A 1086948-nucleotide genomic window follows, 5' to 3' on the forward strand; every position below is an offset into this window, starting at 1 on the left:
ACCAAATTGCATCTAGGGCCAGGTGAAAATGCAAAATTCTTTACAAAATGGAGTGGGTGTTGAAGTGTGCTATATTGCACCAAATTGCATCTGAGGCCACCTGGAAATGCAAAAAAATCCAAAGGGGAGGGGACACCCCCTCCCCTTAGACCCCTCCCCCAGGCCGGCCATCAGTCTTCAGCCCCCCCCCCACTTAAAAGTACCTTCCTACGCCACTGCTTATGTGGGGTGAGTTAGGAGGACTACAGACGTAACAGTGGTCAAAATTCTCCCTTGGCTTCCTCGACTTGACCTCCGGCACCTGTCCCAGCGCCCGGCCCGATCCTCACGTCAATATCATTAACTAAGAACGCTTGGCTTGGGGTTTTCCAGGAATTTAAAAAGGCGGGGGATTTCGCTGAAGACAACCCTCATGCCCAAAGGTCTGGGGTACCTCCGAAGAAAAATAACATAACATTTAGCAGTGAAAAGTTGCAGTAAGTGACCTTACCACCTTTATGGCAACTCTCGTAACTTTATTCCACCTAGATTGTTTACGTCAGTTCTGCGAATAACCTTCTTGTTCGTCAGTGTTCGACAATATTTCAATTTTTCTCCGGAATTTTATCGACGAAACCACTTAAACAGCAGAGCCTTACGAATCGTGTTATATCAGGTACCCTTAAAGTTGGCAACTAGTTGCCTGGTAGAACTAAATATAACTTAATTATGTACAAGCTGCAAGTATTTTGAATTCATACGTTGGCCAGGATTCAACATGTGTCTAGATACGCTTTAAGTTCCGCAACAATGTAATTGAGTTCACGTGTTAGGATATAAAGCTAGGACAGGCCTGTTGCATCATTGTTATTGTTTGTTACAAGTTACGCATGTTGGGGAGCTTTGCTCCCCCTAGCCTACTCCTAGTTGCTACTTTTTGTGAGCCATCAAATAAACATTAGGGCCTTTTTATAAGTTGATTTGAATCGTAATTAGTGAAAGTAGCTGTTAATATGCACACCTCAGCCTAGCCTAAGCATTGAAATATATATGATCTGGAGGTCTTGCTCCCCAGTGGCAGTAGGTCACGAACCTTACGCTTACGGGCATTTATGGTAAATTTGAAAATAATTGCTTACAGTAGGTTTGGATGATAATGATGTTAAGATTTACTGTCTCTGAAAATACTTGAGTTGCATGGACTCTGGCTACTACTAGGTCTGGTACTATTTAGACAGTGTCAGTCTTATACTATAGATTGTGTAGGGTACCGTTGTTTTCCGCACACGTTACTTTCCGCTGAAACAAAACGGTGTTTTCCGCAAACAAATTTGTCAGCGGAAAACAACGTTTTTTTGCAGCGGAAAGTAACGTTTTTTTTTGGAGGGACAGAATAACTTACTGAATTGATTAGGCACATGGAATGATTTAGGAAGGTGGAGAAGATAGGATTTAACTGTAACAGGATAAATCGGCCATGATTTTAGATGTAACTCGTAAGAAAGGTGGTGCAAAATGCGTGTTCGACTATTAAAACAGCCCTTACTTATACAGCCATTTCCAGCGAAAATCAAAGATACCGCCTTTTACAACTAATTTTTTAAACTATCATTACGCGGACCGCAGTTTTAATACTTTATTAGATAGTCAATCCTTCATAACGCGGGTGTCCCTTTTCCCTTTTATCGGCCGACCACCACATACTTCTTTAATAATCCCTAATTACACACCCCCAAGCCTCCTCTGTATTATAAGCAGCTTAACTTTTCTGACATGAACTCAGTCTAACCATCCATTATCGACGTTCGTTGATACTTTCTCATGTTATTTTAATCATCCTGCCTGTATTTGGTATCCTAAAATATGCGAAAAATATAGTATACAGGAAGGTGTTTTCCGCAGAAGAATTTTTTCAGCGGAAAGTAAGAAGCGGAAAGTAACGCATGCGGAAAACAACTGAAACCGCGATTGTGTACAGCGGTCACTATTATGAGGTTATGCACTTATTTACGTGCAAAAACGGCAAGGAGACTCATATTTCTAAGGAAAAACAACTTCTGTCATTTGCTTCCTGTGTCTATGCACCATTGTTACGAATGCAACATTTTGGCCAGGGACGCAAAATCTTCAAATTACTTGCGTCTGGGGGACGCAAACGTGGAGTAGCTGCAGAATACCCCGCTGGATCCGAGATTGTGGTTTTGACGGAGACGAACAACGTCCAACGCAGTCTCATATTGTGCTTGAGTAGATGGCGCTATTATAGTATTGTTAAGAATATTGGACTTTGATATTTTTTCCCTTTTTTCGAATGTACAATGCATATACTTGTAAAACGGGGTACGTGGTCCGTTTTGTTTCTGTTGCCGACGAACCAACAGGCTACGCAGTCATTCTGTAAAGGAAAGTAAAGCCTGAAGATGTGAGGTGACATCCAACGGGAACGTGGGGATCTGGGGTGACATCCAACGGGCTACTGGGTCTAGCTTTGTTTTTAAGTAAACCTAACGGGCTACGAAGTCAGCTACGAGCCAACGGGCTACGAAGTCAGAAGTTGTGGAATGGGGGTTATCCAACGGGCCCCCTAACCCTAAATTTGGCTACGAGCCAACAGGCTACGAAGTCATTCTTTATAGTAAAGTATACACATGTTTCCGTAAATAAGTTAGTGCCATCTATCACTTATCCAGTTTTACCTCGTAGCCCGTAGCACCTATTTTGGTTAAGTTTCAACAACGCGGGGTATTCGACAGCTATGCCGCAAACGTTTTTTTTGTTTTGAGAAACAACCCCAAGTACACACTCACAACTAGGTCTATGGCAAAACATAACAAGACACATTTTGAATGAACATCTTCAATTCTTTCTTTCAAAAAACCACAACTTCTTCTGAAAAGAAGCAAACTTTCTTCCAATCCTACACATCATTGCATTTGTTTGAAAATAAATATATCATAACAATCAATTGCAAGGTACTGTACAGGGTTAACAACACTCCATTACAGAGATTTTGATGCTATACAGTAATATGCTAAACTAAACAAAGATGCTTTTCCAAAATTCCCATGATTTGATTGGCTAATAGTCCATTGTCTGGATACATTCTTGCATCTGTAGTGTTCAATGAACACAAAGTACTTTGTTTACCAACAATTTCTTGCAACATTACAGTACTTTACCCTGTGTAGAGATACATTAAAGCAGTTTGTGGTATAGGCTTTCATATCTATGCACTCAAATATCATAACGTTAGGCCTTGTTGTCCCATACAGTATGTACCTTTCGACAACAAACGATTACGGTAAGAAGACTATCATGTAATTTTGTAATCATTGTTTTGATCAGAAAACGTTATCAGTTGAGACAACCTATTAATCATGTAGGAAGCTAACATCTCTGATACCAGTAACTGTAACTAGAGACAAAAAGTTTGAGTCACAGGGACGCAAGTCGCCGAAAAAGTTTGTGCCCTGTAAAAAAGCTTGCATCCGATCAAACACTAATTGCGTTTATTGTATGACCGACTTTACTATTGTAGTTGTAAAGATGCGATCGTATCACTGTGTAAGCTTTATGAATATTCTACACAATATATTGGGCAGATGGCTCAGTGCCCACGCTTCTCTGTTTCACAGTGGCGGCATGCCTGCCCCACTGTTCACCCGCCTTGACCTGCCCTTTCAACCGATTTTCACCGCCCAGCCCCTCTTTCAACTACCCTTGTACTTCCCTAGTCGCCAATTTTTGTTGTGTCTCCTAATTGACATAGTCGGTCCAGATATATTTGCTGATGCCCGGGCCTAGACACATGAAGCATGCCAACTTGCCATTGGTAAGTAGAGTTTTAGCTTTGTCGAGTAGGAAATGTACTATTGTACGTTCAACAGTTTGGCAAGTGAATCATATGCTAATCAAAACCCAAATTATACCAAGGCTATCATTGCCAACATTTCACAGGTTAATGAAAGCAGTATCTTTGAAAACTTGAAGCAAGTATGAGTTGTAATTTTGCAATGACCAGTTGCAATGGGAATTAACAGTGTAAAAACATGCAAGGTATACAGAAATTTGTTCATGTGGGGAGGCTGTTCACCTAGCAATTACCTCCATTTGTAAACATACAGCAAAAACATCATTTATATATAATGTAATTACCATTTAGTACAGGGAATTGGTTGAGCTTAGGAAGTGCATAATGACATGTGCTTTGAAAGTGTTCATAAACAGTATTGGACATGTTGTGTTCATTTATGTTCATTTCTAATCCATTTAAAACATTTTGTTGAACATCGTTAAGACAAAGTTAAAGTATCAAGAACACAGTTTTGGAAAATATGACATTGCTATTTGAGTAGTGATTCAAAGTTACAGTGAGGTTTTGTATAGGCCTACTGACTGGCCAACACCTAGCTAGTATAGGCCAAGTGCTACAGTAGCCCTTATATTACAAAAGCCAAACTACCTTTGAAGCCAGGCAGCTGCATTCTTGTTGATCTTTATTTAATTGTTTGAGACATAAAAGATGCATATTAATAATTTATGATCATTGACTTTTTTATAAGTTTTTCATCAACTTTCTTTGGTGTAAGAAGTTTAAATTTCTTACTGCACAGAAAAATAATTTTCCGATGTGCATTATGTAGCACCATGTATCTGCATACCCTTTGTTTAAAGAAAGTATTGATGTTGAAGTTTGTACTCTACTACAAGTATACAAATGGTGAGTATGGTAGTTGTAAACATATTTGTTGTGGCCTGCAGATGAGCCTAACTGAGTTAAAAAAATATACCTAATGTAGTGCTTCACTTGTTAGGATACTGTATGTAGTGCCTACAGCATCGTGTCTCTTGCTAGCAAATGCATTTGAACATTTATGGTATATTCCAGACAGACCTTAAACTGTTGTCCAATGATCCGAGACAACTAGGCCGAACTTAGGCTTCAATATTACCTTACATCCTACAGGTTGTCTGACTGAGTTAAATTCTACATGCAACTTTCAATATTGAACTTTGCTATCATTATTTTCATTGAAATGTGGAAACTGGAGAGGTGAATGATACATATCCATCCCAAGCCATGTTACTGTTGCATTGAACATTGTTGTGCACGGCAATATTGGTGTAAAAGCTGCTTTGATTGTATATATACATAATTAGTGTTTTAGCAACATAAGAGGTGGATTGTGTCGCTATCTTCCATTTATTAGTTAGCATCTAGACACTGTATGAAAAGTTTGCCTGCTTCAGAACATTCACTGTGCAGCTGTTAATCTTGAGATGCGTGAGCTAACACTCTGTGGTACCATAACGTGGCAATGTTCACTATGAGTACGGTAGATAAATTCCCTCGTAGCTTGCTTTATTAATTATGATCATGTGATTTATTCATTACAAAGACACCAAGAAAAATTTGGGGTTACGTTTTTAATTTCTGTAATGTTTGCTTCTTATGTTAAAGGCACTAAAGCTCTCTTGGCCACCAGTCATAGAACATTGACCAGTGTAAACTTTGAATGTTATTAGGTCAAAGCTAAAATTTGGATAATAAAGAAGTGATGCTTCGTTGCTGCTACAGTATAACATCAAATGCTGTAAAATCAACTGGTGTAAAGCTCTCGCTATACATAGTGAAGATACTTGTGAGGCTTTGGTTGGACATTAGCCAAGATTATCCAGAATTAACGAGCTATCCTACAGGTCTACGCTAATATTGTTATGTTAAACTTGTGGAGGATATAATGGTTGGAAAGTTTAAAACACAAGAAAACAGTTGTATACCTTGTGTGAAGCTGGGAGTTGAAAAATTGTGTTTTCATTTGACAAACTTTGAGTAATTTATAGTAAGCCTCAGTCTCACAGTAACCTTTATGCTGCTTGTTACTCTTGTTAGTTGCTATTGATAGAATTTTCATTCCAATTCTAAATTTCTGTATCAATGTAGTTCATAGCATTGTCCTAACTAAGTTAATTTCAAATAGCATCAAACAAATTTCCATTAAGCTACAAATGAACACTGTCCAGACATCGAAAATGTTGCATAAAGAATTAAACTCATTGAAAAAAAGTCACTTAATAGCCTTCTTGTTATAAAAAACTAAGATATATCTCAATTGTATTGTTGTTTTAATTTTTAAGTGTATTGTTGTTTTAATTTTTTAAGTAATTTTACAATATTCTGCAAATCGTATCATGATAATATTAAATTCCAAAAGGAAAGCTTGGATGGACTTCTTACTAGTAGTGTAGATCCACATTAGTGAGTGCATTAGCCTACTGCTTTATCTGAAAGTTAAAGGTCATGGTCTGCAAAATTTGGGTAAAAAAGTCCGAAAGGGAGAGTTTGGATGAACTTTCTACCTGGTTTGTAGATGAAACTGTTGATTTTTATCAAAAGTAATTTGATGTCAGTAGTGTTCACAGTCTGAAAATCTTAACATGATAACTCCAAACGGAGAGCTTGGATGAACCTTTTAGCTGGTATGTACAGTAGGTGAAAATATTGAATTATAGTGGAGGTCAAAGATGATATGACATCAGTTTTCAAAGTTTGAAAATCTTGTATAAATGATTTACTGTAGTACAGTACAAAAGTAAAACTTGCATTTACGCTATGTTTAGTATGTGTGTCATATCTCTGAGTGCCACCGCACAGTAGTCTTTTATGAAGATCACTGGTCTTTGGGGTCACCAGAAGTCAAACCTAAAACTTGTAAGATATATATAAGATAACTTCAAGAGTAAAGCTGATGAAAGTTAGGTGTAGGTCCACATCTGTGCAAGATTCAACGTGATCACTTTCAAGTCAAGAATGGTCAAAACTTGATAACCTGGTGTACATTCTTACATAAAATATTCTAATATAAAATGTGACAAGAAATCACAAAGCCATCGTTCGATTCTAGTTAATGAACTCCGGACATCATTGTGCAAAGTAGTCTTTGTCTTTGAGGCCTTGCACAATCGCAGAACATAATGTCAGCCAGTGTTGTTCTGTTGCTTGTCTTTGATCAAGGTTGGTCTGCCTTTTGACCTCGTCTACAGATAACAATGTTTAAATAAAGCTGGTTGGTATTTTACTGCTAATCCTATTTCAAGGGGGCTTACAGCTGAAGCAGTGCAATTTTGTACAAAACAATATACAGTATAAGCCTTTTGAAATCAGGGTTTCTTGTTTACTCCTTTCTTTCTGATTGTCAGTTCTGTTCAAAAGTTTTAGCAGGGAATAATATGTCAGGTATCACATCACAATATGGTCAAATTGCTATGCAAGTCAAGCACAAAGATGCATAGTAAGTTTCTACACAGGATTTGATAAGAGACCAACTTCAGGAACTTCAAAATTCAAAATTTGAACACAAATTATTCCCTGCATACTGCTATATTGATGGTTACATGGTCAGGCACCTACTGTACCCACCAAGTTTGAACTTGATCAGACTTAAGGTGTAGGAGGACTTTTTGCATAATTTAGGCCAATTTGACCTTTTGACCTCGACCTTCAACAACCACATAAGTACTAAATTTTGATTTACAGCATTCTCTATGTACAGTATCTTGTGGTTTTCCAACAAACTGAGGTAATGGCTGGTTTAGGGGTCTTCGACCTTTGACCCTGCACACCTAAAATTGTCCTAGATAAAAATTTGTCTCATTATTCTATACATGTTGTAGTTGAATTGAATACCTCTTTACTACATGTTGACAAGCAGAAAATGGCTAAAACCAATTTTTAGGTTTCTTGAACTCTGACCTTTGATCTATGACGTCATGCAGGCAAGATTAAGGATCGTACATACGGTCTACGGTAGGAGTTCGCGACACACTTTTTGCTCACTGATACATGCACGCACACTCAATCACACACTTCCTTAGATGCGGGGTGAAGTACAATATCTAATCTGCCTTTATACATTATATGTAGGGAGATGAGATAAAAAGTATTTCATTATGGAATTGTTACATGAAAGTGAAGGTTTACCTACCTGGGATAAACCTTTCTTCTCCCATTATTTAACAAGAATAGAAAACAGAAATGTAAATATCGCTTGTTCATTGAATCCATTTAAACACTTTCCAAAGTCATGATGTTTTAATTTCATTGAGGCTAACTGACTGTGCCCTCTTTGTAAATTTGCTATCTTTCCAAACCATGTAATTAATCACCTCCAAACTGTTTGCCAGATGGTAGTGTTGACAGTATCACCTGCCACTTGCTTGATGAATTCCACTACAAGGACATGGCTGACCTCTCAATATTGAAACCCTTATCTCTCCTTACATTTTTGTTGCCATTTTTGGTGTTTTCATGCATAACATAGTGAGGAATTTTTTGGTTCTGTGATTTTTAATGTTGGTGAAGTAACACACACTCAGTTAATATAAAAAAGTCTATCCTATATAAACTTTGTACAAGTTATTTTACTTTATCAGTGGATGTACAGTTGTGGTCATAGCAGTGGATGTACAGTCGTGGTCAGAAAACCTTGATGCCAAATATGCCCACATATCACCTCAGACACGTGGTAAAAATTCCCAAAGGTTGACTATGGTCTAAGACCCCACCCCCCCCCCTTCCATCTTATTCTACTGTGTACTGTACTTTGCAAGAAGGCAATTATGTAGGTGAACCTGTTCTTGGTTCCCCTTACTTTTCAATTATCACAAAAAATTGATTAATGATAATTTTTGCAGGATTCCCCGTTCCGAACATTTCAATCTTCATAGACATTTTCTCAAAAACCTAAGATGTATTTTAATTGCCTCAAATTTCAAATTCGTGAATGAAAGTAAAGGAAAAGAAATCTATTGGATCTTTCGTATTAAGACAAAAGACTTGGGCCCCTAAACAACTTCCAGTTCTACAAACATATGTAATCCGTTCTTCCTATTCTTTGCTCCTTAATCCGCTTCCTGTATAGTCATGGTGTATTTGGTTTTATTTTCATCAATGTCACTTACACTAATCTAGTGTCCTACTTTCATTGTTTTTGTTTGTACTCTTCATTCCACTGCCAAGTACAGTATTGCTGACAAAGGTCCCAGGAGACCGAAAATTTCAATATACTTTTCGTAAACAATACTCCTTTTTTGTTAATTATGAGTCATATTATCTTATTTCTCTGGTTTTGTCTAATAATATATAATATTGTCTTTTGGAGTATATATATATATTTATATATATATATATATATATATATATATATATATATATATATATATATATATATATATATATATATATAAATATATATGTACATATATACATATATGTATTCCATGTTTGATGCTACTTTAGTTCTAAGGGTACCTGTAGTAGCATCTCACCTGTCATTGATGAACCATATATTTTTGTTAATCACAAAGAAGAGAAGGTATTTCTCTGAAACATACTATCAGTTTTAGTGTTTACTGCAGTGATACCATGTTGTATTATAGTGTTGAGGCTTTATGCTGGCTCTTTTATCCTTTGTCAGTTCAATTAGTGGGTACCCTGACGTTAAATGGTACCCTGATTTTAGCTATCTGACTTAAGACAGGCATGTTAAACTAGGGGATTAAAGTAAGATGTTGGCTTGTTCACAAGTGGAATATTAAGTCCTGCACAAAGTATTCTGTTGAAGAGTAGTGCAAACCGTAAGTGACTTAAAACAGGCATGTTAAACAGGGGATTAAAAGTAAGATGTTGGCTTGTTCTAAAGTGGAATATTAAGTCCTGCACAAAGTTTTCTGTTGAAGAGTAGTGCAAACCGTAAGTTCTAGTTATATCAGTGTATATCATAATGGTTACCATAAGTGTCATTTCCTCTTCCAAATGTACAGTTTATCGAAAGAGGATCTCAATTTGCTTTCTGTGGTTGATTTAAATACTTACGCTTGATGAGCGTCTAGGGAGAAAGATTTCTGTCATCAAATGGAATCGTTATGTCATCACTGGGTTGATGTGTATAATTAAGTACAGCATCTAGACGGTCGAGTGCAATATGTAATATGTTGAGAAATCGCTTCCTCATATTGAGTAACCTTAAATGTACAGCAGGTCTGGTGAAAATTGTTTGGAAGTCGATTTAACGGACCAAAGGCGAGCAGCTACTTTTATATAAATGTAAAATGTGTTAGAATTTAACAAATTCCAAACTAATAACAGGATCATTCAGCCAATGCTTGCCAGAGCTTAAATGATCTTTAAATCATAATGTAGTCCTAGGGATGAAAACACAAGCGAGCATTCCTAGGTAGACATACATACTTGTAGATGCTGCTACATACAGTATTTGGATATTGAAAATGTAACCAATGGTACGTGTGGTGAAGAGTCCACTCAGTCAGCCTACCTGTACATGCTTTATACAGCTACTGGTAGTTTCTCTCATTTCAAAAGAAGCAATCATGAATTTGGATGGCTGCACAAGTTTCCTCCGCTGCGAATAAATTTCTTCCGGAGGGTGCGAAATCCTCAAGATACAGAGGAGTGCTAGAGATGGTGATATCAAGCACTATAGCCTGAGGGTGGATAGGGTAGCTAAGCCTAAGAGGTGTAAATGAGTGGTCCTTGTAATATTTAGTTTAATTATATGTCTAACATGTACAATTGCCGCATACACTTGCCCTAATAGATCCAAAATATTTTGTTGACTGACAAATCATCATTTACAGTTGTTGATTTTGTGTTTTTTTTTTAGTTTTAGGTTTCTCTGTAAATGTTTATTGAATATAATGAAAGCAAATTCTGGAATTCTTTCATAGTTAAATATCAAATATAATATGGAAGTAGTTTGCCCTGCTTCTCATTGGCAATGTCCATAAGCTACATTATTTAAAGAAAATATATGAACAGTTTTGAAAATGAAAATGAATTAGCATCAAGGGGCACTATCAATGTTGTCAACACTCTGTATTAAAAGAATACCAGTTCGGGATGCTTGTACAGTGGTAAGAATGCATGAGCATGTAAGCATGCCCATATATACCTCAATTTTTGACCGTCTGGATTTTATCTACATATAGGTACTCTGTGATCTAATCTTTCTCTTCCATGATGATTAAACTGATAAAGGCAGCTCCAAGGAGTCTTATTACCATCAGAATGCTTGTACTTGTTCATTTCTTGCATAGTAGAGTAGTACCTCAGCTTTTAAGTGGCAAGCTATATTTTTTTTGTGACCATGTGCACTGTCTTCTGTGTGATTATGTGTACTGTGTCATGTCTGTGTGATCATTTGTATGGTCTTCTACTGTGTGACCATGTATGCTGTCTTTTATCTGATCATGTGTACTGTAGTGCTGATAGTTGACTTTTTCTTTTGTAGTTGATGAATCGCATAGCTCCTCTCGCTAAGTTCTCGCGATTACTGCGATTTACGCGATTACAGTTATGACTGTCATTTATACATTGCAGAAATACAGTCAAAACAAATCTTTCTCCATGGTCTTAATTCGTTATTTCGTGTCCTATCGGTGGTAACTATCTAATTTATGTTGAAACATCCACCAAACAAAAACTGTGAACAACTTTTAATCTACAATTCTTTTTTTTAAATCCTTTATATAGTAAATCAAAACCTTTCCAATGAATCTACGAGACTGCTACAACTACTAGCACTGATTAAAGCAAACGTGCAAAAGCGCAAACAATGAATAGATGTAACACCTTGTAGCGGTGTGATGATTAGTATGCAAGAGTTTTCTGTTGAAGAATGTTCTAATAAGCTAGGCTCTAGCCTAGCGCGATAGCAGCCACATATTTTACAGATTGAAACTAAACTACACTGCAATTAAAGTGACACACTTGATCAGGCATCTGATAAATGAGAACTAGAACAGTAATGAAGTAATTATAAACATGTCTGAGGAAATGACAAGCACTTTGGCAATCGTAAAAGATTATTAATCTACAAATTTGCGATTATGTGCAATGATCAAACATTGCTAGGACTGAATGTTGCACTGCAGAACAAGCGTATTACTCACAAGCAAACGCATGAATCCAAACGGAGCAGGTGCTTGCCGATTTGAACACAGCACGGTCTAGCTATCTGGTCACAGGGGTCGATGAACTGTACATAAACTTAGAGATGAATTACAATACTGTACATTTGAGCATAGGCCAAACGTTCCAGGCTAGGCTTTAGTATTGTTTTTGAGATAGATTAGGCTATTTTTCAAAAGCAGATTATGTGTAGTGCTAGCTTGTAGTTGAGTAATAGCAACTTAGGTTTTGAGAGCAATTAATTAAACTTCAAAAGTGTAATTGCGACTACTGGCGTTTACGACTATCAGCTCTAGTGTACTGTCTTCTGTGTGATGACCATGTGTATTGTCTTATGCATTGTCATGTGTACTGTATACATTACTAATATGCCTATACTGGATGGACTCTTCTCTAGTCTAGATCAGTAGCACTGTTGAAATCAAGAGAGGAGACAACTTTGGACAGTTGAATAATAGCATCCTGTCAATAAAATTTAATGGATATATACTGAAGAACTTTCTTTGTGTCATTGACAGCATCATACATCACTATTGTTCCTAACTTTATTTGTTCTGTGTGTGTGTATATTCATCTATTTACATTTTGAACATGATAAAAAGTTGTTTTTATACCCTAATTTCCATATCATATGTGTTTGTTCATTTCACCCTCTCTGTTTACATTGCAAACCATGAGGTGGCTATAGGACACAGTAAGCCTGTGTATCATCCAGTCATTATGACTCATCAGCTGCCTCCCTGCACCATTCCATTGTTGAACCACCATTCATACATAATTAACTTTTCTTGCCCTTTTTTCACATTTCTTTGACACATAACAGGCTACTGTTGGTAACAATCAGCAGCATATCCCATTTGGTAATTTACATGGTGAAAACAGCTGGACTTTGTCTAAATATTGATCCATTTAAAATCAATCTCGTGTGAAATGGCCCATTATAGAGAATTTATTAACCCAGGTAGTAGTAGTAATACTGTGACTAGCAAATCCTTTCTCTGCTTTTAATAAACCGTTTCAAGGGACTGGGGTACCGTGTATCCATATTAAAATTTCCAGATTAATAGTATAGAGCTCTAAACTGTATTGATCTGTTTCTTAACAAACAAAGAAAAAAACAAGAAGAAGAAGAAGAAAAATGAAGAATAATGGTAGGATTCAGCTACAACTTTGTAATAATGTTACAGTAATATGAGTTGAGTTTGACATTGGTAGTCTGACTTTTCTCAAAATAAATAGAAACTATGATTGTTAGTTTCATGACCTTGAAATGAAAATGTTATAAACAGGTACAGTAGTTGGTCATCGCTGACTAAATTTTAAATAAACAATTGAAACCCTGCTTTACAGCTCACAGACTGTTTAGTAACAATGTTTAAGTCTTCAATGACTATAACATTTATCGTACCTTTGTTTTTGAAATCCTTTAAATAGCATAAATATTTCACTTTTTTTTGCCCCAGCTGAAAAGTTGAGAATGATGAGAAACAGATTCATAATCATTAGCCAGACTCATTATGCTGCAGTGCAAATTTTTAACTTTAAGACCGCTGAACAGCAAATGGTTGGCCATAAAAACGCAGTCAACCTACTAAGAGCCGTGCATTGAATTAAAAATGGGTACATGTTTGGTGAATGAGAACAACGTTGGGCCAGTGTGAATCCCCAATTCAAGTCGATTGTAGACCTACAGTACCACTATTTTGGTTTTATTTCTGTATCTCCAATAGAGATAGAAGGTGATACCAATACATCATTATAATATAATAATAATAATAATAATAATAAATGAGACTTCTATAGCGCCAAATCAGTAAACAAAAGTTACTGCTCAAAGCGCTTTACAAAGAAAGTAAATTAATTTACAAAAGAACAAGTGAAAAAATGGGTCTTAAAGTAGACTTTTGAAAGTAGAAAGTTTATACCCTGTTTGGGAGTAACAATACAATCAGTTATGTAAACAACTAGTTGTACATGGGACAACCTCCCAATAGCAGATTTGTTTTTGGTTGTTTGAACAGAAATTTGGTAGCCTTTGACAATATCAGACGACATTTAAATTATTTGTCATGTGATGTTGTTGTCCCATTTTTTCATTTTTTTTTATTTATGCTCATATGATCTGTTATCATCTTTGCTATATACATATAAACCTGTCAAAAATTAATGTTTTGGCTTTCGCTATAAATAAATATTTCATTTATGTGCCAAAGCTCATAGGAGATGTGAATTCCAGACATTGATCTCGAGATGTAGCAATTGTTTCTCTCCCAATCATCTAAAGGGGAAACCACACATGTGCAAAACTAAGCGATATCAGTTAAATACGATCATCATATTTAACAAGTAATCTGAGGAATATGCTGCATTAGTAATGTGTCACAATATTGATATTTGCCACATGTCTGTGTAATGTGCATTGAGCATAGCATAGCGTCCATCTATATACCAAGCTCGGGTGTTTAATTCACCACCTAACACTTGTTAGCTTTTTGTTTTTTTGGTTGGAAAGACACAGCATCTGTTCAATTTAAATATGAGTCTTTGTAGAGAGTAGGAATTGTTTTCACTTATAAACTTTTTGACTGGAAGGTTCATCCCAAGTTACTTGTAACATGTGTTAGATTAGCAAACATATGTTTCACCTCAAGTAAGGTCAATGAAATAGTGTAAATATATGGTTTAAAAGTTGATGGTTTGCCAAGAGTATTTATTGGTAGTTTTAGGAGTTGTCCTGAAAAGCTGTGATAATCTGAAAGAGAAAGTGGTGAACTGGCTTCCCTATGAAATATGTTTCACCAGGGAGTATTTGCAACTTGTGGATATTTTTAGTTTTACCTTCCTTGCACTTAATACACCGTTTTGTTAATTTGAGAGGAGGTGTGGGGAGTGGGGTGTAGAGGGTGAAGGAGGGGGGGGGGGATATGCAATTCACTTCATCTGTTTCAATATAAATAACATGGCTCACTACAGTAAGTTATGAGAAATGAAATGTAAATCTTGTTCTGTGACTATTATATTATAGTTTTGTACAGTTTTACTGTGTTAAGTACATTGAAATGGTGCAAGCATCTCTTAGTGTGTTGACCAAAGGTCATACCTCATGTGAAACTCTGCATAATAAGGCAGTGACATACAGTAGTTATGAGTGAATGTATCTAGTTTAAACATCATACCATACAAAGGTGCGTGTGCAACTGTACAGCATCACAGTAAGAGCTGTGATGGTAGCATTTTCAAAATCAACTTTATAAATAAGCACTGTGAACCATAGCTTGCTCATGCTTTGTTTTTACTGCCATGTAGAGCTTAGGCCTCCATGAATTTATACTGGCATGTTAGGCCTACAACCCATGAGAGAGAGTAGTCACTTGACAGTTCAAAGTATATACTGTACTGTATGCATGCACAAGATGAATTACACGGTTACAGTCATTGGGGCAGCGTTGGAGCACACAGACTGATTGTTGCATTCAGAGAGAGGTACGGTGCTGAGCGTTTGTACTTGTGCATCAAAATAGAGCTAGTATGTGACTAAATGGTTGCTAGGTTCATAGTGACTGCTCACTGCAGTATTGTGACCTAACACCCCTCTCAGTTACTATGCTAGGGCTCTACCGACCTCCTTCGCTTCAAGTGCCCGATTTCTTTGGTGTTTAGTAGTTGATACTGCATTAAGTTAGGTACCTTGTATATATACTAGACTATAAACTTCAATCCTTCACTTTGTTTGTGTGTGTGTGTAACAAGACGATCAGACAATTTGAACACTCCTAACATTTCCATTTTCTTTACCCGCCTATTTATAAAACATTGATAGTTTCAGTTATTCGTGTACACATGAAACTTTCCTAATTTACAGTATGCAATTCTCTTTTAGCTACCATTGAGCTTCATCAGTAGTGAAAATTATATTGAATTCATTTCAACTTTTCCTATACGTTCTGTTCTACAATTAGTCTCTCATGATAAAGTGTCGAAAGCTTCTTCCAAGGTAAAATGTTTCAACTTTGTAATATCCCTGTTAATGTCAAAGCCATTTCCTTCCAGCAAATTTATGGATATGACTTGAAATGATGCAACTTAAATCCCATTTTCTTACATAGATATGTATATGATAGTACCTAGTCTAGCTACACTTTGATTGTCAGTGCATAGTACGTACAATAGCATCGATACAGTCAGTTTCTTTTGTCATATATTTGCATACGTTGTATAATGTTTATATACATGTTTGATGATATAATGTGATTCATTCAGCTAAATAGTCATTTGTTCTTTCGAACCAATTATGTCATATTTTGTTTGCTTTTAATAATTCTACAGTTAGGTATACTGTATGCTGTTATATGAAGTGCAGTATTTTGTGTACTACTCTGTGGAATGCTAAAAAATTATTCAAATCAGCCACATTTATAGAGCTTTTGTTGTACCTTGTAAAGAGTTGCAGCTGAAGTCTGTTGTACAAGTGTTCTGATTGATTAATTAGTTGATAGATTGATTTGATGGACATTTTCAGATCAAATGGTGGTTTCTGCATTAAATTAACATTCATCAGTCCCTTTGTTACAGCATTCATTAATAATTTTCTGATTAATAGTTAACGATGATGTAATCAAGGCAGCTCATTTGAAGACACTGATTAATGTATTTCCACCAATCTTTATATTCTTCGTTGACTATTGCTGTCGAAGAACGGAACCATTGCAACAATTGCTTCTGATCACAATGGACAATATGCATTCATAGTTGTTTGCAAAACTGTCTTTTTTATGATTTTTTATATTTTATTGGGAGTAGTCTGCTGCTTACGTGAGATCATATGGTGTGGTCAGGAATTATGAAAAATCATTTGCTGCAGGGTTAATGGATGCTATGGTAACTAAATTTAACATTTAATCAGATTGCTAACCAGTGCCACATCAACAAAGAATAAGACCCATTGGCTCAGGAACAGTGTGGTTACAAAGTGTGGTTACAATGATCATATTAAACCAGACTGACTAGTGTGATGTTATTGAGAAAAGTGTAGTACTGTAGAAACTGTAGTTATTATCTATTTTAAACTTACAAGTTATTACAGAATTTACAGGATTTTTTTGTTTGTATGGTTATTGTGTTTTGTTGTTGTTGCTATGTCAGAGTCAGGCACACGCACAAAGTGTACAAAAGAATATGTTCATGTATGTTTGAGTGTAACTGGACATTGAAATCAATTTATAATTCTGTGCTTAATTAGTATTGTACAAAGCTCTACTGTATAACAGTAGCATGCATCTACCTTAAATGTTCTCAGTTCTTGTATACATTCTTTCCTCCTTCTCCTCCTCAAATATTTTAGTGACCCTCATTATCCCCTAAAAGCAAATAATGGGTGCCATTTCAGGTGTACAATTTTTGTTAATTTTCTACTAAGCTTGGTTGGTTACTTTTGTGAGGGAATGTTTTTGAAGGTTATTTAGAAGGTTGAAAAAGTTTCACAAGACCTTGTAGGACCTTTCAGGCATAATGTCTTTTCTCCTTCAGTGAGCCGAATGAAAACAACCATTTTCTCATTTTTTCTTTACAGATAAGCAAAAAGTTGCTGTTCAGGAAGTTCTGTGACCATGTCAAGTCGGTTACAAAGAAAGTTTCATTGAAGATAATCTTTGAGGCAATGAGGAACATTTTGAAGTTGAGGACAAAAAGTGTTTCTTTGCTCTTCATAAAAGTAGTCTGATGTTGGAGCTACACTGGAGATGGGATGCTCATCTTTTGTTGAACTGCACAAGTGGGAGATGTGGCTTTACCCTCTTCTCTGCCAAAAACGGTGACTCGTTTTAGCCCCAAATGGACTGATAATAAGCAAATTGATATTGTAAAGGAAGATTTACACAGTACAGTATACTGTTTTGAATATGTTCACCATAGCCATGAAGTTACTGCGGGCATCGGTTAAGCTGCCTTGGATAGTGTTTTCACTGAGTTTGATATCTGTTATTGTCCTACAGACAGGTTGTATCCATGTCAATGAGGTAAGTGTTGTGATGGTTAACCTAATTGCAATGCTTTCTTCTTATGTAAACTGTTCTCAAGATATCGGATGCATGGTATTAATAATGTTGCGTTAACCCTGCAATTTCTTACCGTCGGGATGCATTCATAACCCGAGGTGGTGTTTTAATGTTACACCATACAGTAGCAGGAGGTGGATCTTTTGGTGACAAAAAGCCGCAAGCTCTTAAGGAATGTTATATGGACTGGGTGAACATGAAATGCATTGGAAGAATTAAACACAAGAAACAAAGTTGTTACCTGCTTGAATGATGCGTATTGGCAGAATCTTGTCAAACTGGATTACAACCATTGTTATGCCTCAGGGGGTAAGGAGTGCTCCTCTAATCCCAACCAAGGAGCATTGAGGATTGTGACTTGCTGTTAGCTCTTCATCCCTCAGGTTGTGTCCTTCATTTTTGATGTCATGTCAGTGACCACCCTTGTCTTGATCATGATTCCTTCATTATCCTTTGAGTAGAATATTAAAATCAATATTAAAAGTCAATTCTCTCTTGGATCACTATTTTGTTAGTGCATAATGTGTATTGATATGAGAAAGTAATAACATGTTCATCTTTCAGGCTGCCATGTATGAGAACACTCATACAACGGTTCGCTTCATTTAACGTTCTTGGTTTTTGGTAGACCGGTTCTTTTGGAATTAAAAACACTTCCCTTTGGCATGTGTTGGTCTCAGTCATAAAAAGATGGAAGGATTCAATTTATATAGAAACTTCACAGATTGTTAAAATATTGACAATGAAATAAATGAAACCTTGGATTTATCTTGGTGTTATCATAATACTGTATGCCATTATCTGCAGAATTCTCCTGTCCGTATAGTGGGTTTGGCACAAATATTCATTGATTGTACAGTTCATTATAACAGTGAAAGTTCTCTTTGTCATTATTGTATAAGTGGCAAAGGTACTGTAAGCAAACACTGTGACTTGTATCGGTAGCTGAAGGGGCCGGTTCTCAGGGCCTTTATTTCCTATCAATTGTTTGTCAGCGGAGGCAATATTCTTCCATAAATATATCGATCGTTCAGTGGCTTTCCTGTGCCTGTAAGTAGAAACCATAAAAACAGTGAATGGTCAGGTAGGAACCATTTTCACTTTCTTTTTCAGAAATGTTAATGTACAGTATATTGTAGTCAAAGTTTGCTTTCATTTTGTAATCTTTGCGATTTGATGCTTGTGTGTTGTTTAGGGTCCTCAGAGAACAGCTGGCAATCTGAGGGTTCAGTATACAGGACTAGAAGGGATGCTGCTAATATCGACGTTGGACGGAGGTATGCATGCAGTCAACGGGCTGACGGGGGAGCTACTGTGGACCTTACAAGACAGTAAGTAGTCAAACACAAGCAAAAACGAAAAAAATGAAGAAAAGAAAGATAAAAGAGGCTGATATGGATAGATCTGATTTATGCAAACACATTCACAACAAAACTAACAAAGTCTGAAACACAAATCATTGGAATTCCTGTTGCTTCCTCCTCTCAAGAAAGCACTTTCTAGTCTTTTCCTGCCCTAACAAAGAACAATTGTTAGAATTGAATGAAATCAAGAATGCTCTCTACTGCCTATGTGTTGGTTTAGTGTAATAATAATCCAGACAGGTGGCTTTAAGTTTGAGTAATTGCAATCTAATTTTGTGTTTTAGTATAAAACTTGAAGCAGGGAAGGAGCCAAGAATGATGACAACAATTATTCTCACCAGGAAGGGAAGGAAGCACCTGATACTGTTTAACAGTGGAAAGAAAATTAACAAAGGACACTTAAGATGCACCCTGGTGAACTTTCAATAGCTGTATTGTGGAGTTCATTTGAGGTTAGCATGGATACAAAAATCTGAAGACCTTGTATAGGACAAGCAAACTGATGAAGATCTGCTAGGTTGAATCTGATTTCTAGATTGTAGATGCTCCTTCAGTGCATAGTTTCATTTGTTGTTGTGTGAGGTCAGAGGTCATTACAATTCAGCTCAAAGAGATTATAACAAAGATTGCACAATTTGGCTGAATCTCATTCCTGTGTATGAAGGCCTCTTTAGTGAGTAGTACTTGTTTGCTATTTTATTTCATTGAGATCAAACAACCTTTTTTTATTTCAGTTAAGGTCAACATCTTAACACTGCCAATGATTGTTAAGCACACTACTGTAGATCAGTCAAGCATCATTGGAGAGATGAAACACTGGTACTATACAGGGCATGATCCGCTTTTTGTACATATCTGGGTTTTAACACTAGTTCTTGTTTAAGTGTTGAAATGTTAGTTAAAATGTTATGTCATCAATTCACTTAAAATACAATCAGGTTTTGTAAACCAGGCTTTATTAGCAATAATGTTTGATGTTTCTCTTTGACAAATAACATAACTTAGATACCAGATCAATGCGCATCAGAGAATCACTGTATTTCAGGACCTGCAGGTTTCGACATTCATTTTAATTTGAAAGAGCAGATGTTGTGCCTGAATGTGATGTCACTTGATGAATATGCATGAAATTTATCTTTCTTGTGTTTTTCTTTGTAAGTGATTTGGAGGCTGTTTACAAGTTTCGCTCAATGTTTTTTTATTTCTCATGGTGTGGCTTGATTATATCCTGGCACACTTAAAATAACTCAATTTGACATAGTTGTGTATTTAAGGTTGATGCATGTTGTGTAACTATTGTCAGAAGAACTAGAGCAGCTATTGGTCAACTACCTACACACTGATTATTGAAAATAAAATGCAAAAAATTCTGAAAATTTTATATCTCAGTATTGAAACACATTAATATTGAGGTTTGGCCAATCTCATTTAATTCTCTGTCTTATCTGTTTTGAACTTTTGTTTTGTTTTAAATCGAAACTGTAAGTGTCCCTTTAATGGTGAAATTTCACTTTGACATCTGTTGCTGCAGATAGAGATTATAAAACCCTTGTGTTGGCATTCATTCAGGGTTGAGTACTTAAGTGTCTGTGGCTGGCAAAATGCCAGTTGTTTCCTGGTTGCTTTGATTTTACTATTTTAATATCGTGTTTCAAAATCCACTTGATTAAGAATTTGCATGAATAGGTTACCAATAGCCTGTAATCATACACTTGCTATGTATTGTCTGAGCGGTTGCAATCGGGAATGAACTACACGAAACCGCAAAAGTAATCTGACCTGTTGCTGGAATAGAAGTGAAAGAAACAAGACACTGTCGACAGAGAAATCTGGTCGAATGGGTTTCTTGTGTGTTTTATCCAATTGTAGCACAAAAGTAAAGGAGACAAAATGAATGTAGTTAGTCAACGATTGACTAGTTTTGATAGACTTTGAGTACAGGTGCTTCAACTTGCATCATTGCTCATGTTGAAGCCATTGCTTTATAATGTTTCTGTAGTTCGAAACATTTAATTTTACTCATTGAAAGTTCATAGTTCAAGGTTAAAGAATTGTCAAAGCTTTTCTTTTCTAAAGTACTTTCTAAAGTAATTTGTTTGTTCCGTTAGTATATCACTGTTTACCAAAACAGAAAATGAATTGCATTGATGTTACTGCTCATTGTAAACTTTTGAACTTGCGCTGCTAGTGATTCCAGAAATTGTTTTTCAGGTTGACAACGTGTGAACAGGACCTATGGATGTTATAATCTGATTGTTTTAATAGAATACCCATTGTTAGTAATGTGTTTACCATTACCTCACGCATACATCAGCTATCTCTTCAATACTTGAAGCTTATGATTTTGTGAATTGAATTTATTTTTGCAGCTTTAAATTTGATTTAATCAAATGCAATAAGTTCCTGTTGCTTATGATCATATTGAGGATCAGTGGTGTACTATTGACAATTGTACAATATACAGATATATGGTTTCTTGCTGGATGCAAAGGAACCTATACAGTCAGGTTGGCATGTGTGTATATGTGCATGTGTATGTTTGTGTGTGCGTCTGTGACAACAACTCAGCAACAGAGTGAATTCTGAATTCTTGTTGTTAGGATCAAAATCAAGACAAAAACAGGTGCGCAACATAAAATAAAACCTTTGCAGGACAACCGTTAATCCATGCACTCATGCACGAAATTTGGGCATCATTCTCGATACAAAGTTAAACCTTAAGAAACATCTCAAATATCTTTCAGTCATGTTGTGTACACTTCAAATTGATTGATGAACTAAGTGAACGTTTATTTCATGCTATTGTGACATCTCGTCTCAACTTTCGTAACTCCATTTCTAAAACCTACAAAAATCGTCTGCAAAATTTCAAAACTGGGCTGCTAAACTGCTGTTTAAGCAATCAAAATGCATTCACGTTACCTCCCTTCTAAGATTGTTGCACTGTTTACCAATTGAAGCAAGAATACAATTCAAAATTATTACTTTAGTTCATGGCTGCACCTACCGTTTCTCACCAAAATGTCTCTGGGAAATTATTTGCATTAAAGCATTTCAAATGCCATACCCGTCAATCTAATTTTGTTAACTTTACTTGTTCCTCAAACTGTTGGTCTTATAGAAAGCGTGCTTTTTTTTATCTCTGGTCCAAATTCATGGAATTCCCTTTCCCATTATCTAACATGCATACCCGATAAGTCACTGTTTATGGCTAAGCTAAAAACGTACCTATTCATGGGGTAATTTTGCTGATTTTGTTTTGGGTTGTTTCTGTACAGTGCTTTTGACAACATTTGCTTATAATTAGCGCCTTATTAGTGTTGGTATTATTGTTATTTTGTAGATGTATCATAATGAGAAGGTGTGCCCTATTGTTTTGGCAGTGACCTTATGAATATAAATGAGTTTATGGGGTCAAACATAATTTTTTTTAAATTGCAATAAATCCGCAACCTTAAGTTGGATTGAAGCCAAACTTGGTATACAGTTGTTGGTTAATATCTACTACATGTATGCATTATATTTTTGGGACCATCTGGGCTCCAAAATATTCCTGGCCCATTTTGGGCCTTAGGTCAGATCGTTGGCAAACTTGGTATACAGTTGTTGGTTATTAGCTGGCACATGTAGGCTTCATTTGTTGGGACCATCTGGGCCCCAAACTATTCTAGGCCCATTTTTAGGCTGGGTGGGCCCAAACTTTATTTTCAACTCAAATGCATTTCCGGACACATTCTTTGGGCCTGAATATTTTTGGGCCCACATTTTTTTGGGTTCAATTTTTGGGGCAAATATGTTTTTGAGCCAGTTTATTTGGGCCAAATATTCTTGGGACCATTCAGGCACAAAAGTTTATCAGTACAAATTTTTTTCTTATTTTTAAAATTGCAATAACTCTACAACCTTAAATCAGATTGTATACAAACTTGGAATACAGTTGTTGGTTAATAGCTGGTACAAGTGGGTCTAAATATGCATTCATTTCATCAACTTTGATATGGTGTGATGACATACAACACTTCAATATTCCACTAAGCAAGAGCAAATAGTGCCTGTTGGGCTCTTGTCTTGGTGCTTTGTTTTGTACCTTGGTGACTAAATATCTAAATTTTTAGAGGATTTTGCCGTATTAGGATTTTAGGGGAAGGAGGGAGGGGCTTTAACAGTCCCCCATCTTTTGTGAGTTTGTATCTGCTTTAAACCTGGTTTATTTTGGTTTCTATCGGCCTTTGTTTCCTCTCTCCTAATTGAGGGAAAGTTTATATGGAGAGCTTCCTTTAATATTTTGACAGGATTATGAAAGTCATTGTTGTTGTTACTATGGGCATTGTGCCTACCCTAGATGTAGAAACCTTGCTTACACTGTTTCGTACTTGGGATTTTTCCCCCAATATGTAGTCTGTCAATTATTAAAATACTAGATTAGTTTCAAGAGAGTTCGTGCTTCTTTTTCACACAAGTACAATACAAATTGATGATTGCCCCAGATACCTTTTGACAGAATGAAGATTTATGTCGAAACAGTGGGATTTCTTAATTGTATATAATTAATTAAATAAATCTTTAATCACTTAAATGGTGTACTTTCTTGGCTAATAAATATATATATTATATATATAATTGAAATCATAATGAGTTGGAAAATCAAGAACAGTGAAAAAACTTCCAGCCTCCCTGGATTCGAACCCGGGCCTCCCACTTTATATGGGGACACCCTAACCACTAGGCTATGGGCGCTGATTGTATGTCCAGAGGTTCGAAACCGGTAAGGAAGGTCGTAATTCCACTGTAGGCGTTTGTCACCTGTATATATATATATATATATATATATATATATATATATATGTAAATATATATACATATTAATATTTGACAATATATGTCCTTACTGTGAGGGGAGATTTGTGGATATTAAGAGTAGCAGTACTCTAGATGGAGAATGTTTCTTTCGCTATTGATTATTAAGTGAAATACCCCCATTGCTTGGTTCAAGGTCAGTTATTAAATATGCTGGACAAGTTTCGAGAGGTTGTAAAGTTCTTATTATCATGCAAAGTGGGAAAAGATTACACATGAGGGAAGTTTTTGAGTTTCCCAAGACTGAATTTTCCATATATGGGAATGTCAGACTTCTGAGTTCTAATGATTGTTAGTTTGCCTTTCCTATTAAATAACAACTAAATCATTTTTTACATCAAATTAGAGGAATATACTTATAATTGAGCTGAAAATTGTGGAAAATATGCATTTAAACGTGGAAATAATATAACCTCCATGATCTGATTATTCCCCTTCAAGTAGCAGAATGTCTCCTTGAAGTTCTGATCTCAACTTTCTACCCTTTTTGTTATAGTTAAAAAAAAACATACTTTAAGACAGGAAATGTTTAACATCTTTTTCTTCTTTTTCTTATTCCTGTTTTCTTTTGTCTTCTTCCCTGCCTTACTTTTATGCACTATCTGTGCCTTTAACCGACAATGTCACAGTCCTATGTGATGGCCTTGAATACAAAATGGCTACCTTGATCTCCTTTGTCATGTAGACACTTCCTGATTCCTTAAAAATGGTTAAAAGATTAAAATATTCAACTTTTGCATCCACTGTTGGTAAAATTTCTGATGCTTTAAATGAGTTCATGTCATGTCACTACTCTGGATAGTTTTTATTTCAAATTATGAAGAAAATCATCCATTTTATTTTTAAAAGCTATGAAATTTGTGAAATCCAGTGGAATCATTCAAATTACTTGCTGATTAAAAATTCATTTGTTGTAGAAATCTAGAAGGAGTTTTTGATAATTGGCATTTTATTTTTGAGTACTTCTTTTGTAATTGTTGTCAAATTTGTTCAAAACGATGGAGACGGACGGCAAACAGCTGCTTGAAAACGATTGAAAGTTCTTGTAAATCTTTTATTCCAGTGGGGTGACTTATCTACCTTTCCTTTTAGATATATACAAAATTGACACATTACAAATATTTGGCTAACTTTTTAATCTGAGTGAAATAACATACTTTCCGCTTTCTAAGAGACTGGTAATGTTAAACTAGCAAATTTCCCAAGGGGATTTGAAAGCTAAAATCAGGCGGTTTAATAAAAGCTCATTTTACCTAAATTGGATGACATAAGATGGCGTAAAAAGATTTGGGTATAGTAAAGATGTGGCGCTTTGGGAATTAAGACGTAGGAGATACTTATTAGACCTGTAATTGGGCATCTGAGGCCAGATCAGGTCTTGGTAGGATGGTGTTTTCGATATTTCATTTACCTCACGCTCTTTCAGATAGTAGAAGTATACAGTCCTCTCATATACAGCAGTAAGTTCCAAAATGATCTGGCCATTAGTTCTTGCAAAATATTTAGATTTACCACATCCTTTGACACTTTATTCTTGATGTTTGAGGCAACAGTTATATTAAACTATTACCCAAAGTAAAAGTACATATAATCAAATTAAGAAACCCTTCCTGAATTTCCACAAAAGTGAAAGTTAAGTGTGGCACTCTGGTTGTTGGGACAGCGTCTGAATGTGGACACGATGTCTTCACCTTTTTTCTTGTAGAAGTTTGTTTTATCTTAGATTGCAGCGCTCTCTTTCGTAGAGTATCATACAGTATTACTCACAAATATAGCGCGGTAAGGAAACGTGTTCATCTGCAACCATTCTTAATTGATTTTCTTGGAACAATGTCAATGTCGTCTGCTTTAATAATTGAAACTGATGTAATTCCAACCGCCCTCATTATGAATATTCACTGAAGGTTCACAGGATTTCATCATACAATTTTTGCCCCGTTTTTGGCTCATTTTAGATTCATTCGTAGTCACCAATTCAACCTTCAAAAATGTATTGTGTCTGTTGTTGCAGTTGGAACGGCGAATGGAAAAGTCAAATATAGGGGATACATTTTGGCAGGATGGGACCAAGTAAAGCAACAAAATCTGTTGGGGTTGACAAAGAAAATCATGTTAGAATATGTTTGGGGTAAATAAAAGGCAAAATCAGCACTATTCAAATTTATGATGTACTTCTTTTTTTAATTTTAATTGAACATCGTCAAGGACTATTCTTTGTTCACATGGTATATTGATATGAATTATACAATGAATAATTAAACCAATTAACACTCAATCTGTTTGATATATTCATTTATAATAAATCTTGACCTCTGAACATTATTAACATATATAGTAATTGAAAACAATTTATACAGAGGGAAGAATCTGAGACTATTTAAGGTCTACAATGCAGAACCAGTCCTAAATTGCTTGTATTTGCCTTAAGTAACTAATTGTTGAAGGAGGGATAACTTGGGTAACCTTCTCTGTGTAACCGATAAAACTAAGACAACAACCTATTGTCTTTTTGTTTTCTACCAGACCCAGTTGTGCAAGTGCCTCTTCACTCTCCGGAGACACTGACCTTCCTACCGGACCCTAAGGATGGGACTCTGTATGCTCTCGGTAGTACCGGGGAGGGTCTCAAGGTTAGTAAAGTCACCCTTCTTTTCCATCTTCGTATAACTGTTGATCCGATATAAAGAGAAAGTCTGGAGGCTTGTGGTTAATTCTCATAAATATATTCTTATTTGCAATAACTAGTATTAGATATTTAATAACACAGGATAGCAGCTTCTTTGTTGAAGGTTTTAAGGGATGTGTGCTCAGGTACTGTAATGTCATGCCTGGACGTCTCGGCTTGAGAACATGACGACTGATTTAGATCTCTACAGAGGTTGTAGTGACATCAGCTTTTGGTAAAAGTTAAAGGTGATATACTTGCTACAGTGATCAAGCACTGCAATATGGTGGTCTTCAATTGCCCAATGTAAGTTTCCTAAAAAAAAAATTAAAAAAAAAGAAATTCCTAAAAAAGAAATGTTTGTTTTGATTCTCCAAACTTTTACTGCCCAGACACCCTTTTGCATATTACATTTAATCACACTCACACACATAAAATTGTGATATTGTCAGTGATATCTTCATTATCTGAAATGACCCTTTACTATAGCTAGTGAGAGTTGATTCCTGATGTGGTGATCATTGTAAATTGGGATTCTAATATCCAGTAGTAGGAAAAATTAATCAAAATGAATGAAAGGAGTTGCTTTAAGTGAAGGGCACTGCCAATGTGATAAAGCTGATGCAGCCATACATCTTAATTTGTTGTTCATCTTAGGCCGTCTCTTGTTTAGACAAGTGTTTCATTGACGTCACTCTGATTGCCAGATTTTCCTGTTTAGACGTGCGGGTCTTCTGACTTCCTTGAATTCAAACCGAATTTTGAAAATATTTATCTAGTTTACCTGAATGCAAATAGAAACTATATTAATATGTGTTTTTTTTACACATTGTAAATAATGGTGATGTTTTTTCATCACCAGAACTGAAAGTTAAAATATACAGTCAGGTCAATTATTAGATGATATTAAAAGCTGAAATAAGAACGATGTTACGTTTCAAAGTAGGGCGGGCAATTCATAGAACTTACTTTTAAACAGAGCAATAAATTTTTGAATTGAATTTAGAAACAGTGACTTTAGGAATTATCTTTGCTCTTTAACTATCTACCTCATACAAGCTCTATCTAGCTTTATCCAGCTCCATCTAGCTCTGTCCCACACTATTTATCTCTGTCCAGCTCTAACCAGTTCTATCCAGTGCCATCCCACTCTAAATAGCTCTGTCCAGCTCCATCCAATTCTATCCAGCTCTTGCAAGCTCTATCCAGCTCTTGCAAGCTCTATCCAACTCTTTCCTGTTCCATCTAGCTGTGTCCCACTCCATTTAGCTTGGCCAGCTCCAACCAGTTCCCTCCAACTCTTTCAAGCTCAATCTAGCTCTATCTGCTCTATCCTACTCTATTTAGCTCTGTTCAGCTCTGCCCAATTCTATCCAGCTCTGACAAGCTCTTTCCAGTTCCATCTAGCTCCATCCTACTCTATTTAGCTCTGTCCAGCTCCATCCAATTCCATCCAGCGCTTGCAAGCTCTATCCAGCACCTTCCAGTTCTATTTAGCTCTATTCTCATCTATTTAGCTCTGTCCAGCTCTGCCCAATTCTATCCAGCTCTGACAAGCTCTTTCCAGCTCCATCTAGCTGTATCCCACTCTATTCAGCTCTGTTAAGCTCCATCAATTTCTATCCAGCTCTGACAAGCTCGGTCTAGCTTTACCCCACTCTATTTAGCTCTGTCCAGCTCTGTCCAATTCCATCCAGCTCTTGCAATCTCTGACAAGCTTTATCCAGCTCTTTCCAGTTCCATCTAGCTCTATCCCACTCTATTTAGCTCTGTCCAGCTCCATCCAATTCTATCCAGCACTTGCAAGCTCTATCCAGCTCTTTCTAGTTCCATCTAGCTCTGTCCCACTCTATTTAGCTTGGCCAGCTCCAACCAGTTCTATCCAACTCTTTAAAGCTCCATCTAGCTCTGACAAGCTCCATCTAGCTGTATCCCACTCTGTTTAGCTCTGTCTAGTTCCATCCAATTCTATCCAGCTCTTGCAAGCTCTGACAAGTTCCATCTAGCTCTATCCCACCTATTTAGCTCAGCCCAGCTCCATCCAATTCCATCCAGCTCTTGCAATCATTGACAAGCTCTATCTAGCTCTATCCCACTTTATTTAGCTCTGTCCAGCTCCATCCAATCCTTGCCAGCGCTTGCAAGCTCTATCCAGCTCTTTCCAGTCCCATCTAGCTCTGTCCCACTCTATTTAGCTCTTCCAGCTCCATCCAATTCCATCCAGCGCTTGCAAGCTCCATCTAGCTCTGACAAGCTCCATCTAGCTCTATCCCACTCTATTCAGCTAGATTAATATAATGCTGTCACGATGTAGATTATTATTATTAACTGGAATTGTCAAACTTTTCAGCTTTGCCTTTACGTGTGTATAATACTAACTTGAATTGTGTCTGGATGATGGAAAATTGAGAATCAACTCAATTATTTCATTTCCAGTCTCATTAACGGTTACTTGGTGAATAAAACTAGATTGGCAACTTGAGAGAGTGGTCAACATGGCCTCATTGTAGCAATAAAGCAAATCATGAAAAACAAAATTTGGTCTACAAACTTAAATGTCAGCATTTTTTTAAGCCCCCATACTGGCTTACCATAACAAATGTATTTCATCTGTTGATTCTCATAACATGGATTTTTTTCCCATACCTCTCACGGTTTACAGCTTTTGGGGTAAAGCTGTACGAGATTCTTTGTCGTTGGCTCTGCTACGGTAAAAGCTTATCATTTCAAGAGTGTTTGAGTCAATTGAGGGCTTAGCTCTCCCCAAAATAAGTTGATGGAATTCTTCTTAAACCTATCATTGAATAATGATTGATGTTCACTTTAAAAAATTGTGTCAAACATTTAATAAATCATCCACCCCCATGTAAGGGTTTCTGCTAGATTAAAATCAAATTCATCTTCTCTCTCTCTACAGAAACTTCCATTAACCATTCCAGATCTGGTGGCAACGTCCCCTTACCGTAGCAGCGATGGGATCCTGTACACTGGTAAGACTGTGCACCTCTTGCCGCAAAAGGGTTCTTTGCACAAGCATACAGTATTCGTTCAGTTAAACACCATTTGTATAATGTGTTACATTTCTTCATCGCAGTATTTTAGAGGAGCTGAAAGGTTGACCTATACAAATTGGAGCAGTTTGAATAGTTATGCATGTACTGTTCTCATTGTATGTTGTTCTCTCATGTTGATTTAGTTTATGTAGCTGCTCTCATGTTGATCCAGTTTATGTTGGAGCTCTCATGTTGATTCAGTTTATGTAGATGCCTTGATGTTGATTCAGTTTATGGTGCTGCTCTCATGTTGATTCAGTTTATGTTGATGCTCTCATGTTGATTCAGTTTATGTAGATGCTCTCATGTTGATTCAGTTTATGTAGATGCCTTTGTTGATTCAGTTTATGTTGAAGCTCTAATGTTGATTTCAGTTTATGTAGATGCCTTTTATGTTGATTCAGTTTATGTAGCTAATCTCATGTTCATTCAGTTTATGTAGATGCCTTTGTTGATTCAGTTTATGTTGAAGCTCTCATGTTGATTTCAGTTTATGTAGATGCCTTTATGTTGATTCAGTTTATGTTGATGCTCTAATGATGATTCAGTTTATGTAGATGCTCTCATGTTGATTCAGTTTATGTTGATGCTCTCATGTTGATTCAGTTTATTTTGATGCTCTCATGTTGATTCAGTTTATTCAGCTGTTCTCGTGTTTATTTGGTTTTGTTTGGTTTCGTTATGTTTAATTTAGGTAAGGAGTCTTAAGCTGATTAGATCGCTTTAATATTCTTGGTAAGGGCTGTTGCTCTCTGAGGAGAGAATGAGAGGATATTTCATGGAATGTGCTCTCAGGTGGTAGAATTTTAGAAGAGAAATGCAACCATGTTATAAACTCTACCTGCTTTAGTATACTGTGAGGTATGTCAAGGAGGAAAGGAAGGGGGTATATAAGGGGTGGAGAGGTGTTGGAAGATGATGGCAGAAGAGGTAGGGAAATAACAAAGCAAGATTAAGAGAACATTAATGGTAGTATGTGGTAGCTGATATGCAAGACTTGTATTTATTCAAGTGTACAGAATGAATTTATAGCACAGGATTTTAAACAGAATAATAATAATAAATAGATTAGGTTTGGTTCCTGCTGCAGCAGGTCAGTATACTGTTAGCTCATGCTTTTCGAACAAATATTGATAATAACCTTGGAAACAAAAACAAGCAGTGATTTACCTTGTAACCCACATCCTGTAATGCAAGTCATGTCATTTCAACATCAACTTTGAAACTTGCAAAACATTCAAGACTAAGTTTTGAAATATAAGACAAAAGGGAAGCTTGTGAGGAGATAATGTTTAATTATGATCTGGACAACTCTGTCAACCTTCCCCCACTACCCCTCCCCCACCCCCTCCCCCACCCGTCTACTCTTATGATTTAAGTATGAGATTTCTCAGCTTTCAGTCTCTGCTTTTAATTTCTGTTTTTATCAAATTACCAATTCAATCTCACCCAGTTGTGATTTCTTTGCTTTTTCTTTATACGGATGTATTGGTTGTTGACTAGAAAGGTCTTTTTGGGGTTAGTTAGAGGTCAACATATTGTCCATATATAATGTATTAAAGGTTGACATTAGGCAGAGGGTTTGTCTTGATATGTCAAGTCCAATAAGAAGCAAAGAAAAGAGTTTGTGTGTTTCCATAGCCATTTCTTGTTTTCACTTTTTTTTGCAGCCTTACAATATGCTAAAATCTGTGGAAAACTCCTTTTAGGCTAAGTTGTTGGTGACGTTGGTTCCTCAGGAGCCTAAATCTCAAACGTTAATTCATTTCTATAAAAATTGCTCAATTTTAATAATTCAATAATAAGCATGTTTTTTAAACTGCATATGAATATGAACAACACAGTACCCTTGGCTGACATTTCAACACTGCTTGTCCTTATGCATTGTAGACATGTTATTTGAGGCGATAAAAGTCTCTTTTTTTCAAATCAAGTTTTGTATTGCGAGGGAGGAGGATGTCACTCAATGTCTTTGATGTGTTTAATAGACGCTAAGAGTCCAGCCGTTTTAAGCGTTGAGCCACAGTTGTGGAACGAATCCCTTCAACGATGATTGCTGTGTTTCTCTGACGGTCTGCAATGTATCAAAAATTAGTTCTGTGCCTAAAGTCGTCCCTCAAGAAGAGAAATAGATCTTTATATTTGTGACGATTTCAAAGAAGAGACTTTATCTTCAGCTGGATTTTCAAAGTTTGCTTCAGAATCAGCTGAGGTCAAAATATCAAAGATAAAGAATGCACAGTGCAACTCCTCGCATTCATTGTCCTCAAGATGTTTATTCCTCCTTCAACCTTCCAAGCAATTACATAACAACCAAAGAGAAACTTATCTGCACTGCAGCTCTCTACAGGGAAAGAAAATGGCCGACTTCAGTGCCCTTACTTCCTGTTCTTTCATATAAAACATAACGTTGCTGTTTATGTAGGTCAACAGCTGTTCACCTATTGTTAGCGAAAATGATTGGCAAGAATCCAAGAACAGTGTTTTGACAGCTTGAAAAATTAATTCTAGAAATATTGGGCAGGTGGGGTGGGGGGGGGGAAGTTGAGCGAGGTTTCTAACATTGGGACATCAGTGAAGAACAAGGAGGCAAACCTCCAACATTGGGTGGATCAATAAAGTCTGGTGGCAATAACATCGACTGTTGGCAGGATCAAGGGAGAATGTGTGTATCAAAATCCAGTGCAAATGGGATCCCAGCACCCTTGCTTTTACTACAATACTATCATATGGTTACATGTATGATTGACTTCATAAATTCATAAATGTAAGTAACCACTTGTACAGTCATTTAGTCTGCAAGAGGCCTTTAACCAGTAAAATTAATTCACATTGATCACGACATTTGCATTGTCTTTCTATTTCAAGTGATGTACGTGATTCAGCTGAAACTAGATACAAGTATCAAACAGTCAGTCAAGAATTCCATTTTTTTCGTCTACTGTTCACTTTAAGAATTCTTGCTTATTCTGACCATTTCTAATACTAGGTAGGGATAGCTGCCATTCTTCAACAGAAGTGTTTCCTTAACATTTGTGATGGTTTTACAAAAATTACAATTGTGTGTTTGACTACATCAATCATTTTGGATCATGGGTTCAGGTCTGCCTAGATAGAGTAAACAAAAGTTTCAGTTTGTGATGAGAAAATTGAAATAATACTTACTTTGCCATGGGGAAGGTTTATTAAACCGCCCCCTCTTAACGGCTCATTAAGTGATTCCGTGGCCAGGATGGACAAACGAGATTTTTATAAACGAGCGTTCTCTTTACAGGATGATGTTAACATCTGGTTGGTCAATCATTATTATCTTTTGATATCAACCTATGGAACGATCTTCAGAAAATTGAATCTGTGTTTGCTTGACTGAGCTTGAAGACCTCATATGTAATAAACATGGCAGGTGTGTGATCACGAAGAATCTGTTACTCGGACCTTACGCAAAATGAAAGCGAGAGAAAGATGACTAATGATGATAGGAATTTGTGGAGTTGAAAAGTGTTTACAGAAAATAAGACAGCTGGTTTGCAATTATTTCAAGCATCAAACATTGCCTTTTCCTTTGCACTAAAACAATAGGGGGATGCACTAGAAGTGCTTTGTGAAAACTTCTGTACCAAAGCTATGAATTATTTTGCCATGCTCAAAAACATGCAATTAGCTGTCAATTAACCGATAAATGAACGTGACAGCTTCTACCTCAATGTTAGTGTTGTAATGTGGGTGGAAGAGTGTTGTAATGTGGCTGTAAGAGTGTTGTAATGTGGGTGGAATAGTGTTGTAATGTGGCTGTAAGAGTGTTGTAATGTGGGTGGAAAAGTGTTGTAATGTGGCTGTAAGAGTGTTGTAATGTGACTGTAAGTGTGTTGTAATGTGGGTGTAAGAGTGCTGTAATGTGGCTGTAAGAGTGTTGTAATGTGGCTGTAAGAGTGTTGTAATGTGGGTGGAAGAGTGTTGTAATGTGGCTGTAAGAGTGTTGTAATGTGGGTGGAATAGTGTTGTAATGTGGCTGTAAGAGTGTTGTAATGTGGGTGGAAGTGTTGTAATGTGGCTGTAAGAGTGTTGTAATGTGACGGTAAGAGTGTTGTAATATGGGTGGAAGAGTGTTGTAATGTGGCTGTAAGAGTGTTGTAATGTGGCTGTAAGAGTGTTGTAATGTGGGTGGAAGAGTGTTGTAATGTGGCTGTAAGAGTGTTGTAATGTGGGTGGAAGAGTGTTGTAATGTGGCTGTAAGACTGTTGTAATGTGGCTGTAAGAGTGTTGTAATGTGACTGTAATAGTGTTGTAATGTGGCTGTAAGAGTGTTGTAATGTGGGTGGAAGAGTGTTGTAATGTGGGTGGAATGGTGTTGTAATGTGGGTGGAATAGTGTTGTAATGTGGGTGGAATAGTGTTGTAATGTGGCTGTAAGAGTGTTGTAATGTGGCTGTAAGAGTGTTGTAATGTGGCTGTAAGTGTGTTGTAATGTGGGTGGAAGAGTGTTGTAATGTGGGTGTAAGAGTGTTGTAATGTGACTGTAAGAGTGTTGTAATGTGGGTGGAAGGGTGTTGTAATGTGGCTGTAAGAGTGTTGTAATGTGGGTGGAATAGTGTTGTAATGTGGCTGTTAGAGTGTTGTAATGTGGCTGTTAGAGTGTTGTAATGTGGCTGTAAGAGTGTTGTAATGTGGGTGGAAGAGTGTTGTAATGTGGCTGTAAGAGTGTTGTAATGTGGGTGGAAGTGTTGTAATGTGGCTGTAATAGTGTTGTAATGTGACGGTAAGAGTGTTGTAATATTGGTGGAAGAGTGTTGTAATGTGGCTGTAAGAGTTTTGTAATGTGGCTGTAAGAGTGTTGTAATGTGGGTGGAAGAGTGTTGTAATGTGGCTGTAAGAGTGTTGTAATGTGAGTGGAAGAGTGTTGTAATGTGGCTGTAAGACTGTTGTAATGTGGCTGTAAGAGTGTTGTAATGTGACTGTAATAGTGTTGTAATGTGGCTGTAAGAGTGTTGTAATGTGGGTGGAAGAGTTGTAATGTGGGTGGAATGGTGTTGTAATGTGGGTGGAATAGTGTTGTAATGTGACGGTAAGAGTGTTGTAATGTGGGTGGAAGAGTGTTGTAATGTGGCTGTAAGAGTTGTAATGTGGCTGTAAGAGTTGTAATGTGGCTGTAAGAGTGTTGTAATGTGGGTGGAAGGGTGTTGTAATGTGGCTGTAAGAGTGTTGTAATGTGGGTGGAAGAGTGTTGTAATGTGGCTGTAAGACTGTTGTTATGTGGCTGTAAGAGTGTTGTAATGTGACTGTAATAGTGTTGTAATGTGGCTGTAAGAGTGTTGTAATGTGGGTGGAAGAGTGTTGTAATGTGGGTGGAATGGTGTTGTAATGTGGGTGGAATTGTGTTGTAATGTGGGTGGAATAGTGTTGTATTGTGGCTGTAAGAGTGTTGTAATGTGGGTGGAAGAGTGTTGTAATGTGACTGTAAGAGTGTTGTAATGTGGGTGTAAGAGTGTTGTAATGTGGCTGTAAGAGTATTGTTATGTGGATGGAAGAGTGTTGTAATGTGGGTGGAATAGTGTTGTAATGTGGGTGGAATAGTGTTGTAATGTGACTGTAAGAGTGTTGTAATGTGACTGTAATAGTGTAATGTGGCTGTAAGAGTGTTGTAATGTGGGTGGAAGAGTTGTAATGTGGGTGGAATAGTGTTGTAATGTGGGTGGAATAGTGTTGTAATGTGGCTGTAAGAGTGTTGTAATGTGGCTGTAAGAGTGTTGTAATGTGGCTGTAAGTGTGTTGTAATGTGGGTGGAAGAGTGTTGTAATGTGGGTGGAATAGTGTTGTAATGTGGCTGTAAGAGTGTTGTAATGTGGCTGTAAGAGTGTTGTAATGTGGCTGTAAGAGTGTTGTAATGTGGCTGTAAAAGTGTTGTAATGTGGGTGGAATAGTGTTGTAATGTGGCTCTAAGAGTGTTGTAATGTGGCTGTAAGAGTGTTGTAATGTGGGTGGAAGAGTGTTGTAATGTGGCTGTAAGAGTGTTGTAATGTGGCTTTAAGAGTGTTGTAATGTGGGTGTAAGATTGTTGTGTGGGGCCATTCACCCCAGTGCTCTTAGCCATGTTAAGATCGAGGACTCTTGTTGTGACAGTATTTGTTCTATCACTGCCGTGACTGCTGTAACTCTTTCCACTGTGGGGCGGGATATCCCTTTGTGGTAGTTCAGTATCCCCCTCAGAAATTGGATTGTCTGCATTGGGGTTGGCTGAGATTTCTTTTCGTTGATCAACCGCCCTAGTTTTTGGAGTGTCTGTACTGTTTTCTGTACACTGTTCCTTGCCTCTTTCTGACCCTCCTACCACCAACCAGTCGGAGAGGTATATGAAAAGAGTTACACCTCTCTTCCTCAGGTACGAGACTACTGCTACTGTCACCCTTGTGAATACCCAGGGTGATGTAGACAGACCGAACGGCAACACTCTGAACCAGAAGTCTCGTCCGGGGTAGGGTAAGGCTAGGTAGCTTTGGTGGTCCTTGTTTATCGGTATATGTAGGTAGGCGCGTTGTAGGTCCACGCTTGCCACCCTCATGCCCTTTCTGAGTAGGGGTATGATAGTAAAAGTTTTGTTGAGTGGTTTTAGATTTAGAATTGGATGGCATGATCTGTCCCTGTTTTTTTGAGAGAAAACACAGGGATCGGAGGAGTGGTCCCGTCTCTTCCCATACCTCCACATTCCACAATTGCTCGCTTTTCCAGCAAGACTTGAGTTTCCCCCTCTAACGCTATTTTCTGGACGGGATCCATGGGTGTCGTTGTTGTTCTACCTCCATCCCCGAAACGCGGACCGGAGGTAAATTCTTTTCACTATCTCTCGGATACTATTTTCAACAACCACTTGACCATGCCCATAAATTCCCATTGCTGGGTAAGATTTGCTATTCTCCCCCCCCCCCAACCTGTGGTTTGCCAAGGTGGGGTGGCCATGCAGAGGGCTGGACAACGAACGACAGTCTTGTGGACGCGCGGTCTCTGTCGCTTCTCGTCGTGTTGGTGTTCCCTCTGGTGGAACCTCTCACCCCCCTTAAGATGGCTGGCCAGCTCTTCCTCTTGACCTGCCCCGCAGGGCTCACCTTTCTGGGGTTCTCTAAGGCATTCCCCTGCCTTTTGGCCGGTCTGGTCTCTCTTGGTCGTTGTGGGCGAGGCCTATACCTATCCGAAGACCGGAACTCTGATTTCGCTAGGGTTTCTCTCCTCGCCACCTCATCTTGGAGTTTCTGCTGGAAGTTTCCAGCGAATTGGTTCCCCCTTGGAATAAGAGAGCCAACATTCTCCATCTCGTCTCCACAGACGGCCATCGGATCCAGGGCACCATATTTTCTCTCTTGACACTCATTGATTTGGTCGCGACCCTGGCATATTGGTCGTGTGCTAGTCTTACCAGAGGTCCCAGCAGCAGCAGTTGCCCCTCTTCATTGCACAAGAGCTTTGTCTTGTCCTCTGGTAACTCATCAGGACTTCCGCTGTGAGCAATCAGGGTGGAGGTGAGTTTCAATCCTGCTCTTGCTGCTGTGAGATCTCTGAAGGTCTGGGAGGACAAAGATCTCTGGTCTGCTCTCAATTTCTCCGTCAATTCTTGAGAGATCATTGGGCACCTGAACAGAGATTTCCAGGCCTCCTCTGGCACTCTTACTCCTTTTTCCGCCTCCCTTGGGAAAACTCTCCATTTTTTTCTTCTCGGCTATGACCTCGAATCTGTCGCAACATGAGGCGTATACTGTTAATGTCGCCTTCGGCTGGCTCACGTTCTGTCCTGTTGCTCAGGTTGTGGGGAGACAGGTAAGCTTGTCACTCGTAAATATCCAAACCAGTAAGGTTTTGGGATTTATATGGCCTAAATGCTTAAACTTATGGTTCATGTTTGGATGTGACAGTACTCCCTTTGCAATTTTTTTTTTTTAAATAATACGCAACTTTCCTGGATCATTGGGGTTTGAGTTTCAATATTGCTAGAAATGCTGTAAAAAAACATAATTCTTGTTAATCCTACATGACAGCTGGGAGGAAATGTTTTTTGGATATAACAAATTGTTTGTTGATATAAATTTTTGTCTTTTTAAGGAGTCAATTGAAAAAATATTTGCCAATAACTTTCCGGATCTGCGGGGCAATGTTTTCTTTTTCTTTTTGAATCTTAGAAATATGAGAAAAGGGTTCGTTCACTTCAATTAATGTAGTTTTCTTTGAGATATATAAAACTGCTGTTATATATCCATGGATTTGTCATTGACCTTAAAGTGCCTTCTCTTTGCTTCAACACTGCATCTACTTCGCCCCTGGTGGCCTTGTATTTGAGGTCGGGGGTCACCACCCTTGTTAAAAAGTAGTCGAAAAATGATGGAGGGTGGCCAAAATTTGACAAAGAAAAAGAAATTGCCTCTATTTTTGTGGGAAAAGAGTGGGAAATGTTGAGCATAAATTACTTCAAATGTCGCAAAATATAACACCATTTTGCAACTTACGCACCTTGAATCATAGGAAAATTTCTCAAAGGGGAGTGGGTACCTCCCTTTAAATGCAGCAACATCTTATACCAGAGGGTCACCAAGATGATGAAGGCACAAATTGGTGTTACAAAGCTAAACAAGTTTGAATACCAGGGCACTGGTGCTGATAGTCGTAATCTATTATTCGCCAGTAGTGGCGATTACACTTTGGAAGTTTGATTAGTGGCACTCAAAACCTAAGTTGCGATTACTCATCTGCAAGCTAACACTACACATAATCTTTTGCAAAATAGCCTAACCTCTCAAAAACAACACTATTAAAAGCAGTTTGTCAGTAAATATTCTCACAAAGCTATACTAGAACTGTGCTGTGCTAGTTTAATTTCAATGTGCAAAATATCTGCCTGCTATTGCGCTAGGCTAGAGGCTAGCCTAGAATGTTGAACGTCCTACAGAAAACTTGCATACTAATCATCACACCGCTACAAGGTGTAACATCTATTCATTGTTTTTACTTTTTCTTTTATTAGTGCTAGTAGTGTAGTAGTACCCTCGTAGATTCATTTGAAAGTTTTTGATTTACTATGAAGGATTTTAAGAAATGTTTTAGATTGAAATGTGTTCACAGGTTTTGTTTAGTAGATGTTTTAACATGATTTAGACACCACACATTAAGACACGACAAGAACAAATAAAGACAGTGCACAATGGAGAAAGATTTTAACTGTATTTCTGCAATGTAAAATGACAGTGATGATGTCATAACTGTAACCGAGTAATCACAGTAATCGCGAGAGCAATGCGATTAATCAACTACAAAAGTAAGAGCGAACTACTGTATTAGCACTACAGGGCACTACACCATATTAACAATTAACACAGAGATCAGCATCGATTGGTCTTACTTAAAAAATACCAATCTCTAGCTTTATCAGAAATTAATAGGCTTTCATTTATTAAATTTATTTTCTTTGATGAGCTTTTGCTTAAATGTGTTATACATTTTTTGATCTCTTCAAGCTGTTCTAGTTTCATTTAATACAGTTTTTTTTTTTGTCACATCAAAGCATGCTATTTAAATTTAAAGATGTGTAACTCTATATAACATCAGTGATGATTTATTGTTTAAACTTACTGTTTTGTTTACTTTCTATTTGTTTTCTATTATTGACTATTTGTTTTCACTGTTCTTCATCTGTCTTCAACAGGTCAAAAGATAGACAAGTGGGTGGCAGTCGATGCCAAGACAGGAGTAAGACAGCAGACATTGTCCACAGTGTCCTCGCAAGAGTCTTGTCCCTCCTCTAACCAGAACACTTTATTCTTGGGAAGGACAGAGTTTGTAGTCACCATGTTTGATAGCAGTACCCGAGATCAAATGTAAGCACAAAAACTTCAGAACTTATCAGTCACACTTCTAGAAACATTAAACTAGGGGGGGGGGGGGGTGGGGGCAGAACTGCAACAAAATTTGTGATATCATTTCAAGTAGGAAATGAAGCCCTGAAAGTTGTTTTCATTATTAGATGTTGCTTTAGAGAATCTGTCCAGTCATATTCGGTTGTTGGTATTAATTCCCATATATGTCTATAAGCATTCCTAACAAAGGGATAAGTTTGGCTCTGCTTCACAACTATGGTAGTTTTACATACCCATTAATTAAATCTATTGTGTTAAAAAACAATAGGGAGTTGATGTATTTCCTGATGCTTCAGTACAGAATATGAAAGCAATCAGGAATTTATGTCAAAGGAACAATTAACCAAAAGCAAAAGTAAGAAAAGCTTATTTGCTCTTGCTGGTTTTATGAGTCAGTATAAATGCTTATTTTTATCAGTTTTTCCATATGAGCTCTGAAATATGTCATCTTTTGATTAATTATGGCTGTTAATCTAAGTGAGACAGCTGGAAAAAGTTTTTGATATAGCAAAACGAAAAACGTTGTCATTTTGCCTTGTTCGTATGTGTACGGCCTTCCTTCATTTTTTATAATCATTGGACAAAACATAATACAAGCACACTCATAAAATTTGGCAGATCATTCTTTCAGTTCTGAGCTGGTTATGAAGAGAATTTTCTGTAAGACTTGAACCTTCTAACTTGAGTTTTATGAAGGGGGGGTGGGGTGAAGGAGATGACAGGGATTCCTCATTTAACACCTTATGGATTTTCACATTAGATATATTAATTATTCAGCTTAATGTATTTAAGCAAACAAAAGTCTTGAATCAAAAAAGGCTGTTAATACAGTATAACTTAATGAAAGTTTTAAGCAATCTAGTGGACCTTTTCAAGTGAATATTTGATGATATTGTACCCGGAAGGTTCAGTGTATTTTAGATTATATTCAACTTGTGAGTTTCTCTTTCATTGAAATCAAACCATTACATCTGACATGAATTCTATTGCAGTTTCTGATAAACGCTGGTCAAATATATGAATAATTCATACCATGACATATCATGTGACCATAAATTTACACTGCTTGCCAAATTTTTGTAGTGAAAATTAAATCGCTCACACTCAATGCAGTTGTTTGTTAATACCAAGTTAACATCAACTATATTCCAGCTTACACTGGGTACATTTACTCTAGTAAAAGAACAAAGGTACAGTATGTATTTCCAGCCAGTAAAACCAGCTGGTAATTAAAACGTTATACTCGTTAATTACAGTAAACAAACTATGAACTGATTCTTATATGCAAAGTAGGCAAAGTGTTTCATGCTTGCTTTGCAGGAGTCGATTTTTTTAAGTTTAAGTCTAGTGTTGTCACACGTATGCAACATGCTAATTGTGTGTTAATTAGCATGTCTGTAGACATTACATTACACAATCAGCCACTTGAAAGCAGAGAGCCTTTAAATAGGCTCCCATCATAGTCTATTCACTCTTGTGAATGCTTTCCTTGTTCTAACTTTAAGAAGCCATCATTTAACATAGATAAAAAAAGAATGTAACACTTCAACAAGTTAGATTGAAAATGCTAGTGGTTGCACTCAAGGTAAAGTAGGTTTGAATCATTAACATCACTCACCTTGCTAACTTTATTTTGATTGTTTGCAAAGTGAAACCTTGAAATATATTATTCTTAAAAGCAGGATTATATAATGCGGGAAGTCTATCCCGGGATATGATTACGTGATAAACTACTTCTGATAGTTAGAGATTATTGATAATCCCAGTGAACTATTCTGTGTCCTCATTGATCACGTCTAACATGCTAACTATGAAACAGACTTTATACTCTCTCCATTCTTGGATACTTCTGCACATCTTACACATAAACACTGTTCAAGGATCTCGTCATGAATAAAGGACTTGTACCAGTATAGCCAAGAAATCTAAACTTGCTAAAATGGGCTTTTAGATACATGTAAATGTTTGTTCCTGGGTGTTTTTCAGAGGCTACAAATTATTTCCGACATTGAGGAATGTTAACTCAGACAGTGACATGTTACAGTGAGGTTATCTGTACAAGGTACTGTATGTGGAAATCCCAATGTGAGTGACCATTATTGGACTTCATTTAATGGCTATGCTGATAACCCTTTATCGCAACATAAAGTTCTCTTTGGTACAAGCTTCCCAGGGGCTACTCTTCATTCAGTCAGCTATTAAATTATAGTATCTTTGATGGTCTGTGTAAGCCAAACCAGAATTAAGTTAATCCTCTTCCCCATCCCACCTCCACCTCTCCCACCTCAAGATCATGCTTCTCACACTCATCTATTTTCTTATGTTATTAAATATTAACCATATAATAATTTAAACATTGTGTTATATATATGTTGACAATTCATAATCATGGACGATAAATATGAATGTAAGAGACTGACTTTGGTCAGCCTGCGGCTTTGATAAGCCAATGTTGCTTCTTCACGAGTTCCTGCTTGCAGGAGGATGTAAAATACATACATACATACACACATACACCCAAACATACATACATGTTTGTCAAATTGCATATAATTATTCTGTTATTGTAGCTATCACACATTGCATCACTGTATTTGCTTAGTTATGATATGATATATTATGTATATATGATATATTTTTTGATGATATCTTTAAATGTAAATCCTAATAGTGTGTAGCAATGGTGATTATCATATCTCAAAACTAATAGTACATTGTTTATCACTCGGTTCACCCCGTCCTTCCTGTTTGAAGCCATCAATCCCTCCACAAATGTTGTCCGTTTTTACCAAACAGATGATGATATCAATGATATTGATGATATCTTATGTAAACCCTAATAGGCTAATAGTGTGTAGCAATGGTGATTATCATCATCTCTCAAAACTGATGGTACATTGTTTATCACTCGGTTCATCATGTCCTTCCTGTTTGGAGCCATCAATCCCTCCACAAATGTTGCCCGTTTTACCAAACGGATGATGATATTGATGATATCTTATGTAAACCCCAATAGTGTGTAGCAGTGGTGATTATCATCATCTCTCAAAACTAATAGTACATTGTTTATCACTCAGTTCATCATGTCCTTCCTGTTTGGAGCCATCAATCCCTCCACAAATGTTGCCCGTTTTACCAAACGGATGATGATATTGATGATATCTTATGTAAACCAAAATAATAGTGTGTAGCAATGGTGATTATCATCATCTCTCAAAACTAATAGTAAATTGTTAATCACTCGGTTCATCATGTCCTTCCTGTTTGGAGCCATCAATCCCTCCACAAATGTTGCCCGTTTTACCAAACGGATGATGATATTGATGATATCTTATGTAAACCAAAATAATAGTGTGTAGCAATGGTGATTATCATCATCTCTCAAAACTAATAGTACATTGTTTATCACTCGGTTCATCATGTCCTTCCTGTTTGGAGCCATCAATCCCTCCACAAATGTTGCCCGTTTTACCAAACGGATGATGCTATTGATGATATCTTATGTAAACCAAAATAATAGTGTGTAGCAATGGTGATTATCATCATCTCTCAAAACTAATAGTACATTGTTAATCACTCGGTTCATCATGTCCTTCCTGTTTGGAGCCATCAGTCCCTCCACAAATGTTGCCCGTTTTACCAAACAGATGATGATATTGATGATATCTTATGTAAACCAAAATAATAGTGTGTAGCAATGGTGATTATCATCATCTCTCAAAACTAATTGTACATTGTTTATCACTCGGTTCATCATGTCCTTCCTGTTTGGCGCCATCAGTCCCTCCACAAATGTTGCCCGTTTTACCAAACAGATGATGATATTGATGATATCTTATGTAAACCAAAATAATAGTGTGTAGCAATGGTGATTATCATCATCTCTCAAAACTAATAGTACATTGTTTATCACTCGGTTCATCATGTCCTTCCTGTTTGGAGCCATCAGTCCCTCCACAAATGTTGCCCGTTTTACCAAACAGATGATGATATTGATGATATCTTATGTAAACCAAAATAATAGTGTGTAGCAATGGTGATTATCATCATCTCTCAAAACTAATTGTACATTGTTTATCACTCGGTTCATCATGTCCTTCCTGTTTGGAGCCATCAGTCCCTCCACAAATGTTGCCCGTTTTACCAAACAGATGATGATATTGATGATATCTTATGTAAACCAAAATAATAGTGTGTAGCAATGGTGATTATCATCATCTCTCAAAACTAATAGTACATTGTTTATCACTCGGTTCATCATGTCCTTCCTGTTTGGAGCCATCAGTCCCTCCACAAATGTTGCCCGTTTTACCAAACACTGCTCCACCGTTCTTCCAGACGTCTCTATAAAAAGACACAAAACAATTTCTTGAGGTGTTAATCATTCTTTATTCTCCCTTCTGAAGGGATTATCTCTGGGTACAACTCTCTCCCTTCTGAAGTCATTTTCTCTGGGTAAACAACTTTGAAAGCTTATTTTCAATGTGTAGTAGTATGTCTTCTTTTCCAGTCTTATGTTATAATCAGATTTGATTCCTTACATAATTAATGATACCTGCAAATGTAAGTAACTTTGGAACTCTTTTCAAGTACACTGTGAATAGATAATATGAAAAGGGTACTTCTTGCTGAATGCCAAGTCATTATAAAATGTTAAAGCGCTTTACAGTAGCAATGGAGACCCATATCACGGATTGTACAAGATGCGCCGCTCGGGACAAGCACCAAGCCACATGACAGCTTTATCTAAGTCAGTCGCAATTAGGTTTTAGTGTTTCAAAGTATTGATAAAAACAAAAGTATTTACAGGGGGAGAAGATGAATCCTCATCGAGATGCATGCTATGAATGAACTCTCCCAAAGTGAGAGAGAGATGAGATTTGATTCAGTTTGGTACTATGATGGTTTGATGTAATGAAGGTTTTAAGTGTCTCATATTTGATAGTACAGACAGTGTTGTGGGAGATGGAGTAGTTTCCTTTCCCTCCTTGGATATGTTCATGGTGAAGTAACGAGTGAGTCATGTCAAACAATGCCAGTTTGAAAACCACACCTCTCAAAGGAAGTGAACATAGTGTTAATGAAACAATAAACATGGCACAAGTGAATCTGTGGTGCTAATATTAGACTTACTAAAGCCTACAAAGTCGTTTGTTCTAAAGAAATGTTATAAACAATCATTGCTCTCTAAAACAAAATTTGTTTTCCCCCCCTCCCCCCCCCCCAAAAAAAAATACAATAGAAAACAAGATTTTCTCCTGTACTCAAGATATAAAAATAAGGAAAAGCTGCAGTGAAAAGTGTTTTTTCTATGAAGAAAACTGATTTAAAGCAATTAAGAAGTAGAAATCCAAGTAACTAAAAGCGTAGGAAGTTCCAATGAGCAAGGGGAAAAAGTCATTTAAACAATGATAGAGAAATTCCTCACATTGCAAGACACAGTTCATTATACTTTATATAGAGGTATTCTCTGTATCACAGTATATATAAGTATGATAACCTACCTGCAATTAGTATTTCTTACAAGTAACCTTCTTTCACTCTTTGTGTAACAGTTTTGAGTTTTCAGGGAATTTTTCAATCAAGGCTGGTTTATATTACAATCTTTTCTTTTGGGCACCCAAAGTGGTACTTGATACTGGTGAAGCAATAAGTACAGTAGCATTAGCTCAACTTGAAGGTACCTAAATGCCACTTGAGGTCATATGCGGGCTGACGAAAAAACTGTCATTTTTATAGGAACTAAGAGAAATGTACATGTGCCATACCTTTTCATTGTAAAGAGGTAATTTGGTAAATCTATGAATTAGATACGTAGTGTATGCTAATACTGCACAATGGAAATGAGCAAGATTTATGTGTAACATAACAAGACTATTGTAGAGTTGTTATAGGCTTTGTATTGTGAAATTGAGTTGTGAAAAATGAAGTTCTGAATGACATCAGTGAGCAATATTAACATGAATTCTACATTAAAGAGAGTGTGTGTCTGAGAGATGGCCAGTGGGGGGGGGGGGGGGGATGGAGGGAGTAATAGAGGGAATTTAAATATATATGTAGCAAACCTTAAATACAAGATTAGAACTAAGCAATAAATTAGATTTTAGTATGCATTGCATTGAATGAAAGATCCAGTATCACTTTCCTAGTAGTCTTGTTCCCTCCAGCCCAGTAAGCCTATGGAGACCTGTATTCATTGACTACTACAGTGAACACTCCAGCCCAGTAAACATATGGAGACCTATATTCATTGATTACTACAGTGAACACTCCAGCCCAGTAAGCATATGGAGACCTATACTCATTGATTACTACAGTGAACACTCCAGCCCAGTAAACATATGGAGACCTATATTCATTGACTACTACAGTGAACACTCCAGCCCAGTAAGGCTATTGAGACCTATGTTCATTGACTACTACAGTGAACACTCCAGCCCAGTAAACATATGGAGACCTATAGTCATTGACTACTACAGTGAACACTCCAGCCCAGTAAGCCTATGGAGACCTGTATTCACTGACTACTACAGTGAACACACCAGCCCAGTAAGCCTATGGAGACCTGTATTCATTGACTACTACAGTGAACACTCCAGCCCAGTAAGCCTATGGAGACCTACTGTATATTCATTGATTACTACAGTGAACACTCCAGCCCAGTAAGCCTATTGAGACCTATGTTCATTGACTACTACAGTGAACACTCCAGCCCAGTAAACATATGGAGACCTGTATTCATTGATTACTTCAGTGAACACTCCAGCCCAGTAAGCCTATTGAGACCTATGTTCATTGACTACTACAGTGAACACTCCAGCCCAGTAAACATATGGAGACCTATATTCATTGATTACTACAGTGAACACTCCAGCCCAGCAGTAAACATATGGAGACCTATGTTCATTGACTACTACAGTGAACACTCCAGCCCAGTAAACATATGGAGACCTGTATTCATTGATTACTTCAGTGAACACTCCAGCCCAGTAAGCCTATTGAGACCTATGTTCATTGACTACTACAGTGAACACTCCAGCCCAGTAAACATATGGAGACCTATATTCATTGATTACTACAGTGAACACTCCAGCCCAGTAAACATATGGAGACCTATATTCATTGATTACTACAGTAAACACTCCAGCCCAGTAAACATATGGAGACCTATATTCATTGATTACTACAGTGAACACTCCAGCCCAGTAAACATATGGAGACCTGTATTCATTGACTACTACAGTGAACACTCCAGCCCAGTAAACATATGGAGACCTATATTCATTGATTACTTCAGTGAACACTCCAGCCCAGTAAGCCTATTGAGACCTATGTTCATTGACTACTACAGTGAACACTCCAGCCCAGTAAACATATGGAGACCTATATTCATTGATTACTACAGTGAACACTCCAGCCCAGTAAACATATGGAGACCTATGTTCATTGACTACTACAGTGAACACTCCAGCCCAGTAAACATATGGAGACCTATATTCATTGATTACTTCAGTGAACACTCCAGCCCAGTAAGCCTATGGAGACCTATGTTCATTGACTACTACAGTGAACACTCCAGCCCAGTAAACATATGGAGACCTATATTCATTGATTACTACAGTGAACACTCCAGCCCAGTAAGCCTATGGAGACCTATATTCATTGATTACTACAGTGAACACTCCAGCCCAGTAAACATATGGAGACCTGTATTCATTGATTACTACAGTGAACACTCCAGCCCATTAAGCCTATGGAGACCAATATTCATTGATTACTACACTGAACATTTATCTTTGAGTGGGGCCTCACTCTTACTTAGGAACTTTAAACCCTACAGACAGTAAGAGTAAAGATTTATTTGTATGAGTGAGAGTACGCCCTCTTTTTGCTTGGGAAGTATGTAGTGGTGATTTGGTGATTAGTGTCAGTGCACTGAGGATTTAATATAATGTGTCAGAAAAATAAAGAGTAGCCAACCAGTAGCTGATCTTCTACCCATCTGTATTCAACCCCTTTCCCCAACCCCTGTTGTTTTCCCACTTAGCATGTTCTTTTTTGTTGCCAGTTTTTTCAAGACTCTCGCTCCGGATTTTCTAATAGAATCAGACAATACTATTCATTCAAAGTGTTTTGCGGATTGCAGTCAGTAAAGGTGTAATTTCTACTCATCTCCTTCCCTAGTGTGTTCCTCCTCCCATGAATCATTAAACCAATGATGAGATATTTTACTATTTCTTATCCTATACTCATGAATGGAATTTAAGTCTTTCTATAATTTGACTTTCCTTTTATTTTTATATTTCCCTTCTTTCTTGCACGCTTTGCTTTCGGCAGATGGAATGTAACGTACACCGACTACTCCTCGCATGTCGCCACAGATGAGGCTGATTACGGTAAGTCAGGCAAGCATGATTTGTGGGTGTGTCAAATATACCTCTAGCTTCAAACCTCTGTCCCTAGGGTCATTGAATTTGCCCTGAGGGGAATGGTGGTTTTGTCATCAGAGGCAGTTAAAGGCTTAATAATTGATTACTTTATAGAATAATCAAAGAAATTGTAAGCAAAAAGGGAGTAGACAGCGCGTCTAATTAAAATCTGCAACAATTCGATTACTTTTTTTTCTTTTTTTAATCAGAATTTGCAACTTTTGTTTATTGAAGATATCATGAAGGGAGAAAGAATGATATTGTATGATATTAACAGTGTTTATTCAAGAGATGAGCTGAATGGCGACTAATTTCGGTGTCATTGGGAGCGATGCCGAGGGAGAAACCACAAGGGTTGTAGAATACTACAAAAAAAAAAGAAGAAGGAATGTGAATGAATTATAATGACTAAAGGCAAGGAATTAATGTTCATTAAGTTTATTACTAATCAAAGGCAAAGTTTACTCTCCTACATCCAAAGTATCCTTCAATTTTGCTAAATTTACAATCTTTCTTGATTTGCTCTGTGTATCTTCAGATTGCACGTGGGTTTCGATAGTAATAGATTGAAAAAAAGCATTTATGCTTGTCAAAGGTACAAAAGTATTACATGTAAATCAGGGACCTTGCAAAATGCAGTATTCTCCATGTCAAAAGAAATATCCTTCTTATAAAAGATACCAAAATGCCCCCCCCCCCACCCCCACCATGAGGACTACTGAATATTTGTTAACACTGGGCTATGAACTTCTTCCAGTGGTACATTGGTGCATCTCAATTTTATCCTCCACTGTCCCCTACGTTACTTTCGAAATTCAAATCTGGTGAAACACTGAGCAAAGTTAGCTACCAATTAACTTGATTTCATTCCAGGTCGATATTTTGGTGTTAATTTTGGCTTTTGAGTCTTCTACAACGCCTATTGATCCCGTAAAAAGTTTTGTCAGTTTTGGACCAATGAGATACGACTTTTAGTATCAAGATAAAAGAAATCTTTAGTATTTATGGGACCTGGTTGCTTACATGCCAGCAGTCATCTTGTACTGCTTTTAGTATTAAAATATGCACGTCAATGTGTACACGAAAACGATAACATAAATCAATAGAGGTGAGGGTGCTTAGTTTGTGACAGCAAATTTATGTCATTCTTCCATGTATATAATCTAAAGAAATTTTGGCGGGCCACGAATTTGATCTCAGACAGAGATGGATGCATACTGAACGCCTTTAAGTGGTGTGGATTGACTGTGCACACTCTGTTAGTTCTTTGAGCAAACCTCATGGAGGTAGTTCTGTTTACTTTACAACCAGCAGACTTCTAGCATCAGCCCAGGAATTTAATGAATCAAAAGTGGTAAAGACGAAACCAACCTGTTTGGAACACACTAACCATTGGAATGACGATTGGTCCAATCTAGTCCAGCAAACCTACAAATGGAATCACAAATACCTCTTAAAGAGTGTTTCTCAGCCTTTATCACTATTTGAACCCCTTAATAACAAATGGAAAAGAACTGTGTGCAACTCTGTACCAACTGTTGAAGAATGCATTAGGTGTGGGGTGTCCAGGGGCTTATTCTTTCAGGAATTTCCATAGTTATTTATAATACTTTGCACCCCCCGGAGTCCTGCCCCACACTCCCTGGGAGTCCTGCCCCACACTCCCAGGGGTGCGGGCACCCCAGTTTTGGGCTCAACCTAGTTTACTAACCGGAACATAAGACTCTTGATGGAAATCACTTTACCAGTGGCATCACCTTCAAGTATCTCTTTTGCACCTTGTTGAAAATACAAAAAAAAAGAGCAGTCCTCTTGAAATGTGAAGTCTGAATTTGACATACCTTTGTGTGTTACTATTTTGCTTTGATTACTTTTGTTGCTATGTGGGTGAAGAATGCCTTGATGTGCCGTGTACGTGCAACAACGCCAGAATACATGCATATATATATATATATATATATATATATATATATATATATATATATATATATATATATATGTAACATGTCAAGGAGGGGGAAATCAAGGGGGGGGGGAAATCTTTCAATTGGAATCTGACTTATTTCAAAAATTGTGTGGGGGTTAACCCTATTGTTGATGTTTGTTCAGAGAAACTAGAAGTGTTTTCTAAAGACTATCTAGTAAAGTGAGTCGTATCAGATATACCTTGAAACTATTGCATAGACTTAAATATCCACATTGAAAGACCATCTTAAATATGCAGATAAATTAAGCAGATACTCAAACTCATTTTCTAACAAGCACAATACTTTGATAAGAAGGTTTAATTGCATTGCAGGAATCTGACAGGACATTGTGAGGCATCTATTTTCACCTGTTTCATTGATAATATCAGTCATCATAATAACATTAACATACACACATAACAACATCAGAGAAAGTGAGCTTAAAAAGTTATGTCGAAAAAAGAACAACAGGGAGAAATATGCAAATATAGAAGATTCCTTACTCATTTTATCTGCCCCTTCCCCCTTCTGCCCCTCAATCCCTTTTCTTCCCCTTTAATTCTTTGAGATATTATGGTTAACCACTTAACATCAATTACAGTGAGTTTATTGTGTCAGTTTATTGTTAAAACTGGAATATTGTAAAGCAACCCCTGGGAACCAGGAAATGATTGGCATATGTTTCTGATATTTTTATCTTTATATTATGTGATATTTATAGCTGGCTAATATTCGTTATTATCCAGGAAATATGTTAATCCTGACTAAATATTATACAAATGTCTCATCTGTTTTTTATCTGATATCTTTACATGCTTTTCCTTTTTTCTTTAAGATATTTGCTGCTTAATAAAACACTGTTCTGTCTGTATGAAGACTGTATTGGGTGATTTAAGACTGTATTGGGAGACAGGAAGTTATCTATTATTCGTTGTAGAAATCTCCTCATACACATTGATAATGCGTTGCGTAGCCCAGTTCTATCTTTGTTTTTTGGTTACTTGCCCTAAGCAGACAAGTATCCTATACAGTCAAGTTAGCGTGTGCATGTGTTCATGTGTGTGTGTATTTGATGCACTAGCTAGTAATCACCGTATCTCCTGATAGGTATCCTCTGCAGTTCTCATATTTAACATGTGGCTACCCCATAATAAGTACAAGAACCCTATTGTTTTGGGTGGAGGTCAGAGGTCATTTGGGGTTAGTAGACGGCAAAGAGTGAAAATCTCAAAATCACTGTTATCTCCTGAACCTGAACAGCAAAGTAGCTCATTTATGCATGGTTAGGATAGCCTTATGTACTGTAATGTTGAAACAATTTAGTGTAGGTCAGAGTTCACTTAAGGTCACCAGGGGTCAAAACTTGAAATCCTTATGAACACAATATTTTACTTCTACTGATTTACTTCCCTGTATGTTGTAGAACCTTGCTATTTAAGGTGGAGGTCAAAGGTCGGCTTAGGTACATGCAGTACGGAACTTCAGCCCGGGTTAGCATGCAAACTACTCTTGTGCTGCATACTGATTGTAACATATTTAAAGGCAATTAACTGCTGGGAGGGATTACCCTCTGGTTTATCATTGAGACACCGGTAAATATACGCCAAGGGAAGTGGATCTTACAGTGTTAAGTGTGACACCAATTACTATAATCAATGGCCTAAAGGATTTCTTTCAACCAGTTGATAAAGAAGTCAACTTTGACAGCAGACCAAAGCAGCTAGATCTCTCTTATGGTCTGTCAGTAGAATGGCAAAATGGAGGGGTATGACCAAAACACACTCTAACACAGATAATGTCTTAGAAAGAACAGTTGGTCTTTCCATTCACATGTAGCAAAGTAATTTTTGCACAGCTTGCCTAATGTCAGTTCAGGGAGTGGTTCCCTGGATAGTGACATCTCCAGTAAATGCACACGTTGCACCACTGGCTGCCAGTGTTATTCTAATGTTAGTTCAGGGAACGGTTCCCTGGATATATTTATATTTATATATGATAAAGACCTCAGTGTTTTACTCACAGATGTTTGTGTACTTAATATTTCTTCTGAAGTTATTTTACCCAGAGACTATCTATCATGATACAATGGGAGAAAACAATGTTGCATCTCCATCTACTTTTTAACGTTATTGCTCCCCTACGGTTATCTTTTCAGTATTTTACAATTTCATACTTTTTTCCCCCTCCCTTTTACAGAGTTGAGACATTTTTCATCAATTTCCGATGGTGTGGTGATCACCATGGATATTAACACCGGTGAACTGCTATGGGATACCACGTATGGTTCCCCCGTAGTAGGGATGTATCAGCTCCAAGGGGAAGGGTTACACAAGATACCCTTCACCAGTATCGCACCGGAGACCCTCGGCCACTTGCTGCATGGCGGGGACTTCCCTCAGTGGAGAGACAGACTATTAGGATATGAGAAGGAATCACATCTCATGTAGGTTTTTATCCCTTTTTGCTTTTCTGGTGGTCGAAGATATTGAAGTGTATTAGATGTTCAGAGGGTTTTCTTATTTCCATAAAGATTGGCTGACCTGACTCGTCACTTACCTGTCTCCCCACAATCAAAGCACCCTCACTTTATTGATTCTAGAGTGAACTGGTAAACCCTTTAAGACAGCCCAACCCTAGTGACTTGTCATTTCCAGTCAACTGCCTTGACTGCAAGTAACCATATGGATCTAGACTACTTATATTCGTAGTAAAGCGTTAGAATATCTGATCTTTGTCATCCAATATTTGACATGCTTGTAAACCATTTGTTACTTGGAAGGAGTTAACATAACAGAATTCTCATCCACATTTCAGATCCACAGCTTTTCTAACTGGATAGAAAACAATAGTAATATTTTTTTTGTGCAAAATTTTAAAAAGGGAGCAGTCATCGCAGACACTGCAATAGGAACAGAATGTAGAGCTTTGGTCATGTGACGTTCATCAAAATGCAGTTTTAATCTAGTAATTGTTATGATAAAACAGGAAAAAAAATACAAACAGGAATGCCCTTTGCCAGTTTTGTGGTTAATATTTTGGATTCCCTCCAAAATTTAAGGTTTTTGTTTTTGTTTTTGTATTTGTTTTTCTTGAGGGTCACCGGCCTTGTTAAAAGTATCCTTCTGGTACCCTTCGTATTATGCTATTTGACTCCTGTACTTTGGTATGCTTTATGTACGATAATATGAGATATAAATTTGAATTGAAGCCTTTTTCCTCTTCGCTGATATGTTTCACCCTCTGCTGATGACAGAGTTGTCCATTTCCCACAATTCATATGGTTATATCTGTTTCTTTGCTTTCTCCATAGTCCAACGTTATACATCGGTGAATATAAGCATGGAGTGTTTGCATTTCCAGCCGTAGTCGAGGAAGATACCGTGCCTGTCATTGTAAGAAGAAGTCTTATATTTATGATATTTATTGTGAGGCATTATGCTTTCTCCTGCACCCTTAAAGAGTGACTTCAGGCAGAATTATAGTCTTGATATGTCATAGTTCAATAAAATTGAAACATTCGATGTGCTGGTAAAGTTTGTATAGTTATTGAGGCTTTCAAGATATTCACCTTTAAAGTAATGTTAAACACTGGAATACTCCTTTAAGGCTTAAGAGACGTTCCTCAGTGTGGAGCTAAATGTGTAAGAGGCGCTCCTTAGTGCAGACATAAATGTGTAAGAGACGCTCCTCACAGCAGACCTAAATGTGTAAGAGACGCTCCTTAGTGCAGACATAAATGTGTAAGAGACGCTCCTCAGTGCAGACCTAAATGTGTAAGAGGCGCTCCTTAGTGCAGACATAAATGTGTAAGAGACGCTCCTTAGTGCAGACCTAAATGTGTAAGAGACGCTCCTCACTGCAGACCTAAATGTGTAAGAGATGCTCCTCAGTGCAGACATAAATGTGTAAGAGACGCTCCTCAGTGCAGACCTAAATGTGTAAGAGGCGCTCCTTAGTGCAGACATAAATGTGTAAGAGACGCTCCTTAGTGCAGACCTAAATGTGTAAGAGACGCTCCTCACTGCAGACCAAAATGTGTAAGAGACGCTCCTTAGTGCAGACATAAATGTGTAAGAGACGCTCCTCAGTGCAGACCTAAATGTGTAAGAGATGCTCCTCAGTGCAGACCTAAATGTGTAATAGACGCTCCGCACTGTAGACCTAAATGTGTAATAGACGCTCCGCACTGTAGACCTAAATGTGTAAGAGACGCTCCTCACTCATGACCTAAATGTGCAAGAGACGCTCCTCACTGCAGACCTAAATGTGCAAGAGACACTCCTCAGTGAAGACCTAATTGTTAATGTTATGCTGTTGTTTTCTAAATTCTAATAATTCAATTTTTTCCCCTTCTATTACAGGGATGTAAGTCTTACGGATTTTTACGGAAATCCATTTTTTTTTTAAATTCCAATAAGTCTTCCGTATTTTTACGGAAATCCGTTTTTTTTAAAAATTCCAATAAAGTTCCACAAAATTGTTCGAATATCAAAGACACAACGCGGCAAAAATGCCTGGCCCGTTGTAGCAAGCTAACTTCAATTTTCACTCATCGATCACTCAAAATACCATTTCCAGTTTCGCATCATCGCATTGCACTGTACAACATTGTGCCATGTGAATATCGTTGCGTACGTGCGAACTTCAAATCGCTATAGCTCATTTCTGTCGTTGAAAAACCTTGCCTAATTCATGTTGATTGGACTGCTAATTAATATCTTCGTAACTGCTGGTGCTCGACATAATTTTTTGAATTAACGCATGTGATATTTGTGAGCGGCGGAAATCTACGGGATACGCATATGAAAGTCGATATTTGTGATCGCATTCGAATGTGAGACTGTTTTTTATTACGTAGTTCGCTGCGACGTATTCGTAACTTTGAGCTAGCCTAACATAACGATAGTGTGTAAGTAGTAAGAACTAGGGGTAAGATGTGTTAGCGCTAATACTTCTGAGCTAGCCTAACATAACGATAGTGTGTAAGTAGTCAGAGCTAGGAGTAGGATGTGTTAGGACGGCATTCACCTGGGGTCTCCGAATATTTTTTCCGTTTTTTTTTTGGGGCTGCACTTACATCCCTGCTATTAGCAACAGAGCACCGTCAGATGACATTCAACACCATTTGTCCTTGACAAATGCTGTAAATTTTGTAACAAACATGTCATTTGAGGATATAAAAGTTTTCTGTTTTGCTATTGAGATTTTTGTTGCATCTGATGAACTGGCCTTAAGGTCTGTGTATTAGGCTAAGTAGTCCAGTCACTTTCATTGTCAAACCTGGCTTCTTTATATGAGTCATTTCTCAGAAGGTTAAAAGTGTTAGGAGAAATCCAACCTGGAAATAATATACAAGCAATGTGTTTTTATGGTCTACAACATATCAAGTTGAATTTTTGTGCCTAAAGTCATCCTTTTACAGTATGGTTTTTGATATGATGATCAATTCCTGTGTACCAGTGTAGTGTTAACTGAGGAATCAAGTGTCAACTAGCACTGCCTCACTGTACAGGGATCCTGATCTTGTGTTATCGTTGGTTTATACATCATGTTTACTGTTACTTGTCCTAATTAGGTTTGCATATATTTTAATTGACAACACAGGTTGCTGCCAATCAGTATTACTAATCAGATGGACAAGTTATCAGAATGTTTAGATTGTGCAGTATTTCTACTCCAAAGCTTTACTGCTTGGACAGAAACCCTACCTCTGTGTGTAAATTCCTGCTGAAATTGATCTGGTTTATGACCAACTGCTTTTATCTGTAATATAAAAGATGACTCACAATGATATGGACACAACCACAAAGAGCATTGTTAATGTTTTCCTGCTTGGCTTTTGTCCTGATGTTGGTAAAGCACCATTCTATTAGGCTGAACTTTAGTTTCTCTTTATTTAACTATCAACATCCATCGAGTAGTTTATCCTGGCATAGCACTCAAACTTTATGAAGTTTTGCTTTCTGTGGCACACACAGCTTTGTTGCTCTGTATAAAGAACAATATTCCTCTGTAAGTTGCAGAAATAAGGTCCATTTCATTGTCCTCAGAATTCAGCCATGTCTCCAGGACCCCCATAAGTTTATCAAAGCAGAAACCATGGTTTCAGTCAGCTTTAACATTCACTCTAGCAGATATACATAGGGATACTAGTCATCAAATAATATAATATTTACATTTATTCCAGGGCAGTTGTAGTGACACATACCATATAAGTCCTTCATTGCAAATACTTGTATGGTCCGTTTAATTCAAAGTTGTCCGGTTCACTAAACAAAGAATCGGTCATCAAAACACACTAACAATTGTCTGTGAGGTTTATACTCATTTGTTTCTAATATTGCCTATTTTGTTGAAACTAAACACATCAATGTAAATATTTTGATGAATAGGGGTGAAGTTTACCTGTAATCGATGCTAGTTGTGTAATTCAAATCTTTTAAGCAGAATTAATTGATGTACCAATGTGTGCTTGTCATTGGGTCATATCAGGAAGTTGTTATGGAAACAACTCCCTGGTCATATCAATTAAATTGTTCCAATCATTACTATTTCATCAAAAGTCATCCAAGGGTCTTTAAACTGTCATAAGGAGACTCCGTCAATTCGTGTTGATACGTTCGTGACGAATATCATGGATTTCAGCTGATTTGAAATCTGTAGGATCTACCATTGACATAGTCTCTTACATTTATGTTTCTTCGTTTCAAGCTATTCAAAGTAAAGGAACAAGATTTTGAAGATTTGTGTACACATAAAGGGAAGGCATTATCACTAGAAATTCTTCCCAGGCATGACAGTGGGTGTGGGGGGGGGGGGATTAAAGAAGTCATGTTCTTAAGTTCTAGTCTTTAAATAATCACTAGTTTGATACATTATTCTGGATTATTGCACAGCACAGCATTGGAAAGACGTGTGCTGTTTAACAGACAGCGGTCACATCATTGTTCTTGGTCTAATCATTTATGGACGAAAGTCACAGGCCATTACGTTCAATTCATCAGACTTTATGTCTGTAAGCGGTTGGTTGCAGTTGTAACAGTTGAAATGGATTTATAGCCCAAATCTAGGAATTGGGAAAGGCACTCCACAATAATTCAACAAGTAAACAGATGCTTGTCAACAGAAGCAGGAACTGTAAACAGTTGTCACGAGATCATAAAATGGTCTACTTATAGTCTTTGCAATTATGTGAATGATTAATATGAGTCACAGGGTTTCAAAACTCGGGACAAGTGGAATCGAAACCAGAGAACAATGGACAGCATAATTTGAAAGCCGCTGGTGACGACAGAGACTTAAGTTAGTGGCTTTGAATCGTCACGTTTTTTATAAATGGATAACAACAAGTTTAATTGGCAAACACTGACTTAGCTTGATGTACCCCTGGGAATATAGAACATGGAAGGTCATCAATTTTTTTCTGGCTAGTGATTTGTTTGTTTGGTCAGTAGTCAACCCCTTCAATTATTCTATAACCTTTTCTGTTTCTTGCTAACAGCTTGGTTAACAGATACTTGTGACTCTTTCCGGATGAAAGGAGTAGCAATCTAAACCCAGGTGGGGAGGAACAATACCTCTCACCGTTCATGTGTGAAACCTGCTGAGTATTCATGAACTGGCATGATGAATATTCATGATACTGACATGATGAATATTCATGATACTGACATGTTGAATATTCATAAAACAATGAAATAGGGTTTCCTGGTAATTTGTGGATAGAAGTCACACTTTATTATTATCACAGTTAGGCTTCATTGTAAGGATATCTCCTATAGAGAGTGCAGTTCCCTGAACAGAAGAACAAACTTCCTACCCATATGTCCTTCACAGAGAAGAACATTCCCAACATTGATATTACTAGTGAGGGTTAGGATAATTGATTGGTAGACAGAATGGAATCTGGATCAGTAACAGTTTCTGTAATAATCTTGCTAAGTGCAAAGGATAATGATGTGATACATTTTTGTAGAAGAATTGTGATATTTGTGGTACAATTGTATGTAATGTTTCATATATTTTATTCATTTTCAGTAATGTTACTAAGTAAAGTTTTGATATCAACCATCCTCTAGTGATAAGCAGACCACCCCTCCCTGCGATATGATAAACTCATCAAAAAGACCAATTTTTGTTTCTTGATTTGCAAACATTGTTTAGAATTTAGCGTCGATAACTGATATGGAGTGAGAATTCAGCTTGTGAACAGTGTCCTGAGATTTTGTTCCTAAAGTTTCATACATTCCATTGTTTACAGGTTTTTCTTCATACTTATAGATAAATTTCATAAAACACTTTTAAGTGCTGATATAACGAGAATCATTTTCCTTTTTTTTTTTGATATCCAGCGCAAGGGCAAATCTGGCTACCCTCTGCTTGAAGGACCCAAGTCGGGTACTTCTCCCAAGGCAGCAGGATCTAGTAAGACTCATGAAGAATTAACAATCACATTGGATGAGGCATTCCCTAAATCAGAAACGAAGGAAGACAATTCTTTGATCCTCCTGGGTAAGAATTCTCTTAGCACTACATATTATGTCAGAAACGAAGTTTTAGAAGAGAAGCTCAAGGTTGTCCTTTAGAGAGGAGCTTTTCTGTAACTTGTTGAAGTGGGATGTTTCAATTGATGTGGTAAAAGCAGAGTATTCTAATGGCCTGATATTGAAGTGAAGAGTTCATTTGATAAGATATTTATAAGATAAGAGATTTTTTTCCCCATCACATGTGGGTTTTGTCTAGTCCAACCAAGCATTCACTTCAACCAATAGCACCACCTTAGCTACATGGGTGTTTACTACAATGCAAAACACTGAATGTATCAGTCTAGTCTCCTTCAAACTGAATGGGGACAGTGGTGTTTACTACAATGCAAAACACTACACTGAATGTATCAGTCTAGTCTAAACTGTATGGGGACAGTGGTGTTTACTACAATGCAACCACTACACTGAACGTATCAGTCTAGTCTCCTTCAAAATGGATTGGAACAGTTGGGTTTACTACAATGCAAAACACTTCACTGAACGTATCAGTCTAGTCTCCTTCAAAATGGATTGGAACAGTTGGGTTTACTACAATGCAAAACACAACACTGAACGTATCAGTCTAGTCTCCTTCAAAATGGATTGGAACAGTTGGGTTTACTACAATGCAAAACACTACACTGAACGTATCAGTCTAGTCTCCTTCAAAATGGATTGGAACAGTGGTGTTCACTACAATGCAAACACGACATTGAATATATCAGTGTAGTCTCCTTCAAACTGAATGGGGACAGTGGTGTTTACTACAATGCAAAACAGTATACTGAATGTATCAGTCTAGTCTAAACTGTATGGGGACAGTGGTGTTTACTACAACACAACCACTACACTGAACGTATCAGTCTAGTCTCCTTCAAAATGGATTGGAACAGTGGTGTTTACTACAATGCAAAACACTACATTGAATGTATCAGTCTAGTCTCCCTCAAACTAAATAGGGACAGAGGTGTTCACTACAATGCAAAACACTACACTGAATGTATCAGTCTAGTCTCCTTCAAACTGAATGGGGACAGTGGTGTTTACTACAATGCAAAACACTTCACTGAATGTATCAGTCTAATCTCCTTCAAACTGTATGGGGACAGTGGTGTTTACTACAATGCAACCACTACACTGAATGTATCAGTCTAGTCTCCTTCAAACTGAATGGGGACAGTGGTGTTTATTACAATGCAAAACACTACACTGAATGTATCAGTCTAGTCTCCTTCAAACTCATGATGCACAATGAAGTTAGTTCTACAACACAAAACACCATACTGAGATTTTTAGTGTAGTCTCCTTCAAACCGGATGCAAATATGCATCCTTATTTTATTTTTACCAATTGTAAACTTTGTGGAGGCATCTGTTTATCATCATTCCTGTCCCTTCCCATTTCTCCACCTAACCCTTACCTTTTCAGATGCCTAACAGAATACCTGTTCATTTATTTTAGTTTTTAACATTTCTGAAGCAGTATCCAGTTTAATCGTTAACTTGGTCAATAGCAGCGAGGGAGTGGCGGAACTCGCTGATTAATATCACATTTCCGTGTTCACCTCTGACATAGTAAGCTATGTCACGCTATCAAGGACTCGCTTCCCAAACAGTCACCACCCCCCCCCCCCCCCCCAACAAATGGTACAGGATAAAGAACTAAAGAGTTGTGTGGAATGATTCCATTAATTTCCTTCAATTGACATTAGGTATCCATGTCAAGCCTCAAAGGGGAAACAATTTATTGGAACTGCATTTCAGTTTTTTCTCTTATACTGAGAGAGTAATCAGATAAGTATTAAAATAAACTAAACTAAAACAACAGTGTTTATTCTAGCTTGAACCAGGTCTGGCTATTTCATTTCAAGTCGACCCTCAGAATATTTATGCGGACATGCCAAAATGATGTCATCGCTCTGTCGTCAAGGTGTCCTTGTCTGATTCAGGATAAATCCATCCAAGAGTAAACATGTTATTATCTTTCAAATGTGTTTATTTTTCTGCAGTGTCCCAATCTTCATTCTATTTGTGTAGCTGCACTTCTGCATCCTGCAAATGATTCTTTAGACACAAACTTTGATAGATTTTGGAAATTTGGATGGAACTTTGACCCCAATGTTACTTGATCACTTCGGGGCATGGTTACTTTGGGGTTAATGCATGGATGGTCACTAGCTAACAAAGTCCTCATTATTCTTTGCTGTTGAAAATCAAAACAGTTTCCAATAGCTGCAAGGACATCTTCTAGAATCTATGAAATGATACCTTTACAGTCCCGAAAATGACAATGTAGAAAAAATGGATGTTGCTTGCTGACAGAGCCTGATCCCTATTATATTGATGTCATTGTTATTTCTTGCAGACCATTTATTTTCCTCTGTAATTGATATGTTTATGTTGCATGATCAGCAAAGTGGTTGATATATAAGACCCAGATTTGTTGTCATGGAAACATTTATATTATTGACTGTTGATAAACACATCTTTGAATTTATCTTGATCAACCTATAAATATCCATTTCTTGATGACTATGATGTTATGACATATTTAATAATGGTGAGGGCAGTATGTTGAAATATGTTTTCACAACATGTGTCAACTCAACTCACAGTACTTGTTTTCTAACTGTACTTAGGCATGCTTTTAAAAATCTCTTTTCAGGGTACCATGAACTTCCACCTTCAGCACCCCAGGTGGTCCTGCCTCAAATTACCTCCACCAGTAGCCAGTCAGCCTACCCACATTATGTACCACAACAGCAGACTCCAGCTAACCGCCCACATCGTCCACCCCATCAATCCCCCTCGCATCCTTCAACCGCCAGATACCCGACGAATACATTTTTCATGGGACTTGCTCAGAGTGAAGCAGTGTATCTGGGTGGTATCATCACACTGCTGATGGGATTGGTTATGATATGTTACTGCTTGCCAATGAAGGTAGAAACTGTTTTTCAATGTTGCTTTCCTTTGTCAATTCTATTGTTTTCTCTGCTTTGTTGTTGTTGTTGTTTTTTTTTGAGGAGGGGGAGGGTTGAGACAACATTTTTGAAACTTTTGTAAATACCATCTTTATTGATCGGAAGGTGTTCTAGAGATCTTTTTGTCTGCATCATTAGATATTCTTGTTGTTCAAACAATTTGCATCAAACAACAAAGCAAATTTTCTCTTTTTCCACTCTCGATTTCTGCTGTTCATTTTGAGCGGTGGGTTACGGCTTGAACTTCTGAATGTCTCGTGAACTCTACGTTAATAGCTAATTCAATATTAAAGTGGCATGTCGTACGCTTCTTAGACAGAGATCTGAATTGAAACATTAGTATCCTCATGTTGGTTTTTGTTATCACATAGCAAAGTGCTTTTCAATATGTCCAAGTAGGAGCAGATTTCTATGCACAAACCTTAATATTCAATGGCATTCTATTATGATTTAAAATTATGTACCTAAACTTCAAAATTGTAGTGCAAATTGTAAACATTGACTTACTTTTCCATTGGTCCCAAGGGTGGCCCTATATTTCTTGATCCTTCAGATCCATAGGTTAACCCGAGATTCCTTAAAGTTTTGGTGACATGCTAAGATTCAACATCACTTGTGGTGAGGTTGTCTTTATACTCACAAGTTTTTGCCTGTTTCCTTAGGTCACCATGTTGACTTAATAATTACAGAATTTGTTGGTTATGTTAATAATCATAGAGTCATAATGTTGACTGTATAGTAACAGTGTTATTCTGACAATCATAGGGTCATAGTTTGGCCTTTTACACTAACTGTTATGTTGACAATCATAGGGTCACAGTTTTGGCCTTTTACACTAACAGTGTTATGTTGACAATCATAGGGTCATAGTGTTGGCCTTTACACTAACAGTGTTATACTGATCTATCTTTCTGCAGCCCATTGTAATTGTTTCTCAACAATCCGGGTCAATGCAAACTTCAAGGTTATCTCAAGGTAGCAATCACCATGGCGACGAAGACAACCTACCCGAAGGGCATATCAGAGTTGGTAAAATTATGTTTGACCCCAAGGATGTACTGGGCCAAGGATGTGAAGGCACATTCGTGTACAGGTAAATAAGTATTGAGATATAATTTTCTTTCTTAAATTTTTATGGATTTTCAGAGTTTATTAAATTAGAATGTAGGCTAAGCACTAAAATAATGGGTTCCACTTATTGCTGCTTTATTATGGATAATTATTTTCCATGTTGTCCTGTCATTACATTATGTGTCACTCCTAACAAACCTAGCTCTCTGTCGATGCTGTATAACAAAGGAACAATACAAAAAGGTACAAATATATGCAACACAAATATGCCACACAAATACAAATACAAAAAATAAAGCACACTATGTCAAGCAGACTTTCTCACCTTTTCAGGTTCTTCTATCTAATGCCAGAGTAAATGATCACTGAAAGTTACCTCAATCTCCCAGTAAGCACATGGTTGTTCATTGATCTGAACTGCTGACAATTTTGTAAAGGCTTCTTTTACTGGGTCCTTTACCAGTAACCTCTCCCTAGCCTTTACAGTCTCATACTTTTACAAAGTAAATGCACCACTCCATTTTCTTTTATGATGCATTCTCACCCAAATATCTTTTTTCATTGCCAAAAGCCTTCAAAAGTGTTCAGATACTTTTCCTTCTTACTTTATGACTTTGCAATGAGTTTTGAACAACATTGTTATGCAAATATTAACCCTGAAGCTTTATCAGAATATATAGCAGATCAAATTTAGAAAACTGGTGTTCTAAAGGATAGCACACTGTTGTCTTAAGGATTCATAGGGTGTTTGCAAAAGCCGGGGTAAATGAAAGGAATTGGTTGACCCTATATGGGTGGCGGTTTCCATCTCGGTCTTCAAAGGTCTCATGAAAACATATATTTACTGTGCAGTGCTGTTTGTATTTCTTTTTTTTTTGCTTGTGTTTAGGATTGGTGTTTGTTATTATTGTGTAGTTTATATTTGTTTCTGTAAAGCGCTGTGATCTTTTGTAGAGCGCTCTATCAAATACATAGTAATAATAATAATAATATATCTTTCTCCTAGTACCTTTCAAATCTAACTTACAAAAAAACATTTTTTCATCTTTTTTTGTCCCACAGAGGTAGATTCGATGGTCGCCCAGTAGCTGTTAAGAGGATCCTCCCAGAATGTTTTAGTGTTGCTGATCGTGAAGTCGATCTCCTCAGAGAGTCTGATGAGCACCCAAATGTCATCAGGTATTTCTGTAAGGTAAGACATCTCCAGTAATTTATTTGAAAGTAATATTTCACTACACTTCATAGATAAGTGCATGTGCAAAATTCAGTGTTTATTTACAGCAGTACTGTCACAAAGTGTTTTCTTTATCCTTTTCTAAGAAAGATGTTCTTAAGTGTTACACCTCCCCCCTCCCCCCTTTCATTAATCCAACTGTATTCGACTGGCGGGCATTCTACAAATTCAAAATATTTCAAATTTGTTTAATACTTTCTTTATTACATGAAAATTGTTTACATCCTGTTGTTAACATGTTTTGCTTGTTAAATTTCATTTCTTGCAGGAATCAGATCAGCAGTTTCGTTATATTGCTCTAGAGCTCTGTGCTGCAACTTTGAAAGATTTTGTTAAAGACCAGAGTAAATTTGCAGGATTGAAAGGAATGGAGCTGTTAGAGCAAGCAACCCTTGGCTTAGATCATCTCCATTCCTTAAAGATTGGTAAGTTAACAGGAGACTACTGAGCTACCAATCTAACTGTTACTACATTAAATTACCTTAACCCCCTCCCCCCTCCTCCAGAACTGTAGTAACCTTAACCTCACCCAGAACTGTAGTGACCTTAACCTTCCCCCAGAACTGTAGTTACATAACCATACCCCAAGAACTGTAGTTACCATAACCTTCCCTCTCCCAGAACTGTAGTTACCTTAACCTCCCCCCCCCCCCAGAGCTGCAATCACCTTAACCTCCCCCAGAACTGTAGTTACCTTAACCTCCCCCCCCCCCCACCAGAGCTGCAATCACCTTAACCTCCCCCAGAACTGTAGTTACCATAACCTTCCCCTCAGAACTGTAGTTACCATAACCATTCCCCCAGAACTGTAGTTAACATGCCCCCCTCCCATAACTGTGGTAACCTTAACCTTCCCCCCAGAACTGAAGTTAACTTAACCTTGCTCCCAGAACTGTAGTTACCATAACCATCCCCCCAGAACTGTAGTTAACATGACCCCACCTCCCAGAACTGTAGTTACCTTAACCTCCCCTCAGAACTACAATCACCTTAACCTTCCCCCTAGAACTGTAGTAAACATGACCCCCCCCCTTCTCAGAACTGTAGTTACCATAACCATTCCCCCAGAACTGTAGTTAACATGCCCCCTCCCATAACTGTGGTAACCTTAACCTTCCCCCAGAACTGAAGTTAACTTAACCTTGCCCCCAGAACTGTAGTTACCATAACCATCCCCCCAGAACTGTAGTTAACATGACCCCCCCCCTCCCAGAACTGTAGTATCCATAACCTGACCTGTAATGACCTGACCACGTTTTGTATATCTCGACAAATAACAAGGTGGCGCCCTTCTTGACTTTGAAATGCTAACATTACTGTCTAATGTATGCGTGTAGTGATATTTTCTTGATGTATCATAACATAACAATTCCATTATCCACAGTTTTGAGTATTACTGGTGAGTCCGGTTGGATTAGTACTGTTGCTGCTCAGACAGTCTTGACATGAAGTTTTCAGGTCATCCATGGGATTATAATAAACTCTCTTCAATAGAATTAAGCTCTGTCAAATTATTTGTGGTCCATCCTACATTCCTGCTGACTTTCATTATTGATCTTATAGAGGTGTTAACTATGACTCTCTGTTGATCTCTTTATCTATAGTTCACCGGGATATCAAGCCTCACAACGTGCTGATATCATTCCCAAACCAGCACGGTCAAGTCAAGGCCATGATCTCTGATTTCGGATTGTGCAAGAAGCTGGCTGCCGGCAGAGTGTCCTTCTCCAGACGTTCCGGAGTGGCCGGGACAGAGGGCTGGATCGCTCCGGAGATGTTGACCGACGAAGAGAGGACGGTAATGTTAAAGGGAAAGTCTGCCCCCCTCTTTGTTCTGGTTATTAAAAATTAATTATATTGTCTTAACTTTTCAATGGAGGCATGTAAGAGGATGACATATTTAGAGAAACTGTGGTGCATTGGTCACAGTGTCAACCCCACAGTCATTAGGTTTCTCACTTTCAAAAAGTTGACAAAAACGAGATATCGAACAGAGTCTGGCATGGACTTGACATTTCTGAGTTTTGGGAAGAAGGGATTGGTTTCATTCTTCTAACTGGTTTTGAAAATTAACCAGTTTGCAATTAGTGTTCTGAATGAGGAGGTACTTTCACCCACTTCATTGTTTGAGAGAGGTGCTGAGGTACATTGTTGTCCTTCTGATAAGTGTGTTAAGTTCCAGTCCCAGGAACTGCCAAATTGTATGTTTGCTTTGTAAAATGTGATTCTAAAATTAATATGCATTCAAAAGAGAAGATTTATTATGAATATGATCTCACATATTAAGTATTCAATGTGCAAATGCTTGGTGTTAATACTCCTTTCATCGTTGCATTTCATCTTCTGATGTGAACCTAGGTTCCCTAAGTGTTGTATCACTTTTAAGTTATATTTATCTCTGAAAATGTCCTTTGTGGAAAATGTCCTATTTTGAAATATGTTGGGGCCCCAAACCATTATATTTCGGAGTTTTTTTAGTGAGAAACCCGTAGGCCCTCTCAGCTGTGAAGTCTATATTGCTCAACCTGTTTATAATGTTGGTCTAGCTTATTAGGCTTCTTGCTTAAAAATACCTGATATATTTGAAAGCAATAAATCAGTTAATTAATCACGATAAGCAACTACTAAAGATAAACTTCTTACCATTCTGTATCAAGCAGTTCATTGTCAGGGTTACTGGCCTACTGTTATGTGTAACTAATGCATAGTAAGCCAATGGCAAAACTCTCTGCATAGCTGCAGATGTATCAAGTTTCTGTCATGAAAATAGTCCTATTAAATGGTTGTATTTGATCTACAGTTCAGCTTCACCTCTAGCATATTTGCTGATGTCATTTTCTTGTTTTTACACATATTTGTTTGTTCTTTCAGACCACAGCGGTAGATATCTTTTCCCTGGGGTGTGTATTTTACTATGTCCTCTGCCAGGGCAGCCATCCATTCGGTGATACTCTCCAGAGACAGTCTAACATCTTACTGGAAAAATCTAGCTTGAATTTATTACCAGAAGGTAAATTTAACATATTGCATCAGATACCGAAATGGCCATTGTATGTAATGTGATGCAATTTGTTTTTCTTTTAAACATTTGTTCAATATAGTGAAGAATTCTTCCCAGTATCTAGTTTACACAGCACGTGTTTACAATTTTTACCCGACAATGATTCTTGATTCCTTGCTGGAGGCAAAAGTAATCTATGTGATGGAGATTGGCCTGTATGTGTATCTAGGTAATAACTGCTTTTAAAAATGATAAGTCAAATAGTACATTTTTGTTGAATTCTAATACTAATATGTGGATCCTGCAAGTACAAGAACCCTATTGAAATTGGTGGAGGTCATTTGAGGTCATCTGAAAGCCTTATAAACATGATAACTGTGCAAGAACCCTGCTGAACTCTTTGAAGTGAGTAATGGTCAACACTATCTTGTTTTCAGTTTTACTGTTTAATGTTCTGATGCAAAATATGGCAAGAAAATGCCTGCCAACTGGCTTTGTGGTGAAGATTGACAATACTTTGATAATTGATATGGTCATTTCTCCAGTAGTTAAATTGCTCTTGTATTTTTGTCCTCTCTATATATGATCTTGTTTTGTTGTTTTCTCTGTTTGGTCAGATGACTTGGTATCGAGAGAACTTATTGAAGAAATGATCCAGTATAACCCGACCGTCAGACCCCACATTAAGGAAGTCGTCAAACACCCCTTCTTCTGGAACCTAGAGAAACAGCTTGGATTTTTTCAGGTTATCTGTTTAAGTACACTTACTAAATGCATAACTCCTAACAGGCTGTTTGCTGCCCTCTGTTTCCATCTCCCATGCAATCACTTTGAGGAAGTTTTTTTGTTTTCTTCATAATGTGCTGAACATTTTCATTTAGATAGAAAGATGACATCACTACTGCAAATTTGAGTTTTAATGAAGCGATGCATAATTAGGATTGCATTGACAGCATCCCAGAGTGAAAGACATGAATTAAGAAGTGTGAGCACTTAGATGTTATAATAAAGCTTAGGGAGAACTAATAACACCTTGGGAGACCTAACCCAGGGAGACCTAATTAGGGAGACCTAATTTTGGAGTGTTAGCTCAGTGGTTAACGCTGGTGCCGTTTAATCATAAGGTCCCGAGTTCGAGTCACTCCAAGATTAATGTATGTGGTCCAGTTACAGAGTTGTTGACAATTTGCAATTCATAATCATGGACGTTAATTATGAATCTAAGAGACTGCCTTCGGTCAGCTTGCGGCTTTGATAAGCCAATGATGGCTTCTTCGCGAGTTCCTGCTTGCAGGAGGATCTAAAATACATACATACATATATACATACACGCATTCATACATACACATGCTTATGAAATGCAATGATTCAACACTATTTTATGGTTCTTTAAAGGTCATCAGTATTGGCCCCAAAATATGCTAGACAGTTGGATAATGGTCACTCATGCTACAACTTAAAGAAGCATTATACTAGCACACTTAAAGTAGTTTTCCTTACTGAAATATATAATTGTGAATAATTTTACCAGTCCTTGGTATCTGGAAGTAATCTGGAGATGCAAAACCACCAGGAAAGATTGATGACTTATCAGTTTCCATTGCTCACATCTCTGAATCATACATGTTAATGTTATCTGCTTCACAGTGCAGGGTTTGTACTCATGCCAAATGTTCTTGCTATGCTCATAGCATCTTTCTGGATCCCTACCAGGAAGTCTTATTTTCAAAGCTTTGTAATAAACATGCCTAAGATGGAAGAGATATGCTTCCATCATTAATTTCCTTTTTTTCCCTTCATTGATTGATTGATCGATTAACTTGTTTCCTTCCATTTCTAAAACAGGACGTCAGCGATAGAATTGAGAAAGAAGATTTAGACTGCCCTCTATTACAGTCTCTAGAGACCAATGCAGTCCAGGTGGTGAAGGGAGACTGGAGACAGAATATAACCATTGAACTCCAGACTGGTAACTGGACTTGGTTCATTATAATTCCAGACTAAATAACTAACTCCATACTAATAAATTGATTTCATTCATTAGAAACTTGGACTTCAGAGTGACCACTAGACATAGCCTATTTTGAACCAATAAACTCCAGAGTGGTATATAGACTTAATTTATTATAAACTGTTGAACTCCAGACAGGTAACTTGATTTCATCTTCTATATACCACTGAACCATTGAATAATATAAACATTGACTGGAACTTTGACTTTGTCTATTATCAAACATTAAACTATTGACTAGTAACTTGATTTTGTCTATCATCAAAAGATTGAAGTCCAGACTGGTAACTTGACTTTGTTTAGTTGGAATGGATAAATTGAATAGTTCTGCTTTCTTGGACTGTTTAACATCTCCCTTACTACATCAAATGATGGATCACTTTTTCGTTTCATACACCTCAGAGGTAGTAGCAAGTGCAACCAGTCTATGTGTTTGTACATAGTCAAGAGACTATACAAATACATTTGAAGTGACAATCCAACTTGTAAAGATTTAATAAACCCCAAAGGAAGCAATTTATAATTATCAAGATTGCTTTTTTGTGTTATTATTTTTACTATTTGAATAATTCATAGTGAATATAATTGAAAAGGGAATATTTACATATTTGAATATAATTGAAAAGGGAATATTTTAAACCAGTATTCCACGTGAAGTTATTTCTTGATGACGAGAAATTTTCTGATTTCATCGATGATAACTTGAACAAATTGATTACACTAATTTCCTTCATCTTTCAGACTTACGCAAATTCAGATCATACAAGGGCCGTTCTGTACGGGATCTTCTAAGGGCCATGAGGAACAAAGTAAGCCCTGAGTACCCACTGTCGAGAAGCGACACTAGGGCATTGGCAATGTAACATTTCATAGAGCCATGCCAAATTTATGTGTCAAATATTTGACCATTTTAAGTCATAGTTGAACAAAAAATACACCAGTTTGCAATCAGCTGTTGTACGTAACCACTTCATATGCTACAAAGCATTCAATCTCAGATTCAATATGTCCAATTAATTGATAATTATTTGTTAGCCTTTGCATCCAATTGTAATTAAACACCATATCTCTAATTTGAATACCAAAAGCTTAGACTAGACACATCAGCTGTGCAAGTGTCCCTATGTGTATTGAAATAGGCAGATTTATTTGTGGTACACAGGATCTCTTTTGACATTATAGCAGCCAGTTTAACTATGTACTTTATGATAATTATCAATTGATATCTTCTATTTATGATGGAGGGAAGAATCACATTAAAAGCACAACCAGGTGGTTTGAAAGATCACTCAAAGTGTTTGTAAGTTTCAATCTTTGGAGTGTGTTTTAGTTTGAAGTTAGTCTAGACATTTCAGTCAGAGGTACACATTTCAGTTTGAAGTTAGATGCCGACATCTGCATGATCTAAATAGTTATTCATTGCTGCATCACATGACCTGTCAGGTGATCTATGTATCAGTACATACAAAGACATCTCTCATTTATCATTATTTGAATCTTTTTGCACTCACAGAAGCATCACTACAGGGAATTATCGCCGGAGGTAAAACAGACACTCGGCCCTATACCAGATGGATTCCTCCAGTACTTCACCTCGAGGTTCCCTCGGTTACTACTCCATGTTTATAACGTCATGGAAGAATGTGCGAGTGAGAGAGTCTTTAAGAAGTATTATGTTCAGGAGGAAGATATAGTACCACACAGGTGACACCAGGGTCCCTGACAACACTACTGTCCCTCACTACACTAAAGCATAAAGGTGCTTAGTGGTTTGTTTGGCTGACAATCACAAGACCGGTATTGACAAGTTCCAGACAAAATGCTCTCCTCGCTTTGGCGAGCAGTATTTTATGAGTAATGGCAATTGTACAACGTTGTCAACTGACCTAACAGACACTAGTGCCTGTGATCAACTCTACATAGCTGAGTTATTCATTGCTTGTATTGGAAGGATACTGTCAGTCAGTCCAGATAAGGTATGCACTTAGAGGTTCAGACAAATTCAAATCATGAACCCCTATTAACCTACAGTGCCTCTTGAGGAACATACAGTGCACAAATCGATATTTTCATTTTCACAATCGGCTTAATAATATGTGAAAAGTACGTCAAAAGAGAGATACAGAGTATTGGTTGTAAATAGAGGAATTTTGCTTTTGTATCAAAACATGAATTATTTCTGATACTGAAATAACCTTTCATGACCTGTGACTTATGATTTACTGGTGCTTAACTAAACTCATTGTGTGAATAGATTTTGAATACAAGTTCTCGTGAGCTACAGTCTCGTGGATTAAATTGTCGAGCCAGTTTGGACCATAAAATGGTAACAATGATGGACTCAAAGTTTGCCACTACTAACAGTGAAAGTTAGTGGATGTGATGAATCGAGTGACACAACATTTTTATTTTTGTATTTAAATTCTCACCTGATATGACTTTTTCACCTTTTCTCTGTTTTCTTGGTGGCAGTGATGTAAAAATTATGTAAAAGATGTGATGCCTTCTCTCAAATGTGCAATATTGGGCTTTATGGTTAATAGAAGTTATGTAATTTGTATGTATGTGAATGTTTCTCAGTTTCTCCATAGGTGATAGGGAGGGGGCTGGGGGGGGGGCTGCTGGGGGATGGAGGAGGAGTATGAATCAGATATTGATGATTTCAATATTGCGTTATTGATAACACTACTCTATGGTAACTTATAAATGACTTATGTTTCATGACAATTCTTTCACATCTAATCCATTCCATGATGCTACCTTCAGGAGAGGGAAATGCTGACCGTGAAAGTGATGTGCCACCATGAATAAGCATTGTAGTTCTTCTGTGGGCTTTTCTTGGGCTAATGTTCTGTTTCTTTACAAAAATTTGCTGTAATATCCAAGTTAAGTTGCTTTCAAATGTTTTTGTTCTATTTTGATTGAATTTTTTTTACACATGCGGTATGAGGAATAAAATGTACATAAAAATACTACATCTTTCTTTATGAATGTTTCAAAATGTTGAATAGTTTTCCAACTCATCCTCATCTCAACCAAATGAAAACCCAGAATGCAGGCATGTGGTTCTTATGACTTAGTGTGCTGAACTATTTGAAAATGCAACATTTTGTGTGTTTAATATGGTTATATGTAGTTGGAGGGAGGGTTAAAATACTTTAAATAAAAAGGGGGTTGTGGAGGGGGGGGAGCAGTTACAATTATCATTATGCAATGTACTTTGGTTCCACTGCTCAACTTTATGATTTTGCCAAATGTTTTGTACAAAATGAAATGAGATTCATAACGATGAACCTGAATGTGCCAACAGGCTTAGTGATTCCTTGCCAGCTTTAGATACGAAAACATTTAATGTAAATCTGCACACAACTGGGGTTACCTATAATTCAGTGGTTGAGAAGTGTGACTCTTATATCCTCACCTCACCCCTATCCACTCTGAAGCAAATGTTTGGATTTTCAAGAGGGTTACATACTACCTAGTGGCATACTTACAGCTTTCTGCTTCAGTTTAGTACAGTGTGTTTCATTTTATCAGACATTCTTTTCAGGGAAAAGGTGGTTTACCCTGGTCTAGTATGGTTGAGTCTAAAATAACTATTTCTATCACTTAACCATGTATCTATCCTATGTTTGAATACACAACTCTGCCCCAAAGCTTGTGGTGCACTATGCAGCCATCAATCATGATTGTGTGGTGCAATAGATTTACACCTTGTTTCACGAAACCGTCGTATATAGTGATGCGCTGTTCGAAATTTGTCCATTTTTTTAACTTGGATATCATAAAAGACAGTGATTATTTTTGAACATCATATAACCTTTAGAAAAGTAGGCAACTTGAGTTTTGCTTGGGCCACAATAACTATCTGTTGCAAAGACAGGACATTCTCATTGTACTCAATAGTTTTGGATCCACAAATTAAGTATGAAGCTTAGTTGAAGTTATGTATTAAAGACCTTGACCTCTGATGGCCTCAAAGGACCTTTGACTTCGAGAAAGAACAAAATTCTTGTATTCAATGAAGTGAAGTCCCCAAATAAGAATCTCAAGCTTAAATGGACTTTCTGGTGAATGAGGTTGATTACTTAGCAAAATTGCTGACTACCTTTAGGGTTCACATACCAACTATAAGATTCATCCAAGCTTTGCATTTGAAGTTAGAGAGTTTATAAGGTTTTCAGACTTTCACCTTGGATGACCTCAAATGACCTTTTACTTCTATGCAAAATAGGGTTTATGTCCTTACTAGTATGAGGTTGACCCACCATGTAATATGTTTAAGGCATACGGTTCACAAGCCAAAGGCTTCACACACAAACACTTCTGAACACACATGTACCATCGCATATATCATGCTTTTGCCTTCTGCAAGGCATAGAAAATATACATTTTAATGAAATTTTAAGTACAGAGAACTTTGAACCTGGAGTAGTTGAAGGTTTAGCAAATGAAAATAGGTTACATTCATCAACCATATCTCAAGGTAGGCAAGTATTGAGATCCGGTTTTCAAATAGCTGTGTATGTAGGTATTTTAGATCCTCCTGCAAGCAGGAACTTGCAAAGAAGCCTCAATCAAAGCCGCAAGCTGACCGAAATCAGTCTCTTACATTCATATTTAACGTCCCTGATTATGAATTGTCAACAACTCTGTAACTGTCTTGGAGTGACTCGAACTTGGGACCTTATGATTGAAAGGCACCGGCATTAACCACTGAGCTAACACTCCTGTGTGAAATATTTTTCTCTCCAATTTAAGTTCCACCTTCTGTCACACCTTCCTAAACATAATATCGGAAGGGAAGCTTGGACATATTGCAATATTTGGTATGTAATTGTACCACATTGAGAACAAGAAGCCCAATGTTGTGGACAGAGGTCAATGGTCGTTTGAGTTCACCGGGGGTCAAATATTTCAACAAGGACAGATCTGTCATATTTAGTATGTTGATATATCTATCACATTTTGTACAAGCCCATTGTTGAGGTCAATGGTCATTTCAGGACAGCCTGTCATTATGAATTTGTTTGTCACATCACACTGCTTTTCACTGAATTACTTAAATCAAGTGTGTTAAATATACACCCTCACTATACATGACGTCTGATTCATGAAACTGCTCAAATTACATCATCGATACCACAATGCATATTTGCATTCTGGTTATTCTTTTATCGTTCCACTCAACCAAATTCAACAGTTCTTTTTCTCAATAAAGTGTATCTACATACCAAGTATGCAGTTCATTTCTGTGTACCTATTCTTACCTAGATCCAGTCTTCCAATGATGTTACAACTTGCAACCATGGAACATACAATTGTGGAATAGATACAATTCTTGCATCCTAGATGGGTAAAATTATAAACACATCTTATCTTACTTTCTCCAATCTGAGATCATCATTTCTGACAGTGAAACCTGGGGAGTTAATATTGGTAAAAACCATTTAGTTTGACTTTTGTGGGTAAATCAAATTCATAGCATTTCCTCACTGCACATTATCACTACAACCACTGATGGGAAGTGGAGTATGCAGTTTGTAGTAGGTTATTATAATAAAGAAGAAACACATGACAAGAAATAAAGGACACATTTCAGACAGGTTATTTCCTTCAAATTCCACAAGGTTCTATTTGAGCACACACCAAAAAGGCATCATCGTCATCATTTAAAGTATCTATGCTATGTTTAACAACAAAGAGGGAAAACAAAATCAAGTTAACATTTCTTGCTCTTCAGTGACTTACACTACTGCTTGAATCAAAAGCAAAACCTTTACAATAATAGTTGATATTAACAATAAACCTATATGTAAAATTTATCATAATGAATTTAATTTTTTTGTTTTAATTTTTGCATTTTGTCCATTTTTTTGTTTTTAAAAGATAATTTTTTTACTTCACTTGAGCAATGGCCCAAATGACATTAATCCTAGAGATGTACAAGATTTTTGGAAGCACTGAGTAATATAATTGATGGAAATGCACATTACCGAGTACTTGTTGAAATAACAGATTCTGAAACACGCAAGGCAGACAGCGTTGATCTTCACATGAATATTTCATTTGTACGGTGGTTTCACAATTCAAAACCATTTCAAATTAGACCCAAACCCCTAACCTCAAAGTACCTCCCTCTCTTAACAAAATAAGCTTTCTAACAGGACTCTTTTTTCTTTTCTTTTTTACCATTTTGAAGTACTCGATTATGATGGCCTCACTGTCCCTTTTGGAGGGAATGATTTCAACCAGAAAAACACTGGGTAGATTCTCAAAATACTTTAACAATACTCGCACCTATTGTCTGGCATTGCTTGCGATGATAAGTCTGTAGAGTTCCAAATTGCAGCTGAGGTTACCCATAGAGCATATATAGCTCTTTATTATACACTAACAAAACACCAAGCTGTAGGCCTTCCGAATACCTTTTGAGATTTAGAGCCAACCCCTTTAAGAGGTCCCCACAATGAATGGGCTCAGAGGTACACCATCATCTGACAAGTGACCTTCATGTACAAAGGAAAATACTCTTGGAAGTTGGTAGGAATTCCTCTATTTGGGCTTTACATCTTGTTGCTGTTGGGTTCAAACAGGCACTATCTTGGTACACCTTTTGCACACAATGTGCCAAACATGATCCTTTGTAAATAAGAAAGAACCAATGGCAACCTGTTTAGAATACACATTTGGAAAGTTTTGACACCAATGCCTTTTTTCCTTGCTTTTACTGTTGAAGAATTAAAAAGTAAAAATTGAAGAAATCCAAATGAGACGTCGTCTCAAAGCGGTAAATGATAGATACTACAATATGGGAGTAGTAGAAGTAATAGCATAGTAATATTATACAGCAAATAAAACAAAGACACAGAAAGTTTTGACCACATTAAATCTTCTGCTTAATGTTAAGTAACAAGTGCCTATGTAAGACATGCATGTCATTGTACTAAAATAAAATTACCCAACTCTCACCCTAAATTCTTATCTTATCAAAGAAAACTTATATATCAAGTGTCTTAATACAGTATTTGCCAGTGCAAGTTATCTCTCTAGTTTGAGGAGAAAGAATAATGTGATATGGCAGCAGTACTTTACTACATTAAAGCCTATCTTTTCCATCATAAATTTGGCAAGTTATCTGCAAAGTACACTTCACGGATTGTTTTTATTTCATGAAGACTAGTGCAATCATACCCGCAGTCACGGGAGTATTCTTTTTATCTTTTTTCATTTTTTTTACTTTTTTTTTACTTTTTCTACTGAGAATTTTAATTTATAGTACAATGCGTTGTTGACATAGAAACTTCAACAAAATACTGTTGCATCATCTTTCAAATTTTGCATGATTATGTCCTCTTAAACTATATAAAAAAAACAAAAAAACATTTCCAATTTTCTTTAAATTGTTTTTCTTTATAAGGCTAAAAATTTCGGAACATAGAATTTCATTCTAAGGGATGGATTTTGTAAAACGAGAAATGACAAGGAAGATTTCTTGCAAATACAGGCCTCTTTCAAATTAATTGGCATCAAAAAATACAAAATGTAGATCTTATGATATATCACCTAGGGAGAGATTCTGTTGTCTCGTCATTGCACATTTTAAATATCGGGTCAAAGAAGTGCATACCAGTTACTGACAGATAAACAGATTACTGTCAATAAGCCAAAGCTTTTAATACCCTTTTGTGAATATCGAAGGAAAAGGAAAAGAAATAAGTGAAAGCAAACAGTTTTGGTCTTGTGGCCGTCCAGTTCTTTAACATCCCCAGTCAAAGGTCAAATACTTTTGGCACATGTCATTGCAAAATATCTCTCTCTTTGTGTTTTTAAAATATAAAATGTTCCCACCCTTCAACACATCCAGAAAGGGATATACTGCAAAATTGGGGGGAAACGTTCATGTGTAAGATTTAAAGATACTTGCTTTTGGTCAATTCTTTCGGCAAGATGTTTCTTGAAAACTGAGGACTGGTTCATTTTATATAGTGCGATGTTTTTTTTTTTGGTTTTTTTTAAAAAATCTTTTTAACGTATTGTTTTTATGAAATACATTTGTGATCAATGATACATGTATCCAACGACTAGCTGCCTTTCAAAATATCAGGCAAACCCCATTTAATTTATTGCAAGGTTTGGTTTTAACTTTGAACAAAACCTTTGTCCAAATATCTGTGCTTTTATATCTGCCATAACTGAATGCTGCAGTTGGTCAAATTGATAAGGGAAAGAACTGAATGAAGAAAACTTATACTATATCATTAGACTTACTTTCATATTACAAGTACTTAATAGCAGTTTTTTTTCTCTTTTTTAAATTATTATTTCATTTTACACATAAGTCTTACTGAAGAAAAAGGAAAAAAGCTTGTCGGTAGCTTTGTACAATGACACTACAAGAACACATATACATGAAGTCAATACATAATAAAGCAGTTGTGTAGAGAATAAAATTACAATATTGCTCATCGTACATTCTTAAGAATGCTCTAACTTTTCAGTTAAAAATTGAGAAAACCATTCCTTTTTTTTGGTCTGTTTTTTTCTTCCTTTTCTCACTTTTTTTGGTATGTTTTTTTTATTTTTTAATATTTTTATTTTGAATTCCTTATATCTTGTTTAGGTATATAATACAGTTTTGGCTTCATTTCATTTTGAGCTGAGCTGGTTGCTTAGAATATCCCTCTCTCATTACAAAACAAAGAATGCACACACTTGAATCAGTCTGCTTGAACCACAAATAAGATCAAAAATAAAAAGAGAGAGAAGAATTAACCACAAGACTTTCACAAAATGTAAAGTGAATTTCTTTGAAACAACAAAGTTTTCCTTGATGGTTGTTAGTTAGTGTTCTGTTCAATATATAAATACAAGAATAACATGAATTGGAGAATGGCCTGTACAAATACTTGATATTATCAATAATAATAATAATAATAATAGTAATAATAATGATGATGAACTAGGGAGGTAAACAGTCACACACGCAAACATACAAACTCCTATACCACTGATGTTTACTGGAAGATAGGTGTGTTGGTTACAATATAAACGATTCTTAATTTGCTCTACAAGAAACCTTCACTATAACAATGGAAAAGATGTCACATTCATCACAGCTTTTAGACATAAAAATGCTCAAGTTTTACTTTAATACAAAACAAGCTTATTTCATTGTTTTTCTAGGCATTATATTGTTGAGAATTGCTTTTTTAGTTGTTTTTCAAACTCCAGACTCCTTGCAAACAAAGTCGTTTCAAAACTACAATTTTATTCCAGCTTTAACGATAAAGAGAAAAAGAAAGGTTATTATCAAGGACACTTTGAATACAAAACTGAACAACCTAAGAAAGGCATGGTCAGATTTTGCTGGTTTTGTCCATCATTTTATGAAAGCCATGACAAAAGTTATTGTCAGTAAGATCGCAAAGGCAGGTGGTATTTCACTTTACAGTACAAGACTTCCTGCCTTTGGCTCAGAGATGATGCCCTCAAATAAAATCTTTCTTAAATAGAGAGGATTAATAAAATATCTCAATCATCAAACAATGGTGCATTGTTACTTTTAAATATGGAAGCGTTACCCTTTTAACACATACAATGGCAGCATCACAGCTAATTATTATTACCTCTCTTCTTTTTTTCTTTTTCTTTTTTAACCATTTTTTTTCTTTTTGTTTTACATAAATTTTGTCATTTTCATGTACTTTTTCAAATCAACTGAAAATCGAGTTTCACTCAAGGATATATACTGCCTCAAAAGACAAGGAGAAGAAGTGAGAAAGAAAAGACAAGAGAAAAAAAAAAAGGAACAAATGACTTAAGATAACAAATAACCCTGAGACCAACAGCTACTGTGGAAATAAAATACATCATTTACCCAGCACTTGAAAATATCTTAAAATCACTTCCTCAATCAACATTTATATGCAATTTAGGGAAATTATAACTTCTTAAAAGTAAAAAAAAAAAAAAGTAAAAAAAAAGAGAAAAGGAAACAAAAATACCAATAAGCAATAAATTCTTACATTAAAGTTGCATAATTTTTCAGTGTACAATAACAACAATATTACCCCATGCAGGAGTTGCATGATTTTTTTTTCGGAATGCGTGATGTTTAACAGTATATACCTTTCTTTCGTTAATTTTTTTTTTCCATTTTTTTTTGATCTATTAAGTATTCATGATAACAAAAAAGAAGAAATAAACATGAAAAACACAAAGTACTGCATTTGACAAATATGCTGTTACTGACTGCTCTCTTCAGCCAGTGTAAAAAGAAGGGCACACATTCTCTGGTCCTAGTAATCTACATGTACACTCGCTCCAGCATATTTTATTGTATTTTTTTTTTTTCTCGTTTTGTTTTGCACCACATTGTTTACCAATCATATTAAAGAATCATCAAATAGTGTTTACACAATCTAAGATCCTCTTCAAAGGCAATAATAAGAATAATTTCAGTGAATGTTTGTTGTGATGATATAATATATAATATAAATTCTGAAATTTAAACTTTTTAATTTTTCAAACTTTTTTATTTTTTGTTTTATTAATTTTTTTCTTTTTTTTCTTCTTTAACTTTTTTAAAGATTTTTTTTTTTTTTTTTGGCTTTCTAGATTCATATAATCTTAAACAATGGCTAAGTTGGCAAATAAACATGCCCTTTGGTTTAATGATAGTGACACTGGCATTACACTTATGTTACTTGTACAACAGCTAGCTTGAAAAACAAAAGTTTGTAAAAATCTTAAGACTTTTCATGAAAAAGGTGGACATTGATGAAGACCAATTAAATAATTATGTGAAAGCACCCTCCGTTTGGACAGAGTTGAGGTGGTATTATGAAGACTTGATACTTGCAAGTGATTCCTCCTATTAAATTCTTCCTCCTTTCCTCCCCCACAATATTCAATTTTTTTGACTTTTGAAAAGAAAAAATTGGCAAAGAAAAGGCATCCTGATCTAAGAAAGGTTACAACACTCCAGTCTCAAATAAGCAGCTGTATTGTGGTACCAGCTGGAACCCTGTATTGACAAGACAAAAGTGGAATTACAATTTGGAGTAAAAACGATGACCTTTGTATGAATTCCCTGATTCCAGACATGTATAATAAAGCTCCAACTATCAAATACTTAATACACACGACACAAGCCTCCTGAGTTCTTGGTAATCTTACGTAAAGCGATAAACGCAAGGTTAATTGCAAATGATGATACTACTTCTACATATAGGTAATAAACTGACATGTAGGGGGGAACTTGACCACTTGTTGCTGTCAGCTACGTTAATTTATGACAACTCACACTTTTCATGATTGCACTCGCCTCCTCACCTCCTCCTCCTCCCAATAACCTCTCAAAACAAACTTTAATTTATTCATTATGACATGACCAAGAAGAGACTTTAAAATGAGTCAAATTGACTAGTGTTTCATAATTACTCTTAATTCATCTACTAATTCAATTGAATCATCTTCATTGGTAATAATGCACAATGACTTTTGCACAAACATAGCAGGCACCTCACAAGTTACACCAATCTGTTGAAACCATGTGGGGCAGGCTTAGGAATAAATCCTTTACATTTCTATCTAAACCTCTCTTCTATCCAACACAAGTTAATGACTGTAATAGCAATGCATCATCCAATACCATTCCAATACAGCTCAACCTAAATCTGTGGTACATAACATTCAATGTCTTGATTTCCAGGATAGCAATTACCATATTACAATTTGTATCTGCTCATAACGAATCTTTTATTGACAAATAGAACTGAATTTTGTTTTTTGGTTCGAGTTATATATATTGACATTTCTTTCCTGGATACATTCATACCTAATGTCCTGCAAACATTTTACTCCTTTCAGGCAGGTGGGGTGGTACTATGTATATAAAGAAAATTTGTAATACAAAACAAAAATAGATGTAACCATTTTTTCCTGACCATTTAATAAGTAAGGATGTTACTGCTCTTAAACAGTGACCATGGAAACTTGCACAATATAGGATTGATCACCACTATCTCTTTGCAATCTAAGTATATACAGAACAATTGCTCCATTCACAGGGGCATGGCATTGCCATCTCTGCACCGCTAGTATACCTTTGTATTTCAGAATCTCTTTACAGATGCATGGTCATTTTCATAACTCTTTTAATGTAGTATAACAACATAATTCAAAGATGTTTTCACATCAGCAGTGGTTTACATCCGAAGGATAAATCTGGAAGAAATCACAGCAAATCACTGTGAGCTATGAAAGCATATATGGACATTTATTTCAGCTGGAAGTTGTGAACCAGGCAAATCTAATAACACTTTCAAAGTTGCACGATAGTGCCCTTTCTGATCGACAAACTCCAGGGTTTTCCAGCCACCAAATATTTGATTCATTATAAAATCTCTTCCTTGGCATATTTTTAAGCACTAAAGAAAGTTGCACAGAAGAAAGAAACACCTTTTGGAGGTTGGTAATTAAAAATCTCTACTCGATAAGTTAAGAACTAGAAAAGGATTTTAAGCCTGAATGAGTTGCACACTAACAAGGCTTATTATAGAACGAATGTGAAAACAAGGCCTACATGGCAAATATTGAACTGGTACATTTTGAAAATCATATCAACCCAAAACCCCCCCCCCCACCATTCTTGATCACTATTCCTACAAGATATCTGCCAAAAATCTCTTTAACATTCGGTATATTTGCATCTCGATTTTCATAACAGTGAAGCACATCTATAGAATATGACATATGTGGAGAGAGGTGGAGCAACTCATATAAATAATCAAACGTTACTGTTGTCTCCAGGGCTCCAAGCTTTTAATACAGGAAAGCTATTACAACAAAAACACCTTCCTGTAAACTCCTCAGCCTCGTTACTACAAAATACTTGCAAAATGAAATTCTTGCATAATTGCAAACTTATTTGGCTTCTCTACATCTTTTCTTTCTTTCTTTGTGTTGACAACAGCAATTAAATTGTGTTCACAGATACTTATCGAGCTTACATTCTCTTTTTAAGAAAAAGAAATATAAATCTGACAGAAATTCCTTTAAGTACTCATAAGAAATGAAGATGAAATAGTGGCAGTCAAACTAGATGGTCAAATGGTCGTCGAACCAAGTGACCTTCTGGCCAATAGCTTTCCAATAACATTCTGCATTACAACAAATAACGGAGCGTATAAAACCCAGACGGTCAAAGGGACCTTCCAGGTTAGCGTGAGTCAGATTTGGGAATATTCTGTTTAATAGTTGTGAAGTAACTGTGGCTCAGCTGCTGCTTCAATGGAATTATAAACATGCTTCAATCTTTCACAGCTACTACATGAATACATCCCACCAGTTCTACCGTCAGAAAATTCTAAAGTACTAACCAGTCAACGATGGTCTTAGGAAAAACTTACACATACTTAAAATGCGAGGAAAACAAAGTACAAGATGCACAAATTTCAATAAAATAAAATTAATTATGGTCCTGATTACATATCGCAAGAAGTCCTCCTTTTAAATCCTGTTAATAACTTTTGCATATTATTCATACATTCAATCATCTGAACACTTTTATCAACCTTTCCAATCTCGATGCTCTCGAATGGGAGACAAGGATAGTTAGGCACTGTAAAATACTGTTCTGAGTTTCTTCTTTGCAGCGTAGTACATGGGACGTCTCTTAAACAAACAAGTACAATCAGTTCCCTTTAAGGGGGGACCAACTTGATTCTTTCCCTTCTTTCATTTTTTTTTTTTTTTTAACATTTTCTCATCTCTTTCTCAGAAAGAAAAATAGAGTGCAAAAATTTCTGAAAATACATAAAATGTTTTTATTGTACAATATTATTTGGGTCAGTGAAAGACATGAATCACACAGCTGGTCTGATCCTGTGAACTGCCGTTATTTCAGACGGGTTCCTTCATGCTGCTTTGAACTTGTCGTGGTCAGCCATAAAGGTAAGCTCTATTCAGTGGGCATTTCCTCCATGCTGAACTTGCCATTCAACTTTCAAATGCTGACCCGTGGTTACATGTCACATATCCTCAAAGACAAACAATAAAATGACACAAAAGCTGTCAACTGTCTCTCAAGTGAAAAAAAGCCGCTTACTGCCAACAAATTGCACTTCAGTGGGAGGGAAAGCAGAATCAGAAGTTGTGAAGACATTGAAAAAATGTTAATAACATCAACTTATTGTGCGCCTTACATGTTATATCCATGGCACCAACTTTGACGCGTCAAAAAAGTCAAATGGAATACAAAGACAAGATTTTCGATAAAGTAAGAAAAAAAGTTTCTCAAAAAGAAAACACCTCTGAAGATGGTTTTGCCGGCAGAATTCTTCATAGTGTAGTATATCAAATTCAATTCCTAAAGCTTCGATGTGGCACCAGATCTTTTCCATGGCTTTGGAACAATGTACATACGTCTCAAGAGCGAGGAAAAATATCTTTTAAAACGATTTGCAAACGGATGACTTCGAAGGTGCCACTATAAAATTCATCCATGAAGTTGGACATCAGACTCAATCTCTTCAAATACAGCACAAAAATGATTTTGCCTCTGCCTACATGTTCAATCTGCTGTTTACTCACCATGTTCATAAATTGCACACTTATATCCAGAACCAAACCTTGCATATTCACTGCTCCAGGTGTTTGCTTGATGCATCCAAATTGAAGATAATCTGTAACGTTCTCCAAGAAGCACCGACGAATCTAAGTCCTTTGTTTGCACCAGTCATCAAGAAAGTCTATTATCTCTCAAAGATTCCCTCCAATAAATTGTCAGGCTACGAAAATATAACCTCTAAAGTTCCTTTACTCTCCCCCTCTTACAACAATTGGAATCCATTATAATTTGGATGGTTATTACTGTGTTCCTTCAATTGCAAATGGAAAACCCCCATTGGGGCATTAAGAGGCAGTGCAAGTAATGCCAATATATACAAAGATACTGCAAGAATCCAACAATTGCTGGCTAAATTAAATCAAAACAGTTATGTACACATTTCAAAGTACACAAGGAAAACAATATTTATAACAAATATGAAAAAGAGGAATTTGAAGTAAGTAAATGAAATAAAAACAATCTTGTGGAATTCTGACATGTACATGGCAGCATAATGCCAACAAATTGCAAACCTGTGTGTGAGGTGAAGCACAATCTCAAATGATTGCTAATTCTACTGAAGAAACTTGTGTACAAGATCAGACTACCTGTATTTTCAGTACTGAACTTGCTAATTCAGAAGATCTTCAGGCAGGAGACCCCAGGTACTAATGCCGGTACCCCCCATACTGGTACCCATGCCTGAACCCATACCTGAACCCATGCCTGAGCCCATGCTAGCTCCCATGGGTCCACCAGAACTAGGGGACCATAAACTTCCCTGCATACCAGTCAGTCCTCCACCGAGACCACCGTTCCATTGAGCTGGGTTGGACATCCCACCACCATCATCCCATCCAAGTTTGTTCTGACCAGTGGACCACTGGCTGCTGGTACCTCCACCTCCACCGATCATAGCACCAATCTCATTCGGGTTCACAAAGCTAGCATTCAAACCAAATGCAGGAGAATTCAGCATCTGACAAGCCTTCACAGCATCTTCTCTATTCTTGTAGGCAACCAAGGCAATGCCTTGTGCTTGATTCAGATTGAACTGTTCTACTACACCATTTCGCTGACACAAGATGTGCAAGTAACTTGAATCAACCTGCAATGGAACCAAATATACCGAGACAATAAGTTTCAATTGTATACTTACTCAAATTCTTAAATATGTGCATATTCTATAACACTAGTCCTAACCTCTTTTTAATGAACAATCATATTCCCACCAAGTTGATATGCAGGAAACTGTGTGCTAGCATCATGTTTCTTTGACCAGCTGATTGGCATATTGACCACTGGCTATTAATCGAAATCGAAACTGAGGCTAAAGAATATATGGGTTTGCAGAACAGATTAATAAATCATTGCACAAAACAAGAAATGGCTTTGTCGTGAAAAAATATCAGTTTGCGGTTACTGGCAATGAGGCTAAATTTTACCGATACAGACATGCCACAGATATTGCAAATATCAGCCGATACCGATATCGCAAACAATCATCGGCGCAACGCTACTTAGAATAACCAGTGAAGATAATAATCAGCAAACAACCCTATGAAATCATGGACCTATGAAAACCTCAAAAGATGCTGTAAACAATAGTTATGAAAAACTTTTGTGAACAAAATCCATTGCATCTCTGTAGAAAGCGATTTTAAACGCCTTCAATCATTGTCCACAAAGGAACCCACAGCTCAAACTCTTGTAAAAAATAAGACAGGTAGATGTACAAATAATTACTATTTAATTGTATAACTTTACCGGCTTTGCTGATAACAAGCAGCTGGCAAGCATTTGGGACAGCAGCAGAAGTCATGTTGTATTGCTAATCATATCGTGTATTGTTATGCCGCTTATGAAATAAAGATGAGACTGCCATTTGCTACATCACACACTGACTAGGTAGGCATGAAGATCAATGTGAAAATCCCTTTTACTTACATTGGCAACGTTCTTTATAATGAGCCAATTGGAACCTACACCAGTCATCCCATCATTTCCACTCCAGGAACCTGTGAATTAAAATATATAGTCTCCATACAATCTAAATCAAATAACAACACTAGCAATGAACCAGCAAGCCACTGTTGCTTAGTGATTCCTTCCTACGATTTATTACAAAGTTTAATAGTAACACTACACATAAGATTTACAAACTTTGACCATTATTGACTACAGGAGGGATGAAGTACAGGAGGGAAGCTATTTCATCCAAGATTTATTCTTATTCTAACAATTGCCAGGATTTCAACCCAAGCAACCAACATCATTTGTGAATGTGGCCAGACAATTCATTTATGTATACATCACAGAGAAGGTATACATTATAACCTGAAGAAGCCAAAATACATCACACTGAACTACACCTAAGTTTTGAACCAACTCTAGTAAAACTCACCAGAACCAGAATCCCAGCTTCCACCACCTGGTCTGCTACTCCAATTGTTATTGCGAGGATTGTTCTCAAGTCCAGGAGGAGGACCAGGTCGATTAGGTCGTGACACAAAGCCTGGCACAGACTGCTGACGAGTGAAGCCACCGCCGCCACCGCCACCATCTTGGTAGTTCCATCCTCCTCCAGAAGTTGACTGGGAGCGTCGGTTTCCATGGCTTCCCCATACCTGAGGACTTGGTTTCATTGGACGGGTCAGGATACCAGTCAGATCATCATGCTTTTCCCGTTCCTTCCCAGGCGTCTTACCGACAGGGAGGGTGCTGGACAAGGGCCCTACACTGCCTGGGGTCGCATCTGGGTCATTGGCAACGTCAAAGTTTCGTGGTTTCCATGGTACACCTGGCTTGAACTCGGGGACTCCATCACCATGGTCGTCCATGTTCGACTGGGGGAATGGCCAAGCTGAAGAATCAGAAAATGCAGAGTCTGCACTGTTAGGTTGGCTATCAGAAGCAGCTGGTGATGTACTGCGTGAGTTATCTTCAGGTCGCATTGGTTTAGGAAGATTTCCTGGGTGGCGATTGAATTGCCTGTTCTGCTGTTGTTGTTGCTGCCTCTGTTGCTTGTTGAAGAATTGTTCCATCCTGGACTGCTGAGGTTGGTGACTTCCCATATCCTGCCCAAATCCAGTACCTCCCAAGAAACTGGAATTGCCCAAGTCTGAGTCGCCAGGCATCACTGTGCGGTTGTTTGAAAAGGGTGCCCTAGGACGGGACTGACCCATCTGGTTCTGAGGCATGAACCTACCATACATCTCCTGTTGTCGGTTCATGAATCCAGCCTTACCACCAGTGTTACCTCCTTGCATACTTTGTAGTTGTGCTAGGAGTTGTGGGTTCTGCTGTAGAGCATGTAGAAGCTGTTGAGGGGATGTCAAGTTTTGGTTGAGTCCAGCCACAGCTTGCATGAGTTGTTGCTGTTGCTGCTGTTGTTGTTGCTGCTGTTGTTGCATTGGGTTGAAATTGCCACGCATAGGTTGATTGTTACCAGCATTCATCTGTCCCTGAAACTTTGGTGGTGGGATCCTTTGGTTCTGAGGACCCTGTCCGGGGAAGCCAGGACCTCCTACAGCACCCAGATTAGCCATACCTTTGTTTCTCATATTTGACATCATATTCATCGACATGTTGCCAGGCATATCCCCACCGCCACCATGTAGCTTCATAGCTGAGAAATTTAAATCCAAATCTCCACCAGTCTTCATAGGGTCCTGGCCCATTGCCATCAGCTCTTCTATAATAAGAAAGCATAGAGGAGACAGAACATTACCAGATTGCTGCAATTTCAGTGCAAACTAAATCACACCTTTTCACATATTTCAGATCTTTCGTTTGATCAGCAAGGATTCAAACTGAGATCAGAGTTACAGTATTTTCCAGAAAATGTTTGCCATAAATTTGCTGAATATAAATTAGAGATATCCTCTACAGTAGATGCTTCTTGGCTGTTCCATAAACATTGGTAACAATTTAGTTCTGCACATTATGGTCTGTTCTTTCCTCTGCTAACTTCATGCTGGCTGCACTATGAACAACCATGTACTACAAATGGTTAGAAGAGTAATGAGTTTCCCACAATAACTTTGTTAAATAGTAGTTTCAAATTAGCTTCCATTACATCCACTATCCAAGTCAAAAAGTTTGTGTTCCTTGTACATGTGAATATCCTACTTAACCAGAGTATTGTCTCTGTTATTTTTACTGCCAGCCAATATAGTCACTATTACTTTGGAATACTGCAGGATGACTTCCACAAGCACAATAAGATGATTTAGTGCTCATACATTACTCAGTGGAATATCTTAATCTCCCCCTAGAGCAATGTCTCCAGCACCAAGCTTATTTGAAAAAGTGACTACCAAAACAAATAACATCATCAATGGATGTGTATGATGAGGGTTCACCTACCAAGTGCACTTTGGAAATTCATGTTATGTTTCTTCAGCATCATCTCAGATTCTTCTTTGGGGAAACCTTTGTCAGTCAAAGCTCTCAGTTTCAGTGCAATCTGACTGGGGTTTCTGTTACCATTAGGTATCTCCGGCTACAAGTCAAAGGAAAAGAATCCCAGTCAGACTCAATCAACATCCTAGCACAGATCAGGTCATGTCTCTTTTACCTTTCTAATATCTTACCAATCCAGAGATCATGCAGAAAAGAATTTACATGGTCCTTTCCTTTAAGGCACCTACAATATGTTGCCCTCAGGTGATATAGGAATTACCAAAACAAATTTTGTTACTTCCCAAATGCTTAAAGGCATTGAAGACTCGCCCCAAACCGCGTGCTGCCATCTGAAAAAGTTAACTTTCCGTTGCTTGCAAGTGACGTTTTGTTCGTGTCGCTACAAAATGCAGACAGTACAGTAGTGAAACGTGACACCTTGTTATCTTTAGCTGGACCTGAGATGTCCATCGCTCTATTGTTTGTACACTGTGCTGTGGGTATTGACCGCAGCTGTATGTACACTAGTGTATAATTACCAAAGGTAGCAAGCTGTGTGTGTGCATTTTCTGGGATTGATGGTGGTGTCTAACACTTCTGTTACACCTCAATCGAAACTAGGTCAGATTACCGGCATTAGACGTTTTGAGTCTTCACACCCTTTAAGAGGGAAGACTTAACAGAGACTGATAAGACTTAAAAGCAACTGATGTGAAAATTAACTTACCCCTGGTTTTCTTCTCATGTTCACTGCAGCATCACTGTTCTGTGAGCCTCTATCCCATTCATCATCTCCCCAGTGTCCCACTACGAAGAAACATACAAAATCACAATTACAGTTCTGTGTTAAATTGTGTAATGTGGTGTGAACCATGAAAGTTGACTGAAACACACACCACCTTCATCATTTGCAAAGCATTTGGCTTGGTAATTCTTTGTCCCAAATTTATGTCATTCAGATATATATGGTCAGTATGGTAACTTGGTTGTTGCCAATGAATCTCAACAAGCAATAACAAAGCATGTTGAATAGTGATGTGAACAGTCCAAAAATGTGCTCCCGGGTACCTGTTTGCTAACTTCGGTCGGTTCCCTCGGGTGCCCTGTTCATTACACATTCAACATAACCTTCCCCCAACTCTGCCTATACCATAGCAGCATACATAAGCCTAAGATTGGCAAAAAGAACCACCTCTAGAATTTTTGGATCACAAATGACAGTATTTCCCTAACTTACAAAAGTGAGCAACGGTAATACTAACTTGAACTGGAGGGATTTGCAGGTTCTTCGTTCCATGTTTGCATAGATTCCCGAGATTGAGTACTGCTTCTATTGTTGCCACCCCAGGAAGATGAAGACTGTTGGCTTTCATTCGTCCACTTGTTTGTTTCTTCAGCAGGAGTCCTTGGCAGGCTCTGCCACTCTCCACCACTCTCCGATTCTGACTTAGACCTACTGGTTGTAGCAGAAGTGGGAGTACCGGGATCATCCCATCCTCCTATCTTCTTCTGTGGTTGTTGTTGTTGTTGCTGTTGCTGCTGCTGCTCTGTGCTACTACTGAACCCGGCAGGTGCACCGTCCTCAGAGCTTGGTGTACTCGGTGGTTTGCTGGAGGGCACGGATGGAGATTGCATAGTACTGGTGCCAGCTGCTGTCGCTTGAGCAGCAGCCTTTTGCTTCAGTTGCTTCATACGGAGAACATTCTTTGCACTCATTTCAGTAACCCAGGAATTGTGCTCCTTACTGTCTCCCCAGACATAGGTGCCATCATCCATTCCAAATGGCTTACTAGGATCGGAGGGACTCAACTGTCCCCAACCAGTAGGGACGATTTCTTGTGGAATGTCTAGCATTGGTAACCAGCCAGAACCTTGTGGCACAGGCTGCTGCGGCGGCGGTTGACTGTCTGCTGGAAATGGTTGCTTTTTCGCAGTATCTTCTTTGTTCCATGATCCATAGTTACTGTCAGATGTTGGTGGCTTAACTGGTGGGGCACCTGAGCCCCATGCGCTACCACCACTGCGATTATTATCAGCATTAGAGGGTTGACTCCACTGTGTTGGTGTTGGTGGTGGCTGTGTCCAAGCTTGAGGCTTTGGTTCGTCTGGGTTTCCCCAGGCCTTAGTTGTAGAAGACGAGTGAGCTCCCCAAGCAGATTCAGGCTGTGGTGGTTTGTTTTGTTGACCAGAGTTGCCCCATGGTGACTTCGGTGGTTCCTTATTCCAAACATTTGGAGGTGGCGGTGGAGGATTTTGTTGTTGACCACTCCAAACAGCAGTACCATTGTCGCCTGCTTGATGACGTGCTGGGGCTGCTTTGACATTACCTGGGTCTACTACATCCCACTTTGTACCCTGGTTGACGGGCTTCTTTCCCCACTGGGTAACACCGATTCCAACTCCTTTTGCACCCCCCTCCATTCCTTGATTTCCTGGGTTACCACCCCATGCTGTCTGAGGTAGCTTTGCTGGTCCTCCAGCAGAGGCTTCTCCCCAACCAATCTGGCTGCCATTGCCTGGTGCAGAGAAGGGTCCCCAAGCTCTACCAGATGGAGGTTGTTGTGGTTGTTGTTGTGGTGGTGGTTGTTGTTGATGTTGTTGTTGTTGATGTTGTTGTTGCTGTTGTTGAGCAGGATGGTTATTTGCTTTCCCACCCCATTGGTTGTTTGATCCTCCAGATGGTCCTCCCAATGGTTTGTTCCAAGCAGATTGTCCAGCAGCTGGATCAGGTTGCCTTGAACCCCAAATATCAGTGCCAAGGGCCTCTTGGTCTTCCACCTTCTCAGACTGCCCCCACCCAGTTGGAGTATTGTTCTCTTGTGTACTAGTTGGAATAGAGCCCCATCGTGATACATCTCCTGCTGCTGAGGGAGGTGGTATGTCCCCCCATCCAGTAGGTACCCCACTTGTTGGAGTCACAGATCCCCATCCAGATCCACCACCAGGCTGCAAGTTTTGTGAATTCTGAGCATCCCAGGATGGTGATTCACCTGAAACATAAACAGACAACTATGAAATACACATAGAAAACTCTTAAAGATATCCATGGCAATGATCAACATTTAATACGGTGCTTCAGAGTGTTTTCTCTATCTGATCAATGAATCTATGCAAACAAATAGTGTTTTCTTTTAAAGATAGCAGAATTGCAAATGATAACAATGACCAAGTACAAGGTTGCTTCTTTAAAACATGTATGAACAACATACGTAAGGTCAGTATTGCCATAATTACTGGTACAGACTTACCATTGATATGACTTATTTACAACCAGTGAACTGTCACTACCAAAAACAATAGCATTGTTGTACTCACATTTGATGTACCCACATATCAATTAAGAAAGTTTATTACAAGCTGAACTTTTGCAGTTATTGCATTCACAAAGATTAGCTCTGTTGGCCTCAACCTACACAGAAAAGAACAGAAGTCTTGTACTCAATGAGGTGGATCAGCACACCAAGTGTGAAGCTCATCTAAGCTTACTTTTTGGAGTTATCATAATTACAAGGCTTTCAAAACTTTGACTTGTTGAACCTCACATGACATTTGACCTCCACATCAACAGATACACAAAGTGGTTTCTACATTCCTCAGTATGACCTTCATTCACGTTTCACTTTTTGACTTGTGTAACAAGGGTTTCAGACTTTCACTCTGTTGACCTTTAACCAATTCCAATAGGTTTCTTGTACTCAAGAAGGTGCATCTACCAACCAAATTAGAGAGTTACCCACTATGTCGTTTGGAGCCAAGGCCAAGGCATGCGTCACACACACAAATGCCATCACCATTGCATCATATTCCTTGGGACTCAGGCAAGGTATCAAAAAGGCACATTTCCTGTTATTCTATAATAAACTTGATCTAGCTGCCTTGATTGCGTTTACTTACCACTAGCCTGACCTTGCCAGCCATTCTTCTCTGTATCTTGGTTTTGTACGTTGCTTGTGTTGGTGGTGGGTTTATTGCTGTCATCTCTATCAGTATTCCCAGCATCACCACCAGGGTTGGTTACTGTTGAGGTGCTGCTGGTAGGAGTATTCTCTGCACTAACTTCAATCTTAGCCAGAGAACTACTTTCCTGTTCCTGTGAGGGTTTCTCTTGTCCATGGGCATTGCTTCCAGACCAGTGTGCATTACTGCTAGAGGTAGTGTATGTCATCCCACCAGACGAGGCGGTAACTGATGACATGCTAGTATTTGACTGACTGGTTAGGGGACTTTTTGATGATCCTTGACCCCATGGATTTCCTGAGCTGCCACTCTGCATACCATCAACTTGCAAGCTTGGATTGAATGATGGGGAAACAGAGGTGGGTTTATCTGGTCCATCGGATGATTGTATACCACCCCATCCTGGACTACCTGAACCCCAAATGGAACCACTCAGGCTATTACCTTCACCTGAAAAATTGCTACTTCTTTTCTGATCTGAGGACATTAGGCTGCCTTCAGGTCCATTGCCATTCATGGTGTCTACATCTCCTGCATGAATGACTTCTCCTGGCTTCAAACCATTGGAGCTGGAGCTACTAATGGCTGGCCAGCCACTGCTCTTCTTTTGGTCCATCATAGGAAGTCCATTTGGCGATCCTTTACCGCCCCAATCAGATGCCTGGTTGCCAGACTGTATAGAGGAGTCACCTCCATCTGTAATGTGAAAGTAACATTTACGTTTCTTTGTTCCATGGATACCAGCTGAAAATGCATTTTGAATCAACAGATTTCGCATGAGTAGAAGTCCTTACTACTGCTAATCTATGACACTAGAGACATCTCTGTTCAAGATAAGTCTAGTGGCTTTTCTAGGTCCCCATAACACACGTGAAATTCATAAAATTTACAATGATGACTATGATATTTACCAAAATAGGTGGATGCACAAGAAATGATCACCAAATAGCATAAGGCATAGTAGAGCAAGAGCACCAAGGTCATGCAGAGTCAAATAAGACTTAGACTTAGACATAGAGTAAAACCAGACTTACTAGAATCCATGTTCCATCTACCTCCACCATGTAGCCAAGCGCCTTGTGACATTTCGTTGCTTTTCCACTGGTTCATGTTTATTGCTGTAACAAATAGAGACAAATCATCACAATACAACAACCCATAGAGCCAACTGGCCTAATGTTAACTTAAACTGTCAAAGTCGCCACCTTGATAAATCACAACCTAACTATATATCTCTTCCAATGCTTTTCAATGCAATGATATATAACTTGCTAGATATGTATCTAACAAGGACATTTTGTTCACTACAACACAGGTGAGAATGTAAGAACTCGTCCGTTGTTACGTGGAAAGTCTTTAATAATGAAGCCTTATAGTCCTACCACTGACTCCCACACACTGACTGCTTGCTGTTAACAACTGGAGGTCACATGCAAATTTATGATTGGTTAAATTTGTTAAAGCTGTACAGCTTCAGTCGTGAACCTTGCATGACTGCCAGTTGGGAAAACCCTACAGATTCAGTTTTCCCCGACTGCAGCAGACACGAATTAAAAACTGGCTAAATCATGGTCAGCCGTAGTGTTGAACCCATGCACACTGCCCGATTATCTGGACACAATTTTCCATGTAACGACAGTCAGTTGTGTCTGGTCATAATCAGTAGTGTGCAGCGACTCTACACTAACAACTGTAGAATAGTTATTCGGTTTGGCATTGATTCAACTTGTTGGTCATGGTGTTAACCAGATTTTCACTGTGATAACACTCTAGCCATATCCATTCATGAATAATAATGAGAATGAATTTCTTGATTATATAAGGTCTGTACCTATCATCAACTGATATTACCATACCAAGTATGAAGTACATTGGACATACAGTTGAAGAGATATTGACATTTATAAGAATTTTATGTTAAACCCTGCCCATTTATCAATGTGCATGAGGTCAGAACCACAAACAATAGGGCACATCTACGCATCATGGGACATCTACAGTACCAACCAAGCATGACACTAACTCAACTTGTGCTTCTTGAGATGTCGTGTTTACAAGCTGGCTATCACATACATACACACCCATACACATTAACACACATACGCCATCATGGTTGCAAAGGCTGCTATTCCTTCAGCATCGTAACCAAAAACCTATCATTTTGGAGAGTTTTGTGCCTGTTGCAATGTGTATGAGCAGATTAACACACTTAAGCATGTAACAGTTTTCAATTGAATTGTGAGCTTTCTTGACATCTCATTTTAAAGGTCACAGTAATGGTTCTACAGATGTTCAACTAATGCAATAAATCAAATATACTATGATTACCTTGAGCTTCCATTAAAAGAGCCCTGTGCAACTACCATTCAATGACAAATAGCAGTCTTCTCAAGATGTTACCCTTGTAGACAGAAGAGTTCGTATTTGGGTTGATCTTCAAATTCTATAAATAAGAGGTGATAAAAACTGTAAAGCCATCAACTGCTACAAAATGATATATATATTTTTTTTATGGCACATGGCTAATTCTGTCACAGGACCTGATATATTTGTTACAAGTCATGTAATAAATAATATTAGGTACCAGTTCAGCCACAACCTATTCAAAGACACAACAGAAGACATACCACTAGGGTTGTCACCACGCCGGGCGGCGCCGGGCAGTGCTACCCAGCTCTCAAAATTTCCGCCCGGTACTCGAGGTCAATTTCAGCCTTACCGCCCGGCACAAATTAGCCTACAGTACCGCCAATAAGTAACTTGGTAAAGATTAGCGCGATTCAGTGCAAAACGCAGCTTAACTGTAATCAACCCCGCTCCAAATAAAGGAACGATACTTTCCCGCACTCCAATTAAGGAACGCAAATTCCCCTCGCTCGCTGTTCACCACCGACACAATTAGACCGGCAGCCCAGTGCACTTTGATCAAACGAACGAGGTACAGTACCGCTTTTAAGTAAATTGGAAGAGATTAGCGCGATTCAGCGCAAAACGCAGCTTAACTGTACTTAACCGCGCTCCAAATAAAGGAACGCGATTTCCCCGCGTTCCAAACAAAGGAACGCGAATTCCCCTCGCTCGCTATTCACCACCGACACAATGGGAGTGAACCGATCGATACAACGCTATTCATAGCGCGGAGGTAGTGTAAACCTATCGCTTGTAACCAACACCCGTTATAAACATCACAATTTTAAACGAAGTTTACCAACTTTGACGGAAAGAAAGTTTTAATCGAGAATAGTTTCGTGTTGAAGGCAAAACCTTTTAATACGTGTTTATTTTATTCCCCGATATGTTCTGGTAACCAGAAGTAATAAAAAGCAAGAAGGAAACTTCGTGTCTTATGCTTTCGCCGTAATATTAACGGACCATTTTTTGTAGTAACATTAGGCCTCGCGTTTTGTGTTGAGTTTAGGCACATTAGGCCAGTGTACGAGTACGAAGTTCACGACTTCGACTGAAAGTTTTAAACGAGAATAGTTTCGTGTTGAAGGGCAAAACCTTTTTTATACGTTTTTATTTTATTCCCCAATATGTTATGGTTACCAGAAGTAATAAAAAGCAAGAAGGAAACTTCGTGCCTTATCCTTTCGGGGTAACATATCATTTTAAGTAGTAACATTAGGCCCCGCGTTTTGTGTGAACTTTAAGCACATTAGGCCAGGAAACGTTGCACTGATTTTATTTTATTTTTTATAGAGTTCTGTTCATAGGCTTACGAATGCGAAGGTTGTCACTAACTGAAAGGAGTTGTAAAGTGAATAATTGTAGTTATATCCTGGAAACCAAAATGAAAAAGAATTCTAAGCACAAATGCTTGTTTTAAAAAAAGCAAATTATTATAAAATAAGAATCATCATGCAACATTGTTAAAGCTTAGAAATGCAAACTAAAAAGAAACAAACAGTCTGTATTTTCTGTAAATCTTTTAAAAATTCTAAAAGAAAAGTTAGGCACACATTAGGCTAGGAAGCTTTGCACTCACAAAGCAAATAAATTAATACTATAAAAGAAAACAGTACAACAGTGTCACGCTTACAGAAGCAAACTAAAAGCAACACACTGTCTATTAGACTAGGAAACATTGCACTTACAAAGGCAACAACATTGAACAAGAGCCCAAGGGCACTGTGGTTCCTTGCTTGGGGTATATGACAATACACATATTATCAAGCAAGATTGGGCTCAAATAGTCCAAGTAATTGTGGTCCTACATGTACGCATAAAGTAACCAACACTATAGCCAACACTTTTGTGATCACAAAATGTGATCGGATTTTTTATCAAAAGGCACTTTTGAGATCTAAATATGGCGTCGAAAATGTAAGAAGTATAAGGTCACCTACAAGCGGGTCAACAGATATGATAACATTGGTGACCACAGATGACATGACCTTTAAGTTTGAAAATGTCCCAAATTATCAACCGTGTCACACCTTGGTATTAGGATTTAATTGCTTTAAATGTCTAAAAATTAACTTTGAACTTGTATACATAACTTCACACACAAAGGTCACCCGTAGGTCAACCAATTGACATTTTTGATCGGTGAAACCTAACGGAGCATCAAAACTGTAAAAATTCAAACATGTTTTCTTTGCCCATTTTCTCCCCCCAAAATACTAGTTTTTTAACACAAGCTGACCTTTGGTGACCTTGCATCACATGACCGCTAAGTTTGAAAATATTCCCCTATACCATTCGCAACTTGTCCAAAAGAATCAACCTTGTTACACCTTGGCACTGGGAGTTATTGCATGAAATGTCTGAAAATTAACTTTGACCTCCTATAACTTCACACACAAAGCTCATCCAGGGGTCAACCTATTGACATTTATGATCAGAAGGTACCTTTAACATCTGAAAATAGCATCGAAACTGTAAAAATCACCAAAACACGAAAAGGTCACCAGAGGTCAAATTGAGGTCAAGGGTCACCCAAATGTGGGTGGACAATTGGATTACGTAGAAGCAACTCCCAACCCTAACTGACAATTCGTTCTCAAGTTATCGCAAAAATACTAGTTTTTTATCATTAATTGACCTTTGGTGACCTTGGATCACATGACCGTTAAGTTTGAAAATATTACCCTATACCATTTGCAACTACTCCAAAAATATCAACCGTGTCACACCTTGGAACTGGGAGTTATTGCATTAAATGTCTGAAAATTAAACTTTGACCTCGTATAACTTCGCACACAAAGGTCACACGGGGGTCAACCCATTGACATTTATGATCAGAAGGTACCTTTAACATCTGAAAATAGCATCGAAACTGTAAAAATCCACAAAACACAAAAAGGTCACCAGAGGTCACCAGAGGTCAAATTGAGGTCAAGGGTCACCCAGATGCGGGTCGACAATTGGATTACATTGAAGCAACTCCCAACCCTAACGGACAATTTCTTCTCAAGTTATCGCAAAAATACTAGTTTTTTATCATTAATTGACCTTTAGTGACCTTCGATCACATGACCGTTAAGTTTGAAAATATTCCCCTATACCATTTGCAACTTGTCCCAAAATATCAACCGTGTAATACCTTGGCACTGGGAGTTATTACACTAAATGTCTGAAAATTAACTTTGACCTCATATAACTTAACATACAAAGGTCACCTTGGGTCAACTTATTGACATTTTTGATCGGTGAGACCTAAATAGAGCATCAAACTATACAAATTCAAACATTTTTTTCTTTGCCCATTTTCTCCTCCCAAAATATTAGTTTTTTAACATTAATTGACCTTTGGTGACCTCGGATCACATGACCGTTAAGTTTGAAAATATTCCCCTATACCATTTGCAACTTGTCCAAAAATATCAACCACGTCACACCTTGGAACTGGGAGTTATTGCATCAAATGTCTGAAAATTAACTTTGACCTCGTATAACTTCGCACACGAAGGTCACACGGGTGTCAACCCATTGACATTTTTGATCGGAAGGTACCTTTGGTATCCAAATCTAGCATCAAAACCAAACATTTTCTTTTTTGCTCGTTTCCACCCAAAATAAGCATATTTTTTCTAATGTGACCTTTGACCTTTTGACCTTGGTTTCAGATGTAGTTTAATCTCCTGATTCCAAAAAACAAAACGACAAGTCTGTGCAACCATCCTAACTCCGACCGAAAAACTTTGACCCCATATAACTTCGCACATAAAGGTCACACGGGGTCAACCTATTGACATTTATGTTCAGAAGGTACCTTTGACATCTGAAAATAGCATCAAAACTGTAAAAATCCCCAAAAACACGTAAAGGTCACCAAAGGTCAAATTGGGGTCAAGGGTCACCCAGGTGCGGGTCGACAATTGGATTACATTAAAGCAACTCCCAACCCTAACGGACATTTCGTTCTCAAGTTATCGCAAAAATACTAGTTTTTTATCATTAATTGACCTTTGTTGACCTTCGATTACCGTTATGTTTGGAAACGATGCCTTACCCCATTCACAACTACTCCCAAAATATCAACCATGTCGGACCCTGTCAATGGGAGTTATTGCTGTTTTTAATATATTGGTTTTTGGCATCTAACTGACCTTTGGTGACCTTTGCGGGCACCAAAAACAATAGGGATCTTCCTCTTACTATGGGCTATCCACCCAACAAGTTTAATCATGATACATCATTTCCTTATTGAGATATCGTGTACACAAGCCAAGCGTCACATACACACACACACACATACACACACACACACACACACACGCCAAGTTGAACGCATAGGTTCCTTGCTTTGCAAAAAGCAAGGAACCAAAAATACATAAGTAAAATATTAAAATTACCATGCAAGGGATCAAAATTAACATGTAGTTCTTTTTGACTACAGTCTTCAAAGGTTTCACATCAAGAATAATTTAAATATATGATGACAAAAAAAAAGGAAAATGGAATATACCAAAAAATACTGTACTTCAAGATTTGACTGCCATTGCTAAGTATCTCTTAGCATTTCTGTTGGCTGTGTCCATCTTTTTAACGCACTGTCCCCAAACTCTTTTCTGAATGTGAAGTGGTACATGAAACTGCTCCATAATACATTTCCTAATTGCAAATACCCTATCCTTATTAAGTGCATTTTTCTTAATCCCATTAACATTACAATTTAAAAGCTCATATGGTGTAAATATTTTACGCATTAAATATCTGGCAAGACCACATGGATCTCCCTGTTCAGAAAGAGACGACAGCACAACTTCAGGTCTTATTTCTGTTATGACGGAGGATAAGTTTACTTTAAATAGTTGGCAACATTTTGAAGAAATAATAAAGTGTTACTAAGCGTTTCTTGTGTGAATTTTTTATATAAATTACCATTGGTTCCAGCAGAATGAAAAGATAAAAGAACTTCCACCATACAAATTTGAAGCAGGGCCGGTTAAATTCAAAACATGTTTCTCGTCCGCGCAATTGATGGGCCTCCTTTTTTCCTGATTCCCGAGTTTCTTTTCGGATTATAAGAAATCTAAACTATCCTTAAAAATTATTTTGTAAAGGTTGGAACATATTCCAAACTAGTAGCAGCGCATGAAAAGAAGAAAAATGGCCGCCCGTTTTTTCATATCTCAGTACGAGTATTTTATTTGGATACTATAGAACAGCTTTTGTTCCCTAGCTGTATTTCGATTTTTTATAAAACCTTCATGAAAATTAACAGACTTGTTTGAAAATGGATTTTGAAGCTCAGTCGACAATTTAAGAAATGCTTACCGTTAAATACTGGCGTCAAGCAATACATTTCGAATTTATTCCAATAAAGATCCGCAAAGGATAAAAATGATGATTAGAGCTTACTAAAAAGAAATAGAAACTGCATGTACATGGTCATTTTAAGTATCCAAGTACTAAAGAGATCGAGTTCACCGAAACATCCCTTTTCCCTATCGCCTGAGGAAAACTGTCTTTTATAAATTATAGTAGGCCTACCATACAGTACTTTACATTTGAAACAAAAGTTACTTCTACAACACACAGAATTTGTGTGTGTCGCAATAGTTTAAGTTTTAACCGCGCAGTACACTACCATTCATAATTTGCATATTACACCAAAAGTTATAACTTGGCGTCCAGATGGCGGGAAAATGTACAATCATGTACAATTTGTTGTGTCGTTGCCATGGTGCAATGAACTTGGGCAAGTTGCCAAGTTCGAATGTCGATGACCTACTTATGTTCCGTGACCAATGTCAATGGGAATTCTGTGTGTAAAAACTCGGGTTTTCCACGTGCAATATATATAGAAGTTATACGTAAGCGGAGCGAATTCGGGGCGGCTCGTTGATTGTGAGGAAGCACTTATCTAATCATCAATTTTTGTGAAAAATATCGTACTTTTTTTCAGAAAATATTTTTGACTAGTAATTGGAAACTCAATGTATCAAGAAGTACTGGGGGTAGACCTTATCATTGCATTTTGAGGGAAGTCAGATCTTCAAGTGCAAAATATTGTTTTTTCATTTAAGGTTATCGTGGTTTTCTTGCGAGGTGTGTATACGGCGTAACTTTTGATGTAGGCTTAGAGGTAGGATCGGCCGATGCATACTAAATGAGAACGTGCAAAAACGTTTGAAGTGTTGTTTTGAACAGTGCCCGTGAAGCTGTATACTTTGAGAATTCCAAGGGCAGTGACAACGTGCAATGTCTCAGTGCGGTATACAACTGAGTACCAACTCAGTTCCGTAATGTAACATGTGCGCGAATAGCCCGTATTACTTGCAAGAACATTATACTGTACTGTTCTAGCCCCGAGAAATGATCAATTCGGCTTTCACTTAATCTGCAATTTTTATTGTTCGCAGCAATCGCGGGAATTCTGTTTGCTAACGTTTCACTCATCAAACCAACTGTTTTGCTTCCACTTGAACATTTGTATTGTACGTTGAATTTAAACAGTATAAGATACGTGCTTATACACTATCCCTTCCCTTGGCCGAGTATAAACCCTCGGTCTTCTTTCTACCGGCGACGATCGATATTCTTTTGTTACCGGATTGGAAGGAATTAAGTAGGATTACAGCCATTGACCGTCTGACGGTAACAATGAACTTCACACTTTTAGCTGGCATGAATAGAATTAGGGAAGCCTTCCGACGGAATCTGCGCTCTGATAAACAGTTCCCCGCAATTAACTGCATTTCAATGCGGGTTTTAACAAAAGATAGAGCGCGGTTTAAACGCACAGAGCGCGATTAAGAGCGCGGTTTTCTCATTTACTTAAAAGCGGTACTGTACCAATATCTGAGTATTGGAACATTTGTGGAAAAACCCAGTATATCCAAAAGTGGATGTCTGCCGTGGTCGCTCTGCTGCATGTGGCCCCTGGGGCCGGTTAAAGGGGGCCCAAAAATGCATCTGATCAAACGAACGAGGTACCATTTGAAACCAATGTCAACTTAATGCATGAATGCCACATAGTACTGAATGACCCATGCCAGACAAATTTTCTGCTGCAAAGGGCCCGCCAGACGCCCAAGAAGGGCCCCTAACAAAATGCATCTGATCAAACGAACGAGGTACCACTTGAAACCAATGTCAACTTAATGCATGAATGCCGCAAAGTACTGAATGGCCTATGCCAGACAAATTTTCTGCTGCTAAGGGCCCGCCAGACGCCCCCAAATATGGCCCAAATGCCCATTAGCGTAGCATTGACCCAGATTAAATATACAAGGTACCACTCAAAACCGGTTTGGAATGTTCGGGTTGATCTTACAGACTATGGAAATCATCATGCCAGACAAATTTTTTGCTACAAAGGGCCCGCCAGACGCCCAAGAAGGGCCCATAAAAATGCATTTGATCAAACGAACGAGGTACCACTTGAAACCAATGTCAACTTAATGCATGAATGCCACAAAGTACTGAATGGCCCATGCCAGACAAATTTTCTGCTGCTAAGGGCCCGCCAGACGCCCCCAAATATGGCCCAAATGCCTGTTAGCGTAGCATTGACCCAGATTAAATATGCAAGGTACCACTCAAAATCGGTTTGGAATGTTCGGGTTGATCTTACTGACTATGGAAATCATCATGTCAGACAAATTTTCTGCTACAAAGGGCCCGCCAGACGCCCCAAAAGGGCCCATAAAAATGCATTTGATCAAACGAACGAGGTACCACTTGAAACCAATGTCAACGTAATGCATGAATGCCACAAAGTACTGAATGGCCTATGCCAGACAAATTTTCTACTGCTAAGGGCCCGCCAGACGCGGATCACTGTCACAAATTACCCGGCTCTAAAAATGGTCTGGTGACAACCCTGCATACCACCATAACAGAAACATTGAAAGACATATTTACCATTAATAAGCTGTGTAGTCATGATTCAAAGCAATTTGAGGCCTAAGTTAGATAGAGCATTGCATTACTTACATTGGCATTCTTACTGTATTCTGGGCTTTGCTTGGACAACCACAACCAAACTAGTGGTTCTATTGTACTCGGACGGACACTGAAGTCAAATATGACATGTCATGTTATCACTCTTCAGACAACCATGTTCAAAACCTTAAACACTGTACACATGCTATCTTAACTCCATGCTTGTATGTTATTTACTTATACATAAATAATTACCAGACACCAAAAAGTCGCAAACATAAATAAAATTGCCAGCTATAAACAGATGTTACGTCTATAGATAATCAAGCAGAAGTTAGTTTTTGCATCCACCCTCAATCAATAGCAACATGTTCAGCTTACCTTTGGCTTTTACTGTACCTGAAAAGAAAATTTGGAAGAGGATTATAAACACACAAAGTACTGAATCTATTTAAACTAGGAACCCTGAGGCTATTTATAACATACCCTAAAATATTTTATCTACAAACAAAGGTATGAATTTAATACAAATTTTACCTCTGCACTTATTTAGTTACAGTAAAATTCATTCAGGCTTTACTTATGGAGAAGCTACCATGTCTACAAGCTTTCCAGATTTCGACCTAGGCTGGCCTCACAGCATTTTTTAACCTCCAGCAATTACAACATAAACTTCCTGTTCTCCTGAAGGGATATCTACATATCAGGTATGAACTTCATCCTAACTGTATTTTTTTAGTTATCCTGTGTAGTAATAAAATGTTAGACTTTGACAACTGTCAGCTGCAAGCAACCTTTGTGCTAAAAAATATTTTAAGCTTCGAGGTTAAAACTACATAACGGTTGCTTGCTCTTGTATGGCTAATTTGGAGGGATTGTAAATGCTTTCAGTGGTAAATATATCGCAAGCACAACTGGAAAAAACTTACTATTCGTTGTCCACTGAACTGTCACCTTCAGTATGTCTCTTTTTCAAGACTGTTGGCAAGAAAGTCGGATGTGGTCTGCTCTTCTCGTCTTTCAACTCTTCTAAATGGAGAAGAGTAAGGAAGCTTGAAATATCTCACCATATTTTGAATTCAGCTGTGTCCTGTGCTGATGCATGATGAATTGGATTAAAACAGCATGAGGATGCACATAATGCATTAGCAAACTTGACTTTGAGCACCCTTATTGGTCCCAAATTACACCTTTATATAGGTTCACCGGATACAGCATAACTGGAACATAAATCATACTCTACTGTTCAATGACATTTTCCACTGTATATATATATATATCTCGCATATATCGTTCTAACATCTTTATTTAAACCTTCCAAACTAGAAAGCTTTGTTTTAGTGTGCTATTATCTCAGACTGGCTACTACATCAATAATTGTTCACAAACTTCTGCAACGGGTTAATGAAAATACTGATATCAGAAATAGCAAACACTATCATTGCACACAGCTGTGGTGACAACACGATTTGAAAATAAATCACTTATTAATCTCATAACCAACTTTTGCAGAAACCACCAAAGAGCAATCACAAACAGTCCCTAGCAACAACAGCAATAATGAGCTCTCAATCCTTCCCTCTTTTAAGAAATATTCAGCAAATCTGCAACCACCACCTGAACATGTAAATGATTATCAGATCTTATTGACAAGCATCATAAGGCTCAATTTTCTTTCCAATAAATACACATTCAAGCTGTAGTTTCGCTAAATTTACTAAATCACTATAATCAGTTTGTGAAAAACCGAGCACTCAAAACCATGATCTGTTGATGACGTCCACCAACATCACACCAGGTTTGCAACCAACCGATCTTTGTGAGAGGACTATTTTCTGTTCTGAACAGACTCTCAAAAGCATGCTAAATTTGGCATTGAAATGGTTACAACCAAAGCAACCTTTAGGTTGAGGTAGGCATAGACAATTAGTTTCATAACTGCTCCCTGTTGGGCAAGCTTGACTGAATTTCTAAGTTTGTAAAAATGTTAACTCTCTACTAATAAAGCTACACTGTAACTCTGTATTAGTCTACTAGTAACCTACCATGCTTATGAAAATTCAAAGACAACACAACAATTCTAACTGAGGCTAACTTAAGCATCTCAGAAAATAATCTTTGTAGGCAACACTCAATTTAAGCAAGACATTTGATCAAATGTGAACACAATGACTATCTATTTTGTCTTCTGGATTCAATTTAATAGTGTTCGACCGATTGTATGACAATCGGTTTTACCGATTACCGATTAATTCCTGTGACAATCGGCCGATGCCGATTACCGATTATTTCAAAATTTTCGTGGAACTGGCCTAATGTATGATTTAGTGTTATGCATGATTACCAACTTCTAGGCCAATACAATCAAAGATGTAAATGAACGACTTAACTTTTCACAGTAAAGATTAATGGAGCAAGTAAAGACACTGTAATACATACATAGGGTGATGTACGATTATAACGAGGAGTCGCAATATTGCAATCCCGCCACAACACAGTACTGTACAGACTACAGAAGGGGAAAAATAGTAGCCATTGGCTACGAAATGAAAAACGAAAAAGTTAGGGACAGCTTTTACAACTGCTATTAAAACCATTATCAGTGTTGCAACTCCAACGTAAATAAAGTAAAAGTATATCGCACGTAAATAAAACATTCGTTATTTCGTTAGCTGATATCGAAATATATAATCTGATATGAAATAATGTGTAGGCCTAAGAGTAAGTTGGCCTGACGTTTCGATCCTAGCAGGATCGAAATGTAACGCCACATTACTTATAACATATTCTTACACAGGCTCTTTAGTGGATAAGCAGTTTGCTAACAGTTTTATTTTATTATGAAAAATAAAACAATCCCGAACGTTTGCTTCAAGTTTTCAATGATTACCATCTGCGCAGTAAAACTTCCGATCGAACGAACGAACGTTGTTTCAAACAATCATACACAGTAAGTCAATGGCGCTTCTCCATTGACTTAACTACATGTGGGAGAAATCACACACTAAAGTCCAATTGACATTGTCGCGCGTGTCACTGGAAATCAGACTTGCTTTTAGTCGGTTGCGGTAAGGAGTTTAGTTACTGTTAGCACGTATGGTACATGCGGCAGGGGAAAAAAGGTGCTTCGGGTTTTTCGCAAAAATATGCGTAAGAATGTTTGCCTAATCACAAAATGCTGTATTGCAGTAGAACTACTGATGACTGTCGCCAAACGTGTTTCGGGATTTTTAGGAGTATTTGGAGCCTTGATTTCATCATTTTATGCCATTTGTAAAATCTTGGGCAGTTCTGAAGCTCAACCGTTCTTCAGCCAGACTAGCCTAATGTATGTAGAACTCACAATTAACAAAGCCTAATGTTATTGTTTTCACTTTCCAGTTTTCACCTACGGTGAAACGGCCAAAGTGGTTCAAAAGTATATTGATTTGGTGTTTATATTTAGTATAGACAATTTATCTTTCTTATCAATCGTTTAACATGACAGGTGGTTTTGTTAGATGCAACAAGTGAATTAAAAAAATACGTCGTCCCCCTAAGCTTATCGCGGGTATACTGTAAGTTGTTGCGCGGGTATACTGCATGGTGTTAACTGCCAAAACTGGATAGTGTATCGAACAGCATTTGTACAAACTCGCACGAGGGACTTATGATACCGTTACATCACGATACCGTAGCATTGAATCGACAATTTTCTCCCGTTGTGGTTGTGGTGTATCAAAAGCGCGGAAAAATACAATCCTTTATGTGGAACGTAATAATCGGTTCCAAATAATCGGTAGCGCAATGGATTTTGCCGATGCCGATTATTTACCGATTGTCTGATAATCGGCCCGATGCCGATTGTCTAACCGATTATCGGTCGAACACTACAATTTAATATTGGCAAGGCTGTCGTTGTCATGGCTACGTAGGTTGCTTTGCTTCTGTCACAGTAATGTAACAGTAGTCTAGGCCAAGTACATCATGAGATTGATGATCAATAAGCTTTAATTGAACAAGCCAAACAGCCGGACACATTGCCATCATGAGCACTGCACTACAGAACCACTGAACGTTTGTTTACAATGCATATTTAGGAACTACATGAAATATCACTTGATTATTTGAAATATATAGTTTTTAAAGGTCTGCAAAAGATTAGTGTGAGCTTTAGATGATTACAAGTTACCTAAGAACCTAAATCACTTGCTTGCTAAATCACTTACCTTTCATATATTTTTTTCCCCACCAGTTGAGAGCTATTAATCTGATGGATTAGAAATATACAATGGAAGTTTATTAGGCCAGTGCGTCAAACTTCCCCCACAATTGAGTACCTTACCATTAAAGGAAGGTTCTAGAGGGGAATCCTTTGATGAAATCTTGTGCCATTGTTCTTAAGCTTTACACTATCCTTTAAACAGTGTGTTCCAGCATTTTCTCTGTAGCTTCTTCTTGCATGATATGTTGTTAAAGTAAAATATCACACACTAACCAACAGACCAAAATTAAAAACTTTCATCATGAACACATATGCATGTTTAGTCCAGGTATCTAACAAATTCTTAGTCCCACAAAAGTGATGGTTCAAGTTGTAAATCTTTGGAATTTTTTATAGCATTCATGGTGCAATATGGTGAAAAGATGGATTTTTCAGGTAATGTATTTCCTTCACCAGTTTCCCGCAATCAGGGATTAAATAAAGGTTTTCTGGAATGCAACCTTTTCCGAGGGGGAGAAGGGGCCCTTTATACTCTTCTTTATGCACAAAACATCCATCATGCAACAAGGGTGCAAGTATGATTTTTCCAAAGCCAGACATCTAGCAGACTTAGGGATTTTTGCCATGTTTCATTATGAGAACATTTAATGAAACACTACACACAAGAGTTCCAACTTTTTGTTGCAAACCACATGTGACCGGACCTCCCTAGATCCTGGGTAATCAGATAGTGAATCTCTAAACTTAGTTTAATAATTTCATCTAGCTTTTGAGTAAATTGTGCTCTAAAGGTTTTCAAAATTTGACCTCTGGTGAACACAACTGACCTTTGATATGTCTTTAAAAAAACATCAGGTTCCTCATACTTAAAGAAGCAGATCGACAGACCACGTTTGAATTTCATCCAAGCTTACATTTTAAGTTATCAAGAAGCTTTCACACTTTGACCTCTGGTGACCTCAAATAAGTTGAAATATCTGTTCACCTCTAATGATAGGTGTCTTGCATTCCCTTAGGTGGATTACTACGATATTTACTTTGCAGTACTATTGTAACCGAGTGCCCAAAGACCCAATACACACTGCCTTACTTTGATAACAATCACAATGCACTGTATAAAACATTTGTGTAATTGGGAAAGGACCATGTCAGTGTGTTCAACCAATTGAGAACTTTACTAAAAATTTAAGCATCATTTATAAAGTTGCTATAAACACGGAGTGGAAAAAACGAACCTTGATCATAGATAGGATTGCTCTTCAAGAATGATGCACCACAGCAATTATGTGCTGAGCTTGCCCATTATGAATCTGCAAAGAGAATTGAAAAGAAATCATGACTAAATAAAATATTTAAACAGGATATTGAAATATCTGTCAATTACTATGGTAAAAGCAATAAAGTGGTACTTCAAATAACCAAGTAAAAAAGATTCAGCCTAGCTTTTTTACCATGCTGTATACAACAAGCCAACTTCTTCAACTTCTCACTCATCCTACTGTTATTTCAAAAATGGTTGAGTGGTTCTATTGTTCGGTTTATGAGATTTAAATTTTAAACTATGGGATCAATAAAACACATCGCAGGGTTCATTATGGATGCTGCATTAAGCCAAAGCAAACGATTGACTCCCCAAACCAGCTTATTGTTCGTCATGAACAATGACCGATAAAGCCAATACTTGGCCAAGGGAAATATGGCGACACACACAAGACATCACTTCTCTTGAAGACAGTTGGACATTCCTACAGTACCTGAGGTATGTTAATATTGTGAAGGACCATGCACGATCCACACCTATCTTAAACCATGCATCAATACACACATCAATACTCAATGTTTTTAGTTGGCAAAAGGGCATTAAAAACAATTTTTGTTCAAAGTTTTTGTTTTAGTCAACTGAGGGAGAACATGGATGTTCAATGAAGGTTTCAACTGACGGAAAATTGGTTGTCAATAAAACATCTTTTCATACGAAAGGTGGGCCGTTTTGCGGCAACTGCTCTTGCGACAAAGAATTATATACCATGTTTCTTAATTGTAGATATATTCCACTCTGAATGTTCAGGACAATATAGAAATTATCAGCATATGTGAACTATATTTATATCGATAAAGTCCCGAATCTTGGCTTTGTTTAATATTCGCGAAGAAATTGATTCGTCACATTATGTTATAGCTTCAAAATTTCATTAACCTGTTTCGTAATCATCTAAAGTTAAAATCTGAAGTTAGGCACTTATCGGCTATAAACGGATCCCAATGGGACTCATGCCTATGTTTTCTCATCATCCCCTTTGCTGATGAGTTGGACCGTTCTATTTTTTAGCTGTATTTCCAACTTGCCACAACTCGCCCATTTTGGGAAAACTCGTCCGAGTCGCGTGTCAAAATGGATGAGGCGGTACTGTAGTGTATCCTGATGCAACTCAAGTCAGAGTTTGCGAATGACTTTCATAACTTCTTAAGTAAGACTGACAATATTCGAACAGAACTGGGCAGCCTTAGCGTTCCACTTTCTACTTGTAAACTTGATGGCCGTCCCATTATCCTTCACTAATTTGTTCTGAAGCCTGAATCCGAAGAGTGCAGGCTAATTATGTCATCTGCTTCCACTACTTGTGACAGTAAACCAATCTCGATTGGGCTTAAAGATGCAGTCGACACTCTTCTACAAGTCATAACACAACTTGTTAACCTTTCTTTTGCCCCAGGCGATTTTCCAGGCTCTTGAAGACAAGCCATCATTTAACCTCTGCTAAAGAAACCTGGTCTTGAACCTAATTTTAATAACGATCGGCCAGTAAGCATCCACCAATTTATTGCTAAGCTGGTTGAAATGGTCGTTGTCGAGCAATTTAATCACCATTTGAAAAATCACAATCTTTTACCCGACTTCCAATTTGCGTATAGGGCTGGGGAGGGGGGGTGGGGTACAGCACTGAAACTGCTCTTGTGGTTATTACCCATTACCCATTAGATTCTTGTGACAGACTGTGCAGACTAGAGTTCCTTTATACAGACAACAGAAGTGGGAAAATATTAGTCATTGGCTACAAAATGGAAAAAAAGTAAGGGCCAGCTTTTACAACTGGTATTTTAACCTCTATCAGTTTTGCTATTCCAATGTAAGTAAAGTGAAAAGGAGACCGTACGGAAATAAAACATTCGTAATTTTGTACTCTTGATATCGGAATACATAATCTGATGAGAAAAATAAAACAATCCCCAATGTTTGCTTCAAGTTTTCAATGATTACCATCTACAAGGGAACCCTTCTGATCGAACCTTGTTTCAAACAATTATACACAGTAAGTCAATGGCGCTTCTCCGTTGACTTAACTACATGTGGGAGAAATCACACACTAAAGTCCCATTGACTTTGTCGCGCGTGTCGCTGGAAATCAGACTTGCTTGAGTCGGTTGCGGTTAAAAAGTTCAGTTACTGCAGAGGGGTTATTTTACCACGTATGGTACATGCGGTCAGGGGGAAAAAGTTGCTTCTGGTTTTTCGCAAAAATATGCGCAAGTGTGTTTGCCTTATCACAAAATACTGTAATGCAGTAGAACTACTGAGGACTATCGCCAAACATTTTTAGGAATATTTGGCGCCTTGATTTCATCATTCATCATCCTTTATGTGGAACGCAATAATCGATTCCGCATAATCGGTAGCGCAATGGATTTTGCCGATGCCGATTGTCAACTATATAGGATCTCAGTTTTCAGTCTTGTTATTAGTCACCTCTACTATGCGAATTGTTTACACAGTGGTTTACCTAATTATCTTATCAATACGCTACAACGTGTACAAAATATTGCTGTCCTGTTTGATGTACCATCTAGCAAGCATGTTACTCCTCTCTTCTGACCGGTTCACTGGTTGCCTATCACTTACTGAATACAGTTAAAGATTCTTACACTTGCCTTTAATAAGCTTAATTACATTGGACCTTGCTATCTTAAGGATTTGCAGTCCTCTAAAACCAGTGGTTATTGCACTCGATCAGCTAAATGTTCTGATCTCTGTTCCAAGGGTGCACTCTAAGTTAGGAGAATGCTGCTTGCCTTTCTGCTCCTAAAAAAGTTTTCCAGTTGAAATTTGCATAGTGACTTTTTCATTTTTAAGAAGAATTTGAATACATTTTGGTAGTATTTAATTTTTGCAATTTACTTGCTCTAACGCTTGTTTTTCTTATTGGTTGATTTATGTTTTGGTGTCTATCCTTCTGTTTTGATTTGTCTTGACTTTGTACAGTGCCTTTTATCACTCCTTTGTATAGTCGGAGCTTTATAAATCTTTTCAACCATAATATGACAAGGATGTTTCTATCACAGCAATGGTTAGCGCACACCAAATATGGGCTAATTCAGTTGATGATAATCACATTCTCAAAAGTTTACAAGTGGGAGGGCACAGCCTGTCGGATGACAGTACGAATTCAACACATTTAGGCCTAGGCCTCATTCAGTCATTGAAAGTTAAGTTACATACAACTAGGCTAGAAGCGCCTGGTTTGCAATAAAAAATATTGCCGTAGCCAAATGTAGCCTGACAAAGTTAGGGGCTACACATTCATTCCCCCTCTACAGTCTAGGTAACTGGCCATCTATATTCAGACTGAATCCTCATCCCACTGCAAAGGCCTCACTTAACAATAACTGTAACATACATCTGAGGGGCAGGCTAGGCTTAATATTTGTTTAACTAAATTCAAGGAAGTTTTGAAGAAAAATCAACCAACATTATGCCATGGCACGAAAACCAAACAAGCTCGTCCACTCGCAATCCCATGTTAGCCTAGACATGAACACTTGACCATTCTTAAGCTAGTCTTAGCCTAACTAATAGCCTAACGTAAGATAGTGTTAGGCCTTCCTAGGATACGCCTAACGGAGTAGCCTAGGCACTGACCAATTTCATGTCACCGACTAGTAACAGGTTAGGCCTATCATTCAAAAGACGTTGTAATTCGTTAGAATCAAAATAACGTGAGAATCAAATGTTAAATCACCTATTTTGACAAAGGATGGTAACTGTTTGGCTATGATTTGTGGAATAAAGAGTCGTTATTTTGGTGCAAACAGAACAACCCTAACTTGGGCTGGTTAATTGGGGATATCATCGCGTTCGCAAACATACAACCTACGCACGTAGTACCAATATAGGCCTATGTATTATTATTAAGCAATGCAGTGAGAGTATAACTTAGCTAGTAAACGACGGCACAGCCTGTCAAACATCAATACGGCTTCAAAACATCTAACCGTTCACTCCACATTTTAACCTAAATAAATACACTTACCGACTTGAATGTTACATCCATATAGGCTTGAAAGCACCTTATTTGCATTAAAAGGAATGAAGGCAAGGTAGAAAATGTAAAGATTGCACAAAACTTGGTTAAATTCCTGTTGCAAATTCAGGCTCTGCTCTTAGGCAGTTCAGTAAGCCCGGACATTGATGAATATTCATCAGGTCACATAGGTCAAACTTACAGCAGTATTTGATTCGCTGGGAAAAATGAATGACCAATGGCAGGCTTAAAAAATTTAATTATATGCAAACAGAGGGCGAAGCTATAAGTTGTCTAGACATAGCGACAGCTCTAGAAGGCTAGAAAACAACTACTATACTGATATAAGACTGTATGTGTACAGAACAACAGTAGGGAATGGAAAATAATATTTTACGTCCACAACCTGTTCATGCAAAAGTTGGCCGGGCGCAATATGTTTGGTATTTGATTTTTATCCCAAATTGTTATTAAAAATAATAACGTTATGATCCCTCAAATCTTCACTGTAAGTGAACATTTCTTGCTTATAATACTATGAATTTCACTAAGAAGTCACTGCTGTAAAATAAACATGACCATTCGGTTACAAGTTACGACTGCAGTGGAACTCCCAGAGAAACTCCATACATCTAGTATATGGATAGAACAGTGATATTGGTTGGCCATTCCGACGTTTCAGAATAATGATAAATTCAAGAATAAATCATCTGCCTGCTATCTAATCACAAGGTATACGTATTTCTGTAAACTTGTGCATAGATTTAATAATCCAACTCCAATGCAATACTGACGAAATGCTATGATTTATATGAAGCTGTCCATCAGAATTTTTGCTATATTTAAGTGTATATTTAGTGTAAAGGGGACTATATACTGGCACAAAATTCTGCTAGATATGAAAACAAAATTATCACTCTTTTTAAATCAAACAGCGAGCATGCATGCTAGCAAATTTTTGGGATTCATGTAGAAAATCCGTTTGTATAATATTAATAATTTTGTGACAACACTTGCTCTCGATTGTTAGCATCAAGTGATGCATATTTTGCTTCCCAAGTATAGTCCCACTATCCAATACCAGCTGACCTTTGACCTGCTCAAAGGGCAGTCTATTACTTGCACTTACTAGGGTGGATCTACACTCAAGATATGAAGTTCACCCAACATTACATTTAGAGTACTTGTCGACAAGGTCTTCAGACTTTGACATCTGTTGACCTCAACTGACCTTTGAACTACTGGCAAAACAATAGTTCTTGTTCCTCAAGGTTGATCTAGTCAACACATGGTGGTCATTCAAGCTTCAACTTAGGAGTTAATGCATTTAAGAGTTTGACTTTTAATCTTTGAACTACATAAACTGCACTAGGTTCCTAGTTCTTTACACTAAGGTATAGCCCTACTTTTGGTGGTATTGGGATGTTGACCTCATATGTCCTTTGACCTATTTATGAAACAAGAAGCTTATTGTATTCATGAAGGGGGGTTTTCATACATTGTAAAAAGTTCATGCAAGCTATACTTTTGAAGTTATTATGTTTGTAAGGTTTCCAGACTTTGAATGTTGACCTCAACTGACCGAAGACCTCCACAATATGGATAAGGTTCCTTATACTTACTATGATGGATCTACATACATTGTAAAAGTTAATACAGGTTTTACTTCTGAAGTTATTGTGTTTGTAAGCTTTTCAGACTTTCACACCTGTTGACCTCAAATGATTTTCTACCTAATTAGCAAATAATATTTTGGGTGGATCTACATACAACAAATGAAGTTCATCCAAGCATCTTTTAGAGCTACTGTGTTAAGATTTTCATACTTTGACCTCCGGTGATCTCAAATCATCCAAAACATGAAGTACGATTTTTGTTATTGTTAATGGGACAACCAACCAAGTACAAAGTTCATCGAAGCTTCACTATTGGAGTTATTGTGCTTACCAAGTTTTTGCCTTTCTCCACCTGACCGCAAATGACCATTGACCTGTACAATATGCAGACATATAGTTACTATTAAAGGTGGATCTATATTCAAGATTTGAAGTTTGTCCAAGCTTTACTTTTGAATGTATTGTTTTACAAAGTTTTCACACTTTGACCTCTCTATTTACCTCAAATGACCTTTGATCTTGAAAACAGGCCAAAGACAATAGTATTCTTGTACTCACTACATAGGGAGCATAGAACTCATCCAATCTTTAGTATTGAAATATCCATCGAGGAAACACTGTTTTTGTTGTTGCCTAATATGACCTCAAATGACATTTAACCTCCACCAATATGCTCCTTGTACTCATCGACTAACATCTAAGTACCAGGTATGAAGTTAACCCCAAGCAGCATTTCCTGAGTCATCTGTTTACAAGGTTTCCGGACATTGACCTTTGACCTCATACCACCATTGATATCCAACAATTTCAATAGGGTTCTGTAATCATCAAGTGGAATCTTCATACCAAATATGACTGAATCAAGCTGCACTTTTATCTTCTTGTTTCACAGGGGGTGTCATATACACATAACATCACGATTGAATAGATTCCTTTTGCATTTAGCAAGGAATAAGAGATGTCAGGAAATCAGTTCTAAAGCACATTTAACAGAGCTACTGTGAACCTGTCATGAAGCTATCCTTAATTGTTGTTATATTGGGAACATTTACAAAAATTCTTCCTTTCATGTACAAGAGTACTTTAAACCAAAGGGTTACAGTATGCAGAACTTAGTATTAAGACATAAGCCCACCAATTCATAGTGTCCTAGATTGGTAACACAATAGATAACATACACAATCCCTCACACAGCACTGCTGAGGTATGGCAGGTGGCTTTCCTTGTTTTTTGTGGGTTTTTTCACCATTAAAATGACTTCCTCAGACTGCTAAAGTTGTTATAAATTCTATGTTAAAATATGAAGTCAAATCATTTCACCAGAAGTTGATTATTCTTCCCTATAACCACTGTTTTATCTTTATTATTGTCTGTGCTCATAGGGAAAAAAATCAATAGAACTGCAAAGTTGATGAGAAATCTCTTCAACACAGCCAATACATAATGCTTTTGGATATTAAAAGATTTAATGTAACATCAGCGCTACCCAAGAAAAAAAAAACAACAACAATTAAGAAGTCCTTGGAACTACCTCCAAAGCCATGCTTACGTCACTGATCAAAAATACAATTTCTTGGGGAAATGCATGTTTGTTTATTTAAAAGACTTGTTGCCAAGTGAGACTGTATCACCATAACGAAAGGAAGCAAAAGAACAATTAGCTGCCTCTCACTGGTAAGATACAAAAGGCAAAGGGAAGATAAGGAAAGCATTGCAATCACATAGGAATAGTCAAAGGAAGTCAATATTTCTATGCTAAGTACAGTTCAACGCAACTTTCATTTGAACAATCAAGTAAACGCTAGTTTATATTTTTTGAAGGGAATAATTATTAAATGTAAACATTTGTTTGCAGTTGGCAATGTTGTCTAACAAAATGTTTGGAAGGTACTCTCCAGTATACTCTACATCTTACAAGGTTTACTCAATGAGTGATGTTGGCTTGAGGATGCCAGTGAAACATATAATCTTGAGGTTTGCACAAGACTTACTGTATTTCTCACATGTTGATGGAAAATATTGATGACATTTGACAGACTTTCAAAAAAATATTCAATAGCAAAAGTAATAAGTATTTGAACAATGATAAGCACAAATTTGACCCAAAGTCTTTTTAATTTTCTCTTCTTTGTTTTCAATTTCAAATACAGTTATAACATTTGTGTGTACCAAATTTAGTTTGCAGAAATACTGACCGAAGAAACTATTGGACAGAACATGCTCAAACTATTCTGGACATTATCAAACATGTTATATAGTTACGATGGCACACTTTACCACCTTAAGACAGTAATCACTTTAAAGTTAGTTATTAGTGAACTGAGCACACCCATTTTCTTTGTAATTATATTCCATATCTCTGGTACGCTCTAATTTGACTTTAATGAACGTATTATACTCAACTATATGAGAACCTGTGTTTTTACCCAGAGCAACTGAATATCTTCCTTTCTTGGTACTTTTCTTCCTGATTTATTTCTTGTCCTTATCCTCTCTTTCTGTAAAGCTTTGGCATTAATGATTAACTCTCCCCTTTCAAAAATTCATCAGAGGCCTCTTCTTCTCGTACATGATTGCCTCCTCGGTCAAGTATTCTTAGCACTTGATTTATCTGCTTGCATATTACAGCCTGGAATAGTTCTTCTATGGTTGCAGTACTACTCATCACCTGCCACAGTATCCATCCCTTGTTGTCACAGGCCTTAGGTCTGCAGCCATCGGCATCAATGTACAAGTATAGGCAATGAATGTAGGCGATGGACTGATGACAACGAGATTGTTTGGGTTTTCTGATTTACGATCATCGTGATGTGGGGGGGGTGGATTCCGAGCGATGCAGTTCAGTCTGCGTTGGCTGTGCATTCCGTTCGACGAAGCTTTGCCTCCTTTCGAACAGTTTTATGTTCCTAACGCATTTAGTATGTGTGAAAAGAGTGTCAGATTATCAAAAGGAAAAATGCAGCAGGCTTCACTGGCAGAGAACCTGATTATTCAAATTACGAGAGACAATTTTTAGCAGCGAGCAGCTTCTCAAATGCAAGCTGACGGTTACTTGAAATATTTTGAACCCAACATTTAAATAGCCAATTACTGATGAGCGTGGTTATATTCACATTGGCCTTGACACTGGGGAACAAGCAAAAGATGAAATCTGAATCAGATTGAACCAGTGTGAACACTCTTGCACTCAGGATCTTGATCAGCCAATTGTCGTCCCATGGAGATCAGATCTGGAATCCAAGATTACAAGTCTGGACACTTGGTGATCAATTTGACCTGAAATCATTACAGACACACTACATACATGCTGTCTTGTTGCATGTTAATCCAATTAACCATGTAGGCGTCAATCTCTTGTGGCTGCAAACTTGTTGCTGACCAATGTGAATTACTAGGCTGCCCATGGTCTAAACACATCCTCATCATTTCACTGAACATCTGTTCTTTGTGACCTATTTTGACTCACCACCACTATGTGCCTTGGAATGTTTTCATTGAGTTTTGCACTAATCTGACTGCATCAATTCTGTTAACAATTGGAGTGGTAATGATGGTGTAGTAGTAGGCTACAGTGCTGCTGTTGGTGGCTGATTGCAAAGCATGTAGAGTAAGGTCAGAACTCTTTTAGCAAACCTTGACCTCATGTGGCTTGTTACATGATACAATCTGCATGTCCATTCAACTCTTTGGCCCCAACCCTCAGCAATCAAAATCTGATATGGAGATATGGCGAAGAATATGAATGTGAGGTATTTGTGTTCATAAATATTTGTAACTTGCAAACATTGTTTCTAGAACAGTCGGGGAGTGGGAGGGGAGGAAGGTCCAATGTAAACATGCCCATTCTTGCTGTTTTAAGGTCTCTTGTATCACTGAATTCATAGCAATTAGGGATAAAACTTGCTGAAAACTTTGTGCATCTTTACTTAAAATTCACATCGTCATAGTTGTTTGTATCGTGAAGACAACAATTTTTTCAATTATGATGATTTTTTGTGAATGCAGCTGGCAACAGCATATAGTGAATGGCATCGTCATGGTAATTCAGCTGAAATGTTGTTGTTTTGTTTCTAATATTTAAAATGGTTTAATAAAGCTACTTATCTTGAGTTAGTGACAAGACAATGGTATGGGGTTTTCAAATGAAATTTTGGAATATTTATTCTCTATGAGATAAGGGTTACTCTCTCTGTCACCATAATATCTCTTAAAATGGCTGACCAGCCAATTTTCAATTATCATAGCCTTGAAATAATGTAACCTACAGTGATGAGCGGTGCTGATCATTTCTTATCTCACGCTGGGATATTAAAACCTCAAAACTAATGCTAAACCTAACATATTACCTGCCTCATGTGAAGTGGCGATATATAAATCTACATTAGTATTATTATTATTGTTATTATTATAAAGATAACCTGTACAATGGTAAATTGATGTAGGTAAGTTTTGACCACCTTTGTCTAAGTTCAGTTTCTTGGGATACAAAGCTTTTAAAGTTATCACATTTTGTGGTAAGCATATTATCTGTGGGCCAGCTGCATGTTGAAAATAAACACACATCTCTGATAATTCAGTGCATCCATTAATGATCATCCTAAAGTAGTAAGTACACGTCCCAGTCCTACCCTATAATAAAGACTTGGATTTCTACAATCCATACATAAACAAATCTGCAAATGCTGCATTGCAAGATGAAACAACTTCTTTGCACACATTCCAACCCTATTAGTTGCTATAGAATAATAGGTCAAATTCCATCCATAGAAAACATAATTGTGAAGTTTGTTTGATTTTTCCACAGCTCACTGCGTTTAACTTCAGTATAGTGCTATATATAGGTGCTCCAAACCAGGATCTTCTTATGTAAAGTGGGAATGGAACGTAAACAATCACTCTGGCCAGCTTGGTATAAAGTCCTTGCAAATAGCTAGCGAATCACATACTGTTCATTGATCGATGCGGTACCTGGATCTTTCAATAAACTGAAAGCCATAATACAAACAGCTGGGACGAATGCATAGATGTACATGATAATCGCAGGGAGTTGTCGTAGCTCCTTCAGGATCTATGTTTAGCATAGGAGTTCAATGCTTTAGCAGCAGACAGCAGTGTCTGTCTGGTTTTATTGACGACATGCACACAGGCTGTGACCTTCACGGCAGAAACTTACTAATGTAAACAGCTACTGAAAATGTATCAGGATGTATAGCATAACTATAGGGGAGTGTTAGCTCAGTGTTAGCAAGGGAATGTTAGCTCAGTGGTTAACGCCGGTGCTTTTCAATCGTAAGGTCCTGAGTTTGAGTCACTCCAAGATTAATGTATATCGTCCAGTTACAGAGTTGTTGACAATTCATAATCATGGACGTAAAAATATGAATCTGAGAGACTGACTTCGGTCAGCTTGCGGCTTTGATAAGCCAATGATGGTTTTTTCGCAAGTTCCTGCTTGCAGGAGGATCTAAATTACATATACATACATAACTGCACACATCTTCACTGGTTTCAGGACAATCAGACTGGCATACATAGCTTTCTCTAGTTTTATTGCACTTAACACACAGCATGATTTTAATTTACTACTGTAGATAAGGTTTGACATAGGGAGGGGTTTTTGGTTTTGTATAAATTTAAAAATGTGCCCATGAAAACCTGAATAATAACTGAGTACAACTGTGGTCTGCAGGCATGAACATCACTAGAACTAGAAGACCAGTTGGCTTTCTGATTCCTTGCCAAATAATTTGCTCAAAATTCCACGTATCTGAATAATGTAAAGCACTAAAAGCAAGTGAGTTCAACTAGTCCAAGAATGAGATGAGAAACAGAAAAGATCAGAGATTTCCAGCTCTTATTTATTAGCACTCACTTGTGGGCATCAACCAATTAATTCACTGGTAAGGATTTTACAGTGTAGAATTTTTATTCCAAAATGTTTCAATAGCCAGAAAGAATAGTCTTCCTAGACAAAATATACACACATAGATGTATAAGCAAATGGACATCTTCTTTTACCAATTTTGAGCTAGCAAATCAGCTCTGACACCAACCATCCCTTTAATAATTATTATTAATGAATGAGAGTTAGTGTGACATTGTCTATACACTGTGAAATACTTTCACAACTTACTGCAAAGCCAAAGTCATCTAGTATCAATCACAGAGAATAAGGCCAATTTTGAGATAATCTGTTGATCCCTTGAGCCAATTTCCAAGCCATTTGAGATAACCTTTTGATCCCTTAAAGCAAAGAGTGTGAAAACTGATAAGGGCCACTTGTGATGGTGTTTAAAGTAGTCCCAACACAAGAGTATCAACTATTTGAAGTAGATTTCCTTTCCTGGATCATGACTACATATGTATAGTTGAAGATCACTTGAGATCTATGTTATATTAGGCATGTTCACTAAACTGAACTGAAATTGACCGAGCTATGTGCACCTAAAGAAAATCATAGCATTGTAGAACCCTCAGATTAATTTTTAACTTTGGAGTTAAACGTGTGTAGAAGGATTACATGCTTTGACACATGTTGACCTCATGTGACCTTTGACCTTACTAATTTTGATAGGATTCTTGCACTCTCTAAACGGGTTAACAGGCTCTACATATTAAGTATGAAGTTCCACAAATATGTACTTTTAGAGTTATCATGCTTACAAAGTTTTCATACTTTGACCTCTGTTGATCCCAACTGACCATTGAACTTCAAGATAAATGGTTCTTGTACTCAATAAGACAGATCCACATACCATGTATGAAGTTAATCCACCCATGAACTTTTTGAGTTACGGTGTTGACAAGCAAGTGTCACATACACACATACACGCCATCACCATCTCATAGATTCCTTTCTGCCTCCAGCAAGGAATCAAATGCTATTGCTCTGCTGGATTTACTTTTATTACCACTGCAGGCATTACAATCCTTGTGTGGTACAGTATGTGACCTACATCATGGAAGTAGGGTATTAAGCTCACTTTTCAAAGTGTGAACTATAGGTTTTCTTAAATTCCTATAATATTATCAGTTGGGGTGAAATGTTCCCAGTTCATATCAAAAGGATAAATTAAGGCATAATTTTAGCCATGATTCATAGTCCAAGAAAAACAAATATGAGTGGTAGAAGTGTTTCCATTGCTATTCTGGTTTTCAAGATATTGACTATTTAAAAAGGTGCTAAATCTCTGGAATGTTCCTTTAAGGCTTTCTTGATGATGATGTGAACTCCTCAGTGGGGGGCCAAAACCTTAATGTTAATCCAATGTTTTAATAACTCAAATCAAAACTTTCAATTTCATATAAACAACAGAGAACCTTTGGATGACAGCAACACTACCTGTCCTTGACAAATTTGTAATGCATCATTAACATTGCATTTGAGGCCATTCAAAGTGATTGTGTGTGTTCCGAAGTAGGAAACACATAAAACTACGTTCATTTTCACAACATGAACTTAGCTTAAGCTGCTTATCTGACAAACCATTGAAAATGAGCTTTCACCAAGCTAATATTGCCAAACACATTCCATTAATTAAGCAATAATGATCGAAAGTATCAAAAAGTTTATCCGCTGAGACAGATTTCATTCATATATATTCTGTTACGCCGTGCCTCTTGATTTAAACAACCCAATGAGAGAACGCACTGTAATGCATATTCAGTACCAATAAAGCTCCCCTTGCTCAAAGAACAGCTGATCGTCGATGCGACTATAGCAGACTCAGTGATAACAGTAATATAGTGTACAAAACCTAACCTATGGTCACACATAATACTACACTTGGTATCACAGACCATCAATCATCTTCACAATCTGTATCTGACTAGAACTAGGTCTCTGACTAGGCTACTAATATTATACTAAACCTAGGCCCTACTACCAGTAACAGATTGCTCAGGTTCTAACTGACATCTGATGAAAGCTGATCAAAGGAACACTGACTTATCATCTTTATTGTATATTCAATTCAGCAATTATCTCGCCTCCAAAGTCCTATAACTTATTAATACGGTATATAGTCCGGTCACTGAACTAATGGTCTATGTATTAGACTTTATAGTCCAGTCACTGGCATAATGGTCTCTGTGCCAGTTAGACTTTAAAGTCTAGCCACTGACCTAATGGTCTCTGTATGGGACTATATAGTACAGTCACTGACCTAATGGTCTCTGTATTAGACTAAATAGTCCAGTCACTGACCAAATGGTCTCTGTATTAGACATAATGATCTCTGTGTTAAACTTTATAGTCTAGCAACTTTTATAGTCCAGTCACTGGTCTCTGTATTAGACATAATGATCTCTGTGTTAAACTTTATAGTCTAGTCACTTTAAATGATCCAAACTCAATACTACAACCTGGATGGATAGCAGTTTCTTTTGATTGACCAAGTGTACAACACATCAAAATTAATTTTGTGGCTAAACTCATCCTTTAAGGGTTTGGAATCTGACTGTGGACAAGCTTTGACAGTTTGGTTCTGGTTTAATTAACATGCCAAACACAGACTCATCACACTTAACATTTCCACCTTTAACATGTCCATGCAAGGAGCACAATGTTTAAACATTGCAGGAAAATGGTAATATTACGTTCAATGCTTCATGCAAAATCATCTAAACTTGTGACTTGGCTTTTCACTTCCTTAACATGGCTAGCAGCATTCTAACCCCTTCTTAAAAGTAACAAGATGTAGTACTCCACTACGGCAACCCTGTACAATATGAGGACCTCTTGACAACTTGTGCTTCCTAATTCAATTCTAACTTGATATATTTCTATCACAGCTATGACATTGTTAAATGGTAAACTGTGGCAGTTGATGCCAGAAGCCTCTCATCCCCTCCTACACTGCTTATGATCCAATAACTTCCTTCTGGGGATGAGATGTGATCAAACTGTTCACCTACACAGGAACTGCCATATTTCCTCCCCAGTTCTAAGCCCAACATAAAATCCAAGGCTAATGACAATCCACTTTCCTCTATGACAGAGCTGCCAGGCACCCTCAGCATTTTCTTATTATATGAAATGACAAGAAAGGCTTTCCATCATAGACAACCTACACACATGGCTACAGAATGAAGCCAGTATAATCTAGATCCATGCTACCTACTATCAAAGAACAAAATGATTCTGATGATTCATCAGGGAGGTCATCTGTATAGCAGGTAAATATGCTAGAAAAAAAAACTAGAAAGAAAACTCATGATCATGTGTGTTAAAAGGTCAAATTTCAATGATCAAAAGCAATTTTCCCCTCACACTGATATGTCTACACTTTTCTTATACTCTTGTAGTAATTATCGCTGCACATATGAAGTTTTTGCTGATTGTCTGGGAGTAACTTCGAGGGTCATTAACTCCAGTATAGTACTTGCAGAATGTTTCAGCGAGGTTAGCTTTATCAATCATCAATCTTGATGATCTTTACATGATCATCCTACATTTCAACTACTTATTTTTTCCATTAGTTTCAGATAAGCTTAAAGGAATTGTCTGGTGGAAGATTTTGATACATTGTCCTTGTAGTTATTATTTTTCTCTTTCTAACCATGTAAAAATTGTCCCCATTCGACATTTTCTTCTTGTAGAAATCTGGTTTTCAAATTCACCAGTTTCTCACCAAAAGTACCGTTTGTTCGAACGCTTCAATATGGTGTTTGACGTAGTGCTTGCAGATAGGCAAAACAGGCGACTTGAAGTTAGCACTCCCAATTCCGCAGCAAATTAACTCACGTGTAAGCACATTGAATTGCCTCATATATATAACGTACATACTCGCGAACGTATATACTACGATGCTCAGTTGGTGTACTTGTATAGCGTTACACATAGTACACTCACACTCAAACCACAGTTCATTAACTGTTCTTCGAACTCGCTGAAATAAAATTCACGGATCAAAGTAACAGTAAAATGAAACTTATAAAGTATTCGTTAAACCGAAAGATGAAACTTGGCGGGATCGATGTCATCGCAGAACTGTCCGATTGTAAACGTTATAGTAGCCTATACACGCGAACATTCTTCGCGCTGGAGCTGGATACCGCGATGTATAAACAACGAAGAGCCTGCTGTTAAAACTTATCTTGTGTTACACAAAGACCACGAAACCACCGATCTACTAAATATATTGCGGCTTAAGGAGTTTTTTAAATTATATCTAATTTATAAGAAATTTCACCGGAAATTATTGAAGAAATTGATCGAATCGTTGTCAGAGCAGAATATAGCGCTGAAAAGCTTAGGCTTCGCAGAACTGTCCGATTGTCAACGTTTGAGTACAGCCTACATGAGAACATTTTTCGCGTTGGAGCTGGATAGCGCGATGTATAGCCTGAACAACTCAGAGTCTGCTGTTAAAATTTACCTTGTGTTACACAAAGACCACGGAACCACCGCTCAAGTACATGGTGGCTTAAGGAGTATTTGAAAACATATCCAATTTTTAAGAAATTTCACCGGAAATTAAGGAAGAAATTTATCTGTATACACACGCTGTTTTTGTTGTGATTACCGTATAGGTACTGTGCGGAGGGTGGGTTATGACGCAATCTGCTATGGCAGAGCTGACGTCACGTATTGTACTGTTCAAATCATATTTGAAATGTCTATCCATAACGATTAAAAAATCGTTTCTCTGTCAAACGCAACATTAGCGTTCTCATACTTTGACAACATGTTTGGAAAAATATTTACTATTTTTTTAAGGTAACTTCTTTGGGCCACCAGACAATCCTTTTAAAAGAATTAACAAAATTGAAATACCCCACAGACTTTTGAACAGTACGAACCAGTCGTGAAATCACAGATCATGTTTGTCTGGACTGCCAAAATTGGTAGGCCTGTTTTGTTGTATGTTGTTTCTTAACCAGACAATCAGAGCCATTTCTGGAAATGAAATATTACCTAGCGTAACACAGAGAAATAGGAGCTTTTCATATTTGTTGATCACTTTAGATCACCAGAGAATATTCTTGGCATGTCCTTGTTGAAACTGAGCATGACCAAAGCCAGTACACAAGAGCATCACCCTCTCTGAAACAAAAACCCTACAATTACCTACAACACTCAACAGATTTCAAACCTTTGACCATGTAGTGCTTGAGAGTACCTCAGACCTTTAAGCTAAAGTTGATCAAAGTCTGGTCACTTTTCTAACAGAATAGAAGGATGGAATCCTTACATTAATTTTGGCAATAACTTAAAATAATGTAGATAGTTTACAAAAACAAGGGAGGAGCAAAAATAAGTAGGAAAATTTGTATGTTCATGAGAATATCATCATAGAAATATGATTCTACACAAAAAGGAGTACATACTCTTCAGATCGAAACACTTGTTAATCTAGCTTTTGATACACCTAACCCAGAAAAAGCAAACAGTTTCTGAAGTATATACTTTGTTAAGAATTGAATTCATGTTTTGAAATTGAAATGCAAATGGGAGAATCAAATCACTGTCATAGATTGGTCAGCAACAACTTTTAAGGAACTCTGGTAAAGGTAACTTAGAGGATTACTTAGTAACCATACTACATGTTGGATTCTTTAAGAATATTTGGGAAAATGTTCTACTGTACCAATAGCAAATCAGAATGTATCCCCTGCATTGTTCATTGGTTGCACCAGTTCAATAACCAAGTGCTGATCAATGAGATCACAATAGAAGATCTGATCAGACACAAACCCTATCCTACAAAGATCTACCTCACCTTATATGCAACAAACTCTCCAACAATTTAAGCTGTAATTTTTTTTACCATGTCTGATAAAGAGGTCATTGAAAGTCCATTCCACAGCAGCAGCAGTTTTGTAACCTGCACCAAGAGCCTATTTACATATTTCCAACAACAACAATAAGCAAAATATTGACTGCCTTTAATCAACCCTCTAAGTAGGCCTCATGCTGCTATCTCCCTGGCTGCTGGGTAAAATGCAGCATTCCCTATACTAACTCCACGATCAACAGCAAGCCTTTACAGACTATTTAAAAGAGTTAAGCCATGCACAAGCTATCCAACCAGCAATTTTGGCATCTCTGGGTCACAGGGGTCACAAATATTCAAATCTTTATAAATAAAGGAGATAGATAAGTTTGTAAATTTTCCATCACTACGCTTGCCTGGATCCAGTCAGCAGCTCTGACTGTGGGGTCAACATGCAAGGGTAGTAGTGTCTACACTTAGGTGATCTGTATTTAAAGAATTGTCTGGTAGCCCTTAGAAGTTATCTAAGAAACGATTAACAATTTTCCAAACATGTTTTTAAAGTGAAAAAGTAAGAGGGCCTGACATTTCGATCCTAGCAGGATCTTCTTCAGAGGCTGCATGATAAATTACAGTACCAAAAGGACGAATACAAACCCAGAATACAAACAGTTTAATGAGCAGGGGGAACAGAAAAGAGACAGATGTAAGAGGATTAGTAGACAAGGGATGGGGGGATGGGGGGGGGAAGAGGAGAGGTAGGAGATAAATTAGGTTTTAGGTTAAGTATGAGAATGCTAATATTGAATTTGACAGAGAAACTAATTTTTAATCGTTTAGGATGGATATTTCAAATATACTTTGAACATTAGCGAATGTGACGTCATCTGGGCAAATGCAGATTGCGAGGCAACCTATGCTGCATACAGTTCCTACAGTAATCACAACAAAAACCGCATTTGATTACAGATTAATTTCTTCCTTATTTTTGTTTACGTTGCACTGTCCATCTCCATGTTCGCATGTAGGCTACTGTAAAGTTTACAATCAAAAAACGGTTCTACGAAGCTTAAGCTCCCAGTACTACATGCAACTAGGCAGGTAAGCGAAGGTCTTCTGTGGAACAATGCCTCAGTTCCAGACATTCGGATGTAGTAATTTTATGTGGAAATGGAAGTGCTAACTTCAAGTTGCTCGTTTTGCCTATTTGCCCGCATTACATCATTCATCAATTGATGTGTTCGAACAAACGTTGCTTTTGGTGAGAAACTGGTGGATTTGAAAACCAGATTTCTACAAGAAGAAAAGTCAAATGGGGACAAAGAAAGAGAAAAATAAGAACTATGAGGACAATGTATCAATATCTTCCACCAGACAATTCCTTTAACCTGATAGATGAAATCTCATTAAGATATTGTGGGTGGATAAATCCAGGTCCAGGTGATAGAACAATATTACTGTACATATCATTAAGTAAGAAGTCTAGAAGAAATCTGAGAGCATTTAAGATATTTCATTCCTAGTTGCAATTCAACATTGATACATGTACTGTAGATGGTAACTATGAGGTTTACTGCTCAGTAGCAATTAATGTATATAGTGCTCAATATTTGTCAAAACAGTTAGAAAGGAGGATCATGGTTTCATGATGCCATGCACTGTGAGCTGAAGACCAAGTGCAGTCACAAATCATATATGTATAGCCACTGAGATGCTCTGTGTGTATGCTTAGAGAGATCTATTGATTAGTTAAATCAAAACTCATAGATAAATCAAAACATCTGTATCTTTCAATTAAGTACTCTTGAAAATATTCAAGGTCTCTTTACATAAATTTAATAGTTTGATGGATATACAGAGATATTAGGTTAAACTGTAGTAGTATGAATTACAACTTGATTCTGAACAGAAAGCAAGCCCAATGACACTCACAGACAGTGACAACACTGACTAACTAAAACGGCTTCAACAAAGCAAATTGAAGACTTCATGCACTATTTTCAATCTCCAAATTGACAAAAGCAAATTATATCTGTCAATTTCCATGGCACTATGCATGTTATATGACAATTGCATGTATGTTGGCAGGTACATAACATGCACCAGAATACAACAAGCGTTGACTTCTGAAAGGACTTATGGTTCCTTACTTCCTATCAAGAACAACTTTGAAGAAAACTGATATAATTGTATCTTAATGATATTGCAATCACTTTCACAGGATTTAAATTCATGTCTTTATCCAAAACTCTTCCTCTACAAGTCTACATGATTTGAATTACTCTCCTAATAATCAAATGGATCCATAAAAGTCACTAAAGCATTTTAACTAAAACATTACTTTACTTCTTCCAAGTACATGTGGGCAGCGTTGACATTACTCCCAATCAGCAGCTCCCAAGCTCGGCAGTACACGAAACAATGACAATTTGATTTTAGACCCTGTGATCAGTATCAGGCCGCTTACAATCACCAAACAAGAAGTTGCGGTTTGTTTATTAGAAGAAAACATGCAAATCAACAGCTGTGTGACATGCAGCACTGCTATTAATGTGTCAAAGTATGCACGTAACAAACAACCCAGAGTTGCTTTTATGTTACATATTTAACACAGAATTAATGCAATCTATCGCATGGTCCAAATTACAGGGTCTGTCACATGTTTACCCTACAAATCTGTGAGTGTGGGGTCCAACACTGTGCCTGTTATCAATTGTACACAGGGCTATGAAGAAGGATCAAGAAGTACCCCAGTGACCATTTATTGGTGCATTAGTGAATAGTCCAATAAAGTCCAGTATTAATGAATCACCATATATACAAGAGTTTAAACAATTAAAGATAACATGTCTAATCTTCCATGATCCTTGCGTCCATCACTTATATTGCGTGCATGATACAGAACAGAGTGCACTTGTAAACTACTGTGCATGATTGTACATAGTATGGAGTTGCTCAGGGCAAGATTCCAAACATAGCAACTTCTTCTGCATTGGGCCATTTTACTACCTCAGATGACTTTTCACCTGTGCCAATAACATAACATAGCAAGCATAACATAGCAAGGATTAATGATGAGGCATCTACATACCAAGTATAACATTCATCAAAGTAGGACTTATGTTTCTATAAAGGTTTTTAGGTTATGACCACTTATGACCACCCAATATGACCAGTGACCTCCACAAAGACTGCTAGAAATTTAGCAATCTTTAAAGAGCACCTACTACCCTATAATGATACTGTAGGCTGCTGTTGTTGAGTAAACTTGTATACAAGGTTTTCATATTTTGGCCACTGGGGATCTCAAATGCTCTTTTCTATCACCAATAACAGGTACAGACTCAGAAAGGTGCATTTACTATTATCATACCAAATCTAAAGTTCATCAGGCAACCTAGGCATGATGCGCCAAAAGTTTATTATAGGCCTTCGTTTAAGAAATAACAATTATCTACATTTGGCATCAAGCACAACAAAAGTGGAATCCCTATCTCCTTGTATACAGTGGAGTAGTATTGTCTGGTGTTACAGAGGCATACAAACATCCTTGATTACAGAAAAATATGGATTCCTGTCCTTTTCTTTAATGGTTTGCAAATTGGCAGATGAACTCTGCTGTTAAAACTGCAGAAAACTTTCAAGTGTACCACAGCTACTGTACTATTGGATAATATTACCACCGAGGAAACAATCATTTCATCAATCTTGAGATTAAGGTAAATATTGACACAGAGTTTTTAAACCCCATCAAACAGAGTGACCCTTGTTATGCAAAAAATGCAAGGATTCAATTGGAGGGTCTGTTTTGCAAACTTCATCTACCTCCACTGGGAGTAAAGTTTGGCCTATGATCAAATATACAAACACAAATGTAGGGCAACAATTGTATATAGCATAGAGAAAATACACACACAGGTTCTATACCAAAACTGTTATGCTACTGCAGACTACCGTAACCTGTGCATAAAAAGGGTACTTTAGCTTTCTGTTGAACCACACAGCCATTTCGCCTTGAACAAAAATCAACATTATGAACCTGCATGGTGCCCTGTTAACTATCTTATGCAGGAATCATTTGTTGATTAATACCTCCTTGAGGTCAGTTTTCTAACTGATATCACATCCAAATAAAAGTCAGAGCAGGGAGTTGTTATGGAATGACTGCCTGGTCACAATTGTTAACAATTGGGAAAGGACAGAAGAACAAGAATGGAGGAAAAGGGAAATCCCTGAGGCCGGGTGTTCACAACTTCACCTCTATCTGTTATTCAAATCTTAGGACAATTCATTCTGGAGATGGGACAAACCTTCATCAACCAGTGCGATCTACATCTGTCTTTCTTGCCACTGATCATGTAGAATTCTAGCAAAAAAAACAATTCTGCCAAACTTTTCAAAATAGTAGGCAATGATTACAACATAAACAAATTTGTTTTATCATGTTAACTAAATGTTGAAAATGTTTAAAAGCTAAATATGTAAACAATAGATAAATTTTGCAATGTGTTCACTCTCTGCATATGAACTATTGCCAGGTGCCTTTTGCAAGGAAGTTCACATAATACTATGTACTTACTTAGTGGGCAGTAGGCTATTAGACAACAATTACATATTAGGAGATACTGCTAACCATTGTAGAGCTTTCATAATGGTTCCAAGGTTCCAACTGCCCTGACCCACATGTGTCCAACTTGCTTTCAAACCGTGAATTAGGTCGTATAAACATCATTAATATAATAAACGTGCATGCAGAGCTGTACAAATCACTGTACCCTGGTTTAGTTTTCACTGAGTAAGCCTTGACCTATGGTTGACCATAACTTAGGAAAAGCACTGGTTGTGTTACCTATAGACAATGTCATTCCATGAAACTTCTTTGGTCAGTCAGTATAGTGATTTAACACAGCTCAAATCTTACCGTGCAGTGAAGTACAAGTTTGATCTTGAGTGGCTTACTGTTAGTTTTCAACTAGGAATAACTGATGTTTCAGCTACTTTACATTGAATAAGATACCTGCAAATTGTCACACAAGCAGTGAAAGTAACCCAGCCTACAGTAAAGTCTGGCTTTTCTAATTCTGTATGATTGACCATGCATGACTATATGCTACTGCACAGTGCACATTAATCTCCATTGTACTGTATGTTTCATCACACAACAAAGTACCTTCTGCACTTGCAGGCAATCTAATAGCTATACAGACCTAACATATATATTTTAAATGTTTATTGTCATGCACCCTGAATGCAGTTCAAAAAGAGAGTAAACAACACATTCAATGGTTCAATCCAAACTTTTCAAAGCAGGTTTATTTCTTACAACAAGAAACATTGTGAGCATTGACACAGCAGGCTAACTGAGAAAATTCAGTTTTTATTGCACATAAAATTATGACTACACAATGTAGACAAGTGGTACTGATGTTTTCCCCAGTGAAATGGGATGTTGCCCTGCTTACTTCTATATGCTACACCAACATGTCATTAAATCAAGGCTTTTGGGGAGTAACTACACCATAGTGCTCAGCATGTGTCACAAAGTTTCAACCAGCAAAAGCTACCTCCCATGACTGAGGTCATCATCAGGAGCCATAGAATGGATTAATCTACAAAGCAATAGAAATTAAACTTAAACCTGACACCAGAGAATGATTCACATATGAATATACAAATATTTGAAATAACCTACAAAACTCAGTATTGCCAAGACAAGTGTCATTATCTTATCAGGTTCAAGGAAGAGATCTGGCTAAACAGTAGCAGGTTCCAACAACAACAGTGAACATTTAGTGGCTGCCATGCCCAGTTGACATATGTGTAGTACATTACACACAGGTCTGTCAATAATTCAGTGTCCTTAGATTGAAAGCAGGTCTGGGTGTAGGGCTAAGGTCAGATTCTGGGTCCCCCCCACCCCCAGCTATTTTAGCAACTGTCTACTAATTAATTTACTTATTTAGCCCATGTAGTTTCCATCGTCCAGTTCTTCAGTGTTATCGGTTTGATTAATAGTGGGTTAGTTAACCCAAAGGTACACTTTTGTAGAAGGGTTATCAGATGTAACCGACTTAATTCTCATCTATATCATACTCAGTCATAGTTAAATCCTATATGCGTCACAACCGACAATGTTAGCATGCCACTGTTCTGAGCACAATCTTCACAGCATTTAGTTTATTAATAAGTGTTGTAATGTTGTAGAATTGTTATGTATCATTTATCTTGTTCACAGTTTTACCACACAAATACAAGTGAGGAATCATTAAAAAGAAAGGTTACGCCTGTCTTCGTCTCATTTATGGTAAGCTGGTTATCTAGCGACACATATCCAACAAGCAGTGAGGGCAGCACTGTGGCAATGGAGATGGGTGTAGATTAGCATATGGAATTGTGCCAATAGAACCTACTTTACAGCAATAGCATCGCTATTTAATATTACATTTTTCACTATTTAGCTAGATGTAATCCCTTACACTTGTTTATACACTTGTGAATACACATCCAACCAAATAGTCATTTTTTTAGTAGTACTGTAGATGGCTAGCTTAAACCAATGAATTAAAGTTTAACTATTAGATTTGTTTGGCACTAAATTTTATGCAATCCCTTTACTTGAACTAATCATACTCTGGAACCATGGAAAGCTTGTTAGTACACATCATAACCAACTTACTTGATGCCTCACTTCTAATGTATTCCTATCAACATACTCCTACACGTTTCAATTGTTGTGATTCAACACTTAACAATCTGAGTCACATAAATAGGGGATTATGCAATGGTATAAATAGATCAACCATGCAATATTGACATCATAATCAAATTCTAAAATGCAGAACGTAGTAATTTTTGCTATGTCAGTTTCAACACTACAACCCAGTATAGGGAGGGGCATAAGCCTGAGTTGAAAGTTAGCCAAGCATGCCATGTACTATGAATACAAAAAAAACAGACCAAAGAACACTCTGTGACCTGTGCAAAGTGATGAAAAGGTTGCGAAACACACTCCGAACAACACTGCAAATGCAGTGTTGCAGAAAGAAATAGCCAGATGTTAAGTTACTATAAATAACTGTGATTCTGTATGGTCGCAATGGTTATAATAGTGCTAAAATATGATTTTAGCATTCTCTTTGTTTTATTAGGATTGGAATATATTTACCTTGTAAACTCATTCAAGTATGAGCAAATATCTATCCAGTAATCCCACACTTCATTTCATACAACACAATAACACATACACATTTATAATCCATGGCCTTCTTGTTTAATCTGAGTACTGCATAGTCAGAAATGGCTTCCCTATATGACGCACAATCACGGTAACACGATGAGATACTTCTGCTTTTAAATTCTTTCCCTTTCAATTAATAATGAGTAATTGCAAAGTCCAAACAAAAAATTGCACCTTTGCTTAGTATCAAATAAACAATCTGATTTGAAAATGTTAACAGCTGAATGCACACACAAGTGATTTTTGACCATGGAGCTATAAACCTGGGAGCTCCATGGTTTGACCCACTCAATTATTTCAGAGGGAAAGTGGCTCATCATGAAAATGTTATACATGAGGCTGCCTACCATTGCTGAAAAAGATGATTTAGGCTATAAAGGTGTGTCCAGATCGGAATGCTTCATAAATCAATTCTAAGTTTTGCCCCTTTACAAGTCATTGAGGTGATGGGCATTCAATTCAGTGATGAGTTAATTAAAGAAAGTATTATTTATCTTCTCTCTCCTGCCCACCCCCCCCCCCCCCTCTGATATGTCTCTGACAGGAATGAGGAAGAAAAGAGCACTTTCAAAATTCTATTTGATTCCTGTACAGGTGGAACTAAACGACAACAAATACTTCAAGTTCAAACACATCTAAGTTATATAAATAAAAACATATCTTGCCACTGACACTTAGAAATATTGATGACAAAATGCTACCAAAATAACCCTTCTCAGCAATAACATGTGGCTAACAGATATTATCAGCGGGCCTCAACCAAATGTCAAGACAAGACTGAGAGAGGTTTGAATTCCAGAGCCTCTTCTACCTCCACAGCAACTTTGTAAACATAGTCCTGTCTCTGAGGACCAGCATGGTGCCTATGAAAGTTCACTTGGTCAGATACTGTTAATGGGGAACTCCAGTTAATTTTATATTCAAGATGACAACCAGCAGCGATAGAAGTAACAATCAGACATCATCTCTCTCGGGAAATCCAAAACAAAATTGTTGAAATGACTTTGCCTTGGGTATATAACACATACTAAGTCTGTGCAGCACACTGGAGATGGCAATGGTTCTGGGCATATATATTCACTTTCGGTTCTTACACAACAGAACAACAGTAGAACAGAGAACAGAGTATGTTAGATAATAACCTGGGAAGCCAAGCACATGGAGTAGAATGAACACAAACACAAAGTGAAAATGGTAAAAGTGGCATTTATTTACAGTATGATGTGGAAGTACAGTATCCTTACTTGTTGGTGATGATGTCATAAAGGCACTGGCTCAAACTTTTCATACTTTTCTTAGCTTTGATCTATTCATGACTGGTTAAGGCAACTTATTTGTTTGCATCAAATTATTTGTTACTTGCTATTAAAGCAGATGTGAGTTACATTCAACTGAGAAAAAAAACATTGGTAATTTACTTTTGGGTAAACACTAAAACTATGGTTCATTGGACATCTAATAATGAGGGCAACGCATTTGCAGTGACATAGAAAAACAACGGCTAAATATAGCACTAAACAAAGGTACGTGGACAGTAACCATTATGATTTCATAAACACACTTGTATCATAGTGATATAGCAACAACCAATTCATGGCAATAAAGTGAAGTAAAAAATAAACCAACTATTCTATCCTTCAAACTTAGGCAGAGATATATATATGTATTATGTACACTCAACAGCTCAACACTGGCTTTAATGACTCCTTAACAAACTTTGTTTATGAACGCTGATCTTAGGTTTGACTTTATTGGCCAAATCTTATAAAAAAAAAAAAGTATCCTATTCTATGATAAAACTTTGTGTTGGCAGTATTATGACCAATTTGTGAAACTTGTTTTTGTCAGCGACCACTTTAAATGGGAATTAACTATTTAATCGGGTTTGCACCTTGCACATACTTAATATGAAAATTTTGCCATGTGCGACGGAGGTTGTTCACAAATTTCACGGAGTAATTTTCTTCTGTTCGATGGAAAAGTTTCAATGGAAACAGCAAATTTACTTCATAATATTGCCTTATTTCTATTAACCAAGAGTGGTATGAGCTTGAGCCTTGAGAACTAAACTAATGGGATTATATTCATCAAAATCTCATGAAATACTTGGACTAGGCTGTTAGTGCTATCTTAATGTTAAAGAAGAAGAAAACCAAGGTACCTTTGTAGCCATGACAGAATGCAACATCTTTGCTGACGTTAATTGGAAACAGACAAAATCGATGAAACCATTGTGTTAAATGAGTCTCTGCAATGTTTGACTTTGATATCTACTTTCTTTTGGCAGTTGAAGTTTAAATTGTCTACAGTATGTCCAACAAAGATTTGTTCCTGAGAAGCATTTATGCAGTGATATCGTTAGCATAAGTTACAAGAACTCAATTTCGTGTTGGCTTTTGTAGAACGTACAAGTACAGAGGGTAAAACAATATTATTCGTGGCAAGTCAATTTGGTCACATGTGTAGAAGTTAAGTCATACTTCCCAATGATGTTTATCAATAATTAGTTTGATAATAAAGGTGTCTCATAACGCTTCTTCGGCTTTATTATGCAGAAATTTTGTGTGAACTCTTAGAAGTAGTCAAAGGTTTATCCAGCAATAATGTTGACATGTGAATAACATTTTTTACAGTGTAAAATTTGCTGCAAATAATTGATCAAGATTCAAAAGATGCTGATAAATAAAACATAAACATTTGTTTCCTTGTCTGCTTGGCACCTCTAGTTATATAGTTAGTTGGCATAGCCACCATCTTCTAACAAGTTTAAAACAAACACGAGCATGTAGGGGAAACTTCAAACCGTGTTGCTGGTATATCCACTGACATGCCGGACTGACATCGTAAAGAATACACGCCTGATATAGTGATACTTCAAATGCAAGACAAAGATATTTTAGGCTTTTATGCTGAATCCCACTATCTTAGAGATGAAATTGATAAGCCTGCCCTACCCATTAATAAAACACATTTATGCTCCAGAATATAACCAAATCAATTCTAATAGATCGCAATCACAGTAAAGGCATACTTCAACGCTTGGTACAGTCTGACACAAATTTGATTTATTACTTTTGTTTTCATATGGCATCATTATTTTGCACATTGCTGACACATTTTGTACATAGCATCATTGAATTATTACTATTAAAAAAAAAGTAATGCTGTGGTAGCATAGTCATCAAAATCGAAAAGACCAGGACCAATGAGTAGAATGAACTTCAACAATAGGTTGATGAAGTACAACAGATATAGCCCGACTCTGATGATGTCGTTAATTGTCCTCTTCAGTGCATAAGCAATATAGTTATACTAGGTTGTCAATGCTAAGGTCAGTTCTCTACTTCCCTAACCGAACATTTAATTGTAAATAAATAAGAACAAACCATGACAATTTAGGTTGTAACTATGGACTGTAAATCTTCTCTGAGGTATAAACCTCAAATCAAATCAGTAAGTGAATTACAGTAGTAAGCTAATCTGTGATAGGTCAATTCTGTTATTCTCTTAAACCTATTCAGAGCAGTCCAATGCTGTGGTCTACCATATGAGCAGGTATATCATTGCCACAACAGAATCTTCATGCCAGTACTATTGTGAACAGGAAATCAATAGAACCTGTTGTAAAAGAGTACAGCCGCTAATATCTTCCTTGTGTAGGCACCTTTGTTTGCTGGTAAAAAGGACAGCGAAAGCCAACAGGCTAAGTGATTTATTTGAGAATGGTAATATAACATTGGTAATATAACATTGCTCGCAAGAGCTGCAAGTGATCAGTATCGTTCTTGCACTCATCTGAATCTATGTCATGAAATTCATCCAAGATTTACTTTTGGAGTTATTGTATTAACAAGTTTTCAGACTGAGACTTCTGATAGCCTCAAACGGTCTTTGACCTTCACTAAACAATGACCAGTTATATGTCTGTATAAAACAAAAGTGTCCTTATAGTCATCAGGTTGATCTGCAGACATTTTGGAGTTACCGTATAGCCTTGCTTACAACCTTTCAGCATTGGACATCTACAGACTTCAAATGACCTTTAACCACCACACACAACTATATCTGTTCTTGTAGTTACTACTTAGGTAGAGCAACAGTCTAATTATGAAGTTCATATGATTGTTACTTTTATAGTTACATTGTTTACACTGTTTCCAGACCTCTAACAAGTAAAGATCGCAACCTATAGCAGATTTACTTTGACCAATTCCATCAGGTGTGTGGGTATTCAGATCAATTGGTAGATTCAGCAAGCGGTCCGCTCACGTTCAAACTTGGTGGGTTACGTGCCTGACCATGAAAACTCATGCCTGCTTCATTGGTGACTTCATCGGTCAAAGTCAAATATCCCAGAACTGTCTTTTAACCATTACCTCATTGTCAGTGTGTTGGGAAAAGTCATTAAACCACATGATATGTAGAGAATAATGGGACAAATTTCAATATAGTACTGATGTGGTTGTTAAGGATGGAGGTCAAAGGTCAGTGTAGGTCAGATGTCAAACTGGCCTAAATTGTTTGGAGGAGATGAGATCTGCAACTCCATTGATTGCCCTTTGGTTGGTTTGTTTGCATTTCAAATGACATATTCTTCACCAGTAACAGAAAATTGATGTAGCAACTTGAATACTGTACATGTCAGATGTAACACAATATTAATTTCCTATACATTTCTGTGCATATATAGCATGCAAAGCTTCAACTAGCTTCCCAGTATAGACAATGATAAATGAACTACTCAAAGACTGAACAAATTAATCACCAAAATATTTCAAATTAAGCTTCCACTTGGGCAATGTATTTACTTTCATTTATAAATGGCTTTTGCAGAATACAAACAAGCAAGTTATTTTCCAGGTGGTCTGATAGTACTTTTACAATTAGTACAGCCTGCTATAAATCTGACTGACTGACATGTTCACTAAATATTAAAAGGTACACAAACACAGGCCAAGTTAATAACCTCATGGGAAATGAAAATTAATCATCGCAAGAATAACTGACAGACAAAAATTCGTCCAAAGTAAGTATAGAGCAAGTTTCATGCAGGTGGCAAATGGCTATGCTGATACAAGCAGGCACAAAGATCAGGAGCAACAGGAAGTTGTTAAGGAATATGATCTTCACCATGAATGTAACATGTAACCCTACATGAATCATATCCAAACACTTCAATAGGACTTTGTATACAAGTTCTTTTTCTTTTTAATCTTTGCGAGAGGAGTAAGAAGGGGTAAAAAGGGGGGGAAGAAGGGAGAAAGGAGAGGGAAAGAAGGGGGAAATAAAGGGAGAAAGACGGAAGGAAGAAGGGAGAAAGAAAGGGAAAGAAATGAGGAGGAGAGAAGACAAATGACTAGGGGAGGGGAAATCTTGCATGGGGAAATTAGGGAGAAAGTTATGAAGGTTATTGAACAGAATAGGAGAAGTGTTGAAGGGCAACACAAACAACAAGAAGGGAGTGGGAAGAAGAGTGGAGTGGAAAGAGGAGGGAATAGATTAGGGGAGTGGAAAAGAAGAGAATGAGGTACAGTAGGGTAATCAGCAGCGTTGTTACGAACGCAGGATTCTGCGTCCGGGATGCAATGTTTTGGCCAGGGACTCAAAATCTTCAAATTGCTTGCGTCTGGCGGACGCAAACTTTTTTTGGGGAGAAACAAACCCCAAGTATACACACTCACAACTAGGTCAACGGAAAACATTACAAAACATATTTTTGAATGAACATCTTTCATTATTTCTTTTCAAAAAACCCACAACTTCTTACAAGAACCAAAAGTTCTCCTACTCTTACAGATCATTGAATTTGTTTGAAAATAAATATATCATAACAATCAACCGCAAGGTACAGGGTTAACAACACACCATTGCAGAGATTTTCATGCTAAAAATAAACAATGATGCTTTCCAAAATTCCCGTGATTTGATTGGCTAATAGTCCCCATCAATTGTCTGTGAATATTCTTGCACCTGTAGTGCTCAATGAACACAGAGTATGTTGTTTAACAACTATTCTTACTGTCCCCTGTTGTAGAGATAGTGAAGTAGGCTATCATGTGTGTGCACTCCAATATCATAACGTTAGGCCTTGTCACATAAATTACGTATACGGTATACTGACAACGAAGATGCACTTGCATTGTTTCTGAGACTATCACGTAATAATTGAATCATTGTTTTGATCAGAAAATGTTAATGAGTGGAGACAATCTATGAATTTTGTGGGAAGCTAACATTTCTGATCCTGAACAGGATATTTCAGGCTTCAGCTCACAGTATGTTTCTTCTCTCTGCATTAAGAGTTGCTAATGTAAAATGTGCATTCTCACCATCAGTAGTTTCTGTTACAAATTTTTTTCACGGTCCAATTAACCACATGCTTCAGTAAATGTTACTTTGGCGCAACATTTGTGTTTAAACTACTGTACTTTAGAACATTGAACTGATTTTTTTTAAATCTACTGTGCGTAAAAAGCTATTCACATAGACCTACTGTAATTTTCGTACAGATGATTGCTTGCAAAGAGCCCATGATAAATGTTGGATCAGATTTTAAGGATTTGCGCATATGTAGTTGAAAATGAAGCTCGAACAGGCATGTACTGTACAGCAGCAGTGAACTGGAATTTAGAGAGAGATATGCACACTATAGGTACTGGGATTGTTGAAGAGTTGGTTGTTGGAATCGCTGCAAGGTCAAAGCACGGAGCTACTGCGGAGTTGGCGAGAAGGGAAGTAAAAGGGCGGATGAAGGAGGGGGGACTGGGGGTAAAAATGGGTTGAAACGGCAGGGTGGTCGAAAGGAGGAGCTGGCCCAGCCGCCCCTGAAAAACAGCGAAGCTAAGGCACTGAGCATTTCTGCCCTATATATTGTGTTTAAGTACATTCACAAAGTATAGGCTGTGATACTACACTACTATTAGTAACAGTAGGTCATACGATAAACGTAATTGGTTTTCGATCGGGAGTCAAGCTTTTTTACGGGACGCAAACTTTTTCGGGGGCTTGCGTCCCTGGGACGCAAACTTTTTTTTACTTATAACATTACTGAATCAGGTGGGGGGGAGTGCAGGCCTCGACAAGTATTTTTAAAAGTACTCGCCATTTGGCGAATGTGACTACAAACTCTCCAAAACAAAAAATTCACTCGCCACTATGATCGCTGTTCAAGTCTCAATAGTACAGATCTACAACATCAATACTTTCTGTGAACAAAGGTTAGGCACTTAGGAAGTTACATGGTGCTACATAATTGCACATTGGAAAATTGTTTTTGTGCAGTATGATATTTAAACTATCCACCAAGAGTATGTGATGAACTTTCCCAATTATTTATCTTATCTTTTAGCTGCAGATTGGTGCATAAAAAGTATCGCTATTACTCCATTACACTGTCAAATCAAATCAAAGCAAAGCAAAATCTAAGGTTGAAAGAGCATCTATTTTCCACTGGTCTTGAGTAAATCTTTGCAAAAGATCCCAGCAGCGATAACATCAAACTTGTCTCAAAACTCCTTAAATTGTTGTATATTTTGCGAATTATGACTGATACCATGTAGGAAATGCCTTAGGAAATAATTAAGGAGATGTTTGGCCGCCTTTGGCCTCCTTAAGTGTATTGATAGTCTGACACCAAACAATTTTTCCTTCACGGTTTGTGTTTACGAAGCCAATTTTATCCTACGGTTGTTAGTGTAAGGCACATCGAAAACCTTACCAACTGGGCAGTTCCATGCTTTGTCGTCAAAAATGTTTACAAATATGACTGATGATCGTGTATTTGTTTCAGCACATCAAGTCTAAAGGGTTATTGTGTCTATATAACTGTGTATTGTATTTTAAAACTGTGGTTACTGGTTAGCCTATCATATGGTTGTATGCATAAGTCACAAAGCATTTTAACACACTTTCATCACAAACCATGGGCTGTACGATGGAAATATTGTCTTAATAGAAGTTACAGAATGATGAATGAATGATAATTGTCCCATTTGCATGTTGTGTATATTTCTCTACTTTTACCATGAACCTCACCAATAGATACCAAGTTTTCTCATCACTTACTTCAATTAAATTTCTTTGCCTTTCTAACATATTAAATTCCAAACATGTACACAGCTCAATCATGGAGAAGCTGTTTGTTTAATGGTAACATTTAAATACATCACTTGCCTAAGATGAAATAGTACACTGGGGAAAGGTTGTACCTGAAACAATGGGCCTTCATATTCATTTTGGGAGATCAGTGGTACAGGCAGAGATGTAATCAAAGTTCCATATGCAGATACAGAGAAGATATCAGTGCAATAACGAGAGGTTGTGGGTAGCAGTGTTAGCAACAATCTTGCACAATTGACTTTGGCTCCTGATCACCCGCCACAAATGTATTAGTCATGCATACTTGTAACAATTTTGCTAGGTTTTAACTTTAACACTTCTGTATTAACAACTGGTTCAACTCTGGCAAAATATGGTGATGTCTGGCTTTTAGCTATGGTAATGTGGAGGAATGTTAAAACAAAAATCGCAGTTCAGTACTTCGATGTTGTCCTGAATGTGAAGTTTTGTGCTATCATCCCACAAGATACAATTTATTTTTGAGAGGCCAAATTTGCTGTTCAGAAACCTTAGACAAAAAACAGGTTATTTGAAAGAAACTTTCAAAATCAGTCCCAAATTGGGTAATATACAATGAAAAGAAAAGTTAAACACTCTGTTGATCTTTTTGTTTTGAATTTTTATTAATTTATTGATTTGCATGAAGACTTAATATGAGGCCTTCCAATTTCATGCAAATATTTAAAAGTTTACTGAAATGGCTTAGAATGTAAGATGGCTATGAACCACAAAACTTCTTTTGTGTAAAATATTCAACTGTGTTTAAATAGGAAATGCATATTAAAAAGTTAAGAGTTTATTGAGGTGAACAATAAGATCATTAGCCCAGAATATTAGCTTAGACGTTTTCAAGTAATAACAACTGCGCAATGTTGATTAATTCTCAAAGTTAAATATTGGACTGATTTCTCCACTCTGTGTCCATGCATCCATAGGGTCTAAGACTGAGTAGAATTAGAGTCCAGTTGCTAAGATAGGTCTCTGCAGAGGCCCTGCATCCTACAGTTAGGCTACTCCATTTGAACTAAGTTAGGCCAAGACCTTATTGAGGCATAAAAGTATAAGGAATTAGCCTAGTTATATGTAGACTAGACCTAGGCTAACCTTGGGATTAAGCTGGTTTCACTGAATAAGTTCTATTGACATATAAGCTAGTACTAATAGTAGAAGTGGCTACAGGACTGGAGGTAGGCTAAGTGTCAGGACTAACTCAATCTGCACTCTGCAATAGGCTAGAAAAGAAATAGAATTAACAGTACAAATTACTAATGTTGGGCCGTATGGTAGCATACCTTAATTTTCCATGTCCTCTAAATTTGTGGACTGTATTGTACAAGTAGCTGCACTGAGTAATAGACATGAAATTGCTGTGCTCGAAAGTCAAACTTTAATCAAGTTTTCAATGACAATTTTTATCTTCAAAGCCTAACAAACGAGGCCAAAAGTGTCACAGTGAAACAAGAAGGGATCAATATAAAACAATACCAATTACCAGTTCCATGCACACGCAAAGTTTGTGAAATTTTTCCTTGCAGTTCAGTTTCCGACCTTCATTAGTGTAAATCTTTCTATAATTTATTGCTGTTCGTATATGGTCAAACCATCAATGAAATAAATTGATGAAGGCTAGAACTAAACCACAGAGCAATATCCGCTATCTAAATGAGCATTAATGCAATTACTATTGCGAATTTACCGTATACCATCAATCATACCGGAAGTTAGGCCTACCGTTAAGCCTAGGCCTAGGCTACATGGATAAAAAGTTATACGCTACGATTAAGATTTTTCTCTGTAAATATTCGGTTACGCCTAGATTTCCATGCTATTTCACTCTGTCATACTCACCGATATCATGCGAAAAATTTGTAATTATTACGAAGAGGGAACTCATCTGACCAATATATCTGAGGACGTTCCTCCTGTGTAAGGGTAACCGATACTTTACGTACTGAGCGGTATATCCTAGCTTGAATAACTCTGGGTGACAATTCTATTTACACATTAAAAAATTCCGGGGAAGCACAAAATGGCATCCAAAACATATATTGCGCATGATCACACCTGTTGGTGTATTGCGTAGGCGTTCAGTGTCATGCAGATCTGTGCGTTCAGCTCAATACGTTCAATCTGTGGTTCAGCTATCTGAACACCGTCAAAATCAGTGGCGCTACTTATGTAACACATCAGCAGAGCCGTATGCGGCTTTGAACGCCACCAGTTGGAACAACTTCCTGATGATAATACCTCTCTCAACTGTACTCCAATATCATGATCTCAAAGCACTGGTATTATCAATAAAAACAGTTCCTAACCTTACTATGATAGAAACATGATATTCATACTGCTCGTACTGAAAATAATAATAATGATAATAATCATCAGTTATGTTTACGACGCTTAAGGGACCACAAATGTACATGGGAGAAGCTCGCAAGGGCTTATGGATTACAACTTACCGTCGTCGGGTCAGTGGCATAACTAGGTCGGTGCGGCCGGTGCAGTGGCACCAGGGCCCTGGTACAAGGGCGGCGGAACCGGGGGGGCACAGGGGGCACGTGCCCCCCCCCCACTTTTCCTCAGGTTAAAAATGTGCCCTTTTTCTACATAAAAATTGAGGTGTCTCAAGTTGGCAAGAGGCCAGGGAACCAGAATGAACACTCGGGAAGGGCCGTTTCCGGCCATTTGAGGGGTTTGTAAAACCAAAAATTTTCTTGTACGCTCCGCGCCAACTGATGGTGGCGCTCCGCTCAGATAGTCGTGCATACAACTTTGCAAATCCTGGCTATACGCCCCTGACTTTTAATGAATTTCTGTGGGTCAATCTCAACGCTATTTCGAATGGAAAAATTTGTTAAGATATTATCAAGAAATAAACTCTAATTCGGAAGATTCCTACATTAGCAACTAGCATGATTTAACCTCATTTTGTCTCAAAAGAAAACTTGTACCTTGTTTCCCAATTTGCACATTGTATATTGCAGTGCTAGTATGCATATTTTCCTTGGGTGGGAGGGGGGAGGGGGCGTTGATGGAGTGATGTGTATACGCAAATAAGATAATACAATAAGAGTTATAAAGGGTACTGTATCATTCCAATCGAATTTCTGCAAAGTGCCCTTTGATGTCGGTGCCCCCCCCCAGATTAAAAGTGCTTCCGCCGCCCTTGCCCTGGTACTTGGGGGCCAGATGAAAAGTACTAATAAAAATACCCACCCATTGTAGCAGACTATAGGCCGGCGAAATCGCTAGTATTGATGTTAAAAAGTTAAGTCCGTGGACCAAACAGGCCCCATGTAGACCTACTCCATGGGGAGGCTCGTCTATTTTTCAATCCGCCGTGGGCCGATAAAAATAGTGTTCAGTAATGTACGTCAACTTACCCCGTGCACTGTTTAAGGTTCCTACATTCAATTTAATTGATAGAAGGCTGTATATCAAACCTACCAAAGTGACTCTCCGATCCGGGCCCTTGCTATTATAACATAAAGCTATTCGGACTTCTTGCCAAAATGAGCCCACAGAATAATGACTAAATATATTTATGTAAATCTAAAGAATCGAGTAACGTAAGGGTTTGGGGGCGGGTCTCCATCATGACTTACTAAAAATTAGTTAAATCATGGCAAGCACTTTAAAGGATATAAACATTACAGATATGGAAAACTGGATAATTTTTCTTCGTATTTGCTTATTTGCTGTTGGATTTTAACATTTTTCCGGGAACATAACATTTTTTCACATAACAACTTCTTTTGAAACAATAAATAATAATGTCACTTACATACACCACAAAACTCTAGCATTTACCAAAAAAATTAAATAAATATTCAATGACACCTAAGGCTATGCTGCATGCACATCGTGTATATAGGCAGGGGGCAGGAAGCTTCCAAAAACTGGGGGGGGGGGGCAACATCAGAGGGGCACTTTCTCATTCCACTTAAATATGATGTGTTAGTATGCTATCAATACTATTTATTGAGATTGTTTATTGTTAACCATGCTACAAAAAGATATGGGATGCCATTTTAAAAATAACGTGTACAGACTAAAAATTAATAATTGAAATAAAATATCTCAATTAACAACGGCTTAAGATAACCAAAAGACATTTCTTCATCAAAGGGGCACATTTTATTTGCCAGTAGGGTACATTTGCTAGTTTGGAAGAAAGTGGGGGCACATGCCCCAGTTCTCCCCCCCCCCCCTCGGCTCCTACCCCCTGCATTAAGTTCTGTACCAGGGCCGGATTACCCATTAGACACAGTAGGCACTGTTGAAACTTGACAAGCCCGAACGTGTCATATTCGGCGACCTAGGAAGTATTTTTAGCCAAAAATTATCCGTACACGACGCGCCAACATGATGGCGCTTCGTTTATATAGTGTCTAGAAATTTTTACTTTCAAGAGTTTGCAAACCTAGGGCTTACGAAACACTTAATCCGGCCCTGTTTATAAGGCCTGGGAAGTGTCATTTCCGGTGATCTAGAGGCTATTTTAGCCCCCCAAAAATGTGTGCGCTACGCGCTAGCTGTGGTGGCGCTTCGCTTACATCTAAATATACGGCTCTGATTGTGTCAGGTAGTGCCTAGGACGTACCAAACAATAATCCGGCCAGGTTTCTGTACCAGGGCCGTAGCCAGGGGGAGCAGGGGAGCGATTGCTCCCCCCTTTCAGTGTCGAAAAAAATGTTAAAAACTGTTGTTTTTTGGCATGGTATTTTGTCAGTGCTCTTTTGATCTTGAATACTCGTCAGCTCCGTTAACTCGTAATAACATTCATGCCTACTGATTCAGTTACTTAGTTTGGCAGATGCAATTAGCTAAATTTAGCATATTGTCTATAACAAGCCTACAGTTGGCCACTGCGTAATAAAATACATATAGCCTACCTAACCGCATTCGATGGAGTGTCACGAACCGTATGCACAACGACGACACCGTGCTTTCTCATCCTTTCTATGATTCGTCATAAGTTGTTGCACGAACAGCATGTTATGAAGCTAAGCTAGCAATCGTACGTGATACGCGCTTCCTATAAATTATTATTACACTGCTAAATATAAAAGTTTATATTGTCCATCAGTTAAGTTCGTCAAATGTATTGAAGTTCAGACATTGAACACTAAAACAGGAATCATCCTACTGGGAAAATTGTAAAAGAGCACCATGTTTGTCTTTCTGATATAATATGTAAAAGATCGAACATGTAAAAGAATATTTCGAACCGGAAACAAATCTGCTGATCATATAATATCATAAGATAATGATGAAACTGGGAAAACATTGCACCAGATCGCATCTAAGGACCTTCAATTTGCTCAAAAATTTCTCAAAGACCCCTCCCCATATCAATCGCAAAATGTGCTTCCCCCTTGCAAATTCCTGGCTACGTCGCTGCTCTGTACACTTGCATACACGCGGGTTAAATCTGCATGCACTAGTGCATGCTTGCACCCGAGTCATTCAAACGATGGGGGCCTGTTCCTGCTTCTCGCAGTGGGGCCCGTACCCTTCTAGTTAGGCCACTGCTTCGGATGGCAATGCAACATTTTAACTCAAAATTTGGAATCTTTTCAAATTAGAAAGTCATTTCATGCAGATGGGAAAACCGTAGATTGCTCTCGGATGAAATACCCACCTTACTATAACCCGGCCATGTATCGAACCCTGAACCTCCGAATGCTGAGCCTAATTGCTTCAAATGTCACCGCCTTTATCCACTGCCACAGCATCGGTATACGCAAGCGGGACATAACACTACAGTATAGGGGGAAAAAATGTCCCAACTGGGCGCTGAACATCACAGGGGCGGATCCAGGGGGGCCCGGGGGGCCCGGGCCCCCCCTTTTTGAAAATCCTGATTTTTTTTTTTTACCGCGTTCGAGGGAAAGTGCCCCATGCGTGATCAGTGGCGTAGCTACGGGGGGGGCCTGAAATTGCAGACATGAGATCCATATTTTCAGGCTAGGTACATGCTGCTTAGAATACTCGGGAAGTGCCAATTCCGGCCATCTGGGGGGTTTGTAAAGCCAAAAATTTTCTTGTACGCTCCGCGCCAACCGATGATGGCGCTCCGCTTAGATAGTCTTACGTTCAGGCGCGGCTGGACCAGTCAGACCCCCCCCCCCCTGTCACAAATCCTGCATCCGCCCCTGATATGTCATTGAATATTCCACAAAACAACTTTTTATGTCCACGAAACTGTCGAAACATGATTTTCACTACTGGTAGAGATATAAAATATTGGGAATTCTGAATTTCCTGCAAACATGCGGCTGTGCCTGTTCAATATTCACTTCTGTATCGCCTTAAAAAATGATGAGTGGAAATAGTTTCTCCAGGACCGTATCGTATCGTGGGTATCGAGTGCGTCTGATATACGAACGTACGTAGTACGTACGTACGTACGTCTATGATGATATGCACTGTACTGTACTGATAAAAACATAGGTGAATTTCACTCCATGGGAGTGATCACTGAGCACATTCCGGTATAAGAGTGAATTTCCACTCCATTGGAGTAAATCTTAACTCCTAATAGAGTTATATTCACTCATATTAGGAGTGAGGGTTAACTCCAATAGAGTTAAATTTTACTCTTAATTTGAAGTGCGCCGAGTGATCACTCCAATGGAATGAAATCCACTCATTTGTTTTTAGAGTGTTGCTAGATATATGAAGAAGAAATTTACATACCAATACATGTTATCGGTCATCGATTGGCACAACAAGCCAGATTCTGATGACAGCTGCCTCAAGAAACCCAATAAATGGCCTAATAAGCACCGAGCCATCAATGTGGACCATTACCGAAACATCGATGCGTGTTAGTCTTCCACCCCCTACCTCTAATGCTATTTAAGTCCACATGTGGGCATATCCTGCAAATCTACCGGTAGCCCACAGGGGTTTGAGTTGGGAGAAAGGCCTTGACAGCTTGAAACGACAAATGATGCCAACTTCCCTCAAGTTAAAAGTCTGGCTGAGTTGGCAAGGCCAGTCAGCATGAAAGAGAAAAAACTTTTTTTGCATTTCTGTCACCAAAGTTGCACATCTTTTTGGTTGCTATTTTGCCTCACAGGTGCCATCACCTGCGATCTGGGGGGTGCTGAAATCTCAAATTTTCTCTGTACGCTCCGCGCCAACCAAGGTGGCGCTCCGCTTAGATAGTAAACTCCGCCCCCCCCCCACAAGAAAGAACAGCCCCCATGGCCCCCACTCAAAAAATCCTAGCTACGCCACTGTGCGTGTAATTTTTTGTAAAATAAATTTGCAAAAAGAGTACACCATTATTCTGATAAAGTGAAGGTGAGAGGGGCACTCTGACTGCATCAATAGTCTCCATCTGAAAGGGGGCATCCAAGATGAAATGGCCTGGAGTAGCCTGGTAAAAAGTAGTTTGCATCACCACCTACTCCCCAAAGACGTAAATCCCAGCTCATTGCTCGAAATTGCAAATATATGCCCGGCAAACCATGAATACATGATTTATTGGAAATAAATTTTACTCCAAACTTTCACGAAAAGTAGCACCAGATTGCACCGAGGACCTCCATATTTTGTGAAATTTTCCCAAAGGGGAGGGGGGCACCCACTCCCCTTAGACCCCTCCCCCAGGACGACGATTAGGCATTTCCCATCTGGGCCCCCCCCCCTTCGGCGAAATCCTGGATCCGCCACTGCATCAGATGATCAGACAATATTTATCGCAAATAAGAGCAAAGCTATAATAGAGAAACACTGCCCAAATGTTAGTCCATTTGTAAAATGATCTTCAAAAGCTTTACTTTTCTATTATAATCATCTTGTTGATTTAACCTTGAGAACTGATACATTTGGAATGTTAGGCTCTCAAGTTTTTCTGTATTTACAATTTTCCTAAGTTTTAATAATATAATGAAAAACAACACCTTTCCAGCTGATTTGCTATAGAAACACCATTTACTCTGCAAGTTACCAGATGCATACACAAAAGATTACAAATTTAGCAAACTTAAAATCTGAAGCCGAAGACTTCATTGTTTGGCCAAGCGACGGCAGACCCTCATTTCACACAAAGGTTGCTATTACTAAACTCGTAGGGTCTGCACTGGTTTGTCAATATTAGCAAAAACATTCAACAGGTAAAATAAATTTATCAAAGGAACAAAGGCCCCCAATTTCCAATAACCCATTTATAGTCCTGTGTATTCTAGTTAGTGACATGTCATCCTTGAAACAGCCTGAAAACGGCCAACTTATGTATTTTTTTGCATGAAAGCTACCAATGATGATCTGAGATCACCCTGATTAGCTTTAAGAAGTTCCCGAGGACCGATTTCTCGAAAAACGTAAAGATTTCCCTCAGACAAACCACAAAATTATTCTATGCCGACAGTCGCTTTGTTTTCCTCGCCGGAAAATAATTTAGGTTTGGGGGGGGGGCGGTATGAAGTTTTTTTTCAATTTTTTTAATTTGGGACGTCAAAATGCGTATTTCTTTTCTTTCTACTTTTTTACTCTTACGTTTGTCATAAAAGTAAACAGCGCCACCAGTTCAACGGATACACCAACACCAAAGAAGACAACATTGAAGGAGACAACAACATTAAATGAGACAACAACATCAAAGAGACAACAACATGATAACAGACAGCATAGAAGTAAACAACAGATTACATTGCCCTATCCATACATTTACACCTGCATCAATGTCATCATTAATTTAGCCTTATAGGAACATTGTAGAGATTTAGAATACTTTAAAGGTGAATATCGTGAAAACCCGATTAGCTGTAGAAAATTACTAGCATTCAAATCTTTTTTTCTTGGAATATGACAAACCAAGACAAACTTGAAGATGTCTAGGTTCTTCCCCAATGATGGATTGGTTGTAGCAACTGGCAATCGGCGAGTGTTGTACATGCAGCTACTACGACCCCCCCCCCCATCCCTTTCCTTTCCCATCGACCCCCTCCCCCTCTACCGTTCCCGTCCCCGGCAACAATATCTCCAACCCTGATAACAAACAAAGGATCTCAACTTGAAAATAGTCTGCAGTCGTAAATGCAAATACCTGCTTTCAGCAAGGTCCCCTATTAATTTAGAAAATTCCGTGGTTTTCCAAGATAACTCCAAAAATTACTAGCAGAAATACATTTAAATCTGGTCATATTGGTCACCTGATATTTTAATGGCGATGGCTACGCAGCCACATAGAGCGGAAGTCTTTACTCAGTCGAATATATCGAATTCGAAACACACCCCCTCAGAAGGGCAACATGCCGTGCCTACAGGAATTCTTGTGTCTTTCGACGATAAAGAAGAAGAATCAGGGGAAAATTCACTCCACTTTCCCTTAGACGGTAAAAGTATGGACCCGCCAGATAAAACTCGGAGTAGAAGCCTAGGTGAAGCTACGGTGTCTACAGTCGAAATTAACGGTAGCCCGTCGGTTGAAGCAGTGGAGGGGTCGACCGCATCAGACGACAGCAGTGAAAGATTGCAAAAAGATACTCAGGTGTGTTCATTCTTTCGAAAGGCAATCAGGGGTGTCAGGTCTAGGTTAGGGGTTGGAACATAGCCGACCTCTGTTAATCTTTCAACGAAAATATGATATTGTCAGTTCATGGAATGATGGAAGCTTATTTTAACAACTAGTACTAGCTATGCCTAACAATTACTGTTAGAAGGTGCGTAAATTAGGATAACTTAGCTTTTGAGCCCAGGCTCAAGTTGACAACAGTTGCACACACAAACACATTGGTAATGTATGTATGCTGCCAAACTGGTACTGAGAAGTCATGATGTACCCTAGTTTTGTTGTAAGACTCATTATTTAGCTGGATGTGATTTCTGTTCCCCACAGTTATCTCTGTTTCCTTTTTTTTATATTCCAGGGTGTGATCTCGTTGTCATTCATACCCAACCATCTCTTCTATTATCAGAACAGCAATGGTGCCTAGCTGTTGTTAAAAGATGCTTATTATAACCACACAACTTAGACCTCTTCCCAAACCCCCCAAAATGTCATCCTTTTCCCGTCATACAAAATATGGGAACCAAAGGTAAACAGTATGGGATTTAGTGTTAGGAGGATGGATTAAAAGTATTGCTGTAATAATGTTTAAATGGTTTTATATAAAGCTTGGTTTATTAAGTATCAATAAAATATAGTGGTGAAGAACAGAAGTATTTTTACATTTTACCATAAAAGTTTTCAATTTTTAAACATTACTAGTAGGCCTGCACAAAAGCGTGTGATAGGTAGGTAGTACAAAAGTGCATAGTACGTCTTGCTCCTACATAAACAGGCTGTCACTGTAATGCAGGCTAACTGTTCTACAAAATACAGGCAGCACAGCTGGCTGCGCAACTCTTTGTCTTGGATATTATCAGATTGCAAATAATAACGCAAGCTCTTTGCACCACACAAACTTCTCCGATGGTACACTGGATGCATAGAAGTTTGTGCAATGAGACACTCCTGATAACATGTAGCACACCTGGGGGGTTGGGAGGGGGAGGGAACAACGCTCCTCTTAAACTCCTCCCTAGGACCCCCCCCCAAAAAAAAATTAAAACTGTGGCTTACTAAAAGTAATTTATTAAAGCAAGATATGTCAAGTTATACATATTTATGAAGTTACCACACACAGATTCCCATGTGTGCATTTCTTAATCAATAGGATGTCTCCATGCTGGCAGGCACGTAGCCAAGTGGGGGGGGGGGGCAAAGTTGGCAGCCGCTCCCCTTGAGCATATTTTTAAAAAATTTTTTTAATGTTTTTATGATATCGCTAGTATTTTCAAAAGAGAAAATGCTAAGATGCAACTTACAAGGCCTGGGAAGTGCCATTTCCAGTGATCTGGGAGGCATTTTCAGCCAAAATGTTCTTGTATGCTTCGCGCCAACCCATAGTGGCGCTACGCTTAGATAGCTTGAAATGCCAAATCTACAGTTTCGCCCCTCCCTTGGCAAATTCCTGGCTACGCGCCTGCATGCTGGTCCTACCCCAAAGTGGCCATTGAAACTTCTAATTGTTGTGTAACATCAGCTAGCCGGACATTTCTGAAATTGTATGCATGATTTCATGATAAGTTTATATTTTTCAGCATGCAACTGATTCATTCAAACTTTGCGGATATCTGGAAAAGCTTGGGGAAAAGGGAATTCTAAAGACCTACAAGAAGAGATGGTAAGCATACATAAGTTCAGTACAGAGATGTTTATTTTGTTGTGGAAATATTAACACATTTGAGTTGAAATTAAATCTTAAGCTTGTAAACTTACTTGTACAAGTTAAAGAAGGTTTAGGAATCGTGGGCAACTGAAGAATTTAGCCAAGGAGTCTTCAAACTTACATGATCTAGCAGATGCATGTTGATGGTTTGACAACAAATCAAAGATAATAACCAAGGCTAAGAGTTTTGAACTTTTGATGCATTGCTACATTGTCAGAAACTGTTGTTTTTTGCAACATTTAGTCAACAGTGTTTTTCTGGTGATTGTATAGTTGTTTACCAATTGTCTGCAAGCATTCTTGCATCTTCTGTCCTCATTGAACATAAACCTTGAACCTTTATTGTGTAGTGATAGTGATGTTTGCTTTGGTTTCATCATGTGCTTGTACACAAAATCAGTAATTTTTTATTTGATTGTGACATTCTTAAAACGAAATACTTGTGTTAGGAGGCCACCATTGAATTGTTAGTTGACCATCATGTTATAGTATCTTGACCATCATTTTCATCACTGATGTTATGAGTTTGGACACTTCAGTTTGTAATTTATATAGGCAGCTAGTATCTCTGTTTCGCAATTATGCCTGTTCTGTCTGCCCTTGAGGGGTATACTGTAAAGGAAAAATAAAAAAAAATCATTCTTTGTTTTTGCTTTTTAATATTCTTTATTTTATTTTCAATCACTTGTTCTACTTGATTTAGCCTTGAGTCAACCTGAAACACTTCCTTAGTCCTTACACAACTATGATATTTAACATTTAAAATCAGTGCGGTATGTATATATTTTTGTGGTAAAACGGATAAATGAAATGCAACGAAACAAAATAACATGGCATGTGCGTTAATACCAAAGTGCTTAATTTGATTGTTGGAATGTTGCCTAAATGTTCGCAGTTATTTGGCCTAGTGGTCCAGTAGATCATATTTGTCTGTGCAACAGTTGAGTGAAACATTTTTGTATGTGAAGGCTGTAAAAACAGCATGATATTTTATTCCTTGCCAGAGACAAAAATGGAATCTATTTCATGGTTATCGCCTGTGTTCGTGGGTGTGTAAGTGACACTTGATTGTAAAAACCGTAACTCCAAAATTTCCAGGTGGAATAACTTGGTACATAGTATGTGGATCCATCTTATTATGTAGAAGGACTCTCTTCTTTTCTGTGGAGGTCAAATTTTATTTGAGGTCAAAAGAGGACAAAGTCTGAAAACTTTGTAAACATGATAACTCAAAGAGTACATATTTGTTGAACTTCATACTTGATACATAGATCCAGCTTGTTGAGTACAAGAACCATATCAAAATTGGTAGAGGTCAAAGGTCACATGAGGTCCACATGTGTCAATGTTAATGTATGTAATCCTTGTAAATATATGCCAACTCCATGTGTCTCTATTTCACATAGGATTACTATTCTTTTTGGATATTGAAACATTTTGGAATGAAAATTCTATAACTGTAAATACTTCCCAGTGAATTAATTGGCTGATGCCCACAAGTGATTGCTACAAATAAGAGCTGGATATCCCTGATCTTTTCTGGTTCTCACTTAATTCTTAAACAAGTTGAACTCACTTGCTCTACATTAGTCACAGGTGTGGAATTTTGAGCAAATTTGTAAGGGATCACAAAGCCACCTGGCTTTCTGGTTTAATGTACAGTACATTGCAAATGAATTCTTACTATCGGGGGGAAAAGGATTGGAACATACCAAGTGAGGTAACTTCCTGAATGGATTGTGAAAAGGGAAATTGCATTCAAATTAACAACAAATTTGGATTGGAAGACTGTGTATGAAAACATTAGGACGATAGTTGATAAAAGTTATGAAACAAACCAAAATCAGCCTTGGAGGTTGTCTGGCAGACAAATTTAGATGGCATTGTAACTAAATGGAGATAGTGGAATAAAACAAAATAATGGTAGGCCTATTATTCACCTTAGAGTTAAGTTTTACTGGTCCAAAGCTGGTGTACCATTCACAAAATTGACATATCTCTCCTTACAGTGTGCATATTAGTCATTCATCATTATTTTGCTACATTTTTTCGGATAGCAAAATTTGCTGTTTTGACAACCAAAAGGTACGACCTGGTTGTCCAGAGACAACCAGAAAAAAACCTTACAATTTGCCCAGATGTTGATCCACCTTATTGAGTACACCCCATTCTTCCAGTGGTGGTCAAAGTTCAACAGAGGTCAAGGTTTGTAATCTCTGTGAATAATAACTTCACACATAGCGCTTGAGTAAACTACATAGCAATCAAAAGTCTAAAAAGCTTGTGAAAGACTACCTCTACATGTAAACTTTGAATGCAGTTCATAATTTTTATCCATCGTATTAAGAACAGTACGGAACAACAGTACATGTTCCCAGTGAGATAGATTGGTAGCAGACATCACTGAACCCTGTGTTCAAGAGACATTCTATGATATTTATCAATGAGGTAGCTTTGCAAATACATGTGCATTCAGAAATGAAAGAACAGAGAACACTAGTCCAATACTTTGTACTTTGTAGTGTTAGATTTTATTTCATTTATGAGATTGCTCAGCATTTTAGAATTGATTTAAAGGAACTTTTAAGTGAAAAATGGGATCCAGTCATTTCGGTCATATCATTTTCTTGTCTTTGTATCGCCCTAAGACTTGCCCTGTGATGAATTTTAGTTTTTGTGACAGAGTGCTTAAAATGTTGGCCCGTCCTGCCAGAAATTTGAATCTAACACTGACTCTATGTCGAGATGTGGTAAGTCAGTGCGGCAGAATCGATCAGATCTCACTCTAAGCTTTGCCTTGATACAAAACACAGGAATTTGTACAGACTTCGCATACAGCTGTGAATACAATTGATCTCACTCTAAGCTTGGCCTTGATGCTATAGGACTATAGGACTATATCTTTCTGAGATAATAATGCCTTTTTCTGACTGTTTTTGTGTACGAGGACTTGTGTCCCTTTACTATATTCACTACTTGTTAAATTGCATTGATAATCAGTGAACTGTGTATAATTAGTTATGCACTATCATTTTTGTAAGATAAGTTATAGTTGTTGAAATGAAAGTTTGTTAGTCCTGTTAGCCCTGGTAATGAAGTGTATTAACTTAACCTCACTCTGTTACAAGTTGACTAATCAGATGAGATTTAGGGTTACTTGTTAATATCCTTTATCAATGTGATTAAAGTCAAACTTGCTTATTGGATATTTAGAGGTATCATTTCTTTAATGAACTATTGTCATAAAGGTTACTGTTTCATGTGTGCATTTAATTGTGGACAATACTGTAAATGTGTTTCATGCGTACATTTTACTGTGGACACTATATCTTAAATATAAGTGTTTCATATGTGCATTTTACTGTGGACATTAATCATGTTCCTAAGTACTCTCTTGTATTAATGGTCAAACTATTCATGAAGCTACTAAGAAGGAAGGTGGTACTGTTTCACAGTGTGTATATATGTACATTAAGTTTACATACACACCAACACATGTACTCCAGGAGATCTCTCCACGACTTCCTAGATCTTTGAGTCTAACAATGGGAAATTGGCATTTCCTCTTACAGTATGACTTTCGGTTAGGGGTGGTACCATAAATTGTTGGTCAGAGGAGAATTACAATAATATGCTTACATACTCATACTGAACATGTTAGTTTCCTTCAGAATATGGAATGTCAAATGAGTGCTATTTTCAGAACACACCTCTAGCAAAATCAAATAATCACTTTAAAAGTGTTATTTAAAGGTGTCAAATCTTTTTACTAGGAGAGCCTGCTGACATAAGCATTTAATTTTGTTATCATTTTGTAAACTTGGATATTTATAGATCTTAGCATTAATTACCACAAATTGCACTCATTTGTTACTAAACAAAAAAAAATTAAATTGTGCATGTCAGGTTCCATCAGTTCCAGTAATGGTGTGCACAAATAAATTTATGAGATGATATTAATATGACTACATAGATCTGTGAATTAGAGAGGAAGAGATATAATAATCTTACAACTTTTGGAGGACCTATGAAGTAGGTTTGCTTCCAACCAGGTTAAAACATATTAAATATTAAACAGTTAAAACTCATATCTACCATTGTAAAACTGTCCCCTTGCTCAGGAAGAGATTTTGTTTTGTGTATTAAGTATTGTTTTGAATAGTTCCAATATTAGCGTTGTGAAATATTGGCGGCAGGTTACAAGGGTATAGCACAAACAGTAAAAACAATGCCATATTTAATATACAGTGGAATAAAATATTGCAACTTTAAATGGAGATTTTCAGGGTAAAATGTAACTAAATCTTTGTCATAAACAACTTAGAAATTTAAGAGTCCAATAAAAAATATGTGTTTTGCTTTATTCTCTCTAGACATTGATTTTCAAGGAATCCAATTCAGTGGTAAAAGATAATTAAGACTTTCAAGGAAAGAACAATGATGCCAATAAACAAAGTCAATATTAACTGATGACTAGAGCTAAATCTGTACTTATATTATTGCCCACCATCTCCAGGAAAATGAACCATTATATGCCAGATACTACAGTTAACAGCTTGTAATGTATAAAAAGTGTAGGAGGAATGTGTCTAAGTACAAAGTTAACTTTGCTAGGACTTGATGTGGTTTAATACAAATTTTAATTCAAATGTTGGTTGAACACAGATGCATTCACTTATTGTGCTGTCTTCTCACATGAAAGTGCATGAAAAGCCTCTCTCATTTAGTCCACAGTTCTCTGGAAGGACTTAGCAAAATATTACCTCAAAAATAAATGAAGATAAATCTCTATCCGTAAAAGAGAAAAGGATATCTGTTAATGTTGTTAATCTGTCAGACAGTGTCAGTGTTAATATTATATTGTATAATTATAAATAATTTCACATGTATAGAGGTCAGGTACAGTGAATAGAACTTGTAGTCTTCTACAGTAACTCCACTGTAATCCTCATCAACAACAATCTGGACCATTCACTACACTGTAAAACCATACCTACCATGTAGTGTGGTGATTAATAAACTCACTCAATTGATAGCAAGTCTTGATCTGACCATTCAAAGCCAATTTCTAAGAAATTCAACAACTTCAATGTTCATGATATCAAACATCAAGTTGCTGTTTTTATGTTGCAGACTTCTCAAAGTATTCTGCTAAGTCCTTTCTCTGATTGTATTGGTGGATGCATAGATGGATACAGTACTAGATATTGCTCTGACTGTACAAATCCATTATAGCAGCTAACTCTTACTCAACCAAAACATCAGGTTTACTGGGTCTGATACTTGGAATGCCATCTCCTTCTATTTCCTCTGTCAAGCGTAACTTTATGAACTATTTGTTTAGAGACTATTTGTACTTCCAGATATTGCTGTTCAAGAGTTCTGTATTACCTATATTGTGTTCTTTACGTTATAGTCTATTTATGTTTCTGTGTGTATTTGTTCGTGTTTCTATTATGTAGGTTTGTAAGGTGTTTGTACAAGCTACTGTACTGTTTGTTTGCATGTATGTTTATGGTGTCCCTTTGTATTTGTAGCTACTATTTTGGGGTTCACAAAAGCCAAGCTTACAGTGGCTTGCCAATGAATCTCCTCAACCATTCTGTATGTATCTGTACTTTGTATTTGTCATATTTTACATCATTACTACGGTATGTAGTCCAGTACAGTAGTCTTGTTTTAATATACTGTTATATCTGTTGCAACGTTTGAAAGAAAGTTGAATTTAATTGAATCTAATTGAGTTGAATAGAATGTGTTCTGTGATACTACTAAAATATTATTTGATCTTTTGTCAGTATGAAGGAGTTGCGTAGAAAACAAAACACCACTATAATAAACATAGAAAATGAATTTGAGATTGATTGCGTGGGTGATGATAATGATGTCTAGATTCACTTTCTCTGTGACACAAAAGGCTTGATCTGCATGGACTTAAGATGCTATTATATATGCTATTTATAGTCAGGGCTGTGTAGATTGAGTATGTCGGCGACTCATATCAAGTTATGTGTATGTGCAGCATGGAGACATGTGTTGCCAAGGAACAAGGGAGTCATCTTGACTGCTGCCTATGTATAATGTACTAATAACTTGTAGGATCCACTTGGTAAGAACAACATTGATAGAGATCAGTTCAACAGGTCAAAGCTTGAAAACCTTGTCACCATGATAACTCAAAAAGTAAAAATTTTAGGAACCAGAGCCGTATTGTTTTCTGTTGAGGTCAAAGGTTATTTGAGGTCAATAACTCAGGGAAAGTGAAGGTTGGGATCAATTTCAGACTTGGTTTATGGATCCCTCTTGGTAAGTATAACAAGCTCTGCTGAAATTGGTGGAGGTCAAAGGTTACTTGAGGTCAACTTGTTAATATTTAGAAGATGATTTCTGATGAAAAAACTGGAAATCTCCTTCATGAACCATACTTTGGCAGGGCTTGAACCCAGGGCCTTGCAGATCTGCTAGCCTTCATTGCTTCGTACGCTACTGCCTTTATCTTATAGATCATAGCACTGGTTTACATATGTAACACTTTCTGTTGTTAAATCTGTGCAGATATTGTTAGATTTTTGCGGCTGATACTGACTGTTAGGATTTTTGAAGTATAACAGACTTCATCTGAAGGCTACTAGTGGAATCGATAGCAAAGGATGTTTCTCTCAGAGGACGGGAACATTGTAACATCATCCAGATCTCAAGGGTCTTTACAAAGTTAGCTCCTTGAAAGTTATCTTGGATTCTTTCCGACAGACAGGATTTTCTTTGGCAGATGCTTTTATATGGCAGTCAATGCCAGATAACAATCGAGAATGGACACTTCTGACTCCAGATGATAGATATAAGAGAATGCCAACCTCTCTGTAGATCTCACCAAGGATTTGAGACTTCATTGTACAAGTTTCCTCCCAATCCTTTTCAATGAAGGAACAACAATAGAAACTACAGATGAATCATATCAGCGGTTCACATAGGTCTGGAGGACTATTTAACTTTGGGCCATCATGAAACAGTTATAGTGGGCTCTCAAGAACTGGGACCGAACTAACTGCTTATGGCAAGAATCAGTTACATTTTTTATCGGGAGACATCTTTCTACTGGAAACTATCAATGGATGAGACTAAGTTGTGATGTTAGGGCTCAAGTATGATACCTGAAACAGATAGAGAATGTTGGCATAACTGAAGTGTGTCATTTTCATCCGATTTGAATTGCGGTAGGTGGACCGACAAATCAATCCTTCAGGCATTCCCATCATCACCATCATAAGAGTGCCTCTCAGTGCTGGGAAGTGTTGGCAAGGAAGTGAAGTGAATATTCCAAAATTTACTGGGCTTGGATTTTTCTGAGTGACAAGCTTTGGTCAATGATATCTATTCTCACCTTGCATAACAATGAAGGACAGCACACAGGCCTACAATGAAGGGGTGGCTCCTTTCAGAGACATACAGCCTACATCTCTCTGTTGAGACCCCTTAAGAGACATGAGTTCTGCAAGACTGGCCTTCTAGAGTCTTCACTAGGTTCTTCACTAATATTTCTATTACGTTGAAAATTTTCATCCAGATGTTTTCGACCAAATTTTTTGCCTTGGTAGTTATTAATCAGTTATGATATTAATATATGATGTATGTGCATGCTTATGTTGTAACAATATATCACCATGTATGTATTACCTATGTATGGATTTGGTTACTCACTGGATAAATAATAGATGTATATATAGAGTCTGAAATAATGTAGTCTTCATCCATGTTCCACTTTCTAATCCTTGAAATTTTCATGTGTTCTGTTCGTACAGTAGGTGTAACTATATATATATGTGTTCGTTCACACATTGACTGTCATTGTGTTTATAAGTTAACTCAGATTGCTAAATGCTCATGTGAGCCAGTACTGTAGAACTGTATACGTAATTAAATACATGTATACAAATACAATGTGAAAGTTGATCAAACCATATTAGATTGCATTGTGTTGAACCACTTGCAATGCAATTATGATGTAAATATTTATTACATACTATTATCCTCTAGCTCTTACAGGTTTCCATTTATAGTACCCACTTCATATTTAATTGTTCAGTTTTATTTGCCAGGAGTACCTGCAGGCTTTTATATGACAGATGTCAAGGCTATTGTGAGTCTAATTAAGCAATTAAGTGGCTTAAATTTTGCTATATGAGTGCCATTACAATTGTAATGTTAAAAAAACATTTAGAGATGGAGCCTCTAGTCTCAGATGAAGTCCCTTGACTCTAAAATTTTCATCCTTAATTCATGATCCAGGAGATCCTCAATAGTATCTTTGCTTCTTACCTGTATCTTTATAATATTAATATATTAGTAGTAGTAGTATCCTTTGATCCTTTGCTCCAAGGCTGAAAAGCTGAGAAATTTTCTGAGGTGTCTGATGACATAACCATCGAGTAATCTGACAAGAACAAAAATAAAAAAATGATGTTTTCTATGAAGTTGCTGGAGCTACTTGATACCATTTGAATATTATTTGTCTGTTTTCTTATCTCATATTTTTCATCTGCAGGTTTGTGTTTGATAATCAGAGATGCATGTTGTGTTACTACAGATCTCACGAGTTTCTGGTGCCTATAGGGTGAGTTGTGGCAAGATTTCTGTGTGTATTAATATGTGTTTTACAACAATTTGGTAAAAAACAAAATGTTCAGTGATTTACTCAGGCCCTTCAACCAGACTAGAGCCGGGGGGGGGGGGGAGGAACCGGATCCCTTTCCCCTCCCCCTCTCCAATACAGACTACTATGCATTACATCATGTGTATGAGAACTTCACAAGTTACAGGACACAAGTATTGTGCCACCACTTAAAATTGTCAGTGCCTCTTCTTACATTAGTCAGTGCCTCTTCTTACATTAGTCAGTGCCCCTTCTTATCTTGTCGGTGCCCATTCTTACATTGTCGGTGCCCATTCTTACATTAGTCAGTGCCTCTTCTTACATTGTCAGTGCCCCTTCTTACATTGTCGGTGCCCATTCTTACATTGTCTGTGCCCCCTTCTAATCATGTTGTTGTCCCTCCAGTTTAGAAATCCTGACTGAATATTAAGATGCAGCTCTTTAGAAGTTCAAAGCAAAATAAGTTGACACCAGAAGTAATCAGTTCTGCAAAAATTTGTACTCGGATTTGCTGAAAGAATATAATGATTTAGTTGATGGAACTTCTGATTAGCAGCCAAGTTGGAATGGCATAATGTAGGTATGTTCTTCTTTTAAGTCTGCTCATGGTCTGTTCAAGATTCTGAGGATGTACAAGACAGTGTAAGTTACTGTGAGACAAGGGTTTTGACAAGCTGGGATATATTGTTCATATCATGGTCAGAATTATACAAAAATAAAGGGGGCTATTTGTGACTAAACAACATCCCCATCAAATACCTGTGCAAGGGCTATTGTTTTTGTTTGTGACAGCTATTTTATAGTCATATATTAAATAACATTGTAACTTCCTGCAGACTGCATTCACGAAATATTCGCTTCTAAAAGAGCACAACCCAATTGATCAACAATTTCAATCAACACTTTCAATTTGTATTTAAAATTTGATTTTGGTAACTTATTTTTCTCCTTTTGTACAAGATCATACAGTGTACAATGTGCAATGTTAACAGGTGAGTTACATCCTGTATGCAGCAAGTTACTTGACTTGTGCACTGTGGGTCAATTGTGTGAACAACTTGGATCCATGCTGGCTATGGCTATACCAATGATATACATAGCACATGGCTTGTGTGCTGATGGTGAAGCCACAATGTATGTCTGAAATATGGCAAACATTCCATTTTGTACATACATGTATGAATGATGTGCCTGCAACATATCATGTACATAGATACACTTTGAACGTACTTGTACGTACATTTAGTACACTCACTATTCTGTATGTTGTTTGTACGCGGGAGGTGGAATGCGCTGTTTTCCCAAATATTTCTTTGCGTATTTCGAGTGTGATTGCGTCCCCAATGTCGGCTTGACAGTACGTACAGTATGAAGCTGTGACGTAGTATCGAGCACGTTCGGTACTTTGTATATCATTGGGCTATACTATGACCCAGCCTAGGTCTATGGCGTACGTAAACAATGAATTTGGAATTCGCTGAAATGGACAAACATGCCATTACAAGCATAGGCTTACGGGACCATTTCAGTTGGGGGGGCAGAAATTTTTGTGCCCGAAAGTTCCTGTGACACTATCTAAGCGGAGCACCACCATCGGTTGGCGCGTAGAAAACTTTTGGCAAAAAGTGGCTCTCAGATTGCCGGTGTGACAGGATTTTTTCCCTCCTGAAAATATTCCCCCCCGGGGGGAATATTTCCTAGGAAATTTTCCCCCCGGGTGGAGATTTCCTAGGAAATATACCCCCCGGGTGGGCATTATTCCTAGGAAATATTCCCCCCAACCTGGAAAAATCCCCCCCCCCCACCTTCATGTAATTCTAGTTAATTATATTTTTGTACACCTATCAAGGATATCTCATCATGGAACTATAATAAGGAGATTTTAACATTTTTTGGGCATGAACTTGGAATATATCATTCCTGCAATAAGGATATTCAGAGGAAATGTCTTGGGTTAGGGTTAGGGTTAGGCCATGAATGCAGTGCCATGAATGGAATGGGACTAGCTCTGATGCTCTGATGTTACTGATGTAGTCAAGTATAATCATTGTAAATTGAAACTATTACATTGTGTTGGTATGATGGTTCCACAGGAGGATTCAATGTTTATTGGGAAGGGGTTGACTTATTGATTATTGATTATGAGCTGTGGTGAAGCTCAATGGGATTATCTTAATTCATGGCTTATGAGGGTGAACATCAAAGGGATTGCTGCGCTGAAACCAATTATACATACTGTTACACAGATAGTCCTGATTGATATGGTGTGGGAATGTTGGGTATATAGAGTGGACCCAAATGCCCTGGTCATCACAATTTTTCAATTTACACCATGGAAACTGAAGGAAGTGATAGATTTGCTGATAACGTTCGAAACATATTTGATTACTGCTTGAATCAAGCATATCCATCTTAAATATATATATAATAAATATTATATCGTGACTGACTGATTCATTCTTTTCCCTGTTTGGTACCGACATTCTTAATCAAAATAAATAGTAATAACACGTGGGTTTGAACCCCCAAACCCCCCCCCCCCCCCGTGCGTACACCCCTGTTCCATGTCAATCATGATTTGAGTCTAACCTCAATCAATAGATCACAATTCTCCCCACTTGAACAAGATTGAATCAAATCCCTACACTAACAAGGTTAAAGATTATTATCGACTCCAATCAATGTAGATAGTAAACTTCACTGTGGATAAACTTTATTCCGTGAATGATTTGAAGAAACAAGAAGAAACTGATTGAACACCATTGACTTACTCTTCATGCATCATTAGACAAAGTTACCTGGACTTCCTCGATATGAAATTGGATATTGGGAGTTGGCTACTGATTTTCTCAACTGGCTAAATTGCACCAATCCTTGCAACTAACTGTCCGCTGGCCACTAAAAAAATGTTGAGAATACGTGAAGGATATATTCCTAGCGTTTAATTGCCATGAACAAGCGATCGACCATCTCATCATACACTGAATTTGAGATATCGCCTATTGGAATATAGGAATATTATGAAATTCATTGCAAGCTAAAGGCTTGCAGGTGCTGGCAGGAAAATTGATCATGCTTATGGTGGGGGGGTAAATTTTCAGGGTGGGGGGGACTTTATCCTAGGAAAAATTCCCCCCGGGGGGAAAATTTTCAGGGGGGAAATTTCCTGTTACTCCGGAAACGGCACTTGAGGCCTTGCAAGTTGCATCTATACATTCTATATTTTATAATCTCACATTTGATAAATTTACACTTTCCCAAAAATTTGGTAACATCACTTTGAAGGGAACAATAGGACAGTATATTTTTTTAAGCTCCTATTTAGTTACCGTATTTATATTTTAACACAGTACTCAGCTACCTCCAGAAAAACATACATTGTTCAATGACACATAAATTAGAAGAAGAAAAAATGGTAACATCACTTTGAAGGGAACAATAGGACAGTATATTTTTTTAAGCTCCTATTTAGTTACCGTATTTATTATTTTAACACAGTACTCAGCTACCTCCGGAAAAACATACATTGTTCAACGACACGTAGGCCGGATAATGTCGCTGTGTCGGGTGAGACTGCAATTTGTCTCACAAAAAAGTATAAAATATAACAAAGAATATGATAAACCTGTACTTCTAGGCTTGTAGGCACTCCCCCTCCCACCATCCATGAATAAGAAAATGTTTCTTATATACACTCATGTGGGGGATATCCAGGTATACAGTTGACAAGTTAGAAAAAATTTGATCGTGCGAAAAGCGTGGTAGCCCAGATGAGCTGCGCTTACGGTGGTGTTACACGGAAATATTCGGGCATCATGATGCTAAATAAAGAAAATCATGGAATTGTCGGGCAAAAATTTGAAAAAGATTCAGGCAAGCTACTGCATATTTATATATATATTTATATATTTTTTCTCCTCTTAAGCTGCCCGAATTTTTCAGGACTTTGGCCCAAATTTCTTGGCAATTTACTGTCACAATACAAAGCATAAAAAAGTGTACTTTATCTAATTATCTTCATCTTGACCTTTGTTGTTAAGCAATGACAAATGTTTTCTTTTTATTCCCTGAACAGTTCTATTTCCATTGCTAATGCTACATTCTCTTACAACCCGGCAATGGCCGAGAGGCCTGGTAATTTCAGCATCACGTAAGTATGACTACGTAGCTATTGATTAAAAATGACTATTCATTGTAGAGTAACAGATCACAGAGCATTGTGTTGATTTGAGGTGTCACTACACACATTATGGAGTATCGTTGCACTGATAACCATTATCTGCTTTTACCGATATCTGATAATTTAGATCCCAATATGGTCTGATACAACTGATATTTGAGGAAAAACTTGTATGCAAGAACTGCTTGGTCCCGACCACATGTCCCAGGTCTTGACGTATAATCCGTAGTGAGCTGTGCATGCTAAATGCCGTAATAGTCTTTGGCGTACTGAGCAAAGTTTTCTTTTGCCAAAAGGTTAAGTGCCCGTCGCTGGCATTATGATGTTGGTACCTTACCAGCTAATGTTAGGTAATGCTACTGTAACATTTATTTGAAAAATGATCAATTCAAATTTAGTCATCTAAAAAGTCAGTCCCCCAAATATGATGAAGAGCAAATGTTAAACATGCAACAACATGATTAGAGCGTGATTACTGGACATTTACTCTCTAACCTGTCTCCATCTCTACAAAGTCTGGTAAAAAAACAATCACCAAAAGTCAACATAGTGAGAAACTTGAAAAAAAAGCTTTAGATCAGATCGCATAGTTGCTCTTCTGAATGGCAGATTTGGAAGGGAGAGAGTGTGGGCAGTGCCCAAGAAGTGGGCACGCAGTGTTTAAATGTTCCAATCATTTAGTTGTAGGTAGATAGGAAAGTGCAGATGTAGGATTGGAGACTGGTAATTATCAGCATTCATAAATCCCCAAACCAGTGAGATTTTTTGATTCTGTGGCTAAAACTTCAAATGAACATAAATGTTGATGTTTCTGTCATGGTGACATGTGTTGTATAACATTAACAGTTTGGTCTTAGTAACATTAAGTTTAGCACACTTGGCCAAAGTATGACGTTAGATCGATGATCAACAAATGTATTAATGGGGATCTTCAGTCACACCCTAAATCTACCTAAGCGCTCTCTAGTAGAAACTTGACAAGCTGAAGTCATGGAGAATGCCTTTAAGGAATCTCTTATGGACACTCCTGGACAGAGTACGTGCCCATTCTCGTATTCACACATAGTCTGACATATCCGAACCAGTGTTTGCATTAGGGCGCATGATAATATTCCCGCAATTTATCTTAAGGGTCCCGCAAAAGAAATTTCTAATTGGGGGAATTTCCCGCAACAATTCCTGGTACTTTCCGCAACTTTCCCCATTACTGTAGTCTATACAAAACTTGCCAATGACAAGCCGGATATTATAAAGTTTTGTTGACTTTTGTAAGAGTAATGTGATTGGTCAAAATTTTCCAAAAGCCAACACTGGCTTCGTCGGTTGTGTATTGTGTGTGTTGATCCCAATGGTCGACCACGTGTACTGCACTCCATGTACTATATGTGCGCTAAATCGCAATACAGGCATCTAACTACTAACATGATGAATCCCCCCCCCCACAAAAAAAACAAACATTTCCTTTGAAATTCCCCCTCAGAGTTGGTTACAGTGCTGTACAAAATCTTTGGAGATCTGTAAACAGGATAGATCACGTGTGTTAGGACCCAGAACCATATATAGAGATACCACTCTGTTAGGACTGACATGGCAATATCCTCTGTAGAGATGATGCTAAAGTTCTCCATTGTGATGAACAGACGGCATCTGAGGACTAAATTGAAATCAACAATGATTTTAAACTTCTGGAGTTGAAATCATTATGGATAATGCAGGGCTATCAATAATAAGAATTCCTGAAATCATTATGTAATATGCAGGGCTATCAATAATAAGAATTTTGTTGTTGGAACTTTGATGATTTTCTCCTACTAGAATCGCATTGCTATGTAGTTTCTTCACACATAGAAACCTTCTGGACATAACACAGGCAAATGAATGAAACCATTTTACACGGTTAACCCACATTGATATCGGTTGTTGGAACAAACTTCAGTCTGGCAGTTGAACTTGCTTCAAGTTCACCATGTCACAGCTTTGTCTTGTATTAGATAAAGAATGCTGGGAATGTTTTCTTTTGGGGTAATCTGCCTGAAAAAATTTGCATGTGTTCATCCTAACCCTAATTTATGTTTGCACCTCAAAATGGTGGCTAAACATGAGCATAAATCCTGTCGAATTTCCCTTTCCTTAAGTAATGAATCATGCATGACTGATAAACGTAGCTAGCTACTTACGGGATATTTTCAAAAAACTACTTTGTGGTGTCAGTAGAACTGCTGTTACACATGTCAACAATGTTAGGCTGTGTATGACAGCTGCAGTAGGCTAGCTTAGGTACTGTCAGTTTTGTACTATACTAAACCGAAGCGAGGAAAAGCCAAAGTATTGCATGTTTTTAGGCACCCAAAGCAAAGTTTACGCACAGTTAGAGTGTGTTATCACTCTCCGGCCAAATATATGAAGTTAGCTCAGAAAAATTACAACTTTTTGTAAAACAACATTATGGGGTAGGCAAATAGGGATAGTTGATGCAAATTTTACCGAAACTTTTGTATGCTGAAATTGCCAATATTGGGCGATACCAATATTTCATGCCTAGAATCGGTGCTACACTGTCATGGAGTTGTTTTAACTGACATAGTTTTCATTGTCTCAGTTGACTTTGTGAATTTCATGTAATTGATGTTTTTGACTCTTCCATATTACATGCTTATTTGCTATGAGAGGTTGATTTAAGTTTCTAGAAATGAAAGTTTACTTTATATATAAACCATACCTTAGTTAACTTGTCCTAGATTGCAATACTTGAAATTGACAGATAAAGTCCATCCATAATGTAATGCAAACATTGTTCAAAAAGTTCTAGATAATGTGAACCCTGAGTTTTCCTCCCTAGTCAGAGATGTTTTTGCTCTTTCCTAGCTTTCATTTTCAATACAGTCTTTCAATTACCGGGCCGATGTTCATTGTATTTTCAATGCATTCTTGTGCAAACAATTTTGTTTCCATTACAGATGTTGATTGTCTGTTTGTGGATGTAGCTGTAACAGTTTCCTTCCTGCATTATTCTTATTCCTGTTGCTGTGGTTAAACTTCCATGATATGGTTTATATGTCATTTTTTACACAGTGTTGAAGGAAGAGTGTATCAGCTGCAGGCAGAGGATTATCACACAAAAATGTACTGGCTGCAGGAACTTCAGGTATTGATTTATTGATTGCCAGAGGCTTATAAATCATAAAGGCCAAAATGATATGATGATTGATGAACCAGCAAGAGGTGTATCAGAACATTAAAATTAATGGAAATTGGAAATACCATTAAAAATATCCCCCCTTGCACTCCCATAGACATGAAACAGAGAGATATTTAAAAGGCTAAAGACTGTACTAGCAGATTAAACTCATGAATGTGGGAACTGATTGATGAACATGCAGTCAGTGATGTATGAGAATATTAACCTGATTGGAAATTAGAAATAACCATAAAACTGGAACTAGCATCACCAGACATATCATTCATAATTTCAAAACATGATTGATGAGATAAGATTTCAGTTTTTCAATTAGATATTCTTTTCTGGGAAACTAACTGATCATATTATTATGTGCATAGTTTCTATTTGTCATTAAAATTAAACAACTTTCTCTGTCAGCTAGTGCTAGAATCCTATGTGTTGAGTTTTAAACAACATGTAGAAATCACATGGCTGATGTATACAACTCAAATTAAAAATGATAAAGGTCAGATTACTAATTTGCTTTTGTTTTCATGTGTCAAATGTCCTAAGATTTAAAGGAAAGCTCAGGTAGTCAAGCTGATGACAAGATGCACATAAATGGGTGTGTCCTAAAGCGATTTGTCTGCATGGCCGATTGTTTTAGAGTTCAAATGGAGCTGATAGTTTCAAGTTGTTTTGCATCAGCACTGGTACCATTCAACATGTTAGTATTAATGCTCGTCACATTAATTCCTTATGATGTAGGTCAACAGTAACATAGTTCCTTGCTTTGTCCTTCATCTGAACTATGTCCTATCCTTTGTTGATAATTGCATGAGGACTTTGGTCAGTTTGAAACTACGTACATTGCCATGTAATTGCAAAGCAATGCATTTGTATATTACAAGACATGCCCTCTCCCTTTAAAATACATGGTTGTAGTTGTTGTCAGCTTGTTGCATACCAGGTGACAAATATATATATAAATATGATTTTCATATAGTCCTACTCCAGTTTAGTACTTATGAGGAACTGAGAGCGCAAGCCATGATTTTATAGCGTTGTTTTGTAAGTCCTTCATGGGTCTCGATGCGTAAATGTTTGTTTTGGTGTTGGTATACCAAAATACTTAGTAGCATTTTGTAAATAAAAAAAATGGAAGAATGTTGATAATGTTTGTCGTGTCTAAGTACAGTTGTAGTGCTATTCACCATCTCATACCACCCCATACCCATCTTGAGTGTATCCACAGTACGTGTTTATGGTGCAGTGGGGTGAGGCATAAATAGGCCCCTTCTTATAAGCATAGTCTGTCAGTTTTTCTTTAAATCTCCTCTAAATTACACAGGAAAGGAGAAAATGTTTCAGCCAACTTCGAACTTCCCTGGCACGGGATTCAACAAAGAGAAGTAGTGTGGTAAGTTCTATTAAATCTGACAATCAAATGTGGCTTTTCATATTTAGTCAAATATTTCAGCATCTCATCTGTTATGACACTAGCTAATGAAATGTTTTGAATATGTTTTTAAAGTCCTTCAAAACTCAACCCTAGGTTTTTCTACCCTTCTGTATCGGTTGCTAATTCCAGGATCGTTTTGCTAATTGCAATAAGTTTTGTTTACTCAGTACTCTAGCTAAATTTTATTCTGTTTGTTCAAGCTTCTACAAGCTATTTGCTGGGATGATTTTTAATACGGAAATTGATGGTATGTTTGCAGTGCTACTAAGTGGGAAGCATTTCTTAACTGTTACTGATTATGTGCATTGGCCGTTTTTACTGGTAACGACATCTGTAAGCTGTATCACTCACAACCATACATTCTTGTGTCCGTACATAACATTGTGTAGTATGTGACCTGTACATTACATTCTTGTGTCCCGTACATAACATTGTGTAGTATGTGTCCCATACATTACATTCTTGTGTCCGTATACAATATTGTGTAGTATGTGTCCAATACATTACATTCTTGTGTCTGTACATAACATTGTGTAGTATGTGTCCTGTATATTGCAATCTTGTGTTCTTGAAACAACAATGTGTAGTATGTGTCCCGTACATTACATTCTTGTGTCTGTACATAACATTGTGTAGTATGTGTCCTGTACATAAATACATTCTTGTGTTCTGTACATAACATTGTGTAGTATGTGTTCCATACATTACATTCTTGTGTTCTGTACATAACATTGTGTAGTATGTGCCCTGTACATTACATTCTTGTGTTCTGTACATAACATTGTGTAGTATGTGCCCTGTACATAAATACATTCTTGTGTTCTGTACATAACATTGTGTAGTGTGTGTCCCATACATTGCATTCTTGTGTTCCGTACACAACATTGTGTAGTATGTGTCCTGTACATTGCAATCTTGTGTTCCGTACACAACATTGTGTAGTTTGTGTCCCATACATTACATTCTTGTGTTCCGTAGACAACATTGTGTAGTATGTGACCTGTACATAAATACATTCTTGTGTTCCGTACACAACATTTTGTAGTATGTGTCCCATATATTACATTCTTGTGTTCCGTACATAACATAGTGTAGTATGTGTCAGGTACATTACATTATTGATTGACATTGACTCTGCAGTGTATGCATATGTGATGGTGTAGTATTTATTTGATAGTTTTGATTTGAGTCCCTTGATATCTGCACACAATTATGAAGCTATTGGCAAGGGGCCCTCTTAGAATGTGCTCCTTTTTGGCTCGACCTGATAGCTTCAGATTTTGTTTTACTGTTATATTTTATACTTTTGCTTTATATCAAGTGACTTTTGCAGTTTGCAAAACATCCACATTGTAGCTACCTAACATATGATAAATAAACCTAGTTTATAAGTGAAAGATGGATTCATTGGCATATGAAATGTATACTGCTACTTAATAAGAGACAATTCTGTCTTGAAGCTTTAAGTTTATACTGCATACAACACAATAAAAAAAAAAAAACTTTAGAGTAAAACCGTTTTGCAACTATGCTTATACTATTGGAATCGGTTTTGTTTCTATTGACAGAAACAAAACCGGTTTTCCTCCAGCTTTTGTGTCTGTTTGTTACTCCATTTTCTTGAATATTTCAGGAGCCTAGCACCGGTCTCGTCAGTACCAAGAAGATGAAGGAGAAGGGAGGGGATCCTTGGGCAGGTATGCTTATGTATGCTTAGTGTTGTCTAAACATGAAGCCTGTAAAGTTCAAGGTGGTAGTTTGTCTCCCCTTTGAACCCTGCATCTAGACTCCTGAATGAGCTATATGAGTCAATGAACTAAGTTTATTATGAATATAACTCCATTGGTGCATCTAAAAATAGATTGTGTACCTCAGCCTGTTTTTATAAGTACCTGGGTCTGCAGGAATATGTAATGTATGTGCAAACAAACGCTAGCAATGTACACAGATCTCATGAGATGGATGAATGGTTAATGACTGACTGCAACAAGTGAACAACCTTTAGTCTAAAGGTTTTCTGAAGTGGTCTTATCTTGCAATTAATAAAATGCCAAAGTTACAGATAAATCCTTCAACTTGCTACACTGTTTACAAACTGAAGACTTTTCCTTTGCAATTCTGTCTATATTGATGACTGGAACAGACATGATCAATGAGGCCTAGTAATCGGGAAGTTAAGGGTTCGATCCTTGGCTATTTGTAATAAGGTGGGTTTTTCATCCAATAGAAATCAAAGATTTTCCATCTGAAATGACTTTCTAAATTGAAAAGATTCCAAATTTGCATTAAATTGTTGTATTGGAAGCCACCCGACGTGAAAATTGTAATCCACAAGGCCCGGCTTCTCCTACATTCGCGGTTGCTTTTAAGCGTTGTAAAAATAACTGCCTGATTATTATTATGACCAATAGGTCTACAAAAGGCTTTTAGTGCTGATAGAAACTTTGTAAAGACTAGTAATTGAAACCTAATCTTTTTCAGTATCTCAGCATATATTGATTAAAGTATGCTACTCCTTTCAACAAGCAATGGTTTCATATTTATGAACTGCTTGCTTACATTGATGTATATAGATTCCTATGTCAATAACATCTTTGTTATATTAATTCATAAACTTTGACTACTATCGCACTGTCTGATCATAAAACAATGGCTAATAAATGAAGAACTTCATGGGAATGAGGTTTTGTGAATGACAAATATACAGTGTAAGAAGTATAGGAAACTATAACAGACAGGCTCCAAGAACTTCATGGGAATGAGGTTTTGTGAATGACAAATATATAGTGTAAGAAGTATAGGAAACTATGACAGACAGGCAAGCTGACTCAAAGAACTTCATGGGAAGGATGTTTTGTGAATGATAAATATATAGTGTAAGAAGTATAGGAAACTATAACAGACAGGCAAACTGACTCAAAGAACTTCATGGGAATGAGGTTTTGTGAATGACAAATATATAGTGTAAGAAGTATAGGAAAATATAACAGACAGGCTCCAAGAACTTCATGGGAATGAGGTTTTGTGAATGACAAATATATAGTGTAAGAAGTATAGGAAACTATGACAGACAGGCAAGCTGACTCAAAGAACTTCATGGGAAGGATGTTTTGTGAATGATAAATATATAGTGTAAGAAGTGTAGGAAACTATAACAGACAGGCAAACTGACTCAAAGAACTTCATGGGAATGAGGTTTTGTGAATGACAAATATATAGTGTAAGAAGTATAGGAAACTATAACAGACAGACAAGCTGACTCAAAGAACTTCATGGGAATGAGGTTTTGTGAATGACAAATATATAGTGTAAGAAGTATAGGAAACTATGACAGACAGGCAAGCTGACTCATTAGTACAACATGTTGACTTTCTATTTCAGGTAATTATGAATCTTGTTTATATTAATGATGAATGTTGTTTACATCATATCCAGGCTTGCCCCCACTGCTGCAACCAGTGACTACACCAATACACTCAGTTGGAGAAGAAGCCGCAGTCTCAACAAAGGGAGGAATTTCTTTCAACTCATTAAAAAATCCCATCGAGGGTATAAGGTAACACTTATTAGAAACGTAGTAGTCTATTTTGTGTTTTGCCTGTCTGAAAGAATTGGTTTCCTTTAACAAGAGCGCCAAATGTTAATTGAAGTTAATAGAAGTTATTGTTGTTGACTGTAGTGTTTACTGCATATATCCATATCATATATATGTGTTTATTTGATTTACATCTGAATTGAAGAGAATTAGGAGACCCCACATAATATACTAATGAAGAAAACCTGATCAAATTAGTAGCTATTTTATACTAAATCCAATGCATGGAATTTTTGATTTATGAAGTTTTGTTCAGGGGTTATAGGTTTAGGATGAGGACAACAAGATTCGTCCCGTATTCTTGTTAGAAAGAGAGAGGACCGGAAGAGGGGTCCTGCCTCTCCGGATACCTCTACAATCGCCCACTTTGCCAGCAAGGTTGAAATTTCCCCCTCTAGAGCATTTTTTTGGACGGGTTCCGCGGGTGTTGGGGTCAGTCTTCCTCCATCCCCGAAAGGCGGACTGGAGGTTAATTCTATCTGATACCCTTGTGAACTCGTCTCCAACACCCACTCCAACACTCCAACACCCATAGTTTCCCATTGCTGGGTGAAGTATGCCAATCTCCCCCCCACCTGCAGAATTGCTGCGGTGAGGTGGGTACCCCTAGGGCCGAGCGGCGAATGGTGTTCTAGCAGGGGAGTGGTCGCTGTCCCGTCGAGTCGTCGTCAGGCCTCTGCCTGTGCCTCTCGTTCCCGATGGACGGAGTGGTCGACTGATTGTTCCACGTCCCCTGCCCTGCGTGGCCCTTCTTGCGGGTGTTCTGAGAGAAGTTCCTCTACCTCCTCTGGCCAGCCTGGTCTCTCTTGGAGGGTAGGGTCTTGTTCTAAATCTATCCGATGATTGGAATTCTTTAGCTAGGGTTTCTCTCAGGACACTTCTTCCTTTAATTTCTGTTGGTAGTTTCTCGTGAACAGGTCATCTCCAAGGGACGGTAAGGCCAACATCCTAGCCTTGGCTTCCACCGATGGCCAGCGGATGGAGGATATGACATTATCCCTCTTGGCCTTCACTGATCGTGTGGCGACTCGGGCAAATTGATCGAATGCCAGTCTCATGAGCGGACCCAGGAGTAGTAATAGCTGTCCAGCTTCATTTCTGGAAACATGGTTGTCGTCTTGAGGGAGCTATTGGTGGTGCCTCATAAGTACCTCTGTGGGAAGCATGAGGTCGGAGGTAAACTTCATACCTGAACGTGCTGCTACGTCCACTTCGACCAGTAGCTCCTATAATTTTCTCTGATTAGGGTTTCTGAAAATTTGTGACGATAAGGACCCCTGTTCCGATCTCAGTTTTTCTTTAGCCTCCTGCGGGATGGATGGGCACTGAAACAGAGCTTTCCAAGCGTCGTCTGGTACTCTGATGGATCGTTCTGCCTTTGCAGGGAATGCAGTCCATCTCTATTTATCTGCAATTGCCTAGAACCTATCGTAGCACGAGGCGTCGACTGGCATGGTGGATCTTGGTCGGTTTGCGACCTCCCCTGTAGCCGTCAGTTTTGAGACCGAGTTGGTGTGGATGGCATGTCAGGTGACTCTTCGAAACCCAGGTGTTTCCGGAAGATGTCCGCCGCCCGCATCCTGAGTTCTGGAGGCAATGTTCCTCTTGCCATGGGGATGTCCTCCTCCTCGAGGCTACATGCAAATTCGTCCTCTAGGGACTTGAACTCTGGGGGTTCGTCAATTCCGTCTTCCAAACCCGAGAGGTTTACAGAGGCCCTGCAGTCTTGGGTGTCCTCTCCGAGGACGACTTCCTCTGGTTCAGGGGTCGGTGGTGGCACCGGGACCACAGCCGGACTGGTCACAGCTGCGACCCTCCGGCTCTCAACTTCTCCCTCTACTAGGGAGCCGCTGGGGTTGGGATGCAAGTCTAACTTGTCCTGCAGCTTCATCCTTTGTCCTGCTAGCCAGGCATCGATCTCTAGCCATTGACTGGGGGTGAACTGGATCCACACCAGACACAGGTCCCTTCTGGTGCAAGTACGGCACATAGGACAAAGGTCATGTTTGTCCCAAGCCCTCCCTGGATGGAACATGGAGCAATTTACACACTTCAGTTGACTCCGAGACATGACTGATAGACCCCAAGTTAAGGAATAAAACTTCTTAACAAATAATAACAAGAGATGGGAGAACAGAGGAGGGGAAATAAGCTATCAAAGGAAGAGATATATAACAGTACCTTAACAACGTTCCTCGGCTAGAGGCCCGCGGCTTACAAGGTATACAAAAATTAGGCCTAAAAGCCACCCCAGACAAGGTGAGGAAAAACCAGGGATGAAACCTGGAGAGAAATACTAAAGGAAACAAGAGCAGTACTAAGGGAACAATATAAACAAGGGAAAAACGAACTATCACATATAGCATGTGTGTAGGAAAAAAGGCGGGAAAACTAGCGAAACTAAGGTAAACAATTCGCAGAACTGCTACCCGCACTAGTGTTTGCATAGAAAACACGGAGCGAAGCCACTCCACCAAAGCAGCCCTAAAAGCCCCTTTAATAATAAGAAAAAGGATACTTATTGGGCTGCAAACTGCTGCAAACTCTTCCAAAAGAAGTGGATGGGCAACATCTGATCCTAGAAAACCAAAAGTGGACAAAATCGGATGGAAAAAATCCGCTCGAAATAACGATCTAGACACTTTGGATGGTTGAATGAGAAGGGAGGGCGGTGACCGGAGGAGCCAGTCGTAGAGGGTGCACAGTGTTAAAAGGTTACCTGGATATTCTAGGCATGGTACAATGAGGGTGCTAAGGTTGTGGGGAGACAGGTAAGCGAGGAACGAAGTAAATATAACCTTTTTCATGAAATATAAGAGTGCATACATGGTAAGATATCTTACATCTGTTATCTACTGGCCACGAAAAATTTCTTTAAAAAGATTTCTTTACTAGATAGTAACCATTCTATGTTCCCAAAACTTCTAATTACTATATGTCTTCACTAGCCGTCGGCCATATTGGCAGTGTATCGCTATTTGACTGAATATGAGATCTTTTCTAATTCCCCATCTTTGCATCCAATTCAAAGAACTGGGAGGAATATCCTGTTAAGTAACTGTCGTTGTGATTCTTGAGGTAACTTCATTTGATGAACAGAGCATCCCTGCCACGATACGGTTTCTGTACATGGAATGTTTGTTTATTAGTGTTCTCCATTTCTTCTTTTAGACGATGGAAGTCTCTCCACCAAGATACCATTCCAACCAGTCACACTCAGGTACAAACAGCTGATCCTGGCAATCAACCCTCCCAACCAGCACCACCGATTCCAAAACCCAGAAGGTAATGTTGATAACATTGTAACAATTATATCAAGTGATTGATTAAACAATTTTGACTTTCCTCTTACACTGAAGACCTGGACTTCTCAAGATCGAAAGGGCAACTTGGATTGTTCTCTAATTCTTGTGACATGTTGATGCCTCGTTTGGTGAAGGTTTAATCTCATTTGTTGCTTAGCAAAGGTAAAAAATTGAAGCTTTTGTAAACTTGGTGTTTCAAGGAGGGTATCATGGATAGACGTAAGATGTCTAACATTGTTAGTCGACATGAAAGGTTGTCTACCGAGATGTTTAGTTTGGCATCATAATGACTCAGCCCATCGGTAATACATATGTACATATAATAAATATATATATATATGTGATTTTGGTGTTTTAGTTTAGGGTCATTTGATTTCTCTTTGTAAGATATCCACCAGTGATCCTTGTCTCTTTTTAAACATCTCATAAGTCACCTGCATATTTTCACAAAGTCAGTAGTCACATGGCTCTGCTGGTTTGTCTACTTTGTGGGAATATTAAATTTGCAAACAGAATTATGAGAATAAATTCCTATTTGGTTACTTGCCATACGCAGGCAAGTAACCTATGCAGTCAAGTTCGTATGTGTATGCGTGTGTGTGTGTGACACCCTAGCTTGTAAACATAATATCCCATGATAGGTTACATCCGCAGTTTTCATATTTGGAATGTGGGTTCCCCATAATCAGTATAAGATTTAGATTGAGGTCAAAGGTCATTTGGGGTCAGCAGAGGGCAAACTGAAAATCTCAAAAATACTGTACCTCAAGGACCTGAACATCAAAGGAGCTAATGTATGCATGGTAGGATAACATTATGTAGTGTAAAGTTTTTACACAATTTCGTGTAGGTGAGAGTTCATTTTAGGTCAAAATGTGAAATCCTTGTAAACATGATCTCCAGATTGGAAACTTTACTGGCTCTCATATTTTTCCATGATGAGTACAAGAACTCTATGGTTTTGGGTTGAGGTCAAAGGTCGCTTGGGTTCAGCAGAGGGCAAAATGTGAAAGTCTCAAACATGCTGTATCCCCAGAACCTGCACAACAATGGAGCTCATATATTCATGGTATCATCACCTTATGTAGTGTAAAGATTTTGCAAGATTTGATGTAGGTTAAAGTTCATCAGAGGTCAAACCCTGAAACATTGTAAGCACAATATCTCAAGATAGGAGACTTCATGAGAACTCATATTTGACATATGGCTTCCTTTCATGAGTACAAGATCCCTTATGTTAATGGTGGAGGTCAAAGGTTACTTAAGGTCAGCAGTTGCCAAAATGTGAAAACTCTACATATCTCTCAAAGACCAAAATTTGGTCAAGGTGTATCTGTGCATGGAAGAAGACATGGTAAGTTTACATATTTTTATGCAGGTCAAACGTCATATGAAGTGATCAGAGGCGAAAACCTAAGAAGTCAAAGATTATCTGCAATGTACCATTGAAAGGTGATTTCCATGTGACCATTAAATACAGTCTATCAGTTTTCACCACATGACATTCACACAGGTCAACCATTATCTGATGCATCTGTCGATGCAGTGACAGAAATTGTCACAATATTTTCTTACTGGTAGAAGTGGGAGTGAATTCTGGTGACAGACTTCTTATGTTAGCCGATTCTAACAAATTTGACAAAACTGCTATGATCTCTAGGGAGTTAACTGGTTCCTTTAGAGCAATTGGATAACTGATAATGAAACTTGTTGACAGTTTTGTGCTTATAATCCTTCACCTACAGATGATTTAGAAGAATTTATGAACAGTTAGTTCCCAAGTATCAGTTACTTGATATAACATTCTGCAAGACATACCAGAATAAGAAGACCATTTGAAAGCTTGTTCTGCATATATAATGTCATGGCAATTAACCAATGGAGAGGTCTTCACTCTATTTTCTTATAGTAAAACATCACACAAACTGTACATGCATTAAATCTGACTTGAATATAGGTCAGATTGGTTTCCTCCATCTCAAAATATGTTTTAGCATTTCTGGTCTATGTTTTTTTTTTTTTTTTTTCTAAAGGAAACACCAAGTTCAGCCAGAAGGTCTGTCTAAACGACCTACCTCAATTCTGCAGAGATTTTCCAGCAGTGCCTCTGAGCATGCATCAGAAAGATGTCCTAAGTGTAAAGAGGTAAGATTTCATAGGATGGGATGGTTAGTGGAACCGGTATATGACCATATATTACACTGTAATGTAACAAAAGCAGTATGGCAAACAATTACTCATTGACATTGGTGAAGAAACTGGACAGATTAGCAATGGGAAGTTGGATTTACACCGTATTTCATAATTTTCCATTCCTGTGCTTTGCAACGGGTGGATGGTGATCCTGTTGAAAGAAGATACATACCCAACCGATAATATTTTAATCATTTCTGTTGAAATATCCATCCTTCCTGTTTTCGCCGGGCTGTATGGAATTGTACTGGTGTAATTCCTTATGACACAGTCTTCTGCAGGGTCTTCTGGTTTCTGACTTGGTTTCCTAGGGAGAAAACGATCATTTGGATCACCACCAATGTCGAGTTAGATAGCTTAGACCAGAGCATGATGAAAATTTAGAGCATGACACTAACAATACTAAGCTCACTGTTCCAAACATGTTCCGATCAATAAAAGCCTTTGTTCTTTTAATTTGTTTTTATTTGTAATTTCCTAGATAAAATTTCTGTTTGTGATATCCTTGTTCACACCAGTTGTATTCCACTTAAAATTTAGCAGATATTCAAAAACACACTGTTAGCAGACTGCTTATGTTTATTTTAAAATATGACAAGATTAAGGAGAATTTCTTCTTTGATAGTCAGGTCAGATTAAGTTTATTTCAAGAGAAATGTACACAATCATTTTGCAGAATAAATCGTGCATCAAAAATTTTAAAATATAAAATGTATGACAGGTTTAACATATATGTAAGAGACTCACAGTGCTAACCATAAATGTCTTAAAAAAATCACATTCTCATTTTAGGCACCAAAGACTGATCAAATTATTGAACCCAAAGTAAAAATCCTCTTTGTGATAATACTAATATCCCTCTACTTACTCTCTAGGCTAATGGTTAATGTATGTTGATCATGTTTGCTAATTTAACTATGATTATTAAATTTGAAGATTTTAAGAAATCTCACTACACCTGTAGGGTGTAGGCTAGGGTCAAAAAGAATAACGATTAAAAAACCTTTCAAAACATCATTGTAGAGCAGTGTGACATAATTTTCAATATTTATATTTATATATTAATTTTATTTCAGATGCTCTCTCAAATCATTTCACTTAAGGAAGAACTAGAGCTGGTAGACAGTGAAGCTAAGGCCAGCCAAGAAGTCACACAAATACTACACAAGCAGTTAACAGAAGTCAAGATTCAACAAAGCACAAAGTAAGAATATAAACAATCCACTTTCCCAAGGTGGGGTTATATAGTTGACAGGAATGGCACATGACTTTACATCCCACATTATTATGGTGGATCATAACTTTACCCAGAGGTAGATATTTGCCTGCTATATATAAACAATCCACTTTCCCAGGTGGGTTATATAGTTGACAGGAATGGCACATGACTTTACATCCCACATTATTATAGTGGATCATTACTTTACCGAGAGGTAGATATTTGCCTGCTATATACTAACAATCAACTTTCCCAGGTGGGTTATATAGTTGACAGGAATGGCACATGACTTTACATCCCACATTATTATAGTGGATCATTACTTTACCGAGAGGTAGATATTTGCCTGCTATATACTAACAATCAACTTTCCCAGGTGGGTTATATAGTTGACAGGAATGGCACATGACTTTACATCCCACATTATTATAGTGGATCATTACTTTACCGAGAGGTAGATATTTGCCTGCTATATACTAACAATCAACTTTCCCAGGTTGGTTATATAGTTGACAGGAATGGCACATGACTTTACATCCCACATTATTATAGTGGATCATTACTTTACCGAGAGGTAGATAATTGCCTGCTTGGCAGGGCATACATGCTCTCTTCATATCACACATTATTATGATACACCTTTACATTATCTCAGCTTGGAGGGACACCTATGCATTTGTAACCCTTAACCATAAGATACATTAGAGCACAAGCTAATCCAATTTAATTATGGCCTACCACTTCTCTCTATATCCAGGTTAGGCAGGTAATGATACATACACCTCATATCTACCATAGACCCCCCCCCCCCTATATTGACCTTTGAGTTCAATTCCATGCAATACTTTAGGTCACAAGCTTACATAATTGACTTTAAAAAAACTGTAGTATATTGATGGAAAGTCCCAAAGTTGTTAGTTGAGATACTGTGAATAAAGTTCAAATAATTTGTCCTCATTCCCATTGTGTAGTAATAGCAGCTCTCACTTTGCCTCCATTTACATTAAACTAAGACTTTTCAGCCCATTCCAAACCAAGATGTATGATCCCTCTATTCACATGGTGCTTTAAGGTTCAGGTGTATCTTTGCATCCTTCAAGTACACACAGGGGGTATTTGACATCTGTTTAAAATGCATTGAAGTCTTTCCTTCTGTCAAAATCTGCACAAGAATTTTTTAATTACACTTTTTAGGGAACAGCTTTTTACTAAAATTCTTCAACGATAGTGTAAGAAAGCCCTATAATATAGTTAATATTTTGAAGAGACAAAAAAAGTTTGCTCTGGGGACCTTATGTCAGCAGCATGAAGGGAAGCATAAAGTCACCACTAGGCAGTGCTGCATAGAATAAGCTTAAATAAGTCTGTTACTATTTGTATAGAGAGAGTTAATATTAGGGGCATTCATACAGTCACCAACCCATGTAAAACAGAGGTTATAATGTTTTCCATGGATATTCATGGATTTTTGGATATTCATGAATATTCATGAGAAATTTGATCACTTTTGAATAGCTTTAAGAAAAGTCTAGTAATTTGCAAGCAATGACCTCATCTGGCCAAATGTCTGGAGAAGTTGGCTGAATGGAGCTTTCTCACAGATGCACATTTGTATTAGCAAAATACCTGGTTATCTCTACCTTGAAGACAGCCCTGCTAATGGTCCATGGATGCATTCTTGTATTCAAAAAGATTCTTGTCAGACAATTACAATCTCATTTTATTCTTTCAATAGTTTGAAATTCTTGGACAGCAAGACAGACCAGGAGAAACTTTCTCTGCTTAATCGGAAAGATAAACAACTAGTTCAGCTAGAACAACTCTTACAAGAGGTCAAATATGATAGAGAGGTGATGAAGAAAGAACTAAGGTAAGAGAAAACAAGTTATGAGAGAGAGGTGATGAAGAAAGAACTAAGGTAAGAGAAAACAAATTATGAGAGAGAGTTGATGAACTAAGGTAAGAGAAACAAATTATGAGAGAGACGTGATGAAAATAGAACTAAGGTAAGAGAAAACAAATTATGAGAGAGAGGTGATGAAGAAAGAACTAAAGTAAGAGAAAACAAATTATGAGAGGGAGGTGATGAAACTAGAACTAAGGTAAGAGAAAACAAATTATGAGAGAGAGGTGATGAAGAAAGAACTAAAGTAAGAGAAACAAATTATGAGAGAGAGGTGATGAAGAAAGAACTAAAGTAAGAGAAAACAAATTATGAGAGAGAGGTGATGAAGAAAGAACTAAAGTAAGAGAAAACAAATTATGAGAGAGAGGTGATGAAAATTGAACTAAGGTGAGAGAAACAAATTATGAGAGAGGTGATGAAGAAAGAGCTTAGGTAAGAGAAAACAAATTGTGTGAGAGGTGATGAAAATAGAACTAAGGTAAGATTAAAAAAATTGTGAGAGAGGTGATGAAGAAAGAACTAAGGTAAGAGAAAACAAATTATGATAGAGAGGTGATGAAGAAAGAACTAAAGTAAGAGAAAACAAATTGTGTGAGAGGTGATGAAAATAGAACTAAGGTAAGATTAAAAAAATTGTGAGAGAGGTGATGAAGAAAGAACTAAGGTAAGAGAAAACAAATTATGATAGAGAGGTGATGAAGAAAGAACTAAGGTAAGAGAAAACAAATTATGAGATGGAGGTGATGAAGAAAGAACTAAAGTAAGAGAAAACAAATTATTTTAGAGAGGTGATGAAGAAAGAACTAAGGTAAGAGAAAAAAAATTGTGTGAGAGGTGATGAAAATAGAACTAAGGTAAGATTAAAAAAATTGTGAGAGAGAGGTGATGAAGAAAGAACTAAGGTGAGAGAAACAAATTATGAGAGAGAGGTGATGAAGAAAGAACTAAGGTAAGAGAAAACAAATTGTGTGAGAGGTGATGAAAATAGAACTAAGGTAACATTAAAAAAATTGTGAGAGAGGTGATGAAGAAAGAACTAAGGTAAGAGAAAAAAAATTGTGAGAGAGAGGTGATGAAGAAATAACTAAGGTAAGAGAAAACAAATTATGAGAGAGAGGTGATGAAGAAAGAACTAAGGTAAGAGAAAACAAATTATGAGAGAGAGTTGATGAAAATAGAACTAAGGTAAGAGAAACAAATTATGAGAGAGACGTGATGAAAATAGAACTAAGGTAAGAGAAACAAATTATGAGAGAGAGTTGATGAAAATAGAACTAAGGTAAGAGAACACAAATTATGAGAGGGAGGTGATGAAGAAAGAACTATGGTAAGAGAAAACAAATTATTTTAGAGAGGTGATGAAGAAAGAACTAAGGTAAGAGAAAACAAATTATGAAAGAGAGAGAGGTGATGAAAATAGAACTAAGGTAAGAGAAACAAATTATGAGAGAGAGTTGATGAAAATAGAACTAAGGTAAGAGAACACAAATTATGAGAGGGAGGTGATGAAGAAAGAACTATGGTAAGAGAAAAATTATTTTAGAGAGGTGATGAAGAAAGAACTAAGGTAAGAGAAAACAAATTATGAAAGAGAGAGAGGTGATGAAAATAGAACTAAGGTAAGAGAAAACAAATTATGAGAGAGAGGTGGTGAAGAAAGAACTAAGGTAAGAGAAAACAAATTATGAAAGAGAGAGAGGTGATGAAAATAGAACTAAGGTAAGAGAAAACAAATTATGAGAGAGAGGTGATGAAGAAAGAACTAAGGTAAGAGAAAACAAATTATGAGAGAGAGGTGATAAAAATAGAACTAAGGTAAAAGAAACAAATTATGAGAGAGAGGTGATGAAAATAGAACTAAGGTAAGAGAAAACAAATTATGAGAGAGAGGTGATGAAGAAAGAACTAAGGTAAGAGAAAACAAATTATGAGAGAGAGGTGATAAAAATAGAACTAAGGTAAAAGAAAGAAATTATGAGAGAGAGGTGATGAAAATAGAACTAAGGTAAGAGAAACAAATTATGAGAGAGAGGTGATGAAAATAGAACTAAGGTAAAAGAAACAAATTATGAGAGAGAGTTGATGAAAATAGAACTAAGGTAAGAGAAAACAAATTATGAGAGAGAGGAAATGAAATAGAACTAAAGTAAGAGAAAACAAATTATGAGAGAGAGGTGATGAAACTAGAACTAAGGTAAGAGAAAAATTATGAGAGAGAGGTGATGAAACTAGAACTAAAGTAAGAGAAAACAAATTATGAGAGAAAGGTGATAAAAATAGAACTAAGGTAAAAGAAACAAATTATGAGAGAGAGGTGATGAAAATAGAACTAAGGTAAGAGAAACAAATTATGAGAGAGAGGTGATGAAAATAGAACTAAGGTAAAAGAAACAAATTATGAGAGAGAGTTGATGAAAATAGAACTAAGGTAAGAGAAAACAAATTATGAGAGAGAGGAAATGAAATAGAACTAAAGTAAGAGAAAACAAATTATGAGAGAGAGGTGATGAAACTAGAACTAAGGTAAGAGAAAAATTATGAGAGAGAGGTGATGAAACTAGAACTAAGGTAAGAGAAAAATTATGAGAGAGAGGTGATGAAACTAGAACTAAGGTAAGAGAAAACAAATTATGAGAGAGAGGTGATGAAATAGAACTAAAGTAAGAGAAAACAAATTATGAGAGAAAGAAAGAGGTGAAGTTGGAAAGATCATAGATAGATAAGCTTTGACTGATTGTGCATGATAGCAAATATAGTATCTTAGGTGGATGAAAAGATATTAATGTAACAAATTAAATGAAATTATGGTTTAGAGAGGGGTCTTAAACATAATAGAGAAACTTGTGGTTAAAGAATTTTGATAAAATTGGCACCTTGGAAGAGATGAAAGAAAAGCTATGTGTTGTCTCATTTGTGAATGTCTTAAATTGCAGATTTATAATATCATAGTTTAGAGAAGAGACTTATTTATGACATAGAAACTTGTTATTAAAGGCCTTAGGTAGCAGAGAAGAGATGAAATAAAAGTCATGTTAGGTCCAATTAGTTAAAGTGTTAAAATGCTTATATATGAACTTAAAATTACATTTTCATCCATTTTCATTTTCTATTACCAGAACTTGCAACTCAAAAATTGCAGAACTTGAGGAGCAGTTATCTATGTTTCGTGAGATGCTGGTGGCTAAGGATGAGGTCGTTATGGATCTAACAATCAAGGTAAAGGAAATTCAAATATTAGTGACTTAAGGCTCAATGTTTGGTGTATACATTAGCCTAAGTTTTCTGTGTAAGTTAGGCCTTAGTCTTTTCCACAGTAGAAGTAGTGTTAATAGTGGTCAAAATGCCCCAGTCTCTGAATTGTTACATGTTCTATGATGACAAAAAAATGGTAACAAGCAGTTAATGTTGTGTATGTTTTATATTGTTTAATAATGAGGTTTCTAAACTGAAGTATTTACAATTGATTCAATCCATTTTGTACACAAGTAAAGAAAGGTTTTGCTTATTAACAGAGTGCAGTTTTTTTTACAGTATAACAATATCTGACACTTAGTTTCCAAAAATTATACAAGAGCTAAGAATTTATATAATACCATCTGAAGGGTACACTGGTCATGTAAATGCTGCTATATGGACCTTACTGATCAGGCAAGTAAATTCAGCCCTCCTGACCTATTTGTTTTATTGTCGTCAATATTTTGTGAAATTATTTAATTCAATGCAGGTCGGGAAATTGAAGAAGAAAAGGCACTATCTAACACCAGTTAGTTAACTATTGAAAAAGTGATTTTCTTGTTGGTGGCATGAATACTGTACCAGTCAGCATAGCTTTGCAGTGGGTAGAAGGCAGGGCAGCAATCTATTGATAGAATTGCCACAAGTTTGATATGAACTAACTGCAGACATGGCAAGTTACATACAACCATCTGTACATGCTGTGTTGGCTGAGCCTATTTGTTATTAGTGCTGCATTTATCTGTCGGTCTATCTGGCAATATGACAAGTCAAAAGTGTGCAAGAAATTTGTGATAACTTGTCCGTACATGTGTTCCGACAATTTGCAAAAAAAGGCCTTGTTGTCCTTTCAAACTTTGAAAATTGCCTTGTGCCACCGTCTTGAAAGCTGGCTGAAAACGTTCTATGTTGCCCTGAAATTTCAATGGACTCCAAGGCATCTTCTAACTTGCCCTTAAACAAATTGTTTTGCCCCTCTTGATCCTCTTTTATTATTTTATAATTTCTTGACTTGTTTGTTTCTCTCATTTGACCTCAGATCAGTGATCTTGAGAAGGTACCACCTATTACAGCTGACAATTCTTCATCTACCAGCTCACTTCCTGATGGTCAAAGGTCACCCAACTCTTTTGGAGGTCCTCCTGATGACTCTTTTCCAGAACTATCTCGTACTCATAACCCAAATCTTTATGGGGAAAGAAGCGACTATGAGAAAATGAGGGTAACATGAGTTCTTACTTTTTCGATAGCTGAAATTTGGATGTTAACATTTTTCATGTATGAACTGCATATAACAGTTGTCAAAAGCACAAAGCCCTAAAGAAAACATAGTTTACAAAATTGCAAAAGTAAAAATATTCTTACTTGTTTTTCTTTCCATGGGATGGGAATAGGAAGGGATGTTTAATATGAAAACCAATTTTTAACCTCAGAGAGTATCAAGCAATTTTAAATTATTTCACTTCCAGGATTCTTGCCAAGCGTTTGAAACACAGAACAAATTTCTCAACAAAGAAATATTAGAACTGAACGAACTTCGGATACAGGGTCAACTGAGGGAAAACACCTTTGAAGAGTAAGTGTATCTATACTTCGTTGGAAATCAGTGGCAGTGCCAACATTATAAACCCTTAGAATGAGTAGTTGGGGAGCAGGGGGGTTGGGGTTTTGGAGGGGTGAAAGTTTGGGGCAAATTAACATTTTCTTGTTTGAAGCAGATTGACTAAGCCACATGGCTCATGACACTTATTAAAACACAAATTTTAAGATGTGTAAACTTTGCTAACCCTAGTGAGCAAACGGTAAACACCCTGGTTGGTAATGTCAGAAACTATAACAAATACAAACTAGTGTGCAAATACAAACTAGTGTGCAAATACAAACTAGTACAAACTAACATACATCGGGAACTCCTTACATCGGCGCTCAACTCACAAAAAAAAACCTACCACCAACTATACCGTAGTCTGCCAAGGGCAGCCAGTCTAGCCAGCTCCGTCTGGCTAGTTCCGGTGCCTAGGCCTGGTCATTCTTTCCCTGTGACTTGCTTTGTTCAGTTGCAAGTCTACATCAAAGGTTGTTTTTGGGTGGGTATTGAATGATGTTAATGGAGACTATGAATTATATACAAATTTTAAGATGTGTAAACTTTGCTAACCCTAGTGAGCAAATGGTAAACACCCTGGTTGGTAATGCCAGAAACTATAACAAATACAAACTAGTGTGCAAATACAAACTAGTGTGCAAATACAAACTAGTACAAACTCACTTACTTCTGGAACTCTTTACCTTCTGGACAATTTACTTATGCATTTTCCCACGCCATCGGCGCTCAACTCACACAAAATAAACTACCACCAACTATACCATAGTCTGCCAAGGGCAGCCAGTCTAGCCAGCTCTGTCTGGCTAGTTCCGGTGCCTAGGCCTGGTCATTCTTTCCCTGTGACTTGCTTTGTTCAGTTGCAAGTCTACATCAAAGGTTGTTTTTGGGTGGGTATTGAATGATGTTAATGGAGACTATGAATTATATACATGGCAAAAGGAGGTTTAATTTTTTATTCCTTGCCAGAGGCAAAGGAATCTCTGTGATGGTGTGCGTGTGTATGTATGTGACACTTGCTTGTACACATGGTAACTCAAAAGTTAATGGTGGATTATCTTCATACTTTTTGGTGTGTGAATCCTATCGTCTTTTGTGAAGTTCAGCAGTCATTTGGGGTCAACAGACATCTCTTGAACTCTTAACTTAGTATGTGGATCCAGCTTGGTGAGGTCAAAGGTCACATGAGGTCAACAGGCATCAAACTAAAGCTGCAATTAATCTGTGAATTCTCCATTGCTATAATTTTCTTTTGGTGATCATAGTTCAAATTCAGTTCAGTTTAACAGTGCACTTAAACCTCCCATCATTTTTCAACCTCTGAGCTTCAAGGGATCAATAGGTTATCTTCAATGGGCAAAAACTAGCTCAAAGGGTCAAAAGGTTATCTCAAATGGTGAAAAAATTGGCCATTTTATCAAAAAATATTTCACAGTACATAAACAATGTCATGTAACTCTTAACAATTATTAAAGGGATTTGCTAGCTCAAAGTTGGTGAAATTTGTCTATATTTCACATAGGAAGACTGTTATTTCTGGATAGTTAAACATTTTGGTTTAAAATTCTATTCTGTAAAATCCTTATAAGTGAATGACATGGTTGATGCGCAAAAGGGACTTCTACAAATCTTTTCTGGTTCTCACTTAATTCTTGGACAAATTTAACTCACTTGCACTACATAAGTCAGATAGTTAGTTTGAATTTTCATTGAGCAAATTGTATGGCAAGGAATCACAAAGCCAACTGGCTTTGCTTTCTGGTTAGCTCATCTAGTTGGAGCTGTTGTCATGGGAATGCATCTGTCTGTCTGTCTGTCTTTCCATCTGTCTAACAAGAGTTGAAGGCTGCTTGCTGTCAGGTCCTTTGCTGCTGAATTTTAACCAAACCTGGTGAAGTTGTAAAATATATGGGGATGGAGGGTGGGGGGAGATAACAATTTCATAAGAAAAATAGGATGACATAGGTCATTTGGGGTCAAGAGAGGTCGAAACAAGAAGAATCATGTTAAAGCCTACTTCTCTTTCGACTTTTTGTGTGATTGAAACCTGGTTACAATGATCAGCAGATTAAATTGCAGTGTTGATGTGGTTAATTGTTAGGTCAAAGGTCATGTCTGGTCCCCTTGGTCAGCTAAGACATCACTTGCAACCCAGTGACAGAATTTGTCCAAATCTAACAGATACCATTAGTGTATAGTACTACAAATTGATCAGGAAAGATGTCTCACCAGCCGGAGTTTCATCTTGAATATACTATATGTGTTTATGCGTTAGTGGTTACATTGTTTCAGATTTGAGCTATAGCATCAGTGATAGTTCAATGAACCATTCAACAGAAAGCATCTTTAGTCCTTTGTATCCAAGCTGTAATTAATGGCATTGGACAGAATAAACATGAATATGAAAAGTAGGGTTGTTTAATTATCAAAATGACATAGAACAATCACACATGATCAAACAACATCTATAGAGTGACAACTTTCGAGTACCTTTAATTAGCAAGGTGTCAACAGTTTAAAAAATGGTGAATTATGGTACCGGATTCAATGCCAAATTGGTCTGTACGAAAAACATCTATGAGAGGTCTTAACCCTTTTATTGCTCTGTTGTGACACTTTCAGTTTCAAGATAATGTTTCTGTTTCCACTTATGTTTACCACCTACTATTTGGGCCATAAAAAGAGCTTTGATAAAAGTTGTACAGTTCTGGAAATTATGAGTGTTAGTTTCAGTTTGACGTTCTTCCGTGTAACAACATCGAAAATCTGTTCTAGCATCCAACTTGATTTTGGCTTTAATGGAGTTCAATTCTTTGTTCATTTGGAAGCTACAAATATTCAGAGATATGCGTATCATCGTAAATGTTTTCGAAACCTTGAAATCCATGAATTAGCAAGCTTTCTGATCTTAACTAATTTGACAGGAAACTAGACGAACTGGAGGCTGAGTTATATAAACTGAATTCCAAGCACTTACTTCTGTTGAATAATCTAAAGGCACCAAAGAGAGGTAAGTAGTAGATTCTCTGTCAAAGAATCAGGAAATGATATCAGGCCTTAACTCCTTATGAAGCACACCGTGCTATTGGTCTGTTGTGACTCTGTTCGGATAGTCCTGGGTTGCGGTGTTAATGGGTGCACAAGACACGGTATTATCTGTCCAACAGCTAAAAGTGTCACTGGTATCCCGCTGTTTGTCTAACATGACAGTGTTTCAATAGTCCTGCAGTAGGGTGTGAATGAAAGCAGTAGAGTTTAAAGTGAAACAGAGTTTAATTTAAAACAGTAGAATTAAATTAAAACAGTAGAGTTTAAAATGGAAACTTGTGTCTTCAGAGGTGTGGGTTGATAAACACGTTTGTTTGTCTTACATGTTTGAACTACATCTGCATTTCTGTGTTTGATCAGTTCAACAGAGGAGTATTAAGGAATACTCCAGTTTGTCCAAAATAACAGTGTTTCATTGGTTCTAAAAGGAACATGTTAATGAACACTTTGTCCTGCTTTACAGTGTTTCATTAGTACAACACTTAGGTTACAATGAATGTTGTGTTTTGTCCATACATAATACAGTGTTCCATTTAGTCCAACAGTGAAATGGTAATGACAAATTTTGTTTGTCCTCCTTGATCATATTTGTTTTTGTCGAACAGAAGTGTGTTAATAAAACCAGTTGCTTGCATAACATTGGTTCATTTACTCCAGTAATGAAGTATAAATGAACACCTTTATCTTGTTCCAACATTATAGGTCTTTGATTAGTCCTATTGTGAAGTATAATTTTCATTGTTGTTTGTCCAACACAAGTTTTTTTTACTTTTAATTTAGTCTGACAGTGACATGGTTGATGAACACGTTTGTGTATCCAACAATGGTGTTTCATTAATTCTAACAATAAAGTGTTGTCCATTCCTAGACTAGCAGTGTCATTAATGAGCATCATATATATGTGTCACTTGAATTGAGTGCTAACAAAAGAGTTTTTTGTAGAATTTAGCAGTCACATAGGGACAGAAATGTCACCTGTCATTGTTGATGTGAAAAAGTGCTCAGATAAGAATATGGCAACAATATTAAATTGATACAAAACATATTAATGTATTCTCATTGTGTTCACCGTGCTCATTAACCTGTCTGTATTCTGTGCGTGTTTTTGTCCCCTCTGTTACTGTAACTTGTCATTTAGCCTCTGAAGAAGATCCTGCTAGGATCGAAACGTCAGGCCAACTTACTTTTACACATTCTATTACACAGGCTCTCTAGTGGATAAGCAGTTTGCTAACAGTTTTATTTTATTTTAATGTATTATTTAACGGTTTTATCAGTGATTCAAAATTCACCGTGAAGTGGATTCAAAAGTTGATTTAAGTATTGACTGCATTCCAGTCATTAGAAGTCATTCTCTTAAATTAAAACTGTTTGAACTTAAGAATGTGATTCTTGAAAGACAGGCCATGTATGTGCACTCACAATACTGAAATTCCAGAATCAGCTTGCTATGGTAGCTGTGGTACTGTAACAGTTCATGAGCTGTAACATCCATGCTTTGGTTGGTCACATATTTCTTGCATCGTTTTCAAGTATTGAATATATTGTTATAAAGTAAATTTACAAGAACATTTTCCATGTAACTTCCCTTTACTGTCAGCAAGAAAAGAGCTTCTTTTCCTCTTTTACACCTAAACATGGTTTCAGATATCTCATCTTAGGAAACACTATTTGATGTGTTTTATCAAACTCTTCTTGAAATCATACATTCCATGAAAACAAAGTTATCATCACTTTGTGGAAATCAATTATTTACAAGTCATGTGAGTGTGTGTGCTTGTTATGTTTGTCTCGTAGAGGTGACATCCATGGAAGACCAAGATGACTTGGTAAGTCAGCTCATAGACGAGGCAATAAAGTCAGGTGACGGAAATGAACAGAACCCAACAGTCAGCGAAAGTGGAAGGTAAGTAATAACAGAGCATAAACTTATCAAGGAAGAGGAGCTGTGTGGGTATTTAGTCACATACTGCACAGTTATGATCGGGGCATGCCTAGAACCTGCAATGGCACTCTATGGGAAACTCCATGAAATTCTGAAAACCTTAACATATTTTGTCGAAAGCCCAATGTCTTGCATGCTCATAGTAGCAGGAAATATATTTGAGTATGTTAAGAGACCATTAAAGATCAGAAGTTGCAGGGTTGTTTATGACTGGCATTCACCTCTTTTTTGTGTATCACAGAGAACTTTATGACAAGTATGGATTCTCAGAGAACATGGAGGAAGAGGATGGGAAAGAGACAGAAGATCCTTTGGTAACCATGGCAGCAGAATTTACCAGGAAAGTGGATCAAATCCAGGTGAGTAGTGTACTATTTGGAACCTTAGCAGTTTTTCAGTGTTTGTGTTACAGGTGAAGTGCTTAATACACTTTGCTCTGGTAAATCGATCATAACCTGAGGATTATTATTTCTACAATATTTCATTTCATTTATTTTTCCATTTCCTCACAATGTTTATATAATAATATGACGGTGAAGACAATACCATGCCAAGAAAATAATAAGTAATAAATCATGTAAAAGAAAAATAATGGAAATTACGGAGAGAAAATGGTGGAAGGGCTTGGAAGCCGTAGCTTGTACAAGAAGCCCACCAAAACTAAAGATAACATGTATAAAGGATATCATGGGCATGATAATAAAGCCCCTTACCAAGAAGACCTATACCCCCACCCCTAAACATTATTATTACTTCAATTATTACTTCAATATTACTTCAACAGGATATATATTTGTGTGTGATGTTATATTCCTTGTTGCTAGGTAACAGACTTGAGCTACAAAGTTCTGTAAGAAAATGGTTGCAGTTTTGAGTTACATTACACAAAGTACAATGTAGTTGTTGCATTCATGATACCTAAACATCATAGACTTAGTCTAAATACATATCAAACTGCAAATTGAACTTGTGTATGATATCAAGTGACTCTCTACCTGTTAATTTTGAGAGAGATGATACCTAATTCATATTGTTTACGTACATCAATGTATGTACGGTTGCCCTAACTAATGATAGTCCTATTTAGGCATGTATTATGTTCATGTCCGGTACATGATAGCCATGTGTAATTATTTTGGTATGTAACAGAGCTTGACTATAATGTTAGTGCATGTAATATTTATATCTGATATGTAATATTTATCCCTATTTTCATGTAATATTTATGAATATAATGCTGATTCTCTCTAGCTCAAACAGCAAGCTGATGAACATGTCTCTCAGTCTGTGAAATGGGAAAATTTCCTGATATCTTCCAGAAACAGAGGCTTTGTGAGAACAGTAAGTCTGCACTGTCCTTTAATGTCAAGTTAGTAGTAAACCAAACAACAAGACTAACTGACATAAACATATCTTGAGCAGATGCAAACATGACTTTATTGGCCTTAATTAACATTCCTTGAGCAGATTCAACAGGACATGATATTAAGTAATATATTCGTTCATCATGGAAATTAAATTTCATTTCGTTTTTGGATTTTTTTACTTACTTTTTCCACTGTTAGATTTAGTACCCTTAGACTATTTGAAACTTTCAAAACACTTCACAATAGCTCTCATAACCTGATTAAAGTGGCCAATAAATGGATCATTAAAAGAAAAAAGTGAAAGAGAAAGATTTAGTCGTAAAAGGCATTTTATTTTCACCTGCTGCTGTCACTATAAAATTACATTGAAAGAGTGAATCTATCCATAGAATGTACTGGTAGATGTTAGACCCATCAATTGGAAGTTAAATTTAACTCTTGAGTTCATGGTGAAAGTATGTTAATAATCTCAAGAGGAGTTTCAGCTCTTTTAATAAGTTGTCAAAAGTTCAAATTTTATTTTTTATGATTTATCACTATAACTAAGCTAAGCTATGGTCAAGAGCCTTTTGTGTGAACTATTATAACAAGATTTCAATATCAAACAGGCACTTCAAATTATCATTCAACTAGTATAATTTAGCACTCTGATACAGTATGATATTCTTCTCTTGCATGGATCACTATAGGTGGTCTGTGATATCATAACAGTAAATATTCCTTGAAAGCTTTCTTTCCTTTGATATTTTTGTTTTTGTTGATTTATCCTTGAAATGGTGAAACATTTGGAATGTTTGTTTAGCTTTCAATGTTCTCTGTGGTTAGATTTTCACCAAAGAGCAGACTTTTCTTTTGCTGACTGAACGCAAACGAAGCGTACGTGTGTTGGTAATCGCCTGTTGGTAATCGCCTGTTTGTGTATGTCTGTGTGTGCATGTGTGTGTATGTATTTGCATGTGATGCCTTGGCTTGTAAACTCTGTTATAAACGGCAGAACATTAGCAGCTATATTGCTATAACGATATCATTCACTCTTCTATTGTCAGAGGCATTCCCAAAGTATTTGTTTCTGACCAACAGAAAAATTGTGCAGTTTACTACTTAAAAGCAATCAATTTCTGCTACTGGAATATTCCTATAACTGCTTCTTGTACTGTAAACTTTCTCTTCTCGTCCACAGCCGGAGCTGAAATCTCTAGTGAGGTTGGGAGTTCCTCATGAGCACAGACCAAAAATATGGAAAGAGTAAGATGGAATCTATAAAGTTTGAAGTTATATGCCAAGTTGTTTGTCATGGCCAAGTTTATATGTTTTGTAACCCAAGGAAACTCTGTGCAATGCACAGGTCTAAATACGGCTATGTGACTTCCGCATACTGATTTGTATAGTGATTTTCAAAGTTAAATAAAAAATAACAATGTATTGTGGCCTATGTACATTTCATTAAAGTTTAATTCAGATGTTTTTTTGGTAAGTACAAATACAAGTGTTCACAGTAATAAGAAACTAAGAATCCGCAGTTTTATGTCAAATAATATAAAATTTAACAAAGTCTCAAAAAAAAAGAGAAAACAAATTGGCAAACTTCACTGTGAACCGCTCAACAAATTTATGATTGATTTAATTACAGCTGTATTAGAAGTAGCAGTGTGTTGATGTTGCAATATTGACAGGAGATGAAAGTATGAAACACATCCAGAGAAGTTTGTAAAATGCTTTAACTTTTATTTATTACACCTGTCTGTTCAGATGCATTGAGAGGCGGGTCAAGATGGAAAAGGAGGATTTCGGACCTTGTTACTATCAGAAGCTTACTGTCCAGGTCAGTTCTATGGGGTCATTAATTAGTGTAAAGACCTCGTTAATATAAAAAAAAAACTTTCTGGGGCAGTAACATGCGGTAACTTATCATGTTATGTTATTATGTGTCAGGTTCTGCCAATTTATCATTATTCACTAGAAAGTATAACAAACTACTCTGGCACAGATGCAATCTTTAGTTTACACCAGTGAAGGTTTCATCTAGCTTATCTCTATATTTACACAATGTGACAAATATGATGCTATATTTTGGTTTTGGTATTTGTCTTTCATATCCGACTAGAATGTTTACCTTCATGTTCATCGCTACTTCTGTCTCAGTGTGCTAAGCTGTAAGTTCTCTATTACAATGCTGCTGAGTCGATCCTTACCTCATACTGTACATTACTGTGTAACTGCATTTGCTTCATGAAACTTACTAGAGTCTGGTCAGAGCAAGTCTTGGATAGCTGATATAAGTTTGATTTAAGGTAAACACAATATATATTGATTGGGAAGATGTTTTTTTTTATCTCCACTACACACAGTGGCACAAATGTAATAAACCTGAGAAACAGGCACCGAAAAAGATAAATAAGATTCCAAGAAAACTGTTTTCTTTTACAGAAGTATAATACATCGAATCCAGCAGTAAAGCAGATTGAGCTGGACCTGTTGAGAACCTTACCAAATAACAAACACTACGACAAGATTACATCCTCTGGAGTAAGTATTCTCTTCAAGTAGCTTTCTAAGTTTTTAACTGGCAAGCTAACGACAGAAAGTATGTGCAGGTCTGTTATTTCTGTAACTTAAGCAGAATGGCACCTGTCTTTATCAGTGCAAGTTTAAATGAGGACCCTGTCCTTATGTCAGCATCAAGAGATTAGTAAAAGAGGTACACATAACAATGGCAGTGTGTGAAAAGAAATACAGAACTCTTGAAAAACAAGTGAAAAAGTCAAACATAACAATGGAGGCAGTGTGTCAAAAGAAATACAGAACTCTTGAAAAACAAGTGCAAAAGTCAAACATAACAATGGCAGTGTGTCAAAAGAAATACAGAACTCTTGAAAAACAAGTGCAAAAGTCAAACATAACAATGGAGGCAGTGTGTCAAAAGAAATACAGAACTCTTGAAAAACAAGTGCAAAAGTCAAACATAACAATGGCAGTGTGTCAAAAGAAATACAGAACTCTTGAAAAACAAGTGCAAAAGTCAAACATAACAATGGCAGTGTGTCAAAAGAAATACAGAACTCTTGAAAAACAAGTGCAAAAGTCAAACATAACAATGGCAGTGTGTTAAAAGAAATACAGAACTCTTGAACAACGGGTGCAAAAGTCAAACATAAAAATGGCAGTGTGTCAAATTAAATACAGAACTTTTGCAAAACAATGCAAAAGTCAAACATAACAATGGCAGTGTGTCAAAGGAAATACAGAACTCTTGAACAACGAGTGCAAAAGTCAATCATAAAAATGGGGGCAGTGTGTCAAAAGAAATACAGAACTCTTGAAAAACAAGTGCAAAAGTCAAACATAACAATGGCAGTGTGTTAAAAGAAATACAGAACTCTTGAACAACAAATGCAAAAGTCAAACATAACAATGGCAGTGTGTCAAAAGAAATACAGAACTCTTGAAAAACAAGTGCAAAAGTCAAACATAACAATGGCAGTGTGTTAAAAGAAATACAGAACTCTTGAACAACAAATGCAAAAGTCAAACATAACAATGGAGGCAGTGTGTCAAATTAAATACAGAACTCTTGAACAACGAGTGCAAAAGTCAATCATAAAAATGGGGGCAGTGTTTCAAAAGAAATACAGAACTCTTGAACAACAAATGCAAAAGTCAAACATAACAATGGAGGCAGTGTGTCAAATTAAATACAGAACTCTTGAACAACGAGTGCAAAAGTCAATCATAAAAATGGGGGCAGTGTTTCAAAAGAAATACAGAACTCTTGAACAACAAATGCAAAAGTCAAACATAACAATGGAGGCAGTGTGTCAAATTAAATACAGAACTCTTGAACAACGAGTGCAAAAGTCAATCATAAAAATGGGGGCAGTGTTTCAAAAGAAATACAGACAAGGAAGTTCTGACAGGACGTTAGTCACATACATTATTTGATATTTTATTGGTGGTTTTGTACAATTGAACAAATGGTAGATGGTGTGATTTATTGGTTAATCCTTATAATATTAGATTATATTAATAACATTATACGTATTACAATACATTACGTTGCATTACCTTGAATTACAAATAGTTCTCCAGTCAAGAAAAGGGAGAAACTTCACATAGTTCTTCCAGCCATTTCACTTTTGAAGATGTGAACCTCAACTCCTGTCAGATTTTAACTCTGCTATGGTATGCAATGTTAGATGGAATAGAAATACCATTAAGTTATAACATGCTAAGCTTACATTTTGCTTGAATTTGTTTGTTGTGTTCCCTTTCAGATCCCCAAATTACGAAATGTGCTACTAGCTTACAGTGTGCATAATCCAGTTATCGGTTACTGTCAGGTATGCTGTTCACCATTTTCTGAATTATTCTTCAACATTTTGCTCATGTGACTGCCAACATTTTTTGAAAATGTTAGCCATCTGTGAATCTTGTAGAAATAATTATAAAAATCTTATTATTAATAATGATCTCATTGTGACCTAGATGAGAGAGGTCCAAGATTAGAATATATTAGAATATGGGGTTACTCTTCACATTTTGGACAGCAATTTTGAGATTAGTGAGAAGTTGTTTATCAGAAAATAGTAACATTACTGTATGGCTCTGTGTACTAAAAGTTGCTACCTATTCTTTTTTATGAAATGAATCTGGCAACTTGGCCATAGCGTTGAGCAAGTTTGCCATCATGTTTAACATTTTGCTTTGTATTAGATATATGATTACCTAAATGACCTGAATGATTAAACTGTTAAACTCTCAATCGGAGGCACAACAGGGGGGAGTTGTAGATTTGAAGTAGCATGTATCTAGAGTCATGGTAGCATGTATCTACAGTTGTGGTAGCAGGTATCTGCAGTTGTAGTAACATGTATATTTGTAGTGGTAACATGTATATGTAGCCGTGGTAACATGTATATGTAGCCGTGGTAACATGTATATGTAGTTGTGGCAAACATGTATATTTGTAGTGGTAACATGTATATGTAGTCATGGTAACATGTATATTTGTAGTGGTAACATGTATATGTAGTCATGGTAACATGTACATGTAGTCGTGGTAACATGTATCTATAAAGCTCTCCTGTAGTTGACACAGACGTGTTTTCACTTTCAGGGTTTAAATCGTCTGGCAGCGATTGCTCTTCTCTACTTGGAGGAGGAGGATGTCTTCTGGTGCCTGGTGTGTATCATAGAGCATATCATGCCAATGGATTATTACAGCAAGACATTAGTAGGCTCGCAGACTGACCAAAAGGTCCTAAAAGACCTACTGGCTGACAAACTGCCTCGACTTAATGCTCACTTGGATCTGCACAAGTAGGTTACAGAACAAAGAAATATCATACAGTGTTTGGGCACTGTACTTCTGGAAGGGGAAGATCTGTGTGAAATAGTTCTTTACAATTTACTGATACCAATGCTTATCTTAAGGGTGTCTTCATTGAGAATTAGGGTGTTATGCCTACCCCCAATCCCCCACCCCCCTCTCCCTCCTGCACCCCTTCTTCTTTTCCTATTAATGAGTAGTACCATATGACCATTGTTGTATCTTCTTGCATTGCTTGAATGTTGTTGTTTTGTTTTGTTTAATGTCTCCAAGTTGTTTCTTACAATAAACAATGTTGATATCTTGTTGTATGACATACCAAGTTACTTTGAGATATGAGGCTTTTACTTCAATTGTCTATTTGCAGGAAAAATGTGTGATCTTGAGAGGTGGTGATAGATATTATGCTTTAGTAATAATAAAGAGACGTCCTTGATTTCTTGTTGTGTATTGTTTATTCATATTCTTCTTCCTTTGTTTTCCAGTATTGATTTGTCACTGGTCACCTTTAACTGGTTCATCACAATATTCTGTGACAACATTCCAGCTGAGGTAAACATAACAGCATCATGTATATCTCCATTGATTGGTCAATGAGTAGACTTAATGCAGGAATTGCTGCTTAATTCTAGTGTTACATTGAGAAGCAACTGTTGTACTGAAATAGCAAGAGCTTTACAAATATGTGAAACATTCAAAGAGGTTGCACATTTGACATTGTGGCTTGTTTACTGTTATCTGTGGGAAAAGGGGAGGGGGTGTGCGGGCATTGGGTTAACATTAATATGCAACTCTACAATATCAAACTGATCATCAATTAAGCATTCCAGAAATTTCAGTATATTTCAAACCTGAATGAATATCGTGAAAACCAAAACAGCTATGTAAGATTACTAGCACAGACTTGTTTACTTGGACTGTTACATATCAAGATTAGAATTCTACCTTATTTCTTCCTTTAAGGTATTTTCCAGCCTTTGGTTGATTCAATAATAATAGTAATTAACAATGTTGGTTTCTTTAGTTTCCATAGCTCTAAGACTTTGTTATATAACCACCACTCTGCCCCTTCCCCTTCAGTGGTTTCCTACCATCACCCTGTTTTTGATATCGGCCTAAGGGTATGTTATGTATACGATCACACATTTTGTTGTGTTTTTTGTGAACTTGAAATATGGTCAGTAGGTTTTGACATCTGTTGAACAAATTAGAAAACCTTTTGTCAAGGGAGTATCTGTCCTCAATAGGATATTTCCATTTCGCTCTGAATCAATTTTTGTCTACAGATGATGTTGAGAATCTGGGATACATTTCTCTTTGAGGGTGATAAGGTGATGTTTCGGTATGCGTTGGCTTTCTTCAAAGTGGCTGAGGAGAAGTTACTTGCTCAGAAGGACTATTTGTCGATATTCTCAACATTAAGACAGTTACCAACCATGATGAAAGATGTCAAGAAAATATCCCAGGTTAGGAAGTAAAAGATGTGTTGATTGCTTACAATCTGAGTTGGTCTAAGTCAAAGTTGGTAAATAAATGTGATGGTGAATGCTGGGTAGGTTTGAGAAACATGCTTGTAAATATAACTCAAAAGTACATCTTAGTAAACTTGATATGCCCTAATGAAACTGGTGGAAGTTGAACGGTCATCAGAAGCCAAAGTCTGAAAAACCTTCTAAACATGATTAATTCAAAACATGCAGCCTGGTTGAACTTCTTACTTTAATGTGTATACACTCCTTGGTAAGTACGAAAGCCCTGTTGCTATTAGTCGCGGTCAAAGTTCATCATATTTGAAAGCAGTCTCGTAGTCAAGTTCACTTTTTCTGAGTACTTCCTAGTACTTTGAGGTCCCAAGTACTAAGTAATAGTGTCAGAGTACTCCTTTTTAGGATCGATCTGAGTACCAAGTACCAGTGTCCGAGTACAGCATTTTAGAATCTTAGTACTGAGTACAAGTACTCTTTCATCTGGGTACTGTTGGGTACCTTGTATATAAGAAATATAAAAGATCCATATGCTTGCTCCCTGATGATCATAACACAGTTGTATGTGATGACATTGCAATTGGTTTGCATGCTGTTCACAATGCCTCAATTTGATAAGAATTGATTGGAATGACAAAGTGGCAGTAGCAATCAACTTCATGTCATGTACACAGATGTGTTGGACTGTCAGTAATACTGCAACCATGTACAGAGATGTGTTAGACATTGTACATAAGTAGTTTTAATGTCAGAACTCATAAAGTTCCTTTTAATTACTCTTCCTGAGTGGTTACCTACTACTAGTACTTAAGCATCCATTTAGCATCCATACACTTTTTATGGAAAGCGAGTACAGAGTACTTGGAAAATAGTACTCAAGTACGACTTAAGGTTCAAGTACTCTTTGAGTACTACAACCTGAAAACAATGTAAATACTTTTAACTCCAAATGTATAGCTTGGATGAATTTCATATTATTTTTGGTATATATACATTCAACTAAGTGAGTACAAAGAACACTTTTGACTTTTGATTTTATCTGGGATAGAACATGGCTCTCTGTGCAAATTCAAACTCACATATGTACCTAACCCTCAACATTTGCATAAGATTACCACAGACTCGAACAAGAAGCTTTCTAGACATTCTTGTTTTCGAGATAGGGTTGATGTGGTTGTTTGTGTTATTATCTTCAACAGATTGCTTTCCATGATCTGAATCCATTCCCAAGGAAGAACATTATGGTCAAGAGAACACTACATAGACAACAAGTCACAGTAAGTTACTCGTTAAAGTGTTGGATGTAATTAGCCAATTCAAGCATAAAACATCTGCTTGCAATGTTAGGATCTTTTACCAAAGATGCACAGTATACTTGAAAGTATCAAGCAAAGAGACACCCTCCTAGATGTTTGCACCAGATGAATATTGTTGATTTCATGAGCTTACAAACAAACAACATGAGGCAATGATAGACCAACTGTAGCAACACTGAAGAAATCAAGAAACCTCATTTACACTATCATATTACAAAACATTTGAATTTTTCTTTTACCACAGCAACAACTGGAAGAATTGGAAGCCATTCGCAGAGAATTTGTACCTAGACATTCCCGGGATAATATGATTGGAAGTGACGATGATGACGAGGAATTTGAGACTTTGGATGTCATAGATGGCAATTGTACATAACTCTAACACTTAACATATGTCTATGGCAATGTCTCAATAGGATGAACGCAACCTAAGCTGGTTGCTAAGGAGATTATGATAGCTATCTACAAGATTGTCTGCTAAAAATATCTACTCATCCTTAGAATTTCAAGTGTGCTTTTCATTTACTAAGGGTTTCTTGTGGAATCTTGGCATATATATAGGCAGTATATAACATCATCTGCTAGGTGATGTCATTACTGATCTGTCTCTGATACAAGTCTGTTTGATTTGAAAGAACTCTTACAAAGTTAGAGATTAACAGTTATAAAGAAGAGGAAGAGTGACAGCTGGAGAGAACATGAAGCTGGTATGTGCCTTATTCTTGACTTGTAGTATGGAATATTCTGTATGATAAAGTATTTGTGTCATTCTAAGCTGCTAGTGAACATTACTGAAGCAACTATTGGTGTTATTCTGAACTGATAGTTTACTTTGTTGCATGGTAAAGTATTTGTGTCATCTGAGCAACAAGTATGAAGGTTGCCCATGCAACTATTGATGTTATTCTGAACTGATAGTTTACTCTGCTGCATTATTTGTGTCTTCTGAGCCACTAGCATGAAGGTTGTCGTGCAAATATTGGTTTCATTCTGAACTCATAGTTTACTTTGCTGTATGGTAAAGTATTTTGTGTCATCTGAGCAAGAAGTATGAAGGTTGCCCATGCAAATATTGGTTTCATTCTGAACTGATAGTTTACTTTGCTGTATGGTAAAGTATTTGTGTCATCTGAGCTGCCAGTCTGAATGTTGCCGATGCAGCTATTGGTGTCATTCTAAATTGTAAAATATCCAGTTAGTTCTGAACAGTAAGATGGAAGACGTCATTGCAGAATTTGGAAGCAGTCTAGACACAATTAAAATTTGTTATATATATTCCATATTGCATTTCAATAGTTATTGCTCCTTAGAAGTATAAATCAGGAGAACATACTGTAATAATATCTGCTGAGGAAATGTTTATTTAACAATGGAAATAGAATCCAGCTGAAAAGAGTATCTTACAGCACACACAGGAGAGTGATCTCCTCAATCATATGTAATGTTACCATATATGACAGAATCTGTACACTTTAGGTATATAAAATGATGTCATATATGTAAGTTGTAGCCTACGAACACAATCATGAACAATGAATCAAGCTCACATAAGAAACGGTTCTTTCTTGAGACAGCGATGAAATATGACATGTGGATATATATTTCCTAAGAATAATGTTTCTCATATCTTTAATACCCATGATATATTTCGATGCGGTTAAACTTTAAATTTAATTAACTATAAGTATTCCATCGTTTTTCATGTCTTTAATATATCATATCTTTAATACTCATGATGTATTTCAATGTGGTTATACTGTAAATTTAATTAACTATAAGAATTCCATTGTTTTTCATCTCTGTAATATATACCCAGATGATAGAAATGTGAAAAATGATAGAAATGTGGAAAAGTTAAACCATGAACCTGTCATTTTGACATTTTATCTGCCACAGAAACTGTACGATGTTTTCGGTAGTCTTTTCTCTATTGCAATCGTAAATTAATTTGAGCTTGTATCATATATAACTACTGTACCAATGGAATATCTATTTTTATGGCAGATTGTAAAGTTGTAAGCTTGTGTGAAGTAAAGCAGTTTTGAGTTCATCCAAGTATTTCTGTGTATGAAATGAAGGTTTTCTTATTTCAATATATGGTAGTTATCTTTAAAAACCCAGACACCAAGCTTTCATTCTCACCTATACAGTTAGTGTTCTTTGTATCTGTGTCTATATGTTTGTGTGTCTTAGTACTTACACTTCACACCTTGTGCAACGTGATATTCAAATAAACACAAACCGCAGGTAAACGGATTACTATGAAACAAGTACAGTTAAGTCGGTAAACACATTTTGTTTTACCCTGAACCTAATTTACAAGAACATCTTTGGCAGCATCACCAATACCAGCTTACAATAGTGATATGGATGCATAATTATATTATAATTATATTAATGTATACACAAATATCTCTCTCCTTTATTTCATCTTTTCATCTATCAGTAAGTAGTAATCTTTGCTGATCCCTCTAATCCTGAGCCAGTTCTTTCAGTAAGTAGTAATCTTTGCTGATCCCTCTAATCCTGAGCCAGTTCTCTCAGTAAGTAGTAATCTTTGCTGTTTCCTCTAATCCTGAGCCAGTTCTCACAGTAAGTAATTTTTGCTGATTCCTCTAATCCTGAGCCAGTTCTTTCATTTATTAGTTATCTTTGGTCTTTCCTCTTATCCTGAATACATTATTATAGATAATCACTTTATCTGTCATCCAGAGAAGAGTTTCCTCTTGAAGTCCGCTATTTGGTCAAAGTAGTACCCATCGAAACAAAGCTGTTTATTTTCAGAGTTATTAATTTGTAGATTTGCCCAAATACATTTTTCCAATAATTCGGGACCCTTTTTTTCATCCCAAATCTTTTGTACCCAAGAAAACAATTTTTCAGACCCCAATATTTTTGTGACTTAAACTTGTTTGGACCAACATTTTTTTGGACCGACATTTTTTTGGATCAAATTTTTTGGACCAACATTTTTGTGGACTCAGTTTTTTGTGACCAACATTTCATCGGACCAATTTCTTCGGACCAAAATAGTTTTCGAAAATATTTTGAAAAAAAAATGTGACCCAAATTTGTTGTGACCCAATCAGTGCTTATGACCAAATATTGCCCAAAAAATTGTCCAAAAAATATTGGGGTCACAAAACTAGCTTTCTTGGTACAAACAAATTTTTGGATAAAAAAAAAGCTCTGAATTTGTTCTTTTTGTCGGAACATAGAGACATCGGAACATAGAGACGTCGGAACATAGGTGTGTCACCGTTAGTTTATAGTGTATATTAGGGATGTTGATTTCAGGCTGCATTGCATGTGGAGGGATGTTGATACTAATTTGGTGTATGTTGAGGGTAGTAGATTTCAGTCTGGTGTATGTTGAGGGATGTTGATATCAGTATGGTGTATATTGAAGCCTGTGGATTTCTGTGTAGTGTAGTGTTGAGGAATGTTGTAGTTTTGTGGTGTATATTAAGGGATGTTAATTTCAGTCTGTTGTATGTTGAGGATTGTTGTTTTAGGGCATTTGGCTTTCAGTCGGTGGTATATTTTCATGGGTGCTTCTCTCTCTTATATACCGTGGGATGAAGTTAAAAACTGCTGTTACTCTTTTAAGCATTATGCCAATATATGAAGTTTTACTATGATGGTCCTGTAAAGACTTTAACAATGTTTCCATAACATTTCACCTGTTTCTTCTCTTTTGGAAAGTCACCTCCATTACTGTGAAAGTTAGATCCATTTTATCTATTAGTTTATAAATAGGGTGTTAGTCAGTGACATCACTGGATTTAGTAGTTAAGCTAGTTTCTGATTAGTCTCTATTGTCTGATAACATTTTAGTCTGATTCATTCAACATAGAATTAAATAGAATTTAATATTTAAATTAGCTAGTTTCCTTTCATTTTACATGACCACATTCCAACTCCGACCAGATTCATCCAAATAACTACTGCAAACACCAAAATGCTCTCTGGTAACAAAGTTTGTTCATAATTGGAGTTAGCTGGTATTAACCTGAACAATTCATATCAACATTTCTACCGTGGCACTGATGTACACCATAGGTTAGGCATATCTACTGTATATGTGCTATATACTAAAGTGCTATTATTTCAACTTTCATCAAGAGTTTACAAAGCAAGAAACATAAGTATACTGGCTACTTTAAACATGTGACTAACTCCACTGGTTCAACTAGATTCATAGAATCATTCCGTGTAGAAACTGACTAATGTAAATGATTGTACTATAAGGCAGTTACTTAATTTCAGATTGTTGGTTGTGGTACCATATGTAAATTTTTTTAACATGGACATCCAGGTAGATTTCCAACATTTTGAACAAATTTAGGATTGTTCAGCTAGTTAAGATAATTTTAACGAAAGAGTTTCTTAGCGGGGATTTGGCGATTTGGAAATTATTATTAATGACTATATTCATGTTGGTAACATTCAAAATCATTAATCAGAAAGGAGAAGTGGACACCCTTCAGCTGGAGTTTCTCCTCCAGGCCACAATTACTTGTCTTTCTCTCCTTAGATAAAGTATTGTAACCCTAGTTGTAGTCAATAGCCATTAGCTCTGTCATAATACTAACAGCACATGGGCAAAACTGATATCAGCAGGTCCTTTAACACTGGTGATTTCAAAATATTGGTATGTATAATGTAAGTGTTGAAAATGATAAGATATTCATTTATCCGGTGTTGGTGAGTGAATATTTATTAAGTGAACTGTTCACAAAAGAAAGAGGACATATGTAAATTGGTTATATATCTTTCAGGCCATTACTAGATTGACTGCATTGTAAACTAAATATATAAGCTGTTTCCTAAGGTATCTAAGTGAGGTGGAGTAAATGTAAACAATTTTTTTTTTAAATTACAAGAAATAAATATCACATGAAGAAATTCAAGATTTTATATGGTAGTTTTCATTTTTATATTACCAGGGTAAATAGAGCATTCGACTATTAGAAAAGAAAAGCTGTATGCAAAATTCTTTGCATTCATTTGGATTGTTTCTGTCCAAGGTCTTGGGGATGGTGTTGGGAGGTGGGGTAGAGGGGGGTGGGGGTGTCTTCCAACATTGATACAAATAAAGTTTAACCTTAAGTTGCCAATAACAAAATCGTGAACAAACGTGAAAGAGCAACACACACATTGATTAGGATGGGCTCCCAACCATTGACCTAAAAAAGAATACCTAGATAGGAGAGATATGTATCAATATACATTTAACTCCATCGGTATTGTGGAAGATAAGCTCCAAGTGCGTGTTCAATCATCCTTTATGCTCTGAGAACTAGCTCCTGTTTCTTAGGGTATTGCCTGTTGCTCTGTCAGAGTGCATCAGAGAAGAAGAAGAAATCAGAGAGTAGCCAATATGTGTGAAGTTGCGCGTGTGTGTTTGATATAAGGCTGTAGTGATAGGGAGGAGTGGGGGGACTTAATTTGTCTATACAGAAAATCTTACTGTTTGTTGTTTGAAGGGATAATATGATAGCTCAAAACTTGCTAAATATATTACAATTGCTAATATTCGGTAACACGTAACACACAAATAGGGCACTCCTCTGGTTTTAGAGTAACTATCTCCATGATGTTTGAAGCCTTGGGAGCAGTGGCGTAGCCAGGATTTTTTCAGTTGGGGGGAGAGCATTGGGGGGCTTGAACATTTCCTGGGGGGGCTTGACCATTTTCTTGTTACTATCTAAGCGGAGCGCCACCATGGGTTGGCGCGCAGCGTAGCAAAATTTTTTAGCTAAAAGGCCTCCTAGATCGTTGGAAATGACACTTCCCAGGCCTTCTAAGCTGCTCTAAAGTTTTCTCAACATCCTTTATTTTGAGATCCCATGTTTTGATATGGTCATCAAGTAGTTTAGTGAAATAAAAAAAGATAAAAACAATCTGGTAAGTTACTTTGATATATCATGACATATCTTTTGTGAGTTTCACACCGGCATTGACATTTTTCGACAAATCTGCAAATTGTGCGTGAAAAATAACACTGGCGGATCCAGGGCTATTGTTTGGGAGGGGCCAAAGTGGCATTAGAGTGATATGGGGGAGGGGTCTAAGGGGAGGGGGTGACCCCCTCCCCTTTGGAAAATTTTCTATTTCTGAATGCCCTCAGATGCAATTTGGTGCGACAAAAGTGTACAATGGTGATGTTAATTTACTTGTAAAAAAAATGTTTCCCAGGTGTAATTTTCTAAAATATTTATAAAACAAAGTTGAGATCATCTTTCTCAAGAAATTTGATTTCTCATAGGTTATAAATTTCTTACAACCAGCCTGTAACTGCAAAATGGTGTTAAACTGTAAATCCTCATGCTCATACATTTACATAGCTTCCAACTCTTGAGAAGGCAAATGCTGGTCCATGCCACGAATCGCCGTCCTGGGGGTGTCCCCCTCCCCTTTTGAATTTTTTTTGGAATCCTGGTGATGCCTACATGTAAAATGGTGGCACTTAGAAAGGCTTTTGTCACCCAAAATTTTCTGAGAAATATGCATTTTTTTGTGTGTAACATCAATAAATTGAATAGTATACAAATAATGAATGGTTATGAGTGCAATAGTGCAAATATTTCATGAGTTGAAAGATGGAATGTTCCATTCAACGAGGCGCAGCCGAGTTGAATGGAACAAATTACCATTCATTATTTGTTTTATACAACACCTTCAAATTTGGATATAATTGGATGTAAAATGCACTCATGCAACAGATTGTTTTGAACAGACAGGTTTCTCTGCTCTCTTACCATTGAAAAAAGTGCTACCAAAAAAGTATAACGCATGGTTCTATCATCATAGCGTGCAATAGAGCGGATTTTGCATGCAATCGACGAGCAATTGACCAATCAAATCGTCCCCGTTCTGGCGTAGTGACGAATGTTCAAAATGTGAGTTTTGAGAAAACGCGCTCTAAAGATTTTCATATTTTGACTTTAGTATAGCGTAACTAAAAGAGGATCTTTTTTTTACCGAAAGTTGTCAATATTTTAAATATAACAAAAAGAACTTTGAGTTCTCATGTTTGTTGCTGAAATTTCTTACATAGTAGTAATTTTAGTGTAAACATTTTCGTCGTTATGTCATGTCATTTTCAGTTAATTTTAGACATTCGCCACACATTGATCTGTGCTAGAACTAAATTTTGAGGTTTCGTCCTGTCACAGACTTGTATTCGTCACTTTTGTGTGTAGTAGCCATAGGGTACACCGTGAATGTTCACTGTCACATGGGGAGAGGAAGGGGGGTTAGGTGGAATAACCTTACGATAGAAGAAAATAATCGAAGGGGTGGTACATTGGTCTTATTAATTTTAAAAAGAATGTCCACGGTTTACTTTAATGTATAAAATAGACAAGGAATGGGTTATACGCAGGTATCAACATACGTGTTTTAGTATGTTTTTCTTGAGTGACATGGATGGAGTCGGATATGACGAAGGGAGGTGGTATATAGGGCAAGGCGAACCGGCTGTTGAAATGGTGGTATATTGGTCTTATTAATTTAAAAAGAACGCCCACGTTTTGTTGCAATGTATAAAATAGACAAGGAATTTGTATGGGTTATAGGCGGATGTAAGTGTTTTAGTATGTGTTTCTTGGGTGAAATGTAGGGTGTCGGATAGAGAGATGTTGAGGTAGGGAGGGCAAGGAGAGCCGGCTGCTGAAAGGGTTATATATTGGTCCTATTTATTTTAAAGAACCCCCACCATTTTCTATAATGTATAAAATAGACAAGGTATATGATGAAATGTGAACACATGCAGTTGCAAAAATAATAGTTCCAGTGGCGTAATCTGTTAAGTCGGAACTCTTATAAAGCACACAGACTACGGAAAATTGTGTGCAATTCTTCATTTTCAAGTTAGTGTATTACGTGAAATGTCTCTGACGATAGTTTCTAAGTATCCTTCAAACGCTTTGGGAAGCTATTCCACTATACTATCCCCTTAAACGGAATGTGAAATTTTATTACGCTCACAGGCACATTCATAATAACCAACCCAACAACTGTGCAATTGTTCAAGTGTTTCCAAGTTGTACTATAGTATGTTGTTCCTTCTTTTTATTTCCTTCCAGTATACATATAAACAAATTCTTACGCTCACAGGCACATTCATAATATCCAACCCAACCTCGTGTGAATCCTCAGATTTAAAGAAGGAAATAACTGTGCCATTGTTCAAGTGTTTCCAAGATGTACTGTGGTATGTTGTTCCTTCTTTATATTTCCTTCCAGTATACATATAAAAACTATAGAGAGGAGTCATATAACACCTCAACAAGAAGAATAACTCATATATAAGTTTTTTTTTTTTAAGATGATAGGATACCAAACAGTCCAAGAAGAACTAATATAAAAAGGGAGAAAATGTCAAGATGATAGGATATCATATAAAATACATCTACTAATACAAAAGTTATTACATAAAACGATATAACAAACAAACTATAACAAACATTCTAAGTGCTCGAATGGAATGTATAAAGCAGCACGGTAAATAAATGAGTTGCTGTAAACTTGCGTTCGGTATTTTGTGTGGATTTCTTAGATTTCTGCTGGATTTGTGCAGGAGAGTTTTCAGTACAGTATACAAAGGGTTATTCTGATCACTGTAAATCTTATTAGCCATTCTTGTAAACTCAGGTCTTGCAGCAGCATTTACTTTTTCTAAAAGTATATTGTATTCTAAATTAATATAGATGATGTGTATTTAAGAAACTTCATTCTTCTTTTCTTTGCTTTTTTTTTGCAATATAAAATGGTACCAGGCAGGCACTGTATAGATCACATGTGCCAGGGTAGAATAATAGTATTGAAAACATTTTCCTTAGCATTTTGGTTAAAGAAAGACACAACGTAAGCCACACTAGATACTATATAATATACTTTTTTAATACCTTAATGCTTTGCAAGAAAAGGTCAAACTGTCGTCACTGTATACTCCCAGTACTCAGTTTTGGAGGTTCTAGCCACATCAGATCCCTCAATAATAATAATAATACGTTGCGACCTTGATAGAATGAGACCTTCATGTTTTATGGTTTATTTTCAAAAACAAATTTCCCTTATTTTTTTTGGGGGGGGGGGGGGGTGGGAGTTACGCAATAAAGTCTTGCGGTCACATGTTGGAACTATGTCATTTACAGAACACTGAAAATTTCATTGGTCAGTTTCAACAGAGCTCTTATGAATTGTACATGATACAGCAGTATCATCGGCATATTTTGTTATAGAAATGTGTGAGTTTGACCTAATTTCATCAGTATATATAGTAAATAATATAGCATATAATGGACCCCCCCCCCTCCCACCCCAAGGCACACCAACCTTTATTTCCAATATTTCCGATAACCCTTTATCCAACCTTACTTGTCTGGGCCATCCTTGAAGAAATTGTGTCAGCCAATGAATAAGCCATGTTTCTTTGATAAATCGTAAAAGATCCTTCATTAATTGAAGCATTTGGCAAGACAGTATTAAAGGTTGCTATACAGATTTTCTAGTAATTCGGTCTAAACGTCCCCCCCCCTTCCTCGTCCTTTGTAGCAAAGTAACTACTTAAGTATAAACTATGCTAGTACCTTCCAAAGTTTCATGTAAAAGTATGTGACCTTCAATTATGTAACTAGGTATTACTTAGCTAGAAAAGGGTAGTTTTAAGTTAGGCTAGAGTAATGCTCGTGATGAGCAAAGCCGCCAACAGCTAAGAGAAACCGAACTTCTTTAGGGAGATGTTACATTTGTAACGATTTGACGATTTGTATCTCGGCAAAACGTCAATTTTCAGATTGTTCTCATTTTGACGAGTTGTCGTATCTCAACAAAACGTCAATTTTCAGATTTTTTTCATTTTGGCGACTCAGCTAAACGTTAACATTCAGATTTTATTCATTTTGACGACTTGCTGTATCTCAGCAAAACGTCAATTTTCAATATTTTGTCATTTTGACGACATGCTGTATCTCGGCAAAACGTCAATTTTCAGATTTTTGTCAGTTTGACGACTTGTTGTATCTCGGCAAAACGTTGAGATTCAAAATTTTGTCATTTTGACGACTTGTTGCATCTCGGCAAATTTAATAATTTTGTCGTTTTGACGAGTTGTTAAACTCGGCAAAACGTCTTTTTCCGAATTTTGTCATTTTGACGAGTTTGTTTCTCTTTCATCACCATGTCCCTTCTACGCTTCCGTAGTATATGAATACTGTATTAATCAATTAAATGACGAGGTGAACTAATAAAGATATTACCTTCCCATAATCCTGGGTGTTTTCAAATGGCAGTTAGTTGGTTCTCAAGTCAGTATGGCATGGTTGTTATCAGGCGCGGCGGAACGGGAAAATTATTGGGGGGGCTAATGTGTAGAGACTATCAAAGCCTCTGTATATAAGGCTCTGGAGACTATCTAAGCGGAGCGCCACCATCGGTTGGCGCGGAGCGTACAAGAAAATTTTGGGTTTTTAAAACCTCCAGATGGCCGGAAACGGCACTTCCCGAGTGTTTTATGCTGCGAATACCTAGCCCTAAAATATGGGTCTCAAGCCTGCAATTTTTTTCAGATTGCACGTAAAAATCTGTAAAAACATTGTAATTTGTATATTCGATGGTGTTTCAAGAGGGTGGCTATTACTCGTAGTGTACTCGCAAAGACGTTTTTGAGTGTAGTAAATTACTACCAATTAAATGCAATAATTAAATAAATGTCTTAAGAAATAACAGAAAGCATTTCTTAATGTCAACAAATGGGGTAATTCCAAAACCATGTGCAGTTGCCAACAAATTTCTATGAACCAAGCACTGTGACGAATGCATGTACCCCCAGCATTTACTAAAATTATTACACCTATATAGTATACGTGTGCATCGGACAGATCAACAAGTATGCATTGAAAAATGAGCAGATGCACGTTTCGGAGCCTTGGTAAATATTGGGGGGGCTTATCATGCATTTGCCCCCTCAACTTTTTCATTGGGGGGGGCTGAGCCCCCCCAAGCCCCCCCGGTTCCGCCGCCACTGGTTGTTATGTTCGGCTTGTTCCAAAGGGTAATATTCGTCGATATGCAAAAATGCATGGACCTTAGACAAATAGTGTTACTGAGTGGTTGTAATGATGACTAAAGTATTCGTCAGTATGTAAAAACGAGAGTGGGTCTTAGGTGGACATTCGTCAAAAATGAGTCAGAAAAAACGAAAAAATAGACAGTTTTAAAACTTCTAACCCGGCTCAACCGATTCTTCACCCTCGAAGTAGGTAAGAACAATATTTAACTCAATTTCGCCAAAAGTGCACGTTCGCCACTACGCGAAAACGGGGACGAAATGGCCGGAATATAATTAGGTGTTGTATAATAGGTGATAATTCATTCTTTCCCGTGGCATGAAAATGTTCGCTGCTCGCCCCAATGAAAAGAAATATAGGCTAATTTGAGGTTCAAATGATGCTGTAAAGGAGGTTTTATACTCTATTATGCTAAATGCTAAAGAAATGATGGTTGCTAAGTCAAGATTTGATGCAAATTTTTTTATGTATACTTGACAATTACAATGCGGTTTTTTCGGACGCTTGTGAGGGTCAGCGGGTTTGGGTGTTAGAATGCGGGTCTAATTCCCGCGAATTGCGGGTCAGTTGGGAGCTCTGCATTTAATTTTAAACCAGAAAACGAAAAGGTTTAGACTATTAGTATTAGTATTTATTTGTATGTTAGGGATTATGGATATTTTAAAAAAGAGTGACAAAGGCAAGTTTGCCTGAACAGTCGAACACACAGATTCAGTAGTAAACATTATGTGTGTTGTAGTCTTGTAGAGCAGGAATTATATTATTCGACGGTCGTTAACATGCGTTTTCAGTACAGTGCGACTACTGTAGACTTCTCGACCTATGCGCTATGTCACGTCAGGTTTTTCAGCAACTATAGCCTACTGCCGGTCAGCGGTCGAAGGGTCGTTCATGAGTGGTCATCATGGAGATTCGAGACCATTCAGACCAATGATATATTTTTCGCACATGTAATTTTTTTTCGACACCCAAAATCCCAGTGAGGGGGCGACTGGGGGCGACAAGCTTTCATGGGGGGGGGGGGGGCTGTCGCCCCCACGCCCCCCGTAGCTACACCACTGCTTGGGAGAGTCTTATGTTCCAAATGTTGTTAAAAAAGACATAAATTAATTTCGGTACCATAAAGCCAATTGATGCTTCCTCCTTTTTGCATCAGTTCGTAGTGCCCTTAAACGATAAAGTACGTAGCAAAAGCCTGTTGCGTTTTAAGAGAGTACATTATTATCCAAAATTAGTTTTGTCTTCATTGTCTGCAGGTTCATCCTTTCGTTCTTATAGTAAACCATTGGAAAGGTTTCTTAAACTTTAATATCATAAAGATCTATGTGATTTCATAAGTAGGCTATATCTTAGAAAACTGTCCTTTTCTTTTTGCGCTGGCGTGATTTCGCTTTCTCAAAAAGCAAATCGTTGTCCCTGAATGTGTGCGAGGCTACTACGAACCAACACATAAACCATTATCCATCGTAATGAGACATCTGTATATGAAACAGTAGAGTCGCATATGACAGTTCCTTATAGTACTAGTAGAAAGCAGTATACAGAGATTCCCCTCCTTGTGCGACAGCGAAGTACATGACTGGTACTGAAGTCGGCGCTCTAAAACAATATAAACATATTCCAATACCCAGCAAAATGGGATTTAAAAGAAATCATGTCTTCAATAGAGGAGGCCCGAGAGCTGAGTGTCACATCCGGCGGGCGTCTAGATGTGTCAAATACAAAATATTGCTCACCCAAGCCCAAACCATGATTGGGCTTAGGATAATTGGTGTATAGTATTTAAATGGTCTGGCTCCACAGTACCTTGTGGACATGTTCCGTCACACGAATAATATACACAACCACTCCCTAAGGTCTACCACACAAAATAATTTATTCATACAGTGTTGAAATAGCCAGAATCATCAGAAAACATTTTCATATGTTGCTGCTAAGGAGTGGAACGAGTTCAAGTATCAAAGGAGTGTAAGAATACCGACTCCCGACTTTTTTAAACAAACAGTTTATCAAGGACTTTAACTATACTTTCTTCTGCCCTTAATTTCTTTCATTGATTGTTCCATGTTGTATTTTATGCTGTTGTCAATTGTTCATGTATTTTTTCTTTTTCCATTGAAATCTTGTTATTCACGTTTGTATTCTTATTGTTGTTATTATGATCATTTTAATTGTATTCTACTTATTCGCCCTAGAAAGAAAGAAAGAACTTATCATTAGGGCATATACGCCTCTATCGCCTATATCTATATCTATTACATGACAAAATTTGCGTGAATGGCCACCCATAAAGCACGAAGAAACCCCCGCAATGGGGAAATTCCGGTGTGTGACGCAAGGCTAGCTAGGGTTGGAATTCCCAGAGTTATCTTTGAACCAAACAGTATATTTACAAATCGCAGACTTTGTACTAAATGAGTAATTCCTAAGAATACTACTTCTAACTTTAGTCCTACTGAGATTGAAACTGATAACAATGTCTTATAAAATGATGCACGAACGTACTCGAGAGTACCAGGAAAACAACGTTTCTTCGTTCAATAGGACGGGTAATTTTGCATTTTCTATTCAACTTTCAATCTAAATGAATATGTCGTTAGGCACCGTATAGGCTAGGCCTTATGTTCATTAATCATTTAGCCTATTCTCGTTACCGTAGCCTTGTATTTTATGAAGTGTTTGGTATGTACAATATATTGCAACTTAAGCATTAGCAACATTCAACTTCTAGGTTTCGGTCTAAAGGAGGGGCGCATGGGTCCACTTCCGGTGCCAAACAAGGATGTAGAATTGTATGTATGTATGTATGTATATGTGATCTTCCCGCAAGCAGGAACTCGCGAAAGAAGCCATGAAGGCTTATAGACTCGCAAGCTGACGGAAGCCAATCTCTCGGCACACATCCATTTAACGTCCATGTCGGGAAGTTGTTATTGAACAACACCCTTGCCAGACGACACACCTTGCTGTCGGCGGGGAATCGAACCAGGGATCTCATGACTGGGAGACGCCGGCGTTAACCACTAGGCTATACACTCCGAATTAAAATGGGGATTTATAGTTCCATCAGAACAGAAAACTAGCTCAACAAATAATAGGGTTGCCAGATATTAGCACAGGCGCGTAGCCAGGAATTTGCCAAGGGAGAGGCGAAACTGTAGATTCGGCATTGCAAACTATCTTAGCGTAGCGCCACCATGGTTGGCGCGAAAATTGACTGAAAATGCCTCCCAGATTGCTGGAAATGGCACTTCCCAGGCCTTGTAAGTTGCATCTAAGCATTTTCTCTTTTGAAAATACTAGCGTTATCATAAAAACGTTTAAATTTTTTTTTTAAATATGCTCAAGGGGGGGGTGGCTGCCCCCTTCGCCCCTCCCCTTGGCTACGCGCCTGTTTTAGCACAGGATGAAATATTGGTCTGCCTCCATGGGTACAGCTTCGGATGATGAACTTTAATTAAATATGAAATTATCAATGGAAAACAGTTCCAGGTGTTTACGTAAAATAAAATATCTATTTGTAAACCAAGCGCCAGGTATAAATAACTTCTCTGAAAACTCCACAGGTAAATAGCTTCAAGTGTCCACTTAACTTTTCATTAATTTAATACTGGTCCTCTACTCTATTACTGGTGAAGTTAGTCTAAGAAAATAATTATGATCTTGTGCCCAACCATCTCAAACCTTATCCTTCCTCTTCTCTTCTCTCACTATTCCAAGCTCGGCTTCAGTATCTTTTCTTGACTTTTTTCCCCGTACCATCATACCTTAGATACATTCCATCCCATAATTCCTAAAATACATCCCATAATCATAAGAATACAGACCACCTTAAACCAATCAAACACAAAGGTTGGTTCATTGAATATTCATAATTTAGCCTTGTCTCAACTTTCCCGCTCCAATTCTAGTCCAGCTTGCCCTCCACTTCCAAAATGTTCTCCTGTTGCTTTTCGGCACATTTCCTGAAGGAGAAAACTTGGGCCGATTGATACAGACTCTATATGGAGTATTTGACTTATAGTATAGCCTAACATTGAAACAGCACAATACGAAGTATAGCGGATCAAATTTACTGTGACTCAAGATGAACAAAAAACAACTTCACCACAATAATCATGTTCGTTTTGTTACTTTCTTGTATCCACCTGTTACTCTTTCCCCACCACTGCCTTGTTAGACCTGAGTCTGGACAAAAGATTGGACACTAGATTTAGCATAGTCCTTATGTTTTGGAAGGTATCTAAGGTTAGAAAACCCAAGAAGACCATCACTGAAGTAATAACTGTGACTCAATAGGTCCATTACAAAAAGAATTCCTTAGACCAAACATATGACAGTTGGTAGCACAGTGGTTCCGAGTAATGATGCACTTAAATCTTAAACCAAAAAGTAGGACATGTTTGTCTGAGGGACAACCAGAATAGTTCCTTCAAAATTTGGCATAGGTATGGTTTCCTACCTTCCATATAATATGCCTATGAGATATATGTGGATAGAACTATTTGACTGACTCTAATGAGTAAGTACATACCAGTGGTGTAGATCAGAATTAACCTGGGAAGCCCTCTATTGTTAGTAGCCAAAATAGGCTACTTATAGTACACCCCAGCATATATACATTTTTACTGGAATTGACCAATTTGGAATGGAATGGTGCTGCCGCTTTGTGTGGCCACTCTCTGGCTAAGTTCACTCTCTAATTTCTGTCATTTTTCTCAGCCACCATTTTGTTATTTGCTAGTTAGTAAATCTTTTGCTATAGTGGTTACTGTATGCAGTGTCTTTCTTCTATGGACAATCCTGACTATTTTATTTGCACCAAAGAGGGAGTGCGCCAAAATATCTGTAAGCTTGTGCCATGTAAGTCTCCTTGGCCAGACAATATCTCACCATGATCAGCTATGCAGTAATTTTAGTATTATTTTTAACTACTCATTCACCAATCAGACTGTCTCCAGTATTTAGAAAACATTATGTATCGTCCCAGTCCCCATGAAACCCAAAACATCATACATGAATGACCACCGGCCTGTGGCTTTGACCTCGGTAGTTTTCAAATCATGTGATTGTCTAGTATTATCACAAGAGTGAAGGACTTTATGGATCCTTGTCAGCTTCCTCACAGGAGTGACAGAAGTTGTGAAGAAATGGTTATTGACAATGTAACTTCCCACCTAGACCCTAAAGCAGTTGCTGTGAAACACAAGGTGGAAGACCTGTGTGAACGGAAAGAGTAGTAACTCAACAAGATATAATGCTCTTTGACTTTTTGTCAGCCTTCCACACAATCCAACCTTCTATGTTGGTGAATAGGCTATATGGCCATGGGTGTCTCCAATCCTGTGACCTCCTGTATCCTGAATAACCGAACCTCTCTTTCGACTGCAATCAATGTTCTCGAACATTGTGAGTTTCTGCACAGTAGCACCCCAAGGTACAGTTTTAGTGCCTTACCTGTTCATCCTATACACATCAGACTGTAGGTCTGGGACGGATTCATGCCTGATTGTGAAGGTTTTGGATGACACTGCAATGATTGGACTGATCACTAATGATGATTCTACTCAGTATGTAAATGAGATATATAAATTTATTGACTACTGCAAGCCTGCAAGGGTTATTTTCTCCAACCAGCCGTTCGCCAGTTAAACTAAGGAAATGTTTTTTTATTTCAGAACCAACAGTTGCCGTCTTGACTCTATTGTAAATTCTGATTCTCCAGTTGAATGGGTTCATTCTTATTAGTACTTGGTGGGGGAGGGGAGGGGGTCATTATAAACAACAAACTTAGTAGGTCAGATAACGTTGATCTAATCATGTCAAAGGAGGAAATTAATGTCATTTCATGTCAATCATACTCTTTGATCACTATTTTATTGTTCGGTTATTACTAGTTTCACAAACTGTATTGTGTGTTGGTGTGGCAGCGTTGCTTTGGAACAGGATTAAAAGAAGTCTGAGTATCTGATCGGGAATCACCAACTGCCCAGGCTGGACTAATTCTATCACTCATGCCTCAAACATAAACATAGCTAAGGCCTGATGATTGGGGGGGGGGGGGGGTGAAGTGGCTGAAATTCCAACTGGATGGGTTTTGAAGCCAGAAAATTCCGACTGCTGCCTTGTACCCCCCCCCTGCTACTCGTCAACGATAGAGTCAGTGTCAGTCACACACACCATATTTCGCGACTGCACTTTTATTCCGAACTTTTTTGATACATTTGTACCCACTGGCCCTCACTTCACAAACTTATTAATCACTCTGGTTAAGCAAGTAAGCAACTGAGTATAAGTTATCTGCTTGATGGCTACATAGACTACTAACTACAAAAGCTATGTTAATGTAACAAAGGGGAAAAAACTGTTTTTTTACTTCAACAAATTATATTCGACGCCATTGTGAATTACCAAATAATACAGTGCAAATTTTTGCAACATTCTTTAATATGTAGCCGGCTTTATAAAGCAATTGTTTGCAAAGAGATATGTAATTCTATAGGCTGCCCTCATATTTTAAGTTTTGTAAAACTAACCCTGTTTGTGAGTGTTTTGTCACTGTAATATTCTTGATGATAAAGGTACACTACATTATTCAAAGAGGAGTTGTTTTTGCTTTGACTTCTGTATTCAGAGCGTCTCATTTTAACACACTCATTGTTCTTAACTACATCTACTAACAGATGACATATAAAAACATACCTAAGAGTGACCACGGCCCCAGGCTTATAATAGGGTAGGTTGGTGGTTACAATAACAGCACATATTGGGAATGAGTACAATATACATCTCCCTTTTTTCAGTTAAAATAAATTTAAGGACTTGGATGAGAAACAATTAACTTATTCAGAAATATGCTTAGATGATAATGACCTAAACACTGCATAACTATAAAATCAAAGATTTGACTACTGGTTCTAGGTTTACTACCTCTTCACTACAAACAATAAATAACTTCCTTTGGTCACATTTCAAAATCACTGTGCCAACGTATTTTGTATTTGCTCGAATACTTCTTTGAATTTCAGTGTTGGTGGTTTGTTCCTCTGGAGAGGTTTGTTAGAATTGTCAGAATTAACTATGTCATTGTCGTCATGTCTGTCATAACTAAACATTTCTCCAGTTTTACGTAAATGTCTATACTGTACACCTTCAGCTGTCTCTACATAGTATGATCTGGGCTGGTCAGCTTTAGATGCAATAGTGGCTGGTTTCCAACCTTTGTCAGTCTGTAGGCGAACATTATATCCTGGTTGCAGTTCTGGTAATTTCTTTGTCTGTCGGTCATAATATGTTTTTTTTGTTTGTCTCTTTACAAGTCTTTTGTGTACTGTCTCTGGCATCAGTATTTTTGGCTTGAGTAATGTTCAGTTGTTGGAAGTAGGGTCTTTGTCCTTCGTCCAAACAGTCGTTGATCAGGTGATCCGAGAATATTATCTCTTGGTGTATTCCTGTAGTCCAATAAAGCTAGATATATGGATCTTGTTCACTCTCCATTGCCTTCATTAGCAAAGCCTTTGCAATCTGCACCCCTTTCACTGCCATGCCATTAGACTGAGGATAGTATGGATTAGACGTATTGTGATGAAATTTATAAAGTTTCGAAAAACTGTCAAATTGCCAACTTTTGGATTGGTGTCCATTATCTGTGACATCTGGATACCATGGTATGTAATTGTGATTTACAATATACTATAACAGTTTCACTCTTAGCATTAGATAAATGTGAAATTTCAAAGTCTAACTCAAGTTTAACTCAAAACGACTGCAACATGATTAATTTTTCCACAGTTTCTACATGATAGTCCTTTAGCTGGACAATCATGCTTCTGAGCCCACGCCCTGCCACATTTAAAACATGACTGTGTCTGCTTCTGAGACTATTTGTTTCTTAGCTGATTAGAATTCGCAAAAGTTCTTCCTGTTTGTAAGTTCTTTTCTGTGTCCACTGTGAACGACTTCATTTGGTGCGTTGTAGCTTCACTTGCACGGCAAATGTCAACAGCTTTCTTTAACTTCGAGTCCTCTTCTCGGGAAGATGTCGACGGATCTGGTCATCACTGACCCCGAACACGATCCTGTCACGAATTAGTCCTTCAGTTAGGTTTCCAAATTCGCAACATTTTGCTTTATTGCATAATTCCGTCACATAATGGTCAATGGTCTCAATGTGGCTTTTGGTTTCTTGTATTCAATGTGGCGTTTAATTTTCTCCATTACTTTATTAAGTTTATTTTCATCTCCTGCTTCCTGCCATTGGGATAATGGTAGATCTCAACTGCATCCTCCCCGGCAATACGAAGTAGCGCTCATTTTTTTGACAGTCTTTTGCTATATAGTAACACTAGTTGTAGCTTCACTTGCACGGCAAATGTCAACAGCTTTCTTTAACTTCGAGTCCTCTTCTCGGGAAGATGTCGACGGATCTGGTCATCACTGACCCCGAACACGATCCTGTCACGAATTAGTCCTTCAGTTAGGTTTCCAAATTCGCAACATTTTGCTTTATTGCATAATTCCGTCACATAATGGTCAATGGTCTCAATGTGGCTTTTGGTTTCTTGTATTCAATGTGGCGTTTAATTTTCTCCATTACTTTATTAAGTTTATTTTCATCTCCTGCTTCCTGCCATTGGGATAATGGTAGATCTCAACTGCATCCTCCCCGGCAATACGAAGTAGCGCTCATTTTTTTGACAGTCTTTTGCTATATAGTAACACTAGTCAGTATGGTGTTAAGTATCATAAATGGCATTGGCAGTCAGGGATGTAGCTAAGGCCTGATGATTGGGGGGGGGGGGTAGTGGCTGAAATTCCAACTGGATGGGTTTTGGAGCCAGAAAATTCCGACTGCTACCTTGTACCCCCCCCACCCCCGCACTACTCGTCAACGATACGGTCAATGTTAGTCAGACACCCAATATTTGGCGACTGCACTTTTGTTCTGAACTTGTTTTGGTACATTTGTACCACTGGCCCTCACTTCACAAACTTATTAATCACTCTGGTTAAGAAGCAACTGAGTATAAGTTATCTGCTTGATAGGTTACATAGACTACTAACTACAAAAGCTACAGTATGTTAATGTAACAAAGGGGAAAACTTTTTTTTTTTCAACAAATTATATTCGACGACATAGTGAATTACCAAAATTATAGTGCTTTTCCCTAGCGCGCTTAATATTATTTTCTTGGGGTAGGGGGGGGTGGGGCTATTTATCACTCACATGCAAAAAATTTCAATTGTTCACTTCATTCCAACTGAGCATTTGGAATGAAGTGAACAATTAAACATTTTGCAGAAAAATGTTGAGTTGACGATCGAGATACGATAAGTTGTCAATTAAACATTTTGCAGAAAATTTTTCAATTGCTCAGTTGGAATGAAGTGAACAATTGAAAATTTTGCCCAAAAATGTCCAATTCATGATAAGTTGTCAATTAAACATTTTTCAGAAAATTGTTCAATTGCTCAGTTAAAGCATCTGAGCAATCCAACATTTTTCTGTTTTTTGATAAGATTTTATCTTGTTATCTAAACAATTTACTGAAAAATTTCACCTTATGGGGCAAAGTTTTTCTTATGTTGATGCCACTTTTAAGCTTCCGTAGATTAGAATTGAGCGTTTCTAGCGTAGTTCGAGTAGGCATTTTTTTTTTTAGAGTATTCACAATCATACAAAGTTTTGTATGGTGGAGTATAAGGATTGCAAGATACAATTTATTAATGTGACAAGGAAAACGTGGTAAATTTGACTGATTAAAGATCAAGTTTGACTGAAACTTTAGGTCACTCACAAATTACAAGAATATATGAAAATTAGAGTGCGACAGTCGGAAAAATTAGAGTGCGACAGTTGGAAATTCCGACTGTCGCACTCAAATTTTCCAACTATCGTCAGTTTTACCAAGATTTCTCACCCCCCCACAGCCCCCCTCTAGCGACGTCCCTGTTGGCAGTACGCTACTAGAGTATGAAGTCCTTACTGTAGTGTTCTGTACAAAATGATGTAAAGCATGCAACAAAACTTCATGCTCCATTTCCAAAGTGAATCTAATTTAATGCTGTGCTCTGGCCAGCCTACTGTACATTGATATTTGTTGTAAAGGGTATTACTTCACAGATGTGATTATTTCTCTCCATACACACACTCATGCTATATATAGCCTATAGTATATATATTGAAATGTAACAGACATTAAAATGTTTAAATGGCCACAGAATATCCTAAAACCAATACATTGTTTTTCAACTTACTTATAAAATGATGGCCCAGCTTTATTTTACAATTTGCTTATTTATGATTTAGTCATCCAGCAATTAAGGCCATGGACTGCTATAGGTATTCAATCATTGTATTGCATCATAAACTGAAAAGTTTGAACTTTGAAAGAAAGAAATCCTGATCAACTACTGTAATCGATGGCTGACTGACTGACTGTATCACTGTATGCTGCCATGATCCTCTTTAAAAATCCATTCAAAGAGCATTTGCCTTCCATTAGTAGTCTTATGTATGGCTTCTCAATATATATATTAAAAAAAATTAATGTTTAGAATCTACAGAATAATACTTTTGGGTACCTAAGCATACTGTATTGTCCTGTAATAAAATATTATGATTAAAACGATGACCTTTATTAAATGCATGACTTTGCTTTCAGAATGTCTCTCAGAGTGGTTGCATTCAAACCCACTCAGGAATGCCATAGTTCTGTTTACTAAACCTATTCAGTTTGTTCAGTGATAAGGTCCTGCAAATTGTTTGCTTCAGTTTTCTTACTGCGGTTTTAACATAGTCAAAATATGTACAAGTATACAGTCTATATACGTACACTGATAGTTGCGACCTGTTTAGTCTTGGTTGAGTCTGGTGGAGCATATTCTGTGAGTTTCATCTTTTACTTGGATCTTTATTTTACTTTAATTTGGATTATTTGATACAATTCATACTGTTGCACACTACAGTACTGATAACAACTACCAAAAGGAACTTATTTTTATAAATAGCTTGATTTTCTTTTGTACAGTATGAGTCATTTGGTTTCATAAGTACTTCCTTCTCCACTACAGTTTACGTTTTTGCATATGGGTGTTTATTTTTTTATGGGTACCAATGCTGTTTAAGGCACCACTTTCCTTGTGTACTAATCCTTTCTCACTACTAAGTTGCAATGAATTATTCATGTGGTAAATATTTATGTGCATTAATATGTCTTTGTTATGGTACCAACACAAAAAAATAAATGTGTTGACAACCATGTTTTTTTTGTAGATTTTTTAATGGTGTCCCATCATTTTTTGCTGTTTATCTGTGACATTTCAACAGTTGTTATTAAATATGCTGTATTTTATCATTACAGGGTAAATTCGTCGATTATTTGTTCGAAGTAAATAATAACCTAGGTCTCCTTCACGTTATTCGAAATTTCGCTTTATATTGGTTCGTGTTCGTTATGCAGTGAATTGATCACTTTGCAACTTACGACGTAAGTTTTCGTGTCCTTAACACTTACGTAGGGAACATCAGTTTTCCACCATGTATATTTGAAAATAAAAGGCATGTACTACATTGTTTTATCTGCTTAAGAGTTAATGATGACAAACAATACTATAAATGAAAACAATGTTACGGTATTGCTAAAAGTGTCTCGAAAATAAACAGGTGAAACTTTTAGTCTTTCATTTCGTGTCCTAAAAATATTTTACGTTGTTATAAACTTCAGTGATCAGTATTTACTAACACATTGCGTAAAGCTTACTATCGTCTGCTAATTCAATGTCCCGGATGTAGATGAGGGAATTCCCGCTTTTACGTAGACACAAATGGTAGCAGACGAAAACAAATGCTGAAGTTTTATTTCGTGTCCTAACTTTTACGATGTAGCTAATTTTACGTTGTGACAACTTTCTGTGGCAGAAAAACAAGTGAGAATTATTTTTTGGAGCTTAAACTATGCAAAACATTTAGATCGAGGTTAATACTGAAGTCAAAGTCCCTCACGTAATCGTTTATCTCGGAGGTATCCTAAGGTTACTTTCACAATGTAGTGTTGCTGTTAAATGTGACACTATGGTGTTCGTGTCCTGAACTTACGATGTAAACAAAACTGTTAATTACTGCAAGCGTATATTAAAATGCAACGTTCGAAGCGCGGCTGAGTTGGATAATGTGTAGGATATTTTCCGCGAAGTAGCTTCAAACACATTTTAAGCTGATTAAAACGCTTTGTCGTTCATTATAATTGAATTGATGGAATAATACTGGTAACAACGTAACGTTCGTTGCAGGACACCAAAATGTTGTGTAGGCTAGGCCTAGGTCCGAGCCTATATAACGTTGTTACGATGAGACACTCTCGTTGATTTTAGGCATCTTTTGTGAAGCGAACAGTATGGAATTCGGTCTGTTTGGTGTTATAGCTCAGTATTCTTTGCTTAAATCTTTTTAATACCTTTATTTTCACTTCATAGACGTATAAGCCTAGCCTAACGTTATTAAGCCCAGTGTTAAGATACACATAGCTATAAGTATAACATTAGGCTATGATTAGGATAGCATAGTTAAGTGCCCTGGCAGAAATGAGCAGGTTGAGAAAGGATGAGCTCAACAAACAGGCATCGAGGATCTAACCAGAGAACTGTCTATGACATGGGCTATCATAGGTTCCTCCCCACCCCCCCCCCCCCTCCTCACCTTGAAAAATAATAAAAGGCCTAATAAAAATAGTACAACTGTCAAGTGTTGATTATTTGAAGCTGATCTTTTTCAAGTCTATACAGTATTGCTCTACCCCCCCCCCCCATTTTATTTTTTTATCCCCTTGCCCAGGAAGCAATCTCAGTTTTTTGTGATCTTTTTTGATTTTTTTCATGATGTAATAAGGACTTTATTTGATCTGCTACATTTTTTTAGCATAGTTAAGTGCCCTGGCAGAAATGAGCAGGTTGAGAAAGTCTATACAGTATTGCTCTACCCCCCCCCCCCATTTTATTTTTTTTATCCCCCAGCTGCCCAGGAAGCAATCCTCTCAGTTTTTTGTGATCTTTTTTGATTTTTTTTATGATGTAATAAGGACTTTATTCTAGTAAGGAATTAATACAATATACCAAACTTACCTGACTTATGGTCAGCATGACTTCCTTTTCGGATTTCAGTGCAGTATACAGTGTGTTCCAGTTATATTAATTCTGGATATCAAGTTCAGACTTGTATCTAGTTACCATGTAGACACTGCTAATGAATTGTTTCTTGTTACTGCTAGTGATATTTAATATCGTGTTGGATGTTATGCAAATATACACTTGATCGATGGTAGTTGTTCCATATGTAAGCAGGACACCAAATATTTTGTGTCCCACTTACACGGGGAATCTTGATAGTTGGTCTTATCTGCTGAAAGATTCTTGTAGATGGTTCTATGAAATGGATATATGTAGTGAAAGAACTTCTTTGCAATGTACAAAAGTGTTTTTCATTGAACTGAAGGCTATTGTTTACTCAAAATGAAATAAATATTTATAACGTATGGGGAAAACCACATTATTGCCAATTTCAATTTCGTTATCATCACTAATTTGTTTTTCACATTCAAGCAAGAACTGTCAAGTGCTGATTTATTCAAGCGGTATTCATTACAAAGTTCAATAGTGATAAAAGTTTCAGAAGTGCAACCTGCTTGTAACTACTAACAGGAATTTCAAGTCACTTTGGTGTCCCACTTACACGTGGAACCATATCCGAAACGTCAAATTTAAAGTTGTGACTGTGCACATAAGGTTGACCTGAACTCAAAAATTGCTTGTAAATTATCAATTGCACATACTGAACTCTAGAATGAATCACTATTTTATGGAATCAACTTATTTTGAAATTTTGGTATCAATGTCACAAGTTGGTACCCATAAAAAAATAAACACCCATATATACTTGTATTGTTCCTTATATAACAAAGTTTACAGACTGTCTCCAAATGATATTTGAGCCGGTATAATCAGTAGTTATTGTTTTAAGGTTTCAGATGACAAGAAATGTTTTAAGGTAGCCAAATTAACAGAACATTCCATGGGTGTGGTTGTTCCACCATTTTCACATGCAGTACTAATAGAATTATTGCATTATAATGAATTGTTCTGTAACCGTGTCTCATTCTGAGATCAAGATGTGAGATATTCACACATAATCTCTCTTAGTCTAAGTCTTAGTCTAAGAACTCTCTCCATAGTTATTTGGCTACTTCTAGCAAGTTACTGATTATTACAATATCTCATATGTTTAGTGTAGTATGTCTCTGCTATATGTGCCAATGCCTCATAGTTTTATATGCCTAAGGCTATGGTGATATTTTCTGGTGGGATGTTGGTTTGTGCTTTCAGGTACCTTCCTTTGGTAGTGTGAATTGCAACCACAACCTGATTGCAGCTTTCAAATGATACATTGAATGGGACATTCTAACTTTAAGAAATCTTTCAATTAAGTTAGTTATAGTCAATCTCACATAGTAATCTTTTTCTTAAAAATGATTGAATTTTTATATTTTGCAGGGGAAAATGTGCAGAATTCAGGATACGTGAAGTTTGGAATGGCAATGAAGCTGCTATTTTTTTTCTGGAATATTCTATTTTTTTATCAAATAGTAAGTGTGTGTGTTTTAATATATTCAGTATTGGAAAAGAAATACTTAAGAGGAAAATCAGAGTGAAGCATTTACAGGTGGGAATGATGTCTTTAAGAGAAGGGGAGCTAGGAGAAGCAGTTTGACAAGTTGACTTTGGCATAGTCTACTTAACATATATTTAAAGTCACATTGTTATAGTCATTAACTGACCATCAGGACAACTACATAGATATATGTTAGTACCTCCTCTCTTTGATCATTTAACCCAGTAGAAATACATTGAAGCATTTGTATGGAGTATTGCAGGAGTTACTTAAGTCAATCTGATAGGAAGTACAGTATTGTTGTGTGGAGTATTGCAGGAGTTACTTTAGTCAATCTGATAGGAAGTACAGTATTGTTGTGTGGAGTATTGCAGGAGTTACTTTAGTCAATATGATAGGAATTACAGTATGGTTGTGTGGAGTATTGCAGGAGTTACTTTAGTCAATCTGATAGGAAGTACAGTATTGTTGTGTGGAGTATTGCAGGAGTTACTTTAGTCAATCTGATAGGAAGTACAGTATTGTTGTGTGGAGTATTGCAGGAGTTACTTTAGTCAATCTGATAGGAAGTACAGTATTGTTGTGTGGAGTATTGCTGGAGTTACTTTAGTCAATCTGATAGGAAGTACAGTATTTTTGTGTGGAGTATTGCAGGAGTTACTTTAGTCAATCTGATAGGAAGTACAGTATTGTTGTGTGGAGTATTGCAGGAGTTACTTTAGTCAATATGATAGGAATTACAGTATGGTTGTGTGGAGTATTGCAGGAGTTACTTTAGTCAATCTGATAGGAAGTACAGTATTGTTGTGTGGAGTATTGCAGGAGTTACTTTAGTCAATCTGATAGGAAGTACAGTATTGTTGTATGGAGTATTGCAGGAGTTACTTACGTCAATATGATAGGAAGTACATTATTGTTGTCTGGAGTATTGCTGGAGTTACTTCAGTCAATATGATAGGAAGTACAGTATGGTTGTATGGAGTATTGCTGGAGTTACTTTAGTCAATATGATAGGAAGTACAGTATTGTTGTGTGGAGTATTGCAGGAGTTACTTTAGTCAATATGATAGGAAGTACAGTATTGTTGTGTGGTGTATTGCTGGAGTTACTTACGTCAATATGATAGGAAGTACATTATTGTTGTCTGGAGTATTGCTGGAGTTACTTCAGTCAATCTGATAGGAAGTACAGTATGGTTGTGTGGAGTATTGCAGGAGTTACTTTAGTCAATATGATAGGAAGTACATTATTGTTGTCTGGAGTATTGCAGGAGTTACTTACGTCAATATGATAGGAAGTACATTATTGTTGTCTGGAGTATTGCTGGAGTTACTTCAGTCAATCTGATAGGAAGTACAGTATGGTTGTGTGGAGTATTGCAGGAGTTACTTAAGTCAATATGATAGGAAGTACAGTATTGTTGTGTGGAGTATTGCAGGAGTTACTTCAGTCAATATGATAGGAAGTACAGTATTGTTGTGTGGAGTTTTGCATGAGTTACTTAAGTCAATATGATAGGAAGTACAGTATTGTTGTGTGGAGTATTGCAGGAGTTACTTAAGTCAATATGATAGGAAGTACAGTATGGTTGTGTGGAGTTTTGCATGAGTTACTTAAGTCAATATGATAGGAAGTACAGTATTGTTGTGTGGTGTATTGCAGGAGTTACTTCAGTCAATATGATAGGAAGTACAGTATTGTTGTGTGGAGTTTTGCAGGAGTTACTTAAGTCAATATGATAGGAAGTACAGTATTGTTGTGTGGAGTATTGCAGGAGTTACTTTAGTCAATATGATAGGAAGTACAGTATTGTTGTGTGGAGTATTGCAGGAGTTACTTTAGTCAATATGATAGGAAGTACAGTATTGTTGTGTGGAGTATTGCAGGAGTTACTTTAGTCAATCTGATAGGAAGTACAGTATTGTTGTGTGGAGTATTGCAGGAGTTACTTTAGTCAATATGATAGGAAGTACAGTATTGTTGTGTGGAGTATTGCAGGAGTTACTTTAGTCAATATGATAGGAAGTACTGTATTGTTGTGTGGTGTATTGCAGGAGTTACTTTAGTCAATCTGATAGGAAGTACATTATTGTTGTCTGGAGTATTGCAGGAGTTACTTACGTCAATATGATAGGAAGTACATTATTGTTGTGTAGAGTATTGCAGGAGTTACTTCAGTCAATCTGATAGGAAGTACAGTATGGTTGTATGGTGTATTGCAGGAGTTACTTTAGTCAATATGATAGGAAGTACAGTATTGTTGTGTGGAGTATTGCAGGAGTTACTTAAGTCAATATGATAGGAAGTACAGTATTGTTGTGTGGAGTATTGCAGGAGTTACTTTAGTCAATATGATAGGAAGTACAGTATTGTTGTGTGGAGTATTGCAGGAGTTACTTTAGTCAATCTGATAGGAAGTACAGTATTGTTGTGTGGAGTATTGCAGGAGTTACTTTAGTCAATCTGATAGGAAGTACAGTATTGTTGTGTGGAGTATTGCAGGAGTTACTTTAGTCAATCTGATAGGAAGTACAGTATGGTTGTGTGGAGTATTGCTGGAGTTACTTCAGTCAATATGATAGGAAGTACAGTATTGTTGTGTGGAGTTTTGCATGAGTTACTTAAGTCAATATGATAGGAAGTACAGTATTGTTGTGTGGAGTATTGCAGGAGTATTGCAGGAGTTACTTAAGTCAATATGATAGGAAGTACAGTATTGTTGTGTGGAGTATTGCAGGAGTTACTTTAGTCAATATGATAGGAAGTACAGTATTGTTGTGTGGAGTATTGCAGGAGTTACTTTAGTCAATATGATAGGAAGTACAGTATTGTTGTGTGGAGTATTGCAGGAGTTACTTTAGTCAATCTGATAGGAAGTACAGTATTGTTGTGTGGAGTATTGCAGGAGTTACTTTAGTCAATATGATAGGAAGTACAGTATTGTTGTGTGGAGTATTGCAGGAGTTACTTTAGTCAATATGATAGGAAGTACAGTATTGTTGTGTGGAGTATTGCAGGAGTTACTTTAGTCAATCTGATAGGAAGTACAGTATGGTTGTGTGGAGTATTGCAGGAGTTACTTTAGTCAATATGATAGGAAGTACAGTATTGTTGTGTGGAGTATTGCAGGAGTTACTTTAGTCAATATGATAGGAAGTACAGTATTGTTGTGTGGTGTATTGCAGGAGTTACTTCAGTCAATCTGATAGGAAGTACAGTATGGTTGTATGGTGTATTGCAGGAGTTACTTTAGTCAATATGATAGGAAGTACAGTATTGTTGTGTGGAGTATTGCAGGAGTTACTTTAGTCAATATGATAGGAAGTACATTATTGTTGTCTGGAGTATTGCAGGAGTTACTTTAGTCAATATGATAGGAAGTACAGTATTGTTGTATGGAGTATTGCAGGAGTTACTTTAGTCAATATGATAGGAAGTACAGTATGGATGTATGGTGTATTGCAGGAGTTACTTCAGTAAATATGATAGGAAGTACATTATTGTTGTCTGGAGTATTGCTGGAGTTACTTCAGTCAATATGATAGGAAGTACAGTATGGTTGTGTGGAGTATTGCAGGAGTTACTTTAGTCAATATGATAGGAAGTACAGTATTGTTGTGTGGAGTATTGCAGAAGTTACTTCAGTCAATATGATAGGAAGTACAGTATTGTTGTGTGGAGTATTGCAGGAGTTACTTTAGTCAATATGATAGGAAGTACAGTATTGTTGTGTGGAGTATTGCAGGAGTTACTTTAGTCAATATGATAGGAAGTACAGTATTGTTGTGTGGAGTATTGCAGGAGTTACTTCAGTCAATCTGATAGGAAGTACAGTATGGTTGTATGGTTGTATGGTGTATTGCAGGAGTTACTTTAGTCAATCTGATAGGAAGTACAGTATGGTTGTGTGGAGTATTGCAGGAGTTACTTCAGTCAATCTGATAGGAAGTACAGTATGGTTGTATGGTGTATTGCAGGAGTTACTTTAGTCAATCTGATAGGAAGTACAGTATTGTTGTGTGGAGTATTGCAGGAGTTACTTCAGTCAATCTGATAGGAAGTACAGTATGGTTGTATGGTGTATTGCAGGAGTTACTTTAGTCAATCTGATAGGAAGTACAGTATTGTTGTGTGGAGTATTGCAGGAGTTACTTCAGTCAATCTGATAGGAAGTACAGTATGGTTGTATGGTGTATTGCAGGAGTTACTTTAGTCAATCTGATAGGAAGTACAGTATTGTTGTGTGGAGTATTGCAGGAGTTACTTTAGTCAATATGATAGGAAGTACAGTATGGTTGTATGGTGTATTGCAGGAGTTACTTTAGTCAATCTGATAGGAAGTACAGTATAGTTGTGTGGAGTATTGCAGGAGTTACTTCAGTCAATCTGATAGGAAGTACAGTATGGTTGTATGGTGTATTGCAGGAGTTACTTTAGTCAATCTGATAGGAAGTACAGTATTGTTGTGTGGAGTATTGCAGGAGTTACTTCAGTCAATCTGATAGGAAGTACAGTATGGTTGTATGGTGTATTGCAGGAGTTACTTTAGTCAATCTGATAGGAAGTACAGTATGGTTGTGTGGAGTATTGCAGGAGTTACTTAAGTCAATCTGATAGGAAGTACAGTATGGTTGTATGGTGTATTGCAGGAGTTACTTTAGTCAATCTGATAAGAAGTACAGTATGGTTGTGTGGAGTATTGCAGGAGTTACTTAAGTCAATCTGATAGGAAGTACAGTATGGTTGTATGGTGTATTGCAGGAGTTACTTTAGTCAATCTGATAGGAAGTACAGTATGGTTGTGTGGAGTATTGCAGGAGTTACTTTAGTCAATATGATAGGAAGTACAGTATTGTTGTGTGGAGTATTGCAGGAGTTACTTTAGTCAATCTGATAGGAAGTACAGTATGGTTGTGTGGAGTATTGCAGGAGTTACTTTAGTCAATATGATAGAAAGTACAGTATGGTTGTGTGGAGTATTGCAGGAGTTACTTAAGTCAATCTGATAGGAAGTACAGTATGGTTGTATGGTGTATTGCAGGAGTTACTTCAGTCAATCTGATAGGAAGTACAGTATGGTTGTGTGGAGTATTGCAGGAGTTACTTAAAAGTCAATATGATAGGAAGTACAGTATGGTTGTGTGGAGTATTGCAGGAGTTACTTCAGTCAATCTGATAGGAAGTACAGTATGGTTGTGTGGAGTATTGCAGGAGTTACTTTAGTCAATATGATAGGAAGTACAGTATGGTTGTGTGGAGTATTGCAGGAGTTACTTTAGTCAATATGATAGGAAGTACAGTATTGTTGTGTGGAGTATTGCAGGAGTTACTTTAGTCAATATGATAGGAAGTACAGTATTGTGGTGTGGTTATACCTTGAATTGAAAGATTTATCTATCTTTTAACTTTAATATCAGGTTTATATTGAATTTTGTTTTCTGTTTTAAGGTACAAACTGGTGGGGCTATACCAACTCGTTTCGATGCTATTGATTCACAGTGTCCAAGAGAGTGAGTACATTTCATCACTGAATGTTAAAAATTCATGATTACAGAACCATCAAAAAGTTGCTATCGTAACATTGTGATGTATGCTTAGAGTGATGGTCCACAAACCATGGTACACCACCCAAAATAAGGAGAATTGGAAAATTTTTGTAAGCTTATCGCGGGTATACTGTATTATGTTAACTGCCAAAACTCAACTGGATAGTATATCAAAGAGCATTAGTACAATCTTGTGTGAGGGACTTGTGATACAGTTACACTGTAGATAAGCGCACCTTCCCCGACTTTGAATAGTGTTGAATCCAACGATCTATATTTTTCCCCGTTGTGGTTGTGGTTAATCAAATCCGCTGAAATATACAAGCCTTTTAAGCTTCCTTTCAATTAAATTGTGACTTTATTGATTTGATTCAGTCAAGAGGATCACCTGTATCCATTTGGGGGATATGATGTTAGGGAAGGGGAGAGGGGAGGAATCGGAGGGAGGCAAGTTAAAAATTCTTTTGGAGCAAGACGATTAAGAAATTTGTATGTTGTGTTCACTGTAGAAAACAACTTAAATAGCAGATTTACTTGTCCTGACTTTCATGCAAAATATCCCTACTCCCACCCCTACCCCCCTCCCCCCTCCCCCATCCCAAAAAGCATTACAAAAGCATTGTCTGCAAGGTCGATATAGTAATAAAGGCGAGTAAACTACTAACCAAATGAGTTAACATGAGGCACACACAGATATTCAGAGAGCTTAATACAAACTTTGTCAGGTTTGACAAATGTTCTACACAGCATAGCAACTGTGCCAGCTTCCAATAGGAGGCTTGAGTTTTATGGCAGTTCTATTTCAGTCAGTACAAAGTCCATGTGTAAGTCATATTCACTGTTTATTAACTTTACCTGTTGGTGATAAACATGGACTATACGTCACTTGTATGCAAATAGAGGACTTTATAACGAAAGGGGTGCATTCTAAGGCACACTTAAACTATAAATTAGGTATATGTGCTCTAAATGCAAGATTGTGATAATAATGATGATAAACTCAACATTTTCTCGACTGATTTAGGGAGGGGCACCTTTATGGTAAGTCCAGAGGTGAATGAAGGATTTTATAAAGTAGTAGGGGCTGCCCTGTGGTCATTTAAGCTGGCTCCCATTTAGGATTCCTACCCCAGTAAAAATATTAAAATTTAGACACTAAATTTCATTTTTATTAATTTATATTTGTTCTATCACAACATAGGTATGACATATGACATAGAAGGAGATAAGAAACAAAAAATTTGAAAGGAAGTGTACTAGTGACACTCCCTGAAAAAAAAAAGAACTTTACAATTAGAAAAAAAAAAACAGAACCACCCCTTCCCTCACCCCCCCTTCCCCCCCTCAGTTTCAAATGGTGCATACTGAGGCATATTTCGACTTTAACATTAGGGATATATATAATAATAATAATTAATATTTATATAGAGCATAATCAGCATAGGGATATATAAGTAGCTCTTAATGCAAGGTTGTGTTATTAGACTATAGCATTAGGGATATATAAGTAGCTCTTAATGCAAGGTTGTGTTATTAGACTATAGCATTAGGGATATATAAGTAGCTCTTAATGCAAGGTTGTGTTATTAGACTATAGCATTAGGGATATATAAGTAGCTCTTAATGCAAGGTTGTGTTATTAGGCTATAGCATTAGGGATATATAAGTAGCTCTTAATGCAAGGTTGTGTTATTAGACTATAGCATTAGGGATATATAAGTAGCTCTTTATGCAAGGTTGTGTTATTAGACTATAGCATGAGGGATATATAAGTAGCTCTTAATGCAAGGTTGTGTTATTAGACTATAGCATTAGGGATATATAAGTAGCTCTTAATGCAAGGTTGTGTTATTAGGCTATAGCATTAGGGATATATAAGTAGCTCTTAATGCAAGGTTGTGTTATTAGACTAGCATTAGGGATATATAAGTAGCTCTAAATGCAAGGTTGTGTTATTAAATACTCTGTGTGAAGTTGGAAATGAGGAGGTGGTTGAGTACCTACGTAGAAGTGGTCTAATTCTTGTCCAGCTTTCAATGCAAGCATCCCCCGCCTGAATCTTTTCCCCCGACTGACAATGTCGATGATTTCATTCGCATCGATAACATATTGGATACTGGACCATCTGTGATGTTCTGGTCTGAATTTGAGGCTACTTCAGGGGCCAACCACTTTATTCCAAGTGACGTCCTGGAAAGGCTAGCCCTTATATGTTTGTTTTAGTGTACTAACCCTGGTAAAGGTAGTGTTCAAACTTTTGAAAAATTTATCAAACTCAACTCAAAAAGCTGCTTCAAACACCTTCAGTTCTTGCTGACATCATCAGTAGTGTAATATGTACTGTTGGTTCACTTTCACAATGGCGCACCTGTTGGTGATTTGTTCAATACTCCAATTACAGTATGGTGTAGTATGTTAACAACCCAACAAAAACGTTATACTTTAGCCACTCTGACTGGGAATGCTGGACTAATTTATATAGAATGATTTCTCAAAAACTAAAGGTTGGTGTTAAAATTCAACCTGCGCTGGTAGTAGTCCATTCGCTTAATCTGTAACACATCAGAATAATTTGTTTGCTTATTCCTTGCTGGAGGCGAAAGGAATCAAGGCGATGGTGATGGTGTTCATTTTAGGTAAACTTCATACTTGGTATGTACTGTAGATTTGTCTTATTGAGGTAAAAGAACTATTCTTTCCTGTGAAGTTCAATGATCATTTGAGTCAACAGAGGTCAAAGTCTGAAATCATGATACTCAAAACGTAGATCTTTGTTGAACTTCATACTTTATACATAGATCCAGCTTGGTGAGTACAAGAACCCTATTGAAATTGTTGGAGGTCAAAGGTAACTTTAAGGCAACATTTAAGTGAAAGTCCGAAAATCTTGTAGACACAATAACACAAGAAGTACAGTACATCTTTCTTGAACTCCATACTTCGTTTGTAGATCCACCTTGGTTAGTGCAAGAACCTTCTTGAAATTGGTAGAGGTCAAATGAGGTCAACAGGCACCAAAGTCTGAAAACCATTTAAAGCATGATAACTCCAAAATTAAAGCTACAATTACTCTGTGAATTCTCCAGTGCTATGATTTTCTTTTGGTCAACATAGGTTGGTCAATGTCAGTTCAGTTTAGTGAACAGGCCCAATTGAAAAACATTCTGAACTGATTTTCAAAAAATATTTAGAATATAGTCATGCAGGAAAAGAATCCTGCTCCAGAGAGTTGGTATTCTCGTGTTGGGTGCTTTAAGCAAACTCAAGTGACCCTTCTCAGTTTCTCTACTCAAGTGCCTTCCAGCTTAAATGTCTTGTTATTCAAACATCTATGTGTCTGTATTTCACAATAATAGGAAGACTGTTGTTTCTGAATATTGAAACATTTTGGAATAAAATTCTTTACTGTAAATCCTTACCATTGAACTAATTGGTTGATGCCCACAAGTGATTGCTACATGTAAGAGATGGAAATCTAGATCTTTTCTGGTTCTCACTTAATTCTTGGACAAATTTAACTCACTTGCTCTACAATTTTGAGTAAATTATATGGCAAGGAATCACAAACTGGTTCTCTGGTCTAACGTCTTGTTTTGGTACTGTTATGATAATGTTGAACCATCTATTAGAACTTCACGGTACTGTCTTCAATGACAACTATAATATGTCAACCTGTTTCATCCCCCACCCCCTTCCCCTTTTTTTGTTGTCTTTTCAGGTTCTACTACCAATGGAGTCAGTGTTATGCATGTGGCAGATGTTCTGTTGATGAAATTCCCAATGAAGTCATATCGGGTTGTAGAAATTTTCCCTACTTGTGTGCCACAGAGAATGTTGATGAGCCGAAAGCAAATAAATTTCATCCTCACAACTGTGAGTAATATATTACGATTATATAGACTTACAAGTCAATGGTGACAACAGTTAGGGAGCACAGAAGTAAATCATTAAAATAATCACCTTTAGAACCTTCTAAAAAAAAAAAAAAAAAAAATTTAAATTTTTAAATTTTCAGAACAATACGTCTCAGCAATGTCTGTCAGTCCAGATGTTGGTGTCTATGATTGTGCTTTTATATACGTTAATATCTATTTATATAAAGGATGTTTCTTGCACTTTAAGTATCTCTGGTGTTCATAGCTACAATCAGTGAGACAATCAATTTTTAAGTATAGTCAAGATGATAATTAAAACTGTTGAACAAACCTAATACTCATCTGGTATAACACACCAGTATAAACTCAACTCATGTGTTTTCATTGGCTAGTGTGCTAAGCATATATATACTAATATGCAATGTGGGTTTATATTTTGTTGCGTTCTTGATTGTGTTGAAGCTCTATGGAATTATGTCATCAGTTTTTTCCTTTCAAACTTCCTAAAAATTCATTAATTTGTGCCACCTTTTTTTCCTGCCCAGGGCCACAATTGCTTGGAAGTTTTTCAGAGAATACAAGTGCTTGGCTCGTATTTTTCTTCCATGAGGTATGTTATTGCATCTTCACTAAGATATAAATCAATAATCTCTTTAGAACATAGAAATTTAGAGTTAATATTGGTAATAGTCAGAGCTCGATGACGATTCTGTTTTAAAACAGCTCATTCGGCTTTACTCTTGCTTCTATTTTTGGTATCCTGCTTTTACATCGTTCTGAGACTTTTGACTATAATAAAAGTAAAGAAAAACAGGGTACCCTTTCGAGACAATTGTTGGTTATTTTCTTTTAATGTTTCTATGAAATTGTAACATTCTGAGATGAATATTAATGCTTATTTAGTGCTTTGTATGAATGAACAGGGTTAATTAATGATCAACTTCCATTTATCGCAGGATAAGTCACTCACGGGGGGGGGGGGGGTTATAGCCCCATGGCTGGATGCACTCGGCCTTCGGCCTTGTGCATCCCATGAGTTATACCCCTGTATGTGCATTACCCTGTGATAAACGCACATTAGACCATTGATTAAACCCTAACTATACTCATGTATTTCCAACTTTTTCTGTTTTCTGCATAAGAAAGGCATTGAAATATCAGCATGCACTACATCTATCTCCTTTCACAATTTGAATTCTTTTACGAGCCCTGTCCGCATTCCCTCCCCGTATTCATTGGTATACTTGTTTGGAATATTGTATTTCAGGAAAGGGATTAATCCTAATCTGAGTGTAGCAGCTGATTAATCTTCAGCCTTACTTTTATTCTGAACACTTTGCTTTCCCATTCATATCTTCATTTCTAGTAATGTCAGTACTATTTTAAATTTAAAAGATGTATGAACAATTGTTGATATGAGACAGCGCCAGATCAAAACAGTGTATTTATTGTATCATCTTGAATAATGAAATGACATTTGGTTCTAGTGACAAACTAATTACATTCCATTATCGGATAATTTCTTCCAGGATGGTCAACCAATAATTGGAAAGATCTGCATGAAGGAATCCCAGTATTCTCAACATGATTGGAGATCCTATCAAAAAGCATTCTTGCAACCTAACAGTTCATCAGATGGAATCAAGTATACACACTTGGGTTAGTATTGTCTGTTCAGACAGTCCATATATAGGTCCCATTACAAAAAAATTAAAGCAAATCCAAAAAGGATTTCTCCCAGAGGTTTTGCTGTTTTACAAATATTAATCATATGAAAACGTGAAGTCAAAACATTGAATGACAAGGTTTTGTTTCCGAACAGCCTGCCGTTGTATTTGGATGCAACACAAGATGCAAGGTAGGGTGCATCGGTATATCGATACACCAGGTATACCTGGTACTTCATTCATACCCATACCAATGGTATTGAAATCTGTCATAAACCAATATTCCAAAAATACCAGGTATATCTGAAACAAACCTTGAATAACTGGTACAAATATTACCGCTGCTACTGTTTATCGTGTATAACTTACCACTCCCCGTAGTCCCCAACTGTAACATTCTTGTTGCACAATCTTAGCCATTGCATCTGTTGCTTAACTTGCTTGTACTGTACCAGACAAAAGATCAACGAACGGACACACTGATATGTTTCTTGCATTTTAACAGGTACTTATTACCTAATACTGGAGTATGGTACCACCACATTGTTAATATTCATTGTAAGATACAGCTGTAAGATATGTAGACAGGCTACCTCAGATCATGATATTTAACTTCCGATTAAAATATTTCTTACACAGAGGCTGTCCAGCTTTACGATTTCAGTCTACCCCCCAACATGTCCATGTATTTTGCAATCTTTTCAAATGCTGGGTAAGAAATATTCCTAACATTTACACTTGACTTGATGTCATGTATAAGTCTGCGATAGTATAAAGAGCAATAGAATGGTTAAAGAGAAAGAATTGTTTTTTTTGTATGCAAGATGTTTAGGAGGCACTTCATTAATGGAAATGATTGATTTGATTAATTTTATACATAATGATGAGCTAAGTGATAATCATGTATGATGATGAGTGCAGCCATAGTTTGAACAATTCAATATAAATGTTCAAACTACATAGTGGATGAGTTCATGATTGTTATGAATAATCATGAGTTGACTCATCATATATAAAATGATGAGCTGAGTGATTATCGTGTATGATGATGAGTACAGCCATAGTTTGAACTAATCAATATGAGTGTTCAAAATACATAGTGATGAGTTCATGATTGTTATGAATAATCATGAGTTGACTCATCGTATACATAATGATGAGCTAAGTGACTATCTTATATGATGATGAGTACACCATTGTTTGAAATATTCAATATAAATGTTCAAACTACATAGTGGATGAGTTCATGATTGTTATGAATAATCATGAGTTGACTCATCGTATACATAATGATGAGCTAAGTGACTACCTTATATGATGATGAGTACAGCCATAGTTTGAACTATTCAATAGAAATGTTCAAACTACTTAATGGATGAGTTCATGATTGTTATGAATAATCATGAGTTGACTCATCGTATACATTATGATGAGCTGAGTGATTATCGTGTATGATGATGAGTACAGCCATAGTTTGAACTATTCAATATGAGTGTTCAAAATACATAGTGATGAGTTCATGATTGTTATGAATAATCATGAGTTGACTCATCGTATACATAATAATGAGCTGAGTGATTATCGTGTATGATGATGAGTACAGCCATAGTTTGAACTATTCAATAAGAGTGTTTAAAATACATAGTGATGAGTTCATGATTGTTATGAATAATCATGAGTTGACTCATCGTATACATTATGATGAGCTAAGTGACTATCGTGTATGATGATGAGTACAGCCATAGTTTGAACTATTCAATATAAGTGTTCAAAATGCATATTGGATGAGTTCGTGATTGTTATGAATAATCATGAGTTGACTCATCTTATACATAATGATGAGCTAAGTGACTATCGTGTTCAATGATGAGTACAGCCACAGCAAGTAGGTTCTTTTATTCCTGGAAGTGCCTTTCTATGAGATACATTCTTACAATTAAGCCTATAAACCGTGATAGTAAGGTGCAACCTAAGTGATCATCATGCATAAAAGTGTGTTCCCCAATTATTAAGCATAAAAATATTTAGAGTGACCAAAGACTTTTGCAATTATCATATATAGCAATGAACTCAGCATTTGTCATATTTCTATTTTGCGTATATACTGAAGACAACCATTTCCTCTGTATCAACTATCAAGCCTTCTGAAGTTGTGTCTTTGCTTCTGTTATCAAATAAAAGCAATGGATATAACTGATAATGTTGTCTTGTTTCTCTTGGTGCTAGGAGTGAGATGGCTAAAAGTAGTGCAGTATGTATGATTGAATCCAAGGATATTCGGGAGGTCTTTTACAGCCAAAAATTTAGAAATGAGACTACTGGAGCAGTAATTGAGAAAAGAGAATTGCCTTGGCCTCTGGGAACTGCATCTGGACGTGTGAGTTGTTTCTTCAATCAAAGTACATACATTGTGCAATTTAGTCCATTTATATCAGGTTTTAAAGCGAACCTTTATTTTGCTGTATTTTGAATTCTTGTTAGGGAGTTGTGGATTTGTATGGGCTTGTTGTTACTGGTACAGCAGGACACTAAATAGTCCAAACCAAAAACCATTGCAAGGTGGTACTATTAAATGTGAAAGCCAAGGGAGGCAACATTATCTGGAATAAGTGAATAGTATGAAAGCCATTGAATATTGGAGAGCAGCTTGCAGGCTACCCTACATGTATTATTCCAGCATCATGGTGTTGTCTTTGCCATTCTCCATTTATTTCTCTAGCTTTTATGAACCAGTTTAAAGGGACAATTTGTATTCATTGTCCTCTGTATCGGTGATCAAGTGCATTTTTAATTATTGGTGACTATGGCCAGGTAGGTTGAAGAATCCTGCCTTGATTTTCCATTACCGTGATTGTAATGATGCGTTTTTGGTTACGATAACCCTAATGTTTGCATTCATGATGGCTTATGTGTGTGCGTTTGCGGTTGTGCATTGAATATGTATAAGTACCAAATTGAGTAGAAGAAGCCTATAGTTTAAGGTGGAGGTCAAGGTCAATAGGGGTCACCATGGTTCAAATTGTGAAAACCTTGTAAACATGATATCTTAAGAAGGGAAGCTTGGACAGATCGCATATTTGGTATGTAATTGTATCACTTTGAGCACAAGAAGCATTATGTTATGGGCAGTCTAGTTATTATTCTTTGATAAAGTTTGGGTTATTCATCGTCTATAAAAGGTCAGATGTCTCGCTATGGTCACTTTACTGATATTCACTCTCCATAACACGTGTCTGGTTTTATTGTCTATTTGTCTGTTTATATTTGGTCTAGTGTGGCTTTATAAGCGAGGATAGTGAATGGTTACAGGATCATCCCCTCATGTCTGATCAGGTGGATTGTACAGCAACGTTTGAATATGAAGGAAGGTTTCTTGCCTTAGAGACATTGGAGAAACTGGGCCCAGATGGTGTCCTCCACAAGGTTATATTTATCGGAACAGGTTGGTTGGAAACAGCACTAGGCTCTATCGAACAGTCTGTTAACAGTATTTTTAATTTGTGCTGAAGGTATAGACTTCCTTATTTAGAGAACCCTCAATTGGAGTTTCACTTCATAATTGTATAGATTTTTCTTGCATTTAATTACAGCACTATGTTTTTCATCAGAATTTTTGGCTCCATTATAAAAGTGCAACTTTTTGGCTGAAACAGTGAATTCTCTCTTCCTTGTTTTCAATCTGTATTGATTTGGTCTTCCATGACCCTATTTATTGATAAGCACCTTAAAAAGCACCTTATGTATTTGTGTGAATGGAATTAAAATTTTAAAATTGACCATTAACAGTCCCTCATAGTTTTCAGATTGTAGTGTGTGACTATAGTGTTATTGGTATGTTTGGTAAAGTTGGGGTGCAAACTGCTCTTTCTAAATTCCATCTTTGCTGGTCCATTTGACTTTATTATAATCCATATTTTGACATGTGTTTGACATTGATACACATACTTAATCCTATCAAATACAACAGTTTGTCATCACGGATGCTGTGAAATATATAAAAAGATAGCTTTAAGAAAGTGTTGATTCTAATTTAGCTTTATTTTGTCTGCTTTTCTTAGCCTGTTCTATTTATTACTCTCTCTCTTATCAATTCACAGAGGATGGACGACTCTTAAAGTTCACCTTGGATGGTGAATCTTTTACTTTCCTCATGGAGGAGTATTTCACAAACGATTCTACAATAGGCATAACAAACTTAAAAGTAAATTTTATGTACGATGAGCGGATACTAAATGTATCCACATCAGATGGATTACACCACCAACTTGGTCTTCAGAATTGCAACAAGATCAGTAATCAGTGGTGAGTTAAAATGCCGGATAGTTTATTTAATGGCGCATTCTATTTAACTGATTGTGAATAAGTTTGTGCATAATTTTTGAATTTTTAATGAAATCTGTCTTTTAACTTTTCAAACAATGTTTATTATTAAAAATTATATCATGGAGTATTTTACTGGGTAAAGGTATCTACAACAAACTTAGAATGGATTTAATATATAATAATACTCTGGCAATTATATGAATTGCTTGTGCTAATGGGCCACACATTCTAACCTAGAACACTACACACAAACATATCCACCATGCTATATCTCATACTTTAAGAAAGAAATTAGCTATTGTATGACATAGGAGCAGCTGGGTTAGGGGTGTCTACTATGACTATCGTGGTCAGCTAGTATAGGGACGGAAGCTTGGAAATAAATGAAACATACACAAATCAGTACGCAAAAACATTGGAATGAGGGTAACGACTGGCTCTTATATTCAGTAGGCCCTCCCACCCAAGTATTTTACTGCTGAGTGACATGGGCGGCGATCCTGGGGGGGAAGGGGGGATATATCCCCCCATGAAAATGGGTGGAGGGGATGTAATACACCATATCCCCCCCCCCCCACCAAATGCCAGGGATAAGTATTATTATATGCCTACATTTATGCATCATCGTGAATGTACGGCTCTCTTTTAGCTTCATTTCTCGCCTACCATAGACGCAGTGCGATCTTTTAAAAAAAAAAAAGTCTTTATCTTTATCACAATATTGATATAGTACATATATGCACCCTCATAGTATTCATATAGGCCCTATAGTAGGCCTACACACGTACATGTTCCCTCGAACAGCTGAGAATCTCATGTTACCAGGGTAATGCTTAATACACGTTTCACCTGGATGCCCTAGCAATCGGTACCTAGGAATGTAACTATGTGTTATTGTGTATTGCATGTGTATAGGCCTATAATAGCCTGCATGAGGCCATTTTCTTCATCGAATAATATAAAAGAGCTCTCGAACATTCTAATGTAGCGCCTGAAACAAGATTGACAGGGGCAATTTTCCCAAAATAACACCCGAAATAAGTATTTTGGATCCTGATTATGAGATATTTCGGACATGATATCCCTATTTTAAAGTTGGGTATATGCCACTTGGAAACCTTGGGAAGTGCCGTTTCCGGCCATCTAGAGGGTTTGTAAATCCCATAATTTTCTTGTACGCTTCGCGCCAACTCATGGTGGCGCTATGCTTAGATAGTCAACAAGATCTTATCCCCCCCCCACTCGGAAGTACGGATCGCCGCCCATGCTGAGTGATATGAAACATACATAATAGTGTGAAATTACCAAGCGAGGTATTAGTGTGGTCACAGCTTGACTTGAATTTACAATAAACATACAAACAATACACAATAACTACATCAAGACAGGGCAGGAGATACGGTGTGTAACCATGGCTACGGTAATACAGTATGACATCACACAGCCTTCAGCTGGTACTCTCCAAGGATCCTGGCTGGCTTCCAGGTGGTAACCTCAGTATGCCCTCGTAGGGTAGCACCCAGTCCCAGGCCCAAGGTATCTGGTCAAGACCAAGTAATGTCTCCGTCCATTTAGTTTGCCCTCATGGACCCCTCGACTGGCACCATCAGAAAATTAAGACCTGAATGATCAGAATATAAAGCAAGTTGAATGTGAAGACTACTGAACAGTCTTCCACTCTCTCAGAAAGCGGTGAAGGTGTTGCCTCAGTTTGTATGCATCTATTGGAGGTGGCTAGGTTTTAAACTTTTAACATCTTAACTCCACCCTTAGAACTATAGGGTGGCCAATGACCACCAACAAAGAGGAGTTGTTTTGACTTTACAGTTGAGAGAAGCCAGATGCTGTATAACATAAGGGGTGTTACCACAGAGCACACATTGGGAGCGCAGAAATGCTTCAGGGGGCAAAACAGGAAGCACAGAAGTTATCGGAGCCAAGATGATTAATAACGGGGAGCAAAGAAAGAAGAGGGGATTCAAGATAAACAGTCAGGCCGGGTATAGACTCCTTGTGTCTCTCTAGTCAACCCCTACTTACTCCCAACAGACTTCCATTGAGGTACATGACATAGTTAACAATACAAGTGAAGGAATTTGACAACATGAGGAAGAAAATAGTAGCAGGGGCTAAAATAGCAGCCTGCTACAGATGCTTAGTTCCTAAGGTATATGACACTGGGCATAAAACGCAGTGGTGCACTATGCTCAATACCTGCTTACTATCCCATTGTGCCCTGTCAACATATTGGACCCTTCCATTATAAACCAGGGAGAAAGTAACATACACAACACATTCAAGAAACAGAGTTGAATTGAACCAATGGGAAATTTACCTAGTACCTACAAATGAGGAATTCATTGATCGCATGTCTGATCTGTGTTATAAATCAGATGCACCGAATTGAGTTATCAGCACCCTTGCTCTGCAATATCCATAGAAAATGTTCTGCTTTGTGAAGGATATATGCGAAGGAAGTGTGCACTTTTGTTCATGGAAATGCACTTTGTATAGGAGATAGCCTTACAATTAAGCCTTACTGTATTGATAAGGTGAAATTCACTGATATAACATGAATATTCATAACTCATGATTGTTCTGTCACCCAGGTGGGACAATTTTTTTCTATACTGTAGTGTTATTTCCTGCTTCAGAGCACTCGTATTGTCAGTATGATCAGTATGAATATCATGTTTCTATCAGATCAAGGTTAGGAACTGTTTGTACTGACAATACCAGTGCTTTGAGAGCATGATATTGTTGTACAGTTTAGAGAGGTATTAGCATTAGGAAATTGTCCCAACTGGCTGTGTTCTGTAATATCAGTCTGATCCAACAATTAAATTTCACTGACGCATCATGAATATTCATAGTTCTCTTGTGTATTTTGTATCACCAGTCTGATGCACCAATTGCATTTACTAACAGCTGGAACAATTTCTCAGTGCTCAGACCACTATTTACTGTGCTCTATTTTGGTGCTTGGAAGCACTTGCACTGACAGTATGAACAGTTCCTAACCTATTTTATCTGATAGAAATTATGATATTCATAATGCCCGTACAGTCAGTACAACTGCTTTGAAGCATGATATGAAAAGTACAGTTCACACAAAAAGGCCTAACTGGGTGAAATTTACTGTGGCATTGTGAATATTTACCAATCTCATGTTTGTTTTATGTTGTCAATCAGCGGAACCCATTAACTTGACATTATGTATGTTTGTGTTGCATAAAATTATGCATCCATCTTATTTTCTGCAATTTCTTGTGTTTTCACTTGAACATCTACCCTCCAGCCTTCTTTAATAAATAGTACTTTTTCAAGTTTTGATACCTAAATCTTTTCATTCAGGATCTTTTTGGAGTGATTGCCATAATTATACTTAAAATATATGTTTGTCTTTTCTTCCCTCCCAGTATTTGTGAGCAAGATCCGTTCTGCATCTGGAGTATTAATAGGGTGGAATGCATTGAATTCTTCAAAGATTATGACAGGTAAAACCATGATGCTAAATTAGTGACTTATTTGTACAGCCAGTTACTGCCAGATATTTACTTCTGTATTCCAGAAGAATAATCAACTTGTTCATAAGTATTTTGTTGGTTTCTGCCACTGATACCAGTTCAAGACTGCATTGGACACTCTATTTCACTGCTCATTGCATCCACTACCATTTTTGCAATCTGCAATGATCAAGTTATCTGGAACAGATTTAAGGAAAAATCCATGTCACCAGTCTCTTAGCCATTTCATGTATCCTATTAAAAATTAATGACAAAAAATGGGTTGCTAAGTAGTAAGATTTTTTGTCAAAGATTTATTAAAGGAAGTCTTGCAGTGTTTACATAGGGGTGGGGTAGGTAATCACCCTGTCTGACCCAATGGAATGAAACATTTTGCAGTCCTCCCCACATCCACAATCTGTACTGTAAACAATGCTAATATGTCCAAGATTGTACCCATCTTAAACAACATTGTAAGACTGCAGCAGTGAAGGAGTACAAGGATCCTGAAAGCATGATTCTCATGAGTGTCAAAAACAGTGTTTGTAAATATTACCTTTGTCGTTTGCTGGATATAAAGGCCATTTATGAAAGGACCACTTAAATGTACTTTTGTATAACCCTTGTGGAACCCATACCACCACTATAATATTCTGGCAGACTACAAAAGGTCTGCAGACCACATGTTCAACTTAAAAAATCTAATTAAATAAATCCTGAATCTTGTTAATAAGTAATCTGTCATCTTTGAAATCAGGCAAGCTATTGTATACTGATATTTCATGACACTTACATTGGTAAAAAAACAAATGGTAGTTTTTGAGACCTAGGGACAAAGTAGTACAACACAAAGGAAGGAAGTGTAATGGCCTCACAACAATGGCAATTTCCTTAACAATTTAGTAAAATTTGCTGAAGTGTGTGATTTCCTTTGTCATTTCAACAGTGTGTAATATGATGTTGGGAACTGAGTCTCAGCTATCATATGAACTTTGTACTCTCGGCCACAGAAGAGTACTTGACCACGGTTAAGAAAGTCAATTCACTAGTCCCACATATCACTTAAACAGCTCATAAACGCCTTCTTTCTTTTGACCATGGTTTGAGATAGTGGATTCACTAGTCTCACATATCACCAAATACAGCTCATAAATGCCTTCTTTCTTTTCAAACCTACAGTCAGCCAGTATCAAAGAAGCAGTGTGAAGGTAAGTTACTTATATGACCATATGACTTAATATATGATAGTAAGAATGAGAGAGAAAAAGAGGGAGTTTTACAAGGAAGTACGCATTGCACCTAACCAGGGAACATTTCATAAATGGGACTACAAGATATAAATGAATGAATGAATGAATGAATGAATGAATGAATGAATGAATGAATGAATGAATGAATGAATGAATGAATGAATGAATGAATGAAATTTTAAAAACTCAGCTATTGTATTTTATTTGTATTTTGTTTCTACTTACAGGTGTTAATCAACATGATGCTCTACTGGTTGTGGATGAATATAATAGGCGTAAACCAGAGATCCCAACAACAACCATTACGACGGTAGATGTTACTAAAGCAAAGACTACAGTCAAACCTACCAAAGATGCAGCAAAGAAAGAAGAAAGCACCAGCACCGGTAAATATGTTATCATCTCTTGCTTAATTAGTTTGTTGTACAAGTTATGAATCGAGAGGAGGAGCATGGGGTTCAGTGAATGGGTGGAGATTGTTAATTTCATTTACAGAAGGAATTTGTCTATTGACTGATTTAATTTCATGACAACAAATGGTTTGTTTGCTTTGAGGTTTGCAATGAAGACTACCAAGAATGACTCTCTGGGGAAAGTATGGTTTTCACATAATATTCTGACAAGAAAATACCACTTAACATTATGACATGAGCTTCTGAATTCTCCTCCAAAATTAACAACCAATTATTGATCACCAGTAACTCTGCCAAACCCCTCACCCTGACAGAAGCTTGTAAAGAAGGCAGTATAATAAGCCTCTCATACCTTGGTATGGTGAGGATTACCCAGAATGTGTTGGGGCTGACCACTTTGCTTTGTTCCCACTCAGTTGTCTATTACTTGGTACTTGCAAGTCTTCATGTGGGGTCCACCCAGTCTGCTAAGGCCAACTTGGCCTGATATAGCTATTGGAGCATATTCTTTTGAACACTAATATGTTAAAGGTGTAGGAAAAGTATAGTTCTCTACATTTATGCTAGTTAAAATGTGTTGAATATATGGAGTGAGGATATTGTCAACTCCTCAGCCTTGTGTTTTGTGAAGTCCAGCTTTACTATACCAAAAATGTTTTAACTGCCTATAAAATAAAATTGCTATCATGGCTGAATCCCAACACCCTTTGTCTGTGCCAGATTTTGTAATACATTTCATAAATATTATTAAAGGCCCTAACGGTGTTATGTTTTTCCTGTCTACTTTTGTGTTGCTTGTGAGATATTGACATACATGTTACATTAGGTAGTCTAGCCACTTCAATGAACCTATAATGTTTATAGGTCATTTCTCAAAAGTTAGAGTTGTTTAATGTAGAAATTTCACCTTGGCTGATGACAATTGGTCTATATTACATATATCACCTGTAGATCTCTTTGTCTGGGTTTATCATTTAAAGAGTGCTTACCTGTTCTCATCCTGCTGTGTGTTACTTTCTTCATTGACTTACTATAAAGAGAGCTCAGATTATTATGCAGGCATGATTGCTTTTTTTTTCTGAAAATGGTGATATCATATGTTGTGATGGGAGAGTGAAGGAAAAACGAAAGGATTATTGGTAGAAGCTTGGACCTGTGAACAATGAAGATTGTACTAATATGATACTATATCATTTCCACATTTCATTATATCTTTCCATTTCAGATAATACTACGATGTGGGTCTTAATTATCTTTGTACCAATTGCGGCCCTTTGTGTTTTTGCCTTGCTGTATTGCCTTTCCAAACGTGGTCGGTACCGTAGAGTATCAAGCAGGGAAGGTAAGAGGAATTGCTTCGTCTTACTTATGTTAGTCTTTTTTTTATTGTAAACAGTTGAATCATCTACAAATATAAACATTAAGAAACATACGTAGTTGCCATGGGTAACACAGACAGAACTATTAGTATTGGTGCGATATCATGATCCAAATCCCTGATCATTTGAAATCAAAATTATCAAAGTGTTAGGGCAAGTCATCTTGTCATCATCCACTTGTTCTAGGAATTAACTTTGATTTCACGAATCACTTTAGCAATACAATGAAGACAAATCAAACTTAAACTTAATGCGAACTGTTCAGTTTGTAAGAAACATTCGGAAATGAGCATTATCTTTGCACTGGTCTGTAAAAGAGTGGATTCCCTTTTTAAACAAGCTTTTGTTCTGGTAATTATTCTGTTGCCTTTGAAGTTGCAATGACCAGGAAGCATTGGTACAATTGTGTACAAAGTGTCCTATACTGTATCTCCATTAATGCAGCATAATTAAATGAAGCAGTGAGCAAACTGTAGAAGTAACAAACAGTTCCATTTGCAAGAGGTGCCTTCTGATACATGCTTACTGATCTCTGGCCTTCTGATACATGCTTACTGATCTCTGGCCTTCTGATACATGCTTACTGATCTCTGGCCTTCTGATACATGCTTACTGATCTCTGGCCTTCTGATACATGCTTACTGATCTCTGGCCTTCTGATACATGCTCACTGATCTCTGGCCTTCTGATACATGCTCACTGATCTCTGGCCTTCTGATACATGCTCACTGATCTCTGGCCTTCTGATACATGCTCACTGATCTCTGGCCTTCTGATACATGCTCACTGATCTCTGGCCTTCTGATACATGCTCACTGATCTCTGGCCTTCTGATACATGCTCACTGATCCCTGGCCTTCTGATACATGCTCACTGATCTCTGGCCTTCTGATACATGCTCACTGATCCCTGGCCTTCTGATACATGCTCACTGATCTCTGGCCTTCTGATACATGCTCACTGATCTCTGGCCTTCTGATACATGCTCACTGATCTCTGGCCTTCTGATACATGCTCACTGATCTCTGGCCTTCTGATACATGCTCACTGATCTCTGGCCTTCTGATACATGCTCACTGATCTCTGGCCTTCTGATACATGCTCACTGATCTCTGGCCTTCTGATACATGCTCACTGATCTCTGGCCTTCTGATACATGCTCACTGATCTCTGGCCTTCTGATACATGCTCACTGATCTCTGGCCTTCTGATACATGCTCACTGATCTCTGGCCTTCTGATACATGCTCACTGATCTCTGGCCTTCTGATACATGCTCACTGATCTCTGGCCTTCTGATACATTCTCACTGATCTCTGGCCTTCTGATACATGCTCACTGATCTCTGGCCTTCTGATACATGCTCACTGATCTCTGGCCTTCTGATACATGCTCACTGATCTCTGGCCTTCTGATACATGCTCACTGATCTCTGGCCTTCTGATACATGCTCACTGATCTCTGGCCTTCTGATACATGCTCACTGATCTCTGGCCTTCTGATACATGCTCACTGATCTCTGGCCTTCTGATACATTCTCACTGATCTCTGGCCTTCTGATACATGCTCACTGATCTCTGGCCTTCTGATACATGCTTACTGATCTCTGGCCTTCTGATACATGCTCACTGATCTCTGGCCTTCTGATACATGCTCACTGATATCTGGCCTTCTGATACATGCTCACTGATCTCTTGTCAGATTTACGATGGAAAAGTGGCTGGACAACGATAAGGGTGTTGGAAGATTGTGGAAATAAGATAATTAGAGACGACAAAGGAAATGAACATGTAGGAGTCGTAAACAATAGAGGGTGGTTTCTTTGTCGAAGAAATGTGGTCACCGTCTTTTCTGATCTCTCTCCATCAACACAATATTGTCTTGGAACACATCTAATGGAAACAGGTAGGCAGTTATTTATCATCATGCAAAACACTTCATATGAATATTATTCATTGTACTCAGTATAACAGAGAACAGCTTTTTTTCCCTGTGTTTGATGACACCCCTCTGTGTTATAAGCATCCAATTAGCTAATTGTGAGTGATATAAGTCTTGTTATCAGATTAGGCATTCAGTGTCTTTCTTATTGTATTTAATCTGCAGCAGGACCAACGTTCAGTAACCACAAGATTGAGCTCGATACTTACAAAGTGGATATCGCCTGGGAGGGGACTAAACCCTGTGCATATATAGTTCTTCAAAATAGTGAGAAAAACATAAAAAAAGAGAAACCAATCCACGGGCATTCATTCTCTATGTCACCTTTACCTCCGAATATGGAATTTAAAGTCTACTTAGAAGTTCAACGAAGTTCAACAGATTCTACAAGAACGTCCAAATACATCTGTACTGTTTCTAGCCCTGGTGAGTATCTGTGGTGGTTTCAATGAGTACAGGGATCTTTTATGGAGTCTATTATCCCTTTTTGACTAACATTAAGAACAGTTATCAACATTCAACAGCCCTAATGACAAATGTTGTTTCTTCATCTCTTCCAACTCATTTATTGAATTCCCTTAGTAACTTGAATTAACTATTTTCTGTAGCAATACTTCAGTGCATGTGTTAAAAAAATTAAGCTATGTACCTTTAATGTATGGGTGAAAAATGTATTATTCAAACTTATAGATATTCATGTTAGTTATTGCTTTTATGTGTAGATGTGGTTGTTCAACATGTTAGTTATTGTTTGTATGTGTAGATGTGGTTGTTTGAAGTTAGTTAATTATTTTTGCCAGATAACACCAGGTTTGCTTCTAAATAAAGTGAATGCTGGTGGTCTTTGATGTCATCCAGGCAAAATGCTTCACTTTACATTTGAAAGTTGCTGTGAAATCTCAGTGTCATGTGACACATAACACATTTGATTGCAATGTTATCTGAATTTGAAAATCCATCTTAGAAATTATTGTTGGTATAAATATATTTCAATGTGTGTATATATGACTTGTTTTTTTTTTCTTGGTTCCCCTAACACCTCTCCCCCCCCCCCCCATTTCTATGATTGACAGTCAAACTCCACACAAAGCCATTTTAAAAGTCAAGTTACACTGTTGTAATATTGACTCCATCACTCATGGAAGAAAGATTTCAAATATGAAGTGAAGCTTTGTCCTGATGACATTACAGACAATCCACTAGAATTCACTCCACTGAGAAACAAAAGGGCTTATGTGGCAAATATAATTGAATAGTAACTTGTAAAGACAACCAAGCATTTGGTATAGATATGTTGCAAGACAAAACCATAACAATTCATTTCTTTCCAATACAATGTGTAGCAAGTGGTATGACAGATATATAATAAATTAATAAAGGTCAACAAACCAGAAAAATTCCACTTCATGACCGGTTTTGTTGGGACTCTTCAGGCAAAGGTAGGAATCGAACCCCGGACCTTGTATCACAGACCGAAGTCTGTACCAGTCAACCACAGTGATTCTACTGGAGTGTGAATGCGTATAAATTGGCTTTGAATAAATGTCCATCGAGTCCATTGATTGGATGCCAACTCCTTAAAATTATTTCTTGTTTTTCTAGCTGTGAATTTTCACGTGACTTGTGAGGACAGGATACCATTTCTCTCTTGGGAGAATCTTTCCCCTGCCATGTCTCATTTACAACTCCGATGTTGCAACTGTGTTCAAACCGAGGACTGGTCTGAAGATCACCCTTCTATGAATGGTTCCAAGGAGCTTCCATGCCTACCATGGGGAGTAAAATGTCCCTTAAAAGTCACTGGGTCGTTCAATGGTAGCATTGGTATGGAATCTGATCACATTATTGCTACACTGGACCATGAAACTATTGAACTGGGTATGTCTGTTGTCATTGTTTCTTAATCATTTCATGTTTGTTTAATTGCTAGAGAGAACTTGTAAGTCAGCCAAACATAGTTGTCAGATACCAACATAAAATGTCTTCTTCCTGCTTGAATCCCATATTACTGGAGAAGCAAGCTCAACCAATGTCTCTGCCTGGTATGAAAGAGATGTCTGTGATTAACAAATCTATAGGAAAAGCTAAGAAGTGAAAAAGCAAAAAAATGATTTTTTTTGAGAGATATCGTCATGTAAACAAGTTGGGATTTGTCATTTTACAAGCAAGGGTTAACTGCAAGGTTAAAGTTCCTTTGCTTTAGTTTGAATATTTTTCCTAATAAAGTAAACAGTATTGTTGCTGAATGAAACAATGTTAAAACCTTCACATTGAAGCATCACCTCATCAAACTCACCTCTAGCTATAAAATCACCTTAATATGTCATGTCATTCTTTTTCTTTGTTACTACCAGCCCTGTCATGTGACTTGATCGTAGAAACTCGTACATTTTAAGGTTTGAGTTTTTTTTGTCAAATATAACAATAAAAAGATAAATAAAAAGATAAATATAACAATAAAAAGATAAAGAGAATTTTTTTTTTTTTTTCCAGATGATATGAGCTGTTCAGCAAATCTTGACGTTTTCTTAAAGTTGAGTGTAAAGGAAAAAGACGATGTTGTGATTGCCATGGTGCCTTGTAAAGATGCAGTGAAGGTTCTTTGTGGGCTGCTGCATTATTCAGACAGTGATATAGATGTTATCCTCAGCAGATCTAATTACAGAAAAGAACGTGTTATCGAAATCTTTGATAAGGTAGAATTACATACAATAACACTTTTGACATTCCTCCGTGAGCTGCAGAGATTAATTAAAGCAATGAAGCCAAGTAGTGGATCAAGAAATGACGATACTAAAAATTTATTGAGACTTATTGAAACTCTTGTTAAGAATATCCACCCGCACGAAAAGTGTTCAAATTGTAGTGAAGTTGTCAGAAGTAGCAACCATCTTGTGAATTGCTAACAGCAATTGACACGGGAATATGTAAGAAACGAAGTACTCAGCGGTTTTAGGTTTGCTTAAATGTCAAACCAGTTTGCTTGGACATAAAGATTTCAATAATCCTAAACAGTGATTATATGATAAATCTGGATTAGCTATGAAAACTTAACTGCTCTTAAGTTTTCAGCCCCTGAGGAAAAATAATGTGCAATATTTGTGGTGGACTGTTCCATTCTATATTCTCATTAGCATGAAGTTCCTTAAGTGGACATCATCCAATTCTTATAATGAGGAAAAAAGGCCGAAATGTTGAATGTTTGGTTTGTTGTTAAATATGTTTAATATGCAAAGTTGTCTAGTGTAAGACATTCTAAGATTCCATTGGATACCTTAATTACTCATGAATTAATGTTCATTTGGTGAAGAAATCTTGAAGGATATTTTAATTTTGTATTTTGCCATCTTACTGTTAGTTAAAAAGTAAACACTTTACAATGAATCTGCTGTTCACACACCTGCTGGTGAGATTGCTACAAAAAAAAAATGCCAGTGGTTATTGAATTTTGACAAGAGAAATTCTGGTCCATAGTAAAATATACATGCAAGCTGTCAACAGTTTTAGCAGATTCTACCAGGCTGAAAATAAAAGGCCTACTATGACCACTGCTATATACTATTAATCTGTAAAAGCTCACTGCTATGGCAAGGAGCTGTTACTGAGGAAGTGTCAGACTCAATATTGTAGTACAACCAATGTGAGTTTTTTAAGCATCAAGTAATTTTGCAATTTTCTTGGATTGTTTATATCTCTATTGAATTCTGAATGGAATGGCCCATGATGGAAAAGCTGTCTAGTTTTTTTGATTTGACACTCTTTTAGTGAAAACATGTTGTTGAAAAACTTTTTTCTCATATTTTTTGTAAAAGTAATGTGATTGTTTGTAAATATTACTGGTCTATATACCAACAAATCCTAGTCCACACTGAAAGGGCCCATAATATGCAAGACTTGAACATTTTCCTCAACATATCACTGCTGTGTATAACATTTGCCATATAGAGCTGCCCAATGTAACAATATTCAAACTTTTATTCAAATTCAACTCATGAAAATTGACTCACAAGAACTGGACATGTTATTGTTCTCATTGTGGTAATCTAAACAACAATTTGTTTGTTTAATAACAGTTGTTACAAATGCTACAATGTAGCAATTTCATGTGTGTTGTTTGTCAAGGATAACTTAATATATTAATTTTGCTCTGGATTCAAGTTTATTGATCTCATAAGTACTTATCATAGTTTAATATCAGATTTTGCACATGATGCAGAGCATTGCCATGCTAAAATTTTTCATATCATTTCTAGCATTGCGTAATGTTGTTGCAGAGAAACAGGATTCAGGGTCTTATTGTCAATGTTTACTCTCTTGCCACTATTCAGCATTTATCCTCTCTCCTTTGTATAAAATACTCTAGTTTCTTCGTCATTTTGTAAGACTTTCATCGATGACATATAGAATGTTGATCTCTTTTGATCTGGTTGAATGTTCATAATTATGACTTGTATCATTTTTTAACTGATGAACTACCCAATGAATACATCATTTATCTGCTTTGTTTTGATAGTGATTCTAAATGTAAACATCTGTAATACATTAGTGTGAGTATAATTATTGTACACTATTAAAAATGTTTGTATCATATCTTGAAAAGGCAAATATGAAAACATATTTTGCATTCTTGTTTTCATTTTTAGAAGCAAATTGGCAACACCTTTACAAAACTTGACAGATTGGAAAAGTTAAATGTTTTCTGTAATATCATGTTTGTAATACAGCTATACATGGAGTGGAATAAGTGTGATTTTGTAATGTTAATTCAAATGAAGTAAGCTGCCTATTGGTTTGTTGCCAAGTGTGCCTTCAAGCAAGAGTATAGTAGTTGTGTTTTATGCACCACAATGTATAAAATGGTCAGGTGCAGGTCATTTCTTTATAACAAGTTTACTTTTCAAGACTTCTCTCCTTTACAATGTTAGAAATGATGCAAGAAATGCAACACTTGTTTACTGTCAGCTGTTCAGGTCAGGCCTCATAGTTGATGTTCATCCATTTTGCATTTATGTATATTTCTTCTTTAACTCACAGACAACATAACAGTGATTACCTAAGGAAGCATTGGAATGCCATTTTGCCTGATTTAAGTTTCAAATGCTTTGTAAGCAGCTGGGTATTTCATTCCATGATTTGAGACCATAAAGTCCTACCACTGTTGGCGTGATTGCTTGTGTTATAGACGTGTTAAATTTAAAGGGGATGTTCTCGTCATCAAAAAGCAGGCTGACCATTCAAAACAATTGTTGTAAACTATCTAGCCAAACATGCACTGAAGGAATATTCCATTTCCTGAAGTAATTAAAGCTTATTTGACAGAATAAGTCACCTTCAAAAAAACTATATCTACAGCGTGGGCCAACATATTACAATCAAATTTTGACTATTGACTGTGGAACATTTTAGGTTTGTTAGAATATTCCTTTCAAGCATGTTTTGATAGATAGCTCAAATTCTTACACTTATGAGTTGCTGATGTAAAGGGTAATTTCTTCAAAACTAAAGGTGTTACTGAAACATGATCTGCACCTATCTTTAATATCAAATTTATTCAACTCAGCTTGGTTCTTTCATCGAAGTGCTTTCATAAATCTCGAAAATTGTTTTTACTAATTGTAAAAAATGTTACAAATTTTTCTTTTGTCAGTAATAAATGTACTTAAACTGAAATAAACACTGTAATTTCATTATCATTTTATGATCATTCTTTAGTCTTTGCAGAAGGCAAAATGTTGGTGAGATCTACGGCGGTAGTGACTACCAAATGATTAATTAGTCAGGCCAACTTAGATTTACACAAAAGGTTAAGTGGTAATATATTCAAATTTCCACGAATGATTCAGGAAGAGGAATTTAACCTCTATGGGAGCATATTATAATGGAGGGGGTGCCCTGGGTCATTGAAGTCATCTCCTTTGTAGGGGATTTGGGGGTCCAACCCCAGAGTAAAAAAATAAACTTGAAGACGTCAAATGGTACATTCTGAGGAATATTTGCACACGCCACTGATTTTATTTGCCAAACTTATAGAAAGCATGAACGGAAATCATGAGAAATGACAAACCTACAGGAAAGTACCATATTTCTTCTACATACAAACAGATAAATGTAGCAGGATGATTTAAGCCAAGATAATGCCAGATTTTTTATTTCTTGCCAAAGGCAACAGGAATCAATATGATCAGATGATGGTATGTTTTTGTGTATATATGACCAAACTTGTAAACATACAGCTCGTCATGAAGATTGTGACGTTTTCCGAGAAAATTAGTCAAAGAGGGCGTGTAAAAGTTTATGAAGGCGATGGTCCATCATATTTGTCAGGGTAGATTCATGATCGCTCAGTTTTTCGGGAAGGAATTGCTATAAAATTGACTAAAATAGAAAAATTAATTCCACAATATCGACAAATGTTACCTAATGTCAGCAAATAATGATTGAAATCATCAATGCAATGAGTGATTTCTCAAATGATGTAGTGATTACCAATTCACGTATGAAAGTCACACTGTTCACAACACAGAATGTATTCGGTCATAAGAAACCAGGATTATCGACTGATAAACCTGGAATATCTACTGAAAATCTGGGTTTTTCAACCATAAACCTGGATTATTGCTCGAAAACCTGGAATGTCGCTGTTAACCATCATTAAAAGAAAAGCTGGATTATCACTGGAAAATCCAGGTTTATCGGTTGAAAATAAAGGGTAAACAGAAACAAACCTGGACTATCAATTAAAAAACCTAGATTATTGGGACAAAACGTGGATCATCATTGATAAACTTGGATTATCTATTGAAAAACCTGGATCATCGTTCGATAAACTGTTTATCAAACAATATTCCAATTTATTGCAGAAAATTGAGGTTTATACTAGTAAGAAAAGCCAGGTTTATCAGCGATAAACTTGGACTATCGGTTTCAAAATCTTGGATTTTAACTCGATTAACCTGGGTTAACATTTGATAAACTTGGATTTTCGACTAATAAACCTGCAATTTTGACTGATAATCCAAGTTTATTGCTAATAAACCTGGATTGTCTTTCAAAACACCGGGATTATCCATTCAAAACGGATACTGGCAAAAATCCTGGATTTTCAAAAGATAATCCAAACGATATTCCAGGTAAACTGGTGAAAATCCAGGGTTTTTGACCAATAGTTCAGCCTGGTTTTTCGCCGATAATGCAGGTTTTCCCACTGATATACCAGGTTCACCTGTTGGAAAACATGGCAACTGATAGCCTAATTCAAGTTTTTCTTGAAATTACTGGTTTTTAAATGATAATCAAAGTTTTTCGCGCACAATGTTCGATATTCATCCGGTAATTCAGGTTTATCTACCGATAACCCAGATTATCGGTTGATTTTCCCCGTTTATTGGTCGATAATCCTGTTTCTTCGACCGATAAATTTGGAATACCGAATTAATCTGCAGTTGGCTTGCCATAGACGTGTGACTTGGAGCAGGTGTAGCACGTCACAATGTTTACTTCCTCCTCTTCGTAATACCGCGTATTACAGACCTAGCTCTAGTATATAGAGAACATGACAGCAGAGCACAGTCTAGTGGCTACCGTAACGTTACAATGGTTACTCGCTAGTGATTCATCCATCAACGATTTGTTATTAATCGCTCTACGTCGGGAAACCGGTAGTCGTAACAACATTCTCATCTGTCAAAGTCGTACGGATCTTAACCCTTTGGATCATGGCAAAATTGCCGATAGGAGAATGGATATAATTGCTTCAGCGAATTTCTTGGTGAGACCAAAGTCAGTCCACATTCGGAACGTACCGTTAACTGTTCATCAATGGAAACAGGTGTATTTGTCAATGAACTATTATTAATGTTAAGGCCCAACGTTAGGCCTAAGCTCATTGCAGCCTTCTTTGGTCGCTATTCATCTCGTCAGCCACCACCGCTGTACAACTGATAATTAATTTACCTTGGGCTTCGTTAAGCTTGTAAAGTTTGCAGGAAAATGTCGTTAGAATGAATTTTAAGTAAGGACTGCACTAAGCTTAAATTAATACCCTAGTCCAACCGTGGTTAGCCTGCCCTTAAGAACGAAGAGCCATTGGTAAGGGCTGACAGTACTAGTATTTTACCGATCAGCCTTACAAAAACAACACTGTTAGTCACTTGGTCAAAGTTGGTACATTTTACTATTGGTGGGCCAAGTAAGACAAACAGCCCAGCAGGCTATAACTAAAGGGAAAGATGGAGCCCTATGATCATGAGGTCAGTAGCTACAATGGCACACACAGTGACGCTTGGGTTACTCGGCGCACATCCAATCAGTTTGCACCATATTCAGGGGACAAAGTTCCAAATGGTTATCTGGAAAAAAAACATAGCAAATTAACTGGACCTGCTTCTAGTACTAGTAGTATTAATGCTGGTCATAGTTTAAGAACCAGACCAAACAATATCAGGACAGAGACTCATCATCGTTCCAAATTTCCCCAAAATGATATCAGAGCTAATCACTTGCCAACAGAGGCATCAAACCCAATGGGGAATGGGGATGGCCAGTCACCCCAAGGTTCAACATCAGATTCAGGGGTGAGTAGCCAAAGGTCAAGCATATCAAGACAGAATGAATACTGGAGAGAACATACGGATTTAACTAGTAATGGTCACGGAAGTTACCATGACAGTCACATGAGGTATTATCCACAAATGAGTCGCTCTATTACCCCAGATACGTTAACCATGACTGATTCCAGGTGTGATTATGATACAGCGAGCCTTCCTCGGACTCCGTACTCTAGCAACAGGACAGTCAGAAAACTTCCATTCAGTTCAACGCAAAGACCCCTTCGTAGTAGTTATAGTCAAGCGGATGTAACACCTTGGAGCAGTAGGTATTCCAGTTTGCAACAAATTGAGACACTACCAAATAAGTACAATCCTCACCATCATGTTCCTGGAGAGGCTAATCTGATGTCTATGTCTAACACCAAAGAGTCACTTCAAAGTTCACAAGAGAGTATTATGACATATGCAGAGGGATATGGTTATGGACCAACATCTAATGGAAAGGGTACATTAGATAGGACATCTAGCTTCAGTTCAAATATGAATTATCAGTTACAATCTCCGGGGAGTTCTTCAAGTCTACGTAGACATCATTCCCCCGTCACGGGATATCCGTTGCATAAGAGGACTCTTCCAGCAAATCCTCGGTATGCTAGCTCCCCTGTTGTAAATGTGGAGCACTCAAGTTACTGTGATAATAGCATGATCAGGGAACACTCCTCTCCTAAGTATAGTCAAGTTGATTCTATTGCTGAGGAGGAAGAAGACCAGAGTACAGTCACACCAAAGAAATCAAGAAAGCCGTCTCTTAAAGCATTCAATGCACTGGTAAATAAGATGACAGGTCAAATCAAAGGTTTGGATCATGACATGAAAAGTGGAGGTGTGGTTAAAAGAGAGTCACCAATGTCTCCATCCAAGTATCTAAGTAGCCCTATTAAATCTCCTGGATGTAACCATCACAAACAAGTGCCAGCTCTCATAGGGCTTAAGAATCATGGTAACACCTGCTACATGAACGCCATCATTCAATGCTTAAGCAATACCGATCGTCTCGCAGAGTATTTTGTTCGAGAAAGGCACAAAGATGACTTGTTAAAAGTGAAGAAGAATAAAAACAGGAAATTTGGGACAAGAGGAGAACTCACCGAGTGTTTTGCTCATCTGCTGCAAGCTCTTTGGTCTTTGAATTATTCATCCCATCATACCGAGGAATTTCGTAAAATTGTCGGAAAATATGCAAACCAGTACAAAGGAGATGACCAACATGATGCACAAGAGTTTCTGATCTGGCTCTTGGATAATGTTCACGAAGATCTCAACTCGGGCTCTTCCAAGAAAAAATTTAAGCAGATAAAGGTGAGTGCCTTGCGATATATCCAAGTTGGGCAAAATATGACACCTTTCTCATGATGCATTATTGCAAATGGAAAGAACAGGAAGATAGTTGGGTCCCCCTTCCTTAAGTTAATTCCTATTGTTAGTAAATTACAGTAGGTAATGCTTGAGATTGGTTTGTGACTATATCAAATATGTTATTTTTTCTTTCAAACTTCTCTGTTTCATAGTGAGTGATAAAAAGTTCAATGTGCACAATTCATGCCACATCACATATGTACAGATGGGACACATGTGATTAAACTTGCACAGGAAACCGGTTTTAATACCGAAACCGTTTTTTGCTGACCGAATTTCGGTACTATATTTTATTTTAAGAAAACCGAAAAATCCACATTTGAATTGCAAATACTGGAAAAACAAAGATAAAGCTTCCATCCATCATTTGTTGACTTTGGTTTCCCCCTATTTACTGTTCTTTTTGCAATATGAAAGTAAATTGCAACAAGAGTAAGCTTTTCAGCTAGACGACATTGTCAGCTACGATCGGCACACGCCATATACCAGTGCATGAGTATGGATAGCTAGGCCTAACATTAGGCTATGCAGCCCTTATATATGCGTGCATCAGTTAGGTGACCTTGTAGTGTTGAACTGACCTTGGTGGCCAACGTTAGTAGTTGTGAGAAGTACACACTCAAATTACGAGATGTAGTTCAAAATAAATGTGTTTGTCCTCTTTGTGTTATTCTTATAAATTTTATTTCAATGTAATAGTAGAGGATATGGAGAAAATCTTTTCAAACACATTGGGCACAGTTTGTTTTAAAAAAATGATTGTGATTTTTTTTTCTGAATATGAACTTGAACATGAACTTCGTGAAGTACAGTAAACACAAGACAAACGATAGGTGTTCGTGATGTTAAAACTTAAAGAAAATATATACTAACACATTTCTCTTTGATATTTTACTTCAGTTAAGATAACGTGGGTAATAAAAAGAGAGTCATGAAGACAGTAACATTTCTTGAATTTATTCTCCTTATTTTTACCCTTTACTGCGAAAGAACTAGACTTGGACCGCTGTTGGTAAAGCTTCAAAAATACGCATCTTAGCAATCGTGACCCCCGTCAGAGATTTGGATGTTTTTTTTAAATGCAATTTGGGAGGGGGAAAAAAACAGGTTTTGAACCAGATTCAATTTTTTTGGCTGTCTGAAAAACCAGTTCTAATTTTCACGAAACCGTGCAAGCTTACACGTGATACACTTTGGAAACTTTTGAAGTCTTTCAACTTTTGGTGCTAGACAAGTGTAAAAGTTTGCAAACCTTCACCGTGGACAGACCTGTGACTAGATCACTGTCCTGATCAAACTATTAATATGTGTATCAACCCTTTCAGCGATGTCTCTTTTACAGTGTGTTCATGTCATACCTTGCATAGACCGTATACAATATTTAGATTTAGATAGTTACTGCTTATAGTCATACCTTACAGTTCAGAACAGCACACTACCACATTTGTTTTGGGTATTTTAATTAAATTGCACTCTGCTGGTGTGGTCCACAAAAGCATTCTTTTATGTGAAAAATTAACGAATGAAATCATGATCATTTAACCATGGTTACTCAATTTTGAGTTACTACAGTGCATATGGCTGTTGAAGTGTACAGTAGTGTGCATAAGTACACTACAGCATGTCACACTAAATGACATTTTGTATAGATCATTTAGGATCTAAAATTAAGAGATAACATTAATTACGACCAGAGTGTTGTCACAAAGACAGCTCAGTAATATTTATAGGAACTTAGAATACCTAGCAGAACTCAAGTGTCTGTCGTCACCTGTTTTGATACTGTTGATGTGCAAGGTTTGATGAATAGGTAGTACAGTGTGTTCAGCCATGGTTTAAATGTTATCTGAAGGTTCTTCTATGGGGGGGGGGGGGCTATGGTAACAATAGAGCAGTCTTCATATGTCTAATAAATACACAAATTTGTCTAAATATTGAAAAGGATTGATCTACAGATCCATTAAACTAAATGGGAAAAAAATTGTCTTTTTTCCTGGCTTCACCATCCTAACAAAAACAAGATTGACAGCCCACACCCTAAACTGAGCCAAGTCATTTTGAATAGTTGACTTGTACATTGTAAGGATGCTCTTGTGAAGAAAAGTCAGCCAAGACAGAGTGTGGGCACAAAAGTCAACCAGGTGTACTGATCATACACGTTATCAATCCCAGTTCTGTTTACATTGAGGACCATGTGATCATGACAATCATATGTATGGTAATTACTTTAATATCATTATTTTCCTGAAATATATGTTTCCATTCAGATTGTAAGTACTATCAACTTTATAAATATAATAAATATTAAGTCAACAACTTTGACTTGTTGTACAATTGAAGATGTAATCACCAAACCTACTTACTGTAGGTTTCTTGCCTTTGATTACTGACAATCTCATTATCATCCGCACAAATGGCGTCTCCTACGGTAACAAGAATTGGCTACAAGTCTGCTGTATGCAATGTAGTTTAGGTAATGAATGTGTCAGGAGATCCACCTTCCACATCCAACATGAATGAATAAATGCAAATCAATGTTCAATTGAGTACAGTGTGTAGGTTTACTGAGAGTAAATGCATTTGAAGGGAGACTTAATGTAAAGTTGGTGTACATAGTTCACTATAAGGTAGTAGACAAGATCATATGCAGTATAAGACTATATATTAGTAATAACAAGCATGCAATATGTATGCATGTTATTCACTGCTTGATGAGATCAATGGTGAAAACAAATATTATCTATATGTCTTGAACTAATTTACATGTGAGAAGGGAGTAGATTAAATAATTGGAGAAAGAGCATGTGTTGAGGCTGCCTTTCCAAGTAACTGTTTTAGAGTTTGCTGACATACAATTCTGTTTTGGTCGGTAGGATCCGTCTTGGACAAGTTTCCTCTGGACAGCTTTTACCTCTTGGTACATTATCTAGGCCTTGTATCTTTAATAACGGAGGTAGTTTGGCAGCTTAGTGAGTGTTCCCATTTGTGTAGAGTGATAAACTAGTTTTGTGAATTGACAAAAGTCCATAACAGTTCATCAACATTAATTCCATTACTTTGAATAGTTACCACTGTTAGAAACTGCTCTACCAAATTGTCAATCATGTGCACTAATACTTTGCAAACATCCATATTAAGCCCTTATAAGGCTTCAATGCAGTTTGAAAGGTTAACAGATTTTTAGTTTGGATACAAGCAGACTGCTTTTGTGATTTAAAACTTGTTGACATGCAGTCTGTCCAGTGTTGAATGTCCCAAGCTTGACTATCATAGACTTGAAATGAGAGTGGCTAGCATCAATCGGCACACGCCATATACCAGTGCATGAGTATGGATAGCTAGGCCTAACATTAGGCTATGCAGCCCTTATATATGCGTGCATCAGTTAGGTGACCTTGTAGTGTTGAACTGACCTTGGTGGCCAACGTTAGTAGTTGTGAGAAGTACACACTCAAATTACGAGATGTAGTTCAAAATAAATGTGTTTGTCCTCTTTGTGTTATTCTTATAAATTTTATTTCAATGTAATAGTAGAGGATATGGAGAAAATCTTTTCAAACACATTGGGCACAGTTTGTTTTAAAAAAATGATTGTGATTTTTTTTTCTGAATATGAACTTGAACATGAACTTCGTGAAGTACAGTAAACACAAGACAAACGATAGGTGTTCGTGATGTTAAAACTTAAAGAAAATATATACTAACACATTTCTCTTTGATATTTTACTTCAGTTAAGATAACGTGGGTAATAAAAAGAGAGTCATGAAGACAGTAACATTTCTTGAATTTATTCTCCTTATTTTTACCCTTTACTGCGAAAGAACTAGACTTGGACCGCTGTTGGTAAAGCTTCAAAAATACGCATCTTAGCAATCGTGACCCCCGTCAGAGATTTGGATGTTTTTTTTAAATGCAATTTGGGAGGGGGAAAAAAACAGGTTTTGAACCAGATTCAATTTTTTTGGCTGTCTGAAAAACCAGTTCTAATTTTCACGAAACCGTGCAAGCTTACACGTGATACACTTTGGAAACTTTTGAAGTCTTTCAACTTTTGGTGCTAGACAAGTGTAAAAGTTTGCAAACCTTCACCGTGGACAGACCTGTGACTAGATCACTGTCCTGATCAAACTATTAATATGTGTATCAACCCTTTCAGCGATGTCTCTTTTACAGTGTGTTCATGTCATACCTTGCATAGACCGTATACAATATTTAGATTTAGATAGTTACTGCTTATAGTCATACCTTACAGTTCAGAACAGCACACTACCACATTTGTTTTGGGTATTTTAATTAAATTGCACTCTGCTGGTGTGGTCCACAAAAGCATTCTTTTATGTGAAAAATTAACGAATGAAATCATGATCATTTAACCATGGTTACTCAATTTTGAGTTACTACAGTGCATATGGCTGTTGAAGTGTACAGTAGTGTGCATAAGTACACTACAGCATGTCACACTAAATGACATTTTGTATAGATCATTTAGGATCTAAAATTAAGAGATAACATTAATTACGACCAGAGTGTTGTCACAAAGACAGCTCAGTAATATTTATAGGAACTTAGAATACCTAGCAGAACTCAAGTGTCTGTCGTCACCTGTTTTGATACTGTTGATGTGCAAGGTTTGATGAATAGGTAGTACAGTGTGTTCAGCCATGGTTTAAATGTTATCTGAAGGTTCTTCTATGGGGGGGGGGGGGGCTATGGTAACAATAGAGCAGTCTTCATATGTCTAATAAATACACAAATTTGTCTAAATATTGAAAAGGATTGATCTACAGATCCATTAAACTAAATGGGAAAAAAATTGTCTTTTTTCCTGGCTTCACCATCCTAACAAAAACAAGATTGACAGCCCACACCCTAAACTGAGCCAAGTCATTTTGAATAGTTGACTTGTACATTGTAAGGATGCTCTTGTGAAGAAAAGTCAGCCAAGACAGAGTGTGGGCACAAAAGTCAACCAGGTGTACTGATCATACACGTTATCAATCCCAGTTCTGTTTACATTGAGGACCATGTGATCATGACAATCATATGTATGGTAATTACTTTAATATCATTATTTTCCTGAAATATATGTTTCCATTCAGATTGTAAGTACTATCAACTTTATAAATATAATAAATATTAAGTCAACAACTTTGACTTGTTGTACAATTGAAGATGTAATCACCAAACCTACTTACTGTAGGTTTCTTGCCTTTGATTACTGACAATCTCATTATCATCCGCACAAATGGCGTCTCCTACGGTAACAAGAATTGGCTACAAGTCTGCTGTATGCAATGTAGTTTAGGTAATGAATGTGTCAGGAGATCCACCTTCCACATCCAACATGAATGAATAAATGCAAATCAATGTTCAATTGAGTACAGTGTGTAGGTTTACTGAGAGTAAATGCATTTGAAGGGAGACTTAATGTAAAGTTGGTGTACATAGTTCACTATAAGGTAGTAGACAAGATCATATGCAGTATAAGACTATATATTAGTAATAACAAGCATGCAATATGTATGCATGTTATTCACTGCTTGATGAGATCAATGGTGAAAACAAATATTATCTATATGTCTTGAACTAATTTACATGTGAGAAGGGAGTAGATTAAATAATTGGAGAAAGAGCATGTGTTGAGGTTGCCTTTCCAAGTAACTGTTTTAGAGTTTGCTGACATACAATTCTGTTTTGGTCGGTAGGATCCGTCTTGGACAAGTTTCCTCTGGACAGCTTTTACCTCTTGGTACATTATCTAGGCCTTGTATCTTTAATAACGGAGGTAGTTTGGCAGCTTAGTGAGTGTTCCCATTTGTGTAGAGTGATAAACTAGTTTTGTGAATTGACAAAAGTCCATAACAGTTCATCAACATTAATTCCATTACTTTGAATAGTTACCACTGTTAGAAACTGCTCTACCAAATTGTCAATCATGTGCACTAATACTTTGCAAACATCCATATTAAGCCCTTATAAGGCTTCAATGCAGTTTGAAAGGTTAACAGATTTTTAGTTTGGATACAAGCAGACTGCTTTTGTGATTTAAAACTTGTTGACATGCAGTCTGTCCAGTGTTGAATGTCCCAAGCTTGACTATCATAGACTTGAAATGAGAGTGGCTAGCATCACTATCCTCTGGAAACCCAGTGTTGTTTCAACTTGGATCAATGGACTTGGAAGTTGGAACAACTTGGAACAACAAGGTGTTCTGATGATGTCCCATTGATGACATAGTAAACTGTATACAGTGCATTCACTCATATTCACCAGTGTTATTCAGGAGACAATACATTACATCACGTCAGGCTACAACTTATAGATATATTCTGTCCCATAAATTAATCTGATACTGTCAATGTCAACCATTGCGACTAGTTTTCAGTTTCGATGTTGTGTACATTTGTACTATGAGTTTGTAACCGGCAATATTAACTCTCTTCACTTACATAACAATATAACAGAGAGTATTTTACCATTATCTTCACCTTCCCCTTATCCTAGGTTTACCTCTATAATCACTACTGTAGCAGCACAGACAGGAAGTCCTCCCTACATCACACTTCCCAAACATGTTAACATACTTTTCCAACCTCTTTAAAGAATTGTCTGGTAGCCCTTAGAAGTGACCTTAAAAAATGATGAATAATTTTCCAAACAGGTTTTCAAAATATGAGAATGCTAATGTTGGGTTTTACAGAGAAACGATTTTTAATCGTGTAGGATGAATATTTAAAGTATACTTTGAACAGTACAGAACGTGACATCACCTTCGCAAATGCAGACTGTGACATAGCCTATACTTCATACAGTTCTTACAGTAATCACAACATAAACCGCATTTGAATACAGATTAATTTCTTCCTTACTTTTCGGTGAAATTTCTTATAAATTATATATGTTTTATAAAAATTGTTAAGCCGTCATATATGTAGGGCATCAGAGTTTTTGTGATTTTTGTGTAATACAAGATAAGTTTGAACAACAGACTCTTCGTTGTTTATACATCGCGCTGTCCAGCTCCAACGCGAAGAATGTTTGCATGTCGGCTACTCTAACGTTTACAATCGGACAGTTCTGCGAAGCCTAAGCTTCTCAGTACTACATTCTGCTCTGACATCGATTCTGCCAAGTTTCATCTTTCGGTGTTCTTCCAAATACTTTTCAAGTTTCTTTTTACTGTTAAGTTGATCTGTGAATTTTATTTCAGTGATTTTGAAGAACAGTTTATGAACTGTGGTTTGAGTGTGAGAGTATAAATTTGATGTGCAACACTATGTACGTATACCAACTTGGCATGGTAGGCTTTATACGTTCACGATGTGTACGTAATATAATTATAATAGGCTATCACCTGTGCATGTACACGCGAGAGTGCATTTGCCGCGGAAATGAGAGTGCTAACTTCAAGTCGCTCGTTTTGCCTATTTGCCTGCACTAGGTCAATCACCAAATTGATGCGTTCGAACAATGGTGAATTTGAAAACCAGATTTCTACAAGAAGAAAACATCGAATGGGGACAATTTGCACATGGTTGGAAGGAGCAAAATAAGAACTATGAGGACAATGTATCAAAATCTTCCACCAGACAAGTACCAGTAGATCACTTACACTTTGACCTCCACAGTAACTATCTACAACAAAAGCCCTACAATCTGTATGTGCACCACATATCAGATCTCTCCAATAAAGGAACCTTTGGTATGATGTCATTGCCAGTGATGTCAGAGTGTGGTCACTCCTTAATTTATAGCTTAACATCTGTTTACTAGAAAGATAAATATGTGGACAGAGTAACTTCCTGTCCCATCCTCTGTAATCCATTGTCAAAGCATATACTGAGATGTAACTTTCATCAATGGTATTCAGTAGTAGTTATTTAGCCAGATGAAGCTCTAATATATATACTCAGTCTCTGTTAGTCTGTTTAATTGAAGCCATTGTTTGTGTCCTTATTTCTTTGTCACATACAGCTGTGACAACAGTACCTGTCTCTGATCATATGCCAGATGTATACGTGTAATTTATTTTAGAAATTTATTAAGTAATTTACTAAAGGAAGCAACCTGATTTTTAATTATGTACAGTACTGTGAGCATTATTATCAAGGTACAGAATTTACTCAATTTTCAGCATTAGGAATTTTACTTCTTGAAATTTAACATTGACCTTTTCTGTTGTTGTCAATGATTAATGGCCTGACAGATGAAGAGAGGGAGCTAAAAAGTACATTAACATGAAGTGTTTTAATTATGTTTGCTCACTTTCAAGGAGATAAGCAAACCTCTCTGGCCAAGAAAACATGCATTATATACCATATTAAAAATTGAATGGAATGGTGTTCTTACTGTGTATGTATAAATGATGCACACACTATTGAACCATTGCTAACAATTTCCTAAGAATTCAATTAATGATTGTACTTCCCATTGGAAGGTACAGTATGGTTAGATGTATGGGGCTTGATTAGGATGCAGTTAGCCCAGATAAATTAGAAAGTACAAAAGAAGACTGGATGCAGTATATTTGCCAATACTGCAAGTATCCAGCTTTCAGACCTGTGAGAAGTTAGTATGGTACATCAAATTCTCTTCTATTTTAATATCATATGATTCATATCCACATAATAAATTACTGTATGCACATTGTGACTTGTTTCGATTGCTAGCAGTAATATCTAGTACATACATTCCGAATATAACTGATTTTCTAGATAGTTAGCTTGTTCTAGAAACTTAGAGTTATCAATATGTAGCTTGGGATTGATAGGTAGAGTTATCAATATTAGGTAGAGGGATCAATATGTAGATCTATCAATAGTTAGAGTTATCAATAGCTAGAGGTACCGATAGGTAGAGTTATCAATAGCTAGAGGTACCGATAGGTAGAGTTATCAATATGTAGATCTATCAATAGTTAGAGTTATCAATAGCTAGAGGTACCGATAGGTAGAGTTATCAATAGCTAGAGGTACCGATAGGTAGAGTTATCAATAGGTAGAGGGATCAATGGGTAGAGTTATCAACAAGTAGCTCAATCAATAGGTAGATTTATCAATATGTAGACCTATCAAGAGGTAAAGTTATCAATACCTAGAGGTACAAATAGGTAGAGGTATGAATAGGTAGATTAATCAATAGGTAGAGTTATTCATTGATAGATAACATTGTACAATGGTTGTTTTTCTGCATTATTCCTTCCATGTTTAACCAAGTTGTACATCCAATGTCACTCAGTACAATCAAATTTACTGCACTCCTGTCTTGCCTGTATTGCTCTTTCCCATTTATCTTTCATCATTGGGTCCCCCTGACCCCCCCCCCCTCTGGGCCAACAGCCATTACCTTTTCCAAATCTACTGTTCGTGATGTCCACAGCCTGTATCACTGGAGACTGATTCTCATATAGATCTGCATGAATCACATATCCAATGTGTACACACCTTATACAAACTCTGCCATAACTTGCATTCACTCACAGACAATTTTGGATCCAGATCAATAAATATTATTAAATATTATGGATTATCTATACATTATTCCAGCACTGGAGAGAAAAACTCTATAAAAAGCACAAATGATGATAAGTGAGATAAATCAACAATGGAAATTTTTGAGCATTGGCATCCTAAGGTCACAGATTTGATTGATTTACTCATAAACAAATGAAGTCCACTCCCTATCATTTTCTTTTGTTGTATCAAATGAATTTGGGTGTTATCTTTGGTTAAACAAAACAGTATGCAAGATATCTGATTTCAGACTGGATTATGGTCTAACCGCTTTCTATAATATATAAAAAGGGTGAAAAGTGAGATAAAAAATTGTTGTTATCCTTCCCTCCTCTCTTACATGCAAAGAGATTATTATGATACAAGTTTATCAATGTTTTCATACATGATATCTTGATTGAATTCAGGTCCTTTCTGACTTCAGGAATTTGACCAAAACTTAGAATCCAACAAGATTCCAGTGCATTGCAATAAATATATTAGAAGTTGAGAATGCTAGATTTACGAGGAAGTGGGTGCTGACCCTGAAATAAATCAGTGGGGGGGGGGGGGGCACAGTGCTTAAACGTTACCCCTACTCTTGTAGGCTAGTGATATTCAGTGCATAAGTAGAATGGAGACAGGTAAGTTTTGATCTTTAAAACCCAAACCAAAGGGTTCTTTTTTTTTTGTATTTATATTTAATAATAAAGAAATTATGGTATCATAATAATACTAACTGGTAACTTGGTATTGGTTATTGCAACAAGTAAGTTAAGCAAAGTAGAAATTTATTTTAACAGTGAAATTTAAACTCTGGGTTGCTCAATATATATACAGTAAAGTTGTGAGATGTACGACAGCTATTAGTTAAGATTTTAGTCTCTAATTTCAGGCAGTTTTATGATCACTCGAGACTAAAACATCCTCTTAGACGTTCTAACCAAATGAACATTTATGAGGGAATATCTGAATAATTGATGGTACTGTTCTCTCAGATTAATGAAGTTGTCTCCCAGATGTCTCGCAGACACTATGTCATATTAGTAGTAATCATGCATAAAGCAAGTGGGAAATGTCTTAAACTTCTTGAATTTTCAAACCAAAGACATTGCAAAGATCTGCTTTAAGAAATGAAACACACAAATGACTGCTCACTGCCTAGCATTTCTGAATTGGATGATTCAAATAAGATTTAAGTAGTTTAAAAAGCTTAGGAGTTACAGTATATAAAATGTGACAAGTATGTTGGCAAGTCAAAGATTAAATACATAATTATGGGAAAGGAAATAAGTTACAACCATTTCATGTAAATAAGTCCAAACAACAAAGTTGGTCCTGATAACAATGTCATTATGTAATGGATGATATAAGTGATTGTTTTATCACTGTACATAAGAAACTGTGTTGTTGGCCCTCAGACATCAAGAGGATAACGTTTAGTGTCCAACAAGAAATGTAGCTGTTTCCTACTGCCAGACAAATTCTGCAAAAATCAGCACCGTGTAAAAATGACTTTTTCATGTTTACCCTTTGTGTAAACTACTCATGGACTCACTCAATATCTAGAACCTTGGGAAAATTGACCACTTTCCTCAAACTGGGCAATGGGCATAATGTTTTCACAGGGATGTTCAACCTGGGCTGGATATAGCTCTTCTTCTGATAGACTGGTGGCAATGAATAGATGCTAAATTTATGGATCGCTCTGCTGTGGGCACTCTGCAATATGCTTTGAAGAACCTTTCTAGAAATATTATTGACGTCCATTTTTCTGAAGAGGTTTCTCTGTCTTTCTCTAATTTATATTTTCCTTTTTCCCCTATTATATTTATTTCCCCTTTCTGTTGTCTCTTGTCACCAAGTGTCCCCTATGACTTCAACCAAGTGTTGTCGGCACACCAGTGGAGTCAGATCACAATTTTATAAATGAAAACAGAAAGGTTTTGATGCAGAACCGTATCATTTTGGTTACATACTTTACAACCTGTCATACTCCTATAGGGATGCCTCTATAGAACAGCTTCAGTGTTGGCCTCTCGGATTGAAATATTTTCCTAATTGCTACTTTACCAAGGCTTGCAGACTATACTGCGAGCCATCATCATTTGCCAATGTACAACTTAACTTTTATTCAATGCAGAATATATAATGCATATGTTCATCTAATGCGACTGTTTGTAGAAATGAGAATTTCCTTGACAGACATGTCTTGTGATGCTGTGTGTATTGTACTACAATTATGTTTGCATCAGTGACTTGTAATTTATACAGCCTTTGTACATATACCTTTAATGTATTTTAGTATGAAATCTATCAATAAACATACAACAGGGGTCCGTGGTAAGTTGTAGCTCTGCTGAATTCCAAACAGCCTGTACTAGAAACTCATCGACTGGCAGGTTGTAAACCAGCAATAAATGGTTTGTTGACTTCTGTACATAGTATAAATAGCTTCTGTTTACAATTGGTGAAGTTGCTGTAATAATGATTGAACACTTGAGGCATATTTTTGTAAAAGCAAGTAGTTGAGTCTCTCAATATTTCTAAGCTAGCAAAATGATTAGATTAATTTGAAGAAATATCATGGGAGATCTTGTTGTATTTCTCAGTGCCAGATAGAGTATAACCAACATCGATACTTACCTGTCTCCCCACAACCACTGCACTGCACTCTCTCTAGTTTGTCTAGAGTTGTTTCATAATATATTAGCACTGAAACCAAACATTCCAACTGACAATTTCTCTTATACACGCTCCCTCCCTCATTCTACCACTGAATCTGTTTCTAAGAGCCTTCCAATCGTCCAAATAAAAGTTTCAGAATAATTTACAATGCTGCTACTTAACTTAAAATAACTTCATGAGTATTGTCATCATAATCTGCATCGTAGAAGTACTTTGATTGAACAGCAAATTTTCACAGTAATTTTGGCCTTACCGCTCCATTATCAATCTGCCAACTGGTATAACATATCTTCCAGGAATCTAATGTCATTTACTGTGTTATGTGTCTATGCTGTCAATGCGAGTCATTACCCATGTAGATATCGTCTACCTCTGATGACATAATAAGAAAGTCCTGGTTTTCTGTTTTATTAATTTCAGAATAGTCACAACAAGTCGGATGAACTGCTCGCAGCAGAGAGTCAGGCTAACTACCTCAGACACAATAGCAGTTTCATTCATGACATTTTCCACGCTCAGTTCCGGTCATCACTAAAATGCCTCAACTGTGGGCAGCAGAGCAGTACCTTTGAGCCTTTCTTGTGCGTGTCGGTGCCAATCCCCCAACGAACCACAAGAGTATTGACCGTAGTGGTAGCCTTCATCACGGGGGAACCACGGGTCATAAAGATGGCCGTAAAGGTAGAATCAAGTGGAAGAGTGGCCGAGTTAAGAGGAGAGGTGGCCAAACAGTGCAGGATCGCTGTTACAAGGGTAGGTCACTTTTAAGGCACAATGGTATGACAGTATTACCAATGCAAAAGAGGGTATGTTGGTGTCAGTGGTTTGGCAGGTTGCCAGATACCTGTATACCAAAAAGTATAAAATATGATAATGATACCAACTGGTATGAGATCAAGACACAAATATTCTTGTACAATTTCAACTTAATTTTCTGGAAATGAGCTACACCTGTATTACTTCATAATTATTAATTCAACTAAAGTTGCATAATCTCCTGAAGTGATGTATGGATGTCAGACAAACCATCACCATCTTCATAGCTTGTCCAACAAACCCAGCAAAGAGCAAACCCCAAGTACCATTAATCTTCTCGTTTTATAATGTTGATTTACGTATAAATATTCTTACAATCATGGTGCATTGTTTCTCACAGAAGTACTGTACTGCTTTCAGTGATGCATCTGTTAATCTACTTTGCATCTGTTAATCCACTTTGCTAAAAGATTCCACACATGTTGCAGAAAAAGAAAATCCAGAGAGTCAAGAGGTTTAGCCATTCATTGTCACATTTTCTGTGAGAACATGTAACATAATATTTTCCAAGTTTTGACCAATTGTTGACAGCAAAGGTTTTGCACGAACCATCATACCAAGCATGATGTTAATTCTAGGTTGTTTACTTTAAGAATGATCATGCTTTAAGTTTCAGACTTAGACACTTGTTGACCTTAAACTGACCCTCACAAAAAACAACAGGGTTCTTGCATTACTAAGGTGTACCCACATTAGGTACATGAACTTCAAACACCATGTAAATTTTGAGTTGACAAACCTTATGTGTATGTACTTAGTTCTGCAAAATTTGAATCTTGATATGTTAGGTATCTTTGATACTGTATTGTTAGACCAATACACTGGTATTGGAAATAATATCGACACTGTTGTGCCTGACCGCTTTGATACTCTAACATGCCCCATAGCAAGGTTAGTTCATTCTGTAAACTGCTTATAGCTTTTGCTTAAAAGGTTGTCACTAGTATACAAAAGTATGCAATTATTGGTCATCCATAACTAGTTGAAAACATCTGTCAATAATGAGAAGAGTCATCACCTCCAGAAAAGTACTTTGGCATCAACTTACTGTAGTTCAACCATCTATATCTATGACTGCAGCTTTAATGGCATCACTTGCTGCTGTTCAGTGGACATCCCCTTTAATACTTCATGCAGGATCCATTGGATTGCTATATCTGCCATAAAAATTTATTGGAATTATAACAGAGTCAACTGTGAGGTCCATGATAGCTGAATATCAATGGTTTCAAACAACTAATGACTACATATGGGAGATTGTGTATGACTAGCCATGATTCTTCTGTGACTGCATAAACATATATGTAGACTGCCAGATACTTACATAATATAACATAAACAGATCTTACATTGCTGTTACAGCACTGTCTTAATATGGTACAGTAGTATCGTTTCGGCTCACAAACGCACAGTTATATGGAGTTGATGAATAGAGTGTGTCTAGTAGTCATTAGTCTCGTCTATTCGTTCGCACGAATCTCAAATATAATTTGATCTCGTGAACGTCTTAAAGCAGCTTCTCACACTTTAATGAGAGCAAAACACTTAAAAGATTCAAAAACGAGATGGAATTACCTCTAGGCAGATAGATTGTGACTGTTTCTATTGAAGAGGAGGAGGATCCTATATCTGGAACAAATCAGGCAAGAGGAATCTAAAAGTTTCCATGAGACTGGGACATTCATACACCGAGTTGGATGGAAAGTGTGTTATTATAGTAACATGTGATTTGAATACTCTTTCAACCTCCATGGAAACTTACTCATGAAGGGTTGTTAATGTACTGTAGTGGTGCTGATAAAAACTTCTCTACTATAGTATAAGGTAGAAAATCATGATTAGTGTAGTACTGAAAAATAAAAGTGGAACTCGGTTTTTAAAGTACATAAGAAAAGGCCTCCATAAAGCAGATGCTGAATAGCCAATGATTTAAATCTTTGTAAGCCATTCTACACTCAGAGAGTTACACTCTCACCATGCACTAATTAGAATTACACAACATACAGTAAGGCTAGTAAGCTGTTGCTATGCATTTAAAATATGAAATGCTATTTATGTCCTCAAGAATGCTGGTTCACTTGACTTCATGTAAAAACTCTAGAGAGTTTAGCTTCTCAAAAATTCAACATAAATATAAAGTATCATTCTGCAGCCATCTCCTTTCAAACCCAGATCAAAATAGTTATTTTTATCAGCAAATGGCAGTCGCTCTTCAACTCTCCTTGGGAAACAAGATTTGAGCTCTTGAGATGAGAGAGAAACTAAATAAATTGACTGCTTGTCAACGACCTTATTGCTATATACCTTCTTAAGGATAACTTTGATAGGTTTACATAGCTCAGCTATATGAAGTGTATGAGATCATTCTAGATCTAAAGAGGCCTTTTCCTTCTCCCTGTTCTAGTTAGTGAGTGTTTGAAGGTGCTTGGCAAACTATTTCATTTCACTATTTTTGTTGTATAGGTAAACTTGGATCTTGAACAGGGATATGAAATTCACTCCCAGTAAGACTCCCAAATTGTCAGTCTCTGTTATACTGTAGCATACTGGGTATTGACATGTAGCAAATTTTCCCCTTGCCTCCCATTCTCCTCCGAGGGCACAACAAAATTATTGACAATTTTACTGAGCTGTAGGACCCTGACAAATTTGCTGCCATTCAGAGTCCAATCTTGGCAAGCAGCATTCCCATGTTTTGGGAGGACTGTATCCAACAAGATGAAATAAATAGTGACAGCTTTAAATTCACTGGCATTTTTCTGCCCAAACTAATTAATGTTGCTTTGGTATTAATTCAAGCAAAATGCATGTGGGAATTTGACTTGAACCAGGAGATTGGGCATGTTTTGGCAAGTGACTAAAAGTATGAAATTCTAGGCTTGGTATGGGTTCAATGTATATATCGTAGTCCATAGTCTTCTTCAACTATATAAGTTCCTTTAAAATCAGGTCTTGATTTACCCCCACAGCTGGTCCTTTGTGAAGTCTATGCAGATGGTTTCTACAGATGTTTCTCCGACCTGCAGCCTCTTCATGATGTTCGAGATGGAGACAACATCTATGCCGTTGAAATTCCAAACAACTCGTACAGTGCGCTGACCTCCAGCCAGGTTCGGCCATACATACATGGTGTCTATCACGGCCAGCCAATCAAAGAGCCAGTTACTCTTCTAGTTATTAATCAAGTTGGTTATGGAAGAGTTGGCAAAAGGTACAGCTTCTGTAGTTTTCAAGTCCAGTGCAACGTTGACCATTCCCATCAACTGAATGTTTGATTTCTAAGACTTTACCTAGCTCATGTGTTGCCTATGTGTAGCTAACTGGGCTCCTGTGTTTGCACTGTTAATTTACATTAATTTGTGTAATTACTGTTTAGGGATTAGTATTTAGGTAAGGAAAGAAATTAATCCCAAACAATATTGCTTTTCTTCGGGTTTTAAATCCAGTTATTTAATTCGTTTGGGGATTTTCTTGTATATTTGTTTTGAGGTAGACAGAACATGTAAATATGAAACTTACTTGAAATCCACAATGCCATTACAGTTTATCATGTTGGGCGTTGGTAGGACACACGATTGGTTGGTTGCTTGGCTGAATTCTTTCCATTCGTATCTCAGGCTGCCATTGTCTCTCAGTAATAACCACACCACTCCTGAAACACAGTATTTTTCCACCGCCCTCAATCATTTATACTATCGTAAATTGGGTTGAAACAAAATTCTTAAAGGGTACAGTAGCTCGTAACTCACTATATTATATATCTCATTTTGTCAGGAATATTGTTTTATAACTTGTGTGCACGTCATGAGATATAATGTAGAGACTGCAAGCCCAATGTTTATGTTAGCATGTATCCCTAGTATCCTACGGTCTATCATTTATCAATGCTGAATGCACACAGAGATCAAGATGAATCAACTGTTTATAGATTCTGATTGGTTGTATGAGCACATCTACATATCTTGTGTGGATGTAATGTTCGTATACTGCCTGACTAAGCTTTATATCTCATTGCTATCCAGTCCGTTAGAATACAGCAAGGTTACTCAACTCAAACATATAAATTGTAACCGGATACAATGGTGTCCTCTTGAAAGTTTAATATGGGTGGGTCACTGGGGACCATGGAATAATGCATTTACATCAAAACCAAACCGAGAAACTGTTTCATATGTAGGATGATGGATGATGGCGACTAACTTGAACATTGTTTTTCTCCATAGATTCGGACAGCCAATGGCCATAGAGATAGATCGTAACGTTAATTTTAATCAACTCAAGGTTGTCTTGTTGAAGGCAATGGGATGCAATCATATAGAAGAAGTCATGTCAAGGGTGAGTTGCTTGCATGTGTATAAAGATGAAATTGCAGGGAAATAATATATGCTGTTCAACGGAAATCTTTTAACACTTTAATGTCCATCTTATACACAATACATATCCCTTTGTGTGTGCAACAGCTGTACAGAGCTGCTTTCTGCATTTAAACAATGTACTTGTGCTTGATCAAACAGACAAACCTCCATCTTTAAGTAGCACTCTTCGTTCCAGTGTTGAACATGAATAGAATAAATAGTGTATAGTTTGCTGACTCGCACAGTTCAATCCACTTTCCAATATTATTAAAGTGGATAATGCTGTGCGCTCTGTTGAATTTGAGGGGCTGATCACAACACCCACACCTCGGTGTCCATTACTGATATACATAACAATTCAGTCAAATAAATCAGTCCTGAATAGATATATGGTCAATTCCATGATAAGGTCAACATCATACCAAAAAATTTAAAATCATTGTACATTAAAATTGTATAAGTTTCCAATAAATAGAATACTTGTAGTTACTAAAAATAATTTTTTCACCCCAGAAACATCATTTGTTTGATTATGGGGTCGGTAATAACAAATGGTTCCCGTAGTAACTAAATTATGAAAAATACAGTGAAATTTCATTTTGTGCAGATTTGTACATATTAGTCATAGGTATCATCAGTGTTTTGGACTAATTATATTTGCTATAGCATAGTGCTCACTTAATAGCTTAAATTTTTTTTCTACATCAAGGCATTAGACAATGGTGCTGAATTGAAAACACCCTCGATTTACTGTCACGCGAGTCACAAAATTTACTGTTTTTGTTTTTTTTCTCCTTGCCTGCACAATAGTTTTACTCCAAATAATGAATATCAAGTCTTCACATAGATACCAAAAGGATTACTGAATTTTCCTTTCCAGAAGATATTCAAATTTTGTGGAAAATCACCCTTTACGAATGTCACGCGAGTCACGTCACGCGAGTCACGTCAATTCAAGATAGTGTTTCTACCTATTAACTGTGTGTTGGACTAATTATATTTGCTATAGCATAGTGCTCACTTAATAGCTTCAATTTTATTTTGACATCAAGGCATTAGACAACAGTGGTAAATTGAAAACAGTAAACACCCTCGATTTACTGCCACGTGAGTCACAAAATTTACTGTTTTTGTTTTTTTTCTCCTTGCCTGCACAATAGTTTTACTCCAAATAATGAATATCACGTCTTCACATAGATACCAAAAGGATAACTGAATTTTCCTTTTCAGAAGATATTCAAATTTTGCAGAAAATCACCCTTTACGAATGTCACGCGAGTCACGTCACGCGAGTCACGTCAAATCAAGATAGTGTTTCTACCTATTTACTGTGTGAAATTTGCAGGGATGTTATAGTTTGATGAATGAATCACTGATTAAAGATATCATATATGCATTCCCCTTTAATTAGGCAACTTGAATAATATGGGCACACATAATGCAACTAATTATGATAATTTCATTTGAAGTATCAGAAGTTAAAATCATGAATATTTATTCGCAATATAATGCCTATTTTATCACCACATTTGGAAAGTTAGCACTTGTCATTGATTTTTAAGTAAGATACAAAAACATAATCTATATTTGTATCTGGCAATGCCATGTGCATGTGACTTGACAACCTTAAGGTTTTAACTGCTCAATCATTCCCAAAATCCTATGAGCGAATGTATCTTCTCAAGTATTACACTTTTGGTTTATTCAAATATGACAAATGAGAATGGTAATTTGAATCACATTTTGATAGATCTCTTTCTTCTATAACTCTCAAATGAGTGACTTCAACAGACTAAATGTTGTTACAAATATTAATTGACAAGATATATTGCCTGAACAACTGTACTACCCGTACAGTATATTACCTACTGTCTGCAGTCATGAAGGTAACTCGGGGACATAATATCATCTGGACATTCCCAAGGGAAGTACCTTTTGGACACTTTCTAGACCAATGAATGTTATATTTCACTGTGCAAGATCTATACCTTTGATTCACTACTGCATTTGGTCTAGAACTATCCGAAAAGTGAACTAGTCACGCGAGTCACGTTTTCTTGTCACGCGAGTCACAATACATCTTCATCGTTATTTTCATGCGTTACAACATTTTTTCAAAGTTGCATAGCAATTGAGGTAGAGGTGTTTTTCAACTTCGGTATGATTACAAAAAGTGATTGGAAATATTTTAATAAGACTTAAGAAATCGAACATTTGTGTGTGCATTCTGATTTTTGCTAATAGTAACTGTCACGCGAGTCACGTTTAGTTTTTCGCCAATTTCACCCCCAATACTTGAGGTATAAATATTTTTTGTCTACTGTTGTAAGCATTAAGGCTTACCTTACTGACTACATGAATGCTTTTCTCCCAGGTAATTTCTTTATTTGTTTAATGATATTAAATAGAGAGGAATTTTAGTAAAAATGTCACGCGAGTCACCGTGGAATTGACCATATAGGTATGATTTATTGTGATTAAGAACTTCAGAATAATTCATACAAGTAAAGGTTTACAAAATTGAGGTGCTAGTGAGGTTTTGAGTGAATTAAATGCCAGTTGCATTATGGGAATGTGGTATAATAATCTAGCAGAATTAGTTATAGGTTTTTTATTTGTGATATCATTTACATGATTTATTAAAGGGAGAGTATAGCCGATGGTCATTAAAGTAAGTCATGATATTGTGATAATGAATAATTTATACTGTATATGTGATAAATAATAAAGATATTGCATTTCCTTTGAAATGTGAATATACCAAACCCTTGATAAGATATTTTAGTCTTTGGTAAATTTATATTTTGTCCTCTATTTAAAGGACGACAAAGTATGAAATCTTTTCCTGTCATATTTGTATTTACCATATTTAAGAAGGAGCACAGAAGAGACAAATAGATTAGGAAGATGTCAGGAGTCTGCTAGTTTGTCCAAAATATGATGTCAGGGGTCTGCTAGTTTGTCCAAAATATGATGTCAGACAAGGGCGTAGGAACCGGGGGGCTGGGGGGGTGCCAGCCCCCCCAGTGAAAAATATGGTGGGGCGGAAGTATCATTCTGCCCCCCGCTCCGCAAGTCAGAAAACCCCTTTTTCATTTCCAAATGAGAACAAAATCTCATTTGGAGCACCAAATTGCATCTAAGGTCAGGTGAAAATGCAAAATTATTTACAAAATGGAGTAGCCGGGTGTTGAAGTGTGCTATATTGCACCAAATTGCATCTGAGGCCACCTGGAAATGCAAAAAAAATCCAAAGGGGAGGGGGACACCCGCTCCCTTTAGACCACTGCCCCAGGCCGGCCATCAGTCTTCAGCCCCCCCACTCAAAAGTACCTTCCTACGCCACTGATGTCAGGGGTCTGCTAGTTTGTCCAAAATATTCACTAATATGACATCATTCTCTCATCTATACAATACAGATGTTATGGATGTATGTCAAACTCTTGATGACCGCAAGGAGTTTAACCAGATTTAAATTTGTCACTTATAAATCAATGTTAGTGACATAACAAGCTTTATTGCCTACAAGCCTGCCTAGCTAATCTACATACTACATAGGTCATGGGTATATATATATATAGCCCTACTCTTTGATTATTGCAAGAAGAAGTTTAATCACTTGTAACTGATTCACTTATATCATAACCTTGTCTGATCCACATCATACATATGTCATGGGTTTATGATAAGCTTTTGATTATCTCAACAGTTGAACATGCTAAATGTGTTGTCCCCTTACAACCAAATATACACAACTGAAATATATTGTAGGGAATCTTTGACAGCTCTGAGCAAATTTAATGAGGTGTGAGGTAGTACATCTATTATCAAGGAAGCTACAGTAATAGTATGTATTGATGCCCTACACTGGGAAAACACAACTGCAGCTTCAATATTGGTTTCAACAACCACACACTCAGTATCAGGAGAAATAACAATGGATGCCCTGTAGCTGAACTTCTCTGTGATCATTAACACTGACAATGTGAAGTTAACATTATAATGTGGCGATATAATCTCGACCCATGCTTGCAAAAAAACAGGAAATAAAACTCATCTCACCCTGCCAAAGCACAAAATACAGACTCAATAGGGATATTTCTTTTCTGGCCAACAAACAATGTTACTGGAAGTATTTCAACAGTGTTTGACTATTGTATGTTTGTTTGTTCACTTAATGACTGAAGAAGAACCTTTAATAGAGGATTTGAAATATTTAGTTTACGTCACAAATATGCGCTGCCAATACAATTTGTAATACACAAAGGATAACATTTTGTATAGTATCTCTTTGATGTCCATGTTCAAGGCATTGCTCTTCATCGTATGTTATGTTTAACAATCTCCCATGCATGCATACTGCCATGTTTACATTAGCACATATGTTACACACAGTAGAATATGTCATAATAGAATGTGAAAGCATTTCTATCATCCACAGATGTCTGTTAACATACAGAGATACAGTACACCATAGTGTATACATCCAGTATGGAATGTGTGAAGTTGGCATCGTTCAGACATTCAACAAATAAATGTTCTCTTTATGAGAAATAAAAGCATTTCTGATCAACAACCCGCATAGCAGCTGATGTGACGGAGAGAATTATTGCAATGAATGTTTTCATTTCAGCACTCCTTTTTCAAAGAGTTAATTTAGAATTACAGTTGGGTTTAATGCCCCAGGGATTTAGATTTAATGAAATGACAGATTCTCATTGATATGGAGAGCTTTATTCCGATTGCAATACTCTATTGCCGTAGGACATTCCCAGTAATCACTTAACTTCCTCCTACCACTGTGGTTAACTTTATGACTCAAAACAAGATGATCATATTTCAAATAATTTGATAATTCTGATTAATGACATCATATTTTGTTAAGGATAGTGTTCTTTGATTGTCAAGTATAGACATGTGTATGCACCAATGAATGCTGGGTATTTTTAGTCACTGTATGATAAACATCCTCTAGAACCTATCACAGCTACTGCTACTATAGTTTGTTTCCTTAGAAAACGATAACACATGAAAATTGTATAAATATGGAGTAACAGTAAAATTTCCTTTGCTTCTTTGCTTACCTGTCCCATTTCAAGTTTGTTACTCTCTATGATTGCTATAAAGGCAATCTGGTAACGATCTTTCACACTGTAAGCCCTTAGCTTCCAGTCAGACAGCCTGCATCTCATGTTACCATGGTAACCAATCAAGGAGCCTTGATGTGTTTATTTGAATTCTTCCATCCTGGTCATCTTCATTCTTCTTGGAGCTTGACAAAGCTTTAAACTTTAGTAACTGCTCTACTTTAATATTTGGCACATTTTTAAGATTGTCTTGTGTTATTAGTGAGTTCAATTAGTAGACACCATCAATAATAAATCAGGTATATTAAAGCGAACGAGGATTGTTTTCAACTAAAACATTTCTCACTATTTGCAAGTTGTCTCCAATTTTAACACTTGCAATTCTGAAGAAGAATATCATTAAGCTCTAAATTAACTTCACTTGTGTCTGATCTGTGTCTACTCAAATCATGTTAATTGCTATTGTTCAATGCACAGTACTGTAGAAGTCATTTATGCATTTTGAAATGCATCAAGTAAAAAGAGTGCTAAGGTTTGTTGTAAAGCCTGTCTGCTAATGTTACTCTTGAGGTAATACTAGTATTTCTTTATGTGCCTTTCGGCTGATCAAGATTTGGTTTTCTCATTGCTGCATCTACATCGTTGTCTTTTGACATTTCCTTTTTTTGGGCCTTGGAATTCCTAGAGTTGAAATTATCAAGAGACTGAGGTTCCCAAGTTTCATCATCTCTGTTCATGAGTGAAAAGTGAGCGCTATTGACAAAGCCTAGCTGATGAAGAGTTAATTATGCAATTCATTTTTTCCCTCCAGGGTTGTTCTCTTAGGATTGGGGTTTGCTCAGATCAGAATGGAAACCGGAGTATCTTGACCAGCCAGTGTAGCAGACCATTGTACCATCATATTGTCAGCAGGTATAGGTGTACACGTTGTTCACTTGATTGTAGACACAGGTTATCTTGTGAACTGAGGTATCATCTGAAGTAATGTAGAATATAATCCAACCTGGTGTTGTGTCATGTGCGCTGCTGTTGTAATGTGTGAGCTGGTGTTGTATCATGTGAGCTGGCATTGTAGCATATGAGCTGGTGCTATATCATGTGAGATGGTGTTGTACCTTGTGCACTATCATGTGAGCTGGTGTTGTATCATGTGAGCTGGCATTGTAGCATATATGAGCTGGTGCTATATCATGTGAGATGGTGTTGTACCTTGTGCACTATCATATGAACTGGTTTTGTATCATATGAACTGGTTTTGTATCATATGAACTGGTTTTGTATCATATGAACTGGTTTTGTATCATGTGAACTGGTTTGTATCATATGAACTGGTTTTGTATCATGTGAACTGGTTTGTATCATATGAACTGGTTTTGTATCATGTGAGCTGTTATATCATGTGAGATGGTGTTGTACCTTGTGCACTATCATGTGAGCTGGTGTTGTATCATGTGAGCTGGCATTGTAGCATATATGAGCTGGTGCTATATCATGTGAGATGGTGTTGTACCTTGTGCACTATCATATGAACTGGTTTTGTATCATATGAACTGGTTTTGTATCATATGAACTGGTTTTGTATCATATGAACTGGTTTTGTATCATGTGAACTGGTTTGTATCATATGAACTGGTTTTGTATCATGTGAACTGGTTTGTATCATATGAACTGGTTTTGTATCATGTGAGCTGTTATATCATGTGAGATGGTGTTGTATCTTGTGCACTATCATATGAACTGGTTTTGTATCATGTGAGCTGTTATATCATGTGAGATGGTGTTGTATCTTGTGCACTATCATATGAACTGGTTTTGTATCATATGAACTGGTTTTGTATCATGTGAGCTGTTATATCATGTGAGATGGTGTTGTATCTTGTGCACTATCATATGAACTGGTTTTGTATCATGTGAGCTGTTATATCATGTGAGATGGTGTTGTATCTTGTGCACTATCATATGAACTGGTTTTGTATCATATGAACTGGTTTTGTATCATGTGAACTGGTTTGTATCATATGAACTGGTTTTGTATCATGTGAGCTGTTATATCATGTGAGATGGTGTTGTATCTTGTGCACTATCATATGAACTGGTTTTGTATCATATGAACTGGTTTTGTATCATATGAACTGGTTTTGTATCATATGAACTGGTTTTGTATCATATGAACTGGTTTTGTATCATATGAACTGGTTTTGTATCATGTGAACTGGTTTGTATCATATGAACTGGTTTTGTATCATATGAACTGGTTTTGTATCATGTGAACTGGTTTGTATCATATGAACTGGTTTTGTATCATATGAACTGGTTTTGTATCATGTGAACTGGTTTGTGTCATATGAACTGGTTTTGTATCATGTGAGCTGTTGTTGTATCATGTGAGATGGTGTCGTATCATGTGAGATTGTGTTGTATCTTATGCACTATCATATGAACTGGTTTTGTATCATGTGAACAGGTTTTTTATCATGTGAGCTGTTGTTGTATCATGTGAGCTGGTGTTGTATCTGGTGTACTACAACTGTTGTGCTGGTGCTATATCATGTGAGCTGGTTGTAATATTGCATAATATTGTGTTGCACCATAAATGGTTCATTTAGTATGATGCGTATAAAAGGCTGTGATGTTCATATTTGCAAGCTATTTATGTTGAACAATTTTCTTTGTCTATATCCAGCATTAACTGGCCACATTTCATTTTCCTTCATGCCCTTGTTTTATATTAGTATATGACTGTGTGAATCTATAATTATAAATCTGTGTTTTTAGGTAATTAGTGTGTCTATTTGTCTACTGTTCTTAATGATGAAACAGTGCTAAATGTCTCTCACTTTCTCTTTCTAAATAGCATGTTGCAATTCACAGCTTCAAAAGGAGAACCACCACATATAAAAGCAGTTGTAGAATGGAAGGAAGACCTAACTCACTTGTGAGTTACTTAATAACATTTCTGCTATTATTGATAATTAGGAAATAGCGGGAGGAGGAATGTTAAATAACTTGTTGTATACAAAGAGATTCATACAAATCATTTGGCTTTAGCACACAGATTTAGTATCGTATGCCTAGACATGTCCACCATAGCATGAACATGGCTATGTATCAATAGAGTCTGTCATTTCACTTCACTTTCTGGCTTATTTGCTTACCTGTCTCCCCACAACCTAGGCACTCTCACTCTGCTATATATTGAGTAATCTGGTAACCTTTCGACCCTTAGTGATCAGTCACTACAGATAAGTGACACTCATTTTCATAATATCTCCCAAAATGTCTGTAAGTGTGGTTTTGGTGTAGAAACTTGATCCATTTGAATCACTGAATCTGTACCCAACTGGACATTGCTTGGTGCTTAACATGTTGTTTACTAGTTTTTCAACTATGTCATGCCAACCATTTAAGTGTCCTTTGCAATTAGGGGAGTTTGGACGATTTTTATGTAGCAGGGTTATATGTAAGTGGTTGAGTGAATTGCGGCCGCTACTTCTCGCCCTATTCCTTTTACATATTCTTATGTTTTGTGACTTTATTGCAGTTCTGGCATTACCTTTCTCTCCTTTTTTCTAGACATTGTTTTCCATAAGATCATGTTTAATAACCAATCTAAATTTGTTATAGGGTTCTGCATATTATGTCAGGAGAACTTGTATGCATTGTTTGCAGTCTTGTTAGTAGTGTTAGTTCCAACAATAGATTTTTTTATATGAGGGTAGCACAGAAGGGCATACAAACTATAAACTGAAGGTTATAGGTCTGACCTTGGGCTTCAGTTCTTGTCAATAGTTTCTTTGTTGAAGAATTCCTGTTTACATTGTCTCAGTGTGTTACAAGTTTGTCTGAACCAAGTAGTTTTGTATGGTGATCAGCAGAATAGGTTGTACTCACACAATGAAGTGTATGGTTCATTTACACGAGAATGAAAGGCTGCAAAAAGAACAAGAACCCTACTAGTTGAATGTTGTAGAACTACTGAAAATTATTAAAGCATTGTATTTGATTTGCAAGAATTCCCTAGCTGACCACCACGAGTAGAGGACAAATTAATGAAATCTTTACTCCAGAAACTACAATTTCTCTACTTGGTTAGTTTCTACAAAGAGAATCACTAGCAAGAAAATTCACAACCTACCAAGGATATGTAATCAATATAAATACCTTAATTATAGTCAATAGAATTAGGAAGAAGCAAGGGAAAAAATCACCATCAACTAATTCCTGTTTATCTCCCATTTGACCTTTGGATGATTTCATGTCATATACAGAACTAGTGTTAACTTGTCAAACACACTAGCTTACTTGTGATTTAGTGGATTTTTGGGAGTAAATTTTTAATCTGATATAGTTTTCTCCTTAAATTTATTTGATTGTTAACGTGATTTTCATCTAGCAACATTTTGTTAACCTGATTTTCCATCTAGCATCAATTTGGTGTGGTCCCTTGGGTTACATAATTCATGAGCCCAACTAGCTTGTTCAATTCTAGTAAAAAAAAAACATGAGATGTTGTGTATAAACCCCTCGTGGCATTTTGTAAAGCTATCTTTTTATGTACTTGGAAATGTCTCAGCATTGAACTGAACAACTGTGTTCCAAAGTTATAAAGCTTAGTCGGAGATGAAAATCAAAAATATTATCGAAAAATACCAAAGTTCCTCATAGAAATGTCTGAAGGTAGCATATTGTATCAATTATTAAGAGATGTGTGACTTTGATGTGCTTACTGCAACAATAACCAGACAAAATTGTCTGCAAGTTTAACTGTACATGTAAACAAACTGTTCCTACTGTTATTTCGTTACATGACAATAAAGCCTAACCATGTTAAGCAACAAAGTGCCTTCATGTTTGCAAATATCATTACTTAACAGGCTAGCTATTGCGATATGAAAGGTTGATTCCTACAATGCACTGTTATAGGCACATGGTTTCTATCTCATTTCCAATGATGCAGGTTTTCGGAAGGAGCCATTGATGTTCATATAGCTGAGCACGAGGATTACCGTCGATTGAAGTCAACACATTCACAGCCTGTCTGTGCAACCTTACAGGAGTGCCTTGATATCTTCACACAAGAAGAAAAGGTTAGAACTTACAGCTGGCAAACAGATTTGTTTTCTTTGAGAAGTACAGCTTCATTGAGAGATGAACAATTTGCACAAGATATAAGAATGTTGTTTATTCATGTTCTCCTGAATTTGATCTGGAGTTCATTTTGATTCCTTGCCGAAGGCAAAAGGGATGTATGTGATGGTGATTGCGTATATTTGTGTGTTTGGGTATGTATGTGACACTTGCTTGTAAACACAGTAGCTCAAAAAGTTAATGGTGGATTAACTCACCACTTCTCCTGACAAATATTTGGCACCATCAGCTTTATGATCCCCCCCCACTCTAATCCCCCTCCCACCCCAACCATCCATTCACCCATTTACCTTGTCTCTATCTTTGTGGTTGTTATGGCTGTATAAAATCTCCCAGAGATTTGTTTTAGACAGTTGCAGAGCCAAACATTCACACAACGCAGATCAGATGTTCAATCATTGAATCAAGTATATTCAATGTCGGTTCTAGACGGTCATTCTGGACAATCTGGTGACAAAAGAAACATTAACAATAATATTTAACAGTCGTATGTGGAAAATGGATTCAAGAATAAACAATAATGACAATCATCAATGAACTACAAGAATACTTATAACCTTACACAAAATAAATCATCATGGAACAGAATTCTCACTGCAAATATCTATAAACACAGTTAAAGCATATTCAAATACTAACTCCACAATGTTCTCCCTGTATTATATGACATAAAAACAAAACAGTAATTTTCATAGACAATATCATTCTTGAGTTATACTTGATATAATATGTTACATCAAAGGAGGTTTAAGGAGAAACAACTTACAGGAAGTTTTGGGCTTCAATCCTTCAAAACAAATACATGTCAATCTTCATCTATTGTCATTGTGACAAATTAATTAGAATCAACCAGAAGCAAATAGAATAAAGGCTAGTTTAAACCAAGAACATTGCGCAGGGCATCTCACATGCAACAATGTTATCCACGCTTGACGACATGCATATCATTGACATACAACGTAAAACACAGCGTAACACGCATTGAAACAATCAGAAACTCGTTTACAATAGCCTCTGCAGTATAGCCTCTGCAGTATCTATGATTCTTCTGATTAGTTTTAATACCAATTTGAACTATTGAGTCCTTATTGTTGTTTATCCTCAGCTCGCTGCAGACAATGCCTGGCAGTGCATGAACTGCCGTAAGCTACAGCAGTGCACCAAGAAGTTAAGTCTGTGGTCTCTCCCAGATATTCTCGTGGTACATCTCAAGCGGTTCAAACAGGTGTGAAGAATCTACACAATGCTTCTCTTGAATGAAATCTTCTTTTCTAGTTATTTTGCATTTTCATACCTATCAGGACGTATCCTAGAAACTTTGCAATTTAAAAGTTCCATTACAGTACATAAACTCCTGATTGAAATATAAAGGAACAGATATTAACAGGAGAGATAGTTATTCGTACTCTTTGTTTAGTATGTAGTAAACCCAAGGATGTGTTAATGAATGTACTTGATCGTTTATGAAATGATCTCAACAAAGACCTTTAAGCCTTCGCTATAACAAAATAAAGAAGAAATGGAAAATCCCTTTCGATGTTAGACCTGTTATTGGCAGGTTTCTCAAGGCCAATTGCAATGTTTGGTTATTTCACTTGTCTGTTCATGAGTGCTCCTTTTCGTAGTACTACAAACAAAACAGAAATGGTATTGATCACAAGGTGGTGAACATCACAAGTTCAACTCTGGCAGTGAACCACAGTCCACAGCAAGCAAGGAAGCATAAGATAATCTTGTTCTATCACGAATTTCTGTTGAATTTAAGCTCACCGTAGTCTAATGTAAGATAAACTACAAGTTCTTATAAAAGAAATCCTCATAAATTGTCTTTATCTGGAAGGAAGTACCTCTCCGATGGTGTAGTCAGAATTCATTTAAGAACAGAGGTTGTAAGCTCATCTTGTTTAAGCTGTAAATTGGAAGTTAACTATCACTGACCGGTAATGTTGTTATTATGTGAGTGTCTGTCTTTCTTACTACAATCTGGTAAGGCTATTAGATAACAACCTTTGACTTCATTACACTAAATAGAATTCTATTACTTGTTACAGTTGATCTTCATGTATCATATGAATTTCAGCCAAGCTTCACTTTGAAGTATATTATGTTTTAGAAGGTAGTGATCCATGTAAGACCATTCTTGTCTGCAAAATGCTGGTCATGATTTTACTGCTCATAAACTAAATTAAAAATGAAAGATGTGATTAGTGTTACAAAGATTTGGTCGATGATAAATCTTGGTTAGAATGCCAAAAGCTGTAACCTTTAGAATCGTGCCAGTGTTTTATGTGTGATACCCTGTGATTTGAGGTCAACAAATGTGTGAACCTTGTAAATACAGCCAACTGAAAAAGGGCAATGGTGGCATATGTAATACCTGGAGTATGTATTTATTATAATGACTGTAATATGTACAAACCCATTGTCTTTTGAGGTTCAACCATCACAATCTAGAAATACTGAGAATTTGAAGAACCCTTAACATGAACAATCTTTGTGTGTTCATGGTGGATTGCTGTCATCATGAAGAAGACATTTATTGTGTGCTTGAAATCAATAATATAAATCAAATAATTTAGGTGTTTGCCTTCAGTACATCCTACTCAAAATAAAATAGCTTACTACTAGTTATCCCCATAAAGAGGGCCAGTCAATGCTGACAGGATCATGAACATTGATTTACGTCCTGGTAGATTGCTTCTGGCATAAGATTTCAGTCTTGGTCACACTTTGTTCTTTGGTCTGTTTCAGACTTCCTCTTCTAGACATAAACTTTCAACGATGGTTCAGTTTCCTGTCGAGGGTCTCGACCTTTCCTCCTACGTGGAGCAAAACCAGAACCAAAACAACCAAGCCGGCTCCCAAAGTAAGATAAATTTGATCAACAATCTTACCAAATGGTCCCAGTGGAGGTCCTCTTCTGACCACAGACCTTCTACTACATCACAGGGCCCAGACTGTATGTATGACCTACATGCCGTATGCAACCATGTTGGTAACCTCAGTGGTGGACATTACACAGGTAAAGAAATATAACAGAGATACTTACACATTTAATGTTAAATCCAGAAATACTTAATCTAAAATTTCCAACTTTTAGCTGTGCAAACATAATGTTTAATATTACTGTGGAACAGAAAAACCTAATAAGTACACTGCACAGTTAATGGCTGTTATGCTGAAAGTGTTATCTTGTACACTGTTTTGTACTATTCATTCACTATACTACAGCCTTTGTTGCTCTACATATTTTATTACTACAATGTTACATACTTTATGACTACTATGTTACATATTTTATTAGTACAATGTCTTATGTTTATTACTACTGTGTTACATATTATATTAGTACTGTGTTACATATTTTATTACTACTATGTTCCATAGATTCTAGATTTAATACACATGGTTAGGGGACACATCCTAGACAATTTATTTTTATTTCAATAAACTATTTAATTAATTGTTATTCATAGAAACATCTTTCTTTTGTCCTCAGCATATTGCAAGAACTCAACCAACAACCAGTGGTATCACTTTGACGATACAAAACTGACTTCTGTTTCGGAGGATTCAATCGCATCTAAAGGAGCCTACATACTATTCTACCATCGTAGGAGTTCGTTCAGCACAAACACCATGGGACATTTTGACCATTGGTCAATGTATCATGACAATCTTAGTCTGTATTCAACACCAAATGACACTGTGCCCTCCTCTCCATCACACGGAGGACAGAATTCCCCTCCTCGTCAGGGCTACATCAACGGCTTTGGCTCCTTGAGACTCAGAGAGGTACGCAGCAAAGGCAAATGGAAGGAGCCGAAAGGAACGTGGAATGCTCGAATGTTGCACTCCCAGGACAGCCTAGATAGCGGGATAGTGATAAGTAATGGACAAGCAGGGCTGGACCCACATCAAGGTTGTACAAGACCTGCTCCCTCGAGTCCAAGAGAAATTGGTAATTGATCCCTGTGTAAAGCCATTGTGTTCATTCTTAAACATGTGTCTCCTGGACACAATGATTTACAAGAATATCTAACACATATTATGTTCATATTCTGGCAAATGCAAATTACTTCTCCAAGGGAAGTTAAGAAAGATTTGCTTACTAAGCCCAATGAGCCGTATTGTAGTGAAAATGTGATGAAATCATCTAACTGTATCATCCAGGTATGTTATGATGATTTCTATGGTGTTTCCTTTCTTCTGCTTGGAAGAAGTGAAGAAAATGCCAAACAAATTCTATCCCAATGACCTTGCTAACATTACAGTATAGTCACATTCAAAGTGAAATGGTCCAAATAATTTATGTTTTGGATTACTTACCATCGACAGACAGTATAACGCAAGAACTCATAATTTAAAAGTTCTAGTGTTTTGTTGTTTGCCAATTTCTGGCAATTTTACTAAACCAAGTTTTATTTAAACATGAGGTTCAATACATCATCGTTATCTAGGAAGTTGGCACTGGATAATTCCAATTATCTTTCTTGATTTTTCAATTCTTGATTTCACTTTTTGTTGTCTAGATTCATGCCATAGGTCTGCACTCTGTTACAGAGGAGGTAGGGCTTGCCTGTGTAAACATTCCTTACCTTTCCTAAGGGAATGCTTGCTTATGTTTTACTGCTTGTTTGTATCTTCTCACAGGTGATGACGGGGGTTTTTCAACCAGACCACATGTTCGAGTTTTGTCCGATAATTCCAGGACACTGGTGCATGCAGAAGTCTATCGCACAGTGCCAGAGTCAAGAATCTGAATACTGTGACCAAATATTCCGTATCGTCGAATGACTTCAGACTCATCAAACTCATTATGCCAGTCTCTTCTTTGGTCTGAATTCTTTTGACCAGTTCCGCCATTTTGAGTACAGGGTTTTACCATTTTGAGTCCAGGGTTCCACCATTTTGAGTACAGGGTGCAAGGTATTGTTAGTAGCATGTAACATCATGCACTGACAATCCTCATGCAGTGTGTTGTATTATTGCTTGTTACAGCTCGTGTGTACATCATTATCCCTGTGGTGGTTGGAGATGGTCAACATTAACTCATGTACAAATGAAATACCAGTCTATTCAATAGTGTCATTCCATTTTCAAAGAGATCTTTATATAAGAGGAAAAAAACATGCTAGGTAGAATAAGTTTATTGCAACATTGTTTTTAAAACCTGGATTAATGTACTTGTCATTTTCATTTTTTTATTGTTGATATTTTCTATATGATTCAATACAGAAAGTATATACTGTGAGTCTATGAATGTTACCTTATTTGTTTGTCTGTTTGTTTGTCTGTTTACAGTCTTAGAATTTTTTTTTTAAGTATGGCTGTGTCATGAGCTGAATCTTTCTCACATAATAATCACTTGGAAATTTCTTATCCATTTCACTCTTAACTGGTTTGAGTTGGTGCTTTTTATATGAATGTTGGGTCAGACTGTCGTGAAAACCTCTCAAAGAAATGTCCACGAGTCCGGCACGGAGGTAGTTTCATGCAAAAGTGTTGTTACTTTACAACAACAAAAACGTTTGGAGACGTTTGTGTTTAGCAGAAAGCACTTTTCTCTGGTACAAAAATATCTTACTTCATTCTCATGGACATTGCTTTTGGCTTTCCTTACAGTATGTGCTCGTTATTGTGTCTCCCAGGACTAGATTAATTATTTTAATTATAAAATTACAGTGTCTATTTACAATTTTAAAATAGATCCCTATTGAAAATGAACTGGAAAATGGTAAAAGAGATGATTTTTTGATGTAATAAGGCTGAGATAAAATTGTTTCTACAGTTATGATGGGAAAATACATTGCAGATGGGATATTTCATATGGGTGGAATTGGTGATCCCATTAATGTCAGTTAGTTTGGGTTCATTGTAAATCCTGTAATCATCTTCAGTATACATTTGATAGGAGAGGATGGGTCCCAACAATGCTGGATTATAGTTATCTATTCAGTCACATTTGACTGTGTTTTTAATCCATTCTGTGATTGGATATGACCTATAACCATTGAGAGTACAGAAAACATGCTTGTCATCCCTTGCTTAAGGTTTGTTCAACAAACTAAATATCAATCTCGTCATATTGGTATGTTTTTCTTTCACGAGGTGTTCTGGTATTTTCCTTTATTTGGCTTTTGTTTGTTTGTTTTGCTTTCTTCTTTGAATGTTTTTGGTAGTATGAATTAAAAGGAAGCAAGCTACACTAGTACCATAGTGGAATTTTAAGCATTCCTGAACAAGTGCATACCAAATACTACAGCCTGTTTTAATATAACATTGTTCCAATTTGCAAATGACAGGTGAATTGATGTGTGCATTCCTTTCCCAGCTTAGAAGTATTCCAGTAGTCTAGAGAAATGAGTTGATAAAGTGGTGGGGTGGCATTTTCCATGCCCCAGTACTGTATACTGATTCATAATATCAGCAGGTGCAAGTTTGTTATCTAGGTTAATCCAACAGGTCCTTAAGCCATTACCATTGTGTTGTGTCTGCTGTGTTATGTTCATGTTGTCTTTTTCATCTAACTCTATTATGGTTTATGTGCACAGGTTGTATTGAATTAAATGTGTCCACAACCTAATGCTACAGTCTTTTACTTTACCAAGAAAATTGAATTTGTGTTCGAGGGTTATAATGCTTGATTGCAAAATGAGAAACCTGTCTTTTTTCTATGAATAAAGACATTCTAATTATGTTCTTGCTTTAGAGTATTAAACAGCTTGCAGGCCATGCTGATTCACACTAGTATATTAAGTACAAACCAGAAGGTTTTTGCCTTGAAGGGGTTTCCAGATTTCTGTTTTGTTTTGTCTGAGCACATCAACTAAACATCAGAGGTGAACAAAGCGCCAAGTTTATCGTTTCACTCACAAATGACTATTTTTTTAGTCAATTAAAATCTGCAATTTGAAGTTTATAACAGCGTGTACAGTTTATACACTATTGCAGAGACACATGGAAAAGGAAAGAGGCTACTGGATGGTTTATGTGTTTAACCTTTGACACTTATTTCAACAGGTAACATTATTACATCACTTATCTTGCAATACTATCTCTCTGTTGCTGAATGGGTAGTTGTGCTGACTGGTTGCTAGCGATGCAGAATTGGCAACCAATGATAACTTAGCATTACAATGATGATTTTGAGATTTTGTTACTAAAATGATTATACCTTGGCATGCATTTTGGAAGAAATTGTTGTGACTTGGTTGGATTCAAACTTTATGAAGATGGGAGGGACAAACGAGAGACACCCTCTGGGAGGTTTGGCTAGCAGTTTTCAATAAAGTCAGTCACTTCTAAGTGTCCTAATTTCCTCAATCAGTTTATAACTTTGAAATTAAGATTATTGTCCAAAAGGAATTATTTTTGACAAAACTGGCATTTGAAATGCATATCAAGTTCGTTGAGATATTTTTAATGGAGAGGTTGTTGATTTTATAACTGCCTGGGTCTTATCACGATAATCATAATAATAATAATGATCATCGTTTGCTGTTGTCTTTTATAGCTTTTAAAGAATTGAATCTTGAATATATCTTGATTTGTCAATGTGTGTTTAGCACAATAATCTGTATTCACATGTATATTGGACAAGTAAAGGGGTTACTCTATATCAAGTATTCATTAATTGTGCTACTTAATACCAATTATCATGAGTTGTACAGAGATGGATTGGCATGTAACATTATTTATACTATAGGCTTACTCTGTTTCTGCAACCCATTATTCTATACTTTACAATGGAATGAAATAGAATGCTATGCAAGATGTGATTGTGATTCAATAATAGTATTTCAAATTTATTCATAATGATTGTCGTGGATTTTTCAGATTTACATCGGCTGACATCAAATGACCTTTGACCCCACAAAAGCATTGCAGATATAACTTGCATTATATAGCAATGTCACATGACACTTTTCACAGGGGAAATAGTCGAAAACATGTAAACTTTCATCAGGGTTGATCCTTCTGCACTGTGGGATAGATTCATGATCTTTCGTTTTGTCGGGAAGAAATTGGTAATTTCAGATAAGATGTACAATGATGACACGATAATCAAAATAAATACAATTTTATTCTCTGTATTTAGATCTGTAAATCCTATGCCTAAACATAATATTTCTGCGATCTCAGATGATCATTCTTTGACAGAGTCAGTAGCTGTAACTCTCGTAGAATAAACTAACCGCAACTTAACCAAGTTCAATAGACCACATTTGATATCTACAGTAAAACTCTGTTTGTCAGAACTGGTTGAGACTACCGATAGGTGGTATATAAGAAATCAGCTTGCCAATTCCGTACTTTTTATTCAATATTTAATGATATCAGTTATTAGTTAATGATATCACTAAATCGATCGATGATATTATTAAATATTCAAAAATATCTTTCGTTATTTTTTGATATCTTAACTTAATTTAAAATATCATTTATTGATGAGCTGCAGGATAGTTGTTGATATCATAATTTCTTTCATTGATATCACTTATCGAATCGTTGATATCACAAGTTCTTTGGTATCTAATAATTGACTAATTCAAGATATCATCAGTTTACATCAAGATATGTATCATGTATGTATGTGTTTTCGATCCTCCTGCAAGCAGGAACTCGCGAAGAAGCCTCAATGGCATATCAAAGCCGCAAGCTGACCGAAGCCAGTCTCTTAGATTCATATTTAACGTCCATGATTATGAATTGTCAACAACTCTGTAACTGGATGACATACATTAATCTGGGAGGGACTCGAACCGGGAACCTTATGATTGGAAGGCACCATGTCATGAATTGATTTACCAATATCTTTAATTAAGTTAATGATATCGATAAATACGACGTACATATCACAAATTGAGCCATATTCAATGGATAACATCATTAAGTCAGCCATATATAATAATGGCACTAAACATAAAATAAGCAAAACATAATTTATGATATCACTCATTGATTTATTGATATCATGAAAAGGATATGATTAAATAAATTCATGATATATTTAATGAAACAAAATAGTGATATCAACATTAATATTCATGATATAATTAAATGGTTAGTAAAACATAAAACGACTTCCCATAGATCCGCGGCACATTCGACTGCACTGGTTCTGCTGGTCGTGTCCATAGAACAATTATTTTATTGTTGTAGGTGGCCATCTTGAACTTTCTGCGTTTGACCACAATGTTCTATTTTAAATGTTGACAGTCGATTTATCCCGAAATTCGACATTTCTTCTCGTTCTTTTGATATCTTTTCTTGAAGTTGTGACGTTTTATCTCAAGCTTTAGACGTCTCATTCCAAAATTAAGACTTATTTATGTTCGATGTATTTTAAAATTTGGCTCAAGATTTGGATTTTTTTATCGAAACATTTCATAATTTTATCTCAAAAGTTTTGGGTTTTATTTAAATATTTCAACGCTTCCTCGCGAACTTATGACGCACCTGTATACATATATTATGCCGGTCTTTCCCAAAATAAACTTAATCGGATTATGCTTTAAGTTTGGAGCAAATTTAGGGCATTTTCTAATTTCTCGACTACGATACTTTGAAGAGAGACAAGACTTATCAAACTGTTAACCTTCTTCAAGGAGCCTGCCCGTGTGAGTTAATGTTAGAAAGTTCGATCCGGCAGAATTAACACCAAAACAGAACGGATATTAAATAACTCCCACATTTGTAAATTAAACGGAATTATAAATTTCGACAGTAACATCGAAATGTCGAGTTCAAATGTCGTAATTTCGAGATGAAACTTCAAAAGTGGGAGATAAAATGTCGACATTTTGAAACAATACTTCCGAATATCGATATAAATTTCGAACCTTCAGGCTAAAATGTAATTTTGAGATGAAAAGTGGAATATTGGGATAAAACGTTCTAATTGCAAACAAAATATTTCGTCATGAAAGCTCGTCATTTTTTGATGAAAAATTATAAATTTCGATGTAATTACATGCTATTATATCGACTTTCTAAAGCTTCTACAAAACTAATATTCTTAATTCTAGGGAACATCTAAATCCCGCCGGCTCCCCCCCCCCCCCCCATCACTTTGTAAGCTTCAAAAGCCACTGTCTAATTCTTATGGCTACATGCAGACCGATTAAGTTTTCACATGAAGAAACCAGAATTAATTTGGTCCATATTATCTGATTGAATAATTCACTAGGTTCCGGACTCAACAGAGTCAGACGACTTCAATCTGCCGCGGAACTGGCATGTAAAAAGCTCGATTTGCAAACATTTCTTAAAACTATCGATGGTCCCGAGCAGTTCGGATTACTAGAGTTTTACTGCAGATGTGAAATTTGGTGAATTGAACATGGTCAAGAAATGGTTCAATTATTAGACGAGTGATAAAAATGATGCATGTCTTAGATCGGAGTTATATGATATAGGAGATAAATCATATATAGGCTATGTATAGGTCTAAGATTTAGCGAGGTTATAGATGATGAGATTTTCGAGCTTGTCGTATCGTTGTTCATCCTCGCAGACACTCTCAATTCCTTCCAGGCAAACCGGGCGATCATGGATATAACCGACAGTCGGGTTGGTTAATCACCTGACACCTATTTTCCAGATATACGTCATGGTTTCCCGACAACCGATCGCACGATGGGAAATCATCATCTAGGTGGGGAAGGGGTACCACACCTCCACTGCTCCACTGTGGCGCCATGGTCATTCCCTTCATCTGTGCAGGCCATGACGTTGAACGGTGCGTCGGTATTGCATCCATAGTCTTTCCTTTCCAAACTATATCGATTACTTAAAAATACAATGTATGATAGAATCATGTCAATGTGTTTCGGACGTTTGGAGTGCCGCTCAATAGAGTGTCATCCTTTGCCATTGTAAAGGTGCGCAGAGTAATTCCGCTTCCTCGTATGATTTATTTTAGTGATTTCGAAAAGGAAAAAAAAAACTATTAAGAGAAAGGAATTGTTCTCCCGAATTTGTTTATACTTTCCCAGTCAGTGTTGTTTCATAAGGCCTGTATATTGATAAGTATTTTTGTACTTGAAGATCACCACGGGAAAACAATACATATCTAATAACTGCACACTCCGGGCTTCATTACTGGTTCTCCTACGTTTGTCGGCGCACTGCACTCCCAACCAATAACAATTCCTACTTCCGCTTCACTCTATCACGCTCCTTACGCTTCCGAATGATTTACATACAGTGTGTACCGTACATGATGATTTCCTTCTACCAGAAATAGTTATAAAACGGTGAGTATTTTCGTATTTTTGCCATCAAGGTTTTCTCTACATCTTTCTTGCGAAATTTGAAATAGCCTACTCTATTTCGGTGTTACGCCCTCTTTAAAGGCGATATCGCTCGTAGACTTTTTTTTGAGGGCGCTGGCATTATCGAGGTTTCAGCGAGGTTTAATGGGACCCCTAAAACTCACGTGACCTCGGTGGCAAATTTAGATCAGTGAATAGCACAGGCAAGCGTATGCGTAACAAGCCCGTACCCATGCACACATAATGTTATAGCGCAGCATTTCAGATTATTGTAGTTTACCGCAAAGGATTTTCGTACGCGATAGTTTGTTGTTTGTGTGCCTTTTGAGTAAAGAATACTGTACGATTTTCGTACAAATACATTCGATTAGACTAGAGTATAGTGACAATCATGGAAAAGGGATCAGGGCAAGGAGAATCGGGCGAAAGAAAACGACCTTATCCTGGAACGAGCGTATAGGTTCAAGTGGAGGAAAGCCATTGTTGCATGGACCTGACAAAAACAGCAGTGCAAAGGAACAACAGCGACGAAGAGATGCCACGAAGATCTATCTTCTACGTTCCTACGTAAACTGGCAAATGGAGAAAGAACTCTACAAACATGTCCACGATTTGACTTCTGTTAGCAACGCAGATTTCGCAGAACATTTGCTTCAGGATCACACAAAAAGGTAATGATTTGCTAAGCTAGGCTAAAACTGTATAGGGTGGTTTCAGTTGTTTTCCGCATACGTTACTTTCCGCTGATTACTTTCCGCTGAAAAAATTCTTCTGCGGAAAACACCGATTTTTCACTTGCCTGTACACTATATTTTTCCGCAATTTTGAGATACCAAATTCAGGCAGGATGATTAAAATAACATGAGAAAGTATCAAAGAACGTCGATCAAGGATGGTTAGACTGAGTTCATGTCAGAAAAGTTAAGCTGCTTATAATTTAGAGGAGGCTTGGGGTGTTCGTAATTACGAATTATTAAAGAAGCATATAATACTGGGCAAAGGGACGCCCGCGTTATGAAGGATTGAGTATCTAATTAAGTATTAAATATTCGGCCCGCGTAATGATGGTTTAAAAAAAAAGGTGTAAAAGGCGGTATCTTTGATTTTCGCTGGAAATAAAATGGCTGTATAAGTAAGCCTTACAGCCTAAGCTACAAGTACAACCTTAGCTACTGTATCCTAAATCTAGTCTCGAAGCTACATTTTATCCTGTTACAGTCAAATCCTATCTTATCCATCTTCCTAAATCCTTCCATGTGCCTAATAATTTCAGTAAGTCATTCTGTTCGTCCCAAAAAGAAACGGTACTTTCCGTTGAAAAAAACGTTGTTTTCCGCTGACAAATTTGTTTGCGGAAAACACCGTTTTGTTTCAGCGGAAAGTAACGTGTGCGGAAAACAACGGTACCCGTATAGGGTAATACTAGTACATAGTAGTACTACAGGGTATTGTCCTAGGTAACTGTCAGTATTGCGAAGTACAGAAAACTGCAAAGTTCGGACACCCCTAAGAAATACACGATTTCACCATGATAACCTACAAGCGAAAGCCAATATCACTAAAAACCAGGAAGCTACAGTTATTTCCTCTCCAAAATGACCCGTGCGCAAGTATGTACGTACATATCTGTCAATAAAATGAAGATAGTTTTTGGGGTATTTTAAGGCTTAGGTGTTCGAACTTCGCAGTGTCTATGCTATTGTATTTGTAACATACATGATTTGATGAGCCTAGGCTTTGTAACTAGGCCTATCATTCATTATTTTTCCAATGGACCTAGCGTATGCTAACCTTATCATACTTATCCTAGCACAAAATAGCAGTAAGTTGTATTACTGAGTCATCATCATCACTGTTTGTGAATGCTTGTCATGAGGATACTGTATAGGCCGTTTCTTACGACTAGTCGTAACAATGATAAACTATTCTTACGACAAAGGCAAATTCAAGTGCAGTAAATAAAGCAACTGCGCATGTAGTAGAGGTAACCCTAAACATAACCCTAAACCTCAATCCTAACCCTAACCGGAAGTTATTGTTACTCATCGTCGTAAAATTAGTACTCCTAATCACAAAAATAGCAACTGCCCATGCGTAGTCGGAAATTATTCTTACGACTAGTTGTAAGAATAGCCACTTTGTACTGTATACAGTTAAAAATTAAAATATCCTTCCTAAAGAAGACTGACAGGGACTGGGGGTCTTTAGTTTCACTCCTCATATTTATGCCATGGAAAGCTGGGCCTTCTCATCACCAAAAAGTAAACTGTTTTTGCCTCAACAAATTGATGGAAATATATTTTCTAACCACTAGGCCTAGGTGATCTGTTCATCCCCACCCCTTCAGGTTCTAAATTGTTATCAGCTGTCCTTGTTTGAAGAATAATTCTTGTGAATGAGCATTTGAAAGAAAAGCCTCACCTATGCCCAGTCATAATTAACTGGGCATATAACATAGGACTAAGGCCTATAGTATTAGTAATAAGTATCTGAATTTAGTGTTCATAGTAACTGTATTCCCTAATTTTGTAATATACACCAGTGAGGAAAGCCTACTGTGCTGTACAAGTACAACCACATGGACCTGCAATTTTTTCTATAAAAATAATGCATCTACATAAATAATTTAGAATCACTCCTAACTGATTCACATGTTTTCACACCGCTGCGTATGCAACTAGACCTTAGGTTTTTCTAAGGTCAGCCTCAGCCAGCATATATGCAATCAAGTTTTAATGGTTCATTTGGACAACAGGGTGTTATACTGTTATCTACTGACTGTCTGTCCAATATTCCAGCAATCATGTGTACATGTCTGTGTTTGGGATTTTTGAAGGAACCCAACTGCTATGCAAGAAATTAGGTAAATTAGCCTCACAAATTGAGGGACCATAGTACATATAGCTATACCTATATAAACCTTTATATAGCCATGCCTGGGGGTAAGAAAGTTTTTTTTGTGTAGGCCTGATGCTCATACTTTATGATGTGCTAAGTTATCATATTTTTTATATATAGTCAGTATATACTATGCTTGTTCTTGTTCAGCTTCTTGTGAATGATCTGATGTTTAGTGTTCAAAAATTATAATATCTATTAAATTTGGTGGCCGAAACTATCTCTTGTGGAGAGTAATCTAGCGTTAAATTAATGGTAGTCTGAAATCAAGCTATTCATGTAAACAGGAATTTTTCACAATGGTAGGCTTATGTCATGGTGTAAGCTAGCATCTCAATTCTCACTCATGAAACCAACTGCTCACATAAACAGAAAGTTTACACAGTAGGTAAATAATGAGTGTACATCAAACTCTGATCAAAAGACTGGACATCTTTTAGCGATATGAAACCAATCAGTTCACTAAGACAGGAAGTTTACATAGTAAATTTTACATTGACATGTGAGCTCAAGTTGTTGGGCAAGCAGTTGGGCAACACAAAATTATCCTTACAATTCTTGAAAGGTACCGCGGTTTATGGATATGTTGAAGAAGAGTATGAAAGAATATCTCATCCTTATCTGGGTTTAAATCAATGTGGGTTAACAATATGTTATTATTGAAATATGCCTAAGTGTTTGTTTGTTACTTTTCTCTTTCATATTTTTTCTTGGGTAGGTATGATAAAAACATGTATGTTTGTAATGATTTGGTCATTACCAGATTCATTATGCATACAATTAAGCTTGGGGTGTACAGTAAAATTACTATTTCAGTTATATGATTTACGGACAATTTTTTTGGTTTCATTGTATAGGTTTCAAATGCATCTTTTCCGGAAAGATGCTGAAAGTCAAACAGAGGCATTCTCAGCAGCTGTCACCACAGAAAGATCAGTTGACACTCAGAAAGGAGAAGGTAAATTTATATGTTTATCCTTGCATGAATTACAGACTGGAAGAGCAGTGCTAATCTTATCTGATCTGATGTGATCAGAAAAATAATACAATTTCATTCTCATTAAATTCCAAAAGAAAAGAAAAAAATGGTAGCATATTGCTCATCCACTAAAAAGCATACATGTGTATGAAAATTTATAAAAGTAAGTGGGCCTGATATTATCAGGATCTTCTTTAGAGGCAAACTGACTAGTAACAGTAAATTCAAGAGACACAATAGAGCCTGGAACAGAGAGGACATGGTGAACACAAAGAAAGAAGTTAATGGTGTATTGAACAAAAGGAGTCAGTGAAAGCAGAGGTATTTAGATAAACTGTGGAGTACAAAGCGAGGATTAAGTAAGGAGAGAGGGCGAATAAACTATAGCAGAATACAGAGATGGAGCAGGATAAAGTTAGTCATGTCCTTCCTGTATATTGAGCCCATTCAGTTGAATGGTGCTAGGGCATTCCGTCCGCTCTCTCTATCTCTGCTGTGGTGTACTATGTCTGAGATGGTTAGTCTACGAATTCAGTTACCTGTTGGGACATGTCTTTAATGGTATGATTGGGCAGCTGAAAGTGTTCCCCTACTGGAGTCTCCATTTTCATGGTATTGACTTGTGACTAGAACTGCTTCTTGAGGGTGGTCTTGGTTTCACCAACATACTTGTAACTTCAATGTCCTCTAAACTCAATGACACCATTTAAATTGAAATATCAGTTTCCAGTGCTGCATAAGTGTGATAAGTTCTAAACAAAAGGTATATTTTTAGTCACAGCCATAGAAGCTATAGCAGGATACTTGCAATCTAGTAACTCTTGTTTTATGTAATCTCTACAGATACTCCTGATCCAGTTACTTCAACACCTCTCAAGAAGCCATCTGCCAATGTTCTGTCCAATGTCACCAGTAGGATTAGATATGGAGCAGCATGGGAGAAAAACCTCAGACTATACGAATACACATTGCCACATTTACATGATCCTGAACAAAAGCGATCATACATATGGCAGGGGCAAGCACTTTTCCCAGACTTTTGTTGACAGGTTGTGCGACATTCACAAACGTTGGATTAGCAGCTAATGATACATCTGCATCACCAGATTGAGATAAATTGCTTTCGTCCATTTTGTTCGATAGTAGCTATGACTGTGAATCAGGAGCTTGGCCACCCTCTAAGTCAAGGTGGGCACGGTTGGGGAAATTCAATCAAGGAGTAACAATCAGAGAATGGCCAGCTTTATATTATTGTATATAGGCCTACACGCACAGCGTGTATAAATATCTGTATCGGTTTATTTATACTAGTGTTCATTTCCGTTGCCAGGAGGGGATATGATTTGAACGTGGGGGAGGGTGTGGGGGGGTGGGGAGGGGGTCCCATTTGAAGTGTCCAAACGATGCTAATCTTTACATCTATCTTCTTGAATCACATGTACCCCTATCGACACGATCAATCAGTCCTGTCTCTCAACTCCTCCCATGCACTGGTGTATTTATTTCCTGGCAAGATAACAGTTAGGCATAGTAAGGGTCAGAGGTCATCACAACTTAAAGAGTTGTGCGAGTCCCTGTGGTCTCTTACATCCTGGTAGCAGTAGAGAGAAGAAGCCTAATAGATCAGAAACCATAATCATCTTCTGTTGTGTCTTATTTTCCAGCATCCTTGAAACCTTATATCCTTCCCCTTTGATTTGTTGATGTCATAAAGCTGTATTTATGTTGTGCATTATTTAATTCCAGTATTTAGATTGTATATTCTTCTTGTGTATTTGACAGTATCCCAGTGATCTCCATTTTTCTGCTCTTGGTTTTTTTCTCTCTGTACTCTCATATCATATCTATCTCTACCCCTAGCCTCCATCTCCACATTTTCTTTACTTTCTTCCTCCATCCCTTCATCTGTCTTTCACGCTTTCTTTCTTGACCTCTTTCCTCCCCTCTGTTTACCCTGTATGTTTTAGTTTGCCGATTCCCCCCCCCCCCCCCCGCATCTCACCCCCAAAAAAGTTCACAAGGTTGACAAGTCTCCCCGTGCTAGTACCAAGCTATACACCCTTGTTGTGGTGACCGTTCAATATACTTGCGGATCAAATGGAAAGCCCCACCCCACCCCTTATTCCCAGTGTAATATATGAATCGGCAAATGGAAGATTATTCGGAGTTGTTCGTGATGGTTCAATGATCTTATAGTCAGGCATAGGCCTATATGGTTCTCTTTGTCCTTCATTGCCGTCGAAGTTTGAAATGAATTAATCGTGCTAGGAACTTCCGGGCAATGTTTAATTTTCTGTGGCAAGAAAAAAAGCTTCCCCCCAGTCTCTCCTGGTTGACTATATAGAGCCCGTACGCCTATATGGTCACACAATAGTATAGATAAGTATGATCCATGCAGACATCTAGTATATATTTTTTTTAAATTCAATCCAATTTCAGTTAAAGTTTCGAGTAATTTTCGAGTAATTCGAGTCAGTCGTGATGAGGTGCCCCATGGTGGAGCTGGGTAACCCACCCCAACCCCGTTGCCGACTTTTTGGCATTTCGTTGGGAGCCGTTCGGAACAAGAAACAGGATAGTCAATTCTGGGAGTACAGTACGCTGGAAAGCAATACACTGACGTGATTTAGAAAAAAAAGTTTTTTGCTTTGACGGCCGATGCTCAGCGAGACATTTTTCAATGGAAATAACTATTAGTTTATTGTTCATGTACTTATTCCCTTTTTACCAATCCTTTCTAAAGAGGGTGGAGCCGCCCCTTATGGCAACGTATTTTCCTTCCCTTTTCCGTTCAAGTTTCGTTATTTTTTAATTCGGGTCAAAGGGGTGCAAGGACAGGGTTTACGTGCACCGGTTAGGAGGACGGGGTGCAGCTAGGGCAAGTGCTCTGTGATCGCCTAAAGGGCCCGTTGCCAGGAGTCCAAAAATAATTAAATATACATATTTATCTGTATATGGTATATGACATAAAATGCTTTGTCTTTCCCTCCTGATATATAACTAAAATTTATATATAAAATACAATGTAAGCTGTGACTCAGTCTATGTATAATTAATACCTAAATTGGCTGAAATACCAATTGTTCACACATGACGGACTTGACTTTACGTTTGATACCCAATAGTTTGTAATCACTTCAGTCAATTTTTTCACTCATTCGCGTTTGTCTTTTTGTGACACCAGTCAGCGTGAATCAGACATAAAGTTCATAACTATTAGTTTCTTGAGCTGTTTCTTGACTTCGACTGCTCACCATGTAGGCCTAAAAGAGTAAAAGCAGGGAACTGCTAGAGTAGCAGCTCCCTGGTCAAACTATTACGCCTGATGCAAAGCTCGACCGTAACCTATACTGTACAGCCCATTAGTTGTGAAAAGTTCTGAACGTAAAACAAAGCACTGAGTTTTGTATCACACAACACACACGAAAACGCGGCGTAATACCGCATACTACTGACCAGGGAGTTGTTCCATAACAACTCCCTGTACTGCCACAGACAAGAAACTATGCAGGAATTTCGCCAAGGCCACCGTTCAAGTAACCGAACCCGTTTATTGCTTACTAGCCGTAAATACGGGATTGCTGAGAAATTACGAGACAACAGCGACGATCCGATAGAGGGTAGTATTGATATTATTTTTGAATCGGGTGGTGTGAAGGACAGAATTTACGAGGAAATTACGAGCGATCCCACCTTTAACATTTTTTTTCGGTTCGGTTCGTTGTGTTCCACCGGTCCTTTTTTTTGTTTGTGTGTGCGTGTGTGTATAAAGTTTAGCACAGTTTCATTCCCTGAATATACCATTGAGCCATACGGGATATTAGGTTGTGATTTTTTTTTGCTAGCAGATTAGTTATTGGAATAAAGTGCAATCACGATCTTTGTAATAAAAGAATTTTAAGGCGGCTAATAATAATCAATGAATTCAGTATAATTTGAACTTTACCGATGTTTTGCAAATTTCGTAATGAGTACCGTAGTACTTTATGCACTCGGCAAAGTGCAGTGAATTGCCAATAGGATGAATAACTTACAATTTCAGAGTTTTAACAGCTGTATAGTTTCCGGTAGTGTATAAGTAAGTGTTGTACCCTGTAGGCTGACCAGACAGTATTTACCAGTAACATGTGTCTGAACATGCTATATCAACTTCATTTTCCCATGCATGTATGCCTAATAGTCAATTTTGGCACCTTGCAAAATAGTCCGCAGGAAAAATGTACTTATTTTTTTTATGTTATACCGTTTGCATATATCGGATTTAATATCATGAGGTACAACGGTTACTATAAATACAGGATATGATGAAATGGCAATACCGCAACTTCGTTGAAGGTATTACGCCTTTTTGGTTTCGATGATAATCGTAACCGTTATGCAGTCTTGCAGGCGAATGCATGTGCGTGCGTTTCGCCTTGCTTGTAAACAAGATATCTCAAGAAAGTATAGCTTGAGACCTTGTCTCAATCAATAACAATTAACATTGGTCATCCCGATCTGAGTATGGTAAATTTGGGCTCGTTAACACAAAAGGGTGAAGGCAAAAATATTTCGTGTCAGGATATCAATACACTTAAGGTGGTTAAACATCTCCTAAATTATTTCTTAAGGCATATCCTACATTGCATCAGTCATAATTTGCCAAATTTACAACAATTTAAGGAGTTTTTAGACAAGTTTGCTGTTATTGCTGCTAGGATTTGTTTGCAAAGATTTTCATTCAACCATGCAGGTGCGAGTGGAAGGTAGATGCTCTTAAACCTTAGATTTTTATTGCCCAAAAGATCGCTTTTGATTTAGGCAGTGCAATGGAGTAATAATTGGGAAAATGTACGAAGTCGTGCTAATCGAGCAGCGATTCAAAGTAGCAGTGAGGTACTGCATAAGCTTAGGACTTGCGCACACCTAGCTACTGTATATTATATGCCCTAGTGTATACTAGATGATCCCTAACGTAACAGTAGCCAAGCTATCTTCGTAGGTATTTTGCAGATGTTTTATTTATTTTTTGAGACACCACAGTAGACCTAGCTGCTTTTTATTTGACGTTTCTGCGACATGTTTACTTTGTTCATAACTTACTTTTGGTGGAAGAAAAGTTGAACCTTCCCTCACAGAAACATAATTTTCCAATGTGCAATTACGTAGCACCATGTATCTGCCTAAGTGCCTAACCTTTGTTGATAACAAGTATTGATGTTATAGATCTGTAGGCCTACTATGGAGACTTGAACAACAATCATAGTGCCGAGTGAATTTTGCGTTTTGGCGAGTAGATTTTCAGTCACGGTCGCCAAATAGCAAATACATTTAAAAATATTTGTCGAGGCCTGAAAACTGCCTGTTGTCTTATCAGCGTGCCAATGTGAATATTGTTTATCATATCTCAATACTTTTTACTGTACTACTTAGATTGGAGTATATTCATCATCCTGGCTATACGCTGTAGCCTAGCGTGTCATATTCATATTGCATCATCGAAACCGGACGGCAGTTTTGCTGTCTGGTTAAATGGATGGTTGGTGTCAGAGCTGATTGCGGCTAGCTCGAAATTGGTAAAAGAAAATGTCCTTTTATGTGTGTACACAGTGGCGTAGGAAGGTACTTTTGAGTGGGGGGGGGGGGCTGAAGACTGATGGCCGGCCTGGGGAAGGGGTCTAAGGGGAGGGGGTGTTTTTGCATTTCCAGGTGGCCTCAGATGCAATTTGGTGCAATATAGCACACTTCAACCCACCCACTCCATTTTGTATATAATTTTGCATTTTCACCTGGCCTTAGATGCAATTTGGTGCTCCAAATGAGATTTTTTTTCTCATTTGGAAATGAAAAAGGGGTTTTCTGACTTGCGAAGCGGGGGGGGGGGGGGGGCGGAATGATACTTCCGCTCCTCCACATTTTTTACCGGGGGGGGGCTGGCGCTCCCCAGCCCCCCCGGTTCCTACGCCCTTGTGTGTACATATCACATATAAAGGAAGACTGTTTTTTTTCTGGACATTGAAGCATTAATAAAAAATTCTATTATATATAAATCCTTACCGGTGAAGGAAATGGTTGATGCCCACAAGGAAGTGTTACAAATAAGAGCTGGAAATTTACGATCTTTTCTGCTTGTCATTCACTCTCGGACAAATTTAGCTCACTAACTCTAACCGCGGGGAGTTGTTATGGCCCTGCTCTAACTCAGCTAACTCAGATTGTATGGGGGGGGGGGAGGGGAACAAAATTTGCACAACTAATTCGGTCATTTCATGGTCCTTTTGCAATATGCCTCATTCCCAAACTCTGCATCATGGTATTTTCAACTTAAAAGAAAAGAGGAACATATTCTATGCTATCTGATATACTTCATCCTTTTATTTCACAAAATGTGGCAATCAATGTATGAAAACAGTCAAGAAGGAATGGAATGTAAGGAACAGCGGTTCTTAGCTGATGTTCCTCTTCATGTCGTAAAAAAAAAAAAAATTGATATCTTGACTTTTTAAGAAATCTCCCCACATCCGCCACCGCTATATTCCCTGCAACCTAATTATCGTCAACTTTCCAGTGACAAGCCATTTTGGTTTTTGCCCATCGTTAAATATTTAAAGACATCTGCGATTATACTTAAATTGGCCTATCTTTAAGTTATATATATATACATTAGTGAGAGAGGAAAAATGGAACGTCAAAAATGGAGTTGTCGGTGTAAGGGGTGGGGTGAGGCGCACGCCCCTCCATAATCCTCGATCAGTCACTGGCTACCCTGTGTATATAATAGGGATCAGCGCTGTAATTATCACTGTTCCTCTTCTCTTCCCCGTGTCTTGGCGTTTATCTTCTACTCCCTCCTTTTCTTCTTTTTCTCTCTTTCTTCTATTTCTTTTCCCTTCCTTCCTCCCTCCCCCCCCCCCATTTTCCCTCTTTTTTCTTCTCTTTTTTTTTCTTCTCCTCTTTTTCTTACCCGGGGGTACGCGCCCCCAACGCCCCCCTGGATACGCGCATGTATATGGTCTCCGAAATCGCAATGCATTCAGAACTAGACGCAAATATAAGTTTCACAGCCTGCCAGATCTATACCATCTATTCTTTGCAATGACTCTGGCAATAGTCGCATCAATTTCAAAGCATTCATGAAAATTCCCACATTCATCCTTCTTCTGCCTTTCTGTGGAATTACCTGTCACCCCAAGTGAAAGAAGCTGAATATGTGTCTAATTTGAAAGCTTCCTATTCCTATTCCTAATGTAATGTTTCTTGTTTTTCTCAGCGCAACGAGACTTGAATGCCATGTTGCACAGTATCAGAATGGTGTAATATTATTATGTTTAATGAATTAAACATATTCAACAAAATAAGGATAGGCCTATATTTCCTGAAATTTGATTCGAATGAAATCTCTCTATCGCAGAATAGAAATAGAAATATGTTTAATTTCTGGTATTATCAATTGACATTCTATAGAATTGTGTTTGAAACATGTCAATTGATGTTCAACTCATGGGGTCAGCCCGATATTCATAAGGACCATTAGTCGTAAGGGTCATTGTTCATAAGGTTCGTTATTCATAACGTGCATTTTTTTCGAGAAAAGGTTCGTTATCCATAATCGGGAAAAAGGTTCGTTATTCATAAAAAGAGGGGTCATTGTTCATAAGGTCCGTTAATCGGAAAAAAGGTTCGATATTCATAATAGCAAAAAAGGTCCGCTATTCATAATCGAAAAAAGGTTCGATATTCATAGCAAAAAAGGTCCGTTATTCATAATCGAAACAAAAAGGGTTCGATATTCATAATAGCAAAAAAGGTCCATTTTTCATAATTGGAAAAACGGTTCGATGTTCATAATAGCAAAAAAGTCCATTTATCATAATCGGAAAAAAGATCCAGTAGTCATACAGTAATAATAGCAACAAACAAGAGCCCAAGGGCACTGTGGTTCCTTGCTTGGGGTATATGACAATACACATAATATTATCAAGCAAGATTGGGCTCAAATAGTCCAAGTAATTGTGGTCCTACATGTACGCATAAAGTAACCAACACTATAGCCAACACTTTTGTGATCACAAAATGTGATGGGATTTTTGATCAATAGGCACTTTTGAGATCTAAATATGGCGTCGAAAATGTAAGAAGTATAAGGTCACCTACAAGCGGGTCAACAGATATGATAACATTGGTGACCACAGATGACATGACCTTTAAGTATGAAAATGTTCCACCACCCCATTCACAACTTGTCCCAAATTATCAACCGTGTCACACCTTGGCATTGGGATTTAATTGCATTAAATGTCTAAAAATTAACTTTGAACTTGTATACATAACTTCACACACAAAGGTCACCCGTAGGTCAACCAATTGACATTTTTGATCGGTGAGACCTAAACGGAGCATCAAAACTGTAAAAATTCAAATATGTTTTCTTTCCCATTTTCTCCCCCCCAAAATACTAGTTTTTTAACATTAGCTGACCTTTGGTGACCTTGGACCACATGACCGCTAAGTTTGAAAATATTCCCCTATACCATTCGCAACTTGTCCAAAAAAATCAACCTTGTCACACCTTGGCACTGGGAGTTATTGCATGAAATGTCTGAAAATTAACTTTGACCTCCTATAACTTCACACACAAAGCTCATCCAGGGGTCAACCTATTGACATTTATGATCAGAAGGTACCTTTAACATCTGAAAATAGCATCGAAACTGTAAAAATCCCCAAAACACGAAAAGGTCACCAGAGGTCAAATTGAGGTCAAGGGTCACCCAGATGTGGGTGGACAATTGGATTACGTAGAAGCAACTCCCAACCCTAACTGACAATTCGTTCTCAAGTTATCGCAAAAATACTAGTTTTTTATCATTAATTGACCTTTGGTGACCTTGGATCACATGACCGTTAAGTTTGAAAATATTACCCTATACCATTTGCAACTACTCCAAAAATATCAACCCTGTCACACCTTGGAACTGGGAGTTATTGCATTAAATATCTGAAAATTAACTTTGACCTCGTATAACTTCGCACACAAAGGTCACACGGGGGTCAACCCATTGACATTTATGATCAGAAGGTACCTTTAACATCTGAAAATAGCATCGAAACTGTAAAAATCCACAAAACACAAAAAGGTCACCAGAGGTCACCAGAGGTCAAATTGAGGTCAAGGGTCACCCAGGTGCGGGTCAACAATTGGATTACATTGAAGCAACTCCCAACCCTAACGGACAATTTGTTCTCAAGTTATCGCAAAAATACTAGTTTTTTATCATTAATTGACCTTTAGTGACCTCGGATCACATGACCGTTAAGTTTGAAAATATTCCCCTATACCATTTGCAACTTGTCCCAAAATATCAACCGTGTAATACCTTGGCACTGGGAGTTATTACACTAAATGTCTGAAAATTAACTTTGACCTCATATAACTTAACATACAAAGGTCACCTTGGGTCAACTTATTGACATTTTTGATCGGTGAGACCTAAATAGAGCATCAAACTATACAAATTCAAACATTTTATTCTTTGCCCATTTTCTCCTCCCAAAATACTAGTTTTTTAACATTAATTGACCTTTGGTGACCTCGGATCACATGACCGTTAAGTTTTAAAATATTCCCCTATACCATTTGCAACTTGTCCAAAAATATCAACCACGTCACACCTTGGAACTGGGAGTTATTGCATTAAATGTCTGAAAATTAACTTTGACCTTGTATAACTTCGCACACGAAGGTCACACGGGTGTCAACCCATTGACATTTTTGATCCAAAGGTACCTTTGGTATCCAAATCTAGCATCAAAACCAAACATTTTCTTTTTTGCTCGTTTCCTCCCAAAATAAGCACATTTTTTCTAATGTGACCTTTGACCTTTTGACCTTGGTTTCAAATGTAGTTTAATCTCCTGATTCCAAAAAACAAAACGACGAGTCTGTACAACCATCCTAACTCCGACCGAAAAACTTTGACCCCATATAACTTCGCACATAAAGGTCACACGGGGTCAACCTATTGACATTTATGTTCAGAAGGTACCTTTGACATCTGAAAATAGCATCAAAACTGTAAAAATCCCCAAAAACACGTAAAGGTCACCAAAGGTCAAATTGAGGTCAAGGGTCACCCAGGTGCGGGTCAACAATTGGATTACATTGAAGCAACTCCCAACCCTAACGGACATTTCGTTCTCAAGTTATCGCAAAAATACTAGTTTTTTATCATTAATTGACCTTTGTTGACCTCGGATCACATGACCGTTAAGTTTGAAAATGCTCCCCTAACCAGTTCACAACTTGTCCGAAAATATCAATCTTGTCGCACATTGGCACTGGGAGTTATTGCAGTTTTAATATTTTCGGTTTTTGGACCATAACTGACCTTTGGTGACCTTTGTGGGCACCAGAAACAATAGGGCACACCTTCTCCATATGGTGGATCTATAGTCCAAGTTTGGCCTCAATCCAACATTCCCTTATTGAGATAGAGCGTACCCAAGCAAGTGTCACAGACACACACACACACATACATACATACATACATACACACACACGCCAACCTGACTGCATAGGTTCCTTTTGCTAAAGCAAGGAACCAAAAAGCAGGGCGGGCGACCCTCCCCCTCCTCCCCCTTGCCCCAAAAAGGAAATAAAACAATTCTCATGTGGGCAAATGGTTCATGTTGCAGCTGTGACTAGTCTAGTTGACTGTAGACTAGGTAGTTGCCGTCGTTAACCCTTAAGCCCACGTCTGGGCCGCAAGTGACCCCCCTCTTCCCCTGGGCAGTGGGATGCAGGGGCACTGGGGCGTGACGACCCCGCGCTGTTGCGAACAAGATTTAGAACAAACTCTTGCACTTGTTCACGTCATGATAACAATAATCGATGGATGAATCATGGATTGTCACAGAAAAACCATGTTTATCGCTTGAAAACACAGTTTGAGGCCGATAAACCTTGTTTTGCGACTGAAAAACCATGTTTATCGCCGAAAAACCATGTTTATCAGCGATAATCCATGTTTTTCAGGCAATAAACATGGATTCTCGCAGATAAACCTTGTTTATCAACCGAAAATCCATGTTTATCGGTCGATAAACATGGCTTTTCGATCGAAAAACATGGTTTATCGGTCGATAAACATGGTTTTTCGACCGATAATCCATGTTTTTCGATTTATTGAGCAATTGGCTTGCCATATGCGTCACTATTTGAAGTCGAGCTGTAAACCTGTCTATTTGAGCAATACTACGGTGTAGCAAATGTCAGCCGCTGAAATATGGCAACAGTCAACATTCAATAGCCACCTGTAAAGTGTAATTTTAGATGCTTGATAAACCGACAAGAGATGGAATGGAGGTATGTAATATCTAATGACTAAAAATAAAATGCAAGGGAATTCCAGGGTAACGAAAATTATCAGCTGCTACTTGACTTTCTGTATCACCGAGTTTTAAGTGCCAGGCCTTTTTTTTGCGCCAGACGACTACTAATCAAAATACTTGCATGCAATGAAGGCGTTGTGTTGTTGGCCTAACGTTAAGCTAATTGTTATTGTTAATAAAGCAACACAAAGATCTAAGTTATGGCTACAAGTAGTAAATTAGGCTACGGTATGAGTAGGCATAATACAGGTTTAATAGTTAGATAGTTTTCCATACACCCCCATTGCCAAATTCAATTGCGGCAAGGGGATTTACCACAGCACAGAGCTACTCATGTTATATATATAGTCATGTTGTGACATGCAATTCCTGTTGTTAGCCTACTGAGTACTGTAGGCCTAGGCAAAAGTAGTTTGAGCCTATGCCATAAAGTATGGTACAAAGCCTAACTTAGTACTAACTTAGTAGGCCATATCAATATAATGGTGAATTTGCGATGCTCAGCCTGCCCAGGACATGATTGTTGACAACGGTAAGGATAATCCTCTACTTTTCCCCTGTGAATTAGTTTTGTCCTTCAACTAGGCCTAGCTTACAATAATCATGGATGACTTGGTAATTAAGATTCTTTCAGATTATAATAAATTAATACAAACAGATTCTGTCAACACGTTCTGTGCAGTTTCCTACCATTGCATATGTATTAGCTAATAAAGTTTACACAGCTACTAGTGTCAGTCAATACAGTTAGGTGTCTTATAGTTGGCTTTCACTCCCTATTTGTAGTAATTGTAATTATCCAGTCTGTGAGAGTCCAAAGGAAGTTGCCAGGCACTTCCAGAGGTTAAGCATATATCTAGGCTAAATATCTTGAAACCAGAGTAGTTACTAGGGTATCTGCAATGTGAGAATTTCCATAGGGATATAATTGTAACTTTGTTCTTCCACACACATGATATTGCGATACCTTTAGGTATCGTAATTCGTATGACAAGCCACACCCATTTTCAACATTGCAAATTCGAGTCACCTTCAGCTATTTCCACTCAATGCACGATCATTATATAGGCTAAATAAAAGTGTCAGTAAAACTTGTATTTGACCTCAGTTTCTTATTTATGATAATTAACTTTCCAAGCAACTACAAATGCTGTTATGTTGCGATCTTATGAAACGTTTTGCAAATGACACTACTTACAGTAGGCTATGGCTGTAGGGGCCTGTGTCTGTTGTATTCCAACACTCAAGTTAGAGCATGCTTTAGGGATTATGATCAACCATAATTGAACAGGAAAACTTCTTTGGAAATTTGAATAATGTGTATCATGTATGTGACAAAAGTATGGTAAAAAGATCACAAACTTTTGGTAATATCATATTTTAGTCTGGCAGGGAAATTTGCTATATTAGTTCTTTATTCATTATTGCAATAATAAGAACTAACCTCGTATACTGTACGTGCACTTTTTATCTCATTGTATTGAATGACAAAGCCTGAGTCAGGACTCCACTCCCACTTAGACTTTGCAAATCCTAGGGCCTCCAGTACTCAATATGTTAAGAATATAAAATATACTTTACTAACAGTAACATTTTTCTGTCTGAAGTCACCCAACAGCCTTTTTCATGACAGAAGGCTTGATTTGAATGAAGACATTGATTGTACCATTATTTGGTACCCCAAATAATGACATGTAAAAGTTGTCCATATAATGTACTCCTGATGGCAATTTCTACAAATTGTACAAAGCGTTGTTTGGTATTCTATTGCACAACTTATCCCATAATTTCCATCCTGTGAATAAAGAAGAAGAATATAGATTTGATAAAGTAAATTTGTATATAATAAAGGGAAATGTACACATTGAGAGTAGTTAGAGATTTTTAAAGCAATGTGAGGGTACTATATAGCAGTATAAACCAGTCATAGCTTATAATTGAATCATCTTTCAAAAGTGAAGTGTTTACCATACCTACCAGCACATTTTTAACTTTACCACCACAAGGTTATTAACTTGTTTATTCAAATATTCTGTGGTGTTATTTAAATAGGTCTGTACATAAAGGCCAGATTACTATTTGGTCAGCAATAACAGGTAGTATACTGCAAGGCACATTTGGAAACCTTGCTGAACTTCCTACGAACACATATGCATGGACTTGCCCAGGATTTCCTGAGTGCCGGGTATACTGATCGCCGTCCTAGGGGAGGGGTCTAAAGGGGTCTGAAGATGCTCAGATGCCAAATGCTGGCACTTGTGTAGCTTTTTAAGCACATATATAAGTACTAGTTTTGCTAACAATTTACATTTTTAAATTATTTTTTCAATTTATGTTGAATATATTGTTAGGAATTTCAGGATTTTAGATAAAAATAGTGCTGGGCGAGATTCACGATTTTTAAGACAGTGCTGGGCGGTAAGTTTTAGTGCTGGGCGGGGCCGCCCAGTGCTGCCCAGCGTGGGCACATCCCTGCATTTGCTGTATCACCCGTTTTCCGATGTTCTTCATGTAATGGATAACCCAGCGTATTGTGGTACCAATATTGCTTGGATCTGGTTCCACCTCAAAGCCTGGGGGGAGGGGGGAGGCAAACGGTGGCCATTTGGCAAAGCTCGTAGAAAATTGACATATAATCACTATTAAGCCATAACTACTGTAAGGTGCGATTTAACATGTTTTGCACTACAGTAGCTGCAATACTGTACAGTAAAACATAAAGATAGGCCAAATAAAAAGAGAGTAAAATGATAGCAGTTGGGTGCATCTTTTGTGAAGGAAAATAAAACGTTTATTGTGGAAGTTTACACCAGAATGTTGATTTCATTCCAAGACCACCACAACCTTGGTCTATGGTATCGCTAGTTATTGTTCACAGTAAGTTGATAACAGTAAATACAATTCAGAGTACACCTACAGTGCAGTTATAACTTGGCTATAACCACAAGCACAAGCAAAACATCTACTCTTTGGTGATGGTGACAAAAATCTTGGCATGCTTCCAAGAAGTTTTTGATTGTATACAACTTTGTTTAATCTGTTCCTGCCACCCATCCTCCAATTAAATATCCTCACTGTGGCTCTACCCCAGTATATTGTATTTTATATCAAGCCATTCAGTGTCAAACATTACCATTATAGCAATTCTGTGACTTAGCAGTGTACATTCAGAAAGTCATACCACATTTAGGCACTAAAAATACAACATGTGAATATCCCAGTTCAGCAAGTCGTTACAGCAACGTTAATGCAGCATATGACGGACAGTTTAACATAACCTTTCCCTCATATGAGCCATAGAAAGTTTTATAGAAACTGAAAGCAGGATATGCCAGATTCACTTTTCTATGAGCTAGTTCCTAACAGATGAAAATAGTTGGTGGGGAAAACATTACAGTGAGTAACACAACAGTGAGTAAAGGCTCACAAATTGTAAATTATATATGAGTATGGAGTGTCTAAAATATTTGCAAGCAGGGTTTTTGTGAAGTTTATAAGCCAATCAAATCATCCAAAATATATATTGTGTTTTTTGGAAACAAATCTCTGTAATGTTGAACAAGTCTAATGATTTGAAAATGTTTGCTTGCATATCAAGTTTGTCTAGCATGAATTACTTGCCCATCAAACTATCTGGGATGGGTTAAGTGTGGTTCAGATGGTTGGCAAGGTATTTCATTCCTGATATATATGTATAATATGAAACATTTATTGTTTATACTGTGCAGTTGAAAAGATTAATTTACATTTAATCACTTTTAAATGAGCACTTTGAATTACAAGAAAAAGAAAACACACTGCTGACTCTCAATTTCAAGAGCAATGAGCATGAAGAGGAGGGGTTGGGATGGGGTGGGGGAGAAGAAAGTAAGGTAGAGGGTATGAAAGCACCAGAATAGGTTTGTAATTTCCTAAGAATTAGTCATTCTTTGGCAAACTGACTGTGGTGAAAATGTCAATTGCAAATTAAATTTCATGGTTACATATATATCTTGTCGAAGTGTAAAAATTGGGTCATATTCTGAGTAAATTTCCTTCATTATGTGTGTCTATATGTGTTTCCCAATATCAATGCCTTTATAGCAATTTATAAATAGGTTCAGTCACAGATGAGCCTGCCTATCACCCTGTACACCCTGTATCACCCTAAACTTTCTACTTTTGTAAATTAATTTACTTCTTTGTAAAGCGCTTTGAGCAGTAACTTTTGTTTACTGATTTGGCGCTGTATATATGTCTCATTTATTATTATTGTTACAGTATATGTACAAGAACATGTTTTATTGTGCTGTATTTAAAGCCTGAGCTTTTTAGTTCTGTGGTGTAATGTAAATTCTGGATCACACAAAGCAATTTTAACAATGTTACAGTGTAGTGCGTACCTTGTGGTGAGCTTTATCGGCTGACATAGTGGCATATCTAGCAGATTGTGTACAGGGTCACATGGGACGTTTAGACATACTGTATAGGAAATCAGGTCTTCCTATGAAGTGCCATGACGAATTGAAACTTCCTTGCGTTAGTATCTTCTCAAATAATCATTCTGATCCTGTATATTGAAGCACTCAAGTAAATCAGCTTTTCTTCAGTCCTTAATTATCATAGAAGTGGAAGAGTACAAACTGCTACTCAATCAAACAATGTCAAACAAAGTCTGTATGATTAACAGGGAAACATACAAGGTATGTGTGGATGGCAATAAAATGTAGTGAATCTTATGAAATGCTACTAAATGTTACTGTGAATGCTTTGAAAATTCTGTTGATCTTACTGTGAAGTTTGCTTCTCTATCATCTTTGCACGAAAAATACTATTTGGTTTGTTATTACTTTACAGTCAATAACAATATATACTGCATGAGTTGATCACCAATTTGACTGAGAAAACCTGAAGTAAAGTCAAAGAGACGAACAAACAGACATAACATTTATTGTGATCCTGGTGGTTTAATGATTCAATATTAAAGTATTGGGTATATTGGTAATTTTGGATAATGTTTTTGCCAGTAGTCTTCTGAATTTTATGTGTTAAATACTACAAGCTCAACAAAAGCAGAGGCTATTGATTCACGGCTGAACACTGAATAGCCGAGACTAGAGCTTCAAATTAAACGATTAATTTTTGGTTAAATTTCATCTTACACGTCTGATTTACAATGCAAGGGTACTGAGCTGAATCTTATCAAACAAGTGAGGTTCTTGTAAAACCTACAAAGTCAACTGTGCAAGCCTCACATTATCTACTGATTTCTGCATTAAATTTGCATAACAAATCCAAAGGCCCAAGGGCTGATCTGTTCTGTGCGCTACTTTACATGCCAACTGATATTAAATGTTTCTAACAGTGCGGTGAATTCTTGCTTCTGTGATTTGACTGAAAGACTGCACCACAAAATTTAAACTGATTAAAATAAAGGGAAATTCAGTATTTTACATCTATTTGTTTATGTAAGCTAGAGGCCTTTATGCATAAACTTAAACCTACAAAGCTTGGCAAAGAGTTGAGCTAAAATGACAATATCCAGGCAACTCGTTTATAGAATCTTCCAGTGCCTATTTCATTGAGCTATGAGACACAAAACCAGTATTTCAGCATGGTGATTACTGATTGCTACTTTTGGTTTTGTTTGTACATTGTTTACGTGTAAAATGTCAGAGTTAATCAACGACCATATTTTCAGGTTCTTAAAAATACCTAACACGGCAACAGTTGCTGAAGCAAAACTGACATACATGCTGCAAAGCTTTCATTATATATATATATATATATATATATATATAGATATATATATATGAATATAAGTATATATTAATATACATATATGTATATATCAGGCCTCAACAATTTTTTTCAAAACTACTCGCCAACTGGCGACCGAGTCTAAAATTCTACTCATCAAAACGTTAAATTTACTCGCCATTTTTCCCCGCTAATTGTTTGTGTGATATAAGCCTAGGTAGAATGGCCTAACGTAGGATATCACCGTATAGTGTTACTGTAGTGTTAGTTATTTACAGCAAAAACGGTCTATAGTGGTTTGTCAAAAGTTTTTAAAACATGATATTCGGAAAATATAAAACGGTGAAACATTGTTAGCATTGTTTAGGACACGACAATAAATAATGGCATGGTTGACCATGTGTAACTTTCACTTGACATGACATCAGACTATAGTGTATACATGTGTTAGGATCGTTAACAAGTTAGGATAACGCTTGGCACTGACAATTTTTATTATTAAATACTACCGAACGATTACTGAGTGTCGGGCTTACAGCTTTCATTCGTCATTGGAGAATTATCATTTTTTTTTACTAAAAATTAATTCAATAAACTTCCTGTTGTCCTTTTTGAGATATGTAATGTTATTTCGGCAAAATTATTATTTTACGTTTGTTCCCTTGAAAGTTCAGTTCGTAGCACTAGACTTCGTAAAAAGTCACCGCACCTGAAAAATCTCCGTACATAATGTACATAAAAATAGTAAGCGATTTCACACAGTTATTTCCCGTTGACATTGGTTGTTGAACAAAAATTCGATTTGGACTTGCTTCAAGTTCACTGCAATAAACTTTCTTATAGGAATATATACATTTACTGTTGCTGATGCAGGAAGAAACCAAAAAGCTCAGACAGCAGTTACGTTGTGATACTTTAAAAACTTTTTGGGAAAATACGCGGGCTTTTTTATTGTGTATGCACACATTCTGTTTCTGCTAAGGTTCCCGCGAATACTGCCTGCTTACTTATCTTTGGGAAAATGAATAAATGATGGTGTTGAATGAAGTTGAATCGTTCGAAGATACGGATGGGGGGGGGGGGATTGGCAAACTAGTTCTTCATCTAATGAGTCGTTCGTTGGTGGTGATTTGCGTTTTAATGTTGTGTTTGGGGATCAATATCTGTCGGTGTGACGTCGTCCTTTGCTGGAAAATTACCTCTTGTCAATTGATGTGGTCGGGTTGAAATCTGTTATGAACGGGCCATTCTCAGAAATTTGCGTTAAATCCTTTAGAGTCTGAGGCAAGAGAAGTGTTCTGTGGGAAGTTTTGAGTCTATTGATTGTTGAGAATCCCCTTTCATAAGCTGCAGACCTCACTGGCAGAACCACCATTACTTTAAATAATTCAGACAACTGATGATCGTTGCAGCCTTCCTGGATTAAAAGCTGGGATAGGGGACCAAATGGAATATTTTTGCCACTGACTTGAGACTTGAGTTGAGCCCACTCTTTTTGAATTTCCTCCTTTATTTCTTCAAGCCATCTGTGTTGTTCTGATCATTTAGCAGCAAAGTACTACAGTGATCAGCCATCCTCCCAATTCTTCAACACATGATGAATTGAAAGTTTTGTCTTTTCTTGCTGGCCATAATAAGGGTCAACAATTTGGTAACAGAACTGAGTGTTTGTCGACAAAAGCCGAAGCTATGCCTCATATTACTGACTTGTGAATTGGGATATAATATTTGAGTTATTGACATGTCAGGTAGGCCTTATCGTGCGATTGTGGTTAACCTACTGACAACATTGTTTTCAATTGTACCGATCGTACACACAATGTACCCCTGTTTGAGTTGTCGTTACGCATTTATTTAAGTTTGTTGTTTCCATTTGGTTACACCTATCGTGCATCATTTAGTTTGAGCAATTAGTATCAAATTAGTTTCGAGCTGGTGAACAGAGCTGTTCCTAAGGACTTACTTGTAACAGTGCACTTGATAATACTACTGTGATTGTAACATTAGGCAATAGGCCTTTCTTGATTGGCTCACAAGTTAATAGTAAGCCTATCGTATAAAGTCAGTGAGCGAATGAGCCATCCGCCAAAATGTCGAGCGTAATGCATTTTTTGCTCGCCAGTCGCAAAATTCTACTCGCCATTTGCGAGTTGGCGACCGTATTTGTAGAGGCCTGATATATATATATATATATATATATATATATATATATATATATATATATATATAAATATATATATATATATATATATATATATATATATATATATATATATATATATATATATATATATATATATATATATATATATATATATATATATATATATATATATATATATATATATATATATATATTTATATATATATATTTATATATTTATATATATACATATGTCTATATACAAAATCAATAAGACTGTTGGGTGATGAGGGAGGAACAGAGAAAGAACGTAAAACATTGCATTCCAGAATGACTAAGAAGCTTGTAATGCTCTGAGCATCTGATATGTATCTGCCCTCAATGGTAATATAGTAGCAATGTGCACCTATGAGAAATGACACATTTCGTTGTCTATTTGAAGAAGATGTGACTGCAAGGAAGCTTGTTTGCAATTAACTAGAAGTAATATTGCCCCAAAGATTGATCAAGTAAATTTAAGGATCCTGGAGTAGTGTCATGTATCTTTCTAATGTAACATTCAAATCACTTTGGTAATATGAAGTTGGGAAGGCGTGCAGCATTAGCAAATGAGAACATCAAAATTGTGAAGTGTCTGAGTTTATGTTTAAAAGAAGGTGATATCCTGTGAGAAGTTTGTGGAAAAGGTGACTCATCAAGTGATGCTTGACTAGCGTTCCAGTTATAAAGCTGACATCAAGGAATGAATGAATGAACTGTGCATATACTGTACCTGTAGCGTCTGTGTGTGTAGAGCTGAATTAGCATTTCTGAAATGGGCAACACATGATGTTTAAATGGATCTTAGTGAAGCACCTTTGTGGCCACATTAAATATATCTAACCTCAAGTTACTTATGTGCATGGTCTAGGCCATCGATGCAGCTGTTGAACATGTGCAGTTATTCACCTGATGTCTACTCAAATTGACAGGGCATGTGAGTAAAGCTTAATTCAACTATGTAACTGAAGGTAATTAGAGATATTGTGATAGTTTGTAAAACACCAGTAGTTTGGTTTTCTCATTATGTGGTACTTTCATACTGGTTTAGTTCAGTCATCAGTGAAATTGTTTAAGAACTATTAAAACTCAAAGTGTACTGTAGTTGGGTGCTAAAGAGAGTATTTACGTAGATGGTGGTGTAGAATCTAGGAATATAACTGAAATGAACAATATTATCTGAGTTTAAATTGAAAACCTTGCAGAACTTGTAATGATCTTGTAATATGGTGTGTTGATGTACTTTAGGTTTGTCTTTGACTCATTGTATAGTGTAGTTCACATCAATTACCTGAATAACTCTCAAAGTTAATTTATCCTCATGCTTTGTGTGGTGAACCTTTCCCAACTTTTTTTTAAGTTAGCATTTAAGTTAGTCAGGTAGTTATCTCAAGTGCACATTGCTAAAATTGTCTTGGCAGAAGTGAGGCATTAGAAGCCTTCTTCAGAATAGAGATATAGAAACCTGACACCTCTGCCCACTGTCAAAACAATAATTGGGCCCACTGATGATTACATTCTCCAGCTTGGGGCTTTGATGGGTTTTGAGGGGTTCTTTATTGGTTTACATCATAGTTGGTGTATAATATAGTTTTATTAATAAATGTTACTGTACAATAGCATCCTTTGATACACACAGTATGTCTGTTTCCAACTTAAGCTACATAGGTGCAGGTTTTTTTTCCTTTTTTTATCCATCTTGTTTATTAAAGTTTCCTTAACTGATTGCAGTCATGTACAATACATTAAAAATATTTGCAAAATGAAGGATCAACTAGCTTAAAAGCAGGTAAAGAACTTAATTCTGTGCGGACTGAAAAGGGAAAAAACATATATGTTTGATCCTATGTTTTTCTATATTTTACAGTGTGTACCAGTGTTGTTCATGGATGAAATCTGTCATATATAATGATTGCAAATGACAGTTGATAGTTTTTAAAACTAACCGAAACAGCCAAAAACGGTAAAATTTTGAAAGCATCTTTGCAAAAACGGTTCTCATTACAACCGCTAGACTCTGCCTAGATATGAGTTGAGTAATGAATATGCAACACCAAACAGCGACGGTGTGACACATATTCATGATATTCAAGTTTTAGTTTTAGTTTCCAAATTTGAATTAGAATGTTGAATTGAAAGCCACCCAACGTGCAGTGCAGTTGAAATCCATAAAACCTTGTGAGCTTCTCCCACATTCGTTGTCATAGAAATAACTGCCTCATGGCCTGCACATTTATTACTGTCGTCATTGGTCTGCTAGTTGCATCAATGATCATCTAAAGCCAGGTTACTCAACCTGGGGTCCGCGGACCCCTAGGGGGTCTGTGAAATTTATTTGGGGGTCCGTGAGGGCAAAGGGGTCCGCAGGGGGTCCGTGAAAAAATAAGGGCCCGTGAAAAAATAAGGGTCCGCGAAAGCCGAACAGGTTCGTGAAAAGTGGAATGAGAGATATAGTCGAAGGAAGAAGTATGTTTGCCTCTAGAAATCTAGGCTAGGCTAGCCGTCAATACGTCGGACCCTGATGATCAGCCGTATCGTCAGTAGTCGATAAATGTTGAATCGTGCGTTCCCCGATGAAAACAAGTAATATAGTTTCTCATTGGTATATATACATTCGGTGAGGTATGGATAACATGCCACCCGAGTGTTGTGTACAACTTAACTGCACACTATACATCCTAATATGCAGAGCAATAACTATGATGCGTTGCTCACTGTTGAAACAGCGAAGCGCGGTAGTTATAAGGCTTTGGTGGAGGATAAGTTATAACTAACTTGGATTTGACACCAAAAAAACGGTGCCATTTGCAGCTATCTCTACAAAGAAAACACATAATTCTCCTGACCTCATGCAGAATCAACCAGTTTGTATCTGACAACTCATTGCTTCCAAATTAAAATTTAATTGGGAAATATATCATTTGAAAGTAAGAATTTCCAAGTAGGCCTATGCCTAGGAAAACTAGGTCTAGGAAAACTGCATTCCAGGCCCAGAAAAATGCATTTCTAAACATAAAATTCTTGAACATAAATTTACTTCAAAAGTCACAAAATAATGCACCATTTCGCATCTGACCCTCAAATATTGAAAAAAATTCAAAGGGGACAGGGAAAACCCCCTCCCCTTATACCCTCCCCCAGGCCGGCGGTCACTGTCCGGGGGTCCTTCAAACATTCAGTTTATCTCAAGGGGTCCCTGGATAGAAAAAGGTTGAGAACCTAGGATCTAAAGGAGAGCTTCTTTGATACTGAATATGCATTACAGTGCATTCTCTCATTGGCTTGTTTAAACCACAAGACACAGCATAACAATACATGAATGACTGTATTCAGCGGATAAACTTTGGATACTTTCGATCATTAATTTCTTAATTAAGGAAACAAGTTTTGGCAATATTAGCTTGGTGAAAGCTCATTTTCATGGTTTGTCAGATAAGCAACTTAAATGAAATTCCATTTTTGAAAATGAACAGTTTTATGTATTTCCATTTTCGAAACACACAGAACACTTTAACAGGTACGGCAAAGGGAGCAAAATTACGTCTGGGGGGCATGGTTAAATCTCAACCATAGAAATTTAAAATGTAATATTGTGCCCAAGGTACTGTATACATAGGTAGATACAATTTGCTTCTAATATCATCAAATAAAGCTTTTGACACAGTTGAAGCTATAATAATAATGCGTAGTGTATTTGTAGGATGGGTGATGATAGTGACTTCTGATGTTTGACCATGCAAATTGAAGTTGAATCTGTTTTGAGTTCATATAATTGGCAACAATTTACTGGCCATGCTAACACAGATGGTGCTGGCAGACATGTTAAACTGAACAGACTCAGTAAAGTCCTCTCTGTTAAAGCCATGTTGCAATGTGGTTTATTAGTTTATTTCCTTAGCTCAATTTACTATAGGTCATGAGAGCTGCTTGGAAATGTCATTAAATAGCGATTTTCAAGATGCCAACTTTAGAATGTTTGAATCCAAACAACCGTTACCAGTTCATTCTGTGTGATATGGTGAATACCAACCATGGCTGTATCAGTCATGCACCTGTTCACATGGGTCCTATTTTGTGAGGAAGTTTAGTGGAAAGGAATTGATATGCATTATTTTCTGAAATTGGGAACATTAACTTGCCTTGAAGTTGTCTGGCCCTCTCTGGTGCATGGTGTTATAATTGTTACATTTTAAGTTTGGTGTAAGCTTGATTTGGTGATCCAATGCATAAAGTTGTACTGTACAGGTTCTACAGTTTCTTGTTCAAATGTTAAACCATAATGTGCTGGCCGCTCCTTTGAACCTTGCCATCATTGATCCCTTCAGGCTCTTACCTGCCCCCCACACTGAAGTTAAACGGACATGGACTACTACCTATTGCTTCTTTTCTCATCCTGGTTCAGTTTTCGTTTGCTGAATGTTCGTATCGCGTTCCTTAAATAGGAGTAGATGCTTCCTGTTGTTACTCCTCTATGAATTCACAGGAAATGATGGTTGTTCCACTGGAAGTACAAATTTGTCGCGTGTTTTTTGTTCGCATACAGTACTGCCCATGTGTGTGTGGATTTGTTAGCAGGTTTATTACTGCATGCTACATTCTAATTTAAACGTGTCGTGCAATCATCTCAATTGCTGAAGGCTACGTAAACGTCAATGCTTGAGTGAGTGCCTGCCCAATTTTTTAATAACCTGTGCACAGTACCTTTGCCTGTAAAGTGGATCTTGGTACTTGGAATTTTGGAATCTGTAGAGGTTATTTGTAGCCGATATACATATTAATCTGGAGTGCTAACTTACAGTTTGTTGTTGCTCCATTCTTCAGTATAACTGAAGGCAGCTTTCATCATTTGTTGCTGGGTATTTTGAAAGGTTGGTGTTCAGTTAAGCAACGTGACAATATAGTTTGTGTTCTCACCCGCTGTATTTTTATGTTCGATATGGCTATGTTTTAGCTCTTCATGTAGTTTAAGAGATTATTTTAACTTGTTCATTAATTAAATCACTTAACTTGGTAAGTAACATATAAATTTCATTTGGATATGTTGTTGCTCATTTTGTTTAATTAGTATGGATGCATCATGATAATGTTTAGTGGAGATGTTAATTATTGTGGAACTGAGCAATAGGTTTTGAAATGTCTTGTCTCCATTGCTAAGTAATATTGTGAAGTAACAGTTTAACCTAACTGCAAGACTTGAGATAGGCAACTTCTTGCAATAAAGTCGTCTGCTGACATTTTGCTGTTCTCTGCTTCATATTAAACACATATTGATGCCTTATTTTATAGTTCTATTGAACAAGCAAATTGAATTGTGATGATTCTAGGGCATGCACAGGAATAGCAATGATCCAGGGTGGTCATATCTTTGAAAATATGTTTTCACGAGCTGTACATGGTTTTGTTTGTAAACCTTACCTTAGAAGCTATAGCTGCCTTGATGTGGTTTTGAATGGTTTTCTAGGTTTCATGTCTGAAGTGCAGTATCTGACATCCCTATATCCACAAAAAGATACACTGAAACACTATTGCTCATGTCATTCATATTTATGGTATTTTGTGTTTCCTTTGTCTAATTTTTGTTTGCATTTTTCTGGACTTAAGAACAGTTTAGTGAACTGTTTTTTTTAAGGGTCTGATATTGCATGACTACAATATGAAGTTTTAAGATACACAAGAACATTACTACCGTGTTGACAGTTAAAACCTGTCGTTCCAAATGGAGACAACATTGCTTAAAGGCTTTGAAGACTCGCCCCAAACCGCGTGCCGCCATCTGAAAAAGTTAACTTTCGTTGCTTGCAAGTGACGTTTTGTTTGTGTCGCTACAAAATGCATACAGTACATTACTAAAACGTGATACCTTGTTATCTTTAGCTGGACCTGAGATGTCCATCGCTGTATAGTTTGCACACAGTGCTGTGGGTATTGACCGCAGCTGTATGTACTGACTATACACTAGTGTCCAATTACTGATGGTAGCAAGCTGTGTGTGTGTATTTTCTGCGATCGATGGTGGTGTCTAACACTTCTGTTACACCTCATTCGAAACTAGGTCAGATTACCGGCATTAGACGTTTCTTTTTGCGCGAGTCTTCACACCCTTTAAATGTACCAAACCTTGTGTTCTCCACTTCAAAAAATGTACCTGGATGGTATTTTTGTTTTCAGTTCTCACAGTTCATTTAAAAGGTCTACAGATATTAATCAAAGCATCTCTGCAAGTTTACGTCACAGACACCACAAATTGAGGAGCTTGAATTATAATTTTGCAACATGCGTAATTCTGAGACCTTGTCTTCAACTAATTTGTTTTGTAAAATGTTTGCAGCTGCTGTATGTAATGATTAATGTATGTTTCTATTGATGTGTGTCACTGGTCCCATCTTATTCTGCTGAGTCATATGCAGAAATATGACAAGGATATCGTTGCTAAGGCTCCCTTCAGATTGGTTTGTCTCCACAGCATATAACAAACAGCTTCTCCAGGCAATTTATGCACTTACAGGGGCCCTTGTATTTATACTTTGAACTCTTACTACTGTACACAGTCTGTTGTCAGAATTTACTGACCATATTCAGAGCATTTTATGCTAGTAAGGCCAAAAGATATATCCTATAAGAACTCTGTGGGTGTGCAACATGCCATAGTTGTTGACAGAAACAAAATATATAAATATGGATCACATTTATTCTGCTAGACAGTAAGAATTTGCCAAAAAGTGGGATGTGGCAGTGTGCTAATTCTTGATGTAGTTGACAGGACCCTGACTTTTAGAAGAATTGTCTGGTAGCCCTTAGAAGTTACCTTATAAAAAACGATAAATAATTTTCCAAACATGTTTTCAAAATATGAGAACGCTAATGTTGCGTTTGACAGAGAAACAATTTATTTATCGTTTAGGATGGATATTTCAAATATACTTTGAACAGTAGAGAATGTCACGTCACCTTCGCAAATGCAGATTGCGACATAACCCAAGCTCCATACAGTTCCTACAGTAATCACAACAAAAACCGCGTTTGAATACAGATTAATTTCTTCCTTAATTTTTGGTGAAAATTCATATAAATTATATATATGTTTTAAAAAATCGTTAAGCCGTCATATATGTAGTGCATCAGGGATGTGATTTTTGTGTAACACAAGATAAGTTTGAACAGCAGACTCTTCGTTGTTATACTGTACATCGCGCTGTCCAGCTCCAATGCGAGGAATGTTCGCATGTAGGCTACTCTAACGTCAAGGATGTACAGTAAAATTTTCTGTTGAATGTCACTTTATCCAAGGCAAGGATGAATCATACTGATTTCACCACTAATCATGTCTTCCAACTTTATAATATCTTCAACATCTTCATAGAAATTGTCATAAAATCTTTTATTTTGAGAAAAACTGAAAGTTTGTATAAATAACCACATAGCATTGACTGTATGTATGCTTGCACATAGTTGTGTTTGACTAAACAACAAATTGCCACTTCTTTATTATTTCATCAGAATAATTATCAGTGGTTCTGGTTAACTGGGCCCTTCTTTTCTTGAATTATAATACTTACTAATGTGTGCTTAGAGATACTGTATTTCATCTCTTACCCATCCATGCAGCATATATTCACAATGTCTGAGGATCTGTCAAGTTTTGAAAAACGACACCTTCCCTTAGTGATTAAGAGCTATCAATCTTCCATTGATGGAGGGCTATCAAGGTATTGTGAAGGCTCCTATATATAGTAGTCCAGAGTGGATGATTATGGTACTGGAGAGAGAACGATCAATGTGATGTTCAGAGAAATTCTCAGAAATTTATGTCAAAACCTGAAGGGGCATTGATGATGTAAATTGTGCCTTAGGTGTACTTAAGTGTGGTGGGCAGCATGGATTTAATAAGTTTGACAAGTTTACCACATGCTGATAATTTTGAATGAAAATGAGACAGGTAAGCTCGTCACTCGTTAATATTAAAACCAGTGAATTTTTGAATATGCATGTGGTCTACAAGCGAACAGGGATAGCTATTCATGTCATATTAGTTGTGCATTTATTTTACTCATATTGGCTCATATTGCCTAGAACACAACTTCTGAAGATTCTGCCTTATATGGGGATTATGTGGCAATAGACCACATAGTCTAGGCCCTGAACCCCACCACACGGGCTGTGATTCTGATCGTATAGAATTATTGGGCAAAATCAAGATACAATGAAACTGGTTAAGAACAGTTTTACAAATTTAGCATCTGAATTGTAAACATGATCTGTCTTTGATTAGTCTTTGTGAGCTTGCATAACAGCAGTTGTAATGTTAAACAAGACTGAACCATTAGAGTATGGTACATGTAATATTTGTAAGAAGATCGGTAATTTGCTTGCTCTTTAATTTCTCAGCGTAGTAAGTTTTGGAGTTGCACTGGTTGCAAAGATATTGAATTGAACAAGTGTGATTTAACATTGTGGACTTCCTTTTCCATCTACAGGATATTTGAAACAGTTCATCACCAAAACATAAAAAGAAAGCAGTTGTGCAATATCAAGAACCAGCTGGTTGGCTGGTGTTCATCTGAAGGCAGATGGCTGATAACACCAATGCTGATGTAACCAGATCCCCTGGCAGGGTCAGCTTAACCCAAAGCAGGAGTGTGGGTTACTTAGCAGAGCCTGGAGAGAGGGACCATGGAGTCCATCAGGCAGCCAGTGCTGGTGACATGCCCAGTATGGTCCCTGTTGAGCAGGACAATGGTGATGTATTTGATCAGAGTCATCCATCCAGCGATCCAGGCATGATGGCATCATCATCTCAGACAGCCATTATCAGATCATCAAACTGGAGAAAGTAAGTTTACAAGTCAATCACTTTAACTTCTAGGATTAGCATGTATGTGTAGTCTATATGAAGAGCAGAAGGCCTTAAGCTGATTCATGTGGCCTGGGAGGAAGAAAGGCCTTGGTGTACATCCTTAACAGAAGAATAATATCAAGTGTGAACTTAGTCATGTCTGCTTTACATTGTCACTGTGTTACAATGTCATTGTTTTGTTGTAATTCCCACATTGTGCAGATCGAGATAAAGCTGTGACTTGTACTACAGTCTTTCTGTTTGTGAGGAGATGTATGTTGTGGAGAATTTGGATTCACTTTTCACTGCCTTAAATTTTTAGTGAACTACGGCACAGTACTGTTTAGAAATTTATACCTAAATTTCCAGTAGAGGCATTAACAGTAAGTAACAGTTTTCTGCCTACCTGTATAGTTAAAGGAATTGTTACAGTTAGTGCTAACTGGGATCCTGTTCTTTCGGTCATATCATTTTTTTGTCTTTGTATCGCCATAAGCCTTGCCCTGTGATGAATTTAGTTTCCGTGTTAGAGTGCTTGAAATGTTGGCCGTCCTGCCAGAAAATACAAATCTAACACTGACTTTCGCCGAGACTTGACATCAGTGCGACACATTGGTCAGAAACGATCAGATCTCACTCTAAGCTTGGCCTTGATACGATACACAGGAATATGTACAGACTTCGCATACGGCTGTGATTAAAAAAAATCACTCAAATTACAAATATCTGAACAACATATTATGAATAAAACCACGAGAAATTTCCATCCAAATTGCTATTTTACTCTCAGAAATTTGAACTTTCCTGGCTACAGTGTAGCTTGCTAATGATAGTTGCCCTGCAGCCCCCGAAATGAAGTGCCGCGATGATGTCACACCGCTCATCGTTCTCCACTGTTCAAAATATATTAGATTAAGTTGGCGCGATGTTCAAAAATTCCCTTCTCCTGAATCATAGGATGAAAAATACCCGAAACAGATGGAGAAATGATGGAGTTTCTTTCTTATACCCAATAGACTGCCTATACTCATTATGATTTTCACTCTTACTGTACTGAATTCCCTCTTGGTCCTGTGGATTTAATGCAGTCACAAAGCATAAAACATTCTTTTGCTGTTAAGGTACTGGAATATATATGTATTTTGGGGACTATCACAAAAACCTTGTGGGAACCAATAAAATGAAAGAAAACAATGTACGGTATCTGTCTCCCTGTTCATGTTTGTAATTATAAGTTTTATATTTCTTAAAGAGCTTAAACATTTGTGTACTTTATCTTTGAGTTAGTGAGGCCATTTCCCAGAAGTTTTCCAGTTGACAGATTCCCAGAGCCTGGTTAAAAGGGTTGATATATTTTAATTTATAATCAATAATTTTGTGATAGATGCATGCCAAGAAACTACACCATTCTTGGTTAATAACCAACAGATGCACAGTACTGAACACAGTGCAGTAAATGGCATATTCAACTTGTTCGAAAATGCCCAGGTGATGAAAAAGATATTTCTGAAACTTCTCAGATAGGCAAAGCTAAAATTTGGTTAATTTCAAGATACTGAAACAAATACTTCTTTTTTATCATAGATAATTGCAACTTATGTCATGTAAATAACAGTTGCAAATAGAGTTGTTTGTGAGCTCTAACTGCATCTGGCTGGTTTCGTGGCAAATCAGTTAAAATTTGCAAATCCATTAATATTGACAAACCCTGTACTTACCAGTTTGGTGTTTAAAAGTGCATTGTACTCTAATGTAGACATTTCTGCCACCTTCACTAATTAATAACAATATTATCATATTCACACATTATTGGATACCCCTCAGTTGTAACTAAGCATATATATGAATTACCATCTTTCTACATTCCTGCACTCCTAGTTGTGTATTTATTTATTCAACAAAAAGTCCTTGTTGTCTCACAAAGTAAATTTATGTAAACAACTTTGTTTTGTTTACGCATTTTCTTAGTTTATACAATTTTGGCCGACTATTAAAGGGGTGAGACAAATTTTCATGGACCTAATATTTATAATAGATTGTCAGTTCTGGTTCCTTAGAAGATCCAATATGGCAAATTTATGAAGCTTAATTAGTATGTAATTGATAGGCAATAAAACTTACCACACCAATGACTGGACTGGTACATCACACAATATGGATGGACTGTGTGGTGAAAACATCATCCTCAGTACCTGGCAAAGGTTTATCCAGAAAACAAGATGTCAAGACATGATTAATTAAAGTATGGATTCTTTTAACCAACCAGATTATGAGTACTTCTGGATAAACTCTCCATGCAGTATTAACAGAACTGGTTTGCAACAACTCCCTGAAGTTTATTGGAGTCTGCCTGCATGGTGAACTGAGTTATAGACCTATATGTGCTTGTTCACTAGCACACTGCCATAGTGACAGGACAGGGAGTCTCCAGGTTGTCATGATTGGAATACAAAATGACAGACTTAAAGGGGCCTGCTTCATGAATCAAATTATTAATCTTATATGTTGAAAAGGTGGTTGCAGCATGGTATCAGCATGGTATTAGCATGGTATCAGCATGGTATCAGCATCCAAAATGGATAGGAGAAATGAAGACACAGTAGTGACTATACTGGGAAGTAGTGACTACAGTAGATTGTTGGTGGTTGTTGATGAATATACATGATACACTACAGTGGTATAGAATCATTGTCATTATAGCTGAGTTTGAGCTGATTGGTACTGACTGGTAGTGACTACTAGATTATTTATTATTGCTGATGAATACATTATACACTACAGTGGTATAGAATCATTGTCATTATAGCTGAGTAGTACTGACTAGTAATGACTACTAGATTGTTTGTGGTTGGTTTAGTATCATTAAGCTGATTAGTACTGACTGGTAGTGACTACTAGATTGTTTATTGTTGCTGATGAATACATTATACACTACAGTGGTATAGAATCATTGTCATTATAGCTTAGTAGTACTGGCTAGTAATGACAACAACATTGTTTGTGGTTATTGATGAATGTGGGCATTTCTAAGTTAACTCAAATAATAATAATAACAACAACAACACAATAATTAGTCTTGTATAGTGCAGAATCCAACAAAAGTTGCTCAATGCACTTTACAGATGATGACAAACAAGTGAGAAAAAAAGAAAACATCAAATAACAATGTGAAAACAGATGACTTTTAAGATGATGCTCAAACTGATCAAGTGAGTCCAGAGACCTAATACATCTACTGGAAGTGAGATCCACAAATGGGGAGCAGCACGATGAAAGCTCTGATCATCTCTGATCATTATCTATTGAGACACTGGAACATTAGGCTGGCTAAGGCCTATTTTTAGTTTATTGATGCAAGATACATAAGCAACTAGGGGTATTAAGTTTAATAGCAAAGAGGGCCAAAATGAGGATTTTATCAATGCATAGATTTATAGGTAACCAATGCAGCTCTTTCAGTACTGGAGTTATTATGGCAGTATTTTTATTCGCTCTGTGAGCAGTTTGATTGGGTAGAATTGCACCAGCTAGTAAAATATTTGCATAATCAAGCCAACTGGAAGTTACTGCGTAAATAACTCTTTCAGTTGTAGACTTATCCAGATATTTATGAAGTTGACCCACTTGTCTAATATGATACATTGTAGACTAACGTATATAAATAACTTGCTTATCCATAGCAAAGTGGTTAACCAAGTTAACACAAAGTTTGTGTACCACAGGAGTGGTATGTAAAACTTTATCACCAATTCTTAAATTCTAGTGTTGTGTCGATATCGCCAATATCGGTTCTAGCTGATATTCGATATTTCAATTCCGATAATGATACCTATACTGATAGTTTTAAACAGCCATAATGAAGGTCAAATTGCACATTAAGTCATGCATTAATACATAAAGTATTAAAATTATAATCGGCTGTTGTAAGTTATGATCGTTTGCACAACTCACAAACAGTAACCACTTGTATACTCTCACTTAAGGAAGCCTGTTAGTAAATTAGTAAATAAAATATGTGCGTATACTATAACAATAGTCTTAACTAACGGTGTGACCTAACGGATATTTCGCTAACCGTTTAACCGGATCGCCACCGGTCAGTTAAACGTTTAAACGCCATTTTCCGATCGCGGCTTTTTCGACGCACCGTCACTCGACTTTTAATGAAAACAGGACATGAGTACAAAAATTAAGGGTTTTTCCAACAGGTAGCAATTCAGGCAACAAGATGACGATCAATGTATGTTAATTACTAATTAGGCCCAATAATATTGCGAACATTTCGTGTAATAATTGCTGAAAAGAATAACACACATGACCAGTATTCGTGGTCTTCAGAAGTTCAGATCACTGAATTTATATAACTCGGCCTTCGGCAACATCGTAACTTTTGAAAAAAAAACAATATATTTGTCTATCTATCACAAGATTTTAAACAAAAACTCGCCTAACTTAGCAAACTTACCCACCTTTCCTGCTTACTCATTAAAAGAACGTACAAGAACGTTCAGGTTAATAAAATAATATTGATAGGCGTCGAAGTAGTCACTGTTTAGTCATTTTCTTTCTCTTGTGTCACATACAGTACTTAACATTTGATACAAAAGTTACTTCAACAACAGCTTCCCAAAAATTGTATGTGTCGCAATAGGTTAAGTTTTAACCGCGTAGCACAGTACCATTCATAATTTGCATATTACACCAAAATTTACACTCGGCGTTCAGATGGCGGGAAAATGTAACATCATGTTCAATGTGTTGTGTCGTTCCCATGGTGCGATGAACTTGGGCAAGTTCGAATGTCGATGACCTACTTATGTTCTGTGACCAATGTCAGTGGGAATTATGTGTGTAAAAACTCAGGTTTTCCAAGTGTTTTACGTAAGCTGAGCAAATTTTGGGGCGGCTCATTGATTGTGAGGAAGCACTTATCTAAGCAACAATATTTGTGAAAAATATTGTTAGGTTTTTCAGATATTCTCTTTGAATGTCTCCTCCATATATCTCTCTTTCTCCGTCCACTCAAAGCTCGACATTTACGCTAATTCTGTTAGGGAAAAATTATCGTAATTATCGAAATATCGCGATAATTTTTTAACTATTTATCATGACGGTAAAAAGCTAATATCGCCCAACCCTACTTGTGTGTGACTTTCAGTTTTGCTGAAAACATTGTTTTCTGTTTTTTATTGATAGTTTGCAGTATGTAACTCAGTTCTTTACATATTTTTAACTAATTTTCATGTTTAAAATGTATTTGAAATAAAAAAAAAAAAATCCATTTATATGGTTTGTGATTTTCTAAACGGATAGTGCATTTTCGGCCGGTTAAACAGTTAACCTTTTAAACGGTCACACCCTTAGTCTTAACCTCTAATCTCATTTTAAATGTTACTTGTCACTTTTGACATTGTAGACTAATGTATGTTACTTGTCAAATGTTACTTGTCATTTCTGTTACTGTTACTTGTCATATTGCCTCTGAAGAAGATCCTGCTAGGATCGAAACGTCAGGCCAACTTACTTTTACACATGTATTCTCTTTTTAAATGAACGATCATATTTCCCAACAAGTTGATTTGCATGTAACTGTGTTTTTTTGTGTGGAAAATTACAACCCTATCCTTCTCATTACTGTTGTATGATTGGTTACTCTGTTTGACCAACTATGTTCAATACTAAGGGTGCAAGTCTTATACAAACTGTGGTCAAATGGAGCCACAAATTTCTTTGCAAAAATGTAACAAGATGATGATGGTGACGAATGAAACTGATTTCTTAGAAAAGACATTAGCAAATCCTGGCTAAGAGTTTTTACTACCCCTTGTATTTACTTGGCTCCTCGCTTACCTGTCTCCCCCACAACCTAAGCACCTCGTTCTATTGTGCCTAGAATGAACTGGTAACATTTTAAGACTTGATTCTCAAAATACAATCTTTTCATCAGTCATTGACAGGTCAGTCAAATTGAGGTTTTAACAAACTGCACCCATGATACACTTTGCAGCTTCTTAAAAGATATACAATCAAGCAATCATACAAAGGAAACAATGAGCAGTTAGTATTTGGCTCAGGATTGACCTAAAAGTCATCTAGATTCTAACATCTTCCAATCAGTTACAATGTCAATTTTGTAGACCGTGCCTCCTCTGTAAATATTTGAATTTTTTTATGGTGTTATAATTCATTAGTCATTGCTTGAACAGAAAAGAAATTACAGTCAAGCATTTTCAGTTCAGCAGCCTGCTGCCATCTCACAGCAGGTATTTATACTCAGGTTAGAAATTGGTAAACCTGAAAATATTGTGAATCCATATCGCTTCTAGTAGCTGGTGGCTCTTTAAAATTTTATAACCATCAATCTGCCTCAGACTTTCCTCAGCTGTTCCCTAAAATTTATCTGCAGGAATGCCAGGACAATAAGTTTGGATTGTGAATTATAAACAACTTTTTATTCCTCTAAAATAGATTCAAAAGAGGGCAATGTAAAAAAAAGTAGTTCTCAGGAGGAAAAGGGGTGGGCAAGGTCATGACCCATCTAAATGATTTCTTATAAAGTTGGTTGACTTTTGAATTCCTCCAAGGTACCACCTACTGTTAAAGATAACATGAGGCCATGGTTGCAATGGAATACTATACTATATTACTGTGCAGTAGTTACTGTAAGCGGTTGCATTGACAAGTACTGTAAGACTGCTATGGTGGGGGAGGCAAGTTCAGGTTCAGCAGCTCTTCTCATGGAATGTGTGGTATTCTAAAATGATAAAACAACAGGTTTGCCCAAAATTCTTGCCCATGAATCGAAACTAGTAAGGATTGTATTCATTTGTCACACATGCACAGCTGCCCCGTGCATGTACACACATGCAAGTAAAGTTCACTGCCATGTGTGTAGTCTTCAGGCCTGGTTTTCAGTCATCCTGGAGTAGTAGTACTACTATAAAGAGAGGATCTAGGAATGTAAATCAAGCTCTTGATGCCCCAGTGGAATGCTTTCTTGGAATATATTTGTCTGTAGAGATGTACAGCACCTCAAGCTGTGAGACCAACGTCAGCAGGTCGAACTAGTAGTCAAGTGGAACTTCTAGCTGAGCTGTATACTTGATAATCTTGTTGTACTTTCTGTGCAGTGAAACTTTCCTTACATATTGATTTGTTACTGTTGTTTTTCTATTGGATTGTAGTGTGAACAGAAGGGAAGTTTGATGTGAGGAATTTTGTCAGGAATATCAAATCTATTTTTTTCAAGGATACCTCCAAGATGTTATTATACATCAAAGTGCATAAAGAGAGCCAGGGAAATGCCTTCCATCTTGTATTAAAAATAACTCTATGAAGCTCTCAGCCAAGTCGGAGGAGTTTAGAGACCCATCAGCAGCTGTTAATAGAGGGGTGGCCAATAGGCAAGTTACAGTCTAGTGTCCTAGGCTGTAGTTCACACTTTTAATTGCTCCTGCTGAAGTATTACTATCTCTTTGATACACAGTTGATGACTACCTGTGAATTAACATAAAGCAAGTTCTGCCGCTACTTGTAGATGAGAATTGTTTTCCTTACAAAATTAGAAGTTCTAGTGCCTCATGTTTTAGCTCTGATTATCGAACTTTTTTTCATAGTGCGTCAAAGATTAAACTATGAAATGTGAAAATATTCTCCAATGGATCACAGAATAACCACAAAAATGGCAAGAATTATGTTTTGCTTCTTCTGTACCACATACCAAGAATATATCTGTTGCAGCTGCAAATTTGTAATCTGTAGTTGATCCTGTTGATCTTGAATGAACTGTTGTATAGAGATCAAATTTATAACCAGGAGGAAGAGAAAAAAATACCCTTTCAAATAATCAAAACATACCGGTAAAATGTCCAATTAGTGAAAACACTATAAAACTACCTTCATTGAAATGCCAAAGTAATTGTGTGATGTCTTCTGCACACTTCAGTAGTGACAACTAGACAGCATTATTTGACCTCAATGTAAACAAATGGTTGCCATTTTCAGAGGGTTGAAGTGCATTCTCTCTTTTTCATGAAATAGTTTTGTGGCGAGTCATCAGCTATTCTGAATTACCCAGGGTGAGACTTTTTTAGGTTGATGAAAACTTTTCAAGTCAGACCAGAGGACTGCAGCTACCACCACCAAAGGTGCTACTAACATGAGAACAGTGGTCTATATTCATAGAGGCATTGTTAGCGAACTGTATGGAAAATTGATTTGCTTTGATATCTGATTTCCTTTGATATCTGATTTGAAGATTAATTTGGTCTTGGGGATTGTTTGAACAGAAGTTTTTAAGAAGGAAATCTATTTAGGGGTTATTGTCCTCATTAGGAATGCTTGTGGTAGAGGAAAAGGAGTGTTCATTTATTCCAGGAAACAAGGTACCACGCTTCTTACCAAACACTAAAGAGCGTCTTGTAAGATTTTTCCAAGTGACACGTTTATCAGAATAACAATGGTCCTAGAATATTCTGGGTGATTATCCTCGTTGATATGCACAAATGAGGTTTTCCCTTAGTTTTGAAAAGAATAAAAAAAAATGTAACTTTCTGAAGCTGGAGTGCTGAAATTTGATTTTATCTGGCTCATGATCTGCAATGTCAACTTTGAACCTGTTGATAAAATTAGTAACTCTGCTTTGTCTGTTTGATCTACTCAAGTTTTATTAAACATTGCAAAGAACCATGAAAGGAAACAGTAACAGAAGTATCATGGACATGAGGCTATGAACTGAACAACTGAAATATTGAGCACTAGCTACTCTACACTGTAAGTAAGAATTCTATTATGCATAGCAGACTGTGTGCAGACGTACAAATGTCATGTGAAATCATAACTTGACAAAATGGCCACCTACATAGTTGGATTCAGTATTTGATTTTAGTAAAGAGTGGTAGACACATTGTGGTGATAAAAGATGGAAACAACAGAGAATTGCTTTGAAGATATCCACATGGATGCAAACTCCGAGACAGAGCAAATTGTCGTCAAGTTGAGAGAGAAGAGAGGCAGGCGAAATGTGGGCCGTGCTATTTGGAGCACTGGACAATACATAAGAAACAGCATCAACTTTGGTGAACGGTAAGGATAACTTGTGGATATTGTTTGGTGCAAAGTCAATGTCTAAGTTCCACTCTTGTGTCTTAAATTATTGGTGACGAGATAATGAACAGTTTAGAATTTGACTTGATTTACTTTGCTCCTTGCTTACCTGTCTCCTCACAACCTTAACACCCTCATTATACCGTGCCTAGAATGAGCTGGTAACCTCTTAACACTGGTCAATGCTCTTCCTTCTTATTCTACCATCCAAAGTGCCAGCATCGTGCATTTTTTCGTCTGGATTTTTCTTAATGTAATTCATACAGAGTCTTTTGGAGGCGGTTGGGGATGGGGAGCAGCTCGATATTCATAAGCTCCGTTATTCATAAGGTTCATTGGTCATAAGGTTCGTTATTCATAAGGTTCATTATTCATAAGGTTTGTTATCCATAATTAGAAAAACGGTTCTTTAGTCATATAAGGTTCGTTATTCATAATTGGAAAAAAGGTTCGTTATTCATAATTGACAAAAGGTTCGTTATTCATAATTAGAAAAAGGTTCGTTATTCATAATCGAAGAAAAGGTTCGTTATTCATAATTGAAGAAAAGGTTCGTTATTCATAATTAAAAAAAGGGTTCGTTTTTCATAATTGGCAAAAAGGTTCGGGGCTCTAGTAGGAATGGGAAGGAATGATTGAGTGTGGAGGTTCAAAGTAGGAATGTTTTGGGACAGTGATAACAAGGTTCATATTATACTATAGGAATTTTATGAAATAGTTTACACTGGTTAGAAGATAACTACAATTCAGAGATGAATGTGGTACTTTTAAGGCTGGAGTGAGTGGTTGAGATGACAGTGTTCTGTGTTGGTAAGATTTGTTGGTGATCATCAACATCACTCCAAATCTCCCAGAATGTTATCAGTTTGTTGTGAATTAATGCACATGTATGCATTTTGAATTAACATGCAATCTTCAGGTACTTCCAATTCCATTTCAGAAAACTGTATAAAATGAACTTTAGATGACAGTAGCTGTTCATGCATTGATATCACTCTCTCTTGTACAGTATATCTTAGATATAGCTTTCATGTTGCAAAGCAGCCTTTGAAATATTATTTGAGTTCAAAGGTTAACTTAAGGTATGAACATGACATTGGAGGTCCTACCTTGCCCCATAACATTCCATTGTTGATCATAAGGAATGTTGACCCTCCCCTCCTGTTGAATTCTTCATTGTACTATATAACAAATCAAATTACACACTAAGCTGAAAATTTGAACAATATCAGGGATAACTTGTCATTGTTTCAAATGAGAAAGTGGATTGTTAATTGTGGCCAATTTCAGCAGTATGGAGCCTGAGCATAACCGAGCATCCAATAATGTAACTGGGTGTTTATAGTTACATCAATGTTGGAGATAAAAACTTGATCCTGAATGCCCAAAAGTTCAGTCAATTTGGAGCAGTTTTCTACGATGAAATTTTGTATAAAAGTTGACAACCGAGAATTTGTCTAACAAAGCCACAATATGACTTAAGTTTTTATGTCATTGATTATCTCCCCCCCCCCAAGAAGGAAAAAACTTGTTGGAAAATAAACGTTATTCCAGCAACTGTAAATATTCCAAGTGAAAAGCAAGACACCAACTGTACACTAAATCGCTGTTTTCATAATAGTGATTATGTGTGAGCCTAATAAGATTTCTTGCTGGTACAGTACCTTGTAACTAGTGTGGAGTTAAATCAGGAGCTGCATGGCACCTTCCTTGTTAAAGTAACTTTGTTCATTTCTCACCATGTAAATTAACTGCAACCAGCTGCAAAAGGATCTTGTCCTATATAAACTTGACAATCTAGAGTTCTCCCAGCCATGTTGGCTATCATTTATAGTACAGACAGCTTGTCTCAGTGGTGGTAACCACAAGCCACAGAAATGATATGATTATTGAATTATTCCCAGATGTACTTATGTGCAACTAAATATCAGTTTTACCATACTTTGTAAATGCAGTTATCTGTTTGATATTTGTTGGTGTGATGTAGGACACTTTTGATTCCTTGTCCAAAGCAAAAAGATCTTATCTGAGTCATGTGTGTTTGTGTATTGTATGTGTATTTGACACTACCTCACCATGTGTTGTTTGCATGAATTTGATACTGTAAAGTTACAAGTTAGCAGTTTAATACTCATGAACACATTCAGGTGGTGAAGCTAGACATAATTGTCCAGCTTAAATTTCACAATGTGGAAAATATAGATGTAAAAGACCAAACAAACCAGACAAATTTATTGCGAGAAGTCCCGTCTTGGCAATTTTTGACATGCAGGATTTGAAATCAAATTGCAGGATGCGTAATTCCGCGGCTAATGCGAACCTTGTGACTAAGGACCCATCAATTAGTTTAGTAGGGAATGGATTAATTAAAATTTAGATGAAACTTTGCCGCTCTCTGACAGTAGGTACAGAGAGCTGGACATGCAAACATGTACGTAATTTACTCGCGTGTCTTAGACCTACTTCAAGCACGTTTTACCAGCGCGGGTTTCTCTTAGACAGCATTGCAAATTGCTTACAGAAACTGATGATTCCTTGCTAGACAAAAGTGCATACATGTATTGTTGTTAATGTACACACATACACTGATGTATATATAGGACCATGTGAGAGCATTATTGTTCAAAGTCTTGAAGCCTTGAGAATTACAGTCTAACCCAATAAGCATGGACTTGGTGCATCTGGTACTTGGCATGCAGATGCCACTTTAGTGTGTTCTCACAGTTAACTAGTGTAGTTGGTGTAAAACTGTAGGTCTGTGTCAATCTTCATCACCACATTCAGGAATGAGAAGATGAAATGTGTTCAATGTGAGAAAGCAAAAGTCCATCGCTGCTTGGATCTTCTTGGTTCCCACACTTACATGTAAACCCAAAGGTGTTTAATTCTAGTTGTTTACCTTTAGTAGTAATACAGCTGTGATACTGTTATTGAATGATTAACACTGTGGGAAAATAACATGTTGCAACATGTCTACAGCTTCAAGCAAATGAATGCATTTTGCATTGTGATTGTACAGTAGTATGTGTGTGGGGTGTATGGAATAGGAAAGTGTGACTGGAATGCCATGCTTCTCTTGTTCATAGTAAATCTTACCTGACAGGTGATAAGGAACTTATGTGCTGGAGTCTGATTGAATGAAGATTACTAGTGTGTGAATAAAGAAGTGAATGTGGTAAGGTACTACAGTGTGTATACTATGTGAGTCATTTTAATACTAGGCCATGTCATACTCACCATGGCAAGGGGATGTGTACAGTCAGGGTGCATTAGGGCGATGAGGTTGAGAGCAGCCTGTTTCATTGTAGCCTGAGTTAACTGTGTTTAGTATATAGTTTCATTATAGAAATGTAGGATGCAATGTGCATAGGAAACTTTACAACAATTTCAAGTCATGTTATCATTGGACTATTAGCTCAGTATGGAGCTAATGAAGCTTGTGCATCTATATCTCATTTCTTTACTTGTTCTTTTGTTTATGGTTGACTTGTTTTGTCCAGCACCTAAAGTGCAGCTACTTCTTGTTTCTGTATTGGTGCTATATAAATCCACTGTATTATTACTATCATCTGTCTGTTTGTCAGTCTGCCATGAAACTAGATGGTACTCCAGGTATTTAGTCTCTTATGAATGAAAGTGCAATGGGTCAAAGAAAGTTCAATGCTTCAATGAAAGTAAGCACATTGTGCGAGGGGAGGGGTGCAAAAGTTGTAACTCTTTGAAACTGTTGAAAGTAATTTTAGGATGTTATGACACTTAAAGTCTACCTTTATTTTCAAACTTAAAAGTTTGTGAACAGGAATGTGCAGAGGACTAAGAGATGACAGAACATTTGAAGTTACCATTGGTCATCTGGAAGAAAAATTCAAGCATTGATTGTCTCATAGTTTTCAGATTTTAATCAAGGTCAAGTTAATTAGGCAACTCAGTTGTATGATTACCAGTTCATCAGAAGAATAGGTCATAGGTTATCTAGACCATGAATATATAAATTCTGTAAATCTGTGAATATTTTAAGACTAAAAGTTCCATTGAGAACAATATTAACCTTTTTCTATCAGATAAAGGCTAGGAACTATTCATACTGCCAGTATGAGTGCTTTGAAGCACAATCTGGGAGGACAGTATAATATCGTTACAATTTGTCCCAACTGGCTGCACTATCTCGACAGTCCCTTTTGGAACAAATATGTAATAAATAATTACACAATCATGATGTTTTTTATTTTTGCCATCAAAGCAATAACATGGTGGTAATTGTGAAATGTGTACAAGTTCAATGACTTACTTTACCAATGGTACCAGTCGTTGCATAAAATATGTTACAGTACTCACTCAGCATAGCCTAATGCACAGTTCAGAAATGGAAATGTCAAGTGGTCTTCTTGCTCATACCTGTATGTTAAAGTGATGTTTTGATTAAGGAAGCTAAACGTAATGTGTTTACATTTGGATATTGTCCTGATCTCTGCGAATGAGCCAAACTTGCAGCATGATAGGTGCATGATCATGATTGTGTGATGATCTTGTATCCCCATAAGTACCAGAATAAGAATGTTTTTAGCTGTGTTAATGGATTGAAAAATTTGACTTGAAAGTTGTTTCACTGTGTTCACATTTGAACTTGTGCATTGGGAGAGTTTTTGTTGTAACTAGTTGCTAACTAAACTTTTATACAGTAGGTCATAGTATGACTGTTGTCGAAATACAGGGATTTATTATCAAGTTATAGTTGTTTGACACTAGTTTTCATTACAGAGTGGAACAATTAATTTGTATCGCATTAATGAGTTCAGTAGATTCTTTAGAAAGGTTGGACAAATTTATAAGCTCACCAGTAAATGACAGGCTGTCTTCAGTTATTAAATTCTTTTAATCATCTTTAATATACACATAACGCTAACAATTTACCCTCTGTTTGGCAAATGTCCACTTCCCTACTATATTAATCTACCATTCTGAAGACCTACTCAGGACTGCTCTTTTCCACTGATTTGCATTGTCTCGAAACTCCTCAGTTCCCAACGTTCTACACTCATCTCCGAGAGCAGTTAAAAAGAATTGCCCATTGTAACTTTTCCGTAAAATAAATATAATAACACTACTATAATTATTTTTGCAGTCTCAGATTTTCAAGCTACCCACAGTTTCTGTATTTACTCTTCCTTTAAATAGTGCTAAGTTGTAGCCTTTCATCATGTACACAAGTCTGAGAGGGTGACTGCATTGAGTTTGAACAATGAAGAAATCAAGGGTTCAACTTACTTGAAAACTTTCAACTACCCTGAAAAATCTGTTTTCATTCCTTGAAACCTGGCAGTAAATATGTTAGGGATAAAGCACCCACCAAATCTCATGTGAATGAAAAGGTAGAGCTGACAAAAAATCTTAAGATTATAATCAAGTGAATCCTGAATATTTTCAGACAAAATAAATAGCAGAGTATTTTTATTTAAGGTTCTCATGCATTGTGAGTTATTATGAATATATGCTGAGTGTTTTCTCTGTCAACTTGATCTTCTGTATAAAGTATTTGATTGCCTGAGGCTATGATACTCTGACACTGACCCCTGTCTATCAGTGTAAGCATTCACCTAGAATATCGTACTAGTTAACAACTTTGAAATGTCACCAAGAAGTATAACCATGTCAAGAGCATAGATGCCCAAAATGTCAATTCATACAGTACACTGTAGGCAGTAGTTCTGTGGATGTAATGTTCGGTACTTATCATTTGGAGGATATTTACATGTATTTGTTCTTGTGAATGAAATGTGTTTTTTTTTTTAATATCAGTTGGGAAACATTTAGCAGGATATTTCAATTTAATTCAGTTTTATGATTGTTTTCTTATATGACTTTTGCAAAAAACGGTGAGTGCATTGTTGCTGTTATTTTAATGAACAATATCCTTGGTGAAGTACATCTGTAAATATGAACTTTATCTGTTTATGAAGAAAATGTCAATTCTTTTGTACAGATTGTTTATAATTAAAAGTCATAAACTAGGAATTATTCCTCTTAATTCAGGTTAATAGAGCCTTACAGTTGATGTCTTTGTATCTTTGGAAGTTGATCTCACTCTCAGTCAGAGCCGTTGCCATTATTGGTCTTTCTTTTATGCAGTGTTGTGTATTAAACAAGACTTTGTAGGTACCCTGTTCTGAATTCTGACCTTCATTCTTTTAGTTTCAAGGAAATAAAACAAATAGGGGAGCAAATCTTCCTTGCAGTTGAAATCCCAATGGCAATGCAATGCAAGCAGCCTCTGTCATTGGGTAGGTCAGTTTCATAAATGCTTAACACTTTGAAGACTGTTTTGTTGTATATTGATTCTATAAGTGTAGCCCTGAAGTAACCTTACAGTGATGTATGGAGGACAGTCTTCTTCCAATATTAAAGTAGGATGTGTTGAGTGATGCAGAGAGTCAGGATGGACAGAGGATATTAATTTGAAAGCTCTATGAGCATACAGTTGTCACTGAAATGTGAAATGTCTCAAGTTCATAATTGCCAATTAACTGCTCTATACTATAGACCCTAAAATATATATAAGAATTACAAGGTCTTATGGACAACTTTAGTTTGTGTCTGTATTAATTTTAGAAAGGTGAAGGCTTATCCAGGTGTTTGATTTGTCCACAGCTGCATATTCTCTATAGGTGTAAATTATATAATAAAGACAACTCCCTTGTGTTTCTCCCTTGTCCCCAACCTCTCCCCCTCCCCTCCCCTCCCCCAAAAATATGTCATTAACTGTGCAAATTGTCCTATTAAAATCTGCCACATTGATTAACATTTTCTGATAGGCTACTAGGCTTGTAACCATTCTCACAACACATTCTGTAAGACATTGTGATGTGTTGCGATATTAAAACATTATCCTGTTTTATGATGATATTAGAAATGGTGTCAGTTTTGCAATCATTCTGAATTCTGATGAAGTCCTTGCTTATTTCCTATGTTTCTTGCAGTTTCATCATTGGATTTTTCAGGTACCCTAGCTGGATTTGTTGTGGAGTGTTTTCATTGATGTCAGTTAGCCTTTGTGATTTTACTTTCATTGCAAAATATTTCTGATTTTGAGTTGCATCTATTTGTTTTTACCTTTGATATCATTGACTTGAATTTCAAGTGTGCTCGGGAGAATTAATTTAAAATTAATGTCTGATATCAGAGGTCAGGTAGGGAATGATAAATATGAGTGGGGTGGCAAATAATGTTTGTGAAACAGACCTTGTTATCCATCTATTAAAGTAGTCTGAAATCATGATGCATGCTTATGTTCTTATCGACTGTGTTTCTAGAGGGCAAGCAGTTTTTGAGAATGAACAGGTTTGGCAGTTAGCTTTAAGCCCCTATGCAATATGATTTAAGAAATTTACTGTATAACTTGCTTGCATATCTCCACCCTACTTTTGCACTTATAGGAACTGTACCATGCAAACATAAGTATGAGTCCTCTGTTGGCACTGTTTATTGCTTCACAACTTTGATCGTCGTTCTGGCATGTTCAATATTGTGCAAGGATCTGTTTAATGCTTGTGTACTCCATATATATAAACGTGCATGGTGTGACATTATGTTTGTGTATTGAAGGATGTTCTTCTACAGTATATTGATTTTTTGGCACATTTATTAAATTTATCATCCCATAATCACCATTTTGTTGTGAATGAGAGGGGGGGGGGGAGGGGGAATAAGAAGTAATGTCACCCTATGAGAGGTGGTGTAACACAGTTTCAGTATGTTGTTCCAAAGTCCCTAGCAAGTTATCAACATCATGGCTGAGGCTCTTCATATACAGTAGGTATGGCCCAAATAGAGTTTTGCAAACCATTTCTTAATAGATATATCTATTAAGCCTATGCCACATCGAGAGTATTTATTAATAACTTACATACTCCAGATAGTGGTATCTTACATAAGGATACAAGTTTTCTAGGTCATGGTAGTGTATTCTATAATCTATCATTTTATTGTCCAAATAACTTAAAAGAAAAATGTAATAACAGGCATTTTTTCACAAGACTAAATTCTGTAATTGTGTGTATTAATCTTCTGTGACATCACGCTGTGTTCCTTGTTGGGTGTACAAACTAAACTTCATGTAGCGTACTGGGTAGTTCTGTACTATGCAATAATTGGGTATTAAAAGCAGATTTGTTTTTGGATACCATCATCGATCAAAGTTAGAACTTCCAGCCGGTTTCATCCTCTACCCTTACCTTGTGAAACATTCCATCCTCTTCCCAGCAATCTTTCTGACAGGTTCAGCTCATTCATTTTATCTTAAATATTTGTAGTGTAGACTTGAGGATAAGATATGAAAATAATTGCTTCCAGATATCAGAAGTAACTGTTTAAAAGTGTGGTTTCAATGAGGATTGACATCTGGCATTTATGTGGAATTTTTCATTTCCAATGTTAAAACAGATTTTCCAAAGGATGATAATGTTGAATTGTGGATGACTTCACATTGCTGATGTTATTTTTTTGTCATGTGAAAAAGTCATTATCCTTCTGGTGGCCCCACACACAGCTCACAATGATGTTGAGCAGTTCAGTTTAGGTCTTTTGTCTTGTCAATGATCAGTTTAAAATAATCATAGAAATTCCCTCCATATTGAAATGAATGAAATGAAATATCTTCAGGTTTTCTCCTTTGCAACCATCTCACCTTTGATATTTCTCAGCAGTTTCCTCAGCAGGCCAAGTTATAAGCATTTGACTATGTGGAAGCCATAAAACCAATGATGCGCATGAAATTGAATGCCAATTAAGTAAAATTGCCTTTCTCGATTCCCTACTTATGTGAAATTTCTTCGCTTTATCAGCCCAAATGTAACTGCACCTAACAGTTTACCGATTGAATGTCAGTTGATGTGGAAAAATGTCCCATTTGGCTTGCCATAGGCTTGGACCATTTATTTTTGGGTTTTTTCTGTGCCTCATTTAGAGGTTCTTTTAAGTGCTGTTTATGAAATCATCTTCTCCAGGGGTGCAAATCGATGACACACAGGCAAGTGAGGCATGAAACTAAGTATTCGCCAACCAGTTTGTGAATAGAAATATCATAACAATTGTACCAGTTTGATGAACCAATCGAACCGTCCAAAGAATTGCCTGTCGTTTGTTATAAACTGTCACTTATGGATAGCGATTTGATTTTGATGATTCAGTCTCTGTAGGTCTTCAGTTATACAGATTACGATCCATAATAATGAAGGACTTGCTGGATATTCTACAAATGCAAAGATCTATCTTAAATAGGTCTTGCTTGTTAGGAAAAATTGTTGTCTTCTGTGTACAAGGAAATGTGTTGACTAAATCAAATGCTAGCTTGAAAGTGCATCTGAGAAAGAGAAATTGTTCCAAACTCTCTTAAAATTCAAACTGTTAACTTGGTTGTACTGCTACTGTACTATATATGTGCAGCTCTGATATCTTTCCTAGTCTTGCATATGTGAATTACTCTACCAATTAACTACAGAATGAACATGGTGGTAAGACCATTACTTCATCAAGGTTTCAATCATTCTTGATTTGTATATTTTTGGGTGTGAATTCCTGTTAAATTTTTCATTGATTAGGGTTTTGTCCTTCTGTGACCCAAACCAGGCAATATCCTATATTGATTTTTTCTCATGCTACCTCTTCCAGCTCAGTGGTTTATCGAGCATAAATTTCTCAAATTTACATGTGATTTTCAAGCCAAACTAATTTTAGATCTACTAAAGGTACATTTTCCTTTTTAAAAGCACTTTAAAAACTGATGCGTTTGCTAGAATCCCTCACTGACGTCAGAAAGAAAGAAGCAGAATTCAAATGAAAGAGGGAAAGCTCATTATTTAGTACTTGAAAATTGTAGTCTTGAGACAGAAGGTGATAGCGGTCAGAGTCTGTGAAGTGTTGTTGCCGTAATTTAGTTGTAGATCTTGGTAGTGATTCACCTGTTGTACTTAGCATATTTACCCTGGATTGTAATGGGGGTGGGTGCCTGGATAGATCAGATCATACAGGTGTATACCATTATAAATGGAAATTTGATCGACTTCTTGCACGTTCATGGACATGTATTCATATAACATTTAAGAAACTGTGAGGACATTTACTGTGTACATGTAGACTATCTTTAACAGTTTCTTGTCAACAGTTGTATGTTATCTAATTACAGTAGACAGACATTTATAAGAGGCTTTGTAGTGAACTGAACATTTTGCATCAGAAACTAGATTCCATATTCTACTACCAGTCGTTCGAACTTTTCTGTAAATCTCCTTAATATTACAGGCCACCTTATCTAACTGCTATATGTGGTATTTGATAGTTTCAATCATAGATATCTAGGATATTTCCAAACTGAGTATGTCTTTCTCTAAAGTTTGTCACCTGGGGTTGTGTGCGATATAATTCTGTCCATGTTATTCAGAGGCAGTGTGCTGTGTAGAAAGAGAATTAAATTACAACAAGCATCTATGACCAAACTATATTTAAGATGTTTTTTTTTATGTTTCTGACCCTAATTTCTGTTCTTGTTGGTTTTGCAGTCGCCTGATGAGCCAGACCTTTAATTTCTTTGGAGTTGGTGACAACTGTCAGACAGACCAGCAGAGATGGAGGATGAAGAGTACTCGTCACATGAGTCGACGGCATGGTGGTGTGAAACCGGAGTTTGAGAGAGGACTGGAGCAGGGAGAGACTGGAATACCTCAGATTATAGATCCTCTAGGTAATTAAACTACAGTCATACTAACATTCTGGGATATTCACTTCTCTCTGTTGTATGGCTAGCTGTACAGAGCACACTGTATGTTCAGTGCAGTGTGGCTTTAGTTAAATGAATGATTGCATTAGTGTGCATGAAGACAGAACTGGCTGTTCCCCAATACTAATGAAAAGTCTGATTAGTTATACTTTTATGTGGATAGTTAGGCAGATGAAATTAACAAAAAAATAGTTGAAAGAAATACTGGTTTGTGGGTGGATGTTTGTCCTAAGATGTATCCCTGCCAGTCTGCATGACAATATTTAATAGAGAACATACTGGCAGAAACCATATTTCCATATTGTGAGCTGGTAAATGTTTATTTATGTAATATTTATAAGCTCAAAAGGTCAACTCACCTTTATAACTCCCGAAGCCTTTAAGCTTGTTATGATTCATAAAGCTTCTCATCTAATCAGTTATTCCCCTGTAGATCTTCATGTGTGCAATATTTAGTTTGAAGGAATCCTGGGCTCTTTCATTATCTTAATCCGTTTGGGTGTAGCAACCATTTTGTACCTCAGTATGTATACTGCATATTGAATGAATTGTCTGGTGGAAGATTTGGATACAATTTCCTCATAGTGTTTTTCTCTTTCTAACCATGTGAAAATTGTCCGTATTCGACATATTCTTCTTGAAGAAATCTGGTTTTCAAATTCACCAGTTTCTCACCAAAAGCACTGTTTGTTCGAACGCATCAATTAAGTGAATGACGCAATGCGGGCAAATAGGCAAAACCAGCGACTTGGTTCCTCAAACCAGGTATCGGGAGAGACGGGACCATCCTCATTCTGACAAAAGAATGGGACGGATCTTGGCATCCAATTCTAAATCTAAAACACCTGAATTTTGTTGGTAATACCAAAACATTCCTATATGGAAACTCTAGCTCTTATCATACCCCTACTCAGAAAGGGCATGTGGACGGCAAGTGTAGACCTACAAAATACACATAACAATACACAAGGACGACCAGGCTACCTAGCCTTCTACTAGGCAGTCCCGGGTATTCACGAGGGTGACAGGAGCAGTAGTATCATTCCTGGACGACTGGTTGGTGATAGGAGGGTCAGATAGAGGCAAGGAACAGCTTACAGAAGAAGGTAAAGACACTCCAGGAACTGGGTTGGATTATCAATGAAAAAAATCACAGCCAAACCCAATGCAGACAATCCAATTTCTAGGGGCGATACTGAACTCCCAGAAAGGGATAGCCCGCCCCACAGAAGAAAGAGTTATGGCAGTCACGACAGTGATGGCAAAAATACTGTCACAACAGGAGTCCTCGACCTTAACGTGGCTATGAGCAATGGGGCTAATGGCCAGCATGGTGGATATGGTGCAGTTGTGCAGACTACACATGTGTCCGCTAAAACTACACCTCCCCAAAACCACCAAACCAAAGAGCTTGGACAAGGTTGCACCCGCCTCCCGGTCGGTCGGGGGAAGTCATACTTCATCTACAATTGTGGTATGACACAAGGAATTGGAACCAAAATTGTGTTCCTTTCACAATAGTACTGCCATTGACTTGTTTTGTTAAGCACCTAGAGCAGCTACTTCTTGTTGCTGATTTGACACTATACATTAATATTAGGCTGAAGTTAAACCTGCTTAGCCAGTTACTGACTTCAAACCATGACACCTTATTTGCCATCTGATCTTACACTTGCATTGTGTGGATTCATTAATATATGGTTCCAGTTGATATTATACATTAGATTAATATACCCAGACAGGGAAACTCACAAGGATCAAAACCAAAACATCATGATTCTTGGCTTATTAATATGTTTATGGTCACCCTATTCTGTTCTGTTAGAATAGCTTATACCTTCAGTCTTGCATTTCAAGTAACATTAAAAGAAAGATATTCAAAGCAGAATCAGATTTTATCTAAGCTCCCTGGGGGAGTTGCTCTTTTATTACCATTTTCATCACAACTCAGATGCATAATGACCGCTGAGTTTTCTGTAAGCTTAGAAAATCCAGGTTAGATATTTTAAAATCATCTTGAATCTTTGATGTGGGTAGATCTGTTCTTAAATGCTTATGACAGTACGAAGGCGTTATTTATTGATGATCATTTGAGCAAACAACCATACAAGTTACAGAACAGTTCAATGCAATTGTTGCTGGGTGTGGCATATTGCTTGTGATGTTTCATTGTATGTAGAGATGGATGAATTGTCTTGGTGATATCTGAAAGATGTGAAAGGTGGATGGTTGGATAATGGATATGTTAGTTTCCTGTATGTATGAATATCTACACGATTATTTGTAACATACATCTTAATATGGGCGGATGGATGTCCGTGTGAATATTTATAACATAGAATCTATATGGATGGATGGATGTCTATGTGATTATTTATAACATACAATCTATATGGATGGATGGATGTCTACAGTATGTATAACATAGAATCTATATGGATGGATGGATGTCTATGTGAATATTTATAACATACAATCTATATTGATGGATGGATGTACTTATGTTATTATTTATAACATACAATCTATATGGATGGATGGATGTCTATGTATAACATACAATCTATATGGATGGATGTCTGTGTGATTATTAATAACATTCATTTATATGGATGGATGGATGTGCCTATGTTATTATTTATAACATACAATCTATATGGATGGATGTCTATGTATAACATACAATTCATATAGATGGATGGATGTCTATGTAATTATTGATAACATACAATCCATATGGATGTCTGTGTGATTATATATTTATAACATACAATCTATATGGATGGATGGATGTCTATGTATAACATACAATCTATATGGATGGATGTCTGTGTGATTATTAATAACATTCATTTATATGGATGGATGGATGTGCCTATGTTATTATTTATAGCATACAATCTATATGGATGGATGTCTATGTATAACATACAATTCATATAGATGGATGGATGTCTATGTAATTATTGATAACATACAATCCATATGGATGTCTGTGTGATTATATATTTATAACATACAATCTATATGGATGTCTGTGTGATTATTTATAACATTCATCTATATGGATGGATGTCTATGTGATTATTTATAACATACAATCTATATGGATGGATGGATATCTGTGTGATTATTTATAACAAACCTATATTAATGGATGTCTATGTGATTATTTATAACATACAATCTATATGGATGGATGGATATCTGTGTGATTATTTATAACAAACCTATATTAATGGATGTCTATGTGATTATTTATAACATACAATCTATATGAATGGATGTCTATGTGATTATTTATAAACTACAGATAGTTGATCAAAGCTCTGGGCAGGACCAGTAACAAACTTTCACCAAATTTTACACTTAAACACATGTATCACAGTAGAAGGGAATATCACTAATGAGGAAATTATGGAAGAACAAACATGAAGTTTCCCTCCCTTTCATAACTTGGAACAAAATGTAACTGAAAATAGAGAACGATGTTTGGGACCAGTTAGTAATGGCTTAGACTGGGTAGTAATTTAGTCCCCTGGGTTCCAGGGTACCTGTTCCCATCACTAGCATGGTATCAGTCTATATGCAAATTAATGCTAATTCAAGGTGAATCACACAGAAGCGTAGCAGTAGTTGAATCTACTACCGAGTCTACTGTTGTGAACATTATAAATACAACGTCAAAAGCAAACCCCTAATCAGAGGAGTAAGCAATCATTACAAATAATGACAAAACTTACAAAAGATTTCTCTTGAAATCTGCTATTCTCTTTTCTTGACCCTTCAGCACGTCCAAGGTCTAGAGATGAACTTGATGGGCCTAGAGGACCTCTTCCATCACAACTCAGCACAGCAACTGGGACGAGCAGTATCTTGCAAAAACAGTATTCAAACAAGATTATACGACAGAGGAGCAAGAGACAGTCTGTGGCTAAGATGGGCTGGGAGGCTATAAGACAATCAGTCCGTGTAAGTAGTCTTGTCTCACTACCCTAGTCAGGGTTGTGTCTAGGAGGGTGCTGGATTTACTTCCTTCTTCGCTTACCTGTCTTTCCACCTAACCTTATCCCATAGTTGTTACAATATTGTTGTTGTGTAACCTTCTTTTAAATCTTGTTTTTTTCTATACTCCGATGTTCAATGCTACAACTTATACCACATTCACCTTTGTGGTGTGTTCATACATGTTTTCCATAGTTAGTAGCATGACAAGGCCAGTTCTTAGTTGTCTATATTCCCATTAGAAAGCTATGATCTCACAGGCTGTAAGAAACTCATGTAGCTTGTCACCATCATAAACTTATTGGAATCTGTTATCGCTGTCAAGGGTCTCCCTGGGCACAGTAATTGCAAATTGCAAAAGTTGCCCCTAATTTAGTTGAACCTTACTAATCCTGTAGCAGATAATATTGGAATAGGACTTTCAGTTCTTGTCACCTTGCTTTGCCTGGGTTATGTCCAAGCTTCCTTATTACTACCATCAGTCCCATGGGGTTTCTTTCCAAAGATCAGTAATATTTCAAAGGAATTCTTTTCAAGTGATTCCATGGGAACATTTTAATTGGCCTTTAATTGTGTTTGTGTGTGTTTGTGATGCCCTAGCTTGTAAACATGATACCTCAAGATATGTAACATCTGCATTTGGCATGTGGCTTCCCTATAATGAGTATAAGAACCCTGTTGGATGGAGGTCAAAGGTCATTTGGGTTCAGTAGAGGGCAAAATGTGAAAATCCCAGAAACGCTGTACCTCCAGAACCTGAAGCTCATGCATGCATGGTAGGATAGTCTTCTGTAGTGCCAAGTTTTTACATCATTTGGTGTAGGTCAGAGTTGAAAGCCATTAAAGGTCAAAACTTGTAATACTTGTTAACACGATCTCCAAGTAAGAAAGTTTATTGGCTCTCATATTTTGCATGTGGCTTCTCTATAATGAGCACAAGAACCTTATTGTTTTTGGTGGATGTTAAAGGTCATTTGGGATCATCAAAGGTCACATTGTTAAGCCATATAAACACAAACCTTGTAAATTCAATATCCTAAGATAGATTATACTGCTCTCCATCTGCAGTAGTAACTTCAGCCAGGGTTATTAGGTTACAAACTTCTCTGTGCTGCCGCATATGTGTGATGTATTTGAAGGCAAGTAACTGCTGGGAGGGGTTTTCCCCTGGTTATATATAGTAGCAATGGTAGCAATATGACTGAATTATGATGCAGCCTAATATGACAGAAAGCTTCTTGTCTCGGAATAGTCAATACTCCATAATATTCAAGGGATATCTATATTATCAATTTCATAGTTTTGTTTTAAGAAACAAGTGTTTCTTTTTACGGTTTTTGGTTCTGATGCTCTGGCATAAGTATTGTTTGTTGGTGCATCACATCACCATTAGTAATTGTTCCACCTCTATGACCTCTTCCATTTATGCACTACCTTTTGTCAAAGAGAATAATATCATGGCATTGTTCAATATATTTCATTCTTAATTTCAGCATAACAGATCGTCGTTTCTGAGGAGCAGCCAGACAGTCACGTCCCAGTCCCGTAGACCTCCCTTGGTTCATAGCAGAAGTTTTGCTCCTGCTAGCCTCATGGCTGAGAACTGTGAAGATTATGATGATATCGATTCCTCTCACTTCTTCTCTCCTGGTGCTGTAAGTACTACCAGTGCTGTCGTATATGTCAATCTGTCTTGTAGCTGATGTTGTATGCTTGTTGCAGAAATTAATCACAGACATGTGTACATGCAAGCAAGTCAACAATGTTTTCAATGAATATACTTTTTTCTGAACATTGCGTTTTCAAGAAATGGTAATATTTCTTACCTTCAGTTTATGCATGAATAGAGAAACCGTTTGATACCCATTGCTTTCCACTGCCTTCCCATCACCAAACCCTATGTGTCCTTCACATCACAAAACCCTGTTTGTCCTGTACATCACCAACCCTATGTGTCCTTCACATCACCAAACCCTGTTTGTCCTGTACATCACCAACCCTATGTGTCCTTCACATCACCAAACCCTGTTTGTCCTGCACATCACCAACCCTATGTGTCCTTCACATCACCAACCCTATGTATCCTTCACAAAGTTCACTTAAATTCTCCCTATCATTCTCATAAATTATCCCTATCCTTTGAGAGAGATGTGTGTCTCAGTTGAATTTCAGGTAACCTTTGCAAACTCTGTCAACTGCATGCCTGATCCTGTCGTAATTAATGAATACCCTTGAAAAGCTCAGCTGGGAATCTTGCTTCTGATAAATCTTTGTTTTTCCATCACACTAAGCTGAATAATTTTTTCTCTGTAGAATCACAGGGGTGTGAACTTGGATAATGAAACATCCTGGTGGTCTATAGTCTATATTTGACTATACTCACCATTTCTCATTTACATTACTTTGCCATGGTCAAACTAGCGTAAGATCCATCAAGATATCAAACTGGAGGATTTAATAAGCCTTAGTAGAGTCCTCATTCTTCAACAATATTTTCATATTTGGTTTCAAAGAGGCCCCACAGGAAACAGAAAGTTAGCCTCTAGCTATGAATACCTTCAGTTTCATAAGGTATAGTTTATTTCTTACCTTAAAGGAGCACCAAGGGATAAAACTAGTTCACAGTACAGAAAAATCTCTTTAATCTTTGATTCCTTGTTGAAGACAAAACGAATCAAGATGATGTTGTATTATGTGTGTGTCATTGAGTGTAAACACCCAAAACGTACAGGAAGTATTCATTTTATTCTTGGTATGTTGATCCATCTTAGTAAAACAGGTCATAGTGGTCAAAGGTCACCTGAAGTCAACAGAGTTCAAAAGAGGTAAAAATACTTGTTAACACAAAAACTCCTGGAGCAAAGCTTGGATGAATTTCATACTTAAATAGAATGTAGCTCCACCTTGGGAAGATACAAAATTATAATTTCTCATTTTGGGTGTTGTAATGTTAATGGACCTGAGATTTGATGTAATTTTAGATCATTGTGTTAGACAATACAAGAAGTATTTCCCCCCACATTGGCAACTATTTCAGGCAAAGGTCAGTCTTGGTTCTTTCATGAATGCAGAAAGGATCCATGCATGCAGACATGGTGGTGTGTCTGCGTGAGTTACAGAGTGTGATTCCCTGGCATGTAAACAGGATAAATGAATGTAAAAAGTGCTTCCAACTTCATGCTAGGTATGTAGACACAACAAGAATCACAAACCATACACTCTTGCTTGATGCTGTTAACATATGCTGACAGATTTTCATCCCAGCTTTGTATCATACTAACCAAAAGGAGGATTGATTAAAAGCAATGGATTCTGACACAAGGTTGTAGAATATGGAAGTTTAGAGTGGCACAAACAGCAATGTATACATACTTCTTCAGGGACAAAGAAGCATCAGCAGTATTACCTTAAAACAAAGTAAAGGAATATTTGATAGTTATTATTACAAGATATTTTCGTATCCTGTTAATTCATATATTATTTATTATCATCATCATCACTTTAGGTCTCCGAAGATATCCAGGATGATGTGTTCTTTGACTTCTCTCCACCAACTCGTAGGAGAGAGTTAAATCAAACTAAAACATTACCTAGAATAGACTCAGTAACTAGTGACCAAGAATCAGCAGCAGCTTCATCAGCTGTAGCATACAGACCAGATGGACTCAGAGAGAGCATCTCACTCCCTGGATTTGTGGGCCGTAGAGTCAGGTCTATCCCAGACGAGGAGGAGGAAGAGGGGAAGAAAATCAAGACCAAGAAGAAGAAGAAGAAGAAGAAAGAAGAAGAAGATGAGCAAGAAGAAGGTAAGTCTGTGATATAATTACATAAGAAATTGATGGCAGCCTTGTTAATTACTGAGAAGTAAGTACTGTACATGCTATCATCCCTGAGTCTGGGGATAAGTCCCTGTTGTTGAACAGACTGTCACATTCATAGCCCTATTCCCACTTTTCTGGGTGTTTAATCCCACAGACCATATTTCATCAATGTAGTTTGTGTTGTTAACCATGTCAGGGATTTGAGTTGAAAATAATTTCCTTTGAATATGAGATCCCTGGGCTTTTATTATATTTTTTCCCAGTATTTTACTGAAGGCCTCTGTGGCCTGGTGCTGTTGACATCCTGTCGGAGATAAACAATTCCTACAGGGTTTTGACTATTACTTTAATTTTCAATTGTCGATGATTTTAATCTATAATTTTCCAGGTTGTATATTTTCCTTATACAAGTAATTGATACATACTATGCAATACTATACAATGTTCAACCCTAGCTTCTCCCATTCCTGACCCAAACTAGAAATTCATGGTTAATGTTAACAGGAATCTTCAAGGTATAGGCTCTCTGAACTGCAAATTTGAAACTTGGGATGGCCCACGGAAATCAGACCTTTTACAAAGTAAGGATAAAGGTATAAAAAGTACACATTCAGGGCACTTGACTCAACAGTATGTGTTATATACTTCCACCACAGTGTAAACTTAAGGCCAGAATATTGACTTTTTATGAGTGAATAAAAAATACACTGAAGGAAAAGCACGTGCAGAGCATTCTCAAACAGTTTGGAACCAGTTGCAAATATTTAGATTCGAATATGAAAGATTTGGAAAAATTTAAATGAGCAGAAATTTCCCCCAAATTTGTCAGTAATTCTTATGGCCTGCCGGCTAACACATTCTGTTCATCCCTGGTTCATCCATATAGAACTTAATTTCTCCTTCCTCCACGATGTCATCCCGCCATTCATCTACCTCATTCCTAGCCAGCCTTCTCCCAGTCTCCTTCCAGTCAAGTAGCTTCCTTCTCTCAAAATGTCAACATTTAACATACCTGAGGGTGTTTTTATTCCACTGTTGGTTCCATATTTTACCATTCCTAAGTGTGAATTATGCAAAATATCCACACTCGAGAAAGCATCGTGGACCAAAAGAAACCTGGTACAAGGTTATCATCAATCAGTCACTTGGACGGTGCTTTCAGAATAAACCATAATTTTTTTCATTTTGCTGCCTTAAAGAAGTCTTGTTTTCATGTTTTCTCATTTCATTTATTGGATAGATGATGCAGAATCAGGATTATCATCACCACATGTAGCCTTCAGTGATGCAACACCTCTCACAGATCCTGGTGAACCTCCTCCTACTGACTTCTTTGATTATGGTCATACCTCTACTCCTGCCTATGGTCTGGATAATCAGATGACCCCTCGCATGGCTGATATGGTGTACGTAATCCTGGTCTAATTAACTTGTTAGTCAGTGCTCTCAACTATTGGTTATTCTCTGCAGCAGCTGAGTTGCTTATTGTTTTCTATTTTTAATGAACATTTCAAGTTACACATTGCTGTATACTTGTTTAGATACCTCAATAATTTGGATACATATATCTATGTCTTTGATACTACAAGTTATCTTTCCCACATGTTGCTAAAAAAAGTTTCATTGATTGCATAAAAAAATGGAATTGTCTCACTAAAATATAGTGAACTGGCATGGCATCTAGTCATTGGAGTACAACATCCCATTCCATTCACAGTTAGCCTCAACCTTTAGTTTTTACACTATTTCTGAAGTATATACCAATGGGAAACATTGTGATGTGACTCTAAGAGGGGGAAATGAAGTTGTTTTTACTGTTTTTATTTCCGCCTTTCCGCCTTACGTTTGTCTTTGTACCATCTGAGTACAGTTAACTGACAGGGCTAACGTTCACATCTTAATATTTTTTCTTCAGGCCTACAGGTATAGGCTGGAGAAAGAAGGCCCCAGATGATAGATTTAATCTTAGTCCTATCTTCCCTCAAGACATTCCAGACTCTGGAGCAGGAAGGCAAATCATCAGGAGAAATAAAATCCATGACAAAATTATGCAGCATGCCATGGACAACTCAGATCGAAGGGAGATTGGTAAAGGCCTGGTTGGAAGGGTCTTAAACAGAAGTTTTCGGTCCAAAAGAATGGATAGCTATGTCCAAAAACAGATTGAAGAAATTGAGGACCATCGGTTAGTCACAAAATAATCATCAATTTTACTTGTTTCCAAATAATGTAGAGAAGGAGGGCTGTGTTATTCAAGAGGTATAGTCCAAGGACCTACTATGGCACAGTGCCTATTATGATGCACTGCTGGAAGTTTCATGATTTTTACCATAGCAACCGAACTTAAAACCAAAGTGTGCTCCTTTGTCTCAATATGTGATATTTATTAATTTGAAGTCAAGCTGAGATGTAAATTGGCAAAGCTAGGTCCAAACGACTATCCAGTCACTAATAATATTTTTGGTATTCAATGTAAAGAATGCCAGAAGTAGCCTCCAAATATTTTCTCTGGTCTTTTGATTTTGCACTTGTTAGTTTACAATATCGCTCAGTTGTGTTAAGATTTTGTCAAAATATACAAACGTGTAATAAAAACATGTCAAGTGCTATTTAACATTGAGTGCTCATCTAATTGGTGGGCAGAAGACAAACAACATTAAATTTTGCCTGGAAAGGATATGGAAGTAGGAATTTAAATAAAACTAATCTCTTATAAATATATGGAGTCCTCAAAAGCTGAGATGAAAGAAAGAGCCACACCCCCTGTTATTGTGCTGCTCAATAATCAGGTATTCATTCATACTTAGTAAAGATTCCTAAATCCTATTGGTCCATTCAGGTCAGCTGACCGTGGTTAATCCTGTGAGTAACGCACGGTAAAATTACGGGGCATCACTTTAATAAATCTTTGGTTATATGTAACCAAAAATGTTTTGTTTTATGATTTTTTCCCCCACACAAATGGTAGTGTATGAATGAACGGGGTTAATCAACGGTCTAGCGTGCGTTACTCACATGATTAATGCACTGCGGGTGTTAATGCTATCGCTGGTTGGATGCACTCGGGCTCCGCCCTCGTGCATCGCTTGCATTATCCCCCGATCGTGCATTAATCCTGTGAGTAACGCACGCTAGACCGTTGATTAACCCCTTATTAAGCTACACATTTATTAAGTGTTCTTGTATTTACAGCCTATAGTATGGATACTTGTACTGTTACTGACATTGTTGATTTACTTTATAGGCCATACTTCACCTACTGGGTTACCACTGTACAGGTTATAATCATGATAGTCTCGTTGGCCTTCTACGGGTTTGCTCCAATTGGATTCAACTACACACAGAAAACAGGTTTGGTGAGTACACACAAAGATAAAGAATGGTAATGATTCATGACTTGTAAGGCTTTGGAAATAGTATTTAAAATAAACATGAAGATTCCACTGCATTAAAAAATGTGAATAGTTGGGAAACTGTTAACAAAACATGTTGAAGTAATTATTGAGCAGGCATTTACTCATTAGCTGTACTAAGTAATCTTGTATATCTCCATAGCAACATGTATTGACTATACAAGTGATAAGTAAATCTCCATGCATAGCGTGTAAATTCATCTTAGTAAGTCCTCCGGTAACCTTCGTTAGTATGGGCTGTCGCCAGTGGCCGAAATATGAAACCTTGTAACCAAGCTAACTCAATGAGTTCTCCTATGATGAGTGTAATAGTTGGATAAGGAGTTCTTGGTTTCTCTCGTTGACAAAGTCTTGTCAAGGAGGTCAAAGTCAGAAATCTGCAGAAAACATTATAAATTCAACAGTAGACCTTGAGTGAACTGCATACTGAGTGCATAGATCTGCCTTAGTGGTTGCAAAATCCCTGCTGTATTTTGGACATCAAACACCTTTGAGGTCAATAATTGTCAAAGTTTGAAAACCTTGTAAACATAAAGCATGCACAAATATCATACTTGTTATGTGGACCTGCCTTGATAGTGTGTATAGGAAATCTTGAAGGTTATTTCATATCACTAGAACTTAAAGTATGAAAACCTGGGAAACATGGGAACTGGAAACTTATAAGTGTCAGTGAACTTTCATACTTCAAAAGTAGATCCATCTTTGTGAATACCAGAACAGTATTTTCTCTGTTCAGTTTTTGAGTTCTTTGAAATCAACAGAAGTCAAAGTCTATAAACATTGCTAACACAGTAAAGCTATAAAATCGAGCATCATATACGTTGTGAAGATCCATCTGAGTGGACACTATGTCAAAAAGTTGTTAATCATGATAAATTAAAAAAAAAACAAAAAAAACATAGCTTGCATGACTTGATACTTGATTTGTAGATCCATATTAAGCAAGAATCTTGCTTACCACTTGAATTCTACAATAGCCAAAGCATCACCTTTGCATTGTCTGTACACATGTAAGTATATGCTGTGGCAAGACATCGCTAAGCCTATTGGCTTTCTCTTTGACGCATTATCTGAAACAGGTGCAGCAGACTAACTTGGTGGTAGAAACAGTGGGCTACATGGAACCAGATAACTTCTGGATTGGACCCAGACCGGTGAGTTTAGAAACCAACTGGAACGACTAACACTAACAAAAGTCTTGAAATTGTGATATGAGAATCAAACAGACTTAATACACCCATTAGACATTTTTTACAGTTATGCTGGAATACTTTTAATAGCATGTTGCTTTATGATATGTTAGTTGCAGTTGCATCATCTTCCCTGTTTGTAATGCCTTTATGTATTATTGATCAATCACTTAAGTAGTGGCAGTATGTATGCAGTTATGAGATAAACGTTATAGCTAAAATGTGCTGTGATATATTGCTATGTATTGCTTTGTAATAGAGTTATAAATGCTATATTATTTTACATTATTTGTAGTAATTGTGCTGAATATGAGTATAATGTTATGAGTTATATTTAGCTGAGTGTTGACTGCTATGGAATAATCTATTTATATTTGCTATTTGTAGTTAATTGTGGAGTGTACTGTAATCTATGTATCGGTTAAATTGCTTTGTATTTAGAATACTGCTATGCCTTTGTATTTAATATTGCTTTGCATTGAGTAACCTACTATATCATTAAGTGTGTATTCAGCAGAGCTATAGAACTTAGTGTTAAAACTTGTGACACCACTGCATGTTTAACTAGTATGAAATTGTTCATGTTTCAGGCGGATCTGGTGCATTTAGGGGCAAAGTATGCCCCCTGTATGCACCGGGATGAGGAAATATATTATCAGATTAAACGAGAGAGACACTTAGAGTCACAGTCAGGGTGTTGTATCAGGACTGATGGAGCAGGATGTCTGCAGACTCTTGAAGAAGAATGCTCTGTAAGTGACTATATTTATGAATATTTGTGAGATTATGACAGCAATTGCCTGAATATTTATGAGAGTATGACAGCAACAGCCTGAATATTTATGAGATTATGACATCAACAGCCTGAATATTTATGAGATTATGACAACAATAGCCTGAATATTTGTGAGATTGCTGGCTATGCTGTCATAATCTCATAAATATTCAGGCTGTTGCTATCATAATTATGACATCAACAGCCTGAATATTTATGAGATTATGACAGCAATAGCCTGAATATTTGTGAGAGTATGACAGAAACAGCCTTTATGAGATTATGATAGCAACAGCCTGAATATTAATGAGATTATGACAACAATAGCTTGAATATTTCTGAGAGTATGACAGCAACAGCCTTTATGTGATTATGATAGCAACAGCCTGAATATTTATGAGAGTATGACAGCAACACTTTATGAGATTATGATAGCAACAGCCTGAATATTTATGAGATTATGACAGCAATAGCCTGAATATTTATGAGATTATGACAGCATAGCCTGAATATTTGTGAGAGTATGACAGCAACAGCCTTTATGTGATTATGATAGCAACAGCCTGAATATTTATGAGAGTATGACAGCAACACTTTATGAGATTATGATAGCAACAGCCTGAATATTTATGAGATTATGACAGCAATAGCCTGAATATTTATGAGATTATGACAGCATAGCCTGAATATTTGTGAGAGTATGACAGCAACAGCCTTTATGTGATTATGCTAGCCATAGCCTGAATATTTATGAGATTATGACATCAATAGCCTGAATATTAATGAGATTATGACAGTAATAGCCTGAATATTTATGAGATTATGAAAACAATAGCCTGAATATTTCTGAGAGTATGACAGCAACAGCCTTTATGTGATTATGATAGCAACTGCCTGAATATTTATGAGATTATGACAGCAATAGCCTGAATATTTATGAGATTATGACAACAATAGCCTGAATATTTATGAGATTATAACAGCAATAGCCTTTATGAGATTATGATAGCAACAGCCTGAATATTTATGAGAGTATGACAGCAACAGCCTTTATGTGATTATGATAGCAACAGCCTGAATATTTATGAGATTATGACAGCAATAGCCCGAATATTTATGAGATTATGACAACAATAGCCTGAATATTTATGAGATTATAACAGCAATAGCCTGAATATTTATGAGATTATAACAGCAATAGCCTGAATATTTATGAGAGTATGACAGCAATTGATAGAGCTGCATCCCATGTATTGTATTCTTTGATTTGTCTCACATAACATTCTATGATGTTTCTCTCTACAAATCATCTTCAGCAATCTGATTCTTGACAAACTGTTCATCCTTTTTAGACAATATTTGCAACATTCCATAAATGGCCTGATCCAGCAGATTCCTCTCACAGTAGACTATCTGGTCCAGTTTGTGGTCAAGATCCAAGGTAAGTCAGGCTCAAAATCTTTGAATATGATTTATTTTAATTTAAATGTGTATAGACACCACAAGCATATCAAATGAATCTGACATTGCTTCTATCTAGTGTTCTCTCTTGCATTCATTCTTTGTGAGAAGCTAAGACGTTTATAAAGAGAGGAGTGCATTCTTGTGGAAATGTAGACTTCTTGTGGAAAATGTAACACAGGAAGACCTGTAGTAGCAATAAAGTCCGCAACTGATCTGCAAGCTGCAGTTTTCTATGTTACTCAGAATGATGAGGAAGCTGTGGCCTTTAACAATGTAGGTAACAAAGGAACAATGTTCATAGAAACATTTCCAGACACTACAAGAATGGGTTGTTAAGCTATGTCCTCATGAATAATCATAATATCTTTATCTTTCAGGGAATGCTTAAATCCATTATCCACTCCACCGTATGAATGGCCTGATAATATATCAAACTGGGAGGTGAGTATCAACTACTCTGTTTATTCTACAAAGTGAATTTGTTCACACTGAATACAGAAAAGTAAAAAGCAGATGTTTTTGTCCAAATTTCACTTATTTTCATATGTGTTGTTCCTCTAGATCTGCAAAGAGCACACAGATACTCCAAAGTATCCTCACACAACCTGCACCCTCACTGGCCGTCCATGTTGTATTGGTATCCAAGGAGAGTGTCATATTGTTAGTCGCCAATACTGTGACTTTGTCAATGGATACTTTCATGAAGAGGCTACACTATGTTCACAGGTTAGAGATCATGGTTGCATGATTTTATTGTTGCTGTTTTTGCTATTTCAATTATTATTGCAGCTGATATTGTTTTTGGTGTCTATCTATTTTGTTACAAGACACTGAAGTAGGTCCACCAAATGGTTGTACTGTACATTGGTTGTACTGTACATTGGTTGTACTGTACAATGTTTGTACTGCACAATGGTTGTACTGTACAATGGTTGTACTGAACATTGGCTGTACAATGGTTGTACTGTACAAAGGTTGTACTGTACAATGGTTGTACTGTACAATGGTTGTACTGTACATTGGCTGTACTGTACAATGTTTGTACTGCACAATGGTTGTACTGTACAATGGTTGTACTGAACATTGGCTGTACAATGGTTGTACTGTACAAAGGTTGTACTGTACAATGGTTGTACTGTACAATGGTTGTACTGTACAATGGTTGTACTGAACATTGGCTGTACAATGGTTGTACTGTTGAATGGTTGTACTGTACAATGGTTGTACTGTTGAATGGTTGTACTGTACATTGGTTGTACTGTACAATGGTTGTACTGTACAAAGGTTGTACTGTACAATGGTTGTACTGTACAATGGTTGTACTGTACATTGGCTGTACTGTACATGCTATAGCCAATGAAAAAAGAATGTTTCTCTCTTAACTTTTGAAAAAAGGAAGAAGGGCACTCTCCCCCCCTTTATGATTAGAATATCTCTTAGTCTACTCAGAGTGTAGGTGACAGTACATATATCCTTGCTATGTTAGTCTTTGGAACTCTGACTATCTGGGTACAATCCACATATACAGAGTGGTTCTGAGTTATTCAAGTAATGTAAAAGGATTTCAAGTCACAATTGAAATGACATGTTCAACTGTTTGCCAAAATGTGGATGGATGGTGTTTACATAACTGACTTATTACTGAGATGTTAGAACAATCATATCATCTTTATGATGTTTCCTTGCACTCTTACCAGGTTGATTGTCTTGATGATATCTGTGGACTGCTCAACTTTGTAAACACAGATTATCCTGACCAATTTTATCGTCTCTGGCTTTCCATCTTCATGCATGCTGGGTAAGTCCATCACAACATTTATTGAACGTATATCATAGGTAAGACCATTCATTTCAAGTATTATTGTCTATAAGACACCTCCTAATGTATGTTATGTTTTAACACAAACAGTCATAGTGGTATGTATCTATGATGAGACCATAGTAAGTCACATGCTGAATTGTTATGTTTGATATCCATTCAGTTGTTTGATTATTAATTATGCATTTATTCGATAGTTAGTATCATCACAAAGAAATGTTGTATTTTGGGAGGAGAAATCAGCTTATGAAAAATGTGGTAAACAGTGTAGAATTCATGTACCAATAATAAACATGTACTAATTCATTCCTCACAAAGTGGTAGTACACAATGTGTTGTTATTATGTGACGTCATTATTGAATTCCTGCGAAAAAGGAACTTGCCACTAATTCTGTGTGAAAGAACCATACTGCGACTGAGTTGCTTTAGTCTTATTTATGTTATTTTACATCACTGTGTGCATTCTAACTCATTATATGTGCTTGCTTAATGTGTTAATGCAATGTCGTGTTTCTGGTTTGTTTCAGTATCTTCCACTGCATTCTTACCATCATCATGCAGATGACAATTCTGAGAGACTTGGAGAAATTAGCTGGTTGGTTTAGGATTTCTGTAATTTACATATTCAGTGGTATCGGAGGCAACCTTACAAGTGCAATCTTCATTCCATTCAGAGCTGAGGTGAGAACTGCAGCATAGTTTGATGGTGCTTAAAATTATCATATGTTGCAAAGGTTGTTTGAGGTCAACAGAGATCAAACTGGGAGCTAATTTGTGTTTCACTTATTCTACCCTGAGTGTAGTGTCAAAGTTACCTGTGTAATTGCAAATTTGGATCTACAAAAGTGGAATATGATTTCAGAAAAGGAAAATGTATTTGACATGAATTAATTTCACTTCACTTGTTCTAGATTGTTATTACTAATGTTTATGTTAGTTATAGTTAGCTTACACAGCCTTTCATATTCATTGTCTCCTTTTGTTTTCAGGTGGGTCCAGCTGGGGCCCAGTTTGGTCTTTTGGCCTGCCTCATTGTTGAAGTTCTTCAGAGCTGGCAGATGCTTAAGAGTCCATTAAAAGCTATTGGTAAACTGCTCTGCATCATTGGTTTTCTATTTGTTTTAGGCCTGCTACCCTGGATTGATAACTTTGCTCACCTGGGTGGCTTTATCTGTGGCATTCTTTTATCTTTCATATTCCTACCCTACATTTGTTTTGGTGAGTTTGACAAACGGAGAAAGAGGATACAAATATTTGTGTGCTCCATTTTACTGGTGGCTTATTATATTCTGGCCATAGTCCTCTTTTATATCACCCCAGTCAGGGATTGTCCTTGGTGTCAATATTTCAACTGTATACCAATCACAGAAGACTTTTGCAATGATATGGAGCTACGACTTGAAGATAGAAGCACTTTATGATGAAAGTAAATGTACAACACCATGGAGTATATTCTGAAATAAACTGGCAGATTCCACTGGTGAAATTCTCTTTCAGATGCCATATTGTTTGGTAATTTGGAAATATTTGGAACTCAACTTGTCAGAAAACTTTAATTCTTTGTGACAGAGTAGTCTAGTGACAGTGGAAGCAGAGAGCAATCACAACGACCAAATCCCAAAATCAGTGTTCTGCTAATATTAGCATATCAAATTATTTGTTAAGAAAATGTTTTGCTTTGGAATAGTTAAGCAGTACAGATATTGCAGACTGTATTAGTAAAAAAAACCTTACTACTGGCAAAAGTTTTTCTAATTTCAAGCATTTTTGTGATTCTATGTATGAAATATTTTTCTTGTTGACATTAGTATAAATTTGCAAATTATGAAATGGTGGGAATGCATTTCATGAGTGTAAAGAGATTTTAATCTTCCAAATTGAGAAATTGTGGGTGGGTATTGTTGCCAACACACAGGAAAGAGCCATGTGGTGTTATATGCAAAGAGTGGGCAGGTGTTGGTGCAAACACCAAAAAGTCATGTGTTGTATGCTTGATACAGTGGTTATTATTCCATGTACTACTGGTATTTTTGTAAGTGAAGGTTTCCTATGAAAATCGTTGGTATAGATCAGGGGTGGGCAACCTTTTTGAATGAATGGGCCAGATATAAGGAGTTAAAAATTGACTGGGCCGCACCTAACCAACGACCCGCTGTTGATTTCAAACCTTTGATTCCGAGGACTTTCAAGCAATAGGTGTGTGTTCTTAATCTGTATTCACAAAAACATAATGTCAATACAGTACAGTTGATAATTAATGGGAATAATAGGCCAACCTGACAGCATCATTAGTGTCGATAAATTCTAAGCAGCTAGCTCATTTTTTTGTTATGATGATGTGATGTAAAATAGATTTTTTTTCTTTTTCTTGAGACATCTCACGGGCCGCAAAAAGTCACTGGCGGGCAGCATGTGGCCCGCGGGCCGTAGGTGTGGTTGGTGTATGATAATGAAATTTCACTTTGTATGTTTATGATGAGCTCCATTTGCTTAATCAGGGAGGTGTTAGAGATGGAGAAACAATGAAGCTATGTATACTGCCACCTGTAACAGTGGTATTGCTTCAGTTCATATCAGTAGTCAAAAGTGTACAGATAAATGTTGTCTTGAGTTCTTACACCTCCATAGTATTGCCATCTTTCATACATTTTCAACACTTTTAAAATATGGTTGATCTCATTTTCTGTTCAGAAGACCTTTCACATGTTCAGAAATAGGTAGCAACATACATATAGGTAGCAGATCACTGCAAAGTATTGTTTATACTCTTTTATTGTTTTAAGGAATTTCTAGACTGTAATAGTGTCAGCATTCCTTACGAAGGGTAATCATACTTGGTTTAATTAATAAATGGACCTGTCAATCACATGATTTGTAAGTGAAAAGCAAACTCAAGAGATAGTGAGAGGAGGTTATTACATGTGTATGTATTGTTTGTTTTTGACACTACTGGAGAGATTCCCGGTTATGAGTGGTTAAGTCAAGTTTGTGACCAGAATACCTGGACAGTATTGTCAACCATGGGGAAGTTTTTAATTTATGTCATTTGTTTGAAGATAGTGGAGTCCACTTGACCTGTATACATAGTCATCTAAGTCAAAGTTTGTTTTTCTCTTAGTTTCTATTTCTTGACCTTGATGATGTTAACATTTATATGATTGAATATTTCCTTTTGCAATATAACAAGTATGAAATAAAGATATGATGCAAAGTTATGGTCACATTCATGCAAATATATTGAAACAATAAATTCATTTCTATTTGTTTGTTTGTTGTTTTATTATTGACAAAAATAACAGAAGAATGAAAATGTATGTTTCAAGGTTTTTAATTTATTATTTACATTGTCTTTCCAATATTGTGAAAAATACCCTTTGTACAATTACTGTACATTGTAAAAAATTGTTTGTACAATGCAGCAAAAAAGCTGAAATACTAAGTATATGGAAGATATCACTATTTACAAATATCAATTTTCTACAAAATGCCAATATGTGAAAAGGGATAAATTAATGTAAGGCAACTAGCAGTGCATTACCCACACAACCAAAAGGAAAGACATCCTAAAGAACACAAACATTGCACTACAGACAAAAAAAAGGAAAGAAAACATGAAAAAGCCTAATTCCTATCTTTCCATGTCCTCCACTGTGTATATCAAACATATTTCTGTTGCATAGCTTCTTAAATATGCTGCTACTGTAGAACACTTAAAACAATTGAAAGCAGAAACATAACAAAGTTGCACTATTCTAAATATTATCACACACAGCTCTAAAATTGAAAGAAACACCAAGAAAATTAAATTTGGCAAACAAAGATCATAAAATTGTCCCTAGAAATATTTTGAGGTAAAATAGGGTGACTTCAGGCAGAATTTTAGTCTTGATATGTTACAAAGAAAACATTAAAGAGCTGCTCAGACTTTCAGTTATGAATGCTATATCTATGGAATGCTCCTTTAAGGCTAAATAAGGGACAATGTCACAGGCCCCTCAGTATAGGACTAAATGTGAATGTCTATCTTGTGTGTCATGAATTCAAAAACTTGATCAAAACATGTTCTTTGAGCTTCATATAAACATCCTATTGCGTTTTGGGTTTCATCTGAGGAACTGAGTCATTACATCCATGTCCTGTCAGCTACTGTTTATGAACCTCAACTGTTTAAAGGAGCATTTCTCAAATATGAAACAAGTTAGAATACCATCCATCTGAACAGTGTGGCAGTGTTAAAAGTGACTTATCAAGACTAATTTAAAGCCTTTAGTAAATAGTAAAATTAAAATAGTTTGGCCAAGGTAGTTGTTTTCTAATAAGTTGATATTTGGCTGATAAACAAATCAATTAAATATTAATGTCATCATCATTGTGGGATGAAAACAATGTACATCTAAATTTTAATGACTAATTAGCCAGGAAGTACAAATGCTTTGCTTTTTCAATATTCCACTGTTAACAAATGTGTATAAGGAAATGTCCTGATTTAAGATGATCACATTAGGTTTGGTCCCATTTATGATGGTATGATATTGCACTGGCCCTGTATCATATGCATGTAGAGGGCCCTATATTGGAGACATCAGCTTCCTTGGGCCTCACAAGCAACTGGCCTTTTGTCCATGGGTTCTGTAGCTGGAGTGGGCAGAAATCATCTAGCAATGTGTGTTCCATGTTTCCCACTGAAGCAATTAAACAGAATTCATGCCATTGGTCCTCATCGTAGAGTGGCGCGTCCAGCTTACGACTCTCTATTGTCTTATTCAATTGCTGAATAACCAAGTTGACTATTTCTCGACATGTTGTTCTGTTGGTCACATGAAGCTGAACATGAAAAGAGGAAAACAGAAAAGAAGACAATATAAATCAGTTCTATTGAAGTACAAGACTTGTCACCTCATTAGAATATTGTTCCACGGTTGAAAGATCACAGGTTAAACCTTTCATTTTGGATGAGAATTCAGAGAACTATATGCTGATACCTTCTCCAAGATGCTTAAAAGGATTGTCTGGTGGCCCAAAGAAGTTCCCTTAAAAAATAATAATTAATTTTCCAAACATGTTGTCAAAGTATGAGAACGCTAATGTTGCGTTTGACAGAGAAACAATTTTTTAATCGTTAAGGATGGACATTTCCAAAATGATTTGAACAGTACAGAACGTGACGTCATCTACGCTAATGCAGATTGCGACATAAACCCATGCTCCGTACAGTACTTACAGTAATCACAACAAAACCCGCGTTTGTATACAGATCATTTTTTCCCTTAATTTTCGGTGAAATTTCTTACAAATTAGATATGTTTCAAAAACTCCTTAAGCCGCCATATATGTAGTAGATCGGTGGTTTCGTGGTCTTTTTATAACACAAGATAAGTTTTAACAGCAGACTCTTCGTTGTTTATACATCGCGCTATCCAGCTCCAACGCGAGGAATGTTCACATGTAGGCTACAGTAATCACAACAAAACCGTGTTTGTATACAAATTAATTTCTTTCTTAATTTTTGGTGAAATTTCTTATAAATTAGATATGTTTTCAAAAACTCCTTAAGCCACCATATATGTAGTAGATCGGTGGTTTCGTGGTCTTTGTGTAACACAAGATAAACTTTAACAGCAGACTCTTCGTTGTTTATACATCGCGCTATCCAGCTCCAGCGCGAGGAATGTTCGCATGTAGGCTACTCTAACGTTTACAATCGGAAAGTTCTGTGAAGCCTAAGCTTCTCGGTACTACATTCTGCTCTGACATCGATTCCTCCAAGTTTCATCTTTCGGTGTTCCGAGTACTTTTCAAGTTTCCTTTTACTGTAAATTTTATTTCAGTGATTTCGAAGAACAGTTTATGAACTGTGGTTTGAGTGTGAGAGTATATTATGTGCAACGCTATACGTATACCAACTGGGCATGGTACAGAAGGCTATATACGTTCGCATTATCTACGTTATATAGGCAATCACATGTGCGTGTACACGTGAGAGTGTATTTGCTGCGGAAATGGGAGTGCTAACCTCAAGTCGCCTGTTTTGCCTATTTGCCAGCACTACGTCAATCACCATATTGATGCGTTCGAACAAACGGTACTTTTGGTGAGAAACTGGTGAATTTGAAAACCAGATTTCTACAAGAAGAAAACGTCGAATGGGGACAATTTTTATATGGTTAGAAAGAGAAAAATAATAACTACACGGACAATGTATCAAAATCTTTCACCAGACAATTCCTTTAACATTATCAGTCTTGAGGGAGATATGTTCTATTGCTTTGAGTAATGTGATGATGCAAGTAAACACAATAAACTTCAAGTGAAAATTAGTTTACTTTGTATTGATATGACTTTCCACGACACCACATCAGCACTAAACTCTGTTACGCTGCAGGAAGTTTACAGAAAATTAAACTTAAGTAAGCAATCATGCACATCCTACACCTGAGAATCTCGTTCCATGCATCGTAGGCTGATGAGGAAAGCAGATCGCACCATGCTATAAAACAAGGAGCCTATCGAGTATCATATATCCACACCTGTTTATTTAATTTTTGCTATTTTTATTGCTATACCCTGTTTTGCCCCAAAAGTTTCTGTAAGGGACACTTTGCAACTCTTTCCCCCTGGCTACACCACTGGATTATATGTTTCTTTGACAAAGTAATTAACCCACATTAAATGTTCAAAATCAGATCCACAGAAGATCAACATGAATTAGAAACTATAATTGATGGAAATAGGCCTCACCTTAACACTTGTTCCTTTGGAAAGACCTGATTGGTATGCTGGGTACACCTTCAGGATTCCTGAGGTTAGTTTGCTGGTTGGTTTTTGTTTCATGAAGCTCTCTGCATCCAGTTGGTTGTTGTTGAAGTTTAGGCTGGATACCTTCTCATCAATATCTAGAATAATGAATAAAGCCCATTAGTGGCATAGAGAAAGCTATGTTCCATTCAGTTCTTATGTAACATTTTCAATTCTTCAAATTACAAGAATGAATATTCAGCTGTAGCAGACACTCAATTTTCCTAACCCTCACTAGTAATATCCAGTAACCATCACTAGTAACATCCAGTAACCCTCACTAGTAATATCCAGTAACCCTCACTAGTAATATCCAGTAACCATCACTAGTAATATCCAGTAACCCTCACTAGTAATATCCAGTAACCCTCACTAGTAATATCCAGTAACCCTCACTAGTAATATCCAGTAACCCTCACTAGTAATATCCAGTAACCCTCACTAGTAATATCCAGTAACCATCACTAGTAATATCCAGTAACCATCACTAGTAATATCCAGTAACCCTCACTAGTAATATCCAGTAACCCTCACTAGTAATATCCAGTAACCCTCACTAGTAATATCCAGTAACCCTCACTAGTAATATCCAGTAACCATCACTAGTAATATCCAGTAACCCTCACTAGTAATATCCAGTAACCCTCACTAGTAATATCCAGTAACCCTCACTAGTAACATCCAGTAACCCTCACTAGTAACATCCAGTAACCCTCACTAGTAATATCCAGTAACCCTCACTAGTAACATCCAGTAACCCTCACTAGTAACATCCAGTAACCCTCACTAGTAATATCCAGTAACCCTCACTAGTAATATCCAGTAACCCTCACTAGTAATATCCAGTAACCCTCACTAGTAATATCCAGTAACCCTCACTAGTAATATTCAGTAACCCTCACTAGTAATATCCAGTAACCCTCACTAGTAATATTCAGTAACCCTCACTAGTAATATTCAGTAACCCTCACTAGTAATATCCAGTAACCCTCACTAGTAATATCCAGTAACCCTCACTAGTAATATCCAGTAACCCTCACTAGTAATATCCAGTAACCCTCACTAGTAATATTCAGTAACCCTCACTAGTAATATCCAGTAACCCTCACTAGTAATATCCAGTAACCCTCACTAGTAATATCCAGTAACCCTCACTAGTAATATCCAGTAACCCTCACTAGTAATATCCAGTAACCCTCACTAGTAATATCCAGTAACCCTCACTAGTAATATCCAGTAACCCTCACTAGTAATATCCAGTAACCCTCACTAGTAATATTCAGTAACCCTCACTAGTAATATCCAGTAACCCTCACTAGTAATATTCAGTAACCCTCACTAGTAATATTCAGTAACCCTCACTAGTAATATCCAGTAACCCTCACTAGTAATATCCAGTAACCCTCACTAGTAATATCCAGTAACCCTCACTAGTAATATCCAGTAACCCTCACTAGTAATATTCAGTAACCCTCACTAGTAATATCCAGTAACCCTCACTAGTAATATCCAGTAACCCTCACTAGTAATATCCAGTAACCCTCACTAGTAATATCCAGTAACCCTCACTAGTAATATCCAGTAACCCTCACTAGTAATATCCAGTAACCCTCACTAGTAATATCCAGTAACCCTCACTAGTAATATCCCGTAACCCTCCCACTAGTAATATCCAGTAACCCTCACTAGTAATATCCAGTAACCCTCACTAGTAATATCCAGTAACCCTCACTAGTAATATCCAGTAACCCTCACTAGTAATATCCCGTAACCCTCACTAGTAATATCCAGTAACCCTCACTAGTAATATCCAGTAACCCTCACTAGTAACATCCAGTAACCCTCACTAGTAATATCCAGTAACCCTCACTAGTAATATCCAGTAACCCTCACTAGTAATATCCAGTAACCCTCACTAGTAACCCTCACTAGTAATATCCAGTAACCCTCACTAGTAATATCCAGTAACCCTCACTAGTAACATCCAGTAACCCTCACTAGTAATATCCAGTAACCCTCACTAGTAATATCCAGTTAACCCTCACTAGTAACATCCAGTAACCCTCACTAGTAATATCCAGTAACCCTCACTAGTAATATCCAGTAACCCTCACTAGTAATATCCAGTAACCCTCACTAGTAACATCCAGTAACCCTCACTAGTAATATCCAGTAACCCTCACTAGTAATATCCAGTAACCCTCACTAGTAATATCCAGTAACCCTCACTAGTAATATCCAGTAACCCTCACTAGTAATATCCAGTAACCATCACTAGTAATATCCAGTAACCCTCACTAGTAATATCCAGTAACCCTCACTAGTAATATCCAGTAACCCTCACTAGTAATATCCAGTAACCCTCACTAGTAATATCCAGTAACCCTCACTAGTAATATCCAGTAACCATCACTAGTAATATCCAGTAACCCTCACTAGTAATATCCAGTAACCCTCACTAGTAACATCCAGTAACCCTCACTAGTAACATCCAGTAACCCTCACTAGTAATATCCAGTAACCCTCACTAGTAATATCCAGTAACCCTCACTAGTAACATCCAGTAACCCTCACTAGTAATATCCAGTAACCCTCACTAGTAATATCCAGTAACCCTCACTAGTAATATCCAGTAACCCTCACTAGTAATATCCAGTAACCCTCACTAGTAATATCCAGTAACCCTCACTAGTAATATTCAGTTACCCTCACTAGTAATATCCAGTAACCCTCACTAGTAATATCCAGTAACCCTCACTAGTAATATCCAGTAACCCTCACTAGTAATATTCAGTAACCCTCACTAGTAATATTCAGTAACCCTCACTAGTAATATCCAGTAACCCTCACTAGTAATATCCAGTAACCCTCACTAGTAATATCCAGTAACCCTCACTAGTAATATCCAGTAACCCTCACTAGTAATATTCAGTAACCCTCACTAGTAATATCCAGTAACCCTCACTAGTAATATCCAGTAACCCTCACTAGTAATATCCAGTAACCCTCACTAGTAATATCCAGTAACCCTCACTAGTAATATCCAGTAACCCTCACTAGTAATATCCAGTAACCCTCACTAGTAATATCCAGTAACCCTCACTAGTAATATCCCGTAACCCTCACTAGTAATATCCAGTAACCCTCACTAGTAATATCCAGTAACCCTCACTAGTAACATCCAGTAACCCTCACTAGTAATATCCAGTAACCCTCACTAGTAATATCCAGTAACCCTCACTAGTAATATCCAGTAACGCTCACTAGTAATATCAATGTTGAGAATGTTCTTTTTTGTGAAGGTCATATAGGTAGGAAGTTTGTTCTTCTGTTCAGGGAACTGCACTCTCTATTGGAGAAATCCTTACAATGAAGCCTAACTGTGATAATAACATGCCAAGGCTTGTTTACCAGCACATGTATTTAGAGTTGTATTTCTGAAAACTAAGAGAACTTTTGCTTGTGTCTACAAAACATGCACTTTTCTGCAAAATTATAATTATTTTTCTGCATCATTATAATATTTTTCTGCATAATTATAATTTATTCAATCTTAGTGAAAGCGCTAAAATCTGTGGATATAAAGTACCTCATAAAGTACCTCATGATCATAAAATATGATTGTTAGAAACCTGTCAGCACTGAAAGAGATGAGTTAGGTCATTAACATATGTATCAGTTTGAGTGTTTATAATAGAAGATCCACTTTAACGAACCCATCACCAAATTTATTTTTAGGCCTGGACTGAGTTCAAAGCACAACAACATTAATGATGTAATTTTAACACCCTAAAAAGCAAAGAGTAATACCTGAGCCTCCATCCTCCATGGTCTACCCTCTACTGGTATGTGTACAATGTATGCCTAGCAAGGTGTTCATGTTTCAATATTTTCTACTTGTAATGTGCAGTGGAAATGTAATAATGAAATGACATACATACCTTCAGTTTGTGGATTAGCTGTGTTTACATTGTTGTCATTCATTTCAAGAGGGGATGGTGGGGGTGCATAGAGAACCGAGAGAGGAACACCTCCAGTAACTTGTCTGTCCCTTGCATACTGTAAAATGTCTGTCAGCCATCTCATACTTTTCCAAATTGTTTCGAGATTCTGTTATTGAAGAAGAGAGATGAATTGAATTATTAACTGATAAACTTATGACAGCAGTACTTGTGGCCAAGAGCTAGAAACACCTTGACAAGCTGCAGGACCTATGGAAGTCCTGATCATGTCAGCTGGGGCAGTGCTATTCTTAGCTGATAAGATCATATTTAAACTAAAAGACAACTGGTATTAGGAGATTTTCTCTGAGCATTTGTTGGTCCACTTGTACTAAAAAAATTGTATGAGAAACAAAGTTGATTGTCCAGCAAGATTAATATTTAACTTTTGACTAGGTGCTTCCACTATAAACAAATTTATCATTTACATCTCAATTTATTTTTGTCCTACAAGAAATTTAGTCTATCAAATGCACACCACTTATTGACAGAAATACAACGGTTGACTTGAAAGTTGAAGCAAGGAGGGTACATGACAATAAACAAGATGAAATATAGATCAACTCCGACAGAAGTTACTATCAGAAAATTCACACACTGACATACTTCTGCAAGAATTAAGGCTATTATTGAAGTTCTTTGAATGTCTAGGTATTGAAACAAGATTCAGTTTCAATCTCTCTGCATTGCCTCAATGGTGACAAGGGTAATTTTCCTTTCCTAAACATGGCCAGCAGAAGATGTATATAATAGATAGACGCAATTAATATAATATGAATGCTACAGCACACAGATTACACAGGGGAAAACTTACTGTAACGAAATTTCCAATTTGGTCCTGCCTGTCTTTAGCATCAGTGAGTTCCTCGTCAGAGAAAGCTTCTCGTAACGTCTGCTGGGACAAAATATTGTCCAATTCTAGGATGGAAGACAGTCTTGCAAATCGACGTGTGAAGTTTGGATGGTATGTTGACAGGTGAGCTGCAAGGAAACAGGTAAGGTGATAGGAGCATTCTTAAAGCATCTGACAGGGACCTGTATAGCCAGCTCTTGAACCATTAATAACTTACTTATATTTCCTCATCCTGAAGATGATCATGCTCTCCACGGTTGAATTGTGAATGACGATCTGTAATTTACACCATAGAAACTGTTTCCATATTTTAAAAGTTAAAGATCAGTTCCTCAAAATTTACAATTTTGAATTGTTGGATCATGCCAACAGGCTCAGTGATTCCTTGCCATAGTTAATATGAGCACATTTAATGTAAACCATGCACAGAAGGTTTTAAGGTTTGGTCATTGTTAATGGCAAATGTGCAACAATATTCTTGCATTTCTGTTTATAGTTTCATATTAACGACAAACTTCATCCAAGCATTTCTTTTTGAGTTGCTCTCAAATGTTTTCAGACTCTGTTGCCAGTTGAAGTATTCACATAAAACAGGGTTATTGTACTCAATGAAAGTCATCATACGAGGGTCATCCAGCCATCATTGTTTGCTGTTAAAATGTTTCATAAATTTTCAGATATTGAACTCAAGTGGACTTCAAATGTCTTGGTTTGACCACAGAAAACAATAGCATTATTGCACTTTGGTGATCTACATTAATATTTTGATTGTATTACAGAGATCTTTGTGAAGAACAACTCTCCCATAAAGCTAAGACAAAGCTTGTCCCTGAGTCTGTCATTGTGTAAATCTTTGATGTCATAATGACAAAGCTTGTCCCTGAGTCTGTTATGATGTCAATCTGTGATGTCATAAAGACAAAGCTTGTCCCTGAGTCTGTCATTGTGTAAATCTTTGATGTCATAATGACAAAGCTTGTCCCTGAGTCTGTTATGATGTCAATCTGTGATGTAATAAAGACAAAGCTTGTCCCTGAGTCTGTTATGATGTCAATCTGTGATGTCATAAAGACAAAGCTTGTCTGCCCTGAGTCTGTTATGATGTCAATCTGTGATGTCATAAAGACAAAGCTTGTCCGCCCTGAGTGTTATGATGTCAATCTGTGATGTCATAAAGACAAAGCTTGTCCGCCCTGAGTCTGTTATGATGTCAATCTGTGATGTCATAAAGACAAAGCTTGTCCATGAGTCTGTTATGATGTCAATCTGTGATGTCATAAAGACAAAGCTTGTCCCTGAGTCTGTTATGATGTCAATCTGTGATGTAATAAAGACAAAGCTTGTCCGCCCTGAGTCTGTTATGATGTCAATCTGTGATGTCATAAAGACAAAGCTTGTCCGCCCTGAGTCTGTTATGATGTCAATCTGTGATGTAATAAAGACAAAGCTTGTCCGCCCTGAGTCTGTTATGATGTCAATCTGTGATGTCATAAAGACAAAGCTTGTCCGCCCTGAGTCTGTTATGATGTCAATCTGTGATGTCATAAAGACAAAGCTTGTCCCTGAGTCTGTTATGATGTCAATCTGTGATGTCATAAAGACAAAGCTTGTCCCTGAGTCTGTTATGATGTCAATCTGTGATGTCATAAAGACAAAGCTTGTCCCTGAGTCTGTTATGATGTCAATCTGTGATGTCATAATGACACTAGGATCTCAAACTTGTTACTTTCTCTTTGTTTCTCATATTTTGAGGATAGAAACAATTAACAGTGCTGAGACTGAAAGCAATGTCATCATTAGGTCATGTTTAGAGCTTCAGTGTTATAGATTCAACATTCTACAGAAAATAAACATTTTAAGATGTTTTGTGTTTGAAAAGCAGATAAAGTGTGTATAAAAGTGTACCTTGTTGTTCTGGCATGGAACAATAATGTCTTGCAAATTATAGCAATATTTATGCAATAAATGAAATAGATCTGGGCTGTACATCAATCTTTTTGAGAGTAAGTGCTCACCAAGTTCAAAGACTGGTACAGGAACAGAGATATAATCGGTGCCAATCAGCCACTCATCAGATGTCCCTGGACCAAGACAGACATTACCAGGAGGAGGAAACAGGAGTATGACAGAGACCTGTGGAGAGATGAAGCAATATTATTGTATAACTAACGTATTAGTCAGTTTATGAATCTACTATTGGACATAACTAATATTTCAATTAATGATTTGAAAAGGATTCCAATAATTTGAAAAGCCATTGATTCTAACCTCATCATTGAGCTCAATTATTTCTAGATCACAGATCCTATGGGCAAGTGCATCTCTTTCTTCAATGTTGACTGTTTTTAGTAACTCCTTAGCTCTGTCTGACAGTTGTTGCTGAAATTGCTCCTGAGCAGAAGATGGTTTTGATTTGATCTGCAAGAGAAAAAAAAGACTGCATATTTATACACATTGTTATACAAGAGGTAGTGGAAGAGACGTACATGATACCACATATTCAAGGTAAAATAACACACAAATGAGACCCACACCATTGCATTAGCATGGAGAATGTGAAACCTTAGAAACAGCACAAATAGGTTGATACACACTTCACTAAATAAGGTTAAGAGGCAGACATACACAGTACCTCATGATCATTGGATAAATACAACAAATGGATCAAGAAACCCATAACCAGGTCAAGATATCTCATAAAAACTATGTAAATTGGTGTCATCTTAACAGTAAAAATACATAAACTGATACACATTTCTACATGAAACAACCAGTCAACATACCTCATTAAGATCAAGATTATGCAACCATTGCCACTCTTCTTGAGAAACATTGGGATTGTCTCTAATTTTGAGGTGAGGCAGGATGTTTGGTTGTTTCTCAGGGACTTGAACCCTGATAGTGTCGACTGAGCTCCTCATCCGAAGGTATGCCAGGTACAACCCTCTTGTTAATGGGTGACCACTAGACCTGTTGTGGATCAACTTCTCCTGTAAACAAACCATAAATAGTTTATCTTCTGACTGCTTTCAGAGCAGTGATAACAAAAGCTGCATATTTTATATTGTAGGAAATCTTGTGAAGTCAAACAGAACACGTCAGATTGAACAAAATAGATAAAAATTTCGCCGCTGTATAGTAACATGAGAGAGATTCTTATCATTCAATCCAGGAAAGCTGCCTGCAGGTTATGAATTGTTCTAGTTCCATCATTCTACATTCAGATACAATCTCTGCTGCTGCTTGCTGTATCTGTCCTCTTAATTGACAAATGTTTACAGTTCCATCTACATCGCCTATACAAACTAAAACCAACAGGCCCTGAGTAGACTTGACAAGTTGCTATAGAGATGCTACGTAACAGAAGACTGTTTACAAATCCATTAACAAACTGACAATATTGGTTGGAAAGACAGATTGATTCCTTCCACCCTATACTTGAAATTTTACTTATACTTACTGGCAAGCTGTTCATGAGTAACTCTGAAGCAGAAGGAGTTTCCGTGCTCATAGATTTACGTTTCAGCATTCTGTTAAGAGGAATCCATTTCACTGCTGTAGATGGCAACATTCTTGGCTCCTGCAAAAAACACAGTTAACTTCTTTGTATGTTTGCACAAGTACTCTGTGAGATTGTCTTACAACTGTTTCAACACAACTAGCAATCACTTTCTATAGTATCAATCTAATTCATGAAACTGCTGAAGATATGGGACGGGTGCAAGTGATGGTCTGTAGTAATAAGTTGTGGGATGGGAGGGTTGGGGGGATGTCCTCACCTTTATATGACTCATAAGCAGCCATATCATAGTCCCATGGTTGTCCCTAATGGGCTCAAAATACAGTTGTCCAAGATCCTGGACACAGAGAACACTCTGGAGGTGTGCGACCGCAGAGAGTAGTTTGTTACGAAACAGGACCGTAGCAGAAGATGAATTGGAATGTGAGAGATCAGTGCGCAGGAGATCTACATCTTCCCAGGTCTTGGCAACCTAAAGGAAAATCAATATTTCATCAGTCATTTAAACCCTCTGGAACACATCAAATAATATGTTGCTTGCGTGTCAAATATCCTCAAGAAAAGAGTGTTTGCTTCTAAATGAAATGCTTCAATGTGGAATACAGTTATATAGTTTTTTTCAGCATTTCCTATTTATTGTAGATATTGCTTTAAATGTTTCAATATCCATAAATAGAATTTTCACAATCTTAACATCTATGCATATCTGGTTGTATTGTAACATGTATGGTTGTATTGTAACATATATGGTTGTATTGTGACATGTATGGTTGTATTGTAACATGTATGGTTGTATTGTAACATGTATGGTTGTATTGTAACATATATGGTTGTATTGTAACATATATGTTTGTATTGTAACATGTATGGTTGTATTGTAACATGTATGGTTGTATTGTAACATATATGGTTGTATTGTAACATGTATGGTTGTATTGTAACATATATGGTTGTATTGTAACATGTATGGTTGTATTGTAACATATATGGTTGTATTGTAAAATTTTAGCAAGGAAGTAAAAACCTGAATACCTCATGGGAGTAAAGATAGCTTACCTTCATAAACCAGAGGAAGTCCTGTTGATAGTTACTTGGGAAGTTTTCATCTGCCTCCACTATTGGTATATGGTCTTCTGTTGTCACCATTATCCTGTCTTCATGGTACAGGATGGTTGCCAAATAGATACCTCTGAAAAGGGAGAAACCACATCATGGTAAAACCGTGCTGGAAGCCGAACCATTGAAGTAGGCATTTTACTTACATAAAACATTAACAAATCATACAGAAATAACATTAAAATACTATACTCAAATCATATACAAATAAAAATCACACACAATATCAAAAACGAATTAAAAAAAGATATTTCAAGAATGCAAATAGCAAAACCTAAAAAGTCTTTACCGTTTAAGGTGTTTCTGGAACTTTGGTGCAGATTGGAAAAAATTCTTTAGACTCTTTCTGACTGTTTTTCTAACTTGACTGGGTGATGCACGAGGAGAACTCACTGTTGAAAAGTTAAAATATATGTGATTGCAGAAACTAAGAGAGCGTCAATTCAAACTTCTTTGAGACCAAAAGAAGAAGAATTAAAGTCACAGACACATATTACATGTTGAAGATTGCTTATGAACATAAATAAGATAATCTAGAATAATTACTTCTCATTTCAGCAGAATCAGCTGGTCTGCTATCTCGAACCTTTCTAAAGAGCTCGTCTACAAGAAACAGTTGATTGCTGAATCTTGGGCTACTGTTCTCGCAATCTCTCCAACCTGCAAAATGAAACAAAACATGGGAAACAAAAATAAATCTAGACAACCTTTGATATGGTCCTACATCTAGTTCTTTTCAGAAACAAGCAGTGCCATTTATAAGTGGGTTTGTTCTAGGCAGCAGCATAAAACAGAGATCTTATATGGAGGCAGCAGGGAGATTGACTTACTTGATGGAACAGCGCAGGATGGGCTTGAGGTTTGAGAGGGTCCAAAGCCCTTCATGTTAAAAGCAGAAACCCTCACATAGTATGTAGTTCCCTGTTGATGTAAAAAAAATGAAAACAAGCATAGAAATGTTAACTTGATCCATATTCGAAATGTGACCACTGTATGTTAATATATTACAAATGGAAATCCATTTTTAAATGAATATTTCTTGTGAATATTGCACCACCATAATTATACCTAGTGGTCTGACATTTGCATTTACAAAAGCAATTGGATGGTTTGCTCATCGTTATATTACTACAACTACTGAGATTGAAGTAGTTAATAAAATGATGGAGCTATTAGATGACATCTTGATTCAGACTAGCTTACCTTAATTAATCCTTGGATGACATAAGAAAGATTCCGAACATCATACAGTATGTGCTCCCCCGATAACAACTGAAAATCCTCAGATGTTGTCCACTCAACTAAACAAAGAAAGAAAGAATCACTCAATTTCTGGCTTCTGTTAATATCATATCATGCATAATCCATTATGTGTAAAGGTGTGTTAAACAAACCATATACGAAACCCTAAGATGATGACTTAAATAAATCTAATAGGGTATCATATAGGATAAACTGATCAATCCAAACAATGCATAGAGAATAGTAAGGCACTTGAGGAGCAGAAGCACCCTTTATGACAAGCATGTGCCAAGCACACATCTTATCAAGTGAGGACATGTTGACTAGAATATACTTACTTTTGTATCTGGTAACTGAAGCTCCATTAACATTGTGAGGTTCTTGAAAAGACACATGAAGTGCTGTACTACTGGCTACCGTGAGTTGGACAGATACCGGCACATCGGGGGCACCTGTCATTAAAATAGGACAGTAGACACCTTGCATTAATCAAACTACACATAGACACACCAGTATAAATATTCAGTTAACCTGCAATGAGCTGTTGATTGCTCTCTGTAACATTGCTAAACTGGATTGCTGTGAGGCTATTTTATTACCAGTACAAAGATGCAGAAGTTATCAAACATGATCATTGCAGGTTTGCTTTCACAGCCAAACCCAAGACTGAAACGACTTGGCGAAATTTATGAGAGAAAACTCTGTACACCCATTGGCACAGGCAGGTGGCTGGATACAGCACATGTAATGCCACAACAAAGGCTAACAAACTACAAAACAGCAAAAACAAAGGAAGCTTACGAGCACTCTCAAAGCCTTTCTTCATCCGTGTAAGAAGTTGTAATTGCCATTCCCATTCCATTAACTGCTTGCCAAGATCCTGAACAGATAAAACAAAAACACAACAAAAATGACTATAGAGAACTATACTTACAGTGATATGATGATATGATACTGTAAAATCAAGAAATAATATTCATTTCATACACTCACCTTTGTATTAGCATCCTTAATTTTGTTGGAGTTCACTATTCTGGAAGTTAAATCCTTAATGATACGCTCAGCACTGTTTATTAATTTGTTCAGCTTTGTTATTCTGGCGTCTTTCATCAGAACTGGAAGAAATAATGGATAGGTCAGTTGATCCGAAATTAAATATCAATACATTTTATGACAAAACATTCTAAGAAGTTTCATCGGGGCACATCTTTAAAACATGGTTTCATATTTGCAAATTTGCAATGACCAGAAATGAAAATGTAATCAATCGGTTGATAATGTACTTAAGTGAAAGTGTTTCATATATATCAATGTGAAGAAGGATCAATGGGAATGCATCGACACTGAATATAAAGCACTCCAGATGAAGCTAAAAAATGAACATCTTTGTCCAGATAAGAATACTAATCTATCATTTAACATATACCCATACAACCTTGGGTCTCCTTTAATATTAGGACCTAGAATACAATATTAAGAACTTACATCTGGAATTTTCTCTGGCTCCGTTAGCCAAAAGAAGTCTAGCCATGGGCATGTTATTGGTCATGATTGCAATGTCTAATGCTGTGAAGTCATCACTGTTTGCCTGGTTCACATCCAAAGTGTTCCATTTAAGAATAGCTTCAACCTCATCAAGGTCCTGGTGCTCCACCGCATCAAAGAAAGCTGATGAATAAAGAAAGAACACTAAATTAAGCACCATCCTCTCTCCTACAGCCACCTGAATAGCACCATCCTCTTTCCTCTAGCCACCTGAATAGCACCATACTCTCTACCATGGCCACTTGACAAACACTATCCTCTCATTCAGAGTCACCAGCTAAGCACCATCCTCTTACTCTGACCATGAGCACTAACGTAAGCATTATCTCTCTCATAACCCACTGATAAATGCCATGTTTTCTTTTCTGCAACTCATAAAAAATTAGCATCATCCTCTTGACCAGACCCTGACAATGAGTGTCAATTTGTTGTCTAGCTTTGAGCTCAGGAGAAGAACCAGGTGCACAGAGGGGTGCAAAGAGGGTGCTTTCTCAACGTGATTCCCTCGCAGACTAAGACTAAATGGTCCTATATCTTTCTGGAAGTCAATGAGGTTCTTGTTTTGATGCTAACAAAGTATTTTTTCAATACCCTAAGACTGCCTCTCTTCTTCTCTTGATAAACAAGTTATAAGCCACATATTAACTATTGCAACCAGTGCATACAATAAACCTCACAATTACACTAAGTGGCTCCTCTACTTTCCAAGTCAATTTGCCGATATTATGTCATAAACTCTCTCTTCAAAGTGCATGAAACTGATCTCTTTTTGTTTGTAATAAATCAAAATAACAAGTTGAATATGCAGCATTTCCTTCTCATGAACAATTTATGATACTGTTTGGCCTTCACAAATTGCATGGAATAGATTTACAAATTTAGGAGAATATAAGGCACCTGTGTAGAGGCCAATTAAATGATTATGTTGATACATAATGGGTGCTTTCTAAAAATTCTTGTTAACATGATTGGAATTGTTAACAAATATCCATGAAAAAGCTGTCTACTACATCTACCAAAACCAAAGGGAAAGGTTGTATTTTATGACTTTGGTCGTAAAAGAAAAATGAAAAAAAACTTATGCTATAAATGTGACAGTATGAATTTCACAATCTGAATGATATTCAGCGGGCTCATTCCTGGAAAAGGAACCCTCAGTGCTGAACACTACAATTAGAAATATCTTGAATTATGACCAAGCATCTGAAGAACAAAAGCTCTTCAAAGATTTGTGAGAAAACTTAGAAATCATTTTTGCTTAATTTTGTCTCCCTCACTACTATTGGTTTTGTTAATACCAATCTATCAGGCCTAAAGACACCACACATCTTTGTGGGAATTTCACAGACCTGTACAACTTCTTCTAAATTTCATTTGCAGAAGTTCCCTGAGCAAATGCCCAAGCTAATTTTAATCTAGTCACATTTGTATTCTTCAGCTTAGTGCAACTGACCCACATTTTGAACAAGGAACTAATACTTTGTATGTGTTATGCAATGTGTATTGTATGCTGTGATCACCATGGAAGTCTTCAGAGCTCTTTACATCTGGTTATGATATGCAGCAGGTGGTATGAAACCAGTTTAAATTCTCAACATGATTTGTATATGCATATATATGATGAGGGTAGAAGTGAAGATAATGAGGTTGTTTGTTCTAACCTTGAAATTCATTGATTAGTTTGGAGCCTCTCTTTGTCTTATCGGTTTGTCTCTCCATTATTGTGTCCACCTCTAAGCTGCTGCCATGTCTCTTCTTTGCAGACCAGCTCCTTTGCAGTCTTATTGGAGCTGATGGTGAAGGTGGTATGGAGTTGGCAGACTTGCTTTTATCACCTGCTTGTACAAGACTTTCCATGCTGTGTGCTTTGCGTACATCACCGCTGAGGTAAAAAAAAAATTAAGAAATTTTAAAATCTTTTGTTTGTTGTTTTGAGGTGGTGCCATGGTGGGGGTGGGTTTTGTATACAACTTACAAACTCTATACATGCTAAAGGAACATTGATCGTTAATACCATTAGGTTACCAGTTGACATAAGGCCATCGGTGACCTTTCAGTGAACTACTCTCAGTGTGGCATACGTAGCCACTTGACCTTTCACAGAGATGGTAATCTTCACTTAGTTTAAAGCTAGGGGTGACAATAGGAAAGAGGAAATATCACCAGTACCTTTAGTAATTCTCTACTTGAAGCCAATTTTAACAAAATTGCCTTAGGAAGCATTGATTACAACCTGTCATTTTGATGCTTTCAAAACAGTTATTTACTTTTCAGACAACTTAACAATGAATTTGATATGAAAATGGATAGCTAAACATCCTGATTACATAAGAGGACGAGATGTGAAAAGAAACTTGGCTTTGATTGGTTGAAATAAATATGGTGTTTGGCCAAAATATCAAAGTTCACAGCTTTCACTTCAGAAATTATACCTGCTTGGAGGCAAAGGAGACAGATTCTGAACAGATATAGCTTTTGTATTAGTGCATTGCATGAAGTAATTGACTCTTTTTGCATTTTGTGTATTTGTTAAGTCTGTTGATGCCATTTCCAGATTTATGGAATGTAAACATTTTTGTTGAATGGAAAACAGTTAAGTATATCCTACAAACTAATTTGTGATATAAACAGAAATGTTATTAGTTCCTCATGTTCATAAAGAGCAACAGCTACTGTAGTGGTCAGAGCTATAAGCTAGTGTAAGTAGGAGTGGTCTTCGGTCTATATCTGGTGAGACAGTTGTCCAGGAAGCAGTGTGAGCTACATAAACAGCAGTCAACTGAGTGATCATAGCCATAAGACTGTTAAAAGTAAGAGGACTGTTGTAAGCTATATGACCAATAAGTTAGCTATACAAGCCATAGTCTGAGGATTCAAACCATATTGAGTAGTTGTAATAAAAAAGTCTGTAAGCCTGGCCAATCAGGGAAATGTTTTCTGTTGTTCTTAAAATTACAAAAGAGAATTGAGAAATAGAAATAAATCACAACCAAACCAAACATGATGAAAGTCTAAAGAGAAAATGAGTTATATCTTAGAAGAAACATAACAGTTGTATCTATCTAGTTTGCATTATTTGCAAGGAATAATGATCAGAGATGATAAGAAGTAACAGTGGATAGATTTGGAAACTTCTATACATAGATATACATGAGTTAGAATGTTGCAAGTACCACAGTTAAATGTTGCCATCATATACTTCTTGATGATGTTGTTGTTAATGTAGCGTCATCATCAGGACCAATCAGATATTTGGATGACGTTTGTTATTGACCAGTAGGACTTTAGAGCATATTGAGTGGTTACCACACAGAATGAACAAAACTAAAAAAAACCTCTAATATGTTTGCTAGGGGGATTTTTGTTGCTGATATGACTGGCAGTTGTTTATATTTTGATGTTTTACATCACTGATGACAACAAAAAGTGAGAAGCAGGTAAAAGCAATGTTAGGAGCATAAATTGTTAGTAGTAAAGTTGTTAGTAGTACCCAGCATGGCGTGACCACTGCAAAGAATAAATAAACTCCAAGCGTGTGAGCCTTACGGTGATTTCTGTAACAGTCGCTTGTATTCCTCAGTCAATAAAACATTGATAAGCCAATCGTGGGGGGCAGAAGCATATGAGAAATCCGATTCATAGTCACTGTAAAAGGGGAATGAAACCTCACAATTTCCAGTTAAATTTGATGGAAGTACCCACTGCAACAGGAAGTTGTGTTATTTTAAATGACATGTTTACAGTTGACGACAGTTGACGTTATCTACTTTGACTGTCTGACGTATGTTAACAAGTCTCCGAGGGTTGTCTTCCAAACAGCTACAAGTCTAAGAAATGCTAATTATTGTGCTTGTTTTGTGTACTTAAAAGAAGATGGAGGATCTCAAGACAGACCCACTCAGACAAATATGATTTTGAAAACAGTTTAGCAAACTTTAGAATACAAGGCTGGAAGAGACCTCTTTGACTCTTTTTGTGACGGCACAGAATCCCCCAGCTCCATTTTCAGACTGATGTGAACTGCACCAATTGACATATAATATCATTAGTAATAAATAGAATGTTTTACTCTTCAATCTTAAGCAGGCACATAGAAAACAATTCTTATAACATTTTAAAGCAGAAGAAAGCATTTATAAAATATAAAGAGAAAGTTCAAAAGCAAAGATGATATAAAGCAAAGCATTAAGAGCAAAGTTTCCACTTGCAATGAATGTAACCCAATCAAATCTTCCAAAGTTATAGAAATATTCAGCAATCCAGCTGTCAGGAAAGAGAAAGTTGCATTTCTTCATGCATAGCATTTAGAATAACCATGCTCTGGATAGCTTTATGTGTACTGCTGTCCATACCAAATATAACACTCAGATTCTAGATGGATACCATGACAGATATATCAAAATGTCAACAAACTGATATTAAAGAATGATTTTACTAAAATTGACAAAAAGTTAAGTGTCGACATGCCAAGGTCCTAGAAGAAGGAAACCTTTGCAAGTAGATAATGTTCCTATGTATATTTTTGTTATTGTGATAATTATTTGCTGGAAGTATCTGATATGTTCCTTTAATGTCAAAGTGATGTCAGGTCCCTAGTCCAAGTCTGATTGGATCATCTCCATTGAAATGTAATATTCTTTTCACTTCATAGCACACAAGAAATCAAACTGCATTTGCCCATAACCTTGAAATATATTGTGAGAAAATTGTTGTGGAACTTCAAGTGAATGTCTTCTGATCATCCACTATCGCATTCATTCACAGAGGCTGATCTAATGGTCTGTGTGGTAGAATAAATGTTCAAGCAACCTCTTATGAGTCAAAGGTCATTCCTCACAAAAAGATGAGATATAGAAATGTGACCTGCTGAACCAATGACAGTAACTTTAAACAGTCTGAAACATACCAAAATCAAATAAGTTTCTTCCTGAAGTCATCCTTTAATACTGGTGAATATTCAAATGAACCTACCTGTCAACACTGACTGATCTTTGCCTGTGTTGTGGCTGGCTGTCATCAGAACTCAGGGGCATTGCCCTCACCTCTTTTCTTTCACCTCGTTGGCTGAAACGCCTGGCTAATTTGACTAAGCTTCCATTGCTGCCATTCTTAGGTGACCTATCTCCTGATGTTGTCTGCAGTTTATAGAGACAATATAACAGAGCTATAATCACCTTGTTGATTAAGTACTATACTGACAACTGCAATTTGAATACAAAAAGGTAGTATTAATGATTGTACACCAGCAAAGAGTTTAAGCTCACATGATATCACAGGTCACACCATTCCACTAATCCCTACACCTTCCATCCACCAACACTGCCTACCCATAATCTCACAGCTTAACACTAACCTGCCGCCTACTTGTAATCCTCCCACCTAAGCTTTAATCCCTCCACCTACTGCTAATCCTTCTTACAAAGCTAGGTCTTGATGACAAACCACTTAAAACTCCTGCCAATATACATAAATTAAACACAGATTAGCTACCAACAGAGAGAGGGTTGAAAATCCTAGACAAGGCATACCTGCTGTGCCTGAGGAGGGGCAGTATAGTACAGCTGCGTACAGGTTTGTGCAAAGGGTGTATCCTCTAAGGATGGTGACGTGTTAGGTTGGTAGGCATCATCATCCTCTAGCCTCCATGCAGCACCTGTAACAAAGAAAAACAAAAGATAAGATGAACCAGGCAAAACTAGACACATCAGCAGCTGGATGTGACAAGGTTGGAAACAAATACAGATAGACTATTTAAGCAGAGTTACAAACTTGGAAACAAAGGAAAATAAGCAGATTAGAAAGTTTTAAATTGAAATCTCTTCACCCATTAGTCATTTCATATTTGGTTTCTTATATGCAGCTAATTTTACTCTTTACTTTACTTTTTAAAGTAGACTGTTAAAAACATTATAAATGAGTGACATTTTACCTTTGTCTAATAGTAAAATGTTTATTTTTAAAGAAGCAGAATTCCAGCTTCTATGAATGGGAAAGGTGGTAACACCTAAGACCTTGCTTGACAAACCCCTGTTTTTACTGATTTCTCCTGACGTCATGCTAGCAACATGCCATGTTTACATTATCCAGGTGCACTTTCTTAGCTACAGAATCATTCAGTTGCTCTCAGAACAAAGTAAAATGAGAAGTGATGTTTAAGACATGCAGTTCATCACATATAGCAAAATGATACATGTAGAGACACACAATGGCAATGTCATCTTTCTTTACATATAGAGAAAAATGAATGAAAGTAACTTATAAATGCTTACTCACTCTTTTTTTTGACGAACATATATTAAATACAAATTAAGTAACTTGATATGAATGCTGTCTGATCAAGTGAAATTTTTCTGATTGCAGCAGCTGTCTAACCTTCCTTGCCCATCACAATACTACAGTATCGCCTACCAAGGGATTTATGCTTCTGTGGTTTGAAACTCTTGATGGCATCAAACCCTAAATGTCAAACCCTTCAAGGGATATACCTTGTATGCTAATTAGAATATATATAAGAGCCACATCGAAAGAAAAGATAACAGTGAGACAGTTCTTAGAGGCTTTATCAATTCATTCATGTTTTCAATATTTCTTACTTCTGCTTGTTTTTAATGTTTCCATTGTTGTTAATATTTCAATAAGTTTATTGTACATGCAGACATTTTCTTATGCAGAATCACTGAGGAATCTTGCAACCGATCACAGTATTATACAGATAAGATCACAATTCCTGGTAACTTCCAGAAGACGGCCAGATGTCAATAAAAAAGAAAACAGAGAGACTGGCACCTAATAAGACATGTTTTGAAGGCAGATTGCGGTGAGAGGCATGACTGGATATATTTTGTAGATTACAAGAAAAACAAGCTTGCTGCATTCAGTGTTATAGGTAATGAATAAGTGAAATTAGCTCAAAAGATAACAATGGCATTTAAGTAATGAGGACGTAGCTCGTTATCTTTATTTGTAACCAGAGGTAAAGTTGAAGGTTCACAAACCCCCCTCACACGACTTTACAACGTAACCCCTGGTCATTGGTAACTTGTCACACCCACACACCAAAGTGTGCACAATTCATATAATCCCTCCTGGGGTACTACAGTGCACCAGGTCTATGTGTCCCCTGGGGGACTTCCTATAGGTAACAACTAAATGAAAGCCAATTGCTGACATTTAACCATTAGCAAACTTCTGCCACCAACCTCTCCATTGAAGGGTGTACAACTCAATGATCTAAACATGAACATCAATGACAAAATGTCAGATGATCATAGGTGGTGGTACATACTGATGGCATATCACATGATTGGCAAGATATCCAGCCCTGCACAGAATGGCTGATGTCATATAATCAGACGACTGGGTTGAAGTAATGTCATAGGATTATACACAGAATTGCCTGGTTGTACAACCTACCACTTGTCAGACTTGAAATCTTCTTAAGATTTATAACTGACCTTAATTCTCCCTGTTGCATCTTTCATTTCTTTTACAAGTAGACTATTTAGCAACTGATGCAAAACTGCTAGATGTGCGATCATGGCCATTATGTTATAAATGCTACAACACAATAGTTTTTTTGCTATGGAGTACTGATTTTTTCATTTGATATTCAGAGAACTATTGCATCAAATGGTACCACAGTGATGTTTGTAACTGAATTTAGTAGCATAAGGTAACACAACTTGATCCACTCTCAACCTCAGTCTATAACTTGGTAATTCAAAATCGGCAATGAGAGCAATGTTTAATGATATCTAACAAACAAGCTAGTAGCTGAAGCAAGTAGCACTCCTTGCAGATATCTAAGTTACAGAACACAAATTCAAGAATCTCCAAACACACTTTTGCATTTCGCTTCTGTGTTGTTGACTATATCAGGTAATGCTGTAGAACCAATGCTAAGTTACTCATTGCAAAATCCATACCAGAAACTAACCCCTTGGGCATTATACAATGCTATGTTAAGTTTAGAATCATCATTTCTGGATGAATAATACAGCCTATTTGCCAGCTAGGTTTGCTCTTATTCATGCAGCAACATGTAACTCTGCTGATTAAAAGCACAAAACTTACCTGAATGTATTAAACCTGAAAACCTGCACGGAATGTGTATACCTCATGACAAGAAACAACAACTATGGAATGTATACCTCATTAAAAGAAACAGAATAAATGCTTTAAAGGATTTGCTAACTTTAAGTTAAGCACTCTATCCATTTAATTTTTTCTTTATCGAATGGTTAGTAATTGATTGATATTTTTGATGCTACCATGCACAGTATTAATGAGTACTAAAGAGTATTAAAGAGTTGCATAAATTTCATTTATCTCTTCAGTTACCACTGTACTTTAGATCAATATACTATTGCAGCCAAACAATTGCAATGATCAAGCATCTGTTAACTATTTATCCTACTGTTAAAACAGCCTACTCATTCTTCTTCTTCTTCAATAAAAAAAGTGAAATTACAAACAAAGCCACAACTACAATGATATTCAACCACCAAGTACCCATCAAAAAATGAAGAATAACAGCAATTTCATTAAGGTAGTAAAGAAAAGGAAATGGAACTTAAACATAAACAGAGGAAATACTTTCCTACAGCAGTTTTGCAGAATAACCTAAACTCCAAATTCATTTAATAAATCTTTGCTGAAAATGAAATACAAAACTTACTGGACACAATCGTTATCGCTGGTGGAATGTGTTTCTGCTTTTTCTTTCGGCTGACACTCATACTTGCATAGTGAGAATGAATGGGTAAACTAATGATATTGGTACACTCCTTCATTGAGATAGTATTAGATTCAAGCTCAAACAAAAAAGTGATCTCTTTTCTGTCTTCAAGGTTAGATGGAAATAATATCGTCTTTTTCTTCTCAATCCCCGAAATGCATGAAAATGGCCCTGTCACTTGACAGCTCTCCACAGAAAGTTCCGCACTTCAATTTGTTGGAGGACTAGAACAAACATTTGCACTTTATGGTAACAGCCTATCCACACACCACTTGAAATCCAATCTGACAGTAAGGTCTTAGAAGCAGAATGCAGCTTCGCCTGATTCACCTCAGAAGAATATATATACTGAAGCAAATTTTTCTGAACGTAAAATTGTGAAAAGTTTGCATTACTCCATGAAGGTGTAAAAGAATATGTTAACTTCAGTAATCACTACTGCATCTGTGATAGCTAAAACAGCATTCTAAATATAAATTCAGATTTACGCAACAAGTGCTTCAAATCTACCATCTAGCTCCCATTAAGTCATAGAGTAATATGCGACCTGCCAAGTTGCTCGCCGAGCAGGCACTCAGGATTTGAAACAAGCACTCAATTATCTTTCTACGTCACAACTGTCAGATGTTCAGCACAAGTCTGATTGGCTGTTTCAGAGACAAGTGAAGTAAATTCAACTTTTCATTGCAATGGTGAGGTTTAATTATAATGGTTATGCCAACCTTCTTTTTGGTCATGACAGCAAGCATATCAAGTAGGTGATTTTTTTTTCTTTTATTTTTTTGTTGGGTGTGAAACCACAATTTGCTTTACCAGATTTGCAGGAATATCACAAAATGCTTCAATGTTTAAGTCTCCCCTGTAAGTTTAACTTGGTTATTCTTCTGCCACAATTCACTTACTATTTGTTGATGGTTTAGTATTTATACCTTAGACCAGACAGTTATCTACACTGGTACTTTAGAGTGAATAGCTATTCATACTGACCAAATAATATATACCTACCTACTCCTCATATATGGAAAGGGACTTCCAAGTCTTTCACAAAGTGCCAGTTTCCTTTTGTGAGTGCTCTTTCATGTTTCTGCTAATATTCTTTGTAATTAAAGTGTCCTTTGTTATTTAAAGAAAGGCTCCTTTGTGGAAAAATTCAAACTTTGCTGTTGCCCAGCCTTTTACTAACTAGCTGTTCAAATAGTAATATAAGATGGACACCAAGTACATACAATATAAATGCCATGCCTACTTTCATGTATGTTTGGTAAATTTTTATATAGAATACTTTTGTGTAGTTTCTCTGCTAGTGAGATGGAAGTTTCTAAAAACCATCAAACTCTGGCTTTATCAAATGTCCCACAGCCTCAATGTATATTTTGTTTACCAATCAGCAGTTAAATTGAGATATATCTGCTAGCATTAGGTCTATTAACCTAAATATAGTCCTTGCTGCAGCAGTACAGCTTGCAACAGGATAGCATACAGTTGGTTAATCAAAACTAGAGTATGAAATATTTCCCGAAAGGTAATGAGGGCGGCATTGAAGAACTTAGAATACATAGACTTTGGATATTTGACCTGATTATTTTGCAGATGACATTGCAGGGTCCTACCTGTCCAGCGTGAGATTTGTCAGAGTGGTTCTACTTGTAATGCATAAGGTTGGCATGTAATATACATAGCCTGGCCAAACAATGGAGTCTGCAGCTCTGACTACAGCGGTCTGCATGTTACCATGTTGGTCAAATCTAATCACGGTAGTAATTACTGACTGCAATCAACGTTACACTCATTGCTGACTTTGTTATTCGCAGCCCCCCTCCCAATTGTGCAACGTCAGTAAGAGTGACTCCATAAGTTTTCCTTTTGGGAAACCAAAAAAGGAACAGGGAAATAGCTAACTCATGAAGATTAAGTGGAAGAATTCATCAGGTTTAACATTTTCCCCTTTTCAGATTGTTTTAGATGAAATCCTTGAAAAGCAGTGGAAATGTGGCACTAGGTACGTAGGAGAGAACTTACAATCTAACTAGTGCCAAATATCTATTAATGTCCTGTGGTTTTCATCGAGCAGTTCAAAGCTGCAAAGATATTGCTTTGTAGTTGTACTATATAATGATACCAAACTTAACAACTACAGCAACATATATACTGCTTTGCAAATGTACTATCAAATGATACCAAATGTAACTACTACATCAACACATATATTGCTTTGTAATTGTACTATCTAATGATACCAAACTTAACTACTATAGCAACATATATATTGCATTGTAATTATACAATATATTGATACCAAATGTAACTACTACATCAACATATATATTGCTTTGTAATTGTACTATCTAATAATACCAAACTTATCTACTACAGCGACATATATATTGCTTTGTAATTGTGCTATCTAATGATACCAAATGTAACTACTACATCAACATATATATTGCATTGTAATTGTATTATCTAATAATACCAAACTTAACTAGTACAGCGACATATATATTGCCTTGTAATTGTGCTATCTAATGATACCAAATGTAACTACTACATCAACATATATATTGCTTTGTAATTGTACTATCTAATAATACCAAACTTAACTACTACAGCGACATATATATTGCTTTGTAATTGTACTATCTAATTTATACCAAACTTAACTACTATAGCAACACATATATTGCATTGTAATTGTGCTATCTAATAATACCAAACTTAACTAATACAGCAACATATATATTGCTTTGTAATTGTACTATCTAATAATACCAAACTTAACTACTACAGCAACATATATATTGCATTATAATTGTACTATATTAATGATACCAAACTTAACAGTTACCGCAACATACATGTTGCTTTGTAGTTGTACTCTCATGATACCATATATTACTTAATCAAAGTGATACAAAGTTACACTGCATCCAAAATGTACTTTTAATGCCTTGAAGAGCAGGTAAAGTAAAGAAGAAAATCTATGATTTAAATAGTGGCTTTAGGAGAGATTAAATACAACCAGGTACCAATTTCTTTTAGCAGATTTAAACAGGGTGACAAGTGAGTCTTGTACATGGTGACGTACATTAGAGCTTAAAGGGGATTCTAGAATCACTCAAGTCAGATCAGATCACATCCAAAATAGCCAAGTGAACCTACACGTCTTTACCTCTCCAGCATAATCTCACTTCTTGTGAGGTGAGTGTCTCACTAGTAAGCTGCTCATAACTATCTATAGATCTCATATCAAATATATTCACTCAGTTGGTGATTACTAGCTTCCTTTTAAATGGGCACTAACTAGGTCTTAAGTGTTATACCTTATGTTCATACTGTTAAATGGATGAAACATTGATGGTTTAATGCTGATGCCTTTAGTATTGACACTATATTAACTGTTAACTGTCTCTTACATTGATCGGCAGAAGATAATGTTTTAAGCATTTGACTATGTATCAGTTTAATTTCTGAAACACTAATTGGTAGATGATGTACTGATCATTTGACTATGTTAACTATTTATGTGTGAAACATAGATCAGTAGAAGATTTCTTCAGTGTTTGACTCTGGTACTTGTGACATGGCTGTATTATTGATTGGTAAATGATTTCATTAGTGTTTGACACTATACCACTGGTATTACTGTCTGAAACATTTGTACCGTTTTGAACACTTAAATGGCTGAAATATTGATTGGTAGATGATGTTGACATTGGTAGATAATATTGACACCCGAATGGATAAGCTGATTCAAGTTAGTCCTTGTGGTAGCAGAACTATGTTTCCTTACTTTAATATTAAATCTGCTGACGACCTCCATTGTTAAGAAACTAGTAAAGCTCAAGCAGGCTAAAAATACCTGACCTTCAGAAACACCTTTATAACTGCATCTCTGTACGTCAGGAGAACACATCCTACACAATGAAAATAGAAGCAAGGTGCTTTGAATTACGCGACAGATAAAGAGAGAACCACTTATGTCTTACAAGCCACAAACAGGAAGGAACAAGAAACCATGTGGGCATGTTTCATCATCATGATTTCATGAGTGACTTAACTTTCAACTTTCTTCTCCTTGTTTAATGGTTATCTTGATTAAGAAATCTGGTTAATCAATCCCAAGATCTTCGTTTATACTCTTGGTTAACTTACCTAAGTTTAGCTCTGTTCATATACATTGCTGCTCAAGTCTGTTCTATCAACTGATTTAATTGTTCACCAATAAGTCAACTGTAAATATCATGCAACTACCAAGAAAGGAAGTCACAAGGTTAAGGTTATTTGTAGGTTTCGTTCCTTTCATGTGAGCCTAAGAGGTTGGAATAATAGCAGTGATATTAACACAGTAGTGCAGTTCAAAAAGGAGTCACTATCCTTACACTATTGAGGTACTACATTGATCACTATCCTAACAATAGCATTACTGCAGTGAATGTTGGGCTATACAACTTGTCTGTTATCATTAAACTATGCGTGGTAACATTCCATTGCCTCCTTAAAAAAGTTTACAATTATAAAAATTATATCCTACAGAGCGAGTAAAAAGGAGACTTTGGTTAAATTTCCACCTTGTTAACTTGTTCCTTTGCTGTATACTATATAAAAATTGAAAATAAATATATTTTATTTGGATGAGTACATTGTTTTTCACAATGTTGTATTACTATTTAGACTACTCCAAACTGAAGTCATTGTGTTATTCTCATGAAGTCACTTGATCATACCTTACCTATATTTTATGACTAATACCTTTACATAGTTTATATACCAAGGTAATATAATCATTGTAAGTTTAGTAGCAGAGCTCCCAACTGACCCGCAATTTGCGGGTTGGACCCGCATTCTAACACCCAAACCCGCTGACCCGCGCAAGCGTCCGAAACACCCGCATTGTAATTGTCAAGTATACATAAAAAAAAATTGCATCAAATTTTGACTTAGCAACCATCATTTCTTTAGCATTTAGCATAATAGAGTATAAAACCTCCTTTACAGCATCATTTGAACCTCAAATTAGCCTATATTTCTTTTCATTGGGGCGCAGCGAACATTTTCATGCCACGGGAAAGAATGGATTATCACCTACTATTCAATTTATTGATGTTACACACAAAAAAATGCATATTTCTCAGAAAATTTTGGGTGACAAAAGCCTTTCTAAGTGCCACCATTTTACATGTAGGCATCACCAGGATTCCAAAAAAGTTCAAAAGGGGAGGGGGACACCCCCTCCTCTTATACCCCTTCCCCAGGACGGCAATTCATGGCATGGACCAGCATTTGCCTTCTCAAGAGTTGGGAGCTATGTTTGTATTAGGACATCACATATTATAGAGCAATGTATTCATGCCTAAGAAATGAATATACTGTATATTTTATACCTAAACAATAGAATAAGCTGTGAAACTTCTAATTATAATATCTATATATTTCTTAATCTCAGATTCTGTTATCTCTTTACATATTTCATCGACAGCAACACTGATTTCACATGAACAACCTTCTTATTAGTAATGCAATCTGGCAATCTAGTCGGAGGAAAGTACTACATCATACCTGTGAATGTTCCAACCAAGTTTGCAGAAAATTGGCACAGCCGTTTAGGATGAGTTTTTGACACAAACTAAGCTAAAATATACATTTGGACTTCAACCATGTGACTTTCGACCTCGGTTCCCATGGCAACCACATATTTTGATAGTATGTGACATTACTTTTATACCTGTGAAGATTCCAAGTCAATTCAACATTTCCCTAAGAGTTACAGCTCAAATAAAAGCAACTAAATTTGACCTTTGACTTTTGTTCTGGGGTTTCGAGACATAAGGGTTTACCATGGGGTACCTTTCCACCAAATTTGGAGACAATCTGCCCCGCTATTTACGAGCAGTTCTTTACACAAATTGGACACACACACAGAGATACACACCCACTCACATGGGACATATTTTGACACCTCCCTCTATCACCCTGGGGTACCCCACCATGGATGACCCCCCCCCCCCGAGAGTAGCTTCTCAGGAAATTTACCATTACCATGGCAACTGTTACGACTGACATAGCTGTATATTTGCCCAACTGGCAACGGAACTTCACCCTCCCTATGGGAGCGATGAGATAATAAACTCATTGCATTTTCTCACCAGTATGTTTGTTGAATATCTCAGATCAGAAAGATTGTCTGCTCTGCAATCTTTAAAGTTCTAAAATTGGTTTGAGCAAACTAGGTGATTCCAGAACAAATCACTTAAGCCCATTTGCCATTAAAGGAAGTCTATAAATCCATTCCAGGGACGGAAATACAGAGCAATGAAAACTGGATCCCCAGGTGCAGACCGCAAACAGGTACCTAATCTTGGACATATCCACTAGAACCTGTAACGAATTACATTAACCTACTTCAGAGCGCAAAAGGTGTTACAAAAGATGATTAAATGAGAAAAAAACATTCTGCAGAGAAGCATGAATTAATTGACAAAATGTTAGGCATAATGGTATTAAAATTAATCCTTCAAATCTATCTACAGGACAGATTAACAAAATTGGTTTCAAACTTGGTTTGATCTAACATGTCCCATCTCACAAAAAAAAAACAACCTCCAGGTCGTATTAAGGCATTTTAGCGGTTTTGAAAGTGACAAATTTCCTGAAATGGATATGCATCTCACCTACCATTTAGTCACTGGGGTCAGATATCCCACAAATATGAACAAGTCAAATACAAGATATTTGTTAGCCTTGCACCATTTGTTGGCACAAGATGTTTTCCAACTATTATACTCTAGTGTTATGCCTTTGTTATTATAACCTTCAAAGTAACATCAATAAAGCTGAGAGGAATGAATTTTATAAGACTTGAAAAGAATAACTATGAGGACATCTCCATTTTGTTCATCTCTGTGCAATGAGCCAAACGGTAATTTAAGAAAGCTAACTCTTATCAGTATTTACATGATCATGTAATTCACTTCGTATTGTGTTTCATCGCTGTAGGTTGTTGTAAATTGCTAATTGCTGAAAGTTTAATAGGTTAATCATAAAACCTTAAAATTGAAACATTTCATGTTTTGAAAGTGGATTTTGCAAAAGGCTGGAAAATGTTACCTGAAACAATATTGGTAAAATTTACAACCACAAAATCATTTTAAAATATTTAAACAAATAATCAAGAAACATAAAGTGTATGGCTGAAGTTGCTAGGATGCTAAATCTTCTCAACAGGAGGATGTTTAATGTTACTTTTACAATTTATACTCTTGTCTACTAATATTTGTGATTACTGAGGTTATCTGCTTGCCTACTGGGATGTTAATAAGAGAGTAAATTAGCATCATTTTGTGGTGTCCAGTTTACTTCTATCTGCTACCATCAAGTACTTTTTGTTCTTTCTTGCCCGAGGAATAAGACATTTTTGGGTTGTTGACACTTTTACCATAGATTCCTTCACAGCCATGGCCTCACATCTTATTGGTGTTCTTGTCATTGGGCTATATATGTAGACTACAGTCAATACATCAAAAGCTGTCCAGTTTACAGTCACAATCTTCCAAATAGATGTACACTTTTGTTGGTGCTACCACTTGTAAACACATGAGAGGATAGAGTGCATTATCTGTAACTGATGTGCACTGAAACATAATAATTGTCAGGAAGAAGCACGTACCCATCATTTCTCTCCGTCCAATCATCAATCATACCTCTCTAATGAGCTGAACAAAATTTGATGATAGCTCGGTACTGCTGCCAACCCACATACATCAACACTTAGCTGAAAAAAGGACTAACGGTTGCAATTATTTCATGTTTTAGTTGATAAACTGAAGTTTTCTCTCTGGTAAAATTGACAATCTAATAATAGTCCAATCTAACACTAGTAAACATACTTATCTCAAGATTATTGTTCATGCTGTTTGACACATTGACCACGTGTGGAAGAACCTTTCAGTATAGTTGTTTCACAGATAAGATGATATTGTTGTTGAACCCTGTAAACCCTGTTTTATACTATCTTGACTACCACTACTGGTGTCTTCATATTGTACATCACAATTGTACATCACACTATCTTGCATCCCACTACTGATGTCCTCATACTGTGCATCACACTATCTTGTATCCCACTACTGGTGTCCTCATATTGTGCATCACACTATCTTGCATCCCACTACTGGTGTCCTCATATTGTACATCACACTATCTTGCATCCCACTACTGGTGTCCTCATACTGTGCATCACACTATCTTGCATCCCACTACAGGTGTCCTCATATTGTGCATCACACTATCTTGCATCCCACTACTGGTGTCCTCATATTGTACATCATACTATCTTGCATCCCACTACTGGTGTCCTCATACTGTGCATCATACTATCTTGCATCCCACTACTGGTGTCCTCATATTGTGCATCACATTATCTTGCATCCCACTACAGGTGTCCTCATATTGTACATCATACTATCTTGCATCCCACTACTGGTGTCCTCATACTGTGCATCATACTATCTTGCATCCTACTACAGGTGTCCTCATATTGTGCATCACACTATCATGCATCCCACTACTGGTGTCCTCATATTGTGCATCATACTATCTTGCATCCCACTACTGGTGTCCTCATACTGTGCATCACACTATCTTGCATCCCACTACAGGTGTCCTCATATTGTGCATCACACTATCTTGCATCCCACTACTGGTGTCCTCATATTGTGCATCATACTATCTTGCATCCCACTACTGGTGTCCTCATATTGCACATCACACTATCTTGCATCCCACTACTGGTGTCCGCATATATTGTACATCATACTATCTTGCATCCCGCTACTGGTGTCCTCATATTGTGCATCATACTATCCCACTACTGGTGTCCTCATATTGTGCATCATACTATCTTGCATCCCACTACTGGTGTCCTCATACTGTGCATCATACTATCTTGCATCCCACTACTGGTGTCCGCATATATTGTACATCATACTATCTTGCATCTCACTACTGGTGTCCTCATATTGTGCATCATACTATCCCACTACTGGTGTCCTCATATTGTACATCATACTATCTTTCATCCCACTACTGGTGTCCTCATATTGTACATCACACTATCTTGCATGCCACTACTGGTGTCCTCATATTGCACATCACACTATCTTGCATCCCACTACTGGTGTCCGCATATATTGTACATCATACTATCTTGCATCCCGCTACTGGTGTAATCATATTGTGCATCATACTATCCCACTACTGGTGTCCTCATATTGTGCATCATACTATCTTGCATCCCACTACTGGTGTCCTCATACTGTGCATCATACTATCTTGCATCCCACTACTGGTGTCCGCATATATTGTACATCATACTATCTTGCATCTCACTACTGGTGTCCTCATATTGTGCATCATACTATCCCACTACTGGTGTCCTCATATTGTACATCATACTATCTTTCATCCCACTACTGGTGTCCTCATATTGTACATCACACTATCTTGCATGCCACTACTGGTGTCCTCATATTGCACATCACACTATCTTGCATCCCACTACTGGTGTCCGCATATATTGTACATCATACTATCTTGCATCCCGCTACTGGTGTCCTCATATTGTGCATCATACTATCCCACTACTGGTGTCCTCATATTGTGCATCATACTATCTTGCATCCCACTACTGGTGTCCTCATACTGTGCATCATACTATCTTGCATCCCACTACTGGTGTCCGCATATATTGTACATCATACTATCTTGCATCTCACTACTGGTGTCCTCATATTGTGCATCATACTATCCCACTACTGGTGTCCTCATATTGTACATCATACTATCTTTCATCCCACTACTGGTGTCCTCATATTGTACATCACACTATCTTGCATCCCACTACTGGTGTCCTCATATTGCACATCACACTATCTTGCATCCCACTACTGGTGTCCGCATATATTGTACATCATACTATCTTGCATCCCGCTACTGGTGTCCTCATATTGTGCATCATACTATCCCACTACTGGTGTCCTCATATTGTGCATCATACTATCTTGCATCCCACTACTGGTGTCCTCATACTGTGCATCATACTATCTTGCATCCCACTACTGGTGTCCGCATATACTGTACATCATACTATCTTGCATCTCACTACTGGTGTCCTCATATTGTACATCACACTATCTTGCATCCCACTACAGGTGTCCTCATATTGTACATCACACTATCTTGCATCCCACTACTGGTGTCCTCATACTGTGCATCATACTATCTTGCATCCCACTACTGGTGTCCTCATATTGTGCATCACACTATCTTGCATCCCACTACAGGTGTCCTCATATTGTACATCATACTATCTTGCATCCCACTACTGGTGTCCTCATACTGTGCATCATACTATCTTGCATCCTACTACAGGTGTCCTCATATTGTGCATCACACTATCATGCATCCCACTACTGGTGTCCTCATATTGTGCATCATACTATCTTGCATCCCACTACTGGTGTCCTCATACTGTGCATCACACTATCTTGCATCCCACTACAGGTGTCCTCATATTGTGCATCACACTATCTTGCATCCCACTACTGGTGTCCTCATATTGTGCATCATACTATCTTGCATCCCACTACTGGTGTCCTCATATTGCACATCACACTATCTTGCATCCCACTACTGGTGTCCGCATATATTGTACATCATACTATCTTGCATCCCGCTACTGGTGTCCTCATATTGTGCATCATACTATCCCACTACTGGTGTCCTCATATTGTGCATCATACTATCTTGCATCCCACTACTGGTGTCCTCATACTGTGCATCATACTATCTTGCATCCCACTACTGGTGTCCGCATATATTGTACATCATACTATCTTGCATCTCACTACTGGTGTCCTCATATTGTGCATCATACTATCCCACTACTGGTGTCCTCATATTGTACATCATACTATCTTTCATCCCACTACTGGTGTCCTCATATTGTACATCACACTATCTTGCATGCCACTACTGGTGTCCTCATATTGCACATCACACTATCTTGCATCCCACTACTGGTGTCCGCATATATTGTACATCATACTATCTTGCATCCCGCTACTGGTGTCCTCATATTGTGCATCATACTATCCCACTACTGGTGTCCTCATATTGTGCATCATACTATCTTGCATCCCACTACTGGTGTCCTCATACTGTGCATCATACTACCTTGCATCCCACTACTGGTGTCCGCATATATTGTACATCATACTATCTTGCATCTCACTACTGGTGTCCTCATATTGTACATCACACTATCTTGCATCCCACTACAGGTGTCCTCATATTGTACATCACACTATCTTGCATCCCACTACTGGTGTCCTCATATTGTACATCACACTATCTTGCATCCCACTACTGGTGTCCTCATATTGTACATCACACTATCTTGCATCCCACTACTGGTGTCCTCATATTGTACATCACACTATCTTGCATCCCACTACAGGTGTCCTCATATTGTACATCACACTATCTTGCATCCCACTACTGGTGTCCTCATATTGTACATCACACTATCTTGCATCCCACTACTGGTGTCCTCATATTGTACATCACACTATCTTGCATCCCACTACTGGTGTCCTCATATTGTACATCACACTATCTTGCATCCCACTACTGGTGTCCTCATATTGTACATCACACTATCTTGCATCCCACTACTGGTGTCCTCATATTGTACATCACACTGCTGCTACACCACCAACAATAAAGCAAGAGGAAGTATTGAAGGGAAACTATGATAACAAATTTTACTCTTTGAAGTCAGTCTGCTTTCATGTCCATCCTGCAGAAAGTGAAATTCTCTGCAGTGACATCCATCATGTAAGCCTCTCTATCAATCTTTATTTAAGTTTCAGTCCACAATTTCCATAACATGAGATAATAAAAAGCCTTGTTAGATTATATGGGCTCTTCCTACCTTCTGACACTGGCTGAAGAATTGCAGAGTTCTTTTTGAGTACTTTTTTCAAGGCCCTGACCCATCTCTCATGTGCAGAGAGCTTCATGTCAAAGTCAGCAGTCACCTCCTGAAAGGCCTCCTTAGGTCTCTCTGTATTTGGTGGGGGGTGGGACGAGGAGAAGTGCAGACTTGCGATGGGTGAGTGTGCTGTTAATGTAGACAAGTCACTGATAGAATGGCAAGAGGGTTGGCTGCGGTGCTTGGATTTATGAGAACCTGAAATGAAAAAAAGGAGAATATTTGATGATTTCATAAGTTAGCGTAAGGTCACATTCTACACTGTACCTTTGTTACCTGAAATAACCACACAGTTTGATCTACTACATATACTCCACTTTACTTTTTACATCTCTGGTTTAATCTACTGTATTTACATGGTGTTCAACAATTTGTGCAACAATCTTGAAAACCAATTTCCAGCTGTTTTATAAATATTTACTTAAAACAAAAAGAAATGGGATTTATTTGATTAACATTTACTTTTTGTTAATTTCACCTGTGATGTTTGTCACGAATACATGAGTATATGTTAAATGGTAAATTATGTTATATACCGAATAGTGAATACACAGTAATTATTTCAAGCACAGAAAAGTTGATTTTGACCTTTTACAGTAACTGTCAACACAACTTTCACTGAAAGGAACAAACAGTACTGCTGTCTACTTGTAGTAGTACTCCAACAATCCTTGTCTCAAGTTCAATATTACAAAGCACTGGATATGTAATGCTTGTTACCTTTAGCAAGCATGTACTTGCAATAGATTTCAGTACCAAAATCATGTTTTCATATTCTACTAACCATCAGATTCTCACAAGAATAGGTCTGCCGTGGGTATATATAAAGTAAGTTAAGCCTGGCTTATGCTAATGTTTGATATTTTGCATTGACAAGTAACATACTTTCTCAAAATATGCCACATTTGTTACATCTTCAATGCACATTATGTGGGGGTATGTACAGTATTTTTGTGTTAGTTGTTACATAGTCAAAGCCCTGGTATATACTGCTAATGTTCTTGATCAAACCTACTCATTTCAAATAAATAGTTTTATTGTAACTCTATAGATTCGTTCCATTTGAAAAAAAAACGATTTATTTTAATTTTTTAATTTGATTAAATCAGAGATTTGAAAAGAAAAAGCTCAGTGCAACTTAAAGTGACCAAACTTACAAGTTTCCTGAACTCACACAATTACTGTGTGTGTTCAGGGTTTGTGTGTGTGCGTGTTTTACACAGGTTGAACACTCACAATTACTGAGTGTGTTCAGAGTTTGTGTGCATGAGTGTGTTTAACACAGGTCAGTAGTTGAAACATATTTTAGAGCATGTTTTGACTGTCTTCCATATCAAAATGTGCTTAGTTTGATTGAAAAATGATATATTTCAATTGCAAAGGGTGGTTTGAGCAATGTGCAGGTCAAACCTGTTATGTTAGCAAACATTTTGGCCAGAGATGCTTCCTACAGAAACTTTCAGCATCAAAGGGCAAAACAAGGTCAGCGTATGTGCAGTTCCAACTATATTAAAACTTTCAATGTACGTTAGCAAGTAAGCTATCCCGATTTGTAAGAAATATTAATCAGAGGTGTTTTTTCTACTTTTCCCTTTTCCCTTTTTTATGTTTAGAGCTTGCTGTCAGGCGATCTGTCAGGTTAATCCTTAAATCAGAAGTAGCTGGTGGCACAAGTCTTGGATTATGGCTAATTGCCATCAATTCATTTCTTCTCAAACCACTAACTGAAAATGAGCTTAAGACAGAATAAACTTGATAGGTCGTAGGCGACAGTCCTCAATGCTGTGAACAAGCACCTCCCTCCTAGTGTCCATCTCTTTGTTTCAACTTACAGGCAGTTATCGATGACTGTGAATTGATATATTTTCAAAGTACTTAACTGGTTTATCCCACAGGTAGCTGTATGACATTTTTCTGACAATTTTGCACTGCACAATGTGGCAAACACCTCCTGAGTTGAATATTTAAGCCAGGCATTCTTTCCTTTCATCACCTCCTGGGAATAGAGGTGCAAGATGATATAATAGCAAACCGACCCTGGACACTTCTGAGACAGAAGTGACAGTCAAGCATGCTATTTGGTTTTTTGTTTGCCTTGAAATGTCTGCGCTCTAAATATTCATACCATATTGATTACAGACTGAAAAAGATTTTGTTTAGATGGCCCAAGGTAGTTCACTGTTATTACTGTTTCAAGATAGCCTATAAATTTGGCATAGAAGCTGCTGTACAGAGTGCCTAGAAGAGACCCTGGATATGCTTGGTTTGTAAGGGAAGGAGAAGCAATCACTGAATGTGGTTACAATATTTTTACCATGAGTGAAGTATTTTCATGAAACAAATCCATGTGATTGTGTTGATCAGAAGAGCAAACATCTCACAAACAGAAGTGTAGGTACTATCAAAGCAAACACATATAAATTCATTAAAAAAAATAAAAAATAAAAAACACAAACAAATAAAATAGCAACACATATAAATTAATGATATGAGAAAGCACAATTTCCGATGCTGGATCTACGAACTACTGTTTCACCACCGTAATTAAGAAATTAATTGAGAAATAAGAAATAATTAAGATATATATGCTCTCACAAGCTTCAAATGCTTACAGAGCTGAATTGCTTTCCAAGGAGATCTACTGAGCTGTTTTCTCACAAGAATTATCAGATTGCATAGCACAACTCTCTTTTAGTTCTGGAATGTCGTACTTTTGCCATACATGAGAAAATCTCATGGAAGTATCTCAGGCAGAAGTCAAAGATGTAAAAAGTGCCTTGCGTACTTTACTCTAATTTTAAAGGTTTCGCAGGCAAAGGAAGAAGTCGTAAAGAATCACACCACTGAACAGAACATAATGAGCTACTGAAATATTAGAAAGTCTTACTATAAATCAAAATTATTTTCAATCTTCTTAAGACTTTGGATGAAAGCCTTGAACTTAGCATTAGCCTTTTCTGTTTGTGTATGCATTGCAAGTATGTACATAGGAACAATGTGACAGACAGTGGTCCCTTGCTATTTACATTATCATAAGACAATTGAAGACATTTGTCTTTGACATTGACATGACGACATTTGACATGAAGCAGGGTTCGGTTTCTTCTGGAAGAAACCTATTTCTTCCGGGGACGTGGAAGAAACTGGAAGAAACCTGTTTCTTCCAGGTTTCTTCCAGTTTCTTCGGAAGAAACTGGAAGAAACCGGAAGAAACTGGAAGAAACTGTGAAAATTGGCATAAAGGCAGCACAGCCCCCATATATAATAAAGAGACAAATAGCTTACCACCATCTGACTGAAATGCATGCCATTGAAACCATCAAAATATGATATTTTTGTTTTGATTATAATTTTGGGTTTTTTTCTACACCAAAAGATGTTTGCTTATAAATCACAATATTGAAGGACTACTTATCATCTCGCGATCCCCCCATCAACCAGAATTGCATAACTGGCCATACTTTATGAATGGTTAACCTGGATTGGCCCATGCACTGAGGATTTAATAGAATGAACACCAAGCAAATAGCCGAACAATATCTATTAGATTTAGGCAACAGTTTAATTTCTGCAACTCCCTAAATTACAACTTGTAGTTAACAGGAGGACTTGTCATCCCAACAGCAAAAAGAACAAACATCCACAATTAAACACAGCTGGCCACGAGCCAGCCCTCATTTCACACTACAACTTCCAGTCGAATCTGTAACCCTCATGTCTTGAGTTCAATCTCCACAAAGTATATAAATATGTAAATATATAAATATGTAAATATCATAGTGGTCAATGTAATCGTAGTAATGAGTGTGCATTGTAGTAGGCCTACACTAGTTTCCAGGGAACACTTGTCCCTCCACTCAGAAACTAGTTTTAACTAAGAACTGGGCTATAATCAGGACCATTCTGGTCTGCATAATATTGCTTGCCCATAGTTGTTCCCTTAATTGTCTGATGCTACAGTAGCCTAGTACTATATTGTGTACAGTATATGCTGGAGGCAGGTCATGTGCTCCAAACCTAGATATAGACTACCTAGATGACACTATAGTGCTTCTTGTCCATTTATTACATAGTTAGAAATCATTGCAGGTTGTTATGAAACTTTATCAACAGTTTTTCCCCAAAACATTAGTTTCTTCCATTTTGTCCGGAAGAAACTGAAAGAAACCTATTTCTTCCGAGTGGAAAAAACCGCGGTTTATTCCGCGTTTTTTTCCAACCCGGAAGAAACCTGCGAACCCTGACATGAAGACATGAAGACATTGACATGAAGACATTTGACATTGAAGACATAAGACATTTGTCAAGACCTCACTTATGTATTAGAATGTCTACATTCTTTGCACTCACCAAGATCAAGAATTTGTTAGAACAATTTATAAAGAAATCTGCTTTGAAAAAAAGTTAAAAAAAAAAATGCTTTTACAATTGAGGAAATGTTCTTTCGAATTGGGAGTGTTTTGTTCAGCAACATATGAAATCAACTTGTGATTGTCCATTATGGATAAAACTAGAGATGGAGAAGATATCTTTTATCTGTGACATCCTAGTATTACTAACCCAATCTCCAAAGTACTGACTCATCATCTGATGTCCTCCTAGCATTTAATGAAGAAAGCAAATACCTAAAGCTGGTGCTCTGCTCTCCTCACCCCCAGTCCCCCAATCCCCCAATCCCTCTTTGTCCTAGTAAGATTCAGGCTTTAAAGATTGGTCTCCTTTCACAAAATACTATGCACTTGACTAAAACTGTGATCAATGCACTAGCACACTTCCTTTCTCTCAAACAGCATACAAATCTACTCAAAATATGACTTATAATATATATGACTCATAATCAAAAGGTATATGAACTATAGATCTGTCCGGCTGTGTGCAACCAAACAGAGGGCAGCAGATAGTAACTGTATTGCCCAAAAAAATGATACATAGTTGCACGAGGAATATAGCTAGCTATGTGATGGCAGCATTCATTTAAACAAGTTTAAACAGACAAGGTATTAAATGTGAGGGCAGTATTTAATATTAAGTCCCCCTATCTGTACTGTTCAACTATAAATACACACAGATCTTTGGTGCACAACCTTTTCTGCTCACATACTGATTATGCACTAAGAGTTTCCAAAAAATTAAGTTTTGAGTTATTCACAAAGATCAGTATCCATATATAACCTGACAAACAAATGCAAAGCAGTCTAATATTAGAGAGGGAATAAAGGCATACCAGCAAATCACTACAACACTGAGAAGTTTATTGGTTTGTTACTGTTAATAATCTCCAAATTAAATTTCTTAAGGTGAATCTTTAATTGCTAGTTTCAGCTAGTGTATATGCCTAACTGTAATGTATTGGCTCTAATCAAGAAGAATCCCTTGGTTGAGAGAAGAACGTTATGAGAGCCACCCTTGTAGTATTGCTTTAACCTCTGCCAATTAAGGCATCGTTGTCCTTCAGAGCTAATGTACTTGAAAGGATCTTAACGCTTTTATCTAGAAATGTGTTTAGTCTTCTATATATGAGACTGTGCTAATGACGTCATAGGAGTAGCTCATAAAACCCTTTTAGGCAGAGGAGGAAGTGTTTGAGACCACATCTAAATTGTCTGAATGTGATTCTACTGTGTAGAAAAGTACAAACTTAATTGTAATAGTACAGTATGCAATGAATGTTCCAATACCCGTGAATTATTTATTTGGTTGTCAGATGTATTATAGACCAAGAAAGCAGGAATGAGGTTGGAAGTAGGGGATGATGGCTTGTAGTAACAGATAACTAAATTATAGTGTTTATAAATGAAGAAAAAGGTCAATTTGGATTTCAATGACAAAGAAACAGGCATTTAATTTCTCACTACTATAACATTTGTTGGTAACTAGGTACCTCAATCTTCTTGTTTGGGTTCATCTACATCTCCAGATCATCAAAATGTAAATCACATTACAAACATCTGCTGAGTTAGGAAATGTATTCTGCTGGTAAATATCCAAAGCTTTTCATTTGGGCATCATCAATTTTCAAGTCCTGATAATTAAAATTAAAACCAGCCACCCATGTTTTAATACATTGAAGAAGCTCCACAAGGGAATATTGCCAAGTAGTGATTACAGATTATTAATACTTTCCAATGTAAAACAGAATTCTCTTACTTTCTTTCTTAGATCATAAATGATGCAGGTACAGTACAAGACAACATGAGAGGTTGTGAAATGGTACTATCTAAAAATAGAGGATTCCCATGAGTTGTCTATCTACCGTTCACACCTGTCTCAGAACTTTGTAGGTGAGAATTGTCGCTGGTGCTGACAGCAATGAGTAGCAAAGAGTAATAAGATGTGGAGGGATGAGTGCCCTGATGGGAATCCTAGTGAGGGATTGTTGAAGGAATCAATGGAAACAAGATTGATTTATTCAACATATGAATTCTACATGTAAGAGCAATGTCAACAAGGCTGAAGACAAGGTTAGTATTAGGAACAAAGTAGACAGGCTTTAGTTATGTGTAGGATAACCATAATTGACTCACCCAAGAAAATTCCAAACTCATATATCTCTCTACTGATAATATTAACCATCTGTGGGAGGTAATTAATCTCTAACATTGTTGTCTATTTGGTGGATCCACATACCAACCAAGTTGTTGGTCTTTATATCATTTCGAGCCTTTGACCTTGACAGTAGCATGAGCAAAGGGGGTGGGGGCGGGGCAGGGGCCATAGCTCTGTCAGTATAGAGAGGGAACATTCTGTTAGGTTTTATCTCAAAATTTAGTATTTATTAGCATAACCTTGCATTCAGGCCAAATTCATATGCCTCAGAATGTACCATTTGACCTCTAAATTTTAATTTCTTTCCTGGGGAGCACCCACACACCCCATGTGTTAGAGTCACATTCTAAGATCCCACCGCCACCCTCCTCATTTATAAAGTTTTTTTATTTGCCTACACCCTGTCTTTATATTTACATACCCCTACCTAAGTTTAGTTGGAAACAATTTAGCAAACCCCCTCCCACCATCACCTTTGAAATCCTGTACATATCATTTGACCTTGAATAACCTTTGACCTACACAATGAGCAGTGGGTATTTTGTAATAATTAAGGTGGTTCCACATACAACTGAGGTTCATCCAAGCAAACATTTTCTTAATAACAAATATGTATTTTCTGTGCAAAAATATATATTCTCTTACAGTAAATATTCTGTAAACAATAAATATTCTCTAACACATAAAATATTTTTTCTCTGCCAAGAATATATTTATTCTTTGAGAGAAAAAACATATACTCTAAAAAAATATAATGCTGGATATAAATGCTGAAAAATAAATGCTGTGACCGAAAAATATTTTTCTTTAACAAAATATATAATTTTTTTGCTATTTTAATAAAGGAACTGTCACCAAAGTATTAACTTATTTTGCCATTCTACATTAAAGAACTGTCGCCAAACTATTAAATCATTTCTTTCGCCGATGGGAACATATTCGTAATATTATACTGTGCGGAGATAGAACCCCCCGTCAGAACCAAAAATCACCACCAGGTGGGAAACAGGACCAAGAAACATACTCAGCAATATCATTTACACAGAGTACTGTTTTTCATTGGAGGTGCCACAACAATAAGGCAATTATTTCCTAATTGTGATCTGTTATTTTAGACCTTTCATAGTAAGTTTAGCCCTAATGAAGTTAACTATTATTATTCACTGAATACATTTATGTGACTCTAGTCCCTGGCAATAAGTCCCTGGCAATAAGTCTCTGTGTCTCCAAGATATTGCTCAGAAGTCCTTGTACCTCCTGAGCATTTGGATATCTAAAGACCAAAGGTTAGTAAGAAAACTAACAAGAACCCTCAGTGTTTGATTGTCTTTACACTAAGAAACATCTGAAAATGTATGTAAAAATGATAAGTGCAGTGAAGATCAACAGTGGAATGGAAAGCACATTAAAACCATATATGGATACCTATTCAAAAACACATGGAAACAAAAGGAATGGACAATTAGAACACACTTTCCCTTCAGGCAGTATTTGATGAGAATTGTTTAACTAATGCAAGCCAAAAGCATACCTTGTACCTTGATAGTCTGACAGGAGAACAAACTGTAACAGCTTAAAGTTAAACCCATGGCCAAGGACACATGCTTAAAAATGCCTGTGCACCTGGGGCTATAAGTTTCAAATGAGCTAGTGCGTATGCCATGGCTCTAACGTTTTAATCATTATATCTATCTTTCTTGGCAAATGGTTATACTTCTTTGACCAAATGAGTGAACATACATTATAAAATAATTTCTATCTGCAGCACTGTATAGTTTGCATGTGCATTAGGAACTGTTCTTGTTATAGATATCACTTTAATAATGGCCCTAGTTTGTTCAAACACATTACATAATGGATTCTTCATAATTTATTCCTTGAGTTGCAGCCTACGTCATAGCAGAGCACTTCTTACTTTAATTCATCATAAAGGGAAAAATGAATCTCCCTAATGGATGCCATGAAAGGCTAAACTAAGTTAATATTAATCGATCATGCATTTATCACCATTCAATATGTGAGTAGAGTATTGAGTTCATGTGTACTGTGTGGTCTTCCTTCTTCACGGAGAGGTTAATGTGAAAAGCATGCAGTATGGACATTTTAAAGGGGATCAATATTACTTTAGGTTTCTCAATGGTAAACCAACTTCAAGATAATTAAAGTGTATGTATGCTTCTTTAAGAAGACATGATCACTATATATTTCATAACAGCCATTGGTATTGATATCTAATAGTAAACTGGATTCATAAACATGATTGAAATATTTGTGACCAGCTCTGGCTTACTATACACACAGCTACAAATGATTTACTAATGAGAACTTTGCTGTCAACTAACATCAGCAATGTAAACAGTCTACCTAGGTTTGCACTCTTTCACCAAAGCTACTTTTAACAATATAACCTTAGAACCTGATCTAGTTGGCAAATTTAAATATAAAAGGGGAACTTTCAGCAGGTGCAACCTAATTTACTGTCACATAATGTGCTCCTGAGACTACATAATACCCAGCTACACACAGCCATTGTACACAGACATACCAAAGTTGACAGTATCGTAGGAACACCAATCATAACATATTCAAATTGTACGCATTCCATAGTATTTATTTACAGCATGGCACAGGCATGTGTAATTGTGAATTAAGTACGTCATCAAAGTCACAATTACTGAAATGATGAAAGGAGGGAGGTCTCATTGCGAGTACAGTGTACATTAGCCACTCATTCTCTATATGCTTCATCACAGTCTTGTTGATAACTCACTCATGGAGGAAAGTCAACTTAAATTGAGAAAGATTAATGATATTTATGAGGCAGCAAAGTGAAACAATCTAGAAATAGATCGACTGATTGACTATCAAGACAAAGAGAGATGCATCTTTGGAAGTCTTAACATTTGATTTTGAGTTTGATTCTATACCAAGAATCAGGGATCCATAATCCCTAGTGAATCAAAGTATAATCACACAATAATGATCAGGGAATCATTAAACACTGTGAATTGTGGCCAACTCATACAATACAGATCAGAGATTCATAATCCCTTGTGCCCAAAGTATAATCCCATATCAACAATCAGGGTTTCATTATACAATATGAATCACATTCAGCTCACACAATAATGATCAGGGATTCATAATCCCTTGTGAATGAAAGTATAATCACATATCAACAATCAGGGTTTCATTATAAAACATGAATCACATTCAGCTCACACAATGATCAGGGATTCATAATCCCTTGTGAATCAAAGTATAATCACACATTGAGGATCAGGCTTTCATTAAACACTGTGAATCATGGCCAACTCTTACACTACAAATCAGAGATTCATAATCCCATGTGACCAAAGTATAATCACATATCAACAATCAGGGTTTCATTATACAACATGAATCACATTCAGCTCACACAATAATGATCAGAGAATCATAATCCCTTGTGAATCAAAGTATAATCACATATCAACAATCAGGGTTTCATTATACAACATGAATCACATTCAGCTCACACAATAATGATCAGGGATTCATAATCCCTTGTGAATCAAAGTATAATCACACATTGAGGATTAGGCTTTCATTAAACACTGTGAATCATGGCCAACTCTTACACTACAAATCAGAGATTCATAATCCCATGTGACCAAAGTATAATCACATATCAACAATCAGGGTTTCATTATACAACATGAATCACATTCAGCTCACACAAGTGATCAGAGTAACATAATCCCTTGTGAATCAAAGTATAATAACATATCAACAATCAGGGTTTCATTATACAACATGAATCACATTCAGCTCACACAATAATGATCAGGGATTCACAATCCTTTGTGAATCAAAGTATAATCACATATCAACAATCAGGGTTTCATTATACAACATGAATCACATCCAGCTCACACAATAATGATCAGGGATTCATAATCCCTTGTGAATCAAAGTATACATATCAACAATCAGGGTTTCATTATACAACATGAATCACATTCAGCTCACACAATAATGATCAGGGATTCATAATCCCTTGTGAATCAAAGTATAATCACATATCAACAATCAGGGTTTGATTATACAACATGAATCACTTTCAGCTCACACAATAATGATCAGGGTTTCACAATCCCTTGTGAATCAAGGTATACATATCAACAATCAGGGTTTCATTATACAACATGAATCACATTCAGCTCACAATAATGATCAGGGATTCATAATCCCTTGTGAATCAAAGTATAATCACATATCAACAATCAGGGTTTCATTATACACCATGAATCACATTTAGCTACACAATAATTTTCAAACATAATGGATTGATTACATCTCATTACATGATTTCATCACATATGAAGGATTCAAGTTAGATTTAAATATTTCCAGCCTTGAGTTTACTTCATTATTCATGAGTCTAAGTGATGACTTAGGCAGAAATTGACATTTGATATGACAGCAATAGATCTTGTGATTGTCAAGATATTGTATTTATCTATAAAGATCACCCCCCCCCCAAATAAAATGGAATCTGCTTTTCTAAGGCTAGCTTGATCTTGGCTCCAGAGTGGAGGCCTATGCTTATGTGAATTCTATTGCTTCAATCCAAATAATGCACTGAAAACATGTTCTTTTCACTTCACATAAAGAACATAGCACCCTGTGATGATATGTACAGGTATTGATAACATGTCATTTGAGGCCATAACAGTCTTGTCTTTTCCCATTGAGTTTTGAGTTGCATCTGAGGAACCGACTTGTTTTAATAGTCAAACTGGACTGACAGTCTACAACATATATAACTGTGTGACTAAAGCCTTCATTTAAGTGTGATTCTGTTTGTTATACAGCATTAATAATACCACATGAAATAAAGCAAATGAACTTAAATCCTGTAAAATTTACGACTGCAATATCTTATATGACATATCTATGTATATGAAAATATAACATACTGTAGGGTAAAAGTTCATCCAGAGTAGATAAACAACAGGAATTATGAGACTGTCATATGAATACTAAGAAATATTTTGCAAGCAGTATTTTATAAGGACTATTTTCATAACAGAGATATGTCATATATATAAATATGAACACTGAGGTAAGTCATAAAAAAAAAATGTAAAAAATAATGGCAGTGCCAGATTTCAAAGACTCAGTCTGCAGTTGTTGTTAATTGTCATTCTGACCTATAATCTAAACAGATCTGAACATGTACCCATGCAATAAATTCAAATACTATCCCCTTTATTCATCTTCTATGGATGATAGACAGACAAAGACAGGCAGACATACAGACAGATATTGCTCTGCAAAACAAACTTCAGCAATGTTGGCATCATTAACTGTAACAGAAAGTGTAAACTTGAGAAGACAAAATTTGCATACCATGATATTGACACTAACATAGCACTATGTCCAGCAATCCCTAATAACATAGAGCAAACCTCAACATTGTATAAAAAAACGGATGTGTGCATTGGCACAAAACTAATACTCTTCTACATATTATAAACTAGATGTAATAAGTTGCACAAAACATGTCATCTCTTTCCACATCATATTACCCTCTCAGAACTTTTCTGATTAGAAATACATCAACCTGTCAACTGGTAAGAACTATAACATACATTCATGAATACATTTAAAAGAGTTTTGAAAATAATACTCACGGAATAGCCATTAATATATACATTTATATCCAAAAAAGTTCCACAGAAAGTCCACAATACCAGTAAAATTAATGTTTCCCTATTCCTTCTTTATTTGTTGAAATTTGTTGAAGGATCGCTCTAAAAGTGAATATAAGTCAAGCCAAGACACAACGCTTGTGGATCACTTCAAATCAAACATGGTTCTGAGCCAAATCCATCCTATTGAGCAATTACTGACTCACATACGATACCAGACTTGCTTCGAAACAATTTGCTTTTGAAAACGGCAACACTGTGAGGACACAGTGAAAGTAACGTCCAATGAGATTCATCTAGCTAGACAAACAGGCCAATCAGCACTCTGAAGACATCACCTTTGGTTATTAGGATTTAAGATTCCTGTGATAGGTTTACATCGTCAGAGTAAAAGTAGACGATTGAACCAGTACATACGTAACAAGATAATTATTTCAGAAAGCTATGACATAATTTGTATGATAACTGCAGATGGATTACAAATACAACAGTTAACTTGTTACTGTGTCTTCTATAAGTATTGTAAATGCAGGAAGCAAGAAGATTGTGAAATACAAGTAGTTGTTGACATGTATCATGCTGTATTTAAATTTAATTTGAAGTATTTGAAGTATTGACTCGCAATGGTAAATGGTGTATCCACATAATGTAAGTGGAAACAATCTATGGACCTACAGCATAACATGATCAACACTGCAAACATGATTGGAACATTTCTTTCTTATGGTCTTTACATTTGTAGATAAAATGAAATCATTATAAACAAAATGTATTAGCTTACTTGATCAGGACTATTACTTAATCTGAACTGTGGTGCAGTATTTGAGCTAAGAATTAGCATGAATGATATAATTGTTTCAATTGTTAATTCTTTGCACAAGAATTATAGAAAAACAAATCAAAAGAACTAAGCATGGAAGATAGCAAGTGGATTATTTGACTTAAAGATTTATTTAATAAAAAATCGACTGAAGAGTCACTGCAATATTTCAATATTCCAGTTCCCTTCTTCTGCTCTTGTACTTCTCTACTCGCTAACTCCATACTCTGTGGTATGAATGCACATTTTACATTAGCAACTCCCAATGCAGAGAGAAGAAACATACAGAGAGAAGAAATATCCTGTGAGATGTAATATCCTTTTCAGGATCAGAGATCTATGTTAGCTTCCCACAAATTTCATAGATTGTCTCCACTCATAACATTTTCTGATCAAAAACAATGATTCAAATATTATGTGATAGGAACAATTCAAGTGCATCTTAGTACCACTGAGTGATTGTTGTCAAAAGATACTACAGTCTGTGACAACAAGGCTTAACTGTATGAAACTTGAGTGCCCACACATGATAGCCTATACAGCAAACTTCACTATCTCTACACAGGGGAAAGTAATGTTACAAGTAAGTGTTGTTAAACAACATACTTTGTGATAATTGTGCTGGCACTACAGATGCAAGAATGTTTCTAGACAACGGATAGGGACTATTAGCCAATCAAATCACAAGATTTTGAAAAGCATCATTGTGTATTTTTAGCATGAAAATCTTCGTAATGGAGTATTGTTAACCCCTTACCTTGCTGTTGATTGTTATGATATATCTATTTCAAACTATTTCAATGATCTGTAGGAGTAGGAGAACTTTTGTTTCTTGTCAGAAGTTGTGGTTTTTTGAAAAGAAATAATGAAAGATGTTCATACAAAAATGTGTTTCGTTATGTTTTCCATTGACCTAGTTGTGAGTGTGTACTTAGGGTTTGCATCCCCCCGAACGCAATCAATTTGAAGATTTGGCGTCCCTGGCCAAATCACTGCAGTTCTGGACACAGAATCCTGCTTTTGTAACAATGCTGTATGACAGTAGAACATATATGATAACTTGCTTGGGTACTATATTAAGAACTGAGAGGCATTAAGAACAAAACCTCTCAACTCTGAATTAATTCTAGCCTTCTAAAACTACTGCTGCTACTGATGAAGATACTGTGAAGAAACTAGACTGAGCTTAATCCAACTAAGAATTTGTACCAATGCTTGTTTAAGAAACAACCTTCATTTGTTTGACCACTTGAGGAGGACTTAAACTGGCCAAAACAAAGAAAAACTTCCTTTCATATTATAAGTCACAATGACTTGGAGAATTTCCTAGATTAGTGTGCAGGGTTTGCCCCTTATATGTCGGACAGTGGTACCCAGCTATATACCCCAATTTTCATGCATTTCAGGTGATACGGTAGTCATTGGCAGCTACATTGTGTAATTCCCAATGAAAAATGATCACAAGCTGGTGTGAACACAGTGTATGCCAATGTTTCTAAATCCTTGTTTTCTATGGTTCTGGCCATGGAATACCAACAAAAACAAACTGAACCATAGTAACTGGTCTGTCCTTCACTGTTTGATTGAGACACATTCCCAAGAATTTCGGCAAAAAGATTCCTCCCACTCTTAAAGCATCTTTCTTATGACCAAGTTTTCAAAATTGCTTCTCACTGTCATAGCTTTTCACCATTGCAGACAATTGCCAACTACTGCTTTTAAATTCAAAGTGAATGTATACAGATTCTCAGAATAGTTTGTATTGGTGGAGATAAAATTTACAGATAATCACACTCATGTTGTGCATTTCATAAATTCTTGAACAGTTTGAATGACACGTCCTTAGCCTACACCAACCCTGGATGAGAGTGACAAAATGAATGGATGGACACTTAAAGAAAACCAGAATGCAAATTGCATTGAGGTTTCCATGCACTTGAAGCAAGTTAGAAGTCTCTCTTGAAACAAACTTATCCAGCTTTAGTGCTTGCAAGGGTTTTACACTTTCTCCCATTGCAGACCTCAAAAGACCTTCACAAAGAATTAATGGGCTCTTGTACTCATTATAGGAAAGTCATATGCCAATATGACATCTGATGAAACTGCCAATCCTATGATGTCATGTGTAAATTTCCAGAGTATAACCTCTGCTGACCCAAATGACCTGTACCCTCCAGCAAAAACAATAGGGTTCTTGTAGTCATTATGGAGAAGCTATAGCCATACGTACCAGCTACTGCAGTTTTCTATCTGGAAATACCGTATTTACAGAGTGTTCAAGTTTTGACACATGGTGACCTGGAATGAACTATGACCTACATCAAATTGTGTACAAACTATACAACACATAAGGCTCTCACACCATATATGAGCTCCTTTCATGTTCTGGAGATGTAACAAATTTGATATATGCATGTTTTACCCTCTGCTGATCCCAAATGACCTTTGACCTCTAGTTGTCTACACTGTGACTAATAAATTTCCATTTAGTGTTTCAGCTTAATATGTCTATAGTAGTAGTACTATCAATTGCAGCATTGATTAGGGAGGGTCACAGATGGAGAGAGACTACACTCATTGAGCCTTTGAAGCTATGTGTGTTGCAGCCTGTTATAATCACTGTTCAAGCTGGTCCACAAATCTGTGTATGATGCCCCCTCTGAGATGAATGTTTCATCAAATTTCTCCTGCTCTTTTCATTACCGGCAAGAATTACAGGAAATTGTTCAAAAGGTAGAAACTTGAAAAGACTTATTCCGAGTAATTGGCTAATGATCAACTAATGCTTTGATTTAAGAGAACAGGCAGAACCAGAACACCAACTGTGCATTCTCTTTAAGCATTAGCTGACTGAGAGTTTCACATTAATATCATCCTTGAGGAGTGATCTGCTCTAGGTCATCCTATTTTTGTACACCTGCAAAGTTCCCCTGTTCATCCCTGATCTAGCATGAGGCAGGACAAAATGCTATTATTTTGAGGACAGGATCAAAATCCTGCAATCATAACAACAAAGTTGTCCTTGGAAGTGCTCAAGTTTACTATTGAGCAGTAATATCTGGGTATATATATGGAGCAAGCAAGCAGTCAAAATTGATCACAAGGGGGCATCCCAGTGTCATCTTACCATATAACATCTACAAAGAGTAAAGTGATTGTAAACATGAGGGGGATCGAGCAAACAAGAAAACATCTTCACAACTCAGGATTTAAAAAAATTCTAGCTAGCTAGCGTAATGGTGGATACCGATGTTAACATAATTACAGGAATAATGAAGGCAGGGATCGAAGACAATTTATATTATTCAGTAACCTAAAAACTCTCTAATATTCGATTTTTAAGTTAACCGCTTCCTGATTGACTGAATACGCTCGCTTTGAAAATTGGCTCCTATGGCCTCACCACAATGCACAGTAAGCAGCCATTGATTATGCAATACGCCTGTAATTCCATATTGATGACATCAGGGAGGAACAAATCAATCGAGCAGTACCATTTTCTCCGTACAAATGCTATACTAAAGCACAGTAAACAACACTAAGCCCTCTTGACTGTGACCGCTGAGTCACCATGTACACATTCTCATAGTCTGTGGTTGTGTGTTGCTTTTAACATCCCACTGCTACTTGACTTTCTGAAGTAACAATGGATATATTCCAAAGAAACAATACAATGTGTTTCTTCTCAATCTGCAATTAGCTGGTATGACTACTGTAAGAGCTTGTACCAGTAAAACATGTAATGACTTAATATTTGATAAAGAGAAAGACATGGTCAGCTAAGACACAAAATGATAAGGAAATATTAACATTGTCCGTCTAAAACATTTGTCTTTTTCAATACACATGTAACAAACACTATTAAATTACTACTGCTGGCTGTGTGGAGTATGTAAGTGTATACATGCACATACTACTAAAGACCTGAGAGCACATAGCATTTATAGTCCTCACTACTGTTTACAAGCTGCAAATAATATGTACTGTCAAATTACACAATTACACAGCTCTGTATCTGATTGACTGAGCCTTTGAACATCTAAGGAAACTATTTTCAGCTTATTGAATTAAAGGTATATCAACAAAATCAGTGACAACATCATTTTGTGGTGTTTGAAAATAATAAACTGCATATTTCATGATTAAACTTTATTCAATGTTTCTTGTATCTCCCCCAAAAGACAAAGAAGACAATTGGTAAGTCCATGATCTATTATTAGAAAAATTGAAGGAAATAATGCCTGGGAGCATTTAACCATTCAGCTTTTCTTTATTTGCCTGCATCTCTTTATAATGCACAGATGACTTGCAAGCCATAATGTAAATAGTTGTACATGCAGATGTACATTCATTCTGAGAACACCAGTAACAATTCCTTCTCACTCATTTACTTCAACAACCAAGTAAGGTCTGATAAGAAAGTGTGACTATGACATAAATTGCACACCGTGTATTAAATACAAGCTATTGGCAGCTATTTACAATCTCTCCCCCAATCCCAACCCTTTCCCCATCCCTTGGCAGGGAACACCCCACTGTAGCAATAAGATGACCAGGAATGTTTGCACGTGCATTTTTTTTTTATCAGCAAAATATGTTGATGATCCATGATTTTCCCTGAGCAGACTGAGACTAGGTAACCTTCTTCTGCTTTGGGTTCCTCTTGGCATGGAGTGTCTGCAGTCTAATCATTTGAAAATCAAACAACCTTCCTGAGCATTAAGTAAGTTATCCTCTCACATAAATAACAATAGCTTTTTCGTTTTGCTTCGTTTCATCTAAAATCATTTCTTGGGTGGAAAACAGGTATCACTGCCAACAATACGTGCCTTTGGGATATTTGCATAAGACCAGTCTTACTCTTCAAGGCTGAAAATAAAGACCCAACAGAAACAGAAAGTAATGATATTATATCACCCTTTGTAAGGCTGTGTATTTTGATTGAATGGAATAAATTCAAAATAAATTTTATAGATCTGTCTTTGATCATCACATGTTAAAAGTGTTTTTTTTTTGCATTAAAGGTTGTGAAGACTCAAGCAAAAAGAAACGTCTCATGTCGGTAATCTGACCTAGTTTCGAATGAGGTGTAACAGAAGTGTTAGACACCACCATCGATCCCAGAAAATACACACACAGCTGGCTACCGTAGGTAATTAGACACTAGTGTACAGTCAGTACATACAGCTGCGATCAATACCCACAGCACAGTGTACAAATGATACAGGGATGGACATCTCAGGTCCAGCTAAAGATAACAAGGTATCACATTTCATTACTGTCTGCATTTTGTAGCGATAAGAGAAAAACTTCACTTGCAAGCAACGGAAAGTTAACTTTTTCACAGGGCGGCACACGGTTTGGGGCGAGTCTTCAATGCCTTTAAGATCAAAATGTGGCAAAATGATGATAATGTTACAGAGGAGAAATAAATATGTTATATTAAGGAATCTTAAAATGTATGTTTGTGTAGATAGATTTTTGCCCATGCTTATTTTAGCTATGATAACTGAAACATAGAGACAGTCCAAACCACAAGCATTTTATCAATAAGAATGTAAGAATTACAACAAATTGTCAAATAGTGGTTAGAAACAAAACGGTCAATTCACTGTGGATGATATGGATATTAGGACAATATTTCCAGGTAGCTGATGGTTATGTTTGAAAAGGAGTACAATCGCAATTCCTAGTAATAACCGTCAGCTGTTATGGTCTCCAAACAGGAAATACAAGATACACCTAAATATAGGTGTTGACTCATTCAGTTTGTCTATATACATCCAACTACCTACTATCAGATCTGAACTGAGGACTGAAGACGCACACATGGTCGAAACTAATTGCTTTTCAGATGAGAGCGATTTCAGCACAGAGGAAATCATCCATCAGCTCTAAAAATTTCAAAATCTGTGTCTGAAGTAGAATCAGGGGAATTTCACGACTGAGTGGGTGTAATGGCAGGCTGCTGACATCAGTTATGCACCATGTGCGATGCTTGCTTTTACTTTAATCGATTTGATATTCTTGGCTCAGTCATATGATTAACATGGACTACAGTCATAACAGTAGGAATTATTTCCATTGACGTTACTATTGTCATTCCTCAAAGGAAACCTATAGCCAACATGTTGGCAAATGACCGTAGTATGTAAGTTTGGCTTTACAAGGTATTTTTCAAGGTGCAAATACTCAAAAAGAATTTAAAAAAAAGAAGGTGGTTACATTTATCCTATCAATAACTTATATTAACCCTCACTAGCTGAACTTTTTCAGTTGCTTCCTCGATTGAGTACAGTTGCAATATATATGTCAACCATATGTTCTGATGTACTCTTCTTATTCTACTGAAACTGTCAAGCATGGCCCTATATCCCAACCACTTACAGGTATCATTCACATTCCCATGGCCGTATATCCCAACTACTTACAGGTATGCTTCACATAAATTACATGTAAGCATGGCCCTATATCCCAAGCATTTACAGGTATGCTTTTATTCACATTCCCATGTCCCTATTTCCCAACTACTTACAGGTATGCTTCACATAAATTACATGTAAGCATGGCCCTATATCCCAACCACTTACAGGTATGCTTTCATTCCCATACCCATGTCCCTATATCCCAACTACTTACAGGTATGCTTCACATAAATTACATGTAAGCATGGCCCTATACCCCAACCACTTACAGGTATGCTTTCATTCCCATACCCATGTCCCTATATCCCCACTACTTACAGGTATGCTTCACATAAATTACATGTAAGCATGGCCCTATATCCCAACCACTTACAGGTATGCTTTCATTCACATTCCCATGTCCCTATATTCCCACTACTTACAGGTATGCTTCACATAAATTACATGCAAGCATGGCCCTATATCCCAACCACTTACAGGTATGCTTTCATTCATATTCCCATGGCCGTATATCCCAACTACTTACAGGTATGCTTCACATAAATTACATGTAAGCATGGCCCTATATCCCAACCACTTACAGGTATGCTTTCATTCACATTCCCATGTCCCTATATTCCCACTACTTACAGGTATGCTTCACATAAATTACATGTAAGCATGGCCCTATATCCCAACCACTTACAGGTATGCTTTCATTCATATTCCCATGGCCGTATATCCCAACTACTTACAGGTATGCTTCACATAAATTACATGTAAGCATGGCCCTATATCCCAACCACTTACAGGTATGCTTTCATTCACATTCCCATGGCCGTATATCCCAACTACTTACAGGTATGCTTCACATAAATTACATGTAAGCATGGCCCTATATCCCAAGCACTTACAGGTATGCTTTCATTCACATTCCCATGGCCCTATATCCCAACTACTTACAGGTATGCTTCACATAAATTACATGTAAGCATGGCCCTATATCCCAACCACTTACAGGTATGCTTTCATTCACATTCCCATGTCCCTATATCCCAACTACCTACAGGTATGCTTCACATAAATTACATGTAAGCATGGCCCTATATCCCAACCACTTACAGGTATGCTTTCATTCCCATACCCATGTCCCTATATTCCCACTACTTACAGGTATGCTTCACATAAATTACATGTAAGCATGGCCCTATATCCCAACCACTTACAGGTATGCTTTCATTCCCATACCCATGTCCCTATATTCCCACTACTTACAGGTATGCTTCACATAAATTACATGTAAGCATGGCCCTATATCCCAACCACTTACAGGTATGCTTTCATTCATATTCCCATGGCCGTATATCCCAACTACTTACAGGTATGCTTCACATAAATTACATGTAAGCATGGCCCTATATCCCAACCACTTACAGGTATGCTTTCATTCATATTCCCATGGCCGTATATCCCAACTACTTACAGGTATGCTTCGCATAAATTACATGTAAGCATGGCCCTATATCCCAACCACTTACAGATATGCTTTCATTCACATTCCCATGTCCCAACCGCTTACAGATATGCTTCACCTAAATTACATGCCAACCAGCATGGCAGTGAATATATATATAGATATGTATTCTAGTAAGTTAGTTCAGAATCCTTTGCCAGACAGAGCTATTTCCTTACAAAGGTCAAACAGTGTGGAAACTCTACACTAATGAAGAAGGATCAAATTGAGATGGAGAATTCCATAAGGAGAGATAAAAGGACTAAATTTAACACAGGTGACATAGACAAATCACCTTTCTTCTGACACCTCAGTTCAATTCCCTGGAGGAATTAGAGGCAAGGATGATAACTCTCATCACAGCATCATTAATCAACATCCGCATCATAAATTCTCTGCTTGGTAATAAAACACCTATGAAAATATCTAAAGCTGTACACAAAGTATTAATCTAAAATTAATTTGAAAATTTCAACTGCATAGTAATTGAGCAAAAGGCAATCTAAAGCAATCATATTCATAATTCAAAGTCACATAGCAGGCATACACTATGACATATAACTGATGAAAGAATTGAAGGCATGACTGCATATTACAGCCTACACATAGACAGCAGTTGACAAACAACAACAAATTAAGAAATGTGAACATGTAATCACATTACTATAGTTTTCAATATCTTAATTTTATGGCCTTTGAATAGGTTTCTCTACACAAACTTTTAACATAACATATTTCATACTAATCAAATGCATACAATCAAATCACATATGGGATCCTTGCAGAAGTCGGCACAAAACAACCCGTTACGCAGCAAATATTGCTACAAAATAAGCACATTTTGCGCTAACTCTTTTCATAACTTTCTAAGTAGAGCACTCAGAAAACTATTTTTTATGTCATTTTGAAGAATATTGTGTCCTCTTTACAGTGACGTGTCGTTATTTATTATGCGTGTGAACTTAACCCCGTAGTTTTTAATCTGAAAAAGTAAAACCCACTTCGGAAAGCAGTGAACCACTTCAAAATGTCACTATCTCTCAATGCTTACATTGTGCTTGCTGGGAGTGTGATTGCGTAACCAATTTCTTTCCTATGCCAAAGAAATGTTCGTTGACTCTTCTCTCTAGTGATATAAAATTTGACTTAATTGGTCAATATTAAGACTTGTACTTTGCACCAGCAAACCAAAAGCATCGTATGAAATTTGTGAAGTCCTCCTTTACGCAGCTAATCTGAACACACCACAGTGTGCAGTGCTCTCACAGCAATTTCAGAGAGTGAAAACCGCAATGCTTCTTGTGCGAGCAACCGCATTTAATTCTCCCACAACGGGCCGTTTATTGAGTACAAGTTTCCATATGCTGATGCATGTCTCCCCAATACCCCCCCCCCCTCACATATCAATCTACAAATTAACTGCAAATTCTATGCAATCAATTACTATGTCAAGAATTAATAATATTTCATAAAGCTGAACCACAAGTGCTTAATGAATGTGCGGAAATAACCTCTTACCAACTGCCAATGCTTTCCAAAAACCAAAATCTTGGAAAAAATGCAGTTTGAGCTATATATTAAAAGCAAGTAACATTGTGCAAGAACTTGTGAAAATACTAAGAAAAAGTAGCTGTAAGCTATTAGCTCGGTTGGCAAGACTATTGTTCTTAATGCACATATCTAATATCCTTGTTACACCTAATAAGAGGGATTGTTCCAGAAGAATTCATTTACTTAGGAAATGATACAGTACTCTTTGTACCTATATTAAATCTCACTGATTAAATTCCATTATCTATAACATGTTACTATTGCTTATCATAATTCAAGGCAAAGTACGATACTATTAAGATTATGTATGATATTATGGGTCAATAAACCAATATACAGGCATTGAATTTCTCTCAAATCTACTATTTTTCTATACTCAACACTGTGAAGTACATTACTGGAATGTTTCTTAAATAAAACATGGTCCAGTAACCTGCAAGATTGCCCAATTCTGGGGGTAGAAGGTAGTCTCCCTGAAGTATTGCAATTAACTGGCTCACTTCACTATTTTTGTTGCATTTCACTCATCATCATCAAATCTTCCCCTGTGCGCCATTCACCCTTGGGTGACCATCAACGATAAACCATGACTATAAGTCTAGCTCCTACACATGTATGCAATGAATACCACTCTACCAAGATTGAGTGGAATTATACTGTTATAGGCCGTTCTAACGAACGCGGGCTTGCTTCACCTTTGATCGACCTATTGACGGGAGGGCAAATTGCTCCCCTCTTTTTCTGCGTGGGAACGGGACTAGCCCGAGCTTTATCAAGCCCCTCATGAGAGGTAGGGTAGATACCCTACAGGCTAAGCTGTCCTAGGACAGCTTAGCCCGGGGAAACGTTGACAAAGGTAAATAAACAATTACCTTGGGGTGTAATAGATACGATGGATTTTATAAGTTGTGGTTTCGGCCGCTTGCTTATTTCAGTATCGACATAAACTGTTTTGTATCTTCTAAAATTGGTTGTGTGTACAAAGGACCGATGCAGTGGGAATTAAGGAATTGCGTTCGGCATAGCTGAGAAGTATACAGTGTAGCTGCCCGCATATATCCGCATACATTCAGTATAAAGTTTCAGCTACTTTCTTGAAGACTTCCAGATAATTGGCAAAGCCCATTATTATTATTAACGATATTTTCCTGTACAACATGTCGCAGGAGACTAAGCAAAGTATGTGGTTGTATGATGAGGTATTCGCATTGCTTGGCAATTGGTACGACCCAAGTATTATGCCTAAACTTGATGGGACGTGCCGCAGAGTTTTGGTTTCACGTCATTATGGTCCGAAATAAAAAACCCCACAACAAACAATAATGGTGAAACAAAGATATGAATACATTTTGAGCCAGCATGAATTGATCGCGTAACAAAGGTTGAATGTTCTAGACCTACAAAGCCTAGTCGATAAGCCAAACTTTCATAAAAGCACACCAAAACCTTCCACAAACCAGTCACTATGAATATTGCTGAACTCTGTATTATAATATCATGACAGGAATTGTGCAAAGATGTACATGTTGCTTTAATAAATAACTACTACAAGCAGATAGGCTTATTCCCATTCTCGATTACATTTATAGCTTGAGATTGAGTGTAAAGCCCAGGCTACAAAGGTTGTGCCACAGTTACCGTAAAGTGTCTAGTCTACACGCCATAACTTCTTTGATGCAATTATTGCAATACAAGCAAAATACACTGATAGTGTAATTTCTTGTTGGCAGCTTGCCAAGAAAAAAGTTTTTACATCAATGTCAAGTAAAATCATACAGTATAAAACAGGTGCGGCCATCGAGTTGCAACAAAACCTTTTGCAGCATGTCACGAGCCCAACCCAACCATTTTGTGTTAGGGGTTAAATATTTTATTTTTGGGTAAAGTGTGCAAACAGTTTTTTTTTTCAGAGTTGTTGGAACAATTTTACGAACACATATCTGCTAGAATATTACTATTATTTTTAGGTTTTCCATTTTATTTGCTTTCAGGTTGGAAACTATGAACGATTTGTTTTACTCGAAGGAACATCAAGTATAAACTTCAACAAAGATGAAAGTTTTCAGTTATCGTGTACACAAAGCTTGGGTATCACATACATACCCATACATGCAGGCTAACAGCCACACACATATAGGCCATCAAAATGACAAAATAAGCCAACAATGATGACTTCTGGAATCTCTGCTATGGAAATTTAGAGTGTTGTTAAAATGTACGATTTTAACCCTAACAGCATACATCCAATTAGTCTGTACCTTTGAATGACCTCATAGCTGTCTTGGTGAAGGTAGGACGCCAATCAACTTCCTTCATTAGATAACAATCCATGAAAGAAAAGGGCTGACTTGTCTCTTCTTTCTAACCTCCAGACATTGTGAGATGAGAAGGCAGAAGCCCTGCTTCATTAAACTGTCCTGGTCTCTGATGACACTCAGGCTGCAGCAGGAAGCATGCATAAAAAGAATATCTATCTAGATTGAAACCACAGGTATTAGTAAATCTTCTGTCCTAAATATAGCATCTGGGCCAGCATTAGACTTAGCTGGTGACAAGTTGAACCTTTAAGAGGAGACCGCCTCTTGATTGCAACACAAGGTAAATAGCGATGCAAAAATCAAAATGACTGTTGAGAGAAAGCTTTCCAAAGGATTCAACAACAGCAGCAAAGTGAGATCTAGAATATTGTTTCCTCTTCTGATAAGAGGTTATTTGGGTACTTTCTTCAACATTGAAAAATTAGTTGTACATTTCATCAAGCCAAGTTTCAACAACAGTAAAGGGTGTGAAGACTTGCGCAAAAATAAAAGGTCTAATGCCGGTAATCAGAGTGTTAGACACCACCATCGATCCCAGAAAATACACGCAAAGCTTGCTACCGTTGGTAATTAGACACTAGTGTACAGTCAGTACATACAGCTTCGGTCAATACCCACAGCACAGTGTACAGTACAAACGAAACAGCGATGGACAGCTCAGGTCCAGCTAAAGATAACAAGGTATCACGTTCATTACTGTCTGCATTTTGTAGCGACACGAACAAAAAGTCACTTGCAAGCAACAGAAAGTTCTTTTTCAGATGGCGGCACGCGGTTTGGGGCGAGTCTTCAATGCCTTGAAGATAACTTGGATTCACAATTGCCAACTTTTCAAAACATCAGTAGCTCAAATTTATACGCTAAATTTAGTGGCACATTTACAATGCATTACAAATTCCCTTTGTATCCTTTCTCTCTACACATGTGTTAAATGCCATGTATTTCCTATTGGCCTATGGTAGGAAAGAAAAGTATGCTATACAGTATAGCTTTCTTGACACCAATGGCTTCTGTTTGAGATCTTGTGATAAGACACAAAGATCTAAAGTATGATATTCCAAAGCTAAAGGAGAGTTGTGGTCCATTCCAATTATTCTAAATCATTCTTTGGAAAATAATTCAATAGGTTTCCCACGAAACCAATGATTCTGAAGAACAACACTTGTCACATTCTTGTTGACTAGAGTTATATGATTGATGTTTAATACAATGCTGTACAAAAGGCATTAGGACTTGGACAGTTTGACAGTGAGTGACCATTTCTATTTATTACATTCATAACCAGAGTGAAAAATGCATATATGCGGTTTCAATGACTTCATTACAATAGACTTCTGCTCGTTCACCAGAAACAGCTCTTATAATATAAATGTCCTGACTTCTACATGAGATCTCAAGTATAACATTTTTTTCAGAGTTTGACCGCTGGTAATCTACCTTTGACCTCCACCAAAACAATTGAGTTCTTCTATTCAATAATATGCATCCGAATGCCAAGCATGAAAGATATCCATGCCTCCTAACTTGAGATGTCATGTTTACAAGGTTTTCAATATTTGACCCCTGGTGACCTCAGATGACCTTTGACCTCCACGAAAAACATAGGATTCTTCCTCTCAATGTGACATATCTACACACCAAGTATGAAAAGTTTCCATGATTCCTAACTTGAGATATCATGTTTACAATGTTTTCAGTGTTAATCATCTGGTGACCTCGATGACCTCCACAAAACAATAGGCTTCTTCTCAATATGACGCATCCACATGATAAGTATGAAATGTATTCATGCTTCCTATCTTGAGATATAGTGTTTATAAGTTTTCAGTGATTGATCTCTGGTGACCTTTGACCGTCACCAAATGCAATAAAGTTCTTCTACTTACTATAATGCATCCACATGCCGATTATGAAGTTTTTTCATTTTTTGACTTCTGATGACCTTTCACCTCAACAGAAACAATAGGCTTCTTCCTCTCAATATGATGCATCTTGATATGAAGAATGAATAGTATCCATGGTTCCTACCTTGAGATATCATGTTTACAACTGGGCATTACACACACACCATCGCCATTGGTTACGATTTTCATTGAAACCAAAAATGAGCTTTTATCTGAATGTTATGGAGTCCTTGCAAGAACAAGCACTCCTTGTGATTCTTCTTCTCATTACTTACCTAATGATTGATACTGTACATCAACAGATGCAATTAACACTAATCCCATCATCTTATATGTAAAATTTCATAATGTTGCATTGGGCCCACGGTGATCTTCCTTTCATACTGGCTGTAGGATTTCCTACATTTGTCCCAACTCCCAACATTGCTGGAAAATCTCACATACTGTATAAACGTAACTTTTACACTAAATTATGAAGTATTTAGTCTCCTTTATTTACCATTTTCACTCAATATACATAAATTCCTTTGATAATAATGCCACTAACAAAGACTGGCATATGATGAACGTAATGTTCAGTCAACAGTGCTGAAGACTGTTTGCACATTATAGGATAAAGATCCAAAAGATTAACCTAATTCTTTACACAGCACATATGATATGTTCCCAAAGCCTTAGAATTAACATATTAAACTGCAAAAAAAAAAAAAAAAAACTTCATTTGCTTTGTCTTAAACATTTTGCTAATTTAAATTAAAGCTAAGAAATTCCACAACTGCAGGCCAGACAGCCAAGTAGAAAATATTGCATAGTTCACACTGAGGTGAACCTACCAAAGATCATCTCCTATTACAGAAACCATTTATCAAAAACCCAATAACAATAACATACTCTCTAACCAGAGCTTGTAAGTCACACCTCGCTAACGTCCATTGCGTCTTTGGTAATGAACTGCAACCAACAGTCTACCTTAGGGGGAAAGATTCATCTCTCAAAAGGGCAATTCCAGGAAGTACACCTATTTTGTGACGTCAGCTTTGATACAAATTGTTTCAAAGTAATCACATTAACGATGAGATCATACAGAGTGCAACAGTTTGATATATGAACAACGTCTATAGGAAGAGACTGTCTACTTATAGAGTGGCAATAACACAGGAAGTCTTAAGACCACTCACTGAGCAGGGCTTAGAGTATTGTACATCAAAGTACTGCAGTCATCCTATACTCTAATTAAATTCTGTACGTGGGGAAAGATGTGGCAGGTGAAGTACTTAACTGAATACATATTAAACAGTTACATAACAAGGTAACATCACTGTCCCAAAAGCTTACTAACTATGCTTTGCTCTGTCTATGTCAGACACAGCTTTGCACATATTTGGATGAACATCGTTCTTTTTAAAAAAACACAGCTTCTTCTCCAAAATACTCAACTTTCTCCCAATGGACAGATGATTGATTTTGTTTGGAAACAAATAAATCATAAAAATCAACCACAAGTTGTGATGCTTCAGTACAGCACTAACAACATTTCCATGAAAGAGAGTTTCATATTAAAAATAGTCAATCTGAATGCGTTTCCAAATTTCAGGTGATTTAATTGGCTAATAGTCCATTACCCATTGTCTGCAAACATTCTGTATCTGTAGTGCTCAATGAACACAAAGCATATTGTTCAACTGCAACTACTGTACTTGTCCGGTTACTTCCCCTGTGTGAATGTAGCATAGTTTGTGCTATAGGCTATCATATGTGTACACTCAAATATCATAACCTTAGGCCTTGTTGACACACATTTTGACAAAAAGCGATCATAGTAGTTCTACTTGAATTGTTGCTGAAAATATTGGTAATATCTGAACCATTGTTTTGTTATGAATTGAGACAATTTATTAATTTTATGAGAAGCTAACATCTCTGATACTGAACAGGATGTTTCATCTATGTTTGTTCTCTAGGAAAGTAGGCATTGAGAGTTGCTAAAGTAAAATATGTGCATTCATACCACAGTAATTTCTTTGTTGCAAACTTAAAGTAAAGTTTTGTGGTCCTTTTGACCACATGCTTCAGGTTAAGCTTTGTGCATCGTTCAGGTTTAACCTACTTCATACATGGTCAAATGTAGCAATTGAAGCTTGAGTTTTTTTTAAAATATACATTGCATGAAAAGTTATTTACATACTAACTGTAATTGGAAAAGGGGTCAGAACTGGCCGGGGTTTGGTTAACTTGCCATTGGTGATGAGGAAAAGGGAAAATATGTTCAAGTCTGTTTTGGGTAACTGTTTGTTAATGGTAACTTTCTATAGGGGTTTATAACAGTTGTGAGCAAGAACTTGGCCTTTTAGGGAATGTTCTTTGGTCATCAAGATGTACATGTAATATTTTCTACAAAATATATTGGGCTCAATAAAATCAATTAAAAGTGCAATAGCTTTATTCTTACATATTGTCTCTAGGCATTGCTTCACTTTACATTGAATTCCTACATTCACGGCAAATGCATAGCCTATTACATTTTCATTGACATTATACAAGGGAGTTGAATACCATACAGTAGTGTGCATTGCATGATGTCTAGGCTGGCATTTGGCAACTACTTGTCTAAGACAAAATTGCCTGCTTTGGAATTTGACAGTTATTTTGTTGTTGTACAGTATGTTAGTTACATGTTTCATAATTTGATTTTTTTTATTGAGAACATTATACACATGTCACCATACACTTTTGTTGCACACAAGCCAATGTGTTGTCAGGGGTCATTTAACATTTAAAGTAAGTGCATGTTTCCATGGAAGACTGCAGGGACACAAGTTTTTCTGAGCGTATGCAAACATTTTGAAGACGTTGCATCCCGCAGATGCAATACTTAAAATCATAATAACAATACTGAAGAAAGAGGAATAATACTCTAATCTATTTGATAACTTTATTTCCCAACTGACTGGGATTTACCAATGCATAGTCCACTGTCATATGTCCTTTTTGCTTGAAATCAATGGTAAATGATGAAAAGACACTTAAATTACTGGAATTTCAAAAATATTCTTTGAAAAGATCATAACCGTAGCAAGTTCAGTGGCTGTTCTCAAAGGTATTTCCTTCACAGCAGATTAGTCCCTGAGGATAGGTCACAATCAAGCGTAAAACCCAACTGACGTCAGAGACCACTCAAAGACCACTCCAAGGAGTAACCATGCAATGACCATAAATTCCATTTACTAACTTCAAGACCGTTTAGCCTGGCATGTCAGCAAGAACAGAGTAGCTTACTTAAAGAACAGTATCACAGGGTTAAGCGCCTTTCAGTGCATATTCTGATGACGAACTAGCACTTTTTCCAGAACAATGAAACAGAATTAAACACAAATTCTGTACTATAAGTCGTGTACCTTAGATGTAATATAGTTTATGTTGTGTTATATATTTTGCACCTTGTGATATATAGTTAATTTCACAATTTGTTAAATCATGTCACAGATATTTCCTCAACAATAAAATGGGAAAAACTGAGTTTAAAAAAGCATTCGGAAAATTGCATTAGTTTGGAAAGTTACTATGAAGTAAACCAGAGTAGGCCTACTTGCTAAGCAGTCAAACTTGCAATTTATACTATCTTTTTGTACCACTATTTTAGTTGATAATTCCACTAACTATTTGAGAGGTTCATGTTTTGCTCATACATCTCTCTCTTCAATGAATATGGCTCGTTATCAGGAACTTCTGATCATGATTGTGTTCACATAGGTTATTGGTCTGAGAAACACTTTCATCATAAGACAATGAGCGTGTTAAACCATGTGAACACACTCATGATCAGGAACTTCTGATCATGAGTGTGTTCACATGGGTTATTGGTTTGAGATCTGATAACACTTTCGTCATCAGATAATGAGCGTGTTAAACCATGTGAACTAGGGTTGTGCGGGATCCCGGTAGTCAAGTGAATCCCGGTATCCCGATCCCGGTATTGACTAATCCCGATCACAAAGCAATGTGTAACTACTACCGGTATTGAGAAACAACCGGTTATTACATTCGTTTCGGTATCATTCCCGGGAACCCCGGACATAATAAAAATATCTACGTGTTACTATTTGAAATAAAGAAAACAAACACGATTTTTTCTGGTTTCTGTGTTCTTAGTTTGAATAATATCTGATCAATTTATGTGCTGGGCTAGACCTATATATTAACGAATCAACTTTTCACGTAGTAATTTGGACCTAGGCTACACCAAATATTGAACGTTACTTGCGCTCAGCACGTTACGGGACCTCAAATTCTTCTGAAATTTTCGTTACTTATTCTTCCTTCAAACGATGATTGTCAAGGTTCCCATACATGTACAAAATCTTACCCTTATTCATTTCACCTCATTTTGTTATAATAATTATAACGATTTAATAAATTTTGAGCCAAAACCGCAGGGAGTATATCCAGTTTAAATCCAACTTCGCCCGGGACTGTATATTATTATAGCCTAGGGTATGGTACTTGTACACACACACAGTGTAATGCAGTACTTAAGATTTGATGCTGTAATGAAATGGATTCGTTTATTAATGCGGGGGGGGGGGGTTCCACGATGTCATTTATATTTATCTTTCGCTACTGTTTTAATTTTTAAGACCTTTTGTACGAAAGATTGATATTGTACATATTGAAAGTATATTTCCTGGAGTAAACAACAGCCGATTACAGGTAACGATATAAATAAATCTGTACTATTCTTATGTATGTAGTTTATAATCCCGTATTTACGTAGCCCCTAAGTTACATTCTTATTGTCTGAAGTTCCAAACACGTGGTGACTTGTTGATAGTTAAAAACTTTTCATTGTGAACTTTTGAACTTGAAGGGGTTGCCCTATTCCAATATCATGGAATAGTGGGGAACTACCAATTTATGTTTGTGTACGGATTACAAGTTTAATCCACGTGCGAACGTGTTAATCTAGTATCATACGTCGAGTATGAATGAAGGATGGTGCGGGTTGCTTTTTTCCAAGGTTTGTGCTTTTCTTTTTGGAAGTGTATGTTAAAAAACAAAGGCCCTAATATAGTGTGTTATATATTTTTTTTATAAACGTGCGTGTAAGAGTATGTACATAGCCTAGGCTATGCATATTGAATGTATGACATTGACAGTCTCGTAACTAAGTGCTTTGAACCGTAGATGAAAGTTGAGGAAAAAACCGGTTGTAGTTACGATACCGGGATTCATGTTACAACACTACCGGTTGTGTGAAATCCGACTACCGCACAACGCTAATGTGAACACACTCATGATCAAGAACTTCTGATCATGAGTGTGTTCACATTGGTTATTGGTCTGAGATCTGATAACAAGTACGTCATCAGACAATGAGCGTGTTAAACCATGTGAACACACTCATGATCACAAGTTCCTGATCATACTGTTCTGTAGGACATATTTACAAAGTGACAACTCCCAGACAAGACAAGTACTAGGATATCTCTAAATACCTCTGTCATGTAAGCTAAAGATAATAGTTAGGTTTGTGTCTGCTTTTCTAAAGAGTTTTCCCTTTGTATTTTGCAACCAGTTATATGGGGTTGCTAAAATTCCATTAAATTAGGTGATTGGGGGTATATGCTCTGAAAGACATATGACAAGTTCATACTGACATGCATAGTCCATGCATTTCAAAATAAACAGAATGAAAAGCTATCTCAAACATTGACAAGAAGAAGGAACATTCTTCACTTGCCATTTTGATCATGATTGTCGTTTTATCATAAAATGTGGCATTCATATTCACAATTGAGCAGCTATCAGTCTGAGAGCAAATAACCTTCAAACCAACTATTGGGGATGTATATTGAGAATTTGCGACAAACCAAAACCTCAAATTTCTGAATGGATATAGACAGAAAAATAATTAGATAGAAAATAATCAAGCTCAGACAAACTGTCAACTTGCACTCTGGTTGACTCCTAAAAATATATCCATAGTTATTAAATTTAAATTAAATGAATAATCCTGCCTCTAGCCAGCATTGCAGAGGTTATAAGGTGATAAGTAATTATCACAGCTGAGAGAGAATGGTCAACCAGAGAATGGTCAACCAGAAAATGGTCAACCAGAGGTCAATTGGAAGTCATTGTCACTGAAGGATAACTAATTGCAGTTTCCTAATGACAATTTCATTGTATGGCCAAAAACACAAGTAGATATTCAATATGCATAATGCAGCTGTTACCATTCTCTGTTTCCAAACCTACTGAGTATTAAGTATTAGTCACAAGCACTCAAAATTCAAAACAAGATTGTTAATGATCACACCAAAAACACCTTTCTTTAATTGTTCACCAAATAAAGCATCATGAAATTTGATTTGATCATCAACATTTCATCACTCAGAAACTTTTCATAGTAGGTAGTAAGCAAATTAAAAAGCAAATTTGAAAAGACCAAAATTGTTTACTTACACTTTGCTATTTGAAATGAAACTTGCCTAGACAAGCTAATGACTTATATTGTTATGGAATAATAACATCATACAATATTGAAACATCAATAACAAACCAGGCTTAAGCAGACAGTTTCAATGCCTAACAGAACCTTGAAAGCTTTTGCGGATGCTATATATGGAATGATTTTTGTTTGAATGTATATTTTCCATGTCAAGGAGCTGCTTGAAACTGGTCCCCAGTTACAATTTTAACCAAATACTGCAACATTATCTAAATTACCATAGCAACTGAAAAACTTGACAGGAGTCAGGAGGTAAAATAATTACATTTTGATGTGAATTTGATATTTGAATAGTATCTACATGTGGCTTTAATTTCCCATAACTTGAAGCTACTATAGGATCCTGCAATCTAGGTTGTAACGCACATATCCCAACGTTGTGATGTTGCGAATGTTCACTATGTAATCGCGCTGCAAGCAACCATTAAGGTTCTTGTTACAAGAGGCCTTGAGGAGCTATTATTTCTACAATAATACAAGCTGCAAAACAAAAGAGCATGTTCCTAACTTGTGATAAGTTTACATCCACACTCACAGATGTTTGACGTCAGTAACTAGTACTATCTACCCTTGAGGGAATCAGCTGGTGGTTCTTATTCATTAGTCCATTATACAAAACTACTAAAGATGCTAATCAGATGCCATTAAGTCCAATATATACAGAAGCATGTACATTAATCTCTGTATTCCAATATTTCAATTTGTGAAAATTGACACTAGACACAAGATATATATATATATATATATATATATATATATATATATACAGTATATTTAAAGAACAAAAAGTGACCACCGAAATGGGATTATTCAAATGAATTCAGGTGTAACAATTAATTAAGGCACCATAGGGTTGTCCTCCACTGTTAACTATAAATTCTGTTGTTGGGTAGGCGTTTTAAGAACGCCCTTATTTTTGGGGGATATGGACATTTAAAATCATTCAAAGTGGCTATATGGACATAGTCTAGCACACAGACCACGAAGTCACTGTCTTAGAGGCAACATAAACAACATATTGCAAGTTAACTGTTTAGAAATATTGACATATTGTTATATTCTCAATGCTCTGTTGTTTATACAGATCTGTATGGAAGTTGAAAGAACTGTGTCTGGGTTAACAAAGGATACACCAGCTATATACTGTTGTGGGTATAGTCTGAAATTTTGTACCACAAAGGGGTATAGGCTCTTTAACTTGTCTAGACCATTAATTTATTTCAGCTTCAGAGACTATCAATAAAATAAATTTTAATCAAAATAGCAGAATTGTCCCCAGACTGCATATCTGGGATGTACAAACTCATGCTTGTACTTACTTTGGCATCTTTTTTAAGATTACTGAAACATTTAAGCATAATTTGTAATACGTCCCCAATACTTTCAGGTAACTCCAGAGGGTCGAAAGCTACTATTGAGAGTTTGTATCCTGCAGCAGATGACAGTAATGCTATCAGTGATTGTTTCAAGTTGTCCCTATAAGTTCAAGTTGTACTACAATATTTGAACTGTGATTTCTTTTGTTACTCATGGTTACTATTGAACAGTATAAATTTGTTTAACTATCCACAATTTTCTTTAGGCTATCTCATCCAATTTATTGGCATAATTTGCAGTTACAAAGTAATTTGACAATTGACTGTCATATGAAGTAAAGATTAAAGAACAATTGTTTTGGTATCTTAACAGTAAAACACTACTGCGACACTAACCTTTAATATTAATATACAACAATATGTCAGTTTGGTATAAACCTTCAAAGCACATGTGTTTCATTGTTGGATATAAGTGGAAAACAAAACATGAACAAAGTCAAATGTTTGCTAGGACATTGAGAGATTTCTGAAATGCTGCAATTAATCAGTGAGTTGGTCCAAACCTTCCTAAGTTTGAAGCAACTAATACAAGATACATATAACCACACCCAATGTGGTCTACTGAAGATATCACATGATCAGGTGGCAAGTCTTGAGCTATAGCAACAGGTCTATCCAGTTGCAACAAATTCATTGTAAGCATTCCTTTTGACTAAGATCACCTACTTACTCATCCTTGCATTTTACATACAGTGTGACTAAAAATAACATCAATATCAACCAAATTGTTGTAACATGGAAAGCCACCTGGGGTGGGATACAAAACATTATATATGGTAGGATTTATGTCAACTATAAGCAAAGATGTGTGTCAAGTATTGTTATGCACCCAATTAACATCATTACTGTAGACAAAGAACTCAACATTCCATAAGCTGGTGAGTCTCAGAAGAGTAGTACATCTATTGCAACTTTGTGGTGACCTAACCTAGCACAAGAATTATGTCCCACTGCTGGTGATGGCATTCCGAGAATTCAAAGAGATATAAAGCTTTATAAAAAGAGAAACAGTTGCAATGACTCACATCAGTTAGCAATGGTACATTGAAAGTATTGTTGTTATCTTGTACAGAATCAACTCTACAAACATATACTTAGATGAATGACCATGACAGAAATATAGAAAATCAAACAAGGGGATGGGGTGGGGGAAGGGGTGTGTGGTGGGGATAGGGTGTTGGGCAGCTACAAGATTATTGGTTTAGCATCTTTTGTTACATTGAGTCTTTTCCACTTCCAGGAGATTCTATGGAGAAGATCAACCTTGAATGATCCCATTGTTGTTGATTCTGGGTAATTTAACTAATGGCATCATACAAAGTATTGAAGATAACAAGTGTGACACGTGCAGGGATAAAGTGATTTATAATCACCAAAGAGAACAGGGGAGGTGTTCCATGAGTAAAATCAAATTCAAAACTGCCAAACACCAAAAATTGTAATGGTTTGAGATTGGGGATGTATAATTGAAGTAGAAACTGCAAAGCCAGCTTTAAGTTATCATAATGCAGGGATGAAATAGAAGCTACAACACAGATGACAGATTTACAATGTCAGGAACTTACCCCATTGATTATTTGGGGTCTGACTGCATGAGTGAATGGGCTTGGTGATTCCTTGCAACAATTTAACATTATGATGTACATAAGGTTTTCAATCTTAACACTGATGTTAAGTTAACTTTAGCTTTTCTTTTGGCATAAATTATGTTTATATGGTTTTCAGACAGCTCTTAAATAACCTTTGACCTACACACATATCCATAAGGTTTGTGTAAATAGTATGGTGCAGTCCTGTCATCAAAGTATTTCTTCTGTAGTTACAGTATTAACAAAGCTTTTAGACTGACCTCTGGTGATCTAAACTTACCATTGACCTCAACAGAAAGCTATTACACTCACTGCATGTCACATACAAAGTTCATTGATACTTGACTATTGGAGTTGCATGTACAAGGATTGCAGAAATAGACCTGTAAAGACCCTTAATCACTTCAAAAACAATAATTTACTTGTACTCTAAAGGTGGATCCATATGCCAAGTATGAAATTCAATTAAGTTTTGCATTTGAAGTTATTGCATTCACACAATTATCACACTTTGACCTCTGGTGACCTCAAATGATCTTTGACCTCTACAAAAAGCTAGAACTGAGATGGCATAGTGAACATCCAAACAAAATATATATATAGATAATACAATAGAAGATCTAGGGAAGACAATCTGTGAAGACACAAGTCAATGCTACTACACTAAGCTTGCCTAAATAAGTGGCTACTGTGCTCTCACACAACTAGTTGCTGGCAACAAACTAGTAGGGCAAGGATCCCAGGTATCCCAGGTAATGGAAAACCAGACACATGCAATATTTAGTAGGATACTTATGTAACACAGGTGCTGCTGCCTTGATTCAGACTTCAAAAACAATGTAAGAACCAACATTTGATTCTAGAAGATGAGAAATATACCAGAAATGCAATGACAGCATATATCTTCAATTGGCAGATGTGACAGGAGTATAAAGTTGTAATAGACCAGGAAGTGGGTCAGTGTAGGATACAATGCAAAGGTGTAAGGATGTATCACTTAAAGGCATCCATAGTTTTCTCCTTGGTGGGCAGAGGATAAACAACTGCCCATAGTAACAACCAAGTGACCTTTGACATGGGTCTATTACATCATCCTTGTTTAGACCATGGTGTGTCACATGGTCACAAAGGGCACCATTGTTTTACTTTGGTTTATTTTTGGAATCAACAAGTCCAGACCTGTTGGGGAGGAGAGATTGGGGGGAAAAAGAGAAGGTGAGAGGGAGAGTGTAATTAACTTTGGCAGAGGGTGGATTGCAGCTAGGGAGGAGAGAAGCAGTATTTTCTTATACTCTTGTCAGATTATTATGTAGAGATTTTCAATAAATTAGATATGTAGCTTTTACTCTATTATTGGTGTTCATCTTCATTTCTTTTGTGTGCGAATTGAACATTCTCAACCCAATGTTCCAGGTGGGAGCATTATGACATGGTGGCAGCTAACTGGGATTTACAGCCAGGAACCTTATTGTTAAGTGTAACTGGTAAAGCCGAACGGCACCTTCAGCGTCGAATTCTGGTGCAAGTTAATATAATGGAACAGTGGAGATCGGTAACACACTGCACACATGGATAGATCACCAAATCTTCGATCATTACACGGTCATCATTTTTTTTTAAATGACTGGTGTTAACTTTTGTTGTACAGTCTGTGAGACTTTCGTTTTGTGAACTATGAACGTGATCACAACGGTGTTAACTTTTGTGGCACAGTCTGTGAGACTTTCGTTTTGTGAACTATGAACTTGATCACAACGGTGAAGGGGAGTTCATATTATGTCATGCTTATGACGTACTCGTACATCTGAACATGTTCGTTCAAGAAAATATTATTTGTCTAGCGTTATGTTGTACGTGGATTATTGGTAGTCCTTGGAAGTTTGGTCCTGATTGCGTGCTTCGTACAGGTGTATGGCAAGCGTGATGTCGAGGACAATTGTGCAGGGTTTATAAGCATTGGCTTTCTTGATACCGGAGTGAGGCTCCTTTCTGGTGTGGCTGGTGGTCGATGGCAACCTAGCTGAGGGTTAATCTGTGGAACTGGAAGTGTCTGGCAGACTCGGTGTACTGGAAGACTGAGACTGAGAGGCTCATCATATAAGCGGAAGAGTGAGTATCCTTCCCTTTAAGTGTATGAGGCAGACATCAGGCAGTAGACTTAAGAGTATATATTAAGTCATTACACTGTATTTCATTTTCATATTTTAAGATGGCCAGTAAAGGTAGTTCTGGTAGCGGCAATGGTCCGTTTACGAGATCGAAAGCTAATGAGGGGTTACCCGATTCGAATCTTGAGGATGCTTTCACGTCCTTAGGGGTTGGTGAGGATCAGGGCCCCACCCAACCAAACAATTTCATGCAGGATCTGCTCGAAGGCCCTCATGAAATTGCCGGTGCTAATGCAGCTCCGAGTGATTTAATTCAATTAGAGTTATTGAAATTAATTCAGGATCAGCGCAGAGAGCTGAATGCGCGTATATCAGCTTTAGAGGGCGGGAAACCGATAAGAGACACCCCCTTTAAATTAGATATACCCCGTCTTAGTGACCGGGATGATGTGGATGTTTATTTGAGGGCATTTGAACACCTCATGATTGCTCATGACATACACGAGGATTCGTGGGCCTGTCACATTGCGCCTCGTTTAACTGGGAAGGCTAGAGAGGCATATACCTCTTTACCTGTAGAAAGCTTAAATAGTTATAGTGAACTAAAGCGTGCCATATTGGCAAGATATCAGCTTAACGCTGAAACCTATAGGCAGAAATTTCGGAATTCTACAAAGGAGAATAACGAATCATATGAAGAGTGGGGTGTCAGGCTGAAAAGCTTTCTGGAGAGATGGCTTGATACAGCAGGCGCTAAGTCCGGGGGATCCCCTGATTTCCAGGAATTAATTCTGATAGAGCAAGCTTTGGAACAAATTCCTAAAGAGTTGGGTATTTGGTTAAGGGAGAAACAGCCAAAGGGATTGACAGAACTAACAAAACTTGCAGATGAATATGTATCCGTGAGAGGAATTAAGTATAGTGGTCCATCCCAGAGTAGATATAGATTTAACCGAAATGCTTCAAAATCAAACCAACAGCCTGTTGTGAAACAGAGTGCACCTGATATTAAGATTAATTCAAGTGTTAAGGGGAACGCTAACCGAGCCTGTTTCATATGTGGTAATACAGCTCACCTTGCGTATCAATGCCCTCAAAGAGTCAACAAGGACAATAGCAGTCAATGGAGCGGTTATAACAAGAAACAAGCATTGTTGTGTAATAAGGCAGTTAATCGCTATGAGTGTGAGGGATTGATAAATGGTAGAGAAGTGGTTATGTTGCGAGACACAGGATGTGACCATACACTTGTGAATTGTAGACTCGTGGACCCAAAGTATTATGTTAAGGGTAAGTCTATTACTCTTCTTGATGTAGAAAATGAACCGATTGATTTTCCTATTGCGAGAGTTTTTCTTAAGTGTCAGTATTTGACCAAATGGGTCAATGTTGGTGTTTCAAGGAACCTACAGAAAGATGTCCTGTTAGGAAATGAGTTGTTTGATGAACCACTAGGTGTATTTGTAGTTACTCGCAGTAAACGAAAAGAGTTAGAATCTGAGGTTAAGGCAGATATAGAGGAGGTTACCTTGACAGGGGTTAAGAGTAAACCGATTGATGAACCTCATGATGTGGAAAAGGGAGAAATAAGTAATGAGATTCAGGATGTAGTTGATGGAAATGACCCTTCTGGTCCCAAATTAATTAATGATCCTGAAAATGTAAAACTTCTTCAAAGAAATGAACAGAATTTCAAAAGCTTGTATGACAGGGTTGTACCATATCCTGACATTGACAAGCAACGTGTATGCTTTTATTTGAAAGATGGCGTATTAATGAGGAAGTGGCAGTCAAAGAAATCCACTGGTAGCCAAGAATACCATCAGTTGGTAGTTCCTCATAAGCATAGGGATTCTATTTTGAGACTTGCTCATGATATTCCCATGGGAGGACATTTAGGTAGCAAGAAAACAAGAGATCGAATCCTCAATAATTTTTATTGGCCAGGCATTTTTGGCGATGTTGGAAAATACTGCCAAAGTTGTGCTAACTGCCAAAAAACAGCAGGGCGTAGGGATGTGACAAAGGCCCCATTAAACCCCTTACCCATTATACAAGTACCATTTAAAAGAATTGGCATGGATCTGGCAGGGCCCTTACCCCGAACTAAGAAGGGTAATCGTTATGTTTTAGTCGTAGTGGACTATGCTACCCGTTACCCAGAAGCAATTCCCATTCCAAATCAGGAAGCGGAGACAATTGCTGAGGAACTAGTGAAATTATTCTCCCGTGTTGGTATTCCTGAGGAGATAGTTTCGGATCAGGGAACGAACTTCACTTCAAAGTTAATGAAAGAAGTTTGTAACTTGTTAGAAATAGACCATTTGAAGTCCAGTCCGTACCATCCTCAAACCAATGGTCTCGTTGAGAGGTTCAATGGTACATTAAAATCAATGTTACGGGCATTTGTTACTCAACAACCGGAAAGTTGGGATCGTTATATCCCCTATCTTTTATTTGCTTATAGGGAAGTGCCCCAAAGCAGCACAGGATTTAGTCCGTTTGAGTTACTTTATGGTAGAAAAGTAAAGGGACCTCTGGATGTATTGAAAGAAGAGATATGTAATCCAGAGGATCAGTGTGGTAACGAGAATATCTTAGAGTATGTGCTAGATATGCGAAATCGTATGAGAGAGCTCACAGCAATGGTTCAAGAAAATCTTGCTGCTGCTCAAGGCCAACAGAAAGAGTGGTATGATAGAACTGCTAGGAGTAGATGTTATGGGGTTGGGCAACAAGTTCTAGTGTTTCTGCCCACAGCATCTGGGAAACTACAAGCAGAATGGCAAGGACCCTACCCTATCACTAATAAAATAAGTGATACAGATTATGAAATAGACACAGGTACAAAGAGAAAGCAGTTCAGAATATTTCATGTGAATATGCTTCGTCCGTGGGTAGAACGGCATTGTTTATATGCTCAGGTATTAGAAAGTGACTCTAATAGTGATGGTAATTCAGAGATAGGGTATCAACCAATCAGAACCCAAGATTGGCAAAGTGTAAATATTTCAGAGAGGTTAACAGAGGAGAAACGAAATAATGTCGCAAAACTTCTACAGAGGTTTGATGACATACTGTCTGATGTACCAGGTAGAACTCAAAGTACTGAGCATGATGTTTATGTAACTAATGAAGTGCCTATTACACAAAAGGCATACCGCTTGCCCCAGGCTAAAAGAGCCGAAATTAAGTCACAACTAGAGCAAATGTTAGAGGCAGGAATAATCAAACCATCGTCTAGTCCATGGGCGTCGCCCATTGTTTCAGTTCCAAAGAAGGATGGTTCAATTAGGATATGTACAGACTACCGAAAACTTAATCAAGTGACCAAGTTTGACGCATATCCCATACCACGTGTCGATGACATCATCGATGACGTAAGTGGATCACCGTTTATTTCTACTCTTGATTTGACGAAGGGTTACTATCAAGTACCCTTATCTCAAGCAGCCAGGGAAAAGTCAGCGTTTATTACTCCCTTTGGTCTTTTTGAATACCTAGTCATGCCTTTTGGAATGCGTAACGCACCTGCAACTTTCCAACGTCTTGTGGATAATGTTTTGCAAGGATGTGAGGAATTTGCTAAGGCCTATATTGATGACATAGTTATATTCAGTAAGACATGGGAAGAGCACTTGTGTCATTTGGAGGCAGTGTTTAATAGATTGGAGAAATCAGGATTGGCAGTAAAGCCTGATAAGTGTAGGATAGGTGAACCTACAGTTCCTTATCTAGGTTATGTAATTGGTAGTGGAGAAGTAAGACCAGAGGAGTGTAAGGTGGAAGCTATTATTAACTGGCCTACCCCTCTAACTAAGACAGATGTAAGATCGTTTCTTGGATTAACCGGGTATTATCGGAAACTTATACCGGATTTTGCTCAAATTGCCAGTCCCCTTACAGACCTTACAAAGAAAAGTAAGCCTACTGTTATTGAATGGACAGAGGGATGTGAGCAGGCATTTTTGTCATTAAAGAAACTGATCACTTGCAAACCTGTACTGAAAAGTCCAGATTTCGAGAAGGATTTTATTCTTCAATGTGATGCTTCCGAAAGAGGTATTGGGAGTGTACTTAGCCAAATAGGGGAAGATGGATCGGAGCATCCTATTATTTACATAAGCAGGAAGTTATCTCGTTCGGAAGAAGTGTATTCCACTATAGAAAAAGAGTGCCTAGCAATTGTATGGGCGGTGCAGAAATTGTATGTTTATTTGTTTGGCAGAAAATTTTTGATCCAGACTGATCATAAACCGTTAGTTTGGCTTGACCAAATGAAGTTGCATAACAAAAGACTTACTCGATGGTCAATAGTTTTGCAAGAATATAACTTTACCATACAACATAAGAAGGGCACAGATAACTCTAATGCTGATGCTTTGTCTAGGATGTTTTAAAGTGAGTTTTCATGTTATGTATCGTAGTACTTATAGTTCATAAACACTAGAAGTAGACTCAGTTATAGTCGTTTTTATCATTGTTAATGGGTAACTGTCATGGTGTCCATTATGGAGTGTAGTACATTTATATGTTGATTATCATTTCCGCATTGTTTTGCTTATAACTGTCTGTCTGCCTCTTAGGCCTAGTTTATGGGAAGGATATCTCATGTATTTTATACATTAATTAAACATGCACTCTTTTAATTAAAAGAATGTTGTCATTTGCTTTAAAGATTTCCCTTTTTATTTTAATGGAAATAATCCTAACTTGTGTATTATTGTTTTGTGAAAAGACACAGCTTTTCTCTTGAAGTATGGGGGTGTAAGGATGTATCACTTAAAGGCATCCATAGTTTTCTCCTTGGTGGGCAGAGGATAAACAACTGCCCATAGTAACAACCAAGTGACCTTTGACATGGGTCTATTACATCATCCTTGTTTAGACCATGGTGTGTCACATGGTCACAAAGGGCACCATTGTTTTACTTTGGTTTATTTTTGGAATCAACAAGTCCAGACCTGTTGGGGAGGAGAGATTGGGGGGAAAAAGAGAAGGTGAGAGGGAGAGTGTAATTAACTTTGGCAGAGGGTGGATTGCAGCTAGGGAGGAGAGAAGCAGTATTTTCTTATACTCTTGTCAGATTATTATGTAGAGATTTTCAATAAATTAGATATGTAGCTTTTACTCTATTATTGGTGTTCATCTTCATTTCTTTTGTGTGCGAATTGAACATTCTCAACCCAATGTTCCAGGTGGGAGCATTATGACAAAAGGTCTTTACCAATGTTTGTAGCCTATGTAGATCGGAGTGTTCATGTTGAATATAGACCAGGAAAAGAGAAGTGAAGACGATTCACTTGTACAAGTGGAAATACATCTTACCTCCAATCAACATGTATGTCTCCATGCAATTAATGGTTTCAAATGGAGACCAAATTTATTGAGAAACTCTTGCACATTTCCTTTTTATAGACAGTAGGGCAACATTTTGATAACACAATGTCATAAACCATAGCACCTCAACAATATGAAAAATGTCAGCTTACTGATAATGGTAAGATTTATCATATTTCACTAACGACACTTGAAGCAGGACAAGCAATTTTAATCAGAGTGTAAGCAAGCAACCAATCAAATCACTGCTTTTCATCCACCTTGATCATGAAAGATGGCTCTGAGCTAAACTGAAAATCAATTTCATCAGGGTTAGCATCATCCTTCTTGGAAACCAATACCAGACACTAGACCATCAAATAAATCATACAAGCAAGAGACGTCACACGATATGCCTTGTTAAAATTATGACTATGAGAAATTCCTCTCAGGTAATGGACTGCTTAAGAATGGAATTTACTTATACAAAAATACAAAATAGTATATGCACCATTAAATGAACTTGTATAATTTCACAGTTTACTGCTAATGCAACACCCATGATTCTACTAAGTAATGGTAATAAATTGTTTGTAGCTTTTAAATTTCTAGGAATTTCACTGAGTGAAGTTCACTTCCGTAAAGCTCTGCGGTTAAGCTGTACTTCATCCTAATCAAGTCATGCAAAATTCATTACAATGAGATATTAATGAAAATTAAACATATCTCTGTGATAAAAACCATTATTATTAATACGGGTTTAATCACATGTAGGAAATGTTGTTCTGATATGATCTGGTAAATGAAAGTACAAGCATATCAATTCCTTTTGCTATTTCCCAAGCAACAAGGAGCTGAATCTAGAGAAACATCTTAAGCTTCCTATGGCTTCATCATAGCAAGGCGGTTGAACCTCATTGACCATTGAGACACAACTTGCTGGTTCACCAGTAAGACTTTCTTGTTTTCTTAGATTGAAATGGAAATGATTTGTTAAAGAGTTATCTTTATATTGATCCAACTGTTCTCACCATGACTATTTACCACTATTAGATTTAGGGGAGGGAGGGGGGAGGTTAAAGAGAAAGACATCTTATCCATTAAGACTATCCATGTAGACTATCCATCTTATTCATGTAGACTTCCCTATTCAATTTGCACCATGAATTATGCATACATGGTAACCCATTTTAGAATGAGAGTTTCAATAGCAGGTCCCTTCCTCCCCTTGAAGTATGAATATTAATTTCCTTTAAATGGTTTTGGAGAGGTAGAGAAGTAATCTTCCAGAAAATATTACAATGATCCTAATTGGTTGAGAATCACATTTGTGCAACAATGCTGTGTGTGTACGTAGGTTCTATGTACAGCAGCCAGTAGTCATAGATCAAACTAACATATTGAATGATTTTAAATGTCCGATATGTGATACCAGGAATCTAATATGGTAAATTCACAGCAATATGATACAGTTAATATTTCCAAATGTACAATTTTAAAAGCCATTACTTATCAATTTAAAAGATCACTATATTCCGGATTCTAGCAGTGTTTACTTGTGATACTTAAAACAGAAGACATACATAGAAATATTCTAATCTTATATTTAATGTGAAAATTTAACACTCATATATGTTTTCTCTAATATTCACTGTCCAAGAATTTGACTAGTTTCACTACAGGCTAAAATTTAAGCAACTTAACTTCTTTGGTTAAAATCAATCCATGGAATAATTTATGCCAAAGTAGCATTTAGTATTTTGTATCATTTTCCTGCATTGAGAATTGATGTTTATTGAATTGTAGAATGTTCTAATGTGTACAGCTTTCACATCTTTCAGTAAGCTTTCATGTACAATAAACCTTCACTGCAAATAAGTTTTGAATTGACAATAATATGGAAAGAATGCAGTCTTTTGTCCTCTGAAACTAGCTAGGCAGTGCCAACCCATCCAGACCCAACCCATTTGCAGCTTGCCAACAAACAACAACTACAATTAGGTTTCATTTTGTAGTTCTTGAGTGGTAAATCGAAAAAAAAAAAAACAGTTAATGTTCATAACTTCAAGATATTTGAGGATTTTGCAAGATTTTATTTTGGGAGCAATGCAAAACAATATTCCATTTAACACTAGTAATATTCCCCCAAATGCAAAGTGTGCAACTTTTGATGATATGTGTAATAAAAAAATATACTTAGCACTGTTGGCATTAACGAGGTTCTGTAATAGACCATTCATGAGCTAAATAAATATGGCACCGAGAATATTCCTCCTACCTTCCCCCTTCCCCCTCCCCCCCCCTCTATGGTACCCTAACAAATAATAGTAATAGTTATCTTACCATTTTTGAAGCTCTCTGAGAGGTAAGTTACTTTGTCTCGTTTCATCTTCTGTGAAGGTTAACCATTGATGGCCTGGGGAGCAAAACAGGAAATCATCATAGAACAAACATGATCATTACAAGATTATTAAACATAGCAGACACTCTCTAAAATACTCTTGGGTCTACATCATCTTAAATCATGAGAAACCTCATGGTGACCATTTAACAGCTCCATAAACATAACAATGGCAGTATAAACTATACCAGTATACAGTCTAAAGGATTGTCTTGACTGTATAGGCAAGAGATAGATCCACAAGATAGGATATTGCTATCAAGTCATCTGTTATGCCATATCCTATCCTGTATTTGTCAGTACTCAAAGTGCTGCATTTCTGAACAAGAAAAATGTCATTAAAAAGGCTTTACCTATACAGCTTCTTAAATGTAGAAAGTCAATCCTTCTTAGGATTAATTAAAAGATCCTCAACATAAGTAACTGCTTCATTGTGGAATACCGCAACTCTTGAATCTCACAGACTATGATCGGAAAGTCCCTGTAGTAAAAGTCCCTGTAGTAAACAATGTATTATCGTTCTCAAAAAGCCCTGTATGTGTGAGTTGTGAGTTGCGGGATAGTCTGCAATCGCTACTAAATAACTCTGTATGGATTTATCCCATTGTAAAACCTGTACAACTTCAGCTGAACAAAAATCTAAAATATCTTTTGAACTGTTATCATTCTTTGATGGAATAATTCCTGGTTGAAATGATTTACTGAATTGAGTCCAACCGCTGGTAAAGCTATACACCTTGTGCAGAGTAAGAAACACAACTTCAGTTTCCTACAAAAGTAATAGAGTAACTACATCAGTACAAAGATTTAGTTTTCTACTAAACTATAGATGCAGTAACTCTATCAACAACATTGACATAGAGATGATTGGCTCAAAGCAAGTGTGTAAGTAACCATTGTGTGTCAGCCATGAAGCATAAAGAGTAAAATCATTAGGGATCATTTGAGCAGTATTGGATTAGACCCACCCAGACATATGATCAGATCAGAACAATACAAGTACTGAGGAGTACCAGATCAATTGATGCTTTGAATAAAGTCTTCAACAATAGTGGATTGTAATGAATAGTGTACTTGGAAAAAGGGGTACATCCACCAGTTAGTAATACAGAAGGGGCACAATAGAGCAATCCTTTCATACATGACTGCTTGCATGGTCTTCACTCACTAGTAGCTTGAAACAGTAAGCTAGGCCTAGGATACTACCATGCATTCTAAGTCAAGAAGGAAGAAGACCTGTGTATTGCTTGTAGAGATTTTCTATTTCAACTATGAAAGCGTTGCTTATTTTTTAATCAATAAAGACTTCGACTAATTATCTTTCCAGTTACAGAATCAACAATTGCCATGAAAGAATTAAATCTATTTACAATAATTGACTTCAGAGTGTCATGAACAATGACTTTAAGTTAAACAGGACATTTAGAGAATAACTGTATATAGAAAGGTTTCCTGGAGGTAAATTGAACTGACAACTATCTTCAACGTATTATATTTCTCAATCTGGGCGTAAATATCAATTGGAAACTCTTCCACAGAAATGATGTAAGCATCCCAGTTGTCAGTTTAAATCAATAGCCAAATAAACATGCACAGCGTAAAAGAGTGCTTGAAAATTCCTGAATTGCCTACAGGTGGGTTACCTTGCAAATAATACTGCTTACCTCAACAAAATGAGAAAAAAAAAACAAGCATACTAACTAACGACTGCAACTCCTAGAAGCAGAATAAAATCACACCAATTACAACACAGCAGCAAATGTGACTTAATTTCTTGCTTGCAATGATAGCATCCATGTTAATAAGTTACTTTCAGATAGCCGTATCATAGTAGAATCCAAACACTTAACTCCACTTAAGCTCCTTTAAACATTTACGTTCATTCTATGAATTGAACCAATTGGGACTTTAAATTTTGAAAGAAAGAGGACCGAACAGGACCTTCCACAAATGAGTGACATGTCATGAATACACATGGAATTAAATTGAACAAGGAGAGGTATTTTCCCTTGGCTCTAAAGACTTCTCAAGGCAGACTCAGAAACCATCTACAAACACAAAGCAGATGTACATGTTGACCTTCTCCCAGGTGCGGTTCTACGGGGGCTATAGCCCTCCCAAAATTAATTCTAGCCCCCCCCCCAAAAAAAAAATTCTGCACAATATATATAATTTAGTAGCTATAAAAACTCTCCATGGCACTATATCGGGTTCAACAGGTTGTTTCACCGCATTACAAAAGATAACACTAGACTAGAGTGAGAGTCGTGTATTTACCGGAATACACCCACCGCTTTCGCAAGTTGTAATTTTTCTTGTCAATCAAACATCTGATAACAGATGTGAAGCAGCAGAACGTGTGGTCTGTTCAGCCAGCCTAGATCGTTCCAAGCTATTTTCACTTTGAATCTCCTATACAACTTGCTGGGGAAATCTAATTCTCTTTCACTGACACTCCAAGATAAGACTTTGACCATGGCAAATGCCTCCAAGTTGCCAGAAGCTACAATTTCAGCCATAGAGATGATGAGATCAGATGAGGCCTTTGAAGAAATCCTGGGACTTTCTAAAGTTATGGCTGAAGGTGCTGGTATTGAGATCGAGATGAGCCCACTAGAGGACGTGACCACGCCATCTAAAGGACATTCTCATCACAGAATCGGTGGGGGTGACACAAGCAGCCAGAGATGAACGAAGTTTCACGATGTACCGCAAAAATGCAACTTCAAACGCCCAGGAAGTGTCTTTTCCGAAAATCTAGGAGTATTTTTTGGCAAAAAAATCTGTGGTACGCTCCGCGCCAACCGATGGTGGCGCTCAGCTTAGATAGTATCAAATAGTGCGTTACACCGACATGACACTGATCACCCCCCCCCCCTTGTGAACATTTCTGAGGACGCCCTTGCTTGGACCTAGTAGGGGCCCCTTTGGGCCAGGAGCCGGGGTTACAAGGCTAGCCCAACAATTGCAATGTCTTCATCAGTAACAAGTGTCACTGCAACAAGTTTGGTCAAGTAATTTATTGCAATTGAATGCATCAACAGATATCCACCCACTATCCCACATAACTAAGTAATGTCTCCTGCAGGCAGTCACTATTTTTATCTCCTTTTATTTCTTTGTTACTATTTATATCCAGAAAGTCAGCATGTTCAAACACTCATTGCTATTTATAGCAACATGCTAAGATTCACGATTTGACAGGACGAAACATTTAATTCAAGGATCTCGGTTTCATTGGTTCTCCACTAGATATTACACTGGTTGACAGTTAATATAAACCTGCCTGTTGCAGTGCTGTTCTGACATTCACAGAGGAGAGGTTGGTATTAAATATTATACTGGTTGACAATTAATATAAACCTGCCTGTTAAAGTGCTGTTCTCACATTCACAGAGGAGAGGTTGGTATTAGATATTACACTGGTTGACAATTAATATAAACCTGCCTGTTAAAGTGCTGTTCTCACATTAACAGAGGAGGGTTTGGTATTTGATATTACACTGGTTGACAATTAATATAAACCTGCCTGTTGTAGTGCTGTTCTCACATTCACAGAGAGGTTGGTATTTGATATTATACTGGTTAACAATTATTATAAAGCTGCCTGTTAGAGTGCTGTTCTCACATTCACAGAGGAGAGGTTGGTATTTGATATTATACTGGTTGCAATTATTATAAACCTGCCTGTTGCAGTTGCTGTTCTCATATCAACAAAGGATTGAGCAGGTGTTATTGCTGTATTGAGCTAAGAGTCTTTATTGCTCAGACAAATAGGGTTAAATTTAAATCCCACTGTATGAGGTCATACATGTCTGCTTCATGCTTAGGTATGCATGGAAGGATGTGTATTTGATATGTTGCTTGAAACAATACCATCTAAGGATAGTACAGTATGCGACCACGCCTTTCAACTTTGAGAGAAAGTTTGTAACATCTGTTATTGTCAATTCTGAAAGGCACCGGTTCCAGCAAAGAAGTCAACATCCTGGTGAGTCCACTGACAATTACGTGGCTAGTTTAGAGGAACTCAGTGAAACATGTCACTTCAAAAACCATGAATGTAGAATTGGTTGGAGCCCAAATCTTTGAAGAGACTGTGAATGACTATTATGTGAAAAAGACTTGATGTTAGCCAAAGCTATTCAAGGAGGCAACCTGTAATTTGTTCAACAAACTCACATTAAACCTGGCCTAAAGTTCCCAACAGTTGTAATTAAGCCTAGACTGCAGCACAAGAAGAGGGAAACTGTGATTGGATACAGTGATGTATTAAATAGTTTGACAGATAAACATGCATTACATACTGACAGGGGTGCATGTTTTGTTGATACAGTTTGCACACTGAGAACTTTTAAAATGACTACAAAGCATGAATATCTTCCACATGCTTGGCTATAGTCAGTATTCCACATCATCAATCATTTCATCTCAGAAAGCCATGAGGAAATAGAATACTCTTGACCTCACTTAAATTATACAAAATGATAGACCCACTAATAAGAGTAGACCTCACCTCAGAAGAATGAACAAGTCTAGTCAATCAATAATAATAAGCCCTCAGAAAATACCAACAAACTGTGGAACATTCTAGATTATTAACAAATACCAAATACCTTACTAGAGCGTGTCATAATAGTGGATTAATCTAGTACTTTTCTAAAACTGGGTCATTCTTTAAAGGCATTGAAGACTCTCCCCAAACCGCGTGGGGGCATCTGAACAAGTTAACTTTATGTTGCATGCAAGTGATGTTTTGTTCATGTCGCTACAAAATGCAGACAGTAATGAAACGTGATACCTTGTTATCTTTAGCTGGACCTGAGATGTCCATCGTTTATACACTGTGCTGTGGGTATTGACCGCAGCTGTATGTACGAACTGTACACTAGTGTCTAATTACCAACGGTAGCAAGCTGTGTGTGCATTTTCTGGGATCGATGGTGGTGTCTAATACTTCTGTTACACCTCATTTGAAACTAGGTCAGATTACCGGCATTAGACGTTTCTTTTGCGCGAGTCTTCACACCCTTTAACCTCTCCTGACAATTGTGGACTCTCACCAAATAAAAGTGGACATAGTAAATGCTCAGCATATAACCGTTGACCTCTCTACATCCTAAGGAAGGTCACACTGGATATTTTTAGATACTCACATATAAAGGGGACCATTCTTTCCCCCTCCCTACAATAGTGGATCATTCAACATGTCACCTGAAGAAATGCTCAGAAACTGCAATCAGCTTTCTAATAATTTTTGCTGGTTTGCCCATGGTGCATTTGCTCTGACTCTATACCGACATTTAAAAATAACACCGGTTTACTTTATTCAGGTACCAAGTATCAAATTGATACAGTAGGTGGTTGTAAACAACAGCTCCCAATACAGTATTTCTATCGATATCAAAACATCATTTCACCTTTTACAACCTATTTTTACAAAAACAAAACTCTACTAAGAATTTTACGTCACAAACTAAAACGGAACAAAAACTATCACAAGGAAATAATGTTGTGCACAATTTACTATTTCAAGATACAGCACAATTTTATGAGCCAACTAAATTTAATGCAAACATTTTCAATGCATTCCCTAGGTATTTTATCCTTCCATGAACAATTGAGAAACACGAATGCCTTTGATTAGCATAAGATATAAAACTAAAGCTTCTCCAAAGAGGTCACTTCTATAAATGGATTGTTCTCATCCAACAGGCTGAACTCTTCCCTTATGAAATATATGACCTACTATTTTTATCCTTTTTCTATTTAAGGCCCTACAGCAGTCTTAGACAAAAGTGTGGACACTTCAATTAAGATGTACAAGAACCATCTACTTGACTCTACATCCCCACAGCCACGTTCAATTGATCGCTTCAGTATGACATCTTTGGTTCATTTCTAGGACAAGAACTAATTTCTCAAGGGTATCCCTTGAGAAATGATCTACCCGAAGTGAGAACCCATTCTGCCTTTGACACTTCTTCCTAGGGGATGTTGACATCTAATTATCTAATGTCTATTTACTGTATTATTTAGTTAAAGAATTAACTCCACCCTTCACATTTTCATCCGAAGCAGATCTAAGGAAAAATTAAACATGCAGTATAACTGTACATCAACCCTATCACTAACTTCCACACTGACCTAGCAATGTCTTCATTCTTTGCTCTTAAAATTCCAGGAAATGAGCTATATGAGTTGTCACCAGTTTACTTGCAGGAAATAATCCATATCCACAAGCCTTCTCGCATTCTTCGGTCATCCTCTGAAACTTCTGCTCTCACAACTTGTAGATCAAACAAGCAAGTTGGGGAGAAGATTTTAGCCATGTCGCACAGTTGTTGTGGAACAAGTTACCATCAGAAATACAAAGCCTTACCTCTTTCAGCACATTCAAATTAGCGTTAAAGACGTTTTATTTCAAACAAACCTATGGTTAAGTGTATTGCAATTGTATTTTTGTATTTATGTTTTGTTAAGCGCATTGAACCCTGGGATTTTGCGTTATATAAGCACCGGTGTAATAATAATAATATTACGTCAACCAAGAAAATAGAATTCTTTGTTTTTGTGACATTGTTAGAGTACTTACATTAAAAGGAAAGGGAGGGAGTGGAGGAGGAGGAGGAGGAGGAGGAGGAGGAGGAGGAGGAGGAGGAGGAGGAGGAGGAGGAGGAGGAGGAGGAGGAGGAGGAGGAGGAGGAGGAGGAGGAGGAGGAGGAGGAGGAGGAGGAGGAGGAGGAGGAGGAGGAGGAGGAGGAGGAGGAGGAGGAGGAGGAGGAGGAGGAGGAGGAGGAGGAGGAGGAGGAGGAGGAGGAGGAGGAGGAGGAGGAGGAGGAGGAGGAGGAGGAGGAGAGAGAATCATATCATCATGAAGTAATGTCCAACAAGCATTGGTAGACTGTGACCCAGACACAGGTCTCACAGATACTGTGCACAAGTCCATACAATAAATGGACAATTTGGCCTTGTGTTATTAAAGATTTGTTTCCGATGGATTTAGACAGTTGATGTGATAAATATATGCAATTAAATGCAGGCAGGCGCTGTGCACACAGCAGACACAGGCATACCTTCCTAACCGCTGATATTATATAGTTACGAATTGTTAGCATTACACACATTTCAAAGTTGTGAGGCTGAAATCTTAGATGATAACTCAGAAAAATTTATTCAGGTTAAAAGGGTGGCTTGATAGTTCCGTAAGATTGAATGGAGAACCATGTACAAGCCACAACTAGCTCCAAACACAATTGGTTTTAATGTGTTTTATGTCCTTAAGCACTGACAGAGGATCCTTAAAGGGGAGCAACACTGGCTGCTTGTCTCTTCACATACTTTTAGTATACATATTTACGTCAACAATAATGACCTTTATCTTGTCTGTCCTTTACTACTTCATTGAATAAAAATACATTCAAATTCCCCGCCCTTGTCCCATTGCATGTCACCATATTGGAGGAGAGGGAGGCAGACTATCAGCTGTTTACAACGTCATACATGCACCTGAGAGAGTTCCTAGAAATGTGTTGCCAACTTACATAATATTTACACAATTAATGTTACCCAACTTGTAGGACTTTGGAATATTTATAAAAATGTTAAATACCTTCAAAATTCAATATTAAATGTAAATTTGAATGATAGATGCATACATACGCTGAATGTGGTTTATACATTAAATTTTATAAAATCGGTATTTAGCAAGCTGACGGTCAACACAGACGCACATTAAATTGTTAACATCCGAATTCTGGGCTACAGCTCAATCACTTTCTTCTGAAATTACAATTTTTTCGTCGCACCGTTTGTTGAGGTGATGGAGTAAGTTCTACGCAATAGTCATCTGGGTTAATGTGTGTCGAGCAGTGTTACTATTACTAAGTTATATAGTGACTACTTGTTACCGGTACTATGGTTGTGATGGACATTGAACCAAACAATATTTTGGCATAGGCTACATCTGGTCTGTATACATAACTCAAAATCATTTGGTCCGCAAGATGTCTCTATGATGACTTAAGATATTTATTCTTTAGATTTCTGGATAATAATGTCCGATTCAACCGTTGTAATATTTTGAAAATCTGTGATAGTTTAGTATTTTCAGCATATACCGTACTCAAGCATTGTTTTGTGTGCAGCGGTACTACAAGGGAATCTGCATAGAGGCAAGTCTGACTCTCCGGAGGTGCATGTGTCACGTCATTAAAACGTTGCATTTCACAAAAACATGGCAACTTGCAGAGAGCGTGGGTGAGATTTCATAACAAAAAATTGTGTTACCATCGATATGGAGTTTTAATAATTTTAAGTGGTATCCTCCTGATTGTAGATATATATTTGAACTTTGGTCACTGCTTAAGGGGCTCTACAACAGTTTACCTCTAACATTATGTAGGGGTTGTCAGTGTAATACTAAACATGAGGAATTAAACTAATGAAACAAGGATCAAGTGTGGTTTTATCTGTCTGTCCAACAAGATGAAAAGTTTAAGTGCAAGCTGTTAGTTTGGTTTGCAAGCTAACGATCTACATGACTATTTTTCCAAGATAGCCATCTAGACAATGATGACAATATGAAATCCTCTGGTATCTCTTATCTGTTAATAATGATGACAGCTTTAAAACTGTGTGTAGTTAGCGTGGGTTGATAGTGTAAGATAAGTACCATCTTACTCATAGATAAGTTTTACAACTGTTTTGTATGTCTGAATTGTACAATGCATAGCCAATATATAAATCAGTAATGTCAAGCACAGGTTAAACAATCAAAGAACATAAATAGATAACTGGTTTGCCAACAAACATTCAAATCCTTATATCTTAATTGTTATTAAACTTTCTAATTACACCAAGTTTTGTTGTTGCATGCATGAATTTTGCTTTAGAAAAGAGCAAAGTACCTTGATAGTATAAATTTTTTAGTTCTTCTACAAATGTACCCCTAGCTATACACACCTTTTGTATTACACAAAAACTTTAGATAGTAGAGAGCACTACCAACCTTTAGCTGACATCAGCTGAAACATAACAACATACTAACCAATTTCAATTGCATTAAGTTCTAAACGGCAAAATGTGCTTGATCTTCTGAAAGATTAGTATTCATACTCAGGTTTTCATTCTTGCTGTAATAAGGGAAGTCCAGTTGAAAGAAGCCTCCCATGACAGATATGAGAAATGTTGTCAGTTGCATAGCTAATACTAAGTAGGTGCATTGATGTCAGTATCTGACCATTTATATGATCTCCTGAATATAATTTACCTCAGTGTAAAACATATAGGTTAAGAGGATTTCAATATGACAGGTCATCATAAACAACAAACAGATTGACTTTATTTGCTGATTCTGTAATTGTGTTAATAAGCAATCAAGTATTAGACAGAGAGCCTTACAATCAGGAGATTAATAAATACAAACTTGCGGATGGAGAGGTAAGTATGGGACTCAACTTCATTAATGAAAAAGTTCATTCTCCTAAAGAAGAAACAAGAATCTGATGATTCTAATAACGAGAAAACGGAACGGTATTGCTCTCTCTCTCTCTCTCTCTGAGACGCATCATGGAGTTAAAGTCAAATCACAGCACTAATACATGTGGGCGATAAGAAAACTTAAACACAGGTACTGTCTCCACCTTGCAGTAAACACAGAGGAATGAGGACTCATCTACTTGCTGACTGAATACTTTAAGACATCAAAACTTCAACTAGATTAAAAAAACATTTGTAATCTTAATTGTAATTGCTACTAAGTGAATGTTAATATAAGTGTTATTCAATTACGTTGCCCAGAAACTTTCAAAGTATGTCGCATGGGGAAAATGTATCAGAGTATTCAAACTATGACACCATGACTTGTGTTCAAACGATTAACCTAATGGGAATCGGAATCGGTACGAATATTGCATAATCGGAACATAATCGGAATCGGTAAAAATTACGTGGAATACCAGTTATGTCATACCGATTATTCAAAAACATATGGAAGGTGAAAATATCATTATTCAAAAACATATGGAAGTTGAAAATATCAACTGATGTATTAGGTTTGTTCTTTTACTACGAAATATTAAAATAAGACACCCTCTATACGTCTTTCACAGTGTATACTTTCATCAATTTACGCCGATTTTGCTTCCCTCGTGGTTAGTGACTTAAAATTTCTTGGCACAGTAAGCATAGCAGCAATACCAATTTCGCGAATTAACTAATGTGATTGACAGGGTCGGAAATAAGCGGGGGCGATGGGCGATTCGCCCTCGCAAGTGCTAAAAAGCCCTCCTAAAGCACAATTACGAGTGCGAAAAGAAATATAAGAAAATCGCTCTCGTTATATCAGGTGTATGTGTAAAATTAATTGTGACATGCATTTGCTTTAGCTAGGAATTGCAGTTGCAGCGCGAATCGCGCAAACAGTTTTCACATCCCGCATCAAATTTGAAGCAGTGCGGGAGGGTCGCGCACAATCACCGGGAAGTTCCCGTGGCAAATTACGGCCTGCACGAAGCAATTTCAGTACCAGCGAAAATAACCTAAAATCCTCACAAATCTCCGACCACATGGTAGCCTTACTTCACACTAAGTCAACTGCATGGAAATCTAACCTTGCCATCTGTTTATTCGCTCTAGTTGTGTCGCAAATAAAAAATAAAAATATCCACAGAAACTGCAATCTTCGACCACATGTTAGCCTAACAACCACACTAAGTCAATGGGAAATGAAGCCTAACCATCGGTTTGCAAAAAAAAAAAAAAAAAAATGCGTAGCTTACTTTACAACTTTCAATTTGCTGGAAATCGGCATTTGTTTGGAAGGTACTGTAAGTGATATGTCTTATAGAGGGAATGTTATATTTTATATTGGAGTAGTTTCTAGTTGTTATTATTTCTTTACATCAATCTGGTATTACATTTTATAGTAATTTTAAACAAGTTACGATGGTACAATTTGCTTTTCAGTTTGATTGGCTTACATTTTTTAAATGAACCTGAATGGAGTTAAATAGGTAACGAATAGGTATGTTTAACTTCAAGTTCGTAACATTTCTATTTGTTCATAAACGGTATCATACTGAAAATAAGTACAAAATAATGTCGGAATGAAGGCAATATGTCATTAAAATTTACACTTTGGTAAAGATTGAAGATGGATGGTTTGTCTGAGATACTTTTTGAGATGGATATTTTGAGTAACTATTCTTAGCCCATTTCAAGCCATTAACAGGTGACATTTACGTCGAGATGGTTAGGCCATTCGCTTAGCACAGTGCTGACTAGGTAGGATGTCATATTTCCGTATTTTGGAAATTTAAAAATAAAAAAAAACTTTTTTCTTTCCGAGAAACTCCAGAGGTAATTTGGTACATACAAAATGATAACTTAGAGCCTTGTATAACAACGAAGCAAAAGGAAACAGGGGAAAATGACAACAATAATTGTTTCTGTCAAACTTTATTGCCGATTTCGTATATACGGGATATTTTCTCATTTTCAAATAATCGGAATCGGAATTGGTACGATTATGAAAAAAACAATCGGTAATCGGTATTTTCTGTTATGCATAATCGGTTGAACACTAACCATGACTTGATCCATTGAATGTCAACTGACTAGTCAAGCTATAGAACTGCATTGTTATGGTATTTAAATATAAACAACAATATTATTTACCAAAATCAATTGAAAAGTTTGTTAATAGTATCATCATAAAAGGGTATAACAGAGGCAGAGAGTAATAGTCCAGACAATGCAGCTAATTGTTACAATTTTAAAATTTGCTATTTCTACAAATGTCAGGCTGCTAATATAGATGCTGTACTGTGCAGATACCTTGCAATACTCTGGTACAGCTCACTGTTCAGTACCTCCTTCACACCATCAACTAGCATAACATCCAAAAGAGAGAAACAGACATATCTGGCCTCTCCATCTTAAATAATTCATCCATGATATGTAATGAAAGAAAAAAAATGAGAAAATTTTGTGAGTAGCTTAATCAGTAAGATAGTCCCTGGTAATGGCTGAGTGTAATCCAAGAGTTATATATCGATCTACTCTTCTCAGAATATCTCTAGCTGGGTAAGCATGCTCTTAAAGATATCATCCAGGGCAGCAGCCGTCTGCCATCAGCAATTATTTACGATTCTTTTCACATATGACACGCTTGCAGAGTGGCATTGCTTCAAATAAGGCAGTAATACAATTCCATCTTTGGAAATCACTGCTATTCTTGAGATAAAATGTGGATAACAGAGAAAAATGCTACTTCCTTGTTTACAAGTAAAACACTGTCAGTTTCTGAAATCAATGACTGTCAGAAGTAATAATCTTTATGATAGATGGTAGCTCACAACCACTACCGATTGTCGTTGAGAATGTTGTACTTCACTGTACATGCCCACTAGAAGCACAACATCAGTGTGCATTATTCCTACTCAAATCCAGTCACATGATTTTGTTGTTATTTGCTGTCAGATTAACAGACACTACAGATGAACATATCTATGAAAAAACTAGGAAAACATCCCCGAATCAACTAACTTGGCATCCATCTTTATCTGCTAAATATTACCATAGATTTTTACCGAAATATTTAGGTTTGTTTGTATAAATTGCAAGCTTCACTGACTGAAGCTACAGTATAATTATACAAGAAACATCAATTGCAATTTGTACACATACAGTAGGATAGAACTAATGCATAGATAGTATAACAACTTATAATCGGCCATAACCACATGGTGGTAAATTACTTCTGTGTCATTTTCATCACGGAGCAGTTTCTTGCTGCAAGAAAATGCTAGGCCTTAGTGAAGGGAGGGAATCAATAAAAACCCTGTGAGAATTAAATTCAGTTATTTCCCTGGCAATATCACAACCATTACAAGCCAATGACAAAATGCAAAATGTCACACTCAAGTCCTACCAGGTGGGCTAGAGGTCAATTTAATAACAATTAATGGACATCTACTTATGAAAACTAAATGTTATCAATTAAAATGAAGTCACATATATTGGTTCTTTGTTATGTAACACTTGTACCACCCAGCTGTTGTACTAGAAGTAGCTTTCACTTGCAGTCATAGGCCAAAATCAAACAACCAATTTCACTTCCAGGGGTTGATCCGGCCAAGAAAATGGGCAAGTGCAAAGCTCATCTTACATTTTTTTTTTAAAGAAAATTTGCTGAGAATAAATGTGATCCAATAGCTTGATGTACATATCAGAAACAAACTAGGTTGGTTCACCATTCTAAAAATAGAAAACCGAGATCAAATCTTGCACGATACCTGGAGGGAATTTCATTTTGCAAACCCAGTGCAAACCAGCAGAGTGGCTTGAATATGTAAAGCCAAATAAATAACCCTTTATATGAGAAGTGTTTCCAATCAGCATTTGAGATTATAATCCAAGTTCCAACACAGTAAGCTTGTTGAAGGGAAAGTGATGGAGATAGAAATATCTCATCAAAAGTTTGGGTGTGTCCCCAAATTTGGCACTTCCTACTGATGTGTGCTGTGTTCAGTGATGTATGCATGAGAGGCAATGTCTGCAAATTATCTGCAACCTAGGCTACTACTACTAGAACTACTGTAGTAGGCCTATGTTCAATGAAGCTGTCCCTATGGACAATGTCAGGTTTAAAAACACATTAGGAGTCTGAGTGCTAGGGTGTGTCAACTAAAATTATTAATTTTTCCAGTAGATAGGTTTCCTGTTCTCTTCAACATTTGTTATTAGTGTGGCTGTGAAACAAATCTTCTGATATGAAGCTCCATGTTATGTCTTTTCATAATGACCAGTGCAAGCAAATCAACTTAATTTCAAGAATAAATTTCTCATCTTTATACCCACCCTTTGACAGAAGTATTAATGTGAATGCCAATATTTCCCATATTGTGCTAAAAAGGAGATCAAGCAGTACAACAATACAGCAATTTAATGAAACAGTCACAAGTATTGCCCGTAATGACTTGAACAGCAAAATGCTTGCTATGAAATTTGTTCCTTTCCTTAAAATGTAAAATGATATAAAATAAAAATCAAGAAAATGCAGGTTAATGTAGTTTTTCAGTTTTGGTTTCAAAAATTGATACAACTTGCATATAATTGACAATATCAGTTACGATTTTACAATGACATTATGTTAAAACTGCTGGTATTGGTTAGGCTAATTGAATATCCAGTTTCATATACCCGTTGTCACTGAAGACTGCAAAATGCCAATTTTAAGTTTGAAATATTTCAACTTTTACTCAAATATTTACTAGCTTTTCAGTCAATCAAGCTAGTGACATACACTGTTATAGGATTTAGCAAAGAATAGCATCACAACGTTTATGAAATCAGAACTAGCTGCCTACTCTATCTACTGTTGAATGCTCTATAGCTGATTCAGTCAAGACCAGAAAGCATGCATAAAAACATTTTTATCCGTATTATGAATTCCCTTAAAACACATACAAATGGATGTATCATGACGGCCTTATCCCTTTCTATCAGTTAGGTTCTATCAGTTAGGTTCTATCAGATAGGTTCCTTACAATCACATTATTTATGTTGAGGCACTTAGTTTGCAGAAATTAGCCCTTTGGCACAATGAGCATGTTAAAGTTCTGTTCACAGAATATGACAAAATAATGCATGGATTTGTTTGTACATAAACAGCATTCCTTGTAAAATGATTCCAATTCGGTTACATCAGGACACAATAAATTAAGGTTAACTACATCACCCTGAAGTGCATTGTGCACAGCTTTGCATGTTCCAAAAATAGACCAGGAACTGAAACATTATCTTCAAAGGAAAACATCATTGAACCTTTATACCTACATCTCTGTAGTAGACCCCCTTAACAAGATTGCTATTTCTGTCACTACAAGGATAATTACAAACTTTGCCTGTGAGGGTTACAGCCCATTAATACTCGAGTTACAAAAGATCCCTCATATAGAATCTTCATTAAGCTTTAGAGGATACAGTTTCACAAGTCACTGCAGGCTATATGAACTGATTCCCTCTTAACCCTTTCATCAAACCATGGAGCTATAATCTGTTTATAGCTCCATGATCAAACCTGCAATCCAGACTTGTAGGCTGAAAAAGTAGCACATGTTTGCAAGTCTCTATCTGGTTTGCAGTTACCAGAATGATGTTTGGCAGCAGAATGCAATTGATCCAACCTGATTAAAGAAAAACCTTGCAAATTTTCAGTTGAAAGGAGTTGGAAGGAATACCTGGCAGAGCAATGGCACAAAATATAGCCTGATGAAAATGAGTTGGTAATTGTTAATGATTGGTTCAGTTGTCATACATGTTTATGTTATATGAAAGAGGACAATAAAAGAAACACAATGGTGAAAAAACTGTTCAAATATCTTTTTCGGTTAAAGAAATATTCAAGTGTAAAGTTTTATCAGATTGTGTAGAAACTGCTGAAATCTGACTAGCTGTGATGTCACATCCTCACATTCCTGAAAAGTCTTTGTTTTTTTTCTCTAAATATTTTGTGAGATTTCATGACTTTCAACCAAAAGATATGTCAGGAGATCTCATATTTGTCAAAGGAAGTATTTGAGATTAAACATCTGAAGAATTTTGATTATATTATTTTCAAATGTGTTAAAAAATGTAAATAATTTTTAAAGAAATATATTCGTAAATGTTAAGGAAGTGAGGATGTGACGTCACACCCTCATAGTAAGTCTTTCTACACCAGTCGTATTCAAAGAAATTTTGATATCTTCAAAGTGTCATATCTCCTTAACAGAGCATGCTATCATGGTAGTTTCTTCACTGTTCTTTTTGTCATTTTGTGCTCTTTCATACAAAATAGACATGTCAAACACCTGAACCAATCCTTTAAAGACTGTTATACTTCCAGATCATGTCCATTACCTGTCGGTATATTCCACTATTTAGTAGGGGTGTTTTGTGTAGAATCTAAAACAGTTGTGGTAACTGAACTTTGTATGTAGAATCTAAAACAGTTGTTGTACTGAACCTTGTAGAAGGTAGTCGGGTGGGTGGTAAGAACAGGGAGTTGTTATGGAACAACTTTAAACCATCAGAGCAGGGAGTTGTTTCCATAACAACTCCCTGATCAGAGTAATATGGAGAAAGAAGGGTGGTTTGTAAGTGGAGTATTTTGGAGTGCATTTTTTTTTGGTTTTTTTTTTGGTGTGGGACATGGAGTGGAATATTTTCTCTCCTGTTTAGAGTTATGGTTTCCTTCATTTTTGGTATCGGACATGGGAGTACTTTCTCTACTCTTAGTCCTTTAATGACCTTGGGGTTCTAAGAGAATGTCACTCATACATGGCACACAGAAATGATCAAACCAATAACACTCGACACGTCAACCTTTTAATGAGTCTATGCAGGCTTCAGTTTTCTTTTTTATTACAAACAATTGTGCCTAAATTTATTCTATTCCAAGGCAAACTTATCCTTGGTTATATAACTCCTATTGGTTCCAAAGTGAGCTCTAAATTAATTCTTCTCACAATCAGTACTGTACTTGTGGAACAATCCACCCTAGCACATATCAACAGTCACACTATAACCTTTTGATCTGAATCCTCCCCTATCAGATAAGAATGGTATACATATAGGTATACATAATACCTCTATATCCAGTCATTCCGCAAGTTCATGCCAATTACAGAATTAACAGAGTCCTTATAGCAGCAGTTACAATTGCTTGTCTCTAAAAGAATAAAAACATGTCATCTTGCTGTGGTGAAAAATTTTGATGTCAAAATCAAGTCTGAGTCCAGGGCACTCTGAATCCAAACAAATTGGAGCCAATTGAGGCAAATTTATTTTCGGATTTTTGTTGTTGTTCCCATCCATATTAACTTGAGACAATGATCACGTGTAGGCCTACATTCTCCACAATTTTGGTAGGTAACAACATATTATTTATGACATTGTTACAAACAATAAAGTTAATAAGAAACCTGCTGTGTTAAAATTGTAGTCGTAGATCAGTGGCATGCATACCTCTAAAATGTACACTGCTTGGACCAGATACTTTCCAAACTAAATTTAAACAATCATCCAGCATACCTTCTTCACGTCTGCGTTAAGAGATGCAACATATTTGTTAATTTACAAAGGAGAAAGTTCATATGAAAACTGCTATGATAATATTGTAGCTTTAGACTAACAAGCCAAAATTTGAACTAAGGGCATTTGGTTTCGAACACCAAACACTTTCTTCCTGTGGATGATTTCAGTAAAGCCTTCCTGTGTAATCTCTGTAAATTGTTATTTATGTTAATTCCTATACTGTTCAATTGACATGTATTTGATTATACATCTGGAATACACAGGATTATGAAACCATCATTAGAGGATATTCTATTTATAATAATGTGTCAACTAGGGAGAGGCCTCATATTTTGTCAGCAGCATGTATGAATTACTTGACAGATGTTTATTTGACTTTCAGCTCCAAACATGTTTCTTTGAAATGACAAAAAGGTGTTCCACTGTTGATTATTAGCAACATTTCTACAGTGGAATTACATAATTGTACCTTTCTTTTAGTACGTACTAGTCATTTTAATGCTGTACTTTATACAGCAGGTTTTAATCATTTTTTTGTACTTGTTATAGTGGAGATTAAAAACAATAACAGTGAACACCTTGAGAACTAAACCCTCTGTCTGTGTCACCACAACAACACCATACATCCATTCCAATATCTTTACATTTAGATGCTGCAAATATATATAGGTCATTAAACCCACAATACAGAGGGAACGCTACAGTACAACCTTACTTTCTTTCTGATTCCAAGAAAGAGAACAGATCGCACCTCTATAAGATATACAGATGGCATTCAACATCATTGCAAGACAAACACAAGCATTCATCACCAAAAGAAAGGGGCTGCCACAAAGTGCTGCAGTAGTTGTTGAGAAGTAATTTACTGAGCTGAGTATTGCTGATTGTGGCTGGTTACTATAAAACCATTCCTGCTATGACTTTGTGTCTGAACTATTTATAGTGATGCTGCTAGGCAAACTAATCACACTTCATAAAGAAAGTATAGAAATTCAGCAATAACAAAGATTAATCTAATTCCAAGCTTCTCCTGAAACTATCATTTTAAACCTCTCTGTGCTCATATTTAATCCTCTTCTGTAGAGGCGGCATCTGAGTCTTTCTAAGGCCAAGCGATCACCAGCTTTACATTTACATTGTAAGTCACACATAGTTCAAGAAATCCTCTACTAACTTGGGAGTGTCAGACAAGCAAAGAGAGAAAAACAGACAGTTATTATTGGCATCGCCTTTGAGTGAGTTTAAAATGTTCTATATTTGGTAAAGTTTGACACAAAGATTATCTCTAGCTTGTTTTCCAAAGCACAAGAGCAAAAAATGACGTATATATGTATTTATAGCTCTGGCAGTTAACATGCATAAGGAAAATTCACAAATTCAAAGCCAGGAGGAACAATCTGACAAGATAGATCAAATACACATCTACTTGAAATGACTTTGAAACAAAAATACACATAGACAGGGAATAATTTAGTATTTATAATATAGTATTTATAAGGGTTGTCTCTTATAAAATACTATACTTTCTGTCTACAAAACCTGCTATACTTCTCTGCAAACGTTTACCAAGTTTGCCCATTTTGCAGAGCACTTTACTTTGCAATACCAGAGAAATTATTCCCTGATAGAAGAGTTTAAAAAATACTGAAGATTAAATTGAATTTCATACTTTGAAACAAATTTTATCCATAATTATTAAAATGATCAATCCAATGATGATGAAACTACTTCTTTAGTAAGAAATGCTCATCTCTTAGTTGCTCAATCTATTAAAGGACTAAAAGAAATATGAAACCAACAAAGCCATCATAGAATTGTAGACCTCACTCTGTAGACCTCACAAAGTGCCGCACTTTCACTCTACAAAGCCAATAATGGTAGACTAAAATATACATCTTCAAGAGCTCTTTTCAAGTGACTTTCCAACATGTATTTCATACAATAAAAGATACCAATTTTTACTAATGATGCAATGCTTCCTAGATATGTTCACTTGGATGTGTGTTATATCATAAATAACAGTAGCACCCAAGACCTATTTTAAGTTGCTTTTCAAAAATTATGTCAAAGCTAGTGTTTTTTGAAACATTAATGTATGCTAATTACAAAAGCTTTTTGCATATTGTTATAAGTGACTGGCAGTGCTTATGGATTCTGGTACTAAAGTCATGGTACTTCAAATCAGAAACCAGCATAAACCTTCACTATCATTTCATGAACTCAGGATGAATATTGTTAAGCTTGGTCTGGCATGATAATTGTGAGGAGAAGTAAACCCAAACATGCTGACACTATGACATCATAAATTGACAAAATGGCAGACATGACCTGTGTCACATCTCCCAAACTGGAAACTTGTTTTTTGCTGTTGGAGGAGCGGTTCATCTTAAGGATCTCTACTTATTCAGGTTAAGATGATACTTGCGTTTGCTTCTCCTTCAATTCCTTCAGTGATAATATTTGAAAGATATTCCCAGACGAATTTAAGGCAGGAAAACCCTGGAATTCCCTGGAATATAAGCCAGGAAAAGCCTGGATTTAACCCAGGGAAATCCGGGGAAATTCCTGGGCTTGAAAATGGTAATTCGGACAGGAAAAGCCTGGTAAAGCCTGGTTGATATAACTCATTTAGAGCCAGGTTAAGGCCGGACAAGCCTGGATGGTTAACCCAGGTTTACCCCGGAAAAGCCAGGTGTCTAGTGTGTGAGTGAAGAGCCAGGAAAAAGCAGGAAAAGCCTGGTATATGCACACCCAGGATTACCCAGGAAAAGCCAGGTCCCTGTTTATATCAGTGAGGAGCCAGGAAAAGCCAGGTATACATACCCAGTATTAAACCAAAAAAGCCAGGTGTCCATGCTTACCCTATATAAATTATCTTGCTGGCTTAAGTTGGCAGTTACTTTTAGCTTATAGGAGGTTAGTGTGTTTGTGGTATAGGAAATTTTCATAACTTTAAAATCATGAATTATATGTATATATGTAAGGGTGTTAGCGACTGAAAATAAACGTTTGTTCTTGATCAGAGAACTCTGGGTTTGGTGTGATGACCAAACACAGAACAAGACACATAAAAATGGAACACTCAACTGGATTGGATCAAAATAAATTATAATTATGAATAACAAACAATATACAGCTGATCTGAGCCCAGTCAAAGAATTAAATAAAATGACTTAAAGTCGAGAGGTGCACCCAAATGTTAAAGTTAATACACTTAATTTATAAATCTGTTCTGGTGATTGGTGTGCTGGTGACATCAGGTACAGATCTTCCACGACATCAGATCTTCCACGACATCAGTTATAGTTGAACAGAGTAAATTGTATGATAAATGTCCGATCCCAACAAAATAGTATCCTTTAATTAATAAGCAATAGTGTCCCAGGGTGTCCTTTCAGTAAAATAATGTCAGTTATAACAAATGGTGTCCCGGAATATCCTTTATGGTAAAATAATATCCTCGAAGTAAGTAATATCCTTTATAGTAAATAATGTCCTTTATAGTAAAACGCGTGCCAGACTGTCAGGTGAATATCACTCCTTCCATAAAATAATAAGGACTACAGTAACTTGATTTTATAAATTAAGGTTTAAAACAAACTATCCAGCATTAAAACTATATTTCTCGTCTTTTGCAACTGTCTTGCTCCAATACTCATGGCCAACTGCCTAACTCCCTATACCCTCACAAAACTCTTTTGTTCCTATAATATATATACACAGACCCCTTTTCCTGTGAGAGCTAATTTCCAGGAAGAACAAAGATAGTTGCTTAGCAACCCAGAAGAGAGAAATCTTAATCCCCCCCCCCCGACCACAAAACAACTTACAAATATACTGTACAAATGTATAGCCCTCTGTACAGTGAGCACTGCACTAATAAACAAGTAAAACTATGGTACAAAAGAAAACTTTATGTAAGAGCTGACCATCTTACAACTAGCTAATACTGGGTAAAAGGCAAGCTTGGCTTTTCCTGCCTAGCCAGGACAGCATTCCACTCTCGTTTCCTGCCTATTGTGGACTTGTGAGGCTGGGTGAAGCCAGGAAAAAGGCTGGACTTTCAAAATCCTGGCTTTTCCTGCCTAGCCAGGACAGCATTGCCCTCGCTTTTCCTGCCTAGTGTGGACTTGTTAGGCTGGGTGAAGCCAGGAAAAGGCTGGACTTTCAAAGTCCTGGCTTTTCCTGCCTAGCCAGGACAGCATTGCCCTCACTTTTCCTGCCTAGTGTGGACTTGTTAGGCTGGGTGAAGCCAGGAAAAGGCTGGACTTTCAAAATCCTGGCTTTTCCTGGCTACCTGAGGCAGGAATAAAGCTTGGATATCCAGGGAAACCCGGGGTTTTCTTGACTCTTGCTTAAAAGCCAGGAATTATTTTTGTCTGGGTTGTGACATTACTGTATTTGGCCCCTGTCATTGTAATGAGGAGGCCAGATATCCAGCATGACTTAAGATTTTCATTAATTTTTAATCTTTGCAATTCTAATTCACTTGATCCTAGCAGAGCAGCACTGACAAAAACTCTAAATGATGTAAGCAAGGAATATACAGGACATTGACAGCAAAGTTGTCAATAAAGGCTCAGAACTTGTTTTGCTCAATACAGAAGGTCTAGCTTTGCTTAGGTACACATACTGCTGCATGGCAGGAAGAAATATGCTGGAGCCATAGAAATTCTCAGTGATGACACTCTTTTGTAACGACTGCTGGAGATACCAGAGCTTGAAACTCCTGTGAATAACCTTCCTATAGCACACCAGGTGAGGTGGTTACATTGGTGATGGTAATATTGATTACAGGTTAACAAAGCACTATCATCATCTTGTGCATAGGAGGGAAAATTCTGCTCAATGATGAAATAGACAATCTCTTTTCCTACAAGAATAATTTGACACATAATACTGTTCTCTTTATATTCACCAAGACTATTTGAGCATAATTGCAGGCAACCACTTCCTGGTCTTACAGTATTCAGGTAAATTTATGTTTCCATGAAGAGTTGGTCTGATTAGTGTTGTAGCTAAGTTCCATTCATATGTTTAACGTTAAGACTTCTGTAAGATGCATCAACTTTTATACTGTTCTAAACATCCTGCTAGGTTATGATGAAGAGTTAAAACATGAAATACATTTTTGCCCTAACAATCTTTTACCATGACTTAAAGGCATTGAAGACTCGCCCCAAACCGTGTGCGGCCGTCTGAAAAAGTTAACTTTCTGTTGCTTGCAAGTGACGTTTTGTTCTTGTCGCTACAAAATGCCGACAGTGATGAAATGTGATACCTTAATTGTTATCTTTAGGTGGACCTGAGATGTCCATCGCTGAATCATTAATTGTATACTATGCTGTGGGTATTGACCGCAGCTGTATGTACTGACTGTACACTAGTGTCTAATTACCGACGGTAGCAAGCTGTGTGTGTATTTTCTGTGATCGATGGTGCTGTTAAAACTTCTGTTACACCTCATTCGAAACTAGGTCAAATTACCGGCATTAGACGTTTCTTTTTGCGCGAGTCTTCACACCCTTTAAATGTTACTCTCTTTTTTTTCATTTCCTTTTTCAAATTTTCTTCATATAACCCTATAGAGATACAGATTTCCCATACACCAAGTCTTCATATGGTTCAGAAGCATAGGCGTAGGAGCCTAATTTGATATGCATTCAATATCTTAATGTGCATATCATATAGGCATTCATCGGTTATTACATCACATGCCAATAACATACAATCATTTTCCGGGTTATAACCCTTCCATATTGGTTACAACTATTGGGGAAGTGGTTACAATAATAATAATGATAATAATAATATAAGTTTAACCATTGAAAAACACATTGCAAATTATTCTTCTTTCAGTAGGTGCCCGTAAAATTCTCAGCATATTGCCTGAATGTTCACAAACAGTTTTGGTTGGGGGGCTGCAGCCCCCCCCCCCCAGCCTCCTACGCCTATGTTCAGAAGCTTTATCTAGCCTGCTGCAATGATTACTTTCATCATCAAATGAAACTGATAGTGTAAATGATCTGTCTCAAAGTTTACCAAAACAAGCAATGCTATCTTATGAATGTAGATGTAGAGATAGCATAGCACATTATTACAACACAATTATTCACCAACCCACATATTTACCACACAGCCCTGAATTTAGGCCTTCTTAATGCATCCCTGCTCAATTCATACATCTTTCATGAGGAGTATATCATTTGCCACAAAATCATCATGAATAATTTCATTTTGAAAATGAATGAATTAAAGACAGCAGCTAACCTGATTGCAAAACGACTAACACCTTATCAGGTTTTCTTAAAGATATTTAACTATGTATGTAGAACCATATAAACGAGCAAAATAAAACGAAACAGTTGATGAAAGTCATAGTAGTGTATATTCAAACGTTTTCGAAGATTTCCCATCTTCCTCGTCAGGAAATAGATAACAATATAGTCACTTACCTGTATGTATAGTGCATACGAAAGTTGTAGTATTAATGTTGACTATCCATGTTCAAAGATATAGGAGGTTCTAATATAAGTTGAGTATATATATGACGATCCATGTTGTCGTCATATATACTCTACAAATGTAAAACTCTTCCTAAACTTTATTACAAATTTAACTATTCTTGAAGTTGCTCAATTTAATCAATAGAGTTACCTTAAAAACCTCGATTATGAATGTAAATTAGAAATAAATGCCAGCCTTCTCACGCCTTTGGTGCAAGTAAACATCAATCCAAGTGGCTAATTACAGTTTACATTAAAGGTGTTATTTACTTGTTCAGCTCTTTGTGTTTACTAACTTCACATGAGTAAATTGCGGTGATGCACAGTTAAATAGTTGAATAAGAGTAAAATAGAAAGAATCAAGAACTTGTCTCGTAATGCTTAAAATTAGAGAGAATCCCAACATGTCGGGCAAACTTTGTAGCGATTGAATAAACGTGATTATTCCACGTCAAGCCAGAGTCAATAGTAACCCATAGAAACGTTGTATAATCTACTCTTTTAAGATATTTTCCATGGACCATCGATAAAGTCACAAAAAAGTCACATTTTTAAGGCTGCTCTTCTTATTTTGAAAAACAATATAACTAGTTTTACTCATATTAAGGGAAAGTTTATTGGCAGATACCCAAGCATAGAAGTTTGTAAGTTCCTGATGAATTGTGACTTTAAATACAATAATATTATTGCGAGTGAAGAAAATGTTACTATCATCAACAAACAAGATAGTGGAACATTTCTCTGATACTTCATGTATATAATTGACATAAATGATCAAGAGTAACGGCCCTAAAATAGATCCTTGTGGAACACCACATACAGTATTCATCTTGTTCTCTGTGCGAAAGATAGCTTTTAATCCAGTCAAGGCCGAGGCCACTAATACCACCAATGGGAGAGTTTCATGAAAATAATTTGGTGGTCCATTCTATTGAATGCTTTTGAAAAATCTAAAATGAAACTCACAGAAATCATCTTCTTACCCATAACATCAAATTTGTTTTGTTTTGAGGTATCATGTTTACAAGGTTTTCAGACTTTGACCTCAGCTGACCTCAAAGTGGCATTTGCCTACCACTAGAAACAATAAGGTTTATTTCTTCAATTTTCTTCATCCAAGTTATTTGATTGAGATACTGTGTTCACAAGCAAAGGATCACACACATGCCATCATATCTACATAGATCTGTTTATCATTGTCATCAAACAAACAAAAATGCTCCAGCTATTGGAAGATCACAAGTATCCCTGAACATGCAATAAGTTTCACCATTACAAAAATGATCATCATACAATGTTTTGCAATCCCTTAGGCCTGCATTTCACTGACTTTACTGAATGAAAATGAAACTTGTAATGCCAATCATGATCCATTTCAAACCTTGCTTATCACACCCAACCTTTCTCGATATTACATTTAGAAAGACTTTAACAGGGTCTCTACTTAGTCATCCAGCTGCCATTGAGAAATGGAATCAGGTTCTGGATTTTCATATAAATGAACAAGATTGGAAAACCATTTTTCAGTCACCATTTGTTTCAGTAAAGGATAGCAAAATCCAGTACTTTCGGTTTCCTTTCATTCACTGCATTCTTGGCACAAATAGTATTATGTTCCTTCTAAAATTTACATGATGAAACAATAATCCATTTATTTTGAAAATGCAAAATCATCTCTAAATTTATATAATTTGATAATTTAATAAGTTGAAATTGCCTTTACAAGTGGAAATAACCATTTCCTCTAATGTACATCATAGAAGGTCATATACGTTATGAACAATTAAAATCAGCATTAAGTTCTTGCTTGTTCTTATTCAACTAATGTTTTTCATTCATGATCTTTATTGTTAATGAAGTCAAGTCATTTTTCCTTTTCTTCTTGCACATTTAAAAAGAGTTTACTTAATTTTACAAATGATATGCAAAGATGATTTAAGAAAGAGAGTGGGTTTCAGAAATTAAGATTTGTGTTGATCAAAGTGATGAGTACTATCTATGGTAAATTCAGTAATGGTAGGCATTAAAATGATGCAAACTTAGCTATTTGTTTCACATGCGCAAGTTCCATTTATCTCGGGTTGGCAACTTCTTTTTTGACTCAGTAACACTATAAGTGGATCGCAATCATCGCATATATGTCACATTTGAAGCGCCCTCAGTTTTAAAAGGTAAAAATAAATGTAGTGTGTATTTAAAATGGTTGAAAAATTCCTGAAAACCCAGGGACTTGCTGACTACTTATTTCACAGGTGTGTTACTGTAAGATTATTCTATAAAATGTGAACACCACAAAACCCCTTAGTTTAATTCTCCTTAAAACAGTCTCATGCAACCTATAACAGATCATCAAATTACTGTATAGGTACTGACACACCTATCAATATTAAATATTACAGTTATTGGTGAAGTGAGAATAAACAATTGTTTTTGCATCACTGATAATTTGCAAAACTTGACATTGCAAATTCCTCTGATATGAATGATATTTAACTACTGTATAAAGATCTACAACCCTTTACAGGGGCCTTGTCTCCACTGTTTTGATGTAGACAATACCACCAAAACCACATGCACTGACATCTTGGGCAATACCTACTTTAATGGCGCTCTTCTTATATACAGAATTTGAACTCTGGATTTCCTGACATTGATGCTGTAAAACAACAGCACTCCTATTGTTTCATCAGTGAAAACTTTGTTATTGCTCAATTTTCCACAAATTGGCATTTCATAGACTGCAATGGCAATATGGATGACAATATCAATATGAACTTAAATAATATTGCTCATAGCCTCATACACATATTACTTGAAATTTATGGCAGGGTAATATTTAAAATTTTATCAATAGAAGGGAAACATTTCTCTAATGTTTGATGACAACCCAGCATGATTATTCAAAAGACAACATCATTTGGTAAGTCACAACTTAAACAATCCTTTGTATTTATTTATCTTACGATATATTTCTAAACAATACTTCTTTGCACTTCAAAACTTGTTTTAAGTTTCTCCAGTCAGTTTCCTGTTCAATTATTCCATTATACATTTAAAGCTGAATTATCTCATGAAAAACATTCCACAACAATTTCTGGGCTGTATGAAATGAAATTGAGGTTTAATCCCTGGATTCCCAGTATGCAAGGTACCGTGGGTTCTGACTGGTACATCAAGCAAAAAACAAGGGATAGTAGGAATTGTTTCCAACTTCAAGCAGGTAAGTACAGTTTGAAGCTTCGATTCAAAGGTTCCAACCTTTTAGGTTACACTGGAAGAACGACCATCGGAAGGATATGCCCTTCCTGTAGTGTCAATCTTCCAATTAAAGTACACAAATTTGCTGATGCCATTTTCTGACACACAGAGTTTGTCTATTTTCCATGGGTACAGTAGGTTTAGTAGATTTTGTTAAAGCTGCTAGTTGTGTTCTTTTCGCCACTTCACACCAGATACACTAATGTCACTATGGCAGTCTTTTGTAGCTACACCTACTATGAATATGTTCTAGGACAATACTAAATAATGAAGTTTGCTTTGAGATGGTTTTAAGAAGCTGTTGTAACATTTATGCAATACAGTATTAAATAGTACAGTATAAAACAATATAGTATGTGCTAGTGTACTTGCAAATAGACCATGATATGTGAATCATCTAATTCTTTCAACACAAAATGTTTGCATTGTGTCATTCCTTTATACTCACCTCCAAATAAAAATCCATCTGCTTGCCCTCTGCATATCCATCCCAATGTCTCACTTCTCTCCCCAAAACAGATGACCAAAGGAATCCCAACAGGAGGAGGGTGCTGTAAGTTCCACAGAAGCTCTCTGACAAGTTAAACTCAAAACCAAATGCAAAATGAATAGCAGGGAAGACAAAATATATTCACATATTTCACCTTCAAGCAACATATTTCCAATATGAATCTATAGACTGTATACAAGAGCAGCAGTAGCAGCCACATAGCTTGTATGTGATTCTGAGTAGCTAGGGTAACAAAGATGGATACACACTTGCCTCATTGCCTAGATGTAACATCCAAACATCCTGTAACATCTGTAACACCAGGGCCGTAGCCTTCGGGGGGGGGGGGATTTCCAATTTCTAAAGTAGGCATACAATAATGTGAACACTTGGACAGTATGCGCTATTTCAGTTAGCGTTAGCAAAATGTTCATATCATTTCTTCTGATTTCATTAGTCAGTAGTGTACCTTACCTGGATGGCCACCCTCTTGTGTTTGGCTCAGAAGAGTCTGCCTGAGAGAATGGCTCTAAGGGATAGGAGGTCCATTGACCTTTAAAAGATCCTGTATTCCATCAGCCTGTTCTTAAATATGTTGAGTGTTGGGGCTCTAACTACATTCTCTGGTAGTCTATTCCATGTTTTCCAAACTCTATTGGAATATGAGTTGCTCTCTGTGTGTAAGTGTTGTTTTGGGGGTTTTATCTTTAAAGAATTTATTCTGATTTTACTATCACTTATAATTTCAACAAAGTCATCAATTTGTTATATATCCTTCCTTGTGTTATTTTATAAAATGTAATAAGGTCCTGGTGCATACGGTCTTGCTCTATTGTTATCAATCTTGATTCTTTAACTCTTTCCTCATAGGATTTGCTTTTCATTCCTGGGTATTAGTCTTGTCATTCTTCATTGTACTTTGTTGTAGTGTGCAACTTTCAAGATTCCAGGCACGTATTGTAGGAATGGGCGTTCAATAAGAAAAGGAACTGCACATCACGTTTATTGTTTTGTTAGAATTACAATAGACATACAGTAGAGGGCTCTTCAGATTCAACCTGCGTGTACAGTGTAGCAATCTAATGTGAAACTACGGTTCATAAATATATTTGTTACGTATGTGTTTTATGTAGGCCTATCAGTTTCATTGTTCACATAATCTGGCTGATATGCTAAAAACCTCTACTCTTGGGTCAATATAAGCTTGACTGTTAAACTACTCACTCCTATGGAGTCTACAATCCTAATAACATTTTATACATGACTGACCTTTGTTAGATATGCTCAACATTGGTTCTCTGACTTGGTGGTCACACAAGCTACCAGATGGTTCTTTCAGAAAGTCTGTGTCTTCATGCAGGGATGGAGCAGGTGCAGTGTTAGAACGAGTCACAACCCTGTGACTAAAAGAAGAGAAATTATTGTTAGGTACTGTTAGATTATTATTCAAGTAACTTTATTCCAAATGAGACAAGTCTTTAGCATTCTACTCTCCATTCCTTTCAGGTCGATACAGCTGTCCTTTTAAAACTAGTATGAGGTGGAAGGAATCATGATGGTCATGTTCAAGTTTGTCCCAAGTACAGCTGAAAGTAAAACTACAGAGTACACCGGTTAAATTCATAGTAAGTCCGCAAATAATTCAGAACTTGAGAAGTTAACGGAGAAAACTCTGCACATTTCAGCTTACTCAAACCAAACCAGCTGCAATGTACACAAGGAAATGAGAGAAAGAAATGTACCTGACAAATTAGAACAGTCAAGACGTCAAGTCCATAGCAAGAACACAAACACGTCGGTATATTGACAGATTTCAAGGATAAAACAGATAAAACAACCTGAAAAGGTCTCGCTGTCATTGAGATATGTGAGTACACTTTACAGCAATAATTCTCAACAACTTCCAATGGTTCTACTATGAGGTTATGTTTGCACCATTGCAACCACTGTAATTACTGCTTGTGCTTCCTTCCTGTCAGATGAGAATCTATTACTGAATGACAGTTCAAACAATGTACTAGTCTAGTTGGTGTGACATGTACCATTGTGACTAACTGTTTCACCATAAAACATATCTACTTCAATCCTACGAAAAATTACTGACATTTAAAAAAATGTATTGCAACATTCAACATTTAGTATGAAGGAAGACAAGATATGGGAGAAAACAGATCATATTAGCAAGAGCCACAAAACCCGTCCTCATCATAGTAATAAATGAGTAAAACACATTCTTACACCTTGACACATCATACTACAAGTCTATCTTTGTGATTAGTGTTCAACCGATTAACCTAATCGGAATCGGAATCGGTACGAATATTGCATAATCGGAACATAATCGGAATCGGTAAAAATTACGTGGAATACCAGTTATTTCATACCGATTATTCAAAAACATATGGAAGGTGAAAATATCATTATTCAAAAACATATCGAAGTTGAAAATATCAACTGATGTATTAGGTTTGTTCTTTTACTACGAAATATTAAAATAAGACACCCTCTATACGTCTTTCACAGTGTATACTTTCATCAATTTACGCTGCCAGGGTCGCCGATTTTGCTTCCCTCGTGGTTAGTGACTTCAAATTTCTTGGCACAGTAGGCATAGCAGCAATACCAATTTCGCGAATTAACGAATGTGCTTGACAGGGTCGGAAATAAGCGGGAGCGATGTGCTAAAAAGCCCTCCTAAAGCACAATTACGAGTGTGAAAAAGAATATAAGAAAATCGCCCTCGTTATAGCAGGTGTCTGTGTAAAATTAATTGTGACATGCGTTTGCTTTAGCTAGGAATTGCAGTTGCAGCGCGAATCGCGCAAACAGTTTTCACATCTCGCATCAAATTTGAAGCAGTGCGGTAGGGTCGCGCACAATCCCCGGGAAGTTACCGTGGAAAATTACAGCTTGCACGAAGCAATTTCAGTACCAGCGAAAATAACCTAAAATCCTCACAAATCTCCGACCACATGGTAGCCTTACTTCACACTAAGTCAATTGCATGGAAATCTAACCTTGCCATCTGTTTATTAGCTCTAGTTGTGTCGCAAATAAAAAATAAAAATATCCACGGAAACTGCAATCTTCGACCACATGTTAGCCTAACAACCACACTAAGTCAATGAGAAATGTAGCCTAACCATCGGTTTGCAAAAAAAAAAAAAAAAAAATGCGTAGAAAACTTTCAATTTGCTGGAAATCGGCATTTGTTTGGAAGGTACTGTAAGTGATATGTCTTATAGAGAGAATGTTATATTTTATATTGGAGTAGTTTCTAGTTGTTATTATTCTTTACATCAATCTGGTATTACATTTTAGAGTAATTTTAAACAAGTTACGATGGTACAATTTGCTTTTCAGTTTGATTGGCCTAAGCTTACATTTTCTAATTGAACCTGAATAGAGTTAAATAGGTAATGAATAGGTATGTTTAACTTGAAGTTCGTAACATTTCTATTTGTTCATAAACAGTATAATACTGAAAATAAGTAGAAAATAATGTCGTAATGAAGGCAACATGTCATTAAAATTTACACTTTGGTAAAGATTGAAGATGGATGGTTTGTCTGAGATACTTTTTGAGATGGATATTTTGAGTAACTATTCTTAGCCCATTTCAAGCCATTAACAGGTGACATTCACGTCCAGGTGGTTAGGCCATTCGCTTAGCACCGTACTGACTAGGTAGGATGTCAAATTTCCATATTTTGGAAATTTAAAAAAAAAAACCTTTTTTTTCTTTCCGAGAAACTCCAGAGGTAATTTGGTACATACAAAATGATACCTTAGAGCCTTGTATAACAACGAAGCAAAAGGAAACAGGGGAAAATCACAACAATTATTGTTTCTGTCAAACTTTATTGCCGATTTTGTATATATACGGGATATTTTCTCATTTTCAAATAATCGGAATCGGTACGATGATGGAAAAAATAATCGGTAATCGGTATTTTCTGTTATGCATAATCGGTTGAACACTATTTGTGATGTGATCAATACCATACCAAAACATCCTTACACTTGGTAAACATTTGATCATATTCTGTACATATCCTAACAGAAAACAGTCAATCATGCTGCCACCATTTAACCAGAATGCAAAAATGCATTGTGGTTCGATGATGTAACATTTAAGTAGTTTTGTTCATGGATCTGACATAATGTACAACATACTTGATCTTAGTAATACAGTGAAAGTCAGTGTGATGTGAAAAACAATAAATTCACAATGACACAGGCTGTCCTGAAATGACCAGTGACCTTAACACCATGCTTCTTGTATTAAATGTGATACATGTATACATCAACATACTAAATATGACACCTGTCCTTGTTGAAAAATTGTGTAAAACTTGTTTCTCACAATTTGACCCCTGGTGAGCTCAAACGACCATTCACCTCCGACCACAACATTAGGCTCTTTATACTTAATGTGGTACAATTACATACCAAATGTAATCTGTCCACGATTCCCTTGCAATATTATGTTTAGGAAGGTGTGTTAGTGTAGAGAGACAGGTAAGTGGGGAGCAAAGTAAATGTTTGATGTTCTTTTAACTTAAAATGACTGTTGACCTCCACCAAAAGCAATAATAGGCTCCTTAAATTGATATGGTACATCAACAAACCAAATATGAGATTTGTCCAAGAATCTTCTTCTTGCAATATCATGTTTACAAGACTTTCACGATTTGACCTGTTGTCCCCAAATGACCTTTGATTTCCACCAAAATGAAAAGGCTTCTTGAAAGCAATGTTACCTTCATACCAAGATCTGCCCAAGCTGAAAGTGTTATTGTCTGCCACCAGAACATCCCTCTAGCCATCATACCAATCTCATCCAAATTTAGTGAGATTCCTTTGTTTGTTTGTAAACATTCCTACCAAAATTATTGTTTGTCCTATACAATTCTTGTTATGCTCTCCAAAATGGCAAAACACATTCTCTAATGTCACACTCTGACATGGGAGTTGCTAAAGGCCATTCCATTCTTCCCTTAAATTAAAATTTCTGTCATAAGTCAAACATTGCACAGTATTTCCAATAATATTTTGGTGTATATATAGTTCAGAAAGTTCGAACTCAAATCTGCTGCAAAATAATGGCGAAATGTAAAACATATGTCAACATAGCTACATATATGCACATGTATACAAAGTTTTGAAATAAAGTCTTGATTTAGTGTAATATTTATACCATTTTGTGTTCCATCTTCAACACTAAGCCTTGCATTACTCTACCCAGGTCATTACAGCCAACAGTTTTTTTTAATCCAATATGTGGCTACAATCTGAAATACTATCATCATAAAATCAAAAAGAGTTCACTGTTATCAGTTAATTGGGAACAGCATTGTTTGTTATCTAGTTATTTTGATATCCTAATACATGCAGAATATAAGTCATTAAACGTGCAAACACAATCCCCCCCCCCCCCCCTTCTGGTCTTTTCTGACTCATAACCATTTCAAGTTCCCAAATGCAACATTATTTGCAGGTCTGAAGATTAACAATACAAAAAACAGGTTGTTTTAAAAAATATTAAAAAATACCTGTCCAGCAGTTACCTTGATGACATTGGTGGTCGTATCTTTTGGAAGTACATCATATTCCCTGTGATGTATTATTTATCAAATGAAAGTGCTATCACTTATTGCATCAAAACCCAAGTCCAGTTTCTTCCCTTTCACAATACCAAATGGACACTTGCTACATCAAAAATTATCAATGAAAAAATTAACTGGAAAAGATGAGTTCCAGAAAAAAAAAGCTGTGAATCTTGAACAAGCAGGAAAATGTTTGCCAGTCACTAACACATGTGACTGAAAATCCAGCTCGTAATGATAAATCATGTGCCGAGGCCTATAAAGTTTTGGAAGGAAACACAGCAACACATGTACATGAATTCAGAGTAATTAATCACATATGGAAGCAACAGATGGTTATTAGAAAACTTTTCCCAAGAGGTTCATGAAATAAACCAATACAGAGTTACTTATTAAATGCCACCAACCACCAGTATTAACTGTAACAATGCAGCAATTAAAGCAACCTGCAACTTTAGACTGTTACTAGACAAACCCACATGCTGGTAGTTGGGGCAGCAGAAAAATACATCAATTCTCTGAAGCTGTATATCTACCAATTACCCACCCTCATAACCAGTTAATCCTTACAGTGAATTGTACAGCCTTTCAGAACAGATTTTGTGTTGATTATGGTAACTTTGAGATACTAATAAATTTAAATACAAGATATTGTGGTATTTCTATTATATTTCAATACTAATCTTACACATCTATCATACTAGTCAGTTCTTTAATTACAAAAACTATTTGGGATCTCACATTTCTTTGGAAATCTTGAACAATACTATCTGTACTTATTGCGTGACTATTTATCGAGTTTTCAAGAATGGGTTTCCTTACAAAAGTACCTGCATCATGGGCAAGAATTTCATTACAAGGTGAGATGTACTACATCTTTCCAATGAAGTTGAATTGTAAATCAATATGACTGCCCTTACAGAAAGTACAATAACACTAAAATACCAAATGATGGTACTTACATTACACATTTGACAAACAACCCCATAAAAGCTGAGAAACACAACAAATCCAGACCAAGATTTTTGAGTGAGTCATCATTTACAGATTGTGAGGTGGATGAGTTGCAGATGGAGAGGTGTAGCAAAGCATTGGGGAGTTATGGTTGCAGAAACCAATTCAGTACTATACTTTAAGTTACTCCATTTAGGAAGGTATTATCGTACATAAACTAGAACCAAAGAATACAAATTCATGTGCCATGATTTGCTTGTTTAATCTTTTTCAATCACATTTCTTTGCTAACCATCTGTCTCTTTAAACCTTTAATTGCTCGAAATCATCATGCTTAACATTGCAAGTTATTCGTTCCTGCTCAGATACTGTAAACAAGGAGCAGAACTAAATAATACATCCCTCATACCCAAGCTATGAGCTGTGTTAAAAATTCAAATAATTAGAGTAGGCCAAACATAAATGGGAGAGGCATTTTATCCTGCCATCCAAGAAATATCTCAGTTAGCAAATGTTAGTCATGCATTATGGTTCTCCTTAGACCCCCCCCCCCCCCCAGTCCATATCAACATCAAAGATTTGTATTTTACTTCAAGTATTAAGTATAGTTAATGACTCGAAAAAGCCCAATTGTTTTCCGCAAATCACGATTCTTTTTGCAAATCCATAAATTTCCTTCCCAGTATTTCCTTCTATGAAATAAATAAGTTAAAATAAGTTAAAAGGCTCCTACTTGTCCATAACAGAAATGCCCACCAAAATATAGAAACTGGGCAATAGTAGAAGAGCTTTATACCAAGGTCAAGAAAAATTTGGCATGCAAGCAAAGGGTACATATCACATTGCCCTTCTCAATAAGCCAAACAGCAGACAAACATTCATACTTAAGATAAAATATGCTTGAACTACATTTGAAGACAAGGAGTATTATAACCTGGACCCATGAAACTAACCTACAGTAAGCGTGAACCAGGTATTCTTGCTACAACCTAATAAAAATTTGAATTGAAATAGCTGTTCAGCAAAGAGACAGTCACAGTTTGACAGTCTTAACAGAGGGAGACATTCACTTCACATCAAAACTGATACTATTTTGTGTGCATCTGTTTATGTATAGCACCCTCAATTCTGCCAAGGAAAGGTTTTAGTGTTCTTAAAGATGACAATTCCTTTCTGTTGGATTTCATGACGTACGGAACAAGGAACATTTACGTCTGACTCAACAGTAGTGCATACAAGCGCTTCTGTTTTGCGAGTCAGCTATTCAGATATTGGGAAATCTTTTAAAAAATCGTTGCAAATTTCATTAAAAACAAATGAATATATACGTGGTGAAGTTATCAAGAAACTCTATGACATTAATTATCTATTAAAGTCTTGAGCATTACGCCTGAAATAAAATAAAATAACAGTTATGCGGACACAATATGCATGCACAGCTCCGTACTGAACAGTACACTACAGACAAGATCATCATAGTGAAGTCATCCACTGACCTGAGTGCTGTGCAAGGCATTGCAGTGTTTACAGATTCCTAAATTTGTATCAATTACGGAGACCAAAAAACAATGTTTTAATTCCCCTTTTATAACTTCCCGAAGTGCTATTCGAAAAAATTTAAAAATATGTTACTTGGTAACATATAAACTACACTATCTATGAATAGAAGAGATTTGTTTTCTGTCATTATCGTTCATCTTTAAACCATCCTCTTTTGATGAACAAAATTACTATTCTTGTTCTTGATGTGAGAGAGCAAATAAATTCTGTCAAATTTTCCAGTCAGTTTGTTATTGTTGATTTACATATGAAACTTGGTTACATTAGGATCCCAGTTGTGGAGTTTTGCACTAAATTCAGACTCCTGTGTTTAGCTATTTCCTAGCAATACCAGTTATGTTCTAATGGTATATCTTGCTTCAATTACCATGACAACTTAATGCTAATGGTGCATTGCTGAAGCACTCAGACCATGCTCTAACTCCAACTATATCTCAATTACCATTGTACTGTAGGGAGTTATAGAATATAAACAGTTTTGATGGTATGTACTTATCAAAAGGGACTGCTACAGTAACTACTTTTTATCTGTGTACAAAAGAAAATCTACTTGAAGTTAACAGAAAGTAATGTAACACCTATAGAAACAATGGAAGAAGAGGCTTGAATTACATATTGAGCTTCTAAGCTCCCTCTTTTGCCCCTATGCGTCTCTTAACCTGTAGTAATCATTTTTTGCCAGACACGATTTGTGTATTAGAAGATAAAAGGAAAATGAACTGTGCAATCACCTGGTGGCTTAGCAGCAACATCGGTTTTCAAACATTTTTGGTTACTTCATACATTACATAAAGAACACTACCGTCTACTTTAGTTTGAGTATAAGCCTCTCCATGCACTTTATAAGTAGGTGAGGCAGATGTAAGATTTACACTGAGAACAAAAAAATTCACAATTCCAGGGTGTTCAATGAAAAGCTTTACCTAGGTTAGCACAACACATTGGGGAATTTGGGGATTTTCCCATGTAACAAATGGCAAAAAATTAACATTTCACTAACATCTCTGATACTGACTAGATGATTTTGAGTTCACATGTTATTATGTTTATTCTCTTGGGATTAGGCATACTGTAAGTAGCAAAATAAATTCCAAAACTTACTGGTTTGGATATTTACGAGTGACGAGCTTACCTGTCTCCTCACAACCTTAGCACCTCATTCTACCGTGCCTACAAAGTCCTGGTAAATAAATAACACTGTGCGCCCTCTATGACCGGACCCCCCTTCCGGTCCCTCCTCCTTTCTCATGAGACCATTCCTGAAGAGTGGCCTCACGGACACGGGAGTGGGGGTGGCAAGGGCCCTCTGGCCACCCCCAACGACTCCCGTCGAGTTAACTTCCCAAAGTGAACCCCTAACAAAAAGTCAGACGCCTTCCTAGCAGGGGGGAGTGTAACCCTCCCCTTCGCAGCGGGGAGGGGGGACACTCTCCTGAACCCTGCAGGCGGAACTACCCCTTAAACTAACAAGGAGCCTAAAGATTTACGGCCCGACACTTGTTAACCTTAGAACAACTTAGGTGAGAACGTAAGCGGAAGAATATGTACGTAAACGCATACGAAAACACACAGGTACACTCACCGATAGACATGGTCGATGGCTCTCTGGTGGATGGTGGTTCTGTAATCTGGTGTGGAGCTCGGAGTCGTGAGTCAAGTCAAGCGACCGCTCCCCCGTCCGGCTGTGTCCCACCACCCTCTCGGGGGAGGGAGGGGGGAATGGAGACAGGTAAGCTCGTTACTCGTAAATATCCAAACCAGTAAGTTTTGGAATATTTACTTCGCTCCTCGCTTACCTGTCTCCTCACAACCTTAGCACCGAGTGGCACTGCCACTGGTCGGGCGGTCCCCGATGTGAACGGGCGTATAATCTCTACTAGCCACCTGGATAGAGTGTCTTTGGAGGCCGCTGCGTAGGGTGGTCGTGGTATGATGAAGAGAGAAGTTGTCTGTCTTAACTTCTCTGTCCTGCTCAGGTACCACTTCAGTGCCCTGACTGGACACCATCGTTTGTCCTCGGCTACTGATGACATGGTCTTAATTTCCGGGATGAAAATGTCTCCTGGTAAGAAGGTCAAGGTCTGGTTCTTTGCAATAAATGACGGGTCTGGAACCATCCTCACCCCGTGGCCCTCAAATCTGATGTGATTCTGCTTGGTAGTTAGGGCGTGGAGGCAACTCCTCCTTCTTGCTGACGCCACTGCAACAAGGAAGAGTGTCTTTTTTGTGAGGGCAGCCAGGGAGGCGTTAGCCATTGGTTCGTATGGTGGTCCTGCCAGGGCATGTAACACTGCTGAGAGTCCCCATGAGGGGGCTAACCGTCTGATCTGTGGGCGACGATTCGCCATGCCTTTGATGAGTTGTGCAATGTACGGGTTATTGCCCAGTGTGGAGGCATCTGGGAAGCCCTGGTGGATGGCAGCGATGGCCGACCTGTAATTCTTGATAGTGGAGACTTGTTTGCCTTCTCCGAAGAGTGAGAGGAGGAACTCGGCTATCTGTGTCACAGAGGCATTAGGCAGCAGTATCTGTCTCGGTCGGCACCATTGGTCGAACTTCCGCAGACGGGAATCGTAAGTCGCTGCGGTCGTTCCCCTTCTAGCGTCGGCTGCCATCGCGGCAGCTGCTTCTGAAAAACCTCTGTCGTAGGGAAGACCGGACAGCCTCCAGGCAACTAATTGTAACCCCCTGATGTCTGGGTGGGAGAGAGTTCCCTGTCTCTGGGACAGTAGGTGGGGCTTATCCGGTAGACTCACTGGGACGTCCATGAGGAGCTGAGGGATCTCGGCGAACCAGGGTCTGCGAGGCCAGAACGGGGCTATTAGTGTGAACCTGCCCTTGGAGTTCCGAATTTTCCTGAGGACCTGTCCGATCATGCACAGCGGCGGGAAGATATACGCATCCATGTGGTCCCAAGAGAGGGACATTGCGTCCGTGTGGTAGGCCAGGGGGTGGAATCGTCTGGAACAGAAGGTCTTGAGTTTGTTGTTCTTGTGCGTTGCGAACAGGTCTATCGTGGGCTTGCCGAAGATCGAAAAGATTCTGTCGCAAGTCTCCTGCTCCAGAGACCATTCGTTGGGGTCTATATGCCCCCTGGATAAGGCGTCTGCCATCACATTGAACTTGCCCGCGATGTGGGAAGCCCGTAAGATCATGCCGGAGTCCTCGGCCGCTGTTATCACCTCCCACGCGAGTCGGCACAGTCTCTCTGAGTGGGTGTCCCCCTGTCGATTGATGTAGGCCACCACTGTCGTGTTGTCCGTGAGGATTGTGGTTATGGTTCCCTGTACGTGGTCGTTGAAAGCTTCCAGGGCTCTTTTGACCGCCATCATCTCCAGGATGTTGATGTGGAGAGATCTTTCTGCTGGGGACCACGTCCCCCATGCTGTGCGATTGCTCCAATGAGCTCCCCATCCGGACAGTGACGCGTCCGTCGTTACCGATGTCATTGGTAGCTGTATCGCAAAGGGTACCCCTGAACTCCAGTTGTTTGGGTCGAGCCACCATCGGAGGTGTTGGGTGACCTCCTCTGACCTGTAGATCAGCGTTGTCTTGTCTGGGTCTGTGGACCTCAGGAGGTGTAGTTGTAGGGGTCGCATATGTAGCCTGCACAGTCGCACTATATCGACGAGGCTGGCCATGAGTCCCAGGGCCCGGAGCCATGTCCCTGTTGGTGACCGCCGGTGTGCCAAGATCTGTTGTGTGGTCGCCTTGACCGCCGCGACTCTTTCTTCTGAGGGTCAGGCTATCCCGGTGGTGAAGTCCAGTATGGCCCCGAGGAACTGGATCTTCTGGGAAGGCGATAGCCGTGATTTCTTCTGGTTCACGATCCAGCCCAGTTCTTGGAGGGTCTGGAGCGTTTTGTGGACGTTGTTGGTTGCTTCCGATCGGCTGTTCCCTACTACCAACCAGTCGTCTAGATATACGTAGAGGGTGACTCCTCTTGTTCTGAGATAGGCGACTACCGCTCCCGCGACTCTCGTGAAGACTCTGGGAGCCGTGGCTAGGCCGAATGGGAGCGCCCGGAACTGGTAGTCTTGATCTGCGTACCGGAACGCTAGGAATCGTCGGTGTTCTCTGTGTATCAAGATGTGCAGGTAGGCGTCCCGTAAGTCTACGGTCGCCGCCCACATGCCCTTTCTGAGTAGGGGTAATATTATTAAGTTTAAGGTCTCCATACGGAAGTGTTTTGGTCTGATATGTTTTGAGTTCAGGGGTTTTAGGTTTAGGATGGGACGCCAGGTGCCGTCCCGTTTTTTGGTCAGAAAGAGGACCGGAAGAGTGGTCCCGTCCCTTCCGGAACTCTTGTAATTGCCTGCTTGGCCAGCAGGGCCAGAATTTCCCCTTCTAGAGCTAAGCGTTTGACGGGGTCCGTGGGTGTGAGTGTCTGCCTTCCTCCGCCCCTGAAAGGCGGCTGGAGGAGAATTCTATTTTGTACCCGTGTGTGACTGTGTCCAACACCCACTTGTCGCCGCCAATGGATTCCCATTGCTGGGAGAAGTTTGTAAGTCTCCCCCCCACCAGCGGAATGGCAGCGGAGAGGTGGGCACCCCTAGGGCTGGGCGGCGAACGCTGGTCGAGTGGAGGAGCGGTCACTGTCCCGTCTGGTCGACGTCGAGCCTCTGCCTCCTCTGGGAGCCCAGGGACGGGTTGGACGGAAGGCTGCCCCCCGGCTTCTGCCTCTGAGAGTTCCTCTGCTCATAGATATGGCGGGTGCTGCTCTCGTTCCCCTGGGTGCTCTGCTCTCCCTCGGGCGGAAGGGTCTGGTTCTCTGAGTAGCCGGGGGTCGGAATTCTGATTTGGCCAGAGTCTCTCTCCGGGCCACCTCTTCCTGCAGTTTCTTTTGGAAGCAGCCCGCAAAGAGGTCTTCCCCGAGGATTGGTAGCTCCAGCATTCTGTCCTTAGCCTCCGTCGATGGCCAATGGATGGCGGAGACGATGCTTTGTCTACGGGCCTTTACGGACCTGGTAGCGATCCTTGCAAATTGATCGTACGCGAGGCTGACAAGGGGGCCCAGCAGCAGGAGGAGCTGGCCCGCTTCGTCCCTGGATACTTGGCTGCTGTCCTCAGGGAGTTGTTGGTGGTGTCGCATGAGGACTTCGGCTGATAGCCTTAGTACCGATGCGAACTTCATGCCCGAACGGGCTGCCATGTCCACCTCTACCAAGAGCTCTTCTAGCTTCCTCTGGGCCAGGGTTTTGAACAAGTGTGTGGATGAGGCCCCTTGTTCGGCTTTTAATCTCTCCTTGGCCTCCTGGGGGATAGTTGGACATTTAAATAGATCCCTCCAGGCCTCGTCAGGTACCCTGACCGCTCTGTCTGCCCTGGCCGGGAAGGCCGTCCACTTGGTCTTGTTGGCAATGGCCTCAAATCTGTCATAACAGGTTGCGTCTACTGGTATGGTAGTCTTGGGCTTAGATGAAGCCTCGCCGGTCGCCGTCAATTTTGATACCCGGCCCGCCTTCTGCGGTTGCATCTCGGGTTCCTCGACCCCAGGTGTCGTCTGAATATGTCTGCCGCCCGTGTTATTAGCTCCTGAGGGAGGGCTCCTCCCGTCACGGGCGCTTCCTCCGGCTCGTAATTATGGCCAAAGTTGTCCTCCATAGGATCGTAGTCGAGAGGATCTGGATCTATAGGATCCCCTTCGTCCTCCAAGCCGGAAAGATTCACCGACGCTCTGCAATCCAGAGCGTCCGGGTCCGGGGCCGGTTGCGGGGCCATGGTCAGTACGGGGCTAGTGGGGCCTGGTGCCACGTCGGCTACCGTGGACGTCCTTTGCTCCAGCAGGGGCCGTAGCAGGCCGGTGAGTTTTGATAGCCAAGCTGGCTCCTCCTCCTGACGCCGTCTCGGGGACCGGCGCCTCCTCTTAGCTCTTCTGTATCCGTCGTCGGAGGAGTCCGAGGACTCGTCGGAGACCGGAGAGTATCTCTTCCTCTCCCTCCGTCTTGGGGATCTTGTATGTGACCCCGATCTCTCTCTTCTGGGTCGGCGGGAGGTCTCTCTCCCCCTACTTTCTCGGGCCGGGATCTCCGTCGGAACCCGCCTCTCCGGCTCCCTGTCCGGCTCCCTGGAACGGGACCGGCTCCGTCTCCGCGACCCCTTGGTTGCTCTCTCTTTTGGACCCGAGCCCTCCACGGCCGGAGGGCTGCACTCCGTGGGTCTGTTTAGCTGCGGCCCGGACTGAGACGGAGTCTCCAGCCCGGCCGAGCTGTGCCTCTGCTTTGGAGGTCTTTTCTTGGCAGGAGCCTTGCCTTTGCTCCTGCCCTTCCCTCTGGCCGTAACTGATCCAGACGTAGCCGGGCCGTTAGGGGAATTCTTTCTCTTTCTCTTTCCTCTCTCTCTACCTCTTTCTCTCCTTCGGCCCTCTCCTGGCCACTCTCCTCCACCTCTCTCTCTACTACTCCCTCCTCCTCTCTATCTCCTGTTACTCCTGGAACCTCCGGAGCCCCGATTACGCTCGGGATCGAGTCCAGCCTTCCCTGGAGCTTGCTTTGTAAGCCCTCAAGCCACAGGTCGATGTCCTGCCACTGAGCTGGTGTAAACTTAATACACACCAGGCAGGGGTCTCGTCGAGTGCAGAATCTGCATTTCGGACAAAGGTCGTGTTCGTCCCAGGCTCTGCCTGGGCGAAACATCGAGCAGTTGATGCACTTCAATGGATTGCGGGACATACTGAATAACCGGATTAAGGAAGATTACTTCTTAGTGATAAGTGAACAACAATAGAAGCTTAACGTAAGAAGGGAGAACTAGGGAGGGAATTAGGCTTAGGTGGAGCGAGCGTAACCTAGCAACGGTAAACAAGGTAACGCTACGAGGTGGCCTAACCCCCGGCCTACCCCCGCCGCAAAACAACCCAAGGAGGAAACGCACTACGAAAACAGTCCCCAAAACCCTCCCTTTTTGATAAAAAGGATACTCATCGGTCAGGAAAGGACTGTCAAACTTCTAAAGATCCGAAGCTAAAAAACTTCCGGCGATAGTCAAAGAAAACCAAGACAATTTTCCAAGGAAACTATCCACAAGAAAAATATGCGTGTAGGCACTTGGAATGGTAGAATGAAAAAGGAGGAGGGACCGGAAGGGGGGTCCGGTCATAGAGGGCGCACAGTGTTATTTATTTACCAGGACTTTATAGGCACAGTAGAATGAGGTGCTAAGGTTGTGAGGAGACAGGCAAGCGAGGAGCGAAGTAAATACTGTGCATTATTTTTGCAGTCTTTCTGACCATGAAGTTCTGTTGTACAGTAGTTTTCTGTGCGATATTTGCATGTAACTCATTCATAAAGATACAATGAGAGGTAGTGAATTGACACTACTGAATCAACATTACATGTATGCTGTACTAGTAAAGGGATTGGACCAGGCCAGGGTTGGGGTTAGTTGCCCAGTGGATGCAGGAAAGGGGAATTATGTAAAACTGAAGAACATAGCACTTGGCATAGTTAAACTGTTTAATATGGCAAATAAGCCCACAAAAATTGGTCAAAATTATAATTTCAAGTCTATCTGTGGCTTTGCCTGTGGTGGCCAAAGAAATTTATAAGGCTCCAATTAGATAACACCATAACTGGTTTAAAAGTACAGTATTTTGGGGGTTTTATTCCCTGGATTTCCAACTCTCATCACAGCGTGTGTATGCCTATATCATTGCATAGAATCCATGTAAAGGAGTCTGTGTGTACAGTGAGCGTCATCCAGAATTGAATGGCAATTGTTCCAGCTCCCATGATCATAGTTGGACAGTCATTTCATTGTGTTTGTCTTAGTCATAGTATACACAATTGATCTTTTTCATGTTACCACTGTACGCATTGTTTCTTTGCGCATCAGCGGGAATCAGGATACAGCATCATATGTTCTTCAGAGAATAATTTATGCAGTATCCAGTCACAAAATGCTATGCAAATGGACAAATTGCTACACAAGTGGAATAGAAAGATCAGAGCCTTCAAAACTGCTACACAAAATTTGAACACTAAATTATGCCCCCATTCTTGCAGGGAAATATTAAAAAATGCACTTAAAATGCGCATTTCCATTACCACCCACAGGGATGCATGCTTTTACTAAGTGGATGCAAACTTTTTTGAGGTGTTGTGCCCCTGGGATGCAAGTTTTAAAATCGAAATTTAACAATACTGTTCAAATATAGCTTTTATACTGTACAAAGCTAGTTTTTGGCTTATTGTGTTTAGAAACTTTCCAGGCTTCATGGTCTGTTGACCTCACATGTATGATTATTGATCTCAAGAGAAAACAGTAGGATTCTTGTACTCAATCAAGTGGATCTACATACTGTACCAAGCAGAAGTTAATCTACTATGAACTCAAATGACCATTGACCTCCTAGATATTCTACTATTTCTTTTCAGTCACCAAGGTGGACCAACGTAATCTATATGAACTTCATGTAGATACTTTATTTGGGTGTTATCTTGTTAACTATGTCTTCGATATGTCTTCGATTTGTTCCTCTGGTGATTTCAAGTGACCTTTGAGCTTTAAGAAAACAATAGTGTTCTCTGAAAAGCAATAGGGTTCTCTTACTTACATTTATACACAATGTTAATCCAACAAATACTTTTTGAGTTATTCCGTTTGCAAGCCAAAGCATGGAACACACACATACACATTAACCATCACCAACACATAGATTCCTTTTGCCTTCGGTGGCAAGGAATAACAAAAGGACAGTTAGCTTTGTGATTCCTTACCATACAATTTCCTCAAAAAATTCAAGATTGCTATCTGACTAATGTAGAGCAAGTAAGTTTAATTTGTTCAAGATTTAAGTGAGAACCAGAGAAGATTTGTAGCAATCCCTTGTGGACATCAACCACGTCATTCACTCACAAGGATTTTACAACTTATAGAATTTTAAATCAGCATCTGTCAATATCCAGAAAGAACAGTCCTACTACAGTATATGAAATATAGACACATTTTACCAATGGTGAGCAAGCAAATCCCTTTAATAGTTGTTCAGCTGTACCTGACATTGTTCATACACTATGAAATAATGGCCAAGTTTTCCACCATTTGAAATAGCCAATTTGTGCCCATTTGAGACAACCTCTTGAAGCTCACAAGATGAAACCTGATTAGGAGGTTTAGGGGCACGTTTAAAGCAAGAGTATGAACACTGAAGCAGATTTCATTACATGGATGCCAGGTATGTTTCCTTGAAGACCTATAGAGCTCATTCACAAACCAAACTGAACTAAACTTGACCAAACATTGTTCACCAAAAGAGAATCATAACAATGAAGAATTCACAGACTAACTGCAACATTAACATTGGAGTTATCATGATTAAAAGGTTTTCAGAGTTTGATACCTGTTGACCTCATGTGACCTTAAACCTCTAATAATTTTGATAGGATTCTTGCACTCACCAAGCTGGATCTACACACTACGCATGAAGTTCAAAAGAGATGTATTTCTTGTGTTATTGTGTTAACAAGATTTTCACTTTCACTTAAATGTTAAGTGCAAATGACCTTTGACTTCTACCAATTTCAATAGGGTTCCTTTCCTCAACAAGCTGAATCTGCATACCATGTAAAAAGTTCAACAAAGATGTACTTATTGAGTTATCATGTTCACAAAATTGTCAGACTTTGACCTCTGTTGACCCCAAATGACCATTGGACTTCACAGAAACAATAGGCTTCTTGTATTCAATAAGACTGATCCACACACCAAGTATGAAGTTAAAACACCGTTCACCTTTTTGAGTTACTTTGTTTACAAGCATGTGTCACATACTTACTCACACTAATGCACACACACACGCTATCACTATCGCATAGATTCCTTTGCCTCTGGCAAGAAATCAAAAATGTTATCTATTCTCTATAGACAAAGAAGAGCAAGAAGGGCTAAGATTGTGAAGTGAAAGCAAAGCAAGGAACTGATGTAAATAACACCAATTAATTTAAACTTCCATCAACACAACATCTCAACTAGCAGTGGTTTAGCTGAAAGGAATGTTAGCAGATACGGGAAACTTGATGCATGCACAAATCTTGGCTTAAGTGTGCCCCAACATTTGCATTTTGCATCTGGCCTAGTTGTGAGTGTGTGTACTTGGGGTTTGTTTCTCAAAAGGAAATGTTTGCACTATGACATACCACAAATATCACAAAAATAACATTCTTGCTAAATTATCTTCTAAAGAAGGTCATTAACAGATTTCATGTTTGCGCCTCCCTGGACCCCAGATGACCTTTGATCCTTTCTTTCATCTTTCGTATAAACATTAATGCAGCCAATAACATGGGCTACATGGATGACTTTGATGAAATATGGATCAGAGCTCTGCTTACAAGCATGCAATACCTATACAACTCCATTGGTGAGACAGCTAGGTTGATTAATTGCCATGGCATAAGCTACATTTACTTGGAATGTCAATTATCGTAAAAAGTGTGTTAAAAATGTAATGCCTCACTAGATGATGTGGATGACCTCACTGTCCCTACCTGTTTGAAGAAATATATTAAATTCATCAATTAATTTGATATATGAGATCAGATATGAACGAACCAATAGAATATCTAGAAACTTTCTGCTTACCCTTTTGTAGCTAGTCTTCCATTCAGATTGATCCTTGGTTCCATAAAGTTCTCTCTTGGTGGTCTGCCCAGCAGTGTGTCCACAAAATCTGCTGCCTCTGAGCCTGCATGTGGTCTTCTTTTTAGTTTATTACCAGTTTTCGATACAATAGAGTCACTTGATCTGCTACTTTCAGTTGAAACCTCTTCGTCAGTTTCCCTATGCGAGCTTAAAGAACCTTGTGATGCAATCAAGTCTCTGGGACCAAAGAGTGTGATACGATCAATCTCTGATGGAAGGCTCTGTCCTTTGAAATGTGACGGAGGGTCCTCAAGTGGTGTGATATTATCCAAGCTAGAGCCATTAACAAACAGGGGGTGATGTTTATCAAGTTGATCCTCTGACATACTTAATGTCTGTAATAGAGGTTTACCCTTAAGAGGAGAGCAGATTGATTCTTCTCTAAATAAATAATCTCTTGATTTTAACTCTTTGACACTGTACTTGCTAGGTCGTAACTTTCCTTTCTGAAATAGGACACCATCTTTGCCATTCCCTCCTCTATGGTAATCAGGTCGAGTGCGAACACTCAGCCTATCTTCTTGACTTAGCTGTTGAAGCCTATCCTCCACAGACTTGGATTCTAAGTTACCCATGCTACCTGGGTACATACCTTGGTCATAGCCAAGCCCAGCAGACTCTTCAGGAACCCCAGAACCATCAGATAAAGTTCTATGTAAATAGGTTGATTTTGAGAATAACTTCGGCTTCCGCCATTCTCTCTGCTTCTTCACAGCTGTTGCATTCTTCAAGTAACGACTTTTCTTGCTAATACCAGAGTTGCCAAAACTCAGTCCAGGTATAAGGTCTCCCCTAGCATTAAACGCCTTTGTTGTCTGGTGTGCGAGCTCTCTTTGATTCCTCTTTCCCTTCTCTGGTCCCCTGAAAGCCTCGATAGGCATCATGTGTAGGTTCTCATCACATTCACTATGGCCATCACCATGTGAGAAATCTCGTTTGATGGAAGGATTTGACTTTCTCATATTCTGATGAACATTAGGACCTGGTAAAGATGATTGCTGTTCCTCCTCAGGTATGTTTGATCGATTAAGTCCTTCATTTGGGGAAGCAACCACATGCTCACTTTCAAAGTCTTCGAAGCAATACTGTTCTGCCTCTTCCATCTGAAATAGAATAAAAACAATGTTACTTCTCCTCAACAGGCCAGTTGTACAATTTCTCATTTGGGATCGAATGCTTAGTTATGCTTTGAAGACTTAGTCATCATGGGAATTATCTTATCAATGTAAAAGCATCTTCGAAGTCACCTTCTGGCAAAATCTACTTTGTTTAAACCATAGTCATGTCTTGACTGGAAGACAGGAAGGAACTCTTGATTCACAAAATGACAGCTAAAACAGACATACATCCAGTTAATTACTTAATCAAAGAAGTACTTTGGAGCTGTTTCCTCAAGTAGAACATTTCAACTTCTGATGAACAACGGAAGAATTAGACCTGAATACATTGTGTCGCACACAGGTTTAAAGAGTAGGCCTACATAATAACAGACTGCAGGAAACTCCATTAAGCTCAATCATATCCAGACTATTGAGCCTCCATGCTTACAAAGTGTTACTAATTTGCAGCTCTTTCAGTGCTTCCATCATCTATTTTAAGCATGCCTATGATCCTATCATCTCGGAATCTCCCTCAGGTCTGTTATTTTCAGTTTTACTTTTTCTCTGCAAACATACCAGTAACAGCAATGCACTCCAAGCCACATCACAACAATTACTAAATGCTCCCTTGACATGTAACACAGTCACAAATGCACACACCATTTCATAATGTGCTCTATGCTACACTGTGGAGGCTATCCTTTATTCCTCCTTTCTTTAAATGATAAATATTTCTATCTCATCAAGGATCTGTGCTTTTAATTCCTGGTAAACATTTCTTAAACAGTCTAGTTTCAATTAAAGAGGAATATTAATGGCTAGTTTAGTTCTATAGTGACCATGCAATTAAGTGCATCATAATTTGTTTCATCAAATTAGAGTCTTTCCTTTCAAAGCGTGATTACCATTCTTTAAAAAAAGTCAAAGCGAGATTACCACCCTTTTAAAGAAGAGTCAAGACTTCCTCTCTTCAGAAAGCACTGAGACAAAGAGGACTTGTTTAGTTGAGAGACTCCATTGAATCCCAGTTAAAAACTTAAAGTCTCAGTATTAAAGTGTTTGCTGATGAATTTCGGAAAACAAACTTCCGAAGCAGATTCAACTTCAATGATTCTTCTTCTAAATGCACTCTGACCAGGTGGGTTTAATGGAGAAAAGCTGTCCCAATCGAGAGAAATTTATTTTCTGTTGCCCTTATGGTGCGAACGATTGACCATAAAATCACTGAGACCGCACATATCAGCATGATCATTACACAAATGTAACCAATATATACTTGTATCGTCCACTCGTAAGTCCTATGCGTAACGGTCGTAAACAAAACAGAGAGATTTGATTGGCTCATGATCTTTTGGGCAGGGCTTGCAAGTTTTGAGTGAAGTTTGTAGAATCTGTGGACTTGTTAAAAAATCTGGCGAATTTTATTTAGCTCAAAATGTTTACGACAGATAAGTCAATCAAAATAAATTGCATAGAATGGTATTATTTTCACTGAGCTTATAGGGCAGTAAGCTGGAAAGGTCGAAGTTAATATTTGGCAAATACACATTGAGACTTTAAATAAAAATAGAAACACAACCAGCACTGTTACTTTTATCTGAATAACATATTGCAGACCATAAAAACTCCCTCAAACAAGGAATAATTTGGTTTCTTTCCAGCTAAGCTTGCACGGTTTCGTGAAAACTTACAACCGGTTTTTCTCTAGCAAAAAACCGAATCTGGCTCAAAAACCGTTTTTTTCCCCCCCCCCGAATTTTTTTGAAAACATCCAAATCTCGATCGCTAAGATGCGTATTTTTTAAGCTTTACCAACAGCGAGTTCAAGTCTGTTCGTTTGCAGTAAAGGGTTAAAAATAAGGAGAATAAATTCAAGAAATGTTACTGCCTTCATGACTCTCATTTTATAACCAACGTTAACTAAACTGAAGTAAATATGTCGAAAAGAAATTTGTTAGTGAAATTTTTTCTTTAAGTTTTAACATCTCGTACACGTATCGCTTGTCTTGTGTTTACTGTACTTCACGAAGTTCAAATTCGTGTTCAGAAAAAAATATCACGGTCATGTTATATTATATTATATGTTATATTTTCGGAGATGAGGGCCGAGCGTACCCCATTATGACCAATTGGAGATCGTAAAAAAAAAATGCTTTACAATATGATTGGTCCAATATACTCAGTAGTGGCTGACAAAGTGTTCGAAGGTACCAAATTGCACGAGGCTCTAGCCATGTTCGCGGGTGGTATCTTGGCGGTAAAATAAATTTCTCTTCAAGGAGTGAAGAGAATTTACCGTCTGCACTTTCAATTACAAGTTGAAAAATGTTGCTGGCAAAAGCGGGGATTAGGTCGGCAAAGAATATAAATTGTTAACGTTTAAGTTGGAAACATGTGTTCATCAATGTAAACAAAAAACCAAGTGAGAGATGTCTTGTCTGATAACTGATAAGAAGAAATGTTTAAAGGAAACTTACAAAGAAAATAAAGTCTATTAGCGTACAACGGAGAATTGTCCCAACAGCAACATCTGTAATTTCCAGCCATGTATGCAACATTTTTTACTCCTTTAATATTCCTTGACTCAAGCCTGACGCCAGGTGTCTCTTGTGAATAATGGACTGATTGTTCTAACGTTACTTGTTGCATCTTAGTTGTTAAACTCAGAGCCACCCCCCACGTGATTGTTCCAATGTTACTTGTTGCATCTTAGTTGTTAAACTCAGAGCCCCCCCTGTGATGGGTCTAATGTTACTTGTTGCATCTAGGTTGTTAAACTAACAGAGACCCCCCCCCTGCGACTGTACATGTCGTATGGTATTGTGGATTGCGCAATGTACCTTTCAAGTTTTAACGTTCATTTTTTGAACACGAACTGTGCTCAATGTGTTGGAAAAGATTTTCTCAATATCCTCTACTATTAAATTGCAGTTAAATAATAAGAACAACACAAAGAGGAGAAACACGTTGGATATAACAATTTATTTTGAACTGCATCTCGTCATTTGAGTGTGTACTTCTCACAACTACTAACGTTGGCCACCAAGGTCAGTTCAATACTACAAGGTCACCTAACTGATGCACGCATGTAAGGGCTGCATAGCCTAATGTTAGGCCTAGCTATCCACCCTCAAGCACTGGTTATGGCGTGTGCCTATCGTAGCTGACAATATCGTCTATCAGAAAAGCTTTCTCTTGTTGCAATTTAGTTTCATATTGCAAAAAGAACAGTAAATAGGAGAAACCAAAGTCAACAAACTGTGTTTTATTCCAGTATTTGCAATTCCCATTTCGGTTTTTCGGTTTTTTTAAAATAAAAAATAGTACCGAAATTCGGTCGGAAAAACCGGTTTCGGTACTAAAACCGGTTTACCGTGCAAGCCTATTTCCAGCTTTTTCAGATATTGAAGACTCAAGGAAAATGCTATTTGTCTAAAAGGCTGTGTTATATTGCTACCAAGATGTGAACTAAGTTTGTTTCTCATGGTTTTCTATTTAATATAACTCAGTGAGATAGTGAGATGCTACGTCCTTTCAACCCTGCTGTATGCTTCAAAGACATGGACACTCTCTAAAGAGACAGAAAATAAGATTGAAGCCTTCGAGATGTGGCTGTATAGAAAGATGCTGAAAGTGTCCTACAAAGACAGGATGAGCAATGAGGAGGTACTTAACAGGGTGAGCGAAGAGAGGAAGCTACTATCAGAGCTGAAAAACAGAATGATGCAGTATATGGGCCGCATCTTGCGATCGAATGGCCTTCAGAAACAACTCCTTGAAGGGAAGGTGGGGAGCAAAAGGAAAAGAGGGAGACCAAGGAACACGTGGTTGGCAGACATCCGGAATTGGACAGGAAAAAGCCTACACGATCTGGCACGAACAGCGGAGGATAGAACAAAGTGGCGAACCATGGTATCCAGAGCCTCGAAGGGACAAGGAACCATACAAGATAAGATAGATAACTCAGGAAAAATTAACCATATGTTTAACCAGTATAACACCTTATTTTCGCAACTTCAATATTTTAACAACATAAACCTTGCAAACCAGACTTCAATCAATGAAAAATGAATTAAGACAACTTTCAAAATTCAAGCAAATTACTTTGAGATTTAATTTATTTGTAGACTTGTTCATGCCTTCTCTCTTACATATGAAGAAATATCAAAACAATATTAAAAATGACTCATTAAATAGCTTGTAAATCAGCACTAAATATTATTGTAAGCCCAATACAACGCAGCTCTTCCAGACAACTATTTAGTGTTTATTAGATATATGTCATAGTCCACAAAAAATGAAGACTTTAAAAAAAAGTTTTGTTTCTCATTTCCCTAATACTTGCTCTAAAGTATTCAAAATCTTTGCAATTGATGATCCTGCCAGACTTCTGAGTACTGGACTACATGTTATGTCAGTAATCCATTGTTTCATCAATTCTAATAATTCAACCAAAACGAGTTGGTTTGACTTCAAATTTAAGAGCACCCTTTGGTGAATTTCAACAATATTTGTTGTAAACATGTTATGTGAGGCCAAAAAGTGTTATGTTTTCAATTGAGTTTTGTGTTGCATCTGAGGAACTGGTCTTATGGTCTGTGTTCAGAGTAAGTAGTCCAGCCTGTTTATTTGATGAACTTAAAGATGTTTTAAGGGTTATATCTCAAAAATTAAAAGAGATACAGAAGGACAACCTGCACTGACAGCAGTGCTTTCCAATAGTCTAGATACAACTTATTAAAATTGCCTGCAGTTATACCTTCATAAAGCTTTGCAGTTTTGTTTTTTGTTCTTGTCAAATAATCAAGATATTTCTTCTAATTTGAATCAGAGGTCAATTGAATTAGCTAGGAGTGTGTCCTGGATTGATCAAACAATTGCGAAGTGCTGTTCTTAAATCCAAGTCCAATGGCTTCAGCTAAGACAAGGCTTTGGCAGTACAACTCAATGTTTAAACTACCCTGAATTGGATGAATACAACACAAATGATTCATCTTCCAAGGAGTAGGAGCACACATTCCTTTCCAGATTTAAAGATGTATAATTGACAGACTGCATGCATGTGATTTACGTGGGTTTATGTCACATGTCCCACATTTAACCATGAAAAGCCCATATAGTATCCATCACTAGCAAATCTTGGAATTTCAATAAAACTAACTATATCCCTGGGGACATTAAGGAATTTTAAATATATATACTAAGGTATTAAAAGAATGTGAAAGGATGTATGATGACTATTTTCATTTTGTTGAGATACAGCAGCAATAGCAGTTTAAGAATCAACTAACAGTGGTTTTGTGGGTATGTATGTACACAGTTCAATGCAGCTACCCAACTATTGATTTACAAATTGGCCATGCCCTAGGCATTATCCAGTCACTATCCACAAAACATCAATTGCTGCCTTGCCAAAAACCTTAAACAAAGCCACTCCCCAATTCCCAAATACGTGATGCACAACCATTTACAGTAAAACTTTAACATCATAAATGGCAAATGTAAGTGATCTTTGTTATATCTGATTCTTTGTTGTCAGTGTGATGTTAAAGATCAGTGAACAATTCAGGTGTAAAATACATTTGTTACCTCCATGTGTGCAACCTACCAAGAGAAACTGCATCAGTTCTTTGAAGAATATGCAGCTTTTGCAATTTTTGTTTGGTATATCATAGGCTAATAGTGTCTACAATAGACACTGGTATCAGTCCTCCTGTTTGGTTGAGAGGTTTTAAATGCAAAATGGTGCTATCATCTCCAATACTTTAACTTACAGGTTTTATTCCGTATAAAAGAAATTTTCCAACATGTATCTAACATCTGATTTTCTAAGAAAAGAGAGGCATCAACAGTGAGAACACACTAGTCATCTGATCATGAGATGCACGCTACATGTGAAGTTCCCTCATGAAAGAATATAGTATAAATTACTACAGTGATTGATTCTTATCATATCATATCACTATTACATGAAGTTTTAAGTAGCCGAAACCCTGAATAGGCAGATTCCAACTTGGCACTATTGTATTTTAGTGTGGACTGCAATAAGGCCTACTGTAATATACCTTAGCCATACTGGTATGTGAATAACCCTGTACAAAGGCCTTTTTCAGAATTTTTAATGTTGAATGACAAAGGAGTCACAACTTTACTGGGAACAGCAATACTGGACTCCAGAGTGTTGGGAATTGCTTGAGCCTAGTAAACAAGTAAACAAGACCTCCACAATAAAAAAACAGGTTTTTACTCAGCAAGGTGGATCCACCTGACAAATAGGAAGTTCATCAATCATGTTCTTTTGAGTTGTCAAGTTTACAAACCAAGGCAATGCACATACACAATCATCACCATCTCATAGATTCCTTTTCCTTTTCTGCAAGGAATCAAACACAAATGAACATAGAGATAGAGTCATGTCAAAATCATCTCTCAACACTTTGCTAGGAAAATTTAGGCACTGTCTATTCAGAGTGTTCAAGCACTGTGAAAAGAATGCAAAATTTGGCTGGTAGATTACTGTGCTTTATTTACATGCAGGAGTTTCTCCCTAAGATGTAACATGTGACTAAAATTTAATAATTGACAATTCCTGTATTACCAGAACTTCCAGTCTATACAAAGTTGATACATTCTTTCAACATTTTAATGATTCCCGTTAATATTTACATATTAATTAGAAGGGTCATATACGATGGCACAATGACCAGTAGTCAAATGATAGTTGACAGTTTGAACAGTGACAATCGTAAGTTTATGCCTGAGCAAAACTTACAAGTTTTCCCAAATGGCAGAAAATCCATAATATATCATCAGTAAAATTAAAACAATCACAATACACCACACGCTATCCTGGGGCATCTTATCGAATGCATTGCTTGTTTTATTAAGTTATGTAGCCATATACTTCTTCGGGTAAAAGTAAAAGTAAAAGCAGGAAATTTTATCCTTAGTACAGTCGGAAAGAATGCCAGAATAAAATCAAAGGTGGGTTTGCAAGGCTGGGTAATATAATAGTTCTTGAGGCTACTGTAATTGACTGTTTCAAAATTCATAAATTAATACACCCAGGATATGAAAAGATAGCACACAAATAACTTCACATGCTATCCCAAAGAAGACACAAGTCAACTAGCATTATGGAGTATCTCTTACATTCATCATGTAAATCTGGCCAGGACAGGTTTCAACTGATGTGCATTGGTTACAAAACCATACAAACCCCATTTATGTAATGTTAAATCAAATCAATGAACTGTTTACAAATTATTTTATATAGTTTAACCATCTGATTATCTGAACAAAATACTATTACAAAGAAAAAATGGTGGTGTCTTCTTCATGTGATGGTATGCTATCACATGTGATTCGCACATGTATAGCCCAAGCTAGTTACAAATGCTAATACTACTTCCAAGTTAAAACATACTATCATATTGGATACTATAATGGTAATTTCTGACACCAGTAATGTTACTAGAGCAAAAAGGTTTACGTCCCAGGGAAGCAGCCCCCCCCCAAAAAAAACTTTGCGTCCCGTAAAAAAAACTTGCGTCCAGATAGAACATCAATTGCATTTATTGTAGTATCTACTTTAAGTAGTGTAGTTGTAAAGATGCGATCGTACCACTGCCTAAATACTTTGTGAATGTTTAACACAGTATTGTTTGTCAGTGGCTGCCCAGCCCACACCCCCCCACCTTTTGCCCACTCTGCCTTTTCAACCAATTTTTGCCCCCAGCCCCCCCCTTTCATCTTCCCTACTCGCCAACTCTGTAGTATCACCATGCTTTGACCTTGCAGCAAGATTCCAACAACCAACTCTTCAAAAATCCCTGTACCTACACTGCAGCGTGCATATCTGTCGCTAAATTCCATAATTCTCCACTGCATGTTCATAGGCCTGTTCAAACTTCAGAAGTTCAGAGTTTCAACTACACATGTGCAAATCCTCGGAACCTGATCCAACATTTACCCTGGGCACTTTGCAGTGTTAGCAAACAATCATCTCTACAAAAATTACAGAAGGCCTATGTGAATAGCATTTTACGCAATGTCGATTAAAAAAATCGAACTTCAATGGCTACCTTTGAGGATGCACAAAGTAGTAGCTTACGCACGAACGTTGCACCCAAAAAATATTACTGAAGCAGGTGGTCAATGGGATTGCGAAAAAGTTTGCAACAGAAACTACTGTCGTATGAATGCACATTTTACCTTAATGCAACTCTCAATGCTGAGAGAAGAAACATATTGTAAGATGAAATATCCTTTTCAGAATCAGAGCTGTTAGATTCCCACAAATTTCATCGATTTTTTCAACTCATAACATCTTCTGATCAAAACAATGATTCAAATATTACGTGATAGTCTCAGAAACAGGGCCTAACATCATGATATTTGGGTGTACACATATATAGCCTATACCACAAACTTTGTTATCTCTAGAGTATTACTTTGTGTTCATTGAGCACTACAGATGCAATAATGTTTCCAGACAATAGGTAGGGACTATCAGCCAATCAAATCATAGGAATTTTGGAAAAGCATCATTGTCTATTTTCAGCATGAAAATTTCCCTAATGGAGCGTTGTGAACCCTGTAACTTGCGATTAATTATGAGGTTGATTGTTACGATATATTTATTTTCAAACAAATTCAATGATCCGTAGGATTGGAAGATAAAAATTTGGTTCTTTTCAAAAGAAGTTGTGATTTTTGGAAAGAAATAATGAAAGATATTCATTCAAAAATGTGTTTTGTGATGCTTTCCATTGACCTAATTGTGAGTGTGTTCTTGGGGTTTGTCTCTCCAAACAAAAAGTTTGCGTCCGCCGAACGCAATCAATTTGAAGACTTTGCTTCCCTGGGCAAAACATTGCATCCGGACCCAGGATTCTGCGATTGTAAAAATGCTGTGACACAATGCACACTTTCAGGACTTATATAGTTTAACTTCCTTGACTACTACGGACATAACAAACAAATAAATATAGAAAAGTTCCCAAAAATATGTTCACAAAAATGTTTAAGGTCCAAACCAATCAAGAAACAAGCAAGTCCTGTTGCCAAGTCATTCCTTCCCATCAAACTTTACTGAAGGGTGAAGCCTGTTATCAGTCAAAGAACTGCTTACAATTTATTAAATATTCAACAAATCTAACTATTACCTAACAACCATTTCAAATTTCCTACAGAATAACATGAAGTTTAATTGTCAAAATCTTAGATGAAAGATTCACTATGGGTGTTAATGCTTTGATTTTGGATTCATGCTCATTTGAATCTTTGAAAATGTATGCAAGCATCATCACGTCACATGGTATCTTTAATAGACCACACATTCGCTATGCAGATTCTATCTTATAACATCATTACAGGTTCTTCAGGGCTTGGGTTTCTATTAAAGGAATTGTCTGGTGGAAGATTTTGATACATTGTCCTTGTAGTTATTATTTTTCTCTTTCTAACCATGTAAAAATTGTCCCCATTTGACCTTTTCTTCTTGTAGAAATCTGGTTTTCAAATTCACCATTTTCTCACCATAAGTACCGTTTGTTCGAACACATCAATATGGTGATTGACGTAGCGCTGGCAAATAGGCAAAACAGGCGACTTGAGGTTAGCACTCCCAACTTAGCATACAACTGGAAATAGTACTTAAACAGCTGGCAATATCAGCATACACAGTACTGCACATGCAGGCCTAGCATTTCGTATTTTAGCTAATTGCTAAAAAAATGTCAGTACTTTAAAATTCTACTGGCTAATATTAATTTCTCACTGGCATTTTCCTGCATTGAAGTACAACACACATCAGTTACCGAATAGGCTTTTTGAGAGCATTTGCTGATAACAAGCAGCAATGATAAAAAGCAGTTATACAGGGCTTATGTTATAAGTATGGCAAATCATGCCATTTCTTTGACTCACAATAGTTAACCAAATTACCATGTGTTTAAGTTATTAATGTCTACTGCTAAACATTACTAGTGCCTTGCAAAATAAGCAAACAGCAATATCAACTGCCATTTATCCAGTAAATAGCTCATATGTAGAGGCCTCACAGGTGACAGGAAATAATGATAATCATTCATCAAAACCATTCCACCAGCTCTCCTAATTATGAGGTACATTTTTTATTCAACAACAGTGCATGCTGGGTGAAATGTTTCAAATGTTGAAATACTTGAAGTAGCTAGTACATTACCCCTCAGAGTCTGGATCTGTTGTTCTGACTACAAAACCTGGTGATTAGCTTTAGTGTAATACTTATAATGAACTATCTAAACTGCATAGCAAAGTTCACTGCAATGTTGCATACACTTGCATGAAACATCTGGGTAAGATAAGAGCAATGCTCTTTGGGTTCTACTAACCAAACGAGTAGATCTTAGAAAACACCGACAGCAAGCATTGGAAACCAATTAAAGGCACTTGTTAAATGGCTTTCGTAGAGTTATGATGTTTGTAACAGCTGTAGAGATCTCATAAAGTTTAAGTAATACATTGAAATAAGTAGTCAATAAAACAAAGAACTGCAACAGTATGGATTATCTTGCTAAACAAATTAGCAATTGGCTGGGTCTATATGTGTTGTCTTTGCACTATAATGGTACTCATGTATTGAAATGAAAATCAGTTGGCAATGAGAGCAAGTATGTCAAGTAAGGGTGAATAAGGACACTGTCGATTGTTCATAACTGTAACAATTCATAGGATATTATGCAGAAATCTGAAAAATTAACCAGAAATTGAATTGACTTAGTGACTCCTAATCACATTCACATGGGAATATTAACCAGTGAAACACAGTAAAAGATTGAACTGTAATGAAATGTTAAACATTAATAGACTTGATGTGATTAATGAGGTTTTTGCACTTATGAGGATCTACTTTCATGAAGATAATGAAAGCTTTACTTTTGCTGCTATTTTTTACAAGTTCTTCGGACATTGGTCTATGTTGACCTCATAAAGATATTTGACCTCCTCGAGTTCCAATAGCATTCTTGTATTCAACAAAGGATATTGACATACCAAGTGTGTAGTTCAACCAAGAGGTACAGTACAGTTTTCGCTTAACGCCTGTTTAAATTCGTTGAAAAAAAATTCCACGGATTTTAACGATTTTTATCCAATTTTTTCGATTTTTATCCAAATTTATCGATTTTCAACGATTGGGATTTTAAGTTACTGCGTTCATTGATTTTTCAACGATGCCTTGAAAATGAATTTTCAACGAAATGGGAGGTCAAACTGTGGCTTCGCGGAACGTTGAAAATCGCGTAAAATCGTTGAAAAATTCCCAAGTAGGTATATACAGTCGTTTGCATTAACTTTATGACATCACGATCAGCAACCATTCGCAAAAGACGTCGATGAAAACGAATCAATGAAATGAAAAGTATAGGCGCTCACTGGTCTAGCCAGTGTTTTTCCGCGATCGCAGAACATCATGGTAAAATGTGTAGGACATAAAATCTTGAAAAGGGAAAAACACTCAATTTGTTTTTCCCGCCGGTACTTCTTTTAAAGTGTATTGTTCATGTGTGAATCAATTCAACTTCAACAACGGGTACGAAAATAATGTACCGATGAAAGTGGAATGGAAGCAAGTGTCGAATACGGTCACGGAATTTGAAGAAAGAAAAAAATATTGCGAAAGCCTAACTTAACGTTTCATAGTAGATCTGTTATCAACACTGATAAATAAAATTTAACTTCCGTTCCGTTCGGAAAATTATTTTTAAAGGAACTTGTAAATATATTGTAAGAATCTGCACTTCACGAATAAGCGGAAATAAGCAAACTAAATTTTTACAGGATTGAGACGATTTGATGAGAGATATATGGAGGGGACATTCAAAGAGAATATCTGAAAAACCTTACGATATTTTTCACAAATATTGATGCTTAGATAAGTGCTTCCTCACAATCAACGAGCCGCCCCAAAATTCGCTCCGCTTACATAAAACTTCTATATATATAACGCATGGAAAAACACAAGTTTTTACACACATAATTCCCACTGACATTGGTCACGGAACATAAGTAGGTCATCGACATTCGAACTTGCCCAAGTTCATCGCACCATGGGAACGACACAACACATTGAACACGATGTTACATTTTCCCGCCATCTGGACGCCGAGTGTAAATTTTGGTGTAATATGCAAATTATGAATGGTACTGTGCTATGCTATGCGGTTAAAACTTAACCTATTTCGACACAAATTTTGGGAAGCTGTTGTTGAAGTAACTTTGTATCAAATGTAAAGTACTGTATGGCACGTGACGTCGCTGAAATCGGAGGCTGCTCAAACCAGTTTCAACTTGATTTTTACAACCCATCGCATAACACGTGTGTGCGTAATTTGTTATTGGAAATAAACCTCACTGATATCCAGCTACGCTTTCTTAACATATTTCTAGTTTATCCGACTTGCGTGCCTTGGTGAGTAACCTTCTCTCTAATATTGTTACTCATGTCACAGTTGAGTTGATTCATCTACGTTTACCGGCGGGTAAACACACGTAACTGGGCCGTTTACAATCGACCTTTAGCTAGGCTATTGTTCTTGTACTCGACTTCAATCCTAGCTAACAGTCACCTACTGCCTAATAAACTTTCAGAGAATGCCGTCATGGACTAAGAAACCACATTTACTTCGACTGTAATATTCCTCAACTTCTGGCATTGTCAGAGAAATGACTGCGGTTATTCTACGGACTAAACGAAACTCACAACCAGCAGATGTCTCGAGTTACGTTTGCGGTTTTCTTCGCGATAATTTTCGTTGAAATTTCGTTGAGAATCCTGTCCGTTTCAGTCTTAAAATTTTCAACAATTTTTATCGATTTCTATCGAAATTTGACGATCGTTGAATTTTTTTCAACGGGTGGTTAAGCGAAAACAGTACTGTATTTTGTGATTTTTCACAGCAAAGAATAGGTTGTTGTATATACTCCATAAGTTGATACACAAAGTATGAAATTCAGTCACCAGTATGTTAATGGATGTCTCAAACCTATTTGAAAATAAATGATGATGAGGTTGACTTTATTATATTTGGCTCCAAATATCACCACCATAGCAAACCAGAGGGAATCCCCTACCAGCGGTAACTTGCCTTTGAATACATTACATTACACTGACCTCCGCCCACAACATTAGGCTTCTTGTACTCAATGTGGTAATTACAAACCAAATATGCGATCTGTCCAAGCTCCCTTGTGATATTATGTTTAGGAAGGTGCGTTAGTGTAGAGAGACAGGTAAGAGGGGAGTGAAGTAAATGTTTGGCGAAGGTTGACTTCAAATGATCTTTAGCCTCCACCAAAATCAATATGCATCTTTTACTCAATGTTATACAACTTCATACCAAGTATTAGATCCGCCTAAGCTTCCAATTTTGAGATATCATGTTTACAAGGTTTTCACAATTGACCTCTGATGACCCCAAATGACCTTTGACCTACACAAAAAACTACAGGCTTCTTGTACTCCATGTGGTACATCTACCATGGAGCTATAAACAGTGGTTCATATTCCTAATAAATATGAGATCTGCCCAAGCTTACTTTCTTGAGATATCGTGTTTACAAGCTGGGCATCACAAATGCACACACACCATTCACACACCCCCAAACATACTCCATTATGAATGCAAAGGTTACGATTATCATCGAAACCAAAAACTCTCATCTTAATACTTTGCTTATTTCCCCAAATAACTGTACTGAAATATCTTCAATCATTAAGAATTTCAAAGAAAAGTTCAGCATCTGGCACTGACGATATAACTCAATATACTTCGTACTTGCGAAAATCTTCTTGAACCGCTCACCTACATTTGCAACCTTTCTCTCTAGCCGTATATTTCCTTGAAGTATGAAAGGTGGTACAATAACACCTATTTTCTAAAATGGTGATCACTCTGTGCTTCAAACTATCGACCAATCTCAATTCTTTCTACAATTTCAAAGTTCTCGAGAAAACCATGTATAAGAATTCACAGAGTTCCTAGAAAAAGGATGATATCATTTCATCACATCATTTTGGTTTTTGTGATAATCTTTCCACTAACTGTATATGGTGGCAGCAGATATATTCAGTACATTGATAATGGCTTCTATAACAACGAATTTACTATTGGTGTGTTCCTTTCTTTTTTCGACACTGTCAGCCATATATACTTAAAAAGCTTAGCCATTATGGTATCCGTGGGATTCCATCTTTTCAGGAGTGAACAGGTTGTATGATTCATGATCAAACTTCTAAGACCAGTACGGTAAGCTGCGTCGTCCCACAGGGCTCAGTACTTTGACCACTACTTTATATCATCTACATCAATGACTTGTGTAACTGTTCTCCTATCCTTAACATTACACTCTTTGCAGATGACACAAGTATTCTTTTTAAGCACAAAGATATTCATTGTGATGCTGGTGTCATTAAACTCTGAACTAAACTCTGTATCAAACTGGTTTAAAAGCAAATACTTTGTCTTTAAATGTTAGCAATACAAATTTTATGATTTCTCTCCTTTTCAAAGAAGAGTTGATACAGTTATCGTATTTATTGATAATGGTGATTAAACTCTTGTTGAAAAAGCTAAATATTTAGGTATTCTTCTGGACTCAAATCTCACCTAGAAATATCATATTAATAGTCTATGCTCCAAAATCACAAAGATTGCTGGAATAATTCATAAAATTCCCTATTTTGTACCATCACATGCACTTAAAACACTGTACGATTCCGGCCCTCAGTAATTCAAATCTGTCTTACTGCAATTTGGGGAAACACCTTTCAATCTTACCTTAATCGCCTGTTTATCGTTAATCGTTCTATTTATGTATACTGTAAATATGTTAGACTTTTGCCTTCTAACTTCGTTGATTACTATCTTTTTAATTGTGACATTCATAACTACAATACACACTTTTGTCAAAACTTATGTACAAATTTGATCTCTTCTGAGAGGACACATCGACTTTTTATCAATTCTGGAGTTACAATCTGGAATAGTTTGGACAACACAATAAAACATTCCAAAAATATTCATTGCTTCAAACAAAAAATGAAATCCATTTTATTTAACGATTATTATCATTAAGTAGTTTTTCTTTCTTGCTTGCTTCTTTCTTTGTTCTTTTCTCTTTCTTCCTCTGTCTAATTCTTTGTATTCTTTTGTTTTTGTAAAGGGGGACTGCTCATAAAAGCTCTGCTTCTTCAGCCCTCCTCTGACTCCTTGTAATTTAACTATTCACCATTGTATTATGAGGAAATAATTTTTACTCAAACCAAAACACAAAGTCCCCTGTCTTCATGTTGGCTCTTCAAATATAGCTGTCAAATCAAAGAGTTCACAATTTGGACAAAATATTTTACTCCCGGCATGTCATTTCATTGATCATATCATTGAAAAGCCTGTGATTTTGAATCAAACTTATTTTAAAGATTCTTGAAACTCTGCTTGCTTTAATAATCTCCAGACCATTTGCAGCAAACAGTTTTTTCATGGACAAAAATAAATTGCCAAATATCAATTTCAGAATTTGCAAAAAATATCTTGGTGTCCGTGTTCCTCTGTTCTTGACTCCCAAGAACCTTTGAATGGTTGTTTTGATGAGTGTTTTGTGTTTTATAGATGTACTGTATGTATCAGGTAGCACTCACCACAGGTAACCAGCCATGCTTCTTTTGCTAGCTACATAGACTATCAGATGTTCACCAATGATAAAACTTCTATACTTATGTACTTCCATTTTTGCCTCCATCAGGACACTTACACTTATTAAAAAATGCATACATTGTACCTCTAGTACATGAAATCTACAACAGGGTTACTTTTGGAATCTTTCAGCAGTTTCAACAGGCAGCTAAAATTAGAAAACAGGTATAAATCTTTGAAAGCACTGAAAGTCAGGTCCATCTTAAACTATTTCCTTATTAAATTTCACTTAGAAACATAATTTCTGTGAGTGTATTGACAGATAAGTTAACATATATGGCTTCATAATGTGTATGTGTGTGTATGTGCTCAACTGGCTATTTACTTAGATCAATCCAAGGAACACTACCTTCCAATTTGATTTATGATCCAGTTGACAGATGACATGCTCCTTTGTTGATCGAGATTTCCACCTTCTACCAAAGAAAGTAGGTCTTTGCTCAAAACGAGAGAATATCACAATGGCTAGATATGAATATGATATGTATCACTAAGATTATTGCCAAGGTACCATCAAACAAACACTCTTCTCTATTTTTATAAGCACATGTGTTTACAGGTTAACAGACAATTAATCAGAGGATGGAAGGATACGACACATAACTTATCATTATAATTTTTTATGCTCATTACATATCTAATGCTAAGGTTATAATTTCTGTACACACAAAGAGCCTGTAAACCCCTGCCATACCTCCAGTCTAAAAGTGTTAGAACCTTATGATACTCATCAACATTCCCACTAATTTTAAATATGTATTAACTGTTTGGTTGTTGGTGACTCTTACCAAGTTACATTTCACCTATATATGTCTAAATAATGTGGCACTTACAGACCCGTCAAATCTCCCGGTTTTACCGGGAGTTTCCCGGTTTTTACCCAAATCTCCCGGTTCATATTCTATTCTCCAGGTTTTTTAATGTTTCATCACTTGCGACATTTCTGAAAATAGCTAACAATTCCTGTAGTCCTATGCTTAGTATTCCCCACAGTAACGCTGAACAGGAAAGGCTATTCAGTGTAGTTCGCAAGAACAAGACAGACAGTCAGTCGAGTCTCAAGCTTGATGGGACTCTATCTAGCATACTAGCCATGAAGTCACAGTACCCAGAGTCCACTGTTCCCTGTTTCAAATGGAAGCCTATTAAAGAAACCCTGTAGAAAGCGAAGCAAGCTGCTGTAAACTACAACAAGAAACACTGATTGGATAATTCTCTCACTGTATTGCATAAGTAGACTATACTTCTTTAGGAGTATTCATATCATTTCAATTACCAACCTCCCTATTTTCCCCTTGTTCTCCCTATTTTTCGGCCCTGAAAAATGTTATTCTCCCTATTTTGGGGTCACACTGGTTGACAGGTCTGCACTAACTTGCCACTTATCCATCCCACAATTTCAATATAATGTTTGAGGGTTGTCTTGTTTTCCTGTAAACCATTGAAGTTAATGCCTGATTACCATTGTTCTTGGTGATATTTTGGTGGATTACAGGAACATTTGCTTCTTTCTGGTTGGTACAACAACAATGAAGCACATTCGATGCCAATGACTGCATATTATCTAAGCAGGCAACTTCAAATACAATTGTTTCCATATGAAGGCAGACTGAGAGATACAGTACCTACAGTATCAATCAGACAGTATTAGTATTTCCATGCTATAATGTGTGTATTAAAGTGACACTGTTTATATGAGAGATACAGTACCTATCAATCAGACAGTATTAGTATTTCCATGCTATAATGTGTGTATTAAAGTGACACTGTTTATATGAGAGATACAGTACCTATCAATCAGACAGTATTAGTATTTCCATGCTATAATGTGTGTATTAAAGTGACACTGTTTATATGAGAGATACAGTACCTATCAATCAGACAGTATTAGTATTTCCATGCTATAATGTGTGTATTAAAGTGACACTGTTTATATGAGAGATACAGTACCTATCAATCAGACAGTATTAGTATTTCCATGCTATAATGTGTGTATTAAAGTGACACTGTTTATATGAGAGATACAGTACCTATCAATCAGACAGTATTAGTATTTCCATGCTATAATGTGTGTATTAAAGTGACACTGTTTATATGAGAGATACAGTACCTATCAATCAGACAGTATTAGTATTTCCATGCTATAATGTGTGTATTAAAGTGACACTGTTTATATGAGAGATACAGTACCTATCAGACAGACAACATTAGTATTTCCATGAGCACTATAATGTGTATATTAAAGTGACACTGTTTATATTAAATGGCATAATCAAACTTGAAATCCTGAATAGCACACCATTAGGCCTTAAAATCTGATGTATGGAATCTGTACTATTACAGGGCGGTAAAGAGGCTTGATGGAAAATCTCAAGCAGGCAGGAATTCAGAACCAGAAGCCAGTTGGCTTGAGATTCCTTGCCATATAATTTCAAATAACTAATGACAATATCGCACAAGTGAGTTCAATTTGTCCAAGAATTAAGTGACAACCAGAAAATATCAGAGATTTCCAGCTCTTCTTTGTAGCACCACTCCCTTTGGGCATCAACCATTTCATTCACTGGTAAGGATGTTACAGTACAGAATTTGCATTCCACAATATTTCAATATCCAGAAAGAGGTCTTCCCATGTGAGATTTATTCACACATATTAACAATATCAGCTACACAACCTTGCAACCATACCTTTAAATATTTGTTATGAATGAATGAGAGCCTTACATGACATTGTTTATACATTGTGAAATATTTTCACAACTTAGCAAACCGCCAACAAATATATATCATAGAGAAAATTACCAATTTTGAGTCCATTTGAGATTTACCTGTTGATCCCTTAAGCCAATTTCTCCCCATTTGGGATAACCTGTTGACCCATGAAGCTCTGAGGATGAAAACTAATAAGGGCCTCCTGAGTGTCTTAAAGGGAGTGCATTTAAGATTATCAACAGACTGAAGCAGATTCCATTTCCTGAATCCCCAAACCTCACCTGGTTAGTGAATTAACGAGCGACGTACTCACCTCATATAACCTATGCAGTTAGTACACACTGCGAATTGACAGGTTTGTTTTGGTGAAGACTTTAAAGAGCCCACTCACAAAACTCAACTGAACTGAATTTGACCAAACTATGTTCACCAAAAGAAAATTGCTGCATCGGAGAATTCACAGGTTAATTGTAGCTTCAATTTTGGATTTATAGTTAAAAGGTTTACAGACTTTGACACCTGTTGACCTTATTTGACTTTTGACCTCTACCAATTTCAATAGAGTTCTTGTACTCATCAAGCTGGATCTACATAGTAAGTATAAAGTTCAAAAAAAGATGTACTTCTTAAGTTATCATGTAAACAACATTTTCAGACTTTCACTTAAACGTTGACTGCAAATGACCTTTGATCTCCACCAATTTCAATAGGATTTCTCTCTTAATATGGGACATCAACATGCCAAGCATGAGATTCATCAAAGCTTCTCTTCTTGAGATATCATGTTTTCAATGTTTGCACAGTTTGACCTCTGGTAACCTTCGATCCCAGCCAAACCAATAGCAGCCAAGAATTCACTATGCTGCATGTACATGACAAGTATTTGTACTATTGAGACCTCAAATGACCATAGATGTTCATGAAAAACACTACAGATTGTCTGCTCACCAATGGCAAGCTACACGACAAGTTTGAGCTTCCTGCAACTTCCACTACTTGAGATATTATGTGAACAATGTTTTCAGACTTTGACCCGTGCTGACCTCAAATGACCTTTCAAAACCACCAACAACAATCCCAAACAGTTCCACCTAAGGGGAACCTACATACCAAATATGAAATGTACCCCAGCCATCCTTCTGAAGTTATAGCGTTTAATAGTAAGTGTCACATATACACACACACACATGCATACATGCCATCACTATTGCATACTGTACAGTAGATTCTTTCTGCCTTCGACAAAGATATAAAAAATGTATTAAATAAAAAGCAGTCCATTTCTTTTGAATCTTTGTAGAAAAATTTAAGTTAATTTAACATTTAAGTTAATATGTTCTAAATAATTTTCATGCAGTATAGGTAGATGGGAAAAAATATCAGTGTCAAATTAATCGCTACCTAGCTGTTACATTGATTCTTTGTTCAAACATTACTTTAATTTAGCATAACTTCCGGTGATTGTCTTTTTTTACTTCACTTTTGAGATAAAGTTCCGAGAGAAGATAAAGCCCAATCTGATTTATATGACAGCACGTTTAATCAAAGAGTTGTGCCCAAGAGGATTTCCAAGAGGATTTCTGTGAGTTTGCAGGAGAAACAGTTAATCCTTGTCTTCTCAATGAGAAAGAAAAGGCAAACATATACTTGTATGAGTACACAAATAAAGGAATTCAAAGACACTATTTGCTTTGAATGTCAATTACCCAGTAAGTAAGGTCAAAGGCCAAATATGAAAATTATCTTACCTGGTCAAGTCAGTCTTGCCAACTTTTCACAGTTTCAAAAAATGCACAAATTTGCATGCAGACTTTGCGCACTCTAAGTTGACAAGGCCAAGCTAACTGATATGTTTCTACGTACATTACAGGCAGCTTTGTCTACTGTACCATGCAGCATGGCATACAATATGTGGTCATACTGGAGCTTTGCACAGGTTACTAGCAGACTGAAAATCAATCACCATCGACTATTACCATCATTTTACTTCTATGGTTTAAAAGAATCTGTAAACAACCAGTTCATTAAAAGAAATTTGTCAAATGCTATAACATTTGCTTACAAGGCGACTCAGAAGGAAACTGAATCACATGACACATATCACACAAAGAACCTTACTCACATAGATAATGTCCCATGTGCAATAAAGATATCCTAGAAGAAAAATTGTCCAGATGTCACAATAGCACCGACATTTGATTACATGTATGTATCTTCCACATTGTCACAAAACATAGTAAATCACACTCTAAATTAAAATAAAATGTATACATATATATGTATAATAATTATAAGTCTGATATAGATCTTGGTATATATGTTAGCTCTTTATTTGGATGAAAGCTAAAAAGATACAAACAATGGATTTTCAAATAAATTGTAATAATCATACAAATTTGAGAAACAACATTTTGGTGAAACATGTTGACACAGATCAAGAGTGTACCATGGAGATGGATGGTTCCATGCAATGCCTTAAAATCAACCAGTCATTTTACAGAAAATTAACTTTTAATCTTGCTCCTCATCATCTTCAAAGAGATAAGTATCCGCTAACCTGAGATGCATAGAGCACTAGCATTCACAAATTTGTGAATGCTAGTGCTATGCAGACATCTCTGATCAGTGAGCACATTTACAAACTTAACTGTCTTGCATAGAGAAATTGATGTTCATGTGTAATGATAGAGAACACATCTTACCTCATCATCGCACTTTCTAACCAGCTTTTTCCAAATAAGATCCTTTAGAGACAACATATTTTCGTCTTTCTCTCTTTGCTTTGTGTAACTAATCCCACCTCACTAGTCCGTTTTGAAACTTCAGCTACCCTATTTGGCCTTAAAACAAGCACTGCAGGAAATTACAGTTGCTTCATATCCAGTCCTTTCCAACATTTGAATACCCCTGGTACATCATACAGAAGTCAGAAACTGAATCCAATGCTACTTCGTGATTACATATACTTGCTGCTAACACAGGAAAGAGGCAACAAAGTAAAGCCACAAATTATCCAGTCTCACGCTGTGTCTTACTGAAAATAAATTTAGCAACAAATTAGCTGCATGCCCGTAAACCTGCTGCCCTGGCAAGCTGTCGTCCAATAAGGCATGCACCGGAGGAGAGTGACTTCGCGATTGAGTTGTGTGCACGTAGAACAAGCAACAGGGCCCGGCTGGAATTTATGATGTACTGGTATGGACCAACAGGAATACTTTTCTATTAATATTAGTGTTGTCTGTTGTTGCTTAGAACAACTGACAACAGATCCAGTAAACATGACAGTCTAAGGTCACACTGCTGCATGTGAAAATTAATTACATAAAGAAGCCCTGAGGGAGTCCCTATATTTAAATATGAGCATTCTCTTGGCGAGGCTAATGTCTTGTCATGCCAAACAAATAGTTCAATGGTGATTCAAAATGACATACACAGTTGCAGTGGCTAACTTAAACATTCCCAAAACAACTTAACAAGACAAGCATTCTTTTAGCCTCTTTGTTAATAATAATAATAATAATAAATGAGACTTATATAGCGCCAAATCAGTAAACAAAAGTTACTGCTCAAAGCGCTTCACAAAGAAAGTAAATTAATTTACAAAAGAACAAGTGAAAAAATGGGTCTTAAGTAGACTTTTGAAAGTAGAAAGTTTATAGCATGTTCGAATGTGATCTGGTAACTTGTTCCAGAGATAAGACCCAGAGTATTGGAAGCTTCTGTAACCATAGTTCTTCAATCGTGGTTTTGGAACAGTTAAAAACAGTTTGTTGGAGGAACGAAGTGTGCGAGTTGGAGTATATGGCAAGAGAAGTTGTGACAGGTACACAGGCCGTTCAAGATGATGAGCACAGAAGGTGAGAAGAAGTATTTTATACTGGATTCTGTAGCTGATAGGTAGCCAATGAAGTTCCTTCAGAAGTGGGGTGGTGCGGCACTTTCTTCCTTTCCTTTTCACAATACGGGCAGCGGTGTTTTGGATCTTTTGGAGTTTCTTGATGGTCGAATCAGGAAGGCCAAATAAAAGTGAATTAAGAAAATCAAGCTTTGATGTCACAAACGCATGGACCAGCATCTCGCAAGTCTTATTATCGTGGTTCAGGAACCACGGATTACATTATTCTACAGAAAATTCTCTACAAACAGTCAGTCACCAAAATGATTGCAGGATGGAGTGGAAAAGCTGACATAATCAAAACAAATGAAATGTAGAAGAAAATCTGTAATCTAGTCTTTATTTCATTATTGGAACATTTTTTAAATTTTGTATATTCCCATCTTTGAGACTGTCCATTTTCACTATGCAAGCAAACTCAACAATACTTAACAGCTAGTTATTTGACTTCCAATTAAGCTAATCATGCTATTTCCTGAAACTCATCCAAACAGTGCATCAAGCGTAGTCACAACATGCAGTATAAGACTTTGTAATTTTTTTAAAGGGAAACCTCAATTTTGTATTGATGCATACAGTAAGTGGCTAGATAGATATCAGGATATATCAATATCTTGTCTAACGTAGTAAAGTATGCTGCCTGCAATAACACATGTATGACAATCTAGTATTTAACTTCCCAAAATTAAGATCAAGCAGAGTATGTTTAAACCATCGCCCACTTTGTCTATAAGCTTGTGACTTCACTACTCTGGTGCCTGTATTTGTTTAGCAGATCTATACATTATGTCATTTCAATAAACAGGTTATTCACATACTGTAATTTAGGTTTATCCACCAATAATTCAGGTCATCAGAAGATTATCATGGTTCCCCAAATGACTTAAGTAGTTATTATGATCAAGGACTTTATGTTGTCCATTGTTTAGTACCATGTAACTTGGATGTTCAATGCTTTACTCTTGTGTCCCCAATAAACTTGCCCAAATATTGAGTCAGTTTCCACCACATGACACTCCAAGTACAAGAGCTATGTATACTATCTACTGTATACCTCTCCAGTCCTCTGATAAGCAAATATTTGACAGCACCCTGCATCAAAATTATATTTGATGCTAAAGTCATCTCAGGGATGTAGATAACATGTAAAGATGTAAGAACATGACAGTGACCATATGCTCAGTGTCAATGGACATTGTTTAGATGTTTGAATTATGCTTTGGAATAAACTTTGGGTCATTCTCACCAAGCCACGTTCAGGTACATCACATGGTTGACAAAATTTAATAAAAGATATAATTATGTGATCACATCTGAACTAGGGTTGTGCGGGATCCCGGTAGTCAAGTGAATCCCGGTATCCCGATCCCGGTATTGACTAATCCCGATCACAGTGCAATGTGTAACTACTACCGGTATTGGGAAAACAACCGGTTATTACATTCGTTTCGGTATCATTCCCGGGAATCCCGGACATAATAAAAATATCTACGTGTTACTATTTGAAATAAAGAAAACAAAACACGATTTTTTCTGGTTTCTGTGTTCTTATTTTGAATAATATCTGATCAACTTACGTACTGGCCTAGACTAGGCTATATATTAACAAATCAACTTTTCACGTAGTAATTTGGACCTAGGCTACAAGAAATATCGAACGTTACTTGCGCTCAACATGTTACGGGACCTCAAAGTTATTCTGAAATTTTTGTTAGTTATTCTTTCTTCAAACGATGATTGTCATGGTTCCCATGTACAAAATCTTACCCTTATGCATTTCACCTCATTTTGTTATAATAATTTTAACGATTTTATAAATTTTGAGCCAAAACCGCAGGGAGTATATCCAGTTTAAATCCATCTTCGCACGGGACTGTATATTATTATAGCCTAGGATACGGTACTGGTACACAGAAGTGCAGTACTTGAGATTTTGCTGCTGTAATGATATGGATTCGTTTATTAATGCGGGGGGTTCCACGATGTCATTTATATTTATCTTTCGCTACTTTTTTAATTTTTAAGAACTTTTGTACGAAAGATTGATATTGCACGTATTCAAAGTATATTTCCTGGAGTAAACAACAGCCGATTAACGATATAAATAAATCTGTACTATTTTTATGTATGTAGTTTGTCATCCCGTATTTCGGTAGCCCCTATGTTATATTCTAATTGTCTGAAGTTCCAAACACGTGGTGACTTGTTGATGGTTAAAAACTTTTCATTGTGAACTTTTGAACTTGAAGGGGTTGCCCTATTCCAATATCATGGAATAGTGGGGAACTCCCAATTTATGTTTGTGTACGGATTACAAGTTTAATCCACGTGCGAACGTGTTAATCTAATATCGTACGTCGAGTATGAATGAAGGATGGTGTGGGTTGCTTTTTTCCAAGGTTTGTGCTTTTCTTTTTGGAAGTGTATGTTAAAAAACAAAGGCCCTAATATAGCGTGTTATTTTTGTTTATTTTTTTTTTATAAACGTGCGTGTAAGAGTATGTACATAGCCTAGGCTATGCATATTGAATGTATGACATTGACAGTCTCGTAACTAAGTGCTTTGAACCGTAGATGAAAGTTGAGGAAAATACCGGTTGTAGTTACGATACCGGTATTCATGTTGCAACACTACCGGTTGTGTGAAATCCGACTACCGCACAACGCTAATCTGAACACAGGTATGATGTTATTAATCCAGTCCAACAACTGTTTGAATAACGGTTTTAATCACTGGAATTTTACCTTGAACACAACCTTCCAAAGATGATGGCATAGATAGAATTCATCATTCCTGCTGCAATTTTAGCAGAGGGTAAAGTTAATACAGATCACATTTTTCCTAATGCATCTACTTGTACAGCATAGCAAATACTGAACCAACGAGACGACCAGCTTAGTGATTCCGTTTAAGTACTGACCCATTATTGACTTCCAGTGATCAGAAAGGATTTGTACTACATAATGCGGACATACATACAGTATCAACTAAATAAATAGGTCATGATTGTTTAACTTTAAGAGTTTGACCTCTATGCTATGACCAGAAATGATGTGTCATCTACAAATGAAAAATCAGATTCTAATTGTGTGAAATTGATCAACATACCACAAATGAACATGCAGGCTTCACTCTGTGAGTGATAGCATTGTACGGTAGTGCAAATTTCACACAACCAGTAGTGTTGTAACATGAATCCCAGTATCGTAACTACAAACAGGATTTTCCTCAACTTTCATCTATGGCTCAAAGCACTTAGTTACAAGACTGTCAATGTAATACATACAATATGCATAGCCTAGGCTATGTACATACTCTTACACGCACGGTTATTAAAAAAAAACATCCAAAATAACACGCTATATTAGGGCGTTTGTTTCTAACATACACTTCAAAAAGAAAAGCACAAACCTGGGAAAAAAGCAACCCACAACATCATTCATACTCGATTTAAGATATTAGATTAACATGTTCGCACGTGGATAAAACTTGTAATCCGTGCACAAACAGAAATTGGGGGTTCCCCACTATTCCATGATATTGGAATAGGGCAACCCTTCAAGTTCAAAAGTTCACAATGAAAAGTTTTCAACTATCAACAAGTCACCACGTATTTGGAACTTCAGACAAGAAGAATGTAACATATAGGGGCTATGTAATAACGAGGTTATAAACTACATACATGAGAATTGTATTGATTTATTTATAGCGTTAATCGGCTGTTGTTTTCTCCAGAAAATATACTTTCCATTTGTACAATATCCATCTTAAGTACAAAAAATCTTAAAAATTAAAGAAGTAGCCAAAGATAACTATAAATGACATCGTAGAACCCTCCGAATTAATAAATGAATCCACCCCATTACAGCATCAAATCTCAAGTACCGTACTGCACTGTGTGAATCAGTACCGTACCCTAGGCTATAATAATATACCCCCCGAGCGAAGATGGATATTAGCTAGATATACTCCCTGTGGTTTTGGCTCAAAATGTATTAAATCGTTATAATTATGATATCAAAATGAAGTGAAGTACATGTGGTAAGATTTTGTACATGGGAACCTGTCACAATCATGGTTTAAAGGAAGAATTAATAACGAAAATTCCAGAATAACTTTGAGGTCCCGCAACATGCTGAGCCTAAGTAACGTTAGATACAGTATTTGGTGTTGCCTAGGTCCAAATTACTATGTGAAAAGTTGACTCGTTATATATAGGTCCAGGCCAATACGTAAATTGATCAGATATCATTCAAACTAAGAACACAGAAACCAAATATAAACATGTTTTCTTTTCTTTATTTCAAATAGTAACACGTAGATATTTTAATTATGTCCGGAATTCTTGGGAATGATAACGAAACGAATGTAATAACCGGTTGTTTTCCCACTCCCGGTAGTATTTACACATTGCACTGTGATCGGGACTAGTCAATACCGGGATTCACTTGACTACCGCAATCCCGCACAATGCTAGTGAATGACTAGTTTCAGACTTTGACCTCTTTTGACCTTAGATGATGTTGACACTACAACAATTTCAATAGGGGTTCTTGCATTCGCCAAGTGGGATCTATCAGTATAAACTTCAACCAAACTTCAATTTGTGAGTTATCACATTGATACCAGGTTCATAATTTGACCTCTGTGGACTTTGACCATCACCAATTTCAATAAGTTTCTTGAATTCATGTATGGGGATTTATACAATAAGGATGAACTTCTCCCAAGCTTTCTTTTGTGACTTATCATGTTTAAAATGTTTTCAGTCGTTGACATATATTGAGCTCAAATGATCTCCGCCAATTTCAATATGGTTCTTGTAATCACTAGGGGGATCTACATATCAAGTAGGAATTTTGACCAGGCTCCACTTCTTACTTCAGAGTTACCATGTTTACATGGTTTTCAGATTTTGACTTCGGTGCCGGGACCTTGGGGGGCAATATCTCTTTCTCCTCTCTCTCTCCCTCCGGCCTCTCTCGCCGGACTCGGGCTCCCGGAGCCTATCTCTGTGTGCGTACCACGCCGGGTACCACTCTCCTTGACCCGGACATTCCGTCCTTTCCGGTCGGAACTTCTAATGGGCTTTTTAGTGGCCTTGAGCCTAGCCTTCCTTGGGTCGGAGGGGAACGTCTGTTCCGGGCTCCTTCTGAGGTCTCGCCGGACCCTGGCTCTCCGGAGCCCCTCTCTTTGCGCGCACCACAACGGGTGCCGCTCTCTGAGACCCGGACGGACTGTCCGCTCTGGCTGTCTTTGTCATGGGCTTTTGGTTGGCCTTGAGCCTTGCCCTTGCCTTGCCCTTGGTGGTACATCCGGACAACGCCGGCACCTTGGGTGGCAAAATCTCCTCGCTCTCCATCTCTCTCTCTCTCTCACATGGGCTTTTTGCTGGCCGAAGCCTTGCCCTTTCCCCTGGCACTACACCCGGACAACGCCGGCACCTTGGGTGGCAAACTCTCCATCTCTCTCTCTCTCTTCTCCGGCCCTCTCATGGCCTCTCTCCATCTCAACTCCCACCAACTCTCTCACTTCCTCTTCATCTCCTGTCTCTCCTCCGATTCCCTCCAGGGGAACTGTGGGTTCAGTGATAGATCTAACCTGTCCCGGCTTGCTAGCCAGGTGTCGATGTGCTGCCACTGTCTGGTGTGACAACAAAACAGACTAGACAGAGGTCTCGGAACAGTTCACACATTTAAGGTGGCTTCGAGACATGTCTGAGAAACCCACGTTAAGGAGAGACTAACGGCGAATAGTCTAACGTATCAAACGGAACGACTATAAGGAGGAAGTAGGGTGGGAGTATGCTAACAGAGAGTAAAGTTATGTGACAAAAAACAACGCGCCCCGCCAGAGGCTCGTGGCTTACAAGGTACGCTACAATAGTGAAAAACTTCCCACACTTAGAAGCGAACACTTAACTAGAATACATGAAGGAAAAGGACGAAGCATGTATACAAGGGAGAGAACCCCTCTATCCGCGTACAGAGCGGGAAGGGAGGAACAAGGCTACGAGATACGCCCCACTTAGGAGGCGCACGAGTAGCGAAACCCATGGAGAAACATGAAAATATGTACAAATATATGAAGGTTCTAACAAGAAACAACAACAACAATGTAATCGAACCGCCTATCCGCCTAGTATTGGATAGGAATTCCAAAAATGAAGGAAGGCCATTAGGGCCAGTGAGGGTGTACAGTGTTAAAAGTTTACCAGGGCATTCTAGACACGGTAGAATGTGGTGCTTAGGTTGTGGGGAGACAGGTAAGTGGGGAACGAAGTTAAATACATGGTTTTCAGATTTTGACTTCGGTTAATCTCAAATAATATTTCACCTCCACATTGATATTCATGGACAAGGGCTACTGATAATAAAATTAAAACTACACACACTATAACCCTAAGTCTGCAGTAACTTCCTCATGCGCTCAATACTAGCAGCTAGAGAAAAACGTTCTTAAACTTAATATACATTCGACACTGTTTCTCACATTTTGTATGCAAAACATTCACTCATGCTCGAATCATACTACATTATTGTATGATTTATATGATTTATAATAATAATAATAATCATAATAATCATAATAATTTATTTTGTAAAAGCGTAAAATCCACAAAAGTGCTCTAAAATGCTATGTAACAGCAAATAAAGAAATATAAAAATATGACACAAAATATGTAGTAAAAATGCAGAATTAAATACAATATAAATGAGAATGAAAAATAAAAAGCATTCACGTTTGAGTACAGTATTGCACATGAAAGAAATTTAATACACAGTTTAAATATTGCAGTAATGCTGTCTAAAAAGGAAGGTTTTCAGCTTTGATTTGAAGGTCGTAAGTCTAGAAATAGTTCTGAGTTCAGCTGGCAGCTGGCAGCTCATTCCAGAGGCGTGGCCCAGCCACGCAAAAAGCTCTGTTCCCATAGCTGTTTGTCTTGGTGATGGAACCTCCAGACGACTCTGACCAGCAGACTGTAGGGCTCTTGTTGGCTGATAAGGACGGATCAGATCTTGCAGGTATGGAGGTGTCATGTTCTGGCACTTGAACACAAGAAGAAGGACTTTGAACCTAATCCGCTGAGATACTGGCAGCCAATGAAGTTCATGCAATATTGGGGTAATATGACTAGATGTTGTTGTTAGTGTAACGATCCTTGCTGCTATGTTTTGGAGCCTTTGCAGTCGTTTTATTTGTTTAACTGGTAGTCCACAGAAAAGTGCATTGCAGTAATCCAGTTTAGAAGTTATGAAAGCATGGATTAACTGCTCTGTGGCTTCTCTGGTGAGGTATTTTCGTATTCTTCCGATGTTGTAGAGATGGTACTGAGCAGACCGACACACAGATGTTATATGGTCTTCCATAGAGGCATGTTTGTCCATTATGACACCGATGCTCTTTGCCACATCACTAGGCTCCACCTGATGGTCACCAATAATGATGCTTGGACACTCTATCTTTCTGGCCAGATGCTTTGATGATATTAGAAGCACCTCAGTCTTTGAGTTATTCATTTTCAGGCATTTGTGTGACATCCATTGCCGAACTGAGGTTATGCACTTCTCTAGGCGGTGCACAGTGATAGTAATGTCATTGGGGTGGAACATAAGATAGAGACTCGAGTCGTCTGCATAGAAGTGATAGTCCATGTCCTGCGAGCGAAGGAGCTGACCCAGTGAAGACGTGTAATGACGTAATGACACTAAATGCCAAAACTAGGGTTCTCCCATTGGAAGTGATACATATTACATAGTGGTAAATAATTAGACTAATGCCTGTGAAGCTATCCACTGGTATAAGAAAATCTTCAAGACCATTTCAATGTTAACTGTATACGAAATGACAAGTAAATGGCAAACCCTCAGAAAAACTGTCATCCTACGTTAAGACATGGAGAATGTTTCAAATTTCGATATGTCCTATATAAGTCCTACATTTGTCAAACTATTAAGAAGTACAAGCAAAGACAAACTTTCCTTTAATCGACCATCAATTTCATAATGCTTCACATCGTGTTGCTGTAGTTGCTTAGATATTTCTTTTTGATGTCTCTTTCAAGTTTATTGTTTTATTTTATTGTGTTGGTATAGTCACATAAATCTAGTATTGTAACATCAGACCAATCAATATTACATGCAGCACACTTTTCACTTGAGTGAAACTATTGATTTCCTTTGTCCAGTTATGTTGAATCAATAAATGAAAAAGAAATATTCTTAATCATGGTATCAAGTAGTCCATACAGCTGTGTTTCTTTCACACTGGTGGGCAATATATATACAGAAGCATTAACATGCATGGGAGGTCAAGTGCATAAAACAAGTGGTCAGATTACACAATTGCTGCTTTCCAGAGGTATTTACATTAGGCATTACTGTTTGTGAAACATTTTGTGTGAAACCCATCATTCAAACTGACGATACCTGGCACAATTTTCACAAGTATTTTGCATGAAAAGATAAAACACTTACAAATTTTTTCTTGTTTAGATGGTCGAATTAAGAGAGATCCTCTCTTCAAAATTTGCCAAAGTTTTCAAAATTAATTACAACATGAAAATTCATTGTCAAAGAGAGGACTAAACTGCTCTGAGGACGTCAGTAAAATGCTGCTTAAAGTTTGAACATTAGTGAACATTGCTTGGACTTTGCTTCACATTTGGGAGCAAAACTGATGACATTCAAGAGTAAAATCAGGAACACTTACAACTTTGTAGTACATTGTCAAAAAATGGTTTCATGTACTGCACTGTACACTCTTATTTGATATGTCACATTTAAATACTGCTTGATGCCATTTTTCCTTTTCTACATGTCAACATTGGTGCCTTCTAATACACATTTCCGCATTAAACATGACTGTATTTAAAGCTGTATTCTGTGTTAAACATGCTACAATATCATGAGACCAAATTTAAACATGAAAAGAAAAGATCGGGTTCCTGAAAACATAATCTTTTAATTTTTTAATCTTTCAATCAATCTCACCAAGAACTATTGATGCAACATATTTTGGCAAATGAACCAAAATATGCAAGTTATTTGTAGGATACAAATTTTCTGTGCAGAATTAGCTTGTAAATAACTGCTTTAAGAGTCTTTATTTCTATGGTCAAATTGATAATTCCTTCCATCTTGTCGATTTCTATCTGGACATCTGGAAAATAGTGTTTTACACACTTCATAATTCTTCCCAAATTTAAAAAGTTGTAAATTACTGATTTTTACAAGATGACCTAGCCAATGGAATAAACGTCCAAAAGTTGCCATTTTGCATGTATACACTATACCATCGTTTTACACAATATGTCAAATCTTACATGGTAACCTGCACTGGTGTTTCTTGTTGAATTTGGTAATTTTATGTTTTGTCATGATGCTACCAATTGTGTAAAATATCAAATTTACCAAGAGTTTTGACATTTTTCAATACAGTTAAAATTGTGCATATAAAAGGTTTTCCCAAAAATTGGCAGTGTTGTTGGTGTATCAGATTATTGCCAATTAGTCAAGACGTTACAACGTGTGCAATTTTCTGATTTGTAAAACATAACCATGTCTAAGTTGTGATTGTGATGTTCCTTTTCTTGCTTCCATGGAACAGCAATATTAACATTAAACGTAGAGAAATAAACATACTTAGTCTTTCAATGAACAGTAGAGAATGAAATGCCACTTTTTGTTTCCACACTTGTGACTGACTATACAAGTTAATTTATTCATTGCAACAATACCTTCAACAAAATTAGATGGCTATTGTGGAATAACTTTTTAAGCTATTTGGACCATTTCTGATCTAGCGTTCAAAGATTAAAGGCATTATGTAACCTGAATACAGGCCTGCAAATTTATGTACACATGTCATATGCAGTGCATCAGTACATCATGATACTTGTTATCATGTAATGAACTACAACCAAGTCAGTCTTTGGCAGCCTGCATTCAAGATCCAAGTATAACCATTTGCATTTCAGGTAGGCTTTAAGTGGGCTTCAATGTACTTGTCTGCAAGTACAGTCTGTTCCCAGTTTATTTGGATCCCCTTTATCTGGTACTACATCCAACAAACAAGTCAGTGTGTTTGAGAAGTAACTGCCAGTCAGACAGTAAAGATAAATACAAACCTTCAGCTTCACAAGATGAAAACTTCTAAGGCAACATCATTTCATTTGTCCACCGAGAACTATACCAGTCTGCAGGGAGAATTACAGAAAAGAATGAACTAATTAGAGAAAAGAATGAACTAATTAGAGAAAAGAAATGTAGTAAGTTTGCTGACTAACAATCTATAAGTTCTGGTAAAATATCTGCAGGGTGTAGCAAAGAAATGAACTAAGTTTGCTGACAACAATCTATAAGTTCTGGTAAAATATCTGCAGGGTGTAGCAAAGAAATGAACTAAGTTTGCTGACAACAATCTATAAGTTCTGGTAAAATATCTGCAGGGTGTAGCAAAGAAATGAACTAAGTTTGCTGACTAACAATCTATAAGTTCTGGTAAAATATCTGCAGGGTGTAGCAAAGAAATGAACTAAGTTTGCTGACTAACAATCTATAAGTTCTGGTAAAATATCTGCAGGGTGTAGCAAAGAAATGAACTAAGTTTGCTGACTAACAATCTATAAGTTCTGGTAAAATATCTGCAGGGTGTAGCAAAGAAATGAACCAAGTTTGCTGACTAACAATCTATAAGTTCTGGTAAAATATCTGCAGGGTGTAGCAAAGAAATGAACTAAGTTTGCTGACTAACAATCTATAAGTTCTGGTAAAATATCTGCAGGGTGTAGCAAAGAAATGAACTAAGTTTGCTGACAACAATCTATAAGTTCTGGTAAAATATCTGCAGGGTGTAGCAAAGAAATGAACTAAGTTTGCTGACTAACAATCTATAAGTTCTGGTAAAATATCTGCAGGGTGTAGCAAAGAAATGAACTAAGTTTGCTGACAACAATCTATAAGTTCTGGTAAAATATCTGCAGGGTGTAGCAAAGAAATGAACTAAGTTTGCTGACTAACAATCTATAAGTTCTGGTAAAATATCTGCAGGGTGTAGCAAAGAAATAAACCAAGTTTGCTGACTAACAATCTATAAGTTCTGGTAAAATATCTGCAGGGTGTAGCAAAGAAATAAACCAAGTTTGCTGACTAACAATCTATAAGTTCTGGTAAAATATCTGCAGGGTGTAACAAAGAAATGAACTAAGTTTGCTGACAACAATCTATAAGTTCTGGTAAAATATCTGCAGGGTGTAGCAAAGAAATGAACTAAGTTTGCTGACTAACAATCTATAAGTTCTGGTAAAATATCTGTAGGGTGTTGCAAATAAATGAAGTAAGTTTGCTGACTAACAATCTATAAGCAAAGAAATGGCTCAGTTTGGATTACCAGCATCAATTATGTTGTAGTAAGTTGTCTATTCATGATGTAGTTTATTTTTACCTATTTGTAATATTGTTCCTGTATATAGCTAGTAATCTGTGATACATGTACCAACTGGCCTTTGCCGTGAATAACATTATGGAAATTTGGGAGGCAGGTTACTTCACTGATGCTTTCAACAAAGATTTCAACAAGAAAGTGCCATGAGGCATTAGCATTAATCTTCAATTAACATTAATCTTCAATAGACAGCAAATAATGTACATTGTGCACACACAATTACACACTATTTTCTGTCAATAGCTTAATCACCATCTTATCCAGCTTTACATTTGGGAATGTAAAGATCTCAAAATGATTTCCTTCTTTTTGCCATTTAAAGCAATTCTCTATTTTTGACAAGTATTTTCACTTGACGTCTCGACTACATTCCCCTCAAGTTGCCCCAGCTAATTGTATTCAAAGTCACACAGGATTCGATTGAATGCCATTTATTCCATCTGCTAGTTTTATTGACAGTTAGCAGAAGTTGTCAACAAGGTATGAAAAAGACTGTCACAACACTGTCCCATGCTTGTGATTCCAATGATGGAGAGAGAATATCAATATTTTCAGCAACAGGAGAAGGAACCTGAAAGCCAGAATTTCCTTAAAATTCCAAATAACAATTTGACTAATGTAGAGCAAGTGAGTTAAATTTGTCCAAAAATTAAGTGAGAACCAGAAAAGATTTGCAGCAATCCCTTTTGGGCATGAAACATATCATTCACTCATAAGGATTTTCCAGTATAGAATTTTAATCCAAAATGTTTAAATATCCAGAAAAAACAGTCTTCCTATGTGAAATATAGACACACGTATCTTACCAATGTTGAGCTAGCAAATCCCTTTAATAATTGCTGAGAGTAACACAACATTGTTTATACACTGTGTAATAACCTTTTGACCCCTTGAGCCAGTGTGTGCCCATTTGAGATAACCTGTTGACCCCTTGAAGCTCAGAGGGTGAAAACTGCTTACAGTAAGTGCACGTTAAGCAAGAGTATGAATACTGAAGCAGATTTCATTGCCTGGATGCCAGGTATTTTTTGTTGAAGATCTCTAGAGCCCCTTCACAGTACTAAACTGAACTGAATTTGACCAAACTATGTTCACCAAAAGCAAATAATAGCATTGGAGCATTCACAGATTTATTGTAGCTTTAAAATCGGAGTTACCATGTTTGAAAGGTATTCAGACTTTCACTTAAATGTTGACTGCAAATGACCTTTCACCTCCACCAATTTCAATAGGGTCGTTGTACTAAACAAGCTGAATCTGCATGTATCATCTATGAAGTTCAACAAAGATTTACTTTTTGAGTTATCAAGTTCACAAAGCTTTCAGACTCAGAAAAATGTTGACCCCAAATGACCAATTTGCTTCTTGTAATCGATAACCAAGACGGATCCACACCAAGTATGAAGTTAATCCACCATTAACTTTTTGAGTTACCGTGTTTGCAAGCGTCACATACATCGCAAAGATTCCTTTTGCCTCTGGCAAGTACTAAAAAACAGTAGACAGCTTCATATGTTAAATTCTACTGTACAGTTTACATAGATAATACCTAAAATCTCCTACAGTATGTCAATACATGTAACTGTATCTAAACAGAACAAGCAAAATGAAAAATAGATCGCATCAATTGGTGATTGTATTTCTTAATACCATCTGGTATATTTTGGGGTTATTAACATGGATTTATGCAATTTTCTTGTGAATGGTCTTTGAGTCCAATCAAGTAGACAAGTAGAAACAGCTTCAAAACTACACAACGGTACAAACTAAGCATCCTGCTGTAAAAAAGTGACTTTACCAATCAGAAATCCTGGAAACTTAATAGGTTTAGTGATTCCTTGCCATTGAATGTAACACTACATACAAAAGACAACAGAGTTCTTGTTTTCACTAAAGGGGATCCACATGCCATTTTTAAAGTTCATTCTGGTTCTTCTTTTGAAGTAATCATAATCAAGTTTACAAGGTTTTCAAACCTTGCCCTCTGTTGATCTCAAATGACTTATACAAAAAACAAGTCCTTGTACTCACTAAGATGGAGCTACATGTCAAGCGCATATTTTTAACCAAGATTAGCAACTATAAAACAAAGAGTTTTTTATATTTATTGTCTTTGAGCTGATTGCACTAGTTAGTGATTGTTGGTTATAGAGCATCATATCCCATTTGTAATCAGAATGTGAGCCAATCACCAGCTCATCAACTCGTTCATGTAAAGTGATTGCTTTTTGAAAGCTGTGTAATATGAATAACCAGTACTCTAAACATCTAGACAGTCTTACCTACAATATTCATCAAATTAACATATGAACACGAACTCTGCAAATTCAACCTTGAGGAAATAATCTTTTTACATGTTTGGCAAATTCTGTGAAAATTTCTGAACCATAATAGTTAATAACTACCACAGCAATGATATGTGGATGAAACACCAAATGAAATCTTAGGTTGACACTGATTTAATTTAAATACATAGATGTCAAAATATCAATGGGTATAGATATTAAATAAATAAATTACAGCGCATTCCTCACTTGTTATTTTCTAGCATATCCCTTCATGACATGACCTGATATTGCACTCAATGCGCTGTTACAGTTATTCTGTTAGTTATTATGTGTTATGTGTTACAGAAATTATGTTTTATGTATGTATTATGTGTTACAGCTACAGTTATTATTCCATGATTGAATACAAGGAAACTAAAAATTGTCAAGAAGTATTTTCTCTCCTGATCTATACACAGCTGCACTATCAAAAAAATCTTTGCTGTTTGCACTTAATTGAAAAGTGAAAGAGTGCTGCAAATTTAAGAAATGCATACTTGTATCATTGTATGCTTAAATTAGTGACATATTTCATTTCAATGGGGTATGAAGCACAATGAAGTGTTCATTATACATTCATTATATGTGAATTACTACCAATAAACAGCAGAGAAGTACTGTGCTGTAGCTTCAATTTTGGAGTTATCATGTTTAAAAGGTTTTCAGACTTTGACACCTGTTGACCTCTACCAGTTTCAATCATGGGCATCTATCACCCAAGTATGACATTAATGCAAATTATGGTTGATGAGATATTGTGTTTACAAGCTGTGTTACCATTTCCCATTAAGGTACCCACAACTCATGAATATTAATGATGTCAAAGTTGTTGCAAAGAGCATATACTCACTACAAATGCATGTAGTTTTATGTAGTTATGTAGTTAGCTGTATTTAGTTACAACACCATACCATGTATGAACCAAATTGGAAATTCTGTTGAAGAAATATTGACATTTTAAGAAATTCATGTTAACCCCAGCCCGGAAGCTCATTAATATTCACGAGATGGGAACCACAAACAAATGGGCATATCTACACATCATTGGGCATCTACCTACTAAGCATGACATCGACTCAAGTTGGGCTTCTTGAGGTATCGTGTTTACAAGCTGGCCGTCACATACACAAAGACACACATACATTAACGCATTAACGATTGTTAAGGTGTACTCGGCATTGGCATCGTAACCAAAAAATGTCCTGCAAACCAGTTCTGAACGAATTGAACCAAAGAAAATCTGATACTCAAAGACGAACGTCTTAACAGTGTGGATGGTAGAATAAAAAGGGAGGGCATAACCCAAGGGGTCCGGACATAGAGGACGCCAGTGTTAAAAAGTTACCAGTTCATTCTAGGCATGGTAGAATGAGAATGCTGAGCTTGTGAGGAGACAGGTGATTTGGAAAAGGAGCTTTCATAGCACTGCACAAACTGCAACCCAAGAGGCTGATTAATCTTCCCATCAAACAAGAAAACCACACATATAATAACTACTGTTCAATGTACCTTGACACTCCAATCAAATTTGAATCTTTGTCTCATTCAATATTCTCAACATATGAATTGATCCCAATGAATTTTGTCCTTGAGGTTGTTATTCTCCACAAGGAATCCCTCTCGACCCAGCATAAAATGAATCAACTTCTGTGCCAAAAGACACAATCAATCTGAATGTTTCATGCCATATGAGATGGCACATATAAACTGCATTAACAGTGGTATTTGCTACTGTCGTGTAGTGGAAGACTGTGAGAGTTTGTACACATACTTTTTATTCTATTTACATATTTATAGTAAATTGATGAGGTCAGAGTGAAGGAAGAATATTTTTTAAAGTATAAAGCAAGTTACCATTTCCTTTGAATGAATACTTTAGAGTAAACAAAGTAAACACATAACATTTATCTTTTAATAATTACTTCCTAAGAAAAAAAAAAAACTAAAATAGTTACCATGTTTATTTTTTGTCAATGATTTGTTAAAAACATAAGAACTTGCTTTAAGGAAATACAAAAATTAGTTTTCATTTCAGAAGGCTTCATCTCACTTTGTGACAGGTAATCTTATTTATCACACTTAAGATTGAATGAAAAGTGAATACTACCTAAAATGGATACATCTAAACTATTTGGATGAAATTACACAATACCCTGTACATCAGTTATGAGTTGGTTTAATTAAGGGGGACAGGGACATGGTCAGGAGGCTAATAACTTTCTAATATAGATAACATAACCTTCAAGCTTGTGCAAACAAGAAATCTATCATCATAAATGAATATTTAAAGTCTCATTATGCATTAAATCTTGACAGTCTAAACTAATTTTTGTTGTTGTTACTATTTTGTAGTAAATAATCACACAATGATGACATTGTAGTGACCTTTCCATTCATACCTGTACAACTTTAATAGGTTATATGCTGTGGCACATGCTTAATGGAGTCACTGTGGCTTGCACCATAACGTCTGTCTCTCTCAGTTTCTCACAAATAACATTTCCATAGCAGAGTGAGCCGTTGGAAGGAAACATAAATTCAACAAACAATAGTTCTTCACTGGCAAATAATGGCAGTCAAATCTGTGACTGTATCAAGTCCAACTAGCAGTGTAGCCACAGATATATCATACTACGGTCAAGGCATTTGCTGGTGCATGTGTTTGAACTGACCATTGTGTTGACAAACACTGGACACGCAATTACATCATTCGAATTTTTGGCAAAAAAGTACATCATGATTGTGTGATTATTAATTACACAATATATTAAGTGTAGACCTAAGGATCAGTTAGTTGTTTATATTGGAATACAGTGAGACTTTGTACAGCAAAGCAAACCTTTCATACCTTCTTTAAAAGTCTTAATGATAATCCAAAGCAAGAAATAACCAATACCAACAAAATAACAAAACAAAAAAAACACAAACTCCATTCACAAGTTCCAGAGAGAGCAACAAATCCTCTGGTAAGGTTAATAAACAAACAGAAATGCTCTTGAGAGTGACTCCAATGAACAGTGTTCACCTCTCCTTGTTGATCACAAGAACTAAAATGAGTGGAAATGTTTATACTGCCTGTGTGTCAATTGGAGATGATACAGCAACAGGCAGGCACGGATCTTTCACTACACTTCACATTTTCATGTGCATACGGTACATTTCATAAATTAAGTCCCACTCCTACAGTGAGAGATTCAGCTAGAGATACTGTACTTGGAAGGATCAAATGGAAGCATGACAAGATGAAATGAATAATTCCAGAGTCAACAGTTGAAACAGTGAATAAGCAATCAAGAGAGTTTTTCATTGAGTTATTAATCAATATTACTGTATCTATTGCTATGGTAGATATCTATAGGGTTTACACTTTGAGTTATTAATCAATATTACTGTATCTATTGCTATGGTAGATATCTATAGGGTTTACACTTTGAGTTATTAATCAATATTACTGTATCTATTGCTATGGTAGATATCTATAGGGTTTACACTTTGAGTTATTAATCAATATTACTGTATCTATTGCTATGGTAGATATCTATAGGGTTTACACTTTGAGTTATTAATCAATATTACTGTATCTATTGTTATGGTAGATATCTATAGGGTTTACACTTTGAGTTATTTTAAATCAATATTACTGTATCTATTGCTATGGTAGATATCTATAGGGTTTACACTTTGAGTTATTAATCAATATTACTGTATCTATTGCTATGGTAGATATCTATAGGGTTTACACTTTGAGTTATTAATCAATATTACTGTATCTATTGTTATGGTAGATATCTATAGGGTTTACACTTTGAGTTATTAATCAATATTACTGTATCTATTGCTATGGTAGATATCTATAGGGTTTACACTTTGAGTTATTAATCAATATTACTGTATCTATTGCTATGGTAGATATCTATAGGGTTTACACTTTGAGTTATTTTAAATCAATATTACTGTATCTATTGTTATGGTAGATATCTATAGGGTTTACACTTTGAGTTATTAATCAATATTACTGTATCTATTGCTATGGTAGATATCTATAGGGTTTACACTTTGAGTTATTAATCAATATTACTGTATCTATTGCTATGGTAGATATCTATAGGGTTTACACTTTGAGTTATTGATCAATATTACTGTATCTATTGCTATGGTAGATATCTATAGGGTTTACACTTTGAGTTATTAATCAATATTACTGTATCTATTGCTATGGTAGATATCTATAGGGTTTACACTTTGAGTTATTAATCAATATTACTGTATCTATTGCTATGGTAGATATCTATAGGGTTTACACTTTGAGTTATTTTAAATCAATATTACTGTATCTATTGCTATGGTAGATATCTATAGGGTTTACACTTTGAGTTATTAATCAATATTACTGTATCTATTGCTATGGTAGATATCTATAGGGTTTACACTTTGAGTTATAAATCAATATTACTGTATCTATTGCTATGGTAGATATCTATAGGGTTTACACTTTGAGTTATTAATCAATATTACTGTATCTATTGCTATGGTAGATATCTATAGGGTTTACACTTTGAGTTATTTTAAATCAATATTACTGTATCTATTGCTATGGTAGATATCTATAGGGTTTACACTTTGAGTTATTAATCAATATTACTGTATCTATTGCTATGATAGATATCTATAGGGTTTACACTTTGCTTTTGCTAAACAGGTTATTACTTCTAGAAATATCTAATGTACCCTTTGGTCAACCAATGATTGAAAATTATTTTTTTCCTTTTCAACTGTGGATATCATCTGACTATTTTTTCCCCCTCAATTTCTGAATGTCATTAACTACTCTAGCATAGAAAGGGAAAACTTAACAACTGGACTACCTTAGTAAGAAGTTCAGGTGTAGGCAAGAAAATATGTTGAAAGATCAAAGATTTTTTTCTTCTTTTTTGTACCCTGCCCCCTCCAAATATTTACTGGTAACTTAGGTATTTACAAGCAACTTACTTGTCTCCAATCAATTTTCCACCTATTACAATACATGTAGGTAACATTGCAGCACTATAACCCTTACTACAAATAAACTGGTTGTACCAAAACACCATCCTATGTCATTGACAAAGTGGCTAATCTGCCATTGAAACTAGTGAAAATAGATCCACATGCAAGCAAAACTCCTACCAAGAGACACACTTGAGGAGCAGGTGAGTGGACATCAAGAGAGATAATATCATGGTACCTGACATAAACATTGATAACCCCCCCCCCCCCGCCCCTCCCATGATGGAAATGACACCTTAAAAGAATGGTCAGACCACAATTTTCCTCAACGGTTATTAATGATGGACTTCTATTTTCTATCCTTGAAGAGCTGAATAAGAATATCCACAATCTAGGTAACAGACACAGAACTTGTGCCATGGCGCACCATCCATAGAATTTGGCAAGTATTTTAGAATGAATTCTGACTGACTGACCTTGTCCTTCTTGCTGCTACAGCAACATTGGGAACCTCCTCAGAAAATCCCTTTAATATGAGGTTAGACTAGATAAGGGCCATGCAGTCTGGTCAAGATAAGTCCAAGGCTTGAAGTTGGGATGGAACACTTCCCCCATGACCCAACCTCATCCATAGGCACACTGTATGTGGCATTACATTTTAGGCTCAAAAGAAACAGGGAAGCCAGTAGTCCCTGGGCCATAACCTATCAGCCCTTCCCAAGAAATAGAAAAGGCATCCATTGCCCAGGCGTATGGATGGAATATCTTTGAACAATGTTCAAAGTTGGGATTGGTGGCTGAAGTGAACAGGTTGATTATCAGACAGCCAAACAGGTCTTAGAGTGCAGTACACACTGTTGGGAAAAAACGACCACTCGGTTCTCTCTGGACAAGGTGTCAATCTTTTTTTATTTTTTGTCCTTCCCAATATTGGTGAGATTCTGAGAACAATGTCGTTTAGTCGACAGAAATGTAGGTCCTACATTGACTGTTACAGAAATAGACCACTGTGTTGTGTTCTCTGTTAAGACTATCACGAAGTGGTCCCTGAGTTCAGAATCAAAATGATGTCTCCAGTTCTATCTGATTCATATATGTTGGCTTGCATAATTGCTTAATCAGGTCCCATTGAACATCTATGCCTTCCAAAAGGCCCTCAACTGGATTTCTGATTCTATGGCCTGTATTCAAGGTAACTACAGGTATGTCAGCCTTTATGTCCAACTCCTCTGAAGGTGTTGTGGTAAATGTGATACCCAACAGAGATCACCTCCAGGAGACCAGCATCCACCCAACATCAAGACCCACCTCTTGATACTAAGTTGAGCAAGCTAAGTAATCTTCCCTGTTGAATCTAACAAAAGGTGTTAGGATATAAGCATCTTTAGGGCCAAGAATCCATAAAGGATCAAGATGGATGAGCATCAATGGGAGTCTAGTCCAGTTTGGTCTTTATGAGGACAAGATCCTAAAGTGATGCTGCCTTTATACTCCAACATGGAGTTGAGTAGTTGTAACATACAGTATCACCACCTCCTTCTTTTTAAATGACTGGATAGTTTCCAGATATATGCAAAGCATACTGAACACACTAGGATGCAGGGGGGTGTGGCTTCTGAGGACTCATTTATGATTCAAAACTTGGACGCTTCCCTCATCATGTCATTCAGAACAAGAAAATATGATACAATGATATTAAATACACTTGTAATTTATGTAGAGGGGCCAAAAGTAGAGGGGTAGAGGACTGTAAGCTGTAAGGCTCCATAGTAAACAGTGTTTATTCCAGTCGAATATTTTACAGAAGTCATAAAACTGTTGACATCACACACCCAAGCTCTTGCTTTTCAAGTCCATTAAAAGGTTCTAAGAATTAGTATGTTGATTCTAAGGTGTATACTTCAAACACTCATTTTTCCCACTAATACTGCAAGTTAGTGGATCAAAATCTGGGAAAATGCTTAATATTAATCTACCCTGCATATTTATAACTAGTTATTGGGACGGGTACCCAAGAACCCGGGGGACCAACAAAAAAAATCACAACCGGGTCCAAGCCTTTACTACTAGGTCCGGAAATTTGAAAAAATCACTAACATTCTCCATTTTCAGTTGCATTTTAATTTGAATTAATGAAAGGAAGGAAAGAAATTAATGTTTGTTTTCCATTATTTCATCATTTGGTCATATTATATTTTATCTTGAATGTGCTATTCCCACCCAAGAAAGTATTGATAAACTACATTTGACCACTCTACTTATATAGCCTAAGCAATCTCTCTGAATTGCATATTGCCACAAATCGCCATATGTCCAATTCAATTGACATATGTAGGTTTCTCTTGCTATCAATGGATGACCAGTGTCACATGTTGTTTTCTAACACTCTGTTTGCAAGAAATCAACATATGTCCAATAAAATTGACATATCTCAGTTTCTTTTGCTCTCAATGGATGACCAGTGTCACATGTCGTTTTCTAGAGCTCTGATTGGAGGAAATCGACATATATGAAAGAAGTCGACATATATGTCGAATTAAAATGTCATTTGTCTGCTTTTCTGCTATGATTGAATTATATTTGCATACTTTGCATAGTCATAGGCCCCAGAATCCAAACAGTTGAAATAAGAATACCTAAACATTATGTTCACAATGTTCTTTTCATCCAGAAAAATTTAATGTAAACTGCAAACACTCCTCTTGTAGGTGATAAGGTAGATCCACATACCAAGAATGGAGTGCATCCATGTTGCAAGTAGTGTTCAAATGATAATTGGAATCGGGCCAATTATTGCATAATCGGAACATAATCGGAATAGGTAAAACTTATGTGGAACACCAGTTATGTCATACCGATTATTCAAAAACATTTGGAAGGTGAAAATACCAACTGCTGTTCTAGGTTTGTTCTTTAACTACAAAACATTTAAATAAAGACACCCTCTACGTCTTTCACAATGTAGTTTCATCAAATTAGGGTGCCAGGGTCGCCAATTTTGCTTCCCTTGTGGTTAGTGACTTCAATGATTCTCGGCACAGTAAGCATAGTAACAATACCAATTCGCGAATTAACGAATGTGCTGGATATATAAGGCCTATGTTGATTAGCTGAGTATAGGTTATTATGTTTTAGGCATGCAAAGCTCCATAGTGCAGTATTTGATGCACTAATTTGTAATTTGATGTTTCTTTTTCTCAAAATTTGCAAAGGACCATACTTCCCTGCCCATCTGCTCCCCTTTACCGTGGACCCTCTTATCTCCATATTTTTTCTACCTTTCGATGTTTGCTGCAATTCCCTCGAAATAATTTAATTTCGGCAGAAATGCTGATAGGCCTCGAATCCATAGCCGTCGAATTAGGCCTAACAATAGGTTGCTACATTTTAAATGTTCAGGTCTCGGAATATGGTCTACAATTTTGCTCAAATCAATTATGTTTGGGCATAGGGACAACTAAACGTTTTCGTTTCTGGTCACTAGTAGGGGAAGTGATATAATAACGTTTACACCGGGTACCAAAACAGGGTAATAAACAGTCATACCCATGGGTACCCGGGTACCTGACAATTCCCGTCACAGTACGTGAAAAGCTGAAATTTTTCACTGAACTACCAGAGGCGCTCCAGGTTTGCAATGCATTATTTTTAAGGATATGATAGTCTGCATTTACTTTAAATTCTTTCTTGTTTCATCAATAAATTTGTTAAACAAAGTCAAAGCATTGTGTTTTTTTTTAGTTTATACTGGTTGAATTCTAGTAGTGCGTAAGGTGCCATTAGTGATGGCATAATTACTTTTAGTTCAACCAAGATGTTTAGTATAATAACAAAATTTGATACACTCAATCGTGTTATTCAGTGGCAAACAAAAATGACTTTTTATATATCTGTGAAGCTACCATTCACTTAATATAGTGAAAGTCAAAAGTTTTCTTTCATACCTAATCTTTGCAAGTTTAAGTTGAGTTTCATTACACTCCCGACCCGAGAACGAGAGCTACTGTATGACTCAGTCAATGCATCACATAGCCATGCATGTGGCTATCCAAGGCCTACAGAATTTGTACATTGCATAGACTGTAACCAGGGAGCCCAGTATAACAAACAGCGAATGCTGCACAACACACGCCTGTTGTTTGGGCGCATGCACTATGAAGTATATAAGAAGAAACAGCTGATCTCTACATCACGTTTAATTGAAACTCATAAACTTAAAAGGGGGTGCTCTCTACGTAATGAATGAGCTAGGAAACACTTAAGTTCGTACTCAATAAAGTTTTTGAAGTTCATGTCTGGAAAACCTCTCATTCAGTATCCCTCCTACCAACAAATGTTTTACGTAAGTGCAGCAGTCTGATATTCTGCTCTACATACTGTAGTGCACTCAGTTGAAATACAGATACACACAACACGTGCTAATTATTTATTCAGGGTAGTTGATATTATAGTCGATATATAGTTCAAGAAAGCAACCACTTGCTGCTCAGAATTATAACAGAACCAATGCCCAATGTTATACTCAACATGTAAGTCATTGCGGCTACTAGACCTACAGTAGCAGCTCCTGCTGTTGTAGCATTGAACATATGCTACATCGCAATACATAGTATAATATATAATACTGTAGTACAGTATATATGCAGCCCCTGTGCGGCAAACTTTTCAAAGCGCAAAAACAGCATTGGCTCAGCAGTTGGTTCAGTCAATTCACTTAGAATGTCAACGCAGGGATTGAAAGACGAAAATATCCTTAGTTAGATAAGAGTAATACTTTTATTTTAGTTTGAAATCATAGAGGAATGTGTGGTACATTTTTTAATAAAATTTCATCAAATTAAAGCACTTTTCCAAACATTTTTTTTTATAACAGAACCAATGCCCAAATGGTTGTTTACATTTATTTTGGAACCAGGTAGTAATTTTAGAACTGGGTAGTTATCAGTCGGGCAGATACCCTGGTACTCGGGTAACTTATGCAAACACTAATACATGAAACTTACACATACACATGAAACTTAGGAATTATAATGATTAACAGTGTTGCAATAAAATAGTTTGATCCATTGGTAATAGATATGTTTAACCTATTTGCTTATATTTTAATGCAGTTTCACTCAAGAACAAAATATAATCATTCTTATGAGCTGGTTTCAAAATCGAACAGTCGTACACATCCACAGAAATTTTGGTTACACTCTATGAGTCATACACCTGCTCACGCTCACATTGGTCATATTTGTTGCGGCTTTTTAGTGTACAGTTTTAGGGAGAAAGGAATTGATATACTCATTTGTGAGTATAAATACCTAGCATCCTGGTAATCTGAGTGGTTAAAAAATTTGGTTCAGTACTATGTTTGCACAGATTCCTGCACAATATACATACGTAGTGTTCAAAGTGGAACACTATATGGTCTTCTTCTGTTATCCACTTTGAGCCAGTTGTCATTCATAGACTTCTAGTCTAAAGAACTACAGGACACTATTGTACTTACTACTGTAAGCATTCTTGTGGGAATTTGTCTTTAAATATAGGTGTTAGGGAATCATCTGGTAGTCTTTCTAGATTCCTTTCGGTTTGTGAAGTCAACCTATTGTCATATAACTGTGTGAGAGATGTGTATTAGTCTGCCAGTGCACTTGAGAGTTCATAACTACAGGGTTATTTTGTAGGGGAAGGTTAGGGTGACATTGTGATGCGTCATTGAGATGTCTTTAACTGTGCTTTACATGAGTTAAATAATACTACAAACTAGGAGCAATTTCATTCTTAATTACTCCAACCCATAAACTTATACTGCATCTTTCATCAGACCAGTAATGCTGTGTATGCCGGTATTATTAGCCTACAGAGAAAGGGTTCAAGGTACGATGCATTTTGTGACGTAAAAGTGCCCTATTGCAGTTATAAAAGTGACCTCTTTTTGAGAAACTCAAAAATTAATAATTATAATGTACCCTTTTGTTGAAAATAAATTGTAAGTAAACAAGTGCTGATTTGTTAAAAACATAGAAACACTGGAATTTGTGGTGCAGAATGCACAAGGGGTCTAATTTGTCTGGAAGGGTTGCTTCCAGTGTTACCAGAGTTAGCGTTTTTACACTAGATCTACCGTTTTTTTACTTTTCTGGGGTTCTAGCGTACGTTTTTTCAAAATTGGACAAATCTAGCGTTTTTTGCCCGAAATTGATGATTCACAAAAAAATTGCACGTATCCGAAACATTCGAGGAAAAATTACCGCTTAGGCAACACATTGCATGAACCTATTTATATGTTACTTTTACACAATGATATCGCGGTCGATATATTTATTATGAATAAAGCAGAACGTACGTACAGCCAGGGAGTTGTTATGGAAACAACTCCCTGGTACAGCTGAGGCGCACGTGTGATGTAGTAGGAGGAGCGGGACTGTGGGGGCTACTGTGTGAGTTATGTACACACTACATACAGCCTTATCGCGGATTCAATATCACTGTGTTACCGGTACCTGGGGTTTTGATTCAATGACATGTTATCGATAAGTATCTGTTCCTGAGTTCGTGATCGAGAGTTCGAGACTAGAGAAATGAGCTCACACAAAAAGCCAGCTGCGGGGTGCAGTCAAGCATCACCACCGCCTAAAAAGGGGAAGTGGTATAAACAAAATTTCAGAGAAGCGTGGCTTTCTGATCCTGAACTGAAAGACTGGGTTGCAAGAGATGCTAATGATTCTCTTGCCGCTATTTGCACAGTGTGCAATTGTAAGTTGCTGGACGTGAACAAGACAGGGCTACTAAGGCACAGAAAGTCAAATAAACATGCCAGCAATTTCAGTGCCAAGCAAAAAACACTCACCATCGGCGATTGCTTTAAATGACCCACCGGAACGGACCCAGCAGAGAAGGCGGATGCAACAGCTGAAGCTTTGTTCGTGGCATTCATAGCAGAGCACAAAACGCCATTCCTTCAGGCTGACCATTTGACGGGAGTCATGAAGCGTATGTTCCCGGACAGTAAAATTGCACAAAGAAGGAAGATGAAAAGGAGCAAGGCATCATATGTAATGTAGGAAGGTCTAGCGTATGAGGAGAGCGAAGCATTATATGCTCATTGCAGAGAAAATAAATTTTCTCTGCTAATAGATGAGTCTACTGATATTTCTACCACCCAAATTCTTGCTGTTGTTGTGAGGTTCTTTCACAATCGACAAGTAGCCGACGCCTTACTAACGACTGTTGAAGTGGAGGATAATAGCGCCCTGGGACTATACAACGCTGTAAAGAAAGTGTTCGAAGACCATGAAGTACCTTTGAGTAACATCATAGGATTCGGAAGTGACAACTGTTCTACAATGATGGGAGCACAATCGGGGTTTCAAGCGCGTCTTAAAGAAGATGTGCCAGGCGTTTTCGTCATGGGGTGTGTATGCCATTCGTTTGCTCTCTGTGCTAACCACGCCAGCAAGTTGCTCCCGTCATGGCTAGAGGCGCTTGTCAAAGACATATGCTGTTACTTCTCTCGAAGCAGCAAACGCAAGCATCAGTTTAGCCTCATTCAGGACGTAGTTAAGGCTCCCCAGTACAACATTCTTAAACTCTGCCAAACCCGATGGTTGTCTCGGGGACAAGTTATCGCATGCATCTTAGAACAGTGGGATGCATTAGTGCTATTCTTCCAGTCAGAAGCACGATCCGATCGTGTTGATGGAGCTGCCCAAATACAAGAGAGAATGTCAACCGTCGGGACAAAGCACATGCTTTTGTTCTTGGGATACATCTTGCCAAAGATCGACAGAATGAACATTGAATTTCAGTCGCAGGACCTCCGACTGCATACTTTGTTCAATACCATCAGTGATGAATATAGGAATATCCTCAGTATGTTCATCCGCGACGTCATCATAAACCAGCACATCAGCAAGATAGATCCTGCTGATACTGACCTCCATTGGCCTTTCGAATCAATGCACGTCGGAGGAAAATGCCAGGCAATGCTCCTGAGGCAGCCGTTGGCAGTGAACGAAGGACGTTTTAAGCGGGATTGCCGAGCGTTCTTAATCGAGTTATGTAATCAAATGAGGAAGCGTTTCCCTTTTGAGAGTGACTCTGTGTTGGCCATGATTTCATGCCTGGATCCCAAAGAGGCCTGCTCTACCAATCGATCATTGACGAACATCACGAAACTAGCGATGAACTTCCCGATGTTAGTCCCAGAGGACGATTTCGATACACTAGAGGAGCAGTGGAGAGCCATACTCTATGCATCTGACTCCCTGGAACGTCTTGACAGCGATTCTCCCACCATTTTCTGGGATGAGCTTCGTGACCTCAAAGACGGGAATAATCAGAGAAGGTTTGGGCTCTTAGGCAACTTCATGTGTCATCTCCTTGCTTTGCCACACTCATCGGCTTGTGTGGAAAGAGTTTTCTCGCAAGTGAACATGATCAAAACGGGACGCACGAACCGCCTTCACGCTTCAACCTTATGCAATCGACTACTTGCAAATCAGGCTATTACCTGACAGGGGGCAGAATGTCATAATTGGAAGCCATCTGATAGGCTTCTGAAAGATATCAGCACTGGGGCCTGCTACCAGCGATACAAGAAGAAACAAGAAAGACAGATAGATGTCATTCCATACGACGTTGTTTGAAAGGTCTGCATGGGATTTATGCGGAACGGAGATGGTCAACGGACTGAGACGAGAATCGTTTGTTGCAGTTAAATTTTGTCTGATTTAGTTGTAATTTTGTTTATTATGTTTAGCCATAATGACTTGAAATTTGTTAAAATATTCATAAAACTGTCTATCATATGAATAAGTGCAACTTGTGATGGAAGGTAATAGGCTATACATTATGTCCATGAAAATCTATATCTAGCGTTTTCTGGGGTTTTATTTTTGCAAATCTAGCGTTTTTTTGGCATGTGCCGCTGATAACACTGCTTTTAACACAATTCTTCATTCTACCACCCAAAGTGCCTACATCGTTTGTGATTTGTGTGGATTATTGTCCACTTAATTCGACCGAACGGTTCCTTGGGATCTTTGTTTGCCATTTACTGGAAACAGAAGTACTATTACCATTCTTGTGCAGCCCGATAAGTATCCTTTTATGTCTAGGGAAGGGTTTTTGAGACTGCTTTAAGGAGCAGTTCCCGCCAGTTCAAATTCATAGAGTTCTCAGTATGGGTAGCAGTTCTGCAAATTGCTACCATTAGTTTACCCGCCTTTTTCCCCTCCATACATTGCATGTTGTAGTACGGTGTAATTGCATGTATTTTTGTCTTCTCTACTCTAAAAGAAATCAAGGTGGCCTGATCTTGATCAGCTTTTGCTTCTGTCAAGTCTCCTCCATTGCATTTATACAGTTCTTTCTATTTATCTTGCATACATGAATTATTTATGTTTTTCTGGTCATATTATTTATGTTGCACATAAGCTAAAATACTGTATGCATTTTTCAGTTGTTCATGTGCAGTGGAAATAAATAAACAAATAAATAAATACTTTCCTTTTGTTAAATCAAAGATGTTTTAACAAGGTTTTCTTTCATATTTTTCTCACTCACTGGCATTACCTTTCTGTTAGTTGGCTTTGAGGCCAGATTGTTTACTACTTTTATAAGCCACAAGCATCTTGTCGAAGCACATTGTTAAGTTACTCCCTCTTATCGTTTCTCTTAGCTTACACTCCTTCCACTAAATTCAGAGCAGATCAGGTCTCATCTTCATCACAAATCTTCAAAGATCCAGCACAGAGAAAGTTTCTTGGAGGGAGACTTTTGTTATTAAGTCAGAGGTTAGGACCTCAGAGAGATACAGACCCTGTCCTTTCCAACCTAGAGAGGCCAAACCGACCAGAGGAGGCAGAGGGATGCCTCAGAGGAATGTAGCATGGGGGGGCCCTGCGGAGTAGGGCCAGAGGAAGACCCGGCCAACCATCCCGACCATGGGGAAGAACCAGAGGATTTGGCAGAGGAAGTACAAACCTGATGAGACGGGACAGTGACCGTTCCTCCATAAGACCGTCGGGCCCTTGGGGTTCCCACCTCACCTAGCAAAACTGCAGGTGGTGGGAGGGGCATCCCATCCTAAACCTAAAACCCTTCAACAGAGATTTGTAAGGCCAAACATTGCATGGAATCTTTAGCACGCATTATATGTCTACTCAGAAAAGGCATGTGGGCGGCGAGCGTAGACTTAAAAATTGCTTATTTACACATACCACTGCAGGAAGAACACCAATTACCTGGCTTTCCATAACAACGAAAGGGATTTCCAGCTCAGGCCATCATCTGTTCATGTCGCCCTGAGGGTTGATGAGAGTGGGGGTGAGCAGTGGTCTCCTTCCTGAGGTTAAGAGGGGTGACACTGTTTACCTCAACGACTGGTTGATAGTTGGAGAGCCGGAGGAAGACGCAATGGTGCAAACCCTACAAGAACTAGTGTGGATAATCAATGAGGCAAAATCAGAGTTGGCACACAGACAATCCAGTTCCTGGATGCAGTACTGGACTGCCAAGGAGGTATATCACTCCCACAAAAGAAGGGGTCAGAGCTGTAAAACAGTGACAGACCAGATACTATCAAGGGCATTAGGATTGATGGCCAGTATGGTCGATGTAGTCCAAATTATGGTGCCTAGTCAGGGCCCTAAAGTGGTATCTGAAACAACGGAGAAACTGCGGGGGATGACTACAACCCTGTTTATCTCACCCGGGCACCGTTTTCGGCGGCATCTAAGGACACTCTATCCAGATGGCTCTCATCGGTAATTTGGCATCGACTCTGCAAGAACCAGAGCACACCACATAAGAATGGTGGCAGCCTCAGAGACACTTTGATGAAACTTCCAATAGAGGACATATTCAAAGCAGTGGCCTGGTGAATGCTGACAACATGGCGTGCTATTTATCAAACACTTAACAGGCTGAGTCGGCACTTGGCAGCGCAGTGATGAGAGGTCTGGCGGGTACTAGGACGCACTCCTCGGGCCTCCCACCATTGGGGTAGTGCCACTTGGTGCTAAGATTTTGGGGAGACATGTAAGCAAGGAGCGAAGTAAATATTCCAAACTTTAGGGGTTTGGAAATTTACAAGTGACAAGCTTACCAGTCTCCATTCTCAGCTCCCTCTCCAGATGGGGGTGAAATGCAGCCGGATGGAGGAGCCGCCAATCAAACTTGACTCGTATCTTAGATCCCTAGACCAGTTGATCTGAAAGAAAGCATGGCCACTAACCACGATATGTGAACTTAAAGTAATACTTTTCGAACTGCCTTGGGTAGCGAGGTTTGAACTTGGTGTTTCACAGTATAATATTTGTACATTTGAGAATGTTTAGGGTACAGTGTACAATAGTGTACAGTGTCAAAGAGGGTCTTCCCCCAGAAAAGTCAGGGAGGACTACCCCTCAGCTCTAGTTAAGAGATCGCCTTGGAGGTGAGGTGGTCTCAAGAGAAGGAAGGGCATAGTGTCGAAAGGTTACCAGCTCATTCTAGGCACTGTAGAACGAGAGTGCTAAGGTTTTGGGGAGACAGGTAAGCTTGTCACACGCAAATATCCAAGCCAGTAAGTTTTGGAATTTGTGTGTCAAAAACTTCTAAATGACTCTGTGATGCTTGGTACTGTAGGTAGGTGTCCCATCATCATCAGTAGGCTTGCACGGTAAACCGGTTTTAGTACCGAAACCGGTTTTTTCCGACCGAATTTCGGTACTATTTGTTATTTTAAGAAAACCGAAAAAAACCGGAAAAACCGAAATGTGAATTGCAAATACTGGAAAAAAACAAAGTTTGTTGACTTTGGTTTCTCCTATTTACTGTTCTTTTTGCAATATGAAAGTAAATTGCAACAAGAGAAAGCTTTTCTGATAGACGACATTGTCAGCTACGATAGGCACACGCCATAACCAGTGCTTGAGGGTGGATAGCTAGGCCTAACATTAGGCTATGCAGCCCTTATATGCGTGCATCAGTTAGGTGACCTTGTAGTATTGAACTGACCTTGGTGGCCAACGTTAGTAGTTGTGAGAAGTACACACTCAAATGACGAGATGCAGTTCAAAATAAATTGTTTATATCCAACGTGTTTGTTCCCTTTGTGTTGTTCTTATTATTTAACTTCAATTTAATAGTAGAGGATATGGAGAAAATCTTTTCAAACACATTGATCACAGTTCGTGTTCAAAAAATGAACGTTAAAACTTGAAAGGTACATTGCGCAATCCACAATACCATATGACATGTACAGTCGCGGAGGGGGGGGGTGGGGGCTCTGAGTTAAACAACTAAGATGCAACAAGTAACATTAGACCAATCACGGGGGGGCTCTGAGTTTAACAACTAAGATGCCACAAGTAACATTAGACCAATCACGGGGGGGGGGGGGGGGCTCTGAGTTTAACAACTAAGGTACAACAAGTAACATCAGAACAATCAGTCCATTATTCACAAGAGACACCTGGCGTCAGGCTTGAGTCAAGGATTATTAAAGGAGTAAAAATGTTGCATACATGGCTGGAAATTACAGATGTTGCTGTTGGGACAATTCTTCTTGTACGCTAATAGATTTTATTTTCTTTGTAAGTTTTCTTTCAACATTTCTTCTTATCAGTTATCAGACATAGCGTCTCTCTGTTGGTTTTTCGTTAACGTTAACAATTTATATTCTTTGCCGACCTAATCCCCGCTTTTGCCAGCGATATTTTTCAACTTGTACTTGAAAGTGTAGACGGTAAATTCTCTTCACTCCTTGAAGAGAAATTTATTTTACCGCCAAGATACCACCCGCGAACATTGCTAGAGCCTCGTGCAATTTGGTACCTTTGAACACTTTGTCAGCCACTACTGAATATATTGGACCAATCATATTGTAAACTGTTTTTTTTTTTACGATCTCCAATTGGTCATAATGGGGTTAATGCTCGGCCCTCATCTCCGAAAATATAACATATAATATAATATAACATGACCGTGATATTTTTTTCTGAACACGAATTTGAACTTCGTGAAGTACAGTAAACACAAGACAAACGATACCTGTATGTGATGTTAAAACTTTAAGAAAAAAATTCACTAACACATTTCTTTTCGACATATTTACTTCAGTTAAGTTAACGTGGGTTATAAAATGAGAGTCATGAAGGCAGTAACATTTCTTGAATTTATTCTCCCTATTTTTAACCCTTCACTGCGAACGAACGGACTTGAACCCGCTGTTGGTAAAGCTTCAAAAATACGCATCTTAGCGATCAAGATTTGGATGTTTTCAATGCAATTCGGGAGGGGGAAAAACCGGTTTTTGAGCCAGATTCGGTTTTTTGCTAGAGAAAAACCGGTTGTAAGTTTTCACGAAACCGTGCAAGGACTCCCATGAGATGGGATTGTTTCCCAGACCTTCTAAAAGAAAGGTGGAAGTTTACAGGTCAATTTAAAATTGATTGAGGAACTATCACAGGTAATTTAAGTTGTTAATTGTCAAAACATGTGGCTATCCATGGTAACCAAGTTCTGAGGTGCATGTATGCTTTAGTTCTACTGGACTTTCATTTTGTTACTTTCTTTTAGAAAGATAAGTAAACTCCGAGACATAAATGTACAGACTAAATGTGAACCATTCCAGGATTCATATGTAAATTCTTTACACCCAGCTGATTGACTGATTTAGTATTAAAGTATTACGTATAAACTAGGAAACACTTCCTGCTTTTATGTCACCCTAATTTGTAAGCTCTTATATAAGTATAACTTGCCTTAATTTATTTGGTTCAGTCTTCCCTTTTCAAGGTAGATCAAGGGCTTGATTCTCTTGGTTAGGTGGTAATCAAGTTTTATTTAGATGATTAACTTCCATGGATGTATTAAGTATTTGATTCATATAAGGTTCTCCCTCAGCTAGGTATTGGCAAACTGAAAGTGATGCATTGCTAGAAATAAGGTTTCCTGTACTCCATTCTTTCAAAACATTCTTCAAATTCACATTCTTTCAAAACACACATTCTTTTGAAATACACATTCTTTCAAAGCTTTGGTGAAGAAATCTATTGGCAGTCACTCTGTCCTGAGTGACTGCCAATAGATTTCTTCACCAAAGCTTTGAAAACAGCTGGTGTGAGCATCTCTTAGCCCATACAATGAACCACCTTACTCTTTATTGAAATGCTTTATGGAAGAAACTTTGTATGTTATCAGATTTTAGACTTTGATAGTCACACTTGTTGCCCATAGATCTTTTGTGACAAATTCTCCCTTTCTTTGATAAAATCTTTTCTTTACAGAATTATCCCACAATTGTTCAATTTGTGTATGATAGCTTCTGCAGTCAATTTGTATGGTATGGTGATGACATGTCTGTGTGTGTATGTGTCTGTGTGACACCTTGGCTTGTAAACTATCAAACTCAAAAAGCATCTGGTGGTTCAGCTTCATACTTGGTATATGTCAAAGGTCATTTGAGGTCAACAGATGTCACAGCATAAAAACTTGTAGACTTTATCACTTCCATGCAAAGCTTGGAAGTTTATTGGAAAAACTTATTATTTACTGCATGCCTCACTTACCTGTCTCCCCACAACTGTAGCACCTATTTGGAATAATAAATTTATTCTGTATCTTGTAAGCCTCCTGCTACGTTACTTTTCATGACTAGGCCTTCTTTGTTAGCTTCTATTCCTTCCTCCTTTGTTACCCTGTTTGCCATTCTATTTACCTTAATTCGGTATCTCAGTACATGTCATCTCGAAGCCAGTTGAAATGCATCAATTGTTTGTTGTTTTCGTCCCAGGAGAGCTTGGGATGATCATGAATTATGACCGAAGTGCTGTAAATGTACCAGACGGAACCCCTGCGTAGTTTGTATGTTTTGCAAACCCAGTGACAAGATATAGATGGGTTGTTCAAAGGACAGAGAACAAAATTACAAGAACAGTTGGCACATTTACCCAACCCAAATGGCTCCACAACAGTAGGGTAAGGAGAGATGGGTGAAGTGAAAGAGGAGGGAGAGGAGGTCACGGAAAGTCAGCAACCGCAGATAGAGCTGGGTCGCAGAAGGAAGTACTGTAGTGTCCGCAGGGTCGCAGAAAGAGAAAGATCGACCACAGGTCAACAGACAGAGGTGATGACAAGGTCGCATGAAAGGGGAGAATTGGCCCAGTAGTGATGCAAGACAGTGGTCTACCCGCTACGGGAACACAGAGAGAGGTAAGGGTCACCAAGGTGATCGAGCACCTGGAGTCGGGAGCATGGTCAAATCAGATCCTGATCGCGGTCCCAGAGAGGCTGCAGGAGTAGAAGGAGATGGTCTCCTGGCTTCTGGTGCATCATTGGACTCCTGACGACAGATACCAACTGGCAAACAGAAGGTACCAATCCCCAAGACGGAGACAACAATTGAACCAGCCTTAATGGCTCATTTGACAGGCCTGCTAAAACCATTGCTGGTAATGGAGCAACTAAGAAGCTCTCCCTTCAAAAGACAGGTTAACAGGGATTCAGAAACAACAGCATTCACATCGGCCACGACCACAGAACCGGTGGTTGGATGCATCCTGCTATGGGCCATTCTCGGTCACGTGTGTGACGGAAAAATGGGGAGATTTGCACTTTACCACTAAGTAAATACTTTTAGGTAAAGAAAGTTGGGTTGATTGTAGTACTTAAGTATGCACTAGGGGACTCTTTTACAAAACCATATAGCTTAGCCAAAATCAGAACATTCATGTGCTGGCAGAGGTCATATAAAGGTCGGTCACATGTGTGAATTGAAATGAAACTGGCTTTTTTGCACAAAGAAACATTGGCAAATTCCTCAGTTTCTACCAGGCTGGATATCCCTAATTTCTCATGTTTCTACCTTAATGTGTTTCCATTCTAACAAGACATTTCACCTCAATATTTCACTTCTTAAAATTAGCATAATACTACATAAAATAAAAAAATCCGGTCACGTGTGTGACATTGTTGGGTCACATGTGTGACATTCTGAATTTTCAGTCCATAGTATGCACTTTTTGCAGTGCAAATGTTGACTCTAGTAATGACCACAGAACAGCACTGATGTTGATATTCCATAGGAATTACTTTAAAACAGTTTTACTGCCATGATTTGGAGGGTCACGTGTGTGACATTATTGAGTCACGTGTGTGACATTCTGCATTTTCATGGATAAATGTCACACACGTGACCATTGGTCACGTGTGTGACGACTAATTAGAGGCTATTAAGTAATCGTAGGAATAATTATTTGATTGGATATTTTGCAGAACTAACAGTCTGTACCATGAACGGTTGCATATCAAGTGTGGACATCATTAGGCACATCAGTTACTTTTAATCAAAACTTTTGCGTTATTTTGGTCACGTGTGTGACATCAAAATTATGCTAATTAGCACCCATTATTAACGAAGAATTGAAGATCAGGAACCTCTGCTTTGAGAATGAAATAAATGAACCCATGTATAACTGACTCCATGTGATAGTTGATAACTGAAATATTGTTTCTAGATACTCATGTAGAAAAAAACAAATATACATTAAAAAGTACAAATTTTGGCTAAAACTTACAATAATGCAAATTTATGCAAATGAGTATGTTATGGTTGTAATTTTAATGAAAAAACTATGAAACAGAAAACTTGAGGTATACCTTTAAATCAAAAAGTATAACATTTGGTCCTGATGAACACTTTAGTTTTTTCATGCCAGTTTCATTTTCCAGAGAATGGCCCTATATATATGACTGACTGACTTAGGTGCGTAGGACGCTGTGTCCCTTTGCCCTCTGGCGAGTAATCCTCCTCCAATTTGGTCTATCTGCTGCGCAACTTTCAACAGCTTGGGTTGTCATACCTAGGTCTTTCTGGATTAGGTCCTTCCATCTTGAAGGTGGTCGTCCTGGAGGTCTTGGCTTGCTGAAGTCATTCTTGAATGCTTGATATGGAAGCCGGTGCTCCGGCATCCTAAAGACATGGCCGGCCCATTTCAGGCGTCTCTTGCAGATTGCATCATTGATGGTAGTAGTTACATTCAGCCTTTGTCTGATGGTGTTGTTCCTCACTTTATCTAGGATGGAAACACCCATTATTGCTCTGAGACATCTCATTTCAAAGACATCAAGTCGATGACGATCTTTTTCACAGAGTGCCCAGGATTCAGAGCTGTAAGTTGCTATTGGCAGAATGAGGGCCTGGTAAATCCTTACTTTCAGGGATCTGGTGATGTCATGGTTTGACCAGATGGTATTTTTCAGTCTTCCAAAAGCCCAGGAAGCCAACCTTATGCGGCGTTTGACGTCTTCTTCCATTGAGGGGACATTGCTGCCCAGGAAGACAAAGTTGTCAACTTTCTGAACAGGTATATATATATATATGTATGCGACCTTCCTTACCGGTTTCAAACCTCTAGACATACAATCAGAGTCCATAGTCTAGTGGTCAGGGTGTCCGCATATAAAGTGGGAGGCCCAGGTTTGAATCCCGCTGGAGGCCGGAAGTTTTTTTGCTGTTCTGGATTTTCCAACTCACTACGATTTCATTTATATATATTCATTCATTTGTCCTTGTCTTTTGCTTCCATTTCATTCATTAGTCTGTTCAAAGTATCTCTTTCGAGATCTGGCTTTAGGAATCACAAATGATTTTGAGTTGGTTAGCATCATGTTTGATCTCTAGAGTAAGGCAAATTAGTCACCAAAACAGAACTAGTATTGTTCGATACAGGTGACAAACGCCTACAGTGGAATTACGACCTACATTAACGGTTTCAAACCTCTGGACATACAATCAGCGCCCAGTAGCCCTTTTCAAAGGAACTTAAGACAGAAAGCAAATACATTTACAAGGAGCAAAAAACCTGTGTTCCTGTCTCAACCAATTCACAGATTGAAATCATGAAGTTGCCCTAGGATGTGTTATACAGACCTGTGTACTATATTCAAGTGGTAGATTTTGCAGGTGTTGTAATATCTGCCAATCTGCTACAGTATGTAGGGGAAATAATCAGCCAATATCAATTATTGATTCCCCTCTTCTTGGTAAGTTGGTGCTGCTCCTAGGCATGCTATTTTATCAGCAAACTAATTTCCGTAATGGATTGCATAAGATATTATATTAATATTTATGTGGCCTTCATTTATGATTCAAACTCGAATGTTGAAGTAACCAGTGTATGATGTGTAATTTGAGATTGTCAAGTCTTTGTTATCACTTTGAAATGTGCTAGAAGCAGAATTGATGCATTCTCATGTGTCTGCAGTAAATTCTCCCTAGCCTCAGGCACAACATGCCATGCAACTGTCAATTTACAATATAGAATGTAATCTGTGCATGTCAAATACCCTACAAGTCTGTGTGTCTGAATATAATTTTTATCATTGTTTCATTATTTATTGAAAATTTACCCATAATGGTCACATGTATTTGGCCAATTGTTTTTGAATCAAATGATCAAAAGAGGCATAAACAAAACTGTCATTTTTGGTCTGCTACATTTGAAAGTGATAAACTGTGATGAATAACTTCCCCAAACAGCCAAGAAAATGTTGCTCTGATTTTGTATGTGTGTGTACATATCAACTTAGGTCAAAGTCTGAAAACTTTGTAAATAAGGGGTTAATCAACAGTCTAGCGTGCGTTACTCACAGGATTAATGCACGATCGGGGGATAATGCAAGCGATGCACGAGGGCGGAGCCCGAGTGCATCCAGCGATAGCATTAACACCCGGAATGCTTTAATCATGTGAGTAACGCACGCTAGACCGTTGATTAACCCCGTTCATTCATACACTACCATTTGTGTGGGGAAAAATCATAAAACAAAACATTTTTGGTTACATATAACCAAAGATTTATTAAAGTGATGCCCAGTAATTTTACCGTGCGTAACTCACAGGATTAACCACGGTCAGCTGACCTGAACGGACCAATAGGATTTGGGAATCTTTACTAAGTATGAATGAACACAATATTATTGTAAATTGTTTAACTCCAAAATTAAAGCTTGAACATTGCTCATACCACAAATGTGGATCCACACTGTTGAGTGCAACAATGCTCTTTGCTTTGGTGGTTAAATGTTGTATGAGGTTGACAGAGGTCATAGTCTGAACTCTGAAAACATATTAACTTGCAACTAGTGTACAATCAATTATGCTTACACAGAAAATACCGATTACCGATTTTTTTTTTCATAATCAGGCCGATTCCTATTCCGATTATTTCAAAAGAGAAAATATCCTGTTTAAATACGAAATCAGCAATAAAATACATGATTGAAACAATTATTGTTGTGATTTTCCTCTGTTCATTTTGCTTTCATTGTAAAAAAAGGCTCTTACGTATCCTTTTGTATGTACCAAATCACCTCTGGAGTTTCTTTACAAATTTCAAAAAATTATGAAAATATGACATCCTACCAAGTTAGCACTGTGCTAAGCGAATGGCCTAACCACCTTGACATACATGTCACCTGTTAATGGCTTGAAATGCACTAAGAATAGCTTCTCAAATATCCATCTCAAAAAGTATCTCAGACAAACCATCCATCTTCAATCTTTACCAAAGTGTAAATTTTAATTACATATTTCTTTTCAGTATTATTCCGTTTATGAACAAATAGAAATGTTACGAACTTGAAGTTAAACATCCTCATTCGTTACCTATTTAACTCCATTCAAGTTCAAAGAAAATGTACAGTAACCTAAGGCTAATCAAACTGAACAGCAGATGGTACCAACCTAACTTGTTTATAATTACTGTAGAATGTTACCAGATTGATGTAAAGAAATCATAACAACTATAAACTACTCCAATACTGTTTTTTCACAAATTTGCAATTTACTTGTGCATATATAGCTCGGCAACATAAAGGAAGGTATCGGGAATCACTTTATCATGTTGACAAAGTCTATTTAGCAGGCCTTGACAAATATGACAGCCAACTCGCCATTGGTAAGTAGAATTTTAACTTTGGCGAAAAGAAAATGCACTAAGCTCAAAATTTTGGGGAGTGGCTCTTGGGCTAGTCAAACCCTAGTCTTGGCCAAGTCGTTTGTAATACTCTTTTTCTTGCGTGCAAATTGTACATGCCTCAGAGTCCGTGTTTCTGCCTACCACGTACGTGCTTGCCCACTGTTTTTACATGCCCGAGGATCTGTCCGATACAAACGTCTTGAACATTTCTCCAAAGAGGGGCATGAACTTATGCAAACCACAAAATGTTTATTCATATTATTGTTACGAAATTGCGTGTCATGTGAGATCATGTTTCTTCCACAGCAATTAGCGGCCGTCTTATAGTGTACAGACCAATCTAAGGCCAAGTGATTGTTCACTGCGGGGGGCAGGGCTTGAATAAACATTTTGGGGGAAGTGTGCCCAATTGACAAACATGATCGGCTTCTCTATTCTGAAACAAATGTGCCAGAATCAAACGAAAACATATGATAGCTTGGGAGAAATGTTCAAGACCCTAGTATCAATCTAAAGCATTGCCACTGGCATTCTCTGAGAAGTACAGCAAATAGATACGGGAAAATAGTTTGTGAGAAAGAAAGGTACACTAGGCTGTACATACTAGGGTCTTAACAAGACTGTCAAGTCAAGTCAAGACAAGTCAAACCCCAGTTACAGCAAGGCTATCCTTACAAACATTTCACAAAATGATGAAAGCACTTACCGTAACAACTTTGAAGCAAGTTTCAGTTGTAAACTGATTTTTGTCAATCTCAATGGAAATGAACTTGTAAAATGGTTCGCTATCTGCATTCAACCCTTTTTAATTACGGTCGCCATGGTCGCATTGGCGACCACAATTCTCGGCTGGCGATGAGAATTTCTGGAAAAATTAATGCTAGTCGCCAGCCCTGTAATACTGTGACGATCAGTTTTTGCAACTGAAAATTTCACCAATGCTTACTCCAAAACTTACTGGTTTGGATATTTACGAGTGACGAGCTTACCTGTCTCGCCACAACCTTAGCACCCTCATTCTACCGTGCCTAGAATGTCCTGGTAACCTTTTAACACTGTGCACCCTCTGTGACCCGGCTTCACAGGTCACTGCCCATCCTTCTCATGAGACCAAAGCCCTCCAAAGTGGTCTCTGCCTTGGAGTCGAGTAGTAGTCCTCCCAGACAGAAGAGGAAGGCTACTCCCTCGACTCCTGAACTAACATCGAATTCTGACGCTACCGACGGGAGGGGGAGTACTCCCCCCAGTAGGGAGGGAGACTACCCTCTACGACCCCGTCCACGTCTGACCCCTTAACTCTAACAAAGAGGCCTAAAATAGCAGGAGATACTCTTAAGTTAGGCCCAACGCCCTGAACACCGTAGTGTAGATGTGGTGAGGAGACAGGTAAGTAACGAGACAACCAAAGTGAGAAGAACATTACTTCATTGAGAAAGGGGGTATACGACACTAAAAACCCCAGTAACTCAAGGTGGATCTAAGTTACTACAAGTTACTACACGTTACTACGAGTTACTACCGGTTACTGCAAGTTACTACAAGGTACTACGAGTTACTACCGGTTCCTACACGTTACTACGTCAAAAAAGTGGCGGATCTTTCTCAGGACCTGGCCGATCATGCAGAGCGGCGGGAAGGCGTAGGCCTCCAGATTGTTCCATGGGAAGGACATGGCGTCGATGTGGTGCGCCCTGGGGTGGAATTGTCTGGAGCAAAAGATCTGGAGTTTGGTGTTCTCCGCCGTCGCAAACAGGTCCACCATTGGTTTGCCGAAGATTTCGAAGATCCTGTTGCATGTCTCCTGGGACAGTGCCCACTCGTTTGGGTCCTCTGGACAGAGCATCGGCCATCACATTTAGTTTTCCGGCGATGTGGGACGCTCGTAATGTCATTCCGGAGTCCTTGGCTGTCATCAGGACTTCCCAGGTCAGCTGACATAACCTCTCGGAGTGAGTGCCCCCTTGTCTGTTTATGTACGCTACCACGGTGGTATTGTCCATGAAGACGGTGGTTACTGTATTTTTCAGGTGTTCGTGGAACGACTCTAGGGACCGTTTGACAGCCAACATCTCTATTGAGTTGATGTGCCATGACTTTTCTGCTGTGGACCACGTCCCCCAGGCTGTCAGGTTCTTCCAGTGGGCTCCCCACCCTGTCAATGAAGCGTCCGTCGTGACCGATGTGTTTGGCAGACTGGTGGTGAAGGGGACCCCTTGGTCTCAATTGTCTGTGTCGTGCCACCATTGTAGATGGGCGGTGACATCTTCCGATCGGCGCTGTCTGGTCCAGGGTTAGCAGGTTGGCCGTTTTCCGCAGGTGGAGTTGCAGCGGACGCATGCGTAGTCTGCATAATGTCACCACGTCAACCAGGCTGGATATTAGCCCCAGGGCTCGGAGCCACATTCCTGTGGGTGACTCTTGTGACGATATGATTTGGGCTGTGGCCGCTCTGACTGCCTCTATTCTTTGTTCTGAGGGACTGGCTATGCCTGTGGTGGAGTCTAGTCTGGCCCCCAGGAACTGGATCGTCTGTGTTGGTGTTAGCTGGGATTTTGTTTGATTGATTATCCAACCCAGTTCCTGAAGGATCTGCACCGTTTTCTGTACGTTGTGTGCTGCATTGGACTTCGACTCTCCTACTATGAGCCAGTCGTCGAGGTAGGCGTACAACGTTACTCCTTCTTTCCTGAGGTAGGCGATTACCGTTCCTGCCACTCTTGTGAAGACTCTTGGTGCCGTAGACAGGCCGAACGGGAGTGACCTGAATGTAAATCTCCTTCCGGCGTATTGGAAGGCTAGGTACCGCTGGTGACGTGGATGTATTGGTATATGTAAGTAGGCGTCCTGTAGGTCTACGCTTGCCGCCCACATGCCCTTTCTGAGAAGGGGTAGGATTAAATTTAGGGTCTCCATACGGAAACGTTTTGGTTCTACGTAATTTTGGTTGAGGGGTTTTAGGTTCAAGATCAGGCGCCAAGATCCGTCCCGTTTTTGTGTTAGAAACAGGGAGGAGCGGAAGAGGGGTCCCGCCTCTCCCGACACCTCTACAATTGCCCGCTTTGCCAGCAAGGCTGATACTTCCCCTTCTAGTGCTGCTTGTTGGACGGGGTCGGTGGGTATTGGAGGTCTTCCCCCCTTCCCGGAGGGCGGGGCGGAGGTGAACTCTATCTTGTACCCTTGTGAAACCGTCTCCAATACCCACTTGTCCCCGCCCAAAGTGTCCCATTGCTGGGTGAAAAGTGAAAGTCTCCCCCCCCACCTGCGGCATTGCCGTGGTGAGGTGGGCACCCCTAGGGCCGGGCGGCAAACGGTGGTCTAGTGGAGGAGCGGTCGCCGTCCCGTCAGGTCGTCGCCGGGCTTCTGCCTGAGCCTCGTGTTCCCCACGGGCGAGGTGGTCGGCTAGTTGTTCCTCTTGATCTGCCCCGTGGGGTTCCTCTCATGGGTGTCCTGAGGGACGTTCCTCTGCCTCCTCTGGTTGGTCTAGATTCTCTTGGGCGGTGTGGTCTTGCCCTGAATCTCTCCGAGGAGCGGAATTCCGATTTGGCTAATATCTCTCTGCGTGAGACTTCCTCCTGAAGTTTCTGTTGGAAGCTGCCAGCGAAGAGGTCGTCTCCCAAGGAGGGCAGGGCTAGCATTCTCTCCTTAGCTTCCACGGACGGCCAGCGGATGGAGGAGATGACGTTTTCCCTCCTGGCCTTGACTGAGGCCAGTCTCACAAGTGGTCCCAGGAGTAGTCAAAGTTGGCCTGCCTCGTTTCTGGACACGTAGGTATCGTCCTGTGGAAGTTGTTGGTGATATCTCATCAGCACCTCTGCGGTCAGCATGAGAACAGAAGTAAACTTCATTCCGGAGCGTGCGGCCAGGTCGACATCAACTAGGAGCTCCTCTAGCTTCTTCTGGCTAGGATTTTTGAAGATGTGTGAGGAGGAAGAGCCCTGCTCGAACCTTAGCTTTTCTCTAGCCTCCTGCGGTATGGTTGGGCATTTGAAAAGGGTTTTCCATGCTTCGTCTGGGACTATGATGGCTCGTTCCGCTTTGGCCGGGAACGCGGTCCATCTCTTTTTGTCCGCGATAGCCTCGAACCTGTCATAACAGGAGGCGTCGACTGGAATGGTAGATTTCGGACGGGTAGAGGTCTCCCCTGTGGCTGTGAGTTTGGAAACTCGGGTCGGTTTAGCTGTCACTTCGGGAGTGTCTTCGAACCCAAGGTGCTTGCGGAAGATTTCTGCCACCCGCGTGGTTAGCTCCGGGGGTAAACTGCCTCCCGCCGTGGGAGCTTCCTCTTCCTCGAAGATGCCTGGGAACTCCTCTTCCAGGGGGTCGAACTCCGGGGGGACGTCAGAGTTGTCCTCCAGACCCGATAGATTTACGGAGGCTATGCAGTCCAGAGTGTCCTCTCCGAGGGTGACTGCCTCCGGTTCCAGGGGGGGTTCCGGGACCGTAGTGGTCGTTGTTGCCGCTTTCTGGCTCCCGGCTTCTGTTTCTGCCTCGGCTCTCTGTTGCTCTCTCTCGAGGAGCGGCTTGAGGAGACCTGTCAATTGGGCTAGCCACGAGGGCTCTTCCTCGTGACGTTGTTTGTGTGGTCGATACCTCCTCTTAGCCCTTCGGTATCCATCATCAGAGGAGTCGGAAGACTGGTCTGATGCTGGCGACCATCCCCTCCTGGTACCTCGCCTGGGAGATCGGGACCGTGATCGGGTGCGGTCCCGTCTGGCCGGATTGCGTGAGGGATTCCTTCCTCTGCTCTCTCGGTCGGGGATCCCAGCTAGGGATCGTGATGGCTGTGGTTCTCGGTCCCCGTCCGGGACCGGCTCTGGTTGGACAGCGACCCTCCGGCCGCTGGCTCTCTGCTGTGCGCCCTGGAAGGAGCTCGGGTTGGGCTTGTCGGTACCCGTGACACCTGCCTCTCCGGCGGGTTATTTCTCTGCGACCCAGGTTGAGAAGCCTTCTCGGGGCCGGTGAGGCCGGACTTTTTCTTGGGCACTTTTCTCTTGGCCGGAGCCTTGCCCTTGTCTTTGCCTTTCCCCTTGGTCATGACTGACCCGGACGTTGCCGGGACCGTGGGAGGCACTTTCTCTCTCTCTTTCTCTCTTTCTCTTTCTCTCTCTCCTTCTCTTTCTCTCTCTTTCCCTTTCTCTCCTTCCTCCTCGGCCCCTTCTGGGCCCCTCTCCAACACCTCTCTTTCTTCTTCCTCTCCTAACTGTGCTCGGTCTCCCGTTGTTCGGGAACCACTGAGGTTGGGGAGCAGGTCGAGTTTATCCTGAAGCTTGCTTCTCTGGCCTGCTAGCCAGGTACCAATGTCTAGCCATTGGTTGGGGGTGAAGTTGATACACACTAGGCAGGGGTCCCTCCTCGTGCACGTACGGCACTTGGGACAGAGATCGTGCGTAACAGAGCACTTTGATTTAGGCAATGTAATGGAGTAACAGTGATATTTTTTGCGCACCAATCTGCAGCTAAAAGACAAGATAGATGATTGACAAAATGTTCTGAATGAAGAATGAAGTGAACATCTAATGGAAGGGGCATTTTGTAAGTTGTCTTTCCGAATTCATTATTCACTGCCAGTTTTATATTCTGCCTACAGGTAAGTGGCTAATAACAGGGTACTTCCTGTTCCTGCATGTAGCACTATTGTTAAACAATATCAATGACTGGCCTGTTAAGATCTGCAGCTAAACCTCTATAGTATTGAGCAACATGATACCCCAGGCAGCATGAGCCAGATAATTAGTTAATCCTGAACTCACTGAATCAGTAATTTTAATTAAGCCTTATAAAACAACTTTTTATCTTTTGCAACAAGGAAATCTTTGATACTCCTTCAGATGCCAACATTTTCAATTTAAAGATTGAAGTGAAGTCAAGGAGAAAATGTAATTACTAGTCAGCTACAGTATTAAGATATTGTATATGAAGTGGTTCATTGAAACAACATTTAAACATGTAAACTTGCCAGTGAGGACATTTTCAAAAGAAATTATGTGAGTTCCTACTCAACAATGTAGCTAACTATACCTACAATATGACTTTTTCCCCTTAAATCCCAGCAATATGTTTCCCATTTCTGCATGCAGATGAATATCCAGTACTCAAAGCTACCTTTACTTTAACCTTGCAAAAAATTCTTCAGTTGTACCACCTGCAGTTTTCACAAAGTATAGCAGTAGCCAGTAGCCACAGGTTCACGATTGTACAATGGGTTTAACACTGAAAAAAAAAAAAATTCCTGCAACTGAAATTGGAAACACATTTATAGTATGCTTTCCATGAGATCTAAGATAAGGTAGTCTTAATTATGAAAATGGGTGGCCTGTAGTGAATGCAATGAGGACATGCTGTTTAAATGTAAAAATACTGCTCAAGTTTGCATTACACTTTGCTGTAGAAGGAGGAGGTTAGCTCCAAGCAACAGGCAGCTTGGATATATTCAGTTCATTAGTTGATCCCCTTGCATAGCTTGGTATTTAAGTGTAGCCTATTTCCCGGTAGTAAACTGTAATTACAGTACTGTACAGAAGCCATGAACAGCCAGGTTTCTATGTACTGTTTGAGCCTTGAGGAGATATGTTTTACGGTTTAAGTGACCATCTTGTTGTCAAACATCACTATTATGATACTACAGTCAATGATTGTGCATCTTGAACACAAACCATAAACCATGGTTTCCTTTTCATATCAATTCCTTTCACTCATTCCCTTTCAAAGATGAGCGTAGCCTAACAAACATCACCTTCCTATAGCTTCATCATAGAGACACCCAAATTGCAGTTTTCTCTACTAAGGCTTTGTTTATTTTCTTATCTTGAATCGGAAAATGATTTGTAAAAGAGTTACCTTTCCAATGATCAAACTCCACCCACATTCAAAGACTGTGTGCCCTGGACTTGGGGGGTTAAAGAGAGGAGACAGTCTTATCCATTTGATTAGACTTCTCTAGTCAATTGCACAATGTCATGCAATATGCTTATTGTAACCCATTTTAAAGCACTGCAGGTTTCAATAGTTCCTCCCCTTTAATAGTGACAGTTACCAATTTCCTTGAAACGAATTTGGAAAGATATGAGATAAAACTTTAAGAAAATGTAACAAACTTACAATGTATCTAATTGGTTTAGATTTGCCCCAGGACTAGCAATTCCAAAACTAACTGGTTTGGATATTTACGAGTGACAAGCTTACCTGTCTCCTCACAACCATAGCACCTCGCTCTATTGTGCCTATTAAGTCAGGGTAATAACTTAACACTGAGCGCCCTCTAGAATCTTCCTAAATGTAGATGTTATTGTAATACCCCCTCCTGAGAAAATACAATCAATTGCTCTACCGCCGTTCACGCTATTCAGATGTTATATTTTCGGAGATTAGGGCCGGGCGTATACCCCATTATGACCGAGATTGTAAAAAAATTGCATTACAATATGATTGGTCCAATAAATTCAGTAGTGGCTGACAAAGTGTTCAAGGTACCAAATTGCAAAAGGCTCTATAGCAATGTTCGCAGGTGGTGTCTAATTGGCGGTAAAAATGTCTCTTCAAGGATTGAAGAGAATGTACCGTCTTCACTTTCAAGTACAAGTTGAAAAAATATCGCTGGTAAAAGCGGGGATTAGGTCGGCAAAGATGATAAATTGTTTACGTTAAATTTGGAAACATGTTCATCAACGTAAACAAACAACCAACTGAGATACGCCTTGTCTGATAACTGATAGGAAACTTACAACAACAAAAAAATCTATTAGCGTACAAAGAATAATTGACCAACAGCAGCATCTGTAATTTCCAGCCAGATATATGCAACATATTTACTCCTTTAGTATTCCTTGGCTCAAGCCTGATTGACAGGTTTATCTTGTGAATAATGGACCTGTGGATTGGTGTTGTATTGTCCGAATTTGTGGGGTTAGTGGACTTCAGAAGGTAAAGTTGAAGTGGTCGCATGTACAACCTGCACAATCGTACCACATCGACCAAGCTGGCCATGCGCCCCAGGACTCTGAGCCACGTCAGTGTTGGTGACTCCTGGTGCGAGATGATCTGCTGCGTGGTCGCCCTGACCGCAGTGATCCTCTCCTCTGAGGGTCGGGCAACCCTGGTGGAAAAATCCAATATCGCCCCAAGGAACTGAATCGTCTGGGTTGGAGTTGGTAGGGACTTTTTTCCGTTGGCGATCCAGCCCAGTTCTTGGAGAGTTTGTAGCGTATTGCAGACGTCTTCTGTTTCTGACTGTAAGCCCCCTACCACAAGGGACGAAATAGTTTTAGAGAATTGATTAGCAATAATTGCTCGACAATTCTTGGAAACAGCAATTAGCATTAGCAGGTTCTGCATCTTTTGCTAATCAAAAGTTATATTGATTAGCAACTGGCAATTCTTGGGTAGCAAATTGCTATGTGAACCCAGTTATTTCGTCCCTTGTACCACTAGCCAGTCGTCGAGATAGACATAGAGGGTTACTCCTATCCTTCTGAGGTAGAAGACCACAGCTCCCGCCACTCTCATGAAAGCTCTGTGGACAGGCCGAATGGAAGTGCCCTAAACTGGTAGTACTGTTCTGCAAACCGGAACGTCAGGAACTGTCTGTGATTTTTGTGCACCAGAATGTGAAGGTAAACAAGTTCCCGTATGTCTACGGTTGCCGCCCACATGCCCTTTCTGAGCTCGGGTAAAACTAGGTTCAAGGATTACAAGCGGAAATGTTTTGGCCTGATATATTTTGAGTTCAGGGGTTTTAGATTTAGAATGGGATGCCAGGTATAGACCTGTTTTTATGTAAGAAAGAATGAGGACCAGAAGAGCGGTTCCGTCCCTCCTGGTACCTGTTTGGCCAGCAGAGCCAAAATCTCCCCCTCTAGAGTTAGATGGGGTCTGTGGGTGTAGGCGTCTGTCTCCTCCGCCCCCGAATGGCAGGCTGGAGGAGAATTCTATTTTGTAACCATGTTGATTGTGTCCAACACCCACTTGTCCCCGACTGTGAATTCCCATTGCTGGGTGAAGTTTGCAGTTCCCCCCCCCCCGCCACCTGGCGAATTGCCGAGGTGAGGAAGGCACCCCTAGGGCTGGGCAGTGAACGACGGTCGGGTGGAAGAGTGTTGTCTCGTCGGCTAGTAGGTGCCAGGCCTCTGCCTGTTCCTCTAGACTCCCAGGGACGGGTCTGGCGGTTTGCTGACCCTGGCTTCTGCCTCTCGGAGCTCCTCTGCTTGATGGTCTCCCTCCTCAGCTCGGACTGTTCTCCCTCGGGCGGCAGGGTCTCCACTTTTGTCTCCCCGCAGATCGGAATTCTGACTTCCCCAGGGTCTATCTTCCTTCAACTTCTGCTGGAAATTGCCAGCGAAGAGGACTTTCCCCTGGGATGGTAGTGGGAGCATCCTGTTCCTTGCCTGGGGGAGACAATATTCTCTATGGGTTTTGACAGAGCGGGTAGCAACTCTCGCAAACTGGTAGTATGCGAGTCGGACCAGGGGTCCCAGTAGTAGCAGGAGCTGACCAGCTTCATTTCTGGACACCTGGTTTTCGTCCTCTGGGAGCTGTTGGTGGTGCCTCATCAATACTTGATTGCATCAAGACGAAGGCAAACTTCATGCCTGACCAGGCCGCCATGTCTACATCCACAAGAAGTTCCTCCAACTTCCTTCGGGCTGGAGCCCTGAACACATGAGAGGATGAGGCACCTTGTTCTGCCTTAAGCTTTTCTTTGGCCTCCTGGGGAATGGTTGGGCACTTAAACAAAGCCCTCCAGGCATCGTCTGGAAACCTGACTGCCTTGTCCGCTTTGGCTGGGTAGGCAGTCCACCTTCGTTTGTTGTCGATGGCCTCAAACCTGTCATGACAGGTCGCATTGACAGGCATGGTGGTCTTTGTCTTAACGACCCCTCGGTCGTGGTCTCTTTCGGAACCGAGCTCTCCGGAGCCTGCTGCCCACGTTCCTCTGTGGTTCTCTCTTGCTGTGATCTGGACTGAGACCATCTCTCAAGTCTGGTCACGCCAAGCTTCTTGTTAGGCGGTCTCTTCTTGGCGGGAGCCTTGCCCTTGCTCCTGCCCTTCCCTTTGGCCGTAATCATACCTGACGTTTCCCGGGCCATGGGGTGTACTCCCTCTGTCTCTCCACCTCTCTCCTTCCGCCCTCTCTGGGCCACCTTTCCCTACCTCTGTCACCACTTCTCCCTCCTCTTCCTCTCCATCTCCCGTCTCTCCTATAGTCCCTTGTCCTGGGATACCGATGGGGTTGGAATTAAATCCAACTTGTCTTGGAGTTTATTTTGTAGGCCCATCAACCAGCTGTCTATTTCCTGGGGAAAACTTATTACAGACCAGGCAAGGGCCCCGTCTGGTGCAAGATCTACACTTCAGGCCCTCGCTGGTCTCAACATCGAACAGTTAATGCATTTTAGCTGGTTACGAAACATAATGAAAAACCCTGAATTAATGAAAGACTACTTCTTAAGGTTTAACAAAACAACATAAACTAACAAGAGAACGGGAGATAAACAAGGGGAGGGAAGTAAGCTAATGAGTAGAGATACATAACGTTACTTAGCAATGCACCCACTAGGGACTCACTAGGGTTGAAAAAGAACACAAGAGATAAATAGGCGATACAGAAATAGCGAAGGAAAAGTCAAGTAAACATGCAAATGAAACATAAAAATACAACGAAATGCCTTTAGCATGGGGAAGGAATAGTGGCGGGAAAAACTATGCAGTATGCGGAACTGCTACCCCCGCAAAAAACTAAGGGCAGAAACGCTCTACGAAAAACAGTCCCCAAAAACCCCCTCTTTCAGTAAAAAGGATACTTATTGGGCTGTAGAAAGGCTGCAAACACTCCAAGAAACTTCTAACGATTGCAAAAAAACAAAGACGAAATTCAAGGGAAAACTTTTCCACAAGAAAATCCAGTGACTGGGGGGGGGCGTCTGGATATAAAGGGCACACAGTGTTAAAGTATTACCAGGACTTTATAGGCACAGTAGAATGAGGTGCTAAGGTTGTGAGGAGACAGGTAAGCAAGCTCTCCGAGGAGGGAAGTAAATGTTGTAAAATTGGGAGTTCTTTTAGATTTGCTTTAAAAGGGATAGCTGGTGGTTTTGTACATCCTCTAATCTGTTCAAATATATTATTACATTGAATATTTACATTGTCCTTTCCATTGATCAGTGTGTAAATTTAGCGGTCGTCCGAGACGACCAATTCACCTGCCGGGCAACCAAAACTTGTCAAATCGTGAATTACTGGTTGCCGGGCGGACAACCAAAAACTTTCGAAAAGGCTGGTTAATGTTCCGTGAAACAAACGGAAAAAGACACGGAAACAAGCGTGAAACCAAAAACGTAAAATAACATTTCACATAAGAAGAAACTTATTCCAAACTCCACCTTCATCTAAATAATATAAGTAGACGTATACGCACGTTCTATTAGCCTGTGGAAGGCCAAGCCCTCACATTGACATGAACCACTCAGTTCAAGATTCATGGTATTTTCTGTTCCGTTCGTTTGTCAACAAAGGCCAATCAGAGTTCAGGTTTACCCCCACGGGCAAAGACCCCGCCCATCCATCCACACTGCTACGTGACTACCGCATGCAGCGTTGGCGTTTTTACACTAGATCTAGCTCGTTTTTAGTCTTTTCTGGGGTTCTAGAATACCTTTTTTCTAATTTTGGTAATTCTAGCATTTTTTGCCTAAAACTAGTTAAATTTACCAAAAATAGACCATTTTTCAGAATTTTTAGACCAAATTCTTACTTGGAGACCCATCCAAATTTATTTTGAGTATTTTTGCCTAATCTTTGGAATTTCCTACCGAAAATTTTCCATATTTTTTCAAATTTTCTGGGTCAGACTATCACTCAAATCAACTGTTCAAAATCTATTTTGTGATCGGTGACCATCCATCCTACGAATCTGTGCTAAATTGACTCGAAACAACACAAAAGTAAGGGAAACTACCATTTAGCGTTTTCTGGGGTTTTATTTTCCCAAATCTAGCGTTTTTTCGTCAACTGTCGCTGGTAACGCTGACCGCATGTACACACTATACAATAGTAAACATTTGGCCAGTACTATGATGCACTTTTTTGCATTCGTGATAAGTTTATACTCAATGCACAACGTATTCACTTGACTGTATAGAAAAAACTCAGTAGAGAAATTACCAATTGTGTACGAAAGTAAGTTGGAACACCTTTCAAATTTTAAGAGAGATCGAGCAAAAAACTTTTGAAATATTCACGCGAAACTGGCATATTGTGCTAAATGCAACTAATATCATGTAAACAAGGCTCTAGTACACCCATTTATGAATAAACCGTAAGACCACATCTGGTGTTAAGTGGGAGGAAAAGAAAGTATTTTCTAGAATTTCCCAAAATACGGGGCAAAATAATATCCTACCATAGTTAAGTGTATAGCAAATAGCCTAACCACCTCATCGGTTACGTAACTACAAAAATGCAACTAATTGTATATTGCGAAGTTAACGTATTCTACAAGAACATGAAAACAATATTAATGCATTTAGTTAATCATGCCAAGTGGCCTAAACCATGTGATTACAAGGTTTACTTTCATAAAGATGGCCATAGCTACTGTAGGGGCCTTGATATCGTGCTGTTCGTGTATGGTATGGACTGTGCCTCGTGTATCATGGGGAATATATTGTTTTGTTCATGCGTAGGAGTCAGTTGGCTTGTGGTGTGTTTTACTGACCGTACTGTTACAGGGATATTTTACCTACTTTCCTGGAACGTCTAAGATAATAATTCGCATAACTTTACCGATCCTTTACTGACTGACCTACTTACTGTAATTCTAGTCCATGAAACGTTCCTTGGAAACGTGCCAAAAAATATTAACAAACAGGTGTTAGACAGGGGAAGAGCTCACAGTTGTTTGGCAAGGTACCTGGGAAAATTCAGCACATGTAGCCTACCGTAGTATTTAAGTAGGGTTAAACACTGCAGTTGTAAATTGATGAATGTACAGTATCTAGTGCAGGCTATTCATTGTTAGGCAGTCTAGAAACGGGGCTTTGCTGAAAATTTTCATCAGTTTCGTAACAATATAAATTAAAAAAGTTGTCAGTATTTTGCATCCCCAGCTGCGAATTTTTTATCGCCAGACACGCAAAAATACCAAAAATTTCCCCTGGACCCCCATAAGGGGTTCCACCCCTTGACCCCACCAGGGAACTAAGGCAGCCCCTGGACCCCACGCCATTATGCTGACACGCTACGCATGCTTGTTGTGTTCGCTGCGCGAACTACGGCGGGAAATCGGCAGTGTGTTCGCGGGCAATTGAACAAGATTTTCCAACACTGGTTATTTATTTATTTTCAAGGGAACAGTTTATAACAAACTCAGATATTCTCTTTGAATGTCCCCTCCATATCTCTCTTTCTCTGTCCATTGTGTTAGACTAATTTGCCAAGTTCCCTCAACTTCCCTGTCTTCAATATGGGGCTCTAAGTTAGAAGATGTTGTAAATAAAGTGATGAAGTTGAATGAAATGTATCTTCTTCTCCTTATTGGAGTACCTTTGGCCATCCCAAAAACATATAACCTACTTTACATGTTTCCACTGCAGGACGACCAAAATTTCAGCAGGACAACCAAAAATTGGTGAGCTGGTTGTCCTGGGGACAACCACTTGAAATTTCTTAAATTTATACACTGTTGATGTATGGCACATTGTATTATTTTCCTTGGGACTCGGTAAAACTTGATCAAACTTTTGGTCAAGGAATTTGCTCTTTTCGCAAAAAAATCCTAAGCGCTCACGTGACTGTTGGTTGAAGATATTCACTTCAGCACTAACACTACGCCGATTCGACACTCTGTCATACTGTTACTATCAGAACACCAACGAATTGAATACCAACGAATTAGGAGGTTGCAAAAACACTTCTGAGTTTCTTCACGTTTCCCAGTCATCAAATTGACGAAAAAAGTTGCAGGCTTTGGATTAACAATTGTAAGTAGCACCTGCAAAGACTTTTTCGCTCTCGGGGTTTCCCACCATCTGCAGGAGAATATATGTTCAGCGCACTTGCACACAAACAAATGTTTCGGAAGAGGTTGTGGTTTTTTGAAAAGAAAGTGTTCATTCAAAAATATTTTTTGTTATGTTTTCCAAAGACAGAGTTGTGTGTACATGGGGTTTGTTTCTCCAAAAAAAAGCCACAAAAATTAGCCAGACATATTAGCAAAATGCTTTAACACTCTACATAATTTCATCCCCTCCCCCCCAAAAAAAAACAAGAAGATGAATAACAATTAATTAACACTTAATATTAATGCTTAAATAAAAAATACCACAGAATAATTAAGCACAGCTCTGAGTATAGAAGGTGGTAAAATGAATAAGATTGGTTCTTAAAAAATTCATAACAATACAGTCTACAAGTCAAATAGAACTGAAGTTTAACATTACTGTCATACTGTATATATATCCTGGAGTAAACATCAGTATCATCTAATTTGCATCAAAATATAAGATAATTCAGATATTTATTCCCTTCCAGTATGATACTGTCTGGCCATGTTTGCAAATAACTGTGTCACATAAACATGAACAAACAAGTGCGCATATCAGTTTTTGACTAGACAGAATCTTGTTTCCTTGGACAAGGCATAATAAGGCGCCGCACTCTGGGCCCCAGCTCAATATAAGGCACCCATCCCCCAAACCACCCACATCTTTGGGGCCTTTCTAAACTAGCACACCAACTTATAGTACAAAAGTACAAAACTGGTACCATTCTTCCTTTTATACCATAATATCATATTGTATCCTTATGTGAGTGTATATTATTATAAGAAAATCTTTTATATCACAGTATCTCATGCTATCACAGTACTGTACTGTAGAATACTGCCATGGCAATCTGTGTGAAATATTTGCTCAGTAAACTCCTGAAGAAAGTTCTTACCTAGCTCAATGATGTCACGAAGGCAAATAGCTCGTCACTATTAATGACTTCCTATAAATGTAGACGAAACTGCAAGTTGTGCTGGGCACACAGCAATTGAAAAGAGATGTGTGCATAGCCAACTCATTGATTGTCCTCTCCTGCCATAACTTTCTTCTAGATCTTAGCAAAGCAATAGCTACAATTAACTTCAATCCAACCAGTTACATGCAACCAGAAGAAAATGTGAGCTTGAGAACTAAAATTACAGTAATTAATTACATCCTCTGCCTCTATTGATAAGTAACATTTGATAGCAGAAATATATTACTAAAATTGCAATCATTACCAATTTTGAACCTGTAGTAAAAATGAATATGCTTAGCCATACTCCTTCCTTTACAGATCTATTCCACTAACATCCATAAATTAATTGTGTTGCTAACTCTGCCCAGACATTGAATTCAATGGCTCTAAGGGCCTAAGTCAAGTTTCCAGGATATATAGCAATTTCTGTGCATTTTGTGTGCATTTCACTACAAAGTAGTTACTGTCTAAGCCTTGTATTGTAACAAGGCTTTTTTTTATCCCATTCAATGCAATGTGAGAAGTACGTTCGTGTGTATGGGGACTATGGGCAATTCCGTATGTGTTGCACGAGACAATTCAGAGAGATTATTTAATTCACGTTCTTATTTGCTTTTGTTCTTCCATATTTTAGATAGTGAGGAGGGATGTTGTATGCTAGGTATACTGACTATAATAACAATTAACGTTTCAACATTCTTAGTGGGAAATATTTAAGAAAAAGTGACATGTCATACGGGACATGACTGTTGAGTATTTTGCAAATTCAAGTGAAGTTATATGCAGTGGCTGCAGATATATCCTTATATTTTTTACAACATTTTGATTTTACAATCGAATGCAAGTTAAACCTATTAATGTCTCATTAGAAGAGTGGAGTCCATAAATCAGCATTTTGTACAGGACATTAAAAAAGCATGTTGCATGCGACAACTTGCCCATACTCTTAAAAATAGAACTGTACAGTCTCCACTTCTTCCCCCCCCCCTCATTTTTGCATACACGTACACTTAAGCCACAATATTTGGTTTCACTAACAAATGCAAATCAGAGTCCAATAAATTTGTTGTTGGTGGGGTATGAGTACAGTAAGGTTACATGTTGTATGCCCTACTGCCTAATATTTCTCTTATAATATATATTGATACAATATTTTATTTCAATTCAAGGTGAATTTTACAGTCTAAAAATAGTGATTTAAGTACGCACTATTGTACAAGGATATTTTGGCAAAGGACTGAATCACACCCTGACCATTCAACTTCTACAGATTTTTCCATCAGCAAATTAATTAATGACTGTACATGCAACATCATGTATGCGTTTTGGAGTTCATTCAACCTAAGGTTTAAACCTTGTATGACCTACTGTACGTAGTAGAGTTTACAGTCCTGGTTTGTAAACTAAACAAGTATTTAGTTCAAGACTCAACTGGAGTTCTGGTACAGATACAGTAGGTACAGTATGTCCCATAGGACACGTCCTGTATGACATGAGATATGTCATATTGGCAGTGGCGTAGCCAGACTTTTCCATCTGGGGGGGCAAAGGGGGGGGCGAAGGGTCTGATTAGTGGGGCAGACTAAGCTAGTACAAAAGACATACCAAACAGTTTGCATGACAAACCGTGGCAAATCGGGTATTGTGTCAGCAATGTAGGGTACAGATGGTCACTCTAGTTAGCTGACGTTTTATGTTATTTCCACATAGGTATTATTAACGATAAAACAGATCACTGAAAAAGTCCTCGATAATTCTCTTTAAAAATCTGAATAGACTATGCTCTTTCTGTCAGTATTCAAAGATGATCAGCATGATATCTGACTTGCCTGGGAGTGTAACCACCCCCCCCCCCAATCAACAAAAGATGTTATCATTCCCCTTTCGGGCCCTTCTTTTGCACTTTCTAGGGGTCACTCAAACAGTCTAGCGAAGGTTAATTCGCCTATTCTGATGACTGTCTGCGAACTTATCAACGAATTTCGCGCCCTATTACAGATAGACTAAATTAAGGTGACCATATTTTCGTGACTGAAATCGGGGACATTTATTGCGTGACTGATATGGGGGAGGGGTCTAAGGGGAGGGGCTGTCCCCCTCCCCTTTGGAAAATTTTCAAGTGCCTAAGGAAACACATCGCGATTGTTCGCGTAGGCGTAGCAAACATTTTGTAAGTTTCAGTCAAAATGCAAATTGTTTCTAAATACTGTGATATTCATTCTGCCATACATGTCACTCATGTGTGAATCATTTCGGAACACAATCCAGGGATCAGGGATAACCATGTGAACATAAAACTGAACGTATATGGCAAGCCATGTGGGACAAACACCGCATAATATATCCGCGTATTAATTCGAATATATACGCGTATTAATTCGAATACACATGTGTTGTACAAGTTTCGCTTTTTGAAGCGATCTCGCGAGCCCGCCAAAACATTTATCGTTGGTATATGTACACAGCAAGAGCGGAAATGTTTTTTCGCATGTATATTCTAATTAATCCGTGCATATATTGGACTTAATCTCCATATGTATTTTATTTAATACGTGGATATATTCGAATTAATACGCGGATATATTTAAGCCATATGATTGGCTCATAATATATACGCGTATATATTCCAATTAATACGCGTATAAATTCCAATTTATACGCGGATATATTATGCAGTGTTTGTCCCATATGGCTTGCCATAAACGTAGCCTCCGCTTGTGAGTGCCGCGGAGACCGTTTAATGAAATTGCCAACCCGTTTCCACATTTGACAATACAGAGACAGTGGCATTTTTGGGCTGCTGCTTTGGTCAAATTCTTTTTCAAGGCAATGTTCCCATGGAAGTGATTTTTATTTTGGCCACCCAATTTCGCAGATAGAGAATTAGGTAAAAGGTAAAGAATAAAAATTGCACAAAAACCATGGTAATATGCACATAGGCCCAGCAACATATTTAGTGTGCATTCAAGTTTTTTTCTCAGTCAATAAATTCCATTTGGGGGGGCAAGTGGGGGGCGAGCATTTCAACTGGGGGGCTCCCGCCCCCCCTGCCCCCCCCCGCTGGCTACGCCACTGCATATTGGACAATAATTAATGTTCAATATTAATTAAAATGACATACATTTTCAAACATCTTGTAGATATGAGGCCTAAACAGAGGATATACATGTAGGAAATGGAATTTTAATTATTTTGGTACCAGAAGAAGACAAACGTAATGATATATGCCATACAGAACTTAGCAATTAATGGAAGTTTAGTTAATGACCCTACTTTAATGAGCAAAATACAAATATTCCAAAAATTTTAGTACAGATCTATATTTTTGTGAATTATGTCAAAATTCACTTGCAGTAAAGAGAAAGTATGAAATTTTGTGAAACAGGTTCACATCGGTTTAAGATCCTTGCAGATCATGTGAATTCAGCAACCATCAAAACTTCAAATTTTTCTGCAGTGCTGCATTCATATGGATTTACTTCTAATTTTCAGGTTTAGTCCGACTAGCTACAGTAGAAGCCAACAGGCTTCATAATTCCTTGCCATGTTTTACAGTATTTGAGAACATTTAAATTTAAGAGTTACTTTGGAAACAACTATTGTGATTACATTGGTGTTGGTGTCAAAGTCCAACAAACCAATACCAATTTTGAGGTATTGTGTTTACCAACTTAAGCTTTTCAGACATTGACCTCTGTTGATCTCAAATGAGCTTTGACCTTCACAGTAAAGAACAGGATCTTCCACTCAATTAGTTGGATCCTTATCCGAATTAAGGTCACCTGATCTTAACTTTTTGAGTTATCATTATTAAGAGGTATTAATACTTTGATATCTGTTGACAAGTGACCTTTGACCTCCACAGAAAGCACTATGGTTCTTCTACTCACAATAAGGTGCATCCAAATACAAAATATGGAGTTCACACACAATACCCTTTTTGAGTTATCATGTTAACATTTTAGCCTTAGACCTCTGTTGACAGCACATGACACCTGACCTCCACAAAAATCACCATCTTGCTGATTTTCATTTCCAGTCTTTGGCTCCTAGCAGATTAAAGCTGAAATATGGAGAATGGATTACCGTAGATAAGGGTTAGACCAAACATCCACCTTTTGAGTCAAGCATGACAATTTAATGACCATAAGCAAAGAAGAGTAAGAAGTCTGTACATCAGGACTTTTCAGTTTTGTCAGATAAAGAAAACTATTATCAGCCCTGTTGTGTGAGTACTGTACTTTATGAAACAATTCCAATAGTCTTAACATATATTGCACATGTATGCGTAGTTCTAACTGAGCCCTGCTGTTAAAATGAGCATCACAAGCAAACTATATTATCAAATTCATTGCTGAATTTCCCACACTTTCATGTGGTACACATTTACAGGTACTCTTTACATTTCTTTACTACTGATTATTTATTAATATGAAATAAACTGGAACACTGGTGTAAAAATCAGGAAGATTGCAAGTGATTTAAGGCATTTCAGAAATTCATTGATGAAAACTGCAATGAGAGATGGTACATATGTTGGGAAGCACCATTGTTAAACTTTCATCTCTTGTAGATAAAACTTTTGAAAGGTCATGGTACAAGTATCTATCCCACTGGATTGATGCTAAGGAAGTTTGCTTGAAGCTAGTATCCTTCTGACCTGACAAGTGCTCCGGCATGTAGATACTTATAGCAAATTTTAGCAAAGCTTTTGGCAGTGCACAGTGGATAATTAAGTTTGCTAACAAACATTTCTTGTTTCATACTTTAGTCTCCCAAAAACAGTTCAATCGAAGAGTGGTTGGTTTGTTCAACATGCTTTGTCTCTGCTCAGGTTTGACACTTGAAACAACTGCACCATGTAGCAGCATGCATGGCAGATTGACTGACCTCTATATCACAGTGATTTGCATCAAAATTTTTTTTTTTTTTTTTTTTAAATTGAAATGTAAAAAGTAACTTTCCTATACCATTAAATTAAGTTCGCTTTTCCCTGATCTGCCTCCACCTCCAAGTTACATATATGTATTGTATGCACTTTCCTATCCATCAAAAATTCAAAATTACATATCAAAAGAGACAGTAACACCAAAATGAAAATGGAACTGAGCACCACTGAGAATTTACCAAAGGTCAACACTGATGGGTGGTATCTAAGTACTGTTCTTGCATTTTGCTTGTTATTAGTAAGTCAAGGGTTTTGTCACCTCTGGTAGTAAAGTAGTTTGCCAACACAATTTGTTAGGCAGCCCTCATTATCTTCATTTAGCCTGGTAAGCCAGTTAATTTACTGAAGCAAAGTTAGCTGTTAGTTCTATGTTTAGCAATGATTTTAATTAATTGATCCCAGAGCAAAAATGTTTGCCCAGTGTGAGCATCTGGGTCCCTTTACCATGGGGCAACAAAGTTCTGCATCCCATTTATAGAAAACGCAGCCCCTACAGAGTCGGACAAATTTGTAAAGCAACTTTACATTGTGCCACCTCCACACAATATATGATCAATCCTAATAATAGAGTAATCAATAAAAGCAGGAAATAATTTGTTATCAGAGATGGAATTGTTAATCATGTACGTAGTCTCTTGGAGAGACAACATCAGGACTAGAAACACTAAGGAAAGGTTGGAGATAAAGTTTTTTTACCTCTGATGCCATTTACATTTATAGAAATTAAAGAGATCTACTACTTACAAACTTTTTATTACCAGAAACAAGTTTTGGTTTGGAGGTGAGCAGTTGTTCCTCAGGGGCAACATTATTCTTCATAGACAAAGCAGTATATCATGCATCAAAACTATTACTGAATTCGGCTTAATTCCATTGCCACAGTAAGGGCAAATCCAGACACAGTTTGTGGCCTGAATGTGTTGGGATTGAGGGTCAGTATCCAGTGAACAACTATATTTGTATCCAGGTTTTACAGGTACATCTCATTCAATGGCAGGGTCATAACCAAAAATGCTTTATGAACAGATGCCGCAAGGTGACAACAAGTTGAGACAATACCATTTGTCTTCAGACCGGATTAAGCGGTTGTAACTTTTCATACCCTTCATTATCTATGCTGCAACAATGTGCGCTTATCCATATGTAACACCCATCACACTGTAGCGCAATGTCATTTTTTCACAACTTATGTACTGCAGAGGCCACAGCAGTAACCTGGGCCAGGGTTATAATCAAAATCACCACCTTATTACGATCAGAAGGTAGGATGGTGGGCTCATAATTGACGCACTTTACGATTTGATCAAATATCTACCAAGGAAAATCCAAATCACTCATTTGAATGCATTTTTCATATGTGTAGTTCCTCAGAATGTAATGATTTCAAAATATTTATTGTTCTGTGCCTACGCAATGAAGATTGAACAGAATTTGACCACAAAATGTCTGCCATGTCAAGTTCTTTCATATCCTGAAATTGAAACATTCGTGGATAATACCAGTGCTGTGGCCTAGTGGGTAAAGGCGGTGGCATTTGAAGCAATGAGGCTTTGCAATCAGGAGGTTCCTGGTTCGATAACCAACCAGGTCATACTCAGGTGGGTTTTTCATCCAAGAGCAATCTACAGTACTGTACGGTTTTCCCATCTGAAATGACTTTCTAAATTGAAAAGATTCCAAGTCGGAGTTAAAATGTTGAATTGGAAGCCACCCCTCGTTTAAGTTGAAATCCATAGGCCCTTGCAGACATTCTCCCACATTTGTGGTCTCTTAAGCATTGTGAAAATAACTGCTGAATAGGATTATTAAACAGGGATGTAAGTGCAGCCCAAAAAAAAACCGGAAAAAATATTCGGAGACCCCAGGTGAATGCCGTCCTAACACATCCTACTCATAGCTCTGACTACTTACACACTATCGTTACTGTATGTTAGGCTAGCTTAGAAGTATTAGCGCTAACACATCCTACCCCTAGTTCTTACAGTACTACTTACACACTATCGTTATGTTAGGCTAGCTCAAAGTTACGAATACGTCGCAGCGAACTACGGAATAAAAAACAGTCTCACATTCGAATGCGATCACAAATATCGACTTTCATATGCGTATCCCGTAGATTTCCGCCGCTCACAAATATCACAAGCGTTAATTCCAAAACTTATTTCGAGCACCAGCAGTTACGAAGATATTAATTAGCAGTCCAATCAACATGAATTAGGCAAGGTTTTTCAACGACAGAAATGAGCTATAGCGATTTGAAGTTCGCACGTACGCAACGATATTCACATGGCACAATGTTGTACAGTGCAATGCGATGATGCGAAACTGGAAATGGTATTTTGAGTGATCGATGAGTGAAAATTGAAGTTAGCTTGCTGCAACGGGCCAGGTATGTTTGCCGCGTTGTGTCTTTGATATTCGAACAATTTTGTGGAACTTTATTGGAATAAAAAAAAAACAGATTTCCGTAAAAATACGGAAGACTTATTGGAATTAAAAAAAAAAACGGATTTCCGTAAAAATCCGGAAGACTTACATCCCTGATTAAATTGATTATAAGCTAACTGTAAATATACATTCATTGACTCTGGATGTTGTTTGCTATGCTCTGACTTTGAGCCTCTAACTTCTAAGCTCAGGTCCCAGAGAGTAGTGGTAATAAACAGTGGATTCATGTTGAGGTAAGATTGGTTATTTTGAGGGAGTAAGATTTCCATAACTGGGGGGCACGTAATTTTTTTTCCTAGGTGGGTTAGGGGCAATTATCATATACAGGCGTATCCAAACCCTCACGCATGCGTGTTACTCATAGACACGCGTTACTCATCGATCGCTGTACTACACATGTGTGGGCCCGGGTTTACGTCGGCAGTATGTACGCTGTACAAAGCAATAGATCTCCGCTGTACAGTTTTACACGTAATGCTGTTTGCTTTTTGGCCAAGGATTACCAAGTGAGAATTGAAGAAAATAAGTGAAAGAAATACAAATTAAAGCGCGATCAAATCGTCACTTCGTCACCCTCAATATCACATAATTATTTTTTCACTTGTACAATTAAACAATGTTGCAAAGCACATAAAGTACCGAATGACTGATAGTTCATAAAAGCAGGCTTAAGTATATATTAGTACCATGTACATAATTTTAAAGTTTACCGTAACAGTAAAGTTTACCGTGAAGCTAGAAATACATGTAATGTAGGCTAGCAGATTAACATTAACCAAACCATTACCGTCGCGCACAATGATGACGACAGATGAAATCCGTACATTGTGTCTAAAATCTGGGTGAGAGGATAACTTTATTCTATGCAATTGTATTGAGTAACTTTACCTCTAATCTAGGGCGAGATTCCAGCTGAAGATTGGCGCAAGGATTGTCAGTCGAACAGGTCTCTATTGTTGCACGAACGCAGAAAACTTATACATGTGTGCAAAACGTGAATCGCGTCGCACACACTGTATGTACGACTACTACTAGCATGGTGACTTTGAAGTTCGGACACTTAAGACTTAAAACACCCCCAAACTAAATCTTCTGGTCTAAATCACCGGAAAATATACATCATATGGTGGGAGAATTGTGTTATAGTACGATACACGGCCAAACTTTCTTTCCTGCAAACTGTTTCACGTTGTTTTACAAGAAGATTCTTCGTGATTGTGGAACTTGTATTTCTGTGCTAGAGTATTGCGAAGTTCGGACATGCAACCCACAGTGTGGCGCTGGTGATAAAATTGGTGACGCAGTTGCTCTTTCAGTAATTATAACAGACTTCATAGATCTTCGTCATTTTATTGACAAATATGTAAGTAATTTCTTGCACACAGGTCATTTTGGAGAGAAAATAACTGTAGCTTCGTAATTTTTGGTGAATTTTGGCTCTTCCTGTAGGTTTTCATGGTGAAATCGTGTATTTCTTAGGGTGTCCGAACTTCGCAGTATGCCGAACTTCGCAATACTGACTATACTAGCTATAAACTTTTAACAAATAACACACTTGCGCGAGGGTCTGGATACGCCTACATATGATAATTGCCCCGAACCCTCCAAGGAAAAAAAATAACGCCTGGGGGGCGGGTGTTAAAAGCTTAAAAAAACACAATTTGATCAGCACACATCTGAAATGGATCCAAATGCATGAAATATGTAACTCTGCTCTGCTGCAAAAAGTTTGGATATCTTGCTGTATCATTGCAAGTAATATTTGAAGGGTGTGTGAATTACGAAGGTGCGTCAATTACGAAGGCTTTACTAGTACTTTAGTATACATGACATACAGTAGGCCTAGCCAGGCTTTAGCCTAGGCTAAGTCAACTGATGATTATGAAACAAAACTCTTTTTTTCAATATAACCGAGCTTAACTCTAAACCCTAGTTGTATTGGAGGCCGTTGCATATGCTTGGTTAATTTAATGATGCCTGGTCGAATGAAGTAGATTTCATAAACCAGTGAATTTAAGCCTAGTCTACGTTAGGCCTAACACTAGTCACACATAAGTTAGTCCTACTGGGCCTAGGCTAGGCCTGTAGACTTGTTAAGTTGTTAGACACTAAACTTAAAAGGCTTAGGCTAGGCCTTACATAAGGCTGTTGCCAAAAAGTATCATTTCAAATGTGTCAATACTAACTATGAGGTGGGCTTTGCTGATCGACTTGCTGTAGGCCTAAAGTGAAATTCCAAACAAACTTGACATGGTTATGAACTCCGCGACTGTTCAGCCCAGCCTTATATTAACGTTAGGCTATTTAATTGTCCTTGGAAACCGTTCTGTGGCCAAGGACGCTCCGTGGTACGAAACGCACTGACAGTTCAGGTGCGCTGATTCCATGCACACAGTAAAAATGTATCAATGGATTCATCTTCCCACCATTATTGTCAAAATTGATTCAGGTGACGGTCTAGCGCCATCAATTTACTGGCTATTGTATCATCGAGTTTAATAAACTCGATGATTTGTATTTGCTCTGGTGGCATACTCCTATTAAAGTCTATACAAGGGCGGCGGAACCGGGGGGGCACAGGGGGCACGTGCCCCCCACTTTTCCTCAGGTTAAAAATGTGCCCTTTTTCTACATAAAAATTGAGGTGTCTCAAGTTAGCAAGAGGCCAGGGAACCAGAATGAACACTCGGGAAGGGCCGTTTCCGGCCATCTGAGGGCATTGTAAAACCAAAAATTTTCTTGTACGCTCCGCGCCAACTGATGGTGGCGCTCCGCTCAGATAGTCGTGCATACAATTTTGCAAATCCTTGCTACGCCCCTGACTTTTAATGAATTTCTGAGGGTCAAACTCAAAGCTATTTCGAATGGAAAAAATTGTTAAGGTATTAACAAGAAATAAACTTTAATTCGGAAGTTCCTACATTAGCAACTAGCATGATTTCACCTCATTCTGTCTCAAAAGAAAACTTGTTCCCTGTTTCCCAATTTGCACATTGGATATTGCAGTGCTCGTATGCATATTTTCCTTGAGGGTGGGGGGGGGGCGGGCGTTGATGGAGTGATGTGTATACGCAAATAAGATAATACAGTAAGAGTTATAAAGGGTACTAAATATCAGGCTGCATCAGTCCAATCGAATTTCTGCAAAGTGCCCTTCGACGTCGGTGCCCCCCCCCCCCCAGATTAAAAGTGCTTCCGCCGCCCTTGAGTCTATATCAATCCGCAAGATTGTTCTCCTATCTCCTGGAAAGCGCCAAAATACAGTAGGAAAGCATCATTTTTGATACGTTATGGTGTTAAAATTGGGTCAAAAGAGGCAGTTTTAGACCCCTTTAGGCCTCCCAGGAGCAGCGTACGAAAATACTTTTTAAGAAAAGTCACCCAAAAAGAACCTGGGCACGAAAATCAACCTACCGAACGACTGATCCGCTCTCAACCCAGCACCCTTGGACTGTGACTGTGTGCATGGACGTCAATCCTGGGGAGGGGGCGGGGGACACGTCCCTCACATTTCAATGGGTGGAGGACACACTATCAAATGTCCCCCCCCCCCCCCCACACACACACACATTTGGAAAAAGAGTAGTGTCGTGGCTCTGTTTGGTTAGGGCTTACACATCTTAGGATTAATTTCATCGAATATTAGAAGTTCAGTTCTATGAAAAGTGACCGAGATTTTTCACATCGGTAGACCTGCAACTTGGTCTGTGTGTCGCGACCCCTCAGTCCGACAAGTTTTCAGTCCGAGAAGTTTTCAGTCCGAAAATAAAATACACGTTTACAGTCCGAAAATGAAATACACGTTTTCAGTCCGAAAATGAAATACACGTTTTCAGTTGGGGAATGAAAGCATGCAGTTTAATGCCATAATACCACCAATAAACGGTGACAGCCCGAACTGATAGTAAAGAAATCGATTGAATCTTTCGTATTAATTCTCACATCACCCGCCTCAACAAAGATTTGGGACCCATTAACAACTATCAGTTACAAACATATGTAATCCGTTCTTTGCTCCTTAATCCGCTTCCTGTATAGTCATGGTTTATTTGGTTCTAATTCCATCAATGCAATTTACACTTACCTAGCGTCATACTTTCATTGTGTTACATTTTGTACTTTTCATTCGACTGCCAAGTATTGCTGACGAACGTCTCAATATATTTTCTAAAACTTTACTCCTTATTTGTCAATTATATATATATATATATATATATATATATATATATAGGGCAAAATATGTCACCAAAAACAGAACTAGTATTGTTCGATACAGGTGACAAACGCCTACAGTGGAATTACGATCTTCCTTACCGGTTTCGAACCTCTGGACATACAATCAGCGTCCATAGCCTAGTGGTTAGGGTGTCCGCGTACAGAGCGGGAGGCCCGTGGTTCGAATCCCGGTGGAGGCTGAAAGTTTTTTCACTGTTCTTGATTTTCCAACTCATTACGATTTTCATTTATATATATTCATTTGCCTTTGTCGTTTACCTCCATTGCATTAACATAAAGTCTGTTCAAAGTATCTCTTTCGAGATCCGGCTTTAGGAATCACAAATGATTTTCGAGTTGGATAGCATCATGTTTGATCTCTAGAGTAGGGCAAAATATGTCACCAAAAACAGAACTAGTATTGTTCGATACAGGTGACAAACGCCTACAGTGGAATTACGATCTTCCTTACCGGTTTCGAACCTCTGGACATACAATCAGCGTCCATAGCCTAGTGGTTAGGGTGTCCGCGTACAGAGCGGGAGGCCCGTGGTTCGAATCCCGGTGGAGGCTGAAAGTTTTTTCACTGTTCTTGATTTTCCAACTCATTACGATTTTCATTTATATATATATATATATATATATATATATATATATATATATATATATATATATGATAATTTAATAATATATAGGCCTATATATATAAAGAACAGTATATAATTATGCTCCGACTGGAAACGTGTATTTCATTTTCGGACTGAAAACGTGTCGGACTGAAAACTCGTTTTTTTCGGACTAAAAACGTGTAGTTTATTTTCGGACTGAAAACGTGTCGGGCTGACAACGTGTACCCGTCGCGACGAGCGAAACTTGAGATTGAACACACTCAGCTTCTATTAGAGCCTTTCTGGACAATATAACGAAGATGTCATAGAAGCATTATGTACGGTACAGCATCAGATGAGTTCGGCACCAACGTAGCATCCAGAGCCACAGGAGTGATAAAGTGTGTCTCATCTGTCAGTTGCATTCTCGGATTGCTGGCTGCTCTACCAATCATCCAATGCCTCGAGAAATTCAACCGGGCCATGCAAAGCTCCAAAGTAACCATATCAGGTCTGATCGAATCCGCAGGAGTAGTGGCTAAGGAACTTCAGCGGCTTCGTTCTGAGGAATGTTTCAAGAGTATTTTCGACGACGCACCCGAGAATGCAGCGAAATGGCACCTGGACCCTCTATAAATACTCCAGGGGAGAATCCCTGCAAGGTACGCTGGTGATGGCGAGCAACTTGTGAAGTCCACTGAAGAGAAGTTCCGCAGTTAGTATTACAATGTACTCGACAGCGCTGCTACCAATCTAGGTCATTACTTCGCGTCTACGGGCATAGACACACACAACAAGTTGGCGTCAATGTTGCTGAATGGAGAATTCCACCCAAATCTCGTGAGTTGGTTCCCTGAGCTCTCCGACAATCTTAAGCTCAGTCTGCCTTTCTTTCGAGGCCAGTTCCAAAAGTCGTCGGTTGAAGGGTATAGACAAATATTCAAGTCGATGAATCCAGCGGTACGGGCTATGTTTGGTGAATTCGAAGCTCTCTTGCGGTTGCTCCTCGTCTCCACACCAGTTCGACGGAAGACGAGAGATCGTTAAGTGCTTTGAGGCGTTTGAGGACATGGCTACGGAGCACCATGACTCAAAAGAGGCTGAACCATGTGATGGTGTGCCATAATCACCGCGAACGTCTAGCGCAGTTGAAGCCTGAGGAGTTAGCAGAGAAGTTCGTTGTTTCCTCAGTTTACAGACGCCGCATCTTCGGGCGATTCCAGTTGAAAACTACTGCGCTCCGTCATTACCATAAGAGACAGCACTTCATAGCTAGAGCCAAAGCCTGTACATATTTGTTGTTTAGTTGTAGATGGTGTTTAAAAGACGGTGCCCGATATTAATAATGGCGTTTGATGAAATGCACCATTTTGTGGTATGACTCCCAGGACAGCAAGTCAAGAAACTCACATGCAGTCGGGGCGGATAGTTTTCTTCGCCTATATGTCTGGGACATTTGGGGACATCGTTCCTATAGGCCTATATCTGAGGCCCTGAGGCAGGGGCGTCAAATCGATTTGAAACGTGGGGGGGGGGGGACGTAATCGATTCGAGTATTCCGGCCATAAGTACTATCTAAGCGGAGCGCCACCATCGGTTGGCGCGCAGCGTACCCAGAAAATTTCAGATTTCAATACCTGCCAGATTGCTGGAGATGGCACTTGCCAGGCTGGATAGCAGCCATTTATAGTTGCGTGATATCGGGTGAAAATTACAAATTCGTCACTTAGGAAATCTGCAATAAGGTTCATGCGACTTTCATTTTTGGTGGATTATGTCTTTTATTAGTGATTCCAATTGACATGAACATTAGAACCCAGTGCAAGTTGACAAATGATGCGGCGAACTGGAACCCCAGCCCCATTATGCCCATATATGTTTTAGGATAGAATACCCATCAATTGATCGAACCCATGACAACTAACAATCTGTGAATAAATTTTATCGTCAGACTTAGAATAGGTCCCATGTGAGTGGTGGCTAAAGTGATGAAGGCATCCAAATAAATCAGTGGTTGTTCGTTGGAGTCCTCACGCAAGTTACCTCGGTTGCTAGATGGATCTGCATCTGGTAATCGGGTGAATTCTGGTCGGAGCGTACTATGTAACCACCGTGTACCCAGCTAAGGCCTGATGATTGAGAGGGGGGGTGTAGTGGCTGAAAATCCAACTGGATGGGTTTAAGCCAGAAAATTCCGACTGCTGCTTTGTACCACCTTTTTTTTTCGATACATTTGTACCCACTGGCACTCATTTCACAAATTTATTAGCCCCCCCCCCCCCCACCTCAACCAAATATTTTTTTGAAATTTCGGGCAAAATGCTGATATATTTTCCGGCACCTACTGAAAGAAAGATAGTTTGCAATGTGTTTTTCAGTAGTTAAACTTATATTATTATTATTACCATTAATATTGTAACGACTTTCAAATAATTCTAACCAATATGGAAGGGTAATAAGACGGAAATGATTGTATGCTATTTGCATGCAATGCAAAAACCGATGCATATCTATATGATATGCATTAAGATGTGAAACGCGCGCGTAGCGCGCGAAAAAAATTTGTTTATGTTTTTCGGGCCAGTCGTTACAACCCCCCCCCCCTCCCCCAAAGCAAATTGGCTCCTACGCCTATATGACGGTAGTTCTATTAGGCATTTTTTAATTGGAGTATTCAATATCATACGAAGTTTTGTACGGTGGAGTATAAGAATCGCGAGATACAATTTCTCAAAGTTGCAAGGAAAACGTGGTAAATATGACAGATTAAAGGTAAATTTTGACCGACATTTTTCAATTTTTAGGTTATGCACAATCACAGGAATAAATGAATAGGCGTAGATAAACTAGAGTGCGACAGTCGGAAATTCCGATTGTCGCACTCTAATTTTCCAACTATCGTCAGTTTGACCAAGTTTGGGGTGAGACACTCACACACCCCCCTCTAGCGACGTCCCTGCGTGTACCCAGTGTTCTCACTGTGGAGTAAACTCCGCTATCACTCAACAACAAGGTAACATTGGATGCGCTGCCACGGAATATGCTCCCTATTTCATTTCCACAATATTAGGGAACGGGCACCATCTACAACTAAACAACCACTATGTACAAGCTTTGGCCCTAGCTATGAAGTGCTGTCTCTTATAATAATGACTGAGCGCACTAGTTTTCAATTGGAATCGCCCGAAGATGCGGCGTCTGTATTCCGAGGAAACAACGCACTTAACTCCTCAGGCTTCAACTGGGCTAGACGTTCGCGGTGAATATTGCACACTATCACATGGTTCAGCCTCTTTTGAGTCATGGTGCTCCGTAGCCATGTCTTCGAACGCCTCAAAGCACTAAAAGATCTGTGACGCTTCGCTTGTAAACAAGCTATCTCAACGGAAGAGAAGCTTCGAACAATCTAATATTTGGTGTATATGAGCATCATTTTGAGTCGAAGAACCCTATTGTTTTGAGGGGAGGTCAAATGTCATCTGGGGTCACCATGGGTCAAAATGTGAAAACCTTATAAACAGGATAACTCAAAAGGGAATATTGAACGAATCTCATATATAGTAGTTGTGACACGTTCAGTACACTAGATGCATATTGTTTTTCACTGATGTCAAAGGTCATTTGGAGTCACCAGACACCAAATTTTAGAAACCTTGTTTAATAAGCTACCTTATCTCCCACCGACCAGCTTATCAGATAACATGTGCGTCAGACACACGCACGCACACGTACGGAAGTGTAGAAGGGACATGGTGATGAAAGAGAAACAAACTCGTCAAAATGACAAAATTCAGGAAAAAGACGTTTTGCCGAGTTTAACAACTCGTCAAAATGACAAAATTATTAAATTTGCCGAAATACAACAAGTCGTCAAAATGACAAAATTTTGAAAATTGAAGTTTTGCCGAGATACTACAAGTCGTCAAAAGGACAAAATTTTTAAAAATGGCGTTTTGCCCGAATATAACAAGTCGTCAAAATGAAAAAAATCTGAAAATTGACGTTTTGTTGAGATACGACAACTCGTCAAAATTAGAAAATTATGAAAATTGACGTTTTGCCGAGATACAAATCGTCAAAACGACAACTTTCAGATTATTGTCATTTTGATGAGTTATTGTATCTCGGCAAAACGCCAGTTTTCAGAATTTTTTCATTTTGACGACTTGTTGTATCTCGGCAAAACGTCAGTTTTCAGAATTTTGTCAGTTTGACGACTTGTTGTATCTCGGCAAAACGTCAATTTTCAGAATTTTGTCAGTTTGACGACTTGTTGTATCTCGGCAAAACGTTTAGATTCAGATTTTTATCATTTTGACGACTTGTTGTAACTCGGCAAAATGTCAATTTCCAGAATTTAGTCATTTTGACGACTTGTTGTATCTCAGCAAAACGTCAATTTTCAAAACTTTGTCATTTAACGACATGTTAACGACATGACGAGTTGTTAAACTCGTCAATACGTCATTTTTCTGAATTTGGTCATTTTGACGAGTTTGTTACGCTTTCATCACCATGTCCCTTCTACGCTTCCGTACACACGCATACACACACAAGACGTAAATGACCTAACGCAGTGCTTGTTTTGGCATATTTTCAGTTACCACGATCGTTTTGAATGCCTTTATGTGAAAGTGCATAAATCAAAGTAGAGATGGTGTGCAAATATATAGGATTGGAGGTGATATAAAGCAGTTAAGAAATTCTGTGTTTAAATTTGGATGTTTCTCCGTGCGAGCAGACGGTTCAGTATATGCTTAACTTGCTCCTCTTCTAGCTCAAAGTCTAAACTGTCATGATATAGAAATTTGTATGCATCATGACAGGCCAAGCCCTCAGATATCAACGTGGGGGTATGATATGTCAGTTGAACACTTCTAGCTATACTTTAGCGGACCTTAAACGTGACGAACTTAGTGTGTAAGATAATGGAACTGTTACTTCTGGTACCACACCTACAACAGCCATAAAATAGAAAGTTCCTGATTAAAACCCAAAGAGGGCTGCCAACCGTGACTGAAATAAACACCGTCGCTTTCTGACTTTACAGGGATGATAAAGGCCAGCCTTTTAACATTAGCAATTCAGTAAGATTTGTAAAGTTTTTCTGATCATAAAATTGTTAGTATACTACGGTGGCCTAATAGGAATATAGGAAAGGAAACAAGTCTGCTCAAATCTGAAAATTTGGACTTTTGTATCTACATTTGTTCTTTTGTTTATGAACCTTTTAAAATCCAAATCTTGAAGGAAAAAAAGAGGCAACATTTTGAGATAAAAAGTCAACATTGTGAGATTTGGGGACACTGCTTTTCTTAATTCCTATGTCCCTATTTAGCCACCGTACAATGCTGACATATTGTGCACACAAAAGTAAACTGCCGCATGCAACCAACACAGTAGTCTTCTGCTGTGCACATGTAAGTAAAGGTCTATAAGCTACAGCGTGATAGTCTGACGTCTATCTTGCCCTTGCGCGCATTCAAACAGTGATACAAGAGCGCTCACAAGAATATCAGCACAAAATCAGAAGCGCGCTCGGAAATATTTGTCTACAATATGTACGTACAGAATACCACCCTGCGTGCGCATCCAACAGTAGGCTGAATGATGTCTTCACATCAAATTGATGTTTTGTTAACATTTATAACATTTCATTCAGTTATCCGCAGTGGAAAAATAACATTGATTACAAACCACCCAAAAAAGTATTACTTTAATGAAATGATAACTACAGAGAACTTTGCTTGTAGCTAAGCGAACGTTCTAAAATATGTATCAGATTACAAGGATAACTCAACCAAAATATTATAATAAGAAAGTAAAATATTTAAACACGCATTTGTCGTGATGGCATCGCAGATTAATAACTGTGACTTGCTCTCTGGAAGACTAGAGGGTTTAGCCAGTTAAAACAGATTACAAGACACAAGGTGTTATTGAAATGATGTTGTTTCCAACTAAGACGGTATAGAATATTTACACTCTAAGAACAGTTGGGCAAAAATTGCTAAATATTGGGAGGTATTTTCCCTACCTGTTGGGGAAACATAGCACATGCTTACATTATTAGCAGTTTTTGCTTAATCGGGTTAACACATGTATTTCTCAAATAATTGGGCAAAGTTTTTCTTCAATTATTGGGTAGAAATAATGTTGCTCCTTTAGTTTAGCACTTTAATTTTGCCCAACAATAAGCAGATATGGCTAAACAATTTAGCACATTTCCTACAGTTAAGGTGTTATGTACACAGAGAGTTTATATACTCATATAGAGAAAGAAAATAAAGACAACTGACAAAAGCAATGTTTTTTTACAAAACAGTGTATTGTCATTAAACCGCACTTAGTTTGCATACCGACAGAACGATAAAGAAAAGGTTTAAAAGATATTTTTACAAATCATATTTTCCTCTGAAAGTACTACCTTCAAATAAGTTTTAACCTTAAAGCAAGAAAAAAAATCATACTGTTTATGTATTTGTCCATCAATATAAATGTCAAAAACACAAAGCTTAGTATACTTGAAATGGCAGATATCATGGTGCAAAAAGATCTCATTTTGTCTGTTTATCATATACTTCGATGAATTGCTAAGTTCCAGGGTAATTCTTAATCTGAATCCTAATAAGGACTGTATGTCTCACGTTATTCTTTACGTTGTCATTATGGGCATATCATAAACGTGTTGCCTAATTGCCAAGATGCAATCTGAAAGTACTACTGTACCTTTTAATGACTTTTACCTTAAACCAAAATCGAAGGTAAACCTTAGGTTCTCGTCTTGTATAAACGCCCTGTTCCCACTACTGTGATACGTTACGTTACGAAACGATAAAACACAACATTTCTATCGTAAGGAAAGTTGAATAGTGTTATTTCCATTTTGAGTGTTCACATTGCATGCAATAAAATACGACACATTTTATCTCAAAGTAGTTGTAAAACCTTGTTTTAGGATACTTTTACCGCAAAGTGAAATTTCATGTTTGGCAAATCAGACCCGTCTTTTCAGATCAGCTGATACGTTTGTCTTTAAAGAATATGGAATCCCAAAAAGTATGAAGGAGTGACGTGCTGTAGTACTATGTGATCTATTGTAGGGCACTTGTGCAGCAGGTAAAGTGTGTAAAGTCCATGCGGTAAAAATATTGTCTCGTGTTGTACCGTACCGTATGACAGTAGCGTGAACAGGGCTGAAATGCCAGAAACATATTTCAACAAATTTTGCAGCTCCATTCACATGGAAATATTGTGTTTTCCTTCACTCATTACTACTCTCTAATCAAATAATTGGCAAAACTGTACAGATAAAGTAAGTAAACAGCTGTGCTTCTTATGAAACAGAAACACATGTATCAGATTCAATAGTTAGTTAAACAAATGTTTTCAAACACATGGATGTTCTTCTAATCCAGTTCTACTAGAACTAGATAGTCCTTATGCTAAATTATAAAAGGGCCCTAATTTCCTCTAAAGGCTTTCACAGTATACATTTCACATTGTCATTATGCTTGTTTTGCGAATTTGGCAGGAAAGAAGCAACCTGCCTGGTTTAGTTTTCAATCTAGAACAATATGTAACTTGAATCACAAATTTCCTACAGAAACATTACAACGATTCAATGATAAACACCATCAATCGACACTCAATTTATAATATATATGCTAATATTTTTTGGGTTAACACAATCTTTCTTTCCTAAATGGGATTTAGATAACTTCTTTCAATAATTTTTAAGTTAAACTTTCAACTGAATTTTCAAGTATCCTTTACATGAAAATAATGTCTTTCTTTACTAATATGTACTCTCCTAAGATGTATTGGTAAAACTGTAAAAACAATGTAGTTAAATATTAAAGGCTTTTCTTCTTAAGAAGCTGAAACACCAGTATCAAACAGAAACAACTCAAACTAGTTCAACCAAGCTTTTCAAACACATGGAAATTCAACAAGTAACAAGTTCCAAGACCATTGTTATGCTGTATTATGGTATAAGGCCCGGAAGGCTTTCACGGTGTTAATTTCGTTTACACTGTCATTGTGCATTTCATATACAACATTTTGAATAAATTGCCAAGAAGCGGCAAAGCAATCGGCCTGGTACTCTATATCCAAAAATATAATGCAACTTGAAGTAAATATCTATTGCCTTTAACAGAGATGATGCTGCTGGGCACTTCCTTTCAAAAATGACGAAAACTGCCTGGTTTTAGACTTCTCGTCCCACAGGACCAGAATAAATGGTTGTGACCTCTCATCTTCATTGATTCCGCTGCAAATCTGTTTCAACATTGGTGACGTTCTAGCATTCAATACAATACAAATATGTTTTGACACAATATGAATGCAACCCTTTTTCTACCTACTCGTACATAAATACACTAATCACTATTTAAAGCAGCCCCTTAGTTGTTCAAATTGATTAGCTGTTCCCTGCTGTTAGCTGTTAACATGCAATTGCTTTTAAAGCGAGTTTCTGTTTATCATTCACATAAACATAAGAGAATGATGCTAAACATTCACCTTGCTCTACTCTTTTCACTCTTAGAAGATCAAGCACTGTGCGATTCCATGTATAATATCAGGTGCGTATCCAGGGGGGCGTTGGGGGCGCGCGCCCCCCGGGGAAGGAAAAAAGGAGAGAAAAAAAGAGGGGAAAAAGGGAAAAGGAGGGGGAAAAAAGAAAAGGAGGAGAGGAAGGAAGGGAAAAGAAGGAGGGGGTGTGCGCCTCACCCTACCCCTTACACCGACAACTCCATTTTTGACGTTTCCATTTTTCCAATATCATATAGGCAAGCATCGGTCACTACATTGCATGGCATCGTGTACCTTATGCTAATGTAAACAACCAAATGTCTTATGTAGATGGAGAAAAAGCATACAGATCCATTTATGTCAAAACTCATAGTATTTTACAGTAGTAATGTCGGCCAAACTTAGAACTTTATTTTAATTACCAGGGAGATCATTTTTAAGCTATTCATTGCTATTTATTTTTCTTTCAGTAGGTGCCCGAAAAAAATGGGGAAAAATTTGGTTGCGGGGGGGGGGGGGGCTGCAGCCCCCGCCTCCTACGGGACCCACGCCTGTGTGTGTAGTGTTCGGTTTCGATATACCTGATATCGGAAATATCTGCTATTTTGCATTTCCGAAACCAAGTTTTATAATAGCCATTATAAGAGGTTGCAATATTTCTACACCAATAAATTAACTGTGTCTGAGTTTTCGACAATTTCCTCACCAACATTCTTCATCATACTTTTCTCTAATCGTGCAATTTTGACCTGTCTGTTAGGGGTTCAAGGAGGTTTTTCTATATTGGTTGTCCATGGACTGAATTTTGTGCAACATTATGAGTATGTTTTCAAGTGATTTTATTCACGAGAAATGTGAATTTTCAAATTCTCAACAAATAATGGGCTTAAAACCTTGAAAAGAGGGGCTTTCGGATATTGTGGGCCGTGACGTAGAATCACCTACAAAAACAATGATCCATAGGACATGCAATGAGGTCGAACATGATGTGCGACTGGTGACAATCTTCAAAAAGGTTATGGATGGAAAAGAACTATTGGGAAATACTTAGTTCACAGGCAAAAGTGTACATCTGGTTGGTCATCTTTAAGCCCGAGAAGTGCCATTTCCGGTGATCTGGGGGGTATCAAATCCACAAATTTTCTTGTACGCTTCGCGCCAACCGATGGTGGCGCTCCGCTTGGATAGTAATTCGCGCCCCAGGGTGCGAATTTTTTTTTCCCAAACAGGTTTGCAATTACGGAGTTTTCAGCCAATCAGATTGCTCGTGACGTCAGCATCAATAATGCCCATCGCTTGGAAGTTCGAAGGCATACACTGAGTTACACACTGACACTTAATAAAGTCTTGTTACGCGATTTCCCTGCAAACGCCCTAACTTTACCTTTAATGCTTGGATAACATGTTGACCTTACTTATGATACATACGCTACATTCTATCGGGTTCGTGTTTACGTCATCCAAGATTCGTCAGCCGTTCTATTGAAATCAGAATTCGTTTCGTGGAATGGGTAGGCCTACACCAAAATCAACTTCACGACGCGAGTACAGTCTTGAATGAATATACGCAAAACAGTATAGTGTACAGTATGATATATTTCCGTCACTGCACTGTTTAGCATGGTGGGCTCAAAATTGACGCACTTAAGGATTTGATCAACGATGTCTATCAGGAAAAATCCAAATCACTCAACTGTATGTGTTTTTCATATGTGTAGTTCCTCAGAAATGTTATGATCTCAAAATATTTAAGGTTCTGTGCTTAAGCACCGTACACTTCAGCAGAATTTGACCACAAAATGTCTGCCGTGTCAAGTTCTTTCATACCCCTAAATGACACATTCGTCGATAAGCTAGCTGTAGTGTAGGCCTTAGTATACATCCATTGACTTTAGATGCTGTTTGCCATGCTCTGAGCCTCTAAGCTCAGACAGGTCAGGTCCCAGAGAGTAGTGTTATCATATTGAGGTAATGTTGGTTATTTTTAGGGTGTAAGATTTCCAAATGCCAAAAAAAAACGTGCAAAACTAGGGGGAGGGTTTTAAAAGCTTAAAAAGTGCCACAATTTGGTCAGCAGATAGCTGAAATGGATTCAAACTCATGAAATATCAAAAAGTTTAAGTGGCCTGCTGTATCGTTGCTAGTAATAATTGAAGGTGCGTCAATTACGGGGGTACGTCAATTATGAAGCCTTTACTATACACAGTTTTAATACATATAGGCCTACCCCAGCAAAAAATGTACCCTAATTTTACCGCAGTAAACTATGGTAAATGTGTGGTAAATAGGGTAAATGTGTGGTAAAATTGTGGTAAAATCAACCGCGGTACATTTACCGCAGTTTTACCATGGTATTACCGCGGTAAAAGTGCGGTAAATTTACCGCAGTTTTACCATGATATTACAGCGGTATAAGTAGGGTAAAAGTGCGGTACATTTACCACGGTAAATTTACCGCAGTTTTACCATGATACTACCGCGGTATAAGTAGGGTAAAAGTGCGGTACATTTACTACGGTAAATTTACCGCAGTTTTACCATGGTATTACCGCGGTAAAAGTGTGGTACATTTACTACGGTAAATTTACCACAATTTTACCATGGTATTACCGCGGTAAAAGTAGGGTAAAAGTGTGGTTCATTTACTGCGGTAAATTTACCGCAGTTTTACCATGATATAACCGCGGTATAAGCAGGGTCAAAGTGCGGTACATTTACTACGGTAAATTAACCACAGTTTACCATGGTATTACCGCGGTAAAAGTATGGTAAAAGTGTGGTACATTTACTACGGTAAATTTACCATAGTTTTACCATGATATTACTGTAGTAAAAGTAGGGTAAGTTTATATGGTACATAAACTACATATGTGAAATTCCTACAATTGTGCCATGATTAACCACAGTAAAAATAGGGTAAAACTATACGGTGCAATTATACTATGGTAAATTTACCATAATTGTACCACAGTAGAACATATATGGGTCACACTATGAAACATGATGGTACATTTACAGCAATTTTTCCATGATTTTGCCCCATATTTTTGCAATACTGATATGACAAACCTTTTGTTCTACTCATATCTTAATGTTGGCAATATAAATTACCTGTGGATATGAGTTGAATAAAGAAGAGAGACAAACTGCTATTCTTATATGTTATAGCATGCATCTCTTTTCCTAAAAAAAAAACAAGCAGAGGATAGATTTATAGAGAATTCCTTCATGGAATCCCTGATATATTTGAGAGGAGACAACAATTAATTCTTTTTTCATTATTAGGGAGAACCTAAAAGCCTTTAAAATGAAAAAAAGAACTATATAAACTAGCACACATAAGGCATAGGTTCTGTGCCTCAACACTGTGGCACACAAAAATCCAATCAGTGTCCTCAGATTTGGGTATTCTCTGTCAGGTCCAATAAATGACTTGACAAGTCTATGTAATTATGTTCAGAGTTAAGAGCAGTGAAGAGCGGTGAGGTGGCAGAACGGGAGAGTGCACGTCTGCAGTACCTGAGGTCCCTGGTTCAAACCTCGGTGTCGACACTGACACCAATTTTCACCCCGCTCCTTTCTCGTGGTAGGAAAGTGGCTACACGTGGAAGCGGTACTCACGTCCTTCGGAGGGGACGTTAAATTGCGGTCCCGGGAGCAGGATTACACACCCCTGCCTCGTTACTTCAGTGCACTATTCGAAAAGAGAAGGCGAAATTCGCCGGTGTCCTTCCACGCACAAAAACTTGGAACCTCAATAATTACCGACTAAGGATTTCCTTAGTTTGCTGAAGCACCTTCGGGTGGAAGCAGAACACGAGGTGTATCGTATCGTATCGTAAGAGCAGTGAGGTGGCAGAACGGGAGAGTGCACGTCTGAAGTACCTGAGGTCCCTGGTTCAAACCTCGGTGTCGACACTGACACCAATTTTCACCCCGCTCCTTTCTCGTGGTAGGAAAGTGGCTACACGTGGAAGCGGTACTCACGTCCTTCGGAGGGGACGTTAAATTGCGGTCCCGGGAGCAGGATTACACACCCCTGCCTCGTTACTTCAGGGCACTATTCGAAAAGAGAAGGCGAAATTCGCCGGTGTCCTTCCACGCACATAACACTTGGAGCCTCAATTATTACCGACTAAGGATTTCCTTAGTTTGCTGAAGCACCTTCGGGTGGAAGCAGAACACGAGGTGTATCGTATCGTATCGTCATGTTCAGAGTACTCTTTCCATAATAATTTCCGACTAAGGATTTCCTGCTGAAGCACCTTCGGGTGGAAGCGTAATACGAGGTGTATCATATCATCATCACTCTTTCCATTTAAAACAAGTCTTTGAGGACAATAAGAGATCAAAAGTCCAATCTGGACTACCAATCAAGTCAAAAGAAGAGAGTCAGGAATCAAACCAGCTAGGGTAAATGAAATTCAACAAAGCTTTCTCATGTGTGAAACCTCCATGGATTTGATGAATTAAAATCTGATGCATTCTACAACTGAGGACTTATATGTCAGGCATACAACCATTACAATATGGGTAACGGCATATAGCCAAATCATAATACAGTACACTGATGGGTGAAATTCAAAGGAATATATGGTATACATGCTGATTGAAGTTAGGACAAAATCATGCTCAATGTAAGGTAAAACTGTCCTGCAATTAGTGTAAAATCATGGTAAACTGAGGTAAAACTAAGGTAAAAGCGTAGTAAATCTACGGTAAAATTGGGGTAAAATGTGGTAAGGGCGTGGTAAAAGTATGGTAAATTGAGGTAAAACTAAGGTAAAAGCGTGGTAAATCTACGGTAAAATTGGGGTAAAAGAACGGTAAACTGTGGTAAAAGCGTGGTAAATATACGGTAAAAGAACGGTAAAACTGTGGTAAATTTGGGGTAAAAGCGTAGTAAAAGTGTAGTAAAAGCGCGGTAAAAGTATGGTAACACCGTGGTAAATTGCGGTAAAAGTGAGGTAAAACCATGGTAAATTTGTGGTAATTTACTGCGGTAAACCGCGGTTTACCGCGTCCATAGGGCCAAAACACCGCGGTAATGTACAACAAATTTACCGCGTTTTTACCCCGGTTTTACCGGGGTAAAAGTGTGGTATGTTACCGCGGTAAATTTGAGGTAAATTTTTTCCTGGGACAGCGCATGTGTTATGTACCTCTGTACGAAACTCTCACTGTGCGATGTTATCGATTAATGCCTTCACAGAAATCTTCGATCAAAGTAGATCATACAATACTAGTGTGCTCAATATGTCTAAACCAATTCCAAACACATCTACATATATTAACGAAAAGCTGCGGGTAATTTTGGACGGGTATATCTTCGTTGCAACGAATGGATGCAGACATTTTGATAACCTCGAAGTGAAGGTTTCCATTGTGATGACGTAACTTCTCCGACCAATCATGAGCGACTATTTACACACAATTGCAAACCTGTTTGGGAAAAAAATTCGCCCCCCGGGTTAGATAGTCTGAAACGAAGCTCACACTAATCTGTCAATTACAGCAAGTTAAGTATCTGACATTGAATGCCATTTGACCTCTATAAAAAAAAAAAACATTTTGACTGCTCATACTCTTTACCTTCTGATTCATACCCAAAAACATTCGGTACCTTTGATTTATTCTCTCTTATTGTCTAATAACCTCTGACATTCAAATCCAATAGCATGGACAACATATTGTACCTACTAAAGCTTGAAAAGATTTGCTTTACATGGTGCATAAATGCATGCATATGCACAACGTATATGTCACCCACACTGCATGTTATGTGACATGAATTCCATATTTAATTCACTCAGCACACAAAAGTCGGGGGTTAATAACATTTCTACTCACAGGTTGTATGTCAATTAAGGATCTGTCACACTAGAATGTAATGAAGATCAGCCCTGTCCTTTCTTTTTCTTATGGCGACTCTGAAACAGTAGAGGTATAGTGCAACAAATGCTGTTTCTTCTCCATCCACAAAGCAAAATACCAATCATACAGCAGTTTATTAATTAGCTAAATTTTTATATTAAGAAGTAACAGAAAAAGCTAAGTATTTGATAATTCAAAATGCTAAGTATCAGGGTGAAGACACACAAGGAATGAAATCCCGAAGAAATAATGTGTTGACATAACTTGATCTCTGTGTAACTTTGACCTCCACTACAAGCAGGCGATATCTACTCACAAGGAAACCAAACAACCACATTAGAAGGAAGTTTGTACCTTGTCAGGATATTGTTTGTTTAGGGGTATTTAAGCCCTGTTGACCTCAGATGACCTTTGTCTTCCACTAAAACCAAAAGACTTCATCTATACTCATGATTTAGGTTAGATATATGCATTCATGTAACATGGTCTGCACCGAAGACCAAAAAGAGTACTAGTAATTTTACCAATTGCTGATAGACTGAAGGATAGAAGGCAAATGGATAGGAAGTGGTGCAGGATGGTTCGAACAAAGTAGTGAAGTAATAAAAAAAATAAAAAACAGTCACAATACTGTACTAAATCAATAAGGTGAAACACAGGACACATAGATCTTGATTTGGTTGGGTACGTTTACTTACGAAATGAGCGTTCCCAAGGAAGTTGTTCAATGAATGCAGGGAAGTTCTTTTCTGCATACGAAGTTATGGTCGTATGCATTGTTGGCCACTTCTCGTACAGTTTTTTTGGCAACTGATGGATGCAGAATCTGAAAATCTTGTTCAATCTGTAATAAAACCATTGACAAGAAAGCCAAGGGCTTTGTGATTCCTTGCCTTTAACAAAAACCAGCCAAAATGCATTGTATGCTCAAGCTCTTCATTAAATTGACTTGTGCATAGGTTTTGACCCCAACACGAACAATAGTGACTACCTAATCTGTAAGAGCAAACATTGTACCAAACTGAGCATCATTGAAAGTTACCTTGTAAAGATACAGTGTGTCAAGTTTTGCATATTTAACATCTGTTGGCATCAGCTGACTTTTGACCTCCATTCAAAAATAGAGGTCATGAACTCACCATGTGAAATGGAAAATAAATACCAGGATTGCGTTCAATGTTTTTAGTTTTAACTCAATTTACCTTTGACCTCCACCAAAAACAATTGGGACCAACAAACCACTATACGTACAACCATCCTATCAAATATGAGCTTCATTGAAGTTTTCCTTGGTGATTACATTATTTTTATTTTCATCCCTAGATATCGCAAGATATTGCTAGATATCCATATAGTAGTGTCCTTGCGATTTTTTGAGACTTTTCCTGGCATGATCTTGGGAAATTGCAAAATAGGGAGTGGTCATTCTCCATGTAGGTCAGTGCACGACCTCTAGACGTCACTAATACACAACCCGATCACTTGTTATCGATGAAGTGGTGTGTTGCCGGATTTTGTCCATACAAGGTCTTGGTGCTACGGGTGACGGTCATAAATTAAGTTTCGTTACTCATCGGGAAGCGATTAGAGGGGTGGGGCGTAGGGTTGTGGGCGCGCGTTTTCGTGCAGATGGGAACAATCTCAAGAAGTGATGGGTGCGTCCGCCCCCCCCCCCCCGCCCATGAGACGCCCTTGGATCTACTACATGATATTCAGAGGAGATGTGCTAAATTCTCCGATCGCATGCGGACTTTATTTTTAGATTCATTTGTAAGATTCATTGTTAATTGTCAACTATTAAGATCATCCAGTAAGACCTGCATAATGATTGTATATATTAGTTTTGCAGAATGACCAATAGTAACCGGTACCGATCAATCAAATGTGCGTTATCGATAAATAGAATGTGCAGAACCGATCAATCGAATATGCGGTACCGATCAATAGAATGTGCAGTAGCGATCAATCGAATGTGAGGTACCGTTAATTCGAATGTGCGGTACCGATCAATGGAATATTCGACACCGATCAATGGAATGTGCGGTACCGATCGATCCAATGTGCGGTACCGATCAATAGAATGAGCGGTAGCGATCAATCGAATGTGCGGTGCCGATCAATGGAATGTGCGTTATCGATAAATCGAATGTGCGGTACCGATCAATCGAATGTGCGGTACCGATCATTCGATTGTGCGGTACCGATCAATCGAATTTGCGGTACCAATTAATAAAATGTGCAGTAGCGATCAATCGAATGTGAGGTACCGTTAATTCGAATGTGCGGTACCGCTCAATGGAATATTCGATACCGATCAATGGAATGTGCGGTACCGATCGATCTAATGTGCGGTACTGATTAATAAAATGAGCGGTAGCGATCAATCGAATGTGCGGTACCGATCAATGGAATGTGCGTTATCGATAAATCGAATGTGCGGTACCGATCAATCGAATGTGCGGTACCGATCATTCGAATGTACGGTACCGATCAATCGAATTTGCGGTACCAATTAATAGAATGAGCGGTAGCGATCAATCGAATGTGCGGTACCGATCATTCGAATGTGCAGTATCGATCATTCGAATGTGCAGTACCGATCAATCGAATGTGCGTTATCGATAAATCGAACGTGCGGTACCGGTCAATCGAATGTGCGGTACCGATCAATCGAATGTGCGGTACCGATCAATCGAATTTGCGGTACCCATCAAACGAATGTGCGGTAACGTTAAATAGAAAGTGCGGTACCGATCGATCGAAAGTTCGGTACCGATTAATGGAAAGTGCTGTCCCAATCCGTACCGATCAATCAAATGTGCGATACCGATCGATCGAATGTGCGGTACCGATTAATAGAATGAGCGGTAGCGATCAATGGAATGACCGGTACCGATCAATCAAATGTGCGTTATCGATCAAAGGAATGTGCAGAACCGATCAATCGAATATGCGGTACCGATCAATAGAATGTGCAGTGGCGATCAATCGAATGTGCGGTACCGTTAAATCAAATGTGCGGAACCGATCAAAGGAATGTTCGGTACCGATCAATGGAATGTGCGGTACAGATCGATCTAATGTGCTGTACCGATTAATATAATGAGCGGTAGCGATCAATCGAACGTGCGGTACCGATCAATCGAATGTGCGTTATAGATCAATCAAATGTGCGGTACTGATCAATCGAATGTGCGATACCGATCAAACGAATGTGCGGTAACGTTAAATAGAAAGTGCGGTACCGATCAATCGAATGTGCAATACCGATTAATGGAAAGTGCTGTCCCAATCGATCGAAAGTGCGGTACCGATTAAATGAATGTGCGGTACCGATCAATCGCATGTGCGGTTTTGATCAATCGAATGTGCGATATCGATCAATCGCATGTGAGGAACCTATCAATCGAATGTGCAATACCGATCAATCGAATGTGCAGAACTGATCAATAGAAGGTGCAGTATCGATCACGTTCCGTACCGATCAATCGAAACGGTTCCGTACCGATCAATCGAATGTGCGGTGACTATTCATCGAATGTGCGATACCGATCAATCGAATTTGGGTACCGATCAATCGAATGTTCGATACCGATCGATCGAATTTGCGGTACCGATCAATCGAATGTGCGGTACCGATCAATCGAATTTGCGATACCGATCAAACGAATGTGCGGTAACGTTAAATAGAAAGTGCGGTACCGATCAATCGAATGTGCAATACCGATTAATGGAAAGTGCTGTCCCAATCGATCGAAAGTGCGGTACCGATTAAATGAATGTGCGGTACCGACCAATCGCATGTGCGGTTTTGATCAATCGAATGTGCGGTATCGATCAGTCGCATGTGAGGAACCTATCAATCGAATGTGCAATACCGATCAATCGAATGTGCGAAACTGATCAATAGAAGGTGCACTATCGATCATGTTCCGTACCGATCAATCGAATGTTCCGTACCGATCAATGGAATGTGCGGTGCCTATTCATCGAATGTGCGATACCGATCAATCGAATGTGCAGTACCGATCAATCGAATGTGCGTTATCGATAAATCGAATGTGCGGTACCGATCAATCGAATGTGCGTACCGATCATTCGAATGTGCGGTACCGATCAATCGAATTTGCGGTACCGATTAATAGAATGAGCGGTAGCGATCAATCGGATGTGCGGTACCGATCAATCGAATGTGCGGTACCGATCAATCGAATGTGCGGTACCGATCAATCGAATTTGCGATACCGATCAAACGAATGTGCGGTAACGTTAAATAGAAAGTGCGGTACCGATCAATCGAATGTGCAATACCGATTAATGGGAAGTGCTGTCCCAATCGATCGAAAGTGCGGTATTGATTAAATGAATGTGCGGTACCGATCAATCGCATGTGCGGTTTTGATCAATCGAATGTGCGGTATCGATCAATCGAATTTGCGGTACCGATTAATAGAATGAGCGGTAGCGATCAATCGGATGTGCGGTACCGATCAATCGAATGTGCGGTACCGATCAATCGAATGTGCGATACCGATCAAACGAATGTGCGGTAACGTTAAATAGAAAGTGCGGTACCGATCAATCGAATGTGCAATACCGATTAATGGGAAGTGCTGTCCCAATCGATCGAAAGTGCGGTATTGATTAAATGAATGTGCGGTACCGATCAATCGCATGTGCGGTTTTGATCAATCGAATGTGCAATACCGATCAATCGAATGTGCTGAACTGATCAATAGAAGGTGCAAGTTCGATCATGTTCCGTACCGATCAATCGAATGTTCCGTACCGATCAATGGAATGTGCGGTGCCTATTCATCGAATGTGCGATACCGATCAATCGAATTTGGGTACCGATCAATCGAATGTTCGATACCGATCGATCGAATGTGCGGTACCGATTAATAGAATGAGCGGTAGCGATCAATCGAATGTTCGGTACCAGTAAGTCAAATGTGCAGGAACCCATCAATCGAATGTGAGGAACTGATCAATCGAACGTGCAATACCGATCAATGGAATGTGCGGAACTGACCAATAGGAGGTGCAGTATCGATCAATTGATTGTGCGGTACCGTTAAATCGAATGTGCGGTACAGATAAATCGAATGTGCGGAACTGATCAATAGAAGGTGCATTTTCTTAGATCTACCACATGATATTCACAGGAGATGTGCTAAATTCTCCGATCGCATGCGGAATTTATTTTTAGATTCATTTGTAAGATTCAATTTCAATTGTCAACTATTAAGATCATCCAGTAAGACCTGCATAATGTTTGTATATATTAGTTTTGCAGAATGACCAATAGTAACCGGTACCGATCAATCAAATGGGCGTTATCGATAAATAGAATGTGCAGAACCGATCAATCGAATATGCGGTACCGATCAATAGAATGTGCAGTAGCGATCAATCGAATGTGAGGTACCGTTAAATCGAATGTGCGGTACCGATCAATGGAATATTCGGTACCGATCAATGGAATGTGCGGTATTGATCGATCGAATGTGCGGTACCGATTAATAGAATGAGCGGTAGCGATCAATCGAATGTTCGGTACCAGTAAGTCAAATGTGCAGGAACCCATCAATCGAATGTGAGGAACTGATCAATCGAACGTGCAATACCGATCAATGGAATGTGCGGAACTGACCAATAGGAGGTGCAGTATCGATCAATTGATTGTGCGGTACCGTTAAATCGAATGTGCGGTACAGATAAATCGAATGTGCGGAACTGATCAATAGAAGGTGCATTTTCTTAGATCTACCACATGATATTCACAGGAGATGTGCTAAATTCTCCGATCGCATGCGGAATTTATTTTTAGATTCATTTGTAAGATTCAATGTCAATTGTCAACTATTAAGATCATCCAGTAAGACCTGCATAATGTTTGTATATATTAGTTTTGCAGAATGACCAATAGTAACCGGTACCGATCAATCAAATGGGCGTTATCGATAAATAGAATGTGCAGAACCGATCAATCGAATATGCGGTACCGATCAATAGAATGTGCAGTAGCGATCAATCGAATGTGAGGTACCGTTAAATCGAATGTGCGGTACCGATCAATGGAATATTCGGTACCGATCAATGGAATGTGCGGTATTGATCGATCTAATGTGCGGTATACCGATTAATAGAATGAGCGGTAGCGATCAATCGAATGTGCGGTACCGATCAATCGAATGTGCGTTATCGATAAATCGAATGTGCGGTACCGATCAATCGAATGTGAGGTACCGATCAATCGAATGTGCGGTACCGGTCAAACGAATGTGCGGTAACCTTAAATAGAAAGTGCGGTACCGATCGATCGAATGTTCGGTACCGATTAATGGAAAGTGCTGTCCCAATCGATCGAAAGTGCGGTACCGATTAAATGAATGTGTGGTACCGATCAATCGCATGTGCGGTATAGATAGATATTTATTCAGCCAATGGATAGAATATATAAAATGGAAATTGGATGAAAACAGGAGCTCAAACGAAAACAATGAAACGATTAAGACAATAAAGAAAAATGTAAACAATACGATGACTAGGTAAAGGATATAAAAGGGTAATAAGTATGCTGCTCATGATATAAAAAGACTATTCAGAGGTAAAAAAGTATAAAAAATATAGCATATTAAACAATAAGAAGCAGTGGCTAAGACGTGAAGGCAAGACTAGACCCAATCAGCGGGCATTATGTGTGTTGTATATCTTAACAAGATCAGGATAATGACTATTTGTGAGCCTCTTTCATCCCCTGAATGTACGTAACCTTTTACCAGAGGGCAAGAACTGGAAGTACCTATGAGCAGGATGTGAGTCCCCGTTCAATACATTATCGACTCTCTTGAGTGCATGCTCCTGGTACAGAGAGTGGAGAGATGGAAGGCCCTTACCAATAATATGCTCAGCATTTCTAATTACTGATTGTAATTTCCTAAGGTCACTCTGACTTACACGACCAAACCAGACTAAAATGTTAGTAGTTAAAATGCTTTCTATAATTGCACGATAAAAGTTTGTCAAAACATTTGCACTGACCCTATAAGATTTACGAACACGTACAAAGAACAGTCTCTGGCGTCCCCTTTTCAGTATTTCTACAGTATTAATGTTCCATGATAAATTGTCCATGATAAATGTACCCAACAACTTGAATGTGTTCACCTGCCCTACCACCATTCCATGGATAATGAGAGGACCCATTGTGTTTTAATTTCGTCTGAAGTCCACAATTAATTCCTTTGTTTTACTAATGTTCAAAATCAAATTGTTTTCCTTGCACCAGCTCACTAATCGACTCACTTCATTGCGGTACCCGCTTTCTTCCCCATTAGTAATTAATCCAGTAACAGTGGTATCGTCTGCAAACTTGATAACCCTCGAGTTCAGGTCGCTGGCTATACAATCATATGTAAACAAAGAGTACAACATCGGAGAAAGCACGCATCCCTGGGGGTACCTGTATTTAGAACAATAGAATCTGAGAAGTTATTGCCAATTTTGACACATTGTTTGCGACCAAGAAGAAAGTCTAGGATCCAGTCGCAAATAGCAGCGGGGAAATCAAGGTGATCCCGTAATTTAAGATGTAACCGTGACGGCACGATGGTATTGAAAGCGGAACTATAATCGACGAACAGGACCCTGGCATAAGAACATTTCCTTTCCAGGTGAATAAGAGTTTCATGCATCCAAATCGAAATGGCATCCTCAACAGACCTGTTGGTTCGATAGGCAAATTGGTATGGGTCAAAGTTAGCAGGTAGGAGATTTTTTTTAAATGTTCACACGAAACCTTCGAATACTTTCATCGGTATACTGAAGTTAGAGCCACTGGACGGTAGTCATTTAGACATGAAGCATCGCTCTTCTTAGGAACTATCGTTGCCTCTTTGAAAGATTGGGGAACTTCACACGTGTTCAGGGACCAGTTAAAAATGTTGGTATATACCCCAGCGAGCTGCCCGGCACATATCTTCAAAAGTTTGGGAGTAATAATAATAACAATAATAAATGAACTTATAAAGCGCTAAAATCTACGAAGTATTCAATAGCGCTGTACAACTCTAATAGAAAGCCAACTTAAAAAAATGAGTCTTCAAGCAAGACTTGAACTGAATGAGAGTGGGAGAACTCCGCACAGATATGGGCAGACCATTCCAGAGCTTGGGCCAAGCTGATGTAAAGGCACGGTCGCCATAGGTTTTCAGTTTAGTTCTAGTTCTAGTAATGCCGTCAAGACCATCAGATTTCCGTTCATTCAGTCGCTGGAATTTCTGTCTCACTGAATGTTCATCACTGAATATTGATCAATCGAATGTGCGGTACCGATAAGTCGAATGTGAGGAACCTATCAATCGAATGTGCAATACCAATCAATCGAATGTGCGGAACTGATGAATAGAAGGTGCAGTATCGATCACGTTCCGTACCGACCAATCGAATGTTCCGTACCAATCAATCGAATGTGCGGTGCCTATTAATCGAATGTGCGGTACCGATCAATCGAATGTGCGTTATCGATAAATCGAATGTGCGTTACCGATCAATCGAATGTGCGTTACCGATCAATCGAATTTGCGGTACCGATCAAACGAACGTGCGGTAACCTTAAATAGAAAGTGTGGTACCGATCAATCGAATGTTCGGTACCGATTTATGGAAAGTGCTGTCCCAATCGATCGAAAGTGCGGTTCCGATTAAACGAATGTGCGGTACCGATCAATCGCATGTGCGGTTTTGATCAATCAAATGTGCGGTACCGATAAGTCGATTGTGAGGAACCTATCAATCGAATGTGCAATACCAATCAATAGAATGTGTGGAACTGATCAATAGAAGGTGCAGTATCGATCATGTTCCGTACCGATAATCGAATGTTCCGTACCGATCAATGGAATGTGCGATACCGATCAATCAAATGTGCGGTACCGATCAATCGAATGTGCGGTACCTATCAATCAACTGTGCGATACCGATCGATCGAATGTGCGATACCGATAAATCGAATGTGCGGTATTGATCTATCGAATGTGCAGTACCGATAAGTCGAATGTGCGGTAAGATCAATCGAATGTGCGATACCGTTCGATCGAATGTGCGGTAGCGATCAATCGAATGTGCGGTATTGATCTATCGAATGTGCGGTACCAATAAGTCAAATGTTCAGGGACTAATCAATCGAATGTGAGGAATTGATCAATCGAATGTGCAATACCGATCAATGGAATGTGCAGAACTGACCAATAGGAGGTGCGGTATCGATCAATTGAATGTGCCGTAGCGATCAATTAATGTGCGGTAACGTTAAATCGAATGTGCGGTACAGATCAATGGAATGTGAGGTACCGTTAAATCGAATGTGCATATATGTTAAATCGAATATGCGGTGTCGATCAATCAAATGTGATGAACCGATCAATAGAATGTACACTACCGATCGATCGAAAGTGCGGTACCGATCAATCAAATGTGCGGTATCGATCAATTGAATGTGCGGTACCGATCATTCGAATGTGCAGTACCGTTAAATCGAATGTGCGGTACCGATCAATGGAATGTTCGCTACTGATCAATGGAATGTGCGTTACCGATCAATAGAATGTGCGGTACCGATAAATGGAATGTGCGGTACCGATAAATGGAATGTGCAGTACCGATCAATCGAATATGCGGTACGGATATATCGAATGTGCGGTACCGATAAATCGAATGTGCGTTGCGAATCAATCGAATGTGCGGTGACGATCGATCGATTGTACAGTGCCGATCAATCGAATGTGCAGTGACGATTAATCAAATGTGCGGTACCGATAAATCGAATGTGCGGTACCGATCAATCGAATGTGTGGTACCGATCAATCGATTGTGCGGTGCCACCCAATCGAATGTGCGATGACGATCAATCGAATGTGCGGTACCGATTAATCGAATGTGCGGTACCGATCAATCGAATGTGCGGTTCAGTTAAATCGAATGTGCCGTATCGATCAATCGAATGTGCGGTACCAATAAATCGAATGTGCGGTAACGATGAATCGAATGTGCGGTACCGATAAAACGAATGTGCGGTACCGATCAATCGAATGTGTGGAACCGATCAATCGATTGTGCGGTGCCGATCAATCAAATGTGCGGTGACGATCAATCGAATATGCGTACCGATAAATCGAATGTGCGGTATCGATCAATCGAATGTGCGGTACCGATAAATCGAAGGTGCAGTACCGATGAATCGAATGTGCGGTACCGATGAATCGAATGTGCGGTACCGATCAATCGAATGTGCGGTACCGATGAATCGAATGTGCGGTGACGATCAATCAAATATGCGGTACCGATGAATCCAATGTGCGTTGCCGATAAATCGAATATGCGGTACCGATCAATCGAATGTGCGGTACCGATAAATCGAATGTGCGTTGCCGATAAATAGAATGTGCGTACCGATCAATCGAATGTGCGATTGCTTAATCGAATGTGCGGTACCGATGAATCGAATGTGCGGTACCGATCAATCGAATGTGCGGTTCCGTTAAATCGAATGTGCGGTACATTTAAATAACATGTGCTGTATGGATAAATCGAATGTGCGGTACCGATGCATCGAATGTGCGGTACTGATCAATCGAATGTGCGGTACCGATAAGTCGAATGTGCGTTGCCGATAAATCGAATGTGCGTTACCGATCAATCGAATGTGCGATTGATCAATCGAATGTGCGGTACCGATCAATCGAATGTGTGGTGACGATCAATCGAATATGCGGTACCGATGAATCGAATGTGCGTTGCCGATAAATCGAATATGCCTTACCGATCAATCGAATGTGCGGTAACGATCAATCCAATGTGCGTTGCCGATAAATCGAATGTGCGGTACCGATATATCAAATATGCGGTGTCTATCAATCGAATGTGCGGTACCGATAAATAGAAGGTGCAGTACCGATCGATCGAATATGCGGTACCGATAATTCTAATGTGCGGTACCAATTAATCAATTGTGCTGTAACGATCAATCGATTGTTCGGTACTGATTAATCGAATATGTGGAACCGATCAATCGATTGTGCGGTGCCGATCAATCGAATGAGCGTTGCCGATATATCGATTGTGCTGTACCGATCAATCGAATGTGCGGTACCGATGCATCGAATGTGCGGTACTGATCAATCGAATGTGCGGTACCGATAAGTCGAATGTGCGTTGCCGATAAATCGAATGTGCGTTACCGATCAATCGAATGTGCGATTGATCAATCGAATGTGCGGTACCGATCAATCGAATGAGCGGTACCAATTAATCGATTGTGCTGTACAGTTTAATCATTTGTGCGGTACCGATCAATCGAATGTGCGGTACCGATCAATCGAATGTGCGGTACCGATAAATCGAATGTGCGTTGCCGCTAAATTAAATATGCGGTATCGATTAATCCAATGTGCAAAACAAATCAATGAATGTGCGGAACCGATCAATCGAATGTGCGTTGCCGATAAATCGAATATGCGGTACCGATAAATCGAAGGTGCAGTACCGATCAATCGAATGTGCGGTACCGATAATTCTAATGTGCGTTGCCAATTAATCAATTGTGCTGTAACGATCAATCGATTGTTCGGTATTGATTAATCGAATGTGCGGTACCGATAAATCGAATGGGCGGTACCCATAAATCGAATGTGCGGAACGGATCAATCGATTGTGCGGTGCCGATCAATCAAATGTGCGGTGACGATCAATTGAATATGCGATACCGATAAATCAAATGTGCGGTACCGATCAATCGATTGTGCGGTACCGATCAATGGAATGTGCGTACCGATAAATCGAATGTGCGGTACCGATTAATCGAATATGCGGAACCGATCAATCGATTGTGCGGTGCCTATCAATCGAATGTGCGGTGACGATCAATCAACTATGCGGTACCGATAAATCGAATGTGCGGTATCGATCAATCGAATGTGCGGTACCGATAAATAGAAGGTGCAGTACCGATCGATCGAATATGCGGTACCGATAATTCTAATGTGCGGTACCAATTAATCAATTGTGCTGTAACGATCAATCGATTGTTCGGTACTGATTAATCGAATGTGTGGTACCGATAAAACGAATGTGCGGTACCAATCAATCGAATGTGTGGAACCGATCAATCGATTGTGCGGTGCCGATCAATCAAATGTGCGGTGACGATCAATCGAATGTGCGGTACCGATAAATCGAATGTGCGGTACCGATGAATCGAATGTGCGGTACCGATAAATCGAAGGTGCAGTACCGATGAATCGAATGTCCGGTACCGATGAATCGAATGTGCGGTACCGATGAATCGAATGTGCGGTACCGATGAATCGAATGTGCGGTACCGATCAATCGAATGTGCGGTACCGATGAATCGAATGTGCGTTGCCGATAAATCGAATATGCGGTACCAATCAATCGAATATGCGGTGTCTATCAATCGAATGTGCGTTACCGATAAATAGAAGGTGCAGTACCGATCAATCGAATATGCGGTACCGATAATTCTAATGTGCGGTACAAATTAATCAATTGTGCTGTAACGATCAATCAATTGTTCGGTACTGATTAAGGAGAATGTGTGGTAACGATAAAACGAATGTGCGGTACCGATCAATCGAATGCGCGGAACCGATCAATCGATTGTGCGGTGCCGATCAATCAAATGTGCGGTGACGATTAATCGAATATGCGGTACCGATGAATCAAATGTGCGGTATCGATCAATCGAATGTGCGGTATCGATAAATCGAATGTGCGGTACCGATCAATCGAATGTGCGGTACCGATAAATCGAAGGTGCAGTACCGATGAATCGAATGTGCGGTACCGATGAATCGAATGTGCGGTACCGATGAATCAAATGTGCGTTGCCGATAAATCGAATATGCGGTACCGATAAATCGAAGGTGCAGTACCGATCAATCGAATGTGCGGTACTGATAATTTTAATGTGCGTTGCCAATTAATCAATTGTGCTGTAACGATCAATCGATTGTTCGGTATTGATTAATCGAATGTGCGGTACCGATAAATCGAATGTGCATAACCGATCAATCGATTGTGCGGTGCCGATCAATCAAATGTGCGGTGACGATCAATTGAATATGCGATACCGATAAATCAAATGTGCGGTATCGATCAATCGAATGTGCGGTACCGATTAATCGAATGTGCGGTACCGATCAATCGAATGTGCGGTACCGATGAATCGAATGTGCGTTGCCGATAAATAGAATGTGCGTACCGATCAATCGAATGTGCGATTGCTTAATCGAATGTGCGGTACCGATGAATCGAATGTGCGGTACCGATGAATCGAATGTGCGGTTCCGTTAAATCGAATGTGCGGTACATTTAAATAACATGTGCGATTGCTTAATCGAATGTGCGGTACCGATGAATCGAATTTGCGGTACCGATCAATCAAATGTGCGGTTCCGTTAAATCGAATGTGCGGTACCGATGCATCGAATGTGCGGTACTGATCAATCGAATGTGCGTTACCGATAAGTCGAATGTACGTTGCCGATAAATCGAATGTGCGTTACCGATCAATCGAATGTGCGATTGATCAATCGAATGTGCGGTACCGATCAATCGAATGAGCGGTACCAATTAATCGATTGTGCTGTACAGTTCAATCATTTGTGCGGTACCGATCAATCGAATGTGCGGTACCGATAAATCGAATGTGCGTTGCCGCTAAATTAAATATGCGGTATCGATTAATCGAATGTGCAAATCAGATCAATCGAATGTGCGGAACCGATAAATCGATTGTGCGGTACCGATAAGCCGAATGTGCGTAGCCGATAAATCGAATATGCGGTACCGATCAATCGAATGTGCGTACCGATCAATCGATTGTGCGATTGCTTAATCGAATGTGCCCTACCCATGAATCGAATGTGCGGTACCGATCAATCGAATGTGCGGTTCCGTTAAATCGAATGTGCGGTACCGATGCATCGAATGTGCGGTACTGATCAATCGAATGTGCGGTACCGATAAGTCGAATGTGCGTTGCCGATAAATCGAATGTGCGTTACCGATCAATCGAATGTGCGATTGATCAATCGAATGTGCGGTACCGATCAATCGAATGAGCGGTACCAATTAATCGATTGTGCTGTACAGTTCAATCATTTGTGCGGTACCGATCAATCGAATGTGCGGTACCGATCAATCGAATGTGCGTTGCCGCTAAATTAAATATGCGGTATCGATTAATCGAATGTGCAAAACAGATCAATCGAATGTGCGGAACCGATAAATCGATTGTGCGGTACCGATAAACCGAATGTGCGTAGCCGATAAATCGAATATGCGGTACCGATCAATTAAATGTGCGGTACCGATCAATGGAATGTGCGGAACCGATAAATCGATTGTGCGGTACCGATAAACCGAATGTGCGTAGCCGATAAATCGAATATGCGGTACCGATCAATCGAATGTGCGGTACCGATCAATCGAATGTGCGGAACAGATAAATCGATTGTGCGGTACCGATAAACCGAATGTGCGTAGCCGATAAATCGAATTTGCGGTACCGATCAATCGAATTTGCGGTACCGATCAATCGAATGTGCGGTACCGATCAACCGAATGTGCGTTGCCGATCAATCGAATATGCGCACCGATCAATTGAATGTGCGGTTCCGATAAATCGAATGTGCGTTACATTTAAATAAAATGTGTGGTACCGATAAATCGAATGTGCGGTACCGATGAATTGAATGTGCCGAACCGATCAATCGATTGTGCCGTGCCTATCAATCGAATGTGCGGTTCCGATAAATCGAATGTGCATTACATTTAAATAAAATGTGTGGTACCGATAAATCGAATGTACTGTACCGATAAATCGAATGAGCGTTGCCGATCAATCGATTGTGCGGTGCCTATCAATCGAATATGCGGTGACGATCAATCAACTATGCGGTACCGATAAATCGAATGTGCGGTACCGATCAATCGAATGTGCGGAACCGATCAATCGATTGTGCGGTGCCTATCAATCGAATGTGCGGTGACGATCAATTAAGTATGCGGTACCGATAAATCAAATGTGCGGTATCGATCAATCGAATATGCGGTACCGATGAATCAAATATGCGGTATCGATCAATCGAATATGCGGTACCGATGAATCAAATATGCGGTACCGATGAATCGAATGTGCGGTATCGATCAATCGAATGTGCGGTACCGATCAATCGAAGGTGCAGTACCGATCAATCGAATATGCGGTACCGATAATTCTAATGTGCGGTACCAATTAATCAATTGTGCTGTAACGATCAATCGATTGTTCGGTACTGATTAATCGAATGTGTGGAACCGATCATCGATTGTGCGGTGCCGATCAATCGAATGAGCGTTGCCGATATTATCGATTGTGCTGTACCGATCAATCGAATGTGCGGTACCGATCAATCGATTGTGCGGTACCGATCAATGGAATGTGCGTACCGATCAATCGAATGTGCGGTTCCGATAAATCGAATGTGCGTTACATTTAAATAAAATGTGTGGTACCGATAAATCGAATGTGCGGTACCGATAAATCGAATGTGCGGTACCGATTATTCTAATGTGCGGTACCAATTAATCAATTGTGCTGTAACGATCAATCGATTGTTCGGGACTGATAAATCGAATGTGCGTTGCTGATAAATCGAATGTGACTTGGCTATAAATCGAATGTGCGGTACGGATAAATCGAATGTGCGGTACCGATCAATCAAATGTGCGGTATCGATCAATCGAATATGCGGTACCGATAAATCGAATGTGCAGTGCCGATGAATCGAATGTGCGGTGCCGATTAATCAAATATGCGGTACCGATTAACCGAATGTGCGTTGCCGATAAATCGAATGTGCGGTACCGATATATCAAATATGCGGTGTCTATCGATCGATTGTGCGGTACCGAACAATAGAATGTGAGGTACCGATAAATCGAATGTGCGGTACCGATCAATCGAATGTGCCGTACCGATAAATCGAATGTGCGTTGCCGATCAATCGAATGTGCGGTAATGATAAATCGAATGTGCGTTGCCGATAAATCGAATGTGCGTTACCGATTAATCGATTGTGCTGTACCGATCAATCGATGTGCTGTGCCAATCAATCGAAAGTACGGTACCGATAAAATAAATGTACGGTACCGATAAATCAATTGTGCAGTACCGATCAATCGAATGTGCGGGACTGATAAATCGAATGTGCGTTGCTGATAAATCGAATGTGCGTTGTCCATTAATGGAATGTGCGGTACCGATCAATCGAATGTGCGGTACCGATCAATGGAATGTGCGGTACCGATCAATCGAATGTGCGGAACCGATCAATCGATTGTGCGGTGCCGATCAATGGAATGTGCGGTGACGATCTTTGGAATATGCGGTACCGATCAATCAAATGTGCGGTATAGATCAATCGAATGTGCGGTACCGATAAATAGAATGTGCGGTACCTTTCAAAAGAATGTGCGTTACCGATAAATCGAATGTGCGGTACATTTAAATAGAATGTGCGGTACCGATAAATCGAATGTGCGGTAGCGATCAATAGAAAATGCGGTACCAATCAATCGAAAGTGCGGTAGAGATTAATCGAATGTGCGTTGCCGATCAATCGAATGTGCGGTACCGATAAAACGAATGTGCGTTACCGATAAAACGAATGTGCGGTACCGGTCAATCGAATGTGCGTTACCAATTAATCGAATGTGCGGTACCGATCAATCGAATGTGCGTTACCAATTAATCGATTGTGCGGTACCGATCAATCGAATGTGCGTTACCAATTAATCGATTGTGCGGTACGGGTACCGATAAATAGAATGTGCGTTGCCAATAAATCGAATATGCGGTACCGATTAATCGAATGTGCGGTACCAATTAATCGAATGTGCGGTACCGATCAATCGAATGTGCTGTGCCTATCAATCGAATGTGCGGTGACGATCAATCAACTATGCGGTACCGATAAATCAAATGTGCGGTATCGATCAATCGAATATGCGGTACCGATAAATCGAATGAGCGTTGCCGATATATCGATTGTGCGGTACCGATCAATCGAATGTGCGGTACCGATCAATGAATTGTGCGGTACCGATCAATCGAATGTGCGTACCGATCAATCGAATGTGTGGTGACGATCAATCAACTATGCGGTACCGATAAATCAAATGTGCGGTATCGATCAATAGAATATGCGGTACCGATAAATCGAATGTGCAGTGCCGATGAATCGAATGTGCGGTGCCGATTAATCAAATATGCGGTACCGATTAACCGAATGTGCGTTGCCGATAAATCGAATGTGCGGTACCGATATATCAAATATGCGGTGTCTATCGATCGATTGTGCGGTACCGAACAATAGAATGTGAGGTACCGATAAATCAAATGTGCGGTATCGATCAATCGAATGTGCGGTACCGATCAATCGAAGGTGCAGTACCGATCGATCGAATATGCGGTACCGATAATTCAAATGTGCGTTACCAATTAATCAATTGTGCTGTAACGATCAATCGATTGTTCGGTACTGATTAATCGAACGTGCAGTACCGATAAATCGTATGTCCGGTACCGATGAATCGAATGTGCGGTACCGATGAATCGAATGTGCGGTACCGATGAATCGAATGTGCGTTGCCGATAAATCGAATGTGCGGTATCGATTAATCGAATGTGCGGTACCGATCAATCGAATGTGCGGTACCGATCAATGGAATGTGCGGTACCGATCAATCGAATGTGCGGTACCGATCAATCGAATGTGCGGTACCGATCAATCGAATGTGCGTTTGCTCAATCGAATGTGCGGTACCGATCAATCGAATGTGCGGTACCGATCAATCGAATGTGCGGTTCCGATAAATCGAATGTGCGGTACCGATGAATCGAATGTGCGGTACCGATGAATCGAATGTGCTTTGCCGCTAAATTAAATATGCGGTATCGATTAATCGAATGTGCAAAACAGATCAATCGAATGTGCGGAACCGATAAATCGATTGTGCGGTACCGATAAACCGAATGTGCGTAGCCGATAAATCGAATATGCGGTACCGATCAATCGAATGTGCTTTACATTTAAATAAAATGTGTGGTACCGATAAATCGAATGTGCGGTACCGATAAATTGAATGTGCCGAACCGATCAATCGATTCTGCGGTGCCTATCAATCGAATGTGCGGTGACGATCAATCAACTATGCGGTACCGATAAATCAAATGAGCGGTATCGATCAATCGAATATGCGGTACCGATAAATCGAATGAGCGTTGCCGATATATCGATTGTGCTGTACCGATCAATCGAATGTGCGGTACCGATCAATCGATTGTGCGGTACCGATCAATCGAATATGCGTACCGATCAATCGAATGTGCGGTTCCGATAAATCGAATGTGCGTTACATTTAAATAAAATGTGTGGTACCGATAAATCGAATGTGTGGAACCGATCAATCGATTGTGCTGTGCCTATCAATCGAATGAGCGGTGACGATCAATCAACTATGCGGTACCGATAAATCAAATGTGCGGTATCGATCAATCGAATATGCGGTACCGATCAATCGAATGAGCGTTGCCGATATATCGATTGTGCTGTACCGATCAATCGAATGTGCGGTACCGATCAATCGATTGTTCGGTACCGATCAATCGAATGTGCGTACCGATCAATCGAATGTGCGGTGCCGATCAATCGAATGTGCGTTACATTTAAATAAAATGTGTGGTACCGATATATCGAATGTACGGTACCGATAAATCGAATGTGTGGAACCGATCAATCGATTGTGCGGTGCCTATCAATCGAATGTGCGGTGACGATCAATCAACTATGCGGTACCGATAAATCAAATGTGCGTTATCGATCAATCGAATATGCGGTACCGATGAATCGAATGTGCGGTACCGATGAATCGAATGTGCGGTACCGATCAATCGAACGTGCGGTACCGATCAATCGAATGTGCGGTACCGATCAATCGAATGTGCGTTTGCTCAATCGAATGTGCGGTACCGATCAATCGAATGTGCGGTACCGATCAATCGAATGTGCGGTTCCGATAAATCGAATGTGCGGTACCGATGAATCGAATGTGCGGTACCGATGAATCGAATGTGCGGGACTGATAAATCGAATGTGCGTTGCTGATAAATCGAATGTGCGTTGCCCATTAATGGAATGTGCGGTACCGATCAATCGAATGTGCGGTACCGATCAATCGAATGTGCGGTACCGATCAATCGAATGTGCGGAACCGATCAATCGATTGTGCGGTGCCGATCAATGGAATGTGCGGTGACGATCTTTGGAATATGCGGTACCGATCAATCAAATGTGCGGTATAGATCAATCGAATGTGCGGTACCGATAAATAGAATGTGCGGTACCTTTCAAAAGAATGTGCGTTACCGATAAATCGAATGTGCGGTACATTTAAATAGAATGTGCGGTACCGATAAATCGAATGTGCGGTAGCGATCAATAGAAAATGCGGTACCAATCAATCGAAAGTGCGGTAGAGATTAATCGAATGTGCGTTGCCGATCAATCGAATGTGCGGTACCGATAAAACGAATGTGCGTTACCGATAAAACGAATGTGCGGTACCGATCAATCGAATGTGCGTTACCAATTAATCGAATGTGCGGTACCGATCAATCGAATGTGCGTTACCAATTAATCGATTGTGCGGTACCGATCAATCGAATGTGCGTTACCAATTAATCGATTGTGCGGTACGGGTACCGATAAATAGAATGTGCGTTGCCAATAAATCGAATATGCGGTACCGATTAATCGAATGTGCGGTACCAATTAATCGAATGTGCGGTACCGATCAATGGAATGTGCGGTACCGATCAATGGAATGTGCGGTACCGATTAATCGAATGTGCATTACCGATCAATCGATTGTGCGGTACCGATCAAACGAATGTGCGGTACCGACAAATCGAATGTGCGTTACCAATTAATCGAATGTGCGGTACCGATCAATCGAATGTGCGTTACCAATTAATCGATTGTGCTGTACCGATCAATCGATTGTGCGGTACCGATCAATCGAATGTGCGTTATCGATCAATAGAATATGCGGTAACGATAAATCGAATGTGCGTTGCCGATAAATCGAATGTGCAGTACCGATCAATCGAATGAAGGTAACCGATCAATCTAATGTGCGGAATCCGATTAATCGTATGTGCGGTATTGATCAACCGAATGTGCGGTACCGATAAATCGAATGTGCGTTGCCGATAAATTGAATGTGCGGTTCCGATCAATCGAATGTGCGTTACCAATAAAACGAATGTGTTGCCGATCAACCCAATGTGCGGTATCGATCAATCGAATGTGCGGTACCAATTAATCGATTGTGCTGTACCGATCAATCGATTGTTCAATACCGGTCAATCGAATGTGCGGTACCGATCAATCGAATGTGAGGTCCCGATTAATCGAATGTGTGTTACCTATAAAACGAATGTGCAGTACCGATCAACCCAATGTGCGGTATCGATCAATCGAATGTGCGGTACCAATTAATCGATTGTGCGGTACCGATCAATCGATTGTTCGGTACCGGTCAATCGAATGTGCGGTACCGATCAATCGAATGTGCGTTGCTGATAAATAGAATGTGCGTTGCCGATAAATCGATTATGCGGTACCGATTAATCGAATGTGCGGTACCGATCAATGGAATGTGCGGTACCGATCAATCGAATGTGCGCTGCCGATTAATCGAATATGCGGTACCGATTAATCGAATGTGCGATACCTATCAATGGAATGTGCGGTACCGATCAATGGAATGTGCGTTGCCGATAAATCGAATGTGACTTGGCTATAAATCGAATGTGCGGTACGGATAAATCGAATGTGCGGTACCGATCAATCGAATGTGCCGCACCGATAAATCGAATGTGCGTTGCCGATCAATCGAATGTGCGGTAATGATAAATCGGATGTACGTTGCCGATAAATCGAATATGCCTTACCGATCAATCGAATGTGCAGTACCGATCAATCCAATGTGCGTTGCCGATAAATCGAATGTGCGGTACCGATATATCAAATATGCGGTGTCTATCCATCGAATGTGCGGTTCCGATAAATCGAATGTGCGTAACATTTAAATAAAATGTGTGGTACCGATAAATCGAATGTGCGGTACCGATAAATCGAATATGCGGAACCGATCAATCGATTGTGCGGTGCCTATCAATCGAATGTGCGGTGACGATCAATCAACTATGCGGTACCGATAAATCAAATGTGCGGTATCGATGAATCGAATATGCGGTACCGATAAATCAAATATGCGGTACCGATGAATCGAATGTGCGTTGCCGATCAATCGAATATGCGGTACCGATAAAACGAATGTGCGGTACCGATATATCAAATATGCGGTGTCTATCAATCGAATGTGCGGTACCGATCAATCGAATGTCCGGTACCGATCAATCGAATGTGCGGAACCGATCAATCGATTGTGCGGTGCCGATCAATGGAATGTGCGGTGACGATCTTTCGAATATGCGGTACCGATAAATCAAATGTGCGGTATAGATCAATCGAATGTGCGGTACCAATCAATCGAAAATGCGGTACCGATCAATCGAAAGTGCGGTAGAGATCAATCGAATGTGCGTTGCCGATCAATCGAATATGCGGTACCGATAAATCGATTGTGCGTTGCCGATCAATCGAATGTGCGGTACCGATAAAACGAATGTGCGTTACCGATAAAACGAATGTGCAGTACCGATCAATAGAATGTTCGGTACCGATAAATCGAATGTGCGTTACCAATTAATCGATTGTGCGGTACCGATCAATCGAATGTGCGGTATCGATCAATCGAATGTGCGGTACCGATAAATAGAATGTGCTTTGCCGATTAATAGAATATGCGGTACCGATGAATCGAATGTGCGGTACCGATCAATCGAATGTGGGGAACCGATCAATCTAATGTGCGCAATCCCATTAATCGAATGTTCGGTACCGATAAATCGAATGTGCGTTACCAATTAATCGAATGTGCGGTACCTATAAATCGAATGTGCAGTACCGGTCAATGGAATGTGCGGTAGAGATCAATCGAATGTGCGGTACCGATAAATCGAATGTGCGTTACCCATTAATCGATTGTGCTGTACCGATAAATCGAATGTGCGTTACCGGTCAATCAAATGTGCGGTACCGATCAATCGAATGTGCGGTACCGATCAATAGAATGTGCGTTGCCGATAAATCGAATGTGCGTTACCAATTAATCGATTGTGGGGAACCGATCAATGTAATGTGCGGTATCGATCAATGGAATGTGCGGTACCGATAAATAGAATGTGCTTTGCCGATTAATAGAATGTGCGTAGCCGATAAATCGAATATGCGGTACCGATCAATCGAATGTGCTTTACATTTAAATAAAATGTGTGGTACCGATAAATCGAATGTGCGGTACCGATAAATTGAATGTGCCGAACCGATCAATCGATTCTGCGGTGCCTATCAATCGAATGTGCGGTGACGATCAATCAACTATGCGGTACCGATAAATCAAATGAGCGGTATCGATCAATCGAATATGCGGTACCGATAAATCGAATGAGCGTTGCCGATATATCGATTGTGCTGTACCGATCAATCGAATGTGCGGTACCGATCAATCGATTGTGCGGTACCGATCAATCGAATATGCGTACCGATCAATCGAATGTGCGGTTCCGATAAATCGAATGTGCGTTACATTTAAATAAAATGTGTGGTACCGATAAATCGAATGTGTGGAACCGATCAATCGATTGTGCTGTGCCTATCAATCGAATGAGCGGTGACGATCAATCAACTATGCGGTACCGATAAATCAAATGTGCGGTATCGATCAATCGAATATGCGGTACCGATCAATCGAATGAGCGTTGCCGATATATCGATTGTGCTGTACCGATCAATCGAATGTGCGGTACCGATCAATCGATTGTTCGGTACCGATCAATCGAATGTGCGTACCGATCAATCGAATGTGCGGTGCCGATCAATCGAATGTGCGTTACATTTAAATAAAATGTGTGGTACCGATATATCGAATGTACGGTACCGATAAATCGAATGTGTGGAACCGATCAATCGATTGTGCGGTGCCTATCAATCGAATGTGCGGTGACGATCAATCAACTATGCGGTACCGATAAATCAAATGTGCGTTATCGATCAATCGAATATGCGGTACCGATGAATCGAATGTGCGGTACCGATGAATCGAATGTGCGGTACCGATCAATCGAACGTGCGGTACCGATCAATCGAATGTGCGGTACCGATCAATCGAATGTGCGTTTGCTCAATCGAATGTGCGGTACCGATCAATCGAATGTGCGGTACCGATCAATCGAATGTGCGGTTCCGATAAATCGAATGTGCGGTACCGATGAATCGAATGTGCGGTACCGATGAATCGAATGTGCGTTGCCGCTAAATTAAATATGCGGTATCGATTAATCGAATGTGCAAAACAGATCAATCGAATGTGCGGAACCGATAAATCGATTGTGCGGTACCGATAAACCGAATGTGCGTAGCCGATAAATCGAATATGCGGTACCGATCAATCGAATGTGCTTTACATTTAAATAAAATGTGTGGTACCGATAAATCGAATGTGCGGTACCGATAAATTGAATGTGCCGAACCGATCAATCGATTCTGCGGTGCCTATCAATCGAATGTGCGGTGACGATCAATCGAAAGTACGGTACCGATAAAATAAATGTACGGTACCGATAAATCAATTGTGCAGTACCGATCAATCGAATGTGCGGGACTGATAAATCGAATGTGCGTTGCTGATAAATCGAATGTGCGTTGCCCATTAATGGAATGTGCGGTACCGATCAATCGAATGTGCGGTACCGATCAATCGAATGTGCGGTACCGATCAATCGAATGTGCGGAACCGATCAATCGATTGTGCGGTGCCGATCAATGGAATGTGCGGTGACGATCTTTGGAATATGCGGTACCGATCAATCAAATGTGCGGTATAGATCAATCGAATGTGCGGTACCGATAAATAGAATGTGCGGTACCTTTCAAAAGAATGTGCGTTACCGATAAATCGAATGTGCGGTACATTTAAATAGAATGTGCGGTACCGATAAATCGAATGTGCGGTAGCGATCAATAGAAAATGCGGTACCAATCAATCGAAAGTGCGGTAGAGATCAATCGAATGTGCGTTGCCGATCAATCGAATGTGCGGTACCGATAAAACGAATGTGCGTTACCGATAAAACGAATGTGCGGTACCGATCAATCGAATGTGCGTTACCAATTAATCGAATGTGCGGTACCGATCAATCGAATGTGCGTTACCAATTAATCGATTGTGCGGTACCGATCAATCGAATGTGCGTTACCAATTAATCGATTGTGCGGTACGGGTACCGATAAATAGAATGTGCGTTGCCAATAAATCGAATATGCGGTACCGATTAATCGAATGTGCGGTACCAATTAATCGAATGTGCATTACCGATCAATCGATTGTGCGGTACCGATCAAACGAATGTGCGGTACCGACAAATCGAATGTGCGTTACCAATTAATCGAATGTGCGGTACCGATCAATCGAATGTGCGTTACCAATTAATCGATTGTGCTGTACCGATCAATCGATTGTGCGGTACCGATCAATCGAATGTGCGTTATCGATCAATAGAATATGCGGTAACGATAAATCGAATGTGCGTTGCCGATAAATCGAATGTGCAGTACCGATCAATCGAATGAAGGTAACCGATCAATCTAATGTGCGGAATCCGATTAATCGTATGTGCGGTATTGATCAACCGAATGTGCGGTACCGATAAATCGAATGTGCGTTGCCGATAAATTGAATGTGCGGTTCCGATCAATCGAATGTGCGTTACCAATAAAACGAATGTGTTGCCGATCAACGCAATGTGCGGTATCGATCAATCGAATGTGCGGTACCAATTAATCGATTGTGCTGTACCGATCAATCGATTGTTCAATACCGGTCAATCGAATGTGCGGTACCGATCAATCGAATGTGAGGTCCCGATTAATCGAATGTGTGTTACCTATAAAACGAATGTGCAGTACCGATCAACCCAATGTGCGGTATCGATCAATCGAATGTGCGGTACCAATTAATCGATTGTGCGGTACCGATCAATCGATTGTTCGGTACCGGTCAATCGAATGTGCGGTACCGATCAATCGAATGTGCGTTGCTGATAAATAGAATGTGCGTTGCCGATAAATCGATTATGCGGTACCTATTAATCGAATGTGCGGTACCGATCAATGGAATGTGCGGTACCGATCAATCGAATGTGCGCTGCCGATTAATCGAATATGCGGTACCGATTAATCGAATGTGCGATACCTATCAATGGAATGTGCGGTACCGATCAATGGAATGTGCGTTGCCGATAAATCGAATGTGACTTGGCTATAAATCGAATGTGCGGTACGGATAAATCGAATGTGCGGTACCGATCAATCGAATGTGCCGCACCGATAAATCGAATGTGCGTTATCGATCAATCGAATATGCGGTACCGATGAATCGAATGTGCGGTACCGATGAATCGAATGTGCGGTACCGATCAATCGAACGTGCGGTACCGATCAATCGAATGTGCGGTACCGATCAATCGAATGTGCGTTTGCTCAATCGAATGTGCGGTACCGATCAATCGAATGTGCGGTACCGATCAATCGAATGTGCGGTTCCGATAAATCGAATGTGCGGTACCGATGAATCGAATGTGCGGTACCGATGAATCGAATGTGCGTTGCCGCTAAATTAAATATGCGGTATCGATTAATCGAATGTGCAAAACAGATCAATCGAATGTGCGGAACCGATAAATCGATTGTGCGGTACCGATAAACCGAATGTGCGTAGCCGATAAATCGAATATGCGGTACCGATCAATCGAATGTGCTTTACATTTAAATAAAATGTGTGGTACCGATAAATCGAATGTGCGGTACCGATAAATTGAATGTGCCGAACCGATCAATCGATTCTGCGGTGCCTATCAATCGAATGTGCGGTGACGATCAATCGAAAGTACGGTACCGATAAAATAAATGTACGGTACCGATAAATCAATTGTGCAGTACCGATCAATCGAATGTGCGGGACTGATAAATCGAATGTGCGTTGCTGATAAATCGAATGTGCGTTGCCCATTAATGGAATGTGCGGTACCGATCAATCGAATGTGCGGTACCGATCAATCGAATGTGCGGTACCGATCAATCGAATGTGCGGAACCGATCAATCGATTGTGCGGTGCCGATCAATGGAATGTGCGGTGACGATCTTTGGAATATGCGGTACCGATCAATCAAATGTGCGGTATAGATCAATCGAATGTGCGGTACCGATAAATAGAATGTGCGGTACCTTTCAAAAGAATGTGCGTTACCGATAAATCGAATGTGCGGTACATTTAAATAGAATGTGCGGTACCGATAAATCGAATGTGCGGTAGCGATCAATAGAAAATGCGGTACCAATCAATCGAAAGTGCGGTAGAGATCAATCGAATGTGCGTTGCCGATCAATCGAATGTGCGGTACCGATAAAACGAATGTGCGTTACCGATAAAACGAATGTGCGGTACCGATCAATCGAATGTGCGTTACCAATTAATCGAATGTGCGGTACCGATCAATCGAATGTGCGTTACCAATTAATCGATTGTGCGGTACCGATCAATCGAATGTGCGTTACCAATTAATCGATTGTGCGGTACGGGTACCGATAAATAGAATGTGCGTTGCCAATAAATCGAATATGCGGTACCGATTAATCGAATGTGCGGTACCAATTAATCGAATGTGCATTACCGATCAATCGATTGTGCGGTACCGATCAAACGAATGTGCGGTACCGACAAATCGAATGTGCGTTACCAATTAATCGAATGTGCGGTACCGATCAATCGAATGTGCGTTACCAATTAATCGATTGTGCTGTACCGATCAATCGATTGTGCGGTACCGATCAATCGAATGTGCGTTATCGATCAATAGAATATGCGGTAACGATAAATCGAATGTGCGTTGCCGATAAATCGAATGTGCAGTACCGATCAATCGAATGAAGGTAACCGATCAATCTAATGTGCGGAATCCGATTAATCGTATGTGCGGTATTGATCAACCGAATGTGCGGTACCGATAAATCGAATGTGCGTTGCCGATAAATTGAATGTGCGGTTCCGATCAATCGAATGTGCGTTACCAATAAAACGAATGTGTTGCCGATCAACGCAATGTGCGGTATCGATCAATCGAATGTGCGGTACCAATTAATCGATTGTGCTGTACCGATCAATCGATTGTTCAATACCGGTCAATCGAATGTGCGGTACCGATCAATCGAATGTGAGGTCCCGATTAATCGAATGTGTGTTACCTATAAAACGAATGTGCAGTACCGATCAACCCAATGTGCGGTATCGATCAATCGAATGTGCGGTACCAATTAATCGATTGTGCGGTACCGATCAATCGATTGTTCGGTACCGGTCAATCGAATGTGCGGTACCGATCAATCGAATGTGCGTTGCTGATAAATAGAATGTGCGTTGCCGATAAATCGATTATGCGGTACCTATTAATCGAATGTGCGGTACCGATCAATGGAATGTGCGGTACCGATCAATCGAATGTGCGCTGCCGATTAATCGAATATGCGGTACCGATTAATCGAATGTGCGATACCTATCAATGGAATGTGCGGTACCGATCAATGGAATGTGCGTTGCCGATAAATCGAATGTGACTTGGCTATAAATCGAATGTGCGGTACGGATAAATCGAATGTGCGGTACCGATCAATCGAATGTGCCGCACCGATAAATCGAATGTGCGTTGCCGATCAATCGAATGTGCGGTAATGATAAATCGGATGTACGTTGCCGATAAATCGAATATGCCTTACCGATCAATCGAATGTGCAGTACCGATCAATCCAATGTGCGTTGCCGATAAATCGAATGTGCGGTACCGATATATCAAATATGCGGTGTCTATCCATCGAATGTGCGGTTCCGATAAATCGAATGTGCGTAACATTTAAATAAAATGTGTGGTACCGATAAATCGAATGTGCGGTACCGATAAATCGAATATGCGGAACCGATCAATCGATTGTGCGGTGCCTATCAATCGAATGTGCGGTGACGATCAATCAACTATGCGGTACCGATAAATCAAATGTGCGGTATCGATGAATCGAATATGCGGTACCGATAAATCAAATATGCGGTACCGATGAATCGAATGTGCGTTGCCGATCAATCGAATATGCGGTACCGATAAAACGAATGTGCGGTACCGATATATCAAATATGCGGTGTCTATCAATCGAATGTGCGGTACCGATCAATCGAATGTCCGGTACCGATCAATCGAATGTGCGGAACCGATCAATCGATTGTGCGGTGCCGATCAATGGAATGTGCGGTGACGATCTTTCGAATATGCGGTACCGATAAATCAAATGTGCGGTATAGATCAATCGAATGTGCGGTACCAATCAATCGAAAATGCGGTACCGATCAATCGAAAGTGCGGTAGAGATCAATCGAATGTGCGTTGCCGATCAATCGAATATGCGGTACCGATAAATCGATTGTGCGTTGCCGATCAATCGAATGTGCGGTACCGATAAAACGAATGTGCGTTACCGATAAAACGAATGTGCAGTACCGATCAATAGAATGTTCGGTACCGATAAATCGAATGTGCGTTACCAATTAATCGATTGTGCGGTACCGATCAATCGAATGTGCGGTATCGATCAATCGAATGTGCGGTACCGATAAATAGAATGTGCTTTGCCGATTAATAGAATATGCGGTACCGATGAATCGAATGTGCGGTACCGATCAATCGAATGTGGGGAACCGATCAATCTAATGTGCGCAATCCCATTAATCGAATGTTCGGTACCGATAAATCGAATGTGCGTTACCAATTAATCGAATGTGCGGTACCTATAAATCGAATGTGCAGTACCGGTCAATGGAATGTGCGGTAGAGATCAATCGAATGTGCGGTACCGATAAATCGAATGTGCGTTACCCATTAATCGATTGTGCTGTACCGATAAATCGAATGTGCGTTACCGGTCAATCAAATGTGCGGTACCGATCAATCGAATGTGCGGTACCGATCAATAGAATGTGCGTTGCCGATAAATCGAATGTGCGTTACCAATTAATCGATTGTGGGGAACCGATCAATGTAATGTGCGGTATCGATCAATGGAATGTGCGGTACCGATAAATAGAATGTGCTTTGCCGATTAATAGAATGTGCGTTGCCGATAAATTGAATGTGCGGTTCCGATCAATCGAATGTGCGTTACCAATAAAACGAATGTGCGTTGCCGATCAACCCAATGTGCGGTATCGATCAATCAAATGTGCGGTACCAATTAATCGAATGTGCTGTACCGATCAATCGATTGTTCAATACCGGTCAATCGAATGTGCGGTACCGATCAATCGAATGTGCGGTACCGATTAATCGAATGTGCGTTACCTATCAAAATAATGTGCAGTACCGATCAACCCAATGTGCGGTATCGATCAATCGAATTTGCGGTACCAATTAATCGATTGTGCTGTACCGATCAATCGATTGTTCGGTACCGGTCAATCCAATGTGCGGTACCGATCAATCGAATGTGCGTTGCTGATAAATAGAATGTGCGTTGCCGATAAGTCGAATATGCGGTACCGATTAATCGAATGTGCGGTAGCGATAAATCGAATGTGCGGTAGCGATCAATCGAAAATGCGGTACCAATCAATCGAAAATGCGGTACCGATCAATCGAAAGTGCGGTAGAGATCTATCGAATGTGCGTTGCCGAACAATCGAATATGCGGTACCGATAAATCGATTGTGCGTTGCCGATCAATCGAATGTGCGGTACCGATAAAACAAATGTGCGTTACCGATAAAACAAATGTGCAGTAGCGATCAGTAGAATGTTCGGTACCGATAAATCGAATGTGCGTTACCAATTAATCGATTGTGCGGTATCGATCAATCAAATGTGCGTTGCCGATAAATCGAATGTGACTTGGCTATAAATCGAATGTGCGGTACGGATAAATCGAATGTGCGGTACCGATCAATCGAATGTGCCGTACCGATAAATCGAATGTGCGTTGCCGATCAATCGAATGTGCGGTAATGATAAATCGAATATGCGGTACCGATTAATCGAATGTGCGGTACCTATCAATGGATTGTGCGGTACCGATCAATGGAATGTGCGTTGCCGATAAATCGAATGTGACTTGGCTATTAACCGAATGTGCGGTACGGATAAATCGAATGTGCGTACCGATCAATCGAATGTGCCGTACCGATAAATCGAATGTGCGTTGCCGATCAATCGAATGTGCGGTAATGATAAATCGGATGTGCGTTGCCGATAAATCGAAGATGCCTTAACGATCTTTCGAAAATGCGGTACCGATAAATCAAATGTGCGGTATAGATCAATCGAATGTGCGGTACCGATAAATCGAATGTGCGGTACCGATCAAAAGAATGTGCGTTACCGATAAATCGAATGTTTGTTACCGATCAATCGAACGTGCGGTTCCGATAAGTCGAATGTGCGGTACATTTAAATCGAATGTGCGGTACATTTAAATAGAATGTGCGGTAGCGATCAATCGAATGTGCGGTAGCGATCAATCGAAAATGCGGTACCAATCAATCGAAAATGCGGTACCGATCAATCGAAAGTGCGGTAGAGATCTATCGAATGTGCGTTGCCGAACAATCGAATATGCGGTACCGATAAATCGATTGTGCGTTGCCGATCAATCGAATGTGCGGTACCGATAAAACAAATGTGCGTTACCGATAAAACAAATGTGCAGTAGCGATCAATAGAATGTTCGGTACCGATAAATCGAATGTGCGTTACCAATTAATCGATTGTGCGGTATCGATCAATCAAATGTGCGTTGCCGATAAATCGAATGTGACTTGGCTATAAATCGAATGTGCGGTACGGATAAATCGAATGTGCGGTACCGATCAATCGAATGTGCCGTACCGATAAATCGAATGTGCGTTGCCGATCAATCGAATGTGCGGTAATGATAAATCGAATATGCGGTACCGATTAATCGAATGTGCGGTACCTATCAATGGAATGTGCGGTACCGATCAATGGAATGTGCGTTGCCGATAAATCGAATGTGACTTGGCTATAAATCGAATGTGCGGTACCTATAAATCGAATGTGCAGTACCGGTCAATCGAATGTGCGGTACCGATCAATCGAATGTGCGGTACCGATAAATCGAATGTGCGTTACCCATTAATCGATTGTGCTGTACCGATAAATCGAATGTGCGTTACCGGTCAATCAAATGTGCGGTACCGATCAATCGAATGTGCCGTACCGATCAATAGAATGTGCGTTGCCGATAAATCGAATGTGCGTTACCAATTAATCGATTGTGGGGAACCGATCAATGTAATGTGCGGTATCGATCAATCGAATGTGCGGTACCGATAAATAGAATGTGCTTTGCCGATTAATAGAATGTGCGTTGCCGATAAATTGAATGTGCGGTTCCGATCAATCGAATGTGCGTTACCAATAAAACGAATGTGCGTTGCCGATCAACCCAATGTGCGGTATCGATCAATCAAATGTGCGGTACCAATTAATCGAATGTGCTGTACCGATCAATCGATTGTTCAATACCGGTCAATCGAATGTGCGGTACCGATCAATCGAATGTGCGGTACCGATTAATCGAATGTGCGTTACCTATCAAAATAATGTGCAGTACCGATCAACCCAATGTGCGGTATCGATCAATCGAATGTGCGGTACCAATTAATCGATTGTGCTGTACCGATCAATCGATTGTTCGGTACCGGTCAATCGAATGTGCGGTACCGATCAATCGAATGTGCGTTGCTGATAAATAGAATGTGCGTTGCCGATAAATCGAATATGCGGTACCGATTAATCGAATGTGCGGTAGCGATAAATCGAATGTGCGGTAGCGATCAATCGAAAATGCGGTACCAATCAATCGAAAATGCGGTACCGATCAATCGAAAGTGCGGTAGAGATCTATCGAATGTGCGTTGCCGAACAATCGAATATGCGGTACCGATAAATCGATTGTGCGTTGCCGATCAATCGAATGTGCGGTACCGATAAAACAAATGTGCGTTACCGATAAAACAAATGTGCAGTAGCGATCAGTAGAATGTTCGGTACCGATAAATCGAATGTGCGTTACCAATTAATCGATTGTGCGGTATCGATCAATCAAATGTGCGTTGCCGATAAATCGAATGTGACTTGGCTATAAATCGAATGTGCGGTACGGATAAATCGAATGTGCGGTACCGATCAATCGAATGTGCCGTACCGATAAATCGAATGTGCGTTGCCGATCAATCGAATGTGCGGTAATGATAAATCGAATATGCGGTACCGATTAATCGAATGTGCGGTACCTATCAATGGATTGTGCGGTACCGATCAATGGAATGTGCGTTGCCGATAAATCGAATGTGACTTGGCTATAAACCGAATGTGCGGTACGGATAAATCGAATGTGCGTACCGATCAATCGAATGTGCCGTACCGATAAATCGAATGTGCGTTGCCGATCAATCGAATGTGCGGTAATGATAAATCGGATGTGCGTTGCCGATAAATCGAAGATGCCTTAACGATCTTTCGAAAATGCGGTACCGATAAATCAAATGTGCGGTATAGATCAATCGAATGTGCGGTACCGATAAATCGAATGTGCGGTACCGATCAAAAGAATGTGCGTTACCGATAAATCGAATGTTTGTTACCGATCAATCGAACGTGCGGTTCCGATAAGTCGAATGTGCGGTACATTTAAATCGAATGTGCGGTACATTTAAATAGAATGTGCGGTAGCGATCAATCGAATGTGCGGTAGCGATCAATCGAAAATGCGGTACCAATCAATCGAAAATGCGGTACCGATCAATCGAAAGTGCGGTAGAGATCTATCGAATGTGCGTTGCCGAACAATCGAATATGCGGTACCGATAAATCGATTGTGCGTTGCCGATCAATCGAATGTGCGGTACCGATAAAACAAATGTGCGTTACCGATAAAACAAATGTGCAGTAGCGATCAATAGAATGTTCGGTACCGATAAATCGAATGTGCGTTACCAATTAATCGAATGTGCGGTATCGATCAATCGAATGTGCGGTACCGATAAATAGAATGTGCTTTGCCGATTAATAGAATATGCGGTACCGATGAATCGAATGTGCGGTACCGATCAATCGAATGTGGGGAACCGATCAATCTAATGTGCGCAATCCCATTAATCGAATGTTCGGTACCGATAAATCGAATGTGCGTTACCAATTAATCGAATGTGCGGTACCTATAAATCGAATGTGCAGTACCGGTCAATCGAATGTGCGGTAGAGATCAATCGAATGTGCGGTACCGATAAATCGAATGTGCGTTACCCATTAATCGATTGTGCTGTACCGATAAATCGAATGTGCGTTACCGGTCAATCAAATGTGCGGTACCGATCAATCGAATGTGCGGTACCGATCAATAGAATGTGCGTTGCCGATAAATCGAATGTGCGTTACCAATTAATCGATTGTGGGGAACCGATCAATGTAATGTGCGGTATCGATCAATGGAATGTGCGGTACCGATAAATAGAATGTGCTTTGCCGATTAATAGAATGTGCGTTGCCGATAAATTGAATGTGCGGTTCCGATCAATCGAATGTGCGTTACCAATAAAACGAATGTGCGTTGCCGATCAACCCAATGTGCGGTATCGATCAATCAAATGTGCGGTACCAATTAATCGAATGTGCTGTACCGATCAATCGATTGTTCAATACCGGTCAATCGAATGTGCGGTACCGATCAATCGAATGTGCGGTACCGATTAATCGAATGTGCGTTACCTATCAAAATAATGTGCAGTACCGATCAACCCAATGTGCGGTATCGATCAATCGAATTTGCGGTACCAATTAATCGATTGTGCTGTACCGATCAATCGATTGTTCGGTACCGGTCAATCCAATGTGCGGTACCGATCAATCGAATGTGCGTTGCTGATAAATAGAATGTGCGTTGCCGATAAGTCGAATATGCGGTACCGATTAATCGAATGTGCGGTAGCGATAAATCGAATGTGCGGTAGCGATCAATCGAAAATGCGGTACCAATCAATCGAAAATGCGGTACCGATCAATCGAAAGTGCGGTAGAGATCTATCGAATGTGCGTTGCCGAACAATCGAATATGCGGTACCGATAAATCGATTGTGCGTTGCCGATCAATCGAATGTGCGGTACCGATAAAACAAATGTGCGTTACCGATAAAACAAATGTGCAGTAGCGATCAGTAGAATGTTCGGTACCGATAAATCGAATGTGCGTTACCAATTAATCGATTGTGCGGTATCGATCAATCAAATGTGCGTTGCCGATAAATCGAATGTGACTTGGCTATAAATCGAATGTGCGGTACGGATAAATCGAATGTGCGGTACCGATCAATCGAATGTGCCGTACCGATAAATCGAATGTGCGTTGCCGATCAATCGAATGTGCGGTAATGATAAATCGAATATGCGGTACCGATTAATCGAATGTGCGGTACCTATCAATGGATTGTGCGGTACCGATCAATGGAATGTGCGTTGCCGATAAATCGAATGTGACTTGGCTATTAACCGAATGTGCGGTACGGATAAATCGAATGTGCGTACCGATCAATCGAATGTGCCGTACCGATAAATCGAATGTGCGTTGCCGATCAATCGAATGTGCGGTAATGATAAATCGGATGTGCGTTGCCGATAAATCGAAGATGCCTTAACGATCTTTCGAAAATGCGGTACCGATAAATCAAATGTGCGGTATAGATCAATCGAATGTGCGGTACCGATAAATCGAATGTGCGGTACCGATCAAAAGAATGTGCGTTACCGATAAATCGAATGTTTGTTACCGATCAATCGAACGTGCGGTTCCGATAAGTCGAATGTGCGGTACATTTAAATCGAATGTGCGGTACATTTAAATAGAATGTGCGGTAGCGATCAATCGAATGTGCGGTAGCGATCAATCGAAAATGCGGTACCAATCAATCGAAAATGCGGTACCGATCAATCGAAAGTGCGGTAGAGATCTATCGAATGTGCGTTGCCGAACAATCGAATATGCGGTACCGATAAATCGATTGTGCGTTGCCTTTCAATCGAATGTGCGGTACCGATAAAACAAATGTGCGTTACCGATAAAACAAATGTGCAGTAGCGATCAATAGAATGTTCGGTACCGATAAATCGAATGTGCGTTACCAATTAATCGATTGTGCGGTATCGATCAATCAAATGTGCGTTGCCGATAAATCGAATGTGACTTGGCTATAAATCGAATGTGCGGTACCGATCAATCGAATGTGCCGTACCGATAAATCGAATGTGCGTTGCCGATCAATCGAATGTGCGGTAATGATAAATCGAATATGCGGTACCGATTAATCGAATGTGCGGTACCTATCAATGGAATGTGCGGTACCGATCAATGGAATGTGCGTTGCCGATAAATCGAATGTGACTTGGCTATAAATCGAATGTGCGGTACCTATAAATCGAATGTGCAGTACCGGTCAATCGAATGTGCGGTACCGATCAATCGAATGTGCGGTACCGATAAATCGAATGTGCGTTACCCATTAATCGATTGTGCTGTACCGATAAATCGAATGTGCGTTACCGGTCAATCAAATGTGCGGTACCGATCAATCGAATGTGCCGTACCGATCAATAGAATGTGCGTTGCCGATAAATCGAATGTGCGTTACCAATTAATCGATTGTGGGGAACCGATCAATGTAATGTGCGGTATCGATCAATCGAATGTGCGGTACCGATAAATCGAATGTGCTTTGCCGATTAATAGAATGTGCGTTGCCGATAAATTGAATGTGCGGTTCCGATCAATCGAATGTGCGTTACCAATAAAACGAATGTGCGTTGCCGATCAACCCAATGTGCGGTATCGATCAATCAAATGTGCGGTACCAATTAATCGAATGTGCTGTACCGATCAATCGATTGTTCAATACCGGTCAATCGAATGTGCGGTACCGATCAATCGAATGTGCGGTACCGATTAATCGAATGTGCGTTACCTATCAAAATAATGTGCAGTACCGATCAACCCAATGTGCGGTATCGATCAATCGAATGTGCGGTACCAATTAATCGATTGTGCTGTACCGATCAATCGATTGTTCGGTACCGGTCAATCCAATGTGCGGTACCGATCAATCGAATGTGCGTTGCTGATAAATAGAATGTGCGTTGCCGATAAATCGAATATGCGGTACCGATTAATCGAATGTGCGGTAGCGATAAATCGAATGTGCGGTAGCGATCAATCGAAAATGCGGTACCAATCAATCGAAAATGCGGTACCGATCAATCGAAAGTGCGGTAGAGATCTATCGAATGTGCGTTGCCGAACAATCGAATATGCGGTACCGATAAATCGATTGTGCGTTGCCGATCAATCGAATGTGCGGTACCGATAAAACAAATGTGCGTTACCGATAAAACAAATGTGCAGTAGCGATCAGTAGAATGTTCGGTACCGATAAATCGAATGTGCGTTACCAATTAATCGATTGTGCGGTATCGATCAATCAAATGTGCGTTGCCGATAAATCGAATGTGACTTGGCTATAAATCGAATGTGCGGTACGGATAAATCGAATGTGCGGTACCGATCAATCGAATGTGCCGTACCGATAAATCGAATGTGCGTTGCCGATCAATCGAATGTGCGGTAATGATAAATCGAATATGCGGTACCGATTAATCGAATGTGCGGTACCTATCAATGGATTGTGCGGTACCGATCAATCGAATGTGCGTTGCCGATAAATCGAATGTGACTTGGCTATAAACCGAATGTGCGGTACGGATAAATCGAATGTGCGTACCGATCAATCGAATGTGCCGTACCGATAAATCGAATGTGCGTTGCCGATCAATCGAATGTGCGGTAATGATAAATCGGATGTGCGTTGCCGATAAATCGGAGATGCCTTAACGATCTTTCGAAAATGCGGTACCGATAAATCAAATGTGCGGTATAGATCAATCGAATGTGCGGTACCGATAAATCGAATGTGCGGTACCGATCAAAAGAATGTGCGTTACCGATAAATCGAATGTTTGTTACCGATCAATCGAACGTGCGGTTCCGATAAGTCGAATGTGCGGTACATTTAAATCGAATGTGCGGTACATTTAAATAGAATGTGCGGTAGCGATCAATCGAATGTGCGGTAGCGATCAATCGAAAATGCGGTACCAATCAATCGAAAATGCGGTACCGATCAATCGAAAGTGCGGTAGAGATCTATCGAATGTGCGTTGCCGAACAATCGAATATGCGGTACCGATAAATCGATTGTGCGTTGCCGATCAATCGAATGTGCGGTACCGATAAAACAAATGTGCGTTACCGATAAAACAAATGTGCAGTAGCGATCAATAGAATGTTCGGTACCGATAAATCGAATGTGCGTTACCAATTAATCGAATGTGCGGTATCGATCAATCGAATGTGCGGTACCGATAAATAGAATGTGCTTTGCCGATTAATAGAATATGCGGTACCGATGAATCGAATGTGCGGTACCGATCAATCGAATGTGGGGAACCGATCAATCTAATGTGCGCAATCCCATTAATCGAATGTTCGGTACCGATAAATCGAATGTGCGTTACCAATTAATCGAATGTGCGGTACCTATAAATCGAATGTGCAGTACCGGTCAATCGAATGTGCGGTAGAGATCAATCGAATGTGCGGTACCGATAAATCGAATGTGCGTTACCCATTAATCGATTGTGCTGTACCGATAAATCGAATGTGCGTTACCGGTCAATCAAATGTGCGGTACCGATCAATCGAATGTGCGGTACCGATCAATAGAATGTGCGGTACCGATCAAAAGAATGTGCGTTACCGATAAATCGAATGTGCGGTACCGATAAATAGAATGTGCAGTACCGTTCAAAAGAATGTGCGTTACCGATAAATCGAATGTGCGGTACATTTAAATAGAATGTGCGGTACCGATAAATCGAATATGCGGTAGAGATCAATCGAATGTGCGTTGCCGATCAATCGAATGTGCGTTACCAATTAATCGAATGTGCGGTACCGATCAATCGAATGTGCGTTACCAATTAATCGATTGTGCGGTACCGATCAAACGAATGTGCGTTACCAATTAATCGATTGTGCGGTACCGGTACCGATAAATAGAATGTGCGTTGCCAATAAATCGAATATGCGGTACCGATGAATCGAATGTGCGGTACCGATCAATCGAATGTGGGGAACCGATCAATCTAATGTGCGCAATCCCATTAATCGAATGTTCGGTACCGATAAATCGAATGTGCGTTACCAATTAATCGAATGTGCGGTACCTATAAATCGAATGTGCAGTACCGGTCAATCGAATGTGCGGTACCGATCAATCGAATGTGCGGTACCGATAAATCGAATGTACGTTACCCATTAATCGATTGTGCTGTACCGATAAATCGAATGTGCGTTACCGGTCAATCAAATGTGCGGTACCGATCAATCGAATGTGCGGTACCGATCAATAGAATGTGCGTTGCCGATAAATCGAATATGCGGTACCGATTAATCGAATGTGGGGAACCGATCAATGTAATGTGCGGAATCCGATTAATAGAATGTGCGGTATTGATCAATCGAATGTGCGGTACCGATAAATCGAATGTGCGTTACCAATAAAACGAATGTGCTGTACCGATCAATCGATTGTTCAATACCGGTCAATCGAATGTGCGGTACCGATCAATCGAATGTGCGGTACCGATTAATCGAATGTGCGTTACCTATCAAAATAATGTGCAGTACCGATCAACCCAATGTGCGGTATCGATCAATCGAATGTGCGGTACCAATTAATCGATTGTGCTGTACCGATCAATCGATTGTTCGGTACCGGTCAATCCAATGTGCGGTACCGATCAATCGAATGTGCGTTGCTGATAAATAGAATGTGCGTTGCCGATAAATCGAATATGCGGTACCGATTAATCGAATCTGCGGTACCTATCAATGGAATGTGCGGTACCGATCAATGGAATATGCGTTCCGATAAATCGAATGTGACTTGGCTATAAACCGAATGTGCGTTACGGATAAATCGAATGTGCGTACCGATCAATCGAATGTGCCGTACCGATAAATCGAATGTGCGTTGCCGATCAATCGAATGTGCGGTAATGATAAATCGGATGTGCGTTGCCGATAAATCGAAGATGCCTTAACGATCTTTCGAAAATGCGGTACCGATAAATCAAATGTGCGGTATAGATCAATCGAATGTGCGGTACCGATAAATCGAATGTGCGGTACCGATCAAAAGAATGTGCGTTACCGATAAATCGAATGTTTGTTACCGATCAATCGAACGTGCGGTTCCGATAAGTCGAATGTGCGGTACATTTAAATCGAATGTGCGGTACATTTAAATAGAATGTGCGGTAGCGATAAATCGAATGTGCGGTAGCGATCAATCGAAAATGCGGTACCAATCAATCGAAAATGCGGTAGAGATCTATCGAATGTGCGTTGCCGAACAATCGAATATGCGGTACCGATAAATCGATTGTGCGTTGCCGATCAATCGAATGTGCGGTACCGATAAAACAAATGTGCGTTACCGATAAAACAAATGTGCAGTAGCGATCAATCGAATGTGCGGTACCGATAAATCGAATGTGCGGTACCGATAAATCGAATGTGTGGTACCGATCAATCGAATGTGGGGAACCGATCAATCTAATGTGCGGAATCCGATTAATCGAATGTGCGGTATTGATCAATCGAATGTGCGGTACCGATAAATCGAATGTGCGTTGCCGATAAATTGAATGTGCGGTTCCGATCAATCGAATGTGCGTTACCAATAAAACGAATGTGCGTTGCCGATCAACCCAATGTGCGGTATCGATCAATCGAATGTGCGGTACCAATTAATCGATTGTGCTGTACCGATCAATCGATTGTTCAATACCGGTCAATCGAATGTGCGGTACCGATCAATCGAATGTGCGGTACCGATTAATCGAATGTGCGTTACCTATCAAACGAATGTGCCGTACCGATCAACCCAATGTGCGGTATCGATCAATCGAATGTCCGGTACCAATTAATCGATTGTGCTGTACCGATCAATCGAATGTGCGGTACCGATCAATCGAATGTGCGCTGCCGATTAATCGAATATGCGGTACCGATTAATCGAATGTGCGGTACCTATCAATGGAATGTGCGGTACCGATCAATGGAATGTGCGTTGCCGATAATCGAATGTGACTTGGCTATAAATCGAATGTGCGGTACGGATAAATCGAATTTGCGGTACCGATCAATCGAATGTGCCGTACCGATAAATCGAATGTGCGTTGCCGATCAATCGAATGTGCGGTAATGATAAATCGGATGTGCGTTGCCGATCAATGGAATGTGCGTTACCGATTAATCGATTGTGCTGTACCGATCAATCGATGTGCTGTGCCAATCAATCGAATGTACGGTACCGATAAAATAAATGTACGGTACCGATAAATCGAATGTGCAGTACCGATCAATCGAATGTGCGGGACTGATAAATCGAATGTTCGTTGCTGATAAATCGAATGTGCGTTGCCCATTAATGGAATGTGCGGTACCGATCAATCGAATGTGCGGTACCGATCAATCGAATGTGCGGTACCGATCAATCGAATGTGCGGTACCGATCAATCGAATGTGCGGAACCGATCAATCGATTGTGCGGTGCCGATCAATTGAATGTGCGGTGACGATCTTTGGAATATGCGGTACCGATCAATCAAATGTGCGGTATAGATCAATCGAATGTGCGGTACCGATAAATAGAATGTGCAGTACCGTTCAAAAGAATGTGCGTTACCGATAAATCGAATGTGCGGTACATTTAAATAGAATGTGCGGTACCGATAAATCGAATGTACGGTAGGGATCAATCGAATGTGCGTTACCAATTAATCGATTGTGCGGTACCGATCAAACGAATGTGCGTTACCAATTAATCGATTGTGCGGTACCGGTACCGATAAATAGAATGTGCGTTGCCAATTAATCGAATATGCGGTACCGATTAATAGAATGTGCGGTACCAATTAATCGAATGTGAAGTACCGATCAATCGAATGTTCGGTACTGATAAATCGAATGTGCGGTACCAATTAATCGAATGTGCGGTACCGATCAATCGAATGTGCAGTACCGATCAATCGAATGTTCGGTACCGATATATCGAATGTGCGTTACTGATTAATCGATTGATTAACCAATAAATAGATTGTGCTGTACCGATCAATCGATTGTGCGGTACCGATCAAACGAATGTGCGGTACCGACAAATCGAATGTGCGTTACCAATTAATCGAATGTGCGGTACCGATCAATCGAATGTGCGTTACCAATTAATCGATTGTGCTGTACCGATCAATCGATTGTGCGGTACCGATCAATCGAATGTGCGGTATCGATCAATCGAATGTGCGGTACCGATAAATAGAATATGCGTGCCAATTAATAGAATATGCGGTAACGATAAATCGAATGTGCGTTACCAATTAATCGAATGTGCGGTACCGATCAATCGAATGTGCGTTACCAATTAATCGATTGTGCTGTACCGATCAATCGATTGTGCGGTACCGATCAATCGAATGTGCGGTATCGATCAATCGAATGTGCGGTACCGATAAATAGAATATGCGTGCCAATTAATAGAATATGCGGTAACGATAAATCGAATGTGCGTTGCCGATAAATCGAATGTGCAGTACCGATCAATCGAATGTGCGGGACTGATAAATCGAATGTGCGTTGCTGATAAATCGAATGTGCGTTATAGATCAATCGAATGTGCGGTACCGATAAATAGAATGTGCGGTACCGATCAAAAGAATGTGCGGTACCGATAAATCGAATGTGTGTTACCGATCAATCGAATGTGCGGTTCCGATAAGTCGAATGTGCGGTACATTAAAATCGAATGTGCGGTACATTTAAATAGAATGTGCGGTAGCGATCAATCGAATGTGCGGTAGCGATCAATCGAAAATGCGGTACCGATCAATCGAAAGTGCGGTAGAGATCAATCGAATGTGCGTTGCCGATCAATCGAATGTGCGGTACCGATAAAACGAATGTGCGTTACCGATAAAACGAATGTGCGGTACCGATCAATCGAATGTGCGGTACCGATCAATCGAATGTGCGTTGCCGATAAATTGAATGTGCGGTACCGATCAATCGAATGTGCGTTACCAATAAAACGAATGTGCAGTACCGATCAATCGAATGTGCGTTACCAATAGATCGAATGTGCGGTACCGATAAATCAAATGTGCAGTACCGATCAACCCAATGTGCGGTATCGATCAATCGAATGTGCGGTACCAATTAATCGATTGTGCTGTACCGGTCAATCGAATGTGCGATACCGATCAATCGAATGTGCGTTGCCGATAAATCGAAATTGCGGTACCGATTAATCGAATGTGCGGTACCTATCAATCGAATGTTCGGTAACGATCAATGGAATGTGCGGTGTCGATTAATCGAATGTGACTTGGCGATAAATCGAATGTGCGGTACCGATCAATCGAATGTGCGTTAGCGATCAATCGAATGTGCGGTACCGATAAATCGATTGTGCGTTGCCGATCAATCGAATGTCCGGTACCGATAAAACGAATGTGCGTTACCGATAAAACGAATGTGCAGTACCGATCAATCGAATGTTCGGTACCGATAAATCGAATGTGCGTTACCGATTAATCGATTGAGCGGTACCGATCAATCGATTGTGCGATATCGATCAATCGAATGTGCGGTACCGATCAAACGAATGTGCGGTACCGATAAATAGAATGTGCAGTACCGATCAATCGATTGTTCGGTACCGATCAATCGAATGTGCGGTACCGATCAATCGAATGTGGGCAACCGATCAATCAAATGTGCGGTACCGACAAATCGAATGTGCGTTGCCGATAAATTGAATGTGCGTTACCGATAAAACGAATGTGCAGTACCGATCAATCGAATGTTCGGTACCGATAAATCGAATGTGCGTTACCAATTAATCGAATGTGCGGTATCGATAAATAGAATGTGCAGTACCGATCAATCGAATGTTCGGTACCGATAAATCAAATATGCGTTACCGATTAATCGATTGATTAACCGATAAATAGAATGTGCTGTACCGATCAATCGATTGTGCGGTACCGATCAATGGAATGTGCGGTACCAATAAATCGAATGTGCGTTACCAATTAATCGAATGTGCGGTACCGATCAATCGAATGTGCGGTAGAGATCAATCGAATGTGCGTTGCCGATCAATCGAATGTGCGGTACCGATAAAACAAATGTGCGTTACCGATAAAACGAATGTGCGTTACCGATCAATCGAATGTGCGTTATCAATTAATCGATTGTGCAGTACCGATCAATTCATTGTGCGGTACCGATCAATCGAATGTGCGGTACCGATAAATAGAATGTGCGTTGCCAATAAATCGAATATACGGTACCGATTAATCGAACGTGCGGTACCAATTAATCGAATGTGCGGTAACGATCAATGGAATGTGCGGTACCGATTAATCGAATGTGCGGTATCGATCAATCGAATGTGCGGTACCGATAAATAGAATGTGCGTTGCCGATAAATCGAATATGCGGTACCGATTAATCGAATGTGCGGTATCGATCAATCGGATGTTCGGTACCGATCAATCGAATGTGCGTTGCCGATTAATCGAATATGCGGTACCGATTAATCGAATGTGCCGTACCTATCAATGGAATGTGCGGTACCGATCAATGGAATGTACGTTGCCGATCAGTCGAATGTGCGGTTCCGATAAGTCAAATGTGCGGTACATTAAAATCGAATGTGCGGTACATTTAAATAGAATGTTCGGTATATTTAAATAGAATATGCGGTACCGATCAATCGAATGTGCTGTACCGATCAATCGATTGTTCGGTACCGATCAATCGAATGTGGGGAACCGATCAATCTAATGTGCAGAATCCGATTAATCGAATGTGCGGTATTGATCAATCAAATGTGCGGTACCGATCAATCGAATGAGCGTTGCCGATAAATTGAATGTGCGTTACCGATAAAACGAATGTGCAGTACCGATCAATCGAATGTTCGGTACCGATAAATCGAATGTGCGTTACCAATTAATCGAATGTGCGGTACCGATAAATAGAATGTGCAGTACCGATCAATCGAATGTTCCGTACCGATAAATCAAATGTGCGTTACCGATTAATCGATTGATTAACCGATAAATAGAATGTGCTGTACCGATCAATCGAATGTGCGGTACCAATAAATCGAATGTGCGTTACCAATTAATTGAATGTGCGGTACCGATCAATCGAATGTGCGTTACCAATAAATCGATTGTGCGGTACCGATCAATCGATTGTGCGGTACCGATCAATCGAATGTGCGGTATCGATCAATCGAATGTGCGGTACCGATAAATAGAATGTGCGTTGGTGATTAATAGAATATGCGGTACCGATAAATCGAATGTGCGTTGCCGATAAATCGAATGTGCAGTACCGATCAATCGAATGTGCGGTAACTTAAAATCGAATGTGCGTTGCTGATAAATCGAATGTGCGTTACCAATTAATCGAATGTGCGGTACCGATAAATAGAATGTGCAGTACCGATCAAAAGAATGTTCGGTACCGATAAATCAAATGTGCGTTACCGATTAATCGATTGATTAACCGATAAATACAATGTGCTGTACCGATCAATCGAATGTGCGGTAGCAATAAATCGAATGTGCGTTACCGATTAATTGAATATGCGGTACCGATTAATCGAATATGCGTTACCGATAAAACGAATGTGCAGTACCGATCAATCGAATGTTCGGTACCGATAAATCGAATGTGCGTTACCAATTAATCGATTGAGCGGTACCGATCAATCGATTGTGCGATACCGATCAATCGAATATGCGTTACCGATCAATCGAATGTGCGGTACCGATAATTAGAATGTGCTGTTCCGATCAATCGATTGTTCGGTACCGATCAATCGAATGTGCGGTACCGATAAATAGAATGTGCGTTGCCGATAAATCGAATATGCGGTACCTATTAATCGAATATGCGGTACCGATCAATCGAATGTGCAGTACCGATCAACCCAATGTGCGGTATCGATCAATCGAATGTTCGGTACCAATTAATCGATTGTGCTGTACCGATCAATCGATTGTTCGGTACCGATAAATAGAATGTGCGTTGCCGATAAATCGAATATGCGGTACCGATTAATCGAATGTGCCGTACCTATCAATGGAATGTGCGGTACCGATCAATGGAATGTACGTTGCCGATCAGTCGAATGTGCGGTTCCGATAAGTCGAATGTGCGGTACATTAAAATCGAATGTGCGGTACATTTAAATAGAATGTGCGGTACATTTAAATAGAATATGCGGTACCGATCAATCGAATGTGCTGTACCGATCAATCGATTGTTCGGTACCGATCAATCAAATGTGCGGTACCGATCAATCGAATGTTGGGAACCGATCAATCTAATGTGCAGAATCCGATTAATCGAATGTGCGGTATTGATCAATCAAATGTGCGGTACCGATCAATCGAATGTGCGTTGCCGATAAATTGAATGTGCGTTACCGATAAAACGAATGTGCAGTAGCGATCAATCGAATGTTCGGTACCGTTAAATCGAATGTGCGTTACCAATTAATCGAATGTGCGGTACCGATCAATCGAATGTGCGTTACCAATTAATCGATTGTGCGGTACCGATCAATCGAATGTGCGTTACCAATTAATCGATTGTGCGGTACGGGTACCGATAAATAGAATGTGCGTTGCCAATAAATCGAATATGCGGTACCTATTAATCGAATGTGCGGTACCAATTAATCGAATGTGCGGTACCGATCAATCGAATGTTGGGAACCGATCAATCTAATGTGCAGAATCCGATTAATCGAATGTGCGGTATTGATCAATCAAATGTGCGGTACCGATAAATTGAATGTGCGTTACCGATAAAACGAATGTGCAGTACCGATCAATCGAATGTTCGGTACCGTTAAATCGAATGTGCGTTACCAATTAATCGAATGTGCGGTACCGATAAATAGAATGTGCAGTACCGATCAATCGAATGTTCGGTACCGATAAATCAAATGTGCGTTACCGATTAATCGATTGATTAACCGATAAATAGAATGTGCTGTACCGATAAAACGAATGTGCAGTACCGATCAATCGAATGTTCGGTACCGTTAAATCGAATGTGCGTTACCAATTAATCGAATGTGCGGTACCGATAAATAGAATGTGCGATACCGATCAATCGAATGTGCGGTACCAATAAATCGAATGTGCGTTACCAATTAATTGAATGTGCGGTACCGATCAATCGAATGTGCGTTACCAATTAATCGATTGTGCGGTACCGATCAAATCGATTGTGCGGTACCGATCAATCGAATGTGCGGTATCGATCAATCGAATGTGCGGTACCGATAAATAGAATGTGCGTTGGCGATTAATAGAATATCCGGTGCCGATAAATCAAATGTGCGTTACCGATAAATCGAATGTGCAGTACCGATAAGTCGAATGTGCGGTAACTTAAAATCGAATGTGCGTTGCTGATAAATCGAATGTGCGTTATAGATCAATCGAATGTGCAGTACCGATAAATAGAATGTGCGGTACCGATCAAAAGAATGTGGGTTACCGATAAATCGAATGTGTGTTACCGGTCAATCGAATGTGCGGTTCCGATAAGTCGAATGTGCGGTACATTAAAATCGAATGTTCCGTACATTTAAATAGAATGTGCGGTAGCGATAAATCTAATGTGCGGTAGCGATCAATCGGAGATGCGGTACCGATCAATCGAAAGTGCGGTAGAGATCAATCGAATGTGCGTTGCAGATCAATCGAATGTGCGGTACCGATAAAACGAATGTGCGGTACCGATCAATCGAATGTGCGGTAATGATAAATCGGATGTGCGTTGCCGATAAATCGAATATGCCTTACCGATCAATCGAATGTGCAGTACCGATCAATCCAATGTGCGTTGCCGATAAATCGAATGTGCGGTACCGATATATCAAATATGCGGTGTCTATCAATCGAATGTGCGGTTCCGATAAATAGAATGTGCGTTACATTTAAATAAAATGTGTGGTACCGATAAATCGAATGTGCGGTACCGATAAATCGAATGTGCGGAACCGATCAATCGATTGTGCGGTGCCTATCAATCGAATGTGCGGTGACGATCAATCAACTATGCGGTACCGATAAATCAAATGTGCGGTATCGATCAATCGAATATGCGGTACAGATGAATCAAATATGCGGTACCGATGAATCGAATGTGCGTTGCCGATCAATCGAATATGCGGTACCGATAAATCGAATGTGCGGTACCGATATTTCAAATATGCTGTGTCTATCAATCGAATGTGCGGTACCGATGAATCGAATGTCCGGTACCGATCAATCGAATGTGCGGAACCGATCAATCGATTGTGCGGTGCCGATCAATGGAATGTGCGGTGACGATCTTTCGAATATGCGGTACCGATCAATCGAATGTGCGTTGCTGATAAATCGAATGTGCGTTATAGATCAATCGAATGTGCGGTACCGATAAATAGAATGTGCGGTACCGATCAAAAGAATGTGCGTTACCGATCAATCGAATGTGTGTTACCGATCAATCGAATGTGCGGTTCCGATAAGTCGAATGTGCGGTACATTAAAATCGAATGTGCGGTACATTTAAATAGAATGTGCGGTAGCGATCAATCGAATGTACGGTAGCGATCAATCGAAAATGCGGTACCGATCAATCGAAAGTGCGGTAGAGATCAATCGAATGTGCGTTGCCGATCAATCGAATGTGCGGTACCGATAAAACGAATGTGCGATACCGATAAAACGAATGTGCGGTACCGATCAATCGAATGTGCGTTGCCGATCAATCGAATGTGCGGTAATGATAAATCGGATGTGCGTTGCCGATAAATCGAATATGCCTTACCGATCAATCGAATGTGCAGTACCGATCAATCCAATGTGCGTTGCCGATAAATCGAATGTGCGGTACCGATATATCAAATATGCCGTGTCTATCAATCGAATGTGCGGTTCCGATAAATAGAATGTGCGTTACATTTAATTAAAATGTGTGGTACCGATAAATCGAATGTGCGGTACCGATAAATCGAATGTGCGGAACCGATCAATCGATTGTGCGGTGCCTATCAATCGAATGTTCGGTGACGATCAATCAACTATGCGGTACCGATAAATCAAATGTGCGGTATCGATCAATCGAATATGCGGTACAGATGAATCAAATATGCGGTACCGATGAATCGAATGTGCGTTGCCGATCAATCGAATATGCGGTACCGATAAATCGAATGTGCGGTACCGATATTTCAAATATGCTGTGTCTATCAATCGAATGTGCGGTACCGATGAATCGAATGTCCGGTACCGATCAATCGAATGTGCGGAACCGATCAATCGATTGTGCGGTGCCGATCAATGGAATGTGCGGTGACGATCTTTCGAATATGCGGTACCGATCAATCGAATGTGCGTTGCTGATAAATCGAATGTGCGTTATAGATCAATCGAATGTGCGGTACCGATAAATAGAATGTGCGGTACCGATCAAAAGAATGTGCGTTACCGATCAATCGAATGTGTGTTACCGATCAATCGAATGTGCGGTTCCGATAAGTCGAATGTGCGGTACATTAAAATCGAATGTGCGGTAGAGATCAATCGAATGTGCGTTGCCGATCAATCGAATGTGCGGTACCGATAAAACAAATGTGCGTTACCGATAAAACGAATGTGCGTTACCGATCAATCGAATGTGCGTTATCAATTAATCGATTGTGCAGTACCGATCAATCCATTGTGCGGTACCGATCAATCGAATGTGCGGTACCGATAAATAGAATGTGCGTTGCCAATAAATCGAATATACGGTACCGATTAATCGAACGTGCGGTACCAATTAATCGAATGTGCGGTAACGATCAATGGAATGTGCGGTACCGATTAATCGAATGTGCGGTATCGATCAATCGAATGTGCGGTACCGATAAATAGAATGTGCGTTGCCGATAAATCGAATATGCGGTACCGATTAATCGAATGTGCGGTATCGATCAATCGGATGTTCGGTACCAATTAATCGATTGTGCTGTACCGATCAATCGATTGTTCGGTACCGATCAATCGAATGTGCGGTACCGATCAATCGAATGTGCGTTGCCGATTAATCGAATATGCGGTACCGATTAATCGAATGTGCCGTACCTATCAATGGAATGTGCGGTACCGATCAATGGAATGTACGTTGCCGATCAGTCGAATGTGCGGTTCCGATAAGTCAAATGTGCGGTACATTAAAATCGAATGTGCGGTACATTTAAATAGAATGTTCGGTATATTTAAATAGAATATGCGGTACCGATCAATCGAATGTGCTGTACCGATCAATCGATTGTTCGGTACCGATCAATCGAATGTGGGGAACCGATCAATCTAATGTGCAGAATCCGATTAATCGAATGTGCGGTATTGATCAATCAAATGTGCGGTACCGATCAATCGAATGAGCGTTGCCGATAAATTGAATGTGCGTTACCGATAAAACGAATGTGCAGTACCGATCAATCGAATGTTCGGTACCGATAAATCGAATGTGCGTTACCAATTAATCGAATGTGCGGTACCGATAAATAGAATGTGCAGTACCGATCAATCGAATGTTCCCTACCGATAAATCAAATGTGCGTTACCGATTAATCGATTGATTAACCGATAAATAGAATGTGCTGTACCGATCAATCGAATGTGCGGTACCAATAAATCGAATGTGCGTTACCAATTAATTGAATGTGCGGTACCGATCAATCGAATGTGCGTTACCAATTAATCGATTGTGCGGTACCGATCAATCGATTGTGCGGTACCGATCAATCGAATGTGCGGTATCGATCAATCGAATGTGCGGTACCGATAAATAGAATGTGCGTTGGTGATTAATAGAATATGCGGTACCGATCAATCGAATGTGCGGTAACTTAAAATCGAATGTGCGTTGCTGATAAATCGAATGTGCGTTACCAATTAATCGAATGTGCGGTACCGATAAATAGAATGTGCAGTACCGATCAAAAGAATGTTCGGTACCGATAAATCAAATGTGCGTTACCGATTAATCGATTGATTAACCGATAAATACAATGTGCTGTACCGATCAATCGAATGTGCGGTAGCAATAAATCGAATGTGCGTTACCGATTAATTGAATATGCGGTACCGATTAATCGAATATGCGTTACCGATAAAACGAATGTGCAGTACCGATCAATCGAATGTTCGGTACCGATAAATCGAATGTGCGTTACCAATTAATCGATTGAGCGGTACCGATCAATCGATTGTGCGATACCGATCAATCGAATATGCGTTACCGATCAATCGAATGTGCGGTACCGATAATTAGAATGTGCTGTTCCGATCAATCGATTGTTCGGTACCGATCAATCGAATGTGCGGTACCGATAAATAGAATGTGCGTTGCCGATAAATCGAATATGCGGTACCTATTAATCGAATATGCGGTACCGATCAATCGAATGTGCAGTACCGATCAACCCAATGTGCGGTATCGATCAATCGAATGTTCGGTACCAATTAATCGATTGTGCTGTACCGATCAATCGATTGTTCGGTACCGATAAATAGAATGTGCGTTGCCGATAAATCGAATATGCGGTACCGATTAATCGAATGTGCCGTACCTATCAATGGAATGTGCGGTACCGATCAATGGAATGTACGTTGCCGATCAGTCGAATGTGCGGTTCCGATAAGTCGAATGTGCGGTACATTAAAATCGAATGTGCGGTACATTTAAATAGAATGTGCGGTACATTTAAATAGAATATGCGGTACCGATCAATCGAATGTGCTGTACCGATCAATCGATTGTTCGGTACCGATCAATCAAATGTGCGGTACCGATCAATCGAATGTTGGGAACCGATCAATCTAATGTGCAGAATCCGATTAATCGAATGTGCGGTATTGATCAATCAAATGTGCGGTACCGATCAATCGAATGTGCGTTGCCGATAAATTGAATGTGCGTTACCGATAAAACGAATGTGCAGTACCGATCAATCGAATGTTCGGTACCGTTAAATCGAATGTGCGTTACCAATTAATCGAATGTGCGGTACCGATCAATCGAATGTGCGTTACCAATTAATCGATTGTGCGGTACCGATCAATCGAATGTGCGTTACCAATTAATCGATTGTGCGGTACGGGTACCGATAAATAGAATGTGCGTTGCCAATAAATCGAATATGCGGTACCGATTAATCGAATGTGCGGTACCAATTAATCGAATGTGCGGTACCGATCAATCGAATGTTGGGAACCGATCAATCTAATGTGCAGAATCCGATTAATCGAATGTGCGGTATTGATCAATCAAATGTGCGGTACCGATCAATCGAATGTGCGTTGCCGATAAATTGAATGTGCGTTACCGATAAAACGAATGTGCAGTACCGATCAATCGAATGTTCGGTACCGTTAAATCGAATGTGCGTTACCAATTAATCGAATGTGCGGTACCGATAAATAGAATGTGCAGTACCGATCAATCGAATGTTCGGTACCGATAAATCAAATGTGCGTTACCGATTAATCGATTGATTAACCGATAAATAGAATGTGCTGCACCGATAAAACGAATGTGCAGTACCGATCAATCGAATGTTCGGTACCGTTAAATCGAATGTGCGTTACCAATTAATCGAATGTGCGGTACCGATAAATAGAATGTGCGATACCGATCAATCGAATGTGCGGTACCAATAAATCGAATGTGCGTTACCAATTAATTGAATGTGCGGTACCGATCAATCGAATGTGCGTTACCAATTAATCGATTGTGCGGTACCGATCAAATCGATTGTGCGGTACCGATCAATCGAATGTGCGGTATCGATCAATCGAATGTGCGGTACCGATAAATAGAATGTGCGTTGGCGATTAATAGAATATCCGGTGCCGATAAATCGAATGTGCGTTACCGATAAATCGAATGTGCAGTACCGATAAGTCGAATGTGCGGTAACTTAAAATCGAATGTGCGTTGCTGATAAATCGAATGTGCGTTATAGATCAATCGAATGTGCAGTACCGATAAATAGAATGTGCGGTACCGATCAAAAGAATGTGGGTTACCGATAAATCGAATGTGTGTTACCGGTCAATCGAATGTGCGGTTCCGATAAGTCGAATGTGCGGTACATTAAAATCGAATGTTCCGTACATTTAAATAGAATGTGCGGTAGCGATAAATCTAATGTGCGGTAGCGATCAATCGGAGATGCGGTACCGATCAATCGAAAGTGCGGTAGAGATCAATCGAATGTGCGTTGCAGATCAATCGAATGTGCGGTACCGATAAAACGAATGTGCGGTACCGATCAATCGAATGTGCGGTAATGATAAATCGGATGTGCGTTGCCGATAAATCGAATATGCCTTACCGATCAATCGAATGTGCAGTACCGATCAATCCAATGTGCGTTGCCGATAAATCGAATGTGCGGTACCGATATATCAAATATGCGGTGTCTATCAATCGAATGTGCGGTTCCGATAAATAGAATGTGCGTTACATTTAAATAAAATGTGTGGTACCGATAAATCGAATGTGCGGTACCGATAAATCGAATGTGCGGAACCGATCAATCGATTGTGCGGTGCCTATCAATCGAATGTGCGGTGACGATCAATCAACTATGCGGTACCGATAAATCAAATGTGCGGTATCGATCAATCGAATATGCGGTACAGATGAATCAAATATGCGGTACCGATGAATCGAATGTGCGTTGCCGATCAATCGAATATGCGGTACCGATAAATCGAATGTGCGGTACCGATATTTCAAATATGCTGTGTCTATCAATCGAATGTGCGGTACCGATGAATCGAATGTCCGGTACCGATCAATCGAATGTGCGGAACCGATCAATCGATTGTGCGGTGCCGATCAATGGAATGTGCGGTGACGATCTTTCGAATATGCGGTACCGATCAATCGAATGTGCGTTGCTGATAAATCGAATGTGCGTTATAGATCAATCGAATGTGCGGTACCGATAAATAGAATGTGCGGTACCGATCAAAAGAATGTGCGTTACCGATCAATCGAATGTGTGTTACCGATCAATCGAATGTGCGGTTCCGATAAGTCGAATGTGCGGTACATTAAAATCGAATGTGCGGTACATTTAAATAGAATGTGCGGTAGCGATCAATCGAATGTACGGTAGCGATCAATCGAAAATGCGGTACCGATCAATCGAAAGTGCGGTAGAGATCAATCGAATGTGCGTTGCCGATCAATCGAATGTGCGGTACCGATAAAACGAATGTGCGATACCGATAAAACGAATGTGCGGTACCGATCAATCGAATGTGCGTTGCCGATCAATCGAATGTGCGGTAATGATAAATCGGATGTGCGTTGCCGATAAATCGAATATGCCTTACCGATCAATCGAATGTGCAGTACCGATCAATCCAATGTGCGTTGCCGATAAATCGAATGTGCGGTACCGATATATCAAATATGCCGTGTCTATCAATCGAATGTGCGGTTCCGATAAATCAAATGTGCGGTACCGATAAATCGAATGTGCGGAACCGATCAATCGATTGTGCGGTGCCTATCAATCGAATGTTCGGTGACGATCAATCAACTATGCGGTACCGATAAATCAAATGTGCGGTATCGATCAATCGAATATGCGGTACAGATGAATCAAATATGCGGTACCGATGAATCGAATGTGCGTTGCCGATCAATCGAATATGCGGTACCGATAAATCGAATGTGCGGTACCGATATTTCAAATATGCTGTGTCTATCAATCGAATGTGCGGTACCGATGAATCGAATGTCCGGTACCGATCAATCGAATGTGCGGAACCGATCAATCGATTGTGCGGTGCCGATCAATGGAATGTGCGGTGACGATCTTTCGAATATGCGGTACCGATCAATCGAATGTGCGTTGCTGATAAATCGAATGTGCGTTATAGATCAATCGAATGTGCGGTACCGATAAATAGAATGTGCGGTACCGATCAAAAGAATGTGCGTTACCGATCAATCGAATGTGTGTTACCGATCAATCGAATGTGCGGTTCCGATAAGTCGAATGTGCGGTACATTAAAATCGAATGTGCGGTACATTTAAATAGAATGTGCGGTAGCGATCAATCGAATGTACGGTAGCGATCAATCGAAAATGCGGTACCGATCAATCGAAAGTGCGGTAGAGATCAATCGAATGTGCGTTGCCGATCAATCGAATGTGCGGTACCGATAAAACGAATGTGCGATACCGATAAAACGAATGTGCGGTACCGATCAATCGAATGTGCGTTGCCGATCAATCGAATGTGCGGTAATGATAAATCGGATGTGCGTTGCCGATAAATCGAATATGCCTTACCGATCAATCGAATGTGCGGTACCGATCAATCGAATGTGCGTTGCCGATAAATTGAATGTGCGGTACCGATCAATCGAATGTGCGTTACCAATAAAACGAATGTGCGGTACCGATCAATCGAATGTTCGGTACCGATAAATCGAATGTGCGTTACCAATAGATCGAATGTGCGGTAGCGATAAATCGAATGTGCGTTGCCGATAAATCGAATATGCCTTACCGATCAATCGAATGTGCAGTACCGATCAATCCAATGTGCGTTGCCGATAAATCGAATGTTCGGTACCGATGTATCAAATATGCGGTGTCTACACTCAAAAAAATGAAGTGTTGAAAAGTAATCGATAAGTGTTATATCAAACACTTCAGCCTAGCTCGTACAGGGACAACACCCTCCTTGCTAATTTTACACTTTCCGAGTGTTGAAAATCTAACACCTCGCTGGTGTTGAATTTATCAACACTTGCAGGTGTCATTGTCACACCCAGTCCCCTAAATTTAGCTCTTCAAAGGTGTTTATTACTCAGTTGATGGGAGAGCTGTAGTAACACCACGTCTGGCTATTCTTACACTTTTTGCGTGTTGAATATAGCCAACACCTTACTGATGTTCAGTTGACAATTGCAGGTGAAATTGCAAACCCCAAATCCCATAAATATAACACTTACACTCAAAAAACGTGATACACAGGTTAAGTAAAATTAAACTTAATTTTCATGTGAAATAAGAACACTTAAACATTTAAGTAAAAATTACTTAACTGCTGGTTTGTACAGTTTTACATGTTTATTATGTAACGCAAATGCAACACTGTTATGTAAAATTTTGCCAGAGAAGTTTACATAGCACCCATTTAGTAAATATTTTATACAGGTTTTAGGTTAATTATTACCTAGTAATTAGGTAAAAAATATATGGATGCATGTTTGAATCGCTCACAGCAGAGAGGTACATTTAAGAGAGAGCAAAAAGCAAAGACAACACAAACAATTCAGAATGTGCGATTTTCAGCAATTAAACACCCTACTACCTTCCTATTCCAGAGGTCCATATATTATATCCCATTAAATGTAAAATAAACAATTTAGGCTATAAAAGTACTGTCTTGTGGAATGAAGTCAACTTAAAAGTGCCAACATTTTCAATTGCTACAGTTCAGTTACTTGGTCCTTAATGTTTGCGCATGCCTTTTGGTATTCCAGATTAAACACAAAGAAACAATTCTTCCCAAAGTCAATTTCAAATATGCAACAACTTTAGAGAAATTCTGATCCATGGGATGAGAAAACACGGAGTGCTGTGTATGATGACTGCAACACTACAGTGACTATGTATTTGTTGTTGGCAAATGCCTTTTGGTATTCCAGATTAAACACAAGAAACAACTCTTCCCAAAGTCAATTTCAAATAGGCAACAACTTTAGATATATGCTGATCCGTGGGATGAGAAAACGTAGAGTGCTGTCTCTGATGACTGCTACACTGCAGTTACTTTGTCTTTGTTGTTGGCTCGTGCCCTTGGTATTCCAAATTAAACACAAAGAAACAACTCTTCCCAAAGACAATTCCAAATAAGCAACAACTTTACATACATTCTGATCCTTGAGATGAGGAAACGTGGAGTGCTGTCTATGACAACTGCTAAACTGCAGTTACTTTGTCTTTTTTGTTGGCACGGTAAGCATAAAAATCTCGAATCTGGTTGCACTTCACACCACCAGGCAACTGGTAGACAACTTCTTGGAAAATTCCCAGGCACCGAAACTTGCAATTTGGTATAATTCAGATTTAACGCGTAGAATCATTTGAAGCAACATCAATGGCTTCATAAATGTCCTCTGGGGTAGCGCATGTCTCTCGATGATCACAAATGACTGCTGAGGATGTATTTTGCTTCCTCCAAGAAGTAACACATATTGCTGAGGTCTTTCTGAAATCTTTTGCAAATAGAATTCCAAGTTGATGCTACCTAAGTAACAAAGAAAAGAAAATTCCCATCATAATGAAGTTGTGTTAAAACATTCTTGGAGCATAGGCAATTATTTACATGTACCCCTCACAAAACATTGACATTCCTAAAGAAAATGCACACAATTTAATCAGTTGTGGTTGTCTTCTTCAAGCACGTTTGAAACTAGAAAGCCAGATGGCCTATAGTGATTCCTTGTCAAACAGGAACTTGCATTAAACTTTCATCAGACAATGTAGGCAACTTTTACAACGAATGCATCATGTTAACAATGCTTAAAACAGTGCTCACTCCCATTGTATGCAATTGTGTAGATGGCTATGAACTATAACAGCTAGATCCATAATATCGCTAAATTATAGTTGGGCCTAGGTCTAAAAGTATCACCGATCCACATCAGCTTCGGCCTACTTGCTACAACTTACAAGCTAAAATGGCAATTAGTGGTAATTATATATTGCATTACATGAATATATGTTTATCCTTTATTAAACATAGTACCAGCGTAACTATAGGCCCATGCCAGATGCTATTAAAAATGCATTGCCTTGAAATAGCTTAAGTATATCCTACTAGTGCTACTACTACTTAAAAAAGTGACTCGCAGGGTATACGAAGTTACGGTTAACGCCCAAAAGGAATAGAATGCACTAGGTTACATAAAAGGCCTAGATCAAGGTCCTCCACCCGTCCGTAGGCAATTCTGTTTAATTTTACTTGTATGTAGGTTACAAAGATTCGTTGACAATTATCAGTTGACTATGACAAATAGCACCTAGCCTATTATATTAACTTATCGTATGACTTTAACGTTAGGTCTACGTAACGCAAGCGATTCAAATGCATTGGTCTACCCAACTTAGTCGTGGGTCTCTAAGCATATCTCGTTCTTTTCACGTTCACTTACATAACATCAAAACATACCTCCGAATTTTTCAATCAATTCTTCCAGGTCCCAGTCTCCTATAACGTCATTTTCCATGCCATTGTAGCTCGTTATCGCACACTGAGTACGTAACGTTATGTGGCTTGCACGTATATATGGCCGTGTAGTGGTTACTATAGTACATTTAGTAACGATAAATGTTGTCAGTGGTTTAAACACTTAACTTGCACTAAGAATCCAGCTGATGGGGGTTTGACCAATCGGAATGCTCGAACTGAAAGTACACTTTCTGCAGGTGTAAAAAATACACGCTACATGAATTATGTTACCCTACTCAGGGTCAGAGTAACCCTTCAGGTGTAGGGTGAACGGTTACACCTGGAAAGTGTTCAAATTCAACACTCCATTTTTTTGCGTGTATCAATCGAATGTGCGGTTACGATAAATCGAATGTGCGTTACATTTAAATAAAATGTGTGGTACCGATAAATCGAATGTGCGGTACCGATAAATCGAATGTGCGGAACCGATCAATCGATTGTGCGGTGCCTATCAATCGAATGTGCGGTGACGATCAATCTAATATGCGGTACCGATAAATCAAATGTGCGGTATCGATCAATCGAATATGCGGTACCGATGAATCAAATATGCGGTACCGATGAATCGAATGTGCGTTGCCGATAAATCGAATATGCGGTACCGATAAATCGAATGTGCGGTACCGATAAATCGAATGTGCGGTACCGATCAAAAGAATGTGCGTTACCGATAAATCGAATGTTTGTTACCCATCAATCGAACGTGCGGTTCCGATAAGTCGAATGTGCGGTATATTTAAATCGAATGTGCGGTACATTTAAATAGAATGTGCGGTAGCGATAAATCGAATGTGCGGTAGCGATCAATCGAAATTGCGGTACCAATCAATCGAAAATGCGGTACCGATCAATCGAAAGTGCGGTAGAGATCAATCGATTGTGCGTTGCCGATCAATCGAATGTTCGGTACCGATAAAACAAATGTGCGGTACCGATAAAACGAATGTGCAGTACCGATCAATAGAATGTTCGTTACCGATAAATAGAATGTGCGTTGCCGATTAATAGAATTTGCGGTACCGATGAATCGAATGTGCGGTACCGATCAATCGAATGTGGGGAACCGATCAATCTAATGTGCGGAATCCCATTCATCGAATGTTCGGTACCGATAAATCGAATGTGCGTTACCAATTAATCGAATGTGCGGTACCTATAAATCGAATGTGCAGTACCGGTCAATCGAATGTGCGGTACCGATCAATCGAATGTGCGGTACCGATAAATCGAATGTGCGTTACCAATTAATCGATTGTGCTGTACCGATCAATCGAATGTGCGGTACCGATCAATCGAATGTGGGGAACCGATCAATCTAATGTGCGGAATCCCATTAATCGAATGTTCGGTACCGATAAATCGAATGTGCGTTACCAATTAATCGAATGTGCGGTACCTATAAATCGAATGTGCAGTACCGGTCAATCGAATGTGCGGTACCGATCAATCGAATGTGCGGTACCGATAAATCGAATGTGCGTTACCAATTAATCGATTGTGCTGTACCGATAAATCGAATGTGCGTTACCGGTCAATCAAATGTGCGGTACCGATCAATCGAATGTGCGGTACCGATCAATAGAATGTGCGTTGCCGATAAATCGAATATGCGGTACCGATTAATCGAATGTGCGGTACCTATCAATCGAATGAGGGTAACCGATCAATCTTATGTGCGGAATCCGATTAATCGAATGTGCGGTATTGATCAATCGAATGTGCGGTACCGATAAATCGAATGTGCGGTACCGATCAATCGAATGTGGGGAACCGATCATTCTAATGTGCGGAATCCGATTAATCGAATGTGCGGTATTGATCAATCGAATGTGTGTTGCCGATAAATTGAATGTGCGGTACCTATCAATCGAATGAGGGTAACCGATCAATCTAATGTGCGGAATCCGATTAATCGAATGTGCGGTATTGATCAATCGAATGTGCGGTACCGATAAATCGAATGTGTGTTGCCGATAAATTGAATGTGCGGTTCCGATCAATCGAATGTGCGTTACCAATAAAACGAATGTGCGTTGCCGATCAACCCAATGTGCGGTATCGATCAATCGAATGTGCGGTACCAATTAATTTATTGTGCTGTACCGATCAATCGATTGTTCAATACCGGTCAATCGAATGTGCGGTACCGATCAATCGAATGTGCGGTACCGATTAATCGAATGTGCGTTACCTATCAAACGAATGTGCAGTACCGATCAACCCAATGTGCGGTATCGATCAATCGAATGTGCGGTATTGCTTAATCGATTGTGCTGTACCGATCAATCGATTGTTCGGTACCGGTCAATCGAATGTGCGGTACCGATCAATCGAATGTGCGTTGCTGATAAATAGAATGTGCGTTGCCGATAAATCGAATATGCGGTACCGATTAATCGAATGTGCGGTACCGATCAATCGAATGTGTGGTACCGATCAATCGAATGTGCGTTGCCGATCAATCGAATATGCGGTACCGATTAATCGAATGTGCGGTACCTATCAATGGAATGTGCGGTACCGATCAATGGAATGTGCGTTGCCGATAAATCGAATGTGACTTGGCTATAAATCGAATGTGCGGTACGGATTAATCGAATGTGCGGTACCGATCAATCGAATGTGCCGTACCGATAAATCGAATGTGCGTTACCGATCAATCGAATGTGCGGTAATGATAAATCGGATGTGCGTTGCCGATCAAACGAATGTGCGGTACCGATAAATAGAATGTGCTGTACCGATCAATCGAATGTGCGGTACCGATAAATAGAATGTGCGTAGCCGATAACTCGAATATGCGTTACCGATTAATCGAATGTGCGGTACCGATCAATCGAATGTGCAGTACCGATCAACCCAATGTGCGGTATCGATCAATCGATTGTTCGGTACCGATAAATCGAATGTGCGTTACCAATTAATCGAATGTGCGGTACCTATAAATAGAATGTGCAGTACCGATCAATCGAATGTTCGGTACCGATAAATCAAATGTGCGTTACCGATTAATCGATTGTTTAACCGATAAATAGAATGTGCTGTACCGATCAATCGATTGTGCGGTACCGATCAATCGAATGTGCGGTACCGATAAATCGAATGTGCGTTACCAATTAATTGAATGTGCGGTGCCGATCAATCGAATGTGCGTTACCAAATAATCGATTGTTTGGTACCGATCAATCGATTGTGCGTTATCGATCAATCGAATGTGCGGTAGCGATCAATCGAATGTGCGGTACCGATAAATCGAATGTGCGTTGGCGATTAATAGAATATGCGGTACCGATAAATCGAATGTGTGTTGCCGATAAATCGAATGTGCAGTACCGATAAGTCGAATGTGCGGGACTGATCAATCGAATGTGCGTTGCTTATAAATCGAATGTGCGTTATAGATCAATCGAATGTGCGGTACCGATAAATAGAATGTGCGGTACCGATCAAAAGAATGTGCGTTACCGATAAATCGAATGTGTGTTACCGGTCAATCGAATGTGCGGTTCCGATAAGTCGAATGTGCGGTACATTAAAATCGAATGTTCGGTACATTTAAATAGAATGTGCGGTAGCGATAAATCGAATGTGCGGTAGCGATCAATCGGAGATGCGGTACCGATCAATCGAAAGTGCGGTAGAGATCCATCGATTGTGCTGTACCGATCAATCGAATGTGCGGTACCGATAAATCGAATGTGCGTTACCAATTAATCGAATGTGCGGTACCGATCAATCGAATGTGCGTTACCAATTAATCGATTGTTTGGTACCGATCAATCCATTGTGCGGTACCGATCAATCGAATGTGCGGTATCGATAAATAGAATGTGCGTTGCCGATAAATCGAATATGCGTTACCGATTAATCGAATGTGCGGTACCGATCAATCGAATGTGCAGTACCGATCAACCCAATGTGCGGTATCGATCAATCGATTGTTCGGTACCGATAAATCGAATGTGCGTTACCAATTAATCGAATGTGCGGTACCGATAAATAGAATGTGCAGTACCGATCAATCGAATGTTCGGTACCGATAAATCAAATGTGCGTTACCGATTAATCGATTGTTTAACCGATAAATAGAATGTGCTGTACCGATCAATCGATTGTGCGGTACCGATCAATCGAATGTGCGGTACCGATAAATCGAATGTGCGTTACCAATTAATTGAATGTGCGGTGCCGATCAATCGAATGTGCGTTACCAAATAATCGATTGTTTGGTACCGATCAATCGATTGTGCGTTATCGATCAATCGAATGTGCGGTAGCGATCAATCGAATGTGCGGTACCGATAAATCGAATGTGCGTTGGCGATTAATAGAATATGCGGTACCGATAAATCGAATGTGTGTTGCCGATAAATCGAATGTGCAGTACCGATAAGTCGAATGTGCGGGACTGATCAATCGAATGTGCGTTGCTTATAAATCGAATGTGCGTTATAGATCAATCGAATGTGCGGTACCGATAAATAGAATGTGCGGTACCGATCAAAAGAATGTGCGTTACCGATAAATCGAATGTGTGTTACCGGTCAATCGAATGTGCGGTTCCGATAAGTCGAATGTGCGGTACATTAAAATCGAATGTGCGGTACATTTAAATAGAATGTGCGGTAGCGATAAATCGAATGTGCGGTAGCGATCAATCGGAGATGCGGTACCGATCAATCGAAAGTGCGGTAGAGATCCATCGATTGTGCTGTACCGATCAATCGAATGTGCGGTACCGATAAATCGAATGTGCGTTACCAATTAATCGAATGTGCGGTACCGATCAATCGAATGTGCGTTACCAATTAATCGATTGTTTGGTACCGATCAATCCATTGTGCGGTACCGATCAATCGAATGTGCGGTATCGATAAATAGAATGTGCGTTGCCGATAAATCGAATATGCGGTACCGATGAATCGAATGTGCGGTACCAATTAATCGAATGTGCGGTACCGATCAATCGAATGTGCGGTATCGATCAATCGAATGTGCGGTACCGATAAATAGAATGTGCGTTGCCGATAAATCGAATATGCGGTACCGATTAATCGAATGTGCGGTACCTATCAATCGAATGTGCGGTACCGATCATTGGAATGTGCGTTGCCGATCAATCGAATGTCCGGTACCGATAAAGCAAATGTGCGTTACCGATAAAACGAATGTGCAGTACCGATCAATCGAATGTTCGGTACCGATAAATCGAATGTGCGTTACCAATTAATCGATTGAGCGGTACCGATCAATCGATTGTGCGATACCGATCAATCGAATATGCGTTACCGATCAATCGAATGTGCGGTACCGATTAATCGAATGTGCGGTACCGATAAATAGAATGTGCAGCACCGATCAATCGAATGTTCGGCACCGATAAATCGAATGTGCGTTACCGATTAATCGATTGATTAACCGATAAATAGAATGTGCTGTACCGATCAATCGATTGTGCGGTACCGATCAATCGAATGTGCGTTACCAATTAGTCGAATGTGCGGTACCGATCAATCGAATGTGCGTTACCAATTAATCGATTTTGTGGTACCGATCAATCGATTGTGCGGTACCGATCAATCGAATGTGCGGTATCGATCAATTGATTGTGCGGTACCGATAAATAGAATGTGCGGTACCGATTAATAGGATATGCGGTACCGATAAATCGAATGTGCGGTTCCGATAAGTCGAATGTGCGGTACATTAAAATCGAATGTGCGGTACATTTAAATAGAATGTGCGGTACCGATAAATCGAATGTGCGTTACCAATTAATCGAATGTGCGGTACCGATCAATCGAATGTGCGTTACCAATTAATCGATTGTGCGGTACCGATCAATCGATTGTGCGTTGCCGATCAATCGAATGTGCAGTACCGATCAATCGAATGTGGGGGACTGATAAATCGAATGTGCGTTATAGATCAATCGAATGTGCGGTACCGATAAATAGAATGTGCGGTACCGATCAAAAGAATGTGCGTTACCGATAAATCGAATGTGTGTTACCGATCAATCGAATGTGCGGATAAGATAAGTCGAATGTGCGGTACATTAAAATCGAATGTGCGGTACATTTAAATAGAATGTGCGGTAGCGATAAATCGAATGTGCGGTAGCGATCAATCGAAAATGCGGTACCGATCAATCGAATGTGCGTTACCAATTAATCGATTGTGCGGTACCGATCAATCGATTGTGCGTTGCCGATAAATCGAATGTGCAGTACCGATCAATCGAATGTGGGGGACTGATAAATCGAATGTGCGTTATAGATCAATCGAATGTGCGGTACCGATAAATAGAATGTGCGGTACCGATCAAAAGAATGTGCGTTACCGATAAATCGAATGTGTGTTACCGATCAATCGAATGTGCGGTTAAGATAAGTCGAATGTGCGGTACATTAAAATCGAATGTGCGGTACATTTAAAAAGAATGTGCGGTAGCGATCAATCGAATGTGCGTTGCTGATAAATAGAATGTGCGTTGCCGATAAATCGAATATGCGGTACCGATTAATCGAATGTGCGGTACCGATCAATCGAATGTGTGGTACCGATCAATCGAATGTGCGTTGCCGATCAATCGAATATGCGGTACCGATTAATCGAATGTGCGGTACCTATCAATGGAATGTGCGGTACCGATCAATGGAATGTGCGTTGCCGATAAATCGAATGTGACTTGGCTATAAATCGAATGTGCGGTACGGATTAATCGAATGTGCGGTACCGATCAATCGAATGTGCCGTACCAATAAATCGAATGTGCGTTACCGATCAATCGAATGTGCGGTAATGATAAATCGGATGTGCGTAGCCGATAACTCGAATATGCGTTACCGATTAATCGAATGTGCGGTACCGATCAATCGAATGTGCAGTACCGATCAACCCAATGTGCGGTATCGATCAATCGATTGTTCGGTACCGATAAATCGAATGTGCGTTACCAATTAATCGAATGTGCGGTACCGATAAATAGAATGTGCAGTACCGATCAATCGAATGTTCGGTACCGATAAATCAAATGTGCGTTACCGATTAATCGATTGTTTAACCGATAAATAGAATGTGCTGTACCGATCAATCGATTGTGCGGTACCGATCAATCGAATGTGCGGTACCGATAAATCGAATGTGCGTTACCAATTAATTGAATGTGCGGTGCCGATCAATCGAATGTGCGTTACCAATTAATCGATTGTTTGGTACCGATCAATCGATTGTGCGTTATCGATCAATCGAATGTGCGGTAGCGATCAATCGAATGTGCGGTACCGATAAATCGAATGTGCGTTGGCGATTAATAGAATATGCGGTACCGATAAATCGAATGTGTGTTGCCGATAAATCGAATGTGCAGTACCGATAAGTCGAATGTGCGGGATTGATCAATCGAATGTGCGTTGCTTATAAATCGAATGTGCGTTATAGATCAATCGAATGTGCGGTACCGATAAATAGAATGTGCGGTACCGATCAAAAGAATGTGCGTTACCGATAAATCGAATGTGTGTTACCGGTCAATCGAATGTGCGGTTCCGATAAGTCGAATGTGCGGTACATTAAAATCGAATGTGCGGTACATTTAAATAGAATGTGCGGTAGCGATAAATCGAATGTGCGGTAGCGATCAATCGGAGATGCGGTACCGATCAATCGAAAGTGCGGTAGAGATCCATCGATTGTGCTGTACCGATCAATCGAATGTGCGGTACCGATAAATCGAATGTGCGTTACCAATTAATCGAATGTGCGGTACCGATCAATCGAATGTGCGTTACCAATTAATCGATTGTTTGGTACCGATCAATCCATTGTGCGGTACCGATCAATCGAATGTGCGGTATCGATAAATAGAATGTGCGTTGCCGATAAATCGAATATGCGGTACCGATGAATCGAATGTGCGGTACCAATTAATCGAATGTGCGGTACCGATCAATCGAATGTGCGGTATCGATCAATCGAATGTGCGGTACCGATAAATAGAATGTGCGTTGCCGATCAATCGAATATGCGGTACCGATTAATCGAATGTGCGGTACCTATCAATCGAATGTGCGGTACCGATCATTGGAATGTGCGTTGCCGATCAATCGAATGTCCGGTACCGATAAAGCAAATGTGCGTTACCGATAAAACGAATGTGCAGTACCGATCAATCGAATGTTCGGTACCGATAAATCGAATGTGCGTTACCAATTAATCGATTGAGCGGTACCGATCAATCGATTGTGCGATACCGATCAATCGAATATGCGTTACCGATCAATCGAATGTGCGGTACCGATTAATCGAATGTGCGGTACCGATAAATAGAATGTGCAGCACCGATCAATCGAATGTTCGGCACCGATAAATCGAATGTGCGTTACCGATTAATCGATTGATTAACCGATAAATAGAATGTGCTGTACCGATCAATCGATTGTGCGGTATGGATCAATCGAATGTGCGTTACCAATTAATCGATTTTGTGGTACCGATCAATCGATTGTGCGGTACCGATCAATCGAATGTGCGGTATCGATCAATTGATTGTGCGGTACCGATTAATAGAATGTGCGGTACCGATTAATAGGATATGCGGTACCGATAAATCGAATGTGCGGTTCCGATAAGTCGAATGTGCGGTACATTAAAATCGAATGTGCGGTACATTTAAATAGAATGTGCGGTACCGATAAATCGAATGTGCGTTACCAATTAATCGAATGTGCGGTACCGATCAATCGAATGTGCGTTACCAATTAATCGAATGTGCGGTACCGATCAATCGATTGTGCGTTGCCGATCAATCGAATGTGCAGTACCGATCAATCGAATGTGGGGGACTGATAAATCGAATGTGCGTTATAGATCAATCGAATGTGCGGTACCGATAAATAGAATGTGCGGTACCGATCAAAAGAATGTGCGTTACCGATAAATCGAATGTGTGTTACCGATCAATCGAATGTGCGGATAAGATAAGTCGAATGTGCGGTACATTAAAATCGAATGTGCGGTACATTTAAATAGAATGTGCGGTAGCGATAAATCGAATGTGCGGTAGCGATCAATCGAAAATGCGGTACCGATCAATCGAATGTGCGTTACCAATTAATCGATTGTGCGGTACCGATCAATCGATTGTGCGTTGCCGATAAATCGAATGTGCAGTACCGATCAATCGAATGTGGGGGACTGATAAATCGAATGTGCGTTATAGATCAATCGAATGTGCGGTACCGATAAATAGAATGTGCGGTACCGATCAAAAGAATGTGCGTTACCGATAAATCGAATGTGTGTTACCGATCAATCGAATGTGCGGTTAAGATAAGTCGAATGTGCGGTACATTAAAATCGAATGTGCGGTACATTTAAAAAGAATGTGCGGTAGCGATCAATCGAATGTGCGTTGCTGATAAATAGAATGTGCGTTGCCGATAAATCGAATATGCGGTACCGATTAATCGAATGTGCGGTACCGATCAATCGAATGTGTGGTACCGATCAATCGAATGTGCGTTGCCGATCAATCGAATATGCGGTACCGATTAATCGAATGTGCGGTACCTATCAATGGAATGTGCGGTACCGATCAATGGAATGTGCGTTGCCGATAAATCGAATGTGACTTGGCTATAAATCGAATGTGCGGTACGGATTAATCGAATGTGCGGTACCGATCAATCGAATGTGCCGTACCAATAAATCGAATGTGCGTTACCGATCAATCGAATGTGCGGTAATGATAAATCGGATGTGCGTTACCGATCAAACGAATGTGCGGTACCGATAAATAGAATGTGCTGTACCGATCAATCGATTGTTCGGTACCGATCAATCGAATGTGCGGTACCGATAAATAGAATGTGCGTAGCCGATAACTCGAATATGCGGTACCGATTAATCGAATGTGCGGTACCGATCAATCGAATGTGCAGTACCGATCAACCCAATGTGCGGTATCGATCAATCGATTGTTCGGTACCGATAAATCGAATGTGCGTTACCAATTAATCGAATGTGCGGTACCGATAAATAGAATGTGCAGTACCGATCAATCGAATGTTCGGTACCGATAAATCAAATGTGCGTTACCGATTAATCGATTGTTTAACCGATAAATAGAATGTGCGGTACCGATAAATCGAATGTGCGTTACCAATTAATTGAATGTGCGGTGCCGATCAATCGAATGTGCGTTACCAATTAATCGATTGTGCGCTACCGATCAATCGATTGTGCGTTACCGATCAATCGAATGTGCGGTAGCGATCAATCGAATGTGCGGTACCGATAAATCGAATGTGCGTTGGCGATTAATAGAATATGCGGTACCGATAAATCGAATGTGTGTTGCCGATAAATCGAATGTGCAGTACCGATAAGTCGAATGTGCGGGACTGATAAATCGAATGTGCGTTGCTTATAAATCGAATGTGCGTTATAGATCAATCGAATGTGCGGTACCGATAAATAGAATGTGCGGTACCGATCAAAAGAATGTGCGTTACCGATAAATCGAATGTGTGTTACCGGTCAATCGAATGTGCGGTTCCGATAAGTCGAATGTGCGGTACATTAAAATCGAATGTGCGGTACATTTAAATAGAATGTGCGGTAGCGATAAATCGAATGTGCGGTAGCGATCAATCGGAGATGCGGTACCGATCAATCGAAAGTGCGGTAGAGATCAATCGAATGTGCGTTGCCGATCAATCGAATGTGCGGTACCGATAAATAGAATGTGCGTTGCCGATAAATCGAATATGCGGTACCGATTAATCGAATGTGCGGTACCTATCAATCGAATGTGCGGTACCGATTAATCGAATGTGCGTTACCGATAAATAGAATGTGCAGCACCGATCAATCGAATGTTCGGCACCGATAAATCGAATGTGCGTTACCGATTAATCGATTGATTAACCGATAAATAGAATGTGCTGTACCGATCAATCGATTGTGCGGTACCGATCAATCGAATGTGCGGTACCGATCAATCGAATGTGCGTTACCAATTAATCGAATGTGCGGTACCGATCAATCGAATGTGCGTTACCAATTAATCGATTGTGCGGTACCGATCAATCGAATGTGCGGTATCGATCAATTGATTGTGCGGTACCGATAAATAGAATGTGCGTTGCCGATTAATAGGATATGCGGTACCGATACATCGAATGTGCAGTACCGATCAATCGAATGTGCGGGACTGATAAATCGAATGTGCGTTGCTGATAAATCGAATGTGCGTTATAGATCAATCGAATGTGCGGTACCGATAAATAGAATGTGCGGTACCGATCAAAGAATGTGCCTTACCGATAAATCGAATGTGTGTTACCGATCAATCGAATGTGCGGTTCCGATAAGTCGAATGTGCGGTACATTAAAATCGAATGTGCGGTACATTTAAATAGAATGTGCGGTAGCGATAAATCGAATGTGCGGTAGCGATCAATCGAAAATGCGGTATTGATCAATCGAATGTGCGGTACCGATAAATCGAATGTGCGTTGCCGATAAATTGAATGTGCCTTACCGATAAAACGAATGTGAAGTACCGATAAATCGAATGTTCGCTACCGATAAATCGAATGTGCGTTACCAATTAATCGAATGTGCGGTACCGATAAATTGAATGTGCAGTACCGATCAATCGAATGTTCGGTACCGATATTCGAATGTGCGGTACCGATTAATCGATTGATTAACCGATAAATAGAATGTGCTGTACCGATCAATCGATTGTGCGGTACCGATCAAACGAATGTGCGATACCGATAAATCGAATGTGCGTTACCAATTAATCGAATGTGCGGTACCGATCAATCGAATGTGCGTTACCAATTAATCGATTGTGCGGTACCGATCAATCGATTGTGCGGTACCGATCAATCGAATGTGCGGTAGCGATCAATCGAATGTGCGGTACCGATAAATAGACTGTGCGTTGCCAATTAATAGAATATGCGGTAACGATAAATCGAATGTGCGTTGCCGATAAATCGAATGTGCAGTACCGATCAATCTAATGTGCGGGACTGATAAATCGAATGTGCATTGCTGATAAATCGAATGTGCGTTATAGATCAATCGAATGTGCGGTACCGATAAATAGAATGTGCGGTACCTATCAAAAGAATGTGCGTTACCGATAAATCGAATGTGTGTTACCGATCAATCGAATGTGCGGTTCCGATAAGTCGAATGTGCGGTACATGAAAATCGAATGTGCGGTACATTTAAATAGAATGTGCGGTAGCGATAAATCGAATGTGCGGTAGCGATCAATCGAATGTGCGGTACCGATCAATCGAAAGTGCGGTACCGATAAATCGAATGTGCGTTGCCGATAAAACGAATGTGCGTTACCGATAAAACGAATGTGCGGTACCGATCAATCGAATGTGCGGTACCGATCAATCAAATGTGCAATACCAATTAATCGAATGTGCGGTACCGATCAATCGAATGTGCGTTACCAATTAATCGATTGTGCGGTACCGATCAAGCCATTGTGCGGTACCGATCAATCGAATGTGCGGTACCGATAAATAGAATGTGCGTTGCCGATTAATAGAATATGCGGTACCGATTAATCGAATGTGCGGTACCGATCAATCGAATGTGGGGAACCGATCAATCTAATGTGCGTAATCCGATTTATCCATTGTGCGGTACCGGTCAATCGAATGTGCGGTACCGATCAATCGAATGTGCGTTGCCGATAAATCGAATATGCGATACCGATTAATCGAATGTGCGGTACCTATCAGTCGAATGTGCGGTACCGATCAATGGAATGTGCGTTGACGATCAATCGAATGTGACTTGGCGATAAATCGAATGTGCGGTACCGATCAATCGAATGTGCGGTACCGATAAATCTATTGTGCCTTGCCGATCAATCGAATGTCCGGTACCGATAAAACGAATGTGCGGCACCGATAAAATAAATGTGCAGTACCGATCAATCGAATGTTCGGTACCGATAAATCGAATGTCCGTTACCGATTAATCGATTGAGCGGTACCGATAAATCGATTGTGCGGTACCGATCAATCGAATGTGCGGTTCCGATCAAACGAATGTGCGGTACCGATAAATAGAATGTGCTGTACCGATCAATCGATTGTTCGGTACCGATCAATCGAATGTGCGGTACCGATAAATAGAATGTGCGTTGCCGAAAAATCGAATATGCGGTACCGATTAATCGAATGTGCGGTACCGATGAATCGAATTTGCAGTACCGATCAACCCAATGTGCGGTATCGATAAATCGAATGTTCGGTACCGATTAATCGATTGTGCTGTACCGATCAACCCAATGTGCGGTACCGATAAATCGAATATGCGGTACCGATTAATCGAATGTGCCGTACCTATCAATGGAATGTGCGGTACCGATCAATGGAATGTGCGTTGCCGATCAGTCGAATATGACTTGGCGATAAATCGAATGTGCGGTATAGATCAATGGAATGTGCGTTGCCGATCAATCGAATGTGCGGTACCGATAAAACGATTGTGCGGTACCGATCAATCGAATGTGCGGTATCGATCAATCGATGTGCGGTACCGATAAAACGATTGTGCGGTACCGATCAATCGAATGTGCGGTATCGATCAATCGAAGTGCGGTACCAATAAATAGAATGTGCGTTGCCGATTAACAGAATATGCGGTACCGATCAATCGAATGTGCGGTACCGATCAATCGAATGTGCAGAATCCGATTAATGGAATGTGCGGTATTGATCAATCGAATGTGCGTTACCGATAAATCGAATGTGCGTTGCCGATAAATTGCATGTGCGTTACCGATAAAACGAATGTGCAGTACCGATCAATCGAATGTTCGGTACCGATAAATAGAAAGTGCGTTGCCGATAAATCGAATATGCGGTACCGATTAATCGAATGTGCGGTACCTATCAATCGAATGTGCGGTACCGATTAATGCATTGTGCGTTGGCGATCAATCGAATGTGACTTGGCGATAAATCGAATGTGCGGTACCGATCAATCGAATGTGCGTTACCAATTAATCGAATGTGCGGTGCCGATCAATCGAATGTGCGTTACCAATTAATCGATTGTGCGGTACCGATCAATCGATTGTTCGGTACCGATCAATCGAATGTGCGGTATCGATCAATCGAATGTGCGGTACCGATAAATAGAATGTGCGTTGCCGATTAATAGAATATGCGGTAACGATAAATCGAATGTGCGTTGCCGATAAATCGAATGTGCAGTACCGATCAATCGAATGTGCGGGACTGATAAATCGAATGTGCGTTGCTGATAAATCGAATGTGCGTTATAGATCAATCGAATGTGTGGTACCGATAAATAGAATGTGCGGTACCGATCAAAAGAATATGCGTTACCGATAAATCGAATGTGTGTTACCGATCAATCGAATGTGCGGTTCCGATAAGTCGAATGTGCGGTACATTAAAATCGAATGTGCGGTACATTTAAATAGAATGTGCGGTAGCGATAAATCGAATGTGCGGTAGTGATCAATCGAAAATGCGGTATTGATCAATCGAATGTGCGGTACCGATAAATCGAATGTGCGGTACCGATCAATCGGAGATGCGGTACCGATCAATCGAAAGTGCGGTAGAGATCAATCGAATGTGCGTTGCCGATCAATCGAATGTGCGGTACCGATAAAACGAATGTGCGTTACCGATAAAACGAATGTGCGGTTCCGATCAATCGAATGTGCGGTACCGATAAATCGAATGTGCGTTACCAATTAATCGAATGTGCGGTACCGATCAATCGAATGTGCGTTACCAATTAATCGAATGTGCGGTACCGATCAATCCATTGTGCGGTACCGATCAATCGAATGTGCGGTACCGATAAATAGAATGTGCGTTGCCGATAAATCGAATATGCGGTACCGATCAATCGAATGTGCGGTACCAATTAATCGAATGTGCGGTACCGATCAATCGAATGTGCGGTATCGATCAATCGAATGTTCGGTACCGATAAATAGAATGTGCGTTGCCGATAAATCGAATATGCGGTACCGATTAATCGAATGTGCGGTACCTATCAATCGAATGTGCGGTACCGATCATTGGAATGTGCGTTGCCGATAAATCGAATATGCGGTACCGATCAATCGAATGTGCGGTACCAATTAATCGATTGTGCGATACCGATCAATCGAATATGCGTTATCGATCAATCGAATGTGCGGTACCGATAAATCGAATGTGCGTTACCGATAAATAGAATGTGCAGCACCGATCAATCGAATGTTCGGCACCGATAAATCGAATGTGGCTTACCGATTAATCGATTGATTAACCGATAAATAGAATGTGCTGTACCGATCAATCGATTGTGCGGTACCGATCAATCGAATGTGCGGTACCGATAAATCGAATGTGCGTTACCAATTAATCGATTGTGCGTTTCCGATCAATCGATTATGCGGTACCGATCAATCGAATGTGCGGTATCGATCAATTGATTGTGCGGTACCGATAAATAGAATGTGCGTTGCCGATTAATAGGATATGCGGTACCGATACATCGAATGTGCAGTACCGATCAATCGAATGTGCGGGACTGATAAATCGAATGTGCGTTGCTGATAAATAGAATGTGCGTTATAGATCAATCGAATGTGCGGTACCGATAAATAGAATGTGCGGTACCGATCAAAGAATGTGCCTTACCGATAAATCGAATGTGTGTTACCGATCAATCGAATGTGCGGTTCCGATAAGTCGAATGTGCGGTACATTAAAATCGAATGTGCGGTACATTTAAATAGAATGTGCGGTAGCGATAAATCGAATGTGCGGTAGCGATCAATCGAAAATGCGGTATTGATCAATCGAATGTGCGGTACCGATAAATCGAATGTGCGTTGCCGATAAATTGAATGTGCCTTACCGATAAAACGAATGTGAAGTACCGATAAATCGAATGTTCGCTACCGATAAATCGAATGTGCGTTACCAATTAATCGAATGTGCGGTACCGATAAATTGAATGTGCAGTACCGATCAATCGAATGTTCGGTACCGATAATCGAATGTGCGTTACCGATTAATCGATTGATTAACCGATAAATAGAATGTGCTGTACCGATCAATCGATTGTGCGGTACCGATCAAACGAATGTGCGTTACCAATTAATCGATTGTGCGGTACCGATCAATCGAATGTGCGGTACCGATCAATCGAATGTGCGGTATCGATCAATCGAATGTGCGGTACCGATAAATAGACTGTGCGTTGCCAATTAATAGAATATGCGGTAACGATAAATCGAATGTGCGTTGCCGATAAATCGAATGTGCAGTACCGATCAATCTAATGTGCGGGACTGATAAATCGAATGTGCGTTGCTGATAAATCGAATGTGCGTTATAGATCAATCGAATGTGCGGTACCGATCAATCGAATGTGCAGAATCCGATTAATGGAATGTGCGGTATTGATCAATCGAATGTGCGTTACCGATAAATCGAATGTGCGTTGCCGATAAATTGCATGTGCGTTACCGATAAAACGAATGTGCAGTACCGATCAATCGAATGTGCGTTACCAATTAATCGAATGTGCGGTGCCGATCAATCGAATGTGCGTTACCAATTAATCGATTGTGCGGTACCGATCAATCGATTGTGCGGTACCGATCAATCGAATGTGCGGTATCGATCAATCGAATGTGCGGTATCGATCAATCGAATGTGCGGTACCGATAAATTGAATGTGCGTTGCCGATTAATAGAATATGCGGTACCGATAAATCGAATGTGCGTTGCCGATAAATCGAATGTGCAGTACCGATCAATCGAATGTGCGGGACTGATAAATCGAATGTGCGTTGCTGATAAATCGAATGTGCGTTAAAGATCAATCGAATGTGCGGTACCGATAAATAGAATGTGCGGTACCGATCAAAAGAATATGCGTTACCGATAAATCGAATGTGTGTTACCGATCAATCGAATGTGCGGTACCGATAAATCGAATGTGCGTTGCCGATAAATTGAATGTGCGTTACCGATAAAACGAATGTGCAGTACCGATCAATCGAATGTTCGGTACCGATAAATCGAATGTGCGTTACCAATTATTCCAATGTGCGGTACCGATAAATAGAATGTGCAGTACCGATCAATCGAATGTTCGGTACCGATAAATCGAATGTGCGTTACCAATTAACCGATTGATTAACTGATAAATAGAATAGGCTGTACCGATCAATCGATTGTGCGGTACCGATAAAACGAATGTGCGGTACCGATAAATCGAATGTGCGTTATCAATTAATCGAATGTTCGGTACCGATCAATCGAATGTGCGTTACCGATTAGTAGAATATGCGGTACCGATAAATCGAATGTGTGTTACCGATCAATCGAATGTGCGGTTCCGATAAGTCGAATGTGCGGTAACTTAAAATCGAATGTGCGGTACATTTAAATGTGCGGTAGTGATAGATCGAATGTGCGGTAGCGATCAATCGAAAATGCGGTTCCGATCAATCGAAAGTGCGGTAGAGATCAATCGAATGTGCGTTTCCGATCAATCGAATGTGCGGTACCGATAAAACGAATGTGCGTTACCGATAAAACGAATGTGCGGTACCGATCAATCGAATGTGCGGTACCGATTAATCGAATGTGCGTTACCAATTAATCGAATGTGCGGTATCGATCAATCGAATGTGCGGTAGAGATCAATCGAATGTGCGTTGTGATTAAGAGAATATGCGGTACCGATAAATCGAATGTGTGTTACCGATCAATCGAATGTGCGGTTCCGATAAGTCGAATGTGCGGTACATTAAAATCGAATGTGCGGTACATTTAAATAGAATGTGCGGTAGCGATAAATCGAATGTGCGGTAGCGATCAATCGAAAATGCGGTACCGATCAATCGAAAGTGCGGTAGAGATCAATCGAATGTGCGTTGCCGATCAATCGAATGTGCGGTACCGATAAAACGAATGTGCGTTACCGATAAAACGAATGTGCGGTACCGATCAATCGTATGTGCGGTACCGATAAATCTAATGTGCGTTACCAATTAATCGAATGTGCGGTTCCGATCAATCGAATGTGCGTTACCAATTAATCGATTGTGCGGTACCGATAAATAGATTGTGCGTTGCCGATTAATAGAATATGCGGTACCGATTAATCGAATGTGCGGTACCGATCAATCGAATGTGGGGAATCCGATTAATCGAATGTGCGGTATTGATCAATCGAATGTGCGGTACCGATAAATCGAATGTGCGTTGCCGATAAATTGAATGTGCGGTACCAATCAATCGAATGTTCGGTACCGATAAATCGAATGTGCGTTACCAATTAATCGATTGTGCTATACCGGTAAATCGAATGTGCGTTACCGGTCAATCGAATGTGCGGTACCGATCAATCGAATGTGCGGTACCGATTAATGGAATGTGCGTTGACGATCAATCGAATGTGACTTGGCGATAAATCGAATGTGCGGTACCGATCAATCGAATGTGCGTTACCAATTAATCGAATGTGCGGTTCCGATCAATCGAATGTGCGTTACCAATTAATCGAATGTGCGGTACCGATCAATCGATTATGCAGTACCGATCAATCGAATGTGCGGTATCGATCAATCGAATGTGCGTTGCTGATAAATCGAATGTGCGTTATAGATCAATCGAATGTGCGGTACCGATAAATGTGCGGTACCGATCAAAAGAATATGCGTTACCGATAAATCGAATGTGTGTTACCGATCAATCGAATGTGCGGTTCCGATAAGTCGAATGTGCGGTACATTAAAATCGAATGTGCGGTAAATTTAAATAGAATGTGCGGTAGCGATAAATCGAATGTGCGGTAGTGATCAATCGAAAATGCGGTATTGATCAATCGAATGTGCGGTACCGATAAATCGAATGTGCGTTAGCGATCAATCGGAGATGCGGTACCGATCAATCGAAAGTGCGGTAGAGATCAATCGAATGTGCGTTGCCGATCAATCGAATGTGCGGTACCGATAAAACGAATGTGCGTTACCGATAAAACGAATGTGCGGTACCGATCAATCGAATGTGCGGTACCGATAAATCGAATGTGCGTTACCAATTAATCGAATGTGCGGTACCGATCAATCGAATGTGCGTAACCAATTAATCGATTGTGCGGTACCGATCAATCCATTGTGCGGTACCGAACAATCGAATGTGCGGTACCGATAAATAGAATGTGCGTTGCCGATAAATCGAATATGCGGTACCGATTTATCGAATGTGCGGTACCAATTAATCGAATGTGCGGTACCGATCAATCGAATGTGCGGTATCGATCAATCGAATGTGCGGTACCGATAAATAGAATGTGCGTTGCCGATAAATCGAATATGCGGTACCGATTAATCGAATGTGCGGTACCTATCAATCGAATGTGCGGTACCGATCATTGGAATGTGCTTTGCCGATCAATCGAATGTCCGGTACCGATAAAACAAATGTGCGTTACCGATAAAACGAATGTGCAGTACCGATCAATCGAATGTTCGGTACCGATAAATCGAATGTGCGTTACCAATTAATCGATTGAGCGGTACCGATCAATCGATTGTGCGATACCGATCAATCGAATGTGCGGTACCGATCAATCGAATGTGCGGTACCGATTAATCGAATGTGCGGTACCGATAAATAGAATGTGCAGCACCGATCAATCGAATGTTCTGCACCGATAAATCGAATGTGCGTTACCGATAAATCGAATGTGCGTTACCAATTATTCGAATGTGCGGTACCGATAAATAGAATGTGCAGTACCGATCAATCGAATGTTCGGTACTGATAAATCGAATGTGCGTTACCAATTAGTCGATTGATTAACCGATAAATAGAATAGGCTGGATCGATCAATCGAATGTGCGGTACCGATAAATCGAATGTGCGTTGCCGATAAATTGAATGTGCGTTACCGGTCAATCGAATGTGCGGTACCGATCAATCGAATGTGCGGTACCGATCAATCGAATGTGCGTTGCCGATTAATCGATTGTGCTGTACCGATCAATCGATTGTTCGGTACCGGTCAATCGAATGTGCGGTACCGATCAATCGAATGTTCGGTACCGATAAATCGAATGTGCGTTACCAATTAATCGATTGTGCTGTACCGATAAATCGAATGTGCGTTACCGGTCAATCGAATGTGCGGTACCGATCAAACGAATGTGCGGTACCGATCAATCGATTGTGCGTTGCCGATAAATCGAATATGCGGTACCGATTAATCGAATGTGTGGTACCTATCAATCGAAATTGCGGTACCGATCAATGGAATGTGCGTTGACGATCAATCGAATGTGACTTGGCGATAAATCGAATGTGCGGCACCGATCGATCGAATGTCCGGTACCGATAAAACGAATGTGCGTTGCCGATAACTCGAATATGCGGTACCGATTAATCGAATGTGCGGTACCGATCAATCGAATGTGCAGTACCGATCAACCCATTGTGCGGTATCGATCAATCGAATGTTCGGTACCAATTAATCGATTGTGCTCTACCGATCAATCGAATGTGCGGGACTGATAAATCGAATGTGCGTTGCTGATAAATCGAATGTGCGTTATAGATCAATCGAATGTGCGGTACCGATAAATAGAATGTGCGTTGCCGATCAATCGAATGTACGTTACCGATAAATCGAATGTGTGTTACCGATCAATCGAATGTGCGGTTCCGATAAGTCGAATGTGCGGTACATTAAAATCGAATGTGCGGTACATTTAAATAGAATGTGCGGTAGCGATAAATCGAATGTGCGGTAGTAATCAATCGAAAATGCGGTATTGATCAATCGAATGTGCAGTACCGATAAATCGAATGTGCGTTACCGATAAAACGAATGTGCGGTACCGATCAATCGAATGTGCGGTACCGATCAATCGAATGTGCGTTACCAATTAATCGAATGTGCGGTACCGATCAATCGAATGTGCGTTACCAATTAATCGATTGTGCGGTACCGATCAATCCATTGTGCGGTACCGATCAATCGAATGTTCGGTACCGATAAATAGATTGTGCGTTGCCGATTAATAGAATATGCGGTACCGATTAATCGAATGTGCGGTACTGATCAATCGGATGTGGGGAACCGATCAATCTAATGTGCGGAATCCGATTAATCGAATGTGCGGTATTGATCAATCGAATGTGCGGTACCGATAAATCGAATGTGCGTTGCCGATAAATTGAATGTGCGGTACCGATCAATCGAATGTGCGTTACCAATAGATCGAATGTGCGGTACCGATAAATCTAATGTGCAGTACCGATCAACCCAATGTGCGGTACCGATCAATCGAATGTGCGGTACCAATAAGTCGAATGTGCGGTACATTAAAATCGAATGTGCGGTACATTTAAGTAGAATGTGCGGTAGCGATCAATCGAATGTGCGGTAGTAATCAATCGAAAATGCGGTATTGATAAATCGCATGTGCGTTACCAATTAATCGATTGATTAACCGATAAATAGAATAGGCTGGATCGATCAATCGAATGTGCGGTACCGATAAATCGAATGTGCGTTGCCGATAAATCGAATGTGCGGTACCGATCAATCGAATGTGCAGTACCGATCAACCCAATGTGCGGTATCGATCAATCGAATGTTCGGTACCAATTAATCGATTGTGCTGTACCGATCAATCGAATGTGCGGTACCGATAAATCGAATGTGCGTTATAGATCAATCGAATGTGCGGTACCGATAAATAGAATGTGCGGTACCGATCAAAAGAATGTACGTTACCGATAAATCGAATGTGTGTTACCGATCAATCGAATGTGCGGTTCCGATAAGTCGAATGTGCGGTACATTAAAATCGAATGTGCGGTACATTTAAATAGAATGTGCGGTAGCGATAAATAGAATGTGCTGTACCGATAAATCGAATGTGCGTTACCGATAAAACGAATGTGCGGTACCGATCAATCGAATGTGCGGTACCGATCAATCGAATGTGCGTTACCAATTAATCGAATGTGCGGTACCGATCAATCGAATGTGCGTTACCAATTAATCGATTGTGCGGTACCGATCAATCCATTGTGCGGTACCGATCAATCGAATGTTCGGTACCGATAAATAGATTGTGCGTTGCCGATTAATAGAATATGCGGTACCGATTAATCGAATGTGCGGTACTGATCAATCGGATGTGGGGAACCGATCAATCTAATGTGCGGAATCCGATTAATCGAATGTGCGGTATTGATCAATCGAATGTGCGGTACCGATAAATCGAATGTGCGTTGCCGATAAATTGAATGTGCGGTACCGATCAATCGAATGTGCGTTACCAATAGATCGAATGTGCGGTACCGATAAATCTAATGTGCAGTACCGATCAACCCAATGTGCGGTACCGATCAATCGAATGTGCGGTACCAATAAGTCGAATGTGCGGTACATTAAAATCGAATGTGCGGTACATTTAAGTAGAATGTGCGGTAGCGATCAATCGAATGTGCGGTAGTAATCAATCGAAAATGCGGTATTGATAAATCGCATGTGCGTTACCAATTAATCGATTGATTAACCGATAAATAGAATAGGCTGGATCGATCAATCGAATGTGCGGTACCGATAAATCGAATGTGCGTTGCCGATAAATCGAATGTGCGGTACCGATCAATCGAATGTGCAGTACCGATCAACCCAATGTGCGGTATCGATCAATCGAATGTTCGGTACCAATTAATCGATTGTGCTGTACCGATCAATCGAATGTGCGGTACCGATAAATCGAATGTGCGTTATAGATCAATCGAATGTGCGGTACCGATAAATAGAATGTGCGGTACCGATCAAAAGAATGTACGTTACCGATAAATCGAATGTGTGTTACCGATCAATCGAATGTGCGGTTCCGATAAGTCGAATGTGCGGTACATTAAAATCGAATGTGCGGTACATTTAAATAGAATGTGCGGTAGCGATAAATCGAATGTGCGGTAGCGATCAATCGAAAATGCGGTACCGATCAATCGAAAGTGCGGTAGAGATCAATCGAATGTGCGTTGCCGATCAATCGAATGTGCGGTACCGATAAAACGAATGTGCGTTACCGATAAAACGAATGTGCGGTACCGTTAAATCGAATGTGCGGTACCGATAAATCGAATATGCGTTACCAATTAATCGAATGTGCGGTACCGATCAATCGAATGTGCGGTACCGATCAATCGAATGTGCGTTGCCGATTAATCGATTGTGCTGTACCGATCAATCGATTGTTCGGTACCGGTCAATCGAATGTGCGGTACCGATCAATCGAATGTTCGGTACCGATAAATCGAATGTGCGTTACCAATTAATCGATTGTGCTGTACCGATAAATCGAATGTGCGTTACCGGTCAATCGAATGTGCGGTACCGATCAAACGAATGTGCGGTACCGATCAATCGATTGTGCGTTGCCGATAAATCGAATATGCGGTACCGATTAATCGAATGTGCGGTACCTATCAATCGAAATTGCGGTACCGATCAATGGAATGTGCGTTGACGATCAATCGAATGTGACTTGGCGATAAATCGAATGTGCGGCACCGATCGATCGAATGTCCGGTACCGATAAAACGAATGTGCGTTGCCGATAACTCGAATATGCGGTACCGATTAATCGAATGTGCGGTACCGATCAATCGAATGTGCAGTACCGATCAACCCATTGTGCGGTATCGATCAATCGAATGTTCGGTACCAATTAATCGATTGTGCTCTACCGATCAATCGAATGTGCGGGACTGATAAATCGAATGTGCGTTGCTGATAAATCGAATGTGCGTTATAGATCAATCGAATGTGCGGTACCGATAAATAGAATGTGCGTTGCCGATCAATCGAATGTACGTTACCGATAAATCGAATGTGTGTTACCGATCAATCGAATGTGCGGTTCCGATAAGTCGAATGTGCGGTACATTAAAATCGAATGTGCGGTACATTTAAATAGAATGTGCGGTAGCGATAAATCGAATGTGCGGTAGTAATCAATCGAAAATGCGGTATTGATCAATCGAATGTGCAGTACCGATAAATCGAATGTGCGTTACCGATAAAACGAATGTGCGGTACCGATCAATCGAATGTGCGGTACCGATCAATCGAATGTGCGTTACCAATTAATCGAATGTGCGGTACCGATCAATCGAATGTGCGTTACCAATTAATCGATTGTGCGGTACCGATCAATCCATTGTGCGGTACCGATCAATCGAATGTTCGGTACCGATAAATAGATTGTGCGTTGCCGATTAATAGAATATGCGGTACCGATTAATCGAATGTGCGGTACTGATCAATCGGATGTGGGGAACCGATCAATCTAATGTGCGGAATCCGATTAATCGAATGTGCGGTATTGATCAATCGAATGTGCGGTACCGATAAATCGAATGTGCGTTGCCGATAAACTGAATGTGCGGTACCGATCAATCGAATGTGCGTTACCAATAGATCGAATGTGCGGTACCGATAAATCTAATGTGCAGTACCGATCAACCCAATGTGCGGTACCGATCAATCGAATGTGCGGTACCAATAAGTCGAATGTGCGGTACATTAAAATCGAATGTGCGGTACATTTAAGTAGAATGTGCGGTAGCGATCAATCGAATGTGCGGTAGTAATCAATCGAAAATGCGGTATTGATAAATCGCATGTGCGTTACCAATTAATCGATTGATTAACCGATAAATAGAATAGGCTGGATCGATCAATCGAATGTGCGGTACCGATAAATCGAATGTGCGTTGCCGATAAATCGAATGTGCGGTACCGATCAATCGAATGTGCAGTACCGATCAACCCAATGTGCGGTATCGATCAATCGAATGTTCGGTACCAATTAATCGATTGTGCTGTACCGATCAATCGAATGTGCGGTACCGATAAATCGAATGTGCGTTATAGATCAATCGAATGTGCGGTACCGATAAATAGAATGTGCGGTACCGATCAAAAGAATGTACGTTACCGATAAATCGAATGTGTGTTACCGATCAATCGAATGTGCGGTTCCGATAAGTCGAATGTGCGGTACATTAAAATCGAATGTGCGGTACATTTAAATAGAATGTGCGGTAGCGATAAATAGAATGTGCTGTACCGATAAATCGAATGTGCGTTACCGATAAAACGAATGTGCGGTACCGATCAATCGAATGTGCGGTACCGATCAATCGAATGTGCGTTACCAATTAATCGAATGTGCGGTACCGATCAATCGAATGTGCGTTACCAATTAATCGATTGTGCGGTACCGATCAATCCATTGTGCGGTACCGATCAATCGAATGTTCGGTACCGATAAATAGATTGTGCGTTGCCGATTAATAGAATATGCGGTACCGATTAATCGAATGTGCGGTACTGATCAATCGGATGTGGGGAACCGATCAATCTAATGTGCGGAATCCGATTAATCGAATGTGCGGTATTGATCAATCGAATGTGCGGTACCGATAAATCGAATGTGCGTTGCCGATAAATTGAATGTGCGGTACCGATCAATCGAATGTGCGTTACCAATAGATCGAATGTGCGGTACCGATAAATTTAATGTGCAGTACCGATCAACCCAATGTGCGGTACCGATCAATCGAATGTGCGGTACCAATAAGTCGAATGTGCGGTACATTAAAATCGAATGTGCGGTACATTTAAGTAGAATGTGCGGTAGCGATCAATCGAATGTGCGGTAGTAATCAATCGAAAATGCGGTATTGATAAATCGCATGTGCGTTACCAATTAATCGATTGATTAACCGATAAATAGAATAGGCTGGATCGATCAATCGAATGTGCGGTACCGATAAATCGAATGTGCGTTGCCGATAAATCGAATGTGCGGTACCGATCAATCGAATGTGCAGTACCGATCAACCCAATGTGCAGTATCGATCAATCGAATGTTCGGTACCAATTAATCGATTGTGCTGTACCGATCAATCGAATGTGCGGTACCGATAAATCGAATGTGCGTTATAGATCAATCGAATGTGCGGTACCGATAAATAGAATGTGCGGTACCGATCAAAAGAATGTACGTTACCGATAAATCGAATGTGTGTTACCGATCAATCGAATGTGCGGTTCCGATAAGTCGAATGTGCGGTACATTAAAATCGAATGTGCGGTACATTTAAATAGAATGTGCGGTAGCGATAAATCGAATGTGCGGTAGCGATCAATCGAAAATGCGGTACCGATCAATCGAAAGTGCGGTAGAGATCAATCGAATGTGCGTTGCCGATCAATCGAATGTGCGGTACCGATAAAACGAATGTGCGTTACCGATAAAACGAATGTGCGGTACCGATCAATCGAATGTGCGGTACCGATCAATCGAATGTGCGGTACCGATTAATCGAATGTGCCGTACCTATCAATGGAATGTGCAGTACCGATCAATCGAATGTGCGGGACTGATAAATCGAATGTGCGTTGCTGATAAATCGAATGTACGTTACCGATAAATCGAATATGCGTTACCAATTAATCGAATGTGCGGTACCGATCAATCGAATGTGCGTTACCAATTCATCGATTGTGCGGTACCGATCAATCCATTGTGCGGTACCTATCAATCGAATGTGCGGTACTGATAAATAGATTGTGCGTTGCCGATTAATAGAATATGCGGTACCGATTAATCGAATGTACGGTACCGATCAATCGAATGTGGGGAACCGATCAATCTAATGTGCGGAATCCGATTAATCGAATGTGCAGTATTAATTAATCGAATGTTCGGTACCGATAAATAGATTGTGCGTTGCCGATTAATAGAATATGCGGTACCGATAAATCGAATGTGCGGTACCGATCAATCGAATGTGGGGAACCGATCAATCTAATGTGCGGAATCCGATTAATCGAATGTGCGGTATTTATCAATCGAATGTGCGGTACCGATAAATCGAATGTGCGTTGCCGATAAATTGAATGTGCGGTACCGATCAATCGAATGTGCGCTACCAATAGATCGAATGTAGGTACCGATAAATCGAATGTGCAGTAACGATCATACCAATGTGCGGTATCGATCAATCGAATGTGCGGTACCAATTAATCGAATGTGCTGTACCGATCAATCGATTGTTCGGTACCGGTCAATCGAATGTGCGGTACCGATCAATCGAATGTTCGGTACCGATAAATCGAATGTGCGTTACCAATTAATCGATTGTGCTGTACCGATAAATCGAATGTGCGTTGCCGGTCAATCGAATGTGCGGTACCGATCAATCGAATGTGCGCTACCAATAGATCGAATGTGCGGTACCGATAAATCGAATGTGCAGTACCGATCATACCAATGTGCGGTATCGATCAATCGAATGTGCGGTACCAATTAATCGAATGTGCTGTACCGATCAATCGATTGTTCGGTACCGGTCAATCAAATGTGCGGTACCGATCAATCGAATGTTCGGTACCGATAAATCGAATGTGCGTTACCAATTAATCGATTGTGCTGTACCGATCAATCGATTGTTCGGTACCGGTCAATCAAATGTGCGGTACCGATCAATCGAATGTTCGGTACCGATAAATCGAATGTGCGTTACCAATTAATCGATTGTGCTGTACCGATAAATCGAATGTGCGTTGCCGGTCAATCGAATGTGCGGTACCGATCAATCGAATGTGCGGTACCGATTAATGGAATGTGCGTTGACGATCAATCGAATGTGACTTGGCGATAAATCGAATGTGCGGTACCGATCAATCTAATGTGCGTTACCAATCAATCGAATGTGCGGTACCGATCAATCGAATGTGCGTTACCAATTAATCGATTGTGCGGTACCGATCAATCGAATGTGCGTTGCTGATAAATCGAATGTGCGTTATAGATCAATCGAATGTGCGGTACCGTCAAACAGAATGTGCGGTACCGATCGCAAGACTATGCGTTACCGATAAATCGAATGTGTGTTACCGATCAATCGAATGTGCGGTTCCGATAAGTCGAATGTGCGGTACATTAAAATCGAATGTGCGGTACATTTAAATAGAATGTGCGGTAGCGATAAATCGAATGTGCGGTAGTAAACAATCGAAAATGCGGTATTGATCAATCGAATGTGCGGTACCGATAAATCGAATGTGCGTTGCCGATAAATTGAATGTGCGTTACCGGTCAATCGAATGTGCGGTACCGGTCAATCGAATGTGCGGTACCGATCAATCGAATATTCGGTACCGATAAATCGAATGTGCGTTACCAATTAATCGATTGTGCTGTACTGATAAATCGAATGTGCGTTACCGGTCAATCGAATGTGCGGTATCGATCAATCGAATGTGCGGTACCTATCAATCGAAATTGCGGTACCGATCAATGGAATGTGCGTTGACGATCAATCGAATGTGACTTGGCGATAAATCGAATGTGCGGCACCGATCAATCGAATGTCCGGTACCGATAAAACGAATGTGCGTTACCGATAAAACGAATGTGCAGTACCGATCAATCGAATGTTCGGTACCGATTAATCGAATGTGCGTTACCGATTAATCGATTGAGCGGTACCGATCAATCGATTGTGCGATACCGATCAATCGAATGTGCGGTGCCGATCAAACGAATGTGCGGTACCGATAAATAGAATGTGCTGTACCGATCAATCGATTGTTCGGTACCGATCAATCGAATGTGCGGTACCGATCAACCCAATGTGCGGTATCGATCAATCGAATGTTCGGTACCAATTAATCGATTGTGCTGTACCGATCAATCGAATGTGCGTTGCTGATAAATCGAATGTGCGTTATAGATCAATCGAATGTGCGGTAACGTCAAATAGAATGTGCGGTACCGATCAAAAGAATATGCGGTACCGATAAATCGAATGTGCGGTTCCGATAAGTCGAATGTGCGGTACATTAAAATAGAATGTGCGGTAAATTTAAATAGAATGTGCGGTAGCGATAAATCGAATGTGCGGTAGTGATCAATCGAAAATGCGGTATTGATCAATCGAATGTGCGGTACCGATAAATCGAATGTGCGTTGCCGATAAATTGAATGTGCGTTACCGATAAAACGAATGTGCGGTACCGATAAATCGAATGTGCGTTACCAATTAATCGAATGTGCGGTACCGATCAATCGAATGTACGTTACCAATTAATCGATTGTGCGGTACCGATCAATCCATTGTGCGGTACCGATCAATCGAATGTGCGGTACCGATAAATAGATTGTGCGTTGCCGATTAATAGAATATGCGGTACCGATTAATCGAATGTGCGGTACTGATCAATCGGATGTGGGGAACCGATCAATCTAATGTGCGGAATCCGATTAATCGAATGTGCGGTATTGATCAATCGAATGTGCGGTACCGATAAATCGAATGTGCGTTGCCGATAAATTGAATGTGCGGTACCGATCAATCGAATGTGCGTTACCAATAGATCGAATGTGCGGTACCGATAAATCTAATGTGCAGTACCGATCAACCCAATGTGCGGTATCGATCAATCGAATGTGCGGTACCAATTAATCGATTGTGCTGTACCGATCAATCGATTGTTCGGTACCGGTCAATCGAATGTGCGGTACCGATCAATCGAATGTTCGGTACCGATTAATCGAATGTGCGTTAACGATTAATCGATTGAGCGGTACCGATCAATCGATTGTGCGATACCGATCAACCGAATGTGCGGTACCGATCAAAAGAATGTGCGGTACCGATAAAAAGAATGTGCTGTACCGATCAATCGATTGTTCGGTACCGATCAATCGAATGTGCGGTACCGATAAATAGAATGTGCGTTGCCGATAACTCGAATATGCGGTACCGATTAATCGAATGTGCGGTACTGATCAACCCAATGTGCGGTACCGATAAAACGAATGTGCGTTACCGATAAAACGAATGTGCGGTACCGATCAATCGAATGTGCGGTACCGATAAATCGAATGTGCGTTACCAATCAATAGAATGTGAGTTGCCGATTAATAGAATATGCGGTACCGATCAATCGAATGTTCGGTACCGATCAATCGAATGTGGGGAACCGATCAAGCTAATGTGCAGAATCCGATTAATCGAATGTGCGGTATTGATCAATCGAATGTGCGGTACCGATAGTTCGAATGTGCGTTGCCGATAAATTAAATGTGCGTCACCGATAAAACGAATGTGCAGTACCGATCAATCGAATGTTCGGTACCGATCAATCTAATGTGCGTTACCAATTAATCAAATGTGCGGTACCGATCAATCGAATGTGCGTAACCAATCAATCGATTGTGCGGTACCGATCAATCGAATGTGCGGTACCGATCAATCGAATGTGCGGAACCGATCAATCCATTGAGTGGTACCGATCAATCGATTGTGCGTTGCCGATCAAACGAATGTGCGGTACCGATAAATAGAATGTGCTGTACCGATCAATCGAATGTTCGGTACCGATCAATCGAATGTGCGGTACCGATTAAACGAATGTGCGGTACCGATAAATAGAATGTGCTGTGACGATCAATCGATTGTTCGGTACCGATCAATCGAATGTGCGTTGCCGATCAGTCGAATGTGACTTGGCGATAAATCGAATGTGCGGTACAGATCAATCGAATGTGCGTTGCCGATCAATCGAATGTGCGGTACCGATAAAACGAATGTGCGTTACCGATAAAACGAATGTGCGGTACCGATCAATCGAATGTGCGGTACCGATAAATCGAATGTGCGTTACCAATTAATCGAATGTGCGGTACCGATCAATCGAATGTGGGGAACAGATCAATCGAATGTGCAGAATCCGATTAATCGAATGTGCGGTATTGATCAATCGAATGTGCGGTACCGATAAATCGAATGTGCGTTGCCGATAAATTGAATGTGCGTTACCGATAAAACGAATGTGCAGTACCGATCAATCGAATGTTCGGTACCGATAAATAGGATGTGCGTTACCAATTAATCGAATGTGCTGTACCGATCAAACGAATGTGCGGTACCGATAAATAGAATGTGCTGTACCGATCAATCGATTGTTCGGTACCGATCAATCGAATGTGCGGTACCGATATATACAATGTGCGTTGCCGATAAATCGAATATGCGGTACCGATTAATGGAATGTGCGGCACCGATCAATCGAATGTGTAGTACCGATCAACCCAATGTGCGGTATCGATCAATCGAATGTTCGGTACCAATTAATCGATTGTGCTGTACCGATCAATCGATTGTTCGGTACCGATCAATCGAATGTGCGGTACCGATCAATCGAATGTGCGGTACCGATCAATCGATTGTGCGATACCGATCAATCGAATGGTCGGTATTGATCAATCGAATGTGCGGTACCGATAAATCGAATGTGCGTTGCCGATTAATAGAATATGCGGTACCGATAAATCGAATGTGCGTTGCCGATCTATCGAATATGCGGTACCGATAAATCGGATGTGCGTTGCCGATAAATGGAATGTGCGTTACCGATTAATCGATTGTGCGTTACCGATTAATCGATTGTGCTGTACCGATCAATCGATTGTGCGGTACCGATCAATCGAATGTGCGGTACCGATTAATCGAATGTGCCGTACCTATCAATGGAATGTGCAGTACCGATCAATCGAATGTGCGGTACAGATCAATCGAATGTGCGGTACCGATCAATCGAATGTGCGGTACCGATCAATCGAATGTGCGGAACCGATCAATCGATTGTGCGGTGCCGATCAATGGAATGTGCGGTGACGATCTTTTGAATATGCGGTACCGATAAATCAAATGTGCGGTATAGATCAATCGAATGTGCAGAATCCGATTAATCGAATGTGCGGTATTGATCAATCGAATGTGCGGTACCGATAAATCGAATGTGCGTTGCCGATAAATTGAATGTGCGTTACCGATAAAACGAATGTGCAGTACCGATCAATCGAATGTTCGGTACCGATAAATAGGATGTGCGTTACCAATTAATCGAATGTGCTATACCGATCAAACGAATGTGCGGTACCGATAAATAGAATGTGCTGTACCGATCAATCGATTGTTCGGTACCGATCAATCGAATGTGCGGTACCGATATATAGAATGTGCGTTGCCGATAAATCGAATATGCGGTACCGATTAATGGAATGTGCGGCACCGATCAATCGAATGTGTAGTACCGATCAACCCAATGTGCGGTATCGATCAATCGAATGTTCGGTACCAATTAATCGATTGTGCTGTACCGATCAATCGATTGTTCGGTACCGATCAATCGAATGTGCGGTACCGATCAATCGAATGTGCGGTACCGATCAATCGATTGTTCGATACCGATCAATCGAATGGTCGGTATTGATCAATCGAATGTGCGGTACCGATAAATCGAATGTGCGTTGCCGATAAATAGAATATGCGGTACCGATGAATCGAATATGCGTTGCCGATCTATCGAATATGCGGTACCGATAGATCGGATGTGCGTTGCCGATAAATGGAATGTGCGTTACCGATTAATCGATTGTGCGTTACCGATTAATCGATTGTGCGTACCGATCAATCGATTGTGCGGTACCGATCAATCGAATGTGCGGTACCGATTAATCGAATGTGCCGTACCTATCAATGGAATGTGCAGTACCGATCAATCGAATGTGCGGGACTGATAAATCGAATGTGCGTTGCTGATAAATCGAATGTACGTTACCGATAAATCGAATATGCGTTACCAATTAATCGAATGTGCGGTACCGATCAATCGAATGTGCGTTACCAATTCATCGATTGTGCGGTACCGATCAATCCATTGTGCGGTACCTATCAATCGAATGTGCGGTACTGATAAATAGATTGTGCGTTGCCGATTAATAGAATATGCGGTACCGATTAATCGAATGTGCGGTACCGATCAATCGAATGTGGGGAACCGATCAATCTAATGTGCGGAATCCGATTAATCGAATGTGCAGTATTAATTAATCGAATGTTCGGTACCGATAAATAGATTGTGCGTTGCCGATTAATAGAATATGCGGTACCGATCAATCGAATGTGCGGTACCGATCAATCGAATGTGGGGAACCGATCAATCTAATGTGCGGAATCCGATTAATCGAATGTGCGGTATTTATCAATCGAATGTGCGGTACCGATAAATCGAATGTGCGTTGCCGATAAATTGAATGTGCGGTACCGATCAATCGAATGTGCGCTACCAATAGATCGAATGTAGGTACCGATAAATCGAATGTGCAGTAACGATCATACCAATGTGCGGTATCGATCAATCGAATGTGCGGTACCAAGTAATCGAATGTGCTGTACCGATCAATCGATTGTTCGGTACCGGTCAATCGAATGTGCGGTACCGATCAATCGAATGTTCGGTACCGATAAATCGAATGTGCGTTACCAATTAATCGATTGTGCTGTACCGATAAATCGAATGTGCGTTGCCGGTCAATCGAATGTGCGGTACCGATCAATCGAATGTGCGCTACCAATAGATCGAATGTGCGGTACCGATAAATCGAATGTGCAGTACCGATCATACCAATGTGCGGTATCGATCAATCGAATGTGCGGTACCAATTAATCGAATGTGCTGTACCGATCAATCGATTGTTCGGTACCGGTCAATCAAATGTGCGGTACCGATCAATCGAATGTTCGGTACCGATAAATCGAATGTGCGTTACCAATTAATCGATTGTGCTGTACCGATAAATCGAATGTGCGTTGCCGGTCAATCGAATGTGCGGTACCGATCAATCGAATGTGCGGTACCGATTAATGGAATGTGCGTTGACGATCAATCGAATGTGACTTGGCGATAAATCGAATGTGCGGTACCGATCAATCTAATGTGCGTTACCAATCAATCGAATGTGCGGTACCGATCAATCGAATGTGCGTTACCAATTAATCGATTGTGCGGTACCGATCAATCGAATGTGCGTTGCTGATAAATCGAATGTGCGTTATAGATCAATCGAATGTGCGGTACCGTCAAACAGAATGTGCGGTACCGATCGCAAGACTATGCGTTACCGATAAATCGAATGTGTGTTACCGATCAATCGAATGTGCGGTTCCGATAAGTCGAATGTGCGGTACATTAAAATCGAATGTGCGGTACATTTAAATAGAATGTGCGGTAGCGATAAATCGAATGTGCGGTAGTAAACAATCGAAAATGCGGTATTGATCAATCGAATGTGCGGTACCGATAAATCGAATGTGCGTTGCCGATAAATTGAATGTGCGTTACCGGTCAATCGAATGTGCGGTACCGGTCAATCGAATGTGCGGTACCGATCAATCGAATATTCGGTACCGATAAATCGAATGTGCGTTACCAATTAATCGATTGTGCTGTACTGATAAATCGAATGTGCGTTACCGGTCAATCGAATGTGCGGTATCGATCAATCGAATGTGCGGTACCTATCAATCGAAATTGCGGTACCGATCAATGGAATGTGCGTTGACGATCAATCGAATGTGACTTGGCGATAAATCGAATGTGCGGCACCGATCAATCGAATGTCCGGTACCGATAAAACGAATGTGCGTTACCGATAAAACGAATGTGCAGTACCGATCAATCGAATGTTCGGTACCGATTAATCGAATGTGCGTTACCGATTAATCGATTGAGCGGTACCGATCAATCGATTGTGCGATACCGATCAATCGAATGTGCGGTGCCGATCAAACGAATGTGCGGTACCGATAAATAGAATGTGCTGTACCGATCAATCGATTGTTCGGTACCGATCAATCGAATGTGCGGTACCGATCAACCCAATGTGCGGTATCGATCAATCGAATGTTCGGTACCAATTAATCGATTGTGCTGTACCGATCAATCGAATGTGCGTTGCTGATAAATCGAATGTGCGTTATAGATCAATCGAATGTGCGGTAACGTCAAATAGAATGTGCGGTACCGATCAAAAGAATATGCGGTACCGATAAATCGAATGTGCGGTTCCGATAAGTCGAATGTGCGGTACATTAAAATAGAATGTGCGGTAAATTTAAATAGAATGTGCGGTAGCGATAAATCGAATGTGCGGTAGTGATCAATCGAAAATGCGGTATTGATCAATCGAATGTGCGGTACCGATAAATCGAATGTGCGTTGCCGATAAATTGAATGTGCGTTACCGATAAAACGAATGTGCGGTACCGATAAATCGAATGTGCGTTACCAATTAATCGAATGTGCGGTACCGATCAATCGAATGTACGTTACCAATTAATCGATTGTGCGGTACCGATCAATCCATTGTGCGGTACCGATCAATCGAATGTGCGGTACCGATAAATAGATTGTGCGTTGCCGATTAATAGAATATGCGGTACCGATTAATCGAATGTGCGGTACTGATCAATCGGATGTGGGGAACCGATCAATCTAATGTGCGGAATCCGATTAATCGAATGTGCGGTATTGATCAATCGAATGTGCGGTACCGATAAATCGAATGTGCGTTGCCGATAAATTGAATGTGCGGTACCGATCAATCGAATGTGCGTTACCAATAGATCGAATGTGCGGTACCGATAAATCTAATGTGCAGTACCGATCAACCCAATGTGCGGTATCGATCAATCGAATGTGCGGTACCAATTAATCGATTGTGCTGTACCGATCAATCGATTGTTCGGTACCGGTCAATCGAATGTGCGGTACCGATCAATCGAATGTTCGGTACCGATTAATCGAATGTGCGTTAACGATTAATCGATTGAGCGGTACCGATCAATCGATTGTGCGATACCGATCAACCGAATGTGCGGTACCGATCAAAAGAATGTGCGGTACCGATAAAAAGAATGTGCTGTACCGATCAATCGATTGTTCGGTACCGATCAATCGAATGTGCGGTACCGATAAATAGAATGTGCGTTGCCGATAACTCGAATATGCGGTACCGATTAATCGAATGTGCGGTACTGATCAACCCAATGTGCGGTACCGATAAAACGAATGTGCGTTACCGATAAAACGAATGTGCGGTACCGATCAATCGAATGTGCGGTACCGATAAATCGAATGTGCGTTACCAATCAATAGAATGTGAGTTGCCGATTAATAGAATATGCGGTACCGATCAATCGAATGTTCGGTACCGATCAATCGAATGTGGGGAACCGATCAAGCTAATGTGCAGAATCCGATTAATCGAATGTGCGGTATTGATCAATCGAATGTGCGGTACCGATAGTTCGAATGTGCGTTGCCGATAAATTAAATGTGCGTCACCGATAAAACGAATGTGCAGTACCGATCAATCGAATGTTCGGTACCGATCAATCTAATGTGCGTTACCAATTAATCAAATGTGCGGTACCGATCAATCGAATGTGCGGTAACCAATCAATCGATTGTGCGGTACCGATCAATCGAATGTGCGGTACCGATCAATCGAATGTGCGGAACCGATCAATCCATTGAGTGGTACCGATCAATCGATTGTGCGTTGCCGATTTATAGAATATGCCGTACCTATCAATGGAATGTGCGGTACCGATCAATGGAATGTGCGTTACCGATTAATCGATTGAGCGGTACCGATCAATCGATTGTGCGATACCGATCAATCGAATGTGCGGTACCGATCAAACGAATGTGCGGTACCGATAAATAGAACGTGCTGTACCGATCAATCGATTGTTCGGTACCGATCAATCGAATGTGCGGTACCGATAAATAGAATGTGCGTTGCCGATAAATCGAATGTTCGGTACCAATTAATCGATTGTGCTGTACCGATCAATCGATTGTTCGGTACCGATCAATCGAATGTGCGGTACCGATCAATCGAATGTGCGTTGCCGATCAATCGAATGTGCGGTACCGATAAAACGAATGTGCGTTACCGATAAAACGAATGTGCGGTACCGATCAATCGAATGTGCGGTACCGATAAATCGAATGTGCCTTACCAATTAATCGAATGTGCGGTACCGATCAATCGAATGTGGGGAACCGATCAATCTAATGTGCAGAATCCGACTAATCGAATGTGCGGTATTGATCAATCGAATGTGCGTTGCCGATAAATTGAATGTGCGTTGCCGATAAATCGAATGTGTGTTACCGATCAATCGAATGTGCGATTGATCAATCGATCGTGCGGTCCTGATAATACGAATGTGCGGTATCGATCAATCGAAGTGCGGTACCGATAAATAGAATGTGCGTTGCCGATTAATAGAATATGCGGTACCGATCAATCCAATGTGCGTTACCGATCAATCGAATGTGGGGAACCGATCAATCTAATGTGCAGAATCCGATTAATCGAATGTGCGGTACCGATAAATCGAATGTGCGTTGCCGATAAATTGAATGTGCGTTACCGATAAAACGAATGTGCAGTACCGATCAATCGAATGTTCGGTACCGATAAATAGAATGTGCGTTACCAATTAATCGAATGTGCGGTACCGATAAATAGAATGTGCGTTACCAATTAATCGAAAGTGCGGTACCGATAAATCGAATGTTCGTTACCAATTAATCGATTGAGCGATACCGATCAATCGATTGTGGGATACCAATCAATCGAATGTGCGGTACCGATCAATCGATTGTGCGGTACCGATCAATCGAATGTGCTTTACCAATTAATCGATTGTGCGGTACCGATCAATCGAATGTGCGGTACCGATAAATCGAGTGTGCGTTACCGATTAATCGATTGAGCGGTACCGATCAATCCATTGTGCGATACCGATCAATCCAATGTGCGGTACCGATCAAACGAATGTGCGGTACCGATAAATAGAACGTGCTGTACCGATCAATCGATTGTTCGGTACCGATCAATCGAATGTGCGGTACCGATAAATCGAATGTGCGTTGCCGATAAATTGAATGTTCGGTACCAATTAATCGATTGTGCTGTACCGATCAATCGATTGTTCGGTACCGATCAATCGAATGTGCAGTACCGATCAATCGAATGTGCGTTGCCGATAAATCGAATATGCGGTACCGATTAATCGAATGTGCCGTACCTATCAATGGAATGTGCGGTACCGATCAATGGAATGTGCGTTGCCGATCAGTCGAATGTGACTTGGCGATAAATCGAATGTGCGGTACAGATCAATCGAATGTGCGTTGCCGATAAATTGAATGTGCGTTACCGATAAAACGAATGTGCGGTAGCGATCAATCGAATGTGCGGTACCGATAAATCGAATGTGCGTTACCAATTAATCGAATGTGCGGTACCGATCAATCGAATGTGCGTTACCAATTAATCGATTGTGCGGTACCGATCAATCCATTGTGCGATACCGATCAATCCAATGTGCGGTATCGATAAAACGAATGTGCGGTACCGATCAGTCGAATGTGACTTGGCGATAAATCGAATGTGCGGTACAGATCAATCGAATGTGCGTTGCCGATCAATCGAATGTGCGGTACCGATAAAACGAATGTGCGTTACCGATAAAACGAATGTGCGGTACCGATCAATCGAATGTGCGGTACCGATAAATCGAATGTGCGTTACCAATTAATCGAATGTGCGGTACCGATCAATCGAATGTGGGGAACAGATCAATCGAATGTGCAGAATCCGATTAATCGAATGTGCGGTATTGATCAATCGAATGTGCGGTACCGATAAATCGAATGTGCGTTGCCGATAAATTGAATGTGCGTTACCGATAAAACGAATGTGCAGTACCGATCAATCGAATGTTCGGTACCGATAAATAGGATGTGCGTTACCAATTAATCGAATGTGCTGTACCGATCAAACGAATGTGCGGTACCGATAAATAGAATGTGCTGTACCGATCAATCGATTGTTCGGTACCGATCAATCGAATGTGCGGTACCGATATATACAATGTGCGTTGCCGATAAATCGAATATGCGGTACCGATTAATGGAATGTGCGGCACCGATCAATCGAATGTGTAGTACCGATCAACCCAATGTGCGGTATCGATCAATCGAATGTTCGGTACCAATTAATCGATTGTGCTGTACCGATCAATCGATTGTTCGGTACCGATCAATCGAATGTGCGGTACCGATCAATCGAATGTGCGGTACCGATCAATCGATTGTGCGATACCGATCAATCGAATGGTCGGTATTGATCAATCGAATGTGCGGTACCGATAAATCGAATGTGCGTTGCCGATTAATAGAATATGCGGTACCGATAAATCGAATGTGCGTTGCCGATCTATCGAATATGCGGTACCGATAAATCGGATGTGCGTTGCCGATAAATGGAATGTGCGTTACCGATTAATCGATTGTGCGTTACCGATTAATCGATTGTGCTGTACCGATCAATCGATTGTGCGGTACCGATCAATCGAATGTGCGGTATCGATTAATCGAATGTGCCGTACCTATCAATGGAATGTGCAGTACCGATCAATCGAATGTGCGGGACTGATAAATCGAATGTGCGTTGCTGATAAATCGAATGTACGTTACCGATCAATCGAATGTGCGGTACAGATCAATCGAATGTGCGGTACCGATCAATCGAATGTGCGGTACCGATCAATCGAATGTGCGGAACCGATCAATCGATTGTGCGGTGCCGATCAATGGAATGTGCGGTGACGATCTTTTGAATATGCGGTACCGATAAATCAAATGTGCGGTATAGATCAATCGAATGTGCAGAATCCGATTAATCGAATGTGCGGTATTGATCAATCGAATGTGCGGTACCGATAAATCGAATGTGCGTTGCCGATAAATTGAATGTGCGTTACCGATAAAACGAATGTGCAGTACCGATCAATCGAATGTTCGGTACCGATAAATAGGATGTGCGTTACCAATTAATCGAATGTGCTATACCGATCAAACGAATGTGCGGTACCGATAAATAGAATGTGCTGTACCGATCAATCGATTGTTCGGTACCGATCAATCGAATGTGCGGTACCGATATATAGAATGTGCGTTGCCGATAAATCGAATATGCGGTACCGATTAATGGAATGTGCGGCACCGATCAATCGAATGTGTAGTACCGATCAACCCAATGTGCGGTATCGATCAATCGAATGTTCGGTACCAATTAATCGATTGTGCTGTACCGATCAATCGATTGTTCGGTACCGATCAATCGAATGTGCGGTACCGATCAATCGAATGTGCGGTACCGATCAATCGATTGTTCGATACCGATCAATCGAATGGTCGGTATTGATCAATCGAATGTGCGGTACCGATAAATCGAATGTGCGTTGCCGATTAATAGAATATGCGGTACCGATAAATCGAATATGCGTTGCCGATCTATCGAATATGCGGTACCGATAGATCGGATGTGCGTTGCCGATAAATGGAATGTGCGTTACCGATTAATCGATTGTGCGTTACCGATTAATCGATTGTGCGTACCGATCAATCGATTGTGCGGTACCGATCAATCGAATGTGCGGTACCGATTAATCGAATGTGCCGTACCTATCAATGGAATGTGCAGTACCGATCAATCGAATGTGCGGGACTGATAAATCGAATGTGCGTTGCTGATAAATCGAATGTACGTTACCGATCAATCGAATGTGCGGTACAGATCAATCGAATGTGCGGTACCGATCAATCGAATGTGCGGTACCGATCAATCGAATGTGCGGAACCGATCAATCGATTGTGCGGTGCCGATCAATGGAATGTGCGGTGACGATCTTTTGAATATGCGGTACCGATAAATCAAATGTGCGGTATAGATCAATCGAATGTGCGGTACCGATAAATCGAATGTGCAGTACCGATCAAAAGAATATGCGGTACCGAAAAATCGAATGTGCGTTGCCGATCAATCGAATGTGTGTTACCGATCAATCGAATGTGCGATTTATCAATCGAATGTGCGGTACCGATCAATCGAATGTGTGGTACCGATCAATCGAATGTGCGGTTCCGATAAGTCGAATGTGCGGTACATATAAATCGATTGTGCGGTACATTGAAATAGTATGTGCGGCATCGATCAAAAGAATATGCGGTACCGAGAAATCGAATATGCGTTGCCGATAAATCGAATGTGTGTTTCCGATCAATCGAATGCGCGATTGATCAATCGAATGTGCGGTACCGATAAATCGAATGTGCGGTACCGATCAATTGCATGTGCGGTACCGATCAATCGAAAGTGCAGTACAGATCAATCGAATGTGCGTTGCCGATCAATCGAATGTGCGGTACCGATAAATAGAATGTGCTGTACCGATCAATCGATTGTTCGGTACCGATCAATCGAATGTGCGGTACCGATATATAGAATGTGCGTTGCCGATAAATCGAATATGCGGTACCGATTAATGGAATGTGCGGCACCGATCAATCGAATGTGTAGTACCGATCAACCCAATGTGCGGTATCGATCAATCGAATGTTCGGTACCAATTAATCGATTGTGCTGTACCGATCAATCGATTGTTCGGTACCGATCAATCGAATGTGCGGTACCGATCAATCGAATGTGCGGTACCGATCAATCGATTGTTCGATACCGATCAATCGAATGGTCGGTATTGATCAATCGAATGTGCGGTACCGATAAATCGAATGTGCGTTGCCGATTAATAGAATATGCGGTACCGATAAATCGAATATGCGTTGCCGATCTATCGAATATGCGGTACCGATAGATCGGATGTGCGTTGCCGATAAATGGAATGTGCGTTACCGATTAATCGATTGTGCGTTACCGATTAATCGATTGTGCGTACCGATCAATCGATTGTGCGGTACCGATCAATCGAATGTGCGGTACCGATTAATCGAATGTGCCGTACCTATCAATGGAATGTGCAGTACCGATCAATCGAATGTGCGGGACTGATAAATCGAATGTGCGTTGCTGATAAATCGAATGTACGTTACCGATCAATCGAATGTGCGGTACAGATCAATCGAATGTGCGGTACCGATCAATCGAATGTGCGGTACCGATCAATCGAATGTGCGGAACCGATCAATCGATTGTGCGGTGCCGATCAATGGAATGTGCGGTGACGATCTTTTGAATATGCGGTACCGATAAATCAAATGTGCGGTATAGATCAATCGAATGTGCGGTACCGATAAATCGAATGTGCAGTACCGATCAAAAGAATATGCGGTACCGAAAAATCGAATGTGCGTTGCCGATCAATCGAATGTGTGTTACCGATCAATCGAATGTGCGATTTATCAATCGAATGTGCGGTACCGATCAATCGAATGTGTGGTACCGATCAATCGAATGTGCGGTTCCGATAAGTCGAATGTGCGGTACATATAAATCGATTGTGCGGTACATTGAAATAGTATGTGCGGCATCGATCAAAAGAATATGCGGTACCGAGAAATCGAATATGCGTTGCCGATAAATCGAATGTGTGTTTCCGATCAATCGAATGCGCGATTGATCAATCGAATGTGCGGTACCGATAAATCGAATGTGCGGTACCGATCAATTGCATGTGCGGTACCGATCAATCGAAAGTGCAGTACAGATCAATCGAATGTGCGTTGCCGATCAATCGAATGTGCGGTACCGATAAATAGAATGTGCTGTACCGATCAATCGATTGTTCGGTACCGATCAATCGAATGTGCGGTACCGATATATAGAATGTGCGTTGCCGATAAATCGAATATGCGGTACCGATTAATGGAATGTGCGGCACCGATCAATCGAATGTGTAGTACCGATCAACCCAATGTGCGGTATCGATCAATCGAATGTTCGGTACCAATTAATCGATTGTGCTGTACCGATCAATCGATTGTTCGGTACCGATCAATCGAATGTGCGGTACCGATCAATCGAATGTGCGGTACCGATCAATCGATTGTTCGATACCGATCAATCGAATGGTCGGTATTGATCAATCGAATGTGCGGTACCGATAAATCGAATGTGCGTTGCCGATTAATAGAATATGCGGTACCGATAAATCGAATATGCGTTGCCGATCTATCGAATATGCGGTACCGATAGATCGGATGTGCGTTGCCGATAAATGGAATGTGCGTTACCGATTAATCGATTGTGCGTTACCGATTAATCGATTGTGCGTACCGATCAATCGATTGTGCGGTACCGATCAATCGAATGTGCGGTACCGATTAATCGAATGTGCCGTACCTATCAATGGAATGTGCAGTACCGATCAATCGAATGTGCGGGACTGATAAATCGAATGTGCGTTGCTGATAAATCGAATGTACGTTACCGATCAATCGAATGTGCGGTACAGATCAATCGAATGTGCGGTACCGATCAATCGAATGTGCGGTACCGATCAATCGAATGTGCGGAACCGATCAATCGATTGTGCGGTGCCGATCAATGGAATGTGCGGTGACGATCTTTTGAATATGCGGTACCGATAAATCAAATGTGCGGTATAGATCAATCGAATGTGCGGTACCGATAAATCGAATGTGCAGTACCGATCAAAAGAATATGCGGTACCGAAAAATCGAATGTGCGTTGCCGATCAATCGAATGTGTGTTACCGATCAATCGAATGTGCGATTTATCAATCGAATGTGCGGTACCGATCAATCGAATGTGTGGTACCGATCAATCGAATGTGCGGTTCCGATAAGTCGAATGTGCGGTACATATAAATCGATTGTGCGGTACATTGAAATAGTATGTGCGGCATCGATCAAAAGAATATGCGGTACCGAGAAATCGAATATGCGTTGCCGATAAATCGAATGTGTGTTTCCGATCAATCGAATGCGCGATTGATCAATCGAATGTGCGGTACCGATAAATCGAATGTGCGGTACCGATCAATTGCATGTGCGGTACCGATCAATCGAAAGTGCAGTACAGATCAATCGAATGTGCGTTGCCGATCAATCGAATGTGCGGTACCGATAAATAGAATGTGCTGTACCGATCAATCGATTGTTCGGTACCGATCAATCGAATGTGCGGTACCGATATATAGAATGTGCGTTGCCGATAAATCGAATATGCGGTACCGATTAATGGAATGTGCGGCACCGATCAATCGAATGTGTAGTACCGATCAACCCAATGTGCGGTATCGATCAATCGAATGTTCGGTACCAATTAATCGATTGTGCTGTACCGATCAATCGATTGTTCGGTACCGATCAATCGAATGTGCGGTACCGATCAATCGAATGTGCGGTACCGATCAATCGATTGTTCGATACCGATCAATCGAATGGTCGGTATTGATCAATCGAATGTGCGGTACCGATAAATCGAATGTGCGTTGCCGATTAATAGAATATGCGGTACCGATAAATCGAATATGCGTTGCCGATCTATCGAATATGCGGTACCGATAGATCGGATGTGCGTTGCCGATAAATGGAATGTGCGTTACCGATTAATCGATTGTGCGTTACCGATTAATCGATTGTGCGTACCGATCAATCGATTGTGCGGTACCGATCAATCGAATGTGCGGTACCGATTAATCGAATGTGCCGTACCTATCAATGGAATGTGCAGTACCGATCAATCGAATGTGCGGGACTGATAAATCGAATGTGCGTTGCTGATAAATCGAATGTACGTTACCGATCAATCGAATGTGCGGTACAGATCAATCGAATGTGCGGTACCGATCAATCGAATGTGCGGTACCGATCAATCGAATGTGCGGAACCGATCAATCGATTGTGCGGTGCCGATCAATGGAATGTGCGGTGACGATCTTTTGAATATGCGGTACCGATAAATCAAATGTGCGGTATAGATCAATCGAATGTGCGGTACCGATAAATCGAATGTGCAGTACCGATCAAAAGAATATGCGGTACCGAAAAATCGAATGTGCGTTGCCGATCAATCGAATGTGTGTTACCGATCAATCGAATGTGCGATTTATCAATCGAATGTGCGGTACCGATCAATCGAATGTGTGGTACCGATCAATCGAATGTGCGGTTCCGATAAGTCGAATGTGCGGTACATATAAATCGATTGTGCGGTACATTGAAATAGTATGTGCGGCATCGATCAAAAGAATATGCGGTACCGAGAAATCGAATATGCGTTGCCGATAAATCGAATGTGTGTTTCCGATCAATCGAATGCGCGATTGATCAATCGAATGTGCGGTACCGATAAATCGAATGTGCGGTACCGATCAATTGCATGTGCGGTACCGATCAATCGAAAGTGCAGTACAGATCAATCGAATGTGCGTTGCCGATCAATCGAATGTGCGGTAACGATAAAACGAATGTGCGTTACCGATAAAACGAATGTGCGGTACCGATAAATCGAATATGCGGTACAGATAAATCGAATGTGCGTTACCAATTAATCGAATGTGCTGTACAGATAAATCGAATGTGCGTTACCAATTAATCGAATGTGCTGTACCGATCAAACGAATGTGCGGTACCGATAAATAGAATGTGCTGTACCGATCAATCGATTGTTCGGTACCGATCAATCGAATGTGTAGTACCGATCAATCGATTGTTCGGTACCGATCAATCGAATGTGTAGTACCGATCAACCCAATATGCGGTATCGATCAATCGATTGTTCGGTACCAATTAATCGATTGTGCGGTACCGATCAATCGAATGTGCGTTGCCGATCAAAAGAATGTGCGGTACCGAAAAATCGAATATGCGGTACCGATAAATCAAATGTGCGGTATAGACCAATCGAATGTGCGGTACCGATAAATCGAATGTTCGGTACCGATCAAAAGAATGTGCGGTTCCGATAAGTTTAATGGGCGGTACATATAAATTGAATGTGCGGTACATTTAAATAGTATGTGCGGTACCGATCAAAAGAATGTGCGGTACCGAAAAATCAAATATGTGCGTTGCCGATAAATCGAATGTCCGGTACCGATCAATCGAATGTGCGATTGATCAATCGAATGTGCGGTACCGATAAATCGAATGTGCGGTACCGATCAATCGAATGTGCGGTACCGATCAATCGAAAGTGCAGTACAGATCAATCGAATGTGCGTTGCCGATCAATCGAATGTGCGGTAACGATAAAACGAATGTGCGTTACCGATAAAACGAATGTGCGGTACCGATCAATCGAATGTGAGGTACAGATAAATCAAATGTGCGTTACCAATTAATCGAATGTGCTGTACCGATAAATCGAATGTGCGTTACCAATTAATCGAATGTGCGGCACCGATAAATCGAATGTGCGTTACCAATTAATCGAATGTGCTGTACCGATAAATCGAATGTGCGTTACCAATTAATCGATTGAGCGGTATCGATCAATCGATTGTGCGATACCGATCAATCGAATGTGCGGTACCGATCAAACGAATGTGCGGTACCGATAAATAGAATGTGCTGTACCGATCAATCGATTGTTCGGTACCGATCAATCGAATGTGCGGTACCGATCAATCGAATGTGCGGTACCGATAAATAGAATGTGCGTTGCCGCTAAATCGAATGTGCAGTACCTATCAATGGAATGTGCGGTACCGATCAATCGAATGTACGTTGCCGATCAGTCGAATGTGCGGTTCCGATAAGTCGAATGTGCGGTACATTAAAATCGAATGTGCAGTACATTTAAATAGAATGTGCGTTGCCGATTAATAGAATATGCGGTACCGATTAATCGAATGTGCGGAACCGATCAATCGATTGTGCGGTGCCGATCAATGGAATGTGCGGTGACGATCTTTCGAATATGCGGTACCGATAAATCAAATGTGCGGTATAGATCAATCGAATGTGCGGTACCGATAAATCGAATGTGCAGTACCGATCAAAACAATGTGCGGTACCGAAAAATCGAATGTGCGTTGCCGATCAATCGAATGTGTGTTACCGATCAATCGAATAAGCGATTTATCAATCGATTGTGCGGTACCGATCAATCGAATGTGTGGTACCGATCAATCGAATGTACGGTTCCGATAAGTCGAATGTGCGGTACCGATCAATGCAATGTGCGTTGCCGATCAGTCGAATGTGACTTGGCGATAAATCGAATGTGCGGTACGGATAAATCGAATGTGCAGTACCGATCAATCGAATGTGCGTTGCCGATCAATCGAATGTGCGGTACCGATAAATCGGATGTGCGTTGCCGATAAATCGAATGTGCGGTTCCGATAAGTTTAATGTGCGGTACATATAAATTGAATGTGCGTTACATTTAAATAGTATGTGCGGTACCGATCAAACGAATGTGCGGTACAGATAAATCGAATGTGCGGTACCAATTAATCGAATGTGCTGAACCGATCAATCGAATGTGCGTTACCGATCAATCGGATGTGCGTTGCCGATAAATCGATTGTGCGTTACCGATAAATCGAATGTGCGTTACCAATTAATCGAATGTGCTGTACCGATCAATCGAATGTGCGTTACCGATCAATCGGATGTGCGTTGCCGATAAATCGAATGTGCGTTACCGATTAATCGATTGTGCTGTACCGATCAATCGATTGTGCTGTGCCAATCAATCGGATGAGCGGTACGGATAAAATAAATCTGCAGTATCGATCGATCGAATGTTCGGTACCGATAAATCGAATGTGCGGTACCGATAAACCGAATGTGCGTTGCCGATCAATCGAATCTGCGGTACCGATAAATCGGATGTGCGTTGCCGATAAATCGAATGTGCGTTCCGATTAATCGATTGTGCTGTACCGATCAAGCGATTGTGCTGTGCCAATCAATCGGATGTGCGGTACCGATAAAATAAATCTGCAGTATCGATTAATCGAATGTGCGGTACCGATAAATCGAATGTGCAGTACCGATCAATCGAATGTGCGGGACTGATAAATCGAATGTACGTTGCTGATAAATCGAATGTGCGTTACCGATCAATCGAATGTGCGGTACCGATCAATCGAATGTGCGGTACCGATCAATCGAATGTCCGGTACCGATTAAGCGAATGTGCGGAACCGATCAATCGATTGTGCGGTGCCGATCAATCGAATGTGCGATTGATCAATACAATGTGCGGTACCGATTAATCGATTGTGCTGTACCGATCAAGCGATTGTGCTGTGCCAATCAATCGGATGTGCGGTACCGATAAAATAAATCTGCAGTATCGATTAATCGAATGTGCGGTACCGATAAATCGAATGTGCAGTACCGATCAATCGAATGTGCGGGACTGATAAATCGAATGTACGTTGCTGATAAATCGAATGTGCGTTACCGATCAATCGAATGTGCGGTACCGATCAATCGAATGTGCGGTACCGATCAATCGAATGTCCGGTACCGATTAAGCGAATGTGCGGAACCGATCAATCGATTGTGCGGTGCCGATCAATCGAATGTGCGATTGATCAATACAATGTGCGGTACCGATTAATCGAATGTGTGGTACCGATCAATCGATTGTTCGGTACCGATCAATCGAATGTGCGGTACCGATCAATCGAATGTGCGGTACCGATAAATCGAATGTGCGTTACCAATTAATCGATTCTGCTGTACCGAAAAATCGAATGTGCGTTACCGGTGAATCGAATGTGCGGTACCGATCAATCGAATGCGTTGCCGATAAATCGAATATGCTGTACCGATTAATCGAGTGTGCGGTACCTATCAATGGAATGTGCGGTACCGATCAATGGAATATGCGTTGCCGATCAATCGAATGTGACTTGGCGATAAATCGAATGTGCGGTACCGATCAATCGATTGTGCTGTACCGATCAATCGATTGTGCTGTGCCAATCAATCGGATGTGCGGTACCGATAAAATAAATCTGCAGTATCCATTAATCGAATGTGCGGTACGGATAAATCGAATGTGCAGCACCGATCAATCGAATGTGCGGGACTGATAAATCGAATGTGCGTTGCTGATAAATCGAATGTGCGTTACTGATCAATCGAATGTGCGGTACCGATCAATCGAATGTCCGGTACCGATCAATCGAATGTCCGGTACCGATCAATCGATTGTGCGGTGCCGATCAATCGAATGTGCGGTGACGATCTTTCAAATATGCGGTACCGATAAATCAAATGTGCGGCATAGATCAATCGAATGTGCGGTACCGATAAATCAAATGTGCGGTACCGATCAAAAGAATGTGCGGTACCGAAAAATCGAATGTGCGTTGCCGATAAATCGAATGTGTGTTACCAATCAATCGAATGTGCGATTGATCAATACAATGTGCGGTACCGATCAATCGAATGTGTGGTACCGATCAATCGAATGTCCGGTACCGATCAATCGAATGTCCGGTACCGATCAATCGATTGTGCGGTGCCGATCAATCGAATGTGCGGTGACGATCTTTCAAATATGCGGTACCGATAAATCAAATGTGCGGCATAGATCAATCGAATGTGCGGTACCGATAAATCAAATGTGCGGTACCGATCAAAAGAATGTGCGGTACCGAAAAATCGAATGTGCGTTGCCGATAAATCGAATGTGTGTTACCAATCAATCGAATGTGCGATTGATCAATACAATGTGCGGTACCGATCAATCGAATGTGTGGTACCGATCAATCGAATGTCCGGTTCCGATAAGTCTATTGTGCGGTACATTTAAATCGAATGTGCGGTACATTTAAATAGAATGTGCGGTACCGATCAAAAGAATGTGCGGTACCGAAAAATCGAATGTGCGTTGCCGATCAATACAATGTGCGGTAACGATCAATCGAATGTGCGGTACCGATAAATCGAATGTGCGTTGCCGATCAATCGAATGTGCGGTGACTATCAATCGAATGTGCATTACCGATAAAACGAATATTCGGTACCGACCAATCGAATGTGTGGTACAGATAAATCGAATGTGCGTTACCAATTAATAGAATGTGCTGTACCGATAAATCGAATGTGCGTTACCAATTAATCGATTGTGCGGTACCGATCAATCGCATGTGCTGTACCGATCAAACGAATGTGCGGTACCGATAAATCGAATGTGCTGTACCGATCAATCGAATGTGCGTTACCAATTAATCGAATGTGCTGTACCGATAAATCGAATGTGCGTTACCGGTCAATCGAATGTGCGGCTGTACCGATAAATAGAATGTGCGTTGCCGAAAAATCGAATATGCAGTACCGATTAATAGAATGTGCGGTACCGATCAATCGAATGTGCAGTACCGATCAACCCAAGGTGCGGTATCGATCAATCGAATGTGCGGTACCAATTAATCGATTGTGCTGTACCGATCAATCGAATGTGCGGTACCGATCAATCGAATGTGCGGTACCGATAAATCGAATGTGCGTTACCAATTAATGGATTCTGCTGTACCGAAAAATCGAATGTCAGTTACCGGTGAATCGAATGTGCGGTAGAGATAAATCGAATGTGCGTTGCCGATAAATCGAATATGCGGTACCGATTAATCGAATGTGCGGTACCTATCAATGGAATGTGCGGTACCGATCAATGGAATGTGCGTTGCCGATCAATCGAATGTGACTTGGCGGTAAATCGAATGTGCGGTACCGATAAATCAAATTTGCGTAACCGACCATCACAATGTGCGGTAACGATCAATCGAATGTGCGGTACCGATCAATACAATGTGCGGTAATGATCAATCGAATGTGCGGTGACGATCAATCGAATGTTCGGTACCGATAAATCGAATGTGCGGTACCGATTAATCGAATATGCGGTTCCGATCAAACGAATGTGCGGTACCGGTAAATCGAATGTGCGGTACCGATCAATCGATTGTGCGGGACTGATAAATCGAATGTGCGTTGCTGATAAATCGAATGTGCGGTACCGATCAATCGAATGTGCGTTGCCGATAAATCGAATACGCGGTACCGATTAGTAGAATGTGCGGTTCCTATCAATGGAATGTGCGGTACCGATCAATGGAATGTGCGTTGCCGATCAGTCGAATGTGACTTGGCGATAAATCGAATGTGCGGTACGGATAAATCGAATGTGCGGTACCAATTAATCGAATGTGCAGTACCGATCAACCCAAGGTGCGGTATCGATCAATCGAATTTGCGGTACCAATTAATCGATTGTGCTGTACCGATCAATCGAATGTGCAGTACCGATCAATCGAATGTGCGGTACCAATAAATCGAATGTGCGTTACCAATTAATGGATTCTGCTGTACCGAAAAATCGAATGTCAGTTACCGGTGAATCGAATGTGCGGTAGAGATATATCAAATGTGCATTGCCGATAAATCGAATATGCGGTACCGATTAATCGAATGTGCGGTACCTATCAATGGAATGTGCGGTACCGATCAATGGAATGTGCGTTACCGATCAATCGAATGTGACTTGGCGGTAAATCGAATGTGCGGTACCGATAAAATAAATGTGCGGTATCGATCAATCGAATGTGCGATACCAATCAAACGAATGTACGGTACCGATAAATAGAATGTGCTGTACCGATCAATCGATTGTTCGGTAATGATTAATCGAATGTGCGGTACCGATAAATCGAATGTGCAGTACCGATCAATCGAATGTGAGGGACTGATAAATCGAATGTGCGTTTCTGATAAATCGAATGTGCGTTACCGATCAATCGAATGTGCGGTACCGATCAATCGAATGTCCGGTACCGATCAATCGAATGTGCGGTACCGATAAATCGAATGTGCGTTACCAATTAATCGATTCTGCTGTACCGAAAAATCGAATGTGCGTTACCGGTGAATCGAATGTGCGGTACCGATCAATCGAATGTGCGTTGCCGATAAATAGAATATGCGGTACCGATTAATCGAATGTGCTGTACCGATCAATCGAATGTGCGTTGCCGATCAATCGAATGTGCGGTACGGATAAATCGGATGTACGTTGCCGATAAATCGAATGTGCGTTACCGATTAATCGATTTTGCTGTACCGATCAATCGATTGTTCGGTACCGATCAATCGAATGTCCGGTACCGATCAATCGAATGTGCGGAAACGATTAATCGATTGTGCGGTGCCGATCAATCGAATGTGCGATTGATCAATACAATGTGCGGTACCGATTAATCGAATGTGCGGTACCGATCAATCGATTGTTCGGTACCGATCAATCGAATGTGCGGTACCGACCAATCGAATGTGCGGTACCGATAAATCGAATGTGGGTTACCAATTAATCGATTCTGCTGTACCGAATAATCGAATGTGCGTTACCGGTGAATCGAATGTGCGGTACCGATCAATCGAGTGTGCGTTGCCGATAACTCGAATATGCGGTACCGATTAATTTAGTGTGCGGTACCTATCAATGGAATGTGCGGTACCGATTAATGGAATGTGCGTTGCCGATCAATCAAATGTGACTTGGCGATAAATCGAATGTGCGGTACCGATCAATCGATTGTGCTGTCCCGATCAATCGATTGTGCTGTGCCAATCAATCGGATGTGCGGTACCGATAAAATAAATCTGCAGTATCGATTAATCGAATGTGCGGTACCGATAAATCGAATGTGCAGTACCGATCAATCGAATGTGCGGGACTGATAAATCGAATGTGCGTTGCTGATAAATCGAATGTGCGGTACCGATCAATCGAATGTGCGTTGCCGATAAATCGAATATGCGGTACCGATTAATCGAATGTGCGGTACCTATCAATGGAATGTGCGGTACCGATCAATGGAATGTGCGTTGCCGATCAATCGAATGTGACTTGTCGGTAAATCGAATGTGCGGTACCGATAAATCAAATTTGCGTAACCGATCATCACAATGTGCGGTAACGATCAATCGAATGTGCGGTACCGATCAATACAATGTGCGGTAACGATCAATCGAATGTGCGGTGACGATCAATCGAATGTTCGGTACCGATAAATCGAATGTGCGGTACCGATTAATCGAATATGCGGTTCCGATCAAACGAATGTGCGGTACCGCTAAATCGAATGTGCTGTACCGATTAATCGATTGTGCGGGACTGATAAATCGAATGTGCGTTGCTGATAAATCGAATGTGCGGTACCGATCAATCGAATGTGCGTTGCCGATAAATCGAATACGCGGTACCGATAAGTAGAATGTGCGGTACCTATCAATGGAATGTGCGGTACCGATCAATGGAATGTGCGTTGCCGATCAGTCGAATGTGACTTGGCGATAAATCGAATGTGCGGTACGGATAAATCGAATGTGCGATACCGATCAATCGAATGTGCGGTACCGATCAATCGAATGTGCGTTGCCGATCAATCGAATGTGCGGTACCGATAAATCGGATGTGCGTTGCCTATAAATCGAATGTGCGTTACCGATTAATCGATTGTGCTGTACCGATCAATCGATTGTGCTGTGCCAATCAATCGAATGTGCGGTACCGATAAAATAAATGTGCGGTATCGATCAATCGAATGTGCGATACCAATCAAACGAATGTACGGTACCGATAAATAGAATGTGCTGTACCGATCAATCGATTGTTCGGTAATGATTAATCGAATGTGCGGTACCGATAAATCGAATGTGCAGTACCGATCAATCGAATGTGATTGACTGATAAATCGAATGTACGTTTCTGATAAATCGAATGTGCGTTACCGATCAATCGAATGTGCGGTACCGATCAATCGAATGTGCGGTACCGATCAATCGAATGTCCGGTACCGATCAATCGAATGTGTGGTACCGATAAATCGAATGTGCGTTACCAATTAATCGATTCTGCTGTACCGAAAAATCGAATGTGCGTTACCGGGGAATCGAATGTGCGGTACCGATCAATCGAATGTGCGTTGCCGATAAATAGAATATGCGGTACCGATTAATCGAATGTGCGGTACCGATCAATCGAATGTGCGTTGCCGATCAATCGAATGTGCGGTACGGATAAATCGGATGTACGTTGCCGATAAATCGAATGTGCGTTACCGATTAATCGATTTTGCTGTACCGATCAATTGATTGTTCGGTACCGATCAATCGAATGTCCGGTACCGATCAATCGAATGTGCGGAAACGATTAATCGATTGTGCGGTGCCGATCAATCGAATGTGCGATTGATCAATACAATGTGCGGTACCGATTAATCGAATGTGCGGTACCGATCAATCGATTGTTCGGTACCGATCAATCGAATGTGCGGTACCGACCAATCGAATGTGCGGTACCGATAAATCGAATGTGGGTTACCAATTAATCGATTCTGCTGTACCGAAAAATCGAATGTGCGTTACCGGTGAATCGAATGTGCGGTACCGATCAATCGAGTGTGCGTTGCCGATAACTCGAATATGCGGTACCGATTAATTTAGTGTGCGGTACCTATCAATGGAATGTGCGGTACCGATTAATAGAATGTGCGTTGCCGATCAATCGAATGTGACTTGGCGATAAATCGAATGTGCGGTACCGATCAATCGATTGTGCTGTCCCGATCAATCGATTGTGCTGTGCCAATCAATCGGATGTGCGGTACCGATAAAATAAATATGCAGTATCGATTAATCGAATGTGCGGTACCGATAAATCGAATGTGCAGTACCGATCAATCGAATGTGCGGGACTGATAAATCGAATGTGCGTTGCTGATAAATCGAATGTGCGGTACCGATCAATCGAATGTGCGTTGCCGATCAATCGAATGTGACTTGGCGGTAAATCGAATGTGCGGTACCGATAAATCGAATTTGCGTAACCGATCATCACTATTTGCGGTAACGATCAATCGAATGTGCGATACCGATCAATACAATGTTCGGTACCGATAAATCGAATGTGCGGTACCGATTAATCGAATATGCGGTTCCGATCAAACGAATGTGCGGTACCGGTAAATCGAATGTGCGGTACCGATCAATCGATTGTGCGGGACTGATAAATCGAATGTGCGTTGCTGATAAATCGAATGTGCGGTACCGATCAATCGAATGTGCGTTGCAGATAAATCGAATACGCGGTACCGATTAGTAGAATGTGCGGTACCTATCAATGGAATGTGCGGTACCGATCAATGGAATGTTCGTTGCCGATCAGTCGAATGTGACTTGGCGATAAATCGAATGTGCCTTAGGGATAAATCGAATATGCGATACCGATCAATCGAATGTGCGGTACCGATAAATCGAATGTGCGTTGCCGATCAATCGAATGTGCGGTACCGATAAATCGGATGTGCGTTGCCTATAAATCGAATGTGCGTTACCGATTAATCGATTGTGCTGTACCGATCAATCGATTGTGCTGTGCCAATCAATCGATTGTTCGGTACCGATCAATCGAATGTGCGTTTCTGATAAATCGAATGTGCGTTACCGATCAATCGAATGTGCGGTACCGATCAATCGAATGTGCGGTACCGATCAATCGAATGTCCGGTACCGATCAATCGAATGTGCGATTGATCAATCGAATGTGCGGTACCGATCAATCGAATGTGTGGTGACGATCAATCGAATATGCGGTACCGATCAATCGATTGTTCGGTAACGATTAATCGAATGTGCGGTACCGATAAATCGAATGTGCAGTACCGATCAATCGAATGTGCGGGACTGATAAATCTAATGTGCGTTTCTGATAAATCGAATGTGCTTTACCGATCAATCGAATGTGCGGTACCGATCAATCGAATGTGCGGTACCGATCAATCGAATGTCCGGTACCGATAAATCGAATGTGCGTTACCAATTAATCGATTCTGCTGTACCGAAAAATCGAATGTGCGTTACCGGTGAATCGAATGTACGGTACCGATCAATCGAATGTGCGTTGCCGATAACTCGAATATGCGGTACCGATTAATTTAGTGTGCGGTACCTATCAATGGAATGTGCGGTACCGATTAATGGAATGTGCGTTGCCGATCAATCGAATGTGACTTGGCGATAAATCGAATGTGCGGTACCGATCAATCGATTGTGCTGTCCCGATCAATCGATTGTGCTGTGCCAATCAATCGGATGTGCGGTACCGATAAAATAAATCTGCAGTATCGATTAATCGAATGTGCGGTACCGATAAATCGAATGTGCAGTACCGATCAATCGAATGTGCGGGACTGATAAATCGAATGTACGTTGCTGATAAATCGAATGTGCGGTACCGATCAATCGAATGTGCGTTGCCGATCAATCGAATGTGACTTGGCGGTAAATCGAATGTGCGGTACCGATAAATCGAATTTGCGTAACCGATCATCACTATTTGCGGTAACGATCAATCGAATGTGCGATACCGATCAATACAATGTTCGGTACCGATAAATCGAATGTGCGGTACCGATTAATCGAATATGCGGTTCCGATCAAACGAATGTGCGGTACCGGTAAATCGAATGTGCGGTACCGATCAATCGATTGTGCGGGACTGATAAATCGAATGTGCGTTGCTGATAAATCGAATGTGCGGTACCGATCAATCGAATGTGCGTTGCCGATAAATCGAATACGCGGTACCGATTAGTAGAATGTGCGGTACCTATCAATGGAATGTGCGGTACCGATCAATGGAATGTTCGTTGCCGATCAGTCGAATGTGACTTGGCGATAAATCGAATGTGCCTTAGGGATAAATCGAATATGCGATACCGATCAATCGAATGTGCGGTACCGATAAATCGAATGTGCGTTGCCGATCAATCGAATGTGCGGTACCGATAAATCGGATGTGCGTTGCCTATAAATCGAATGTGCGTTACCGATCAATCGATTGTGCTGTACCGATCAATCGATTGTGCTGTGCCAATCAATCGATTGTTCGGTACCGATCAATCGAATGTGCGTTTCTGATAAATCGAATGTGCGTTACCGATCAATCGAATGTGCGGTACCGATCAATCGAATGTGCGGTACCGATCAATCGAATGTCCGGTACCGATCAATCGAATGTGCGGTACCGATCAATAGATTGTGCTGTACCGATCAATCGATTGTTCGGTAACGATTAATCGAATGTGCGGTACCGATAAATCGAATGTGCAGTACCGATCAATCGAATGTGCGGGACTGATAAATCGAATGTGCGGGACTGATAAATCGAATGTGCTTTACCGATCAATCGAATGTGCGGTACCGATCAATCGAATGTGCGTTGCCGATAAATCGAATATGCGGTACCGATTAATTTAGTGTGCGGTACCTATCAATGGAATGTGCGGTACCGATCAATGAAATGTGCGTTGCCGATCAATCGAATGTGACTTGGCGATAAATCGAATGTGCGGTGCCGATCAATCGATTGTGCTGTACCGATAACTCGAATGTGCGTTACCGATCAATCGAATGTGCGGTACGGATCAATCGAATGTGCGTTACCAATTAATCGATTCTGCTTTACAGAAAAATCGAATGTGCGTTACCGGTGAATCGAATGTGCGGTACCGATCAATCGAATGTGCGTTGCCGATAAATCGAATATGCGGTACCGATTAATATAGTGTGCGGTACCTATCAATGGAATGTGCGGTACCGATCAATGGAATGTGCGTTGCCGATCAATCGAATGTGACTTGGCGATAAACCGAATGTGCGGTACCGATCAATCGATTGTGCTGTACCGATAACTCGAATATGCGTTACCGAACAATCGAATGTGCGGTACCGATCAATCGAATGTGCGGTACCGATCAATCGAATGTGCGGTACCGATAAATCGAATGTGCAGTACCGATCAATCGATTGTGCGGTGCCGATCAATCGAATGTGCGGTGACGATCTTTAGAATATGCGGTACCGATAAATCAAATGTGCGGCATAGATCAATCGAATGTGCGGTACCAATAAATCGAATGTGCGGTACCGATCAAAAGAATGTGCGGTACCGAAAAATCGAATGTGCGTTGCCGATAAATCGAATGTGTGTTACCGATCAATCGAATGTGCGATTGATCAATACAATGTGCGGTACCGATCAATCGAATGTGTGGTACCGATCAATCGAATGTGCGGTTCCGATAAGTCTAATGTGCGGTTCATTTAAATCGAATGTGCGGTACATTTAAATGGAATGTGCGGTACCGATCAAAAGAAGGTGCGGTACCGAAAAATCGAATGTGCGTTGCCGATAAATCGAATGTGGGTTACCGATCAATCGAATGTGCGATTGATCAATCGAATGTGCGGTACCGATAAATCGAATGTGCGTTACCAATTAATCGAATATGCTGTACCGATCAATCGAATGTGCGGTACCGATCAATCGAATTTGCGTTACCGATCAATACAATGTGCGGTAACGATCAATCGAATGTGCGGTACCGATAAATCGAATGTGCGTTGCCGATCAATCGAATGTGCAGTGACGATTAATCGAATGTGCGTTACCGATAAAAGGAATATGCGGTACCGATCAATCGAATGTGCGGTACAGATAAATCGAATGTGCGTTACCAATTAATCGAATGTGCTGTACCGATAAATCGAATGTGCGTTACCAATTAATCGAATGTGCGGTACCGATAAATCGAATGTGCGTTACCAATTAATTGATTGAGCGGTACCGATCAATCGATTGTGCGATACCGATCAATCGAATGTGCGGTACCGATCAAACGAATGTGCGGTACCGATAAATCGAATGTGCTGTACCGATCAATCGAATGTGCGTTACCAATTAATCGAATGTGCTGTACCGATAAATCGAATGTGCGTTACCGGTCAATCGAATGTGCGGCGGTACCGATAAATAGAATGTGAGTTGCCGAAAAATCGAATATGCAGTACCGATTAATCGAATGTGCGGTACCGATTAATCGATTGTGCTGTACCGATCAATCGATGTTCGGTACCGATCAATCGAATGTGCGGTACCGATCAATCGAATGTGCAGTACCGATAAATCGAATGTGCGTTACCAATTAATGGATTCTGCTGTACCGAAAAATCGAATGTGAGTTACCGGTGAATCGAATGTGCATTAGAGATCAATCGAATGTGCGTTGCCGATAAATCGAATATGCGGTACCGATTAATCAAATGTGCGGTACCTATCAATGGAATGTGCGGTACCGATCAATGGAATCTGCGTTGCCGATCAATCGAATGTGACTTGGCGGTAAATCGAATGTGCGGTACCGATCAATCGAATGGGCGGTACCGATAAATCGAATTTGCGTAACCGATCATCACAATGTGCGGTAACGATCAATCGAATGTGCGGTACCGATCAATACAATGTGCGGTAACGATCAATCGAATGTGCGGTGACGATCAATCGAATGTGCGGTACCGATTAATCGAATATGCGGTTCCGATCAAACGAATGTGCGGTACCGATAAATCGAATGTGATGTACCGATCAATCGATTGTGCTGTACCGATAAATCTAATGTGCGTTGTTGATAAATCGAATGTGCGGTACCGATCAATCGAATGTGCGTTGCCGATAAATCGAATACGCGGTACCGATTAGTAGAATGTGCGGTACCTATCAATGGAATGTGCGGTACCGATCAATGGAATGTGCGTTGCCGATCAGTCGAATGTGACTTGGCGATAAATCGAATGTGCGGTACCGATAAATCGAATGTGCGGTACCGATAAATCGAATGTGCGTTGCCGATCAATCGAATGTTCGGTACCGATCAATCGAATGTGCGGTACCGATAAATAGAATGTGCTGTACCGATCAATCGATTGTTCGGTACCGATCAATCGAATGTGCGGTATCGATCAATCGAATGTTCGTTACCAATTAATCGATTGTGCTGTACCGATCAATCGATTGTTCGGTACCGATCAATCGAATGTGCGGTACCGATAAATCGAATGTGCGTTGCTGATAAATCGAATGTGCGTTACCGATCAATCGAATTTTCGGTACCGATCAATCGAATGTGCGGTACCGATCAATCGAATGTCCGGTACCGATCAATCGAATGTGCGGTACCGATCAATCGATTGTGCGGTGCCGATCAATCGAATGTGCGGTGACGATCTTTCGACAATGCGGTACCAATTAATAAAATGTGCAGTAGCGATCAATCGAATGTGAGGTACCGTTAATTCGAATGTGCGGTACCGCTGAATGGAATATTCGATACCGATCAATGGAATGTGCGGTACCGATCGATCTAATGTGCGGTATTGATTAATAAAATGAGCGGTACCGATCAATCGAATGTGCGGTACCGATCAATCGAATGTGTGGTACCGATCAATCGAATGTGCGGAACCGATTAATCGATTGTGCGGTGCCGATCAATCGAATGTGCGGTGACGATCTTTCGAATATGCGGTACCGATAAATCAAATGTGCGGTATAGATCAATCGAATGTGCGATACCGATAAATCGAATGTGCGGTATCGATCAAAAGAATGTGCGGTACCGAAAAATCGAATGTGCGTTGCCGATAAATCGAATGTGTGTTACCGATCAATCGAATGTGCGGTTCCGATAAGTCGAATATGCGGTACATTTAAATTGAATGTGCGGTACATTTAAATAGAATGTGCGGTACCGATCAAAAGAATGTGCGGTACCGAAAAATCGAATGTGCGTTGCCGATAAATCGAATGTGGGTTACCGATCAATCGAATATGCGATTGATCAATCGAATGTGCGGTACCGATAAATCGAATGTGCGTTACCAATTAATCGAATGTGCTGTACCCATTAGTAGAATGTGCGTTGCCGATAAATCGAATGTGCGGTACCGATATATAGAATGTGCGTTGCCGATAAATAGAATATGCTCCACCGAGTAATCGAATGTGCGGTACCGATCAATCGAATGTGCGGTACCGATCAATCGAATTTGCGTTACCGATCAATACAATGTGCGGTAACGATCAATCGAATGTGCGGTACAGATAAATCGAATGTGCGTTACCAATTAATCGAATGTGCGGTACCGATAAATCGAATGTGCGTTGCCGATCAATCGAATGTGCGGTACCGATAAATCGGATGTGCGTTGCCGATCAATCGAATGTGCGGTGACGATCAATCGAATGTGCGTTACCGATAAAACGAATGCGCGGTACCGATCAATCGAATGTGCGGTACAGATAAATCGAATGTGCGTTACCAATTAATCGAATGTGCGGTACCGATAAATCGAATGTGCGTTGCCGATCAATCGAATGTGCGGTACCGATAAATCGGATGTGCGTTGCCTATAAATCGAATGTGCGTTACCGATTAATCGATTGTGCTGTACCGATCAATCGATTGTGCTGTGCCAATCAATCGAATGTACGGTACCGATAAAATAAATGTGCGGTATCGATCAATCGAATGTGCGGTATCGATCAAACGAATGTGCGGTACCGATAAATCAAATGTGCTGTACCGATCAATCGATTGTTCGGTACCGATCATTCGAATGTGCGGTACCGATATATAGAATGTGCGGGACCGATAAATCGAATATGCGGTACCGATTAATCGAATGTGCGGTAACGATCAATCGAATGTGTAGTACCGATCAACCCAATGTGCGGTATCGATCAATCGAATGTTCGGTACCAATTAATCGATTGTGCTGTACCGATCAATCGATTGTTCGGTACCGATCAATCGAATGTGCGGTACCGATAAATCGAATGTGCGTTACCAAATAATGGATTCTGCTGTACCGAAAAATGGAATGTGCGTTACCGGTGAATCGAATGTGCCGTACCGATCAATCGAATGTGCAGTACCGATCAACCCAAGGTGCGGTATCGATCAATCGAATTGGCGGTACCGATTAAACGAATGTGCGGTACCGATCAATCGAATGTGCTGTACCGATCAATCGATTGTTCGGTACCGATCAATCGAATGTGCGGTACCGATAAATAGAATGTGCGTTGCCGATAAATCGAATATGCGGTACCGATTAATTGAATGTGCGCTACCTATCAATCGAATGTGCAGTACCGATCAACCCAATGTGCGGTATCGATCAATCGAATGTTCGGTACCAATTAATCGATTGTGCTGTACCGATCAGTCGAATGTTCGGTACCGATCAATCGAATGTGCGTTGCCGATTAATCGAATATGCGGTACCGATTAATCGAATGTGCCGTACCTATCAATGGAATGTGCGGTACCGATCAATCGAATGTACGTTGCCGATCAGTCGAATGTGCGGTACATTAAAATCGAATGTGCGGTACATTTAAATAGAATGTGCGTTGCCGATTAATAGAATATGCGGTACCGATTAATCGAATGTGCGGTACCTATCAATGGAATGTGCGGTACCGATCAATGGAATGTGCGTTGCCGATCAGTCGAATGTGACTTGGCGATAAATCGAATGTGCGGTACGGATTAATCGAATGTGCGGTACCGATCAATCGAATGTGCGGTACCGATCAACCCAATGTGCGGTATCGATCAATCGAATGTTCGGTACCAATTAATCGATTGTGCTGTACCGATCAATCGATTGTTCGGTACCGATCAATCGAATGTGCGGTACCGATCAATCGAATGTGCGTTGCCGATTAATCGAATATGCGGTACCGATTAATCGAATGTGCCGTACCTATCAATGGAATGTGCGGTACCGATCAATCGAATGTACGTTGACGATCAGTCGAATGTGCGGTTCCGATAAGTCGAATGTGCGGTACATTAAAATCGAATGTGCGGTACATTTAAATAGAATGTGCGTTGCCGATTAATAGAATATGCGGTACCGATTAATCGTCAGCGGTACCTATCAATGGAATGTGCGGCACCGATCAATGGAATGTGCGTTGCCGATCAGTCGAATGTGACTTGGCGATAAATCGAATGTGCGGTACGGATTAATCGAATGTGCGGTACCGATCAATCGAATGTGCGGTACCGATCAACCCAATGTGCGGTATCGATCAATCGAATGTTCGGTACCAATTAATCGATTGTGCTGTACCGATCAATCGATTGTTCGGTACCGATCAATCGAATGTGCGGTACCGATCAATCGAATGTGCGTTGCCGATTAATCGAATATGCGGTACCGATTAATCGAATGTGCCGTACCTATCAATGGAATGTGCGGTACCGATCAATCGAATGTACGTTGACGATCAGTCGAATGTGCGGTTCCGATAAGTCGAATGTGCGGTACATTAAAATCGAATGTGCGGTACATTTAAATAGAATGTGCGTTGCCGATTAATAGAATATGCGGTACCGATTAATCGTCAGCGGTACCTATCAATGGAATGTGCGGCACCGATCAATGGAATGTGCGTTGCCGATCAGTCGAATGTGACTTGGCGATAAATCGAATGTGCGTTACGGATAAATCGAATGTGCGGTACCGATCAATCGAAAGTGCGGTACCGATTAACAGAATGTGCGTTACCGATTAATCGATTGTGCTGTACCGATCAAGCGATTGTTCTATGCCAATCAATCGGATGTGCGGTACCGATAAAATAAATCTGCAGTATCGATAAATCGAATGTGCAGTACCAATCAATCGAATGTGCGGGACTGATAAATCGAATGTGCGTTGCTGATAAATAGAATGTGCGTTACCGATCAATCGAATGTGCGGTACCGATCAATCGAATGTGCGGTACCGATCAATCGAATGTCCGGTACCGATCAATCGAATGTGCGGAACCGATCAATCGATTGTACGGTGCCGATCAATCGAATGTGCGGTGACGATCTTTAGAATATGCGGTACCGATAAATCAAATGTGCGGTATAGATCAATCGAATGTGCGGTACCAATAAATCGAATGGGCGAAACTGATCAAAAGAATGTGCGGTACCGAAAAATCGAATGTGCGTTGCAGATAAATCGAATGTGTGTTACCGATCAATCGAATGTGCGATTGATCAATACAATGTGCGGTACCGATCAATCGAATGTGTGGTACCGATCAATCGAATGTGCGGTTCCGATAAGTCGAATGTGCGGTACATTTAAATTGAATGTGCGGTACATTTAAATAGAATGTGCGGTACCGATCAATCGAATGTGCGGTACCGAAATATCGAATGTGCGTTGCCGATAAATCGAATGTGGGTTACCGATCAATCGAATATGCGATTGATCAATCGAATATGCGGTACCGATAAATCGAATGTGCGTTACCAATTAATCGAATGTGCTGTACCGATTAGTAGAATGTGCGTTACCGGTCAATCGAATGTGCGGTACCGATAAATAGAATGTGCGTTGCCGATTAATCGAAAGTGCGGTACCGATCAATCGAATGTGCGGTACCGATCAATCGAATGTGCGGTACCGATAAATCGAATTTGCGTTACCGATCAATACAATGTGCGGTAACGATCAATCGAATGTGCGGTACCGATAAATCGAATTTGCGTTGCCGATAACTCGAATGTGCGGTGACGATCAATCGAATGTGCGTTACCGATAAAACGAATGCGCGGTACCGATCAATCGAATGTGCGGTACAGATAAATCGAATGTGCGTTACCAATTAATAGAATGTGCTGTACCGATAAATCGAATGTGCTTTACCAATTAATTGATTGAGCGGTACCGATCAATCGATTGTGCGATACCGATCAATCGAATGTGCGGTACCGATCAAACGAATGTGCGTTACCAATTAATCGAATGTGCTGTACCGATAAATCGAATGTGCGTTACCGGTCAATCGAATGTGCGGCGGTACCGATAAATAGAATGTGCGGTATCGATAAATCGAATGTGCGTTACCAATTAATCGAATGTGCGGTACCGATCAATCGAATGTGCGTTACCTATTAATCGATTGAGCGGTACCGATCAATCGATTGTGCGATACCGATCAATCGAATGTGCGGTACCGATCAAACGAATGTTCGGTACCGATAAATGGAATGTGCGTTACCAATTAATCGAATGTGCGGTACCGATCAATCGAATGTGCGTTACCTATTAATCGAATGTGCGGTACCGATCAATCGAATGTGCGGTACCGATCAATCGAATGTGCAGTACCAATTAATCGATTGTGCTGTACCGATCAATCGATTGTTCGGTACAGATCAATAGAATGTGCGGTACCGATCAATCGAATATGCGGTACCGATAAACCGAATGTGCGTTACCAATTAATGGTTTCTGCTGTACCGAAAAATCGAATGTGCGTTACCGGTGAATCGAATGTGCGGTACCGATCAATCAAATGTGCGTTGCCGATAAATAGAATATGCGGTACCGATTAATCGAATGTGCGGTACCTATCAATCGAATGTGCGATACCGATAAATCGAATGTGCGTTACCTATTAATCGATATAGCGGTACCGATCAATCGAATGTGCGGTACCGATAAATCGGATGTGCGTTGCCGATAAATCGAATGTGCGTTACCGATTAATCTATTGTGCTGTACCGATCAATCGATTGTTCGGTACCGATCAATCGGATGTGCGGTACCGATCAATCGAATGTGCGGTACCGATAAATCGAATGTGTGTTACCAATTAATCGATTCTGCTGTACCGAAAAATCGAATGTGCGTTACCGGTGAATCGAATGTGCGGTACCGATCAATCGAATGTGCGGTACCGATCAATCGAATTTGCGTTAGCGATCTATACAATGTGCGGTAACGATCGATCGAATGTGCGGTACCGATAAATCGAATGTGCGTTCCCGATCAATCGAATGTGCGGTGGCGATCAATCGAATGTGCGTTACCGATAAAACGAATGTGCGGTACCGATCAATCGAATGTGCGGTACAGATAAATCGAATGTGCGTTACCAATTAATCGATTGTGCTGTACCGATAAATCAAATGTGCGTTACCAATTAATGGAATGTGCGGTACCGATAAATCGAATGTACGTTACCAATTAATTGATTGAGCGGTACCGATTAATCGATTGTGCGGTACCGATCTATCGAATGTGCTGTACCGATCAATCGAATGTGCGTTACCAATTAATCGAATGCGCTGTACCGATAAATCGAATGTGCGTTACCGGTCAATCGAATGTGCGGCGGTACCGATAAATAGAATGTGCGGTACCGATAAATTGAATGTGCGTTACCAATTAATCGAATGTGCGGTACCGATCAATCGAATGTGCGTTACCTATTAATCGATTGAGCGGTACCGATCAATCGATTGTGCGATACCGATCAATCGAATGTGCGGTACCGATCAAACGAATGTTCGGTACCGATAAATGGAATGTGCGTTACCAATTAATCGAATGTGCGGTACCGATCAATCGAATGTGCGTTACCTATTAATCGAATGTGCGGTACCGATCAATCGAATGTTCGGTACCGATCACTCGGATGTGCGGTACCGATCAATCGAATGTGCGGTACCGATAAATCGAATGTGTGTTACCAATTAATCGATTCTGCTGTACCGAAAAATCGAATGTGCGTTACCGGTGAATCGAATGTGCGGTACCGATCAATCGAATGTGCGGTACCGATCAATCGAATTTGCGTTAGCGATCAATACAATGTGCGGTAACGATCGATCGAATGTGCGGTACCGATAAATCGAATGTGCGTTCCCGATCAATCGAATGTGCGGTGGCGATCAATCGAATGTGCGTTACCGATAAAACGAATGTGCGGTACCGATCAATCGAATGTGCGGTACAGATAAATCGAATGTGCGTTACCAATTAATCGATTGTGCTGTACCGATAAATCAAATGTGCGTTACCAATTAATGGAATGTGCGGTACCGATAAATCGAATGTACGTTACCAATTAATTGATTGAGCGGTACCGATTAATCGATTGTGCGGTACCGATCTATCGAATGTGCTGTACCGATCAATCGAATATGCGTTACCAATTAATCGAATGTGCTGTACCGATAAATCGAATGTGCGTTACCGGTCAATCGAATGTGCGGTACCGATAAATAGAATGTGCGTTGCCGAAAAATCGAATATGCGGTACCGATTAATCGAATGTGCGGTACCGAGTAATCGAATGTGCAGTACCGATCAACCCAAGGTGCGGTATCGATTAATCGAATGTGCGGTACAAATTAATCGATTGTGCGGTACCGATCAAACGATTGTTCGGTACCGATCAATCGAATGTGCGGTACCGATCAATCGAATTTGCGTTACCGATCAATACAATGTGCGGTAACGATTTATCGAATGTGAGGTACCGATCAATCGAATGTGCGGGACTGATAAATCGAATGTGCGTTGCTGATAAATCGAATGTGCGTTACCGATCAATCGAATGTTCGATACCGATCAATCGAATGTGCGGGACCGATCAATCGAATGTCCGGTACCGATCAATCGAATGTGCGGAACCGATCAATCGATTGTGCGGTGCCGATCAATCGAATGTGCGGTGACGATCTTTCGAATATGCGGTAAAAATTAATAAAATGTGCAGTAGCGATCAATCGAATGTGAGGTACCGTTAATTCGAATGTGCGGTACCGCTCAATGGAATATTCGATACCGATCAATGGAATGTGCGGTGCCGATCGATCTAATGTGCGGTACTGATTAATAAAATGAGCGATAGCGATCAATCGAATGTGCGGTACCGATCAATGGAATGTGCGTTGCCGATAAATCGAATGTGCGGTACCGATCAATCGAATGTGCGGTACCGATCAATCGAATGTGTGGTACCGATCAATCGAATGTGCGGTTCCGATAAGTCGAATGTGCGGTACATTTAAATCGAATGTGCGGTACATTTAAATAGAATGTGCGGTACCGATCAAAAGAATGTGCGGTACCGAAAAATCGAATGTGCGTGCCGATCAAAAAATGTGCAAAAGCGATCAATCGATGTGCTGTGCCGATCAATCGAATGTGCGGTACCGATCAATCGATTGTGCTGTACCGATCAATCGAATGTCCGGTACCGATCAATCGAATGTGCGGAACCGATCAATCGATTGTGCGGTGCCGATCAATCGAATGTGCGGTGACGATCTTTCGAATATGCGGTAAAAATTAATAAAATGTGCAGTAGCGATCAATCGAATATGAGGTACCGTTAATTCGAATGTGCGGTACCGCTCAATGGAATATTCGATACCGATCAATGGAATGTGCGGTGCCGATCGATCTAATGTGCGGTACTGATTAATAAAATGAGCGATAGCGATCAATCTAATGTGCGGTACCGATCAATGGAATGTGCGTTGCCGATAAATCGAATGTGCGGTACCGATCAATCGAATGTGCGGTACCGATCAATCGAATGTGTGGTACCGATCAATCGAATGTGCGGTTCCGATAAGTCGAATGTGCGGTACATTTAAATCGAATGTGCGGTACATTTAAATAGAATGTGCGGTACCGATCAAAAGAATGTGCGGTACCGAAAAATCGAATGTGCGTGCCGATCAAAAAATGTGCAAAAGCGATCAATCGATGTGCTGTGCCGATCAATCGAATGTGCGGTACCGATCAATCGATTGTGCTGTACCGATCAATCGATTGTTCGGTACCGATCAATCGAATGTGCGGTACCGATCAATCGAATATGCGGTACCGATAAATCCAATGTGCGTTACCAATTAATCGATTGTGCTGTACCGATAAATCGAATGTGCGTTACCGGTCAATCGAATGTGCGGTACCGATAAATCGAATGTGCGGTACCGATCAATCGAATGTGCGGTGCCGATCGATCTAATGTGTGGTACCGATCAATCGAATGTGCGGTTCCGATAAGTCGAATGTGCGGTACATTTAAATCGAATGTGCGGTACATTTAAATAGAATGTGCGGTACCGATCAAAAGAATGTGCGGTACCGAAAAATCGAATGTGCGTGCCGATCAAAAAATGTGCAAAAGCGATCAATCGATGTGCTGTGCCGATCAATCGAATGTGCGGTACCGATCAATCGATTGTGCTGTACCGATCAATCGAATGTCCGGTACCGATCAATCGAATGTGCGGAACCGATCAATCGATTGTGCGGTGCCGATCAATCGAATGTGCGGTGACGATCTTTCGAATATGCGGTAAAAATTAATAAAATGTGCAGTAGCGATCAATCGAATATGAGGTACCGTTAATTCGAATGTGCGGTACCGCTCAATGGAATATTCGATACCGATCAATGGAATGTGCGGTGCCGATCGATCTAATGTGCGGTACTGATTAATAAAATGAGCGATAGCGATCAATCTAATGTGCGGTACCGATCAATGGAATGTGCGTTGCCGATAAATCGAATGTGCGGTACCGATCAATCGAATGTGCGGTACCGATCAATCGAATGTGTGGTACCGATCAATCGAATGTGCGGTTCCGATAAGTCGAATGTGCGGTACATTTAAATCGAATGTGCGGTACATTTAAATAGAATGTGCGGTACCGATCAAAAGAATGTGCGGTACCGAAAAATCGAATGTGCGTGCCGATCAAAAAATGTGCAAAAGCGATCAATCGATGTGCTGTGCCGATCAATCGAATGTGCGGTACCGATCAATCGATTGTGCTGTATCGATCAATCGATTGTTCGGTACCGATCAATCGAATGTGCGGTACCGATCAATCGAATATGCGGTACCGATAAATCCAATGTGCGTTACCAATTAATCGATTGTGCTGTACCGATAAATCGAATGTGCGTTACCGGTCAATCGAATGTGCGGTACCGATCAATCGAATGTGCGGTACCGATCAATCGAATGTGCGGTGCCGATCGATCTAATGTGCGGTACTGATTAATAAAATGAGCGGTAGCGATCAATCGAATGTGCGGTACCGATCAATGGAATGTGCGTTGCCGATAAATCGAATGTGCGGTACCGATCAATCGAATGTGCGGTACCGATCAATCGAATGTGTGGTACCGATAAATCGAATGTGCGGTTCCGATAAGTCGAATGTGCGGTACATTTAAATCGAATGTGCGGTACATTTAAATAGAATGTGCGGAACCGATCAAAAGAATGTGCGGTACCGAAAAATCGAATGTGCGTGCCGATCAAAAAATGTGCAAAACCGATCAATCGATGTAATGGTGCCGATCAATCGAATGTGCGGTACCGATCAATCGATTGTGCTGTACCGATCAATCGATTGTTCGGTACCGATCAATCGAATGTGCGGTACCGATCAATCGAATATGCGGTACCGATAAATCCAATGTGCGTTACCAATTAATCGATTGTGCTGTACCGATAAATCGAATGTGCGTTACCGGTCAATCGAATGTGCGGTACCGATCAATCGAATGTGCGGTACCGATCAATCGAATGTGCGTTGCCGATAAATCTAATATGCGGTACCGATTAATCGAATGTGGGGGGTACCTATCAATCGAATGTGCGGTACCGATCAATGGAATGTGCAATGTCGATCAATCGAATGTGACTTGGCGATAAATCGAATGTGCGGTACCGATGAAACGAATGTGCGGTACCGATAAATCGATTGTGCGTTGCCGATCAATCGAATGTGCGGTACCGATGAAACGAATGTGCGTTGCCGATAAATCGAATACGCGGTACCGATTAATAGAATGTGCGGTACCTATCAATGGAATGTGCGGTACCGATCAATGGAATGTGCGTTGCCGATCAGTCGAATGTGACTTGGCGATAAATCGAATGTGCGATACGGCTATATCGAATGTGCGATACCGATCAATCGAATGTGCGGTACCGATAAATCGAATGTGCGTTGCCGATCAAACGAATGTGCGGTACCGATAAATCGGATGTGCGTTGCCTATAAATCGAATGTGCGTTACCGATTAATCGATTGTGCTGTACCGATCAATCGAATGTGCGGTACCGATAAATCGAATGTGCGGTACCGATCAATCGAATGTGCGGTACCGATCAATCGAATGTGCGGAACCGATCAATCGATTGTGCGGTGCCGATCAATCGATTGTGCGGTGACGATCTTTCGAATATGCGGTACCGATAAATCGAATGTGCGTTGCCGATCAAACGAATGTGCGGTACCGATAAATCGGATGTGCGTTGCCTATAAATCGAATGTGCGTTACCGATTAATCGATTGTGCTGTACCGATCAATCGAATGTGCGGTACCGATAAATCGAATGTGCGGTACCGATCAATCGAATGTGCGGTACCGATCAATCGAATGTGCGGAACCGATCAATCGATTGTGCGGTGCCGATCAATCGATTGTGCGGTGCCGATTAATCGATTGTGCGGTGACGATCTTTCGAATATGCGGTACCGATAAATCGAATGTGCGTTGCCGATCAAACGAATGTGCGGTACCGATAAATCGGATGTGCGTTGCCTATAAATCGAATGTGCGTTACCGATTAATCGATTGTGCTGTACCGATCAATCGAATGTGCGGTACCGATAAATCGAATGTGCGGTACCGATCAATCGAATGTGCGGTACCGATCAATCGAATGTGCGGAACCGATCAATCGATTGTGCGGTGCCGATCAATCGATTGTGCGGTGACGATCTTTCGAATATGCGGTACCGATAAATCGAATGTGCGGTACCGATCAAAAGTGCGGTACCGAAAAATCGAATGTACGTTGCCGATAAATCGAATGTGTGTTACCGATCAATCGAATGTGCGATTGATCAATCGAATGTGCGGTACCGATCAATCGAATGTGTGGTACCGATCAATCGAATATGCGGTACCGATAAATCCAATGTGCGTTACCAATTAATCGATTGTGCTGTACCGATAAATCGAATGTGCGTGCCGATCAAAAAATGTGCAAAACCGATCAATCGATGTAATGGTGCCGATCAATCGAATGTGCGGTACCGATCAATCGATTGTGCTGTACCGATCAATCGATTGTTCGGTACCGATCAATCGAATGTGCGGTACCGATCAATCGAATATGCGGTACCGATAAATCCAATGTGCGTTACCAATTAATCGATTGTGCTGTACCGATAAATCGAATGTGCGTTACCGGTCAATCGAATGTGCGGTACCGATCAATCGAATGTGCGGTACCGATCAATCGAATGTGCGTTGCCGATAAATCTAATATGCGGTACCGATTAATCGAATGTGGGGGGTACCTATCAATCGAATGTGCGGTACCGATCAATGGAATGTGCAATGTCGATCAATCGAATGTGACTTGGCGATAAATCGAATGTGCGGTACCGATGAAACGAATGTGCGGTACCGATAAATCGATTGTGCGTTGCCGATCAATCGAATGTGCGGTACCGATGAAACGAATGTGCGTTGCCGATAAATCGAATACGCGGTACCGATTAATAGAATGTGCGGTACCTATCAATGGAATGTGCGGTACCGATCAATGGAATGTGCGTTGCCGATCAGTCGAATGTGACTTGGCGATAAATCGAATGTGCGATACGGCTATATCGAATGTGCGATACCGATCAATCGAATGTGCGGTACCGATAAATCGAATGTGCGTTGCCGATCAAACGAATGTGCGGTACCGATAAATCGGATGTGCGTTGCCTATAAATCGAATGTGCGTTACCGATTAATCGATTGTGCTGTACCGATCAATCGAATGTGCGGTACCGATAAATCGAATGTGCGGTACCGATCAATCGAATGTGCGGTACCGATCAATCGAATGTGCGGAACCGATCAATCGATTGTGCGGTGCCGATCAATCGATTGTGCGGTGACGATCTTTCGAATATGCGGTACCGATAAATCGAATGTGCGTTGCCGATCAAACGAATGTGCGGTACCGATAAATCGGATGTGCGTTGCCTATAAATCGAATGTGCGTTACCGATTAATCGATTGTGCTGTACCGATCAATCGAATGTGCGGTACCGATAAATCGAATGTGCGGTACCGATCAATCGAATGTGCGGTACCGATCAATCGAATGTGCGGAACCGATCAATCGATTGTGCGGTGCCGATCAATCGATTGTGCGGTGCCGATTAATCGATTGTGCGGTGACGATCTTTCGAATATGCGGTACCGATAAATCGAATGTGCGTTGCCGATCAAACGAATGTGCGGTACCGATAAATCGGATGTGCGTTGCCTATAAATCGAATGTGCGTTACCGATTAATCGATTGTGCTGTACCGATCAATCGAATGTGCGGTACCGATAAATCGAATGTGCGGTACCGATCAATCGAATGTGCGGTACCGATCAATCGAATGTGCGGAACCGATCAATCGATTGTGCGGTGCCGATCAATCGATTGTGCGGTGACGATCTTTCGAATATGCGGTACCGATAAATCGAATGTGCGGTACCGATCAAAAGTGCGGTACCGAAAAATCGAATGTACGTTGCCGATAAATCGAATGTGTGTTACCGATCAATCGAATGTGCGATTGATCAATCGAATGTGCGGTACCGATCAATCGAATGTGTGGTACCGATCAATCGAATGTGAGGTTCCGATAAGTCGAATGTGCGGTACATTTAAGTCGAATGTGCGGTACATTTAAATACAATGTTCGGTACCGATCAAAAGAATGTGCGGTACCGAAAAATCGAATGTGCGTGCCGATCAAAAAATGTGAAAAACCGATCAATCGATTGTGCTGTGCCGATCAATCGAATGTGCGTTACCGATAAAACGAATGTGCAGTACCGATCAATCGAATGTTCGGTACCGATAAATAGAATGTGCGTTACCAATTAATCGAATTTGCGGTACCGATTAATCGAATGTGGTACCGATCAATCGAATGTGCAGTACCGATCAACCCAATGTGCGGTATCGATCAATCGAATGTATGTGCGGTACCAATTAATCGATTGTGCTGTACCGATCAATCGATTGTTCGGTACCGATCAATCGAATGTGCGGTACCGATAAATCGAATGTGCGGTACCGATCAATCGAATGTGCGTTACCTATTAATCGATTGTGCGATACCGATCAATCGAATGTTCGGTACCGATCAATCGAATGTGCGGTACCGATCAAACGAATATGCGGTACCGATAAATAGAATGTGCGTTGCCAATAAATCGAATATGCGGTACCGATTAATCGAATGTGGTACCGATCAATCGAATGTGCAGTACCGATCAACCCAATGTGCGGTATCGATCAATCGATTGTGCGGTACCAATTAATCGATTGTGCTGTACCGATCAATCGATTATTCGGTATCGATCAATCGAATGTGCGGTACCGATAAATCGAATGTGCGGTACCGATCAATCGAATGTGCGTTACCGATAAAAAGAATGTGCAGTACCGATCAATCGAATGTTCGGTACCGAGGAATCGAATGTGCGTTACCAATTAATCGAATGTGCAGTACCGATCAATCGAATGTGCGTTACCAATTAATCGATTGAGCGGTACCGATCAATCGAATGTGCGGTACCGATCAATCGAATGTGTGGTACCGATCAATCGAATGTGCGGTTCCGATAAGTCGAATGTGCGGTACATTTAAATCGAATGTGCGGTACATTTAAATAGAATGTGCGGTACCGATCAAAAGAATGTGCGGTACCGAAAAATCGAATGTGCGTGCCGATCAAAAAATGTGCAAAACCGATCAATCGATGTGCTGTGCCGATCAATCGAATGTGCGGTACCGATCAATCGAATATGCGGTACCGATAAATCCAATGTGCGTTGCCGATCAAACGAATGTGCGGTACCGATAAATCGGATGTGCGTAGCCTAGAAATCGAATGTGCGTTACCGATTAATCGGTTGTGCTGTACCGATCAATCGATTTTGCTGTGCCAATCAATCGAATGTGCGGTACCGATAAAATAAATGTGCGGTATCGAACACACGAATGTGCGGTACCGATAAATCGAATGTGCAGTACCGATCAATCGAATGTGCGGGACTGATAAATCGAATGTGCGTTGCTGATAAATCGAATGTGCGTTACCGATCAATCGAATGTGCGGTACCGATAAATCGAATGTGCGGTACCGATCAATCGAATGTGCGGTACCGATCAATCGAATGTTCGGAACCGATCAATCGATTGTGCGGTACCGATCAAAAGAATGTGCGGTGACGATCTTTCGAATATGCGGTACCGATAAATCGAATGTGGGGTACCGATCAAAAGTGCGGTACCGAAAAATCGAATGTACGTTGCCGAAAAAACGAATGTGCAGTACCGATCAATCGAATGTTCGGTACCGATAAAACGAATGTGCGTTACCAATTAATCGAATGTGCGGTACCGATCAATCGAATGTGCGTTACCTATTAATCGATTGAGCGGTACCGATCAATCGATTGTGCGATACCGATAAATCGAATGTGCGGTACCGATCAAACGAATGTGCGGTACCGATAAATAGAATGTGCTGTACCGATCAATCGATTGTTCGGTACCGATCAATCGAATGTGCGGTACCGATCAATCGAATGTGCAGTACCGATCAACCCAATGTGCGGTATCGATCAATCGAATGTGCGGTACCAATTAATCGATTGTGCTGTACCGATCAATCGATTGTTCGGTACCGATCAATCGAATGTGCGGTACCGATAAATCGAATGTGCGGTAACGATCAATCGAATGTGCGTTACCGATAAAACGAATGTGCAGTACCGATCAATCGAATGTTCGGTACCGAGGAATCGAATGTGCGTTACCAATTAATCGAATGTGCGGTACCGATCAATCGAATATGCGTTACCTATTAATCGATTGAGCGGTACCGATCAATCGAATGTGCGGTACCGATCAATTCAATGTGCAGTACCAATCAACCCAATGTGCGGTATCGATCAATCGAATGTGCGGTACCAATTAATCGATTGTGCTGTACCGATCAATCGATTGTTCGGTACCGATTAATCGATTGTGCGATACCGATCAATCGAATGTGCGGTACCGATCAAACGAATATGCGGTACCGATAAATCGAATGTGCGGTACCGATCAATCGAATGTTCGGTACCGATCAATCGAATGTGCGGTACCGATAAATGGGATGTACGTAGCCGATAAATCGAATGTGCGTTAACGATTAATCGATTGTGCTGTACCGATCAATCGATTGTTCGGTACCGATCAATCGAATGTGCGGTACCGATCAATCGAATGTGCGGTACCGATAAATTGAATGTGCGTTACCAATTAATCGATTCTGCTGTACCGATTAATCGAATGTGCGGTACCGATCAATCGAATTTGCGTTACCGATCAATACAATGTGCGGTAACGATCAATCGAATGTGCGGTACCGATAAATCGATTGTGCGATGCCGATCAATCGAATGTGCGGTACCGATGAAACGAATGTGCGTTACCGATAAAACGAATGTGCAGTACCGATCAATCGAATGTTCGGTACCGATAAATCGAATGTGCGTTACCAATTAATCGAATGTGCGGTACCGATCAATCGAATGTGCGTTACCTATTAATCGATTGAGCGGTACCGATCAATCGATTGTGCGATACCGATCAATCGAATGTATGTGCGGTACCGATCAAACGAATGTGCGGTACCGATAAATAGAATGTGCTGTATCGATCAATCGATTGTTCGGTACCGATCAATCGAATGTGCGGTACCGATAAATAGAATGTGCGTTACCAATAAATCGAATATGCGGTACGGATTAATCGAATGTGCGTTACCGATCAATCGAATGTGCAGTACCAATTAATCGATTGTGCTGTACCGATCAATCGATTGTTCGGTACCGATCAACCCAATGTGCGGTATCGATCAATCGAATGTGCGGTACCAATTAATCGAATGTGCGGTACCGATCAATCGAATGTGCGTTACCAATTAATGGATTCTGCTGTACCGAAAAATCGAATGTGCGTTACCGGTGAATCGAATGTGTGTTACCAAATAATCGATTCTGCTGTACCGAAAAATCGAATGTGCGTTACCTGTATATTGAATGTGCGGTACCGATCAATCGAATGTGCGGTACCGAGGAATCGAATGTGCGTTACCTATTAATCGAATGTGCGGTACCGATAAATCGATTGTGCGTTGCCGATCAATCGAATGTGCGGTACCGATTAATCGAATAAGCGTTACCGATAAAACGAATTTGCAGTACCGATCAATCGAATGTTCGGTACCGATAAATGGAATGTGCGTTACCAATTAATCGAATGTGCGGTACCGATCAATCGAATGTGCGGTACCGATAAATCGATTGTGCGTTGCCGATCAATCGAATGTGCGGTACCGATGAAACGAATGTGCGTTGCCGATAAATCGAATACGCGGTACCGATTAATAGAATGTGCGGTACCGATCAACCCAATGTGCGGTACCGATCAATGGAATGTGCGTTGCCGATCAGTCGAATGTGACTTGGCGATAAATCGAATGTGCGATACGGCTATATCGAATGTGCGATACCGATCAATCGAATGTGCGGTACCGATCAATCGAATGTGCGTTGCCGATCAAACGAATGTGCGGTACCGATAAATAGGATGTGCGTAGCCTATAAATCGAATGTGCGTTACCAATTAATCGATTGTGCTGTACCGATCAATCGATTTTGCTGTGCCAATCAATCGAATGTGCGGTACCGATAAAATAAATGTGCGGTATCAAAACAATCGAATGTGCGGTACCGATAAATCGAATGTGCAGTACCGATCAATCGAATGTGCGGGACTGATAAATCGAATGTGCGTTGCTGATAAATCGAATGTGCGTTACCGATCAATCGAATGTGCGGTACCGATAAATAGAATGTGCGGTACCGATCAATCGAATGTGCGGTACCGATCAATCGAATGTTCGGAACCGATCAATCGATTGTGCGGTGCCGATCAATCGAATGTGCGGTGACGATCTTTCGAATATGCGGTACCGATAAATCGAATGTGCGGTACCGATCAAAAGTGCGGTACCGAAAAATCGAATGTACGTTGCCGATAAATCGAATGTGTGTTACCGATCAATCGAATGTGCGATTGATCAATCGAATGTGCGGTACCGATCAATCGAATGTGTGGTACCGATCAATCGAATGTGAGGTTCCGATAAGTCGAATGTGCGGTACATTTAAGTCGAATGTGCGGTACATTTAATTAGAATGTTCGGTACCGATCAAAAGAATGTGCGGTAAAGAAAAATCGAATGTGCGTGCCGATCAAAAAATGTAAAAAACCGATCAATCGATTGTGCTGTGCCGATCAATCGAATGTGCGTTACCGATAAATCGAATGTGCGGTAACGATCAATCGAATGTGCGTTACCGATAAAACGAATGTGCAGTACCGATCAATCGAATGTTCGGTACCGAGGAATCGAATGTGCGTTACCAATTAATCGAATGTGCGGTACCGATCAATCGAATATGCGTTACCTATTAATCGATTGAGCGGTACCGATCAATCGAATGTGCGGTACCGATAAATAGAATGTGCTGTACCGATCAATCGATTGTTCGGTACCGATCAATCGAATGTGCGGTACCGATAAATAGAATGTGCGTTGCCAATAAATCGAATATGCGGTACCGATTAATCGAATGTGGTACCGATCAATCGAATGTGCAGTACCGATCAACCCAATGTGCGGTATCGATCAATCGAATGTGCGGTACCAATTAATCGATTGTGCTGTACCGATCAATCGATTGTTCGGTACCGATCAATCGAATGTGCGGTACCGATAAATCGAATGTGCGGTAACGATCAATCGAATGTGCGTTACCGATAAAACGAATGTGCAGTACCGATCAATCGAATGTTCGGTACCGAGGAATCGAATGTGCGTTACCAATTAATCGAATGTGCGGTACCGATCAATCGAATATGCGTTACCTATTAATCGATTGAGCGGTACCGATCAATCGAATGTGCGGTACCGATCAATCGAATGTGCAGTACCAATCAACCCAATGTGCGGTATCGATCAATCGAATGTGCGGTAACAATTAATCGATTGTGCTGTACCGATCAATCGATTGTTCGGTACCGATTAATCGAATGTAGTACCGATCAATCGAATGTGCGGTACCGATCAACCCAATGTGCGGTATCGATCAATCGAATGTGCGGTACCAATTAATCGATTGTGCTGTACCGATCAATCGATTGTTCGGTACCGATCAATCGATTGTGCGATACCGATCAATCGAATGTGCGGTACCGATCAAACGAATATGCGGTACCGATAAATCGAATGTGCGGTACCGATCAATCGAATGTTCGGTACCGATCAATCGAATGTGCGGTACCGATAAATCGGATGTACGTAGCCGATAAATCGAATGTGCGTTACCGATTAATCGATTGTGCTGTACCGATCAATCGATTGTTCGGTACCGATCAATCGAATGTGCGGTACCGATCAATCGAATGTGCGGTACCGATAAATCGAATGTGTGTTACCAATTAATCGATTCTGCTGTACCGATTAATCGAATGTGCGGTACCGATCAATCGAATTTGCGTTACCGATCAATACAATGTGCGGTAACGATCAATCGAATGTGCGGTACCGATAAATCGATTGTGCGTTGCCGATCAATCGAATGCTCGGTACCGATGAAACGAATGTGCGTTACCGATAAAACGAATGTGCAGTACCGATCAATCGAATGTTCGGTACCGATAAATCGAATGTGCGTTACCAATTAATCGAATGTGCGGTACCGATCAATCGAATGTGCGTTACCTATTAATCGATTGAGCGGTACCGATCAATCGATTGTGCGATACCGATCAATCGAATGTATGTGCGGTACCGATCAAACGAATGTGCGGTACCGATAAATAGAATGTGCTGTATCGATCAATCGATTGTTCGGTACCGATCAATCGAATGTGCGGTACCGATAAATAGAATGTGCGTTACCAATAAATCGAATATGCGGTACCGATAAATCGAATGCGCGGTACCGATCAATCGATTGTGCGGTGCCGATCAATCGAATGTGCGGTGACGATCTTTCGAATATGCGGTACCGATAAATCGAATGTGCGGTACCGATCAAAAGTGCGGTACCGAAAAATCGAATGTACGTTGCCGATAAATCGAATGTGTGTTACCGATCAATCGAATGTGCGATTGATCAATCGAATGTGCGGTACCGATCAATCGAATGTGTGGTACCGATCAATCGAATGTGAGGTTCCGATAAGTCGAATGTGCGGTACATTTAAATCGAAAATGCGGTACATTTAAATAGAATGTTCGGTACCGATCAAAAGAATGTGCGGTAAAGAAAAATCGAATGTGCGTGCCGATCAAAAAATGTGAAAAACCGATCAATCGATTGTGCTGTGCCGATCAATCGAATGTGCGTTACCGATAAAACGAATGTGCAGTACCGATCAATCGAATGTTCGGTACCGATAAAACGAATGTGCGTTACCAATTAATCGAATGTGCGGTACCGATCAATCGAATGTGCGTTACCTATTAATCGATTGAGCGGTACCGATCAATCGATTGTGCGATACCGATCAATCGAATGTATGTGCGGTACCGATCAAACGAATGTGCGGTACCGATAAATAGAATGTGCTGTACCGATCATTCGATTATTCGGTACCGATAAATCGAATGTGCGTTACCAATTAATCGAATGTGCGGTACCGATCAATCTAATGTGCGTTACCTATTAATTGATTGAGCGGTACCGATCAATCGATTGTGCGATACCGATCAATCGAATGTGCGGTACCGATCAAACGAATATGCGGTACCGATAAATAGAATGTGCTGTACCGATCAATCGATTGTTCGGTACCGATCAATCGAATGTGCGGTACCGATAAATAGAATGTGCGTTGCCAATAAATCGAATATGCGGTACCGATTAATCGAATGTGGTACCGATCAATCGAATGTGCAGTACCGATCAACCCAATGTGCGGTATCGATCAATCGAATGTGCGGTACCAATAAATCGATTGTGCTGTACCGATCAATCGATTGTTCGGTACCGATCAATCGAATGTGCGGTACCGATCAATCGAATGTGCGGTACCGATGAAACGAATGTGCGTTGCCGATAAATCGAATACGCGGTACCGATTAATAGAATGTGCGGTACCGATCAACCCAATGTGCGGTACCGATCAATGGAATGTGCGTTGCCGATCAGTCGAATGTGACTTGGCGATAAATCGAATGTGCGATACGGCTATATCGAATGTGCGATACCGATCAATCGAATGTGCGGTACCGATAAATCGAATGTGCGTTGCCGATCAAACGAATGTGCGGTACCGATAAATCGGATGTGCGTTGCCTATAAATCGAATGTGCGTTACCGATTAATCGATTGTGCTGTACCGATCAATCGATTTTGCTGTGCCAATCAATCGAATGTGCGGTACCGATAAAATAAATGTGCGGTATCGAACAATCGAATGTGCGGTACCGATAAATCGAATGTGCAGTACCGATCAATCGAATGTGCGGGACTGATAAATCGAATGTGCGTTGCTGATAAATCGAATGTGCGTTACCGATCAATCGAATATGCGGTACCGATAAATCGAATGTGCGGTACCAATTAATCGATTGTGCTGTACCGATCAATCGATTGTTCGGTACCGATCAATCGAATGTGCGGTACCGATCAATCGAATGTGCGGTACCTATCAATCGAATGTGCGTTACCAATTAATTGTTTCTGCTGTACCGAAAAATCGAATGTGCGTTACCGGTGAATCGAATGTGCGGTACCGATCAATCAAATGTGCGTTGCCGATAAATAGAATATGCGGTACCGATTAATCGAATGTGCGGTACCTATCAATCGAATGTGCGGTACCGATAAATCGAATGTGCGTTGCCGATCAATCGATTGTGCGATACCGATCAATCGAATGTGCGGTACCGATCAAACGAATATGCGGTACCGATCAATCGAATGTACAGTACCGATCAACCCAATGTGCGGTATCGATCAATCGAATGTGCGGTACAAATTAATCGATTGTGCTGTACCGATCAATCGATTGTTCGGTACCGATCAATCGAATGTGACTTGGCGATAAATCGAATGTGCGGTACCGATCAATCGAATGTGCGTTACCGATAAAACGAATGTGCAGTACCGATCAATCGAATGTTCGGTACCGATGAATCGAATGTGCGTTACCAATTAATCGAATGTGCGGTACCGATCAATCGAATGTGCGTTACCTATTAATCGAATATGCGGTACCGATCAATCGAATGTGCAGTACCAATTAACCCAATGTGCGGTATCGATCAATCGAATGTGCGGTACCAATTAATCGATTGTGCTGTACCGATCAATCGATTGTTCGGTACCGATCAATCGAATGTGCGTTACCGATCATTCGAATGTGCGGTACCTATCAATCGAATGTGCGTTACCAATTAATGGTTTCTGCTGTACCGAAAAATCGAATGTGCGTTACCGGTGAATCGAATGTGCGGTACCGATCAATCGAATGTGCGGTACCGATAAATCGAATGTGCGTTGCCGATCAATCGATTGTGCGATACCGATCAATCGAATGTGCGGTACCGATCAAACGAATGTGCGGTACCGATAAATCGAATGTGCGGTACCGATCAATCGAATGTTCGGTACCGATCAATCGAATGTGCGGTACCGATAAATCGGATGTACGTAGCCGATAAATCGAATGTGCGTTACCGATCAATCGATTGTGCTGTACCGATCAATCGATTGTTCGGTACCGATCAATCGAATGTGAGGAACCGATCAATCGAATGTGCGGTACCGATGAATCGAATGTGTGTTACCAATTAATCGATTCTGCTGTACCGAAAAATCGAATGTGCGTTACCGGTGAATCGAATGTGCGGTACCGATTAATCGAATGTGCGGTACCGATCAATCGAATTTGCGTTACCGATCAATACAATGTGCGGTAACGATCAATCGAATGTGCGGTACCGATAAATCGATTGTGCGTTGCCGATCAATCGAATGTGCGGTACCGATGAAACGAATGTGCGTTACCGATAAATCGAATGTGCAGTACCGATCAATCGAATGTTCGGTACCGATAAATCGAATGTGCGTTACCAATTAATCGAATGTGCGGTACCGATCAATCGAATGTGCGTTACCTATTAATCGATTGAGCGGTACCGATCAATCGATTGTGCGATACCGATCAATCGAATGTATGTGCGGTACCGATCAAACGAATGTGCGGTACCGATCAATAGAATGTGCAGTACCGATCAATCGAATGTGCGGTACCGATCAATCGAATGTGCGTTACCTATTAATCGATTGAGCGGTACCGATCAATCGATTGTGCTATACCGATCAATCGAATGTGCGGTACCGATCAAACGAATGTGCGGTACCGATAAATAGAATGTGCTGTACCGATCAATCGATTGTTCGGTACCGATAAATCGAATGTTCGTTACCAATTAATCGAATGTGCGGTACCGATCAATCGAATATGCGTTACCGATCGATTGAGCGGTACCGATCAATCGATTGTGCGATACCGATCAATCGAATGCGTTACCAATCGATTGAGCGGTACCGATCAATCGATTGTGCGATACCGATCAATCGAATGTGCGGTAACGATCAAACGAATATGCGGTACCGATAAATAGAATGTGCTGTACAGATCAATCGATTGTTCGGTACCGATCAATCGAATGTGCGGTACCGATAAATAGAATGTGCGTTGCCAATAAATCGAATATGCGGTACCGATTAATCGAATGTGGTACCGATCAATCGAATGTGCAGTACCGATCAACCCAATGTGCGGTATCGATCAATCGAATGTGCGGTACCAATTAATCGATTGTGCTGTACCGATCAATCGATTGTTCGATACCGAACAATCGAATGTGACTTGGCGAGAAATCGAATGTGCGGTACCGATCAATCGAATGTGCGTTACCGATAAAACGAATGTGCAGTACCGATCAATCGAATGTTCGGTACCGATGAATCGAATGTGCGTTACCAATTAATCGAATGTGCGGTACCGATCAATCGAATGTGCGTTACCTATTAATCGATTGAGCGGTACCGATCAATCGAATGTGCGGTACCGATCAATCGAATGTGCAGTACCAATTAACCCAATGTGCGGTATCGATCAATCGAATGTGCGGTACCAATTAATCGATTGTGCTATACCGATCAATCGATTGTTCGGTACCGATCAATCGAATGTGCGGTACCGATCAATCGAATGTGCGGTACCTATCAATCGAATGTGCGTTACCAATTAATGGTTTCTGCTGTACCGAAAAATCGAATGTGCGTTACCGGTGAATCGAATGTACGGTTCCGATTAATCGAATGTGCGGTACCGATCAATCGAATTTGCGTTACCGATCAATACAATGTGCGGTAACGATCAATCGAATGTGCGGTACCGATAAATCGATTGTGCGTTGCCGATCAATCGAATGTGCGGTACCGATGAAACGAATGTGCGTTACAGATAAAACGAATATACAGTACCGATCAATCGAATGTTCGGTACCGATAAATCGAATGTGCGTTACCAATTAATCGAATGTGCGGTACCGATCAATCGAATGTGCGTTACCTATTAATCGATTGAGCGGTACCGATCAATCGATTGTGCGATACCGATCAATCGAATGTATGTGCGGTACCGATCAAACGAATGTGCGGTACCGATAAATAGAAAGTGCGGTACCAATTAATCGAATGTGCGGTACCGATCAATCGAATGTGCGGTACCAATTAATCGATTGTGCTGTACCGATCAATCGATTGTTCGGTACCGATCAATCGAATGTGCGGTACCGATCAATCGAATGTGCGGTACCTATCAATCGAATGTGCGTTACCAATTAATGGTTTCTGCTGTACCGAAAAATCGAATGTGCGTTACCGGTGAATCGAATGTGCGGTACCGATCAATGAAATGTGCGTTGCCGATAAATAGAATATGCGGTACCGATAAATCGAATGTGCGTTGCCGATCAATCGATTGTGCGATACCGATCAATCGAATGTGCGGTACCGATCAAACGAATGTGCGGTACCGATAAATCGAATGTGCGGTACCGATCAATCGAATGTTCGGTACCGATCAATCGAATGTGCAGTACCGATCAACCCAATGTACGGTACCGATCAAACGAATATGCGGTACCGATAAATCGAATGTGCGGTACCGATCAATCGAATGTTCGGTACCGATCAATCGAATGTGCGGTACCGATAAATCGAATGTACGGTATCGATCAATCGAATGTGCGGTACCAATTAATCGATTGTGCTGTACCGATCAATCGATTGTTCGGTACCGATCAATCGATTGTGCGATACCGATCAATCGAATGTGCGTTACCTATTAATCGATTGAGCGGTACCGATCAATCGATTGTGCTATACCGATCAATCGAATGTGCGGTACCGATCAAACGAATGTGCGGTACCGATAAATAGAATGTGCTGTACCGATCAATCGATTGTTCGGTACCGATAAATCGAATGTTCGTTACCAATTAATCGAATGTGCGGTACCGATCAATCGAATATGCGTTACCGATCGATTGAGCGGTACCGATCAATCGATTGTGCGATACCGATCAATCGAATGCGTTACCAATCGATTGAGCGGTACCGATCAATCGATTGTGCGATACCGATCAATCGAATGTGCGGTACCGATCAAACGAATATGCGGTACCGATAAATAGAATGTGCTGTACAGATCAATCGATTGTTCGGTACCGATCAATCGAATGTGCGGTACCGATAAATAGAATGTGCGTTGCCAATAAATCGAATATGCGGTACCGATTAATCGAATGTGGTACCGATCAATCGAATGTGCAGTACCGATCAACCCAATGTGCTGTATCGATCAATCGAATGTGCGGTACCAATTAATCGATTGTGCTGTACCGATCAATCGATTGTTCGATACCGAACAATCGAATGTGACTTGGCGAGAAATCGAATGTGCGGTACCGATCAATCGAATGTGCGTTACCGATAAAACGAATGTGCAGTACCGATCAATCGAATGTTCGGTACCGATGAATCGAATGTGCGTTACCAATTAATCGAATGTGCGGTACCGATCAATCGAATGTGCGTTACCTATTAATCGATTGAGCGGTACCGATCAATCGAATGTGCGGTACCGATCAATCGAATGTGCAGTACCAATTAACCCAATGTGCGGTATCGATCAATCGAATGTGCGGTACCAATTAATCGATTGTGCTGTACCGATCAATCGATTGTTCGGTACCGATCAATCGAATGTGCGGTACCGATCAATCGAATGTGCGGTACCTATCAATCGAATGTGCGTTACCAATTAATGGTTTCTGCTGTACCGAAAAATCGAATGTGCGTTACCTATTAATCGATTGAGCGGTACCGATCAATCGATTGTGCGGTACCGATCAATCGAATGTATGTGCGGTACCGATCAAACGAATGTGCGGTACCGATAAATAGAAAGTGCTGTATCGATCAATCGATTGTTCGGTACCGATCAATCGAATGTGCGGTACCGATAAATAGAATGTGCGTTGCCAATAAATCGAATATGCGGTACGGATTAATCGAATGTGCGTTACCGATCAATCGAATGTGCAGTACCAATTAATCGATTGTGCTGTACCGATCACTCGATAGTTCGGTACCGATCAACCCAATGTGCGGTATCGATCAATCGAATGTGCGGTACCAATTAATCGAATGTGGGGTACCGATCAATCGAATGTGCGGTACCAATTAATCGATTGTGCTGTACCGATCAATCGATTGTTCGGTACCGATCAATCGAATGTGCGGTACCGATCAATCGAATGTGCGGTACCTATCAATCGAATGTGCGTTACCAATTAATGGTTTCTGCTGTACCGAAAAATCGAATGTGCGTTACCGGTGACTCGAATGTGCGGTACCGATCAATGAAATGTGCGTTGCCGATAAATAGAATATGCGGTACCGATAAATCGAATGTGCGTTGCCGATCAATCGATTGTGCGATACCGATCAATCGAATGTGCGTTACCGATCAAACGAATGTGCGGTACCGATAAATCGAATGTGCGATACCGATCAATCGAATGTTCGGTACCGATCAATCGAATGTGCAGTACCGATCAACCCAATGTGCGGTACCGATCAAACGAATATGCGGTACCGATAAATCGAATGTGCGGTACCGATCAATCGAATGTTCGGTACCGATCAATCGAATGTGCGGTACCGATAAATCGGATGTACGGTATCGATCAATCGAATGTGCGGTACCAATTAATCGATTGTGCTGTACCGATCAATCGATTGTTCGGTACCGATCAATCGATTGTGCGATACCTATCAATCGAATGTGCGGTACCGATCAAACGAATATGCGGTACCGATAAATCGAATGTGCGGTACCGATCAATCGAATGTTCGGTACCGATCAATCGAATGTGCGGTACCGATAAATCAGATGTACGTAGCCGATAAATCGAATGTGCGTTACCGATTAATCGATTGTGCTGTACCGATCAATCGATTGTTCGGTACCGATCAATCGAATGTGCGGTACCGATCAATCGAATGTGCGGTACCGATAAATCGAATGTGTGTTACCAATTAATCGATTCTGCTGTACCGAAAAATCGAATGTTCGTTACCGGTGAATCGAATGTTCGGTACCGATTAATCGAATGTGCGGTACCGATCAATCGAATTTGCGTTACCGATCAATACAATGTGCGGTAACGATCAATCGAATGTGCGGTACCGATAAATCGATTGTGCGTTGCCGATCAATCGAATGTGCGGTACCGATGAAACGAATGTGCGTTACCGATAAAACGAATGTGCAGTACCGATCAATCGAATGTTCGGTACCGATAAATCGAATGTGCGTTACCTATTAATCGATTGAGCGGTACCGATCAATCGATTGTGCGATACCGATCAATCGAATGTATGTGCGGTACCGATCAAACGAATGTGCGGTACCGATAAATAGAATGTGCTGTATCGATCAATCGATTGTTCGGTACCGATCAATCGAATGTGCGGTACCGATAAATAGAATGTGCGTTGCCAATAAATCGAATATGCGGTACGGATTAATCGAATGTGCGTTACCGATCAATCGAATGTGCAGTACCAATTAATCGATTGTGCTGTACCGATCAATCGATTGTTCGGTACCGATCAACCCAATGTGCGGTATCGATCAATCGAATGTGCGGTACCAATTAATCGAATGTGCGGTACCGATCAATCGAATGTACGTTACCAATTAATGGATTCTGCTGTACCGAAAAATCGAATGTGCGTTACCTGTGAATCGAATGTGCGGTACCGATCAATCAAATGTGCGTTGCCGATAAATAGAATATGTGGTACCGATTAATCGAATGTGCGGTACCTATCAATCGAATGTGCGGTACCGATAAATCGAATGTGCGTTGCCGATCAATCGATTGTGCGATACCGATCAATCGAATGTGCGGTACCGATCAAACGAATGTGCGGTACCGATAAATCGAATGTGCGGTACCGATCAATCGAATGTTCGGTACCGATCAATCGAATGTGCGGTACCGATAAATCGGATGTACGTTGCCGATAAATCGAATGTGCGTTACCGATTAATCGATTGTGCTGTACCGATCAATCGATTGTTCGGTACCGATCAATCGAATGTGCGGTACCGATCAATCGAATGTGCGGTACCGATAAATCGAATGTGTGTTACCAATTAATCGATTCTGCTGTACCGAAAAATCGAATGTGCGTTACCGGTGAATCGAATGTTCGGTACCGATTAATCGAATGTGCGGTACCGATCAATCGAATTTGCGTTACCGATCAATACAATGTGCAGTAACGATCAATCGAATGTGCAATACCGATAAATCGATTGTGCGTTGCCGATCAATCGAATGTGCGGTACCGATGAAACGAATGTGCGTTACCGATAAAACGAATGTGCAGTACCGATCAATCGAATGTTCGGTACCGATAAATCGAATGTGCGGTATCGATAAATAGAATGTGCGTTGCCAATAAATCGAATATGCGGTACGGATTAATCGAATGTGCGTTACCGATCAATCGAATGTGCAGTACCAATTAATCGATTGTGCTGTACCGATCAATCGATTGTTCGGTACCGATCAACCCAATGTGCGGTATCGATCAATCGAATGTGCGGTACCAATTAATCGAATGTGCGGTACCGATCAATAGAATGTACGTTACCAATTAATGGATTCTGCTGTACCGAAAAATCGAATGTGCGTTACCGGTGAATCAAATGTGTGTTACCAAATAATCGATTCTGCTGTACCGAAAAATCGAATGTGCGTTACCTGTGAATCAAATGTGCGGTACCGATCAATCGAATGTGCGTTACCAATTAATCGAAAGTGCTGTACCGATCAATGGAATGTGCGTTACCCATTAATCGAATGTGCGGTACCGATAAATCGAATGTGCGTTGCCGATCAATCGAATGTGCGGTACCGATAAAAAGAATGTGCGTTACCGATAAAACGAATGTGCAGTACCGATCAATCGAATGTTCGGTACCTATCAATCGAATGTGCGTTACCAATTAATGGTTTCTGCTGTACCGAAAAATCGAATGTGCGTTACCTATTAATCGATTGAGCGGTACCGATCAATCGATTGTGCGGTACCGATCAATCGAATGTATGTGCGGTACCGATCAAACGAATGTGCGGTACCGATAAATAGAAAGTGCTGTATCGATCAATCGATTGTTCGGTACCGATCAATCGAATGTGCGGTACCGATAAATAGAATGTGCGTTGCCAATAAATCGAATATGCGGTACGGATTAATCGAATGTGCGTTACCGATCAATCGAATGTGCAGTACCAATTAATCGATTGTGCTGTACCGATCACTCGATAGTTCGGTACCGATCAACCCAATGTGCGGTATCGATCAATCGAATGTGCGGTACCAATTAATCGAATGTGGGGTACCGATCAATCGAATGTGCGGTACCAATTAATCGATTGTGCTGTACCGATCAATCGATTGTTCGGTACCGATCAATCGAATGTGCGGTACCGATCAATCGAATGTGCGGTACCTATCAATCGAATGTGCGTTACCAATTAATGGTTTCTGCTGTACCGAAAAATCGAATGTGCGTTACCGGTGACTCGAATGTGCGGTACCGATCAATGAAATGTGCGTTGCCGATAAATAGAATATGCGGTACCGATAAATCGAATGTGCGTTGCCGATCAATCGATTGTGCGATACCGATCAATCGAATGTGCGTTACCGATCAAACGAATGTGCGGTACCGATAAATCGAATGTGCGATACCGATCAATCGAATGTTCGGTACCGATCAATCGAATGTGCAGTACCGATCAACCCAATGTGCGGTACCGATCAAACGAATATGCGGTACCGATAAATCGAATGTGCGGTACCGATCAATCGAATGTTCGGTACCGATCAATCGAATGTGCGGTACCGATAAATCGGATGTACGGTATCGATCAATCGAATGTGCGGTACCAATTAATCGATTGTGCTGTACCGATCAATCGATTGTTCGGTACCGATCAATCGATTGTGCGATACCTATCAATCGAATGTGCGGTACCGATCAAACGAATATGCGGTACCGATAAATCGAATGTGCGGTACCGATCAATCGAATGTTCGGTACCGATCAATCGAATGTGCGGTACCGATAAATCAGATGTACGTAGCCGATAAATCGAATGTGCGTTACCGATTAATCGATTGTGCTGTACCGATCAATCGATTGTTCGGTACCGATCAATCGAATGTGCGGTACCGATCAATCGAATGTGCGGTACCGATAAATCGAATGTGTGTTACCAATTAATCGATTCTGCTGTACCGAAAAATCGAATGTTCGTTACCGGTGAATCGAATGTTCGGTACCGATTAATCGAATGTGCGGTACCGATCAATCGAATTTGCGTTACCGATCAATACAATGTGCGGTAACGATCAATCGAATGTGCGGTACCGATAAATCGATTGTGCGTTGCCGATCAATCGAATGTGCGGTACCGATGAAACGAATGTGCGTTACCGATAAAACGAATGTGCAGTACCGATCAATCGAATGTTCGGTACCGATAAATCGAATGTGCGTTACCTATTAATCGATTGAGCGGTACCGATCAATCGATTGTGCGATACCGATCAATCGAATGTATGTGCGGTACCGATCAAACGAATGTGCGGTACCGATAAATAGAATGTGCTGTATCGATCAATCGATTGTTCGGTACCGATCAATCGAATGTGCGGTACCGATAAATAGAATGTGCGTTGCCAATAAATCGAATATGCGGTACGGATTAATCGAATGTGCGTTACCGATCAATCGAATGTGCAGTACCAATTAATCGATTGTGCTGTACCGATCAATCGATTGTTCGGTACCGATCAACCCAATGTGCGGTATCGATCAATCGAATGTGCGGTACCAATTAATCGAATGTGCGGTACCGATCAATCGAATGTACGTTACCAATTAATGGATTCTGCTGTACCGAAAAATCGAATGTGCGTTACCTGTGAATCGAATGTGCGGTACCGATCAATCAAATGTGCGTTGCCGATAAATAGAATATGTGGTACCGATTAATCGAATGTGCGGTACCTATCAATCGAATGTGCGGTACCGATAAATCGAATGTGCGTTGCCGATCAATCGATTGTGCGATACCGATCAATCGAATGTGCGGTACCGATCAAACGAATGTGCGGTACCGATAAATCGAATGTGCGGTACCGATCAATCGAATGTTCGGTACCGATCAATCGAATGTGCGGTACCGATAAATCGGATGTACGTAGCCGATAAATCGAATGTGCGTTACCGATTAATCGATTGTGCTGTACCGATCAATCGATTGTTCGGTACCGATCAATCGAATGTGCGGTACCGATCAATCGAATGTGCGGTACCGATAAATCGAATGTGTGTTACCAATTAATCGATTCTGCTGTACCGAAAAATCGAATGTGCGTTACCGGTGAATCGAATGTTCGGTACCGATTAATCGAATGTGCGGTACCGATCAATCGAATTTGCGTTACCGATCAATACAATGTGCAGTAACGATCAATCGAATGTGCAATACCGATAAATCGATTGTGCGTTGCCGATCAATCGAATGTGCGGTACCGATGAAACGAATGTGCGTTACCGATAAAACGAATGTGCAGTACCGATCAATCGAATGTTCGGTACCGATAAATCGAATGTGCGGTATCGATAAATAGAATGTGCGTTGCCAATAAATCGAATATGCGGTACGGATTAATCGAATGTGCGTTACCGATCAATCGAATGTGCAGTACCAATTAATCGATTGTGCTGTACCGATCAATCGATTGTTCGGTACCGATCAACCCAATGTGCGGTATCGATCAATCGAATGTGCGGTACCAATTAATCGAATGTGCGGTACCGATCAATAGAATGTACGTTACCAATTAATGGATTCTGCTGTACCGAAAAATCGAATGTGCGTTACCGGTGAATCAAATGTGTGTTACCAAATAATCGATTCTGCTGTACCGAAAAATCGAATGTGCGTTACCTGTGAATCAAATGTGCGGTACCGATCAATCGAATGTGCGTTACCAATTAATCGAAAGTGCTGTACCGATCAATGGAATGTGCGTTACCCATTAATCGAATGTGCGGTACCGATAAATCGAATGTGCGTTGCCGATCAATCGAATGTGCGGTACCGATAAAAAGAATGTGCGTTACCGATAAAACGAATGTGCAGTACCGATCAATCGAATGTTCGGTACCGATAAATCGAATGTGCGTTACCAATTAATCGAATGTGCGGTACCGATCAATCGAATGTGCGTTACCTATTAATCGATTGAGCGGTACCGATCAATCGAATGTGCAGTACCAATCAACCCAATGTGCGGTATCGATCAATCGAATGTGCGGTACCGATTAATCGATTGTGCTGTACCGATCAATCGATTGTTCGGTACCGATCAATCGAATGTGCGGTACCGATAAATCGAATGTGCGTTACCGATAAATCGAATGTGCGTTACCAATTAATCGATTCTGCTGTACCGAAAAATCGAATGTGCGTTACCGGTGAATCGAATGTGCGGTACCGATCAATCGAATGTGCGGTAGCGATTAATCGACTGTGCGGTACCTATCAATGGAATGTGCGGTACCGATCAATGGAATGTGCGTTGCCGGTCAATCGAATGTGACTTGGCGATAAATCGAATGTGCGGTACCGATCAATCGAATGTGCGGTACCGATAAATCGAATTTGCGTGACCGATCAACCTAATGTGCGGTAGAGATCAATCGAATGTGCGGTAACGATCAATAAAATGTGCGGTAACGATCAATCGAATGTGCGGTGACGATCAATCGAATGTTCGGTACCGATCAATCGAATGTGCGGTACCGATGAAACGAATGTGCGGTACCGATAAATAGAATGTGCTGTACCGATCAATCGATTGTTCGGTACCGATCAATCGAATGTGCGGTACCGATAAATAGAATGTGCGTTGCCAATAAATCGAATATGCGGTACCGATTAATCGAATGTGGTACCGATCAATCGAATGTGCAGTACCGATCAACCCAATGTGCGGTATCGATCAATCGAATGTGCGGTACCAATTAATCGATTGTGCTGTACCGATCAATCGATTGTTCGGTACCGATCAATCGAATGTGCGGTACCGATCAATCGAATGTGCGGTACCGATAAATCGAATGTGCGTTACCAATTAATGGATTCTGCTGTACCGAAAAATCGAATGTGCGTTACCGGTGAATCGAATGTGCGGTACCGATCAATCGAATGTGCGTTGCCGATAAATAGAAAATGCGGAACCGATTAATCGAATGTGCGGTACCGATCAATCGAATGTGCGTTGCGATCAATCGAATGTGCGGTACCGATAAATCGGATGTACGTTGACGATAAATCGAATGTGCGTTACCGATTAATCGATTGTGCTGTACCGATCAATCGATTGTTCGGTACCGATCAATCGAATGTGCGATATCGATCAATCGAATGTGCGGTACCGATAAATCGAATGTGTGTTACCAATTAATCGATTCTGCTGTACCGAAAAATCGAATGTGCGTTACTGGTGAATCGAATGTGCGGTTCCGATTAATCGAATGTGCGGTACCGATCAATCGAATTTGCGTTACCGATCAATACAATGTGCGGTAAAGATCAATCGAATGTGCGGTACCGATAAATCGAATGTGCGGTAACGATCAATCGAATGTGCGTTACCGATAAAACGAATGTGCAGTACCGATCAATCGAATGTTCGGTACCGAGGAATCGAATGTGCGTTACCAATTAATCGAATGTGCGGTACCGATCAATCGAATGTGCGTTACCTATTAATCGATTGAGCGGTACCGATCAATCGAATGTGCGGTACCGATCAATCGAATGTGCAGTACCGATCAACCAAATGTGCGGTATCGATCAATCGAATGTGCGGTACCAATTAATCGATTGTGCTGTACCGATCAATCGATTGTTCGGTACCGATTAATCGAATGTGGTACCGATCAATCGAATGTGCGGTACCGATCAACCCAATGTGCGGTATCGATCAATCGAATGTGCGGTACCAATTAATCGATTGTGCTGTACCGATCAATCGATTGTTCGGTACCGATCAATCGATTGTGCGATACCGATCAATGGAATGTGCGGTACCGATCAAACGAATATGCGGTATCGATAAATCGAATGTGCGGTACCAATTAATCGAATGTGCGGTACCGATCAATCGAATGTGCGTTAACAATTAATGGATTCTGCTGTACCGAAAAATCGAATGTGCGTTACCGGTGAATCGAATGTGTGTTACCAAATAATCGATTCTGCTTTACCGAAAAATCGAATGTGCGTTACCTGTAATCGAATGTGCGGTACCGATCAATCGAATGTGCGGTACCGATCAATCGAATTTGCGTTACCGATCAATACAATGTGCTGTTCCGATAAGTCGAATGTGCGGTACATTTAAATCGAATGTGCGGTACATTTAAATAGAATGTGCGGTACCGATCAAAAGAATGTGCGGTACCGAAAAATCGAATGTGCGTGCCGATCAAAAAATGTGCAAAACCGATCAATCGATGTGCTGTGCCGATCAATCGAATGTGCAGTACCGATCAATCGATTGTGATGTACCGATCAATCGATTGTTCGGTACCGATCAATCGAATATGCGGTACCGATAAATCCAATGTGCGTTACCAATTAATCGATTGTGCTGTACCGATAAATCGAATGTGCGTTACCGGTCAATCGAATGTGCGGTACCGATCAATCGATGTGCTGTGCCGATCAATCGAATGTGCAGTACCGATCAATGGATTGTTCGGTACCGATCAATCGAATATGCGGTACCGATAAATCCAATGTGCGTTACCAATTAATCGATTGTGCTGTACCGATCAATCGAATGTGCGGTACCGATCAATCGAATGTGCGTTGCCGATAAATCTAATATGCGGTACCGATTAATCGAATGTGGGGGGTACCTATCAATCGAATGTGCGGTACCGATCAATGGAATGTGCGGTACCGATAAATCGATTGTGCGTTGCCGATCAATCGAATGTGCGGTACCGATAAAACGAATGTGTGTTGCCGATAAATCGAATACGCGGTACCGATTAATAGAATGTGCGGTACCTATCAATGGAATGTGCGTTGCCGATCAGTCGAATGTGATTTGGCGATAAATCGAATGTGCGATACGGCTATATCGAATGTGCGATACCGATCAATCGAATGTGCGGTACCGATAAATCGAATGTGCGTTGCCGATCAAACGAATGTGCGGTACCGATAAATCGGATGTGCGTTGACTATAAATCGAATGTGCGTTACCGATTAATCGATTGTGCTGTACCGATCAATCGATTGTTCGGTACCGATCAATCGAATGTGCGGTACCGATCAATCGAATGTGCGGTACCGATAAATCGAATGTGTGTTACCAATTAATCGATTCTGCTGTACCGAAAAATCGAATGTGCGTTACCGGTGAATCGAATGTGCGGTACCGATTAATCGAATGTGCGGTACCGATCAATCGAATTTGCGTTACCGATCAATACAATGTGCGGTAACGATCAATCGAATGTGCGGTACCGATAAATCGATTGTGCGTTGCCGATCAATCGAATGTGCGGTACCGATGAAACGAATGTGCGTTACCGATAAAACGAATGTGCAGTACCGATCAATCGAATGTGCGGTACCGATCAATCGAATGTGCGTTACCTATTAATCGATTGAGCGGTACCGATCAATCGATTGTGCGATACCGATCAATCGAATGTATGTGCGGTACCGATCAAACGAATGTGCGGTACCGATAAATAGAATGTGCTGTATCGATCAATCGATTGTTCGGTACCGATCAATCGAATGTGCGGTACCGATAAATAGAATGTGCGTTGCCAATAAATCGAATATGCGGTACGGATTAATCGAATGTGCGTTACCGATCAATCGAATGTGCAGTACCAATTAATCGATTGTGCTGTACCGATCAATCGATTGTTCGGTACCGATCAACCCAATGTACGGTATCGATCAATCGAATGTGCGGTACCAATTAATCGAATGTGCGGTACCGATCAATCGAATGTGCGTTAACAATTAATGGATTCTGCTGTACCGAAAAATCGAATGTGCGTTACCGGTGAATCGAATGTGTGTTACCAAATAATCGATTCTGCTGTACCGAAAAATCGAATGTGCGTTACCTGTGAATCGAATGTGCGGTACCGATCATTCGAATGTGCGGTACCGATCAATCGAATTTGCGTTACCGATCAATACAATGTGCGGTTCCGATAAGTCGAATGTGCGGTACATTTAAATCGAATGTGCGGTACATTTAAATAGAATGTGCGGTACCGATCAAAAGAATGTGCGGTACCGAAAAATCGAATGTGCGTGCCGATCAAAAAATGTGCAAAACCGATCAATCGATGTGCTGTGCCGATCAATCGAATGTGCAGTACCGATCAATCGATTGTGCTGTACCGATCAATCGATTGTTCGGTACCGATCAATCGAATATGCGGTACCGATAAATCCAATGTGCGTTACCAATTAATCGATTGTGCTGTACCGATAAATCGAATGTGCGTTACCGGTCAATCGAATGTGCGGTACCGATCAATCGATGTGCTGTGCCGATCAATCGAATGTGCAGTACCGATCAATCGATTGTGCTGTACCGATCAATCGATTGTTCGGTACCGATCAATCGAATATGCGGTACCGATAAATCCAATGTGCGTTACCAATTAATCGATTGTGCTGTACCGATAAATCGAATGTGCGTTACCGGTCAATCGAATGTGCGGTACCAATTAATCGATTGTGCTGTACCGATCAATCGATTGTTCGGTACCGATCAATCGAATATGCGGTACCGATCAATCGAATGTGCGGTACCTATCAATCGAATGTGCGTTACCAATTAATGGTTTCTGCTGTACCGAAAAATCGAATGTGCGTTACCGGTGAATCGAATGTGCGGTACCGATCAATGAAATGTGCGTTGCCGATAAATAGAATATGCGGTACCGATTAATCGAATGTGCAGTACCGATCAACTCAATGTGCGGTATCGATCAATCGAATGTGCGGTACAAATTAATCGATTGTGCTGTACCGATCAATCGATTGTTCGGTACCGATCAATCGAATGTGACTTGGCGATAAATCGAATGTACGGTACCGATCAATCGAATGTGCGTTACCGATAAAACGAATGTGCAGTACCGATCAAGCGAATGTTCGGTACCGATGAATCGAATGTGCGTTACCAATTAATCGAATGTGCGGTACCGATCAATCGAATGTGCGTTACCTATTAATCGATTGTGCGGTACCGATCAATCGAATGTGCGGTACCGATCAATCGAATGTGCAGTACCAATTAACCCAATGTGCGGTATCGATCAATCGAATGTGCGGTACCAATTAATCGATTGTGCTGTACCGATCAATCGATTGTTCGGTACCGATCAATCGAATGTGCGGTACCGATCAATCGAATGTGCGGTACCTATCAATCGAATGTGCGTTACCAATTAATGGTTTCTGCTGTACCGAAAAATCGAATGTGCGTTACCGGTGAATCGAATGTGCGGTACCGATCAATGAAATGTGCGTTGCCGATGAATAGAATATGCGGTACCGATTAAACGAATGTGCGGTACCTATCAATCGAATGTGCGGTACCGATAAATCGAATGTGCGTTGCCGATCAATCGATTGTGCGATACCGATCAATCGAATGTGCGGTACCGATCAAACGAATGTGCGGTACCGATAAATCGAATGTGCGGTACCGATCAATCGAATGTTCGGTACCGATCAATCGAATGTGCGGTACCGATAAATCGGATGTACGTAGCCGATAAATCGAATGTGCGTTACCGATTAATCGATTTTGCTGTACCGATCAATCGATTGTTCGGTACCGATCAATCGAATGTGCGGTACCGATCAATCGAATGTGCGGTACCGAATAATCGAATGTGTGTTACCAAATAATCGATTCTGCTGTACCGAAAAATCGAATGTGCGTTACCGGTGAATCGAATGTGCGGTACCGATCAATACAATGTGCGGTAACGATCAATCGAATGTGCGGTACCGATAAATCGATTGTGCGTTGCCGATCAATCGAATGTGCGGTACCGATGAAACGAATGTGCGTTACCGATAAAACGAATGTGCAGTACCGATCAATCGAATGTTCGGTACCGATAAATCGAATGTGCGTTACCAATTAATCGAATGTGCGGTACCGATCAATCGAATGTGCGTTACCTATTAATCGATTGAGCGGTACCGATCAATCGATTGTGCGATACCGATCAATCGAATGTATGTGCGGTACCGATCAAACGAATGTGCGGTACCGATAAATAGAATGTGCAGTACCGATCAATCGAATGTTCGGTACCGATAAATCGAATGTACGTTACCAATTAATCGAATGTGCGGTACCGATCAATCGAATGTGCGTTACCTATTAATCGATTGAGCGGTACCGATCAATCGATTGTGCGATACCGATCAATCGAATGTGCGGGACCGATCAAACGAATGTGCGGTACCGATAAATAGAATGTGCTGTACCGATCAATCGATTGTTCGGTACCGATAAATCGAATGTTCGTTACCAATTAATCGAATGTGCGGTACCGATCAAACGAATATGCGGTACCGATAAATAGAATGTGCTGTACAGATCAATCGATTGTTCGGTACCGATCAATCGAATGTGCGGTACCGATCAATAGAATGTGCGTTGCCAATAAATCGAATATGCGGTACCGATTAATCGAATGTGGTACCGATCAATCGAATGTGCAGTACCGATCAACCCAATGTGCGGTATCGATCAATCGAATGTGCGGTACCAATTAATCGATTGTGCTGTACCGATCAATCGATTGTTCGATGCCGAACAATCGAATGTGACTTGGCGAGAAATCGAATGTGCGGTACCGATCAATCGAATGTGCGTTAAAGATAAAACGAATGTGCAGTACCGATCAATCGAATGTTCGGTACCGATGAATCGAATGTGCGTTACCAATTAATCGAATGTGCGGTACCGATCAATCGAATGTGCGTTACCTATTAATCGATTGAGCGGTACCGATCAATCGAATGTGCGGTACCGATCAATCGAATGTGCGGTACCGATCAAACGAATATGCGGTACCGATAAATAGAATGTGCTGTACAGATCAATCGATTGTTCGGTACCGATCAATCGAATGTGCGGTACCGATAAATAGAATGTGCGTTGCCAATAAATCGAATATGCGGTACCGATTAATCGAATGTGGTACCGATCAATCGAATGTGCGGTACCAATTAATCGATTGTGCTGTACCGATCAATCGATTGTTCGATACCGAACAATCGAATGTGACTTGGCGAGAAATCGAATGTGCGGTACCGATCAATCGAATGTGCGTTACCGATAAAACGAATGTGCAGTACCGATCAATCGAATGTTCGGTACCGATCAATCGAATGTGCGTTACCAATTAATCGAATGTGCGGTACCGATCAATCGAATGTGCGTTACCTATTAATCGATTGAGCGGTACCGATCAATCGAATGTGCGGTACCGATCAATCGAATGTGCAGTACCAATAACCCAATGTGCGGTATCGATCAATCGAATGTGCGGTACCAATTAATCGATTGTGCTGTACCGATCAATCGATTGTTCGGTACCGATCAATCGAATGTGCGGTACCGATCAATCGAATGTGCGGTACCGAATAATCGAATGTGTGTTACCAATTAATCGATTCTGCTGTACCGAAAAATCGAATGTGCGTTACCGGTGAATCGAATGTGCGGTACCGATTAATCGAATGTGCGGTACCGATCAATCGAATTTGCGTTACGATCAATACAATGTGCGGTAACGATCAATCGAATGTGCGGTATCGATAAATCGAATGTGCGTTGCCGATCAATCGAATGTGCGGTACCGATGAAACGAATGTGCGTTACCGATAAAACGAATGTGCAGTACCGATCAATCGAATGTTCGGTACCGATTAATCGAATGTGCGTTACCAATTAATCGAATGTGCGGTACCGATCAATCGAATGTGCGTTGTCTATTAATCGATTGAGCGGTACCGATCAATCGATTGTGCGATACCGATCAGTCGAATGTATGTGCGGTACCGATCAAACGAATGTGCGGTACCGATAAATCGAATGTGCAGTACCGATCAATCGAATGTTCGGTACCGATAAATCGAATGTACGTTACCTATTAATCGAATGTGCGGTACCGATCAATCGAATGTGCGTTACCTATTAATCGATTGAGCGGTACCGATCAATCGATTGTGCGATACCGATCAATCGAATGTGCGGGACCGATCAAACGAATGTGCGGTACCGATAAATAGAATGTGCTGTACCGATCAATCGATTGTTCGGTACCGATAAATCGAATGTTCGTTACCAATTAATCGAATCTGCGGTACCGATCAATCGAATGTGCGTTACCTATTAATCGATTGAGCGGTACCGATCAATCGATTGTGCGATACCGATCAATCGAATGTGCGGTACCGATCAAACGAATATGCGGTACCGATAAATAGAATGTGCTGTACAGGTCAATCGATTGTTCGGTACCGATCAATCGAATGTGCGGTACCGATAAATAGAATGTGCGTTGCCAATAAATCGAATATGCGGTACCCATTAATCGAATGTGGTACCGATTAATCGAATGTGCAGTACCGATCAACCCAATGTGCGGTATCGATCAATCGAATGTGCGGTACCAATTAATCGATTGTGCTGTACCGATCAATCGATTGTTCGATACCGAGCAATCGAATGTGACTTGGCGAAAAATCGAATGTGCGGTACCGATCAATCGAATGTGCGTTACCGATAAAACGAATGTGCAGTACCGATCAATCGAATGTTCGGTACCGATGAATCGAATGTGCGTTACCAATTAATCGAATGTGCGGTACCGATCAATCGAATGTGCGTTACCTATTAATCGATTGAGCGGTACCGATCAATCGAATGTGCGGTACCGATCAATCGAATGTGCGGTACCGATCAAACGAATATGCGGTACCGATAAATAGAATGTGCTGTACAGATCAATCGATTGTTCGGTACCGATCAATCGAATGTGCGGTACCGATAAATAGAATGTGCGTTGCCAATAAATCGAATATGCGGTACCGATTAATCGAATGTGGTACCGATTAATCGAATGTGCAGTACCGATCAACCCAATGTGCGGTATCGATCAATCGAATGTGCGGTACCAATTAATCGATTGTGCTGTACCGATCAATCGATTGTTCGATACCGAGCAATCGAATGTGACTTGGCGAAAAATCGAATGTGCGTTACCGATAAAACGAATGTGCAGTACCGATCAATCGAATGTTCGGTACCGATGAATCGAATGTGCGTTACCAATTAATCGAATGTGCGGTACCGATCAATCGAATGTGCGTTACCTATTAATCGATTGAGCGGTACCGATCAATCGAATGTGCGGTACCGATCAATCGAATGTGCGGTACCGATCAAACGAATATGCGGTACCGATAAATAGAATGTGCTGTACAGATCAATCGATTGTTCGGTACCGATCAATCGAATGTGCGGTACCGATAAATAGAATGTGCGTTGCCAATAAATCGAATATGCGGTACCGATTAATCGAATGTGGTACCGATTAATCGAATGTGCAGTACCGATCAACCCAATGTGCGGTATCGATCAATCGAATGTGCGGTACCAATTAATCGATTGTGCTGTACCGATCAATCGATTGTTCGATACCGAGCAATCGAATGTGACTTGGCGAAAAATCGAATGTGCGTTACCGATAAAACGAATGTGCGTTACCGATCAATCGAATGTTCGGTACCGATGAATCGAATGTGCGTTACCAATTAATCGAATGTGCGGTACCGATCAATCGAATGTGCGTTACCTATTAATCGATTGAGCGGTACCGATCAATCGAATGTGCGGTACCGATCAATCGAATGTGCGGTACCGATCAAACGAATATGCGGTACCGATAAATAGAATGTGCGGTACAGATCAATCGATTGTTCGGTACCGATCAATCGAATGTGCGGTACCGATAAATAGAATGTGCGTTGCCAATAAATCGAATATGCGGTACCGATTAATCGAATGTGGTACCGATCAATCGAATGTGCAGTACCGATCAACCCAATGTGCGGTATCGATCAATCGAATGTGCGGTACCAATTAATCGATTGTGCTGTACCGATCAATCGATTGTTCGATACCGAACAATCGAATGTGACTTGGCGAGAAATCGAATGTGCGGTACCGATCAATCGAATGTGCGTTACCGATAAAACGAATGTGCAGTACCGATCAATCGAATGTTCGGTACCGATGAATCGAATGTGCGTTACCAATTAATCGAATGTGCGGTACCGATCAATCGAATGTGCGTTACCTATTAATCGATTGAGCGGTACCGATCAATCGAATGTGCGGTACCGATCAATCGAATGTGCGGTACCGATCAAACGAATATGCGGTACCGATAAATAGAATGTGCTGTACAGATCAATCGATTGTTCGGTACCGATCAATCGAATGTGCGGTACCGATAAATAGAATGTGCGTTGCCAATAAATCGAATATGCGGTACCGATTAATCGAATGTGGTACCGATTAATCGAATGTGCAGTACCGATCAACCCAATGTGCGGTATCGATCAATCGAATGTGCGGTACCAATTAATCGATTGTGCTGTACCGATCAATCGATTGTTCGATACCGAGCAATCGAATGTGACTTGGCGAAAAATCGAATGTGCGTTACCGATAAAACGAATGTGCAGTACCGATCAATCGAATGTTCGGTACCGATGAATCGAATGTGCGTTACCAATTAATCGAATGTGCGGTACCGATCAATCGAATGTGCGTTACCTATTAATCGATTGAGCGGTACCGATCAATCGAATGTGCGGTACCGATCAATCGAATGTGCGGTACCGATCAAACGAATATGCGGTACCGATAAATAGAATGTGCTGTACAGATCAATCGATTGTTCGGTACCGATCAATCGAATGTGCGGTACCGATAAATAGAATGTGCGTTGCCAATAAATCGAATATGCGGTACCGATTAATCGAATGTGGTACCGATTAATCGAATGTGCAGTACCGATCAACCCAATGTGCGGTATCGATCAATCGAATGTGCGGTACCAATTAATCGATTGTGCTGTACCGATCAATCGATTGTTCGATACCGATCAATCGAATGTGACTTGGCGAAAAATCGAATGTGCGTTACCGATAAAACGAATGTGCGTTACCGATCAATCGAATGTTCGGTACCGATGAATCGAATGTGCGTTACCAATTAATCGAATGTGCGGTACCGATCAATCGAATGTGCGTTACCTATTAATCGATTGAGCGGTACCGATCAATCGAATGTGCGGTACCGATCAATCGAATGTGCGGTACCGATCAATCGAATATGCGGTACCGATAAATAGAATGTGCGGTACAGATCAATCGATTGTTCGGTACCGATCAATCGAATGTGCGGTACCGATAAATAGAATATGCGTTGCCAATAAATCGAATATGCGGTACCGATTAATCGAATGTGGTACCGATCAATCGAATGTGCAGTACCGATCAACCCAATGTGCGGTATCGATCAATCGAATGTGCGGTACCAATTAATCGATTGTGCTGTACCGATCAATCGATTGTTCGATACCGAACAATCGAATGTGACTTGGCGAGAAATCGAATGTGCGGTACCGATCAATCGAATGTGCGTTACCGATAAAACGAATGTGCAGTACCGATCAATCGAATGTTCGGTACCGATGAATCGAATGTGCGTTACCAATTAATCGAATGTGCGGTACCGATCAATCGAATGTGCGTTACCTATTAATCGATTGAGCGGTACCGATCAATCGAATGTGCGGTTCCGATCAATCGAATGTGCAGTACCGATTAACCCAATGTGCGGTATCGATCAATCGAATGTGCGGTACCAATTAATCGATTGTGCTGTACCGATCAATCGATTGTTCGGTACCGATCAATCGAATGTGCGGTACCGATCAATCGAATGTGCGGTACCTATCAATCGAATGTGCGTTACCAATTAATGGTTTCTGCTGTACCGAAAAATCGAATGTGCGTTACCGGTGAATCGAATGTGCGGTACCGATCAATGAAATGTGCGTTGCCGATAAATAGAATATGCGGTACGGATTAATCGAATGTGCGGTACCTATCAATCGAATGTGCGGTACCGATAAATCGAATGTGCGTTGCCGATCAATCGATTGTGCGATACCGATCAATCGAATGTGCGGTACCGATCAAACGAATGTGCGGTACCGATAAATCGAATGTGCGGTACCGATCAATCGAATGTTCGGTACCGATCAATCGAATGTGCGTTACCGATAAATCGGATGTACGTAGCCGATAAATCGAATGTGCGTTACCGATTAATCGATTGTGCGATACCGATCAATCGAATGTATGTTCGGTACCGATCAAACGAATGTACGGTACCGATCAATCGAATGTCCGGTAACGATCAATCAAATGTGTGTTACCAATTAATCGATTCTGCTGTACCGAAAAATCGAATGTGCGTTACCGGTGAATCGAATGTGCGGTTCCGATAAAACGAATGTGCAGTACCGATCAATCGAATGTTCGGTACCGATAAATCGAATGTGCGTTACCAATTAATCGAATGTGCGGTACCGATTAATCGAATATGCAGTACCGATCAATCGAATTTGCGTTACCTATCAATACAATGTGCGGTAACGATCAATCGAATGTGCGGTACCGATAAATCGATTATGCGTTGCCGATCAATCGAATGTGCGGTACCGATGAAACGAATGTGCGTTACCGGTGAATCGAATGTGCGGTACCGATTAATGGAATATGCGGTACCGATCAATCGAATTTGCGTTACCGATCAATACAATGTGCGGTAACGATCAATCGAATGTGCGGTACCGATAAATCGATTGTGCGTTGCCGATCAATCTAATGTGCGGTACCGATGAAACGAATGTGCGTTACCGATAAAACGAATGTGCAGTACCGATCAATCGAATGTGCGGTACCGATAAATCGAATGTGCGTTACCAATTAATCGAATGTTCGGAACCGATCAATCGAATGTGCGTTACCTATTAATCGATTGAGCGGTACCGATCAATCGATTGTGCGATACCGATCAATCGAATGTGCGGTACCGATCAAACGAATGTGCGGTACCGATAAATAGAATGTGCTGTATCGATCAATCGATTGTTCGGTACCGATCAATCGAATGTGCGTTGCCAATAAATCGAATATGCGGTACGGATTAATCGAATGTGCGTTACCGATCAATCGAATGTGCAGTACCAATTAATCGATTGTGCTGTACCGATCAATCGATTGTTCGGTACCGATCAACCCAATGTGCGGTATCGATCAATCGAATGTGCGGAACCAATTAATCGAATGTGCGGTACCGATCAATCGAATGTACGTTACCAATTAATGGATTCTGCAGTACCGATCAATCGAATGTTCGGTACCGATAAATCGAATGTGCGTTACCAATTAAACGAATGTGCGGTACCGATCAATCGAATGTGCGTTACCTATTAATCGATTGAGCGGTACCGATCAATCGAATGTGCGGTACCGATCAATCGAATGTGCAGTACCAATCAACCCAATGTGCGGTATCGATCAATCGAATGTGCGGTACCAATTAATCGATTGTGCTGTACCGATCAATCGATTGTTCGGTACCGATCAATCGAATGTGCGGTACCGATCAATCGAATGTGCGGTACCGATAAACCGAATGTGCGTTACCAATTAATGGTTTCTGCTGTACCGAAAATACGAATGTGCGTTACCGGTGAATCGAATGTGCGGTACCGAACAATCAAATGTGCGTTGCCGATAAATAGAATATGCGGTAACGATTAATCGAATGTGCGGTACCTATCAATCGAATGTGCGGTACCGATAAATCGAATGTGCGTTGCCGATCAATCGAATGTGCGGTACCGATAAATCGGATGTGCGTTGCCGATAAATCGAATGTTCGTTACCGATTAATCGATTGTGCTGTACCGATCAATCGATTGTTCGGTACCGATCAATCGGATGTGCGGTATCGATCAATCGAATGTGCGGTACCGATAAATCGAATGTGTGTTACCAATTAATCAATTCTGCTGTACCGAAAAATCGAATGTGCGTTACCGGTGAATCGAATGTGCGGTACCGATCAATCGAATGTGCGTTGCCGATCAATCGAATTTGCGTTACCGATCAATACAATGTGCGGTAACGATCGATCGAATGTGCGGTACCGATAAATCGAATGTGCTGTACCGATCAATCGAATGTGCGGTGGCGATCAATCGAATGTGCGTTACCGATAAAACGAATGTGCGGTACCGATCTATCGAATGTGCGGTACAGATAAATCAAATGTGCGTTACCAATTAATGGAATGTGCGGTACCGATAAATCGAATGTGCGTTACCAATTAATTGATTGAGCGGTACCGATTAATCGATTGTGCGATACCGATCAATCGAATGAGCGGTACCGATCAAACGAATGTGCGGTAACGATAAATCGAATGTGCGTTACCGGTCAATCGAATGTGCGGTACCGATAAATACAATGTGCGTTGCCGAAATATCGAATATGCGGCACCGATTAATCGAATGTGCGCTACCGATCAATCGAATGTGCAGTACCGATCAACCCAAGGTGCGATATATATCAATCGAATGTGCGGTACCAATTAATCGAATGTGCGGTAACGATAAATAGAATGTGCGGTACCGATCAATCGAATGTGCGTTACCAATTAATCGAATGTGCTGTAACGATAAATCGAATGTGCGTTACCGGTCAATCGAATGTGCGGTACCGATAAATACAATGTGCGTTGCCGAAAAATCGAATATGCGGCACCGATTAATCGAATGTGCGCTACCTATCAATCGAATGTGCGGTACCGATAAATCGAATGTGCGTTGCCGATCAATCGAATGTGTGGTACCGATAAATCGGATGTGCGTTGCCGATAAATCGAATGTGCGTTACCGATTAATCGATTTTGCTGTACCGATCAATCGATTGTTCGGTACCGATCAATCGGATGAGCGGTACCGATCAATCGAATGTGCGTTGCCGATAAATAGAATATGCGGTACCGATTAATCGAATGTGCGGTACCGATCAATCGAATGTGCGTTGCCGATCAATCGAATGTGCGGTACCGATAAATCGGATGTACGTTGCCGATAAATCGAATGTGCGTTACCGATTAATCGATTGTGCTGTACCGATCAATCGATTGTTCGGTACCGATCAATCGAATGTGCGGTACCGATCAATCGAATGTGCGGTACCGATAAATCGAATGTGTGTTACCAATTAATCGATTCTGCTGTACCGAAAAATCGAATGTGCGTTACCGGTGAATCGAATGTGCGGTACCGATTAATCGAATATGCGGTACCGATCAATCGAATTTGCGTTACCGATCAATCGATTGTGCGTTGCCGATCAATCGAATGTGCGGTACCGATGAAACGAATGTGCGTTACCGATAAAACGAATGTGCAGTACCGATCAATCGAATGTTCGGTACCGATAAATCGAATGTGCGTTACCAATTAATCGAATGTGCGGTACCGATCAATCGAATGTGCGTTACCTATTAATCGATTGAGCGGTACCGATCAATCGAATGTGCGGTACCGATCAATCGAATGTGCGGTACCGATCAATCGAATGTGCGGTACCGATAAATCGAATGTGCGTTGCCAATTAATGGATTCTGCTGTACCGAAAAATCGAATGTGCGTTACCGGTGAATTGAATGTGCGGTACCGATCAATCGAATGTGCGTTGCCGATAATGAGAATATGCGGTACCGATTAATCGAATGTGCGGTACCGATCAATCGAATGTGCGTTGCCGATCAATCGAATGTGCGGTACCGATCAATCGAATGTGCGGTACCGATAAATCGGATGTACGTTGCCGATAAATCGAATGTGCGTTACCGATTAATCGATTGTGCTGTACCGATCAATCGATTGTTCGGTACCGATCAATCGAATGTGCGGTACCGATCAATCGAATGTGCGGTACCGATAAATCGAATGTGTGTTACCAATTAATCGATTCTGCTGTACCGAAAAATCGAATGTGCGTTACCGGTGAATCGAATGTGCGGTACCGATTAATCGAATATGCGGTACCGATCAATCGAATTTGCGTTACCGATCAATACAATGTGCGGTAACGATCAATCGAATGTGCGGTACCGATAAATCGATTGTGCGTTGCCGATCAATCGAATGTGCGGTACCGATGAAACGAATGTGCGTTACCGATAAAACGAATGTGCAGTACCGATCAATCGAATGTGCGGTACCGATAAATCGAATGTGCGTTACCAATTAATCGAATGTGCGGAACCGATCAATCGAATGTGCGTTACCTATTAATCGATTGAGTGGTACCGATCAATCGATTGGTTCGATACCGATCAATCGAATGTGCGGTACCGATCAAACGAATGTGCGGTACCGATAAATAGAATGTGCTGTATCGATCAATCGATTGTTCGGTACCGATCAATCGAATGTGCGGTACCGATAAATAGAATGTGCGTTGCCAATAAATCGAATATGCGGTACGGATTAATCGAATGTGCGGTACCGATTAATCGAATATGCAGTACCGATCAATCGAATGTGCGGTACCGATAAATCGAATGTGCGGTAACGATCAATCGAATGTGCGGTACCGATAAATCGATTGTGCGTTGCCGATCAATCGAATGTGCGGTACCGATGAAACGAATGTGCGTTACCGGTGAATCGAATGTGCGGTACCGATTAATGGAATATGTGGTACCGATCAATCGAATTTGCGTTACCGATCAATACAATGTGCGGTAACGATCAATCGAATGTGCGGTACCGATAAATCGATTGTGCGTTGCCGATCAATCTAATGTGCGGTACCGATGAAACGAATGTGCGTTACCGATAAAACGAATGTGCAGTACCGATCAATCGAATGTGCGGTACCGATAAATCGAATGTGCGTTACCAATTAATCGAATGTTCGGAACCGATCAATCGAATGTGCGTTACCTATTATTCGATTGAGCGGTACCGATCAATCGATTGTGCGATACCGATCAATCGAATGTGCGGTACCGATCAAACGAATGTGCGGTACCGATAAATAGAATGTGCTGTATCGATCAATCGATTGTTCGGTACCGATCAATCGAATGTGCGTTGCCAATAAATCGAATATGCGGTACGGATTAATCGAATGTGCGTTACCGATCAATCGAATGTGCAGTACCAATTAATCGATTGTGCTGTACCGATCAATCGATTGTTCGGTACCGATCAACCCAATGTGCGGTATCGATCAATCGAATGTGCGGAACCAATTAATCGAATGTGCGGTACCGATCAATCGAATGTACGTTACCAATTAATGGATTCTGCAGTACCGATCAATCGAATGTTCGGTACCGATAAATCGAATGTGCGTTACCAATTAAACGAATGTGCGGTACCGATCAATCGAATGTGCGTTACCTATTAATCGATTGAGCGGTACCGATCAATCGAATGTGCGGTACCGATCAATCGAATGTGCAGTACCAATCAACCCAATGTGCGGTATCGATCAATCGAATGTGCGGTACCAATTAATCGATTGTGCTGTACCGATCAATCGATTGTTCGGTACCGATCAATCGAATGTGCGGTACCGATCAATCGAATGTGCGGTACCGATAAACCGAATGTGCGTTACCAATTAATGGTTTCTGCTGTACCGAAAATACGAATGTGCGTTACCGGTGAATCGAATGTGCGGTACCGAACAATCAAATGTGCGTTGCCGATAAATAGAATATGCGGTAACGATTAATCGAATGTGCGGTACCTATCAATCGAATGTGCGGTACCGATAAATCGAATGTGCGTTGCCGATCAATCGAATGTGCGGTACCGATAAATCGGATGTGCGTTGCCGATAAATCGAATGTTCGTTACCGATTAATCGATTGTGCTGTACCGATCAATCGATTGTTCGGTACCGATCAATCGGATGTGCGGTATCGATCAATCGAATGTGCGGTACCGATAAATCGAATGTGTGTTACCAATTAATCAATTCTGCTGTACCGAAAAATCGAATGTGCGTTACCGGTGAATCGAATGTGCGGTACCGATCAATCGAATGTGCGTTGCCGATCAATCGAATTTGCGTTACCGATCAATACAATGTGCGGTAACGATCGATCGAATGTGCGGTACCGATAAATCGAATGTGCTGTACCGATCAATCGAATGTGCGGTGGCGATCAATCGAATGTGCGTTACCGATAAAACGAATGTGCGGTACCGATCTATCGAATGTGCGGTACAGATAAATCAAATGTGCGTTACCAATTAATGGAATGTGCGGTACCGATAAATCGAATGTGCGTTACCAATTAATTGATTGAGCGGTACCGATTAATCGATTGTGCGATACCGATCAATCGAATGAGCGGTACCGATCAAACGAATGTGCGGTAACGATAAATCGAATGTGCGTTACCGGTCAATCGAATGTGCGGTACCGATAAATACAATGTGCGTTGCCGAAATATCGAATATGCGGCACCGATTAATCGAATGTGCGCTACCGATCAATCGAATGTGCAGTACCGATCAACCCAAGGTGCGGTATATATCAATCGAATGTGCGGTACCAATTAATCGAATGTGCGGTAACGATAAATAGAATGTGCGGTACCGATCAATCGAATGTGCGTTACCAATTAATCGAATGTGCTGTAACGATAAATCGAATGTGCGTTACCGGTCAATCGAATGTGCGGTACCGATAAATACAATGTGCGTTGCCGAAAAATCGAATATGCGGCACCGATTAATCGAATGTGCGCTACCTATCAATCGAATGTGCGGTACCGATAAATCGAATGTGCGTTACCGATTAATCGATTTTGCTGTACCGATCAATCGATTGTTCGGTACCGATCAATCGGATGAGCGGTACCGATCAATCGAATGTGCGTTGCCGATAAATAGAATATGCGGTACCGATTAATCGAAAGTGCGGTACCGATCAATCGAATGTGCGTTGCCGATCAATCGAATGTGCGGTACCGATAAATCGGATGTACGTTGCCGATAAATCGAATGTGCGTTACCGATTAATCGATTGTGCTGTACCGATCAATCGATTGTTCGGTACCGATCAATCGAATGTGCGGTACCGATCAATCGAATGTGCGGTACCGATAAATCGAATGTGTGTTACCAATTAATCGATTCTGCTGTACCGAAAAATCGAATGTGCGTTACCGGTGAATCGAATGTGCGGTACCGATTAATCGAATATGCGGTACCGATCAATCGAATTTGCGTTACCGATCAATCGATTGTGCGTTGCCGATCAATCGAATGTGCGGTACCGATGAAACGAATGTGCGTTACCGATAAAACGAATGTGCAGTACCGATCAATCGAATGTTCGGTACCGATAAATCGAATGTGCGTTACCAATTAATCGAATGTGCGGTACCGATCAATCGAATGTGCGTTACCTATTAATCGATTGAGCGGTACCGATCAATCGAATGTGCGGTACCGATCAATCGAATGTGCGGTACCGATCAATCGAATGTGCGGTACCGATAAATCGAATGTGCGTTGCCAATTAATGGATTCTGCTGTACCGAAAAATCGAATGTGCGTTACCGGTGAATTGAATGTGCGGTACCGATCAATCGAATGTGCGTTGCCGATAATGAGAATATGCGGTACCGATTAATCGAATGTGCGGTACCGATCAATCGAATGTGCGTTGCCGATCAATCGAATGTGCGGTACCGATCAATCGAATGTGCGGTACCGATAAATCGGATGTACGTTGCCGATAAATCGAATGTGCGTTACCGATTAATCGATTGTGCTGTACCGATCAATCGATTGTTCGGTACCGATCAATCGAATGTGCGGTACCGATCAATCGAATGTGCGGTACCGATAAATCGAATGTGTGTTACCAATTAATCGATTCTGCTGTACCGAAAAATCGAATGTGCGTTACCGGTGAATCGAATGTGCGGTACCGATTAATCGAATATGCGGTACCGATCAATCGAATTTGCGTTACCGATCAATACAATGTGCGGTAACGATCAATCGAATGTGCGGTACCGATAAATCGATTGTGCGTTGCCGATCAATCGAATGTGCGGTACCGATGAAACGAATGTGCGTTACCGATAAAACGAATGTGCAGTACCGATCAATCGAATGTGCGGTACCGATAAATCGAATGTGCGTTACCAATTAATCGAATGTGCGGAACCGATCAATCGAATGTGCGTTACCTATTAATCGATTGAGTGGTACCGATCAATCGATTGGTTCGATACCGATCAATCGAATGTGCGGTACCGATCAAACGAATGTGCGGTACCGATGAATAGAATGTGCTGTATCGATCAATCGATTGTTCGGTACCGATCAATCGAATGTGCGGTACCGATAAATAGAATGTGCGTTGCCAATAAATCGAATATGCGGTACGGATTAATCGAATGTGCGTTACCGATCAATCGAATGTGCGGTACCTATCAATCGAATGTGCGGTACCGATAAATTGAATGTGCGTTGCCGATCAATCGAATGTGCGGTACCGATAAATCGGATGTGCGTTGCCGATAAATCGAATGTTCGTTACCGATTAATCGATTGTGCTGTACCGATCAATCGATTGTTCGGTACCGATCAATCGGATGTGCGGTATCGATCAATCGAATGTGCGGTACCGATAAATCGAATGTGTGTTACCAATTAATCAATTCTGCTGTACCGAAAAATCGAATGTGCGTTACCGGTGAATCGAATGTGCGGTACCGATCAATCGAATGTGCGGTACCGATCAATCGAATTTGCGTTACCGATCAATACAATGTGCGGTAACGATCGATCGAATGTGCGGTACCGATAAATCGAATGTGCGTTACCGATCAATCGAATGTGCGGTGTCGATCAATCGAATGTGCGTTACCGATAAAACGAATGTGCGGTACCGATCTATCGAATGTGCGGTACCTATAAATCGAATGTGCGTTACCAATTAATTGATTGAGCGGTACCGATTAATCGATTGTGCGGTACCGATCTATCGAATGTGCTGTACCGATCAATCGAATGTGCGTTACCAATTAATCGAATGTGCTGTACCGATAAATCGAATGTGCGTTACCGATCAATCGATTGTGCGTTGCCGATCAATCGAATGTGCGGTACCGATGAAACGAATGTGCGTTACCGATAAAACGAATGTGCAGTACCGATCAATCGAATGTGCGGTACCGATAAATCGAATGTGCGTTACCAATTAATCGAATGTGCGGAACCGATCAATCGAATGTGCGTTACCTATTAATCGATTGAGCGGTACCGATCAATCGAATGTGCGGTACCGATCAAACGAATGTGCGGTACCGATAAATAGAATGTGCTGTATCGATCAATCGATTGTTCGGTACCGATCAATCGAATGTGCGGTACCGATAAATAGAATGTGCGTTGCCAATAAATCGAATATGCGGTACAGATTAATCGAATGTGCGTTACCGATCAATCGAATGAGCAGTTCCAATTAATCGATTGTGCTGTACCGATGAAACGAATGTGCGTTACCGATAAAACGAATGTGCGTTACCAATTAATCGAATGTGCTGTACCGATAAATCGAATGTGCGTTACCGGTCAATCGAATGTGCGGTACCGATAAATACAATGTGCGTTGCCGAAAAATCGAATATGCGGCACCGATCAATCGAATGTGCGCTACCGATCAATCGAATGTGCAGTACCGATCAACCCAAGGTGCGGTATATATCAATCGAATGTGCGGTACCAATTAATCGATTGTGCTGTACCGATCAATCGATTGTTCGGTACCGATCAATCGAATGTGCGGTACCGATAAATCGAATGTGCGGTACCGATAAATCGAATGTGCGTTACCAATTAATGGATTCTGCTGTACCGAAAAATCGAATGTGCGTTACCGGTGAATCGAATGTGCGGTACCGATCAATCAAATGTGCGTTGCCGATAAATCGAATATGCGGTACCGATTAATCGAATGTGCGGTACCTATCAATCGAATGTGCGGTACCGATAAATCGAATGTGCGATGCCGATCAATCGAATGTGTGGTACCGATAAATCGGATGTGCGTTGCCGATAAATCGAATGTGCGTTACCGATTAATCGATTGTGCTGTACCGATCAATCGATTGTTCGGTACCGATCAATCGGATGTGCGGTACCGATCAATCGAATGTGCGGTACCGATAAATCGAATGTGTGTTACCAATTAATCGATTCTGCTGTACCGAAAAATCGAATGTGCGTTACCGGTGAATCGAATGTGCGGTACCGATCAATCGAATGTGCGGTACCGATCAATCGAATGTGCGGTACCAATTAATCGATTGTGCTGTACCGATCAATCGATTGTTCGGTACCGATCAATCGAATGTGCGGTACCGATCAATCGAATGTGCGGTACCGATAAATCGAATGTGCGTTACCAATTAATGGATTCTGCTGTACCGAAAAATCGAATGTACGTTACCGGTGAATCGAATGTGCGGTACCGATCAATCGAATGTGCGTTGCCGATAAATAGAATATGCGGTACCGATTAATCGAATGTGCGGTACCGATCAATCGAATGTGCGTTGCCGATCAATCGAATGTGCGGTTCCGATAAATCGGATGTACGTTGCCGATAAATCGAATGTGCGTTACCGATCAATCGAATGGGCGGTACCGATAAAACGAATGTGCGGTACCGATAAATCGAATGTGTGTTACCAATTAATCGAGTCTGCTGTACCGAAAAATCGAATGTGCGTTACCGGTGAATCGAATGTGCGGTACCGATTAATCGAATGTGCGGTACCGATAAATCGAATGTGCGGTAACGATCAATCGAATGTGCGGTACCGATAAATCGGATGTGCGTTGCCGATAAATCGAATGTTCGTTACCGATTAATCGATTGTGCTGTACCGATCAATCGATTGTTCGGTACCGATCAATCGGATGTGCGGTATCGATCAATCGAATGTGCGGTACCGATAAATCGAATGTGTGTTACCAATTAATCAATTCTGCTGTACCGAAAAATCGAATGTGCGTTACCGGTGAATCGAATGTGCGGTACCGATCAATCGAATGTGCGGTACCGATCAATCGAATTTGCGTTACCGATCAATACAATGTGCGGTAACGATCGATCGAATGTGCGGTACCGATAAATCGAATGTGCGTTACCGATCAATCGAATGTGCGGTGGCGATCAATCGAATGTGCGTTACCGATAAAACGAATGTGCGGTACCGATCTATCGAATGTGCGGTAGAGATAAATCAAATGTGCGTTACCAATTAATGGAATGTGCGGTACCGATAAATCGAATGTGCGTTACCAATTAATTGATTGAGCGGTACCGATTAATCGATTGTGCGATACCGATCAATCGAATGAGCAGTACCGATCAAACGAATGTGCGGTAACGATAAATCGAATGTGCGTTACCGGTCAATCGAATGTGCGGTACCGATAAATACAATGTGCGTTGCCGAAATATCGAATATGCGGCACCGATTAATCGAATGTGCGCTACCGATCAATCGAATGTGCAGTACCGATCAACCCAAGGTGCGGTATATATCAATCGAATGTGCGGTACCAATTAATCGAATGTGCGGTAACGATAAATAGAATGTGCGGTACCGATCAATCGAATGTGCGTTACCAATTAATCGAATGTGCTGTAACGATAAATCGAATATGCGTTACCGGTCAATCGAATGTGCGGTACCGATAAATACAATGTGCGTTGCCGAAAAATCGAATATGCGGCACCGATTAATCGAATGTGTGCTACCTATCAATCGAATGTGCGGTACCGATAAATCGAATGTGCGTTGCCGATCAATCGAATGTGTGGTACCGATAAATCGGATGTGCGTTGCCGATAAATCGAATGTGCGTTACCGATTAATCGATTGTGCTGTACCGATCAATCGATTGTTCGGTACCGATAAATAGAATATGCGGTACCGATTAATCGAATGTGCGGTACCGATCAATCGAATGTGCGTTGCCGATCAATCGAATGTGCGGTACCGATCAATCGAATGTGCGGTACCGATAAATCGGATGTACGTTGCCGATAAATCGAATGTGCGTTACCGATTAATCGATTGTGCTTTACCGATCAATCGATTGTTCGGTACCGATCAATCGGATGTGCGGTACCGATCAATCGAATGTGCGGTACCGATAAATCGAATGTGTGTTACCAATTAATCGATTCTGCTGTACCGAAAAATCGAATGTGCGTTACCGGTGAATCGAATGTGCGGTACCGATCAATCGAATGTGCGGTACCGATCAATCGAATGTGCGGTACCAATTAATCGATTGTGCTGTACCGATCAATCGATTGTTCGGTACAGATCAATCGAATGTGCGGTACCGATCAATCGAATGTGCGGTACCGATAAATCGAATGTGCGTTACCAATTAATGGATTCTGCTGTACCGAAAAATCGAATGTGCGTTACCGGTGAATCGAATGTGCGGTACCGATCAATCGAATGTGCGTTGCCGATAAATAGAATATGCGGTACCGATTAATCGAATGTGCGGTACCGATCAATCGAATGTGCGTTGCCGATCAATCGAATGTGCGGTTCCGATAAATCGGATGTACGTTGCCGATAAATCGAATGTGCGTTACCGATCAATCGAATGGGCGGTACCGATCTATCGAATGTGCGGTACCGATAAATCGAATGTGTGTTACCAATTAATCGATTCTGCTGTACCGAAAAATCGAATGTGCGTTACCGGTGAATCGAATGTGCGGTACCGATTAATCGAATGTGCGGTACCGATAAATCGAATGTGCGTTGCCGATCAATCGAATGTGCGGTACCGATAAATCGGATGTGCGTTGCCGATAAATCGAATGTTCGTTACCGATTAATCGATTGTGCTGTACCGATCAATCGATTGTTCGGTACCGATCAATCGGATGTGCGGTATCGATCAATCGAATGTGCGGTACCGATAAATCGAATGTGTGTTACCAATTAATCAATTCTGCTGTACCGAAAAATCGAATGTGCGTTACCGGTGAATCGAATGTGCGGTACCGATCAATCGAATGTGCGGTACCGATCAATCGAATTTGCGTTACCGATCAATACAATGTGCGGTAACGATCGATCGAATGTGCGGTACCGATAAATCGAATGTGCGTTACCGATCAATCGAATGTGCGGTGGCGATCAATCGAATGTGCGTTACCGATAAAACGAATGTGCGGTACCGATCTATCGAATGTGCGGTACAGATAAATCAAATGTGCGTTACCAATTAATGGAATGTGCGGTACCGATAAATCGAATGTGCGTTACCAATTAATTGATTGAGCGGTACCGATTAATCGATTGTGCGATACCGATCAATCGAATGAGCGGTACCGATCAAACGAATGTGCGGTAACGATAAATCGAATATGCGTTACCGGTCAATCGAATGTGCGGTACCGATAAATACAATGTGCGTTGCCGAAATATCGAATATGCGGCACCGATTAATCGAATGTGCGCTACCGATCAATCGAATGTGCAGTACCGATCAACCCAAGGTGCGGTATATATCAATCGAATGTGCGGTACCAATTAATCGAATGTGCGGTAACGATAAATAGAATGTGCGGTACCGATCAATCGAATGTGCGTTACCAATTAATCGAATGTGCTGTAACGATAAATCGAATATGCGTTACCGGTCAATCGAATGTGCGGTACCGATAAATACAATGTGTGTTGCCGAAAAATCGAATATGCGTCACCGATTAATCGAATGTGTGCTACCTATCAATCGAATGTGCGGTACCGATAAATCGAATGTGCGTTGCCGATCAATCGAATGTGTGGTACCGATAAATCGGATGTGCGTTGCCGATAAATCGAATGTGCGTTACCGATTAATCGATTGTGCTGTACCGATCAATCGATTGTTCGGTACCGATAAATAGAATATGCGGTACCGATTAATCGAATGTGCGGTACCGATCAATCGAATGTGCGTTGCCGATCAATCGAATGTGCGGTACCGATCAATCGAATGTGCGGTACCGATAAATCGGATGTACGTTGCCGATAAATCGAATGTGCGTTACCGATTAATCGATTGTGCTTTACCGATCAATCGATTGTTCGGTACCGATCAATCGAATGTGCGGTACCGATCAATCGAATGTGCGGTACCGATAAATCGAATGTGTGTTACCAATTAATCGATTCTGCTGTACCGAAAAATCGAATGTGCGTTACCGGTGAATCGAATGTGCGGTACCGATTAATCGAATATGCGGTACCGATCAATCGAATTTGCGTTACCGATCAATACAATGTGCGGTAACGATCAATCGAATGTGCGGTACCGATAAATCGATTGTGCGTTGCCGATCAATCGAATGTGCGGTACCGATGAAACGAATGTGCGTTACCGATAAAACGAATGTGCAGTACCGATCAATCGAATGTGCGGTACCGATAAATCGAATGTACGTTACCAATTAATCGAATGTGCGGAACCGATCAATCGAATGTGCGTTACCTATTAATCGAATGTGCGGTACCGATCAAACGAATGTGCGGTACCGATAAATAGAATGTGCTGTATCGATCAATCGATTGTTCGGTACCGATCAATCGAATGTGCGGTACCGATAAATAGAATGTGCGTTGCCAATAAATCGAATATGCGGTACGGATTAATCGAATGTGCGTTACCGATCAATCGAATGTGCGGTACCTATCAATCGAATGTGCGGTACCGATAAATCGAATGTGCGTTGCCGATCAATCGAATGTGCGGTACCGATAAATCGGATGTGCGTTGCCGATAAATCGAATGTGCGTTACCAATTAATCAATTCTGCTGTACCGAAAAATCGAATGTGCGTTACCGGTGAATCGAATGTGCGGTACCGATCAATCGAATGTGCGGTACCGATCAATCGAATTTGCGTTACCGATCAATACAATCTGCGGTAACGATCGATCGAATGTGCGGTGCCGATAAATCGAATGTGCGTTACCGATCAATCGAATGTGCGGTGGCGATCAATCGAATGTGCGTTACCGATAAAACGAATGTGCGGTACCGATCTATCGAATGTGCGGTACAGATAAATCAAATGTGCGTTACCAATTAATGGAATGTGCGGTACCGATAAATCGAATGTGCGTTACCAATTAATTGATTGAGCGGTACCGATTAATCGATTGTGCGATACCGATCAGTCGAATGAGCGGTACCGATCAAACGAATGTGCGGTAACGATAAATCGAATGTGCGTTACCGGTCAATCGAATGTGCGGTACCGATAAATACAATGTGCGTTAACGATCGATCGAATGTGCGGTACCGATAAATCGAATGTGCGTTACCGATCAATCGAATGTGCGGTGTCGATCAATCGAATGTGCGTTACCGATAAAACGAATGTGCGGTACCGATCAATCGAATGTGCGGTACCGATAAATCGAATGTGCGTTACCAATTAATCGAATGTGCGGAACCGATCAATCGAATGTGCGTTACCTATTAATCGATTGAGCGGTACCGATCAATCGATTGGCGATACCGATCAATCGAATGTGCGGTACCGATCAAACGAATGTGCGGTACCGATAAATAGAATGTGCTGTATCGATCAATCGATTGTTCGGTAGGAATCAATCGAATGTGCGGTACCGATAAAACGAATGTGCGTTGCCAATAAATCGAATATGCTATACGGATTAATCGAATGTGCGTTACCGATCAATCGAATGTGCTGTACCGATAAATCGAATGTGCGTTACCGGTCAATCGAATGTGCGGTACCGATAAATACAATGTGCGTTGCCGAAAAATCGAATATGCGGCACCGATTAATCGAATGTGCGCTACCGATCAATCGAATGTGCAGTACCGATCAACCCAAGGTGCGGTATATATCAATCGAATGTGCGTTACCAATTAATGGATTCTGCTGTACCGAAAAATCGAATGTGCGTTACCGGTGAATCGAATGTGCGGTACCGATCAATCGAATGTGCGTTGCCGATAAATCGAATATGCGGTACCGATTAATCGAATGTGCGGTACCTATCAATCGAATGTGCGGTACCGATAAATCGAATGTGTGGTACCGATCAATCAAATGTGTGGTACCGATAAATCGGATGTGCGTTGCCGATAAATCGAATGTGCTGTACCGATCAATCGATTGTGCTGTACCGATCAATCGATTGTTCGGTACCGATCAATCGAATGTCCGGTACCGATAAATCGAATGTGTGTTACCAATTAATCGATTCTGCTGTACCGAAAAATCGAATGTGAGTTACCGGTGAATCGAATGTGCGGTACCGATCAATCGAATGTGCGGTACCGATCAATCGAATGTGCGGTACCAATTAATCGATTGTGCTGTACCGATCGATCGATTGTTCGGTACCGATCAATCGAATGTGCGGTACCGATCAATCGAATGTGCGGTACCGATAAATCGAATGTGCGTTACCAATTAATGGATTCTGCTGTACCGAAAAATCGAATGTGCGTTACCGGTGAATCGAATGTGCGGTACCGATCAATCGAATGTGCGTTGCCGATAAATAGAATATGCGGTACCGATTAATCGAATGTGCGGTACCGATCAATCGAATGTGCGTTGCCGATCAATCGAATGTGCGGTTCCGATAAATCGGATGTACGTTGCCGATAAATCGAATGTGCGTTACCGATCAATCGAATGTGCGGTACCGATAAAACGAATGTGCGGTACCGATAAATCGAATGTGTGTTACCAATTAATCGATTCTGCTGTACCGAAAAATCGAATGTGCGTTACCGGTGAATCGAATGTGCGGTACCGATTAATCGAATATGCGGTACCGATCAATCGAATTTGCGTTACCGATCAATACAATGTGCGGTAACGATCAATCGAATGTGCGGTACCGATAAATCGATTGTGCGTTGCCGATCAATCGAATGTGCGGTACCGATAAATCGAATGTGCGTTACCAATTAATCGAATGTGCGGAACCGATCAATCGAATGTGCGTTACCTATTAATCGATTGAGCGGTACCGATCAATCGATTGGCGATACCGATCAATCGAATGTGCGGTACCGATCAAACGAATGTGCGGTACCGATAAATAGAATGTGCTGTATCGATCAATCGATTGTTCGGTACCGATCAATCGAATGTGCGGTACCGATCAATGGAATGTGCGGTACCGATAAACCGAATGTGCGTTACCAATTAATGGTTTCTGCTGTACCGAAAATACGAATGTGCGTTACCGGTGAATCGAATGTGCGGTACCGATCAATCAAATGTGCGTTGCCGATAAATAGAATATGCGGTACCGATTAATCGAATGTGCGGTACCTCTCAATCGAATGTGCGTTACCGATAAATCGAATGTGCGTTGCCGATCAATCGAATGTGCGGTACCGATAAATCGATTGTTCGGTACCGATGAATCGGATGTGCGATATCGATCAATCGAATGTGCGGTACCGATAAATCGAATGTGTGTTACCAATAAATCAATTCTGCTGTACCGAAAAATCGAATGTGCGTTACCGGTGAATCGAATGTGCGGTACGGATCAATCGAATGTGCGGTACCGATCAATCGAATTTGCGCTACCGATCAATACAATGTGCGGTAACGATCGATCGAATGTGCGGTACCGATAAATCGAATGTTCGTTACCGATCAATCGAATGTGCGGTGGCGATCAATGGAATGTGCGTTACCGATAAAACGAATGTGCGGTACCGATCTATCGAATGTGCGGTACAGATAAATCAAATGTGCGTTACCAATTAATGGAATGTGCGGTACCGATAAATCGAATGTGCGTTACCAATTAATTGATTGAGCGGTACCAATTAATCGATTGTGCTGAACCGATCAATCGATTGTTCGGTACCGATCAATCGAATGTGCGGTACCGATAAATCGAATGTGCGTTACCTATTAATCGATTGAGCGGTACCGATCAATCGATTGGCGATACCGATCAATCGAATGTGCGGTACCGATCAAACGAATGTGCGGTACCGATAAATAGAATGTGCTGTATCGATCAATCGATTGTTCGGTACCGATCAATCGAATGTGCGGTACCGATAAATAGAATGTGCGGTACGGATTAATCGAATGTGCGTTACCGATCAATCGAATGTGCAGTACCGATCAATCGAATGTGCGGTACCGATAAATCGAATGTGCGTTACCAATTAATCGAATGTGCGGAACCGATCAATCGAATGTGCGTTACCTATTAATCGATTGAGCGGTACCGATCAATCTATTGGCGATACCGATCAATCGAATGTGCGGTACCGATCAAACGAATGTGCGGTACCGATAAATAGAATGTGCTGTATCGATCAATCGATTGTTCGGTACCGATCAATCGAATGTGCGGTACCGATAAATAGAATGTGCGTTGCCAATAAATCGAATATGCGGTACGGATTAATCGAATGTGCGTTACCGATCAATCGAATGTGCAGTACCAATTAATCGATTGTGCTGTACCGATCAATCGATTGTTCGGTACCGATCAACCCAATGTGCGGTATCGATCAATCGAATGTGCGGTACCAATTAATCGAATGTGCGGTACCGATCAATCGAATGTACGTTACCAATTAATGGATTCTGCTGTACCGAAAAATCGAATGTGCGTTACCAAATAATCGATTCTGCTGTACCGAAAAATCGAATGTGCGTTACCTGTGAATCGAATGTGCGGTACCGATCAATCGAATGTGCGGTACCGATAAATCGAATTTGCGTTACCGATCAATACAATGTGCGGTAACGATCAATCGAATGTGCGTTACCCATTAATCGATTGTGCTGTACCGATCAATCGATTGTTCGGTACCGATCAATCGAATGTGCGGTACCGATAAATCGAATGTGCGGTACCGATAAATCGAATGTGCGTTACCAATTAATGGATTCTGCTGTACCGAAAAATCGAATGTGCGTTACCGGTGAATCGAATGTGCGGTACCGATCAATCGAATGTGCGTTGCCGATAAATCGAATATGCGGTACCGATTAATCGAATGTGCGGTACCTATCAATCGAATGTGCGGTACCGATAAATCGAATGTGCGATGCCGATCAATCGAATGTGTGGTACCGATAAATCGGATGTGCGTTGCCGATAAATCGAATGTGCGTTACCGATTAATCGATTGTGCTGTACCGATCAATCGATTGTTCGGTACCGATCAATCGGATGTGCGGTACCGATCAATCGAATGTGCGGTACCGATAAATCGAATGTGTGTTACCAATTAATCGATTCTGCTGTACCGAAAAATCGAATGTGCGTTACCGGTGAATCGAATGTGCGGTACCGATCAATCGAATGTGCGGTACCGATCAATCGAATTTGCGCTACCGGTCAATCGAATGTGCGGTACCGATAAATACAATGTGCGTTGCCGAAATATCGAATATGCGGCACCGATTAATCGAATGTGCGCTACCGATCAATCGAATGTGCAGTACCGATCAACCCAAGGTGCGGTATATATCAATCGAATGTGCGGTACCAATTAATCGAATGTGCGGTAACGATAAATAGAATGTGCGGTACCGATCAATCGAATGTGCGTTACCAATTAATCGAATGTGCTGTAACGATAAATCGAATATGCGTTACCGGTCAATCGAATGTGCGGTACCGATAAATACAATGTGCGTTGCCGAAAAATCGAATATGCGGCACCGATTAATCGAATGTGTGCTACCTATCAATCGAATGTGCGGTACCGATAAATCGAATGTGCGTTGCCGATCAATCGAATGTGTGGTACCGATAAATCGGATGTGCGTTGCCGATAAATCGAATGTGCGTTACCGATTAATCGATTGTGCTGTACCGATCAATCGATTGTTCGGTACCGATAAATAGAATATGCGGTACCGATTAATCGAATGTGCGGTACCGATCAATCGAATGTGCGTTGCCGATCAATCGAATGTGCGGTACCGATCAATCGAATGTGCGGTACCGATAAATCGGATGTACGTTGCCGATAAATCGAATGTGCGTTACCGATTAATCGATTGTGCTTTACCGATCAATCGATTGTTCGGTACCGATCAATCGGATGTGCGGTACCGATCAATCGAATGTGCGGTACCGATAAATCGAATGTGTGTTACCAATTAATCGATTCTGCTGTACCGAAAAATCGAATGTGCGTTACCGGTGAATCGAATGTGCGGTACCGATCAATCGAATGTGCGGTACCGATCAATCGAATGTGCGGTACCAATTAATCGATTGTGCTGTACCGATCAATCGATTGTTCGGTACAGATCAATCGAATGTGCGGTACCGATCAATCGAATGTGCGGTACCGATAAATCGAATGTGCGTTACCAATTAATGGATTCTGCTGTACCGAAAAATCGAATGTGCGTTACCGGTGAATCGAATGTGCGGTACCGATCAATCGAATGTGCGTTGCCGATAAATAGAATATGCGGTACCGATTAATCGAATGTGCGGTACCGATCAATCGAATGTGCGTTGCCGATCAATCGAATGTGCGGTTCCGATAAATCGGATGTACGTTGCCGATAAATCGAATGTGCGTTACCGATCAATCGAATTTGCGGTACCGATAAAACGAATGTGCGGTACCGATAAATCGAATGTGTGTTACCAATTAATCGATTCTGCTGTACCGAAAAATCGAATGTGCGTTACCGGTGAATCGAATGTGCGGTACCGATTAATCGAATGTGCGGTACCGATAAATCGAATGTGCGTTGCCGATCAATCGAATGTGCGGTACCGATAAATCGGATGTGCGTTGCCGATAAATCGAATGTTCGTTACCGATTAATCGATTGTGCTGTACCGATCAATCGATTGTTCGGTACCGATCAATCGGATGTGCGGTATCGATCAATCGAATGTGCGGTACCGATAAATCGAATGTGTGTTACCAATTAATCAATTCTGCTGTACCGAAAAATCGAATGTGCGTTACCGGTGAATCGAATGTGCGGTACCGATCAATCGAATGTGCGGTACCGATCAATCGAATTTGCGTTACCGATCAATACAATGTGCGGTAACGATCGATCGAATGTGCGGTACCGATAAATCGAATGTGCGTTACCGATCAATCGAATGTGCGGTGGCGATCAATCGAATGTGCGTTACCGATAAAACGAATGTGCGGTACCGATCTATCGAATGTGCGGTACAGATAAATCAAATGTGCGTTACCAATTAATGGAATGTGCGGTACCGATAAATCGAATGTGCGTTACCAATTAATTGATTGAGCGGTACCGATTAATCGATTGTGCGATACCGATCAATCGAATGAGCGGTACCGATCAAACGAATGTGCGGTAACGATAAATCGAATATGCGTTACCGGTCAATCGAATGTGCGGTACCGATAAATACAATGTGCGTTGCCGAAATATCGAATATGCGGCACCGATTAATCGAATGTGCGCTACCGATCAATCGAATGTGCAGTACCGATCAACCCAAGGTGCGGTATATATCAATCGAATGTGCGGTACCAATTAATCGAATGTGCGGTAACGATAAATAGAATGTGCGGTACCGATCAATCGAATGTGCGTTACCAATTAATCGAATGTGCTGTAACGATAAATCGAATATGCGTTACCGGTCAATCGAATGTGCGGTACCGATAAATACAATGTGTGTTGCCGAAAAATCGAATATGCGTCACCGATTAATCGAATGTGTGCTACCTATCAATCGAATGTACGGTACCGATCAATCGAATGTGCGTTGCCGATCAATCGAATGTGTGGTACCGATAAATCGGATGTGCGTTGCCGATAAATCGAATGTGCGTTACCGATTAATCGATTGTGCTGTACCGATCAATCGATTGTTCGGTACCGATAAATAGAATATGCGGTACCGATTAATCGAATGTGCGGTACCGATCAATCGAATGTGCGTTGCCGATCAATCGAATGTGCGGTACCGATCAATCGAATGTGCGGTACCGATAAATCGGATGTACGTTGCCGATAAATCGAATGTGCGTTACCGATTAATCGATTGTGCTTTACCGATCAATCGATTGTTCGGTACCGATCAATCGAATGTGCGGTACCGATCAATCGAATGTGCGGTACCGATAAATCGAATGTGTGTTACCAATTAATCGATTCTGCTGTACCGAAAAATCGAATGTGCGTTACCGGTGAATCGAATGTGCGGTACCGATTAATCGAATATGCGGTACCGATCAATCGAATTTGCGTTACCGATCAATACAATGTGCGGTAACGATCAATCGAATGTGCGGTACCGATAAATCGATTGTGCGTTGCCGATCAATCGAATGTGCGGTACCGATGAAACGAATGTGCGTTACCGATAAAACGAATGTGCAGTACCGATCAATCGAATGTGCGGTACCGATAAATCGAATGTACGTTACCAATTAATCGAATGTGCGGAACCGATCAATCGAATGTGCGTTACCTATTAATCGATTGAGCGGTACCGATCAATCGATTGGTGCGATACCGATCAATCGAATGTGCGGTACCGATCAAACGAATGTGCGGTACCGATAAATAGAATGTGCTGTATCGATCAATCGATTGTTCGGTACCGATCAATCGAATGTGCGGTACCGATAAATAGAATGTGCGTTGCCAATAAATCGAATATGCGGTACGGATTAATCGAATGTGCGTTACCGATCAATCGAATGTGCGGTACCTATCAATCGAATGTGCGGTACCGATAAATCGAATGTGCGTTGCCGATCAATCGAATGTGCGGTACCGATAAATCGGATGTGCGTTGCCGATAAATCGAATGTGCGTTACCAATTAATCAATTCTGCTGTACCGAAAAATCGAATGTGCGTTACCGGTGAATCGAATGTGCGGTACCGATCAATCGAATGTGCGGTACCGATCAATCGAATTTGCGTTACCGATAAAACGAATGTGCGGTACCGATCTATCGAATGTGCGGTACCGATAAATCGAATGTGCGTTACCAATTAATTGATTGAGCGGTACCGATTAATCGATTGTGCGATACCGATCAATCGAATGAGCGGTACCGATCAAACGAATGTGCGGTAACGATAAATCGAATGTGCGTTACCGGTCAATCGAATGTGCGGTACCGATAAATACAATGTGCGTTAACGATCGATCGAATGTGCGGTACCGATAAATCGAATGTGCGTTACCGATCAATCGAATGTGCGGTGTCGATCAATCGAATGTGCGTTACCGATAAAACGAATGTGCGGTACCGATCTATCGAATGTGCGGTACAGATAAATCAAATGTGCGTTACCAATTAATGGAATGTGCGGTACCTATAAATCGAGTGTGCGTTACCAATTAATTGATTGAGCGGTACCGATTAATCGATTGTGCGATACCGATCAATCGAATGAGCGGTACCGATAAATCGATTGTGCGTTGCCGATCAATCGAATGTGCGGTACCGATGAAACGAATGTGCGGTACCGATAAATAGAATGTGCAGTACCGATCAATCGAATGTGCGGTACCGATAAATCGAATGTGCGTTACCAATTAATCGAATGTGCGGAACCGATCAATCGAATGTGCGTTACCTATTAATCGATTGAGCGGTACCGATCAATCGATTGGCGATACCGATCAATCGAATGTGCGGTACCGATCAAACGAATGTGCGGTACCGATAAATAGAATGTGCTGTATCGATCAATCGATTGTTCGGTACCGATCAATCGAATGTGCGGTACCGATAAAACGAATGTGCGTTGCCAATAAATCGAATATGCTATACGGATTAATCGAATGTGCGTTACCGATCAATCGAATGTGCTGTACCGATAAATCGAATGTGCGTTACCGGTCAATCGAATGTGCGGTACCGATAAATACAATGTGCGTTGCCGAAAAATCGAATATGCGGCACCGATTAATCGAATGTGCGCTACCGATCAATCGAATGTGCAGTACCGATCAACCCAAGGTGCGGTATATATCAATCGAATGTGCGTTACCAATTAATGGATTCTGCTGTACCGAAAAATCGAATGTGCGTTACCGGTGAATCGAATGTGCGGTACCGATCAATCGAATGTGCGTTGCCGATAAATCGAATATGCGGTACCGATTAATCGAATGTGCGGTACCGATCAATCGAATGTGCGGTACCGATAAATCGAATGTGTGGTACCGATCAATCAAATGTGTGGTACCGATAAATCGGATGTGCGTTGCCGATAAATCGAATGTGCTGTACCGATCAATCGATTGTGCTGTACCGATCAATCGATTGTTCGGTACCGATCAATCGAATGTCCGGTACCGATAAATCGAATGTGTGTTACCAATTAATCGATTCTGCTGTACCGAAAAATCGAATGTGCGTTACCGGTGAATCGAATGTGCGGTACCGATCAATCGAATGTGCGGTACCGATCAATCGAATGTGCGGTACCAATTAATCGATTGTGCTGTACCGATCGATCGATTGTTCGGTACCGATCAATCGAATGTGCGGTACCGATCAATCGAATGTGCGGTACCGATAAATCGAATGTGCGTTACCAATTAATGGATTCTGCTGTACCGAAAAATCGAATGTGCGTTACCGGTGAATCGAATGTGCGGTACCGATCAATCGAATGTGCGTTGCCGATAAATAGAATATGCGGTACCGATTAATCGAATGTGCGGTACCGATCAATCGAATGTGCGTTGCCGATCAATCGAATGTGCGGTTCCGATAAATCGGATGTACGTTGCCGATAAATCGAATGTGCGTTACCGATCAATCGAATGTGCGGTACCGATAAAACGAATGTGCGGTACCGATAAATCGAATGTGTGTTACCAATTAATCGATTCTGCTGTACCGAAAAATCGAATGTGCGTTACCGGTGAATCGAATGTGCTGTACCGATTAATCGAATATGCGGTACCGATCAATCGAATTTGCGTTACCGATCAATACAATGTGCGGTAACGATCAATCGAATGTGCGGTACCGATAAATCGATTGTGCGTTGCCGATCAATCGAATGTGCGGTACCGATAAATCGAATGTGCGTTACCAATTAATCGAATGTGCGGAACCGATCAATCGAATGTGCGTTACCTATTAATCGATTGAGCGGTACCGATCAATCGATTGGCGATACCGATCAATCGAATGTGCGGTACCGATCAAACGAATGTGCGGTACCGATAAATAGAATGTGCTGTATCGATCAATCGATTGTTCGGTACCGATCAATCGAATGTGCGGTACCGATCAATGGAATGTGCGGTACCGATAAACCGAATGTGCGTTACCAATTAATGGTTTCTGCTGTACCGAAAATACGAATGTGCGTTACCGGTGAATCGAATGTGCGGTACCGATCAATCAAATGTGCGTTGCCGATAAATAGAATATGCGGTACCGATTAATCGAATGTGCGGTACCTCTCAATCGAATGTGCGTTACCGATAAATCGAATGTGCGTTGCCGATCAATCGAATGTGCGGTACCGATAAATCGATTGTTCGGTACCGATGAATCGGATGTGCGATATCGATCAATCGAATGTGCGGTACCGATAAATCGAATGTGTGTTACCAATTAATCAATTCTGCTGTACCGAAAAATCGAATGTGCGTTACCGGTGAATCGAATGTGCGGTACGGATCAATCGAATGTGCGGTACCGATCAATCGAATTTGCGCTACCGATCAATACAATGTGCGGTAACGATCGATCGAATGTGCGGTACCGATAAATCGAATGTTCGTTACCGATCAATCGAATGTGCGGTGGCGATCAATGGAATGTGCGTTACCGATAAAACGAATGTGCGGTACCGATCTATCGAATGTGCGGTACAGATAAATCAAATGTGCGTTACCAATTAATGGAATGTGCGGTACCGATAAATCGAATGTGCGTTACCAATTAATTGATTGAGCGGTACCAATTAATCGATTGTGCTGAACCGATCAATCGATTGTTCGGTACCGATCAATCGAATGTGCGGTACCGATAAATCGAATGTGCGTTACCTATTAATCGATTGAGCGGTACCGATCAATCGATTGGCGATACCGATCAATCGAATGTGCGGTACCGATCAAACGAATGTGCGGTACCGATAAATAGAATGTGCTGTATCGATCAATCGATTGTTCGGTACCGATCAATCGAATGTGCGGTACCGATAAATAGAATGTGCGGTAACGATCGATCGAATGTGCGGTACCGATAAATCGAATGTGCGTTACCGATCAATCGAATGTGGGGTGTCGATCAATCGAATGTGCGTTACCGATAAAACGAATGTGCGGTACCGATCTATCGAATGTGCGGTACAGATAAATCAAATGTGCGTTACCAATTAATGGAATGTGCGGTACCTATAAATCGAATGTGCGTTACCAATTAATTGATTGAGCGGTACCGATTAATCGATTGTGCGATACCGATCAATCGAATGAGCGGTACCGATAAATCGATTGTGCGTTGCCGATCAATCGAATGTGCGGTACCGATGAAACGAATGTGCGTTACCGATAAAACAAATGTGCGGTAACGATCAATCGAATGTGCGTTACCAATTAATCGAAAGTGCTGTACCGATCAATCGAATGTGCGTTACCCATTAATCGAATGTGCGGTTCCGATAAAAAGAATGTGCGTTACCGATAAAACGAATGTGCAGTACCGATCAATCGAATGTTCGGTACCGATAAATCGAATGTGCGTTACCAATTAATCGAATGTGCGGTACCGATCAATCGAATGTGCGGTACCAATTAATCGAATGTGCTGTACCGATAAATCGAATGTGCGGTACCGATCAATCGAATGTGCAGTACCGATCAACCCAAGGTGCGGTATATATCAATCGAATGTGCGGTACCAATTAATCGATTGTGCTGTACCGATCAATCGATTGTTCGGTACCGATCAATCGAATGTGCGGTACCGATAAATCGAATGTGCGTTACCAATTAATCGAATGTGCAGAACCGATCAATCGAATGTGCGTTACCTATTAATCGATTGAGCGGTACCGATCAATCGATTGGCGATACCGATCAATCGAATGTGCGGTACCGATCAAACGAATGTGCGGTACCGATAAATAGAATGTGCTGTATCGATCAATCGATTGTTCGGTACCGATCAATCGAATGTGCGATACCGATAAATAGAATGTGCGTTGCCAATAAATCGAATATGCGGTACGGATTAATCGAATGTGCGTTACCGATCAATCGAATGTGCAGTACCAATTAATCGATTGTGCTGTACCGATCAATCGATTGTTCGGTACCGATCAACCCAATGTGCGGTATCGATCAATCGAATGTGCGGTACCAATTAATCGAATGTGCGGTACCGATCAATCGAATGTACGTTACCAATTAATGGATTCTGCTGTACCGAAAAATCGAATGTGCGTTACCAAATAATCGATTCTGCTGTACCGAAAAATCGAATGTGCGTTACCTGTGAATCGAATGTGCGGTACCGATCAATCGAATGTGCGGTACCGATCAATCGAATTTGCGTTACCGATCAATACAATGTGCGGTAACGATCAATCGAATGTGCGTTACCAATTAATCGAAAGTGCTGTACCGATCAATCGAATGTGCGTTACCCATTAATCGAATGTGCGGTTCCGATAAATCGATTGTGCGTTGCCGATCAATCGAATGTGCGGTACCGATAAAAAGAATGTGCGTTACCGATAAAACGAATGTGCAGTACCGATCAATCGAATGTTCGGTACCGATAAATCGAATGTGCGTTACCAATTAATCGAATGTGCGGTACCGATCAATCGAATGTGCGTTACCTATTAATCGATTGAGCGGTACCGATCAATCGAATGTGCGGTACCGATCAATCGAATGTGCAGTACCAATCAACCCAATGTGCGGTATCGATCAATCGAATGTGCGGTACCAATTAATCGATTGTGCTGTACCGATCAATCGATTGTTCGGTACCGATCAATCGAATGTGCGGTACCGATCAATCGAATGTGCGGTACCGATAAACCGAATGTGCGTTACCAATTAATGGTTTCTGCTGTACCGAAAATACGAATGTGCGTTACCGGTCAATCGAATGTGCGGTACCGATCAATCAAATGTGCGTTGCCGATAAATAGAATATGCGGTACCGATTAATCGAATGTGCGGTACCTATCAATCGAATGTGCGGTACCGATAAATCGAATGTGCGTTGCCGATCAATCGAATGTGCGGTACCGATAAATCGGATGTGCGTTGCCGATAAATCGAATGTTCGTTACCGATTAATCGATTGTGCTGTACCGATCAATCGATTGTTCGGTACCGATCAATCGGATGTGCGGTATCGATCAATCGAATGTGCGGTACCGATAAATCGAATGTGTGTTACCAATTAATGAATTCTGCTGTACCGAAAAATCGAATGTGCGTTACCGGTGAATCGAATGTGCGGTACCGATCAATCGAATGTGCGGTACCGATCAATCGAATTTGCGTTACCGATCAATACAATGTGCGGTAACGATCGATCGAATGTGCGGTACCGATAAATCGAATTTGCGTTACCGATCAATACAATGTGCGGTAACGATCGATCGAATGTGCGGTACCGATAAATCGAATTTGCGTTACCGATCAATACAATGTGCGGTAACGATCAATCGAATGTGCGGTACCGATAAATCGATTGTGCGTTGCCGATCAATCGAATGTGCGGTACCGATGAAACGAATGTGCGTTACCGATCAATCGAATGTGCGGTAACGATCAATCGAATGTGCGGTACCGATAAATCGATTGTGCGTTGCCGATCAATCTAATGTGCGGTACCGATGAAACGAATGTGCGTTACCGATAAAACGAATGTGCAGTACCGATCAATCGAATGTTCGGTACCGATAAATCGAATGTGCGTTACCAATTAATCGAATGTGCGGTACCGATCAATCGAATGTGCGTTACCTATTAATCGATTGAGCGGTACCGATCAATCGAATGTGCGGTACCGATCAATCGAATGTGCGGTACCGATCAATCGAATGTGCGGTACCGATAAATCGAATGTGCGTTACCAATTAATGGATTCTGCTGTACCGAAAAATCGAATGTGCGTTACCGGTGAATCGAATGTGCGGTACCGATCAATCTAATGTGCGTTGCCGATAAATAGAATATGCGATACCGATTAATCGATTGTGCGATACCGATCAATCGAATGAGCGGTACCGATAAATCGATTGTGCGTTGCCGATCAATCGAATGTGCGGTACCGATGAAACGAATGTGCGTTACCGATAAAACAAATGTGCGGTAACGATCAATCGAATGTGCGTTACCAATTAATCGAAAGTGCTGTACCGATCAATCGAATGTGCGTTACCCATTAATCGAATGTGCGGTTCCGATAAAAAGAATGTGCGTTACCGATAAAACGAATGTGCAGTACCGATCAATCGAATGTTCGGTACCGATAAATCGAATGTGCGTTACCAATTAATCGAATGTGCGGTACCGATCAATCGAATGTGCGTTACCTATTAATCGATTGAGCGGTACCGATCAATCGAATGTGCGGTACCGATCAATCGAATGTGCAGTACCAATCAACCCAATGTGCGGTATCGATCAATCGAATGTGCGGTACCAATTAATCGAATGTGCTGTACCGATAAATCGAATGTGCGTTACCGGTCAATCGAATGTGCGGTACCGATAAATACAATGTGCGTTGCCGAAAAATCGAATATGCGGCACCGATTAATCGAATGTGCGGTACCGATCAATCGAATGTGCAGTACCGATCAACCCAAGGTGCGGTATATATCAATCGAATGTGCGGTACCAATTAATCGATTGTGCTGTACCGATCAATCGATTGTTCGGTACCGATCAATCGAATGTGCGGTACCGATAAATCGAATGTGCGTTACCAATTAATCGAATGTGCGGAACCGATCAATCGAATGTGCGTTACCTATTAATCGATTGAGCGGTACCGATCAATCGATTGGCGATACCGATCAATCGAATGTGCGGTACCGATCAAACGAATGTGCGGTACCGATAAATAGAATGTGCTGTATCGATCAATCGATTGTTCGGTACCGATCAATCGAATGTGCGGTACCGATAAATAGAATGTGCGTTGCCAATAAATCGAATATGCGGTACGGATTAATCGAATGTGCGTTACCGATCAATCGAATGTGCAGTACCAATTAATCGATTGTGCTGTACCGATCAATCGATTGTTCGGTACCGATCAACCCAATGTGCGGTATCGATCAATCGAATGTGCGGTACCAATTAATCGAATGTGCGGTACCGATCAATCGAATGTACGTTACCAATTAATGGATTCTGCTGTACCGAAAAATCGAATGTGCGTTACCAAATAATCGATTCTGCTGTACCGAAAAATCGAATGTGCGTTACCTGTGAATCGAATGTGCGGTACCGATCAATCGAATGTGCGGTACCGATCAATCGAATTTGCGTTACCGATCAATACAATGTGCGGTAACGATCAATCGAATGTGCGTTACCAATTAATCGAAAGTGCTGTACCGATCAATCGAATGTGCGTTACCCATTAATCGAATGTGCGGTTCCGATAAATCGATTGTGCGTTGCCGATCAATCGAATGTGCGGTACCGATAAAAAGAATGTGCGTTACCGATAAAACGAATGTGCAGTACCGATCAATCGAATGTTCGGTACCGATAAATCGAATGTGCGTTACCAATTAATCGATTGTGCTGTACCGATCAATCGATTGTTCGGTACCGATCAACCCAATGTGCGGTATCGATCAATCGAATGTGCGGTACCAATTAATCGAATGTGCGGTACCGATCAATCGAATGTACGTTACCAATTAATGGATTCTGCTGTACCGAAAAATCGAATGTGCGTTACCAAATAATCGATTCTGCTGTACCGAAAAATCGAATGTGCGTTACCTGTGAATCGAATGTGCGGTACCGATCAATCGAATGTGCGGTACCGATCAATCGAATTTGCGTTACCGATCAATACAATGTGCGGTAACGATCAATCGAATGTGCGTTACCAATTAATCGAAAGTGCTGTACCGATCAATCGAATGTGCGTTACCCATTAATCGAATGTGCGGTTCCGATAAATCGATTGTGCGTTGCCGATCAATCGAATGTGCGGTACCGATAAAAAGAATGTGCGTTACCGATAAAACGAATGTGCAGTACCGATCAATCGAATGTTCGGTACCGATAAATCGAATGTGCGTTACCAATTAATCGAATGTGCGGTACCGATCAATCGAATGTGCGTTACCTATTAATCGATTGAGCGGTACCGATCAATCGAATGTGCGGTACCGATCAATCGAATGTGCAGTACCAATCAACCCAATGTGCGGTATCGATCAATCGAATGTGCGGTACCAATTAATCGATTGTGCTGTACCGATCAATCGATTGTTCGGTACCGATCAATCGAATGTGCGGTACCGATCAATCGAATGTGCGGTACCGATAAACCGAATGTGCGTTACCAATTAATGGTTTCTGCTGTACCGAAAATACGAATGTGCGTTACCGGTCAATCGAATGTGCGGTACCGATCAATCAAATGTGCGTTGCCGATAAATAGAATATGCGGTACCGATTAATCGAATGTGCGGTACCTATCAATCGAATGTGCGGTACCGATAAATCGAATGTGCGTTGCCGATCAATCGAATGTGCGGTACCGATAAAAAGAATGTGCGTTACCGATAAAACGAATGTGCAGTACCGATCAATCGAATGTTCGGTACCGATAAATCGAATGTGCGTTACCAATTAATCGAATGTGCGGTACCGATCAATCGAATGTGCGTTACCTATTAATCGATTGAGCGGTACCGATCAATCGAATGTGCGGTACCGATCAATCGAATGTGCAGTACCAATCAACCCAATGTGCGGTATCGATCAATCGAATGTGCGGTACCAATTAATCGATTGTGCTGTACCGATCAATCTATTGTTCGGTACCGATCAATCGAATGTGCGGTACCGATCAATCGAATGTGCGGTACCGATAAACCGAATGTGCGTTACCAATTAATGGTTTCTGCTGTACCGAAAATACGAATGTGCGTTACCGGTCAATCGAATGTGCGGTACCGATCAATCAAATGTGCGTTGCCGATAAATAGAATATGCGGTACCGATTAATCGAATGTGCGGTACCTATCAATCGAATGTGCGGTACCGATAAATCGAATGTGCGTTGCCGATCAATCGAATGTGCGGTACCGATAAATCGGATGTGCGTTGCCGATAAATCGAATGTTCGTTACCGATTAATCGATTGTGCTGTACCGATCAATCGATTGTTCGGTACCGATCAATCGGATGTGCGGTATCGATCAATCGAATGTGCGGTACCGATAAATCGAATGTGTGTTACCAATTAATGAATTCTGCTGTACCGAAAAATCGAATGTGCGTTACCGGTGAATCGAATGTGCGGTACCGATCAATCGAATGTGCGGTACCGATCAATCGAATTTGCGTTACCGATCAATACAATGTGCGGTAACGATCGATCGAATGTGCGGTACCGATAAATCGAATTTGCGTTACCGATCAATACAATGTGCGGTAACGATCGATCGAATGTGCGGTACCGATAAATCGAATTTGCGTTACCGATCAATACAATGTGCGGTAACGATCGATCGAATGTTCGGTACCGATAAATCGATTGTGCGTTGCCGATCAATCGAATGTGCGGTACCGATGAAACGAATGTGCGTTACCGATCAATCGAATGTGCGGTAACGATCAATCGAATGTGCGGTACCGATAAATCGATTGTGCGTTGCCGATCAATCTAATGTGCGGTACCGATGAAACGAATGTGCGTTACCGATAAAACGAATGTGCAGTACCGATCAATCGAATGTTCGGTACCGATAAATCGAATGTGCGTTACCAATTAATCGAATGTGCGGTACCGATCAATCGAATGTGCGTTACCTATTAATCGATTGAGCGGTACCGATCAATCGAATGTGCGGTACCGATCAATCGAATGTGCGGTACCGATCAATCGAATGTGCGGTACCGATAAATCGAATGTGCGTTACCAATTAATGGATTCTGCTGTACCGAAAAATCGAATGTGCGTTACCGGTGAATCGAATGTGCGGTACCGATCAATCTAATGTGCGTTGCCGATAAATAGAATATGCGGTACCGATTAATCGAATGTGCTGTACCGATCAATCGAATGTGCGTTGCCGATCAATCGAATGTGCGGTACCGATAAATCGGATGTACGTTGCCGATAAATCGAATGTGCGTTACCGATTAATCGATTGTGCTGTACCGATCAATCGATTGTTCGGTACCGATCAATCGAATGTGCGGTACCGATCAATCGAATGTGCGGTACCGATAAATCGAATGTGTGTTACCAATTAATCGATTCTGCTGTACCGAAAATCGAATGTGCGTTACCGGTGAATCGAATGTGCGGTACCGATTAATCGAATATGCGGTACCGATCAATCGAATTTGCGTTACCGATCAATACAATGTGCGGTAACGATCAATCGAATGTGAGGTACCGATAAATCGATTGTGCGTTGACGATCAATCGAATGTGCGGTACCGATGAAACGAATGTGCGTTACCTATTAATCGATTGAGCGGTACCGATCAATCGATTGTGCGATACCGATCAATCGAATGTGCGGTACCGATCAAACGAATGCGCGGTACCGATAAATAGAATGTGCTGTATCGATCAATCGATTGTTCGGCACCGATCAATCGAATGTGCGGTACCGATAAATAGAATGTGCGTTGCCAATAAATCGAATATGCGGTACGGATTAATCGAATGTGCGTTACCGATCAATCGAATGTGCAGTACCAATTAATCGATTGTGCTGTACCGATCAATCGATTGTTCGGTACCGATCAACCCAATGTGCGGTATCGATCAATCGAATGTGCGGTACCAATTAATCGAATGTGCGGTACCGATCAATCGAATGTACGTTACCAATTAATGGATTCTGCTGTACCGAAAAATCGAATGTGCTTTACCGGTGAATCAAATGTGTGTTACCAAATAATCGATTGTGCTGTACCGAAAAATCGAATGTGCGTTACCTGTGAATCGAATGTGCGGTACCGATCAATCGAATGTGCGGTACCGATCAATCGAATTTGCGTTACCGATCAATACAATGTGCGGTAACGATCAATCGAATGTGCGTTACCAATTAATCGAAAGTGCTGTACCGATAAATCGAATGTGCGTTACCCATTAATCGAATGTGCGGTTCCGATAAAAAGAATGTGCGTTACCGATAAAACGAATGTGCAGTACCGATCAATGGAATGTTCGGTACCGATAAATCGAATGTGCGTTACCAATTAATCGAATGTGCGGTACCGATCAATCGAATGTGCGTTACCTATTAATCGATTGAGCGGTACCGATCAATCGATTGTGCGATACCGATCAATCGAATGTGCGGTACCGATCAAACGAATGTGCGTTACCGATAAATCGAATATGCGGTACCGATTAATAGAATGTGCGGTACCTATCAATGGAATGTGCGGTACCGATCAATGGAATGTGCGTTGCCGATAAATCGAATATGCGGTACCGATTAATAGAATGTGCGGTACCTATCAATGGAATGTGCGGTACCGATCAATGGAATGTGCGTTGCCGATCAGTCGAATGTGACTTGGCGATAAATCGAATGTGCGGTACGGATAAATCGAATGTGCGATACCGATCAATTGAATGTGCGGTATCGATCAATTGAATGTGCGGTATCGATAAATCGAATGTGCGTTGCCGATCAATCGAATGTGCGGTACCGATAAATCGGATGTTCGTTGCCTATAAATCGAATGTGCGTTACCGATTAATCGATTGTGCTGTGCCGATCAATCGATTGTGCTGTGCTAATCAATCGAATGTGCGGTACCGATAAAATAAATGTGCGGTATCGATCAATCGTTACCAATTAATCGATTGTGCTGTACCGATAAATCAAATGTGCGTTACCAATTAATGGAATGTGCGGTACCGATAAATCGAATGTGAGTTACCAATTAATTGATTGAGCGGTACCGATTAATCGATTGTGCGATACCGATCAATCGAATGAGCGGTACCGATCAAACGAATGTGCGTTACCGATAAATCGAATGTGCTGTACCGATCAATCGAATGTGCGTTACCAATTAATCGAATGTGCGTTACCGATAAATCGAATGTGCGTTACCGGTCAATCGAATTTGCGGTACCGATAAATAGAATGTGCGTTGCCGAAAAATCGAATATGCGGCACCGATTAATCGAATGTGCGGTACCGATCAATCGAATGTGCAGTACCGATCAACCCAAGGTGCGGTATCGATCAATCGAATGTGCGGTACCAATTAATCGATTGTTCGGTACCGATCAATCGATTGTTCGGTACCGATCAATCGAATGTGCGGTACCGATAAATCGAATGTGCGGTACCGATAAATCGAATGTGCGTTACCAATTAATCGATTCTGTTGTACAAAAAAATCGAATGTGCGTTACCGGTGAATCGAATTTGCGGTACCGATCAACCGAATGTGCGTTGCCGATAAATCGAATATGCGGTACCGATTAATCGAGTGTGCGGTACCTATCAATGGAATGTGCGGTACCGATCAATGGAATGTGCGTTGCCGGTCAATCGAATGTGACTTGGCGATAAATCGAATGTGCGGTACCGATCAATCGAATGTACGGTACCGATAAATCGAATTTGCGTTACCGATCAACCTAATGTGCGGTAGCGATCAATCGAATGTGCGGTACCGATCAACAAAATGTGCGGTACCGATAAATCGAATGTGCGTTGCCGATCAATCGAATGTGCGGTGGCGATCAATCGAATGTGCGTTACCAATTAATGGAATGTGCGGTACCGATTAATCGAATGTGCGTTGCCGAAAAATCGAATATGCGGCACCGATTAATCGAATGTGCGGTACCGATCAATCGAATGTGCAGTACCGATCAACCCAAGGTGCGGTATCGATCAGTCTAATGTGCGGTACCAATTAATCGATTGTGCTATACCGATCAATCGATTGTTAGGTACCGATCAATCGAATGTGCGGTACCGATAAATCGAATGTGCGGTACCGATCAATCGAATGTGCGTTACCAATTAATCGATTCTGCTGTACCGAAAAATCGAATGTGCGTTACCGGTCAATCGAATGTGCGTTACCGATAAATACAATGTGCGTTGCCGAAAAATCGAATATTCGGCACCGATTAATCGAATGTGCGGTACCGATCAATCGAAGGTGCAGTACCGATCAACCCAAGGTGCGGTATCGATCAATCGAATGTGCGGTACCGATCAATCGAATGTGCGGTACCGATAAATCGAATGTGCGGTACCGATAAATCGAATGTGCGTTACCAATTAATCGATTCTGCTGTACCGAAAAATCGAATGTGCGTTACCGGTGAATCGAATGTGCGGTACCGATCAATCGAATGTGCGTTGCCGATAAATCGAATATGCGGTACCGATAAATCGAATGTGCTGTACCGATCAATCGATTGTGCGGGACTGATATATCGAATGTGCGTTGTTGATAAATCGAATGTGCGTTGCTGATCAATCGAATATGCGGTACCGATAAATAGAATGTGCGGTACCTATCAATGGAATGTGCGGTACCGATCAATGGAATGTGCGTTGCCGATCAGTCGAATGTGACTTGGCGATAAATCGAATGTGCGGTACGGATAAATCGAATGTGCGATACCGATCAATTGAATGTGCGGTATCAATAAATCGAATGTGCGTTACCGATTAATCGATTGTGCTGTGCCGATCAATCGATTGTGCTGTGCCAATCAATTGAATGTGCGGTACCGATAAAATAAATGTGCGGTATCGATCAATCGAATGTGCGGTACCGATAAATCGTATGTGCATTACCGATCAATCGAATGAGCGGGAATGATAATTCGAATGTGCGGAACCGATCAATCGATTGTGAGGTGCCGATCAATCGAATGTGCGGTGACGATCTTTCGAATATGCGGTACCGAAAAATCGAATGTGCGTTGCCGATAAATCGAATGTGTGTTACCGATCAATCGAATGTGCGATTGATCATCGAATGTGCGGTACCGGTCAATCGAATGTGTGGTACCGAACAAACGAATGTGCGGTTCCGATAAGTCGAATGTGCGGTACATTTAAATCGAATGTGCGGTACATTTTAATAGAATGTGCGGTACCGATCAAAAGAATGTGCAGTACCGAAAAATCGAATGTGCGTGCCGATCAAAAAATGTGCAAAACCGATCAATCGATTGTGCTATGCCGATCAATCGAATGTGCGGTACCGATCAATCGATTGTGCTGTACCGATCAATCGATTGGTCGGTACCGATCAATCGAATGTGCGGTACCGATCAATCGAATATGCGGTACCGATAAATCGAATGTGCGTTACCAATTAATAGATTGTGCGGTACCGATAAATTGAATGTGCGTTACCGGTCAACCGAATGTGCGGTACCGATCAATCGAATGTGCGGTACCGATCAATCGAATGTGCGTTGCTGATAAATCGAATATGCGGTACCGATTAATCGAATGTGGGGTACCTATCAATCGAATGTGCGGTACCGATCAATGGAATGTGCGGTGTCGATATATCGAATGTGACTTGGCGATAAATCGAATGTGCGGTACCGATAAATCGAATGTGCGGTACCGATAAATCGATTGTGCGTTGCCGATCAGTCGAATGTGCGGTACCGATAAAACGAAAGTGCGTTACCGATAAAACGAATGTGCAGTACCGATCAATCGAATGTTCGGTACCGATGAATCGAATGTGCGTTACCAATTAATCGAATGTGCGGTACCGATCAATCGAATGTGCGTTACCTATTAATGGATTGAGCGGTACCGATCAATCGATTGTGCGACACCGATCAATCGAATGTGCGGTACCGATCAAACGAATGTGCGGTACCGATAAATAGAATGTGCTGTACCGATCAATCGATTGTTCGGTACCGATCAATCGAATATGCGGTACCGATAAATAGAATGTGCGTTGCCAATAAATCGAATATGCGGTACCGATTAATCGAATGTGCGGTACCGATCAATCGAATGTGCAGTACCGATCAACCCAATGTGCGGTATCGATCAATCGAATGTGCGGTACCAATTAATCGATGGTGCTGTACCGATCAATCGATTGTTCGGTACCGATCAATCGAATGTGCGGTACCGATCAATCGAATGTGCGGTACCGATAAATCGAATGTGCGTTATCATTTAATGGATTCTGCTGTACCGAAAATCGAATGTGCATTACCGGTGAATCGAATGTGCGGTACCGATCAATCGAATGTGCAGTACCGATCAACCCAATGTGCGGTATCGATCAATCGAATGTGCGGTACCAATTAATCGATTGTGCTGTACCGATAAATCGATTGTTCGGTACCGATCAATCGAATGTGCGGTACCGATCAATCGAATGTGCGGTACCGATAAATCGAATGTGCGTTACCAATTAATGGATTCTGCTGTACCGAAAATCGAATGTGCATTACCGGTGAATCGAATGTGCGGTACCGATCAATAGAATGTGCGTTGCCGATAAATCGAATATGCGGTACCGATTAATCGAATGTGCGGTACCTTTCAATGGAATGTGCGGTTCCGATCAATGGAATGTGCGTTGCCAATCAGTCGAATGTGCGGTACATTTAAATCAAATGTGCGGTACCGATAAATAGAATGTGCGGTACCGATAAATCGAATGTGCGTTACCAATTAATCGATTGTGCTGTACCGATAAATCGAATGTGCGTTACCGGTCAATCGAATGTGCGGTACCGATCGATCGAATGTGCGGTACCGATAAATCGAATGTGCGTTACCAATTAATCGATTGTGCTGTACCGATAAATCGAATGTGCGGTACCGATCAATCGAATGTGCGTTGCCGATCAATCGAATATGCCGTACCGATTAATCGAATGTGGGGTACCTATCAATCGAATGTTCGGTAACGATCAATGGAATGTGCGGTGTCGATCAATCGAATGTGACTTGGCGATAAATCGAATGTGCGGTACCGATCAATCGAATGTGCGTTACCGATAAAACGAATATGCAGTACCGATCAATCGAATGTGCGTTACCTATTAATCGATTGAGCGGTACCGATCAACCCGATGTGCGGTATCGATCAATCGAATGTGCGGTACCAATTAATCGATTGTGCTGTACCGATCAATCGATTGTTCAGTACCGATCAATCGAATGTGCGGTACCGATAAATCGAATGTGCGTTACCAATACATGGATTCTGCTGTACCGAAAAATCGAATGTGCATTACCGGTGAATCGAATGTGCGGTACCGATCAATCGAATGTGCGTTGCCGATAAATCGAATATGCGGTACCGATTAATCGAATGTGCGGTACCTTTCAATGGAATGTGCGGTACCGATCAATGGAATGTGCGTTGCCGATCAGTCGAATGTGACTTGCCGATAAATCGAATTTGCGTTACCGATAAATCGATTGTTCTGTACCGATCAATCGAATGTGCGGTACCGATCAATCGAATATGCGGTACCGATAAATCGAATGTGTGTTACCAATTAATCGATTTTGCTGTACCGATCAATCGATTGATCGGTACCGATCAATCGAATGTGCGGTACTGATAAATAGAATGTGCGTTGCCAATAAATCGAATATGCGGTACCGATTAATCGAATGTGCGGTACCGATCAATCGAATGGGCAGTACCGATCTACCCGATGTGCGGTATCGATCAATCGAATGTGCGGTACCAATTAATCGATTGTGCTGTACCGATCAATCGATTGTTCGGTACCGATCAATCGAATGTGCGGTACCGATCAATCGAATGTGCGGTACCGATAAATCGAATGTGCGTTACCAATTAATGGATTCTGCTGTACCGAAAAATCGAATGTGCAGTACCGGTGAATCGAATGTGCGGTACCGATTAATCGAATGTGCGGTACCTTTCAATGGAATGTGCGGTACCGATCAATGGAATGTGCGTTGCCGATCAGTCGAATGTGACTTGCCGATAAATCGAATTTGCGTTACCGATAAATCGATTGTGCTGTACCGATCAGTCGATTGTTCGGTACCGATCAATCGAATGTGCAGTACCGATCAATCGAATGTGCGGTACCGATAAATCGAATGTGTGTTACCAATTAATCGATTCTGATCGGACCGATCAATCGATTGATCGGTACCGATCAATCGAATGTGCGGTACCGATGAATCGAATGTGCGTTACCAATACATGGATTCTGCTGTACCGAAAAATCGAATGTGCGTTACCGTTGAATCGAATGTGCGGTACCGATCAATCGAATGTGCGTTGCCGATAAATAGAATATGCGGTACCGATATTTCGGTACCGGTCAATTGAATGTGCGGTATCGATCAATCGAATGTGCGTTGCCGATAAATTGAGTATGCGGTACCGATTAATCGAATGTGCGGTACTGATCAATCGAATGTCCGGGACCGATAAATCGAATGTGCGGTACCGATCAAAAGAATGTGCGGTACCGAAAATTCGAATGTGCGTTGCCGATAAATCGAATGTGTGTTACCGATCAATCGAATGTGCGATTGATCAATCGAATGTGCGGTACCGATCAATCGAATGTGACTTGGCGAAAAATCGAATGTGCATGCCGATCAAAAAATGTGCAAAACCGATCAATCGAATATGCCGTACCGATTAATCGAATGTGGGGTACCTATCAATCGAATGTTCGGTACCGATCAATGGAATATGCGGTGTCGATCAATCGAATGTGACTTGGCGATAAATCGAATGTGCGGTACCGATAAATCGAATGTGCGTTACCGATAAAACGAATATGCAGTACCGATCAATCGAATGTTCGGTACCGATAAATCGAATGTGCGTTACCAATTAATCGAATGTGCGGTACCGATAAATCGAATGTGCGTTACCAATTAATCGATTGTGCTGTACCGATAAATCGAATGTGCGGTACCGATCAATCGAATGTGCGTTGCCGATCAATCGAATATGCCGTACCGATTAATCGAATGTGGGGTACCTATCAATCGAATGTTCGGTAACGATCAATGGAATGTGCGGTGTCGATCAATCGAATGTGACTTGGCGATAAATCGAATGTGCGGTACCGATCAATCGAATGTGCGTTACCGATAAAACGAATATGCAGTACCGATCAATCGAATGTGCGTTACCTATTAATCGATTGAGCGGTACCGATCAACCCGATGTGCGGTATCGATCAATCGAATGTGCGGTACCAATTAATCGATTGTGCTGTACCGATCAATCGATTGTTCAGTACCGATCAATCGAATGTGCGGTACCGATAAATCGAATGTGCGTTACCAATACATGGATTCTGCTGTACCGAAAAATCGAATGTGCATTACCGGTGAATCGAATGTGCGGTACCGATCAATCGAATGTGCGTTGCCGATAAATCGAATATGCGGTACCGATTAATCGAATGTGCGGTACCTTTCAATGGAATGTGCGGTACCGATCAATGGAATGTGCGTTGCCGATCAGTCGAATGTGACTTGCCGATAAATCGAATTTGCGTTACCGATAAATCGATTGTGCTGTACCGATCAATCGAATGTGCGGTACCGATCAATCGAATATGCGGTACCGATAAATCGAATGTGTGTTACCAATTAATCGATTTTGCTGTACCGATCAATCGATTGATCGGTACCGATCAATCGAATGTGCGGTACTGATAAATAGAATGTGCGTTGCCAATAAATCGAATATGCGGTACCGATTAATCGAATGTGCGGTACCGATCAATCGAATGGGCAGTACCGATCTACCCGATGTGCGGTATCGATCAATCGAATGTGCGGTACCAATTAATCGATTGTGCTGTACCGATCAATCGATTGTTCGGTACCGATCAATCGAATGTGCGGTACCGATCAATCGAATGTGCGGTACCGATAAATCGAATGTGCGTTACCAATTAATGGATTCTGCTGTACCGAAAAATCGAATGTGCAGTACCGGTGAATCGAATGTGCGGTACCGATTAATCGAATGTGCGGTACCTTTCAATGGAATGTGCGGTACCGATCAATGGAATGTGCGTTGCCGATCAGTCGAATGTGACTTGCCGATAAATCGAATTTGCGTTACCGATAAATCGATTGTGCTGTACCGATCAGTCGATTGTTCGGTACCGATCAATCGAATGTGCAGTACCGATCAATCGAATGTGCGGTACCGATAAATCGAATGTGTGTTACCAATTAATCGATTCTGATCGGACCGATCAATCGATTGATCGGTACCGATCAATCGAATGTGCGGTACCGATGAATCGAATGTGCGTTACCAATACATGGATTCTGCTGTACCGAAAAATCGAATGTGCGTTACCGTTGAATCGAATGTGCGGTACCGATCAATCGAATGTGCGTTGCCGATAAATAGAATATGCGGTACCGATATTTCGGTACCGGTCAATTGAATGTGCGGTATCGATCAATCGAATGTGCGTTGCCGATAAATTGAGTATGCGGTACCGATTAATCGAATGTGCGGTACTGATCAATCGAATGTCCGGGACCGATAAATCGAATGTGCGGTACCGATCAAAAGAATGTGCGGTACCGAAAATTCGAATGTGCGTTGCCGATAAATCGAATGTGTGTTACCGATCAATCGAATGTGCGATTGATCAATCGAATGTGCGGTACCGATCAATCGAATGTGACTTGGCGAAAAATCGAATGTGCATGCCGATCAAAAAATGTGCAAAACCGATCAATCGAATATGCCGTACCGATTAATCGAATGTGGGGTACCTATCAATCGAATGTTCGGTACCGATCAATGGAATGTGCGGTGTCGATCAATCGAATGTGACTTGGCGATAAATCGAATGTGCGGTACCGATAAATCGAATGTGCGTTACCGATAAAACGAATATGCAGTACCGATCAATCGAATGTTCGGTACCGATAAATCGAATGTGCGTTACCAATTAATCGAATGTGCGGTACCGATCAATCGAATGTGCGTTACCTATTAATCGATTGAGCGGTACCGATCAATCGATTGTGCGATACCGATCAATCGAATGTGCGGTACCGATCAAACGAATGTGCGGTACCGATAAATAGAATGTGCTGTACCGATCAATCGATTGTTCGGTACCGATCAATCGAATGTGCGGTACCGATAAATAGAATGTGCGTTGCCAATAAATCGAATATGCGGTACCGATTAATCGAATGTGCGGTACCGATCAATCGAATGGGCAGTACCGATCAACCCGATGTGCGGTATCGATCAATCGAATTTGCGGTACCAATTAATCGATTGTGCTGTACCGATCAATCGATTGTTCAGTACCGATCAATCGAATGTGCGGTACCGATCAATCGAATGTGCGGTACCGATAAATCGAATGTGTGTTACCAATTAATGGATTCTGCTGTACCGAAAAATCGAATGTGCATTACCGGTGAATCGAATGTGCGGTACCGATCAATCGAATGTGCGTTGCCGATAAATCGAATACGCGGTACCGATTAATCGAATGTGCGGTACCTTTCAATGGAATGTGCGGTACCGATCAATGGAATGTGCGTTGCCGATCAATCGAATGTGCGGTACCGATAAATCGAATGTGTGTTACCAATTAATCGATTCTGCTGTACCGATCAATCGATTGTTCGGTACCGATCAATCGAATGTGCGGTACCGATAAATAGAATGTGCGTTGCCAATAGATCGAATATGCGGTACCGATTAATCGAATGTGCGGTACCGATCAATCGAATGTGCAGTACCGATCAACCCAATGTGCGGTATCGATCAATCGAATGTGCGGTACCAATTTATCGAATGTGCGGTACCGATAAATCGAATGTGCGTTACCAATTAATCGATTCTGCTGTACCGAAATATCAAATGTGCATTACCGGTGAATCGAATGTGCGGTAACGATCAATCGAATGTGCGTTGCCGATAAATAGAATATGCGGTACCGATTAATCGAATGTGCGGTACCTTTCAATGGAATGTGCGGTAACGATCAATGGAATGTGCGTTGCCGATCAGTCGAATGTGACTTGACGATAAATCGAATGTGCGTTACCGATTAATAGAATGTGCGGTACCGATCAATCGAATGTGCAGTACCGATCAACCCGATGTGCGGTATCGATCAATCGAATGTGCGGTACCAATTAGTCGATGGTGCTGTACCGATCAATCGATTGTTCGGTACCGATCAATCGAATGTGCCTTACCGATCAATCGAATGTGCGTTACTAATACATGGATTCTGCTGTACCGAAAAATCGAATGTGCGTTACCGGTAAATCGAATGTGCGGTACCGATCAATCGAATGTGCGTTGCCGATAAGTAGAATATGCGGTACCGATATTTCGGTACCGGTCAATTGAATGTGCGGTACCGATCAATCGAATGTGCGGTACCGATAAATCGAATGTGTGTTACCAATTAATCGATTCTGCTGTACCGATCAATCGATTGCTCGGTACGGATCAATCGAATGTGCGGTACCGATAAATAGAATGTGCGTTGCCAATAAATCGAATATGCGGTACCTATTAATCGAATGTGCGGTACCGATCAATCGAATGTGCAGTACCGATCAACCCAATGTGCGGTATCGATCAATCGAATGTGCGGTACAAATTAATCGAATGTGCGGTACCGATAAATCGAATGTGCGTTACCAATTAATGGATTCTGCTGTACTGAAAAATCGAATGTGCATTACCGGTGAATCGAATGTGCGGTACCGATCAATCGAATGTGCGTTGCCGATAAATCGAATATGCGGTACCGATTAATCGAATGTGCGGTACCTTTCAATGGAATGTGCGGTACCGATCAATGGAATGTGCGTTGCCGATCAGTCGAATGTGACTTGCCGATAAATCGAATGTGCGTTACCGATTAATAGAATGTGCGGTACCGATCAATCGAATGTGCAGTACCGATCAAACCGATGTGCGGTATCGATCAATCGAATGTGCGGTACCAATTAGTCGATGGTGCGTACCGATCAATCGATTGTTCGGTACCCATCAATCGAATGTGCGGTACCGATCAATCGAATGTGCGGTACCGATGAATCGAATGTGCGTTACCAATACATGGATTCTGCTGTACCGAAAAATCGAATGTGCGTTACCGGTGAATCGAATGTGCGGTACCGATCAATCGAATGTGCGTTGCCGATAAATAGAATATGCGGTACCGATATTTCGGTACCGGTCAATTGAATGTGCGGTACCGATCAATCGAATGTGCGCTGCCGATAAATCGAGTATGCGGTACCGATTAATCGAATGTGCGGTACTGATCAATCGAATGTGCGGGACCGATCAATCGAATGTGCGGTACCGATCAAAATAATGTGCGGTACCGAAAAATCGAATGTGCGTTGCCGATAAATCGAATGTGTGTTACCGATCAATTGAATGTGCGATTGATCAATCGAATGTGCGGTACCGATCAATCGAATGTGACTTGGCGAAAAATCGAATGTGCATGCCGATCAATCGAATGTGCGTTACCGATCAATAGATTGTGCTGTGCCAATCAATCGAATGTGCGGTACCGATCAATCGATTGTGCTGTACCGATCAATCGATTGTTCGTTACCGATCAAAAGAATGTGCGGTACCGATCAATCGAATGTGCGGTACCGATAAATCGAATGTGCGTTACCAATTAATCGATTGTGCTGTACCGATCAATCGAATGTGCGGTACCGATCAATCGAATGTGCGGTACCTATCAATCGAATGTGCGGTACCGATCAATGGAATGTGCGTTGACGATCAATCGAATGTGACTTGGCGATAAATCGAATGTGCGGTACCGATCAATCGAATGTGCGGTACCGATAAATCGATTGTGCGGTACCGATAAATCGAATATGCGGTACCGATCAATCCAATGTGGGGAACCGATCAATCTAACTTGCGGAATCCGTTTAATCGAATGTTCGGTATCGATCAATCGAATGTGCGGAACCGATAACTCGAATGTGCGTTGCCGATCAATCAAATGTGCGGTACCGATCAATCGAATTTGCGGTACCGATCAACCGATTGTGCCGTACCGATTAATCGAATGTACGGTACCTATCAATCGAATGTGCGGTACCGAGTAATAGATTGTTCGGTACCGATCAATCGAATGTGCGGAACCGATCAATCGAATATGCGGAATCCGATTAATCGAATGTGCGGTACCGATCAATGGAATGTGCGGTACCGATTAATAGAATGTGCGTTGCCGATCAGTCAAATGTGACTTGGCGATAAATCGAATGTGCGGTACGGATAAATCGAATGTGCGATACCGATCAATCGAATGTGCGGTACCGATAAATCAATGTGCGTTGCCGATCAATCGAATGTGCGGTACCGATAAATCGGATGTTCGTTGCCTATGAATCGAATGTGCGTTACCGATTAATCGATTGTGCTGTACCGATCAATCGATTGTGCTGTGCCAATCAATCGAATGTGCGGTACCGATAAAATTAATGTGCGGTATCGATCAATCGAATGTGCGGTAACGATAAATCGAATGTGCAGTACCGATCAATCGAATGTGCGGGACTGATAAATCGAATGTGCGTTCCCGATATATCGAATGTGCGTTGCCGATAAATCGAATGTGTGTAACCGATCAATCGAATGTGCGATTGATCAAATGAATGTGCGGTACCGATCAATCGAATGTGTGGTACCGATCAATCGAATGTGCGGTTCCGATAAGTCGAATGTGCGGTACATTTAAATCGAATGTGCGGTACCGATAAATAGAATGTGCGGTACCGATCAAAAGAATGTGCGGTACCGAAAAATCGAATGTACGTGCCGATCAAAAAATGTGCAAAACCGATCAATCGATTGTGCTGTGCCAATCAATCGAATGTGCGGTACCGATCAATCGATTGTGCTGTACCGATCAATCGATTGTTCGGTACCGATCAATCGAATGTGCGGTACCGATCAATCGAATATGCGGTACCGATAAATCGAATGTGCGTTACCAATTAATCGACTGTGCTGTACCGATAAATCGAATGTGCGTTACCGGTCAATCGAATGTGCGGTACCGATCAATCGAATGTGCGTTACCAATTAATCGATTGTGCTGTACCGATAAATCGAATGTGCGGTACCGATCAATCGAATGTGCGTTACCGATCAATCGTATATGCCGTACCGATTAATCGAATGTGGGGTACCTATCAATCGAATGTTCGGTACCGATCAATGGAATGTGCGGTGTCGATCAATCGAATGTGACTTGGCGATAAATCGAATGTGCGGTACCGATCAATCGAATGTGCGTTACCGATAAAACGAATATGCAGTACCGATCAATCGAATGTTCGGTACCGATAAATCGAATGTGCGTTACCAATTAATCGAATGTGCGGTACCGATCAATCGAATGTGCGTTACCTATTAATCGATTGAGCGGTACCGATCAATCGATTGTGCGATACCGATCAATCGAATGTGCGGTACCGATCAAACGAATGTGCGTTGCCGATAAATAGAAGGTGCTGTACCGATCAATCGATTGTTCGGTACCGATCAATCGAATGTTCGGTACCGATAAATAGAATGTGCGTTGCCAATAAATCGAATATGCGGTACCGATTAATCGAATGTGCGGTACCGATCAATCGAATGGGCAGTACCGATCAACCCGATGTGCGGTATCGATCAATCGAATGTGCGGTACCAATTAATCGATTGTGCTGTACCGATCAATCGATTGTGCTGTGCCAATCGATCGAATGTGCGGTACCGATAAAATTAATGTGCGGTATCGATCAATCGAATGTGCGGTACCGATAAATCGAATGTGCAGTACCGATCAATCGAATGTGCGGGACTGATAAATCGAATGTGCGTTACCGATAAATCGAATGTGCGTTGCCGATAAATCGAATGTGTGTTACCGATCATTCGAATGTGCGATTGATCAAATGAATGTGCGGTACCGATCAATCGAATGTGTGGTACCGATCAATCGAATGTGCGGTTCCGATAAGTCAAATGTGCGGTACCGATCAATCGAATGTGCGGTTCCGATAAATAGAATGTGCGGTACCGATCAAAAGAATGTGCGGTACCGAAAAATCGAATGTACGTGCCGATCAAAAAATGTGCAAAACCGATCAATCGATTGTGCTGTGCCAATCAATCGAATGTGCGGTACCGATCGATCGATTGTGCTGTACCGATCAATCGATTGTTCGGTACCGATCAATCGAATGTGCGGTGGCGATCAATCGAATGTGCGGTACCGATCAATCGAATGTGCGTTACCAATTAATGGATTCTGCTGTACCGAAAAATCGAATGTGCGTTACCGGTGAATCGAATATGCGGTATCGATTACTCGAATGTGCGGTACCTATCAATCGAATGTTCGGTACCGATCAATGGAATGTGCGGTGTCGATCAATCGAATGTGACTTGGCGATAAATCGAATGTGCGGTACCGATCAATCGAATGTGCGTTACCGATAAAACGAATATGCAGTACCGATCAATCGAATGTTCGGTACCGATAAATCGAATGTGCGTTACCAATTAATCGAATGTGCGGTACCGATCAATCGAATGTGCGTTACCTATTAATCGATTGCGCGGTACCGATCAATCGATTGTGCGGTTCCGATAAGTCGAATGTGCGGTACCGATCAATCGATTGTTCGGTACCGATCAAAAGAATGTGCGGTACCGATCAATCGAATGTGCGTTACCGATAAATCGAATGTGCGTTGCCGATAAATCGAATGTGTGTAACCGATCATTCGAATGTGCGATTGATCAAATGAATGTGCGGTACCGATCAATCGAATGTGTGGTACCGATCAATCGAATGTGCGGTTCCGATAAGTCGAATGTGCGGTACCGATCAATCGAATGTGCGGTTCCGATAAATAGAATGTGCGGTACCGATCAAAAGAATGTGCGGTACCGATCAATCGAATATGCGGTACCGATAAATAGAATGTGCGTTGCCAATAAATCGAATATGCGGTACCGATTAATCGAATGTGCGGTACCGATCAATCGAATGTGCAGTACCGATCAACCCAATGTGCGGTATCGATCAATCGAATGTGCGGTACCAATTAATCGATGGTGCTGTACCGATCAATCGATTGTTCGGTACCGATCAATCGAATGTGCGGTACCGATCAATCGAATGTGCGGTACCGATAAATCGAATGTGTGTTACCAATTAATGGATTCTGCTGTACCGAAAAATCGAATGTGCATTACCGGTGAATCGAATGTGCGGTACCGATCAATCGAATGTGCGTTGCCGATAAATCGAATACGCGGTACCGATTAATCGAATGTGCGGTACCTTTCAATGGAATGTGCGGTACCGATCAATGGAATGTGCGTTGCCGATCAATCGAATGTGCGGTACCGATAAATCGAATGTGTGTTACCAATTAATCGATTCTGCTGTACCGATCAATCGATTGTTCGGTACCGATCAATCGAATGTGCGGTACCGATAAATAGAATGTGCGTTGCCAATAGATCGAATATGCGGTACCGATTAATCGAATGTGCGGTACCGATCAATCGAATGTGCAGTACCGATCAACCCAATGTGCGGTATCGATCAATCGAATGTGCGGTACCAATTTATCGAATGTGCGGTACCGATAAATCGAATGTGCGTTACCAATTAATCGATTCTGCTGTACCGAAATATCAAATGTGCATTACCGGTGAATCGAATGTGCGGTAACGATCAATCGAATGTGCGTTGCCGATAAATAGAATATGCGGTACCGATTAATCGAATGTGCGGTACCTTTCAATGGAATGTGCGGTAACGATCAATGGAATGTGCGTTGCCGATCAGTCGAATGTGACTTGACGATAAATCGAATGTGCGTTACCGATTAATAGAATGTGCGGTACCGATCAATCGAATGTGCAGTACCGATCAAACCGATGTGCGGTATCGATCAATCGAATGTGCGGTACCAATTAGTCGATGGTGCTGTACCGATCAATCGATTGTTCGGTACCGATCAATCGAATGTGCGGTACCGATCAATCGAATGTGCGTTACTAATACATGGATTCTGCTGTACCGAAAAATCGAATGTGCGTTACCGGTAAATCGAATGTGCGGTACCGATCAATCGAATGTGCGTTGCCGATAAGTAGAATATGCGGTACCGATATTTCGGTACCGGTCAATTGAATGTGCGGTACCGATCAATCGAATGTGCGGTACCGATAAATCGAATGTGTGTTACCAATTAATCGATTCTGCTGTACCGATCAATCGATTGCTCGGTACGGATCAATCGAATGTGCGGTACCGATAAATAGAATGTGCGTTGCCAATAAATCGAATATGCGGTACCTATTAATCGAATTTGCGGTACCGATCAATCGAATGTGCAGTACCGATCAACCCAATGTGCGGTATCGATCAATCGAATGTGCGGTACAAATTAATCGAATGTGCGGTACCGATAAATCGAATGTGCGTTACCAATTAATGGATTCTGCTGTACTGAAAAATCGAATGTGCATTACCGGTGAATCGAATGTGCGGTACCGATCAATCGAATGTGCGTTGCCGATAAATCGAATATGCGGTACCGATTAATCGAATGTGCGGTACCTTTCAATGGAATGTGCGGTACCGATCAATGGAATGTGCGTTGCCGATCAGTCGAATGTGACTTGCCGATAAATCGAATGTGCGTTACCGATTAATAGAATGTGCGGTACCGATCAATCGAATGTGCAGTACCGATCAAACCGATGTGCGGTATCGATCAATCGAATGTGCGGTACCAATTAGTCGATGGTGCGTACCGATCAATCGATTGTTCGGTACCGATGAATCGAATGTGCGTTACCAATACATGGATTCTGCTGTACCGAAAAATCGAATGTGCGTTACCGGTGAATCGAATGTGCGGTACCGATCAATCGAATGTGCGTTGCCGATAAATAGAATATGCGGTACCGATATTTCGGTACCGGTCAATTGAATGTGCGGTACCGATCAATCGAATGTGCGCTGCCGATAAATCGAGTATGCGGTACCGATTAATCGAATGTGCGGTACTGATCAATCGAATGTGCGGGACCGATCAATCGAATGTGCGGTACCGATCAAAATAATGTGCGGTACCGAAAAATCGAATGTGCGTTGCCGATAAATCGAATGTGTGTTACCGATCAATTGAATGTGCGATTGATCAATCGAATGTGCGGTACCGATCAATCGAATGTGACTTGGCGAAAAATCGAATGTGCATGCCGATCAATCGAATGTGCGTTACCGATCAATAGATTGTGCTGTGCCAATCAATCGAATGTGCGGTACCGATCAATCGATTGTGCTGTACCGATCAATCGATTGTTCGTTACCGATCAAAAGAATGTGCGGTACCGATCAATCGAATGTGCGGTACCGATAAATCGAATGTGCGTTACCAATTAATCGATTGTGCTGTACCGATCAATCGAATGTGCGGTACCGATCAATCGAATGTGCGGTACCTATCAATCGAATGTGCGGTACCGATCAATGGAATGTGCGTTGACGATCAATCGAATGTGACTTGGCGATAAATCGAATGTGCGGTACCGATCAATCGAATGTGCGGTACCGATAAATCGATTGTGCGGTACCGATAAATCGAATATGCGGTACCGATCAATCCAATGTGGGGAACCGATCAATCTAACTTGCGGAATCCATTTAATCGAATGTTCGGTATCGATCAATCGAATGTGCGGAACCGATAACTCGAATGTGCGTTGCCGATCAATCAAATGTGCGGTACCGATCAATCGAATTTGCGGTACCGATCAACCGATTGTGCCGTACCGATTAATCGAATGTACGGTACCTATCAATCGAATGTGCGGTACCGAGTAATAGATTGTTCGGTACCGATCAATCGAATGTGCGGAACCGATCAATCGAATATGCGGAATCCGATTAATCGAATGTGCGGTACCGATCAATGGAATGTGCGGTACCGATTAATAGAATGTGCGTTGCCGATCAGTCAAATGTGACTTGGCGATAAATCGAATGTGCGGTACGGATAAATCGAATGTGCGATACCGATCAATCGAATGTGCGGTACCGATAAATCAATGTGCGTTGCCGATCAATCGAATGTGCGGTACCGATAAATCGGATGTTCGTTGCCTATGATTCGAATGTGCGTTACCGATTAATCGATTGTGCTGTACCGATCAATCGATTGTGCTGTGCCAATCAATCGAATGTGCGGTACCGATAAAATTAATGTGCGGTATCGATCAATCGAATGTGCGGTACCGATAAATCGAATGTGCAGTACCGATCAATCGAATGTGCGGGACTGATAAATCGAATGTGCGTTCCCGATATATCGAATGTGCGTTGCCGATAAATCGAATGTGTGTAACCGATCAATCGAATGTGCGATTGATCAAATGAATGTGCGGTACCGATCAATCGAATGTGTGGTACCGATCAATCGAATGTGCGGTTCCGATAAGTCGAATGTGCGGTACATTTAAATCGAATGTGCGGTACCGATAAATAGAATGTGCGGTACCGATCAAAAGAATGTGCGGTACCGAAAAATCGAATGTACGTGCCGATCAAAAAATGTGCAAAACCGATCAATCGATTGTGCTGTGCCAATCAATCGAATGTGCGGTACCGATCAATCGATTGTGCTGTACCGATCAATCGATTGTTCGGTACCGATCAATCGAATGTGCGGTACCGATCAATCGAATATGCGGTACTGATAAATCGAATGTGCGTTACCAATTAATCGACTGTGCTGTACCGATAAATCGAATGTGCGTTACCGGTCAATCGAATGTGCGGTACCGATCAATCGAATGTGCGGTACCGATAAATCGAATGTGCGTTACCAATTAATCGATTGTGCTGTACCGATAAATCGAATGTGCGGTACCGATCAATCGAATGTGCGTTACCGATCAATCGTATATGCCGTACCGATTAATCGAATGTGGGGTACCTATCAATCGAATGTTCGGTACCGATCAATGGAATGTGCGGTGTCGATCAATCGAATGTGACTTGGCGATAAATCGAATGTGCGGTACCGATCAATCGAATGTGCGTTACCGATAAAACGAATATGCAGTACCGATCAATCGAATGTTCGGTACCGATCAATCGAATGTGCGTTACCAATTAATCGAATGTGCGGTACCGATCAATCGAATGTGCGTTACCTATTAATCGATTGAGCGGTACCGATCAATCGATTGTGCGATACCGATCAATCGAATGTTCAGTAGCGATCAATCGAATGTGCGGTAATTTCAATCGAATGTGCGGTACCGATAAATCGAATGTGCGTTACCAATTAATGGATTCTGCTGTACCGAAAAATCGAATGTGCATTACCGGTGAATCGAATGTGCGGTACCGATCAATCAAATGTGCGTTGCCGATAAATCGAATACGCGGTACCGATTAATCGAATGTGCGGTACCTTTCAATGGAATGTGCGGTACCGATCAGTCGAATGTGACTTGCCGATAAATCGAATTTGCGTTACCGATAAATCGATTGTGCTGTACCGATCAATCGATTGTTCGGTACCGATCAATCGAATGTGCGGTACCGATCAATCGAATGTGCGGTACCGATAAATCGAATGTGCGTTACCAATTAATGGATTCTGCTGTACTGAAAAATCGAATGTGCATTACCGGTGAATCGAATGTGCGGTACCGATCAATCGAATGTGCGTTGCCGATAAATCGAATATGCGGTACCGATTAATCGAATGTGCGGTACCTTTCAATGGAATGTGCGGTACCGATCAATGGAATGTGCGTTGCCGATCAGTCGAATGTGACTTGCCGATAAATCGAATGTGCGTTACCGATTAATAGAATGTGCGGTACCGATCAATCGAATGTGCAGTACCGATCAAACCGATGTGCGGTATCGATCAATCGAATGTGCGGTACCAATTAGTCGATGGTGCGTACCGATCAATCGATTGTTCGGTACCGATGAATCGAATGTGCGTTACCAATACATGGATTCTGCTGTACCGAAAAATCGAATGTGCGTTACCGGTGAATCGAATGTGCGGTACCGATCAATCGAATGTGCGTTGCCGATAAATAGAATATGCGGTACCGATATTTCGGTACCGGTCAATTGAATGTGCGGTACCGATCAATCGAATGTGCGCTGCCGATAAATCGAGTATGCGGTACCGATTAATCGAATGTGCGGTACTGATCAATCGAATGTGCGGGACCGATCAATCGAATGTGCGGTACCGATCAAAATAATGTGCGGTACCGAAAAATCGAATGTGCGTTGCCGATAAATCGAATGTGTGTTACCGATCAATTGAATGTGCGATTGATCAATCGAATGTGCGGTACCGATCAATCGAATGTGACTTGGCGAAAAATCGAATGTGCATGCCGATCAATCGAATGTGCGTTACCGATCAATAGATTGTGCTGTGCCAATCAATCGAATGTGCGGTACCGATCAATCGATTGTGCTGTACCGATCAATCGATTGTTCGTTACCGATCAAAAGAATGTGCGGTACCGATCAATCGAATGTGCGGTACCGATAAATCGAATGTGCGTTACCAATTAATCGATTGTGCTGTACCGATCAATCGAATGTGCGGTACCGATCAATCGAATGTGCGGTACCTATCAATCGAATGTGCGGTACCGATCAATGGAATGTGCGTTGACGATCAATCGAATGTGACTTGGCGATAAATCGAATGTGCGGTACCGATCAATCGAATGTGCGGTACCGATAAATCGATTGTGCGGTACCGATAAATCGAATATGCGGTACCGATCAATCCAATGTGGGGAACCGATCAATCTAACTTGCGGAATCCATTTAATCGAATGTTCGGTATCGATCAATCGAATGTGCGGAACCGATAACTCGAATGTGCGTTGCCGATCAATCAAATGTGCGGTACCGATCAATCGAATTTGCGGTACCGATCAACCGATTGTGCCGTACCGATTAATCGAATGTACGGTACCTATCAATCGAATGTGCGGTACCGAGTAATAGATTGTTCGGTACCGATCAATCGAATGTGCGGAACCGATCAATCGAATATGCGGAATCCGATTAATCGAATGTGCGGTACCGATCAATGGAATGTGCGGTACCGATTAATAGAATGTGCGTTGCCGATCAGTCAAATGTGACTTGGCGATAAATCGAATGTGCGGTACGGATAAATCGAATGTGCGATACCGATCAATCGAATGTGCGGTACCGATAAATCAATGTGCGTTGCCGATCAATCGAATGTGCGGTACCGATAAATCGGATGTTCGTTGCCTATGAATCGAATGTGCGTTACCGATTAATCGATTGTGCTGTACCGATCAATCGATTGTGCTGTGCCAATCAATCGAATGTGCGGTACCGATAAAATTAATGTGCGGTATCGATCAATCGAATGTGCGGTACCGATAAATCGAATGTGCAGTACCGATCAATCGAATGTGCGGGACTGATAAATCGAATGTGCGTTCCCGATATATCGAATGTGCGTTGCCGATAAATCGAATGTGTGTAACCGATCAATCGAATGTGCGATTGATCAAATGAATGTGCGGTACCGATCAATCGAATGTGTGGTACCGATCAATCGAATGTGCGGTTCCGATAAGTCGAATGTGCGGTACATTTAAATCGAATGTGCGGTACCGATAAATAGAATGTGCGGTACCGATCAAAAGAATGTGCGGTACCGAAAAATCGAATGTACGTGCCGATCAAAAAATGTGCAAAACCGATCAATCGATTGTGCTGTGCCAATCAATCGAATGTGCGGTACCGATCAATCGATTGTGCTGTACCGATCAATCGATTGTTCGGTACCGATCAATCGAATGTGCGGTACCGATCAATCGAATATGCGGTACTGATAAATCGAATGTGCGTTACCAATTAATCGACTGTGCTGTACCGATAAATCGAATGTGCGTTACCGGTCAATCGAATGTGCGGTACCGATCAATCGAATGTGCGGTACCGATAAATCGAATGTGCGTTACCAATTAATCGATTGTGCTGTACCGATAAATCGAATGTGCGGTACCGATCAATCGAATGTGCGTTACCGATCAATCGTATATGCCGTACCGATTAATCGAATGTGGGGTACCTATCAATCGAATGTTCGGTACCGATCAATGGAATGTGCGGTGTCGATCAATCGAATGTGACTTGGCGATAAATCGAATGTGCGGTACCGATCAATCGAATGTGCGTTACCGATAAAACGAATATGCAGTACCGATCAATCGAATGTTCGGTACCGATAAATCGAATGTGCGTTACCAATTAATCGAATGTGCGGTACCGATCAATCGAATGTGCGTTACCTATTAATCGATTGAGCGGTACCGATCAATCGATTGTGCGATACCGATCAATCGAATGTGCGGTACCGATCAAACGAATGTGCGTTGCCGATAAATAGAAGGTGCTGTACCGATCAATCGATTGTTCGGTACCGATCAATCGAATGTTCGGTACCGATAAATAGAATGTGCGTTGCCAATAAATCGAATATGCGGTACCGATTAATCGAATGTGCGGTACCGATCAATCGAATGGGCAGTACCGATCAACCCGATGTGCGGTATCGATCAATCGAATGTGCGGTACCAATTAATCGATTGTGCTGTACCGATCAATCGATTGTGCTGTGCCAATCGATCGAATGTGCGGTACCGATAAAATTAATGTGCGGTATCGATCAATCGAATGTGCGGTACCGATAAATCGAATGTGCAGTACCGATCAATCGAATGTGCGTTGCCGATAAATCGAATGTGTGTTACCGATCATTCGAATGTGCGATTGATCAAATGAATGTGCGGTACCGATCAATCGACTGTGTGGTACCGATCAATCGAATGTGCGGTTCCGATAAGTCGAATGTGTGGTACCGATCAATCGAATGTGCGGTTCCGATAAATAGAATGTGCGGTACCGATCAAAAGAATGTGCGGTACCGAAAAATCGAATGTACGTGCCGATCAAAAAATGTGCAAAACCGATCAATCGATTGTGCTGTGCCAATCAATCGAATGTGCGGTACCGATCGATCGATTGTGCTGTACCGATCAATCGATTGTTCGGTACCGATCAATCGAATGTGCGGTACCAATTAATCGATGGTGCTGTACCAATCAATCGATTGTTCGGTACCGATCAATCGAATGTGCGGTACCGATCAATCGAATGTGCGGTACCGATCAATCGAATGTGCGTTACCAATTAATGGATTCTGCTGTACCGAAAAATCGAATGTGCGTTACCGGTGAATCGAATATGCGGTATCGATTACTCGAATGTGCGGTACCTATCAATCGAATGTTCGGTACCGATCAATGGAATGTGCGGTGTCGATCAATCGAATGTGACTTGGCGATAAATCGAATGTGCGGTACCGATCAATCGAATGTGCGTTACCGATAAAACGAATATGCAGTACCGATCAATCGAATGTTCGGTACCGATAAATCGAATGTGCGTTACCAATTAATCGAATGTGCGGTACCGATCAATCGAATGTGCGTTACCTATTAATCGATTGCGCGGTACCGATCAATCGATTGTGCGGTTCCGATAAGTCGAATGTGCGGTACCGATCAATCGATTGTTCGGTACCGATCAAAAGAATGTGCGGTACCGATCAATCGAATGTGCGTTACCGATAAATCGAATGTGCGTTGCCGATAAATCGAATGTGTGTAACCGATCATTCGAATGTGCGATTGATCAAATGAATGTGCGGTACCGATCAATCGAATGTGTGGTACCGATCAATCGAATATGCGGTTCCGATAAGTCGAATGTGCGGTACCGATCAATCGAATGTGCGGTTCCGATAAATAGAATGTGCGGTACCGATCAAAAGAATGTGCGGTACCGATCAATCGAATATGCGGTACCGATAAATAGAATGTGCGTTGCCAATAAATCGAATATGCGGTACCGATTAATCGAATGTGCGGTACCGATCAATCGAATGTGCAGTACCGATCAACCCAATGTGCGGTATCGATCAATCGAATGTGCGGTACCAATTAATCGATGGTGCTGTACCGATCAATCGATTGTTCGGTACCGATCAATCGAATGTGCGGTACCGATCAATCGAATGTGCGGTACCGATAAATCGAATGTGCGTTATCAATTAATGGATTCTGCTGTACCGAAAATCGAATGTGCATTACCGGTGAATCGAATGTGCGGTACCGATCAATCGAATGTGCAGTACCGATCAACCCAATGTGCGGTATCGATCAATCGAATGTGCGGTACCAATTAATCGATTGTGCTGTACCGATCAATCGATTGTTCGGTACCGATCAATCGAATGTGCGGTACCGATCAATCGAATGTGTGTAACCGATCATTCGAATGTGCGATTGATCAAATGAATGTGCGGTACCGATCAATCGAATGTGTGGTACCGATCAATCGAATGTGCGGTTCCGATAAGTCGAATGTGCGGTACCGATCAATCGAATGTGCGGTTCCGATAAATAGAATGTGCGGTACCGATCAAAAGAATGTGCGGTACCGATCAATCGAATATGCGGTACCGATAAATAGAATGTGCGTTGCCAATAAATCGAATATGCGGTACCGATCAATCGAATATGCGGTACCGATAAATAGAATGTGCGGTACCGATCAAAAGAATGTGCGGTACCGAAAAATCGAATGTACGTGCCGATCAAAAAATGTGCAAAACCGATCAATCGATTGTGCTGTGCCAATCAATCGAATGTGCGGTACCGATCAATCGATTGTGCTGTACCGATCAATCGATTGTTCGGTACCGATCAATCGAATGTGCGGTACCGATCAATCGAATATGCGGTACCGATAAATCGAATGTGCGTTACCAATTAATCGACTGTGCTGTACCGATAAATCGAATGTGCGTTACCGGTCAATCGAATGTGCGGTACCGATCAATCGAATGTGCGGTACCGATAAATCGAATGTGCGTTACCAATTAATCGATTGTGCTGTACCGATAAATCGAATGTGCGGTACCGATCAATCGAATGTGCGTTACCGATCAATCGTATATGCCGTACCGATTAATCGAATGTGGGGTACCTATCAATCGAATGTTCGGTACCGATCAATGGAATGTGCGGTGTCGATCAATCGAATGTGACTTGGCGATAAATCGAATGTGCGGTACCGATCAATCGAATGTGCGTTACCGATAAAACGAATATGCAGTACCGATCAATCGAATGTTCGGTACCGATAAATCGAATGTGCGTTACCAATTAATCGAATGTGCGGTACCGATCAATCGAATGTGCGTTACCTATTAATCGATTGAGCGGTACCGATCAATCGATTGTGCGATACCGATCAATCGAATGTGCGGTACCGATCAAACGAATGTGCGTTGCCGATAAATAGAAGGTGCTGTACCGATCAATCGATTGTTCGGTACCGATCAATCGAATGTTCGGTACCGATAAATAGAATGTGCGTTGCCAATAAATCGAATATGCGGTACCGATTAATCGAATGTGCGGTACCGATCAATCGAATGGGCAGTACCGATCAACCCGATGTGCGGTATCGATCAATCGAATGTGCGGTACCAATTAATCGATTGTGCTGTACCGATCAATCGATTGTGCTGTGCCAATCGATCGAATGTGCGGTACCGATAAAATTAATGTGCGGTATCGATCAATCGAATGTGCGGTACCGATAAATCGAATGTGCAGTACCGATCAATCGAATGTGCGTTGCCGATAAATCGAATGTGTGTTACCGATCATTCGAATGTGCGATTGATCAAATGAATGTGCGGTACCGATCAATCGACTGTGTGGTACCGATCAATCGAATGTGCGGTTCCGATAAGTCGAATGTGCGGTACCGATCAATCGAATGTGCGGTTCCGATAAATAGAATGTGCGGTACCGATCAAAAGAATGTGCGGTACCGAAAAATCGAATGTACGTGCCGATCAAAAAATGTGCAAAACCGATCAATCGATTGTGCTGTGCCAATCAATCGAATGTGCGGTACCGATCGATCGATTGTGCTGTACCGATCAATCGATTGTTCGGTACCGATCAATCGAATGTGCGGTACCAATTAATCGATGGTGCTGTACCAATCAATCGATTGTTCGGTACCGATCAATCGAATGTGCGGTACCGATCAATCGAATGTGCGGTACCGATCAATCGAATGTGCGTTACCAATTAATGGATTCTGCTGTACCGAAAAATCGAATGTGCGTTACCGGTGAATCGAATATGCGGTATCGATTACTCGAATGTGCGGTACCTATCAATCGAATGTTCGGTACCGATCAATGGAATGTGCGGTGTCGATCAATCGAATGTGACTTGGCGATAAATCGAATGTGCGGTACCGATCAATCGAATGTGCGTTACCGATAAAACGAATATGCAGTACCGATCAATCGAATGTTCGGTACCGATAAATCGAATGTGCGTTACCAATTAATCGAATGTGCGGTACCGATCAATCGAATGTGCGTTACCTATTAATCGATTGCGCGGTACCGATCAATCGATTGTGCGGTTCCGATAAGTCGAATGTGCGGTACCGATCAATCGATTGTTCGGTACCGATCAAAAGAATGTGCGGTACCGATCAATCGAATGTGCGTTACCGATAAATCGAATGTGCGTTGCCGATAAATCGAATGTGTGTAACCGATCATTCGAATGTGCGATTGATCAAATGAATGTGCGGTACCGATCAATCGAATGTGTGGTACCGATCAATCGAATATGCGGTTCCGATAAGTCGAATGTGCGGTACCGATCAATCGAATGTGCGGTTCCGATAAATAGAATGTGCGGTACCGATCAAAAGAATGTGCGGTACCGATCAATCGAATATGCGGTACCGATAAATAGAATGTGCGTTGCCAATAAATCGAATATGCGGTACCGATTAATCGAATGTGCGGTACCGATCAATCGAATGTGCAGTACCGATCAACCCAATGTGCGGTATCGATCAATCGAATGTGCGGTACCAATTAATCGATGGTGCTGTACCGATCAATCGATTGTTCGGTACCGATCAATCGAATGTGCGGTACCGATCAATCGAATGTGCGGTACCGATAAATCGAATGTGCGTTATCAATTAATGGATTCTGCTGTACCGAAAATCGAATGTGCATTACCGGTGAATCGAATGTGCGGTACCGATCAATCGAATGTGCAGTACCGATCAACCCAATGTGCGGTATCGATCAATCGAATGTGCGGTACCAATTAATCGATTGTGCTGTACCGATCAATCGATTGTTCGGTACCGATCAATCATATGTGCGGTACCGATCAATCGAATGTGTGTAACCGATCATTCGAATGTGCGATTGATCAAATGAATGTGCGGTACCGATCAATCGAATGTGTGGTACCGATCAATCGAATGTGCGGTTCCGATAAGTCGAATGTGCGGTACCGATCAATCGAATGTGCGGTTCCGATAAATAGAATGTGCGGTACCGATCAAAAGAATGTGCGGTACCGATCAATCGAATATGCGGTACCGATAAATAGAATGTGCGTTGCCAATAAATCGAATATGCGGTACCGATTAATCGAATGTGCGGTACCGATCAATCGAATGTGCAGTACCGATCAACCCAATGTGCGGTATCGATCAATCGAATGTGCGGTACCAATTAATCGATGGTGCTGTACCGATCAATCGATTGTTCGGTACCGATCAATCGAATGTGCGGTACCGATCAATCGAATGTGCGGTACCGATAAATCGAATATGCGTTATCAATTAATGGATTCTGCTGTACCGAAAATCGAATGTGCATTACCGGTGAATCGAATGTGCGGTACCGATCAATCGAATGTGCAGTACCGATCAACCCAATGTGCGGTATCGATCAATCGAATGTGCGGTACCAATTAATCGATTGTGCTGTACCGATCAATCGATTGTTCGGTACCGATCAATCGAATGTGCGGTACCGGTCAATTGAATGTGCGGTACCGATCAATCGAATGTGCGCTGCCGATAAATCGAGTATGCGGTACCGATTAATCGAATGTGCGGTACTGATCAATCGAATGTGCGGGACCGATCAATCGAATGTGCGGTACCGATCAAAATAATGTGCGGTACCGAAAAATCGAATGTGCGTTGCCGATAAATCGAATGTGTGTTACCGATCAATTGAATGTGCGATTGATCAATCGAATGTGCGGTACCGATCAATAGATTGTGCTGTGCCAATCAATCGAATGTGCGGTACCGATCAATCGATTGTGCTGTACCGATCAATCGATTGTTCGTTACCGATAAAAAGAATGTGCGGTACCGATCAATCGAATGTGCGGTACCGATAAATCGAATGTGCGTTACCAATTAATCGATTGTGCTGTACCGATCAATCGAATGTGCGGTACCGATCAATCGAATGTGCGGTACCTATCAATCGAATGTGCGGTACCGATCAATGGAATGTGCGTTGACGATCAATCGAATGTGACTTGGCGATAAATCGAATGTGCGGTACCGATCAATCGAATGTGCGGTACCGATAAATCGATTGTGCGGTACCGATAAATCGAATATGCGGTACCGATCAATCCAATGTGGGGAACCGATCAATCTAACTTGCGGAATCCGTTTAATCGAATGTTCGGTATCGATCAATCGATTGTGCGGAACCGATAACTCGAATGTGCGTTGCCGATCAATCAAATGTGCGGTACCGATCAATCGAATTTGTGGTACCGATCAACCGATTGTGCCGTACCGATTAATCGAATGTACGGTACCTATCAATCGAATGTGCGGTACCGAGTAATAGATTGTTCGGTACCGATCAATCGAATGTGCGGAACCGATCAATCGAATATGCGGAATCCGATTAATCGAATGTGCGGTACCGATCAATGGAATGTGCGGTACCGATTAATAGAATGTGCGTTGCCGATCAGTCAAATGTGACTTGGCGATAAATCGAATGTGCGGTACGGATAAATCGAATGTGCGATACCGATCAATCGAATGTGCGGTACCGATAAATCAATGTGCGTTGCCGATCAATCGAATGTGCGGTACCGATAAATCGGATGTTCGTTGCCTATGAATCGAATGTGCGTTACCGATTAATCGATTGTGCTGTACCGATCAATCGATTGTGCTGTGCCAATCAATCGAATGTGCGGTACCGATAAAATTAATGTGCGGTATCGATCAATCGAATGTGCGGTACCGATAAATCGAATGTGCAGTACCGATCAATCGAATGTGCGGGACTGATAAATCGAATGTGCGTTCCCGATATATCGAATGTGCGTTGCCGATAAATCGAATGTGTGTAACCGATCAATCGAATGTGCGATTGATCAAATGAATGTGCGGTACCGATCAATCGAATGTGTGGTACCGATCAATCGAATGTGCGGTTCCGATAAGTCGAATGTGCGGTACCGATCAAAAGAATGTGCGGTACCGAAAAATCGAATGTACGTGCCGATCAAAAAATGTGCAAAACCGATCAATCGATTGTGCTGTGCCAATCAATCGAATGTGCGGTACCGATCAATCGATTGTGCTGTACCGATCAATCGATTGTTCGGTACCGATCAATCGAATGTGCGGTACCGATCAATCGAATATGCGGTACCGATAAATCGAATGTGCGTTACCAATTAATCGACTGTGCTGTACCGATAAATCGAATGTGCGTTACCGGTCAATCGAATGTGCGGTACCGATCAATCGAATGTGCGGTACCGATAAATCGAATGTGCGTTACCAATTAATCGATTGTGCTGTACCGATAAATCGAATGTGCGGTACCGATCAATCGAATGTGCGTTACCGATCAATCGTATATGCCGTACCGATTAATCGAATGTGGGGTACCTATCAATCGAATGTTCGGTACCGATCAATGGAATGTGCGGTGTCGATCAATCGAATGTGACTTGGCGATAAATCGAATGTGCGGTACCGATCAATCGAATGTGCGTTACCGATAAAACGAATATGCAGTACCGATCAATCGAATGTTCGGTACCGATAAATCGAATGTGCGTTACCAATTAATCGAATGTGCGGTACCGATCAATCGAATGTGCGTTACCTATTAATCGATTGAGCGGTACCGATCAATCGATTGTGCGATACCGATCAATCGAATGTGCGGTACCGATCAAACGAATGTGCGTTGCCGATAAATAGAAGGTGCTGTACCGATCAATCGATTGTTCGGTACCGATCAATCGAATGTTCGGTACCGATAAATAGAATGTGCGTTGCCAATAAATCGAATATGCGGTACCGATTAATCGAATGTGCGGTACCGATCAATCGAATGGGCAGTACCGATCAACCCGATGTGCGGTATCGATCAATCGAATGTGCGGTACCAATTAATCGATTGTGCTGTACCGATCAATCGATTGTGCTGTGCCAATCGATCGAATGTGCGGTACCGATAAAATTAATGTGCGGTATCGATCAATCGAATGTGCGGTACCGATAAATCGAATGTGCAGTACCGATCAATTGAATGTGCGTTGCCGATAAATCGAATGTGTGTTACCGATCATTCGAATGTGCGATTGATCAAATGAATGTGCGGTACCGATCAATCGACTGTGTGGTACCGATCAATCGAATGTGCGGTTCCGATAAGTCGAATGTGCGGTACCGATCAATCGAATGTGCGGTTCCGATAAATAGAATGTGCGGTACCGATCAAAAGAATGTGCGGTACCGAAAAATCGAATGTACGTGCCGATCAAAAAATGTGCAAAACCGATCAATCGATTGTGCTGTGCCAATCAATCGAATGTGCGGTACCGATCGATCGATTGTGCTGTACCGATCAATCGATTGTTCGGTACCGATCAATCGAATGTGCGGTACCAATTAATCGATGGTGCTGTACCAATCAATCGATTGTTCGGTACCGATCAATCGAATGTGCGGTACCGATCAATCGAATGTGCGGTACCGATCAATCGAATGTGCGTTACCAATTAATGGATTCTGCTGTACCGAAAAATCGAATGTGCGTTACCGGTGAATCGAATATGCGGTATCGATTACTCGAATGTGCGGTACCTATCAATCGAATGTTCGGTACCGATCAATGGAATGTGCGGTGTCGATCAATCGAATGTGACTTGGCGATAAATCGAATGTGCGGTACCGATCAATCGAATGTGCGTTACCGATAAAACGAATATGCAGTACCGATCAATCGAATGTTCGGTACCGATAAATCGAATGTGCGTTACCAATTAATCGAATGTGCGGTACCGATCAATCGAATGTGCGTTACCTATTAATCGATTGCGCGGTACCGATCAATCGATTGTGCGGTTCCGATAAGTCGAATGTGCGGTACCGATCAATCGATTGTTCGGTACCGATCAAAAGAATGTGCGGTACCGATCAATCGAATGTGCGTTACCGATAAATCGAATGTGCGTTGCCGATAAATCGAATGTGTGTAACCGATCATTCGAATGTGCGATTGATCAAATGAATGTGCGGTACCGATCAATCGAATGTGTGGTACCGATCAATCGAATATGCGGTTCCGATAAGTCGAATGTGCGGTACCGATCAATCGAATGTGCGGTTCCGATAAATAGAATGTGCGGTACCGATCAAAAGAATGTGCGGTACCGATCAATCGAATATGCGGTACCGATAAATAGAATGTGCGTTGCCAATAAATCGAATATGCGGTACCGATTAATCGAATGTGCGGTACCGATCAATCGAATGTGCAGTACCGATCAACCCAATGTGCGGTATCGATCAATCGAATGTGCGGTACCAATTAATCGATGGTGCTGTACCGATCAATCGATTGTTCGGTACCGATCAATCGAATGTGCGGTACCGATCAATCGAATGTGCGGTACCGATAAATCGAATGTGCGTTATCAATTAATGGATTCTGCTGTACCGAAAATCGAATGTGCATTACCGGTGAATCGAATGTGCGGTACCGATCAATCGAATGTGCAGTACCGATCAACCCAATGTGCGGTATCGATCAATCGAATGTGCGGTACCAATTAATCGATTGTGCTGTACCGATCAATCGATTGTTCGGTACCGATCAATCGAATGTGCGGTACCGATCAATCGAATGTGTGTAACCGATCATTCGAATGTGCGATTGATCAAATGAATGTGCGGTACCGATCAATCGAATGTGTGGTACCGATCAATCGAATGTGCGGTTCCGATAAGTCGAATGTGCGGTACCGATCAATCGAATGTGCGGTTCCGATAAATAGAATGTGCGGTACCGATCAAAAGAATGTGCGGTACCGATCAATCGAATATGCGGTACCGATAAATAGAATGTGCGTTGCCAATAAATCGAATATGCGGTACCGATTAATCGAATGTGCGGTACCGATCAATCGAATGTGCAGTACCGATCAACCCAATGTGCGGTATCGATCAATCGAATGTGCGGTACCAATTAATCGATGGTGCTGTACCGATCAATCGATTGTTCGGTACCGATCAATCGAATGTGCGGTACCGATCAATCGAATGTGCGGTACCGATAAATCGAATGTGCGTTATCAATTAATGGATTCTGCTGTACCGAAAATCGAATGTGCATTACCGGTGAATCGAATGTGCGGTACCGATCAATCGAATGTGCAGTACCGATCAACCCAATGTGCGGTATCGATCAATCGAATGTGCGGTACCAATTAATCGATTGTGCTGTACCGATCAATCGATTGTTCGGTACCGATCAATCGAATGTGCGGTACCGATCAATCGAATGTGCGGTACCGACAAATCGAATGTGCGTTACCAATATATGGATTCTGCTGTACCGAAAATCGAATGTGCATTACCGGTGAATCGAATGTGCGGTACCGATCAATAGAATGTGCGTTGCCGATAAATCGAATATGCGGTACCGATTAATCGAATGTGCGGTACCTTTCAATGGAATGTGCGGTACCGATCAATGGAATGTGCGTTGCCAATCAGTCGAATGTGCGGTACATTTAAATCAAATGTGCGGTACCGATAAATAGAATGTGCGGTACCGATAAATCGAATGTGCGTTACCAATTAATCGATTGTGCTGTACCGATAAATCGAATGTGCGTTACCGGTCAATCGAATGTGCGGTACCAATCAATCGAATGTGCGGTACCGATAAATCGAATGTGCGTTACCAATTAATCGATTGTGCTGTACCGATAAATCGAATGTGCGGTACCGATCAATCGAATGTGCGTTGCCGATCAATCGAATATGCCGTACCGATTAATCGAATGTGGGGTACCTATCAATCGAATGTTCGGTAACGATCAATGGAATGTGCGGTGTCGATCAATCGAATGTGACTTGGCGATAAATCGAATGTGCGGTACCGATCAATCGAATGTGCGTTACCGATAAAACGAATATGCAGTACCGATCAATCGAATGTGCGTTACCTATTAATCGATTGAGCGGTACCGATCAACCCGATGTGCGGTATCGATCAATCGAATGTGCGGTACCAATTAATCGATTGTGCTGTACCGATCAATCGATTGTTCAGTACCGATCAATCGAATGTGCGGTACCGATAAATCGAATGTGCGTTACCAATACATGGATTCTGCTGTACCGAAAAATCGAATGTGCATTACCGGTGAATCGAATGTGCGGTACCGATCAATCGAATGTGCGTTGCCGATAAATCGAATATGCGGTACCGATTAATCGAATGTGCGGTACCTTTCAATGGAATGTGCGGTACCGATCAATGGAATGTGCGTTGCCGATCAGTCGAATGTGACTTGCCGATAAATCGAATTTGCGTTACCGATAAATCGATTGTGCTGTACCGATCAATCGAATGTGCGGTACCGATCAATCGAATATGCGGTACCGATAAATCGAATGTGTGTTACCAATTAATCGATTCTGCTGTACCGATCAATCGATTGATCGGTACCGATCAATCGAATGTGCGGTACTGATAAATAGAATGTGCGTTGCCAATAAATCGAATATGCGGTACCGATTAATCGAATGTGCGGTACCGATCAATCGAATGGGCAGTACCGATCAACCCGATGTGCGGTATCGATCAATCGAATGTGCGGTACCAATTAATCGATTGTGCTGTACCGATCAATCGATTGTTCGGTACCGATCAATCGAATGTGCGGTACCGATCAATCGAATGTGCGGTACCGATAAATCGAATGTGCGTTACCAATTAATGGATTCTGCTGTACCGAAAAATCGAATGTGCAGTACCGGTGAATCGAATGTGCGGTACCGATCAATCGAATGTGCGTTGCCGATAAATCGAATATGCGGTACCGATTAATCGAATGTGCGGTACCTTTCAATGGAATGTGCGGTACCGATCAATGGAATGTGCGTTGCCGATCAGTCGAATGTGACTTGCCGATAAATCGAATTTGCGTTACCGATAAATCGATTGTGCTGTACCGATCAGTCGATTGTTCGGTACCGATCAATCGAATGTGCAGTACCGATCAATCGAATGTGCGGTACCGATAAATCGAATGTGTGTTACCAATTAATCGATTCAGCTGTACCGATCAATCGATTGATCGGTACCGATCAATCGAATGTGCGGTACCGATGAATCGAATGTGCGTTACCAATACATGGATTCTGCTGTACCGAAAAATCGAATGTGCGTTACCGTTGAATCGAATGTGCGGTACCGATCAATCGAATGTGCGTTGCCGATAAATAGAATATGCGGTACCGATATTTCGGTACCGGTCAATTGAATGTGCGGTATCGATCAATCGAATGTGCGTTGCCGATAAATCGAGTATGCGGTACCGATTAATCGAATGTGCGGTACTGATCAATCGAATGTCCGGGACCGATAAATCGAATGTGCGGTACCGATCAAAAGAATGTGCGGTACCGAAAATTCGAATGTGCGTTGCCGATAAATCGAATGTGCGATTGATCAATCGAATGTGCGGTACCGATCAATCGAATGTGACTTGGCGAAAAATCGAATGTGCATGCCGATCAAAAAATGTGCAAAACCGATCAAGAGATTGTGCTGTGCCGATCAATCGAAATTGCGGTACCGATCAATCGATTGTGCTGTGCCGATCAATCGAATGTGCGATACCGATCAATCGAATGTGCTGTACCGATCAATCGAATGTGCGGTACCGATGAATCGAATGTGCGTTACCAATACATGGATTCTGCTGTACCGAAAAATCGAATGTGCGTTACCGGTGAATCGAATGTGCGGTATCGATCAATCGAATGTGCGGGATTGATAAATCGAATGTGCGTTACCGATCAATCGAATGTGCGGTACCGATAAATCGAATGTGCGTTGCCGATAAATCGAATGTGTGTTACCGATAAATCGAATGTGCGATTGATCAAATGAATGTGCGGTACCGATCAATCGAATGTGTGGTACCGATCAATCGAATGTGCGGTTCCGATAAGTCGAATGTGCGGTACATTTAAATCGAATGTGCGGTACCGATAAATAGAATATGCGGTACCGATTAACCGAATGTGCGATGCCGATAAATCGAATGTGCGGTACCGATATATCAAATATGCGGTGTCTATCGATCGATTGTGCGGTACCGAACAATCGAATGTGAGGTACCGATAAATCAAATGTGCGGTATCGATCAATCGAATGTGCTGTACCGATCAATCGAAGGTGCAGTACCGATCAATCGAATATGCGGTACCGATAATTCAAATGTGCGTTACCAATTAATCAATTGTGCTGTAACGATCAATCGATTGTTCGGTACTGATTAATCGAACGTGCAGTACCGATAAATCGTATGTCCGGTACCGATCAATCGATTGTGCTGTACCGATCAATCGATTGTTCTGTACCGATCAATCGAATGTGCGGTACCGATCAATCGAATATGTGGTACCGATAAATCGAATGTGCGTTACCAATTAATCGATTGTGCTGTACCGATAAATCGAATGTGCGTTACCGGTCAATCGAATGTGCGGTACCGATCAATCGAATGTGCGGTACCGATAAATAGAATGTGCGTTACCAATTAATCGATTGTGCTGTACCGATAAATCGAATGAGCGGTACCGATCAATCGAATGTGCGTTGCCGATCAATCGAATATGCCGTACCGATTAATCGAATGTGGGGTACCTATCAATCGAATGTTCGGTACCGATCAATGGAATGTGCGGTGTCGATCAATCGAATGTGACTTGGCGATAAATCGAATGTGCGGTACCGATAAATCGAATGTGCGTTACCGATAAAACGAATATGCAGTACCGATCAATCGAATGTTCGGTACCGATAAATCGAATGTGCGTTACCAATTAATCGAACGTGCGGTACCGATCAATCGAATGTGCGTTACCTATTAATCGATTGAGCGGTACCGATCAATCGATTGTGCGATACCGATCAATCGAATGTGCGGTACCGATCAAACGAATGTGCGGTACCGATAAATAGAATGTGCTGTACCGATCAATCGATTGTTCGGTACCGATCAATCGAATGTGCGGTACCGATAAATAGAATGTGCTTTGCCAATAAATCGAATATGCGGTACCGATAAATCGAATGTGCGTTACCAATTAATCGATTGTGCTGTACCGATAAATCGAATGTGCGTTACCGGTCAATCGAATGTGCGGTACCGATCAATCGAATGTGCGGTACCGATAAATAGAATGTGCGTTACCAATTAATCGATTGTGCTGTACCGATAAATCGAATGTGCGGTACCGATCAATCGAATGTGCGTTGCCGATCAATCGAATATGCCGTACCGATTAATCGAATGTGGGGTACCTATCAATTGAATGTTCGGTACCGATCAATGGAATGTGCGGTGTCGATCAATCGAATGTGACTTGGCGATAAATCGAATGTGCGGTACCGATCAATCGAATGTGCGTTACCGATAAAACGAATATGCAGTACCGATCAATCGAATGTTCGGTACCGATAAATCGAATGTGCGTTACCAATTAATCGAATGTGCGGTACCGATCAATCGAATGTGCGTTACCTATTAATCGATTGAGCGGTACCGATCAATCGATTGTGCGATACCGATCAATCGAATGTGCGGTACCGATCAAACGAATGTGCGGTACCGATAAATAGAATGTGCTGTACCGATCAATCGATTGTTCGGTACCGATCAATCGAATGTGCGGTACCGATAAATAGAATGTGCGTTGCCAATAAATCGAATATGCGGTACCGATTAATCGAATGTGCGGTACCGATCAATCGAATGGGCAGTACCGATCAACCCGATGTGCGGTATCGATCAATCGAATTTGCGGTACCAATTAATCGATTGTGCTGTACCGATCAATCGATTGTTCAGTACCGATCAATCGAATGTGCGGTACCGATCAATCGATTGTTCGGTACCGATCAATCGAATGTGCGGTACCGATAAATAGAATGTGCGTTGCCAATAGATCGAATATGCGGTACCGATTAATCGAATGTGCGGTACCGATCACTCGAATGTGCAGTACCGATCAACCCAATGTGCGGTATCGATCAATCGAATGTGCGGTACCAATTTATCGAATGTGCGGTACCGATAAATCGAATGTGCGTTACCAATTAATCGATTCTGCTGTACCGAAATATCAAATGTGCATTACCGGTGAATCGAATGTGCGGTAACGATCAATCGAATGTGCGTTGCCGATAAATAGAATATGCGGTACCGATTAATCGAATGTGCGGTACCTTTCAATGGAATGTGCGGTAACGATCAATGGAATGTGCGTTGCCGATCAGTCGAATGTGACTTGACGATAAATCGAATGTGCGTTACCGATTAATAGAATGTGCGGTACCGATCAATCGAATGTGCAGTACCGATCAACCCGATGTGCGGTATCGATCAATCGAATGTGCGGTACCAATTAGTCGATGGTGCTGTACCGATCAATCGATTGTTCGGTACCGATCAATCGAATGTGCGGTACCGATCAATCGAATGTGCGGTACCGATCAATCGAATGTGCGTTACTAATACATGGATTCTGCTGTACCGAAAAATCGAATGTGCGTTACCGGTAAATCGAATGTGCGGTACCGATCAATCGAATGTGCGTTGCCGATAAGTAGAATATGCGGTACCGATATTTCGGTACCGGTCAATTGAATGTGCGGTACCGATCAATCGAATGTGCGGTACCGATAAATCGAATGTGTGTTACCAATTAATCGATTCTGCTGTACCGATCAATCGATTGCTCGGTACGGATCAATCGAATGTGCGGTACCGATAAATAGAATGTGCGTTGCCAATAAATCGAATATGCGGTACCTATTAATCGAATGTGCGGTACCGATCAATCGAATGTGCAGTACCGATCAACCCAATGTGCGGTATCGATCAATCGAATGTGCGGTACAAATTAATCGAATGTGCGGTACCGATAAATCGAATGTGCGTTACCAATTAATGGATTCTGCTGTACTGAAAAATCGAATGTGCATTACCGGTGAATCGAATGTGCGGTACCGATCAATCGAATGTGCGTTGCCGATAAATCGAATATGCGGTACCGATTAATCGAATGTGCGGTACCTTTCAATGGAATGTGCGGTACCGATCAATGGAATGTGCGTTGCCGATCAGTCGAATGTGACTTGCCGATAAATCGAATGTGCGTTACCGATTAATAGAATGTGCGGTACCGATCAATCGAATGTGCAGTACCGATCAAACCGATGTGCGGTATCGATCAATCGAATGTGCGGTACCAATTAGTCGATGGTGCGTACCGATCAATCGATTGTTCGGTACCCATCAATCGAATGTGCGGTACCGATGAATCGAATGTGCGGTACCGATGAATCGAATGTGCGTTACCAATACATGGATTCTGCTGTACCGAAAAATCGAATGTGCGTTACCGGTGAATCGAATGTGCGGTACCGATCAATCGAATGTGCGTTGCCGATAAATAGAATATGCGGTACCGATATTTCGGTACCGGTCAATTGAATGTGCGGTACCGATCAATCGAATGTGCGCTGCCGATAAATCGAGTATGCGGTACCGATTAATCGAATGTGCGGTACTGATCAATCGAATGTGCGGGACCGATCAATCGAATGTGCGGTACCGATCAAAATAATGTGCGGTACCGAAAAATCGAATGTGCGTTGCCGATAAATCGAATGTGTGTTACCGATCAATTGAATGTGCGATTGATCAATCGAATGTGCGGTACCGATCAATCGAATGTGACTTGGCGAAAAATCGAATGTGCATGCCGATCAATCGAATGTGCAAAACCGATCAATAGATTGTGCTGTGCCAATCAATCGAATGTGCGGTACCGATCAATCGATTGTGCTGTACCGATCAATCGATTGTTCGTTACCGATCAAAAGAATGTGCGGTACCGATCAATCGAATGTGCGGTACCGATAAATCGAATGTGCGTTACCAATTAATCGATTGTGCTGTACCGATCAATCGAATGTGCGGTACCGATCAATCGAATGTGCGGTACCTATCAATCGAATGTGCGGTACCGATCAATGGAATGTGCGTTGACGATCAATCGAATGTGACTTGGCGATAAATCGAATGTGCGGTACCGATCAATCGAATGTGCGGTACCGATAAATCGATTGTGCGGTACCGATCAATCGAATATGCGGTACCGATCAATCCAATGTGGGGAACCGATCAATCTAACTTGCGGAATCCGTTTAATCGAATGTTCGGTATCGATCAATCGAATGTGCGGAACCGATAACTCGAATGTGCGTTGCCGATCAATCAAATGTGCGGTACCGATCAATCGAATTTGCGGTACCGATCAACCGATTGTGCCGTACCGATTAATCGAATGTACGGTACCTATCAATCGAATATGCGGTACCGAGTAATAGATTGTTCGGTACCGATCAATCGAATGTGCGGAACCGATCAATCGAATATGCGGAATCCGATTAATCGAATGTGCGGTACCGATCAATGGAATGTGCGGTACCGATTAATAGAATGTGCGTTGCCGATCAGTCAAATGTGACTTGGCGATAAATCGAATGTGCGGTACGGATAAATCGAATGTGCGATACCGATCAATCGAATGTGCGGTACCGATAAATCGAATGTGCGTTGCCGATCAATCGAATGTGCGGTACCGATAAATCGGATGTTCGTTGCCTATGAATCGAATGTGCGTTACCGATTAATCGATTGTGCTGTACCGATCAATCGATTGTGCTGTGCCAATCAATCGAATGTGCGGTACCGATAAAATTAATGTGCGGTGTCGATCAATCGAATGTGACTTGGCGATAAATCGAATGTGCGGTACCGATCAATCGAATGTGCGTTACCGATAAAACGAATATGCAGTACCGATCAATCGAATGTTCGGTACCGATAAATCGAATGTGCGTTACCAATTAATCGAATGTGCGGTACCGATCAATCGAATGTGCGTTACCTATTAATCGATTGCGCGGTACCGATCAATCGATTGTGCGGTTCCGATAAGTCGAATGTTCGGTACCGATCAATCGATTGTTCGGTACCGATCAAAAGAATGTGCGGTACCGATCAATCGAATGTGCGGTACCGATAAATCGAATGTGCGTTACCAATTAATCGATTGTGCTGTACCGATCAATCGAATGTGCGGTACCGATCAATCGAATGTGCGGTACCTATCAATCGAATGTGCGGTACCGATCAATCGAATGTGCGGTACCGATAAATCGAATGTGCAGTACCGATCAATCGAATGTGCGGGACTGATAAATCGAATGTGCGTTCCCGATAAATCGAATGTGCGTTGCCGATAAATCGAATGTGTGTAACCGATCAATCGAATGTGCGATTGATCAAATGAATGTGCGGTACCGATCAATCGAATGTGTGGTACCGATCAATCGAATGTGCGGTTCCGATAAGTCGAATGTGCGGTACATTTAAATCGAATGTGCGGTACCGATAAATAGAATGTGCGGTACCGATCAAAAGAATGTGCGGTACCGAATAATCGAATGTACGTGCCGATCAAAAAATGTGCAAAACCGATCAATCGATTGTGCTGTGCCAATCAATCGAATGTGCGGTACCGATCAATCGATTGTGCTGTACCGATCAATCGATTGTTCGGTACCGATCAATCGAATGTGCGGTACCGATCAATCGAATATGCGGTACCGATAAATCGAATGTGCGTTACCAATTAATCGACTGTGCTTTACCGATAAATCGAATGTGCGTTACCGGTCAATCGAATGTGCGGTACCGATCAATCGAATGTGCGGTACCGATAAATCGAATGTGCGTTACCAATTAATCGATTGTGCTGTACCGATAAATCGAATGTGCGGTACCGATCAATCGAATGTGCGTTGCCGATCAATCGTATATGCCGTACCGATTAATCGAATGTGGGGTACCTATCAATCGAATGTTCGGTACCGATCAATGGAATGTGCGGTGTCGATCAATCGAATGTGACTTGGCGATAAATCGAATGTGCGGTACCGATCAATCGAATGTGCGTTACCTATTGATCGATTGAGCGGTACCGATCAATCGATTGTGCGATACCGATCAATCGAATGTGCGGTACCGATCAAACGAATGTGCGTTACCGATAAATAGAAGGTGCTGTACCGATCAATCGATTGTTCGGTACCGATCAATCGAATGTTCGGTACCGATAAATAGAATGTGCGTTGCCAATAAATCGAATATGCGGTACCGATTAATCGAATGTGCGGTACCGATCAATCGAATGGGCAGTACCGATCAACCCGATGTGCGGTATCGATCAATCGAATGTGCGGTACCAATTAATCGATTGTGCTGTACCGATCAATCGAATGTGCGGTACCGATAAAATTAATGTGCGGTATCGATCAATCGAATGTGCGGTACCGATAAATCGAATGTGCAGTACCGATCAATCGAATGTGCGGGACTGATAAATCGAATGTGCGTTACCGATAAATCGAATGTGCGTTGCCGATAAATCGAATGTGTGTAACCGATCATTCGAATGTGCGATTGATCAAATGAATGTGCGGTACCGATCAATCGAATGTGTGGTACCGATCAATCGAATGTGCGGTTCCGATAAGTCGAATGTGCGGTACCGATCAATCGAATGTGCGGTTCCGATAAATAGAATGTGCGGTACCGATCAAAAGAATGTGCGGTACCGAAAAATCGAATGTACGTGCCGATCAAAAAATGTGCAAAACCGATCAATCGATTGTGCTGTGCCAATCAATCGAATGTGCGGTACCGATCGATCGATTGTGCTGTACCGATCAATCGATTGTTCGGTACCGATCAATCGAATGTGCGGTACCAATTAATCGATGGTGCTGTACCGATCAATCGATTGTTCGGTACCGATCAATCGAATGTGCGGTACCGATCAATCGAATGTGCGGTACCGATCAATCGAATGTGCGTTACCAATTAATGGATTCTGCTGTACCGAAAAATCGAATGTGCGTTACCGGTGAATCGAATATGCGGTACCGATTACTCGAATGTGCGGTACCTATCAATCGAATGTTCGGTACCGATCAATGGAATGTGCGGTGTCGATCAATCGAATGTGACTTGGCGATAAATCGAATGTGCGGTACCGATCAATCGAATGTGCGTTACCGATAAAACGAATATGCAGTACCGATCAATCGAATGTTCGGTACCGATAAATCGAATGTGCGTTACCAATTAATCGAATGTGCGGTACCGATCAATCGAATGTGCGTTACCTATTAATCGATTGAGCGGTACCGATCAATCGATTGTGCGATACCGATCAATCGAATGTTCGGTACCGATCAAACGAATGTGCGGTACCGATAAATAGAATGTGCTGTACCGATCAATCGATTGTTCGGTACCGATCAATCGAATGTGCGGTACCGATAAATAGAATGTGCGTTGCCAATAAATCGAATATGCGGTACCGATTAATCGAATGTGCGGTACCGATCAATCGAATGGGAAGTACCGATCAACCCGATGTGCGGTATCGATCAATCGAATGTACGGTACCAATTAATCGATTGTGCTGTACCGATCAATCGATTGTTCAGTACCGATCAATCGAATGTGCGGTAATTTCAATCGAATGTGCGGTACCGATAAATCGAATGTGCGGTTCCGATAAATAGAATGTGCGGTATCGATCAAAAGAATGTGCGGTACCGAAAAATCGAATGTACGTGCCGATCAAAAAATGTGCAATACCGATTAATCGATTGTGCGGTACCGATCGATCGATTGTGCTGTACCGATCAATCGATTGTTCGGTACCGATCAATCGAATGTGCGGTACCGATCAATCGAATATGCGGTACCGATAAATCGAATGTGCGTTACCAGTTAATCGACTGTGCTGTACCGATAAATCGAATGTGCGTTACCGGTCAATCGAATGTGCGGTACCGATCAATCGAATGTGCGGTACCGATAAATCGAATGTGCGTTACCAATTAATCGATTGTGCTGTACCGATAAATCGAATGTGCGGTACCGATCAATCGAATGTGCGTTGCCGATCAATCGAATATGCCGTACCGATTAATCGAATGTGGGGTACCTATCAATCGAATGTTCGGTACCGATCAATGGAATGTGCGGTGTCGATCAATCGAATGTGACTTGGCGATAAATCGAATGTGCGGTACCGATAAATAGAATGTGCGTTACCAATTAATCGAATGTGCGGTACCGATAAATCGAATGTGCGTTACCAATTAATCGAATGTGCTGTACCGATCAATCGATTGTTCGGTACCGATCAATCGAATGTGCGGTACCGATAAATAGAATGTGCGTTGCCAATAAATCGAATATGCGGTACCGATTAATCGAATGTGCGGTACCGATCAATCGAATGTGCGTTGACGATCAATCGAATGTGACTTGGCGATAAATCGAATGTGCGGTACCGATCAATCGAATTTGCGGTACCGATCAACCGATTGTGCCGTACCGATTAATCGAATGTGCGGTACCTATCAATCGAATGTGCGGCACCGATCAATAGATTGTTCGGTACCGATCTATCGAATGTGCTGTACCGATCAATCAAATGTGCGGGACTGATAAATCGAATGTGCGTTACCGATCAATCGAATGTGCGTTACCGATCAAGCGAATGTGCGGTACCGATGAATCGAATGTGCGGTACCGATCAATCGAATGTGCGGTACCGATCAATCGAATGTGCGGAACCGATCAATCGAATATGCGGAATCCGATTAATCGAATGTGCGGTACCGATCAATCGAATATGCGGTTCCGATCAAACGATTGTGCGGTACCGATAAATTGAATATCCGGTACCGATTAATCGAATGTGCGGTACTGATCAATCGAATGTGCGGTACCGATAAATCAAAATCGAATGTGCGGTACCGATCAATTGAATGTGCGGTACCGATAAATCGGATGTGTGTTGCCGATGAATCGAATGTGCGGTACCGATCAATCGAATGTGGGGTACCGATCAATCGAATGTGCGGTACCGATCAATCGAAAGTGTAGTACCGATCAATCGAATGTGCGGTTCCGATAAGTCGAATGTGCGGTACATTTAAAAAGAATGTGCGGTACCGATTAAAAGAATGTGCGGTACCGAAAAATCGAATGTGCGTTGCCGATAAATCGAATGTGTGTTACCGATCAATCGAATGTGCGATTGATCAATGGAATGTGCGGTACCGATAAATCGAATGTGCGGTACCGATCAATCGAATGTGCGGTACCGATCAATCGAAAGTGTGGTACCGATCAATCGAATGTGCGGTTCCGATAAGTCGAATGTGCGGTACATTTAAATCGAATGTGCGGTACATTCAAATAGAATGTGCGGTACCAATCAAAAGAATGTGCGGTACCGAAAAATCGAATGTGCGTTGCCGATAAATCGAATGTGTGCTACCGATCAATCGAATGTGCGATTGATCAATCGAATGTGCGGTACCGATAAATCGAATGTGCGGTACCGATCAATCGAATGTGCGGTACCGATCAATCGAATGTGCGTTACCAATTAATCGAATGTGCGGTACCGATCAATCGAATGTGCGTTACCTATTGATCGATTGAGCGGTACCGATCAATCGATTGTGCGATACCGATCAATCGAATGTGCGGTACCGATCAAACGAATGTGCGTTACCGATAAATAGAAGGTGCTGTACCGATCAATCGATTGTTCGGTACCGATCAATCGAATGTTCGGTACCGATAAATAGAATGTGCGTTGCCAATAAATCGAATATGCGGTACCGATTAATCGAATGTGCGGTACCGATCAATCGAATGGGCAGTACCGATCAACCCGATGTGCGGTATCGATCAATCGAATGTGCGGTACCAATTAATCGATTGTGCTGTACCGATCAATCGATTGTGCTGTGCCAATAAATCGAATATGCGGTACCGATTAATCGAATGTGCGGTACCGATCAATCGAATGGGCAGTACCGATCAACCCGATGTGCGGTACCGATCAATCGAATGTGCGTTACCAATTAATCGAATGTGCGGTACCGATCAATCGAATGTGCGTTACCTATTAATCGATTGAGCGGTACCGATCAATCGATTGTGCGATACCGATCAATCGAATGTTCAGTACCGATCAAACGAATGTGCGGTACCGATAAATAGAATGTGCTGTACCGATCAATCGATTGTTCGGTACCGATCAATCGAATGTGCGGTACCGATAAATAGAATGTGCGTTGCCAATAAATCGAATATGCGGTACCGATTAATCGAATGTGCGGTACCGATCAATCGAATGGGAAGTACCGATCAACCCGATGTGCGGTATCGATCAATCGAATGTGCGGTACCAATTAATCGATTGTGCTGTACCGATCAATCGAATGTGCGGTACCGATAAAATTAATGTGCGGTATCGATCAATCGAATGTGCGGTACCGATAAATCGAATGTGCAGTACCGATCAATCGAATGTGCGGGACTGATAAATCGAATGTGCGTTACCGATAAATCGAATGTGCGTTGCCGATAAATCGAATGTGTGTAACCGATCATTCGAATGTGCGATTGATCAAATGAATGTGCGGTACCGATCAATCGAATGTGTGGTACCGATCAATCGAATGTGCGGTTCCGATAAGTCGAATGTGCGGTACCGATCAATCGAATGTGCGGTTCCGATAAATAGAATGTGCGGTACCGATCAAAAGAATGTGCGGTACCGAAAAATCGAATGTACGTGCCGATCAAAAAATGTGCAAAACCGATCAATCGATTGTGCTGTGCCAATCAATCGAATGTGCGGTACCGATCGATCGATTGTGCTGTACCGATCAATCGATTGTTCGGTACCGATCAATCGAATGTGCGGTACCAATTAATCGATGGTGCTGTACCGATCAATCGATTGTTCGGTACCGATCAATCGAATGTGCGGTACCGATCAATCGAATGTGCGGTACCGATCAATCGAATGTGCGTTACCAATTAATGGATTCTGCTGTACCGAAAAATCGAATGTGCGTTACCGGTGAATCGAATATGCGGTACCGATTACTCGAATGTGCGGTACCTATCAATCGAATGTTCGGTACCGATCAATGGAATGTGCGGTGTCGATCAATCGAATGTGACTTGGCGATAAATCGAATGTGCGGTACCGATCAATCGAATGTGCGTTACCGATAAAACGAATATGCAGTACCGATCAATCGAATGTTCGGTACCGATAAATCGAATGTGCGTTACCAATTAATCGAATGTGCGGTACCGATCAATCGAATGTGCGTTACCTATTAATCGATTGCGCGGTACCGATCAATCGATTGTGCGATACCGATCAATCGAATGTTCGGTACCGATCAAACGAATGTGCGGTACCGATAAATAGAATGTGCTGTACCGATCAATCGATTGTTCGGTACCGATAAATCGAATGTGCGGTACCGATCAATCGAATGTGCGTTACCGATAAAACGAATATGCAGTACCGATCAATCGAATGTTCGGTACCGATAAATCGAATGTGCGTTACCAATTAATCGAATGTGCGGTACCGATCAATCGAATGTGCGTTACCTATTAATCGATTGAGCGGTACCGATCAATCGATTGTGCGATACCGATCAATCGAATGTTCGGTACCGATCAAACGAATGTGCGGTACCGATAAATAGAATGTGCTGTACCGATCAATCGATTGTTCGGTACCGATCAATCGAATGTGCGGTACCGATAAATAGAATGTGCGTTGCCAATAAATCGAATATGCGGTACCGATTAATCGAATGTGCGGTACCGATCAATCGAATGGGAAGTACCGATCAACCCGATGTGCGGTATCGATCAATCGAATGTACGGTACCAATTAATCGATTGTGCTGTACCGATCAATCGATTGTTCAGTACCGATCAATCGAATGTGCGGTAATTTCAATCGAATGTGCGGTACCGATAAATCGAATGTGCGGTTCCGATAAATAGAATGTGCGGTATCGATCAAAAGAATGTGCGGTACCGAAAAATCGAATGTACGTGCCGATCAAAAAATGTGCAAAACCGATTAATCGATTGTGCGGTACCGATCGATCGATTGTGCTGTACCGATCAATCGATTGTTCGGTACCGATCAATCGAATGTGCGGTACCGATCAATCGAATATGCGGTACCGATAAATCGAATGTGCGTTACCAGTTAATCGACTGTGCTGTACCGATAAATCGAATGTGCGTTACCGGTCAATCGAATGTGCGGTACCGATCAATCGAATGTGCGGTACCGATAAATCGAATGTGCGTTACCAATTAATCGATTGTGCTGTACCGATAAATCGAATGTGCGGTACCGATCAATCGAATGTGCGTTACCGATCAATCGAATATGCCGTACCGATTAATCGAATGTGGGGTACCTATCAATCGAATGTTCGGTACCGATCAATGGAATGTGCGGTGTCGATCAATCGAATGTGACTTGGCGATAAATCGAATGTGCGGTACCGATAAATCGAATGTGCGTTACCAATTAATCGAATGTGCGGTACCGATAAATCGAATGTGCGTTACCAATTAATCGAATGTGCTGTACCGATCAATCGATTGTTCGGTACCGATCAATCGAATGTGCGGTACCGATAAATAGAATGTGCGTTGCCAATAAATCGAATATGCGGTACCGATTAATCGAATGTGCGGTACCGATCAATCGAATGTGCGTTGACGATCAATCGAATGTGACTTGGCGATAAATCGAATGTGCGGTACCGATCAATCGAATTTGCGGTACCGATCAACCGATTGTGGGGTACCGATTAATCGAATGTGCGGTACCTATCAATCGAATGTGCGGTACCGATCAATAGATTGTTCGGTACCGATCTATCGAATGTGCTGTACCGATCAATCAAATGTGCGGGACTGATAAATCGAATGTGCGTTACCGATCAATCGAATGTGCGTTACCGATCAAGCGAATGTGCGGTACCGATCAATCGAATGTGCGGTACCGATCAATCGAATGTGCGGTACCGATCAATCGAATGTGCGGAACCGATCAATCGAATATGCGGAATCCGATTAATCGAATGTGCGGTACCGATCAATCGAATATGCGGTTCCGATCAAACGATTGTGCGGTACCGATAAATTGAATATCCGGTACCGATTAATCGAATGAGCGGTACTGATCAATCGAATGTGCGGTACCGATAAATCAAAATCGAATGTGCGGTACCGATCAATTGAATGTGCGGTACCGATAAATCGGATGTGTGTTGCCGATGAATCGAATGTGCGGTACCGATCAATCGAATGTGGGGTACCGATCAATCGAATGTGCGGTACCGATCAATCGAAAGTGTGGTACCGATCAATCGAATGTGCGGTTCCGATAAGTCGAATGTGCGGTACATTTAAAAAGAATGTGCGGTACCGATTAAAAGAATGTGCGGTACCGAAAAATCGAATGTGCGTTGCCAATAAATCGAATGTGTGTTACCGATCAATCGAATGTGCGATTGATCAATGGAATGTGCGGTACCGATAAATCGAATGTGCGGTACCGATCAATCGAATGTGCGGTACCGATCAATCGAAAGTGTGGTACCGATCAATCGAATGTGCGGTTCCGATAAGTCGAATGTGCGGTACATTTAAATCGAATGTGCGGTACATTCAAATAGAATGTGCGGTACCAATCAAAAGAATGTGCGGTACCGAAAAATCGAATGTGCGTTGCCGATAAATCGAATGTGTGCTACCGATCAATCGAATGTGCGATTGATCAATCGAATGTGCGGTACCGATAAATCGAATGTGCGGTACCGATCAATCGAATGTGCGGTACCGATCAATCGAATGTGCGTTACCAATTAATCGAATGTGCGGTACCGATCAATCGAATGTGCGTTACCTATTGATCGATTGAGCGGTACCGATCAATCGATTGTGCGATACCGATCAATCGAATGTGCGGTACCGATCAAACGAATGTGCGTTACCGATAAATAGAAGGTGCTGTACCGATCAATCGATTGTTCGGTACCGATCAATCGAATGTTCGGTACCGATAAATAGAATGTGCGTTGCCAATAAATCGAATATGCGGTACCGATTAATCGAATGTGCGGTACCGATCAATCGAATGGGCAGTACCGATCAACCCGATGTGCGGTATCGATCAATCGAATGTGCGGTACCAATTAATCGATTGTGCTGTACCGATCAATCGATTGTGCTGTGCCAATAAATCGAATATGCGGTACCGATTAATCGAATGTGCGGTACCGATCAATCGAATGGGCAGTACCGATCAACCCGATGTGCGGTACCGATCAATCGAATGTGCGTTACCAATTAATCGAATGTGCGGTACCGATCAATCGAATGTGCGTTACCTATTAATCGATTGAGCGGTACCGATCAATCGATTGTGCGATACCGATCAATCGAATGTTCAGTACCGATCAAACGAATGTGCGGTACCGATAAATAGAATGTGCTGTACCGATCAATCGATTGTTCGGTACCGATCAATCGAATGTGCGGTACCGATAAATAGAATGTGCGTTGCCAATAAATCGAATATGCGGTACCGATTAATCGAATGTGCGGTACCGATCAATCGAATGGGAAGTACCGATCAACCCGATGTGCGGTATCGATCAATCGAATGTACGGTACCAATTAATCGATTGTGCTGTACCGATCAATCGATTGTTCAGTACCGATCAATCGAATGAGCGGTAATTTTAATCGAATGTGCGGTTCCGATAAATAGAATGTGCGGTACCGATCAAAAGAATGTGCGGTACCGAAAAATCGAATGTACGTGCCGATCAAAAAATGTGCAAAACCGATCAATCGATTGTGCGGTACCGATCGATCGATTGTGCTGTACCGATCAATCGATTGTTCGGTACCGATCAATCGAATGTGCGGTACCGATCAATCGAATATGCGGTACCGATAAATCGAATGTGCGTTACCAGTTAATCGACTGTGCTGTACCGATAAATCGAATGTGCGTTACCGGTCAATCGAATGTGCGGTACCGATCAATCGAATGTGCCGTACCGATTAATCGAATGTGGGGTACCTATCAATCGAATGTTCGGTACCGATCAATGGAATGTGCGGTGTCGATCAATCGAATGTGACTTGGCGATAAATCGAATGTGCGGTACCGATCAATCGAATGTGCGTTACCGATAAAACGAATATGCAGTACCGATCAATCGAATGTTCGGTACCGATAAATCGAATGTGCGTTACCAATTAATCGAATGTGCGGTACCGATCAATCGAATGTGCGTTACCTATTAATCGATTGAGCGGTACCGATCAACGATTGTGCGATACCGATCAATCGAATGTTCGGTACCGATCAAACGAATGTGCGGTACCGATAAATAGAATATGCTGTACCGATCAATCGATTGTTCGGTACCGATCAATCGAATGTGCGGTACCGATAAATAGAATGTGCGTTGCCAATAAATCGAATATGCGGTACCGATTAATCGAATGTGCGGTACCGATCAATCGAATGGGCAGTACCGATCAACCCGATGTGCGTTATCGATCAATCGAATGTGCGGTACCAATTAATCGATTGTGTGTAACCGATCAATCGATTGTTCAGTAGCGATCAATCGAATGTGCGGTAATTTCAATCGAATGTGCGGTACCGATAAATCGAATGTGCGTTACCAATTAATGGATTCTGCTGTACCGAAAAATCGAATGTGCATTACCGGTGAATCGAATGTGCGGTACCGATCAATCGAATGTGCGTTGCCGATAAATCGAATACGCGGTACCGATTAATCGAATGTGCGGTACCTTTCAATGGAATGTGCGGTACCGATCAGTCGAATGTGACTTGCCGATAAATCGAATTTGCGTTACCGATAAATCGATTGTGCTGTACCGATCAATCGATTGTTCGGTACCGATCAATCGAATGTGCGGTACCGATCAATCGAATGTGCGGAACCGATCAATCGAATGTGAGTTACCAATTAATGGATTCTGCTGTACCGAAAAATCGAATGTGCGTTACCGGTGAATCGAATATGCGGTATCGATTACTCGAATGTGCGCTACCTATCAATCGAATGTTCGGTACCGATCAATGGAATGTGCGGTGTCGATCAATCGAATGTGACTTGGCGATAAATCGAATGTGCGGTACCGATCAATCGAATGTGCGTTACCGATAAAACGAATATGCAGTACCGATCAATCGAATGTTCGGTACCGATAAATCGAATGTGCGTTACCAATTAATCGAATGTGCGGTACCGATCAATCGAATGTGCGTTACCTATTAATCGATTGAGCGGTACCGATCAATCGATTGTGCGATACCGATCAATCGAATGTTCAGTACCGATCAAACGAATGTGCGGTACCGATAAATAGAATGTGCTGTACCGATCAATCGATTGTTCGGTACCGATCAATCGAATGTGCGGTACCGATAAATAGAATGTGCGTTGCCAATAAATCGAATATGCGGTACCGATCAATCGAATATGCGGTTCCGATCAAACGATTGTGCGGTACCGATCAATTGAATATCCGGTACCGATTAATCGAATGTGCGGTACTGATCAATCGAATGTGCGGTACCGATAAATCAAAATCGAATGTGCGGTACCGATCAATTGAATGTGCGGTACCGATAAATCGGATGTGTGTTGCCGATGAATCGAATGTGCGGTACCGATCAATCGAATGTGGGGTACCGATCAATCGAATGTGCGGTACCGATCAATCGAAAGTGTGGTACCGATCAATCGAATGTGCGGTTCCGATAAGTCGAATGTGCGGTACATTTAAAAAGAATGTGCGGTACCGATTAAAAGAATGTGCGGTACCGAAAAATCGAATGTGCGTTGCCAATAAATCGAATGTGTGTTACCGATCAATCGAATGTGCGATTGATCAATGGAATGTGCGGTACCGATAAATCGAATGTGCGGTACCGATCAATCGAATGTGCGGTACCGATCAATCGAAAGTGTGGTACCGATCAATCGAATGTGCGGTTCCGATAAGTCGAATGTGCGGTACATTTAAATCGAATGTGCGGTACATTCAAATAGAATGTGCGGTACCAATCAAAAGAATGTGCGGTACCGAAAAATCGAATGTGCGTTGCCGATAAATCGAATGTGTGCTACCGATCAATCGAATGTGCGATTGATCAATCGAATGTGCGGTACCGATAAATCGAATGTGCGGTACCGATCAATCGAATGTGCGGTACCGATCAATCGAATGTGCGTTACCAATTAATCGAATGTGCGGTACCGATCAATCGAATGTGCGTTACCTATTGATCGATTGAGCGGTACCGATCAATCGATTGTGCGATACCGATCAATCGAATGTGCGGTACCGATCAAACGAATGTGCGTTACCGATAAATAGAAGGTGCTGTACCGATCAATCGATTGTTCGGTACCGATCAATCGAATGTTCGGTACCGATAAATAGAATGTGCGTTGCCAATAAATCGAATATGCGGTACCGATTAATCGAATGTGCGGTACCGATCAATCGAATGGGCAGTACCGATCAACCCGATGTGCGGTATCGATCAATCGAATGTGCGGTACCAATTAATCGATTGTGCTGTACCGATCAATCGATTGTGCTGTGCCAATAAATCGAATATGCGGTACCGATTAATCGAATGTGCGGTACCGATCAATCGAATGGGCAGTACCGATCAACCCGATGTGCGGTACCGATCAATCGAATGTGCGTTACCAATTAATCGAATGTGCGGTACCGATCAATCGAATGTGCGTTACCTATTAATCGATTGAGCGGTACCGATCAATCGATTGTGCGATACCGATCAATCGAATGTTCAGTACCGATCAAACGAATGTGCGGTACCGATAAATAGAATGTGCTGTACCGATCAATCGATTGTTCGGTACCGATCAATCGAATGTGCGGTACCGATAAATAGAATGTGCGTTGCCAATAAATCGAATATGCGGTACCGATTAATCGAATGTGCGGTACCGATCAATCGAATGGGAAGTACCGATCAACCCGATGTGCGGTATCGATCAATCGAATGTACGGTACCAATTAATCGATTGTGCTGTACCGATCAATCGATTGTTCAGTACCGATCAATCGAATGAGCGGTAATTTTAATCGAATGTGCGGTTCCGATAAATAGAATGTGCGGTACCGATCAAAAGAATGTGCGGTACCGAAAAATCGAATGTACGTGCCGATCAAAAAATGTGCAAAACCGATCAATCGATTGTGCGGTACCGATCGATCGATTGTGCTGTACCGATCAATCGATTGTTCGGTACCGATCAATCGAATGTGCGGTACCGATCAATCGAATATGCGGTACCGATAAATCGAATGTGCGTTACCAGTTAATCGACTGTGCTGTACCGATAAATCGAATGTGCGTTACCGGTCAATCGAATGTGCGGTACCGATCAATCGAATGTGCCGTACCGATTAATCGAATGTGGGGTACCTATCAATCGAATGTTCGGTACCGATCAATGGAATGTGCGGTGTCGATCAATCGAATGTGACTTGGCGATAAATCGAATGTGCGGTACCGATCAATCGAATGTGCGTTACCGATAAAACGAATATGCAGTACCGATCAATCGAATGTTCGGTACCGATAAATCGAATGTGCGTTACCAATTAATCGAATGTGCGGTACCGATCAATCGAATGTGCGTTACCTATTAATCGATTGAGCGGTACCGATCAACGATTGTGCGATACCGATCAATCGAATGTTCGGTACCGATCAAACGAATGTGCGGTACCGATAAATAGAATATGCTGTACCGATCAATCGATTGTTCGGTACCGATCAATCGAATGTGCGGTACCGATAAATAGAATGTGCGTTGCCAATAAATCGAATATGCGGTACCGATTAATCGAATGTGCGGTACCGATCAATCGAATGGGCAGTACCGATCAACCCGATGTGCGTTATCGATCAATCGAATGTGCGGTACCAATTAATCGATTGTGTGTAACCGATCAATCGATTGTTCAGTAGCGATCAATCGAATGTGCGGTAATTTCAATCGAATGTGCGGTACCGATAAATCGAATGTGCGTTACCAATTAATGGATTCTGCTGTACCGAAAAATCGAATGTGCATTACCGGTGAATCGAATGTGCGGTACCGATCAATCGAATGTGCGTTGCCGATAAATCGAATACGCGGTACCGATTAATCGAATGTGCGGTACCTTTCAATGGAATGTGCGGTACCGATCAGTCGAATGTGACTTGCCGATAAATCGAATTTGCGTTACCGATAAATCGATTGTGCTGTACCGATCAATCGATTGTTCGGTACCGATCAATCGAATGTGCGGTACCGATCAATCGAATGTGCGGAACCGATCAATCGAATGTGAGTTACCAATTAATGGATTCTGCTGTACCGAAAAATCGAATGTGCGTTACCGGTGAATCGAATATGCGGTATCGATTACTCGAATGTGCGCTACCTATCAATCGAATGTTCGGTACCGATCAATGGAATGTGCGGTGTCGATCAATCGAATGTGACTTGGCGATAAATCGAATGTGCGGTACCGATCAATCGAATGTGCGTTACCGATAAAACGAATATGCAGTACCGATCAATCGAATGTTCGGTACCGATAAATCGAATGTGCGTTACCAATTAATCGAATGTGCGGTACCGATCAATCGAATGTGCGTTACCTATTAATCGATTGAGCGGTACCGATCAATCGATTGTGCGATACCGATCAATCGAATGTTCAGTACCGATCAAACGAATGTGCGGTACCGATAAATAGAATGTGCTGTACCGATCAATCGATTGTTCGGTACCGATCAATCGAATGTGCGGTACCGATAAATAGAATGTGCGTTGCCAATAAATCGAATATGCGGTACCGATCAATCGAATATGCGGTTCCGATCAAACGATTGTGCGGTACCGATCAATTGAATATCCGGTACCGATTAATCGAATGTGCGGTACTGATCAATCGAATGTGCGGTACCGATAAATCAAAATCGAATGTGCGGTACCGATCAATTGAATGTGCGGTACCGATAAATCGGATGTGTGTTGCCGATGAATCGAATGTGCGGTACCGATCAATCGAATGTGGGGTACCGATCAATCGAATGTGCGGTACCGATCAATCGAAAGTGTGGTACCGATCAATCGAATGTGCGGTTCCGATAAGTCGAATGTGCGGTACATTTAAAAAGAATGTGCGGTACCGATTAAAAGAATGTGCGGTACCGAAAAATCGAATGTGCGTTGCCAATAAATCGAATGTGTGTTACCGATCAATCGAATGTGCGATTGATCAATGGAATGTGCGGTACCGATAAATCGAATGTGCGGTACCGATCAATCGAATGTGCGGTACCGATCAATCGAAAGTGTGGTACCGATCAATCGAATGTGCGGTTCCGATAAGTCGAATGTGCGGTACATTTAAATCGAATGTGCGGTACATTCAAATAGAATGTGCGGTACCAATCAAAAGAATGTGCGGTACCGAAAAATCGAATGTGCGTTGCCGATAAATCGAATGTGTGCTACCGATCAATCGAATGTGCGATTGATCAATCGAATGTGCGGTACCGATAAATCGAATGTGCGGTACCGATCAATCGAATGTGCGGTACCGATCAATCGAATGTGCGTTACCAATTAATCGAATGTGCGGTACCGATCAATCGAATGTGCGTTACCTATTGATCGATTGAGCGGTACCGATCAATCGATTGTGCGATACCGATCAATCGAATGTGCGGTACCGATCAAACGAATGTGCGTTACCGATAAATAGAAGGTGCTGTACCGATCAATCGATTGTTCGGTACCGATCAATCGAATGTTCGGTACCGATAAATAGAATGTGCGTTGCCAATAAATCGAATATGCGGTACCGATTAATCGAATGTGCGGTACCGATCAATCGAATGGGCAGTACCGATCAACCCGATGTGCGGTATCGATCAATCGAATGTGCGGTACCAATTAATCGATTGTGCTGTACCGATCAATCGATTGTGCTGTGCCAATAAATCGAATATGCGGTACCGATTAATCGAATGTGCGGTACCGATCAATCGAATGGGCAGTACCGATCAACCCGATGTGCGGTACCGATCAATCGAATGTGCGTTACCAATTAATCGAATGTGCGGTACCGATCAATCGAATGTGCGTTACCTATTAATCGATTGAGCGGTACCGATCAATCGATTGTGCGATACCGATCAATCGAATGTTCAGTACCGATCAAACGAATGTGCGGTACCGATAAATAGAATGTGCTGTACCGATCAATCGATTGTTCGGTACCGATCAATCGAATGTGCGGTACCGATAAATAGAATGTGCGTTGCCAATAAATCGAATATGCGGTACCGATTAATCGAATGTGCGGTACCGATCAATCGAATGGGAAGTACCGATCAACCCGATGTGCGGTATCGATCAATCGAATGTACGGTACCAATTAATCGATTGTGCTGTACCGATCAATCGATTGTTCAGTACCGATCAATCGAATGAGCGGTAATTTTAATCGAATGTGCGGTTCCGATAAATAGAATGTGCGGTACCGATCAAAAGAATGTGCGGTACCGAAAAATCGAATGTACGTGCCGATCAAAAAATGTGCAAAACCGATCAATCGATTGTGCGGTACCGATCGATCGATTGTGCTGTACCGATCAATCGATTGTTCGGTACCGATCAATCGAATGTGCGGTACCGATCAATCGAATATGCGGTACCGATAAATCGAATGTGCGTTACCAGTTAATCGACTGTGCTGTACCGATAAATCGAATGTGCGTTACCGGTCAATCGAATGTGCGGTACCGATCAATCGAATGTGCCGTACCGATTAATCGAATGTGGGGTACCTATCAATCGAATGTTCGGTACCGATCAATGGAATGTGCGGTGTCGATCAATCGAATGTGACTTGGCGATAAATCGAATGTGCGGTACCGATCAATCGAATGTGCGTTACCGATAAAACGAATATGCAGTACCGATCAATCGAATGTTCGGTACCGATAAATCGAATGTGCGTTACCAATTAATCGAATGTGCGGTACCGATCAATCGAATGTGCGTTACCTATTAATCGATTGAGCGGTACCGATCAACGATTGTGCGATACCGATCAATCGAATGTTCGGTACCGATCAAACGAATGTGCGGTACCGATAAATAGAATATGCTGTACCGATCAATCGATTGTTCGGTACCGATCAATCGAATGTGCGGTACCGATAAATAGAATGTGCGTTGCCAATAAATCGAATATGCGGTACCGATTAATCGAATGTGCGGTACCGATCAATCGAATGGGCAGTACCGATCAACCCGATGTGCGTTATCGATCAATCGAATGTGCGGTACCAATTAATCGATTGTGTGTAACCGATCAATCGATTGTTCAGTAGCGATCAATCGAATGTGCGGTAATTTCAATCGAATGTGCGGTACCGATAAATCGAATGTGCGTTACCAATTAATGGATTCTGCTGTACCGAAAAATCGAATGTGCATTACCGGTGAATCGAATGTGCGGTACCGATCAATCGAATGTGCGTTGCCGATAAATCGAATACGCGGTACCGATTAATCGAATGTGCGGTACCTTTCAATGGAATGTGCGGTACCGATCAGTCGAATGTGACTTGCCGATAAATCGAATTTGCGTTACCGATAAATCGATTGTGCTGTACCGATCAATCGATTGTTCGGTACCGATCAATCGAATGTGCGGTACCGATCAATCGAATGTGCGGAACCGATCAATCGAATGTGAGTTACCAATTAATGGATTCTGCTGTACCGAAAAATCGAATGTGCGTTACCGGTGAATCGAATATGCGGTATCGATTACTCGAATGTGCGCTACCTATCAATCGAATGTTCGGTACCGATCAATGGAATGTGCGGTGTCGATCAATCGAATGTGACTTGGCGATAAATCGAATGTGCGGTACCGATCAATCGAATGTGCGTTACCGATAAAACGAATATGCAGTACCGATCAATCGAATGTTCGGTACCGATAAATCGAATGTGCGTTACCAATTAATCGAATGTGCGGTACCGATCAATCGAATGTGCGTTACCTATTAATCGATTGAGCGGTACCGATCAATCGATTGTGCGATACCGATCAATCGAATGTTCAGTACCGATCAAACGAATGTGCGGTACCGATAAATAGAATGTGCTGTACCGATCAATCGATTGTTCGGTACCGATCAATCGAATGTGCGGTACCGATAAATAGAATGTGCGTTGCCAATAAATCGAATATGCGGTACCGATTAATCGAATGTGCGGTACCGATCAATCGAATGGGAAGTACCGATCAACCCGATGTGCGGTATCGATCAATCGAATGTACGGTACCAATTAATCGATTGTGCTGTACCGATCAATCGATTGTTCAGTACCGATCAATCGAATGTGCGGTAATTTCAATCGAATGTGCGGTTCCGATAAATAGAATGTGCGGTACCGATCAAAAGAATGTGCGGTACCGAAAAATCGAATGTACGTGCCGATCAAAAATGTGCAAAACCGATCAATCGATTGTGCGGTACCGATCGATCGATTGTGCTGTACCGATCAATCGATTGTTCGGTACCGATCAATCGAATGTGCGGTACCGATCAATCGAATATGCGGTACCGATAAATCGAATGTGCGTTACCAGTTAATCGACTGTGCTGTACCGATAAATCGAATGTGCGTTACCGGTCAATCGAATGTGCGGTACCGATCAATCGAATGTGCCGTACCGATTAATCGAATGTGGGGTACCTATCAATCGAATGTTCGGTACCGATCAATGGAATGTGCGGTGTCGATCAATCGAATGTGACTTGGCGATAAATCGAATGTGCGGTACCGATCAATCGAATGTGCGTTACTGATAAAACGAATATGCAGTACCGATCAATCGAATGTTCGGTACCGATAAATCGAATGTGCGTTACCAATAAATAGAATGTGCGTTGCCAATAAATCGAATATGCGGTACCGATTAATCGAATGTGCGGTACCGATCAATCGAATGGGCAGTACCGATCAACCCGATGTGCGTTATCGATCAATCGAATGTGCGGTACCAATTAATCGATTGTGCTGTACCGATCAATCGATTGTTCAGTAGCGATCAATCGAATGTGCGGTAATTTCAATCGAATGTGCGGTACCGATAAATCGAATGTGCGTTACCAATTAATGGATTCTGCTGTACCGAAAAATCGAATGTGCATTACCGGTGAATCGAATGTGCGGTACCGATCAATCGAATGTGCGTTGCCGATAAATCGAATACGCGGTACCGATTAATCGAATGTGCGGTACCTTTCAATGGAATGTGCGGTACCGATCAGTCGAATGTGACTTGCCGATAAATCGAATTTGCGTTACCGATAAATCGATTGTGCTGTACCGATCAATCGATTGTTCGGTACCGATCAATCGAATGTGCGGTACCGATCAATCGAATGTGCGGTACCGATAAATCGAATGTGTGTTACCAATTAATCGATTCTGCTGTACCGATCAATCGATTGTTCGGTACCGATCAATCGAATGTGCGGTACCGATAAATAGAATGTGCGTTGCCAATAAATCGAATATGCGGTACCGATTAATCGAATGTGCGGTACCGATCAATCGAATGTGCAGTACCGATCAACCCAATGTGCGGTATCGATCAATCGAATGTGCGGTACTGATCAATCGAATGTGCGGTACCGATAAATCGAATGTGCGTTACCAATTAATCGATTCTGCTGTACCGAAAAATCGAATGTGCATTACCGGTGAATCGAATGTGCGGTACCGATCAATCGAATGTGCGTTGCCGATAAATCGAATATGCGGTACCGATTAATCGAATGTGCGGTACCTTTCAATGGAATGTGCGGTACCGATCAATGGAATGTGCGTTGCCGATCAGTCGAATGTGACTTGCCGATAAATCGAATGTGGGTTACCGATTAATAGAATGTGCGGTACCGATCAATCGAATGTGCAGTACCGATCAACCCGATGTGCGGTATCGATCAATCGAATGTGCGGTACCAATTAGTCGATGGTGCTGTACCGATCAATCGATTGTTCGGTACCGATCAATCGAATGTGCGGTACCGACCAATCGAATGTGCGGTACCGATCAATCGAATGTGCGTTACCAATACATGGATTCTGCTGTACCGAAAAATCGAATGTGCGTCACCGGTAAATCGAATGTGCGGTACCGATCAATCGAATGTGCGTTGCCGATAAATAGAATATGCGGTACCGATATTTCGGTACCGGTCAATTGAATGTGCGGTACCGATCAATCGAATGTGCGTTGCCGAAAAATCGAGTATGCGGTACCGATTAATCGAATGTGCGGTACTGATCAATCGAATGTGCGGGACCGATAAATCGAATGTGCGGTACCGACCAAAAGAATGTGCGGTACCGAAAAATCGAATGTGCGTTGCCGATAAATCGAATGTGTGTTATCGATCAATCGAATGTGCGAATGATCAATCGAATGTGCGGTACCGATTAATCGAATGTGCTGTACCGATCAAAAGAATGTGCGGTACCGATCAATCGAATGTGCGGTACCGATAAATCGAATGTGCGTTACCAATTAATCGATTGTGCTGTACCGATCAATCGATTGTGCGGTACCGATCAATCGAATGTGCGTTGACGATCAATCGAATGTGACTTGGCGATAAATCGAATGTGCGGTACCGATCAATCGAATGTGCGGTACCGATAAATCGATTGTGCGGTACCGATCAATCGAATATGCGGTACCGATCATTCCAATGTGGGGAACCGATCAATCTAACTTGCGGAATCCGATTAATCGAATGTGCGGTACCGATCAATCGAATGTTCGGAACCGATAACTCGAATGTGCGTTGCCGATCAATCAAATGTGCGGTACCGATCAATCGAATTTGCGGTACCGATCAACCGATTGTGCCGTACCGATTAATCGAATGTGCGGTACCTATCGATCGAATGTGCGGTACCGATCAATAGATTGTTCGGTACCGATCTATCGAATGTGCGGTACCGATCAATCGAATATGCGGGACTGATAAATCGAATGTACGTTACCGATCAATCGAATGTGCGTTACCGATCAAGCGAATGTGCGGTACCGATCAATCGAATGTGCGGTACCGATCAATCGAATGTGCGGTACCGATCAATCGAATGTGCGGAACCGATCAATCGAATATGCGGAATCCGATTAATCGAATGTGCGGTACCGATCAATCGAATATGCGGTTCCGATCAAACGATTGTGCGGTACCGATCAATTGAATATCCGGTACCGATTAATCGAATGTGCGGTACTGATCAATCGAATGTGCGGTACCGATAAATCAAAATCGAATGTGCGGTACCGATCAATTGAATGTGCGGTACCGATAAATCGGATGTGTGTTGCCGATGAATCGAATGTGCGGTACCGATCAATCGAATGTGGGGTACCGATCAATCGAATGTGCGGTACCGATCAATCGAAAGTGTGGTACCGATCAATCGAATGTGCGGTTCCGATAAGTCGAATGTGCGGTACATTTAAAAAGAATGTGCGGTACCGATTAAAAGAATGTGCGGTACCGAAAAATCGAATGTGCCTTGCCGATAAATCGAATGTGTGTTACCGATCAATCGAATGTGCGATTGATCAATCGAATGTGCGGTACCGATAAATCGAATGTGCGGTACCGATCAATCGAATGTGCGGTACCGATCAATCGAAAGTGTGGTACCGATCAATCGAATGTGCGGTTCCGATAAGTCGAATGTGCGGTACATTTAAATCGAATGTGCGGTACATTCAAATAGAATGTGCGGTACCAATCAAAAGAATGTGCGGTACCGAAAAATCGAATGTGCGTTGCCGATAAATCGAATGTGTGGTACCGATCAATCGAATGTGCGATTGATCAATCGAATGTGCGGTACCGATAAATCGAATGTGCGGTACCGATCAATTGAATGTGCGGTACCGATCAATCGATTGTTCGGTACCGATCAATCGAATGTGCGTTGCCGATAAATCGAATATGCGGTACCGATTAATAGAATGTTCGGTACCGATCAATCGAATGTGCAGTACCGATCAACCCGATGTGCGGTATCGATCAATCGAATGTGCGGTACCAATTAATCGATGGTGCTGTACCGATCAATCGATTGTTCGGTACCGATCAATCGAATGTGCGGTACCGATCAATCGAATGTGCGGTACCGATCAATCGAATGTGCGTTACCAATTAATGGATTCTGCTATACCGAAAAATCGAATGTGCGTTACCGGTGAATCGAATATGCGGTACCGATTACTCGAATGTGCGGTACCTATCAATCGAATGTTCGGTACCGATCAATGGAATGTGCGGTGTCGATCAATCGAATGTGACTTGGCGATAAATCGAATGTGCGGTACCGATCAATCGAATGTGCGTTACCGATAAAACGAATATGCAGTACCGATCAATCGAATGTTCGGTACCGATCAATCGAATATGCGGTACCGATAAATCGAATGTGCGTTACCAGTTAATCGACTGTGCTGTACCGATAAATCGAATGTGCGTTACCGGTCAATCGAATGTGCGGTACCGATCAATCGAATGTGCGGTACCGATAAATCGAATGTGCGTTACCAATTAATCGATTGTGCTGTACCGATAAATCGAATGTGCGGTACCGATCAATCGAATGTGCGTTGCCGATCAATCGAATATGCCGTACCGATTAATCGAATGTGGGGTACCGACCAATCGAATGTGCGGTACCGATCAATCGAATGTGCGTTGCCGATAAATCGAATACGCGGTACCGATTAATCGAATGTGCGGTACCTTTCAATGGAATGTGCGGTACCGATCAGTCGAATGTGACTTGCCGATAAATCGAATTTGCGTTACCGATAAATCGATTGTGCTGTACCGATCAATCGATTGGATTCTGCTGTACCTAAAAATCGAATGTGCGTCACCGGTTAATCGAATGTGCGGTACCGATCAATCGAATGTGCGTTGCCGATAAATAGAATATGCCGTACCGATATTTCGGTACCGGTCAATTGAATGTGCGGTACCGATCAATCGAATGTGCGTTGCTGATAAATCGAGTATGCGGTACCGATTAATCGAATGTGCGGTACTGATCAATCGAATGTGCGGGACCGATAAATCGAATGTGTGGTACCGACCAAAAGAATGTGCGGTACCGAAAAATCGAATGTGCGTTGCCGATAAATCGAATGTGTGTTACCGATCAATCGAATGTGCGATTGATCAATCGAATGTGCGGTACCGATCAGTCGAATGTGACTTGCCGATAAATCGAATTTGCGTTACCGATAAATCGATTGTGCTGTACCGATCAATCGATTGTTCGGTACCGATCAATCGAATGTGCGGTACCGATCAATCGAATGTGCGGTACCGATAAATCGAATGTGTGTTACCAATTAATCGATTCTGCTGTACCGATCAATCGATTGTTCGGTACCGATCAATCGAATGTGCGGTACCGATAAATAGAATGTGCGTTGCCAATAAATCGAATATGCGGTACCGATTAATCGAATGTGCGGTACCGATCAATCGAATGTGCGGTACCGATCAACCCAATGTGCGGTACCGATCAATCGAATGTGCGGTACCAATTTATCGAATGTGCGGTACCGATAAATCGAATGTGCGTTACCAATTAATGGATTCTGCTGTACCGAAAAATCGAATGTGCATTACCGGTGAATCGAATGTGCGGTACCGATCAATCGAATGTGCGTTGCCGATAAATCGAATATGCGGTACCGATTAATCGAATGTGCGGTACCTTTCAATGGAATGTGCGGTACCGATCAATGGAATGTGCGTTGCCGATCAGTCGAATGTGACTTGCCGATAAATCGAATGTGGGTTACCGATTAATAGAATGTGCGGTACCGATCAATCGAATGTGCAGTACCGATCAACCCGATGTGCGGTATCGATCAATCGAATGTGCAGTACCAATTAGTCGATGGTGCTGTACCGATCAATCGATTGTTCGGTACCGATCAATCGAATGTGCGGTACCGACCAATCGAATGTGCGGTACCGATCAATCGAATGTGCGTTACCAATACATGGATTCTGCTGTACCGAAAAATCGAATGTGCGTCACCGGTAAATCGAATGTGCGGTACCGATCAATCGAATGTGCGTTGCCGATAAATAGAATATGCGGTACCGATATTTCGGTACCGGTCAATTGAATGTGCGGTACCGATCAATCGAATGTGCGTTGCCGATAAATCGAGTATGCGGTACCGATTAATCGAATGTGCGGTACTGATCAATCGAATGTGCGGGACCGATAAATCGAATGTGCGGTACCGACCAAAAGAATGTGCGGTACCGAAAAATCGAATGTGCGTTGCCGATAAATCGAATGTGTGTTACCGATCAATCAAATGTGCGATTGATCAATCGAATGTGCGGTACCGATTAATCGAATGTGACTTGGCGAAAAATCGAATGTGCATGCCGATCAAAAAATGTGCAAAACCGATCAATAGATTGTGCTGTGCCGATCAATCGAATGTGCGGTACCGATCAATCGATTGTGCTGTACCGATCAATCGATTGTTCGGTACCGATCAAAAGAATGTGCGGTACCGATCAATCGAATGTGCGGTACCGATAAATCGAAAGTGCGTTACCAATTAATCGATTGTGCTGTACCGATCAATCGATTGTGCGGTACCGATCAATCGAATGTGCGTTGCCGATAAATCGAATATGCGGTACCGATTATTCCAATGTGGGGAACCGATCAATCTAACTTGCGGAATCCGATTAATCGAATGTGCGGTATCGATCAATCGAATGTTCGGAACCGATAACTCGAATGTGCGTTGCGATCAATCAAATGTGCGGTACCGATCAATCGAATTTGCGGTACCGATCAACCGATTGTGCCGTACCGATTAATCGAATGTGCGGTACCTATCAATCGAATGTGCGGTACCGATCAATAGATTGTTCGGTACCGATCTATCGAATGTGCGGTACCGATCAATCGAATGTGCGGGACTGATAAATCGAATGTGCGTTACCGATCAATCGAATGTGCGTTACCGATCAAGCGAATGTGCGGGACTGATAAATCGAATGTGCGTTACCGATCAATCGAATGTGCGTTACCGATCAAGCGAATGTGCGGTACCGATCAATCGAATGTGCGGTACCGACCAATCGAATGTGCGGTACCGATCAATCGAATGTGCGGAACCGATCATTCGAATATGCGGAATCCGATTAATCGAATGTGCGCTACCGATCAATCGAATATGCGGTTCCGATCAAACGATTGTGCGGTACCGATAAATTGAATATCCGGTACCGATTAATCGAATGTGCGGTACTGATCAATCGAATGTGCGGTACCGATAAATCAAAATCGAATGTGCGGTACCGATCAATTGAATGTGCGGTACCGATAAATCGGATGTGTGTTGCCGATGAATCGAATGTGCGGTACCGATCAATCGAATGTGGGGTACCGATCAATCGAATGTGCGGTTCCGATAAGTCGAATGTGCGGTACATTTAAATAGAATGTGCGGTACCGATTAAAAGAATGTGCGGTACCGAAAAATCGAATGTGCGTTGCCGATAAATCGAATGTGTGTTACCGATCAATCGAATGTGCGATTGATCAATCGAATGTGCGGTACCGATAAATCGAATGTGCGGTACCGATCAATCGAATGTGGGGTACCGATCAATCGAAAGTGTGGTACCGATCAATCGAATGTGCGGTACATTTAAATCGAATGTGCGGTACATTCAAATAGAATGTGCGGTACCAATCAAAAGAATGTGCGGTACCGAAAAATCGAATGTGCGTTGCCGATAAATCGAATGTGTGCTACCGATCAATCGAATGTGCGATTGATCAATCGAATGTGCGGTACCGATAAATCGAATGTGCGGTACCGATCAATTGAATGTGCGGTACCGATCAATCGATTGTTCGGTACCGATCAATCGAATGTGCGGTACCGATAAATAGAATGTGCGTTGCCGATAAATCGAATATGCGGTACCGATTAATAGAATGTTCGGTACCGATCAATCGAATGTGCAGTACCGATCAACCCGATGTGCGGTATCGATCAATCGAATGTGCGGTACCGATCAATCGAATGGGAAGTACCGATCAACCCGATGTGCGGTATCGATCAATCGAATGTACGGTACCAATTAATCGATTGTGCTGTACCGATCAATCGATTGTTCAGTACCGATCAATCGAATGTGCGGTAATTTCAATCGAATGTGCGGTTCCGATAAATAGAATGTGCGGTACCGATCAAAAGAATGTGCGGTACCGAAAAATCGAATGTACGTGCCGATCAAAAATGTGCAAAACCGATCAATCGATTGTGCGGTACCGATCGATCGATTGTGCTGTACCGATCAATCGATTGTTCGGTACCGATCAATCGAATGTGCGGTACCGATCAATCGAATATGCGGTACCGATAAATCGAATGTGCGTTACCAGTTAATCGACTGTGCTGTACCGATAAATCCAATGTGCGTTACCGGTCAATCGAATGTGCGGTACCGATCAATCGAATGTGCCGTACCGATTAATCGAATGTGGGGTACCTATCAATCGAATGTTCGGTACCGATCAATGGAATGTGCGGTGTCGATCAATCGAATGTGACTTGGCGATAAATCGAATGTGCGGTACCGATCAATCGAATGTGCGTTACCGATAAAACGAATATGCAGTACCGATCAATCGAATGTTCGGTACCGATAAATCGAATGTGCGTTACCAATAAATAGAATGTGCGTTGCCAATAAATCGAATATGCGGTACCGATTAATCGAATGTGCGGTACCGATCAATCGAATGGGCAGTACCGATCAACCCGATGTGCGTTATCGATCAATCGAATGTGCGGTACCAATTAATCGATTGTGCTGTACCGATCAATCGATTGTTCAGTAGCGATCAATCGAATGTGCGGTAATTTCAATCGAATGTGCGGTACCGATAAATCGAATGTGCGTTACCAATTAATGGATTCTGCTGTACCGAAAAATCGAATGTGCATTACCGGTGAATCGAATGTGCGGTACCGATCAATCAAATGTGCGTTGCCGATAAATCGAATACGCGGTACCGATTAATCGAATGTGCGGTACCTTTCAATGGAATGTGCGGTACCGATCAGTCGAATGTGACTTGCCGATAAATCGAATTTGCGTTACCGATAAATCGATTGTGCTGTACCGATCAATCGATTGTTCGGTACCGATCAATCGAATGTGCGGTACCGATCAATCGAATGTGCGGTACCGATAAATCGAATGTGTGTTACCAATTAATCGATTCTGCTGTACCGATCAATCGATTGTTCGGTACCGATCAATCGAATGTGCGGTACCGATAAATAGAATGTGCGTTGCCAATAAATCGAATATGCGGTACCGATTAATCGAATGTGCGGTACCGATCAATCGAATGTGCAGTACCGATCAACCCAATGTGCGGTATCGATCAATCGAATGTGCGGTACCAATTTATCGAATGTGCGGTACCGATAAATCGAATGTGCGTTACCAATTAATCGATTCTGCTGTACCGAAAAATCGAATGTGCATTACCGGTGAATCGAATGTGCGTTGCCGATAAATCGAATATGCGGTACCGATTAATCGAATGTGCGGTACCTTTCAATGGAATGTGCGGTACCGATCAATGGAATGTGCGTTGCCGATAAATCGAATGTGTGTTACCGATCAATCGAATGTGCGAATGATCAATCGAATGTGCGGTACCGATTAATCGAATGTGCTGTACCGATCAAAAGAATGTGCGGTACCGATCAATCGAATGTGCGGTACCGATAAATCGAATGTGCGTTACCAATTAATCGATTGTGCTGTACCGATCAATCGATTGTGCGGTACCGATCAATCGAATGTGCGTTGACGATCAATCGAATGTGACTTGGCGATAAATCGAATGTGCGGTACCGATCAATCGAATGTGCGGTACCGATAAATCGATTGTGCGGTACCGATCAATCGAATATGCGGTACCGATCATTCCAATGTGGGGAACCGATCAATCTAACTTGCGGAATCCGATTAATCGAATGTGCGGTATCGATCAATCGAATGTTCGGAACCGATAACTCGAATGTGCGTTGCCGATCAATCAAATGTGCGGTACCGATCAATCGAATTTGCGGTACCGATCAACCGATTGTGCCGTACCGATTAATCGAATGTGCGGTACCTATCGATCGAATGTGCGGTACCGATCAATAGATTGTTCGGTACCGATCTATCGAATGTGCGGTACCGATGAATCGAATGTGCGGGACTGATAAATCGAATGTACGTTACCGATCAATCGAATGTGCGTTACCGATCAAGCGAATGTGCGGTACCGATCAATCGAATGTGCGGTACCGATCAATCGAATGTGCGGTACCGATCAATCGAATGTGCGGAACCGATAAATCGAATATGCGGAATCCGATTAATCGAATGTGCGGTACCGATCAATCGAATATGCGGTTCCGATCAAACGATTGTGCGGTACCGATCAATTGAATATCCGGTACCGATTAATCGAATGTGCGGTACTGATCAATCGAATGTGCGGTACCGATAAATCAAAATCGAATGTGCGGTACCGATCAATTGAATGTGCGGTACCGATAAATCGGATGTGTGTTGCCGATGAATCGAATGTGCGGTACCGATCAATCGAATGTGGGGTACCGATCAATCGAATGTGCGGTACCGATCAATCGAAAGTGTGGTACCGATCAATCGAATGTGCGGTTCCGATAAGTCGAATGTGCGGTACATTTAAAAAGAATGTGCGGTACCGATTAAAAGAATGTGCGGTACCGAAAAATCGAATGTGCGTTGCCGATAAATCGAATGTGTGTTACCGATCAATCGAATGTGCGATTGATCAATCGAATGTGCGGTACCGATAAATCGAATGTGCGGTACCGATCAATCGAATGTGCGGTACCGATCAATCGAAAGTGTGGTACCGATCAATCGAATGTGCGGTTCCGATAAGTCGAATGTGCGGTACATTTAAATCGAATGTGCGGTACATTCAAATAGAATGTGCGGTACCAATCAAAAGAATGTGCGGTACCGAAAAATCGAATGTGCGTTGCCGATAAATCGAATGTGTGGTACCGATCAATCGAATGTGCGATTGATCAATCGAATGTGCGGTACCGATAAATCGAATGTGCGGTACCGATCAATTGAATGTGCGGTACCGATCAATCGATTGTTCGGTACCGATCAATCGAATGTGCGGTACCGATAAATAGAATGTGCGTTGCCGATAAATCGAATATGCGGTACCGATTAATAGAATGTTCGGTACCGATCAATCGAATGTGCAGTACCGATCAACCCGATGTGCGGTATCGATCAATCGAATGTGCGGTACCAATTAATCGATGGTGCTGTACCGATCAATCGATTGTTCGGTACCGATCAATCGAATGTGCGTTACCGATCAATCGAATGTGCGGTACCGATCAATCGAATGTGCGTTACCAATTAATGGATTCTGCTATACCGAAAAATCGAATGTGCGTTACCGGTGAATCGAATATGCGGTACCGATTACTCGAATGTGCGGTACCTATCAATCGAATGTTCGGTACCGATCAATGGAATGTGCGGTGTCGATCAATCGAATGTGACTTGGCGATAAATCGAATGTGCGGTACCGATCAATCGAATGTGCGTTACCGATAAAACGAATATGCAGTACCGATCAATCGAATGTTCGGTACCGATCAATCGAATATGCGGTACCGATAAATCGAATGTGCGTTACCAGTTAATCGACTGTGCTGTACCGATAAATCGAATGTGCGTTACCGGTCAATCGAATGTGCGGTACCGATCAATCGAATGTGCGGTACCGATAAATCGAATGTGCGTTACCAATTAATCGATTGTGCTGTACCGATAAATCGAATGTGCGGTACCGATCAATCGAATGTGCGTTGCCGATCAATCGAATATGCCGTACCGATTAATCGAATGTGGGGTACCGACCAATCGAATGTGCGGTACCGATCAATCGAATGTGCGTTGCCGATAAATCGAATACGCGGTACCGATTAATCGAATGTGCGGTACCTTTCAATGGAATGTGCGGTACCGATCAGTCGAATGTGACTTGCCGATAAATCGAATTTGCGTTACCGATAAATCGATTGTGCTGTACCGATCAATCGATTGGATTCTGCTGTACCTAAAAATCGAATGTGCGTCACCGGTAAATCGAATGTGCGGTACCGATCAATCGAATGTGCGTTGCCGATAAATAGAATATGCCGTACCGATATTTCGGTACCGGTCAATTGAATGTGCGGTACCGATCAATCGAATGTGCGTTGCTGATAAATCGAGTATGCGGTACCGATTAATCGAATGTGCGGTACTGATCAATCGAATGTGCGGGACCGATAAATCGAATGTGTGGTACCGACCAAAAGAATGTGCGGTACCGAAAAATCGAATGTGCGTTGCCGATAAATCGAATGTGTGTTACCGATCAATCGAATGTGCGATTGATCAATCGAATGTGCGGTACCGATCAGTCGAATGTGACTTGCCGATAAATCGAATTTGCGTTACCAATAAATCGATTGTGCTGTACCGATCAATCGATTGTTCGGTACCGATCAATCGAATGTGCGGTACCGATCAATCGAATGTGCGGTACCGATAAATCGAATGTGTGTTACCAATTAATCGATTCTGCTGTACCGATCAATCGATTGTTCGGTACCGATCAATCGAATGTGCGGTACCGATAAATAGAATGTGCGTTGCCAATAAATCGAATATGCGGTACCGATTAATCGAATGTGCGGTACCGATCAATCGAATGTGCGGTACCGATCAACCCAATGTGCGGTACCGATCAATCGAATGTGCGGTACCAATTTATCGAATGTGCGGTACCGATAAATCGAATGTGCGTTGCCGATAAATCGAATATGCGGTACCGATTAATCGAATGTGCGGTACCTTTCAATGGAATGTGCGGTACCGATCAATGGAATGTGCGTTGCCGATCAGTCGAATGTGACTTGAAGATAAATCGAATGTGGGTTACCGATTAATAGAATGTGCGGTACCGATCAATCGAATGTGCAGTACCGATCAACCCGATGTGCGGTATCGATCAATCGAATGTGCAGTACCAATTAGTCGATGGTGCTGTACCGATCAATCGATTGTTCGGTACCGATCAATCGAATGTGCGGTACCGACCAATCGAATGTGCGGTACCGATCAATCGAATGTGCGTTACCAATACATGGATTCTGCTGTACCGAAAAATCGAATGTGCGTCACCGGTAAATCGAATGTGCGGTACCGATCAATCGAATGTGCGTTGCCGATAAATAGAATATGCGGTACCGATATTTCGGTACCGGTCAATTGAATGTGCGGTACCGATCAATCGAATGTGCGTTGCCGATAAATCGAGTATGCGGTACCGATTAATCGAATGTGCGGTACTGATCAATCGAATGTGCGGGACCGATAAATCGAATGTGCGGTACCGACCAAAAGAATGTGCGGTACCGAAAAATCGAATGTGCGTTGCCGATAAATCGAATGTGTGTTACCGATCAATCGAATGTGCGATTGATCAATCGAATGTGCGGTACCGATTAATCGAATGTGACTTGGCGAAAAATCGAATGTGCATGCCGATCAAAAAATGTGCAAAACCGATCAATAGATTGTGCTGTGCCGATCAATCGAATGTGCGGTACCGATCAATCGATTGTGCTGTACCGATCAATCGATTGTTCGGTACCGATCAAAAGAATGTGCGGTACCGATCAATCGAATGTGCGGTACCGAAAAATCGAATGTGCGTTACCAATTAATCGATTGTGCTGTACCGATCAATCGATTGTGCGGTACCGATCAATCGAATGTGCGTTGCCGATAAATCGAATATGCGGTACCGATTATTCCAATGTGGGGAACCGATCAATCTAACTTGCGGAATCCGATTAATCGAATGTGCGGTATCGATCAATCGAATGTTCGGAACCGATAACTCGAATGTGCGTTGCGATCAATCAAATGTGCGGTACCGATCAATCGAATTTGCGGTACCGATCAACCGATTGTGCCGTACCGATTAATCGAATGTGCGGTACCTATCAATCGAATGTGCGGTACCGATCAATAGATTGTTCGGTACCGATCTATCGAATGTGCGGTACCGATCAATCGAATGTGCGGGACTGATAAATCGAATGTGCGTTACCGATCAATCGAATGTGCGTTACCGATCAAGCGAATGTGCGGGACTGATAAATCGAATGTGCGTTACCGATCAATCGAATGTGCGTTACCGATCAAGCGAATGTGCGGTACCGATCAATCGAATGTGCGGTACCGATCAATCGAATGTGCGGTACCGATCAATCGAATGTGCGGAACCGATCATTCGAATATGCGGAATCCGATTAATCGAATGTGCGCTACCGATCAATCGAATATGCGGTTCCGATCAAACGATTGTGCGGTACCGATAAATTGAATATCCGGTACCGATTAATCGAATGTGCGGTACTGATCAATCGAATGTGCGGTACCGATAAATCAAAATCGAATGTGCGGTACCGATCAATTGAATGTGCGGTACCGATAAATCGGATGTGTGTTGCCGATGAATCGAATGTGCGGTACCGATCAATCGAATGTGGGGTACCGATCAATCGAATGTGCGGTTCCGATAAGTCGAATGTGCGGTACATTTAAATAGAATGTGCGGTACCGATTAAAAGAATGTGCGGTACCGAAAAATCGAATGTGCGTTGCCGATAAATCGAATGTGTGTTACCGATCAATCGAATGTGCGATTGATCAATCGAATGTGCGGTACCGATAAATCGAATGTGCGGTACCGATCAATCGAATGTGGGGTACCGATCAATCGAAAGTGTGGTACCGATCAATCGAATGTGCGGTACATTTAAATCGAATGTGCGGTACATTCAAATAGAATGTGCGGTACCAATCAAAAGAATGTGCGGTACCGAAAAATCGAATGTGCGTTGCCGATAAATCGAATGTGTGTTACCGATCAATCGAATGTGCGATTGATCAATCGAATGTGCGGTACCGATAAATCGAATGTGCGGTACCGATCAATTGAATGTGCGGTACCGATCAATCGATTGTTCGGTACCGATCAATCGAATGTGCGGTACCGATAAATAGAATGTGCGTTGCCGATAAATCGAATATGCGGTACCGATTAATAGAATGTTCGGTACCGATCAATCGAATGTGCAGTACCGATCAACCCGATGTGCGGTATCGATCAATCGAATGTGCGGTACCAATTAATCGATGGTGCTGTACCGATCAATCGATTGTTCGGTACCGATCAATCGAATGTGCGGTACCGATCAATCGATTGTGCTGTACCGATCAATCGATTGTTCGGTACCGATCAAAAGAATGTGCGGTACCGATCAATCGAATGTGCGGTACCGATAAATCGAAAGTGCGTTACCAATTAATCGATTGTGCTGTACCGATCAATCGATTGTGCGGTACCGATCAATCGAATGTGCGTTGCCGATAAATCGAATATGCGGTACCGATTATTCCAATGTGGGGAACCGATCAATCTAACTTGCGGAATCCGATTAATCGAATGTGCGGTATCGATCAATCGAATGTTCGGAACCGATAACTCGAATGTGCGTTGCGATCAATCAAATGTGCGGTACCGATCAATCGAATATGCGGTACCTGTCAACCGATTGTGCCGTACCGATTAATCGAATGTGCGGTACCTATCAATCGAATGTGCGGTACCGATCAATAGATTGTTCGGTACCGATCTATCGAATGTGCGGTACCGATCAATCGAATGTGCGGGACTGATAAATCGAATGTGCGTTACCGATCAATCGAATGTGCGTTACCGATCAAGCGAATGTGCGGGACTGATAAATCGAATGTGCGTTACCGATCAATCGAATGTGCGTTACCGATCAAGCGAATGTGCGGTACCGATCAATCGAATGTGCGGTACCGACCAATCGAATGTGCGGTACCGATCAATCGAATGTGCGGAACCGATCATTCGAATATGCGGAATCCGATTAATCGAATGTGCGCTACCGATCAATCGAATATGCGGTTCCGATCAAACGATTGTGCGGTACCGATAAATTGAATATCCGGTACCGATTAATCGAATGTGCGGTACTGATCAATCGAATGTGCGGTACCGATAAATCAAAATCGAATGTGCGGTACCGATCAATTGAATGTGCGGTACCGATAAATCGGATGTGTGTTGCCGATGAATCGAATGTGCGGTACCGATCAATCGAATGTGGGGTACCGATCAATCGAATGTGCGGTTCCGATAAGTCGAATGTGCGGTACATTTAAATAGAATGTGCGGTACCGATTAAAAGAATGTGCGGTACCGAAAAATCGAATGTGCGTTGCCGATAAATCGAATGTGTGTTACCGATCAATCGAATGTGCGATTGATCAATCGAATGTGCGGTACCGATAAATCGAATGTGCGGTACCGATCAATCGAATGTGGGGTACCGATCAATCGAAAGTGTGGTACCGATCAATCGAATGTGCGGTACATTTAAATCGAATGTGCGGTACATTCAAATAGAATGTGCGGTACCAATCAAAAGAATGTGCGGTACCGAAAAATCGAATGTGCGTTGCCGATAAATCGAATGTGTGCTACCGATCAATCGAATGTGCGATTGATCAATCGAATGTGCGGTACCGATAAATCGAATGTGCGGTACCGATCAATTGAATGTGCGGTACCGATCAATCGATTGTTCGGTACCGATCAATCGAATGTGCGGTACCGATAAATAGAATGTGCGTTGCCGATAAATCGAATATGCGGTACCGATTAATAGAATGTTCGGTACCGATCAATCGAATGTGCAGTACCGATCAACCCGATGTGCGGTATCGATCAATCGAATGTGCGGTACCGATCAATCGAATGGGAAGTACCGATCAACCCGATGTGCGGTATCGATCAATCGAATGTACGGTACCAATTAATCGATTGTGCTGTACCGATCAATCGATTGTTCAGTACCGATCAATCGAATGTGCGGTAATTTCAATCGAATGTGCGGTTCCGATAAATAGAATGTGCGGTACCGATCAAAAGAATGTGCGGTACCGAAAAATCGAATGTACGTGCCGATCAAAAATGTGCAAAACCGATCAATCGATTGTGCGGTACCGATCGATCGATTGTGCTGTACCGATCAATCGATTGTTCGGTACCGATCAATCGAATGTGCGGTACCGATCAATCGAATATGCGGTACCGATAAATCGAATGTGCGTTACCAGTTAATCGACTGTGCTGTACCGATAAATCGAATGTGCGTTACCGGTCAATCGAATGTGCGGTACCGATCAATCGAATGTGCCGTACCGATTAATCGAATGTGGGGTACCGATCAATGGAATGTGCGGTGTCGATCAATCGAATGTGACTTGGCGATAAATCGAATGTGCGGTACCGATCAATCGAATGTGCGTTACCGATAAAACGAATATGCAGTACCGATCAATCGAATGTTCGGTACCGATAAATCGAATGTGCGTTACCAATAAATAGAATGTGCGTTGCCAATAAATCGAATATGCGGTACCGATTAATCGAATGTGCGGTACCGATCAATCGAATGGGCAGTACCGATCAACCCGATGTGCGTTATCGATCAATCGAATGTGCGGTACCAATTAATCGATTGTGCTGTACCGATCAATCGATTGTTCAGTAGCGATCAATCGAATGTGCGGTAATTTCAATCGAATGTGCGGTACCGATAAATCGAATGTGCGTTACCAATTAATGGATTCTGCTGTACCGAAAAATCGAATGTGCATTACCGGTGAATCGAATGTGCGGTACCGATCAATCAAATGTGCGTTGCCGATAAATCGAATACGCGGTACCGATTAATCGAATGTGCGGTACCTTTCAATGGAATGTGCGGTACCGATCAGTCGAATGTGACTTGCCGATAAATCGAATTTGCGTTACCGATAAATCGATTGTGCTGTACCGATCAATCGATTGTTCGGTACCGATCAATCGAATGTGCGGTACCGATCAATCGAATGTGCGGTACCGATAAATCGAATGTGTGTTACCAATTAATCGATTCTGCTGTACCGATCAATCGATTGTTCGGTACCGATCAATCGAATGTGCGGTACCGATAAATAGAATGTGCGTTGCCAATAAATCGAATATGCGGTACCGATTAATCGAATGTGCGGTACCGATCAATCGAATGTGCAGTACCGATCAACCCAATGTGCGGTATCGATCAATCGAATGTGCGGTACCAATTTATCGAATGTGCGGTACCGATAAATCGAATGTGCGTTACCAATTAATCGATTCTGCTGTACCGAAAAATCGAATGTGCATTACCGGTGAATCGAATGTGCGGTACCGATCAATCGAATGTGCGTTGCCGATCAATCGAATATGCGGTACCGATTAATCGAATGTGCGGTACCGATCAATGGAATGTGCGGTACCAATTTATCGAATGTGCGGTACCGATAAATCGAATGTGCGTTACCAATTAATCGATTCTGCTGTACCGAAAAATCGAATGTGCATTACCGGTGAATCGAATGTGCGGTACCGATCAATCGAATGTGCGTTGCCGATCAATCGAATATGCGGTACCGATTAATCGAATGTGCGGTATCGATCAATCGAATGTGCGGTACCAATTTATCGAATGTGCGGTACCGATAAATCGAATGTGCGTTACCAATTAATCGATTCTGCTGTACCGAAAAATCGAATGTGCATTACCGGTGAATCGAATGTGCGGTACCGATCAATCGAATGTGCGTTGCCGATCAATCGAATATGCGGTACCGATTAATCGAATGTGTGTTACCGATCAATCGAATGTGCGAATGATCAATCGAATGTGCGGTACCGATTAATCGAATGTGCTGTACCGATCAAAAGAATGTGCGGTACCGATCAATCGAATGTGCGGTACCGATCAATCGAATGTGCGGTACCGATCAATCGAATGTGCGGAACCGATCATTCGAATATGCGGAATCCGATTAATCGAATGTGCGCTACCGATCAATCGAATATGCGGTTCCGATCAAACGATTGTGCGGTACCGATAAATTGAATATCCGGTACCGATTAATCGAATGTGCGGTACTGATCAATCGAATGTGCGGTACCGATAAATCAAAATCGAATGTGCGGTACCGATCAATTGAATGTGCGGTACCGATAAATCGGATGTGTGTTGCCGATGAATCGAATGTGCGGTACCGATCAATCGAATGTGGGGTACCGATCAATCGAATGTGCGGTTCCGATAAGTCGAATGTGCGGTACATTTAAATAGAATGTGCGGTACCGATTAAAAGAATGTGCGGTACCGAAAAATCGAATGTGCGTTGCCGATAAATCGAATGTGTGTTACCGATCAATCGAATGTGCGATTGATCAATCGAATGTGCGGTACCGATAAATCGAATGTGCGGTACCGATCAATCGAATGTGGGGTACCGATCAATCGAAAGTGTGGTACCGATCAATCGAATGTGCGGTACATTTAAATCGAATGTGCGGTACATTCAAATAGAATGTGCGGTACCAATCAAAAGAATGTGCGGTACCGAAAAATCGAATGTGCGTTGCCGATAAATCGAATGTGTGCTACCGATCAATCGAATGTGCGATTGATCAATCGAATGTGCGGTACCGATAAATCGAATGTGCGGTACCGATCAATTGAATGTGCGGTACCGATCAATCGATTGTTCGGTACCGATCAATCGAATGTGCGGTACCGATAAATAGAATGTGCGTTGCCGATAAATCGAATATGCGGTACCGATTAATAGAATGTTCGGTACCGATCAATCGAATGTGCAGTACCGATCAACCCGATGTGCGGTATCGATCAATCGAATGTGCGGTACCGATCAATCGAATGGGAAGTACCGATCAACCCGATGTGCGGTATCGATCAATCGAATGTACGGTACCAATTAATCGATTGTGCTGTACCGATCAATCGATTGTTCAGTACCGATCAATCGAATGTGCGGTAATTTCAATCGAATGTGCGGTTCCGATAAATAGAATGTGCGGTACCGATCAAAAGAATGTGCGGTACCGAAAAATCGAATGTACGTGCCGATCAAAAATGTGCAAAACCGATCAATCGATTGTGCGGTACCGATCGATCGATTGTGCTGTACCGATCAATCGATTGTTCGGTACCGATCAATCGAATGTGCGGTACCGATCAATCGAATATGCGGTACCGATAAATCGAATGTGCGTTACCAGTTAATCGACTGTGCTGTACCGATAAATCGAATGTGCGTTACCGGTCAATCGAATGTGCGGTACCGATCAATCGAATGTGCCGTACCGATTAATCGAATGTGGGGTACCGATCAATGGAATGTGCGGTGTCGATCAATCGAATGTGACTTGGCGATAAATCGAATGTGCGGTACCGATCAATCGAATGTGCGTTACCGATAAAACGAATATGCAGTACCGATCAATCGAATGTTCGGTACCGATAAATCGAATGTGCGTTACCAATAAATAGAATGTGCGTTGCCAATAAATCGAATATGCGGTACCGATTAATCGAATGTGCGGTACCGATCAATCGAATGGGCAGTACCGATCAACCCGATGTGCGTTATCGATCAATCGAATGTGCGGTACCAATTAATCGATTGTGCTGTACCGATCAATCGATTGTTCAGTAGCGATCAATCGAATGTGCGGTAATTTCAATCGAATGTGCGGTACCGATAAATCGAATGTGCGTTACCAATTAATGGATTCTGCTGTACCGAAAAATCGAATGTGCATTACCGGTGAATCGAATGTGCGGTACCGATCAATCAAATGTGCGTTGCCGATAAATCGAATACGCGGTACCGATTAATCGAATGTGCGGTATCGATCAATCGAATGTGCGGTACCGATCAATCGAATGTGCGGTACCGATAAATCGAATGTGTGTTACCAATTAATCGATTCTGCTGTACCGATTAATCGAATGTGCGGTACCTTTCAATGGAATGTGCGGTACCGATCAGTCGAATGTGACTTGCCGATAAATCGAATTTGCGTTACCGATAAATCGATTGTGCTGTACCGATCAATCGATTGTTCGGTACCGATCAATCGAATGTGCGGTACCGATCAATCGAATGTGCGGTACCGATAAATCGAATGTGTGTTACCAATTAATCGATTCTGCTGTACCGATCAATCGATTGTTCGGTACCGATCAATCGAATGTGCGGTACCGATAAATAGAATGTGCGTTGCCAATAAATCGAATATGCGGTACCGATTAATCGAATGTGCGGTACCGATCAATCGAATGTGCAGTACCGATCAACCCAATGTGCGGTATCGATCAATCGAATGTGCGGTACCAATTTATCGAATGTGCGGTACCGATAAATCGAATGTGCGTTACCAATTAATCGATTCTGCTGTACCGAAAAATCGAATGTGCATTACCGGTGAATCGAATGTGCGGTACCGATCAATCGAATGTGCGTTGCCGATCAATCGAATATGCGGTACCGATTAATCGAATGTGCGGTACCGATCAATGGAATGTGCGGTACCAATTTATCGAATGTGCGGTACCGATAAATCGAATGTGCGTTACCAATTAATCGATTCTGCTGTACCGAAAAATCGAATGTGCATTACCGGTGAATCGAATGTGCGGTACCGATCAATCGAATGTGCGTTGCCGATCAATCGAATATGCGGTACCGATTAATCGAATGTGCGGTATCGATCAATCGAATGTGCGGTACCAATTTATCGAATGTGCGGTACCGATAAATCGAATGTGCGTTACCAATTAATCGATTCTGCTGTACCGAAAAATCGAATGTGCATTACCGGTGAATCGAATGTGCGGTACCGATCAATCGAATGTGCGTTGCCGATCAATCGAATATGCGGTACCGATTAATCGAATGTGTGTTACCGATCAATCGAATGTGCGAATGATCAATCGAATGTGCGGTACCGATTAATCGAATGTGCTGTACCGATCAAAAGAATGTGCGGTACCGATCAATCGAATGTGCGGTACCGATCAATCGAATGTGCGGTACCGATCAATCGAATGTGCGGAACCGATCATTCGAATATGCGGAATCCGATTAATCGAATGTGCGCTACCGATCAATCGAATATGCGGTTCCGATCAAACGATTGTGCGGTACCGATAAATTGAATATCCGGTACCGATTAATCGAATGTGCGGTACTGATCAATCGAATGTGCGGTACCGATAAATCAAAATCGAATGTGCGGTACCGATCAATTGAATGTGCGGTACCGATAAATCGGATGTGTGTTGCCGATGAATCGAATGTGCGGTACCGATCAATCGAATGTGGGGTACCGATCAATCGAATGTGCGGTTCCGATAAGTCGAATGTGCGGTACATTTAAATAGAATGTGCGGTACCGATTAAAAGAATGTGCGGTACCGAAAAATCGAATGTGCGTTGCCGATAAATCGAATGTGTGTTACCGATCAATCGAATGTGCGATTGATCAATCGAATGTGCGGTACCGATAAATCGAATGTGCGGTACCGATCAATCGAATGTGGGGTACCGATCAATCGAAAGTGTGGTACCGATCAATCGAATGTGCGGTACATTTAAATCGAATGTGCGGTACATTCAAATAGAATGTGCGGTACCAATCAAAAGAATGTGCGGTACCGAAAAATCGAATGTGCGTTGCCGATAAATCGAATGTGTGCTACCGATCAATCGAATGTGCGATTGATCAATCGAATGTGCGGTACCGATAAATCGAATGTGCGGTACCGATCAATTGAATGTGCGGTACCGATCAATCGATTGTTCGGTACCGATCAATCGAATGTGCGGTACCGATAAATAGAATGTGCGTTGCCGATAAATCGAATATGCGGTACCGATTAATAGAATGTTCGGTACCGATCAATCGAATGTGCAGTACCGATCAACCCGATGTGCGGTATCGATCAATCGAATGTGCGGTACCGATCAATCGAATGGGAAGTACCGATCAACCCGATGTGCGGTATCGATCAATCGAATGTACGGTACCAATTAATCGATTGTGCTGTACCGATCAATCGATTGTTCAGTACCGATCAATCGAATGTGCGGTAATTTCAATCGAATGTGCGGTTCCGATAAATAGAATGTGCGGTACCGATCAAAAGAATGTGCGGTACCGAAAAATCGAATGTACGTGCCGATCAAAAATGTGCAAAACCGATCAATCGATTGTGCGGTACCGATCGATCGATTGTGCTGTACCGATCAATCGATTGTTCGGTACCGATCAATCGAATGTGCGGTACCGATCAATCGAATATGCGGTACCGATAAATCGAATGTGCGTTACCAGTTAATCGACTGTGCTGTACCGATAAATCGAATGTGCGTTACCGGTCAATCGAATGTGCGGTACCGATCAATCGAATGTGCCGTACCGATTAATCGAATGTGGGGTACCGATCAATGGAATGTGCGGTGTCGATCAATCGAATGTGACTTGGCGATAAATCGAATGTGCGGTACCGATCAATCGAATGTGCGTTACCGATAAAACGAATATGCAGTACCGATCAATCGAATGTTCGGTACCGATAAATCGAATGTGCGTTACCAATAAATAGAATGTGCGTTGCCAATAAATCGAATATGCGGTACCGATTAATCGAATGTGCGGTACCGATCAATCGAATGGGCAGTACCGATCAACCCGATGTGCGTTATCGATCAATCGAATGTGCGGTACCAATTAATCGATTGTGCTGTACCGATCAATCGATTGTTCAGTAGCGATCAATCGAATGTGCGGTAATTTCAATCGAATGTGCGGTACCGATAAATCGAATGTGCGTTACCAATTAATGGATTCTGCTGTACCGAAAAATCGAATGTGCATTACCGGTGAATCGAATGTGCGGTACCGATCAATCAAATGTGCGTTGCCGATAAATCGAATACGCGGTACCGATTAATCGAATGTGCGGTACCTTTCAATGGAATGTGCGGTACCGATCAGTCGAATGTGACTTGCCGATAAATCGAATTTGCGTTACCGATAAATCGATTGTGCTGTACCGATCAATCGATTGTTCGGTACCGATCAATCGAATGTGCGGTACCGATCAATCGAATGTGCGGTACCGATAAATCGAATGTGTGTTACCAATTAATCGATTCTGCTGTACCGATCAATCGATTGTTCGGTACCGATCAATCGAATGTGCGGTACCGATAAATAGAATGTGCGTTGCCAATAAATCGAATATGCGGTACCGATTAATCGAATGTGCGGTACCGATCAATCGAATGTGCAGTACCGATCAACCCAATGTGCGGTATCGATCAATCGAATGTGCGGTACCAATTTATCGAATGTGCGGTACCGATAAATCGAATGTGCGTTACCAATTAATCGATTCTGCTGTACCGAAAAATCGAATGTGCATTACCGGTGAATCGAATGTGCGGTACCGATCAATCGAATGTGCGTTGCCGATCAATCGAATATGCGGTACCGATTAATCGAATGTGCGGTACCTTTCAATGGAATGTGCGGTACCGATCAATGGAATGTGCGTTGCCGATCAGTCGAATGTGTGTTACCGATCAATCGAATGTGCGAATGATCAATCGAATGTGCGGTACCGATTAATCGAATGTGCTGTACCGATCAAAAGAATGTGCGGTACCGATCAATCGAATGTGCGGTACCGATAAATCGAATGTGCGTTACCAATTAATCGATTGTGCTGTACCGATCAATCGATTGTGCGGTACCGATCAATCGAATGTGCGTTGACGATCAATCGAATGTGACTTGGCGATAAATCGAATGTGCGGTACCGATCAATCGAATGTGCGGTACCGATAAATCGATTGTGCGGTACCGATCAATCGAATATGCGGTACCGATCATTCCAATGTGGGGAACCGATCAATCTAACTTGCGGAATCCGATTAATCGAATGTGCGGTATCGATCAATCGAATGTTCGGAACCGATAACTCGAATGTGCGTTGCCGATCAATCAAATGTGCGGTACCGATCAATCGAATTTGCGGTACCGATCAACCGATTGTGCCGTACCGATTAATCGAATGTGCGGTACCTATCGATCGAATGTGCGGTACCGATCAATAGATTGTTCGGTACCGATCTATCGAATGTGCGGTACCGATGAATCGAATGTGCGGGACTGATAAATCGAATGTACGTTACCGATCAATCGAATGTGCGTTACCGATCAAGCGAATGTGCGGTACCGATCAATCGAATGTGCGGTACCGATCAATCGAATGTGCGGTACCGATCAATCGAATGTGCGGAACCGATAAATCGAATATGCGGAATCCGATTAATCGAATGTGCGGTACCGATCAATCGAATATGCGGTTCCGATCAAACGATTGTGCGGTACCGATCAATTGAATATCCGGTACCGATTAATCGAATGTGCGGTACTGATCAATCGAATGTGCGGTACCGATAAATCAAAATCGAATGTGCGGTACCGATCAATTGAATGTGCGGTACCGATAAATCGGATGTGTGTTGCCGATGAATCGAATGTGCGGTACCGATCAATCGAATGTGGGGTACCGATCAATCGAATGTGCGGTACCGATCAATCGAAAGTGTGGTACCGATCAATCGAATGTGCGGTTCCGATAAGTCGAATGTGCGGTACATTTAAAAAGAATGTGCGGTACCGATTAAAAGAATGTGCGGTACCGAAAAATCGAATGTGCGTTGCCGATAAATCGAATGTGTGTTACCGATCAATCGAATGTGCGATTGATCAATCGAATGTGCGGTACCGATAAATCGAATGTGCGGTACCGATCAATCGAATGTGCGGTACCGATCAATCGAAAGTGTGGTACCGATCAATCGAATGTGCGGTTCCGATAAGTCGAATGTGCGGTACATTTAAATCGAATGTGCGGTACATTCAAATAGAATGTGCGGTACCAATCAAAAGAATGTGCGGTACCGAAAAATCGAATGTGCGTTGCCGATAAATCGAATGTGTGGTACCGATCAATCGAATGTGCGATTGATCAATCGAATGTGCGGTACCGATAAATCGAATGTGCGGTACCGATCAATTGAATGTGCGGTACCGATCAATCGATTGTTCGGTACCGATCAATCGAATGTGCGGTACCGATAAATAGAATGTGCGTTGCCGATAAATCGAATATGCGGTACCGATTAATAGAATGTTCGGTACCGATCAATCGAATGTGCAGTACCGATCAACCCGATGTGCGGTATCGATCAATCGAATGTGCGGTACCAATTAATCGATGGTGCTGTACCGATCAATCGATTGTTCGGTACCGATCAATCGAATGTGCGGTACCGATCAATCGAATGTGCGGTACCGATCAATCGAATGTGCGTTACCAATTAATGGATTCTGCTATACCGAAAAATCGAATGTGCGTTACCGGTGAATCGAATATGCGGTACCGATTACTCGAATGTGCGGTACCTATCAATCGAATGTTCGGTACCGATCAATGGAATGTGCGGTGTCGATCAATCGAATGTGACTTGGCGATAAATCGAATGTGCGGTACCGATCAATCGAATGTGCGTTACCGATAAAACGAATATGCAGTACCGATCAATCGAATGTTCGGTACCGATCAATCGAATATGCGGTACCGATAAATCGAATGTGCGTTACCAGTTAATCGACTGTGCTGTACCGATAAATCGAATGTGCGTTACCGGTCAATCGAATGTGCGGTACCGATCAATCGAATGTGCGGTACCGATAAATCGAATGTGCGTTACCAATTAATCGATTGTGCTGTACCGATAAATCGAATGTGCGGTACCGATCAATCGAATGTGCGTTGCCGATCAATCGAATATGCCGTACCGATTAATCGAATGTGGGGTACCGACCAATCGAATGTGCGGTACCGATCAATCGAATGTGCGTTGCCGATAAATCGAATACGCGGTACCGATTAATCGATTGTGCTGTACCGATCAATCGATTGGATTCTGCTGTACCTAAAAATCGAATGTGCGTCACCGGTAAATCGAATGTGCGGTACCGATCAATCGAATGTGCGTTGCCGATAAATAGAATATGCCGTACCGATATTTCGGTACCGGTCAATTGAATGTGCGGTACCGATCAATCGAATGTGCGTTGCTGATAAATCGAGTATGCGGTACCGATTAATCGAATGTGCGGTACTGATCAATCGAATGTGCGGGACCGATAAATCGAATGTGTGGTACCGACCAAAAGAATGTGCGGTACCGAAAAATCGAATGTGCGTTGCCGATAAATCGAATGTGTGTTACCGATCAATCGAATGTGCGATTGATCAATCGAATGTGCGGTACCGATCAGTCGAATGTGACTTGCCGATAAATCGAATTTGCGTTACCGATAAATCGATTGTGCTGTACCGATCAATCGATTGTTCGGTACCGATCAATCGAATGTGCGGTACCGATCAATCGAATGTGCGGTACCGATAAATCGAATGTGTGTTACCAATTAATCGATTCTGCTGTACCGATCAATCGATTGTTCGGTACCGATCAATCGAATGTGCGGTACCGATAAATAGAATGTGCGTTGCCAATAAATCGAATATGCGGTACCGATTAATCGAATGTGCGGTACCGATCAATCGAATGTGCGGTACCGATCAACCCAATGTGCGGTACCGATCAATCGAATGTGCGGTACCAATTTATCGAATGTGCGGTACCGATAAATCGAATGTGCGTTACCAATTAATGGATTCTGCTGTACCGAAAAATCGAATGTGCATTACCGGTGAATCGAATGTGCGGTACCGATCAATCGAATGTGCGTTGCCGATAAATCGAATATGCGGTACCGATTAATCGAATGTGCGGTACCTTTCAATGGAATGTGCGGTACCGATCAATGGAATGTGCGTTGCCGATCAGTCGAATGTGACTTGCCGATAAATCGAATGTGGGTTACCGATTAATAGAATGTGCGGTACCGATCAATCGAATGTGCAGTACCGATCAACCCGATGTGCGGTATCGATCAATCGAATGTGCAGTACCAATTAGTCGATGGTGCTGTACCGATCAATCGATTGTTCGGTACCGATCAATCGAATGTGCGGTACCGACCAATCGAATGTGCGGTACCGATCAATCGAATGTGCGTTACCAATACATGGATTCTGCTGTACCGAACAATCGAATGTGCGTCACCGGTAAATCGAATGTGCGGTACCGATCAATCGAATGTGCGTTGCCGATAAATAGAATATGCGGTACCGATATTTCGGTACCGGTCAATTGAATGTGCGGTACCGATCAATCGAATGTGCGTTGCCGATAAATCGAGTATGCGGTACCGATTAATCGAATGTGCGGTACTGATCAATCGAATGTGCGGGACCGATAAATCGAATGTGCGGTACCGACCAAAAGAATGTGCGGTACCGAAAAATCGAATGTGCGTTGCCGATAAATCGAATGTGTGTTACCGATCAATCGAATGTGCGATTGATCAATCGAATGTGCGGTACCGATTAATCGAATGTGACTTGGCGAAAAATCGAATGTGCATGCCGATCAAAAAATGTGCAAAACCGATCAATAGATTGTGCGTTGCCGATCAATCGAATGTGCGGTACCGATCAATCGATTGTGCTGTACCGATCAATCGATTGTTCGGTACCGATCAAAAGAATGTGCGGTACCGATCAATCGAATGTGCGGTACCGATAAATCGAATGTGCGTTACCAATTAATCGATTGTGATGTACCGATCAATCGATTGTGCGGTACCGATCAATCGAATGTGCGTTGCCGATAAATCGAATATGCGGTACCGATTATTCCAATGTGGGGAACCGATCAATCTAACTTGCGGAATCCGATTAATCGAATGTGCGGTATCGATCAATCGAATGTTCGGAACCGATAACTCGAATGTGCGTTGCGATCAATCAAATGTGCGGTACCGATCAATCGAATTTGCGGTACCGATCAACCGATTGTGCCGTACCGATTAATCGAATGTGCGGTACCTATCAATCGAATGTGCGGTACCGATCAATAGATTGTTCGGTACCGATCTATCGAATGTGCGGTACCGATCAATCGAATGTGCGGGACTGATAAATCGAATGTGCGTTACCGATCAATCGAATGTGCGTTACCGATCAAGCGAATGTGCGGGACTGATAAATCGAATGTGCGTTACCGATCAATCGAATGTGCGTTACCGATCAAGCGAATGTGCGGTACCGATCAATCGAATGTGCGGTACCGATCAATCGAATGTGCGGTACCGATCAATCGAATGTGCGGAACCGATCATTCGAATATGCGGAATCCGATTAATCGAATGTGCGCTACCGATCAATCGAATATGCGGTTCCGATCAAACGATTGTGCGGTACCGATAAATTGAATATCCGGTACCGATTAATCGAATGTGCGGTACTGATCAATCGAATGTGCGGTACCGATAAATCAAAATCGAATGTGCGGTACCGATCAATTGAATGTGCGGTACCGATAAATCGGATGTGTGTTGCCGATGAATCGAATGTGCGGTACCGATCAATCGAATGTGGGGTACCGATCAATCGAATGTGCGGTTCCGATAAGTCGAATGTGCGGTACATTTAAATAGAATGTGCGGTACCGATTAAAAGAATGTGCGGTACCGAAAAATCGAATGTGCGTTGCCGATAAATCGAATGTGTGTTACCGATCAATCGAATGTGCGATTGATCAATCGAATGTGCGGTACCGATAAATCGAATGTGCGGTACCGATCAATCGAATGTGGGGTACCGATCAATCGAAAGTGTGGTACCGATCAATCGAATGTGCGGTACATTTAAATCGAATGTGCGGTACATTCAAATAGAATGTGCGGTACCAATCAAAAGAATGTGCGGTACCGAAAAATCGAATGTGCGTTGCCGATAAATCGAATGTGTGCTACCGATCAATCGAATGTGCGATTGATCAATCGAATGTGCGGTACCGATAAATCGAATGTGCGGTACCGATCAATTGAATGTGCGGTACCGATCAATCGATTGTTCGGTACCGATCAATCGAATGTGCGGTACCGATAAATAGAATGTGCGTTGCCGATAAATCGAATATGCGGTACCGATTAATAGAATGTTCGGTACCGATCAATCGAATGTGCAGTACCGATCAACCCGATGTGCGGTATCGATCAATCGAATGTGCGGTACCAATTAATCGATGGTGCTGTACCGATCAATCGATTGTTCGGTACCGATCAATCGAATGTGCGGTACCGATCAATCGATTGTGCTGTACCGATCAATCGATTGTTCGGTACCGATCAAAAGAATGTGCGGTACCGATCAATCGAATGTGCGGTACCGATAAATCGAATGTGCGTTACCAATTAATCGATTGTGCTGTACCGATCAATCGATTGTGCGGTACCGATCAATCGAATGTGCGTTGCCGATAAATCGAATATGCGGTACCGATTATTCCAATGTGGGGAACCGATCAATCTAACTTGCGGAATCCGATTAATCGAATGTGCGGTATCGATCAATCGAATGTTCGGAACCGATAACTCGAATGTGCGTTGCGATCAATCAAATGTGCGGTACCGATCAATCGAATTTGCGGTACCGATCAACCGATTGTGCCGTACCGATTAATCGAATGTGCGGTACCTATCAATCGAATGTGCGGTACCGATCAATAGATTGTTCGGTACCGATCTATCGAATGTGCGGTACCGATCAATCGAATGTGCGGGACTGATAAATCGAATGTGCGTTACCGATCAATCGAATGTGCGTTACCGATCAAGCGAATGTGCGGGACTGATAAATCGAATGTGCGTTACCGATCAATCGAATGTGCGTTACCGATCAAGCGAATGTGCGGTACCGATCAATCGAATGTGCGGTACCGACCAATCGAATGTGCGGTACCGATCAATCGAATGTGCGGAACCGATCATTCGAATATGCGGAATCCGATTAATCGAATGTGCGCTACCGATCAATCGAATATGCGGTTCCGATCAAACGATTGTGCGGTACCGATAAATTGAATATCCGGTACCGATTAATCGAATGTGCGGTACTGATCAATCGAATGTGCGGTACCGATAAATCAAAATCGAATGTGCGGTACCGATCAATTGAATGTGCGGTACCGATAAATCGGATGTGTGTTGCCGATGAATCGAATGTGCGGTACCGATCAATCGAATGTGGGGTACCGATCAATCGAATGTGCGGTTCCGATAAGTCGAATGTGCGGTACATTTAAATAGAATGTGCGGTACCGATTAAAAGAATGTGCGGTACCGAAAAATCGAATGTGCGTTGCCGATAAATCGAATGTGTGTTACCGATCAATCGAATGTGCGATTGATCAATCGAATGTGCGGTACCGATAAATCGAATGTGCGGTACCGATCAATCGAATGTGGGGTACCGATCAATCGAAAGTGTGGTACCGATCAATCGAATGTGCGGTACATTTAAATCGAATGTGCGGTACATTCAAATAGAATGTGCGGTACCAATCAAAAGAATGTGCGGTACCGAAAAATCGAATGTGCGTTGCCGATAAATCGAATGTGTGCTACCGATCAATCGAATGTGCGATTGATCAATCGAATGTGCGGTACCGATAAATCGAATGTGCGGTACCGATCAATTGAATGTGCGGTACCGATCAATCGATTGTTCGGTACCGATCAATCGAATGTGCGGTACCGATAAATACAATGTGCGTTGCCGATAAATCGAATGTGCGGTACCGATTAATAGAATGTGCGGTACCGATCAATCGAATGTGCAGTACCGATCAACCCGATGTGCGGTATCGATCAATCGAATGTGCGGTACCAATTAATCGATGGTGCTGTACCGATCAATCGATTGTTCGGTACCGATCAATCGAATGTGCGGTACCGATCAATCGAATGTGCGGTACCGATCAATCAAATGTGCGTTACCAATTAATGGATTCTGCTGTACCGAAAAATCGAATGTGCGTTACCGGTGAATCGAATGTGCGGTACCGATCAATCGAATGTGCGTTGCGGATAAATAGAGTATGCGGTACCGATATTTCGGTACCGGTCAATTGAATGTGCGGTACCGATTAATTGAATGTGCGGTACCGATCAATCGAATGTGCAGTACCGATCAACCCGATGTGCGGTATCGATCAATCGAATGTGCGGTACCAATTAATCGATTGTGCTGTACCGATCAATCGATTGTTCGGTACCGATCAATCGAATGTGCGGTACCGATCAATCGATTGTTCGGAACCGATCAATCTAATGTGCGGTACCGATCAATCGAATGTGCGATACCGATCAACCCAAGGTGCGGTATCGATCAATCGAATGTGCGTTGCCGATCAATCGAATGTGCGGTACCAATAAATCGAATGTGCGTTGCCGATCAATCGAATGTGCGGTGACGATCAATCGAATGTGCGGTACCGATAAATCGAATGTGCGTTGCCGATAAATCAAATGTGCGGTACCGATCAATCGAATTTGCGGTACCGATCAACCGATTGTACTGTGCCGATCAATCGAATGTGCTGTGACGATCAATCAAATGTGCGGTATCGATCAAACGAATGTGCGGTACCGATACATAGAATGTGCCGTGCCGATTAATCGAATGTGCGGTTCCGATCAAACGATTGTGCGGTACCGATAAATCGAATGTGCTGTACCGATAAATCGATTGTTCGGTACCGATCATTCGAATGTGCGGTACCGATAAATAGAATGTGCGTTGCCGATAAATCGAATATGCGGTACCGATTAATCGAATGTGCGGTACTGATCAATCGAACGTGCGGTACCGATTAATCGAATGTGCGGTACCGATCAAAAGAATGTGCGGTATCGAAAAATCGAATGTGCGTTGCCGATAAATCGAATGTGTGTTACCGATCAATCGAAAATGCGGTACCGATCAATCGAAAGTGCGGTAGAGATCAATCAAATGTGCGTTGACGATCAATCGAATATGACTTGGCGATAAATCGAATGTGCGGTACCGATCAATCGAATGTGCGGTACCGATAAATCGATTGTGTGTTGCCGATCAATCGAATGTGCGGTACCGATAAAACGAATATGCGTTACCCATAAAACGAATGTGCAGTACCGATCAAAAGAATGTGCGGTACCGAAAAATCGAATGTGCGTTGCCGATAAATCGAATGTGTGTTACCGATCAATCGAATGTGCGATTGATCAATCGAATGTGCGGTACCGATCAATCGAATGTGCGGTACCGATAAAACGAATGTGCGTTACCGATAAAACGAATGTGCGGTACCGATCAATCGATTGTGCGGTACCGATCAATCGAATGTGCGGTATCGATCAATCGAATGTGCGGTACCGATCAACCGATTGTGCTGTGCCGATCAATCGAATGTGCGATTGATCAATCGAATGTGCGGTACCGATAAATCGAATGTGCGGTACCGATCAATCGAATGTGGGGTACCGATCAATCGAAAGTGTGGTACCGATCAATCGAATGTGCGGTACATTTAAATCGAATGTGCGGTACATTCAAATAGAATGTGCGGTACCAATCAAAAGAATGTGCGGTACCGAAAAATCGAATGTGCGTTGCCGATAAATCGAATGTGTGCTACCGATCAATCGAATGTGCGATTGATCAATCGAATGTGCGGTACCGATAAATCGAATGTGCGGTACCGATCAATTGAATGTGCGGTACCGATCAATCGATTGTTCGGTACCGATCAATCGAATGTGCGGTACCGATAAATACAATGTGCGTTGCCGATAAATCGAATGTGCGGTACCGATTAATAGAATGTGCGGTACCGATCAATCGAATGTGCAGTACCGATCAACCCGATGTGCGGTATCGATCAATCGAATGTGCGGTACCAATTAATCGATGGTGCTGTACCGATCAATCGATTGTTCGGTACCGATCAATCGAATGTGCGGTACCGATCAATCGAATGTGCGGTACCGATCAATCAAATGTGCGTTACCAATTAATGGATTCTGCTGTACCGAAAAATCGAATGTGCGTTACCGGTGAATCGAATGTGCGGTACCGATCAATCGAATGTGCGTTGCGGATAAATAGAGTATGCGGTACCGATATTTCGGTACCGGTCAATTGAATGTGCGGTACCGATTAATTGAATGTGCGGTACCGATCAATCGAATGTGCAGTACCGATCAACCCGATGTGCGGTATCGATCAATCGAATGTGCGGTACCAATTAATCGATTGTGCTGTACCGATCAATCGATTGTTCGGTACCGATCAATCGAATGTGCGGTACCGATCAATCGATTGTTCGGAACCGATCAATCTAATGTGCGGTACCGATCAATCGAATGTGCGATACCGATCAACCCAAGGTGCGGTATCGATCAATCGAATGTGCGTTGCCGATCAATCGAATGTGCGGTACCAATAAATCGAATGTGCGTTGCCGATCAATCGAATGTGCGGTGACGATCAATCGAATGTGCGGTACCGATAAATCGAATGTGCGTTGCCGATAAATCAAATGTGCGGTACCGATCAATCGAATTTGCGGTACCGATCAACCGATTGTACTGTGCCGATCAATCGAATGTGCTGTGACGATCAATCAAATGTGCGGTATCGATCAAACGAATGTGCGGTACCGATACATAGAATGTGCCGTGCCGATTAATCGAATGTGCGGTTCCGATCAAACGATTGTGCGGTACCGATAAATCGAATGTGCTGTACCGATAAATCGATTGTTCGGTACCGATCATTCGAATGTGCGGTACCGATAAATAGAATGTGCGTTGCCGATAAATCGAATATGCGGTACCGATTAATCGAATGTGCGGTACTGATCAATCGAACGTGCGGTACCGATTAATCGAATGTGCGGTACCGATCAAAAGAATGTGCGGTATCGAAAAATCGAATGTGCGTTGCCGATAAATCGAATGTGTGTTACCGATCAATCGAAAATGCGGTACCGATCAATCGAAAGTGCGGTAGAGATCAATCGAATGTGCGTTGACGATCAATCGAATATGACTTGGCGATAAATCGAATGTGCGGTACCGATCAATCGAATGTGCGGTACCGATAAATCGATTGTGCGTTGCCGATCAATCGAATGTGCGGTACCGATAAAACGAATATGCGTTACCCATAAAACGAATGTGCAGTACCGATCAAAAGAATGTGCGGTACCGAAAAATCGAATGTGCGTTGCCGATAAATCGAATGTGTGTTACCGATCAATCGAATGTGCGATTGATCAATCGAATGTGCGGTACCGATCAATCGAATGTGCGGTACCGATAAAACGAATGTGCGTTACCGATAAAACGAATGTGCGGTACCGATCAATCGATTGTGCGGTACCGATCAATCGAATGTGCGGTATCGATCAATCGAATGTGCGGTACCGATCAACCGATTGTGCTGTGCCGATCAATCGAATGTGCGGTGACGATCAATCAAATGTGCGGTATCGATCAATCGAATGTGCGGTACCGATACATAGAATGTGCGTTGCCGATTAATCGAATGTGCGGTTCCGATCAAACGATTGTGCGGTACCGATAAATCGAATGTGCTGTACCGATAAATCGATTGTTCGGTACCGATCATTCGAATGTGCGGTACCGATAAATAGAATGTGCGTTGCCGATAAATCGAATATGCGGTACCGATTAATCGAATGTGCGGTACTGATCAATCGAACGTGCGGTACCGATCAATCGAATGTGCGGTACCGATCAATCGATTGTTCGGAACCGATCAATCTAATGTGCGGTACCGATCAATCGAATGTGCGATACCGATCAACCCAAGGTGCGGTATCGATCAATCGAATGTGCGTTGCCGATCAATCGAATGTGCGGTGCCGATCAATCGAATGTGCGGTACCGATAAATCGAATGTGCGTTGCCGATCAATCGATTGTTCGGTACCGATCAATCGAATGTGCGGTACCGATCAATCGAATGTGCGTTGCCGATAAATCGAATGTGCGGTACCGATTAATAGAATGTGCGGTACCGATCAATCGAATGTGGGGTACCGATCAATCGAATGTGCGGTTCCGATAAGTCGAATGTGCGGTACATTTAAATAGAATGTGCGGTACCGATTAAAAGAATGTGCGGTACCGAAAAATCGAATGTGCGTTGCCGATAAATCGAATGTGTGTTACCGATCAATCGAATGTGCGATTGATCAATCGAATGTGCGGTACCGATAAATCGAATGTGCGGTACCGATCAATCGAATGTGGGGTACCGATCAATCGAAAGTGTGGTACCGATCAATCGAATGTGCGGTACATTTAAATCGAATGTGCGGTACATTCAAATAGAATGTGCGGTACCAATCAAAAGAATGTGCGGTACCGAAAAATCGAATGTGCGTTGCCGATAAATCGAATGTGTGCTACCGATCAATCGAATGTGCGATTGATCAATCGAATGTGCGGTACCGATAAATCGAATGTGCGGTACCGATCAATTGAATGTGCGGTACCGATCAATCGATTGTTCGGTACCGATCAATCGAATGTGCGGTACCGATCAATCGAATGTGCGTTGCCGATAAATCGAATATGCGGTACCGATTAATAGAATGTTCGGTACCGATCAATCGAATGTGCAGTACCGATCAACCCGATGTGCGGTATCGATCAATCGAATGTGCGGTACCAATTAATCGATGGTGCTGTACCGATCAATCGATTGTTCGGTACCGATCAATCGAATGTGCGGTACCGATCAATCGATTGTGCTGTACCGATCAATCGATTGTTCGGTACCGATCAAAAGAATGTGCGGTACCGATCAATCGAATGTGCGGTACCGATAAATCGAATGTGCGTTACCAATTAATCGATTGTGCTGTACCGATCAATCGATTGTGCGGTACCGATCAATCGAATGTGCGTTGCCGATAAATCGAATATGCGGTACCGATTATTCCAATGTGGGGAACCGATCAATCTAACTTGCGGAATCCGATTAATCGAATGTGCGGTATCGATCAATCGAATGTTCGGAACCGATAACTCGAATGTGCGTTGCGATCAATCAAATGTGCGGTACCGATCAATCGAATTTGCGGTACCGATCAACCGATTGTGCCGTACCGATTAATCGAATGTGCGGTACCTATCAATCGAATGTGCGGTACCGATCAATAGATTGTTCGGTACCGATCTATCGAATGTGCGGTACCGATCAATCGAATGTGCGGGACTGATAAATCGAATGTGCGTTACCGATCAATCGAATGTGCGTTACCGATCAAGCGAATGTGCGGGACTGATAAATCGAATGTGCGTTACCGATCAATCGAATGTGCGTTACCGATCAAGCGAATGTGCGGTACCGATCAATCGAATGTGCGGTGCCGACCAATCGAATGTGCGGTACCGATCAATCGAATGTGCGGAACCGATCATTCGAATATGCGGAATCCGATTAATCGAATGTGCGCTACCGATCAATCGAATATGCGGTTCCGATCAAACGATTGTGCGGTACCGATAAATTGAATATCCGGTACCGATTAATCGAATGTGCGGTACTGATCAATCGAATGTGCGGTACCGATAAATCAAAATCGAATGTGCGGTACCGATCAATTGAATGTGCGGTACCGATAAATCGGATGTGTGTTGCCGATGAATCGAATGTGCGGTACCGATCAATCGAATGTGGGGTACCGATCAATCGAATGTGCGGTTCCGATAAGTCGAATGTGCGGTACATTTAAATAGAATGTGCGGTACCGATTAAAAGAATGTGCGGTACCGAAAAATCGAATGTGCGTTGCCGATAAATCGAATGTGTGTTACCGATCAATCGAATGTGCGATTGATCAATCGAATGTGCGGTACCGATAAATCGAATGTGCGGTACCGATCAATCGAATGTGGGGTACCGATCAATCGAAAGTGTGGTACCGATCAATCGAATGTGCGGTACATTTAAATCGAATGTGCGGTACATTCAAATAGAATGTGCGGTACCAATCAAAAGAATGTGCGGTACCGAAAAATCGAATGTGCGTTGCCGATAAATCGAATGTGTGCTACCGATCAATCGAATGTGCGATTGATCAATCGAATGTGCGGTACCGATAAATCGAATGTGCGGTACCGATCAATTGAATGTGCGGTACCGATCAATCGATTGTTCGGTACCGATCAATCGAATGTGCGGTACCGATAAATACAATGTGCGTTGCCGATAAATCGAATGTGCGGTACCGATTAATAGAATGTGCGGTACCGATCAATCGAATGTGCAGTACCGATCAACCCGATGTGCGGTATCGATCAATCGAATGTGCGGTACCAATTAATCGATGGTGCTGTACCGATCAATCGATTGTTCGGTACCGATCAATCGAATGTGCGGTACCGATCAATCGAATGTGCGGTACCGATCAATCAAATGTGCGTTACCAATTAATGGATTCTGCTGTACCGAAAAATCGAATGTGCGTTACCGGTGAATCGAATGTGCGGTACCGATCAATCGAATGTGCGTTGCGGATAAATAGAGTATGCGGTACCGATATTTCGGTACCGGTCAATTGAATGTGCGGTACCGATTAATTGAATGTGCGGTACCGATCAATCGAATGTGCAGTACCGATCAACCCGATGTGCGGTATCGATCAATCGAATGTGCGGTACCAATTAATCGATTGTGCTGTACCGATCAATCGATTGTTCGGTACCGATCAATCGAATGTGCGGTACCGATCAATCGATTGTTCGGAACCGATCAATCTAATGTGCGGTACCGATCAATCGAATGTGCGATACCGATCAACCCAAGGTGCGGTATCGATCAATCGAATGTGCGTTGCCGATCAATCGAATGTGCGGTACCAATAAATCGAATGTGCGTTGCCGATCAATCGAATGTGCGGTGACGATCAATCGAATGTGCGGTACCGATAAATCGAATGTGCGTTGCCGATAAATCAAATGTGCGGTACCGATCAATCGAATTTGCGGTACCGATCAACCGATTGTACTGTGCCGATCAATCGAATGTGCTGTGACGATCAATCAAATGTGCGGTATCGATCAAACGAATGTGCGGTACCGATACATAGAATGTGCCGTGCCGATTAATCGAATGTGCGGTTCCGATCAAACGATTGTGCGGTACCGATAAATCGAATGTGCTGTACCGATAAATCGATTGTTCGGTACCGATCATTCGAATGTGCGGTACCGATAAATAGAATGTGCGTTGCCGATAAATCGAATATGCGGTACCGATTAATCGAATGTGCGGTACTGATCAATCGAACGTGCGGTACCGATTAATCGAATGTGCGGTACCGATCAAAAGAATGTGCGGTATCGAAAAATCGAATGTGCGTTGCCGATAAATCGAATGTGTGTTACCGATCAATCGAAAATGCGGTACCGATCAATCGAAAGTGCGGTAGAGATCAATCAAATGTGCGTTGACGATCAATCGAATATGACTTGGCGATAAATCGAATGTGCGGTACCGATCAATCGAATGTGCGGTACCGATAAATCGATTGTGCGTTGCCGATCAATCGAATGTGCGGTACCGATAAAACGAATATGCGTTACCCATAAAACGAATGTGCAGTACCGATCAAAAGAATGTGCGGTACCGAAAAATCGAATGTGCGTTGCCGATAAATCGAATGTGTGTTACCGATCAATCGAATGTGCGATTGATCAATCGAATGTGCGGTACCGATCAATCGAATGTGCGGTACCGATAAAACGAATGTGCGTTACCGATAAAACGAATGTGCGGTACCGATCAATCGATTGTGCGGTACCGATCAATCGAATGTGCGGTATCGATCAATCGAATGTGCGGTACCGATCAACCGATTGTGCTGTGCCGATCAATCGAATGTGCGATTGATCAATCGAATGTGCGGTACCGATAAATCGAATGTGCGGTACCGATCAATCGAATGTGGGGTACCGATCAATCGAAAGTGTGGTACCGATCAATCGAATGTGCGGTACATTTAAATCGAATGTGCGGTACATTCAAATAGAATGTGCGGTACCAATCAAAAGAATGTGCGGTACCGAAAAATCGAATGTGCGTTGCCGATAAATCGAATGTGTGCTACCGATCAATCGAATGTGCGATTGATCAATCGAATGTGCGGTACCGATAAATCGAATGTGCGGTACCGATCAATTGAATGTGCGGTACCGATCAATCGATTGTTCGGTACCGATCAATCGAATGTGCGGTACCGATAAATACAATGTGCGTTGCCGATAAATCGAATGTGCGGTACCGATTAATAGAATGTGCGGTACCGATCAATCGAATGTGCAGTACCGATCAACCCGATGTGCGGTATCGATCAATCGAATGTGCGGTACCAATTAATCGATGGTGCTGTACCGATCAATCGATTGTTCGGTACCGATCAATCGAATGTGCGGTACCGATCAATCGAATGTGCGGTACCGATCAATCAAATGTGCGTTACCAATTAATGGATTCTGCTGTACCGAAAAATCGAATGTGCGTTACCGGTGAATCGAATGTGCGGTACCGATCAATCGAATGTGCGTTGCGGATAAATAGAGTATGCGGTACCGATATTTCGGTACCGGTCAATTGAATGTGCGGTACCGATTAATTGAATGTGCGGTACCGATCAATCGAATGTGCAGTACCGATCAACCCGATGTGCGGTATCGATCAATCGAATGTGCGGTACCAATTAATCGATTGTGCTGTACCGATCAATCGATTGTTCGGTACCGATCAATCGAATGTGCGGTACCGATCAATCGATTGTTCGGAACCGATCAATCTAATGTGCGGTACCGATCAATCGAATGTGCGATACCGATCAACCCAAGGTGCGGTATCGATCAATCGAATGTGCGTTGCCGATCAATCGAATGTGCGGTACCAATAAATCGAATGTGCGTTGCCGATCAATCGAATGTGCGGTGACGATCAATCGAATGTGCGGTACCGATAAATCGAATGTGCGTTGCCGATAAATCAAATGTGCGGTACCGATCAATCGAATTTGCGGTACCGATCAACCGATTGTACTGTGCCGATCAATCGAATGTGCTGTGACGATCAATCAAATGTGCGGTATCGATCAAACGAATGTGCGGTACCGATACATAGAATGTGCCGTGCCGATTAATCGAATGTGCGGTTCCGATCAAACGATTGTGCGGTACCGATAAATCGAATGTGCTGTACCGATAAATCGATTGTTCGGTACCGATCATTCGAATGTGCGGTACCGATAAATAGAATGTGCGTTGCCGATAAATCGAATATGCGGTACCGATTAATCGAATGTGCGGTACTGATCAATCGAACGTGCGGTACCGATTAATCGAATGTGCGGTACCGATCAAAAGAATGTGCGGTATCGAAAAATCGAATGTGCGTTGCCGATAAATCGAATGTGTGTTACCGATCAATCGAAAATGCGGTACCGATCAATCGAAAGTGCGGTAGAGATCAATCGAATGTGCGTTGACGATCAATCGAATATGACTTGGCGATAAATCGAATGTGCGGTACCGATCAATCGAATGTGCGGTACCGATAAATCGATTGTGCGTTGCCGATCAATCGAATGTGCGGTACCGATAAAACGAATATGCGTTACCCATAAAACGAATGTGCAGTACCGATCAAAAGAATGTGCGGTACCGAAAAATCGAATGTGCGTTGCCGATAAATCGAATGTGTGTTACCGATCAATCGAATGTGCGATTGATCAATCGAATGTGCGGTACCGATCAATCGAATGTGCGGTACCGATAAAACGAATGTGCGTTACCGATAAAACGAATGTGCGGTACCGATCAATCGATTGTGCGGTACCGATCAATCGAATGTGCGGTATCGATCAATCGAATGTGCGGTACCGATCAACCGATTGTGCTGTGCCGATCAATCGAATGTGCGGTGACGATCAATCAAATGTGCGGTATCGATCAATCGAATGTGCGGTACCGATACATAGAATGTGCGTTGCCGATTAATCGAATGTGCGGTTCCGATCAAACGATTGTGCGGTACCGATAAATCGAATGTGCTGTACCGATAAATCGATTGTTCGGTACCGATCATTCGAATGTGCGGTACCGATAAATAGAATGTGCGTTGCCGATAAATCGAATATGCGGTACCGATTAATCGAATGTGCGGTACTGATCAATCGAACGTGCGGTACCGATCAATCGAATGTGCGGTACCGATCAATCGATTGTTCGGAACCGATCAATCTAATGTGCGGTACCGATCAATCGAATGTGCGATACCGATCAACCCAAGGTGCGGTATCGATCAATCGAATGTGCGTTGCCGATCAATCGAATGTGCGGTGCCGATCAATCGAATGTGCGGTACCGATAAATCGAATGTGCGTTGCCGATCAATCGATTGTTCGGTACCGATCAATCGAATGTGCGGTACCGATCAATCGAATGTGCGTTGCCGATAAATCGAATGTGCGGTACCGATTAATAGAATGTGCGGTACCGATCAATCGAATGTGCAGTACCGATCAACCCGATGTGCGGTATCGATCAATCGAATGTGCGGTACCAATTAATCGATGGTGCTGTACCGATCAATCGATTGTTCGGTACCGATCAATCGAATGTGCGGTACCGATCAATCGAATGTGCGGTACCGATCAATCAAATGTGCGTTACCAATTAATGGATTCTGCTGTACCGAAAAATCGAATGTGCGTTACCGGTGAATCGAATGTGCGGAACCGATCAATCGAATGTGCGTTGCCGATAAATAGAGTATGCGGTACCGATATTTCGGTACCGGTCAATCGAATGTGCGGTACCAATTAATCGATTGTGCTGTACCGATCAATCGAATGTGCGGTACCGATCAATCGATTGTTCGGAACCGATCAATCTAATGTGCGGTACCGATCAATCGAATGTGCGATACCGATCAACCCAAGGTGCGGTATCGATCAATCGAATGTGCGTTGCCGATCAATCGAATGTGCGGTACCGATAAATCGAATGTGCGTTGCCGATCAATCGAATGTGCGGTGACGATCAATCGAATGTGCGGTACCGATAAATCGAATGTGCGTTGCCGATAAATCAAATGTGCGGTACCGATCAATCGAATTTGCGGTACCGATCAACCGATTGTACTGTGCCGATCAATCGAATGTGCTGTGACGATCAATCAAATGTGCGGTATCGATCAAACGAATGTGCGGTACCGATACATAGAATGTGCCGTGCCGATTAATCGAATGTGCGGTTCCGATCAAACGATTGTGCGGTACCGATAAATCGAATGTGCTGTACCGATAAATCGATTGTTCGGTACCGATCATTCGAATGTGCGGTACCGATAAATAGAATGTGCGTTGCCGATAAATCGAATATGCGGTACCGATTAATCGAATGTGCGGTACTGATCAATCGAACGTGCGGTACCGATTAATCGAATGTGCGGTACCGATCAAAAGAATGTGCGGTATCGAAAAATCGAATGTGCGTTGCCGATAAATCGAATGTGTGTTACCGATCAATCGAAAATGCGGTACCGATCAATCGAAAGTGCGGTAGAGATCAATCGAATGTGCGTTGATGATCAATCGAATATGACTTGGCGATAAATCGAATGTGCGGTACCGATCAATCGAATGTGCGGTACCGATAAATCGATTGTGCGTTGCCGATCAATCGAATGTGCGGTACCGATAAAACGAATATGCGTTACCCATAAAACGAATGTGCAGTACCGATCAAAAGAATGTGCGGTACCGAAAAATCGAATGTGCGTTGCCGATAAATCGAATGTGTGTTACCGATCAATCGAATGTGCGATTGATCAATCGAATGTGCGGTACCGATCAATCGAATGTGCGGTACCGATAAAACGAATGTGCGTTACCGATAAAACGAATGTGCGGTACCGATCAATCGATTGTGCGGTACCGATCAATCGAATGTGCGGTATCGATCAATCGAATGTGCGGTACCGATCAACCGATTGTGCTGTGCCGATCAATCGAATGTGCGGTGACGATCAATCAAATGTGCGGTATCGATCAATCGAATGTGCGGTACCGATACATAGAATGTGCGTTGCCGATTAATCGAATGTGCGGTTCCGATCAAACGATTGTGCGGTACCGATAAATCGAATGTGCTGTACCGATAAATCGATTGTTCGGTACCGATCATTCGAATGTGCGGTACCGATAAATAGAATGTGCGTTGCCGATAAATCGAATATGCGGTACCGATTAATCGAATGTGCGGTACTGATCAATCGAACGTGCGGTACCGATCAATCGAATGTGCGGTACCGATCAATCGAATGTGCGGTACCGATAAAACGAATGTGCGTTACCGATAAAACGAATGTGCGGTACCGATCAATCGATTGTGCGGTACCGATCAATCGAATGTGCGGTACCGATCAATCGAATTTGCGGTACCGATTAATCGAATGTGCGGTACCGATAAATAGAATGTGCGTTACCAATGAATCGATTGTGTGGTACCGATCAATCGATTGTTCGGTACCGATCTATCGAATGTGCGGTACCGATCAATCGATTGTGCGGTAACCGATCAATCGAATGTGCGGTATCGATCAATCGATTGTGCGGTCCCGATCAATCGAATTTGCGGTACCGATCAATCGAATGTGCGGTCCCGATCAAACGAATGTGCGGTACCGATCAATCGAATGTGCGGTCCCGATCAAACGAATGTGCGGTCCCGATCAAACGAATGTGCGGTACCGATCAATCGAATGTGCGGTCCCGATCAAACGAATGTGCGTTACCGATAAATCGAATGTGCTGTACCGATCAATCGATTGTTTGGTACCGATCAATCGAATGTGCGGTACCGATAAAACGAATATGCGTTACCGATAAAACGAATGTGCGTTGCCGATCAATCGATTGTGCGGTACCGATCAATCGAATGTGCGGTATCGATCAATCGAATGTGCGGTACCGATCAATCGAATTTGCGGTACCGATTAATCGAATGTGCGGTACCGATAAATAGAATGTGCGTTACCAATGAATCGATTGTGCGGTACCGATCAATCGATTGTTCGGTACCGATCTATCGAATGTGCTGTGCCGATCAATCGAATGTGCGGTACCGATCAATCGAATGTGCGGTACCGATAAATAGAATGTGCGTTACCAATGAATCGATTGTGCGGTACCGATCAATCGATTGTTCGGTACCGATCTATCGAATGTGCTGTGCCGATCAATCGAATGTGCGGTACAGATCAATCGATTGTGCGGTACCGATCAATCGAATGTGCGGTATCGATCAATCGAATGTGCGGTACCGATAAATCGAATGTGCTGTACCGATCAATCGATTGTTTGGTACCGATCAATCAAATGTGCGGTACCGATAAATAGAATGTGCGTTGCCGATAAATCGAATGTGTGTTACCGATCAATCAAATGTGCGGTACCGATCAATCGAATTTGCGGTACCGATAAATCGAATGTGCGTTACCAATTAATCGATTGTGCTGTACCGATCAATCGATTGTTCGGATGTGTGATGTGTATACACAAATATGATAATGCAATAAGAGTTATAAAGGGTACTAAATATAAGGCTGCATCAGTCCAATCGAATTTCTGCAAAGTGCCCTTTGATGTCGGTGCCCCCCCCCCCCAGATTAAAAGTGCTTCCGCCGCCCTTGACCTGGACATCCCCAACATGAGTGTTTGTAAGAAACATCTTCTTTTACATGGATGGTGGGGGGGGGGGGGGGTGCAGGTTTATCATATTCTTTGTTATATTTTATACTTTTTTGTGAGACAAATTGCAGTCTCACCCGACACAGCGACATTATCCCGCCTACGTGTCGTTGAACAATGTATGTTTTCCTGGAGGTAGCTGAGTACTGTGTTAAAATAATAAATAAGGTAACTAAATAGGAGCTTCAAAATATACTGTCCCATTTTTCCCCTTCAAAGTGATGTTACCTGTTTTTCTTCTTCTAATTTACCAAATTTTTTGGGAATTGTAAATTTCTAAAACGTGAGATTATAAAATAAAGAATGTTTAGATGCAACTTGCAAGGCCTCAGAAGTGCCGTTTCCGGCAATCTGAGAGGCATTGTTTGCCAAAATTTTTCTTGTACTCTACGCGCCAACCGATGGTGGCGCTCCGCTTAGATAGTGTCACGAGAACTTTCGGGCACAAAAAGTTCTGCCCTCCCAAACTGAAATGGTCCCGTACTCCTATGCCCTGAAGGTAAAACTGTTGTAAAAAATGCCTAATTGTTGGGTACTTACCTGTATATGACAGTTATTTTAAATACTTATGCTGGATCAATAAAAATCTTTGAAATTTTCCTAATGATAAAAAGTATGAAGTTCATGAACAAAATGGGGGAGGGGTCTAAGGGGAGGGGGTGCAACCCTCCCCTTTGGAAAATTTTCGCATACGGAGGATGGGCTAGATGCAAAATGGTGCCACATTTGATGCTAAATTCGATCTGAAGATATCTCCAGAAATTGCTATTTTTGAGGTAATGATTTTAACAACGCGCAGAATTTTGCAGAGGATATGAACCACATGCTGTCGATATTATGTCTAACCCTATCAATAGAACCTACATTTGTTGAATTAATATGTGCATGACCCCGACTCCTTTCTTGTCCTTCTCGTTTTCGCCCATTATCTATTAAGATGTAACAGGTTCCAGCATCGTTATTGGCTCCTATCAGGGATCTCACCATGCAATCCAAAGTTTGATCACACATCGAGTATGGCTCAGTATGCAGGTGTGAAAAACCAACTCGGATGATGGGAGTTGAATATAACAAAATATATATATATTTTTTACCAACCCAAATCTCAGAAGGGGGGGCACTCGGGGGGACACTAGGTTTTCCAGGGGGAACGTGCCCCCCCCCCCCCCTTGGCGACGCCACTGGTCGACAATGAGGCCTGAGTACTGTCATTTTGGTGAATCTAGTTAATTTAAGCCCGAAAATTATTGTAAGGTACAGTACGTACAAACCCATGGTTGCGCTCTGCTTTGGAAAGTGTCTGTGAACCATTCTCTGGGCCAGTCACATAACGTTTGCTGCGTCTGCTTCAAACACCTACAATCTTCGACAAAAATGATAGGACAGTATGAGCAACAACGAGCGATATTGGCTTAAGCGCACCCCCTTCCCCCCGTTCAATGTTGTAGCCAAAAGCGCTCAGAAACTGCAACATTGATACGGGGAGTGGGGTGTCCCATCTATTTTTGTCGAAGATTGTCTGAATGGCTGTACAACGGTTCATTGGGGTATATATCGAGGTCTAAGCTGCCCCAAGCGTTGCGCGATAGCAATAGTTGTTAATATTTCCTCGTAAAATTATTATAAGTTGCAATTGCTGATTAATTCGAGGAATTAGGTCGAACCTCATATTCAATAGGCACGCATCTTTCAGCGAATAAAGCGAATAATTTCACAAGAAAAACATAATATTTTCGATCCGTTTCTTTCATTTATTTCGTATGTATCTTATACTGGTTTCTTACTGATGTTTCACATTATATGTCCTAATATATATACAATATATATAAATATATAAATATATATAAATAAATATATAAATATATATTTATATATATATATATATATATATATACCACTGAAAATTGGAAAATTGAGGCAAAACACAAATAACATGGAAATAAATTATATTTTAATATCCAATTTTTCATGGAATAACTTCTCATGATGTGCTCAAATGTCCTGCATGTCTTTTGAGATAAAATAAATAAGATCTTAGGATATACCTTATTTGGACCCTAAAAAATTTCCCTTAACGTTTTTTTCCTACTAAGGAGGATTAGCGGGAAAAATTTGTATTTCTCCTTACAGCTTTCTTGTATTTCTCCTTAACCATGAAAGAAGCAAAACTTCCCTTAAGGAGAAATACAACCATTTATTTGTAGTACAGTATTATGATTAAGGTGGGGAGGATTGAGTGGTAGAGTAATTTCTCCGGGGACAAACATATGATATGTAATAAAATATGATGATAAATGAAAATAATCAATAATATAAATTATGATAAGTTCAATATGATTTATTATATCATCAGGAATGTGAGGGGCCCATATAAAAGTGCAAAAAAGGGCTGAAAAACTTTGAACTGCTCACACGGTCGCACTTACCCCACCTCCTTTCCCTCTTTCATGGGTAACTCTAGCCCAACCATCTGTTCAAAAACGTTCAAGCGTCTTGTATATGAAATTAGGTAAAGGAAAGCTACCAGGGGCGTTGTGGGTAGGGGCGGGGGTTGCGACCACTTTAATACCCTATTAGTTTTGGAGCATAACAGTATTCACCTTGGCTAATTATTAGTTTAGTTTAGTTACCCAAGGATCAGGAAGCTTTACAGTAGCTTATTTGAGACCCTATCTGTGTTAGATCATGGATGAACACCGGCTCACTTCAAGCCTTTCTCTTTTCGGTAATTGTTCAGAGGATAACGAGGCAGGGGTGTGAATTCTCTCCCATTCCTGCTCCCGGGACCGCCTTTTAATGTTCCCATCCGACAGACCCAGTATCTGACTACTTTCTCAAATACTGGGGTAGGCAAAAGCACACCATTCGACCTCACTGCAGTGCAGTGATGGTAACAAACAAACATGAAGAATTTCATAGAAATAAATGTTTGCATTAACACGAAAATTATGAAGTGAATATGTTAATCCTTTGAAAAGTTATGTGAGTTCTCCTGCCAATCCATCAGGCACCCTCATTGGCAGGGACGTAGCTAAGGCCTGATGATTGGGGCGCGGGGGGGGGGGGGGGCGTGGGTGTAGTGGCTGAAATTCCAACTGGATGGGTTTTGGAGCCAGAAAATTCCGACTGCTGCATTGTATCCCCCCCCCCCCCCTCCGCGCTACTCGTCAACGATACGGTCAGTATCAGACACCCCATCTTTCGCGACTGCACTTTGTACCACTGGCACTCACTTCACAAACTTGTTAATCACTCTGTTAAGTAAGTAAGCAACTGAGTATAAGTTATCTGCTTGAAGGCTACACAGACTACTTACTAAAAACGCTATGTTAATGTAAAAGTCACAGTCCCGATGCAAGGGGACTGGGATTGGAAGGAGATCAGAGGTTCGGTAGTTTGGTTTTCGTACCCAGGTTCTTTCCTGAACGACTTTTTCTTACAAAGAACCTTTTTTTTGCAACAAATTATATTCGATGACATAGTGAATTGCCAAACAAGAGCATCAATGACGCAGTATCTCAATACTGGAAGTTCTAATTTTGATTCCTAGTTTCTTATCTTTGCTCTGTCTCTACAATTAACAATATCAATATATATAATATTTTTGGTCATATAGTTTGACGTCAATGACAACAGTCAAATAAGAAGAGGCGAACAACTCGACCATATTCTTGATGCCCGCCTTGAGAAAGCTAGGCCTATCGACCTACTGTAGGTTACTGTAGACTGTAGTGGTGACTACCATCAAAACTGTGTACACTTCCAATTATCAAAACAACCCACGTTTTTCCATCTCAATATTTTTGACATGAAGATTTCGTGGATTTATGACTTGGAAAAAATAATGTACATATGTAGAATATAAGTTTTAAATTGAAAGTGATGGGTGGCCTCCTCCTCCCCTAATAGCAACCCCAGTTCCTCTCCATTTTAGTATTTTCTTTTAATTCTTTGTATATCTGATGTCAAACATCACAGGTTCAAAAGAAAGCTAAACATACTTCTTATAACCTTATTATATCCTTATAAATAAGACATAACCTTATCCAATTTTTATAGTCTTATAAAAGTTGTAATGCTATGGCCGGCTCCTCTTTTATACATACTCCAGTGAAAATAAAATGTGATAGATTATAATTTTTTTTTTAATTTTTTTTTTTGGGGGGGGGTTAAAGAAATATACCAAACAAGCTGTTAATTCATAATGATGCTTCATTCTAGAAATGCACAATATACACTCTATTCCAAATGAATAGTTGTTGTATTATCCCATTAACATTATGTTAAATTTATGGAGTCACAGTTAATATATAAGTTGGAAACTTAACTTAAAAATTAAAACACACTGTAAGGCAATCAAACAAACTTACTGTACCATGGCCCAAAACTGCCTGAACACCACCAGTACAATGCTAATGTGGCTATTACTAAATGAAGGCCTAATATAGAATGCATTAGGCCTAGCCTAAACTTGTAGCCTTCAGCAGCACAACAAAGTGTATACGTAATTATACAAAATACCTGATGGGCAATCAAACAAACTTATCATGACTCTTGCTCTGAAAAACTACCTGAACAAAAGAACAATCCTTAAATTGATATTACTAAAACCATGGAGCTATAAACAGACGAAGTCCTAATATAAATTAAATGCACAACAATGTGTATATGGAATTAGTGTGCAATACACGACCAGTACCAGCATCTCACAACAGTACAGTAAATTGGTCGTGATGGTGACCATTTTCGTATATATCTAACATATGTAGCTGCCATGAGGCATAGCCAATCTGCTACAAACCAGACTTGGAGGCAGGGCTTGAGTCATAGCCAATCTGCTACACAAGACTTGGAGGCGGGGCTTAATCATCAAAAACAATGAAACAAACAAGTTTTGGAGCGTGTGCAAAAAGGCCTTATTTCAACTGTTTTTCAGAGGGATTTGGCCAAATTTGGACATAAATCGGTGAAAAAGTCATAGAATGAGATACAATTCTGGAATAAAAAATAGTAACTTTTGTTGGCCTATATAATATATGCTTGCTCTGGAAATTCCAGAGAAAAAGAACTTTGTATGAAGACGCTGAAAATTTTTTTTTTAAGAGAAGAGCGAGTCCCACTTACTGTTACAATATCTCTATACATGTAATGTATTGAGATAAAAATACAGTGCTTTTTCCTATATAATTAAACATGTTGCAGAAAAATGTTGAGTTGACGAGATACGATAAGTTGTCAATTAAACATTTTGCAAAATTTGTTCAATTGCTCAGTTAGAATGAAGCGAACAATTGAACATTTTTCAGAAAAAAATGTTAAATTGACGAGATACGATAAGCTGTCAATTAAACATTTTGCAGAAAATTTCACTGGGGCAGTTTTCCTTATGTTGATAGCACTTATAAGCTTCCGTACATTAGCATTGCGTGTTTTATTGTATTCCACAGACCATATCTATCCTGAACTTACTTGAAGCTAGCAAACAGGGTCATCCCACCCAATAGCAAAATTAGTACATAAATAAACCAAATTAAAGCTGGCGAACGTTGTACAGTTGTTATATTAGGCATTGTTTTTAGAGTATTCAAAATCTAACGTTTTGTACGGTGGAGTATAAGTATCGCGAGACACAATTTCTCAAAGTGGCAAGGAAAACCTAAATATGACTAATTAAAGGTCAACTTTAACCGACATTTTTAGGTCATTCACAATCACAAGAATATATGAATAGGCCTAGGTAAATTAGAGTGTGATAGTCGGCAATTCCAACTGTCGCACTCAAATTTTCCAACTATCGTCAGTTTTACCAAGATTGGGGAGAGAGACACCCCTACATCCCCTCTCTGCGATGTCCTTGCTCATTGTGTCCCTGAGGACCGTGGTGTCAAATCACATTGCGACATGAAATGCTTTGCATCAGTAAGAAGTTAAGAACATTCGCGAAATGCTACACTTAGGGATGTCTTCTACCAAGAAATATTAGGAGGGGTATCCCAATTCACCTTACTTATATCAGCTACATTCACTGTGAACATGAAAAGGGCTTGGAGTACAATAAGCCATAGACTGACAAAAATAAAAGAAAACTCAACTGGTAAGCGGCGTCCTAGCCAATTGAAAACCTGCTTTCCAGTTTTTAAAGTATGTTCATCACTAATTAAGGACATTTTTAAATCAGTTTGGTGCAAAAGCTCTCTCCTCAGATATATAAAGTTGCCCTACCGAATTGATCAGAAAATGCTATGGGGTATGAGTTTAAGATAGATAGTTGGGAGTTTTCTGTGCTATTGTCTGTGTGAAAGTTCTCTGGCAGAAGTTATGTCCAGGGGCTGGGGTTGTCTAACACCAGTTATCACTGTCTGTTCTTCAAGGAAACTGCACAGTACACAGAGCCTTTAACTATTTTCTTTAGGATGTATTTTCATACAATTTCGAGGCCTTATACTACACTTAACACAATTTGTACGGACAATGTACGAACAAAGTATGTGCCAAATGAGAGACATTGCTTTTTACATGAAAAAATGTGGCTCATTATGAAATGTAATTATTAACACAGCATAATAGAAAAAGAATGGATCAGTAAATACCATTGTGCAAATCAGGATGTGCAAGTTAAATTGTTCACAAACTGGGAAGTCTGGATAAACATAGCTCCATTATTTTGTGATTTTTTCTTCATTTCGACGAAAATGATAGTTGTTCGGTTCCCGTGGAATCAATAGAGAAGACCACTTTGTTCCTGTCACATCTTTATTGTTTATTCATATGTAGTATCTCTGGTTCCCATGGTTGAAATCAAGACCAGAGTCATGAAGGAAACCAGAGATACTACATATGAATAAACAATAAAGATGTGACAGGAACAAAGTGGTCTTCTCTATTGATTCCACAAACATTCAACTTAATAATAAGGTTAGTCAATTTAGTTGCTGCATTTCAGGTACTGGTGTAAATTAGGTATAGACGAAAAATCAATGAAACAGGAGTGTTTGGGTGTTTGAACTTTATTTCATCTAAGAAAATACTGTACTGAAGAAAAACATTTAAGATAATTACATAAAAAGGAAATTTTTTGACACATTTTGCTAAATGCAAGTTGTTACATTTGATACATCATGCACATATAATATTACTCATATTGTAGCTGGTACTGTCAAAACATCATTACTTATATTTTACTGTAAGGTCCTCTTTCTGTCTGTGTTCAGTAACTGGTACCATCAAAACATCATTACTTATATTTACTGTATAGACCTCTTTCTGTCTGTGTGCAGTAGCTGGTACCATGTAAACATCATTACTTATATTTTACTGTATAGACCTCTTTATTTGTGTTCAGTACCTGATACCATCGAAACATCATTACTTATATTTTAGTGTATGCACCTCTTTATTTGTGTGCAGTAGCTGATACCATCAAAACATCATTACTTATATTTTTACTGTATAGACCTCTTTCTATCTGTGTACAGTAACTGATACCATCAAAACATCATTACTTATATTTTAGTGTATACACCTCTTTATTTGTGTGCAGTAACTGGTACCATCAAAACATCATTACTTATATTTTACTGTATAGACCTCTTTATCATAGGCGTACGAGGCGGGGGGGGGGGCAGTGGGGCAGACTGCCCCCCAAATTCCCAGAGGACAAGAAATTCGGGCAAAAGTCCTGAAAATTCGGGCAGCCTAAGAGGAGAAAATATATAAATATATATATGTATATAAATATGCAGTAGCTTGCCCGCATCTTTTTCAAATTTTGGCCGAAAATTCCATGATTTTCTTTATTCAGCATCATGATGCCGAATATTTCTGTGTAACACCACCGTAAGCGCAGCTCATCTGGGCTACCACGCTTTTTGTACGATCACCATTTTTTCTAACTAGTCAACTGTATACCTGGACATCCCTGACATTTTTCCCCTTTAAAGTGATGTTTCCATTTTTTCTTCTTCTAAATTACCAAATTTTTGGGGAAGTGTAAACTTCTAAAATGTGAGATTATAAAATAATCCAGATGAGCTGGTATGGTGCATTCTCTTGGCAGATGGTCTGAAGATAATGTATCATTGAAATTTCTGTCATAGATGAAAGAAATAGAAAACTTTACATGGTGCCATTGGCATAGGTGTACGAGGCGGGGGGGGGCAGGGGGGCAGACTGCCCCCCACATTTCCTGAGGACAAGAAATTCGGGCAGAAGTCCTGAAAAATTGGGGCAGCCTAAGAGGAGAAAAAAATATATATGTATATATAAATATGCAGTAGCTTGCCCGAATCTTTTTCAAATTTTTGCCCAACAATTCTGTGGAGAGTGTTTTATGTTATTTGCTTTGTGACATTAATATTAATATAGGCCTAATGATTTTCTTTATTTAGCATCATGTTGCCCGAATATTTCCGTGTAAAACCACCGTAAGCGCAGCTCATCTGGATTACCACGCTTTTTGCACTATCAAAAATTTGTCTAACTAGTCAACTGTATACCTGGACATTCCCGACATGAGTGTATAAGAAACGTATTCTTGTTCATGGATGGTAAGGGGGGGGGGGGGTGCCTACAAGCCTTCAAGTACAGGTTTATCATATTCTGTGTTATTTTTTATACTTTTTTGAGACAAATTGCAGTCTCACCCGACACAGTGACATTAACCCGCCTACTTGTCGTTGAACAATGTATGTTTTTCTGGAGGTAGCTGAGTACTGTGTTAAAATAATAAATACCGTAACTAAATGGGAGCATAAAAAATACACTGTCCTATTTTTCCCCTTCAAAGTGCTGTCACCATTTTTTCTTCTTCTAATTTACCACATTTTGGGGGAAGTGTAAATTTCTAAAACGTGAGATTATAAAATAAAGAATGTTTAGATGCAATTTGTAAGGCCTCAGACGTGCCGTTTCCGGCAATCTGAGAGGCATTTTTTGTCAAAAATGTTCTTGTACGCTACGCGCCAACCGATGGTGGCGCTCCGCTTAGATAGTGTCACGGGAACTTTCGGGCACAAAAATTTCTGCCCACCCAAACTGAAATGGTCCCGTACGCCTATGCTCTTTATTTATGTGCAGTAGCTGGTTCCATCAAAACGTTGTTACCTTTATTTTACTTATGGAATGTTTTCCAATCGTACTTGAAATCTGGGTGATTTTCAAGGAAAGCCAGTACTTCTTTCAGACCTGAAAATGCAACAAAATAGTAAATGCATAGTAAGATTACTGCACATTTGTTAGTACTCTGATGAAAGGACATAGTTTGATGTGAAAGATTTGGTGTTAGTATATACAACACATACTATTTAAAAGAATTGTCTGGTAGCCCTTGAAAGTTAGCTTAAACAAAAGCCAAAGGGCACTGTGGTTCCTTGCGTACGGGTATATGACAATACACATAATATTATCAAGCAAGATTGGGCTCAAATAGTCCAAGTAATTGTGGTCCTACATGTACCCATAAAGTAACCAACACTATATAGCCAACACTTTTGTGATCACAAATTGTGATCGAATTTTTGATAGGAACTTCGGAAGGCACTTTTGAGATCTGAATATGGCGTCGAAAATGTAAGAAATATAAGGTCACCTACAGGCGGGTCAACAGATATGATAACATTGGTGACCTCAAATCACATGACTGTTAAGTTTGAAAATGTTCCACTACCCCATTCACAACTTGTCCCAAAATATCAACCATGTCACACCTTGGCATTGGGAGTTAAATTGCATTATATGTCTAAAAATTAACTTTGAACTTGTATACATAACTTCACACACAAAGGTCACCCGGGTGTCAACCAATTGACATTTTTGATCTGTGAGACCTAGCTAGAGCATCAAAACTGTAAAAGTTCAAACATATTTTTTTTGCCCATTTTCTCCCTCCAAAATAATTTAACCATACTTGACCTTTTGTGACCTCGAATCACTTGACTTTTAAGTTTGAAAATATTTCCCTATACCATTTGCAACTTGTCCCAAAATATCAATTGTGTCACACCTTGGCACTGGGAGTTATTGCATTAAATGTCTGAAAATTAACTTGACCGCGTATAACTTCACACACAAAGCTCACTTTGGTGTCAACCCATTGACATTTTTGATCGGAAGGTACCTTTGATATCCAAATCTAGCATCGAAACCAAACATTTTCTTTTTTGCCCGTTTCCTCCCAAAATAAGCACATTTTTTCTAAATGTGACCTATGACCTTTTGACCTTGGATTCAGATGTAGTTTGATCTCCTGATTCAAAAAAACAACACGACAAGTCTGTACGGCCATCCTAACTCTGACCGATAACTTTGACCCCATATAACTTCGCACGGGGTCAACCTATTGACACTTATGATTAGAAGGTACCCTTTGACATCTGAAAAGGGCATCAAAACTGTAAAAATCTCCAAAACACTTCAAGGTCACCATTGGTCAAATTGAGGTCAAGGGTCACCCAGATGCGGGTCGACAATTGGATTACATTGAAGCAACTCCCAACCCTAACGGACAATACGTTCTCAAGTTATCGCAAAATTCTAGTTTTCTATCATTAATTGACCTTTGGTGACATTGGATCACATACATGCTAAGTTTCAAAATGTTCCCCTAACCCGTTCACAACTTGTCCCAAAATATCAACCTTGTCGTACATTGGCACTGGGAGTTACTGCAGTTCTAATATTTTTGTTTTTTGGACCATAACTGACCTTTGGTGACCTTTGTGGGCACCTAAAACAATAGGGCACACCTTCTCCATATGGCGGATCTAGAGTCCAAGTTTGGCCTCAATCCAACTTTCCCTTATTGAGATAGAGCGTACCCAGGCAAGTGTCACAGATGCACACAGACACAAACACACGCCAACCTGACAACATAGGTTCCTTTTGCTAAAGCAAGGAACCAAAAACAATAAATAATTGTCTAAACGTGTTCTCAAAGTATGAGAATGCTAATACTAAGTTTGACAGAGAAACAATTTTTAATCATTTAAGATGGATATTTTCAAATATACTTTCAACAGTTGCAAACGTGACGTCATCTGAGCAAATGCAGATTGCAACATAACCCAGTAGTCACAACTGTGTATGAATACAGATTAATTTCTTCCTTATTTTCTGGTGAAATTTCTTATAAATTAGATCTGTTTTAAAAAATCGTTAAGGCATCATATATGATTCGTGGTCTTTGTGTAACACAAGATAAAATTGAACAGCAGACTCTTTGTTCTGTACATTGTGCTGTTCGGCTCCAATGCAAAGAACGTTGCATGTAGGCTACTGTAAATCTGATGTTAGCAGATAGGTAACAATTGGAAAAGTTCCCTGAGTTGCAAGTATAATCTTACCTGGCAATTTCATTTTTGCCTTTCTCATGTAAATTTTTTTTAAAGTGTTGTTGGACTGCGGATGTGTCCCTTCCACTCCACTTGTAATATTTGCGAACCTTTACAGGAAAAGAGTAAAAGAACACTTGACTGTAAGCACACTTTAAATGTAGAGAGTAATGAGGCAATGGTATCAATACTTCATTACTCTGTACAATTAATGTGTGCCAGTATATAAAATTGGGAAAACAAACTGGACATAAATAGCCAATTGACTGTAATGATGACTAGCAATCAATATTTTCAACAACTGCTGGCAATATCCAAGCCCCCAATGACTAACACAGAACTTTGCCAGACCAAGGAGGAACATAAAAAACAATATTTATTTCTAGAACTAAATTTATGGGAAACATATCTGCAAAGTTGAACAGTTTCAACATAACAAAGTGGAAAAAATAAAATCATAGAACTGGATGAATAGAGAGAGTCGGCAGTTGCTGGAAACAACGTTTTATGGAAATGTTCATGATATGACGTCATTTCAGCCGGCCATAGAAGGAGTCTTGATTACTTTCATGAACAATATTATTTTAGCAATGTCATAAACAAGCATACATTTCTAGCCATATATTGTAGCTATGCTAAGCAGGAATAAAACTGCATTAAGAAAGGCACTGAATCTTTGTCATCATTGCATCTTAGTTTGTAATTAATATGAACACACCTTTACCAACTTCCAGCACTGCTGCATCATGTACCCATGCCTGGGGATTGTCATGGACATCCTTCTGGCTGTCACTACTTTTTTCTCCATCTAGAATAAAAAATAATTTACAAATACAAATTTAACCTTCAATGGGCTTCAATGACTCAAAAATCAGATTCCCTGTTTAAGAAAAGGCAATGTAATAGGCATGGATGCTTATTTTACCCATTCAACATTAAAATGCATAGACATCACATGAACTTTTCAACTTTTTGTGCCCCTCATCAACTGACTACTGCCCCAAATTTGTATCCATATTAGATCATATCCAAAGAAAAGTACCTATAAAGGCTACTATGTACCGGAGGAAGTTCTTGATCAAGAGCTTTCCTGTACTTATGACATCAATTTATTTCTGCATTTACCCTACAGAGCACCATTCTGCCACGCCAAGTCGGAACCAATGTAGACCCCAAAAACTTTACACTGTTAACTGGATTGAAGTTTGACTGTCAATTGAAATACTTAAAAGTGGCCATAAGACGAAAATTTCAACATCCTGTCTTTTTGGGATCCATCTAAGCATGCTCTCTAGAACACATATCAACCACTTTGCCAGTTAAAAATTTGATTTTCCTTTCGAAAATTGAGATTTAATTTACCCTCTTCGGGCTTGAAAAGTTCTTTCGGCTGAAAATTTTCCTTATCTCATGACGTCATGTGACGTCATGTTATGAACACGATTTGGCTCTCGCAGATTCCTCCGAACACATATATCATACTTACAGTACGACAAGTGTACATAAATACACAAAACAATCGATAACAAGTCGGCGCTAAATCAGATCGAAATTTACCGTGGAATGTCAGATTTAAAACCAAATGCGGCAACCGAAGTTCAAAGTGATAGTGGTTCTTCACCAGGCAGTGAAATTGGGCTATAATTAGAGTGCTCTTTCTCATATTCGAAGCAGAGAGTGAAGGCGATGATCATGCCAATATTGAACCAAACATTGAGGGTGGACCTGAGGTGTTAGAACCGTATCAGTTCGAGCCTGTTAAACGAGCCAAAATTGAAGCTCCACAACATATCGAAGAACAAATCGTTCGGAACTATTGCAAGGAACATACAACGTGGTAAGAATTTATTAACGAAGCATTTAAAAACAAAATCCAGTCCATTTGTGCATGTGTTGTTGGAATCGCGGAACTCCCTAAACCGTATTGTGCGTTGTGTTATGGTGAATTACAACCCATATGTACAGTGTGTTGGCTATGTTTTCATATACATGTACAAGGATCGCCACTTGCCCCATTGGAAGTTTTCTGTTCTCCAATCTGGTCTTCGGAGTTTTTAATGTGGAATACTTGACAGAAGAACGACTCGTTTATGTCGACCCGTTAAAGCCCATTTGTTTTATTTCATAAAAAGGAGGGATCGTAGTATGCTTCCATGAAGTGTTCGCTACATACGGAGCTGTATACTGGCTAGGCCCAGTGAATCGGCGCTGGTGTTGTGCACTAACTTGGTCATAATCGGCGTGTTTTTTTCGTCCTTCGGCCATCGATGAAGGCTAATTTGCCCACACATGAACAGTGACAGTTTGAAACTGTCACTATACCACATTTGAAATTTAACAAACTTTCACTTCTTGAGATATTTACAAATTGGTAAATGTTTCACATACATACACGTGTACACAGACCAGGCACAGATCCAGGGGATGTCCAACCCCTAATTCTGCGTGTGTATCATTGTACATTATTGTACATAGGATTCTTTGGGTGGGTGGGGTATGCCGTTGCCTAGAAGGGCTCCTCTTTTACAATTTTCTGTGAGATAAACCCCAGAAATCCCCCTCCCCCTTCAAAGTAGACAAGCTGTCAGTACTCTCATGTGATGTCTTAAAATGATCTCCCTCTTTCATTAACCCTGGATCCACCACTGCAGCACGCTATTACCACATATATATTGCAGCGTTTTTTGCCAGGAATTTAAAGGGTGTGAAGACGCACGCAAAAAGAAACGTCTAATGCCGGTAATCGGACCTAGTTTCGAATGAGGTGTAACAGAAGTGTTAGACACCACCATCGATCCCAAAAAATACACACACAGCTTGCTACCATCGGTAATTAGACACAAGTGTAATACCCACAGCACAGTGTACAAGCAATACAGCGATGGACATCTCAGGTCCAGCTAAAGATAACAACGTATCAGGTTTCATTACTGTACTGTCTGCATTTTGTAGCGACACGAACAAAATGTCACTTGCAAGCAACGGAAATTTAACTTTTTCAGATGGCTGCATGCAGTTTGGGGTGAGTCTTCAATGCCTTTAACAAGAAATTAAAGCAATAATTAGGCATTTAGTCCTGAGAATTACCCTTCTTCCACCATTAAAGGGAGATTTTGTCATTTGTTTCACTTGGTAGTTATGATATCAAGCATAATTTGTTCTTTTTGCAAAGATATTACGTATGATTGTAGCAGTTTGTCGCCAAACTTGTATGCATAATTGGTATGTTGCAAAACAATTTTGTCTTTTCCCATCCTTTTCAAGAATATTGGTAAGTTTTGTTGCAAATTTTGTATCTGCCACAAAATGACACACTAAAAATGCAGTTTCATAGCACGCTTTAGCCTTTGCAAACGAAATGCATTGTTTGAGCTTAATGAATGGGCAGGCCCCTAAAGAAACAGTCTCACTGGTCTACAATTTAAACCTGACAAAAATACAGAGTGACATGCAGATGCTTTGTCCAACTATAGCAACCAGTTCAATGCATGAAAATATGACACCTACTGTATTGCATTATGTGACTTTGCAGCAAACACTTGCTAATATGGTTCAATGTCTTCTGATTGTTAACACCAGTATGTCTATATCCAATGGTATTAATCCATTGCAATGTATGAAGATCACACATTGAAAGTTATACTAGTCGACTACATAGCAGTTCCTGCATTCATGATGACACATAGTATCGATTGCACATGACTGCCAATTGATTCATAAACATCACCACCCAAGTAACGCCAAGAAATTAATCAAAGTTCCACTCGGCTTCAATTAAATAGACAGATTAAAATCCTGAACAATTTATTGAATGAGTGAATATTTACAGATTTAAGGATCACCAACCAAATTTTAAAAAGACCCAATGCTATTTGCAGCAGAAAAAGCATTAGAAGAATACTTTGAATAAAAAGAAATGTTGAACCTGAACCTCCAATGACCCTTGAATTAATTCTTGAATACCCTACATATACCACAACTTAATGAGTGAGTGTGAATAGGACATTTGACCATATTTCAGAGTTAGCACAGTCTGAAGATGTTCACATTTGACCCTGTTACCTCATTACCTCATTGTTATTTATGATAAGAGCGTTATAAACACGAGACTTCTTCAAAACATTAATCATTCCCTTATTGAGATATTGTGTACCAAAGCTTTAAGTTTTATGCCCCTCCTCACCTCCCCCTTTATTAACAGACAAGAACTGAATATATATACTATCATGAACATCACCCATCAAGATCCTACCATGTTTGAATACATTCGGAAATGTAATTGCATTGTTTTATTGCAATATCAAGATTTCACAATTATATTTATGACTGATGCTTTTAACTCAATAGAAAGCAGTATACACACCAAGATGGAGAAAGTACGTCATTCCCTCACTGACAGAAAGCAAGCGAAACTCACACATACACACCAACCTTATTGCATAACTTCCTTATGCTTATGGCAAGGAATAAATGAAAATCAATATTTAGTCATTCACTAACCTGATAATTTACGGAAGAAACATGATCTCACATGACACGCAATTTTGTAACAATAATATAAATAAAGATTTTGTGGTTTGCATAATAAGTTCACACCTCTCTTTGGAGAAATGTCCAAGACGTTTGTATCGGACAGATCCTCGAGCATGAAAAATACAGTGGGCAAGCATTTGTGGTAGGCAGAAACGGACTCGGAGGCATGTACAGCGAAAAGAGTATTACAAACGACTTGGCCAAGACTATATCTGGAGCAACCTCTTATTTTTACTAAGTAGTTTCATAGGCGTAGTAGGCGTTGGGCTGGGGGGCTTGCAGCCCCCCCCCCCAAACCAAAATTTTTGGTGAAAATTAGGGCAATATGCTGAGAACTGTTCAGGCACCTACTGAAAGAAGAATAATTTGCAATGTGTTTTTCAATGGTTAAACTGATATTATTATTATCGTTATTATTGTAACGACTTCCCCAATAATTATAACCAATATGAAAGGGTAATAACACGGAAAATATAACCAAAATTTTTCGCGCGTTTCAACATCTTATTGTTAATGTCATATGCATTCATCGGTTATCGCCATGTGATGTAATAACTGATGAATGCCTATATGATAGCACATTAACATGTTGATCGCGCCTAGCGTGTGAAAAATTTTGGTTATATTTTACGGGCAAGTCGTTACAGCCCCCCCCAAATCAAATTAGGCTCCTACACCTATGAGTAGTTTCCATTACTCCTTTAAAGCTTCCAAATTATGTATGCTGCTTGTCTTCCTCTGCACTCTTTTCACCAAACTGCTATTGTCTGTTTTACCATAAATGTAAGAGGCGGCTCAAACAGGAATTTGTATTCTGACCATGCATCTCAACAGAGTTTTTCCAGCTTCCTCTTCGTGATAAACTTACCTTACATTTACTCTTTACAGTAAACTGTACTTTGTTACTTTGCATTTTACTTTCTACACAGCAGTATTGAAAAAAAAGGAAAGCTCATGAGAAAAGATTTCCTCCAGTCGCAGCCTAGGATTTTAAAGTACATCACTTGGCAGTAGCTACAACATTTGACTTTAAGGGGAAATGCAAATACCCCTTGAGGAGAAATACAGTGTGGTAAAATTTCCTGTAGGAAACTGTTTACTGGTTATGTGCAGTGTAAAATGTGGAGGGGGGGGGGGGGGGGACGAGTGGAATAAACCATTGTTACTCTGTCACTCTCAGGTACAGTATAGGTGCTGTATATATTATAACTGGAACATCAGCAAAGTTGCTGCTTAATTGTGTATATAGCGACAAGATTACTGTTTGCAGTATTTTCACTTCAACTATTGGTCTGGAACTTATGTGTTCAATTGCAAAGTTGTTGAATAAAGACATTGCATGAAATGATCAGACTGACCACTTAGGCAGTGTACCACAATTATGTAATGTACATCCGCCACCCTCGGGAAAATTGTTTCTTGGGCTAATTTCCAGGTATCATCACTGAGTTTGTTACTAGGATTTTTAAGAATACAAGTTAAAGTACAGATGTTATGAAAATCAGGACGATTGAAGGAGATTTGACCTATTTTAGAAAAATGAAGGAGAAATGATGAGATTTTGCTCGGATAGCCATTTCAAAGGAGTGGGACCACTGCTCTAAACCTCCACCCCTTTTAGCTCAAAAATCTTGACATTAAAGGTATGGGAATTTACAAGTGCCCTGATAGGCCAAGTCATCAGCTATGAGGAGATGGGTAGAAATGTCATAAAGGACATATCCTCTATGCCCTAGGGGCCCTCTAAGGTGACAAGTGAAAGAATAATTGTGGAACACTTATGAGAAATGTGATTTTAGAGAATATTGAAGATTAATGCTGTTCCAACACATTACAGTAGACTAAAATCCTTGCAATACTAGGTTGAAGGACTATGGAAAGGTAGTTTCATGAAGTTTACTAAGCAAAGGTAATCGAAAGTAACACAGTTGAACAACTATAGATGATGTTTGGGCAGTACAAATTAGCAATTATACTTGGAAATCCAGAGTAGACACAGTTCAGTTCAGCGCTGCCCTGTCAGTGTTAGTGTTGAAGAGCACGATTTCTGCCATAATTTACATCTGAAGGTAAGTAATGTTATGACAATGAACTAAAACTAAAGTAAGCCTGGGATAACACAGCTGCTGTTAACTAGCATGTGGGATGCTTTAGTCCCAGGTATAGCCAGCATAGTGCTCCTACCATGTGTCATTGTCAGTTTGGGTATGATTTTGACTTCTCTGTGTTAAATACATAGTGTTGGGCTATACTATGTTCAACTCAGTTGTCAAAAATGTATGGCAGAATCATCAATATAGGTCTATATAATTGGCTGGTTTACAGTATTCATAGAACTAATTCTGACTTGTGAGTCCTTAATTGTGACACAAGTCAACTGGGCCTACTAGATACATAACAAAATCTGCAAAGTAAAACTAAACACCTCATTTAATTTTCATGGTTCAGATGCATAAGTAGGCCTACTGATTTCACACTGGCTTCTCCCATAATGTGACCTGACATGGCCCGGCTTAATCCAGCTGTTAGTTGGTGATGTACTTTGCTTCTTCTCTGTAAACACCCATCCCCCTTTACTTATTTGCAGACCAGGGGAAAGGCGTAGAATTTGAAATTTTGTTACATAAATATGCATAAAATGTGGTATTGCGTTCCTTGACTAGTCACTTGTGAGGCTAGAGCTTTAACTTCATTTAACACAAGGCAATGTTCAGAGGGCACCCTCTATTATGAAATCTCAATGAATAAACACCCAAAAACACCTACTTTAAAATCTCAATTGCTTTCTGTCAGTAATAAACTTTATCATGCAGTCCAGTTATCTCCTTGGAGCATTTATACTCTTTAAATCTCAAACAAGATCAAATTTGCATATGCAAATCTTGTTATACTAGTGATTCTTTTGCTCTATGCCAGGTCTGGGACCCCCCTCTCCCAGCCCGATTATCATCTCCTTAGAAAGGACTCGCAGAACCTGGAGACAGGTTTGTGCATGATATAGGACTTTTAAAGTACAAAATAATCAACAGAAAGAATTTTTCCAGAGAATGTAAGAAACAGATGGATTGACAACACAACAGCGCAGCTCGAGCAGAAATCCATTTTAAGCTCAAATTTGACCCAACTGAGCTTCAAAAAAGTTAATAACGGGGCTGAAATGGAAAAAAATAATTACAAAGACTTTAATGCCTTCTAGTTCAGTTTACTTCAGGAGGAAAACAAAAATTTCACCAAGCCTTAAGTAGCATACTACAATTAGGTAACGTACATCTGCCAAAATAGTGCCTAAAATGAGCCATGGAACTTGTTTTTTTTTTTGGCTTATTTCCAGCTATCATCATCGATTTTGTTACTAGGATGTATGTACAGATGATATGAAAATCAGGACATGTGAAGGAGATTTGACCTATTTTAGAAAAAATGAAGGAGAAATGTACTCTATACCCACTATTTTTTCAAGTTATTATAGTATTTTGACTTACTGTGTTGTGTGTAATGGTGGCAGCTGTAATAATATACCTCTTGAAATGTTTAAAAAGGTGTATAAATTGTGATAAGGATTCACCAGCTATTGAGGCTGAATTATACTAAGTGTAACTGTGTCTCCAACTCCAGCCATAGGCATACGAGGCGGGGGGGGCAGAGTGCCCCCCCCAAATTTCCAAAGGACAAGAAATTTGGGCAAAAGTTCTGAAAAAATGAGGGTAGCCTAAGGGGGAAAAAAAATATATATATATAAATATGCAGTAGCTTGCCCGAATCTTTTTCATATTTTTGCCGACAATTCCGTGGAGAGCATTTGTGTTATTTGTTTTGTGACATTAATATTAATATAGGCCTAATGATTTTCTTTATTTAGCATTATGATGCCTGAATATTTCCGTGTAACACCACCATAAGCGCAGCTCATCTGGGCTACCACGCTTTTTGCACTATCGCCCAAAATTAGTAACAGGGAACGCCGCTCACAATCGTGGTGACATGCATGCATGGAGATTAGCAGTCTCTGAAGTGAAAAAAACCACAGTAAACATTTGTTCTATAACTAGTCAACTGTATACCTGGACATCCCCGACATGAGTGTATATAACAAACATTTTCTTTTTCTTGGATGGTGGGGGGGGGGGTGGAGTGCCTACAAGCCTAAAAGTACAGGTTTATCATATTCTCTGTTATTTTTATACTATTTTGTGAGACAAATTGCAGTCTCACCCGACACAGCGACATTTTCCCGCCTACAATGTATGTTTTTCTGGAGGTAGCTGATACTGTGTTAACATAGTAAATACGGTAACTAAATAGGAGCTTAAAAAATATATTGTCCTAATTTTCCCCTTCAAAGTGATTTTACCATTTTTTCTTTTTCTAATTTACCAAATTTTTGGGGAAGTGTAAATTTCTAAATGTGAGATTATAAAATAAAGAATGTTTACTTGTTTAGATGCAACTTGCAAGGCCTCAGAAGTGCCATTTCTGGCAATCTGAGAGGCATTTTTTGCCCAAAAATTTCTTGTACGATATGCGCCAACTGATGGTGGTGCTCCGCTTAGAAGTGTCACAGGAACTTTCGGGCACAAAATGTTCTGCCCCCCAAACCAGAATGATCCTGTACGCCTATGACTCCAGCTTCATATGCTTAAATGAAGATCACCCCTTGTACACAGTTATCTCTCTGAGCAAGTTATTGCCATAGTGAAAGTATGCAATTAAAACTCCATACAACATACCTTTTTCACACACACATTTTAATAGCAGTTACATTAAGGAGTCTTGGTTTTCTTTTTCATTCGTAATCTGCTATAGGTTAACTTCTTTTGCTGGTTTACTTTTGAGAACAAACATATTCTATTGTTTGATTTTTAGTACCCATTTCCTTAAATATTCTTACTTATTCCTTAGTATAGGTTTGATTCCAATGTAACTTTGGTTGCATTATCTTATGCTTTATCTTCTCTCTTCTAATCTTACCATCCTTTTGTTTTATTGCCAGCTAAAATTGCGCATATTCGCTGGTTAATACATGTAAGATGGTCAGCTCTTACATAAAGTTTTCTTTTGTACTATAGTTTTACTTGTTTATTAGTATTAGTGTACTGTGCAGGGTCACTGTACAGAGGTCTATACATTTGTACAGTATATATGTATGTTGTCTTGTGGTAGTGAAAAGGGGGATTAAGATTTCTCCTTCTGGGTTGCTAAGCAACTATCTTTGTTCTTCCTGGAAATTAGCCCTCACAGGAAATGGGGTCTGTGTATACTGTATATATTATAGGAACAAAGGAGTTTTGTGAGGGTATAGGGAGTCAGGCAGTTGGCCATAAGTATTGGAGTAAGACAGTTGCACAAGAGAAGATATATATAGTTTTAATGCTGGATAGTTTGTTTTAAACCTTAATTTACAAGTTCAATTTACTGTAGTCCTTATCATTTTATGGAAGGAGTCATATTCTACTGACAGTCTGGGACATTATTTACTATAAAGAATATTATTTACTTAGAGGATATAATTTTACCATAAAGGATATTCCGGGACACCATTTGTTATAACTGACATTATTTTACCAAGGATATACACATTATTTTACTGGAGGATAGCCTGGGACACTATTTACTATTAATTAAAGGATACTATTTTGTTGGGATCAGACATTATACCATTCATCTGTTCAACTCTTTACCGATGTCGTGGAACACTGTATCTGATGTCGTGGATGACCTGTACCTGATGTCACCAGCACGCCAACTGACCAGAACAGATTTATAAATTAAGTGTATTTACTTTACTTTTGGGTGCGCACCTCACTACTGTAAGTTGTTTTATTTAATTCTTTGACTGGGCCCAGGTCAGCTGTACTGTATATTGTTTGTTATTCATAATTATAATTTCTTTTGATCCAATCCAGTTGAGTTTTCTATTTTTTATGTGTCTTGCTCTGTGTTTGGTCCTCACACCAAACCCAGAGTTCTCTGATCAAGAAAAACATTTATTTTCAGTGGCAAACACCCTTACATACATTTCTCTCATTCTGGACCATGGATTTATCTCCATATCCTCTCTTGGGATACTAAGCTTGCACTCAACTTTGTACAGCTAGAACTCCAGGTTTCAACACTTCCAGGAAACATACCTTCATTGTGGCTCTGATGACCTTGGATGACTTTGACCTAGTTTCTAATAATTTATTAAAATCTGATAGATTAGTTGATGGGCACATGCTTTTTACAGTACTTACTTGATTTGGTAGTGTCCATGGTAATTGCTTGAACCCATAGTCATACAGGGCTCCTCCTTGTTCACTAACAGTTCCAAAGATGGCCCAACACTTGACTATTCAGTTGCATCCATGCTATTAAAAAAAGATTTGCAAAGCCAGAAAGTCAATTGATGTAGTGATTCCTTGCCAATTTGACAAGCAACTGTGGATACGATATTCACATACATATAGAATTGCTGATCAGAATGTGTAATTTAGTATAATGGGCTTGCAGCAATGATTGATGTACATGCAAATACAAAGAAAGCTGGAGTTCAAACAAACTCCCACTTCTTCAGTGATGAGACTTATAAAGGCTCTCACCTAACTAACCTGTAATTGACTTCAAGTGACCCTTGACTTCTATGGAAAACAATAGGATCATCTATTCGGCAGACTATAGGTTCCCCTAAGTTACATTCATACCGTCAGATATTGTACTATAGAAGTTTTCCTACCATGATCTGTTGACCTAAACTGATATCATGACTTGCATTAAACACAACTGCTATATCTTCTTACTAACTGCTACCAAAAAGTTTGAAGCTCAAAACTTTTCCCTCATGGAATATCATGTTTACAGACTTTGATGACCTATGTTGACCCAATTTAACTTTGACCTTGATGTAAAATAATAGAGATCATCAAACATGCTATAAAATATATATCTTTGAAAAATATTAAACTTCAAAGCAATTCAGTTTCAGCAATAAAATAATACAGGTAATATGAATGAACTTCCGAATAAAACTAACATAAATTGTGAAACAAACTATGATGTACTCACAGTCTCACATGTAGTACCGGTGCAACATGATTCAGTCTCCCAATTAACTGAAACAAGAACAAGAACAACAAGAATATTCCCTGAACTACACATGTACACACACATCAAACATAAGTTTACTAACTGCAGATTATCCCAGGGCTACATTAATCTATCCTTTTAACAATTTGCTTTAAGTACAGCCTACTCACTACCATTAAATATGGCTGACTGTTACATAACTATGAAATATGTGGCCCAAAACGAAATCAATTTTTCAATTCATGCTGTTTTGGCATCTTTAATGTCTCCTGAACCCATTCCCACTAATTATTTTCCAAATTGGCACTTATTAATTAGTGTTGTTTAAAATATGGTGGAAAATATGCAATGCATTGCGCAGGGAAAACATTGTTCCATAGTTCCAAACTGAATACAAATAAATAAAGGATAATCATTACTCAAAACTAACAATATTACTTCCCCAGATGTGCCAAATTTGTGTGTGAAAAAAATGTTCTAACCACTCTGTATAAAACATGTTTGTTACACACTTAATAAAAAGAAATATGTCACCCCTAAATATGTTTTCCTAAATCCGTTTTTTCTGACCGAATTTCGGTACTATTTTTTATTTTAAGAAAACCGAAAAAACGGGAAAAAACAAAATGTGAATTGCAAATACTAGAAAAAAACAAAGTTAAAGCTTCCATCCATCATTTGTTGACTTTGGTTTCTCCTATTTACTGTTCTTTTTGCAATATGAAAGAAATTGCAACAAGAGAAAGCTTTTCTTGCTAGACGACATTGTCAGCTACGATCGGCACACTCACCTTTCATAATTCTTCATTCCTCGACTGTACTCCTCATCTGACATTGCACTACCCTCCATTAAATGATGGCTAAGCCCTGTAAGTACTGCAGTCTAAGCAATATAGCTCCTGCTTTATGGCTGTGGCGAACGTTGGAACAAGTGTAGCCACTGCCTACAAGACTGTGTACACAGGTTCTCTATGGTATGACAACAACCCCTATTGTGGGATGTCGGAGTAGCTGCATTCCGCGATTAAGGCCGGGACTATGTTTTAAAACTGCTGGTAATTTGGTGGTATTTGTGTTGGATGCTGTACCATATCTACAAACTACACCAGGTAAAGTTACACAGGAATTAACAAATAACGTTATGCACGGCAAAGTCCAGGATGGTTAGATATTACATGGCTGTTCCTGCTGCCTGAAGTAGTGACACTAAGCTGCCTCCAACAAGCATATGTGTATATACTGCTGGGTGCATCTCATTTATAGTTGATGACAACAATTGAAAGTGGACGCTTGATGTGAAATCAGTTTTAATTTGCATATATGGGGGTCTTAAGTTAAACACATATACACTACACTTCCTGTTGCCATCAGTCTTGCTTATGCAACACTGATATAATCATGACCCACTTCGACACACCCCTGATCCAGGTATTCACAACACAGTCACTCTGATAACTGACATCTTAGGTAAAGTGAGACATACGTGATTCAAATGATCCACATTAAACTCACCATGTTTAGGGTACAATCATTCCATTGATAGGTGCATAGCTTGGGCCTACAGGCAAATGACATGTACATCCGTCCGTAATTAGGTTTAGGCCTGTATACACATGCACAATGTTCATCACATATAATTGGTGTATTTTGATGTTCTGCTTTATATAGTCTCTAAATCAATACATAATTCTTGGCATAGTATGAGAAATTTGAGTTGATCAGTAGGATGGTGACTTCGAAGTTCGCCCACTTAAGACTTAAAACACCCCAAAACTAAATCTTCTGGTATAAATCATTTGAAAATATACTTCATATGGTGGGAGAATTTTGTTATAGTACGATACACGGCCAAACTTTCTTTCCTGCAAACTGTTTTCACGTTGTTTTCCAAGAAGATTCTTCGTGATTGTGGAACTGGTATTTCTTGCTAGAGTATTGCGAATTTCGGCCACGCAACCTACAGTGTGGCGCTGGTAAAAATTGGTGGCGCTGTTGCTCTTTCAGTAATTATAACAGACTTCATAGATCTTCGTCATTTTATTGACAAATATGTAAGTAATTTCTTGCACACGGGTCATTTTGGAGAGAAAATAACTGTAGCTTCGTACTTTTTGGTGAAATTTGGCTCTTCCTGTAGGTTTTCATGGTGAAAATCGTGTATTTCTTAGGGTGCCCGAACTTCGCAGTATAACGAACTTCGCAATACTGACTATACCTTGAGTAAATTAGCACATACAAAATGATAGTGGAGCGCACAGGAGACAAATGGTTCGAACGTAGACAAATATATCTTTCCAAAATCCCTTCATATCACTAATTTTGCATCCCTCAAGAAATGTAAAGATACATCAAAACATGGAAGTAATTCGTTATTTTATGAAAACAAAAACAAAAAACAATATCCTTACAATTATGGATGAGATTTGTTATTTGCCCTGCAATTATTGCACTGCACCATGGTATTCAAGTACATCTTTGTTATTGAATCAAGACATCTGTTCATTGCAATGTGTTTGTCGTAGGCTAATACAGTTCCATTAATGCTGGCCTATTTCACACTTTTTTTGCAGAATTCGGATTTGCAAAAGTTTGATGGATACACAGCAATGTCAACCTTTCTTGATTTATCCCGCACTTTTCACTGAAAAAGATTCTAAGGTAATTGACTCACGGAACCAGCACGCTACTTGTCACACAGATCAAAAAAGAAACCATATCCTTCAAACATAATCCTATCCCTAACCTTATGCTCAGGAAATGGGCGATCACTACACACTATAGGCCTTTACCTATTAGATAACGTTAGACCCAGCTGGTTCTGCGAAAAAAATATGCACCAAGAGACTATTGCTGCTAATATAATACTACATCCTTTTTGTCATTATTTTTGCGTGTGCAACATAATATAAACATGACCCACACATTGACTCATTCCTGTGAAAATGGCTCACACCACGGTCACTCTGATGTCTGACATTTTTATTTTCCAAAGACCGATGGCATTTGAAAACTTTGTCCTGAGAATCAATCGATCGACAAATGCATGACAAAAGTCACATTAAGTCCACATTGTTTGTCTGACCAATATCCAGTAAGAACTGAGAACATCGGCAATTGTGTCACAGAGCAATTGAAGAAATCAAACGTAACATCTGTAGTTTTGATTTTTTGTTTGTTTTAGGAAATAAGCTTCGAGTAATCGTTAAAATTTAAACTTACATTTTCACTATCGCCAAATTCAATTACGAGCAATCCATCAACAATGAACATTTCGTCGTCGCTACAACACTAAGACCAGGGAGTTTTTATGTTAACAACTGCTTAGACGTTGTATCAGTGTATACAGTATGATATGAATAATGTATGATGTACGGTACCTTCCCTCCAATCCTGTACAGGAAAAGTTTAAGCGCACACTGCGCATGTGCACAAAGAAACATGGTTTGACTGTTGAAAATATGTCAGCCGAAAATGGTATATGTGGGTTTTCTGTTTCAGGGGAGGTAAAAGCATACAATCGGACTACGTAGATGTTTGGCATGTTATTATGTAGTGCATGTCAAGAGATAATTAAAATATCACCAAACCAGAATGAAAACATTTCATAGTTCCTTGCTGCTGTTCATTAGTTCCATTCATAGGGAAATTTCTAACAAAGCCCTAATACAACAACAGCAATTTATGCACACAAACTTTTGTTGCCAAAGTAATGCTAAGCCCTGATATCAATTGCAACACACACCAGTGTGTGAAGACTATCTACCATTAACATCATACCAAGTTTGACAAAATTCCGACTAGTAATAGTAGCCAAGTAATTGCAATTTTGAGTATTTCACGTTTGACCCCATGACCTCATTAATATTCATGATATGAGCACCAAAATCGACAGGGTTCATCTACTCACTATGTGCCACCAGGGTCTTAGCCAGAAGTTTCAAATAGGGTGTCTGATCTGTTACTGAGTGCTCTGGAGACTATCCATCTGACGCCGAAGGCGCCTGCGCGAGCGTGAAGCGCGAAGCCTATAACGGGTGGGGTCCAGGGGCCTGCCTTAGGGCCCCTGGAAGCCCAGCCCCTATCAATGGTTTATTTGACACAATTGGGGTAAAAAGTATGCTTAGAAAGCTGTGAAAACACCAAAGCCATCATGATTTTTTGGGGCATTCAAACATAAAAAATGCTATAAAACACTAGGTGCAAAAGTGCACCATGAAAACAGCTTATAGTAATTGATATATTACAAAGAATTTGAGCACCAAAAAGTTCAAACAATATCTTGTGGAATTATATATGTTATGTACTATAAAATAGCCTACTGTGTATCTTGTAAGTATATGCCTTTATTCTGTTAATGTCATCCATATACAGGGATGAGCCTGGGGTAAAAAAAATCACTGAACTTTGTGGGTGATACTACACCAACGCCGTGGGCGTCAGTCAGCTTGCAGCTCGACACAGTTATAGGTGGGGTCCATGGGCATGCCTTAGGGCCTGTGGTAGGGTCCATGGGCAACGCCCCAGTTGGGGTACAGGGGTCCAAGTCCCCGGAAGCTCTGAGAAATTTGAGGTTTAAAAACAAAATTTTGGTGCCTATTTTATAAAGATTTTTAAATTGATTAAAACACTCAAAAGCAAAGTTTCACACCAAAATGTGCACACTGAAGCCACATGCCTAGCCTGTCCTTTTCACCCTACTTGATTCTTTCAATCATGGCGACCCATACTTAAAATGTCACTGTTCATAAAATGTACACAATGGTCTGTTTTAATCTGGAATAATAGTCAGCAGCAACAGCACTAAACTTCTCCTCAATTGTCTCTACTCTAATGATACTAAAATATTGAAAATCATGGGAAATTTATGAAAATATCGTTGCAATAATGTTGGGAACGTTATGAAAATCCAGAGAAAAATTTGCGGTATAAGCTCCAGTTTGCGTATGCTACTGTGTGTTAGGATAATAGTTTTTGTCCCTCTGCAGGTTGGATATGCATCGATTTGGTAATGAAAAACATGCGAATGACGGATGAAATGATACAGTAACGTTGTTGTTAGAAATTAACGGAAATTGAGATGTTTAAATTTCGGAGGTAGAAAAGAAATCAAGGAAATCCACGCAAAAAGCTCATGTCTTCATATATTACCATGGTAACAATCATACTCAACCCTTTTGCATTCCCCAGTGAATGCGGTCACCAGGAGGAATATATTTTTCCCAAATTCTGGTGGCCCAGAATGAAAATGTGATCGCCACTTTGATATGCTAAATATTAGTACAAAAAACACTAGGCCTAGGCTCAACATCGAGTAGCACTACTGTCAGAGTACCAAGGGCGTAGGAACCGGGGGGCTGGGGGGCGCCAGCCCCCCCAGTGAAAAATGTGGAGGGGCGGAAGTATCATTCCACCCCCCCCGCTTCGCAAGTCAGAAAACCCCTTTTTCATTTCCATATGAGAAAAAAAAATCTCATTTGGAGCACCAAATTGCTGTACCATATCTACAAACTACACCAGGTAAAGTTACACAGGAATTAACAAATAACGTTATGCACGGCAAAGTCCAGGATGGTTAGATATTACATGGCTGTTCCTGCTGCCTGAAGTAGTGACACTAAGCTGCCTCCAACAAGCATATGTGTATATACTGCTGGGTGCATCTCATTTATAGTTGATGACAACAATTGAAAGTGGACGCTTGAAGTGAAATCAGTTTTAATTTGCATATATGGGGGTCTTAAGTTGAACACATATACACTACACTTCCTGTTGCCATCAGTCTTGCTTATGCAACACTGATATAATCATGACCCACTTCGACACACCCCTGATCCAGGTATTCACAACACAGTCACTCTGATAACTGACATCTTAGGTAAAGTGAGACATACGTGATTCAAATGATCCACATTAAACTCACCATGTTTAGGGTACAATCATTCCATTGATAGGTGCATAGCTTGGGCCTACAGGCAAATGACATGTACATCCGTCCGTAATTAGGTTTAGGCCTGTATACACATGCACAATGTTCATCACATATATAATTGGTGTATTTTGATGTTCTGCTTTATATAGTCTCTAAATCAATACATAATTCTTGGCATAGTATGAGAAATTTGAGTTGATCAGTAGGATGGTGACTTCGAAGTTCGCCCACTTAAGACTTAAAACACCCCAAAACTAAATCTTCTGGTATAAATCATTTGAAAATATACTTCATATGGTGGGAGAATTTTGTTATAGTACGATACACGGCCAAACTTTCTTTCCTGCAAACTGTTTTCACGTTGTTTTCCAAGAAGATTCTTCGTGATTGTGGAACTGGTATTTCTTGCTAGAGTATTGCGAATTTCGGCCACGCAACCTACAGTGTGGCGCTGGTAAAAATTGGTGGCGCTGTTGCTCTTTCAGTAATTATAACAGACTTCATAGATCTTCGTCATTTTATTGACAAATATGTAAGTAATTTCTTGCACACGGGTCATTTTGGAGAGAAAATAACTGTAGCTTCGTACTTTTTGGTGAAATTTGGCTCTTCCTGTAGGTTTTCATGGTGAAAATCGTGTATTTCTTAGGGTGCCCGAACTTCGCAGTATAACGAACTTCGCAATACTGACTATACCTTGAGTAAATTAGCACGTACAAAATGATAGTGGAGCGCACAGGAGACAAATGGTTCGAACGTAGACAAATATATCTTTCCAAAATCCCTTCATATCACTAATTTTGCATCCCTCAAGAAATGTAAAGATACATCAAAACATGGAAGTAATTCGTTATTTTATGAAAACAAAAACAAAAAACAATATCCTTACAATTATGGATGAGATTTGTTATTTGCCCTGCAATTATTGCACTGCACCATGGTATTCAAGTACATCTTTGTTATTGAATCAAGACATCTGTTCATTGCAATGTGTTTGTCGTAGGCTAATACAGTTCCATTAATGCTGGCCTATTTCACACTTTTTTTGCAGAATTCGGATTTGCAAAAGTTTGATGGATACACAGCAATGTCAACCTTTCTTGATTTATCCCGCACTTTTCACTGAAAAAGATTCTAAGGTAATTGACTCACGGAACCAGCACGCTACTTGTCACACAGATCAAAAAAGAAACCATATCCTTCAAACATAATCCTATCCCTAACCTTATGCTCAGGAAATGGGCGATCACTACACACTATAGGCCTTTACCTATTAGATAACGTTAGACCCAGCTGGTTCTGCGAAAAAAATATGCACCAAGAGACTATTGCTGCTAATATAATACTACATCCTTTTTGTCATTATTTTTGCGTGTGCAACATAATATAAACATGACCCACACATTGACTCATTCCTGTGAAAATGGCTCACACCACGGTCACTCTGATGTCTGACATTTTTATTTTCCAAAGACCGATGGCATTTGAAAACTTTGTCCTGAGAATCAATCGATCGACAAATGCATGACAAAAGTCACATTAAGTCCACATTGTTTGTCTGACCAATATCCAGTAAGAACTGAGAACATCGGCAATTGTGTCACAGAGCAATTGAAGAAATCAAACGTAACATCTGTAGTTTTGATTTTTTGTTTGTTTTAGGAAATAAGCTTCGAGTAATCGTTAAAATTTAAACTTACATTTTCACTATCGCCAAATTCAATTACGAGCAATCCATCAACAATGAACATTTCGTCGTCGCTACAACACTAAGACCAGGGAGTTTTTATGTTAACAACTGCTTAGACGTTGTATCAGTGTATACAGTATGATATGAATAATGTATGATGTACGGTACCTTCCCTCCAATCCTGTACAGGAAAAGTTTAAGCGCACACTGCGCATGTGCACAAAGAAACATGGTTTGACTGTTGAAAATATGTCAGCCGAAAATGGTATATGTGGGTTTTCTGTTTCAGGGGAGGTAAAAGCATTCAATCGGACTACGTAGATGTTTGGCATGTTATTATGTAGTGCATGTCAAGAGATAATTAAAATATCACCAAACCAGAATGAAAACATTTCATAGTTCCTTGCTGCTGTTCATTAGTTCCATTCATAGGGAAATTTCTAACAAAGCCCTAATACAACAACAGCAATTTATGCACACAAACTTTTGTTGCCAAAGTAATGCTAAGCCCTGATATCAATTGCAACACACACCAGTGTGTGAAGACTATCTACCATTAACATCATACCAAGTTTGACAAAATTCCGACTAGTAATAGTAGCCAAGTAATTGCAATTTTGAGTATTTCACGTTTGACCCCATGACCTCATTAATATTCATGATATGAGCACCAAAATCGACAGGGTTCATCTACTCACTATGTGCCACCAGGGTCTTAGCCAGAAGTTTCAAATAGGGTGTCTGATCTGTTACTGAGTGCTCTGGAGACTATCCATCTGACGCCGAAGGCGCCTGCGCGAGCGTGAAGCGCGAAGCCTATAACGGGTGGGGTCCAGGGGCCTGCCTTAGGGCCCCTGGAAGCCCAGCCCCTATCAATGGTTTATTTGACACAATTGGGGTAAAAAGTATGCTTAGAAAGCTGTGAAAACACCAAAGCCATCATGATTTTTTGGGGCATTCAAACATAAAAAATGCTATAAAACACTAGGTGCAAAAGTGCACCATGAAAACAGCTTATAGTAATTGATATATTACAAAGAATTTGAGCACCAAAAAGTTCAAACAATATCTTGTGGAATTATATATGTTATGTACTATAAAATAGCCTACTGTGTATCTTGTAAGTATATGCCTTTATTCTGTTAATGTCATCCATATACAGGGATGAGCCTGGGGTAAAAAAAATCACTGAACTTTGTGGGTGATACTACACCAACGCCGTGGGCGTCAGTCAGCTTGCAGCTCGACACAGTTATAGGTGGGGTCCATGGGCATGCCTTAGGGCCTGTGGTAGGGTCCATGGGCAACGCCCCAGTTGGGGTACAGGGGTCCAAGCCCCCGGAAGCTCTGAGAAATTTGAGGTTTAAAAACAAAATTTTGGTGCCTATTTTATAAAGATTTTTAAATTGATTAAAACACTCAAAAGCAAAGTTTCACACCAAAATGTGCACACTGAAGCCACATGCCTAGCCTGTCCTTTTCACCCTACTTGATTCTTTCAATCATGGCGACCCATACTTAAAATGTCACTGTTCATAAAATGTACACAATGGTCTGTTTTAATCTGGAATAATAGTCAGCAGCAACAGCACTAAACTTCTCCTCAATTGTCTCTACTCTAATGATACTAAAATATTGAAAATCATGGGAAATTTATGAAAATATCGTTGCAATAATGTTGGGAACGTTATGAAAATCCAGAGAAAAATTTGCGGTATAAGCTCCAGTTTGCGTATGCTACTGTGTGTTAGGATAATAGTTTTTGTCCCTCTGCAGGTTGGATATGCATCGATTTGGTAATGAAAAACATGCGAATGACGGATGAAATGATACAGTAACGTTGTTGTTAGAAATTAACGGAAATTGAGATGTTTAAATTTCGGAGGTAGAAAAGAAATCAAGGAAATCCACGCAAAAAGCTCATGTCTTCATATATTACCATGGTAACAATCATACTCAACCCTTTTGCATTCCCCAGTGAATGCGGTCACCAGGAGGAATATATTTTTCCCAAATTCTGGTGGCCCAGAATGAAAATGTGATCGCCACTTTGATATGCTAAATATTAGTACAAAAAACACTAGGCCTAGGCTCAACATCGAGTAGCACTACTGTCACAGTACCAAGGGCGTAGGAACCGGGGGGCTGGGGGGCGCCAGCCCCCCCAGTGAAAAATGTGGAGGGGCGGAAGTATCATTCCACCCCCCCCCGCTTCGCAAGTCAGAAAACCCCTTTTTCATTTCCATATGAGAAAAAAAAATCTCATTTGGAGCACCAAATTGCATCTAAGGCCAGATGAAAATACAAAATTAAGTTTACAAAATGGAGTGGGTGTTGAAGTGTGCTATATTGCACCAAATTGCATCTAAGGCTACCTGGAAATGCAAAAAATTCCAAAGGGGAGGGGGACACCCTCTCCCCTTAGACCCCTCTCCCAGGCCGGCTATAAATCTTCAGGCCCCCCCACTCAAAGGTACCTTCCTACGCCACTGCATGGTACTGACTACTAACGTTGAACGTTGAAGCTAGTAGTTAGTACTGATGACAGTGGCTAGTAGTACATTTTGATTTTAAAATAATAGGCTAATGTATATTATTTTCTAACAAAATGGGTACGGTGAAAAATATCTTACTTAATGTTTTCATGTTCAAATACGTAGGTGTCAGATAAGGTATAAAACCTTCTTCAATAATTTCGATTTCCTTTTGTTTCTTTCATTAACTTGTTAATTACTGTACTTCATATAATTAACATTACTACTATTTCACACTGCCGCCGCTGATTATGCTTGCTCTCCACGTCTATTGGATCAGACCATATAAGTATCCAATTTAGCTCTTAAACAGTTATTACTACTAGTGCTACTATCTAATATGCAGGCCCAGGGTTCGCATTAGCCACTAGATTGCGCGATTCGCGCAATTTGATCGCATTTGGAATAAACGATTAGTAAAAAGCCACTTGCACTAATTATTGTTTTGTTATCCGTCTACAACCCATGAACATCTCGTAAAATTCCTTGTCAGCCTTTCCTTCTATGAAATAAACGATTGAATAAATCATTTCTTCCACATGGTAGCCTAACACCACACTAAGTCAATGGAAATCTGGCTAAGCCTAACCATCTGTTTATTTGCTGAAATTGTGACGCAGTTATAAGATATCAATGGAATACTTTCGTTATTGCTGTTATCTTCAACCACATGATAGCCTTACACCACACTAACTTGAAGAATGGGAAATCTGCCTAACCATCGGTTTGCCCAAAAAAATCACACTTTGCGTAGGATTCGGGTAATAAATTAGGAACCGGGTAGTACCGCGTCGGGCGGGTACCTTCGTTATTTTTGTAAAGCATTGGTGAATTTTCAGTTGCAAAAACTGATGGCCACAGTATTATAGGTCTGGCGACTAGCGTTAATTTTTCCAGAAATTCTCATCGCCAGCCGAGAATGGTCGTCGCCAATGCGACAGTAATGAAAAAGGGTTGATATTCATACTAACTGCGAAGCAAGATGGCTTGTGTTGCATACATCCTATTGTATTGCCTTGACAAATAGTTTCTCGAATCCGCGCAATATCACATTAATATAAATTAATCGGAAATTTCGCGCCATTTTGTAACTACACAGACTGGTCGTTACTTCGACGCAAAACTTTTCCCTCCTGCCTTTTCAGGTATATTAGGAAAACATCGCAGGAGCTGTCAATATAAGCTCACTCTTTCCACAGTACCGTGATACACAACACCTAGCTAGGAAAGAAAAAATACAAACACACAGATGTGCGAAAATGATCACGCGACGAAACGAATTTTTTTAGCTAGCTAGGTGGTTGGCTATTGAGTATGGGTTTTTATATTGTGTTGTTGACTGGACTGTATTCCAAGCTGTTATAACGTAAGAATCGACTGTCAGGGTTTTTACAGTGCCCATTGACTGAGCAGTACATGTTGCAATAACTTATAGTTACGTTAAATTGGGAGGCTGGACAGAGCCATTTATTAGCGTCTCAAAAGCCCTCCCACTCAAATTCGGCCGTCTTTCATTTCGATCTAGTCATCTCAAAGACGGCGAGACGCATTGCTAAGACCCTGTGTGCCACCCACCCACCAAGTATTGGTCATTCCCTTGTTGAGTTATCGTGCATACAAACTTTTCATAACGAAATATTGCTAAGCCCCCCCTCATAAATATGCATAATATCAATTGCAACACACATCAGTGTGTGAAGACTATCTACCAATATCATCATACCAAGTTTGACCAAATTCCAATAAATAGTAGCAAAGTTATTGCAATATGGAGTTTTTCACGTTTGACCCGTGACCTCATTAATATTTTTTAACTTTGACCTCGTATAACTTTGCACAAAAAGGTCACATGGGGGTCAACCTATTGACATTTATGATCAGAAGGTACCTTTGACATCTGAAAATAGCATCGAAACTGCAAAAATCCCCAAAACACGAAAAGGTCACCGGAGGTCAAATTGAGGTCAAGGGTCACCCAGCTGCGGGTCGACAATTGGATTACATTGAAGCAACTCCCAACCCTAACGGACAATTTGTTCTCAAGTTATCGCAAAAATACTAGTTTTTATCATTAATTGACCTTTGGTGACCTCGGATCACATGACCGTTAAGTTTGAAAATATTCCCCTATACCATTTGCAACTTTTCCCAAAATATCAAACGTGTCACACATTGGCACTGGGAGTTATTGCACTAAATGCCTGAAGATTAACTTTGACCTCATATAACTTAACACACAAAGGTCACCTTGGGTCAACTTATTGACATTTTTGATCGGAGAGTTGAATATAGCATCAAACTATAAAAATTCAAACATATTTTCTTTGCCCATTTTCTCCCCCCAAAATACCAGTTTTTTTAACATTAATTGACCTTTGGTGACCTCAGATCACATGACAATTAAGTTTGAAAATATTTCCCTATACCATTTGCAACTTGTCCAAAAATATCAACCATGTCACACCTTGGAACTGGAAGTTATTGCATTAAATGTCTGAAAATAAACTTTGACCTTGTATAACTTCGCACACGAAGGTCACACAGGTGTAAACCCATTGCCATTTTTGATCGGAAGGTACCTTTGATATCCAAATCTAGCATCAAAACCAAACATTTCCTTGTTTGCTCGTTTCCTCCCAAATTAGGCACATTTTTTCTAATGTGACCTTTGACCTTTTGACCTTGGTTTCAGATGTAGTTTTATCTCCTGATTCCAAAAAACAAAACGACAAGTCTGTACAGCCATCCTAACTCCGACCGAAAATTTTTGACCCCATATAACTTCGCACAAAAAGGTCACACAGGGGTCAACTTATTGACATTTAGGCTTAGAAGGTACCTTTGACATCTGAAAATAGCATCAAAACTGTATAAATCCCCCAAAACACGTAAAGGTCACCAGAGGTCAAATTGAGGTCAAGGGTCACCCAGATGCGGGTTGACAATTGGATTACATTGAAGCAAGTCCCAACCCTAACAGACATTTTGTTCGCAAGTTATCGCAAAAATACTAGTTTTTTATCATTAATTGACCTTTGTTGACCTTCGATCACATTACCGTTATGTTTGGAAACGATCCCTTACCCTATTCACAACTACTCCCAAAATATCTACCATGTCGAACCCTGTCAATGGGAGTTATTGCTGTTTTTAATATATATTGGTTTTTGGCATCTAACTGACCTTTGTTGACCTTTTACCGGCACCAAAATCGATAGGGTTCATCTAGTCACTATGGGCCACCCACACACCAAGTATGGTAGTGATCGGTAATTCCCTTGTTGAGTTATCGTGCATACAAGCTCAAGCGTCACACACACACACACACACACGCTCACATGTTGGTTTTACATTCCAACCGAGGACCCCATTGTATTTTCCATTGTTCAAATCCACGTACCCTAACCTTAACAATACCCCATACAATAGAAATTCTTCCGAGGACGTGGTGATTTTTTAGAAATCACAACCGAGGACCTGGAATTCTTTTGTTCAAGTCCTTGGTCAGATAGAAAAACAAACGCACCTACACGCGCACACACGCACATACACGGAAACCTGAGTACATAGGTTCCTTTGCTTTCAGCAAGGAACCAAAAACCACATTTCCCCCTACCCTTTATATTTTTTCATAGCTGATATATTTCTTGTTTCATAACAAAGGGAAAAAGTACCCGTTAGTGACTTTGAAAATCTTTCCGATGTCATGAATATGCAGTACCTCAACTCCTTTTCACAAAGTGATGCTTCTTCCGAGTGCAGGATCACGTTATATCGGTAAAACTGACGTTCAAAACGTTAGGGGGAAACGTGTATTTCCCCTTAACGGTACTTTCTCCCTACCGTACATTGTTTTGTAAAAAATTTCTTCTTATTTCCGCAATTAGGTATATATATATATATATATATATATATATATATATAATCTGTACAATTATAACATATTATAACATATATATAAAATATATATAAATATATATATACATATACATATATAAATCGAAACTACACAAGATATTCAACAGGAACACCGTGAAAGTCAGTTACAGCTGCATGCCCAACATTGCTAGCATCATCAAAGGACGCAACAAACGCAAATCAACCACCCACACAACGAAAGAAAAGGAAGCTTGCAACTGCCGACAAAAGGACACATGCCCACTAAATGGAAACTGCCAGGCATCAAACATCATATACAAGGCCGAAGTGAAAACAACCGACAACTACAAGACTTATGTAAGCCTAACAGAACCCCCTTTCAATATAACCACAAGATCTCGTTCAACCACCAAAAACACCAAAACACAACAGAACTCCTGAAGCACATCTGGCAGCTGAAGCAGAACAACAAGCCATTCACCATCAATTGGTTGATCGCCAGCAGAGCTAAAGCCTACAACAACGAAGCGATGCAAGCTCGGTCTCACAAAAAAATTCACCATCATCAACGCACATAAACTGACCCTCCTGAAAAAACGCCCAGAACTCATGTCGAAGTGCCGCCACAAAAACAAGTTCCACATAAACAACTCCAGCCCAACCACCAACACCGACAGGGGAACCATACACAACAGAGGAGTGAACTACGAAGAAAGGCAAAAAACCCACCAACAGAACAGACGCAAAAGAGCATACACCGACAGAGGAACAATACACCAATAACCTTATAATCCCCGGTAATCCCAACGATGAGCCTATATATTCATGGAGCATAACTTGAAGCTATCAGTTGTCTGATGATCGCTCAACGCGTGAAACTCTGAGTTACAACTACTAGTGTTCCAATAATCTCAACTAGTCTCAACATATATTTCGCTCTGTCCACCGGACATAGAGAACTCTGCGCCAAAATAGACGCCAACCAACCAACTTTATATATATGCATTCAAAGCCCCAGGGGTGCAATCTGTACAATTATAACACTTGGGTAATACGCCCTTCATGACAAGTTATTCAAAGCCAATTTAAACGCTTTAATCACTGTGGTCGAGTGGTACGGACTTCGGTTCGTGACACAAAGATCCGGGGTTCGATTCCTACCTTCGCCTAATGAGTCCCAAAAGGACGAAACCGATCATGAAGTGGAATTTTTCTGGTGTGTTATTCTTTATTGATTTACTATATATAACTATATAACTATATATAATATAACTATATATATATAACTATATATATATATAAATATAAATATATATATATACATATATATCTATATATATATATATATATATAAATATATATATATAAATATATATATACATATATATATATTTGTATACATATATATATTTGTATTTGTATCAGGAATTGCATTTTAATTTTTATTGTAGTATGTAGGCCATGCATGATATTTTGGGGAAATGATACCACAACTGACAAAAAATTTCAATCATACTGACCACACACCCATGCATGAAATGGTCCAGAAGTGCCATCAATATAAGACATACCATGTAAAAGATTATTCATCTACTGCCCCTGCTCACATGTTACCCCAAACATGCAAAGCAAGCTATAAATATTATAAGTATATGTTTGTTGACATACAAGGGCGTAGGAACCGGAGGGAGGCTGGGGGGGGCGCCAGCCCCCCAGTGAAATGTGGAGGGGCGGAAGGATCATTCCGCCCCCCAGCTTGGCAAGTCAGAAAACCCCTTTTTCATTTCCAAATGAGAAAAAAAATCTCATTTGGAGCACCAAATTGCATCTAAGGCCAGGTGAAAATACAAAATTAAGTTTACAAAATGGAGTGGGTGTTGAAGTGTGCTATATTGCACCAAATTGCATCTGAGGCCACCTGGACACCCCCTCCCCTTCGACCCCTCCCCCAGGCCGCCCATCAGTCTTCAGCCCCCCCCCACTCAAAAGTACCTTCCCTACGCCGCTGTTGACATATCAACAGATAATGAGAAATTTATATTATTTCAATTTATATTTCAGTACATCATTTATAATACCCACATTTGTGATATATTCAAAAGATATTGGAATTTATGACTTACATCTTGAAGATCTTCCCATAATGGCTGTTATCAAGTCATCTTCCAATACAGGTAAAGTCACTTCAAAATCGTCACCACTGTCATGAGTTTGCTGGTGAATAGATATTAATGGGACACTGAAGTTCAAGGACTGCCTTGTAGTATGGGTGTTGTAAATATGAGTATTATTTTTTTTTTACTGTGAAATACTGTTAAGTGAATGTGCACAGCATACTTGATCTTTGTAGTACAGCAAAAAGGTCATAGGTGTGACTAACAATACACTGACACTGGCAGTTACTGACCTCAAATGACCATCTTTTCAAGCCTCCCTGTCTTGAAATATCATGTTTACAGCTTTCATTTCTAACCCCAGGTGTTGAGAGGACCTTTAATATCATCAGCCCAGAAAATGCTTCTTGTTAATCAATGTTCTACACCGGTACCAAAATATGAGACCTGTACAAGCTTCTCTTATAGCTCTGGTGTATACAAGGTGTTCAAAATTTAATCCCTGTTGAACTCAAATGACTTTTGACCATTACCAAAACAGTAATTAATATGGTAAACCTATATCACAAATATGAGATCTGCCAATGATTTAAGTATATACAGTTACAATGAGATTAGTACACTTACATTGATTACAGAAAAAAGTACTCCAGAGTACCATATGTTATCATCTGGTTTGTAAATGAGTTTGAAATGCCTGATGGACCAGCTACCTGTGAAGCGTCATCTTCTCGAGGGTTTCCAGCTGTAGTTGGTTTTTCTGGTTCCACCAACAGTGAAGTTAGTCTCAGAATCTGTTGGCACACTGGGAAAGTAAAACCATTTGGTTAGATGCACAATTAACAAATGTTTTGAAAATGAACAACTTCCTAGGTATTTTCAGCCAGTAGTCAGCTCCTTTTTCTTGCTAAATTTACGTTGAAAATAACATGCTAATTAAACTTTGTCTGATTTTAATGTTGTCTGTACAGTCTGCAAACTTCAATCAAAATCAACTCTGCCGTTGAGATTGAGCGCCAATCATACCAATCTATCACTGCTGTAGGACGTGGGCCTTTTTCCTGTGGACGCAGATTATGTTTGGCCTAGGGATGTAAGGATTCAGACTTGCCCTCGACTTGGGATCCCCTGGAATTGATTTGTTACCGTGTATAGGCCTGTTTACTCGGGTTGTATCATAAGGATATATCAAATCATTTCGCTATTTTTATTTGACTTATTGATTATAAATGTCTTCTGTGGTTAGTGATTGAGCTGCAAGTAGGTATTACACTTTCTCATTCTTGTCCAAGAATGTCAGAATGTGTATGAACTAAAAAAGTTGTACATATGTGGAGCACCTTTGTTACATGTGTGGTTTCATACATATAACACTTCAATTGGTGATATACAACAGTGGCTTGATACTGATATCAGATTATGGTCAAATGTTAGAAGTAGTTGAGAAGCTGCTGTGTCAAAGCAAAGCCTGGAAATGCACAGAAAAGGTAGAAATGTACATGTAAAAATTAAACTGACATGTAAATTTGCTAGATGAGTATTATGCAAGTCAGATTAGAGTGGAATGCTAGGGGATGTGAATTGTTGTTAAACATGATGACAATATAAGTAAGGACAATTTCACTGACAGTAATGTTCACAAATGTACTGAAGCCTAGAATTTAAAATGTCAAAATAGAATAAATAGGAACACTATGACTGGCAATAGTGTCCCAAAATGTACTACAGAAGAGAATATTTAATGTGAGGACACTATAAGTTTGGACTCTATGACTGATAATAGTGACCGCACATGTACATAGGAAGAGCACCTAAAACATGAGGACGATACAAGTAGTAGACTATGACTGACAGTAGTGTGTTCTAACTGACTTTGAAGCATACTGAATCTTATGATGTAAGTGTACATCCAAGTGAGAGAAGAGACTGTAAGCCACAAATAGAATATGTAACAGTAGACTAGATACAAAGATTTGACATATTATCAGATATATAAGTTATAAAACAATTGGACAAGAGAACAATATAATAAATGATTGAACTGGTAGCTGGGTCATCCATATTGCTGGATGCTCCTTCAAGAACTCTGGGTACTATGATCATAAATGTCGAAAAAGAAAGTGAAGTGTCCAAGTTAATATATATATGTCCAATTCGATATCAACATGTTACAATTCCATATCAACATGTTACAATTCCATATGAACTTGTCGGAACAAAATACAATACGTCATTGCGTCTATCAACATGTCAAATTCAACATCAGCATGTCAAAAACTTGTAACAGCATGACACCAAACTTTACCATCCACGACTTTTATCTGTACAGGGCCCCAGACAACAGCCATCGTGGGCCTATGGCCCACACATGACTTGATTATGTAACAAAATGCAGGATAACTCTTTTAGAGGTGTTGGCTCTATTGGACATTGCGGTATTCAAAAATACCAACGAATTCATTTTTTAACTGTAACGGGGCCCATGCAGCAACCTCAAAGGCCCAATTGCCCACACAGGAATTAATCATGTGAAAATAGACAAAGGGCCTAAAAATTGCACTAAGGCATAGACGTGATCCCTTTAGCTTGAATATTTTATTTCCTTCTCTCAACATGCTGACACAAGTTTTGGACATTCTCATATAAATCTCGACATATATATACAGTTTTGGGCATTAACGAAACGTTGGCGCGCGACGATGTTCCAAAATTAAAGCACGACGTCAATATTGTATCTAGCAAGCAATGTTGACATGACCAATGTAGTAGTGGCATGCTGTTACAAGTTTTCGACATGCTGATGTTGAATTTGACATGTTGATAGACGTAATGACATATTGTATTTTGTTTCGATATGTTCATATGGAATTGTAACATGTTGATATCGAATTGGACAAATATATATTAACTTGGACACTTCACTTTCGTTTTCGACAATTTATGGTACGTTTGGCTCTCCGTATTGTTGTGACACCCATGGGCGACGATCATGGGGGGATGGGGGGACATGTCCCCCAATAGTTTAGTGGGGGATATAGTATCTAATATCTCCCCCAATATTTGATGGCATGGTTTTTTTTTGTGGCTATAAATAGGAAAAAATATGTGAGATTATTTATCCAAATCATATTTGGCAGTGGCTTAAACATACTGCATGAGGTAAATGACTCTTCAGGGTCATGGGCCTGTGACCTGTATGTTGTCACTCATGATTATGATCATAATGTCTGTACGTCTCGTGTATGAGTGTAAGTACACACAATCACACATATGATCCAAATCAATATGGGTTCACTGGGTTTCCATTTTGCCTGTTTCCTATAAGAGTTCTAACTGCAGGTGCGTAGCCAAGGGGGGGGGGGGCAAAGAGGGCGGCCACCCCCCTCCCTCCTCGAGCATATTTGTTTTATGATATCGCTAGTAATTTCAAAATAGAAAATGCTAAGATGCAACTTACAAGGCCTGGGAAGTGACATTTCCAGTGATCTGGGAGGCATTTTCGGCAAAAATTTTCTTTTTCGCTTTGTGCCAAACCATGGTGGGGCTATGCTTAGATAGTTCGCCTACAAGCCTACTCCCTTGGCAAATTCCTCGCTACGCACCTGTCTAACCATATGCCATATGTCTACATATGTCTACATATGAATACATATGTATACATATGTATACATATATATAATAATATATAAATTATATAATATATATAATAATACATATAATATATATATATATAAATGAAAATCGTAATGAGAACAGTGAAAAAACTTCCAGCCTCCACCGGGATTCGAACCCAGGCCTCCTGCTTTGTATGCGGACACCCTAACCAACTAGGCTATGGACGATTATTGTATGTCCAGAGGTTCGAAACCGGTAAAGGTCGTAATTTCACTGTAGGCTTTTGTCACCTGTATCGAATGTAAGGGTGTTTGCCACTGAAAATAAATGTTTTCTTGATTAGAGAACTCTGGGTTTGGTGTGGAGACCAAACACAGAGCAAGACACATAAAAAATAGAAAACTCAACTGGATTGGATCAAAAGAAATTATAATTATGAATAACAAACAATATACAGTACAGCTGATCTGGGCCCAGAATAAGAATTAAATAAAATGACTCACAGTTGTTAGGTGCGCACCCAAAAGTAAAGTAAATACACTTAATTTATAAATCCGTTCTGGTGAGTTGGCGTGCTGGTGACATCAGATACAGGTCTTCCACGACATCAGATATTCCAAGACTTCAGTATAGAGTTGAACAGGTAAATGGTATAATGAATGTCTGATCCCAACAAAATAGTATCCTTTAATTAATAAGCAATGAAGTCCCAGGCTATCCTCCAGTAAAATAATGTGTATATCCTTGGTAAAATAATGTCAGTTATAACAAATGGTGTCCTGGAATATTCTTTATGGTAAAATTATATCCTCTAAGTAAATAATATTCTTTATAGTAAATAATGTCCCAGACTGTCAGTAGAATATGACTCCTTCCATAAAATAATAAGGACTACAGTAAATTGAACTTGTAAATTAAGGTTTAAAACAAACTATCCAGCATTAAAACTATATATATCTTCTCTTTTGCAACTGTCTTGCTCCAATATTTGTGGCCAACTCCCTTACTCCCTATACTGTACCCTCAAAAATCCTTTGTTCCTATAATATATATACACAGACCCCATTTCCTGTGAGGGCTAATTCCCAGGAAGAACAAAGATAGTTGCTTAGCAACCCAGAAGGAGAAATCTTAATCCCCCTTTTCACTACCACAAGACAACATACAAATATACTGTACAAGTGTATAGACCTCTGTACAGTGAGCAGTGGACAGATAAACAAGTAAAACTATGGTACAAAAGAAAACTTTATGTAAGAGCTGACCATCTTACATCTCCCTCCTGCTTAAAGTTGGCATACTTGACAACAACAACAAAATGAGCAATAAACTTATGTACAAAAACATTTGGAGACTATACTCTCACCGAACACTGTAAGAGCAACAAAAGAAATAATACAACTCAAAAGCAAACTAAAGAAATGAAATACTATGTACAGCAACATACCAAATTAATCACTGATACAGTTTAATACACTATGCATGAAATAATCTTGAGATTTTGCAACTTTTAACCCATGTTCTAACCACGAAGACTTGATGGTAATGGGGGTCAACACACAATGCAATGTATTTATGACAGTATTTTGTAATGGGGATAACCCTCTTAACCGTCTAGATTCCCTAACAGGCTGCAAATCATATCCCCTAGGAGGAGTGGAGGTTCGGGTGTGGTTTGGTTTCGATTGGTCATAATTTCCCGTAACTTCAGGTTCAGGTAGAACTTCTTCATCATGTGTATGATTATGTTCCGGGATAACTGGTGGCTCCAAGATGGGGATTGCGATTAGAGGGGTGACCTCTTCCTCTGGTGCAGACAACGGTTCATTGGTGGGTTCCGCTACTTCATCTGTTGTAAAGTCAATGGTACATGGCTTCAACCTATTGTGGTGTACAATTTTCTCATCTCCACTGCCGCTCTCAGGTCTGACCTTATACACCGGTATATCTGGGTCTATTTGTTCTACAACAATATAGGGGGTAGGATACCAGTGGTCTTTCACCTTGTGTCGCCCCTTGAAGTCTCGTCTCTGCAACAGTACTCGTTCGCCCCTACACAACTGTTTCGCCTTCGCTTTCTTGTCAAAGTTGTGTTTCTGCACCTGGGATGCCTTATTCATCTCCCTCTCAGCCAGCTGATGGGCATCATGCAGGCGTCTCCAATGGTTGATAACCCAGTCACTGCTGGAAGTTTCCGTTTGGTTGTCATTCAGTCCAAAGGTCAAATCAATTGGAAGCCTGCCTTCCCGACCAAACATTAAGTAGAAGGGTGTATGACCAGTGGAGGAATGTGGCGTGTTGTTGTAGATATACGTGAGTTCTGGTAACAGACTTGGCCACTTATTCTTCTTCTCTTCGGGTAGGGAACGCACCATGTTGATAAGTGAACGATTGAGCCTTTCACAAACCCCGTTTCCGGCAGGATGATATGGCGATGTTCTGCTCTTCTGTATACCATACAATTTGCACAATTCAGCTACCACAATCGATTCAAAATTTCTTCCCTGATCTGAGATGATTCTGGCAGGACAACCATACTTTGTGAAGAATTGTTGCCAGAGTACCCTTGCTGTCGTTACTGCAGTCTGATCCCTGGTAGGCACTGCAACAGCTAACTTAGTGAAATGGTCTATCATCACAAGGCCATTCTCATACCCATCAGAGGAAGCATCTAGCTTCAGGAAGTCAACTGAAAGTAGCTCTAGTGGGGCTGATGTCTTGATGGGTACCAGTGGGGCTCTGGTGCTAGGAGCAGGTGGTCTCTTCAAGCTGCATCTTTCACATCTTTTGCAATATTCATTAGTGTCCGAGGTCATTCCTGGCCAGTAGAACCGTTTTCGCAGCAAAGCCAATGTCCGCTCTGACGAAGGGTGATTGGCATGATCATGCAGGGCAAGGAGAATGTCAGCTTGGAGGCCCTCTGGAACAATAAGTTGCTCTTGGCACCTAGCACCCCTTTTCTCCTTGTATGTTCGGAACAGAAGCCCATTTTTCATCTTCAATTTCTGCCACTGGTTACAGAGGACTTTGAAAGATTTTGACGTACCATGAACAGCGGGTCTGGTCCCTTCATTCAACCTGCCAACCACCTGTTTAATTGTAACATCTCCTTGTTGTTTGAACCTGAGTTCTTCCATTGTATAACCTGGAAATGTCTCACTGCCCTGAGCAGCTTCCAGCTGCATTGCATAAGTAATCATCTCATCGTCATCGGCGTCCCCAGAATTATGTGGATATCGGGACAGTGCGTCAGCATTGGCATTATTACGACCAGGTTTATACTTAATCTTGTAATTGAAACAGGAGAGTTTTGCAACCCACCGTTGCTCGATGGTTCCAAGATTAGCGGAGTGTAGGTGCACTAAGGGATTATGGTCTGTGTAGACAATCACTTCTGCTCCCATCAGGTAATCTTTGAATTTCTGGGTGACTGCCTAAGCCACTGCAAGCAACTCCAGCTTGAAAGCGCTATAATTCTTGTCATTTCTCTCCGACTCTCGTAGGCTACGGCTTGCGTAAGCAATGACTCGTTCTTGCTCTCCCTGTACTTGGCTTAGTATAGCATCAAGACCCAAATTGCTTGCATCTGTATACAATAGGAATGGCAAACTGTGGTCAGCATAGGCTAGAATTGGAAGAGATGACAGACACGATTTCAGCTTGATAAATGCATCTTGACACTCTTCAGTCCATTCAAATTTAAATTTCACTGGATGTTTATTCTCGTTCTTGGGAGTTCGCGTGAGACCATGTAGCGGAGCTGCAATCTTTGAAAAATCTTGAACAAACCGACGGTAAAATCCAGCCGATCCCAAGAAGCATCTTACATCTTTAACACTTTTGGGCGTTGGCCATTCCTCGATAGACTTGCACTTATCAGGTTCAGTAGCAACACCATCAGCTGATACTACATGGCCCAAGTATCGCACTGACGATTTTAACAGATGGCACTTCGACGGTTTTACTTTCAGCCCATGTTGGTGGAGGCGACTCAATACTGTGTCTAGTCGGTTAAGGTGTGTATCAAAGTCTTCAGAAAACACAATAATATCGTCAATGTAGAGAAGCACTGACTCATAATTGAGGTCTCCTAGACATCCTTGCATCAGCCGCTGGAATGTTGCTGGGACATTACAGAGTCCAAAGGGCATCCTGTTGAACTCGTATAATCCCATAGGTGTTGTGAATGCCGTCTTGGGTTGGTCCTCTGGGCTCATTTCCACTTGCCAAAAGCCACTGGCCAAGTCTAGTGTAGAAAATAATTTGGCTTTGCTAAGTGCATTGAGAGATTTGTGTATTCTGGGTAGTGGAAAAGCGTCCTTTCTGGTCTTATCATTCAACTTTCTGTAGTCTACACATATTCTTATGGTCCCATCTCCCTTCTTCACCAACACCATTGGCGCTGCCCAGGGGCTGTAACTCTCCTTGATTACCCCTTTATCTAACATGACTTGGAGTTGTTCTTTGACCTCTTTGTATAATTTTGGTGGGATCATGCGATAGCGTTCTCGGCTGGGTAACTCGTCACCTGTGGGAATAGTATGCATGATCGTGTCTGTACAGCCATAATCACTGTCATGTTGTGAAAATACTTGCTGGTGGGAGCGCAAGAATTCTGTCAGTTTCTGTGTCTGCTCTTTTGTTAAGTCATTGGTGTTCACATCAACATCAGGTACCATTTGGTCATTATTGTTATTGACCATTGAAGTGGAAACATGCTGCTGTTGGATTCCAACCTGGAGAGAATTTGGGCCTGTTTGTTGAATTTCAACTTCTTTTGCTGACGATGGCAACACTTCTACCTGAAATAATTCACCAAGTGGAGCACCTTTAGGCAAGGTTATGTCGTGATCACCTACATTGACCACACAGGCAGTTACTCGGTCATTATTGACAATTACGAGTGTTCGGGCGACCAGTATGTTGTGGGGCAAATTATAGCGATCTGAGGGCATCTGCTCCAGCAAAGCTTGAATAGGTCGTTTGTGAGATTTCAACTCATTACAGCAGGCATCAATCAAAATTTCCTCATGGCCCTTTATTGTTATGGGACCATTCCCCCTGATGGTCACTCGTCCAATCCTTCCATGCAGTGCTCTCTATGGGCAATGGCTGTGACTCTTGCGGGTCTAGCTGCATAGTTGTAGATTGAAATAGGACTGACGTATTCCCGACATTGGGTGTAAGATGACTGAGGAATCGTGGAGCGCAATGATGGAACAATATCTCTTGGCACTGAGATATCACATTCATGCCCAACAGACATGGTACCCCCTGTATTGGTTCATTTTGGACAATTAATGCAAAGACCTCTAGGTTAACTCCTGCAACTTCCACTGACATCTCAGCACCCCTGAGAAATGGAACGGCTAAACCATTGGCTGCTGTCAATTTCAACCAATGTAATGGTTCTTTTTGAACATCTCTCCGAGTCAGTTGTCGGTTGAAAAAGTCCTCTGAGATGGTTGTAACCTGTGAACCAGTATCAATAAGACAGGTGGTCCTTACGCCATCAATGATGATGTCAATCGTCAGGTAATCACCAACAAGTCTTGCCTTTAAGTCGGGTGGTGACAGTGTTCCGTTTTCTGAGCCTTGTAATTTACACATAGAGTCATCCGCAGTCTGGCTCGCAACCTTGGACACCACTAGTTTAAATGATGTTGCTGTGCGGGTGGAGAAGTCACTTGTTGACTGGCAGCCATCTTTTTTCTACAAACTCTTTCAATATGTCCAGCAATCTTGCAATACCTGCAAACTGGTCAGCCATCAGGTGAGTACTGGTCATCTGGTCGTCCTCTATACCCCCTTGTTTCTGCTGGAGACCCCTTCAACCTAATCACTTTCTGTTGTAAGCCTTTTATGGAATCCTCCATCTTTTGCTGCCATGCCATCAGCTTACGCTCCAGAGATACTAGATTATCAACCGGTTCATCCCTACGCACCTGTTGCACTGTTGCTGCCATAGTTTGGTTGATCGTTGGTGCTGGTTCTACCAGGAACTTTTCTACCCGATGAATACCCTCCTGCTTCACCTCCTCGAATGTCATGCTATTTTTCTTTCGAATCCCCCTTCGGAGTTCCATCTGTATGGCACTGTTTCTAATACCTGCCACGAAGCGATCTCTTAGGGCCCTGTCTGGGTTCACTATTGTATTTGGAAATCGTGAGACTATTCGATTTTGCAATTCCCGCAAACCAAGTCCATATTGTCTGATAGTCTCCTCGCTTCTCTGACCCCGTGAATAAAATGTGGCCATGAGAGTATTTTCAGGGGTTTTGTCTCCATATATATTTTGTAGAACTTTGAACACTTTGTCGGCCGTATCTCGTTCAGCTGCAGCTAGGACAGAGACCTCTCGCTTTGCTTCCCCTCCTAGGTACCTGATTGCTAAAGCAGCCTGTCGGCCACAAGTTAATTTAATTTACTTAATTTATAAATCCGTTCTGGTGAGTTTGCGTGCTGGTGACATCAGATACAAGTCTTCCACGACATCAGATATTCCAAGACTTCAGTATAGAGTTGAACAGATAAATGGTATAATGAATGTCTGATCCCAACAAAATAGTATCCTTTAATTAATAAGCAATGAAGTCCCAGGCTATCCTCCAGTAAAATAATGTGTATATCCTTTGTGGTAAAATAATGTCAGTTATAACAAATGGTGTCCCGGAATATCCTTTATGGTAAAATAATATCCTCTAAGTAAATAATTTTCTTGATAGTAAATAATGTCCCAGACTGTCAGTAGAATATGACTCCTTCCATAAAATAATAAGGACTACAGTAAATTGAACTTGTAAATTAAGGTTTAAAACAAACTATCCAGCATTAAAACTATATATATCTTCTCTTTTGCAACTGTCTTGCTCCAATACTTGTGGCCAACTGCCTAACTCCCTATACCCTCACAAAACTCCTTTGTTCCTATAATATAAATACACAGACCCCATTTCCTGTGAGGGCTAATTCCCAGGAAGAACAAAGATAGTTGCTTAGCAACCCAGAAGAAGGAGATTTTAATCCCCTCTTTTTACAACCACAAACAACATACAAATACACACACTGTACAAATGTATAGCCCTCTGTACAGTGAACACTGTATAGTGAACTAATAAACAAGTAAAACTATGGTACAAAAAAAACTTTATGTAAGAGCTGACCATCTTACATATATATATCTATATATATCTATATATAGCACTGGATTGGGGCATATGTTGACACCCTTCTAAGTGGGGTATAGGTTGCCATTTGGACATGTGACCAAACACCATGGTAGGGGTGTCATGTTGTACCTTGTATACCACTTGTCACAAACAAGGGGGTATATGATGGCAAAACTATTTAGGGGGTATTCTATAGCCCATAAGGGAACGGTACCATTTCGGTTAACATATACCCAGAGCGCTTTTCATATCCCATTTTCGGGGTGTTTGTTACCACCATACATTTAGTGTTATTATATATGGCACCAACGCTATCATGGTATATATCTTCTGTAACAAAATTATGCAATCGATAAGGGAGGATGCTCCAAATATGTTTTGCATTGGTTCACGGCATGCCAAGGGGGGGGGGGGGGTGCGTGCGAGGCGGTGGAAAGTGGGGCAGGGGGAGGTGAGTGGGGCAGGGGGTGAAAGGTGTGTGCGAGGCAGTGGAAGGTGCGTGCGAGGCGGTGGAAGGTGAGTGTGGGGAGGTGATTGCAAGGTGCGTGGGAGGGGATGGAAAATGGGTGCGAGGCGGTGGAAGGTGAGGCAGGGGATGGAAGGTGGGTGCGATTCGGTGAGAGGTGCGTAAGAGGGGGTGGAAGGTGAGTGCGAGGGGGGGAGGTGTGTGCGAGGTGATGGAAGATCCGTGAGAGGCGGTGGAAGGTGAGTGCGAGGGGGAGGTGTGTGCTAGGGGATGGAAGGTGCGTGCGAGGCGGTGGAAGGTGAGGCAGGGGAGGGTGAGTGGGAGGGGTGAAGGTGAGTGCGAGGGGAGGGGGGGGGAGGTGTGTGCGAGGGGATGGAAGAGCCGTGAGAGGCGGTGGAAGGTGAGTGCGAGGGGAAGGTGTGTGCTAGGGAATGGAAGGTGCCTGCGAGGCGGTGGAAGGTGAGGCAGGGGAGGGTGAGTGGGAGGGGGTGAAGGTGAGTGCTAGGGGGAAGGTGAGTGGGAGGGGATGGAAAATGGGTGCAAGGCGGTGGAAGGTGAGGCAGGGGATGGAAGGTGGGTGCGATTCGGTGAGAGGTGCGTACGAGGGGGTGGAAGGTGAGTGCGAGGGGGGGGAGGTGTGTGCGAGGGGATGGAAGATCCGTGAGAGGCGGTGGAAGGTGAGTGCGAGGGGGGAGGTGTGTGCTAGGGGATGGAAGGTGCGTGCGAGGCGGTGGAAGGTGAGGCAGGGGAGGGTGAGTGGGAGGGGTGAAGGTGAGTGCGATGGGAGGGGGGCGGGGAGGTGTGTGCGAGGGGATGGAAGATCCGTGAGAGGCGGTGGAAGGTGAGTGCGAGGGGAAGGTGTGTGCTAGGGGATGGAAGGTGCCTGTGAGGCGGTGGAAGGTGAGGCAGGGGAGGGTGAGTGGGAGGGGGTGAAGGTGAGTGCGAGGGGGGAAGGTGAGACAGGGGGAGGTGAGTGGGAGGGGGTGAAAGGTGTGTGCGAGGGGATGGAAGGTGCGTGCGAGGCGTTGGAAGGTGAGGCAAGGGGAAGGTGAGTGGGAGGGGGTGCAGGTGAGTGCTAGGGGGAAGGTGAGGCAGGGGGAGGTGAGTGGGGGAGGAAGATGTGTGCGAGGTGGTGAGAGGTGTGTGCGAGGCGTTGGAAGGTGAGTGCGAGGGGGAGGTGTGTGCTAGGGGATGGAAGGTGCTTGCCAGGCGGTGGAAGCTGAGGCAGGGGGAGGGTGAGTGGGAGGGGGTGAAGCTGAGTGTGAGGGGAGAAGATGAGGCAGGGAGAGGTAAGTGGGAAGGGATGGAAGATATGTGTGAGGTGGTGGAAGGTGCGTGCCAGGCGGTGGAAAGTGGAAGGTGAGTGGGGGGGGGGGAGGTGTGTGTGAGGCGGTGGAAGGTGATGGACACACAGGGGAGTGGAGTAAAACTATAAAGTGGCACAGTTATTGGTGAAATATCCAGGAATACTAACTATGACATTAATGTACAGATTACCAAAGATGAAAGGAAGGGTCAGGGACGTAGCTAAGGCCTGATAATTGGGGGGGGGGGTGTACTGGCTGAAATTCCAACTGGATGGGTTTTGGAGCCAGAAAATTCCGACTGCTGCCTTGTACCCCCACCCCCCCCGCACTACTCGCCAACGATACGGTCAGTTACAGTCAGACACAGTACCTATCTTTCACGACTGCACTTTTGTTCCGATCTTTTTTCGGTTCATTTGTACTACTGGCCCTCACTTCACAAACATAATCACTCTGGTTAAGCAAGTAAGCAACTGAGTGTATGTTATCTGCTTGATAGGCTACATAAACTACTAAGTACAAAAGCTATGTTAACGTAATAAAGGGGGGAAAATGCAGTGCTTTTTCCTAGCGCGCTTAATATTTTTTTCTTAGGGGGGGTTGGGGCTATTTATCACTCACATCAAGTGTTCACAAATCAAATGTTCACTTCATTCCAACTGAGCGTTTGGAAGTGAACAATTCAACATTTTGCAGAAAAACGTTGAGTTGACGAGATACGATAAGTTGTCAATTAACCATTTTGCAAAAATATTTTCAATTGTTCAGATGGAATGAAGTGAACAATTGAACATTTTGCAGCAAAATGTCCAATTCACGAGATATGATAAGTTGTCAATTAAACATTTTTCATATAATTGTTCAATTGCTCAGTCTGTTTTTACCTCCATGGTTAAAGCAACTGAGCAATCCAACATTTTTCTGTCTTTTGATCAGATTTTATCTTGTTATATAAACAATTTACTGAAAATTTCGCCTTATGGGGCAAAGTTTTTCTTATGTTGATGGCACTTTTAAGCTTCCGTATATTAGCATTGAGTTTTATATATGCTTACGTTGCACAGTGGTTCTATTAGGCATTTTTTTTTTGTATGGTGGAGTATAAGGATCGCGAGACACAATTTTTCAACGTGACAAGGAAAACGTGGTAAATATGACTGATTAAAGGTCAATTTTGACTGGAAATTTTAGGTCACTCAAAATTACAAGAATGTATGAAAATTAGAGTGCGACAGTCGGAAAAATTAGAGTGCGACAGTAGGAAATTCCGACTGTCGCACTCATATTTTACAACTATCGTCAGTTTACCAAGATTGGGGTGAGACATCCCCACACCCCCCTCTAGCGATGTCCATGGGAAGGGTACCACACCGCCTCCCCTTACTTCCATGAAAAACAAAGGGAAATGATTCACAGCTCCTACCCCCCCCCCAACAAAAAAGGGGTGTATGTTAACCTCTATATATATATAGTGTTATCAGATATCGCACTTATGTTTGCAAGGTTTAAATCTGGTGTAAAGAAACATAATTATGCAATCGATATAGGTGGCAGCTCCCAATGTGCTTGGCAGTGGTGGTTGGGGCGGGTGGGGGGGGGTTGGGAGTAAGGGTGGTGACTGGACACAAAGGGGCAAGTGGAGTGTTAAAACAGTACAGTATAGGCAAAGCTATTGTAGTGAAATTTCCTGGAATACTAACTTTGATGCAATGTACAGGTTACCCATAGACAACAGGTAGGGTAGGACACCATGTCACATTAACTGCATGCAAAACAACAGAAATTATTCACTGTCCTTACAAATGGGTTGTATGTTAACCTCTACAGATATATATATATATATAGATATAGATAGTGTTAACAGATATGGCATTAATGTTTTAAAGGTATATATCTGGTGTAAAGGAAAGAAATGCAATAGATAAGGGAGGCAGCTCCCAATAGTATTTTGCATTGCTTCACTGCACGCAATGGTTGGAGGAGGGGAGGTTAGGGTGGGGCTGGACACAAGGGAGAAAATGTATCAAAGATGTGTAACATTATATATAGGCAAAGTTATTGTAGTGAGATATCCTACAATACTAACTTTGATGTAATGTCAGGTTACAAATAAACAAAAGGAAGGCCAGCACCCCCCTCCCATTAACAGCATGAAAAAAAATAAAGAACAATAATTCACAGCCCCCAAAACTGGGGTGTATGTTAACATCTACATACATTTAGCATTTGCAGTTATGGCATTAATGTTGTAGGCTGGTCTTTATCTGGTGTGAAGGAAACAAAATTATGCAATTATCTAGGGAAGAAGCCCCAATGTGTTTTTGCTTTGGTTCACTGCATGCTAGGGGGAGAGGATGGGTAAGGGTGGGCCCTGGACACAAAGGATAAAATGTTTTGGAGTGGTGTAAAATCATATATAGGCAAAGTTATGTGTTAAATTATCCTGGAATACTAACTTTGTGCAGGTAACCCATAGACGAAAGGAAAGGCAGGACACCCACTTCCCCTCAGTTGCATAAAAGACAAATGGAAATGATTCACAGCCCCCCCCCCACCAAAAAAGGGGTGTATATTAATCTCCACATATATTTAGTGTTATCAGATTTAGCACTTGCGTTTTGAAAGTCTATATCTGGTGTGAAAGAAACAACATTATGCAATCAATAAAGGAGGCAGCTCCCAATGTCATTTTGGATTGCTTCAGTGCATGCCGGGGATGTAGGGGGCGGGGGTGGACACAAAGTGGAAAATGATTTTGAGTGGTGAAACATTATATATAGGCAAACTTGTTAGTTAATGCTTTAGGAATACTTACTTTTATGACAATGTACAGGTCATAGAAACAAAGTAGAGCCAAAACCCCCTCCGCCTAGTTGCATTAAAACAACAGGAAAGGCTTCACTGTCCAAAAAGTGGGGTGTATGTTAACCAGTATATTTATTGTCATCAGATATTGCATCAAAATTTTCAGGGTCTATTTCAGTTGTGAATTACAGTAACAAAACTATGCAATTAATACGGGAGGTAGCTCTCAATTTGAGTTTGCATTGGGTCTGCATAGCACGAGATGGAGAATGGGTAAGGGTAAGGGTACAGATTGAAGAAACAGGGGATGGTGTTTTGGAGTTGGGTAACATAAGTAAATGAAATATCCAACACTGTTAATGAGTGGGCAGGCTTTGTACCTCCGCTTTTTGCAAGACAGATACATTGATTCACTGCATACCAGGGGTGAAGGATGTGTAAGGGCAGCGATTAAGAGAAAGAGGAAGATGTTTTGGAGTAGGTTCATTTAGTTTATAAATGGTATAAGTGAAATATCCAGGACTGCTACTACCTTGACCTGAATGGACAGGTCAGCCACTGAAAAGGGAGGATGATACATAACACCTCATTAGGTACATAGCCAAGGTAAATTGGAAAGTAAATTGGACACCCCTCTCCTATAGTATAGGGTTCAATCATGGAAAACAAACAATGAAGCTGAAATTAATTGTTCCAAATGAGTGTTTGAAACTTTGAAGAAACACATTCCTCTCCAGTCTAAATGTAGAAAAAAGACAAGGATGGGGAAATGTACTGCAAAGTGAATTACTACATTTTCCATCTTGTTCCATCTGGTTGCCTAAATAATCTACAAAAGATTACAAAAGCACAAACACAAATGAAGACAAACTTCATGCTTTTTTAATTGTCACATTTATTAACCTACACAAAGGGTATTACTTGTGTTATGTAATCCCAAGAGGATTAAACTTATGCAAAGCGTTTGGACTGGCAAGATGTTACATACTATTTCAATTGTGAGTTAACAAATATATTCAAAAGTAGGACAGGTGGATGAACCATTAATGAATGGGTCTATTATGCATATAGGACAATACCAATTTGTGACAGTTCACTTTGAACAATACCTGAAACAGAGGATTCGATCACTATGAAATGCTTAATTTAGGCAGAATTCTGGCCTTGAAATCTTATAGTACCGGTACTACAAAATAGCGGAATATGAGCCTAAGTTGTTTCCTTCTGTCTTTTATATAATTTTTTTTTATTTTATCTTTTATTTTCAAGCTTTCATGCTGCTTTCTTTAACCTTCAAACCTAAGGGTAAAATGTTTTATCAGCGAATCTGGCTCCACAAGACCACTTAGGCTTGACTACAATGCCTTTTGTCCTTCATAAATTGTGAATGTCTTTGAACATGGGATTGTCAGTGCAGGCCATAGAAGTCCAAGTGGGGTATGTGTGCTAGACTGAGTAGTACTCCAGCTACTTGGAATGATTAGACAACAATGCTTAAAGCGTAATTTTTCAGCCAGTTATTTCCATTTCAATTGTTAACTCTACTGTTAAAAGTGCATACATGATCCTTAACATACCAAGTATAAAGGCACTTTCAGTGTGCATTTAAATAAAAAAAATTACATCTGAATGGTGGGACTATCTATATCATATTTTAAGTCATTCTCAATATTGACTTTCACAGTAGGTTTGGTGATTTCTTTTCATGCGAAGGTGATCAAAGATAGCTGCAATACATATGTATGAAATGAAGAATGCACCAGTATGCTATTTCTTTAACATTAAGTGAAGTACATGGTGGCTACAGCACAAAATGAATGAAATGAAGAATTCCAATGCTTGACACTATGCTTGGTTATTTTATACATAGGAGGTCAAAAATACAACACAGAATGCATGAGATAATTAATTTCAATGTGTGACAGTATATTAGGTGATTTTTTCATGCAAAATTATGTCAGTTATGGCTACAACACTGAATGCAAATGTCATATATTTTTAGGAAAATCCTTGTTGAATAATTGAAGTCAACAATGCAAAAACAACTCCAGAGATCAAAATGATCCAATGAAAAATGAAGATTAAGATTAGGTCATTTCATTACAATAATTCAATACAATTCAATATAATATAATAATTCAATTTATAGAATGAAGACAGTTATACTGGTGATAATTAGCTTCAGTGACAAGAGTCTCAACATAACACATGCAGACACTTATGATTAACAAACAAGAGCCAAACTAAGTGTCATACAATAGGGTATCAATTATTATTGGTTTTATCGAATTGACAGATTTGGTTTCTCCCTGTTAATACAGCAAATTCCAATGAAACTTGTTTCAACCAGTTGTGACTTAAATGATAAATACAGCAGGAGCCACTACTGCTTTCTATTGTATAAACTTGTAAAGTATCTTGTTGAACTTGTTGTGACTAATAACAGTCAATTGGTGTTGAACTTGCTAAACCTTTTTTTCTTTTTTATTTCTTTTTAAAGTCTCTTTTCTTATTCCAATGTGGCACATTGATTCCACTATTAAGAAGGGAAAATAAACAAAACTCTCTAAGAAAAATGTGTGGTGTGAATATTGTGTGTTGAAAAATAAGTAAACTTTGATAAATAATTTAGAAAATTGGCAATGAACAGTCACATAACAACAAGAGAACAGCTAAAGTAGAAAGGATTTATGCTCTGCAAGAAGGAAGATTGTGCTGATGATCAGATATACACATTTTAATGAATCACCCATGGTACAATGTTTGTAATGTGCATCGTGTAACAACAATGTATCATGATGATATATTGATGAAAAACTAAGCTGAGTAAAGCCATGTGAAATTTACTTTAACTATTATTTGAGATTCATCCAAATGGGCATCACATTTACAGTAGACTGTCAATTTTGCTTTTATTAAACATGAAAGTTGTACTGATAAGAAATTAAATTTCACATTAATGAATCAATGGAGGTAAAGTGATAGAAATGAACAGTGTATCAAAGGTATGCTCTATTGGCTCCAAATATGCTATGTAGTCAAATATGGTCACCTTTTGTCAAAATTCTTAATTGAAATGGTTCTTGATTTCTTTTTGTCGAGAAAGCTGAGATCCAGCCAAGGTCTTTGAACAGAATGGGCACTGTGACAATCTCTGTGGACATCCTTGCCTTTGCTGAAGCGGTTTATGAGCTGTAAATAAGAAGTAAAAGAAATGACAAATTGCACTTAAACCATGGTTGCAAATGCATTGGTAACACCCACCATCACCACAAACTGTCCAATTACATTCACTGTACACAGAGCCAATCATTACTGATATCGACATTGATGTCTTCTTTAATTAAAAAGAAATATAGATTTCAATAAATTCAGATGAAAACACTTTCACAACTTTCACGAAGTGTTCCCAGTTCCATGCTTCTTTCATCAGGTTCTGGTGTAAATTTTCCTGTGGTATATGATATATATATGATAACAGCCTAAATTACTTATGAACTCTGGTTGGATTATTCATCAACATAGCCATATTGTGGTTCAGAATGATTTAAGGGACAAGGAGTTTTACAGTGTAGTTAGTCCAGTCTTGTCTTACAGTGTAGTTAGTCCACTCTTGTCCATTCTGTGTGTTTCACCACTTGATTTCACATTGCAATAAACCAATATTACATGTGAGTGACAGATTAGCAATGTTGTGTAGCAACGGTACATAACGATGAAGAGAATGAATAACACAGGCTTCTACATTTTAAAGGAAAAACAAAATACTTCATTTCTGTTTTACTACACTTAACTGTTTCAAACTTTCATTCTGGCTGACCCAAAACAAACTATGACGGCAATTAAAGGGTGTGAAGACTCGCGCAAAAAGAACATCTAATGCCGTTAATCTGACCTAGTTTCGAATGAGGTGTAACAGAAGTGTTAGACACCACCATCGATGCCAGAAAATACACACACAGCTTGCTACCGTCGGTAATAAGACACTAGTGTACAGTCAGTACATACAGCTGAGGTCAATACCCATGGCACAGTGTATACACGATACAGCAATGGACATCTCAGGTCCAGCTAAAGATAACACGGTATCACGTTTCATTACTGTCGGCATTTTGAAGCGACACGAACAAAACTTCACTTGCAACCAACAGAAAGTTAAGTTTTGCAGATGTCCGCACGCGGTTTGGGGCGAGTCTTCATTGCCTTAAATCTGAAGTAACATAGACATAAAAACTATGGGCTATGAGCTTCCTGGTTGACTATGGTTTTACTTCTTGACATTTCCAAAAGCAAAGCAAGCTTTTTTCAGTCAATATGGTGCAAAAACACATGAGTTTAATCAAATTCAACTCTTGTATGAGACATAACTTGGAAGTTAAAGAGTGGATGAAATGGTGGATTTTCATGTCTTAGAAATATTTATCTACATTACTTCAACACCATGCATTCACTACTTCCCATAAATGCAGCTGCCAAAGCCAGAAATTCGCTGTCGAAGTATTCCGTAGAGAACTCCCGAGCAGACACTTGTGAAAAAAACCTGCAGTTCATATGACGTCAGTAAAGGGACCATTTCAGCCAAAGCCGACTGCCCGATATTTACTGTTACGGCGTCATTCAGTTTACTACGTACAGGTAACTACAACACACTCTCCTCATCAACTGGAAAAGTCATCTCCCGAATCTTCTGATTCCGAGGAAATGGGCCTTTACCTCTCAGAACATTCAAAAGCTTTGACAACAATTATTTTCTTGAGGAAGAAGAAGAGGAAATAGTTTTCGAGGGTGATGAAGATATTCGTGTTTTATCCTATCAATTGAGCCCCTTGCAGAAGAATTGTAATACGTTCCCGATGGCCGAGACGCGTTGCTGCCGATGGAAGTCCCCGAGCAGAATGGTTGGACTATCCTGAACCGAAATTGGACGGTTGAGCATAAACAAAACCACCATTATTATTATAATATATTATAATTATATTTATTTATATTTATTATATATATTTATTTATTATTATATATTATAATATATATTATTATAATATGAGTTAAATTTACTCGAATGTCGATGATCCTGCTACTTAACATAGTAGCAAATCTTCTAGAAATTGTGTTACGTACAGTGCAAGTGCAACCCTATAGTACTAGTAGTAGTAACATGGGTCTAGACCTAACTAATAGACGTTCTATAACAGGCTAGCCTGTGTAAGTTGTATCATCCAATTGTTACGTTAAAATCATAACACAACGCCAGTCACCTAATCTCAATTACTATAGAGCACTGCAACAGTGTAATGTTGTGTGTACTCAGAAGTTTAAGAATGTAAAAAAAGCGTCTCGGAAGTGAGCTGGGTTCCTCGACCATATATACAACAATTTTTGGGAAAGATTTTATTGCCCGAGAATTTTTGATTGTTTATTCCTGGAGGATGCAAGCTTTGTTTGACACAAATTGTGTATCATTGGAAAGCTACGAGTGTATATAAAATGATGATTCATAAATCTGTCCATTTCACCCCCTCTTTAAGTGTCATGTATGCCTACAGATTGTGTCTTCTTGTCATTATGTAAATGAGTATTAATGGTTGACCAGCTTACTGTGATGAGGGTGAATTTCCCCATGCTCTTTCTTCTCCTCATATCGGACATGCTTAAATGTGAATGCTTGATTATAGTCTGACTAAATTTGTATATGAAAGGATAAATTCAGGCAAGTTTTTGAGTGGAATTCTTCTTTATAAATTGATCAATGTCTAAAGATAAAGAGTTAATATCTAAACAATGTACCCACTGCTACTTGAGGTTTTCAGACTTTGGCCTTGAATTTCAACTAGCCTTTAGATGAAAATGGTCCCTAAATAGCCTTAATTGTTGTTTCCAGTTTATTACCATTATATCTTCATTATATCTTCAACAGTTGTTCTGTTCTAGTCATATACCTCACTTTTTATATGTGGTTTATTGTACAGTAACATAAAGATGACATAAAAGCAAGCAGAGTGCAGTTAGCTGGAAATTTAAAAGGTACTACATTTAGTTAGCCGGCTAAGGACAATCCTGTGGAGAAACAGTCAAACTCACCATCCTCATCTGATTCAGAGACTGAATATTTTCCATCTGTCTTGTTGTTGCAGTCAGTTTGTGTGTGTTTCTGCAAAACAAATATCCAACACATCATAATTTTGGAAGATCAGGAAGATTGAACATAACTAGCTGAATGAGATGAAATCATGTACAATTAAAATAGTATATGATGTCAAAAGTCCTATATACAACATTTTAAAATCAAATGGTAGATTGTTCAAAAACTATTTTACACCATATATGATTAGCTGTTATCAGCATGCTTCTATTCAATTGTGTGACATGTCAGGGTAATTGCTTACTCTACAGAGAGTCATTGCATTTTTTTGTACAGGAGAGTCAAATTCTTATAGCAAGAGAAAATAGGTGGGACATATACTATGTGGTATGTACATCCCTTCAGCTGAAGTGGAAGCAGAGAGATACAAATTTACAGCCCATTTGCCATCACCATTCCCCCTACCCTTCAATGGGGTGTATACTAAACCTATACAGGTTATAGCAAAAGTTTCAAGGTATACAATATTTTGTGTGAAAGTAACAAAATTACAAAATCAATAAGGGAGTTATCTCTCAATGTGATTTGGCATTGGTTCAATACATACCAGGAGTAGATGATGGTAAATGTAGGAATTGAACAGAAAGTGGGAGGGTTCTTTAACGTGGGTTAAAATAGTACATAAATGAAATACTACTATTGCTACCTTTAACCTCAAAGTACAGGATAGCCAAAGCAATGGAGGTCAAGGCAACTCCAACAACCCCCCCCCCCCCCCAACATCCTTAGCTTCAAGACAGAACGGAAATGTTTCACAGCCCGGCCCCTGAATGATTCTCCCATTGCAAACAGGGTAAAAAGAGTCTATGTTAAAGGTATGCTGTATTGACCCCAAATATGCAAAATTTTCAAATATGGTCCATTGCATATGGTCATAAATTTTATACTCTTCATATTACCACCCTGAAGGTAATTTACCTCACTGGGACATCCAGCCATCTTCTTTGCTTATTTAGCATTATGGGAAAAGTTTAGAGGGTAATGCCTCCAGGAAAAGTGCAGTTTGAAATCATATAGCAAGTATAGCATTTAGTTAGGGGCCTATACATCTTTAACCTCTATACATTAAGAGTGATCAAGAGAAATATATTGGGTTGGGATAACTTAAGTACATATAGGCAAAGGTATTAGTAAGTATATAGGAATACCACCTTTGAAATTAATTTATTAGCCAGGCAACAAAAAAGGAGGGCAGAGGATATACCCAGTAGCTTATCAAAAGGAAGGGGATCAGGACTGCCAAGAAGTCATCCCTTAGCTTCCAGATGGAAGGTATAACAGAAGTTTTTTAAACAATACCGCTGACATTTGTTCATCCCTTAGGTAGAAAAGAACAGGGCAGGAATATGCCCAGTAGCTTGGACAAACAAGGGGGGGGGGAGGCAGAGCATCCACAGGGAAGACTTAAAAACATAATCAGGACCACCAAGAAGTCTATCCTCAGCTTCCAGATGGAAGCCAGCTGGGGGTACACTTCAGAGCCCCAATGATCACCCCCCCCCCCTCCGATCCTTCCGTTGGAAACAGTTTAAAATACGGTCTATGTTAACCTATACACATTGAGTATTGCAGTTATCAAAATTAGACAATCAATAAAGGAAGCACCTCTCAGTTTGATTTTACATCGTTTCATGCATACGAGGGCATGGAGAATGGGTGAGGGTAGAGATTAAAGGAAAAATGTGACAAAGATATTTGGGAGTAGGTGAACATTATATCATATAGGCAAAGGTATATTGGGAAGTATATCTAAGAATACTACCGTGAAATTAAATCGGTTAGATAATAAAAAGAAGAAAAGTAGGGTAGGGATATATCCTGTAGTTTAGCCAAACAAGGAGGGGAGGATAAGGGGGGGGGGGGATAAATCAGGACCACCAAGAAATCTACCCTTAGCTTCCAGATGGTAGCCAGCTGGGGGAATATTTGATAGCCCACAATAAATCCCTGTGGCCCATTGCAAATATGGATAATTGGGGTCTATGTTTACCTCTTCATAATTGAAAGTTATCAATAACATAATAAGGCAATCTAAAAGGGAGGAAACTTTCAATGTTATCTTGCATTGGGTTTACTTAACAGGTTTAGAGGAGGGGTAGGGTCGAGATTGAAGAGAAAGGGGGAGATGTTTTGGAGTGGGGCAACATTATTAAGTATGCTATATTAATAGTGAAATGTCTAGCACTGCTATTTTTGACCTTAATGTACGTACAGAGCAATACAGGACAAGAAATTCCCCATCCCCTTGCCATTTGTTGCAAAACAGAAGCCAAGGGATAATTTTTCACAGCCCCAATGTTTCTCCCCATTACAAACAGGGTCAAAAGGGGTCAATGTTAACCTCTGCACATGCAGTATTGCCTGCAGTAACAAAATTAGGCAATCAACAGAGGAGGCAACTCTCAATGTGGTTTAAGAGTGAGTATTCTAACTGGGCATACACAATTTCTTAAAGTTATTGAATGAATGAACAAACATTTACAGATACACAATGAACATGAAGTTTACCCACTAAAAATCCCAAATGCATAAATGGCAATAAGATGTATACAGATCAACCTCACTATAGTGCTTTAATATTGGATTCTATGCAGTACTCTTTTTGCCTTTTTCCAATTTATTTGGTATTGACTTGTCCGCTTTCTAGTGAATACTTTAGGATATATTATTCCTTTCAACATTTCATCATGGACTGGTTTAACTTTAAGTTATGAGTAGGGGATAATTGCTATCTGTATGGAATAACATATGAAGCAAGCATGAATGAGTTCTGACACATTATTACAATGTCAACATTAAGTTTATTTAAGGTGATCCTAGCAGGTTAGGGTCATGTACCATAGATCCTATTGCTCAATTGACACATGCTTTTGCAATTTGCTTTCTTGCATTGCAATTGCAAAGAGATATCTTATAGTTTTAACACATTGACATAGTCCTAGATTTATCCATTTTATTAAATGTTTTCTTTTAATGGGGTTGCAATAAAAATAGATATTTCAATAATCAAACATAACCAACTAATCAACCAAGTAAACAATCAATCAATACTGTAAAATAAAAGCAAGCCTTTGTCAAAGTTAATGTACAGTAAAGGCTGTTAAAAGAACTACAGTATTGATTAGATGAGCATGATTTATATTGCTCTGTTTTACACAGCCTTAATTTCTAATGATGAATCTTTCTTAGATGATCAATAAAGCAGAAGGATTACCTTCAAAAGGCCACAAAAGGACATGTTTTCCAGGCTGGAACTGTCATTGGTCGCTGCCTGGAAGAAATTTCATTTTGTAGATTTGAATGAAGTATAATGAAAGAGTATTTTAAATAAAGGGCAACACTAAATATAAGTGTATTTTATATGAAATAGATTTGTGGTTTCAAACCAGTGTACTTAAACCAGTAGTCAGCCAACTTTTGACTGCAAGAACTTTTGACAGCAAGAAATTCAGGCACTCAGCCATGAACAAACTGATTACCAGCAAATCCCATGCTATCCCCCCTCCCCCCCCCACACACTCACACCTCCACAGAAATACAAAGTCTTAACTCTCCAGAGAAAGGGCTTATCAGAGTATCACTTTTCTGTGTGGTAAAAAGAGCTAGTGCACAGGTGCAATCATATCCATAAATGTCTGCAACTTACCTGACTTATAAACAAATTTGTCCGAAACAACAGAATGGAAAACAAGTGCAACAAAAACTTACGGGTACTACAGAGTTATCTCTGACATCACTGTCTGTAGCTTCTTCCTCATTCTCTGGCTGCTAAAGAGAAACAAATACTCCTCAATTGATTTTAATATAAATGAAATTCAATGCACTTTAAAGAATTGATGTAAGTAGAGATATGAAGGAGAAGGGGGGGGGGGAGGTTCAGGTACCTAACGGTACTGTGGTAACTTCTCTAGAATTACTGTAGAACATTACCAGACAGAACATAACATAAAGAAATCATAACAACTAAAAACTACTCCAATGTTGCTTTTCAACTTGGGAAGTTTGCACTTAACTTGTGCATCATTACTTTGAGCAAAAATATTGGCCATATTCCGAGGCCTGTTCTTATGTTACAACTGAACATTAGGCGTAACATACATCAATTCTAGAAGAATCAGACGTGTTTACTGATGAAATACAGTAGCAGCTTGTGACTATGGCGACTATGGATTCGAGTCGTATCAACATTTCTACAGTAACTGTAATTTATTTTTTGGGGGCATTGTGGCAAACATTAAACACAATGCGGCAATAGGTTTCCTGAACAAACTTATACATTTTGTACAAAAATATAACTTTACATTTTACGTCGGAACCGGGTAGTATGTTCGGAACCAGGTAGCAATCAGTTGGGCGGGTACTTGGGTTACTTGTGCAAACACTAGTTTATATCAATCTCATATCAAAGCTTTAAAGAGACTATTGCAGCCGGATCAAGACCTTTTCTGTATAATAACATGACACAAAATCTTAAAATTTTGCAAGAAAATTGGTATGTGTAGCAATTGAGATGTGAGACGTATACATCTCCCATGATCACAGAAACTGCAACAAATCAACTAATTGTATCTTAAAGATCTGTACTTACTGGCCCCATATTAAGCATGCTATCACTTTAAAAGCTTATGAGATTACATTCTAGCTGTAGACTGTAGAAGTTAAAAAAAAAAGCTCTGACTTCAAATTAGCCTGGAAATATATACATCATTCTTCTTATGTTTTTCACTAGTATGTGTTCTTCTGGTACAGTTCAGTTTGCAAAGACGATGGAAAAATAAATGTTGTTAAACTGATTGATTCTGAGAGGTTCAGATCATGTCTAGCTTGACTTGAGCATTATCTCTTGTAGAGTTGGCATGTTGAATGTTGGAACTTGGAATGCAGCAAGCACACTTTAAGTTACATACAAACTCTGACAAAATGCTTTGTACTAAGTTTAACTGGAAAAGATACAAAATTTAACAATGTACTGTACCTATTTTGTCATCTATCCAACAAGATGTCAATGAAGTGTGATCTGTTTTCTCTTTGCAGTAGTTAATAGCTGCCTGCAAATGGCTAGTTTTTCTTAATCTTGGACATAACTTCATCTACAGGTCTGAAATACAAAATAGGTGTAAGATGGATGGTCACAACTCTTCTAAGACTAAAGTAACAGTATAGGCCTAGGATATGTTATGTTACTCTATGAGTATTATACATAGATGTGACTGAGTTCAAAGACACCTTTCTCTAATCTGCACTATTTGAACAATTGTGTCTGGCCATAAATGAGTAAAAAATTCTAGACTAGTCAAGCATAGCAGGCTGGTGGGCTTTATCTCCAAAAGGTAGGTTGAAGCGTGAGCATTCTCATTATGTTCCCTGTTGATTAAATATACAATCTTATATGGACTAAAATGAAGTCAATCCACTTCCATAAGTCATGAAGATTTTGATTAAACAATTGTCCAGCCTAAGCTCAAATTTATTGACAGCCAAACCTTCCAATATTTCCCTATCAAAGAAATTTCAATTGAAATTACACAATTCACATTGCACTAACAAATCAAAAACCAATTGCATTTCATCAGAAAAATATGATGATTGAGAACTCCTTGGGTCCTTTATTCAAAGAAAATGGCCCAATACCACTGTAGTACTTTATTGTTCAAATTGTTGAGTGGTAATGGCAGTGCTGACAGCTGCTTTGATTTGCCAGCATGATAAATGTGATACTTACTTTCTTAGTGAGGATGCATTGAATTAGTTGAATTTGCGATTGATTAGCCTACACGTAGTTTGTAAGTTGTAGGACTACCAGTACTGCAGTACCTAGCACTAGGTATCACCATTCAATACATTACACGTGCAGTAGTAACTAACTGTAGTATAGTAAAGGCTTCATGATTGACGCACCCTCGTAATTGACACACCTTCAAATATTACTAGCAACGATACAGCAGGCCACCTAAACATTTTGCAGTGTAGCAGAATTACATATTTCATCAGCTTGAATCCATTTCAGCTATTTGCTGACCAAATTGTGGTTTTTCTTAAGCTTTTAACACCCTCCACCCAGTTTTGCACGTTTCTTGGTCATTTGGAATCTTACACCCTAAAAATAACCAACATTACCCTAATATGATACCACTTATCTCTGGGACCTGACCTGTCTGAGCTTAGAGGCTCAGAGCATAGCAAACTGCATACAAAGTCAATTGATGTATACTAAGGCCTCACTACACTACACTACAGTTAGCTTATCAACGAATGTGTCAATTTAGGGGTATGAAAGAACTTGACACGGCAGACATTTTGAGGTCAAATTCTGCTCAATTGTACAGTGCATAAGCACAGAACCCTAAATATTTAGAGATCATTACATTTCTGAGGAACTACACATATGAAAAACACATACAGTTGAGTGATTTGGATTTTTCCTTGATGTACAGTACATCGTTGATCAAATCCTATAGGCTTAAGTGCGTCAATTATCCCACCATGATACTAGTAGTAGTAACACGTAATTTAGGCTACAATTCTTTAGAACAGCAAGGAAGCCCCAAAGCCCCCGACTCATGACCTTCAAATATAAACAAGTAGCCTAATGAATGAGATAGGTACTTGTACGGCTCGGCACACTCGATACCTCCTACCCTATAGTACCTAGCTTAGGCTTGCCTAAGGTACAGTATGCCATACAACCGGCTAATATGCAATTTCCATCCAATAATACTGCTGTTAGTGGCGACAAGTTTCACATAAAGTATATTGGATATTCAGGCAATGCGTAAGCCTTGGTTTCAAGTGAGCACCTTATCGGTAGTCTTTCACCGATAAAATTACAGCTAGAATGAGATACTTACGTTGCTGGATGATATACAGGATGTGTAGATCAGTCGTAGCCTACTTCGCGTACGTACGAACAGTGTATACCTCTGTGCTGTGTCTAAACAGTTGATGGCGCCATGTTGTTACAAGTCTCGTACTGCGATGGTCTAAAATTGCCAATTTTCGTTATTTTACATCCAGAATATTCCAAATTTCACCAAGAATAGCAATCATGTGTCTATAATACAAATTCTGGATGTCGCTGATATATATATCCTAGTTTTCCCATATATTGAGCGGAAAGTTGAGGTTAACATATATCCTACATACACCGTATGCGAAAACAACGTTATATACACTGTTGAGTGAGGCTCAGATTTGCACTGAAAATGCTCTTTATCGCAAGAACATACAATTAATTCTAAGTTAATTTCTGATAAATACCATCATGTTGTCTACATTCGAAGTGAAATTTGTTTACACAACGCACGATATTTGAATTGGTAATGTCTCAGACTTATGTTTACCAAGAAGTTGGTAAACAGATGCCCAAGGTACACATAGGCCCCAGCTACCACCCACGAATGTAAACATATGCCCGCATTCATAACTATATATATATATGTAAGATGGTCAGCTCTTACATAAAGTTTTCTTTTGTACCATAGTTTTACTTGTTTATTAGTGCACTGTGCAGTGCTCACTGTACAGAGGTCTATACATTTGTACAGTATATTTGTATGTTGTCTTGTGGCAGTAAAAGGGGGGATTAAGATCTCTCTCTTCTGGGTTGCTAAGCAACTATCTTTGTTCTTTCTGGAAATTAGCCCTAACAGGAAATGGGGTCTGTGTGTATATGTTATAGGAACAAAGGAGTTTTGTGAGGGTATAGGGAGTTAAGCAGTTGGCCATAAGTATTGGAGCAAGACATTTGCAAATGAGAAGAAATATAGTTGTAATACTGGATAGTTTGTTTTAAACCTTAATTTACAAAGTTCAATTTACTGTAGTCCTTATTATTTTATGGAAGGAGTGATATTCACCTGACAGTCTGGGACACTATTTACTATAAAGGATATTATTTACTATAAAGAACATTATTTTCTTAGAGGATATTATTTTGCCATAAAGGATATTCCGGGACACCATTTGTTATAACTGACATTATTTTACTAAAGGATAGCCTGGGACACTATTGCCTATTAATTAAAGGATACTATTTTGTTGGGATCAGACATTCATTATCATTTATCGTGGAATATCTGATGTCGTGGAAGACCTGATGTCACCAGCATGCCAACTCACCAGAACAGATTTATAAATTAAGTGTATTTACTTTAACTTTTGGGTGCGCACCTCACGACTGTAAGTTGTTTAATTTAATTCTTTGACTGGGCCCAGATCAGCTGTATATTGTTTGTTATTCGTAATTATAATTTATTTTGATCCAATCCAGTTGAGTTTTCCATTTGTATGTGTCTTGCTCTGTGTTTGGTCTCCACACCAAACCCAGAGTTCTCTGATCAAGAACAAACATTTATATTCAGGGGCTAACATATATATATATATATATATATATATATATATATATATATATATATATATATATATATATATATATATATATATATATGTTGAAAGTTGCGCAGCAGATAGACCAAATTGGAGGAGGATTACTCGCCAGAGGGCAAAGGGACACAGCGTCCTACGCACCTAAGTCTAAGTCAAGTCAAGTCATATATATATATATATATATATATATACTGTATATATATATATATATATATATATACTGTATATATATATATATATATACATACATATATATATAGTAGCATATATATAGCACCCTGTGAGGTTGCATATCATATCCAATTCCTTTCTACCTAAATTGCACACTAAACATCCTTCAAAATAGCCCTCTTACTGACCAACGCGTATGACTCATCACCTTGACCGAAAATCCTGTGGCTCTGTGCGGACAAGCTGGTTGGACTTTTCCATTCATCAGGAGGATCTTAAACAGTGTTTCTATAAAATTAGGATTGCATTAGATAAATAAATTGGTAGTTACTTGCTTCAACATTTAATGATGCATATTCTACGGTAATTTTCTTGAAAATAATATTAAGTTCGATATGATAAGACGTTTTATAAGCGAATCTCGGCTGTGACGTTGTAGGTGAACACTGTGCATTGCGTGGCTGTACCCTATTGCAGAGTACAGGATACTCATATTACGTAAAGGCGTGCCCACCGAAGAAAGCGAAACTTATATTTTTCTTAGAAGACATTCGATTGGATTGTACTTGGTCCGATTGAAGAGAGTGACCAATGAAAATGAATTTAACATCAATTTAAAGTTAAGAAAAAATCCTTTCCAAAACCGTTTGAACTAAATTTGTCAATGAATATTCAAGAGGATGGTTACGCAAACAAAGTACGGCTATCAAATGGTGATTTTCTTCAGTATTTACTGTGTGTTATCAATGAGGATTTTGAGTTCGATATATGTTAACCTTGCATCGTAAATCACCAAAGTCCGATGGAATTTCGAACTGTAATGTTAAGAAAATAACAGAATTTGAGAGACAACACATTTCTCTGTTTAGTGCCGTTTGAACTAATTTGTTTCGGTATAAACTTTTCACGTTATGGCTGTAGGAAAATGGTCTGTATGGTAAAGTCATAGGCCTAAAACTGCGGCGGTCGAACTCAGTTCGCGTGCCGCACAGTGAATGGCGCTAAGGAATTGATATGGTTTTGCAGCTCCTGTTTACATCGATTTTTGGCAGAAGTTATTCATCATACAATTTTGTAGAATGGACTGTTGATTTTGAAATATCAGAGAGTCTGTACATACCATCATATTTCAATTTGACGGACTAGAAAGTGCATATTTATGTGGTTTTCTTCAAGTTATACGTCTTCGATTCTGTCACAGTTGACTGGTTTCCAACATGCTTAAGTATACCAGTGCAAAACTGCTTAGTATCCGTGGATCATTGACCAAGCCTTTGCTCCGGCTACCGCTCCAAGTCTACAACACTCTAAAAAGAAATGGAATAAGTGCTGTTAAGCCAACCAGCCGGGCCACAAAGGGGATTAAAAGGAGAAGAATACCTGTGAGACTGACAAACACACTGGCCACACAAGTGATTAAACAACGCTCAGCCAACTATGATAACCTGATCAGCCTGGTCAGGGGTCAAGGTCATCCAGGGCCGGACAAAAACAACAACAACAACACAGATCAGCTGATTGGTTCCTTCTCTACTAACTCTATGCCATTGAAACTCTGCCTGATTAACCCTTGCTCCATGTGCAACAAAGCTACAGAATTTTGTGATTTCACCATGGACAATGCTTTGGATGCATGTGTTATTACTGAGACATGGCTTAAAGGTGATGAGCGAGATGAGGTCATTCTGGCAGAGCTAAAGCCACCAGGTTATCATGTGAAGCATATCCCCAGGAAAGGTAGAGGAGGGGGCATTGCTGTCATGCACAGAGACTCTTATCTTATTGGTACCCAATACATCTAATAGTTACCAATCATTTGAGTGCCTGGAATGTGTGATGCAGACTACTCCTCCTGTGCACCTAGTGACCATCTACAGGCCACCACAATCAAAGAAAAATGGTAACAACTTTAGAACTTTTATGGAGGAAATAACTGCTTATTTTGAACTTCTCGTCATATCCACCGGTATTCTCCTTGTCCTTGGAGACTTTAATCTACACATTGACAAGCCAGCAGATAAGGAGGGAGCGGAGTTCATTTCTTTAGTGGAGTCACTTGGAATGACTCAACATGTGACTGGGGCTACGCATCGTGGTGGGCATACGCTGGATTTGGTACTGACCAGGAACCAGGATAACATTGTGCCACGTGTTGCTGTTGAGGATAAATGTCTCTCTGATCCTTACCCTGTGTTCTGTGTGCTACCCCTACACTGCCTTATGCCTAAAACACAGGTAATTACCTACAGAAGGACAAAGGCCATCCAGCCTGACAGCTTCATCTGTGATATTAGTGCCTCATCTCTTGCTTCAATTTCTAGTGACACTCCAGCAGACAATGCCATCAGTCTGTATAACTCTGTCCTATCTTCCATCGTGGACAGTCATGCCCCAAAGAAGACCAGACGCGTCCCGGCGCGTTCACAGCCAGACTGGTATACGGCTCTGATAAGAGGGGCCAAGCAGCAGCGGAGGCAGTGTGAGCGGCTGTGGCGAAAGACCAGGCTTACTGTGCACAGAGATATGTTCATCGAAGCTAAGCGAAAAGTTAACATCATGATAGCAGAAGCAAAGTCAAGTCAATTCCACAACATCATCTCTGAAAATAGCGGTGACTCCAAGAAGCTCTTTTCTGTTGTTAGCAATCTCCTGGGTAGGAAAAGGCAACACCAACATTACCCCCTGACAAGGATTCTAAGGACCTTGTGCATGAGTTTAGCACATTTTTCATTGACAAGATCACCAGAATTAGAGCCAGTATAGTCAGTGAAGGGAAGCCAAAATCCTTCTCATTGACAGTGCAGAAACCGCCATCTTGTGCACTAGATATGTGGGAGCCAGCTACAGAGGATGAACTGAAGCGGATCATAATGTCCTCCCCGTCTAAGAGCTGTGGCCTTGATCCGCTGCCTACAAATCTCCTTAAGCAGTGTGTGACACCTCTCTTGCCAGTTATCAGCACTATTGTGAACAACTCCCTCATAACTGGCGATGTACCATCTGCTTTCAAGCTCGCCCATGTGACGCCACTCATCAAGAACCCCTCGCTGGATCCTACCGTTCTCTCAAATTATAGGCCAGTGTCAACCTTCCATTTGTTTCAAAGATTCTAGAAAAAGTTGTGTCATCCCGTCTCACATCCTATCTTGAACACAATGGTCTACAGGAGACTCATCAATCTGCCTACAGGAAACACCACAGCACCGAGACTGCCCTTGTGCGCATTCAGAATGATGTGATGGTAGCTCTTGGAGGTCAGAAAGCGTGCCTGATGGTTCTGTTAGACCTTTCGGCCGCTTTTGATACGGTCGACCACCTCCAGCTTCTTAGTACACTCAGTGACCTTGGTGTTAAAAGTAGCGCCTTAAAGTGGATGACATCATACCTCAGTGATCGCCAACAGATTGTGTGCCTGGGAAAGGATTCTTCTGACCCTCAGACGTTAGAATGTGGCGTGCCCCAGGGTTCGGTCCTGGGGCCTGTGCTCTTCACGGTATACACGTCTTCACTGGGTCAGCTCCTTCGCTCGCAGGACATGGACTATCACTTCTATGCAGACGACTCGAGTCTCTATCTTATGTTCCATCCCAATCCCAATCCCGTCTAGAGAAGTGCATAACCTCAGTTTGGCAATGGATGTAACACAAATGCCTGAAAATTAATGACTCAAAGACTGAGGTGCTTCTAATATCATCAAAGCATCTGGCCAGAAAGATAGAGTGTCCAAGCATCATTATTGGTGACCATCAGGTGGAGCCTAGTGATGTGGCAAAGAGCATCGGTGTCATAATGGACAAACATGCCTCTATGGAAGACCATATAACATCTGTGTGTCGGTCTGCTCAGTACCATCTCTACAACATCGGAAGAATACGAAAATACCTCACCAGAGAAGCCACAGAGCAGTTAATCCATGCTTTCATAACATCTAAACTGGATTACTGCAATGCACTTTTCTGTGGACCACCAGTTAAACAAATAAAACAACTGCAAAGGCTCCAAAACATAGCAGCAAGGATCGTTACACTAACAACAACATCTAGTCATATTACCCCAATATTGCATGAACTTCATTGGCTGCCAGTATCTCAGCGGATTAGGTTCAAAGTCCTTCTTCTTGTGTTCAAGTGCCAGAACAACATGGCACCTCCATACCTGCAAGATCTGATCCGTCCTTATCAGCCAACAAGAGCCCTACAGTCTGCTGGTCAGAGTCATCTGGAGGTTCCATCACCAAGACAAACAGCTATGGGAACAGAGCTTTTTGCGTGGCTGGGCCACGCCTCTGGAATGAGCTGCCAGCTGAACTCAGAACCGTTTCTAATCTTACGACCTTCAAATCAAAGCTGAAAACCTTCCTTTTTAGACACAATTACTGCAATATTTAAACTGTGTATTTAAATTTCTTTCATGTGCAATACTCAAACGTGCATGCTTTTTATTTTTCATACCCATACCATATTGTATTTAATTCTGCATTTTTACTACATATTTTGTGTCATATTTTTATATTTCTTTATTTGCTGTTACATAGCGTTTTAGAGCACTTTTGTGAATTTTACGCTTTACAAAATCAATTATTATTATTATTATTATTATTATTTTATATACATGTATCTAATATTATATATACACGTATCTAATATCACGAAGTACGCGAACAATTTTGCGGAAGAAATTTGCTACGTGCCTGCATCCAAGCAAATGTCCCCCCCCCCCATATTTTTTTAAACATATCACGGCCCCTGGTGACACCCATAAAGGATGAATCCATTAACAGGTCACAGTGTCCTTATAGTGCAATGAATGACAGTGCACTATACTAATTTGTGAGTGGGGGTGGTTTACCTCAGCCATACAGTGTAATGAATGCCAAGATACAGTAGTATCAAAAGGAAAAGACAACATGCATGCTGGATAAAATATGTCACTTTAATATTACTTAATTGCAAATTGTCACATAGTGGAAGACTGCAACAATGATGGTACTCACTGAAATTTGATATTTTGCAGTAACTTCATAATTTTAACAAGTTTATAAATATGCCTTCTTTCAGTATGCAACTTCACTTTCATTCACATGTTGTTGTTCTGAATGACATCATTAGCTATAACAAAAATTGAGATATCACCGAAGTTGCTTGCAATTAAAACTTACCCATGACACATCTACTAGGCATCATGCCTCAAGTCCAATGTCTAGTAGGTTGTTGGATGCAAATTTGCTATCCGTATTTGATATCCCCTCATTATATTGATGGTGAAGTCTTCTGTAGCATCGTTTGATGATCCAATCCAGTTGACTAAGTCCTGAATAAAGAAAAACATTTTAACAAAAGAGTATATAAGGCATATATGTGGTAATTACACCCTGCAATTGATCACTCATGCCATCTGCTCTTTATTGACGTATATATAAAATCTTGCCATATCTTTTGACACTTAGATGCAATGTTCTTGGAGTGATGTATTATTTGAAATACCTCATATTGCAATTACTGATACATTTACTTACGGACACAGAATCCTCTTTTGTGAATTTTCTTTGAAGGATATCACCACTAGGGAGACAGCACTTGATTTTGAACCTATTCTCAGGTCCCACTATGTTGGATATTGGACGGTGGCACATTTCTCTAACCTTCAAAATTAAGTGATGAAACATTACACAAAGTAAAATTTAAGACATGCTTATGACATGACAGAAACAGTCATCAAATGAAGGCAACATAGCTTATTCTTTTTTAATCAGTTTTTGTGTGGGAATGCACAAATGCCCTCACTGGAAATACATCATTCCATAAAGATGTTCTTTTGCATTTTGCCAGTTCTATTAGGTGCTTTCACACTAGATCCTGATCAGAGCACTGTTGTAGCCTAAATGCAGTTCAAATCCGGATCTGATCCTCCTATTTTGATGATGGCAGAGACTAGGATCTGATCCAGATGTCGAGATCAATTTGCAATGTGAACACTCTCACATCAACAGTGACCGGAGATATCCTGTGACCTCAATAAGTCACTGGCATTCTCACGTGAAATTCCAGTCCTGTATCATGCATGTGCTAAATCCTATGTGGATTGCGTGCGTGTGGGCAGTGCATAGTCTAAGGCTAAGCAACCATGACAACGAAAAATTTTAAGTATACGTACTTTGCGATCAGCAGCTGCGTATGATTTTTTTACCAACATCTGGTGAATAGCAAGGGAGGATCAGAGTACAACTCAAGTGTAATGCTTCCAGATCAATGCATAAGTTTACCCCATGGAGAGATGATCATCTGATAACATCAGGGGATCTGATCCGGATCATTATGAATAAAAGATAAATGTATGATGAATGTTCAGTTTTTCAAGAACTTCTGGAAAGATGACATTGTGGATCTCTGACTGTGATCCACTGTGGAAATAGAAATATGTAACTTTACTATAATGATAGAAACAGGGAGGAATATTGGGGTTTCACCAAGTTTTTATATCTTGCTAGTGTCCCTTTGTCTACCACGGAAATATCCACTTTATAAGCAAACACATACCTGGACAAGATGGCTGTTGTTCCTGAAAGTGAAGAAAGTTGCAGCGGGTATAGTCATTTAAAGCGTTTTACAATTTAACACATCTTTCAGTTGGTATGTGCATTGTTGAATTGGTAATGACACTCCCGTGCTTAGCATGGAAACGTACCCGTAGATTGCTCCGCAAAACTGCATACATGTATGTGCATATTGATGTTTCACCAGATAACAGTGTACATGTTGATCTTATAAGTGGAGAATGTACTGTACTTTATGTAAAGTACTGCCAAACTGTGGAAATATCCTCACAAAATGAAAGAACAATTACTGGAACTTGGGATAATCTGTCACTGTAGTATCCCATATATAAGGAAGCCACATCTTAAGACATAATCGGCTTGACAAGGTTCAATGACCTGTCTACAAACTTGCATGCACCCAACTGACACATACTTATTATTTTGCTTTAATTGGACCCGTTCAATACCCACCAGGACATATGTGGATAGATTTAGTGCCATGAAAAGAATTTCCATTTGGCACCAACAGCACATTGGTAAGAATTTAAATTAATTGTCTAATGAGAGAATCATGAAATATAATTGGACCAAAATTGCAGTAAAACTTGTTGTTTGCGTGACATCATTTATTTTATTCTATGGTTACTTGGGTAAAATGCGCAGCTAGGTTTGCCAGCCATCTGTAACAAACAATTCTTCAGAGAGGAAACTCTTCGTCTGGATGCATATGCACACCTGTTAATGTGTGACACTGTTTATTCGTATTATTTATTTATTTATTATTTAGGTTTACAGTCTTGTTCAGGGCCAAGGCCCTCTCACACGACTTTATAACCCTGGTAATTGGTAACTTGACACACCTTCAACACCTTAACTTGACACGCAACAAACCAGTGCACACAACTATATTTTCAATTCGTTACTCCTGATTTTCGCTGGCACGTAGTACGACAGCTTCAGACCAAGGGATCTGCTGCACTTGAAATATTCGCATCGCTACTTTGTGATAAATTACTCTAATCCATTAAAAGGTAACTTTTTGATAGATAAATAGTACTAAACTAAGGGTACACAATTTTTTAGTTTTGTTGCTGGCAATCCACATGAAAAAAAAGCAAACTAATAGGGATAAATGGCCCCAGCACAGTTTGGATTGGTCTAATTTACGGTAGCCAAAGAAATAGGCGCGTCATGTATTCAATTGTTTTAATGAGCAAGAAAACAACAAAATTGATAGAACGACTTGCGCTAGGAAATGAATGAGGAGGTCATCCGAGAACTTCTCACATTAGTTCAGCTGAAGATATTTACATTTCTTCTCTTTTCAGTTAGTTGAGGCTTCATATCATGGGATCTGTTTCTGTAGTAAGGGGTGATAAGATATGGGTAAGATCAGGGACTCCCTGTTAAGATTAAGGCCTTTGTGTGTTGGGGTGTTTGAGTGTGTAACCATTTTGCCAAAATGAGGCAGTGGGAGTACCAATCCGAGCGAAAGGTAAGGGAGAGAAAACCCCAAAAGATGAATGACCTTCCGCACAGGGGTAAACTGGACTCCTGCAGCTGCCTTTAACAAATTTTACTGCATTGCTACAAACATATGGTGACTTCCATGGCAACTCTAGACCAGGTATGCTGTACTGGCCCCAAATATACAAGATCTTCAAATATGGTTACCTTTGGTCAAAGTTTGAAACTGTTTTATTACCACCTTTGAGGAAATTTACTTCACTGAGACATTTAGGCATCTTATGCTTTCAATTTGAATCCCTAACTATAACAACAATTTGGAAGTAAAGACCTCTAGGAACGTTCTTTTTGAAATCTTCTATCAATTATAGCATGCTAAACAGGGGCCAATACTGCATAGCCTGCCTTTAAAATATCCTGTAACCTGCTCTGGATAAACACTATCAAATATGGAAGAAATGTTTTGGTAAAGTATGAATATGGTCACTTTAACATTAAAAAATTGCAAGTCAGATAGTGGTATGTTTTCACTGCTCATGGTTATTGTAGTTGAAGTCAATGTATAGAACTGTACAGGTGCAATCAATGTGTTAATAATAAAAACATGTTACAATACTTAAAAACTATGAGTACATTGGTTCATTCATTCATTCACAGCCATTTGGATTATTGCAATAGTTTGCTCCATGGTATTCCAAGGTATCTGATTCAGAGACTGCAACGTCTGCAGAACAGCGCAGCCAGGCTTGTTGTAGACTGCTATGACTTTAACACTCCATCGTTGAGTATCCTCCACTCTTTGCACTGGTTGCCTGTTGAATTCAGAATTAAGTTCAAAGTACTGCTCCTGGTGTATAAGTGCATTCATGGAATGGCACCCGCCTATTTGTCGGACGATCTGTCCTTCCAGGTCAATACTTGTTATACCTTGCGTTCTAGCAATACACTCACTCTCACTATTCCCAGAATTAAACTGAAAACCTATGGCGACCGTGCCTTTACATCAGCCGGGCCCACTCTGGAATGGTCTGCCCATATCTGTGCGGAGTTCTCCCACTCTCATTCAGTTCAAGTCTTGCTTGAAGACTCATTTTTTTAAGTTGGCGTTCTATTAGGGTTGTACAGCGCTATTGAATACTTCGTAGATTTTAGCGCTTTATAAGTTCATTTATTATTATTATTATTATTATTATTAAACTTAACTTTAGAATAAGCTATACAAACAATAGTAGGCCAGTGTTCCAAATACGGAATGCAGGAACAGATATCCAAATAAGGCTAGGAGACGCCCTGCCTCTCTTGTAAACCTTTCCATGATAAGTATAGCAGCTTTACATCCAACAGAAACTTTGCCAAAACTTCAAACATCTCCATCTGCCACTATCTCCATCTGTCACAGGTTATGACAGCATTGAATAAAACTGTTTTATCACCTAATACTAGCTGCAAGTTAGAGTACCTCTTCAACACTCCATGACATCACAATATATGTTATGTTAAGTTTAAGGTGACCATATTTTCCTGACTGGAATCAGGGACATTTATTGCTTGACTGATATAGTTGGAAAATTTTCAAGTGAATAAGGTGCTTAGATGTAAAATGGTGATACTTAGAAGCACTTTTTAAATCAATTATACTTTCAAAAATGTAGCTTTTTCTTAGATGAAATATACATACTTTACGAAAGAGTGCTAGGCTAGATCGATCTTGCATATTTTAACAGTGTTTCCACTTTACACTGGGCAACCTGAAATACTGGTTATTTTTACAATTATTTTACAAAGGGGACATTTTCGGGGGGCACTTGTTCAACAACACACTGTAATCGGGGACTGTCGCAGAAAATCAGGGACTTCTGGTCACCTTAGTTTAATTGATCTCACACAATACAAAATAAAGACAAATTATTCTGTGCCAACAATAAATAACCCAAGATCAATGTCACATTAGAACTACTGGTATGACTGAACAAACTACACTAATAAAACAGATCAGAAATTGCTATCATGGAAAGCCACATGGTGTACAATAAAGAATGCAGTGAAACCAATATTCAATCATTTAGTTTATTAATATGACACAGTTGTAACTTTGATGACATCAATTATGTAGTTTACATTACACTATGAATGAACATGCAAATCAATGCTAAATACTAAAGAAAGGAGTTAGATGCATAATGCACTAAATGCAACAATCAATGTTTGACACCATAAAAACGATAAATTCCCATGATACATTGCACTAGCTTAGTAACATTATTTCACTGAGACACCATGTTTGTTGTTGTCCGTTACATTACAGTACAGTTTGCTCAATTGTCTTGAAGGCTTGTGATATCTATGTTCTGGATACTTGTTGCTTCCATTGTCCACTCTTGTGTCCTTGATGTATAGTATTTAAACAAGCTTTTGGAACTGCTTTGACATCAGCTCTTTCAAAATTGTCCTTATCCATTTTAACAACGTTCACTATGCAAATCCGTAGCTCTCACTGGAGAACAAGATAAATGACAATCATCTTACATAATAGAAGTAGAAAAGCACACGTTTATTATTGAAACAATCGAACACAAACACTTCCAGTTCCAACCCTTATATCTGCTTGCAAAACATGTCATGCATGCAAAACATGTCATGCAAAACATGTCATGCTGTACTGCTCCTCTTAAGGAGGTACTGTACATCTGTAATGTGAAATGAAAAGGCAAAAAGACATATTTATGGCTTTGTGTGATTACAAAAGCGTTACAAAAATACCTGTTGTTGTTGAAGATTGAATTAAAATGATTTTCCGAGATATGATTCACTTGATTTTAATTGCAAAAGAGGCTTATAGCCAAGGTAACTGGGTTGGAGCCAGCACAAATGTCATGTTTGTTTATTCACTGATATTGTAACTTGCACTCATTGTAATGACTAAAAATTATTGTTCGAATCTGGGAGAAAATAGGCCCTCAATGATACCCATAGGCGTACAGGACCATTTCAGTTTGGGGGGGCAGAACTTTTTGTGCCCGAAAGTTCCCGTGACACTATCTAAGCGGAGCGCCACCATCGGTTGGCGCGTAGCGTACAAGAAAATTTTTGGCACACAATGCCTCTCAGATTCCCGGAAACGGCACTCCTGAGGCCTTGCAAGTTGTATCTAAACATTCTTTATTTTATAATCTCACGTTTTAGAAATTTACACTTCCCCAAAAATTTGGTAAATAAGAAGAAAAAATGGTAACATCACTTTGAAGGGGAAAAATGGGACAGTATATTTTTGAAGCTCCTATTTAGTTACCTTATTTATTATTTTAACACAGTACTCAGCTACCTCCAGAAAAACATACATTGTTCAATGACATGTAGGCGGGATAATGTTGCTGTGTCGAGTGAGACTGCAATTTGTCTCACAAAAAAGTATAAAATATAACAAAGAATACGATAAACCTGTACTTCTAGGCTTGTAGGCACCCCCCCCCCACCATCCATGAAAAAGAAAATGTTTCTTATAAACACTCATGTCGGGGATGTCCAGGTCAAGGGCGGCAGAAGCACTTTTAATCTGGGGGGGGGGCACCGACATCAAAGGGCACTTTGCAGAAATTCGATTGGAATGATACAGCCTTATATTTAGTACCCTTTATAACTCTTATTGTAATATCTTATTTGTGTATACACATACACGCCCCCCCCCCCCCCTAAAGGAAAATATTCATACTAGCACTGCAATATCCAATGCGCAAATTGGGAAACAAGGAACAAGTTTTCTTTTGAGACAAAATGAGCTGAAATCATGCTAGTTGCTAATGTAGGAATCTTCTGAGTTTTTTCCTTGTTAATATCTTAACAAATTTTTTCCATTCGAAATAACTTTGAGTTTGACCCACAGAAATTCATTAAAAGTCACGGGCTTAGCCAGGATTTGCAAAGTTGTATGCACGACTATCTGAGCGGAGTGCCACCATTAGTTGGCGCGGAGCATACTAGAAAATTTTTGGTTTTACAAATCCCTCAGATGGCCCGAAACGGCCCTTCCCGAGTGTTCATTCTGGTTCCCTGGCCTCTTGCTAACTTGAGGCACCTCAATTTTTATGTAGAAAAAAGGCACATTTTTAACCTGAGGAAAAGTGGGGGGCACGTGCCCCGTGCCCCCCCCCCCCGTTCCGCCGCCCTTGGTCCAGGTATACAATTGACTAGTTAAAAAAAAAATTGATCGTGCAAAAAGCGTGGTAGCCCAGATGAACTGCGCTTACGGTGGTGTTACACAGAAATATTCGGGCATCATGATGCTAAAGAAAGAAAATCATGGAATTGTCGGGCAAAAATTTGAAAAAGATTCGGGCAAGCTACTGCATATTTATATATATATATTTCCAGAGGACAAGAAATTCGGGCAAAAGTCCTGAAAATTCGGGCAGCCTAAGAGGAGAAAAAAAAAAAAAATTTCTCCTCTTAGGCTGCCCAAATTTTTCAGGACTTTTGCCCGAATTTCTTGTCCTCTGGAAATTTGGGGGGGCAGTCTGCCCCCCGCCTCGTACGCCTATGGTGATACCCCTCAAATGTTAAACTAGAAATATAGCTCACACTCAAAATTTGCCAAAAATGTCAACGTCTTTGCTGATATGAACTATATGCACATAACAACCTGATCAGATGACAACTACAGTATAGGCAATGGAGAGTAACCATCTTTAGGCAGTGTAAGTACTGTACTGTATGTACATATGATGCCACATCATCATGAAACAAAAAGAAAACATAAGAAAAGAATAAATGTGCAATTTTTGAACACAAACTGCTTCAGACAGGTAGGTAGCAGTCTACACAATTGGTACATGTCTTTATTTTTCAGAGATAAGGAAAAATACTACTGTTATCATTAACTTGTGGGGTTTGAAAATTTATGGGTTCCTCTCATTTACAGACCTCCAGTGGCTGTATTAGCACCATATTCAGCACTATAGTTCTATGTCATTTAATATTACATGATACAATAAATGAATAAATGTGTCCAATGTTCTAAATCCAGTTAGTCATATACAGTCCTACAATAGTGGACTGCAGAAGACATAGTTGCAGTATGGAATGGTTACAGTATGTACATCAACAAATTACCTGTCTCCACTGGGGTACAGCTGCTGGAGTGCATTGCCTTGTGTTGGGGAACTGGTGTTGTCTTTTCTGGTGGATCAGTTTGCATACCAACCTCTCGAGTCTCTTAATTGGGCTCACCTTTTAAATGAAAAAGACAATACAGGGATTTGCAAAGTTAATAATATATCAGAATGCATACTGTGCAATATAGTGAAATAAATAATTTACAACTTAAATAACTGAATACCACATTTGCCCTTTACTAAATAGTCAACAATTCACATCAATTTTTGCAAACACAGTACAGTAATTACACTACTAGTTACAGAACTTTGCTCTTAGCAGCAGAAATTCATCACATCTGCTTTATGATATACAGTATGTATAGTGTCAACTCTGCAACAATTCAAGAAAGGTTCATTTACTAATCATAAAGTAGTGATGTGCAACAATTTCAACTATTTCTTTCATTTCTATGTAGTATACAGTGGCGTCACCAGACTTTTCAGTCTGGGGGGCACAGGGGGGGCACCAGCATTTGATGGGGGGCACTTAGGTGGATACGGATCACCGTCCTGGGGGAGGGGTCTAAGGGGAGGGGTGCCCTTCCAGGCGCGGCGGAATGGGAAAATTATTGGGAGGGGCTAATGTGTAGAGACTATCTAAGCGGAGCGCCACCATCGGTTGGCGCGGAGCATTCAAGAAAATTTTAGGTTTTTCAAACCCCCAGATGGCCGGAAACGGCACTTCCTGAGTGTTTTATGCTGCAAATACCTAGCCCTAAAATATGGGTCTCAAGCCTGCAATTTCTCAGATTGCACGTAAAAGTCTGTAAAAACATAGTAATTTGTATATTCGATGGTGTTTTAAGAGAGTAGGTATTACTCGTAGTGTACTCGCTAAGACGTTTTTGAGTGTAGTAAGGGGATGTTGGAGAACTGGCTGAAATGAAGCAAGTCATTGGCCTAAGACGAAGTTGTGTTGCGCTTACCGGTACTCACACTCACTGCTTCCACTTTCCACGGGGCGTGAAGACGCGGTTGGGGTGACAATGTGGTCTATAGCCAGGGGACGGGCCGAGGGTCCCCCCAGCATTTACTAAAATTATTACACCTATATAGTATACGTGTGCATCGGACAGATCGACAAGTATGCATTGAAAAATGGGCAGATGCACGTTTCGGAGCCTTGGTAAATATTGGGGGGGACTTATCATGCATTTGCCCCCTCAACTTTTTCATTGGGGGGGCTGAGCCCCCGAGCCCCCCGGTTCCGTCGCCACTGCCCCCCTCCCCTTTGGAAAATTTTCGCATACGGAGGATGGGCTAGATGCAAAATGCTGCCACATTTGATGCTGAATTCGATTTGAAGATATCTCCAGAAATTGCTATTTTTGAGGTAATGATTTTAACAAGGCGCAGAATTTTGCAGAGGATATGAACCACATGCTGTCGATATTATGCCTAACCCTATCAATAGAACCTACATTTGTTGAATTAATGTGTGCATGACCCCCGACTCCTTTCTTGTCCTTCTCGTTTTCGCCCATTATCTATTAAGATGTAACAGGTTCCAGCATCGTTATTGGCTCCTATCAGGGATCTCACCATGCAATCCAAAGTTTGATCACACATCGAGTATGGCTCAGTGTGCAGGTGTGAACATTCGCCATTTGTTCCTACAAGCATCTGGCCTCAAATGACCTCTGCACCCCCTACACAACAGGGTTAATATATGGGTCCACAAATATAGGCAAGTATGGTGCCTGCGGACCCTCACATTCTCACATTTCGTCAGCTCCTAACCTGTCAACCTCAGACCAAGGCAACATACCGCAGTACCCTCCCTTCTCACAGTCATGTAGCTCGCGAAGCGGACGTGTATATCCGCTGGTATGGCGTGAGCACTGACACATTCAATGTAAATATCGACACCTGTTGTGATGGCGCGGGTTACAACTTCGATACCCGACGTTCAAGGATAAACTTTTTCATTTTTCGCAGCTCATTTGAAGAAAATACGAATTACTGTGCTTCTTTGTCATTATGATAAACCAACTCAGATGATGGGAGTTGAATATAACAAAATATATATATATTTTTTTACCAACCCAAATCTCAGATGGGGGGCACTCGGGGGCACTAGGTTTTTCAGGGGGGGCATGTGCCCCCCCCTGGCCCCCCCTTGGCGACCCCACTGGTAGTATACACCTGCAGCATTATAACTTATCTACTATTACCTTACATACACTAAATTTCATAACGTTTGATGTTACAATGGCAATGTCCCAGTAAGCTTGTGCATTTACTTATTTGTCACCAAATGTTTTCATGATCAGGGATGCATATTTGTTTTTAAAAATATAGCTAGACTTTGCTTATTTCTGAGACTAAACATTACGGAATATTCTAAAGGTGTGCCCTGAGCAATAAAGTTTCTAAAGATAACATAGAAACATGATATGGTATTTTATGGGTGACCATTCTAGTTCTCTTACAAATCAGTGCAGTATAGTATCACTTTCCTTTTGTACAATTTTTAGAACTGCATGGTCAGATTATGTGTAGAGCTATGAAGCCTATGATAATGTTATATTTTGGCAAATGTCTTTAATTTCTATATAGACAGACTCAACAACCCCCGGAATGGTGTGTCATGTCCGATGAATTGTGTGACTAAGGGGTCCTTCAAAGCATACATTTGGTGCGTCATCACAACTACAATATGTGCGTCAGTGTGGGTCAATGTGCCATGAAGGGTCCATCATGGTCAGCAAGCAATCGGTCTAAATGTTAATTTGGTGTATGTCAATGACAAACAATGATGTGTCAATTTTACTATGATGCAGGGGTCAAGTTTAACTTAATCTATTCCAGGGGTCGGAGGGTGTGTCATACAATTGCTAGACCTGTGCATTACTGGCATCTGCAATCCTGATAGTCCTTTTATAATCAAAATAGATTAAAAAATACAAAGGAGAAATAATGATTCACTCCTATTTGGAGTTAAACAGATAAGTCCATTAGAACGATCAATAATCTGTCAGTTCAACCAACACTGAGAATAATCCACTAGACAATGTTTCTACTGCATTGTGCAATATTTGACTTAAATAGTACACACAAACACCATGGTAACCATATAAATTATTGGAACAATAGAGAAGAATATAATGGACCCAGCACACTCAATGGTAGATTAGTATTTTAGTATTACATCTTAGATTGAGTAGATTATAAGACTAATTGCAGAATACTGTACCATGTAACTAAATATCATGGTGTATCCTTTAAATTAAATGTGATAAATGTTGTCGAACATAAAATGGTGGTGAACATAAAATGGTGGCATTCATAGTTATTGGTGACAGTGATTTGCTTATGTTGTCCTTGATTTTCTGATTAAACAACAATGATAGCAAACCAACTATCATATTATGAATGCATATATATGTGAACAAGTATCCTTCACTAATTCAACAAAGGAGCCTGTAGAGCTAGTGAAGCTTCTTTCTGAGAAGGCTTTTGAGTTCCATTTGGAAAACTTACTTATATCATGTTACACTACATTACCAGGAAATGAGGTAGCCGCTACCATTTTTTAAAGTTACTGCCAAGTTGGGGGTATTAGGCAATACTCTTTTTTTGAATAGAATGAGTTTTAATGCCTACATGCGGTTTTAATGCCTACAGTGAGCCTACAATGAGCCTACAATGAGCCTACAGTGAGCCTACAGTGAGCCTACAATGCCTATGTAACGACTACTCGCCATGTACCTACGACATAGGAGCAGCGGGGTTAGGGGTGTTTACAATGACTCTAATTGTCAGCTAGAATAGGGACGGAAGCTTAGAAATTAATAAAAAACATACACAAGTCAATAAGCAAAAACATTTATGATAGGGTACGACTGGCTACTATATTCAGCAAGGTCCAGCAACCACTCAACGACACATACCATCAAGGAGCAGTACTGGTCTACTATAAACTATATGGTCTGAATATGAACACATGAGATCATAAACACAAATAATAATAATGACTCAGTTTGTGTGGATACAAATGCATTGTAGCATTCCCACAACTACGAACTGATAAAATACAATATACTCTCGCTCTTGTAGTCTGTTACGACTACTGACACTATAAAACTAGAAAATACTGCACTCGGACATGTGCGCTGTCGTGCCGATCCAGCGTCTCTAGACCGCTCGGGGGACCATTGGGTGGAGTAGCCCCTTCCCTAGGTAGTTCAATACAACCGGCGTCTATAAGTAGTACCCGGCGTCTAAATGCCCAAGGCCATCAACAGAGTGTGTATCTCAGAGTTCATGTATACGGTATGACCTGAATAATCAGAATATGCAGTATATCATGAAGACATATGAAATTGTCTTCAACTCTCTCTCAGGAGTGGTAAAGGTGTTGCCTCTGTTTGTGTCGGCAGATGAGAGATCGATAAAATAACTAACCGAACTATAGTCGACCCACTTTATATCTTAAAGAAGCAAAATAATATAAACAATAACTAAAGAAATAATAAGTAAACAAAGCAATGGACAGTTCATCACTAACCCCATACATGCAATGTACAACTTAACCACTGCAGGGAGGTAGTGACCATAACTGCATATGCTATCTATCTAGAAATGACATATGGCCTTGTAACCTCTTGTCACAAACAGCAGACCAAAAGTGATAAACAAATTAATAATAAAGATAATAGAAAAGGTATGTACAAATAAGCCAGTAAATGGGACAGGCCTATACATGATCTTTAGTCCTTTAAATACAAGATCATGAAAACAGCATGGGCATTACCCCTATATGTAAAATGCCTAACACATGAATCCTTGCAAAATACTACAATTTAACAGTTCATGAGCAGTGACCTAAATACAGCTATAACTCAGCCTAATTAGCAGATCACTAATACAACACATGAAAATACATGTTTAAGAGTACAGGTATACACACAAATGCTTCACTATGACTCTCCAAAGTCTAAATAAACAATACTGCCCATACATCATTGCCCATTGTGGTTCTGTTGCCATGGTAACGGAAGGTACCATGCACAGAGGTCCTCAGGGACTCGAAGTATGCAGTTCTAACCCACAAAATATTAAGCTACTGTCATAACGGGGGGGGGGGGGGGGTATGGCAGAACTTGTTAGCAATTAAAATGTATACAAAGTGACCTGGGTGATCACTACTAACAATAATTAACGGCATATTGAATATTAATTAAGAATAATGTGCACCATGTTAACATGTCACACTTAACAAGCCTAAATACAATGTTGCAAACTAGATAACAGCAATATATGTACAGTACTCTAGCACATACTAAATACAGAAGAATACTCAATTGCCATGTGACACCAAATATTATGGGATTATATTTAGTGAGCATTACGATAGCAAACTGAACAATAATACAGAAATGTTACTTGCAAAGAACACAACTTAAATAGTAAAACAACTCATAGAAACACATTCACAAGGAATTTCAGGGGTAAACACAATATAGCAAAATTAGTATTAAAGGACCTGTACATGGCAATTAAATAAGCCTCAGTCACACTAATATCTCTAACCTAGGAAGCAATTGCAAGAAGTATAAAATAGACGCTTACCTGAATAATCAGAATATGCAGTATATCATGAAGACATATGAAATTGTCTTCAATTCTCTCTCAGGAGTGGTAAAGGTGTTGCCTCTGCTTGTGTCGGCAGGTGAGAGATGCATCCATTGGATGTAGCTAGGTTTTTAAGACCTAAACATCTTAACTTCACCCTTAGAATTATAGGGTGGCCGATGACCACAAACAAAGAAGAGTTGTTTTGCCTTTACAGTTGAGAGAAGCCAGATGCTGCTTCCTAACAGGTATAACATAAGGGGTGTTACCACAAAACACACATTGGGAGCGCAGGAATGCGTAAGGGATGAGAACAGGAAGCTCAGAAGTAATCAGAGCCAAGAAAATTAATAAAGGGAAACAAAGAAAGAAAAGTGGTGAAAAGATAAACAATCAGGCCAGAGATAGACTCCTTGTCTCTCTCTAGTTAACCACTACTTACTCCCAACAGACATCCATTGTATTAGAAGTCAATGCCCTGTGTACATGACATAGTTACCAGTACAAATGGGGGAGTTGGACCACATGGGGAAAAAATAGTAACAGCGGCTAAAATAGCACTCTGCTACACCTACAATGAGTTTTAATGCCTACATGCCTACAGGCGGAGTATATAGCCTAGTGGTTAACGCCGGCGTCTCCCAGTCATGAGATCCCCGGTTCGATTCCCCGCCGACAGCAATGTGTGTCGTCTGGCAAGGGTGTTGTTCAATAACCACTTCCCGACATGGACGTTAAATGGATGTGTGCCGAGAGATTGGCTTCGGTCAGCTTGCGAGTCTACAAGCCTCCATGGCTTCTTTCGCGAGTTCCTGCTTGCGGGAAGATCACATATACATACATACATACATACATACATTTTTTCTTTGCAAGTGAAGGATCATCCACAGCTAAAGTGGCTATACAGATTAACAAGCAATTGAAGCAAAGTAAAAACCCTAGCCTATGCATATTAGACTTTAAAAGTAAAAAGAGCCCAGTGTCTTAGAACTTAATTCATCTTGGAGTAGCTCAGCAGATTTGAGGTCATTTCACCATTTAAAGGCACACTCTCAGCTAGGATATTGCTAATCTTGTCTCAACGTATTCCCCGATTTAAAAATAAAAACAATGCTGCCCTCTTCTCACAGCGGCAACACATTCATGTGGCATTCTCATCCTTAGTTATAAACAGCATTTGGATCTGGGTACTGTTATCGAAAAATATCACGTTTCCGAGATTCTAATCCGCCTCTCACAGTGTTGCGTAACCTATAGGCATACTGTGTCTTTGTACTGTGTGCTAGCTATGCAAGCATCTTTCCACTTGTTCGTGTACGCAATTTTTCAATTGGCTATATGGAACAGTGCATATTGTACTGCTGATGGGAAAACGCTATACCAGCTCGTAGGAGTCATATGGGCCGTATGATCTCGTGCTGCCGATTTTTGTTGGAGAAATGAAAAGCGAATAGTTTCGTCGTGTGATTCTCTACAAACATGTGACTGAACATGTGACTGAGGACGGGGACAGAAGAAAAGTTAGTCATGTCCTTCCTGAATGTTGAGCCCATGATGTTGAATGGTGAGAAGGCGTAGCATCCACAACCTCTTTCTGCTGATTCATACTAGCTCAGGACGGCTACCTAAGGATTCAATCCCTATAGAGACATGTCGTTAATGGTATGGTTGGGAAGGTTAAAGTGTTCTCCAAAAATAACCAAAAGATGAATGACCTTTGGCAGAGGGGTAAACTGGACTCCTCCAGCTGCCTTTAATACATTTTACTGCATTACTTCAAACATATGGTGGCTTCCATGGCAACTCTCGACCAGAGTATGCTGTATTGGCCCTAAATATACCATATATTCAAATATGGTTACCTTTGGTCAAAGTATTAAAACTGGTTTTATTACCACCTTCGAGGAAATTTACCTCACTGGGACATTCAGGCATCTTATGCTTTCAATTAGAATGCATTAGAACAATTTGGAAAGTAAAGACCTCTAGGAACATTCTTTTTTTAAATATTCTAGCAATTATAGCATGCTAAATTGGGGCCAATACCACAGAGCCTTCCTTTAAAATATCCTGTTACCTACTCTGGATAAACACTATCAAATATGGAAGAAATGCTTTGGTTAAAGTATGAATATGGTAACTTTAACATAAAAAAATGCAAGAAATCTGTGGTAAGTTTTCCCTGGTCATGGTTATTTGTAGTTGAACTCAATGTACAGAACTGTACAGATGCAATCAATGTGTTAAAAATAAAAACATGTTACAATACTGACTTACCTAACTTTAGAATAGGCAATACAAACAATAGAAGGGCAGTGTTCCAAATACGGAATGCAAGAACATATACCCAAATAAGGCTAGGAGACGCCATGCCTCCATTGTGGAACTTTTCCATGATAAGTATAGCAGCTTTACATCCAAAAGAAACTTTCCCAAAACTTCAAAAGACCCTATAATGTCCCCTGCATTTCAAACATCTCCATCTGCCACTATCTCCATCTGCCACTGGGGTTATCATGAGAGCACTGAATGAACTGTTTTATCACTACTAGCTGCAAGTTAGAGTACCTCTTCAACACTCTATGACATTCACAAATATATGTTATGTTAAATTGATCTCACACAATTCAAAATAAAGACAAGTTATTCTGTCCCAACAATAAATATCCCAAGATCAATGTCACATTAAAACTACTGGTATGACTGAACAAACTACAGTAAGTAAACAGATCAAATATTGCTATCATGGAAAGCCAAATAGTGTACAATAAAGTATGTAGTGATACCAATATTCAATCATTTAGTTTATTAATATGACACAGTTGTAACTTTGATGACATCAATTATGTAGTTTACATTACACTATGAATGAACATGCAAATCAATGCTCAATACTAGAGAAAGGAGTAAAATAAATAACAAACTGAATGCAACAATCAATGTTTGACACCATGAAGAAGATAAATTCTTATGATACATTGCACTACTTAGTAACTTCATTTTACTGTGACACCATGTTTGTTGTTGTCTGTTATGGTACAGTTTGTTCAATTGTCTTGAAGGCTTGTGATATCTACATTCTGGATACTTGTTACTCCCATTGTCCACTCTTGTGTCCTTGATGTATGGTATTTAAACAAGCTCAGGAACTGCTTTGACATCAGCTATTTCAAAATTGTTCGTATCCATGTTAACAACGTTTACTATGCAAATCCGTAGCTCTGACTGGAGAACAAGAAATATGACAATCATTTTACATAAAGTACAGAAGCACACGTTTATTAATGAAACAATTGAACGCAAACACTTCCAGTTCCAACCCTTATATCTGCTTTCAAAACATCCATCATGTCATAACGCTATGCTATGCTGTACTGTTCCTCTAAAGGATGTTCTGTACATCTGTAATGTGAAATGAAAAGGGAAAAAAGACATGTTTATGGCATTGTGTGAGGACAGAAGTGTCACAAAGATAAAACTGTTCAAAGGATTTTCCAACATATTGTTACGAGAAAACAACCTAATTTTCTCGTGTGTACGTATTTTCTATTTACCGTTATAAAATGTTTCTTACGTTATGTTTAAGCTAGGAGGTCTCTAGTTTGTGTAACTTGAGTATCAGTTTATTGCTGGCTGTGAGAGTTGGTTCTTCCTGCCGGGGCTTTATGTAAACAGTTCCAGTGGACAAGGCCGCTTTTGTTCTTAGTATACGGGGAACTGTTGGGGGTGCATAGACAGTGGGCGGGGTTAGTTCATATTCGTATAGTATTGTAGAGACCGTTGACCGGCTGTCATTGGGCTATGGCGCTTGTCAATCTTACTGGCTATTTCATAATTGGTCAGTTAATCGTGTATAGGATTCTACACAGTTACGGGGGTATTTATAATGCCGTGCAAGGAGCGTTTTTAGGCATTAAGTTGCGATATATTTAGTGTAATTTGCTAGGCACAATCTATGCCGAATTTGTACGCTGTTTTAGGGACTTAGGTTATTTTTGGCTTCTGCAGAGGGTTGAGTTATGCAGTTGCACTGCGTAACTGCTTGTGCCTGCATGCACTCTGCAGCTGCACTGCGTAACTGCTTGTGCCTGCGCAAGGTCGTCACAGCGTAGGGTTCGCGGGCTGACGAATATCATCGTTAGCTGCGTTGCGTTGTCCTTACGCTGCGTCGCCCTTGACGCAGTACCTATAGATTAACTGCGTTGTGCCTGCGCTGCGTTGTCTTTGACGCAGCGCCTATAGTTAGCTGCGCTGCTAGGCAGCTTACATATAAGGGCTAGTTTATGTACGCCACCATTGTTATTGTGTTTAGGTTACTGTATTAATTTCTGTATATATTATTTGTTTATTATGCTTTACGAAAGATGTACGGCAGGTACATTGTTTATCTAATTATACTTTTTAAACTCTTAATGCACTGTTAGTGTACTTCTTTTCAACGGTGTCCTCGAGTCTCTCTATAGCCCCCCTTCCTTACTTGCCGACTGGGTACTTCACCATAGCACCGAAGCGGAAAGCGTTACTTTGGTGGCAGCGATGTGATAACTTGGTGCCTTTCCAGTCGTATGGTGAGTAGACAACGATGTCTGGTACCAACCCTTTTGATGGCAGTTCAGTCTGCAGTGATCAGGTGGCGTGGTCTCTCCCTGCGAGATCATCTGGTGTCGATGATCTAATCCAGCTACTGGACGAGGGGCAACGGAGATTCTCGGAAGGCGATTTCAGACAGGAGGGGCGCAGACTGGATGCTGCTGGAGGGAATGGCGGAGATTTCTTGTCAGAAGTGGGGGGGTTGCAGGCCATTGATGAAATAAAAAGTCATAACTGCTGGCTCACTATCTAAGTGGAGTGCCACCATAAGTTGGCGCGAAGTGCACAAGAATTTTTTGGCAAATATTGCCTCCCAGATTGCAGTAAATGACACTGCCCAGGCCTTGAAAAGCTGCATTTAACCAGGGGCGTATGCAGGATTTTCTACCCCGGGGGACGCGTATTACTATCTAAGCGGAGCGCCACCATTGGTTGGCGCGCAGTGTACAAGCAAATTTCTGGTTTTGCTACCCCCAGATCACCGGAAATGGCACTTCTCGGGCTTGAAACTGACCAACCATATGTACACTTTTGCCTGAGAACCAAGTTTCTTCCAAATACTTTTTTTTCTCATCTATAACCTTTTTGAAGATTGTCACCAGTCACACATCATGTTCGACTTCATCACATATCCTGTGGATCATTGCTTTTGTAGGTGATTCTTCATCGCGGCCCACAATATCTGTCAACCCATTTGTTCAGAATTTGAAAATTCACAATTCTCGTGAATAAATTCACTTCAAAACATACCCATAATGTTGCACAAAATATCATCTATGGACAACCGATATACAAAAACCTCCTTCAAACCCTAACAGACGGGTCAAAGTTGCACGAGTATGATGAAGTATGATGAAGAATGTAGGGTTAGGGAATTTTCGAAAATTCAGACGGCTACTAAAAAATTTCGTTGAAGGAAATAAAAATATTCCAGATATTTCCGAAACCGAACACTACACACATCGTCAGTTTTGAGCATGGGCGCAGATCAGCCTTTGATAATGGTGGGGACGCGTGTCTGTTCTATGACACTATCTAAGCGGAGCGCGACCATGGGTTCGCGCGTAGCGTACGATTTTTTGGGCAAATATACCTCCCAGATCGCCGGAAATAACACTTCCCAGACCTAATGATGCTCCTAAACCTCCTTAAGTTTTAGATCTCATGGCTTAGAAATTTAGTTTGGAGAAATACATGGGCGTCTGCAGAAAGAAAATCAGGGGACAAATAATCCAAGTAGACTTTTGTATATACGATGGGTCTGGGGTCCTCTCCCAGAAAACAAATATAGACTGCCGCAAATGCGATTTCCGTCCTATATTTAACAACTGTGGATAAAATACAATAAAATGAGAACTGCTGCATGTCATTTGCACAATGCTGGATCAAACTGCGCCAAAGTTCAATACAGAGGAACTTGAAATTCAGCTATTGGTCAAGACAAATTGGTGGCCACACGGTATATCATGTCCACACTACTGAAAAAGTTGGTGGGGGCGCGTCCCGCTGTCCTCACCAGGATCTGCGCCCATGGTTTGGAGGCTGTTTATCGTGGAACGCCATTTTCATGCTCACTGATATGATGTGATATCTGCTGTTTGCTTTACAAATTCGAATAATTTTGTCACTGTTCCTCTTTCTCTTCCCGTTTTCTTGCCGTATTTTCTACTCCATCCTTTTCTCCTTTTCTCTCTTTCTTCTTTTTCTTTTCCTTCCTTCACCTCGTTGAAGTTGGCAAGTGTATACAATTCCAAAGCTATTCAACAGCAACAAAACGTTATTTTGTGTATGTCTGTTGTGGGGTGAAGTTAGCGCTATGAGCTACAAGTTCCAATGCGCAAGGTGGGGGAAAGGGGCTAGAAATAATGTGTGGGTCAATTCTAACTCGGTTTTCGGTCGTTAATTGTTGATGTAGCCTACCAGGTAAAAGGTTGAAATGACTTTAACAATTTCAAATTTAATAATTTGATTTATTAAGCCATTTGGAGCACATAACTTAGGCTATAACAGAACATTACTGGCAAAAACTAGGGGGGGTTGATTGTGTGGGCCAACCCCCCCTCTTCAAATAGTGGGGGGTTAAAACCCCCCAACCCCCCGTTTCTCCGCCACTGGGCTGGAGGTACGGGTGGCAGACCTGACCTTGCTGAACGAGGGGCGTCAGAGACGAGGACATGTGAGGGATATGGTGTTTCCTCTAACTTGGAGGCAAGGAGGACCTTTACTATGCAGACTGAGGATCCCCCGAGGGCTGTACAGGAACTGAGGCTTGAGCCATCTGGACTTAGAGACTGGGACGAGAGACGGGAAGGTGATCTCGGGTTCGGTGCTCCTGGGTACAGGCAGATGGATGACACTCACAACCGGCGGGTTTCTGGGAATCCATTTAAGGGTCCTGAGAGGGTCAGGGACACTGTTGGCTATAATCCAGGTGTGGGCTTACAAACCCCAGTATGGGACTGGGTAGATGTACATGAAAGGAATGAAACTATGGACCGACCTTCGGGATGGCCGGAGGAGGGCGTGAAGGGGAGAGCTCACAGGCAGGAGGGTCACTGGTATAATACCAGGGGTAATAATAGTCCTAGCGGGACAGGAGGAGGGATGTTACGTAACGGGCTGGAGAGATGGGGGTTATGATGCCACCCTGGTGAGGGAGTGCCCGGTAGACCTGGATACGTTGGGTATCCACCTGGTAGTATGATGGGTAACAAGGTTCCTCTAGAGAATGCATTTGCAGAGAAGCCTCGAGATAGAGTGGTGACCTATGAGCCACCATTTCCTGACTATAGGCCTCAAGTGAACAGAGTAACGGCCCCCACATACGACGGTTCAACCCCGTGGGAAGACTACGTGGTACAGTTTGAACTGATATCAGAACTTAATGCTTGGGCCGAGCAAACGAAGGCCCTGCAATTAGCGGCAAGCCGACGAGGGCCAGCTCAGGCGGTGTTAAGTGACCTCGAGAGCGCAAAACGTCGCATATTTCATTGTGTTGTTGGGGCCCTTGAACAGAGATTTGGTCAGGCGAACCAGACAGAGCTGTTCCGGACGCTCCTAAGGAATAGGAGTAGGCAACCCGGTGAGACGGTATCTGAGCTTGCGCACGACACTCAGCGCCTCCTATCTAGAGCGTACCCTCACGCATCAGTTGAGATGAAGGAAACCCTTGCAAGAGAATTCTTCATTGACGCTGTAGGCGATAGTGACTTCAGGTGGAAGATTTACCAGGCGCGCCTGAAAACCTTTAACAAGGCAGTTAGCATTGCTGTAGAGCTCGAGGCTTTTGCGTTGTCTGAACAGAAGAGAGGGAACATAAATAGAGTGAGGGCGGTAGGCGAAAGAACGGGAAGTGTGAGTGAGGACGAAAGTCTCAAAGGGATGAGTGAAGTCTTAAGTAATGCTGTGTCGAAGGGTTTCGCCGAGTTGACGGAAAACCTCACGAAATTACTGCAGAAAGACACAAGGGATAACTTATATGAGGGAAAAAGGAAGAATAAGACCATAACGTGCTGGAACTGTGGGGAAGTGGGCCACGTCAGCAGAGATTGCACGAACTCTAGAAAGGAAGAAGCATCGAAGGGAACTGAACTTCAGAAGGAAAACTGCTAGGAGTTGACCTTGCGGGGCGAAGGTCAACTTGTTTCCAAAATGAGCCCGTAGAGAAGCGAAAACTTCTTGAGACGTGGACAGTTGATGGTGGCTAGGGCACTCGTGGACCCGTCTAAGGGAGTGATTCCTTTAAGGCTGATGAATGTGACAGACCAACCAGTTACCCTTTATGAAGGAACTTCTGTCGGGCAATGCCAGCCCGTCGAGCTAGTCGACAGTATCGCTTCTGAGCGGGCGAAATGCCGGACAGTGACTAAAGGGGAGAGGTCAGGAGCTAGAGGGATAACTGCGTTGGGGGAACACCTCGAAATTCTAGCCGAAAAGAGTTGCATTGACCTTTCGAAGGAAGAGGCGGATAGGGTAAGGCAGCTTCTTGCGGATAACGCAAATGTTTTCGCTCGATCTAAAGAAGACCTTGGTCGTACAGACTTGGTTAAACACGAGATCGATACTGGTACTGCGAAACCCATCCGCCAGGCGCCTAGACGGCTAACTATTCATAAGAAGGCGGAAGCTGACAAAGAACTCGACAAAATGCTAAGACAAGGAGTCATCGAACCCTCAAATAGTGCCTGGTCCTCCTCGGTGGTGCTTGTGAAGAAGAAAGATGGTTCGCTTCGATATTGTATAGATTACAGGAAACTGAACAATGTGACGACGAAGGACTCTTACCCCCTCCCCCGGATCGATGATTCCCTCGACACGCTGGCGGGTTCGAAGTGGTTCTCTACTCTGGACCTAGCAAGGGGGTATTGGCAGGTCGAAGTAGCAGAACAGGATCGTCATAAGACGGCGTTTGTAACTAAAAGGGGTTTGTTTCAATTCAAGGTTCTTCCTTTCGGTCTGTGCAATGCCCCCGCAACTTTCGAACGGTTAATGGAGAGGGTTCTAAGAGGACTTCAGTGGCAGACCTGTTTACTCTATCTTGACGATGTAATTGTCTACGGAACGTCGTTTGATCAGGCTTTGACCAGACTTACTGAAGTTTTCCAACGGTTTCTGGACGCTAAGTTGAAGCTGAACCCATCGAAATGTTGCTTGTTTCAGCGAGAAGTCAGTTACCTAGGGCACATTGTTTCCAGTAAAGGTATTGTGCCCAATCCTGAGAAAATTACAGCTGTTGTCGACTGGCCAACACCTTGTTCTGTGACGGAAGTTCGTAGCTTTATCGGACTTTGCTCGTACTACCGACGGTTCATTCAGGGATTTTCCAGAGTGTGTGCGGCTTTGTTCAGGTTAACAGAAAAGGAAACAAAGTTTGTCTGGTGTGATGAATGCGATCTGGCTTTTAAGAAGCTAAAACATGCTTTGACCACCAGTCCCATACTAGCCTACCCAGAAGAAAAAGGGACTTTCATTTTGGACACAGACGCCAGCAACCTAGCCTACGGATCAGTCCTCTCCCAGCGCAAGGAAGGAAACACACAAGATTGTGTAATAGCTTATTTTAGTAAGGCAATGTTGAAAGCAGAAAGGAATTACTGTGTCACAAGAAAGGAACTTTTGGCGATAGTGGCATCGGTAAAACATTTTCACCATTATCTATATGGTGCAAAGTTTCTAATCCGTACTGATCGTGGGGCTCTTCGTTGGCTGACAAACTTTAAAAACCCAGAAGGTCAACTTGCAAGATCGCTGGAAACCCTTTCCATATATCATTATGAAATTCAGCACCACCCGGGTAGACTACATGGTAACGCCGACGCCATGTCCAGGAGGCCTTGCACTGATTGTCGGTTTTGCACCAACTCCGAGGCAAAGGAAGAAGTAGCAAAAACAGAGACGGGAAATATCTTTGCAATCACTAATGCGCCCGCAACACTCCCAGACTCAGATGCTACTGGTTCACAGTCGGAGGTGGTCAATCAGAACGAAGTGTCGCCCTGGTACCACAAACACACTCAAGCTGAATTAAGAGAGATGCAATTGAACGACAATGATATCGGACCGATCCTACTATGGAAAGACGTACAGGAGTCGAGGCCTGACTGGGAGCAGGTATCACCTGGCAGTCCTGCACTTAAAAACTATTGGGGCCAATGGGACAGGCTGAAACGTAAAGAGGGTGTGCTTTATCGGGAGCTTGAATCCGACTCTGGTAACTCTGTAATGCTGCAGCTGATTGTACCGAAGAAATTGCAGCAGGAAATATTGACGCAGGCACACAACCACAGGCTTTCGGGTCACCTGATGGCGAAGAAAACGCTGGGCCGAATAAGAGATAAGTTCTACTGGAGTGGTTACCGGCGAAGTGTAGAGAACTGGTGTAGGGGTTGTGATCAATGTGCATCAAGGAAGGGACCGAGCAAGAAATTTAACGCAGAACTTAAACAGTACGGATCAGGTCATTCGATGCAACGATGTGCTATGGACATCATGGGACCGCTGCCGAAGTCGACTCGTGGAAACCGCTACGTTCTCGTGATTGTCGACTATTTAACTAAATGGGCAGAGGCGTATCCGATGGCTGATATGGAGGCCGAAACAGTTGCCCGACTGTTAGTAGAACTGTTTATCTGTAGGTACGGAGTACCTAATGAATTACACACCGACCAGGGCAGGCAATTCGAGTCAGAGCTATTTCAACACATGTGTCAGTTGCTCGACATCAACAAAACAAGAACGACACCATTCCATCCTCAATCTGATGGGATGGTTGAAAGGTTTAATCAAACGTTAGCAGAGATGTTATCGGCTGTTGTCGCCAAAGACCAACTTGATTGGGATTCTTGGATTCCGTACGTGCTAATGGCCTACCGTTCGGCATAACATTAAAGCACTGGGTTCTCCCCGGCTGAACTGATGCTTGGGCGCAAACTGGGACTCCCACTCAGCACCACAGTCCCCACACCACCGGACGACGTCGGAACCACTTCTACAACCATTCCGAAATTTCTAACAGAACTAGAGGGAACTCTGCACGAAGTGCATGAACTTGCGAGAAAACGGTTGAAACTCTCTAGTGAGAAGCAGAAAAGTTCCATGACAAGGCCGTACATACCCATACCTATAAAGCAGGAGACATAATTTGGCTCTTAAACACCAAGAGAAAGAAAGGTGTGTCTCCCAAGTTACAGAAACGATGGGACGGTCTGGGACGGGTTATCAAGAAACTAACGGATGTTGTATATCGAGTGCAGATGGGACCTAAGAAGAAACCAACCGTTGTACACCATAACCGCCTAAAACCGTATGTAGGAGACGATCCACCATTGTGGTTACTCAAACCACTGAAAACTCAGTCTTTAACGCCCCTGGTTGTACCCACTATAGAGGAACTGTGAAAGCACTAAGACAGAGAAGAAACTATCACCTCTACCACCTCTTGTCCAAAAGTTATTCCCGGGGAAAACATAAACAAAAGAGGGAAGTCCTAACCACCGGACGATATCCCGCTGGGGAAGATACCCACGTAGCGCCCTACCATCGAAGGCCGTTGTTTATTACCGTCACTCATACCAACACCTGCGGAGTTACCAACACTGCAAGACCATTTGCTGACACTGTGTTTAATTGTTTTTTTTTTTTGTCTACGATTTCCTGGAGACTCCAGATTCACTCAATATGTAGTGTTCTGGATAGGGCAGCTTGTCGGCAGCGTTGGAATGAGAGTACATTACCTGACCGGATAAAATAGAGCTGTATTGCAGAGCTCGTCTGACAGTTTAAGAACTGGCACCATTGTAAGTAGAAACTTGTTATATTAATCTGTTCTGTATATGTAATATTTGGGATGCAACCACTTTAAAGTTTGTATACTTTTGGAGGTGCACAAAAGTCAGTTTAATTTTGTGTAGTAATTTTTCATTATGTTGTATAGTAAAAGTCACGCCTTAATTGACTTTCCTTAAGAAAGTGGATGTTTGCTATGATTGTAATAGTGATGGTGACTTTTATAGCACTACAAATTAATTCAAACTAATCTTGGCAGAGAGTGGTTATATGTTTAGTGTAGTGAACATGAGGTTAGTGGGCATAAAGGAAAGTTACAATGTGCTCACCATAGCTTTGGAGTAGGAATGTATATATGTTTGAGTTTAACCAATTTTTTGTTTGTATGTGGAACAAACTAAACTTTGTTCAAGATTCATATATGGCTTATTGTTACAAATTTTGTATTTTTAATTTATGCAACATATTTAGTATAGTGTATTTGGACAAAGTATTATCAGAGAATTTGATTGTGTATTTTGTTCCGATACAGTGCCACTCTCCTCACATTGAGTCGAAGACCGGAAGCTTTTGAGGATAGTTTTTTCACCGACTATAACACCTACCACAACCTGATATCAGCAACCGCATGTCAACAAGTATTGTCAACATCTTTAGGCAATATTCGTCATAGTGACAACTCAGAATTCATTTTTTTTTAAGATAAATGTTAAATCAGAATTTCATGATGTAAAGGGGGGAAAGCTCTTCAGACTAGAAGAGGTAGTCTCATTCTTTTATAGAGAAAAGAATATCCTATAAATATATATATTAAGACTAAATTTATACGTACCAGTTTGCTCTCTCGCGATTGAAAAAGATCCAGGGGTATCGAAACTTTGGAAAGTCTTAAACTTTTCAGTAGTTAAGCTAAATCTAGCATATGTCATCCTCTGGTAAAGATTGCGCCAAAGCAATCCGTTATCTCTAAGTATTCAGGAGTCATATGTGTTCTTAAGCAGTATTACAGAACGTTGTAACCTTTATTTTCCATGTTCCTTTATTTTTATTATTTTAAGGAGAAAGTTCCTCCTCAATAAATACATATTCACTTAAGAAGTTGAATTTATAAAACTTGTTCTGTATCATTACTTGGTTGGAGTATTTCTTTTTTACATTGCATATTGATTTTGGATAGCCGCTAGGCGAATGTGTCGCATTGCCACTTGCATTTTTTTGTGGGTGACAGCGAGTAACCGCCATTCAACTACAAATGCATTGGCAGGGCCTTCCACTAGTGCCGGTGAAGGGACCTCTACCGTTCCCCACCTCAAATCCCCACCGAGGCCCCAGCGGAAAACTGACGGTCCATGGGTGGCCGATGTTGTCCGAACTACTTGGGACACCGCATTCAAAACATGGATTGCCATGAACGGACGACCCACAACAGAGGGATGTTCCCCCCACCCCACAGGTGTCACCTGCGAAGCGGCCTTCGTCAGTCGATGGTGAGGAAAACGCCTGCGAAATAATAACTTGAGCGAGCGAATCTCCACTGTTGTCTTGCCGAACGGACAAATTTACGTAACGGTCAACAAATTTGAACACAAAGCTTGAAATAGAACTCACATGTCCAAATTAGAGAGGAGGCAGATACAGCAACAAAACGCAAAATCTTTCCCTGCCTGATAATCGCGGTGTTATCTTTCATTACTTTAGAAATTTTAGCGACGCTTATACCACACAAACCACTTCTGCTTGTTTCTGTTTTATTTAGTAACCACCCAGTTTGATTGTCTGTGGACCGCGGTAACTTATATTTTACGTGTTTTAATTTGGACGCTCTGCTATACAGTACTTACTTTTCATGGAGTTAAAAGTTTACTAGTTGTTCATGGACAGTTGGACACTCAAAGATTTATTTTGTTATACTTTTACATGGACGATTTGTATTACTTGTTTATAAATATTTTCCATTCATGTGTTCTGTTTGGATCGTATACAGGTCAGTACTGTATTCATGTTGCTAATTAGCTGATGTAGGTTGTAACTTGAATTTTGATTTTTGTTTTTTTTTGCCGTTAAATGCGAGGACGCATTTGATTCTTTGGCGGGAAGGGGTAGTAAAATCAAAATAATGTTTTATCCTGCTGTATTTAAGCGTTGCATGGGTGACACTCAAATTGTTGTGTTGCTGTTGTTCTCTATCGTTGTTTATTTTGTTTGTCTGTCAGGTGTGGCAGAGTGGGTTAGCAGTAGTTTCTGCACAGATGACGTCAAAGTCAGACATTATTGCGAAATGTATATAACCGTGCGACATTTAAGTTTTTATCATTGAGTTTTCTTCTCCTGAGTTTGTTTCCAACAATCAAGTTTTACTATTTTTCAAATACTTTGTTTATGTTTACTTTTATACTTTTCATTTTTTATTTATTTTCCATGCTATTTTATTTTGAATTTATGTTTGTTAACCTCGTTTAGAGTAACATTTGATTGTTAAGTTTGTTCTTGCATACGTGAACGTTTACTTTGCGGGTTATGCACTTGATAGGTATTCCGTTGTTTCGATTTATGAGGTATTCCATTTTGATTTAGGTTACACATTTAGTTCATGTTTTAGATGGTAAGAAATGCGAGGACGCATTATCTTGGGTGGGAACACTGGCGGATCCAAGGGGGGGCCAAGGGGGGCCATGGCCCCCCCAAAGGTGAGCCAAAAAGTGTTTCCGAACATCCGCTAAATCATATGATTGGAAATTAAAAAAATCGAGAGGAATAGCAGTGGTAGACTAGTCTAAACCTTTTCGTTTTCTGCTTTAAAATTAAATGCAGAGCTCCCAACTGACCCGCAATTCGCGGGAATTAGACCCGCAGTCTAACACCCAAACCCGCTGACCCGCACAAGCGTCCGAAAAAAACGCATTGTAATTGTCAAGTATACATAAAAAAATTTGCATCAAATTTTGACTTAGCAACCATCATTTCTTTAGCATTTAGCATAATAGAGTATAAAACCTCCTTTACAGCACCAATTGAACCTTTGAATTGGGGCGAGCAGCGAACATTTTCATGCCACGGGAAAGAATGAATTATCACCTACTATTCAATTTATTGATGTTACACACAAAAAAATGCATATTTCTCAGAAAATTTTGGGTGACAAAAGCCTTTCTAAGTGCCACCATTGTACATGTAGGCATCACCAGGATTCCAAAAAAAATCAAAAGGCGAGGGGGACACCCCTCCCCTTATACCCCTCCCCCAGGACGGCGATTCGTGGCATGGACCAGCATTTGCCTTCTCAAGAGTTGGGGGCTATGTAAATGTATGAGCATGAGGATTTACAGTTTAACACCATTTTGCAGTTACAGGCTGGTTGTAAGAAATTTATAACCTATGAGAAATAAAATTTCTTGAGAAAGATGATCCCAACTTTGTTTTATAAATATTTTAGAAAATTACACCTGGGAAACATTTTTTTTAGAAGTAAATTAACATCACCATTGTACATTTTTGTCGCACCAAATTGCATCTGAGGGTATTCAGCAATAGAAAAATCCCCTTAAACCCCTCCCCCATATCACTCTAATGCCACATTGGCCCCTCCCAAACAAAGGCCCTGGATCCGCCAGTGGGTGGGAAGAGTGTTACGAGAAAACAACCTAATTTTCTCGTGTGTACGTATTTTCTATTTACCGTTATAAAATGTTTCTTACGTAATGTTTAAGCTAGGTCTCTAGTTTGTGTAACTTGAGTATCAGTTTATTGCTGGCTGTGAGAGTTGGTTCTTCCTGCCGGGGCTTTATGTACACAGTTCCGGTGGACAAGGCCGCTTTTGTTCTTAGTATACGGGGAACTGTTGCAATCTTACTGGCTATTTCATAATTGGTCAGTTAATCGTGTATAGGATTCTACACAGTTACGGGGGTATTTATAATGCCGTGCAAGGAGCGTTTTTAGGCATTAAGTTGCGATATATTTAGTGTAATTTGCTAGGCACAATCTATGCCGAATTTGTACGCTGTTTTAGGGACTTAGGTTATTTTTGGCTTCTGCAGAGGGATGAGTTATGCACTCTGCAGTTGCACTGCGTAACTGCTTGTGCCTGCGCAAGGTCGTCACAGCGTAGGGTTCGCGGGCTGACGAATATCATCGTTAGCTGCGTTGCGTTGTCCTTACGCTGCGTCGCCCTTGACGCAGTACCTATAGATTAACTGCGTTGCGCCTGCGCTGCGTTGTCTTTGACGCAGCGCCTATAGTTAGCTGCGCTGCTAGGCAGCTTACATATAAGGGCTAGTTTATGTACGCCACCATTGCTATTGTGTTTAGGTTACTGTATTAATTTCTGTATATATTATTTGTTTATTATGCTTTACGAAAGATGTACGGCAGGTACATTGTTTATCTAATTATACTTTTTAAACTCTTAATGTACTGTTAGTGTACTTCTTTTCAACGGTGTCCTCCAGTCTCTTTCTACAACCCCCCTTCCTCAATTGCCAACTGGGTACTTCACCATAGCACCGAAACGGAAAGCGTTACAATATGATTCATTTGATTTTAATTGCAAAAGAGACATTCAGGCTCATAGCCAAGGTAACTGGGTTGGAGCCAGCACAAATGTTATGTTTGTTTATTCACCGAGATTGTAACTTGCACTCATTGTAATAACTAAATATTATTGTTCAAATCTGGGAGAAAGTAGACCCCTTAATGATGCCCCTAACATGTTAAACTAGAAATATAGCTCACACTCAAAATTTGCCAAAAATGTCAGTCTTGGCTGATATGAAACTATATGCAAATGACAACCTGATCAGATGACAACTACAGTATTGGCAGTGATGAGTACTATCTTTAAGCAGTGCAAATATGTACAAATGATGCCACATCATCATGAAACATAAAAAAAAAACATAAGGAAAGAATAAATGTGCAATTTTTGAACACAAACTGCCTCAGACAGGTAGGTAGCACATTCTACAAGATTGGTAAATGTCTTCTTTTTCAGAGATAAGGAAAAATACTACTGTTATCATTAACTTGTGGGGTTTGAAAATTTTTCGCATTTACAGACCTCCAGTGGCTGTATTATCACCATATTTAGCACTATATGTCTATGTCATTATTATTACATAATACAATAAATGAATAAACGTGTCCAATGTCCTAAATCCGGTTGGTCATATACAGTCCTACAGTAGTAGACTGCAGACCTAGTTGAAATGTAGACTTAGTTACAGCATGGAATGGTTACAGTATGTACATCAAAAAATTACCTGTCTCCACTGGGGTACAGCTGCTGGAGTGCATTGCTGCATCAGCCTCTGTTGGACATAGCCTTTTGTTGAGGAACTGGTGTTATCTTTTCTGGTGGATCAGTTTGGATACCAACCTCTTGAGTTTCTTAATTGGGCACACACCTTCAACTGAAAAAGACAAATAATACCGGGATGTGCAAAGTTAATAATATACCAGAATGCATACTGTACAGCAGGAAAGTGCTCATGAATATTTGAGTGCCGGGCAGATTGTGCGGTACTATGATCCACACCCTGGGAGAGGGATCTCATGGGTGGGGTACCAGTGGCGGCAGAACCGGGGGGCTTGGGGGGGCTCAGCCCCCCTCAATGAAAAAGTTGAGGGGGCAAATGCATGATAAGCCCCCCAATATTTACCAAGGCTCCGAAACGTGCATCTGCCCATTTTTCAATGCATACTTGTTGATCTGTCCGATGCACACGTATACTATATATAGGTGTAATAATTTTAGTAAATGCTGGGGGACCCTCGGCCCGTCCCCTGGCTATAGACCACATTGTCACCCCAACCGCGTCTTCACGCCCCGTGAAAAGTGGAAGCAGTGAATGTGAGTACCGGTAAGCGCAACACAACTTCATCTTAGGCCAATGACTTGCCTCATTTCGGCCAGTTCTCCAACATCCCTTTACTACCCTCAAAAACGTCTATACGAGTACACTACGATGGTGGCGCTCCGCTTAGATAGTCACCACACATTAGCCTCCCCAATAATTTTCCCGTTCTGCCGCGCCTGTGGAGTACACTCCCCCCCCCCCCCAATGGACAAATTTTGCTTATGAAGTATGCTTAGGGGGTGCTATTTCCTATTCTGTGCCATATATTCTCCCAGATTTTGCTTATGGTAAAATTTATTAAATTATCATCAAAAAGTGCATACTGTTTGGGCAGGGCGGCATTCAGAACTGCTAGGCGCAGCCGCCCAGTGTGACCACATCCCTGACATAGTGAATTATACAACTTCCAACATAAATTACTGAATACCACAGTTTGCCCTTCACTTAATAGTCAACAATTCACATCAATTTTGCAAACACAGAACAGTAATTATACTACTAGTTACAGAACTTTGCTATTGGCAGCATAAATTCATCACATCTGCTTTATGATTTACAGTATGTATAGTGTCAACTCTGTAAGTATTCAAGAATGGTTCATTTACTAATCTTTTGTAACCTAAACTAGTGGTGTGCAACAATTTCTATTATATTTTTTATTTCTATGTTAGTAGTATACACCTGCAGTATTATTACTTATCTACTAATACCTTACATACACTAAATGTCATAACGTTTGATGTTACAATGGCAATGTCCTAGTAGGCTTGTTCATACACTAATATGTCACCAAATTTCATCATGTTCAGGGATGCATAATTGCTTTCAAAATATAGCTAGGCTTTGCTTATTTCCAAGACTAAAACTTACGGCATATTCTACAGGCGTGCCCTGAACAATGAAACATGATATGGTATACTATGGGCGACCATTCTAGTTCTCTCACAAATCAGTAGTATCACTTTCATTTTGTATAATTTTTAGAACTGCATGTTTATGTGTAGAGCTATGAAGCCTATGATGTTGTTATATTTTGGCAAATGTCTTTAATTTCTATATCATGATGAAATTATCAATTATTGTAAAACGGACTCAACCACCCCCTCGGAATGGTGCGTCATGTCCGATGAATTGTGTGACTAAGGGGTCCGTCAAAGTGCACATTTGGTGCGTCATTACAACTACAATATGTGCGTCAGTGTACATCAATGTGCCATGCAGGGTCCATCATGGTCAGCAAACGATCGGTCAAAATGTTAATTTGGTGTATGTCAAAGACATACAACAATGTGTCATTTTCACTATGATGCAGGGGTGCATCAATGTTAAAAATTAAATCAAAACTAACCTATTCCAGGGGTCTGAGGGTGTGTCATACAATTGCTAGACCTGTGCATTATTGGCATCTGCAATTCTAATAGTCATTTTATAATCAAAATAGATTAAAACATACTAAGGAGAAACAATAATTCACACCTATTTTGAGTTGAACCATGAGATAAGTCCATTAGAACGATCAATAATGTGTTAGTTCAACCAACACTGAGATTTGAGTAATCCACTAGACTATGTTTCGACTGCATTGTGCAATATGTGACTTAAATAGTACACACCATCACATGGTAACCACATAAACTATTGGAACAATAGAGAAGAATATAATGGACCCAGCACACTTTATAGTAGATTAGTATTTTAACATTATATCTTAGATTGAGTAGATTATAAGAGTACAGTAATTGCAGAATACTGTACCATGTAACTAAATATCATGGTGTATCCTTTAAATTAAATGTGATAAATTTTGTCGAACATAAAATGGTGGCATTCATAATTATTGGTGACATTGATTTGCTTATGTTGTCCTTGATTTTCTGATTAAACAAGGATGATAGCAAACTATCATAAATATGCAAAAATATGTGAACTTCACTGATTCAACAAAGGAGCCTGTAGAGCTAGTGTAGCTTCTTTCTGAGAAGGCTTTTGAGTTTTGAATTAATTTGGAAAACTTACTTATATCACTTTACACTACAGTTACCAGGAAAAGAGGTAGCCGCTACCGTTTTTTTAAGTTACTACCAAGTTGGGAGTATTAGGCAATACTCTTATTTGGGAATTAGAAAGAGTTTAAATTCATGCGTACATTTTTTCTTTGCAAGTAGAGAATCATCTACAGCTAAAGTGGCTATGCGGATTGACAAGCAAGTGAAGCAAAGTAAATACCCTAGCCTATGCATATTAGACTTAAAAAAGTAAAAAGAACCCAATGCCCTAGTAACTTAATTCATCTTGGAGTTGCTCAGGAGATTCAAGGTTATTTCACCACTTAAGAACCCATGCTCAGACAAAAATGAAATGGCTACACACAAATTAGTAGTCTATAACTGAGAATGACCATGCATGCAAATATGCAGTAAATTTTCTAAGTTGTTAGACTAATTTATTTGTTGCAAGGAACTCTATAATTGTGCTGGTAAACTAGAGTAGGAAATGAAAACAGTTACTTTTTTGAGTATAGGCCCGTCCCTCACGTACCTCACTGCATACTAGACTTACAGTTACAAAATAAATTTGCCCATATCAAAAAATGCTCTTGACAGGAATAACCACCAAATTGAGGTAGGCCCTACATGGTGCATAATTTAATAAATCTGGACCTGGAGCTAGGCTACAGTAGTCCTACTATTGCTATTGCTCCGCTCATGAGTAGTTGCATTTCTTTCGAGTTTTATTTCCTTGTGGGTAGATCTCCCTACCAATCCATGTCCATATTATACTGATGTAGGCTAAGGCCTATATTCATATTTGCAAAGCTACCGAATCATAAACCAAACACATATGATACCCCAGCGTCCCATACTGATAATGCTTACTAGGCAAATATATGTAGAAAAGCATAATACTTCATAAAAATGTTCGACCTAGGCTAAGTAAGTACAGAAGCCTGCACGGCAGTACTACTAGCCCATGCCGGTGTATTAGTTGCCTTAGTTTGTCTGCCTAGCTACTCCTAAATAGGCCTTGCATCGGTCTATTGAACAATATAACAAGGAAGCCTACATTAGACCAAACACTTCAGCCGGTAAACGGTATACTTTAGCCTAAATAGTAGCGAAACGTTAGTCGTAATAGCATAATTTGCTGCCTACCTTCTTGTACAGTATGAACTGCCAGTAAATGCTCCGAGAAGGTAGCATTGGTCATTTTGTCTATCCCCAATTTCTCTTCCAGTAGATCGTCCACGTTGCACCAGCTCAAGTACACTTTTGATGCCTGCATTTCTCTCTCCCTTTTTCACTCACTGCTTTTGGCATCTGGACCCACAATAAAGCAACCTGGGCCTTCCACCGGCCCGACCTGCATTTAGTGTCCGGATACGGCCGTTTCTCAGAACACAGGATATACACTGTACAGTGGCAGTATATTATATATACCCTATCATGTGATCAAGTCAGAAAGTGGAGTAACAGTGTACCAGCGAAACCTATGAAATTGGCCCGCCATCTAAAAATTTCCTAGCTGAGAGAATACTTTTAATTGATACTATGCAACCTTTGGGTTCCAAACATTCTCTTTTACTACTGATTGGTAGTCAATAACCATGTTATCTTTTGATGATTTCCTTCATTTCAAACAAAAATGCATTGTACATTGAAATGGTTTTGCAAATTAATCTAAAAGCTGACCACGGTTAAAGAGTCTACATTCAGGGTTTAGGAACAATGAATCTGAATGTTGACATTCAACAACAAAAACTGGAACTGTTGCACCCTGGTCTAGTGCTTTTTGTCACCTCTGACTCTCCCCTATATTCTCAGCAAGTTAAAAATCTGCTGTATATCAGCCCAAAATTGATTTTGCTAACAGTGGAAAGTTTTTCAACAATGAACCACTGGTCCAACAGCTCAAGGACACATTGCTAGTGCCAGTGTGTTACAAAAGTATCTCAGCAAACAGTGCAGGCTAATTTTTAGACTAAAGCAGGGGTCGAAATTTAGAATATTTACGACTATTCTAGCGGAATAGTGTATTTTCAAATCCACTATTCCGTCTCATTTTCCACTATTCCTTAATTTCCTTTGAAACTATAAAAAGAAAAAAAAATAAGATAACAAAATTATATGTTGAGTCTTCTGTTGGGTTATTGATAATCATTAGTGTTTTGTGTACTGAATTGAAGAAAGCAGGTAACCCAGGACGCAGGTTGTAAAACCCACTCACAAGGGCAAGGGCAATGTCAATGGCTAGTTTCGCACACTTCAGGGTACAGTATATGGGTCACACTGACACCCATGGCCCAGCGCGGGAAAAGCTGCTGTAATAAATCAGCCTCGCGGGAAATGTTTTGAACAATATTGCCATTCCACATTTTTTTTAAATTTATATTGTATGTTAGTTAGTAACGTTTTCTTTCGTATGAATTTGACTTCAATTCAGTGTTCCCTCTAAGGTGCGGGATTCCCTTCAACTGACTCAGTAATCCCGCAAAGAAAACATTTGTCTGCTGGAAATCCCCGCATCGTTTTCTTGCATTCGCGTGAAGTTTATACTCAATGCACAACGTATTCACTTCACTGTATAGAGGGGGAAAAAAACAAAAATCAGTAGAGAAATTACCAATTGTGTAAGAAAAGTAAGTTGGTACACCTTTCAAATTTTACGAAAAGATTGAACAAAACACTTTCGAAAAATTCACGCGAATCTGGCATATCGTGTTAAATGCAACTAATGTCATGTTAACAAGGCTCTAGTACACCCATCTATGAATAAAACGGAAGACCACATCTGGTATTAAGCGGGAGAAAAAGTATTTTTTAGAATTTCCAAAAATACGCAAAAATAATATCCTACCATGGTTAAGTGTATAGCAAATAGCCTAACCACCTCATCGGTTACGGATCACACGTAAATACAAAACACAACTCATTGTATTTTGCGAAGTTGACGTTTTTTACAAGAACAAAATATATAAAACAATATTAAGCATTTAGTGAATCATGCCAAGTGGCCTAAAACATGTCATTACAAGGGTTACTTTCATAAAGATGGCCATAGCTATAGGGGCCTTGATATCGTGCTATGCTTGTATAGTATGGACTGTGCCACGTGTATCATGGGAATATATTGTTTTGTTCATGCGGAGGAGTCAGTTGGCTTGAGGTGTGATTTACTTATCTAAATGTTACTGGTATATTTAACCTACTTTTCTTGAACGTCTAAGATAATATTTCGCATAACTTTGCCGATCCTTTACTGACTGACCTAATTAATTCTAGAATGGAGCCAAAGTAGTTTAACTCCATGTAACGTTTCTTGGAAACGTGCCAAAAAATCTTAACAAACATGTGTTAGACAGGGGATGAGCTCACAGTTGTTGGTACCTGGGAAATTTCGCAACACATGTAAAGCCTAACGTGGTATTTAAGTAGGGTTAAATTCTGCAGTTGTAAACTTTTGTACGTATATTCATTGTTAGGCAGTCAAGAAACGGGGCTTTGCCGAACGTTGTTTGTTTCATAATATCGGAAGTTTTGTAAAGTTAAACTTTTTAAAGATTGTAAGACATTATAAATCTCTTTTCATAACACAGAATATTGCTACGTACAGTCTCCAACTTGTCATTTTAAAATTTTCATCAGTTTCCTGACAATTTAAATTCCAAAATTTGTTATTATTTTGCATCTTCAACTGCTAATTTTTTATCGCCAGTCACGCAAAATTACCAATATTTTCCGGGGGGCCTTTGCCCCTGGAAACCCACAAGCATAGGCGTAGGAGCCTAATTTGATTTGGGGGCTGAAACGACTTGCCCGAAAAATATAACCAAAATCGGGAAATCGGCAGTTGTTTTTAGTGTGTTCGCGGGAAATTGAACAAGGATTTCCAAGACTGTGTAACTACCTGTTACACATGAGGTGATAATTTTCCCTACATACGCGATGGTATACGGAACGTGTAAAGGGCAATAAATCGGAAGAAAATGTTGGCTACGGAACATGTAGGTACTGTACATAACTGCAACTCACGTGTAAAGAGAGTTTCTTTTGTATTTTTGGGCAAGTTTTTACGCCCGGGAAACAAATAAAATTAAAATTGTTGCCTGACTAGTGACAGGCAAGAAAATTTAGATGGATTTGTCAAAGTTTGTTGTTAGCTATCACTTTTAGCACTATCCATACGGAATAGTGAACCCAAGCAACTTGGTATTCCGTTCATGATTTCACTATCGCGGGATAGCGGAATAGCGTAAATTTCGACCCCTGTTTTAAAAGTCATTTCATGACCATGTAAGATAGATTAAAGTTGAACGATAGTGATTTTTCAGCATTGACGAAAAAATACGATTTTATTCAAGAGTATTCTAGTTGGTTTCCGTTTTACACATGTGAAAATTCAAGTCAATCCGATGTTGGGAAAGGCTGAAAAAAAAATCCTAAAGTCATTGATTTTTCTAAACAAAAATTGGGCTTTTCTTGAAAAGCAATATGATGATCACGTGATCTACAGTGACCTGTGACGTCATTATGATGATAACAAAGTGAGCTCGGCGTAGTGTACTTCAGCTTTGTGCACTGAGTGTGTAAGTTTAGTTGCAACCTACTCTATATTGAACTCGACAAACAAAACATCGTGTAAGTATTACTTACGGTAGCGCACACTGTCAGTAATGTTTGCACAGTGTGAAAGTACCGTTTGCAGACCTACGTGAAGTTGGGCTAGAATATGATTCCTCCTGAAGCCCAAACCACGAGGCATGCATGTGAATAAACGCAATAGGCATTGCATGTAGTGAGAAAATTGTTAGAGCATAGACTAACGGTTGAAGTCTCCTGTAATAATCAGGGCTGGAAAACCTTGCAAACCGTCCGAACCAGGTTCGCGAGAACCCGGCTGGCGGAAAAAAAAAAATCAGACAAAAAAATAGAAAAAAAACGGGACGAAAAATTAAAAAAAAAACACAAAGGACAAAAAAAGTATATCTGTAAAAAAAAAAGAGAAAATTTCACAAGAAAAGTTTCAGAAACATAAGGAACATGTTCAGAGAGCGTGCTCGCAATTTTAGCCACAATACTAATGAGTAATGATGTGTCCCCAACCCACTTACAATGGCTATTTCGCAAGCTTCAGGGTATACGTGTCACACGGACACCCACGGCCCAGCGCGGGAAGGTTGCTGTAATAAATCAGCCTCGCGGGAAATGTTTTGAACAATATTGCCATTCCACATTTGTTTATATTTTTATTGTAAGCTGGTTAGTAAAGGTTTCTTTCGTATTCTTCGTATTTCTTTCTTTCGTATGATTCGTAATTCTTTCGTATGAATTTGACTTCAGTTCAGTGTTCCCACTAAGGTGCGGGATTCCCTTCAACCGTGACTGACTCAGTAACCCCGCAAAGAAAACATTTGTCTGCTGGAAATCCCCGCATCGTTTTTTGCATTCGCGATGAGTTTATACTCAATGTACAACTTATTCACTTGACCGTATAGAGAAAAAAAAAATGAAAATCAATTGTGTACCAATTGTGTACGAAAAGTAAGTTGGTAGGCTACACCTTTCAAATTTTACGAAAGATCGAGCAAAGCACTTTCGAAAAATTCACGCAAAACTGGCATATCGTGCTAAATGCAACTAATGTCATGTAAACAAGGCTCTAGTGCATCCATTTATGAATAAACCGTAATACCACATCTGGTGTTAAGCGGGGGGGGAGAAAGTATTTTCTAGAATTTCCAAAAATACCGAAAATATAATATCCTACCATAGTTTAAGTGTATAGCAAATAGCCTAACCACCTCGGCGGTTACGGATCTCACCTAACTACAAAATCACAACTAATTGTATTTTGCGGAGTTGACGTTTTCTACAAGAACATGGAAACAATATTTAGCATTGAGTTAATGATTTCAAGTGGCCTAAAACATGTGATTACAAGGGTAACTTTAATAAGATGGCCATAGCAAGGGGCCTTGATATCGTGCTATGAGTGTATGGTATGGACTGTGCCTTGTGTTTCATGGGGTGTGCATGCGGAGGAGTCAGTTGGCTTGAGGTGTGTTTTACTTATCTAAATGTTACGGGGATATTTTACCTACTTTTCTTGAACGTCTAAGATATCATTTCGCATAACTTTACCGATCCTTTACTGACTGACCTAATTAATTCTAGACTGGAACGAAAAAAGTTTACTCCATGAAAAGTTCCCTGGCAACGTGCCAAAAAATGTTAACAAACAGGTGTTAGACAGGGGATGAGCTCACAGTTGTTTGGCAAGGTACCTGGGAAAATTTGCAGCAACATGTACCGTGGTAGTTGGGTAGGGTTAAACACTGCAGTTGTAAACATGTACGCATAGTGCACGCTATTCATTGTTAGGCAGTCTAGAACCAGGGCTTTGCCGAACGTTGTTTGTTTCATAATATCGGAAGTTCTGTAAGTTGCACTTTTAATAGATTGAAAGACAGATTAAATCTCTTTTCATTTTATAACATAATATAGCTACTCTAACTTGTCATTTTAAAATTTTCATCAGTTTCGTGACAATTTAAATTAAAAAAGTTGTCAATATTTTGCATCCTCAACTGCGAATTTTTCATCGCCAGACACGCCAAATACCAAACATTTTCGGGGACTTTCGCCCCCAGGATCCCCACAAGGGGTTCCACCCCTTGACCCCACCAGGGCCCTAAGGCGGCCCCTGCACCTGATGCGCGAACACCGGCGAGAATTCGGCAGTGTGTTCGCGGGAAATTGAACAAGGTTTTCCAACACTCACTAACCACTCGATTGAGTTCAATGCGGTTGTATTTCAAGCTCAATGGAACCTTTCTGTTGGATGTAATGACGTACGGAACAAGGAACGCTTATGTTTTACAGTAGGCCTAGTGCATACAAGCGATTCTACTTTGTTTAGAACTTTGGATTTTCTTTCGGATGTTATAATAATCTACGTTTGAGACTATCATCACTATTATTATTGTGCCAGTTTGACAGGTAAGTAAGCACATTCATACAGCACTTGTATAAAACCCGCCAACAACGTGATCATGGATTTAGGTTACTTTGGGTCAGCTTGCGAGTTACCTCTTCAGATATTGGGAAATCGTTGCACAAATTTCGTAAAAAAAACTTGTAAACACGTGGTGAAGTAATCAAGAAACACCAAGATATTTATTATCTATTTATGTCTTGAACATTACGCCAGAAAATTAAACTAAAATAACAGTTATGCTGCAAGAAATGCACGCACAGCTCCGTACTGAACAGTGCACAACAGAAAAGATCATCACAGTGACGTCATTCACTGACCTGAGGGCTGTTCAAGGTCGTTGCAGTGTTTGCAAATTCCAAAATTCGTATCAATTAAGGAGACGAAAAACAATGTTTTAATTCCCTTTTTTATAACTTTCCGGGTGCTATTTGGAAAATTAAAAAAATATGTTGCTTGGTAACATATAAACTACATTATATATGAAAAGGGGAGATTTTTTTTCTGTCACTATCATTCTACTTTAAGAAATAAAAACCTAGTTTCTGTTTGCAGCAAGGGACTCATTAAATTCCTCATCTTGCTGGCCATCAAGCAATCTGCACCATTGAGGGTCCTTGAACATACCTGACAAATGGTCTATGATGGGAAAGTAACTCAGTGTCATTAAAACATCATACACAACTCAACAGACACACATATGTAGTCACTAGATTACTATGGAAAGTCTGGTTCATGTGTATCATGTACTACATACCAAAAGAGTACGGAATTTTAATGGTCAGTGCATGATAATTTTTAATATAAATATCATGGTATTAGTATTGTCACTGTGTCATGTAAATAAGATTTGATAAAGTAATGATCATCTACGATGGTTCTATGAATCAAACAGGTTTAAAATTGAACCAGGGAACACCAGTTCCCACCACCACATTCATGTTCATGGAATTGTTCAACTATATTTTGGAACCTTGATAAGGTTAGAACTTGAAGCAAATATACTTACTTCTGAATATATGGATGGTACAGATATTGGCAGAACATATAACCAATGACTGCTTCAATCTTTCATTTCTGCTGGGCAGGTGCTCCCCTCAGTAAGATCAATTAAGTCCCCTTTGCATTGGCCCTTTTGAATGTAAGGTCCAACCCATTGAAGATGGAAACTGCACCCATAGAACCTTTTTGAACTCATCGATATCCAGATGAGCTGGTATGGTGCATTCTCTTGGCAGATGGTCTGAAGATAATGTATCATCAAAATTTCTGTCATAGATGAAAGAAATAGGAAACTTTACATGGTGCCATTGGCATAGGCGTACGAGGCGGGGGGGGCAGGGGGGCAGACTGCCCCCCCACATTTCCAGAGGACAAGAAATTCGGGCAAAAGTCCTGAAAAATTGGGGCAGCCTAAGAGGAGAAAAAAATAATATGCAGTAGCTTGCCCGAATCTCTTTCAAATTTTTGCCCAACAATCCTGTGGAGAGCATTTTATGTTATTTGCTTTGTGACATTAATATTAATATAGGCCTAATGATTTTCTTTATTTAGCATCATGTTGCCCGAATATTTCCGTGTAAAACCACCGTAAGCGCAGCTCATCTGGATTACCACGCTTTTTGCACTATCAAAAATTTGTCAACTGTATACCTGGACATCCCGACATGAGTGTATAAGAAACGTATTCTTGTTCATGGATGGTAAGGGGGGGGGGGTGCCTACAAGCCTTGAAGTACAGGTTTATCATATTCTGTGTTATTTTTTCTACTTTTTGTGAGACAAATTGCAGTCTCACCCGACACAGTGACATTAACCAGCCTACTTGTCGTTGAACAATGTATGTTTTTCTGGAGGTAGCTGAGTACTGTGTTAAAATAATAAATACGGTAACTAAATGGGAGCATAAAAAATACACTGTCCTATTTTTCCCCTTCAAAGTGATGTTACCATTTTTTCTTCTTCTAATTTACCACATTTTGGGGGAAGTGTAAATTTCTAAAACGTGAGATTATAAAATAAAGAATGTTTAGATGCAATTTGCAAGGCCTCAGAAGGGCCATTTCCGGCAATGTGAGAGGCATTTTTGGCCAAAAAAATTCTTGTGAGCTACGCGCCAACCGATGGTGGCGCTCCGCTTAGATAGTGTCAAGGGAACTTTCGGGCACAAAAGTTTCTGCCCCCCCAAAGTGAAATGGTCCCGTACACCTATGGCCATTGGAGGAGGGCATTGGGGTTGAAGAAATAGCAAACTACATGATATTGGAAGAGAAAAAAATTAAAAATAAGAAATGCATCAATATTGTACATTCATGTAAGGTTTCTACAGTAAGTTTCTGTCTATAACAGATTGAAAAGGTGCTGCGGTTTGTACCTTTGAAAAGGTTTAGTATTTGTGAAAGAAGGTCACCTGTTTAGTTGTATATAATATTCTGGTCAAGGTTACAATTTTGTTTTAATGAGCGAAGCAGTTCATTAAGACAGAATATGAAGTGATATATCTTCTGGATAAGTCATTTTGAATTTGAAAGTAGACTAGTATTTCTCAAAGCTAAAGACATCATTATAATGTTATTTTGTTAAATACTTCCAATAATGAATGATACCATACCATCTTTGAAGAAATTCCAACTGATGGTTGCTTAGTTACTATAATTTGAAGGTTTTAACTTTTGACCACAAGAACTAAATATAATGTTCTATCACTACCCACATTAAAACTGTTCACAACTGTTGTCCAAGTTGCATAGAACTCTGAAGATTAATTTTGACAAACCTAAGCCAGCATTGGACAACCATTCAGTGCTTTCCATGGAAAAGGCCTTGTTTTTTCTTTGGGATCCGACAAAGCGACAATCTTCATTTTATACACCTTTGCAGGGCGACCACAGTTTAAGCCTCTTCGTGGGGTGCCGACGCCCTGGTGGTTGGGGGCTCTCCCCTGTCCTGTTTACATGAAACCTGGAAGTTAAAAAATGGATTAAAACTGTTGGGCCAACAAGATGACATACTGTACTACTGTACCTGCAGCTGTCATGGTTTGTTGAAATACAAATTCAAATACTTACAGATCCATGTTAGTCCAAAGTCACACTTAGTTTGAAGTTGTCATATTTCAAAAAATTCACACCTGCGTAGAAATTGTTACATGTGTAATCGCATATATTTATACATTTGCTGTAAGAGCATATATAACTAGCTTTGATTTATTTATTTATTTATTTAAGGGTTTTTGTTAGCTCAACCTCTCGATGACCTTTGACCTATATTTTTCACAACTTCTGATGGCCTATCCACCAGGAATGTTCATTGTGTGTAAGTTTCATCAAAATCAGTCATGTTAGCATGTAAGCATATAGTCCTGATCATTTTGAACAATTTTGAACAGATAGATGAACAGATGGACAATTGCTGATATGACTATGGGCTCAAATTAAAAATTTAATTACTATTTCTTGAACTGAAATGAAAAGACATCTAAGTTTAGAACTGTAGCATGGTGCGCTCATAACTGACGCACTTAAGGATCTGATCAATCATATGTCTATCAAGGAAGAATCCAAATCACTCAACTGTATGCGTTTTTCATATGTGTAGTTCCTCAGAAATCCAATGATTTCAAAATATTTATTGTTCTGTGCCTACACAATGTACAATTGAGCAGAATTTGACCACAAAATGTCTGCCCTGTCAAGTTCTTCCATACCCCTAAATTGTCACATTCGTTGATAAGCTAACTGTAGTGTAGGCCTTAGTACACATCCATTGACTTTAGATGCTGTTTGCTATGCTCTGAGCCTCTAAGCTCAGACAGGTCAGGTCCCAGAGAGAAGTGGTATCATATTGAGGTAATGTTGGGTATTTTTAGGGTGTAAGATTTCCAAATGCACACAAACATGCAAAACTGGGGAGAGGGTGTTAAAAGCTTTAAAAAAAACACAATTTGGCCAGCAAATAGCCACAAGAAAGTCAAAAGACTTAGTGATTCCTTGCCCATTTGATAATAAACTTTAGGTAGAAGATTTTCTACCGATCTAATGCTGAGCAGAAATGGCAAGTCTTGCAGAATTGAGTAATGCATATCTATGCAAAGAGGGTCGAAGGTCAAACAAACTTAACTTCTGTATAATTCTACTTATTCTGACTATAACCAACAATTGACCTTGAATGACCTTTGACATCCATGAAAAACAATAGGGATTATCTGCTCATCAAAGGCTACCAACATACCAAGTTAAAGTTCATGAAACTTTTCTTCTTGAGATATTGTATTCACAAGGTTTACAGCCTTTGACCTCTGGTGACCTCAAATAACCATTAGCCTCCATGAAAAACACTATGGATCATCAGCACACCATAGGCTACCAACAAACAAAGTTTAAGCAACTTTTACTTCTTGAGATATCGTGTTTACACGGTTTTCAGACTTTGACCTGTGGTGACCTTTGACCTTCATGGAAAACATGAAAACCATATCAGACCCATATCAGTTGGAGTTTCACAAGTTATTGCCCCCAAGAGCCATAATTGACCTTTCGTGACCTTGGATTACATAACGGTTATTTAGTAAAACGTGCACCTACTGCATTCACAATATGTCCCAATATATCAGCCACGTCAGACTTCGTCACTGGAAGTTGTTGCAAAAATTAACGTCAGTGGACATTTTTTTGCCCATAAGCAACCTTGAATGGCGATACGTTTTTATGAAAAATGTTCCCCTTGATGAAGTGCACTCTATCCTAAAATTGTTATGCACTCCAATGTACATACACAATGTTATTGCTAAAAAGGTATCAAATCCAACCGTTGGCACCTCATAACTTAAGAACCAGGTGTCCGATCGAAGTGGGAGTTAGTTTCGTCTATAGAGCACACAGAGCTCTATCATATATTAAAATATTGACAAACATTTTTTTCTTTGCCTTGTATCTCCTAAAATAAGCATATTTATAAAAAAAAACATGTCAGACCCTGTCAATGGGAGTTATTGTTTTCAGCCTTTGACCTCTGGTGACCCCAAATGACCTTTGACCTCCATCAAAAATAACAGGGATCATCTAATCACTAAGAGTTACCAACATACTATGTTTAAAGCTCAAGTCAACTTTACTATTTGAGATATCGTGTTTACATGGTTTTCAGCTTTTGACCTCTGGTGACCTCAAATGACCTTGGCTCCCATGAAAAACCATAGGGATTACCTGCTCACCAAGGGCTATCAACACACTAAGTTTAAAGTTCAAGCATCTTTTACTTCTTGAGATATCATGTTTAAAAGTTTTTTAACTTTTGACCTCTGGTGACCCCAAATGACCTTTGACCTTCATGAAAAAACAATAGATATTACTTGCTCACCAAGGGCTATCTACACACCAAGTTTAAAGTTCATGCATCTTTTACTGCTTGAGATATCATGTTTACATGGCTTTCCGCCTTTGACCTCTGGTGACCCTAAATGACCTTTGACCTCCATGAAAAAGAGTTGGGAACATCTGCTATCCTAGGTCAATCCCCAGTCTAATTTTCAAGTTGAAGCATCTTGTACTTCTTGAGATACCGTGTTTACAATTTTTTCCACCTATGACCTCTGGTGACCTCTCAAATGACCTTTGACCTCCATGAAAAAAAAATAGAGACCATCTACTCACTAAGGGCTACCCACATACTAAGTTTGAAATTGCAAACACTTTTACTCCTTGAGATATTGTGCTTACAAGGTTTTCAGACTTTGACCTCTGTTGACCTTCGGAAAGGAATCAAAAATGGATTTAAACTCATTAAAATGTATTTCTGCTTGACTGCAAAAGTTTAGTTTGCCTGCTGTATCATTGCTAGAAATATTTGAAGGTGCGTCAATTATGAAGCCATTACTATACTACTACTAGTACTAATTGTATTGGGCCTGACTTTAGAATCCGTACCATATTAATGGGAAAGCTTACTTCGGATCGGCAGAATAACAACTGTATAATCTGGCTGAACGTGTGTGCTCGCATCGGCTTGGTTTCTGTCAATAGCAGCCTCCTTAATCAAGAGAATAACAGTCAGTGAATAGGTGCGTCGCATGAATGATTTGCTTGAATGAATTAAAGGGGTAGAGTTCCAAATGAATTAACTGAGCCATAGAATTACAGTCAGTGGATAGGTGCGTCGCGTGAATGATTCGCTTGAATGAATTAAAGGGGTAGAGTTCCAAATGATATAAATGAGCCAAATGAATTAAAGGGTTCTTAAACGGGCTTCTGAACGAACACTGTCCCTCGTGCTACTGTAAACTGAAGAAACGGAATACAGGAACTGAATGAAATGGTCCTGACCTTCATGCTTTACTTTAGAACGCCACAAATGTTCTGCCAAGTAGCCATTCATATGTGAATGTTTTGTTCCATATGCTGGTAAACTTTTTTTTAGCGTGCAGCCATTCATTCTCAATGTGGTTCGTACAGGCTCCTGTTTCTGAGTTGACAAATTCAACAGAATGATTGACCTTTAGTATAGCCCTCTTTACTCAGGCAATCATAGGCCTTCCAGCAGTTGCTGTGGATGATTGAACTTGGCCTTTTCCATTTTATTATGAATGTAAGAAGGGTGGTCTCATCCCTTTTCTCAACTGGCACCATAAACATTTTGCCTGTCTTCCACCTCTCCACCTCCAAAAACCCACTGTCCGTCAAGACCCCTATTATACTTCCATTTTCCAAACTTGCTTTCATCGATCTCTACATGTATGCCGCTTCCACCTATCTATGAACTTTCTGGCAAAATAAGACCAGTCCACACATGTTGCAGAAGAAAGCCCCAGCTTGTGCTCAAGGAAATCCTGGGGTACTTTGCAACTCCACCAGTATGTAAATTGGAGCTCTTTAATAGTGAGGTTAGCCTTCTGGAACCAGGAGTTTTTCCTTACGGACATGGTGCATTGGTGCACCATTGGTTTACTGGAACGACATCTCCATCTATGTACGTGAAGAGAGATATTAACATAATTAAATAGAAGTTAGGAAGGTCTATTAGGAGGCAAAGAATAGGGTTAGGGGTTAGGAACTACTGTTAGGAAGTAGGGAATAGGGTTAGGAATTAGGGTTAGGAAGTAGGGAATAGGGTTAGGAATTAGGGTTAGGAAGTAGGGAATAGGGTTATGGGTTAGGAAGTAGGAAACATGGTTAGGGGTTAGGAATTAGGGGTAGGAAGTAGGGATAGAAGAACATGAGGTGGAGATAGGGAGTGATTACATGAATGTGGGAGAGAGATAGTAAGCGGGATATGGATTAACAGAAGTAACTATCAAGCTATTATTAATTCGTATCCATTCATCCCGGGTTCGATTACTGTTATGTGTTTCTCATGTTATTAATCATGTTCTCTCCTCTCTTCTATTTTCTTCATAGATGTGTAGGTCTCATCCCAGCAAACTAGTGAGGAATACAGAGAGAATTAAGGTTGAAGGTGTGGGGGATGTGAAATGAGTACAATGAAGGAATTCAAGCACGCTCAGCTGAAGCTATTGTACTATTTTCATTAAAACTGACAAACACTTTGTCCCCCAAAATATCCAAGCCCCATTCAACAACGATCACCCCATCAAAATGAGCGCCATCTTTTAGCCTTTCGGATGGTACGGATTCTAAATTAGTACCTTGTTTTGACTCTATACTACTAATTCACCGCGAAAGATCCTTTTCACTTTCTTAAGTTCTTGATCAGTGTGTATTCTCCTCTAACAAGACTGGTATTCTAATTTTCTGCATGTTTATTTACTTGAGGCTGTAATAGCCTTCTCAGGGAGGGGGGTTAAGTCTACCATAACCCTAGCAGTAGGCTACATGATTCATGGGCGGCGATCATGGGGGGGGACGGGGGACATGTCCCCCCAATATTTTAGGTGGGGGGATATAGTATCTAATATCCCCCCAATATTTGGTGGCATAGTTTTTTTTTTAGCATATTTTTTTATGATATCACTAGTAATTTCAAAATAGAAAATGCTGAGATGCAACTTACAAGGCCTGGGAAGTGCCATTTCCAGCGATCTGGGAGGCATTTTCGGCCAAAATTTTCTTTTGCGCTTCGCGCCAACTAATGGTGGTGCTATGCTTAGATAGTTTGCCGGTGATCATATTTTAGGTGGAAATATACAGTAGTATCTGATATCCCCCTCCCCCCAATATTTGGTGGCATAATTTTTTTTGTGGCTATAAATAGAAAATAATGCGTGAGATTATTTATCCAAATCATATTTGGCGGTGGCTAAAACTTCATCCGACACATGCTGCATGATTTAAATGACTCTCCGTGGTCGTTTCTGTGACCTGTGACCGTATAGCATGTTGTCACTCATGACAGTTATCATAATGTCTGTATGCATCTCTTGTGTATGAGTGGAAGTAAGTACAATCATATATATGATCCACATCGATATGGGTTCACTGGGTTAACTTGGCCTGTTTCCTACAAGATTTCTAACCGCAGGCGCATAGCCAAGGGGGGGAGGGTGGAGACCGCCCCCCTCGAGCATATTTTGGGGGTATTTTTTTATGATATCGAACTTTTATAGTAGCCAATATAAGAGGTTTTAATATTTGTACACCAATAAATTTACTGTGTCTGAATTTTCGAAAAATTCCTTGACCAACATTCTTCATCATACTTTCCTCTACTCGTGCAATTTTGACCGGTCTGTTAGGGGTTGAAGGGGGTTTTTCTATATTGGTTGTCCATAGATGAAATTTTGTGCAACATTATGGGTATGTTTTTGAAGTGAATTTATTACTCAAATTCTGAACAAATAATAGGCTTAAAACCTTGAAAAGTGCGACTGATGGGTATTGTGGGGCGTTAAATAATTACCTACAAAAGAAATGATCCACAGGAGATGCGATTTGGTCGAACATGATGTGTGACTGGTGACAATCTTGAAAATGGTTATGCATGGAAAAAAACTTGGGAAAAACTTGGTTCTGGCAGGCAAAAGTGTACATCTGGTTGGTCATTTTCAAGCCCAAGTGCCGTTTCCGGTGATCTGGGGGCTATAAAAACCAGAAATTTTCTTGTGCACTGCGCGCCAACCGATGGTGGCGCTCCGCTTTGATAGTAATTCGCCAGCATCCAGGCAAATGTCCCCCCAATATTTGAAACATATCGCCGCCCCTGACATGATTAGCTAAGCCATGGAATGATTCATTCTTCCACGGCTAGGCTACAGCGTTAGTAACTATAGTACAGTAGTAGTAATGCCTAGTACTGAAGTGGCTATGGAGCTAGACTATAGGCCTACAAATTTACACCTGCTTTCACTTATTATAAAAAAACTAAGGCCAAAGGTTGGAGTAATTGAAAATGACCATTGCCTACCATTGAGCGAATGACGACACAAAGCTGCTTCAATTGAGTCCTATATCATCAAACACTATATTAATATTATTCTGGGCACGTAAAATTGCTGGTAGCTCATCCATCTTATCAAACGTGTGATCCTTCCAGTTGTACATGTGCAGTTTGGTGTTTAAAACCCACCACTGAAACATCTATTGCGGATGTGTGTACACAGATATGCGTATATATGCGAATTAATCTGTGCATATATTTGATTTAATCCCATATGTATTCAAAATAATGCACAGATATATTTGATTTAATGCATGTATATATTTGAATTAATGTATTAATCAATCCTCATATGTATTGGAATTAATACAAATATGTATTGGAATTAATGCGCATATATATGCAGGCGTGTATCCAGGGGGTGGGGGCATTGGGGGCACGTGCCCCCCGGGTAAGAAAAAGAGGAGAGGGGAAAAAAGGGTGAAAAGGACCCATCCACCACTTCTTGTGATTGTTCCCATCTGCATGAAAACGCGCACCCACAACCCTATGCCCCACCCCTCTAATCGCTTCCCGATGAGTTACGAAACTTAATTAATGACCTTCGTCCATAGTACCAAGACCTTGACAAAATCCGGCAACACACCATTTCATCGATAACAAGTGATTGGGTTTTGTATTAGTGACGTGTAGAGGTCGCACTGACCTACATGGAGTGTGACCACTCCCGACTTTGCAATTTCCCAAGATCAGGCCCCGAAAAATCCGAAGGGCACTGTACTGTATATGGACATCTTACAATATCTAGCAATATCTAGGGATGAAAATCCCAAGATCTTCCCTATAAACTGAAGGCAGATAGAGAATTGAAGCCTTCAGTGTTTAATGAACTTGAAACTGTGCGTCTTTCGAAATGAAAAGAATGTGGGGCGCAACTCCTATGGGCTCCTATGAGCCCTATGCTTAGGTTTGATAACTGTATTTGTACAGTCGTCTCCATTATACTCTATACAATAGGAGGGAGGCACTTGCCCACCCCTGGAAAATTTAAAAAAAACGTTAAGCATTTGACATTTCAATGATTTCCCCCAACAAACGGTTCTCTAGTTATGTTCATTGCATACTGACCAATAATGCATTACTGAAATTATTGAAAGTCAAAATCCTAACACATGAGATCTCAAAAAAACCGATGTGTAAATGCAACTTGAACAGGAAGTGTCTTTTCCGACGATCTAGGAAAAAATTGTTGTACGCTCCGCGCCAACCGATGGTGGCGCTCCAGCTTAGATAGTATCAGGTAGTGTGTTACACCTTTATGACCTACTGACCCCCCGACCCCTTGTACTACATTTCTGCGGACTCCCTTGCTAGGCCTCCTGATAGAGGGGGCCCTTTGGGCCAGGAGCCCCCAGGCTCATCGTTACGCCACTGGTTGAGCATTGCACAATATACAGATAATAATTATTTATTTCAATCTCATTTCAATTATTCGAATTTTTAAAGCAAACTGCAGATATCATATCATATCAGTGAGCATGAAAATGGCATTACAGGATGAACAGCCTCAAAACTGTAGATGTGCGGAGTGCTCGGTTCCAGAAATATCTGGTATATTTTAATTTACTTCAACGCAGTTTTATAGTAGCCGTTATAAGAGGTTTAATATTTGTACACCAATAAATTAACTGTGTCTGAATTTTTGAAAATTCCCTGATCACCATTCTCCATCATTCTTTCCTCTACTTGTGCAATTTTGACCGGTCTGTTAGGGGTTGAAGGAGGTTTTTCTGTATTGGTGTATTATTACTCGCAACTGTGCTCACCATAGAGCTTTTGTGCATGGCTGCAGTCATCAAGCAAGCACACAAAAGCTCACCTTTTTTAATAGCTTGTGTCATTTATCATGTTTTGAGGTGAAGATGAAACTGTAGGCTGGTTTTCAATAGGGCTTAAATCCATGGGTTGTTTTCAAGACTAGGGAGTTCCCCACCTCTGGAAGTAAAGCAGCCTTACATATAGACTAGTAAGAACAATGAAGTGCACCACATGATAATGTGGACAAGCAATAGCAACATTATTCAGACACTTATGTAGGCAATGGAGAATCAACAGCAGTGACCAAAATGGGCATCCCAGCAACTTAATACAAGGATGCAGTAAAGAGAGATCTTCAAAATAGGTAAAAATGTACCAACCTTGTGATATGAGCATTTAGAAGAGTTATTTTGTCCAGGATCCTCAGTAAGGGCTATTTCAAGGCTAAAAGAATTAGTAAAGATTTGCATTCATTCAAATTGGACTAGGGAGATGAGTAAAAGGGGGGGGGGAGGCTGTGTTTATTACAAAATAACTGGCTGTTTTAATATCATAAAGACCTTGGATGATTCATCGTCTTTAAGACTATAAAGGTAAACAATTTGAATATTACAAAACCAAGCTAAAACATACCTGAGTTGCTGGTAGATGTCAATATTTTTTATATATTTCCATGTGGATTTGGAGACTGTCAACAAAAAAACATGTGATGATAAAATATTACTAAAAAGATAAAAGGGTTGCCAATCCCTTGTCTATAAATAGATGTTGGAATTAATTCATTTACTACTTTGCATATGCATGCAGTCATCATCGAAATAGATAAATTCACGAAGTTGGCCCATCATTCCTTTGTGATATATTAAAACTCGAAGACAGCTAAAATTGCCTGTAGTTGCAGGCAAATATATGTTGAAGCCTCAAGAGACAATTTTTGGAATTCTTATTTGGAAAATGCATGAAGATCTTGCAACTTGAGACACATACCAGACTGTATTACTTGACTACCCAGAAAACACTTGTTAATCAGTGGCGCTCATCCGTTCCGAAGAATGGGGGGATGATATTAGTAGACTATCTAAGCAGAGCGCCACCATCGCTTGGCGCGGAGCGTACAAGAAAATTTTAGGCTTTACAAACCCCCCATGCTGCATGGGTTCAGCTTTGAAAAATAAATTTCATGTATGCAATTCCTCAATTATTGAGAAAATATTCAATCTATGAAAAAAGTAATACATGTCAGATGAGTTGAGATGGTACAATAATCATAATGAATTGTGCATCCTCTTTCATTTATTCTGTCTGCCATGTATCCCATATTCACCTTCTGTATCTCTATTACCTTTGTCCATCACCCCATCCATAGTCCATACATGTTCATTACTCAAGTGCCTCACCGTTCATAGTCGGTGTTGTGGTCAATATAGATGGATCTCTGTAACAACCCCTTCTTGGCGGCTAATGGCTATCAGTGCTCGTCGGTTTGCAATATTATACATACACTACAAACAGCATAATGTAACCGATTATCGTCTGATATAGAACGCACCTGGGTGTTAAAGCCTTATTACAATAAAGAACAAGTTAAGTGGTTAAGTGGAATACTTTATGACATCTAATGCCCTTCTAATGCCCAGTTTTGAGCGCCTGATGTGTATAGTGTTCAAATCCTGAACGCCTACTATTCAAATGCTTTAAAAGCTACAGTGCTCAAATGGTGAACGCTGGCATTCAAATTATGAACGCTAGCAAATATATGTAAGTGTTTAAAGAGGCATTTAGACTTCAACACGATGCAAGCTCTTCAAGTAGGCTAGGCATATCACTCCATCCTCAACATGTTCTGACGCCCGACTCGTTATATCATAGGCCTTTATTCGTTACATTTTGTTGTTGTTTGCTTGCAGTGTATAGAACCCTGGAGTGAGAACAGCTTGCAAAAATACTGAGGTTGCAACCTCAGTATTTTGACCTAACCTAATTTTAACTTAACTTTGAATTACTTTATTTTATTTTAATTTGAACTTCATTTTTTTTTATATCGGACTGGAAAGTGGGGGGGATGATTGTGTAGACCATCCCCCCTTGACCAAAAAGTGGGAGGATATATCCCCCCATCCCCCCGGGATGTGCGCCCCTGTTGTTAATACAGTTTAAAGTCTTCTCATTGTCAACACCAGCATGTCCATACGCAGTGGTAACAATCCAGCGCAATGCATGAAGATCACACCACACTGAGAGATATACTAGTCAACTGTATAGCATTCCTTCATTTGCAATGACATGTAGTATCAATTGCAGGTGACTGCAAATTGATTCATATGCAGCACCGGCCAAGAAGACCGTACTGTATGTGCGAGTAATGCCAAGAATCGAATATGAGTTCCACTCGGAACCAATTAATTCAGTCATTAGACCCGTAACGTAGCCAGGAATTTGAAAGGCGGGGGGGGAGCACCTTTTGCAATTTGATCTGGATTTTCAAAGTTGTAGGCATGACTATCTGAGCGGAGCGCCACCATTTGGTGCAAAGCACACAAGAACATTTTTGATTTTATAAAACCCCCAGATGGCCGGAAACGGCCCTTCCCTGAGTGTTCATTCTGGTTCCCTGGCATCTTGCTAACTTGAGACACTTCATTCAATATCACTTTTTAAACCCAAAAACAAACAAGTTAAAATAGTACATTATTCAATACTACATAATGTATTTAAAATAAGCAAGGTACATGTACAGAGTAGTCTTACTTTTCAACTTCTGATACTTGTAGATACAAAGATAGGCCAGAAATGTCTTTGATACAACTATAGCCAGTAACTGTCTTTGATACAACTGTAAATGTTTAAGTTAGCCTAATAAGAGAAGGTGAGAGCTAGGCGACGATTGCCATCTGATGCAAATTTCTCAACTGAAATATTATCTGCGTAAACAGGTTCGTACTTAACTAGATGTTTAAAAACTGACAAGATCGGATCTTAGTCTTTTTCGGCGGGTAGAGTGTTGAATGAAACGGCATGTAATAGAAATGACAGCCTAGATGACAGAAGAATAGGTCACCTAATTTAGCCATATTCTTGCTACGTTCATTTCAATAGTTTTTCCTGTCTAAACTCTTAAACTCGCCCAGCAAGCCTATGGATTTGAATTATGGGTGTTTTTAAAAAAAAGATAACTTGACCAAAAAAGGTGTAGGCCCGTGCCTATAGTGCTACATACTGGCTACGCCCCTGATCATATGATATCATATATTCTCAGCAGATTTTGTTTCCTGTTTGAATTCTTTTACATTTTCTTTTACATAATATATCAGAAAGACAAACATAGTGCTCTTTTACAATTTTTCCAGTAGGATGATTCTTGTTAATTGTCCAATGTCTGGAATTTAATACATTTGACCAACTTAACTGATGGACAATATAAACTTTCATATTTTGGAATATAGCCAGATATGCAGTGGCCTAAAAAAACCAAATATCGTTATCGCAGTGTATTAGCAGTGTAATAATTATTTATAGGAAGTGTGTGTCACATACAATTTCTAGCTTAGCTTCATAACATGCTGTTCGTGCAACAACTTAGGAAGAATCATAGAAAGGATGAGAACGAATGTTACCGACGTTGTTTTGCATACGGTTTGTGACATTCCATGGAGTGTGGTTAGGTAGGCAATATGTATTTTATGACGCAGTGGCCAACTGTAGGCTTGTAACAGGCTATAGGACTAAATTTAGCTAATTGCATCTGCCAAACTAAGTAAGTAGTTGAATCAGTAGGTGTGAATGTTACTACGATTTAACGGAGCTGACGAGTATTTCAAGATCAAAAGCACAGACAAAATACCATGCTAAAAAGCAGCAGTTTTTAAACATTTTTTGACACTGAAAGGGGGGAAACAGTCGCTTCCCCCGGTCCCCCCCCCCCTAGCTATGTCCCTGCATTAGACTGGAACCTGAATGCAGCTTTAACATTTGTTCAAGTCTTTTTATTGAGATAAATAGATTCACGTTCTAGAGAGTTTTATTATTAAGATTACCTTACATCAACTGCTGTACATATATGGAGGGTTACTTTCCTCAATGAATTTCTCTTGAGAAAAGCTGCAACTGTAGCATTGTTACAGAATGCAATTATCACGAAAGAGCAAAAGGATGGTCTGGAAACTAACCTGCTTTCTTGTTGAAATTCTGTGGGCCAGAAAGGTCCTGACAACTCCACTGCCTAATAGTGTCAGTAGAAACACTAACTATAGCTGTGATGAAATGGGGTAAAGGGTCATTCCGTGTCAAAACACGGTTGGGTGTTGCAGCACCCTCTCCAAAACTTCCCAAATTTATTGTATGATTGGACCACCATGAAATAAGCATATTTCTGAAAATTTCAGTTGCATTGCTTTACAATTGGCCGATTTATCACACTTTGAAATTCCGCAATTTGTCGCCACCATGGCATTTTGGCATTTTCTTGACTTTTGAGGTCTCATTTCTCAGCAATTAAACATTCTACTACCTTTCTATTACAGATGCCCATAGAGTCTATCCCATAGAACAGGAAAATAAAAAATTAGGCTACAAAAATATTTTTTTGTGGAGTAAGGTCACCTTAAAAGTGTCAAAATATTCGATTTTTGTACTTTTCACAAAAAAATGTGCTATTTTATAGTGATGAATTGCTCCTAAAGCATTGCTTCAGGGTACTTGATTCTTTCAGAGGTTATTATGTCTAGTACAAACATTACAAAATAATGATTACAATGCTTTCCTATAATATTTTTGCAAGTTGTGCAACTCTAAAGTTGCTATTTCATGCTGCGATTCAGCATGAGGTAGGAGTTTTGATGCCAATTTTTACCAAAGTAACCATGTATGAGCTGTCAGGATTTTATACTTTAATTATAAGTATAAAGTTCTTACACCTAAACAAATTTCAGGGTTCTAGCTGTTCTCAATATTAATTTATGAACTTGTTAAGTTGCACCGATGTACAAAAGAGGTCGTCTTTGACGGCCAATAACTCAAAACACATCTTGTTGCAAAAATCTGATAATTTTTCTGGAAGAGATATAGTACCACCCTGTTTGTACGGAGTGCCATGAGTGCCAGAAGACTATGTTTAAACCTAACACTAATATACACACTGTAGATATACACCCAGTACAGTGTATGTACTGTACACACTGTACATACATGCATATACTGGTTGAAATTCATTTTATAAGTCTTCTAATTAAATAAATTCAACCAGGAGCAGACAAGTACATTGCAAATAGTATTTGTTTATATGAAATTAAAAACTGCACAGTATTGAATTGAATGACCTTGAAGTTCAATACCCAGGCTCAAAACACATGGAACATCAAAACAGGCAAAAACGGTTTTTGTAAAAATCCCAAACTTTGAGGATTTTCATTTCAAAATAAGGCAAAGCATCCTCCTGGATTTTTGCATTGTAATCATTATTTTGTAATGCTTGTACTAGACATAGTTACCTCTGAAAGAATCAAATACCCTGAAGCAATGCTTAAAGACCAACTATGGAGACTTTTCGATGAACATAAAATCCCACCATTTTTCATGTATGTAATCCTTAACTGATTCCAATTACATTGCTGTAATTAACTTTACCAATTTCGGACGTTAAATAAGTGAAAAATGGGACGAAAAGTCAGCTTCTATTTCAGACATTCCTGAAACATTCCTAAGACATCAGGTGACCATGTGACGTCAACGTTTGTATACCTCACTCACAACTATACTTTTAGTGTGTAAAGTCGTATAATTGAGCTGCCAAAAACATCAACGATATTTCTCCTTTTTCCTCAAAATGTCACAAGTCTGTGTTGTTGGAGGTTGCAGTTATACCTCATCCAACAAAAGCATCAGCTTTTTTAGATTTCCGAGTAAAAGAACCGACGTAAAACGCCGCAGACTTTGGATCAATTTTTTGAGATCCACGCAGAAAGCTTTTTCAGCACCCGGAGTATCTCATGCCCATGAGTCCACATGCATGACCCTGCTTCTGTATATGCTGCAAATGTCTCATTCTGTGAAAATTATATACTGTCGATAGCTGTGTCGGACCATGGTCGGACATAGCTAATGTGAAATTGACCGTAAACACGCCCTGGACGTCCTTACATGTAACATTATATCACGCAATTGACAGTAATATATTTACTGTAAGAGATGACCGTATATATATACCGTGCCAAGGGTATAGCATTGTTAGTACATGTACGGTAGTTAGTTACAACTCTCGCCGGCGTTGGCTCACAGCATGTGTAAAAAGCCATGTTAGGATTTATCTATTTCATTTGTTGTATTCCAGTATCGTGAGTTCGTGATACATGTGTAATATTGTCCGTTCTGTTTATTCCGACATCTGCATGTTCCAAGGAGTTGAATAAAAACGGTAGTATGTAGCGATCGGACGTTTTATTTCGTTAGTGACTGTCTTGTGATTGTGGGATGTTAGTACTGGTCAAGGCCTGTTTCAACTAGACCTAACTCTATGGAATTACACAGACTCACGGTAGTTTTTCGCCCAGGATTGAACAAGAAACGTGGATTAGGATATTCACTGCTAAATTTGTTTATTGACAAGATACTTTTTCTGTGTTTGTATACTTTTGGATATTAAAACGAGTAAGTACTATGTAAGTATATTGTACCGTACGGACCTATTGACGCTACGCTATGTAAAAGATGCCTCCATTTGAGTGGAAATTTTGCTAATAAAATAAGCAATTTTAAGTCTTTAAAGACCAACTATGGAGGCAAATTTTTTGGGGGGGGATTTTCCATTAATTTAGGAGTTTACAAACCCATAATCAACATGTGTAAAAAATAATCTTCGAAAACCTACTATAACCCATCAAAAAACGACCACGAAAATGGACATTTTGGGTAGTCATGTGACATGAACCTCTGGAATGTCTGAAAACAGAGATTAAACCAAAGGAGCCTCTGGTCACCGTGTGACGTCATTGTTTGTATACCGCGAAATCAAACGCTGATATAGGCACTGTTTTTACACAGATAGCGAACAATTGTACTGTTTTCGACTTCCAATTTCGAGCGTTTGAAAAGCTGTTAGCTTAAAACAAGAACACATGAAGGTTAACAACTAGTTTTAAGACAATGATAAGCAGAAATTTTAGTTAAATTGGTTAGTTTATTAGCAAAATTTCTACTCAAATGGAAGCGTCTTTTACATAGCGGAGCGTCAATAGGTCCATACGGTTCAATGAACTGTAGAACATGCAAGCAGCTTGGCGATTCCGTAATACAATTTGATCGCAAGATACCATAAACTGAACAGAAGAATAGACCTAAAAGATGCCTCATGCATGATATGTGACGGGAAAATGGCTTACGTTGTTGTCAACGAATTACCAAAAAGACACTAAACATAATCGAACAACTACGAGAAGACGCTGCCCCGAATCGACCAGGGTAGCATATACATGACTAAGCTTCAGCTGAATATAGTACTTAATACTCGTTTTAATATCCAAAAGTACAAACACAGAAAAAGTATCCTTTCAATAAACAAAATTTAGCAGTGAATATCAAAATCCATGTTTCTCGTTCAATCCTGGGCGAAATACTACCGTGACTCTGTGTAATTCCATAGAGTTAGGTCTAGTTGAAACAGGCCTTGACCAGTTACATCCCACAATCACAAGACAGTCACTAACGAAATAAAACGTCCGATCCCTACATAGAACCGTTTTTATTCAACTCCTTGGACCCATGGGCGTCAATCCAGGGGGGACAGGGGGACACGTCCCCCCCACATTTCGATGGGTGGGGAAAACAATATCAAATGTCCCCCCCCCACACATTTGGAAAAAGAGTAGTGTCGTGGCTCTATTAGGTTAGGGCTTACACATCTCAGGATTCATATCATGGAATATCACTCAATGTTGCTGAATGAAAAATTCCACCCAGATCTTGTGAGTTGGTACCCTTAGCTCTCCAACAATCTTAAGCTTAGTCTGCCTTTCTTTCGAGGCCAGTTCCATTCGTCGTTGGTTGAAGGGTATAGACAAATATTCAAGTTTGAATCCAGCGGTGGCTATGTTTTGTGAAGTCGAAGCTCTCTTACGGTTGCTCCTCGTCTCCTCCGCCAGTTCGACGGAAGCCGAGTGATCTTTTAGTGCTTTGAGGCGTTTGAAGACAAGGCTACGGAGCACCATGACTCAAAAGAGGCTGAACCATGTGATGGTGTGCCATATTCACCGCGAACGTCTAGCCCAGTTAAAGCCTGAGGAGTTAGCAGAGAAGTTTGTTGGTTCCTCCGATTACAGACGCCGCATCTTTGGGCGATTCCAGTAGAAACCTAGTGCGCTCCGTCATTATCATAAGAGACATACTTCATAGCTAGAGCCAAAGCCTGTACATAGTTGTTGTTTAGTTGTAGATGGTGTTTCAAAGACGGTGCCCGTTCCCTAATATTGGAGAAATGAAATATGGAGCATATTCCGTGGCAGCGCATCACATGGTACCTTGTTGTTGAGGGATACCGGATTTTACTTCACAGTGAGAACACTGGGCACACGCAGGGACGTCGCTAGAGGGGGTGTGAGGGTGTCTCACCCCCAAACTTGGTAAAACTGACGATAGTTCAAAAATTAGAGTGCGACAGTCGGAATTTTCGACTGTTGCACTCTAGTTTATCTAGGCCTATTCATTTATCCCTGTGATTGTGCATGACCTAAAAAAATTGAAAAAGTTCGGTCAAAATTGACCTTTAACCTGTCATATGTACCACATTTTCCTTGCCACTTTGGGAAAATTTATCTCGCGATTCTTATACTCCACCATACAAATCTTCGTGTGATTTTGAATACTCCAATCAAAAAATGCCTAATAGAACTACCGTCATAGGCGTAGGAGCCCAATTTGATTTTTTCAAATCGGATTGACGCCCCTGCTTGGACCATGCAGATGCCGGAATAAACATAATGGACAATATAACACAATGTATCACGAACTCACGATACTGGAATACAACAAAGGAAATAGATAAATGCGATGAAATCCTAACATGACTATTTACACATGCTGTGAGCCCACTCACTATACATGTACTAACAATGCTACCCTATAGGCACGGTATATACACGGTCATCTCTTACAGTAAATATTATACTGTCAATTGCATGATATAATGTTACATGTAAGGACGTCCAGAGCTTGTTTACGGTCAATTTCACATTAGCTATGTCCTACCATGGTCCGACACAGCTATCGACAGAATATAACTTTCGCAGAATGAGACATTTGCTCACACAGAGGCAGGGTCATGCATGTGGACTCATGGGCATGAGATACTCCCGGTGCCGAAAAATCTTTCCGAGTGGATCTCAAAAAATTGATCCAAAGTCTGCGGCGTTTTACGTCGGTTCTTTTACTCGGAAATCTAAAAAAGCTGATGCTTTTGTTGTATAACTGCAACCTCCAACAACACAGAATTGTGGCATTTCGGGAGAAAAGGAGTAATATCATTGATGTTTTTGGCAGCTCAAGTATACAACTTTACACACTAAAAGTATTGTTGTGACTGAGGTATACAAACAGTGACGTCACACGGTCACCTGATGACTTTGGAATGTTTCAGGAATGTCTGAAACAGGTTTCATAAAAAGCTGACTTTTCTTCCCATTTTTCACGTATTTAATGTCCGAAATTGGTAAAGTTAATTACGGCAATGTAATTGGAGTAAGTTAAGGATTACATACATGCAAAATGGTGGGATTTTATGTGCATCGAATAGTCTCCATAGTTGGTCTTTAAGGAGCAATTCATCACTAAAAATAGCACATTTTTTAGTGAAAAGTACAAAAATCTAATATTTTGACACTTTTAAGTTGACCAAACTCCACAAAAAAATATTTTTGTAGCCTAATTTTTTATTTTTCTGTTCTATGGGATAGACTCTATAGGCATTTGTAATAGAAAGGTAGTAGAATGTTTAATTGCTGAGAAATGAGACCTCAAAAGTCAAGAAAATGCCAAAATGCCATGGTGGCGACAAATTGCGGAATTTCAAAGTGTGATATATCGGCCAATTGTAAAGCAATGCACCTGAAATTTTCAGAATATGCTTATTTCATGGTGGTCCAATCATACAATAAATTTGGGGATTTTCAAAGATGTCGAACTACAACTTACCCCAAAATTTGGTGATCTGATATGGAATGACCCTAAAGGCAACAAACACCAAGCCAATATGAACTATTTAAATCACAGCTCTCATGTGTAGCAAAGGGACTGGCAGTTACGCACAAGTTTGGGATAGCTTGTTGTCATGACGACTTATGACATGGCATAATTCATCTTGATGCCAGATTGTATGTTAGCTATAGGATATATGTCCCTGTTATATGGTCAGTGCTTATTCACAAAAAAACTGACAATGCAGAACCATAACAGTTTAATGGGCAAGCGAACCACAAAACATTTATTCCTAACACTTACTCACATAAACCCCTTGGTTGAAACATGGCTATTACAATTTGAGTTGGGCATCATGCACAAGTGTGGGTGTTTACATATACCAAAACAAGGGGGCGGGGGTAGTGTATGGTCGAAACGCCAAATGAAGGCACAGCCCACAATTGCCATTTTTGAGCATTATTGAGGAACCTCATAAAAAAGGGCCCAGCACATGTGTATGTTTATGTATACATACAGAGTTTGTATGCCACTTAAGTACATGCATTCATAAGAACTGCATTGCACTTTATTTCACAGCAAATAAAATGAAGATTTATAGAAACCATTGACAACAATTGCTTAATGGAAACCCAAAACGTGACCATTCTGGTGAGCTCCTGGTGAGCTATGCTTACAGTGTCAAGCATTTATTGCATTGACATTTAAACTGTTGTGCATCACAAAAATGTATAAATCTACCACATTCAAGTATATAAAGGTCAACACAAATTATATGTGGAAAATTACATTAAAAAATATCTCAAAAGATTGATTATAATCCTTCAATGTCCAAAGTATACCTTTCCCTAATCCCAAAATATAGAACAAATTGAATGAAGCAACTTACCTGGCATGAAAACTTATGGCCATATGCATGGAACACTGGGAGGGCAACATCATATCCAGATAAGTCAGGCATGGTTTTCTGTCAAGTGTAAATGAAGTTTGGTACTACACACTGTACTCATTCCAAATGCTGCATATAGTTTGATTTACAATATCTCTCACAATTAGTTGTTGGGTTGACCGGAGATTTTAGAAGTGAATTCTAAAATCTTTGGTCAATTTCAACATGCACTTATGATTTTTCTGTATTATACTGGCAGGTTATTGCATTTTGTCAGCCTTATGATGGTATAAGTCTTACCTAATGATGTCTTGTCAGCAGCACCTACAGATGACTTATTTTAGTAAAGTAGTTCAAAAGGAGTTTTGGTCACTGTTCTATCCAGGTTCACCATGGTAAGTGAACAAAAAAGCTTCTGCTTTTTGGCTTGCATATTATCTGTGCCGGGAACAAATGCATTTTCGTCATATAAATCAATATGGACACGCCAAAATGTCTGTAGGACCAAAAACTATGAAATACTTCATGATTAAGTAAAAAGGGATATAGCAACAAATTAAGCAGATTATTAATTTCTATAAGATAAGAGTAACTAAAATTTTGTCAAAATCCTCTTCTTCACTGAATCAAATCATGGTGCATAGTATCACATATAGATGGGTGGTGTACAGCTGGGCAGTGGATTGCCAGGGTTACTTTTCAATTTGTCGTGCCTAATTATTAAGTGCCCTGAGCTAATTCAAGTTTGATGCCTATAATTGGAAATTAAAATTACTCCTTCAGCACATTACTGGAGAAGGTATAATTTTTGCTCGGAAATTTAATTGTCCAATATCACCATGGAGGCTGTCAAATTTCAGAAATGTAAACAAGTGCATGGGATATACAGTTAGGCTAACAACTAGGTGCTTTGGCTTAACAAACTTGCATGGACAAAATAACAGTAACACTTATAGATCTTCATGTATGTGGAAACAAATATCTGTTTTCCTTGTCCGGTGCCAATTATGCATGGTGACATACTTCATTAAGCAGTTAATCCATACCAAGATACGACTTAAAAATCCCCATAAGGAGTTTGAATGTACAATATATAATCATCTCCTTCAGTACTGACAGATTTCACAATTTCACAGAGTAACTCCCTCATCTAGTTCCACATATCTTGGCAATAATTCAAATTATGAGGAAATATCTTCAAAATATTGACAACAGCTGGTGTGTTTATATACAGTGCAGTGCTCATGCAGAGAATGTGCCAGTGGGCTTCAGCACATGCACACAGGAATTGTAATAGATCAAAATATCATTTGAAAATGGTTTTGTTTGTAAACAGAGCTTGCTTCAGCTAGTTCAGTTCTAAACTTGCAAAACAGCCAAGAAAGAATTATCAATAAGAAGGTGTGGTTGCAGGCACTGAAGTTTGTTTACACCAAATGCAGGATGGGGCTTTAAGTTGAATTAATGTCAACACCTAAAAATATTGGTTGGTCAAAATTTTTGTATCAGTGTTTTAATAACCATCCTGGAGAAATTTACCTCGCTGGGACATTCAGTCATCTTGTGTGTTCATTAAGAACTTACACATTTAAAACTAAAGGCTGAATCCAGGTACTCAGGAGGCTACATTTTGAAGCCTTCAATATTTAGCATGCTATACTTTGGGGCAAATGCATCAATCCTGCTTAACTCACAGAATGTTGTTATACTTATATAGCCCTTACAATATTGCTAGAAATGTTAATGCAAGGACTATACCACTACCAGGTCTATTTTACTACATGGGCCAGTTACATAATCTAGCTGGCTTAAGAAGTTGCAGCGAGCCTGCTTATATTTTTGTTCTACAGTATAGCTAGTTCTGGATGACCTAGCTAAGACTAATCCTAGGCTATATAGCCTATATAGCTAGCCTACTGTATAACTCAGTATGAATATTTTTACAATATTCCATTTAGGCCTAGGCTACCCAATAATAACAAAGAAATTTCTCACAGATCATTACTACATGGGCCAGTTACATAGTTTCTGTTTCTGTAGGATACTCGTTAAAACCCCTCTCGGGTATCACAACGAGGATCTTGGTGTGCAGCGCAGCAGAGCTAATAATAATGTGTGGGCAATCTTGTCTTAAACACCTCAAGACTAGGGCTCTCTTTAACGGCCAAGGATAATGTATTCCAGTCTTTTATGGTCCTAGGATAGAAGCTATACTGAAAAGCACGATGATTATGTGGAATTTGAGTATAGCGGCCACGCCTCCCTGGTTTCAAGAAGGTTTGTCTGGTTTGGGACTGCAATTAGGCCATTGATAATTTGGTAAAAGAGCATAAGTCTGGCCCTTTTACTTCTTTCTGTGAGGGGTTCCCACTTCAAAGTCTTCAGGATCTCAGTGACGCTGGATTGCCTACAGAAATCTCGAGTTACAAAGCGTGCTGCCTTCCTTTGATATTTTTCTATTTTATCTTGGTCTGAGACCTTATAGGGGTCCCAAATCTGAGCTGAATATTCAAGAGTAGAATGACACATAGACATATAGGCCAATCCACGTAATTCTGGTGGGCAGGAGCGCAAATTCCTATTAAGGAAGCCAAGGGTTCTGCTGGTCCTAGAGCAAATCTTATCAATATGAGTAGAGAAAAATAAATTGTCACTAAACAGGATACCAAGCTCAGGTTGCGCAGTAACACACTCCAATATATTGATAGTCTAGCTGGTCTAAGAAGTTGCAGTGAGCCTGTATATATTTTTGTTCTACAGTAGCGCTAGTTAAGGTTGACCTAGCTAAGGCTAATCCTAGGCTATATAGCCTACTATATAACTTACGAATATTTTTACAATTATTCCATTTAGGCCTAGGCTACCTAATAATAACACAATGTAATTTCTCACATATCATTACTACATGGACCAGTTACATAGTCTAGCTGGTCTAAGAAGTTGCAGTGAGCCTGCATATATTTTTGTTCTACAGTAGCGCTAGTTAAGGTTGACCTAGCTAAGGCTAATCCTAGGCTATATAGCCTAATGTATAACTTAGTACGAATATTTATACAAGTATTCCATAAGAAGCAGAATGTCTCGGATTTGCAAGCAATACTACTGGAAGACGATGGACCTGCACGTTGACAGACGACGGAACTGCTTGATTACAAACGCCATGCACTTACTCCCGATAATTCTTTGACTTATAGCATGGGTCCAGTTACCTACCGTGTATCTCATAGAACATGCTGCGGAATTACGAGCACGAACGAGTTCTTACCGTGGTACAAAATGTAGAGATGTGTATCGGGTGCCCAGTGAGGTAACTTCCCTCTTGGGTGATAAAAAAAATAGTTTAAGAAGTTTGACCAAAGGTGACCATAATTGAATATAATATGGCATATTTGAGGCCAATGCAGCATATCTTAAACATAGGCCTATGCAAGTTTGGAGTCAAAGTAAAATGCACTGAGCAAATGAAAAGTAATACATTTTTTATTGACAGAGTCTCTTAGGAATATGACTGTTACAACGCTGTTTCGCATACGGTTTGCTATTTAACTAGGCCTTAATTTTCTTTAATGAAAGTGATAGTAAATACATCACACAACGGACGTACATGATTGGAAGGATAGTACATTTTAAATTCTCAAGGAACCAATAGGTTAACTACTTTCCACACTGCAGCTTTTAAAACAAAAACTTCAATTGTCGGGGCCATATGTGCTTTTTACGTGACCCGTCATACGGGATACAAAACGTCACGGCCAAACGGCACTACCAAACCATCCCATATGTAGTACACATAGTAAAGGCGAGCTCAGGAGCAAAAGTCGTGTATGCCAAAAGCGATTTTCCTGATTATTGATGTAGATTTATACATTTAATATGGTTGTACTAGTGTTATGATGTCTGTGTGTTCTATTCAAGGAATGTACATCTGTCGTACGTAGTTTAATTGTGTGCCCTTTGAATGAATTAAATCATTAATACTTTGTACGTAGCTATGTTTAATTTATTGTGTAAACCTTAAGAATGTGTTAATACAATTAAAGTGTTACGTAATCGCTACGCCGTGCAGCTCCTCTTTGGTAGTAACTGTGTTAATACAATTAAAGAGTTACGTAATCGCTAAGCCGTGCTAGATCCTATTTGGCAGTAGCTGTGTTAATACAATTAAAGTATTACGTAATCGCTACGCCTTGCAAACTCTTCTTTGGCAGTAGCTTTAACTGAATTGGTTCAGTTCAATTCAATTCACTACTTCCAAGAACGGCGTCTTCTCTTCACTACACATGTTGCCTATCTTTTCATTATCTGTCAACGCCGTTCTACTTTGCTAAATTTTACATTGCCGTACCTGCTTCCACGCGGTTGTTACTGTATCATACGCAATGAATACGGTACATCTATGCTGATTCATCTCTCTCTCTCTCGGTAGTTGAACTTACTTTCCGTCAATCCATTTACCTAGAGGATACTCTCGTTCATTTTGATGTTCTCGATTTGGACTGTTGTATATTACCTTTACTTGGAACCTTTTCAAGAAGACCTTTTCTACAAAATATATATATTGGTCAATTTCAAAACCACGCTCCTTCCGAAAACCTGACTAGCCAACTGTACAGAACAACTTTCGCCGACCTACCAGGAACCACGCCATGCTCTCAGCGACTTCATTCTATTGTAAGTAATTGAAATGTATTTGTTATATGTGTTAACTTAATGTATGCTTTAATGCTAGTTTAACAGAACAAATTCTCCTTTCCCGTCTCTTCTTTTATGGTCGTGACTGTTGGTTAATCTCGAGGGGTTTGATCTCTCTTATAGATAGATAGCAGTCTCGTAACACTAGTATGTGTGAAAAGCTTAATTGTAATGAATTTTGACATTCCAAGGGAACCAATACGTTAACTACTTTCAACACCAGCTTTGTAAAAAAATAATAATATTTGAATGTCCCAGTGAGTTAAATTTCCTCCAGGATGATAGGGGAAAAAAATAGTTTAAGAAGTTCGACTAAAGGTGACCACAATAATTTGATAATCTGGCATGTTTGGGGCCAATACAGCATACCTTTCAACATGTAAAATGTAAGACTAGAATTAAATTGAACAGAGCTCATTAAAAGAAATACACTATTGATAGAAGGATAGTACATTTTACATTCCCGGGTGACCAATACATTAACTACTTTCAACAAGTTTCCTAAAGAAATTCTTCAAAAGTTGATGGCCCTATCGAGTACTCATGGTAATGAAAAGCTTAAAAATACAAATTGTACATGTCAAATAGATATTTCCTGATTATTGATGTAGATTTGTACATTTATTATGTATAGGCCCCAAATTATATCATGCAATTGCTACGAATTTTCAAAAAGTACTTTGCCCTAGGTCTTTACTCTCCAAATTGTATTCCGACGATTATAAATGAATAACAAAAGATGTTTACATGTCCCAGTGAGGTAAATTTCCTCCAGGATGATAACAAAAATAGTTGAAGAAGTTTGATTAAAGGTGACCACCATAATTTGAAAATCTGGCGTGTTTGGGGCTAACAGAGCATACATTTAAACAGAGCATACAATTAAACATATAAAATAGTGTTTGCACGGGTAATCCGGGTACCCGCCCCACGCGTTAATACCCGGTTCCTAATTTATTACCCGAATCCTACGCAAAGTGTTATTTATTTATTTTGTTGTTTTGCAAACCGATGGTTAGGCAGATTTCCCAGAGACTGAGTGTGTTGTTAGGCTATCACGTGGTCAAAAGTAACAGCAATAACTAATGTATTCCATGGATATCTTATAACTGCGTCACAATTTCAGCGAATAAACAGATGGTTAGGCTTAGATTTCTCATTGGCTTAGTGTGGTGTTAGGCAATGATGTAGTCGAACATAACAGCAATAATGAAAATATTCCATGGATATCTTATAACTGCGTAACAATTTCAGTGAATAAACAGATGGCTAGGCTAGATTCCCCCATTGACTTAGTGTAGTGTTAGGCAACCATGTGGTCGAACGTAACAGCAATAATGAAAATATTCCATGGATATCTTATAACTGCGTCACAATTTCAGCGAATAAACAGATGGTTAGGTTTAGATTTCTCATTGACTTAGTGAAATGTTAGGCAACCATGTGGTCGAACGCAACAGCAATAATGAAAATATTCCATGGATATCTTAACTGCGTCACAATTTCAGCGAAAAAACAGATGGTTAGGCCTAGATTTCTCATTGAATTAGTGTGGTGTTAGGCAACCATGTAGTCGAACGTAACAGCAATAATGAAAATATTCCATGGATATCTTATAACTGCGTCACAATGTCAGCGAATAAACAGATGGCTAGGCTAGTTTACTCGATTGACTTAGTGAAGTGTTAGGCAACCATATAGTCGAACGTAACAGCAATAATGAAAATATTCCATGGATATCTTATAACTGTGTTACAATTTCAGCGAATAAACAGATGGTTAGGCTTAGATTTCTCATTGACTTAGTGTGGTGTTAGGCAACCATGTTGTCGAACGTATGGTTAGGCTTAGAATAAAAAGATGGCTAGGCTAGTTTACCCTATTGACTTAGTGTTGTGTTAGGCATCCATGTGGTCGAACGTAACAGCAAGCAATGATAAAAAGTATTCCATGGATATCTTATAACTGCGTCACAATTTCAGCGAAAAAAAACATATGGTTAGGCTTAGAATTCTCATTGACTTAGTGTGATGTTAGGCTACCATGTGGAAGAAATTTATTATTTAGCTCGAACTTAAATTTATTTAATGAAAATCTTATTTAAAAGCATCACAAAACATACGAACATGAATGGAAGGATATTCTAGTTTGCATTCTAACTGAACCAATACATTAACTGCTTTCAAAACCAGCTTAGTCAAATGGTTTTCATTGTTGTTGTCCTATGGAGTACTCAAGTTAAGAACATGAGGGGGGGGGGGGAAACTCGTACATGTCAAAAAGATATTAATGTAGTTTTAAACATTTAATATGGCTGTTCTAGTCTGTAGGGAAGAGCTTAATTTTAATGATTTTTTATTAATTGAAGTAAAAAGTTAATACTGATGCTATTCCAGGTTTTTTCTATGGTTGTTTGCATCATTTTTATCTACCCGATTGTCTGTAAATAGTTTGCTTTTTTAGTTTAATGTAACTTTTCATAGAGTTATATCCTTCAAGCAATTTCAGACAAAGATATGAAAAATGTCCTCTTTTTTTCATTTTTGTACCCAAAGATACCTCCTGGTTTGGTTGGGGTGTGCTTCGAGGTCTCTGCAACTTCTATCTTTCAAAGACACACACGTACCCTCGTGGAATCGTACACAAGCTTCTGCAAGAAATCACCACGTGAATTGTTTGCAAGTATATTCGTTTAATTACATTGTTTGAATGATTTCCATCAAAAATGAGGGTAAACATTTTGCTTCAAATGCACTGGCTTACGTCAAAAATATATTTTCAATTATTGATGGAGATTTATTTATTTAAATATATATATATGGGCCCCAGATTATAATCTCGAGCATGGTATAATTGCTACAAGTTGTCTAAATGAACAAAACAGATGTTTGAATGTCCCAGCAAGGTCAATTTCCTCCAGGATAATAGATAACAAAATTATTTTAAGAAGTTTGACTAAAGGTAGATTTCTCATTGACTAAGTGTGGTGTTAGGCAACCATGCGGTCGAATGTAGCAGTAATAATAAAAAATTTACCATGAATATCTTATAACTGCGTCACAATTTCAGCGAATAAACAGAAAGCTAGGCAAGTCAACCCCATCGACTTAGTGTAGTGTTAGGCAACCAAGCGGTCGTACGTAACAGCAATAATGTAAATATTCCATGGATATCTTATAACTGCGTCACAATTTCAGCGAATAAACAGATGGTTAGGCTTAGATTTCTCATTGACGTAGTGTGGTGTTAGGCAACCATGTAGTCGAACGTAACAGCAATAATGAAAATATTCAATGGATATCTTATAACTGCGTCACAATTTCAGCGAATAAACAGAAAGTTAGGCTTAGATATCTCATTGACTTAGTGTAGTGTTAGGCAACTATGCGGTCGTATGTAACAGCAATAACGAAAATATTCAATGGATATCTTATAACTGCGTCACAATTTCAGCGTATAAACAGATGGTTAGGCTTAGATTTCTCATTGACTTAGTGTGGTGTTAGGCAACCATGTGGTCGAACGTGACAGCAATAATGAAAATATTCCATGGATATCTTATAGCTGCGTTACAATTTCAGCGAATAAACAGAAAGTTAGGCTTAGATTTCTCATTGACTTAGTGTGGTGTTAGGCAACCATGTGGTCGAACGTAACAGCAATAATGAAAATATTCAATGGATATCTCATAACTGCGTTACAATTTCAGCGAATAAAAAGATGGCTAGGCTAGTTTAACCCATTGACTTAGTGTTGTGTTAGGCATCCATGTGGTCGAACGTAACAGCAATGATAACAAATATTCCATGGATATCTTTTAACTGCGTCACAATTTCAGCGAAAAAAAACATATGTTTAGGCTTAGAATTCTCATTGACTTAGTGTGGTGTTAGGCTACCATGTGGAAGAAATTTATTATTTAGCTCGAACTTAAATTTATTTAATGAAAATCACATTTAAAAGGATCACACAACATACGAACATGAATGGAAGGATATTCTAGTTTGCATTCTAACTGAACCAATACATTAACTGCTTTCAAAACCAGCTAAGTCAAATTGTATTCATTGTTGTTGTCCTATGGAGTTCTCAAGTTAAGAACATTAGAACAACAAACTCGTACATGTCAAAAAGATATTGATGCAGATTTAAACATTTAATATGGCTGTTCTAGTCTGTAGGGAAGAGCTTAATTTTAATGATTTTAATTAATTGAAGTAAAGAGTTAATACTGATGCTATTCCAGGTTTTTTCTATGGTTGTTTGCATCATTTTTCTTTACCCGATTGTCTGCAAATAGTTTGCTTTTCTAGTTTAATTTAACTTTTTATAGAATTATATCCTTCAAGCAATTTTAGACATAGATATAAAAAATGTCCTCTTTTTTCAATTCTGTACCCAAAGATACCTCCTGGTTTGGTTGGGGGCGTGCTTCAAGGTCTCTGCAACTTCCATCCCTTCGAAAGACACACACGTACCCTTGTGGGATCGTACACAAGCTTCTGCTAGAAATCACCACGTGAATTGTTTGCAAGAATATTCATTTAATTGCATTGTTTGAATTAATTTCCATCAAAATGAGAGTAAACATTTTACTTCAAATGCACTGGCTTACGTCAAAAAGATATTTTCAATTATTGATGGAGATTTATTCATTTAAATATATATAGGCCCCAGATTATAATCTCGGGCATAGTATAATTGCTACAAGTTGTGTCTAAATGAACAAAAAAGATGTTTGAATGTCCCAGTAAGGTCAATTTCCTCCAGGATGATAGATAACAAAATTAGTTTAAGAAGTTTGACTAAAGGTAGATTTCTCATTGACTAAGTGTAGTGTTAGGCAACCATGTGGTCGAACGAAAACAGCAATAATGAAAATATTCCATGGATATCTTATAACTGCGTCACAATTTCAGCGAATAAACAGATGGTTAGGCTTAGATTTCTCATTGACTTAGTGTGGTGTTAGGCAACCATGCGGTCGAACGTAACAGCAATAATGAAAATATTCAATGGATATCTTATAACTGCGTCACAATTTCAGCGAATAGACAAAGCTAGGCAAGTTAATCCCATTGACTTAGTGTAGTGTTAGGCAACCATGTGGTCGAACGTAACAGCAATAATGAAAATATTCCATGGATATCTTATAACTGCGTCACAATTTCAGCGAATGAACATATAGTTAGGCTTAGATTTCTCATTGACTTAGTGTGGTGTTAGGCAACCATGTGGTCGAACGTAACAGCAATAATGAAAATATTCAACGGATATCTCATAACTGCGTTACAATTTCAGCGAATAAAAAGATGGCTAGGCTAGTTTACCCCATTGACTTAGTGTTGTGTTAGGCATCCATGTGGTCGAACGTAACAGCAATGATAACAAATATTCCATGGATATCTTATAACTGCGTCACAATTTCAGCGAAAAAAACATATGGTTAGGCTTAGAATTCTCATTGACTTAGTGTGATGTTAGGCTACCATGTGGAACAAATTTATAATTTAGCTCGAACTTAAATTTATTTAATGAAAATCATATTTAAAAGCATCACACAACATACGAACATGAATTGAAGGATATTCTAGTTTGCATTCTAACTGAACCAATACATTAACTGCTTTCAAAACCAGCTAAGTCAAAAGGTTTTCATTGTTGTTGTCCTCTGGAGCACTCAAGTTAAGAACATGAGGGGGAAAAACTCGTACATGTCAAAAGGATATTAATGTAGTTTTAAACATTTAATATGGCTGTTCTAGTCGGTAGGGAAGAGCTAAATTTTAATAATTTTTTATTAATTGAAGTAAAAAGTTAATACTGATGCTATTCCAGGTTTTTTCTATGGTTGTTTGCATCATTTTTCTTTACCCGATTGTCTGCAAATAGTTTGCTTTTCTAGTTTAATTTAACTTTTTATAGAATTATATCCTTCAAGCAATTTTAGACATAGATATAAAAAATGTCCTCTTTTTTCATTTTTGTACCCAGAGATACCTCCTGGTTTGGTTGGGGGCGTGCTTCAAGGTCTCTGCAACTTCCATCCCTTCGAAAGACACACACGTACCCTTGTGGGATCGTACACAAGCTTCTGCTAGAAATCACCACGTGAATTGTTTGCAAGTATATTCATTTAATTCAATTGTTTGAATTGATTTCCATCAAAATGAGAGTAAACATTTTACTTCAAATGCACTGGCTTACGTCAAAAAGATATTTTCAATTATTGATGGAGATTTATTCATTTAAATATATATAGGCCCCAGATTATAATCTCGGGCATAGTATAATTGCTACAAGTTGTGTCTAAATGAACAAAAAAGATGTTTGAATGTCCCAGTAAGGTCAATTTCCTCCAGGATGATAGATAACAAAATTAGTTTAAGAAGTTATGACTAAAGGTAGATTTCTCATTGACTAAGTGTAGTGTTAGGCAACCATGTGGTCGAACGTAACAGCAATAATGAAAATATTCCATGGATATCTTATAACTGCGTCACAATTTCAGCGAATAAACAGATGGTTAGGCTTAGATTTCTCATTGACTTAGTGTGGTGTTAGGCAACCATGCGGTCGAACGTAACAGCAATAATGAAAATATTCAAATATTCAGTTAATACTGATGCTATTCCAGGTTTTTTCTATGGTTGTTTGCATCATTTTTATCTACCAGATTGTCTGTAAATAGTTTGCTTTTCTAGTTTAATTTAACTTTTCATAGAGTTATATCCTTCAAGCAATTTCAGACAAAGATATAAAAAATGTCCTCTTTTTTTCATTTTTGTACTGGTTTGGTTGGGGGCGTGCTTCAAGGTCTCTATAACTTCTATCTCTTCGAAAGACAAACACGTTCCCTTGTGGGATCGTGTACGTACACAAGCTTCTGCAAGAAATCACCACGTGAATTGTTCGCAAGTATATTCATTTAATTACATTGTTTGAATTGATTTCCATCAAAATGAGGGTAAACATTTTGCTTCAAATGCACTGGCTTACGTCAAAAATATATTTTCAATTATTGATGGAGATTTATTTATTTAAATATATATATATAGGCCCCAGATTATAATCTCGGGCATAGTATAATTGTTACAAGTTGTCTAAATGAACAAAACAGGTGTTTGAATGTCCCAGCAAGGTCAATTCCCTCCAGGTTAATAGATAACAAAATTATTTTAAGAAGTTTGACTAAAGGTAGATTTCTCATTGACTAAGTGTGGTGTTAGGCAACCATGCGGTCAGTAATAATAAAAATATTCCATGGATATCTTATAACTGCGTCACAAATTCAGCGAATAAACAGAAAGCTAGGCAAGTTAACCCAATTGACTTAGTGTAGTGTTAGGCAACCAAGCGGTCGTACGTAACAGCAATATTGAAAATATTCCATGGATATCTTATAACTGCGTCACAATTTCAGCGAATAAACAGATGGCAAGACTAGTTTAAATCATAGACTTAGTGTAGTGTTAGGCAACGATGCAGTCGAACGTAACAGCAATAATGAAAATATTCAAAGGATATCTTATAATGAATAAACAGATGGTTAGGCTAAGATATCTCATTGACTTAGTGTAGTGTTAGGCAACCATGCGGTCGTATGTAACAGCAATAACGAAAATATTTCCTGGATATCTTATAACTGCGTCACAATTTCAGCGAAGAAAGAAATGGCTAGGCTAGTTTACCCCATTGACTTAGTGCAGTGTTAGGCAACCAAGTGGTCGAACGTAACAGCAATAATGAAAATATTCCATGGATATCTTATAACTGCGTCACAATTTCAGCGAATAAAAAGATGGCTAGGCTAGTTTACTCCATTGACTTAGTGTAGTGTTAGGCAACCATGTGGTCGAACGTAGCAGCAATAATGAAAATATTTCAAGGATATCTTATAACTGCGTCACAATTTCAGCGAATAAACATATGGTTAGGCTTAGATTTCTCATTGACTTAGTGTGGTGGTAAGCTACCATGTGGAAGAATTTTGTTTTTGGCTATTTAGCTAGACCTTAAATTTATAATAATGAAAGTGATATTTAAAAGCATCACACAACAAACGAACATGGATTAGAAGGATATTTTAGTTTGCATTCTAACTGAACCAATACATTAACTGCTTTCAAAACCAGCTTTGTCAAATGGTTGTCTGCATCATTTTTCTTTACCCGATTGTCTGTAAATAGTTTGCTTTTCTAGTTACATTAACTTTTCATAGAGTTATATCCTTCAAGCAATTTCAGACATAGATAAAACAAAATATAGAAGTTCTCTTTTTTCAATTTTGTACCCAAAGATACCTCCTGGTTAAAAGTTGAGGGCGTGCTTTAAGGTCTCTGCAACCTCTATCTCTTCGAAAGACACACACGTACCCTTGTTGGATCGTACAAAAGCTTCTGCAAGAAATCATCACGTTTATTGTTCGCAAGTATATTCATTTAATTACATTGTTTGAATTGATTTCATAAAAAATGAGGGTAAACATTTTGTTTCAACGTTAGGTAGTGCCGTTTGGCCGTGACGTTTTATTGATGGAGATTTATTCATTTATATAGGCCCCAGATTATAATCTCGGGCATGGTATAATTGCTACAAGTTTTCAAAAAGTACTTTGCTGGAGGTCTTTACTCCCCAAATTGTTCTCCGACGATTCTAAATGAATGTTTGAATGTCCCAGTAAGGTCAATTTCCTCCAGGATGAGTATAAGAATTTTGACTAAATTTGACCACCATATTTGAAAATCTGGCATGTTTTCAAGCTAAGACACCTTAAACGTAAGAGTAAAAATAAAATGCACTGAGCTCATAAAAAGAAATACATTATGAATAGACACAGAATCTTAGGAATATTGAGTTACAACGCTCTATTACGTACGTTTTGCTAATCAACTTGGTTTTAATTTTCTTTTCTGAGAGTGAAAGTAAAAGCAACAGACAAAAATGATTAGAAGGATGGATAGCACATTTTACATTCCCAGGTGACCACTACATTAACTTCTCTCAACAACAGGCTTCCTAAAGAAGTTCTTCAAAAGTTGTTGGCCCTATTGAGTACTCATGGTAATGAAAAGCTTAAAAATACAAATTGTACATGTCAAATAGATATTTCCTGATTATTGATGTAGATTTGTACATTTATAATGTATAGGCCCCAGATTATATCATGCTGTAATTGCTACGAATTTCAAAAAGTACTTTGCTTGATGTTTTTTTTACTCTCCAAATTGTCTTCCGACGATTATAAATGAACAACAAAAGATGTTTAAATGTCCCAGTGAGGTAAATTTCCTCCTGGGTGATAACAAAAATAGTTTTAGAAGTTTGATTAAAGGTGACCACCAAAATTTGAAAATCTGGCATGTTTGGGGCCAATACAGCATACATTTTAACAAATAAAATAGTGTTTGCGGGTTTTCTTGGTACCCGCCCACGCGATACTACCCGATTCTTAATTTATTACCCGAATCCTACGCAAATAGTTATTTATTTTCTTGTTTTGCAATCCGATGGTTAGGCAGATTTCCCATAGACTTAGTTTGATGTTAGGCTACCACATGGTCGAAAATAACAGCATAAAGAATGTATTCCATGGATACCCTTTAACTGCGTCACAATTTAAGCGAATAAAAAGATGGCTAGTTTGCCCCCATGATGTGTAGTGTTAGGCAACCCTGTGGTCGAACGTAACAGTAATAATTAAAATATTCCATGGATATCTGATAACTGCGTCACAATTTCAGCGAATAAACTTATGGTTAGACTTAGATTTTTATTGACTTGTGTGGTGTTAGGCTACCATGTTGAAGAAATTAATTATTTTGCTTATTTAGCTAGACCTTAAATTTATTTAATGAAAGTGATATTTAAAAGCATCACACAACAAACGAACATGATTGGAAGGATATTTTAGTTTGCGTTCTAAGGGAACCAATATAACATTGACTGCTTTCAACACCAACTTAGTCAAATGGTTTTCATTGTTGTTGTCCTATGGAGTACTCAAGTTAAGAACGTTACAACAAAAGACTCGTACATGTCAAAAAGGTATATTGCTGTAGATTTAATCACTTTTACATTTTGTTTTACAGAGTAGATCCTTCAGTGTTCACAGTGGTGGTTTTCTACCAGTTTATAGTACAGCACTTATGGAATATGTGGCAGAAACTTCTCAAAAAATGATTGGAGCTTAATAACTGGGATGTAGGTAAGAGACATTGGGTTGAGGTTGTTTATATTTTAGAATTATGGAATGTATTGCAGTAACGTGTCGGACAACTATTGCAGCTTCCTAACTGCAATGTATGGTGAGAGACAATTGTTGAGGGCGTGTATGCTACAACACTATGAAATGTATTGCAAAATCCGCTCGAACAATGATTGCAGATTACCAACTGCAATGAATAGTGAGAGATATTGTTTGAGCAAGTTTAGGCTACATAACTATATAATATATTGCAGAAACTTCTCGAACAATGATTCCAGCTTACCAACTGCAATAAATGTTGAAAGACACTTGTTGAGGGAGTGTATCCTACATAACTATGAAATGTATTGCAGAAACTTCTCTCACAATGAATGCAGCTTACTACCTTCATTGCAATGTGAGAGACATTGGTTGAGGAAGTTTAGGCTACATAACTATGAAATATATTGCAGAAACTTCTCTCACAATGATTTCAGCTTACCAATTGCAATAAATGTTGAAAGACATTGGTTAAGGGAATGTATCCTACATAACTATGAAATGTATTGCAAAAACTTCTCTAACAACGATTGCAGCAAACTAAAGTGCAAAGTATGGTGAGAGACATTGGTTGAGGAAGTTTATGATACAATTCTATGCAATTTTTGCCAAAACATATCGAACAATGAATGCAGCTTACTATCTGCAGTGTATGTTTAGAGACATTGATTAAGGGAGTTTATACTAACTACATAACTATAAAAAGTTTTGCATAAACTTATCGAACAACGACTGCAGCTTATTAACTGCAATGTATGGTGAGAGACATTTGGTTGAGGGAGTGTATACTACATTACTATGAAATGTTTTGCAGAAACTTTTCGAACAACAATAGCAGCTTATTTACTGCAATGTATTATGAGAAACTTATGGTTGAAAAAGTTTATGCTACGACCCTATGAATTGTATTGCAAAAACCTCTTGGAAAATGATTGCATCTTACTGACTGCAATGCATGGTGAGAAACATTTATTGAGTGAGTTTATTCTACACAACTATGAAATATATTGCAGAAACTTATCGGATAATAATATCAGCCTACTGACTGCAGTGTATAGCGAGAGACATTATTTGAGGGAGTTTATACTGCATAACTATGAAATGTGATGCAGAAACTTCTTGAACAATCACTGCAGCTTACTTACTGCAATGCAATGTGAGAGAGTTTATACTACATAACTATAAAATGTATTGCAGAGACTTCTCAAACAATTATTGCAGCTTACTCACTGCAATGTATAGTGAGAGACATTATTTGAGGGAGTTTATACTACATTATATGAAATGTTTTGCAGAAACTTATCGAACAATGACTGCAGCCCACCGACTGCAGTGTATGGTGAGAAACATTATTTGAGAGAGTTAATACTACATAACTATGAAATGTGATGCAGAAACTTATCGAACAATGACTGCAGCTTACTGACTACAATGCAATGTGACAGACATTATTTGAGGGGTTTATACTTCATTACTATGAAATGTATTGCAGGAACTTTTCGAACAATGATTGCAGCTTACTCACTGCAGTGTATAGTGAGAGACATTATTTGAGAGAGTTTATACTACATTACTATGAAATATTTTTCAAAAACTTCTCGGACAATGATTGCAGCCTACTGACTGCAAATGTATGGTGAACATAACTACGAAATTTATTACAGAATTTTTTCGAACAATGACTGCAGATTACTGTGTATGGTGTATGGTGACTGCAGTGTTTATACTACATTACTATGAAATGTTTGGCAGAAACTTCTCGAACGATGACTGCAGCCTACTGAATGCAGTGTATGGCGAGAGACATTGGTTGAAGGGTTTTATACTGCATAACTATGAAATGTATTGCAGAAACTTCTCTGACAATGATTGCAGCCTACTGACTGCAATGCGATGTGAGGTACATTGGTTGAGGGAGTTTATACTACATTACTTTGAAATGTTTTGCAGAAACTTCTCGACCGATGATTGCAGCCTACTGACTGCAGTGTATGGTGAGAGAATACTACATAACTATGAAATACATTGCAGAAACCTCTGGAACGATGATTGCAGCTTACTGACTGCAGTGTATGGTGAGAGACATTGTTAAAGGGTGTTTATACTACATTACCATGAAATACATTCCAGAAACCTCTTGAACGATGATTGCAGCTTACTCACTGCAGTGTATGATGAGAGACATTGATTGGGGGTGTTTATTCTACATTACTATGAAATGTTTTGCAGAAACGTCTCGGACAATGATTGCAGCTTACTCACTGCAGTGTATGGTGAGAGACATTGTTTAAGGGTGTTTTTACTGTAGAAACTTTTCGGACTATAATGGCAGCCCACCGACTGCAGTATATGGTGAGAGACATTATTTGAGGGAGTTTATACTACATTACAATGAAATGTTTTCAAGAAACTTCTCGAACGATGACTGCAGCCTAATAACTGCAGTGTATAGTGTGAGACATTGTTAAAGGGTGTTTATACTACATTACTATGAAATGTTTTGAAGAAACTTCTCTGACAATGATTGCAGCCTACTGACTGGCAGTGTATGGTGAGAGACATTGTTTTAAAGGGTTTTATACTACATTACCATGAAATGTATTGCAGAAACCTCTCTGACAATGATTGCAGCTTACTGACTGCATTGTATGGTGAGAGACATTGTTAAAGGGTGTTTATACTACATTACCATGAAATGTATTGCAGAAACCTCTGGAACGATGATTGCAGCTTACTCACTGCAGTGTATGATGAGAGACATTGATTGGGGGTGTTTATTCTACATTACTATGAAATGTTTGGCAGAAACGTCTCGGACAACTATTGCAGCTTACTCACTGCAGTGTATAGTGAGAAACATTGTTTAAGGGTGTTTTTACTGCAGAACCTTCTCGGACAATAATTGCAGCCCACCGACTGCAGTATATGGTGAGAGACATTGGTTGAGTGATTGTATACCACAACACTATGATATGTTTTGCAGAAACTTCTGGGACAATGATTGCAGCCTACTGACTGCAGTGTATGGTGAGAGACATTGTTTAAGGGTGTTTTTACTACATTACCATGAAATGTATTGCAGAACCCTCTCGAACGATGATTGCAGCTTACTCACTGCAGTGTATGATGAGAGACATTGATTGGGGGTGTTTATTCTACTTTACTACGAAATGTTTTGCAGAAACTTCTCGAACGATGATTGCATCCTACTGACTGCAGTGTATGGTGAGAGACATTGGTTGAAGGAGTTTATACTGCATAACTATTAAATTTATTGCAAGAACTTCTCTGACAATGATTGCAGCCTACTGACTGCAGTGTATGGTGAGAGACATTGTTTAAGGGTGTTTTTACTACATTACCATGAAATGTATTGCAGAACCCTCTCGAACGATGATTGCAGCTTACTCACTGCAGTGTATGATGAGAGACATTGATTGGGGTGTTTATTCTACTTTACTATGAAATGTTTTGCAGAAACTTCTCGAACGATGATTGCATCCTACTGACTGCAGTGTATGGTGAGAGACATTGGTTGAGGGAGTTTATACTGCATAACTATTAAATTTATTGCAAAAACTTCTCTGACAATGATTGCAGCCTACTGACTACAGTGTATGGTGAGAGACATTGGTTGAGGGAGTTTATACTACATAACTATGAAATACATTGCAGAAACCTCTGGAACGATGACTGCAGTTTACTGACTGCAGTGTATGGTGAGAGACATTGTTTAAGGGTGTTTTTACTACATTACCATTAAATGTATTGCAGAACCCTCTCGAACGATGATTGCATCCTACTGACTGCAGTGTATGGTGAGAGACATTGGTTGAGGGAGTTTATACTGCATAACTATTAAATTTATTGCAAAAACTTCTCTGACAATGATTGCATCCTACTGACTGCAGTGTATGGTGAGAGACATTGTTTAAGGGTGTTTTTACTACATTACCATGAAATGTATTGCAGAACCCTCTCGCGATGATTGCAGTTTACTCACTGCAGTGTATGATGAGAGACATTGATTGGGGGTGTTTATTCTACTTTACTATGAAATGTTTTGCAGAAACTTCTCGAACGATGATTGCATCCTACTGACTGCAGTGTATGGTGAGAGACATTAGTTGAGGGGTTTTATAATGCATAACTATTAAATTTATTGCAAAAACTTCTCTGACAATGATTGCAGCCTACTGACTGCAGTGTTTGGTGAGAAACATTGGTTGAGGAGTTTATACTGCATTACTATGAAATGTTTTGCAGAAACGTCTCGGACAACTATTACAGCTTACTCACTGCAGTGTATAGTGAGAAACATTGTTTTAGGGTGTTTTTACTGCAGAAACTTCTCGGAGTGATTGTATACTACATCACTATGATATGTTTTGCAGAAACTTCTGGGACAATGATTGCAGCCTACTGACTGCAAGTGTATGGTGAGAGACATTATTTGAGGGAGTTTATACTGCATTACTATGAAATGTTTTGCAGAAACTTCTCGAACGATGATTGCAGCCTACTGACTGCAGTGTATGGTGAGAGACATTGGTTGGGGGAGTTAATACTACATAACTATGAAATACATTGCAGAAACCTCTGGAACGATGATTGCAGCTTACTGACAGCAGTGTATGGTGAGAGACATTGTTAAAGGGTGTTTATACTACATTACCATGAAATACATTCCAGAAACCTCTTGAACGATGATTGCAGCTTACTCACTGCAGTGTATGATGAGAGACATTGATTGGGGGTGTTTATTCTACATTACTATGAAATGTTTTGCAGAAACTTCTCGGACAATGATTGCAGCCTACTGACTACAGTGTATGGTGAGAGACATTGGTTGAGGGAGTTTATACTACATAACTATGAAATACATTGCAGAAACCTCTGGAACGATGACTGCAGTTTACTGACTGCAGTGTATGGTGAGAGACATTGTTTAAGGGTGTTTTTACTACATTACCATTAAATGTATTGCAGAACCCTCTCGAACGATGATTGCATCCTACTGACTGCAGTGTATGGTGAGAGACATTGGTTGAGGGAGTTTATACTGCATAACTATTAAATTTATTGCAAAAACTCTGACAATGATTGCATCCTACTGACTGCAGTGTATGGTGAGAGACATTGTTTAAGGGTGTTTTTACTACATTACCATGAAATGTATTGCAGAACCCTCTCGCGATGATTGCAGCTTACTCACTGCAGTGTATGGTGAGAGACATTGATTGGGGGTGTTTATTCTACATTACTATGAAATGTTTTGCAGAAACGTCTCGGACAACTATTGCAGCTTACTCACTGCAGTATAGTGAGAAACATTGTTTAAGGGTGTTTTTACTGCAGAAACTTCTCGGACAATAATTGCAGCCCACCGACTGCAGTATATGGTGAGAGACATTGGTTGAGTGATTGTATACCACAACACTATGATATGTTTTGCAGAAACTTCTGGGACAATGATTGCAGCCTACAGACTGCATTGCGATGTGAGATACATTATTTGAGGGAGTTTATACTGCATTACTATGAAATGTTTTGCAGAAACTTCTCGAACGATGATTGCAGCTTACTCACTGCAGTGTATAGTGAGAAACATTGTTTAAGGGTGTTTTTACTGCAGAAACTTCTCGAACGATGATTGCAGCCTACTGACTGCAGTGTATGGTGAGAGACATTGGTTGGGGGAGTTAATACTACATAACTATGAAATACATTGCAGAAACCTCTGGAACGATGATTGCAGCTTACTGACAGCAGTGTATGGTGAGAGACATTGTTAAAGGGTGTTTATACTACATTACCATGAAATACATTCCAGAAACCTCTTGAACGATGATTGCAGCTTACTCACTGCAGTGTATGATGAGAGACATTGATTGGGGGTGTTTATTCTACATTACTATGAAATGTTTTGCAGAAACTTCTCGGACAATGATTGCAGCCTACTGACTACAGTGTATGGTGAGAGACATTGGTTGAGGGAGTTTATACTACATAACTATGAAATACATTGCAGAAACCTCTGGAACGATGACTGCAGTTTACTGACTGCAGTGTATGGTGAGAGACATTGTTTAAGGGTGTTTTTACTACATTACCATTAAATGTATTGCAGAACCCTCTCGAACGATGATTGCATCCTACTGACTGCAGTGTATGGTGAGAGACATTGGTTGAGGGAGTTTATACTGCATAACTATTAAATTTATTGCAAAAACTTTTCTGACAATGATTGCATCCTACTGACTGCAGTGTATGGTGAGAGACATTGTTTAAGGGTGTTTTTACTACATTACCATGAAATGTATTGCAGAACCCTCTCGCGATGATTGCAGCTTACTCACTGCAGTGTATGGTGAGAGACATTGATTGGGGGTGTTTATTCTACATTACTATGAAATGTTTTGCAGAAACGTCTCGGACAACTATTGCAGCTTACTCACTGCAGTATAGTGAGAAACATTGTTTAAGGGTGTTTTTACTGCAGAAACTTCTCGGACAATAATTGCAGCCCACCGACTGCAGTATATGGTGAGAGACATTGGTTGAGTGATTGTATACCACAACACTATGATATGTTTTGCAGAAACTTCTGGGACAATGATTGCAGCCTACAGACTGCATTGCGATGTGAGATACATTATTTGAGGGAGTTTATACTGCATTACTATGAAATGTTTTGCAGAAACTTCTCGAGCGATGATTGCAGCTTACTCACTGCAGTGTATAGTGAGAAACATTGTTTAAGGGTGTTTTTACTGCAGAAACTTCTCGGAGTGATTGTATACTACATCACTATGATATGTTTTGCAGAAACTTCTGGGACAATGATTGCAGCCTACTGACTGCAGTGTATGGTGAGAGACATTATTTGAGGGAGTTGATACTGCATTACTACGAAATGTTTTGCAGAAACTTCTCGAACGATGATTGCAGCCTACTGACTGCAGTGTATGGTGAGAGACATTGGTTGGGGGAGTTTATACTACATAACTATGAAATACATTGCAGAAACCTCTGGAACGATGATTGCAGCTTACTGACTGCAGTGTATGGTGAGAGACATTGTTTAAGGGTGTTTTTACTACATCACCATGAAATGTTTTGCAGAAACTTCTCGAACGATGATTGCATCCTACTGACTGCAGTGTATGGTGAGAGACATTAGTTGAGGGGTTTTATAATGCATAACTATTAAATTTATTGCAAAAACTTCTCTGACAATGATTGCAGCCTACTGACTGCAGTGTATGGTGAGAAACATTGGTTGAGGAGTTTATACTGCATTACTATGAAATGTTTTGCAGAAACGTCTCGGACAACTATTGCAGCTTACTCACTGCAGTATAGTGAGAAACATTGTTTAAGGGTGTTTTTACTGCAGAAACTTCTCGGACAATAATTGCAGCCCACCGACTGCAGTATATGGTGAGAGACATTGGTTGAGTGATTGTATACCACAACACTATGATATGTTTTGCAGAAACTTCTGGGACAATGATTGCAGCCTACAGACTGCATTGCGATGTGAGATACATTATTTGAGGGAGTTTATACTACATTACTTTGAAATGTTTTGCAGAAACTTCTCGAACGATGATTGCAGTGTATGGTGAGAGACATTGGTTGAGGGAGTTTATACTACATAACTATGAAATACATTGCAGCAACCTCTTGAACGATGATTGCAGCCTACTGACTGCAGTGTATGGTGAGAGACATTGTTAAAGGGCGTTTATACTACATTACCATGAAATGTATTGCAGAACCCTCTTGAACGATGATTGCAGCTTACTTACTGCAGTGGATGATGAGAGACATTGATTGGGGGTGTTTATTCTACTTTACTATGAAATGTTTTGCAGAAACTTCTCGAACGATGATTGCATCCTACTGACTGCAGTGGTTGAGGGGTTTTATACTGCATAACTATTAAATTTATTGCAAAAACTTCTCTGACAATGATTGCAGCCTACTGACTGCAGTGTATGGTGAGAAACATTTGTTGAGGGAGTTTATACTGCATTACTATGAAATGTTTTGCAGAAACGTCTCGGACAACTATTACAGCTTACTCACTGCAGTGTATAGTGAGAAACATTGTTTAAGGGTGTTTTTACTGCAGAAACTTCTCGGAGTGATTGTATACTACATCACTATGATATGTTTTGCAGAAACTTCTGGGACAATGATTGCAGCCTACTGACTGCAGTGTATGGTGAGAGACATTATTTGAGGGAGTTTATACTGCATTACTACGAAATGTTTTGCAGAAACTTCTCGAACGATGATTGCAGCCTACTGACTGCAGTGTATGGTGAGAGACATTGGTTGGGGGAGTTTATACTACATAACTATGAAATACATTGCAGAAACCTCTGGAACGATGATTGCAGCTTACTGACAGCAGTGTATGGTGAGAGACATTGTTAAAGGGTGTTTATACTACATTACCATGAAATACATTCCAGAAACCTCTTGAACGATGATTGCAGCTTACTCACTGCAGTGTATGATGAGAGACATTGATTGGGGGTGTTTATTCTACATTACTATGAAATGTTTTGCAGAAACGTCTCGGACAATGATTGCAGCTTACTCACTGCAGTGTATAATGAGAGACATTGTTTAAGGGTGTTTTTACTGTAGAAACTTTTCGGACTATAATGGCAGCCCACCGACTGCAGTATATGGTGGAGAGACATTGGTTGAGTGATTGTACACTACATTACTATGAAATGTTTTGCTGAAACTCCTCGGACAATGATTGCATCCTACTGACTGCAATGCGATGTGAGATACATTATTTGAGGGAGTTTATACTACATTACATTGAAATGTTTTCAAGAAACTTCTCGAACGATGACTGCAGCCTACTGACTGCAGTGTATGGTGAGAGACATTGGTTGAGGGAGTTTATACTACATAACTATGAAATGTTTTGAAGAAACTTCTCTGACAATGATTGCAGCTTACTGACTGCAGTGTATGGTGAGAGACATTGTTAAAGGGTGTTTATACTACATTACCATGAAATGTATTGCAGAACCCTATTGAACGATGATTGCAGCTTACTGACTGCAGTGGATGATGAGAGACATTGATTGGAGGTGTTTATTCTACTTCACTATGAAATGTTTTGCAGAAACTTCTCGAACGATGATTGCATCCTACTTACTGCAGTGTATGGTGAGAGACATTGGTTGAGGGAGTTTATTCTACTTTATTATGAAATGTTTTGCAGAAACTTTTCGAACGATGATTACATCCTACTGACTGCAGTGTATGGTGAGAGACTTTGGTTGGGGGAGTTTATACTACATAACTATAAAATACATTGCAGAAACCTCTGGAAGGATGATTGCAGCCTACTGACTGCAGTGTATGGTGAGAAACATTGGTTGAGGAGTTTATACTGCATTACTATGAAATGTTTTGCAGAAACGTCTCGGACAACTATTACAGCTTACTCACTGCAGTGTATAGTGAGAAACATTGTTTTAGGGTGTTTTTACTACATTACCATGAAATGTTTTGCAGAAACTTCTCGAACGATGATTGCATCCTACTGACTGCAGTGTATGGTGAGAGACATTGTTAAAGGGCGTTTTATACTGCATAACTATTAAATTTATTGCAAGAACTTCTCTGACAATGATTGCAGCCTACTGACTGCAGTGTATGGTGAGAGACATTGGTTGAGGGAGTTTATACTACATAACTATGAAGTACATTGCAGAAACCTCTGGAACGATGACTGCAGTTTACTGACTGCAGTGTATGGCGAGAGACATTGTTTAAGGGTGTTTTTACTACATTACCATTAAATGTATTGCAGAACCCTCTCGAACGATGATTGCATCCTACTGACTGCAGTGTATGGTGAGAGACATTGGTTGAGGGAGTTTATACTGCATAACTATTAAATTTATTGCAAAAACTTCTCTGACAATGATTGCATCCTACTGACTGCATTGTATGGTGAGAGACATTGTTAAAGGGTGTTTATACTACATTACCATGAAATGTATTGCAGAAACCTCTGGAACGATGATTGCAGCTTACTCACTGCAGTGTATGATGAGAGACATTGATTGGGGGTGTTTATTCTACATTACTATGAAATGTTTGGCAGAAACGTCTCGGACAACTATTGCAGCTTACTCACTGCAGTGTATAGTGAGAAACATTGTTTAAGGGTGTTTTTACTGCAGAACCTTCTCGGACAATAATTGCAGCCCACCGACTGCAGTATATGGTGAGAGACATTGGTTGAGTGATTGTATACCACAACACTATGATATGTTTTGCAGAAACTTCTGGGACAATGATTGCAGCCTACTGACTGCAGTGTATGGTGAGAGACATTGTTTAAGGGTGTTTTTACTACATTACCATGAAATGTATTGCAGAACCCTCTCGAACGATGATTGCAGCTTACTCACTGCAGTGTATGATGAGAGACATTGATTGGGGGTGTTTATTCTACTTTACTACGAAATGTTTTGCAGAAACTTCTCGAACGATGATTGCATCCTACTGACTGCAGTGTATGGTGAGAGACATTGGTTGAAGGAGTTTATACTGCATAACTATTAAATTTATTGCAAGAACTTCTCTGACAATGATTGCAGCCTACTGACTGCAGTGTATGGTGAGAGACATTGTTTAAGGGTGTTTTTACTACATTACCATGAAATGTATTGCAGAACCCTCTCGAACGATGATTGCAGCTTACTCACTGCAGTGTATGATGAGAGACATTGATTGGGGTGTTTATTCTACTTTACTATGAAATGTTTTGCAGAAACTTCTCGAACGATGATTGCATCCTACTGACTGCAGTGTATGGTGAGAGACATTGGTTGAGGGAGTTTATACTGCATAACTATTAAATTTATTGCAAAAACTTCTCTGACAATGATTGCAGCCTACTGACTACAGTGTATGGTGAGAGACATTGGTTGAGGGAGTTTATACTACATAACTATGAAATACATTGCAGAAACCTCTGGAACGATGACTGCAGTTTACTGACTGCAGTGTATGGTGAGAGACATTGTTTAAGGGTGTTTTTACTACATTACCATTAAATGTATTGCAGAACCCTCTCGAACGATGATTGCATCCTACTGACTGCAGTGTATGGTGAGAGACATTGGTTGAGGGAGTTTATACTGCATAACTATTAAATTTATTGCAAAAACTTCTCTGACAATGATTGCATCCTACTGACTGCAGTGTATGGTGAGAGACATTGTTTAAGGGTGTTTTTACTACATTACCATGAAATGTATTGCAGAACCCTCTCGCGATGATTGCAGTTTACTCACTGCAGTGTATGATGAGAGACATTGATTGGGGGTGTTTATTCTACTTTACTATGAAATGTTTTGCAGAAACTTCTCGAACGATGATTGCATCCTACTGACTGCAGTGTATGGTGAGAGACATTAGTTGAGGGGTTTTATAATGCATAACTATTAAATTTATTGCAAAAACTTCTCTGACAATGATTGCAGCCTACTGACTGCAGTGTTTGGTGAGAAACATTGGTTGAGGAGTTTATACTGCATTACTATGAAATGTTTTGCAGAAACGTCTCGGACAACTATTACAGCTTACTCACTGCAGTGTATAGTGAGAAACATTGTTTTAGGGTGTTTTTACTGCAGAAACTTCTCGGAGTGATTGTATACTACATCACTATGATATGTTTTGCAGAAACTTCTGGGACAATGATTGCAGCCTACTGACTGCAAGTGTATGGTGAGAGACATTATTTGAGGGAGTTTATACTGCATTACTATGAAATGTTTTGCAGAAACTTCTCGAACGATGATTGCAGCCTACTGACTGCAGTGTATGGTGAGAGACATTGGTTGGGGGAGTTAATACTACATAACTATGAAATACATTGCAGAAACCTCTGGAACGATGATTGCAGCTTACTGACAGCAGTGTATGGTGAGAGACATTGTTAAAGGGTGTTTATACTACATTACCATGAAATACATTCCAGAAACCTCTTGAACGATGATTGCAGCTTACTCACTGCAGTGTATGATGAGAGACATTGATTGGGGGTGTTTATTCTACATTACTATGAAATGTTTTGCAGAAACTTCTCGGACAATGATTGCAGCCTACTGACTACAGTGTATGGTGAGAGACATTGGTTGAGGGAGTTTATACTACATAACTATGAAATACATTGCAGAAACCTCTGGAACGATGACTGCAGTTTACTGACTGCAGTGTATGGTGAGAGACATTGTTTAAGGGTGTTTTTACTACATTACCATTAAATGTATTGCAGAACCCTCTCGAACGATGATTGCATCCTACTGACTGCAGTGTATGGTGAGAGACATTGGTTGAGGGAGTTTATACTGCATAACTATTAAATTTATTGCAAAAACTCTGACAATGATTGCATCCTACTGACTGCAGTGTATGGTGAGAGACATTGTTTAAGGGTGTTTTTACTACATTACCATGAAATGTATTGCAGAACCCTCTCGCGATGATTGCAGCTTACTCACTGCAGTGTATGGTGAGAGACATTGATTGGGGGTGTTTATTCTACATTACTATGAAATGTTTTGCAGAAACGTCTCGGACAACTATTGCAGCTTACTCACTGCAGTATAGTGAGAAACATTGTTTAAGGGTGTTTTTACTGCAGAAACTTCTCGGACAATAATTGCAGCCCACCGACTGCAGTATATGGTGAGAGACATTGGTTGAGTGATTGTATACCACAACACTATGATATGTTTTGCAGAAACTTCTGGGACAAATGATTGCAGCCTACAGACTGCATTGCGATGTGAGATACATTATTTGAGGGAGTTTATACTGCATTACTATGAAATGTTTTGCAGAAACTTCTCGAACGATGATTGCAGCTTACTCACTGCAGTGTATAGTGAGAAACATTGTTTAAGGGTGTTTTTACTGCAGAAACTTCTCGAACGATGATTGCAGCCTACTGACTGCAGTGTATGGTGAGAGACATTGGTTGGGGGAGTTAATACTACATAACTATGAAATACATTGCAGAAACCTCTGGAACGATGATTGCAGCTTACTGACAGCAGTGTATGGTGAGAGACATTGTTAAAGGGTGTTTATACTACATTACCATGAAATACATTCCAGAAACCTCTTGAACGATGATTGCAGCTTACTCACTGCAGTGTATGATGAGAGACATTGATTGGGGGTGTTTATTCTACATTACTATGAAATGTTTTGCAGAAACTTCTCGGACAATGATTGCAGCCTACTGACTACAGTGTATGGTGAGAGACATTGGTTGAGGGAGTTTATACTACATAACTATGAAATACATTGCAGAAACCTCTGGAACGATGACTGCAGTTTACTGACTGCAGTGTATGGTGAGAGACATTGTTTAAGGGTGTTTTTACTACATTACCATTAAATGTATTGCAGAACCCTCTCGAACGATGATTGCATCCTACTGACTGCAGTGTATGGTGAGAGACATTGGTTGAGGGAGTTTATACTGCATAACTATTAAATTTATTGCAAAAACTTTTCTGACAATGATTGCATCCTACTGACTGCAGTGTATGGTGAGAGACATTGTTTAAGGGTGTTTTTACTACATTACCATGAAATGTATTGCAGAACCCTCTCGCGATGATTGCAGCTTACTCACTGCAGTGTATGGTGAGAGACATTGATTGGGGGTGTTTATTCTACATTACTATGAAATGTTTTGCAGAAACGTCTCGGACAACTATTGCAGCTTACTCACTGCAGTATAGTGAGAAACATTGTTTAAGGGTGTTTTTACTGCAGAAACTTCTCGGACAATAATTGCAGCCCACCGACTGCAGTATATGGTGAGAGACATTGGTTGAGTGATTGTATACCACAACACTATGATATGTTTTGCAGAAACTTCTGGGACAATGATTGCAGCCTACAGACTGCATTGCGATGTGAGATACATTATTTGAGGGAGTTTATACTGCATTACTATGAAATGTTTTGCAGAAACTTCTCGAGCGATGATTGCAGCTTACTCACTGCAGTGTATAGTGAGAAACATTGTTTAAGGGTGTTTTTACTGCAGAAACTTCTCGGAGTGATTGTATACTACATCACTATGATATGTTTTGCAGAAACTTCTGGGACAATGATTGCAGCCTACTGACTGCAGTGTATGGTGAGAGACATTATTTGAGGGAGTTGATACTGCATTACTACGAAATGTTTTGCAGAAACTTCTCGAACGATGATTGCAGCCTACTGACTGCAGTGTATGGTGAGAGACATTGGTTGGGGGAGTTTATACTACATAACTATGAAATACATTGCAGAAACCTCTGGAACGATGATTGCAGCTTACTGACTGCAGTGTATGGTGAGAGACATTGTTTAAGGGTGTTTTTACTACATCACCATGAAATGTTTTGCAGAAACTTCTCGAACGATGATTGCATCCTACTGACTGCAGTGTATGGTGAGAGACATTAGTTGAGGGGTTTTATAATGCATAACTATTAAATTTATTGCAAAAACTTCTCTGACAATGATTGCAGCCTACTGACTGCAGTGTATGGTGAGAAACATTGGTTGAGGAGTTTATACTGCATTACTATGAAATGTTTTGCAGAAACGTCTCGGACAACTATTGCAGCTTACTCACTGCAGTATAGTGAGAAACATTGTTTAAGGGTGTTTTTACTGCAGAAACTTCTCGGACAATAATTGCAGCCCACCGACTGCAGTATATGGTGAGAGACATTGGTTGAGTGATTGTATACCACAACACTATGATATGTTTTGCAGAAACTTCTGGGACAATGATTGCAGCCTACAGACTGCATTGCGATGTGAGATACATTATTTGAGGGAGTTTATACTACATTACTTTGAAATGTTTTGCAGAAACTTCTCGAACGATGATTGCAGTGTATGGTGAGAGACATTGGTTGAGGGAGTTTATACTACATAACTATGAAATACATTGCAGCAACCTCTTGAACGATGATTGCAGCCTACTGACTGCAGTGTATGGTGAGAGACATTGTTAAAGGGCGTTTATACTACATTACCATGAAATGTATTGCAGAACCCTCTTGAACGATGATTGCAGCTTACTTACTGCAGTGGATGATGAGAGACATTGATTGGGGGTGTTTATTCTACTTTACTATGAAATGTTTTGCAGAAACTTCTCGAACGATGATTGCATCCTACTGACTGCAGTGGTTGAGGGGTTTTATACTGCATAACTATTAAATTTATTGCAAAAACTTCTCTGACAATGATTGCAGCCTACTGACTGCAGTGTATGGTGAGAAACATTTGTTGAGGGAGTTTATACTGCATTACTATGAAATGTTTTGCAGAAACGTCTCGGACAACTATTACAGCTTACTCACTGCAGTGTATAGTGAGAAACATTGTTTAAGGGTGTTTTTACTGCAGAAACTTCTCGGAGTGATTGTATACTACATCACTATGATATGTTTTGCAGAAACTTCTGGGACAATGATTGCAGCCTACTGACTGCAGTGTATGGTGAGAGACATTATTTGAGGGAGTTTATACTGCATTACTACGAAATGTTTTGCAGAAACTTCTCGAACGATGATTGCAGCCTACTGACTGCAGTGTATGGTGAGAGACATTGGTTGGGGGAGTTTATACTACATAACTATGAAATACATTGCAGAAACCTCTGGAACGATGATTGCAGCTTACTGACAGCAGTGTATGGTGAGAGACATTGTTAAAGGGTGTTTATACTACATTACCATGAAATACATTCCAGAAACCTCTTGAACGATGATTGCAGCTTACTCACTGCAGTGTATGATGAGAGACATTGATTGGGGGTGTTTATTCTACATTACTATGAAATGTTTTGCAGAAACGTCTCGGACAATGATTGCAGCTTACTCACTGCAGTGTATAATGAGAGACATTGTTTAAGGGTGTTTTTACTGTAGAAACTTTTCGGACTATAATGGCAGCCCACCGACTGCAGTATATGGTGGAGAGACATTGGTTGAGTGATTGTACACTACATTACTATGAAATGTTTTGCTGAAACTCCTCGGACAATGATTGCATCCTACTGACTGCAATGCGATGTGAGATACATTATTTGAGGGAGTTTATACTACATTACATTGAAATGTTTTCAAGAAACTTCTCGAACGATGACTGCAGCCTACTGACTGCAGTGTATGGTGAGAGACATTGGTTGAGGGAGTTTATACTACATAACTATGAAATGTTTTGAAGAAACTTCTCTGACAATGATTGCAGCTTACTGACTGCAGTGTATGGTGAGAGACATTGTTAAAGGGTGTTTATACTACATTACCATGAAATGTATTGCAGAACCCTATTGAACGATGATTGCAGCTTACTGACTGCAGTGGATGATGAGAGACATTGATTGGAGGTGTTTATTCTACTTCACTATGAAATGTTTTGCAGAAACTTCTCGAACGATGATTGCATCCTACTTACTGCAGTGTATGGTGAGAGACATTGGTTGAGGGAGTTTATTCTACTTTATTATGAAATGTTTTGCAGAAACTTTTCGAACGATGATTACATCCTACTGACTGCAGTGTATGGTGAGAGACTTTGGTTGGGGGAGTTTATACTACATAACTATAAAATACATTGCAGAAACCTCTGGAAGGATGATTGCAGCCTACTGACTGCAGTGTATGGTGAGAAACATTGGTTGAGGAGTTTATACTGCATTACTATGAAATGTTTTGCAGAAACGTCTCGGACAACTATTACAGCTTACTCACTGCAGTGTATAGTGAGAAACATTGTTTTAGGGTGTTTTTACTACATTACCATGAAATGTTTTGCAGAAACTTCTCGAACGATGATTGCATCCTACTGACTGCAGTGTATGGTGAGAGACATTGTTAAAGGGCGTTTTATACTGCATAACTATTAAATTTATTGCAAGAACTTCTCTGACAATGATTGCAGCCTACTGACTGCAGTGTATGGTGAGAGACATTGGTTGAGGGAGTTTATACTACATAACTATGAAGTACATTGCAGAAACCTCTGGAACGATGACTGCAGTTTACTGACTGCAGTGTATGGCGAGAGACATTGTTTAAGGGTGTTTTTACTACATTACCATTAAATGTATTGCAGAACCCTCTCGAACGATGATTGCATCCTACTGACTGCAGTGTATGGTGAGAGACATTGGTTGAGGGAGTTTATACTGCATAACTATTAAATTTATTGCAAAAACTTCTCTGACAATGATTGCATCCTACTGACTGCAGTGTATGGTGAGAGACATTGTTTAAGGGTGTTTTTACTACATTACCATGAAATGTATTGCAGAACCTTCTCGCGATGATTGCAGCTTACTCACTGCAGTGTATGGTGAGAGACATTGATTGGGGGTGTTTATTCTACATTACTATGAAATGTTTTGCAGAAACGTCTCGGACAACTATTGCAGCTTACTCACTGCAGTATAGTGAGAAACATTGTTTAAGGGTGTTTTTACTGCAGAAACTTCTCGGACAATAATTGCAGCCCACCGACTGCAGTATATGGTGAGAGACATTGGTTGAGTGATTGTATACCACAACACTATGATATGTTTTGCAGAAACTTCTGGGACAATGATTGCAGCCTACAGACTGCATTGCGATGTGAGATACATTATTTGAGGGAGTTTATACTGCATTACTATGAAATGTTTTGCAGAAACTTCTCGAACGATGATTGCAGCTTACTCACTGCAGTGTATAGTGAGAAACATTGTTTAAGGGTGTTTTTACTGCAGAAACTTCTCGGAGTGATTGTATACTACATCACTATGATATGTTTTGCAGAAACTTCTGGGACAATGATTGCAGCCTACTGACTGCAGTGTATGGTGAGAGACATTATTTGAGGGAGTTTATACTGCATTACTACGAAATGTTTTGCAGAAACTTCTCGAACGATGATTGCAGCCTACTGACTGCAGTGTATGGTGAGAGACATTGGTTGGGGGAGTTTATACTACATAACTATGAAATACATTGCAGAAACCTCTGGAACGATGATTGCAGCTTACTGACTGCAGTGTATGGTGAGAGACATTGTTTAAGGGTGTTTTTACAACATTACCATGAAATGTTTTGCAGAAACTTCTCGAACGATGATTGCATCCTACTGACTGCAGTGTATGGTGAGAGACATTGTTAAAGGGCGTTTTATACTGCATAACTATTAAATTTATTGCAAGAACTTCTCTGACAATGATTGCAGCCTACTGACTGCAGTGTATGGTGAGAGACATTGTTTAAGGGTGTTTTTACTACATTACCATGAAATGTATTGCAGAACCCTCTCGAACGATGATTGCAGCTTACTCACTGCAGTGTATGATGAGAGACATTGATTGGGGGTGTTTATTCTACTTTACTATGAAATGTTTTGCAGAAACTTCTCGAACGATGATTGCATCCTACTGACTGCAGTGTATGGTGAGAGACATTAGTTGAGGGGTTTTATAATGCATAACTATTAAATTTATTGCAAAAACTTCTCTGACAATGATTGCAGCCTACTGACTGCAGTGTATGGTGAGAAACATTGGTTGAGGAGTTTATACTGCATTACTATGAAATGTTTTGCAGAAACGTCTCGGACAACTATTGCAGCTTACTCACTGCAGTATAGTGAGAAACATTGTTTAAGGGTGTTTTTACTGCAGAAACTTCTCGGACAATAATTGCAGCCCACCGACTGCAGTATATGGTGAGAGACATTGGTTGAGTGATTGTATACCACAACACTATGATATGTTTTGCAGAAACTTCTGGGACAATGATTGCAGCCTACAGACTGCATTGCGATGTGAGATACATTATTTGAGGGAGTTTATACTACATTACTTTGAAATGTTTTGCAGAAACTTTTCGAACGATGATTGCAGTGTATGGTGAGAGACATTGGTTGAGGGAGTTTATACTACATAACTATGAAATACATTGCAGCAACCTCTTGAACGATGATTGCAGCCTACTGACTGCAGTGTATGGTGAGAGACATTGTTAAAGGGCGTTTATACTACATTACCATGAAATGTATTGCAGAACCCTCTTGAACGATGATTGCAGCTTACTTACTGCAGTGGATGATGAGAGACATTGATTGGGGGTGTTTATTCTACTTTACTATGAAATGTTTTGCAGAAACTTCTCGAACGATGATTGCATCCTACTGACTGCAGTGACATTGGTTGAGGGGTTTTATACTGCATAACTATTAAATTTATTGCAAAAACTTCTCTGACAATGATTGCAGCCTACTGACTGCAGTGTATGGTGAGAAACATTTGTTGAGGGAGTTTATACTGCATTACTATGAAATGTTTTGCAGAAACGTCTCGGACAACTATTACAGCTTACTCACTGCAGTGTATAGTGAGAAACATTGTTTAAGGGTGTTTTTACTGCGGAAACTTCTCGGAGTGATTGTATACTACATCACTATGATATGTTTTGCAGAAACTTCTGGGACAATGATTGCAGCCTACTGACTGCAGTGTATGGTGAGAGACATTATTTGAGGGAGTTTATACTGCATTACTACGAAATGTTTTGCAGAAACTTCTCGAACGATGATTGCAGCCTACTGACTGCAGTGTATGGTGAGAGACATTGGTTGGGGGAGTTTATACTACATAACTATGAAATACATTGCAGAAACCTCTGGAACGATGATTGCAGCTTACTGACAGCAGTGTATGGTGAGAGACATTGTTAAAGGGTGTTTATACTACATTACCATGAAATACATTCCAGAAACCTCTTGAACGATGATTGCAGCTTACTCACTGCAGTGTATGATGAGAGACATTGATTGGGGGTGTTTATTCTACATTACTATGAAATGTTTTGCAGAAACGTCTCGGACAATGATTGCAGCTTACTCACTGCAGTGTATAATGAGAGACATTGTTTAAGGGTGTTTTTACTGTAGAAACTTTTCGGACTATAATGGCAGCCCACCGACTGCAGTATATGGTGGAGAGACATTGGTTGAGTGATTGTACACTACATTACTATGAAATGTTTTGCTGAAACTCCTCGGACAATGATTGCATCCTACTGACTGCAATGCGATGTGAGATACATTATTTGAGGGAGTTTATACTACATTACATTGAAATGTTTTCAAGAAACTTCTCGAACGATGACTGCAGCCTACTGACTGCAGTGTATGGTGAGAGACATTGGTTGAGGGAGTTTATACTACATAACTATGAAATGTTTTGAAGAAACTTCTCTGACAATGATTGCAGCTTACTGACTGCAGTGTATGGTGAGAGACATTGTTAAAGGGTGTTTATACTACATTACCATGAAATGTATTGCAGAACCCTATTGAACGATGATTGCAGCTTACTGACTGCAGTGGATGATGAGAGACATTGATTGGAGGTGTTTATTCTACTTCACTATGAAATGTTTTGCAGAAACTTCTCGAACGATGATTGCATCCTACTTACTGCAGTGTATGGTGAGAGACATTGGTTGAGGGAGTTTATTCTACTTTATTATGAAATGTTTTGCAGAAACTTTTCGAACGATGATTACATCCTACTGACTGCAGTGTATGGTGAGAGACTTTGGTTGGGGGAGTTTATACTACATAACTATAAAATACATTGCAGAAACCTCTGGAAGGATGATTGCAGCCTACTGACTGCAGTGTATGGTGAGAAACATTGGTTGAGGAGTTTATACTGCATTACTATGAAATGTTTTGCAGAAACGTCTCGGACAACTATTACAGCTTACTCACTGCAGTGTATAGTGAGAAACATTGTTTTAGGGTGTTTTTACTACATTACCATGAAATGTTTTGCAGAAACTTCTCGAACGATGATTGCATCCTACTGACTGCAGTGTATGGTGAGAGACATTGTTAAAGGGCGTTTTATACTGCATAACTATTAAATTTATTGCAAGAACTTCTCTGACAATGATTGCAGCCTACTGACTGCAGTGTATGGTGAGAGACATTGGTTGAGGGAGTTTATACTACATAACTATGAAGTACATTGCAGAAACCTCTGGAACGATGATTGCAGTTTACTGACTGCAGTGTATGGTGAGAGACATTGTTTAAGGGTGTTTATTCTACTTTACTATGAAATGTTTTGCGGAAACTTCTGGGACGATGATTGCAGCCTACTGACTGCCGTGCGATGTGAGATACATTATATGAGGGAGTTTATACTACATTACTATGAAATGTTTCGCAGAAACCTCTGGAACGATGATTGCAGCTTACTCACTGCAGTGTATGGTGATAAACATTGCAAGAGGGTGCTTATACTACATTACCATTAAATGTATTGCATAAACCTCTCGAAGGTTGATTGCAGCTTACTCTCTGCAGTGTATGGTGATAAACATTGCAAGAGGGTGCTTATACTACATTACCATTAAATGTATTGCAGAAACCTCTCGAACGTTGATTGCAGCTTACTCTCTGCAGTGTATGGTGAAAGACATTGCAAAAGGGTGTTTATACTACATTACCATTAAATGTATTGCAGAAACCTCTCGAACGATGATTGCAGCTTACTCACTGCAGTGGATGATGAGAGACATTGATTGGAGGTGTTTATTCTACTTTACTATGAAATTTTTTGCAGAAACTTCTCGAACGATGATTCGATCCTACTTACTGCAGTGTATGGTGAGAGACATTGGTTGAGGGAGTTTATTCTACTTTATTATGAAATGTTTTGCAGAAACTTCTCGAACGATGATTACATCCTACTGACTGCAGTGTATGGTGAGAGACTTTGGTTGGGGGAGTTTATACTACATAACTATAAAATACATTGCAGAAACCTCTGGAACGATGATTGCAGTTTACTGACAGCAGTGTATGGTGAGAGACATTGTTAAAGGGTGTTTATACTACATTACCATGAAAAACATTCCAGAAACCTCTTGAACGATGATTGCAGCTTACTCACTGCAGTGTATAATGAGAGACATTGTTTAAGGGTGTTTTTACTGTAGAAACTTTTCGGACTATAATGGCAGCCCACCGACTGCAGTATATGGTGGAGAGACATTGGTTGAGTGATTGTACACTACATTACTATGAAATGTTTTGCTGAAACTCCTCGGACAATGATTGCATCCTACTGACTGCAATGCGATGTGAGATACATTATTTGAGGGAGTTTATACTACATTACATTGAAATGTTTTCAAGAAACTTCTCGAACGATGACTGCAGCCTACTGACTGCAGTGTATGGTGAGAGACATTGGTTGAGGGAGTTTACACTACATAACTATGAAATACATTGCAGAAACCTCTGGAACGATGACTGCAGTTTACTGACTGCAGTGTATGGTGAGAGACATTGTTTAAGGGTGTTTTTATTACATTACCATGAAATGTATTGCAGAACCCTCTCGAACGATGATTGCATCCTACAAACTGCAGTTTATGGTGAGAAACATTGGTTGAGGGAAATTAAAATGCATAACTATTAAATTTATTGCAAAAACTTCTCTGACAATGATTGCAGCCTACTGACTGCAGTGTATGGTGAGAGACATTGGTTGAGGGAGTTTATACTACATCACTATTAAATACATTGCAGAAACCTCTGGAACGATGATTGCATCCTACTGACTGCAGTGTATGGTGAGAGACATTGTTTAAGGGTGTTTTTACTACATTACCATGAAATGTATTGCAGAACCCTCTCGCGATGATTGCAGCTTACTCACTGCAGTGTATGGTGAGAGACATTGATTGGGGGTGTTTATTCTACATTACTATGAAATTAGGGTGTTTTTACTGCAGAAACTTCTCGGAGTGATTGTATACTACATCACTATGATATGTTTTGCAGAAACTTCTGGGACAATGATTGCAGCCTACTGACTGCAGTGTATGGTGAGAGACATTATTTGAGGGAGTTTATACTGCATTACTATGAAATGTTTTGCAGAAACTTCTCGAACGATGATTGCAGCCTACTGACTGCAGTGTATGGTGAGAGACATTGGTTGGGGGAGTTAATACTACATAACTATGAAATACATTGCAGAAACCTCTGGAACGATGATTGCAGCTTACTGACAGCAGTGTATGGTGAGAGACATTGTTAAAGGGTGTTTATACTACATTACCATGAAATACATTCCAGAAACCTCTTGAACGATGATTGCAGCTTACTCACCACAGTGTATGATGAGAGACATTGATTGGGGGTGTTTATTCTACATTATGATGAAATGTTTTGCAGAAACGTCTCGGACAATGATTGCAGCTTACTCACTGCAGTGTATAATGAGAGACATTGTTTAAGGGTGCTTTTACTGTAGAAACTTTTCGGACTATAATGGCAGCCCACCGACTGCAGTATATGGTGGAGAGACATTGGTTGAGTGATTGTACACTACATTACTATGAAATGTTTTGCTGAAACTCCTCGGACAATGATTGCATCCTACTGACTGCAATGCGATGTGAGATACATTATTTGAGGGAGTTTATACTACATTACATTAAAATGTTTTCAAGAAACTTCTCGAACGATGACTGCAGCCTACTGACTGCAGTGTATGGTGAGAGACATTGGTTGAGTGATTTTATACTGCATAACTATAAAATGTATTGCAAAAACTTCTCTGACAATGATTGCAGCCTACTGACTGCAGTGTATGGTGAGAGACATTGGTTGAGGGAGTTTATACTACATAACTATGAAGTACATTGCAGAAACCTCTGGAACGATGATTGTAGCTTACTGACTGCAGTGTATGGTGAGAGACATTGTTAAAGGGTGTTTATACTACATTATCATGAAATGTATTGCAGAACCCTCTTGAACGATGATTGCAGCTTACTCACTGCAGTGTATGATGAGAGACATTGATTGGGGGTGTTTTATCTACTTTACTATGAAATGTTTTGCGGAAACTTCTGGGACGATGATTGCAGCCTACTGACTGCCGTGCGATGTGAGATACATTATATGAGGGAGTTTATACTACATTACTATGAAATGTTTCGCAGAAACCTCTGGAACGATGATTGCAGCTTACTCACTGCAGTGTATGGTGATAAACATTGCAAGAGGGTGCTTATACTACATTACCATTAAATGTATTGCAGAAACCTCTCGAACCTTTGATTGCAGCTTACTCTCTGCAGTGTATGGTGAAAGACATTGCAAAAGGGTGTTTATACTACATTACCATTAAATGTATTGCAGAAACCTCTCGAACGATGATTGCAGCTTACTCTCTGCAGTGTATGGTGAAAACATTGCAAAAGGGTGTTTATACCGCAATACCATGAAATGTATTGCAGAACCCTCTTGAACAAAGATTGCAGTTTACTGACTGCAGTGTATGGTGAGAGACATTGTTTAAGGGTGTTTTTACTACATTACCATGAAATGTATTGCAGAACCCTCTGGAACGATGATTGCAGCTTACTCACTGCAGTGTATGATGAGAGACATTGATTGGGGGTGTTTATTCTACTTTATTATGAAATGTTTTGCAGAAACTTCTCGAACGATGATTGCAGCCTACTGACTGCAGTGTATGGTGAGAGACATTGGTTGGGGGAGTTTATACTACATAACTATGAAATACATTGCAGAAACCTCTGGAACGATGATTGCAGCTTACTGACAGCAGTGTATGGTGAGAGACATTGTTAAAGGGTGTTTATACTACATTACCATGAAATACATTCCAGAGACCTCTTGAACGATGATTGCAGCTTACTCACTGCAGTGTATGATGAGAGACATTGATTGGGGGTGTTTATTCTACATTACTATGAAATGTTTTGCAGAGACGTCTCGGACAATGATTGCAGCTAACTCACTGCAGTGTATAGTGAGAGACATTGTTTAAGGGTGTTTTTACTGTAGAAACTTTTCGAACAATAATTGCAGCCCACCGACTGCAGTATATGTTGAGAGACATTGGTTGAATGATTGTATACTACATTACTATGAAATGTTTTGCAGAAACTTCTCGGACAATGATTGCATCCTACTGACTGCAATGCGATGTGAGATACATTATTTGAGGGAGTTTATACTACATTACAATGAAATGTTTGCAAGAAACTTCTCGAACGATGACTGCAGCCTACTGACTGCAGTGTATAGTGAGAGACATTGTTAAAGGGTGTTTATACTACATTACCATGAATTGCAGAAACCTCTTGAACGATGATTGCAGCCTACTGACTGCAGTGTATGGCAAAACATTTTATAGCAATGGAGTATAAAATCACTCAACCAATGTCTCTCACCATAAGTGTATGGTGAGAGACATTGGTTGAGTGATTTTATACTCCATTACTATAAAATGTCTATAAAATTACTATAAAAGTCAGTAGGCTGCAATCATTGATCGAGAAGTTTCGGCAAAACATTTCATAGTAATGTAGTATAAAACCCCTCAACCAATGTCTCTCACCATACACTGCAGTCAGTAGACTGCAATCATTGTCGTAGGAGTTTCTGCAAAACATTTTATAGTAATGTGGCTGCAATCATTGTTCGAGAAGTTTCTGCAAAACATTTCATAGTAATGTAGTATAAACACCCTCAATAAATATCTCTCACCATACACTGCGGTTAGTAGGCTGCAAACATTGTCGGAGAAGTTTCTGCAATACATTTCATAGTTATGCAGTATAAAACCCCTCAACCAATGTCTCTCAACATACACTGCATTCAGTAGGCTACAGTCATTGTTCGAGAAGTTTCGGCAAAACATTTTATAGTAATGTGGCTGCAATCATTGTTCGAGAAGTTTCGGCAAAACATTTCATAGTAATGTGGTATAAAATCACTCAACCAATGTCTCTCGCCATACACTGCAGTCAGTAGGCTGCAATCATTGTCCGAGAAGTTTCTGCAATACATTTCATAGTTATGCAGTATAAAACCCCTCAACCAATATCTCTCGCCATACACTGAGTCAGTAGGCTGCAAACATTGTCGGAGAAGTTTCTGCAATACATTTCATAGTTATGCAGTATAAAACCCATCAACCAATGTCTCTCAACATACACTGCATTCAGTAGGCTACAGTCATTGTTCGAGAAGTTTCGGCAAAACATTTTATAGTAATGTGGCTGCAATCATTGTTCGAGAAGTTTCGGCAAAACATTTCATAGTAATGTGGTATAAAATCACTCAACCAATGTCTCTCGCCATACATTGCAGTCAGTAGGCTGCAAACATTGTCGGAGAAGTTTCTGCAATACATTTAATAGTTATGCAGTATAAAACCCCTCAACCAATATCTCTCAACATACACTGCATTCAGTAGGCTACAGTCATTCTTCGAGAAGTTTCGGCAAAACATTTCATAGTAATGCGGTAAAAAATCACTCAACCAATATCTCTCGCCATACACTGCAGTCAGTAGGCTGCAAACATTGTCGGAGAAGTTTCTGCAATACATTTCATAGTTATGCAGTATAAAACCCCTCAACCAATGTCTCTCGCCATACACTGCAGTCAGTAGGCTGCAATCATTGTCCGAGAAGTTTCTGCAAAACATTTCATAGTAATGTAGTATAAACATCCTCAATAAATATCTCTTCACCATACACTGCGGTTAGTAGGCTGCAAACATTGTCGGAGAAGTTTCTGCAATACATTTCATAGTTATGCAGTATAAAACCCCTCAACCAATGTCTCTCAACATACACTGCATTCAGTAGGCTACAGTCATTGTTCGAGAAGTTTCGGCAAAACATATTATAGTAATGTGGCTGCAATCATTGTCCGAGAGGTTTCTGCAATACATTTCATAGTTATGCAGTATAAAACCCCTCAACCAATATCTCTCGCCATACACTGCAGTCAGTAGGCTGCAAACATTGTCGGAGAAGTTTCTGCAATACATTTCATAGTTATGCAGTATAAAACCCCTCAACCAATGTCTCTCACCATACACTGCAGTCAGTAGGCTGCAATCATTGTCCGAGAAGTTTCTGCAAAACATTTCATAGTAATGTAGTATAAACACCCTCAATAAATATCTCTCGCCATACACTGCGGTGAGTAGGCGGCAAACATTGTCGGAGAAGTTTCTGCAATACATTTCATAGTTATGCAGTATAAAACCCCTCAACCAATGTCTCTCGCCATACACTGCAGTCAGTAGGCTGCAATCATTGTCCGAGAAGTTTCTGCAAAACATTTCATAGTAATGTAGTATAAACACCCTCAATAAATATCTCTCGCCATACACTGCGGTTAGTAGGCTGCAAACATTGTCGGAGAAGTTTCTGCAATACATTTCATAATTATGCAGTATAAAACCCATCAACCAATGTCTCTCAACATACACTGCATTCAGTAGGCTACAGTCATTGTTCGAGAAGTTTCGGCAAAACATTTTATAGTTATGTGGCTGCAATCATTGTTCGAGAAGTTTCGGCAAAACATTTCATAGTAATGTAGTATAAAATCACTCAACCAATGTCTCTCGCCATACACTGCAGTCAGTAGGCTGCAAACATTGTCGGAGAAGTTTCTGCAAAACATTTCATAGTAATGTAGTATAAACACCCTCAATCAATATCTCTCACCATACACTGCGGTCAGTAGGCTGCAAACATTGTCGGAGAAGTTTCTGCAAAACATTTCATAACAAAGTAGAATAAACACCCCCAATCAATGTCTCTCATCATACACTGCAGTGAGTAAGCTGCAATCATCGTTCAAGAGGGTTCTGCAATACATTTCATGGTAATGTAGTATAAACTCCCTCAACCAATGTCTCTCACCATACACTGCAGTCAGTAGGCTGCACACATTGTTCGAGAAGTTTCGGCAAAACATTTCATAGTAATGCGGTATAAAATCACTCAACCAATGTCTCTCGCCATACACTGCAGTCAGTAGGCTGCACACATTGTCCGAGAGGTTTCTGCAATACATTTCATAGTTATGCAGTATAAAACCCCTCAACCAATGTCTCTCACCATACACTGCAGTCAGTAGGCTGCAATCATCGTTCGAGAAGTTTCTGCAATACATTTCATAGTTATGCAGTATAAAACCCATCAACCAATGTCTCTCAACATACACTGCATTCAGTAGGCTACAGTCATTGTTCGAGAAGTTTCGGCAAAACATTTTATAGTAATGTGGCTGCAATCATTGTTCGAGAAGTTTCGGCAAAACATTTCATAGTAATGTGGTATAAAATCACTCAACCAATGTCTCTCGCCATACACTGCAGTCAGTAGGCTGCAAACATTGTCGGAGAAGTTTCTGCAATACATTTCATAGTTATGCAGTATAAAACCCCTCAACCAATATCTCTCAACATACACTGCATTCAGTAGGCTACAGTCATTCTTCGAGAAGTTTCGGCAAAACATTTCATAGTAATGCGGTATAAAATCACTCAACCAATGTCTCTCACCATACACTGCAGTCAGTAGACTGCACACATTGTCCGAGAGGTTTCTGCAATACATTTCATAGTTATGCAGTATAAAACCCCTCAACCAATATCTCTCGCCATACACTGCAGTCAGTAGGCTGCAAACATTGTCGGAGAAGTTTCTGCAATACATTTCATAGTTATGCAGTATAAAACCCCTCAACCAATGTCTCTCGCCATACACTGCGGTCAGTAGGCTGCACACATTGTCGGAGAAGTTTCTGCAATACATTTCATAATTATGCAGTATAAAACCCCTCAACCAATGTCTCTCAACATACACTGCATTCAGTAGGCTACAGTCATTGTTCGAGAAGTTTCGGCAAAACATTTTATAGTTATGTGGCTGCAATCATTGTTCGAGAAGTTTCGGCAAAACATTTCATAGTAATGTAGTATAAAATCACTCAACCAATGTCTCTCGCCATACACTGCAGTCAGTAGGCTGCAATCATTGTCCGAGAAGTTTCTGCAATACATTTCATAGTTATGCAGTATAAAACCCCTCAACCAATATCTCTCGCCATACACTGCAGTCAGTAGGCTGCAAACATTGTCGGAGAAGTTTCTGCAAAACATTTCATAGTAATGTAGTATAAACACCCTCAATCAATATCTCTCACCATACACTGCGGTCAGTAGGCTGCAAACATTGTCGGAGAAGTTTCTGCAAAACATTTCATAACAAAGTAGAATAAACACCCCCAATCAATGTCTCTCATCATACACTGCAGTGAGTAAGCTGCAATCATCGTTCAAGAGGGTTCTGCAATACATTTCATGGTAATGTAGTATAAAACCCCTCAACCAATGTCTCTCACCATACACTGCAATCAGTAGGCTGCACACATTGTCCGAGAGGTTTCTGCAATACATTTCATAGTTATGCAGTATAAAACCCCTCAACCAATGTCTCTCGCCATACACTGCAGTCAGTAGGCTGCAATCATTGTCCGAGAGGTTTCTGCAAAACATTTCATAGTTATGTAGTATAAACACCCTCAATCAATGTCTCTCGCCATACACTGCAGTCAGTAGGCTGCAAACATTGTCAGAGAGGTTTCTGTAAAACATTTCATAGTAATGTAGTATAAACACCCTCAATCAATGTCTCTCGCCATACACTGCAGTCAGTAGGCTGCAAACATTGTCAGAGAAGTTTCTGCAATACATTTCATAGTTATGCAGTATAAAACCCCTCAACCAATGTCTCTCGCCATACACTGCAGTCAGTAGGCTGCAATCATTGTCCGAGAAGTTTCTGCAAAACATTTCATAGTAATGTAGTATAAACACCCTCAATCAATGTCTCTCGCCATACACTGCAGTCAGTAGGCTGCACACACTGTTCGAGAAGTTTCGGCAAAACATTTCATAGTAACGTGGTATAAAACCCCTCAACCAATGTCTCTCGCCATACACTGCAGTCAGTAGGCTGCAATCATTGTCCGAGAGGTTTCTGCAAAAC

General features: G+C 39.5%; 11 protein-coding genes and 3 long non-coding RNA genes across 55 annotated transcripts; 8 read left to right on the forward strand and 6 right to left on the reverse strand.

Moving 5' to 3' along the window:
• The first annotated feature begins 504 nt into the window (after positions 1 to 504).
• On the forward strand, positions 505 to 72042 carry LOC139960268 (serine/threonine-protein kinase/endoribonuclease IRE1-like). Its single transcript, XM_071958505.1, has 20 exons — positions 505 to 655; positions 17538 to 17982; positions 19217 to 19352; positions 26766 to 26872; positions 29825 to 29897; positions 39639 to 39810; positions 48187 to 48245; positions 52442 to 52688; positions 53556 to 53637; positions 58597 to 58756; positions 61435 to 61712; positions 62671 to 62846; positions 63887 to 64016; positions 64327 to 64483; positions 65663 to 65856; positions 66930 to 67068; positions 67677 to 67804; positions 68905 to 69028; positions 69812 to 69879; positions 70584 to 72042. The coding sequence occupies exons 2-20, from the start codon at positions 17866 to 17868 to the stop codon at positions 70776 to 70778; spliced, it is 2742 nt and encodes a 913-aa protein (XP_071814606.1). The 5' UTR covers positions 505 to 655; positions 17538 to 17865; the 3' UTR covers positions 70779 to 72042.
• Positions 43636 to 48180, reverse strand: LOC139960270 (uncharacterized). The gene is made up of 3 exons (XR_011790459.1): positions 46747 to 48180; positions 46636 to 46689; positions 43636 to 46581 (listed from the first exon to the last, which is right to left on the reverse strand). It is a non-coding gene; the product is annotated as an uncharacterized lncRNA (long non-coding RNA).
• Positions 72043 to 77644: 5602 nt separating the features above from the next.
• LOC139960262 (uncharacterized) lies at positions 77645 to 142577 on the reverse strand. 4 transcript variants are annotated; one of them, XM_071958481.1, is made up of 14 exons: positions 142421 to 142577; positions 107823 to 107897; positions 106592 to 106632; positions 103313 to 103412; positions 102765 to 102782; positions 94374 to 94488; positions 93080 to 93163; positions 91983 to 92741; positions 89351 to 91078; positions 88816 to 88895; positions 88053 to 88188; positions 86089 to 87378; positions 85632 to 85702; positions 77645 to 84792 (listed from the first exon to the last, which is right to left on the reverse strand). In XM_071958481.1, exons 6-14 carry the CDS (start codon positions 94384 to 94386, stop codon positions 84316 to 84318), a joined length of 4638 nt encoding a protein of 1545 aa, XP_071814582.1. In that variant the 5' UTR covers positions 94387 to 94488; positions 102765 to 102782; positions 103313 to 103412; positions 106592 to 106632; positions 107823 to 107897; positions 142421 to 142577; the 3' UTR covers positions 77645 to 84315. The 4 variants fall into 4 exon arrangements, with proteins under 4 accessions (XP_071814582.1, XP_071814581.1, XP_071814584.1 ...); XM_071958480.1 differs by lacking the exon at positions 142421 to 142577 and adding an exon at positions 111894 to 112068; XM_071958483.1 differs by lacking the exon at positions 106592 to 106632.
• Positions 142578 to 149740: 7163 nt separating this feature from the next.
• Positions 149741 to 205706, forward strand: LOC139960266 (TBC1 domain family member 2B-like). 2 transcript variants are annotated; one of them, XR_011790458.1, is made up of 29 exons: positions 149741 to 150077; positions 151673 to 151755; positions 160343 to 160411; positions 164526 to 164600; positions 167703 to 167775; positions 169142 to 169210; positions 170886 to 170949; positions 172688 to 172808; positions 176019 to 176132; positions 178186 to 178297; positions 179422 to 179549; positions 181300 to 181434; positions 184587 to 184686; positions 185744 to 185926; positions 186174 to 186280; positions 189232 to 189317; positions 191153 to 191261; positions 191542 to 191659; positions 192552 to 192641; positions 193848 to 193912; positions 194417 to 194489; positions 195095 to 195193; positions 196939 to 197004; positions 197781 to 197983; positions 198479 to 198545; positions 199280 to 199459; positions 200677 to 200754; positions 201038 to 201672; positions 201850 to 205706. XR_011790458.1 is itself a non-coding variant. In XM_071958495.1 (28 exons), the coding sequence occupies exons 1-28, from the start codon at positions 149751 to 149753 to the stop codon at positions 201167 to 201169; spliced, it is 3126 nt and encodes a 1041-aa protein (XP_071814596.1). In that variant the 5' UTR covers positions 149741 to 149750; the 3' UTR covers positions 201170 to 205706. The 2 variants fall into 2 exon arrangements, 1 of the variants encoding a protein (XP_071814596.1); XM_071958495.1 differs by having other exon boundaries at positions 201038 to 205706.
• Positions 205707 to 214228: 8522 nt separating this feature from the next.
• On the forward strand, positions 214229 to 256119 carry LOC139960269 (uncharacterized). Of its 3 annotated transcripts, none has more exons than XM_071958508.1 (18): positions 214229 to 214420; positions 226416 to 226507; positions 231982 to 232043; positions 235798 to 235952; positions 236500 to 236564; positions 237484 to 237613; positions 238261 to 238333; positions 239848 to 239998; positions 240895 to 241063; positions 241719 to 241923; positions 245364 to 245441; positions 246630 to 246658; positions 246928 to 247086; positions 248339 to 248455; positions 250193 to 250396; positions 250601 to 250858; positions 252035 to 252310; positions 252926 to 256119. In XM_071958508.1, exons 1-18 carry the CDS (start codon positions 214348 to 214350, stop codon positions 253336 to 253338), a joined length of 2709 nt encoding a protein of 902 aa, XP_071814609.1. In that variant the 5' UTR covers positions 214229 to 214347; the 3' UTR covers positions 253339 to 256119. The 3 variants fall into 3 exon arrangements, with proteins under 3 accessions (XP_071814609.1, XP_071814607.1, XP_071814610.1); XM_071958506.1 differs by having other exon boundaries at positions 214230 to 214420; positions 250598 to 250858; XM_071958509.1 differs by lacking the exon at positions 214229 to 214420 and adding an exon at positions 222611 to 222758 and having other exon boundaries at positions 250598 to 250858.
• A 1680-nt stretch (positions 256120 to 257799) lies between these two features.
• On the forward strand, positions 257800 to 295794 carry LOC139960265 (ubiquitin carboxyl-terminal hydrolase 43-like). The gene is made up of 11 exons (XM_071958494.1): positions 257800 to 260340; positions 272998 to 273330; positions 276363 to 276604; positions 277617 to 277728; positions 283647 to 283747; positions 285690 to 285770; positions 287793 to 287922; positions 289089 to 289208; positions 290735 to 291005; positions 291483 to 291944; positions 292637 to 295794. The coding sequence occupies exons 1-11, from the start codon at positions 258661 to 258663 to the stop codon at positions 292744 to 292746; spliced, it is 3642 nt and encodes a 1213-aa protein (XP_071814595.1). The 5' UTR covers positions 257800 to 258660; the 3' UTR covers positions 292747 to 295794.
• Positions 295795 to 299329: 3535 nt separating this feature from the next.
• LOC139960314 (uncharacterized) lies at positions 299330 to 305116 on the forward strand. Of its 2 annotated transcripts, none has more exons than XM_071958601.1 (3): positions 299330 to 299933; positions 303018 to 303118; positions 303983 to 305116. In XM_071958601.1, the coding sequence occupies exons 1-3, from the start codon at positions 299842 to 299844 to the stop codon at positions 304183 to 304185; spliced, it is 396 nt and encodes a 131-aa protein (XP_071814702.1). In that variant the 5' UTR covers positions 299330 to 299841; the 3' UTR covers positions 304186 to 305116. The 2 variants fall into 2 exon arrangements, with proteins under 2 accessions (XP_071814702.1, XP_071814703.1); XM_071958602.1 differs by lacking the exon at positions 299330 to 299933 and adding an exon at positions 299940 to 300876.
• A 9213-nt stretch (positions 305117 to 314329) lies between these two features.
• LOC139960267 (inactive rhomboid protein 1-like) lies at positions 314330 to 370881 on the forward strand. 8 transcript variants are annotated; one of them, XM_071958496.1, is made up of 18 exons: positions 314330 to 314483; positions 330905 to 331260; positions 347343 to 347363; positions 350919 to 351100; positions 354927 to 355108; positions 356635 to 356796; positions 358647 to 358947; positions 360203 to 360368; positions 360878 to 361147; positions 362207 to 362318; positions 363458 to 363532; positions 364159 to 364320; positions 365696 to 365784; positions 366185 to 366248; positions 366369 to 366533; positions 367505 to 367605; positions 368155 to 368308; positions 368617 to 370881. In XM_071958496.1, exons 2-18 carry the CDS (start codon positions 330998 to 331000, stop codon positions 369046 to 369048), a joined length of 2901 nt encoding a protein of 966 aa, XP_071814597.1. In that variant the 5' UTR covers positions 314330 to 314483; positions 330905 to 330997; the 3' UTR covers positions 369049 to 370881. The 8 variants fall into 8 exon arrangements, with proteins under 8 accessions (XP_071814597.1, XP_071814602.1, XP_071814600.1 ...); XM_071958499.1 differs by lacking the exon at positions 314330 to 314483 and adding an exon at positions 314615 to 315041; XM_071958500.1 differs by lacking the exon at positions 314330 to 314483 and adding an exon at positions 326950 to 327090.
• LOC139960263 (ankyrin repeat and fibronectin type-III domain-containing protein 1-like) lies at positions 370396 to 586567 on the reverse strand. 9 transcript variants are annotated; one of them, XM_071958486.1, is made up of 26 exons: positions 586376 to 586567; positions 533210 to 533278; positions 499576 to 500738; positions 482141 to 482274; positions 392228 to 392352; positions 391671 to 391834; positions 390246 to 390344; positions 388361 to 388581; positions 386640 to 386822; positions 386148 to 386269; positions 385956 to 386034; positions 385493 to 385606; positions 385116 to 385213; positions 384743 to 384833; positions 384459 to 384572; positions 384202 to 384304; positions 383853 to 383985; positions 383056 to 383268; positions 382737 to 382856; positions 382060 to 382266; positions 381545 to 381694; positions 381292 to 381409; positions 379238 to 379404; positions 378364 to 378532; positions 374366 to 374520; positions 370396 to 372451 (listed from the first exon to the last, which is right to left on the reverse strand). In XM_071958486.1, exons 3-26 carry the CDS (start codon positions 500736 to 500738, stop codon positions 372176 to 372178), a joined length of 4518 nt encoding a protein of 1505 aa, XP_071814587.1. In that variant the 5' UTR covers positions 533210 to 533278; positions 586376 to 586567; the 3' UTR covers positions 370396 to 372175. The 9 variants fall into 9 exon arrangements, with proteins under 9 accessions (XP_071814587.1, XP_071814586.1, XP_071814589.1 ...); XM_071958485.1 differs by lacking the exons at positions 533210 to 533278; positions 586376 to 586567 and adding an exon at positions 521887 to 522234; XM_071958488.1 differs by lacking the exons at positions 482141 to 482274; positions 499576 to 500738; positions 533210 to 533278; positions 586376 to 586567 and adding exons at positions 407426 to 407683; positions 453478 to 453550; positions 480830 to 482122.
• Positions 529866 to 530600, reverse strand: LOC139959820 (uncharacterized). Its single transcript, XM_071957694.1, has one exon. The coding sequence runs from the start codon at positions 530598 to 530600 to the stop codon at positions 529866 to 529868; it is 735 nt and encodes a 244-aa protein (XP_071813795.1).
• On the forward strand, positions 548408 to 560551 carry LOC139959821 (uncharacterized). The gene is made up of 3 exons (XM_071957695.1): positions 548408 to 548582; positions 548964 to 550927; positions 556552 to 560551. Exons 1-2 carry the CDS (start codon positions 548408 to 548410, stop codon positions 550340 to 550342), a joined length of 1554 nt encoding a protein of 517 aa, XP_071813796.1. The 3' UTR covers positions 550343 to 550927; positions 556552 to 560551.
• Positions 560563 to 564727, reverse strand: LOC139960351 (uncharacterized). The gene has a single exon (XM_071958657.1). It carries the CDS (start codon positions 564707 to 564709, stop codon positions 563414 to 563416), a length of 1296 nt encoding a protein of 431 aa, XP_071814758.1. The 5' UTR covers positions 564710 to 564727; the 3' UTR covers positions 560563 to 563413.
• A 373792-nt stretch (positions 586568 to 960359) lies between the features above and the next one.
• LOC139960346 (uncharacterized) lies at positions 960360 to 973391 on the reverse strand. Of its 8 annotated transcripts, XR_011790485.1 has the most exons (7): positions 972636 to 973391; positions 970763 to 970885; positions 970089 to 970232; positions 969496 to 969555; positions 969002 to 969058; positions 965727 to 965796; positions 960360 to 962840 (listed from the first exon to the last, which is right to left on the reverse strand). It is a non-coding gene; the product is annotated as an uncharacterized lncRNA (long non-coding RNA). The 8 variants fall into 8 exon arrangements; XR_011790482.1 differs by lacking the exon at positions 970089 to 970232 and having other exon boundaries at positions 972636 to 972805; XR_011790481.1 differs by lacking the exon at positions 970089 to 970232 and having other exon boundaries at positions 969496 to 969552; positions 972636 to 972793.
• Positions 973392 to 1046241: 72850 nt separating this feature from the next.
• Positions 1046242 to 1064626, forward strand: LOC139960492 (uncharacterized). 13 transcript variants are annotated; one of them, XR_011790534.1, is made up of 8 exons: positions 1046242 to 1046676; positions 1049253 to 1049379; positions 1051102 to 1051227; positions 1052694 to 1052823; positions 1053514 to 1053611; positions 1054997 to 1055128; positions 1056789 to 1056904; positions 1064541 to 1064626. It is a non-coding gene; the product is annotated as an uncharacterized lncRNA (long non-coding RNA). The 13 variants fall into 13 exon arrangements; XR_011790535.1 differs by lacking the exon at positions 1064541 to 1064626 and adding an exon at positions 1060125 to 1060175; XR_011790544.1 differs by lacking the exon at positions 1064541 to 1064626 and adding an exon at positions 1060125 to 1060175 and having other exon boundaries at positions 1054997 to 1055124.
• The last annotated feature ends 22322 nt before the right edge of the window (positions 1064627 to 1086948 follow it).

Source organism: Apostichopus japonicus, chromosome 19 (genome assembly GCF_037975245.1).
Source record: "Apostichopus japonicus isolate 1M-3 chromosome 19, ASM3797524v1, whole genome shotgun sequence".
In the NCBI taxonomy this organism is placed as follows: Eukaryota; Metazoa; Echinodermata; class Holothuroidea; order Aspidochirotida; family Stichopodidae; genus Apostichopus; species Apostichopus japonicus.

Coding starts and splice junctions, on each gene's coding strand:
- LOC139960269 (XM_071958506.1), top strand. CDS start 214,348: ATGTCTTATAAAATGATGCACGAACGTACTCGAGAGTACCAGGAAAAC. Junction 247,087..248,338: donor AGAAGAAAGCACCAGCACCG/GTAAATATGTTA, acceptor TTTCCATTTCAG/ATAATACTACGATGTGGGTC. Junction 252,311..252,925: donor CCATGAAACTATTGAACTGG/GTATGTCTGTTG, acceptor TTTTTTTTCCAG/ATGATATGAGCTGTTCAGCA.
- LOC139960314 (XM_071958601.1), top strand. CDS start 299,842: ATGGAGAAAGAACTCTACAAACATGTCCACGATTTGACTTCTGTTAGC. Junction 299,934..303,017: donor CTTCAGGATCACACAAAAAG/GTAATGATTTGC, acceptor TTCATTGTATAG/GTTTCAAATGCATCTTTTCC. Junction 303,119..303,982: donor TGACACTCAGAAAGGAGAAG/GTAAATTTATAT, acceptor TAATCTCTACAG/ATACTCCTGATCCAGTTACT.
- LOC139960263 (XM_071958485.1), bottom strand. CDS start 521,943: ATGTTGTCTCTAAAGGATCTTATTTGGAAAAAGCTGGTTAGAAAGTGC. Junction 390,345..391,670: donor AGATCAGTCAGTGTTGACAG/GTAGGTTCATTT, acceptor CCCCTTTTACAG/TGACTATGAATCGGATTTCT. Junction 386,035..386,147: donor TTAAGGATGCTAATACAAAG/GTGAGTGTATGA, acceptor TTATCTGTTCAG/GATCTTGGCAAGCAGTTAAT.
- LOC139960265 (XM_071958494.1), top strand. CDS start 258,661: ATGGAGCCCTATGATCATGAGGTCAGTAGCTACAATGGCACACACAGT. Junction 260,341..272,997: donor AAAAATTTAAGCAGATAAAG/GTGAGTGCCTTG, acceptor TATTAATTTCAG/AATAGTCACAACAAGTCGGA. Junction 291,945..292,636: donor CTCGAGTCCAAGAGAAATTG/GTAATTGATCCC, acceptor ATCTTCTCACAG/GTGATGACGGGGGTTTTTCA.
- LOC139960351 (XM_071958657.1), bottom strand. CDS start 564,709: ATGGAGACCCTAAATTTAATCCTACCCCTTCTCAGAAAGGGCATGTGG.
- LOC139960266 (XM_071958495.1), top strand. CDS start 149,751: ATGGCGATGGCTACGCAGCCACATAGAGCGGAAGTCTTTACTCAGTCG. Junction 184,687..185,743: donor TTATGGATCTAACAATCAAG/GTAAAGGAAATT, acceptor ATTTGACCTCAG/ATCAGTGATCTTGAGAAGGT. Junction 199,460..200,676: donor ATGTCAAGAAAATATCCCAG/GTTAGGAAGTAA, acceptor TATCTTCAACAG/ATTGCTTTCCATGATCTGAA.
- LOC139960268 (XM_071958505.1), top strand. CDS start 17,866: ATGTTCACCATAGCCATGAAGTTACTGCGGGCATCGGTTAAGCTGCCT. Junction 48,246..52,441: donor CACAGATGAGGCTGATTACG/GTAAGTCAGGCA, acceptor TCCCTTTTACAG/AGTTGAGACATTTTTCATCA. Junction 52,689..53,555: donor GAGAAGGAATCACATCTCAT/GTAGGTTTTTAT, acceptor CTTTCTCCATAG/TCCAACGTTATACATCGGTG.
- LOC139960267 (XM_071958496.1), top strand. CDS start 330,998: ATGGCTGATAACACCAATGCTGATGTAACCAGATCCCCTGGCAGGGTC. Junction 356,797..358,646: donor ACTTCTTCTCTCCTGGTGCT/GTAAGTACTACC, acceptor TCATCACTTTAG/GTCTCCGAAGATATCCAGGA. Junction 358,948..360,202: donor AGAAGATGAGCAAGAAGAAG/GTAAGTCTGTGA, acceptor TTTATTGGATAG/ATGATGCAGAATCAGGATTA.
- LOC139960262 (XM_071958483.1), bottom strand. Junction 91,079..91,982: donor CTGGCAAGGTCAGGCTAGTG/GTAAGTAAACGC, acceptor TTTATGTTTCAG/GTGAATCACCATCCTGGGAT. Junction 88,189..88,815: donor ACATGAGAAGAAAACCAGGG/GTAAGTTAATTT, acceptor TTTGACTTGTAG/CCGGAGATACCTAATGGTAA.
- LOC139959821 (XM_071957695.1), top strand. CDS start 548,408: ATGAGCTCACACAAAAAGCCAGCTGCGGGGTGCAGTCAAGCATCACCA. Junction 548,583..548,963: donor TATTTGCACAGTGTGCAATT/GTAAGTTGCTGG, acceptor CTCTGCTAATAG/ATGAGTCTACTGATATTTCT.
- LOC139959820 (XM_071957694.1), bottom strand. CDS start 530,600: ATGAATAACTCAAAGACTGAGGTGCTTCTAATATCATCAAAGCATCTG.